General features: G+C 35.6%; 4 long non-coding RNA genes and 4 pseudogenes across 7 annotated transcripts, besides 22 other annotated features; 3 read left to right on the top strand and 5 right to left on the bottom strand.

The window, feature by feature from the left end:
- Positions 41,120-41,179: an enhancer, noted in NCBI's record as "active region_2270". NCBI's record gives its function as "activates an Ori minimal core promoter by ATAC-STARR-seq in GM12878 lymphoblastoid cells {active_cell/tissue: GM12878}" and the evidence as "EXISTENCE:reporter gene assay evidence [ECO:0000049][PMID:35858748]".
- Positions 57,534-822,796, top strand: LOC124904475 (uncharacterized). The gene is made up of 9 exons (XR_007066777.1): positions 57,534-57,651; positions 60,890-60,999; positions 71,620-76,625; positions 489,570-489,666; positions 502,536-502,616; positions 729,389-729,434; positions 752,952-753,105; positions 800,772-800,835; positions 822,154-822,796. It is a non-coding gene; the product is annotated as an uncharacterized LOC124904475 (long non-coding RNA).
- Positions 143,104-143,313: an enhancer, noted in NCBI's record as "active region_2271". NCBI's record gives its function as "activates an Ori minimal core promoter by ATAC-STARR-seq in GM12878 lymphoblastoid cells {active_cell/tissue: GM12878}" and the evidence as "EXISTENCE:reporter gene assay evidence [ECO:0000049][PMID:35858748]".
- Positions 143,564-143,633: an enhancer, noted in NCBI's record as "active region_2272". NCBI's record gives its function as "activates an Ori minimal core promoter by ATAC-STARR-seq in GM12878 lymphoblastoid cells {active_cell/tissue: GM12878}" and the evidence as "EXISTENCE:reporter gene assay evidence [ECO:0000049][PMID:35858748]".
- Positions 172,263-172,399: a silencer, noted in NCBI's record as "fragment chr1:193538144-193538280 (GRCh37/hg19 assembly coordinates)". NCBI's record gives its function as "represses an EF-1alpha promoter that drives an FKBP-Casp9 reporter gene in an ReSE screen in HepG2 liver carcinoma cells {active_cell/tissue: HepG2}" and the evidence as "EXISTENCE:reporter gene assay evidence [ECO:0000049][PMID:32094911]".
- Positions 217,574-218,773: an enhancer, noted in NCBI's record as "P300/CBP strongly-dependent group 1 enhancer chr1:193583455-193584654 (GRCh37/hg19 assembly coordinates)". NCBI's record gives its function as "activates an origin of replication core promoter dependent on BRD2, BRD4, P300/CBP, MED14 and CDK7 cofactors, with strong dependence on P300/CBP, by STARR-seq in HCT116 cells {active_cell/tissue: HCT116}" and the evidence as "EXISTENCE:reporter gene assay evidence [ECO:0000049][PMID:35650434]".
- Positions 326,187-326,795: an enhancer, noted in NCBI's record as "OCT4-NANOG-H3K27ac-H3K4me1 hESC enhancer chr1:193692068-193692676 (GRCh37/hg19 assembly coordinates)". NCBI's record gives its function as "activates a minimal SCP1, AML or CMV promoter by ChIP-STARR-seq in naive and primed H9 embryonic stem cells {active_cell/tissue: H9 hESC(naive and primed)}" and the evidence as "EXISTENCE:reporter gene assay evidence [ECO:0000049][PMID:30033119]".
- Positions 326,796-327,402: an enhancer, noted in NCBI's record as "OCT4-NANOG-H3K27ac-H3K4me1 hESC enhancer chr1:193692677-193693283 (GRCh37/hg19 assembly coordinates)". NCBI's record gives its function as "activates a minimal SCP1, AML or CMV promoter by ChIP-STARR-seq in naive H9 embryonic stem cells {active_cell/tissue: H9 hESC(naive)}" and the evidence as "EXISTENCE:reporter gene assay evidence [ECO:0000049][PMID:30033119]".
- On the bottom strand, positions 335,108-335,189 carry LOC124904676 (uncharacterized; annotated as a pseudogene).
- Positions 344,270-344,981: an enhancer, noted in NCBI's record as "OCT4-NANOG hESC enhancer chr1:193710151-193710862 (GRCh37/hg19 assembly coordinates)". NCBI's record gives its function as "activates a minimal SCP1, AML or CMV promoter by ChIP-STARR-seq in primed H9 embryonic stem cells {active_cell/tissue: H9 hESC(primed)}" and the evidence as "EXISTENCE:reporter gene assay evidence [ECO:0000049][PMID:30033119]".
- Positions 360,063-360,526, bottom strand: RPL23AP22 (ribosomal protein L23a pseudogene 22; annotated as a pseudogene).
- Positions 449,970-450,139: an enhancer, noted in NCBI's record as "experimental_1434 CRE fragment used in MPRA reporter constructs". NCBI's record gives its function as "activates a minimal promoter by MPRAs in K562 erythroleukemia cells, with activity observed for both the introgressed and non-introgressed 1:193815936 variant alleles {active_cell/tissue: K562}" and the evidence as "EXISTENCE:reporter gene assay evidence [ECO:0000049][PMID:34662402]".
- Positions 511,028-511,197: an enhancer, noted in NCBI's record as "experimental_1475 CRE fragment used in MPRA reporter constructs". NCBI's record gives its function as "activates a minimal promoter by MPRAs in K562 erythroleukemia cells, with activity observed for the introgressed 1:193876994 or rs12128445 variant allele {active_cell/tissue: K562}" and the evidence as "EXISTENCE:reporter gene assay evidence [ECO:0000049][PMID:34662402]".
- Position 511,113: a transcriptional cis regulatory region, noted in NCBI's record as "Neanderthal adaptively introgressed variant 1:193876994 (GRCh37/hg19 assembly coordinates) or rs12128445 in the experimental_1475 CRE". NCBI's record gives its function as "modulates activity of the experimental_1475 enhancer by MPRAs in K562 erythroleukemia cells {active_cell/tissue: K562}" and the evidence as "EXISTENCE:reporter gene assay evidence [ECO:0000049][PMID:34662402]".
- Positions 569,138-569,307: an enhancer, noted in NCBI's record as "experimental_1503 CRE fragment used in MPRA reporter constructs". NCBI's record gives its function as "activates a minimal promoter by MPRAs in K562 erythroleukemia cells, with activity observed for both the introgressed and non-introgressed 1:193935104 variant alleles {active_cell/tissue: K562}" and the evidence as "EXISTENCE:reporter gene assay evidence [ECO:0000049][PMID:34662402]".
- Positions 679,995-680,195: a silencer, noted in NCBI's record as "peak609 fragment used in MPRA reporter construct". NCBI's record gives its function as "represses an SCP1 promoter by STARR-seq MPRAs in K562 erythroleukemia cells {active_cell/tissue: K562}" and the evidence as "EXISTENCE:reporter gene assay evidence [ECO:0000049][PMID:32103011]".
- On the top strand, positions 736,030-747,572 carry LOC124904476 (uncharacterized). The gene is made up of 3 exons (XR_007066778.1): positions 736,030-736,601; positions 741,332-741,471; positions 747,232-747,572. It is a non-coding gene; the product is annotated as an uncharacterized LOC124904476 (long non-coding RNA).
- On the bottom strand, positions 761,103-961,089 carry LOC107985242 (uncharacterized). Of its 4 annotated transcripts, none has more exons than XR_001738356.2 (4): positions 960,892-961,089; positions 957,554-957,667; positions 770,744-770,964; positions 762,404-762,565 (listed from the first exon to the last, which is right to left on the bottom strand). It is a non-coding gene; the product is annotated as an uncharacterized LOC107985242 (long non-coding RNA). The 4 variants fall into 4 exon arrangements; XR_001738353.2 differs by lacking the exons at positions 957,554-957,667; positions 960,892-961,089 and adding exons at positions 835,385-835,476; positions 892,845-892,956; XR_001738351.2 differs by lacking the exons at positions 957,554-957,667; positions 960,892-961,089 and adding an exon at positions 892,845-892,956 and having other exon boundaries at positions 761,103-762,565.
- Positions 777,679-778,232: an enhancer, noted in NCBI's record as "OCT4-NANOG hESC enhancer chr1:194143560-194144113 (GRCh37/hg19 assembly coordinates)". NCBI's record gives its function as "activates a minimal SCP1, AML or CMV promoter by ChIP-STARR-seq in primed H9 embryonic stem cells {active_cell/tissue: H9 hESC(primed)}" and the evidence as "EXISTENCE:reporter gene assay evidence [ECO:0000049][PMID:30033119]".
- On the top strand, positions 792,153-793,818 carry EEF1A1P14 (eukaryotic translation elongation factor 1 alpha 1 pseudogene 14; annotated as a pseudogene).
- Positions 793,414-793,614: a silencer, noted in NCBI's record as "peak610 fragment used in MPRA reporter construct". NCBI's record gives its function as "represses an SCP1 promoter by STARR-seq MPRAs in K562 erythroleukemia cells {active_cell/tissue: K562}" and the evidence as "EXISTENCE:reporter gene assay evidence [ECO:0000049][PMID:32103011]".
- Positions 872,104-872,605: an enhancer, noted in NCBI's record as "NANOG hESC enhancer chr1:194237985-194238486 (GRCh37/hg19 assembly coordinates)". NCBI's record gives its function as "activates a minimal SCP1, AML or CMV promoter by ChIP-STARR-seq in naive H9 embryonic stem cells {active_cell/tissue: H9 hESC(naive)}" and the evidence as "EXISTENCE:reporter gene assay evidence [ECO:0000049][PMID:30033119]".
- Positions 883,296-883,565: an enhancer, noted in NCBI's record as "active region_2273". NCBI's record gives its function as "activates an Ori minimal core promoter by ATAC-STARR-seq in GM12878 lymphoblastoid cells {active_cell/tissue: GM12878}" and the evidence as "EXISTENCE:reporter gene assay evidence [ECO:0000049][PMID:35858748]".
- Positions 892,815-893,015: a silencer, noted in NCBI's record as "peak612 fragment used in MPRA reporter construct". NCBI's record gives its function as "represses an SCP1 promoter by STARR-seq MPRAs in K562 erythroleukemia cells {active_cell/tissue: K562}" and the evidence as "EXISTENCE:reporter gene assay evidence [ECO:0000049][PMID:32103011]".
- LOC105371670 (uncharacterized) lies at positions 894,488-903,195 on the bottom strand. Its single transcript, XR_922390.2, has 3 exons — positions 903,156-903,195; positions 895,602-895,677; positions 894,488-894,629 (listed from the first exon to the last, which is right to left on the bottom strand). It is a non-coding gene; the product is annotated as an uncharacterized LOC105371670 (long non-coding RNA).
- Positions 941,655-941,855: a silencer, noted in NCBI's record as "peak613 fragment used in MPRA reporter construct". NCBI's record gives its function as "represses an SCP1 promoter by STARR-seq MPRAs in K562 erythroleukemia cells {active_cell/tissue: K562}" and the evidence as "EXISTENCE:reporter gene assay evidence [ECO:0000049][PMID:32103011]".
- Positions 941,975-942,175: a silencer, noted in NCBI's record as "peak614 fragment used in MPRA reporter construct". NCBI's record gives its function as "represses an SCP1 promoter by STARR-seq MPRAs in K562 erythroleukemia cells {active_cell/tissue: K562}" and the evidence as "EXISTENCE:reporter gene assay evidence [ECO:0000049][PMID:32103011]".
- Positions 990,355-990,555: a silencer, noted in NCBI's record as "peak616 fragment used in MPRA reporter construct". NCBI's record gives its function as "represses an SCP1 promoter by STARR-seq MPRAs in K562 erythroleukemia cells {active_cell/tissue: K562}" and the evidence as "EXISTENCE:reporter gene assay evidence [ECO:0000049][PMID:32103011]".
- Positions 1,030,395-1,030,595: a silencer, noted in NCBI's record as "peak617 fragment used in MPRA reporter construct". NCBI's record gives its function as "represses an SCP1 promoter by STARR-seq MPRAs in K562 erythroleukemia cells {active_cell/tissue: K562}" and the evidence as "EXISTENCE:reporter gene assay evidence [ECO:0000049][PMID:32103011]".
- RNU6-983P (RNA, U6 small nuclear 983, pseudogene) lies at positions 1,091,352-1,091,454 on the bottom strand (annotated as a pseudogene).

A 1,153,433-nucleotide genomic window follows, 5' to 3' on the forward strand; every position in this document is an offset into this window, starting at 1 on the left:
GTACCCTTGGATGTTTGTAAGCCCTACTTTGAGAAGCCCTGACTTCAGGATCACAGGATCTTTTTTAAAACAATTTTAGTGAGGTATAATATATATACCACATAATTCCCCCACTGGAGGTGTATGGCTCAATTATTTGTAGCTAATTTATATGTTGTGCCACGATTATCATAATCCAGTTTTAGAAAATTTCTGTCACCCCAAAAAGTTCTTTCCCGACCATTTGTAGTTATCTCTACTCCCACAGTGAGTAAGCTACCTAGGACATTGCTTGTAAGTACTATGTTATACAGTGCTGCGTACCAACCTTTCTAGAAATACTGAAGGGAGGGGAATGCACTTAAGAGTTGAGATTAACAAACTAGTGTGCAGAAAAGAGTAAGCATAGCAGGCTTCAGACTATTAGCCTTAGAAAGGCCTGCTCACAAAGTTGGCTCTTGGTTGACATCTGGGGACTTGAATTTCAGGAGGATTCTGAACACTCTAACTGCTAAGAGGTACTCATTTTGCCCCTTCTGTTTATATAAAAAATGTGGCTTATGCAGAACACCTGTTTTCCTCCAGGGAATTTGGAAACTTGGTAGGAGCTAGGCAGAGGGTACCTGCATGATCATTCCTTGATAAAAACCTTGGGCAGTGAATATCTAATGAGCTTCCCTGGTAGGTGGCACTTCACAAATGTTGTCACAATTCAGCTTGAAGGAATTAAGTGTGTCCTGTGTGACTTCACTGGAGAAAGACTCTTGGGGGCTTGTACTTGCCTTCTTCGGGATCTTGGCCCAATGTACATTTTCTCTTTGTTGATTTTATTTTCTGTCCTTTTTGCTGCAATGAATCTTGGTTAGGAGTATGACTACATGCTGAGCCCTGTGATCCCATCTAGCAAATGGCTGAACTTCGGGGAGATGTTGAGGACCTCCAACACATTAATCACCTGGGGATTTTTATAAGAAATGGGACCTAATTTAAACCCACAGTCTGGTTGCAGGGACAAGGTTATAAAAGAGACAGGTTATGGTCAGTTTAGGGATTGTCACATCCATAAAAACTAAAGAATAGAGAATTTCTGCTTATCTCCCACAAAACTGTGAATTAACAATAAATAAAGCAGTACTGAATTTGAAGTATGAACTGATGAGGATTCTTAGTATATTATTTGAAGAGGAAATCAGATGGGAAATCAATTGGAAAGTGCAAGTGAGGAAAATAAAAAAGAAACTAAATGTGGAAATTTTTGGAATTGATCATTAAAAATAAGAGTGTTTTCTGGCACAAGTTCTGTACCTTCATTAGATGTATGGTTGTACAAATAGGAATATCTTTAAGATCCTCTAAGCAATTTATATCTTCAATTGGAACAAGGAAGACTTTTATATTAATGTTGAAAAATATGCTTTAGGTTTAAAATGATCATTTTCAAACTTTAACTGTCTGTAACAAAAGACTGCTAAGTAGGGAATACATACTCTACTAAAAAGAAAATGTATACACTTTATAATATATAGTGACATTTCTATTTTATAGGCTTTCATGGAGGGAGAGGAACTGTAAATATTCAGCTGCATGTAATTTTTTAACAAATTTGTAAGGATCAAAGGAGATATTTATATGAAACTACAAATTGTGAAACAAATATAAGGTATTGTTATTATTCTCCAATTATTGGCTATAGGTAGATAAAGGCAGAGATGTAATGTCCACTCCATAAAATAGAGGAATGTCTCATCTGGTTAATTTTGTGTGTTTGTTGCCTTTCAGAAAAGTGATAAAGTACTCTTAAGATAAAATCAACATTTGTTTGGTGCTTGTTTATAAGGACATCATTTCTGTTTACAGTTTTATGGTTGTCAATGTAAAAGTTTTCTTTCTCTATAAATCTTAATATTTGGGGAAGGGCTTTGGAACTGCTGAAGATTAGTTAAAGGAATTCAGTATTGGTCACATTTGGATTCAGGTATCTCAGAAAATTGAGGCTTAAGAGATAGGAATTTGGATCAACCCCAAGAGGATTTTGTCTATAACTGTAAAGAGTAGCGATGAAGAGTTCATCACCCTTCCCTAGTTATTGGAAACATAAATTCTACAGAGGGAACAGAAAAATATATTGAAAAAATATGAATGCATATTAGAAGAATAATTAATAACAGTAAAGATGGCATTTTAAATGACTATTGAGTTTTTCATTGAAGTTATGTTATTTTGAAATCACCTAGTTTGTAGATAATTGGTTTTGATTTCTGATGATGTTAGTTTGTGAATTAACTCAATAACTGGTTTATACTTTTTAAAAAATTGATGACATGTTTTCGTTGATACTAAATGGCAAATCAGAGCCCAGAGAGGCGAACTTCTTTCATCTCTAATTTGACTCATTCTCACAGATAGTCTAAGTAAAATATTTCTTCAATAAGATTTACCAGAAGATCTTGGAAAGCTATTTCTTTTATTTTCTTCTTTCTACATTCTTTATAACATCTTTGACATCTCTACATAATCGTTTCTCTTCATTCTCCAACATGTTCTTTTCTGCTTTTTCCCTTCAATGGAGAAGTGCTCCTTCAACATCATACAAACTGTCACATCTGTTAAAGTATATTCCCCAGTGTTCCATTGAGAGGAGCAGAAAAAAACTAGAATTATCTCCTTACTGAAAAATAATTTAATATTTCTGTAATCTGAAAATGACTGGAAATGTTTAAAATAGAAATATACATATATATGTTTCTGTTTTAAACATTTATATATACATATATACACATATATACATATATGCACATATACATACATATATACACACACACAAATATGTGTGTGTATATATATATATACATATATATTTACATATATATATATATATATATACATATGTATTTTGCCAAAGAGAGAGAGTAGTGGTAGCAGTTGTCTTTTGTATAAACATATATGGTGCTCAGAGTAATCTTTGTGTGTGTGTATGTATATTCACACACACACACAGGCACACACACAAACCCATATATATTTAGAATACAGCTGATGATGAATTGCGGGAGAGCGATGCCAATAATTGCCTAACAACTCACTAGCTGACCAACATTTAAGGGAAAAGGTAAGATGTGCCTTTTTGAGCCTGCCTATTAGAAGTTCCAGTAGTGTACAAGAAGCCAACTTTGTTTTTCTTATATCTCTGCTATTAAAAAAAAACTCAACACATGAATTTATTATCATTGAAGTTTTTACCAAAGTGCAAAACTTTAAGAAATGTAAGCACATTTTAGCATTAATAGAGTACTTTAAGTGTAGTGGGCATTCAGTCAACATTTAGAGCTGATGATATAGCATTTATTTTACTTTTTTTTAGTTTTGTAGAAAAAATACAATGTACTTAAGTGTATCTTTCAGATAATATCAATACAAATTTTGCCCTAGAAAAATCAAATGAAAAGCTTTCACTCATTCTATAAGAATGTGCTTTTGTATTGATAGGAAAACTAAAAACAAATAACCTCAGGGTTAAGAAAGCAATTTTGTGAATTTAAAAGTAATTTCTTTGAGCAGAAATAAAATAACCAACTCTCCAAGCATGCTATTTTATTCACTTCAAGTAAGCAAACTCAAAATGTGTGCAAACCAATCTAGTTGGGTAAAAAGTAGGCAAAGTCATTTATACTTTTTCTGTAATTTTCTTGACATCTTTTATTACTTTGTGGGCCTCTGTCAATCAAAGAGGAATGGCAGAAATTGTGAGCCTTGAAAAAGTTGTGTAGTTCTCATTTAATTGCAACTTGGAACTACAAATACATTAGTAATATTAATAGCCATCAATTAATAGTGGTTTCTGGAATTTACATATAGATGTCCACACAGTAAAAAGTTTGTATGTAAATACATATATTAAGTAGTTAACCGTTATAGAACACTGCTTGGCTCATAGTAAGGACTCAATATTAATTGTCTATTATTACATGAGTATATGTGTTATATCTATATATTATTTAATTTTATATTATATTAAATAAGTAGTGGTAAATCCTACTTTATTAGTTATAAATGGAGTTAGCTGCTTGTCAGTCTGAACTTTTGACTTTGGTACTGCCCATTTCAATATTCAGCATGTGACTGATAACCATTAAATTCTGAAAGGTCAACAATTCTCTCAGCCCTGAATGTTAATTTTGACATCATCTTGCCAAGGAAAGTGAGAAACGTGACATGAATTATTGAGGTAGAAGAGCAGAAAAGAATGCTCCTAGGAAAGTGATATCTATTATATATTACCAACTGCTAACTTTTTTTCTTCTTTAACATCAATTTAGACTCTTTGCCGATTATGTCAATTGGCTTTACTGTCAAATCATTTTCTTTCTTTTTTTTAGTGTGACTCTTTCTGGCAAGGGATCATGATTTAATACATATTAATTACAGGGATAAAAGTATTATTTGGCCAATTCATTTTTATAACAAAGGTGTGAGTGAACATGGTGGGCAGCTTCTGACATGGCTGTCAATGAACCCCACATCCTGATATGCTCTGGTGTAATCTCCTCCCCTTGAGTGTGGCTGGACCTAGTGAATTGCTTCTAATGAGTAGAAAACAGGAACAGTGATGGAGTGTCACTTCTGTGTTTGGGTTGCTGCCATTCCCTCTTGCTCTCCTGCTTGCTGCCATGTGGTGAGATGCCCTGTGGAGAGGTCCATGTGGCAAGGAACTGAGGAAGACCTCCAGCTAGCAACTCCTGAGAAACTGAGGCCTGAGTCCAACAACAGGATAGGATCGGAATCCTGCCAACAACTACATAAAAGAACTTAGAAGTAGATCCTGCCTAGCTGAACCTTGACATGTATGATTAAAGCCTTTTTGCTGCAATGAATCTTGGTTATGAGTATGACTACATGCTGAGCCCTTGATATGTATGATTAAAGCCTTGAGAGATGCACAGAGTTAGAGGACCCAGGTAGGCTGTGCCTAGAAACATGACCCAGAGAAACTGTGAGATAATAAATGTTTTAAGCCACTAACATTTTGGGGGTAATTTGTTACACAGAAATAGATAACTAACACAATTAATAAATAGCAGAGCTAAATAATTACTCGATGATTTTGGGTTGTAGAGACAATTTGTTTAATTTAATTCCAATCAACTGAGGTACTATATAAAATCTCTCTGAAGAGTTAAAAAGAATTATACAATATTTCAAACATGTACTATTTTTCTAATCATTGCCCCTCCACTCCACACTCCACACCTAGCCTGAACTTCACTTTATTTTACCTGTAGAGGTAGAACTAAGATATTAGAATATTTCTTTCGACCTAATTACTTGTTAGTCAAATAACAAAAATAAAATAATTTGACAAAAATGCTTTGCATCTCATAGCTCCTGGCTATGTCATGTCAAGGAAAATGAAATATAGCATACATTTGTAATACATTCATTACTCATGAAAAAAGTTACTTCCCATGGGGTGTTCTCGCCAGAGCGCTCCTTTGAGGTGATCTGCCTGGATTACACCAGTCATGATGCATTACATCATACAAGACAGTGGGGATTGGCCCTGTCAAATGCAATGTGCCAGATGGAAATTGTCAAAGAAAATTTTCCTTGAACTTAGACGATACAAAATTTTCACTGCTTCTTCTTACCCTAATTCAAAAAGCATATTGTGGGCAGGTAAAATCTAGAGAATGTGATTAAAGATACTGTGTCAATTACATGTGAACTATTATGAGTTTGCCTTATTTTGTTCTTACAACTTTAGGTTAATATATCCAAGTGAGCAAGGTATAAGGAAAGTAAAGCCAACGTTTATTGAATTAATTGATTTTTTTCAGAGAAATTAAATATAATTTAGAGTATTTCTGGTTTCATTTTATTTCAGGTCTAACAACAGTTTTGTGCAAGTTTGGTAACTCTGGCTTGAAGTTGTTCTGTTAAAGTGTTGTGGTTTTCATTTTTTGATGAATATAGCTGATTCTAAATAATTTAGCTGTTGGCTTAAGGGCAGTTTTAGGATGGTACAGATTTTTTTCTTCTGCTTCTGTATTTAGGACATTCTAATTAAGCATTTCAACCAGAAACAGGAGGTGAGCTCAGGTTATCTTGTGGTTTGATTTATTGGCTGTTCTGATGAAGAAGTTTAGTGGAGGAGGAAGTTGGATTTAATAGAAAACTGAAGCTATTTTCAATGATTCATATTAGTTTGGGTTCTTTTAACAAAAGTGCCAAGTATTGATTGGTTTTAAATATCAACTCCTGCTGGATCAATACAATACAATTCTGGTCAAGATACAACAGAAAAGAAAGTTTATTCATGAGGGTTGAAATTGACCCTAATGATAACCAGTATGTAGTTCTGTAGTTGAATGTTATAAATACTCTTAACATTATTGCTATGGGCGATTGGACAAACACAGCCTGTTAGACCATGAGTCAAATTTACTTACTTTCTGGGAGTTTGCAAGTCTGTTTAGAGCGAAATTGATTTTGATTATCTGTTATTTGCTCAGATTACTTGTAATCAGTCAGGTGTAGCAAGTTATTCAGTATCCAGACACATGTAATCCTGACAAAGTCTGCTTTTCTCACAAAGGCTTCAAATGGTAGTGCTTTCAGGCACCTTCAAGAAACTATTCTAACATTGCATGAAAGATGAAACACATTCTGTAAGTAATTTGGCAGTGGTGGAAGAGGAGAACGGATAATTAATCATCTACATATATTTAATTTTAAACTTATTTCCCTATTTTAAAATCACAAGTAGTTGTTGTAATATACTTTGCTATTTTACACCTCAATGCTTTTGTACTTGCTGTTACTTTTGCTTGAAATTTCCCAAGTTATGTTTATTTGTGATGGAAGACTCATCCCTGGTGTTATCCCTGGAAGATGATTTAAATGCTAGACCACTTCCAACCCCACTCAGATTAGCTGCTTCTTTTTTTGTGCTCATATACTGTAAGTTTACCTCCTTATCACAGACCTTTTTACATTGTATTATAAAATTGATTTACTTGTCTGACATCTCTTTTACCCCTCAAGACTGTAACACTTGAGGTCAGGAAGCACATTCTGTTTAACATTGTAGTCCAAATGACAAGGATAGTGCATGGCACGTAGTTGCTCAACAGTTCTTTATTTGGATAATGAATAAACTAATAAGATTAATTCAACTTAAAAAAATAACAATTAGCCTTTTGGTTGGCTGACAGAGGAATATAACTATTCTACAGTTTTCTCTTGGTATTGTTGGTAATGATATTTTACCAGAAATTTCCAGTAATAAAAAGTTATTGGAAAAGCAATAAAATTCTAACAATATAAAATTCCAATGATAAAATTCTAACAATTCAGAATTTTACAGGTCTTTGGGGTGGGGGATGTACAAACATTATTCTGAAATAAAAAAGCAAAGCTATAAATGCATCACATATTTGGGATTTTGAGAAAGCAATTGACTCTCTTGGGTTAGACCCCAGTTAGCTGAAATTTTGATTGCTTTTGAAAAATAAAGCCTTTCTGATAACAGATGTCTAATTGTGTCTGAAACCATTCATTTTGGTTGTCAATTACTGTTATGCAAAATACTATCCCCAATCTTAGTGATTCATTGTTCTGTGGGTTGGTTGGGCTCAGCTAGTCAGTTCTCACTTGGGGTCATTCATGCAGTTGTAATGAGATGATTGTTGTTGCTGGAATTATTTGAAGGCTTGATTGGGTTGGATGTCTAAGATGGCTTCTTCATTTACTTATCTGGCATCTCACCTGGGAGTGTTGGGATACTGTGGGCTGACTTCCAGGTTTTTCTGTCTCTAGTATGGCATTCTTAAGATAGTTGGGCCTGTTACACAGTAGCTGGCTTCCCTCAGCGTAAACATCCCGAGACTCAGGTGGAAGCTGATGGCTTCTTATGACCTAGCCTCAGCAGTCATGCAGAATCTTTCTGCTATATTCTATTGGTCAAATATGAGTCACAGGGCCAGCCTAGGTCCAAAATGAGGGAACATAAAGGCGTGACTATTTGGAAGCGTGGTTAATTAGAAAGCCACCTTTAGAGAATAACTACCATTTGACAAATTTTATATGGAATGTGATATTCTTCCATTGTGTAGAATACCATTCTACAAATTACGTATCTTTTCATAATTTCCTTTGGCATAATAAATGTTTTAACATTTTAAATGGTGTGGTAGGCAGAATAATGGCCCCAAAGATGTTCACGTCCTAATCTCTGGAACATATGAATATGTTGGGTTACATGGCAAAAGGGAATTAAGCTTGCAGGTGGCATTAAGATTGCTAGTCAATTAACCTTACGGTAGGGAGAACATCCTGGGTTATCTGCGCAGGCCCAGTGTAATCACAAGGGTCCTTAAAAGTAGAAGAGGGAGGCAGAAGAGGAGGCAGAGTTAGAAAAGGAGACGTAACCATGTAAGCAGTTAGAGCGATGAGATGTGAGAAGGTCTTGGCTTTCCTTTGCTAGTTTTGAAGGTGAAAAAAGGGGTCCATAAGCCAATGAATGTAGGAGGCATCTAGAAGGTGAATAAGTCACGGAAATAGATCCTATCAAAACCTACAGAAAGGAAAACAGCTTTGACTTTGGCCCTGTGAGACCTGTGTTAGACTTCCAACTTATAAAACTGTAGGATAATAAAATTCATTGTCTTAAGCCACTAAACTTGTGGTAATTTGATATGGGAACAATAGAAAATAATACAAAAGGCAATGGAAACTTGAGAACAAATAGAAGGTATATCAGGCCTATGTCCCATCCATGTCATGCATATGTTCACTCCCTGAACAGTGTAGAAAATGACTCTTTAGTCCATCAAGGACCTTTAGTTATGATGTAAATGAAGCAATTTCAGGATGCTGGACCATTTTTATAATGTGGACAATGCTTTCTAAAAGGACATTTGATAGTAAAAGTGATATAAGAAGCTAAGGTACAAAACTTATGATGACTTCAGACAGAGTTACCCCTAAAATTCTGTGTTTTATAGCCTTTTCTCTACCTCAATCATTTGGGGTTGGGAAAATTAAATATTTGGGTTAAATAATCAAAATTCCTGGATAAAAACCCTTTATTCTTTCAAGAATAAAAATAAATCTATGGTATGCTTTCTTGTTTTGGTCAATTAAGGTGCAATTAAAAAAATAAAGCTCCAGGAAGGAAGTGTGCATAGGATACTATGTTATCTTTCAACCTTTTAGAGGGAGGGAGAAAACATGTCAGCTAGTTGGATTGTACTGAGATATTTGCAAAGTCCATCAAAGGTGGTAGGGCTAGATGGATCAGGAAAAATTCCTTCTTGATAAATTTTGTGAGAAATAGTCTGTAATCTCATGGACCATTATCTCTTTATGTGTATTAATTTTTATAGAAATCATTATCACAAAATAATATGTTAATATACAACAAAGGAGAAAATCAATTTGTGAACAAATCCCATCTATAATTCTACTATTCAAAGATTTACCTCTAATCCTTTGGTTATATAGTTTATACCTTCCAGATAAAAACACTCATAATTTTTTAGCAAGGGTGGTATTATATATTATTTTATTGTAATTTTAACTTGATTTTAAATTCAACATTATTTTGCTAACTCATTTCATTTCAATAAATATGTCATCATTATTATTAATAAATTTTATTGAGGTAAGTACATGTATAGGATTTACCATCCTTACCATTTTTAAGTGTACAGTTAAGTGGTAATAACTACATTTACATATCTCTATATATAATTTTCCCTTCATCATCCCTCCTTCTTATCCTTCCTGGCCTTTGGTAGCCACCAATTTAATTTCTATCTTCATGAGATCCACATTTCTAGCTGCCACATATGAGTGACAACATGGGATATTTGTCTTTCTGTGCTTGGCTTATTTCACTTAACATAATGACATTATTATTATTCTTGATGGCTGCATTGGTATTTCACTATATGAATGTACCATAATTTATTTAATCAATTGACATTGTTTGCCACTACACACTGTTGCTCAGCAATGCTGGAATAAACTTTCTTGCTCATAACATTTTTGAGCCTTTGTCAAATTTTTTTTTTGGATACTTTTCTAAAAATAGACTTTTAGGATTAATGTGCATGCATTTTAAAGCATTTTGATATACTCTACAGTTATTTTATCAAGCGAAAATTTCTGTTACCGTAAAGGACATTTTCCTGATCCCTCCTAGTTATTTGATCATTTTGTTCTCGGTAACATAAACAACTCTTCTTTCACATGCCAACGTGTGTCTTGGATGACCACTAGAGGTCGTCTAACAAATTAAATATTTCACTTGTGGCTCACATTTTTCAGTCAGAGGTTGACCTTTGTGTAAATCAGAGAGAAAAATAGTCTAGAGTTAATGCTTGCTAACTCCAATAACATTTAACATTAAAGTCAAATCTCTTTCCTCCCTCCACACCATCACCCACTTTTTAAAAAATGCCTTTGTGTCTGTGGATAACTCAACAGCCTTTGACTGTATTTTCTCTGTAGTAGAGAGGTTGTTTATGGCTTATTTGGAATATGTTTCTTTTTCTTGCACTTACTTGTTACTTTCACATATTTGGTCTCTTATACTTACTTAGTTTATGCCAAACAGCAAATCTAAGAAATCTTGAAGTAAAAATGCCTGTAAATTATTTTGAGCTGTTTTATTAAGGTGGTAGTTTTGCTATTGCATTTCTCCTGCCCCTCTATAATGATGTAGACTATATATGGAGGTACCAGAATTTAAGCAATTGGCATTGCTTTGTTAATACATTTACATCTTGATGAATATGCCATCATCATCATCATTTTTGGAGGCTGCAGTAATTACATGTTATAACCATTTAACATTGGTTTAAATATGTGAGAATTATTTCTTTCTATGCGCTATCATTCTATACATACGGGAAATAAGACAGAAAAGATTACGCAGCAAATATAAACGATTAAAAAATTTAAAAAGTTATGTTCTAAAAATCATCTATGATTTGTTTGGAGATAGGTTAGAGGTGACAAACACCATCTGTGATGGTAAGTTTTATGTGTTAATATGACTAGGCCATGGGATGCCCTGATGTCTGTTTAGATGTTATTTCTAGGTATGTCTATGAGGATGTTTCTGGGAGAGATTGACATTTAAACTGGTAAATTAAGTAAAGCAGATGGCCCTCCCCAAAGAGCATCATTCAATTCTTTGAGCGCCTGAAAATAACTGGATGGGCATCATCCAATTTTTTTATGTTTTGACAATGTCTAGTTCTGTCACCCAGGCTGGAGTGCAGTGGGGTGATCTCTGCTCACTGTACAACCTCTGCTTCCCGTTCAAGCAATTCTCCTGCCTCAGCCTCCCGAGTAGCTGAGACTATAGGCGCACGCTGCCACGCCTGGCTAAGTTTTTGTATTTTAGTAGAGAAGGGGTTTCACCGTGTTGCCAGACTGGTCTCGAACTCTGAGCTCAGGCAATCCGCCTGCCTCGGCCTCCCAAAGTGCTAGGATTACAGGTGTGAGCCACCGCACCTGGTCGGGCATCATCCAATTCTTTGAACACCTGAAAAGAACAAAAAGGCAGAGGAAGATTGGATTTGTGCTCTCCTCTGCCTGTCTGCTTGAATTGGACGTCAGTCTTCTGTCCTCGGTGCTCCTTGTTCTTAAGCCTTCAGGCTGGGTCCGGAGTCTACATCATCGGTCCTCTGGCTCTCAGGCCTTTGAACTACACCACAGGCTTTTCTGGGTCTACGGCTTGCAGATGTCAGATCATAGGACTTCTCAGCCTCTGTAATCAGTGAGTCAATAACTTATTGATATAAGTTATCTCTATAACCGTCTGTCTATCTATCGATCTATCTATCTATCTATCTATCTATCTATCTATCTATCTATCTATCCATCCATCCATCCATCATCTGTCTATCTCTCTATCTACCTAATCTCTATAGGTTCTGTTTCTCTGGAGAATCCTAATTCACCATTTAAATATACACTTGCTAGATATAGGAACATTAGTTTGTATTTGGAACATTTAGATAGTTATCCATATATCAACAAAGTTGTTATAGTGATCAAGGCAGCAGTGAGCCTCCTATTTTCTTCTCTGTCAGACGTTTTGTCCTACCAAACCCATGGCTGGAATTGCTCCAAAAGTGGCGGCAGGGGAATTTCTGCAGGGAAGTTCCCCAAACCATCCAGAGATGGGGCTGGTTAAGATTCTAAAGAAAGAAGCACTAAACGCCAGGGTGATGAATCTAAGGAATTTATTAGGGGAACTTACAGAGCGCTGCTCCAGTCCTTGTGGCGGACAGTGAGAGAAAGGGGCTGTTCTACCTAGGTATGTCTGAAATGAGGGAGTCATGTAGGAAGTTTTTATCAAGGGTTGAGGAATTTGGCTCAGGGCCCGGGGCCAGTTTCTTTTAGTGTTTTGAGCAACAACCTAGATAACTTTTTCAGTGTCTGGAAATGTTCAAGGCCGTGGTTTCGGTTCAAGCCTGCTGGAAAAAACTGCAGCTGGCGAGGTCACAGAGCAGCCAAGGCACTTCATGATTTGGGGTCAGGACATAGAAAGAAAGGGTGAGGGTGAGTCTGGGGGAACCTGCACAGAAGTAACAGGTTTATCTAAATGGTATATGTAATATAATGTAAATTATATGTATTTTTTGTTATAGTTACATTTTTATAGCACACACATATATGTAGACTTCATGTTTTTTTTAAGGTTAAAGACTTATGATAGTTGGTAGTAAGCTAATTTTTTCATCTTCTTTCCCTGTATTATGTGGAAGAGATTCTTTAGCAATCAATCTTTTAAGATATGGACTCCTTTTTAAAAACACACAATAAAATATCATTTTCCTAGAATCATTCAACTTCTCACTTCTTAATTCATATCCCATTTTCCTCCCAAACAATAAAAAAATTCACATAATATCGTCTGGCAATAATTTCTTGGAAGGCCTTTCATCATGGAAAAATGCCTTCAGTTTGGGTAGGTGCAGTGGTACAAATAACATTTGATTTCAGGGTGACCAGAAAACTATCAAACTAAATTGGCTGCTTATTGAAAAACACTCCTTGTATAATCTTTTTTCCTTACCTATAATCTTGTATTGGCAATGGCATAAGTACTGTGAAAGTTCTTCACAGTTTTCAAGCCTTTTGTTCTTAGGACACCTTTAGACTCTTAAAAATTATTGAGGCCCCTGAAGAGCTTTTGTTTATGTGTGTTATACCTAAGTATGTTTAGTAGATTCAAACTAAAAACTGAGAATATCTAAAAATATGTATTGATAATTTATTTTAAAAAATCCCATTACATGTTAAAATAAATAACATTTTAATAAAAATCTTATTTTCCAAAACTAAAAAAAAAAAAAAAAAGAAAAAACACTTTAGTTAGACGAGTGGCATTGTTTCACATTTTTGCAAGTTCCTTTAATGTCCGGATTAACTGAAGACAGCTAGATTCTGATATCTGTTTCTGCGTTCAATTTCTTGCAATATCACTGATCATGGAGCCTCTGAAAAACTTCGCTATATGCTGATGAAAGAATGAAAATAGAACAGTCAAATAGTATCTTAGTATGATTATGAAAATAGTTTTCACCTCATGGACTCCCTGAAAAGGTCTTAAGGACCCACAGGGGTTCCAGGCCATACTTTGTGAACCACTGTGATAGATTATACAAATGTGGCTATCCTTATACATCTTTATTGTAGAATAAAAACATTCATGAGAACCATTATTGCAGAGTGGTATAGGAGTGTTACAGTCTAGGGTTTGAAGAGCAGCTCTGCTATTCAGTTGTTTTGATATATTGGGAGAGTTAAACTTTTAAACCTCAGTTTCCTCATCTGAAAAATGGGGATAATAATATGTACTTCATGGGTTGTTTTTAAGGATTGGTATTCTTAGATACCTTCAATCTTTTGTGGTTTTAGTTATTATAAAGTTATTACTGAGAAACTGATGGACTTTGGGTATATTGATAAAGGACCCTTTCTGGTCCTCCAAAGTGGAGAACCTGGCTCTGTATTGTAAATTCAGAAAACCAGTGGATGGCAAAAAGATATTGTGGCACCTCTATGTAAAATTACTGCCACCTACTACTACTAGTATTATTCTATGTTATAGTGAAGACACTGAGGCTCACAGCGGTCGAGTCACTTGGAAAAGACCAATGCCAGCAGGAGAGGTGGAATGGTAATCTGCATGGTCCACCTACAGAATCCACACCTTTAACTAGTACCCTATACAGATTAACTAGTACTCCTAACTAGTACCCTCTCTAGGTAGTATTTTAATTGTCATACTACAGATTTTGGAATTTAAATCTAGAGTTTAATTTTTGTCATTTTCTGAGTACATTCCATATTATAGAAAAATTATTAAAATTTACCCCCATTATTAGATTTACCATGGGGCCACTGTTAAAAATAAGGGGTATCTAATGTGAAATTTTTCAGTCATTCACTTGTAGTTAGTCACAACTTCAAGTATTCATGAATATTACCATATTAACTTTAGTTATAATTGCTTTGCTTTGCATCTGGTCTGACTTTGTCAGAATCTCATGTTACTAATTGTATGGATGTGTTCTATGACGTTCTTTCCATAGAGTTTCTCACCTCCAATTGTGTAAGAGGTCTACTTTGTTTTTTTCTAACTAATACCTAATACAAAAATTTTATGTTTATATTTATGTAGCAATTACATGGCTGATTCGTATCTCAGTGTAAGAGGACAAAATTAATCTTTTCTGATGAGTTTTCTTACTTTTATCAGAGAAGAAACATCTGTGTAAATCTGCTAATATTCATTGTTTTTCTTGGATAAAACTATGAGGCACAATTTAGGTGATATATGCAATTTAATTTGTGTTAATAAGGGTCAGCATTACCATCTGGACTATAAAATAAGATCACTTCTTGAGGAAAAGAAATTATGGAATTTCTAAACTTGTTATAAGAGTTTCCTTTTAACAACATTTATTTAATTATGATTTAAAAGAAAAGTTCCATTCTTTGAGAGACAGTTTTAAAAATATTTCACGATTGAAGTCAGCCCAAATGCTATGAAATAACATGGTTTCAGCAGTTTGAAGAAAGCTCTGAATGAAGTGTGAGACGTTAGAGATTGATCATAGTTCCTGTGTGTGCTGGCTCCCACTACTTTAAAAGTTTCTGGCCTTCTTTGCCATCTCATCTCCTCTAAGCATTTTGTTTTTAATCTCTATTTAACCCTGAACTGAGTAAGTCTTTCCTCTCCAGGGTTTTTCATTGATCAAAGGCGTCAACAGCCTTCTTCCTCTGCGACTAATTCTCTCTAAAACAGACAAACCCCTACCACGCTGAGTCTATAAGGTTTCTAAATTGTTTCTTATGTGTTTCCATTTCTCTCTTCTGCACCCATTTCAACCCTTACTTCCAGCCCATCTTCATCTATATTTGCTATAAGCAAGCAGACTTTTCCTGTGTTAGATTAAGTTAAAACCCCAAATATTTTGTAAGATAGTTTTAAAAAAATTGTAGTTTTGAGGTGTAATTTTTGTTGTTGTTGCTTTGAACTAATTTTTCTAATGGGTCCCAAATTAATTAGATGACATACAGTTTTATATATCAGCCTTTATAATGTGGTATAGAATGATTATATATCATTCTTATACTTCTGGGGATTGTTAAACTGAAAGTGTTTTTAAATGATTTCCATCATGTGATTTTAAGTAGAACAGATCTAAATATTCAGCTTAGAGAAGTATTTTAAAAACTTCCTCTGATGGTTTGGTTTACATGTAGGTGATTGGTTTTAATTTTAATGAGTTATTATCTTTTTGACTTCAGAGTACACAATAAGAAAGAGAACACTGGTTGCAGTAGACATGAGACTATGCAGATGAACAATATTTTTGATGTACTGAAAGAATTGCTCATTTTACACCTGGGAAAATGATTGAGGATTTTAAAGTTTTATTTTCCCAGAAATAGCAAGAAGAACTGCTTTTTAAAGAGCCACACTGAAGACATGGATTTTAGGATTTCTTCCTCAAAATCCCAGAGGGAAAAAGGACCCTAAGTACAGTTCTCTAAAAGACATAATGCAATTATAAAAATCATGTCTCAGATTAACACAGCCTATCATATATGGGAGCCAATGTCTTAGTAATGAACAATTTCAAACTGTTTATTCTGTCAAATGAATGCATTTTACCAGGGTGAGGCAGTACACTACATTTTTCTTTTGGGCAACTCCTGAACTTGACCTTATCCTTAAGATCTATAGTAGAAAAGAAACTAGAACTGTTACATAAAAACAATGATTTAAGGAGCAAATGTAGTCACTGTATTTCATCCTAAAATACTTACAAATTCATAAACGCTATGATGTATGAGGATAGTTGAAGGAGGAAACAATGACTCTGAAAAAAATTTATTGTTTATTGATTATTTTTTCAATCAACAACCATCTAGTGAGTATCTACTGTGTGCCAGGTATTCTTCTAGTGCTAGAAGATATAGTAGTGAGTATATCAGACACTATCCCTCCCGTATTTGGCTTACTCTGAGGTGTGTGGTTACAATGATGGAAGAAAGACAGTAAACTGAAGTAATTCCAGCTAGCAATAAATGCTGTATTGAAAATAAAACAGGGAAATGGGATAGAGAGTAACTGGGGAGACTACTTTTTATTGAAATGTCAGGGATGGCCTTTTTCTGAGAAGATGATTTTTGATATAAGACTTATCTGGAAATGGAACTGGCCTTGCATGGATGTGGGGCTTCAACATTCCAAACAGAGATAGTAGCAGAAGCAAAGGCCCTGTGGCAACCATCAGCTAGGTGAGTTCAAAGAACAGGGAGTGTGGCTGGAATGCAGGGAGTGAGAATGAGCATAGTAGGAGGTAAAGTCAGAGAGAGGGCAAGGGCCAGGCCACAGAGCGCCTTGTAGACCGCGGTAAGAATTTTATTTTATCTCTAGTAATTGGAGAGTTTTAAGCAAGAGACTAGTGTAATTGGATGTTTATTCTTTTTTTAAAAAAAGATTATCCTGGCTGTTCTAGGGATTATGGATTGTAGAAAAGACACCATATTGATATTTTACATATATTATTTTTAATCTGTATGATATACCAATGAAGTAAATATTTATGATTTCTGTATAAGAGATAACTGAAACTTAGAGAGGTTAAGTAATTTGTGCAGTCACACAGCATGCAAGCAACAGAACCAGTAGAATCTGTACTCTTTTTTACAGGTGATGAGAGTTAGGGTAACAGAGAAGAACCACAGAGGAAAGTGAATCCTCATAATTGTTATGTTGGAAAAGTTTTATTTTTCAGTAAACTTGTTTTATTGTTGTGTAACAGGCATGCAAAAAAGGTGCACAGTCGTAAGTTTATAGCTCAAGGAATTTTTACAAAATGAACACACCTGCATTGCTATCACCAGATTAAGAAGCCTTCCTGTGCCCCTTCATAGGTGCTTTCACTCAACAAAGGTTAACTATTATTTTGTTTTCTATCATCAGGGATTCATTTTGTCTGTTTTTAAACTTTATTTAAATGGAATCATTATTCTTTGATGTTTGGCTCTTTTTATCAATGTTAGATTTGAGATTCATCTGTATTTTTGGGTAAGTAGTAGTTTGTTAATTTTCATTGTTAAATATTGTCCCATTGTATGTATACACCACAATTAACTTTTTGGGTATGTGGGTTGTTGCCAGTTTTTGGCTTTTACAGTGTTGCTGTGAATATTCTTATATGTGGCTTTCCATGAACACGTGTATGCATTTTTATTGGGATTATAATTAGGAGAAAATTTGTAGGGTCTTGGGAAATATGAGTTTTCAACCTAGTCAGAGGTAAAATGGACTGGCTTGCACCAGCTCACAAGAGCTAATTTTGCACGTCTTCCAAAATTCACGTTCAGTGACATCACATTGGTAGCTTGAGATTGGCCATCAGAGGCATGTTTACACTATAGAAATTGGCAAATGATACAAATTACTCCCCCATCCCCCACCAGAGACTCAGCTGTTAAACATTTACTGTCACAGCACATCACTGGCTTTTGTAGTTTTCCTGTAGTTTTCCAAATGTACTGTACCAATTTTTATACTACCGTCAACAGTATGTGAGAGTTCATGTCACTCTACGTTCTCACCAACATTTGGTATCTTGGTTTTAACTTTGGCCATCCTGGTACATGCGTAATGGAATCTTATTATGAATTTAATTGGTATTTAGAAAAAGTTATGATTTATTTAAATTAGCCTGCTACCTGTGTTGTAAACCAGATTGTAACTTTTGAGGGCAGATATTTCTCAAAGAAGACAAGAGCAGTTGAATAAATACAATTTCTCAATTGAAACTCATGTTGTGGGGAAAATACTTGTATTCTATAGAAGGTTAGCAATGTTCTTAAAGCTTAGTGTTCTTTCATTTAGAGACATTTGAAACATTATTGAAAATTTCTTACTACTTTCTTCTCTTAGAAACTTCTGGATTAATTTTGATATCAAATGAAATTTAACGATGTCCATAAATAGAAAATGACATTGTGTGATGTCAACATAAAAGATGAACTTCCTGTTGACTTCTACTTATGTGGTCCAATGGGATGACAGATGGCAAGAGCAACGGCCAACTACTAGCTTTAACACCACATTAACTTCTTCATGGGTTATTATTTTTTTTGAGGGGAGGGGGACTTTTCAGCCTGTATTACTGCTGCAAGCAGCCTTATAACTGGTGATTTGTGGTGATTGCTCCAGCTGCTCTAGCTTTATCTAAGTTATACGTTCTTCCACACCAGGAAACTGACTGATGGCAGCAGAGCTTAAAATAACTCAGGGCATTTGGATTTGAAAAGTTAAAAGCTCTTTTATACTAATACAGCATTTGCTACTATATTTGAAAGTGATCTATCTACTCAGTTGGACAAGGCACAGTAATGTGCTTTATGTTATGTCTCCTATTATTTCTTTCTTAATTGAGTAGTGGAAAATAAATGAAGGGATATATGAATATAGAAACACATTTCTAGTGCAGAGACACATTCTGTGAAGCACTGGGGATATTATTCAAGAAATAATTTGAATGCCACACATAAAAAGTGGAAGTAGCATGGGTGAAAAAGCATATAATGAGACCCTAATAATATCATTAAATGATACTAGGAAGAATGTACAGAAAACTTATGCAATGATTTTGGATCTTGCCACTTTTTTGGCCACCTAAAGGTGGCCAAAACATTTATCTTTCATCTTAAAATATTTTGCTTGTCACATTATGTTCCATAAGTAAAATTATAGGACTATGCTGTTAAAAGGCCTCTGTATTGAATTGGCAGTACAATCTTTGTAAACACTTGTGGATTTAGGAAAATAACTTTTACGTGGAATTCACGGATATTTTCAAGCAGATAAGATGTGTTGATGATTTAAATCTAGAAAGAGTTTCAATAGGTAAAGATTAGATGAGTTAAAGGAGTGGCTCAGGGATTATGGGGTTAGGAGGAGATGAGGATGGTAGAGGACAGTGTTTCCAAACCTTCCACCGGTAAATCCACACCTTGACCTGTGTTCACGCAATCTCTTTTTCTATCTTGTGCTTTCCCTTATATCTAATCTTTCCCTTGTGCTCTGGACCCCATTCCTGCTTTCCATTATCCTTTGCCTCTCCCCTGGACCACTGCAATCCTATCAGAACAAACACACACATGCTGTGATCTTTGTCTTTGGCAAAAACAAAACCCAAACTTCCTGGGTCCCTATATTCCTATCAGCCATCTCTCCATCCTCAGCTCCCACTTCACAGCTTTAAGAGAGACAAAGATGTGAATCTCTCTTCCGTTACTGCCTTTCTCTCCTACTAACACCAGTGAGATTCCAGACATTATTATTTCACTGAATCTGCTGTAATTCACATTACCCATTACATCGAAGTTGCCAAGTCCACCGATTTCTGTCCTCATTTTTCTCCACTGTCTCTTAACAGCGCAGCTTAGAAGGCTCTCATGGCCTGAGCCCCACACTTTCTCTCATCCTTTGCCCCTCTCCTCTTTGCACACCATGTTTCAGTCACACTTGTCTTTTCTTAGGTCTTTGAAAACATCTCTACCAATCCCCTGCTGTTTTCTTGGCAGGAGAGAGCTTCTCTCTACTATTTGCATGGATAGTTTCTCATTGTTAGGTCGCAGATTTAATATCCTTTTAGAGATGTTTCCCCTAACTACTTTATTTAAACTCACCCCTCAGTTCTTCTGTATCTTAGCCCCCCCTTTTTTTTCTATTTGCCATTTACAATTTACTTCATATTGTTGTATATTTATGGTTATGTGTTTACATCTTTCCCCCATTTCCTTTACTAGAGTATAAACCCCATAAGCTATATTATGCCCTGTTCATTCTGGTAGCTTTGTTATCTAGAACTGTGCTAGATATTATCTATGAACGAATAAAAATAGGACCAAATTGATTATAGTCTATGTTAATATTACCATGGTTTCATTCCAATAAATAGGTCTTGTTTTGAATTCAAACAGTTAAATGAAAGATTCTCAAGCATTTTCTAAAGAGTTTCATTTTCCTTATATATGATACTGCTATAAATAAATTGCCTTTTCATTGAGTTTTTCATCCAAAAATTTTAGGTAGCATTTAAAAAGCTTTGGATCTCATAATAACACCTCACTTAACTGAATCTGCATGCTTGTATTCAGTCTAAATTAAGAAAAGGTATGAAGCCTGATGCACTGTGAAAGATGCTGAAATCCCCCACACTTTCAAGTTACTCCTCCCCTGTCTGTGATGCTGAAGTTCTGCCTTGCTCTAAATCTTCTTCTTCTTCCTCTTTCTTTCTTTCTTTTTTTTTTTTGAGACAAGTTCTTGCTCTGTTGCCAGTCTGGAGTGCAGTGGCATGATCATGACTCACTGCAGGCTCGACCTCCAGGGCTCAAGTGATTCTCTCACCTCAGCCTCTCAAGTAGCTGGGACTACAGGGATGCTCCACCATGCCTGGCTGATTTTTGTATTTTTTGTAAAGATGGGGTTTTGCCATGTTGCCCAGGCTGGTCTTGAACTCCTGAACTCAAGCAATCCACCCGCCCTGGCCTCCTAAAACGTTGGGATTATAGGCATGAGCCACGACACCTGGCCCTAAATCTTTTTAACGTCCACTTTCTGATGTAGTTGCAGCCAGAAATACACATTAATTGAATGCTTGTGACAGGGATCACTTCAGATAATATTTTGTTTATGTAATTAGCTTCCCTTAATTAAGGGTCAAACCTGAGGGACTTCTTCAACCATTGCTATCCAAACTTTGCATTAAATGCTTTTAGTTTTACTCACGGTAATTCTATTCCAGGACAGATAAATCCCACCAGGACATTCTGACCTGGTTCTGTCCCCTGTACACACAAACAGATAAACTCAACTTCAGCTCCAAGGTCCTCGTTTTTGACTTGTTCATCTTTTCCAAGGCTGAATTGCAGAGACATTGCTTCTATCTCGTTTTCATTTTATTTTCCCTTCTTAACTTCCAACTTTTTCTTTTTCTGATGCTGACATGGAAGCATTAGCTTGAAAAAGCTGTTGATAACTCCCTATATGTCTGGGAAGAGAAGCAGGATCTGACTGGGACATGTAGCTTTTACATTTCTCCTCTCCTTTAGCACAGAAATTCTTGCAAAACTTTCTTGTCATTTAGAAATTTTAGTAGGTATAGGGGCTTAAAGGAAAGGAAATAGAGAAAAGCTGTTCTTCATTAACAGGAGAAGACCTCGGGCTGCTGAATAAAGGAGAGCAGGTTGGGAGACAGGCAAGTGAGAGACAGGAGTTTGAGAGCAGTGAATTAGCAGAAGACTTGGAACTGAAAGAAAGGGAAAGTGAAAGTGCTGGAAATAAAGTTATGTGTGGGGTAAGTGATGAACACATCATATACTCATACTTTTCTTTACCTTGGTTTCACTCCTATCAGACAAATGCCTAGGACTGTGTGAATCTTGTCCAAATTCATCAGAGAATTTTTTTATTCTATGGGGAGGAAAAATGTATGGTTTCATGAAATACTTCTTGCCTTCCTGTCTTTTCCCCTTTCAATTCATTCTGCACCACGTATGGTTAGCGAACTGATTTCCTAAAACAGTCTTTCATTATGTCACTTTAAAATGGAAGAATCTGTAATGGTTCCTTATTGCCTATTGTATAAAGTATAAACATCTCATTTTATATTTTAACCACATTCAGCATTATTTCCTACTGTTTTTCCACGCATACCTTTTGCTATCTCCCCTAACTCTACACTTTTTCTTGGCTTTGCATTTTTAAATTCATTTCTATGAAACACATATATCTTTGATACCAACAGTTAGATTAGCGCTACCTGACTACAGATGATACAAACAAATACGACTAAAGTAGCAATCTTTATGTAGTTATTTTGCCTGGAAAGCCTTTTTTTCTTATTATCATAATAACATAAATTTGTGTAGTGTTCACATTTTCCAGTCCTTTATCGTGCATGGTCCATATCAGTACTTCTCAAAGTTGGATATGAGCAAGAATCATTAGTAAAGCCTGAGAGAGATTCCTGTGCCCCACTCCCAGAGATTCTGAGTCAACACATGTGGGTTGAGACCCTAGATTTTCCATTTCTAACAAATTCCCAGGTGCTTTCCCACACTTTCTATTTTCCTATGATGCTGATGGTTCAGGGACCATACTTTGAGTAGCTCTAGTCTATCCAATAACCCTAAGGAGTAGGCTGTATCATCTTCAAGATAGAAATGGGGAGAATGACACTCGGAGGAGCACAATTGACTAATCAATGGTCCTGTGACTTGTGAATTATAGCACTAGAACTCATGTTCTCTGAGCTGTGATCAAGTGTCATTAGTATCTCATCCTACTGCCTGTGTACAGTCTAAGGCATCATACATATTTATGACAGCTTTGAATGCTTAGCTCAATTCTTACTTCAGTCTGGCAAAAAAAAAGTGAGGATTTTTGCTTGTAATGATTTATGATACTTAGTATATACATTAGTAGTTCTCGAAGTTCAGTCCGTGTATTCTATGGGTCTCTTAGATCCTTTCTGAGTGTTTTAGAGTTTAAAGCTATTTTCATAATAATGCTAACAACATTGTTTACCTTTTTCACTGAGCTGACATTTGCAGTCAGGGTGAAAAAACAAGGGTGGGTAAAACTACTGGCACCTTAGCGTGAATCAAGGCAGTGGCACCAAACTAAACTAGAAGTCATTGTATTTCTTCACCATACATTTACAGTTAAAAAAAATGCCAGGGACGCTGAAAAGTATCTTTAGGAAGCAGTAAAGATTATTAGTTTTATTAGATCTCAACCTTTGTGTGTATGTCATTTTAACTTTCTGTATAACAAAATGGGAGGTAGGAAGAAAGTCCTTTGGTTTCATAGTGTGACGTGTGATGGCTGTTTTGAAGAAAAGCGCTTATGTATGTCTGAATTGCAAGCTAAACTAGCTGCTTTTTTCATGGCATGTCATTTTCACTTGAAGGGACAACTGACAGGTAAACTAGGGTTATCCTAATTTATTTGGCAGACATTTTCATAAAAATAAATGAAGCGAGCAGGTCATTTTAAAAAAGGAACTGATATTTTTTTGTTGTTGTCAATAAAAATATTTGAGCTTCCACACAAAAATTAGAAATTTGGAAAACTAGTATTTATCACCATAAGGTAGTCAGTTTCCCAGTACCTAAAGACTTTTCCAGTGAGACAGGTGGTGGTATTAACGAATGTGATTTTTTGACAATGTGATGAAATGGATCAACATTTGGAAGGCCTAAATAGTTCAGTGAACAGATACCTTTCATGTGATCAATGCATGGTTAACAAAAAGGTCTGTTTAAAGTGCCAAATGGACTAATGATTTTTAATGTAATAGAATACAAAAAGTTCATGGATGTGGTTTTCAATGTCACATTATGGTGTATTATCAAAGAAGAATAAACACAATTACCTGAAAAGGCTATTAAAATACCCTTTCCTTTTCTAACAACATATCTGTGTGAGGCCATGTTTCTTTTTTTCATAGATTTTAACCAATCAACATATTACAACAAACTGAATATAGAAGCAGATATAACGAATAAACTGTTTATGATTAAGCTGGAAGGTAAAGAGTATTGTAAAAGTGCTTGTCAATGCCGCTCTTCTCACTCAAGTATTTTGCTTTGGAAAATGTGGTTATTTTTTGAAAACAGATATTACTTATGACATCATACAATGGGTTTACATTGTTATTTTAAAGTGAATCAATAAACAAAATATTTTTAAAAGTCTCCATTTTATTTTCTAACATGGCAAATGCCAATAAATAAAACCTATAGAAATTTAGGGGTATAAAGGAACTCTTAGACTGAAAAATTTGAGAATTGTTGGCTGACTTTATGAATTTTGGTAATTGATTACATTCAGTATGTTAGTAGCATGGAAATAGAAATGGCCTAAAGTTAAAAATAACAACAACAACAACCACTTTGATTTTGGCTTTGTGAAAATTAAAAGCAATTCTCAGTTACAATGCTGTAACCAAGTGTCTGGAATAAAGAATCCTACTATGTAAGATACTTCTAAGCATTTTTAAGTTTGTGTTTTTAATATAATAATGCATATACATGAGTTTAAAAATAAAATTACATTTTAAGAGTCCTAGCCTAATCTTCACTACCTCTATTTTGTTTCTTCATGGGCAATTCTATTTAATTCTATTAGCTTTTTCTAATACTTACCCCCTTAATCTAGCACCCCTTCTGTGCTCTTCCAGAATCAGACAACCTCACTTGTCTCTAAAGAGTGTGGCTACTTGTTCTGTCACCTCCCCCGTGACCAGCCCTGCATAGGCTCTAACTAACCTCACTGAGCCATGACCGAACAACCTCTCACTTCCAGCCTGCCTCCTATGCCTCTTGCCTCATATCCAGGGCGTCCCTATTGACACTGAAGCAACACCTTGCTCACTTGATGACTGTGTTTGTTTATTTTTATTTTATTTTATTCATTTACTTTTTCAGATGGAATCTCACTCTGTCACACAGGCTGGAATGCTATAGCATGATCTGAGCTCACTGCAACCTCAGCCTCTCGGGTTCAAGTGATTCTCCTGCCTCAGCCTCCTGAGTAGCTGGGATTGCAGGCATGTGCCACCACGCCTGGCTAATTTTTGTATTTTTAGTAGAGACAGGGTTTCACCATGTTGGCCATGCTGGTCTTGAACTCCTGACCTTGTGATCCACCCACCTCGGCCTCCCAAAGTGCTGGATTACAGGCATGAACCACTGCACTCGGCCTGTGTTTGTTTAATTCACACATGTGAAGTGAACCTTTGACCAGTAATTTATAGAAGCTGATGGTTAAGTCTTCTGCCCTCATCCCTAGCACAGTGGACAGTCTCAAGTGATTTCATTTACAGAGACTCTCACAATTGTGACAATGAGCCATCAGTTGTGCTTGCTATCAAGAGTAGCCGAGTTATAATTTGGCAACCACCTTTGATTGGGACTCACCTTTTACTTGTCTCATTCCCCCTTTCCGTTATTTCTCCTAATAAATTAGCAGCTCATCAGCCTTTGCCACAGGCTCTGCTTTTTGGGGAACCCAGGTTAAGACTCTCCATATTTCTAAACAAATTAAAAATCGTATCTTTACATTTTTCAATTTAAGCATTATCAATTGACTTTTTTCATGAAAAATGAGGATTTAGTGTTCTTATATTTCCTTACCCCACTCCCAATACATTTGCCATTTGCTGTCCCCTCTATAAATTCTGTTATAATTTTTGGTTAAATGAATATTCAGTGTTTATGTCATTATAACTGCCTTAATATGGTTTGCAGATGAGTCACATAGTGTATTAGGATACATTTCTTTACCCTTTAATTACTTAATTTTTATGTACCAATCACTAATTAAACCCCATACTCACTGACAGAACATTAAAACATCTCTCAATGTAGTCATACATCCAAGAAATCTATGAGTTCAATGTGTGTGTGTGTGTGTGTGTGTGTGTGTGTGTGTATGTGTGCACATGCGTGCATGCAGGCTTATCCTTTCTGAAAACTTTCATCTTTTTTCCCCGGTCAGAACTTGCTTTCTAGGTTTGCTGCCCAGCTGTCATTCTGGAGTACGTCTTTATCATCATCAGTTCATTTTACTCTTGTTTTTGGATCCTCTGTTTTGGAGTTTTTTTCTTCCTTTTCTTGGATTTCTCTTTTGCTTTTGTAGAGCACATCTTCCAAGAACCTTCTGAGAAAGTATTTGGAAGGCAAATCTTTTGAGACTGCACAAGTCTGTAAAGTCCATGTATATGTATATGTTGATGCTTTGAGATATAAACTTCTATTGCGTTTGTGCCACGTTGTTGGGCTTTTTTTTTCTTCTTTGAACTATGGTGTAATTTACTTTGACACAGTATGGAGCTATTCATGTATTGTTTGGGCACTTTGTGGGCTCAATGTATCATTATGAAGACATGGTCTTTCTTTATGGGAAATTAAAAAATTGTTTCTTTGATAATGTATTCTACTTTACATTTTCATTCCTCCTCTCTAGAACAGCAGTTAGGCAGATGTGGATCTTTGAATTGATCCTCTAATTTTCTCATTTTTTCTTTCCTATCATCCACACTTCCTTGGGGAGGAGAGGGATGAAGATTAGGAATGTCCTCAAGTTTATTTTTAACAATTTGAATAAATAGGTATATCCAAATTTTACTTCTAAAAGTTATCTGAATATTCTTTTTCTAGCATGTGATTGTTTCATATTGGAATATCTTTACTTATCTTTCTGTAGGTGTTAATTATAATGCTCTGAAGTTTTCTTCTGCTTCCTGCATTTTCTTTATTTCTTCTAAATTTCTCTCAACTATCTGCTCGTTTGTTTAGGTTTCTATTTTAATATCAGAGGCTTCTACTTTGGGATTTTCACCATTTTTAATCAAGACTTTCACTTAATCTCCTGTTTGCATACAGTATCTCATTCTCATTCTCAGAGGCGCAGTTATCTTTATAAAGAAAAGCTTCTATTTTCTGTAGAGTTCCTGAAAGAGTAGTGGCTTGGCTTCTTAGCTTGTATAGGACTTTAAGTATCCTTATATAGACATTTAACCAGTCTTCCTGTTTTCAATGCCACTCTTCATCCCTACCTTCAAGGGTACCAGGTGAATCCAAATGCTTGAGTCTGAGGGGCTAGGGCAGAAATCACTGGTCTGTTGTTGGTGTCTCACCATAGAAGGTTCATATCTGAGCCTTCTCTGTTCTAAGTCTGTTAATAATTGCCCATAATTTTTTCACATTCTGAAATTTCATTGGGCCGGGTGCCGGTGGCTCACGCCTGTAATCCCAGCACTTTGGGAAGCTGAGGTGGGTGGATCACTGGAGGTCAGGAGTTTAAGACCAGCCTGGCCAACATGGAGAAACCCGTTCTCTACTAAAAATACAAAATTTAGTCAGGTGTGGTGGCACATGTCTGCAATCCCAGCAACTTGGGAGTTCTGAGGCGAGAGAATCACTTGAACCTGGGAGGCAGATGTTGCAGTGAGCAGAGATTACACCACTGCACTCCAGCCTAGGCTATAGAACGAGATTCTGTCTCAAAAAAAAAAAAAAAGAAGAAAAAAGAAAAAATTTTGCTGAAATCTTTTATTTAGTGTTGTCTCCTCTGTTCTCTTTGTCCCTGTGAGACTATATATATATATATATATTTTTTTTTTTTTTTTTTTGGTCATATTAATGGTATCCCTAAAGAGAGGGTGAGGACAGACATGGGTGTTCAATCTGCCATGTTTAACTTAAAATATATTTCTTTGAATTTTTAAAAGGAATTTGGAAAATATTTGTATTTTCATGATCCCAAGAACATAAGGAAATAAGAGACTGGACAGGTGGGGAAAAAGATATTATTAAAATTTCAACCCAGCCTTTATTTCCTATAATTTTACTGAAAAGCTTCCTGGGATATTTAGTCCAAATCTCTCCCTGGGCTAGTCATTCAATGAGAAACACAGGGCTTTCCTTTAATCTTCCTGGAAAGTAACATTCAACTTTGACATTAAATTTTTCACTTAATCTTAGAATATATTGCTCATATAAGTTGTAAAAGGACTGTGTTAATCAGATTGAGCACTAAGTAAATTGCTTAAGCTTCCCTGCCAGTTAGAAAAACCTCAGACTCTTGGGCCTAGTTTTTCTCCTAACTTACAATTCAAATTAAAGAAGAAAAATATTGACTCTAGTGGATTAAAACCCCAAACACAACTTGAAGCCTAAATGCTGTTTTATGTCGTTCACAGAAATGTCTTTTCTATTAATTCAAATTAAGTTGCTTGAGGTCAGAAGCTATGGTGCATACTTGTTTTTTGTACTCCATTCCCTCTTCAGGCGTATTTTCACTATAACACCAGTATCAGAATATTCTGAATTGCTTGAAAAAATCAGAAGCTTTTTTCCCTATACCACCAGTATCAGAATTTTCTGAATTGCTTGTCAAAAATGCACACCTACTGGCCAGGCATGGTGGCTCATGCCTGTAATCCCAGCACCTTGGGAGGCCAAGGCAGGCAGATCACTTGAACTCAGGAGTTTGAGACCAGCCTGGCCAACATGGTGAAACCCCATCTCTACTAAAAATACAAAAAATTAGCCAGGCATGGTGGTGTGTGTCTGTAGTCCCAGCTACTTGGGAGGCTGAGGTGGGAGGATGGCTTGAACTTGGGAGGCGGAGGTTGCAGTGAGCCAAGATTGTGCCACTGCACCGCAGCCTGGGCGACAGAGCAAGACTTTGTCTCAAACAAACAAACAAACAAACCAAACAAACAAACAAAAAAATGCACACCTACTAAATCAGAATCTCTTTGGATGGGCCTTGGAATCAGACTTTTAAAAGGCATCCAAGGTGATTTTAATTACTTTAAAATTACTTAAAAATTTACCTCACAGTATGCTAAGTAGTGTAGGTGCTTTTAAATCTTTGTTTAATTAAGTAAATGTTAATTCCATATGACATATCATTAGAATTTATTTACTTAAAAAGAGAATTACGACAATTAATAATGATTAGGCTTTGAAAGTAGAGTCTCCAATGAATCCTGTGTAAGGATTTATATAGCTTCAGAGAAAATCCTTCCAAAACTGGGGCAGGATCGTTTTTATAAGATGTCAACAACTGAATTGTTTTAATGTTATCTGTCCTTACGTTCAAGCTATTCAATATGCATGAGACAAATCTCCCATTTCCTTTGGACTATTTCTATTATTTTGCTGTGCTGTTGCTCTGGTTATGTATTGCTGTGTTACAAATCACGCCAAACACAGTAGTAAAGATAACAACCATCTTATTATGCTTATGGATTTTAAGAGCAAGAATTTGAATAAGGCACAGTGGGTGGCTTTTATCTGCTCCACAATATCTGGGGTCTCAGCTGGAAAATACCTAAAATGGCTGTGGCTGGAACCATGTGGGGACTCCTTCACTCACATGTGTGGGCTGGAAAGGCTTGAAGCCTGTGCTCAGCTGAGACTATTGAGCAGGACACCTGGTCACTCTCCATGTGGCTCTAGCTTCTGCAGCAGGGGCTTGGGTTCTGAGGAGTGTCTCTAAAGGGAGCCATCGAAGTGAGTGATTCAAGGGAACCACACAGAAGGAGCATGGCCTTTCATGACCCAGCCTCAGAAGTCACAAAAACATCATTTCTATCCGACTGTATAGTTTAGGCAGTTTCAAGTCTACCCATAATTAAGGGACAGGACATAGACCACCATTTCTTTGTATTTTTTTATTTTTTATTCTCCTGCCTCAGCCTCCCGAGTAGCTGGGATTACAGGCATGTACCACCACACCCAGCTGATTTTTGTATTTTCAGTAGAGACTGGGTTTCACCATGTTGGCCAGGAAGGTCTCGAACTCCTGACCTCGTGATCTGCCTGCCTTGATCCCAAAGTGCTGGGATTACAGGTGTGAGCCACCACGCCCAGCCTATTTTTTATTTTTTGAGATAGGGTGTCATCCTTTCACCCAGGCTGGAATGCAGTGGCATGATCAAGGTTCATTGCAGCTTTGATCTCCTAGGCTTAAGCTATCTCCCACCTCAGCCTCTTAAGTAGCTGGGGCTTCAAATGCATGCAACCATGCCTGCCTAATTTTTTTTTTTTTTTTTTTGTAGAGACAGGGTCTCCCTAATTTGCCTGGGCTGGTCTCAAACTCTTAGATTGCACAGAATTCTTAATGGGAGGATGTGTTAGTCTGTTTTCACACTGCTATAAAGAACTGCCTGAGACTGGGTAATTTATAAAGGAAGGAGGTTTAATAGAGTCACAGTTCCACATGGCTGGAGAGGCCTCAGGAAATTTACAAACATGGCGGAAGGGGAATCTTACATGGCTGCAGGCAAGAGAGAGTGTGTGAGAGCCCATGAAAAACTCTCACTTATAAAATTACCAGATCTCGTGAGAATTCACTCACTATGATGAGAACAGCATGGGGAAAATCATCCCCATAATCCAATCACTCCCCTCCCTCAACACGGAATTACAAGCATGGGGAAAATCATCCCCATAATCCAATCACTCCCCTCCCTCAACACGGAATTACAAGTCGAGATGAGATTTGGGTGGAGACACAGAGCCAAACCATATCAGAAGAATACCAGAGAATTTTGGGGCCATGTTTTAAAACTACCACAATGACTAAACTAAGAAGCACTTCTAATCATTTAATTTCTAAAATCCTTTCTTCGTTCTTTGTTTGATCATTATAAATATTTTTGTCTTTCCAGTGAAGGCAAATGTACCCAAACCATATCCCTGTAGGTTCTTATTTATATATATAATTTTCACAATCACTCTGAAGTTGATATTACTCTTTCCATTTATCAAATGAAGACACCGATGTGTTGAGAGGTAGAGTAGCTCGGTCAAAGTTACACAGTAGGGGAGCTCTGACTCCAGAGCACAGGCCTGTGGCTACTATCTAATCAGCAGCACTTTCATATTCATGTGAGATCCTCTTATAGAGAAGCAGGGAAGTTTACATATCTAAATGTCACTGACAAGAGCTGAAATACATTCCTAAGCTCACTCTATCAAATATCCTAAACCTTTTAAAAAGTTGCTTTTGGCTAAATGGTGGCTGGGTCATAAACCTTATCATCTATGAAAGCACTGAGGGGCTACAGATTTTTAAGGTTTTCATTTCCTGTGGAAAAAAAAGAAAATGTTCTTATTTGCACTCTGCTGCTGAATTTTGACCAGGGAGTAAAAGATGCCTTTCTCTCTGAAAGAGGGCAGGACACTTCCATTTGTTTTTCTCTGAGGGGTTGGCTATTTGATCTAATTGTTGTGATAAGCTGACTGAGGGTCAGGTGTGCACAAGGCAGCAACACCTTGGATGGAAGGAAAAAGGCTGGTAACAGGTGGAGGCCGTAAATAGAATGTGGCTTAGGAAGGGTCAGACCAGGGCACACGAACTTAACTATCTGAAATCAGTTAGAGCTGGACTCAGAATCTATACAACAGCTTGAGTCAAAATTCAGTTAATGAAGCTGAAGTCCAACCTGGAGATAAAAATATCTAAGCCTGGGAAGCTGCAAAAGTCACCTTTTATCAAATAAAAAGAGTGAGGCTATGCCAACGTGCACCTCTTCTTGTGAAGTTCACGGAAGAAGAGATGAGTGGGAGTCCACTCTTCTGCGATTCGCTTGCAGTTCATGAAAATAAGGAAAGCGGAGTCCCAATAAGGAGTTTTGGAGTGAGAAATAACAAGGCATAGCAGTGGTGAGAGAGGGCATCCCTGTCTTGTGCCAGTTTTCAAAGGGAATGCTTCCAGTTTTTGCCCATTCAGTATGATATTGGCTGTGGGTTTGTCATAAATATCTCTTATTATTTTGAGATACATTCCATCAATACCTAGTTTACTGAGAGTTTTTAGCATGAAGGGCTGTTGAATTTTGTTGAAGGCCTTTTCTGCATCTAATGAGATAATCATGTGGTTTTTGTCATTGGTTCTGTTTATATGATGGATTACATTTATTGATTTGCATATGTTGAACCAGCCTTGCATCCCAGGGATGAAGCCGACTTGATCATGGTGGATAAGCTTTTTGATGTGCTGTTGGATTCGGTTTGACAGTATTTTACTGAAGATTTTCGCATTGATGTTCATCAGGGATATTGGTCTAAAATTCTCTTTTTTGTTTGCTGTGTCTCTGCCAGGCTTTGGTATCAAGATGATGCTGGCCTCATAAAATGAGTTACGGAGGATTCCCCCTTTTTCTATTGATTGGAATAGTTTCAGAAGGAATGGTACCAGCTCCTCTTTGTGCCTCTGGTAGAATTCAGCTGTGAATCTGTCTGGTCCTGGACTTTCTTTGGTTGGTAGGCTATTAATTATTGCTTACATTTCAGAGCCTGTTATTGGTCTATTCAGAGATTCAACTTCTTCCTGGTTTAGTCTTGGGAGGGTGTATGTGTCCAGGAATTTATCCATTTCTTCTAGATTTTCTAGTTTATTTGCATAGGGGTGTTTATAGTATTCTCTGATGGTAGTTTGTATTTCTGTGGGGTCGGTGGTGATATCGCCTTCATCACTTTTTATTGCGTCTATTTTTAGATTCTTCTCTCTTTTCTTCTTTACTAGTCTTGCTAGTGGTCTATCAATTTTGTTGATCTGTTCAAAAAACCAGCTCCTGGATTCATTGATTTTTTTTGAAGGGTTTTTTTTGTGTCTCTATCTCCTTCATTTCTGCTCTGATGTTAGTTATTTCTTGTTTTCTGCTAGCTTTTGAATTTGTTTGCTCTTGCTTCTCTAGTTCTTTTAATTGTGACGTTAGGGTGTCAATTTTAGATCTTACCTGCTTTCTCTTGTGGGCATTTAGTGCTATAAATTTCCCTCTACACACTGTTTTAAATGTGTCCCAGAGATTCTGGTACGTTGTGTGTTTGTTCTCATTGGTTTCAAAGAACATCTTTATTTCTGCCTTCATTTTGTTATGTACCCAGTAGTCATTCAGGAGCAGGTTGTTCAGTTTCCATGTAGTTGTGCAGTTTTGAGTGAGTTTCTTAATCCTGAGTTCTAATTTGATTGCACTGTGGTCTGAGAGACACTTTGTTGTGATTTCTGTTCTTTTACATTTGCTGAGGAATGCTTTTCTTCCAACTATGTGGTCAATTTTGGAATAAGTGCGATGTGGTGCTGAGAAGAATGTTCATTGTGTTGATTTGGGGTGGAGAGTTCTGTAGATATCTATTAGGTCCACTTACTGCAGAGCTGAGTTCAAGTCCTGGATATCCTTGTTAACCTTCTGTCTCGTTGATCTGTCTAATATTGACAGTGGGGTATTAAAGTATCCCATTACTATTGTGTGGGAGATAGAACAAGGCAAAACTCAGTCGATTTTTTTTTTTTGGCATTTCTTCTTAGATTTCTATCTCCTAACATAGGATCACTTATTTGTGAAATTATTTGTATACCTTTTTTATGGAGTGATGATGTGATACAAATTCTATCCTTAAGGATATAAGAACATCTTTTCTTTATATTAGGATTTTTCTGGACCCATGAGTTACATGCTTACTTCCCACACCCTCATATCTTGTTTAAATTTGTAGAATTAAATTCATAGGTAATTATTTCTGAAACTTCTTCCCTGTGTGAGCAATCTAAATAATTATTACAATGCCTTAAGTTGCAATCAGGAATGTTTACTTAGCACAGACTTTTTTCCCCACTACTGCACTCAAAGGATAACAGATATATGGCAAATCTAACCATATTCTTTGTCCTTTGTCCATGAAAAACACTTAATTGGTCACTGTGCACCAAACTTGACCTCAGGTTTTTCTTGACACGTATCTCAGGTAGACACTCACATTTAATTTGAGTTGATGCTTGAGGTGAAACCAAAGGCATTATTAAGTACTAATAGTGAATAGAGAAAGAAAATGATTTGGACTAACTGTGGGACAGGTCAGATTGACCTTAAAAATGAAATGTGTGATAACAAAATATCCAATAGCAAATAAAGGTCAATTTGGAACTGGGTATAACAAATGCTGTTGATGCACCTCCCATATCCTGTGGGCTCCCTGATTTTTATTATACCCATGTACAGTCCCAACCCACTGACAGATTCCCACCTTAAGCAACTGCATATTTCCCTTTCCCTGAGGGCTTTCTCATTGTTACTAGAGCTTGCTCAGCTGTAAAAGATAAACCAGAAAGTTTGAGGGAGCTAATCCCTGGGAGGCAATCCTTAATCTATAGGGGTGGCAGTGGTGGACACATGCCGTAGCCTCCCTGTCTTGTAGTGATAGGGTCCTGGGGTCCTGAAGTTTGGCTCTGGGGTTTCTCAGAGGATCTCCAGCTAGACTGAGCTCCTCTTGCTTTTTATTCATTTTTCTACCTTCCCTGTCTCACTTTCCTAACTTTCTTACCTGTCTTTCTGAGTTTACCTTCCAAATTGTCTATCTGCCTCTGAGTCCTTGTCTAAGCATCTGCTTTTAGAAGAGCCCAACTTAAGAATCAAGGTTAACAAACTAGTATAGGAATCATTAAAATTTTGATTATGTAATATGAATAAGTTCCAGAGGTCTGTTCTGCAACGTAGTACTGTTGACCAAAATATAAAGGTTGTTAAAGCAGAAATAATTTGATAAAAGTTTATTGGAAGCCAAATGTGAGGATTGGCCTGGGAAGACACACCCACAAAGTTAGGTGTGTTTCAGTCTGTTACACATTGGAAGGCTTTTATAAGAAAGTTTAGGAGAAGTGAGGGGGGCTCCTCATATCAGAGTTGTCCTTTTTCTTTGGAGGGTAGAATACATATGCAACATATAGGCTAAAATGTGTACATGCAAGACAATCATTAAAACTTCGTGATTCAGAAACAAATCAACAAAACTTCATGGTTCAGACATAAATGACTGTCCTTTTCAGTGTCAGTAGGTTACATATTAATCAGTACATCAACAATTTGAGGGACTCACAATAAGATTATTTACTTAGTGACAGGATGTAAGCCATGAATCATAAGACCTCCCCCAGCTGGTTAATTTGGAAGCCTGTCAAATGTGACCTATAGGTTATCAGTGCCTATATTTAACAATACTGTATTGTACACTTGTATTAGTCTGTTCTCATGCTGTTATAAGGACATACTCAAGACAGGGTAATTTATGAAGAAAAGTGGTTTAATGGACTCACAGTTCCACAGGGCTAGGGAGGCCCCAGGAAACTTACAATAATGGTAGAAGGGAAGCAAACACGTCCTTCTTCATATGGCAGCAGCAAGCAGAAGTGCTGAGAAAAAGTGGGAAAAGCCCCTTATAAAAATATCAGATCTCATGAGAACTCACTCACTATCACAAGAACAGCAGGAGGGTAACCACCCCCATGATTCAATTACCTCCCACTGGGTCCCTTCCAGGACACGTAGGGATTATGGGAACTATAATTCAAGATGAGAATTGGGTGGCAACACAGCCAAACCATACCTTTCCACCCCTGGTCCCTCCCAAATCTCATGTCCTCAAATTTCAAAACCAATCATGCCTTCCCACCAGTCCCCGCAAATCTTATTTCAGCATTAAATCAGAAGTCCACAGTCCAAAGTCTCATCTGAGACAAGGCAAGTCCCTTCTGCCTATGAGCCTGTAAAATCAAAACGAGTTAGTTACTTCCTAGGTACGATGGGAGTATAGGCATTGAGTAAATACAGCCATTCCAAATGGGAGAAATTGGCCAAAAAAATTGGCCAAAAAAAAGAGATGGCAGGTCCCATGCAAGTCTGAAATCCAGTGGGGCACTCAAATCTTAAAGCTCCAAAATGATCTCTTTGACTCCATGTCTCGTCCAGGTTACACTGATGCAAGAAGTGGGTTCCCATAGTCTTGGGCTGCTCGACCCTGTGGCTTTGCAGGATACAGCCCCCTTGCCAGCTGCTTTTATGGGCTGGCATTGAGTGTCTGTGGCTTTTCCAGGTGCATGGTGCTAGCTGTGGGTTGATCTAACATTCTGGGGTCTAGAGGACCATGGCCCTCTTCTCATAGCTCCACTAGGCAGTGCCCCATGTGTGGGGGCTCCCACCCCACATTTTCCTTCTGCACTGCCCTAGAAGAGGTTCTCTGTGAGGGCTCTGCCCCTGCAGCACACCTTTGTCTGGACATCCAGGTGTTTCCATACATCCTCTGAAATCTAGGCAGAGGTTCCAAAACCTCAATTCTTGTTATGTCTGTGTACCTGCAGGCCCAACACCACATGTAAGCTGCCAAGGCTTGGGGCCTGCACTCTGAAGAAATGGCCTGAGCTGTATGTTGACTCCTTTTGGTCATAGCTGGAGCGTCTGGGATGCAGGGCACCAAGTCTAAGGCTGTACATAGCACAGGGGTCCTGGACCCAGCACAGGAAACCATTTTACCCTCCTAGGCCTCTGGGCCTGTGAAGGTCTCTGACATGCCCTGTTGTGAAGGTCTCTGACATGCCCTATTGTGAAGGTCTCTGACATGCCCTGGAGACATTTTCTCCATTGTCTTGGCAATTAGCATTTGGCTCCTTGTTACTTATGCAAATTTCTGCTGCTGGCTTGAATTTCTTCTCAGACAATGGGATTTTATTTTCTACCTCATCTTCAGGCTACAAATTTTTCAAACCTTTATGCTCTGTTTCCTCTTGAATGCTCTGCCACTTAGAAATTTCTTCTGCCAGATACCCTAAAACATCTCCCTCAAGTTCAAAGTTTCAGAGACCGCTAGGGCAGGGGCAAAATCCGCCAGTCTCTTTGCATAGCAAGAGTGACCTTAACTCTAGTTCCCAAGTTCCTCATTTCCATCTGAGAGCACCTTAGCCTGGGCTTTGTTGTCCATATCACTATCAGCATTTTTGTGAAAGCCATTCAACAAGTCTCTAGAAAGTTCCAAACATTCCCACATTTTCCTATTTTCTTCTGAGCTCTCCAAACTGTTCCAGTCTCTGCCTGTTACCCAGTTCCAAAGTCACTTTTACATTTTTGGTTAGCTTCTCAGCAGTACCCCACTTCTGGTACCAATTTACTGTATTAGTCTGTTCTCATGCTGCAAGGAAGGAAAGAGATTTAATTGAAACACAGTTCCATAGGACTGGGAAAGGCCCAGGAAACTTACAATTATGGTGGAGGAGGAAGCAAACACGTTCTTCTTTACATGGTGGCAGCAAGAAGAAGTGCTGAGCAAAAGAGGGAAAAGCCCCTTAGAAAACCATCAAATCTCATGAGAACTCACTCACTATCATAAGGGTAACCTCCCCAGTGATTAAATTACCTCCCATTGGGTCCCTCTCAGGACACCTGGGGATTATGGAAACTACAAGGTGAGATTTGGGTGGGGACACAGCCAAACCATATCAACAGTTAAACATTTTGTTAAGAGGGTAGATATCATGTTGTGTTTTTTACCATAAAATAAAACGTAACAAACAAACAAACACCTACAAGGTGGCATGAGGAAACTTTTGGGGGTGATGAACATGTTTATTACTTTGATTGTGGTGATGGTCTCACATACGTATGCATGTGTCCAAACCCATCAGATTGTATTCATTAAATATGTACAATTATTTGTATATCAATTATACCTCAATAAAGACGTTAAAAAGAAAACTCTTATCAATATCACTTTTAATATCTACATGGAAGCCATTAATGTTATTGTTCAGCTTTTAGAGTTGGAGGCCCCAGTGGTAGACAATTACTCATTTCCTCTCCCTGAAAGATTATACAGCCCTACTCTGTTGAGTTCAGGAGTGGCCATGTGACAACTCATGATTTTCTGTATTATTTTTTTCCTCTGGTTAAGGCAGGCAAAGTTCCAAGTAAAGCTACACTGTCAGCCTGAGCTCTGGAGTGAAGATGATAGACCTGGAGCAGAGTCTTAGTTGAACTATAATATACATGTATTAAGAATAAGAATATGTGTATTAAGTGAATAAGAAATAAACTTTTATTCCTTGTAAATTACTGAGACTTTGGAGTAATTTGTTGCCACAGCATAACTTAGGCTAAATTGACTAATATGGAATCTTTAAATATAATTTAGTACAGTGGTCTCATCTTGATTAATCATAAGATTAATTAGGGAGATTTACTAGGGAGATTTTTACATGTATAGATTTAAAATTCTGATACTAATTCAGTAGGTTTGGAGTGGAATGCAGGAATCTGCATTTTAACTGTTTGAAACCCAATCACTTTGCTTATTTTAAAGGTGAAAAGAGATTGACAATTTGAAAAGTTTTCCATTCTTTTAATTAATTTATTTAAAAAAAACACATTGTCATCTAGATGAGAGTTTGAATTAATTATAAAAATGTTTTCTCCTGAAGAACAGAAAGGTAAGCTCAATTGTACACCTGAATAGGGGAAGTTCTGAATTAGCATTATCAAAACTAATACAGTTTAATTGTATGTCATATATATAGGCCACCTGGGTTCAAATCTAATCAAAAATTATGAATGCATCATATTACTAAGGCCATTAGTAGGCCAGAAAGACAAAGAGTAGTAAGGCTTTAATAACAGAAGGTAAATTTGTTGCACACATGCACTCAGAAAAATAGTGCCCTTGCTATTAAGAGAGTATGTGTCTAGAAGGAGAACTCACTGTGGAGACCAGAGATCAAATTAAAGGTGGTTCAAGGTCAGCTGATGGAATTTTCTAGCATCACACTTGACAGCTCTATGCCATTCATTCGATTAGGTCACTGTATATGTTTACATTTTAGAAATTACTTATTCAATTTAATTTTGACTTTTTACTTTGTTGTCTCCAGCCTGAAGAAGACATTTTAATAGATGCAGCTGATGTCCTAAGTTCCCCCAAGGAGGAGAGAGTAGAGGCAAAAGATTGGCCCACATGTAAGTTAATATAAGGCAGAATTTGATAATTATAATAAGAAAGGAACTCCTCCTGATATGGATTGGATCTGTGTCCCCATCCAAATTTCATGTTGTATTATAATCCCCAATATTGGAGGTGGGGCCTGGTTGGAGGTGATTTGTTCATGGGGGTGAATTTCTCATGAATGGTTTAGTACCATCCCCTTGGTGCTGTCCTCATGATAGTGAGTGAGATCTGGTCATTTAAAAGTGTGTGTTACCTCTCCTCTCCCTCTCTTGCTTCTGCTCTGGCCATGTGATGTGTCTGCTCCCCATTTGTCTTTCACCATGATTGTAAATTTCCTGAGGTTTCCCCAGAAGCTGAACTGATGCCAGCGTCATGCTTCCTGTACAGCCTGCAGAACCACAAGCCAATTAAACCTCATTTCTTTATAAATTGCCCAGTCTCAGGTATTTCTGTTTAGCAATGCAAGAATGGCCTAACACCCCCCAAACTGACTTAGATTCTTTGCTGATCTATTTCTATAAGACAACTTCTGTTTGCAGGGGCATTTGCATATTGTTCAACTTAGGTTCCATAGTCAAGGATACTGCTACATATGTTCCACAAGAATCATAGCTGCATGAACTGCTGCAAAGGATGAGTTACATTTCCAGCTTTGGCTTCCTCACCACCATTTAACCCATTGCAATCTGGCAATTGATGGTGCTGTGTTTCTCAAACTGACTCCTCCAAAGATCACCAAGAACTTACCCCATTCATTATCTCTCTAGATTTTGATATTATTGATAAATCTTTTTTATTAAATACCCTGAGGCAGTCTTCTTTGGGTTAAATCCGGCCGGTGTTCTATAACCTTCTTGTGCTTGAATGTTGATGTGTTGCTCCAGGTTTGGGAAATTTTCTAATATTATCCCTTTGATTAAACTTTCTACGTCTTTCTCTCTACCTTCTCTTTAAGGCCAATAACTCTTAGATTTGTCCTTTTGGGGCTATCTTCTAGATCTTGTAGTTGTGCTTTGTTGTTTCTTATTCTTTTTTCTTTTGTTTCCTCTCACAGTGTATTTTCAAATAGCCTGTCTTCAAGCTCACTAATTTTCCTTTACCAAGTGAACTACTTGACTTGATCAATTCTGTTGTTAAGAGACTGATGCGTTCTTCAGCATGTAAACTACATTTTTCAGCTCTAGAATTTTTGTTTGATTCTTTTTAATTATTTAAATCTGTTAAATTTTTTTATTTTTTTTATTTTTATTTTTATTTTTTTTATTTTTTATTGATCATTCTTGGGTGTTTCTCGCAGAAGGGGATTTGGCAGGGTCATAGGACAATAGTGGAGGGAAGGTCAGCAGATAAACAAGTGAACAAAGGTCTCTGGTTTTCCTAGGCAGAGGACCCTGCGGCCTTCCGCAGTGTTTGTGTCTCTGGGTACTTGAGATTAGGGAGTGGTGATGACTCTTAATGAGCATGCTGCCTTCAAGCATCTGTTTAACAAAGCAGATCTTGCTCCGCCCTTAATCCATTTAACTCTGAGTGGACACAGCACATGTTTCACATGTGCTGAGCACAGGGTTGGGGGCAAGGTCATAGATCAACAGCATCCCAAGGCAGAAGAATCTTTCTTAGTACAGAACAAAAATGGAGTCTCCTATGTCTACTTCTTTCTACACAGACACAGCAACAATCTGATTTCTCTATCTTTTCCCCACATTTCCCCCTTTTCTATTCCACAAAACTGCCATCGTCATCATGGCCCGTTCTCAATGAGCTGTTGGGTACACCTCCCAGACGGGGTGGCGGCCGGGCAGAGGGGCTCCTCACTTCCCAGCAGGGGTGGCCGGGCAGAGGCACCCCCTACCTCCTGGACGGGGCAGTGGCCGGGCGGAGGCGTCCCTCTCCTCCCTCCCGGACGGGGTGGCTGGCTGGGTGGGGGCTGCCCCCCACCTCCCTCCCGGACGGGGCGGCTGGCCGGGCGGGGGGCTGCCCCCCACCTCCCTCCTGGATGGGGCAGCTGGTCGGGCGGGGGCTGCCCCCCACCTCCCTCCTGGATGGGGTGTTAAATTTATCTGATAGAATTCTTAATTACTTTTCTGTGTTATCTTGAATTTCTTTGAGTTCCCTCAACACAGCAATTTTGAATTCTGTGTCTGAAAGGTCATATATTTCTGTTTCTCCAGGATTGGTCCCTGGTGCCTTATTTAGTTCATCTGGTAAGGTCATGTTTTCCTGGATGATGTTGATACTTGTAGATGTTTGCATCTGGGCATTGAAGAATTAGCTATTTACTTTAGTATTCACAGTCTGGGCTTGTTTATGCCTGTCCTTCTTGGGAAGTCCCTCCAGGTATTTGAAAGAAACTTGGGCCCCAAGCCCAATAACACTGTGGTTTTTGCAAACTTGTAGAGGTACTACCTTGTGGTCTTGTATAACAGTCAGAAGAATTCTCTAGATTACCAGAGAGAGACTCTGGTTCTTTTCCCTTACTTTTTCTCAAACAAATGGGGTCTCTTTCTGTGTGCTGAGACACATGAATTGGGGGGTGTGGTGATGCAAACACCCTGTGGCGACCACCAGTGAACTATGCTGGGTCAGACCTGAAGCCAGCATGGCACTGGGTCTTGCCTAAGACCCTTCCTTTCAGGGCAGGGAGTTCCCCCAGGCCCCATGCATGTCCAGAGATGTTGTCTGGGAGCCTGGGATTGGAGTCAAAAACCTTAGCAATTTACCTGATGTTTTATTTTCCTGCAGCTAAATTGGCACTCAAACTGTGATACAAAGTCCTTCCTATTCTTTCCTCCCCTTTCCACAGGCAGAGGAGCCTCTCTTTGTGGCAATTAGCACTACTGGTTCACAAGGGTTCTACCAGGCCACCGTCTATGTTCACTTAAAGCCCAAGGGCTCTTCCATCAGCTTGTGGTGAATGCTGCCAGGCCTGGGACTTACCTTTCAGGACAGTGGGTTCCCCTCTGACCCACGGCAAGTGTAGAAATGCTGTCCAAGAGCCTAGGCCTGGATGCCAGGACCCCACAAATCTATTTTTTTCAAACATCTTTTTCTTGTAGATTTTAAAATACTACTGTATTCATTACATGTTTATTATATACTCATCCTGTGCTTTAGAGATGTAACAAGAGTTTTCATTTACTAAGCACTTGTTACATGCCAGGGGCTTTGTATATATTATTTTATTTAACACAACAATCTATTGAAGTAGCTAATATTATCTCCATTTCTCATATGAGGAAATTGAGGTTTAGAGAGTTTCAGTCCTTGTAAACTGTGGTCATACAATAACTATATATTAGAGGTGAGACTCAACCCAATGACCAACTGTAAACTTGTGTTCTTTGACGCTTTAGCAGGGTCTTAGAAAACCTTTGTGATAGTTAATTTTATGTGTCAACTTGACTTGGCAAAGGGGTGCCAAGACAGCTGGTTAGACATTATCTCTTGGAGTGTCTGTGAGGGGATTTCTGGAAGAGATTAGCATTTGAATTTGTAGATTGACTAATTTGTCTCATCTGTTAAAGGCCCAAACAGAAGAAAAAGGCAGAAAAGCACATTTACTTTCTCTTTTCTTGAGCTGGGACATCCATCTTCTCCTATCTTTGAAGTGCTCCTCGTTCTTAGGACTTCAGATTTGGACTGGGCTTTTGTGGTTCTCCAGCAAACAGACAGCAGGTAGTGTGAGCCAGTTCCAATAATAAGTTTCCTCTTATATGTCTATATATCCTATTGGATCTATTTCTCTGGAGAACCCTGTCTAATACAGGCTTTGGTACCATGAGTAGTTCTAGGAAAACAGAATTTTAAAGACAAGTTTTCTGAACTGGTCCTGAGGCTTCTGGAATTGTCTCTTTAATATGATTAGATGTCTCCAGTAGTAAAGAGAGCCCTGATAGTCCATGTCATGAACAACAGGCATTAAACATGCCTAACCAACCATTTAAGAGAAGCAAGATGCTAAGTGACTCTCCATATGATACTTTCAAAACATTTTTAGAAAATGAAGGAATAAAATAATATTGGTTGGTTGCTCCAATGTCACTGGACAAAGTGGTGAAAAAAAAAGATAAACTCAGGAATTCGAATTTCCAGCTCAAGTGCCACATAAATAACCTAAGAGCTTCTAAGTATGCCCTGAATGACAGCCTTGCCTCCTATAGCCACAGGCTTGAAATTGCTGAAAATTAAATGCAGAAAATCATCTGTAGTTTACTAAATTACAACATAGGTTGAACTCCCAGACTTACTGAGTGTCTGCTGTTAAAGTGAAGGCATTGATTGGGAAAGAATAGGATCCTGTAAATTGGGATGGTGATTTGTGGGAAGACCCTGATGAATCTGGGGACATTGAGCCTCTAGATTCTGTTGAATCCTGTTTGCCAGTGGAAGGGGTCTCCTCACCCCTAGTGGAAGAGACATTCTCACCCCAAGTGGTCTCTCCATCCCTAGTGGTAGTGGCCTCCCCACTCATAGCATTCTGGTCTTTCTACCTTAGTCTAATGGAATTAACCCTATGTTGCTGGAGGAAATGGTAATGGCCTTCCCTGAGGCAGTTGCCATGCAAGACAATGCTGATTCTCCTCAGGACCTGCTCCCATCACCCTTCTTTGTTTCTAAATTTACAACTAGACTTAAGGCCAAGCAAGTACCTAAAGGTGAGATCAAAGTGTCACCCGTGAGGAAGTGCACTATACTTTACAATAACTACTTGATTTTTCTATTTATGCAAGCAGAAATCTGGTGGATCACATGTGGGAATGGATAGTAAAGATGTGAGAGAATGATGGAAGGAACATTAAGTCGAATCGGGCCAAATTTATTTGTATGAGCTTGCTAAATAAAGATTTTGCATTTAATGTTGCAGCTTGGGAGTTAGAAAGGGCTCTAACAGTTTGGTTACTTGACTGAAACATGGATCTAAAGATAGCTCACTGCATGTGACTTGGAAATGCCTGAACTACCTTGGATTAACATAGAGGGAAGAATTCAAAGGCTTAGGAGAATTGGAATGGTAGAGTGGATTTTCCATTTAAGACCTACTCATCCACACTGGCTGGGTATTCTCAAAATACCTTTTATTTTGAGAAATAATTTGTGAGGTAAGGCCCAATATTTTTGAAGAGTTCCATGGCCTTTCTTCTATGTTGACCATAAATTACAGTGAGAATTGCAGACACTCAGTTGAACAACCTAAATACAGTAGGAGTAATTGGATCCTGGGATAGTTTGGATGTATCTCTCAAATTTCACATGTTGGAAACTTAATCCCCAAATTCATATGTTGATTGAAGGTAAGGCCTTTAGGAGGTAATTAGGATTGTATAATGTCACTGGGGAGGGGCCCCCATGATAGAACTGGTGGCTTTGTAGGAAGAGAAAGGGAACCTTGAGCTAACATGCATGCTCTTGCCCTCTAATTATGTAATGCCTTCTGCCATGTTATGATGCAGCAAGAAGGCCCTCACCAGATGCCAGCACTATGCTCTTGGACTTCCCAGCCTCAAGAACTGTAAACCAAATAAGTCTCTCTCTCTCTCTCTCTCTCTCTCTATATATATATATATATATATATATATAAATTATTCCATCTGTGATATTCTGTTATAGAACAGAAAATGGACTAGGACAGAAAACTGGTATTGGGAATGGGATTGTTGCTAATAACGGATACCTAAAAATGTGGAAGCGGCTTTTGAACTGGGTAATGGGCAGGGGCTAGAAGAATTTGGAGGATCAGGCTAGAAAAAGCCTGTATTGCTCTGAACAGAGCATTAAGGGTGATTTTTATGAGGGCTCAGGAGAAGACATGAAGACTAGGGAATATTTGTAACTTCTTATAGATTATTTTACTGGTCATGCTCAGAATGCTGATACAAATATGGATAGTAATGGCCATTCTGATGAAGTCTCAGATGGAACTGAGGAACAAGGTATTGGAAACTGGAGTAAAGGTCATTCTTGTTATAAACTGGCAATGGACATAGCTGGGTTGTGTTCATAATACAGAACTTAAGAGCAATGAATTAAGATATCTGGCAGAAGAAATGTCTAAGCAGCAAAGCATTCAGGTTTCTGCTTGGCTACTTTAAATTGCTTATATTAGGCTATGAAAATTAAAAAATGACTTAAATCTGGACTTTGTAATTAAGAGGGAAGCAAAGCAGAAAGACTTGGAAAACTCTCAGCCTGGTCATTTAAAGAGTAAAGTGTATTCAGAAAAGGAAACCAAGAGTGTAGCCCAGGGACTCTTTGCTAAAGAGATAGAAAGGATCATCCGGACAATGAGAGAAAGAGTCCAAAGGTATTTCAGAGATCTTTGAGGGTGCCCCTCCCATCACAGGCTCAGGGCTCTAGGAGGGCAGAATGGTTTTGGGAGACAGGTCTGAGAACCCTCTGTGGCCTCACTGCCCGTGGCTGCCTTGTGTCTCTGCTCTCTGCATCCCAGTGCAGCAATCCTTGGCCATTCCAGTTGTGGTTCAAGTGGTCCTGGATATAACTTGACCCCTCTGGGTGTGGCTTGACTTGCCACTCTGAAGGGTACAAGCCATATACTTTGGCTGTGTCTACATGGTATTAATTCTGTAGACCAACAAAATGTAAGAGCTGTGGGGGTATAATTGCATCCACCTAGATTTTAAAGAATGTTGCAGACTGCTTGGGAGTTCAGGAAGAGACTTGTCCCAGGGTTGGAGTAATCAGAGAGATCCCTCACTAAGGCAATGCCCAGCAGAACTTTGGGGTTGGAGCTGCCATAGAAAGTTCCCACTAAATCAATGCTTAGTGGAGCTCTGGGAGCAGGACTGCTGCAGGGATCCCAGAATGTACAGTCACTGGCAACATGCAATGCCAGCCTGTGAAAGCTGCAGGCACCACTGTGCAGCTACAACTTGAGAAAGCTGAAATGTGGCCTGAGTCCAACAAAGCCATAGTAAAGAGTGAGGCAGTTTTGGGGCCCAAAGCCTGCAGTGTGTCTAGGAAGCAGCACATACAGTGAAAGATTAACTTAATGTCTGCCCTATTGGGTTTTGGACTTGTTTGGGGCCTGTTACTTCTTTTTTTCTGGACTATTTCTCCCTTTTGGTAAGGGAATATGTATCTTATACTCTTCCACCGTTGTATCTTGGAAATGAGAAATTGTTTAATTTCACAGGCTTACAGCTGGAAGAAATTTGCCTCAAGTTGACTTGTGCCTTGAGTTTCACCCATATCTGATTCAGATAACTTTGGACTTTTTAAAGTTGGTGCTGGAACAAGAGTTTGGGGCAATTGGGATTGAATTATTGTGTTTTGCATGTGAGAAGAACATACATTTTGGAGGTGGAATGCTATGGTTTGAGTGTGTCGCCTAAATTTCATGTGTTGGAAACTTAATCCCCGAGTTCATATGTTGATTGGAAGTGATGCCTTTAGGAGGTAATTAAGATTAGATAAGATTATCAGATTGGGACCCCATGGCTTTATAAGAAGAGAAAGGGAAGCTTGAGCTGATAGGCACACTCTTGCCCTCTTGCCATATGAATGTCCTCTGCTATGTTATGGCAAGCAAGAATCTCCTCACCAGATGCCAGTGCCATGCTCTTGGATTTCCTAGTCTTCAGAATCATGAGCCAAATAAACATCTTTTCATTATAAGTTATCCAGTCTGTGGTATTCTGTTGCAACAGAAAACAGAGTAAGACAGGGAGTAAGAGCCAAGTGGCAACACTCAACTGCCAAAGGCATGGTGAAGATAGTTACTCTAAGGGACAGTAGGGTCAAAGCAGTAATCAGAATAGTCTGATTCTCGCAGACTGGTAAAGTTGGCCTGTTAATTATAGTGTTCCTAGAAGTGAAATAGATAGGAAGCTATTAAATTCTTACTCAATCTGTATAAGCAGACAAGTTCCAGGTAAAGTGAATCATAAAATTCTAATGAGAATCATAGAAACAGAATCATAGCCCCTCAATCAGTTCTCAGACTTGAGCCAGTTGACAGACCCAGAGCCCCTTGAATGAAGGGAAGACTGGGTCTCCTTGAGGAATGACCCTTGAACACAACTGAAAATGTGTACTGCTAATCTTTCTCTCAGCCTTCCTTCAAAGGACCTAAAGCTTATTACAATGATAATTGTGCATTGGAAAGAGGGCAATAATCAGGATTTGGGAGGAGGCTCTTGAACATTGACTCTGAACTAGCACTGATTCCATGAGGCCCAAAATGTCAAGGTGGCCCTCCAGTCAGAGTAGGGGCTTATGGAGGTCAGGTAATTGACAAAGTTTTAGCTCAAATTCATCTCGCTGTGAGTCAGGTGTATCCTCAAACCCATCCTGTGGTTGTATCCCCAGTTCCAAAATGCATAATTGGAATAGACATGCTGAACAGCTGAAAGAATCACCATACCTTTTCACACTTAACAATTATTAAGCCCATAATAAATAATAATAATATAATTAAATATTAAATAATATTAAAATAAATAATAAAAGCATTATACATTAACATAAATATTATTATATCATAGAAATAACGATTGCTAAATAAAAATTATAGTAATAAAAGTGGCACTCCTTTATTTTTTATAAGCCTTGTTAGTGTCTGTCTTGAAGATAGCTGAATTCTCATACCTGCTTCTGCATTCAATGTGTTGCTGTATGATATGTGGTTGATATGTCTGAAGAAAATCCAGCCTCATATAAATATGTGGTTGGACAAAGGAAGACTATTGTGATGGCATTTTCAAGTAATTGTGTATTTCTTTCTTTGATAGTACATAAACATTCAACAAGTGGAGGTTTTTTGAGGGTTAGTGATAATGTGGATCTGAAGCCATATCAGTGAACTTCTTGTGTTCTTTTATATCAGAATTCAGTGGCCTATTTTGTATAATACTTTGAATGAATATTTTACCTGGGCATGAAGCTAATCCAGAGCTCCACTTACAACACTGCCTTTTATAACATTCTGATGAGACTAAACATGAATTATAAAACATGAAACTCAGCATGAATTATAATACATGAAATGAAATAGGAATTTACTTGAAAAGAGCTAGAGGTTTCTAAAGCAAGTTGATGAGAACTGATAATAAAACTACAGACACTTTAGGGAAATTTCTGATTTTCATGCCTATTGAATCAGACTGTGGAATTGGAACTGTCTTGATAGTTCTATGAGGCTAATATATACTATTTCCTAGGTGCCAAGACATTCACTTTATTTGGCATTAAATATAAATAGCTATTCATCTATTGCCATTAACCAGCTAATTAACTTTATTACCATTGATAGTTTTTAAATTCTTCAGGTCAAGGCTATTGAGTTCTAATTTTTTTTTGGCAACATCTTTTTTTTTGATTATTATTATTTTTTATTATTATTACACTTTAAGTTTTAGGGTACATGTGCACAATGTGCAGGTTAGTTACATATGTATACATGTGCCAGCTCGTGTGCTGCACCCATTAACTCGTCATTTAGCATTAGGTATATCTCCTAATGCTATCCCTCCCCCCTCCCCCACCCCACAACAGTCCCCAGAGTGTGATGTTCCCCTTCCTGTGTCCATGCGTTCTCATTGTTCAATTCCCATCTATGAGTGAGAACATGTGGTGTTTGTTTTTTTGTCCTTGCAATAGTTTACTGAGAATGATGATTTCCAATTTCATCCATGTCCCTACAAAGGACATGAACTCATCATTTTTTATGGCTGCATAGTATTCCATGGTGTATATGTGCCACATTTTCTTAATCCAGTCTATCATTGTTGGACATTTGGGTTGGTTCCAAGTCTTTGCTATTGTGAATAGTGCCACAATAAACATACGTGTGCATGTGTCTTTATAGCAGCATGATTTATAGTCCTTTGGGTATATACCCAGTAATGGGATGGCTGGGTCAAATGGTATTTCTAGTTCTAGATCCCTGAGGAATCGCCACACTGACTTCCACAATGGTTGAACTAGTTTACAGTCCCACCAACAGTGTAAAAGTGTTCCTATTTCTCCACATCCTCTCCAGCACCTGTTGTTTCCCGACTTTTTAATGATCGCCATTCTAACTGGTGTGAGATGGTATCTCACTGTGGTTTTGATTTGCATTTCTCTGATGGCCAGTGATGATGAGCATTTTTTCATGTGTCTTTTGGCTGCATAAATGACTTCTTTTGAGAAGTGTCTGTTCATATCCTTTGCCTACTTTTTGATGGGGTTGTTTGCTTTTTTCTTGTAAATTTGTTTGAGTTCATTGTAGATTCTGGATATTAGCCCTTTGTCAGATGAGTAGGTTGCAAACATTTTCTCCCATTTTGTAGGTTGCCTGTTCACTCTGATGGTAGTTTCTTTTGCTGTGCAGAAGCTCTTTAGTTTAATTAGATCCCATTTGTCAATTTTGTCTTTTGTTGCCATTGCTTTTGGTGTTTTAGACATGAAGTCCTTGCCCATGCCTATGTCCTGAATGGTAATGCCTAGGTTTTCTTCTAGGGTTTTTATGGTTTTAGGTCTAACGTTTAAGTCTTTAATCCATCTTGAATTAATTTTTGTATAAGGTGTAAGGAAGGGATCCAGTTTCAGCTTTCTACATATGGCTAGCCAGTTTTCCCAGCACCATTTATTAAATAGGGAATCCTTTCCCCATTGCTTGTTTTTCTCAGGTTTGTCAAAGATCAGATAGTTGTAGATATGCGACGTTATTTCTGAGGGCTCTGTTCTGTTCCATTGATCTAATCTCTGTTTTGGTACCAGTACCATGCTGTTTTGGTTACTGTAGCCTTGTAGTATAGTTTGAAGTCAGGTAGCATGATGCCTCCAGCTTTGTTCTTTTGGCTTAGGATTTACTTGGCGATGCGGGCTCTTTTTTGGTTCCATATGAACTTTAAAGCAGCTTTTTCCAATTCTGTGAAGAAAGTCATTGGTAGCTTGATGGGGATGGCATTGAATCTATAAATTACCTTGGGCAGTATGGCCATTTTCATGATGTTGATTCTTCCTACCCATGAGCATGGAATGTTCTTCCATTTGTTTGTATCCTCTTTTATTTCATTGAGCAGTGGTTTGTAGTTCTCCTTGAAGAGGTCCTTCACGTCCCTTGTAAGTTGGATTCCTAGGTATTTTATTCTCTTTGAAGCAGTTGTGAATGGGAGTTCACTCATGATTTGGCTCTCTGTTTGTCTGTTATTGGTGTATAAGAATGCTTGTGATTTTTGTACATTGATTTTGTATCCTGAGACTTTGCTGACGTTGCTTATCAGCTTAAGGAGATTTTGGGCTGAGACAATGGAGTTTTCTAGATACACAATCATGTCGTCTGCAAACAGGGACAATTTGACTTCCTCTTTTCCTAATTGAATACCCTTTATTTCCTTCTCCTGCCTAATTGCCCTGGCCAGAACTTCCAACACTATGTTGAATAGGAGTGGTGAGAGAGCGCATCCCTGTCTTATGCCAGTTTTCAAAGGGAATGCTTCCAGTTTTTGCCCATTCAGTATGATATTGGCTGTGGGTTTGTCATAGATAGCTCTTATTATTTTGAGATACGTCCCATCAATACCTAATTTATTGAGAGTATTTTGGCAACATCTTAAAAATGTTACTTTGCCCATCTATGGCTGCTTTCCACCAACCCATTCAGCATAGGTGACATTTCCCTGCTATAGATTTTCTCTCCCTTTTACAGAATGGAGACTCATCTATACTCATTAACATTTCTAAAGGCTACTAAAGATGAATATTCTCATAAAAGCGCCAGGTCATTTTGATTTTGTTATTTTTCATTTAAATGATATGTATGCCGTGACTATGTGTAAAGTGGATCAGGGCTGAAGATACCACACATTAGTTGATTCCCATTGTGAGGAGAAGCATATGACAAGTTTTCATTCTAGAGTCCTTTTCAGTCTCCAGTTGCCAAGAAAGTTATGGATATACAGTTACGTGTCTCTTGATGATGGGGATGCATTCTGAGAAATGCATCGTTAGGCAATTTTGTCATTGTGCAAACATCATCATGTACCTACAGGAACCCAGATGGTATAGCCTGCTACACATCTAGAATATATAGTATAGCCTATTTCTCTTAGGCTAAAAAATTACACAGCACATTATTGCACTGAATACTGTAGGCAATTGTAACACAATAGTAGGTATTTGTATATCTCAACATATCTTTAGCTGTTTACATAGAAAAGGCAGTGCATTGTGGCTCTGACATTATGATGGCTATGCCACTAGGCGATAGGACTTTCTCAGCCTCATTATAATCTTGTGGAACCCTTGTCATATATGTGATCTATTGTTGGCTGAAATGTCACTCTGCAGCGTGTTACTGTCAATTGTTTTCAGTAAGAAAGTATGTTGATAAAAGTGCAATTTTTGTCCATGAAGAGGGGGAAGCATATTATCTTTTCTATAATTTTGTTTTTGTATTTCTTGTTTTCACTCAGAAGACAAGGCTGTCTGTCTTTATACAGAAGCTCCTTGACTTATTATGGGTTTAAGTCCCAATAAACCTATCACATGTTGAAAATATCATAAGTTGCAAATTCATTTAATACACTGAATCTACTGAATATCGTGGCTCACCCTAGAATTCTGTAAATGTGCTCAGAACCCTTATAGTACAGTATTTAATAAATTACATGAGATATTTAATACTTTATTATAAAATAGGCTTTGTGTTAGATGATTTGGCCCAGCATTGCCAGAGAATATTGCATCACATATTGCTAGCCCTGGAAAAGATCAAAATCCAAAATTGGAAGTACAGTTTCTATTGAATGTGAATCACTTTTGCACCATTGTAAAGTAAAAAAATCATAAGTCAAATTGTCAGAGGATCCAGGGGCCCTCTGTACTTTCTGTTGGCTTGACTATGACAAAGGGAGACTGATTTTGTTGCTAACTTGCACAAGTATATAAAACACAAGACGTTGGTATATAGTGTTACGTACATTTTAAAAATTACCAAGCACTTGAATGTCCTCTCAAACATGTGTACATATCTGTGGATCAAGTTCCTCCCTTAATTGTGGGTAAACTAAGCCTATTTATGCATAACCGGCTACCTTTCAGTTTTTAATAAGGTAAAATGCTGAATACTTATTTTTATAAAGTCTCTCTTGCTGACCTTTGTGGAATTAGTAAATTATGTTGATAGCTGGAACTTCATTTCTTAAGAGGTTTATAAACCTCTCAGGACCTTTGTTTTTTCTGCAAGTGGTAAAACCCAGGTAGAGCTGAGTAGAGAGATTTGTTTGAACTTTCAGTCCTAGCAGGTGTGGGGCTCACTTTCACCTCTGCTATTCACAATGTTCCTACGAACTCTTTGGTTCATGGGATTGCAGAGAGTCCTGACCTTCATTGCTTGAGCTGTGTTCCATTTCTGTGTCACCTTTCATCTTATGTTCTTGGGGAGCCTTTACAGAAAGAAAGGAACACAGCGCATCACTGATTCCCTCACCCCTTCTATGCACAGCTGACTTCAGTTCCTTTTTAAAGCCTCAGCTTGTGTCTCACCTCTGGCAGGAAACGTCCATCATCCTCTCTGCCCTCTGCTTCTGGGCCACATTCCTCTTATGGTATCTTTCACATGCCCCCATTATGACACAGTCCTCACACTGTGGAAAAAAACACACATCTTAAGTGTCTCTGTCTGTCTAGATCATGAGATAGAAGATTTCTTTCTCTCTGGTGCTTGGTACTGTGTCTGGTATAGTCAGTGAAGTGATCCAATGGTGCTAAATTGGCCCCACAGTAACCAGGCAGGGAGTCTGTGAAACGTCATGGCTTAGCCACCTGTGCCTTCAGAGTCTTGCGAATTAAAGGGAGAGGCTACACTTGAGCCAGTGGGGAGTGGGGGTGGAGAGAGGAAGTTAAACAGAATTTCAGTAAAATAGGGTCAAAGGAGTAGCAGAGCATAAAAGGACACTATTCTCACTAATATTTCTGAGATACTTGTGTAGCTAAGTCTGTACAAAAAAATAGTTGTTGCTAGGGTAGATGAGTCAAATTTCACATTTTAAGGTAAGAATATCCCAGTAAGGGCAATGGGGTTATATTATCTGATACTACTTTCTCTTGTTAAATGTTCTATTAATATTGCAAGCACATTGTATAAATTCCAGTTATCAACTATGTTGATAAAGAATGAAAAAAACCTCTCTTATGTTGCTATTTTTTTGAGGAATTGGCGGCAGGAGGGTGAATTTTTCCATAAAGGCAAGGTGGGGATACACTTGAATCCCCAAGCTCCTTGAGAGGACTCTTTGAGATCTTGTAGCACCAAAATGAAGCGCTCAGTGGCCACTTTTATAATACTCTAGTGAAATCTGGGATTTAGTTTTTCTGTAAATTATTAAATAATTTCTCAAATAAATATACATTATTTAATATTGATTTCTCAGGAGCTAGTACAATACTTAATATATAGAAAGAGGCCAGAAAATATTTGTAAATATCTCTCCTAGAGATTTACCCAGAGCAGCCATATGATAGTCCCATCTCTCCAATGAGTAATGGTAACTTTTTCTTCTTATTTTTCCATCCCATCTCAACGTCTAAGTTCATCTAAAATCATTGGAATTGGATAAGATCTTTTAGAAGACCTACACTTTTGGCATCTCTCCCTGTTCTTGCTGCCTCCTGTAGGCTCTTTATTCTTAGAATTGGAGGAAGTCTGTGGACATCAGATGAAGATGGAAAGACTTTCAAAGAATAATGCTGTCTATATACTGGAAATGAGAAGGAACTCATTAAAAGCAAATTTAACGTGACAATATCCAAGGAGGACACTATATATTTCTTTTCACTTTGGGCAGGCATAAACCTAGGTCAGCTATCTCCTCCATCTCCTTCCTTTGGGCAAATTTCTCGATTCAATTTTATCTTTTAGAAAAATGGCATGTCTGTGGAGGAGGCTGAGGGTTGAGATCTTAAGCAACACACTCTGATATTGGAATGTTAAAAATAAATGCCTCACACAGCAGTTTGCCATTTGAAGAGACTATCATGAAAAGATTGAGAAAGTGGTTGAAATCAATTTAGCTGTTCTTTATTCTACAATGAAGAAAACAGAGTTCACATTATTTTGGTAAAAAATATTTTTGAAACAATCAGTTTGTTAGGTGTGTGAATGAAATTTACCACTAAGTCATAAAAAACCAAAAAACCCAAACCAATGGAAAACCTTACCCCAACTTAACCCTAAGCCTCAAAGGCACTGAGGCACACATATTTTAAGAATAGATATGCACATTGAATTTCTTCTCACACATCCATTTGTGAATTAGGGTCTGATTTCTCATTTTTAGATCTCATGTAAACTTGTTGACACCAGTGGGTAAAAGTGCTGAGCGTGTTTTATAGAGAAGAGTATTCTCATTATGTATGACCTGGGGCAATGCTTTACAGATTTTGGTACCAACAAAATTGTTTCTGTTTGAGTGCCCACAGAAATGGACTTTCAGACAGGCTTTTAGTACAAAATAATTTATTTGAGAAATGTATGAAATGCCAGAAGGGAAATAAGGAAGTGAGATGGGAAACGGAAGGCAATCAATAGAAGGTACATCATCAAGCCAGTTACTACTAATTGCCATTATTACATAATACCAGGGGGAAATTGGGAAATGGTGTAGAATGTACACTTCACAGCTATCCCTCCTGGGGAATGTGAAATATGTACATCTATATACCTATGTCTCTATCTATCATTGATCTATCTCTATCTATCTATTATCTATCTATCTATCTTCCATCTATCTATCATCTATTATCTATTATCTGTCTTTAAAAAATCTATCATCTATCATCTGTCTATTTAATCTATTATCCATTTATCATCTATCTTTCAATCTGCTATGTATCATCTATTATCTGTCAATCTATTGTCTATCATCTATTATCTGTCAGTCTATATTATCTATCATCTATTTTTCAATCTATTTATTTATTATCTATCATCTATTATCTATCTATCTATCTATCTATCTATCTATCTATCTATCTATCTATCTATCTATCTACCTATTTCTCTATCTTATCGTCTATCTATTGAGCTAAGTATAAATTCCTCACTCCTATCAGTCATTGGTTGAAGGTTGCTCCAGAGGGGTTAATTCCAGAAACTTCTGGCCTACTATTTGCTGAGGTAGTCCAGGCTTTCAGAAGCTTCAGAGAAAAGCCCTCAGGCAACAAGATTTTGACAGGTGTGTACAAATTGGCCCCTAGACACTGAGGGCACCAGCATATGTTGGTGCATCTGAGGGGCCTACTCTGCATCTACTGTGGTAACCATTTGGTTTCTGAGAGGGCATTCCTGTGTTGACCACTGAAAGTGTGAAATTTCTTTAAAGTTTTGTGTTTTAAGATACCAATAAATGTAAAATGTGCATTTTGTTTCATAATATATTTGTTATTAATTATAAATATGAGATGTTTAAAATCACTTATCAGTAGAATAACATAATGTTTTGCCCAACCTAAAATTTTTTTACATGAAAGAAATGTCTTAGCCTGACTTCCTTTGAAAGCAGAGCTTAAGACAAGTCTTGCATGCAAGTTTATTTGGGGACTAATTGCAGGGGCCAGGGGTGAAGGGCTAGGGGCATAGCAAAGCTAGGAAAGCCAAAATAAGGATGAGCTATCAAGTTGGCTACTGCTGCGGGTTGAATGGTGCTGGATGTTGCTGGGATCATCTAAGAAGCCTATCAAAATTAAATATATTTCAGAACTGTCCAGCGTGGGGACCAAAGTGGAAGCACGTATCCACTATCGGTTCCCCAGTGGTCAATGGAAACCCCATAGGCATTAACTATGCTCCCTACAATGTGGTGCACACCTGAGTGATGATCAGATTCAGACAAGTCCTGGGATAAAAAGCATAGGCCAAGGTTCAGAGTTGTCAGATTACATTTTGGGAAGGTGGTAGGAGCCTGTGCAGAACTGATTGCTGTAGCAGGGGCTGAAGTGTGGGGTGGGCGGGCTAGGAAGACCTATAATGGTGCACGTGAAGTGCCAATACAGTGATGCTTCAGGAACATGTGAATAAGAGTTGAGGATGATAAGAGGCATACTCTAGGGGGAGGTGTGTGGTTATTGATATGCTACTCCTTTGCCAAGATCCAGCACTCTTTTGCAGAATCCAGATGCATTTTGACAGTCTCTTTCTGTTAAAAGAAATTCAAAATTCATTCTTCCTTTCCCCTCACAATCATTTCTTAATTTTATATTATGATACAGAGTTAATTTATTAGCCTTTCAAGGTTATTTGTTAGAATCATAAGTTTTAAGACCATTTGAGAAGATTCAACATATATAAATAATTTTTCTTTCAAAATGTAAAAACCCATTAATATGAAAACATATGGTATATGTTTCATAAAACAAAACAGAAAATGTAATTACTTATAAATAATCTTCAGTTTGACTCTATTCTCATCATAGCCCACATTCTCCATTGTTACTCTTGAAAATGGAACCCTGCTTTTCCAGTATCCATGTAAAGGAAAGGCAATGAAGAGGTGGTCTAATTCCAACTATGCTGGCAGCTACAGCTCTCTCGAGCTAGAGACTCAGAGGGAGTCAGGAGAATCATTTATTAGACTAAATATTCAATGTGTAGTGTCATAAAGTAATCAATACTACATCAGCTGCTGCTGGCCATCCCAGCTCTATTATCTGTGAAATGGGCTGGCATGACATTGGACCCAGGGGAAATGGGAGGAAAGCCTCTGGTCAAAGGATGCTTTATTTTACTCTACAGAGAGATGTAAAATGCATATAAATGAATGTTTAAATATTTGATTTAAGCATTTGGTTTTATTGGTTTGAATACACTATGAGTTTTATTACCTCAGTGAAGAAGTCTTTTCAAAGAAAGATTATGGAAAGCCTTTTCAGCATGTGTGATTCCCCCCAAAAAAGATGCTTGTACTGTTTTTTTTAGTCATTCCTAACAATTAATACTACTGAGTCCTAATGAAGAGGATTATAAAATGTTCCCTTACTTGTGACCACTTCAAATCAGAAGGTATATATGATTTCCTCACCCATTAAGCAGGCATAATAATCATGCTTTAGTTTAGTATACACGAGATTTAGAACAGTGCTTGGCATATAGTAAGCTCTCAGAAATGGTAGTTGTTAATATTATTATGTTTATATGTTGTAACCCGCTTTGGTTACCATATGCTTGTCTAAATCTAGGCAGTAAAAACATCCAAACATTCCAAGCAAATAACAGGCTAAATAAAGATGCTATTAACAGTACTACAACTATAGTTAATAACATACTGCATGCTTGAAAATCACTAAAAGAGTAGAATTGAAGTGTTCTCACCACAAAAAAATGATAAGTATATGAGCTAATGCATATGTTAATTAGCTAGATTTAGTCATTCCACATTGTATTCATATTTCAAAACATGTTGTACACCATAAATGTATATAATTTTTGTCTATTAAAGATAAATTTAAAAAAACAAATAATAATAAACAAGAACACAACTATTTTTAAACCTAAAACTTTAACACCAAAGGCAATGCATAATTTTGAAAATGAAGTATGTGGAAAATTTAAGCCATATCTTCAATTATTTCTCAAATATCCTCAATGTATATATTATAGGTAAAATGTACCAGAAACAAATTTCTTCATTTATTCAGCAGATCTTTAGTGAATTTCTACAATGTGCTAATGCATTAGGTGCAGAAGATTCATCAGTGATGAGGACAGTCAGAGTCCCTGTCATCAGTGGGCTTCAACTATAATGAGAAAGACAAGACAATGAAAAAGTAAGCAAATATATAAATAAGGTAACTATGGATTGTAATTAGAGTTTAGGAAAAATAAACATAATGAGATAGACAATATCTGTGGGAGGCTACTCTAGAGGAAGGCTAGTGAAGACTTCTCTGAGGAGGTGACATCTTTGCCAAATGTTGAGAATGAGAATGTCAGTCAAGTGAAATGGGGGTAAGAGGAGAGGAGGGAGAGGAAGCATTTCAGATAGAAAGATCAGCACATGCAAAGTCCTAGAGGAAGAAAAAGAGTTGGTGTGTTCAAACAATATACAGGAAGGAAGACGATGTTCTTGCACTATTGTGAATGAGGGGAGTGTTGTGCAGAGTGAGGTTGAATAGGGCACAAACCTATGGTTAGAAACTTGGTTTTATTCTGAGAGAAATAGGATAACATTGAAGGATTTTAAGCAAGGGATAATGCAATCTAACTTATCTTTTTAAATATCTTACTATTTTATGGGGAATGAGTAATTGGTGTTGTGGGAGTGATACGAAACAGAAAACCAATTCAGAGACTGTGGAAGGAGTCCTGGAAAGAAACAGTGCCTGGAATATGGTGGCTGTACAGATGGAGAGCAGTGAAGTGACTTGAGATGCGTTTTGGATCTGTAGGACTTGTTGATGGCTTGGAAAGAATGGGGAAAGAAAGAGTCATTGATTTTGGCTTGAATAATTCAGTGGACTGTGGTTCTGTTTCCTGAGTTGGGAAGGACTTTTTTGTCTTATGAGATGCCTATTACACATTCAAGAGGAGTTTGCAAGTAGGTGGTGGTGAAGTCTGGACTTTGATCTAGGTATAAATTTGAAATTTGTTATCATAGATGATATTTAAAAGTGCAGGAATGAATGTGACCACCGAAGGATGCTGCTGAAGAAATACGTGTAATAAGAACAAAAAAAAGTGATCATGGATTTGGCAACAAAAGGTTGTTGGCAACCTTAATAGATTGAAAAGTGACTTGAAAATAAGAAAGTAGAGCTAGCAGATGTAGACAATTCATTCAGGGAGTTTTGTTGAGGAAAGAAGGAGAAAGAGAACATGCTGGATTGGGGACTATGAGCTTAAGAGAGTTTTTGTTTTTTTTAAGATGGAAGATAGTGAAGGTATATGGGAGACAGTGAAAATATATGTAAAAATATATGGGAGATAGTGAAAATATGTGTGGAAATGATCTGACAGAGAGAATGGGTGGATGGTAGGGCATGGGGAGATGGCTGAAGCTGTGCACTTCTTGAGAAGGTGAGAGGGTTGGAGCAAAAGCGCCTGTGGAAACAATTTCTTTTGGTAGGTGTAAAGACACTTAAAATTGCAAAGAGGAAACATGTGCAGAATTGATTTGCACTATGAAGGAATTCTAATCTAGTAGTTTCTATTTTTTTAATGACTCTGTGGCAACATCCTCATCGGAAAGGATAGAGAGGAGGTTTAAAGAGAAAGGAAGGTCATCTTGGAAGGGGAAAAATGAACTTACTTGGGAAAAATTTTAACGTTGCTGGGGATTGGTATCTGATCATTTTAGGTCTGTTATCATGAAGTTACGGTGAAACCAAGAAGCCAATGTGTGATATTTTTTAGATTCAGCTGCTGAGTGGCAGGCAGGCAAGAGGAAGAGAACAAAAAAAGGTTCCCAGTTAATTACAATGGAATGAAATATGATGAGGAAGTTGAGGGTGTTTCCTAGAGAATGATTATAGTCATGGATCTTACATCTAGTTTGAATAAGAAGGAAAATGAACAGGATGGGAATGAAAAAGTAGTGAGGCCATGGATGAAGGTCAGAGTGAAGTAGAATGAATGAAGTGAACATTCTAGAATGAGCTAGAAGAAGAGAAGTATCAAAGTGGTAGATTTCAAATGGAAATTTTGGTGATGACTCATTTACTGATATTTACAAGGTGTCAGTTTTAACAACAGGAACGGTTGGCTAAAGTGGAAGAGAACTATATGGAGGTGAAATAGAAGAACTGGTAAACCAAGGTTTCTGATGAGACATCATGTGGTTGCTGAAGTCTGAAGGAATGTTAAATGCTGTAGGGGTAGAAGAAATGTAGGGAGTCAGCAATGTCTTCAATAAATGGGGGGCCATATGAATGAAGTCCATAGAGGAGAGCACAAGAAGGTGGGTGGCATAGCAAGATGGCGTAGCTTCAGAGAAGCTGTGGGTTTTGAAAGCTTTTGGAGAAATAAACTGTTTAGAAGCAGCTATGTGGGTCAAAAAGAACACCGGCTCCTTTTCTGTCCCTGAGACAGCTGCAGAGAAGAATTTTAGATAAGCACAGTGCAAAGGGTCATTTAAAGAAAAGGTGAAAATATGAGTAGGTTTGTTGGCCACAGATCTGAAGTTTCAGAAGGCACAGTGAATAGGTGAAGGAGGGGTAGGAAAGGGTTACTTGGGAAAGGTAACAAGATGTCACTCCTGTCCATACTGAATGTTTTGAAAAACTTGGATTTCAGAGAGTAATCGACTGTTCTCTTCTGAGTGCTGATGAGGTGATATAAAACACAAACCAGCCATACCCAGCTATTAGACACAGACATGCCCCGAGAAAATGTATGTAAAAACCACTCTGTGACACACAATTGCATAAATGTTTGAAATCTTTGAACTATCACTCATGTGTATTGTGGAATGTTTGCATGATTAAATGTTAGGTTGCAGCATTTACTTAAGGAGCCTCATTGGGTTCCCACTTCTGTTTTGTGGGTGATCAGTTTTTAGGCTGGGCTAGACTTGGAAATTTCTCTTGTCACTGAGAGTTGCTGGGTAGAAACTTACAGAATGAAACTTTCAGGTTAGAATAGAAAACACATGTTGAGTTGCTGGTTATAGGCATTGTTTTTTTCATATTGCAGTGTAGAGGGCAAAACATCTCCTTGAGAAACAGTGGACTAAGACTCTGTTATTTTGAATTTGAATTCTGAGTGACTGTAGACACAGAGCCTGGATTAGTGCTGTCATACAAAAAATCAGCCACAACAACACGCATATGGGAAAAGAACAGCATTGTCAGGAAAAAATGGACACTAAGAGAAAGAAGAAAGCAGAGGCAAGAGGCTCCAGGCTTCACTAATTCCTAGCGAGTAGATTTAATATAAGAACATCACTGTTCATTTATAGGTTTTTTTTGTGTGTAATTATGCTAATGCATGTACAGTAACCTTTTAAATTTCAGTTTCCTAATGTTGGTTGTTATGCTCAATCACTTTTGTTTTTTTTTCCTCCTAAAGTCCCAAGACAAAGAATATCTCTTGATACTATTAAATATAGATGTCTGGACTGAATTGAGCTTACACGACAATTGCAGTCAAGATTCTGCAACTCAGAACGGGCAAACCAGGTAAGCGGTGCCATTTTTAGAACGTTGTTTTAATAAGGTTTATTCCTGTCTTGGTCGGCTGCATTTTACATTTGTAATCGTCAGGCTGTGAGTGTGAAGAGTTATTGCCATGACGACCAGGACTGACTGACTTGCCTTTCAGAAATGGTAACGATTCAGCATGTTTGTAGATGATATCTGTGGTTCTCAATGACTTTCTAGAAGGTCATACGGTTTTGGCAGATGTTCCCAGTGGTGTGGAAAGACTACTGGATGAGAAAAAATGTGAACTGTGTTCTAGTCCTGCCTCTCCCTGAACCAGGTGTATAGCCTCAGGAAAATCTCCACCTATTGGGGGCCTCAGTTTCTTCATCCATTTAATAGGAAGCTATAGCTAGGTTATATAGTCTTTAAGGTTGTTTACAGTTCCAAATTTCTCTGATTTCTTACACTTATATATTTATGAGACTGTTGAGCAAGGTAGTCTATCTACTCACTTCATAATCCTGTCTTCACTTTTAAACGTTTTGTGAATTCTGTATTTTTAAATCTTACCTTCAGAACTGGTTTGAATCACAAAGAAAAACACTTCTTAATTTTATAATTTTTGATCCAGATTTTTATTTTTTAAAAAACCAAACAGCTCCAAACACTTGCAGGTTAAAAATTATCCGCGAAGAAAGAACAGGTCTAAAAATGTTTTGAGCAATTGTAGCTTGATTGGGATACAAGTGTAATTTTTCAAGGTAATAGATCTGAATGCCTCAACTCATTTGATACACATGTGTACACTGGATTTTTTAAAAAATATCAAAGCCTGCACTTCAACCAGCGGTTATTTTGATTATTGTTCGCAATAAAAACATGAACTAACTGCTTTGTGAATATGTTCTTTGTTCTTCTTGGCTGCGTATAGTGGCTGGCAATCCTTTTTAGCCATCATATATAATAGCTATCTAACTCTTGATTTTTGTGTAACATAAAGCGGTGTTTCATAATGAATCATTTTGTCTGTTCGTGTTCAAGTGCCCTATCTATTCTATCATTTGAAAAGCTAGTTATGATAGTATGGTTTCAATTGTCAGACATTCTCTTTATTCTAAAAAAATAGGTTGACCCACATTTAGATGTTTTCCTACTCAAAGGACTTTGAAAGAACTTTTTATGTAACACTTAGTCATTGCCCTTTTCACAGTCCCTCTTCCGCTGCTTCTAATTAGGCTCTTTGGTAGCTGGAATCGTCATTTCCCTGGCATGAAGGCACATGGTACCAACTTGTTGGTTGCTTGATTTGGAGGGTCAAATATGGACTTGCTTCTTTTGGTCTACCTTGCTATTGTGCTTTTTGCAGGTGGAGTTGACTTAGGTTTGTCTTTTCACTTTGGCCTTTCTTATCTGTTCACGTTTTCATCTTTATTTCCTAGTCTTCTCCCTCTATTCTCTGACATTCACTTAATCTAACCCCTTTTATCAGGTCTTCCAATATTTCCCTTTCTTGTGCCTTAAATGTTTCTAGACTTTCATCTGAATTTATGTGCTTACCTTGATCTTTTCTCATTTTCTAATACTTATAAGCTCATGTCTTCATATCAAGGCGGGCTTCATGGGCACATGACCTATGCAGGTACACGCTTAGAAGGACCCCACACTTGGTTTAGTGCTCTGCTCTTACCATCTTATTTTTTTTAATACGTTTTGAACAAGAACCTCTGCCTGTTCATTTTGTATTGGTCCCCACAAGTTAGGTAGATGTTCCTGGTTGTAGTTATTTTTTCCCCTTTCTAGTTGGGTAAGTGGTTTTTGTTTTAATCTTGAATTCTTTTTCATTCCTCATAATATTTTTAATTTATTCCCTTCCTGTGGTACACTATTCTGACTGCTATTTTAATGTAGTCATATTAGCTCCTTTTATTTCTCACATCCTTCAGGAACATTTAGCTTTATAGAAAAATTGTATATAGTCAACTTTTTATTAGCCACCCTGACTAAGAAAGAAGAGAATGAGAGAATCAATAAAGATTGCAGTTCGCAAAGGGAATAATTTTGGGAGAGCACTGTATGGTTTTTCCCCTTTGTGAGACTTATCTTTTTATTCTTGTTTGCTCAGGTTAATTGGTTTGCACTCCCTGAATACACAATAATTGGTGGTTGGGGGACCCTGCTGAGTGGCAGAGGTTAGCTAACCTGAAGTTAAATATCTCTACTAACAAAGGAGATTGATTGTCCCTATATTTTCTGTTTCTAGACATAAGAAATGAATCATTTTTTGGTTTTCAGTTTTACCTGAGGAGATTAGTAGGATGTAAAGACTTTTCTAATAATATTAAAACACCATTTTTGGATTTGACAAACCAAATTTCCCATCCTTATCTTTTTATCTGGTGGCAGTCTGAATCAATTTACCCTGTGATCCTGTCTGCTGGGAAGCATTGAAATAGTAAGGAAGTCTGATGTGCCTGCAGGTTAATCCAGCTGTCTGGGTGTAAGTTATTATTATTATTTTATTAAAAACAGTTTATGTCACTTATTAGGTGCCAGGCATTTTTCTACACACTTAAAAATACAATTTGATTTAATCCTATGAGGTAGGTATGATTAATTATCCCTATAATATAGTTTAAGAAACTGAGGGAAAAGTAAGTTATATGACTTTCCCAAAGATACTGCCATTTAATGTTAGAATGAGGATTTGCACCAGGACAGCCTAGTTCAAGTTCCTGTGCCTACACCCTATATCATGCTGCTGTTCTTTTATTATTATTATTATTTTTAATTTTATCTATTCAGCCCCTTATAGAGTTGGAAGTCTGGATGACTGACGGAATAAAGCCTTATGGTAAAGGACTTTCTAAAAGTCTCTATTTCTTTACTTTTCTTCAGTTGGCAATACATAATAACAATGTAAGTGATTCACAATATGTAAACATCTAAACAAACCTAGATACTAAAACTGCATGTGACTCTAAAGTGAAAATATCTGAGATGCCACATGGTTCTTACTGAGACAAATACTTGACAGTATATTCCTGGGGACTAACGTTAAAGAGATGCTTCACTAACTGTCACAATCCCTTTTGGAAACTTGTGATCACAGCTGGTGACATCCCTGACATCTTTTATCTGTTCCCATACTTTTTCTTTCGGCTAGACATTACAGACTGTGGAGTTAGATGGCCAATCAATGTGCTGCTTCAGAATCAATAGATCTCAGTAAGCATTCCATTAGGCCCAGGAGCCTTTCCATTTCTCAGTTCTGTCTGGGCTTTGCACATTCTTTCATGAAAAAAGAGAGTTTGGGGATTATTTTCTCTACCTGTAGCTTCTCATGGACAAATGAATCCCCTATCATTATAGAAATCTAGTCAATAAAGCTGTCAGAATTCTTAAAACATTGACAGTAAAGCCAAGTTCGTGTACCTAACCTCTGTAGTAAGTTCTGAGTGTGAAATATAAGAGGAGGAAATGATATTTATAAGAAAGTGCCTTGAAGTTAAAAAAAACACAAGGTAAAAATATTAGATGATAGAAAAGAATCATGAACTTGCAAGTTGGGAGAACTGAGTTCGTGGCTTGGTTTTGCTACTGAGAATTCTGGTTAGTTAAATCTCTGCAAAATGAGTGAATTTAACCTGATAATTGTTAGTGTTCAGAACAATTAACCTGATAATTATTAGTGTCCAAATGCCACATTTTTTAACTTTAAATAATTTTACTCCCACAAGCCCATTTCTATCCCAGGTTCCCAGACAGATAGACATCTGTGGAATTTGCATGTTCCAAAGTAGTACGAGAAATGGCACAGGACTGTTGTTAGTATGGCCTCTACTCCTTTCTCTTTCTAGCACCTAAGCATCAAGGGTGGAAAGGGAGACTGGAAGTGCAAGTCTGAAAGGAGAAAAAAGAAGGTGAAACCAGTCTGCAGGAGAAATGACTGGGAATTTAGAAGGAGTGGGCACCCACAAGAGAAGAGAAGACACGAAGTGAGAAAAGGCTGCTGCTTGCCAAGGCACTTTTAAGAACGGGACATCTTATCACTTTTCAGTTGTTTGAGCTTCTTGCTCCCCAGACTTTCAGCTAAAATTGTGGCTGTTTTGTTGGCGGAAATCAGTGAAAAGAAAATGAGTTCTGTGTCTAGTTCAGTTTACAGCAGAGGCAAGACGATGCCTGAAGCAGGTGGCAAGGAGTGAAAGGGGAGTGTGCATGGAAGCAGCAGGTCAGAGCCAGAGTTTATCATGAAAGTCTGAGCCCTCGCAAACATGGTTCATGCACAACCCATAAAATTTCATCAAACTCTCAGTCTCAAAAATTTGTGTAGGAAGAGCCTGACATGAATGCTGCAAATACATGATTATTATTCCTAGACATATCTAAGGGCATCTAAAATTATAAAATTTATAGTGATATTGCTTAAATTACATTTTTGAATATCTCACTCATACATGTATTACCTATATTATTATACTGTTAATTATACCTTCATTGATTTTTTTTAAATTTTATTCTTTTGTTTTAAGTTTAGATGTGGATGCATTTTCTAAAAACTACAAGATTACCCAAACAGAACCGATTGAATTTCAAGGTTAGGAAGTTTTTCTAATAATAATTTATGGTCCAAGTATAATGTGATGAAGTGTGCTTGTAGGTACCAACCTGAGACTATATTTGGCAAGAGTTGAATAAAATATGGGGGAAATGATTTCTAGCCTTGTTAGAAATGCCCTCAGAATGCATTGTTATTTCTAAAGAATGCTGCATTGTATATATGCAGATATTTTTCAGCCAAATCGCTGAATTTGTAGAGATTTCATATCACATAAGATTTGTTTCCAATGCATTTTCTTCTGAAACTATAAGAAGACTAGCTTCTCTCTTAATTTCTAAGAAAAATGTTATAAACCTTTATTATGATGGTACAATTTATGAAACAATGTAAATTTTACATTTTCACTTTTGAGAGTTATTTTTCCCCAAGCCTCTGCCTTTTTTGAGTATTTGCAAAGCTCTGCAAATGACAGGCGCATCCACAATGCAAAGAATAATCTTCCTTTGGGGCTGTTCCTGGGGTAGTGATTAGTAGCGTCTTCACTGAATATTTAACTTCCTCAAAACTGCTTATCTGTGCTGTGGATCAGTGCAAGATCTGGGTGAGCTGTTGCTACTTTACATAATTAAGTTTCTCTTGCCAAAAAAAGAGAAAGTAACAAAATATGAAGCAAAAGAAGCCGAAAGTTGGACTTTTAAAACATTCTCCCTTCATGTTATTTTCTCATTGAAAATAACCTGAAACAAAAGCAAAATATTTGAGATTTAGGAGGGAGTTTATGCAGATCAGTCAGGTTGACAGCTCACATTTTCTTGCAAAACTCTTAGGAATTTTCCTCCGCAAATCCCTCCGCAGTCAGTGATAAGTACTAAATGCCACAAAGAAAACAATTTCCCATTGTTCAAAAACTGACTGGTGAAGTATTGTGGGTGAGGCAAAAAAGAGGGTAGGGAGAGAAATTCTATTGTAGGGAAACTAATGCCAGACAGAGCTATTAACTCAAATGTACTGAAATGATAGATAATTCAAGCTTCTCATGTCACTTTAAATTAGTAAAAAATCACTGCACAGGATTTGTGCTTAATCCCATTTTTTATATGTAGAAAATAGGCCCCAGAATTAGGTTGACGTGTACTTTTAATGTGTAGATAGGACATCTACTCACTTTCTAGGCATGTGTGGATGAAAAAGACTTTGCTTGCTTAGTTGCACGTCATTCTTAGTTCCTTCTCTTTTGAGTGTGCTAGCGTACCCAATGGAATCCCCTCCCCTGTATTTATTGAACGCTATAATGTATGGGGGTGTCTTTTCCTGGTTAGTGTAATAGGAAAAATTGCATTTGCTTATCTATTGCAAATGAAAATCATCTGGGGAATATAAAAAGCATTTTCAATTCTGCTACCATTATTTCAGAAGCAATCAAATGCAGAGGAATGAAAGTCAAACACGGAGAAAAATGCTGATGGATTGGGCAATGTGCATGGCTCTCTGGGACCATCATTATTTCAGTATTCAAGAGGAAAATGCACATTTGAAAGATGGTAAATTCCATCACATACAATCAATCATTCATCTCCTCTAGCAACAATAATTGTGGAGGAGATAGTGTTCAGACATTAACTAGGTAGTCATCCCTGCTTGTTTGTTAGTTTGTTTCAAGGCATACTAAATCTTATGCAACGTTATGTGGACATCTCAGATGATTTTCAGATATTGGTACTTAGTACCAATCACCTGCAAATAATGAGGTCAAAGTAAACACTGCAACCTCAAAGGGCAAGATGCTTAGCATTGTCTTTCATCTAAAACATTTTGTCCTTTCATTCCAGATTTTAAAAATAGGTTATCTGCCTGCATTTTATGCATTTTTCTATCTTTATAATCTGAAGGTGATTTTATTAATACAGTAAATCTTGGTCAAGTGATACTTTAGGAAGATGCTTTTTCTGGGTAAACTAAAAGCCTGACGTGGCTCTTCCTGATGTTCTTAAATATTTTATTAGCAATGTCTCTCCTCACCCCTTGCCTATTCATAGTCTCTTTCAGTTTAATGATATAAAGCAGGTGGTAGGGTTGTCAAAACTGGGTTTCCATTAGAAACAATCTCTGGGAATGTGGTGTATTTTCTCCCTTATTTTTCTCATTATTAGATATCTCAGGCTCAAAGGCCCATATGGCAGTTTGGAGAAAGATATGTCCTGTTCAAAACCAATGTTCTGAGAGTTTGAGAGCCGTGAAATCAGATATCATAGTTTTTACACTTTTTCAAAGCTTTCAATTGTGAATTCTGGATTTCTCTTTTTCTTTCGAACTCTGAAAAAAGCCCAATCTCTAACAGCACCTCCCCTCCCACCCCCTTCTGGTACTGGCTGTAGCAGTACTTAGGAAGGGAAGAGTGTCTTACAGGAGGTGGAGACACATTTATACACCAGTCTTCATGCTTGGGAAAAAGCGATTTAGTCACTGTTAACTTCTTTAATTATTGATGGTTCAGAAAATGTTATCTTTCTTATCTTTTATTTGTAACACTTTTCCCTAAATAAAAGTGAGGCTGGATATTCAAATTATTATTTAGTGCAAGAAACTAAAAATAGCTTTCCCTCTTTTTAGATTTTTTTTGACAACAGAGATGATACATTATATGTGTATATTTTACCTTAATAAAAAGACTTAAAAAAAAAGAAAATTAAAGAGAAAAATAGAAAGAAAGGTAGGAAAGGCATAGAAGGGGATATGACACTTTAGAATCTCCTAGCTTAGAATGTGACAGAAGGAGAGTGTTAGTAAAACTGAGGAGGCTGGGTGCGGTAGCTCACGCCTGTAATCCTAGCAATTTGGGAGGACGAGGTGGGCTGATCACTTGAGGTGAGGAGTTTAAGACCAGCCTGGCTAACATGGTGAAACCCCATCTCTACTAAAAATACAAAAAATTAGCTGGGCATGGTGGCAGGCCCCTGTAATCCCAGCTACTCGGGAGGCTGAGACAAGAGAATCACTGGAATCCGGGAGGTGGAGGTTGCAGTGAGCTGAGATCGACCCATTGCATTCCAGCCTGGGCAACAAGAGTGAAACTCCATCTCAGAAAAAAAAAAAAAAAAAAAAAAAAAAAAGAGGGCCATTCCCTGCTTTATTTGACATAATCTAAAAGCTCCTATCATTTCCTCCTTTTAAAACCTTTTATTGAAATACAATATACACACAGAAATGGGCACATATCATAAGTACATAGCTGGATGCATTTTCACAAGCTCACACACCAGGTAATCAATACCCCAGACCAAAACAAACAAACAAACAAACAAACAAACAAGAAGCAGGCCTAACAGCATCCAGAAGCCCTCCTCGTGTTTCCTTCCAGTTACTACCCCTCTCTCCCAAGGGTGACTGCTATCCCAACTTCCAGCAGCATAGCCTGTTTTTTGTCATTTGGCATATATAAATGAAAAATATTATATATACTATATATATAGTATATATGTATAAATAAATAGTTTATATATGTCTAGATATCTCATAGTGTATATACTGTATATATTACATATTGTATACACTATATGACATGTACTATATATCTATAATAATGTAGATAGTATATATCTATATATACTAGTATACTATATACAATAAATGGAATAATGCAGAATACACTCTTTTGCCTGCCTTCTTTCACTCATATTGTGTCTGTGAGATTCCTCTATGTTGTTGCATGCTGTTTTAGATTGCTCATTGATCCACTACCTTCTAACTATTTTAATTTGATATTATACTTGTGAATAGCCATTATTTTTCCTTAGCGAGATGAGAGTGATTAAGAGCACAGAATTTGGAACCAGGATATCTGTGTTGAAAGCCCAATTCTTCTACTTATTAAGTATATCATTTTAGGTAAGTTATGCAAAGTCTGTTGCTTTAATATCTTTATCTGGGGGGCAGATAATATCTTCCTTGTGGGGTGGGCCCTTAATGAGGTATATATTAACTTTCACTAATATGTGTAAAGCATTTAGAGTGTCTGGCATATGTTTAGCACTATGTAAGTGTAAGGTATTATTGGTTCTAACTTGTACTTCATTTTTCTCCTTCTATATTGCTTCAGTCTCTGAGCACAGACTGGAGGAATAATGTATGCTAACTCATCAACATAGGGAAGAGGTGCTTTTGGCAGAAATAAAAGAGGTTCTTGACATCACTTGCCTTTTGCTCCTACTCTATTAATTTAATTTAATTTTTTTTTTATTATTTTGTTGTTGTTGTTGAGATGGAGTCTCGCTCTGTCGCCCAGGCTGGAGTGCAGTGGCGCAATCTCGGCTCACTGCAAGCTCCGCCTCCCGGGTTCATGCCATTCTCCTGCCTCAGCCTCCCAAATAGCTGGGACTACAGGCGCTCGCCGGCACGCCCGGCTAATTTTGTTTTGTATTTTTAGTAGAGACGGGGTTTCACCATGTTAGCCAGGATGGTCTCGATCTCCTGACCTCGTGATCCGCCCACCTCGGCCTCCCAAAGTGCTGGGATTACAGGTGTGAGCCACTGCGCCCGGCCACCTCTATTAATTTTAGACATAAGTATATACATTTAATTTTCATTGGTTTGTTGTTAATTAAAAACCGTAATTACTCACTGGAAAAATAATAAATAATAACATGTAGCATATGGTGATGAAAATGTAATTTACTCAACAACTATATTTCCTCACAAAATCATACAGAGAAGTATTAGCCGTAGAAACTTCATACTTTTGCTTTAATCCACTTTCTTGACCCATTATTTACTGTTAGTGTTGACAGCATGGAACTACCTTTGCAGCATTTATGATTTAAAGTATTTTATGGAAAAGGTGGTGAGGAAGAGTTGGTACCACAACCTGAAAAGTGACTAAAATATTTTCCACCTTCCCTTCATCTCTTCACCTCCACTCACCTTTTCTTCATCTACCACTCCCACCCCATCTCCCACTTCCTTACACCCTCCAGGGTGAGCTGGGAACAATAGTGTAATACCATTTAGCTACAAAAAATAATACACTATTAAATACAAAATAGTTTATTTTTTCCTATCTTTGGATATTGTCCCAACTAGTATCACACGTAGGAAAGAGTCTTACAGACTTGAAAAAGGTTTATAGAAAACAAAATTTTTAAAATAATAAAGGTATTAGAATGTGTATAGACATTATATTATTTAAATTGGACATTAAATTTTTCAGTATATAGCTTACATTTTGTTATTTCTGAAAACTTAGTTCTATGAAAAAGTTCTAAATGCCATTGGGCGCTATGATTTTTCTGAGAAAGTAGTTGAAGAAATTTCAACAAAAATTGCACTGCTATTGTCTTTTGCCTTAGCTTAAGAAATTTATTTCCCATTTTTATTGGTATAAAATGTGTGTAAACAGAATTTCTAGAAGACATAGGATGCAGATATTATAAAGCCTTAAGAGTAGCTTAGACTTCCCTATCTTATAGAGAATTGCTTAACCAGTTTCTCATATATAAAATTGTAAACAATACTTTAATTTTAGGGTTTATCTCAAAATACAAATCACTGAACATTTCTGTCAAAGTAAATAACTACTTTGGTCTTATTAGCTCCTCATGCTGCGAGGAAGCAAGTATGCATATAGACATGTGATACTAGTAAACTTAGTTTTGAGTAAATTTATCTATATAAAACAAATGTTAAATATTTGAGTAAGTCCAGTTCCATGGAAATCAACCCAAGCATGGAAAAACGTAATCTTACTACATAATGTAATTGTATAGAGGCCTCATGAGTATAGCCAGGGTTCTCTTGAGTATTTCAAGGTGAAATTAGATTAGTGATATTAAAAGCATGTTTGGGGGTTATATACTTTTCCTTTGCTTCACATTTTTATATTATCATCCATCTTTCTCAAAGTGTCTCCCCAACTAATGGTTATGTATGTGAGTTGGAGTGAATAAAACAATGTATGGCCTTTCTGTACTAGTAGACCAACCCTAAGGGAATATTACTGGAGTACTTTCAGAAGAGTTAGGATAGGGTTATTTTTCTAGTCCATTTTGTGCTACCATAACAGAATGCCTAAGACTGGGTAAAAAATAGAAATGTTTTTCTCACAGTTCTGGAAGCTGGGAAGCCTAAGATCAAGGAACTGAAAGAGTTGGAGTCTAGTGAGGACTGAGTCTCCACTTCCAAGATGGTGCCTTGAATGCTGCATCCTCCAGAGGCAGGGAACGCCATTCCTCACATGGCAGAAGAGTGGAAGAGCAAGAAAGAGAAACTCACTCCTGAAAGTCCTCTTTAAAAAAGCATTAAGCTTGCCCATGAAGGTAGCGCCCTCATGACCTAATCACCTCTTAAAGGTCCTACTTCCCAATACTATTACATTGGACATTAAATGTTAACATGAATTTTGGAAGGAACAAGCATTCAAACCATAGCAGTGGACCCCCTTTGCCTGGAACAGTCTGCTTTTAGCACTGAAAGTCTCGTGTTCTAGGAAATCTTTCAGTTGGGGGCAAACTGGAATGGTTGGTCACCCCAACTTCTTCCTACCCCTAGATATCTCTACCATTGGCCTGTCACAGAATCTGGAATGAATCCATAGGCTAGCACTATGTTTTCACGAATCATATGTTAAAATGCACCAAGACAGTACATTAATACGAGTTTTCATTATTCATTTTTTAGTGGGAATATGTTTTTAGCTATGTAGCTCCCACTTCAGACAACAGAGAGCTGAGCCACGACTGAAGAGTAATTATTGATAGTGGGGAGGAAAAGGAAAGAACAACCGTTTGTTAAGCACATGCTACGTTTAAGGAGTCCTGATGGGCTTTTAATATTAATAGAAACAGTTCAGAAATCAGGCACTGGGTACATGGAGAGGGTAGGAGATTGAGTTAGCGAGTGGGGAGATAAGAAGCAAATCCTCTAAAAGAAATTAAGTCATTACTTAGCTGAGTGGAGAAGATAGCTTTCAGGTCAAACCCCAGATTTGCATTTGTATTTTGACTCTGCGTCTTTCTAACAGTGGAATTGTGACCAAAAGTCTTAACCCCAACACTGAGTTTTCTCATCGCTAAAACTGGAATATAATACTTTCCCCAAGGGGTTCTATGTTTTGTGCAAATTAAATGAAGTAAAGTGGGTAGAATATTTAGTGCCTACTACCTAACAAGCACTATATACACGTTTGAAGCTGCCACTCCTACTGTTACTGTTGGTACATTTATTCAAGGACGCCTTGCTCAGAAAGCCCTGGCTTCTCATTTATCCCCACTTTTGAGGGCCTATCATTGCTTTGTCTCTTTGACATGTAAGCTATTTGATGTCTTTGCTGAAAATCACTGGGTTTCTTGTTGCATATATGCACATGGCCACACAATCAGAAGAAAAAAAAACAAAACAATGAAAAGCAATTGACTTTGCTTATAAAATCATTATCACAGCAGTATTGTTTTTCTTCTGTGCCTCATTCTGAGTTCCATTCTTTTGGGGTTTTCCCAGGCATCAATTCAATGCTTCCAATTTTTATGGGATTTAAGTTACATTTAAGGGGCTATATAAATGCAAAAAAGGGAACAAGTTTGGGACTTCCAAATCTGTGCTATCAAAAGGACTGCACGAAATTTTTCATTTTCTTCCACATAACTCTGCCTGAACGTTATTTATGGTTCGAGCAAAATAGTAGACATGGAATAAGAATTCATTCAGCTAAGGCATCTCGGTTATTCATAGGTGAACTGAAGCCCTAAACTATCATCAAATTTCACTAGCAACATTCCAATGATGCAGTCATATAAAATTGAAATTGTAATGAAATGTAACTTTACATGTATTCATGGATTTAAAAGGAAAAAAGAATACCATTTCCTCCTATTGGTGTCAATTTAAAGTCCCTATTTTTTTTAAATCGAGGTGCCTACTAAAGATAGGCCCAATATTTTTGGCAAGAGGAGAACTTTTTTCATTGGTGTTTATTCTCCAAATAAGAATTACATGTAAACACTTGTAATTGATCTTTAAAGCCTTTCTTGACATAAATATAAAAAGCAGACTATCACAGATTGCCAAATTTGTAAGATATGGCAAAAAGTATTTGGTATCATCTATTCATGTTACATGTAAAAATTTTGCTTTGAGATCGCATACACATATTAGGTGAGTCACATCTGTGTCTTTTAATTTCAATTCTCTTTCTGTTACATTACACTGCTTTTCTTAATGAAAAATTTTAGCAAATAGTATTGAAATAGGATTTTAAGGAAAGAGTGTGAAAATAGAGGAGTGCCTTCCAGAATGCCAAATAAAGTCCAGTAGTTTTAATAATTTTAAAATATTGATAAAATAAAGAGTTAATTCATATTGTCAGGAAGAGCATAAGGGAGATTAAGCAAAGTAACATTTTTTTTTTTTTTTGAGATGGAGTCTTGCTCTGTCACCCAGGCTGGAGTGCAGTGGTGCAACCTCAGCTCATCGCAACCTCTGCCTCCTGGGTTCAAGTGTTCTTCTGCCTCAGCCTCCCGAGTTGCTGGTATTACAGGCACCCACCACCATGCCTGGCTAATTTTTTTGTATTTTTAGTAGAGATCAGGTTTCACCATGTTGGCCAGGCTGGTTTTGAACTCCTGACCTGAAGTGATCCACCCGCCTCAGCCTCCCAAAGTGCTAGGATTACAGGCGTGAGCCACCGTGCCCGGCCACAAAGTAACCTTTTGAAATAGAATCTAAAGTGCCCCAAAATGGCTTTTTAATGAAATTCTAGTGAAAATCCTAAGGAAATGATGTATTACTATTTACTTATTAACCTATGAGAATACATACTATGCTTTTTATTTTTCTCTTGAAAGTAAAGAAATAAAAGTAATGGTTAACCAAGCCCCATTTATTTCTGGTTTCTAACGCCATTTAGTTCAGAGTTTCTTAAAGTGAAGTCTTTAAACCGTGAACATCAAAATTAATGTAATGCTTCTTAAAAATGCAGTTTCCAGGCCATCCTTCAAACTTACTGAATTACAATCTTTGAGGAATGGGGCCTACAAGTCAGTCCTTTAACAACCTCCCCAAATGACTCTGAAGTACAATAATGTTTAAGAACCATATTTAAATTTTACTCTTCCATGTTGATTAATGATTTGATATCACAGATTAAGTAAAAGATGGTTTCTTTTGCATTACTTAAGTTTTAGTGTCATTTGAAGAAGTGGCTGTACTGGTCCTTTGCAGTGATTTTTAATTTTATTGTTACGTGGAATAAATATTTCATTGTATGTGGTAGAATCTGACAGCCTATCGAAGAAATTTCTTAGAACATTAACAGGTGAGTCTGTAAGCTGTGCCTTTGTTGGGGCAGCTCTTTGGCATAAACCAATGGGATTTGAGTAATGGGCCATATGTCTGTTACAATTCTGTAAAAAAATTGGCTTACTTCAGAGATGGAAAAATGATGCCATCAAGCAGGAGTTGACAATGTTTTCTTTTCTGCAAAAGGCCAAAGAGTATTTTAGGCTTTGCAGGCCATACAATCTCTCTCGCGACTACTGAACTCCACTGTTGTAGTGTGAACACAGTCATAAACAATACATAAATAAAAGGAGCATGTCTGTATTGCAATAAAACTTCATTTACAAAAACTTTAATTACAGTCTGAATTAAGCCTGTGGACCAGTGTTTGTTGATCCCCTAACATAGACCATTTAATATGTGATTCAATCAATATTTAAGGTAAAAGCAATAGCACAAATATTGAATATTTACAACCTGAACGTATATGAGAACATTGATAAAATGGATTTAAAAATACAGTGTTTGCTTCCTGTTCTATTTTTCTTTATTTTCTTTCCTTATTGGTGATACAATGGCCCTACTGTGACTAATCATTGTGGTAGACTGTAAATGTAGCCACAGATTGGCCTCTCATCAAGAGCTTAAGTCTATTTCCACTGCCCTTTAAGCTGGCCCTGTGATGATCTCCGTACAACAGGATGCAGCAGAAGTGTTGTGTTAGTTCTAACTTTAGACTTAAGAAGCCTTTCAGCTTCCACTTTCATGCTGGGAATCCTGATGAAGAAAGAAAATTCATGTGGGGAGAGGTCTCAGCTGCCTTCATCATCTTAATTGTCTTTATTGAGGTCCACATGAGGCCCACACGTATAATTGGACCCACCTGAGGAAAGGTAAGCCCAGCCCAAATTATCAAGCCCCAAAGCGGTGATCTAAATAAGACAGTTTTTGTTTTTAAGCCACTATGTTTTAGTGTGATTTATTATGCAGCAACCTATAACTGATACAAACAGGTAGCAAGGTCATGAGCTGAGAATGAAAAGGGGGTGGATGTGTTTGAGGTTTGCATCAAAGGTATGGCATGGAGAAAGTGTGAGATGGTACATCTGTGAGTATCCTAGAACGGACAAGGGAAATACAGTAGGGTGCTGAAGAGTACTGAGTTCACTTGAGGTGAATAAACTTAACATACTTTATGAACTTAAAATAAGGCCAGTTAGAATGGTTGTGTGGTTTTTGCCCCAAAATGTTCCAGCTGTGCAGATACAGACAAAAAGTGGAGAGTTGAATTTAAATATGGGTGGCGAGGTTTTATCAGGTGAACATGATAAGGGTAGAGAGAGGAAATTGGACTAGGCATTTATTATAATCAATGAGAATGATTATAATAATAACCTGGGTACAGACGAAACTGAGGCTATGGCGACTCTGAGAGACTTTGTAAACATCAATGGATTGTTGGTTCCAGTGGGGTCAAAGAACTGTTGGGCCAAAGTTCTACAGGAAGTGAGCTGGTAAGATAGGAGCTGGGTTGCCAGAGAGTGCAATACTTGAAATTAAATCATGCAGAAGACAACAGTTTTGTGATGTGGCAATTTGGCCCAGCTGAACTTTTTTTTTTTTTTTTCCCCCAGAATTCCTTCCCTGCCTGTTTCTATTTAGGGAGGGTGGTTGTGAAGTAGCAGCCATTTTGTTTTTATGCTCAAAATGTTGGGCAGGATACTTTTGTAGCTCACATATGTTGTTGCTTCTCTGCTGGCTCATTTGATGGCTATGGGGCAGCAGCTCAGCCTGCCACCACCTCTAGATGTTTCTTCAGCTTCTCCAACTCCAAGGCTGGGTGAGTGTTTGCTCCCTAATGAGGTACACTAACTTTTTCTGCAGGATGCCCATGTTATCAAGGTTGGAGGCAGTGAGAGACTGGTTGGGTTCCAGTCTGTCCTCACAGGTTTCCAGTTGTCCTTACTTTTCTCTACTTTATTTCCAGCCTCCCTTTTTAACTATATGCTTTGTGGACTTCAGGCTGCAGCATCTGACTTGAAGACAAAAAAGCCTTACAGAGAATGAGTAGCCGGCTCTCTCAAGTCTGTATGGTTCAATCCCTGTTAATCTATCATCTAATCTGGCTAATCTTTAGTGCTTCTGTTTCTCTGAATCTTAACTGACATAGAGGGGATACTGTCTTAGTTATAGGTATTGATAACAAACTCCAGGATATAAAGATGTAAATGAGGGGATGGGGAAGAGTAAACAACAGGCTTATTGGAAGACAGGAGGTCAAGCAAGTGAAATGCAAACGTATTGCAAGGATTGTCTTTGTGGACATTGAACTCACCAAAAATTAGGACCAAAATAGTGTTGGAAAGAATAATACTGAACCCAGAAGCTAAAATCCTCAAAAACTTTGGAGTCCCCATTGAGAGGCTCTGGATATAACAGCTACAAGGAGGTGGAATCGGTGGTAGTGTCTGATGGCACAAGCTTTTAAGGGAGGGTTTACAGAGGAAGTTGTATGGGTGTGCAGTATGGCAATGGTGTAGACTAGACACAAATTAGTATTAAGGAGGAAAGTTACTAGGGCACGTGGTTCCAGGTGTGTGGAAGAGTAAACACGTTGCTAAGTCCTGCAGCTCCTTTTATGCAAAGTCACTTTCCTCTTTTAGCAGGCCCAGCGCTTTTCTGACCAGGTACTATTGTGACTTGACTTTAATTATTGGTCTGGTGGTCAGGAGAATAATTTTAGATCATCTCCAAGGGTGAAGTGAATCTAGTTAATGGAGAAAGGTATGTGGTGATGAATATCAGGTGCAGCCTCAAGACCAGCTGCATCTAATGACAGGTATGCAGGCCTCTTGCTTCAAGGTAGGGGGATCTCTACAGGCCTATTACAGCCTCTTGGGTCCCTATTGTGTTGGCTCCAGATCCTGTTGCCATTGTATCTCAGTTCTCCCGCTGCACTCCCCTGTGTTTCCCAGTTCCTTACTGGAGCTGATCCTGAGAGCACTCCCTAGTAAACCTTCTGCTCAGTCTTGAAGTCTATTTCCTAGGGAAACTGGCCAATTCTCTTCTTTTTGAAATATGCCCCTCTCTCTGCTTCTAGGACACCACATTCTCTTGGATCTTACCCTGACTCACTAGCACCTCTTTCTCATTTTTCTGGGTTTTTCTTATCTCCCAGGTATGTAAATATTGGCTTTTTTTTTCTTTATAGTCACTTTGAAGTGATATCATCCCGACTCATGGTTTTAAATACTATATATAAAAATGGACTGAATGAACCTGGGTCACTATATTAAGGAGGAGCCCACTTTTGAGGTTAATCATCATGAATTTGAAAGGAGACTAGTTGGCAAGATTGACATTTTTTTCCATGGTCATATTCAGCTGTCTCATCATAAATAGGCATTTATTCATTCAAAAAATGTTTGTTCAGTTTCTTCCTTGCATCAGGCATTTTTTTTTTCTTAGAGGAAACAGTAGAGAACAAAATAGACCAAAACCCTTGTCCTTGTGGGGTTTATATTCTGGTAGACATGATCCATTCAGTGGTCCATATTGGCCAGTGGGTAACCCACAAAAATTATTTGAGCTTTAATGTCCTAAACTGCTTATTGGAGAAAATAACATCCATCTTGCAGGTATGCTGTATGTTTAAATGAGAAAATATGTAAAATGCTTAGAATCTTATATGCAGTGGGAATTCAACAAATAGCAGTCTATTTTTAGATCTTAGTTCATATATACATTTTTTTGTTACAGCCTTAGACTTAGTTGTTTCTTAAGACTGACTGGGATTTCAAATGTACTTTAATCCAAGATATTTGTCTCACAACATTAAAAGAGTTCATTCTATTGATAAATATTTAATGAGTTTCTACTTTGTGTGGGGCACACAGTAACACAATGCAGCTTTTTATTCTCTTTCCCTTGCAGGTGAAATGATGAGTTAATATGCTTTGTACCCTAGAGCATGTTAAAAGAACACTATTCTCAACATTTGATGATCCTCTGCCCTGTCATTGGTCTTGAACAGCCAGTTATGTTGAAAGATGGCTTTCTCCATGAACTCCCCAAAGTTTTCACAATTTGTATCTCAGCTTTCAGCTGGCTACAATCCTCCCACCAGAATCTAGGTTCTTAAAATTTAGTTTATCCCTTTCCTCTTTAGAATTTTTAAAAACACACCCATAGACAATTTTACCATGGTTTCAAATTTCTAGTGGTATCTTAAACACTAACCAGTATTTTGTAGCTCTCTGCTTTTAGCCTAATCTTCTCTTCCATCTTTGCTTCTGCTTCCTCAACCTGGCTTCCTTCTGGTGAATAATTCTTCACAGGTTCTCAGTTCCTCAGTTATCTTTTATTCAGTAGGATCCCTCCATTTGTTCCTTGGTTCTTGTGCTTTTCCTTCCTGCCTCTTCTTCCATGCCTCACCAGTGTGGTGTCTCACCCACTGTCTACACTTCCATTCTTTTACCCTTTCTACTGGAGTTGTTTCCCAAGTCCGCTTTCCAGCCAGCTTCCCGTCTACTGCTCTTTCACTGTCTAGCTTATTCTTGCTCATATTTCACATTATATTCTCCCTGTCCTCCTCCCCATCTTTTCTCTTTCCTCCTTCCATCTTCCTGCCTTTCCTCTCTGATGCTCTTTTAACTACTGTTTTTAATCAGGGCTACTTTATTTCAGAGGGTTAGAGAAGTATAATGAGACATGGACAAGAAGGAGCCTCGGGTCTTTATGCTTCAAAGCTTTATTCATTTATTTGTCTTTTTCCTTTGGATGCAAAGATTGTTTCTACTGTTATTTCTCATGGGTGTCAGTATCCAACTTCTATTCCCTTTGCTGTGTGGAAAAAATTTTATCTAAGATTCAAAGACAGTCTTATTGCTAGAGAAAAATGTAATTTCTCCCGAAGATCTTGCTGCATTTTCAATGATTTTTCTGGAATATTCTTTATATACTATATCCCCTTTTACTTTTTTTTTCCTGTCCTGACCCAAACTATAATCTGAATACTGACAACATCCTTAAACTATAGTTCAGGATTTTTCCATATTTATTAACTTTCAAGTTTGAAAACAGTATGAACAGGTTTGGACCTAATTGCTTCTGTGTGTTAGTCTTTAGGCTTTGTATTAGACTACATAATCCATGAGGCTAATGTCTCAGACATTTTGCTTTTTGTGATGTTATTTCATGTTGAATTTATAATTTATAGATGGCAGTGTAAGCTTTTTACATAGAATATGGGGTTAAGGTGTGATAGGGTTTGGCTGTGTCCCCACTCAATTATCATCTTGAATTGTAGCTCCCATAATTCCCACGTGTTGTGGGAGGGACGTGGTGGGAGATAACTGAATCATGGGGGCGGTTTTCCCCATACTGTTCTCATGGTAGTGAATAAGTCTCACGAGACCTGATGGTTTTGTAGGGGGGAATCCCTTTCACTTGGTTCTCATTTCTCTTTTGTCTGCTGCCATGTAACACATGACTTTTGCCTTCCACCATGATTGTGAGGCCTCCCTAGCCACACTGAACTGTGAGTCTGTTGAACCACTTTTTCATTATAAATTACCCAGTCTCGGTATGTCTTTATCAGCAGCGTGAAAATAGACTAATACAGGGTGGAAGCCCAGAAGGAGCTAAACTAGTTATTTTTTCTCTTGCTTTCTGCTTCTTTACTGTCTGAGATCTGGTTCCACTTTTTTCTTCCAGGAGATAAAGAAAAAAAATAAAAAGAAAAGGAAGAAAGAGGGGAAGTAGAAAGATGATGGGCAGGCAGCTGTAGGAGTTTTTCAAGTGCTCAAATGAAGGGAATAAATGGAAAGATTATCAATAGCTATTCCAAATTTTTCTTTCCAATGGGCTACCTCAATCCCTTAGAGGTTTTAGTGCTGACCACTTGTCTTTTAAGGGTTTGTTGGCCCCCAGACCTGCTTCTTTCATGGGGCCAACATGAATTGGTTTCTATTCAACTGAGATTAGAGACTAAAATTTAGAGCTTTATTTACAAGCTACATAGATGAAAAATAGACTTTAAAATGTGTGGTTGTCTAATCATTTAGTCAGATAGCTAATTGGAAACAGCTGTGATAGCTCCAAGGCAGATGTATACCTTCCTTATAAAAGTCAGGTGAGACCTACATGATAGGGTACCTGAAAGGTAGGTTTACAATACAGAAGAGGGAAGGGCTGTGTGCAAACATATTTTTTGTAAGAATTGTATCAATTTATGAGAGATGACAGGAGATTGATTTTTTAAGAGGTAAATTTCAGCTGCAGAATTTAAATCTGAAACTTTGACTATCCAGTAACAGACTGAGCCAGCATTTAACAAAGCAATGAAGCAGGGAGGATCTTAAAGTCTTTAGCTTTAGTTTGGGATGGGGGTTGGTACACTTTTTCTGTAAATGGCCAGATAGTAAATATTTTAGGCTTTTCAGTACACATGGTCTATGTAGTAACTACTTGTGTAAAATGAATATTAGTACACATATGCCTTGGGATGCAGGAAATTTCAGATGATATCGTTAGCATTTTGGTGGGAGCAAATAAAGGTAAAGGCAAAGTGCTTGGTTTACAAACTTGAAAAGCTTCCTTAGGGTATTCCTTTATACAACTTAAATGTGTTGGAAACCATGTAAATGAACAGGATGCTCTCTTCAAATTTAGGACTTCCTTGGAAAAGCCATATGGAATAGTGTGTTTCAAAAAACTGACTTGTTTTTTTTCTCTTGCCCATTAGAATATCCCACTGTAATATGCTGCATTACTTTAATAAGGGTCAAATCAGAAGTCGATTGTATTCTTGTTTCATTTTTGCACAGAACAATTTTGGATAGTAGGATTAATTCTGGTTTTCTGTGGTGTTTGGCTGTTTACTGGGGGAATTTGTTGATAATGTTTTAAAAGTATACGTTAGTGTTTAACTCTCATTCATACCAGTGATGTGTTTGGAAATAATAATGTGATTCACTTACTGTTACCCTTAGAATTCTAATCAAACTTATTTTAATACCATATGGAGAGTCATGGGTTGCAGATTGTAATATAATCAAGGGAAAACAAGATTTTTAATAATCCAATTGCATTTGTCAACGGCTCAACTTATTGGTGCAGAACAGTGCACAGGACTGTAATAAGTGGTACTATTTGGTAAGGGGAAGAAGAAGCTAAAAGCAATGTTTCCTATGACATATCAAAAGGTATTTTTAAACATTATATCTATGACTACTTATCTATATAAATTCTTACTCTATGTAATATTTTACTGGAAAGAAAGTTAATGTGGTATAATAAAGTTTAGTATTTAATAAAGTAATGTAATTAAAGTAATATAATAAAATTTAGTATTTGTTAAAGTAGTTATCTTAATGGAAACCACTTATAGAAAATAACTATAGTAGGCATTTTGATCCCAATGTTATAAAGTGACTTATCCAAAATATGTAAGATTGCATTAAACTTTTGTAAGTGGTCCCCAAAATTTCAAGAAACAAATGTGTGAATTGAAGAGAAGTCACTGTATTTTTCTGGGGAAAACTTATATAATTCTTAGAAATGTCAATTTGACTGTATTGACAAAGCTTGCTTCTTTCCTCACATAGTTTATCTTATTGTGGAGCCTGTCAACTAGGAAGAGGTGAAGACTAGACTGCAATGCAGTAAGATAAGGCATTTCTTGGGGTCTTAGGAATTGCAATTTGAGGGACAGACTGAGCTAGAAACTAAACTGTGTTCTGAAGAGAGGTAGGATGGTACAGATTTGTAAAAGGATGCTGAAGGTAATCACAAGTTGTTTTGAAAGATATCACTGGTGACAGTGGTTGGTTTAGTACATGAGTCCACAGTTCATTGGTTGTCACTGTTTAGGAGTTGCAGCATTGGTGAAATTCGGCTGTTTTCCAGGATGTTGTGGTCATGGCGGTGTGACCCAGTTCAAATGTTAAAGACAAGTTCCTGTTTTGCAAGGTTTCAGGTCACGCAGGTAGTTCTTAGAATGGCTTCCTGACTGCATTTCAAGGCTCTAAACCACTTTGTATATCACATTTCACAAGCCTAATGATAACCTGAAAAAGAGAACCAGGTCTCTTTTTCTTAGCATAATAAAGACCAAGGGAGATCAATATTTATTAAATCATAAGCTCCAAGATATTATACTACACAGCACTACATAAGGGAAAAATGATGAATCAAGCATAATGGTTGTCGTAAAATAGGTACAAAAGGAAATAACAATATATGTTAAATAATGTAATTTACAGCTAAAGGCACAAGAGAAGAAATGTCTTTGGGCAATTGTAAATTATAATTAATAGTCAATTAAATTCTTCAGATAATTTCCTATTTAATTCTTGTGGATGGGCCACTCAGATTTGCAGCCCTAGTTGTGAGAACCTTCCTAAATCTTTGCCCCATTTGAGGTATGAGAAGGTAAGATTAGTATTTTCCCATTTATGGAGTTAACTAAATAATCACATAGAAACAGAATAGAATGGTGTTTAGCAATGGCTGGGGAAAGGAGGAAATCGGGAGTTGTTCAATAGATATAAATTTTTAGTTATACCAGATGAATAAGTTCTAGAGATGTGCTGTATATCACAGTGCCTATAGTTAACAATATTGTTCACTTAAAATTTTTAAGAGGGTTGATCTCATGTTATTTTTAGCACAAAAACCCTCCAAACAAAAACAACAAAAAACAAGGGCATTTAGAAATGTTTGGAAGTGATGAATGTTTATTATCTTGATTGTGGTGATGGTTTCATGGGTGGGTACATATGTGAAGTTGTATCAAGTTGTATACATTAAGCAGGTGCAATATTTTGTACATCAACGACAAAATATATTCATTCTTGCCATAGGCTGCAAGGAGTGGGGGAGATAGGAGATGGAAGAGATTGCTAATGGGTACAGGGTTTCTTTTTTGCATGATGAAAATGGTCTAAAATTGATTGTGGTGATGGTTGTCCAACTCTGTAAATATACTAAAAACCATTTAACTGTATACCTTAAATGAGTGAATTTTATGGGATGTAAATTGTTAATAAAGCCATTTAAAAAAGTAGATTTCTGTGTATTCTGCTGTGTGGCTGAATGAAGCTTCTGTTCTTTGTGATAGATGACAAAAGCCAGCCATAAAGACTGGTTTCAATCATTTAGAATTTTCATGTTATTGTTTTGATATCTAGGAATTGTGGGGGAAATCTGCTATCTTTGCCTGTTTGGTAGCAGGACCTGATTTCTCTCTGGAAGATTATAACCTTGCTGGGTCTTGGTCCATGTGGTTTGGATAGCACAGGGCCACCTCCAACTCCTGGCCTGGCTAAATCAGAGTCCTCCGTGGATATTTACTGAATGTGTCAGGAAAAGGTGTCCTCCCTCTACTGAGGCTGCTGAACTGGTAATCTGTGGAGCTTGAAGTTGTCATTAACATCTTTCTCACCTTGTTGGGAAAGCCCAGTTGAAGTATAATAAGCACATAGAAGAGGGGAGAGATAAGCTGTCTCTGTGGCATATGGAGCCCCTTGATCTACCACTCCTGGGCTTACTAAATACAGAAGTCATACATTATTTTTTAAAGAAATAATCTGGTCCTCAGGCAAAGGGTTTCCATCACTTGTAATTTATTTCCTCATCTTAGAGCTCTTTCTTTAAAAATTTAAGGTAGAAATTCTCGTAATCTGAGTTTTTATTTGATGCTCTATAGGAAATAGTAATGATCTTAAATGCTAGATCTCAAGTCTCAGTTCAATCTGAAACTTTAGTTAACATGTCTAGTATGTTCAACTTTTTAAAAGTTTATATATGGAGTAATTGTGAATCTGTGTCTCATACTTCCTACTCAGAAATGTCAGTTTTGTTCACAATACCACACATTATAATGCAATCCAAACTGTGTTATTCTGGTTGATTAAAAACAAACTTAAGCACATTAAAATTTTGAAGCACTTATTTGAGCATTCAGTGACTCCTGAATTGGGGTGGCATCAATCTGCAAGCAGCTCTGTTGGGAGGGGTAAAATGGGCAACTTTTATACAGTATTCTCCCTTTATTCACGGGGAATAAATTCCGAGACACCCAATGGATGTCTGAAACCAAGGGTAGTAACAAACCTTATGATATACACCATGTTTTTTAATGGATACATACTTATAATGTTTAATAAATTAGTCACAGTAAGAGATTAATAACTAAAATAGAACAATCATGACCATATACTATTAAACCAGTTTTATAAATATGGTCTCTCTCAAAATATTAATATTTTCAGACCACAGTTCACTGAAGGTAACAAACCACGAAAAGCAAAACTGGATAAGAGGGGGCTACTGTAAAGAGGTTGCAGAAGCAAGGCAAAGAACAGTGTTGATTGGTTAGAGTGGAAAGTTCCTGGTTAGAGGTTAGTTGATTTCTGACTCGTACAATTTCTTTAATTTGCTGTTTACCTTGGGCTTTGTTTTGTTCACATAGGAATTTAAAGTGCTAGAGCCACCCGGGTCTAATGGCTACCCAGTTAGAATTTTTTTAAACATGGTCAAAGGCATGTGAAGCTTATTCTGATAAGTTTATAATTCTAGTCATACATTTAAAATAACTTCTCTCTCACACCTCATTATATACAAAGTATTGGGAAAAATATATGTATTTTAAGCTCTTAGCCTATTCCTATATTGTCTTATACTGCTACTAACACAGGCATGCTGACCCTCTGAAGGGATGTTTAATCAATCTAATGAAATTTTGCTTGAAAGGGACAATTTTTTAAGAAAATGCTTTAATGTCAAACACAAGAGTCGGGTATCTTAATATGTATCAGCAATTGAACATTTTCTTTAGTAATACAAAGGAAAATAGAATGACTTTAAAATCTCTTTGTCCTTTGAACACTGAATTTAGGTTTGACCAAATGTTGTGTTTGTACCATTGATTTATCTTTGAATTTTCTCACTATGAATAAGAATTGTGACCTCGGAAATGCAAGTCTGCCATCCAGGCAGGTAGTAAGATAGAGCAGCAAGCCATCCTGGTAGAGGGAGAAGGGCAGAGGACTTGAGGGTCAGGCATTTGATTTATCTCTAAGTGTAATTACCTGACTCCAGTTTATGGTGAGGAGAGGAGGGGGTAAAAGGAAACAAAGGGTGAAGGAAACGATGGAAGTAGTAATGCTCAGCGAACAGTTGACTATGCCACCTGAAGTGCTTATGAACCCGTTTTGGCTTTGGAAACTTTCTTCAGACATGGATGCTCACCTGTAAGTCTCTCTGTGTGAAAGAGATGAAACATTGTGTGGTGGGGGTGGGGGTTCTAAATCCCTGTTCTAACAAGGTCACCTCTGAAAGCTCCTTGGAGTTGGAGCAGCTTTCCGTTTGTCTTCTGGTGGGAGGGAGGACTTGTAGGGAGAGACATGTACAAGCACTCACTCCTTTTGCCATGGAGGTGGGTACAATGTGTTTAATGTGTTCTAAGGGCTTCTTGCCTGTTTAGATCATGAACTACAAATTAGTTGAGAATGAACCGAGTACATTAAATATACATAATTATAACCTAGAATTATAAACTTATTAGAATAAGCTTCATATGCCTTGAGGAATGCGTTTAATAGGTAGTACTGTATTTAGGCATGGCTATATTCACTTTATCCAAACAGACAACTTCTCTTAAGTTATTTCATTGTTTGCCTGGTAAAGTTACTGGAACTGTAGTGACCTTCAAATAATAGAATAAGTTAATCTTAGATTTGTTGCTTATTTACCTGATAAGAGTAAAATAACTTTCTACATATTATACATATAAAATATTTTAGCTCCTACAATCAAATTAACATATTCACTTCAGTTACCTTTTTTTTGTGATGAGAACTGCTCTCATATCTCATCACATTTAAAGTATAGGTTAACTACAGTCACCATGCTATACATTAGGCCTCCAGAGCATATTAGTCTTTTTATATTAGTCAAATTTTGTTTTTAATTTTTTTTAACTTTTAAGTTCAGGGGTACAAGTGCAGGTTGTTACACAGATAAACTTGTGTCATGGGGGTTTATTGTACAGATTATTTCATCACCCAGATATTAAGCCCAGTACCCATTAATGATTTTTTCCTGATGCTCTCCCTCTGAAAGGCCCCAGTGTGTGATTCCCCTCTGTGCACGTGTGTTCTCGTCATTTAGCTCCCACTTAGGAGTGAGAACATGCGGTATTTTTTTTCCTGTATTAGTTTGCTAAGAATAGTGGCCTCCAGCTCCATCCGTATCCCTGTAAAGGACTTAATCTTTTCCTTTTTCATGGTTGCATGATATCCCCTGGTATATCTGTACCACATTTTCTTTAGCCCATCCAGAAATATTTGACCTAGCAATCGCATTACTGGGTAAGTACCCAAAGTAATATAAATCATTCTATTTTAAAGACACATGCACATGTATGTTCATCGCAGCAGTATTCACACTAGCATGGTCTTATAACTACAAGTTTGTATTCTTTGACCAACATCTCCCTCCCTGACCTTCTATGCTATATCTATGAGTTCAACTTTTTAAGAATTCACATATAAATGAATCATGCAATATGTCTTTCTGTGTTTGGCTTATGTCACTTTGCATAATATTCTTCAGGTTCATCCATGTTACAAATGAAAATTGTTTCTTCTTTTTTTTTTTTTTTTTTTTTTTGAGATGGAGTCTCACTCTGTCACCCAGGCTGGAGTACAGTGGCGTGATCTTGGCTCACTGCAAGGTCTGCCTCCCGGGTTCATGCCATTCTCCTGCCTCAGCCTCCCGAGTAGCTGGGACTACAGGCGCCCACCACCATGCCCGGCTAATTTTTTGTATTTTCAGTAGAGACGGGGTTTCATCGTGTTAGCCAGGATGGTCTCGATCTCCTGACCTCGTGATCTGCCCGCCTAGGCTTCCCAAAGTGCTGGAATTACAGGCATGAGCCACTGCACCTGGCCGAAAATTGTTTGCTTTTTAAAGGTTGAATAATTTGTGTATACACAAAATATACGTATCCTATTTTGTGTATGTATATATGAGAGACATATATCATAGACTTACATGTGGAAGATATGGAAACAACCCAAGTATCCATCAACGAATGCATAGGCAAATTGTGTATACACACCACAATTTATCCATGCATTCACTGATGGATACTTGGGTTGTTTCCATATCTTGGCTGTTGCAAATAGTGCTGTAATGAATGTGCTGTAATGAATGTGAATTATCTTTGAGATAGTGATTTTATTTCTTTTATGTATATGATGCACATATGATGATGGTCCCATAAAATCATACCACATGTTTATGGTACCTTCTCTATGTTTAAATATGTTTAGATACACAAACGCTTACCATTATGTTGTGATTGCCTACAGTATTTTTTACAGTAACATGCTATTCAGGTCTGCAGCCTAGGTGTGTAGTAGCCTATAGAATCTAGGTTTGTGTAAGCATACTCAATGACATTCATGTGACAAAATTGTCTAAGGAAGCACATCTCAATGTATTTCTGTTGTTAAGTCATGCGTGATTATATACCAAGAAGTGGGATTGCTGGATCATATGTTAGTTGCATTTTAATTTTTCAATGAATCTTCATACTGTTTTCCATAATGACTGAACCAATTTACATTTCCACCAACAATGTATAAGGGTTCCCTTTTCTTTACATCCTTAACACCTATCTTTTGACTTTGATAATAGCCATCATATGTGAGGTGGTATCTCATTGTGATTTTTCTCTGCTTATCCCTGATAATTAGTAATGTTGAGCAACTTTTCATTTACCTGTTGGTCATTTGTATGTGTCCGTGCTGCCCAAAGCAATCTACATATTCAGTGCAATCCCTGTCAGAATTCCAATGGAATTTTTTACAGAAATATAAAAAACAATTCTAAAATTCATATGGAACCACAAAAGACCTGGAATAGGTAACACAATCTTGAGCAAGAACAAAGCTATAGGCATCATACTTCCTGACTTCAAATTATATTACAAAACTGTAGTAATCAAAACAATATGGTACCAGAGTAAAAACAGACACATAGACCAATGGGACAGAATAGCGATCCCAGAAATAAACTCATGCATATATTGTCATCTAATCTCTGACAAAGCCGGCAAGAATATGCCACAGGGAAAAGATAGTCTCTTCAATAAATGGCATTGGTGAAACTGGATATCCACGTGCCAAAAAAAATCTGATTTCACCATACATACAAAGAAACTAACAATGGATTAAAGACTTAAAAACTGGAGCCATAAAACTTAGAAGAAGACATAGGGGAAAAACTCTATGACACTGATGTTGGCATTGATATTTTGATATGACACTAAAAGTACAGGCAACAAAGGCAAAAAAGAGTGGGACTAAATGCAACTAAAACATTGTGGCATAGCAAAGGAAACAACAATATGAGAAGGCAGCCTATAGATTAGAAGAGAATATCTGCAAACTGTATAGCCAATAAGGGGTTAATATCTAAAATACACATGGAACTTGTACAACTCAATAGCAAAATAACCAATTTAAAAAATGGGCAAAGAACATAGATATTTTTCCCAAGAAAATATTTCTTCCTCTTGATGCGCATATGTTTTCAGAAGAAGACAATTTTTTAAGGGATATTATAAAATATAAATGCATATTTGTGAAAATTATTTAAAATCTAGAGGAGCAACAGTTCCCTGTATACGAACATTTATTTATATGCCCTACATGTCATATGCCAAGTTATGTCATACTGGAAATAATCTTATAAAAGTTGTGTCTTTGATAGCTTATGATAGGGGAAACTATCCATTGCATGGCATAAAGATCACATGAGACAAGCAGTGCAAGAATTTTTCTTGATTTCAATAGATCAGAACCCGCTGTGAATATATAAAGGCAAATTATCTTCCTCACTGACTCAATTCTCATAGGCATAGCACGGTCTACTTCCCCCCCTCCCTCAGTTTGGAGCCTAAGAAATGGTAGTTACTTAGCAAAACTGCAAAGCTAAAATCTCTGCTAATTGGCAACACTAATTACTGTTAGCTGGGGATGTAGTGTTCAATATTTACTGTGTTACAATTAATGCGATATTACCAATTTGTTTATTTTAATGTCTGATTTATGATGAAACATCTAACTTAATATTTGGAAAGTGAAATACCACATACCTGATGCATAACACATTTTAAGTTACTTGGCTCTAGTTGGTAGCTCCAGAATGAATGTACTTATCTGTAGGTATTGTGTAAAGTCTAAGCATAGCTATCAGTGTACTGGCATTCATTTTGAAAAACAGATTTCTGGACCATTTTAGTCCATGTTAAATGCTGAGTCATTTCTACCTTCTTCCTGGTTGTGGGGCAGCTCAGTAGGGTGGCCAAATGACCTGTTTTCTAATGGACAGGGCTGTATCTGCACTGCAGGAAAACATTTTTAGTGTTGTATTTATGAAAGTATGACATGAGGCCAGTACGTGTCCTTACAGGAAAGACTTCCTGATGTGCTTATGCAAATTCAAACACTGCAAGCATGTCCTGAATTGGGAACCACATACTGACTTCAGGCTTCTAACAAAGGATATTGGAAGGAAGGGGTATGGGACTGAGCATCTCAGAAGAGTGTTTTGAAACAGAGAAGCCAATTTCAGTAGTATCTCAAGGGGTGCCTTTCTAAGAAGACATGACAAGGCTTTTCTCTGTTTCAAGCAGCAGTAAATAAGCTGTAATTCCTGTAAAGTTTTCCCAGCACATACTATTACTGAAAAAAGTAAACACTGTGTGCATGCATGCTTTGGTATGTTCATGTCAGCTGGGGGGATTCATTTTTAAAAATACTTTCTGTGTTAATACAACCTGAGAATTTTGAGGGACTGGGTGGTCTTATGTGTTAGAGGCTCGAAGGCACATCAAGTACTTAGGGGAAATTTGCTTCTGATATAACCATAAAAACTCAGGGAATTGTGGTGTCTGCCTAACATATCAAATCTTGAGGGTCTTTTGGGAGCCCTTATTTACTGCTCACAAATTCTGCATTCCAGAGCTGGGATTTAGACTGAGTCATCTCTTCTACCTCTAAATTTGTCTTAACTTCTAGCTCTCTGTTGCTTTTATAGCATAGACTGATAAGTAGTAGATCAAAAAATTTTCGGGTTGAAAAGAAAAAAATGGTGATACAAAAATGATAGGTATGAGAACTTTAGGATAGGATAGAACAGCTTTGGGGAAGGCAAGACCTTGAAATTAGACATAGCATGGAGGAAATTGGGCTCCAGAGAGAGATGAAAAGCAATCGGTTGGAGTCTAGGTGATCGGTTGCAGTCTAATTTTAGGAGATGTAGTTGGGATGGGAATAGCTGTCATCACAAGAAGGGGGCCCAAGAACAGGCTGCAGGTGGAGATTCAGGCCTGCATTTGGCACACAGAGGCTGGCTGTGGCCCAGTAAGTTCAGGACTGTGGTTGAGAGCTCCAAAACTGGACTGCAATTGTCGGGATGATGAGCAAAGTAGGTATACTCATTTTGCCCATTTGCTGTCTAGGCTGAGACATGACTTGATCTGAACAGTCTCTCCTCAGTATGAGATGATTCTTCGACATTCACAGCCCCTCATCAAATCTCCCCCACCAGCGCCCCATCTCTGAAGGATATCTTGGCAAGTTTCCTTGTCCCCACCCTCCACCCCACCTTTTTTAGTTAATAAATTCCTAGTCCTGCCTATTCAGAACTTAGACTTTTTAATTAGTAGAGGGTAGTTTTTAAGATCATGGACTCCTAAGCCAGAGCTAGAATGTTTTAACTGTGTGAACTTGGGTAAGGGCCCTAAAGTCTCTGTCCTCAGTTTCTTATTATGTAAAGACTATAGTATTTACTTCTTAAAGTTTTTGTGGGGATGAAATTAGTTAATCCACATAAGGCACTCAGAATAGTGCCTGGCATATAAGTGTTGTATGTGTTTATGACGGGTATTATTGTCTGATTGTCCCCATTGACTGGGGGACCTTGGCCACATGGGCTGTTTTGTTATTTCTCCTCCAACTTTAGCATGTGGGAACTGGGTGTTGCTTGGTTAGGAACATATTTTGCTTCCTGCTAATTTCTCATTTGTGTATACAATGTACATGGAGGGGGTAAATTGGGAGGCAGAGACCATCTTGTGTAACTGGTCCCTGGATAACTTGGTGTCCATTGAGAGCCTTTGTATGGCTAGTACCCAACTGTGGGTCACATGTATAAATTACTTTGAGGGTCCTGTAGGCTTCCCCACTGGATTACTTCTTTGACATGAGAGATGTCTTCCATCCTCCCAGCTTCTACCCCCAAAGGCCCTACAGCCTCCTGCTACTGATGACTGGTGGACATCCCCTTTAAGCAATCTTTCCTGCCTCATCTCCAGCAAACTAAAAGCTTTCAGGTGTTGGAATCTTAAAAGTAAAACCTTCAGAAAATCTCTCAACAGAGGTCTGAAATTTCAGTTTTTGAATATGAAGTCCACTTTAATAGGAAACATTCAGACCCACTGCTATACAGTGCCACTCTGGCATGGCAAAGATATTGGCCTAGGGCCATTTTTAAAGGAACATTGTCCAAAAGAAGGGACAAATGGTAGGGCAAGGTGACATCGTAAGCACCTGGCCAAAGGGGCATTACTTATATGAGTGGAAAATCAGGTGAGAGAATCCTAGTGATGAGAAAGTCTCCAAAAAACTCACAATGTGCACCATCAGAGAATGTCAGCTTTAAATACCATTTAAGCCCAGAGAGAGCTGTGCCACTGTGATATAAAAAGAAACATATATTTGGTCTCTGTCCTCCAGTTCCTGAAACAGCTGCTAAAACCCTGGTGTGATGGAATGATAGAAGCATCTTTTGTTTTAATAGTTGGTCTTAGTCCATGGTTCCTGACAGAAGAGATTCTAAGACCCTTGGAATCTCCAGAGTAATGTGTATCTTTTTGTGTGCTAATGAATGACTGGTGGCTGGGGTTCCTAGACAATTAGGATACAGCTTTTTGCCAGAAAGACCAAAGCATGATTAATGGGTTGAAACTTTCAACCCACCTCTCAACCTCTTGAACCTCCATATAAGCCCTAAATGAAGGGATTTGGACACCTTCCAGGTTGGTGAACACATCCACATGGCTGGAGGTTGGTACCCCCAAAACTCCATGAGGACAGAAGCTCCTGCGTTTGGGACCCTTCTTCAAGTTATGTTCCTTATCATTTGGCTCTTCGATTGGATCCTTTGTAATATTTTTTTTTTATGGTAAGCCATTAATAGTAAGGAAAATGTTCCCTTGAATTTTGTGAGCTGTCATAGCAAATTATCAAACTTGGGGGGGGGGGTTGTGGAGAACCCTGATTTGTAGCCATTCAGACAAAAGTGTGAGTAACCTGGGGACCCACTACTTGTGACTGGCATTTGAAGTGGTGAGATGGTCTTCTAGGACTGAACTCTTACTGTTGGACCCCCCAGTTGGTGTCTGAAGAGAACTGGAAAATTGCCCAGTGTGAGGAACAGGGTTCTCCTGTATCTCTATTCCTTACCCTTCATCTCCATCTCCAATGCTCATTCTAGAGGGGTCAGAAACCACAGTTGGTTCTAAAGTGTGAAGGAGAAGCCCAAGCCTTGGAAATAGAGGCACAACTTGCTGTTCCCTTTGCCATTGTTGGCCTCTGCCTCAAAGTAGACAGTAAAGCAGGTGGAAGAAGCTTACCTTTAAATGAAGTTTACAATTTTAACTATTACATGACACTTTTAAAATAATGCTGTACTGAGAATGTCCTTGAGACTAGGTGTAACTTTTTGTTATTCAATAGTAACCAGAATAACTTTAGGTTTTACTTGAGATTTTGTTCAGTATCAGGGAGAAAGGAGTGGCATGGTTGGTTTTCAGGAGGTAGTTGTGGGAAAGGATATGGCTGCTATAGGATTGCACTCTTCTGTATCGCACTAATTCACAATCATAGTTACATGCCCTTAGTTTTAAGAATGAGTTAGGTCTCATTAATATTTTTATTGTTATTGCTAATACTTGTAATGAGTCTTGTGTTTCATTCTGCATATGGCCAGCCAGCTATCTCAGCACCATCGATTGAATAGGGAGTCCCTTCCCTATTGCTTATTTTTGTTGACTTGTCAAAGATCAGATGGCTGGAAGTGTGCAGCTTAATTTCTGGGTTCTTGATTCTGTTTCATTGGTTTATTTGTTTTTGAACCAGTACCATGCTGTTTTGGTTACTGTAGCCTTATAGTATAGTTTGAAGTTGGGTTATACGATGCCACTGGCTTTGTTCTTTTTGATATTGGTAGTTTGATAGGAATGGTGTTGAATCCATAGATTGCTTTGGGCAGTATGGCCATTTTAACAATATTGGTTCTTGCTTCAGGAATTTGTGTGAATTGTCCCATTGTTTTCTAAAGTGGAATATATCTGGAAAAGACTGAGGCCTTGTCTGATTTTTATTATCCTCATAGATAACTTGATCATTTTTTTGCTTGGAAGCTCAAATGATTCTTCATTATCCTTGAACTACAGAAGTTTGCTAGATTATTCCTGGTATTTATGGTTCTGGTTAGTTTTCCTTGAGACCTGATGTCCCCTTTTAATGTTTTTCATTTCAGGATTTTTTTTAAAATTACGTTTCTAAATAAGTGTCGTGCTCTATCATTTCACTTTCCCCCTTTGGATAGCAAGTTATACATATGCCTTTTCTCTGCAACTGTCATTTTACTTATAATTCTTTTAAAAGATTTATTTCATTTTATTCACTTCATTTCTCTTTGTATTTCCTTCTGCATTTTCAGCTCTGTCCTTCTCCATATATAATCCTTATAATTTTGTGTTTACTTCTCTCATGGTTCCACTACAGTACTACCTTCCTTGTCACCCCCACCACCAAATTATCAAATTCTGCTAGTCATGTTTCATCTCATCCTAATTTTTCCTCTATCTCTACACTGAGCTTTTTCATCTCTGCATTGTGTTCTTGTTTTACAGAGCCATTTTTTTTAGGTTTTAAGTATTCATGGTAAAAAGTTTGACAATATTTATCTGCCTCAGGGCCAAAGGTTTCTGGTGAGGGTTATTTTTCTATATGCTTTTCTTGTTTCTTTTTTTTCTTGCAATCCTTTCTGTAGATCTTATTTTTCCTGTTTTGCTTTCTTTTTGATTACTCATCTTTGAAAGAGAGAAATTTTTCCCATACTGGTTGTTGCAGGATGATTAAGTTGGGGGGTGGGTGAGGGGCAAGACCATGTTACAGACTAGATGGAATTTTTATCATCCAGCATTTTTTTTTTCTGTGTGAGTTTGTTTAAACTTTATTTTTCCCAAGGCAAAGTAAACAGACAGTTGGTAAACTTTTTACTACTATTTTCTTTTCACGATGGCAGCCACTATTTACAAACAGCTCATCTAGGGAGCTTTATCACCTCTGCTTCTCAGAGCCATATCCAGTCCAGTGAAGCTTGTGGTACTTACTTGTGTACCCTGCTCTTCCTTTGTGAAAACGGACTGAAATTTTTGTACGTTGACATATGTCCTTTCAGGTTCAAGACATGGACGCTGGTGACTGCCTCTTGAATCTGAAAGGTTCAAGGAGAATTAAGATTTGCTACACATACTAAGTAAATCTTGGTTTGATTTACTAAGCTCTGTCTCTGCTCTCCATTTCACATCTTCAGACATATAAGTTCATCTCTACTGTTTTTGGCAGCCCTTTCGTGTATATTTGAGGTTTGGGGTTTTATCTATACTCTAGTTCCACTGAAAGTCAAGTTTGCATTTTTGTTTCCTTTTCTCCTTCATTGAAGTGTTTCTCAAAACACAGTTCTCAGATATATGCATTGTAATTACTTGGGGTATTTATTAAAAAATTCACATTCCCAAGTGTGATGGTTAATATTGATTGTCAACTTGATTGGATTGAAGGATGCAAAGTATTGTTCCTGGGTGTGTCTGTGAGGGGGCTGTCAAAGGAGATTAACATTTAAGTCAGTGAACTGGGAGACCCAGACCCACCCTTAGTCTGGGTGGGCACCATCTAAATACTGCCAGCGTGGCTAGGATAAAGCAGGCAGAAGAACATGGAAGAACTAGACTTGCTGAGTCTTCTGGCCTTCATCTTTCTCCTATGCTGGATGCTTTCTGCCCTCAAACATCAGACTCCAAATTCTTCAGCCTTTAGACTCTTGAATTTATACCAGTGGTTTTCCAGGGGCTCCTGGGCCTTTGGCCACAGACTGAAGGCTGGACTGTCAGCTTCCCTACTTTTGAGGTTTTGGGACTTTGATCCACTACTGGTTTCCTTGCTCCTCAACTTGCAAATGGCCTATCATGGTACTTTACCTTGTGATTGTGTGAGTCCATTCTCCTTAATAAACTCCCTCTCAAATATACATATATCCTATCAATTTCTGTCCCTCTAGAGAGCCATAATATTCCAAGGTTCTTTCCAAGGCTTGCTAATTCAAAGCCTCTTAAGCTGGCTTTCAAGATTCAAAATTTTTAGTAAGGTACCTATTATGATTTTTACATACATGGAAGTTGACAATCACTATTTTAGTGAATAAGTTTTAAAGAGGTAACTTTTTCCATCTAATGTGGTTTTCAAAAAATTTGCTACCTAACACATAATGTAATTTCTGCACCATTGTCTTGTCTTTGTATTGCTCGCTGCTGTATAGAACCAAGATTCTACATATGGTTACATTCTTATTTATTTTCCAAGTCTATAAAAATCTGCAGAGGCTTCAATTCACTTTGGGTATATCAGTCCATATACCATGCATATTTTAAAATCTTACCCATTGTCTAAAATTCAGAAAGTTTTCCCATCTTCTTGATTTGTCTCAATCCCCAGTGAGTGATGACTTCAAATATAAGTATTGGCAGCTGTGAGAGCTATATAACATATCCAAGTCTCTTGAGCACCCCTTAAAGAACTTGGAAGATTTACTTAGTATGTATAGCAGGTCTTAATTCTCCCAAGTTAAACCTCTTGTGGCCAGCTTACTGAAGCTGTGAAAATGGAGATGCTTTATTGAGAATGGAAAGGGAATTTGTAATTGTCTTTCATCTCCCCAGGCTACCATTCCAAATATGACAGCAAGGACTGGGAATTTCAAGAGTAAAGAAGGTGGCATTTTGTGTTTCAGATGCCTTGATTTTTGTCACACTCAGTTTCCTGTGAGCTGATCCCTTTCATGCTGTTTAGAGGTTGACTTCAAAATGACAACTAATTAAAAGTAGAAAATTTGGTATCTTTTGAACATGAGTACTTCTTTAGAGATGAGAGGGGTAGATGCCCTAGATTTAAAATGATTTAACTCTTTGGCCAAATTGAGCATCCTCATGGGTTACTAGTAAATACAGCTCACAGATAGTTTTCTATAAAGATATATCTTAATCTCCTTTCTGGATCTAACAAAGTGGTATATCTCTGTCCCCAGGGTGTTTTTCCCATGGACATTAATATGATCTGAATATTAAAAAGAAAACACTTTGGCGGTCTTTGGAAGGGTATGTGTAGGTTTAAATCTTAGATAACAGAGCTCAAGGCTACCAAGGCTGTAGCATATTGAAAAGCATTTAATTAAACTTTTTTCTCCAAATAGTTGTCAGGTTTTAATTTTTTAAGCCTTACGATTGTTGACTGTCAGTGAATACAGCCTATGTGCAGCAGAGTTTCCCTGACTTAGCCAAGGTGTTTGCTAGTGGGGAAGGGTACAAGGCAGGGTCAATGCCGCAGATGAAGCAATCTCCCCTAAAGCAGCTTTTGAAGTGACATTTGTGGAAGGTAAATGTTGCTGCCTATTGCCAGCAACTCTTGAGAACAGCAGTTCAACCTGACTTACATAAAATGTTTAGGTTAAAACACAGAATTTTATATAGAAACACTTAGGGCAACCATGCCTTGGGCCAAGAAAAGCAATATATTGTGCACTATATGGTTCCTTTTGCTAATGGCAGTGAGGGTTAGCATTCAAAGAATAGTTATGATTGAAATTGTTCTGTTATGCACACAAATCATAAAAGGTGGATAAGAGAAGGGTGTTAACATCTAGAATGCCAGCTATGTACCAGATATAAACAATTAGGGCCTCTTCATATTTCATTGTGTGACATCTTTACTTTTCCCAAGTCAAAGTAAACAACCATTTGTTAGGATTCACATTTAAGTGACGTAAAAACTGAGAAGAGTTAAGCGGCCAAAAGTCACTTAGGTTGTAAGTGGCAGAGTTGGGGTTTGAATCCAGGCAGGATTGGCTAGAAAGACACCTCACAAATCCTTCACTGTCCTTTTACCACCTTTCTGCTTCCTCACAGGGATATTTGGACCAAGTTTGAAAATGTATCAAAATGCATTGAACTTTCTGCAGTGGTCTGCATGTTGGTCATCTTTGTTTATTTCTTTGGCAAGAATCATAGTGTAATCTGCACAATCAGTACATGTATATTTGTAGAAATAAAGTTTGGCAGAATTCTTACCCTGAGTAGTGAAAAGATTCTGGTCTTTTGATTCAGAAAGAATCCGAAGGGAACTGTCCTTGAGCAAGTTACCTTGTAAACCTCAGTTTTCTCTGCTGTAAAATGGTAATGATTATCATACCACAATATCATACCATTACCATAATAGCAACCTTTAAGATTGTGGAATGAATTAGGAGTATGTAAAGGGTCTAGAACAGTGTCTAGCATACAACAGGAGCCTAAAAATTATTACTGTTACTATTGACGTGCATGAGAATTCGTTGAACACTATGCTGCTGCGCCCTTTGTAAACAATGATTACTGAGCCTCTAAATCTTATTGACACCTATTTTTACACTACAAATATTCTCAGATAATGTTACCAATTGGGTATGGTAATGACAATTCAAATATTCTTTACTTACCTATATAGTCAGTGAAAATTTCAAGACAAAAATTGGCTGTGTATATTTTCTGCAAGAATTCAGATACTTTTATAATGGTGAATTCCGCCTACTTTCATGAAGAGATTTTTATTTAAATTTGACTATTTCAAACATTTACAATAGAATATTAATATAAAGAACAATAGATACCTATCAGATTTATCAGATTGATGGAGATTATCAAGATTTTGTCACATTTATTTTTGTCCTTTTGTTTGTTTTTTTCCCCCCCATTTTTGCAGTATGTTAAGGAAAATCCCAGACACGTTATTCCTATGGCTTTCAAAATGCATCTACATAAGGGCAGTTTCTTCCGTATGACAATATTATAGCACATCCAACAATACTAGTAGTAATTTTTTGGTGTTATTCAATAGTCCACTATCAAATTATTCCAATTGTCCCAAAGACTAGGAAAATATTGCCTTAACATATTAACTAAATGCAACCTGTGGGACTTGTGTTAAGTTCCTTAAGCATTTTTGTTTTTGAATCTAGAGCAGCCTCTTTTCCCTTAAGGCCCCTTCTTTTCATGTCATTGATTTGTGCAGAAACTGGGTCACATTCTGGGGAATGTGCCACATTCTGGATCTGTGTCTTTACTTCCTTGTGACATTTAACTTGTTTTCTCTATTTTTCTATTTCTTACAAACGGAAGTTAGCTCTATACTAGAGGCTTGATTATATTTAGGTGCAACATTTTTGGCCAAAGATATTCAAAGATGATTCTAGGTGTTTCATAAAGAGGCCACAGTAGTTGGTTGTCCTAGTTTTCAGGATGCTAAAATTGAGTAGTTAAAGGTACTGACAGACTTCTGTTGATAGTCATCATTGGATATTATTTCATTAGGGGATACAAAGTGGTGCATTTCCAAATCTATTTCTTTTTTCAAAGCAAAGCTTTATTGAGCAGTAGTTGACATACAATAAACTACACAAATTTAAGATGCATAATTTGAAAAGTTGACATAGGTACACCTGTGAAACTATTATCACACACAAGAAAATGAGCCTATTCATCACCCTTAAACATTTCCTTATGCTTCTCCATAATCCTTCTCAATCCCCCTTTCTACCCCCATTCCCAGGCAACCTGATCTGCTTTCTGTCATTATCAGTTAATTTGTATATTTCTTATTTTTCTCTAATACTCATCTTAAGTGAAATAATTGTGGTTTATAAAATGATTTTAGAAAATTGAGGCTGGGTGCAGTAGCTCACGCCTGTAATCCCAGCACTTTGGGAGGCCAAGGTGGGCAGATCACTTGAGATCAGGAATTCAAGACTAGCCTGGCCAACATGGTGAAACCCTGTGTCTACTAAAAATACAAAAATTAGCTGGGCCTGGTGGTGAGTGCTGAGGCAGGAGAATCACTTGAACCCAGGAAACAGAGGTTGCAGTGAGCCCAGATTGGGCCACGGCACTCCAGCCTGGGCGACAGAGCGAGAATCTGTCTCAAACACACACACAACAAAGAAAATTGTTTGTCATTCAGCATGATCATTTTAGAAGTTGTTAACTGGGTAGTATGTGATTGATACAGCAAGCAACAGGGGAATGAACTGGCTCTAGCGCTTCCCAACACTACTTAGGATTTAGCTTTTCCCCATGAAAGTTATTTGATGAACATTTTTTTCCCCTACAACTTTTATAGATCTTTAGAATCCAAAAGGTAATATTAACTGGATTAATTTATTAATTTCCCTTTATTAACTTAACTATTCAGGTTTGGCCACTTGTATTACAATAAAATATATAATTGCTATCATCTACACAAAGTGTTTTTCCCCTTTATTGAAACTGTAAGAGAGTGGCTTATTTTTTCCCTCTAGTTCTCAGATTTTAATTTATCTTTAGCTAACTACCTTATGAAGAGCAGAGTACAATGTGTTATCTTTCTTCTTCATTTGCAAGGCATGTGAATTTTGGAGTAAAGATACCTGATTCAGTAGGACCAATGACTTTTAGGCAGTTCACCTCAATTCTTAGCACAAGGAATACACTATAATCAAATGTTGGCTCATATAGATTGTTGTGCTATCCTGGAAAGACAGAAACTTGGTAAGCCACAAATGAAACGCTGCAACTATTGAAAAAGGTGGGTCGGGTGCAGTGGCTCACGCCTGTAATCCCAGTACTTTGGGAGGCCAAGGTGGGTGGATACCTTGAAGTCAGGAGTTTGAGAGCAGCCTGGCCAACGTAGTGAAACCCTGTCTATATTGAAAATACAAAAATTAGCCAGTCGTGGTGGCATGTGCCTGTAATCCCAGCTACTCAGGAGACTGAGGCAGGAGAATCGCTGGAGCCCAGGAGGTGGAGGTTGCAGTGAGCCGAGATTGCACCACTGTGCTCCAGCCTGGGTGACAGCGTGAGATTCCATCTCAAAAAAACAAAAATCTCACAGTGAAATAGGAAACAAGTAATTTCAAAATCAGTGCAACATGAGTGGAATTCCACGAGAGAGATCTACCCTCTCGTGCTCTGTGCAGCTGCCAGTGGGGAGCTAGCAGGTCCAGAGCTTGGCAGAAGCCTTTGTGGTAGAAAGTGGCTTTGGTACCCCCAATTGCCCCACCACCCAGTCATGCTTTTTTTTTTTTTTTTGGTTCCTATAGATTTTCTCTTTTGGACAGCTCATCAGTGCCTTTTACAGATCATGTTTTAAATATTTTATCCAGCATTTTAGCTGTTTCAATCAGGTGGGGTTTTCAGAGTGTGAAGTCTGACATAATGCTGGAAATGGAAGTCTAGGGAGCCTTTCACGATTACCTTCCTAAGGTATTCCTCCACTGCACAGCAGGGTGCACAGATGTCATCAATTTCTATCTTTCTTATTGGCCCTCTGGAGCCTGGAAATTCCCTAAAGCCGGAATTTCTCAGTCAACTTATCTCGGGAGAGTGAGAACTTAAGTACTACTGACTTATATCGCGGGGTCCTTAGAGACTGTTTTTCTAAACAATTCATTATCTACTATTCATAAAGTATTTCCTTGGAGGGAAGAATTTGGCTGCCAAGTTGCACTTGAGGAAATGGCTATTGAAACTGACCGTGTTTATACTCTTGTATCATAATTATCTGGTGGATAGTTCTTAAAGCTTTTAGTAGTTTTCTTCTTTTTAATCTTCAAAATGCAAAGAAGTCTGGAATAAGGACATGAGTTGCATCTGCTGTTACTGTGCCTCTCCTGGAAGATTTTTATTTTCGAGTTGCATCTGCTGTTACTGTGCCTCTCCTGGAAGATTTTTATTTTCCTTTTTTCAGTGTATAGGTTCTCAGCTAATTTACTTAGGGCTTCTCCGTGTTTAACTCTGTCAAGAAAAATAACCCTGAAAATAGAAGGAAATGATGAGGCAAGAGATGGGGATGAGGGGCAGAAACTCAATCAGCTAGATGATTGTTTTTCTTATCCCACCTTGAATCATCTCTATTAACAAGGAGAGCTTAGTTTCTTTTTATATCCAGCATACCTGAGAGCCAAGCATATTACTGCTAAGAGCTACATTTCATGTTTTTCTTTTTGCCCATAACAGTATTTATTTTGTAATAGCTTTAATAAAGAAGTCATTGTGGTTGAGTCACAGATAATTTTTTTTAAAAAGTACATTTTCTATAAGGATGTCAAGACAAGCCACTAAGATGCTTGAGATATAGAGAATAAAACCTATTAATAGTTCAGTGGAGTCAGAATGTTCCCGTTTTAAATACAAGTGGCAAAGCCCAAATATTTGATGTTATTAGATTGTAGAGTTTAGCAATATAAATTGGAAACATGTAAACAATGTAAATGAATATACATTTTTGGTGAATTCTGAGGATTTTCTCTGGGGGAATCAAGGTTATTAGAATACATGCTACAGTTAGAACATATTTATGTCAATGAAATTTGGGGGAACCCAAATGTGGAGTTAGTTTTACCATAATCATCAGAAAAGTGACTACATTCTTAGTTTATTATATATTGATGAAGCATTTTGAAAAAGAATTGCTGCTGTATCAACTATGTATAGTTGTTCTGAGAAACTACACGATATAGTTATTGGCTTCTAATCTTCTATAGTGAATGAGATTTTATTTTAAAATTCTGATTTTTTTGAAGGCATTATTTTGCAATTTACTGTCACTGAAAGAGAACCATTTTTTTTTACTGGAGAAAATTAGTTTTCTGAATTGTTTCTTATACATTATTTTCTATGAATCTACCTTGCCTTTTAGATGGGTTTTTATTTCTCAACTAAGTGGCTCTATTATTTTTAATATTTTGTAATGCTGAACACTACAGTACTCAAACATATTTTACTGCTTGTTTGGGAAAATGTTTTGTTGTATCTATTTTGATTTGTGGTAATCAACACTGAAGGCAATAGTCAAGGCTTTAGATAATTTCAGTATAACGTTTTCACTACTTTTTATATTACATTCTCAGTACAGTTTAAATTTTATTTATCCTTGAACTACTTTTGCACACTGAGCACATGTCTTTGCCTGAAGCTGGTGTGGCCAGTCAAGAACTGTGAGTTAAACTATAAATTGTTCCTTCCAGTGTACATTACTATGTAGTTCTATTTGGTAAATTTCAGATAGTGGTATGAACTTTCCAAAGATATTTCTGACTCCTGCTCTCATCTCAATGATGAATAATTGTGTTACAGTGAGAGCACCTTCACCAAACTCTGCTCCTTCACCCAGCCCACTGGCTTACCCAGGCCCTCTGTTCTTCAGTAAGGCGTTGTCTGATGCTCCCTGGTGTTAACCCCGCGTAGCAGTGTATTGTATATCAGCACAGCCACTTATACTCTCATCCACTCTTTTATACCTACCAAGAATCATTTTGGCTGTCCTAGGGTACAGTCTTGATTTTCAAAGATAAAGAGAAAAGGGTGTATTCTTTATAAAGACATATTACTTGCAAAGGAAATATAATTATTCTAACATTGGGCTTTGCTTTCTCATCAACAATAGGGAAAGTTAGAAGACAGTTTAAAAAAAATCCATACACTGTTAAAATGGAAGGCCTTTAACCCAATAATCTTATGCAGTTAAGCTATCATTCATTTATGAGGGTAAAAAAGTAACATTTTTGGACATGGAAAGATTCAGCATGTACCATGAATTCTACCTAAATAAAATACTAAGGAATTTAATCAAATGACAATTAATTCAGAACAAATTTCAAGATAGGGGAAGCAAGGAAAAGAGGAAAGCATTGTGAGCAATGACTCTTGCTAAATATATGTGATTAGATCTTAAAATGGGCATTTGAAATAGAGGTAAGAATTCTTGACACATCAGATTATTCTCTGAGGGATATAAGCTATTATTCAACTGCGTTTCACTAATATTTAGGTTTTTAAGCCCAGGAGGTGGACAGCATGGGGAAATAAACACATTCTTTTTTTTCAGTAAATATTTTTAAAGCACATGCTATATGCTTTGCTTTAGGCACTGAGGTAGACAAGCTCACAATTTTATATATCCATTCTAGTAGAAAACAGATAACAGACAAATTCACAGGTAAACAAGATAATTTGAGTATTAAGTACTATGAAGGATTTAAAATAGGTTAATTGTGTAGCAGTGGTGGGGGGTGGGTAGTACCTTAGAATGGATGATTGGGGAGTATCTCTACAAATGCAGTGACTTTTGGTCTTAGACCTGAATGAGAAGGGGCAGCACAGTTGAGGACACTGGGAAATGAGATGATTTTATTATTTGGCTTAGAATGACTTCTTTTCCAATGACAAGGTTTGTACCTCTCTGGAGCGTGATGGCTGCAGAGAACCGTGGGCAGCTGGGTTCAATGTGCAGTGTTTTCTTTCTGGTGGACTGGCCATATCCCTGGAGTTATAGAGCCATTGGATATGGGGAACTCTGGCATCCCATAGATTCCCTGTTCTTAAGAGGCCAAGAAGAATTGTGCATGGGCCAAATCTTTCCTGCATCAGAGACTTAAGAGTATAGAGAGAACAGAGAGCATGAAGGATTCTTTCAGATTCTTCAGCAGAAGGTGGAGAGTTTGCCTGCTTCTGCACCATAAGCCCAAGGGACTATCCTTCACCTTCTTCTGCTTGTAGATTTCCTGCTTTTCAGGATAGTGTTAAAGCAGATCTAAGTCTTCAGTGAGCCATTGAAGAAACATAATAATGCAACTAAAGAAGGCTCAGAATCCAGAGAAATAAAGCAGAACAATCAGATTGTATGTGCTTCTGCTTTCAAATTATAAAAAAATAAAAATTATAAAAATTGTGCTAATACTACAGAAATTAGGGAGATACTGTAAGGAAATCTTAATCTCTGCAAAACGTAGTGTGTGGAAAGTAGGACAAGAAGCAAAATAATTTTAAAGTATTTAGGGGATGGGAAGAATGAGAGAGCAAGGCTTTATCTTATTAAAGCCAGGAAGGAATGAAGGAAAAATAGACACTTTGTATGACAGAGTAGGATACAATGCATCATCACAGTAATGCATCATGGGAAAAGATATGTTGTTTCAAATAACTGCAGAGTTACAGCTATTTCATTATCAGTGCCGGCAGTCAAAAATTAGTAAAGTTTATCAGAATTTTCAGAGACAGGAGGAAGAATGGCATAAGCAGCAGTTTGATCAACAAAAGAGAAGGAAAAAGAAAAAACTATATTAAAGATAAATGGAAAAATAGAAGGCTAAAATCAAGTATTTCACACACAATACCTATGAATGGATTAAACTTTTCCATGTGAAAATTTCAATATCAACTATAAGACATACCTCAAATCCGTGTTCTTTACCAAAAACACATATACAATCATGATCAAAGTTAAAGACATAGGCAAAGAATTGGCAAGCAGATACAAGGCAGAAGAAATCGGGACTGGTAATGCTAATAGTAGTAAAAGTGTAATGTAAAGAGAATGAAAGAATGACAATATATAATAACAGGCAAAATACACAAATAAGATACATATGTATATATATACATGCATGTGTGTATGAAAGCCCAGGCTATGCAGAAATGTAAGAATATTTATGGAAACTTATCTCACAACAGGCTGTGTATGATCCAGAATGCTGAGGGAAAGCTACAACAAAACATTTCTTGAGGAATGCACTTTAAACCTAGACTTCAAGAATATCAAAGATAACTTTTCAAATAAGATGAACCTGTAATCAATTACAAAATGAAGGCCAAATGAATTGCAAAACAAAGCCATCATGAATTACCTGAAATGGCATACTGTGAATGAGAATCACAAAGTCTGCAGATATTATAATTTATCTGTGCACAATATAAACAGAATGTTTACTATGTTTAAAGAAACAAAGTATATCTAAATCATGATCATAATACTATGAAAATGACCAATCATGTGGTAAAACATCTGTATGGAATTTATAAAGATAATTTTTTTCAAAATGAAAATTTTATTGGCTAGTTAAAGCTGAAGAGAGAATCATCCAAAAATAGATGCAAGACAAAGCCAACTGGCATGAGGAGAATAAGGGACATACATATTAGAACTAATGGCTAAGAATTTTCTAGAATTGCTGAAAGATTACATTTATCAGATTCAGAGTACCCAACATACTCCAAATCAATCAATACATAGACATATGAAACTAGACATTTGGTAGAAAAACTACAGAACAGCAAAAGGGAAGCAATAAGGAATGATAGACTCGCTGAGTCTAGTCAACAGCAATACAAATCAAAGTACAGTACAAAATCTTCAAAAGCTTAGAAAAATGAAATTATATACCCATTAAGTAAAACTACTTTTCAAGAACAAGGGCAAAATAGATATTCTTTAGACAAAATTAAAAATGTATACCAATTTTAGTGCATAAAAAACATGTACTTAAATATTCCAGAAGCAAGCATTAGAAATGCAAAAAAAGCTAGGAAAGAAATCTGTAAACAAATGCTAATTATATACAAGCACTACATGTTGTAATGTCTAATTTGTGAGTTTTAAAAATAAGTAAAAGATGGACAGAAGTAGCATATTGGGAAACAGGTAGTCAAGAGCTAGAGCACTTAGGTTTTCATACAAGTTAGGAGAAAAGATAAACATATGGGTTCTAAATTTTTAAAATATACGTGCTTATTGAATTAGGGTTGCTCTGAAAGAATAGAAATAGAATAAAATAAAGAAAATGGAAATTAACGTAAAACTCTAAGCAAAGATCACAAGAAATGAATAAAAGCAACTGATAATGGTTTGGCTGTGTCCCTATCCAAATCTCATCTTGAATTCTCATGTGTTATAGGAGGGAACTGGTGGGAGGTGATAGAATTGTGGGGGTAGGTCTTTCCCATGCTATTCTCGTGATAGTAAATAAGTCTCATGAGATCTGATGGTTTAAAAAGGAGGAATTTCCCTGCACAAGTTCTTTTTGCCTACTGCCCTCCATGTAAGATGTGATTTGCTCTTCCTTGCATTCCACCATGATTGTGAGGCCTCCCCAGCCACTTGGAACTGTTTAAGCCTCTTTCCTTTGTAAATTGCCCAGTCTTAGGTATGTCTTTATAAGCAGCATGAAAATGGACTAATACAGCAATACAGCAGAAGCAAATTGAAAGTACTACATAAGATATTAGAAATGATTCCATGTATTAGTAATAACTATAGAGAAACATATAATTGTCCATTTAAAAGATGTTTAACAGACTATGATGTTAACAGACTGTGTTAAAACAGTATTGCTCTTGTTTACAAAAGGCACAATTAAAACACCAGGGTACAGAAGCCTTTGAAATAGAGATGGAAAAAGACAATGGAAAGAAAGATGGTGTAGCTATTCAAATATCACAAAATACATTCTTTCTAACAAAAATTATTAGAGATAGTATCATACTCCATATTGATGAAGGAGTCTAATACCTAGGAAGATTTAACAACTTTTATTTATACACCCAACAATAGCTTCAAAATATGGGAAGCAAAAATTGACAGAGCCCAAGGAGACTAAAGACCTCCTCCATCATAGTGGGAGACTCTAATTAATACAAACTGTCTCTGTAATTGTTAAGCAGACAATATATCAGGATATAAAAGATTTGAACAACACAATTAGCAATATTGATCTGATAGTCGACATATATAGAACATTGCATAAAACAATTGAATACATACACTTCTGAAGCACACAGGAAACATCACATAAATTGACCATTTAAGAGGACATTTGCCATCCATATATTTCAAATGATTGAGACTTCATACCACACTTTTTTACCACAATATAATTAAGTTAAAATGGCTAACATAAAAATAACAAACTCCAATGGCAGAAAATGCTAATTATCCTCCAGTGTCCATTCTTTCTTTTAGAACTGGAATTTGCCAAGGTTTGGCTAGGCACCTGGTGCTTCTGCCTACCTTGTAACTAATTTCTGGGGATCAAGTTTTGGAGTGGTAAGTGCTTGATACAACTTCCTCGTGACAGGTTTAAAAAAGGAAATGGCTTTTAAGTCATGTTTCCTCTTTGTTCCTATCCACAGACTGGGATGCAGGTACAGTCTGGGTGAGGCAGCCTCTTCTTACAAAGGAGGGGCTCCACCCTAGGGGTTTGGGAGAATAATAAAATAGACTAGCTCTTGGGGCACAGCAGCCACCTCAATTGGGTCTGCCCACCTAACTGAGTGAGAAATAAACTTCATTATTTTTTGAGCCACTTTAGTTGTTATGTTATAGCACCTTAGCTTATGTCATAGCTAATTCAGGCTCTCACATATATGGAAATTAAAAAAAGAACTTCTAAGTAATTATGAGTCAAAGAAGAAATCAAAATGGAAACTAGACTATACATAAAACAAAGAGTAATAGAAATATATTTTTGCTTCCTTATTTATGCATATATCTGTATACATGTTTAGTAGGATGCCAGTAAAGCAGTGCTTAGAAATTGTAGTCTTAAGTGCTTGTTCAATGGGCAAGGAGAAAGGCTGAAATTTCATAAGCTAAGGATGCATTTGAGAAAGTTAGAGAAGGGAATAAACACAAGGAAAGTAGAAGTAAGGATATATTAAGTAGGCAGACAAAATACTAAAAGGATTAATAAGCAAAAAGTTTCTTCAAACACATTATTAATAAAAGTGACAAACCTCAGGCAAAACTGATCAAAGAGAGAAAACACATGGAAAATATATTAGAAAAGGAAAAGGGGACATGGAACTGATGTGGCAGAAATTAAAAGATAAAGTATTTTGAAAGATTTCATGTCAAAAATTTGAAAACTTAGCAAAAATGGACCAAAATTAGAGTTTAGTATCCACAAAGAACAAACAAGGAGAGGCCTAAGTAAAAAAAAAAACAAAACAAAACAAAAACAGGCTTTGTTTGGGAGCCAAAGGGCTGCACCCTAGAGCAGGGATCCCGTATCCCTGGGCCACGGACCGGCACCAGTCCCTGGCCTGTTGGAATGGGGTGGCACAGCGGGAGGTGAGCCTCAGGCAAGCGAGAATTACAGCCTGAGCTCTGCCTCCTGTGGGATCAGCCACCGCATTAGATTCTCACAGGAGCACAAACTTTACTGTGAACTGCGCATGCGAGGGATCTAGGTTGTGTGCTCTTTTTGAGAATCCAGCCCTGCCCCCGTCATTCATGGAAAAATGATCTTCCACAAAACCAGTCCTTGATGCTAAAAAAGTTGGGGACCGCTGCCCTAGAACAAGGAGAACCAGCAGAGATACAGCAACCCTCCAAAGGCTGTGTCCTCCCCATTGCATCCCCTTAGCATATGCACAATTTTGATTTATCCTATTACTGATGTTTATGCTGATCACTTGAATAAGGTGTTATACCTGCCAGGTTTCCCCACTGTGAAGCTATTCTTTTCCCTTTTGAAATTAATAAATGTTTGGTGGGGAGGTACTTTGAAACTATGTAAACATTCCATTCTTCACCAAACTTTCAATTAATATAGGCTTATAGATGGCTATTTTATTAAATGGGTTAATAATATGTTACTATCATTTATTTTGATGTTAACATTTTCCTGATTTAGCTAGTCAGCTGGGCCTGAATAAAGGTGGGGAATAAACACACACAGGGCATAACTTTAAGGAGGCACTCACTCTTAGGATTATGCAAGTAAAGAGTCGGTACTCATATGATCCTGTGAATGAGTGTTTTCTTAAATTTTGCATCCTGAGCATCTCTCTTCCCTGGTTCTGACCTTATTGTGAGGTTGGCTTTTTGTGTCGTTTTTGGCATGTCCCCCTCAATTATGTGAGCACAAGATGTTCTAGGCTCATCTTGTACTTGTTCTAACCTTAGGATCAGTTGCTTGTGGAAGAGTCCTGGTTTCTGTTAGCAGGGAATGGAACTGAGAAGTCAAAATCTAGGCACTTACTGTGTTCCTTGATTTGGGGGCATTGGTGATGATGTTCATAGGCCCTCTTAGTGAGCAGAGCGAAAGAATATGGGAGGGGGATGGTTACCCTCATGCTGTTCTTGTGATAGCGAGTTCTCATGACATCTGATGGTTTTATAAGGCTTTTTCTCCCTTTTGCTTGGTGCTTTTCTCCCCTGCCACCATGTGAAGGAAGGGTGTGTTTGCTTCCCCTTCTGCCATGATTGTAAATTTACTGAGGCCTCCCCAGCCATGCTGAACTGTGAGTCAATTCAACTTCTTTCCTTTATAAATTACCCAGTATCAGGTATGTCTTTATTAGCAATGTGAGAACAGGCTAATACAGTGAAACATCTGGAGTCTATTATCTTTAACATATTATTTGATCAAACTTCTGTCTATAGCCAGTCTCCCATTTCTGCCACCATGCCATCCTATACTGGCACATGCTCCACATTTCACTTGGATGTTGAGTGCCCTGTGCCGGGCTGCCCCCACATACATTTACCTTCCTTACCCTACTGGAGCTTCTGCTCCTCATGCCAGGCATCCCCTATGCATATGTGTTGTGCTGCTTGGTGTCAAAAGACAAAATTAAAACAAATTTAGTTTAAATATAGTAATTGCCTTTATTTGCCATTCTAGAATTGGCAACACTTCATTTTACAAGATAGAATGATTGCTTGAATGAGCTGACCAGAGGATTTTGGCTTTATAGACAGAAAAGGGCTGAAGAAAGTAGAAACAGAACAAAAAGTGGATTGATCATTGCAAAGTTACTTACAGGGTTAAAGCAGAGGAGAGACTTTCTTATTACTCTGACTAGGGTTGACTAGAATCTCCTGTGTTTCAGAAAACTGGCCCATTTTAAATTTCAGTTTGATTATGTGACACCTGTAGCATAAATGACTACCTTCTGACTTGCCCTGGTCTGCTGGGGCTGTGTAGGATGCTTGTCTAAAACAGTGGCCTCCCGTAAACATTAAGATTGGGCTCTCTCACCTGACATCAGGCCCCTTTTGTGTGAGCACCCTCTTGTCTCTGCTCAGGCTCTGGCTCCCTGCAATTGGGTTGTCTACATACTTCACTCTGTTGGGCCACTCTCACGCATGGGTTCTCATTCTGTCTCTTGTTCCTTACAGGCTGCATGGATGTCCTTCTCAGATTGGCTGGGCTCTCATATTGGGATGCCTCCCCACAGGGATTACTACCTAATCTGGGATTACTATCTGAGCTGGGATATTCATGCCGGGTGACCATCCTTCCCAGGTCACCTCCTCCTTTTACCTAAGGCCTGATACCTTGTGCTGTATATCTCTATTACGTGGATGACCTCCTCAACCTGCTTGGACTCTGATAGACTCCTTTCAGCTAATATGGATGTTTTCCTTGTTCTAGCCCATTTAATGACTTTAGCACTGATTTTTTTTTTCAGAATTTTTTTCAGGAAGGCAAGGAAAAGGAAGAAATGGAAAAAGAAGACAAGTAAACCCAACTCTTTTCCCCGCTGAGGCATGAATAAGCTCTTAGCAAATCTGACAAATATATTAGAAACAGGGAAACTACAGACAAATCCATCATAAAAAGAAATGCAGAAATTCTAAATGAAATATTAGCACTTGAATCAAAATGATATTAACAGAACATATAAATAGATCATGACCAAGTTGAATTTATTTCAGGAATTTAGTGTTAACTTGATGTTAGAAAAGAAATAAATGTAATGCATTGCATTCAAAGAACAAAAAACAAATCATGTAATCTTAATACAGTAATTTTACTTGTTATTTCAATATTTATAGTAGAAAGTTTAGCAAACTGAACTTAAAATCTGATAAGAGTACTGAAAAAATCCTACAGCAGGCACGATACTTAAAGTACAATGTCGAACACTTTCCTTCTGAAATAATGAGACCAGAATGCTTGCATTTCTGTTTTTAAGAAAAAATTTCTTTAAGTTCTGGGACACATGAGCAGAATGTACAGGTTTGTTACATAGGTTTACATGTGCCATGGTGTTTTGCTGCACCTATCAACCCATTGTCTAGGTTTTAAGCCCCACATCCATTAGGTATTTGTCCTAATTCTCTCCCTCCCTTTGCCCCACACCCCACGACAAGCCCTGGTGTGTGATGTTCCCCTCCCTCTGTGTACATGTGTCCTCATTGTTCAACTCTCACTTATGAATGAGAACATGCAGGGTTTGGTTTTCTGTTCCTGTGTTAGTTTGCTGAAGATGATGGCTTCCAGCTTCATCCATGTCCCTGCAAAGGACATGAACTCGTTTATAGCTACATCATATTCCATGGTGTACATATGCCACATTTTCTTTATCCGGTCTATCATTGATGGGCATTTTGGTTGGTTCCGAGTCTTTGCTATTGTAAATAGTGCTGCAGTAAACATACATGTGCATTTGTCTTTATAGTAGAATGATTTATAATCCTTTGGGTATATACTGAGTAATGGGATTGCAGGGTCAAATGGTATTTCTGGTTCTAGATCCTTGAGGAATGACCACACTGTCTTCCACAGTGGTTGAACTAATTTACAGTCCCACCAACCGTGTAAAAGTATTCCTATTTCTCCACAGCCTCGTCAGCATCTGTTGTTTCCTGACTTTTTAATGATTGCCATTCGAACTGGTGTGAGATGGTATCTCATTGGGGTTTTGATTTGCATTTCTCTAATGACCAGTGATGAGCTTTTTTCAGGTTTCTTGGCCACATAAATGTCTTCCTTGGTGAGATGTCTGTTCATATCCTTTGCCCACTTTTTAATGGTGTTGGTTTTTTTTTCTTGTAAATTTAAGATCCTTGTAGATTCTGGATATTATACCTTTGTCGGATGGGTAGCTTGGAAAAATTTTCTCCCATTCTGTAGGTTGCCTGTTCATTCTGATGGTAGTTTCTTTTGCTGTGCAGAAGCTCTTTAGTTTGATTAGATCACATTTGTCAATTTTGGCTTTTGTTGCAATAGCTTTTGGTGTTGTAGTTATGAAGTCTTTGCCCATGCCTATGTCCTGAATGGTATTGCCTAGGTTTTCTTCTAGGGTTTTTATGGTTTTGGGCTTTACATTTAAGGCTTTAATCCAGCTTGAGTTAATTTTTGTATAAGGTGTAAGAAAGGGTTCCAGTTTCTGTTTTCTGCATATGGCTAGCCAGTTTTCCCAGCACCATTTATTAAATAGGGAATCCTTTCCCCATTGCTTGTATTTGTCAGGTTTGTCAAAGATCAGATGGTTGTAGATGTGTGGTGTTATTTCTGAGGTCTCAGTTCTGTTCCATTGGTCTATATATCAGTTTTGGTACCAGTACCATGCTGTTTTGGTTACTGTAGCCTTGTAGTATACTTTGAAGTCAGGTAGCATGATGCCGCCAGGTTTGTTCTTTTGGCTTAGGATTGTCTTGGCTATACAGGCTGTTTTTTGGTTCCATATGAAATTTAAAGTAGTTTTTTATAATTTAGCAAAGAAAGTCACTGGTCACTTGGTGGGAATAACATTGAATCTATAGATTACTTTGGGGCAGTATGGCCATTTTAACGATATTGATTCTTCCTATCCATGAGGATGGAATGATTTTTCCATTTGTTTGTGTCCTGTTATTTCTTTTAGCAGTGATTTGCAGTTCTCCTTGAAGTCCTTCACGTCTCTTGTAAGTTGTATTCTTAGGTATTTTATTCTGTTTGTAGCAATTGTAAATGGGAGTTTACTCATGATTTGGCTCTCTGCTTGTCTATTGTTGCTGTATAGGAATGCTTGTGATTTTTGCACATTGATTTTGTTTCCTGAGACTTTGCTGAAGTTGCTCATCAGCTTAGAGTTTTTAGGCTGAGACAATGGGGTTTTCTAAATATACAATCTTGTCATCTGCAAACAGATAATTTGAGTTCCTCTCTTCCTATTTGAATACGATTTATTTCTTTCTCTTGCCTGATTGCCCTGGCCAGATCTTCCAACACTGTGTTGAATAGGAGTGGTGAGAAAGGGCATCCTTGTCTTGTGCTGGTTTTCAAAGGGAGTGCTTCCAGCTTTTGAACATTCAGTATGATATTGGCTATGGGTTTGTCATAAATAATCCTTATTATTTTGAGATATGTTCCATAAATACCGAATTTATTGAGAGTTTTTAGCATGAAGGGATGTTGAATTTGATCTAAGGCCTTTTCTCCATCTATTGAGATAATTATGTGGTTTTTGTTATTGGTTCAGTTTATGTGATAGATTACATTTATTTATTTTTGTGTGTTGAACCAATCTTACATCCCAGGGATAAAGCCTACTTGATCGTAATAGATAAGCTTTTTGATGTGCTGCTGGATTTTGTTTGCCAGTATTTTATTGAGGATTTTCATGTTGATGTTTATCAGGGATATTGGCCTGAAATTTTCTGTGTGTGTGTTTCTGCCAGGTTTTGATATCAGGATGATGCTGGCCTCATAAAATGAGTTAGGGAGGAGTCCCTATTTTTCTATTGTTTGGAATAGTTTCAGAAGGAATGGTACGAGCTCCTCTTTGTACCTCTGGTAGAATTCGGCTATAAATCTGTCTGGTCCTGGGCTTTATTTTGGCTGATAGGCTCTTAATTACTCCCTCAATATCAGAACTTGATATTGGTCTATTCAGGGATTTGACTTCTCCCTGGTTTAGTATGGGGAGGGTGTATGTGTTCTGGAATTTATCCATTTCTTCTAGATTTTCTAGTTTATTTGTGTAGAAGTGTATTTGGCATTCTCTGATGGTAGTTTGTTTTTCTGTGGGATCAGTGGTGATATCCCCTTTATCATTTTTTATTGTGTCTATTTGATTCTTCTCTCTTCTGTTCTTTATTCTAGCTACTGTTCCATCTATTTTGTTAATCTTTTCAAAAACCAGCTCCTGGATTCATTGATTTTTTTTGAAGGTTTTTCGTGTCTCTATCTCCTTCAGTTCTGCTCTGATACTAGTTATTTCTTATCTTCTTCTAGCTTTTGAATTTGTTTGCTCTTGCTTCTCTAGTTCTTTTAATTGTAATGTTAGAGTATCAATTTTAGATCTTTCCAGTTTTCTCTTGTGGGCATTTAGTGCTATAAATTTCCCTCTAAACACTGCTTTAGCTGTGTCCCAGAGAGTCTGGTATGTTGTCTCTTTGTTTTCATTGGCTTCAAATAACTTCTTGATTTCTGCCTTAATTTCATTATTTAACCAGGAGTCATTCAGGAACAGGTTGTTCAATTTCCATGTAGTTGTGCAGTTTTTGAGTGAGTTTCTTAATCCTGAGTTCTAATTTGATTGCACTGTGGTCTGAGAGATGTTATGATTTCCATTCTTTTGCATTTGCTGAGGAGTGTTTTACTTCCATTTATGTGGTCGACTATAGAATAAGTGCTATGTGGTGCTGAGAAGAAGGTATATTCTGTTGATTTTGGTGGAGAATTCTGTTAGATGTTTATTAGGTCCACTTGGTCCAGAGCTGAGTTCAAGTCCTGAATATCCTTGTTAATTTTCTGTCCCATTGATCTGCCTAGTATTGACAGTGGGGTGTTAAATTCTCCTACTACTATTGTGTGGGAGTCTAACTCTCTTTGTAGGTCTCTAAGGACTTGCTTTATGGATCTGGGTGCTCCTGTATTGGGTGCATATATATTTAGGTTAGTTCTTCTTGTTGCATTGATCCCTTTACCATTATACAATGCCCTTCTTTGTCTTTTTTGATATTTGTTGGTTTAAAGTCTGTTTTATCAGAGATTAGGGTTGCAACCCCTGGTTTTTTTTTTTTTTTTAATTTTCATTTGCTTGGTAAATATTCCTCCATCCCTTTATTTTGAGCCTATGTGTGTTTTTGCACATGAGATGGGTCTCCTGAATATAGCACACCAATGGGTCTTGACTCTTTATCCAATTTGCCAGTCTGTGTCTTTTAATTGGGGCATTTAGCCCGTTTGCATTTAAGGTTAATATTGTTGTGTGAATTTGATCCTGTCGTGATGCTGGCTGGTTATTTTGCAAATGTGTTGATGCAGTTTCTTCATGGTGTCATTGGTCTTCATATTTTGGTGTGTTTTTGCAGTGGCTGGTACTGGTTTTTCCTTTCCATATTTAGTGCTTACTTCTGGAGCTCTCATAAGGCAGGCCTGGTGGTGACAAAATCCCTCAGCATTTGCTTGTCTGGAACATTTCCATTTTATTCATGGTTGTACGGGAGGTCTTATCAGTAATATAAGGAAAGTCTAAATTATAGGCAGGAACCAGACCATATTTCTAAGTTTCCAACTTAAAAAATCTTTAAAAACTTTTACCATATTAAAAAACTATATAAGCTACCATCAATTCTTAGAAAAAGCAAGACAGGTGTGGGAAAGAAAAGATAGCCACAAATTCTTTCTACTACTTTAATTCCTTTCTCCTTGAGTCTAGGTTGGTCTTGATGACTTGCTTGACTAGAATGTGACAGATGTGATGGACTGGGACTGCCAATGCTAGGTCATGAGAAATTCTAAGAATTCTGCCTGGTCTCTTGGAACACTGATTCAGGGACCCCTGAACCACAGTAAAGAAGTTCAATACTGGAGAAGACACATGTAGATCTTCAAGCCAACAATCCAAATTGAGCCCCGTATTACAACTCTCCATGTTGATGTACCAAAAAGGTGTACGAAGCCATCTGAGGCCCTCCTGATCAGCCCATCAGTCAGCTGAATCCTGCCGAGAAACCTCTGTCAATTTCACATGGTACAGAGAATTGCTGATCTGAGCTCTGCCTGAACTCTTGACTCACAGAACAATGAGATATAATTAAAAGATTGCTGTCTTAAGCCACTAAGTTTTAAAATTTGTTTTACAATAAAAGATAACCAGAGCATAGATATAACAAAAAGTACAAAAACGATAGCTTCTAAATATATACATGGATATTTTCTTATTTAAATTTTACTGCCTTTTCTCTTATCACTTTGTGAATTCCTATATATATTTTCAAAACTTGTTGACTCAGCTGAACCAATTTCTTTTTTTCATATTAGAGTGGCAGACATAAAATAATTCTTCCAAAAACAAAGTGTGTATTTCTATTCAAATATTTTCCCTGAAAATCTTTCAACCAAGAGATTAATAATTGTTCCTTGATTAAATTCAGTGTTCACTTCCTGACATGTAAGGTTAGACTGAATGGAAAGACATAAGCCTGATTTCTTAAGTTAGAAATGATTTAAGTTAGTTCATCTGTAGGATTCACTAAGGCCAGCCTTGTTGAGATAAATGTATTTCTAATTATGTTTTTAGAATCCTAGGCAGGATGTGTTGACCTCTCTCAGATGATTTAGCTGAGCACATTACTCAAACATTTCTGTTAAAATATGGAGTGCTCAAGTCAGGAAGTAATGCATGATAGCTTTGAAGCTTGGAAAAATAACAATGTTTATTTTATTTAATTCTTTAAAATTTTGAGAATAGAATCACTGAAACATAAAGAATGAGTTCCTGTGACAATTCTGGACTTATAATGAGATGGAAAATATTCAGAAGTTGTTCCTGGAATCAAATTTGGTTTTGATTATTATAATTGTAGATGGCTTTGAATAGAAAGATCTTTAGAGGATATATATATATATACACACTGGCATAGAAGAGTCTGAGTCTGAAAGTCCAGGCACGGGCGCTCTGGTACTGTACCTTCCTCCATATAATTTGATCTTAGAAAAATTCTCTCTCCAGTCCTTAGTCTCTTCACTATTCAGTGAAGAGAGTGAGTTTGCTTTAATAAAATTTGAGACCCAGAAGAATGTTGAGAAGCCATCTAGTCGGACTTCCTCATTTTATAGATGGGATTACTGTATACTGGTATACACCCAGTATACGTAGGATGACTATGCAATTTGTTGATTGTGATGGTTATATGAATATAATAGCTGAGCAGAATAATTATTCTTGATATATGCTTACCTTAATCAGTTTCTTAACATGAACTCATCTGTCATACATCAATTGTATAATTTCTGAAAAACATTTTTTCCTCAAAATTGACTTATTTTTAGGTTTCTCATAAAATTGCTTATAATACTTTATAAAGTTGCACTTGGTTAATGAATTTTGCATGCTGACACTTTAATTGACCTTTCTCCGTAGATCTTATTCTGAATTGAGTAAATTCTCTCTCTACAGGTAATGGGTAACCTCAGAATAAATTCTGCTAAATGGGATTATATTTTTATATTAATACATACAATTATTTTAGTCAAAATATTTTCACTGGTAATGTCTTTTTGTCTCCAAAAATTATATTTCTTTGCAAATATTTTACAAGGCTAATCTCATTAAAAATTATCTCTGATCTTAAAGAAAAATTTTAAATCCAAATTTAGAAGGATGTTGCAAAATTTTAAGTCTAATTTTTTTTTCACAGGTTTGAGGAATAAAAAGTTTAGAAGTAGGAGGTCCATCAAAAGATTCCTCCCACAAAAGTGATAATCTTAAAGCACAATTTCTAAGTATCCTAAATTAAATATTGTACACTCTTGAGCTCTTATTTTTCAGTCCTTCATTGACTGCATAGGACTAATTTAAATTCTTACTGTGTATAAGATTTGTTTTCAATAATTGCAGTTAACTAAAAGTTACAAAAGGTGAAGCTTCTTGATGCTCCATTTATTGGATATGTTGATTAAAGATTTCCAACTGATTTTAAAGAAAATATATCCAAAACTTAGATTACTGATGTATAAAAATTTTTCAGTACTATTGTTGGGTACTTAGTTTGATACACAAATTAGTTTTTCAGTGGTACAATTAGTTGGGTTGATGATGATCAGCAAAAAGGAAAAAATATACTGCTCTGCTGAAGTATGTTTTTATATTTAATATCAGCTTTATTAAAAACATTTTATGATTCAGATAACCTACCTCAGGAGTCAGCAAACTTGTTCTATAAAGAACCAAATACTGAATATTTCAGACTTTGTGAGACATATGGTCTCTGTTGCAAGTACTCAGTTTTGCCATCATAGCATGAAAGCAGCCGTAGACAATAGTACTCAAACAGATGTGGTTGTGTTTCCAGGGCCATCGTAACAAAGTATCACAAACTAGTTGCTTCAACTACACACAGTTATTCTCATACACTTGTAAAGGCTGGAAGTCCTAAATCAAGGTGTTGACAAGATTGGTTGCTTCTAGTGGTTCTGAGGGAGAATCTGTTCCATGCCTCTCCTAGTTTCTGGTGGTTGCCAGCAATCTTTGGCATTCCTTGACTTGTGGCAGTATAACTCAAAAGTCTGCCTCTGAGGTCACATGGCATTCTTCCTTTGTTCCTGTCTCTGCATCTCTGGTTCAAATTTCCCTTTTCTTATAAAGATACCAGTGATTAGATTGAGGCCCATCTTAATCCAGTATGACCTCATCTTATCTTGATGGTATATGCGAAGACATGATTTCCAAATAAGGTCATATTTTCAGGTGCAAGGGGGTTAAGATTTGAACATATCTTTTAAAGAGACACAATTCTACCCACTGTACTATGTTCCAATGAAACATTATTTACAAAATCATGTTTTGTGGGCTGTTATTTGCTGACCTTCCTCTAACTGAACTTCAATTGTAGTAATGTTTGTAAGTTTTCACAGCTATAGATCTTATATTAATTGGTAGAATATTGCAGCTTATTTAAACACAGTTACAAATTATGTAGGCAGTGCAACCAATTCCAAGTACATTTCTGCTTATAAGTTAATTTAGTAAAGAACATTATTTTTTCATAGCACTATATCAACCTAAATTTATATTCACATACTTTTATATGTATGATTAACTTTTAACTGAATTTCTATAGCATTTGTAATAATTTCAAATGTTTGATCTTTTATAGAATGACTCTCTAAAAGTTTTACTTTGATTCCTTGAATTGAAAAAATTGAGTCATGATTAGAATCAACTGACTTTTAAAAAATTAATGATACTTATATAAAACTGGCATTGTGCTGTGTGCAAAGTTATTGTTCTACTAATAGAGCTAACACATTAAAAAGTACAGCTTCTTTTTTTAATCTTGCATATGAGAATTTAGAATTAAAAATAAGCAAAAATTAGATTGCATTTGATCTAAAGGCAAAGTCTTGCTTCATAGAGTGATATTTAAACTCATAGCTAAAGCTTTTATATCATCACCCCTGGTCACAGCCTTATTAAAATAGTTACTAACTTCTGAAACTGACATTCTGCAGATTTGTCTTCTGATTCTCTTGTGGTTGGTAATGTCACTTTTGCCCTCATGGTTGATGAGAAATGCTAATATTAAAGTTATACTTTATCATTAATCTTCTTCTGCAATGGAGAATACTGGATTTTTCTTAGTCATGTATTTAAGCGACTCATGCTGAAAAGTCTTACGAAAAGGAAAAAAGGTACCAAACAGCCATAGATTTACATCCCATAGTGTAAGTGATGAACTATCATAGCAAAAGTATTCAGACTACATTTTCTACACCCGTGGTAGGTCTGCTTCGCTTCTATTTCTCATTCATGTTAAATGCATTTCTGTCTTGTGATGTCTACTTTCTCACTGATCCCACCAACTGGAAGTCTGGTTTTCTACATCACACACTGACCGTGGCATGAACCATCTCACCTGGATGGTATACATGATGGCCAGGGGCAGCAGTGTCAAATGCTTTGCCCTCCTTCCATGATGGCCAGAGGAAGGTAACTCTTCCTACCTCTATTGTCTGATCATGTTTTGTTTTGTTAGCAAATGCCCTGACTCACAAACCTGGAAGAAGAAGATTTAGTTATAGTGCATCTGAAAAAGGGCAAGAAAAGAAAAAGCCTGTGTACCTTTCAGATTTTATGAAACTATATGTTGAAGTCAGAACACTGTTAATTACATGTGCATGTCACACAGACATGCCCATGGCAGAAGAGTCACATACCAGTGGAATTGTGCTTAACCAATTAGGCTCATTTTAATGTAACTATTAATATTTCACTTAAAATAAATCCTGAATAAATGCTGAACTTCCAGGATGTAGCATAATAGGCATACATTATAGCTGTCATAGGTAACTGCTACTTATGGTCATCCTTAGAATGTCATATAGTAAAGTAGACTTTCAGGCTCTTGAGCCTATCAGAGTTAATTTACTTTTATAAAAGTATGCTTTAGGCTTAACTTCTGCACATTATCTCCTGTGTGTTATTTTAATTTTCTTTAATTTACCTAAATAAATTTCCCTAAAGTAATTTGTCCTTCCCTCAGAATCTATTCAGCTTGAAGTGAGTTAAAGAAAACAGCTTTCTTCTGGAGAATACAGCATACTTAGTCTCTGGAGAAATGTAAAAAACCTTCTCCTGAACTGGTAGTTCTTAAGCCCTAGTGTGTGTAAGAATCACCTAGGGTGCTTATTAAAACTGTACATTTCTGCCCTTCACTGGTAGTAAAAATTAAAAATTCAATTACATTTTGGACATTTTTAAAGGCTATTGACTTATTATCCCTCCCTTTTTACTTTCAAAATGACTATTTTCTCTTCCCTTTCTTGCATGTAACAAATACTGAATTTCTAATAGTATCAAGCAAAATCTTGATAAATAGGTTAAGGTCATCTTGAGCAAAGAAGGCAGGGATCTCAGATTAAAATAAGTGTTGATGTGTTATTTAGAAAAAATCGAGATATTATAAGGGCACAGCTATAGGGAAACTTAACCTAACTTGAGTGGTATGGTAAACTGAAGAAGTGATATGTGTTCTGAATTTGTTTTTAAATCAAGTACTTGAATGTGACTAAGAGGAAGGTTTGTGGATACCATCCTGGAAATAGTAACAAGAAGAGAAAATATATACTAGATGTGTTAGGATATTTATAGTGCTAACCTTTCCTGTCTCTAATGGATATTTCAGAATATCAGACATTTTCTTTTTTATAATTTACTAAATTGTTTTTTTTGAATGTTGCAATATATTGATTTTCATAGTTTCTTAAAATGATTTAGAAAATATTTAATTATACCTTTTTAAAACAATTATATAATAGTAGCAATCCTAGTCAGTAATATATCGATTCAGTAAAATTTAAAAATAAACTTTTAAAGTAATTGAAGATACTATACTTCAATTACTTTAAAAACTATGAAAATGAAAAAGACCTATGAAAATATATGTTTTAATTCTAATGGGGGTTTGACTGAAGTGCATATCAATTTACATCTAGAAAAATGTAAATTAGAAATGCACTATGCCATTTAATATGCAATATAAGTCTTTATAAAATGGACCCACCTTAGACGACTTCTAGTTGCATTTTTCAAAAAATCAAATCCACTTTTTGTTGTAAGTCTCTTTCCCTAGAAATTACTCTGATGGCACAGCTCCAAATTAGTTAACTGTACAATGCTAATGACACAAAGACCAAGGCTATGTAATCTGTTTATGACTGCCCACCTGTGTGGGCATATGCCACTCATCACCAGAGTAACTTTCACAAGAGTTTGAAAGTGTGAATGGAGCAATTCAAATTTATGCTCACTCCTGAAAATAGCTTGCATTTTATGTCTTTCTGTTGAAAAATTAGCATCACTTTTGATAAGGTAGAATGATTATGCTAGGGATTTAACTTGTATATTTAGTCTCTTACAAATATTAGCAGGATTAGATGATTATTTAGATACCAGATTGAAATTTTCAAGCAGTGGGGATGAGAGGGAGAAATGTCGACAGTTAAGAGATCCTGGTTAAGGGATGGTCTACTGGATGCAGGAAGGATATATTGAATATTTGTATCTACCTATACTTAATGGCTCAAACTCAGTTTGAAGGTCAATTTTAGAAGAGTGATAAGGCCGCCTCTCTAAGTGAGACTTCCTATACTACTTGATGTAGTCAATAGAAGCAGAGGTTTATGGAAAGCAGGAAACTATTTCTAGATAGTGAAGGTCTAAGTTTGGACTGTTATAACAATACCATAAATGGGTGGCTTAAACAACAGGCTTTTATTTCTCATTTTTCTGGAGGCTAGGGAGTCTAAGATCAAGGCACTAATTGTGTCTGGTGAGGGCCTGGCCTGCTTCATAGATGGTTATCTTCGCCCTGTGTCCTCACATAGTAGAAAGAGTGCAAGAGGGCCTTCTGGGGTCCTGTTCATAAGGGCACTAATCTCATTCATGAGGGCTCCACTCCTTATGACCTAATTACCTTTCAAAGGCCCTACCTTCTAATACCATCACATTGGAGATTAGGATTTCAGCATATGAATTTTTTGGGGAAACTAACACTTAGTCCATTGCGAGGTGCTGAGTGAAGAGAACTGAACCGACAAGAAAATGGGAATTGTATTCTCCCGGTCTGATCATTGACTCAAGACCTTTAGGAGCCACCTGGCGGTGGCCTCACGTCAGCCAGTGTAGGCTGGTGTAGACTGCCACAAGGAAAGCACACCTACCTATGCAACTCTTTTCTTTTGTACTAGAAGTGTGGCAGGATACTATTTTCCCCTTGTTTACTTCTAGTTATCCATGACACTTTCTTCATTAGGACAATTTGACTACAAGCTCTTCATTGCCTCAGACAACTTCTACTCTGGAAAGTACAAAAAAGATCCACAGCCTCAAATTTAGACTCTCAGGGGATATAGGGAAAAATGATTTTCAGTTAAGGATTTATGCTTCTGAGACTAAATATTTTCCAGCTTGGGGCACAGAAAATAGGAGGTGAAGTGAGAACTTACGACACTGGTAGGTCTCCCTGCTTATGCTTTTTCAATCCCTTGGTAAGAGGATATGCTGAGAGAGGTGTCAGAGATCTCATAGCAATGGGAACTTGGGCTCCTATCCCCCAGGGAGAGCTCAAGGTATGAAATTTCACATTTCCTGGCCTGAGTTGGAGATAAAGATCATGCATGACTGACATGGCAGGGAAGGAGCAAGGCGAGTTGCCAGACCTGGAGGGGTGTTTTGGACAGAGACCAAAGAAAAGACCGGAACAAGAATGTCTCAGTGGATGCTAGCATGGACAGATGACTCCCAAGTACAAAAACTGCCATGTTTCTCACCAAGAGCTGGGAATTAGGTATAATAACTTTGAGGGAAAGTTTGTAGTTTTGGGAAAGTGATACATATTCTGAGATTGGATGGAAGGGGACAGTGTAGAAATGAAAGTGAGTCATTGGTCACCTATAATTGTGAACTGGGATTTGTTACAGCTTTTGAACTTCTTGATGGCAGAAATACTTTCCCGTCCTCTGTCTTCACTTATCTCCATCTATATAAATAGATTTTTTAATTAATGAAAATCTGTATTAATACATTTTTATTTAGTACCCGCTAAGTGCTGGGGAAATTAGAATAAGTTCTTGGCCTCAAGGAACTCCCAGTCACACTGCACATGGTATTTGCACACATGGATGGGCAAATAATTGCAATATAATATGGTAGGCACCATAATAGATATGTACTCAAGGAGTAGTGGTAGCACAAGGGAGGCAGTGATTTACTTTGTGGGTTGAAGAGAAGTCAGACTACTTCAGAGAAGATAGCCTTTGAGAACTCTTTAAGGATGAATAGGAATTTGCCAAATAATTTAGCAGAGAAAAGTTTTTCAGGAACAGGACATTGACAAAGGTGCAGAGTCACGAATGGTTTGTGTGTGTGTGTGTGTGTGTGTGTGTATCTATTTTGTAAAGAGAATGGTAGCAAAAATTACTGTTCTAAGCGTAAGATTGTTGCTTATTGACCTTAAATTGTGGGAAGATGGTGAGACGCCAAGACAGTAATGTTTGTAAAACACATCAAAAACTTCACAAATGTAAGGTTATGGTGTTATTATCTAATAAAATGCTTACTAAATGAAGATTATAAAGGCCTAACTTGTTTTTTAGATCTTTAGGTATTGTTACCTCTTTTTAAAAATATATATGAAAAAGCCTCCTTTAGAATCTTAACTTTTCCTTATTATTCTGACCCTGAAATGGAATTGTCTTGTCATTTACAAAACATTTAATAGTGCCCAACGTTGTCATAAAGAGAAAAATAATCTTTGATCTTTTCTAATAGCTGATATTCATAAACCCTTCTTCTTAGAGGTCTTAAAATGTTTCTGGAGAATTATCAATTGTGCATAATTATATTGTTTGCCTATTTTTTTTGAGATGAAGTCTTGCCCTGTTACCCAGGCTGGAGTGCAATGGCACAATCTCAGCTTACTGAAACCTTCGCCTCCCGGGTTCAAGCAATTCTCCTGCCTCAGCCTCCCAAGTAGCTGGGATTACAGGTGTGCACCACCACATCTGGCTAATTTTTTGTATCTTTAGTAGAGACGGGGTTTCAACATGTTGGCCAGGCTGGTCTCAAACTCCTGACCTCATGATTCACCCGCTCGCCTTGGCCTCCCAGAGTGCTGGGATTACAGGCATGAGCCACCGTGCTTGGCCTGTTTGCCTATTTTAACACTGGAAAACCAGAAGCAGTCGGAACATTAACTTTGAACACTGGAATAAATCTGTAATGGCAAAGTCAATAGCAGAACTTCACAAACCAGAGAACTTAAGGGGATTTCAGTTATTATCACTTATAGAAGAAATGTGTATTAATGCATTATCTTAAAAGAGGAGTTAAGTCTATGCTACAAAACTAATAGAAAACAATTAAAAGACTTACTACTTTATTTGGCATGTCATTTTCTTTGCGTTTCTAGAAGACTTAAAAATGATTGTCTACTTGCTATCATACCATATACATTTTTGACTCTTTGGTCAAATTTGTCTGAATTGATTAAACAAAAATAACATGGGAGACAGTAGGAAGATTAAAATTCACAGCAGGCAGAGGCAATAAACCAAATGACTGAATTTGAAGTTTGACTTCTTTCTGATATTTTTATTAGATTCTCACAAGTAGAGTTCAAGCTTAACACTTTAGAATGAGAGATTTCCAAAATCCTGGCTTTCAGTGAATAAGGATAAAAACAGAAAAAAACTGCCCATAAAAATTTAAGAAAATCTAGAATGACTTATACAATCTTAAGTTTGGCAGCCAATATATTTCTTTCTTACATAATCCCAAGAAAAAATGTCAAATATTTATAGATGTACTAGCAAATTATAAGAACAAGTTTTCTGATATAAGCTGTAACACTTAACATTTCTAATTTTATTAGAAACCTTTAAAATATACTGGATTCTTCTAACAAAGAAACTGGCAGATTTATAACTCTTCAGTTATATTTAGTATTCAGCTCTTTTAACTCTTATTTTGAAGATTTCCTTACCCATTGGGAGACATTAATTTATGTTTGCAGAATTCTTGGTTTATCTTTGAGAATTAAAGTATGTTTTTTATTTATTCACCCACTCGTTAGATTCTTTCAGTCTTGCAACATTCAATATTGAACAGACATGTTTCATGTAAGGATTTGTTCTAAGTCATTGCCAAGGGCAGCAATTACGTGTGTAGGTTTTGGGGCAGATGGGTAAATGTTGCTGTTCCAGCTTTATCAATTAACATCAGCATGCCATGCATATTATTTTATGTCTCTAAGTGTCTCTTCTGTAAAATGAAGAGAATAATAGAACTTATAATTTCATAAAAATAGAATGAGAACACTTAATTTGTAGTAAAAAAGCCAAATTTCAAATTTTAGAGAGATCACTCAATCTCTGTATGTATCAAGTTTTTTCAGTAGTAAAGCAGATTTATGTCATTTGCCTGATCTACCTCATTATTGTTATAAAGACAAAGGGCACAACATACATTGTACTTTGTAAACGCTACAATGCTAGAGTTAGAAGTCTTATTGAATTATATCTATGATCTATATAATCATATAATATATAATTATACCTATATAACTATAATCTATATAGTAATTATATAATATATATCTATATAACATATAATCTATATAATTTATAATATATAATATCAATATAATAATATAATTAGATCTATCTAGTTATATCTATATGATCTGATATGTAGACCTGGGATGGAGAAGGTGCTGAATAAGGATTTGTTGAATGAATAACATATTTATTCATTAATAAACATTTATTAGAAGCTTATTGCCAGGATTAAATAGAAATGCATTTAAAGAGCTAGCACCATGCTTAATACTTAGTAAAATTTTCAGTATGAGAGTTGTTGCTATATTATAGCTATCATGCTCTATAAGTCCAAAGTAAATGTAAGCAATAATTATTTTCATTTTAAAAAGCCCTAAATATGCAACAACATATGAAAACATTTTGTTTAGGATTGAAGAGCACATTGTACCCCTTTAACACTTGCCACATTTGTCTCATATTTTTTCATGTGTGCATGTGACATATCCTCTTTCCTCGCCTTCACTCCAGACTCATGTTTTAAGCTTCCTTAAGATTTGATGCATCTATTGAGTGCCCAGAGGGCTCACAGCCAGCGGCTGCAGCCTCTTAGTTCTTCCCTTGCAAGCTTGGTTAAAACTTAGTACTTCCCTCCAAATGAGACTTGATCCTTGATAAGAGCCAGAGACCCAAGTTTTCTCTAGAAGTTCATAGTCATCATTGCATGTACATAAATAGTTATACTCAGGCAGAAATTCTCCCTTAGTTTTGGATGTTTAGTGTAGCAAGTGTTTGTATGAGTAGCTCCTTCAGTATTTTAATGGAAAGGAGATGTAAGCTCTCCACTAGAATAGAAGCTCTACAAGGGCCTGAAATATTCGCTATTGTATGTGAGGGAGGGAGGAAGGTCAAGTATTATTGGCACGGTATCACGTAAAGTAAACCTAGAATTCTGAATATCTTTATGGCATCTATCACAGTTGTTGTTTAAAACCTTTTTCATTTCATATCCGTAAGTTTCCAAACCCATTCTTTTCACCGCTAAAAAAAAGTGGATTGAAAAACTAAATTCTAGTCTATGAGAGCTTTGTTCTCCGAATCAGAGTAGCATAAGATCCTTTTATTAATGCTGTCCAGGAATATTACTACTTATGTTATCAGCGTAATCCATTGACCTCACATTCCTTCATAGCTTAATTTAAGAACTAGTGGAGAAAAATTTTTAGGTATTTTTTGAAGGTATGTGTTCAGACTGGCTAATGAAGGAAATCCTTGCATTTAGAAAATGCCTTCAGGTTATCAGAGTTTATCTGATTCCAAGTCAGTGAGTAACCATTTATTAAGTTCCAATTTGCCAGGCTGAAAAATTCTATCCCTTCAGAGATGATTAATAATGTAAGGGCAAGATACTTAAGAGCAACACCTATTTTAAAGTCCAAAGAAGGAAGAAAATGAAGAGAATCATGTTCGCAGACTAGTTTAACCATGGTCCTCAACATAAACTAGATAAAGGAGTAGAAAGTATAGAGCCTAGAATTGGGTTTTAGGAGATTGCCTTAGTAAAGCTGTGGAATGAAGCAGAGTTATCAGCAAAGATTTAGAGAAACAATAGTGAGAGTGACTGGAAAAATACTGGTGTCCTATGAGCTAAAAGATAAGTGCTTGAACAAGGGAATGGCAAAAAGTTGTATATGAAACAAATGGCTGTTGTGTTTGGTTGAAAAGAATGATCTCACGTTAGAAAGCAACCTGGTGGAAGGTGACAAAGCTGTAGAGACAGGAGTTAAAGCAGTGAGGATGTGGAGACAGCAATGGTAGGTCTAATGTTGGAAAGAATTTAACCAAGAAAGAATGACATAGGCCAATAGCTGAGAGAGGTTAAAGGCTCAAATGAAGACTTTTTTGTTTTTTTCTAGTCTATTTGAACTTAATGATGTTTACTCTAAGTTTTAAAGAGCTAAACCAAGCATTTTACTGAACCATGTTAGCTGGCATTTTATTTGCCAACAGACTATTAATTATAGTTTTCATTGGCAAGAGGTAGTTGTTAATATAGTTAATGAGTATCCTGTTGTAGTATAAATGGAGCTCATTGGCCTTTGCCTTAGGATGCCAGCATCAAACAAGTCAGTAACTGTTGCTGATGGTTAATTTCTTAGAAATTGCTACTTCTCTTACAGCATCAGAGTGGTTACCCCCTTGATCTTCAGTAAGTAAACAGTAAATAGAATAAGTTACTAAATATACAAACTGGGATTACACATGTGAGTTCTTCTACAACAGGCAGTAAGATTTTGGCAGGAGCAATTAAACCCACTGAAAGGTTGATGTGAACTCCTCCTTAAGTCATTCCATTTCCAATGGCTAACATAGTCACAGAGGAAAGATGACCACAGAGCCAGTGTAGTCAGAAAGCAACTTTATACTGCTGAATAGTGGCTTTCTCTGCTATTTATTTAGTAAGAGGTGTTAAGCTAAATTTGGCCTGAGGATGCCTCCATACTTTGAGTCTGTTATAACAAACTGCAACCTTAGTATAGAAACTGAAAGCCTCATATCGGTGTATAATTTTGTAATAGGTAGCTAAGTCACAATCAATCACAACAGCCAAACTTGAGTCACAGGCTGCCAGCTGATCTGACCATATTTAAATAAGGTAAACAAAGAGCTGTGATGGATCAAGCTTCTCTTGTATGTCACTTTATTTTTTCTGTCTATAAATGCTGTCTGTTCACAATACAGAACGGAGCTCTCTGAATGTCTCCTCATTCAATGTCCCCAATTCCTGAATTTGGCTGCCCAATTTGTGAATCGTTCATTGTTCAAATAAACTGTTAAACTTAATTTATATAAAGTTTTAGCAGGTGAAAGACTTCTCTCAAGTAGAATTTCATGCTTGATATTTTACAACTCAGAAATATGCCTATTGCCATCTCAAGAGCACTTATTTTTGAGGCAATGTCAACAAAAGACAAGGACTGTGTGGTTGTTCAGGTTGAGGGTTGTTTTATTTCCATTTAGTTTCTGGGGATAATTTGAGTATTTCTTTAATTGTTGCTTCTTTTAAGAAAAAAACTCTAGTTGTTCCAACAATCTTGGATTTTTAGTATTTAGGCATACCAGGAGGTCCTCAAATTGTTTTCAGTACCCATAAGCCTAATGGAAATCAGGCATTTCCTGTCAATCATGCTGTATATCTCAGTAAAATAGCACATTGATTTTTTTTTAATTTTTGGCTAAAATTTTTTATCAATTTCTTGCTAATCAGGAGCTCTGGTGGTTAAACTTGCTGTTAATTTGTTAAGAATGTTAATTTAACAAACATAATTACAAAGAAATATTTAAAAAATGGGATTTATAAGGAAGTTGTCTTAGTCTATCTTGTGCTGCTGTAACAAATTACCACAGACTGTAATTTAAAAGAAACAAATTTAATTCTCATAGTTCAGGATTCTGGGAAGCCCAATATCAAGGTGCAGGCATCTGGTGAGGGCCTTCTTGCTGCATGATAACATGGCAGCAGGGCAAATAAAGGAAGAAAAGGGGGTAGGAATGGGAGAGGAAATTTGCCTTTCCACTTTTTGTTTTATCCAGATCTTTAGCCAATTGGCTGGCGCCTGCCCACATTGAGGGCAGATTTTTCCCACTCAGTCCACTGAATCACACACCAATCTCTCCTAGAAATACCCACAGAAACACACCCAGAATTACTATTTGACCAGTTCTGTAAGTATATTTTAATTCAGTCAAGTTGACCCTAAAATTAAGCATCATAAAAGTTAATACAAATATACTTAATAATGAAAAAGTTGAGAGCTATTGCCAGAAATTTTCCTGCCTGTACTGGAAATCTGTGATTTTCTTAACTCAAACACTTCTTTGAAAATCTAATGCCATTACTTAAAAATAGACTAATATGTAGAATTATCTAAATTGCCTGATTATCTGTATTTTGTAGACAGGTTGTGTGATTTGAGGAGCCAGTTTCTTCTGAGACATTTTGGGAAGCTGCCCCTCCCAGTTTTACCTGTAACCTTGCTATGTAAACTCATGCTGATGCTGCTAGGGGTGGATTGGTTTCCTTAGGGAAGCCTTAGACAGTGTGAATAATTGGGGTTTTATTTACTGCTGAGGAATAAACACATGCTGGCATTTTTATTACTATTCTGGGACTTGTATGCATCATTTTCCATGATTGCTGTTGCCCAGCCGAGTTGCTACTTGGGTAATCTGGCAGAAAGAGAAAATGTTATCTCATTGCAAATTCTCTTTTTAATTATCAGGGTTTTGGAATTCCAATCCAAGAGATTAAAGCTGTGTAAATAAAAAACACACACACACACACACACACACAAATAAAACCTCCAAAATTCAGTTTCTAATTTTTTGAGTCCTCAAAATCCATGTCAATTCAAGTTCCTTTTTTTATAGCATGGCAATGATAATCTTTTATAATATGAGAAAATCTATAGGCTTTAATTTTTTTGTTCTAAGATTAGGATAAAAAATGTTAATGTCTTTGCATTCTCGTTATTGAAATCAGAAATTTGGGGACATAAATGCTCAGTAGCACTTTTACCCATGGGTGTTCAAGTTTTTCATATCTTGCTAATTATTAGGTAAAATGCATACATTTGTTGAGAATACCATGTACTACATCTCCTTAAAAATATAACACTTCACTAACCCCTTTGAGTTTTCACACAGTTTTTGCCATATGGGGTAGAAGAAAATTGAAATGGAAATGATCTAATTATGAAAGCTAAATTTTTACTTATAATAGTTCTAAGTCTAAAGTCAGACATACTTTATACAATTGAAAATACAGAAGTATCACAAGTAAACAATAAGTTATTCAATAGTAATAATTTTCTCACTTTTGTTCTATAGACAGTTCTTCTTTCCCTTTATTAAAAGCTCCACAGAAACTTCCTAGGATCTTGCTGACTTCTAATGCTTACTTAAAAATTCCTCTGGTATGTATCAGAGGTAATCAAGTAACCAAGTATTTTTGGATAAATGGAAATATTAAAAATTAGAAAGAAAATCTATCATGCAGATATCACATTTAGAATTTAAAAAGTTGTATTCCATTCCTGGATTTTATGTATCAATTTTGTGAGCCTGGTCATTTCAAAATTTCTTAGCGCTTCAGCTTCCTCATATTCAAAGTGAACGGGTTGGACTAAATAGTACTTAGGCTTCTCTTCAGAGTTATCTCTGTTCGACTTGTTTTCTGCAGTGAATAGTTGTGAACTAGCAGAAGGTTAGGCTGTTTTAAGTTGGGTCATAATTTTCCTGTTTTATTTGAAAGAGATGGTTAAGAATATGCCACTCAGGCTAAGAATATGCCACTCAGACCAGACCATCTAGATTTGAATCCTGGCTCTGCTGCTTACTACCTATTTAATTTTGGGGCAAATTAACTTAATCTCACAATTCTTTTTCTTTATCTGCAAAACCATGATAATGTACCTACCTCATAGGATTGTTAGGATATTACATTAATCAATATATGCAAAAGCTTAGAACAGTGCCTGGTATATAGTTGTGTTCCTTAAGTATTATTTGTTATTAAATATATAAAAATAAGATTTCAATTCAGGACTCAGGAACCACACTGTGTGTTTCAGAGAGAAAGGGGTTTAATATAGATGATTTAGGTGCTCATGAAATGGGAAAGGGTCGGAGGAGTTAGGGTTGAGACTGGGACACTGGTTCAGGGTACACCGTCATAGCTGCAACCCAGCAACCAAATTTTATATCACATTGGTGGATTTAATTTCATCCAGAACTCTCACTACAGAAGTGTCTGGGGAATGTGGCATTTACTTTTCAGGAAGAAATGAATGCTGAGTGCCAATTACCTATATCTAGTTCTAGCTGCCTAACAACCTCAACTTCTTCCCAGAGGGCCCCAATTCAGTGTTTCTGAGAAGTCTCTCTGATATGTTATTTTTTTAATCCTGACAACAACCCTATGAGCTACATATCCGCAAATTAGAGAAGAAAACAGGCTTAGAGTGAGCAGTCAAGTGACTTGGCCAAGTTGAAATTGTTGAACCAATTCTGAGTGTAGGTGGTCTGATTCCCAGAGGCTTGTCTATGCTGTATGTTTCATGCTTCGGACTTGCGCCCTTTGTGCTCTCCAATGACTTAAAGGAATGTGCCCCTTTCAGTCCAGCTTTACTCATTGCAATAGATGAAATTAAAGCTAGAGATATTTTTAAGAAACATATTGATGAGGATTTAATCTGACAAATTGTCTACAAACCATATTGTTGAATAACAAGGTGGTCCTATGGGTGGGAGTAGAGGGGAGACAGCATGAAAGAATGACATCAGTAGGACTCATATCTAGTGCCAATGGTCAATTAAATTCTTGTGATCTTGTCCAAAATGGGCAGAGGCTGATTATTGAAGATACGGTGGCTAACAAACAGAAAAATTATCACTCAATATTAGGTATTAAAGTATTTTATAAAAAATATGCAACAGATGCTTCTTGAATTTTCCAATGTTTTAACTTTTCTGTTTTCTAGGATTCCAGAAAATGCTATAATTTGGTAATATTTGACTCATAAAATGAACATGAGCTCTTAGAAACATTTTCAGATGTTTATTACTTTGTTTATTTGTTGAGAACATACTATGTGGCGAGTACTGTTCTATGAGCTGCTAATAAAATGGTAAAAAATGCAAGGTCCTACTAATAATAGTTTCATGGGGAGAACAAGCAGTAAATAAAAAATAAAATGAACAAAAAGCATACTTTAAGGGTTTGAAAAATACCAAGAGGAAAATAAGATGGGTTAGAAAGTAAGGGTTTATTTATTTAGAGTCTTGCTGTATCACTCAGGCTGGAGTGCACTGGGCTCACTGCAGCCTCCTTTTCTTGGGTTTAAATGATCCTCATGCTTCAGCCACCCAAATATCTGTGATTACAGGCATGCACCACCATGTCTAGCTAATTTTTGTATTTTCAGTAGAGACAGGTCTTTGCCATATTGGCCAGGCTGGTCTTGAACTCTTGACCTCAAAGAGATCTGCCTGCCTTGGCCTCCCAAAGTGCTGGCATAATAGGTGTGAGCCACTGTGCTCAGCCAGTAAGGGGTTATTTTAGCTAGGCTGATAAAGGAGGCTTCTCCGGCAAGTGACATTTGAGCTGAGATCAGCATGAAAGAGAGTCAGTCAGTCAGTTATGTGGACACCTGGAAAGGAATGATACAATCAGAAGAAATGACAAATGCAGAGGCGAAAAGTGGGGATGACCTTTATGTGTTCGAAGGCAAAAAAGTCCACTGTGAACAGAGAGTAGTGGACAAAGTGAGAAGTGGTGGACGTTGATGTTAGTTAGATTCAGATCTAGTTTTGATTTTATTTTTTTGCATGGGAAGTGATTAGCTTGTTATTAGTAGAGGTATAACCCAATTTTTGTGTTATAAGGATCATTTGGCTACTGCATGGAGAATGAACCCTCAGAAGAGAGTGGAAACAGAAAACCCACCAGGATGCTGTTAGCTTGAATGAGAGTTGATGATGTCTTGAATTAAAATTATAGCAGTGAAAATGGTGAGAAGTGGTCAGATTCTAGGTGTATTTATTGGTGGAACTGACGCAATGTCCTGGTAGATGGATTTGGGCTGTGAGAAACATAGAAGAATCAAGGATGATACAAAGGTTTTAGTCTGATCAGCAGGGTGGATGATGATATCATTTCTGAGATTGAGAAGACCAGGGAAAAAGTGACTTTAGAAAGTCAAGAATTCTTTTTTTGATACATTAAATTTGAGGTAGATATTAGATTTTCAAACAGAGATGTAGAGTGGTTGGATATACAAGTCTAGGGTTTAGTGGGGAGATTGGGATTAAATATTTGAATCTGGGGATCATCAAAAATATGGATGCTATTGGAAGCTGTAAATGGGATGAGATTGTCTAGGGAGACTAGAAAGAGAAGAGGGCCAAAAAGAGAATCATGGATAATTGAATAAATCTGAGAGTGAGAGAGGTCAACAAAGTAGACTGAAAGATAGAAAGCAATGTGCTAGGGGAAAAATCTGGAAAATTAAAGTGACACAGATGGTTAGAGAATACAGAGATGACAGAATTAGCCAAATGTGTCAAATGCTGCAGGATATCTAATAGGAGGAAAGATAATTGACCATTGGGTTGGCAAAAGGAGGGCCATTAGTTAACTTAAAAAAAATGGTTTTCAAACAGTGGTGAGGGAGTTTTATTGAAAGTAGAAAATGATGACGAAGTTACCAAAAGCAATTGTATCAAAAACAAAAATTAGCAAATGGGACCTAATTAAAGGGCTCCTGCATAGCAAAAGAAACTATCAACACTGTGTGGTGGTCCACACCTGTAATCCCAGCACTTTGGGAGGTCGAGGTGGGTGGATCGCTTGAGGTCAGCAGTTCAAGAGCAGCCTGGCCAACATGGTGAAACTCCATCTCTACTAAAAAATACAAAAATTAGCCGGGCATGGTGCAGGTGTCTATAATCTCAGCTACTCAGGAGGCTGAGGCAGGAGAATTGCTTGAACCTGGGAGGTGGAGGTTGCAGAGAGCCGAGATTGTGCCACTGCACTCCACCCTGGGTGACAGAGCAAGACCCTATCTTAAAAAAAAAAAAAAAAAAAAAAAAAAAAGCAATAAACAGATTAAACAACCTACAGAATGGGAGAAAATACTTCCAAACTAAGCAGCTGAAAAAGGTCTAATATCCAGAATGTATAACAGACTTAAATTTACAAGGAAAAAACAACCCCCTTAAACAGTAAGCAAAGGACATAAACAGATACTTTTCAAAAGAAGACATACAGGTGGCCAAGAAGCATATGAAAAAATGTTCAACATCACTAATTATTAGAGAAATGTAAATTAAAACCACAATGAGATATCATCTCACACCAGTCAGAATGGCTATTTATACTAAAAAAGTCAAAAAATAACAGATGCTGGTGAGGTTCCAGAGAAAGGGGGATGCTTATATACTGCTGATGGGAATGTAAATTAGTTCAGCCATTGTGGAAAGCACTGTATCCAGTCCTCAAATAATTTAAAACATAATTACCATTTGACCCACCAATCCCATTACTCAGTATATACCCAAAGGAATATAAATCATTCTACCATAAAGATACATACACACATATACGTTCATTACAGCACTATTCACAATAGCAAAGGCATAGAATAAACCTAAATGCCTATGAATGATAGACTGGATAAAGAAAATGTGGTACATACACTCCATGGAACACTATGCAGCCATAAAAATAAATGAGATCATGTTCTTTGTAGCAACATGGGTGGAACTGGAGGCCATTATCCTAAGTAAACTCGGGAGCAGAAAACCAAATACCACATGTTCTCATAAGTGGAAGCTAAACAAAGGGAACACATGAACACAAAGAGGAGAACAAATGAGACCAGGGCCTACTATAGAGTGGAGGGTGAGAGAAGGGAGAGGATCAAAAAACTATCAGGTACTATGCTTACTACCTGGGCGATGAAATAATCTGTACACCAAAAGCCCAAGACATGTAGTTACCTATATAACCTGCATATGTCCCTCTGAACCTGAAATAAAAGTTAAGGAAAGTGAAAAATTGTTAGTTCCTTCTGTGACGTGCCCCCAACATGCCTAGAAAAATACAAGTAGGGGTTCCTTAATGGGGTTATACAATTGGTGCTTTTTTTTTTCCCCCTGTCTCCAAGGCTCTGTGGTATGCTTTGAAGCTAGTTTTAAGTAGCCTTCCCTCATATTAAATTGGAGGTTCAGGATTAGGATTTCTCCCACCAAATTGTATTCTTATTCAGAATAATAGTAAAATAGCCTCATACTACTACCTTATGGTATGTTTCAGCTGATTCAGTTGATAGAAAACCATGTAATTTTTCAGCTTAATTTAACATTGTATCTAGGGCAAGCTCCAGGAGAAATTAGGTAGTGAATGCCCTGTTTTGTAGCTGGTTTATGGAAAATTTGAATAATTTACAAAAACGTACTTTTCTGAGATATCAAGCAGTTCGTTGAATTATGTTGGCATTCCTAAGCACTAACGCACATAATGAGAGAATATACTCCATTATACATGACATCTGGACTGGGAACAAAAACAGAATGTCAGCAGATATAGTAAAGGTTATAATAATGGTTACAGCCAATCTGGCTGACAATACTGTGTGTTCTTTTGACTGCTCGTGGGTGAACAAGACAATCTTTTAAAAGCAAATAAACACATTAACACAAGATAGGCAATGTTTTGAGACAGTGCCAAGTTGCAAATATCGTGTATGGACTCCTCTCAGGGGTTTTGAATTTGGGGAAGTACGTTTTGGGACATGTCATTAAATTTGCTGAAATGTGGCGCTTTCTTTCCTCTTCCCTATAGAGAGAAGCTGGAAGTGTTTAAGGGTTAGTAGCTCATGCCAAGATGTGGATGTTGATGTCCTAGTTGTTTCCTGACTCCCCCTCTGCGAGCATATGTTCGGCTTGGCTCCTCCGCATTGTCTGGAGGAGGCTTTCAGAGTGGTTCTGGGCAGAGCTAGACACTTGCTGAAGAGCATCTGATCCCACTTCATTTCCCTATAGCCTGGCTTACTGTGCCAATCACCAGTGGGAAGTTGGCAACTTGAATTCTGGGCTTTCTCCATGAAGTGAGGCACCACAGCATTTGCATGTATGACATTGTGTTTGTGGGTTATTAAAGAAGACATTTTGACTTGTTTTTGCTAATATTTGGGCAATGGAAAGATGCTCTACATATTCCATAGTCAAAAGGATCATCAGGACGACTGTGACATAGAATACACATGAAAATACATGAAGTAAAGCCCATGAAAACAATCAACTCTAAGGTGCACTCTAAAGAACTAGTTGTTGTGATAAATATTAGTGTTTCTCAATGGGTAAAAGTATTTACTATAGAGCAGTGTTTGAAAACTCAAGTGTTTCAAGTCCAGGGAGGCAGCTTGAACATTTGGGTCAGGATGTAACTGTTAGGAGTGGCGGGTCTTAGAGAAAACTGGTGATTGCACACCCAGCCATATTCAATTAGAGAACAACACAATAAAAGCCATAAAAAAGACCTTTGCAGGATAAGAGCCTGCTAATTGCCAGCTAGTGACATAATAGCAGAGAGTAAATAGAATTTTCCAGATGAAACAAAGCTTTGAGATTATTAATCTTTCATTTCACCAATAAATGAGGTGACATCTCTCGATTAAAGTCCCATAGGTACTTAGGGATAGGACTAGAATACAAATGCCTGGTGTTTTCTGTGTCAAGCTGTGTAAGGCAAAGACTGAGACCTAAACAGTACAATTATTTAACTCTGATAAAATAGTATGGTGCTACTGTATATATTTTTCTTTTTCTCAGAGGATAATGATCAATCTTTGCAAAACCCACTTCTAAGCCCTGATCATAAAACTCTGTTTTTAAAGACAACATTGTCTTCCGATTCTTCTGTATCTTATTTTTTAATTTTAATTTTTTAAATGTTTGTGGGTACATAGTAGGTGTATATATTTGTGAGGTACATGAGATATTTTGATACAGGTATATACTGTATAATAGGGTAAATGGGACATCCATCACCCCAAGCATTTATCCTTTCTTTGTGTTACAAAGTATCCAATTATACTCTTTTAGTTATTTAAAAATGTAAGTTATTGTTGACTGTACTCACCCTGCTGTGCTATCAAATACCAAGTCTCACTCATTCTATCCATTAATAACTATATTTTTGTACCTATTAGCCATCCCCATTCTTCCTCTATCACTACTATCCTTCCTAGCCTCTAGTAACCATCATTCTATTCTCTATGTTCATGAGTTGAATTATTTCAATTTTTAGCTTCCACAGATGAGTGAGAACATGGGAAATTTGTCTTTCTGTTCCTGGCTTATTTAACTTAACATAATGTCCTCCAGTTCCATCCATGCAGTTGCAAATTATAGGATCTCATTCTTTTCTTATGGCTGAATAGTACTCTAATGTATATATGTACCACATTTTCTTTCTTTCTCTTTTTCTTTCTTTTTTCCAGATAGAGTCTCTCTCTATCACCCTGGCTAAAGTGCAATGGCAGCAATCACGGTGCACTGTAGCCTCGACCTCCCAGGCTCAAGCTATCCTCCCATCTCAGCCCCTTGAGTAGCTGGGATTACAGGCGTGCACCACCATGCCTAGCTATTTTTTTTTTACTTTGTAGAGATGAGGTCTCACTATGTTGCCAAGCTTCGTCTCCAACTTCTTGGCTCAAGCAATCCTCCCACCTTGACCCCCTTAAAGTGCTGGGATTACAGGTGTGAACCACCACACCCAGCCACATTTTCTTTATCCATTCATCTGTTGATGGACACTTAGCTTGCTTCTAAATCTTAGCTGTTGTGAATAGTTGAATAGTGCTGCAGTAAACATGGGAGTGGAGACACAAAACTGTTGGAACCAAATTCATGTTGTTTTTTTAGACAGGGTTTCACTCCTGTTGCCCAGTCTGGAGCGCAGTGGCGTGCTCTTGGCTCACTATAACCTCTACCTCAGCCTCCGAAGTAACTGGGACTACAGGCTTGTGCCACCATGCCTGGCTAATTTCTGTATTTTTAGTAGCGACAGGGTTCCACCATGTTGGCCAGGCTAGTCTGGAACTCCTGATCTCAAGTGAACCACCTGCCTCGGCCTCCCACAGTGCTGAGATTACAGGCATGAGCCACTGCATCCGGCCCAAATTCTTGTGTTAAATAATGTCACAGGAGAATATATTCCTGTTTCTTACATTATAAGTGGAATTTGCCTGGAATTGGAAAAATTTGAACATGTAGGAGAGACAGGGCTATTTATAAATGAAAATTCAATGACAAACAGTAAAGAAATACATCAAATGAATCATTTGTGGTTGTACAACATAGACCTTCCACATTGCAGGAAAAATGTGACCAATTTTTAGGTAATATAATTTAAACAGAAATGTTACTTTTAAAAAATGAGAACTTTTATACTTCGGCTTCAAGTGTCAATTGTAAAACCATTTTGGAAATAGTTTTGCGTTTTACTTAAAAAGTGAAATGAGTGAACACTCTAAGGCACAGCTCTATAGCTTGGTGAAACTCACATGTATGTCAGCAGACACATCAATGTTCAAAGCAACATCCTTAAAAGCAAAAAACAGGAACAAGCCAAATGCACATCTACATTTGCAGTGGATAAATTGTATTGCATGCATATAATGGAATAACATATAATGTGAAAATGGACTACAGCTACATATATTAGTAAGAAACAAAAGGTGCCTTAAAAATATATACACAGAATTTCCTTTAAAATTTAAAAAGCAGCTGAAACTGAGCAACATGTGGATAGGAAATTCATGTGAGTTTAAACCATAAAGAACAATAAGGGAATAATTAAGGTAAAAGTAAGGATAGTGGCTAACTCTGAAGAGAGGGACAAAGGAGGTATAAGCAATCAGGTAGGGAAACCGGGGGCCTTAGGGATATTGATAATATTCTGTTTCTTTAAATGGTGGCATTCACTGATCTTATTCTTAAAATATATATTCATCTTTTATATAAATTTTATGTCAAAAGTATAATAACTGAGCAGAATAATTGGTAAGAAGTATTGAGTAATTATTGTCTTGAGTTTTTTCCCTTCATTCTTGACTGATAGTTTGGCAATTGATTATAGATAATGAATTATACACAGTCATGCACCACATAATGTTTTGGACAACGACAGACTGCAGATACAACAGGGGGTAAGATTATAAGGGAGCTGAGAAACTCCTGTGGCATAGTGGCATGTGGCAGCTGTCTTAACATAGCACAGTGTGTTATCTTTTCTATCTTTAGATATATTTAGACACACAAATACTTATCGTGTTACAATTGCCTACAGTATTCAATACAGTAACGTGCTGTATATGTTTGTAGCCTAGGAGCAATAGGCTAAACCATATAGCCTAGGTGTGTAGTAGGCTATACCATCTAGGTTTGTGGAAGTACACTCTATGTTGTTTGCACAATGACAAAATCACCTCAGCAACACGTGATTGACTGTATTTAATTGTATTAAAAATGTTTGTTGTAGAAAAAAATGGAAAAAATGAAGTTTGTCGTCTTAACTTTTTCTAAGTTCAATTGTTATCATTTTTACCTCCCAGTCGTTTTTAGCAGTTTTAAGTATATTCAAATTGTTGTGTGACTGATCTCCAGAATGTTTTCATCTTGCAGAAGTGAAACTTTTGATTCATTAAACAACTCCCCCTTTCCCCCTCCCCCAAGGCTCTGACAACCACCGTTCTACTTTCTGTTTCTGTGAATAGGTTCCATGAATCTGACTACTCTAGATACCTCATGTAAGAGGAATAATACAGTACAGTAGACTCCCCTTACTTGTGGTTCCACTTTTTGCAGTTTGTTACCTGCTGTCAACTGTGGTTTGAAAATATTAAATAAAAATTTCCAGAAATAAACAATTTGTAAGTTTTAAATTGGGTGACATTCTTTGTAGTGTGATGAAATCTTGTCCCATTCAGCCCAGGATGTGAATCATTCCTTTGTCCAGCATAGCCCTTCCGCATATGCTACCTGACTGGTAGGCACCTAGTAGCCATCTCAGTGATCAGATCACCTGTCCAGGTATTGCAGCGTTTGTTTTCAAGTAACCCTTATTTTACTTAATAATGGCCCCAAAGTACAAGAGCAGTGATGCTGGCATATTGTTATAATTGTACTATTTTATTATTAGTTATTAATCTCTTACTGTGCCTAATTTATAAATTAAACTTTATTGTAGGTATGTATGTACAGGAAGAAACATCATATATATAGGCATCATTAATACCCTTGGTTTCAGGCATCCACAGGGATCTTGGAATGTATCCCCTGACGATAAGGGAAGACTCTTACACTTGTCTTTTGTGACTGGATTATTTCACTTAGCATAGTGTGTCCAAGATTTATCTGTATTGTAGGATGTGGTCAGAATTTCTTTCCTTCTTAAGTCTAAATAATATTCCATTGTATGTGTATTAGTCTGTTTTCACACTGCTGATAAGCACATACCTGAGATCGGCTAATTTACAAGAGAATGAGTTTTAATGGACTTACAGTTCCTCGTGGCTCGGGGGGCCTCACAATCATGGTGGAAGGCAAGGAGGAGCAAGTTACATTTTACGTGGATGGCAGCAGGCAGAGAGAGAGCGAGCTTGTGTGGGGAAACTCCCCCTTATAAAACCATCAGATCTCATAAGACTTATTCATTATCATGAGAACAGCATAGGAAAGATCTGTTCCCATGATTCAGTTACCTCCCACTGGGTCCCTCCCACAACACGTGGGGAATTCAAGAAGAGATTTCAGTGGGGACACAGTCAAACCATATCAGTATGTATATACCACATTATGTTTATCCATTATCTGCTGGTCAACACCTACGTTATTTCCACCACTTGGCTATTGTGAATAGTGCTGCTACAAACATAGGTGGGCAAGTAAGTCTTTGAGATCTTGCTTTCTTTTGAATAGAGACCCAGATGTAGAATTCCTGGATCATACGGCAATTCTATTTTATTTTATTTTTTTTGAGGGTTATCTTTTATAGTGGCGGTACAATTTTACATTCCCACCAACACTATTTTTCCCATCCTTGGTAATTTTTTCCTGTCCTTACCAACATTTAACTTCCATTTTTTTTTTTTTTTCTGATAGTAGAATTCCTAATGGGCGTGAGGTGATATCCATTGGGGTTTTGATTTGCGTTTTCCTAATGATTAGTAATGTTGGGTCCCTTTGCATATACGTGGTCATTTATATATCATCTTTGGAGAAATGTTTATTCAAAGGATTTGTCTGTTTTAAAAGCTTGGGCTGTTTTCTTGTTAAAGGCATTTTTTTTTATATTCTGGATATTAACCTCTTATCAGATACATGATTTGCAAATATTTTCTCCCATTCTGTAGGCTGCATTTTCACTCTGTGGATTGTGCCCTTTGCACAGAAGCTTTTACTTTTGTTGCCTATGCTTTTGTTGTTATATCCAAGAAATCCTTGCCAAATCCAATGTCATGAAGATTTTCCCCTATTTTTCCTTGTATGCTTTACAGTTCAGATCTTTTAGGTCTTTGATCTACTTTGAGTTAAATTTTGAATGTGATGTAAGGTAAGGGTCCAACTACATTCTTTTGCCTGTGGATATTCAGTTTTCTCAACACCATTTGTTGAAGAAACTGTCCTTTCTCCATTGAATGGTCCTGGCATCCTTGTTGAAAATCTTTCGGAGATTAAGAATTATGTATATATGTTTAGCACCTTGAAGACTTCGTTCAGCTGTTTCCAGCTTTCAGTTTTTGAAGAGTCAGCTTTCAGTTTCATTGTTCTACTTTTCTAGTTGCTTTAAAGATCTTTTAAAATTGTTTTTGGTTTACTATGAGTCTAGGTGTGGATTTCTTTCTATTAACCTGGCTTAAGATGTTCTGGGATACCTAAGTCTTTGGATGGGTGTCTTTTGTCAGCTCCCCATCAATATTTCGTCTGTTAGAGCTTCTGTTCCATTCTTTGTAGGATCTTTTGAAAATCTTAGTAGTTTTTTTGTTGTGCGTGAGACAGGGTTTCGCTCTGTCACCCAAGCTAGAGTGCAGTGGCATGGTCACAGCTCACTGCAGCCTTGACTTCCCAGGCTCAAGCAATTCTCCTGCCTCAGCTTCTCAAGTAGCTGGGACTACAGGAGGCACCACCACATCGTTAGTAGATCTTTATTATACCTTCTCACTCCGAACTTCATGTTTCACAACATCTCAGATGTCATATTTTCCATCTGTCTCTTTGTGTTTCATTCTGCATTCAATCTTTAGCTCTCTATCTTTGAACTTACTTTCTTTTCTGCCATATCAAATAACTTATTTAACTCTTCCTTTGAATTTCTCACTTTAATATTATACTCTTCCTTTCTACTTAACTGTTTTGCATATCTGCTGGTTCATAGTTTTGGTACTTGCTTATTCTGCCATTATATTCTTTTACTAACTGCTGTAGACTGAGTGTCTGTCCCCCCAAATTCATGTGTTGAAACCCTAATCAAGAATGTGATGGTATTTGAAGGTGGGGCCTGTGGGAGGTGATTAGGATTAGATGAGGTCATGAGGGTAGAGCTCTCACAGGGCTCTTAGGAAAAGAGGAGGAGACAGAAGATCTCTCTGCATGCATACACCAAGGAAGGCCATGAGATTTTGTAACCAGGAAGACAGCTTTCACCAAAACCTTGACCATGTTGGTACCCTATTCTTGAACTCTAGAACTGTGAAAAATATTTGTTTAAGCCTCTAAGTCTATGGTAATTTATTATAGTAGCCTGAAATAAGATATGATATCTGTTCTTTTTTAACATTAATTATTCATATTTTACATTGATAATTTAAACACCTGCAGTTTTTGTGGAACTGATTTGTTTAAGTCTCAGTCACACAGGCTTGTTTCCAGTTGTGATTTGTGTTTCAATTGTGAGCTTATGCTTGTTGAGACTTTTATCTGTGGGAATTCTTTGGGGTCTGAGGTTGAGGTCATTTCTACAGAGAGCATTTGTTTGCCTCTGTCTAGCATCTGAGAGCACTACAATTTGGACTACCTTAAATTATTTTCTACTCGAGGTTTTTCAGGCTGTAAAAATAATGTAAAGTCTGATCTCGCATCTGTTATGAAGTTTGCTTTATTGTTAGCAATTCTCAGGCAAGACATTTTTTTCTCTCCACCCATGGCCTAGGCCTAGTCAGGCAGTTTTCCTCACTGTCTTCCTTCATAGGTGCTTTTATTTATGTAGTTCACTCTTTGTCTGACTTGTCATCTCTTTTGAGTGCCAACTTTTTGGAGGATTGTAATTTGACATCTCATCTTCTGGGATCCTTAAGCTTTGTTTTCTCAATCTCATGTTTATCAGTAAAAACCAAGTGATCTGCAAATGCTTTTTGGAAATCCACTGGTGATTTCAATACTTGGTCTCTCTCTGGATTCGCTCTTTTCTTGTCACTTTTTGCCTTTCAGAGTTTCCCCACTTTCTTGCTAGGTTAGATGAATTTTAAAAGATATTTTTAAATCCTGCATCTTAAAAGATATGATTAGGTTAGAGAATATCTTGCTATAATGCTGGGCATAGAATTCCTATGTGACTTTTATATTCGATATTTCTGTGTATTAAAACTATAATCACTTATAATTTAATGTGCTATCGTATTTATTGAAATTGAATAAACTGTATCCTCTGTTCACTTTTTGGATTACTGGGTAATTCCAAAATTCAGTTTTATGAAATGTTTTTATGCTCATATTAGCTGCTTAATAGATGGATGAACTCTGAAATCTCAGTGTCTTAATGTAGGTGAAATTTATTTCTTACAAAAATTCTCTTGGTGGTGGTGGAGAGAGGGTGGCAATTTTCTTTCATGGAGTATTCACAGACATGGGCTGATAAAATCACTTCTTCCATACATGACTTCCAGATGGCAGATGGGGAAGAATTATACTAGAAGTTTTTTTGAACCAGGTGTAGAAGTGCTGTACCTAGCTCCTGCCTAGAACACATTGCCTCCTATTCACTTACAGGACCAATATTGGAGAGTTGGGAAATGTAGTCCTTGGTGTGGAAGTCACTTCACAGCGATGGCTCTGGACCTTGGAAGGGGAGCCTGAATCTTTGGTAGACAGCTAGTCTGTCCCTACTACAGTCCTATTCTTTGGCCACCAAGTATCTATCATGTGCCCTTCTTTGTATACACAGAACACATTTACCCCTTTCCCCAAAGAGAAAACCTGAAATCCATCCCAATTACACATCCAGTGTTAAGTTTAGAATCCCTCTGTGATGTGCAGTTTTTTCCTTCAGGTCCATATGTGGCTTCTTGTGGCCTGGCAACTCACGTAGTAAAAGATAAGTTAGGTGTCTCTAGGATGTTTCTTTAGATGTAAGAAGTCTTACATGAACCTCATGAATTAGTCTGCCAATTTTATCACGTATTATCTGGCCCCATCCATATCTAATATTTCTCTGTAACCTCTTCTTTCTTTACAAAACAACAACAAAAAACCAACAAAAACAAAAAAACCCTGTGTTTTACCCCAGTCACTTTTGCTCTCAACTGTTTTGGTGCCAGGAATACTCAGCAGTTTTTTTGAAGTGAGATAAACACTGATGTCTTCTGTGTCATGGGGTCCCTCCACAGGGTTGCTTGCATTCCTGAAGTGTTTGCACTTGGTAGGATAACTCTTCCTGTTTCAAATCTTTCTTATGTACCTGAGTGCACACCAGCTGTGAGTAGAGTTGGGTAAGGACAGGCTCCAGTTCCAGCTGCCACTGTGTGCCTCTGGCCACGTTGCTAACTCTGGTTTGTGATGTCAGAGTCATTCATTTCCCCAGATCCCTTCTCCTTTTTTGGCTCATCTCTTGCAGAACTCTCAATCTTGCTCCAACACATCTTGCCTTTTCATGGCACCTCACTTTCTACTCTATGTAAAGCAGCATATATAAAAACAGAACAAAACACTCAATTTCTTATGGGAAGAGATGTTACCTAGTTTTATGTGCTGATATCTGTGTCTCAGCTCTTACCCAGGCAGGAGAAACTAGAGCTTTTTTCAGTGCTTTACTATATTTTATGATAGTCATATAAAATATTTTTTCAGAATAATTTTCTTTAAACCAAAATGTCCCAAATGAATGTATAGCACTGAGAACAAAATAAATGAGGAGAATGGTATTAGAAAAAAATACCTTATATCAATTCATAGTTTTCCCTTTACGTAGGTGTATTGTCTTTCTATAATAAAACTAGCATGAGGCATACGGGCATGTGGAGCAGATGAATCAGCCCCTCTGTCCACTTGCCTGGAAGTGTGGCCTTGAAGAAACAGCAGAACTGCTTTGGATAAGATGAAAATTGGGCCCCACGTGGAACTCATTAACTTAGGAAAATAGAAACCAGATTATCTGGGGATTCAAAAACTGTATTGTGTTGCGTTCTTCACCTTGTGTTTAAGATTCTCTTGGATTGGTTTGTAAACTTTGGCTCCACTGGGCTTCTGTAAGGTCAGAGGCATGCTGAGAATTTTGATACCAGGAATGCCACCAGGAGCTTTTGTGTTCCAGGATGATATCTGAAGGAAAATAACTTGTCTCGGTGGTTAATTGCTTTTATTTTGGGATCCACCTTTCTCCTGCCATCTTTTTTCCTTTCTTCTACCCAGAATACTATAAAGACGGCAGATAGGCAAGATGCATAACTTTAAGTTTGCCGAAGGGGGAAAAAAAAAGGCTAATCTTTCCTCAGCCTAAGGGAATTGCTAAGCAATCAGAAGTTTGCTAATGAGCACAAATAGACCATCTATTCTTGAAGATGCAATGAAGAAAAACATCTAAAATAAACTCTGGAGGAGGAGGAGAGAAGAAATAAGAGATTCACACTTCCGCATTCTTTTCAGATCAAAAATGTTGAGAGAAAAGTGAGAGTACTTGAAAAGTTAAGAAGTTAAAGCATGAATGAATTAATTGTTTTAATGAAGGGTGGCTGTTTATTCAATAAAAATATGGCAAAATATAGAAGAGGTCCAAGAAGACAAGAAAGAAAGTATATAAACTTTCCAATAATTTGAAACTTGAAACTGTTTAAAGTGCCATTTTGAAAGTTTTAAAGGGAAAATCTCTTGTTACTATCGAAGAACTTCTAAAATATTATCAAGCCCCAAAAAGAAAAAAAAAGTATCTATTTGGTGATAATCAGTGTGAAACTTGATTTATACTCTTCCAAACTTATTTAACAATTCAATTGATACATTTAAAGTGAAATCTTAAAATGGACTATCAATATTTGGGTGGCAGATATAATATTGTACTGATGGCAGCCATTTATCTAAATCTTGTCTTAAAAATGATAGCTATTTCCCAGCTTTCCAAATCCACAGTTATTTAGGGCAAAGAATTCCTGCTGGCTGGCCAGTTGCCGGGTTGAAGAACTAGGATGATGCTATGTAAAATAAAGGGAAAACTGAAGGAAACAGGGAGGCTGGATCCATTTATATCAGTGATATGAGAAAGGGGCACCAGAATTCTGTAGGACCAGAGTAGGAGAAAGAGGTCTGAAGAAATGGAATAGTCTTAGAATAAGAGAAAAGCAGACAGGAAAGAATCTCAGAAGTGTTGCCATGAGTTTAAAATTAGGTCCTCTTTCAGGTACTTTGAGTTGTATAATAAATGTTGTCATATATTTTCTACATACTCTTGGTTATTCTTTAAATGCAGCAGAATAAACATGGCCATGTGGAAGCCTCTCCTATGTTTATGTATATTTATGTAACAGTTCCCATGATGGACACTAGTAATGAAGATCGTTGATAGCAGTATCATAAGTTTTGTAAAAATTTGTCATGAATTACTTAAATACTGAGTGTCCAGTAATAATTTGAAAATGATTGTTTTTTTCCTCACTGTCCTCCTGGCCATGAACATCGTTAAATGCAAATGCAGTGAAATGAATAGGCTTTTGTAATTGTATGTTGAACAATGAGTAAAGGGTAGGAAAGAATTGTGTTTGTATTTTTTTCTGTGTTTTATGTACATGTCTACAACAAATTATATAGCCCAATTTGGGTGTTTAAGAGGCGTGGAAGGAGTAAAAGTTGAGAACATGACTATTATTCTGTTAAGGTATTTTTCAGTTTTCTTAAGGCCTTTGGATTCTGTATTTCTTAGGCACTAAAAATTATGCTACTTGAGCAAGTCTTTGGGAAGGTCTGGGCTTCAGTCCAGGCACCTGCAGGGCTGGCTCATGCAAAACAGAGAAATACGGGCAATTTATCTCTGGCAGTTTCCTTTTCAGCATCCCTAGTTTCTTGCTGTGCCTCAACCATCAAGGATTATTCTGCCATTTGTAAGTTGTCCTTAGTTCCTATCAGGGGTAAGTGAATTTGTCTTTAGTTCCTATCAGGGGTAAGTGAATATGACCCTGTAGGAATAATTTTTTAAATAGGAGACCCTTAAAAGACTAAAAAGTTTTTACTAAGAAACTTCATTTACTCTTTCATTCATTCATCCATCCATCCATCCATCCATCAATCCATCCGTCCGTCCATCCAATACCTGTATAATGACCAAGTGGTAATGAGTTAATGCTTCTTGAACAGTTAGCACATCCCAGGAACTGTTGTAAGCATTGCATCTGTATTATAAACTAATTTTACTTTCACAACGACTGTATAAGGCAGGAGCTATTGTCATCATTTTCTAGGTGAATTAACAGGAATAAATGTTACATGACTTCCCCAAAGTTCTGCAGATAGTTAGTCAGGTGATCAACAATGAACCAGACAGGCTGAATGGGCCCAGGGAGCAGTATCATTTTTAATTCTTCAGGTGGACTAAATTATGTAGCCAGGACTGAGAAACGCTGCTATCAACTAATTGCATCCTACCAATTTCTTTCTTAGGAAGAATATGAAGTCAAGGAAGACCATCCACAGAAAAGATGCTTGCCAAACTCCCAGGTTCCTGGCAGAATGAATAATGTGAATAAAATGCATGTTTAGTCCAACAGTCCTTCTTAAGTGGTATATAAATAAATAGTATACAATAATAGATTTTGTATGGTGCAATTGTTTTTATTCAGAAATGTAGATACATAGAAATACAGTATCTTAAAAACATAGGAAGTTCCAGGGCTGCCCACTTACTGCTTCCTGTATCAGGCGGCATGAGAGTTACTGAGGATACAAAGATGAGTGAGACACTGCCCTGTAAAGCCATAATTGAGTTCACCTTTATGAATCTGTGTCTTAATTCTGACACATCATTTGAAAGTCATTTTTGGGGTAAAGGGGAAGGAATCAGGAGAAGATTAGAAAAATCTCCAATGACATCTTAATTATAAAGGTAGGGGAAGCTTTGTTTTGGAGGGCACTTTATGTAGAACTAAAGTATTTTACATAATCCTAGCTTTCCTATCTGCTTCTCCAGCTTTTCCAGAAATAATTATTGGTGACCCATGTGCCAGATGCAAAGTTCAGTTTTCAGTTATTTCATATAAATACTTAAAAATACTTAATTTTGAATTTGCAGTAAAACTTCTGCAATCAATATTTCTCAGATTTTCATGAAGCAAATAATTACTAAAATTGCTGCAAACAGATCAATATCCATGAGATCAAGGTTCAAATACACTCAAGTTTATTCCACTATTGAACCTTTCTTCTTCCAGCAAACATTTTTCAGAAACACATGTAGATGTGTTTGAAAGAGTTTCTGTGGATGGTCTTTGACTTCATATTCTTCCTAAGAAAGAAATTGGTAGGATGCACTTGGTTGATAGCAGTGTTTCTCAGTCCTTGCTACATAATTTAGTCACCTGAAGAATTAAAAATGATACTGTTCCCTGGGCCCATTCAGAGAGTTTCTGATTTAATTGACCTGGGTTAGAGCCCTCACATCAGACATTTCTACAAACACTGCAGGGAATATACATATGTTAACACTACTGGATTAGAGGGTAAAATGATTTTATTTTCCTCCCCCCATAGCTTTCTTTACTGCTCTTCCATTCTTAGAACTTGGTATTAATTAATCAAAACCTATTTTTAAAAATGAATCAAGAAACCCCAAATAAAAATGATTAAGTGATCAATAATTTTATACTTTGCTCATTTTTTAATATTCGAGGAATAGCTAAATGGCATCATTTAGAATAAAAATCAAATTATAGCACAGCTGTGTTAATTATGAAAACAGATTAAAGTTTCAGTCCTTCTCATTTGTGTTTCTTATTTGGAGTCAGGCTTTTATATTTCCTTTTCCTCACACCCCTAGTCGCCTTCCCTCTCTTTCCTTCACTTCCCTTCTCACTCCGTTTAACATTTTATTGGGATACAGAAGCTTGACATTACTGTGGTTTCCTCAAGGTCTTTCATAGGTGCCACAAGACACTCTTTGCATTCCTTATCTGCAATAAGGCAAAGCGTAAGGAGTAAGGAAGATTATAAACAAACTTGAATGATATATACCCCCCCTTTCATATTTAATCTGTGCCCGAAGATATTGTAAGCTAAATTACAAAATGTAGTATTGTTTCAGAAAAGGCAGCTGTTCAGGTTTACTCTTAGCAAGTTCAAATTGAACTCCATGGAATATGGAACAGGATAAATTATTTACAATCTATTCAATTGCCAACACTTCCTTTGGACTGCAAAGAATATACATTTGTATTCCTGTTATACTCTATTGTGCTCTTCTATCTTTCACCATCCCCTAGGACAAGGAGAGGGTTGGAAGAAAAAAAAGATGATTGCTAAAGTCCCAGGTTCCTGGCAGAATGAATAATGTGAATAAAATGCATGTTTAGTCCAACAGTCCTTCTTAAGTGGTATATAAATAAATAGTATACAATAATAGATTTTGTGTGGTGTAATTGTTTTTATTCAAAAGTATAGATACATAGAAATACAGTATTTTAAAATCATAGGAAGTTCTTTTATTTATCTCTAGAAACCATATTAGCGCTTACGGAAAAGCAACCAGACTCAGTATGACTATTATGTAGAGGCCAAGAATATGACTTATACCTGTAATAATTTTCTTCATTACTGCCATGAACTATTTTAAAAAAGCAATTTTAATGATTAAATAGTCTGATTATGAACTTTTCCATCTGAGTGACCATGTAGACCTGACTTTATAAAGAAAGTGAAAGTAGGAAACTAGTAAATTGCTCTGCAAAATACCAAGATCCTTGAAAAACTTTCAGCCTTGTTTCTAATGGGGGTCTTCAACTGTAAACTGATATGCGTGAAGGTATTAGTTTGACTTTTCATTTTAAATGTTTAATAATGAAAGTATTGATCTATTTTATAATATCATTTGCTCCTGATGCATTTCACAATCATCAAACTATAACACTGGAATAGCATGCTTTCCATAAGTGGTTATCACATGACATACCTAATATTTACTTTTAAAATAACAATCGGCAATTTCTATGATGATGATCCACTGCATTGGATAGCTAATTTTGAGTGGAATCAATAATACAGCAAACTGGTTACTATTTGGGTGGAAAAGTTTGCTTTTGTAAGTGATATTTTCAACCTGCCTTCAAAATTGCTGCCAAAGCCATTACTCTTCACCTAATGAGAGACTTTCCTGGACTCTTAATGAATACAGCCATTCTCCAGTGCAGTGTTCAATACTGACTGTGGACCGTGCTGTTTCAGACCTGAATTGAAATTCATCAATGCCTGTCTTGTTGGTGAAATCATTAGGAAGCAATGCATTATTAAAGAGTTTTTCAGACACAGAGGGTTTGGAATTGCTATTGATAACAAATGTTGCTAATGTTTTCCTGCAAAATTGCATGGTGAAAGGCCATGGATCTAAAGCTTCAAGCAGTTTTGAGAGCCTGGAGTGGAATATGTGACTACTTGTGGTAGGTATGAGCTTTGAGTGATAGCTGCTTTTTTTTTTGTCCATTAGCTAGAAACATATAGGAGTTCAACCAGCAATGACAGAATCCCCAGGAAAAAATATTGTAATGTTGAATTTCCTTCACACACACAAAAATTTGTAGTGTTAAAGCCTTTTCGCTTAGATGAGCTGTTCTCCAGTGTTTATTGAAGAGTAGTAGGTCCAAAGGTGAACAGATAAATAGAGCCCTTCACTTGCTGAGTTTGAAGTCTGTTGATTTTATGAGTACCAATAAGGAAAGGCAGCATAGCCATAAAAAAGCACAAAGAACTTCAAATGTTATGTTCTGTTGTCCAAGACCTGCAATTACTCTACTCCTTATATTGTCTCTGGATTTTGCACATTTGACCTGATCTTTTCAAAGATTCTGATTTGGCAATATAATCACCATTTTCATTATCATAGATTTTAGAAATTTATTTTTATATTGAATTTTACTGTGAGAGTGAAGGATTTTATTCAATTACTTAGCTACATTCTGCACTGATATTTATAGTTAAAATGGCTTTTACCATTCCTAACCACACCTAGCCTGAAAATGATTGTCAGTTAGCTGACTTGGGAGCAGTGAGCACAAACTAGATTTTTCTTTATTTATAAGTTGCTTTTTTTAATTTAAAAATTTTAGGTTCAGGGACACAAGTACTGTTTTGTTACATAGGTAAACTTGTGTCATAGGGGTTTGCTGTACGGATTATTTCATCACCCAGGTATTAAACCCAGTACCCATTAGTTATTTTTCATGATCCTCTCCCTCCTCCATCCTCCACCTTCCACCCTTTGAGAGGCCCCAGAGTGTGTTGTTCCCCTCTGTGTGTCCATATGTTCTCATCATTTAGCTCCCACTTATAAGTGAGAACAGGTAGCATTTGGTTTTCTGTTCCTGTGTTAGTTTGCTGAGGATAATGGTGTCCAGCTCCATCCATGTCCCTATAGAGGACATGATCTCTTTCTTTTTTATGGCTGCATAGTATTCCATGGTGTATATGTATCACATTTTCTTTATCCAGTCAATCACTGATGGACATTTAGGTTGTTTCATGTCTTTGCTATTGTGAATGCTTCAGTGAATATACATGTGCATGTGTCTTTTATAACAGAGTGATTTATATTCTTTTAGGTATATATTCAGAGAAAGGACCTTTCAACAAAAAAGTTTATTAATTACTAAAGTTCCTTTGAGTTAATTTGAAATTCATTTGTTGGAACTCATTAGGATTTTAGCAAGCTCAATGTTTGCTTGGAGGAATCTAATGGAAGGATATATTGAGATTCTGCATCATGTCTAGACATAAATTAGAAAGCTACAGGTATGGTAAAATGAGAAGTTGGTAGCATAGTGGCAATTTGTTGAATATATGAGCCTTTCTATGATTCAGATGATTTAGATGTTTTCGGTCTCATACTACTTTAAAAGTAGAATTAGAATAGAAACTGACATTGTTTTTAACATTCATACATGCCAGGTTCTTTTTAAATACTTTATATGTATTAACTAATTTAGTCCTTTGAAGAATCTTATGAGGTGGGTACAATTACTGCATTCTTTTAAAGAAGGGGATTGGGACATAATGAGAATAAGGAACTTGTCAGGACTTGAAGTCAAGCAATTGGGCTCCAGAGCCCTCACTCTTTTTTCTTTCTTTCTTTTTTTTTTTTTTAAGACATGGTCACACTCTGTCACCCAGGCTACAGTGCAGTGGTGCAGTCTCAGCTCACTGTAGCCTCTGCCTCCCAGGTTCACGTAATTCTTGTGCCTCAGCCTCTGGAGTATCTGGTATTACAGGCATGTGCCACCATGCCCAGCTAATTTTTATATTTTTAGTAAAGACGACTTTTCACCATGTTGGCCAGGCTGGTCTTGAACTCCTGACCTCAAGTGATTCACCTGCCTTGGCCTCCCAAAGTGCTGGACTTGTAGGTATGAGCCACCGTACCTGGCCCAGGGCCCTCACCCTTAAACCTATCCTCTACAGGGCTACCTAGGTTTGGGAGAGACATAAGAAATATAGTATGAATGAGAAAATGATATTTGAATATCTTATATGAATTAAAATGATATTTAGATAATTTGAAATAATTACAAGCTCACGTAACTAGTTTGTGGCAAAATAGAGACTAGAATTCAGGTCTCCTAACGTGTCAATGTGAGACTGGGGACAGAGGCTGGGAATGTGGCTCTAGTGTGTGGCTGTGTTGGTATGAAGCCTTGTTGAAGGTCTGAAAGACCTTAGAACCATTCCCTCCCTCTGCCACTTTCTAGCTTGGTGAACCAGGATAGCTTAGGCTCCCTGGGATTTGATGAACTTGTCCTAGAACAAAAAGGTCAAACAAAATGATCTCTAAGGCTTTTTCCTTCTAAAATTCAGTGATACAAATTTAGTCCCTGCCCTCCCCACCAACACACACACACAGGTTTAGTATCCCTAATCTGACGAACTGAAATCCTCCCAAATCCAAAACTTTTGGAGTACTGACATGACGCCACAAGTAGAAAATTTCGCAGCTGACCTCATGTGACGGGTTGCAGTCAAAATGCTGTAAAAACTTTGTTTCATGCACAAAATTATAAATATTCTATAAAATCACCTTCAGGCCATGTGTATGAGGTGTATATGAGTCAAATGAACTTTGTGTTTGGACTTGGGTCACATCCACAAGGTACCTAATTATGTATAGGCAAATATTCCCAAATCTGAAACACTTCTGGTCCCAAGCATTTTGAATAACGGATTCTCAATTTGTATATCTCTGTGTGTGTATATATGTGTGTGTGTGTGTGTGTGTGTGTGTGTGTGTGTGTGTGTGTGTTTATTTTGGAACTACCTCCCTTAAGGTTTTACCTGTCATGAGTCAGTCATTTATGTAAAAGAGAAACTTAACTTTTCTATTGGTGGGAAATTTTATCTAAGAAATAAAGAGTAGTTCAGTGGTAGGTAGAAATTTGGACCATCAAAGATTTTTTCTCAGTTAATATACTACATCAAAGTTTGATTTAACAAAGGCAAATTATAAATCCTCAATAGAACAAAATAGCATTAATTTATTTTTAAAACTTTAAAAGTGAGATTTTTGTATGTTACCTTAGTATTTGTATAATATAGCAAATACCCATAGGTTAATATAAAAACACTCTCTTTATTCTTCTTTCTTCAAAGCACCTCCCAGTACCTGAAAAAGTGTAGCATATTTAGGTATGTACTGTTTACCGTCTGCTCCCTACTAGTGTAAGTTCCCAGAAGGTGTGACTTGTTTTGATCCTACTGTATGTCTATCATCAAGAGCACAGGTCAGGAAACTTTTTGTGTAAAGGGCCAGATACTATTGTAGGCTTGGCAGGTCATACTGTCTTTGCTGCAGCGACTCAACTCTGTTGTAGCATGAGTGTAGACACAGAAAACCCAAGCACTTAGTTGTGGCTGTGTCCCCAGAAGGTTTTATTTACGAAGGCAGATGTTGGTCTGGATTTGGCCTGCAGGTCATAGTTTGCTAACCCCTGATCCTGGAGCAGGTCCTCTCCTATAGTAGAAACTCAATAGCTGTTTATTAAGTTAATGAGCGAAAACAGTAATTATTATTCATGTAAGAAATGTTTAAGACATTTTATTGCTTATCCGTGCATCGTTAGCCCACTCTGGACGAAAGTCCCTGCTTGGAAGACATATTACTCTCTGATCCATTCTTTTCTGTAAGATTTCATTTATCTAACATTTGGCCATGTGGCACCAGCTTCCTAAGTTTGGATCAACTTCCTATTTGCCTTCAACAAGTGTCCTTTCTCTTGTTTTTCTTTCTCTTGTTTCCTTGTCCTATCTTAAAACCTATCTTTTTATCAACAGTCTTTATTGATTTTTTTTCCTCTGACATTTCTACTTTCTAAGCTTGTACTGTCACCCCAAGAATCATGTTCTTGGCTTAAATGATTTCTTTAGCATAGAATTTTGAGCTTTGGAACTATCATATATAACCCTGTGATTAAAATAAATTCAGAGGAAGAAACCCTTCAAGATTTTGATTTAGGCTTTATTTTACTTTTAAAAGTCTTGTTAAAATTACGAATGTCTGTTTAGGAAGTAGGAAGAAAAAAGAAATTAAGGATATAGTTTAAAGTTGATAACTCCTTTAGGAACCTTTAGACTTTTTTTAAATTTAATAAATTGAGCAGAGAATAAGAGAATCTAGAAATCTGAGGATTTTCTATAATGCTTTTTAGTCCAGATTTTCAGTTTTTTTTAAAAGAGATTTTTATTTGGCCAGAGTAGAAAATAAAATTTAAATGCCATAGATGCCGTGTCTATGATTTGATTTTCTTCTGCTTACCAAGCTAATAAGTTCACCTGTTACTATTTCATGGATGCTGGCAGAAAATAGAATACTCCTAGATTAGAGACAAAGGACTTTATGGATTATGACATAACAAGCAGCAAGGGTATCAGCATATTCGTGTTGGCACCCCTTGCTCCCAATTCCTACAGAACTGACACAGTACAGCCCAAATATATGCTAAGCACACAGTGGGTTTGCGCTGTGGCTGAGGAGTACTGAGTTTGGAGAGTCTACTGCTTTTATGCATAGTAAATACAACTTGGTCTTTGTCTAGAGGCAGAGGCTAACTCCTCTGTCAGGGTTGCTCACTGCAAACACAGCCCTGAGAAATGGACTGAATAAAGAGTGGTCAAGGTCTTGCATTCTTGACACACCCAGTATGACATAAAAGAAAGCACTAGGCCTGAGGAGGACTGTCTCTCCTGCCAATAGGTAGAATGACTGGAAGCAAGAAGTTACATGAGACTAATTGGGAGTAGCACGGGTTGGCCCTAGTGATCTCCTAGAGAAGAAATCAATGTAAAGACAGGAGGTCTGTTAAGCTATGCAATATCTTATGGGGCTCCACTAAACCTCAAATGGTTATATCCTAGAGACTATTTCTGTCAGCCAATGAATATTTACTTATGTCATCTGAATATTTCTTGTCAGTTAGATACCAAGTTTAAAATACACATACCTAATTAAAGATAATTTTGATTAAATAAAATTTAACTAGAACTTAACTTGAACTTTCATAGTTCGGATGCTCTATAATTCTTAAGTCCACAGATATTTAATCTCTCCATGCTGAAACTTGTTTATAAAAGTTTCTGATTAAAAACACTTCTTTCTTTTTGTTGGATTCTTGTCAATATGAAATTCACATACAACTTTGGCACCAAATTAGAAGGAGGGGTCTGTGACATGCGTAAATTATTACAGAGCTAATATGTAATACATTTAAATCTAAGGAGTACAGACATTGGTGTGACACTAATAAACCGTGGATTTTCTTGGTATTACTAGTACTATCATAGATCCATTTCCATTGCCCAATCTGAAACTCAGCTTGAATTACTAGACTAAAAATGAGGGAAAGCTATTTGTGTTTTTGACTCTGCCTTAGGCGTTATAATGTGGGCATAAAATCATGAAAAAGGGCAAATCAAAACATTTTGTTCATACTCTTTTTATTTAAAAAAGGTAGTAAAACAACCCTGAGTATGAATTAAGATTTTTAAAAGATTTGGAAATTTTCATGTAAGAGTTATGATAGGACAAGAGTTCTTTTGGACAAAAGCACTTTTATGGGTTATAATTTTCCATGTTGTTGAACAGAAATGACAAAACTAATGAGGAAAACAAAGTATGTTTTAAATTTTGAAATGCTAATTATATATTACAAGAATAATTTCATTTTTGGCTATTTAGTTTTTAAATTTTGATGACTAACACAACTCCGTGTTTTCCAGCACTAGCAAGCAGCGTTTAGATATTCTTTACAATTCTGAGTTTGGCGTAAAGTTGATTCTCAGGATACTAATGAAAGATTTATAGAGTTGGTCTAATACAATAATTGGAAGCCATTTCATAGTGGCCATGACAATCTTTCTTCCAGTTTTATAATTTTAATAGGTGTTATTGGACTTCTACAATATGGAGTGTGTATTTTTCTCTGTTAGTAGTTTACAACCAAGTGTGAGAATATACATATACAATAAAGACTAATATAAACCATATTAATTAGTTCAGGTATCAAAGAACTACAGAAACTTAGAAATTCAGGAAATTTATTTACATGATTCATTGCATTAATAGAGCAAAGGAAATATTATTTTGATCAATGCAAAAAACCAAACAACAAAAAAAAATCCCTTCAGAAAAATCAGTAAGTACTCTGTGGTGAAGGGCTTTTTAACCTCAAAGTCATCAACCGTAAGTTCGCACTTTGATTAATTTGATACCAAAATTTAAGGTTTTCACTTTTATGAAGGTCACCACATATACAATTCATGGGCAGCCAACAGGATGAAGAAGATATTTGCAATTCTAATATTGATGAGCTACTTTCTGAGTATAACTTACTCCTGCATATCAACAAGAAAAATCCAAAACGGTGCAGATAGGTAAGTTACTAAAGAGGAAAATCGAAAGGCCAACAAGTATATAAAGGTGAGGTAGGAGGCAGAACTCTACTCTGGAGGTGGGGCTTGGTCATCGGACCAAATTGAGGATTCGCTAAAACAAGTCAGGGGCAGAAGCACCTCCCCATAACACAGGCCCACCAATGTGCTGTGGCAATACCCAGAAATTACCACTTCTTTCCACGGCAACAAGGAGATAGCCTGGAAGTTACCACTCTCATTCTAGAAATTTCTGCATAAACTGCCCCTTACTTTGCATATTATTAAAAGTGGGTATAAATATGAATGAGTGCTGGAATGCCTCTAGGCTGCTATTCTGGGCACACTGCCTATGGTTAGCCCTGTTCTGCAAGGAGCAGCACCACTGCTGCTGCTGTACACTGCTGATTCAATAAAAGTTGCTATTTAACACCACTGACCCACCATTGAATTCTTTCCTGGAGGAAGCCAAGAATCCTGCTGGGCTAAACCCCGATTTGGGGGCTTGCCTGTCCTGTATCAAAGGGATGTCCAATTCAAATAATCAGAGAAATGAATATGAAAACAATTAACACTTCTGAGAAGTCATCAAACTGTTTTTAAAGGGCCAGATAGTAAATACCTTAGGCTTGGCAGGCCCTATTGTCCCTTTGCAATTACTCAACCCTGTCACAGTAGCATGCAAGCAGCCTAGGCAATACATAAACAAATGGGCATGGCTGTGTTCCAATAAAACTTTATTTATATAAACATGCAGCTGACCAATAGGCCATGGTTTGCACATCCTTTTTGCTGCCAACAATTAGAAAGATGGACGATGGCAACTTTTTCAGGCATGTAAGAATATTGAAATTAACATGGCGCTGGTAGGAGTTGATTGTGGCAGCCACATACTACCTTGTTATATTTAGCATTATGTCATATTAAGTATCCTTCAACCCAAACTTCTACTTCTGAACATATGTCCCACAGACATTCTTTAACAGATTCATGGGACACATGTCTGAGGCTGTTCATTGCTGCATTGTTTGTGGTGGGGAGAACTGAAGGCAATCCGTTACCAGGGGAGTGGATGCTAAGATGTGGTGGATTTACTAAATGGAGAATCAAGCAGAACTTCTGTGCAACGGGCTAGATGAACAGACAGTTATATGGATGGAGCTTAACAACAGTTCTGATTAAATGGTGAAAAACAGAAGAAAATAGAAAATAAACACCCATTTATAAAAATGTATGTACACCGCGCAAAACTACAGTCTTTCAGGAACACATGCAAACAAACGTATACATGTAAACACATTAGAAGGTGTCCATGGAAGAAATCGGGAAATGGCGATTACAAGAAACAAAATGTGAAATAGGACTTTGGGAGACCCATGATGACAGGGTGTTAGGGACTCAGGAGAATGAAACACTCAACCCTGTAATGGAGAGAAAAGGAATAGGAAATGGAAGAAGAGGCAAATCTTCTAAGGAAGTGCCACCAAAAGAAGGCTACTTCAACCTTCCGTGAGCAGTGAGCAGCCAAGCTCCCCAGAAGCTCCTTCCCTGCTGAAGAGCTAGGCCCGCATTCCTTTTCCAGGATCTTTGCTGTATGAATTGATGCCATATGACATCCTCCCTGGCTCCACTCTGTCTGGTTCATGGGCCCAAACCCCACCCTTAACACCATCTCCATTTTGCTGACCTGGGTCTAAGACCCTTTGTTTCAGGACCTGTTTTTGTCTGTCTGCTCATGGCACCTTTAGATTTGACATTTCCGGCCGGGCGCGGTGGCTCATGCCTGTAATCTCAGCACTTTGGGAGGCTGAGGCAGGCAGATCAAGAGGTCAGGAGATCAAGACGATCCTGGCCAACATGGTGAAACCCCATCTCTACTAAAAATACAAAATCAGCTGGGTGTGGTGGCACACGCCTGTACTCCCAGCTACTTGGGAGGCTGAAGCAGGAGAATCGCTTGAACCTGGGAGGGGGAGGTTGCAGTGAGCCGAGATCGTGCCACTGCACTCCAGCCTAGTGACAGAGCAAGACTCTGTCTCAAAAAAAATTTTTTTTAAATATATTTGATATTTTCATTTTTTGCCTTCACTTGGAATTGTGTGTTTAGTCCTGACTTAATCTGTTCTATAGTGGTTGGTCACACTCAGTCCTACCTCAACCATAGTGCCTCAAACTAGACCCATGATAAGGTAGATGGGAAACTCAGAGTTCTAATGAAAAAGACAAAATTTCCTTGTATTAATGCAAGCTATAAAGAGCTGTCCTAGGCATCCTGTCTATGCCAATCTGTAAGAGAATCCACTTCTCTAAAATAAGCAAATGAATAAGTAAAGTACACAAGATTAGAAATCCTTAGAATTTTTACTTTAAAATTTAAACCCTTACCACAGATAAACTTCTCTAAGTGAATAGTTGAAATTTTTTGTGTAAAATTCAACATAGTTTTGGGGTATGAATAGCCTCATCTTTGCCAATCTATATACTTTCTATTCAAAGCCCTAATTTTTATAGGTAGATAGAGAACTGGGCAAAATAAATTTCCTAATCATTTTGCAGGCTATAGAATAGTACAGAGAGCGGTATCTCTGAAATGATTTGAGTATTACCCTGTTTCAAAGAAGATAAGATTTGGGGACTTCCTTCAAACACCTGCTTGGATACTTGTATACCCCACAACAAAACAGCCTAATATTTGGTGGTACAAATTTACAGAGAGAGAAGAATGCATGTTGCTTTCTTTAATGTAGGATCTTCATTTTGATAAAAGGACTTAGTGCAATATAGTTTTTAAATAATAATTTGTCTAATAATAATCTGATTTTGTTAAAAAATAGATCCATGTTGAATTTCCCACATATTAAAAAAGCAAGGTAGACATATTTCTCAAATGCATTCCACACATGATGCACTTTGTAGGTACTTATAAATCCTTTATCTTAGAGAGTATTTCTTCTCAAGTTTGCTCATTGTTGGAATGACTCCCTGTGTAATTTCCACTTACATTTAGATTTTGTTGTTTATAACAATGTGTTCCATTCAGTACAAAAGGGAAGACCATCTAGAGATGACTCATAATCTTATAGAGGTGGTTTAGTCATAGCTTTTCTAATTCTGTTCAACCACTGGAGCTATTAGCTGTATTTCCTTCTCCCAGATCCAAACCATAAACACCCGACTGCCTTAGCATCTGCCAGCATCACCAGGCATCTGGACCAGTGGTAACGGTGTAGCCAGAAGTCACACAGAGTTGTCCGGGTCACTTCCTTGGGCAATCTTATCCTGACCTTGGCACTAAGATCTGTTGGGTGTTGTCCAACAAAAGTTTCCTCTTGTAGTGAGAATTCACTAAGAGTGTCAAAACGTCTTTGCTTTTTGTGGGTATGCTTGGCAGGCAACCCTATTTCCTCATTTCTACTTGATTTTTCTCAACCTCCTGACTGTGTCAGCAATTGTTGACTTTTTGGTGAGTGTTAGTACCAATTTGACTTCTCTGGATGAAATAGCTGGATACTGATTTTTATTTTACTTTCTGTTACAAAGGTAACTATTTGTCTTCTTGGTGACATAAGTGATCTGGCTACCTGCAATGTCATTTTACTTAAGCTGTGCAGAGTGGATGAACATGATACAAAAGCATGGTTGTGTTAGGGGGACAGTTCTTGGTCTGCAAACAGTGTATTTTCAAAAGGTTTTTAAAAATTAATTTACAATTTGGGGAAGAAGAAAATGCACTTGACACCTAGGCCTCTAGGAGAATATATTTTATAAAAATAAGTAAATATATATCTTGAGTAATATAAATGCCTTGGCTCTAGTAAACCAGGTGAAAATACTGACTCTTGGATTTATGATGTCTTAGGAGGATTTTTTTTAAAAAGAGGATTTTCCTCATTCCAATCTTTCAAAAGCATAATCCTCTAGATTTAAAGAGATTCACTGCTGTTTGAAAGGGGTCTGAGCTGTTAAAGTTCTCTTGGGCAGCCAGCATGCTGAAGCCTCTGAGTAGGTATGTGAATCAGCAAGATATTTTTTTCCTTTTAGTTTCAGTGCAGTGGGTAAAGCCTGACAAATAAATCCAACGGGAGTAGGAGATTGGAGATGAACCGTATTTTAGTGAAAAAACTACGAACAAGAGCTGTTAGCTTATTTCTTTGCCACATAAAGCGCATAACCAAGTACAGTACTAAGTAAGTGTCCTTAAGGCACTTAAATTCTTGATGACTGACTTGCTAGAAAACCATATTCACTCACTTTGGGTGGCATCTTTTGACTGGGGATCCTTACAATGTTAGCTGTTTAGCCTTGTGCAGCTGTATACTTCTAGCAAGATCACACATGAAACTCATGCTGTAACTCAGATGAGCAGAAGAAATATGATGGGTTCTATCTATAAACCATCTGATTTTAAAGAAGAATTTCAGCGGTTGGTTTGGATAATGTCCAGTCTTTCTTAGAGAAGAATGCTCATTCTATTAGAGTTTCAATGAAGACCTAGGAAGGGAGGAATATGGCCTATGCAATCTCATGATGAGGCAGAAGAACTGAAGTCCATGGATAAAATGCCCTTAGAGTGTCCTGTGGTATTGAGGCAATACCTCTACCCACTTTTCCACCCGGGCATTTGTAGATGAGACCTGTGGCTGATGTAACCACTGATCTGGTCTCTTTCAAATTTGCTTCTGCTGACTGCAGGTCCTGAATGTCTGATGCATCCTGTAGCCCACTGGTCCTTCTTCCCTTATCCATCCCTCCTGCAGTGGGCCTTTTTGATGTGCTACTCTTCTTCAGCTCAGAATCCACAACATAAAGAAAGGACAGCTGAAGAAAGTGATTCTCAGTGTTTCCAGTTGTCTGACCCCATAGCCCTACCAGATTTACCATGACGTGTCTTGCTCGAGGAAGGAAAGGGAAGCCCTGCCCTGCATCGTACCCTCCTTTTGTTACTGAGAGCTGTGACCACTGACTTTACTTTCCTCCCTCCTCTTTCTCTCTTCTCCAACTCAAAATACCTAGGGTCTGGATTAGAATGACCAGCCATGCTGGTTTTCCCAGGACTAAGGTAGTTTTGCTGGATGTAGGACTTTGATTTTCAAAATCTAGAAAGTCTAGGCAAATTGAAAATAGTCGGTCACCTTTTTTCTCAATTCCAGCCTATTGAGTGATTCTCAGTAGTAAATTGGGATATTTTCTCTACACACAGAACTCTATGGTCTAAATTCTTTTGATCTCGTTAAAGATATTCTGATGAGGGAGCAAATCTTTTTGCAAGATTTGCTTCAAAATGCTATTTATAAACATAGAATCTCACTCTTCTAGAACTGTGTCCCCATACCAGAAAAAGAAAATCTTGAGCCAGCTCTAGAATATATTATACATTTAGGAAAAATAAAGAGAAAATGTGAAAACTATCATTATTATATAAAAAACTCTCCTTTTAAGAATAGAATAAGCTTATCCCATTTAACTGAAGCAGTGATTTTCACAGTGAATTTCTATGACAGCTAAATTTTAGTGAGCTGTTTCAGGGTTTTGATTCAGCTTTCACTAAGCAATATGTGCATATTTCTTATATATATTCATATAGATGTATAGATATCTACATGTATATGTGTATATGAATAAAAACCATTATTGAAAGTCAACACATGGCTGGGCATGATTGCTCATGCATGTAATCCTAGCACTTTGGGAGGCCGAGGAGGGTGGATTGCCTGAGCTCAGGAGTTCAAGACCAGCCTGGGCAACAGGGTGAAACCCTGTCTCTACTAAAATACAAAAATAAAAAAAAAAGCCGGGCATGGTGGCGGGCACCTGTAGTCCCAGCTACTCGGGAGACTGAGGCAGGAGAATCGCTTGAACCTGAGAGGCGGAGGTTGCTGTGAGCCAAGATCGCACCACTGCACTCTAGCCTGGGTGACAGAGTGAGACTCCAGCTCAAACAAAAAAAAAAAATGTCAACACACACTTTTAAAATAATATATTCCTTAAAATACTGCCAAATGAGACAAAGTATCCTTTCCAGAATAATACATTTTTTTGGATTAGTATTTTATGCATATTAATTTCTCTTGCCAGAACTTGCAACAAATTTCCTGTCATCTCACTCATAACTCTTCACATTTTAAATTACCACAAGTGAATAGAGACCATTTTTTTCTGTTTATTGTTTTATCTCTCACACCTAGCATGACTCCAGGTCCACGGGAATATTTAGTAAACACTTTCTGAATGAGTGACTAAGTTCTGAGGTTGCAATGTTTTGTCATTTGTAGCTATTTACCTGCAAAAATCAAAATTTTTCTATGTAGTACGCATGCAAAGCCAAAAACTGAAGCAAATGGAAAACAAGGATGATATTCATACTGTAATGTTTGTAATGGCTCTTTGAAGAATTATTTCTATTTTGTTAACTTTTGTTTTCTCAACACAGGAATAGTTTCCATCACTTAGCAAAGGTTCAATAAATATTTTTTGAACTAGTGAAACTGGTGTCCACTGATTGCAAATATTTGTAGTCATCTGTGATGAGTAACGGGACCCATAGATTTACATTTCCTAAGTCCTGGAAGCTGTGACAGTTGTCTTACATGGCAGGGGGAGTAAGATTGCAGATGGAAATAAGGTTGCTAATCAGATGACCTTAAGGAATTTTTTCTAGATTATCCAAGTGGCCCAATGTAATCAGAAATGTCCCTAAATGTGGAAAAGGAAGGCAGAAGAATCAGTGATAGAATGATAGGATGTGAGAAAGATTTGACTAGCATAGCTGGCTTTGAAAAGGGAGGGGCAGGGCACAACCCAAGGAATGCAGGTTGATGGAAAAGGCAAGAAAGGAATTCTTGCATAGAGTCTCCAGAAGGAAAGCAGCCCTGTGGCACTTTGATTTTAGCCGGGTAAGGCATGCTTTGGACTTAGGTCCTCCAGAACTGTAATATAATAAATCTGTGTTGTTTACAGACACGAAGTTTGCAGTAATTTGTTACAGCAGCAATGGCACAGGGATATATTATCAAAAGAGTAATATATCATTGTTCTCATTTTTTTAATAAGTAAATATTTTAAGTTAGAACTTATACACTACTTGCACAATACCACTCAGGTTTTATTTTGTGTCCCTCACTAGATTGTAATAAAAGGGTTCTACTTTTTGCGCTAAAAATGATAATTTTTATATAAAAAAGGCACAATAGAACTAGCTGTTAAAGTTTTAAAATACGTTTTCTCTTACTTAGGTTTACTAAACATCTTGAGTATCTTAAAAATAACTTTTATAATTTTTTTTTTTTTTTGTTAAAGACAGAGACTCTCTCTGATACCCAGGCTAGAGTGCAGTGGCGCAATCTCGGCTCGCTGAAACCTCTGCCTCCCAGGTTCACATGATTCTCCTGCCTCAGCCTCCCGAGCAGCAGGGACTACAGGCACGTGCCACAACACCCAGCAATATTTTTTTTTCTTTTTTCTTTTTTTAGTAGAGATGGGGTTTTGCCATGTTGCCCAGGTTGGTCGTAAACTCCTGAGCTCAGGCAATCCTCAGCCTCCTAGGACTACAGGCAGGAGCCACTGCGCCCAGCTTAATATATTTTTTTAATTACAAAAGTAATTACCAAAGTAATGTTCACTGTCGAATATTTGGTGAAGCAAAAAAAAGACCCTCTGTAACTCTAGTACCTCTCCCATCCAGATATAACCACTGTTAATATTTTTGTGCATATCCATCTAGCTGTTTTGAAATGTTTATATCTGTACATTTTTTTTGCAAAATTGCTATCTTACATATGACTTTAGTCAATTTTTCTTAACATTTCATACTTTTCTATATTACTAAATTTTTTTATGATACAGTTTTAACACTTGGATGGTATTTCATTACACAAAAGTTACATGATCTACATCTGTAATATTTAGGTGGTTTTGTGAAAATTTTTAGCTTCTATGTGCTTATTGTATAAGCATTCAGATAAATAAAAAGAAAATGAATTCTTATCTAACCAGAAATAACTACTGTTATCACTCCTTTTATATTCACAAAAATTAAGTGTGTGAATATCTACATATCTGTTGTCTCAGAATATATAGTTCCTGGCGGCCAGGCATGGTGGCTCATGCCTGTAATCCCAGCACTTTAGGAGGCTGAGGCAAGCGGATCACAAGGTCAGGAGTTTGAGACCAGCCTGGCCAATATAGTGCAACTCTGTCTCTACTAAAAATACAAAAATTAGCCGGGCATGGTGGTGCCCTCCTGTAATCCCAGCTATTCAGGAGGCTGAGGCAGGAGAATCGCTTGAACCCGGGAGGCGGAGGTTGCAGTGAGCAGAGATGGCAACTCTGCACTCCAGCCTGGGTGACAGAGCAAGACTGTCTCAAAAAAAAAAAAAAAAAACACACATATATATATATATATATATATTTGCGTATATATATACATATATATGCGTATATATGTCTATATACGCATAGATTTGCGTATATATGTCTATATACGCGTAGATTTGCGTATATATGTCTATATACGCGTAGATTTGCGTATATATATCTATATATATACGCGTAGATTTGCGTATATATATCTATATCTACACATATATTTGCGTATATATATCTATATCTACACATATATTTGCGTATATCTATATCTACACATATATTTGCGTATATATATCTATATCTACACATATTTGCGTATATATATCTATATATACACATATATATGTGTATATATCTTTATATACACATATATATGTGTATATGTATCTTTATATACACATATATATGTGTATATGTATCTTTATATACACATATATATGTGTATATGTATCTTTATATACACATATATGTGTATATGTATCTTTATATACACATATATGTGTATATGTATCTTTATATACACATATATGTGTATATGTATCTTTATATACACATTTATATACACATATATATGTATCTTTATATATATACATATATATTTATATTTCCTGGCACTTTTAATGACTTATATTTTGTCTTATTAATTTATTGTAACTTAATCCAAAATACTGTTAGCTGTTTAGTTTGTTGGCAGTTTTTTTCTTTTTAGAAACAATACTTATTTTACAAACAAATCTTATTCACATTTAAATTGCTGTCTTGTGATAACTTTAGAAAACTGATATTTACATGTAAAGAGGATATTTACATTTCAAGGCCTTGGATTTGTATTTAGGAAGTGATCCTCAGTAACCTGAATAGAATTGCGTTCTGATTAGGAATAAACATATAGATTAATTACCACCTGTAGAAGAAATTCAAATCTAATTGTTTTGATTTGCTTCTCCATAAATATATTATTAAGGTTTGGTTTTTCTTTCTTTCTTTTTTTTTTTTTTTAAACAAACTGACTTCCTATATGCTTTGTCCATTTTATGCTGGGATAGGCGGCAGTTTAGTAATTGATGGCAGCTGTTTACAGACTAGATTGATTTTTTTCATAAATTTTTACATTTCACCTCTCAATTTTATAATTTTTATTGGAAAGTGAACCTTTTAAATCTTACGTAGCCAAATCTATAAAACTCATTTTTAAAGATTCTTCCTTGATTAACTTATGCAGAACGAAAGTTTTTGTTCAATACAATGTAAATATTCACCAGTTTTTTTTTTTTTTTTTGAGATGGAGTCTGGCTGTGTCACCCAAGCTGGAGTGCAGTGGCACAATCTCGGCTCACTGCAAGCTCTGCCTCTCTGGTTCACGCCATTCTCCTGCCTCAGCCTCCCGAGTAGCTGGGACTACAGGTGCCTGCCACCACGCCTAGCTAATTTTTTTTGTATTTTTAGTAGAGACGGGGTTTCACTGTGTTAGCCAGGGTGGTCTCGATCTCCTGACCTCATGATCCGCCTGCCTTAGCCTCCCAAAGTGCTAGGATTATAGGTGTGAGCCACTGTGCCTGGCCTATTCACCAGTTTTTATTGCTAGTGTTTTTGTTTAATTCAACTCATTCACCCAATGTTTTTGTTGTATATAGACTTGTTGAAGATCTAGCTTATTTTCCCCACATGATTAACTAATTGCCCACTTATTAATTTATCTGCTCAGATTTGTAATGTCACTTTATACTATAGTGTCACATAATAATTTCTCATAAATACTAGGGTCTGAAGGGCTCTTTATTCTGTTTTGTTGGCTTAGCTCTTTCCTTGAGCTAGTATTTTATTTTACCCATAAATAATATTTTGAAAATGTTGATAGGTCCTTAAAAAGAACTATATTCAGTGCTTGTAGGACTTAAAATTAGAAATATTAAAGTTTAGTGTATATTAAATCATCCTTATTAGTTGTAGTTTTCTAATCCTCTTTGTCTTCTTTTTCGCCACTTGGTGTTTGCCTGAGGATGATGTGTCTCGTATTCCTGTGTTTCTATCAGCTTTTTAAATGCATTTGCTTTTTATACATTAATGCCATGTTATCTGATATATAGACATTCAGGACATATCATTTTTGTAGATTGTACTTTTGTTAATATAAAATAATCCTTTTTATGACATATAATATCTGTGCCTTTAATTCAACTTCTTCTGATATAGATATTGTCATACTCTTTATCATTCTGATATATCTTTGACTTTCCTCTCACTTTTCATCTTCTTTGTATTTTGTCTAAATTGTTTCTTGTAAGTGGTACAGTTTATTTTTTACCCAGTCATCAAATTTGTCTTCTAAAAAGAGAATCTAATTCTTGTGCATGTATAATTCAAAGTAATATATTTGTCTTTTCTACTTCACTTTATACTCTTAAAATAATTAGTAGCACTTTTTTTGGTCTTTTGTCAAATAGACTGCATTTTCTTATCAGTCAGAAAGATTACAAGAGAGCACAGTAGCATATTACAACACAAATAGCAAATAAACAGGAGCTCCCACGAGTTAGGTCATAATATGTTCTGGGCTGAAACCTCATTTATGAGCCTATTTGTTAAAAAGCTGGACCTTTGACAAACTGAACACCTAGGTGTTAATGTGAATTATTTTTCATATCTTTTATTCTATTCCAGTATCGTAGGTATCCATCTAGTGCATCTCTACTGGATTGAGGTGTAATCTTTCCTTGCCTCCCTGCTCTTTTTCTGGTATTTACCAATTCAGCACACATGAAACTGGAATTTACAAGGTGCGTTTTTGCCAGTGTTCTTCCTAGGTGGAGTCTTGCTACTTTAGAAACACTTTATCCCAGGGTGCATCAGACCACTGTTCATGCCTAATGTGTCCAGATACTTCCTAATACTTCGATTTCTCGAAGGTATACCTATGAATTTTAAGAAAAGTACTGGCTCCACCCTTTCTCTGGCTGACATATGTCTCGTGTCATATGAATATACCTCAGTATACAGACTCAGTGTTAAACTCAACTCTGAGGTTGGAAGGAGAGAGAGAGAGTGTATGTGTGTGTGTGTGTGTGTGTGTGTGTCTGTGTGTGTGTGTGTGTGTGTAGCTGCTAGCTGTGATTCTCATTACAGCTTCCAAAATCTCATAATTAGTAGACAATCTTAGAAGATTCCAGCAACGGGTGTGCTCTCATTCTATTCCCCCCTTGCCCCATTATTTAGTGCACTTAAGAAAATCTTTTTCTGAATCTTTAAAGGTATTTTACTGAATAATTCCTAACCAAGGTTCATTTTAGTCTGGGTCTTGGCTTTCTCACTTTGTCGTTATTTCTGGATGACTGGAAGAACTGTCTCTCCGTATTTTCTTCTCCTCCCAGCCCAGTCTGCCTTACACACAGCTGTCAAGATAATGTTCCTGAAATTTCTAATGGTTTTTATTCAGTGTATCCACTCCAGCTTAGCACAGAAGTCTGCCACCATTTGGTTTCAACCTTTTTACTTGATCCTTCTCTACTGTAACCAGACTGACCTTCTTGCTGTGTTCTAAATATTCCTGTTTTTCTACCTCTATGATTTCAGTTGTTGTCTTTTTTTTTTTTTTTTTTTGAGACAGAGTTTTGCTCTTGTTGCCCAGGCCGGAGTGTGATGGCATGATCTCCGCTCACTGCAACCTCTGCCTCCTGGGTGCAAGCGAGTCTCTTGCCTCAGCCTCCCGAGTAGCTGGGATTACAGACATGTGCCACCACGCCTGGCTAATTTTGTATTTTTAGTAGAGACGGGGTTTCTCCTTGTTGTCATTAGGCTGGTCTTGAACTCCTGACCTCCAGTGATCCACCCGCCTTGGCCTCCCAAAGTGCTGGGACTACAGGTGTGAGCCACCGCGACTGGCACAGTTATTGTCCTCTTTACCTCGAGTATAAGTTCCTTCTTTCTCCTTTGCCTTTGCCGACTATTAACAAGCCTTTCTAGACTTCGAGGCTGGTCTCTGCAGAGCCTACTACTTCAGGAAACGTTCCTGACTTTTCTGCACGTGACCCTGCTCTCCTTTGCTGTTCGGCAGCCCTCTGTTCTTGTGTGATTCCTGTCTTTCTCCACCTAACATTAGCATCACTTGGTTACTAATCTTTTCCCACCTAGGGTCTCTATTTTCTGCCCTAGCTCCTGGTACCATTTTACAAGTAAGTTACCGTTTAGTAGAAATTGGGACATTTGAAAAGTTTGCCCAACTATGAACATGGGTTGCTGTGTGATTTGGATAGTCATTTAGTAACTCTGTGCTTCTGCACAATGCCATGTAAAATGGAAACTGAGATGGAGCTCGTCAATCTACTTCCAAAGGGTGTGATTTTTGCTCTTTGACAGACTTTCATCAAAATGTCAAAATACATTTTCCCTCTTCTACTTTATTAGCTACTGTCTGGTAACGTTTCTGCTTCTTCCTAGAGTGGATTTTCCAGAATTTTTCCATTTTCCATCATTTCATTTTTCCTTTCTGTCCTCTTTAGAAATAGTAGCGTCACTGCAACATAAGAACGTTTGTAAACCTCTTTTTTAGGACTGTGATCCAGTAAAGCTCACAGGTTCTCAAAGATCTTATCATAAACATCGAAGAAATGAATAGTCTAGTCATTAAATTTGAAACTTGACTTTCATGTGAAAAGTCAAATAATTTGCATAAGTAATAGCATTAGAACTAATCTTTTCCTGACTTCATGTAAGTGGAAACACTGGAGTAGAGATGTTACAAAAGGTTATCTCCAGTTCCAGGAAGATGACCCCATACTCATGGGTCACCTACTTCCACTCCTGTAGCCCATGATAAAGGGCGTCTCCATGTTTGATAGTGTTTGAATGACTTGATACTTTCTCTTTTATACTTCCTCCACTCAGGCTCCAAGGAGACACATTTTTTCACAATTTTTTTTTTTCCTCTTTGGAAACTTCTGTATGCTTTTTACCTTCCCTTAGTGTGTAAGTTACTTCCCTTTTCCTCTCTAGGTGCAGCCAAAGACTCTTTACAGCATTTTTAGTTCTCAATCCTATTTTCCAATTAAAAAATGATGCAGCAAATGTTCTGACATATAAACCCTATTGTTTTTCCTTTGGTAACATTCCAACCTTCCTGCAGGTTTCAGCGCTTCCTGTCATCTTAAGGTTTGGGTGTTGGCTATGTGGGTATTTTATCAAAATTCAAACTGGTATCTGTTTAGCTTATAAATGGTGACTTGATAGTAACCACAAATGCTAATGTTAACAGTTATTTTCCTTGTATGGTTATTGATGAAGGAGGATTTGATTTCAATGTGTATTACTTTAGAAGACTTGATAAATTGTTTCTGATTAAATGTCCTCTCTTCAATGAATGTATTCCCTGTGAAGGGAAGTGAAAATTGAGAAAGGACAGCAATGTTTGTTGTGACAGGTAAGATTTGTTTTAAGTGCTTCCTATGTGTTATCTTAGTTGGTGCCATATGGCGTTTTTAAGATAAGAAGATGGAAAGAAAGGAGTTGGAAAATTCTTTTTATAACTACTTCTAGCTGAAGTGTACTTCTAGCTGAGTTTTATAAAAATATACTTCTAGCTGAGTTTTATACAAATATAAAAAGGTAAAACTATAGTGAGTCTGTAATTGCATCAAATAAAATTATTTTTCTTATTCTGGTTTCTATACTTATATAGAAAGACAAGACACATTTCTTTCAGAAACACTTTCAAAAATTTTTCCAAATTAGCTATTTCACTTTGTTCATCAATATTACATAATAATTTGAGATTAGGGAAGTGAACCTTCACTCACTTTATGTACAGAATAACTCTTCTTTGTTCTAATAGTTGTTTGCCCTTTCTGCTTATGTGAAGATGTGAGAATTGAGAAACTAAGACCAAAAACCTGTCTGCCTTGAGACTCAATCCTTTGTTTTAATGTTTCTCAGTGTATGGAGACAACTCACTTTAGAATCATCTGTGGCATTTGTTGTATTCTTGGGTGGTTGCTGAGATACACTAAACCACAGTCTCTTGGGGTAGTGATCAGGAATCTGACTTAAAATAAGTAAGCAGATTGTAAAACCAGAAACACCACAGGTTTAGTTTCATTTTAAAAAGGAAATTTCCATGTTCTATTTTCCCCTATGACTAAGGGCACAGGAGGAATTCAGTCTAGATGTGTCTGGAAATTGTGGTAGGACTACATATTCAAACAGTTTCTGTGGATGGAAAAATTAGTTTCTGTATGTCCTTGTTCACTTGAAAGGGAGGCAAGAACTATTAAGAGTATCAATTGAATGACTTATATATGCTAGATATTCTGTCAAAGGGAATGGCAAGCCCCAGGGTCATGGGCTGTGGGATGACAATCCTAAGAGCAAGGATATGTAGGTCTCTGGCTCTTTCCTTGTCTGCCATTGCTTTGGGACACTGCATAGAATAAAGAACTTGAAGTTAGAGTTAATTTTTAGACCCGGCTCCATCACTTATTTGGTCTAGTTGCTGAATCGTTTTGTTCATATCTGTATACATGTCTAAAATGGGGGTAACCACAGATTCTCTAAGAATTAAATGAGATGATACATGTTTGATGCTCAGCATCATTTTCGTCTCATTTTAAGCCCTCAATCTTAGAGAAGAACAGGAAAAAAAAAAAGGAGACTATTGATTACAGAAACCTAAGAATTCTGATGAACCAGATGATATCAACTAACATGATGAGAGTAGACAATCAGTTTATGCAACTCTCTTCATTGTAGCATCTTCAGCAAGTCATCTTTGTTTCATCATAACAATTTAAAGATTAGCAGTCTGAGATGGAAGAGAATCCCTAAGTTTTCACTCTGATCTCAATTCAGAAAGGTTCTTTCTAGGAGTTTTATTTTTTTAATTATTTTACTTTAAGTTCTGGGATACATGTGCTGAAGGTGCAGGTTTGTTACATAGGTATACATGTGCCATGGTGGTTTGCTGCACCTATCAGCCTGTCATCTAGGTTTTAAGCTCCTCGTGCATTAGGTATTTGTCCTAACGGTCTCCCTCTCTTTGCCCCCCACCCCCCGACAGGCCCTGGTGTATGATGTTCCCCTCCCTGTGTACATGTGTTCTCATTGTTCAACTCCCACTTATGAGTGAGAACATGCGGCATTTGGTTTTCTGTCCCAGTGTTAGTTTGCTGAGGATGATGGCTTCCAGGTTCATCCATGTCCCTGCAAAACAACATGAACTCATTCTGTTTTACGGCTGCGTTGTATTCCATGGTGTATATGTGCCACATTTTCTTTATCCAGTCTATCATTAATGGGCATTTGGTTTGGTTCCAAGTCTTTGCTATTGTAAGTAGTGCTGCAATAAACATACGTGTTCATGTGTCTTCATAGTAGAATGATTTATAATTCTTTGGGTGTATACCGAGTAATGGGATTGCTGGGTCAAATGATATTTCTGGTTCTAGATCCTTTAGGAATCACCACACTGTCTCCCACAATGGTTGAACTAATTTACATTCCCACCAATGTGTAAAAGCTTTCCTATTTCTCCACATCCTCACCAACATCTGTTGTTTCCAGACTTTTTAATGATCACCATTCTAACAGGTGTGAGAGGGTATCTCATTGTGGTTTTGATTTGCATTTCTCTGATGACCACTGATGATCTTTTTTTCATATGTTTTTAGGCCACATAAATGTCTTCTTTTGAGAGGTGTCTGTTCATATCTTTAGCCCATTTTTTGATGGGGTTGTTTTTTTTTTCTTGTAAATTTAACTTCCCTGTAGATTCTGGATATTAGTTAGCCCTTTGTCAGATGGATAAATTGAAAAACTTTTCTCCCATTCTGTAGGTCGCCTGTTGCCTCTGATGATATTTTCTTTTGCTGAGCAGAAGCTCTCTAGTTTAATTAGATCCCTTTTGTCAATTTCGGATTTTGTTGCAATTGCTTTTGGTGTTTTAGTCATGAAGTCTTTGCCCATGCCTGTGTCCTGAATAGCATTGCCTAGGTTTTCTTCCAGGGTTTTCATAGTTTTAGGTTTTACATTTAAGCCTTAATCCATCTTGGTTAATTTTTATATAAGGTGTAAGGAAGGGGGTCCAGTTTCAGTTTTCTGCATATGGCTAGCCAGTTTTCCCAACACCATTTATTAAATAGGAAATCCTTTCTTCATTGCTTGTTTTTGTCAGGTTCGTCAAAGATCAGATGGTTGTAGACGTGTGGTATTATTTCCAAGGCCTCTATTCTGTTCCACTGGTTTGTATACTTGTTTTTGTACCAGTACCATGCTGTTTTGATTACTGTAGCCTTGTATTATAGTTTGAAGTCAGGTAGCATGATGCCTCCAGCTTTGCTCTTTTTGCTTAGGATTGTCTTGGCTATATGGACTCTTTTTTAGTTTTAAGTGAAATTTAAGGTAGTTTTTTTTTTTCTAGTTCTGTGAAGAAAGTCAATGGTAGCTTGATGGGAATAGCATTGAATTTATAAATTACTCTGGACATTATGGCCATTTTCACAATATTGATTCCTCTTATCCCTGAGGATGGAATGCTTTTCATTTGTTTGTGTCCTCTTATTTCCTTGAGCAGTGGTTTGTAGTTCTCCTTGAAGAGGTCCTTCATGTCCCTTGCAAGTTTTATTACTAGGTATTTTTTTCTTTGTCGCAATTGTGAATGGGAGTTTACTCATGATTTTGTTCTCTGCTTGTCTATTATTGGTGTATAGAAACGCTTATGATTTTTGCAGATTGATTTTGTATCCTGATACTTTGTTGAAGTTGCTTATCAGCTCAAGGAGTTTTTGGGCTGAGAGAATGGGGTTTTCTAAATATACAATCATGTCATCTGCAAACAGAGACAATTTGACTTCCTCTCTTCCTAATTGAATACCCCTTATTTGTTTCTCTTGCCTGACACCTGATAGTAGGGTGTCAATTTTAGATCTTTGTCGCTTTCTGATGTGGGCATTTAGTGCTATAAATTTTTCTTTAAACACTGCTTTAGCTGTGTCTCATAAATTCGGGTACTTTGTCTCTTTGTTCTAACCATTACTATGTTGAATAGGAGTGGTAAGGGCATCCTTGTGTTGTGCCGGTTTTCAAAGGGAATACTTCCAGTTTTTGCCCATTCAGTATAATATTGGCTATGGGTTTGTCATAAATAGCTCTTATTATTTTGAGATATATTTCATCAATACTTAGTTTATTGAGAATTTTTAGCATGAAGGAGTGTTGAATTTTATCGAAGGCCTTTTCTACATCTATTGAGATAATCATGTGGTTTTTGTCACCGGTTCGGTTTATGTGATGGATTACGTTTATTGATTTACTTACGTTGAACCAGCCTTGCATCCCATGGATAAGGCCGTCTTGATCATGGTGGATGTGTTGCTGGATTTGGTTTGCCAGTATTTTATTGAGGATTTTTGCAACAATGTTCATCAGGGATACTGGCATGAAATTTTCTTCTTTTGTTGTGTCACTGCCAGGTTTCGGAATCAGGATGACGCTGGCCTCATAAAATGAGTTAGGGAGGAGTCCCTCTTTTTCTATTGATTGGAATAGTTTCAGAAGGAATGGCACCAGCTTCTCTTTCAACCTCTGGTAGAATTTGGCTATGAATGCATTTGGTCCTGGGCTTTTATTGGTTGGTAAACTATTAATTACTCCCTCAATTTCAGAACTTGTTATTGGTCTATTCACGGATTTGACTTCTTCCTGGTTTAGTATGTGTCCAGGAATTTATCCATTTCTTCTAGATTTTCTAGTTTATTTGCATAGAGGTGTTTATAGTATTCTTTGATGGTAGTTTGTATTTCTGTGGGATCGGTGGTGATATCCCCTTTATCATTTTTTATTGCGTGTATTTGATTCTTCTCTCTTTTCTTCTGTATTAGCCTTGCTAGTGATCTATTTTATTAATCTTTTCAAAAAACCAGCTCCTGCATTCATTGATTTTTTTGAAGATTTTTTTGTGTCTGTGTCTTTCAGTTCTGTTCTGATCTTAGTTATTTCTTGTTTTCTGCTAGCTTTTGAATTTGTTTGCTCTTGCTTTTCTAGTTCTTTTAACTGTGATAGTAGGGTGTCAATTTTAGATCTTTGTCACTTTCTGATGTGGGCATTTAGTGCTATAAATTTTTCTTTAAACACTGCTTTAGCTGTGTCTCATAAATTCGGGTACTTTGTCTCTTTGTTCTAACCGGTTTCAAAGAACTTCGTTATTTCTGCCTTAATTTCGTTATGTACCCAGTGGTTATTCAGGAACAAGCTGTTCAGTTTCCATGAAGTTGTGTGGTTCTGAGTGAGGCATGAAGACAATATTAGAGAAAAAATATTAGCCTCCAAGAAATATGGGACTATGGGAAATGACCAAACCTATGATTGATTGAGGTCCCTGAAAGTGACAGGTAGAATGGAACCAAGTTGGAAAACACACTTCAGGATATTATCCAGGAGAACTTCCCCAACCTAGTAAGACAGGCCAATATTCAAATTCAGGAAATACAGAGAACCTCACTAAGATACTCCTTGAGAAGAGCAACCTGAAGACACATAATCGTCAGATTCTCCAAGGTTGGACCGAAGAAAAAAATGTTAAGGGCAGCCAGAGAGAAAGGTCAGATTACCTACGAAGGGAAGCCCATCAGAGTAACAGTAGATCTCTCTGCAGAAACCCTACAAGCTAGAAGAGAGTGGGGGCCAATATTCAACATTCTTAAAGACAAGAATTTTCAACCCAGAATTTCATATCCAGCCAAACTAAGTTTCATAAGTGAAGGAGAGAGAAAATCCTTTACAGATAAGCAAATGCTGAGGCATTTTTTCACCACCAGGCCTGCCTTACAAGAGCTCCTGAAGGAAGCACTAAACATGGAAAGGAGAAACTGGTACCAGCCACTGCAAAAAACATGCCAAATTGTAAAGACCATTGACACCATGAAGAAACTGCATCAACTAATGTGCAAAATAACCAGCTAGCATCATGGTGACAGGATCAAATTCACATATAACAGTATTAACCTTAAATGTAAATATTCCTTGGATACTGCCTTAGTTACATCCCAAATGTTTTCATATATAGAGTTTTATTATTCTGTTCTAAATATTTTTTATCTTTCTTAGTTTGCTTGACTATCATAAGAAAATACCATAGCTGGGTGGATTAACCAAGTAGGGTGGCAGCAAAGTCACTATCTTGCTGCATTCTCACATGACAGACAGGAGGGATCAAGTGCTATGGAGTTTGTACTTTGAAGGGCAGTAATCCTACCATGAGAGTCCCTCCCTCATGACCCCCATCAAAACCTAATTACCCTCCAAAGGTCCCATCTCTGAATACTATCACATTGGGTGTTAGGGCTCCAACATAGGAATTTTATGAGGATACAATTCAGTCCACAGTACTATTCTTATAAATTTTTATTTGAGTCATGAACCATTAGAAGTTTCAAAACAATATGTAATCATTTGTTTTTGGTTATATTGATATATACATATATAGCTGTATATATGCATTTATAAATTTTATAAAGCATATGTTAAGCTGATTGTTTTATATCTTTTCTGCTTTTTTTGGGTTTGATTTGTCATTACTGAATGATATGTGTTTAGATTTCCCACTACAAAGGAAAACTTGTCTATGATTTTTGTTGTGGTTCTGTCAGTTTCCATTTTCTATATTTTATGTTAGTAGGTGTACATATGCTTAAAATTGTTATATTTCCCAGATTATTTGAACAATTATGCATCTTTGCATCTATTAATGGTTATTAATTTTAAGTATATTTTGTTAGCTATATACACAGGCAAACCAGCTTTTTGTTAATATTTATATTGTTAATATTTTTCCATTCTAACATTTTATTCTGTGTGTCCTTCATACTCTACAATTTTTTGGTCTTTTAAAACCATGTTTAGGTATACATTTTTTTCTCATTCTATTTCTCCCCCTTTAGTAACATGTAATTTATCTACTCTTTTCCCTTTCTTACAATATTTACTTGAGATACAAGTACAAGTACACTTAACTTATGGAAGCCAAACTTTAATCAATATGTTTAATCTTATCCATCCAGATAAAAGACTATGGCCCTGATTTATTTATGTATTTTTTTTACAGACAGGGTCTCACTATGTTGTCCAGGCTGGTCTTGAACTCCTGGGCTCAAGTTATCTTCCCATCTTGGCCTCCCGTAGTGTTGAGATTACAGACATGAGCCACCACACCTGGCCAAGACTATGTTTGGCACTTTAACTGAGATTTCCCTGATCGTGATATATGTCATATTTTGGTCTATATTTTATTTCTATTTTGTTTTTCTTTTAACCCTACTCACCAGAGATTGTTACTATTATTCAGACAATTTTGTTGTGTTGACTTATTCAATGTTTTTCAGTTTCTTATTACATCTCAGATCCTATGTATAAGGTTTATATTTTTCTTCTGCCTGTGAAACATCCTTTAGGAAGAACCTATTGGTATTAAACCATTTTAGGGCAGTGTGCTGAAACATGCTGGTTATACTTCTGTTCTTATATGGCCTCCTTGTTTCTGATAAGACTTTTTTCTTGGTTAGTTAAAATGTGAATTTGGTTCTAGACTGTGTGTGTGTGTGTGTGTGTGTGTGTGTGTGTGTGCGCGTGTGTGCATGCGTGCAGGTATTTTCTTCTTGCTGAGCAGTTAGCTTCCCAGATTTTTATAATGCAGCTTCCTTAAATGAGTAATAGAGATGAATTGACATAGATGTTTTGTGTTTTGAAAATCTTTTATGTTAAATATATCTCAATCCAAAGTGTGACATCACTGCACTTTTTATTCTTAATTTGATTTCCTAAAGACATTTTGCTCATGATATCATTATAAAATACACAACTAAGTAATATCTGAAGTGAACTGATATCCCGACTATGATAACATGTATGAAAATAATGATTAACTTCAAAACATAGATTTTTCTAATTTTATATGTATTAATAGATAGAAACTATTTGACTCCTTAATACCTACATGATATAAGCTTCTAAAATAAAGTTCTTTTGGTGTGTTTTTGTGCAAAAATACTGTTAAAAAAGTATTAATGGTTACACCAAAAGCAATCACTAAAATTTTACAACAAATAGGAAAACTGCTTATAATTGAGATATTTTGGCTGCGTCTTTATTTTTATACTCTGTTATCTGTTCTCCAGGCATTTGATAGAATGCTACCACAAACTGTAGGAGACAGAGGCAGATGGGATGCTAGTGCAGCCTGTGCTCTGTAGCGAGTTGCAACCTGGGCAGATATTCCGAGTGAGGGTACTTGCCTAGTATGCCTCTTTGGCCACCGGAATCTCACAATTTTGTTTGGAGTTCATTGTGTTGATACATCCAGGTACACTAGTATTAAAAGAAGTTACTTTGCAACTGTGTAAAAACTGATAGATAACAAAATATTACTTGAATTTTCAATCATACATTCTGTAGGTAACTAGAGCATGGATACACACGTGCATGCACAAATAGGAAATTCAGCAAACTTGAAATGATGTGCAAAATGTTACTAGTATTAGCATCTAATATTTCTTCACTACGGAGTTGTTGACACACTTTGGCAGATATATCTCAGAGAAATATCTTTTATTCTGGTGCAGTTCCTATTATTTTTTATTTCAACCTCATTTTATATTAGCCTCTGTTCCAATTTTGAGTGTGGATGATTAATATTATTAGCAGACATTTCTTAGTTCTCTGCCATGTTTGCTGAAACCAAATGATAGGCTGTAATTTACTTTATTTCTCTTTCTAAGCAGATACTCTGCAGAGTGACGGCTGTGTGTGTTTCCTGCATGGCTCACCTCTTTCTGGGTGGTGTTGGTTTCTTTTAGCTTTTAGCATTCAAATCTGCCTGATGGAACTCTTTTCCCAGTCTCTATCACTCTACCAAATGTTCTTCACTCCTAGTCCCTGTCTCAGTTCTTATGACATAGATCTGTAATTCTTCTCAAATAATATCAGTGATTATGTCCTGCTAATTTTATATTCTAAGTGCCTTTTAATTGATATCATGCTCTCATTATGTTTTTGGTGATAGTCTTCCTATAACCTAGATAAAGGGAAATGGTTATTTCAGAGTGAGCTATTCAAAATGCAATCCTGATCTTATTCCCTGGCTTACCCTTAGAACACCTGGTGAAGAGATATTAAAAAAAAAAAAAAAAAACCTAAACACCAGAAGTCAGCCCCCGCTTGCTTCTCTGGTGTATTCTACTCTTTCTATCCTCACCAACCTTTGCATTTTATGCTGTCATGCTTCTAAAATATTATTTTTTTAACCACCTATCAAACTGCCTTTAATTATATGATTTTTTTATGCTTAGAATGTTCTTTCTGCCCTTTTTCATCTGTCTACTTTCTATTCATCCCTTAAGTCTCAGTTTAAGTATCTTCACCCCTAGGAAACCTTCACATTGAACTAAGCAGCCCTCTGAGTTCCAGGAGTCCCAGCCCTGTATGCATAATGTGAAAATGATCTATTTGTAGTTCTTTCTCTTTCTCCAGACAATAAGCTCTTCTGGAACAAGGAATCTCTATTCATTTTTGTATCCAGGCTTTCACATAGTTTATGCTTCATAAAAGCTAAGTCTGTAATTTCTTACACAGATCTAAATTGAATATTTTAAAAGACTCCAAATATTACCATCCAACAGGATTTCCAAATTTATTCACAGGATAACTTCAAAAGATGAAAATATGCTCCCACTGAGAATATTAAATAGAATATGGTGCGTACCTCAAAGGCAATGCCAAAGGGCAATTTAAAAGAAGTTTTGAATATTGCTTGCATTGGTACAGTAAACAGAACATCTCCCTCAGATGAACAATTTGAAGAAGTAAACAACCATTTGGATATATGTTTGCTAAAAAACATAAAAATCTTATGTTTTAGTATTCGTCTTCCAAAAGTAATCGTACCGACTTTCAAGTCTAAAGAAGTGTGACTTGGAGTCTGTGACAAAGTAGGGCTCCAATAGAGCAAGACCAAATGGAGAAAAGGGCAAATTTAATTATTTAAGAATCCATGAATTATGATCATAATAAAAACCATGAGCGTCCCTGAGGTTGTAATCAGTCTAACATCTATTTTTGAAGGCTTTTCCTTTTCATCTGCCTTTTGTCTTTTGTTCTGTCTTTTGTCCTTTTATATCCCCTCCTGGATATCTATCTATCTACCTTAGCGGTACTATAACTCCTACTTGAGCAGGTGTGACATCCCCTACAGCATTTAGAAAAAGATTTGTTTAAGAGGACAGGTACACCTGCAGCATGTTATTAAATGAAGACTGAAAAACTAGTGAGAATGTAAATCATCCAACAAATTGTGCATCATTAATTCTCGATGCCAGCTCGATGTAGGAGAACGAAAATCTGTACCTCCTACCAAGTGTGCTGTAAAATTTTTCAAATTTATTTTGATAGATCTGTGTTGCTGTAAAACACACAGGACCCCAAACTCTTAAAAATTAAAAGCATTACAGAGGATGAACTTAATGACAGCAGGGGACATTCTTAGTTTTCTTTTACATTTTACCGGAGTACATACATTTGCTGGTAAGAGGCATGGTTCTCAATTATCTAAAAAATGAAAATAGGATAAAATATTTGACAAAACTAGAAAAGTTCATATGAACCTATTTTTGCTGACACCTAGAAATCCCTCACTGATGTGAAACAATTGTGCTCACTGCCACATCTGTAGATTTCTGGTGCTGTTTTGCAGCTGAGTGTTTAGTGGGAGATCTGCTGGATCAAAGCACAGCTCCCTTGAGATAGAATAACACACACATTCTGTGTTGCAAAGACACAGGAATTTTGGTGTGTGTGTGTGTAATTGTCCATCTTTAAAGGGACTGAGTTTTCTGAGGCTACTGCTATATGACCCTACATGATTGGTAGTTGGGAAAAATCAGCTAACTGGTTAATTTCTATAGATCAAGCAGTTGTGGTGGCTTTTCTGATCTTTAAATCTTTTATCTAGTTGTATTGATTGGGATTGATTACTGAAGTTCTCATATAAGACATCTATTGTATATTGTGGGATGTATAGAATCATAAGAGTGTGGTAAGTAGTAGGTTTTCTTGGTTTAATGTCTTTGTATAAAGAGAAAAGACTCTGGGTTTTAGTAAGAAATAACCTCTCATTGACTTTAAGCTGGTTTCCTTAAACTCAAACCTCATTGCTTAAATTTTCATAGGACTTACATTGTCTGCCGGGTTCAGTTCAGGGTCTTTAATAAGAACTCTTCTCACATGAGGAAACTAAAGTGAAAACAAGCTAATTAATCTCCAAATTATATCCTGAAATGAAAGCAGATGCACGTTACTGCAAAGCATATCTTTCCTTGGTCCTCACTGAAGTTGCCTTAAGGAGAGGCGTGGAAGAGGCCACTATGGCAATCAATGAACAAAATCATCTGTAATTTTAAATGGAAACAAATTGATATCCCACATGAATGGTTTTCTTTTTCCCTGCAATACAATCTTGACATATTACAGCAATATCTTGAGGAGTTTATTTTGGGGATTAAGTACAAATAGCAATGCAAACCTGTAACCATAGTCTAGTGCCCAAAGAGACCACATTTTGTGTTGAAATAATACACAATAGAGAAAGCTGAATGGGTAAAATAAAATCCTTCTTTAAGAAAAATAATCTCTTCTCTGAGTTATTAAAGTTTGCAGCCTCCTTGGTTTTCGATGAGCTTATTTAAAATCTACGGGGGGAAAATTAGCAGCTTAAAATGCTGACAGCATGAAAAAACAGTGAGAAATACTCGATTCTTCAAGGAGTCCTTCCTTCACCCCCCAAATAGTTTGATTTTTCCTATTTATCTCCTTTGTCTTTTGATAAAAAGAAAAGAACCCTTTGAGAGGACAATTTTGAGGTCTTAATCCATACTTCTTTCCAGTTTATCTTTTACATTCAAAACAAACACCTTTAAAAGAATCCTTTTTGGTCTGGTAGTGCTAAATGCTAAGCTTAGGTATCAGCAGCTAATTAGCTTCACATCTGGGGGGATTGTCAATGAACTCTATCTCCTGAATATTTATTTATGGATTTTTAAAGAAAAAGCTATTTTCTGAAAACTGGAGCCTATGGAATATTCTTGCATCACGTCAGTTCAATAGGAAGGGTGGTGTATGTTGGTTCATCTCAAACCTACCTTACTGTAGATTCAAATAATAAAACTCAGTGTCCGCATTGTAATGAAAGTGTGCCATATTGATCTCACGTTAAATGTTGCCTTTCATTTCAACATCTTAATTGGCTTCTACTTTTGAAGAAATTTCACTTTATGCTCTGCAAATCCTGTGCCAGCTCTAATGTTCTGAAAGCTCAGCATCCCTTTTGTTTGCTTGTTGGTGTCCCTGTGTGCTATCTGGGGCTAGGAAAGTGTGCTGCCTGTGTTTTAGAGAACACCCAGAAGTGGTGAATTGCTACACAAAAGAACCTGTATTTCTGTCATGGTGGGACTGCATGCCTTATTACAGACCTGATTATTGCATAGGGTATTACTGTACTGCTTTCTCTACCACCATCACTACCTTTGCCAAGGCCATTGTCAGTATCTTCATTGCCTCCTGCACATTTTACACTGCTGCTTTGCCAACACCACCACCACCTGTGCCAGTGCTGACTCTCCTACTAGGACCGTTGCTGCAGTTTCCAACGCTGTCACATTCCCTGCCACCCCAGCAGCTGCCTTCACTAGTGCTGTTGCCAACACTGTCATTAGTATCAACCCTGCTGCTGTTCTCTTCTCATACTGAGGGACCTCTCGTCTTTTTCTGACTTTGACAGAAAAGCAAAAATCAGCATCAAACTGAAAAACAAACTAGAACAAAATTGCTCCCTGGGGTTCACATAGCCTCATTACTATTGTTTCTACTATTTCTCTGAGCTAGAAACTGAGAATTCAGGGAATCTCAGGATTTTTTAGGTTTTTTTTCATTTGTTTTTGTTTGAGACAGCATCTCATTCTGTAACACAGGCTGGAGTGCAGTGGTATGATCTCGGCTTGCTGCATCCTCTGCCTCCCAGGTTCAAGTGATTCTCCTGCCTCAACCTCCCAAGTAGGTGGGACTACAGGCACACACCACCATGCCTGGCTAATTTTTGTATTTTTAGTAGAAACAGGGTTTCACCATGTTGGCCAGGCTGGTCTCGAAATTCTGATGTCAAGTGATCCACCCACCTCAGCTTCCCAAAGAGCTGGGAATTCAGGTGTGAACCACCTCACCTGGCCTAATCTCAGAATTTCTATAATCCTTTTACTAGACTTTGGCCATGCTTTCACACCAGCCTGTGGGAAATTGAGGAGGGTAAGTACAGAAGAGAGACTCAGAGGAATAACCTTACCATTGAATGAGTTCAATTAATCCCACATAAGCTTGAGATACATGTTTATCCAGGAAACAGGGCATTTGATATTCCCCCCACTGATAGAGGTGCAGGAAAAAAAGAACAGGAGGTGGTAGATAACACAACTATGACCAGGAGGGGTTCAGGGAAAATACTATGCTCAGGTAAAACCAATCATTATTGGGGATTGATTTTTGGGAGAAGACTGTGAAATTTAAACTCAAACTGAAATTTTCAAGTTGTAAAGTTGACAGAGATATTAACAGCAGTAGGAAATCCAGAAAGAGGAGCAAGTTAAGACATAAGTAGAGCCAGAGTTTAAACCTGTTAGTTTTTTGTTATCAGTGGAACTTAAGTGTAAATATATCTAAGAGGAAACAGGAAATGCATGGAGAGGCTAGGCTGAAGATACAAATTTGGGAAAAATTTAAACAGGTGATGGCTATAACTAAGAGTGGGCAAAACTAGGGAAGATAAAAAGGGAAAATCTGAGCAGACAAATGAGGACTTCTGTATTTATGTGGAAGAAGGAAGGACACAAGTGGGCAGAAGAGAAGAGTAAGAATAATAGAGGTAAAGTTGAGATTGTAACATCTTGGAAATTATTAGGGGAGGAGAGAGTTTCAAGAAGAATGGAATGGCCATTATCAAATCATGTGTAGGCATCGAGAGAGAGAACTGTATTTGATCATTAAAATGTCACAATTCATTCTGAGACTGCCGTTTTACTAAAGCAGTGTTGACCAAATTCCTGTTACAAATAGTTGAAGAGTTGAGTTGACAGATCTTATCCACTTGTATCATATATTACTCTTACAAAAGGTTTCTCAGGGTGCTTCTTCAAGGACATGCTGTAAGGTTATAATCATATGAATGTGCAAAGATGAGAGCCAGAAATTTTTATTGCAGCATTGTTTGTAATAGAGGAAAATCAAATACGTAATGGAAATAGCCAATACAGAGATTTGGTTAAATCCTCATCAGTCAAACAAAATGCAACCATTTTAATGAAAAAGATTTACTTCAGTTGATGTGGAAAGGCATTTGTGATCAATATTGGTAAATGAAACATACATTTATAGTATATGACTGTATTAGTCTGTTCTCATGCTGCTAATAAAGACAAACCTGAGACCGCATAATTTACTAAAAAAAGAGGTTTAATGGACTCACAGTTCCATGTGACTGGGGAGGCCTCACAATCATGGCAAAAGGCAAAGGAGGAGCAAAGTCACGTCTTACATGGTGGCAGGCAAGAGAGAGTTTGTGCAGGGGAACTCCCCTTTATAAAACCATCAGATCTCAGAGACTTTTTCACCATCAAGAGAACAGCACAGGAAAGACCCGTCCCCATGATTCAATTGCCTCCCATCAGGTCCCTCCCACGACACGGAATTGTGGGAGCTACAATTCAAGCTGAGATTTGGGTGGGGACACAGCCAAACCATATAAATGACCAATTTCATTAAATATATTTGCATATATATTTTTGGACACCATAAAATAATGACACTGTTTATTATTGGATGGGAGGATATCAATTGATCTGATTTTTTTTCTCTTTAAATTTTTGTATTTTTGAATCTAAGTGAAAAGTGGCTACCACTTTTGTAATTAAAATGGGAACAAATGCAAGAAAGGATAGAGAAAATGGTGACTTGACATGACTTCAAGGTCAAGGAAAGGATTTGAGGCTAAAGAATAGGGCGTGGGTCTAATAAAGAAGAAAAGGAAAGGAGAACAAGGGAAAAACTTAAAGATCCAATGAGAGGAATAAACTGAATGAGCAAGATTTCAGAAAATCTTGCAAAATGTTAAGATCATACTAGGCTTTATTCCATAGAAGGCAAATTCTGAAGTGGAAGGAGGAAGAAGATAGGATGGCTAAATGTATAGAAAAATGTGTACATATATAGATGAAAAATTCAGATAGCTCAGGTCAGATGGACTACTACACCTTTTAAAGAAAAGGTCAAGGTGAAGTCTGAACTAAAGGTAAGAGGATATGCATGGGGAGCTGAGAAAAATGGAGAAATTTTTGAACAATCACAAAAATGTAATAGTGACACAGGGAGGAAAACGATGAGTGAAGAGTGTCAGGAGTGCAGCGGCAATGGTTCAGCCTGAATTTGCAGTGTAAAATTTTGTTTTAATTCCTGTTACGTGTTAATAGGGTTAAAGCCAAGCTTCTAATCTATGTCAGTCTTAGAGTCCATGAAAGTGAAGGAACACTTCCACACTAATCATGAATGATATTGAGCTGCAATTGATCCAAGCAGTGTTTGGGAATTAAAAAAAAATGTCTTGACAAAGCTAGGTGGAAGCATAGATACAGTTACTCACGTACAGAAACTATCTGTGTCATCACAAAATGCATTTTCAAGGACATAAACACAGTCCTGATGGCAGGCATTTTATTAGGCCACTAAGTTCTTTAAATTTTCTATAGCTTTAAAAATCAAACTTGCCTGACCAAGTTTTCTAGCCTTCTAGCTTTTCACATGCTTGCAACACTTTTATTAGCTTGAATTAGGGCTGGCTTTGCCTTATGCATCCGGAAGAGCTGATAGAAAGATGTTTCTCCTGCTCTTCCTAAGGGATTCAGGTTAGAAGCTTCACACAAGGGCCTTTTCAATATTTCTGAATTATTTGAGAAAAATTAAGCTGATCTAAATATATTGATAGGCAGTTATTCAGCTGGTGGTGCACTTTTTCATTTCCTCTCAGTTTAAATGCACAGAATTGCCTTGGAAGAAGTACTGCATTATGGAAGAGCTAAGACTGATAGTCCAAAGTCCATTCTGTATTGTAAATGGAAAGGAGGTAGACAAGGAAACATAAAGATTAAAGAAAAGATGGAATGACTTTTTTTCATTCTGTCGAATGACTGTTTATATTGGGCAATACTTCAGGCTTGTAGGTTCAGCTTGAAAGTTCTTCAAATCAGAGGAGCCACTTAATATATAATAAAGAACAGTATAGGCAAGTCATTTATAAAAATGAAAACATTTTATATCTGCTTTTTTACAGAACAAGTTTCTCACTTCTGAGACATGGCTTTTTTTTTTTTTTCCTGAGATCAGGGAAATATGAACTAGGGGAGCTCCACATCTAACAAATGAAAGACAGCAGAAATACATCAGTTTAGTTTGTTGTGATATATATATATATAAAGCTATAAATAGGCAATTACAAAGATGTATTTATTTGTATCTATGGCAGTTATCGATCCCTGATTATAATATTCTGCCAATAAGATCATAGGCTAATTCAAAACTCTGACCACTTTAAATCAGAAGCACTTCCTAGCAGCAATTTTGGGCTGCAAATACAAAATACATTTTTTTTACACAGGGTGCTCATTTATTTTAATCAAACTCATTAACAAAGGTGTTACAGTAATAAGTCCTGTTTTAATTTTGGTTACTTGATGCCCAGAGTAAATTGACTTTCTCAAGTCACAAGTAAATTTGAGCAGCTAGAATAAGCAGTTCCTTTTGGGATGGCAGCATGTCCGTCATCACACCCTCTGGTGCTTCCTGCTAACTTTTGCATTTTTTCTAAGGATAGTAGTGAAAGAAAAAGGAATAGCAAGCAGTAAGGTGGACAACATGTAAAGATGTTAAAGGGCTCCAGAATTGTAAGAAGGCCCAGGCTCAAGGTCTCCTAGAGCAAGTTAGTTTCTCTGAGGCTCAGTTATTTTTTGTCTGTAATACAGGGTAGCAAGTAGTAACTGTGTTAAGATTTTTGTCATTTTTAACTATGTTGAGATTTTTGTTTACTCCCCTCCTGTATGAACACAAACCTTTATAGGATGTTATTAGGAAAACTAGTTTGTAAAATTGTAGAATAGTGGCTGTCACTATTACAAGGTGATGTCTTTATCGTTTTAAAGCTTTGAGTGAATTTAATTTTTCCTTAGCGTCAAGGCTACCAGATAACGTTTTTTTCCCCCATTAGAAAAGCCCCTTTCCCAGCACTTCGGGAGGCCAAGGCGGGCAGATCGCGAGGTCAGGAGATTGAGACCATCCTGGCTAACACGGTGAAACCCTGTCTCTACTAAAAATACAAAAAATTATCCGGGTGTGGTGGCACAGGCTTGTAGTCCCCGCTCCTTGGGAGTCTGAGGCAGGAGAATCGCTTGAACCTGGGAGGCGGAGGTTGCGGTGAGCTGACATCGCGCCACTGCACTCCAGCCTGGGTGACTGAGAGAGACTCTGTCTCAAAAAAAAAAAAAAAAAAAAAAAAAAAAAACCAAAAAACAAAAAAACAAAAACAAAACCTTTGGTGGTAACTGTGACTTATGCAGCAGCATTATAAATACAAACTCTGTGGTATACTGTCAGAGGGGTAGCTATCAGAGGCACTGATGATTCCGGGAATAAATATAGTACTTGTACTGAAGGTTCTTCCACCTTGTTTTCTAAGTTTACTTAATTGGAAAAAGAATCAGTCATTTTTGTTTTTGATTTACCATGATTTATCCCAATACTATTCATTTATGCTTGAAAAATATTTGCTTTTTTTCCTTATAGAACATCAGATATTTTTCAATCAATAGGTTCATTCTTTTATTCAATAAACATTTGTAGAACACCCATTCTCTCTCAGGTACTGTGTTAGACACTGAGATTTAAGGTTTAATTGTAAAGTCAGATGTGTAAACATAAAATGACCACAGCCTGTGGTAACAGCTGTAATATATCTGTAAAAAGGCTCTTTAAACCAGGAATATATAATAGACTTGGTCTGAGGAGTTTGAGCAAGATTCATGGATGCAGCGACATTTTTCTGGGATTTAAAGATTGAGTTTTTAAAAATTAGGAGAAATGTGAGAATAGTTTCTGAAAAAGTGGAGTATATAAAAAAAGCGTGATATGCATGTCTTGCAGGAACAGAGTTGAGCTGGAGGCCATTATCCTTAGCAAACTAATGCAGAAACAGAAAACCAAACACTGCATGTTCCCACTTAAGAGTGGGAGCTAAATGATGAGAACTTACGAACACAAAGAAGGAAACAACAGACGTGGGGGCCTACTTGAGGATGGAGGGTGAAAGGTGCGAGGAGGGAGAGAAGCAGAAAAAAATAAATTGAGTTCTAGGCTTAGAATTCTAATTTCTTCTCAGAGCATGTTCATGGGTTAATATGTTACACTTCTCTCTTCCTATGTTTAGCAACCTGTGCAACTATGAAAAATAACTGATGGTCACACTTTGTATTCTTTCCAACAAATCAAATTATTAAATGATTTACTCAATTGTCATTGTACTTAAGAAATGTTTTCATTTATTGTTTTGAAATGCCTTTTATAGTCTAGTATTACCAAGTGACCTAATTAACTGAAAAACTATATAATCAGCTCTTTAAAAATCCATAAGGCTAAAAAGTAATAAACATAGTAACCCAAGAAATAAAGTATAAATGAATAATATAGAGCAGTGGGAAACTATCTAATAAACATTATTAGTTCAGAAATAGACATTTCATGTTCCTAGTACTAACAAATACTTTGCCAAATAATACTTCTTTCTTGCTGATAGAGATCTATTTGGACTTATTTCTCTATTGAAGTAAATGTGAAAAACTTCCAAAATTTTCTAAGTTTTCTCACCTTGACTTTTATCATTGACATTGTGAAAATGTCATTTTCTTCTCCTAGTGGGGCAATTCAGGAAAAGGACCACAGCATGGACCCTTTCAGAAGAACGCATTTCCGAGGGTTGGCCAGAGGAGATGGGGATGGGAGGCAAAAATTCCAATAAGCGGGTTTCTTTCAAGTTATATTTATGCTAGTCTCATCAGTGCTTTACTGCAGACAAAAGGTCTTTTCAATCCTTTGGATTTTAAAATAAGGGGGGAAATTTATATATATATATGTGTGTATACACACACACACATATATGTGTGTATACACACACACACATATATATATGTGTGTATACACACACACACATATATATGTGTGTATACACACACACATATATATATATGTGTGTATACACACACACATATATATATATACACACACACATATATATATATACACATACACACACACACACACACACACACACACACACACACTGTTTGAAATAGTGCTGTTTCTGCATAAGGAAAGCTGTAGAGGCAGCCAAGCCATCTGCTGGTGCACCAGGGGCCAGGCTCAGCTGCAGAGTGTCAGTGTATCTCCTGGATGATGGCAGAAATAGGAAAGTGGACTTGAAGCAATGCAAGGGACTAGCCCAGGCTTATTCTCTTCCACAGTTTGTTAGGTGCGTATTATGGCCCCTAACTGCATGCTGCCTGTGACCTTTGAAAAGTCACTCCATTCCATTAGGAACTGATAAGTTTTTCACATGCAAGGAGCCCTCCTTTCCCTCTGCAGGGAAACACAAAGTGATTATGATGGCATTTGACTTGCATGCTTTCCTGCTGAGAGAAAGGGTTTGCGATCCTGGCACGTAGGGAGAGAGGACGACAAAGTGGGATAAAATATGCCAGAAAGAGCAGTGAAGCAGATCTAATATTTCTCTAAGGGGATGTTATTATGTATTTTCCAGAGGTGGATTTTAGCTTGGGTGACACAGACGGCTGCCTGGAGTCCTTGGCACTCTCCTCCTGCCACTGACTGGGGAATGCTGTGCTCCAGGTGCTGGTAGAAAGCCTTTTCATTTTGGCTCAGGGGACCATGGGGAGAGGGGTATGGAGTCTTTCATATCCAATAGCTGCTGATGCGAGCGGTAAGAGTTTGAGCCCAAGAGACATTTCTTTTCAAATTCGTTTCTCATTACTAACTTTGAAGAAGTCATAGATTCTATATCTAAAAATATTTGTTTAAAGCTCAGAGTTGCTGCTCTATGAGGAAACAATGGAAGCGGGATTTTGAATGTTAGTGGAGAGGAAAGAGGAAGAATCTTATAATTAAATTTGTTCTTTTCTTATGCTTTTTCAGAAAAGGGAACAAATTAGAAGCTGTTTGTTTTTTTCTACTCTCAGAAATAGAGAAAAAAATTAGAAATGTGTCAAAGACTAGGATGTAATTTTTTATTTCTCTTCATTTCAAGTTACATACATGATACACAGAACACAGAAATGAATTGTGCAGTTGCACTTGAATGGATTGATTTAACAAATGTTTCTGATCATCCACTAAGGGCCAGGCCCTAGGTGAGTGGTGAATACATAAGACACACATGGTCAAGGAACCTATCTATATTTTCTGTAGATACCTTTTCCATGTACAAAATTACCCAGGCAACATAAATAAAGGTTGTTGGAGGTTGTGTTGGGAGAGGTACGGGGTGCAACTGTGGCGTTTGGGATGGGGGTTGGGAGTTCTGAACCTCCAGTGGAGTCAGGAAAAGCCTCCTTGAGGAACTGGTGTTTCAGCTGAGAGCAGAGGGACACTGTTAGGGAGTTAAAGAGGAAGGAGGACAGTGTTCCTGTCAGAGGGAGCATGTATGAAATTTGTGAGCCAAGAGGATGATGCATTCAGAATCTCTGGCATTGAGCCTACTTCGGAAATCATGGGAGAGGCAATAGATGCTGGCTGAGGTCCCATATAAGAGATTTGGATTTTATCCCAAGGACAATGGGAAGTTGCTAAAGGGATTTAAAAGGGTGTGACATGGCTGGGTTTTTATTTAGAGTGTCATTCTAGCTACTGTATGGAGAACGGTCCAGACTGAGTCTGAGAGGCTGTTACAGTGGCCGAAAAACCAAATGACAGGGGTCTGTGCCAGGTGGCTGTGGTACAAACAAAGAGGCAGACAGATTAAGCAGATATTTATAGGTAGAATTGACAAGCATTGGTGCCGTAGGAGGTGGGAATGGAGATGACTTCCAAATTTTCTGGTTGACTCCAAACCCTGCAGACAGCAAATTAGATGGTTTACAGTCTTATTCATTGTTTTGCCTGTACTGGGATCATGTTCAGATCACTGTATCCATTTCCTCCTTTCTTTCTTGTGTTTTGTTTTGTTTTGTTTTGTTTTTTAAGAGATAAAGCCTTGCTCTGTTGCCCAGGTTGGAGTGCAGTGATGTGATCATAGCTCACTGCAGTGTCAAACTCCTGGGCTCAGGCAATTCTCCCACTACAGCCTCCAGAGTAGCTAGGACTGCAAGTGCCAGCCACTGTAGTCAGCTCATTTCTTTATTTTTTATTGTAGAATTATAATGAATATAATAATAATCTGATGCTATATGGTACTTTGCATATCTTCATATTTAATCTTTACAACATACTTGTTGGTAGCCATATTTTAGAGATAAGGAAGCAGGTTTAGAGAAGTCTTAAGTAACTTGCTCATTTAACTGGTCAGCTGGTACTGAAGGTCAGGTCTCCTTAATTGCAAAGATTTTGTTTTTTCCACCACAAGAAATATATTCACAGCCAGTTCATGTTTGGAAGGATGTATTAAATAACAGAGTCCACATAACCCATTTATATTCATCATCTCATTTATCCTTACAATCAACCTATGAGATAGATATTGCTGTGTTCCTCAATTTACAGATACGGGAAAATTGGCACAAAGAATATAAAAATCTTGCTCCAATTTCTGTAATGTGAGGAGACTCTGGAGTTGTGGTTCCCAGCCTCCAGAATTCAGTCTCTTAAAATTACCTAAACTGCCAACAGTAACATGTTGAATACAGTTGTCATGTTTTATAGACAGAGCTGTGATTCTCCACTGATCATTTCAATACCCATATGATCTAGTAGAGTGCACTGCAAAGAGTTTAGGTGAAAAATGCAGGTGTCGTTTTGTCCACAGGGTGATATAAAAGTTATATATGTGTGTGTGCGAGTGTGTAAGAGTGTTCATTTGAGAGACAGCTAAATATAATTTGAAAGTTTAACTTTTCGGAGGGAAGTCTTATTTGGCTTATTTTACATATGGTCAGCAGAATCTCTTGATAACCCTATATACTGATGACATTGGATGCCATGAGTGTTGAGAAGGAATATATGTACTGATAAGATCAAAACTGAGATAACTTGAGAAAAAGGAAACTTCAATATATTTATCTTAAAGAGAAAGCATTTCATAAAAATAAATTTGGAATTATACTATGAGTATGACTTGCATGAGTCCAGTAAGGTCATCATTGTTTGAGAATAAATTGCCAATTTAATAACTGGTAAGAGCCTTTATGTGCTTCCTCAAGCTTCATGCCTAGTGCATCTCCAGAACTGTGGTTAGACAGGAGAGCATGGGCTCCAACTCTGTTTATTATTCTCCTACTAGATCCTTTCTCAAAATCTGGCTCCCAGAATGGGAGAAAGTTTGGAAAGGAAATGAATTTATGTAGAATACAGTTTCTACCTGCAGTCTATTCCCTGTCTCTCGTTCACTTACCTACTCCCCCTTTACCTAGCTGCCCCCTCGTTGATTGTTATGGAATGGTTGCTTTAGCCTACGGTTCTGGCAAAGAGACATTCAATAATTCCCAAGGAATAACTTTGCAAGGTGCATTCGCCCGTTCTGATGAGCTGTAAGAGTAGTTTGCTAAATGGCACTTCAGTGTCTCACCTTCTAAAATACCTAGTTTATGGCAAGAGGGATCAGAAGCAGAGATTTTCAGCTGTTCCTCTTCTTTACCCTTTGTTTCAGCTTTATGGCTGGTGAATATAGTCGTATAATATTGTGGCTGCCAATTAAGTGGGATATTGATACAGATCACTGCAATCACAAAACAAATGGTACAGTAGAACTAGCTTATGGATGAACTTTCTTACAGCAGAGACCAATCTGAAAGGACTAAAAACTGTGCCCCTGACCCAACAGAATAAGAGAGTGTCTTGAAGGGGGTGGTTAGTTTTTTGGGAGTGATTTGGGAGGGTAAGGAGAATTTTTTTCTCTGCTGCCTGCATTTTGTTTCTAGCAACATTAGGGTATGATACATACCATCTTTATGTATTGTAGACATTAATGGGGAAATGACTTATTACTCTTTGACAAAATGTCCTTGCAATAATATAATCTGATGATTGTATCTTGTTAAAATTTTTTTGCTGTTTGCTTGATGTTTTGTTTTTGTTCTGGTTTTTTGTTTTGTATTTTTGAGCTCCTGGTATCCAAACTGCAGGATTTCTTACCTGCATATTCTAAAACAGTTTGCAAGAAAGACAATGGGTTGCAATTAGCTGAAAAGTAGGACACAGGAAGAAATGGAACAGGCGCGAAGTAGTCAATTCTTGCCTAACTTTCAGTTTGTTTCTAGAATTACAAAAAGCAATTTATGTAATAGACAAAACTGGCTAACAGGTTTTGACCACAACATGACTTGAAAGAACAGACTGTGACCTCAGCTTAAACTGCATATGAGCACATTCTGAAAACCAACATTCATACATTTCTGGCTTATAATACTCCCAATACATCTTTACACACTGTTCTTTCTTTAGTTACAAACTCTTTAAAAATATACTGAGGTATAAGATTAAAAATTTATCTTGCTATTACATTCAGATGTTAATCTTCATTTCCAAACCTTAACACAGGATCTGTCCTTTACAGATGTTTCTCTTAATTACTCAAATACTTAGATTCTCTTTCCTTAAGTCTCTCTCTCTCTCTCACCCTCTCACCTCTTTTTCTATTTTATCCATCAGTTTATATATCATCTTCCCTTATGTCTCTCTCTGTCCTGTCATATATTCATAAGGTGATATTTGTACACACACACACACACACACACACACGTACTTATAAACAGCAGCCTCACTGCTAATAGAGGCTCTGGTAACAGAATATGCAGTGTCCATCCACATAGGACAATAAATAGTTAAATTAGATTAGTACTCTTTGGCCCTTAACTTTGAAAGGAAAAGATCACCACGAACTTCTTTACCTTGTCTGGTTAGTTTTCACCCTTCCTTCCCTGGACATCATTTTTTTCTTACCCTGTGTTGGGGAAGCCAACTATCAACCCTTTAGTGAACCCATAGGAAATACTAGATATGAAATAGGAATGTCTCCACTGCTTCCTTCATCTCAGTACAAATGAAAGGAATGTAGGATGAACATTTGAAAGGAAAGCACATTTAAATGTCAATATATTTTCCATCTCCTTTTAATTATCCCTTTTCTTTCTCCTTCTCCATCTGTCTTTAACACATAAACAGGCATGCTCATTTAAAGTGTTATTTCACTCTAGGAGGTACTTTTTAGGAATATGGAAAATTGCTGAAGGAAGAGAAAAACATTAGTAAACCTATATTCCGATTAACGTTGTGAATTATATGAGTTGCTCTTATTTTGAAAGTGGAAGTGAGAATCTCAAGTGTGAAGTAGAGTTAGATGCTCATATGATTTCCTCATAATTCCTTCTCTTTTAGAGAGAGAATATCAGAGAAGAAAAAAAAAATATGTAAGTAAATATAGTAGCATGCAAAATCTACACCTGCCATATATTCAGATTTTACTGTACAACTTAACTTCTGAATCATAAAGGAAGCAGCAAAACTTAGTCTGAATATGTACAAATGGTGTTAACCCAACTTTGTAAGTATAAGAAAATATTTTTATGCATGCATACCTACACTAGGTTTTTCTTACTCTTTGACGTTATTAACTGATATTTTAAAAAATTAAAATGCTACAAAAGTAGGAACTTGTTTTATTATCATTAGCATTCACAGCTTCAAACAGTGTGTGTAAATTTGAAGAAAAATGAGAAGCATATTCTAATACAATGATAGGTACTGTTGCTTGCTATAAGAGGAATATATAATTGAATATTTTCAAGGCTGCTTTTAATTTATTCTCAGTGGAAACTTTTCTCCACTAATTTATCAACGCAGTTTGCCAATTTGAGTTTGGACTTTTTTAGACAAGAAATGCTGTGACCTTTCTAAAGTGTTGGAGGAATAATCTTCTGAGGCACATGATAATAATTATGATTTGTTACTCACTAATGCTACACAAGAGTTTACGTTGTTAACCAAATGATTTTAACCAAAATTTTGAGTACCGTTACTATCAGAGATGCGGCCCTCTTTTTTGGGGGGGTTATTTTTTAACCTTTTTAATTAAAAAAACAGTTTTAACTTTTAGATGCAGGGGATACATGTGCAGGTTTGTTACGTGACAGGCATAATTTTTACCTTTATATTGTTATTTTTCTGTGCTGAGTTTTCTGAATACAGAGATTATATGTATATACAAGAAAGAAAACCAAATTTTCTAATTGCCCTAAATGTGCAATAGAAATTACAGAGAGGAAAAAAAAAACATGAATCAAGCATTAAGCCATTAAACTGTACCTAATAGGCATTTATTCAATGGGCATTATGAATGTGAGTCGTGCCCCATTTAAAATCTAACTGAAATGATTGCACATTTCATTAGTGAAGATAATTACCAGTTTATTCTTTCCCCCCAAAATCATATATGTATGAAAAACACCATTAGAAGGTAAACAGTACTTTTAAGGAAGGAAGTAAACATGACCTATTTAAGTAGGGTCAGTAGAGGAACATCTGTTTCCCCTTTCTTTGTCTTTTTTTTTTTTTTTTTTTTTTTAACAATTGAGACTTCAAAAAATAATTCCCAATTTTATCCCACAAATTCAATGTGTGAAATAATTTATTTTTCCAATGCATTCAACATCAGTTTCTTAATGTTAAAAACAAACTCAAGAATACTCAAATGACTTACAAATGTGAACATTCAGTATCTCTATTTACACAGAAATGGGATGTCTTCAATCCCTAAATCTCTGATTGGGTAATGAGGAGGAGGATCAGTGTTCTTGCTCTAGTTTTATAACTAACCGGCTGTGCAACTTGGAGAAATAACTGAACCCCTCTGGGCTTCTATGGTTAATTAAGAGAACTCGAAGATTTACAGGCTCTTTTTCAGCTTAGAACAATTTTGTCATTCTGTTGTAAAAACACCAACATATACATACTCAAGCATATGTCAGTGTCCAGTAACTAATTGCCCAGTAATTTCTCGTATGAAGAGCTTTATATTAATTTCCAAAATAGATGGCATCTGCAAAACGTGTTTTGGTGGTAGGAGGGGTTTGGATTAATCTCAATCTAATTCTATTCGATTTTTTGAGAATTAAATGTGATTATCTCCTTGATCCAAAATGTAATAATACATGAATACTTACTGAGTGCCTATTATATGCCAAATATGGTGTTCTATATGAAGGCTACAATGCTGAGCAGTGCTGACTATGAACCTGCCTTCATGGCACTTATAGTCTAGCAAAGAGACAGGTATTAAAGTGTAATTCTATCATTAAACCATAAAGCTTAAGTCATAAATCTTCTCAATTTAGTCCATCACCAGCAACCACCAAACCAAACACATGCAACAAATAATTTTTTAAAACAAAACATACCTTCATGCTCATGAACCGAAATGTCCTCAGAGTCCAGAGAATGGTGAAAACATTTCCAGATTCTTGGCTTTGCCTGATGGTATTCTGTTTATATGGTAGCCTTCCTTAATCCTCTCTTCCTTTGTTCCTTAATTTCTAGGCTTCAACCTGTTTAAACAAAAAGTGTAGTTTTATTTCAACTAAGTCTGAAATCCTCTTTCCTGTCCTTGTTCCTCAAATTTGTAAGATAAAGCATCATTTTGTTTTGGGTTTTCTATTTTTTTCTGCATGCAAGATTTCTGTGAGACCATTCAACACTTTTCAATATGGATGATTTCTTACAACTTGTCTTCAATGCATTTTTATTCAAAAAGACAACCTTCCCTCTGGAGCTGGGAATGGGGGAAGACAGAGCTGTCTGGTGGGTGCCTTTAGGTCATCAGAAAAACCATAATAATGGATATGCAATTACAAACAAATTTTAAGTATTGTGAATTTGTTTTCAAAAACTTTTCAGGGAAGACTTACCTGAGAAGTGACGAAATCATGGGAAAATTGGAAACTGGTGTGACTGCAGCAGCATTTAAGAGAGGGAGGCCGGGCATGGTAGCTCATGCCTTTAATCCCAACACTTGGGGAGGCCAAAGAGGGCAGACCACCTGAGGTCAGGAGTTCGAGACTAGCCTGGATAACATGGTGAAACCCCATCTCTACTAAAAATACAAAAATTAGCTGGACATGGTGGCCTGTGCCTGTAATCCAAGCTACTCAGGAAGCTGAGGCAGGAGGATAGCTTGAACCTGGGAGGTGGAGATTGCAGTGAGTGGAGATAGCACCACTGCACTCCAGCCTGGGCAACAGAGTGAGACCAAAAAAAAAGAGGGAGGGAAAGAAACATGAGAACACTTTTCTTAGAAAACTACAAAGTAGTACACCAGGATAATATTTACTCCCACAAAAAAAAGATTTTGATAACAAAAACAACATACACTAGAGCAGACAAATTTGCTGTTCTAAAAAAAAATTACCTCTTTGTAAGTTTGGTATACATAGAATGGGTAGGAGAATGCACACAAAGGTAGATGTACATAAATTCATGACTGAATTGTTTGTAATAATCCTAAATCTGAAGCTATTACCAGAAAGTTAAAAACAATTAACAATAAAGAAAAAGGCCAATATCCCTTTTAGTTAGTTATTGGAGATTTAGTTTTAAATATGTGCTGACTTTTTAATATGTAAAGTATCCTTAAATTCGAATTGAGTATTTCATATTCACAAATATTGACAATACTTTAGTTACATCAGATAAAAACAAAACACGTAGGAAATTATGACTTCTAATAACAAGTTTCACTTCTCTTCCCCAGTCCTGTTATCTTTCTATCCCAAAATGCATGTGAAAGTTTCCCATGTTTAGGATTAGTGTTCTCCCCAATTAGTGAGGCATCCAGAATGGTATAGGGAAAGCACATGTAATTTGGTTTTGATATTCTGTTTTATTCAATTACATTTTTTATTGATAGGCTTCAAGGAGTCAAAATGCCTATTTTACAGTTGCTTATTTTGAGTTAAAAAAGTACCACATATGAGTTAAAAAAAACTTGGATTTTGGTCGTTTTACTATAATTGCCTTTGAGGTTTTTACATTGTTTTTCATTGTATTTTTCTCTTACATGTGTTTTGCATACATAATGAACAGCAGATGCAATCAAAATATTAGAATAAAATTATATAGCAAATGCTTGTGTAATCTGATGTTTTTCCAGTTGATTCAATTTTTGCAAAAAAGTACTCAAACTCCATTATAAATAAGGAGAGATGTGTACCATAGCTGCTAGCATCTGGTTCCTAGAATAATGTCTAGCACTTAGAAAGTATTCAATAAATATCTGTTGAGTAAATGAAAGTCACATCTAGGTTTTCTGTCTCATTCTCTCTCTTGCTTTCTTTTAAAATTGTGGATGTGCATGTGTTACGTGTGAGAATTCCAAAGTGATTTGGAATATTTGTCAAATTGCACGCTCTTAGATTGTCTATTTCAGAGCATTTTATGGCTTTTCCTAAGTGAAAATAACAAAGCAGAAAGTAGAACACTTACTATTTTATTTGCTGAAATACAATAGAAAATAAAAGCACTTCACAATTGAGTGCTTTTAATGGAGACACTGTGCTAAATACAGGGGCTCTTGAGTGGGGAACAGGTAACCCAGGGTTCCCAACTTCTTGGAGCCCTAGGTATATGAACAATGAATGAACAATTACAAGTAAAATAAATGTTATAAGAAAGTGGTTTGCCAGTCAATGATTGGGATACTTGAATGTGTTTCTCAGAAATCTATTGGTTGATTGGTCCTCCTTTAAATATTAATGTTACCTTTAAGGGAGTAGTTTTCCAACTTTTTTGAAACCACATGTTTCTTAAAAAGCATTTTGAAAAAATCTGTGCCCCTCATTCCAAGTTGACATTTCAACTTTCCTATTGTAAATTTAAATAGTTGTAAACATGTAATTTTCAATGTTCTGCTAACATTTGCATTTAAAAATAAATATGTTACATCACTTCTTTACATGTCTGGCATTACCTAAAAATACTCTGATTTTTTTTGTTCTTTTTTCTTTTATTTTTTCTAATCGACATACAATTGTACATATTTACGGGGTACACAGTGAAGTTTTGACACTTACGTAGTAATTAGGTCAAGCTAATTAGAATATTCATCATCTCAAACATTTATCATTTCTTTGTGTTGGGACATTCCATATCTTCCTTCTAGCTATTTGAAACTGTATCTAATGATTTGATTGCCACCCTTAGCCGTTAAAATAAAAGGGAACAAACTATTCTCTGAAATTAAGAAATCCTATACTTTTCATTTTCTCCTTTGAGCTCATAAACTTCCTTCATATTTATCCTAATGTTATGTATTATTAAGTCTTTTACTCATCATTCCAAATTTAATTAAAATGTTCCTTTGACTTAACTACTAAAAAATTAAAGTGTTTTAAGTTATGATTTCAATTGTCTTTAGTACACAATTGGTTAAAAGAACATAAATATAAGTGTGGATGGGCTATTAAATATTAAAATTAAAAATATTTAAATGCATATCTTGAATGGATATGATTTTTTCAATTAGTTTATAAATCTTTAGCAGAACATGACATATTGCTACATTGAAGGAGGGCTCATAATCAGCTATGGTCCTGTTTTTTATTTTTATGGATGTAAGTGCTAAGGAATGGTGGGAATAGAAGGAATTTTTAAACACGTCACTCACTGCTTTGAGTCTTTTCAGGTTATATGCCAAAAATCACATAGCTACTTCTCAGCAAAATGTGTACTTAATGATTTGTCACTGACAGTGCTGATTGGATCCTCCCTCAATTTTGTTAAAAGATTTGGACACCCCTGCCTTATAGGATATTACCTGTCATCGAAGCAACTCATTTTCTTAACATCCAACACCAAAATTCCAATATTTCCTCCTAAAGTTTGGTGTCTCCGTTTTCACACACCACGATGATCATATGTCTTTCTCTTATAAAATAGGAAAAGAATAATTATGAATGAGGAGGTAAGAAAGCTGATTCTGAATGAAGTTTTCACCTCAGGGAGTGTTCAGGCAAACCAATTTCTGGGAAGAGTACATATGGTTAGGCAGCTTTGAAACTGATTTCCCTTAACTGACCATTTCTACATACTATTTGGAAAGTGCTTATATGCCTCATGGGCATTTGTACCCCAGTTAAAGGCAGCTTCATTATGTTATCAAGAAAAAAGGACAACTGAATTCAACTATCGACACCTAGTAATAAAATACAGTTACTGGTTTGGTCTTTTATTGATATCACCAATCCATTATTTTTAATGTTAGAACTTGAAGTATAAGGTACATTTTACTTTCTTTATGAAGGTCCTCTTGTGCCTCTTACAAGAAGCAAAATATTTTCAATGGATCAATAGAATACACAGCAAATATAATACATATCCAAAGGCATTATAGTTATAAATTCACTAAATGTGCTATGAACACACTGGGATCATTCTGTGGCTCTAAATTAAACAGCTCCATTTATAAGATGAAGACTGCTATAAAAATGTATTTCCTATAGGAAAAGAATTATGAGATTCTATGAGTTCTGGTATAAAAGCCGGAGTAAAATGGAATATGCTTTTACCTCTAGAGAGTTCTCGCAGATATTGTAGCATCTTACAGAGAAAAGGAAACATCTTCACATGTCGAAATCATTTCATATTGAAGGGATAAAGAGTGATTAAATCTAATTAATCTATACCTGTATTTATATTAATGGTCTAGTGTTCTTTTATAAAGTAAAGAATTTCATCCCTAATAATTTATATTTGGTCCTGACACAATTTTTCTCCTCACTATTGAATATGCACGTATTCACTTTACCTCTTAGGAGCTCATTTGCTTTATCTGTCAAATGAGACAGATGGTTTTTAACTTCCCTTCTAGCTTGAATTGTCTTACTGGTGTATGATGTTATGGAAATTTATATTTCAAACAATAATTAAAGTAAGTTGTGGCTGATTTATCATATCCCTAGATTTTAATATCATTTGAAACTGAAACCCTTTACTCTAGGTCACTATAAAAAAAGTGAGACCAAATCTCTGTTTTCTTGGCTTTATTAAATATTTGATTATAGCTAGCTTCTCATCTGTTTACAGCTGCTTTAGTTTATAAATACAATCAAAGATTTTATAATTACTGTCTTCAATACAAAGAAAAAATATATAATGTCAGGATTTCATATGATGTAGGAGTAAATTGACTTAAATTTAGTTCAGATGCGGATAGGATGTGTGTGTTTATACCTCAGATGTAAGAATATTGCCTATGTGTCCAGACCCTCCCTTCCTCCTCAGTCTGGACATGTCTCCAAGACATGTTCCAAAGGGGGTCTCTCCTTAAGACTTTGAGTGGCTTTTTCATTCTAAGGGAATAGATTGACATATTATATGATCTCCAGATGACAAGGCCCTACTTTCAAGGGAAGGGGTGTTTTCAACACAAGAGGTATATTTTGAAGATGGTTTGCCAGCACGCTTCTATAGCACTCATGGCAGTCTACTGGAGAGGGCCTTGGAATAAAAGAGTGAGTAAAATCTAAATGGACTGCTTTGTTTGCACCTTCCTTCATTTGGGGAAAGCATTGATATTGGAAACTAGAGAAGTTATCTGTAGTTTTTGTTGCATGATGATCTTCTTGATGATCTGTCTGCATTATGGTGAAATCAGCACCTTCATGATTCATTATGGTGATGAGTGCTCTAATCAGCTCTTAGGGTGGGAATGATCATCAATCATCATTGACATAGCCTCAGCAACACAGAGAATAAGGAAAAAAAAAAAGACAGCTACCAGGGATTAGTCAAACTCAGACACACCTGAGATATATCTTGGACACTCCTAGAATTGTGTGTGGAGACAGTTGAAGGACTGCATCTTCCAAGACTGTCAAGCCAGAGTGGTACTTTTTTAATTGATGTTTTCCTAAATCAATGATTACCATCACCATGATATAGCTCAGACTGCTATAAAATTGTTGCCTAGAGTACAGTTGTGTGGCGATTGACAAAGAGCTATAAAGGCACAGACAAAGGTTAAAAGCTCTCTTAATGTAAGTAAAGGATACAACTTAATGCACAGTGTTAGTACCACTCACTCCCAGCTAATTGGCAAGTTGTCGCCTTCCAAGCCCAGATACTTCCTGTGTAGGGTGTAGTGCTGTCAGAGACTTTGAGAAGCTAACCTTGCCCTTTCATTAGGGATATGAAGTCCTCTTGGCCCCTCCGAATTATTTTTGGAGACTTTGGCTGTTTGCCTACAAGCTATAAGAAATTTGTGGGCCGGCTTGATGCGGTGGCTCACGCCTGTAATCCCAGCACTTTGGGAGGCCGAGGCAGGTGGATCACGAGGTCAGGAGTTCAAGACCAGCCTGGCCAACATGGTGAAACCCCATCTCTACTAAAAATACAAAGAATAAAAATAAAAAATAAAAAAATAAAAATAGCCAGGCATGGTGGTGGATGCCTGTAATCACAGCTACTCAGGAAGCTGAGGCAGAGAATTGCTTGAAAACAGGAGGTGGAGGTTGCAGTGAGCCAAGATCACGCCACTGCATTCCAGTCTGGGTGACAGAGCAAGACTCTATCTCAAAAAACAGCAACAACAAAAGATATTTGTAATAATCTGGGCTCTTTTCTCAGTGACTCCTGAGGGACTCTAATGTCAATTTCCTGGTGTGACATTCCTTAGCAGGTGGCAATGTCAAACCTACTTGAGATGTATTCTCACACAGTCTCATTAAGTTTCTCTTTTTCTTAATATTTAAAGGTAGAGTCTTCTGTTCCCAGCATCTGCTTTTCTGGGAGGTGTTAATGTACTTTATTTGAGCTCAAGATCCTAACTAAAGAAGTTTCATCAGTGAAAACAGACTAATCTCTGCTGTCCACTTACCTTTACCTTCATTGCAATAGGCCCTAATAATTCAGTCTTGGAGAAATTGTAAAATTAGTTTATCACGCCATTAATTAAGGCTGGAGTGCAATATGTTGGGGGAAAACATTCTATTCCCTCTTCCTCCATTTACTTTAAGTTTGCTTTGGGCCATAATTTAGATGTAGAATATAAATCCATGTACAACAAAGACTTATTTCTTACCTGTGTTAACACCTTTGCTTGCCCCTGTCTAGGATTATTCACTCTTAAACTAAATTGATGAGTTGAATTAGTAATTGAACAAATATATGGAACATTTTTAATACAATAACAAAATTTATCAAGCTATGTGCCAGGCACTGTGCTTCTTTATAGCTAGCTCATAAGTTAGGCACTTTATTATCCTTATTTTACAGATTCCCTAGACGCCTGAAGCTTGGAGCAGTGAAGTTTTGAAACTAGGCAATCTGTTTCTAAGGCTCATACTCTAGTTTGTAGTGTACTATACTGCTTGCTTTGCTTTCTAGCTAGAAAAAGGGAGCTAATTATATATTTTATTTTAGCTGTCCTATTTTGGAAGCTATACTGAGTGTAGGTAAAAACTGAAAACTTTGCTGGTTTCAGCTATGACATTTAAAGAGCTTGGAAGTCATCATTCCTGCCCTTGCAATAAAAACAAAAAAGCTGGACAAGTTGATAATTTAACAGGTTTTTGTAGACATTTCAGAGCAATCAGATTGTGAAGCAAAGCAAAGTACCACCATGAAATCTGGAGAGACAGGTGAAACTAGAGAGTCTCAGCTGAGGTCTGCTTATCTGGAGCAGAAGATGCTTGAGCAATAAACTGGCAGAAACTTTTAAATGGAAACTTTGGCAAACTGGTGGAGGCTGAGCATGGACTAACATGACAGTGATGAAATCCTGGGGGCCACTGTCTTAGAGGAGTCCCCCACAGCGTCAAGGGCTTTGCCTTCAGGAACCCCACCGGGTTCTCCCAGTGAAATATTCTCTCACAGGAGAAAAGAAAGAATAATCTTTGTAAAATACACAAAGAGGCTTCTCCATAACAAAGTCTAAATGAAATTTCACCACTGAAGTCTCTTTCAGCCTTTCAATTTCACTTAAAGTGCTGGTGATGTTGGCAGGGAAGATGGAGATGTGAGGTCAATAAAAGTCAGGCCTTGAAGGAAATAGATTGGAAGTAGTGTAGTTAGAAAAGGATATAGAGGTCTGCTGCACCACTTTGAACTGTGACATTCACAGCCGAGAATCACAGGCCCACTAAAAGAGTGACAGTCAGTTGATTGCAGAATGCTCCCTTTTCCCCACACCTTACCATCAGTGCTCTAGTGTGGTAAGAGTGAATCTTAGTGGAAAGAGCTGTGAGATAGACTCGCTCTAAGGAGGAATACTTAGGAAAGGCCAAAGTCAAGAGAAGACAAAAACTAAGATGCTCTGGCACCTACAGCTGCAGATAAAGATCTCACAGCCCAAATCTTAGCAGATTAACATAAATCCTTACATTCAAGGTGTGTTTATTTTAGTTTTTATTACCTGGTATGTGCTGGCTTTCAATGAAAAATTGCAATGCATGGCAGAAGGCAAGAGACAGCCTGAAGAGACAAAGCAAGCATCAGAACCAATGTCAGATATGACAGAGTTAGTGAAACTATAAAACAAGTAATTTAAAATAACTATAATATGTTAAGGATTCTAATGGTAAAAATAGTCATCACATAAGAAGAGATGAGTAATGTAAGCAGAGAAATTTAAAGTAAAAAAACCAGAAGGAAATGCTAGAAATAAAAGCAGTCATACAGGCAATTGTTTTGATGGGTTTACCAATAGACGTAACATGGCTGAAGGGAAAAAATCAGCTTGAAAGGTCAGTAGAACTTCAAAAACTGAAAAAATGAAAACAAAAACAAAAAATAGGCAAAACATCTAAGAACTGTGGGACTACCTCAAGAGGTGTAATAATATGTGCAATTAGGATACCAGAAATAAGTGAAAAAGAATGGAGCAAATGGACTATTTGAAGTATAATAGCTGAGAACTTTCCACAATTAATAACAGATACCAAAACATAGACCTAGGAAACTCAGTAACATTGAGCCAGAAAAATACCAAGAGTATACATATAGTAGGCATATCGTATTCAAATTGCAGAAAAGCAAAGGCAAAGAGAAAATCTTGAAAAAAGCCAGAGGAGGGTGGGGTAAATACTTTGTCTAAGAGGAACAAGAATGAGAATTACAAGGGACTGCTTATCAGAAACCATGCAAGCAAGAAGTGAGTTTGGTAAAATGTTTTAAGTGTTGAAAGAAAAAAGCCCACCAATCTAGGATTCTGTATTCAGCAAAATTATTCTTCAAAAGTTCAGGAGAAATACTTCTTCTGAGAAACAAAAGCTGAGGGAATTCTTTGCCAGCAAATCAGTCCTATAAGATGTGTTAAAAAGTTCTTCAGGCAGAAGCAAAATCTTACACGTCAGAAACTTGAATACACATAAAATAAGAGTATTGAAGGCCTAAGTAGTAAAGTTAAAATATTTTAATTACTGTATTTTTAATTGACCTAAAATTTATTTAAGGCAGGAGTCAATTCTCCAAGAGCACGTAATCTTAAATATACCAAAATATATGAGGCAAAAACTAATAGAATTGAAATAATAGACAAGTCTACTATTTTTATGGGAGACTACAATGCCCCTCTGTCAGTAATGGATAAGGAAACAGAAGATTAGTAAAGTTACACATGACCTGAACAGCACTATGAATGAAATTGATCCAATTGATATATATGGAAGACTCCAACCTACTACAGAATATACTCCTCGAGCTCATATGGAACTTCTGTTTTCACCAAAGAAGACCCTATTCTGGGCAATAAAACACACCTTCACACATTTAAAACAGTAAAAATTACTTGTATGTGTTCTCAGACTACAATGAAATTAAACTAGAAATCAATAATGAAAGATAGTTGAAAACCTCCAAATATTTGGAAATTAAAAAGTACACTTCTAAATAAACCATGAGTAAAGGAGAAGCTACAAGGAAGATTAAAAATATTTTGAACTAAATGAAAATGAAAATACAGCTTATCAAAAGTGTGTGGGAATTAGCAAAAACACTGCTTAGAGGAAAATATATAGCATTATATACATATATTAAAAAGGAAGATCTAAAAACATGAAATTAATCTCAGCACTCATATTAGGGAGCTAGAGAAAGGAGAGAAAATTGGGCGTATGGCAAGCAAAATAAGGATAATAATTACACCAGAAATCAATGAAATTGCAAAAGGAAAACAGAAAAAAAAAAAAGACCAAGAGCTAGTTCTGTGAAAAGTTCAATAAGATTTATAAGCCTCCAGCCAGGCTAACCAAATAAAAAATAGAGATAACACAAATGATCAATATCAGAAATAAGAGAGGAATCATCAATACTTATTCCATGGACGTTAAAAGAATAATAAAGGAACACTCAACTCTATACCCACAAATTCGATAACTTAGATTAAATGGACCACTTTCATAAAAGACATAATATGTCAAAGTTCAGACAAGAAGAAATAGTCAAACTGAATATGATTATATAGATTAAGGAAATTGAGTCAGTACTTAACCTTTCCCAAACAGGAAGCCCCAGAACCAGATAGGTACCGTGGTAAATTCTACCAAATATTTAAAAAGGAAAGAATACTAATTTTTCACAATCTTTTTTAGAAAGTAGAAGCAGAGGAATATTTTTTGACTCATTCCATAAGGCCAGCATTACCCTAGTATAAAAATCAGATAAAGATATTCCAAGAAAAGAAAACTGAAAGGACTACCAGCAGCAATTACCGGTGAAGATGTAGAGCAACAGGAACTGCCATTCATAGTAGGTGGGAATGCAAAATGGTATAGCCATTTTGGAAGACAGTTTTTGTAGTTTCTTTCAGAGCTAAACATAGTCTGCCCATATGATCAAGCAATTTTGCTCCTAAGTATTTATCCAACTGATATGAAAATTTATGTCCATACAAAAATCTGTATGCAAATGTTTATGCAGCTTTATTCTTAATCGCCAAAATGTGGAAGCAACCAATGTGTCTTTTCAATAGGTGAATGGACAAATACACTGTGGTACGTTCAAAGAACAGAATACAATTCAGCAATAAAGATAAATGAGCTATAAAGCCATGCAAAGACACGTATGAATCTTAACTGATAAGTGAAAGTAGCTGGTGTGAAAGGACTACAGGCTACCTTATTCCATTTATATGACATTCTGAAAACAAAAACTACAGAGATGAGAAACAGATCAGTGGTTTCCAGGCTGTGGAGGTGGGACAAGAGGGTCAAATAGGTAAATCGCAGTGAATTTTTTTAGGGCGATGGGGCAGTAAAATCGTTCTGTATGATACTGCAATGGTGAATACATGACATTATGCACTTGTCAAAACCTGTAGAATTTAATAGCATATAGAGTGAATCTTAATGTATACCCATTTAAAAAGTTATTTATAATGCTGAGGAATTCCTGTGTAGAATGCAGAATGTAGCAAAAACAATCTAACTGTATTACAAATGTGTTATATAAACCCATTTCACTGAAGGTAGCGGGTGGGGTGGGGGGGAGAAAGATGCTGACCTAAATAACCTTGGAAATGATCCAAGTAAGTTTAGTCTATAAAACACAGGCAAAAGAAACTGTACATAAGCACTCTAGCTGCTAAAGTTGTTTCCAATGGGTGTATGAATGAACTATTCTGATACTACACACACATACGTGTGTTGAATAACTAAGTATATGGCAGATGACAGAAGTTGCAGATAAGGGGAGGAGGACAGAATGAGTTATGTGGTAATGGATTAGATTTGAAGGCAGTATGCACCTGTGGTTAGCCTAACACACACACAGATGGTTACATTACAGATATATTTACAGATATCTGTACATACATGAGTTAGTAAATATATATTTCATTTTGCCAGCCAAACGGGCCTAGAAACAATGACATCCCAGTAGCAACCACCACACTAGTGTTTAGATCTTGGTTACTAATACCATTTTTCATTAAAAGAAACCAGGGATCCCTAGAAAAATGTCTAATTTTAACCCTGGGGCAAGAAATTTACAAGATGAACCTAGAGCCTCTTGTAGTGCCAGAAAGTAAGGAAGTTCTCAAAGAAAACCTACAATGATGGAGACATGTCAAAGGAACACAGGAGATAATGAAAGTGTTCCCAATTGCCAAAGATGGAACAATTTGACCTATAAAACAAATAAAATAGTATTGGAGTTACACCCAAAGTGAAATATCCATGAATCCATATAAAGGATTGCCCAAATAAATCTGGGAGAAAGGATAATGCAGAAGAATTTCAAATAATGTATGTAGCTATTTCATGCTGAAGGAGGTAGAACATAAACCCTTCTTAAATGTGGGCTGCACATACTAACTTCTAAATAATAAGCATGGAAGGTGAGGAAAAAAGTAATTTTACAGTGGAGAAACCTGACAAACATTGCCTCATGCAGATGATCAAATTAACATCAGTAATGGTAAGTCACCTTGATAGTATTTACCCTTGATAAGAGGTGATGAGAATGGCACTTTACCCGTGTTGATATTTCTCCCAAAAACCTATAACTTCAGTCTAATCCTGCAAAAAACTTGAGATAAGTCTCAGTAGCTGAACATTCTACAAAACACCTGACCACTAGTGCTCTGAACTTTCAAAGTTATCCAGAACAAGGAAGCTATGGAGATGTGACAGCTAAATGTAATTGTGATATCCTGGATGGGATATTGGAGCAGAAAAACGAAATTAGGATAAAACGAAGAAAATATGAAGGAAGTGTGGACTTTAGTTAATAATGTTGTGTCAGTATTGGCTCATTAATTTTGACAAATGTGCCCTAATGTAAGATGCTAATAACAGTAGAAATGCAGTAGGGGGTGGTATATGTAAGGTATGTATACTATCTGCACAGGTTTTTTGGAAATCTAAACTATTCTAGAATAAGAAGTGTATTCGAAAGTTAAAAAAAGACACCTGAAAATTTTTTTTAGGTTTGTGAAAATACAAGCTTTATTCATAAGTCATTTGCCATCCCAATCATCACAATTATGACATTAATCAAATATCTGAAGTCAGTTAAATAAAGGAAGGTTGCTACCTTAGCAAAACAATCTGTTTCTTTCCTAATCCATGTGGAGAGAGCATATAAATTTATTATGAACACATTGTATTACAATTAAGTGCTTTTGCAGTTGATCTTCTTTAAGGATAATAGAGAATATAGATGCATACAATAGAGTATATAAATGTCTATTGCCTAGTTGTCACCAGTTAATACTGCAGGAGCTCTAGTGTATGACAGGCACACGTGAAGCAAAGAAGATTCAGGTTTTCAGGGAATGACTCTTCTGAATGCCATTCTAACCAGATTCCCCCTATCAGTGGTTCTGATGGAGCTTCCTGGGCCTTCACCCAGAACAGATTTTCATTCATTTATTTGTTACTTCAAATATTTGTTCCTTTCTCTTTCTGATGTTCCCATTATAGTTATGTTACTCCTTTTGTAATTGTCCCAAAGTTTTGGGGTATTCTGTTTTTTTCAGTTTTTCTCTTTGCATTTCAATTTTGAAAGTTTCTGTTGACCTATCCTTAAGTTCACAGATTCTTTCCCCAGGCAGCATTCAGTCTGTTAAAGGCCCATTAAAAGCATTCTTCATCTCTGTTAGTGTTTTTGGGTTCTACCTTTTCCTTTTGATTCTTTCTTAGTTTCCACTTCTCTGCTTACATAACTCATCTGTTCTTACATGTCATTCACTTTTTCCTTTAGTGCCTTTAACATATTAATTGCAGTTATTTTAAGTTCCCAGTTTGCTAACTCCAAGATCTCTGTCGTATCTGAGTCTGGTTCTGATGCTTGTCTTTTCAGACCTTTTTTTTTTTCTTGTAATTTTCTGTTGAAAGGCAGACATAAAGTATCAGGTAAAAGCAACTCATTGTAGATAGGACTTTTGTGTGAGGTTTTATGTTTTCTTGCAAATAGTTAGGCTTTATTTACTGTTTGCTGCAGCTGTGGTGTCAGAGGCTAAAATTTCCTTCAGTATCCTTGTTTTTGTCTTTCCTGATGTCTTTGGGTTTTTCTAGAGATGCCATAAACAAGGTCTGTGGCTTGTTCTTCAAGCTGTGGTTCCATTATTATATAGGAACCCTACTGACGTGGTGGTAAGATGAGGGGATCGGAAAGTGTTTTATGTGATTTGTTCTCGGTATTTTAGTTGAGTTGGGTATTTCCCTTTTCCCACATTGAAGGCCATGGGGTGGGTGTGGAGGTGAGGGCTTGAGTTGAATACTTTCCTTTTCCAATTTGGAAAGTGAGAGGGATCTGGAATTGGTTTTCCCCCTTGCCCTGGTTGGTTAGGCTCTGGGAAAATAATTTTCTTTGAGGGTAGGCCTTGTGAAGAACAGAGAGTCTGGTTGTATTTCAGAATTGTTACCTTTCCCTTCTTCCTGCTGGAACCAGGAGGGGATTTTTCTATAATTTTCACAGTGTCACAGTGAGGACCTTAGGAAAGGGTGGGGAGCCTCCTAACTAGGCTTCCTCAGAATTTTTAACTCTCAAGCTAGTCTGCACAAAGCCTCTTGCAGTCTGTCAGTGATGGCTTATGGTGTTCCTATTGACTCCAGCTTGGGCTTCTGTTGCCAGTAAATTGTGATTCTCTCTATCTGCCTGTCTTTCCTGTTTTCAGAGCAACAGTTTGCCCTGTGACCTCGAATCTCTGACAAATCTAAGGAGAGCTGTTGATTATCAGTGTGTGGTTTGTTTTTTTTTTTCAGGGTTTTTTTGTTGTTGTTGTCATGAAAATATGAGCGATAACTTCCAAGCTATCTACATGTCAGACCAGAAACTGGAATTCTAATTTGTTTTATATATATATATGTTTAGAGGCTTTTTTGTTTTCGCTTTAAGTTTCGTTTAAGTTTTCGCTTCAGGCAAAACTAAAAGGTCTTAGTGCTAAAATTTAACATGTAAAAAAATCTTTGAACATTTAAATTTTGTTTCAGGTTCACTGAGTTTTTAAATCTAATGGATGCATCTGTTTTTATAACAGCAGTAGTAGCTTGTGGTCTTTGCCCAATTCGGTGTTCGGTGAAATAACCCCATGTAACAAAGGTCTTTCACGAGAGATATGTCTTTGGCTTTTAAGTCAGTTTTAATATTAAATGAATCCCTATATGTGTCTTGGCAATATCTGAACAACATCTAAAGTAACTATCATGTTATCAAGAAAATAAATTTACATTTGTTTAATATATTCAGCAACAAAATCAATGCAACAGCAATTGTCAGATAATTTGAGCAGTGAATTTATAGAGGTAATTTTAATTTACATCCAGGAATGCAGGCAATTTTTGTCCAGCTATTGACATTTGATTGACTAAGCTTAGGAAACAACAGGAACAACATCCTTTGGAATTTCTTTGTAGTAGACAAAAATGGACATTAATAAAATGAAAAGAAACTAGACAAAGGGCTAAGAGTTTTACTACAGTATATTTGCCATCTGAGAGTTCAACCAAGTGAGCACTTTGCTATAATTTAAAAATATAATGATAAAATTTTACTTGTCTATTATATAATTGTAGCAAATTATTTTGTCTCTAACAAGGAAATCGTAAGGTTTTGTACTTAGACTTCCTCACATCTCCCAGAGTCAGTGACGCAGATGCTGATGTGAGATGTCTCTTTTTCAGATGTTTTCCTATTCAGGGCACAATTATTCCTGTCTTGAAATAGAAATTATCTTTTAATGAACTCCATTTAAATTTCTTTTCCCTATTTTTATACTCATTTCATTGAATAACATAATCTCAGAAAAGATTAACTTGTATTATTTCACAGTTGCGTCTCCAACACTATCTTAATGTAATCTCTTCATATTTTTTTGGCTATTCATTGGTTTTTACACTATTCTTTTCAAGTTTTCACATGGAAATGTAATAAAAAGGCTCTGCTTACTCTCTTTTCGAGACCATTAAAAAACTTTAAAGACTGCCTGAACACCAATCCCTGGGCACTATGCTAGATTCCTTCCTCATGCGATGGACAGTTACTCATGTCTCATTCTTTGTGTTCCTCTTGAAAGTTTGCAGTCCTTCCAGGAGTCATCCAATCCAATCAAGGTCAGTGTGAAAATATATATATATACACACACACACACACACACACACACACAGTCTTTTTTTTTGAGATGTAGTCTCGTTCTGTCTCCCAGGCTGGAGTGCAGTGGTGCGGTCTCGGCTCACTGCAAGCTCTGCCTCCCAGGTTCATGCCATTCTCCTGCCTCAGCCTCCTGAGTAGCTGGGACTACAGGCACCCACCACCACAGCCAGTTAATGTTTTGTATTTTTAGTAGAGATTGGGTTTCACTGCGTAAGCCAGGATGGTCTTGATCTCCTGACCTCGTGGTTCACCTACCTCGGCCTCCCAAAGTTATGGGATTACAGACATGAGCCACTGCTCTGGGCCCAAATACATTTTTAAATTAAGTTTTTGTAAGGGGCTGTATCAAATGCTTTGCTGAAATCTAATGCCCGTGATATTGATTCTGTAAACCATATTCATAATTTAAAAAAAGGTTAACCAATCACATATGTCTAGAATGACTAACATTGATCCTGATTTTCTAACTATTCATAGGAAGCGATACTCAAGAATATTATTTTAGTGTCAGGTTTATTACAAATGACTCCATAGTGTAACAAAGATGGTTAATGTGGAAACTTCCAGGTAATTAGTTATAAGAAAAAAGTTATTATAAATGAATGAGAGTGTTTTTTAACTGCCAAGTGGGCTTTCAAGACCCTAGGTGTTTTATTCCTTTAGTTATATGTTTTTCTTAATTAGGCCTTTGTCTTCATTTTAAGTAGGTATTAAAATGAAATATAATTTTGGAAAATGATGAATTTTGAAACTGATGAATTTAAATATTCATTTAGAACTTTATGTGCCATAGCTATCGAGTTTGTAAATCTGTATATTTTAATTATTTGATTCCTAATTTCTACTATACAAATATCACTGCAATAATTGTATTTTTTTGTTTTTTTTTTTTTTTTGAGATGGAGTCTCACTCTGTTGCCCAGGCTGGAGTGCAGTGGTGCGATCTGGGCTCACTGCAACCTCCACCTCCCAGGTTCAAGCAATTCTCCTGTCTCAGCCTCCCAAGTAGCTGGGACTACAGGCACATGCCACCACGTCCAGCTAATTTTTGTATTTTTAGTAAAGACAGGGTTTCACCATATTGGTCAAGCTGGTCTCGAACTCCTGACCTCAGGTGATCCACCTGCCTTGGCCTTCCAAAGTGCTGGGATTACAGGCGTGAGCCAACGCGCCTGGCCAATAGTTGTATTTTTGTAACAACCACCCAGTGAACATGCTATTCTTAGATTGCTAAACCAAAGGATTTCTTTTGCCACAAATCAGATTGTATGTTTTACAAATTTACTGTCAAAGCTAATAAAATCTTAGACCATTCAGTTATCAACAATATAAGCCAACACTTTAACCAATTTTTAAAATAAACAATTTAGATCAGGGTTTAGCAAACTACAGCTCACAGACCAGATCTACTCATACTGATTCATGTTCATATTGTGTGTGGCAGCTTTCTTCCTATGACAGCCGAGTTGAGTAGTGCTACCAGATACCCTAGAGATCTCAAAGCCTAAAATATTACTATTTGGCTTCTTACAGAAAAAAATTTTAGATCTCTGGTTTAGATTAACATTGACTATTATTAATATTTATTATAAATTGATACAAATAAGAGACAACTGTGGACAACGGGATATCTGGGACACATGATTAGAGAAAACACTGCATTGACTGCTGTGGAATGCATTCTTTTGTAAAGTAATGTTCCCAAGGCCCTACAATTGTACTGAACTCGTGCATCTGTGATAGGAAATGGGCTGATATTTACTAGCATTGTCTAATTCTGGCATGCATATGAAAAGTCGAATTTGTATAAAACAGTATAAATACAATGTCATTACTATCAGATGAAGTGATACATGTTAGGATGTGTGTCATAAATATGCAAAAGAAGTATTAGATGTGCACTGACATCTAAGTAAATATGTAGGACAGATACAGAAACTCATATTCAGTCATTTGATGAATACTTATTGAGTGTCTATTAGGTGTGAGCCACTCTTTTTTCTGTCTGAAGATAAAGTTTCTGCTCTTATGGAGCATTTCTCTTATTGCGGGAGGGAGACAGACCCACAAAGTAAACATATAAATATGTAATATATTGGGATGTTATAAAGAAGTATGAATCATGATAGGCTGGTGGAGGAATGACAGTGGGCATGTAATATTTATGTAAATTGGTGAGAAAGGGCAGAGACATTGAGAGAAGGAGGGAGGAAGTCAAGCAGATATGCTTCAGAAAAACGTTTAAGCTTGAGAGAACAGCAATTGCACGTGTTCTGAAGCAGTAGTGGTTTAGCCACCTCTGAGGAACAGTAGGAAGCCAGTGGGTTTCAAGGGATGATTAAGGACACTGCCGGTCAGTGATGCCGTCCTTGTGGGCCTGTGTAAAGATTCTAGAATTGTCTGAGTGAGAAAGAAACCATGGGAGAGTTTGCAGTTGAGGGATGACCTGATATGATTTGAATTTTAACAAAGGACTCTGGATGCTGTGTGGAGAATGACCACAGGAGGCTTGTGGAAGTAGGGAAGCTGGTTAGGAGGTAATTACAGTTGTCCAATCCCCTCCCCTTTCCTACCACCAAATGGTGACTTGGTGGAAGGTGGCAGAGATAGTGGTGGGTCATGAGGATTCTGAATATTTTTTAATCTCAAGAAAAAATATCTAGAGTTTCTGATAGATTATATATGGGGCGTGTCAGAAAGAAGACTCAAGGATGTCTCCAAGACTTTTGGCCTGAGCACTGGGATGCAGGAGTTGCCATTTACTGAAGTGTAAAATACTATCAGAAGAACAGGCTTAGCAACAAAATCAAAAGTTTACTTTTTAAATTCTGGCATGTAATTGTAATAGAGATGAAATGCAAAGACGTTGTCTTGGTGAGTAGGACACTTCAGACATAGATTTTACCTGGGATTCAACATGTTGTCAATTAAATCATACAGTCAGGATATCATGACTCATGAGGATTATCAATTTTTTTTTCTAACATGCAAAGATCAGACTATATTTTTAACATGAAGATAAGCAAACATTTATAATCTGTCAAAATGGAGCTTTTTCGTAGGACTGCATTATTGAAATATTTGTCTTTATTCAAAATGGTTTATTTTTGTGTGTGAACATTTTATGTAGAACCTGTCACAATCGAGGGTAATAGATTCCGTTTCTGGTGAACTCATAAGCCCCTTTTGAACAGATAATTGGCATGTTGGCATATCTGATCCCAGGAGAAAAGAGATTTCAGTCTCATTCCTTCTGGAATCTGCAGTTGAGAAGGAAATAGTAATGGAGACATGGTGGTTTGACTTTTGGTGAGTTCCTCTTTCTTATCCCTTCAGTCAAACTAGGAATCATCTCTTCTAGGACACCTTACTTAAAAGAATCCAAATAAAGTACATACAAGTTGATGTTCTATGTCCCCATTACCAAATATTGTTTATAGATATAATCAAGACTGATGATATTTCATGATTAAAATTATTTGGCTTTGAAATCCCTGGACACAACTCAATATAAATAGACATAATAAGACTAAAGGCTTTGATATAAAAAGCCACCACTCAATGTGTTCTAGTGAAACAGTAGTATATGTTCAGTTCAGTTTGGAAAATAAAGAATTGTTGTTAGGAGAGACATGCCATGTTGTTGTACTTATTATCTTTGAATCAGTCAAGCATGACCTCAGTAGCTGCATGAGCAGCAGCAGAAGCGATGACTAAAAATCAAGCATCCAGGTTGATGTCACCTCTGCTGTAATCTTGCTGTGTCATGTTCGGTAAGTCACTTCCCCTCTTTGAATCTCAGTTTCCTCCTCATTAGCTCAGAGAATGATTGGGTTTTCATAAGAAGTCATATTTTTTGACTCTTAATATGGCCTTCATTTGTAACATGCTCTCTTTATTCTAGCTGCTATAAAAAATTACAAACTGAATGGCTTATAAACAATAGAAATTTATTTCTCAGTGTTTTCCCAGTTCCAAAGTTTAAGACCAAGATCAAGAACCTAGCAGATTTGGTGTCTGTGAAGGCTTGTTTCCTGGTTGGTGGATGGTGCTGTCTCCCTGTGTCTTTATATGATAGAAAAAGGGCAAGAGAGCTTCCTGGGGTCCTGATGATCGGGGCACAAATCCCTTTATGAAGGCGCTGCCTTTATGATCTAATCACCCTCCAAAGGCCCTTACCTTCTAATGCCAGCATCTTAAGGGTTAGGATTCCAACATATGAATTTTGGGAGACACAAATATTTAGACTACAGCACGTGTTATTATCTCACAATAAGGCTTTGGCATAAAAAAAAAAAACAAAACTGTTCTGATGAACAGCATGCATGCCTAAGTCCCAATGTAGATAGATAATGTTGAAGAGTTCCCCGTGAGAAATGGTTTTCAACAAGGACAAACCAAATTCAAAAATGAAATAGCCACCTTTCAGGGATGGTGGGTTAGAAATGCCACATACATATTCATCGGGTGAGATGTATGGGTAATGACTTTTTAGGAAGACTTCTTTTGTTTGTTTACTTTAAGTCATAGATCATTATAAATCCACTTTGTTTTATGACTCTCTTACTGGATATTTTACTCTGAAATTTGTAATGTTTTTGTATGGAAGAGATAGTAAATATTAGTTTGGAGGAATTTAATGATTGCTTTTTTAAAAAAACAGAATAAGGCCATGTTTCTTGCCTAAATTTAGAAATGAGAATACAGTCATGCCCCGAATAATGATGTTTCAGTTGAGGATAGATGGCATATTATGACAGTGGTTCCATAAGATTATGGAGCTGAGAAATTCATATTGCCTAATGGCGTAGTAGCTGTTGTATTTGCAGCAATGCCAGTGTAAACAATCCTACTTTGCTTTTTATTGTGAATATAGACTGTACTCCTTCTACATATAAAACAAAAGAGTTAACTGTAAAGAGCCTTAGGCAGCTCCTTCAGGAGGTAATCCAGAAGAAGGCATTGTTATCATACGAAATGACAGCTCCAAGAGTGTTATTGTCCCTGAAGACCTTCCAGTGGAACAAGATGTGGAGGTGGAAGACAGTGATATTAATTCTCATCCTTGCAGGCCTACACTATTGTGTGTGTGTCTTAGTTTTTAACAAAACAAAAATTAAAAATAGAGAAAAACTTAGAGAATAAGGATATAAAGAAAGAAATTTTTTTGTACAGTTATACAACCGTTTGTATTTTAAGCTAAGTGTTATAACAAAAAAGTCAAAATGTTAGAATTTTAAAGTTTATAATAGTTATAGTAAGATAAGGTTAATTTACTATTGAAGAAAGAAAAATGTTTTAAAAATAAATTTAGTGTAGCAAAAGTGTACAGTGTTTATAAAGTATACAGTGGTGCACAAGAATGTCCTAGGTCTTCACATTCACTCACCACTCACTCACTGACTCACCCAGACCAACTTCCATTCATGGTAAATGCCTTATACAGGTGTATGATTTTCTAAAATCTGTTATTACTGTATTTTTACTACTCAGTTTCTACATTTAGATACATAAATGCTTACCATGTTACAACTGCCTATGGTATTCAGTATAGTAACATGTTGTACAGGTTTGTAGTCTAGGAGTAACAGGCTATAGCATATATAGCTACTGACTATATACGGTGTGTAGTAGGCCATACCATCCAGGTCTGTGTAAATGCACTCTGATGTTTCTACAATGATGCCATCCTCTAATAACACAATTTTCAAAATGTGCCCACTTTTTAAGTAATTTATGACTGTAAAAAAGGTATAAAAGAAGTTTGGACTAAGCCTGTCTATAGATGCAGCCAGTGTGGATGAATATGAGGCATAGCATGGTTATGTCTGCCTACAAATACTTTCTCCCTGCCTCCCCACTTAGATGATTAGAAACTCTCTCATATATTCGAGTGAGATTATAAGAGGAGCAGCGTTGCTATGAGAAAGGTTCCATTCAAACATATTTGTGTTTACTGAGTTGAAGGGCTAGGTTATTTTGGAGGTTGGCTTCTGTTTTAGATTACTCCCACCTGCATATTAACATGGGTGTGGTTGAGAAATAAGCTAGCTCTCTTTGCATTCTTTGTAAAGGAAAAGGGATGAGATTTGGAGTATCAGTGGAATGGTCATAGCTTGGGATAGTATAAGAAGAATGTAATACTGCATTACAAGGTCAGGAACCAATGGTGGGATACTTAGATATGGTGTATTAAAAAATGGAGAAAGATTAAGAAAAATATGTAAGGCCGAGTGCGGTGGCTCACGCCTGTAATCCCAGCACTTTGGGAGGCCGAGGTGGGCGGATCACAAGGTCAGGAGATCGAGACCATCCTGGCTAACATGGTGTAAACCCCAGTCTCTACTAAAAATAAAAAATAAAAAAATTAGCCAGGCGTGGTGGCGGGCACCTGTAGTCCCAGCTACTTGGGAGGCTGAGGCAGGAGAATGGCATGAAGCCGGGAGGCAGAGCTTGCAGTGAGCTGAGATCACACCACTGCACTCCAGCCTGGGGGACAGAGTGAGACTGCATCTCAAAAAAAAAAAAAAAAAAATATATATATATATATATATATATATGTAAATGTGTGCATGTTGAGTACTTTGCCTACTTCACAGTTTCGTTTCCCATATTCCTGACAAAGGTCTTTGAGTTTGAATTACCCTAAGGCTATTATAAATTCATCCTCCTTGAGGAAAATGAAGGTAAACACTTTAAAAATTTTTGTACATGTTTAAGGGGTACAGTGTGATGTTTCAATGCATATATACATAGTATAATGATCAAATCAAAGTAGTTAGTATATCCGTTTCCTCAAAAAGGTTATCATTTGTGGTGATAACTTTCAAGGTTTTCTTTTCTAGCTATTTTGACATATACAATACATTGTTCTTGGCTATAGTCACTCTACTATGTAATAGAACATCAGAACTTACTCTTCTTATCTGACTATCTTTGTGCCCCTTGACCAACCTCTTTCCATTCTTCCCACCTTCATACCTTTCACAGCCTCTAGTAACCACTATTATACTGTCTACTTCTACGAGTTCAACTTTTTAGATTTCACATATAAGCGAGATCATGTGGTATTTGTCTTTTTGTGCCTGGCCTATTTCACTTAACGTTATGTCCTCCAGGTTCATCTATGTTGCCACAAATGACAGGACTTCATTCTTATTTATAATTGTATTCTATTGTGTGTATACCATGTTTTCTTTATGCATTCATCTGTCAATGGACATTTATGTTGATTTTGTCTCTTAGCTATTGAGAATAGTGCTGCAATAAACATACGCATAAGCATAGCTCTTTGACACAGTAATTTCAATTCCTTTTGCTGTATACCCAGTAGTAAATTTTGGGGGTCATAAGGTAGTTCTGTTTTTATTTTTTGCAGGAACTTTAATACTGTTTTCTCATGTGAATTTAGTAAAGTTGCAGGATACAAAATCAACATACAAAAATTGATAGCATTTCTATACACCAATAGTGAAATATCTGGAAGAGAAATCAGGAAGGCTATCCCATTTATAATAGCTACAAAATATTAGGAAGAAATTTAACCAAGGAGGTGAAAGATACCTACAATAAGAACTATAAAAAATTAATGAAATAAAGTGAAGAAGACATAAATGGAAATATATCTCATGGATTGGAAAAATTAATATTGCTAAAATATCTGTACAACCCAAGGCAATCTACAGATTCAATGCAATCCCTGTCAAAATATCAATGACATTCTTCACAAAAATAGAAAAAAAATCCTAAAACTTGTATGAAACCGCAAAGATCTTGAATAGCCAAAGCCATCCTGAGCAAAAAGAACAAAACTGGAAGCATCATACTATCTGACCTCAAAATATACTACAAAGCTACAGTAACCACCATAGCATGGCAATGGCATAAAAATAGACACATAGACCAATAGAACAGAATGAAGAGTCCAGAAGTAAATCTACACATTTAGAGTCCACTGATTTTCCATAAAGGTGCCAAGAATACACACTGGAGAAAGGACAGTCTCATCAATAAATTGTGCTGGGAAAGCTTGATATCCACATGCAGACAAACTAGACCTTGAACGTTCACCATATACAAAAATTAACTCAAAATGAATTAGAGACTTAAAGACCTGAAACTATAAAAACTACTAGAAGAAAACATAAGGGAAACACTTCATGACATTGGTCTAGGCAAAGATGTTCTGAATATGATCTCAAAAGCATGGGCAACAAAAGCCAAAATGAACAAGTGGAATTATACCAAACTAAAAAAGCTGCTCAGCAAAGGAAACAATACATAGAGTGAAGAGACAACTTACAGAATGCGAAAAATGTTTGTAAACTATGTACTTGACAAAGAGTTAATGTCTAGAATATATAAGGAACACAATAGCAAACCCAAATACTCTGATTAAAAAATGATCAAAAGACCTGAATAACCATATCTCAAAAGAAGACACACAAATGTCCAGCAGGTATATGACAAAGTGCTCAATATCACTAATCATCAGGGAAATGCAAGTCAAAACCACAGTGAGATATCGCTTCCCTTCAGTTAGAATGGCTATTATCAAAAAGGCAAAAATTTAAAAATGCTGGTGAGGATGAGGAGAAGAGGGAACTCATACACAGTTGCTGGGAATGTAAATTAGTAAACACTTTTTGGATCCAAATTTGTCTCACATAAAGAAAGTATATCAAATGAAACTTGACACTGAGGAAAAAAAATCCTGATTTTAAAATAAATTTAGAAATAGAAATATTAACATATTCAATACTATGAAGTAGTCCATTCTCCCTGAACAAATTTACATGTTTATGTAAATCAAAATACCAAAGGGATTTTTTGGGGTGGGAACTAGTTAAGCTAATTACATAGTTCATATTTAAAAAAAAAAAAGTAAGCGACAGGACAGTTCTTCACACAGGGTTTAATGCAACATTCATTAGGATGATGCAGAGTGAAATAGTCGTGCATGTGTTGAGGTGTAAAAGCAGCCCAGTGGTTGGACATGTGGGCTCTGGAGGTAGAGGGCCTAGATATACATCTTACCTTTGCTACTTACTGACTTTGGGATCATGGGAAAATTATGTAATATTTCTGGGTTTTGTCCTTGGGATCATGGGAAAATTATGTAATATTTCTGGGTTTTGTCCTAAATTTTAATCTGAATTTTAAAATAGTATTTATCTTATAGAATTGGCATGGAGATTCAGTGAATTAACACACACAGAGTGCTTAAAGCAGTGTGAATTAGCAACAGCATTACTACTTCCATCTCCATCAGCACCCCAACAATGAACAAAACGGAATGTCCAGAATTAGGCCCAAATGCATGTGGGAGTTTAGTATATAATCCAGGTGTATTGTAAAAAACTAAAGCAAGCATTACTCACCAAATGGGTGCTCAGAAACCTGACTAGCCGTCTGGAAAAACATGGTAGCTACTCCTTCCTTAAACTAAACAATTCCGGACGGACCCATTACTTAAAGGTCTAAAAACTTAAGATGTACATTTTCTTAAATTACACATGTACTTACCTATGACTAAGCAATCCAAATCCTAGGTAGTTACCAAAGATAGATAAAAGCACATGTCCTTACAAAGACTTGTACACAAATAGTCTCAGGAGCTTTATTCATGATAGCCCAAACAGGATACAACACAAGTGTCCATGAACAGGTGGCTGGATAAACTAGTCATGATATATTCATATAGTGAATGAAATACTACTCAACACTAACAGGAATGAACTACTGAACATACAACAACGTGGAGGAATCTCAAAAGTGCGATGCTCTGTGAAATAAGCCAGACATGAAGGACAACATACTGTACTATTATGTGAAAATCTAGAAAAAGCAAAGTACAGGGATTGAAAGCAGGTCAGTGGTGAGCCAGGGATGGGAGAAGGAAATTGAATGCAAAAGAGCATGTGGTTATTTAGGGAGTAATAGAAATGTTTTATATTTTGGTAGTGGTGATTATACAACTGTATGCCTTTGTCAAAACTCCAAACTGTACATCCAATTGTATACTTAAAATGGGTGAATTTTGGGCTGGGCATGGTGGCTCATGCCTGTAATCCCAGCACTTTGGGAGGCTGAGGTGGGTGAATCACAAGGTCAGGAGTTCAAGACCAGCCTGGCCAAGATGGTGAAACCCCGTCTCTACTAAAAATACAAAAAAATTAGCCAGGTGTGGTGGTGGGCACCTGTAATCCCAGCTACTTGGGAGACTGAGGCAGAGAATTGCTTGAACCCGGGAGGCAGAGGTTGCAGTGAGCTGAGATTGTGCCACGGTACTCCAGCCTGGGCGATGGAGCGAAACTCCATCTCAAAAAAAAAGTGGGAGTGAACTTTATTGTGTGCAAATTATATATTTATAAAGATGATTATATTTTTTAAAATTAAGGCATAAAAGCTATGGCACTTTTAAAGCATGTCTCTGATATTCTTCTATACTCCTCCCTTGAAATGATGGAGCTCTGTTCTTTTCCTTGAATCTGGTCTCTGGTTGCCTGGCCAAGATAATATGACCTTAAGAAACTGGCAGCTTCCACTTTCCCTCTTTTGAGACAGTTCCTTTTTGGAACCCAGACACTAAGCTGAGCCACATGGAAGGATCTCAGCCAACAGGTAGAATCAACTGTCAGATGCATGAGTGAAGAAGCTTTTGAGATGACTCCAGTTCCAGGCACTGTCTGATTGTAACCGTGTGAGAGACCCTAAGTGAGAACTACAGCTGAGGCCAGTCTGTTTCCAGAACCGTGAAAGACAGTAATAAATGATGGTTATTTTAAGCCACGTTTTGGAGTGATTTGTTATGCAGTGTCAGATAACTGGTACAAAAGATTTGGCAGAAAATGTGGGATATTTAAATAACTTCTGAATGGGAGAAGCTTTTCTGTCCGTGACATAAAATGTATAAGCCAGGGAAATAAATATTGATAAATATATTAATAAAAATTACAGGAGGAATAAACTTTAGTGACCTATTGCACAGAATGGTGACTATATGAAATAATCATGCATTGTATGTTTTCAAATTGCTAAAAGAGTAGATTTTAAATGTTTTTACCACAAAAAATATATGTGATGTGTGGATTTATTAATTAGCCTGATTTAATCATTCCATATTGAAAACATATATCAAAACTCTACATCGTACCCCATAATTACATATATAATCACTTATCAAGTTTTAAAAATTTAAAAATTATAAATTTTTCTGTTATAAAAAATATCAGGTCTTTTTTTGTTTCTCAATCTGGGAAAAATGTTTCTTCATATGCAACATGGAATTTAGTTGTTTTACTATATCATGAGCATTTAGAAATCAATGAGACAATCTAGCAAGTGTAGAAAATAGGCGTAGAACATAAGTGAAAAGATAAATCAATACGGCTTTTATACATATGCACAGATTGTTATACTTATTTGTAATGCAAACTAATGCTGCAATATTACACCATTTTACCCACGATATTGGTGAAGATAAAAAGATTATCCAAATTCTCAGTGTTGTCTAAAAAGTTTTTAAACGTATTTTCCAATATATTCCTGGTGAGTGTGTAAATTGGTTCAATCTTTTTGGAGGTCACTTTTTTTTTTTTTTTTTTTTTTGAGAGGGAGTCCCACTCTGTCACTCAGGCCGGAGTGCCGTGGTGCGATCTCTGCTCACTGCAACCTCCGCCTCCCAAGTTCAAGTGATTCTCCTACCTTAGCCTCCTAAATAGCTGGGATTACAGGCACCTGCCACCATGCCCAGCTAATTTTTTTGTATTTTTAGTAGAGAAGGGGTTTCACCATGTTGGCCAGGCCAGTTTCAAACTCCTGACCTCAAGTGATCCGCTGCCTTGGCCTGAAATGCAGAGATACCTTGTGTTAGATAAATAATAGTGGCTTCATGAAATAAAGGTTTTTTTTATGTAAGTTGTAACACTTTATGCATTAGGATTAGGTTAGAGAGTCTGTACCATTTAGTCATTCAAGGATCTAGGCTGCTTTTATGTAGATTCTTTGTAGTACTGTAAGATTTCAGAGTCCTACTGCATTGCCTGAATTTAGCTGCTAGATGAAGAGAGAGAATGTGTAAGACTGTCCACAGAGTTTATGGCCAGGCCTAGAAGTGACAAGTGTGTGTGTGTGTGTGTGTGTGTGTGTGTGAATGTGTGTGCCTGTGTGCTACATTGGTTAAATAGTGCTGGTGAGATGCTGGTGGTTATGTGGGGGTATAGAAAGATTCACTGAAAATGATCAATTAAAGCAAACTGGGGAACTTCATTTATTTTAGAGTTTCAATATTATTCAGAAAGCTTTTTTATTCCTTTCAAACCACCCTGTCATATCTTCTCTTTGGATTTATTTTGCATTATCTAGGCAACTTGTACATGGATGTCCTTAGTCTCAGAAGTCTTCTGCTTTAACTATTTCTGCAATTTGGAGGCTTTGCATTTTTAAATAAAAAAGCACAGTAAGATATGACTCTCATTTGTGTTAGAAGAAATAAATCACAAATAAGATATGTATTAATATTTCAGACCAAGATTTTTCATAGAATAAAAACTACTTGTGTTTTTCTTGCCCTTCATGTTTCTCAAGAAATAATACACTTGGAAAAGGTACATTGAGATTTCATTTATTTTCATAATTATATTTTTGACCATTATTAAAACACATTTTGACATCTGTCTCTTAAGAATTGTTTTAATAAGAAACACAATGGTATACATTGAGTATTTGTATTTATTTGAATAAAAAGTTGGTAACATTACAGGTTTTAAAAATTTAATCTTCCCAACTATATTAAAGAAAGCAAGCAGAAAAAGTAGATCTAAAGCATCCTTAATCAAACATAATTAGGTGAACCGGTGTAAAATATTTCTTGACACTCCCTTTAATAATACCTGTGTTCCAGTTAAACAGATTTTTTAAAACTTACTTCCATACTGCCACACACTCTCATTTGTGGCTCTAAATGTGAATATACCACCTCATATTTCGTACCAGAAAAACAGAACTCCTACTCATGAGTCAATGGCCAGATCAACTGTTTTTTCCTCTGTGGAATTATTACTGTTCCTTCATACAGATTATTTTTGACAATTAAAAAATACAAGTAGCTTTTAATAATGACAGCATCTTACAAAATTTCAAAATAAATAACATTTTTCTCCTGCTCAAATAAAATCTCCATTTGTCACCTTTCCTTGGATCTTTTGACTTGATGTTCATCAGCCCTCCTGGGATCAGCCTGACCCCACAGAGTTGGATTCTTCTCTTTTCCGTCCTGGTCTGCCACTGGCCTTCCAGGTTGCCTTAATGCCCAGATCACTTGGTTTATGCTAAAAGTATGCTACTTGATAAAAAGTTTTCTTTTATCTTGGAAATATTAATAAGCAAACCAACTCTATACATGTTACATAAAACCAGAAAACAGTGATTCTCAATTAAGGCAATGTTAGTAATTATATAGTCTGCTATACCAGGACATACATGGGTGTCCTAAATTCTCAGGTATAAGGAAGAGCCAGGATTGAGGAAACATAGAAACTTAGGTAAGAAATAATAAATAGAACAAACTATAATAATGAACAGAGCAAGGTGTAAGTTTTTATATGTATCCATAAGATTAGCAACTGAGAATCTTGGCAGAGTAATAGGACTATATATAGGGTGACTATATAATTTATTGCCAAAAGCAGGACTCTTTTGAGAGTGAAAGGTTGTGCTATTAACAGGTGCCCTGCAGGATTACAGGCATAAATCAGGACTTTCTGTGGCCAACTAGCCCCAGATGAACATATGGTCACCATAAATTAAGCAGATGATGAAAGAATTAGGTGACAGCAAGTAGATCTGAACAGGTAGATAGAATTTATTTAACCTAAAAGCAAAGGTCATGGGAAATTTTTCAGAGCAAAGTAGGGAAGAGAAACGGGAACAAGGGCAGCCAGTTCTAAGCAAGGTGCATTATTAAGCCCGCTCAGTAGGTGACGGAAGTTCAATCCCCTGGACAAACTGAAAAACGAGGGAGCCAAAACTTACGCTCTAGAATTACCCTACCAATGAAGTGAGGGAATTGTGGTATTAAGACTCCAACTCTTAAGAGTCATTGAGGGTTGCTCCTGAAGGAGAATTCATCTTTGTTTGTTGGAAGCTTTCTGAGGTTTTGAGAAAAAAGCCCTCAGGCCCAGAACTGCAGACGCTGGCAGCTGGAAGTCTGTGACAGAGGTATGAGTGTGTCCCCCAGAACACCAGCTATGTATTTCTATTTCTGTGGTCACAGCCCAAAACAAAGTGGCCATGAAGGCTAGTTGTAGCTTGAGAAAGATAAACTATCCTAGGTAAAATGATGTTTGCTAATCATTTTTGATTGATCAGTATTCCTGGGATGACACAATCTTTGCTTGTTACCTCGTCTTGTCCTAGAAATTGGTCCTCGTTTTAGGAGAGTTTAAAATAGACTGGTAAACATTTAAAAATATTTCAAAGAAGTTTTAAATTCAAATTTCATAATTATATAACTGAATATGAGGCAGTTTTCTTAGGTGATTCTTTAGAGTTTTAAAAGAGTTTTTTTAATGTAGAAGAAAAGCAGGGGATTGGACTAGAAGGAAATATGACAACTGTTTCAAAACACCCACATATTGAGGGGACTATGTGGGAGGCCTGTTGGGAGGCTTCTCTATTACATTTCTAAACTGATAATTTGCTTAATTCTGAGACTACTCTTAAACTCCAGTGAGAATTTGGACATTGTTTTTACTGTAGAAAAAGATTTCAAATGAAATATTTTTTATGGCCATCTCCAGTATGGTGTTATTTAATGTTACCACAGTATTTGAGACTGTTTTTTCCAGTGTAATTTTTAAAGGAAAATAGTTATATTGAGTGTAATAAGTGAATTTAGGAATTATATTCTTTTTTTTGTTTGTTTGCAGTTTTCCTTTTCAAACCAATTTCTTTAGTGCCAGACCAGTGGTGTGGGACTTAGAAGGGTATAGGACATATTTGATCAGGAAGAGCTGGGGACAAGGGACCTAGGGAAGCCCAATACAGTGAGAATATGAATTAGGTACAGATCTCATTGCTAAAACTGAGAATTCAGACATGCAAATAGAATCTAACATTTATTCAAAGGATATGTAGAAGCTAACAGGACTATGTAATTGTACAGATAAGTCAGCACCAGGTATATGCAGCCAAGGTAGAGAGAATATTTATTATATATGGAGATCCAGAATTACGGTGATTGGCAGGATGGACTCTAGCCTCAGAGCTAGAATACAGAGTTGGTCTCTTGGCCAAGGAAGAGAGTTTGGAAGAAATCATGAGTACAACTCACAGCTCCAGTTCTTTTCTTTCGACCTAGGTACAAGATAGCATGATTGGAAATCATTCCTGGAGCTGGATTTGAGCTCGGTAGTTTGGCAGAAGCCCAAGGACCAGGATTGGAGCACTGGGGGAATGTCAGGAAGAGCAAGACGAGTTGATGTTGAATCTTAACTCTGTCAGTATCTAGAGCTAAGTCTGGCTTTATGGATTAAATGTTCCAGCTGAGTGTAAAAGAGAATATAGCAGCAGGGAGGCACACATGCCGGTACATTTGGTTTTAGAATACTTGCCTCAAACAGCATTTCCCTAAGGATGTTTCATGGGTCACTGTTCTTGTGAGATGCTCTGTGAAAGAAGAGCTTTATTCCTACAATCAGACTGGGAAATGCTACTTATCTTATCCCCTTTTTGAAGAAGCACACTGCACATTTCCATGTTAAAAGTTCTGAGAATTCCTGCAGTAAAGAAAGATTTTTCCATCTGGTACCTGGGATATTGCCATCCTACGGAACCAGATTTCTGCGTAATACACATTGAGAGTGGCTGGATTACAGGACCCTTTTTGCAGTGGCAGTCTTTAGAGGCTGAAAGTAGCTTTGTAAAGCTTTGTAAAGACTTAAATGGGTAAAGGCTAGAAACACTCTATCAATTACATCTTGAAGAAATTGAGATTTGGTAAGTCTATTAAGAGAGGAAAACAGAGCCTGATTCAAAAACACTTTTGGGTTGTCATTAAGATAAAGGTCGTCAGAGGTAAAAGGAATGGGGCATCCTGGTTTTATTCTTTGCTAATAGAAATCAGGAAACAAAAGATACCAGCTAGATTGCATTGGTGTGGCTTTAACTAGGAGATGAACAGAAATGGAAAGAGGCGGATGTTTCAGGTGCTTCCTATTTCAGCATGTTATCTCTATTCTTTATAAGAACCAGTCTTAAGTCAACTGAGCTGAACACTGGAAGAAGACAATAACTAACGTTGAGCCTGTGTTGGGGGTGTGAATAGGGATATCTGGAGACCTTGATCAGAGAGCACTCTCTGTTAGTGGCATTTATAATACACAATTAAGCCATTAAAACGGGATAGCACATATTCAACTAATATTTCTCTAGCATTAACCTAATATTAAGTTTATAGGCTGTTCTTATTAAAATTTTTGAAAATCAATGTTTCCTAGAGACATACTAGAAGAATTGTTACTGACTTACGGGATCATTGGTGTACCACGTAAGATATAAGCTGTTTTTGTTTTGACTGAATTTTTCTTTTTTAAATATAATTTGCATTATTTTGAGGATTCATTATGCTTCGATTTATCTGACTTGCATCAAGAATTATGAAAATATCAATCTCTAAAATTTTATATTTAATCAAGCCACTGTAGGAGTGTAGGTATCATGAGTTTGTCCACATATCTATATATCAATTAGATATTTATATTTGCAACAGCATCTCTCTTTCTCTGTATTTACAAAATGTTATAATTTGACTGGGAAAAGCTCCCCACTTGTTTTGTATTCAACAAAAATGATTTTGTTCTATTAGAGATATTAATCTAAATAGTCATTAATATTACTATTATAAATTCTCTATTATTTATAATCTAGGCCCAATTTTAATAAAGGCATTTTAAGTATATATATGTGGGCCTTATATATCAGATATATAGGATATATATATTAAGATATATGTATATGCACTTAAACTTTATCAGGTAATTTACAGATTTTATAGTGTTAAATTAGAAAAGAACCATCTGATTCCCTCACTGAAGGTTATTATTTTTTAATAAAAGCACTGCACTGATGTGCATGTTTAGAATTAAATTAACTATTAAATGAGCCCAGGGAGAAGCAGCTTCTTTATTCAATATGGTTTCAAAAATCTTCATGTAAGAAAATAGGTAACTTTTGTGCTAGCATCTGAGGTGTAATTCGAGGAAATTGTTCCATAATTCAGAAATCATCCTTGCTTTAAACATGCTTCCAAAATTTGTGTTACAATGAATATCTCTAAAATCTGAACACTAAATGCTTCCAAAATTTGCAGCATTCATGATGTCTTTTATATGCTTCCATTCTTTATGTCCTTTCATTTCTCAGTGCAAACAGACAAACTAGATCAGTTTACTATCATAGAATAAAATAAAAGGGCTTTTGGAGCCATAAATTATCTTTAAGAATTTTTAAGCTTTTGGCAAATGTTCATTAACTGTACCTCCTACCAGCTCTGTGAGTAGTCACAGTAAGCATGTCATAACACCCATATTATGGAGAATAAAATTGAATAAACATTTGAAAGGAAAAAGATTGAGTACATAGCTTCTCTCCCTGTAAATATTTTCACATATACATAGAATAAAGTTGTATTTATTTAATACACTGAATTCCAAGCCTAACCTACTTTTTGCATAAAGCACTTTTATAATGTCTTGAGTTCAAAAATTTAAATTTTATTAAATTTTATGGAGCCCATCTTGTTGATAAAACTATAAACCTGTCAGTTAGTTTATGCTTACTAATATTTGACAGTGAGAAGGCAGAGGGCAGAGGTGGTTGACAGCAAGGTGGAAAAGATGGGACAAGTAAAACACAGGCAGAAGATGGTTTGCAGTGAGGTAGAAACATGTATTCAGCAGGGAATCAGAGTAAGAGATGAAACATATTTCTTGGAGTTTGGACAAGGTGGGAAAGGTCAGATGTTGGACGTGGTGATCTTTGCAGTTAGTTGAGTGTGAGCAGCCCAGTGTGAGAAAAGAGAAACAGGGAATATGGCAGAGGTGGTTCCAAAGAACAAGAGTTAAAAGGAGAGCAAAAGGGAGCCAGTAATGAGGGAGAGGGAGGAGAAGGGAAAGGAGAGATTAGTGCAACTGTTAGGATTTCAGAATTTTCTGATTTGTATTGTGTTATATAATTTTCTCATCACTCCCACTTCAAGAAAAGACAAAGAAAGATCCGTGCCCTCGCCTTTTGTTGTTGTTGGGTGGGAAGGGGTTTGATTTATGTTTTTTTCTTATGACACATCCATGCTGAGGCGAGCCTTGAATTAGTCCAGTCGTGAGCATTTTGAATTTGTAAGTTCAGAGAGCCAAAGAAACTCATGCATGAAATTTCAGCCTGGAGATTAGATTTTCCTCCAACCTCCAAAGCCTTCTTAAATTGTAAGAAATCGAATGACTTCTGAAATGGGAAGTAGAGAATGACACTTGAGGATTTTGGATTTTTTTTTTTTCTTTGCACGTTCCTCTGGGGAGAGAGCTGCAGTTGTGAGCATGCCAATTAAGTCAGTATCAGAACACCTAATGGAGGTCTCATTCTCAGGAAATGGGACAATCTTGTGGAGAGTATAATATCAGCAGAACAGGAGGAAAAAATGAATTTTAGTTAGAATACCCTCACTGGAATGTAATAGAGGAAGGAAGTCTGAGAGTTGAAAAAATGCCAGGAATTTAGTAAGAGTCTCCCGGTGTCCCTCACTGGGGATTTTTGTGACCTCAAAGACACAGAGAGCTTTCATTATGTGCCAGAATGCCTGATGGTCCAAGAATTCTTACAGAGCAACATAGAGAGTTATTGAGAATTTGGTGACGAATGAGGGTAGAATTAAGAATGCAAAAGTTTTATCAGTGGGACAGGCGCATTAATGGAGGACAGAGATAGGCAAATTTCTCCTCTCCTACTTCAGGACTTACAGGAGCCAGCTTTGGGTTTGGGTTGCAACAGTGGCTATTGATTAGGTATAGGAAATGAGAGACAGAGAGAAAGAGAGAACTCAAAGGTCACTCATAGTTTTGAGCATTGCAAATGAGGATAATAGTATCGCCAGTTATAACACACAGAAGACAAGAAAACACTTTGTTGAAGAAGGGTGATTTTGATGTTGGATAGATTGCTTTTGAAATTCTGGTTGGCCTTCAAGGGGGAGCTCTCAGGCAAGTCAAATTTGGAAATTGATGAAAAAAAATTAAAGCTAGAACTCTCATAAATGAGATTCTTGGAGCTAGGTATAAGATCACCAGAGAGGGACTGAGGGACAAAGGTGGAAGAGACTGAACATAAGAACTTTGGGAAGAGCTGCCTTCAGGATACCACTAAGGGAGTGAAAAGAAAAGCTACAGAGCAGGAGAAGATAATTATAACATGTGTAACTGACAACAGATTCTTATCCAAAATATATAAAATACTCCTAGGAATCAATAAGAAAACTACAGTAAACCCGATAGAAAAAGGGGCAAAAGTCTTCAGCACATTACAAATGGTATGTTTGTATAATGGATTTGTATCCATTAATTGGATCCACATGGCCAATTAATATATGAAAAGATATGTGACTTCATCAGCCATTAGGAAAATAAAGATTAAAACTGCAATGAGCTAAAACAGAATGGAAAAAAGAATATACCAAATGTTAGAAAAGATGTGAAAAAATAGAACTCTCATACAGTGTTGTAAATTGTCATAGTCATGTTGGAAAACTGTTTTGCTCCCTTTCCTACAGCTGAATATATGCACATCCTATGACCTGGCAGCTCCTTATTTGTATATATACAAGATAAATATGTTCATGTTCACCAAAAATCATGTTATGTTTTTAGTGGCACCATTCAAGTTGAAAATTATCCAACTTCCCATAAACAGTAAAATGGGCAAATAAGTTTTGATCTATTCATACAAAAAAATATTTTACAGCACTGATAATGAACAACTATTGCAATACCTTCTCCTACTAATGTGTCTCAGAAATGTAAGATCGAGGGAAAGAAGTAGGTAGAAAAAAGTATATCTTGTATATATTTTTAAAATTAAACACAAAAACAGGGAAAATAAATCTACGGTGACTGGTGGTGAAGCTAGTTGCCCTTGAGAGGAAGAGTGACTAAGAAGAAATATGGGAGCAGAAAGAGGCAGATGTTTGTGTTATGCTGCTCTTTTATTTTGTTGAGTGTGTTCTGGTTATTCAGGTGGGTTTGGTTTGGGAAAATCCATTGAGCTCTACTCTTATGATTTGTGTAATTTTCTGATGTATGTTTTACTTTAACAAAAAGTTATTGTGTGATTCCCAGCAACATAAACATAAGAATTAGGAAACAGCACGTAGAAAAAAAATCCTAGTTTCCTTTTAAAAACTGATAGTAGAAAACATTTCTTTTAAAAATGATAGTAGAAAACATGAATTCTCATTCACTCATTCGTTACATAATAAAAACAAATTGAATAAATGTGATATGATTTTCCCCTCCAAACTCTGGGAAAGTTTGGTGACATTATGTGAAAATAGAGTCAGCCTTCTCTATGTGTGAGTTCTGCGTTCACAGTTTCAACCAACCACAGATTGAAAATATTTGAAAAAAATATTGTGTATATACTGAACATGTGCAGACTTTTCTTATTATTTTCTAAATAATACAGTATAACTATATAGCATTTACATTGTATTAGGTATTATACATAATAGGCACATATTTAAAGAATATGAGAGGATATGCATAGGTTATATGCAAATACCATGCCATTTTATAACAGGGACTTAAACATCCACAGAGTCAGGTATCTGTGGGAGGTCCTGCAACCAATCCCACGTGGGTACCGAAGGACAACTATACCTGAATACAAAAGCAGGGTATTCCATAGTGTGACTCAAAATTCACTGTGTATATTTTTAGGCTATAGTTGACACATACATTTTATTAAGGAATTTAATGGAAACATTAGGTAATGAACTGGTTAGAGACAGAAGATTAAAATGTGAATTACAGTAATCCCTCCTTACCACAGGGAATAGATTCCAAGACTAGTGGCTATCTACAACAACGAATTGGTACCAAGCCCTATACATACTATGTCTTTTTCCTTACATACATACACACATGCCTATGATACAGTTTAATTTACAAATTAGGTACCGTAAGAAAGTAACAATAATAACTGATCCATTATAACACTATACTGTAATAAAGGTTGTGTGAATGTGGTCTTTCTCTCTCTCAAAATATCTTGTGCTGTACCATGGGTAACTGAAACCACAGAAAACAAAACTTCAGATAAAGGGGGGACTACTGTAGAATTTTCTGCGGGCAGTAAAATTTAATTGAAAATTGTTTCTGAATTTACTAGCCCTGTGTAGACATGGTCATGTCACTTGATGCTGCCAGGTTTCCACTACTAACATGCCTTAAAGTAATTCTTGGTTATTTTTGGTGTATAATTCACATATTCAACTTCAGAACCTATGAGATTCCCAGGTTTGTTCCTAAAAACTCTATATGCACAGATCATAATCCTGGGTTGTCCCTAGCTTGGCCAGGAAAATACTTACAGAAATCCATTTGGAGGATAGGTGCTCTAAGTACCTGAATTTACATCTCATGAGGAGAATTGCGGTGTACAATCATCTACATCATTGAGTCTCCTTAAGACAATCTGTGTTTCCAGAGCTAAAGGAAACTCACTGTACCAGGTTCCCTTCTCAGATCAGACAAAAGAAGGCTTGGCAAGTAATGAAAAGCATTGCACAGCTTACTTCTTTAATAAAACCCTGGAAGTGGTGAACAAGTTCTTAAAAGAACTATTCCTTGATAGATGCTGTTATGGTTTGAGTGTCCCTGCCAAAATTCATGTTGCAGTTTAATTGTCAATGTAATGAAGTTGGGATTGCCAATGCAAGAGGTGGTTGCGTCATGGGAGTTTGCCCTCATGAATGGATTAACGCAGTTCTCATGAGACTGGGCTAATTCTTCAGGGAATGGATTAGTTCCTACAAGAGCAGGGTGCTATAAAGCAAGGTTGCCTTTATGTTTTTCTGTTCCATTTTGCACACTCCTACGTCCCCTTCCACTCTCTGCCATGAGTTGAAGCAGCATGAGGCACTCACCAGATAGGCTGCCTGATCTTGGAATTCCCAGACTTCAGAACTGTGAGCCAAATAAACTTCTTTTTTTAAAAAATTACCCAGTCTCAAGTACTCTATTGTAGCAGCAGAAAATGGACTAGGACAGATTAATTAGTTACTATAGTTCTTTTATGATGTAAGTTCCCAGGTTATACATGTTTTAATAATCCAGAATCATATTTAGAAAGAAGAATATCCATTTCTTTCCATGAAAAAGAACCAGGTTGTTTACATACATACATACATACATACATACATACATATATATATGTGTGTGTGTATATATATATGTGTATATATGTATGTGTATATATATGTGATCATCTTTATATATTCTCTGATTCACAGGCTTGCACAAACCTGTAAGCTCAAAATTTTTAAGTTATTTCCCCTTCAGTGAGAATTACTATTTAACCTTTTTGCTTATGTTGTCTGTTGAATTTTAAAGACATGAGAAAAAATAGGCATTAATAAAATTTAAGTAATGCCCACTTCTTAGTTGCCATCCTTTTTAAAGGATGCAGTATTATTTTCTAGTTGAAAAAATAACATTTTAAGAAATAAAAGAGTTGAATTTTGTCCTCTTTTATAGCTTTGCTATTTAGAAATGATTGTTTTGTTAGTTATGCCTCCTGCTGAATCATTTCTGATGTGTCTGTTCCTTGGTTAGCTCACAGACCTGACAGCCTCATTAGTTCTTGATGGTCTGCTTTCTTGAACGTGGTTACCATCAGCTCCCTATTGGGATTAAAGTAATTTTTATCTCTGAAAATCTGTCTAGCATACACAGATCCTCCTGCAGACATCTATGATTTTCAGTAACTACTTTCATAGCCTGTAGGAGTGGCACGCACAATCATGAACATGACTTTCCTTCCCTCCCTTCCTTCTTCTCCTCTTCCCTGTTTATTTCTCTGTAATAACCATAGATCTTTATATGTTCAAATTAGTCAGTTAAGTTAACATTTGCTATTTTGAAGCAATAAAGCAACAGAAAGCCCTAATGATTTTTCTTCCCAATATTCATTTATACATCCCCTCTACCTCTTTCAAAACAGAGCCCAGATTTTTTTCATGTATTTTCTTCTCCACACAAGCTTCAGAGGAAGTTGCTTAATCTCCACCCACGGAGAGGTGGGTACGCTTGTGCTCAAACCAGTTGTTACTGGCCCCATTTCCCTTGCTGGTGATGATTTTAGACATTGACCAATGAAATCAGAGGTGAGGCCTGCTGGGAAGTTTCTGGGGTTGCTTTTTCATTGCTAAGAAGTGTCTTTTTCTTTTGCATGTTATTGTGTCTGAATGTTTGGGCAGGGATTGCTGTGGATGTACAGTATTTTCTTTGTGAGAGGAACCAGGCTGAGGATCAAGTTAACCAATTCAGAAGTCAGAGTGGCAAGTTGATGAGGATCTGGTCCTTGATAACATTATTGAGCCATTGAATTAACTGGTCCTATAGTCACCACACTTCTGGACTCTTTTTAATTTGATGTAACAAAACTTGTTTTTATTTAAACTACTTTTCACTGTGTTTCTGCCAATTGCTGGGAAAGCTTGGTTCCATCCCAGTGCTCCTTGCTAGTGTGTCAGCTTGGATGATCACATGCTCTTTCAGAGCTCCACTCCCCTCCTCTGTGTCTTCTGACAAGTTTGTTGAGAGGATTAAATAACATAATAATAAAAAGAAACATTTATTGGTCCTTACTATATTCAGCACTGTGCTAAATGCTTTGTATATTTCAACTAATTAATGAGCATGCAAAGGCTCAGAACTGTGCCCGTGCTTGTTGATGAGGGAAAGTAGTTTTTCCTCTTTCTTCCCCATTCATTAATGTATTTGGTTTCATGGAGAGAATAAATGTGGGACATGTTCTTTTTTTTAATAATTAATATTATAGGTAGAAAAGAGCTGTTTTAGTCTATTTATATTATATATCACAGTGAATAATATTAGAAAATATATAACTTCTAAATTGGGTAATAAACTAAACTATGACTTGAGAAAAAAATCAGAAAATAATGTTGGGAAGTAGGGGATCAATTTTGGAATATCTTGAAAACTAGGCAAAGTAGACAGGACCTGATACAATATAAACTAAGGGACCACTGGAGGTTTTCATTTCAGGAAATAACATGATAAAAGTGGTGCTTAACGTCAGAGGGTAGATAAAAACTTAAGTTGCATGAATTGATTAGGAAGCTGTATCAATATAATCTGGATAGAAGATGATAAAGTCTAGATTAAATTTCTAATCAACTCTCATTTGCTCAAAATTCAAAAAGCAGAAAGCCCCAGTAAAAAACACTTTGTACATTTTAGTGCAAGGACTATTGATGTTCCCAATAATTACTAAAAGAATTCAGGATGCTTAAGTGACTTCTATCATAGGGATAGAACAATTTATGTTCAGTCCTCTTTGAAGTCTTGTATATTTTAAGAAATAATCCTATATCATACAAATTTTAACCTACTTAGTATTTATAACAATTATCAGGTAGATTATTGAAATAGGAACACCCCATTTCCTTTCACTGGACAAATGGGGAGTAATTTCATTATATTTACAAATTAAACGGTCTCTGTATCTGCTGATTTAGAAAACTTACAGGTAATTTACAAAGCATTTTCATACTTTTTTAAGAAAAGATTTTTCTTCTGTGTCTATTTATTTGATCTAGTGGTAAATATTCCTTGCCATATCAGAGGAGAAAACAGGCCCACATATTTCAGGTGACATTTTCTCTGGTTAGTGGAAAGTAGAATTGTGGATAGAAAATACCTAGAAAAAAGCTATCTGTGTCAGATAACAACAGAGTGGTTTAAAAGAACAAGCCCCAGCAAATCATAGACTGAAAGAACAAAAAAAGAAACAAGAAAGAGATAATGACATGCCACAGAACAGAGGACACCAAGACCAAGGCTGGGCAACTCATTACAAGTACAGACATAAAACCTCCATTGGATACAAGGTCAAAAACAGAATTGTCACTTAGGACCTCAATTTCAGGAAACAAATCATATGTGGCCTAGACGTTGTCATGAAAGGTTATTTCTGGGCTTCTCATCAGATTTTTTATTGTATTTTTTGATTGATTGTCTTGGATGTATAAAACAACAATAGAAAACCAGGCAAAATTACTGGCTATGTATTTAAATATAATAGGATTTAGACTCCAGCATTTTGAATCCTATAGAGCTTTTTATACCCCAACACAGACCATTGTAACTGGAGTTTTAAAGGTTATGCAGAATTTAGAAAAAAACACACATTAATAGAAAAACGAACACATTCTCTCTTTATTCTATCTTCCTTTCTTATGTCTTTTATAAGCAAATGTTAAATGATATCCAGGCCTTTTTGATTCCCAGATTTTGGGAGTGAGATATTTAAATTGTCAAGATGCATGCTGAGGTCAATAAAAGACTGAAAGACTTTGTTATTTTGGAACACTGTTTTCTAATTCATTAACCCTAAGTTTAAATGGCATGGCATTCATATTTTTAGAAGTTTTTGAATAATATGCTATTGATCAACCAAATTTTAACCCATTATATCAATATTAAGATCCCCTTGCATGTGACAAGCAAGATAAATACTGCCCTATTCTTTTAGAATTTATAGCAAAGATAGTTTTCTTCTTTCATTTTTTTTTTCTGGTTCTAAAGCCCATATTCCTTTCTCTGATTTTGTTTTAAATCCCTCAGCTTTATTAAGGTATAATTAACAAATAATAATTGAATATATTTAAGGCACACAACATGACTTTATATACAAATATATTATATATTGATTAACACAATGAAATTAATACATCCTTCACCACACTAGTAAACATTGTGTGTGTGTGTGTGTGGAGAACACTTAAGATCTGCTCTGTAAGCAAATTTCAAGTAAATAATACAGTGTTATTAACTAGAGCTACTATGCTGTGCATTAGAACTTTCTCATCTTATAATTGAAAGTTTGTACTTTTGACCAACCCCAAACCATTCATCTTCTTCATTATTCAAGCCCCTGGCAACCACCATTCTACTCTTTGCTTCTGTGAGTTTGAGGTTTTTAGATTTCACTTGTAAGTGAGATCATAAGTATTTATTTTTCTGTGTCTGGCTTATTTCACTTAGCGTAATTTCCTCCAGGTTCATTCATGTTGAAAATGGCAGGATTTTCTTCTTTTGTAAGGCTAAATAATATTCTATTGTGTGTGTTTATATACACATTTGCTTATCCATTCTTCTGTCAACAGACACTTAGGTTGTTTCCATATCTTGACTATTATGATTAATGCTGCAATGGACATAGGGGTGCCGATACCTCCTCAAGATTCAGATTTTATTTTCTGTGGGGGATACATATACCCAGAAGTGAGATTATTGGATCATGTGGTCATTCTATTTTTACTTTATCGAGGAACCTCCATACTATTTTCCATGATGGCTGTAACAATTTACATTCCCACCAACAGTACACAGGGTTCCCTTTCTCCACATCCTTGCTAACACTTGTTATCTCCTGTCTTTTTGCTATTAGCCATCTTAATAAATGTGACAGAATATTTCATGGTGGTTTTGATGTGCATTCTCATGATGATTACTAATGTTGAGCACCTTTGCATGTATCTCTTGGCCAATTTTATGTCTGCTTTGGAAAAATGTCTGCTAAAGTCTTAGTCTTTCTGTGCTACAATGACAGAACTACAGACTGCCTAATTTAGAAAGAAAATAAATTGACTTTTTACAGTTCTGAAAATTGGGAAGTCCAAGTTAAAGGCACCAGCATTTGGTATCTGATGAGGGCTTTCTTGCTGTGTCCTCACATTGCAGAAGAATAGAAAAGCAAAAAACGCCAAATGCTGTGTGAAGTCCTTTTTAAAAAGCCTTACTCTCCTATTCATGAGAGCTCTACCTCCTAAAGGTCCAACCTGTTTATATTATTATATTTGTGATTAAATTTCAACACATGAATTTTGGACAACATTCAGAACAAAATTATGTTATTTTGTATATTTTTCTGTTGAGTTGTGTGAGCTCTTTCCTTGGTTCCTTCCAAGAATTTTGTGGTTTCAGGTCTTACATTTAAGGCTTTAATCCATTTCTGATTAATTTTTGTGTATGATATAAGAAAAGGGTCCAGTTTTATTCGTATGTGTGTGTATATCTAATCTTCCCACCACCATTTAATAAAAAGATTATCTTTCTCCATTGTGTATTCATGGTGCCCTTGTCAAAAATTAGTACACCTTATATGCCTGGGTATATTTTTGGGATCTCTACTCTGTTCTGTTAGTCTGTGTTTATTTTTATGCCATTACCATATTGTTTTGATACTATACCTTTGTAATGTAGTTTGAAATTAGGAAGTGTATTGCCTCTAGCTTTGTTCTTTCTCAAGATTATTTTGGTTATTTGAGGTCTTTTGTGATTCCATGCATATTTTAGAGTTATTTTCTTTTATTTCTGTGAAAAAATGCCACTAGAATTTTGATAGGAGTTATATCAAATCTGTAAATCGCTTTGGGTAGTATGGGTATTTTAACAATATTATTTTTTCCCATTTATGAACAGAGGATATCTTTCCATTTATTTGTGTCTTCCTCAATTTCTTTTTTTGTCTTTTAGTTTTCAGTGCACAGATTTTTTACCTCTTTGGTTAAATTTATTTCTAAGTATGCTGTTATTTTGGATACTGCTATAAATAGGATTGTTTTCTTAATTTTCAGAGTGTTTTTTGTTAATGTATAGAAACAATACTGGCTTTTGTATGTTGATTGATATTGTATCCTGTAACTTTACTGAAGTTATTTGTAAGTCCTGATGTTTTTATTGGTGGAGTCTTCAGAATTTTCTCTCTATAAAATCATGTTATCTGCAGAGACAACTTTACTTCTTCCTTTCTGATTTTGATGCCTTTCATTTATTTTTCATTTTTCATTTTTTTTATTATACTTGAAGTTCTGGGATATTTGTGCAGAACGTGCAGCTTTGTTACATAGGTATACATGTGTCATGGTGGTTTACTGCACCCACCAACCCATCATCTACATTAGGTATTTCTCCTAATGCTATCTCTCCCCTTGCTCCTCACCCCCCAGCAGGCCCTGGTGTGTGATGTTCCCCCTCCCTGTGTCCATATGTTCTCATTGTTCAACTCCCACTTACGAGTAAGAACATGCAGTGTTTGGTTTTCTGTTCCTGTGTCAGCTTGCTGAGAATGATGGTTTCCAGCTTCATCCATGTCCCTGCAAAGGACATGAGCTCATTCTTTTTTTTATGGCTGCATAGTATTCCATGGTGTATATGTGCCACATTTTCTTTATCCAGTCTATCATTGATTGGCATTTTGGCTGGATACAAGTTTTTGCTATTATGAATAGTGCTGCAATAAACGTGTGTTCATGTGTCTTTATAGTAGAATGATTTATAATCCTTTGGGTATATACCCAGTAATGGAATTGCAGGGTCAAATGGTATTTCTAGTTCTAGATCCTTGAGGAATCGCCACACTGTCTTCCACAATGGTTGAACTAACTTACACTCCCAGCAACACTGTAAAAGCATTCCTATTTCTTCACATCCTCTCCAGCATCTGTTGTTTCCTGACTTCCTAATGATTGCCATTCTAACTGGCATGAGACAAAATCTCATTGTGGTTTTGATGTGCATTTCTCTGATGACCAATGATGATGAGCTTTTTTTTTTCATGTTTGTTGGCCACATAAATGTCTTCTTTTGAAAAGTGTCTATTAATATTCCTCACCCACTTTTTAATGGGGTTGTTTGTTTTTTTCTTGTAAATTTGTTTAAGTTCCTTTTAGATTCTGGATAATAGACCTTTGTCAGATAGGTAGATTGCAAAATTTTTCTCCCACTCTGTAGGTTGCCTGTTCACTCTGATGATAGTTTCTTTGCTGTGCAGAAGCTCTTTAGTTTAATTAGATCCCATATGTCAATTCTGGCTTTCGTTGCAATTGCTTTTGGTGTTTTAGTCATGAAGTCTTCGCCCATGCCTATGTCCTGAATGGCATTGCCTAGGTTTTCTTCTAGGGTTTTTATGTTTTTTAGGTCTTACATTTAAATATCTAATCCATCTTGAGTTAATTTTTGTATGAAGTGTAAAGAAGGGGTCCAGTTTCAGTTTTCTGCGTATTGCTGGCACGTTTTCCTAACACCATTTATTAAATAGGGAATCCTTTCCCCATTGCTTGTTCTTGTCAGGTTTATCAAAGATCAGATGGTTGTAAATGGTTTTATTTCTGAGGCCTCTGTTCTGTTCCATTGGTCTATATATCTGTTTTGGTAACAGTGCATGCTGTTTTGATTACTGTAGCTTTGTAGTATAGTTTGATGTCAGGTAGCATGATGCCTCCAGCTTTGTTCTTTTTGCTTAGGATTGTCTTGGCTATATGGGCCTTTTTTGGTTCCTTTTAAACTTTAAAGTAGTTTTTTCTAATTCTGTGAAGAAAGTCAATGGTAGCTTGATGGGAATAGTATTGAATCTGTAAATTACTTTGGGCAGTATGATTATTTTCACGATATTGATTCTTTCTATCCATGAGCATGGAATGCTTTTCCATTTGTTTGCATCCTTTCTTATTTCCTTGAGCAGTTATTTGTACTTCTCCTTGAAGAAGTTCTTCACATCCTTTGTAACTTGTATTCCTAGGTATGTTATTCTTTTTGTAGCAATTGTGAATGGGACTTCACTCATGATTTGGGTCTCTGTTTGTCTACTATTAGTGTATAGAAATGCTTGTCATTTTTGCACACTGATTTGGTATCCTGAGACTTTGCTGAAGTTGCTTATCAGCTTAAGGAGATTTTGGGCTGAGAAGATGGGGTTTTCTAAATATACAATCATGTCGTCTGCAGAGAAAATTTGAGCTCCTCTCTTCCTTTTTGAATTCCCTTTATTTCTTTCTCTTGCCTGATTGCCCTGGCCAGAACTTCCAATGCTATGTTGAATAGGAGTGGTGAGAGAGGACATCCTTGTCTTGTGCCAGTTTTCATAGGGAAGGCTTTCAGCTTTTGCCTATTCAGTATGATATTGGCTCTTGGTTTGTCATAAATAGCTCTTATTATTTTGAGATATGTTCAATCAATACCTAGTTTTTTGAGTGTTCTTAGCATAAAGGGGTGTTGAATTTTATCAAGTCCTTTTTGCATCTATTGAGATAATCATGTGTTTTTTGTCATTGGTTCTGTTTATATAATGGATTACTTTTATTGATTTGTGTATGTTGAACCAGCCTTGCATCCCAGGGATGAAGCCAATTTTATCGTGGTGGATAAGCTTTTTAATGTGCTGCCGGATTCGGTTTGTCAGTATTTTATTGAGGATTTTTGCACGGATGTTCATGAGGGATATTGGCATGAAATGTTGTTGTTGTTGTTGTTGTTGTTGTGTTTCTGCCAGGTTTTGGTATCAGGGTGATGTTAGCCTCATAAAATGAGTTAGAGAGGAGTCCCTCTTTTTGGATTGTTGGAATAGTTTCAGAAAGAATGGTACCAGCTCCTCTTTGTACTTCTGGTAGAATTCGGCTGTGAATCCATCTGGTCCTGGGCTTTTTTTGGTTGGTAGGCTATTAATTACTGCCTCAATTTCAAAACTTGTTATTTGTCTATTCAGGGATCTGACTTCTTCCTGATTTAGTCTTAGGAGGGTGTATGTGTCCAGGAATTTATGCATTTCTGCTAGATTTTCTGGTTTATTTGCATAGAGGTGCTTATAGTATTCTCTGATGGTAGTTCATATTTCTGTGGGATCAGTGGTGATATATCTCCTTCATCATTTTTTATTGTGTCTATTTGATTCTTCTCTCTTTTCTTCTTTATTAGTTTTGCTAGCAATCTATTCTGTTAATTTTTTCAAAACACCAGCTCTTGGATTCATTGATTTTTTTTTTGAAGAGATTTTCATTTCTCTATATCCTTCATTTCTGCTCTGATCTTAGTTATCTCTTGTCTTCTACTAGCTTTTGAATTTGTTTGCTCTTGCTTCTCTAGTTCTTTGAATTGTGATGTTTAGATTTTTCCTGTTTTCTGATGTGAGCATTTGGTGCTATAAATTTCTCTCTAAACACTGCTTTAGCCTGGTACATTGTGTCTTTGTTCTCATTGGTTTCAAAGAACTTCTTAATTCATGCCTTAATTTTGCCATTTACCCAGTAGTCATTCAGGAGCAGGTTGTTCATTTTCCATGTAATTGTACAGTTTTGAGTGTTTCTTAATCCTGAGTTCTAACTTGATTGCACTGTCGTTTGAGAGACTGTTTGTTATGATTTCTGTACTTTTGCATTTGCTGCGGAGTGTTTTACTTCCAATTATGTGCTCAGTTTTAGAGTAAGTGCTGTGTGGTGCTGAGAAGAACGTATATTCTGTTGATTTGGAGTGGAGAGTTCTGTAGATGTCTATTAGGTCTGCTTGGTCCAGAGCTGAAATCAAGTCCTGAATATCCTTGTTAATTTTGTGCCTCATTGATCTGTCTAATATTGACAGTGGGGTGTTAACGTCTCCCACTATTATTGTGTGGGAGTCTAAGTCTCTTTTTAGGTCTCTAAGAACTTGCTTTATGTATCTGGGTGCTCCTGTATTCAGTGCATGTATATTTAGGATAGTTAGCTCTTCTTGTTGCATTGATCCCTTCACCATTATGTAATGCCCTTCTTTGTCTTTTTTGATCTTTGTTGGTTTAAAGTCCATTTTATCAGTGACTAGGATTGCAATCCCTGCTTTTATTTTGCTTTCCATTCGTTTGGTATATCTTCCTCCATGCCTTTATTTTGAGCCTGTGTGTATCTTTGCACATGACATGGGTCTCCTGAATACAACACACCAATGGGTCTTGACTCTTCATCCTGTTTGCCAGTCTGTGTCTTTTAATTGGGGCATTTAGCCCATTCACATTTAAGGTTAATATTGTTATGTGTGAATTTGTTACTGTCATTATGATGCTAACTGGTTATTTTGCCCATTAGTTGATGCAGTTTCTTCATAGTTTCGATGGTCTTTACAGTTTCGTATGTTTTTTGCAGTGGCTGGTACCAGTTTTTCCTTTCCATATTTAGTGCTTCCTTCAGGAGCTCTTGGAAGGCAGGCTGGTGGTGAAAAAAATCCCTCAGCATTTGCTTGTCTGTAAAGTATTTCTTTTCTCCTTCACTTATGAAGCTTAGATTGGCTGGATATGAAATTCTGGGTTGAAAATTCTTTAAGAATGTTGTATATTGGCCCCCACCCTCTTCTGGCTTGTAGGGTGTCTGCAGAGAGATCTGCGGTTAGTCTGATGGGCTTCCCTTTGTGGGTGACCCGTCCTTTCTCTCTGGCTGCCTTTAACATTTTTTCCTTTTTTTCAACCTTGGTGAATCTGATGATTATGTGTCTTTTGGGTTGCTCTTCTCAGGGAGTTTCTTAGTGGTGTTCTCTGTATTTCCTAAATTTGAATGTTGGCCTGCCTTGCTAGGTTGGGGAAGTTCTCCTGGATAATATCCTGAAGTGTGTTTTCCAACTTGGTTCTATTCTCACTGTCACTTTCATGTATACCAATCAAATGTAGGTTTGGTCTTTTTACATAGTCCCATATTTCTTCAAGGCTTTGTTTATTTCTTTTCATTCTTTTTTCTCTAATCTTGTCTTCATGCTTTGTTTCATTAAGTTGGTCTTCAATGTCTGATATCCTTTCTTCTGCTTGATCAATTGGCTATTGATAGTTTTGTATGCTTCACAAAGTTCTTGTGCTGTGTTTTTCAGCTCCATCAGGTCATTTATGTTCTTTTCTAAACTGGTTATTCTAGTTAGCAGTTCCTGTAACCTTTTATTGAGGTTCTTAGCTTGCTTGCATTGAGTTAGAGTATGCTCCTTTAGCTCGGAGTAGTTTGTTATTACCCACCTTCTGAAGCCTACTTCTGTCAATTCACCAAACTCGTTCTTTGTCCAGTTTTGTTGCTTTGCTGGTGAGGAGTTGTGATCCTTTGGAGGAGAAGAGGCATCCTGGTTTTTGGAATTTTCAGCCTTTTTGTGCTGGTTTTTCCTCATCTTCATGGATTTATCTACCTTTGATCTTTGATGTTGGTGTCCTTTGGATGGGGTTTTTGCATGGTCATCTTTTTTGTCGATGTTGATGCTATTGCTTTCTCTTTGTTAGTTTACCTTCTAACAATCAGGCCCCTCTTCTGAAGGTCTACTGGAGTTTGCTGGAGGTCCACTCCAGACCCTGTTTGCCTGGGTATCACCAGGGGAGGCTGCAGAATAGCAAAGATTGCTGCCTGCTCTTTCCTCTGGAAGCTTCGTCCCATAGGCACACCTGCCAGATGCCAACTGGGGCTCTCCTGGATGAGGTGTCTGTTGACCTCTGCTAGGAGGTGTCTCCTCATCAGGAGACACAGGGGTCAGGGACCCACTTGAGGAGGCAGTCTGTCCCTTAGCAGGGCTCAAACGCTGTGTTGTGAGATTCACTGCTCTCTTCAGAGCCAGCAGGCAGGAACGGTTAAGTCTGCTCAAGTTGCGCCTACAGCCACCCCTTCCCGCAGGTGCTCTGTCCCAGGGAGATGGGAGTTTTATCTGTAAGCCCCTGACTGGGGCTGCTGCCTTTCTTTCAGAGATGCCCTGCGCAGAGAGGAGGAATCTGGAGAGGCAGTCTGGCTACAGTGGCTTTGCAGCACTGTGGTGGGCTCCACCCAGTCCAAGCTTCCTGGAGGCTTTGTTTACACTGTGAGGGGAAAACCACCTACTCAAGTCTCAGTAATGGCAGACTCCCTCCCCCAGCCATGCTTGAGCATCCCAGGTCAACTTCAGACTGTTGTGCTGGCAGGGAGAATTTCAGAAAAGCCAGTGGATATTAGTTTGCTGGTCTCCATGGTGGTGGGATCCGCTGAGCAAGACCACTTGGCTCCCTGGCTTCAGCCCCTTTTCCAGGGGAGTGAACAGTTCTGTCTCTCTGGGATTCCAGGCACCCAGTATGATCCTTTTAATGTGCTGTTGGATTTGCTTTACTAGAATTTTGTTCATCTTTGCATCAATGTTCATAAGGAATATTGGCCTATAATTTCATTATTTTGTTCTTATCTGGCTTTGCTATGAGGGTAATGCTCGTGAGTTTGAAAGTACTCCTTCCTAGTCAATTTTTTGAAAGAGTTTGAGAAAAATTTATATTAGTGTTTCTTTAAATGCTTGGTAGAGTTTACTCAAGCCATCTGGTCTGAGCTTTTCTTTGTTGGGAGATTTTTAACTACTGATTTAATTGCCTTACTCATTAGTGGTCTGTTCAGAATTTTTACTTCTTTATGTTTTTGTCTTGGTGGATTGTATGTTTCTAAGATTTACTCTTCTTCTAGGTTATCCAATTTGTTGGTGTATAATTGTTCATAGCAGTTTCTTAGGATCCTTTGTAAATCTGTGGTACTGATGTAGAAACTCCTTTTTCATTTACGGTTTTATTTATTTGAATAATCTCTCTTGGTTTTTGGATAATCTAGGTAAAGCTTTGTTAATTGTGTTTATCTTTTCAAAAAACTAACTCTTAGTTCCATTGATCTTTTTGATCATTTTTCTAGTTTTTATGTCATTTATTTCTGCTCTGATATTTATTATTTCTTTTTGTCTGTTCACTTTGGGTTCAGTTTTTTTTCTCTAGCTCTCTCTTCAAGATAAAAAGAAAGGTTGTTTATTTCAGATTTTTCTTTTTTAATGTAGGCATTTATTACTCTAAGCTTCCATCTTAAAATTGATATTGTTGCATCCCATAAGTATTGTTATGTTGTGGTTCTCTTTTCATGTGTCTCAAGATAATTTTTGACTTCATTTAAATTTAAAAAAAAATTTTCTGGGTATACAGTAGGTATATATATTTACTGAGTACATGAGATATTTTGATACAGGTGTAGAATGCATAATAATCCCATCAGGGTAAATGGGGGATCCTCCACCTCAAGCAGTCATCATTTCTTTGTGTTACAAACAATTCAATAATACCCTTTTAGTTATTTTTAAATGTACACTAAATTATTGTTGACTGTAGTCACCCTGTTGTGCTATAAAATACTAGGTCTTATTTATTTTATTTAATTATATTTTTATACCCATTACCCATCACAACTCCACCCCCCAACTACCCATCCCACACTCTGGTAACTATCATTCTACTCTCTATCTCCAGGAGTTCAATTGTTTTAATTTTTATCTCCTATAAATAAGTGAAAACATAAATAAGTGAAAAATAAACATAAATAAGTGAAAACGTAAGTAAGTGAAAAATAAGTGATTTTTTTGTACCCTAGAACTTAAAGTATAATAAAAATAAATAAAGAAAACATATGATGTTTGCCTGCCTTATTTCACCTAAGAGAATGATCTCCAGTTCCATCCATGTTGTTGGTAATGACAGGATCTCAGTCTTTTTTTATGGCTGAATAGTACTCTATTGTGTGTATGTACCACATTTTCTTTATTCATTCATGAGTCAATGGACACTTAGGTTGCTTCCAAATCTTGACTATTGTGAATAGCATGGAAATAAACATGGGAGTCCAGTTATCTCTTCAATATACTGATTTTCGTTCTTTTGGGCTTATACTTAGTAGTGAGATTTCTGGAATATATGGAAGTTTTATTTGTAGTTTTTTGAGGAACCTCCAAACTCTTTTCTATAGCGGTTGTACTAATGTACATTCCCACCAACAGTGCCTGAGGGTTCCCTTTTCTCCACATCCTTGCTAGCGTTTGTTACTGCCTGTTTTTTAGGTACAAGCCATTTTAACTGGGATGAGATGAAATCTCATTACAGTTTTAGTTTGTATTTTTCTGATAATAAGTGATACTGAACATCTTTTTATATACCTGTTTGCCACGTGTATGCCTTCTTTTTAGAAATGTATATTCGGATTTTTACCCATCTTAAAATCATATTATTAGATTGTTTTCCCTATAGAGTTGTTTGAACTCTTTATTCTGGTTATTTATCTCTTGTCAGATGGATAATTTACAAATATTTTCTCATATTCTGTGGGTTATCTCTTCACTTTCATTGTTTCCTTTGCTGTGCAGAAGGTTCTTAACATAATATGATCCTATTTGTTCATTTTTGCTTTGATGTTTTAGGGTATCTACAAGCATCTGTGCTTGTAGGGTATTACTCAAGAGATCCTTGTCCAGTCCAGTGTTCTGGAGGGCTTACCCAGTGTTTTCTTTTAATAGTTTTATAGCTTGAGGTTTTAGATTTAAATATTTCATCCACTTGATTTAATTGTTGTGTATTGTGAGAGATAGGGGTCTAATATCATTCTTCTGCAAATGGATATCCAGTTTTCCCAGCACCATTTACTGAAGAAACTGTCCTTTCTTGAATGTATATTCTTGTCACCTTTGTCAAAATGAGTTCACTCTAGGCATGCGAATTTATTTCTGGGTTCTCTATTCTGTTACATTGATTGATGTATCTGTATTTATGACAGTGTCATGCTGTTTTGGTCCCTATAGCTTTGCAGAATAATTTGAAGTCAGATAATGTGATTCCTCTAATTTTGTTCTTTTTACTCAGGATAGTTTTGGCTATTCTTGGTCTTCGTGGTTCCATATAAATTTTAGGATTTTTTTTTTCTGTTTCTGTGAAGAATATCATTGGTATTTTATGGGGACTACATTGAATCTGTAGATTGCTTTGAGGGTAATATGAACATTTTAACAGTATTGATTCTTCCAATCCATGAACACGGAATATCTTTCCATTTTTATGCATCCTTTTCAATTTCCTTTATTAATGTTTTATAGTTTTTATTATAGAGATAATTCACTTCTTTAGTTAATTACTAGGTATTTTATGTGTAGATATTGTAAATGGGATTACTTTCTTGATTTCATTTTCATATTGTTTACTGTTGGTATATAGAGATGTTACTGGTTTTTTTGTGTTGATTTTGTATCCTGCAACTTTACTGAATCTTTAGGTTATTCTAAATACAAGATTATATCTTCTACAAACAAGGATAATATGACTTCTTCCTATCTAATTTGGATGCCTTTTATGTTTTTCTCTTGTCTTGTTACTCTTGCTAGACTTCCATTACTATATTGGATAACAGTGCTGACAGTGGGCATGCTTGCCATGTTCCAAATATTAGTGGAAAGGCTTTCAGTTCTTCCCCATTGAGTATGATATTAGCTGTGTGTCTCTCACATATGACTTTTATTGTGTGAGGTATATTTTTTCTACTCCCAGTTTTCTGAGGGTTTTTATTATGAAGGGATGTTTAATTTTATCAAATGTTCTTTCAGCATTAATTGAAATGATCACATGGCTTTTGTCCTTCATTCTGTTATGATGTATCACATTAATTAATTTGCATATGTTGAACCATCCTTGCATCCCTGGGATAAATCCCACTTGGTCATGATTAATAATCTTTTTAATGTGTTATTGAATTCAGTTTGGTAGTATTTTTGTTATGGATTTTACATCTATGTTCATCAGGGGTATCGGACTGTAGTTTTTTGTTTTTTTTTTTTTGATGTGTCTTCATCTGGTTTTGGTATTAGGGTAATACTGGCTTTTTAGAATGAGTTTGAAAGTATTACCTCTTCCTCTGTGTTTCAGAATAGTTTGAGTAGGGTTGGTATTAGTTCTTTAAATGTTTGATGAAATTCAGCAATGAGGCCATTAGGTCCTGGGCTTTACAGTGAGAATTTTTATTATGGCTTCCATCTCATTATTTGTTATTTGTCTGTTCAGGCTTTGGATTTCTTCATGGTTCAGTCTTGGTAGGTGATAAGTGTATAGACATTTATCCATTTCTTCTAGATTTTTCAGTTCATTAGCATATAGTCTCATAGTAGCCTCTAATGATCCTTTGAATTTTTGTAGTATCAGTGATATCTCCTTTTTTATCTCTGATTTTATTTATTTGGGTCTTTTCTCTTTTTTGAATTAGTCTGGTTAAAGGTTTGTCAATTTTGTTGATCTCTTTGAAAAACTAACTTTTCATTTTTTCGATCTTTTGTGTTTTCTTTGTTTAAATTTCATTTACGTTCTGAACTTTTTCGAAGTTCTTTTCTTCTACTAATTTTGGGTTTGGTTTTCTCTTGCCTTTATAGTTCTCTTATATGCATTGTTTGTTTATTCAAAGTTTTTTTTTTTCTTTTTCGATGTGGGCATTTATAGCTGTAGACTTTCCTGTTAGTACTGCTTTAGTTGTATCTCACAGGTTTTGGTATGTTGTGTTTTCATTATCATTTGTTTCAAGAAATTTCTTAATGTCCTTCTTAATTTTTTTAAAATTGATTTCTGGTTTTCAGTAGTATATTGCGTAATTTCCATGTCTTTGTATAGCTTCCAAAATTCTTATTACTGATTTCTAATTTTATTCCACTGTGGTCAGAGAATACAGTTGATATGCTTTCTATTTGAAAAACATTTTAAAGACTTGTTTTGTGGGCTAACATGGTCTTTCATTGAGAATAAATTATGCGATGAGGAGAAGTATGTATATTCTGCAGCCATTGGATGAAATGTTGTCTAAATATCCATCAGGTCCATTGGGGCTATAGAGCAGATTAAGTCTGACATTTATTTGATGATTTTCTATCTGGATGATCTGTCCAATGCTGAAAGTGGGGTATTGACCCTCCAACCATTATTGTATTGAGGTTTATCTCTCTCTTTTGCTTGAATAATACTTGTTTTATAGATATAAGCACTCCAGGGTTAGGTACATATATATTTACAAGTGTTATATACTCTTGCTAAATTGACCCCATTATCATTATATAATTACCTTCTTTGCCTCTTTTTTGTAGTTTTTATTTTGAAATCAATTTTTTCTAATTTAAGTATGGCAACTCATGCTGTTTCCTGGCTTCTATTTGCATGGAATATCTTCTTCCATTCCTTTTATTTTCAGTCTGTTAGTGTGTTTTTGGGAAAAAGGTGTTTCTTGTAGGCAACAGATTGTTAGGTCTTTTTTTTTTTAAATCTATTCAGCCATTCTGTGTCCCTTGATTGGATAATTTAGTCAATTTACTTTCAATTGGATAATTTAGTCCATTTACATTCAATGTAAATGCATTTATTGTAGGACAGGTCTGGTGTTGATAAAATCCCTCATCTTTCATCACTTGAAAGAAAAAAAGCTTTTATCCTAGAATAGTATATCTAGTGAAAAATGGAGAGAGTCACATGACATAATTAGCAGGTGGCAAAGCCATCCAGGCTTGTGTTCTTCTCTTCAAGATGACAAGTTCATCCCCGGCCCTCCCTGGTCCTAGGTGTGTCCAGAGTTGCTATCTGGGAGCCAGTGTCTAGAGTCAGAAAGCATAGTTTTCTACCTGGTACTCTATTTGGCTGCAGCTTAGCTGGCACCCCAGCCACAAGACAGAGTCCTTCCCACTCTTCCCTCCTGTTTTCTCCAGCAGAGGAGTCTCTCCCCATGGCCACCACTGCTCTAGGCCCATGGCAAGTACTTCATGGTTACTGCCAATGTTAATTCAAGGTCCTGCAGCTTTTCAGTCAACTTGTGGTGAACATTACCAGGCCTACGACTCTCCCTTCATGGCAGTGGGCTTCTCTTTGGCCCAGGGCAGTTTAAGAAACACCGTCCAAGAGCCAAGGCCTGGAATTAGGGACCTCAAAAGGCCAGTTGGTACTCTATCCCACTGTGGCCAAGCTGTACCTAAACTGCAAGACAAAGTCCTTTTTACTCTTCCATTTCCTTTTCTTAGGCAGAAGGAGTTCCTCACCATGGCCACCACAGCTGGGAATGTGCTGGGTCACTCTGAAGCCAGCACCTTTCTGAGTCTTACCAAATGCCCGTGGCTAGTACTGCAAGGTACCACTACTGATTATTATGGGCTCAAGGACTCTTTAGTCAGCAAGGGATGAATCCTTCCAGGACTGGGGCCTTCTTCTCAAGCAGCAGGTTCTTTTCTGGCCCAAAATGTGTCTAGAAATATCTGGAAACTAGCACCTGGAATAGGGACCTCAGGACCCTTTCTGGTGACCTTTCCTACTGTGGCTGAGCTGGTATCCAAATTGCAAGACAAAGTCCTCTTTACTCTTCCTTCTCTTCTCTTCTCAAGCAGAGGGAAGGAGTCTCTCTTTTAACTGTGAGCTGCCCTGCTTGGGTTGGTAAAGGGGTGGCACAAACAATCCTTTGGCTGCCCCAGCTGATGTCTAATTTGGTCATGTGCTCCCCAAGTCTACTGGGTCTGATTCCACCACAGCACTACCACTTGCCTAAGAATTGCAGTCCTTGTTGCCCAGACTACTTTTCAACTTTATTTAGGACCCCAGAACACTTCAGTCTGCAGTGGTGGGGCTTGTGAGAACTCAGGTTCCAACTGCTGGGATGCACGATTCCCCGCTGGGTAGGGCTGGTCCAAATGTTCCCTTGGTGGATGCCAGCTGAATTCTGCCTTATGTTGCTTTCTGCTGTAATGGGGAAACACTGAGTTCCAATGCAAAGTCCCACAGTTACTGTGCTCTCCCTTCTCCAAATGCACAGATTCTTTCTCTGCACCACATGGCTGCTGCTGAGTGATGGGGAAGGGGTGTCATTGATATTTCAAGACTGTCTTTCCTACTGTCTTCAATACCTCTTTCAGTGATACGAAGTTAAACCCAAGTAATGTGCTCATTCACCTGATTTTTGGTTCCTATGAGGGTGCTTTTTTGTGTGTGGATATTTGTTTAATTTGGTGTTCCTGTGGTGTTGTGGAGGCTTCTATTCAGTCATCTTGCTCTGCCTCTTTGACTTCTTGTTTGACTTCTTAGATTTGTTGTTCAGAGTCTGTTGTTTAATTTTCACATATTTGTGAATTTTCCAGAATATATCCTGTTACTAATTTCTAGTTTCATATCATTGTGGTTGGAAAAGATATTTGATATTATTTCAGTCTTATAAAAATTTTTAAGGCTTTTTTTGTATCCCAACGTATAATCTATCTTGGAGAATATTCTGTGTGCATTTGAGAAAAATGTACATTCTGCTGCTCTTGTGTGGAATATTCTGTATATATCCGTTAGGTTCATTTGGTCTATAGTGTTCAAGTTGTTCAAATCTATTTCCTTACTGATTTTATCTCTGGGTAATCTATCCATTGCTGAAAGTGCAATATTGAAATTTCCTACAATTACTGTATTGCTGTCTGTTTCTCCTTTTATTTCCATTAATATTTGCTTTATATATTTAGGTGCTTCCATGTTGGGTGCATATATATTTGTAATTATGATAGTCTCTGGATGAATTGACTTATCAAACAGTGACTTTCTTTGCCTCTTGTGACAGGTTTTGACTGAATGTCTATTTCTTTATAAGTATATCCTGCTCCCACTCTCCTTTGGTCATAATTTGAACAGAATTTTTTTTTCATCCCTTCACTGTCAATGATGTGTTCCCTTGAGGCTAAGCTGTGTCTCTTATAGGCAGCATATAATTAAAGCTTTATTTATTTATTTATTCAGCAACCCTGCCTTTTGATTGGACAATTTAACTCATTTACCTTCAAGGTAATTTTTGATAGGTAAAGACTACTGCTATGTTGTTAATTGTTTTCTGATCATTCTGTAAATCTTTTGTTCCTTTCTTCCTGTCTTTTTGTTTTTCTTTTGTGATTTGATGATTTTCTGTAGTGATATACTTTTTAAAAATACATTTAACATTTTTAAAAGTTAATTTTTTATAAAATAATAGATGGGGTTTCATCATGTTGCCCAGGATTGTCTTGAACTTCCGGACTCAAGCAATCCACTCACCTTGGCCATCCAAAGTGCTGGGCTTACAGGAATGAGCCACTGTGCCTGGCCTTGTAGTGACATATTTTCATTCCTTTCTCTTTCTCTTTTGTGAATATACTAAAAGTTATTTTCTTTCTGGTTACCATGGAGCTTTCATAAAACATCTTATAGTTATTCTATTTTAAGATGATAACTTAATTATAATTGCATATGAAAAGTCTACACTTTTACTTCTGAGGTATTTTTATGATACTGAGGTCTTTACATCTTTTTATATTGAGTATCCATTAACAAATTATTGTAGCTGTAGTTATTTTGAATACCTTTGTCTTTTTACTTTTATTGAAGGATTGAAGGTCATATATACAATACAACATAATTACAGTATTAGAGTATTCTGAATTTGGCTATATATTTACCTATACCATTGAGTTTTATACTTTTATATATTTCATATTGTTGCTTACCATTTTTTTGTTTCAACTTGAAGAACTGCCTTTAGTATTTCTTCTAAGGCAGATCTAGTGGTGATAATCTCCCTCAGCTTGTTTGTCTGGAAATGTCTTTATCTCTCCTTCATTTTTAAAGAATAATTTTGCTGGGTGTAGTATTCCTGGTGGACAGATTTTTTTTTTTCCTTTCAGCACTTCGACTATATACTACTTTTTATTATACTGTATGTTTACTGCTGAGAAGTTCAGTAGTAGCCTTATGGAGATTGCCTTTTATGTGATGAGTGTCTCTTTCTCCTGCTTCTTTCAAGATTCCCTGTTTGTCTTTGACTCTGGACAATTTGATTATAACATGCCTCAGGATATTCTTCAGTTTGAACATGCTTGGAGTTCTTTGAGCTTTATCAATATGGATGTGCATGTATCTCCTAAGATTTGGGAAGTTTTCAACCATTATTTCTTTAAATAAACGTTCCTCCTTTTTCTTTTCTCTTCTTCTAATTGTTCTAAAAATTGTGTATTTGTTCACTTGATGATGTCCCAGAGGTCATTTATGCTTGCTTTGCTCTTATTCATTTTTCTTTGTGTGTTCCTCTAATTGGCTAATTTTAAACCACCTTTCTCCAAGTTTACTGAGTCTTTCTTCTATATGTTCAATTCTGATTTTGAAGCTTTCTATTTTAACTTTTTAGTTCTGTCATTGTATTTTTCAGCCTTAAAATTCCTATTTGGTCATTTTTCATGGGTTTCCTTTCTTAAAGAAACTTCTAATTTTCTTCATGAGTGATTTTCCTTATTCTATTTAGTTGTCTATATGTGTTCTCTTGTGTAACACGGGAATTCTTTAAAATGATTATTTCAAATTCTTTGTCAGGCAATGCCTAGCTCTCAATTTCTTTGTGGTTACTAGAGTTTATTAGGTTTCATTTGGTGGTGTTATGTTTACCTGATTCATTGTTATCTGCGTAGTCTTGTGGTAGTGTCTGTGCATGTGAAAGAGAAAACACATTGTCCAGTATCTACAAGCTGTATTGCAGGTAAAGACCTCTTGCTGGGTCCTTGTGATGATGGGATTGTCTCTGGAATTATAGTCAAGTGCAGTTGGAACAAGGACATGTGGCTGCTACTGAGGCTGCAGTGTGGTCTGTGGTTGGTAGGACTGCTATGAGGTACATGGATAGATGTGATTCCTTCTGGGTCCTGAGGAGAGCTTCCACTGGGTTAGTGGATGGGTTCTTGGGCAGGCAAGACTGGATTGGGAGTGTACCTGAGAGGGCCTTGGACCATGTCACAGGGGTATTTCTAAGTCTACAGTGAAGATCTAGGTCTGCAGGCCTGCCTCTGGGTCATGGAGGAGCATGCCTCCTGTGACGTTCCTGGGCAGGCATTAATGTTCCAATCCTGGCTTAGCAGGGGTGGAGCCAGGACATAGGGCAGCTTCAAAATCTGCAGTTGGGCCAATGTTGGGCCAGCCTGACTCTGGGAGTGCAAATAAGTATCTCATCTGGTGGGTACATGGGCAGGCAGTACCATTTCCAAAACACAGCTAAGAAGGTGTGAAGCTAAGTTATAGGGTTATTTTAAGACCTGCTGTAAGACTGAAGTCTGTAGCCTTGCCTTTTGGGGGGCACAGAAGGGTGTGGGTCCTGTGGTGAAACCCTGGATTGTCAGGAATTCTCTCAGACCCCAGCTAAGAAGGGCTGGGGCCAAGTAATAGGGTTGTTTCAGGATCTACAGCTGGTACAGAATTTGGCTGGCTTGTCATCTGAGGCATGGGTGTGTGTGATTCATACCAGATATCTTGGCAGATGTTTCTAGTGACAAGACCAAAGGCAAGTGTGACTATAGCCAAGTACACAGGGGAGTGAGGTCAGTTCCTTGTCTGTGGCTGAGACTGCCGTTGGCAAGCCTGACACCTGGGTGTGGGCCTATCCTATCAAAACAGTCCTCTTCAGTATTGCATTCCACTAGGGATTTGCAACCTCCTGCCAGGCTCCCAAAGCTCTCACAAAGGCAATTTTGTCCATAGATGACTGCCAAGTTAACACTGCTATAGGGGGGTGGGGCATGAGTTGGGGACTGTCTATTCCAACATCACCTCCTTTTCTTTTTTTTTTTTTTTGAGACGGAGTCTTGCTCTGTGGCCCAGGCTAGAGTGCAGTGACATGATCTCGGCTCACTGCAAGCTCTGCCTCCTGGGTTCATGCCATTCTCCTGCCTCAGCCTCCCGAGTAGGTGGGACTACAGGCGCCCGCCACCACGCCCAGCTAATTTTTGTATTCTTAGTAGAGAGGGAGTTTCACCATGTTAGCCAGGATGGTCTCGATCTCGTGACCTAGTGATCCACCCACCTCAGCCTCCCAAAGTGCTGGGATTACAGGCGTGAGCCACTGCGCCCGGCCACCTCCCTCTCTTGAGAGACTTTTGACCAAGCTCCAAAGACATTGGTTGGGTGTTGCTGTTGTGGGTGGTGTGGGACACAATGTTTAAATGAAAACCCAAATGATGAGTAGAAATTGTCAGATGACAAGACAGGGAAAGAGAAACCTAATTTGGGAGGATGTCTGTGGGCAGAGATGAGGCTGGATAAGTAAGAACTGTTGTTTAATTTGATAGAAAATTAACTTCCTGAGATAGCTGGACAGTTTGTTCATGTGTGTCCTGGCATGCTGCTTCTTCCTTATGAGATGAGAAATAAATTTCTAGAATAGACCCTGGCCTGGAATCTAGCTTAGTTCTTTAATGAATAAGATTTGAAGGTAGGTAGGAATTGGTTTCTACACAGGGTCCTAGGAAAAGGAATTGGTATCGTTGTATCATTCTGGTAAACAAATCCTTCACCAACATAGGTCCTAAAGGATATTTAACAAGAGGGGCAAGAAAATAAGAGTCTGAGTAAATTTCTTTTTTGTTGTTGTTTCTTCATTAGACTAACTACCTGATTTTCTTTAGGAAAGTCTTGATTTCTGTTAATCCTTGGCTTATTAGATGGAGTGTTCACCTTGCTCTGCTACCTACTTTCATGGTGTATTTCCCTTCCTAGCAAATTGAGAAGGCTTATGCCAAGACTCAATTTCTAACAGGAAGTTTATTATTCTCAAGGGAACACACTTTGGGGAGAGAAGCATTATATTAAAAATAATGGATATACTTTCTCATCTTGAAACATACTTATGAGCCTCAAGGGCAAAGTAGAGGTTCCCTAGAAGAGAGCTACAGAAATGAAGAAGAATGAGGACTGAGCTCTTTCTGCGGGTAACCACCATTGATGTATTGGCTGTAATATGGAGCCAGGTTGACATTTTGTTTTAAATATTTTTCTTCTGATGGGTTTAATTTCATTACATTTCCTAGCTCCACCCATGGGCACTACGTTTTATGAAGTCAAAATGAGTCAGTAACCATCTCCCTATAAACATAGCAAAAACTGACAGACACTAGTGTTGGAAACATTTTCAGTCCTGTGATTGTGGTTTGAGTTTTGGATGTAGCTCACAGTAGATGGACCTTGGTAGCCAGGAAGATAATAGTATTTTTTATGAATCAATAATGCCTTAGTTTACAAGTCTAGTTTTAGGTCCTTATAAATGTGCTTAAAAAGACAAGATACAGACTGTAAAGTTGAAAAAGTTAATAACCCAATTTCAGTTCTACTTGTGTCAGTTATGAGCCACATGATCTTGGAAAAATAGTTTATCTGAGCTTTAGATTTCTTATCACTAAAGTAAAAATAATTTTAAAAAAGCAATTGCTGTTTATCTCGCATTCACCATGGGTCTGCTTGTATTCTAAGTGCTTTACAAATATCAACACATTTAATTATAAGAAAATTGTGAGATAATATTATTATTTTTATTTTATTGATGCAGAGACTGAGGTATCACAAGGTAAATCACTTCCTCAGTGTCACAAGAAGTAAGGGGTAAATGGGAGAGCAGGCAGTCTGGCTCACATCTATGTATGTTTTTAACTACTCTAATGTTAATTATGCCACCTTAGAGGGTTTTATGAGGATAGAGGAAGATAAAAATATTTGCACTCTTCATTTATTGCTTAACAAAAGTGCACATGGTTGATACGTGAGGTCTTATCAGGAGCGTGAGCCATTACTTCCTGAGATAGCCGAATAGTTTGTTCATGTGTGTCCTGGCCTATTGCTTCTTCCTTATGAGATGAGAAATAAATTTCTAGAATAGACCCTGGCCTGGGAATCCAGCATAGTTCTTTAATGAATGAGATTTTAAGGTAGGTAGGAATTGGTTTCTACATAGGGTCCTGGGAAGAGGAATTGATATCGTTCTGGGATGGTATCATGGTTGAACATGAATGTGTTATGTCTTAGGATTTGCCTGAATATATGGCCAACACTTTTTTTCTCAATCAGGTAATTATTTCCTTGGATGGTCTACTATTTTAAATAGAATGAAAAAGAAAAAAAGTTGTAATTTAGGATAGCTCATAGAAAGAAAAATGTCAATTCCTTAAAATGGATGTGAAAGAGAAAAAAAAAGTGAGGAATTTGATTTATGGACTGAATCTGATTTATGCACTGAATTATCCAGAACAGTCTAATCCCTGGAAAAAAAATAGAAACCTCGGTGACTCAACACAATAAAAGCTTATTTTGCACCATGGTCTGGTATGGGACCTTTGGGGGCATCTCTTCTCCAAGCAGTGACTTTGGAATTCTGGCTCCTTCTATCTGTGGCTCTGCACTCCCCTAGGTCCTTAGAAGAGAAAGAGAGTGGGAACATTTTATAAGCCAAACTTATCAGTGGCTTACACTGTTCTGCTCACATTTTGTTTATCAGATCTCAGACACATGCCTCAACCTAAGCATAAGGGAGACTGGGAAATGTAACCCACCTCTGCCAAGGAGAAAAAAAGATACAGTTCAGGGGACTACTTATTAGTCTGCCACAGGAAACTAAGCTCAATAATCAAAGAACAAAAGATAGCTTAGTTTCTCTGGTAGATCATATTTTTGGCCCTAATTATTTATTCTTTGATTCCCTCTGAGAGATTAGACATTCTCCCCAATTTCATGTAACTTGCAGAGTCCCCAACTGTGGAAGGAATATACTTGCTCTCTCCATTGAAATTAAACTTGCTATGCTACTTGCTTTAGCCAATAAGATGCAAATTATACCACTTTCTGGCAGAAACTTTAAGAGCCATTGAATTTTTGGCTACTGCTCCTTTTTCTGTGCCATAAGAACAGCATGTCCCCGAAAGAGCTGGTCCTTCAACCTGTACTCTGGAATGAGAAGACCTGTAGAGCAGAGCCAAATAGAGCTGAATAGAGTAGATTGGAGCTGCAGCAGCTGCAGCTAACCAACAGCTTCCAGTATAAAGCAGGAGTTAGGAAATCAATGCTTGCTCTGAAAAGCCACTGACAATTTAGAGTTATTTCTCATATCAACAAATTGAACTAAAAAGTCTTCATTTGGCATATGAGTAATTCCATTGCAGGTAAGAACATTAAAGTTGGAGCAGTGCTGATGAGTAAGAGATACAAACCAATCTTTATTTTTCAGAGCTGACTCTCACAATTGATGTTAGTTTATATTTGAGGTATGTAAAGGCCCTCTACTTATTCTGCAAATAGTCAATCAACTAGCCATGTCATTCTCCTCCAACTGCTTTATTTCTAACTGAAATGAAATTTCTAGCAATAAGGTCACTAAGTAGTCAGAAACTAAACATGTTGTTAATAATGATAATTATGTACAAATTATCATTCTAAGAATAGGTAAATATTATTAAGGGAGAGTGAGAAGGCCTGGGAGCAGGGATTAATTACAGACAGTCTTCCAGTAATTTAAGAACAAATATGGCCAGGTGCAGTGGCTCACACCTGTAAGCCCAGCACTTTGGGAGACTGAAGCACGTGGATCACTTGAGGTCAGGAGTTTAAGACCAGCATGCCCAACATGGAGAAACCTGGTCTCTACTAAAAATACGAAAATTAGCTAAACGTGGTGCATGCCTGTAGTCCCAGCTACTTGGGAGACTGAGACAGGAGAATCACTTGAATCCAGGAGGCAGAAGCTGCAGTGAGCCAAGACTGCACCATTGTACTCTAGCCTGGGCAACAGATCTATTTATGTCTCAAAAATAAACAAACCCCACACATAGTAAAAATTGCTGTAATATTTTTAATACCTTGGGATATTAAAAGCAAAGTTTTGAGCAAGTAGAACAAAAATAGTTATGTTTTAATAAAAGAAGGAGAATAGGACGTGTCAGGGGCATATTGAGGACTAGCAGGCCTGAGTAGAGCTCTGAGGACTGCTGGGGAGGAAATGGCACAAGGACTGGGGGGTCTCTGGATTGGGACGGTGGGTAATTAGGAAGCTATTGGGGTATAAGAGGAGTACTTTATCCATAGTTGGCCCTATTTACCATTGTTGACAGATTTTACAAATAGTTTGAACTATATAGTGATAAAACTTGGATGAAAATATCATAAATTCATTGGCTATTGGTTATATAAATGGAATCATTACAATGGTTATATAAGTAGATTTGAGATTTGCCATTAGTTTTTTTTTTCTTTAAAATATTAGGCTATACGCTATAATGTAAATTGATGTTTTTCTGGCATATTTGTTTATTAAAATTATGTTGTATAGTGTAGTTACATGTTTGGGCATAAGCTCGGATAGGGTATAAGGTTTAGATGAGCACTAGGTCATCTTAATGATATCACATTTGGTTTGAATTGAATGATATTCTGATGTTGGGCAAACTTTAGGTTTGACCCTGGGTGATGTTAGTGGTAGGTTTCTTTTACTGGTTGCAAATAACAGAAAATCCAACTTGAAGTAGCTTTCATGATAAAGAAAATTTGTTGTTCACATCACTGAAAACACTAGAGCCATGTCAGGTTTCAGGCTTGGTTTAATAATAAACTGGCTTTGACTCGGTTTCTTTGTGATATTGTCTCAGCTCTGCCTTGTGTCATGTGTCTGCTGTCATCTTAGGCTGGCATCCTAAGTATGACTGCCAGCAATAATCTGGGCTGCATGCTTCTTCCTTTGCATTCAGGAGTAGGAGAGTGATTGCTTTTCACACTAAACTAACAAAATTCTTCAACTTTACTCTGATTCTTCCAACCTGAACCTGTCATTGTGTCCAGGGTAAGCTCAGGTGCCAGTCAGGTTTTGCTCACTTCTGAAGCAACCACTGTGATAAAATGAAGGAAATTGGATTCCTTGACTTACGCTACTCAAACTACATGGCTGATACGCAATGGGGAAAGGGTAGTTCCTTAAAGAAAGATTCTTAGGTAGTAGGCAGAGTGGGGATAGTTCTTGGGTAAGCAACTGATGAATGTCCTGTGCAGATGACATGGATTCTGTTACCAACTCTTACTTCCAGGCTTGTTGAGGGAAGTGGAACAATTCAGGGCTTCAGAGACAAGCCCATCTGCATTCTGGCCTCATTTATGTCACATACTAGTGCATAACCTTTACAACTCTTATAAACATCAATGTTCTTATCTGTGAAAAAGAAATTATCAATATTTTCTTGACCTCTAGACATCAGTGCTTTCCAGATTTGCCATTAGCTAATGAATAGCAATAATGTAAAATGTAAGATGCATCTCAATTTCAGCAAATGTAAAATATTTTTAACAACAGTGAATCTTGGATCTGAAGATTTGGTAGTGGTATGGCTTGACATTGAGGTTTGTTTTAAAGATTTGCTAACATGGCATGTGGTAGGCAAGAAAATATTGCATTATTATCCATCTTACTTGGGCCTGGTTAGTTATTTTGATGGGGGTTTATCACCTTGGTTTCAGTATTAAATTTTTCTCAAACTGGACATGAGTATTTGGGCAAGCATTTCTGTGCTTTCACGTATGAAATGAGTGGTTTGGATTGGATGATCTCTAAGTTCTTCCAGTTTTGTAGCTGTGAATGCTGGCACTAATCCACATTCCTACAACTAACCTGAAATTTAAGCAGCCTCTGAGATTTAGAGGGCAAATGGCTGAATGGCCTTTTCCTTCTAAATTATGCTCAGTGTTGGCCCACAGACCCATGAAAGCCAAATCACCTCTGTCTGGTTTGCAATATTGCTGGCACCAAGCAACTCACCTTTTAACAAACCAATGTGGAAAACTTCCAGTGCATCTGCCACTCTAATTTATACTTTAGAGGATAAGGCTGTCTGGAAAGACCATGGAAATGACTAAATTTATTCCCATTTGTTCAATTACAGTGTCCCTTTTAGAAAAGTAGTTTTGTTGTTCAAGATTTGAGTATTCACCCTTGTTCCTGGAAGAGGCATATGCTGTCCATAAGACTAGCAACATGAAAGTAGTTAACACTTTGACAACATCTGCAAATTTTCCCCTAAACAATTTTTCTAAAGAAGTATAAGTCAAAAGTCTGCATGTCAAAGACCGCACTGCTCTAAAGATTCTGCTTTTCTATTTATGACCAAAAGTTCAATGGTAAGAGGGAAAACTGTCCATTTTTTTCTAATCCTTTCCTCATCCCATTCGTTTTAGATGTATGACCACCTTCCTGCTAAAAATGAGATGACTCATCTTATTTCTCCATCTCCTTGTTGATAATGAGCCCTGTTTTCTAGCCATGTAAGAGCCATGTAAGAGCAAGTTAGGCCCTTTGGGAAGTGGAATTAATACTTTTAGGCCAATAATCTCTCAGTAAGTGTAATCAAGCAGCTATTCACCAAGGATTGTACATAACACAACTTTGTAAGTGTACTGAATAGCTCCTGAAGAGTTAATTCTTCTGGAAAAGGAGAGGGGAAGAAAAATATTCACGATAACTATATCAAGTCTTTGCCAGGCATTTTCACATATATTAATGTATTTATTCCATAACAGTATTAGAAAATAAGCAGGATTATCTCTATTTCTGTCTGAGAAAGTGGAATTTCAGATGGAATATGAAACCCAGGGCCAATAAATAAAAAATCATAATCATAAGCATGCAAATTTGGCTACAAAGCTTTTTATGCTCTTCTTAATGCACTGTGATAATCTGAATTTTCATTTTACAAAATTGTGCATTGATCATTGTAATAACAACACATTGAATATTTACTCTGGGTCAGGCATTATGCCAAGTACTTTACATGCATTATTTCATTCAATTCTCATAACAAACCCTTCACTTTTTTTTTTTATTATACTTTAAGTTTTAGGGTTCATGTGCACAACATGCAGGTTTATTACATATATATACATGTGCCATGTTGGTGTGCTGCAACCATTAACTCGTCACTTAACGTTAGGTATATTTCCTAATGCTATCCCTCCCACCTCCCCCCACCCCACAACAGGCCCCGGTGTGTGATGTTCCCCTTCCTGTGTCCATGTGTTCTCATTGTTCAATTCCCACCTATGAGTGAGAACATGGGTGACAAACCCTTCGCATTATCTTTATTTTGGAGATGAAGAAATAGAGCTAGTAAGGAGCACAGTTTCTATTCTCTTCTCTACACTGTAGCCAGATATTTTTTAAAAGATGAAAATCTGATTATGTCATTCTCTTGGGTGAAATGTTTCAGGGGTTTTCCCTTCTCACAGGTATTGTGTTGTTCGACCCCAGCTGGCTCTCCAATCCCTTCTTGCTTCACTTCTCCCCACAGCTCTTTGCGCTGCAGCCTCCCTTGTCTTATAGTGGGGTTCCCTCTTGCAAGAACATTCTCCTCCCCACCACTCTGTCCACTGTATTCACTGGGCTAACTCATTCTTTAATTCTCATAACATTGTTACAGAAATTGTCCAGGCCAACACAGGACCAAGACCTTCTACTTTTATTTTATAGCATTACTCACAGTATAGAACTGTCATTATTTTTATTACTGTAAGATCCATGAAGACAGGGGCTATCTTTGTTTTTATCATTATTCCTAGTGCCAAGCACACTTCTTCACACTTAGAGGATACATAATGTTTGTTAAATAAATAAATGACTAGAACTGAAAGTAATTTTTATTTGACTACAAAGCTCTTATCAATAAGATAAATTGATAGAGAAAACATCTATGCACCAGGGTGGTATATGAAGCATTCAACATTTTATTTTCTTTTTCTTAAATCCAGTCATCCTACTCCATTTGAGCAATATGGAATTTAGGTCATCCATGTCCTAGTTAGGAAGAAAAAATGGTTCCTTGAAGAAACTATAGGACTTAATGTTACAACATTGGTTATTCAATTCTAAAAGCTACAACCAGGTGTAAGAAAGGAAAGACACAGAAAGAAGAATACCTTGGCTTAGTGAGATTAGAGAAGGGCCTCTAAGTTAATGGTAAAGTTGGGAGAGTTTGACCACTAAGAAAGTTAGATACCAGTATGGATTGCTCTGCATTCACCTCCAAACACTTGGGAGAAGATGATTAAACATTTTAGGTCATGAGGATTGAGAAAAGAGGAGAGGATTATTAGTTTACAGACTGTCACAGTTGCCTAGGAAACTGTAAGTATGGCACAAGAAGACTTGTGTCACTCCAGGCAGAGAGAGTAGAGATGACTGGATGGGTGTCTAGGCAGATGGGTCTGAATGCAGTCTTAGAGAGAGTGCCCCAGTGGGGGATGAACACTTAAATATGTTTCTATGGACCCCAGAAAAGCAGGGATGATACTGAGAATTGGTGGTCTGAAGAAGTCTCACAGACATGGCACAGGGATGCAGGCACAGATGGAAGCATGGGTTGTTTAAGCTGGAGGCCAGATGGGGGACATAACAGTCTCTGTGGATTCCAGCAGAGGAGAGTGCAAACAGATGAATGACAGTGGTGGAGATGAGTATAGCCATGATGGAATGATTGAACAGCCTGTGAAGGAATGATCGGGCCTCTCAGTGACAGCAGGCCAGGACAGATCAAAACTAAGAAATATACCCCATCTAACCCACCCTATTCCAGGAAAAGCAGGAGAAAGATTATCTGAAGCTTGGCTGAGTTTAATTCTAGATAATAAAATAGGTTTATCTGGAAGCGGCTAGAGAACGTTTCTTTCTCTCAGGGGAAATGAAGTATGGAGGTAGAAATTATGTTTAATTATAGGGAAAAATATGTATATATAATTTTACATACCTGAATTTGTGATTCTTGAGAAATGGTATCTCCTGCAACTCTATTATACTTTTCTTTTTCAAACATATTTTACAATAATTAAATGGCCATGGATTTTAGGTTGTATGAAATCAATGTGGCTAAAACATACACTGCCCTTCTCTAATTCCCAAAGGAAATACACTTTGCCTTCAGTTCCCAGAATCAGTAAATCCTGTGGTGGTGGTTGCCTTCTTCCATTATATCAATAAGACAATAGCCACTGCATAATTCATATGAAGCAAGTTATTCAGCCCTCAAATGTAAATTGCTCACAGAAAAGGAGAAATACCATTTTTTATTATTTTTCCATATAATCTGGTATTATTGCATTGAAGATAAACTGCCTCAAATTCCAATTTACCAAACCAGAATACTCTAATAAAAGCAAGATCTGTCAGGTGGCCAGATTTAGCCTTTTCATTACTTTGAATCACTGGCAAATACAAAAATTTTCTAATATATAATGTTTTCATTTCACATTCTGTTCTGAACTATAACTAGGGAAAAGTACAAGACTTCTAGATCCAGTTTTACCATTTGGGATGTTGTCCATTTTGTTGTTCACTTTTGTTTCCTCAAAACATAAATGACCTTTTGAGAGCAGAGTCTGGATTTCTGATATTTTGTTGAATGTTCCTTGAACATATCTCAGCTTCTTCAAGGAATAAGATGCTTGTTGAGGTTGTTTGGCAAAATAGGTACATTATTTTTATGTCAGACAATAATTCCTTGATTCTGTTTCATTTAATTACTTACGAACTTTGTATAAAGAGCACATAATATTAAAGGAAAATAATTTTTGCCTTTTTTCTTCCTTCCCCATTAAGAATCCATCTCATTTTTCATTTGAGAGTAACTTAGGACTCTCTCTTCTTCTGTTCTCCTTTTTAATAGGGGAAGGGAGTGGCATAAAGTAGTTTTATTAAACACTAGAGCATTTGTTCTATATTTCATTTTATTACAATTTCTTCCAACCAGCAATGAGGACAATACATTGTAATACACCATTAATAAACAATAAAGACACTTTAAGTTCAAAAGCTGATAAATATCCTTTAGATAATGCTACTTTTAAGCCTGGGTTATTTGCCGTGAGAGTCTCCATTGATCATGTTAACAGGATAATTTCCAAATAGTTGTTGTACAGATGCACTGCCAGATTGGGCATGTGGGCTCTTAAAGATTGAACCAGATTTTTATTTCATGTAAATGACTGAGAAGAACAATGGTAGTGAAATCAAAATTACTTACACTGTTAGATTTTACCCAATTTTGGCCCCTGATGAAAGAGATTCATCACTCAAATCAACTGAGACAAACTTAGAAATATATGTTTTTAATTTTTTTGTTACAGTTGGTAGAAAACTAGTTGATTTTCTATTTTAAAATGTTAAATGCTAATTCCAATATTTATATTTAATGATTGCATTGAGCAGGAAGTGTTTTACAAATTATACAAAGTGTAAGGGAGAAGCATCTTATGTGATCGTACACTGTCAGCTAAAAGTGAAAATTAGATAAACTCAAAATTATCCCTGAAAACCTTTTACATCTCAGATTTCTCAGTCCAGACATCTTTCCTATATTCCAGTCTCATATAGTCAACTGCCTGCATCTCCACTTACAAATCTAATAAACAACTGAATCTTACTATTTCCCAAATGAAATCCCTCAATCTACCTTCTCAAATCTGCTCTGCCTTTCCAAACTCATCATGGGAAATCCATTGTTTCCAGTTGTTCAGATCGAAAGCTTGAGTCTTCCTGAACTCTTATCTTTCTCTCAAACTTCATACACAATTAGTCAAAAAATTTCTGTGGCTTGACCTTCAAAATATATTTAGAATTTGACCTATTTTCACCAGCTACACTGGTTACCACTCTGCAGCAGCATCTTTCATTCGGGGTTATTGCAATAGTCTCCTCGTTGGCGTTTTGCTTCTGCTCCTTCAGTGTATTGTCAACATTGCAGTTGAAATGATCCTTTTAAAATATGAAAAGAGTAGTCATTCTTTTTTCCAAAAATCTGTGATGTCTCTCTGATTCACTCCTAGTAAAAACACCTTTACTCTGATCTTCAAGACTCTACGTGACTTGCCCCCTATACATTCCCATTAAATCTATTAACCCTCTGACTTCTCTCGCTCTCCCTCACTCATTCCCGTCTAACCACACAGGGTGTCAAGGTGTCCCTTAAGCAACCCAGGAGTCCTGTTTTCTTAGAACTTTTGCATTGAAAGTTTCCAGTATCTGCAAAGTTCTTCCTCTGTATAGGTGCATGGGTAACTTTTTTACCTCATTCAAATCTTTGCTCAAAAACCTTCCAATGAGTCTTACCTTACCCTATTTGAAATTGCAATCTACCCATTTGCCTGGCCCTCTGCCCTGGCTCAGTTGACTACCTTTACTCTGTTTTACTCTTTTTTTCTTAGCACCTAGAGCTTTTTAACCTACTATATAATTTACTTATTTATTATGTTGTCTGTCTTTCCATGTTAGAATATAAGCTCCATAAATGTGGGGATTTTTGCTTTGTTTACTTCCAAGCACATAATAAGGTCTTAAAAGCATGTATCCATAAATAATTAAGTAATTAAGATTAATCAGAATGGAATTATTGAAAAGTCAAGGGTCAAGATTAATTATTTTATCATATTCTTATATTTTAGCTTTGGTTTTGCTTTTCCTTGGATATTGGAGAATAAGGTTTAGTTAAAAGGGTTGCCCCAGCACGCCACCCCGTCATCTTAACCCAGCCAAGAAATGAATACCTGGATACTTTTCTGGTTGGTCTGTTAGACTGGTCCCTTGCATGGATATTGGCATCTTCAAGACAATAGTAGGATGGAAGACCATGACTAAGATGCCATTTTCCATAAGACAAAATACTTGATATTCTCATGATTAAATCAATGGGAAGAGGGATATTACATGTATGTTATAGCTGAATAAACTCAAAGAGAAGAGGTTTTTCAAAATTAGAAAGATGCCCAGAGGGAGCAAGAAGAACACCATCCTTAAGAGCAAGTCTTGAGAAACATGAGATATAATAAAGTTACCATTAGAGACATGCAAGTTAGAGCCAGGCTTTGGCTAGGACAAGATGTTTTTGAGATTGGACACACATCTCCTGCCATGGTATAGTGACTAATACCAAAGTGGGGGAGTTTGCGAAACAAGCGTAAATTGAAAGAAGATATTGTTTCTTCTATTCAAATGAGAAAGGCCAACTGAGTTTGAGATTCATCAGGGAAGAAGTCATGGTTTATGCCAGGATGTTGGGTGTAGATCATACTGTAAGGCAGAGAGATTACAATTCTTTAGAGGTGATCATTCTTTACACTTCGAGTCCAAACAGAATATGACATTTGACTGAATAACAGTCTTCAGGTCTCACAGGATATTTTTTGGAGCTTCATGAAGCCTATTTAATTTCTGTCCCTTTTATTATCTATATATTCAACTGGAACCTGGTAAAGGACACATGTCTGCATTGTACCAAATCGCTCTACCGCACTTTGGAAAATGCCACTTTATTTGTAGCTATAATTAAGTTCAAAGGGATATTTTTGTATGAAGACTTGAAGGAAAAGACATCCAAAACTTTTAAAAATAAAATCATACTCTCATTATAAGAAGTAGGCTAACTAGACTACATCAAACATTTATTAGCAGATCAGTACTTGGGAAAAATACTCTTTTTATTTCTTTCCATGCTCTGATGCTTTTGTACATTAAAGAAAAACTTCCTCATTTTCATTCTCTCATCAGAACATCTGTTTTGTATGGAAACTAATCAACCCATGAATATTCCATAAAATATGGAACCAGGTTATTTAAAATTTATTGCTTATGGTGTGTACTAATCATAGGTAATTTTACATTAAAATTAGTTTAATGTTTCAGTTAATAGTGATCTGTTCTACTTGACAAATTACTCATTGGGATTTCATGTATGCCAATATATTAAAAATGATTTGAGGAGCTTCCAGATTGGTGAATGAGATGCTGGGATGATGGTGCCCCCCTCAGAGAGCACAGAAGGTCAGTAATCCCCCTCCCTTGGCCTATACATCTCTTCCATTGAGCTGTTCCTGAATTGTCAACTTTCCACTCTGTGGAACATGACTATTTGGTTCATTAGGGAAAGAACCATAACAGAAAAAAATGCAAACACACGCCAGAACTTTTTACTTTAATTATTAAGATTATAGTGCAATCTTTGATACAATGTGTGTTTTATTTGAAAAGAAAATGCTCAATAAAATGAGAATGACACTTTACACCTAAAATAGTTAAGAAAAGAGATAAATGAAAAGTTCAGGAAAGCTGAGGTTTATTTTACTGTAATGTCAAATGTATTTTCTTTATTCTTCCCTTCATTTCATTGTATTTATACCAGCTTCCCCTTTTATAAGATGCAAGGTATATTTTTTCTATTAAGGTCCTATATACCCAATAGAGAGAAGTGCAATAAACTCCCCCAAAATACTTTGAAATTCTCCCATATGCATAAATTATTATTATTTTAAATTTCCATTTCTGTGGGTAAATAGTAGGTATATATATTTATGGGGTTCAGGAGATGTTTTGATACTGGCATGCAATATGTAATTCATAATGTAAAGTGGGGTATCTATCCCTTCAAGCATTTATCCTTTGTGTTACAATCCAATTGTATTATTTTAGTTATTTTAAACCAGGGGTCCCCAATCCCCCAGGCCACAGATGAGTACTGTCCATGGTCTGTTAGGAACCAGGTGGCACAGCAGGAGGTCAGTGGAGGGCCAGCTAGCATTACTGCCTGAGCTCCACCTCCTGTCAGATCAGCAGTGGCATTAGATTCTCATGGGAATGAAAATCCTCTTGAGAACTGTTCTTGCTAGGGATCTAGGTTGTTTGTTCCTTGTGATAATCTAACTAATGTCTGATGGTCTGAGGTAGAACAGTTTCATCCTAAAACCATCCCCCATGAAACTAGTCCTTGGTGCCAAAAAGGTTAGGGACTGCTGTTTTAAATTATACAAATAAATTATTATTGAATATATTTTATATGTTATTGAATATATTCACTCTTTTGTGTTGTCAAATACCAGGTCTTATTCATTCTTTATATTTTTTTGTACGCATTAACTATTCCCATCTCCCCATCCCACCTCCCCACTACCCTTCCCAGTCTCTTGTAACCATCCTTCTACTGTCTATCTCCACAAATTCAATTGTTTTGATTTTTAGATTCTACAAATAAGTGAGAATTAGAAATTATTTTTCTTATAAGTAGCATCCTTGATTATTTAAAAATACTTCTACATTGTGAAAACACAATGAAATTATCTAGATGTACATCAACTAAGTGATATCACAACAAAATATCTTTAAAAATATATATGTCAAAAAGAGAGAAAGATTTGCTATCACAGTAGTCTCAATGGCTAATCTAAATACCTACACAGGAAAACTTATGGTATCTTGTTTCATATAACTGTTTAATTCTGTTTGCAGTGAAGAACTGAGGTGGTTTTAAAATACTGAAATATGTTAATCTCAAAACTATTTACTTTGAAGAAATGTTTTATTGGATTTAATGATTTAGAAGCAAATTGTATACTGTAGGCATGCAATAAACATAGATTTTTCTATTTTATGGACATATTGCAGAAAGGGAAATACTATTTTTATTTTTGAAGTACTTTTTCTGCTGTCAAAAGTAGCCCCAAAAGGTAAGCAAAGTAATGAATGAATAATGAAAGCCTCTGGAATTAACTTTTTTCCATTTATTTATTTATTTATTTATTTTATTTATTTACAATATGCAGGTTTGTTACATAGGTATACATATGCCATGTTGGCTTACTGTACCCATTAACTGGTCATTTACATTAGGTATTTCTCCTAATGCTGTCCCTCCCCCAGCCCCTCACCCTACGACAGACCCTGGTGTGTGATGTTCCCTGCCCTGTGTCCTTGAGTTCTCATTGTGCAATTCCCACCTATGAGTGAGAACATGCAATGTTTTGTTTTCTGTCTTTGTGATAGTTTGCTGAGAATGATGGCTTCCAGCTTCATCCATGTCCCTGCAAAGGACATGACCTCATCCTTTTTTATGGCTGCATAGTGTTCCATGTGGAATGAACTTTTTTTGGTAATTTTTAAAATGAAGATTGACAATAAAGTAACTAGATCAGTGAGTGTGAGTGTCCTCGTAAGCAAAAATGACTTATAGTAGAGCATGTACTTTAAGTTGTCAGATAATGATACTGAGGGATTTATAATGGTACAGCCAAAGTCTGCTATTGTTATCAGATGCTAGGCATGAGCTAGATGAAATGGGTTTAGAGGTGCAGTATATGAAGCTACTGGCTAACTGAGCCCTCTTAACATAATATTGTAATGATAGATAATTTTGTAATCATCCAAATGTCTGTTAATTTTATTATATTGTTGCCTCAAACAATATCTCTTTCAGTGGTTGGAATTATGGCACATAGAGAGCTACAGATGAATTATAGTACTGGTTGATCTAATTAAAAAACAAATCTCTTCCAGCTTTTTCTTAATAATTATGAGCCATGTAACACATGCAGAATCCTTCCTTCTGGTCTTGTGAAGGCATCACAAACTAATCAATGTGCTGATGCTCAGTTGGTTAAAGTACCGAATCTACTTTCACATACTTCCAGCCCACTGCAGATAGTTTGGGCTATTTGGCTTGTTTTGGCCAATAAGCTGTGAAAAGAAGTGATATCTACTACCTAGACACTAAAGCAGAGAATAGTACCTGAATTGTCAGCTGTCTACCTCCTGGAAGGTCGGAGGAGGTTCCATCATCCAGGTGGTGCAGTTACAGTTTGCTGGAGTCTGTGTCAGCCTATGTTCTATCCCGTGCAACTCCTCCCACCCCTGCAATTGAATTTAAGGATGTATCCTGGCTAACGCAAGTACAATTTACAATAACAACAAAAACAAATGCTAGTAAATGTTAACTAGTAAGAAACACATACATTCACAATTACTTCAAAAACTTAGATTGCTAGTCTATAGAGAACAGTTTGTGTAAAGGCATGGAGTCATGAAGTGACTTGATTGCTAGGGGAACTGCTGCTGGACTGTACTGAGTAGAGCATGTAATTCTTGGGGAGTCATGGCAAGGTGTTAACTAACTCATAGGTTTGCCTGGCTATGCTGTATATGTTTACATTTGTAACAAAATTAAGAGAGCCCATATCATTCAAACTCTTAAAGAAAACCTGAATGAGAACTTCAAAATAGTAATCACTCATTGGTTGCGATGATTACTTATAAGAACTTATCAACCAGCTTTCCACATTACTTCTGACCTCCAAGTATAATAGTTAATGACCCTGTAGTGCATAAGGTCACAATGTCCACATAACTATTTCTTCTAGACCAATAATTGTCAATCTTTCCTAGACATAAGAAATCCCTGGGAGTCTATAAAAAATGCAGGATGCCAAAGCCACACTAAAGACTGATTAAATCAGAATATCTGGGAGAGGTCCTAGTCATCTGTATTTTGCAGAGATCCTGAGATACAAGATACAGCCAAAGTTGAGAACCACTGTTCTAGAAAGGAGAAATATGCTATTATATCATATATGCTTCTTCATCTTTGATATGTATAAAAAATTACAAAAGCCATTATTTCCACCTTAGTAATAACTTTCTACTGGTTTATGGGTATGTGGTATGTTGTCATTTCTAATGACCAAGTTTCCTTGAATGATTTAACTGCCTTTTCCTTAGGAGTGTTATTTGAAAAGAATAGTAATACCTCTGGGGAAATCTTAAAATTCCCGATTTCTATGTTTCAAGGGCTAGATTAGAGTTTTCCCAGGTTTTGATCCATTAATTTACTTCCTCAAGGCCTTAGCTAGACAAGGAAAGTGCCATGTGGGAGCTGACATTCAGATAAAATCACTACATGTGTTTGTTTGAAGGTAATTATTGAAGTAAACACATTTGACATTATTCCAGTGTGCCAGGTGCAGGATATGTGTATGTACAAATGTGTGTGTCTTGGGAACAACAATACATCCTTGGTGTATTAAAGAATTGGTAAAGAAAAATACTTGATATTTACACAGTGGGAAATTTTTTTTGAAGCTTTTGCATCTTTATGAAGTCTTTGCAAAGCCTGAATTTGTTGGCACAAGTAAATTCCATCTGTTGCTCTTAAAGAAATATTGACTTGCACTTTATTATTTGGAAAGACATGGGTGAAATAAGTTTACATATAGGTGTTTGATATGGTTTGGCTCTGTGTCCCTACCCAAATCTCATCTTGAATTGTAGTTCCCACAATCCCCACATGTTGTGGGAGGGAAGTGATTGGATCATGGGGGTGGGTTGCTCCATGCTGTCCTTGTGACTGTGAGTTCTCATGAGATCTGATGGTTTTATATGTGTTTGTCATTTCCCATGCTCCAGCATTCTCTCTCTTGCTGCCCTGTGAAGAGGTGCCTTCTGCCATAATTGTAAGTTTCATGAGGCTTCCCCAGCCGTGCAGAACTGTGAGTCAATTAAACCTCTTTTCTTTATAAATTACCCAGTCTTGAGTATTTCTAAATAGCAGCCTGAGAAAGGACTAATACAGTATTTATATAAATATGTATTTATATCTATGTAGATAGCATCTCAGACTGTGCACATGACAATACATGTTCTCAAGTAATCAGCTTCACGAACTACTGACATGCATTATGTTCTTATTCCTAACATTCCTTAAACACAGCATATTGTCAGTGAGTAAACCATGAACCTTGCAGCTAGACTAGTTGAATCTGAATCCCAGCTATACCACTTACTAGTTGTATGACTTTGTGAAATTTCCTCAACATCCCTGTGTCTCAATTTCTTTATCCTTAAAGTGGGGAATGATAGTCATAGTACTTACTTTCTTTTCCTTTTTCTTTTTCTTTCCTTTTTTTTTTTTCTTGAGACGGAGTCTTGCTCTATCACCAGGCTGGAGTGCAGTGGTGTGATCTCTGCTCACTTGCTCACTGCAACCTCTGCCTCCCAGGTTCAAGTGATTCTTCTGCCTCAGCCTCCTGAGTAGCTGGGACTACAGGCATGCACCACCACACCCAGCTAATTTTTGTATTTTTAGTAGAGGCGGGGTTTCACCATGTTGGCCAGGATGATCTCGATCTCTTGACCTCGTACTCTGCCTGCCTTGGCCTCCCAAAGTGCTGGGGTTACAGGCGTGAGCCACCATGCCTGGCCAGTACTTACTTTCATAGTATGGTGTGAGGCATAAATGAGGTAATACATTTAAAGTGCTTAGAACAGGGCCTGGCACATAGATGATGCTAAAAAATTTTTTTCTTTTATTCTGAAATAATCTAAAATATTGTGTAAGAAAAGTCCATAATGTATATAAATAACTTTATATTAAAAACTATTGTGTAGATTGTATTATTATAAAAACTATTATGTAGATTGTATTATTATAAAAACTATTGGGTACATCATATGTAGACAAGAATTCCTAGGTTACCTCTATCCTCTAAACGCATTTTGTTTATACACACATTGATCCTTAAGCTTCATGCAGTTTTATGATTTTTGCCTCATAGCTTTCACACTGTTGGAAACCCCACAGAGTATTTGTATCTGGTGTGTTCCACGAAATCTTCTCTCTGCCTGTTCAGTTTCCTGGTTGCTTCAATTGTGAAGCCTTGGCGGTTTCCAGTTGAGGATTTATGTTATGATTTGTTGACTCTGGTTATGTTATCTGGTTTTCCTTTACTGTGGTTATATGTCTATTAAGCCTTACTGATTCTGTGGGGAGAGGTGTAGGGATGTTCATTGCACTAGAGAAGCCTATTATGTGGTCTTCAATTACTGAAGTCTTGGTTGTGTGCTTCTGAAGATTTGTCTACATAGATGGTTGGTGGCTAAAAAAGAAAATGATATCTGCCACGTATTTGCTTTCTCGTGCTTTTCACTCAAAATTTATCACTTATCAAAATATACATGACTCATTCTTTTACAGACCAACTGGTGACTAACTATCCTGAGAGACGTTGCCTTTAAATGAGACCTTTAGATACCATATATCATAATTCAATGAAGCAAACATCTAATTAAATGCTGGACGTCCTGGCATAGGGATGAAGCCAAAAAATGCAAGGCATTGCTATCAAGCTTTCCTGGTTACCTCTACTAAAAATCCGCCAGTTTATGTGAGAAGACTATTTTGCTCTAAGGTTTTGTACACATTTTAGAACATTTAGGGTAATGAGCAGAACTTTATGTGTTTTCTGGAATTATTTCAAAAGTATACTTATAAGGGCTTGAACTAGCAATAGAAGAGCCACAGTGTGCCAGAGAGCACAGTTTCTGTAAAACAATTCAATTAAGAGACTTTTAAAAAAAAATCATAGCGATTTAATGTGCCATCAGCTGAAAGAAGTCACCCACTAATCTTGTCATTTAACACTGAGAATTAGGGTAACGCTGCCGGCTTTAATGGAATTATAAATAGGCCACCTTTCCACTAATGGATATTTTATATCAGCATCTCATTTAGAATTTTAGTCAATTAGAGTTTCTTTTGTTACTTGCTCATAGAAAGTAAAAGGAACATATCAAATATAGAAATTAACTATGGCTAACTCAAGGTTGTTTCATTTACTCTCAATGAGAATTTCCTCTGATAGGAAGGGATACAGCAAGTTAAGGCATTCTCTCTCTATGTGATGCTTTAAAAAAAGTCAACCTAGTAAGGAGAAATCACAGTTGTTTTTAGTTGGAAAATTCTATCATTTAATTATTTTTTGAGGTAACTGGCTTAAAAATGTATGAAATGGGGGCATGAGTAAAATGCTAATGTTATGGCATCTAAGAGCCTATATTTTAATTTAGCTTATATCATTTGTATCTTCTAATCAATTTCCATGAATTCTCACTAGTCTTCAGATTACTCATTTATCAGAAAATTATTAATCCCATGTTAAACACTTCCTAAATCTCAGTGTGGTAAACGGTTGCCTGTTTATCAGTTGCAGAATGGTTCAAGGTCCATGGCATTTTTGCCATTGTTTGCTTATAATTGCACCTAAATTACTGTCATCAAATAGGACGGGAGTATGAAACAGGTAGTATATCATTAGAAGACAGTTCTCCATAGGTCTCATGCATTTCTGCATGTCTTGAGAGTTAAGCACTGACCGCTTTTGTTCCCGGCTATTTCTTCAGTATTCCTATAGTAAACAGCCTTGAAAGATGGAGACAGTATCTCCCTCTGGAGCAAAGAATAGGCTCTATTAGTGTTCATTTTAAAAGGCTTGGTTTCACTAACTTCAGTTTTTTTTCTTCTGTAATACAGCCTACTCCATGTGCAGATGTCACCTGAGCCTCTTTATGTCACTTTGTGGGAATTGGAGCTTGGGGAACCAGTGCAAATGCTGACATTCTAGCTACTGCTATTGCTGTAATAAACTATCTTTTGTCTCTGACCCAAGAGACTCATATTCTACCAGCATTCATAGAACTGTAGCAGGCTAACTTGTTAGCTTGTAAGTAGGGTAAAATATCAGACCCTTCACAATTCTTGACCATTCAAAAACCATCTGCTTGGCTCTTCTCATAATATTCAATTAATATTATTATTTTAGTTTTCTCTTCCACATTCCTTAGTTTGAAATCCAGGATTAGCCAGTTATCCTCACTGAGCCTCAGTTTACTTATCTGCAAAATGAAGATAATTATCGCCTTATGGACTATTTGGAGAATTAAATGAAATAATACTTGTAAGAAAATTTTGTGTAAAGCATTGCACTACTTTTAGTAATTTTAATGATTCATTCTGTAGCTTACATTAAGTTTTCTGTTGTAATGTATTGCTCACTGACATGTTAAAAATAATTATAATAATCTGTCATCAGGACACTCTAAAACATCCTTGTGAAGTTAAAAAATAGGGGCAGAATTTTTTCTCTTCATGTTTCAATTGGAAAATGAAGACAAAGAAATATTAAAATGGTTTTCTATAGTTTCACAGGTTTTAGGACTCAGGTATATTAGGAAGCAGACAAAATCCATGCATGGAAATCTATAGATGTTTCTATCCATGAAACATTATTTTCAAAATTTCCTTAGCATAAATTAGAACATTGAATTGTAACCATGGGAAATTATCTTAAAAGTGAAAAGCTGATATTACTGGACACTTTCACATAGGAATATATTGTCTTTGATATCTTTATAAAATAGTTTAAAAACATCTGTAATTATTAAAAATAGCAAACTAGACTGGATGGACACATACTAAATAATATAGAGTCAGAAGCAGAATAAAACCCAGTTAACTAACATCCCTTATGGTTTTTATCTTACCTAACCATAGCTCTGCCATAAGGCATTGCATATTTCCAAAGGTTCAGGGATGAGTGGTGGAAGGTAGGACGGTGAGTCATGAGAGAAAGGAAAAATCCAGGACCTAGTATGTGTGACTTATCCCAGGGAGTCATTTCTCATGAATCCATTGATGCTGGGTTGATTTTCTATAAGTAATTCCTAATCATGGACATCTTGTTAATAACATTCAATAGATAAGATCTCCCATCATAGCAAATACCATTCCTGTATTTGCTCCAAGTTCCAGTTATCATCTTGGTAGGGAGATTAGATCAGTCATCTGTTTTCTTTTCTTTCCTCCAAGGACTTCCTATGGTATACACAGCAAATCTATCTCAAACCGGATATGTTAACTCTTTTCTCTCCAAGTATGTAGAACTAATCTGGATGTCTTTGTTAAGCCTTTACTGAACATTTTGTATGTATTATCTCGTTTCATCATAGAAATAACTCAGCAAGATTGGGGAATACTATTCAATGTTTGCAAAGAGAAAAATGAACTTCAGAGGACCAAATTTTCTCCAAGTTTACATAGATTTAAGCGCTATAATCAAGACGTGAATTCGGATCTCACTTAAGACGTAGTCCATGCATTTTATGTGTATCTTATGTATCTCAAACCTCAGATACTTACCCACAAATGTATTATCCATGTATTGGGAAGTTGGTCTTCTATAACCTGTGTCTGGAGGTGATTTAGTTTTCCAAAAGCAGTGACTGCTCTGGCAGAAACCATCCTCTGGTTTGAGAGAGCAGGTGCTCCAAAATTTTCCAGAGACCCTTCTTTAGTGGAACTGAAGTGTACAGAAAGTAAGTCTAGTGTTACAGAAATGCTAGATTCTGCCCACACACGTTAGTTCACATATCTTTGGACTCACTTGAACTAACTAAAATGACAGTTACAAAGATATGAAACTCTAAAGTCCTTGTGATCAAGGAAAGAATGACTCGTTAGTACGTAGAGACTAATAGAGCTCCACTCATGTATTCTGACCAAACTGTAAATTCTGATAGCAGACAGAGGTTGAAGGAGATTTTCTTAGGGCCCAAGTGTTTTTCTTGGGTGGTTGCTAAGGGCCTCTTCATCCACAAGAATGTCTTTGTGTTTCTTTTCCCTTTTCTCTTTTCCAAGCACAAAAAAACCCTCAAACTTTCATCACTTTCCTGTTATATGTTGAACATGCTAGCTATTATATTTTCTATAGCTCTCATCTTTTCAACAACAGAAAAGTTATAGGCCACCCTGTACTCTTTCCCCTACCTTTTCTGAGATGTAGCAACATAAACTGTAAGAAGTAAAGTACTCAGGGGACGTGTGTGTCTGTTCATATCTGTGTGTGAGGGAGTAGCAAGTAGAGGATAAATAGCAATTTACAAATTTTGAAAATATGTATTCTGATTATTAAAGTACTTAAAGATATAATCTGAGGGCACTCACAAATAAGTACTTATTTTACCAGTGGGTTGGAAGTGGTCCTACCTAGTATACTAGAAATTTATTATTTGTATTATTTTTTTTTTGTAAATCACATTGATTTGATTTGGTTTGAAAATATGTCCCTTCCAAATCTCATGTTGAATTGTAATCTCCATTGTTGGAGGTGGGGCCTGGTCGGAGGTGTTTGGTCATGAGGGTGGATCACTCATGGCTTGGTGCTATCCTCAGGATAGTGTGTCAGCACTTGTGATATGTTTAAAAGTGTGTGAAACCTCCCCCCCCCCGCCCACTCTCCCTCTCATTCTTGCTCTAGTCATGTGACATGCCTGCTTCCCCTTTGCCTTCCACCGCAATTGTAAGGTTCCCGAGGCCCTTGCCAGAAACCAAGCAGGTGTTGGCGCCATGCTTGTACAGCCTGCAGAACCGTGAGCCAATTAAACCTCTTTTCTTCATGAATTATTGAGTCTCAGGCATTTCTTTACAGCAATGCAAGACTAGCCTAACACACATAAACTAAACCATTTATGAAAGAGAAATAATATGTTTATAAACACAACATTTATACAGTTCAGTAGTTACTTCCTATTATCCACACGTTATATATAGTGGATAACAACAATTGTGTTAATTATTTCAAATGCATATTTCTTGCTATACTGTAGCTTATTTAATAGTAATTAATAAAAAGCAAATAGAGTTAATGATTGCATAAATATAACATGCCAAAACCAAGAATTGTAAGTTTCTCATACTACTTGTTTATATATTCTTGGTTATTTATAGTTAAGTCCCCATAATACATTCATAGGATGATTCAACTGACTCAAGGAATGAGATAAATAACTTTTGAATCATTTAACTGTTTTTCTTAATCTTTTGGAAAACCAGACAGAAAAGTAACATGAATTTCATGTTAGGTATATATGGTTATGATCGGGAATTGATAAGAGAAAGCACTGCATTGCCCTGAGTCATGGTTCCCGAGTCATCTTTGATAGTGATATTGGTGGGTGCCTATGGGTAAATATTGAACTTCTTGGAAGCTAATGACTTAACTTCCAAGTCAGTGCTCTTAACTGTGAACTGTGTTAATTTCTCTAAAATGTTCACTTCACTGGGTCACATAGGGGAATAAATGAAGTAATGCCTGGAGTACTGTTCCCTAACTCCTCCAGTGGCTGGTTCCTTTTCATCCTTCAGATCTCATCTCAAAGGCAATGCCTGGGTAAGACCTGCTTTTCTGTTCTCCACCACCCCACATGATGACGCACCCCCATCAATGACTTTCATTCTCTACCATATCACTGTTTATTTCCTTCATAGCACTTACAACTTTCTGAAATTTTCTTTCTTACATTTTTCTTGTTTATTGCCTGCTCCTACAGAATGTAAGTTTCATGGGGTAAATAAAATTTATCTTTCCTCCTGTATGTCCCAGGATGGTACTAAGACATGGTGTGATGTGTAGTAGACATTCAACAAAAATACAGAGGCAGAAAATGGGCGTGCAAAAAATATAAATTGCAAAGCAAAATGCAAGTTGGCAACCTTGATTTCATGCTCAAAACCATGTCTTCTGTTTTATCTAGATGCATGTATAGTTTTTCCTAGTAAGAAAAATTTTCCCCTGTAAGTTTTGGGGGTGTCAATTTTTTTGTCTTTTAAAAAAAGATCTTTGGAAATATTGGCTGGATGAGCAATGGTGAAGACACAATAAGCTTAGCTGTTAGAAGCTAAATCTGCACTTTGTGAAAGGAAATAACATAGGAATGCCCCTGTTGTGCCCAGCCCAGGCTCTGGAATTGATATGGAAATCTTCTAATTACTAATGTGATTGAACAAGAGCAGATGAAGAGATAAAGCTCTGGTCAAAGAGAAGACTTCATCTCCTAGGTTGTAATGAGACACTTTGAATATCCAAGTGTATCTGCTGTGACTTAAACCAGTTAAAGGTACTCTTTCATGGATACCAGCTATTTTTGTGAAAGCTCAAGTTTACCTGAGGAAAATTTACTGTTAATAAGTTTATTCAATACAAGCCACATGGGGAATATCATTTTGACGGGAGAGATAATCCTCAGCCACTTAGCTATCTAAAAATAGAAATACCTCAATTCCTAGATCTGAAAGTATGTACATTTAAAGAAGGCTGGAGGAAAATAATCTTTTTGCTTTGCCTTGAAAGACAGATTGGATGAATGCCTGCTCTGGGGAGGCAGTAGAGCCTGGTATAAATAACATTGGCTCTGGGATCACAGTAAACAGGTTTTGATCATGGCCAATTGTTAACTCTATGATTTTAACTCCATAAGCCTCAGCTCCCTCATCCATAAGATGGTGGTGATGACAACAGTCATATAGGGTTGTTGTGAAGATTAAGAGGGTATGCACTTGCACACACACACACACACAGACACATACATACGCAAAGAGTGATTTCTGACACATGCAAGCACTTTATAATGGTCACTATAAAACTGCTATCTAATCAGTCACTTAAGGAAATAAAGATCTAATTGTTTGCTTCTGTGATGGCCCTCTGCTTCTGCAACAGTGGCTCTTTGAAGTAAAATGTTCCTGCTGTTCTCTCAGAGCTCTGGAGGAGTAAGAATTACTATAGGAGTGTGATATGATAGTGAATAAATTGACAGGAGACAGTTCTGGAATCACAGAGAAAGGGATCGGGGCTGCTGAAGTTACACTGTGAGGCTATAGCTTTCAATGGCAATTATTAAATATTACTACCTTTCGGTGTTTCTTCAGAGGAAAACTAGTGCTTTTGAAATATATTATTTTCACTAAAAGTCTATGTTAAAAAATCTTATCTTTTGGGTACAATAATGTAAGCACACTATGAGAAAGCCAGTTTATATCTGTTGGTTCTTAAGTACTTCTTTTTTTATTGAGTCTTTAAAAATATTAGCAGTATCATTTTTATATGAATAATTTTAAATGGCTCAGGTTTGCTAACCATTGTAAAACCCAGGAAGTAAGGGGGTGTGTGTGTGTGTGTGTGTGTGTGTGTGTATGTGTGTGTATTCCCTATGGGTAAAGGGCAAGGGCAAGTCGTATTCTTCTTAAGTATTTGTTGACATAAAAGAAAATGAAGCTTGGTTTTAATATTTTCCTCATTGTTACAGTCTTATAGTATTTGCTTAGGTAACCCTGCTGCATGAAGATCCAGGTTTTTTTTTTTTTTTTTTCAGGGTATTACTTATTTACTGGCTTAAATCACAAAACATGGTGGTTTCTAAGAATTAATTTTGTGAGTCATTATCAATGTACTCTCTAGAAAGCATGAAGCCAAAAAAAAGTTTTTATATTTAAAAAGATGTCAAAATGATTAAGATTTGGAGGAAAATATAGAAAACCATAGTTAGGAGTCTCATAGAGCTGCTAGTTTAATTCAAATATTCATTAAATATTTATGTTCAACTATGCAGTGGGTTCTTTCCTAGAAAGTGGACATCTGGAGTTAAGTAAATTAGGTCCCTGTCCCGAAAGGAACTTGCAGAAGGAAAAACCTGGAACCATAGAAATACCATAAAATATTTTCAAGTAATTGCCATTATTATTATCCTGGTGAGTAGCCCAGGTTACCTGGGCAGTTAGGTTTATCTGAGGGCTGTCCACATGATCCCTAGACCAATAAATGTTTTGGGATTTTGTCTGCCAAAGCTATTTACAGCGATATATACAGCTCTAAATTGTGTTTTAAAGTTAAATATATAATTATATATGTATGTTTATCTATTTTTCTATTCATGTCTTTTTATTTGGGCCTTTGTTCTCCGGCATCTTGGGTTATTATTGGGTTTACGTTTGCAGGATACGTGCTTATATTCTCGTCCAAGGTGTTCCACACTGTTTGGCGGTGGTCTGTGCTCAGAAATCTGGTTAGTAACTTTTCTGGCTCTCCAGCCAGGGATCAGATGTTTCAGCTAAGCCTTTAATGGATTTTGCTTTAGATCAGCTGCAAACTACAAATGTTGTCTGTTCTGAAGTTGATATATCTTGTAGGAACTTTATTGATGTAACAAAATTTATTGATAAATACATCTTCCTTCCTAAATTATTTGAATTGTTAGATTTACCAAGTATGGATTGTTTAGCTCTATGCTTTTATATGTTTGTTCTTTCTGTTCTCTTCAGTAGAATTGCCTTTGCTATTCTTGACCAGCCTCACAAGTTTAATTATTGTGGACTTCTGACATGTTTTTAATATGTAAGGCAGCCATTCTTCTCTCTTATTGATATTCCCACCCCCCAAATTAAAAAAAAAATCCTGTCTTTTTATATTTTCATATTAATTTTAGAATAATTTGGTCAATTTCTAAAAATTACTTACGTCTGTTGGAATTTTATTAATATCTACATTAATTTGAAAAATACTACATCCTAGTGTTTTTCAAGCTCCTACAAGTCATTTACATCTTTTAATAAAGTTCCTTAGTCTTATTCAAATAGGTCTTCACCAAAACAGGGTTTTGAAGGGTAATTTTCTCTAATTGGTACTGGGAACAAACTGTAAAATTACTGGAATTGTTAAGTCTGTGAACTCAGAGCACCCACCCTGCCATTTCTGCTGAATACTAATCATCACATTAAAATTAGATTTTAGAGAGTACTTTCATATAAAGCATCCTACTTGATCCTCTCAATCATTGTGAAGTGGATGCTCTCATAATCCCCATTTTTACAGATTCCCTCTGCCCAGGATGCTCTTTTATCCCCACTGATGTATCTTTAAATCTTGTATATCGTTCAAAATCAGTTAAAATGTTCCCTCTTCCCCATAGTATTTCTTGATCTCGCCAGCTTACTCAAAGAAGTAATCTCTCTTAAATGCTTTTATCCATGTCTTTCTTAGGAATGTATAATTTCCATTTTATATGTCTTTCCAAGTCTCTAGATCACTATAGCACCCAGCACAGTGCCTGTCACACAGAGAGCACTCAAGTGGCCATATTGTTAATGGCTGCCTGGAAGTCCTGGGAGGCTGCAGAAGCAGAATTTTAACAATTCAGGTGCTTTTCGGCGTGGCTAACACTTCAAACACCCAGACCATCAAGCAGTAACATTCACCTAGTAATGAAACCCACATCTTAGGCTTAGGATACCTATCTCTATTACTGATTTTACTTCATATTTTGTATAATGACCTTGCCATGTAAAAAAAAAAAAAAAGATAGTAATAAGTCCTTCACTGAAAGAATATTAGAAATGTCATATATGCAAAATACTCACTTTAAATCTCCCTTCCTTATTTATTTTCTTTTTTCCTTTTTCCACGAAATTGCACACTGTGTGCATGCTACTGTGCTAGGTATTTTTTTTATAGGAGTGTTTTGTGAAATCCACATCTGTTTACATACATGGTTACCTTTTTTTTAAATCACCTTCAGAAGATTAAAAGACATCTGAGGCTTCAATTTGTTTCATTAGAAAGGCAGTAATATAATGTTTTGCATTGTTAAGTCCATGCAACATCTTAAACATACAACAGAGGACATATATACATCTGTTAGTGGACATATAATGCAAATTTATAAGGTATGCTTAGTTAGAAAATGTAATCTTTCAAATGAACCCTCAAAGACTTTGATGGAGTGAACAGATTGGCGCAATATAAGCCCATTTGTATGTAACAAAAAAGAAGCATGCATTCATTTTTTTAGAGTTTTTATTTGTCAGAATAAAACGTTTTGCATTTTGAAGACAGAACCATTATCAAGCATTAAAATGTTTATAGTATTAAGGTTCTTAGCTTCCATGGAACTTGCAAAGAAAGAAACATTCATCTTTTCATTCTTAAGGAAATACAAAGGGACATTCATTTGCTTTTGTAAGCATAATGAAATAAAAATATTGAACATAGAGTCCTGACTGGTGGGGGAAATACATGTCACAATTTCGTGTCCCAGTATATTTTTTATTCTGCTGTAACCTTTGATCAACACCAGTTTCTTTCCTCTCTCTTCAAACGGAAAGAGGTCAACATAAACATACCGGTCAAGGATCTGACAGAACAGATTTATTGTGCAAGTTAGATTTTGCTGGAGCATTCTCTCCTTACATTATGCCGTAGGTGCTGGATTTTTTCTTTCTTGAGATATATATATTTTTCTCTCCTGAAAGAATGCAAACATAAAACACATAGGTTATTCCAAGAACTTTGAGATATGGTATACTAGATAAAAAATTATGAGAATATTCTTCACTGCTAGGAGACCCTACAGTGATAATGAATAAAACTATGTGAAAAGTGAGACATCTGAGGGCTTAACGGATATATTCAAAAGAAAAATGGAACTCTTGCAAATGCATATTTTTTATAGAGACTTTTTATTTCTAGTTTTTAAAAATGGGGCTGTGTCCATGCATCAAAAGTCTTATGAAAATGGAAGCATTTTTATATACAGGTCAGGAGAAAATACTGCCCTCATGCCTGTTTCTTTTTTGTTTTTTTGTTTTTTAAATTCATCACCTAGATGATTCAGGTTAATTATTTCTATGACCTAAATCTTCTAGGAAATGACTTTAATTATCCAGTTAACCTTGTATGTGTAACAGAGTTTAAGAAAGGCACAAGACCAGAAGAACATATATTTTTTCAAGTGTAAATTAAGTTCGCCTGTTTATTGACATCATGTGGTTAAAAATAAAAGAAAAATGATTTCTCAATTTAACTTGAATTAATGGAGGTCCTTGGCTGAAATCAAGGGCTAACATCGTCCAATGACCAGGAGACTGTGGGAGAGCTGACCAAGTATATTCTGGTTCAGAACTGTCCCTTCTCCTCTGATTGAGCTTTGAGCCCAGCTGAGTGCTGGATCAGCTCCCTAGGACAGCTATAACAAAGTACCACAAACTGGGTGGCTTAAAACAACAACAGAAATTGATTGTTCTACTTCTGGAGGCTAGAAGTCTGGAATACAGGCATTAGCAGGGCCAGGTTTCCTCCAAGAATTTGAGTATTTGAGTAGAATCTTTCCTTGCCTCTTCCTAGCCTTGGTGGTGGCCGTCAATCATAGTTGCTTGTTGACTTGTAGTTGCATTACACCAATCTCTGCTTCAGTCACCACATGGTGTTTTTTCTGTGTGTCTGTGTCTTCACATGGTCATCCTCTTATAATGGCACCAATTGTTTTGAGTTAAGGGCTTACTCTAATTTATTATAACCTCATTTTAATTACATCTGCAACAATACTGTTTCAAAAAATGAGATACTGGAGTTAGAAAATCAACATTATCTTTTTGGGGACCCAATAAAACCCATAACAAGTACCCTTCTTTATTATCAGGATGCTGGTCTGCCCAGCACTGCTGAATTCAACAAAGACCTCTGCATTGACAAATGCAATGGCCATTTTTATTCTCCTTAATGCCCTACTTCTTGATGGCATTCATGGTGTACTGCTAAGTACACCTACCAACCTGAAATTCTCTCCTCCCTTTGCTGCTTGGCAATGTTCCTATGAAGTAGAACTGATAATTATCTAAATGATAAGGCATTTTTGGCTGTCAAATGACTACCTCCTATCCCTACGTTATGTCAAGGCATATCTGATGGGACAAACCCATGTTACTCTTTTACTTCCCCATTTTGGTATTTTGTGGTCTTATCTGTGTTTTGCAGGGTATTAATTTTTCATTTTTTGAGTAGACTTTCCTGAGGTGACATTATCCACTTCTATGCCTTGAATTATCACTTGTATGCTAATGATTGCCTCATTCATGTGTCTAAGATCTTACATCTCAGCTGCGTGCTTAAAGTTTCCATGTGGATGTACCCCAGGTACCTTACATTTTTCATGTCTGCCTCTGAGCATGTGTTTCCTTCACAGGCAGAATTTTAGGTATCACTTTAGAATTCTATTTATCTTGTCCATATTCACTTGATTATTAGTTTTCATCCATTCAATTTTTTTAAACAACTCTTGTCTAAACCCTGCTAAACATGTCCAATTACTGCCTCAGTTTAAAGCCTGCTTCTTTCCTGGACAGAGGTTCTTCTATTCACAGACATATCCCACTTGTAATCAATCTTCTGCACAATGTCTAGGGTGATATTTAAAAACTGCGTTTCTAAACACATCTCTTTCTTGCTTAAAATACATCATCAACATAGTTTATTGATGCATTTTTAACCTCATAGTTTGAAGCCTTTGCCTACTGCTCTGGCCAAGTCCCTTGCACTGCTCCAGCCATGATGACTGTGTGCTGTTCCCTGGATGCAGAATACTATTTTATGCTCTTATGCCTGTGCTTCTGAAATGTGCTCTGCTATGAAAAAACTTCCACTATATTTCATCCTGCTAATATATGAAACTTTAATTCTTTTTAAGTGGTGTTTTCTCAAGAAAATATTCATAACTGAAAGAGACCCTCTAGACTATATTCCAATGGAACACTTCTCTAAGAACCTGAATTATTCGAATTGAACTTAATTTTGGTTTTGTTAGTCAACATAAAGATAAACATTCTCTTTCTGACCATTGCACAATTGATTGGAAAACTCAGTTGCATTAATATAGTTCTTCAGTCCTATTATGATTACAAAATTACTGTGAAACAAATACACATGTGGAGGTGAATTAAAGCAGTCCTAGTATTAAGCTGGATTGATGACTGTTCAACCAGCCTTCCTATTGAGTAGCTATTAAAGCTATTTGGCCTCAAAAATTATTACTTACTCAGAGACAGTTTCATTTCAAATGGAAAAGTGATGTACTGAATTGTAAACAATGGAGTTGATGGAGGCTGTCTGTGAACTGAACTGAAAATCACCTAATCAATCACAAATTTTTGGCTGTCATTAATGACTGAATTACCTGGGTGAACAATACCGCGGTGAAAAAGAACTTGGTTAGGTGGACTGTCTGACCTCTATGCCATCAATTGTATAACCATCTGATTGATTACTCTGTGACTGGCCTAAACTATCTGGAAAACTATCAATTTTCTGTCATGTCTAATGCTGTCCATACTATAATGCAGGCTATTGCTAAGACTGCATTATATTTAATTCTCCATTACTGGTGAGGAAGGTCACTGTAACTGGTGATACATGAAGCCCTTTCTCATCATGTGAATAGGGGGATTCAGATTTAAACAGTGCCTTAAAAAAAAAGGACTCATTTAATTTAATCAGAGTATCTGCAGTTAAGTGGTAGTAGTTCTCTTAAGTAGTACTTGAAAAACTTGTTCTTATCATTTTAGTATATCCATTGCTTACTCTTTATCATGATTTTGAAAATATCAGATGTTTTGACACCTGCATAATTTGACTTTTAAAATTGTATTCTTCTGATACATTCTAGAAAATAAGTGTTAATTTAAAAATGAACAAAGTTGCTGTAACTACAGAGTGGGTCATACAGTAAGAATCATGGAGTGCATGGCATGTGCAAGCTACAGCATCTCTAAAAATAGTAACTGGTCCATTGATAATTAATAGAGTGACTATAAAATACTTACTAAAACAGCTTTAGCTATTTGACATCCTAAAGTATACATTTACACATTTGTTTTAACAGTGGGAACCCAAACATTGGACACAGGCTAAGAAAAAGGCTAATAATAGTCAAGTGCTTTGGTTGACAGATCACTAAAACTAATTTATTCTCACGGGTTGTAAATGAAATATTTAAGATTCACTGGAAATTAACTTACATAATCCTGAAGTCAGGATTTCTTGCAGAGTATGTTAGTAGTAGCAATTCCTTTCAGAAACTCTTTGTGGTTGGAATTTATAACACTTAAGGCGTATGGGTATTTCATCTGCCGTAATCTTCAATTTGTGATGCCAACCATCGATTGTACTAACAGTATATTTCAAAAGAGATCTTCGAGACATAGATTTAAAGAAGATCTGATTACTCTAGGTAAAGCAAACTTACAGGAAAAAGCAGATTTTTGTATTTAAAACTAAGCAGTTATAGAAACCAAAATTTCAAAAATTTTATAGCAAGTGATGGATGCAACCAAAATAAAGTTCACTTGAATTATAAGAATTAAAGGGGCAGTTCTGAAAAATTGTGAAACTATTTGAAATCATTGCTTTAGAATTCAGTAAACTTAGATTCATTTTTATTTTTTGACTCATGATGACTATATTTTAAAGTTATATCAGTAACACTTTAGAACCAGATTTTCATTCAGGCATGTTTTTGTATTTTTTCATCTCAGGTATTGCTTAAGAATTCTGTTTGCCTGGGTTAACTGTGTTGTTATTATTAGTTTTACATCTACTAGAAACACATGAATTCAGGAATCTATTTAGGATGTAAATTAACAAAAGGAACAGAAGCCCTTACATGTAGTAAACTTTCTTACTTTAAATTATTTTAACAAATCCAGCAGTTTTACACCTCTCTCTCTATGTATATTATATACCCCCCAAAAATGCATACATATGAATATCAGAAATTTGTGTAAGAATAAACATAATGTCATTATTAACTCTAAATTGAATATGACCCAAATGTCCCTCAAAAATTACATGGATCAATAAATTGTGGCATGTTCATATAAGAATGTGGAAGAATACTTCACACACACAATGAAAATAAACAAGCTAAAGTTACAAGCAACAACATGGAAGAATCTTACATGTACTTTTGGGCAAAAGAAGCCTAACAATGTAATACATGTTGTATACTTCCGTATGTATGAAGTTTCCGTTACGTTAAGCATCAGAAGTTACCATAGATTGCTTTAGGGAAGAAGAAAGGGGTATTGATCTGGAAGAGACACAGTGGAGGTTCCTGGGAGGCATTCTTTCTTCATCTGGGTTGTTGTTACATACACTTATTCACTTTGTGATAACTTCTGAATGATGTATATAGTTTTCTGTATGCACATTATGCTTTAATAATGTTTTTAAAATTAGGTTACCCCAGTTATAATGGCAGTTACTAAAAAGTCGCAAATAACAGATGTTGGCAAAGATGTGGAGAAAAAGGAATTCTTATATACTGCTGGTGGGAATGTAAATTAGCACAGCCTCTGTGGAACAGAGAGAACTTTTTTTAGTTCTCAAAGAACTAAAAATAGGATTACCATTTGATCCAGCAATCCCACTACTGGATATCTACCCAAATGAAAATAAAATGTTACGTCAAAAAGACGCCTGCACTCGTATGTTTATTACAACATTATTCACAATAACAAAGATATGGAATCAATCTAAGTGTCTATCAATGGATGATTAGATAAAGAAAATGTGGTATGCATACACAATGGAGTACTGTTAAGCTATAAAGAGGAATTAAATCATGTCTTTTGCAGTAGTAACAATGATGGAACGGGAGGCCATTCTCTTAAGTGAAACCGGTCAGACACAGAGAGACAAGCATTGCATGTTCTCACTCATTAGTGGGAGCTAAATACTGTGTACACATGGAAGTGTAGAGTATGGAATGATAGACAATGGAGACTTAGGTGACAGGGTGGGAAGGGGGTGGATGGTGAGAAATTACTTAATGGGTACAATGTACGTTATTTGGGTGATGGATACCCTAAAAGCCCTCACTTCACCACTGTGCAATCTATGCATGTGACATAATTGTGCCTGTACCTCATAAATTTATACTAGAAGTAAGTAAATAAATTTAATTGTTTTTGTTAAAAGAGATACTTGAAAACTATCACCTTAATCTGGAAGAAAAAGCAATTTTTTTTATTATACTTTAAGTTCTAGGGTACATGTGCACAACGTGCAGGTTTGTTACATATGTGTACATGTGCCATGTTGGTGTGCTGCACCCATTAACTCTTCATTTACATTAGGTATATCTCCTAATGCTATCCCTCCTCCCTACCCCCACCCCATGACAGGCCCTTGTGTGTGATGTTCCCCTTCCTGTGTCCAAGTGTTCTCTTGTTCAATTCCCACCTATGAGTGAGAACATGGGGTGTCTGTGTCCAAGTGTTCTCATTGTTCAATTCCCACCTATGAGTGAGAACATGCGGTGTTTGGTTTTCTGTCCTAGGGACAGTTTACTGAGAATGATGATTTCCAGCTTCATCCATGTTCCTACAAAGAACATGAACTGATCCTTTTTTATGGTTGCATAGTATTCCATGGTATATATGTGCCACATTTTCTTAATCCAGTCTATCATTGATGGACAGTTGGGTTGGTTCCAAGTCTTTGCTATTGTGAATAGTGCTGCAATAAATAACAGGCTAGCCATATGTAGAAAGCTGAAACTGGATCCCTTCCTTACACCTTATACAAAAATTAATTCAAGATGGATTAAAGACTTAAATGTTAGACCTAAAATCATAAAAACCCTAGAAGAAAACCTAGGCGATACCATTCAGGACATAGGCATGGGCAAGGACTTCATGTGTAAAACACTAAAAGCAATGGCAACAAAAGCCAAAATTGACAAATGGGATCTAATTAAAGTAAAGAGCTTCTGCACAGCAAAAGAAACTACCATCAGAGTGAACAGGCAACCTACAGAATGGGAGAAAATTGTTGCAATCTACTCATCTGACAAAGGGCTAATATCCAGAATCTACAATGAACTCAAACAAACTTACAAGAAAAAAACAACCCCATCAAAAAGTGGGCAAAGGATATGAACAGACACTTCTCAAAAGAAGACATTTATGCAGCCAAAAGATACATGAAGAAATGCTCATCATCACTCACTATCAGAGAAATGCAAATCAAAACCACAATGAGATACCATCTCACACCAGTTAGAATGGCAATCATTAAAAAGTCAGGAAACAACAGGTGCTGGAGAGGATGTGGAGAAATAGGAACACTTTTACACTGTTGGTGGGAATGTAGACTAGTTCAACCATTGTGGAAGATAGTGTGGCGATTCCTCAGGGATCTAGAACTAGAAATACCATTTGACCCAGCCATCCCATTACTGGGTATATACCCAAAGGATTATAAATCATGCTGCTATAAAGACAAAAAGCAATATTTTTAACAAGACAGGCAATGTGTCAGTTTTAAGTAGGTTCCTATCATTTATGATAATAATGCTTCTGAAAGAAGAACTATAAAAGATGATGAAACATGTAATTCAGTATGGTGTAGTGATAACAATTAGTGATTTTTAGTCAAATGATTGGAGTTCTAGCACTATGACTGTGATCCTTAATTTTCATGTGCATAAGTTGGTATATACCAATTTTATGTACTTAATTTTGTATACTTATACTTTTTTATTTATGTGTATAAAAGTAGTTTGAAGTACCAAATCAAAAATATCACCTTTTATCAATACTGTTGATATATATATTCAACATAGACATTTTCATTTGTGCCTACATAAGATTAGACAATTGACTGGAAAAAATAATTCAGCCATATCAAGGATATGAAGGATAACATATCAAGTGAATTATTAAAATCCAGATAATCAATGCTATTATCAATTTTTTAATGTGTCAGTTATGTGGTTTTTTAACAGAAGGAATGAGTATCTGATATGATCTTTCTAGTTCATAGACTATAATATTTTGGAAATGAAAACAATCTTAGATATTATCTCAAGCTCCGTATTTTACCATAAACTTGATACTCAATACTTGTTAGATGAATTACTGTAAGTAAACTGTTTATAGACAACAATAAGTAGTACAAAATATGATTCTATGTCTCAAGTTTCTCAAACACATGCAGTTCTTTGCTTAATTGCAAATCTTAAAAGTTTTTGTTTATAACTTTGTAAACTGAGTAATAAAAAATTTCACTTTATCAGAGAGGGAAAAAAGCAGCTTCTTAAATTACTGTACTTAAATTTTATTAATGAATAGACTCCAGATTTATGGAATTCTGTTTTTATTTTAAATTCTTCTGGAATATGATTGATTTCACTTATATTCTTTAGGAAATCTTAATGGAACAGCATTGTGAAATGCTTTCAACGGTCATAGATTTTGGTTGTAAAAAACTTCCTTTATTTCACTCTGAATTGCTGTTGTTTTGACAACAGATGGTTTTTCTCTTTAAATGTTGGAATGCTTTTTCATTCTACCAGTTCAATTAATTTTAATGGTACCTTTAAGGGCTTGTGGTACAGTATCCGTGCTAAGAAACTGTACAATTGTAAATAACGCAGACGCCTTTCCCTTAAGCATTTACAGCTTTCAGCAGTTAAACTTTTGAGAGTCTATTTGAGGAACTGGACTGAGTATATGGCAGGTCAGAGATGGAGGTGGATATTGGTAGGGAAAACAATTATTAGCTGCTGATATTGTGGGTAGCTGAAATCAAAGGCAAAGCTCAAGGCAGGCAGAGAGGTAAAAATCAGGAGAGGAAATCTGGTTTCTGAAAGAGGGAAATGGAGAAATCAAGTCCTCCCCAAACAAAAGTGAAAGAAACATTGCAGTGGTATTTGGAAGACCTACTATAGATTTGTGACCTCGGAATCCAAGGTTCAATTCGGCAATGACAGTGGGGATGAATGTCTTCAGTAAGTCCCGCTGACTGGTCAAAAAGACCAATATTGTTCTTGCTTTTCCTTTGAGAAACTGATCCTTGGGTGACAAGATTTCATGTTCAATATTTACTGAATAACAAAAAATTCATTCCTCTGACTCCCCATTTCTATCCTGCAGCCAGGGACTAATTTAAGTTGTGCTTTATAGAATTGAAAAATACTTGGAAAGGTACACTCCTTAAAAAGGAAAAAAAAAATTAGATCCTAAAGCTTTCCATTGTAGGCTGATCAAGTTCATGAGCATTATTTTTGGACAGAATAGAAGTTGGTTGGGTTACATCTTTTTCTTCTCTCCTAGGGAATATATTTTTAAGCTTTAGAGTTTCTATTTAGTAATGTGATGACCCAATGATAGTGGTTTGTTAACCAAATTAAGGGGTTTTCTTTCAATAAAATTTAGTGAAATTCTTTTATGCTAGGCACTTTTCTAGGTGCTACATGACTATAAAATCTTCAATATATTGACAATGATGGGTTTTGTTGATATGCCTAGGACATTTATTGTTTAAATTGAAGTATATAGAATTTTAAAAAATCCTTAAAATGCTATTTGTATCTGAAGGAGCAGGCTAAAATGTTTCCATTGACAATGTTCAAAAACCTAGCTATGTTCTGTTTTTTGTGTTTGTGCAAATTTGGGTGGGAAATATTTGGTAAGTTTTTTTTTAGAGCAACATTTATTCATTCACTCTTTCACTTAACTAGTATTTATTCATTTTGTGATGTCTGTTGCATTATGCATTGATTATGCAAATGTTAATAAGACATCCTTATCTTGACTCACAAGAAGTTTACATGCCAATCTGCATTTTGATATATAAGATTCCTCAACCAAAACTAGAAAGTAATGATGCCTTGTAGTCAGCTCATAAAAACATTGAAAATTGCCAATTGTCACTTCATGGTGACAGTCATCGGGTATATAGTTCTTGTTCCAGAGATGTTAAATTTAATAAGATCGTGTGTACCTGTGTGTCTGTGTGAGTGACAGGGAGTAAGAGGTGAAGGAGAAGTTTTAAACTTTATTAGTAATGAAAAAATTTACTTTTCATGAAAAATAAAAACAGCACAGTTATTTTCTTTTTTCAAAATGCGGACTTACAGCAATGATATGCTAGAGATGGCTTATACTAGGTCATGAAAGTTGGCTTGTGCCGCTGGCAGGAGATGATTATTGTTTTCAGGAATTTTATGATCTGGTTAAATATAGTCATTATTAAAAGTTAATAAACTTACAATTAAATAAATTTAAGAAAAGTAATAGATTCAAAATAGATCACCTCCTAATTATTTTACTATGGTTTGCTCTTCTCTATGCTCTTGAGTTTATTTACATGTATCTGTATAAAGGAGAAACTATATCATAGTGTTCTGCACATCTCTTTGCAACACTGCATTCAGTGACATCAGTTTGATAGCTTGAAATCCACCTTGGGAGTATTTACACTTCAAAAATAGACAAGCACTGCATTTATGTACCCACTTTGAAACTTCAAAAGGCAGTCATCAGAATGACTATTATTTATAAAAAAGATAAGTCTTGGAGAGGGGTTGGAGAAAAGGGAACCCTTGTACACAGTGGGTAGAAATGTAAATTGACATAGCCATTATGGAAAAAACTATGGAAGTTCCATAAAAAATTAAAAATAGAACTACCCTATGATCTAACAATCCCACTCTGTATACATAACTAAGGAAAATAAAATCAGTACCCCAAAGAGAGATCTGCACTCCCATGTTCATTGTAGCGTTATTCACAGTAGCCAAGATCTAGAAACAACCTAAGTGTTTGCCAGTGGATGAATACATAAAGAAAATGTGGTGTATATACACAATGGAGCATTAGCCTATAAAAAGAAGGAAATCCAGTCACTTAAAACAACATGAGTGGAGCCAAATGGCATTATGTTAAGTGAAATAAGCCAGTTACAGCAAGACAAATACTGCATGATCTCACTTATACATGTAATCTAAAAAAGTTGAACTCATGGAAGCAGAGAGTAGAATGGTGGTTGCCAGGGGCTGAGGTTTTTGGGAATGGGAGATGTTGGTCAAAGGATACAAAGTTTCAGCTATGCAGGATGAATAAGTTCTGAGACCTAATGTACAGCATGCTGACTGGAGTTATTACTGTATTGTGTAGTTAAAATTTGCTGAAAGTAAATCTTAAATGTTCTTGCTATACGTACATATATATACCCAAAATAGTATGTTTGTGAGGTGATAGATATGCTAATTAGCTTGATCCCAATGATTACTTTACACCTATGTATATATGTAAACATCAAGCCGTGTACCTTAAGTATGTAGAATTTTAAATTTTAAATTATACCTCAATAAACCTGGGGAAATAACGCAGTTATTAAATGTTTACCAGCACACCACTTACTCATATGGAAGGCTTACCCTCTGTTTTTGTTTCAAAGGGTAGAATCACAACCTCATTAACATTCATTTTCTTTAGTCCAAATTTGTCTCTTCTCACCTTGTTGGGCTTGAGTGAAGCAGATGGCAAATCTGTGAACTAATTAATCACTGCTCTTGAGGTTATATATTGTGTTTAAGAGAGCTAATGTAGGACACAGATTAGACTAACATTTCCCAGATTAAGCCACAAACATACAGAATTTACCTTGCTAAAGCCATAGCAATGGAGAGAGCAAGTGAACCCAGAATAAAACGGACATAAAAAAGCTTGTTTATTGCCTTGTCAGTGGTGAAACTCCTTGTAAAGACATGGATTAAATGAATATTCATCATAGATAAATATTCATTCAGTGATTGAGCTGGTGCTTTGTCATGATGAGAGCAAGTTAGGAGTCCATCAATAAATTAGCACTTGGGGGACAAATATTTATCTCTAACAATTATGTTATAATGGCTCCAAAGTACAGTACATGAGAGCAAACGTATGGTGATGTTAAGATGCTTTTAGATATATTACAGCTAAGTGTCATGTATTATTTTTATGTTACATATACTAAACTCTTTGTCATTGTTACTTCACATTTATTGGGCTGTAATGATTTTTTTTTTTTTTTCATTGAGGAAACCTAGAAGACTAAGTGAGCTTAGAATCTTGATGGAAAATTATATATAAAATAAACGTGAAAAAAGGATAAAATGATATTTAAGAAGAAAAAGCATTTTTGTAAAAGATTGTAAGTCGGTGAGAAATGTTTTTTATAGGATTAATATTTAGCTTGGTTCTGCGTAAAACTGTGTATAAATTTATCTAACTACATCAGAGACTGGCAGTATTTCTATTAAGGGCCAGATAGTAAATATTTTAGGCCTTCTAGGTCATAGAGTCTCTGTTGCAGTGTTTCAACTTTGGCACTGTTGTTGGGCAGAAGCAAGCAGAGACAATATATAAATGGAGTGGCTGTGTTCCCATGAACTACCAGGATTGTAGTGTGCCATGCTTGATCTGTAGCAATAGAGATTTGGTGATCACTCCAGTTACTTTTCTCAAAACAGAAGTTCTCCTTTAGCACCTGAATTGTTTTACCAGAAGTTTTATTTTGATCATATTATTTGGGAAATTCCCAAACTTTACTCTGTTTGCACTATGGAGATCAACTGTGGCAAAGAAATAAGGGTGCATCTTCACTATCAGATGGGGACTGAGATAACTATCTAGATATTTTAAACTCCAAAATATTTCCTCAACTCTCTGCATGTACTATGTGAAAATATTGTTTATCTGGATATGCTCAAGCTGTTCATGTAGTTTTCGTATTTAGCAGTGTAATGTCAAATTTGTTAGTTATAAGGTAACTATTAGATTTCTTGGTTAGGAAATTTGACTGCATTGGCTTAAGGACCTTTCTTTTTAAACATGAAATTCTAACAGAAAGTAAGATAAAAGTTTGGAAACCGAGGCCAAAATAATTAACCCATACCAGGACACATGGTTCCTATGTGAAACTGTACTGACAACAAGCAAACATAACTTAGCCACTAACTCCTGGACGATCACAACGTGAATCAACTAAAGTAGCTTACTTATCAAGAGTGATGGTTAATTTTATGGATGAACTTGACTGAACCACAGGGTTCCCAGGTATTTTTTCAAGCATTATTCTTGGTGTTTCTGAGACTTTTTTGATGAGATTAACATTTACAGACTGAGTAAAGTAGATTGCCCTGTCATATAGGTGGGCCTAATCCAGTCAGTTGAAGGCAGGAAGAGAACAAAAGGCTGTCCCGCCCAGGAGTAAGGGAGAACTTTTCCTGCCTGGAGGCTTTCAAATTAGGATATCTATTGTTTTGCCAGACTTCTGACTCAACAGAAATGCCAGCTCCTCCTGGGTCTCAAGGCTACTGGCCTTTGAACTGGAACTGTTCTGTACTCAGACTGGAACTAAACCATTAGCTCTTCTGGGTCTCCAGCTTGCTGACTCACCTTGTGGATCTCAGGACGTGCCAGCCTCCATAATTTAATCCTTATAATAAATTTATTTATTATATAATAACATTTATATATTTAGATACATTTATATATTAATCTAATAATATTTATTATATAATGAATTTATTATATAATGAATTTATTATAATATGCAATATATATATATTTATGTATTATACACACACACATCAAGACTTGTTTCAATACTTGCCACACTGCACTCACTACTTCAAAGATATTATGTCATAAACTGCCCAATTCTAACAGATTCCCTGCCTTGAAAGACTCACCTTAAAATCATTCAGGCGAGGCTATAAACTCTATAAATATATTCCTCTATAAAGTTCCTCCTCTGGACAACACATGAATCTATCAAGATAGTATTCTCCCTTAATGCAATAGGTCTACTAAACATAGCTTTGTTCAAAGCTGATTTTTCTGGTGGTTTTGAAGAGGTGATGGTTTCATTTACTGGAAGTTTATTTGTCTGAATTAGTTACACATTTATCATTATTCAACAAATATTTACCAGGCATTGTGCTTGGTGTCTCGGGCTGCATGCATTATTAACAAGAGAGACCTAGACTTAACGTTTGTGTCCTAACAGAACTTAGATCCTGTGAAATTCCTTATACTACAAGGACTCTAGGTAGAAAAAAAATGGTTTTCCAACTACTCCAAAGGTAGTTGACACAGGTGGTTGACAGTTGCTCTTGAACTTTTTTTTTCTATAGGAACTTGTAAGTAAGTAGTGATATACTGACGCATAATAGCACCTGCTTGCCATATGTTAAGAATGTACTAAAACCATTTCTGAGTTCAGTTCTCTTAGGCCATTTTTTTCTTATTCATTCTTGATCTTGAGCTTTTTTCACCACTCTCCTCTAAATACATAGGTGTACCTAAATTACATAGGTGTATTTTACCATACACTTATGAGAGGGAATCTAGGATTTGACTTTACTCATATACAGACCTGTTAACTGTGAGTCTGAAGAGAGCCAGTGGCCTTCACTTGACTCACAATTAAGATACAGACGACAGCCCTTAGATTTATCCGGATGAAATAAATTCTGCTTTGGCTCCAGTATATCATGGTTCATTGACACTTCATTCTTGTGAATGTAATAAAGATAAAACAAATCTCACATTAAATCAATGGCATGCTTTTGTTGTTGAGGTAATGCAAAAAGGATTCAATCCTTTACTTCACTAAAAATAAGAAACCAATTTCATAGTTACAGTTTGTGGAAAAGAAAGCTGACATTTATAATTATTAGAGTAACTGTTTCCACGCAAATGCCCTTTCCATATTTGTTCACAAAAAGATTCTCAGCAGAGTTGATCTCATCACTCATTCATAGAGAATGGTGACGATTATGAAAAGCAGCAGGTGCTAGGGAGGAGAAGGCAACTTACTGACACTCCCAATGTATTTATTAAAGAAAGGTAAATTAAAAAATATATATATAGCTGTGTTTGAAGTGAGAGGCAAACTACTGAGAGTAAATTTTTGAAAGCACCTACTGTTTTTACACACGTGAATACAAATCCATAGGTTCAGAACTGCTCAAGTGCAAATAAGTGTGCCTATATTTGATCCTACAGTAGGGCAAATAGCCAACTATATAGCTAATTAATTACGTTAAGGGACAATTAGTTCAATATACAATTTTTGTTGGGAGGCCTCGTTTTTTGCACATAGTTATTGAGAAACCTCTGGAGATGTGACCAGCTTTTTTCTGAAAATGTTTGGCCTTGCTTCTGAAACAGTCGTGCACAAGCAGCTTAGTGCACCTGTGCTAAAAACCAATGGAAGGCATTCCTTTTCGGAGACTCAAATATAACTAAACATCTAGCTTCATTCTCTCAAAATGAGTGTAACTAATTAGAATAGCAAAAACGTTACTTTTTATTACAAGACTGTGTTAACGCAGTTGCTTTAGTTTGCCATTATTCCTTAATAAGATACAATAAAATCACCATAATGCATGTAAACAACTATCCTCTCTGGGATAAAACTGGATTAATGACATATTTCGTGTTTATAGAAACAAACACCATTAAGCAGCCATTCCTCTCAAGAGATTTTTCTTAACCAGGAACCAGGTACTTATTTTAGACATGAAAGGAAAACATAGTTAATAATATTGAAATGTTATTAGTGCAATAGGATACTTATCATCCTTGCACAATGGAGAAAGCAGGTTCATTTAAAAGAGTCATAAAGAAAATTTGCGTATTTATATGAAACGTGGGACTGTTGGCTTTCTATCTTTCAAGGTTTAGAGGTATTTTTAATTATGAATTCCCTTGTGATTAGGATCTGACAAAGAAGAAAAGAAATCATTTCTAAATTGAATACCTGAAGTATCCTTTGTTAACAACTACATTTTTGAACAGCAAGATGGAAAACTCAGATGGTGAGAAGGCATTTCCAGCTTAATTAACTTTGGCTTAAAAGTCATAGATAAATAAATTCTCCCCTTAGCATCATCCAGATATACCACTTGCACCTCTCTCTGCATTATATACATGATTAGAATAAGCAGTATTCTTTAAAATGGACAGGCAGACGATTTCACATATTTCTTTGTGTTCTTTTGCTCACACTCTTCTTATTTTCAAATGAAAATGATTCCTCTTTATTAAAAGCAGATTTGGAAATCAAGAAGTAATAGCCCAGTATATTAGTTTCCTATTGCTGTTGTAACAAACTACCACAAATTTAGTAGCTTAAAACATTATCCTTAGCAAACTAATGCAGGAACAGAAAGCCAAATACCGCACGTTCTCACTTATAAGTGGGAGCTAAATGATGAGAACACACGGACACACAGAGGGGAACAACACACACTGTGGCCTATTGGAGGGTGGAGGGTGGGAGGAGGGAGAGGATGAGGAAGAATAACAAATGGGTACTATGCTTAATACCTGGGTGATGAAATAATCTGCACAACAGACCCCCATGATACACGTTTACTTTTGTAACAAACCTGCACATGTACCTTTGAACTTTAAAAAAAAAAAAAACAAAAAAAAAATCTTTCTAAATCTTCTGTTTTTGGAGGTCAGACATCTGAAATGGGTTTCACTGGGCCAAATCAAGGCATTGGCAGGATTGCATGTTTTTGGAGGCTCTAGGGGAGAGTCTTTTCCAGCTTCGTGAAGCTGCCTGCCTTCCTTGGCCGGTGGCCTTTTCCTTCATTTTCAAAGCCAGCAGTGGCATCACTCGGACCCCTGCTTTTGTCACTACATCATCTTCTCTGATTCTGTCATTCCTGCCTTGCTCTTACAGGGATCCTGGTAAACGCTGGGTCTACCTGTAAAGTCAGGATAATCTTCCCATCTCAAGAACCCTAACTCAGTAAGTTAGCCTATTAAGTCCTTTTTGCCACAGGTTTCAAGAATGAAGACCTTGGGCATCTTGGGGAAAGTAGTATTCTGGCCACCACACCCTAGACGATACTTATTTAGTTTCTGGTTGTTCACTTTATTCACATACATTGTTTTTCTTCTTCTATTTCTTGGTGCTTTTGTCAGAATGTGACATTTATCTTACGTGGGGTCTTAGTGGGTTTCTGGTGAATATAACTCTTCTAATGATGAGTAGTATGATTCATTCAGTTATCTCTCCATTTTCATTATTCATTCATGAAGCTGATATTTACTCTCTATTTGGTGCATCCTGCTGGGTAAAAAGAAATGAATCAGTGATGAGTCACATCAGGATTCTTTAGAGGTGGACTAGTCCTTCTTTTTAAATGACTGCAAATTAGTTCTAAGATACAACATAGGATAAAAAACCATTACTCCCTTCCAGTTCCTTTGATTTGTGAAGTTACCAAGGTTACAGTGATAAAGGGAAGACAGCCTAAGTAGATGTTAAAACGTTAGGTTAAGAAAATAAACTAACACTTTACCACGAACCTGAAAAAAAAATCCTTATTAAACATCTGCATGTTACCTTTTCAGAGCCATCATCGATTGAAAACTCATTTTTTTAAATTAAGTATTTCATGGGAAAATCAAACAAGATAATCCATTATGAGGTAGGCCTTCTGATATCAGTAATTTTCAAAAAAATAAAAAGCAATGCTACATGGAAAGAGGAAGGAGTGTATTTTGTGTGCAGCTCAATACAAGACAAACATTTATTTTAACATTTCATGAACTCTATCCATAAGTTTTATACAGACAGTTTTTTAAATGTGCTTTGATATGCTGTACAATGCAATAAGGTTTTCTAAAGGACCTAATGAATTTTGCAGTGTTCTATGTGTGTTGAATTTAATAAATAGAAATCTATGAGAAACTTTGAATCTTAAAGGTGACTGTTCAGTAGTTCTGCAGAAATTCTTTGAGTTTCAATCAAATGTCAACTGATTGAAGCACCTTCTGTGATAAAACTGTGAAGCTCTGCACTTTCTGTTCCTTTCAAGCATGTGGCTTTGTCTTCTAGTAACTCCACTAAAAGCTTCCAGTTCAATGGATGAACTTCTTCTTTTACTTCACCAAGAAAAGGTCAAATTCTATTTTCCCCTCCAATCACCTCTCACCACTTGCAAGCACTGTGATGCAGGGTGAGTTATTGAAAATTCTATTTTACCTTGAGATGCTGCAGTTAGTGCTTTCAAGGCTTCTAATCAGAGTTGGCACTTTTCTGTCCCTGCTGATTCTTTTACTGCTGAAATCATTTCTCCTTTATTCTAGGTGTTTAAAGCAGTCTCAGAAAGGTTTCCCTCTGGATCTTCATGCATATTTACATGTTACTGTCTGAGCATATCTTATAATGGGCTGATCTGAAGATTGTTTTTATTTGGCGAAATGGTAAAGATATGAAATAGCTTACTATAAAGTAATGTAAGAGGATATCATCAAAGATACATACTCAGCACCTACTTGGCTTACAGAAAAAAGTGCCACAAGTATGCAAAATTATTTTATTAGATAACATATACATAACATGTAAATGTATGTGTATATGTTTGCATGTGATATATATGTGTGTATATGTGTGTGTAAATGCAATGTTTGCAAATTGTTTGCATTTCAAAATAGCTTCATTTGGGAGATGGACAAAGAAGATTGAGATGGTGTTTATGACTCCACTATTTAAACATTTTGGTTAAACAAATTTCTCTTTTTTTGCAACATAGGTAATTATGACATCAATAATGTTAATTTAGGGGTTTGGTGAGTTTAGCTTAAGATACATATTTGTAAGGAATCCTTACTATTCAAACCAATTGACAACAATTAAGTCTATGGCAATCAATTGGTAGTAATGCTTTAGTTTTGGTCACAATCATTAAATAGCCTCATGTTTGCTATAAGAAGATGATCACTTGTTCCAGCATAAAAATATTTCAATTCTTTCTAAATCAGCTAAATGCTACATTAATTATTTAACAGATGACACATATGGAGCCAAATTTTAAGCAACATTTAGCTGCATTGAATTATAAAATTATGAGGTCATTCTTAATCTAAACCCATTCATTTATTCATTCTTTATTAGAGAACTCTTCCTATAATGCACTCCAAATGCTATCATGGAATTGCAACTATTCTAGGAGATAGGAATAATTTTATGGCTCTGCAGCATTAACTGGATAAAGTTTGCATAGTTTCAATTACAGTACAGGCTGAGCTTCCATTTCTGTTGTCATCTACTTTATATTGACTTCCAAATACATTGAAGAAACAAAGCAGAAATAAATACATGAAAGTAACTTAGACATAGAAAAAATGTTTATAAGCAGCCTTGTGTAGACATTCTTTGAATACCTGCCTGAGATATGTCCTTAAACTGTCAAGACTGGTAAGTAAACCAGTAATTTTACTCACAATCTCAATGCTGAGTTTATTCTGACAAAAGCTTCTAGTGATAATTTATATAAGCCTCACTGTGACAAGGTTCATATAAATGTATTACTGTGATTCTAATGTAATCTCATGACTGTGATGTTATTTTAAAGACAAATTCTGGAACATGTGAGTTCAAAGACATGCTGAAATCTATTCTCTCCTCTTGTGTCATGAGCTCTGGCTTCTAATGAGAGACAGTTATTTAGATGACACCTGGGGTTATGTGGTCAATTGTCAGGTTATTTAATAATATATATTTAGGAGGTATTTCATAGTATTAAAGGAAGAATAGAATTAAAATCTGAGGATTTTGTTTCTAATCTAGATCTGTCACTTATTGACTTATATAGTCATGGTATTTGTCTAAGGTTTCATCATTTCTAAATCAAGAGGCTGTACTCAGTGATATCAAAATATTCTTCCAGCCTTTTTAATGGTTTTTGAATAATTCAGGCCCCTATTATCACATACTTGGCAGTAGCTAATAACATGTTGCCCTGCTTCCAATTTTCTGTCCAATTCATCCTGCATGGCGCCTTCAGAATAAGCATTGCAAAATATTTTATCTTGCTCTTTCCTTCTGAAGTTGTTGAATCCTTGATGACTCTAGGAAAATGTTTAAACTCACCACATTCTCCTATCTGCCAACTTTACTTTTATTACTGAGTTACCTTATATACATCTTCTCTGCTACAGCCAGTTTACCAAAAGGAAAGCAAAGCAAACCAAAAACCAAATAACCAAACAACCAACACAAAAAATAGCTTTTCAGCTTTATACCTTGGATCAGTATAACTTTTCTCCTTCTTTCTGCATACTCAGTCTTATTTCTCCTTCACTTGTTTAGCACTTTGATATATAGAAAATGTTTCCGAATCTTCCCAGAATCTAGCCAGTAATTCTTTGAGTGCATAACACTTGGGATCTGTATTGTTCTCTTGACATGTCTTATGAAGATTCTTCTGTTCTTGGCTTAAATTGTAATCTGACCCTCATATACTTATGGTTTACAGTACTCCCTTCTTATCAGTGATTTCATTTTCTGTAATTTCAGTTACTTGCAGTATAGTACACTAAAATGTTTTATGAGACACAGAAAACATTCTCAAAATTTTATTATAGTATGTTGTTATAATTGTTCAATTTTATTATTGTTAATCTCTTACTATGTCTAATTTGTAACTTAAACTTTGTCATACATGGCTATGTATGTATAGGAAAAAATATCACATACATAGGTTTTGGTACTATTTGTGGTTTCTGGCATTCCCCGGAGGGTCTTGGAACATATCCCTCAGGTATAAAGGGGAGCTACTGTACTTGTTCATATGCTCATTCCTTTTCTTCCTAACTAGAATACAGGTGTTTCAAGGAAAGAAACAATATATGTACTTCTTTGTTTTATTCTTGGCTCATGCAGTGCTTTTATAAAAAAAAAAAATTCCATTCAGTAAATATTTGTTGAAGCGATCTACATCTTAGAACTGTTTTGTTTTCATAGAATTAACCTATTTTTGATGCAGAAAATAAAGTTGAATGAAATTCAAGCACACTTTTTTTTTTCTAGCAAGGTATTGTGAACTGTGAAGTAAAAAGATGTGGCTCAGAAAATGCTAATAAGGATTTACATGTGAGATCCATGATTAATAATCAAATACTATTCTATCATTGTGTTCTTATTATTTGAGATTCTATCCATTAGATTATTGTTAACAAGCACTCTGTTTAGTTTGGTGCAACCCAAGTAAAACTGGGTCATCTGGCTCTTTCTTTAAGGCCCATTTAGCACAGCATCATGTCTAAAATAAACACAAAATTTATACAAAACACTGAAAAATAATGTCTGAATTTCCAAAAGCTGTCTTGAAGATACCGAGAAATGTTTTCAAGATACATAGCAATAAGATACATAGCAAAATGTTCTAAATTTGTATCCTAAAATATGTTTCTTAGCAAACATTTCTAAAATTTCTTTGTAAATATCTGAATATTCTCATTCTCTAGGAGTCTTTGGTGATTTTATTCTCTTTGTTTCTTCTTTTTTCCTATACTGCATTTTTTACACATTACCTTGATCAACACCACAAAATCTCCAGAGCAAGTCAACACAAAGACTCCCAAGCAGCGTTGGGGAGGGAGAAGCTGTGAATACCTACACTTTAATATCACCATCTGTGTCATCTATTCTTCCTCATCTCTGTGTTATAGGTGCTAGTATCCCCAAGCTGAAGACAGAAGTGTGAAGGTTAGACTATATTACTCGCCCAGGGTTACTGTTCCAATTAATATCATTGCACAACCACTCTAGAGCTTAGTCATACACAACAACTACTTCATTAATCTTACAGATTCTATGAGCAGGACTTTGGATGGAATGAAGCAGGGATCTGATATTTGGGGCTAGGGTGACTGGATGTCTGGGCTATAATCTTTTGGAGACATCTTCACTCACGTGTCTGGCAGTCGATGTTGCTGTTGGTTGGACTCTCAGCTCATCTCTTGGCAGGAACACCTACCGGAGGCTTCTCCATGAGCTCCCTTTACGTGGAGTAGTTTGGGCTTCCTCACAGCATGGTGGCTGGGTTCCAAGGATAAGCACTAGAAGAAAGCAAAGCAGAAGAATGGGCCATTTTTATGATCAAGCCACAGAACTTATACGTGTTACTTTTGTCATAGTCGGTTGATTGAGCAATCATAAAGATCTGCCCAGTTTCAAGGGGAGGAAATATATACATCACCACTCTAATGGATGAAATTCAAGATGCATTATATGAAGATCATGAGGGATGGGAAATATTACTGCAGTCAGATCTTAGAAATACAATCTTCCATAATCATAGAGGATTGAACAGCAGAATAGGGCATTTTAAAAACCACTTTATTGAAATATGATTGGCATACAAAAAGCTGTACATATTCACTCTATATGACTTGATGAGTTTGGAGATAAGTATACACAAGTGAAACTGTCACCACAGTGTATGCCATAAACATATCCATCACCTCCAAAATGTTTCCTCCTACCTTATGAATAAACAATTTTTGGTATGATTAGTTAACACTTAATATACACTCTTAGCACATTTGTAAGCATATAACACAGTATTGTTATTATAGGCACTATGTTGTACAATAGATCTCTGGGAATTATTCATCTTATATTATTAAAACTTTGTACCCCATGACTGGTATCTCTCTTTCTCCCTTAGAGTAGGAATTTGAATCAAGTTTTTTCTGACTCCAATTCCTAGCACTTTTAATCAGTATTCTAAAATCCATTCTTGTAGTGCCAGTAAAAATTCTGTTATAATATAGAATTTTATTCATTACATTTCAGATATCAGTAAATAATTCAGAATGATATGTATTTGCAAAAATGTTGAGTTAAACTAGAAAAATTGGCCAAAAATTATTTTAAATCTAACATTTCTTAAATAATTATGGGTAAGACTTTATCTTCTTTACAAACCACATATTTCTAAAATGGTTGTGGAATTTTGGCTTACATTATGTTACTCTGATATTTTTAAATGCAATGTCAAATATACTTTAGTGCTTAAAACATGAAGCAAGCTTGAGTACATTCAGTTTGGCAGCTTTGCTGTGACTCCATTGTTATCTATTCACTGGGTCAAATACTGTGGTTAGTGGAGAAGCCTATTAGGAGATATCTTTGATGCATGTACACATAGGTTACTGATTAATAATAATAGTGTTTATTGGGTACTTACTGTGTGCCATGTTTTTCTAATGATTTATCATTTTGAATCCTGTTAATAACTGTATGAAAAAGGTACTTTTTTTTTTTTACTTTTTATAGATGCAAAAGCTAAGAAATATTTTGATAATTTATTCAAGATCCCACAGCTGGGCAGAGGTGGGATTTGAACCCAAGCAATTTGATTCAGATTGTGTTTGTAAACCGAGAGCAACACACACAAACACTATTTTATCTGCTTCTCAGTATGTCTGAAATATAAAGGAGTCCCATTTACCTTTTGATTATTTAAACCCCAAATATTTCCAAGATGACAATGATCACCCCTTGCCTATCTTGCCTTAAGGGGTGAGATTGTGCAATATTGTAATGATTCAATGCTCAAGAACATCTCTATGAAGTCACTGTAGTGCAGTAAATATTTGGAATATACAATTTCTTTTGTTACTCATTAAGCTCTATGGGTCATAGTTATCCACATTTTATAAATGAAGAGCAGCTTCAGGGCTACAATGGGACACAATTTATTACTTTCATTTCACAAAGTAAAGTTAATTGTGCCTTTTCACTTTTGTGCCTATTTCACTTTTTCTTGCCCCTCAGTGCCACTCCCTATAGTACACACACACAAACACGCACTAGCACTCAGAGTGAGGGTAAGAATGAGGACTGAGGAATGAGATCACAGAGTTGGACTGATTGTTTATTTTAGCTATGCTTTTCAGGCTTCTTAAATTTATACTAATGTCAAACAAACTGGTCATGGAAGATTAAAATACAAATAGCCTATGCTCAATTTCAGTTTAATCTGTCAGCTAACCTCTTACATATTATTGCAGCCTCTGGTGAGTAATGAGTGTTAACACCGGGGTGATTTGAAAACCACTGCTTCCTTGACTTAAACTTCCTGAGAATAAATACAGGATTAATTATAAGCAGTGTTATATGACAGTGTAAGGAAATGGCCTGTAGAATACCACCCCTGAAATGTCAAAAAGGTGGTAAATTTCCTTTTCTACATAGTCCAATAAAAAGCTCTCCCTACACCTCATTTTTAATCGACAAGAATCCCTTCTTCATCTACAAGCACTCTTCATTGATTCTAAAATCTGTTTCCAAGGATCTAACCATAGAAATTTTTACCTGAACCATGAATGATTAATTTATGTCAGGGTATTGTTTTCAGAACATTTTGATGAGCTATTAGCATTCAGGTTAACACAGGTTACCCTCGCAGCTCACCACTCACATGTTACTTGCAGACTATACTACTGTCATTTTGAGCTTTTAACTCTGGATATCGTCTTGTAGTGCTACCTAGAATGCTGCATACAGTTTTGGTTGCTGCACTGCAAGACAGACACCATAGCACTAAAGAAGGTCCAGGGTAAATAAATGAAAATGGAAAGAAAAAATCTTTCAAATATGTAGGTACTAAGAAGATCAGACAATGTTTAAAAATAAAAGTGTTAAAAGATATGGTGAATGGGGGAATGTGGTTGAAGTCCAGATGTAAACAGGTAAATCCATAATGAAAAAGGACATTCTATTTGTGGAGGTAACTTTAGGGATTTTTAAAAAATGGTAGTGAGGTTTGAGGGTCCTGCATCATGTAGTTAAACCTAGAACTGACTAAAAATATAAATTGATTAAATAATTTTAAGTAACATTAAGAATATTATATACATAAGTTGTTAAGAGGAAGCCAGTCGGATTCAGGGCACGTTTCTAATGTTTTGAGATCAACAGCGTGGTGGATGACCATCGTGTTCCATCACAAAACGTCTTCTGATGACACTGTCAGAAGAACATGTTTACCCCACATGATACTGCTTATGTCTTTAACTTCCTTGACTCCTCCTTTGTTGCTAGGTTTGAATGTTTTTGTATATTCTAAAACTCATGTTCAAATTTAATTGCCAAGGTAACAGTATTGAGTTGGGACCTTTAAAAGCGATTAAGCCATGAATTAATAAATGCTGTAATAAGAAAAGGCTTACGGGAGTGGGCACTCTTTCTTTGCCCTTTTGCCATGTAAACATGAAGCCTTTCTTCCCTCTAGAGAACATAGTATTCAAGGCACCATCTAGGATTGGAATTGGCAAACCTGCATTGATATTGCACTTCCCAGCTTCCGGAACTGTGAGCCAATAAATTTTTATTCTTTGTAAGTTACCCAGTCTATGGTGTTCTGTTATAGTAGCATAAAGGGGATATTACATTCACTCTTCTCTACATGGTAATATTTACAAATTACTTATAGCCTCATTTATTATCTGATTCCTTTCTCTTCATAGTCCTGACAAAAGAATGCATAAGATTTTGTAATTGATCCAAAGACCAGTATTATCAAGAAAAAGTTCATGGAAATGGTTATAGCCAAGCTCTATTGACAAATGTAATTCAACGTAGCGTATTTGATCTATATTTATGTCTGCATCTATATTGATATCTATACTTCTATGTCAATATCTATACTTCTAACCTCTTAACCATAGTGTCAGGAGATCTATTTCTTTGGCTTATGAAAATAAGTCTTGCTAAATTTATACTAAAGGCTTATATTTTTAATCTGACTCTTTTGCATTTCTTCCTTCTATTGACTCTAGCTCACTGAGTGCCTAGGGTGCATCAAAAGATCAGTGTACTGGGACACCTGACATAAGAATCTGCTGAATGTGCCAGCAAGGAGCTAATGATTCAGCAGAAATGCCATGAATGATGAAGCCAGGCTTGCCAGTTGCTGTGCTTTAGTTTTCCTGTTGACCTTGAGTAAGTTCAGAATCAGCATTAGGCAATTTAGCACTTACCTGCTGAGTTCCAAGTGCTCATCTTACCTCATGTGATACGGTAAATTTGGCAAGTGCTCTGTACTAGTAGTTTGGCATTTAAGGAAAATCAAGCTATAATCATGTTGAATAGCAAAGATATTAGGACTGAGAAGCAAATTTTAGACTTTAATACATAGAAAGAATGTTATGGTTTATCATTTTGAATCCAGTTAGTAACTGTATGAAAAAGACACTATTATTTTTTTAATTTTTACAGATGGAAAAACTAAGAAATATTTTGATAATTTATTCAAGATCACACAGCTGGGCAGAGGTGGGATTTGAACCCAAGCAATCATGATGAGACAGATGATGTTGATGGTTGGGTATCCTTGATAGTTGAAAGGGTTTTTGGCCAGAATCTTTTGGAAGAACATTATAATCAGAAGTTGTTGTCTCCTTTCAATTCATCAATGTATTGCTGCAGAGGTTGTGACTAATGCTGCATTCCATCGGAGGATCTTATTCCATAATTTTGTCCTTTAATGTCTGCACAATTTGAAGCACTTTGGCACATTTTCATAATATCCACATTGCTAGGTCTGCTTCAGTTTGTTTTTATCTTTATCTTCCTCTGTAGATGATTCAACAAGGTTTTCCAATTTCTTACATATTTTTAACACTTCTCAATGGCCTTCAGTGTGTTCTTCCATTTCTTCATGAAGCATGTTGGCAAATCTTTCTCCACCAACTTGTCTTGCTGCATGAATGATTTTACTAACTCTTCCACTGATCCCTGGGCAGCCTTTAAAATCATTCCTTACTTCACTCCACCATAAGTTCTTCCAGCAGGCACTTAACAGTTTCTGATTTTAATTCAAAGATTGCAGCTTTGATGAATGTTACTGCCTCAGCAATAGTGAATGATTTCCAGCACTACATTACTTCCAGATTAGGGTCTGTATCAGGTGCTGATCAAATGCAATCACATACTAGGTAGGTGCATATGACCCTGACAATCTTAAGGATGTCCTGATCAAGGGACTGAAGTGATGAAGTTATATTTGGAGGTAAAAACACAACTTTGAGTTTTTCATTTTCATAGCAAACATGTTAAGGATGACCAGGTGCATTGTCTAGTATTAATAAGACTTAAAATTCCAACCCTTCCTTGTCCAAGTATTTTTTTTACATCTGAGATGAAGCATTGGTCAAACTGTTTGATAAATGAGATGGCTGTCATCCAGGCTTTCTGATTATAATGCCAGAACATGGGCAGACAACTTTTGTTATTGTTTTCTAGAGTACATGAGTTCTTCACCCTGTACAATACATGTGGTTTTATCATATACCTTGCAGCGCTGCCTCAAAGTACCAGTGTTAATCTGTCCTTCCATGTCTGGTGCTCTGGTATTTCCTTTGCACTTTAATGAATGTAGGTTCCACTGGGCATCATCTTCTGGAAAAGCCCAGTTTCCTTGCAACTGAAGAATTGCTTTAGATGGTATTCTTTCTCCTTAGTCAACTGCTTCAACACTGCTGGAAATATGGCAGCAGCTTCTTGATTGGAAAATACAGGCTCTCCAGTAATTTTAATATTTTTCAGTCCAAACCTATTCCTGAGTCTACATAACTATCTCTAACTTGAGTAAATATCTTGGTGTCATTTGCTTTGGGAAATCCCTTGCTGAAGTCTTCTTATAGGCTGAATGCTTTCTGACACAATACGTTGCTGTCAATTAGAACACATTTTCTGTTCATGCCTTCCACTCACAAATTTAATGCCTTTTTTTTTTTTCTTTGAGATGAAATCTCTCTCTGTTGCCCAGGCTGGAGTGCAATGGCGCGGTCTGGGCTCACTGCAACCTCTGCCTCCAGGGTTCAAGCGATTCTCCTGCCTCAGCTTCCTGAGTAGCTTGGATTACAGGTGCACACCACCACGCCTGGCTAATTTTTGTATTTTTAGTAGAGACAGGGTTTCACCATGTTGGCTAGGCTGGTCTCAAATGCCTTTTTCCATCGTAACTAAGCACTTATCATGCACTGAGGCTGTAGCTGTAACTTTTGCAGTTTGAAGTGCAACAGCAAAACTAGCAGAAATTTCCTTTTCTCTCCTCAGTTTCACAGATAGAAGATTTGTTCTTACTGTAGATCTTAGCAACATTTAGCCTACAATTTTTTTTTCATTCCTTATTAAGTCAAGAACTTTTAGCCTTTTCACATAACAGAAGCAATTTACATATTTTCTTTGGCATATCTGAATTGCCAGCATCACTATTCTTGTGCTTTGGGGCCACAACTAAATGAAATAAGGATGACTTGAATACAAGCACTGCAATTCTAATACCAAGATAATTGATTTGATGATTGAGATGGCTACTAAATAACTAATGGGTGGGGAGCATATAGAGCATGGATATGGTGGACAAAGGGGAGAATTCGTGTCTGGGCAGGATGGAGAAGAATGATGTGAGATTTCATCATGCTACTCAGAACACTGTTCAATTTAAAATTTATAAATTGTTTATTTCTGGAACTTTCTACTTAATATTTTTGGACTGCAATTGATTGCAGGTAACTGAAACTGTGGAAAGCAAAGCTGTAGATAATGGGGGAACTACTGTAGATAGAAGCAAAACAAATACTGAATAAAAATAAGTTCCTGTGATTTAGTCAAAGCATTTCTGATGAGTGTCAGAGAAGACAGTCACATGTTGACAATTGAGGACAAAAGCTGGGCACAGCAGAAAATTATGCTTGCATCTTATGACAGGATATTACATTTGCTTCACTTGCTCCTTATGTCTGAGACATATTGAATGTTCCTTAATATGTCTTTGTTCCCCCAAGCAAGTGTGCCTTGACCCAGTTACAGAACATTTGTGGCAATTTTAGATGAAGGGTTGAGAGAGAGGGTCATGGGATGGAGATAGTAACAGAAAATTTAATTTACTTTGTAGATCTTCATGCTTGTTCCAAGACTTCTGGCATAGTGTTGATATAGTTTTGCTTAGCCTGAGTCTTTATTTTAGCTTGAGAAATAGCATTTATTAAAATATAACAGTTTCACTGGGCTATCTTTGGTGAAAGATTTTATTTGAAAATAGGGATTAATCTAGTCAAACTTAATTCATAAAGTGCTAAAAAATAAGCAATAGTTACGGATACTGTTCAATTTAATATAAGCAAAAGGATGTTATTGGGTTGTGACTTTACGGAAGACCCCTTGTGAGGTGCTTTGGGGAATAAAATACTTTTAATAAAAAAGCAAAAACAAAATCCCATAACTTACTGTTAAAACAATGATGTTGGCCAGGAGCGGTGGCTCACGCCTATAATCCCAGCACTTTGGGAGGCCGAGGCAGGTGGATCACAAGGTTAAGAGATCGAGACCATCCTGGCTAACACGGTGAAACCCCGTCTCTACTAAAAATACAAAAAAAAATTAGCTGGGTGTGGTGGTGGCCACCTGTAGTCCCAGCTACTTGAGAGGCTGAGGCAGGAGAATGGCATGAACCCGGGAGGCGGAGCTTGCAGTGAGCCGAGATGGCGCCACTGCACTCCAGCCTGGGCAACAGATTGAGACTCCGTCTCAAAAAAAAAAAAAAGATCTTGTCTCTCATTTTTTTTTTAATTAAAATGATCTTAAGTAATTCTCATTTATCTCCAGTCTCCAAATAACTACATGTACATAGAATCTTAACATGGCAGAGAAGATAGAGCCTGTCCATTTTGACTTGGAAGATATTACATAGGTACACTTACTAAAATTCATACCCGAGCTGAGTAAACTTCAGAATTGTGCTAAAAAGTGAAAACTGGCACTCAAATTGGTAGGCAAAAGAAGTTCACTGAAGTTATTTGTTTTAGGGAGGTAGAAAAGTATTTTTCAAATTTTGCTATGCCTAGAATCACCTAAGCTCTTGGTAAAAATGCAGATTCTGATTCAATAGGTCTGAGATGGCACCTGAGTCTGTGTGTCAGACTTCCAGTCAGGGGCAGTGCTGCTGGCCTGAGGATTATACTTTGCGTAGGAAGGGACTGTAGGAAAACTCATCTATGCATATCCTAGGATTAAGTCCTAGTTCCATTTATTAGCTGATTTGCCTTGGGCAACTCTCTGAATCTCTCTGATCTGTAGTTTATCAATAAAACAGAACACAAAACCTATTTAATAGGAAAAGTAGAAACATAACAAAATATAGGTAATTTTTTGCATTACCTCTATGAACCATGTCAATAACTATAAAAGTAAATGCTTTTTGAGATTAAATAAAATTATATAGAGCATTATCATTGTTTACTATTTTTGATGGGATGTGGCCATTTTTGGCAAGAATCTGTTGAATTCTTCCAGATATAGGAAAAAATAGAATTATATATTAAATTGGATGGAAATAACTGAGAGCCTCAATAATCACAGACCTTCATCTAGAGCTGTTGTAAAATGTGGACTTGACTAGCAACACAAGCTTCAACTGGGAACTTGTTAGAAATGCAGATAGTCAGGCCCTCCGCAGCCATGCTGAATCAGGTGCAGCCCAGCAGTCTGATTCAACAAGCCCTCCAAGTGATTCTGATACATACTAACATATGAGAACCCTGATGAAGGGAAAGAAATTGCAAACCTATGAGGGTTCTGTGGTTGTGGATTTAGGAAAACAGTTCTGGCTATGTGCCCCAAAGTGACCTGATTCCATTCTCTTGGGCCAGCTCTACATATCAATAAATGATTCGGCTCAGAAAGTATTAAATATGCATTACTAATGAAATAGCGAGACGTTAAATAATCAGGAGCCGAGGCGAAAGGTGTGACTGGGATGGATGCAGGGCAGAGTTTAATAGAAAAGAATAATAGGAAAATTTGGTAGAATCTACGGGGTCAAGGGAAGCTGATCTGAAGAGAATTAGATCAGTGGCAAGCATCTGAAATATTTAAACTAAAAATTAACAGGCACAATATATTTGTAGTTCTCTGCCATATACACAGTAATAAAGTATAAATCAATTATTGTTACTCTGGAAAAGGAAGCTTTAAAAAAATCACAATTTTCTAACAATATTAGAGTGTCAAGAATAATACATACTGAAATATCCATAAATGCAGGATCCTTCAGTGCACCAGGGGAAAAATAGTTCTTAAAAGATTGTAGATGAGTATAGTTACTAGAAGATTCAACTACTGATGCACCTGTAAATTTGAGTCTGTGATATCTGCGTTTTAAAATCTCTCTCAAGTTCTTGAAATCTGAGTTTGTCACACACTGCTTTCAATAAGGCATCTAGTTATATCTGTCTATCTCCACCCACAAGGCATGACATTTTAAAGAAACATTTCTTAAAATAGAAAAAAGAAAGCCAGTTTTATGAAAGATGATGTAACGTCTCTTGGTTTTCCTAACAGAATGTTTTGCATTTCAACAAGGTCTAAGAAATCAGTGACTATTATTGTGTACAAGCAATGATTTCAGATAAACTATGTAAACCAAATATTTTAAAGTTTTTATATTTGGTTTGAATCAGGTTAGTGGGGGAGAGAGCGAGGGGGAAGAAAATAAGGGCATATACACAGTGTTTTGAACATATTCACTGAGTTTTAGAAGGTGATACGCTGTCTATCTTAATTAAACAGGCATCATAACCATTTTTGCACGTGGCCCAGTGTGAACAACCTAGGAGAGCCATTTGTTCAATTAGTGGAGATACAGACTCGGGTCTGTTCTATGCAGGTTGAGGCATGGTCACTACTGTTTGCCTATTTCTAATCACTGAAAAGAACTTAAAGCACTGACTATGGCTGTGAGACTACAAAGAACGAAGTTAAAATTATGCCTTATATCTTGAGCACAATTTCCCCATTCTATAATTTTCCTTGGTGTTATATCTTGCATTTTTCTAAAAGGGGAAAAGAGAGTGAAAGAGCAAAAACCTAATTATTGAAACTCTGTCCTCAAACTCTTTTCTGAAACTTGCTCTAAGGATGAGGGGTATTTTTCTGGCCTCATGAAAGGATGCCCTTTCTTCCTTGGCCAACATGAATGAGAATTTTCCTCTTTCTTGTAAAGAAGAGAGACTTCTTATGAATGAGGCTTTTTAGGGAGGGGGAAGGGGGTTGTCTAAAATCTTGTGTTTATACATCAAAAAATCCAGTTTAACTTAAATAATTTATTACTTTGAGTTTCACTTCACTGCATTAATTGTATTAATTTTATACACGACTAGACAATAAGGCCAAAATTCAATGCCTTTATTCTTTAAATCTGTTTCTAGCATGTTGACTGGCACTAAGTGAATGAATAAACAGTTAAACAAATCAATGAATTCAATGATTCTTAAAATGACATTGTAGAGTTAGTGGGTGATGGAACTATTTTTTAATAACAATTGTGGCAGACTGGGAGAAATAGAAAATTACATTGTTTGGAGCTGGAATGAATATTGTAAATACTTGTTGAATGAATATGAATTGGATTCTATCCATTGTTTCACCAAAGAGGAAACAAAGCACAAAAGATATTGACTGATTTTTTTTTTTTTTGAAACGTAGTCTCGGGCTGTCACCCAGGCTGGAGTGCAGTGGTGCGATCTCTGCTCACTGCAAGCTCCGCCTCCTGGGTTCACGCCACTCTCCTGCCTCAGCCTCCCGAGCAGCTGGGACTACAGTTATCCGCCACCACGCCTGGCTAATTTTTTTGTATTTTTAGTAGAGACAGGGTTTCACCTTGTTAGCCAGGATGGTCTCGATTTCCTGACCTCGTGATCCGCCCGCCTCGGCCTCCCAAAGTGCTGGGATTACAGGCGTGAGCCACTGCACCCAGTCGACATTGACTGATTTTCTGATGGTTCTATGTCTAGTTAGTCAAAGAACTGGTACTAGAATACATTTTTGAAATACTCTTTTTATAGACAATTTCAAATATTTTTTAAAGTCCGGGAGATATTATAACAAACTCCATGTTTTCAGCAGCAGCATCAGACATTTTAAATTCATAGACAGTATTGTTTTATCAATATTCACCCATACACATTGCTGTCTCCAAATTATTTTTATGAAAATACCAATAAAGGTATAATTTTATTTGTAAGTATTTCAGTATGTATCTCTAAATGATAGAGGCAAAATATACATGGTACCATAAGGTATCACTATTACATTTTAATGTCACATCTTGATAATTTCTTAATGTCATTTAATATCCAGTCAATGTTCACATTTCCTTGGTTATCTTATACATTTTTTAACCGTTTAGTTGTTTGGACTGGGATTAAAATAAAGTCCATGCATTGTGATTGCTTATATCTCTTACCTATCTTTTAATCTATAAGTTCTGCCTTCTACACCCCTCTTTCTCTCTCTCTCTCTGTTTTTCAGTAGTTGTTGTTGTTCAGAAAACCAGGTGTATTAGTTAGAATTTTCCAGAGAAACTAAAACAATAGGAGATAGACAGATAGATAGATAGATATAAGAGGTGATTTATTATGGGAATTGGTCTGTGGAATTATGGAGGCCAAAAAGTCCCATGATATGCTGTCTGTGAGCTGCAGACCCAGAAAAGCATATGATACAATTGTTTAGTCTTGGTCTGAAGGTCTGAGGATGCTGAGAGGCATGGGGTTGCAGGTGGAGGGAAATGGTATAAATCCTGGAGTTAGAAGAAGGTCCGAGAACCAGGAGTTTCAATATCCCAGAGTAGGAGAAGATAGATGTCCCAGCTCATAGAGAGACAGAATTTGCCCTTTCTACCCAATTTTTCTTTAATTTGGGCCCTCAAGGGATTGGAGGATACTTGGCCACATGGGTGAGAGTAGATATTTTTAACTCAGATTACTGATTGAAATTCTAGTCTCTTCCAGAAACACCTACAGTGAAACAACCAGAAATAATGTTTTACCAACTGTCTTGACATCCCATAGCCCAGTTAAGATGACACATAAAGCTAACCATCACACCAGGTAGTTTGTTCTGTTTTCCCAAGTCTGGACTTTGCTTATTGTCTAGAATACAATTTTCTTTTTTTTTTTTTTTTTTTTTTAATTTTTTTTTTATTATACTCTAAGTTTTAGGGAACATGTGCACATTGTGCAGGTTAGTTACATATGTATACATGTGCCATGCTGGTGCGCTGCACCCACTAACGTGTCATCTAGCATTAGGTATATCTCCCAATGCTATCCCTCCCCCCTCCCCCGACCCCACCACAGTCCCCAGAGTGTGATATTCCCCTTCTTGTGTCCATGTGATCTCATTGTTCAATTCCCACCTATGAGTGAGAATATGCGGTGTTTGGTTTTTTGTTCTTGCGATAGTTTACTGAGAATGATGGTTTCCAATTTCATCCATGTCCCTACAAAGGACATGAACTCATCATTTTTTATGGCTGCATAGTATTCCATGGTGTATATGTGCCACATTTTCTTAATCCAGTCTATCATTGTTGGACATTTGGGTTGGTTCCAAGTCTTTGCTATTGTGAATAGTGCCGCAATAAACATACGTGTCCATGTGTCTTTATAGCAGCATGATTTATAGTCATTTGGGTATATACCCAGTAATGGGATGGCTGGGTCAAATGGTATTTCTAGTTCTAGATCTCTGAGGAATCGCCACACTGACTTCCACAATGGTTGAACTAGTTTACAGTCCCACCAACAGTGTAAAAGTGTTCCTATTTCTCCACATCCTCTCCAGCACCTGTTGTTTCCTGACTTTTTAATGATTGCCATTCTAACTGGTGTGAGATGATATCTCATAGTGGTTTTGATTTGCATTTCTCTGATGGCCAGTGATGATGAGCATTTCTTCATGTGTTTTTTGGCTGCATAAATGTCTTCTTTTGAGAAGTGTCTGTTCATGTCCTTCGCCCACTTTTTGATGGGGTTGTTTGTTTTTTTCTTGTAAATTTGTTTGAGTTCATTGTAGATTCTGGATATTAGCCCTTTGTCAGATGAGTAGGTTGCGAAAATTTTCTCCCATGTTGTAGGTTGCCTGTTCACTCTGATGGTAGTTTCTTTTGCTGGGCAGAAGCTCTTTAGTTTAATTAGATCCCATTTGTCAATTTTGGCTTTTGTTGCCATTGCTTTTGGTGTTTTGGACATGAAGTCCTTGCCCACGCCTATGTCCTGAATGGTATTGCCTAGGTTTTCTTCTAGGGTTTTTATGGTTTTAGGTCTAACGTTTAAATCTTTAATCCATCTTGAATTGATTTTTGTATAAGGTGTAAGGAAGGGATCCAGTTTCAGCTTTCTACATATGGCTAGCCAGTTTTCCCAGCACCATTTGTTAAATAGGGAATCCTTTCCCCATTGCTTGTTTTTCTCAGGTTTGTCAAAGATCAGATAGTTGTAGATATGCAGCATTATTTCTGAGGGCTCTGTTCTGTTCCATTGATCTAATCTCTGTTTTGGTACCAGTACCATGCTGTTTTGGTTACTGTAGCCTTGTAGTATAGTTTGAAGTCAGGTAGTGTGATGCCTCCAGCTTTGTTCTTTTGGCTTAGGATTGACTTGGTGATGCGGGCTCTTTTTTGGTTCCATATGAACTTTAAAGTAGTTTTTTCCAATTCTGTGAAGAAAGTCATTGGTAGCTTGATGGGGGTGGCATTGAATCTGTAAATTACCTTGGGCAGTATGGCCATTTTCACGATATTGATTCTTCCTACCCATGAGCATGGAATGTTCTTCCATTTGTTTGTGTCCTCTTTTATTTCCTTGAGCAGTGGTTTGTAGTTCTCCTTGAAGAGGTCCTTCACATCCCTTGTAAGTTGGATTCCTAGGTATTTTATTCTCTTTGAAGCAATTGTGAATGGGAGTTCACTCATGATTTGGCTCTCTGTTTGTCTGTTGTTGGTGTATAAGAATGCTTGTGATTTTTGTACATTGATTTTGTATCCTGAGACTTTGCTGAAGTTGCTTATCAGCTTAAGGAGATTTTGGGCTGAGACGATGGGGTTTTCTAGATAAACAATCATGTCGTCTGCAAACAGGGACAATTTGACTTCCTCTTTTCCTAATTGAATACCCTTTATTTCCTTCTCCTGCCTGATTGCCCTGGCCAGAACTTCCAACACTATGTTGAATAGGAGCGGTGAGAGAGGGCATCCCTGTCTTGTGCCAGTTTTCAAAGGGAATGCTTCCAGTTTTTGCCCATTCAGTATGATATTGGCTGTGGGTTTGTCATAGATAGCTCTTATTATTTTGAGATACGTCCCATCAATACCTAATTTATTGAGAGTTTTTAGCATGAAGGGTTGTTGAATTTTGTCAAAGGCTTTTTCTGCATCTATTGAGATAATCATGTGGTTTTTGTCTTTGGCTCTGTTTATATGCTGGATTACATTTATTGATTTGCGTATATTGAACCAGCCTTGCATCCCAGGGATGAAGCCCACTTGATCATGGTGGATAAGCTTTTTGATGTGCTGCTGGATTCGGTTTGCCAGTATTTTATTGAGGATTTTTGCATCAATGTTCATCAAGGATATTGGTCTAAAATTCTCTTTTTTGGTTGTGTCTCTGCCCGGCTTTGGTATCAGAATGATGCTGACCTCATAAAATGAGTTAGGGAGGATTCCCTCTTTTTCTATTGATTGGAATAGTTTCAGAAGGAATGGTACCAGTTCCTCCTTGTACCTCTGGTAGAATTCGGCTGTGAATCCATCTGGTCCTGGACTCTTTTTGGTTGGTAAACTATTGATTATTGCCACAATTTCAGAGCCTGTTATTGGTCTATTCAGAGATTCAACTTCTTCCTGGTTTAGTCTTGGGAGAGTGTATGTGTCGAGGAATGTATCCATTTCTTCTAGATTTTCTAGTTTATTTGCATAGAGGTGTTTGTAGTATTCTCTGATGGTAGTTTGTATTTCTGTGGGATCGGTGGTGATATCCCCTTTATCATTTTTTATTGTGTCTATTTGATTCTTCTCTCTTTTTTTCTTTATTAGTCTTGCTAGCGGTCTATCAATTTTGTTGATCCTTTCAAAAAACCAGCTCCTGGATTCATTGATTTTTTGAAGGGCTTTTTGTGTCTCTATTTCCTTCAGTTCTGCTCTGATTTTAGTTATTTCTTGCCTTCTGCTAGCTTTTGAATGTGTTTGCTCTTGCTTTTCTAGTTCTTTTAATTGTGATGTTAGGGTGACAATTTTGGATCTTTCCTGCTTTCTCTTGTAGGCATTTAGTGCTATAAATTTCCCTCTACACACTGCTTTGAATGCATCCCAGAGATTCTGGTATGTGGTGTCTTTGTTCTCGTTGGTTTCAAAGAACATCTTTATTTCTGCCTTCATTTCGTTATGTACCTAGTAGTCATTCAGGAGCAGGTTGTTCAGTTTCCATGTAGTTGAGCGGCTTTGAGTGAGATTCTTAATCCTGAGTTCTAGTTTGATTGCACTGTGGTCTGAGAGATAGTTTGTTATAATTTCTGTTCTTTTACATTTGCTGAGGAGAGCTTTACTTCCAACTATGTGGTCAATTTTGGAATAGGTGTGGTGTGGTGCTGAAAAAAATGTATATTCTGTTGATTTGGGGTGGAGAGTTCTGTAGATGTCTATTAGGTCTGCTTGGTGCAGAGCTGAGTTCAATTCCTGGGTATCCTTGTTGACTTTCTGTCTCGTTGATCTGTCTAATGTTGACAGTGGGGTGTTAAAGTCTCCCATTATTAATGTGTGGGAGTCTAAGTCTCTTTGTAGGTCACTCAGGACTTGCTTTATGAATCTGGGTGCTCCTGTATTGGGTGCATATATATTTAGGATAGTTAGCTCCTCTTGTTGAATTGATCCCTTTACCATTATGTAATGGCCTTCTTTGTCTCTTTTGATCTTTGTTGGTTTAAAGTCTGTTTTATCAGAGACTAGGATTTCAACCCCTGCCTTTTTTTGTTTTCCATTTGCTTGGTAGATCTTCCTCCATCCTTTTATTTTGAGCCTATGTGTGTCTCTGCACGTGAGATGGGTTTCCTGAATACAGCACACTGATGGGTCTTGACTCTTTATCCAACTTGCCAGTCTGTGTCTTTTAATTGCAGAATTTAGTCCATTTATATTTAAAGTTAATATTGTTATGTGTGAATTTGATCCTGTCATTATGATGTTAGCTGGTGATTTTGCTCATTAGTTGATGCAGTTTCTTCCTAGTCTCGATGGTCTTTACATTTTGGCATGATTTTGCAGCGGCTGGTACCGGTTGTTCCTTTCCATGTTTAGCGCTTCCTTCAGGAGCTCTTTTAGGGCAGGCCTGGTGGTGACAAAATCTCTCAGCATTTGCTTGTCTATAAAGTATTTTATTTCTCCTTCACTTATGAAGCTTAGTTTGGCTGGATATGAAATTCTGGGTTGAAAATTCTTTTCTTTAAGAATGTTGAATATTGGCCCCCACTCTCTTCTGGCTTGTAGGGTTTCTGCCGAGAGATCCGCTGTTAGTCTGATGGGCTTTCCTTTGAGGGTAACCCGACCTTTCTCTCTGGCTGCCCTTAACATTTTTTCCTTCATTTCAACTTTGGTGAATCTGACAATTATGTGTCTTGGAGTTGCTCTTCTCGAGGAGTATCTTTGTGGCGTTCTCTGTATTTCCTGAATCTGAACGTTGGCCTGCCTTGCTAGATTGGGGAAGTTCTCCTGGATAATATCCTGCAGAGTGTTTTCCAACTTGGTTCCATTCTCCCCATCACTTTCAGGTACACCAATCAGACGTAGATTTGGTCTTTTCACATAGTCCCGTATTTCTTGGAGGCTTTGCTCATTTCTTTTTATTCTTTTTTCTCTAAACTTCCCTTCTCGCTTCATTTCATTCATTTCATCTTCCATTGCTGATACCCTTTCTTCCAGTTGATCGCATCGGCTCCTGAGGCTTCTGCATTCTTCACGTAGTTCTCGAGCCTTGGTTTTGAGCTCCATCAGCTCCTTTAAGCACTTCTCTGTATTGGTTATTCTAGTTATACATTCTTCTAAATTTTTTTCAAAGTTTTCAACTTCTTTGCCTTTGGTTTGAATGTCCTCCCGTAGCTCAGAGTAATTTGATCGTCTGAAGCCTTCTTCTCTCAGCTCGTCAAAATCATTCTCCATCCAGCTTTGTTCTGTTGCTGGTGAGGAACTGCGTTCCTTTGGAGGAGGAGAGGTGCTCTGCGTTTTAGAGTTTCCAGTTTTTCTGTTCTGTTTTTTCCCCATCTTTGTGGTTTTATCTACTTTTGGTCTTTGATGATGGTGATGTACAGATGGGTTTTCGGTGTAGATGTCCTTTCTGGTTGTTAGTTTTCCTTCTAACAGACAGGACCCTCAGCTGCAGGTCTGTTGGAATACCCTGCCGTGTGAGGTGTCAGTGTGCCCCTGCTGGGGGGTGCCTCCCAGTTAGGCTGCTCGGGGGTCAGGGGTCAGGGACCCACTTGAGGAGGCAGTCTGCCCGTTCTCAGATCTCCAGCTGCGTGCTGGGAGAACCACTGCTCTCTTCAAAGCTGTCAGACAGGGACACTTAAGTCTGCAGAGGTTACTGCTGTCTTTTTGTTTGTCTGTGCCCTGCCCCCAGAGGTGGAGCCTACAGAGGCAGGCAGGCCTCCTTGAGCTGTGGTGGGCTCCACCCAGTTCGAGCTTCCCGGCTGCTTTGTTTACGTAAGCAAGCCTGGGCAATGGCGGGCGCCCCTCCCCCAGCCTCGTTGCCGCCTTGCAGTTTGATCTCAGACTGCTGTGCTAGCAATCAGCGAGATTCCGTGGGCGTAGGACCCTCTGAGCCAGGTGTGGGATATCGTCTCGTGGTGCGCCATTTCTTAAGCCGGTCTGAAAAGCGCAATATTCGGGTGGGAGTGACCCAATTTTCCAGGTGCTTCCGTCACCTCTTTCTTTGACTCGGAAAGGGAACTCCCTGACCCCTTGCGCTTCCCAGGTGAGGCAATGCCTCGCCCTGCTTCCGCTCGCGCACGGTGCGCACACACACTGGCCTGCGCCCACTGTCTGGCACTCCCTAGTGAGATGAACCCAGTACCTCAGATGGAAATGCAGAAATCACCCGTCTTCTGCGTCGCTCACGCTGGGAGCTGTAGACCGGAGCTGTTCCTATTCGGCCATCTTGGCTCCTCCCTAGAATACAATTTTCTAACATAAAAATTGTCATGTAGACCTATTTTGTTTTTTAAAAATTTGAATGAATGATACAGATATATTGAAAAATACTTCCATAATGTATGTATTTTAAATTTTGAAAACTTGTGCACATCATATTTACTTTTTATTGGAAAAAAATTAGAAAAACCTTCCAAAGTAACATCTCAAGAAAGTTTTCCACAGGATTCGTTAAATGACCTTATTAAATTTCTAAAGTGTTTGTTTTTCTTCATTATCTTTGATACTTGGATTAAAACCAATTTTTAATTAATGCAGAAAAATACAAATCAGAACTGTGACAGGAACTTTCATAATGCTTAAGTGTTTCTTTACTGATTAGAGCAAATCCAAAGCAGTTATATTAATTTTTATAATTGTTCAGTTTTTTAATTAACCATTTAGAATATAAACCAAATTGATATTTTTAAAAAACCCAGACACCTAAGATCTTATATAATCAAACTCTAACTACTACTTGCTGGTGACATTTCTGGATCCACAAGCATCATTATTTGACCGCTCTGATTTATGTAACTGGTCTAACTTCAGATTTTATCTCTGTAGGCCTCTGGGAATACTTTTAGAGATTCACAGTGAAAAATCAGAGTCAACTCATGAATTTCTACTTTATTGCATAAAAACAAGGGGACTATAAAATGTGTTCAAAGGGTATAGGATGGAAATATACAGAAATATAGATCACACATAACCTGAATCAGTTGATTCATCTAAATTATAGTAATATCTAAACAATTGATGTTACATTGACGATCCCTTTATTTTTATTTTTATTTTTTTGAGACAAAGTCTTGCTCTCATGCCCAGGCTGGAGTGCAGTGGCGCGATCTTGGCTCCCTGCAACCTCTGCCTCCCAGGTAGGAGTGAGTCTCCTGCCTCAGTTTCCCAAGTGGCTGCGATTACAGGCACCTGCCACCAAGCCCGGCTAATTTTTGTATTTTTTTTTTTTTTCAGTAGAGACAGGGGTTTTACCATGTTGGCCAGGCTGTACTCCGACTCCTGACCTCAAATGATCCACCTGCCTTGGCCTCCCAAAGTGCTGGGATTACAGGCATGAGCCACTGCACCCAACCTGAAGATCCATTTAAAAAGTTATCTCCTTCATTAGAGATTTCCATTCTCCTCTTGCTCTTTTGTTGACCTGAGTTTCCTCTGGGCACTTTAATTTCTGCAGTTGTGAAAACAGCTGCATCTTAAACAGAGCCACCAGAGAACTACAGAGGAAGCTACATTTGATTTCTTTTCATGAGACACTTAAGAGGGAAAGCTGGGTGAAGAGTATATGAGGACTCTGAACTATATTTGCAAATATTCTGTAAATCTAAAACTATTCAAAAAGAAAATTAGGAAACTTGGGTTTTATTACCTCTAAGTAGCCAAAGGCTCTAGGTGGCTGATTAAAGCATCGAAGCTTTAAAAATTACTATAGCAATTTTGAATTTGTTACGTTCCTTTCTGACAATAAATTATTACTTAATTCTTTTCTAGTGAGTCTGGATTCTTAGTCTTACCCTGTCTACAGTCTTAAACATATGGCAATTCCATTTTCCATAAGACATCCAGAGGCATCTTACTAAATAGCAAAACTTTTTGGACTTCCTTTCAAATATAAAAGATATAACAGACAAAGTTCTCTTCCTTCCTCCTTCTCTTCTCTCATCCTGCAGGCTCCCACAGAACATGGATGACTGCCATCACACTGTTTATGATGAGTATTGCACTTGACTGGTCATTTGTCATCCTTATAATGTGGTAAATGTTATGGACATAGGGGCCACTTGTCACTGTTTTCCCATCATCTACTATAGCATCCTACGTATAAGGAGAAAACAGTGAATGATGATGGTTGTTGAATGCAAAACTTATGATATCATAATTATTGGAATTTACTGAAGAATGTAGGGTTGTATTACACAAAATCCTGTGCTTTTTAAACCAGTGAGTTTTCATGTTTTAGTTCTGTACACTGTTCTGTTTGATTGCCATTTGTCCCTTCTTGATCTTCTGTACCTGACTGTGTATATGCCTGTTGTAGCTATATCTTCTTCTGATTTGATGATTTTCATATAATTTTTGCTTTCTTCTCAAAAGAATATGAGACTATTCTATTTGTGGCTAGAATTGTTTGATTCTAACTACATTAACTAATTCTATTAAAGAGCTGATTAATTAAATGCGGTTTAATTTTGTAATACTATTGGTTTGGTATATCTTCCTTGAATTCTTATTTTCAATCCAATCACCCATTGTTTTTATATTATTTAATAATAGCTTCATAATAAAGCAATAATTACTTTTCTAGAGCAAACTGCTATCATATACTATAAGCATGAACTTATTAAAATAAGCTTAACCATGTCTATTTTAATGTTAAAAGCAAAACAAAACCAACAAAAACTTTAATAAGTAACAAAGATAAGTAAAAAAGTTTCACCAGAAACCTCTAGTCTTGCTTATGGAAAGATTAATACATCGAATTATGTTCTATCAAATAATCAGAATATTTGTGTAATAAGAATTAGAATGATTTTTTTTCTAGAAATCATAATGGCCAATTTTTAAAAAGTGAAACCATGTGAGTGCTGAATATTTTTTTCCTAGCTTATAGATGAGGAAACTGTACATGAGAAACTAAATATTTGTATTCAACTCCCAATTTTGGTCATTTTTAGTTATAATACCACCCCTTTTTGTTAACTCTGTTTTTAAGGTAATAATTATTTAATTCTCCCCTCCTCATAGCTTGTTTTTTTTTTTTTTTTTAATGGAAGAATCTCACACTGATGTGCTTTATCACACAATAGATTTAGCTGTGGTTTTCTCGTGAGGGTGTTGTGTTCTTGATGGTGCTGTGAGACTGACATTTATCTCCTCAGTTTCCTTGTTAAACATTCTCAGCAGAGTGCCTTGGACTGACAAACTGAAATACATTTTGATTAGGCAACATGAGCAGAAGGAGTGTGGGGAGAGGACTGTATAAATCTGTTTTACTCAACCTTGAAGAAATGTTAAGTGTTAATTCCCTGCGTCAAATAAAGTACACCAAGTATATATGCAGCGTTCCTGAGAGCTTCCTAATGAACTGAAAAAACAAACAATCTGAGGTGGGAAGAAGTATATTTCATCAACCCCCTGAGCAGCAATGATTTGCCTCAGCTTGTCATACATACTTGATTCTGATTAAAATAAGGCAAATGAACTGGTTTAATCTTTCTTGATAAAGAAATTGCATTTGTCATTACTAGAATTTCAAATTTCACATAATATGGAATCTGTATGTTGATTGTTATTATGGAGACCAGCAAGGCACATGAAACTATTGAGCTGAGGAACATATTTTAGTGACTATAACTGGTTTGAGAACTGATTGTTTTTAAGTGACCCAAATGACCGTGGTGATGAGATTGGATATGAGAAGCCTGGATAAAGAGGCATTCAAACTTGTAATTAAAATAAAACCTTCCTCAAATTGCTCCACTCCATTTCAACATTTCTTGTAGTTTGATTAGTAAAACACTATGATGGTGTCTGATGTTTTAAGTAAGAAGTTTCTGCACTGTTGGGGAAAAACAAACAAAGGCAATGCAGTGATTTCTAGAGTAAAAGTCCTCTGCTACAAAAAAGAGATGAAGGGCAATAAGATAAAAAGTTAGGTGCAGGGATGAATAAGTAGAGCATAAAGGATTTTTAGGGCAATGCAACTATTCTTTGTGATACTTTAATGATGGCTACATGTCATTATACATTTCTCCAAACCTATGGAATGCAAAACACCAAGAGTGAACACTAAATGTAAACCATGGACTTTGAATGATGATGTTTCAGTGTAGACTCATCAACTGTATAAAACAAAACAAAACAAAAAACCAAAAAACCATGTACCACTCTGGGGGGGGATGTCAATAATAGGGGAGGCTGTGGGTGTGTGGGACAGATGCTACATGGAAACTCTCTGTACCTTCCTCTCAATTTTCTTCCTAAAATTGCTCTAAAAATTAAGCCTATTTAAGATGAACTTATCACTTTTCAGTAGAGCTTCTACAAACAAACAAAAAAGTTGGAGATAGTTCCCAGGCCCCCTTAGTTTTGCTATTCATGCTGTGAATCTGAGTAGAAGGCCATTTGGAGGCTTGTTTACATACTCTAGGGTGGCAATTAACAAAATAGCTTCCCAGGTTGTGAAGCTAGTTGGCATCTACTGGGTATAGAATAACTTTTGAGAAACGATCTATATATGATTTTGACCAAAACTCTATTTTGCCTACATGATAATAAATTGAGATGATTTTGTATTTAGTAAAATGCTTTATGTTTCAGAGAGCAAGTTCAACATATAATCTCATATGATCACAAGAACTAGTGTATGAGTATCCTCACTTTATTGATGAGGTTCACAAAGTTTGTCACTTGCTAAATAACTAGAACATAAAACCTGACTTTCTGATTTTAAATCCAGAGGTATTCTACCATTTTGCTGCTTGAATTTTTACCTGATGTCATAAATGGGAGTCACCCTGATGGAGAGCATCTTGTAGCAGTCAGACAAAATATCTACTCCTATATTCTGTTATTGACTCTTGCAACTTGCAAGCAAGTGGCTTTTCCTCTTTATGCTAATAGATGGACACATATCATGCATTTCAAACCCATGTCATACACTGTGATAAAAAACAAATTTTAGCCTGGTGCAGTAGGTCATGCCTGTAATCCCAGCACTTTGGGAGGCTGAAGCAGGTGGATTGCTTGAGTCCAGGAGTTCAAGACCAGCCTGGGCAACTTAGCAAAATCCAATCTCTTCTCTCTCTCTCTCTCTCTCTCTCTATATATATATATATACATATATATTTAGGTATTTATAACTTAAAAATTAGCTGAGTGTGGTAGCACATGCCTGTAGCCCCAAGTACTTGAGAGGCTGAGATAAGAGAATAGCTTAAGTCTGGGATATTGAGGCTGAAATGAGCTGAGATTTTGCCAGTGCACTCCAGTCTGGGCAACAGAATGAGACCCTGTCTCAAAATCAAAACAAAAAACCCAAATATATATTAATATATAGTGGGGCCTTCTATAATTCCATCCTCTAATTTCATGCTGGGATTGTTTTGTGTGTGAGATCAAGTAATTCCCTTCCCTTTGTGTGATTTGGTTATGAAATCATTGATTTCTGGTTATAGATTTTGGAATGTTGAGGATTGTGCTAAAGAAAGACATTTAATGGTTATATAATTTTTATCGGAAGAAGCCAACATGTTTTGTCAGTGGAATAATATTAACATTATCAATGATTATTTATTGAGCTATAAATAGCTCATCCTTTTCAGGAGAAATGTGACATTTTATTTTTATGATATATAATATATTATGGTCCATTTTAATTACCTGCTTGTCCCACTCTGCGCTACTCCCAAGGTTTAATTCAATTTAGTTAATACCTCTATCTTTAGGAGGGATATTTTATATTATGAAGATATGTATTCTCCCTAAGTTAATAAAGTCTATAGTGTCAAGGCAATGTCAATAGCATTTCCAAATAGAATTGTTAAGAATAAAAAAAGTTTAACTGAAATATATATACAAAAGTGGCTGGAAAAGAGGAGTAATACAGGCAGAGAATGGTCTTATCAAATGTTGAATTGTACTTTAAAGCTATAGGATCTTTGGCACTGGTGCAGATAGTGACTCAGCAGAGCAGAGTAGTCCAGGAACAGACCCATATGTCTATTTGTGTATGCGAGGTGACATTTCAATTCAATAGCTGAAGTTGGGATAACAATGGCTCATGTGGACAAATAAAGATGGATCACAGTTCTTACAAGTGAGACTTCTGCTTTTCACTTATATTATCTCGTCCTACTTCACATTTTTACTATGTTCATATTTTATTTTTATAGTAAAAGTTGTTTATTTTTTAAAAAGCTAATGACCTCATAATTTGTCTACCTTCTGTTGTGTTAATATCCACTAACTCTGTTGTTACATGAAAATGAGTAATTTGTCCTATGTATTTTTCTCTATGTAAACCTTGACTATTTATTTTTAAGCACGGACTCTTATGTTGATTACAACATATTTTGCTTAAAAAAATACAAGACAGTCAGGTGCTTTTGACAGGTAGTTTTAATCCCCTAATTTCCTTATCTTGCTTCTTGTTGACAGCTCTTGATTCCACTTTAAATCTCTGATTTTATAAAAGTAGTTCTGTCTTGTGATGCAATACCCGTGACCTTCATTACTGGCAAAGAAGATTCTGCTTACCATTTGATCTGCAGATTTGTAGGTTCCTTATCTGAGCTGAGCTTCTTACAGCTATGACTCAGTTGTCAACGTGGTACAACTTCCACTTCATTAAAATCTGGATGCCACTGGCAGCGCTTCAGAATCACTATGTCTTCATCAAATAATGATTTGAAATGAACTTGCATAACTGAGATTGTTCTAGGATATCAAGATACCTGAATCCCAATGGAGAAAAAATTTTCTAGAAATAAAGTGTTACCTGCCTGTCTCTTTTGGTGATATAAAGAGGTGCTTTACTTATCTTACATACCTCTAATTTATCCTATAATGGATTTTATATAAAATAGGATAATTTTCTTTAGGGAGGGATGTATGCACATACATATATGTGAATTTATGTGTATTTGTATACATATATATGTGTAGTTACACACAAAATATACACACGTCACCTAAAAAACAATTTTACATTATGTAAGATGCTTAATAATTTTTCTTTTCTTTTTTTTTTTTTTTTTGAGACAGAGTCTCACTCTGTCACCAGGCTGGGTTGCTGTGGCATGATCTTGACTCACTGCAACCTCCAACTCCTTGGCTCAAGTGATTCTCCTGCCTCAGCTTCCTGAGTAGCTGGGATTACAGGCACGTGCCACCATGCCCAGCTAATTTTTGTATTTTTAGTAGAGATGGAGTTTTACTGTGTTGGCCAGGAGGGTCTCGATCTCCTGAGCTCACAGTCCACCCGCCTCGGCCTCCCAAAGTCCTGGGATTACAGGCATGAGCCACTGTGCCCAGCCAATAGATATTTATTATAAAAATGGAATACAAAATAAACTACTAGCTTATAGTAGGATTCTGACCACAACTGAATTATTGTTATGCTGGGAATTTACATTGCTGTATTTAACTACTTAACTCTCACATTTACTATTTCCTCATCATTCTCTCTCGTTTCCTTCATCTAAGCTACCACCTCAGTGGGCTTTTTCAGTTGTAGGAAAGGAAACGGAATAAAAATGCCGCTGGGAAATTTTAACCTTTCTGTAAGACCTCTAGATGACATGAACCTCTAGTGGAGAAAGGCAAATAAATGTTTCGGACTGAATTGAGGATAAATGTCTGCTGCTTCTAGTAGATGTAAGCTTCATATGGATTTATCCACCATAGAAAAGCAAATCTACCTTCAAAATCCTTGATAAATATAGATGTATTTTTAAGCTAAAAGTTTTGTGTTCATTGCTGAATAGCAAAAGAAAAATTCACATCTAAAACTGAACATCTGGTAAAACAATCTATTTCAAAATATTTAGGAATTATGCAGTTACACGTAGTAATGGATATTTATTCTGTACTTTATGTAATAACAAACAGCACCTATGAAGTGAAATGTAAGATTGGACTTTCTAGCTTATTAGTTCTAAATATCAATGTGGCTTGCATTTCTATCCATAATTTTAACTGTATAAATGTTATTTTATAAGAATATACTAAATTTTGTACCTGATATTTCTTTACAATTTCCTAGTTGAAAAGATTATCTTCACAAGATTCAAGATTCTTTAAGTGGATAGTATTACAAAAAAGTGCAAATTGTGTAAGTATAATTTGTAACTTTGTCATCAGAACACTGTCTGACACAGATATGTGCTTCTTAATTTTGTTTTAACAAGAAAAAACACTCAGACTGCATCCTCCCAGAGGAAGGGAAGAGCGATCATCAATGGCAAATGGCATTTTCAGTGAAGGAGCACCAAGAGCCAGCTTCACGCTAGTGAGGGAACCCTGCACCTTCTTCTGGTTTCCAGTGCTCTACATTAGCAATCCCCAACCTTTTTGGCACCAGGGACCAGTTTTGTGGAAGACAACTTTTCCAAGGACCAGGGTGGGGGTATGGTTTTGAGAAGAAACTGTTTCACCTCAGATCATCAGGCATTAGATTCTCATAAGGATCACGTAACCTAGATCCTTTGCATGTGCAGTTCACAATAGGGTTTAAGCTTCAATGTGAATCTAATGCCACTGCTGATCGAACAGTAAGTGAAACTCAGGCCGTAATGCTCGCTTGCCTGCCATTCACCTCCTGGTTCCTAACAGGCTATGGACAGGTACTGATCTGCTGCCCTGGGGTTGGGGACCCCTGCTCTACACATTCAGAGAAACTTCTCTAGTAATGAACTGTGGAAATGATCCCTGAAAGTATTGTCTTATTAATTTTTGTTGAATAAATCAATATATCCTTATATCTGTGGTTGAACTGTCAGTGAATAATTAAGTACTTGGCATTTTCACTGCTAAGTATTATATGCTGTTAGGATACAAAAAAGAATAACGTGTGGCCCTTGTTTCCAGTTCAGAGCAAAACCATATAGATATGAAAAGATTTGACGAGAAATAGCTTTTTAAAAATATTAACCAGTATAAATAATAGATGAATTTTACATTTCTTCTATTTTCTTCACATTCATCATTACATTAGTAGTCATTATTATTTATGTTCATGTAAATGAATTAGTTCATGTATCAGATGTAGTCTGATTTTAAAAGATTCTCATTGGGCCCTACTAGTTGTAATTCTAGACTGTATGCACAAGTGAAAAATAGTATGTACTATATACAAATAAGTGAAAATAATACTTTCCTGGAAATTCTGAAGTTAGACTTCATAGCTGAAGATGCTTGGGGTAAGGCTTAGGCCAGCTCATTCTTAGATGAAGAATATTCAACTTGTAGGGCAAAGAGAAATATTTCAAACCTTGGTAGCCTAGAAGTAAAGCAGGCTTAAGAACTTGATTTTTCTATCTTTTTAACTTAAATTTCAAACCTGAATTTGATCACTTTGATGTGAGCAGAGATCAAGTATTTATATAGCAAGCAAAAGAAATCAAGAGTAATTTGCCCATGTGTTGAGGACCCCACCTGTGCCAAGTGTTCCTTGGATTAAGGATGGAGGGGAAGAGGTTGTTGTTCAGGCAGCTGCACCCACAATTCAGGACTAATGCACCTTGCTGGGTAAATATCTGAAGAGAGCCAATTATTAGAAATGAACTGTGACTATTAGTTACCCAGGGAGGTTAATTACTCATGGTGACCCATATAAAGTTTTAAAGCCTATTCAACTACAGCAGCACTTTTTCTCCTTAAAGACAGTGTTGCATGGTGGACAGGGTGGATGGAGAGGAGCCCCAAGTTTTCCTTTGAATTGCGCTCCTCAATCATTTTTTTCTAACCCAAAACTTGAGCATCTGACACATGGCCATCAGTGAAAATGAATCTCAGTGGCAGTAGTTTCTAGTAGGAAAGAAATTATACTCTCTCGGATAAGTGAATCAGATTCTGAGGGAGGTATATGTAGTTTGAAAAAGTTCCTTCCTGCCGGGGGGGATTCTGATGCACCATGCCTCCCTCTAATTTAGTAGGAATCCTGCCTTAATTTTGTCCACAGTAACAACAACAACAAAAAAAATTCGAACATAAGGAAGGTGGAGAACATAAATAAAATAAAATCCCTATTATCATATTCTGAGTTATCCTGGATACTAAAACTGAGATGAATGTACACATATAAAAAAATAACGGGATGGAAGAAAAACATAACTAAAATGGAAAAGGATATAATAGCCTGACCATATATGGTCTAACAAATACCAGACTGTGGGAGGTATGTTGACATTTGTCAGTAATCAGTGTATAGATTACTGCACGAGTCAGTGTGATTTCTGTCATGTGTGACAGGTTAATCAAGAAAACTCTGTGAGAAATTGGATGATTCTGTGAAGTATATATAAAGATTTTTTATTTATTCGGTGGCACCATTGATTTTTTTAAGATATTCTCAAAATTTTTTGGTTAAATCATATTTGTCTGTTTTGATCATTAAAATATTTTATAAGGATATTTTCCCCTTTTAAAGTTAGGAAAGTGACAGTAAAAATCATACAAGTATATTTGACAGTAATTCAATAGTTTGTATAACTTCTCATTCTGCAATAAAGTGGTAATATGCAGATCTTGTAGAACTGCCCCAGGGAAAAGTTTATAATACTAGGAGATTTCTGTGCTCATTTGGATTTATCCTGAGGAATAAAATTGAATCATTGTGAAATATCAGACAATTCACTGAATGATTTCATCTTACTATAAGATTCCTCACCAGAGCATTTCATCCAATTCTTGGCTGATGTTATTATTTGAGTGACATTGAGAAAGGAAATGAAACAAATTCCTTTTTGTATATTTATGGACTAGACAAGACAGGTCTCTGAGAAAAATAAGAAATTTTGAAAACTACAGCTATGTATACATTAAAATGCCAACATTCTGGAAATAACACACCTCACATTGGAGACTTTGTTAAAAGTCTACATCATTTAAATCTCTAAATATTTATGGTAACTTATTAGTAATTACCACATAGTAGGCTTTCATTTTTATAGTTTTTATTGTGCTTTTTAATCATTCAATTCCAAGCACATTCTGGTTATGGGCACTATTGGATTCTTACAGTACAAAGATGATTGATATTTATTAAATATCTCAGAGGTACCATAAAAAGTTCTCTGTGTCATCAAAGAAACATAAAACTGTGTTTAAAATAATTTTGTAAAATATGCTTTATTATTTCTATTTTGAAAATTACAATTTTTATAAGTTAACCGGAATTCTCTACTACTTGACTATATCATATAATGCAATATGCTATGCTGATTTGAATTACTGTATGTGTTCTTATTACTTTTTAGTCCAAAATGACTTTGATCTAGCAGATTGCTAACAGAACAAAATGTGAGGTATTCACTTTGAAATAAGAGAATGGAGGTTAGTAAGACTAGTGTAGATCTTATAATGAATTGAATAAATTTTCATAAAAACTCAATAAATGCTATAGTGCATGATTCTAGAAGAGTTTTATATATATAACTAAAAGGAATATGTTTATCATATTGTATGGTGATTTTTTTCCTTTTGAATATATAAAACGTCCTTTACTAATTTCAGAAACAAGGCATAAATGTAATCATATATTTGTGCCATTGAAGATTGGTAACATATCAAGGGGAAAAAAATATTGTTAAAACTTTTGGGTTTTTTTTTTTGAGATGGAGTCTTGCTCTGTCACCTATGCTGGAGTGCGGTGGCATGATCTTGGCTCACTGCAAGCTCCGCCTCCCGGGTTCACATCATTCTCCTGCCTCAGCCTCCCGAGTAGCTGGGACTACAGGTACCCGCCACCACTCCTGGCTAACTTTTTTTTTTTGTATTTTTAGTAGAGATGGGGTTTCCCCGTGTTAGCCAGGATGGTCTCGATCTCCTGACCTCGTGATCTGCCTGCCTGGCCTCCCAAAGTGCTGGGATTGCAGGCATGAGCCACCGCGCCTGGCCTTAAAACACATTCCTTAAGGGAACCGTTAATATATCCTTCACACCACATACTAAAATCTGGTTAGCAATAATTGGGTGTGGTTTGTTTGGCAATAACTGGAGGATTAAAAAAATGCTTCATGAAAGTATCTGAAGAACTAGCATTAAATGGATGACTTCACAATGTGGAATGAAAACTATCGACATTTTCTACAAAATTAAACCTAGTTATATACCAGTACATATAAATCACAGCTTTTCTCTCAATTTAGGCTAAACTATGCTTTGGAAACTGGCAACCCTGAAATCTTAGTCGATCAGCATACCAAACTTTATTTCTTGTCTTACTGTGTAACATGGGCTAGCTTTTCCTTTGCTCTATTTCATCTTCTCTCGAGCACCCAGCCTGGCTCAGTAGTTCTCTCTGGGATATTGCTGGTCTCAAGGCAGAGGAGAAAAAAATGGCAAACCATGACCTTTAAACTTTAAGGTTCAGCTCAGAAGAAACACACATCTTTTCTGTGTATTTCATATTTGTGTCTGAGTTAAATAGCTTGGGGATGAATAATCCTCCCACAGTTGAGAGTCATTGGTGGGGAAAAGCAACAAATATTTTAAACAATAATACAAGCTAATATATATATTTCTCATTAATCTTCATTAAGGAGTTGATAAGCAATTATTACTCCAGGTATGGTTAAATATGATTTAATTCATATTAATATGTAATTTCATTTTTTGAGTCTTATGCTTTTACTGCCTAACTGGTACACAGCTGATTAAACAATTTTTTTTCTTATTGCGGAAAACTCTAGAACCGTATATATACATAGCTACCCCAAGTGTATTTTGTTCAAGAAATGTTTAATATCACTCTTATATATTTATGAATATTACAGAATTCCTATCCCCCAGAAGCTCAGAGTTTAGTTGATGAAATAGATAATTATGCTGAATATTATGATCATAATAAAATGGAAACGTGATTTATTTATTGAATATTATTTTTAAAATATTATAAAATGTGCTTTATGTAGATTTTCTCATTTAATACAACAATACTACCTGATAGATATCAATATTTTTGTTCCTGTTTACAAATGAAGAAACAGTCTTAGGGTTATTAAGTAACATGCCCAAGTTCATGTAGCTATGTGCAACTCGAACTACGTTATCTGCTCTAAAGCCTAAACTCTCTTCAGAGACACTGTCAGCTCCTATTTTTAGTTCTCTAAAAATGTCCTATTTTCATTCTGTGTGATCCTGAAGTTATTGTCTACTCTGCATTCAGTGTCTGGGTTTTTGACAAGGTTGAGGGCTATTTTCTATTTTGATTTGATGAGAACCTTCTCTTTTAAGGTCAAAGCTGAAATGTACATTTCACTGGGCAAGACATGGGAGATATAATACCCCCTGTGTATCTTTACTCAAATTTTTCTGTGGTAGCAATTGAGAACTCTTTCGCCATTTATCCACTTCAAAGTGGTATTGGCTATTGTTGCATAGAGTGTAATCTACTTGTCTAATTAATAAAACAATTGTATACTTTTCTGTTGGTCTTTGTCAAGCGCTCATGCTGTGGATTACTGATCAAAACTGAAAAACTCAAAACTATTTTTATAAATTCTGATGACTTGAGGGCCATAATAGTTGCCTTTATATATTTTTTAAAAGTCGAAGTATATTTTTCTATCTAATTATAGAGAGTAAATTAGGAGGCAGCTACAACAAGCCAAATCTTAAATATATGAAAGTTTTTGTTTTAATATATAAGAGCTTTTTGCCAGAAAAAATGAACACCTTTGGAGGTGGAGAGTTTTTTTTTGTCTGTTTTGTCATTGTATATGTCAAGTAGCATCTAGATATCTACATTGTAGAGATATCATGGAGGTAATTCTAGCATTAGACAAAACTCAAAAGATATCAGCAGTCTTTGCTTGCAGACTCTGTTTTTCATTCCTGAAGCACAACTCAGATCCCATGCCCTTACTCTCCTAAGGCAAATTTACTTACCAAACACAAATGAATAATGGAGATTTTAATGAAGATTTCTTGGGATGAGAAAGGGGAAAATGTATGTTACCAGCCACATAGCAAGGAACTTTATGAAATTTTCATTACATACTTTGTTTTTCCAAATCCTTTCCTCAGCTTTCATCTGCCAGGGTGTTTTCAGCTCTCTGTGCCTACCATCCTTATTCATTCAGACTCCTTAATTTTTAACTGAATGTCAACAAATATTCTCTGCAAGACTCTATCCCCCTTTTGAAATCAGAGCAATATAGCTCTTTATTTCTCCAATCATGTATATTTCTAGTCTCTTCACCCTGCTGTACTAAGAAAGCACTCACTGGCTAACTATATCCACTCTTTCTTAAACTTGGGGAATTATTAAAAATAACTATAACTTTCTCCATGATATGAATACATATATGCATACTTACATGTATCTTGAGATTAGAATGTCTTAAACATTGATGAAGACACCATTTGGATTAAGAAGACTGCAAGTACAAAAAACATTATTTCTGCTGTCAATAAGCTTAAAATTTTGTATATATATGTTATTTTTTGTATTTGGACTGCACATGCATAGAGGGAAATCAGAGATTTGACACTAGCATCCATTATCATGTTGTCACAAATATAGCATATATTTTTTAAAGAAAATCAGTTAAGACGTACCTTGCTTTTTTTTTTTTTTTTTCCATGTGCAATATAACCAAAGTTCCTGGAAGTCACAAATAAAAATGCATGTGGAGAAAATTGGACTCCTTTTTCTCTTGTTTGTATTTAACACATGATAACATGGCTCTTACTACATCCTTTGTGGTAACAAGTTCTTGGTATTTTGGTAGCTGCTGAAGCTGCCTCACTTTTTCCTTCTCTTCTCCCTCTGTTCTTCCAAAGTTCTTAATTGAAGGACAACCTGCAAGGCCACAGAGAAATGGTTTCTGTAAGTAATTGATACTCCAAGAATTCTGAATTGCACAGATGAGTTAGACACCCCAAGGAATGAAAAAAACTTCACAGAAAGTAAGAGAAAATGAAATGTTTAGAGAGAAAGAGTATGTGAGTTGGATTTCAAGGGAAAAAGTGAAGATAGAAGCTTCTGCCTTCCCTCGTGCTCTTTCAAGCTCTTTTAAATATACATTAACAGTTCTTGGTTTTACCTTATAATATTGGGGCAAAGTCGTAGCCATTAAAAAAAAAATCCCACAATTTCCTTTGAAAAGCAGTGCCACTTTTAATTTTAAAACATCTCATGTTTGTGTTTATATGAAGTATTGAATGTATCCTACAGTTTCTTATGAATCTTGTAAATCTACCAGTCTGATGTTTTTCTACCTCAAGATTCACGAGGTAATGTACAAAAAAGCATAATGAAGTAGTTTTATTAAAACAGGAAAGTATTATGATATTTGCAAAGTGACAGAATTAAAAAATAATAATATGACTCCTAAAATTTAGATGTCTTCTCATTTGTTTCATATTTCATGAAATGAAAATATCCCAGAAATGCCATGGGATAATGTTCTATTCCCTGAAAACTATTATATACGACCTTCATACAATAGATGTATAATCTTCATTCTTTAATTTTTAGTATATCCACAGTTGTATTATTTTGCTCTCTTATATATAGATTTGTTTTATTTTCCATTGTAGAAACTTACCTTCTTAGCCTTTAGGCATTTTGGGAACATGTGGTGTCATTAAACTCTGTTTATTATAAATCTGTCCATGGTAGTCAATATTTTTGTTACCTTGTGACATTTTCATTTTCTTTTCTAATTAGATGGTAAACTATTCAAAATCAAAATAAAAACTCATAGAAAATACTAGCATTCTAGCTTATTTTTTTTAAACTGGGGTGAGGTGCTAAATAAATAATTTGTTTAGGACATACAAGTGAGTTCAATAAACTTAAAAATAAACTGGAAGGGTTGATGTTGATAGTAAATAATAGCACTAAGCAATCTTAATTTTATAAAACTTAAGGAAATAAAGTGCACCCTTTTAATTCTTTAGCAACTTACATTGCTACAAAATTGTCATGAGTTAGGGAATCCCAGTACAGATTCTTAGAACATTTTAGGATTAAAGAAGAAATTTTGTCTGCAGTGAGGAATGTCTCATGTTAGTGCTTTACGGTATTTTTATATTGTAAATTCACTGCTTTTAGTGTTCTATATATGCAATGCAAATATCAACAGTTAAATATAGATTTCATGGTTAATTTCTTCAGTAAAACATCAGTGTCCCAAACTCTGAGGGACTGAAATACTTTGGATAAATTTATTTACTATGTATTTGAGGCTTAGTAATTATGATGATATCTAAAACTGTTATATGCATTTAAATCTATTTGATACATGATTAAATTTTGAATTCTTTTTCATTTTGGAGTATATTGAACATAAATTGATATTTAATTTGACTCTTAACCACACTGCAAACATTCCACTTTATTTGATACTTTTGGAACTTTTAGATATAAATCTAGATTGGCTTAGGCCTGTGAACCCATTGGTGAGGGCTTGATACCGTCTCTGGCTTTAAATCTTTGTAAGTAATTGTTTAACATAAAAATTATTGAAACTTTTTTTAGTGATTGACTCGCTAGGTAGACTGAGCAGATATCATAAAAATGAATCTCTTTTAACTAAATTATAAGATATTAAGAAATTATGTATATTTGCATTCAGAGTGCCTGCCACATAATATGTGTTACAATAATTTGTTAACAAAATGAGCACATGAATGCATCAGTAAAACAAACCTATTCTGTAGAAATACTTTAACCATTTTTCTTCCTTGCAATTTTCAAGTCATTTATAGATATTTCTTTTTGGTAATTGCTGTAATTTTTTATACATACATTTTGCCTTTTATTAAAAGCATATTGCTTTGCTATGTTGCTTATTTTTAAACTATAATAGAGGGTATGTGATTACTATACAGTTTTATAGTTTATTTTGTTGTGCATTTATTCATTTAATCAGAATGCATTATTTTCTACATGCCTGACCCTTTGCTAGGAGGAAAAGATGCAAAGATAAATAAGACATACCCTCAATTAATGAGGGAAACAGAAAGCTACATATTTTAAAACAATCTGTAATATACGTGTTATGTAAAACCTAGAGTATGTTTTGGGGTATCAGAGGAAGAGTTTATGGAATAGGGAGTCTGAGGAAGATGAGTAGAAATTTCCTAGAAAAAATGGAAGACAAAGAATAAATCCCAGCTTCTGAGGACTGAGTAAGCACAAACATGGAGATAAGCAGAAAAGTAGACATGATGGACACTGTAAAGAATCAGGTCTAAGTTTGAAGGAGGAAGCATAAATATAAGAGGCTTGAAAGAGGTAAAGATACCCCGGAGTTCCAAGAGAATGTTGGAGAAGGGAGCCTGAGTGGAGACTTGTCTCTTTCTATAAACTATGGACCCAGGGTGTTCAGAGAGATTTGCCTCAGACATAGCCTAGGAGAATGACATGAAATGTTCTGTGGAATACTGGAGAGGTTCTGTTCTTCCAGCTTTATCATATTTCTATATCTTCTAATTACAAAATTTAATGAAATTTTAATCTTTTGATATAAATTCAAAAGGAGTTACATACATTGCAAAGGGAGCCCTCCCCAACCCGTCCCTCTTTCTTGTATAGTTTGACATTCCTCTCAGCCTTCACATGAATTCAAATTCTGGTGTTCATCTAAGTTGGCAGGAGTATGGGAAGCAAGGGAGTGTGCAGGTAGAGTGAAAGGTGGTGGGGGCACTGTTTTTCTTAATTACATGTTAATATGCTTTGTCTTGTTAGCTTTGGAGGATTTACATCACTGGAGCACTTAGGTTGGAGCATTTACATCTCATTGCAGCTTTACAACTACCTTTATCTCTTATTGTTTTTCTTGCTTCCTGCTGGGAACCTACTGTGAAGTACAGTTGACTCTAGCTGCATGAGTTTGAACTAGGCTGGTCCACTTTTAAGTAGATTTTATTCCACCTCTGCCATATCTCTGAGAGAGCAAGACCAATCCCTCTTCTTCCTTCTCATCCTCAGCCTACTCAACGCGAAGACAATGAGGATACTTTTATGATAATTCACTTCCACTTGATAAATAATAAATATGTTTTCTCTTCCTTACAATTTTCTTAACACTTTCTTTTCTCTAGCTTACTTTACTATAAGAATATATTATATACTACATACACAAAATGTGTGTTAATTGACTGTTTATGTTATTGGTAAGTCAACAGTAAGCTATCAGTAGTTAAGTTTTTGGGAAGTCAAAATTATACGCGAGTTTTTACTACACTGGGAGTGGTGGGGCTCGGTGCCCCCCGGCCCTTTCATTGTTCAAGGGCCAACTGTTAGTGTCTAATGAAATATTGAAAACTACTTGTTACAATAATGAATTCATACATAGATGAATACATGAAATAATACTGTTTATTTTCCAAGTCCTGGAAAATTTTAGACTAGAACATAAGCTTCTAATTCCCTGCACACTTTTAGTCTCACTCTAGTTATGAGTTTTTTTTTTCTTTTGCAATTGTGAACAGTTTATTATTTCCTATACTATGGAACCACTTGTAAATTATCCCAGTTCTTTTCCTTGAGTTCTCATATTCTCTCTCTCTCTCTCTTTTTAATTTATTTAAGCTCTGGGATACATGTGCAGAACGTGGAGGTTTGTTACACAGGTATACACATGTCATGGTGGTTTGCTGCACCCATCAACCCATCATCTACACTAGGTATTTCTCCTAATGCTATCCCTCCCCTAGCCCCCCACCTCCCGACAGGCCCTGGTGTGTGTTGTTCCCCTCTCTGTGTCCATGGGTTCTCATTCTTCAGCTCCCACTTATGAGTGAGAACATGCACTGTTTGGTTTTCTGTTCCTGTGTTAGTTTGCTGAGAATGCTGGTTTCCAGCTTCATCCATGTCCCTGCGAAGGACACGAACTCATCCTTCTTTATGGCTATATCATATTCCATGGTGTATATGTGGCACATTTTCTTTATCCAGTCTGTCATTGATGGGCATTTGGGTTGGTTCCAAGTGTTTGCTATTGTAAATAGTGCTGCAGTAAACATACGTGTGCATGGGTCTTTATAGTAGACTGATTTATAATCCTTTGGGTATATAACCAGTAATGGGATTGCTTGGTCAGATGGTATTTCTGGTTCTAGATCTTTGAGGAATCGCCACACTGTCTTCCACAATGGTTGAACTAATTTACACTCCCACCAACAGTGTAAAATCATTCCTATTTCTCCATATCCTCTCCAGCATCTGTTGTTTCCCGGCTTTTTAATGATCACCATTCTAATTGGCATGAGATGATATCTCATTGTGGTTTTGATTTGCAATTCTCTAATAACCAGCGATGGTGAGCTTGTTTTCATATGTTTGTTGGGTGCATAAATGTCTTCTTTTGAGAAGTTTTCATATTCTTCACTCACTTTTTGAGGGGGTTTTTTGTTTTTTTCTTGTAAATTTGTTTAAGTTCCTTTTAGATTCTGGATATTAGCCCTTTGTCAGATGGATAGATTGCAAAAATTTTCTCCCATTTTGTAGGTTGCCTGTTCACTCTGATGATAGTTTATTTTGCTGTGCAGAAGCTCTTTAGTTTAATTAGATCCCATTTGTCAATTTTGGCCATTGTTGCCATTGCTTTTGTTATTTTAGTCATGAAGTCTTTGTCCATGCCTATATATTCTTTGTGAAATTATCAGCTTGTTTACACATTTCTGATTATGAGTGAATCTAGGTATTCTTACATGCCTAGAAAACATTTAGTTTTCTTCTCTGTAAACTATTCATGTCCTTTATATATTCTTTAAATTCTTCTATTCTTACTCTCCCTCTTTTTTTCTTTTGCTTTTCTCACTTTGTGGACTTTAAAAGTTTATATGTTAAGGAACTTAATCTTTTGCCAAATATATTTTCCTAGTTCGTGTTTAGTATTTTGAATTTTCTTATGATATTTTTACTTTTGTGGAATGAAATTTGTCAGTCTTTTCTTTTGTAGCTTCTGATGGTAAAGCCTGACTATATTGAAGGTAGGCTCTTCAAAAGACAACTAGAAAAGATACATTAATCATGTGAAGTTAACCTAATTAGTTGAATTAATGCAGTAAGGCAGAATGCTAACTTGACAGAGTAAAGTAGTATCTCAAAATGTGGAAACTAGGGCAGAGTAATTTATAGGGAGTGCCAGAATGGGTGAATTAGGGTGGGTCATTCAGGAGGAGATTTGCCTGAGATTGGGCAAAGTATATGACCAAAAATTGCTTTGGATTGATGGGCATAGCAAAATGAGGATCTTAAAGTGAGCCTTGGGAAACAAGCTATCGGTCTTGATAAGTAAGTTCACAGTCTTATCTTTTAGGAGCTCTTATTTCCTGGAGAAAGAAGCTAAGATATTTTTGCCTGGTCTAAATATTGTTTAGTACAGAAACAGAACAGTAAATTATGTCTATCTATATTGTTTAATACAAGGATAGAGAATTATGTTAGGTTCACTTCTCAGTTACGAAGAAATTCTCCTGTAATATCTGTATTACTTTTATAATTATTTTTTATACCTGACTCTTTCTTGTTAATATTAATGTAGTTTATTTTCGTGAATTGTGTAAGATTTGTATATCTTTGTTTTTGCAAAACGGCTACCTGGTATCTTGGTACTATTTATTGAATAACAATAAATGTTTCTCCAATAATTTAAAATATCATCTTTATGAAATATGATTTTTTTCTACATATTTGGCTCTTTCTGTATTTTTACTTCTATTTCACTGATCAGCCTTTGCATGCATTACTATGCCACTGTTTAAATTATGAAAGCTTTGTATGTTTTGAAATTTGCAAGCAGTCATTCTGTCTCATTGCACTTCCTTTTCAGAGATTATTCTGGCTATTCCTAGCACTTTATTTTTCCACATGAACTTTGGGATCAGCTGTTATTTTAAATGAAATTTTAGAATAGAATTAAGATATTGTCTAATATTTTTTAAGAAAAATATTACTTGATATTTGTTGTGGAAATGGGTTCGTTTAGAAATCAGTTTAGAAGAAATTGTTTAATTTTTCACAAGAAAAGATAGCATCTAAGACCTTATGTACTCTTCAGAGTGCCTTGATATGTTCTTTATATAATACTGGCATAATTCCTTAAAACTTTAAATCTAGCTTTAATGGCTTTTAATTTTGGCATAAAAATGAGGGCTTCTCTATTGCTATAGCTATATATTCAAATTCATTATGATTTCACTAATCGAAACTATTAAATTTATGTCAATTTTTTATCCTACCGTGGTTAGTAATTCTCTCATTGCTCATGTAGTTTTTCACTTTACACTTTTGATTTTGAAGAAGTACCATTGTTTCTTCAGCAAATAGTGTTTTACATCTCTTCACTTCAGATACCTTTATTTTCTTGTCTAATTTAATTGGCTAGTACCTTAAATACAACACTAAATAGCAACAATGATAGTGGGCATTGACTTGTTCTCAACTTCTTTAGGAATGAGTCTAGATTTTTCTCATTAAGTGTAAAACTGACTTTTAGGCACCATATCAGTGTTTTATAAAGTTAAGAATTTTTGTATTCCTATTTCGATATCTTGTAACTTGACCAAGTAACGTCTTCAGCAGAAAGTTTCAGGTATATTTTCTCTCCTGTAAGTCTTTTATAATATTACTGGATTCGAATCTTCTTTTATTTCACAGTACTATTTTTGAAGTATAAGTTGTAATTTTTTTTATCTTCTGTGCATTTGGTTATATTTGAGAACTCCAAGAATATCTATGTTGAGTTGGTTTTACATATCTTTTACATAGCTTTTTTTCTATTTCTTTTAATTATTCTTTATTTGCTTAATTTTTTCAGTTGTGACCATTTTGTGCTTTCTTCAGCATTTATTCTTTATGCAAATTCCAGTTATTTATTACTGTGAATTTGTTTTCTTTGTTCAATGTCTTTCTGAAGTTTTCATTTCACATCTCTTCTCCTATTCATTATTTCCATACTGAGTTCCTGCATTCAAGTTGTGTCATCTCCATTTATTAATAATTGCTTATTTTTTAATGGAAGAATGTAGTCATAAATTTAATCTGCGTTGTAGTACATTTTTTCTCTTCCATGTTTCTCCATTGTAGATAATTTTGCTACTTTTAAAATAGTTTTCTTGTATAGTATCTTTGTACAAAATCTGTAACATGTTATGATTTCTATAGATTTCCCTTTCATAGCTTTTTGAAGGAGGTTCCTTTGGGGACAAGGGGGATAGATTTGTACTCTTTAAGCTTCCCTTCTCCCCTTACCCAGATGACACAGAGACAGACTTATTCCTGCATATATGGTTGTATTTTGTGTGTGTGTGTCTGTATGTGTGTGAAGCTCCATCTCTTGTTGTTCTCTCAGGCACACCAGGTATGGGAAAGCTCTTGTTGACATTCTTTTCTTCTTTCTACATTAGAGCTTACAAAACCCATTCTCTGAACTAAAAATAGATTAGAGCCAAAGTGATATGGGACTTCTGAACCTAAAGCTCAAAAAAGGTTGCAGCTTCTGCTCTTTCTGTGGAACTCCGCCACCACCATATGAAGATGCTGACTTAGCCTCCTTGAGGGTGAGAGACCGTGGGAGAGAGAGGTCCAGCTGAAAATCAGCACTAATTGCCAATCAAGTGCTTGAAGCTATTTTAGACCATTCAGTTGCAATTGAGCTGCCAAGGGATTGATATGAATGACTCCAGGTGAGACCAGTAGAGCATCTGCCCCTTTGAGTTCAGTCTAAATTGCTGATCCATAGAATTGTGAACAAATAAATGCTGGTTGCTTTTAGCCACTGTATTTTGGAGTTGTTGTTATAGAGCAATAGAAAGCTGATGCCGTAGTTTAGTATATTTAATAAATATTTCACTGCATCTATGCCGTACATTATCAAATATGATATGAGACTAGCTCATGCATTATTACAATTTTTAAATAATGGAGTATACTACATTTTAGAGTAAGGTTTTTATTGATGTGCCGAAAATTAGCCCTTTGATAGTGCATAAAATAAGACTTGTTACGGTATTCAGAATTGCTCTATCTTAAATCAGCATTTCAGCATTCTAAATTATTGCTCTCACTCCAGTCATTTGGTTGGAGCCCTGTGACAATATACATAAATGTGTCAAAAATTTAACAACTTATCCAATACATTTCATATTTGATTAAAAACCTATTCTAAGATTATAAAATAAATTTCATATTTATTAGTTGGTAAACATATCAGTGACATATATCAAGTTTTAACTTGTCTCTAGAAGGCTTTCAGTCATTTCAAACAGCAAGATCTTAAGTTGATTTCTAGATAGTATTTCTTTGAAGAGTGTAGGGTTTGTAGTGAGTAAATAAAAATTTGAGTTGTAGGGCTAAGATCAGGAAATTATGAAAATGAAAGCAAGCCTTGTCTCTAACATATCTCCTTCACATGTTAGATTTATTTTAAAATTGGTTGCTTTTTTGTTAAGAAAATTATTTTTAAAGATTATGGTTTTATGTGTAGTGTAGATAAATAAAAATAAAAATTGCATTCATTTTTAGTGTGAATTTGAAGAGTTTTAGCTAAGGTATATACCATGTAGCCATGACTGTAATGAAGATATAGAACGTTACAATCACTTTGGGGGTTAATCTCCACCACTAATCCTTGGCCTTACACAACCATTTATCTATACTCCATCACAATCTACTATAATATCTTTCTTAGAGTTCCATATAAATGGAATCGTATAGTCTTTACTCTTTGTTTTTGACTTCTTTGCACATAATGTTTTACAGAATCATTTGCGTTGTTGTGTGTATCTGTAGTTTGTTACTTTTTACTGTTAAGTAATATTCCATTGCATGAATATACACAGATTGTTTATCCATTCCCCTGTTGACGAGCATTTGAATTGCTTCCCACTTTTGGCTACAATGAATAAAGCTGCTATGAATATTTGTGTATGAGTGTTTGTATGTAGATAGGTTTTCATCTCTTTTGGGTAAATACCTAGGAATTGGAATGTGTAACATTATAAAATACTGCCAAGATGTCTTCCAAAGTGGTTTTACTGTTTTAAATTGCTGCAAGCAATGTATGAGAGTTCTAGTTGCTGTACACCCTTTCCAACAAATACCATTACACACTTGGCATTTGTCGGTCTTTTAAACTGTATTCTGTCTGGTGGATGTGCAGTGACATCACATTGTGGTTTAAATTTGCAATTCCCTGATGACTAATAGTGTTGAATATCTTATTTATGTTCTCTTGGACACTTTATCTTATGTTGCAAAGTGTCTATTGAACTGTTTTACTCTATTTACATGTCAATCTTATTATTATTGATTTGTAAGAGATTTTTCTATATTCTGGATAGATACCTGTAGAATATTTTACTGATACCTGTAGAATATAGTAATATTCTCCTCAGTAACTTATCTTTTTATAGTTACTTTATGTTTAAGGAAGAGCTGAAGTTCTACATTTTAAAAAGTCAATTTTATCAATGATTTTCATTTATGGTTTGTGCTTTCTGTGCCGTATTTAAAATATTTTTGGTTATCCCCAAGGTTGCAAAAATTTACTCTTATGTTTTCTTTTATATATTTTTAATAGTTTTAGCTTTAAGATCTAGATCTGTGATTTTGAGATAATTTTAGTGTATTGTGTGTGGTAAAAATTGAGATGTATTAATTTTTTATATGGTCATGTAGTTGTTGAAGACCATTTATCTGAAAATACTCCTGCATTGAATTCCCTTGTCCATTTGACAAGGGAATCAATTGAATGTACATCTGCAGATCTCTTTCCACATTCACTATTAGCGCAAGATTTTTAAAATGAGAGTAACACCTCTATTTTAGTTTTAATCCATAAAGCAACCTGGGTTAGCTCTTAACATTTTAGTCACATTGAGGGACTGATTAGCTAAGGGAATGAGAACGGAACAGGAGACATTGTAAAGATCTAAACATTGTGATGGGGCAGCCGCAGTAATCAACGAAGGTGTGGAACATGTATGCATTGAACATTGGCCAGCAGGAGAAGGGTATTCCATAAAAAAGGTTTGTCCATGTCCTTTGCCCACTTTTTAATGGGGTTGTTTTATTATTGTAAATTTGTTTAAGTTCCTTGTAGATTCTGGATATTAGACCTTTGTCAGATGGATAGATTGCAAAAATTTTCTCCCACTCTGTAGGTTGCCTGTTTGCTCTGATGATAGTTTCTTTTGCTGTGCAGAAGCTCTTTAGTTTAATTAGATCCCACTTGTCAATTTTTGCTTTTGTTGCAATTGCTTTTGGCAATTTCATCATGAAATCTTTGCCTTTGCCTATGCCCTGAATGGTATTGCCTAGATTTTCTTCTAGAGTTTTTATAGTTTTGGGTTTTACATTTAAGTCTTTAATCCATCTTGAGTTAATTTTTGCATAAGGTGTAAGGAAGGGGCCCAGTTTCAATTTTCTGCATATTGCTAGCTACTTCTCCCAGTACCATTTATTAAATAGGGAATCCTTTCCCCATTGTTGTTTTTGTCAGGTTTGTCAAAGATCAGATGGTTGTAGATGTGTGGTTTTATTTCTGAGTTCTCTATTCCATTCCGTTGGTATATATGCCTGTTTATTTACCAGTACCATGCTGTTTGGTAAACAAACTTCTCAAAAGAAGACATACATGTGCCCCAAAAAATATGAAAAAAAGTCCAACATCACTGATCATTAGAGAAATGCAAATCAAAACCACAATGAGATACCATCTCATGCCAGTTAGAATGGTGATTATTAAAAAGTCAAGAAACAACAGATGCTGGCAAGGTTGTGGAGAAATAGGAGCACTTTTACACTGTTGATGGGAATGTAAATTGGTTCAACCATTGTGGAAGACAGTGTGGCTATTCCTTAAAGACGTAGAGCCAGATATACCATCTGATCCAGCAGTCCCATTATTGAGTATATATCCAAAGGAATTCTATTATAAAGATACACATACACATATGTTCATTGCAGCACCATTCACAATAGCAAATATGTGGAATCAACCCAAATGCCCATCAATAATAGACTGGATAAAGAAAACATGGTACGTATACATCATGGAATGCTATGCAGCCATAAAACGGAATGAGAACATGTCGTTTGCAGGGACATGGACGAAGCTGGAAGCCCATTATCCTCAGCAAACTAACGCAGGAACAGAAAACCAAACACTACATGTTCTTACTTATAGGTGGGAGCTGAATAATGATAACACATGGACACAGAAAGGGGAACAACACACAATGGGGCCTGTTGGGGGAGGCTGGTGGGTGGGGAGCATCAGGAAAAATAGCTAATGTGTGCTGGGCTTAATATCTAGGCAATGGGTTGACAAATGCAGCAAACCACCACTGTACATGTGTACCTGTGTAACAAACCTGCACATCTTGCACCTGTACCCCGGAACTTAAAATCTTTTAGCAAAAATAAATAAATTAATTAATAAAAAATAAAAAATAAAAATAATTGTCTAAGATTAGATTCTTAATAAATATGTATTTTAAATAATGAATGGATTAATAGATGAATAAATGTGGGAAGGTGGAATGACAAATTTTGTCTTTATAGATTACCACTATTTATTTCTACTTACGTTTAGGTTTTCAACAGGTTTCATTCTAAGGAGCCATTTTGTGCAGTGTCAATAACTGCAAATTTAGATTTCATCTGGTGAAAGTTTCTCATTTTACATATTAAGCAGAAATTTCAGCCACTAGGGAGATAGATAATGTTTAAGGTACATAGCAAGTGACCAAAGGAAAAAATTGATTCAGATCTTTGAATTTTTTGTATATGGTTTGTGCTCTTTCCTTTACACTAACAGTTTTATTCCAAATACCAAAGAATATAATGCTTTTAAATAAATAATTGAATCCGTAGGCTAAGAAGGAGTTTAAAAATCTCTGAAGAAAATCTAAAAAAAAAAAAAAAATGTCCAGGGGAATTAATGCTTTACTGATTGTTAAGTCTACCTCTTTCTTCTATCAGTTTGGGTTTATATAATGCTTAGCAATGTTGTGGTAGTATTTCTGGGTATAATGCCTAATTGCCTAGTTCCCACATCAAGCAAGAGAGATACAGACACAATCCCAAGAAATTAGACACCTTCCCTATCTTTTAACAGGGCTATTCCTGTAGACATCACCTACTTGTTGTAGTGATAGGAAAGTAAGAAGTTGTAAATAGTTTGTTGTTTCTTTCTAACTTTTAACCGAATATAAACTGTTAAGTTGGTTGTTTCCTTCTATCTTTTGACTGAATATAAATTATCTTTACTGACATATTCCTCCCGTGGATATGGAGTGTTAAGGCTGCTTTTTGCAAGCTAAATTACATATTCAATGCATAATGGATCAGAACAGAGATATTAAAAAATCAGCTTTAGAAAACATAATGGCTTTAAGGCCAAAGCTAGACTTGAGACTAAACTAATTTGAAGGCAATAATCTATTTAAAGAATGAATGTGTTTGTCATTCAGGAGAAGCATTGGCTAGCAGTGGAAGAATAGGCAAAGAAAGTTAGGGATGTAGACACATGCAGAGCTCATCCCAGAGGTGCCTAAAAAGAGAATGTTGTCATTTGCAGGTGTGATGTGTCTTATTTGGGTGTCTGGTATAACCCTGTGTAGGGAAGGATACTTTAAGTTATCTGATGCCATTAAACATATGCTTTTTATGGTCCGCTTCTCTTGCTCTGATTCTGTGCTCATCAAGTAATCTTAAATTGATACTTTGGTTTTCTAGAAGCACACTGAGGTTGACAGTATACTGACCACAGGATATTAGTTTCTGGTTCTATTACTCATTAACATTCTGAAAGTAATTAAGTAAAATGTCACTTTAATTTTATAACTCAAACTCAAATTTATTTAGATTGAGTTTGCATCTATGAATCCAACAGCAGCTAGGGAGATGAATGTCTGTTAGTCTACAAGGGAGAAATAGGGACAGGGTAAAAAGAAACTCTACTTTGTGAAAGATAAATTATGACATCATGTCGTATGTTGTGTAGTCAGCCAAGAAGGATTCCATCTGTGAAGGGACATTGAGAGCTGTAATATTTGGAATCCAGATTTAAATTATTCTTATCTGTGTTATAATTCACTTACACAATCTTCTGATATTCAATATGGAGCTTTTCTGGATGTGCATTGGAAAGAAGGGAACATAATTTGTTCACCTTTGTAGCAAAATGGATTAAATTCAGCTGCAGAAGAGTAGTGGATTAGTTATAAGAAGGGCCAAGAGAGAAGACTGGAGCAGCTATCTGGAATACCTTACTATCATTAGGTATAGATTTTCCAGGTAACACAGCAAAAGGACTAGTGCCCTTTCATCTTCAATAAGATTGTCCAATAAAAAGAGGTATTGGATATATTGTTTCATTATTTCTATTTATGTATCAGTTGTCTTTTAGGAACTAGGTTGAATAGGTAGTCACATAGAGTTGCTTAAAATAATCTCAGGTAGCATTTATATCCTTCTGTAAAAATACAGTTACAAGTAAAAATGCTTATATGGTTAAAATAGAAGCACAGATGATTTTTTTTTCCTCAGGGGTGTCATTTGATGTGTGGAAAAAAAAATCAGAGTTGTCAACTGACATTGGTGATAGTCCTTTGTCACTACTCAGGTTCAAATAGATATATTTTAAACTTAGATTTTAAAACATACAGCTATGAAAAATGATATTTCAACAGGATAATCTTCAGTGATTTTTGATAACGATAAAGTCTGACAAAGTATTTCTATTTAAATACACTCTGTGAAGTAACATAGTATAGAGTCTCGCTAACATAGTATAGGGACCTATTATTCTCTCACTAAGTAGGATTTAAGCTTCTGGTGAGTGCTTCCTTTGGATAGAGTAAAAAGTTATATATCTGTAGACAAATGAAGTAATTCTCTCTACTCAGTTAAAAAAGAAGAAAGAATGTATATCTTATTCTATTTGCTCATTGCAGATGAAATCAGGCATTCTCCTATCTCTTTAATAATGTATAGACTGTACAATGTCATGGATTCTGAGGCAGTGTTTGGTAAATTAATGAAAGTGTAAGCTTTAGCTCTACTTCTGTAAAAATTAAATGTGGAATTCAATAGAGTGTGTCTAGACTGAACAGAGCATTAAATTAAATTTGTACTTCATTTTGGCTTGAGAAAATAAGGAAATTATTGGTGGAGCATAGAACGTGGACTATTCATAGAACTGGAGCAAATTATTAGTTTTCGATGGCAGGCTTATTCATATTTAAAAGAATGCTTGGATATTATGTAAGCCATAAGTTTTTAGCTTAAGCATATAGCAAGAGCAAAAATATATTAAGGCCAAAAGATTGACAATTGTATTTTGTATTTACTCTCTATTTGGATGGAGGAAATCTACACAAAAAAAGTAATTATAAGATAGATTCTCCATGGAAAACATAGATCAATGATTGTGGAAAGGATTTAAGGAGAAATGCTGTGCCCCATAGAAAACCTTCAAATACTAAGGCTTCTTCCACTGGAGGATTTGACTGTGTAAGTCAGGCCATCCTGGTATAAACATCTATAAAACTGGAGAAAACTTATGAAACATCTGTTTGAAGTGTAGAAACAACAGTTAGCACAGGACTGTGACCCTGAAAGGAAGCAAACATGGTGAACTCTACTAATGCCGTGGCTTTCTGACAAGACGAAACATCTAGGCTTCTGTGCAGGGGAGAAGTGGCCAAACAGATCAGGAGGTCTTGCTGAATTGAGGAGCTCAGGGAGGCCATGGCTCATGGTGTTTGTAGGGTGGAGTGTTAGAGAATTCAAATCTACATAGAGAAAGAGAGCTCCAAAAGTTAGCAAGTTGGACTGTCAAATCTTTGTGTAGAGGGAAATTAAACAAAGACAAGCAAATAATAATTGCTAGAAAGTCACAGCTTGCACGTGAGTGGGAGATATCTGCATTCCTATCAGCCAGAGTCAAGAGACATTTCTGAATATCCCAGGCATCTGGTGTAAAACCTGTAAAGGTCTCACATAGTAGTAGCAGGGCTAAATTTGCTACGAAGTAAAGGTTACAGTAGACCCCACTGAGAAAACTTAAATGACAAGCCTTGAAAAGATTAAGCTGATTTGCATGTAGCTGTAACGTAGTGTCAGGAGCTCTGAAGGGTCTGAGTAAAGTTTTACCCTACTTGGATGTTAACAAGTTAGCTTCATGGAAGCTGGCAGGAGACACAAGACTTTTGGAGATAAAGTATAATTTTTCACTTGCAGCAATAGTAGTACCCAGGGTATCGTTATATTTTTGTGTTCGTTCCCCGAGTCCCAATTCCCACCGGCAATGCAGAGAAGACTGGATGATACCTCGCCACGTAGTAGTTTCTTTACAGGAAAGACACCTAGACCTAAAGGAATTTAAATCTTTTATAATGAGAAATATTTCGGTTATTCCCTTTATTATACTGTGCAATGAAAATACCTTACCTTTGCTCCAGAGGGAGGCAGTACTTCTAGTTTTCCAAGGTAGGTTACTATTAAAACATCCTTATAGTACACAAACAGAGGAAATCAGTGACTTGCTCACAATATATGCAGGAATGTGAGAGACTCAGGGAGAATAGTCTTCCAGCAATATCTACCATTTTGTCTTCTGGTAAATTTTCCTATGAGTAAAACAATCTGTTGGCCACTCTGATTAATGTAGCTGATGCAGTCTAGGACCAAATACAGTCTATCTCATGGAGCATTTAATTAGGAACAAATAAATGGTACTTTCCACAGCAGGATGATGCTAACCTGCAATTTTGACCTCAATATTGCCCATAAACAGCTCAATAAATCACCGTAAACCATTAGAGTCTACATTAGAGAGCAAGATGACTTTCTTCTTAGGATCTGTATCAATCTTTCCTCTTTACCTGAGAAATTAATCCACATAGATTTATTGATGATTGCACGTCTACTCGCTGGCCTGCAAGGAGGAAGTCTAGGGCAATTCTATCCTCAACCTAACTTGTGTAAGTTGTTAGTAAATCAAGGCTAACATGAATCCCTCCCTAAGACCAAGGTAGTGTTATTGATCACTTACATCCAGACCTTGGAAGGATTTAACTGTGTAGGACTGGCTATCACGGTGTCAGAGGATCAGAGGGAAAAAGGTTTTTTTTGTTTTTTTTTTTTTAAACTGGGATTCATATGTCTTTCATACAGTGGGTCACCGCAGAGAAATTTGTAGCATATTGTACTCAGTCAAGTGGACATTATCCTTAGGTTCTAGTACCATCCAGCAAGAAAATCCAGGTGGCTGAACTAGAATTAAGTTTAAATCTTATAAGCTCCCTTTTGGCTGGGCTGCCACTAGGAGGATGTTCCAATGAGGTCAACTGGGGTAGCTGTTAGAAATAACAAAGATGCATTATGATTTTTGAATTGGGTCTATTTTATATTTAATTCTGATTATTAGCCAGAATATGACAAAAAATGTATGAAGGCTGATCTAAGGCCATCAAAATGAGGATAGGGAAAACATCTGGAGGTGTTAGCAGGTAATTTGTGTAGGAGATACAGGATGTTTGGCCATCCCTTGCTGTCTCCTGTAAATTTCTTGGTAAGGTTAGAGGGAATAGCATTAAATTTGGTAGAGCCATCTGGTGGGGGATAGCAGAACCAACAGTTAAATTTAATATGTTTGCAACCATTTGGGAATACTGTACCAGAACATTTTCCATGCAGAATTTTTTTTCTATCAACACTTAACTGCCTGAAAAAATGAACTTTAACACCTTCAAAAGAGACAAAAATATCCTGTCTTACTATTCATAATGTACAGCTTCCAATAAAAATTTACAGATATGAGTAATTGCTATAAAATGTGATTCATAATTAAGAAAAATCTATTACAGTAAACAGATCTAGTAATAACAGAGTTGATGGAATTATCAATCTGTAACTTTAAAACAAACTTAAATGCAATAGTTAAAAATTTTTAAAAAGGCAGTGTTTGAAAATAGCAGCTGATTAGAAACTGCAGAAGAAAGGATTGATGAACTTGAAAACACAGCAATAGGAACTATCTAAACTCAAGCACAGAGGGGGAAAAATTGAAAAAATAAACAGAAGCCGAGTAGTCTGTGTTACAATATCAAGCAGTCTTACATGTATGTGATTAGATTGCCCGAGAGAGGAGAGAGAAGAGACAGAAAAACATATTTAAAGAAATAGTGGCCAACATTTTCCTAAATTTGTGAGAATTATACGCCCCTAAATCTGAGCTTCCCAAAGAATCTCAAGCAGCACAAACACTAAGAAAATTATACTAAGGTTCATCCTACTCAAAGTGCTAGAAATCAGTAAGCAGAAGGAAAAATTTTTAAAGTAGTTAGAAGTAAAAAAAAAAAAATTACGGAACCAAGATTTTAAAAAAATGCAGACTGCACTTCAGAAAAACTGCAAGTTAAAAAACAATGTAATCATATCTTCATAGAAAGAAAAAATATATTATTCTAGAATTCTATATCTCATGGAAATACTATTCAATAAGAAGTCAAAAGCTTTTGTACACAAAATCTGAGAAAATTCATTTTTAGCAGAAGTATACTTGAAATAACATTAAAGGGACCTCAGGTTGAAGACAAATGATACCAGGTGGACACTTAGATTTACGCAAAAGAATAAAAAGCACTGGAAATATTCAATTAAAATCCTTTAAAAGATAATTGAATAGTTGAAGTAAAAACAACAGTGTAACATTTATAAAAGTAAAGACTGTGGTAACAGTATCACAAAGGATAAAAGAAGCAAAATTGAAGTATTCTGTCTTACAGTATATGAGAAGTGGTATATTCTTTCAAGGTAGAATGTGATCAGTTGCATACGGTGACTTTAGAACAACTGAAAATAATTAAAAGATGAATAAGCTTTTGGTGGAAGTAAAATTGAATGCTATAGGACAATTCAGAAGGTGGCAGGAAAATGGGAGAGGGAAGGAAAAAACCACATATGACAAATAGAAACAGAAGATGTAGATTTCAACTATTTAATAATTACATGAAATAAATTGCCTGTAAATATTACATATTATATATAAATTATTAATTTTCCCATGGTCTATACTATATATACTATATATAATATATATTTATATTAAATATAAATATATATTTAATATAAATATATATTAAAATTTATATAATATATTTATATAATATATATATTATATAAAATTCATGATCCCAATTTTGTTCACAACATTCAAAGCATTGTAAGGAACCAGTTGAACAGAAGCCTTCTCTCCCTCAGGCTGATTAGCATGTTGACCTTGGCTACATTAATGTCATAGAACTTCTTCACAGCTTGTTTGATCTGGTGCTTGTTGGCTTTATCATTCATAATGAACACAAGTGTGTTGTCTTCTTTCTTCTTCATAGCTAATTCAGTGGTCAGGGGGACTTGGTAATGGCATAGTGGTCAAGCTTGTTTCTCCTGGGGGCACTCTTCCAAGGATATTTAGGGTTCCTCCCAAGCCATAGTGTCTTGGGCCACTGGAAGGTAGGTGATGTGCATATCTTTTTCTGTGTGGCTGTGGATATCTTTGAGTACTGCCTTTTCGGCTTTCAAAGGCTTCGCTTCGGCCTGAGCTTTGGGAGGGGCAGGAGCTGCCTTCTTCAGCTTTGGCACCACCTTGTGAAAAACTGCCCTAGATATTTCAGTTCAAAGTCAGAGACTGTCAGAATAAAGACAAGCTCTAACTACTTACTACTGAAAAATATGCAATTTAAATATAAAAACAGATAAGTGGAAATTTTAAAAGATAGAAAAATATGTATCATGTTGATATTACAATGATCTCACCAGGAATAAAAAGAGGTTTCATAATGATGAAAGGGTCACTTTATCAAGAAGACATAAAGTCTTAAGTGAGTATTTACCTAATAACAGAGCTACAAAATGATATAGAAACAGTAGTAATTCTAAATAAAACCCAATAGAACTGAAAGAAGAAATAAGACAAATTTACAATGATAATTGAAAATTTCAGCACTCATCTTTTTCTGTTATTGATAGAGCTAGTATTGTAAAGTAAGAATATGGAAGATTTGAATAACACTATCCACCACCATGATTAAAGTCATATATCAATATAAAGATCAAATATATATATATTATATATATATATATGAAGAGAGAGCCCAATAAAACCAATAATAGCAGAGAAATAATTATTTTCAAATGCACATTAAATATGACAACTGATGACATATTGGGCTGTAAGACATGTATCAATTTATTTAGAATTACTGAGATCATACACGGAATGGTGTCTGCCCAAATGGAATTTATCAGAAGTAAATAACTGAAAGATATCTGGAAAATTACCAAAGACTTGAAAATTATGGAATACACTTTCAAGCAACCTAAAGCTCAAATAAGAAACCAAAAGGTATATTAGATAATAGAATTGAATGCTAATGAAAATACAACATATAGAAGGCCAAGAAAAAGTTAAAGTCATGCTTGAACACAAATTTATAGTTCTAAATACTTATGTTAAAAGATGAGTAAGGTCTAAAATTGTTGACTTAACCATCCAGCTTAAAAAGTTGAAAAAAGGACAAATTAAACCCCAAATATATAGAAAAACAAAAGAAATTAATGAAATAGAAAATAAAAGAGAAAAAGCAATAAAACTAAAATCTGGTTATTGGAAAGAAATTTAAAATAGATAAGAGTTAAACTGGTAAGGAAAACAGATGACACAAATTATTCATATCAGGAATAAAGGAATACTTAACCACAGATCATAGAAACATTAAATGGAAAATGAGACTAGCATGAGCAACTAACTGTATGCCAATAGACTACATAATTCAGACTCAATGGACAAACTCTTCAAAGGGACACATAATTGACCTGATGCGGGAAGAAATAGGATATTGGAAAAAGCCTATTATTAGTGTACCGGGGTGCCATAACAAAGTACCACAGACTGGGTGGCTTAAACAGAAATTTATTGTTTCACAAATCTGTAGGCTGGAAGTACGAGATGAAGATGTCAATAGAATTGGTTTCTTCTAAGGCCTTTCTTTTTGGCTTATAGATGGTGATCTTTTCCTTCTATCTTCACATGGTCTTTCCTCTGTGGGCATCTGTATCCTAAACTCTTTTTGTAAGGACACCAGTCATACTGAATTAAGGTCTACACATATGAGCTCATTTACATTAATTGCGTCTTTAAAGGCCCTGTTTCCAAGTACTTCACATTCTGAAGTACTAGGGGTTAGTGCTTCAATGTATGAATTTTGAGGAATACATTTCAGCCCACAACACTCTATATCTATTAAATAAATCAGGTTTGTGAACAAAAACTTTCCCACAAAAAAGTCCAGTCCAGATGACTTCATTCCTAAATTCTATTAAGAATTAAAGAAATAAATAATAACCACCCTATACAAACATTGGAAAAAAAATTGAAGAGAGATACATCCTATCTTGTTTCATGAGGCCACTATAACCCTGATGCAAAACTCAGAAAAAACCATTACAGAAAAAATAGATACAATATCCTTTTAACAACAGATAAATTGTACTCAGCAATATGTAAAGAAGGTGATACATTATGACCAAATAGGGTTTATCCTAGTAATGCAAGGTTGGTTGTATATTTGAAAATCAATATAATTTATCTTATGAAGAGAATAAAGAGAAAACCCACATAATCATCTCAATCTTTTCAGAAAACAAAGAAAAATTAGGAGCCATTGCCAGATTGTAAAAAGTCTCCACAAATTCAGAATACAAGTAATCTTCTTTATACTGATAATCTACAAGAGTCCTAAACTAACAGCATAATTCATGGGGAAAATTTGAACCCTTTTTCAAGATTAGAAACAAAGGAAGTAGGTTAGCAGTCACTACCTGTATCCTACATTACATAAGGTGTCCTGGCCAATTATAAGGCAATGAATAGATATTAAGGCACACAGATTTTAAATGAAAAGATAACTCTTTTACTTGCAGACATGACCATGTACATGGAAAACAACGAAAGGATCCATAAAATAGCTATTATAGCAAATAGGTGAATTTAACACAGTTGCAGAATATAAGACTAATATAAAAAATCAATTGTATTTCTATGTACCAACAACAAGTAACCCAAAATTGAAATTTAAAATACCATTTCTGAGAGGATAAAAACACATGAAAGAATACTACATTTTAATAAAATATATGCATGACATTTACACTGAAAACTGTAACATTGCTGGAAAAAATTAAATATCTAAATAACTGGAGAAACACGCAATACTTGTGGATCTTAAGACTCGATATTATTGAAATATAAATGTTACCAAAATTGACTTATTGAATCAATGCAATCTCTATAGGCTTTAATTTTGTTGGCATGTACAAGTGAATTCTAAAATTTATGTGAGAATTGAAAGGACCTTAAGTAGTTGCTAAAGTAATTTAGAAAAACATTAGATTTACACTACATAATTTTAAGACTTACTATAAAGCTACAGTAATAAAGACTTTTGCCACAAAGAGATATATATAAAATACACACACACACATACACACACACACACACACACATACACATATAAGATATAATGTATCTCAATAGAACTTATATATATGGATGTATATATATATATATATATATATATATATATATATATATAAGGTCAATTGAGATATTACAAATTTCTTAAGGTAATTTAATAAAGATGGGATTAGGCTGGGCATGGTAGCTCAGGCCTATAATCCTAGCACTTTGGGAAACCAAGGCAGGTGAATTGCTTGAGCTGAGGAGTTCATGACCAGCTTGGGCAACATGGTGAAACCCTGTATCTACAAAAAATATCAAAAAATTAGCCAGGTGTCTTGGCGTGTACCTGTGGTCCCAGCTACTTCAAGGGCTGAGGCAGAAGGATCGCTTGAATCCAGGAGGTCAAGGCTGGAGTGAGCTGACATTGCACCACTGAACTCCAGCCTGGGTGACAACGTGAGACTCCATCTCAAAAAAAAATTATATATATATATAAAATAAAGGTAGGATTGTCTTTACTACAAATGGTGCGTGAACATCTGGAAATCTTAAACCTCAAATACCACACATAATACACAAAATCGAACCATAGGCCTTAGTATAAAAGCTAAATATATAATTTTTGAAAACATAGGCATTTTCCACAACCTTGGGACAGGCAAACATTTTTTAGGCAAGACAGTAAAATCAAAACCAAAGAGGAAATAATGGACAAATTGAACTTTATGAAAGTAAACAAACTCTGCTCTTTGAAAAGCATCTTTAAGAAAGTGAAAAGGTGAGCCACAGGCTGGGAGAAGATAATTGTAAATGATTTATGTATGAATTAGGATTTTTATCTAAAATGTGTTAAGTACTTCTGAAACTCATTAATAAGACAAACAACTTAAAAACAAAGTAAGCAAAATATTTAAACAATTTCCCAAAGACAACATACAAATGGCAAACTGTATATGCAAAGCTTCCAAACATCACAATTTTCAGGAAGATGCAAATTAAAATTACAATGCAATGCTGCTACATAGTTACAAGAACATTGTAAGAATGGGAAGCAACTGCAACTCTCATCCATTGCAGATGGGAATGTATGATGGTACAATTGCTTTGAAATACATTATGGCAGTGTTTTATAAGATTATCTAAACACATGTTATAAGACTCAGCAATTTCTCATTCTCAAAAGGAATTGAGAAATGTCTATACAAATACATGTACATAAAAATTCATAGCAATTTTTTTCTTAATTTCAAAACCTGGACACAGCCCAAATATCTACCAACAAGTGAATGGCTTAACACATTTTGGTATATTCATATGATGGGATACTAAAAATAAAAACAAAAGGACCGCTGATACATGTAACAACATGGATGGGTCTCAAAACCATTATGCTCAGTAAAGGAAGCTAGACACAAAAGACTAAATTCTGTATGATTTTATTTATATAAAATTCTAAAACAGTAAAACTATGGTATCAGAATGCAGATCAGTGTTTCCTCGGAGCTGGAGATGGGATATGGGATTAATAGCAAAAGGGCCGTAGGTGACTTTCTGGGGTGACTGAAATGTTCTTATTGCTATTGCATTATAAAAATATAGCTATACTTTTAAAAACATTAAATTGTATACAAAATCAGTACAATCTAGTTGTATATAAATTACATCTTAATAAAGTTGATTTAAAATACAAAAAAATTTAAGATACTTGGGGTTAAGACAACAATTGCCTTGTCTGGATCTGTTCAAAGTTTTTATAGATAAGATTGCACTTTTTCACTTATTTGAATTTAGAGTTGGCCAAGATTATTGTTGGCTAAGGAAATGTGAGCATAGATCATGGTATTACTTCTGATTGGAAGATTTTAAACCCATTAAGGGAAGGTTTAAAGGGATACCAGGAAATTATGGGGGTAAAAATTAATCTATATCTTGATTGTGGTGGTGGCTATGGAACTGTTTCTTTTATCAGAACTATTAGTGGATTGTAGTGTATATAAATTATATTTCAAGAAACTTTTCAAAAACAATTACAACCCAGAAGTATTTCTAAGTGGCCAAAATATTGCTTAAACATATCCATTTGTAATGTTATGAAAGTTTTTTTATTGTGAAAACTCACGTACATTTAACACTAAAAATTTAGCTTATACAAATAAGATTTTACACACGCTGACCATCAGGATGTGCCTATAAAGATGCATTTGGTTGACTTGGCAGCTTTCTCTCATTACATCTCCTTGTCCACTGTAATGAATCTAAGAATTATGGGGAATAGTCAGGGAACAGAAAGAAGTCAACTGGCATATCTAAGAATAGAAGTCATGACGAAAACCGTATAAATAGATTGCACTCTCTAAAGGAAGTCATGTACTCATATATACAGTAATGCTATTATTAGGATAGTAGTGTTCTATTGTATGAATATACCACTGTTTAATGCATTCAGCAATTGATGGACAGAATATTTATAATTACATGTGTATGATTTTAAGGAACATTTGTTTTATAAAAAATAATTTATAAATTTGTTTTTTGGCATAATGTCAGATCCAGAGCAAGAAAAATACAGTGGATTTAAGATAGATAAGTACTTGATATAAGGAAATTTGTAGTATTTAGAACAGAAAAGTGTGTCAAGTTCTAGTCTGTTCTTCCACAGACCAAGAATCATTGACCTATTAGTTGTCAAATAGTGGTAAAGCACAGTGGTCAAAAGCATAGACCCCCAAGTCAGACCCCCTGAGTTCCAATCCATTTCTACTACTTATTTACTTATTATCACTTACTTATTTACATTAAGCAACCTCTCTTTCTCTCAGTTTTCTCATGCCTAAAATACACAAATGGTCCCTACATCATAGCAGTGTTATGAGGATTGAATTAACACTTGTGAAGAATTTAGAACAGTGTCTACTAGCCACCAGTTATCTTTTATTATTTCTTTTCTCACATTCCTGCAAATATACATTTCAAATCAGCACCACTTTTCTCAAGCCTGCCTCTTTGCACAGTTCGCCACTTTGCACAGTTGCCTGGGGTCATTCTAGCCAACTGGCCAAGGAATCAGTAAAGAATGGCCTTGCTCATTGCAAATTTCTTTATCTTTAGGACTCTGTTAATGAGGTTCTAGCTGGATGAACTTGGAGTCAGATTATACCCTGTCAAAGGCCATTTTTTTTGGCATATTCTAAATTAGCAACTGACTAATTTATCGGGTATTCCATATTCAAAAAATAGCAATTTCAAACCTGATGAAATGTAAATGTTTTATAGTCTACTTTATATTAAAAGTTGGCAAGTTTGGGATAAGATTGGGCCCTAGAAAACAATGATATTTTCTGTATGACTCATAGGGGCAAGCTGCCAGGAAAAATAGATTTTAACTTTTATTAACTTTTGCTCAGTCCTTGATTCTAGGGAGAGAAAGTGTTATGGGCTAAGTTTAATTGGCTCAACATAAACTTTTGACAATCGATGTTCATATGGAGCCTGAATTGTAACAGCTACCTGAGAGTCGTGCTGGCTGTGCCTGTGATATCTTCATCAGTTAGTGATTTTCAGTGACATAAAAGGGGGACATTTTCTGTTTCCCTTAAAATAGTTCCCTTAGTAAGTCAGTACTATCTTATAAATGAATTAAACAGTTATAGTGAATAGAAAGAGACAGGTTCTCTTATTTCTGACAACATTGAGGAAGAAACTTAGAATTATAACTGAGACTTGAAATAAGAAAGACAAAAATCAGGGAAAACATTAACCTTTATAAACTATGCTAGGTGTCTTCCTGAAGACTAGGGGAAAAGAATTCCTCATTCCTAGCTCAGAGGACCCCTAAAAGACAATTTAAGCACTCGTTAATGAACAAAGTTCTTGTGAAAGTTCATCTCCAGAACATCTGATGACTCTGACAAGATTTGATTTCTTTTTATAGTCAAAGACTATAATATGAGATAGAGATATGTGCATATCATTACAGGCATCCAGACCTTCTTTAAGATTACAGTGACATATAATGAAACTTATAATTACCTTTATAAAATTTTGTCTTGTTGGCTCAGTTCAGAGATTGCTCTGTCATTAGAAAAGGACACAGTTCTTTTTAGTGACACAGAAATAAAGCCTTTCTTTACCTCCTAATTCTCAGCATGAACTGGTCATTTCTTCTTTTAAAACCATCAACTGTATGGGAATTTTGGAGGTGAATGCCAGATCCAACTTCCTGTGTCTCCTAAGAGGAATAGAAAGCCTTTCTCAAAAATTCTCTGTTTCAGACCTGAGTGATAGGCCATCCTTCATTTGTGGATCAGCACATGACCCACTCCAAGGTGTAACTTGGGTGATCAGATTTTATTTGTCTGTCTTGTTGGAATAGAGTCAGGCAACTTGAACCCAGGAAAGGCCTCATGACTGATTTGGAATAACTTAATTAGTGGTGAGAAGTGAGACTTCTCTTAATCCTTTTGAAGTCAGAATAGACTTACATTAAGAAAAATAAACAATGTCAAGAAGCTCACAACCCTTAAAGTACAGCTATCAGGGCCAGTTGTGGTGGCTTACGCCTGTAACCCCAGCACTTTGGGAGGCCAAGGTGGGTGGATCATGAGGTCTAGAGATCGAGACCATCCTGGCCAACATGGTGAAACCCCGTCTCTACTAAAAATACAAAAATTAGCTGGGTGTGGTGGCATGTACCTGTAGTCCCGGCTACTCAGGAGGCTGAGGCAGGAGAACCGCTTGAACCCAGGAGGCGGAGGTTGCAGTGAGCCGAGATTGAGCCACTGCACTCCAACCTGGTGACAGAGTGAGACTCCACCTCGGGGGGGGGGTGGGGGGGGCGGTGGAGGGGGGAGGGGAGAAAGGCTATCAGGAATGTAAGTTGGTAAAGAAAGTTAAATAAGAATTCTCTACTTTCTACCCTTGGAATAATTGAGCATTCTTGCTCTCCCTGATTGTCTTGACATGTAACTGTTAATCTTGTGAGGCTTAATTACCCAGGTCCAACAAGTAATATATACTAAACCTTCTTAGATTGCAAACTTACAGCTAAATCCTTCTAGAACTGCTCTCATATTGCAACATTATTAATACTTCTCTTTTCTACCTTACTATTTTCATATATAAATCCCCTACAACTGTTTTTTGTTTTTTTTGTTTTTTAACTATTCCCACAGCTGAGTCTGTGGCATTTTTCTCTCTTTTGACTAATTTCTCTGTTTCTGGGCTGTTCTGAGGCTCCTGTGTCTTCTTTAAGGCTACTCCTTAGAGAAGGAACCTTCTAACTGGGTCAGGTCCTTGGAAATTAAAGCGGAACAAGGAGTGTACCCAGGTTCACAACACACTTAATTGTTTGTGGCCTTTCGGTCATAGCCACTTGATTACTCCACAAACTTTACTCTCCATGCTACTCACAAGTCAAAGAAGCAACATGAAACATGATCAATAAAACCTTTAAAATATTTATGAAAATATAAAAAAACCCATTAAACTATATTGGTTTGCTTCAAATTTAGTGTCATTAATCCATTTCAAATAATTTTACATTATTACATAGTTAACACCTAGTGTGTATGCCTACTTTCCTGATGTCAGCTTTGTAAAGAGCATTAGCGAGTTCTGGATCCCCATTGGTACCCTCCTCAAAGCCTTTTACTAAATTTAATTCAGTGTCCTAAGATTTCATTTAGAATACAGATACAGACTTACACCAGGCGCGGTGGCTCACGCCTGTAATCCCAGCACTTTGGGAGGCCGAGGTGGGTGGATCACAAGGTCAAGAGATCGAGACCATCCTGGCCAACATGGTGAAACCCCATCTTTCCTTAAAAAAAAAAAAAAAGTGCAGACTTTCTAGAGGCATGAAAGTCCTTCATTCAGAAGAGGCAAATTTTATTTTAATCACTATAAACATTCTCAGTAAGTGCTCCTGTCTTATAATATTGTAATAATAACAATAATGCTGCCAACTAATGAGTGTTTCCTCAGTACCTCTATCCAAAATCACTCACTATAAGCCAAGACTACCCAAGACCTGCACTGTATACGTGGAAACCCCTTTTCTTTATAAAAAAGCAGAGACTGAAGTTTTTTCATGAATATGAGCCACTTGTAAATGGTTATACACTAGTGTATAGAATAAATGTGTCTCCAATGACTGAGACTATGTGTAAAAATGAGAGTGTATTCGTTTCCTACAGCTGCCTTAAAAATTATTACCTTGCTAGCTTATTACTTTGTTGGCTTAATTGTTATCTTGTTGGCTTAAAACAACAGAAATTTATTCTCTCTCAGTTTAGGAAGCTAGAAGTCTGAAATCAAGGTATTGGCAGGATTGGCGCCTTCTGGAGGCTGCAAGGGAGAAGCTGCCTCTTACCTTTCTCCTACCTTCCGGCTATTCCTGGCAGTCTGTGACATTCCTTGGCCTGTAGCTGCACGACTCTAAACTCTGCCTCTGTTGTCACAGGGCCTGCTTCTCTGAGTGTCCTTTGTGTCTCTGTGTCCAAATCTCCGACTCCTTTCTCTTATAAAGATACTAGGCATTGGCTTTGAGCGTCACCTTAACCCAGTGTGACCTTAATTTAACTTGATTACATCTGCAAAGACCATGTTTTCAAATAAAGTTACGTTCACAGGGATGGGGGTAAGGGCTTATACATAATTTTGGGGGCATACAATTCAACCCACTACAGAGAAGATAGACAAAAAATATGTCAAATAATTCAATGGAGCTGCAAATCGAAGTAACTTCTTGTTATGAGATGGACTTGAACATTTTGGTTAATAACCTAATAAATTAAAAATCTAAACATCATTTCATAGATAATTTGTAATCATATTATCAGTAGTGTTTTTGTTGGTATCCATTCCTAGACACAGATGGCTCAATCTGGAAGAAATGATAATAAAAGCCAAATTATTATTTTTAATGAGACTCGAGCTTCAAATACAAAACATTTGGGCTCAAGGGATTATTATGTTTATAATTATAGTTAAAATCTTCTTGGCTTTTTTTTTTTTTTAACCAGTACAATAATTTTTTTCAAGGATGTCTTCAGAAAAATGATACTACTCTGAGGGTAAATAGCAAACATTTCCAATTTGCTCTAGAACATCAGTTCCAACAGAATAATTTTTGAGAATAGTTACTGCCAATCTGATCTAGATCAGATTGTTTAGGGCTGGCTTTTGTCCTAAAGGTTAGCAGATTATTAGAGAACTTACTTAACCACCTTTTCCTGTGCATGGGCTTTCTCAGTCTCCCTGTATATTTCCATAAAAAGGCATTCCATCCATTATGGGTTGAATTGTACGCCCCCAAAAGATGTTAGAGGTCACCGGTGACTGTAACCTTATTTAGAAATAGTCTTTGCAGATGGTTGGGTTTAGATGAGGTTATGTAGGTGAGGCCTAATCCAGTATGACTAGTGTCCTTACAGACAGGAGAAATTTGTGTGCAGAGACAGACAAATATAGAGGAAAAGATGACAAGACACAGGGAAAACGCCATTTAATTTACAAGCCAAGGAATGCCTGAGGTTACCAGAAGCTAGAAGAGGGGCATGGAGATTCTCCCTCACAGTCCTCAGAAGGAGCAGAAGGAACCAACCCTGCTGACACAATAATTTCAGACTTCTTGCCTCCAAAATGTGAGAGAGTAAATGTTTGTTGTTTCAGCTACCCAGTTTGTGGTACTTTGTTACCACAGCCCTAGGAAACTAATACACTACCTCTCTTATTATCACTTTTAGTTAGGTGAGTCTGACCAGGTCAAATATATATGTGTATATATTTCAGACATAGTCTCACTCTGTCACCCAGGCTGGAACGCAGTGGCAGGATCTTGGCTTACTGCAACCTCTGCCTCCCAGGTCAAGTGATTCTCGTGCCTCAGCCAGCAGAGTAGCTGGGATTACTGGCATGTGCCACCACGCATGGCTAATTTTTATAGTTTTAATAGAGACAGAGTTTCAGCATGTTGGCCAGGCTGGTTTTAAACTCCTGACCTCAAGTGATCCGCCCACTTCGGCCTACCAAAGTGCTGGAATTATAGGCATGAGACACCGCACCTGGCCAGGTCAAATATATTTATATGTGTATGTGTTTGCCTATATGCATATTTATATTTCAATTGTAACATTCAAATATCATTTATATGTTTCTTGCCTTGTTCTTATTTACCTAGGAACTCTTTTGATGCAATAGTAAACATAAAAAGACCATATTACTTAGAGGCCTAATTCTAGACAAAGTCTCACAAATGCTCTCAGTCACAGCTTCCTACTCCATGACTGTGCTGAAAAATTTTCTGAAACTTTTTGAGATATTGCATGCAAACCAATGAAAGTTAACTAAGCCAAGTATATTCAAGGGGAATTTAAATTAGTCACAATAAAGTAGATATGTTTTAAGAATATAAGAGTGAATTTGTTGAGGACAATATTTGATTCTATAATGACCCTCCTCCAGGGAATAATGGGTAGACTGCTTTACTGAAAAGATTTTTCTTGTTCATTTCTGCCAAAGATGATATTCCTAAAAATTCAGCTTACTGCTGTGTATATTTTATCTTCTTGCTCACAAAAAAAGCTACTGGTAAAATTTAGTCACTAATATAACATTATTTTCTTTTTTTTTTTTTTTGACAGAGACTATAGTATAAAATAGTCACATGTGTACTGTTTCTATAAATGTGTAATATATATATTATATATGATTCTAAAGAAAGACATGAATTGACTTGTATTGACTATAAAATATTGACCATATTCTATTTTAATAATGTAGTAAAGTCTCCTGTAGAACTACAGCTGCAAAGCTTTTGCTTATAAAACAATTCCTGATGTGTGGTTAGGTTATTTTCTGTTTCATGATAAAAATCTGGCTGTAGTATCACAGTCTAGGAATTGCTTTAACATGTAGCTGGACATAATATCTAATTATTACTTCTATAAGGGTTAAAAATAACTACAAGCAAAGATGGTCCAGTATCTTCTTGGGGAACATTACTACGTCTCAGCCTAATTTGTGGCAAATAATGACCATTATAGTAAGGTCACCTTACTAAGATTTTTTTTTTCCGAAATAAAGACTTTCTTGGAGAATTTAGTAGGAAGTGGTACTGTATAAAGCTAGGCATTCTATGAATGCTTTAAGAAAACTATTCTTATGGGTGAGTTAGTCATTTTTTTTTTGCCCCTTTCAAACTTTTGTTAAGCTAAAATTAATCTCTAAATAGTGACCTCTATATCATTTTAAATTTGTGCAAATAATGCTTTTTTTTTCCTTTTTTTCCTAGGAAGTTTCTTATTCTTTGCAGGTATTTCTTCAGTTTAACTTTGAGTGAAGTTATAATATTCTAACTTCAAGTACTTCTTTTTAGTTCTCTTGATTCTCACTAGCAACCGTATTCCTATCATTGAATTTAAATGGCTACCAAGAAGCAATTAAATAAATTCCCTTCATAACAAGATGTGTTAGGATTCTCATGTTCTGATCCTAGTTCACTTGGTCTACTTCATTTCTTATCTCTCCCCCATAGGTAATTGATGTCTAGGTATTCTGAAATACTTGCCTATGTTTGCAGGCCATTGGCTTTTAAGAATATTACTGTTTTTTTCTGAAACTTGCATCAGCTGCCCTCATCACTTGCTCCGTATTCCCACAATAATTTTTCTGGCTAGCTTTTGCATATCGTTTTATCTGAGTCAGCACTTCATCTAGAAAATTATAATTACTCCTTCCCCCTGGTCTGGATTAAGTGTGTGTGCTCCCATGATTATAGCAATCATATAAATTGTCATCCCATCTGGGACACTTTTGAGAGTCAAAGTGGGTACAGACCAGATGGGGCACTGGGAAACAGGCATAAACAGATTTCCTTAGGTAAACTGGGAGGGGTGATCACCCTACAGTGTATTTATTCTGGGGTAGGATTATAATTATTTTTATGTTTTTGTCTGTACTGCTAGCTTCCTATGGATAGTAATCATGTGTTTTAATTCTGGGTCCCCAATGTTTGGTCTTTCATAAGTGCTTGTTGAAATGACACAAGAGTAATATGAAATTAGTTAATAAGTAAATATAAGAAAAAGGGGCTGGAAGAGAAACAATTTAAAGTTCTTTTAAATGATAAAGAAACAAATCTTGCAGTGGCTATGAAAATGCATCATAGCCACTACAATGCAGGGAGCAAAATTTCCTGAGCTTCCTAGCTACTGCCCTTCTGGATTCACCCTGACCTGTGCACCTTGCTTCTCATGTTGCTCCTGGCCAGTGACAGCACAGCTGGGAGCTCATGCAGGCCTGCTGTAGCATGAACCCTGTTCATATTTATTCATTCACCCACTTAATAGGCAACTTTGGTTTGAGCACTCCCTGTAGATCTGGCCAAAATTTTCTTAGCACAGCATTAAACTCTGTGATTTTTTTCTATCCAGTTCTCCTTCCCTCCCTTTTTTCTTCACAGGGGTCAGACCTATGTCCTATGTGACAGTCTGATGGCCATCCCCACTGTTTTGTTGTGGTGGTGTTCTCCCTTTTCCTGCCATAGGCATTTCCTCCAGTAAAGCCTATGTAGATTGTGATAGGCTGAATAGTAGCTCTCCAAAGATGTCTATGTCCTAATTCTCAGAACTTGTGAGTAAGTTATCTTATGTGACAAAAGGGGCTTTACAGATGTGGTTAAATTAAGCATATGGGGAGAAAGAGATCATTGTAGATTATCTGGGAAGACTCAGTGTATTCAGATGGGTCCTTAGGGAGGCAGAAGGGTCAGAGAGAGAGAAATGGCATATGGACAAGCAGAGGAAGAGAAGGAGATGTGACAATGGAAGAAGAAGTTGGAGCAATGCAGCCAGGGAACAAGGAATTCGGGCAGCCTGTAGAAACTGGAAAAGGCAAGGAATGGATTCTTCCACAGAACCTCCCAAAGGAAGGCAGCCTTTTTAATTTTAGGGAGTAAGATCTGCTTCAGATTTCTGACCTCTGGAACTGTAAAATGAGAAGTCTGTGGTGTTTTAAGCCACTAAATTTGTGGTAATCTCTTCCAGCAGCAATAAAAAAGTGACATACATCCACACTAATTCTGTTTTGACATCTACTTCTCAGCAGACCCAAACTAACGCAACTGTAAGTGTTTAATCTTTGAGTTTCAGATGAAAAAATACAAGTATTGATTTAAGGGATATTCATAAAATTATTTCATTGGTTTGTCACTTTTGAAAGTCTTTTAATTTTTAAATAAATAAAAGTTCGTGAATGGAATAAAGTTCCAAAGAGAAGATAATCTGTAACTACAAATGACAGCCTGAATCATTTAGAAATATTACATATAATATCTGTTGTTGAGGAAAGATGTTTCAGACACATATACGTAGATAAAATATTAAGAAATCATCCTAAATAATGGATGATGCCAGTTACAGGGAGAAAACAATAATCTAAATCTTTGTCATGAAATATAGTGTAGAGTTTTATCTATGATTATTAGACTGAAAAGCATAAGTCCTAGGAAGGTTATATTTGTCCATAAATGTAGAGAGACAGAGAGAATAGGAGAGAGTGCCTGCTAACCGTTCAGCCTGTATGCCTGCAATGTGTACAGTACAGCATTGAGCCTATTCTACAATGCTATCATTGTTCAAATTCATGACTTTACTCCATTTGAGAATGTATGCAATATTGAAAATGTTATATTCTTCACAATACTCTTTGTCATTGTTAGCCAAATCCAAGATTAATTGGTCTGTTGGTTTTTCAGATTTCCTCAGAGGTTTAAGAATCAAACTTGCTGTTAATCCAAACAAAAGGCTATAAAATATGTTATCTTCATAGCTTTCGTCTCTTTGAACTTGGCATAGTTTACCCTGTTGTCTGCTCAGGTTAGAATGCTGGTATTCCATTGCATTCTGTGGAGTGTACCTGTTACTCTGGTAGTCTGAATTGAATTAACTAATCATTAATGGCTCATATTGTCTGAGAAATTACAATTTAAATTGATGGGGACTAATAAGATTAATCTTTTCTTTAAACGAAAGAAACAAACTCCAGGAAAACTAGAATTACAGTCAGAGCATTTGCAAAGCATTTTAGCTCAATTTCTCATAAAACATAATGCTAATGAAGTAAAGTTCACTTTTCCAAATAGCATTTTGATATCCCTGTACTTTTCTACTACCTGACTACAATTTAAATCTGATGTGGCACCTGCATATTCTATCTCACAAAGGGAATTAGGAGAAAGGAACAATGGACAGATTGATTCAGCTCCATCCCACTATTAATTAACTCATTAATTATTTATTTGGTGTTCCCATTTCTAAACACAACTTCTTTGAGCATTTATGTTTCAGAATATTTATGCTAGGCACAGACAAAGCTGTACTTCCTTCCCTCAGCTGCTTCACAACTGAATGAGGGGTGCAGAGTTAAGTCAATACATTATGATAAAAGTATGGGGAGGTAGAAGCCTAGAGAAGAGTGTTAAAATCTGACCATCCAGGTGGACTTGAAAAAGCTTCTTGAAGAAAGTTGTGCCTCGGCAGAGAGATGGATGAATAATGAGAAAGCCAAGTGAAGGAAGCAGGAAGAGAAGGGTTCATCTACACATAAGGAACAGAATATGCAAGATGAGAAAAATCATGCTGCATTTTAGAAAGTACTTTGACATTGCTGTTGCTATAAGTGATATAACAATGGCAAGAGGTGAAAACAAAGTGACACAGAAATTTAGTCTTCTCAGGACTGTTAGATGTTCCTTTTGTTCCCTTCTAGCACACACACAAAAAAATCCTTCATTATATATTATTTATTAACTCTAAATTTCTTGATAATCTTCCAATTTTACTTGCTATTTCCTACCCTATTATTTTGTTTTGGAAGACAATTTAGTTCATATTCATTTCCTTCTTTGTGGATTCTCTCTTGGTACAGCTCTTGAAACTATTTTTTTCTTTGCTTGAGTTTTCCATTGTGACTTTTGATTTGTCTCACTCTCCAGTGTGCAATACTGGCACTGCCCACTTCTCTGTTCTCCCAGGTCTGAGAACCCAGCCTGGATGCTTGTGGTAAAATGAGGCTAGAAAACAGAGGGGAGTCTGAGAGGCTGGTGAACCATGCTTAATTTACTCAAGACCATGATACGAGATTTTAATTTTAATATGATTACCTTGGTAATACTACCTGGCACAGTCAGGAATGGTGGAGCTGGAATGGAGGCAAGCAGAGCAATGAAGAAGCCAAAGCAGAAATTAAGTGAAGAAATAATCATGGTAAGAGTGAGGAAAGTGAAGAGAGGATGGATTTAATAGTGGAACTAATAAGATTTCTCACAAATTTAGTTTGTTTAATTTTCTAGCTTGGGAGTCTGAGTGGATACTGATAAGATTACCTAAGCTAGAAAACATAAATAGAAAAAAAGCAGATTTCAGAAGAAAGATGGTGCCTTCCTTTTGTCAGTAATTTGAATTTGAATTTCTGGGGATATCTAGAATGGAATTGAATATATGGCTCTGGAACTCATGAAATCAGACTTAAAATATGGATTTGGGTATGATCAGTGAGGAGGTGGTGGTGAAGATGTTGTCATAAACAATACTGATAGAGTTAATAACTAACATATAACAATTACTGTATGCCAGGCACTGTTCTGTTTTATACATGTTAACTAATGAAATTATCACAATTCAGTGAGGCAGGGTCTATTTTAACATCCTGATTTTATAGGTGGGGAAACTTAGACACAGAGATGTTAGTTAACTTGCTCAAATTGTATTTAGATGTGGAGGAGCTGGCATTCAAACTCAGCCTGTCTAGATGTAGGCTCTGCTCCCTTGACCATTACACTACACTGTCAGTAGAAACAGAATATAAGCTAAGTCCTTGGATATCAGATATATGAAGATCTGGAGAAACACCAATATTATGAGTTGATGAGGAAAGAAAAAACCATAAAGGAAACTGAGAACAAACAGGAAGTAAGCAGAGGTAACCAGCAGAATTTTTTTTATGGAAATGAATGGAAGAAAGTGCTGCAAGAAGGAAGTGATTAACAGTATGAAATATTGGAGGAAAACAAGTAAGTTGCAGCTGAAAAGCCTTGTCAAAGTTTGCATTTAATACTATGGTCTTTGCCTTGGGAAGTGCACAGTCTTTTTTTTTTTTTCTTCCGGTGATGAAAAAAAAGGTCATGTAAACAAATAGAAAACAGTGAATCTTAAAAAAAATTACTTTTATTATTGTAGATGAGATGTTCATTAGAGCTGTTCCCAAATGCTTTTTTTTCTCTTTCTGGACACTAGATAGAATTTCACTTCTCTGCTGTCTTTGAGGTAGATGGACCCATATGACTTTCTATGGACATTGAATACTAAGTAGGAATGATTTTGGTCAGTTCTACATTTAACTGCCTGTGCAAATTTCAGTGTTCCCTTTCTCTCTCTTGGCAAGCTTGGAACCAGGAAAGAGCTTCTGTTAGTCTGGGCATTAAGTTAGTGCCCCACCCCATTTCATCCTGTACTACACGTGTAAGGTGAGGTGTTGTATATCAGATCACTATAATCCAGATCATCATGCTCATCAGTGGATCGATGATGTCATCACTTCCATGGTTTTTTGTTTTATTTGTTTTAATTCTGATACTAATAATAAGCCTGTGTTGGAGAATACATTACATCAGAGAATGAGCATATATGATTCATATGGTCTTGGATATTAATGTTAACTATAGATATATTTGACTAATAAAAATATTCAAGAAATTAATTTAAAACAATAATAGACATATTTCTGAGTTAAGTTTTTTTTATTCTAAAGTTTATAAATTGAGATATATAGAATATCAGTGTATTAGTCTGTTTTCACAGTGCTGATAAAGACATACCCAAGACTGGGAAGAAAAATAGGTTTAATGGACTTATGGTTCCACATGGCTGTGGAGGCCTCACAGTCATGGTGGAAGGCAAGGAGGAGCAAGTCACATCTTACATGGATGGCAGCAGACAAAGAGAGAGCTTGTGCAGGGAAACTTTCATATTTCAAAACCATCAGATCTCATGAGACTCATTCCTGTCACAAAAACAGTGCAGGAAAGCCCCACCCTGGATAATTCAATCACCTCCCACTAGGTTCCTCCCATTATACATGGGAATTGTGGGAGTTACAATTTAAGATGAGATTTGGGTGGGGACACAGCCAAACCATATCATTCCACCCCTGGCCCCTCCCAAATATCATGTCCTCACATTGTAAAACCAGTCATGCATTTCCAACAGTTCCTCAAAGTCTTAACTCATTTTAGCATTAACTCAAAAGTCCACAGTCCAATGTGTCGAGACAAGGCAAGTCTCTTCTTCCTATAAGCCTGTAAAATCAAAAGCAAGTTAGTTACTTCCTAGATACAATGGGGGTACAGGCACTGGGTAAATACAGTCTTTCCAAATGGGAGAAATTGGCCAAAACAAAGGGATTACAGGCCCCATGCAAGTCTGAAACTCAGCAGGGCAGTCAAATCTTAAAGCTTCAAGATGATCTCCTTTGACTCTATGTCTCATATTTAGGTGACGCTGACGCAAGAGGTAGGTTCTCATGGTCTTGGGTAGCTCCACCCCTGTGGCTTTTCAGGGTACAGCCTCCCTCCTGGCTGCTTCATGGGCTGGCATTGAGTGTTTGCAGCTTTTCCAGGTGCACAGTGCAAGCTGTTGGTGGATCTACCCTTCTGGGGTCTGCAGGACAGTGACCCTCTTCTCACAGCTCCATTAAGTGGCTCCCAGTGACTCCACATTTCCCTTCTGCACTGTCCTAGCAGAGGTGCTTTATGAGAGCCCCACCCCTGCAGCAAACTTCTGCCTGGACATCCAGGCATTTCCATACATCCTCTGAAATGTAGGTGGAGGTTCCCAAACTTCAATTCTTGACTTCTGTGCACCTGCAGGCTCAATACCACGTGGAAGTTTCCAAGGTTTGGGGCTTGCACCCTCTGAAGCCACGGCCCAAGCTGTACCTTGGCCCCTTTTAGTCATGGCTGGAGTGGCTGGGACACAGGGCACCAAGTCCCCAGATTGCACACAGCAGAGGGACCCTAGGCCTGGCCCATGAAACAATTTTTTCCACTTAGGCCTCTGAGCCTCTGGAAGGGACTGCCATGAAGACCTCTGACATGCCCTGGAGACATTTTCCCCCTTGTCTTTGGGATTAACATTTGGCTCCTCATTACTTATGGAAATCTATGCAGCCAGTTTGAATTTCTCCTCAGAAAATGAGATTTTATTTTCTATCACATTGTCAAGCTGCAAATTTTCCAAACTTTTATGCTCTGTTTCCCTTTTAAAACTGAATGCCTTTAACAGCACCCAAGTTACCTTTTGATTGCTTTGCTGCTTAGAAATTTCTCCTGACAGAAACCCTAAATAATCTTTCTTAAGTTCAAAGATTCATAAATCTCTAGGGCAATTGCAAAATACTGTGATCTCTTTGTTAAAACATAACAAGAGTCACCTTTGATCCAGTTCCCAACAAGTTCCTCATCTTCATCTGAGACCACCTCAGCCTGGATTTCATTGTCCATAACATTATCAGGATTTTGGTCAAAGCCATTCTACAAGTCTCTAGGGAGTTCCAAATTTTCCCAAATTTTCCTGTCTTCTTCTGAGCCCTCCAAACTGTTCCAACCTCTGCCTGTTACCCAGTTCCAAAGTCGCTTCCACATTTTCAGGTATCTTTACATCAATGCCCCATTCTACTGGTACCAATTTATTGTATTAGTCCACTTTCACAGTGCTGATAAAGACATACCCAAGACCGGAAAGAAAAATAGGTTTAATGGACTTACAGTTCCACATGGCTGGGGAGGTCTCACAGTCATGGTGGAAGGCTAGGAGGAGCAAGTCATATCTTATCTGAATGGCAGTGCAAAGAGATCGCTTGTGCAGGCAAACTCCCATTTTTTAAAACCATCAGATCTTGTGAGTCTCATTCCTATCACAAGAACAGCACAGGAAAGACCCACCCACATAATTCAATCACCTCCCACTGGGTTCCTCCCATGACACATGGGAATTGTGGGAGTTACAATTCAAGATGAGATTTGGGAGGGGACACAGCCAAACCATATCAATCAGGTATATGGAATATGACATACAGTCATGTACTACATAATGATGTTTCAGTCTATGATGCACAACATATATGGTGGTGTTCCCATGAGAGTATAATGGGGAGCTGAAAAATTCTTATGTAATGACATTGTAACCATTGTAATGTTGTAGTGCAACATATAATTCATTTTTTATGGTGTTACTGGTGTAAACAAACCTGTGATGTGAGTTGTGTAAGAAGTAAAGAAAAATGTATAAAAAATCTTATAAGGATAGAAAGCATTTTTATACAACTATATAATGTGTTTGAATTTTAAGCTAGTGTTATTACAAAATAGTTGAAAAACTTTTAAAAAATTTAAAACTTTATGAAGTAAAAACATTACAGTAGCCTAAAGTTAATTTATTATTGAAGAAAAAATATTTTTTATAAATTTGGTGTATCCTAACTCTAAAGTGTTTATAAAGTCTACAGTGGTGCACAATAATGTCCTAGGCCCTCACAGTCACTCACCATTCACTCACTGACTCATCCTGGGCAACTTCTAGTCCTGGAAGCTCTGTTCGTGGTAAGTGTCCTATACAGGTGGACCTTTTTTTTTTTTTTTTTTTTTACCTTTAATACTATATGTTTACTGTAACTTTTCTATGTTTAAATGTGTTAGCTACACAAATACTTACCATTGTGTTACAATTGCCTTCAGTATTCAGCGTAGTAATACGCTGTACCGGTGTGTAGCCTAGAAGCAATAGGCTATTCTATATATCCTAGGTGTGTGTAGTAGAATATACTATCTTGGTTTGTGTAAGTATATTCTATGATGTTTGCACAATGAAATTTTCAAATAACACATTTCTCAGAATGTATCTCCATTGTTAATTGACACATGACTATATAAAATATAATAATGGTAGTCAAACTTTTTTATGAAGCTCAATTGACAACTTTAAAAATTCTATTGGGAACTTAAAATAAATGTGATAAAATAACCACTCTCTTGTGATGTGAATGTCTTGATTGATAAGTAAAAATGTTTCACTGTAATTCCTACAGTCATATAAAATTCTAAGTAATGTATAAAAATATCTTTGTTTTCTGCCTGAGACTTATATAGAGATTTTAATTTACAAAATACCATTGATATATTATTTTACTTAGCCAACCAACATATGTGGCATTTTATTAGTTATTTTAATGAGGAAACTGAGGATAGACATTTACGTGTTTCGTTTAGAGAGACAAAATAAATTGTGTCATTTAAATGAATACCATATAAAGTATTATTCTCTATAAAAATTATATGCTACTATGTGGATACATTAATCACTCTAGCATTACCATTCAGTGGATCTTGCCATCATGGGGAAAGGGCCACAAAATATCCTGTCATGTGTGTAATAAAATAGTTGGTATTTATAATTGATAAACCTAGGCAGATGGGGTTTTAAAATGTGTGTGTGTGTGTGTGTGTGTGATTACACAGGTAATAACATGAAGTTCAAAACCATTAAAATATGGAGTCGTGTTTTTAAAATAATTTTTTACTCTGTATCACTCTTCTCCCAACGTTGCTTCCAAGAGTTTACTTTTAAATGAGCATCCGATATGAAGTCCGAGGAGCATGAATGTTTAACTTTATCAATTCCTTTTTTGAGTCTTTTTTTTCCTGGGATCTTGATTTTTCTGGATTCACACTTCTTTGAGAAATCTATTGACGTTTTCCACCTGTGAAAGTGTGAAAAAGAGAGAGAGTTAGTTGGCAGTTGTGAATGTCTGGTGAGAGGAGTAGTCTAAGTGGTTGTTTGGCAGATCTTAAAAGGGAAATATGGAGAAAACATAACTGCAACAAATTAAATTTCTATAAATGGAACCTCTTTATTAACTAAAGGTAAAGTTAGAGTTAAAGTTTGAGCAATGTCAAGGACAGGAAGAAAACATCTTGTGTCTGTAAATAAATTCATGGGAAGACATGTGTCCACACAGGGCTCTCAGGTTTTCGGGGACCAGGTTGGTGGGGAGGAGTAACAACTGCAGAGTAATGGGAATAGAGGGTAACTGAAAATGAGAGTACACAGTGATTTATAATAAAGAATATTATGAGTCCTCCAGGTAGTGAGATTACTCTCACAAGTTTGTTCTTAGTGAGGCATACAGCAGGAAAGCAAATAGTCCAATGATTCCTACACCATTATAGGGAGGGAACACTTTAAGATTAGGAGCCATGTCTTATGTATCTACCTAATTCCATTCCTGATTCCTAAGTAAAGGGTGGAAGTACATGTTTGATTATTTGACTATTAGAACACATCAACTTTAATAAACTGGTAACTTAGTGGTACCAAAGAAATGGAGGAGGAATAAACATTTTACTCAAATGTATTGCTATTTAGAGTTGTCATATTTATAAAACAAAACAAAAATAACAGGATATGTAGGAAAATTGGAATTTTAGATAAACTTCAAATTTTTTTAGAATAAACATATCCCAAATATTGCCTCCTGTGTTTTATTTGGCAAACCAAATAGTATCAAATTTCTCAACACCACCTTGCCCCTTGTATATTTGGCTACATTTAATGTCTGGTTTGTTTCTTCTAAACATTCTTAATTAGAACTGGTTAATGGATTGAAGCTGTAACTTTAAGTTTGAATTTTGTCAACAAAAATTACATTTTATTTTATCTTTTCTCTCTATGATATAAAATGTAGTAATACTTTGAGGCCTGTACCATTAAAAAATGATAATGTCTACACTTTTGAGGACAACGTAAATTGACATCCTATTGCAGTTTTTATGGAATCAAACTGAGTTCACTGAATACAAATATCAAAATAACATGAATCATATCTTATATTATCCTGCTTAAGCTGACAAAGGGGATTCATAGACACAGCTGCCATTCCTTCAGGCATTTATTCAGCTCTCTTTTTACAAATATAAGTACCTACTCTCATCATTTTTATCATTTATCTCTGAAAGCTGAAACTGGTTGGACCGTATTTTCCTGCAACTAGAGTATAAACAGGATTTTCTAATAGAACTTGGAAATATGCACTCATTGTAAGTTTTATTATTTCTCCGGTTTCTTCCTGTAGAGTGAATTGGTTTAGGAACCTCTAGGTTACAAGAATCACGGCTTATACGTCTTTGTTTATATATTTAGAACTTTAGTTATAGAAGGCATTCTGAATGTATATTGTTGATAATGATGAATAAAACAACTGATTCCCTTAATAAATGACTAAGACCATTTCTTATTTTTTAGCCTTTTATGTTTTGACATATTCTAAAAGTAGTTATCTTCCTTACATGCACACACAGATACATGTAAGCAAAGTATATGTGTAGTGCAATTTTAAAGTTTAAACCCTTTACATGTAATGTCATGAAGGAGCTCAAGTGTGCTTATTTCTTATTAAACATTTACTTTTGAAGGTTTTACTTGTAAAACTCTGTTTTAACATCATTTTCATGATGGAGTAACAATTTATGGTTTTGACTAATAGCTAGGTAATATTCCCTATTTCTCATGAGTTAGGAAAATTGGGCTGCATATAATAGTAATATCAAAACAGTGTGTTAAATTATTTTTTAAAAAACATTGATTATTCCACATAACAGAAACAGTATCAGTGTTGGTTCAGTAGCTCCGTGACATCCTTCTGCACTGCCATCATCAAAGCATCGGGCTTTGCTTTCAGGTTTGTTGCTTCATGATTACAAGGTGACTGCTACAGAGCTAAACATCACATCCTCCCTTTACCAAGTCCAAGGCTTATGTAAGCCGTGGGGTTAGAATGGCTAAAGAGTTCTCTAAATGTTTCTGTTTTAATCAGAAAGCAAAACATTTCCCAAATGTTTTCCAGCAGATTTCCTTTCCCTGCAGAATAGATTCGGGGACCATGTTTTGCTTTCTGACCTTTGAGAAGCCCACCACCTCAGTTTCTTAGGCTCCATTCTAAGTCTCATTCTAAGTGTTAAAAGGAAGATAACTACTTTTAGAATATGTCAAAACACTGTTGGGAGGTCATTCATCCCAACAGTGAGGTTTAACTCTTGCCTTTGTGCTTGCAGACTTTAGAAAAATGAGACTGTGATGGAAAAGTCTCATTCTAAGTGTTAGTAGATATTTCTTTAGTTCTTGAATTTCTGTGTTTGTGTTGGTTTAATTTTGAATGAAGTGAAGTGTGAGAACATTGTTATGAGCTGAACTTCTATCATGCTAATGAACCAAACTGAATTATGCAATTTTATTTATGTGACATTTCATGCTTATGATGTAATGATATAAAATAGGCTAATAATTGAGACCAACATTAGGATTATAAAGAAAAGATCTTTACAATCTTAAATAAAAACTTTTTCTTAAAAAAAACACATTTAGCACTTAAAATGTAATACCTGAAATTATGAAACTACTAGAAGCAAACATTGGGGAAATGTTTCAGGACACCAGTCTGGGCAAATTTTTTTTTTGGGTAAGACCTCAAAAAGTACAGGCAACAAAAGCACAAATAGACAAATAAGATTATATCAAGCTAAAAACTTCTGTACAGAAAGGGAAAGAACCAACAGAGTGAAGCGACAACTTACAAAATAAGAAAACATATTTTCAAACTCTCCATTTGATAAAGGATTAAGAACCAGAATATATAAGGGACTCAACTCAATAGCAAAAAACAAATAATTCAATAGAAAAATGAGCCAATGATCTGAATAGACATTTATCAAAAGAAGACATACAAAGGGCCAACAGACAGGAAAAAGTGTTCAACATTACTAATCATCAGGAAATGCAAATCAAAACTACATGGAGATATCTTCTCACCCAAGTTAAAATGTTCATTATCAAAAAGGTAAAAAAAAAAAATACATAAACAGATGCTGAAGGGGATCTAGAGAATGGGGAATGCCAGTCCACTGGTAGTGGGACTGTAAATTAGTACGGCTACTATGGAAAACAGTATGGTGTTTCCCCACAAAAATTAAAAGTATAACTGCCACGTAATCTTAGCAATTTCACAGCTTGGTACATATCTTAAAAAAGGTAATATACCTAAGAGATATTTGCATACTCATGTTTATTGCAGCACTATTCATAACAGTGAAGATATGAAATCAACCTAAGTGTTTGTCAATAGATATGTGAATAAAGAAAATGTCTGTATACACAAGGCAATACTATCCAGCCATAGAAAGAAAATAAAATCTGTCATTTGCAGCAACATGGGTGGAACTGGAAGTCATGTTAAGTGAAATAAGCCAGACATAGACAAATATCCTATATTTTTACTCACATGTAGGAGCTATGAAAGCTGATCTCATAGAGGCAGAGAGTGGAATGCTGGTTACCAGAGGCTGGGGAGGGTAGAGGGCAGGGGATGAAGGGAGGTTGGTTAATGGGCACAAAAATACAATTAGAAGAAATAACTTCTAGTGTTTGATAGCACAGGATCGTGGCTATAGTTAATAATTTATCATATATTTCAAAATAGCTGGAAAAAAATGATTTGAAATGCTCCCAACACAAAGAAATGATAAATGCTTGAGGTGATGAATAGCTTAATTGCCCTGATTTGATCATTACACATTGTATACATGTATCAAATGATCACATGTACCCCATAATATGTATAATTATTATGTATCAGTAAAAAATGTGGCTTTATTTTTTGTGATTTTTTAAATGCAGATTTTTAAATTTGGTTTTATGTTCTTGTGTTGGGTGTTGACAAGAGTAGAAATGAGAAGGAGGTGGCTTAGTGAAGGTTAGTATAGAGGAAGAAATGGTTTCTAAAAAATTTCTAGCAAGAACTCTTTTTGCTGGGTTTGGAAAAAATAACAATGTTGCCATTATATTTACCTGAAGTTAGGTGATTGACCCTTCAACATTGTGTACCAGAGCCTTAAATTATTACCAGAGCCAAGGAAATCTGTATTTGGCAAGATGAGAGGTATTGTCTAGTGGGTGCCAGGATAAGAAAACTGAGTAATTATCTTCATAAGACACCATGGAAAACAAGTCAAAATTTAGACAGGCATGACAAAGTGAGAAAACTCATGTAAAATGAATTCTAGAAGTCATTTTAGGATGTAAGAGACAGTTATACAACAGAAGACAGATTAGCAGCCCAAACATATAGGTAGATAAGGAATTGAGTGATGTCACCAGTTTTCCGAATGTTAATGTAATTCTCATGCAAAAACTGTGGGTGTATGAGAAAATTGATAGCTATAACTCAGTTTTGAGTAGATATGCATATTCTGGAGGTTGTAAGGAATAGGTTTTGTTCTAAAAATATAAACTGAAGCAAAATAATTGTAATTATTTCCCAACATAAATGTACATCAAATCATATTGTACACTTTGAATATATATATAATTTTTGTCAATTTATATTATACCTCAATAATACTGGGGAAGAAGAAGGAACTTCAACAGGAAAAAATAGTATCATAAAAGAAAATATAGGATGAAGATTTCTCTCCTTCCCATCTCTTTATTTTCATATCCTAATTATTTTCTGGTATCAGAAACAGAAACAAAATGAAGAGGTGACTTAGATTCTGGAGTATGTCATATGGTATTGTTATAGAAGTAACTATAATCTTATCAAGTTGCTCAAGTTTACAAAATCAAGTAGCACTAATATTCTCTAACAAAATATAATAGAATTCAAAAGGAAGCATTTGAGTTAAATATATAGTAATATATAACATGGAAATATAAATCAGATTTTGCTTTTATGGAAATGTTATGTCAACATATTTATAAGAACTAGATGCCTATGTTTGGCCTGATAATTCATTATGGACTTGGTGAAATAAAAGAGCTGATGACTTCTGCTGTGAAGAAGCTTACAGCTGAGGAGGAGAGATGCAGTCAATTGACAACTCTGAAGTAACCTGTTAAGTTGTAAAGCACAAGTTCTGGCTTCTATAAACTCAGTTTCCTGTGTGTAGGCCTTGCTCTGAAAGGTTCCATTTAGACTGTAAATTACATTACTCTTGAAAGAAAGGCAGAGTATCAAGTATATTAATCTCCCAGAAAGCATCTTGGGCCTATGCATGATGAACAATAATGGAGTAAGTAGAAAGTCACAAGCGATATAGTATCTGAAAATTTCTAAAAGCCAGAGGGAGAAACAGGCTAGAGGTGTGGTTGTATATTTTAAGAGGGCAGATTTTGATGGTTTTAGAAAAACATTGGTAAAGACTCTAGATAAGCTCTTAAGACTAAAATTTTAATAAATATATTACAAATTAATTAGATGAGAGAAAGACATTTGGTGAAACTCATTTAACAGAGTAGATAATTTCTTTGCATAGCGATGTCATGCAATATTGAAGAGGTGGCATTTGGGTGGCTCTAATATATATTCTAAGAATGATATCATTAAGGTAAAGACTAAATTTTTAAGTGGAAAGAAGCTTATAAAAATGTTAAAAACAATAAAATAGATTAAAAAAATTTTTCACTATCAAAGAGAAAATAAGGACAAGCAAGACCATGGCTAGAAATAATAACAGCATATGAAGAGTTGATAGTGAGAAAGGATACCTACTAAACTCTTAGGTTGCTTCAGTTTGTTCTATTGTGGCAACTGATTGTCAAATTGTTAAGGCCAGGAGTATTACTGATAAGATGAAAATAAGGTCCAAAATAGTTGAGAAGAGTGGGAGGACTTACAGAACTTTATGTGGACTCATTTCTTCTAAAGGGAGTGGGTGCTATCACCAAGCACACAGAGAACCTGGAGATGAAATTGGTGAACTGCTATCAGTTATTTTGGTGGGATGGTGATAAATAAAAGGAGCTCCAGATTAGAGATGGATCACAATTTTACTGGCTTAAATATGTGTGTAAACTTTCCATAAAGACTGAGTGCAATATAGAGTTGTTAAAGATAATTTGTGAGTTTTCAAAAAAAGTATCGATTTCTTATTTAAAAATGGCAGTCTGAGTTCAAATAATACATTTCTTTGTTTTTGAAATCTTTAGTAAAATGACGAGAGGGATATATTAAAAGAGGAGACTCAATATTACTGCTAGACCATAATGTAGAGTGTCATCTACATGTAAGAAACTTTGAGGAATTCTTCAATATGCAGTGCAGGAAGGTTCACATTGAGGGAAAGATCAAACATGCATAATTGTTAACGTGTAAAAAGGAAAGTTATCCTAGAAGAACACCCCAGAATAAACCTAACAATTCTGCCTAGTAAGGGAGGCAGGAAAGAAAGTACATATAAGGGAAGGTCAGGACAAAAATAATTGAGCAATTATCCATCCTGCTATGATCTGTAGCATGTATCAACTGGTGGAGCCCACAGGTGAGAAACCGACATTACCTAAGTAAAGTGATGGCACTCTAAATTAGGTAAAAAAGGTAAAATTATGCATTATAGCTGCTTCCACTTTAGCTACTTCTCCAGAATGCTGCATCTTCATTAGTTAACTTTAAACTGCAGTAATCTGTATTTTTCCCTTATTCTTTCATCTGGACCTGAAATCTTTGATTAGAGACCACACATTGTCAAGTGTACACCCAGGAAAGTACACTGTTTTTTGATATACGACAAAAATTTTAAAAAAAACCCTTAGTCTGTAAGATAAGCAGTGAGAAAAAAATGTGGAATGTCTAAAAATATTGAACGCTTCACAATATTGGCAAGTTTTAAGAAATAAACTTGTTTCTCTTTTATAGAAGTGAAGACGATGAGGCAGTGACAACTTCAGCTATAGATGCTTTGGGATATTATTTCTTCTCTCAGCTAGGATAGTTCAATTTACATTCAGGATTATTAACATAAACAAACTGGAAAGCTGGAGAGGCCAGAATTAGAAATGATTTTCTTCTGTTGTTTGGTACCAGCAAGTCTCTGTTATGGTCTTTAGAGACATTTGTAAGTACTCATTCTGGGAACATAGCTTTCCAGAACTAATTGCTGTAGAACCAGAAATGGCATGTTTTCTAAGCTTTTGGCATGATGGGTCAGTGCTATGATCTTTATAGTGTAAGCATGGCATGGAACCAATTCAGTTACTGAGTTGCTAAAGAACTACGCCCATTCCAATGAGAGGCATCTCAGGATATAGCTACTAAAAACAATTAATTCTGCCTGGTATCAAGAGCTCCACCAAAAGTGGGCAGAAAGAAAATATTTGGGAGCAAAAATTGTGGCCTTTATTTAGACTTTATTTTGTTTATTCTATTCTTGTATCATTATTGTCTGTTAGGTATGTAGGCAGCACATAACTTGTCACTCAGTTCATATCAGTTTACGTGGTTTTTTGTTTGTTTTTTGTTTTTTATTGTAGAGACAAGGTCTTGCTCTGTCACCCAGGCTGGAATGCAGTGGCACAATCATGGCTCACTGAAGCCTTTTACAACTAGGCTCAAGTGACCCTGCCATCTCAGCCTCCTGAGTAGCTAGTAGCTAAGACTATAAGTGCGTGCCACCATACCCTGATAATTTTATTTTTGTAGAGACAGGATCTCACTATGTTGCCAAGGCTGGTCTCAAACACCTGGCTTTAATCTGCCTTGGCTTCCCAAAGTGGTGGGATTACAGGTGCAACCACCACATCCAGCCTACAGGTCTTTGATTTGGGAGGAAACAAACTCCAGGAGAAAATGCAGAAGTCTCATTTCTATACCTGGTCCTGAATTACACGATGAGATTGCAACCAAACCCAGGTTCAATTGCTCATGGCTCCAAAGCCAGACTAGAAAGACAAGAGGTGATGAGAGGAAAAGCAGGTTTATTCAGGAGCCAGCAAACTGAGGAGATGGCAAACTAGTGTCACAAAGACTATCTCAGGTTCTTCAGGCTGGCCAAAGGAGTTTTAAAGGAAAAGGGACTTGGGAAACTATGTGCAGGTCAGCATGTCTTGTTCCAATGATTATCTTAAGCAATAGGCCTCCTGGTGGTCTGACTGGCATCAGCTAAACTGCAGCCAGATTATAGATTAACTGATTACAGATTAACATTTACTTCCAGGGGTACGCTGGGGAATGTTTTACAACCTTGGTTTTATCTCAAGTTTCCTGAATATTTAAGCAAACACATGGGCGTTGTAAAAAAAAAACTACCATTTACTTATATAAGGGAGTGACTGCTTCAGTTGCAAGACTTTGGACCTTAAGCCTGAACCTGAGGTGGCAATGGGATGAGGCTTTGGGGATTTGGGGAGGGGATGACTATGTTTTGCAAGTGGAGAAAATGCAGATTGTGTCCAGAGGGTAGACTGTGGCAGATTAATGATGACATTCTTTGATATTCCTCTCATTAAAATATGGATCTTGTGTCTCCTCTCCTTCATTTGATCCAGGCTGGGCTAGGACTCTGTTACCAGTACTATATGGTGAACTGATACTAGGTCAGTTCCAGGTCTAGCTTTTAAGAGTTCTGGAAGTTTCTGTGTCTTTCCTCTTGGGACCCTGAGCTGTTATGTAACCAGTTCAACTATCTTGCTATAGAGACCATGCAGAGAAGACTTGAGACTACACAGACAGGGAGAAGAACCTGGCTGAGCCCTGCCTTCCGACTGTCTTTGCCCAGTCTAGAATGCAGTCCTGGGAAAATCTACATGCAGCTAGGGTAGAGTAATGACTGCTGTAGACAGAATGTTTGTGTCCCCCAAATTCAAATGTTGAAGCCCCAGTCCCTGATGTATTTGGAGGCAGAGCATTTGGGAGGTAATTAGGTCATGACAACATGATCCATATAAATGGGAATAATGCCTTTATAAGAAGAAACACAAGAAAATGATCACTCTCTCTCCCATGTGAGGATACAGAAAAAAAGGTGATCCTCTGAAAACCAGGAGTGGGGGGGCTTCACCAGATACCAAATCTCCTGGCACCTTAATCTTGGACTTCTCAGCCTTTGAGACTGTAAGAGGGAAATGTTTGTTGTGTAAGCCACCCAGGCTATGGTATTTTGTTGAATAAGACGATGACTCTACAAGATTCCTCACCTTCACCCTAACCTCACCATACCATCCCTGTTTGACTAAAGGCATAATAGTTAAGTCTAATGTGTTCAGAAAATAATTTGAGGGAATATTGATGGTACTCTCATTCTGATTTCTTTGGGGGCAATATCTTCCTTAACACTCCCTGGCTTTTCTTCACCTCACACTCTAATTGGAAATTTTGGTGAGACGAACTTTGTTTGTGTGGTTCACCCTTTTCTGCCTCTCATTATTTTGTATAACAGCTGCCTGTAGGGAGCACAAAATTGGTTGGTTCTCTATACCATGAGTGGGAGACCTCAGTTTGTTCTTCTAGTTGAGAATTCTAATCCTGGGATTCTGTGTTGAAACCCATTGCTGGTACATGAATAAGCCACATCCTCTTCTTTAGCTTTTATCAGTTATGAAGGTGATGTTTTGATCTCTAATTGCTTGATTTATTATGTGTTTCTCTCAATTGATCCTAAACTTTTGAGGAGAAAAGTGTGTTATTTATTGGTAGCTTCAAACTGAAATATCTACGTGCTTTTGTCAGGGCCCACCTGCTTAAATACTAAAGTCAAAATAAATAAAGGTACACGAGGAAGGTGGGGTTTAGAAACAGCATATGAGAAAAAGACATGGATCTTTCACTTATTTAAATTATGTGCTCTCAGTAATGCTGTTGCAATTTTAGCCTATTAGTAGAAGTAAATCATCTAGAAAATATTCTTTGTGCTAGTCAGTTCATAGTGGAACTATTTTTGCTAAACTCACAGGTGATATACTCTAAGGGGTGATTGGTTAAATGAATAGATTTAAAAGAAAGTGACTTGGATAATGCAAGATAAACATTTTGGCTATTGAAGAATGATTGAGAAAGTTTGAGATGCTTAGCTTTGAGAAGGGCAGACTCATGGGGATATGAAAATTTTCTTCTGATACTGCAGGTTTGTCATGTGAAAGAAGAATAGACCTTGTTCAAGCAGTCCCTGACTCTGTTTGCAAGTTTCAAGGAAGCAGATCTGGCTCAAATCTCTCATTTTTCATAAAATGAGAAGAGTATCCTTGGGAGATGGTGAAAAATCTCCAGAGGTTTTCAAGCATTGATTAAGCAACTGTTTGCAAGCAATATTTTAGAGGGCATTCAAGTACCAGATAGCCACTTGGAAATCTCTAAAATCTCTTCAAACCCTGAACTTTTTAATCTTTTAATTCTATGATTTAGACTATGTGATACAGTCTAGGGTGCTGTGGAAATGCAGGCATAGCACATATCAAGATAGTGAGTAATGCTAATGGAGGTTTCCTCAGCTATCCCAAGGAGAGGACTCACGATGGAACATTACCTTTGACATCCACCCTAGTCTAAGCCTCAGTTCTGCATAGCAGGAAACATGATTTTATCATTCTGTCAGGGTATATCAGACTCAAAAGAGCTTACGCACTCTAATGAAGTTGACATGAGACTGATATATGCAACCTGAATGCCAATTTATTCATTTATGAATAGAAATAAATCTGTTAATGGAATTTATATTCCATTCCTCTGGCCAAAATTTCTCCTTGTATACACAATACGATAGAAGCCAAATTAAAGTAAGACTACTGTTTGGTGAGCATGGGATAGAAGGAAATGAGATAACTCTAGGAAGTTAAGGTTTGATCATTCAAACCATCAGCTTGATTATCCTTCTGTATAATAGTGGTATAAACTGCCTCCTGGATATAGCAGGTCTTCTTGTATTATTGCAGCCTTTCCCTTAGTCTGCATTTACTGGAACTGCCCGTGCTTCTCATTCAGCTATTCTTTTTCCTAGGCTTCCTGGAATGAGCAGTTGCTTTTATCTTTCCTTAATGGTTAAGAATACAGGCTGTCTGTGTACTAACCCAGGCTCTAACACTTACTGCTGAGGTTTCTTTGGCAAGTTGCTTAACATTTTTATTGTTGTCACATCTATAAAGGCATAATAATAGGGTCCATCTCTCAGGATTGTTGTAATGATTAAATGAGAGAATATGTATAAAAGAGCTTCGAATAATTCCTGTCATACATTAAGCACTCAAATATTAGTGATCATTATTATTAACATTATTATTACTGAAATTTCAGCCAAGTTACAGTTAAGTGATTTTGTTCTGAGGGACATAGGGTTTATTTTGCAAAAATATTTTGTGTTTTTGTGGATATTTTGATTTAGTTTTGCATGATAAAGTTACTGGCTTTATTTCAGTATTCTTGAAGGGCATTTCACTATTTCTTACCCACCTACACATATACCAACATCAGGTGTACAGGTAGTCAGAGAAAGAGAAAATGTTACTGTAGGCTATAATTTGTCGAGGGAAATTGCAAGATTAAATAAATGTTAAATTTATGGCAGAATTGGAAAATATCAAACAAGTCATGTAAAGTGCATCAAACTTTCTTTTAAAAGCATTTTGAACAGAACAAAAGATAAAATTTTATGACATTGAATTTTTCTTTAAACAGTAATGCTATATCTGGAAATATTTTAGTTGGAAAGTGAGGTTCCTTTGGTGATCATTTCTCATTTAGCCCAACTGATTAAATAAATATCAAATTAAACAAAAATCCAATAAAGAGTTTCTATAACCAGATTATTTTATATTCTACCTGATAGGTGAGGCACTGGCCACTGACTTTGCCAACTTATTTGCCTATAGGTGTGATCCTCCCATCTAATGTGAATGGCATGACTACTTATTTACTATGCTGTATATATATAAATATATATATGAATATGTATAGGATATATATTCAATATATAAGTTAGTCCTGGCTTTTGACAAGAGAGAGAACCAAAAGAGATGCAAGAAATAAAAGAAATTCTATTTGGAGTGAAGTTGAATTCTGGTTTTTTTTTTTTTTTTTTTTTTTTAGAAGCAGGAATTTGGTTAATACAGAATAGTAGTCAGATTACAGAAGTCTTAGTCTTAGATATTTCTTAGGACTCATCTTCTGTATTCATTTCCTAGGGCTTCCACAACCAATTGCAAACTGGGTGGCTTAAAACACGAGAAACTTACTGTCTCAGAGTTCAGGAGGCCAGCGATCTGAAATCAAGGTTTTGGCAGGGTTGGTTTCTTTTGGAGGGCCAGAGGGAAAAACTATCCTATGCATCTTTACTATTTTCTGGTGGTTGCCCGAAATCACTGGTATTCCTTGACATTTCAATCTCTGCCTTCATCCTCACATCACCTTCTTCTCTTTGTCTCTCCTCTGTGTGTCACTGTGGCCTCTTTGTTTCTTGCAAGGACACCAGTCATTGGATTTAGGACCTCCTCTACATCCTGGATGAGTTCATCTCAAGATCCTTAACTAATTTTTTTTTTTTTTTTTGAGATGGAGTCTCACTCTGTCACTCAGGCTGGAGTGCAGTGGCACGATCTCGGCTCTCTGCAACCTCTGCCTTCTGGGTTAAAGTGGTTCTCCTGCCTTAGCCTCCCGAGTAGCAGGGATTACAGACATGAGCCACCATGCCCAACTAATTTTTGCATTTTTAGTAGAGATGGGGTTTTGTCATGTTGGCCACACTGGTCTCAAACCCCTGACCTCAGGTGATCCACCCACCTCAGCCTCCCAAAGTGCTAGGATTACAGGCGTGAGCCACCACGCCTGGCTGATCCTTAACTAATTTTATCTGCAGAACCCTATTTCCAAATAAGGAACATATTTATGTTTTGGCAGGAAAATAGAAGTCACACTCTATTAGGTGCCAAGACTTTCCAGTTGCACATGGATTTCCTGGCAGGGACTGGTGAGGGTGCTATACAACACACTGCATTGTTCACTGTACAGATGGGAGTAAGGAAAATTTGAGTGCAGACAGGAGTAGGTATTTCGGTAGAAAGTTTAATACTGATGATTTCTATATTTTTTGGGAAATAAGTTCATCAAAAAAGCCTACAAAGTATGTAGATTTCAGTCTAGTTGACAGAAGGCTGGAAATAGTTGATGTGAAGAATGGAAGAGATTTGACTGACAGGATATATTACAGTTGAGGTTTGTAATCATAAATTTAGAGTGACACTCATCTGTTACTCTAAACTTGAACATCAGATTACTGGTATGGCCTGCAGACCCCTCCATGATCCTAACACAAGTAACACCTTCAACTTTTTCTGTTTTATTTTCAGATACAGCTACACATAGTTATTGCTGTTCCATAATATTTCCTATCAGAATCATACGTGCATGCCCTTAGCCCCTTTTTTTTTTGTCAGTTTCTTTTCTTTCTATTGAGAATTTATCCCCGAAGATCTCTCATGTATAGTTATCTCAGACAAGCTATTTTTAAATTAGTTACTTCTTTTTCCATGTTTCCACAGAATGGCTTATTTATATTTAGTTTATTTCTTTCTTGCATCTCTTACACTTAGTAGTCTACATGTCTGTCACACCAGATAGACTGTAAGACCTAATAAGGGAAGGATTTGATCACGTTGACTTTTAGATATCTCTTGCATCTAGTCCATTGCATTGCACAAAATGGAAAGATGATAAATGTTTTTAAAATTGAGTTGGTGACAGCTTGCTGTTACATTTATGTTTTACAGTTCATAGAGGATGATAAATCTACTGACACAAAATTGTTACAGCTATTTGTTTTTCTAGTAAAAGAGATAGATTAATAACAAGCAATCTCTTCTATCTTGCCAACTATTCTTTGACCATATTTTGACAATGCAAACTAATAGTCTTGAAACACAACTGGCTTATATATGAATTTAATTTGTGCCTTATTACTGTAATAATATTTTCAAGACAGTTAACTTGTTGCTAGCAATATTGTCTCCAAAGATTGGCATTGCTTATTATTATGAATACATTGTTGCATTTTTTTCTAAATAATTGCTTAATGAAAGGCCATTTTTTTAACTTAAGCCTGTATCCATACACTTGAAATCACTTACTGAATGCTCTCTTTGTATAATACCTACCTCTGTGTTGTGGGGAGGAGTACAGCAGTGAGTGTAATACATGAATCCTGGCCTCTGGGGGTTTATGTTCTTAAACACATAGAACGACAAAGACTGATATCACAGGGATTATGTATGTGCCAAATGACATAAAGAGATTCTTTCATGATGACTCTAAAAATGTTGAACTTACAGGAGTAGAGAGTAGAATGGTGGTTACCAGAGGCTGAGGGTTGGGGTGGGGAATGGGGAGAAGGTGATGAAAGTATAAAAAGTTTCCGTTAGAAAAAAGAAATAAGCTTTCAAGATCTGTTGCACAGCCCGGTGAACAGAGTTAATCATAGTGTATTGCATATTTTAAAATATTAAAAGACCAGATTTTAAATGTTCTCACTACAAAAGAAAAGTATTTGGGGTGATAGATATGTTAATTAGCATGATTTAATCATCCTACAATGTGTACATATATTAAAACATCACATAGCATTCCATAAATATATAGAATTATTGTATGTTAATGAAAAATTTTACTTATCTTAATTTATCAAGATGTACCCTACATGTCATTATTCCTGGAAGGCAGATTCTGGTTTCTATTTGTATTGACCCAACCATCATATGCCATCTCCAGATTTTTTAGTTTCTAGCAAGCTAAATGTATTGATAAAGGCATTTGTAGCTACTTAAAAATGGAATACACACACACACACACACACACACACACACACACAAACACACATACTTTTCTTCATTCTTCATTTGGAATTCACTCATAAGGGAAAATGTTCAATTAAACAAAACTTGTAGAGAACTAAGAAAAATTCTAAGAAAAGCAACTGTTTTTCTTAGAGGACAATTAAAAACCTAAAAATTTATCTCATTAAATGAATGTGTTAAATTTAAAAATAGATTCCATTTGTTATTTGGGAAATAGTTGCTTCTGGATATTAATGTTTAATGGCTAATGAATAAGTACCTGAAACCTATTAAAAGCATTCTTTTGAGACCTGAATTATTATGTAAAACAAAAGTAAGCAGAAAGTTTGGGTAATATTTAGTGTGCTTGATAGTATTCTCTTGAAAATAGTAAAAGGCAATTTCTATCTCACAATGTGTTCATTCACAAATGTTTTCTCAGGGCCGAGCAAAGTCTTGGTCTCACAGAATTTAACTGTGAATAGCCTCAGAATTTTCCTACCTCCCGAGAGCCTGCATTCTAGTGGCAGAAGATGGTGTAATTACAGACTACATAAATGCTCTCAGTAAAATAAGTATGATTATGCAGTTGAATGTAATGAGGAGGCCTAATCTGATAGGATTGTCGTTTAGCCACAAGCCAAGACCTAAAGGTTGAGAAAGAGCCAGCCATGCAAACAATGAGGGAAAAACAATCCTGTCGTAAAGTAGCTTTCTCTGCTTCACAGTAGAGTTTATTCAGCTAGATCCAGAAATGTACATGCAAAAGGGTATTTATGTTCTTATTAGAAAGTAGAAATCACATTTCATTATATACCTATCTTTACTTGGTATGAACACGTTTTTTCAAATGATCATATGCTTAATAAGGTGAAAAATATGCATTTTTAAATGAAGAGTAATTTGCATTAAAATAAAATGGAGCTTGTAAAGTTCAATTGCCTATAATCTCACCAAGACATTCTAACATGTACTTTTATTGAGTCTCAATGTGTTACAGCATGACTGCATTAAGCAGCACACCCTCAATGAAGAAAAAAGGAAACCTTTGAAAAACACATCCAGAAAGATGCTTTATGTAAATGTAATGACAATACAAAGTAAGTTAATGATGGAATTTGGAAAAGAATATTCATTGAAAATAGTTTTTTCTTAATTATGCATTTTTCCATATTGTGTACTTCTGAATATTGTATTGGGCCAACATTGCACAATATGAGTTTTAGTTTCAACTATGTTCTTCAGTCTCTACACCACAATAGAATTATTTAGAAAAATGAGAAAAGAATTTTGCTAACTGTGATTAGGTTTCTGAGAAAGTGTCTGCCCAGTGTTTCTCATTGTGACATTTTGTGATATACTTCTGGACAAGATGGTGAAATACAGGCTGGTTAATGGTTAATACCGTTAGGCAGATATAACTGATGAAATCACCATACATCAGATTTATATTTATTACATTGTTGTCTCTTTTGAGAACTATTTAAAAATTGTTGCAAGTCTCAGAGAAATAGAGTTATCTAATTATTTTTGAACACGTAGATATTTGGTTCCTTTGATTTAAAGACACACACATATACATATAGAGTGTTTGCAATGATCAAGGCACCTTTGTACAATATTTCAAGTCAATATAATCTATTATATAATTTAATCTCCACAACAAATGGATGAGATAAACACATTTTATACTTATTTTGCTAAATCACTAGATTCGGGTAATCTTCCCACAGCTGTGTCTGTGGATTTTTTAAAAATAAATACAAAGGTTTAAGGAGGAACAGTCCACTTTGAATTAATTCCTTATATAGCTTCTGAAGACATGCCTCTGAATTCTTCCTTCTTGATGTGACTTAGATACATTTTCTAACCTCTTAAATAAATATTTTCTTTTTAAAAAATGTTTATTTTTTATTTTGCTTTAAGTTCCAGGATACATGTGCAGAATGTGCAGGTTTGTTACATAGGTATACATGTGCCATTGTGGTTTGCTGCACCTATCAACCGATCATCTAGGTTTTAAGCCCCGCATGCATTAGGTATTTGTCCTAATGCTCTCCCTCCCCTTGGGCCCCACCACCCGACAGGCCCTGTTGTGTGATGTTCCCCTCCTTGTGTCCATGTGTTCTCTTTGTTCAACTCCCACTTATGAATGAGAACACATGGTGTTTTGTTTTCTGTTCCTGTGTTAGTTTGCTGAGGATGATGGCTTCCATCTTCATCCATGTCCCTGCAAAGGACATGATCTCATTCTTTATTATGGCTGCATAGTATTCCATGGTGTATATGTGCCATATTTTCTTTATCCAGTCTATCATTGATGGGTATTTGGGTTGGTTCCAAGACTTTGCTATTGTAAATAGTGTTGTAATAAACATATGTGTGCATGTGTCTTTATAGTAGAATGATTTATAATCCTTTAGGTATATATGCAGTAATGGGATTGCTGGGTCAATGTAAATGGTATATGTACAATTGTATATGTATATATACAATGTATATGTATTGTATACAATTGTATATCTATATGTACAATGTAAAATGTAAATGTAAAACCCAAAACCATAAAAACCCTAGAAGAAAACCTAGGCAATACCATTCACAACATAGGTTTGGGTGAAGACTTCATGACTAAAACACCAAAAACAATTGCAACAAAAGCCAAAATTGACAAACGGGATCTAATTAAACTAAAGAGCTTCTGCACAGCAAAAGAAATTCTCATCAGAGTGAGCAGGCAACCTAGAGAATGGCAGAAAATTTTTGCAGTCTACCCATCTGACAAAGATCTAATATCCAGAATCTACAAGGAACTTAAATTTACAAGAAAAAAACAACCCCATCAAAAAGTGGGCAAAGGATATGAACAGACACTTCTCAAGAGAAGATATTTATAAGGCCAACAAACATAGGAAAAAAAAAGCTCATCATCATTTTTCATTAGAGAAATGCAAATCAAAACCAGAATGAAATACCATCTCATACCTGTTAAAATGGCAATTATTAAAAAGTCAGGAAACAATAGATGCTGGTTAGGCTGTGGAGAAACAGGAATACTTTTACACTGTTGGTGGGAGTGTAAATTAATTCTACCATTGTGGAAGACAATGTGGCAATTCCTCAAGAATATAGAACCAGAAATAACACTTAAGTAAATATTTTCACTTAAAAAATATGGATGTTAATCTCAATCATATAAGCTTTTAAAAAGTTTATGCTAAAATCTATGTAATATGTATAGAACAATTATTACAATGCTGATTATGACAAATAAAATATGTGAAACAACTATTGCAATGCCTAACTCATAACAGTTTGTAGTTTCCATTTTCTGATGATGACATTGATGATGATACTGAAGGGAGCAAAATGTGATGATATCATAAAGTCTTCCCACCTATACAATCTCTTAGTACAGCATCTGAAATAGCCTTTGGTTTTGTCTGCTCTTCTGTTATCATAGCCAAGTAAAAAGTGCTATGTAAAGTTTAGGAATGTTAATGATAACAAAGCATCCTTTTTACTTAGCTACCTATGTGCTTTTAACATATTAATCTGAACCACATCACCTTACTCATAGACCATGTTTTCTTTGAAAAACGATTCCAATCTCACTTCTTAGAGAAAAGATTACTTAAAATTGGTGTAAGCAATTCTGACTGCAATACTTTCTCTCTGACAGTGGTCTTTGGAAATTAAATGAATAATAATGTGAGTAGCTCATAAAATGAACCCAGCACCTCTTGCCTCATGGCGTGTCAGTAATTGAATGTCAAATGAAGACACTACAAAAATATGAGACTAACAGGCATCTTCAAAAGGTAAACAGTTAAGGCATATTTATAAGCAAGAACACTATCTAACCTAAATTTATAAACAGGTTTTTTAAATACACTTGAAATTGAACTTACAAGATAGATGCTTTTAAGTCTTTTATTGAGATAGACCAAAATATATCTGGCTGTTGACAGGTGAGAGAAAATTATTTACAAATAAAGCAAGCCTTCACAGTGAGTGGTGGGTATATGGTGATTTAAGAAATATGAAAGGGCTATCAAAAGATGCAGTACTACACTGTCTAATACACTGGCCATTAAGCACATGTGACTGTTAAGCATTTGGAATATGCTAGAACAAACTGAGATGTGCTATGCATGTGAAAAACATGCTGAATTTCAAAGAATAAGAATAGAAAATATCTAATTTATAGTACTTTATATTCATTTTGTGATAAAAATTTAATATATATTAAGTTAAAATATATCACTAAAATTCATATCACCTGTTTCTTTTTTATTTTTTCTTTGTGGATGTTAGAAAATTTAAAATACCACATGTAAATTAAAGTATAATTCTATTGAACAATGCTGGACCAGAATCTAGGAATTGTGCTTGCCACTAACAAGCTCCTTGTCCTGGCCTCCATGACTTAAGAGTACAGGTCTAGTTGACTTCTAATGCTCTTTCACTTCCCAAATGTTCCATGATTCAAATGTAAGTCTGGCTTCATGCCCTTATAGCTTAGAGAAGTACAGTCCTTAGCCAATATTTTATTCTACTTGCCTATTTGTTTTCTTGTCCTGGAATAGTTTGCCTACATGGAAAAGATTTTTGTAAAGATCTTTTCCAAACTTGTATATTTTAACAGAATTTGCCTTCTAAAAAACCAGTTGCATAGATTAATAAAAATGTATTCTTATTGTTTCTTCACTTTGAAATTGTTATACCCAGCCAAAGGTAAAATTTTTCACTTAAGTCTTGCTATTCATGCCACAGGATTAATGTCAGGTAGCACTAGTAATGACATTCAAATATTACAAAAACAATTCCATTGAAACTGTCTTTTGTATTTTATATTTAAGCCATTAATAAGAAAGATTACTTTCTTTGTAGGCCATGGTAAAAAATAAACTTGGAGTGTAATTGCTTTATGAGCCAAAGGCCTTCCTTTTTAATTCCTCATAGATTTTAGTTAATAAAAATCTGTGATTAAGGCATTCATTGAATGTGTATAGGCTTTGTGCAATGGGCAGAAAAAAAATCAACAGCTTATATTATCCTCTAGCAATGAAGTTCAAATATAGTTAACAGATTGCTTAAGTAGATAATAATAAAAGGAATATTACATGGACTAAGCCCATACCTGCATAATGTGATTTCCACTGCTTATTCAGTGTCATTATTTGAAAGAAAAAGTCAAGAAGATAAATGGAAACAATTAGATGAACTAAAGTATTTGGAAGAAAAATGTTTCTATTAAGTTCCCTTATAACCCTACTTCTTTGCCTATTTCTTATTTTTTTTTTTTTTTTTACTTTTTAGTAATAAATGAGTGAACGTGATCCCTGAAGCATCTATTGATCATTGAGGATGTCAGTACATGTATACTGAAATCATACTAATTAAACATGGTCTAATATGGTGTGTAAAAATACTATAGTGTATGCATGCTCTCATTTTAGGAAAATGCCCTTCTCAATGAAGTTGTAAGGGATTGGATTAAATTTACCAGGAGAAAGCAGATTCTGAGACAGAGTTCAGTGTGCAGGATATTTATTAGGGAGTGCCTTTGGGATAAATCCCTATGGTTAAAAGGGTAAGAGGACAGAATTTGACAGAGAGAGAAGCCAGCTAAAATGCAGTCCTGACAACATTCTCAGCTGGACCCATGGGAAGCTCTCATACTAAAATAGCCTTTTAGAGATACCTATGCTAGGCCGGAATGGCTGGGCCTTTCTATGCCTGTGTCAATATCCATTGGATATGGGCCACCCTGGAAGGGCGTAACTTTGGGTAAAGTGGCTCTCTGTTACTGAGGACATCCCTGAAGGTGCTGACAGCTGAAGGCTGTCTGCTGACAGTATTCTCAGTTATTGGGCCCACCAATTATTACATAATTTACAACAAAGCCTGTGACATCTAGTTCTTCATGACATTTATGTATTCACTTATATAATAAACTTATATTGAGTGCTCTGTATATGCCAAGAATCATGCTAATTTTTCGGGATACACAGAAAAAAAAGTGGAGTCTCTGAACCTCCAATCCTGGCAGTTCAGGTTGCTAATACTAGTTCTCCTATTTCAATAATTCTCGGATTCCACTAGAACTTCTGATCGATTGAGGCTACTATCACCTCATGATGCATCATACCTTTAGTGTCCTCTTTCCTTCCCAACCCAGCATATAGTCTATGATTCATTATAATCACTCCCTCAGTTCCCTTGTTCCTCCCTCCCTCTCTTGTACTCAGCTAACAAAACTGGAGATCTGGCTAAATTTATCATTGCAGAATCTCACCAAAGCAATTAGAAATGACTGGGGAAAAGATTAACACATGCGCACATGCACACACTTACGCTGACTCATCTCACTTTAAATCCACGACTGTGAACTTCAAATGAGCCCTCAGTGCTACCAGGCACTTCTTTCTATTTATTGTATACTATATTATTCATATGCTATACTATATTTCCTTAATAACTTTATTCCCTCACTGACCCAGATGAATAATTTCGATCATGTGCTGGTAAAAGTTTCAATACTGGCTCTTCAGGGGGAAAAAACTTTGATATGTAACACTTGCTGATTTCTGTATTGTAAATATTTCCACTAAGGTTGGTTTCAAGTTATCAGTGTGACATCACTGAAGGTGGAGTTGGGAAGAGATGAGCACTCTCAGCTCTCCTGAGCTCAACGGAGTCAGTTCCAGCATATACTGAGTGTAACTAACTTTTTTTTCTCCCTCTTCAAGCCTAAAATTTCCCCTCTTCCTCACTTTCAGAGGATGACCTGCCTTCTTTTCCACTGAGAATGTAGAAGCAACTTGAAGAAAACTTCTATATGCTTGCACTACCAAATCTACCAATTTAACTGTGACTGCCTTTTCCCCATACACCCAGCTTCCCTCCTACTGCCATGATGAAGAGATCTTTCCTCATGGTTAAAGCTAACCACACTTGTGCCTTGGATCCCACCCCCTCTCTCCTGTTTAATGGCTTTGCTCCTATGTGTTCCATCTCACCCTGCATCATTGTTGCTTTCCATTTTACTGTTTTATTGTCATCATTGTACACATATGCTGTTACCTCCTATTGAAAAGTAATACTGCTAACCCAACAGCCCTAGAGCTAACTAACACACCATATCTCTTTCCCTTGCAGAGCAAAACTTAAGAGCAGGTTTACCCATTTTTTCTAGTTTTTCTACTCCCAATTTTTAAAAAAGTTTTCAGTTCTGGGGTATATGTGTGGGATGTACAGGTTTGTTACATAGGTAAATGTGTGTCATGGTGGTTTGTTGCACCTATCAACCCATCCATCACCTAGGTATTAAGTACCATATGCATTAGCTATTTTTTCTGATGTTCTCCCTGCCCCCAACCTACCCCCCGACAGGCCCGAGTGTGTGTTGTTCCCCTCCCTGTGTCCATGTGTTCTCATTGGTCAGCTCCCACTTATAAGTGTACTATTCCCAATTTATTTTGAATCCTTTCCAGCCAATTTGAACCCTCAACGCCTTTTAATCCTTTGCCCATTACAATGAATGTATTAACTGTGTAACACACTGTCCCAAATAATTGAACCAGTCTTAACCTCTCAGTAGAGGTTGGAATATCCCAATAATATATGCAAAGATGATGAGTCAAGTTTGGCATCAGTTAAATCCAAAGTTACAATGAAATATCCAACTAGACATATTAAGTATGAAATTATATATGGCTCATTTAAGTCTCTCTGTAAACCATTTGGTGTATTACTTAGATATTTTATAGATGAGACTGATATATAGAAGGATCAAGTAATTTTTATTTATTTATTTATTTATTATTTATTATTATTTTTTGAGACGGAGTCTTGCTCTGTCGCCCAGGCTGGAGTGCAGTGGCGCAAGCTCAGCTCACTGCAAGCTCCATCTCCTGGGTTCACGCCATTCTCCTGCCTCAGCTTCCCGAGTAGCTGGGACTACAGGTGCCCACCACCACGCCTGGCTAATTTTTTTATATTTTTAGTAGAGACAGGGTTTCACCATGTTAGCCAGGATGGTCTCGATCTCCTGATCTCGTGGTCCACCCGCCTTGGCCTCCCAAAGTGCTAGGATTACAGGCGTGAGTCACTGCGCCCAGCCAGGATTAAGTAATTTTCTTAAGTTCATATGAATAGTAAGTGGTAGAGCAGGAATCTGAACCCAAGTAATCTCTCTAAAGTCAGGGGTTTTTCTTCACTTCTCCTTGAAATTACTTTCTTCACTTCTTGAAATTACTCTTTTCAAGTTCACCACTGGCTTTTATAGTGTCAATCTGGTGACTAAATTCTCAGTTCTCTCCTACCTTGATCTTTCAGCATTGACCTTTGAACAGCTGGTCACTTTTCCCTTCTTTACTACATCACTGCAAGAACCTTCAAACCTTTCTCTCCTGCCTCCTTCCATGACCTATTGCATTCTCCACTCCACAAGACAGCCAAAGTGTTATCTTTAAACATGTCAGGTAATGTTTTTTCTGTATTCTCTGGTTTCCCATTTTACTCAGACTAAAGTCCAAACTGCATAACAATGGATAACCAGGAACTTCATGGTTTGGCCTCATCTCATACCACTCTTCCTTGTACTTACTCAGCTCTAGCTGGGCAGGTATCCTTTCTGTCCTTTAAATATGTCAAGCACTCTCCTATCCCCAAGTTTTTCACTTGGCATTTTCCCCTTCACTTGTTAGACGCCTTCACTGGCTTCAGTATCCACACGACACACCCTCCCAGTTCATTTGAGGTGCTACTCATAAGACACCTTCTTTGTGAGGCCTTCCTGACCACCCTGGCTAAAATCACACTTCCTCCCCTGTCTTTTGTTGTCACATTACCATCTTTGTTTCTTGATGGTATTCATTTCTCCTGATTTTATATTATATAGATTTTGTTTATTGCCATATCCTTACTGACTTTTGATGGCAGAAAATCTGATTGGATTATTGCTCCATTCTCAGCATCTGTTTATTCCACACACTAAGTACTCAATAGATATTTGTTTAATGAATGAGAAATGAAGTACATAGCTCAGGAATGTGTTGGTCCCAATGTTTACAAACTTTTATATTAGGGCTTTTATTCCTCAAGAGATCTAGTTGTTAAACATGTAGCAGCACACTACTGATAACAAAATAAGTAGGAAAATATAAGCACGAGGTAGGGTATTGTAATATAAGGGAAGAACACCTAATATGGAATTGAGATGGAGAGGAGTTGGGATTTTCCTATGGGATATTTTTGGAGAGAATGTTAAAGGGTAAGCACAAGTTAGTAAGATGATAAGCAAAGGAAATAAAGGGCCTAACAGGCAAAAGAAATATCAAAGATTTTTTATGGTATAATACTCATTTATCATGGTTTCTGAATAAAACGGAATTAGAAGGAAGAGTTGATGGTTTAGAGGGATGATCGTAAAATCTTGAAGGACTGTGTGTGCTGAAAGTCATGAAGAGATGGAAATACACTTGGTTAGGACCTCAATTTTGTAATCTTCAAACAGTCACTTATTATGGTTGTGACTTCCCCTATGAAACCTTTCAGAAGGCTGTATTATAGAGGACAAGGCAGGATAAAAGGAACTGATGTTTTAATCCCAAATTCCAGCATGGTATCATGGTGAGCTACAGTGGACCAAATGAGAACAACTAAACATTCCTTAGAAATGGGGAAAGGATTCCCTATTTAATAAATGGTACTGGGAAAACTGGCTAGCTGTATGTAGAAAGCTGAAACTGGATCCCTTCCTTAAACCTTATACTAAAATTAATTCAAGATGGATTAAAGACTTAAATGTTAGAACTAAAACCATAAAAACTCTAGAAGAAAACCTAGGCAATACCATTCAGGACATAGGTATGGGCAAGGACTTCATGTCTAAAACACCAAAATCCATGGCAACAAAAGCCAAAATTGACAAATGGAATCTAATTAAACTAAAGAGCTTCTGCACAGCAAAAGAAACTACCATCATAGTGAACAGGCAACCTACAGAATGGGAGAAAATTTTTGCAATCTACTCATCTGACAAAGGGCTAATATCCAGAATTTACAAAGAACTTAAACAAATTTACAAGAAAAAAATCAAACATATCAAAAAGTGGGTGAAGGATATGAACAGATACTTCTCAAAAGAAGATATTGATGCAGCCAACAGACACATGAAAAAATGCTCATCATCACTGGCCATCAGAGAAATGCAAATTGAAACCACAATGAGATACCATCTCACACCAGTTAGAATGGCTATCATTAAAAAGTCAGGAAACAACAGGTGCTGGAGAGGATGTGGAGAAATAGGAACACTTTTACACTGTTGGTGGGACTGTAAACTACTTCAACCATTGTGGAAGACAGTGTGGTGGCGATTCCTCAAGGATCTAGAACTAGAAATACCATTTGACCCAGCCATCCCATTACTGGGTATATACCCAAATGATCATAAAACATGCTGCTATAAAGACACATGCACACATCTGTTTATTGTGGCACTATTCACAATAGCAAAGATTTGGAACTGACCCAAATGTCCATCAATGATAGACTGGATTAAGAAAATGTGGCACATATACACCATGGAATACTATGCAGCCATAAAAAATGATGAGTTCATGTCCTTTGTAGGGACATGGATGAAGCTGGAAACCACCATTCTCAGCAAACTATTGCAAGGACAGAAAACCAAATACCGCATGTTCTCACTCATAGGTGGGAACTGAACAATGAGAACACTCAGACACAGGATGGGGAACATCACACACTGGGGCCTGTTGTGGGGTCGGGGGAGGGGGGAGGGACAGCATTAGGAGATATAACTAATGTTAAATGACGAGTTAATGGGTGCAGCACACCAACATGGCACATGTATACATATGTAACAAACCTGCACATTGTGCACATGTACCCTAGAACTTAGAGTATTAAAAAAAAATTTCTTGGTACCTCTTTATATAAGCAAATTGAATAGTCATTTTGGTCTTCTACTTTAAGGCCCATTAGTAAGCACATTCTTTATATATTATCCTAGATGTCAAGAAGAATTTAGAAAAGATTAATTTAAAAAAATCTTTTCAATTAAAGAAAGATTATTTCTTCCTAAGGCTTAGCAAATCTTCCAAGTGGGTGAATGTCTTAGGATCAACTTTCCAAGTAAGTGGGAATAAAATCCCTTAAAGAGGGATGTAAAAGAAGACAAATCTTAAGAGAATTTGAGTTCAAAAGACAAAATAACATCAAGAGAGCTGAAGTCAAAGACAGAGAAATTATTCTGAGGTCTCAACACCTTTTAATCCTTTGCACATTACAATGAATGTATTAACTATGTAGCATACTGTCCCAAATAATTGAACCAGTCTTAACCTCTCAGTAGAGGTTGGAATATCCCAATAATATATGCAAAGATGATGAGTCAAGTTTGGCACCTGTTAAATCCACAGTTACAATGAAATATCCAACTAGAAATATTAAGTATGAAATTACATATGGCTCATTTAATTCTCTCTGTAAACCATTTGGTGTGTTACTTAGATAGTTTATAGATGAGACTGATACATAGAAGGATTAAGTAATTTTCTTAAGTTCATATGAATAGTAAGTGGTAGAGCAGGAATCTGAACCCAGGTAATCTCTCTAAACACACACACACACACACACACACACACACACCAACCACACACACACGTGAAACACAGTTGGGTTCAAGATTGGAATTTGGAGCTCATTCACATATAAAGGCTATCTTAGCCCAGTTGTGTTTCCATAACGAAATACCCGAGATTGGGTAAATTATAAATTATTTATCACAGTTCTGGAGGCTGTGAAGTCCAAGATCAAGATACCAGCAGGTTGCGTGTCTTGTGAGGGCCCAATCTCTGCTTCCAAGATGGGACCTTGTTGCTGTATCCTCTGGAGGGAATGAACACTGTGTCCTCACATGGTGAAAGGAAAAAGGGCAAAAACGGCTGAAAACTATGTGAAGCCTCCTTAATAAGACCTTAATCTCATCCATGAAGGAGAAGCCCTAATGACCTATTTACCTCCTAAAGGTCCCCATTTGTTAATTCAATTGCATTAGGGATTAAGTGTCAACATGTCTTTGCAGGGGGATACAAACATTAAGCATGGCACAGGATAAATGAAATTTAGGATGAGGAATGAATTACCCAGAAAAAGTGTAAAATAAGAAAATGAGGCATGAGAAAGTTCCGTGAGGAACACCAACATTTATGGAATAATTTGAGCAAGAGGAATACATAAAAGAGTCTTAGGAAAAGCTAGACAAGTAGAAAAATAAAAGAAAGAATCTGAATTTAGAGAAGCTAAGAAAAGGACAGATTTTTGGAAACAAAATGAATGGCCAACAGTATACAATATTACTGATGTCAATGAGATAAGGCCTGGAATAGATTTCTGTAGTCAGCAACGAGGCTGGGCTCTTTGTGTAAGCAAAGTCATCACAGTGGAGGGAAAAGAAACCACAGTTCAATGAATCAGATTTTAACAAATCGAAGGCATGAGGAAAGTAACTCTTTGGAGAAGTTTAGCCACAAAAGTTAAATAAAGATAGGTCAAATATTTGAAGGGAGATACAATTTCAAGGGATAGCTCATTTTATTTTTATGATCTAGAGATGAGCACATTTAAATATTGCTGGCATGTATATAGAGAGGGAGAGGTTGGAATATTAAAAACAAAACCAAATGATCAATGAATGAAACCTTGAAGAGTCAGAAACAAATGAGTCAGAGTGGAAGGGATAAACCTCGGTGTTTCTGATATTGAGGAGACAAGTCAGGTCATCTTACATTGCCCTGATTTCCTTACAGTGAGCTTAAAAACATAGTAATCAGTACTATTGGGAAGTTAATCTCAGCCATTTTGGAGTCCTCTTCTCTTGAGAAGGGAGGCATCTTTGTCCTTTAGTCCCTGTTTAGGTTAGCTTGTTTTTCACAGTTTTCCTAAATGATTAACCTGAACCAGAATTCTCACAGCCATTTCCTCTGACTACCTAAAAAGGCTCATATCTCAGTTCCCAAAATACATGTAACATTTGTGCTTATTCTCAGATCCCCCCAATCCACCCAGGGTTGGGCACATAAAATGATCTGGAAGCAGTGCATAAATACACAGGGGTTAGTAGAATCAGCAGCTTCTACTTGGGAGGGATGAAGAGAAATGTGTCCATAAGGAAAGCTCAGCTTTTTATTAGGTACTGAAGAGACAGAGGTGATACCAAGGTGGGGAGGAGAGGTTGGTTACTATACATTGAGGGATTCACAGGAAACTATATAAAATTTTGGGAAAGAAAGAAGCAATGAGAATTTGAGCCAGCTGTAAAAAAAATACAGAAGAATATGGAAGAAGTTAGATAACTTAGGGGTGACCAAGAATAACACTTGACATGAGAGGTCCCAAAGAATTTCAAACATTTATCCTGTCCTTCTTTTGGTATATAAAAGCTAATTGTCAAGACTTCTGAAATTCCAAAATGTCTTAAAGGTAGCTCCACTTACCTGGCAACCTTACTATTTATTTTATTTATTTATTTATTTATTTATTTATTTATTTATTTATTTATTTATGGTTTGTAAGTACTAAGGCAGATTATCTTTTTCAGTGGAAGGGTATGTCAAAAATACAGCTTAAAAAGTGAATCAAAGACCACTAAGGGACCGGGGTATGTCTCTTGTTGAAAGTAGCACAACACAAATACAAGTTAGGTCTTTGGGTACATATGTTTAGGAAAGAACGTTAAGAGATTTGTTATATTATATCCTGTTTCCTCTGTGACTAAAGATGCCAAGATTATCTGGTGAGAGTGAGGGGAAGTAGTAGGAAAGGAGTGTGAAGAAATTCTAAAATAATCCCTCTTACTGAAGAAAAATGTGATCAGGAGAGGGTGATTTTGGAAAAATATGGTCAGCATTTATGTCCTGGGGAAGTTTACAAATTTGTGGAGGCACTGAATTACCTGCTTTGTTATTTTCTCCAACATCACTCAGTAGTTTTTATTTAACAAACCACCCTGGTTGGGGTTTTGCCAGGAATATGTGGAGCAGAAGGAAGATGGAAATTGAAGATATTGGCATGGATAGGACTGATGTGACTGATTCTAAATAGGGAAAGAGAATGAAGATAGAAGGACACCTACATTTATGGAGAAAATGAAGGAATCCAGGACTCAAAGAGTTAGTGAGGGCTGGGGGATTGAGGGTCAGGAGATAACCTTGACCAAGCATTCTGGAAGTATGGCATGGGTCTGAAAGTAACAGGCATTTTAACCAAGAATAGAGATAAAATGATCTGGAAACAGTACCTAAATACACAGGGTTTAGTAGAATGAGCAGCTTCCACTTGGCAGGTATAAAGAGGAATATGTGTCCATAAGGGAAGTTCAGTTTTTAATTAGGTGCCAAAGAAACAGAAGTGATACCAAGGTGGAGACAAGAGGTTGGTTGTCATACACTGGGGGATTCACAGGACACTAGAGAAAGGTTTGGGAAAAGAAGCAGCAATGAGAATTTGAGCCAGGTGAAAAAAAAGTGCAGAAGAATATGGAAGAAGTTAGGTAACTTATGGATGACCAAGAATAATTTGACATGAGGGGTCCAAAAAGAATTAATCTTCACAATCTTCTGGTATTTGAGACAGTGCAGAAAATAGTTCGAGTTTGGAGAAAGGAGGGAAGACTTTTCTCTCTCATAGGACAGCTGCTTTCTGATGGGATTTAGTTTTTGAAGAATTCTAATTTATGTGAGCAGATAGGCCATGGAATTATCTGCTTTTCCATTTTCTTAAGCTATCTTGGGCATATCAGGAGTCTTCGGCAATATAGGTCTGTCTTTCTTGCTAGGTTATGCCTACTTCAGTTGGGTTCTTGCATTTTGCTGCATGCTGGAAATAGCATAGTTGCTTTTCAGAAAGTTTGTTCTGTTTATTTTGATCCCAGTAGAAATATCATTGAATTTGTAAGTGGTCAAAATTGATCTTCCTGCCTCTGACCTTTGTATCTATAATCACAGGGGCCTTGTAATTAGTAGCTGCTTTATAATACAGTTTTGAAAATGCTGAAGAGTTCCTTATGTGCACCTAGTTTCCCTGCTACCTAACTCCCTCTGTATTAGTCCGCTCTTACACTGCTATAAAGATACCACCTGAGACCAGGTAATTTATATATATAAAAAAAGTTTAATTGACTCAATTCTGTGTGGCTGGGGAGGCCTCAGGAAACTTACAATCATGGCTGAAGGCAAAGGGGAAGCAAGGCATGCCTTTTTTTTTTCTTTTTAGTATTATTATTATACTTTAAGTTTTAGGGTACATGTGCACAATGTGCAGGTTAGTTACATATGTAAGGCATGTCTTATGTGACAGCAGGAGAGAGGGCACACAGGGGAAACTGTCAGCCACTTATAAACAACTAGATCTCATGAGAACTCCCTTAGTATCATAAGAATAGCATGAGGGAAATTGCCCCCATGATCCAGTCACCTCCCACCAGGTCTCTCCCTTGACATGTGGGGATTGCAATTCAAGATGAGATTTGGGTGGGAACACAGAGCCAAACTGTATAATCCTCTAAACATTTCAATATACATTGGTGCTATGGTTTGAATGTGTCTCCCAAAGTTTATGTGTTGGAAACTTAATCCTCAATGTAGCAGTGTTGAGAAGTGAGACTTTAAGAGGTGGTGAGGTCCTGAGGATTCTGTTCTCATGAATGGATTAATACCATTATTGCAGGAGTGAGTTTGTTTTTGAGGGAATAGGGCCCTATGAAGAATGAGTTTGGCCCCTTCTCTCATTCTCTTTTACTCATGTGATATTTTCTGCAATGTTCTGAAGCAGCAAGAAGGCGCTCACCAGATGCATCCTCTTGATCTTGGACTTCCCAGCCTCCAGAACTGTGAGAAATAAATTTCTGTTACTTATAAATTACCCAATCACAGGTATTCTGTTATAGCAGCACAGAATAGACTAAGACCATTGGAGAGTACTTTTTAAATTCCTTTTAAATATCCAAATTTACCATGGGAAAAGAGCAATAAGTGTAGTCTTATTGGGCATTCACACTTTAATTGGTGACATCATTAAATCTTTTTCTGAGATAGAGTATGTCTTTTGGAAATGCTAAGGAACATGGGAATGAAGGAGGAATAACATGTGCAGAAATAGTATACACCGGATGTTAAAGATAAATTCAATTAGATAACAAAGAGTAGCATAGTTCTTTGTGTAAGGCTCTTTTTTAAATGTTCTGCAAATATTAACACATCCATTCCTCATAACAATCATATGAGGTAGATACTATTATTATCATTCCCATATTACAGATGAGGAAAATGAAGCGTAGAGCAATTAAGAAACTTATCCAAGACTGCACAGCTGACTAGGCTGGAGTCTATCTTAGGCTAATTGAGAAGCTGCTGAGCATAATGGTTAACTAATGCCATTCCCAGCATATTCACTCATTCTGATGGTTAATCAGTCTTGGGCTTCTAAGCAATGTATAAGGGATGATGCAGAGGACTATTTAAAAGAACCAATAGCATCTGCATAATTTAGAAGAGAATTGAGAGTGATAAAACTGTCAGTGCCCTCTCCTGTGGTGATTATGCAAGGCAGAGAAACTCAATTACATCCAATCAAATTTCCAACTCTAAATGTAGTACGGAGTTTTCATTAGTAGTAGTGAAGGCAGAAAAGTACACATTAGATTTCTGAATATGAAATTAATGAGACACATAAAAATAAAAACTTAAGCAGAAAATTTTCAAGCCTGTGTTCTAATTACTTTCCTCATTGTGTTTAACATTGTATATTTCCAAATCATGTAACAAGTGATGGAATCTGTAGCTTTGTAATATGCTGAATGGCTTGGGAAGATCCCACCTGGAATCAATAGCGTTCTCAGATCATTTATAAAGTAATTTAAACAGTGGTATTTAATCTAAACAGCCTATTACATTTAGTCTCATATATAAACACATTTAATTATTAAAGCATTGTAAAGTAACTTATTATATGATAAATATGCAATCTCACATCAATTGGGAAAGAAGAAATTAGCCAATAGATGATTCTCGGACAATTAGCCTAAAGTGATCCAAGTAGGATCTCTACCTAATTCTACACACCAAGATACAGCTTATATTTAACTACAGCTTTCCAAATGTCATCAAAGAACTTAGCATATGAAAACAATGGAGTTTGAACTGGTCCCCAGGACTCAACTCAGGGACATAGGTTATCCTATCACTTCTAATGTAGTGTCATAAAGCATCATTATGACCACTGGTCTTGAATGGTGGTAAATGACCACTGCTGTCATATTAGAGAGCAAACAATGACACCTGAAATAATGTCATAACACAGTTATTTGGGCCTGTATAAAGATTAATTGTTGAAGAGTCTATATTGGAAATTCTGGCAGTCAGCAGTCTACCCATATGAAGGATTAATTCATGAATTACTCTTTTATAGAATTCCAAATAAGTTCTGGACCCCTTACTAATTTGGTCGTTGCAATTGGTTTTGAAGGAAGTATGACTTCATTTTGACTTGAAGGCTTATATAATGATTTAGAGTGAACAGCTTAAAGATCAATTTGGAGTTAAATTCAAGCTCCATCACTTATTAGCTGTATGTCCCTAAGTTTCCAAACTTTTAAAAATGTTTAAAAATTTGGGTCTCTATTTAAATAGATGTTCAGTCATTCTCTTGATAAATCTAAGTATTATCTTTAAAAAAATCAGTCTCCTTTCCTTTTTTCTTCTGACATTCACTAGGGGCAATAGAATTTCAATGTGGTTTTAAAAATATTATTATGTTTGAGAATAGAGGACAACATAACCCTGTTGATGACTGCATGAGAAATAGGCTATCTCTGTACCACCTTCATGCCCCATACAGACTCTACCTTTCCTCCAATACTTGTCTTGTTGGGATGATATTGCTTTGTCCCAAGCAAGCATAAGCACTGCATCTTCCAACCATGCCTTTCGGTCTCTTAAGTCATATCCTTGCTTGTCAGCCAGTACTTAGATCCCTCCTTGTCCTTACCAGAAGCACTTCAGTTCTTCCCATAGTCTGACGTTTTGCTCCAGACCTTGATTTCTTTATCCCCTCAGTCCTCTTCCTTTCCTTGTACCATCAAGATTAATTATTTCACAGAATAATTAACAGTGGATTTATCAACTTCCCTTCAGGGCAAACATTTTCATCATTTAGCCTAATGGCTAAATCACAAAATTTAGACCAACTTTAATATATTTGGGTACAAAAACTTAGTGTGGGTTTTTCAGCCTTATCCATAGTTACCTTGTTATGCTCAAATAATAACTTTCATTTGTTAACTAAATGTCAGATATGATGTTATATGTTCACATACATGATGCCTATCCTAATGAACACCCTGTTTGTGACTACTGTCCTCATTTTAAAAGTGGTGGAACTAAGGCTAAGAGTTTCAATAATTTGCCTAAGATTATATTTTTATTAATGTCAGGGTGAGAATTCAAACAAAGGTAAATTTTACTTGAAAATCTGTTACTTCTCCACTTAGAAAAATGCATTCTTATTTTTTCCCTCACTTAACTATAATACATGTTGGAATTTTTTAAGTATCAAGCACTTTTACGAGCTTTACTTAGCTCTAAGTAGGAATCAATTATTAATATTCTGTTTTGCATAAAGAGAAAGTAAAATGAAATAGCTAGGTTTATTTGACCAAATTGTTTTGATTATTTCTCTGATTTTATTGATTGCATGAACAAGATAAATAATAATCAAGTCTAGTTATAAGAAAACATGAATTTTCTTTACATTGATTAGATTAATGAAACCAAAACTCAAAGAAATCCACTTATAAAAAGAGCTTTAATCATAGAGAATGTTGAAAACTTGATCATCATTGGATTAGAAAAAGTTTTCGAATACGACAATATCTAAATCATATTTGTCCCATGTATATTAAAGGGTCTTTCTTCTGCAATTATTAATGATAACTAACGTATTCTAAATATTGGTGTCAGTGATGTGTGCCTTTCTCTGAAATGTATAGAGAAAATGTTCTAACCATAGTGTATCCAGAATAAATTTGAAAATCTACAGTTTCAAATATATTTGATGTTTTATAGTATTTTTTTACATTTATTCTTACAATATATTCCTAATGAGAAATTTTAAAATCTTCTGACCTTTAAGACTGCTGAGTACAGCAATATGAATGCCATTATATTTTAAATAATGTTTAAAGGATGGAACAAAGTTATATTTGTCACAGTTGAAAATATTCCAATGTAATCTCTTTTGATTTATGAACCCAAAGTTCTCTGGAGAATTTTGTAAGTCAGAGTAATGCTATGAGTGTTCAAATTTGCTTTTAGATTTCTGATTCACATAAAGATTTGTAATGTCACAATTTGACAACATTTATTTTGACCTACCATCACAGAAGATATTCTGATTTGGTATGTGCTATTATAAATGTGAACACACTACTAAGTGGGCAATTTATGTGATCTGTAAAGCAAGGGCAAATTCCAGTGTGAAAAGAGGAAAAGAGGATGTTTACAAATTATACCTTCATACTCTAACAACAGGATTTTGATCATGAAATGACCATTTTTAAGTTATCTTCAGATGAGCCTGAAATTTCATAGTAAATCCTCAACGTACTTTTAAATAAATTTTTAGAAAAGGTAGTTGATGCTTTTTCCATTGAAGACCCTGATAGGAAGGGTGCTAATCCCCAAAATGTACCCCCATCCAATTACTGGAGCCCAGTTTCATTATTTTATAGTAGAGAATAGATGGATTTTTTAGATCTTCTCCTTTTTTTTTTGTTTTATATTCCAGCATGGTTAGAGCCCACAGACAACATTTATAAATATATTAATCTTTCTTGAGGTACCTGAGCATGATGAATGTGAAAGCATGTTCATAGCAAAGAAATATGTGCTGTACATGAGAAAATGTGAACAAACACCATCCAGATGTTCAGGAATAAGCTCTGACCAAACCAATAGTTACTTGGGTGACTTCCTTGAGACATATTATCTTCAAAGGCAAGTAAAACCCATCAGAGAATAGGATAATACGCAAATAACATGCATGGCACCTGGACACCAGATTGGGAATGAAATCACTCTGATGACAGTGAAAGAAGATTTAACTTCAGTATGACTTTCCCAAAACTATAGGTGGAATTTTCTATCCTACGTTCCACGTATAACTTTTGGTTATTTTAAAAAAATTTCCATAATGGTGTCAAAAGCCAAACCTTGATCTTATTTTTTCTCATATTTAGTACTGTTTTCTTCAATAAAGAGATTTGTTGAACATAAGACTGTCCAGTGTTCTCCTTCTCACCTCATGGAAGTATGGAAGTAGGAGACAAAAAAGAAGTGTTATATCTTAACAGATGAAAACCACTAGTGTTTTCCAGGGAGGGTTCGATCGATGGCCTCCTGCCCAGTACATCTCAGCTACAGAAGGTCTGAAACCTTCACACTGTTTCCTCCTTTAAATTAAAGCTTTGAAAGACCATGTTCAACTGTAAAGAATATTAATTCAGAAGTGACATTTAAAGCTACTGAAACATTAACACTTTTTATAAAATTTGTCAGATTACCCCCTTAAAGGCCTTAAGTAAATGAAATGAGGATCGGAAAGCTTGAATGAAAAAGGAGACAGTTTATACTCACAGTCTCTTATTATTTTAGATCTTTCACTTCCCTACTCTAAACTCATGGTTCAACAACTTCTGATTTTATCATTTTCTCAAACACACTCACCTTTTAAAAATGGGCCTCTAACTTCTTCTAGACCATCTGTCTTTTTATTCTGCTTGAATTTCTCCCAAAACACTCTCACAAACAGCCTCAACTCCTTTTGTCTCTAGCCCTTCCATACTAGCCAAATTAGACATTTTTAATTTATCCTCTGCACTCTCTGATACTTTATTTGGATGCCTCTAAATGTTTTGAGAACATCACCAAGACCTGTGGATGTAGTTATTTGTGGTTTCTAATATAAATTATAGTTAATTTGTGCTTTCTAATTTCACCTGGACACTCCAGCCCACTCTGCAATCCTCAATATTTATTTATTTATTTTTCTGAGACAAAGTCTCACTCTCTCGCCCAGGCTGGAGTGCAGTGATGCGATCTCGGCTCACTGCAAGCTCCGCCTCCTGGGTTCACGCCATTCTCCTGCCTTAGCCTCCCGAGTAGCTGGGACCACAGGCGCCTGCCACCATGCCCGGCTAATTTTGTTTTTTGTATTTTTAGTAGAGAGGGGGTTTCACTGTGTTAGCCAGGATGGTCTCCATCTCCTGACCTCGTGATCCTCTCACCTCAGCCTCCCAAAGTGCTGGGATTACAGGCGTGAGCCACTGCGACCGGCCAATCCTCATAACTTTTATGACTGGCTTCCTGTCCTAATGTTCACAGAGAATATTTCAACTTATAATCACTTTTCTCATCATCCTTACCTCAGTTGTTCTCACTTTCAGTGTATGTTCTTGTATTTCATAAAGGACCTCTTCAATCACCTTAATTTATTATACTTCACTTTAACCTTCAAACTTATCTACATCTGCTCCCGTCTTTACCTCCTTTCTTTCGTTTTCATGGAAAAGAGCCCTTCTTTTACTCCCTAAGAAAAATCTCTTTACTTACATTCTAGTTTATGTGCCTACCTGTATCCTCAGAGATTTTTACTCCATGATTCACCTTGTCCTTCCTACATTTTAGAACTTTTTTTTTTTTAACCTCTAGGCTTCTCCTTTTGAGTGACTGAGTAGCTACCATCCAAATACAGCCTGCCTAAAAGTCGATCAGCTCTAGTTATTAACAAATTCCTCTCTTTCACAATCAAGTACTTGTAAAGAGAGTCTATCTCACCATCTATATTTTTCAATGTCCATTTAAATGTATGGAAATTTGGCTTCTGCTCTTATTACTCCATTAAAATTGCTTTTTCAATCTCAGTAGTGACTTGCTCATGGATACTTCTTGGTTTTTATCTTACATGACCTCCTCAGGGCATTTGGCCTTATGATCATAATCTTCTCATTAAAGTAGATTTTGTTTTACTAGTTATTTGTGATTCCTCAGTTAATGCTCAACCATGCAACTAATAATGAGGAACTTGGTAGAAATGCTTGTCTTTTCTCTCCATTACACTGAAATCAGTGCACTGAACATTGCACTGAAATCAATGCAATCTCAAATATTGTTTGTTATACTCTGATCCTAAACCTTTCACATAAAGGCATACCTTGGAGATCTTGTGGGTTTAGTTCCAGACCACTGCAATAAAGCAAATATCACAATAAAGGAATCACTCAACTCTTTTTTTGTTTGTCAGTGCATATAAAGTTATGTTTACAATATACTGGAGTCTATTAAGTATGCAATAGAATTATGTCTAAAACACAAGTTACATGTCTTAATGTAAAAATGCTTCATTGCTTTAAAATGCAAATCATCTAGCCTTCAGTGAGTCATGATCTCCTTGCTGGTGGAGTATCTTGCCTCAATGTTGTTGGCTGCTGATTGATCAGGGTAGTGGTTGCTAAAGGTTGGAGTGGCTGTGGCAATTTCTTAGAATAAGGTAACAAGGAAGTGTGCCACATCAGTGGACTCTCCTTTCATAAAATATTTTTCTATAGAAAAGCTGTTTGATAGCACTTTATCCACAGTATAGCTTCTTTTAAGATTAGCCTCAGTTTCCTCAAATCCTGCTACTCTTTATCAGCTAGGTTTGTATAATATTCTAAATTATTTGCTGTTATTTCAACAATGTTCACAGCATTTTTACCAAGAGTAGGTTCCAACTCAAGAAACCACTTTTTCATCCATTAGAAACAAGTCCTTATCTGTTCAAATTTTATCATGAAGTTGCATCAATTCAGTCACATATTTAGACTCCACTTCTAATTCTAGTTTTCTTGCTATTTTCACCACATCTAAAGTTAATTCCTCCAGTCAAATCTTGAACCTCACAAAGTCATCTGTAAGAGTTAAAATCAGATTCTTAAAAACTGCTGTTGATGGCAATATTTTGACCTCCTTTGATGAATCATGAATGTTCTTAATGCCACCTAGAATGGTGAATCCTTTCCAGAAAGTTATCAATTTTCTTTGCCCAGATTCCGCAGAGGAATCACTATTGATAAAAGAAAAACTTCAGCTGAATTAAATTTAAAGGAGTTTAATTGAGCAATGAATGATTCCTGAATCTGGAAGCCCCCAGAATCACAGTAGATTCAGAGACTCCAGCGCAGCCATGTGGTGGAAGAAGATTTATAGACAACAACAACAACAACAACAACAACAAAGGGGTGGGGGCGGGAAATGACATACAGAAATTGGAAGTGAGGTACAGAATGGCTGGATTGGTTATAGCTCAACGTATGCCTTATTTGAACACAGTTGGAACACTCAGCAGTGTATGAGTGCTTGAAGTATAGCCGCTGGGATTGGCCAAGACTTAGATATTGTTACAGGTGCATACTAACTTAGGTTAGATTTTCAATTTTGTGTACTTATTAAGCTAGGTTATAGTTCATCCATAAAGACTCAAATATAGAAGTATAGAGTCCTCAGGCCATATTTAGTTTGCTTTAACACTATATATAGCAGTTATAGATTTGCAAAATATATTTCTTACATAATAAGACTTGAAATTAAAAATTACTTTTTGACTCATGAGCTGTAGAATAGATGTTGTGTTACCAGGCATTAAAACAACAATAATCTCTTTGTATATCTGCATCAGAGCTTTGGATGACCAGGTGCATTGTCAGTTAAGAGTGATATTATAAAAGGAATCTTTTTTTTTATTTTATTTTAAGCAGGAGGTCTCAACAGTGGACATAAAATATTCAGTAAACCATGATATAAATGGATGTGCCATCATTCAGGCTTTGTAGTTCCATCTATAGAGCACAGGCAGAGTGGATTTAACATAATTCTTAAGAGCCCTAGGATTTAAAGATGGTAAATGAGCATTAGCTTCAACCTAAAGTCACCAGCTACATTATCCCCTATCAAGAGTCAGGTTGTCCTTTGGAGCTTTGAATCCAGACATTGCCTTCTCCTCTCTAGCTATGAAAGTTTTAGATGGCATCTTTTTCCAGTGTAACGCTGTTTCATCTACACTGAAAATCTGTTGTTCAGTGTAGCCACATTCATCAACAACCTTAGCCAAATCTTCTGGATAACTTGCTATATCTCCTGCATCAGCGTTTGCAGCTTCACTTCGAATGTTTTTAAAGGAGATGACTTCTTAAACCTTATGAATTAACCTCTGCCAGCTTCTACTTTTTATTATATAGCTTCCTCACCTCTCCAGCATTCACAGAATTGAAGAGAGTTAGGGCCTTGCTCTGGATTGGGGATTACCTTAAGGGAATGTTGTGGCTGGTTTGATCTTCTTTCCAGACCATTAAACCTTTTTTCATGTCAGAAATAGGCTGTTTCGCTTTCTTATTATTTGTGCATTGACTGAAGTAGCACTTTCAATTTTCTCTAATAACTTTCCTTTCTATTCAAGACTTGGGTAACTGTTTGGCACAAGAAGCCTAGCATTCAGTCTAGTTTAGCTTTGGATGTGGCTTCGCACTAAGCTTAATCATTTCTAGCTTGTAATTCAATACGAGAGACACATAACTCTTCCTTTTACTTGAACTTTGGAGGCTACTGTAGAGCTATTAGCTTAAGTTCAATTTTGTGTTTCAGGGTCTAGGGAGGCTCAAGGAGAGGGAGAGAGACAGTGAAACTGGCAGTTGGTGAAGCAGTCAGAAGACACATACCATTTATGAATTAAGTTCACTCACTGTCTTATATGGGTGCAATTGTTGGCTCTCTAAAATAATTATAATAGTAACATCAAAGATCACTGATTATGAATTACTCTAAAAGATATAACAATAATGAAAAAGTTCAAATTATTTCAAGAGTTACCAAAATGTGACAGAGACACAAAGTGAGCACATGCTGTTAAAATACAGGCTCTGAAACCTTCAGTTAGTGAAAAAGTCCATATCTATGAAGTGCAATAAAGTGAAGTACAATAAAATGAGGTATGCCTGTACATCGCTGCCTGTTCATCACCAATATTACTTTCTTAGATAAAACTATCACTGTCGTTTTTGTTAGCTTACTCAAATAGTCTATTAACTGTTCTTCTACTTAAAAAATAGAATCTGACTTATATCATTCTATAAATGTGTGCTGATTTGTTTAAAAACACCAACCTAATCACGTTTATCTTTAATTTAAACCACTAATATTGTTTATGTAGTGGTTCCCAAATATTGGCCTGATGATCTTTTTGTAGTAGACACTGTTGATTTTCTGACCAACAGCAATATCTCATATCCTTATTTTAACAGAAATATGACTTTTTTTTTTTTTTTTTTTTAGATATTGGGTGTCCATCTATTTCACTGAAGCTCAGGCTTCTCCTTAGTATTAAAGGATGGATATTGATTAGCAGTCATAGTTAAGTCTATTGCCCACAACATGAATGTTTTAAGAGTGACTATCAAATGCAATTTTGAACAGTGAAACATAAGGAAGTATCTGTTTGTTGGCAGAGGCATCTCTGTGACAGTTTTCCTTTCCCATAATAAGAGAAATTCAGGGATGAAAAGAGAATTCTTTTTCTTTGGGCACTGTGGTATGAACATATAATGCCTAGGGCTATTGAACTCATTTCAGCAGTAGCTAACACATTGTAACATGCAAAGCATAAACCAAAAATAATCTGAATCCTTCTTGACAGCATTGAGTCCCTAAATTATTAAACAATGGAGCTATTCTATCTTGGAAATACTTAATATATGAGATAATACATTTCCCTTTAAAGCCACTTCTGTAAGTTTTTTGTTGCCTGTAGCCCAAAGCATCCTAACTGATAAAATTTGTATCAGAATTATCTGGAAGCTTATTAAAATTATGTACTCCAAGGTTATTCTGATTCAGTAAGTCTGGAGATTGGGCTCAGCAATTTACATATGAAAATTTGCCAGGAAATTTTTATGAGCAGGTATGGTTTGGGAACCATTATAGAAAAAAAATTTTAATAGCTTTTTATGTGGCTAATACTTTCTAAGATATGACCCTTTCAGATCTCCCAATCCTCTCTAACCTCATTTTTTGCTACTCTGTAAAATGCAAGTTAGGCTGAATTACTTGAAGTTCACATTTAGCCTTTCCTCATCCTCTGTTTTTTTTTCTGGAATTTTTTTTTCTCTTTTCTCATTGGTAAACTTCTACATTTTTAAAAACTCACCTTGGCCCTTTTCTTCTTTATGATTTCTACACATAAATGCAGTTTATAACTGTTTTTGTGTTACCATTTTATCCAGAAACAATCTTTTTATTATTGTATGTAGATACCCATAATCTAATTGTGTTTACTTACTGTATTTTCTATATTAGGTTCAGAGTTCCTTCAGAGACAAGGTGATGTTCTATTTTAATTTAACCTTATTTTAGTCCTAGTTAATTACATGGAGAAGTATTTGTTAAAAGTTTATGGGGTTGAATGAAAAAGAAAGAAACTGGAGCCCTTTCTACATGTGAAGGAATATGTCAGAAAATGGTGGTGAAATGACAGTATCTTAACAAATCCTTGGCAACCAGAAAATAGCTGGAACATACAGTTACCCTTTGATTAACTCGTCTTCATAAAAAGTTATTGATGGAAAATAATTTTTAGGTGAAACAAAATAAAGCGATACTATGATATATATCACATATATATCATATTTAAATTCACTCTAGTAAAAAGTTATTTGGCTATGAAGTTTTATAACTGAAATTAACAATGAGAATCTTTAAAAAATCATAGTTCTATGTCATCCATTTATGACCGTAGTATGCTGGACAAGTTATCCTGACCAACTTTTTCTGCAAGAGACCTAAATTTATAGAAAAACTATAAAAATTCATTGTTAAGTACATCAGTGGGCTGCCAAGACTGTAAGAAATATGAATCCAGATAAATATTAAGTCAATTGAGGAATGTAGAGTAGTAAACAGAGCACCAAAGCCAGTTTAGCCTTGAATGCAGTTAACACATCTGATGAAACTGAACATTGCTCTTCAAGATTCTCAGAGCTTACAGGAAAAGAAAGAAAGTAACATGCCCACTGAATGACAATACTCTAATAAGAGACCCTCGGTAATAAGCAGAATAATGGCCCCACGCAAAGATATCTAAGTCTTAACTTCTGGAGCCTTTGAGTAAGTTATATTACATGATGAAAGGGAATTAAGGTTGCCAATTAATTGATCTTAGAGAAACATTCCTGGATCATTCAGGTGAACCCAATGTAATCACAAGGGTGCATAAAAGTAGAAGAAGGAGGCAGAGGAGTCAAGGTTAGAGTGATGTGCTATAAGGAAGACTATACCAGCTATTTCTGGCTTTGAAGATGGAAGGGGCCACATGCCAAGGAATCTGGGCAGCTGAAAAGGACAAGGAAATGAATTCTCCCCTAGAATCTCTATAAAGAAATCCAGCTCTTTGGATACTTTGATTCTAGTTAGATCAGATCCATTTTAAACTCTGGAACCACAGATGTAAGATAATAAACATATATTGTCTTAAGTACAAAATTTGGAGAAATTTGTTACAGTAGTCATGGGAAACTAATATACTCACTTTGACCTCAATGACAATTATAACATGAATATAAAGGATCTTTTCAAAATAAGTGTCTCGGTCAGTTTGCAAGGCTGCTATAACAGAACACCACAGACGAGGTGGCTTAAACAACAAACATTTATTTCTCAAATTCTGGAGACCTGGTGGTCCAAAATCAAGGTGCCAGCAGATTCAGTATCTGCTGAGGGCACTCTTCCTGTTTGCAGACAACTGTCTTGTTTTATCTTGACATGGTAGAGAGCTGAGTGACAACAATTCTGTGTCTTTTTTCTTTTTTTTAAATAAGGGCTGTACTTCCATTCATAAGAGCTCTGCCCTTATGACTTAAATACCACCAAATGTCCCCACATCCAAATACCATCATATCGGGGGTTAAGATTTCAACACATGAATTTTAGGGGGACAGAAACATTCAGTTTGTGACAGTAAGCTCTTCCTTACCATCAGCTTACTGTCACCCTTAAGAACTAAGCGAGCCTACTTACTGGTGTGAATCAATGAATGAGAACAATAATTTCCCCATATATTTGGTACCAGCTCCACCACCCTCAATAAATAGATCATGCTACATGGGTAGCTGGTCCTAAAATCTTAAAACTAAAACGTTAATTTTAATTGGATGTGTTACTGTGTGACAAAAGCAAATACATATTTCCTCTGGAAGAAACCACCTTAACACTAAATCTCAAAGAATCTCAAAGATAGAGTTTCAAGAAATATGGGCTCACTGTCAAATATCACAAAAATAAACAGCAAAACAGATAGCCATGCAAAGAAGCAAGCAGGAAAGCAGGCAGAAGAATGAGGCCCATAAAGTAGCATGATACAGGAATTGTAAGACATAATAATGAGTAGGTTAGAATATTACAAGAAATAGGTGAAAGCATTGAATCCTGAGGAATGAACAAGATGATATAAAATTAGACAGATTTGAAGAAAAACCAGTTGTTATTGTAGATGAAAAAAAGTAATTGAAAACTCAATGAGTTTGGTTAAGAGTACTTATGATACAATTTACGAACTGAAAAAGAGATTTAAAGAATGTATCCATTATTCAGCACAGAGAGATCATAGAATGAAAATATTAAAGAAATATTAAGAGAAATGGTACTCTTTCAGACCACAGTGGAATAAAATTGGAAACTAACTCCAAAACAACCCTCAAAACCATGCAAATATGTGAAAATTAAATAACCTGCTCCTGAATGATCATTGGGTCAACAATGAAATCAAGATGGAAATTTAAAAAATTCTTTGAACTGAACAATAATAGTGACAAAAACTATCAAAATTTCTGGGATACTGCAAAAGCAGTGCTAAGAGGAAAGTTCATAGCATTAAATGCCTACATCAAAAAGTCTGAAAGAGCAAAAGTAGACAATCTAAGGTCACACCTCAAGGACCTAGAGATACAAGAACAAATCAAACTCAAAACCCAGCAGAAGAAAAGAAATAACAAAGATCAGAGCAGAACTAAATGAAATTGAAACAAAAAATAAAAAAGATAAATGAAACAAAAAACTGGTTCTTAGAAAAGATAAATAAAATTGATAGACTGTTAGTGAGATTAACCAAGAAAGGAAGAGAGAAGATCCAAATAAGTTCAATTAGAAATGAAACAGGAGATATTACAACTGATACCACAGAAATAACAAAAGGTCGTTCAATGTTACTATGAACACCTTTATGCACAAAAACCTAGAAAACATAGAGGAGATGGATAAATTTCTGGAAAGATACAACTCTCCTAAATTAAACCAGGAAGAAATAGCAACTCTGAACAGACGAGTAACAACAAAGAATTGTTACCAATCCTATTGACACTATTTCAAGAGAGAGAAATAGGGAATCCTCTGTAAATCATTCCATGAAGCTGGTATCACCCTAATACCAAAGCCAAGAAAGGACATAATATAAAAAGAAAACTACAGACCAATGTTCCTGATGAACATAGCTGCAAAAATTCTCAACAAAATACTAGCTAAGTGAATCCAACAGCATATAAAAAATGTAATCCACCATGGTCAAGTGGGTATCATATCAGGGGTGCAGGGATCATCTGCAAGAAAGCAAATGTGATACACCATATAAAGATAATTAAAAACAAAAATAACACGATCATCTCAATAGATGCAGAAAAAGCATTTGACAAAATCCAGTATCCCTTTATGATTAAAACCCTCAGCAGAATCCACATAGAAGGGACATACCTTAAGATAATAAAAGTCACCTATGACAAATTCACAGCCAACATTATACCAAATGGGGAAAAGTTGAAAGCATTCTCCCTGAGAATTGAAACAAAACAAGGATGTCCACTCTCACCAATTCTATTCAACATAGTATTGGAAGTCCTAGCCAGAGCAATCAGACAAGAGAAAGAAATAAAGGGCATCTACACTGGTAACAAGGAAATCAAACAGTTGTTTGCTGATGACATGATTGTTTACCTAGAAAACCCTGAAGACACATCCAAAAAGCTCCTCGAACTGGTAAATGAATTCAGCAAAGTTTCAGATTACAGAATTAATGTACACAAGTCAGTAGCTCTGCTATACATCAACAGCAACCAAGCTGAGAATCAAATCGAGAACTCAACCCTTTTTACAATAGCTGCAAAAAAAAAAAAAAAGATAGGAATATACTTAACTAAGAGGTGAAAGCCCTCTAAAAGGAAGACTACAAAACACTGCTGAAAGAAATCATAGATGACACCAACAAATGGAAACATCCCATACTCATTAATGGGTAGAATTAATATTGTGAAAATGAACGTACTGCCAAGAGCAATGTGCAAATTCAATGCAATTCCCATCAAAATACCACCATTATTATTCATGTAATAATGTAAAATGTAATATGTAAAAACATCCTAAAATTCATATGGAACCAAAAAAGAGTGCACATAGCCAAAGCAAGCTTCAGCGAAACAACTCTGGAGACATCGCATTACATGACTTCATACCGCAAGGCCATAGTCACTAAAACAGCACAGTACTGGTATAAAAATAGGCATATAGACCAAAGGAACAGAATATAGAACCCGGAAATAAAATCAAATACTTACAGTCAACTTGATCTTCAACAATGCAAAGAAAAACATAAAGTGGGGAAAGGACACTCTATTCAACAAATGGTGCTGGGATAATTGGCTAGCCACATGTAGAAGAATGAAACTGGATCCTCATCTCTCACCCTATATGAAAATCAACTCAGGATGGATCAAAGACTTAAATATAACACCTGAAACCATAAAAATTCTAGACCATAACATTGGAAAAACCCTTCTGGACACTGGCTTAGGCTAAGACTTCATGATAACCCAAAAACAAATACAACAAAAACAAAGATAAATAGATGGGACTTAATTAAACAAAAGCTTCTGCACAGCAAAAGAAACAATCAGCAGAGTAAGCAGACAACCCATAGAGTGGGAGACAATCTTTGCAATCTATTCATCTGACAAAGGACTAATATCCAGAATCTACAAGGAACTCAAGCAAATTAGCAAGGACAAAACAAAAAATCCCATCAAAAAGTGGGCTATGGACATGAATAGACAATTTGCAAAAGAAGATATACAAATGGCCAACAAACATGAAAAAATGCTCCACATTACTAATTATAAGGGAAATGCAAATCAAAACCCCAATGCAATACCACCTCACTCCTGCAAGAATGACCATAATCAAAAAATCAAAAAATAATAGATATTGGCATGGATGTGGTGACAAACTGTGGATGGGAATGTAAACTAGTATCACCACTATGGAAAACAATGTGGAGATGGCTTAAAGAAATAAAAGTAGATCTATCATCTGATCCAGCAATCCCACTCCTGGCTATCTACCCAGAGGAAAAGAAGTCATTATGTGGAAAAGATACTTGCACATACATGTTTATAGCAGCACATTTTGCAATTGCAAAAATATGAAACCAGCCCAAATACCCATCAATCAATAAGTAAAGAAAATGTGATATATACATTAATATATATACCATGTATATGGTTTGGCTGTATTCCCACCCAAATCTCATCTTGAATTGTATTAAAAATTCCCATAATACCCATGTGCCATGGGAGAGACCTGATGGGAGGTAATTTAATCATGGGGGAGGTTACCCTCATGGTGTTCTTGTGATAGTGAGTTCTCAAGAGATCTAATGATTTTATAAGGGACTTTTCCCACTTTTGCTAGGCACTTCTCCTTCCTGCCACCATGTGAAGAAGGACGTTTTCTTCCCCTTCCACAATGATTGTAGGTTTCCTGAGGCCTCTGCAGACATGCTGAACTGTGAGTCAAACCTCTTTCCTTTATAAATTACCCAACTTCACATATGTCTTTATTAGCATTGTGAGAATGGACTAATACACCATGGAATACTACTCAGCCATAAAAAGGTACAAAATAATGGCATTCACAGCAACCTGGATGGAATTGGAGACCATCGTTTTAACTGAAGTAACTCAGGAATGGAAAACCAAACATTGTACGTTCTCACTCATAAGTGGAAGCTAAGGTATGCTGACGCAAAAGCATAAGAATGATACAGTGAATTTTGAGGACTTAGGGGGAATGATAGGAGGGTGCTGAGGAATAGAAGACTACATATTGGGTACAACGTATACTGCTCAGGTGATGAGTGCACCAAAATCTCAGAAATCAACACTAAAGAACTTATTTCTGTAACCAAACACCACCTGTTCCCCAAAAATCTATTAAAATAATAATGAGATAAAATAGAATATCTCAAAAAAGAAGAAAAAAGAGAAATATTAAGAGAAACGAACAAGGTTTAATTATGTATGCAGCATACTATGTAGTACAAAAAAATTGTTGACAATTTACCATATTCAAAGTTTTTTGGTAGATTTTATGGTAGGTACAAAGACATACAAGTCTTGATCCCAGCTTTCAGAGAACTTTCATAAGGACTAGAGTACAAATTTATGTTACATCTAAGAGCAATATTACTTTTAAATAAAACTGGAAGTAAGATATTGATGCCATTAACCAATCCAATTTAAGGGATACATTGGATTTCGAATATCATTTATCACTGTGTAACTTGTATATATGCCAAATAATTTTCTCATCTATCATTTTTTGGTACATTTTTTGCAATTTTTGTGTTATTTCTATCCTCTCAAAAATGGTGAGAGAATTTATGAACTGAAAAAGAGATTTAAAGAATGTATCCATTATTCAGCACAGAGAGATTATAGAATGAAAATATTAAAGAAATATTAAGTGAAATGGTATTCTTTCAGACCACAGTGGAATAAAATTAGAAACAAACCTGAAAAAGAACCCTAAAATCATGCAAATACATGGAAATTAAATAACCTCCTCCTGAATGATCATTGGGTCAGCAATGAAATCAAGATGAAAATTAAAGGCTGGGCATGGTGGCTCATGCCTGTAATCCCAGCACTTTGGGAGGCTGAGGCGGGTGGATCACAAGTTCAGGAGATCAAGACCATCCTGGCTAACATGGTGAAACCTCATCTCTACTAAAAAAAAATACAAAAAAAAAAGAAAATTAAAAAATTTCCATATTGGAATTTGGAAAGCATATGCAGAAAATTGAAACTGGACCACCTCTTTACACTTTATACAAAAATTAACTCAAAATGGGTTAAAGACTTAAAGGTAAAACCCAAAACTATAAAAACCCTAGAAGAAAATCTACAGAATACCATTCAGGACACAGACATGGGCAAAGATTTCATGACAAAATGTCAAAAGCAATTGCAACAAAAACAAAAATTAACAAATGGTTTCTAATTAAAGTACATAGCTTGTGCACAGCAAAAGAAACTGTCATCAGAGTGAATACACAACTTAACTAAATAGCTTGTGTATAGCAAAAGAAACTATCATCAGAGAATAGACAATTTACAGGCTGGGAGAAAATTTTTGCAATCTATCCATCTGATTAAGGTCTAATATCCAGAGTCTACAAGGAACTTAAACAAATTGACAAGAAAAAACAAACCCATTAAAAAGTAGGCAAAATACATGAACAGACACTTCTCAAAAGAAGACATTTATGTGGCCAACAAATACATGGAAAAAAGCTTAACATCACTGATATTAGAGAAGTGCAAATCAAAACCACACTGAGATACCATCTCACACTAGTCAGAATGGCTATTTTTAAAAAGCCAAGCAACAACAGATGCTGGCAAGGCTATGGAAAAATTGGAATGCTTTGACACTGTTGGTGGGAATGTAAATTAGTTCAACCATTATGAAAGACAGTGTGGTGATTTCTCAAAGACCTAGAACCAAAAATACCATTACTGGGTACATACCCAGAGGAATATTAATCATTGTATCATAAAGATAAATGCATACGTATGTTAATTGCAGCACTATTCATAATAGCAAATACATAAAATCAACCCAAATGCTCATCAATGATAGACTGGATAAGGAAAATGTGGTACATATACACCATGAAATACTATGCAGCCATAAAAATGAGAAAAATCATGTCCTTTGCAGGGACATGGATGAAGCTGGAAGCCATTATCCTCAGCAAACTAGTGTAGGAACAGAAAACCAAACACTGCATGTTCTCACTTATAAATGAGAGTTGGACAATGAGAACACAGGGACACAGGGAGGGGAACAATGCACAACTAGGGTCTGTTGTGGGGGCTGGGGAGAGAGAACATCAGAAAAATAGCTAATGCATGTTGGGCTTACCACCTAGTTGATTGGTTGGGAGGTGTGGCAAACCACCATGGCACACGTTTACATATGTAACAAAGTTGAACATCCTGCACATGTATTCCAGAACTTAAAGTAAAATTAAAATGGTGTGCAAGGACAAAGGGAAGATGTAAACTCAAATAGCCATTATAATGCATAATTGCATTAACCACTGAATTTATTGACCAAATCAAATACTTTGAATTATACATATATCTGATATCCATGCTATTTTTTCCTATTTTCATGTGTAAAAAAGACCATTATTAAACCTTTTGTACTTCTTATCACTTTTGATATATTCTCAGGGCTATTGATATAGTTAAAAATAAAAATAAATATAGTACATTTAACTAGTTCAAGATTAATATGCTTTATACAATTTTCTTTTCACGGTAATTTGTCTGGCATGTGGATGGAATTGTCATAGAAGATGATAAAGTATACACTGAGTGTACATTCAGCAAGTTAAATAGAATTTTAGTTGATTATGTATTATATCATTCACAATCTCTCTGCATGATGTTTTTGCTGCATATTGCATTCATACCAGGTATCTAAATTTATCCTTCATTTAATTAAAAGTAATCATAACATACTTGCAGAATAACACAGAGCAGACTAGCTGTGCTTGATGCTGCTTTCCACCTTACAGTGTATCCCATAGGGCACTCTTGCACAACAATGCACATTCCCTGATCATTCTTCTTCTGAGAATCTAGAATGAATTAGTTTGCCTCCACTCTCATAGCTTCTTTTGAACAACACTTGCATACCTTTCAAAAAGAATTGCAATTTCTCTTATTTCTCTCTGCTACTAACTTGTGAGTTGTTCAATGACAGGAGTTATTTATCTTTGAACTCTTCATAGCTTAGTAAACTGGTAGATAGAACAACATATCCTAATATTTAAATCAGCTTTATTTACAAAACATTATCCTAAGAATTATAATTCAATAAAGCTTTAACTTGGGTAAAAGTATAAATACTAAATGTAAGCCATTTTCTTAGTAAAATAAGAGATAATTCAAAGTTACTTTTGAAGAGGGGTAAACATGTCTCAAATTTCTTGCTGTGATAGTGAATGTTTAATAGCAGATTTGTTTGAAGGTTGAAGCAATCTTGAAGCTCATATAATATTGTTTTCAGGATAAGGAAGTGATGGGGAACATTGTTCTTGTATTCTAACATGGTTGTATTACTATAAAGTATCCTTATTAATCTGTGGCAACTCTTCTTGTATGTAAGTTTAATTTACGCAGTATTGATATAACTGTACTTTGTTATGATTAGTTCTTGCATACTTTATCTTTTCCAGCCTTTTCATCTATATCCTTACATTTCTGTATGGCTCTTATAATCCCTACACTTTAATTGCAGTGTTTAGTCTGTTTACATTTAATATGATTAGTAGTATACTTAGATTTAAGTCTACCCTCTTTCAGTTTGTTCTCTACTTGGTTATTTATTTTCTTTGTGCCTCCTTTTCTCACTTCCTTTGAACTAATTGGATATGTTTGTATTCTACTTTATTCTTCCACTATCTCTTTTACTGTTTATCCTTGTATTACGTTCTTAGTAGTTATTAAAGAAATTAAAATTTATCATGGCCCACTTTGAATTAGTATTGAATTATTCTGCTTCACAACATAAAAACTGTGTAGCATCACTATTCTTGTTCTTTGTGCTATTGTTGGCATATAATTCAGTCCTACATTTGCTGTACATACCACATATAATATATGTTTAACAAGCCAATCTTGTTCTGAATTCAAATTTTAAATAATAATTTATATTGATCCATTTATTATCCATTTCTGGTTTATTTTATTCCTTTTTCCATCTGCGCTCTTTTCTCGGATTTTTTTATGACAGAAGAACGTTCTTTAGGAGCTCTAATAGTATAGCTATCTGGTGGCAAATTATTTCGGTTTTTATTTGTCTGAAAGTTTCTTGAATTGCTCTCATATTTGAAAGATATTTTCATTGAGTATGGAATTCAAGATGAACATTTTTTTTTTCACAGCATTTTAAAATTTTAATTCTCTTTTAGCTTTTATTCTTGCCATCTTGAACATGATATGCTTTCTTCCTGGCTACTCTTAAATTTCTTTATTTTTGTATTTCAGATGTAGTGTTTCCATGAGTCTATTTTTGTTGGTTGGTTGTTTTATCCTATGTGGGGGAAGGGGTCACTGAGCTTCTTGAATATATGGGTTGATTACTTTCTTTAATTTTGGAAAACTGGAAAAACCATAGCCATGATCTTAATATTTTTTTTCTTCCCTATGCTCTGTTTTTTCTCTGAATCTGGGGCTCCAATGTAAACATATGTTGAATACAGAAACACATACACAAACACAAATACTTGGCTCTTTTCTGGTTTTTATTCTGTACTTCCAGTTAAATAATTTCTCTTAGCTTCTCTTTGGGTGTATTCACCCTGCTAATTCCATTGTCTGGGTCTGGGTTGTTGTTGGATCTACTTCTGTTAACAGTTTTTGCTCTTGATTATGGGTAACGTTTTCCTGTCCTTTCATATGTCTCATAAATTTTTATTGTTTGCTATTGATTGTCCATGAAAGAACAATAGTGAATGAAGTAGATAATATTCAGAAATATCTTGTGCTTTTATCTGGTAGCTGGAGTGAAAACGTATCTTTCTGATCTAATGGTGAGTTGAGCTAAATCTGGTTTGAGTTAATGATTTTCAGTTCACCTTTGGTTTTAAACGTCTCAGAGGTAGCATTAGGCTGCCTCCACTTGCACCCTAAGACTATAAGATTTCCTTCTGTCCAATTCTTCTCTTGGTATCCTTCAATATCACTTATTCCATAAATGTCTTGTGGAGTAAAATTAGTGAAAATAGACGACAAACTCTGAAATTTCTTCAGATTGTTAGTCGTCATACCAGAAAATGTATAGCTATTAAAATTCTACTTCCTCCCTTTACAAGCAAAAGTTTTCTGTTTAAAGATGGCTAACTCCTTCTGGATGCACAGTCAGATTTAGCAATACCCCATGCTTAAAAGTAGCCTCCGTTGCTCTAAAAGATATCATCTCTTACTGTAGTTCTTTGCATCCACAGTTCTTCAGTGGCTTGATGCTGGCAAGGCACTGGAAAAAAGGGAATGCTTATACACCGATGGTAGGAATGTAAATTAGTTCAGCCCCTGTGAAAATGAGTTTGGAGATTTCTCAGAAAACTTAAAACTAAACTACCATTTAACCCAGCATTCTCATTACTGGGTATATATCCAAAAGACAATACATTATTTTACCAAAAAGACTCATGGGCTTATGTGTTCATCGTAGTACTATTCACAACAGCAAAGACATGGAATAGACCTAGATGCCCATCAATGATAAACTGGAAAAAGAAAATGTGGTATATGTATGCCATGGAATACTACACAGCCATGAAAAATAACTAAATCATATTCTTTGCAGCAACATGGATGCAGCTGAAGACCATAGTCCTAAGTGAATCAACACAGGAGCAGGAGACTAAATACTCTGTGTTCTCACTTATAAGCCAGAGCTGAACATTGAGCACACATGGGCATAAAGATGAGAATGATAGACACTGGGGACTACTAGATGGGGAAGGGAGGGAGGAGGAGGTAAGCTGAAAAACTTCCTATTTGGTACTATGCTCCCTGTCTGGGTGATGGGAGTGATCATACCCCAAACCTCAGTGTTACCCAATATGCCCATATAACAAACATGCACATATACCCCTGAATCTAAACTAAAAGTTGAATCTATGTTTATAAACTTAAAAAATAAAGCTTACAACTTAAAACATACGTAATTCTTTATCTAGCATTATTTCTGAATTTAATTCAGAAGTGATAATCTTTTGTTCACGTCTATATCCAAACTAAATGCTGAACTCTTAATGTCACACAGATGCTCCCTGACTTACAATGGGGCTACATTCTTGAACATTATGTATCCTTTTCTTAGCTACTTTTAAGTTTCTTTATTTTTGATTTTCAGACTGTGATATGCCAATAAGGTCTGTTGCTGTTGGTTGTTGAACCCATAGTAAGTTGAAAATGCATTTTATACAGTCCTACTGAACATCATAGCTTAGCCTAACTTACCTTAAATGTACTCAAAACATTTGCATTAACCAAAAATTGGGCAAGTTCATCCAACACAAAGCATATTTTATAGTAAAGTGTTGAAAATCTCATGCAATTTACTGAATACTATACTGAATGTGAAAAACACATTCAGTATGTGTGTATGGTTGTATGAGTACTCTTCTACTGAATGTGTATCACTTTCAACACCATTGTAAAGTTGAAAAATTTTAAGTTGAACTGTTGCAAGTAAGGGACCATCTGTGTTTTTAAAATGACCTAAGTTAGTAAAACTCTGACAATTAAATTAATTAATTTACTAAACTTCTACAAAACATTTTATGTACTTTTTCAACTTTATTTTAGGTTCAAGGAATACATGTGCAGGTTTGTTACGTGGGTAAATTGTATGTCGCTGAGGTTTTATGCATGATAATCTTGTCAACCAAGTAATGAGGATAGTATCCAGCAGGAGGTAGTCTTCCTTCCTTCCTTCCTTCCTTCTTTCCTTCCTTCCTTCCTTCCCTCCCTCCTTCCTTCCTTCCCTCCCTCCTTCCTTCCTTCCTTCCCTCCTTCCCTCCTTCCTTCCTTCCTTCCCTCCTTCCTTCCTTCCCTCCTTCCCTCCCTCCTTCCTTCCTTCCTTCCTTCCTTCCTTCCTTCCTTCCTTCCTTCCTTCCTTCCTTCCTTCCTTCCTTCTTTCTCTTTTTTTTTTTTTTTCGGAGTCTCGCTGTGTCCCCCAGGCTGGAGTGCAGTGGCTCCATCTCTGCTCACTGCAAGCTCCGCCTCCTGGGTTTACGCCATTCTCCTGCCTCAGCCTCCTGAGTAGCTGGGACTACAGGCACCTGCCACCACGCCCGGCTAATTGTATTTTTAGTAGAGATGGGATTTCACCGTGTTAGCCAGGATGGTCTCGATCTCCTGACCTCGTGATCCGCCTGCCTCGGCCTCCCAAAGTGCTGGGATTACAGGCGTGAGCCACTGTGCCCGGCCTCCAGCAGGTAGTTTTTCCACACTCCCCTCCCGTTTTCTCCAGTAGTCCCCTATGTTTATTGTTGCTATCTTTATGTCCATGTTTAACCAAATGTTTGGCTCCCCCTTATAAAAGAATATGCAGTATTTGGTTTTCTGTTCCTGCATTAATTTGCCTAGGATTATGCTCTCCAGCTGCATCTATGTTGCTGCAAAAAGCATGATTTCTTTCCTTTTTATAGCTGCATGGTATTCCGTGGCATGTATTTACCATAGTTGCTTTATCCAGTCCACTGGGCATCTAGGTTGATTCCATGTCTTTGCTATTGTGAAAAGTGCTGCAATGAACATACAAACATATGCATCTTTTTTCTAGAACAATTTATTTTGCTTTGAGTATACACTCAATAGTAGGGTTGCTGGATAGAATGGTTGTTCTGTTAATGATCACTGACTTTGTATCAGTCACTCTTCTAGGTTCAGGAAATATATAAATTAACAAAATACTCTTGTCAATACCCTCTAATACCTACAATCCATACATTCTAGTGGACCAAAATATTGATTTTTGAAATAGCCACTCAGATATAGCATGTTTAAAGTATTTGACCTGGAGACAGAAATACATTTCCATAAGTTTCACAATGGATCTGCCATATTCAGTTGTAATTATTTTAAAAATGTTGATCGAACCAGAAATTATATGATTCTTAAATGAACTATTTCAGTGATCAAAATTCCTAAGCCATACATTCTCTTATTTAAGTAATATTTGTTACCTAGAAATTCAATATATGAAGAGATAAAGGCTGAGATGCCCTGGTTATAGTAGATCTGGGGTATCTGAAACCTTACTTGCCTAGCTTCCCGTTTATGCTAATTCTTCCTTCTTGAAGGCCGCCTCTGAAGAAACTCCAAGGATGCCCTCTGCTCTCTAGAGATCTGAAAAGCACAAACTGAAAACCATTTAACTAGATCATGCAGGCAAAGGATTTTTCTGTTTCCTTTTTTTATTACCATTTTCTTCAAATTTCTGAGACAAATTAAATGCTTAGATGAAGTTAATGGTTCGTTTGAAATTAACTGCTGTTATATATATCGGGTATACAGAATTATTTAATAGTTCTTTGGGGTTTTCCTCAAGCTCCACTTCGTTGAATTATAGAATCTCAGGAGTTAGAAATAGCCTTAGAGATAATTTAGCATAACCTCCCACTCAATGAAAGGCGTCTTTCTACAACATCCCTGACAGATGGTCATTTAGCTTCTGCTTGAGCATTTCTACTCACTGGAGTTCATTACTTTCTGAAACTGTTTCCTGTTGAACAGCTTTAATGGTTAGAAATTTCTTTGTTATACTGATCCCAGGCATGCATCACGGTGATTTCTAATAATTGACAAAATTATTCCCCAGTTTTCTTAATCTCTTCTCTACCTGACCTGGTTCATAGTAATATATTTATATTCCTCAATATGCATTCTACTATAGCAATATTTATTTTTTCATTCTCATTGGAGAATTGTGGATAATGTATTGACTTCAGAAAATATACATGTGTAATCAGTATACAGGTAGACTACTGTGAGGGCCACCTTAGAGGGCTGTTTTTGGAAGCTCAGGATCCAATAAATCTAACACCCAAGACCCATGATTAGCTCTTCATGGGTAGTTGAGGTCTTTCAGGGGGGTTTATTTTTGGTTAGTTACCTATCTTAATCTTTTTGGTTCATATCTCTTATGGGGAGAGAGGTAGGGAGGGACATGGAAAATATCCTATCAAACCTCCATTTATAATTGTGCTCACTATCTTATAAATAAGACAAGTAAATTTTTCTAAAACTTCGGAAGTTTTCTTGATAATTATATAGTCATTTAAGGATTAATGAATTCTCTAAAGTTTAGCCAGTTATCCATATTAATGGTAGCTAAAAATTGAGAATGCCACAAAAATTTCAGACATCTGACTTTTTAAAAATTAGAATTTTTTGGCAGGGTGTGGTGGCCTGTAATCCCAGCACCTTGGGAGGCCGAGGCAGGCAGATCACTTGAAGTCAGGAGTTCCAGACCAGCCTGGCCAACATGGTGAAACTTTGCTCTACTAAAAAATACAAAAATTAGCTGGGCCTGATGGTGCACACTTATAATCCCAGCTACTTGGGAGGCTGAGGCAGGAGAATTGCTTCAATTTGGGAGGCAGAGGTTGCAGTGAGCCAAGATGGTGCTACTGCACTCCAGCCTGGGTGACTTGTGACTGGGCAACAGAGAGAGACTGTTAAAAAAATAAAAATAAATTTAAAAAAAAGCTGGTGCAGTGGCTCACACCTGTAATCTAAGCACTTTGGGAGGCCAAGGCGGGTGGATTATCTGAGGTCAGGAGTTCAAGACCAGCGTGGCTAACATGGTGAAACCCTGTCTCTAGTAAAAATACAAAATTAGCCAGGTATGATGGCGGGCACCTATAGTCTCAGCTCCTCAGGAGGCTGAGACAGGAGAAGCACTTGGATCCGGGAGGTAGAGGCAGTAGTGAGCTGAGATCATGCCACTGCACTCCATCCTGGGCAAGACAGAGTGAGACTCCATCTTTAAAAAAAAAAAAAAAAAAGAATTTCTTCATGTAAAATGTCCTCTTTCATTTCTAAAAATTCAAAGTGTAGTTATTGTCCATGAATTTGTATAAGTCCTAATATTTTCTTAAGACTTTTCCTAACTTGTAATTTCCAGGGACCTCAGCTTCTTCACATTCACATTCCCACCATATTTGTAGCCTAAGTGACCATTTATTGAGTACTTAATTGTTTACCAGGCTTTTAGTCAAGTACAATGAATAAAAAGATAAAAACACGGTCTTCAAACAACTTAAATTAAGGGGGGCACACCAATAAGACAATTAAAAATTATAACAGTACGGAAAATGCTATAATAGAAATAAGCACAAGGCTGTGAGGAAGAGACAAAGGACAGAACTTTTTTGTGTGCATTTTTGGCAGATGGGGAGTAATCTAGTGAAATGGTGCCAGAAAAAAAGTCTTTTGTGCCAAAGCCCAAGTAAAAAATTTCTCATTATATTATAACCATTATATTTACTTTAAAATATTATCTACTCATCTGACAAAGGGCTAATATCCAGAATCTACAAAGAACTCAAACAAATTTAAAAGAAGAAAACAACCCCATCAAAAAGTAGGGGAAGGATATGAACAGACACTTCTCAAAAGAAGACATTGATGCAGCCAACAGACACATGAAAAAATGCTCATCATCACGGCCATCAGAGAAATGCAAATCAAAACCACAATGAGATACCATCTCACACTAGTTAGAATGGCGATCATTAAAAAGTCAGGAAACAACAGGTGTTGGAGAGGATGTGGAGAAATAGGAACACTTTTACACTGTTGGTGGGACTGTAAACTAGTTCAACCATTGTGGAAGTCAGTGTGGTGATTCCTCAGGGATCTAGAACTAGAAATACCATTTGACCCAGCCATCCCATTATTGGGTATATACCCAAAGGATTATAAATCATGCTGCTATAAAGACACATTTACACATCTGTTTATTGCGGCACTATTCACAATAGCAAAGACTTGGAACCAACCCAAATGTCCATCAGTGATAGACTGGATTGAGAAAATGTGGCACATATACACCATGGAATACTATGCAGCCATAAAAAAGGATGAGTTCATGTGGTTTGCAGGGACATGGATGAAGCTGGAAACCATCATTCTCAGCAAACTATCGCAAGGACAAAAAACCAGACACTGCATGTTCTCACTCATAGATGGGAATTGTACAATGAGAACACTTGGACACAGGAATGGAAACACCACACACTGGGGCCTGTCGTGGGGTGGCGGGGAGTGGGGAGGGATAGCATTAGGAGATATACCTAATGCTAAATGATTAGTTAATGGGTGCAGCACATCAACACGGCGCATGTATACATATGTAACAAACCTGCACGTTGTGCACACGTACCCTAGAATTTAAAGTATAACTAAAAAAATATTATTGCTGGCAGTAGATTAATGGTAATAGTAATTAAAGATCTTCTGTCCCCAATATGAGTAAAATTTATAGATTATCTTATCTTTAGGTGTTTTCAAGCTATGTTTGCAAACATGTTAAGCATTGAGTATGACACTGAAAAGATAAACTTTTAAGTCCCTTCCAAATATAAGCAACTATAATTTTCCTATTCTCTATTAAGTTAGAATCTTATATTGATCTTTCTAGTGTTTGATTTACAGTATTATACCCTCCAGAGACTTTTTAAAGTTATACTGAAAGATTGTTATTTGGTCCAACTTTTTCTAGCTGTTGCTGAAGTTTGGTTGTTCTATCTTTAAATGTTTTATATTTTATTTTATGACCAAGGCAATTTTTATCTTTCTTGTTGATGTTTATACTTTTCCAGTATTTATAATGGGTTATCACAATTTTAGATGTCCTTTACCCAAGGTGTATATATTTAAGGATTTAATCTAATTCATAAATTATTTATTCTTCCCAAAGTCATTTTTGCTTTGCCTCTGAATTTCCTCTAGGTCTTTTCGAACATCCTGGTTTTGAGATACCCAGCTGAATGTATTTCAGCTCATTTACACACATGTGTATTTTATATATTGCTTCCTGCCCTGTAGCTCTTTGTTTTGGTTATGTTTATTCCTAAACTATGGGAAGGGTTATGTAGCTGCCCAGTAAACAACAAAAGGCAGGCATGCATTTTCTAAGACAGACAGTGACAAACAAACCCTTTGCTTACTCTGAATCCCAGGTTAATATTACAAACCAAGTAATATCCAATATAAGAAATTAAAAAATTAAATTATAGCCGCTAGCTAACTCAGGCATAATCAAATCATTATGTAGAAAGATTTCATATTATATTCACTGGAGCTCTCAAACAAGCTTTATTTGATATCAAACTATATTTTCACAAATATTTGTTGTTCTCATTTGACCAAATAAAATATGAAAGTTGAGCTCAAACGTTGTTTATAATAGAATGACCTCTACTTGGGAATGCCCCTTTAAACAACAGATTTAAAATTTAAAACATGTTTGCCAACATTTGAAATTCCCCAAAGCTCGGATTAATTACCAAATGTTCCTGCAAGCTCAGCAGCCATAGCACCCTGAGCTCCACAGACCTTATTTTGTACAGAATTGGCCTGTTTTGAACTTTATGAACTCTTTGTAGATTTCTTCTTCACAGCATTCTTGCTCCTTTATGAAAAGTTCATTTTGCAGTCAGTAAATGTTAGTTTAGGTCTATCATCCGCACACTGTAAGAAAATACTAGAAATTACCAAACAAATTTGGCCAACATAAATGAATTGCATAATTCATTTATACATGAATTTCTTTAAAAGGAATTATATTCATAATTAGGCTTGTTCATTCACCCAGTCTCACAATAATTAACATCGACTAATTTTTCATAATAAACATTTATGAATTCCTAAGAGTTTAGAAATGTACTCATCCTCAGTGATGGGTAAAATTCAGTCCTAATACTCATTATGAGTCACATATACTCATATATTATATACTTCAATATGAGTCCTAAGCTCAAATTTGTGTACATCGCAATGCAAGTGTTAGGTGCTGGAACAAAGGTTTGTACAAGTTGCCAAGTGAGCACTGAAGGGGAACCCCCAACAGTTCCTGAAAAGGAGGACAGATTAAGGAACACTTTACAAAGAAGTCAAGATTAGAGCTGATATTAAAGAATAAATGAAGGACTTAGAAGATTAAGGATGGACTATGGCAAATGAAGAGGTAGGGAGGGAGGAAAAGGGAAGACCACATGGAACGATCGGCATGTGCCCAGTGCTCTGAAAAAGGTTAGTACAGTAACCAATCGTAGGTAATTTGATATGGTTTGAACTGAGGGTTTATATTGAAGAGTGGCAAGAGTTGAAGCTAGTAAGTGGGCAGAAGTTAGGTAACGGAGGATTTTAAGTTTTATACTGAGAAGAGTAATTTTTATTTAATCCATGCCAGCGTCAATGACATGTTTTCAAAGCAGAAATATGTCTTTAGTAGATGGTGCTCAGTTTATCCTAGGGAGCTACCTACCTTCTCTACCTTCCTTTCTATCCTCTTTGCCTCCTCCCACTCTCTCTCTTTTCTCTCCTATCCCTTCTTCCTTATCTACTCCCCTTCTTTCTCCATACTCTCCATTCTCTCTTATTACCCTTCTCATACACCTCCTAATTTTCTCCTGCCTTCATGGGTTAATTTATAGTGCTTTGATTTTCTCTATCAAATCTGATATTTTAAACACTTCACATTATGCCAACATACCTTTTGAGTTTATCAGCTTCAACTATTTTTTTAACCCAGACAGTTTAAAATAAAAACCAGTTATTTAGCCATTCTAAGATAGAAGTTCTAATATGGAAGTTCCTCCATCTATAACCAAAACACAGTGGAAAACAGATTATTCATCCAGACTCACTATTTGAAAATATGGAAACAAGAAGAAAATGTTCTTTTAATAAAGTACATGTTATATTTTCTCTGACTTTAGGCAAATGACTTAAAACAACTTTCAATAGAATTAGAATATATAGCTCATATCTTCTAGCACACTTCCCTAATACATGGTGATTTTAGTGCTAAATCTTTTCATTTATGTGGTGTCTTAATCTGTTTTGTGTTGCTATGGAATACCATAGACTGGATGACTTATAAAGAAAAACAGTTATTTCTTATAGTTCTGGAGGCTGACAAGTCCAAGGTCAAGGGTCTACATCTTGTGAGGGCCTTCTTGCTGTGTCATTCTATAGTGGGAGGCAAAGGGGCAAGAGAATGAGAGAAGGTAAAAGAGATATGTATATAGAGAGAGGAGAGATGGGGAAGGGAGACAAACTCATTCTTTTATCATGAACCCACGCCTGCAATTACTAACCTCCCTCACAGGGATAATGGCATTAAATCCATTAATGAAGGCAAAGCCCTCATAACCTAGTCTTAAGGTTAGGTTAAGATCTCACTTCTCAACACTGTTGCATTAGGGATTAAGTTTCCAACACATGAACTTCAGGGGACATATTCCGATCATAGAATACCTCCACTGTAGCCCTCACATTCATATTCTTTTCACATGCAAAATATATTTATTTCATCCCAATAGCAACCCTACTCCCATGGCTCCAGTAGGCATTGCCCTAGTAGGGGTTCTTTGTGGTGGCTGTGTCCCTGTGACAAATCTTTGCCTGGGCTCCCAGGCTGTCTATGACATCTTTCAAAATCTGGGTGCAGGCTGACATAACCCCACAGCTTTGGCACTCTGTGCATCTGCAGAATTAGCACCATGTGAACACTGCCAAGGATTACTGCTTGCATGGCCACATCTGAGCCATCTTGAACCATGGCTGGGGCAGGTGAGCGGTGGCACTGTGCTGGAATGCAAGGAGTACAGTCCCAAGGCAACCCCAGGAAATGAATGCTGAGATTCCATGGTTGCCTTTCTGGAAATCTTGCCTCCAAGGTCCTGGCTTGTCTCAGATGTGTGAAATACCTTCAGAGCTATTCTCCCATCATCCTCATGAATAGAACCTGCCTTTTTTCTATCCATATTCATCTCTTTAGCAAATGGTCCCTTTGCCACATCCTTAGTATTCTCCCCCAAACACACTTAAAAATTTTTTTACTTGGCCAGGCTGAGAGTTTTCAAAATATTTCCACTCTGTTTCCTTTTAATAATCATGTCTCATTTTTCTGATTTTACTATAAGTGTCTAGAAGAAGCCATGCAGCACCTTGAATACTTTACTGTTTGTATATATCTTCTCTCAGATATCCTAGTACATCACTCTTAAGTTCTGCCTTCCATAAGTCCTAGGCCTTGGACACAATTCTGCCAAGTTCATTGCAACTCTATGTAAAGACATACTTTACTCCAGTTTCCAACACTTTGTTTCTCATTTCCATCTGAGACCTCATTAGAATGGCGTTTACTGTCTATTATTTCTGCCACCATTCTAATCACAATCATTAAGTAATATCTAAGTTCCAAAATTTTCCTACAGCTCTTCTTTACTTCTGAGCCCTCACTAGAATTGTCCTTAATGCTTCATTTATAGCAACCTAGGTTTTTTCCTAGCCCATTTCTCCAAATTCTTCCACCTTCTACCCATTACCCAGTTCCAAAGCTTTCACATTTTTAGGTCCTTCAGTTTAGATCCCCCACTTCTTGGGATCAATTTTCTGTCTTATCATGTTTTGTGTTGTTATGACAATACCACAGACTGGGTAATTTATAAAGAAATAAATTTGTTTTTAAACAGTTCTTATTTTTATAGAGACAGGGTCTTGCTCTGTTGCCCAGGCTGGAATGCAGTGTTATAATCATAGCTCACTGCAGTCTTAGTCTCTTGGGCTCAAGCAGTCCTTCTGCCTCAGCCTCCTGAGTATGCCTGGCTAAATTTTATTTTTTGTAGAGATAGGGTCTCACTATATTGAAGAAATGTATTTCTTACAGTTCGGAAGGATAGGAAATCCAAGGTCTTACATCTGGGACTTACATCTGGCAAGGGCTTTCTGGCTGTGTCATCCTATTGTGGAAGGCAGAAGGGCAAGAGAATGTGTGTGTGCACATGCATGGGGGAAGTCGGGGGGCGGGGGGAGAGAGAGAAACAGAGAGAGAGAGAGAAAGAGGGCTCAAACTAGAGCCCACATGACCTAATCATAACTTTTACAAGTCCCCCCTCTCAACACTGTTGCATTGAGGATTAAGTTTCCAACATGTGAACTTTGAGGGACACATTCAAACCATAGCATGGTAGTCTTTTGGAATGCAAACATTTAAATGTATCAGTGATTCACCAAATATTTTACATACTATCAACAAATGTGCTTGAAATTATATTTCTGTATTATACACAGTTTCCACAAGTATTTATATATTTTTGGATAGAAGGTTATTCAACTGAAGGGTTAAAGAGAAATGTTAGAGTTATTTCTGTTAGAATAAATCAATATGTGTTCAAAGACCATCTCAAGTACTCAGTGAAGATTTAATGGGGAATTTGGACAGGAAAATTTCAAGGTTGGAAAAGGTGAATATAATGGCAGGGAAACTAAGATGTTATTTTTTGAGAGATTGTGTGAATTTCAGTTATGTATTATGAACTCGGTTATTTAATTCTGCCCTCTTATTCAACCTGATGTCAGATTTTATACAGATAAATGCCATTATGCTTTTATTATTCAACAACCATATATTTTAAGATGGCTCCCCTCCAATTATTATTGCTGAGTCTTAAACTAGGTTCCTTGGCACGTTTGAACCCAGATATTTTATTTCTAAAGTCTTTAATGAAGTTGCCTGTTAGTGCGACAACAGTGCCTGATAGGAACAGGATAGTGTCTAAATATTGATTGTTGTGTCTTTCACAGCTTTTGATGTACTTCTATTTAATTCAGTTTAAAGAAATCAGGAGCTACAAACTGGCAGATGAAGAGAGCACATTTAACTTTTTAAACATAACTCAGCTTATTTATATATAATATTAAAAATGAGAACATATGCAAATACTATTTATGGTGTTGGCTTGTACAGCTGTTGGTATTATATGCATAATATAGGTACATTTGAGAATTCTATATTTTTTACAATAAAATTTTATTTTCAAGACTCAGTACTCAGTGAATAGAGAAACAAAGTGTATAATAAGCATAGTTGTCTTGAGGTCTGAATACATTCATTAGCCAATTTCTGTTAAGCAATTACTAGCTCTATCCTTGGTGTCTTAATCAGTTCAGATTGCTATAATAAAAATTCCATAGACTGGATGTCTTAAACAACAAACATTTCTTTCTCATGGTTCTGAAACATGGAAGTCTGAGATCAAAGCACCTACAGTTCCAGTGTCTGGTGAGGGCCCTCTTCCTGGTTTTCAGATGTCTGTGTTTTTATTATGTCTTCCCATGCCAGACAGAGAGATCATTTCTCTTGTGGCTCTTGTAAGTGTTCTAATCTCATGCATGAGGAGGGCTCTCCCCTCATGACCTAATTACCTCCCAAAGGCTCTACCTCCAAATATCACACTGGAAATGAGGGCTTCAACATAAATATTTTGGGGAAAACATTCAGTCAATAACCCTTAAATTCGTAGAATTATATAATCTAAAATGGTTTATTGGCTCAGATAAATGAAAAGCACATTAAACATTGCTGGTATATAAAAGCTTCCATATAGAATGATTTAGGCATTGCATAACAAAAAGAAAATCAACACAGAAGAACTGAAACATATATTCTAGAGTAGGTATAGAAGCCTCTGTTTCTTCATGTGTGAATTGTTATTTAGGAGATCAAACTTGAGTATTTGGGCATTCAATTTTTTGAATTACTTATTTTTAAAGTAATTCAAATACAATACAAAACTTAAATCAAATAGTACCCACAGATGTATGATGAAAGGTCAAGGTATTTCTAATGACTTCTGCCTTTGGCACTATGGTAGATTAACTAGCTGAAAAACCTTCTGTTTTTTATTTTTCTATTATTAAAAGCTAGATAATCTGGATTAAAAAAACACTTATAGTAGAATATTTAAGCTTATAGAAAAGTAGGGAAAATTCCCTGGAGAGAAAAAATAAAGTAAACATGAGAAGTTGACTCTGAATTTTAGGAGCATTAGATGAATTCAATAGAAGTTTAGATATTAATAGCTGTGCAGAGGACAGGAGAGACAAAGCTTTGGTCAAGTAGAAAGTAGGAAGTTGGAAGTAAAATATCTGCATGGGGCTGGTAATTTCCAAGCTCTTCATAACAAAAGAAATTAAGACCTCTACTCAGAGAAAAACAAACGTAGAAAGAAGAAAGTCTAAGTAAATGGGGGAACATATTAATATTATGTTTGTGGATTAGAACACCAAATAATTTCAATATGTTATTTCTTTACAGATTTTCTATAGTTTCATTTCAATCCTTAATTTGCGATGAGACTGTTCTTTTTTAATATTAACAAGTAGATTTTATAATTTATTATATGTGGAAATTTAATAGGCTATGCATAGCTGATAATCTTGAATACTGTGAATAAAGGAGACTTTAATATATTCTTGATATATTAAGAATTATTATAAATATATAGTATTATAATTAAGAAAGTGGAACTTTTAATAGGCCATACAGATAGAAAAACAGAAGAATGGAAGTCCAGAAATAAATGCATGCATATGTAGAAACTTAACTTAACCAGGACTTAATGACCAAAGTAGCCATATAGAAGAGTAGTGAAAAAGCGGTCTTTTAAAAAGTGATGATATATTAATTGGACATCCATATGCAAAAAAAAAGAATCTTCACTTCTACCCCACACCATATGTAAAATTATAAAATTAATAAACACACATACATATCCTGTTAGAGTGTATATCTCAAATTCAAATCTAAGTGTATGTCTTTTAGATGCAATAGAAAATGTTATAAATTTACAAGGCAAACATTTCTGAAATAGGACATCATTAGCACTGATTATGAAGGAAAAGATTGGTAAATTGGCCTACATTGACATTAACAGCTTGATATGGTTTGGCTGTGTCCCCACCCAAATCTCATCTTGAATTGTAGTTCCCATAACACTCACATGGGCAGGTAATTAAATCATGGGGGAAGTTACCCACATGCTGCTCTTCTCATGATACTGAGTTTTCATGAGATCTGATGGTTTTATTAGGGACTTTTCCTCCTTTGCTTGGCACTTCTCTCTCCTGCCGCCATTTGAAGAAGGACATGTTTGCTTCCCCTTCCACCATGATTGTAAGTTTCCCGAGGCTTCCCCAGCCATGCAAAACTGAGTCAATTAAACCTCTTTTCTTTATAAATTACCCAGTTTCAGGTATGTCTTTATTAGCAGCATGAGAATGGACTAATACATAGCTTCTCTTCATCTAATGGCACCATTAAAAAGTAAAAAGGGCAACAAATTTGGGTGTTGTTGCTACCAAAAAATAAATAAATATGGGTCATTAACTTAACCAGGAAGACAACATACATCAGAGACTTTATAGACATTGATTCATGTCACTGAGTGACAAATCTTATGTAAAATAATTACCTCTAGCAATATGGGAGGCAGCCTATGTATGTAATGAATTTTTGATTGTGAGGTAAAGTTAAAAGCAGAATATTGCTAGTTTCTCTTATTTGCTATTGGCTGTATTTAACATGGTATCATGAGAAAAATGAAATTTGAAGGAATTGGTTAATTTTCAAGCAGTAATGAAAAGGATACAAAATACTCAGAAAGCTGAGGATTTAAGAGGCTTAAAAAAAGCAACTGCTTCTTAAACCTAACCAGTAAGAGGGTATAAGAAAGACTTCAGAAAATTTTGAGTGACCTTGGCTCAGCATTGTGACAAAGACCAAATTAAGAGTACAGTTTTCACACTTACTGTTAATTACCCTCATTGAATTATTGTGCCTCAAGGAAAAGTTCAAGTTAAGAGAATGTGGTCAAGTAAAAGTTTTTAATTAGATAAAATGATTCAGGGGAAAAGCTCAAGGTTGTATTAGGTTGGTGCAAAAGTAATTGTGGCTTTTGCCATTAATTTCAATGGCAAAATTCAGTAATTTTTGCACCTACCTAATAGTTCTTCCACTGAAGCCCAAAATTTCAAAGTAATTTATCAGTAATTTGAGAGAGAGGCATGAGGGCAAGAGGGAAAAGAAATATAGCTATTTTGGTGCGTATGTCAAGAAACTGGAATTCTGAATGTGATTATTGGAAGTAGATTAGAATCAGGTAGCTATAAAGACAAATTTTTGGAAGGGTTGTATTTCCAAAATGGATTAGGAATTGGAAACTCATGTGTGTATCCCCAAGTATTTCCCACACGTTCATAACAAATTCCTATTTATTATTTAGGATCACCTATTTCACATACTTAGCTAAGGCATGTAAGAAAATGAAGTGCAAGTGGGGTTGTTAGCCAGAGAGTCTAAAAATTCCCAAACACAAATTAGATAAACAAGAAGAGATGTAAAATACTATGATGGTGCAAGGTATAAGAACTAGACTAAAATCCAGTGGCTATACAGTTTAGTCTTTATGCTCTAGTGTTAAATTTTATGCCTCTGTGTTCTTGGCTAAGAATCTTTCTATGCCACATTGCCCTTGCTGGCAATGATGTAATAAAGATATTTATGTTAACAATTTCAGAATTTTGTTTTGAGAATAAAATGGAAGGGAATATTTTTTGAAAATGTTATAGAGTGATATAAAAAATTGAGTCACACAGGATATCAGATGTCTGCGGTATCTATCAAGCTGACATGATGTGACTTGCTGGAATACTCACCTTATTTGGATTCTGTAAGATATGTGTACCTAATTATTTTACAATTTAGACACAAAGCATTTTAACAAAAAACATATTTTTTAAGAGTTTCTAGATGAAATTATTTTTAACACCTAAGCTAGATAAATTTATAATACAAAAAAGAGATGATCAGACCGTTCGTTGTCTTTCTAGATCATATTAAATTTTAATTGTGGCAGATCAAATAAGTAATTAAGGACAAAAGCAAAATAAATAAAATTGGAGTTCTTTTTAAAAGATAAACATCCAAGGAAAGCTCAATAGAAAAATGTTGTCATTTAAAGTGAATTTACATTCTGGGCACAGCAAATTCTAATTTTTTAAACCACAGACTAAGTGAAGCATAAGAAGTGAATGTGCATATTTTCCCTAATACTTCATCAATGTATTCTAGGGCTCCTTCTAAGGTCAAAACCACTATAAGCAATGCCATGTCAATTAAAACTGTCTACAAATTGAAGTGCACTTTGGCTTCCATTCAGTTAATTGAATAATAGGGAATGCCTGAAAGGGTCAGTCATCCGTAATAATCTGAACTGGGGGCCAATTTCCCAAATTTGGTTTCTGATTAAAAATAGAGGCGATGCTGTCTTGACACATTTAAAAAGACAACAAAAATTTATTTCTTGCCCATGCACTAAGCATATATGAGCTGGGTGGGGATTCTCTTGGGTTTCATCACAGCCCTCACTCTGGGATCCAGAATAAGGTGTCAGCTATTATCTGAATATTGGCAGAAACCATGGCTAAGGGAGAAAAGAAATGATCAAAGCATGAACTGGATATTATAGTGTCTGCCAGATGTGACACCTAATCATTTCTGCCCTCTTTTCACTGACCACAGCAACTTACATAACTATGTCTGAGAAATAAAGCCAAGATGGTTAAGCCTCCTGCAGAAAGGATAAACAATGAAATATATTATGTTCAACATATCTGGGTGTTTACAGGGGATATTAAGCACATACATTCCAAATGATTATTTCTGTGAATAGAATATATATATTTTACTAAAGCATAAGCACTTGATGTTGTTTCTCCACATCCCAAATTTTCTCAGTATCTTGCAAATGTTTGAGTTATTAAGTTAAAAATAAATCAACATTTCAACAATCTATGGACTAAAATACAATTTTGTTCATAGACAATTTTTGTGCTGCTGCTCCTTATTCTCATGAGACTCTGATTAAGTAATTAGAAAACATCACAAGTGCAAAGGGCTGGGTTGGGGGTGTCTCATTTTCACCAGAAACTGGTGCCTTTAAAAGTGCTCACCTCCTAACACCGATGCATTAGTGTTGGCACAGACTAGAATCCCTGCAGCATGGGCTGGCAGGCAATGCCAATTTGGGATAGCTTGAAAATATCATTAGAGAGCTACTGTATGAAAGCTGAAGGTAAGAAAGAGAATTCAGATGTCAGTGTGCAAAAATAAGTGTGGGTTTTATTAAAGTCGACATCTGAAAATTAAAGATAATTTGTGTGTGTGTGTGTGTGTGTGTGTGTGTGTATATGTGTCTGTTTATATATATATAGATGAAATCTCACTCTGTCACCAGGCTAGAGTGCAGTGCAGTGGCGTGATCTCAGCGCACTGCAACCTCCACCTCCCAGGTTCAAGTGATTCTCCTGCCTCAGCCTCCCGAGTAGCTGGGACTAGAGATGTGCACCATCACACCCAGCTAATTTTTGTATTTTAGTAGAGATGTGGTTTCACCGTGTTGGCCAGGATGGTCTCGATCTCTTGGCCTCATGATCCATCAGCCTTGGCCTCCCAAAGTGCTGGGATTACAGGCGTTTGCTACCACACCTGGCCAATTTGTATATATTTTCATGCTATGTTATTCACTGTATAAAATGTTCATTCATCATGTATAATCACTATAGATTAAACTTTGTATCAACAGAACCTGATTCATTCAAATCAGATATTTTAAAAATTTAATGACTTTAATCTGGATTCTCACTTTAATATTAATATTCTGCTTTTTGTTTACTTTATTTTGACATACTTTATGCATTTTCAGTCTCCCTGTGCATTTTTATCGTCAGTTTTTCTTGTACATAGTATATATTTTAAGCTTATTTGAGAAACTTCATCTTTTATAAAGGGAATTTAAGTAATTCATATTTATTTAAATAAATAACTTTTGGTATTGATTCTAATAGGTAATAATTGATATATTTCATGATTCCTTTCCTTTTTTCTATTATGCTTTATAAATTATGCTTACTTTTTGGCTCTGTAGTTATTTGCAAATTAGAATATTTAAAGATAATTTATATTAGATAACATTTTAAATATTCTAAAATTGTTTTTTCCTTCCTTAGCACTTCTAATCTTAGATTGGTTTTCCTTTATTGGCGATTTCATTTTTCTAATTGTTCTAGTCATAAATCTTTGAGTCATCTTTGGCTCATATCCTTCTTTCACACACAACATATAATCTGTAATGAGTTCCCATTGGCTCTAACTTTATATTTAGCACAAAATCCAACCACTTTTTGTCACCTCCTTTGTTAGGACCTTGGTCCAGGGATAGGAGAATAAACTGTTACCAATTGTGAAGAGTTATAAAGTATCATGGAGATATTTTCAATCTACCATAGTGTATAAGGTTTTTTTTGTTTCAAAATGTATTTAGTCTAATATTAACAAAGCACAATAGACTTTGAAAAAATGTTTCTTGTTAATACTTTCCTGGTCTTGTTTTGATCATTTTTCAATCTTTATTTGTCCTTTTTGTTTACATAGCATACATATCATTTAGGTTTGCTAAAATATGTATCCAAATTATACTTGTTAAAAATCTTTTATTTCTTACATTTTAAGTGTATTAATTTTTTGAACACTCTTTCTTATTTTTATCCTGTGAACTAGTTTGGATGTTGGGACATTATTCTCATTCTGCTGTTATAGTATATGCTATACCTCTGTTGCTTAGATTCACTGGTAATTCTAATCTGTGATTGGATTGGACAGAATTCCAGGATAAGTGTTCATTTTTTTTTCTTGGATTCAGCTGTCATGTTTTCTAGTAGAAAGTACAGGAAACTGTAGATAAGTGTGTTCTCAGGCAGTATTAAAGAATTTTTCTTTTATCTAGGAGAAAAATATAACCAAAAATTTCTGTTTTATATTTATTGGCTGTTATTCATTTCCAGTTATTTAAATCATACTATTGGTAATACTATTATCAATAAAAATATAATACTATCTCCAATAGACATTTTTGAACATTAATTGATTTAATTATATTTTATAACTATACATCACATTTTCTCATATTAAATGGAAGTTTTCAATAATACAAAATATCATTATGTAAAACATTTTCTCTTTGATTTTTTTTAAAAGTAATTTTATTAGAAATGTTTCTTCACTAGATTTGACTACTTAAAATAGTCTTACTTTTGAGGTTGAACACATTTTTGCCCTTGTTTCTGGCTACATTTTTAATGTTGCCAGAAATTTTAAGCAAAATATTTTCTTAAATTTTAAGACAGTGGGCAAGTGTTATTTTTACAGTCAGAACTATTTTTGAATTTTTGTTGTTTTAGTTTTCTTAAATTAAACTTATGTTTCTGGCTGGGCATGGTGGCTCACGCCTGTAAACCCAGCATTTTGAGGGGCCGAGGTGGGTGGGTCACCTGAGGTCAAGAGTTTGAGACCAGCCTGGCCAACATGGCAAAACCCTGTCTCTACTAAAAATACAAAAAGCAGCCAGGCGTGGTGGTGGGTGCTTGTAATCTCAGCTATTAGGGAGGCTGAGGCATGAGAATCACTTGAACCCAGGAGGCAGAGTTTACAGTGAGCCGAGATGGATTGCGTCACTGCACTCCAGCCTGGGGGACAGAGTGAGACTGTCTCAAATAAATAAATAAATAAAAATAAAAAAAACCTATGTTTCTTAATTTATAAGCAATGGCTACACTAAAGTAAACAACTGTGGTAGCAAAGCTAAATCTGAGAACATGAGCTATGACAAAATGGTCTCATTTAGCAGAGACATTAACTGTGTAACAACTATGCCATAGACACTAACAAAATACTAGGGTAAGAACAGCAAAATGGATATCATAATTTAATATTTTCTCTTGAATATTACTGAAATAAATCACATTACTTTTTTTCCCCAAAATACACTTGAATATATTCTTTGTTAGATATTAATCAATATTAATAACCACAAAGTCTTGTTCAATGAGTAGGCACGAGGAGATCACATGTCATGGAAAAGTGGTTAAAATGAGGCCAATGCTTTCTTTTCTGAGGACATGATTGGGGTGGATTAACAAACGTGTATATTTACTTTGGCTGGGGCACAGCAGGGTCTGGGAGTTTACCTCCTTTGGAGAGGCATAGAAGCAGTCAGTGGCTGACTGAAATTTAGATCAAGTAAGTAGCTTGCTTTCCTCTCCTCCTTGACACTTATGGGAGATATTAAAGCCTAGCCTCTGGCTTTGACCTTCTCAAGGACAGAGGAAACACATGCGATGTAAAGAAAGCTAGGCAACCCAGACCTTCCAGCATCAGCCACAGGGTCTCTATACATGGGTCGATGTCTTTTCTGCTTCCTGAGTTGGTTCTTTAAGGATCAGCCACTGCCTTAAGCCACTACACAGTGCAGGAAAGATAAAGGGGCTTCCACCCATTTTGACCACAGTTAATTCATAAATCAATTAATCTGCTCAAGTAGTTGAGAGTTGACCATATTTATGTATCTCTATTATACTGTTAGACTCCCAAATATTCTTATTAAAATGTTGGTCTAATAAACTCCACCCTGACTAACTTCAAAACACACACACACACACACACACAAGCGCTGACTTCATTATCAGCAAACTACAGGCTTTACTTTAGTCCCTGGAGCAGGTGACAATTTGATTTTTAAGTGTCTTACTGATACTTTGCATTGATGTAGCACCATTCAAACCAAATCTCAAAGTGCTCTACAAAACATTAATTAATGAGAGCTCATAATATCCCATAGAGGACCGGTACATTTTGCAAGCTACCCATTCAGAGATGAAATTTCCAGGGGTTAAGAGGCTTAATAAAAGTCACACTTCAAAAGCAATTGTACAGCTATGAAATGAGTTCAGAATTTGAAACTATCAATTTATATCACTATCAACCAGGACTCATTTCCTCTTACTGTGTGTCAATAACCAGTAATTGACTTTTTTTTTTTTTTTTGGTTTTTAAAGCTAAAGTAGCATAATTCAGAAAGCAAAAAGGCCAACGTTTCAGAAAGGCTTTCTAAATAGATGTGCTAGTGGCTATACGATTCTGTGCTAGTGTTGATACAGAAATAGTTGAACTTTAAAAGTGGGGGTGTTTACTATAAAAGACGCCAACTATTTGGGAAGATCATATTATTGGGAGATAAAAAGGTTGAATTTGGCAATTTGGCATTGAATAGCAATTTAAAAGTTCAAAACTAACATTTTGAGATATTAGTTGTGACGAATTTTTAAAGAGCACCTGCAATATGGTAGTTAGATCACAAGCTTTGATGTTAAATAAAATTGAATACAACTTTAGGCTCTGCTATTTAATTGCTGTGAGACTTTGAGAAAATTACTGAATCCTTCTGAGCTTCAATTTTCTCATTTGTAAAATGGAGACTCAGTTAATGCACCCACACACACACACACACACACACACACACACAAATGTATGAAGAGGAATGCCAAACTTTTTACTTATCACAAATATACTTCATTTCTCTGAGCAGTGAATCAGGAAAAAATTAACTGGAATTATTTTCCTCTCTAAATTTAATTTTCGGAATATATAATTCATGCAAATGGTATAAAATTTAAAATTTAAATACTTTTAAAAATGTACCTCCCTTCCTTACTTGTTTCCCAGCCATCTAGATACTCTCCAAGAGAAACCTCAAAATTACATTCAAAATGTATATTTCCAATGGTTGCTATGAATTTAGACATATTTTATTTACACATTTGTTCATGCCACAAAGATTATTATATCTAATACATGTTGTTAGGATACTTAAGATTGATTATCACTTATATCTTAGAAATCATTTTATGTATGTTTAGATACATTATTTTTAATAGCTGCATTTTTTAGTGAATGATTTATTAACCAGTATCATATTGCTCAGTAAATTTTTTCCCAGGTCTTTGCTATTATGACTGGTTTGGCATATACAGTAACTACTGTGCAACATAAAATATGTACAAAGATATATTTATGTACATTTGCTATAATTATTTATCTTACATGTAGGACAAATATAGCAAAATCTCTGTGTCAAAGTTGTATGTATACTTAATTTTGATAGATATTGCTAAATTGTGCTACATAGAAGTTGTCAAATTTGCCAGTCCCACCAGTTTCTCCTAATGATACAATGATAGAGGCAGGAGGAAGATTAATTCTAAGCACACAGGGGCGTGTCCCTGGCAAAACCCCACCTGCAAGCCTAAAAGCCTGAAACCTGCAGCCCAACATGAGAACTTTCATCCCTGTTTTCCTGCTTGAATGTTGCTTTTTCCTAAACTACCCATGGCACCTCTCCACGCCCCCATGCTGTGCCTCTAAAAACTCCAGACTCAGCTGGCAGAGAGGAGAAGCAGCTGGATGTCAGGAGGAAGTGGCTGGGCATCAGGGAGAGGCAACTTGACTTCCAAAGACAGAGGCAGAGAGGCAGTTTGACTTTACAGGAGAGTAACCTTCCCTTTCCATCCTCTTTCCTGCTCCCCTCCCTGCTGAGAGCCTCTTTCATCACTCAATAAAATTCTCCACATTCACCATCCTTCAATTAGTCCATGTGACCTCATTCCTTTTGGGCACCGGACAAGAATTCAGGATGCACTGGGTAGGGGTACCCAGGAAGGCTGTCACACTGGCCCTCTGCCCTCACTGGGCTGAGGGCAACTGCCCACGTGATGAGGCAAAAGCCCCACTGAGCTGATAACACTTACGCTGTCCGCAGATGGAAGAGCTGAAAGAGCATCATAACACACCCTCTGAGGCTTCCGAGATCACAGGCATCCCTACCTGGACACTGCTGCAGGCCCGCATGGAGTTTGCTCCCACCTGCGCCCAAAAGCGGTCAGTTGGATCCCATACCCATAGCCTATACGTCCCCTCCCACAAGGGGTTGAGAACAGTGAGCCAAGTAAATGGAGTTTTTTTCCTGCCAGTGCCCAAAAGCACTCGCTCCAGTTCCTGCACTTGTTGGCTCACATGCTCCCTCTCATGAGGGGTAGACAGGGGCAGGCTGAGTAAATGAGGCACCCCCCAACCAATCCCAAGTTCTGCAAAGGGGTCATGAAAATATCCTGTATCACTTACCCATGACAATACTGTATACTACTGAACTTCTAGACATTTGTCAATCTTATAAGCATAAATATGTTTTATTAATTTAAGAATACAAGTATTAAAATGAGGATACATTTAGATCAATAACAGCAACAAAAAGAATAACTTTCATGATGTCTAATTTTGACTAGATTTTTGTGTGTAATCATTAATACTTTAAGTATACCACCTAGCCAATATCATTTCGTGAATTTAGAGACATGCTGGTTTATTCTGTATAGGTAAATGTAATTCTCAAGTTTCATTCCAAAAAACATGATCAAACTTTAAATGATTTAGTACTTCTGAACTTTTGAGTGATGTCTATATAACATCAGACTGTTTAGTCATTGATATGGTTTGGTTCTGTGTCTCCACTCAAACCTCATGTTAAATTGTAATCCCCAATGTTTGGAGGAGGGAACTGGTGGGAGGTGATTGAATCATGGGGGTGGATTTCCTCCTTTCTGTTCTCACAATAGTGAGTGAGTTCTCACAAGATCTGGTTGTTTGAAAGTGTATGGCACTTCCGGTTTTACTCTCTCTGTCTCCTGCTGGCCATGTGAAGATATGTCAGCTTCCCCTTTACCCTTCTGCCATGATTGTAAGTTTCCTGAGGCCTCCTCAGAAGCAGAAGCCTGCACAGAGCCATGAGCCGATTAAACCTCTTTTCTTTATAAATTACCCAGTCTCATGTATGTCTTTATAGCAGTATGAGAAGGGACTAATACAGTCATCCTGCAGCTATTAAAATGTTCCTAATTTCATTTACAGATGATTAAACATTAGCCTAAATTATCAGGATTAATATTGAGATATTTGGTACAAATTTCTGAATATATGTTGAAGCTTTGTTAGAATGAAAGTTTGGTTCTCCTGGGTTGTGTGTTCATCTGCATTTGTCTGTTTGTTGAAAATCAAGTTATTTTTTACTTGGTCACAAATGCAATCTTGTGTGTGTGCATGCATGTGTGAGTGTGTGTGTTTGTGTGTGTGTTTATACAGTCATGCATCACTTAACAATGAAGATACGATCTGAGAAATGTGTCTTTAGGTGATTTCATTATCGTGAGCACCACTGAGTGTATTTATCCAAACCTATAAAGGATAACCTATTGCTCCTGGGCTATAAACCTGTACAGCATGTTATTGTACTAATACTGTAGGCAACTGTAATAAAATGGCAAATGTTTGTGTATGTAAGCATAGAAAAGGTAATGTCTTGTCCTATGATTTTATAAAAGCTACAATGTCACTAGATAATAGGAATTTTTCAGCTTCATTATAATCTTAAGGGACCACTATCACATATGTGGTTTGTGATTGACTGAAACATCTTTATGCAGTGCATGACTCTATATGTAGTGAGTAATGCTTACAGTATTATATTCTTGACTTCCTAATTGAGATAGTAGAAAATATGTTAATCAGTGTCACCTATGTTTTTATGAGACAGCATATTGATTTAACATTACTATTTTACTAACAGATTGGAGTTGACATTTATGAAATTGATGTTTATTTTACATGTATACAAGAGAAAAGTGTTTAAGAAATTATTACTATATTTCTTTGACCTCAATTATCCTGATAGTTCAAGCACAGTATTCTTTACAGACTTGAGAAGCTCTATGACTGAACCACTCCTTTACATCATTATTCTTTTTCATATTATTGTGAGCTCAAACTTTTCTGTGTTTCTACCTGCATTGATAAAGGAAACTTCATATGAACATACAGAAATAGGGGTGGGATATGTGAAAGGGATTAGTTATAAATCTCACACTGGGCAACACAAGCTTGAGGTTTTTCTAATTTATTTAAATCTCGTATTATGTTCCATTTACTCTCCTTGTTTTAAATGTATTCACACTCATTGCACACAATTGATGCTCTAGTATTATGTGCCATGTTTATTGGGTGACTTCTCATATCCTTACCACATATAAGCCGTTTACACAATTTGAGTAGGGCTAGAATATGTTAGGGAAGTTAAATGGTCAATTCACTGGACAATTTTACTGATTTAGCCAAGGCCTGTTTGGGTATAGAGCTGGCATGTTTTTCTACTAAATAATTAAATCAAACACAATTGATTTAAGTTAGAAATATATTTCTAGCCCAATATGGCATTCAGTCTGTTCAATTACACTTTGGCTCAGATTTTGCAAATTTAAATAGAGGACCAAAACAAAAACAATTTCCCTAGGTATTTGCCTTAAACTAGTGTGCTATACTAGGATTGTAAGATCATTTATTGTGATGATAATCAGTGTTTGTGATTAAGCTTTGTCCTTTTTTGTCTAAAGCGAGTTTTATTCCCTAATAAAAAGTAGACATTCTTTGAAGACAATAACTTGCTTGTCTAGGTTTTGAGTTTCTCAAGCTTGAGTTCTCAAAAACAAAAAGGGTAGGAGTGCTATGAGAGAAGAGAGAACAGCCCACGAGTTTCTTTCTATTGTTCCAGAGCAGTGGCTGAATCTGATGGGGATGAGGAGGAAAACGCTGTGCAACGCACCGCTATACTCTTGACTTCAAGATGCTCAGGCTTCATAGACATTTTTCTGGCCAGTTTGGCAGAGAAATATTGAAGACACAGAAATTCCAACGGACTCATGTTTGTGGTCAATGGACACAATTGCAGTAACCAGTTGACAATAACCGGAGGGAACTCCAAGTGTTTTGGTGTCACCTGTGTGTCTTGTATAAGTGCACACACACATATACACACACACACACATATATACACAAAGATGTATATACATATACATACATACATATACTACATATACCTCCCAGGTGATTCTAATGATGATCCTCATAACAGTTTTTGAGGCTGATGTTGTTTCCTTTGTTCAGCAGTAAAGTTTGTTGCCAAACTTTAGGATGCATTAAAATTACCTGGAGTGCTTGTAAAAACACAGAGTGATGGGCCCAACTTCACGGTGGATAATTCAAGGGATCTGGAGTAGTGCCTCAGAATTTGCATTTTTAAAAAGTTCCCAAGTGATGCTGATGTGTTAGGTTGGAGACCACACTTTGAGAACTACACGTATGAAGGATGAAAGAGGTTCAAGGATTTGAAGCAACATAATGACTTTTCCAAATTCACAAAGCTAAAAAAGACGAGACTTGAAACTGGTGTTCTGATTTTAAACACATTGATTTTAAAAGTATACTAGTGTGTTACAATTTACAAATTTAGTTTTGTATCTATTATCTCAAATGATGGTTGAAAGAACATGGTAGGCAGGGGACACTGCTGTATAAAGATAAAGAAATTTAAGCACAAATAACTGAAGTACTTCTACATGGCTATATAGCAAGTAAACAAAAGATAATAGAAATTAATCAAGATACCTACCTTTAAAATCCAAGTTTTTTCATTACTTTAAGTTGCTCTAATCAACCAAAGTGAAATGGTCTCATACTTCAGGTACCTTCTCTTTTTATAACACACCAAAATGTTGAATTAACTACATTCTCATTCCACATAGTGACATAATATTGAACTATCTATGTGACTGAAATTTGCAGCAACATTTAGTTATAATATTTTTGTCTTAACTTCAGATTCTGTGTTATTAAAATAAAGTGTGCAAAATTTTTCCATTTCTTGGAAATACATTTATTTGGTAGATTTCCAACTTCCAAAATGTCTCTTGTCTGTGATGAGTTGATTGGAGATAGAAAGATTGCCTAATTTATTTAAGGCATAGATTCTGTTTTTGAAACACCAATATGTAGGCACATACGGTTTTTTTCCAGGCTATTGTATATTTTCTAGACAGTGAAAATAGCATATCATATAGAAGAGTTGTTTAAAGACCATCAGTTCGGGTGCAAAAGTTTTATATACTGGGTCTTTTTCACTCTTTCTTTGTATTTGGCAGAAAAAGTAGAAGTGTTACTTCTTTAAAAACTGTTCAATTGCTGTGCCTGCCTGAGGCCACATCTTTCTACATATACTTTAGGCAGGCAGATCACCTGAAGTCAGGAGTTTGAGACCAGCCTGGCCAACATGTTGAAACCCCATCTCTACTAAAAATACAAAAAAATTAGCCAGGTTTGCTGGTGCGTGCCTGTAATCCCAGCTACTCCAGAGGCTGAAGCAGGAGAATCGCTGGAACCCGGGAGGCAGAGGCTGCAGTGAGCCGAGATCACGCCACTCAACTGCAGCCTGGGCGACAGAGTGAGACTCTGTCTCAAAAAATATAAAATAAAATGCACATTTGTTCTTTTCAAGGAACTATCTTTGTCAACATCTGCAGAAAACTTTAATGAAACGTATCCAGTGATTACGTGGACTTCATTTGTACAGAAACTGCCAGGAACCCAGAAACACAGCTGCTTTCTTAACCTTATCAAAAATAAGAGTCACAGTGTCAGCATTTACCCGCCCCCCCGACAAAAAACACACACTTCTATTGATCTAGAAAGGTATTTATATTTTGATGACCCACAAGAAATATTTTTGGAAATAAAGTTTGGACTAGCTACCTATATATTACAGATCTGTTTTAATATTTACAACATAAATAAATAGATATTACCCTGTCCAAAACAAAAATAGCACTGACAAAAGATCGACATACTCAACAAGACCACACCCCAACAAAGGCCTGCAAACGTTGTATGTACAGGCTTTTGAGGAAAATGCAGCAGAAAAAATTAGCTTTAACAAGATAGAAACACAAACATATTTAATTTTAACTAAATAGAAGTCATTTGAATGTATTGAATAGTTGTTAATATTATTTTTAACAGCAAAGAAATAGCTGAATTTTATTTAAGAGCTAACTATGCTGCCAAAATACATGCAATTCTACCTGGTGCTTAAATGGTTCTTTTTCACCATCAATAGCTTGTAACCTAAACAATACCATATTTAAAATCTACATATCTACCATTCCATATCTAGAATGAGGTGCCGGGGTGGGAAAAGCATAACCCTTATTGTTGTAATGGTAAGGCAGACTAGCTCCCCATGCTAGCCATCCTTGTACGCTGCTGAGCCTGTGAATTTACCAGGAGGTGTTCTGCAGAAGACACCCCTCACTCTCTGCTAGCTAAATTTATGAAGCTCGTTCTTCCAAATTAAGGCCAAGATTTTTCTTACTACCCCTAGAAATCTCTCTTGTATTTTCTACGGCATGAAGTCTCATTTATTCATTCTGACTTAATTTCAACACCTCATTGTCTTCCAGGTTAGAGTGTCAACTTCTTACGTGCCAGACTTCATCTTACATTGTTTGTACTATGTTGAATCTAGGAAATTCTGGGCACCTAAATAGCCAACAGGTGGATAAGACACCGGTTGTATGTAGATCTTTTGTCAGTGCTATTTTTGTTTTGGACAGGGTAATGTCTATTAATTTATGTTGTAAATATTAAAACAGATTTGTAATATATAGGTAGCTAGTTCAAACTTTATTTCCTTACTGTGTTCTGAAAAGTTATTCTGGTTTAGAAGAGTCACAAGTAGAAAGGGACTGGATTCTGTAAGAATCTTTTACATATTTGTAATAATGCCTGAAATAAAATTGTATTTTAAGATGAAATTACGAAATATTTACAAGTGACTATTATTTGCTGTAGATAGAGTACCTTTGTTTCAATTATTCTGCCATGAAAGAAACAAGATTAATAACTAGGTAAGTGTCCTGTGAAATGTTTTAAACTTACAAATATGTCCTATTTAAAATTGATTACTTTCATAATTGTTAATTGATCAAAGCATTCATATTAAATAAGGTCTATAGAAACTTTTTGTTGTAGTCAGAGTAAGGAACTCAATTAGAGGCCCCCAAATGAAATTACTAATAAGCCCATCAACAAATTATTGTAACTGAACCCTTATCTTGGCAGCTGAGAATTAAAAGAAAAGTTATTTGAGGACAAGAGATATAATTTTTAAAATTACCAGAATTGACAGGTTCTGAGGTCCTCTAAGTCCCCCTTTCAGACAAAGGGCATTTATTTTGTTATCATTATTATTTAAGACATCTTTCTCTTTGAAGCCCTTGAAACTAATTTATTTCTTTCTCCCTCCTTTCCCTCCCTCCCTCCATCCGTCTGTCCCTTCCTCCCTTCCTGCCTTCCTCCGTTCATATTATTCTGATCTTCTGACTAGGGGAAAAATAAATAGACTATGCATCCCCAGCTCTTACATTATTAGGACACAATTCGTATTTCTTCAGGGTTTTTTTTTGAAAAATTTTTAAAAGAAGGAGAGTATGAAGATTAATCAAAATTATTATCTATTGAGTAGGCTGCAATCAGGGAATTATCCAAGGTGTACTTAGGAAGAGTCCAAGCTTTCTCACATTCAGTGGTCTCAAATTAGCAGCAGCAGCAGCATCACCTGGAAACTTGTTAGAAACACAATTTCCTGGGTCTCACTCCAGAGCTCCTGATTTAAAAATTCTGCAGGTAGAGCTCAGGAATCTATGTTTTCACAAGTCCTCTAGGTAATACTAAATGTATTTTAGAATCCAGTAATTTATTTCTGGGCAGAATAAAGGACATGGAAAGCCTCATTCAAAACCATTTTTTCTCACAAAAGTATGTAAAAATATGTTGGAAATGCAAATAGTATGGCTGATTGTAGAGGGAAATTAATACAATTTTGCTAGTTCAGGTCTGATTCTTCTATTTTGTTCCACATGATCGAGGTGATTCTACTCATCTCTTAACAGGACTAAAGATAGTATGTTGCCATATTAATTAGAGTTTGACTGCAATCAACATTTATTAAAGAGCATAGAACAAAATTCAAATAATTTATGCTTCTATAAAGGTATCTTTAGAATCTCGGGTGGAAAAGTTTGAGAAGGGATGAGTTATGGCAGAATTTTTTTTTTAATCTTTAGGTAATTTAGAAGCGGAATCACATATAAACATTTCCAAATTGTATTGAAATATGAACACAATTCCACTATCTTTCTCCCAGTAAAATTTAATAGTCATTTCTCTAAATTCCTTTTCTGTTATGGAATGCTCTCTGATTTACAGACATGTATTATGTATAACTAAGAATAGAGGCTTTCAGAAATTGTTGACTCTAACAAACAAACTTAAAAGTTCTTAACATACGGTTGTTGTTGATTGGATTTATCTATCATAACAAGAAACTAAGATAAGGTTTCATTCGGCAAAAAACACCATGAAGTATCATTTCATGGAAAGTCATTAGCTAAGACTAAAGTATGAAGTAACATGAGAAATGCAAATAACAGCAATATAAATAAACTATCAAATGTGAAAGCAAAATTGATGTGAAAATGCATGTAGCCTCAGTGTTCTTTCCTCATCCCCTTCCCTCCCCCTGTTTTTAAGGCAACATCAAAACAGTTACTTCTGAGAATATTTATAACCTGTCAAGAGAAAAGAGTAGAGACTATGTGGCTGTGCATCCCTGAAGGAAAATGTTCATTTCAAAGCACCATTGATGCAAATATTGCCTCTTTTCTGTTTTGCTGAATGGGTTGTTACGCTGATAAATTTAATTGTGTTAGAAACATAATTATCTAAAAGCCACTGGCATTAAAAACACCAGTGTACTTCTGTAATAGAATTATAGATGTGGGATCATCTTTAATATAGGGGACATGAGTCTTAATATGACTTGCTTTATTTTATTTTATTTTTTTTTAGATGGAGTCTCATGCTGTCGCCCAGGCTGGAGTGCAGTGGCAGGATTTTGGCTCACTGCAAGCTTCGCCTCCTGGGTTCACGCCATTCTCCTGCCTCAGCCTCCCGAGTGGCTGGGACTACAGGTGCCTGCCACCAGGCCTGGCTAATCTTTTTTAGTTTTTAGTAGAGACGGGGTTTCACCGTATTAGCCAGGATGGTCTCAATCTCTTGACCTCGTAATCCGCCCGTCTCAGCCTCCTAAAGTGCTGGGATTACAGGCGTGAGCCACCGCGCCTGGCACGACTGTTGCTTTTCATGTGAGGAAATAATAGCACGATAACAACAACAATAAAAATGCTTCAGAAGAAGTTTGATATGGTTGATGGGAGATAGTGGTAAGAGATTCTTGCAGATGAATATTGCTATTTCTACTAAGCTGTTAAAAACTTGAGACATGGCCGGGCGCGGTGGCTCACGCCTGTAATCCCAGCACTTTGGGAGGCCGAGGCGGGCGGATCACGAGGTCAGGAGATCGAGACCATCCCGGCTAAAACGGTGAAACCCCGTCTCTACTAAAAATACAAAAAATTAGCCGGGCGTAGTGGCGGGCGCCTGTGGTCCCAGCTACTTGGGAAGCTGAGGCAGGAGAATGGCGTGAACCCGGGAGGCGGAGCTTGCAGTGAGCCGAGATCCCGCCACTGCACTCCAGCCTGGGCGACAGAGCGAGACTCCGTCTCAAAAAAAAAAAAAAAAAACAAAAAAAAAAAAAAAAAAAAAAAAAAACTTGAGACATGTCTAAATCTTCATTGTCACACACACACACACACACACACACACACAAACACACAATTTCCTCCCATTGGTTTTCATTTGGTTGTATTTACTGTACACTGAGATTTAAAAAAAATATATATGAAGTGGCAAAATACCTCTGCAAACAAACAAAACAAGTACAACAAAAAAATTACCAAATTACATTATGTGTAACTGAACTAATAGGAAATGTAAATATTCTGAAAAGAGGGAATTCTTAATTAATAGGAATTAAATATTGTTTGTCCAAGGAAAGAGATGTCAGAGATGAAATGGGTAGCTTGAATAATAATAGACGGAGGAGAGAGAAAATGAATGTGCATATCTGTGACGATGTTTTCTATTTAAAAATACAATTTTTAACGGACCCAATAGAAAATCTTATCTCAGTAAACTATCAACTGTTTTTATGAAATGAATACAAAAATCTATGCTTGAAGCTCAGTTTTGTAATGTGCTCTTATGACTTAGTTTCAATTGTTCAGTAATTAAAACCTCCAAATAATAGCAATTTTTACAAAGAATATTGTGAATATTTTACAAATAATTATTGTGAAGTATAAGACACTGTATATATCTCTTATATATGAAAGTGCACATATAAATTACTATTATCTCCAGGCTTTAGAAGAAAATATTTTTCAATATTTCTAGATATGAAAAATGCCTCTAATGCCACCATAGGATGAGAGTCTAGGAGATGGACTTTAAGTTGTGGCTGTTACACTGACCCAGATCACATATGTTTATTAATTCAATGAAGAAGATCAATTATACTGCAGTTTTCAGAAGTATTAATATATGTTTATCTTTCTTAACAAAAACTGATGACCTAAAAAAAGGGAGGGAAGGCAAAAGAGAGAGAGTGATATGGTTTTGCTGTGTCCCCACCCAAATCTCATTTTGAATTGTAACTCTCCCAATTCCCCTGTGTTGTGAGAGGAACATGGAGGCGAGTGATTGAATTATGGTGGCGGATCTTTCCTTCACTGTTCTCGTGATAGTGAATGAGTCTCATGAAATCTGATGGTTTTTAAAAGAGGAGTTCCCCTGCACAAACTCTTTTTGCCTGCTGCCATTCACATAAGATGGGACTTGCTCCTCCTTGCCTTCTGCCATGATTGTGATGTTTCCCCAGCCCTGTGGCACTGTAAGCCCAGTTAAACTTCTTTCTTTTGTAAATTTCCCAGTCTCGGATATGTCTTTATCAGCAGCATGAAAGCGGACTAATACAGAGAGAAAACGAGAAAGAGAGAAAAACAAACAGAAAAGAAAGGAAGAGAAAAGACTGATTTTTAATTTTCTATTATGATATAAAAACCTCAGCTTACTCAAACCTAGGAATCATCCTTGCTTCTTTTTTTCTCACCTCCATTTTATTTCCCTCACACCCCACTTCTATTTCATAATTATTCTGTCTAAGAAACCACCCCAAAAGACAGTGGCTTAGTACACACACACCTGTTCCCAGGTTATGCTGTGAAAGTAATTTCTGTAGTTCCAACTGGATGTCTTTAATTTTTCCCAGGAAATTTGTCACCAGTTGTCTTTTATTTCTCTCAGGAAAATTGTCACAGAACCTTTGTTTATTATAAAGCGAGGGGTGATAAGAATCCTTCTCGTGTGCTTTCGCATATTTTCCCCAAATTCATGTTGAGTTCATTCTGACCAACACATTGTTGCTTAATATGAGAGGACTGGGGATTGGAAAAAGGGTCCAGTATCTGAATCAGTACATTCAGCCCACTGAGGACATCTTCATCCTGCCACATCACTCCTGCAGCTTACAGATGTATAGCTTCCCTTCTCTATTAGGAATTAAAGGAGAAGTTTGTATCCTGTGAACAAAGTGTGCAGCTGCATGTGTGAACATACCTTGCCCCTCCCCACTGCACACAGATGTAATGAGAGGTTGTGTTAATTTACATATCCCAATAAGTCTTCATAATATTTACAGTGGTTCTGTGGCTCAGCATTTGGATTAATAACATAGTTAATTTTGGGGCTTTATAATATTTTAGATTCCGCCTTTGCTGCACACATATTTTCAATGTCAGTAGCACAGAGACATCCACATGCTAATTTGAAGAGGTTTGTTAATTTAGGTTTGTTTATTCTGAAAACTCTACTAAAAATGAAATTTTAATGTACTTATAAAACCTATTACTTTTCCCTTCAAAGTGATATAAGACCCAGTAAAACCTGGGTAATAAGCTTCAGCAACTAATGATATTTGTAGAGGCTTTTGAAATGCATATTAGGTGATAATATTCCATCTCTCACTGTTACAGTATTATTATGATCCCAAAACTAGTAACACTGTTGAAGTGAAATCCATATAAAATAACAAAATTCTTAGAACTTTCAGGCAGTGTGTTTGACATTTTCTTACAAAAAGTCAATCCAGTTTCTGTGCTCTTGGTTCATTTTGTTTGTCTTCTAAGTGAGTCAGGATCAATAGGATCACTATGTTTATCTATTCAAATCTGAGATATTGACTTGCAAATAGACAATTTCATTATCCTCATGGGCATGATTTTCCTATTGGTGTCATTGGTACTAACTGAGCCTTTTGGGATTTCTACTGAAAGGTATGATAGCTTGTGTTCAACTCAGTGAGAGTTTACTAAATTCCTCCAATCATGCCTAGAGGTACTACATACAAATATGTGGTAATAATATCAGTGTTAAAGAGTAATGTGAATGAAAGGGTTACAAAATGAACTCAAGGATTATACAGAGCTGTGCAGAACACTCACTATAGCAGACAAGATCAGATGGCACACTGTGCTTGGGGTTCATACACAATTTTCAAAACAGCAGGGCTTTGTTCTCAGCTCTTCAGTTCTTGCAGGCTTATGAGCTCTTCATCAAGATGGGAAATACAATCTTTTTGCTCCTTCTGAAAATGAGAAAATCTTTTGAAGTTGAATTTGCTTGTAGTCAGTGCAAATGGTAAAGAAAAGTGAAGGAATTTAGTCAAGCAGTTTGCAAAATATTACATGAAGGGTTATTTGGGAGATTGATTTATGAATTTATGGGACTACAGGAGAGTCATTAGAAGATTTTGTAAAAATTTTAATTAAGTTGCAGTAAGTTTAGCAGTAACCCATTAGATAAATCATATAATTCTTAAAAAACTTTTATGTAATGAGAAAATTTTTTTGTCACAATTATGTTTTTGTTATGTTAATTGTGGGTTTGGAAAAGCAAAAACAAAAAGCAAAAACAATTTATAGAAAAATCTATCTACGTCAAGATAATACCTATGGACAACAACAAAGTGTGTCTTGCTGGATTTGTCTTCAGTTCTTAATGTCACGTGGTTTCCTTTGGCAGCCTCCATGTCACAGTCTATACTCTCATTAAATTCAAAATTGTGAAAGTAGTGAATTTATCCCTTTTTCACATATTTCAACATCAAGTCTATTGTTTATTACTCGTTAATTCTCTTTGCAAATACAGTGAAATTTTATATTTTAGATTAGAGATTTGGAAGTAGTAAATTTAGTGGCTTGCCCACTTAATAATTCAAACAATTATTTTTATTTGTATTATTTGAGTGTCATTTTCAAGGCATTGGAGATCTCTGTATGAAGGGAACAAATCTAAACTTCAAAAATAATGCATTTTATATATTTTACTGTTCCAATTTCAAATTTTAAATATGCTACTTTTTCTATCAATATTCTTCTGGAACTATGTATGAACTTTCTGCTACTGATTACTTGGTAACTATTTACTTTTTATGTGGCCTTTGTATAGTTCTGTATACTTGCTTAAAGTTGGAATTGTAAAAGTACTTACTAGATTTGGGTTTGTGAGAACTACCAGAATAATTCATGTAAAGTGCATTTGCAAAATTTATTCAGTATGTTATCAAGAATTTAGGCTTTACTAGCATTTTTATTACACTTTATACTCTTATAAATTTGTTCATACATACTTTCTTGTTTGAGCTTCTTATGAGCTTATGAAGTAGACAAGAGTGAATATGACTATCCTAATTTGAGAGTGAAAGAACTGTTTAATTTCTTTATTTCTAGAGGATCTGAGTCCTCTTATAAAAAATAGGTTCAATAAAACAAAAGTTATAGCAACATTATCTGATTTTCAACATTGCAGAATTAATTTGTGACAATCCTAGGGCAAGGCCTCAGGTATCTGGAGTTCCAGACTAACTTTTTGCTCTATCACTGTCCCTTATAGACATGATTCTCAAATTATGTAATTGCATTCTCTCCTAAAATCATGAGAAAAGTTGTATAACTGTAAGTAAATTTTGATAAAAATGTCTTTAGAAAAATTTCCTCATTTTTACTTTAGTCCCAGTAAGTACTTGGAAAACATTTTTGGATCAAATTTCCTTAATTGAGCATTAATGATTGACTTTGAGGTGAAGAAAGGAAAAAAAATTAAAGCTTCTTGATTGACTATATGCTAGACAAAATTGTATTCCCAACTTGCCTACATTATTAGTTTTTCTTCAAAAATGCCGATAAACTGACTTAACTCAGTTAAATATTCTCAACATGGGCAATAATTTTTAAGGAAAACCCATATCTTAGTGTGGTTTCTGTATTCTTAGAAAGCATACAACTTTACAGAGCACAGGCAAGGATTTAGTGCTAACGTCATGTACGGTGACGAACCTGATACAAGACCCATAAAACACAGATTCTTTTAAAATCTATTTTTTCTTGGCAGGGGAGAGGTTTTCCTCCATCCTCTGGCAGTTCCCTCAATGTAACATAAGAAGCTCTGCAGACACATGCACACGTATGTTTATTGCGGCACTATTCACAATAGCAAAGACTTGGAACCAACCCAAATGTCCAACAATGATAGACTGGATTAAGAAAATGTGGCACATATACACCATGGAATACTATGCAGCCATAAAAAATGATGAGTTCATATCCTTTGTAGGGACATGGATGAAATTGGAAACCATCATTCTCAGTAAACTATCGCAAGAACAAAAAACCAAACACCGCATATTCTCACTCATAGGTGGGAATTGAACAATGAGATCACATGGACACAGGAAGGGGAATATCACACTCTGGGGACTGTGGTGGGGTCGGGGGAGGGGGGAGGGATAGCATTGGGAGATATACCTAATGCTAGATGACACATTAGTGGGTGCAGCGCACCAGCATGGCACATGTATACATATGTAACTAACCTGCACAATGTGCACATGTACCCTAAAACTTAGAGTATAATAAAAAAAAAATAGAAAAAAAAAAAAGCTCTGCAGATTGCTAATTAGGAGAACAGGATTAATAATATAGGTAGTCAATTTTCATTACCTGTTTTGCTAGCTACTCTTCTGTGTAGCAGCCTTAGCGCCTGGGAGATATAAAATAGTAAATGTCAAAGATACAGGGAAAACAGGGTGTAGTCCCAGTTTAAAATAAGCATCTCACTTTAGAAAGAAGTTTCCCTAAATAGTCCATGATAGCAGATTTACAAAAAAGTAGACTATAAACAATATGAGAGTGTTCTAAAAGGATTTCAAGAACTGAAAGTGTAAGTGAGCAGGACATGTGGTATATAAGATAGGAAATACTTTCATTCATTTTCTTTTGGATCATTTTACCCATTTGATGGCTATTTTTTTTTTTACTTGGGCAGACCAAATGGCGTTATGGGGTTTGGGATTTGAAGAGGGAAGATGATTTACAGATAACCAACAATTCTCTGATTACTTGTAGTTCTATTAAAAATTTCCAATATCCTATCATATAGTTCAGCATAAGAATAAAACCCTTCTTAGTTCACTTAAAGCTTTTTCCTCTCCCTATCTCAGGCCTGTTGCAGGCTATAAAGTTGTCATGAAAAAGGTAAGCATGGTAGATTCCTGTCCATCTTCCCATCTAACATTTCTACTGCTCTGTCTCTGTGCATTGGGCTAATTGAGGCTTCTCCAGGATTTCAAATAAGGGAAAGGAGGAGACACAGGAGGCAAGGAATGGTCTCCATTAACGCGAAACCATCTGTCATTGGTTAGTTTCCTCTGGCTATGGTATTGGTACTTTTTTGTTCTCTCTCTCTCTCTCTGTCTCTCCCTCCCCATCCTCTCCATAAAATTATCTTCACTGGAGATCTCACATCTGCGGTTCCTTTGGTACAGTTGCTTTGGACAAGTTCCTCTGACTGGTCACATAACACATGGCCCTTGGCACTGGGACACCTGATAGATATCTATCTGATTTCTTTTGGGATGTGTCTGTGTGTTTGTCCCTCAATCGAGCCCCCTGGAGAATGATGTAATATAGTGCTAAGCTAGCTTATTCTCTCTTTTCACGCCCCTCACTTTCTTACCACCCATATGAGAAATGTGCATTTTTTGCTCCTACAAATTCTGGGGCAGAAAGACTGCTTTTTATTACTTTACCATCAGAAAAAAAGACTTGTGGCCATCTATCATCTCTTTTACAAAGTCGCTGTTACAAGACTTTTCCTTTATTTGAACTTAGCCTACTAAATGAATAGGAGAAAAGTTCATTTGCCTTACATACATTTGGAGGGACTAATGTTTTGTATATGAGAAAAGAAAATATAAGTGCTTTCTAGTATGAAAGTTTTTATTATTAGGTTTATCTGAAAAACAAAATTCTCACTATAGAAAAGAGCCAGGAATTTTATGGTTCCCTTTACAATTATTCAATCCCTCATGTTACAGACCTTCAGTTCCAAAGAATGAAATGTGCCAAATGTCTTTCACTGAATGTTCCCAACAGTATTTTGTGTATCATTCATGTCACTGTTCATGGGAGGAAAAGGTTATGAGACTTGTTGCCTTGTGTGCTCCAAAGGTGAAGCATGAGATGCTGTAAGGCACATCCACCAAGGTTCCAATTAGACTGAATTTGGATAGATGAGATGGTATGCGGGGCAGGAAAAAAATGTTCAACAGATATCATTTAAGTAAACACTAGAAACTGGAGAGGATGACCCCTAAAAATTGCCATCCAAAAAATATTCTTTTAAATAAAAATACAAATTTTGAGAGTTTTGTGTTTTTTAGTTAAAAAACTAGTGTGTGTGTATATATATATAGTGTATCTATGTGTGTATATATGTATATATATGTACATGTGTATATATGTATATATATGTACATGTGTATATATGTATATATATATATGTATGTGTGTGTCTGTGTGTGTGTGTGTGTGTGTGTATATATAGTTTGTTTGTTTTGTTTTTTGAGAAGGATTCTTGCTCTGTCACCCAGGCTGGAGTGCAGTGGTGTGATCTTGGCTCATTGCAACTTCCGCCTCCCAGATTCAAGCAATTCTCCTGCCTCAGCCTTCTGAGTAGGTGGAATTACAGGTGCCCACCATCACACCTGGCTAATTTTTTTATTTTTAGTGGAGACAGGGTTTCACTATGTTGGTCAGCTGGTCTCAAACTCCTGACCTTGTGATCCGCCTGCCTTGGCCTCCCAAAGTGCTGGGATTACAGGCGTGAGACACCGCGCCTGGCCAGACTAATGATATATTAATGAATTTTAATATATCTCATATGTGAGATATATTAAACTTCTCAGTGAACACTAATGAAGTAGATAATAAGGAATACTAAGGTAGATGCCGAGCATGACCAACAATAGGACTATGAATATCTGGAATCTTGTAAGTCTGGATTTAAATTCTGGCTCAAGTACATACAGACCAAGCAAGCCACTTAAACTATAGGACTCTTATCTATCTTATTTATAAGACAGGTGGAATAAGATTAATTCATTAGGTTGTGGTAAAAATGAAATAAGAATAATGCAAAATGATTGGAATAGTGTAAGTGCTAAACAAATGATAGCTATCATCATTATCATCACTATTTTTTGTCATTTTCATTTTATTATTTATAAAACAGCTTTACTGAGGAACAATTGATATACAAAGAACTGCACATATTCAATGTGTACCATTGGATAAGTTTAGACGGTGCAAACCCTGTGCCTTTTGCCGTCATTTTCATCTTGAGCAAACTGCTTTCAAGAGCCTTTTGTTTACCATACAGTGGTTTCAAGACCTATATCTGCAGAAAAGATATTTTTCAAAGGTAATTAAATTCATATTTCAAGTGTTTTTTTTTTTTATTTTATTCTAAGTTCTGGAATACCTGTGGAGGATATGCAGATTTGTTACATAGGTAAAAATGTGCCATGGTAGTTTGCTGCACCTATCAGTCCATCATATAGGTATTAAGCCTAGCATGCATTAGCTATTTTTCCTGATGATCTCTCTGCCCCAGACCCCACCTGCTGACAGGACCCAGTGTGTGTTGTTCCCCTTCCTCTGTCCACATGTTCTCATTGTTGAGCTCCCACTTATAAGTGAGAAAATTTGGTGTTTGGTTTCCTGTTCCTGTGTTAGTTTGCTGAGGATAATGTCTTTCAGATGCATCCATGTCCTTGCAAAGGACATGATCTCATTCCTTTTTATGGCTACATAGTATTCCATGGTATGTATGTACCACATTTTCTTTATCCAGTCTATCACTGATGGGCAATTGGGTTGATTCCATGTTTTTGCTATTGTGCATAGTGCTGCAGTGAACATATGTGTGCATGTATCTTTATAATAGAATGATTTATATTCCTTTGAGTATATGCCCACTAATAGGATTGTAGGGCCAAATGATATTTCTGGTTCTAGGCCTTTGAGGAATCGTCACACTGTCTTCCACAATGGTTGACCTAATTTACATTTCCATGAACAGTGTGAAAGCGTTCCTATTTCTTTATAGCCTCACCAGCATCTGTTGTTTCTTGGCTTTTTTAATGATCGCCATTCTGACTGGTGTGAGATGGTATCTCATTGTGATTTTGATTTGCATTTCTCTAATAATCAGTGATGTGGAGCTTTTTTTCATATGTTCTGGGAAAGCTGGCTAGCCATATGCAGAAAATACACATAATGAAAACACATAATGTCTTCTTTTGAGAAGTGTCTGTTCATATACTTTGCCCACTTTTTAATGGGGTTGTTTTTTTCTTGTAAATTTGTTTAAGTTCCTTGTAGATTCTAGATATTAGAACTTTGTCAGATGGAGAGATTGCAAAAATTTTATCCCATTCTGTACGTTGTTCACTCTGATGATAATTTCTTTTGCTGTGCAGAAGCTCTTTAGTCAGATCCCATTTGTCAAGTTTTGCTTCTGTTGCAACTGCTTTTGACATTTTTGTTATGAAATATTTGCCTGTGCCTATGTCCTGAACGGTATTGCCTAGCTCTTCTTCTAGGGTTTTTATAGTTTTGGGTTTTAGATTTAACTCTTTATTCCATCTTGAGTTAATTTTTGTATAAGGTGTAAGGAAGGGGTCCAGTTTCAATTTTCTGCATATGGCTAGCCAGCTTTCCCAGAAACATTTATTAAAAAGGGAATCCTGATTTTTAGAATTTTCAGGTTTTCTGCTCTGTTTTTTCCCCATCTTTGTGGTTTTATCTACCTTTGGTCTTTGATGATGGTGACGTACAGATGGGGTTTTAGTGTGGAGCGCCTCTCTCCCTCCAAAGGAACACAGCTCCTCGCCAGCAACGGAACAAAGCTGGACAGAAAATGACTTTGACGAGTTGAGAGAAGAAAGCTTCAATGATCAAACTTCTCTGAGCTAAAGGAGGAAGTTCGAACCCATCATAAAGAAGCTAAAAACCTTGAAAAAATTTAGACGAATGGCTAACTAGAATAACTAATGTAGAGAAGTCCTTAAATGACCTGATGGAGCTGAAAACCATGACATGAGAACTACATGACGAACAAGCTTCAGTAGCCGATTCAATCAACTGGAAGAAAGGGTATCACTGATTGAAGATCAAATGAATGAAATGAAGCGAGAAGAGAAGTTCAGAGAAAAAAAAGTGAAAAGAAAAGAACAAAGCTTCCAAGAAATATGGGACTATATGAAAAGACCAAATCTACGTCTGATTGGTGTACCTGAAAGTGATGAGGAGAATGGAACCAAGTTGGAAAATACTCTGCAGGATATTATCCAGAACTTCCCCAACCTAGCAAGGCAGGCCAACATTCAAATTCAGGAAATACAGAGAACGCCACAAAGATACTCCTCGAGAAGAGCAACTCCAAGACACATAATTGTCAGATTCACCAATGTTGAAATGAAGGAAAAAATGTTAAGGGAAGCCAGAGAGAAAGGTCGGGTTACCCACAAAAGGAAGCCCATAAGACTAACAGCGGATCTCTCAGCAGAAACTCTACAAGCCAGAAGAGTGGGGGCCCATATTCAACATTCTTAAAGAAAAGAATTTTCAACCCAAAATTTCATATCCAGCCAAACTAAGCTTCATAAGTGAAGGAGAAATAAAATCCTTTACAGACAAAAAAATGCTGAGAGATTTTGTCACCCCCAGGCCTGTCCTACAAGAGCTGCTGAAGGAAGCACTAAACATGGAAAGGAACAACCAGTACCAGCCACTGCAAAAACATGCCAAGTTGTTAAGACCATCGATGCTAGGAAGAAACTGCATCAACTAACGAGCAAAATAACCAGCTAACATCATAGTGACAGGATGAAATTCACACATAACTATGTTAACCTTAAATGTAAATGGACTAAATGCTCCAATTAAAAGACACAGACTGGCAAATTGGATAAAGAGTCAAGACCCATCAGTGTCCTGTATTCAGGATACCCATCTCACATGCAGAGACACACATAGGCTCAAAATAAAGGGATGGAGGCAGATCTACCAAGCAAATGGAAAACAAAAAAGGCAGGGGTTGCAATCCTGGTCTCTGATAAAACAGACTTTAAACAAACAAAGATCCAAAGAGACAAAGAAGGCCATTACATAATGGTAAAGGGATCAATACAACAAGAAGAGCTAACTATCCTAAATATATATGCACCCAATACAGGAGCACCCAGATTCATAAAGCAAGTCCTTAGAGACCTACAAAGAGACTTAGACTCCCACACAATAATAATGGGAGACTTTAACACCCCACTGTCAACATTAGATCAACGAGACAGAAAGTTAACAAGGATATCCAGGAATCGAACTCAGCTCTGCACCAAGCAGACCTAATAGACATCTACAGAACTCTCCACCCCATATCAACAGAATATACATTATTCTCAGCACCACACCACACCTATTCCAAAATTGACCACGTAGTTGGAAGTAAAGCACTCCTGAGCAAATGTAACAGAACAGAAATTATAACAAACTGTCTCTCAGACCACAGTGCAATCAAACTAGAACTCAGTATTAAGGAACTCACTCAAAACTGCTCAACTACGTGGAAATTGAACAACCTGCTCCTGAATGACTACTGGGTACATAACGAAATGAAGGCAGAAATAAAGATGTTCTTTGAAACCAACGAGAACAAAGACACAACATACCAGAATCTCTGGGACACATTCAAAGCAGTGTGTAGAGGGAAATTTATGGCACTAAATGCCCACAAGAGAAAGCAGGAAAGATCTAAAATTGACACCCTAACATCACAATTAAAAGAACTAGAGAAGCAAGAGCAAACACATTCAAAAGCTAGCAGAAGGCAAGAAATAACTAAAATCAGAGCAGAACTGAAGGAGATAGAGACACAAAAAAACGCTTCAAAAAATCAATGAATCCAGGAGCTGGTTTTTTGAAAAGAACAACAAAATTGATAGACCGCTAGCAAGACTAATAAAGAAGAAAAGAGAGAATAATCAAATAGATTCAATAAAAAATGATAAAGGGGATATGACCACCGATCCCACAGAAATACAAACTACCATCAGAGAATACTATAAACATCTCTCTGCAAATAAACTAGAAAATCTAGAAGAAATGGATAAATTCCTCGACACATACACCCTCCCAAGACTAAACCAGGAAGAAGTTGAATCTCTGAATAGACCAATAACAGGCTCTGAAATTGAGGCAATAATTAATAGTTTACCAACCAAGAAAAGTCCAGGACCAGATGGATTCACAGCCAAATTCTACCAGAGGTACAAGGAGGAGCTGGTATCATTCCTTCTGAAACTATTCCAATCAATAGAAAAAGAGGAAATCCTCCCTAACTCATTTTATGAGGCCAGCATCATCCTGATACCAAAGGCTGGCAGAGACACAACAAAGAAAGAGAATTTTAGACCAATATCCCAGATGAACATCTACGCAAAAATCCTCAGTAAAATACTGGCAAACCAAATCCAGCAGCACATCAAAAAGTTTATCTGTCATGATCAAGTAGGCTTCATCCCTGGTATGCAAGGATGGCTCAACATATGCAAATCAATAAAAGTAATCCAGCATATAAACAGAACCAAAGACAAAAACCATATGATTATCTCAATAGATGCAGAAAAGGCCTTTGACAAAATTCAACAGCCCTTCATGCTAAAAACTCTCAATAAATTAGGTATTGATGGGACGTATCTCAAAATAATAAGAGCTATTTATGACAAACCCACAGCCAATATCATATTCAGGGCAAAAACTGGAAACATTCCCCTTGAAAACTGGCACAAGACAGGGATGTCTTCTCTCACCACTCCTATTCAACATAGTATTGGAAGTTCTGGCCAGAGCTATCAGGCAGGATAAAGTAATAAAGCGTATTCAATTAGGAAAAGAGGAAGTCAAATTGTCCCTGTTTTCAGATGGCATGATTGTATATCTAGAAAATCCCATTGTCTTAGCTCTAAATGTCCTTAAACTGATAAGCAACTTCAGCAAAGTTTCAGGATACAAAATCAATGTGCAAAAATCACTAGCATCCTTATACACCAATAACAGACAAACAGAGAGCCAAATCATGAGTGAACTCCCATTCACAATTGCTTCAAAGAGAATAAAATACCTAGGAATCCAACTTACAAGGGATGTGAAGGACCTCTTCAAGGAGAACTACAAACCACTGCTCAGTGAAATAAAAGAGGATGCAAACAAATAGAAGAACATTCCATGCTCATGGATAGGAAGAATCAATATTGTGAAAATGGCCATACTGCCCAAGGTAATTTGTAGATTCGGTGCTATCCCCATCAAGCTACCAATGACTTTCTTCACAGAATTGGAAAAAACTACTTTAAAGTTCATATGGAACCAAAAAAGAGCCTGCATCGCCAAGTCAATCCTAAGCCAAAAGAACAAAGCTGGAGGCATCACGCTACCTGACTTCAAGCTATACTACAAGGCTACAGTAACCAAAAAAGCATGGTACTGGTACCAAAACAGAGATATAGACCAACGGAACAGAACAGAGCCCTCAGAAATAATACCACACGTCTACAACCATCCGATCTTTGACAAACCTGACAAAAACAAGAAATGGGGAATAAATGGTGCTGGGAAAACAGGCTAGCCATATGTAGAAAGCTGAAACTGGATCTTTTCCTTACACCTTATACAAAAATTAATTCAAGATGGATTAAAGACTTACATGTTAGACCTAAAACCATAAAAACCCTAGAAGAAAACCTAGGCAATACCATTCAGGACACAGGCTTGGGCAAGGACTTCATGTCTAAAACACCAAAAGCAATGGCAACAAAAGCCAAAATTGACAAACGGGATCTAATTAAACTAAAGAGCTTCTGCACAGCAAAAGAAGCTGCCATCAGAGTGAACAGGCAACCTACAGAGCGGGAGAAAATTTTTGCAATCTCCTTATCTGACAAAGGGCTAATATCCAGAATCTACAAAGAACTCAAACAAATTTTAAAGAGAAAAACAACCCTATCAAAAAGTGGGTAAAGTATATGAACAGACACTTCTCAAAAGAAGACACTGATGCAGCCAACAGACACATGAAAAAATGCTCATCATCACCGGTCATCAGAGTAATGCAAATCAAAACCACAATGAGATACCATCTTACACCAGTTAGAATGGCAATCATTAAAAAGTCAGGAAACAACAGGTGCTAGAGAGGATGTGGAGAAACAGGAACACTTTTACACTGTTGGTGGGACTGTAAACTAGTTCAGCCATTGTGGAAGACAGTGTGGTGGCGATTCCTCAAGGATCTAGAACTAGAAATACCATTTGACCCAGCCATCCCATTACTGGGTATATACCCAAAGGATTATAAATCATGCTGCTATAAAGACACATGCACCCATATGTTTATAGCGGCACTATTCACAATAGCAAAGACTTGGAACCAACCTAAATGTCCATCAGTGATAGACTGGATTAAGAAAATGTGGCACATATACACCATGGAATACTACGCAGCCATAAAAAAGGAAGAGTTCATGTCCTTTGTAGGGACATGGATGAAGCTGGAAACCATCATTCTCAGCAAACTATCGCAAGGACGAAAAACCAAACACTGCATGTTCTCACTCTAGGTGGGAATTGCAGAATGAGAACACTTGGACACAGGATAGGGAACATCACACACCAGGGCCTGTTGTGGTGTGGGGGGAGGGGGGAGAGATAGCATTATGAGATATATCTAATGTAAATGATGAGTTAATGGGTGCGGCACACCAACATGGCACATGTATACATATGTAACAAACCTGCACATTGTGCACATGTACCCTGGAAATTAAAGTATAATAAAAATAAATAATAAATAATAAAAAGGGAATCCTTTCCCCATTGCTTGTTTGTGTCAGGTTTGTTAAAGATCAGATGGCTGTAGATGTGCGGTCTTATTTCTGAGATCTCTGTTCTGTTCCATTGGTCTATGTGTCTGTTTTTATACCAGTACCATGATGTTTTGGTTACTGAAGCCTTGTAGTATAGTTTGAAGGTGGATATCATGAGGCCTCCAGCTTTGTCCTTTGTGCTTAGGATTCTCTTGGCTATATGGGCTCTTTTGTGGTTCCGTATGAATTTGAAAGCAGTTTTTTCTAATTCTGTGAAGAATATCAATGGTAGTTTAATGGGAATAGCACTGAATCTTTAAATTGCTTTGGGCAATATGGCCATTTTCATATTGATTCTTCCTATCCATGAGCATGGAGTGTTTTTCTGGAAAATTTGTTTGGTGTCCTTTCTGAGTTCCTTGAGCAGTGATTTATTGTTCTCCATGAAGAGATTCTTCACTCCACTTGTTAGCTGTATTCCTCGGTATTTTATTCTCTGTATAGCAATTGTGAATGGGAGTTCATTCATGATTTGGCTCTCTGCTTGTCTGTTGTTGGTGTATAGGAATACTTGTGATTTTTGCACATTGATTTTGTATCCTGAAATTTGCTGAAGTTACTTATCTGCCTAAGAAGCTTTAGGGCTGAGACAGTGTGGTTTTCTAGACATAGAATTATGTCATCTGCAAACAGAGACAGTTTGACTTCCTCTCTTCATATTTGAATACTCTTTGTTTATTTCTCTTGCCTGATTGCCCTGGCCAGAACTTCCCATACTATGTTGAATAGGAGTCGTGAGAGAGGGCATCCTTGTCTTGTGCCAGTTTTCAAGGGGAATGCTTCCAGCTTTTGCCCATTCACTATGATATTGGTTGTGAGTTTATCATAAATGGCTCTTATTATTTTGAGGTAAGTTGCATCAATATCTAGTTTATTGAAAGTTTTTAACATGAAGGGCTGTTAAATTTTATCAAAGGCCTTTTCTGTGTCTATTGAAATAATCATTTGGCTTTTGTCTTTAGTTCTGTTTATGTAATGAATTACATTTATTGATTTGCATATGTTGAACCATCCTTGCATTCTGGTGATGAAGCTGACTTGATCATGGTGGATAAGCTTTTTGATGTGCTGCTGGATTCGGTTTGCTAGTATTTTATTGAGGATTTTTACATTGAGGTTCATCAGGGATATTGGCCTGAAGTTTCCATTTTTTGTTGTATTTCTGCCAGGTTTGGGTATCAGAATGATGCTGGCCTCATAAAATGAGTTACAGAAAAGTGTCTCCTTTTCAGTTGTTTGAAATAGTTTCAGAAGAAATGGTACCAGCTCCTCTTTGTACCTCTGGTAGAATTCAGCTGTAAATCCATCTGTTCCTGGGCTTTTTTTTGGTTAGTAGGCTATTTATTACCAGCTAAATTTCAGAATTTGTTATTGGTCTATTCAGGGATTCAACTTATTCCTGGTCTAGTTTTGGGAGGGGGTATGTATCCAGGAATTTATCCATTTCTTCTAGATTTTCTAGTTTATTTGCATAGAGGTGTTTATGGTATTCTCTGATGGCTGTTTTTATTTCTGTGGGGTCAAAGGACATCACCATTATTTTAAAAGTTCACTAAAAGTAACTTTCTGAGTTGCATCTGATCTATCTGTCTATCTATCTATCTATCTATCTATCTATCTAATCATCTTCAATATTGATAATAATATTTAGCATCAAAGTTGTACACATTTAAAAACTAGAAGCCAAGAAGTAGCTGTCTGGAGAATTAAATTGTCTAAGAAATTATTAAAGAATACTAAACAATAGTTTAAGTAATTATGATTTCTAAAAATAATAGCAGAAAGAACAATTTTATGAGAAAGTATAATGTGAAAACTGTTCATTTAGCAAAAAAACAGGCATTTCAGTTTTTTAAAATAAACTGCAAGAACTAGTGTCAATTTTTATGTAGAGACCAATCATCTTTTCCTGATACTTTAAAGGATTTAGTGACCAGAAATAACTGGTCATTAGTTACATTCAGCTCCAATGATTTACAATCTTCAAAGCAGCAGCTTCAGCAGAATGAAGATGAATTCAAGAATTAGACAATTAACATTACTCTTTGGCTAATTCTGATTAGACTTCACACACATTTTTTTCTATTGTACAAACGTTTTTGAGGTTGAATAATAAAATTTAAAAAAATTGTTAATATACTTAATAGCTGTAATATTAGACATTAAAATAAAAAATCATGATACATTTCTGAAGTGTCCTTTGCGGTCAACTAGTCTCTTCAACCAAATGTACTCATACTTTATAATTATAAGCAGTAGCCCTATTTTGGAAAAAAAGAATTCATTTTCTGAAAGCACATGATGAATTCAGGAGAACAAAAAAAGTAAAGATTCTAATGCTGAACATGAAGAACTTGTACTTAATCTTATTGGAATTAGTTGTGAAATAATTATGCACAGAAGAAACCTGTTGAACCATGTGTCTATAATTATCTTTTGACCATAAAATATTGGATAGTTTTGTTCCCTTAAACATACCCCTTGGATATGAAAATGAACAGACAAATGTGTGGTGGTTACACCAAGAGCATGTGAATTCAGTTGCCAAGTTTCCTTTAGATAATGTATTATTTGCCCAAATAATATTTTTAATTATTATTTGCCCAGAGGTTAAGACAAGAGTGATTTAAGAGTTTATTACTTGATTTTCTGAAAATTTTTTCACACAGTCTAGATAGAATGACTAATTGAAAGTTAATAGTTTGGGCCAGTTGTGGTGGCTCATGCCTGTAATCCCAGCACTTTGGGAGGCCGAGGTGGGTGGATCATCTGATGTCAGGTGTTCGAGACCAGCCTGGCCAACATACTGAAACCCCCATCCCTACTAAAAATACAAAAATACAAAAATTAGCCAGGCGTGCTGGTGCACACCTGTAATCCCAGCTACTGGGGAGGCTGAGGCATGAGAATCGCTTGAATCTGGGAGGCGGAGGTTGTAGTGAGCTGAGATTGTGCCACTGCACTCTAGTTTGGATGATGAGTGAGACTCCGTCTCCAAACCAAAACCAAAACCAAAATCAAAACAACAACAACAAAACAGCAAAACAAAGTTAATAGTTTGAAAGATGTGGGACATTTGGTGATGGATTCTATTTTCCTTCAATAAATGACTCCCACATTGACCAATGAAACAAAAAGACTAGACGATTATTGGATTATTTAGAAAGGCACCAGCACTTGGTTGTTTCATGCGTGCAAAGCTCTGTCAGAATTTGTCACATTGTCCACTTCAATTATAGTTCAATAAAGTTACGAAAAAAGTATGAAAAAAATCAAGTGTGAAATAAAAAAGATTGAGGACTATATGAAAGCTGTGCCTTCTCCCCCAACACAAGATAAGGTATAACTGAGTCAGGCTGAAAGAAGAGAAGTTTGGAAGAAGCCAAGTATGTAAGAGGTCTCTTAACTGCTTTCCTTGTCTCTGGTAATTGCTGGGAGTGGGCTGGCAAGAAAGTGAGGAAAAGGAAATGAAACTGACCTATTTGTCCCATAGAACTGATGTTATAGTTTTTTTTGAATAAGCATAGAAATTCATCCTCCCAGTCTTGAAACTTGAGAAAACTATACTGAGTTTCCTTCTCAAGAAACCAATAATCAGTCTTCCCACATAGTATCAAGTGAATGAAATTTACTAGATAACTGTATCTGGACAATTAGACATCAGACCTCTCATGGATCATGATTGCTTAACTAACCACTTGTTTTTCTGTTGAACCAACTTCTCTTCTTTACCCCTCCCTAATTCCTGTTTGCCTGTGTGTAGTTACATTTCTGCTACATAAGCTCCTAATTTTAGTCAGGTAGATGGATTTCAGACTGATCTCTCATCTTCTTGACTGCAACAACCTGGTTCAAGCCTTCTTCCCTGATGATAATCACTGTATCAGTGATTGACTTTCCATGTAGGGAGTAGCAGGACCTTTAACAAATCCCTGGTGCTTTGGTGAGCAGCAGGACCTATAACAAATCCCTGGTGTTTAGGTAACAGACTTTGGTCCCCTGACCAGGAATGCATTCGTTGTTGCTCCACTGTCATGTCAAGGAGAGTTTTAGAAGCCCCCCTAAGTAGCTGCCTGAACCTTTTTTGGTAGGAGGTGAGTTTCGGTCTCTCTCTGGTTTCACTGCTGTAGGCCTCAAACACGTTCCTAATTTCCTAGGAAGAATAGCCTTTGAAATTTGACATCTGCCTCCAGATAAGTGAGTGTCCTATGTGGGCCCAGACAGCAGGATCTGTTCCTCTCAATTTGGGAAGTTTTTGAAGAAGTTTCCATTTGTAGATTACACAAGCCCAACTGAGTGAGAGAGGGAAGCACCCTGACTGTTTCAGTTTGGACACTCTTGGGGGCTTGTTTGTAATTGTTGTGTGTATATCTGAGCAAGTGATTGTCTTTTGTGGGTGCCAGACAGAGGGATTGGTTCCTCTCAATTTGGGAAATTCCAAAGGAATTTTCAGGTTAATTGAGTACAACCGAAGAAGAGAGGAAGCACCCCAACTGTTCCAATTTGGACACTCTTGGTCTTGTTTGTTGCTGCAGCAGTTGGATTGTATTTTGGTGATTGTGTGTTTGTTGATAGAGTTATGAGAAATCAGGATTCAATATGCTGATATTCCTTTGTAGTATTGTTGACCACAATATTCTTTGGAATCTGGAGAGGTTTGGCCTCTTCATGGACCTCATTTTGCTGTTGAATGGGAAAGCAGGGTGGAGTTTTATGTATCCCAGCTTTTATGCTGCTGTTCTGAACAGGGTCAGGCCTGGTTACTACATGATGTGCTCCTGTGGTACTGTTTGGCTCCAGTGTTCATTGGAGCCTGGAGTGGTTTGGCCTTTAAAAATCAAAATGCCGTGGGAACTGCTTTACCCAAAATTTTGGTTCACAGCTTTCACTGGGTTACTTATTGGGGCAAAGTTTAGCCATGTGAATATGTTCACAGACTGGTGAGTTTGTATCAGTCTATGAACTGTAACTGTATCTCACAGCTAGAGTTCCAAAGAAAAAGCTATTGGATCTCGTGTGTGTGTGTGTGTGTGGGGGGGGGGGGGTGTGTGTGTGTGTGTGTGTCCATGCTTATATGTGTTTATGTGTGTGTACATTTATTATGTTATATATTATGTCTACCACATTGGCTTATGAATAAAAAAGCACTCATAAATTGAGTAAACAAGTATAAAATATTTTTCAAGTTCATGTGACTTAAGTCAATCTTTAATAACCAAGCTGTCTTTAAAATTGTTGGTAAGATAAAAATATGAACGTCTTCAGAAATGTTAGAATACATTTTTATTTGGGTTTTATATTTGTCTCTGCTAGATATTCGAGGTGTCAGGTTTTGGCATAGAAGGTAATAAAATTATAATCCCAGTCAAAAGAAAATGATCTTTGTAGTATTTTATTCTGATTAATGAGACTAATTTAATGTTGTTAGTTTAACAAAAACAGCTGACTCTTCTGAGTTATTAGCAAAAAAATACCTAGCATTTAACTTAAGGTTCTTACTTAGGTGAGTACCTCATACTCCTGGCTGTAAAAATAGTTAACAAGGAAATAACTTTACATAATGACTAGCTGTGTCTAATATCTCTATTTTCAGAAGTAATCTAGATAAACTAAAAAAATGAAAGAATTCATTTTTTAAAAGTACTTTTGAAATTCATTTTTCAAAAGTACTTTGAGTACTTTTGAAAAGTACTCAAAGAATTCCCATTGAGTACTTTCCAATGGGAATAGATGTTGTAGGTAAACTGTGTGTAACTTAAAATCTTAAAATTATTTTTGATGCTTCTTGGATGTCTGAGTCATTTCCAATTAAGATAGGGTTATGATATGGGGAAATATGTTTCTAAAAATTGTGGAAAGTTCTCATCTATCAAATGCTAATATCTGATTGTTAAGAATTTTTTGCTTCTTAGGTTTTCATTGAAATTTAAGATTATTAAAAATAAGAATTCTAGTTAATATATAATTCTGTATGTAAAGTGTGCCAAAGAAGATATGTTCTTATTGAGAAAAAAATAATTTTATCCAATTCAGAAGTTACCTAACAGTTGATCCAAATTATGGACTACGGTAACATTTTGTCCTAAGGTAAAATGACTGGCTATTTTTTTTAAAAAAAAGAAAATATAGGACAAAAGAGAAAGTGCAAGCATGTTATAGATATTTGTGTAAGTCATATGTAATATTTTTCCCCTTTTCTCTGTATGTCTGTCTTCATGCACACAGAGAGAAAATAGAAAGTTGAAAAGGCTTAGGTAGTAAAATGGTTTTTAAAACCTGATAGAAAATTAGAGAAATTTGCCTAATTAACATTGCTCATAGTTAAAGCCCTTAGTTTTCATGAGGGTAAAATAAGAAATATTGTAAAGAAATACATTGGCAGTTTTGCAATTCTATTTTAATACAGTTAAGCATGAGGCCAGATTTAACATGGAGCCAAATTTCACAGACATGCTTGCACTGCTTCACACTATATTTGCTATTCTGCATAGATTGTACTTGCACTAAAGTGCTTAGTGATCATGTGACTACGGTGAATTTCTTAATTCCCCAGAATGTATAGTGGTATTGGTGGACTTAAAGACATTAATTTGTATACTATGAATGAAATATCTATCATAAGCTTTTTAGGCTCTGAGTAACACTGTAGCCTCCAAGGTAAACTGAGTAGGAGAATATTTGAGGTTTTGTTTCTTGTTTGTTGTTTTTGCTTCTAATTTTCATTTATTTGCCATTTGTTCTCTCCTGAGTTTTACTTATATATACATATATAAAACCATTGATGTTTTTAAGTTTCTCGTGGAAGGCTTGTATTTAGTTCTATAAAGAGTCATTCTGTTTCATATGCATTTCCAAAATTTCATCATTTGCTCTATTTATCTAAAGTTCCTAAGATACCACTGTTAAGCCTGCAAAAACTTATAGAACACACCAGCCATTTAAAATTTGATGGGTTTTGCTTACCCCGGATGATCAACAGAGCTGCAAGAGCTTTAAGGTTCCTGGCAAAAAATAAATAAATAAATAAATAAAATACTTATTTTTATAAGCTCTGAGCAAAAATAGTACAGTATATATTTTCTCATTTGGAAAAGTAGGTGAGAATAAAAAATTTTTATATAGTGTTTATTTCCAAGGCAATTCAACTCAATTAATAATTTAAGTTGCTTTCAGACCTTTTCCTTTAGGTAATGAGGAACAACTGTGATATGGGTACAGTGTTTTAGTGTTCAGGAAAGATTAGCTTTGTCCTTAAGAAAATTATATTAATTGGAATTTCTTTCAAATAATTTAGTTGTGTTTGTTATTAAAATTAAGTTACATTCATTTGGATGAAGTCGTAATAAAAATTGTGAGACTTTCTAGTGATTTTGTTTCAAGATCTCTAGGGTGTCTATTTTTCTGGCCAGAAACCTCTGTGGCCATGGCACCGTTGCCCAAGTTCTTGTCCTGCATCCAGGAGGAATGAGGTATGCAGACAAGTGATGGGTGAAGAAGAAGAGTTTTATTTAGTGTTAGAACAGCTAAGAAGAGTGCGTAGCTCCTCTCTGTAGGCAAGCCATCCTGTGGAGTGTTCAGCTGTCAGCAGAGAGGAGGCCCTGTAGAGGGTGGCTCCTCTCTGCAGGCAAGTCATTCAGACGTTTCTGCAGGTCTCAAGCTTTCAGCCAAGAAGTTAGACCCTTTCTGCCAGCAGGTTGTCTCTGCAGCTCTCAATGGAGACAGTAAGCTGGTCGTCTCATCGTCTCCAGCTATCAGCAGGAGGGTACCCGTCTCTGCAGTTGGTCTTCTATCCCATTCTCTCTCTGCCTTCTTCATCCTCTGGCCATCCCCTGCCCTGCTTTGACTGAGCCCAGGGCTTTTATAGACCTCAGAGGGGAAGAAGTGCTTGTGATTGGTCCGTGGCCAGCCACGGATGGCCAGAAGAGGCACCATGGGCCCCCCTCCCATCTGTAGGACTGGCAGCCCAGCCCCCAGCCTTCAGGCCCTCTCTGACATGAAGGTGGGGACTTACTGGCCAGCTTCCGCCCAGAAATCCATCTGCCTCCAGAGCTGCCATTCATGGCCCCAGGGCTTGGCCCCAACTCCTGCTCAAGATCAGAGCAGGCACCAGGAGTGGAGAGAGGCCAGGCAGTGGGAGCAGACACCGCCAAACATGCAGGGACTGGGGGAGTCCTTCCTGAGGCCCCTGAGGGTGCAGGCTGCAGAGACGCTGCGGTTCTGTGCCTGGGAGGGTGGCCACAGCTGCATCTGGGAGCTCTTGCCCTGCCATCTCGGAAGGGGCTGGGCTCCCGCTTGTCCCAAGCTCTTGCCTGCTTCCTGGAGTGGGAGGCCCAGGTCTGCAGCCAGGGGGAGTAGGGCTGCAGCTGCACCCAGGAAGGTAGATCCTATCTGTTCCCAGCTCCTCCAAGAGCACAAGGAGGCAAGGATCCATAGCTGCAGTTTGGAAGGCCGTAGTCCTCCCGGGAAGGCAGGGCTCCTACTTGCTCTATAGAGCAGGAGGCCTGGGTCTGCTGTTGCATTTTGGGTGACTGTAGCGGCTCACAGAGCTCCTATCCCAACTCAGAAGGGGCAGGACTCCCACTGGCTCCATGGAGTGTGCGGTCCCAGATGCACTTCGCTGCTGCAGCCGGCAAGATGGTAGCAGCCGCTGCCATTAATTTTTCATCCTAAGCCATTTATTGCTCATGGGCCTTCATGTGTGTACTTGAAAACAAAATATGCACAAGTATTGCACTGGTTTGAAGATTCTAGTGGCAGAAGTTATCTAATCAGTTTTCAGTATTGTATCTAAGAACCAGTCTTAGAAATATGTGATGGTGCTCTTTTAAATAGCTTAAATTATTGTGTGCTTGTTTTACTTTGTCCTTGTTTTGTTGTATATAATTTAAGTAAGTGAAAGAAAATTGTTTATCTTCATACTGAGTTTCCAAAACTGATACTTGCATTTAACATTTTTTTTGTTGATGGAGAAAAAAGTTAGTTGTTTTTCTCTGAAAAGTTTGGCACAGGACCTATCACATTTTTGATGCTTTTGGTTGCAGTTCTGTCATTAGAATGCTAGCAATTAGACATATGCAGTGAGTAACTTTAATACAGTGGTTTGAATTGAAGTGCTGCAGGCAGTATCTACTAGACACCAAGTCAGCTTTTTCATTCGTGACATGTTAGAGAGAATGATAGGATTTTGCAGTCTAAATATCCTATTAACAAATCCTTTTGTTGTTTAGTTACAGAGCTTTCACTCTAGCATCTGAAAAAGGAACCAACTCCTGCTAAATCTTGAGAATTGACACATTGAAGCCTTATCTTCAGACTCTGAAAAAGGTGATGATTAAAATAAACTACTTTACTAAGACATAGTGCTAGAGAATAAAACTATTCAATCCCCCTAGGCCCAGAGACTATAGCAGAAGAGGTGGGTTCATGAAATTGTAAGGGCCGATTTTAAGGGATAAGATTAGTTGAGAGGTTTTTTTATAAATTAAAAGTTAATATCAAAAGCACACTGATGAAAGGCCAGCATCTAGGCTCGTGTGTTGAAATAACAGGGTTTTCTTAGAGCATTTATTTGTTCTTTAAAAGAAAATTGTAAAAGGTAATAAAGGTTTATGAAAATTGTACCTTATGGTCAAACTGATTAAAATTAGATAGATTTGTTTATAGGTTTTATTAAAATTAGCTTTCACATTAATAACATACATACAAAGGACAATTTTTTTTTGAACAAAATTTTAATGTAAGTGATAATAAAAGATTTTTCTTTATCTTATGAGTAAAAATACAGAAGAAAAAGAAGAGGGAGAGGGAGAGACAAATTCAATAGGCCTCATGCTGTCTTTATTAACGAAACTGAGTTTCCTCTCTATAAAAGTGTAAACGTTTCTGTTTTATCATTTTGGCTAAATGAATGACTTATAGTAACCTGTGATCCTATTTGGTGATATCAAATGCCTTAAACCCTTGATTTTTGCCAGAATTTTCAACAGCAAAATTTTGAGTTCTAAATTCAGTCTTTTTGACCTCAAACTAACTTTTATGGGTATTGCCATCCCCCAAAGTCCAAGAGAGATATATTATGCTTATCTGGTATGTTAGAACTCCAAAGAAAGCATTGTAAAATGTGAGGTGGTCTTTAACATTCTTTGGGTTATATTTCTGTATGTGTTCCAGGATTTTATGACATTTCTGAAATTCTGATATGTCTTAATGTATGTTGTCAGTAATGATTATGATTATTATGTTAAATTATTGTATGTCACAGAAACAACCAAATTTTCTTGTCAACTTGATATGCTTAGGCTTTGTGTCCCCACTCAAATCTCATCTTGAATTGTAATCCCAGGTGTTTAGGGAGAGACCTGGTGGGAATTGGTCGGATCGTGGAGGTGGTTTCCCTCATGCTGTTCTCGTGGTAGTAAGTGAATTCTCATGAGATCTGATGGTTTTTTTTTTTTTTTTTTTGAGACGGAGTCTCGCTCTGTCGCCCAGGCTTGAGTGCAGTGGCACAATCTCAGCTCACTGCAAGCTCTGCCTCCCAGGTTCACACCATTCTCCTGCCTCAGCCTCCCGAGTAGCTGGGACTACAGGTGCCCGCCACCACGCCCAGCTAATTTTTTGTATTTTTAGTAGAGACGGGATTTCACCGCGTTAGCCAGGATGGTCTTGATCTCCTGACCTTGTGATCCGCCCGCCTCGGCCTCCCAAAGTGCTGGGATTACAGGCTTGAGCTACCGCGCCCGGCGAGATCTGATGGTTTTATAAATGTTAGTTTTTCCTGTGGTGACACACACTTGCGCTCTCTCACCTGCTGCCATGTAAAATGTGCCTCTTCCCCTTCCGCCACGATTAAGTTTCCTGAGGCCTCCCCAGCCATGCAGAACTGTGAGTCAATTAAACCTCTTTCCTTTATAAATTACCCACTCTCTGGTTGTATCTTTATAGCATTGTGAGAATGAACTAATACACAACTGCATCTTTACTTATAACTGTCCTAGGACTTTTATCATCCACAATTATTCTTTTCTGTTGATTCTTCTCAAAAAGTGACTTATAATCATCTGCAGCCCAGGGCTTCCTTCTTCAGGGGAGTTCATGAAAAGGTCTCTAGAATGCAGGTTTCTGATAACCCTAAATGTTGTGCCATGAGATTAGAGGGAAAACTTTCAGGACTCTAATTGAACGGCTGATGTGTTTATAAAGATTCCTAATAAAATATGAAGCAGAGCAGAAGTTGATTGCATGGACTGAACTAATGAATAACTGAAATAATTTTTATGGCTTTTTTCTTGTTTGAAATGTTGCTGATTCTTTTTGCTTTGTTTCTCAGAGGCTGGATCATGTTTTTCTTTTGAGCTATTTATAGACTTTAATGATTGAGTAGAGTATACTCTTGTAAACAGAAGTTGAGGCCTATTTCTCTTTCCCTCTGCCTAATATCTAGAATTTGTAAACTATTTATGAATATTATTAATTCATGGCAATGTGCTTGTTCACATATGTTTAATAAGAACCTATGGGATGCAGTTGGGGAACTGGTTTTCTTCCTAAGGCTTTAACTGAAATGGCCTTGTGAGAGGTTCCAGCAAAGACAATTTAGGAGAACCTATATGGACAATGATTCTTGTTGCAGATTGTATAGGTAATCAGGCCAAGTATATGGGACTAAAGCTTATTTGGCAGGTGGGCTGGTCTTGTGATTTGTCTTTGGTGGCAGTAGGATACTGGAGAGAGAAAGATTGTGTTTCAAAAGGAAACTATAGTAGTAGATTAACCTTTGTTTCCTGGGTAGCCACGTGGACAGCCATGGCATGGAGCTGCCCACAACACCCCTCCTCAGCATGAAGCAGCTAAAAGATTGCCAGGTGGATTCCTCATGATTGAGGAGTTGAAAAATAGAAAGGTAGGGGTGAATTGAAACTGACCTAATTGTCCCACAGAACTTAGCTTTATAGCTTCTGTTGAATACACATAGAAATGGATTCTCCCAGTCTTGAAACTTGAGAAAGTTCCTTTGTTTTATTAAAGTTTCTTTCTCAGGAAACCAACCTTCAGGCCTTCTAGATAGTATCATGGAATTGAAGTTTACTAGGTCACTGCATCTGGACAATAAGATGCTAGACCCTTCACCCATCATGATTACCTATCTGACCACCTGCTTTGTGTTGACCAAATTATCTTTCTTACCCTTTCCTAATTCTTGTTTTTCTACATGTAGTTACATTTCTGTCATATAATGCCGTAATTTTAGTCAGTCAGGGAGATGAATTTGAGACTGAACTCCCATCTCCTGGGCTGCAGCACCTGAATAAAACCTTCCTCCCTGGCAGTACTTGTTTCAGTGATTGGCTTTCTGTGTAGCAAGCAGCAGGATCTAGACCAAATCTATGATGTTTCAGTAATAGAAAGAAAAAAAGAATTCATTTAAGTTGCAGGGACTGAAAGAGTACAATACCCTGGGATTTTGTTTTCTGGCTAGAGTTTGAAAACAGAAGCTTTATTATGTGTTCAGCAACCCTAATATAAGGGAAAGAACAAGTAGATTGGAAGCATAATTCTCCTAGAAGTTTCCTTGGACCCTGAGAAGGGCATAGATTAGACATAAACATTTCTGTGTGCCCAGTAATGAGGAAGAAGTAAGTTGGTAGAAGTAAAATGGTAGACAGATCAGATGTGAGCATGTATGCATGAGCACAGTTAGAACATCAGAGTGATGGCTCTTTTGAAGGTATCTATGAGAAGTCTAAAGGTGTGATTACACAAATGATTGCCATCTGTTAGTTCCAACACCGGATATCAAGAAAAGAGAGTATAAGTGTTATGATTGGCCACTTCGAAACAACTAAAAATGACATGAGCTCCATAGTCACTGCTACTTACCTGCATGAGTGATGGTCTGTAAACTTCACCTCTCTACTTGGAGACGAAGGAGAAAATCTTTAAATTGAGGAATGGGCTTCAAAATTAAAAAAAGTATATAATCCATTGAGACTTGGATTTTTCTTTTTAAATTCTAAATGGGCTTTTTACTTTTATATCTAAAAACACACGAATTTTTGCTGCTGAGGTGAATTTCACTTAGGAAAATAAAGACAGAATCATTCTTGAATTCTGTAAACAATCATAACTGAAAAAGGATGCCTACTACCAATATTTTTATCTTGGAAGAACTTATTGGAGTGAAGAGAAAGCAAAGAAATAAAGGAGAAAAGTGAAAGAAGCAAGCAAGCAAACAAAAGAATCCCTGCAGCTACAGATACCAAAAGAGTAATTTTTAAAAACTGCATCTGTATTAAGCTATATATCTTAACACTGTTATATTGTTATATTCTGTCTTTCCTTGCTATGTTTATAGTTTCAGTTATATGAAACTATATTTGAAACAAAATCATATACTATAATTTGTTTGTAATAAAGAGTGAAATGAGAGAATAATGTATATTTTCATTTTACATGCTCTATCAGTAATAAAACCAGGAAAGGAATGAACACATTATATGAAAGGATTTATGTGGGAAATATATTATTCTTATTTCAAAATTCTTTCAGAATTAAGCTAAATATTTTTATAGTAATAGTATTGATAATAAATCCTGTTTTTAACTTTTGTATTTATATGTATATGCTAAGTAAGCTACATGGGTTCATATATATTTTTCTCTCAGTATCTATAGACACACAAATAAGGATAATATATTTTTTAAAAGTTTATATTATAAAATATTGTATTTAAGTCTTTCCTTAATAGGCTTGGTCCAAAGTCTGCTAATATTCTCTTGAGGCTTTATTTTTTTATATCAGCTAAATAAAAATATAAAATTCATTAATACAAGGAATTAACATAATAGGCCTTTAATAAGTCTATACCAGAGTTTGAATTCGATGGTAATCATTTTTTTAATTGAAGATGAGAAATTAGCTCTTTATGTGTCCTATTATGCTGACATTTTCTTCACATGACCCTAGATTAGTTCCCTTGAAATTCCCAGCTCCTATGTTTTGCCATTATTCAGTATATGAAGCTTTAAAGCAGCTTAGTATTCTCTTAAATCATTCTGTCACTTGAGATCCACCCCTAATTCCTCACATTTTACTCATTAATGTGCAGCCTTTCTAGTGTAATAAGTCCTAGGGAAATTCACACTCAAATGTTCCCTTTTCTATGTTTCTCTCACTTATTGGAAAAGTTTTCTGAAATTTGCCATTTAAATAGGTAGCAAAATTTAAAACCAGAGCTATTGAAATGTTGACAATGACTAAAATTTGTTTAAAATACTTATATAAAAAATTCTTTTTACCTGTTTCCCAATTATAAAAAAGTGAAATGAGTATTTTTCTAACTTCAGTAAGTTCATCACACTATTACATAATTTAAATTATCAAAATCTGTCCCCACAGCACATTATCAATATTAGTATTTTTCCCTGCTAGACATTTCCCCTCTTTCTGATGACTAAGAAGAACTACATTGATTATCACAAACAAATATTTAAATATGATTTTTAATTTTTCTACCAGTACTTTTCACTTGCTTAGTGGGATCTGAACCGATTTTTTCTAACAGCAGGAATATATTTGGTCAAAATATGACCAAATACATACTTAAAACCTCAGAAGTGTAAAAAAAATAAGCTGGAGAGTTATTTGGTTGTTATGACTAGAGAAGTGGATTAGAAAAGGTTTGATTTTGTATGAGTGGTGCTATACTCTAATATCTTTCCCTAGAGATCTTCTAGCTTTGACTTGACTCTCCTCTTTACCTAGAACACTTAGGTATTTCTATGATTTTGTTGGGAGCACATCAAGGGCAAGAGATATTTTAAGCATTTCTGTGTTTGGCTCATAATGGGCGTTCCATAAATGTTGAGTGATGACTGAACAGACTCTTGAATGCAGAGAGGCTGAGTGATTACCAAAGGGTCAAGATCTAGAGGTCTCAGGATAGGTTGTTCATCTGGGATGGAGAAAGATTTGGGTCACTGAAGGCAAAGCACGTCATCATTTTGCTTGAGGTTGGTGCAGGTTTTAGAATTGAATAGTAAAAATGGGAGGATAGAAAGAGAATGTTATATATGCTTTTTACTCTGCTAGACCATTAATGAGTGGTATTTTAATTACAATTTACAACCTTATTGAATAATGATAATAATATCTAACTTACACAGGAGCAAATGAAATGACAAGACTTGACCAGAATAATATTAGTGAAAGGGTCTTTCAGACTGTGTTTATTCTTCTTTCATTAGATAGTGCTTCTGCTTGTCAGTCCACTAGCAAGTGACAAAAGACTTTACCTCGTGAAAAATTTTTAGCATCACTGCTACCAATATAATTAGTTATAGTTATATACTGCTTACTATTTGTAAACCATTTTTATAAAGCCCTAATATACATTATCTCAAATTTTGTTACAACTCTATGAGGCTCAAAGGACAATTATTTCCACTTTATATATGATACAAAATTAAGTTGTAAAATAATAAAATAATTGATAAGTTTACATGCTGATAGTAGAATGTATTGAACTCAAATTAATATTCTAGTTCTAAATCCATTGTTCCCTTAACATCATATGAAGATCCTTACAATAATTAAAGAGTACTATTAATTACATATTCTCTATTAAATATCTTCATCCTGGAAATGATCTCCTAGCATAATCTTATGCATAATTCCTGACTTTGTTTTATTCCCTCCTTATCTCCTCTTCTTCGTCCTCAGATATATTATCTATTATAGCTCAATATCTTGGCTAATATCCATTAATGGTGGCAGCTATTAGAATATTTATTAAGTTACTATTGTTTTGCTTAAATGAATATTTATGCCTTCCATTATGAAATGTCATTTTGTGAGTCTAAATAATTGCCAAAGTTTACAAAAGTGTGTACATAAATAATAAACATTATATGTTTAAGATCTAAGCTAATTGACAGAAATAAGTGACTATTTCACTAGAGACCTCTTAGGAAAAAATAATCAGAGATGACATGAACATAATTAGGGTCCAATTTGTTTCCAGTATTTATTAACCTTAAGTGCATAGGCAGTGAGGTGAGTTACTTAAATCAAAAGGAAGAAGTGAAATAAAATCATGAAAGGTTAAATGTGTAATATTCATATTTACATGTTTTATAGAGAGCCAATTATGTGTCAGGTTGTGGGGATAGGTAATCATTTAAGCTTTATAATATCTTCAAAACATAAAACAAATTTCTTTAAAATATAGATACTTTAATATTTTGCAAATAATGAAACTTAATCCCATTGAAGTGATATGACTTTCCCAAGGCCTTCTAAGTAGCAAATGGTAGAGCCACTCTCCAAACCTAGGCTTTCTGGTCAGCAAGATTATTTTCATTGTACTACATCATATTTTATCATATAATGGAAAGGCATAATAGGTGAGGTTTTTTCTTCTTAATCAACAGTTTGGTATAATTCATGAACCTGAATATTTCTCTCTTTCACTCTTTTCTTGATTATAAACTCTTGTCTGTTCTTTACTTTGTTGCATGAGAGTTAATACACCCAAATGAGGAAAAGTTTACTTTCCTTGTACCTTTAGCCATAAAGTATTCTTTGATATTTCATAAGACTACATTCTTATAAAACTAAATTATACCGAATGGAGAAAACAAATTTATTTTGTCTGTTGCAGAAGAATTTACAGTAAATAGTGATGAAATTACCACATCTGTCAACTGGCTGCTGAGTATATATGTGAGATATTGATGCCATTTTCCCTCCTAAAGTAGTATTTCCCATTGATTTATGGCTAAGTATATGACTAATAAGAAACTGCCAAATGAAAACACCTGAGCTGATAATTTAAGAAAATACTCAAAGTGAAAATAGAGTCACCAAAGCTTCACAATTAATGTAGTCATGGCTGGATAATTTTTAAGTAGCAAACACGCACACATTTTATTGTTTTACGTGAGGGGATGCAGGATATATAATACTGATTGAGCTCTGCACTAGTGAAATAGAGGCTTCTGGGAGAAAGACACATTTCACACCTCAGGGGCTTTTTGCAAACTGAAATTCATGCTTTTTTTTTTTTGTCAGAGAATTCTGGTCCTAAAGGTTTATCTTTGTCAGATATATCCCATAAATGATTTTATATCTTGATTTTTAGTTCAGCTTCCTACAGAAAAATTTAAGGAATATTTGCATCAAATTATTTATTTTCTTATTTTTATTCTTTTAACATTTAGAACAATTCTGAAGCTAATATCAAGAAACTTTTTTTTTTTTTATAAACTGAGATGAATATGCTTTTACCCACTGGTGATCAGCAAGAAAAGGCCCTCTCTTTGTAATTCTTGGCTTGAATAATTCATTTTAGTATTTCTGTTTCTATCCTTTAGGAAATATTTATAACAAGCTTGCTGCACTTAGTAGCACTTCACATAGCTAATTACTGATATTACCATAGAAGCTAAAATTAAATTTGAAGCAGTAAACAACTTCTTATACAAGTATTTTTCATATGTTAAAGAATTCTGCAAGTATTCTGAACTTGAAATCTAACCTAGGTCTTTGTAGGAGGAATGTTGGGAGAACAATACACATTTATAATTAAAGCTGGAAAAGTAGCTTAAATAAAAGGGAAAGCATTTTGAGCTCTGGTATTTATCTTGAAAATTATATTGGTTATTAGAAGTTTATTTCCTTTGAATACATTTCCATCAATGGAAAGGGCAAAGGAAGAAAAGAGCAGTGGAAAGAAGATATGTTAATGAATTAGACTTCTTAAAAAAGTGCTCACTATGTGCAAAATCATTCTGCTAATGCTTTATGAGCTGGCTCTTATCTGAACCTATTTATGAAATGATAGTAATGTGTTACATAGCAATTGAATCTCAAATTATTTTGTGGCTGAAAATATCCTTCTCCTCTCTGTTTTTGCATAGCTCCAGAGCTTTCAAACTTCAAGTGCTTAAGCTCCAACTCTTCCATTATGCATTTTGCTCCTCTCTCTCTCTCTCTCAAATCCCTGTTGAGGATCGTCTCCATGTACTGGCAGTTTCCTCCAGTCCCTGTGATCATTTCCCTGTGATCATTTGAGGTGATTTAATGACTGGACAAATAAAGATAATTATTTGATAATGTGTTATTTCTCAGATAACATTTCCAATTAAATAGTAATTTTAGTGGGAATTTTAGCAAGTGGAATTAGTGAGAAATGCTCTTGCCACTCAAAATATACTGCAGGAAGCTGACGATGTTGTATAAACAGTCTTGTAGTTTAAAAATATTAACATGTTAATCAACAATATAATAACACATAATTGGGGTAAATTTCAAAGTAAACAAGGTTCTATCATGACAAACTTTCCCCTCCTTCTAGATATCTGCTCCTGGCAATACTCTCCTTAGGCCATCTAGTCCCCTTCTGCACAGTTGATGTCCCCTGGTAATACCCACTTATTGTAGACTGCCCCATGTAGACCTTTTTTCCTCGGCTGCCTTCTTATCCTCAAGTTCACAGTCTGGTCGCTGCTGTATTCCAAGGCAGTGAAAAAAGACTTGTTGAACAGATGAAGGCTGTCATTGTTTTATACAATTGGATCAGTGTAGGTCAAAGCAAGAAAGCAAGGCTAGGTGAGATTTAGTGACTGGTAGGAAATGGTTATCATAGGAAATTATGCCTGTATGAGAGAAAGTCAAGTTCAGGTAATTCAGTATCAGTTGGATTGCTGAAAGGCAAGGAAAATATGTAAGCAAGGACATGCATAGTAATAAAGATGTCTTTTCTGTATCATTTTAATAACTTGTGATGGCATCTTTTATAGCATTTATTACACTTCAGTAGAATTACTGAATTTCTTATCTCTCTCCTTCAAGAGACACTGAATTCCTTGAGTTCATGGATTGTGCCTTTGGTCTTTGCATTCTCAGTGTTCACCATTTAATAATGTCAAGTAAATACATACATATTCAATAATTATAAGTGAATTATTGTTTTAGAAAGATTTCTCTGCCGGAGAGGTTCTTTTATTCTGTACTCTTTGAGACATTGCTTTGTCCTCTACTTGGAAACTTGACTTAGTAAGGCTTACATGTTCATAATTTATACAATCATCAATCATACTATATGTGTGTTGAGGGTGAGGGACCCTAGAGAAAAAAGTGACTCAATTCACATTTTGTAATAAGTTAAATCAGAAAAAGAAATTAGGGATTTGCCTTGAGCCTGGTTTTTCTGTTCCTCCAATAACTTTATAGTCAGGTAATATCCAGTGTTACATAACTTTCTGCTTAAAATAGTTAGAGTGAATAATTCAAAATGGAGAGTAATTATGATCTGCTGGGATTGGATTCAATAGTAAAAATTATAGTCTGCCAAAGTGACCCCTTGTATTTTCCTGCTTGTGTTCTCTACATCCTTACTCCCATTCACTTAGAATCAGATAACTCATGTCATATAAAGTACTAATTTTGTTAATTCAAATAAATCCTTTTACATTTGAGATTAGGATAATTTCTTTTATATATATATATATATATATATATTTTTTTTTTTTTTTTTTTTTTTTCTAGCAACAATGTACTGCCTGGAATATAGTGACCATAAGGGAATTGATAAGGCCTTTTAGATTATCGTCTTAACTAAAGTTAGTATTGGGTTTCAAGACATAAGAGCATAATATTTCTTATGCAATTTAAAAGTGTTACTCTAAAAGAGAGAATTTAGTCCTGGAGAAAGAAAAACTCTTCTGGAGTCAGTGCTTCTAATATTACACTATGTTGCTTAGTCACCATTCTACTTTTTTATCCTTGTGTAAGGAAAACCATACCATCACTGGCATTGTAGAGAAAAGAAACCAAAAAATAATGGCCAAGGCAGCTTTTTGAATATTTTAGAAATTAAATGATGAAGACAATAGGCAAACTATTAGTCTATTAAAATCCCTTTATAAAACTTGAACTCAGATTTTGAAAATTTTATAAAGTTGGATGTATTCGATCTACTTACCCAAAATTTAAAAACTTCACGTGAAGTTTATAACTAGAGTATGTAATTGAGTGTTTCCTGACATGTCTCCTTGAGATGCAATGTTGGATGAAGACATTTATACTGGAAATCCTACAAAGTATTTTTCTGTCCCCTAATAATACTATTGTGTTATTTACGTAAGAGCCATGATTGAGTAGGGACTAAATTTATAGTTAATATATTTGGATAGGGATACACTTTCCTAATCAATTTAAGATTCTCAGTTCCTGAAACATATAGATATGTTTTCTTATGTTTTTTGACCCATTAGGGATTTCAGCAGCAAAAAAAAAAAAATTCAGTCTCTGAAAAATATACTGTTCTTAGTTGGTGTGTAAAGTGCTACCTCTATACTCAACTCTACAAAGTGCAGGAGTAGTTTTGCCTAAAATGGAGTATAATGAAAGTTAAAGAAAATTTCAAATGAGTCTATAATTCTGCTTTTATCAGAAAAGACAAAAACTTCAGACTGTGTGTCAGGATAAAAGACAAGGGGAAACAATATGCTTTAAAAAAAGTTCAAGTCTCACTTTACAAATCACTGAATATCAGATTTTTTTCTGGGAGATGTAAAAGATATTTCATCTAAGTGCATTGCGTATTGGAGAAAGAATGAACTGAAAGAGTTTTATTCAACTTGTTACAACATATTCGTGCCCTGGGAGACTCTTCTATTTACATGAGAATGCATTAAAATATATCTGGATGGAGAGCAGAAAAATCAGAGGTAACTAAAAATCCATTTCTAGTGATTTTGGAATTCAGAAGGCTACTGTTTCTGCTTTCTCTCCCTTCTTTTCTTCCTTCACCTCCAAATCTCTTCAACATTTAATCAGGACATTCCATTTATTACAAATACTCTAGATTTGATAGTTTGTTAAAATTATATTGATTACCAAAGTATCTTTTTGTATCTTCATAAACTGGAGGTTCATTATGTCAGAAAATTGTGTCTCTCTATATAGCAATATATTATCACATGTGAAAACATGAGTTTGTAGCACAATTAATAGGTTATTTTCTTTGTTACTGCATTTTCTCATTGGTGATCTTGCTCTAAGTATTTCCCATTTAGTATTATAACTTTCCATCTTTAAAAAATAATTGTGTTGAAAGAATTCAGGTAATTTGTGCTTTAAAAAAGAATATCTTTTTAAAATGTCGTATAATAAAGCATGAAATATTAAATACCTTGTTTAATTACATTTCTAATTAAATTTCTTCAGATACTCTAAGTATCTACTATATGGCACACAATTATAAAATGTCTGTGATTAAAATAGGTTACTGTTAATGTTAAAAGGATGCCTGCCTGTTTTTTAAAAAATATATTCAATAATTTTAGCAAATGAGGTACTAAGTGGTCCAGATGTGTGTTTACATATTCCCCCACTCCCTGTCATCCCTCCATATCCATGGGCGATTGATTCCAGGACATTCCCTGTGAATACCAAAATCCATGGATGCTCAGGTCCTTTATATAAAATGACAGTATTTGCATAGGATAACATAAGCATATCCTCCATATCTTTTAAATCATTTCTAAATTACTTATAATACCTCATACAATTTAAATGCCATGTAAATATTTTATATACTGTATTATTTATTTGTATTATTTTTTATGGTTGTATTTTTAATTTTTTTCCAAATATTTTTTATGAGAAATAGATTGAATCTGCAAATGTGGAAGGTATTATTCCATTTTCATGCTGCTTATAAAGACATACCTGAGATTGGGCAATTTACAAAAGAAAGAACTTTAATGGACTTACAGTTCCATGTGACTGGGGAGGCCCCACAATCATGGTGGATGGCAAGGAGAAGCAAGTCACATCTTACATGGATGGCAGCAGGCAAAGAGAGAGAGCTAGTGCAGGGAAACTCACATTTTTAAAACCATCAGATCTAGTGAGACTTATTCACTATCATGAGAACAACATGGGGAAGACCTGCCCCCATGATTCAATTAGCTCCTACCTGCACTCTCCCACAACATGTGAAATTATGGGAGCTACAAGATGAGATTTGTGTGGGGACACAGAGCCAAACCATATCACCTAGCCTATGGATACTGAGCAGGAGGGCCAATAGGCATGTTTGTATTTTTCTGGTATTTTCTATCTTTTGTGTTTTACCCACATGTAAAGTTATTTTTTAGCCATTAATTGCCACATATTGTCTTTTTCAGGCTGGAAGCTTATCATGGGCCTGGATCTTGTGCTATTCAAATGTTTTCACCGATGCCTACAACTGTATTTGGCACATAGAAGTAAGTAAATGAATGCCAAAAGAAAGAATCAGTTTGTTCTCCTACATAGTGTAACAGATACTGGGAATTGACTTGCTTAGTGTGCATTGAGGAAAAGTAACATGACTGTGTCATATAAGTGGAAATGTGACCTTTTGGAAGCATGATGGCCATGACATTCTATTTTTGTGGGAAAGCTTTGGTAAATTTCTGTTACCCAGTCCCAAATGTTATATGTCCAGAGCAGCAGGGGTAGAACAGTGGTGTTCTGAATTGTGCTTGGACACAAGGCTAGTCAGTATTTATGGCTGTTAGTATCCAAGTTCAATTTTCTGGCCCTTTCAGAGATTCTGAAAGCTACTTGATATGTTTTCATAGACAGGTTTCTGCTTAATTAGCCCAGTTGGATTCTGTTGTTTGCAAATATGAACACTAATCAATAATCAGAAAGAGTGTAAAAATGTGATTACAGCAAATTCTCTTAATTGGAAGATGGGGAAGATGATAGAAATGTGGATGAATGAATGTGTTTTATTTTTGCATAAATTCTGACAAACAGGTTTCTGTTCTAAAGTGCAGAAATGCAGTTACTTTGTTCATTTGACATATTTTAATCACAGAATATAAATAGTAATGCCTCATATTGTCTGCATTTCTAACGTTTCTTTAGTGCTTTCACATTATTTCATTTTATAGTTATAATAGCCCTAAAAAGTAGGTATTGCCCATGACTTCCATGCTAATAAGAGGAAAATTCAGAAGTAGATGTGAATGTCTCATTTTTAATTCATGCTCTATCTGAAGGTTTTTCTCTGCATGCTTACTTAGGCTATGACTGCCATTAAATATGTGGATGGCCATATAGCGGTGATGTATACTTTTGTTTCTACATTTATTTAAGGGTCAAAAATAGTAACTGTCTGGATGTTTTCAGCTTGAATGACAGGTAGCCTCTATACATTGATTACATTATGAACTGGATATATGTCAAGTCATCTCTAAGATGTGGAAGGAGTGATAGCTTTGGACATTACTAAATCTATTTAGTTTTCAGTTTAGAAACATCTAGTAATAAAATTTTCAATTCTCAATATTATATTTCTTAAAAATTAAAAATATATTATCTAATTATTTTCATTTAGACCAATTTTATTTTAAAATGGTTAAGAGAAATGGTTTTTAAATCTTGTTGGTTCATATAGTCTCAGCAAAGGACTGAATTCATTTCCCACTAACAGTGTCCTTAAAAGAGATGATATGATGTGAAACCTCCATTAATAATATTTGCACTCATCATTGCTATGAAATCATAATAATAAAATAAATGTATGGTAATAGACTTCTGTGCTCACCAGTGCATTATGGTATTCCATGATAATTTGACAAGAGCTTTTCCTAAATTCTAAGATTTAACTTTGCAAAAATGTTTCTGTAACTTACGAATATGCTGTGTAATAAATTATAAAAAGTAGAAAATAGAATGTGAAAAGATTTTAGTTTCCAGTAATACTTAGAGGTCATATATTTTCAAAAATCACAGTGTATTTTATGCTAGTTGAGGTAATATTTGGAAAGCATGCTAGTGATTACTCTTTATTTCTCAAGATTTTACATTTAAAACCAGCTTTGATCTGAATGGCATGGATTTTTTTCCCAGAAAAAAACGCGTTTGATGGTACCGATGTCATGTGTTTAAGTTTGTAGCTTGTATTTCTGAATAATTGGTTTCTCAGGTAAGAGGCATTCAGAAACACATTAATATTCTCATGTTACTAAGATGTGAATGATGCATTGTGATGGTAATTTCACAAAAGATGTCCCAGAGTTTTCGAAGAGCTAATGCCATCCAGCTAGTAATTAATAACATCCGGAAAAATGCGTAATATTTCACTTGATTATAAAGTACTTAAAAATAAAATTACTTATGGGAAACAATATGGAAAAATGTACTGTTAATAAAAACATGCCTAAAGTTAGCAATGCTGAATTGGCATCATGTTAAAAATGTTTTTTTTTTAAATCTGTAGATATTGACACTGAGTTTTTCATTATTGATGGGAGTTTAATCTTTTTCCAGAGACTTGTTGAAACTTTTAATGGATAACAAAAGAATTATCTTTACACATGGTGGTATGTAACATAGGTGATAAAGGAGGCTTGGTGTGCTCATGGATATTGATTAGATTGGGCTATCAGTTGGGTATTTCAGAGCATTGAAAGTTGATGGTCCATTGCAAATTTTAATTTTTAAAATGTTTTGTTTTACACTGGTTGTAAATAACCGGATACAAATGTTTATATCATACCACATAAATTAAAACTTTATAGTGAGAGAAGCATTTTAAAGATGTGCAATTGTATTGGCCATTATATTGGGGATAAATCTTTATCGATCTGTGTTATTGAAATATATTAGTCCTGATGAGATTGATTTTGTTTTTTAAGGGAAGAACAACATTAAAACAAGGCAATGCTAACTGGCTCAGAGCTTGACTAGTATATAGAATACTCTGAAATGGGGATGATAATGTGAGTCATTGCTTACTCTGTTGGTTATACAGAAAAATCAAATAACAAACAAAATCAAAGAAGGCGTTTGTCCTGTAGGCATATTAATTAGGGACAGAATAGTATGAATATTTTGAGGACCATCATACATACTGGACTTACATGTTCACGTCTTCTCCCCTCATCCTATTGCATATCTAAAACACATCCATCTGCTACTTGGTTCACTGATTTCTAAAAATTAAATTTAAATGCGTATTTATTTTCTTGGTTAAAATCTTTCTTCTTCTTCCTGTGTGGATATCACTGGTGAAAACAAGCACATTTACTCTATTAGGCATTTTTACCTACACTTTCATGAATATATTAGACACCTAAGAGATGATGATGTGATGCAGGAGGCCACTGATTCTCCTGTGAAAATGGATGCTATTGGGGGAAACTATGTGAATGATTTGGGGGTTGAGGAAGAAAAACAATGAAGATGGAATATTGTGGGTGACAAGGAATTAATTCACATATCTGCCTAGGACTGAGTAGGATGGATGAATGTCTGGGTATTCATTGTAGGGTAAATGAGAAGGACATCCCACCTGATACCTCCATTAAAATGATATGTAGACTCAAAGTGCTTAATAAAACAAGACTGTAACTACAAGAAATAGTAAATGAATCAAAAGAAAAAAGTGTAAGAAAACATATTACCTTTTAAATATCTCATTAACTTATTTATTAGTTATTGGACAGTGGTAAAAGCATATAAATCAGAATTAAGATGGAAAATAAAATAGAGTAATAAGAAGTATTTCTGAATAAATAGTCAAGTATTTTATTTAATCCTTGGCTTCTCCTTTTTACTTTTATGTTCTTTTAAAATTTAAAGAGATAGTGAAAAATGAAATAATCAATATAGTTAAGATCTTTTGACTCTTTGAGGCATTTTTAAGAAAAACTTCTGATTCATCAAAACATTCTGAAAGAATGGGAGCGACAGCTCTGGTTTCTGCTTTTACACTAACTTTTAAGGAATTCATTGTAAATCTATAAGTTTGCTCAGACCCAGTTACATTTGTTGAAGGCAAATGATAATTATATTTGTTGAAGAGAAATGTTAGTTAAATATTCATTGTTGTTCACCTATTCTTTTCTTTCACAACTCCTAGATCCTTTCTAACCTTTCAACATATTCTTTCAAATTTTGTTAACTTTTAACTTTCCTTTTAATTTAAAGGTTCTGCAATAGCTTCTGCAAGATATTTCTTTGTGTGTAGGGAATGTAGGATTACAGGTTAATGTTCAGTATGGAACTTACAATTTATCATATATGATGAATTATATCAGAATTAAGATGATTGAAAATAGCATCTAAGTGGGGAGAAGCGTGACTAGATAAATAGAGAAAATTCAGTATCACTTGAGCATGTAAACTGATACTGATAGGCAGACAAACAAACTGTTGCTATGAACCTTCAGAGACACCAAGTATTCTTAAATGACAAAGACCTGTTGTTGTTTCAAATCTCTTAACCATTTTTTGAGCCATGAAAATCTAACATGATTTTGTTTTAGTGATTATTTATTTACATGTTCTTTCCTGTTAGGTTACGTGTTGAAAAATAAAAAAATATGAACATAGTAGAGTACAGTAATACGCTACATCTGGGTTTTTTGGCTGTTATGGAGATATTTCTCTTTAAGTTCTAACTCTAGATATAAAGGCATCTATTTAAAGAAGGTAACTTCTCTATATCTAACTTTAGATACAAAGGTATTCTATTTAAAGAAGAATACATGGAAGTGTGGTTACTGAGGACTAATTACCTTCAAGAATGTAGTAAGTAGTTCAAGCAAGTAATGATACCAAATAAGCAATTCTACAATTTTTGCAAGTATGATTAGCATGTGATAGGAATATACATATTTAAAGCTGACTATGTCATTCCTTTTCTCAAGCCTTTTGCTGTGATTATTTTTAATGTCACTTGAAATTCATTTGGCTTGCTCTTCTACTAGCTCAGGAAGAAGTTTGAAAATGTTTAATAAAGTTTCTTACTTTAGATGTCTCAAGAATATGTACTAATTAGATTTGTGTCATAAAAAAAGATAGCAGAAAATGTTATAACGCATCACAAAATAATTAATGCACTTTTATTATTTGAAAAACAGCATATGTCGAGATTTTAGACAATGATCTATTGGCATAAAGTAAAGGCACCCACAAAAAATGACCAGTTTATGGCCAAACTGATTGTTTTTAGGAAAGCAGATTTATCTTGTTGCTAGGTCAGAAGTGTGAATTATTCTTCCCAAGTCAGTTTTTGTCTCAGAATGTTGCAAGTGGCTGATTTTAAGAGGTTTATATATAGCTCTGGGCTGAGAGTTACATCCCAAGGATTTGGAGTTGAAATTTAAAGAGACTTGACACTGATTTCTTTAAGAGACACCATTCAATATTAGTGAGACCAGGAATCACCATTTATTAAAAGATAACCAAATTGTTGATTTTCTGTATATAACTGTGATATATAAACACTTTAGAATATCACAATGGGCCTATTTTAAAAAATAATCAGTTTTGTTTTTAAAATTTAAATTAGATTAAAGAAATATTTATTACATTCCTAGTATAGTGTAGGCACCGTGTCAAATCTTCTTTTTTATTTTTATTTAGTTTTTATTTTTATTTTTATTTTTTTTTGAGACTGAGTCTCGCTCTGTTGCCCAGGCTGCAGCGCAGTGGCGCAATCTCGGCTCACTGCAAGCTCCGCCTCCCGGGTTCACACCATTCTCCTGCCTCAGCCTCCCGAGTAGCTGGGACTACAGGCGCCCGCCACCACGCCTGGCTAGTTTTCTTGTATTTTTAGTAGAGACGGCATTTCACTGTGTTAGCCAGAATGGTTTTTCATCTCCTGACCTCGTGATCCACCCGCCTCGGCCTCCCAAAGTGCTGGGGTTACAGGCGTGAGCCACTGCGCCCGACTCCGTGTCACATCTTAAGTCAATCAAAATATTTATTAAAAGACTACGCCAGGCACGGTGGCTCATGCCTGTAAACCCAGCACTTTGGGAGGCCGAGGTGGGTGGATCACCTGAGATCAAGAGTTTGAGAGCAGTCTGGACAACATGGCGAAACCCCGGCTCTGCTAAAAATATAAAAATTAGCTGGGTGTGGTGGCACACGCCTGTAATCCTAGCTACTCGGGAGGCTGAAGCAGGAGAATCCCTTGAACCCAGGAGACAGAGGTTGCAGTGAGCCGAGATCGCACCACTGCACTCCATCCTGGGCGACAGAGGGAGACTCCATCTCAAAAAATAAACAACAGCAGCAACAACAACAGCAACAACAACAAAAACCTACTGGTTAACCGTAGGCATTGTATCCACACTGAGACTACAGCTACAACAGCAAAATTTGACAGTTTTTGAATTTATGAAGCTTAAATAAAATAAAGCAATTTGAAATTATGGTAAATAATTTAAAGCCAAACAAAAAAAATGATGAGAAAGAAAAACGAGTTTATAAGAGAAGGTTTCCTTGGGAGATGGTATTTAAACTGATATGAAATATGAGACATAGAGTCTTGAAGATGAACATTCCAGCGGGCATAGCATGCAAAACCACCTCGAGGAACTGAAACAAAGCCAGCATGGGGAGGAGATGACTGAGAAGCAGGATGGCCAGGATTGGATTTGAGAGGCAGGAAGGCAGGGAGCAGCTGCTGCAGGATTCAGACTTATTACAGGTTACAGACCTTTATATAAAATTGCCTTCTCTATATTTCCCCTTAGATATCCTCTAGGCTCCTTAAGCTCAAAATGCCTGACCCTATGCTTCTCCTTCTTTGTTCCTTATATCTGAAAATAAAATCTTGATCTACCCGGGGATGTCAGCCCAACACATTCTTGGAAGTTCTCTTTATTATATCCCCTGAGGGGATATGTTTTGTTCTTCTTTGCTAACAACTCTGGACTCTGTCCTCTACTCACCCTGCCCTCTTTCATCATATTCAGTCATGGACACCAGCAGTTGCTTAACTAGTTGTTGTGGTCACCTCACGGAGGGCAGCATCAAACACCCATTTAAAATTTGGTTTGAATGCAGACTAATGATACCATACATGCACCAAGAGGATATGAAAAGAGTTAAATAATGAGGCCTTCTAAGGAGGTCAGGGCAGCTTTCCAAGTGGGTATAAAAATGACTTGAGAAAACAGAGAAGGAAACTGTGTTATGTTGTCATGTACTTGCATGATTTGAGTTCCTTGCTGACACCAAGAGAATGAATGTGGGCCTTCTTTTCAGCTTGCCTGGATGTTAGGGAAAAGGAGATGATGGAAGGGTGGGACTTAAAAGTTGTGAGTGGCCAAACACAAAATATGGAATCAGATACTTTATTACACTAGTCTTTCTGACTCCAGTATTGATTCCCTAAATCTGTTCTCCATGCTTCAATCTGTGACTATTCTAAAATTTAGGTGATCTCATATCTTTTCTTCACTTAAAATTTCATTGTCATAAATACAAGTCCGAGTTCCTTAATGTGGCATCTGAGGTCCTTCGTTGCTTGTCTTCTCACATTTTCAAGTTTTTTCTTAATATTCCTACCTTCACATTCCATTTTCCAGCCACACTGGTTAGCTGGAGCACCATAACATGCCTTGCTCCCACACTTCTAGATTTTTGTTTGCTTTTTTCCCCAATGTCTGAAATACTGTTTTCTCCTCTACTCCCATATGTTTCTTTATTAATTTCAGTTTTATGAAGTATAATTTACATAAATAAAATTTTTACCCTTTAAAAATGTACAGTTCATTGAAGTCTGACAAATGCCTATAGTAATATAATTACTATCTCAAAGTAGAGAATGCCTCACCAACCCCAAAAAGTTCCTTTGTACCACTTTACAGTCACACTGTCCCTTTATACCCAGCCCCTACAGATCTGTTTCTTTAGTTTTGTCTTTTCATGATCTTATAAATGGAATTACAAGGTAGGTGGCACTTTGCTTCTGTTTTTTTCCACTAACATAAGACTTTGTGATATTCATCCGTATATTTGAATATATCGGTTGTTTATTTCCTTTTTATTGCTGAATTAGTATTTCATTGCATGGCCATAGCATAATTTATTTATCCATTTACCAGTTGACAGACCTATGGATTACTTCCAGTGTTGGGCAATTATAAATATATTTGCTATAAGCATTGCTATACAGGTCTTTGTGTGTGTACACAAGGGTTTATTTCTCTTAGAAAAATATGTAGGGATGAAATTTCATATTCTATGGAAACAATATGTTTAAATTTATAAGAAACTTGAAGACGGTTGTGCCATTTTGAATTCCTACCAGTAATCTATGAATCTCCACTCTCAAATACTCATCTTGGTATTTGTTAAGTTCTAAAAATTATCCATTCTAATAGGTGTACAGTTATCTCATTGCATATTTTTAAGTAATTAATGATGATGAACATCTCTTCACGTGTGTTTATTTGCCATTTATGTATCTCTGATGAAGAAACTTCCCAAATCTTTTTGACCATTTTTAAAATTGGGTTGATGGACTTTTAGTATTGAATTTAATGGTAAGAGTTCTTTATATGCTTGGAAAGGTCCTTTTGATCAGATATGTGATCAGATATGTGCTTTGCAAATATTTTCTCCCTGTCTGGGGCAGATAATAACTTTGTTTCTACCCTTCTCCCAGCAGCAGTGGTCTTTTGCCTGGATCCTCTGCCCCACCCAGCATCAGAAACCTATTGACTCTAGTCCTCTACAAAGGGCAGCAGATTATTCTCTGGGACCACAGTACATAGGTTTTCCTACCTTTCCACTAGTGGCTTATGGCTTTCGCTTATATTCAAGAAGGATCCATGAAATGTTGGGGATTATGTGGTTTTGTGCCATGGAGGTATGGGGGCATGCCAAAGTCCCCTGTCGTGCCTGATATCTTTCTCATGAGCACTAGTGAAGTGCTAAGGGGGGCTAGGGAATGAGCGCAGACAACTCATGTATCTGGGCTCCAAGAATCTAAACTCAATCTAGCCTATACTTGACATTTGTAAATTATTTAAAAATTAATATTTTTCTTCTTTCCTGTTTTCATGGAGGCTGCTTCTTCCTCTTTGACCATGCCAAAAGCAAAATAGTAAAAGAGTTCATATATCCTACCTCTGCTCAGAGCAAGATCTCATCTTAGTCCACAGTCCTACCTGCCATCTTTTGGGATTCAGTTGACAAGTTGCTTGGTGTTGCATTCTTGGTGTCATTGCCAGGTCTTTTGTTTTTGTTTTTGATGTGTTGTGACACAAGAGTCCTGTTGTTGGTAGAAGAGTGGTTAGCTGAACAGATTATGTTGCTCAGAAAATCCTATGGTTATAAGAGAGGGTAAGGATAGATCATAAAGGGAAACATGCATTGTCTTTGTCTGTATAGATATCTGTGGGTTGTTTTTTGTTTTTTTTTTTTGTTTGTTTGTTTGTCTTTTGAGACAGAGTCTCTCATTCTGTCACCTAGGCTTGAGTGCAATGGCGCGGTCTCGGCTCACTGCAACCTCTGCCTTCTGGGTTCAAGCGATTCTCCTGCCTCAGCCTCCCAAGTAGCTGGGATTACAGGTGCCCACCACCACACACAGCTAATTTTTGTATTTTCTGTAGAGATGGGGTTTCACCATGTTGGCCAGGCTGGTCTCGAACTTGTGATCTGCCCGCCTCGGCCTCCCAAAGTGCTGGGATTACAGACTTGAGCCACTGCACCTGACATCAAGATGTCTTGATGCACATTTTTATGTACTGCTAATAAAATAGTGGGATTATTTATAAGGGTCTTTGTTTAATGCCAAATCTTTATGTTAATCAGGTAAATTTAATGTTTTAAATGCTAAAAAATGTCAGACTTCAGCACTATATGATTCATTCACGTAACCAAAAACACTTGTACCCAAAAGCTATTGAAAAATAATTATTTGCAATTTACTTGCTACTCATTTAAACTCCAGTGACTGAAAGATAAGAAAAATAAAATGCCTAGTGGAACAGTTTATTCTGTGATATCTCTAGAATTTAGTAGTTATTGCACAAACCAAATAAACTTATACTGAAAATTGAATTTTCATATTACATTTATATTGCATTATATATATTGAATTTATAGTTCGTAAAGAGCATATATACGATTATAGTCATAAATTCATTAAAATGATATATTGGGTTAATTTCCCACTGAGGTCTGGTAGAAATAAATGTATTCTAAATAGTGAATCAAAAGTTTATTAAAAAATTCATCAACAATTTACTTGTTATTGTTTTCTTATGATGTGAATCTTGAATGTATCTCGAATCACTCTGCTTCTAAGAATTCAGCCAATTAGTAAAATGTCTGACAATATTGAATGGTTTTGAAGGATTTGTCTTATAAATTCTCAATCTTATACTGGAAGTTAGCCTCAAGTAAATGTAACTGTATTCACACAGATCTATTCCTTTGTTTACAAAGATATAATGACCAAATAGACTATATCAACTTAGACACAAGGAAGAAAGTCAAATTACACATAAAGAGCTACCACATTTGACTTAGAACATACATCATTAATTATTTCTGAAAATAAAAATAGCCAAAGAAGCTATATAGCACCCTAAACTGAAACGTCAGGTTGTCAGGACCCCTATGGAAACTCTCTTGTCATTCCAACAACTACCTTCTACTTATTCCAGGACCTGGTTCATCCTTTGTGGATGGGAAGTATGAGTCAGACTTGAGCAATCGACAGCTACACTTTGATGTCCCATGCCATTCTCCACCCATTCCAGCACTCCCTGACCAAAAGAACGTTCCAAAGTGGGCTTCGTTATGCCAACTCTGGTTCCCTTCAGCATCTATGATATTAAACTGTGACGTAGAGAGAAAACATTCTTTCTGAATTTAGGTGGAAACAATTTAGTTATACAAACACACAGGTCCACAAGCATGTCTGCCCCCGCTCTGCCATACAGATGCACATATCTCCAGAAGAAAAGCACTAATTGTGCATAAGCGCACAGCCTTAGTCAGAGAGCTTCAGCTGGGATATGCACAGAGCACTGCTAATAGACAAAATAATTTTGTGTGGTATGACAAACATTCTAATTTTAATAGTATATTTATTTTAGTTTGGAAATAATATAACAGGATATTTATGGTGAACATACAGAAGGATCATTGGTGGAGGGATCATTGGTGGGTGATTGAGAGAGAGCTCACAGAAAATCCACAGATACTGAGATCTTGGAGACTGAATTGGAGTGAAGGCTCTACCAGAGTGTGTAGAGGTAGCTACCATGTTATGCTAGGAGAAGACCACTATTTTAGTGGAGACAAGGATGTCTATGGACAGTAGAACTGAAGAGGCAACATCAAAGACTATGGCTATAGGTTTTAGATACATGTTAGGCAACATTTTTTCATTTGTCTGAGGGCTGAATTGAGGGACATACAATAGCTTACCACTTTTTTTTTTTTTTTTTTTGTAAAACAAGTGTTGAGATCAGATATATTCTTCTACCATTTTTGAACCCCCACCAACTCTGTTCCACAGGAAAAAGGTATTAAAGAGGTACACTGGAGCAATTCTCTATTCCAACACATTCCCTCTTTTCTGCTACAAAATAAGTGTAGGAAACAACTCATAGAAGAAGGGAAGTTCAGTGCCTCTGGGCTTTATCTTTGCACAGTGCGTTCCTATGGATCCAACCTTGTGATCTTGTCCTACTGCAGAGATCACAGGATTTGGTCTTATGAGGAGAGAGCCAGAGTGTTAGGTGTTGGAACCAATATATTTGGTTGTGCTGGAATTCCCAATGCTTACACAAAGTCTCCTTCTGGTTCCACACTCTGACAAGATGAGAGCAAAGTGCCCTGGGTGATCCCAAGACTCAGGCACTATGAATCTATACTTACATATACCATCCCCTAGTCTAAATCAGGGCTGTGTTTCTTGTCTAACCAAGAATCTCTTCTCCATACCTCACCTTGCTGCAGCATGTAGTAATGGAGTGGAGCGAGGCAGCCAAATAGAGGCCCTGCTCAGGTGGCATCTTGTAGTGTGTTTGTATGACCTGGCCAGTGAAAGGCATTCCCATTAGAAGAAGAGAGAGTCTCACTTGACCATGAACTCAGACACTCAAGAGGCTCTAGTACAGAGTTGGAAAGACTTTAGTGATTTGCTAAGTGGGGGCAATAGGAGTATGAGAAACAACTGTGGGAAGATCAGATTTGTGGCTCAAATCCAGTAATTCTTTAAGGTTAGACTGTTGGTTTAGATCAAAATTTAAAAATAAAATAATCTTAATAATATGGAACTAACTTCCATATGTTTAGTAAAAGTAAGAATATTCAAACAAATATAAATTCATTGCTGGTTATATCAGTTGCATTCTTCTTATTGGAAATCTTTTCTTTTAAGAAATTGCTTTATTACTTGGGTTTCATTTTTATTTTTTTGAAATGCAATAACATTACTTTCTTTTCAGTATATTTATATTAATGGCTATCTTCTATTTAAATGCTACCAGTTTTCCCTTTGTAATAGTAATATTTAGCTTGTCTTAAAAATAAATTTGTTCAAATATAAAATTTTAATTAAATACAAACATTAATTAAATACTAATAAAGTCAGACTAGGACATGGCAAAAATCATGAAGGTTGTTTGAGAATTATAGGCAATTTGAAAAACACTGGCTTTAGAGGGAAACAAGTTTAAATATGAGGTAGTGTGAGCAAAATTCTACACACAATTGGAAGAGCACATTACCTGGTGATGCAGGGTAGGTCATTATTAAGTGCCCATGTCTCTCTGAGTAAGACAAAGCGAGCATCCTCCCATTGAAATTTACTCAAGAAGGCAGATGTTACACACGACCACGTCTCTGTGCCTTGAGCGAAATCTCATTCTTAGTTAGGGCATCTTCAAACTATTCTTCCAAAAGGTGTTGGAGAAAGAGTCAGTCACTGGATAAATTGGGGAGTTTCTTTGAAGGAGTCTGCAATTTAAAGTGAGCAGAGTATCAACTTTGAAATTAATAGCTTTGGGCTGAATTTCAGAACTCCGGCTTTATGTCAACTGTGAGGGAACTTGGGAAAGATTAAACACTCTGCTTCATATGTATAAAATTAGAATAGTAATCCTAAAGGAAGTAAGGAATATTAAATGAGAATATGTATGTATATGCATGCGAGATATATATGTGTGTGTGTGTTTGTGTGTGTGTGTATGAAATATATTTCTTGGGGGAAAAAAAGAAAGGATTTCTTCCTCTTTTGATTAAAGGGAGCTAGATGGAGTGATCATAAGCTTTCTTTCAGTATGGAAAGTTTGACCCTACCACCCTTAAGTCTGAACATGACCTAAGAAAAAGGTGGATATGATATGATGGAAATCCTTGCTAGAGAGACACAATATGTTGAGAGCTTTTTTCGTTCCAGCCAGGTGGATTCAGGCAAGGGTAATGTAGCAATGTTGAAGGGAAGCAGGAGCCGATAAAGTGACCCACATGATATATCTTTAAGCCAAACCTCTTTGGATGAGGGATGGAAGGTGAAGATATTACATAGCTTGAGGGAAAATTGGAAAGAAAAGGATGATGACTGTACCCTATATAATACACTAGGACAAGTCCATAAACATGCCCGTTGTCATCTTGAGTTTGGTAATATAGCAGTGGTGTCTAGGTAGATGAAACTGATGAGACTGAGATGGTTTTCCTGTGACCTGCATATGTCAGACAGGAGGGGCAGAATTTCTCCATGCACCAGTGACCAGCTACTGCAGTGCTGGAGTCCGTATGAAGAGGCTGCCTTGCTTGACTTTGTGACTAAAGGCAAATGCCAGCCATTATGGGCTTGACTAGAGTGGTCTTCATTCTAGTGAATGACCTACTGTGTGACCACAGTACATTAACTGTCACCATTTCTGGAACTAGACAAGGGCAACCAATTTAACAACAGCCATTGGGATTCCAGAAGACACACAATAATTCAAAAATTCAAGACTCACTTTTTCCCATTACTCAAGGTCATGTAAGTGACCCTTCTGGCATACATTCAGATGCCATGTCTGAGAAGGTGAGGGAGAAGGAAAGCAAGTTGAAAAAAAAGTTATTTATGAAAAGAAGACTTTAAAAAAACAAGCCACTTAAAATAGCACTGAGAATTCGATGAACTTCGAGTAGACTGACTTAGAACATAGAATTTTTAAATGTGCAGATGCTGAGATACTAGTAATTGGCAAGTTTAAGTTTCTTCTCTTCCAAAGGGAAATAATTATGAGAAAAAGGATGATCAGATTATAACTGATCAGATCAGTTATGGAAAAATATAGCTGCTACATTTTCCTTGCTAATCTGAGTAATAGTTTGATTAAATTCTGTCTATGTCTCACATATATCACAATGCTAGACCTATAACAATAAGATATTAATTATTCTACTCTATACCATGCTAAAGGAATCAAATGAAGATATTCTAATAAGAAGCTAAACTACATCCACAACACAGGTCATAAAGTCATGCCATCTTATATATCTTACTTACAGCATTGGTAAGTGTGTAGGGATAAGATTGTATGAGGTGGAGAATAATAATAACATGGGTCTTAACAGTTTCTCTGTAAATTTCAGAATGCCAATGGACCTTCCATACTGACAAGCAATCCTACCATGTTTCTCTGGTTATTTCTTGGGAAAGACATAACTTCTTGTAGAAATAAAGCTGAAATGATATGAATTCTCTGCAACAATCTCTCACCCATTTGCAGAGAGCAGACCTAAAAATAGGGGTACTAGGAAAAGAATCCAAGAAAAATTGGATGCCCTGATGACAACTGTTGAGCTGCTAATAAAGCTTTGTGTAAAGCTAGCTCTGTAATGGGACTTTTCAATCATGTGAAATACTATATTTCATTTATTGATATGCTGGCTTACGTTAGGTATTCTGTCACTTTTCCTGAAGGACATCTGATAATAAAAAAAAAGATCCATGGCCAGAGCAAAGGGTACACAGTGTTGGTTAAGACACCAAAATTAAGTTTAGGTTAAATAGCATTGTCTAATATTCCCCCAAAGGATCCTATGAGGATGGAATCTTGAAGGTAGGGAAAGGAATCATAGGTGGTCTGGACATTAGTCCTGTCCTTTATCATCTCCTTCAGATTTCTGTAAGTTTTAGAGTATATTGAAATTCATAATTTTAAAAGAATAAATGAATCATATTTGAGGAAATTTATGAAAATTAAGCTGCCTGAGTTTCACTCACCTGTTGTACTTTGCCAAAAACATAAAAAACATAAACATCCCCCATTCACACTTAAATATTAATAATGTTTTAATTTACTGTTTACTTTTTATTAAAGTATGTTTTTCTTTCTTAATTCTATTATATTGAATCCTTTTATGTTTGCTTTTTTCCCTAACATGGCCTGCAAAAAGTGCTTGGCTATAAGATTTATTGTGTGTTTGTTTCAGAATCTTTTGTGACGATTTTCAAGCAATCACTCTTGAATGAAGCAGAGGATGCAGCCATATGCTGTACGTTCAGTATTTCCCCATTAAGTAAGGAAACAGAATGGCATTCTAGTGTCCTTCATTCTTTCCTCCATGTTGGCATTATGTGCTTCCATCCTAGGAGATTTAATGAGAATGCTAATTCAAGAGAATGCTTCCAATTAAGCATTTGAAAACTAAGAAAGCAATACAAGACACAAACTCTTTTGAAAGTCAACTTTTATTTCTTCACTTCTTATTTTATCCTTTTTACCATTGGCTACTTTATGAATGCCTATGGCTTTACCCATCATTGAGAAATGACATAAACTTACATCTCTACCCCAGTATTATCCTCTAAGTCTCAAATTGGTATAGTCAGCCATTAATTCTTCTCTCCTTCTAAGTGATTAAAAAGTAATCCAAACTCAGCTTGTCTCAAATTGAACATATTTTCATCCTCTTCTGTGATGGACAGGCTCCTAAGGTTTTTGTTAAATAGCTCAGGAAATTAAAAGGTATCTGTGCTGAATGCCCACCCCCCTCAATATTTAATCCATTAAAGCTCAATTTTACCACCCATGTATCTTTCAAATCTGTTTAGTTCTCTCTATTCCCATGGTAGCCACGGTTATGTTCGTAATACAAATCTAGTCATCTGACCACCATCCCCATTCCCCGCACAGCCCATGCTTAAAATATCAAATGTCATGTCACTGTTACTAGGACAAAGGTCACTAACCTTAAAATTGTCTAAAAGATAATTCATGTGTAGACCTGCCCTGTGTGATATGGTGGCTAGTAGGCATATGTGGTAATAGAATTGGGACTAGTCCAAATTGAGATTTGCTATGTGTGTATTTCAGAAACTCTGTATGAAAAAAGAAGCATATAAAATATCCTATTAATATTTTTATACTGACTATATGCCAAAATGGTAATATTGTACAAATATTGGGTTAAATAAAATAAATTCTTAAAATTAATTTAACCTGTTTCTTTTTACATTTTAATCTAGCTAATGGAAAATTTAAAATGATGTGAATTTCTGGCATGGTATTTTTATTAGACAGGGCTGGTCTAAAGTAGAATTATGCTCCCACATGCTTTCTGTTCTCCAATTTTACTGTACTTCTTTCATTGCCTATAAAGTGCTACACTTGGGCTTTTCATGTACTTTCTTTTGTCTGGAGCACTTCTTTTTCTTCAACTCTATGCAACGATCTTCCTATCACCCTGTGTACTACTTTTTCTTGAGATCTCAGTTAAGTCATCACAGACTCAGGAAAGATTCTCTTTATATCTCTGAGTAAGTTAAATTCCTGGATTATGGAACCAGGTGTTTCTCTGTCATATAGCTCACAGTAAAAATTTTATATATTTTTGCATAACTCTTTGTTAGTTTTTAGATTCTCTGTGATAGCATAGACCATCTCTGGTTTTGATCACCCTTATATGCTCAGCAACTAAAGCAGTATCTGCTATGTGCTAAGAGATTAATAAATATTTAGGAAATTTTTAAAAAATGAATGTCTGTTGACTTAAAAATATGGGAAACCATCATTATATATTCATAACCACCATTCAGTTACAGATTCTGAATGTCTCTGGCCAGACATATAATGTTGAAACTTAGAAAGAAACCTATTTGGATACTTTAGATTACTATCTAGAAAACACTCACTCCTACTTCCCTCCACACTCTCACCCTACTGTGGTCAGAACAGAGTATACTTCTGGTATCCTAGACTTGAACATCAGCACATGACTTGATTTCTTCAAAGGGAAATTAGGAGGCAAGAGAAGAAGAGACTTGAATTGTGTCTGCACAGGGGGCTCATCTTCACACCTCCACCAATACCATGTGGACGATCTTTGGAAGAAAGTTCCTGCCCCTTCAGCCTGGGCCTAATCCCCAGTGCAACTCATAGCTTCAGCCCAGTCTAGATCAGCTGAACTTGAGCAAGAATAAATTGTTGTTTTAAGGCACTGAGCTTGGAGGTGGTTGGTTACACAGCAATAGCCAATTATTACAGTTCCCATCTCAGGGCCCTAAATGTACTTTTAATAAGCAAAGATATAATATTTTGAATAGTGGAATTTTTGAAGTGGACCATTAGATTTTATACAGACCAAGACATTCTTAATGTTCCCTCAGACTGACTAAATTTTAGAATGTTTTCTTTCCAACTATAAGTCCCTGACCACTCTTTTCTTAGAGCATTTCATTCAGAAAGTTTTCTATTGTTAATACTTTCCCTACCCCTTTTACATGTAAATTTTCTCCAAATGTCTTCCCAATTTTACAACCTAGGAATGTCTTTCCCAAGGACCTTAGAACGATCCCTTTTAAATGTAATAATCAAGAAATGTAGGGCCCCTTTCTCCCAGTCTCTGTGGAAGGGCAGAATTCTGATTTTGGTAAGCATCAATTTAGCACATGTAGATAGCATCATCACTTTGACCAACTCCCCACTAATATCCTTCGGTGCTTTTCCAATAGTTCATCCCAGAAGTTAAAAACTTGCTTATCTTTTGTCTCAATAGAGTTGATAATCTCGCTCTCCTATTGCAGTAGTCTTGATCCCAACTGCAATAGTCTTGAATAAAGCCTTTCTTCCCTGTTTACATTTATCTGGTACAATTTTTCTTGAACAATGCACATAGAATTTCTTTCTAGGGAAGAAAATATAGAACAAGTAACAAGTATGTTTATGAACAATATAAACATAGGCTTCCCTGCTTTAAAGAGAATATTCATTTGTAATACATGTTATGTCCTTACTTTGATAAAGCCATATGTTTCATGAAATAATGAAAGTGGCTGATAATAACAGTAGCAGGTAAAATCTATTGCATATTTACATTAAGCACCATCTTAAGGGTTTAACAATGGGTGACTTTTAAAAACAATAAAAATATTTTGATATGGCTACTATTATGCCCATTTAATAAGTGAAGAAAATGAAGCTCTATGTGTTTAAATAGGTTCTCTTATGTCACAGTTTATACATAAGGAATTTCATATTCTGGTCCATTGCTTGTAGGGCCTACCTTGCTGACATCTCTTGCAAGCTGCATCTGTATACCTGGGTTAATCCTGTGCAATTTTGTGAACTGTTTATCACCTTCCCAAAGATACTCGAGAAGAGAATTGTGAGAAGTGCAAATGTGTTTCTTTTGACTTGTGTTAATGGAAGGCAGACTAAAAATATATTGAAACCTAATTGAAAATTTAAACTAAGTGAAAGGCAGAGAAAAGCATTTTCTCTTTACCTTGGAACAAATATCTTATTTGGCTCAAGGCCAAGCTAATAGTCCTAAGATTTATAAATGATTTTTAGATTTCAAGAGTTTCAAGAAATCTAAGAGATACATGACTCTGTCTATAGATGAGCATTTTATATATATATAGAAAGTATACAATATATTCAAAGGCTTTAAAATTCATCTAAGTGAAACCAGTTATTTAAATGTATTTTGTTCAAATAGGTGTTACACGTTACATATTGTCCATCATTTGGACACCTCTTATAAGAAGTTAAAGCCTGAAAGACACACTGAACATGGTCATTATCTCTGTGAATCACAGAATACTAGTACAATATATTCTAGGATATTAGCAATTTGGGTTTGAAATTCTTTTGGCTTAATCCTCGTGTGTCTGGAATTGGTGGGTTCTTGGTCTCACTGACTTCAAGAACGAAGCCGCGGACCCTCGCGGTGAGTGTTACAGCTCTTAAGGTGGCGCATCTGGAGTCTGTCCCTACTGATGTTCAGATGTGTTCGGAGTTTCTTCCTTCTGGTGGGTTAGTGGTCTTGCTGGGCTCAGGAGTGAAGCTGCAGATCTTTGCGGTGAGTGTTACAGCTCATAAAAGCAGCGTGGACCCAAAGAGTGAGCAGTAGCAAGATTTATTGCAAAGAGTGAAAGAACAAAGCTTCCACAGTGTGGAAGGGGACCCGAGCAGGTTGCCAATGCTGGCTCGGCAGCCTGCTTTTATTCTCTTATCTGGCCCCACCCACATCCTGCTGACTGGTAGAGCCGAGTGGCCTGTTTTGTCAGGGCACTGATTGGTGCGTTTACAATCCCTGAGCTAGATACAAAGGTTCTCCACGTCCCCATCAGATTAGTTAGATACAGAGTTTCCACACACAGGTTCTCCAAGGCCCCACCAGAGCAGCTAGATACAGAGTGTTGATTGGTGCATTCACAAACCTTGAGCTAAACACAGGGTGCTGATTGGTGTGTTTACAAACCTTGGGCTAGATACAGAGTGCCGATTGGTGTATTTACAATCCCTGAGCTAGACATAAAGGTTCTCCACGTCCCCACCAGAGCAGCTAGATACAGAGTGTCGATTGGTGCACTCACAAACCTTGAGCTAAACACAGGGTGCTGATTGGTGTATTTACAATCCCTGAGCTAGATATAAAGACTCTCCACGTCCCCACCAGACTCAGGAGCCCAGCTGGCTTCACCTAGTGGATCCCGCACCAGCGCTGCAGGTGGAACTGCCTGCCAGTCCTGCGCCGTACGCTCGCATTCCTCAGCCCTTGGGTGGTCGATGGGAGTGGACACCGCGGAGCAGGGGGTGGTGCTCATCGGGGAGGCTCGGTCCTCACAGGAGCCCATGGAGTGGGTGGGAGGCTCAGGCATAGCGGGCTGCAGGTCCTGAGCCCTGCCCCGCGGGAAGGCAGCTAAGGCCCGGAGAGAAATTGAGCGCAGCGCTGGTGGGCTGGCACTGCTGGGGGACCCAGTACACCCTCCGCAGCCACTGGCCTGGGTGCTAAGCCCCTCATTGCCCGGGGCCAGCAGGGCTGGCTGGCTGCTCCGAGTGCGGGGCCCACCAAGCCCACGGCCACCCGGAACTCCAGCTGGCCCGCAAGCGCCGCACGCAGCCCCGGTTCCCGCTCGCGCCTCTCCCTCCACACCTCCCTTCAAGCTGAGGGAGTGGGTTCCGGCCTTGGCCAGCCCAGAAAGGGGCTCCCACAGTGCAGTGGGGGGGGATGAAGGGCTCCTCAAATGCCACCAAAGTGGGAGCCCAGGCAGGGGAGGTGCCAAGAGCAAGCGAGGGCTCTGAGGACTGCCAGCACGCTGTCACCTCTCACTTGTGACATATATTTTAAGGCATTATCTCTAGTTTAATGTCATCTAAACTAAGGTTGTACATATATAGTAAATAGTGTATATTTATAGTTCCATAATATTATAATACTGAAGGATACTAAGTAACATAAATATATATGTATATATCAGTTATTTTATATATATATATATATCCTTGTTTATCTCTAAAATAAAATCCCACAGAAAGTCATCAACAAACATAGCATAAATTAAAAAGAAAATACTAAGCCCTCCACTAACTGAATGGACCCCCTCTTGACCCATGAGATCCCAGAGAAACCTTAAATGCTGAGTTCCTGGCTACGATGGGAAGGGAGGTCAGACACGTTTTGTTATACCATCTCTCTTTCGGAGTTTAGACACAACTGACCACAATTAAGGTTAAAATGTAGATAAAAGACTGACAAAACAGACTCTTTGTGGCAATAAGGTATCATATTATAAACAAAACTTAAGGCCATGCAAGGCAGGGGTAAGTCACACTTGTAGGACATCAGTCTTGCTAAATAGGTCATTTTGACCCAGTATATTGTGGCTGAATCTGACATAACATTCTTATCTCAACTTAAACATTCCTTTCTGCTGACTCCAAGTTTTAGACAGAGCCTTATTCCTTTAACCAATTACAAATGAAATAATCTCTGAATCCACCCAAAATCTGTAAGCCCTGGTTCAAGATATGTCACCTTTTCAAGCCAAACCAATGTCTAACCTCCATGTATTGATTTATGTCTTTACCTGTAACTTCTGCCTCCCTGAAATATATAAAAAACCAAACTGTAACCTGACCAACTTGGGACCACTTACACAGGCTTTTTGAGTTTGTCTTTTCTGCAGGCTGTGATCACTCAGATTGGCTCAGAATAAACCTCTTTAGAATATTTTACATAGTTTTTCCATGAACAATAAAAAGAAAAGAAGACATAATTTCTGGTGTATAAAATGAAGACAAATAGCCAAGCAAAGACTAATTTGAAACTTACAAGAGAAAAGTAGGGGGAAAAGAGAATAGCACAAACAGCATGAGCACAGTTAGGACATAACAGGTTGGGGTGGTGGGAGAAATTTTCCTGGAGTGATCTGAGTTTTAAGATTAAAGCAATGCATGTCATACTCCACACAAACATTGAAAACGTCCATTACCTGATAATTATCCAGAGAAGGGACTCTTGGTAACAGTAGGGCAGTTCTGAAGCAGATGGAACAATAAATGCAAAAGACCAGATATAGGAATGAATGGATAATTTGAGAGACAGAGAGAATAAATTAGTAAGTTAATAGGCTGGACCATAGTACACAAAAGGATAATTAGTAATAGATGAGGCTATGGAGTAATATGTGTCACATTAATAAGTGTCCTTCTAATCCTAAAGGCAATGAGAAATCTTAGGAGGGCTTTAATCAAGAAGAGAAATTAGACATATTTTAGAAAGTATATTATGGCTACAATGAACAAAAAATGTACTGGACTTCTGGCTTCCCTGTGGGATGCCGAAGGCTGAAACATATCACGATGTTAAAACAACAAGAAAAAATATCTGACGTTCTCAAGATTTATAATTTTTCTTGAGCCTATTAGAGAACTGAGATCATAGGACAACTAATTGATGTGGAATCTAAGAAAAGACAATCATTTCTAAGAAGAAAAGGGAAGCAACCACTTGTTTAACTGGGGAAGATGCTGTTGGACACTAGTAAGAAAAATTCAGCTAAACCTTTTAACAAATATTAAAAGCTGAATGGAGGCTAAGAAGAGAATATAAAAGCCCTGAGGTCAAGACACAAGGGGAATTTGCATGCAGTCAGAGGTTCTTTTTCTCAGGCCTTACAAAAAAGATTGGAAAAATTTCTGAAAAAGTTTCCTTCATGGTACAGACTAGGGGGTTGAAAAAACAGCCACTATAATAAAGGTAGGAAATCTCACCTAGATCCTTTCTACCTATCTCTCTGAAAGAAGAAAACACTGAAACTCCTGAGGGAAGGGTCAACATTATTGTCCTTAGGGCACCCCTGAAAACCATTTTCAGCTAGGTAAAGGGAAGGCTAAAAAAATCCTCTACTGCAAGAACAGTGGCAGGAAATTGTGCTGGATCTAAACCTACAGCTCTAGGTAAGGCAGGACCACTGAGCAGCCCCATTCCTAAGATCCGTGGACACAGTCCTGGGACTGAGGTTGAATTAGAAAAAGAGAGAACACTCACCTTTCTGCACCTCAGTAGGCTACAAGGTTTGTGTAACAGTTAACAGTAGTCTGCAGGACAAGTAGCAAGGAAAGAGGCAATAGTATGTGATATAGTTTGTATATTTGTCCTTGCCCAAGTCTCATGTTCAACTGTAATTCCCGCTGTTGGAGGTAAGACTGGTGGGAGGTGATTGGATCATGGGGGTGGATTTCTCATGAATGCTAAACCATTCATAGTACCATCGTTTTGGTGCTGTCCTCCCAATAGTGAGAGAATTCTCAGGAGACCTGGTCATTTAAAGATATGTGGAATCCCCCTTCCACTCTCTCTTCCTTTATCTTGCTTTTGCCATGTGACTTGCCTGCTCCCCCTTCACCTTCTACAATGATTGTAAGCTTCCTGAAGCCTCCCTAGAAGCTGAGCAGATGCCAGCATGGTGCTTCATATAAAACCTGAAGAACTGTGAGCAAATTAATCCTCTTTACTTTATAAATTACTCAGTCTCAGTTCTTTCTTTATTTCAATGCAAGAATGGCCTAATACAGTATGGAAAGTGATCCTTTCTTGGTTCATTTAGTATAAATCATAGAAATGAATCTGGAGTCTAGTTCAACTCCTACCCATTTGCAGAGTGTATATATACACACACACACACACACACACACACACACACATATAAAATGTGTGTGTGTATAAACAATTTTGTGTGTATACACAAAATGCGCATATAAAATGTGCGTGTGTGTGTGTGTGTATACACAATTTCCTCAGTTTTTCCATACCAATAGCAAACTTGCTTTCAACAACAACAAAAATAAGGCATACAGGAAATCAAGAAAAAAGACTTGTAAGAGACATGGCAAACTGAAGGAACTAGATCCAGATATAACATAGATGATGGAGTTTATCAGACAGAAAAGCTAAAATAAATATCATTAATGTGCTACATTGTCTACTGGAAAAGTGGACAATATACATGACCAGATAAGTAATTTCAGCAGACAGGTAAAAAGTATAAGGAAGGATCAAAGGAAATGCTAGAAAACCAAAAACAGATTAATAAAGCAGAACCGCTTGGAAAGGTTAATTTGTAAACTTGAAACAGTCAAGGAAGGAATCAGTGAAATTGAAGAATGATTAAAGAATTTATCCAAATTCAAATGCAAGGAGAAAATAAAAAGAGAGAAAATAGAGCATTCAAGAGGTACTGGACAATATCAAACAGTCTAACATAGGTATAAATAGAATTCCAGAAAGAAAACTGGCCAGGAAAAATATTTGAAATAATGGTTGACAAGTTTCCAGAATTGACAGCCATAAAACTATAATGGGCCAAGAAAACATAAAGCTGAATAAAAACCAAACCAAAACAGAATACAAACAAGCCCTAGATATATGATATTTAAACTTTTAAAAAATAAAGACAAAGACAAAAAATCTTAAAGCAGTCAGAAGAAAAGAACCACCATATAAACAAGGAAAAAAAGATACAAATCATAGTAGTTTTCAACAAAAACGCTTCAAGCCTGATGATAATACAGTGACATCTTTAATGTGCTGAAACAAAAAATAGTATCTGTCAACAAGAATTCCATACCAAGTGAAGATAATTTTTAATAACAAAAAAGAAATACAGATTTTTTTTAGAAAACAAAAACTGAGACAATGCATTATCAGAAGTTCTGCATTACAATAAATGTTAAAGAAAGTTCTCCAGGCAGAAAGAATACAACACCAGAGAGAAATGTGGGCCTACAAGAAGCAATGACAAGTACTGGAAATGTAATAAATAAAGATAAGTATGCATGCCTTTTCAAAGAAAATGTAACTGCTCTATAACATAACTGTGTAAACACACAGTGTCTTGTGTATTAAAAGCATATATGAAGGCAAAATGTGTTACAAAACAAGCATTAAGGATAGAAAGGAAGAATTATAAGTATAATCTTCTAAGATTATTATACTATAAGTGAAACAATATTATATTATTTGTGGTACACACTAATGAATTAAAGAAGTATATTACAAAATGTAGGGCAATCATTAAATTTTTTAAAAGCCATAAAAATTAAGCCAATACTGTAGGTAAAGCAGAATCATAAAATATATTTAATAGAAAGGAAGGAATAAAAGCATTTTTTAAAGAGAGTGAACAAACAGAAAATTAGAAAGTTTATTTAATCATTTGAAAATTACAACAAATTTATAAGGTTTAAACACATCAATTAAAGGAATTGTGAGATTGGCTAAAAAGTAAAAAAATAAAATAACCACTGTAAATATAAAGGCAGGGTTACACTAAAGATAAAAAGATGGAAAAAACATAATCAAAGCATATAGTATTCAAAAGGAAGTTGGAGAAGTTTCAATAAAATTTCACAAAGTAGATTTCAAATCAAGTAATATTGGCAAGAAAAATGAAGAATATTACATAATGACAAAAGAGTCAATTTATAAGAAGATATAAAGTCATAAATGTGTGTATACCTAACAAAAGTGCTCAAATACATTAATTGAAAACTGATAGGACTTAAAGTAGAAACAGACAAAACCAGGAGTATAGTATAGGGTTCAACATTCCTCTTTCAGTAACTGATAGAAGTAAACAAGAAATAATAATACTTGAGCACAATGAAAATTATGACTTCTGTAGGAATTTTGGTAGAAACATGCAAGTTGAATCTAGAATTTATATGGAAAGCCAAAGAAAATAAACCATCCAACACAATTTTGAAATAAAGGAATAAAGTTTGACACCTCATAGTATCTGATTTCTAACCTACTAAATCTAGAATAGTTAAGTGGTTCTGGAGACAGGGAAAATATATAGATTAATATAACAGAATTGAGTTCTGACATAGACCTACACATATGCAGTCAATTGATTTTCAATGAAGGTGCAATGACCACTCAAGGGAAAATAATTTTTTAATACATTATGCTAAAGAAATTGGGTATCCATTAAAAAACATTGTCGGCTGGGCGCGGTGGCTCATGCCTGTAATGCCAGCACTTTGGGAGGCTGAGGCGGGCAGATCACCTGAGGTTGGGAGTTTGAGACCAGCCTGACCAACATGGAGAAACCCCATCTCTACTAAAAATACAAATTAGCCAGGTGTGGTGGTGCATGCCTGTAATTCCAGCTACTTGGGAGGCTAAGGCAGGAGAATTGCTTGAACCCGGGAGGCGGAAGTTGCGGTGAGCTGAGATTGCGCCGTTGCACTCCAGCCTCGGCAACAAGAGTGAAACTCCATCTCAAACAAAAACAAAAACATTGTGACTGATATTTTGCAGCCTGATTAAGATCAATGCATCGTAGACCTAAATGTAAACCTAAAACTATAAAATTTCCAGAAAAAAACACTGGAGAAAATCTTCATGATCATGAGTTAGGAAAATATTTCTCAGACAAGGTACTAAAAGCATGATTTATAAAAGAAAAAAATGACAAATTGAACTTCATCAAATCTGAGAACTAGTTTTTGAGAGACACCATGAAGAGAATGAAAACTATGAGATAAAAATGAGAGAAAATATTTGAAAATCACATATCTGATAAAGGATTTGTGTCTAGAATATACTATTACCCAAAGTCAGTAGTTTAGGGTTCACTTTTGCTGTTGCACATTTTGTAGGTATAATAACATATATTCACCATTATAATATCATACAGAATATTTTTTTTCAGATACAGGGTCTTGCACTGTCACCCATGCTAAAGTACAGTGGCATGATCATGGCTCACTGCAGCCTCGAACTCCTGGGCTCAAGTACTTCTCTAACCTCAGCCTCCCTTCAGGCACATGCCATCATGCCTGGCTACATTTTTTTATTTATTATAAAGATGGAGTCTCACTATGTTGCCCAGACTGGTCTTGAACTCTCATACAGAGTGTTTGTTTGTTTGTTTGTTTTGAGATGGAGTCTCGCTCTGTGGCCCAGGCTGGAGTGCAGTAGTGTGATCTTGACTCACTGATATCTCTCCCTCCTGGGTCCAAGCGATTCTTGTGCCTCAGCCTCCCAAGTAGCTGGGACTACAGGCGCAGGCCACCACACCCAGCTATTTTCTTTTGTATTTTTAGTAGAGACAGGGTTTCACCATGTTGGCCAGACCGGTCTTGAACTCCTGACCTCAGGTGATCCGCCCACTGTGGCCTCCCAAAGTGCTGGGATTACACGCGTGAGTCACTGCACCCAGCACTCCATACAGAGTATTTGTAATGCCCTAAAAATCTACTATATTCTGCCTGTTCATCACTCCCTCTCCCCAATCCCTGCCAATTACTTATCTTTTTTACTTTTTCCTTTGTTTTGCCTTTTCCAAAATGTTATATATTTGAAAATGTACAGTACAATGCCTTTTCGAGTTGGCTTTTCTCACTAAGTGATATGCATTTAAGAATTCTCCATATTTTTTAATGGCTCATTTCTTTTTAGCACTGAATAATATTCCATTGTCTGGATGTACCACAGCTTACTTAACTACTTACCTGTGGAATGACATCTTGTTTGCTTCAAGGCTTTGACAATTATGAATAAAGCTGCTATAAACATCTTGTGCAAGATTTTGTGTGGACATAAATTTTCAACTCCTTTGTGTACATATCAAGGAATATAACTGCTAGATCATATGGTAATAGTAAGTTTAGTTTTGCAATAAACTGCCAAACTGCTTTCCAAAGTGGCTGTGCCTTTTGCATTCTCACCAGCAAGAAATGAGGGTCAGCATTGCTCCATGTCATTGCCAGAATTTGGTGTTTCCAGTATTCTGGATTTTGGCCATTCTAATGGATGTATGGTGGGATCCTCTATTTAATTTGCATTTCCCTTATAACATATGATTCGAGCATCTTTTTATGTGCTTACTTACCATCTGTATATCTTCTTTTGTGAGGTATCTGTTAAAGTCATTGACTCACTTTCTTAATTGGGTTGTTTGTTTTCTTATTGTTAAGCATTATATTTTCAATATGTTAAATTTTGCCTAAATGCTTCTTTCATAATATTTAAAGGTTTGTTCAGAAGGAGGTTCTGTGGAGAGAGAGAGAGAGAAAGAAAGAGAACACAAAAGAAAGATCAGTAGTATGCTTTAAAAAAATCTAATTTTTCCTAAAGCAGAGTCACAAAATAATGCTAAAAGGAAATGGGAATATGCAAAAAGTAAAAGAACTAAGAACAGCTGGTTTTTCTGTTGTTGAGACTACATGGTAAAGTTTTCCTTTTGTTTTTGGAGGGTAATATGATTAATAATATTTAAACATACTGTCACAGGATCCTTAGGGTATCACTTCCCCAGCCAGAAACCTCTGTGGCTGGCAGTTTCTGTGCTTAAGTTTTGCTTGTGCCCGCTGGGCTCATTCTACCCACTCGGCCCAACAGGCTGCACTTGGCTCATGCTACCGGCCTGGATCCCATGCCTACCAAGGGCAAGCCAGGCTTGGAGTGGCAAGGGGTGTGTGAGTGAATGAACACAAGATCTGGTCACTGGGCACAGCCAGGCACGCTGGCAGCCGTGGCAGGGCAGGCAGCTCCAGGTGCTGGCACAGATGTCGGCTCCCTCTGAGGCTATATCTGGACCAGACAAATCGCAAGTGGCTTCTGCATGTGATTGCTAAAAAGCAACTGGATGAGGGGAACATGGTGGTGCCCAAAATCTCAGAGACACCAGGAACTGCAGAGCCCCAAAAAGGGTGTTACAGCATGTCACACCCTGGCTCAGGGAGCCCTGAGTTCTGGGCTCCCAGAAGAGCCATAGCTTTTGTCTCCTTCTCATTGCCTGCAGCCAGTGACCTGGAGTTTCACGGCGCTGTGTTTCAGCCTGTTTTTGTTATAGCTCTTTCAGTCCCACCTCACCACTCTGGCCCATGGCTCCTGGGCTGGCCTGGCTCAACTACTGTTTCCCATCATGTCGGGTAGCTACCCAGCGCTGGCAGAGAACAGGAGGGATATAGTGTTATAGCCCCCTTAGCTCCCACCTGCAGCTAAGCAAGCCAGCCAGGAAAGTGTTACAACCCCTTTAGCTCCTGCCATTTGGCAGGTCCCCAGTTCTTGTCCCACGTCCAGGAAGAATGAGGCTATACAGACAACTGGTGGGTAAGCAAGTAGGAGAGGAGATTTATTTAGCTTCAGAACAGCTCTCAGTGGAGAGGAGACCCAAAGTGGATAGCTCCTATCTGTAGGCACATTGTCCTGAGGAGTGTCTGAGTCTGGCTGAATCCAGGGGTTTTTATGGACTTAGAATGGAGGAAGTGCATACTCATCGGGCAGTGGGCAGGAATGGAGAAAGCACCACTTGATTGGGCAAAAGGCAACAAGGAAGTTCTTGCTCCAGGTTGCGGACTTCACCCGGAACTGGTAGCCCGGCCCCCAGGCTTTAGGCTGTCCCTGGCTTGAAGGTGAGGTTCACAAGGGACCTGTCTCTTCCCACCTAGAAAATTGTCTGTGTCCCACTACCATCAATACCACATAAAATTTAATTGTTGAATATTCAAAACAACAATGTTGGGTTTTTGCTTAGAAGCCAATTTAAACCTAAAAAGCACAAATAGGTAGTAAAATATTGCATGCCATAACCTTAGGTGTCATATGCAAATAATCTTTTATAATTTTATTTTTTTCACCCTCCAGCAAGTAATTTTGTAATGATCTGAGGTCATTCATCCAGATACCAGGAATTGGCACTAATTTTCACATGCCTAAATATTGGAGTTAGCACAAGAATTTCTTTCTGACTTGCAATTTCACTTTTAAAATGAAACTTTTCTTCCTAAATATTTTCTTGTTTTCTTTAGGATGATTGCCATGAGGCATCATATAATTGCTTTCTTGACTCTTTAACCTTCTTTTAGAATCTAAAACCTAAAACCTGCAGAGTCCCCAGTGTACCTTTCTTACCGAAATGCTACTGCTTAGAGTGCTTTAGCAGCTGGACCTAAAACCTAATGATCAGACAAAATAAGATCACAGCCTACCTGAAGGGGCAAATAGTGAAAATTTACTAAAAAGTTTAGAGCAGAAATGAAAAGAAGTGGGGTCCACTTGGAAGAGGGCCAAGCAGGTGACTTGAGAGATTCAAGTGCATGGCATGGTTTGACCTCTGGCTTGGGGTCTTATACTTTGGCATGCTTCCTGGGTTGCGTCCCTTTTCCGCTTATTCTTCTCTTGCGGTGGGCTGTCCACATGTGGCCTGATAGCACTTGGGACGGGACACATGCACAATGTGTTTTCTGAAATTGTGCACATACTCACTTAAGGCATTTTCCCCTTAACCAGTCAAGTGTTCCCAGAGAAAGGTCATATACTATATGCCAGTTAAACTCTGCCATTTTGCCTCTTAGTGTGCATGCTTGAGACCACTTGCCCAACTCCTGAGATCTTATCAGGAAGCTACTTATCACCAGTGTCAAGTGTTTTCTATCTATTGGGAGACTGCCTTTCCCTGGCACTGGCTGTGACCAGTTTTTATTTTAGAGACTGTTCTAAATAAGCCACCTGACTATCACCTCATGGTCACCTGACATTCCTGGTGGTCATAGGGCCTTCTCCTGCCCTGCTTATGTCTGAGTAACTACCTACTGTAACACTTCAGGAAAACAGAAAGACAGTAACATGTATTGTACAAACAGCATTTATGCAAGTTAAATATACACAAAAACAATACATTTTATTCCTAGATAAGATAGCTGCAAAGATAAAAATGCTACATACCGCCCTCACAATTTTCTCACAAGGAGATTTCTTGTGGGCCTCAAGCTCTTTACTCTAAAACAATTCTGTTGAATTTTACCTTGGTAGTATAAACTGATAATTTATCTTCACAAGTAAAGCCAGACAAAGGATGAACAGAATTGAGTCATCCCCCTGCTCACTTGAGACAAATGCATATTGAAATGCTTCCTCTTTCTTATTGTTTATGTAAAAATGCAGATTCACTGAGCCAGACTAAGGCATTAGTGAGTATTCTTCTACCTCCCTCTCACATGTAAATTGTGTATCCAGTAAAAAGCTGATCAAAGATTCAAAAGAATGCAACAATTTGTCTCTCATCTATCTATTACCTGGAAGCTCCCCTTTGAGTTGTTCTGCGTTTCAGACAGAACTGAAGTACATCTTACACATATTGATTGATGTCTCATGTCTCCTTAAAATGCATAAAACCAGCTATCCCATGACCACTTTGGGCACATGTCATCAAGATCTCCTGAGGCTGTGTCATGGTTGCATCCTTAGCCTTAATAAAATAAACTTTCTAAATTGATCGAGACCTGTTTTAGATGCTTTTGGTTCACAACGGGCACAGAATTAGAGAAGAAAAAAAAAAACTTGCAATTTCAAAGATATACTCTTAAGAATACTTACTGTTTTTTAAAACCACTTTGTCTTACATTTCACTGATTTCATCAGATGACTTCCATCAGCATCCATAAACTAGTGTTGAGACCATTCCAGATTAATGTTGAAGAGAAGTAAAATATTTTACCCCAAAATATATTTCTTTGAAATATTTTGAAGTAGCTGCCACTTGGCCATCCTGACAGAAGTGGCCTTGCAAAGCTGTCTTAAGTGAGGGAAATTTGCATCTGTAGAGAATCTCCATTAATGCAGCCATACCCCCTACCTCCCTTTCTATGCCTTTCCGAGGATCCAGGAGACACTGACACCTTTTAAAGTTCAAAAAGAAATATTTACCCTATATGCTCTCTCAGGGAAGCTTCACCAACATCATAAGGCTACCTTTGCTAGCCAAGCTTCTTCCTTTCTCTCTCTCTTAACCTGTCTTGCCACTAAACCTGACTTACTTGTATCTGGCCATGCTCTTGAGTCTGCATTATTTACTGTGGCCTCAGGATAATATATAAGTTTCTGTATCTCATTGGGCACTTGGGTTTTTATTCTGAGGCACCCTTGTATACATGTGAAATAAATTTGTATGTTTTTTCTCCTATCAATCAACCTGCCTCATGTCAGTGATGGTTAGCAAATCTTTAGGGGGCCAAGAGCCTATGAACCTCACAGTATAGTGGAACAAGCCAGGCGATTATCAAAACTGCTCTTCCCTTCTGGAAGGTGCAGTGAAGAGAAACCAGGAAGCTGATCTGCTGGCAAAGGGGTAAAAATTTTTTTACCTGCCAGGCTCCTGGCCTCTCTTTCTCAGTGCACTCCAGCGGAGTGGATGGTAAAAATTACTGTCTCATCTGCAAGGTTTTGATTAATGTGACAAAAGGATTTGTATGACTAATCTTGTGTCGTAGTGGCTCTGGTGTACTTTTGGTACTTTGGAATATGAATATTCATATTGTTTGGCCCCTTTTTGTCTCAGAAAAGGCCTTTTGTTGTTGCCATTTTCCTTTGTCTTTTTGTGTAATTCTGTTGTAAAGAGGAGTACCATAGGGTAGAAGATGGACCTAGAATCCCTATATGCCACTGTTCTTCTAGCCAGCCTTGCAGACTGCTCAGTTTTGGTTTTTTGTTTGTTTGTTTGTTTTGAGACAGAGTCTCACTATGTCACCAGGCTGGAGTGCAGTGGCGCGATATTGGCTCAATGCAACCTCTGCCTCCCAGGTTCAAGTGATTCTCCCACCTCAGCCTCCTGAGTAGCTGGGATTATAGGCAAGCACCACCATGCCCAGCTAATTTTTGTATTTTTAGTAGAGACCGGGTTTCACCATGTTGGCCAGGATGGTCTCGATCTCCTGACCTCATGATCCGCCTGCCTCGGCCTCCCGAAGTCCTGGGATTACAGGCATGAGCCCACATGCCCGGCCGACTGCTCATTTTGCAGTTCTTACTAGACCAATGTCTATTAAGACAAATGCTGTGGGTCCCTGACATAAAAACTAGATGAGGTTTTCCTTTCATGTTGTTTTATGTCTTGGGAGCTTGACTTTCTGACTCTGTGGGTGTACTCTTTCTTAGTCTCCACTATCCAGAGGGTGTGAATTTTTCGGTTCATGTCTGAAAGAACTGGGAGTCTGAGACACATAATATTTTAAGGAGCACACTTTTCATACTGAACATGTCAAGCTATTAGAGGAGTTTTGTTTTAAAAGGCCCGACATCTGTGGGTCTTTTTTCATCTTTTATATCTTAGGTTTATTTCTGACAATAAATTTTTGGGCATCATGGGTATGTCTCCTGTATGCCCTCTCTAGTTATATGATAAAAGCATGGAAAATTACCACTGAGGCTTTAAAAAGACTTTTGGATTAAGTCACTATTGGAATAAATTATACCATTGAAAATTCTAATTGTCAGTGGCCAAAAGGTAGATAGAAAATATTTTAGAGATCTCTTATTCTAGACAATTGATGGGAAGGTTAAATTCTTAAAAAGACGTATAATAGTGCCATGACTAGCCTTCAGAATTCTCTTGAGAAAAAAAATGTCCATGGTTAAGTCAAACCTTAGTTAAGGCATATTGGCTTCATTTGGGAGGCTATGTTTGGTAAAGAAGTTCAAAAGGCAGAAAGATCATATGCTTGTCCTTGCTAAAATCTAGTAATAAGGGATTCAAAGAATTTTTAAAGAGCTCTATAGTCAAAATATGACTTAATTAAAATGGATATTTAGGACATACATACACACACACGTGTATACACCCACACCCACACACACACATATATATCATATAAAATTACATATGACATATATAATTTTAGGCCTCTGTTCTCACTCTGTAAAAACTTCTCAGTCAACTGAACTCTGTTTAACTGTCTACTTCTGCTTGTTTCTCTTTCTACTTGCCACACTCTATGCCATATGTGGGACCTAAAAAAAAAACAAAAACATAAAACAAAAAACGAAAGGAGTTTCTAACAGCCTGAGTGAGATTCCTTGGGAAAAACAGAAAAGGTGTCAGGCCCCTATGATTGAGAGGAGCCTCTATTTTTCCTCATGGAATCCCAAGATTTGTAAGCAGACAGGTTCCACTCAGGTCTAAAAACTCCTCTCCTTTTTATTGCATTATCTAATCTTTCTGGCTTTTGAGGATATCAGAAAGTACTTTACATTATGAGAAAATTTTAGACCTTGGTATATGTAATAGCTAGGTGATAGATATACTTTCAGAGATGGCTAGTGGTAGTTGCTTACAGTAAATAATTATTACTCTAAGGGCTACTCTTTGCATGTTTTAGTCAAGAAAGTATGCAGTTTAAATACTTAGAAAAACGTCTTTGTAACAAAGTGCACTGTAAAAGCATGATGTGGTCTGGTCCTGTGGCAGTTCTCTCTCTTTGGGGACTCAAGATTCAGTGTGGGTCTTCTCTGAGCTCAGTGGTCCAATTAAAAGATAGAGGCTAAATTAAATACCTATGTAAATAAAATTGCGTTTATAAAATTCTATGGTAGACTTCTATGATTTTGTGTTGCCTTGGTATCTATTTTTAATCTTCCTCTAACACACCCAAGCTTTTTCTCTCTCTCTCTGGTTTGAGGCATAAATTTGCAACCCTGTTTTCTCCAAACCTCAGTGAGGGCATTGACCATGGCCTTGTGAGGCACATGAACTTTAACCTTTTCACAATTTAATCCAACCGTCCTTTAAACTAGTGAGTTTATCTGTCTTGTGGCTAAAACTTAAAAATCAAAACCAGAAAAGCCTTATTTTGGTGTATGTCTTTATGTATACATGAGTATATGTCTATGTACTGTATACATGGATATCAAATTGACTTACTCATAAATTAAGTAAATAAGCCAAAATGCTTTTCAAGTTCACATTATTTTATTAATTTTTGGTAAATAAAGATGGTATTTAAATTATTGGTAAGATAAAGTAGAAACAACTTCAGAATTTAGACATTTGGTCTGAATTAGTCACTGTCTCTACTAGATGTTTTAAGATATAAAACTTTGCTTCTGACACTTGCTTAACTTATGTATAAACTTATGTCCTTAGATTTGAGCCTTTAGGATACCATGAAGATTAGCTCCAGGCATTGTCTTTTGCCCTTGGCTCTGCAGCTGGTACCTAATTAAAATTGCTTCCCTCCTAAGTTTCTCACTAGGAATAGGAGTTACTTACTAACTCTTAAGTTAATATTACAATTATGTATGTAATTAAAACTCCTAGACACATACAAAGTGTATTAAAGAGGTAGGATTTGTTTTTTGGTAAGAAAATGTTAAAAGAAGATGTGGGAGTGTGGTTCTTTTTAAGAGAAAGTAATTTTATCTAGAGGTGTTTATTGTTTTAAGATAAAGAATAATAGGACAAAACTAAAGTTTCAAGCAAGTTGTAGAAGCTTTGTGGAAGATTGACCTTGTCAAAGGAATTCTGTATGTGAGCAGGCTGGTTAAAATTTAAAGAGGATTATCTAGTTTTTCTATAAATTAAACATTAAAGTAAAAAGCACACTGATGCAGGGCCATAATCTAGGCCCCTGGATTGAAATAACTGGGTTTTCTTGGAGCATTGATCTGCTGTTTTATAGAAAACTGTGAAAAGGTATAAAAGGTTTGTAGAAATCTTACAAATCTTAGAAATCAGTTGAAATCTTATGATTCAACTGATTAAAATTGAATTTATAAGGATTTATGAAAATTAGCTTTAGCATTAATAATACCTATAAAAGGTAAAATTTGGTTTTCTCTTGAATAAGGTGTAATATTGAGAGACAGTGAAAGATTTTTGTTTACTTTTTCAGTTAGCTGCAAAAGAAAAAAAAAGAGAGAAAGGGAAATGGATTTAGTTGGCCTTGTGCTGCTTTTATTTGGTCTTATTGTTTTGGAAAGTGAATCTCCTCTATACAAAAAAGTAAGGTTTTTGCTTAATTGAAATTTTTGAGTTCTCATCTTGGTTAAATGAAAGACTTATTTTATATAACCTGTTATTCTATTTTGTGATATGAAGTGTTTAAAACCATTGATATTTGAGAAACTTTCCAAAATCAAATTCTAAATTCAGTCTCTTGGACCTCATTTTTTTTTTTTAGATATAAAGTCCCCTGAAGTCCAAGAGAGACATATTGGGCTTATTTGATATGTTAAAATTAGACAGAAAGCATTTTCAAATGGGAAATGTTTAACTTTCTGTGGGTTATATATATATATATATATATATTATTTTTTTCTTTTTTTATGGAACAGTGCAACCTGACCCATCAGAGACATAAATTCCCAAGTGTTTTTAATTTGTTTTCTCCATCAGAATGGTACATGGCAGATAGTAAAATTCAGCACCAGGTTGTGGCTTTTGATGTAGAGCCAGCCACAGGCTGCGCTCCTGCCACTCTGGGTGGGCCTGGCAGCCTAGGCAGCCTAGGCAGCCTGGGGTGCGCTAGAGGCAGGCTCCATATCCACGGACTACCCAGGACATGAGGCTCCCAAGCTCCAAAAGAGATCCTAAGCCAGGGCCGGATGGGGGTTCTGGGCCCTTGGTTTCTTAAGGGGTCTCAGGGCATCTAAATCTCCTACCTCTGAGTGTCTCATTCCCTGACTTCTGCACAGGGAAATCAATGGCCCCAAGCCCCCTAGGTTAATTGAGGTGTGAGTGCTGGTAACCACCCATAACAAGGTTTGTATATTACAAAATTGCATGTGATTCCTATGACTCTGATATGCCTTAGTATGCATTATCAGTAGTAATTATAATCACTGTGTTAAATTGTTATATGCTATATAAACAACCAAATTTTCTTATCAGTTGTGTCTTTGACCATGGCCGTTCTAAGACTTCTGTCATCTACTATTGTTGTTTTACTTTGATCCTCATCAAAAGGTGGTTTATAGTCAGCTATTGGAATCTGATGGGTATGCTTGAATGCAGGTTTCCAATAACTTTGGAGATTTTGCCATTGAAATAGAGAGAAAAACTTCCCAGACTCTAATGGAGAGCTAATGTATTCATGAGGAATGCTGGCCCAGTCATGAGCAGAGCAGGAGTTAATTGCATGGACTGAACTAATAGATGACTGAAATAATCTTTCCATGACCCTTTTATTTGAAACATCGATTTTTTTTAGCTTTGTTTTTACAAATCAAGAAAACTTTTTACTTTTAAGCTATTTACAGCTTTTAACATTTGGGTAAAGTATATTCTTATGAGTAAAATTTGAAGCATATTTCTTTCTTTCTACCTGATTTCTCCAAAACTTGGAAAAACTGTTTGGTATTCTTAATTTATGGCAATGTAGTTATTTGCATAAGTTCAGTAAGAATCTGTTTCCTACTGTAACAGGTCACAATTGATGGCGCTAGTTATGTTACCAAGGCTTTGACTAGAATGGCATGTTTTCAGTATGAGGAAGCTGCTTTGAGGAATTGAAATTGACTTTATAGAGCTGATAAAATCCCATTGTTAAAACTGGCCTCATACCTTATCCTTTACTTACTCATAGCAAGTAAAGAATCTTACTTTCTGACAGGCCCAGGAGCTTCAAGTTACCTTAGGTCCTCAAAAAGAGGAATTCTCCCAATTTATGCAGATATCTGCAAGGACAGATAAATCGTTGGCTGGGCTTGAGGCTTCTAAAAGATCTAATTTTGGATTCATTATGGGAAAAAAAATGTTCCAGCAAAAGCCAATTTAAAAAAGAGCCTAGATGGCAAATAATTATTCTCGTTGCACTTTGTGCAAATAATTAGGCCAGGTATAACAGAATTAAAACTTATTTTGCAAATTGGTCCTACTATGATTTTGTGTTTAGCAAAATTGGGGAATTAGAGAAAAATTATGTTTCAAAAGAAACTATGTACACTTGTTATTAGATTCTAGTCTTGCCCATTTGTATTCAGTTTTTATTATTTTCTACAATTTGGACTGAACCCTGAATTTTTTTCCTGGGTACAAGTCTCCAAACTAATGTTTTCGATTTCTTTTCTCTCCCATTTTTCTGACTTGAAAGACCTAGAAATTAAAACTGCTTCTCTTAAAGTTCTGCAAATGTAAGCTAGATAAACTTTGGGAGAAAATAACAGAACTTATATATAAACAACCTTTTTGCCTGTCTGCTGATGTATGGGCTTCTCAGAAAGTGCACTTGAAGGCCTGGTTTGAACTACAGTCCAGAAGAATCTGTCAGATTGCCGCTGCAATCTGAAGAAGCCTCAGAGACTCTAGAAAAACTAGTGTAGAGACTGCTCCAGACATTAACTTTTGTTTATACTTCTGTCTCTATAGAAATGTGTCTTATTAGAGATATGATTGTTTGCATCATATGCAGAGGCCTAGCCCATCTGCAATGTTACCTCCTGGAATGGGACACAGCTGTTTAACTTAACTGATCTATTGTCAGGACTAAGAGATTGAGTAAAGAAGATATGGGATGATATATTTAAATTGGGTCCTTTCTATTGATCCTAATTTGTCATTCTACTCCTTTGTCTAGCTCTATCTCACATCCTGTAACCCAAATCTCTCCAAAGCTATCACCTTGGCTTTTGATAGGTTAAACTTCTTTAAAGTGTCAAAGTGAGGACTGGAGGAAATTAAAATATTTTACCCCAAAATATATTTCTTTGACATATTTTGAAGTAGCTGCCACTTGGTCATCCTATATTTCTTTGACATATTTTGAAGTAGCTGCAGCTTGGTCATCCTGATAGAAGTATAATTGCAAAGTTGTGTTAAGTGGGGGAAATTTGCATCTGTACAGACTACTAATGTAGCCATCCCCACTTTCCCTTTCTATGTCTTTCCCAGGATCCAGGAGAGATTGAGAGTCTGAGACCTTTTAAAGTCCAGGGGGGAAAACACATTTACAATTTTTTTTTTTAATTTTTTTTTTGCTTTGTGGAAGTCTTCATCTATATAACAAGGCCAACTTTGCTAGCCAAGCTTCTTCTCTCTTTCAAGCCCTCTTAACCTGTCTTGCCACTAAACCTGTCTTACCTGTTTCTGGCAATGGTCTTGAGTCTGCATTATTTACTGGGGCCTTAGGATGGTATATATGTATCTGTAATTCATTGGGAAGTTGGGTCTTCATTCTGAAGGCTCCCAAGTATACAGATTAAATAAAGCCGTATTTAATTTAATTGTCTTTTCTTCTATTAATCTGCCTCATGTCAGTGATTTTTAATGAATCATTAGGGGGTCAAGAGCCTAAGAACCCCATAATGTGTCTCCACTAAACTATGTTAAACCATTCAAAATAAATAACTGAGTGAAAAAAAGATATACACAAAATATTTTAGACTAGTTGTATAAGGGGGCAAAGGAATAAAATTGGAAATTAAAACAAAAAAATAAATTCAATGAGGGAGAATCAGCACAGCCAGTGATATAATGTACCATAAATCAAAAGGAATAAGTAATTGGATCCGTAAATTTGGTATAAAATGGACAAAGACTAGGAATTCAGAAAATCAACTTCATGAGTTATCTCTTTTTCTTCACCCTGCCCCACCCTCCCACAGAATTTTTCATTATTAAGCAAAAAACTAATTTTTGGAAGATACACCCTAGAAAATTAGCCCAAATAATAGGGCAAGAAATAAAAGGCTGGAAAGAGTTCATTAATCAAAGAATTACAAGAGAAAATGTTTCTGAGAGAACCTGTCAGAATAAAAGTTTTTATTAGTTGATAAAAGAGATTAATTCAGAAATGAACACATAAATATTCTTGCAAATGTTATGACTTCTAACATCATTTTAAAAATAATAGGAGCAGGTAGAACATGATGGCCAAATAGAAGCCTCCAGTGATTATCCTCCCTGCAGGAAAACCAAATTTGACTACTGTCTACATGAAAAAGCACCTTCATAAGGACCAAAAATTAGGTATATGTTCATATTACCTGAATTGAACTTCATATTGCTAAAAGAAGCACTAAAGAGGGTAGGAAAGACAATCTTGAATTACCAACATTACTTCCCCGTCCCTTGGCAGCAGCAGTGTGGCAAGAAGAGAGAATCTGTGCACTTGGGGAGGGGGAGAGTGCAGCAATTGTGGGAATTTGTATTGAAACTTAATGCTGACAACACTGGGCAGAACTCAGTCAAGGCCCACAGGGGGACATTTTTACCTGCCGTAGCCAGAGGGGAATCACTCATCCCAGCAGTTGGAACTTGAGTTCTGGCAAGCATCAACACCGTGGGCTAAAGTGCTCTGGAATCCTAAATAAATATGAAAAGGCTATCTGGGCCTGGCAGGAACTGCAACTTCTAGGCATGTCCTAGTGCTGTGCTGAACTTGGAGCCAGTGGACTTGGGGGGCACCTGACCTAGTGAGAAGCCAGCTGGGGCAGCTAAAGGAGGGACAGTGTCATTCCTCTCCAAACCCCAGATCCAAAAGAGAATGCTTCCCTTTGCTTGAGGGAAGGAGAGGGATGAGTAAAGAGGACTTGTTTTGCAACTTGGATACAAGCTCAACCACATTAGTATAGGGCAACAGACAGAGTTTTGAGGCTTCCATTCTAGGCCCTAGTTCACAGATGACATTTCTAAATATACCCTGGGTCAGAAAGGAACCCAATGCCTTGAAGGGAACCACCTGCTCCTGGCAGAATTCATTACCTGCTAGCTAAAGAACTCTTGGACCCTGCATAATCAGCAGTGGCAACCAGGCAGCATATGCTATGATTTTTGAGTGGGACTCTGAGATGTGCTAGCTTGAGGTGTGACACAGCATCTTCACAGCTGTGATGGATATGATAAGAGACTCCTTCAGCTTGAGGAAAGAATAAAGGAGATTTTGTCTTGCAGCTTAGGTACCAGCTATTTTACAGTAGGGAAGAGCACCAAGTGGGTTCTTGGGATCTTAGATTCTAGGCGTCGGCTCTTGGATGGCACTTCTAGACCTACACTGGGCCAGAGAGCCCAGCCCTGGAGAGTGAGTCTCAGGCCTAGCAGCATTAAAAACAAGCCAACTAAAGAGCCCTTGGGCCTTAAGTGAATATTGGTGATACCTGGCAGCACTCCTGTTGGCCTATGGTAGTGGTGGACATGGTTAGAGACTCCTCTAGCTGGGGAAAGGGGAGCAAAGAGCAGAAAGGACTTTGTCTTGTGGTTTTAGTGCCAGCTTAGCTGCAATATAATAGAACATCTAGTAAATTTCTAAGTTTTCCAGCTTTAGGCCTTGCCAACTGGGCAGCATTTCTAGACTTTCCTCGGGCCCGGTGGAACTCACTGCCCTGAAAGAAAGAACACAGGACTGGCTAGTGTCACCACCTGCTGATTGTTGAGCCCTAGGACCTTGAGCAAACATAGATGGTAGCCAGGTACTGGTTACAGCTGGCCTTGGGCAAGACCTAGTGATGTGCTGATTTCCGGTCAGACCCTGTGCAGTTCCAGTGGTGGTGGCCATAGGGGTACTTATTTCATCCCTTTTCTGGCTCCAGGCAGCTCAGTACACACACACACACACACACACACACACACACACACACACACAGAGAGACAGAGAGACAGAGAGAGAGAGAGAGAAAGAGAGAGACACTCCATTTGTTTGGGAGATAGTAAGAGAAGAGAACAAGAGTCTCTGCCTGGCAATCCAGAGAATTCTTCCAGATCTTATTCAAGACTACCAAGGTATTACCTCTACAAGTCTGCGAGAAATATGGAGTTATTGGGCTTTAGGTGCTCCCTATACAGCTGCAGTGACCAAAAATTTAGATCACAACACCCAAGTCCCTTCAAATACCTGGAAAGCCTTCAAAGAAGGATAAGTACAAACAGCTCAGACTGCAAAGACTACAGTAAATGCCTAACTCTTTAACACCTAGACACTGAAACAAATATGCAAGCATCAAGACTATCCAGGAAAACATGACCTCACCAAATGACCTAAATGAGGTGCCAGAGGTCAATCGCAGAGAGATAGAGATATGTAAACTTTTAAACAGAGAAGTCAAAAATAACTGTTTGAGAAACAAAAAAAGAAATTCAAGGCAGCACAAAGAAGGAATTGAGACTCCTATCAGATAAATTTAGCAGACATTGAAATATTTAAAAAGAATCAAGCAGAAATTCCGGAGTTGAATAATGTAATTGACATACTGAAGAATGCTTCAGAGTGTCTTAATAGCAGAATTGATTAACAGAAGAAAGAACTAGTGAGCTTGAAGACTGCCTATTTAAAAATACATAGTAAGGGAGGAAAAGAAAGAAAGACAATGAATAAAGCATGCTTACAAGATCTAGAAAATAGCCTCAAAAGGACAAATCTAAGAGTTAATGTAAATCAAAAAAGAGCAGGAGTAGCTATACTTATATCAGACAAAATAAATGTGAGGACAACAACTATAAAAAGATAAAGAATGTCATTATATAATCATAACAGGGTCAATTCAGCTGGACAATATGACAATTGTAAATATATATGCACCCAACACTGGATCACCCACATATATATATATATATACACACACACATATATATACATACACACACACACACACACACACATATATATGCACACACATATACACACACATATGTATAGGTGATAAATGAAATATAATGAAATATATATGTGTATATATGTGAGTGTGTGTGTGTGTGTGTGTGTGTGTGTGTATATATATATATATATATATATATATATATATATGTAAGGCACATATGATTAGAGCTTAGACCCCAATACAATAATAGCTGGAGACTGCAACACCCCACTTTCAGCATTGGACAGATCTTCCAGAAAAAAAATCAACAACAAAAAAATTGGACTTATTCTATACTACAGATCAAATGGACCTATTAGATATTTACAGAACATATCATATGATAGCTTCATAGTACACATTCTTTTCCTTAGCACATGGATGATTCTCATGGATAGACCATATATTAGTCCACAAAACAAGTCTTAAAACAGTCAAATAAACTGAAATAATATCAAGTATCTTCTTTGACCACAATAAAATAAAACTAGAAATCAGTAAGAGAAATTTTGGAAATTATAAAAACATGGAAATTAAACAATGTGCTCCTTAATGACTAATGGGTCCATGAGAAGATTACGAAGGAAATTGAACAATTTCTTGAAACAAATGATAATGGAAATACGATATCTTAAAACATATGGGATATAGCAAAAACAATACTAAGAGGGAAGTTTATAGCTATGAGTACCTAAATCAGAAAAGAAGAAATTCTTCAAATAAACAGCCTAACAATGCATCTTGAAGAACTAGAAAAGCAAGAGCAAACCAAACCCAAAGGTAGAAAAAGAAAATAAATAATAAAGATTAGAGCAAAAATAAATGAAATTAAAATGAAGAAAACAGGCTGGCATGGTGGCTCCTGCCTGTAATTCCAGCACTTTGAGAGGCTGAAACAGGTGGATAGCTTGAGGCCAGGAGTTCCAGACCAGCCTGGCCAACATGGCAAAAACCTATCTCTACTAAAAATACAAACATTAGAGGGGCATGGTGTGCATGCCTGTAGTCCTAACTACATTGGAAGGCTGAGACACAAGAATCACTTGAACCCGGAAGGCAGAGGTTGCATTTAGCCGAGATTGTGCCACTGTACTCCAGCCTGGGGTGACACTGGGGTGACAGAGCAAGACTCTTGCCTAGAAAAGAAAAAAGAAGAAGAAAATACACGAGTCATGAAAACTTGGTTTTTTGAAAAGATGGCCAGACTAATGAAGAAAAAGTGAGAGAAGACACAAATAAAATCAGAGATGAAAAAAGGGACATTACAGTTGATACCAAAGAAATTCTAAGGATCATTGCAGACTACTATGAACAGCTATATGCCAATATACTGGGAAACCTAGAATAAACAGACCAATTCTTAGACACATACAACCTAGCAAGATTGAACCATAAATAAATCCAAAACCTGAGCAGAGCAATTTCAAGTAATGAGATAGAAAAACATAATAAATATTCTCCCAGCAAAGAAAAGCCTGGGACCTGTTAATTTCACTGAAGAATTATACCAAACATTTAATGAAGAACTAATATCAATCCTACTCAAATTATTTTGAAAAATAGAGGAGGAGGGGATACTTCCAAACTTATTCTATGAGGCCAGTATTACCTTGATACAAAAATCAGACAACGGCAAATCCAAAAAAGAAAACTACAGGTCAATATCTGTGATTAACACTGATGCAAAAATCCTCAACAAAATACTGGTAAACCAAATTCAACAATACATTAAAAAGATCATTCATCATGACCAAGTGAGATTTATCCCAGTGATGCAAGAATGCTTCAACATATGCAAATGAATCGATGTGATACATCAGATCGACATAATGCAGGACAAAAGCCATATGACCATTTCAAATGAGGCTGAAAAAGCATTTGATAAAATTTAATATCCTTTCATTTGAAAAACCTCCAAAACTGGGTATGGAAGGAACATACCTCAACATAGTAAAAGCTATGTAAAACAGACCCACACCTAGTATTGTACTGAATGGGGTAAACTGCAAGCCTTTCTTCTAAGATCTGGAATGTGACAAGGATGCCCACTTTAACCACTGTTATTCAACATAGGACTGGCAATTCCAGAGAAAGAAAGAAAAGGCATCCAAATTGGAAAGAAAGACATCAAATTGTCCATGTTTGCAGACAATATAATCTTATATTTGGAAAAACCTAAAGACTCCATTGAAAAACTACTAGAATTGATAAACAAATTCAGTAAAGCAGCAGGATACAAAGTCAACATACAAAAATCAGTAGCTTTTTTTTTTTTTTTTTTTTTTTTGAGACAGAGTTTCACTCTTGTTGCCCAGACTGTAGTGCAATGGCTCAATTTTGGCTCATTGCAACCTCTGCCTCCTAGGTTAAAGCAATTCTCCTGCCTCAGCCTCCTGAGTAGCTGAGATTACAGACATGCGCCACCATGGCCATCTAATTTTGTATTTTTAGTAGAGATGGGGTTTCACCACGTTGTCAGGCTGGTCTCAAACTGCTGACCTCAAATGATCCACCCACCTCAGCCTCCCAAAGTGCTGGGATTACAGGTGTGAGACACTGCACCCAGCCAAAAATCAGTAGCATTTCTACATGCCAAAAGAAAACGATCTAGAAACAAAAATAAAGAAAGTAATCTCACAGTAGCTACAAATAAAATGAAATAGCTGGAATTTACTTAACCAAACAAGTGAAAGATCTCTATAATATAAACTATAAAACATTGGTGAAAGAAATTGAAGAGAAAACAGAAAATAGAAATATATTCCATGTTCATGGATTGGAAGAATCGATATTGTTAAAATGTCCATACTACCCAAAGCAATCTATAGATTCAATGCAATATCTATCAAAATCCCAATGACTTTCTTCACAGAAATAGAAAAAATAATCCTAAAATGTATATGGAATCACAAGAGATTCAAAATATCCAAAGCTATCCTGAGAAAAAAGAACCAAAGTGGAAGAATTACATTACCTGTCTTCAAATTATACTACAGAGCCACAGTAACCAAAACAGCATGACACTGGCATAAAAACAGACACAAAGACCAATGAAACAGAAGAGAGAACCCAGAAACAAGTTCATACATCTACAGGAAACTCATTTTTAGCAAAGGGGCCATAACATACTGTGGGGTAAGGACAATATCTTAAATAAATGGTGCTGAGGAAACTGGATATCCATATGCAGAAGAATGAAACTAGACCTCTATTTCTCACCATATACAAAAATTAAATCAAAATGGATGAAAGACTTAAATCTAATACCTGAAACTATGAAACTACTAAAAGTAATCACTGGAGACACACTCCAGGACATCAGTCTGGACCAAGATTTTCTTGAGTACTATCCCACAAGCCAAGGCAGCCAAAGCAAAAATGGACAAATGGCATCACATCAAGTTAAAAAGCTTCTGCACAGCAAAGGAACAATCAAATAACGAGGAGATTGAATGGGAGATAATATTTGCAAACTATCTATCTGACAAGGGATTAATAACCAGAACATATAAGGAATCCAAACAATTCTATAGGAAAAACACTGATAACCCAATTAGGAAATGGGCATACTATCTGACTAGACATTTATCAGAAGGAGATATACAAATGGCAAACAGATATATGGAATGCTGCTCAGTGTCAGGGATCATCAGAGTAATGCAAATCAAACTACAGTAAGATATTATCTCAGCCCAGTTAAAATGGCTTTTATCCAAAAGACAGACAAAAAGAATTCTGTTGAGGATTTGGAGAAAATGGAAGCCTTGTATACTGAGGGTGGGAATGCAAATTAGTACAACCACTACAGATAATGGTTTGGAGGTTCCTGAAAAAACTAAAAATGGAACTATTAATATGAACCAGCAGTCCCACTGCTTGGCATATACTCAAAGAAATCAGTATATCAAAGAGATATTAGGACTCTCATATTTATTGCAGAACTATTCACAATAGCCAAGATTTGGCAGCAACTTAAGTGTCCATCAGCAGACAAATGGATAAAGAAAATGTGGTACCTATATATGATGGAGTTCTATTCAGCCATAAAAAATAATGGGATCCTGTCATTTGCAATGACGTGGATAAAACTGGAAATCATCATCTTAAGTGAAATAAGCCAGGCACAGAAAGACAAACATCACATGTTCTCACTTATTTGTGGGAGCTAAAAATTAAAATAATTGAACTTACGTAGATAGAGAGCAGAAGGGTGGTTATGAGAGACTTGGGAGGGTAGTGGAGGTAAGAGGGGATGTGGGGATGTTAATGGGTACAAAAAATAGAATGAATAAGATCTTATATTTGATAGTATAACTGGGTGACTATAGTCAGTAATAATTGTATATTTAAAAATAGCTAAAAATTATAATTGGATTATTTGTAACACAAAGGCTAAATGCTTCAGGTGATGGGTACCCTATTTATCCTGATGTGATTTTTTTACACATTATATGCCTTATCAAAATATCCCATATACCCCATAAATATAGACACCTATTATGCACCCACATAAATCAAAAGTAAAAAAATTTAAAAATGAAACATATTACAATAGAAAATAGAATTACATCAGCTATGGGCTTTTGCTCTGAAATGTTAGAAACCAGAAGATTTTTTTCAAATTTGACAGAATTACAAAAATAAGAGTTTATATTCTTGGAATCCTATTATGAGAGAAGCAATTGTAAGACAATTTGGAAATGTAACGATTGAGTATTTTTACCAAGTATTAATATATATTTGGGGAAAAATACTCAAGTTCTGCCAAATGAAAATTGAAAAAAAAAATAGCAAAACAAATTTACTAAATAAAACAAAGCACTGGTTATTTTAAAACAGACAAAATGAGAAAATCCTTGAAATCATGACCCAGAGAAAAAGAGCAAGAGAGGGCAAAAAGTACAAAATATTAGTTGTTATATAAAAATGTAATGGTCAATGGTATGAATAGGACAGTGCGTCTTGTTGTCCTTGCTTCTAGGGATATGAGGAGGTACTAAATAAGTGAGCTTAGTCTCTCTGCCACAGAATTTAAGAACGCTCAAAGAGACATGGAAGCAGAAATAGTTTCCTTTTGGTGCCTCATTTGGAGAGTAACTCTCGACCTGCTACTGTACCAACAGTCTTCAAGTGCAGACCCCAAAGTGTATGCTTCTCACCAGAATTCTACTGCTTAGATAGCTCTAGCAGCTAGACCTTAAACCTAATAGTCAGAGAACATAAAATCACAATACACGTGAAGGGATAGCTAGAGAAAGTCCTCCTTAGACAGAGAAAGTCACTAACACTTCCAGCAGTCTTACTGGAAGGGATACAGGAGAATCAAACCTAAAAATGAAAGACAAAACACAAAAAAGCTTCCTAGAAGTAGAAAACATAATTTTCAAACTAATAACAGTGAGAATAAAAGTCACTTTTGGAACCCAAATCAGTGGCCTGGAAAATCATGTGAAAGGAGTATTTGAAACTAAGCATTAAACCTTAAAATTATGGATATCAAAAGGGAGATGTAAAGATAGGAGGAGATACCTAGTATACCTATGATATAAAAGCTGGGAGTTTTAGTGGAAAAAAATGAAACTTATGGAAAAAAGCTGTAAGTAAATATGAGAAGAATATTTATTAACATAGAATGAGACTTAAGTCTGAATACTGAAAAAGTTTATCAAGTTCATAAAAGAATTAAAGAAAAAGGTATATTCTAAAAATTCTTAAAATTTTTTCTTAATTAAAACAAAATTACCTAAATAAGTAGAGAGATTACTGTGTTCATGGATCAGAAAATTCAACATTGTTAAGAGGTAAATTCTCTCCAATTTGATCCATATAATACATGGACTCTTAATCAAAATTGCATTAGGTTTTAAAAGAAATTGGTGAACTGATTCTAATATTTATATAGAAATGAAGAAAATAATTCACAATTGTCAAAACAACTTTGAAAAAGAACAAATCTGGAGGATTAACACTATCTGAAATCAAGAATTTCTGAATAGGTACAACAATTAAGGCATTGTGGTGGGACATTGACATATACAAATAGATCGGTGGAACAGAATAGACTATACAGTACTAGCCCCACACATACATGGATAACTGATTTTCCACAGAGGTACAGAAGCAACTCAGTAAAGAAAAGAAAGTCTTTTTGACCAATGGTGCTGGAACAATTAGAAATCAATATGTAAAAAGAAAAAATTGTGTTTCATACACTATGTACAAAAAATCAATGCAAAATGGATGACACATACAAATTTAAAACCGAAAATTATGAAAATTCTGGAAGAATAGATTGTAGAAAACCTTTGTGAACTTGAATTAGATGAAGATTTGTTAGCTATAACACCAAATGAATGATATATAAAATTATGAGTTGATAAGTTAGATTTCATTAAAATTAAAAACTTATCTGTAAAGACATTGTTAAGAGAATGAAAGAAAAAACAAAGGCTGTGAGAATATATTTTTAAATCACCTATCTGATAAGGTACTTGTATCCCAAATATTTAAAAACTCGCAAAGCTCAATTAAAATAGCAAAGACTTGGAACCAACCCAAATGTCCAACAATGATAGACTGGATTAAGAAAATGTGGCACATATACACCATGGAATACTATGCAGCCATAAAAAATGATGAGTTCATGTCCTTTGTAGGGACATGGATGAAACTGGAAACCATCATTCTGAGCAAACTATCGCAAGGACAAAAAACCAAACACCGCGTGTTCTCACTCATAGGTGGGAATTGAACAATGAGAACACATGGACACAGGAAGGGGAACATCACACACCGGAGCCTGTTGTGGGATGGGGGCGGGAGGGTTAGCATTAGGACATATACATAATGTAAATGACGAGTTAATGGGTGCAGCACACCAACATGGCACATGTATACATATGTAACTAACCTGCACATTGTGCACATGTACCCTAAAACTTAAAGTGTAATAATAAAAAAAAACCAAGCAGAATGAAAAAAGAATGGATGAAAGGTTTGAATAACACAGAAGATACAGAGAAGCCAAATAAGCATATGGAAAGTTGCTCAATATCATTAGTCATTAGGGAAATGCAAATTAAAACCACAATGAGATACCACTGCACACCTATTAGAATGGCTAAAATGAAAAAGATTTTGCCAAATGTTGACAGGACTTGGAGAAAGTAGAATTCTCTTACACTGCTGATGGGGATGTAAAAGGTACAACACAGTGGTAAATAGTGGAGCGACACACCCACTTTTTAAATACTCCATTTAGGAAGCAACTTGTGTTATTTCTGCTCACCCTCTATAGGTGAAGGGTTTGAGGCTGTGAGCCTAGGGCACATTTTTTTTTTTTCTTCAGATGGAGTCTCATTCTGACACCCAGGCTGGAGTGCAGTGGCGCGGTCTCGGCTCACTGCAAGCTCCGCCTCCCGGGTTCACGCCATTCTCCTGCCTCAGCCTCCCGAGTAGCTGGGACTACAGGCGCCCGCCACCATGCCAGGCTAATTTTTTTTTTTGTATTTTTAATAGAGTCGGGGTTTCACCGTGTTAGCCAGGATGGTCTCGATCTCCTGACCTCGTGATCTGCCCATCTCGGCCTCCCAAAGTGCTGGGATTACAAGCGTGAGCCACCGCGCCGGGCCGCCTAGGGCACAAAATTTAAGAGGCACTCACTCTCAGGGTTATTTAAGTGCAGGGTCAGCATTTAAAAGACCCAGAGAAGAAGTACATCCTTAAATTTTGCTTCCTAAACCTCACACTTACCTCACCCTGGTTTCCCTGAACAGGGACATACGAGGATGCAAGAGGGGCTGGGAAACATAACTCTCAAATAAGCAGCTTTCTCTCAGTGGCAGTGCCTCATAATGGATACAAGAGCATACATTTTGATGAATGGTTTGTTATTTTTCAATAGTTTGGAAAATAATATCCCTGTTTTTCCCAACAGTTTGAGAGGTCTTTGAAGAAAATTTTATTAGTTGGGATTCTCCAGAGAAACAGAAATAATGGCGGGGGGGGGGGGTGGAGAGAGAGAGAGAGATAAGAGGGCATTTATTATGGGAATTGGCTCGTGCAACAATGGAGGCCAAAAAGTCCCAGTATACTCTGTCTGCAAACAGAGAACCAGGAAAGCCAGTGGTCTAATTCAGTCTTGAGTCCAGAGGCTTGAGAATCAGGGGGCGCTGGTGGTGTAACTCTCCATTTGAGGCCAAAGTCCTGAAAACAAACTTCGCTGGTATAAGTCCTAGAGCCTAAACCCTGAGAACCAGGAGCTCCAATATCTCAAAAAGAAGGTGGATGTCCCAGCTTAAGAAGAGGGAATGATTTGCTCTTTCTCTGCTTTTATGTCCTATCTGGGCTCAGGTACAAATTGGTGAGAGTGGATATTTACTCAGTCTACTGATTCTAATGCTAATGTCTTCTATAAATACTCTCACAGACATTCCTGGAGTGTTCTATTAGCTATCTATCTGGGTATCCCTTAGCCTAGTCAAACTGACACATAAAATGAACCATCTCAAAACAGCTGTATAGCATCCATAATGTTATCCCCAGGGCCCAGGATAGTAATCATTGAAAGAAAAAAAAAATTCCTGGGGAAAAGAAAGCGATAGTAAGAGAGGACAGTGGGGAGGAGGCTTTCATACTATCATAATATTGACAAACTGAATTGCAATGTATAAAAATTATTAATGATAAAATTAATGCAATTACATGTATAAATATACTCTTAAAATCATTTGATTCTTACAAAAATCCTGACAGGAAGAAAGAGCAAATATTTTATCATAATTTTACAAATAGGAAAATTGAGATCTAGTGAAGAATAGTCCTTTTTCTGTCAGAATCTATGACTGTTAAACATTTCTTTGATTTAATGTCTCTATATAATTATGTATTTTAGAAATTACAGTAATTTATATCTTTTACATATGATCATAGTGAAAAGTAGCCCAACTTACCTTTATACCTGGAAATACTCCGAGTTATTAAATATTTTGAATATTATCCTTTAATCATCAAATAAGTTTCATTATCATACAATTTTGGTTTTTTTTTTTGAGACAGACTCTTGCTCTGTTGCCCAGGCTGGAGTGCAATAGTGCAACCTAGGCTCACCACAGCCTCTGCCTCCCCAGTTCAAGCATTCTCCTGCCTCAGCCTCCCAAGTAACTGGGACTACAGGCACATGTCACCATGCCCCCGCTAATTTTTGTATTTTTAGTAGAGACAGGGTTTCACTATGTTGGCCAGGCTGGTCTCAAACTCCTGACCTCGTGATCCACCCACCTCAGCCTCCCAAAATGCTGGGATTACAGACATGAGCCACTGCACCTGGCCCAATTTTTTTAATAACAGATATTTATTTGTATTATCATTACATCTAGGATTTCTCCTAGTACTATATTGCTTCGATTTTCTTCAAATATTAAAAACAAGTCTAATTTTACTTGTTTGGTTATGAAATAATTTAGATAGATATAACATTTGCATAAAATTAAATTAGTTCTATCATTTAAATAATCAGCTTCTTTTAGTGTCCTATATAATGCAGAAACATATTAATTTAAAAGACAAGTGGCAGGTTCCTTAGCATCCTGTTGAATGTACCTCATCTGTTCTACACCAAAGATGATTATGAACTTTCCAAGCCTGCTATATGTCAGGACATTCCTGTGTCTCTTTTAGTCATATCAATTTTAACATAAGGCTTTCATTTGTTTGAATTTTCATGCATGTTTCCTCATGATTTAGAATAATAGGCCTACTGGAAAATTAAGTATATGTGCATATGTTATGAAAAATACATAATATAGACTTCATTATTAGAAACACACAATTTATATAAACTATGCCATGGATTATGGAGCTATAATGTAATGAATATTTATTTCTCCCCAAAATTCATATGTTGAAATATTAACCCCCAGATGATGGTATTAGGAGGTGGGGCCTTTGAGAGGTGATTGAGTTATGAGGGTGGAGCCCTCATGAATGAGATTAGTGCCCTTATAAAAGGTTCTGGAGAGATTCCCTCACCGCTTTCACCATGTGAGGACAGAGAAAAAACCACACATGTGTGTGTGTGTGTATATATATATATACACACATATATATATATATATATAGACTTCATATATATATGTGTGTGTGTATATATATAAATATATGTATTTTCCTATATATATAAATATATATATTTTCCTATATATAAATATATATATTTTCCTATATATGGGCCGTTACTAGGCGCTGAAGCTGCCAGCACCTTGATCTTGGACTTCCCAGCTTCCAGAACTCTCAGAAATAAATTTCTATTGTTTATAAGCCAGCCAGTCTATGGCAGTTTGTTACAACAGTCCAAATGGACTAAGAAATGAGCTTTTCATACGAAATCTTTTAGCAGTAATTTGAAATCATTCTAGTAACTTTTGTACACTATGGTGAATTTAATTGTCATTGTCTTCTCCAGTAATTTAATCACCAGTAGGACACAATCTTCTAAGAATCTTGATTGAAAGCCTGCCTATTTTCTTAGCTAAAATCTATTAACCAAAAAGTATTTGCAGAGTATCTTAGGAAAAGACCAACAGGAGTGTCATTTTGGAAAACACTTGGTAAAAGAAGTGATTTCATGAACACTAAATTAAAGTCTATGTACTTCTCTATATAAATAATTATTTAGAATTGAACTGCTGAAGTGAAGGGAAGAAAAATCTTGAATACATACATAATCTCTAAAATATATTCCTCTATGCAGGACATTTTCATAGAGATATTTGCGGTGACTACACATTAAAAGTGATGTGTGTGTGTGCATGTGTGTGCATGCACACATAAGTATATAATGTATAATTACATATTGGACTGTTGTATATATATATACTTGTAAGAGAAAAGATGTTTTGTTAAGCACTACTATACAGATATGTAAATAAATAAAAATATAATACTGAAAAGAAGTTTAATTTTTAAATAACAGAATGTACATATGACAAAATGGGTAATAAGAATATGAGATGGCCTAGGATAAGTGCCAAATTTGTGGTGTGGAAACAAGTTGTGCAAGAAGGAGCTTTAAGAAGGAAGGCAGCATTCCCTACAGGGCAGAGCAGTTAGAAGGTAGGCTGGGTTAGGCCCCATACAGATTTCTGCACATGGGAAATCAGAGAAGGGAAGAAGCAACACAGGGGCCACAGAGTACGTAGTTGGTAAAGAATGCCAGAGGGACGACCTCTAGCAACATCAGCAAGGCTATGTGGTAAGCAAGAGGTTTGCACAGGTTGTAAAGTGAGCTGTGACACACTGTGGTCCAGTAGGATATCATCTGAATTCAAAGGTCAGAAGATTCAATCAGCACGCTGGCAATACTGTCCTCCCATTTAGAGCTCTTTAAACATACCACTGTGGCAACAAAAAAGCCAGCATGGATTACAGCACCAATGCCAGAGTTTTCTCTGAAACACCTATGTGCTTTGTTGGTGACTGGTCTTCCCAGCTCTTGCAGTCTCCTTAGCATTGCTCTGTGCTCTAGATTTGGCATGTTTTTATAGCTCTTGCCACTATTGATGACTGACTTTAACTCCTCTACTTATTTATGTCTCCTTGCTGCATGGTCTGAGAAAGAGGAATCCTTGCTGGTCCTGGGCTCATGGCACAGACTTCTCACTCTCAGGCCCCATAGGAGGGGAATCCATAATATCAGGCACACAATGATAGTCTATTCAACATTAGGTGTCTAAAACTATAAATAATCAGGAGTAAGGAAACTATGAAATCTCTCATCAACTTTATTTTTGCCTTTATTTTTAAAAGACAAACAATGAAACAGAGAATTGTTTGCCGTTTTTTAAAAAGCAACCCAGTGCCATCCTCTGCCTATATTTTATTTTTCATTCTCTCATCTTCTGCTACTCCAAACTATGCTGCTGACAAGACTACCTACTTACCACAGCTCATGTTCTCTGCTTGCTCCCATTCCAAGCCATTTCACAAATCCTCACCTCTCTCCAAATAGCTTTCTCAATCTTCTTTCCAAAAATATGTCACTAGCTTCTCCAAGAACTTACTGACTCCTCTCCTTTCCCTGACAGTTTCTGAAAACCCTTCCAAAAAAGTTTGCCTGGCACTCCAGTCATTCCAGCAAACACTTTTACTGACACTGTGCCAGATTTCCAAAGTGTCCTCTCCTCTGCCTTCTTCTTGTCTAAAGTGTATCCATTCATCCAATTGCAATACCAGCTCACATTTATCTTCATGGACCTGACCACCCCAGCCTGAAGTTAGCACTCCCTTTCCTGAACTTTTGTAAAATTTATTGTCTGAATAATTCATCTGGCAATGAATCATATTATGCCTTGTGACATCTCTTTTATAATTGTTTGTTGCTGTTATTTAAGCTCTTTTCCCCTTCTTCACATGATTATGTGTATTGTCTTTCCTCACAAAACAGCACCTACATGTTTTATATTCTCGACTGTTCCTAGCTCACAGCACTAAAATGTAGACATTTAGTAAATATCTATTGATCCGAGTTGATTTGTATTTTATTGAAACTTGTATGAAGTCTCTCTCATTATTCTGCATTTTTACTTTTTTTTTTTTTTTTTTCAGACAGGGCTCTTGTAGCCCGGGCTGGAGTGCAGTGGTGCAATTTTGCCTCAATGCAGCCTCAGCCTCCTGGGTTCAAGCAATCCTTCCACCTTAGCCTCCCAAATAGCTGGGACTACAGGCATGTGCCACAACACCTGGCTAAGTTTTGTATTTCTGGTAGAGATGAGGTTTTGCCATGTTACCCAGGCTGGTCTTGAACTCCTGAGCTAAAGCGATCCACCTGCCTTGGCCTGCTGAAGTGCTGGGATTACAGTTCATTTTTCCATTTTATCTTATTTAAGGGGTTATAGGTGATTAGTCCAGTCCCTCAAAGACCTATTTCTGCTTCAGCCTATTTTATCTATGAGTGGAAGGATTTTGAGCAGTTAGAAGGGAGGATCAGAATGAACAGAGTCAGAATATTAATGAGAACAACGTATCTTAGTGTAGTTGAATCATAGAACATGTAAAAGGAGGTAAGAAGATAGTGATGAGGTCATTTGATTAGTAATCTAATGAAAATCTACTTAAAATGCATATACCCAAAGGTTCCAACAAAAATTTAAAAGTATTAATAATTTTAAAAATAAAGATTCTAATATTCAAAGTTGCATAGTTTCTGTCACAGTTAATAGAGTTGCAGTTTGTATAGCATGAATGAAACAAAACCAAAACCTGTCATTCTAATGTTTTTTCATATTGGTCAAGGGATTGTCAGTCATAGAAGTGTTGTAGACATGGTGAATATCAAATCTAGCATAACATCCTTGAGAATGAGATTGAGATAAATGGGGAGAACGGCTGCACAGTTAGATTGTTTCATAGCAGGTGATAAAATGTACCCAAAGTGCTTACTGATGAATCAGTGCCAGGCTGGATGAAGGATTCTGGAGATTTTATGTAAGTGTCCTTCATAGTCTTTGCACTGGTCAACATTTATTCAAGGACTTTGGCATTGTGAAAGAAGGTTTATGATCATCCAGTAGCAAGAAGAGATTGGGTTAAACAGTTGGTACCTGGGGCATAATTTACAGGAGGAAATAAGAAGATAGATGATAGATAGATAGATAGATAGAGATATGAAACCTTGCACCTAGCTTCCATTATGAATTTCACAGATATAGGCTTATTAAGGGAGGGTGTGGTGAGGCTACATATAAACAAACATAGGATTTTAGTTGACTTAAGTTCTGTACAAACTGGAGTATTATCTTGAGTTATAGGTGCTACATTTAAAATTTTTGTTTGGCTTAATTTTGTTTTAATTAGATTTTATTTAGGAGAAATCCATTAAAATATTGAAGGTACTTAAAACTAGTTGGATGGGAGATAAGAAAGGAAGTGGGGTTGTGGGTTATTAATCTTTAAAAGGAGAATACTTTGTAGGATTGAACTGGCTGCCTTCAGATATTTGAAAAATTGCCACAGCAAAGAGCAATTACATTCATTGTGCTACAGCACTGGAAGGCAGAGCAAGAATCGATGAACAGAAGTTATGAGGAGATGGATTTTGGTTAAATGTAAGGAAGAACTAACATTTAGAGCCAAAATCAGGTAAGCTAGCCACTGTTAGCTTTTATGCGCCCTGAAAAATATCATCTGGGGAATCCATTTAACAGAAACCTATTAGATTAAATAGTCCTTCAGATCCCTTTCCCATCTGAGGCTAATTCTAAGACCATTTTCATTTTCAGATGCATGTTGGATGGTATCATCTTTCAATTACTAGTCTTACTGTATGAAAATACAGAAAACCCATCACACACATAGGAAGGGTGTCTTTCCTATGTATCATGGAAGCTTCTTACAGTTGATGTGAGAAATGTACCTAATTTGAGATTTTACTTTAAAATTGCTTCTATGTCTTTCCTTGCTAAAGTATCTATTTTTAGTATTTATAATTACCTATTAAAAATATAAGGAGACTAAAATAGGAAGACCACATATCTGAATTATGTCTTCAGAAAAATTTTCTGTTAGATTATAAGGCTCTGATTTCCCAGTATTTCATTGACATCTTAATTTCACGGAATATTACTATAACTTGGCTTCTTAAATGTTAGATGTCTTTCTAAGTGCTCCTACTGTGTCTCAGGGCCTCTTTACCTCACACTATTATTTTTCTAGTAATGGTTTTATTCAGTTCTTCCCTCAATAATTTACCTTCTATATAACTACCTTGCTGATTGCCATTTAAATATTACTTCATAATAAATCACCCCAAAACGAGTGGCTTAATATGACTACTTAGTATTTCTCATGAGTCTACCAGTTGGCCAGGCTGTTCTAGTGATCAAGGTTGGTCTGAGCGAGATTCATTTATGTGTCTTTGGTCAGTTAAGGACCAGCTAGTTGACTTTGTTGATCTTGGCTGGGCTAATCACATGTAAGGTGTTTCACCTCGGCAACTATGCTGACTTGGCTATGTTCCATGTGGTCTTCCATTCTTCAGCAGGCTAATTAGGGCTCATCCTCATGGAGGTATTAGAGTTCCAATAAAGACAGTGGAAGTGTGGAATTCTGCTGTGATTTAGCTCAGAACAAGTACACTGTCACTTCCTTCGCCTTTTATTGACTACAGCAAATCAAAAGGCTAGCCCATACTCAAGGTTCCACCTCTTGAAGAATGAAACAGCAATGTTGCATTGTGAAGAGTGTAGTTATGCAAGGAGTAGAAACTTTGAGCTATATTTGCAAGCAATCTACTGTAGAGATACCTTGAGAATATGCTAAGAACTAATAATTAATAATTTAACTCTTAAATTAAAGAGTCACAGAGACAGCCAAATGCCTATCTTGAATCAAATCTGAACTTTGCAACCTGAGTCCAAGGACTTCAGTATTTTTACTTAGCCTTTTTTAACAACTCACAGCAATGGGAACATTCTGACTCTAGAAAAGTGGCATGGTTTCCTAGGAAGAGTTGGGGCTGTGGCCTCAGAGAAAAACTGATTATAACTAACTAGACATTATAGCCTATAATCTATAATTTGCACCTTTGTCATTCTCCTTTCTTTTCTTATTTCTGCTGTATGTCTGGTTTACTGAATTGAATTGTGTGGCAGGAAAACTATGATGGCCCCCATGGTTTCTGCCCCTAGGTATTCATGGTTTGTATGATTGGCTCCTCTTTGATTAACTTGCTTTTAGCCAATAGAATAGAGCAACATTGATGAATATCACTTCCATAATTGGGTTACGAAAGAGTGTGACTTCGATATTGCCAGAAGACTCGCTGTACCTTCTCAGCTTGCACACTTTGATAAAGCAAACTGATGTCTTGGAGAATTTCAGGTATCAAAGACCTAAGGACAACTTCTGGCCAACAGTCAGTAAAGAACTGAGGTCCTGAACTCAACAGCCCATTAAGAACTGAATCCTGTCAACAATCAGTTGAACTTGGAGGCAGTTTCTTCTCCAATTGACCCTTAAGATGACTACAGCTCAGCTAATATCTTGGCTGAGTGACCCTGAAACAGAGGAGCCGGTTAACCTGTGCTGAGATTCCTGACCCATAAATGCTCTGAGATAATAAATGTGTGTTTTAATCTGCTAAATTTTGGAGTTGTTATGAAGCAAAGAAATTAATACAGATTGCAAGTATTTTGTGTAAGAAAACTTTTATTTTAATGAGGAGAAGCAAGTGAGTCTGTCACTCACTTAACTTTTAAATTTTCTAAGTCTGTGGCTAAAATTTGTATAAACATACCTATTTTCTAACATTGTTGGGAAAATTAAATGAGGTAACAAATGAACTGTACTGAGTATAAAGTAGTGCAATGAATTTCATCTCCCTTTCTCTTTTTTCTTTACAATGTCTGTTTTTGTCATTTTCTTTTAACATTTCTCTTTTACATTCCATATTTTCAATATATTTGAATGATGAAATTAACTAAAAAAATACTAAAAATGCAAGTAAAGGGTTATGAAGTAAATGACTTCTTTTTTGCCTGAGTAATTTTTTGAAGGATGGCAAATATTTGTCTTCCCTTAGCACACCCCATAGGAAAGTATCAGCATACATGCTTTTGCTTCAGGCTCGACTTTCTAGAGCTCACCGGAAAACCTGCTGTTCATTCCAAGGGATGAACATTGGTAGAGACAAGCAAGGACGAAGAATTGATTTGTTAGCTCCTGCTCCTACTGGTCTAGGTTTTGCCCTGTGGCGCATTAACTTATGCACCCCTTGGCTTGCAAGACATGTGTGGTACCATGGGAATTGTATTGCTTCTGAGGCTAGGAACCAACAGGGAAAACCTCAGGGCAGCAGGTGAAAGATGAGAGGCCTGGGCATGAGATCAGGCAGTCTTAGATTATATCTATATAAAGGAAGACTGAAGCAATGCCAGACGAGATTGCCTCATATGCACCTTGGATTCGAAACAGAGACAGGAGAGCTGAGAAGACCCAGAGTATCACAATGCACATTTAGGTAAAGAGGAGTGAACAGAGTTTAGGAGGAGAATTTCCCTGAAAAGGATATTCAGGCACTCCAGTCGCATATGAGAGGAGACAAGGTTGAATTGTGTAATAACTGTGAAGACAAAGATAGGATTCTGCTAGAGATTAGGTAAAAAGTGAACAATAAAATGCCATCCCCATCAAGCTACCAATGACTTTCTTCACAGAATTGGAAAGAAACTACTTTAAAGTTCATATGGAACCAAAAAAGAGCCCGCATTGCCAAGTCAATCCTAAGCCAAAAGAACAAAGCTGGAGGCATCACGCTACCTGACTTCAAACTCTACTACAAGGCTATAGTAACCAAAACAGCATGGTACTGGTACCAAAACAGAGATATAGACCAATGGAACAGAACAGAGCCCTCAGAAATAATGCTGCATATCTACAACCATCTGATATTTGACAAACCTGACAAAAACAAGCAATGGGGAAAGGATTCCCTCTTTAATACATGGTGCTGGGAAAACTGGCTACCCATATGTAGAAAGCTGAAACTGGATCCCTTCCTTACACCTTATACAAAAATTAATTCAAGATGGATTAAAGACTTAAATGTTAGACCTGAAACCATAAAAACCCTAGAAGAAAACCTAGGCATTACCATTCAGGACATAGGCATGGGCAAGGACTTCATGTCTAAAACACCAAAAGCAATGGCAACAAAAGCCAAAATTGACAAATGGGATCTAATAAAACTAAAGAGCTTCTGCACAACAAAAGAAACTACCATCAGAGTGAACAGGCAACCTACATAATCGGAGAAAATTGTTGCAATCTACTCATCTGACAAAGGGCTAATATCCAGAAGCTACAATGAACTCCAACAAATTTACAAGAAAAAAACAACCCCATCAAAAAGTGGGCGAAGGATATGAACAGACACTTCTCAAAAGAAGACATTTATGCAGCCAAAAGACGCATGAAAAAATGCTCATCATCACTGGCCATCAGAGAAATGCAAACCAAAACCACAATGAGATACCATCTCACATCAGTTAGAATGGCAATCATTAAAAAGTCTGGAAACAACAGGTGCTGGAGAGGATGTGGAGAAATAGGAACACTTTTACACTGTTGGTGGGACTGTAAACTAGTTCAACCATTGTGGAAGTCAGTGTGGCGATTCCTCAGGGATCTAGAACTAGAAATACCATTTGACCCAGCCATCCCATTACTGGGTATATACCCAAAGGACTATAAATCATGCTGCTATAAAGACACATGCACATGACTGTTTATTGTGGCACTATTCACATTAGCAAAGACTTGGAACCAAGCCAGATGTCCAACAATGATTGACTGGATTAAGAAAATGTGGCACATATACACCATGGAATACTATGCAGTCATAAAGAATGATGAGTTCATGTCCTTTGTAGGGACATGGATGAAGCTGGAAACCATCATTCTCAGCAAACTATCTCAAGGACAAAAAACCAATCACAGCATTTTCTCACTCATAGGTGGGAATTGAACAATGAGAACACAAGGACACAGGAAGGGGAACATCACACACCAGGGCCTGTTGTAGGGTGAGGGGGCGGGGGGAGGGATAGCATTAGGAGATATACCTAATGTTAAATGACGAGTTAATGGGTGCAGCACACCACCATGGCACATGTATACATATGTAACAGACCTGCACGTTGTGCACATGTACCCTAAATCTTAAAGTATAATAAAAAAAGATTAAGCATTATATAACTATGAATCCAATTATGAGATACCTGTGTAATGTGGAAATTAAAATTATAAAATATCCATCATTTATTAATTGCTAAAAAAAAGAAAAATAAGTTGATATCAATCATCACTAAGATTGGGGATAAAGCAATATAAGAGGTACAAACACATACCCTAAAAAGTGCAGAAACACTTTGCATGTGGGGGAGGAAAACATCTTGGAAGAGGAGGAAAATTTGACACAAATCTGGAAAATAATACAAAATTAAATATACATAGCCTTCTCAGTTAAAATTAATGAGGGGCATAACTGCTGCTAATATCTGAAGGGTGTTAACAGGAAGAAGAGAGCATAATTACTTAGCACCATACCAGTAAACATAATTAGGAATAATGGTATGCAATTAAGAAAAGAAAAATTTAGTCACTACATCATGAAAGTTCCTCTGTGCTGGCGACATCTATTAAACTATGGCATCGTTTTCCAAAGCAATAGGGAGGAGTGCTGTTCCCTGAAGCACACACTATAAATGACACTAGACTGCAAAAGGAACACCTCATAGTGTCAATAGAAAAAAGGGCTGTAGAAGTCTGAATAGATCTGTTTCACTGATTTTTTGTTTCTTTGAATTGGGGTCTTGGAGAAGAAAATAAAGTACTAGGATTTCTGCTCTTAACTGATGTTATTTGCTGTGTGTGACCTTACTGTTTTGTGTACATATGAAAACCAAGCATTGGTTGAACAGCTGATCACAATGCTGTATCCATCTCTGTTTAAGGCTTTAAGGTCTTTCCTGTACTTCTAAGGTGAAAACTGACAATGGAAGTGTACTTTTAGGGCAATTAGAATGTTTAGTATTCTTTTCTTCCATCTTAAATATCTTGGTGAACTCCTTTTAAAAATAGATGGGGATTAAGTAGCTATCTGTTGCTGGATAAGGGAAGGGCAAATGAGGGTGACTGCTCTCAGCTTTAAGATTCCAAAGTGGTTACTGCAAAAGTGGCAAAAGAACACAGGAATCAAAGGCCTATTAGAGAGACCTCGGGTTGTTAAATGGAGAACTAATGGTAGAGAGAAAAGGGTAAAGGGAATTAAATGGTAATTTTTTTTTTACTGTCTACTCTTTAAAATGCCAATGTTCCAATTCAGTCTTGATGCTTTAATAACTCATAAGACATTTAGGCTTTTGCAGCGAGTGTGCACATTTAAAAAACAGCAGTAGGCTGCAATGTAAATATTCTTTGACTGATTAGTATGAAAATGGTACTTCCTCCTCGCTTCCCTTTGTGATGCTGACAAGAAAGTGACCTGATAGATACATGAATTATGTATTTTCAGAAGACAGATCTGCTGAAAATTGAAGAAGGGAATGCTTATTTTGTATTGTTTTGTGCTTTCCCTACAGTGGATATCTGCTTAAATCGGCTGTGGTTAATTTACGAGAGCTGCCATCTCTCTGCTTAATCTTCAGAACACAGAAATTTGTTCTTCATACCTTTACCTACAGATATTTTAGCATATTTCTGGGAAGCTAGCTGATCTGTGTCTCTTCACAGTTGTAAAAAATAATCAGAGTTGGTATAATCTGGGTAAAATAAAAAAGGGGTATATCCTATGCAGATGTCTTTCCATTCTGGCATGCCAAAGTGTTTAAATTCCTTATCTTAAAATTCAATTTTAATTAACTAATATACCCTCTTAATATCCATATAGTTTGTAACTGATAATAGTATTCCTCTCAGGATTTTGTACAGATTAAGTTGGATAATTTGATCGTATAAAATGCTTATTAGCATAGTGTCTGGTAACATAGTAAAGATTCAGTTATTTTATTATTGTTATGAGGCTTATGATTATGATTATGACTACGATTAATACATTATTGGCACAAGGTGACAATCTCACAGGGATTTTTGTTGTTGTTGTTGTTGTTTTTCTGAGACAGAGTTTTGCGCTGTTGCCCAGGCTGGAGTGCAGTGGTGAAATCTCAGCTTACTGCAACCTCCACCTCCTGGGTTCAAACAATTCTTGTGCCTCAGCCTCCCTAGTAGTTGGGACTACAGGCATGTACTACCGTGCCCGGCTAATTTTTGTATTTTTAGTAGAGATAGGGTTTCACCATGTTGGCCAGGCTGGTCTCAAATTCCTGGCCTCAAGCTATCCACCCACCTCGGCCTCCCAACGTGCTGGGATTACAGGCATGAGCTACTGTGCCTGGCCAACTCACAGTGTTTTAATGCACAGCAATAATTGGCTTGGGACTTCTTTATCAGAGATTAGGACCCTGAGAAACAGGAGACAAGGTAGGAAAATTTTCATGAGGATTTGAAAAAGCAATCTAGATGGCTCTGAAGCTATATTCCTACCCATTTTGCTGAGTGAGCCAAGAATGGGTTCAACTTGACGAGGTAGCTCAACAAAACCTAGGCCAATTTCAGCTATTGGTTTCCCTGGCTGGCTCTACCTTGTGAACAATGCCATTTCTTATTGCTACTTTGTAGTATGAAAGTTCGACTACCTCTCTCCCTACCATGCACACCTGTTCCTCTAAATACATCGAGCATTACTGGTTTGGGATCTTTCTCTTTGGGATTGTTGGCCATGGTGTTTACAGACCATCTGTGCCCAGGCTTGCTGTAGAGTAATGAGAGTTTAGGGGATCACACATATTTCACTCTTTCTCTGCTTGTAAGCTTTGCTCTGGTAAGCCTTGTATCTGTACCACATGTAGTGTAGATCCATGAATGCTTTGCAGAACAGATTGGGGTGGGAATATATTTCCTTAAGCAAGGAGTATAAGCTCTTGGGCAACTCAAACGCCTTGTTCCCTGTAGAAAGAGTGGATGATTGAAAGAACTCAGAAATTGGAAGTTATTAATAGCATAAAATTCACCGTTTTACCTAGCTGTTGTTACAAGTAACATTAGTGTTGATATAATAGCAATTTCCAAGGAAAATTGATGTATGAAATGTCAACTCGACTTATTTCTGTTTTCTTCTGATCTCAGTGTCCTAATGTAGTCTGCTAATTTCCATCCTTTTTAGTTCAGTTGTCAGTCAAAGAGAACATTAAAAAGTTGGATTAATAATAGTTCTTCTCATCAAAACGTTATTATGGTCATTTAAAATATTACCCATGGAGGCATATATTACTGTTATCTATTTCTAATTAGAAATTAATTATCTACCACTAATTGGAAATGAAGCACACAGTATTAAATGAGAGTTTAAATAGAATGAAGTCATACTAAATGAGAAATCAGAAAATATCAAAAGAAATCCCCCTCAAAAAATTTTTAAATGGAAAATAAAAAGAATCAAGATGATCTAAAATGCATTAGAGAAAGCATGTTAGAGAGAGGGAAGAAATCTTTATTTCAAAAAATCACTAAAACAGAAAATATAGAGAGAAATAAAACCACTTCCATCTGACATCGAAGAATGCCCATCTCTTAACAGCAAGTATTAAAAATAAGTAGGTCATAAAGATAAGAATGTAAAATGCTATGATATTGGCTCCTTATCTTTAAATGAAATTCTAATTTGACTCTAGCACAAGGAAAGGGAACGGAATATGGTATGTTTTCCCATGCGAGCTGTCAAAATGATAAAACTGAATACTCTCTAAATCAGCTTTTCCATGGACAGCTGGTTCGTCATCATTAGTATGTATATCCTTATTAATATCTAGGCCACTCAACTCTGTAAGAACTAGATGGCTGCTCTTTGAAATTTAGTACTATTCCAATCAATTACAAAGGTCTGTACACAAATATTATGCTATAATGATCAAAGAAGTAGTATTGTTCTCATTGGCTCTTCTACAGAGGAAAAAATATTTTGCTACACCATTCTGCTTTAAAAACATTCTAAAGATTTTTTAATAGTAGAGTATATGCCTTTCAATTTAGATGCCTTCATGCTTGTGTATTTCTTATTTCCTTAGCTCCATGAAGAGCTCAACATACTGTGTGAGCTGGAATGCTTTCTCAACTGTCTGAAGTGGCCTGCCAGGGAGCAGAGGTTCTTTAATTTTAAAATGAACTGGATTAAAATAATTGGCCATAAGATTTGAGTCCTGTTCCTTAGTCATATTTCTTGTAGTCATTAGCAGCCTATATTTGGAAGCACAGAAATCACATAAAAGGAGATTAAGTGATCAATTTCAACATTCATTCTAAATGTAGAAATTGAGGCAAAGACAATTAAATGAATTACCAATGGAGACAATTACCAGAACTAGGCCAAGAATTTGGATCAAAAGCTCAGAACACTTCTCTAGTACCAACAGCATTTATGAACATAAAAATTTTTTCTGATGGCACTTATCAACATGCCCATATGATTTAACCAATGTTGGTATATAATATCTGCTAACTGGACTCCAATTATATTCTGTGGCTTAGAAACAATAAACTTGTTTATTTCTCTCTCCCCCTCTTTTCTTCCTTCTTTCTTTTCTTCTTTCTTTTTCTTTCTTTCCTTTATTTTTCATCTTTTTTTCCCTCACCTAAATGATCATTTAGGTTATTTGAATAATAGGCTGTGCCTCAGGGGTGCGTTCTTCTGATAAAATACAAAATCAGAGGGATTTTTCTCGTCTAAATGCTTTTTAAGTCTTATTTCCTATTCTTGGACTACAGAAACATTTAATTATTCACCTCCTAAATTTCCCCAATTTCTGGACTGTATTTACTTGCATCTCTCTTATCAAACCAGGAACTCTACCCTGAAAACATTTCTTTGTTGCAATACCTAGATACAAGAAGCAGGAAGTAAACAAAACAAGTAACACTCTTGATCTTTTTAATTACCTCCCAAAGTATGTAATTTTTCTGCATTCAGAGTTATCAGAGTTTTACCTAATGTTTTGACACAGTACATCAGTGCTCTCTAACTTTCCAACCTGCTGAATCTATTTTCTTGTAGATCGTGACTTGTCACTTCCCAACTCTGTCAACAGCTATGCTTATGCATTCAGGTTTTGGTTATTGCAGCATCCCAATTCAAGTTTCCAATATCTGTACAACATATTTGCTCCAAAAGTTTAGAATAACTCAAACATGATAGATATTGTATCTCATATAATAATCAAAACTAGTTGGTTGGAGGTGCCAAAGTAAAAATTGCATGAGACAAAGTTAAACACACAAGGAAGACTATTCAAAACTATTGCAATGGGTTAGAGAGAGACTGAACTTAACTCTTCTAGAACAAATGGCAGGAGGGGTTTTTAAATGCTAGGGTAAGCTACTGAAAAACTGCTGGAGATTGTTAGTAGGAAGGTTGGTTAATGGGATATGTTGAGCGTACTGAGTTATTCCTGAGTTTGAAAATGTTCTTCTCTGATTAGGCCATCTGTGTTTGCTAATTGGCTGCCCAGGAAGTTAGGATCCTACACTCCCACAGAGACTGGGAGATAGAAGTGCTGTCTCTTTCCGTCTTTATATTCAAGGAGATGATTCCCACATCCTTGGAAAAGACAATTTTTAGGTCATAAAACTGGCAGGAAGCTGGGAAGGTTTACATACATTTCAAAGGGATCGAGAAAATGTAGAATTGCAAGTTTTTCAAGGTAAATGTCCTAAATGGAAGAAAGTCAGGGACCTATAGTCAGGAAGAACACTTTCTAAAGTTTAGCATAGGCAAGGGAAACATTAAAAGTGTCTTGGACAGGGTAAGAAGAGGGATGTTTGCCACACATAGTTGTCCAGGAATCTAGGCTGATGGAATCTATGCCATACTTAACATAGGCTTGCAAAATCAAGCTTCATCACCAGCTGAAGGAGAAAGAGCAGAAATTATGATGCATATAAATATTTATTGGCCAGAACTAGCAATGGTGGACATCACTTCTGCTCACAATCTGTTCGCAAGAATTCCATTTCGTTGTTCTGTTTTCAAGGGCAGCTAGCAGTTGTGGTCTTGCTCTAATCTAAGGAAGGAGAGAACTGTATGTTGGTGAACAGCTAGCTGTTCTGCCGTGGCCAAGTGTTTACCAGGCTCAATGCCAAACTAACAACTAAATATATGATATTTTTAAAATACTGTGACAACAACCTGAACAGCAAGTATCAGTGTCTTCACTGAATGCAGTACTAAGATTTACAGTATTATTTCTCTAATCTCTCATAATAACTAATAAGTGCTCGAAATTCTTTTGTGTAAAAGCTTTATGACTAAATAGTTCATGATCGACACCTTTGTGCAACACACATACACACACACACAACTCTGAGGGGGAGAATGTATATATGTGTGATGGTGATGTTAGAAAAGTGAAAGAGCATGAGAGAGATGCGGTTTTCCACTTAATTATTTGTTCCTCGTAGTAGATGACTACATGGTACAATATAAGAAGCACTGGAATTAATCCCATATTCTGTTATATTTTTCCTCCATTCTTCCCCAACAGAATTCAACCTTTCTAAATGCTTCTGTCTCCTCTCCCCTTGATCTCTCTCTCCCCTGTTCTATCCTGATAGTTTCAAATTACTCCAACTTTATTCAAATGGTACTTTTAAAAAAACAGAGTAATAAACCTTCAGGAAAGTAAGCGTTATATACAAAAGCAGAAAGTAAGCGTTATATACAAAAGCATGAATATGTAATCAAGAAGACAGAATTAAGGATCAAAGAAAGAGAAAGCTATAAATTAGAGGAAAAGAATACTGAAAGAATACTGTATCTCCAGTAAGTTAAAAATTTGAAGATGTTAATAAATACAGTGTTTTCAGAATTTGGTAATCTCTTAAACAAAGATGGAAGATGTTAAGACACTTAAAGGAAGGAAAACGATGTTCTTTCCAGTTTTCCCTATTGAACTTCATGTTATGCTTGTTTTATGTAATAGACCGCGGTGCATGATATCAAAGAGTATGAAAGCCCTTTCTAAATGACATGGTGGTTTTCTGCTGCAGAGTGTGGATATACTATACAACACAAGATAATGTCTGCTTTTGATTCCAGGAGAGTGCAGATTTTCTGTCTCTAGGACTGATTTTATGTATCTGCAGAGAAATTGACCTAAACTGCTAAGAACAAACAAGGGGAAGCTTTTTTCCATTTAAATCAGAGGCTATATATACATACACGTACACTTTATCAGTTACTTATAAATCCTTCTATGGAATGCGGGTTTGCTTTTAGTGATAATATGGACTATATTCATAGAGTTCCCATTCAATAAAACATTATAAAGATATGTTTCAGTGGAAATTTAAGAAAAGATTAAATATCAATAAAATTTCAGCAATAATGGTCTAGAACTATAGTATAAAAATATTTTACATAGAAATTATGACTTTGATTTTGTAAATATTTGTGTGTGTATGTGTGTATTTTTTTGCCATAGTAATTATTGATCAAGCCCTGTTGTAAATAATAAAAAAGAGGCCAGAACATTGAAAATCTTCATGGAGCTTTTATTCTAGTCCACGTGTAATTATATATCTATAGTTTTAAAGATACACATCTATTTAAGAGACAGAGCATTAAACTTTGTAATTGATCATGTGTGTATTTTTTGTCTTATAAAAACCACACTAAAATGAAAATGATTTAAAAAAAATGACATTCACCAACAGGGATAAAAACTAACAGGGAGCATGGCAAAGGAGTTTAAAACAAATCAACAATATATTCCAAGAGAGTGGAGGAGTAGTATGTGAAGGAAGCAAAATCATACATGTTTTTATTGTCAGAGATCGGACATGAGGATCTAACAAGTGGGGAAGCTGTTCCTGCATAGTTCTCAAGGTACTCTGTGCTTAGAGATACCAGGCACTGCAGAAAGCACGAAGGAGGGGAGGCAGGTGACTGCTAGAGAGTCTGAAAAGGAAACCTTGAATCCCCAGCACCCTCCTTTCTTCATGCAGCCAAGTGACTACCTCACTTGGGACCTAATTAAATTAAACAGCTTCTACACATCAAGAGAAGCTATCAAGGAAGTAAACAGGCAGCTTACAGAGTGGGAGAAAATATTCACAAACTATGCATCTGACAAAGGTCTAATATCCAGAATCTATAAGGAACTTAATTCAATAAGCAAAACCAAATAGCCCCATTAAAAAGTGGACAGGCCATGCGTGGTGGCTCATGCCTGTAATCCCAACACTTGGGAAGCTGAGGAGGATAGATCACGAGGTCAGGAGTTCGAGACCACCCTGGCCAAGATGGTGAAACCCCGTCTCTACTAAAAATACAAAAATTAGCCAGGCATGGTGGCGGGCACCTGTAATTCCAGCTACTTGGGAGGCTGAGGCAAGAGAATTGCTTGAACCCAGGAGGCAGAGGTTGCAGTGAACTGAGATCACGCACTGCATTCTAGCCTGGGCAACAGAACAAGACTCCATCTCAAAAAAAAAAAAAAAGTGGATAAAGGACACAAGCAGACACTTCTTAAAAGAAGACATAAAAGCAGCTAAGAAACACGAGAAAAGATGCTCATCATCACAATTCATCAGTGAAATGCAAATTAAAACCACAATGAAATACCATCTCACACAAGTCAGTATATGGCTTTTGTTAAAAAGTCAAAAAATAACAATGTTGGTGAGGCTGCAGAGAAAAGGGGACACATGTGCACTATTGGTTTGAATGTAAATTAATCCAGCCAATGTGGAGAGCAGTTTGGAGATTTCTTAAAGACCCATGGGTTGAACTGCCATTCGACCCAGCAATCCCATTACTGGGTATATACCAAAGGGAGATAAATCATTCTACCAAAAGAACACATGTACCTGTATGTTCATTACAGCACTATTAGCACTATTCAAAACAATAGCAAAAACATGGAATCAACTCAAATGCTCATCGACAATGGATTGGATAAAGAAAATGTGGTATTTATACATAATAGGATACTACATAGCCATAAAAAAGAACAAAATCATGTCCTTTGCAGCAACATGGAAGCAGCTGGAGGCCATTAAGTGAATTAATGCAGTAACAGCAAACCAAATATGGCATGTTTTAACTCATGAGTGGGAGCTAAACATTGGGTACTCATGGATATGAAGATGGGAACAATAGACACTGAAGGACTACTTACTGGAGGAGGGGCACAGAGGGACAGGCACAGGAGCTGAAAACTACCTATTGGGTACATGCTCAATACCAGGGTGATGGATTCATGCATACACTTAACCTCAGCATCATGCAATACACCTTTTAACAATACTGAACGTGTACCCTCTGATTCTCAAATAAAAGTGGAACAAGAAAAAAAGTCACTTTTATATTCTTTCTCAACTGTCATTTACCAATTAAACTAGAAGTTAAGAATCAATTTTTATCCCAGGCATTTACCTTATTAATTAGAATAGAGAGATACCTGCAAAAAATTATTTTTTAAAGTTGAGGATGCTTCATCTCTTTAGACCTATTGTGAAGGTTTATGGAATACAGTAAAACTTCAAAAACAGCTCTCCCTGATTTTAAAGTGCAGAGGGCAAGATAATATCAGATTAACAATTACTTTGGGAACCAGCCTGGGCAATAAAGCAGGACCCCATCTCTACCAGAAAACAAAAATTAGCCAGGCATGGTGGTGAGCATCTGTAATCCTAGCTACTTGGGAGGCTCAGGGAGGATGGCTTGAGACCAGGAGTTTGAGGTTACAGTGAGCTATGATCACAGCATTGTACTCCCGCCTAGGTGACAGAGCAAGACCCTGTCTTAAAAACAAACAAACAAAAAAAAAACCCCATAAAACAAAACAAGAATAACAACAACAAAAACTGGTTATTTAAATAAATGTGGTTATATATTTTTGTTTAAAGGATTTTTCTATTGTATGTATTTAATTATTTCTCTGAACAGTCTATTAATAAAATGCACATGATGAATTTCTTCTTCTGTTAGTTTTTTCTTTCCCCTATCCCCTGAGGCAAGTAGTGCGTTATTAGTTAAAAATATTTTGATTAAAGAAGCAGTTTTCATGGAAAATTCCATAAAGGTTGTCACTGAAAAAAACAGCTGGCATTTCCAAAAAGTACAAATAATCTCCTGCTAAGTAGTTCATGTCCCAGTTATGACAGAATGGGCCTAGTTTTCAAAGTTTAAATGCTTAACCCTTAGTTTTTCCAATTTTGTTTTAAATTAGAAAACATTTTGTAACTTATTACTGTGAAAGAGAAGCTCTTAGTTTTAGCCTTTTGGACATTTTAATTGGCACTCATCTTATTCACAGCTATCATAACCTCACACTATCATAACCTTATCTAATGAGAGATTTTCTAGTTGAGTCATTACCTTGTCTGATCATATAACATAATTTAACAGCTTATTTGAGAGCCTCCTTCACTAAGACTCTATGACAAAAAGCTATCATGTCAATGAAAACAAACTCTTCTGCATATGATGGCTCAAAGACAGTCATGGGATGGTATGTCCTATTTGTTTTAGCTTCATTTAAAATAAAAGCCACAATCTAGCAGATGGTTAATAATAGGATCCTCAATTGTTCTGCAGAGATACATGAAATAGAAGATGCTGCTTTGATCTATCAAAACTTTTGTTTCTGATCACAGCTTCAAATATCACCTTAGGCTTTTTTCAAATTGTATAGAATTTCTGTTTGTAAAAGGCTTTCATTTAGTGCATTGCTACTATTTTATTAATTCCAAAGTTTCATTGGTAATATTGAATAAGGTAAGATGTGATTTTATTCTTTGACTTATTTTTCCCATATTTCTTTCTAGAACCTAATTTTATACATAATACATATTTTTCTTTTATAATGCATTTTAAAGAGTGATATTTTTGCATAGGTACCCATACATCATTCATCAAATTTTTTTTTCTTGTAATCCATTTCCCCCTTAGACTTTGTATACATGATTAAAATTGAAATACACTGACCCACTTTTAGAATTCTTCAAGAATGCTATAAAATAATTGACACCATCTGTCTTCCAACTAAATGTGCTTTTTCAGAAGTCTATATGTTTAGCTAAATTTAGGTGGAAGTATCTGAGGCAGATCTGAAACTCACCCTAGCTGAGGGCAGATCCGGGAAACTGACCTTTGGTTGTCATGTAGCATGAATATCCTGAAGCTATTATGGGTTTTTGGTGAGAAAGAGGAATAGGATGAGTTATGTAGCCAAAGCTCAGGGATATTCAGGAGAAAAGAGGGAATAAAACTCCGTGAGGCTGGTGGGGGTAGTATTTCCACAAACTTCAGAAACACCTGATTTTCACTCTGATCAGATGTATCACCACGGGACTTTGGCCCACTGATTTTAGATTCACGGCGATATTTAAACAACTAGAGTACTCCCCTAAATTGCATGAGTTTAATAAAACCTCTGGGAATAAATTGACATGAATTTGTAATGCAAGTGGAGGAGAAGAAGGAATGCATCTGTTTATCTATCTATCTATCTATCTATCTATCTATCTATCTATCTATCTATCTGGAGTATTTTTGTTACCTATGTTCGCTTTGCCTTCACTGTGATGTAAGAGGCACTCAGATGACCAACATTTACCCTTTCTGATGTTTTCCTTATGTGTTTCCTTGCATATTTCCTTTCCTGCTCCTTTTAGTTCTTTAGTATCAGATAAGTGGTATTTGTCTTAGTAAACTACTTTTGATTCATTTCTGGTGGTAAAAATAAGTAAAAGGTAAATAAATCTTACAGTTAATATAAGAGAGTAACAATAAACAAAACTCCTTTCATTTCATGGAATCACAATAAATTAACATATTTCTATTTTCCAAATGACCCAGAAATAGAGTTTTTTCATGTTCATCTATTTACTTATGGTTTTTGAAATAGAATACATTAGTGATTCAATGTATTTTAAGTATGAGCCACTCTTCTCTGCTTTCCCCTCCACTTTATTCATCCCCCCTCTTCTATAACCATATTTTGACCAATATTTCCTTAGTTGAGCCATAAAAAAAACTTATGGTTGTCAGAGGCTCCCATGATGTGTATTTACTTTTCCACAAAAAGAATGGGCAGGAATTATTGTCAGTATTTGGTTGCTAAGTGGATGCACAAAAAAATAACAGGAAGAATTGCCCTTTTGAATACTCCACAAGTGATTAATCACTTGTTGTGATGAATCAGGGGATAGCTGCGCAGTTAACTGAAGATCGGATAGTTACCTACGTTCAGGGAATTCAAGTCAGTGAATGACTCAATGTTTTAATTCCTTTTGTCAAGAGCATTTCTATTTTGAGATGGATGCCATGAGTTATCTAAAGTGCTGATAACTATTCATTTTATTAATACCAGTTTACACTTGCCCTAATTGTATAATTATAAAAGCCCTTAAAAATATACTAGCCAATGTCAATGTTCCTTTGAGGGAATGCTTTATTAGTATTCTAGTACTTTTGTAATAATTTTAATTTTTTATTTTTTACTGATTTCATATTTATGTTGTATGAATTTAGTTAATGGATCTTCTCTGGGTATGTTAACAAGTAAGGATATCTTATGTTAAAAGGTAAAGAACTGACATCATAATATGGTAAATTTATCAAGGTTATGAGTGCTAATATAAGAGGTCAGCTGACCACTTACTACATTTGTAATAATCTCAACATGACCATGAGGGCTCATGTATAAGTATTTATAATTTTAGATAAATTTAAAATGTAATCAAATTATAGTAATGCAGTTGACCCTTGAACGACACAATGCAGATCTACTAATATGTGGATTTTCTTCTACCTCTGCCACCCATGAGACAGGAAGATCAACTCCTCATCTCCCTCCTCCTTCTCAGCCTACTCAATATGAAGACCTTGCTGATGATTCACTTCCACTAAATAAATAGCAAATATATTTTCTCCTCCTTATGATTTTCTTTCTTTTTTCTTTTCTTCTTTTTTTTTTTTTTTTTTTTTGAGATGGAGTTTTGCTCTTTTGCCCAGGCTGGAGTGTAGTGGCGCGATCTCGGCTCACTGCAAGCTCCGCCTCCCAGGTTCATGCCATTCTCCTGCCTGAGCCTCCGGAGTAGCTGGGATTACAGGCATCTGACACCATGCCCGGCTAATTTTTGTATTTTTAGTAGAGACGGGTTTTCACCATGTAGGCTAGGTTGGTCTCGAACTCCTGACCTCACGATCCGCCCGCCTCGCCCTCCCAAAGTGCTGGGATTACAGGCGTGAGCCACCGTGCCCTGCCCCCTTATAATTTTCTTAATACCTTTTTTTTTTGTAGTTTATTGTGAGAATACAGTATATAATACATATAACATACAACATGTGTGTTAATAAAATGCTATGTTATCGGTAAGACATCTGGTCAAGAGTGACCTATTAGTAATTACTTTTTTTTTTGGGGGGGGGTCAAAATTTATACAAGGATTTTTTATTGTGCAGGGTATTAGCAGTCCATTCCCTGTGTTGTTCAAGAGTCAACTGTTACTGTATTTCTATGGCTCTTGTTCTTACTTGCTATCTGTAGGTTCTGAGAATGAAAGTGCAAAATTCTTCTATACAGTGCACCCCCTATTATTTAGGCATTTTCACTGGGTGTATGTAATGAGCTTCAAAACAAATTATAACAGCTACAATTTTGGTCCATTTGTTTTTCCTTTTGCATTCTTCAGTCCAACCTCAGGCCCTCTTTGGAGATATTGGACAATTAAAATCATTTGAGCACTCTTGTGGACATCTTGAATTTACTGATACTATCATTTTCACTCTACTACTCCTTTCTCTTTGCTCTTCTTTTCTTAGTTTCCATGATTTGTGATGGTTATTCCCTCTTATTACTACCAGTAATTATTCCTTTGCAAATATTCCCAAATGTTTTCCCATTCTCCTCTGCAATCAGCAGCCCTGCAGGAACCCAAACCTTCACCATCACTATGCTTGTGCTGTTGTTGCTGAATATTGTTGAAGAGAAACAAAACATCCACTCATGTTGACGTCATTATAAATGCAGAATCATCCGCTTTGAAACAGGACTAAATTTTTTAAATAAATTTACTTTCCTACCAAATCATGTTCTTTTATAACTCATCAAACTTTGTATTCTTTATGTTTCTGTGATTTCAGCTGATGAAATTTCCTTTATTTTATTGGTAAAATAGAACCTCTCATCTTTAAAAGCTTTTCCTTTGCGATCACTAAATCTGTATATCTGTAAGAACCTGAGTCCATCTTCTTCCATGGTCTTAAAGTGTCCCTATCTTATCAAAGGCCAAAATATCCTTATTTATTCTAACCAAATCTCCTTTTTTCCTTTCAAAGACCTCAATTATTGCAATTATTTCCACTTTCTCTTGAATCATCTTTTTCTCCTCTCAAATAAATTGTCCTCAGAGTCCATATATGCTCCAGTATCCATCAATTTAAAACTCATGTTCTTAACAATAGATCCTGACTTCATATATTAATCACCTTTTTTTGATACAGGCAGGGTCTTGCTCTATTGCCCAGGCTGGAGTTCAGTGACATGATCATAATTCACTACAGCCTCAAACTCATGGATTCAATCAATCCTGCTTCAGCCTCCGGAGTAGCTGGGACTACAGGCATGCATCAACATGGCTGGCTAATTTTTTGTTTTCTTTTTTTTTTTTTTTTTGGTTTTGTTTTCTGTAAAATAGGGTTGCCTGTTGCCTGTGCTGCTATTCCCCACATTTTGTGAAAAGAGTTGTTTGTTTTTGCCATCTCTGCTTCCTCACATTCCGTTACGATGTATCTCCATTCATCTCTAACTCCTTGTCCAATCTTGCACTGGTCCAGGTAACAAGGACCTCTTATTGCCAAAGCCAACAAGTTACAACAAATTTATTGGGTGAAATGACACAGAATTATGCTTTTACAGAGGTTCTAGAGGTCAGAAGTGCAAAATGAGTCTAACAGGAATTAAATCAAAGTGTCAGCCTTTTTTTTTTCTTCTGGAGGCTCTTACATATGACTGAGAACATGTGGTATGTTTCTTTCTACACCTGACTTATTTTACTTAACATAAGGCCCACCATGCTCATTCATGTGGCCACAAACAACCGGATTTTCTTCTTTTTATGGCTGAATAGTATTCCATTGTGCATATATACCACAATTTCTCCATGTATTCATCCATTAATGGACTTTTAGGTTGATTACCTATCTCAGCTATTGTGAATAGTGCCGAAGTAAATGTGGAGGAGCATATGTCTTTTTGACATACTGGTTTTATTTCCTTAGGATAAATACTCAACATTGAGATTACTGGATCATATAGTAGTTCTATTTTTAGTTTTTTTGTGGAACTTCCATATTGTTTTTCATAGTGGCTATGCTAATTTAAATTTCCATCACCAGCATATTGGAGTTCACTTTCCTTCCATCTTCACCAGCATTTGTTATTTCTTACTTTTCTATAGTATCCATTCTTACTGGGGTGAGATGATATTTCACTGTGGTTTTGACTTGTATTTCCCGATCATTAAGCATGTTGAGCATTTTTTTCAAATACTTCTTGTCCATTTGTATGTCTTCTTTTCAAAAATGTCTATTCAGATCACTTGTACAGTTTTAATCTTTTTTTTTTTTGCTATTGAATTGTTTATATATTCTGGATATTAATCCCTTGTTGAGTGAATATTTTAAATATTTTCTCCCTTTCTGTCTGCTGCCTCTACACTATATCGTTGTTTCTTTCCTTTGCTGTGCAGAAGCTTTTTACCTTCATGTAATCCCACTGGTCAATTTTCGCCTTTGTTGCCTGTGCTTTTGAGGTCTTATTCATAAAATCTTTTCCCAGACCAATGTGCTGAAGCATTTTTCCCAATGTTTTCTTCTCGTATTTTCAAAGTGTCAGTCTTACATTTAAATCTTTAATCTGTTTTGCGTTGATTTTGTATGTGGTGAAAGATAGGGGTCTACTTTCATTGTTTTGCACATGGAAATCCAGTTTTCCAACATTATTTATTGAAGATAATATTCTTTCCACAATGTTTGTTCTTGGTGTCTTTGTCAAAAATTAGTTGGATGTAAATATATGGATTTATTTTTTGTTTCTCTATTCTGTTTTATTGGTCCATGTGTCTATTTTTATACCACTATCATGCTGTCTTGGTTACTATAGGTTTCTAGTGTATTTTGAAGTCAGGTAGTGTGATGCCTCCAACTTTGTTCTTTTGCTAAAGACTGCTTTGGCTATTTGGAGTCTTTTGTTGTTCCATACAAATTTTATTTTATTTTTCTATTTTTCTTGAAGATTAACACTGATATTTTCAGAGACATTGCATTCAATCCATAGGTTGCTTTGCCTAGTATGGTCATTTTGGCTATATTAAATCTTGTAATCCATAAACACAGGATAACTTTCCATTTGTTTATGTTACAGTTTTTAGTACAAAGATCTTTCACCTTCTTGATTAAATTTACTCCCATGTATTTTATTATTTTTGACACTATTGTGAATGGGCTTGATGACTTACTTTCTTCTTTAATTTGTTGTTTGTATAAAGAAATTCTAGTAATTTTTTGTTGATTTTATACCTTGAAACTTTACTGAATATTTGTCAGTTATTTTTTTTTTTGAGACGGAGTCTCGCTTTCTCGCCCAGGGTGGAGTGCAGTGGCGCGATCTCGGCTCACTGCAAGCCCCGCCTCCCAGGTTCACGCCATTCTCCTGCCTCAGCCTCCCAAGTAGCTGGGACTACAGGCGCCTATTTATCAGTTTTAATAGTTTTTTTCATGGAGTTTTTCAGTTTTTCTATGTATAAGATCATGTCAAAGGCAAAAAGATACAATTCACCTTACTCTTTTCCAATTCGGAAGCCCTTTCTTTCTTTTGCCTAATTGCTCTGGCTAGGACTTCCAGTACTATGTTAGGTTAGATTGGCAAAGTGTGCATCTTTGTCTTATTCCACTTTATAGAGGAAAAGCTTTCTACTTTTCACTGTTGAGTATGATGTAAGCTGTGGGTTTGTCATATATGGCCTTTATTGTGTTGTGGCATGTTCCTTCTATAGCTAATTTGTTGAGAGTTTTTATCTCAACAAATGGATGAGTAGACGTTGAATTTTATGAATTGCTTTTCCTACATCTGTTGAGATGATCATTTCCTTAAAATCTTTCATTCTGTTGATGTAATACGTTATTTATGAAGATGGTCTAGATTTAGTCCCGGTCTGTGAATGGAAAAGTAGTGAAGCCAGTAATGAGAAATAAAAAAGGAAAGCCAAGAGGGTGTCATCTAACAGAAATCGGGGAAAGAAAGCATTTAAAGTGGGGAGTAGCTAATTTTAAATACAGTAAGAGAAGATGTTAAGACTTTCATATCAGTCTAACATTCTTTACCTAATACTAGACTTTAAACCAATTACATTACATTCAAGAATAAATCAATTATTTTGCCTACCCTGTATGCAGAATTGGAAACTTAATTATTCCTAAACTTCTGTTTTATAATCTTGTTACTTTCTCATTGATTTTTACATGCCATTTAAAAATCGTTTGCACTCTTTTTTAGTAATCTTTTTTTCTTGTAATTTTTCAAACACATTCCCAATATCTATTTAGAGAGAACTTGTATTTTAACTTAGAGTTAACAGAATGTCTTCTTTCGCCCATTGTCAGCTCCTGGCAAGTCCTGAAATAATGTAAAAAGCAAGGTATTTTGCAATATTTTAAGTTATTATTTATCATTTAGGTATGTAGAGCCTCCTGGGCTACCCAGCTCTTCAGAGTTGGCCTGGGGGACTCTATGCACAATGTCATTTGCCTAGGTCCAATTCAAGAACATGTAACATTCCCAGCATTACAAATATATATGGTTTCTTCTGTACACGTGCTTAATTATTATAGACTTCTTCTGTAAAGAAATGGCATGGACAGCAACATGTCTCTGGATGCTCCACATTAGTTTGAATGTTATTCCTTCTTTAGGACTTCAGGGTTTAGATATTTTGTAATTATCACTGGTTCCTCCTGTCTTCCAACTGTTATTAATGTTGTACTCCACAAGTATACATCTTCATCTCATTTTAAAACTTATTTCTCTTATTTTCCTAACTAAAAAATACTTAAATGATTATTCTGTCTTAATTCTTCTGTTTAAAAGGTCTGTTGTTTGATTCATTTCCAGACTGACAGCAGAAGGTCCATGCATAGCATATTTTCTGAGCCTTTGCTTATCAGTGAATGTAGTTCCAATGCTTTCACAGCAAATAATAGCTTTACTAAGTATACATATATTTTGCTATATTATTTTCTCTCTGTTAAGCATTATTCTTTTTTTTAAATGGAGATAGGGTTAGGTTCTAAAAGCCTGATATTCCTTCTTTTGTAAGTAACCCATTTTTCGCCTCTGCCTGGATGCCTGTAGAAATTTATTCTTTAAACATGTAACCTAAATTATTGTTTACATTAAGTTTTCTTTCAGCTCAATGATTTTTTTCTTTATATATTTGTGATTTTCTGGTTTTCACTTTTCTGCTTCTTATAAATTGCCTATTTTCTGACTCATTTTAATTTTATTGTCTATTTTACTCTATATAACTGACTCAATTTTCTATGGTGAGAGTTTAATTATTTAAAAATTCACAGAAGCAGATTAAGATCTATTTTAAGATTATTTTAAGATTTTAGGTTCTTTGCAATCTCTGCTTCTTTAAGTTAGCTTCCTTTTTATCTCAGTTGATATGCCAGTTTACTTTCCATTTAATATTTTATTTTCCCTCTTATAGTCCAGTCTTTTATTGTATATTCTCCTGATAACATATGCAAATGATCCAAAGTCCTTTCTTAATATTTAGTATTAAACATTTTAAAACATTATTACTTTTCTTTATATGTAGGATCACAGGAATTTTTTTATGCCCCCCACCACTTTGATTTCTTCTTCCAGTCTGAGAGAAGGGGAAAGAAAGGAAATGAAAGTTAGGTAATTTTCTTTTAAGATAGTTACTCAGAAGTTATAGGCATCATTTCCACTCATATATCATTGTTGAGAGCTTAATTACCATCTCTGCCATTAGCTGAAAGAGAGACTGTCCAATTCAGACAGGCAACTGTATGCTCCATTAACACTGTTAAACTGTGAAAGAAAGAGAAATGGACTTGGATGGCCCCAAACCCTAATGGTTCTGCTCACAATTCTTGCTTTTTTTTTTTCTAAGAAAGTCTTCCCAGATAATATATATCAGCAGTTATTCTCTTTTTCTTAGAAGCACTGCAGTAAATGTTTCCCTAAGCTCTACCTATCACTTTCTCAACTTATTGTTGACTTCACATTTCAGAATATGATGCCTTACTTTCTATCCCCTTACACCATGCCCCATCTCAATTGTAGTCCCTGAATGTGCATTAAAAGGAAAGGCTGCTAGAATGAAATTGCCTTGGGCCCATCAAAGAATAACTGAAAAATCTGCAGCGAGAACAATGAAAGGTGGGAAAAGGGAGAAAGGGGACATCTGCTTTTGTATGTTGAATGACAGCAAAATGACACTACACAATATGGCTAGAGATATTACAGATCAGAAGGAAGAAAAAAATAGCCTTTTTTTGTACTAGGGATAAAAACAAATTTTGCAATCACTGGGGAAAATAACCAGATTGAAACTTCATAACTTAATATCTTGAGGTTCTTTTTTCACACCATTTCTCCACGTAGGGAAATGTCACCTGATCAGTCACTCAGCAATTACTGTTCCCAGCCTTAGAAGGTATTTGCCACAATATTCTTTCAGAGTTACACATTTTGTTTATGCAACTGTTGTAGCTACGGTTAGTGTCTTTTCCCAGGAGGTGGTTTTCAGAGATGAGATTGTGCTTACTTTGTCAGTCTACATGGCAGAGAGCTACGTATTTTAGGGGAAGAAAAATCACAGAAATTTCTGTGTTTTCTGCTTAGAGAAATAGTCTGAGTTTTACAACGCTATTTATATTACTATGCTAGGTGGTGTGGGAGATAGATATAAAGTGCAATAATAACATAAGGGACTAATTTTGTTTTTCTCCACAAACATGTCAGTAAATATATGGTGACATTAAAGAGCTTCTGTCTACAAAGTAGTTGCCTATGGAGAATTTAGTACAGAAAATTACAATACAGTAATACTGTTATTTTAAAAATAACATTTAGAACTCCTCTTTGGGATTGTTTTTTGCATAAGAAGCATATAACTATTCTCTGATGGTAACTTATCTTTTGGGGGAAGTAGCAATGGATTTAATTTTGGAAAGTTGCCAAAAGCCATTCTTTCCACATTTATTAAATATGATATGCAAGCTAATATTAATAGTTACATGTGAGTTGACAACAATATGGAGGAAATTACTTAAGTAAATGCAGAAAGGAAAACCTCATTAATTGATGCTCCAGGCTAGGAAAACAAAACATGTTAAATATGTCAATTATTCCTAATACATTAATTAATGTAAAAATACATTCAAAGCAATGCTATTTTTTAAATTTGAAAATTATTTAACAAAATTTATCTGGTAAATAAACTGCCAAGGAATACTTTGAAAAAAAAGAACAATGATTAGAATCTAATTTTAATTAATAGAAAATTTTATATAAACATATTAATCAAAATATTTTGATAGAGTTGTAAGTATAAACAAATTTGATTAAACAGAATGAAGAGTTTGGAAATAGACTCAAGTATGTATGAAAAAATGTTATATGGTAATTAGAATTATAGAAAAAGATTTTAGATTTCTATTTCATACTACTTAAAAGTAAATCTCGAAGGGTTCCACTTTTAAGCTTTTAATTATTATCTAGTAAAATTTTTCTTTGAAAACCTTTGCATGTTTATGTAAGAATTAAAATGCTTTTATTATTCCAAGATTATATTCTTCCATATTTTTCTAGTACTTTTATAGTTTTCAAATTATTTCTCCTGTGTGAATACTGTAATACAATTAAAAATGAAATCATAGAATTGAAAGAAAACTGATAACATGTGCGAATAGAAGCAACATACATATTACAGAAAATTAATTTTCATGACACTAAGAGATATCCTATAAAAGGAAAAGAAAAATAAATTATAGAAAAAAATCAGTCTAGATTATATCTTTATTTTTTATTCAAGTTAAATATTTTCCTATTAACTGTATATTCAAGTTCTAGATTATACTTTTTAAAAATAAATAACTTAGAAAAAAACAGGATTAAGTTTCTATTGCCATAATAGAAAATTTCATCTCCATATTGAATCTACTCAAATATAAAACATAAACTGCACGTTTTTAAGTGTATAAATTTGTTGCGTTTTAATGTGCATACACTCATGGAATCATCACAGTCAAAATGCTGAACATATCACCCCAAAACATTTCATTAAACTATTTTGTAATTCCTCACCCTCATCCCACACTCTGACCTTCCTTTAAACAACCACAATCTGTTTTCTGTCAAAATAGATTAATTTAAATTTTCTAAACTTTTAAATAATTGGTGTTATACACTGACCTTTTTGGATTGTGCCTGGCTTCTTTCATTCAGCATATTTATTTTAAGATTCATCTATTTCATTTCATATGTAAACAAAAATGTCTTTCTATTGCTAAATAGTATCCCATTGTATAGATAAGCTGAAACTTGATTATTCGTATACTAGCTGGTGGACATTGAGTTGTTTGCAGTTATTAGATACTATAATTAAAACTGCTATGAACATTTGTGTCCAACAGTTGTTTGTATGAACATATGCTTTCCATTCTCTTGGGTAATTATCTAAGACTGAAATGGCCAGATCATATGGCAGGTATATGGCTTAACGTTAAAGAGACTACCGAACTGTTTTCCAAGGTGAAGTAATTATACCATTTTACAATGTTTCCAGCAGTCTATGAGAATATCAGTTCCTTCATTACCTCATCAGTGACTTGAATGGTAATGTTTTTAATTGACTACTGGATTGATTCTACTATGTATATCGTGGGAGCTCATTGTGGTTTGAATTTGCATTTCTCTAATGTCTAATGAGGATCTTTGTGTTTATTTGCCTCTTGTATATCTTCTGTGATGTGTCTGTTTAAATCTTTTGTCCGTTTTCCCCCACATTGGGTTTTTTTTTTTAATTGTTGAGTATTTAGAGTTCTCTTAACAAGCTTCTGCTTGTTTTTTTAATTTATTGTGTCTTTTGAAGAGCAGAATGTTTCCATTTTTATGAACTCTAATTTATAAATTTGTTCCTTTAAAGATTGTATTTTGATGTCATATCTAAGTAAACTTGCCTGTTCCAAAAATGAATATTTCCACTATATTATCTTCTAGAAATCTTAGAGTGTTTGTGTTATATTTAGACATAAAATTCATCTTCAACTAATTTTTGTATTTGGTGCAAAGTATGGATCAGAATTTCTATCTTTTTTTCTGTTGCATATTGATATCCAGTTGTTCTAGCACCAACCATCTGTTGAAAAATTGTACTTTATTTTATGAATTATCTTAGAAACTACATAAAATAATCAGTTCTCTGTTTGTGTCTCTTGATCAATTTGTCTATCAGAATGCAAACACTAAATATTGTTTTTGTTATTTTTCTTGAGTTGTTTTGTTTTTTCTTGGCTCTTTGTCTATTCTAGGTTCTTTGCAGTTCCTCATAAATTTTAGAATCAGTTTGTCAGTTTATTTCTTAAAATTTGCTGAGTTTTGGGTTGGTACTGCATTGAGTCAAAGACTAATAAAGGAAAATTTGACATTTTACTAATATTGAATTTTCCAACCCATGAATAAGGTATATCTCTCTTTTTAGTTAATACCTTTATACTTAATACTTTACTTAATACCTAAAGTTTAATATCTTTAGGTATTCTCAGCAATATTTTATAGTGGTCAATGTATTAATTTCACAAATTTTTTTATATTTTAATGAATCTTATTTTTTGATGCTATGTAATTGATACTTTATCAGTTTCAATAGTTAGTTGCTAGCATATAGAAATAAAATTAATTATTATGTGTTGGTCTTGTATCCTCAAGCCTTGCTAAACAAACACATTAATTTTATTAATATTTTAAATTTCATTTTACTTTGGTAGATACGATTATGTCATCTGCAAATAAAGAGTGTTTTACTGCTTTCCTATGCAGATATCTTTTATTTGTTTTATTTTTATTTTTATTTTTTGGCACTGGCCGTCACCTCCAGTATAGTGAAGAACAGAAATGGTAAGACCAGTCCTGATCTTAGTGGCGAAACATGCCGTCTTTTACCATTGTGTGTAGTATAAGCTGTTGGTTTGTTGCAAAAGTTCTTTATCTAAATTCAGGGCATTATGGTCTATTTCTGGTTTGCTGAGAGGTTTTATTAGGAATGGATGTTTGAACTGCATCAAAGGCTTTTTTTCTTAATATGATATATAATATCAATTGATCTTTTAATGTTAGACTAAACTTGCAGTCTTGAAATAAATATTACTTAGTAATTATATTATCCTTTTAATATATTTTGCATTATATGTGCTACATTCTATCAAGCATTAAAGCACAGTTCTGAACTCCAATTTTCTTTTCTTCTAATGCCTTTGTCTGTGTTTGTTATCAGGGTTATGATGTTCTCACAGAATAAATTGAAGATTATTTGCTCCTCTTTAATTTTCTGCAAGAATCTTTATAGAATTGCTATTATTCTTTAAAAGTTTGATTGAATTCACCAGTATATCCTATGGGTTTTAAGTTATATTTGTGGGAAGCTTTTAACTAGATTTAATTTCTATAGTATATATAGCAATACACATGTGATCTATTTCTTTTTGAATGATCTTTGGTACTTTGTGTTTTTTAGGGTATTTGTCTATTCCATCTAAGTTGAAGTTACTGACAAAACATTCATAATGTTTCCTTATATCCTTTATTATGTCTGTGGAATTTCAATCTGTATTGGTCTCAACTCTTATTCTTGATATTAATAGTTCATTTTTCCCTCTGATTAGTCTGACTAGATAATTATCAAGTATTCTGATTTTCTCAAAGAACCATATTTTTAAAATTTATTTTTCACTTTTTTTGTCTATGTCATTGATTTCTGCTTTAACATTATTATTATTTATTATTTACTTTGGGAATAAATTGCTTTTTTTCTAGTGTCTTAGGGTGAAAGCTACTATTTTTGATTTTGAGATGTGTGTTCTTTCCTAATATAGACATTTTATTCTGTAAAATTTTCTCTAAATACTACTTTGTAGGCAACTAACAAACGTACATATGCTATGTTTTTCATTGTTATTCAGCTTAAAATACTTCATAATTTCCTTTGTGTTTTTTTCTTTGCCATAAAAATTATTTAAAAGTATGGTATTTAGTTTCCAAATATCTAGATATCTTTCAGATAGCATTTTAATATTACTTCTAATTTAAATCCATTGTGGTGAGAGAGCATACTTTTCATGACTTTAATCTGTATAAATTTTTTGAGATTTATTTCAGTTCCCAAATGGAATACCTTGGCAAAAGTTCTCTGATACTTGAAAAGAATGAATATTCTGCTGTTGTTGGTGTGGCGTTCTATAAATGTCAGTTAGATTCAGTTGGTTGATAATGTGGTACAAATATTCCCCAATTTGAAAATATTGTGTCTGTTTGTTCTATTTAATATTGAACCTCTAACTCTAGTTATGGATTAGTCTATTTCTCCTTGCTGTTCTACAACTTTTTGCTTCATGTATTTTAAACTCTATTATTAGTGCAAAAAATATTTGAGATTTTATATCCTCTTGATGAGTTGACCTCTTTATAATTATAAAATGCCCTTTTCTAATTTCCATTAATTATCTTGGTTTTGCAATATACAATATCTGATATTAATATAGCAACTCCAGTTTTAGCATGGTATATCTTTTTCTGTCCTTTTACTTTTAACATCTTTATGTTTGCACATTTAATATGGGCTTCAATTAGACAGCATCATAGAGATGGCTGTTGAATTTTTATTCAGTCTGACAGTCTCCACCTTTTAATTGGGATGTTTAGACCATTTACATTTAATGTGATTATTGACACATCTAGGCACAGCTCCTCAGGGTCCTTTCTTTGTTGAACAGGATGTGCTTTATATTTGGATTATGAATAATTGACTGTGTGAGAGAAAGTTGGGTTTTAGAAAAAACCCAGGCAAAAACTTCCAGCAATTTCTTTAATAACCCTATACTCTTTAATTCTATCTAATAGTCAAGCCAGGCTACGTGATAAGATATACCAGGTAAAAGTCATCAGTTCATACATTTCTTCAAAAATGTAGCCAAATAGTCCTGAATGCCTCCAAGGAGTTTCAAACTTTAAACAGCATATTATAAGTCACCAACTAGTCAATATCAGACTTAAAAGTATCCCAACAGACAAACATAGAGCTCCCAGGTCTTTTCTATTTCAGACACTAGGAGCAAAACATATATGCTTTCAAAATAAAGTAATATGTTAGTTGCAGCTAATTTGTAGCTACCTTTTTTCATTCATAGGATTTTTATTTGAGACTTTATAGAAAGAATATATATATATATATATATATATATATATCTCATGAGAGCATATATCTATAGCTATCTACTATACATAGATTTTGCCAACTATGGTTGGTGAAAACAACAACTCTTCTGAGTGCTGAAAGACATATAGTGAATGTTTTGCTTCAGCAGTCTGGAAAACTTGAACTCTTTCTTCATAACCAGCGAACACTTCTGGGTTTCACCTGAGGTTCCTCTTTTTATGCTGTACCTGGAAACTCTCTTCAGGCATTAATTAGGGAAAATCATAGTCACTTCATTATTTAATTTATTCCATGAATCACTGTACTGTGCTCTCTGTTCAAAGTCTGAAGTCTGTTTTTTTTTTTTTTTAAATATTTGTTCTTTAGTTTTATTGTTGTGTATGGTGGGAAGGTAAAATATATGCCAATTGCTCCATCTTTGCCAGAGTGAAAATCCACATTCCAGTCTTCTTATGCTTACTGTTTACATGGTATATCTTTTTTACCTCATCATTCAATTGTATCCTGTTTGTTTTCTTATATTTAATAAGTATCTCTAGTAATCAGTATATAATTGTGTCTCATATATTTTGACAATCCTTGTCTTTCAATTAGGGTGTTTATATCATTAGTAATTTAATTACTGATAAGTTTGGATTGTCATCCATAATTTACTATTTTATCTATTTGTACCATTTTCCTGCATTTCTCTGTTTCTCCTTCCCTTTCTTATTTTAGTTGATGTAAATATTTTTAGAGTTCCAAGCAACTTAACATTTGGCCTTTAGCTATACCATTTTACCTTTTTATTTTATATTGATTGCTCTTTCATTCTTATTTTGTTCACCAATCTAGTAATTTGTATGCAAATTTTTACATTTTACCTTTTTATTTTATATTGATTGCTCTTTCATTCTTATTTTGTTCACCAATCTAGTAGTTTGTATGCAAATTTTTACAGCTTTCTTCTCAAATACACAAGCATTATTGTAAAGACGCAAGAATTGTAAAAACTCAGGGAAATACAACAACACCAAAAGACACCAACAAAGCTTCAGCAATGGACCAAGAAAGATTGAAGACCTATAAAATATCTGACAGATAATTATTTTAAAAAGTACAACAATTGTCTTTTTTTCCAACTTAACAGGTTTTTAAAAAATGTTTAAGTTCAGGGGTACAAATGTAGGTTTGTTACACAGGTAAACTTGCGCCATGGGGGTTTGTTGTAGAGATTATTTCATTGCCCCAGGTATTAAGCCTAGTACCCATTAGTTGTTTTTCCTGATTCTCTCCCTCCTCCACCCTCCAAAAGGCCCCAGTGTGTGCTGTTCCCCTCTATGTGTCTATGTCTTCTCATCATTTAGCTCCCACTTATAGGTCAGCACATGCAGAATTTGGTTGTATATTCCCATGTTAGTTTGCTAGGGATACTGGCCTCTAGCTGCACTCATGACCCTGCAAAGGACATGATCTTATTCTTTTTTATGGCTGCATGGTATCCCATAGTGTATATGTATCACATTTTCTTTATCCAGTCTATCACTAATGGGCATTTAGGATGATTCCATGTCTTTGCTATTGTATATAGTGCTGCAATGAACATATGCATGCATGTGTCTTTATAATACAATGATCTATATTCCTTTGGGCATATACCCAGTAATGGGATTGTTGGGTCAAATGGTATTTCTGTATTTAGGTCACTGAGGAATTACCACACTGTCTTCCACAATGGCTGATCATTAATTAATGTTTTATTAAAGTTGAAGAGATTTAATAAGTAGTATAATGTTTGGCCTTGAATAATTAAATTAGTAGATAGTATTTAACATTGCATTGACTAATTTAATGATTCAAATTTTCTTTTTAAATCCTTCAAGTACTAAACAGATCTAACATATGATCCTTACAAGAATATATTACCTAAACATTTATGCAAGCCTTTTAAATAAACTAAACAGCACACTAAAGTCTAAATATTCTAATATTATTTACAAAATTATTCACATTTTCTTACCTTCTTTAATATCAAATAAGAAAACCATTTTCCTATTTTACAGGAATTACAAGTCTAATATCTCAGTGGACTAATGTGCCAGATGTGTTTAATTTTGCCTCATTATGCACAAATACACACATACTATCCTGACTCTTACATGGAAATAATTATATTATAAATTTTATATACCTTTCTACAATTATATTTACATTTTTATCTTCCCAAGGTTGTAATGTTACTAACCCAACTATAAAGTTAGTTTTATCATTTAATTGGAAGGAAGATGGAGTTAAAGATCTGCACTGGTATATAAAAGTTTATGGGAACATATATGCCAGGACACAGAATGTGGAGGTCACATGTTTTCAAGATAACACATAATAAGAGATGGACATAGTAAGTCTTTTATTTTCTTTGATTTCATGTAAATGGGTAAACGCTAACTCATTTTTTATCAACTGGGGTAAGTTTTACAATGTTTCCTGATGGCCATTTAAAGTTGCAAAGTTTTATTGGATTCAACTGATTTCTTTATGTTTTATTGAAATTTAACAGCACCATATTTTATGTATTATTTTAAATAGCATTCCATTTTAATTTCAGTTTTATTCTATATTCTCATAGCTGCATGACTTGAGTAATTAATTACTGCCAATCTAATTTTCTTTATATGCAAAAGAAATATGGCCACATAGAAGTTCAGAAGACTGCTTTGAACGTTAAGTAATGTAGAACATGTAGACTGTTCAGTCCAGTGGCTGACAGTTATTAAAATTTTACTAGAGATGTTAGCAAGATGGTGGAATTGAAGATCCTCCAGCATCACTCCCTTTACAAGAATACAACTAGAAACAATTCAGAGACAAGAATACCAGTCTGAATATACCAGAATTCCAGGGGGCCCGTGGCCCACAGAATTAAAAGAAGCCATGGCCAGTAAGGGAAATGTTCATTTCAGACTGCGTGATCCCTTCCCCAAGGTGGCATTATACCACTTACAGAAAAGTTCCCAGGACCCACAGTTGCCAAAATGAGATGAGGGAAATAGTGGTTGACATTTGATTTCCGAAGTGGCTTGGGAATCTTCACTGGAAGCCCACTCTGGTTCTGTCCCATGGGAATCATTGGGAGTACCAGAAGAGCTGAAACATCTGGGATAAATTGAGAACAAAGAGAGGGGCACTGATCACAGCCAATGGTGTATGGATCTTGGTGGATACTCAGTGCTCTGAACCATGAGGACACCATGTTAAAGAGCCCTGCTGGTGCCACAGTGTCAGAGAGAGCACCATCTGTGAAAAGGCTTGAATTCCTAGTTGGATTTTCCACAAAATTCAGGTGCTTATGTAGAGTCTTCACCTGGCCTCAAAACAACGACAAGGTTGGGATTAAGTTCTGTGGCCTGCTTAGGTCTTTCTCATACTGGGAAACAATGACAGGGAAATGTGTTAGTTCTATTTCAGTGTTTTAGTTACTGTGCTCATTGTAAGTCCACCCAAAAATGAGAAGAAACAACTGGGTCAGTGTTTAAATTTCAATACTAAGAAGTAAATGCCTAGCACTATCAATGGACACCTGCAAAACCTGGAAGAGGTGGCTTTCTTCTCAAATATACAATCATCATTGTAAAGACACAAAGATTGTGAAAACTCAGGGAAGTAATGACACCACCAAAAGACATCAACAAAGCTTCAGCAATAGACCAGGAATAATTGAAGATCTATAAAATGGCTTACACATAATTCAAAATAATCCTCCAAACAAAGGGTAAGGAATCATAAAAAAATATGAATAGAAAACTAAATGAAAACAATCCAGGAAAAAAATAAGAAATTTTACAAAGAAATAAAAACAATTAAAAAAAAGAAATCCTAGAAATAAAGAATAAAATAATTGAACTTTAAAGTTCATTAGAAAGCTTTAACAACAGACTTGACAGAAGAATTTATGAACTTGATGGCAGAACACATGAAATTACCCAATCACAAGAGCAAAAAAGGAAAACAAAACAAGTGAAGAAGGCATATTAGACTTATGGCACACAATCATAAAAACTAGCCTCTGCGTAATTGAAATCCCCCCAGAAGATGAGAAAAAAAAGGTTTAGAGAGCATATGTAAAGGAATAATGGCCGAGAATTTTCCAAATATGGAGAAATATGACAATATCCAGTTACAGGAAGCAGAGAGATTATCCATTAAATTTAACCCCAAACAGAATTCCCTAAAGCATATTATAATAAACTGAGCAATAATCAAAGACGAATAATGCTCAAAGTAACAAGAGGAAAGGCACATATCACATTCAACACAGTCACAGTACAGCTTTCAGTGAATTTCTGAGTACAAACCATGCTGGCCGAGAGAGTGGCATGCTATATTCAAAGTGCTAAAGAAAAAAAGAGAAAACCTTCCATCTAAGAATATCGTACCCAGCATAGCAATCTTTCAGAAATGAAGGAGACATAAAGACTTTTCCACAACAAACAGAAGCTGAGAACATTCACCAATGCCAGACCAATCTTCAAAAATGTGTTAAAAGGAGTTATTTAATGTGAAATAAGGGACACTAATGTGTTACAGGAAAACATCTTAAGGTATGAAACTAACCGGTCAAATTTAGAAAAGAGAAAAATTCACAATAATCTAATACTATAATTGTGATAAGTAAACCATTTGCAACTTAAGTATGAAGAGTAAAAGCCAAAACTATAAAAATAATAACTACTACAATTGGTTAAGAGACAGGCAATATAGAAGATGTAAACTGGAATAGCAAAAAGCTGAAATATGGGGGGATGCTGTTGAAGTGTAGAATTTGTTTTTGATAGTTTTCTATCCTTTGTGATCAAAGTCAAGTCATTATTAGTTTAAAATAACATGTTATATCTATAAAATGTTTTTATAAGCCCCATGCTAAATCACAGCACAAAAACCTATAATAGAAACACTAAAACTAAACAGCATAGAATCAAAATACAATACTAGAGAAAATCACTTAATCACAAATGAAGGCTGTAAGAGAGAAAAAAGGGAAGAAAGGATGTACAAAACAATCCCTCAAAAGTAAAAAAAAAAAAAATGGCAGTAGTAAACCCTTCCCTTATAAAGTTTAATGTAACTGGATTTAATTTGCCCATTAAATGATATAATTAGCTAAATGAATTAAAAAAAAAAAAAGGCCAAACTATCATATATGTGGTCTACAAGGAACTCACTTCACCTATAAATTAACCCATAAACTAACAGTGAAGGGATGGTGATATGGTTTGTCTATGTCCCCACACAGATCTCATCTTAAATTCCCATGCGTTGTGGGAGGGACCCAGTGGGAGGTAATTAAATCATGGGGGCAGGTCTTTCCTATGCTGTTCTCATGATTGTGAATAAGTCTCATGGTTTTAAGTGGTTTTAAAAAGGGGAGTTTCCCTGAACAAGCTGATGTTTTTAAAAAGGGGAGTTTCCCTGAACAAGCTCTCTTCTCTTGTCTGCCACCATGTGAGATGTGCCTTTCACCCTCCGCCATGTTTGTGAGGCCTCCCTAGCCACAGGGAACTGTTAGTCCATTAAACCTCTTTCTTTTGTAAATTGCCTATCTTGGGTATGTCTTTATTAGCAGCATGAAAATGGGCTAATACAGATGGAAAAAAATATTGCATGCAAATGGTAATCGAAAAAGATAATTATACCAAATAGCATATGCTTTGAGTCAAGAATATTAAAAAAATGAAGGAGACCACTGCATAATGATAAAGGTGTCAAAACAACAAGATTTGTAATTGTAATTGTTGTAATCACAATTACAATTGTAATATATATGCACTGAATACCAGAGCATTAGGATATATAAAACAAATATTAATAGAGCTAAAGTGAGACATTGACTGAAGTTCATTAATAGAAGGGGACTTCAGCACCCTATTTTTTGCAGTGGACATACCATCCTGACAGAAAATTAACAAAGAAACATTAAACTGCATTCTTGGCTAAATGGACCTAACAGACATTTACAGAACATTTTATTCAACAGCTGCAGAATGCACATTTTTCTTAACAGCACATGAAACATTCTGTAGGATAGACCATATATTAGACCATAAACCAAGTCTTAACAAAGTTTAAAAATTTAAACTCATATCAAGCATGTTTTCTGAACACAAAAGAAAAAACTAGAAATCAGTAACAAAGGGAATGTTGCAAACTGTACAAATTTATAGAAATTAGTCAACATGCTCCTCAACAACAAATGCGTCAGTGAAGAAATTAAACCGAAAATTTTAAAATTTTATGAGACAAGTGAAAATAAAAACACCACATGTCAAAATCTATGAGATACGAGGAAAGCATTTCTAAGAGGAAAAATGTATAGCAATAAGCATTTGCATCCAGAAAGTAGAAAGAGCTGGGCATGGTGGCTCACACCTGTAATTCCAGCTGCTCAGCTGGTTGAGGTGGGAGGCCAGGCATTTGAGACAGCCTGAGCAATATAGTGAGACCTATCTCTCAAAAAACTTTTAAAATCCTTCAGGTGTGATGGCACAAGCCTATAGTCTCAACTACTTAGGAGGCTGAGATGGGTGAATCACTTAATCCCAGGAGTTCCAGGGTGGAATGAGCTATGATCATTCCACTGTAATCCAGCCTGAGTGAGAGAATGAGACTGTTTCTAATAAAAAAGTAGAAAGACATCAAATAAAGAATCTAATGATGCACCTCAAGGAACTAGATAAAAACAAAAACAAAATGCAAAATTAGTATTAAAAAAAGAAACAACAAAGGTCAGAGTAGAAACAAATAAAATTTACACCTTAAAAAACACAAATAAGATAGATCAATAAAATGAAAAGTTTGTTTTTCAATAAGATAAGCAAAATTGACAATCCTTTAACTAGACTAATAAAAAAAGAGAGAAGACCCAGTTAAATAAAATCAAAAATGAATGAGATACAATTTATATCACAGAATTATGAAACTTATTTAAGACTATTATAAGCAATTACATGCCAACAAATTGGAAAATCTCAAAGAAACGGATAAATTTCTGAACATGTACAACCTACCAAGACTAAACCATGAAGAAATAGAAAGCCTGAACACATCAATACAAGTAACAAGATTGAATCAGCAGTAAAAACTCTCCCATCAAAGAAAAGTCCAAGATCTGACAGCTTCACTGCTGACTTTTAGCAAACATGTAAAGAAGAAGTAATACCAATTTGACTCACACTATTCCAAAAAAATTGAGAAGGAGGGAATACTTCCAAAGTCACTTTGCAAGGCCAAAACTATTCTGATGCCAAAACTAGACAAGGACATAACAAAATAAAGAAAACTACCGACATTTATTTATTTATTTATTTATTTATTTATTTATTTATTTAGAGATAGATTTTCGCTCTGCCGCCCAGGCTGGAGTACAGTGGTGTGGCATGATCTTGGCTCACTACAACCTCCTCCTTCCAGGTTCACGTGATTCTCCTGCCTCAGCCTCCCGAGTAGCTGGGATTACAGGTGCATGCCACCACGCCCAGCTAATTTTTTAATTTTTAGTAGAGACAGGGTTTTGGCACGTTGGCCAGGCTGGTTTCGAACTCCTGATCTCAGGTGATCCACCCGGCTTGGCTTCCCAAAGTGCTGGGATTAAGGTGAGCCAATGCGGCTGGCCGACAGACCATCATTCCTGATGAACATAGATGCAATAATCATCAACAACATACTAACAAGCTGAATTTAACAACACTTTAAAATGATCCTTCACCATGATCAAGTGGGATTTATCTCAGGGATGAAAGTGTGGTTCAAAATATATATATCAATATACATAATATATCAAATAATTTGAATCAATAACAAAAATTATATGAAAATTTCAATAGATTCTGAAAGCAAGCATTTTGTAAAATTTAACATCCCTCTATAATAAAAGCTCTCAAAAAACCATGTATAGAAGAAACGTACCTCAAAACAGTAAAGGCCATATATAGCTTACCCACAGCTAATATACTGAATGGGAAGAAAATTGAAAGACTTTCATTTAAGTTTTGGAACAAAACAATAATGCCTACTACTGACACCACTTTATTCAACATAGTACTGGAATTTTTTATCAGACAATTTAGGTGAGAGAAATAAAGGGCATCCAAATAGGAATAAAAGAAATCATATTATCCTTGTTTGCAGATGATATACGCTTATATTTAAAAAATAACTAAAAACTCCATGAAAAAACTGTTAAAACTGATAAATGAATTTAGTAAAGTTGCAGGATACAAAATAAACATTAAAAATCAGTAAAGTTTCTATACTCCAACAGCAAAAATTCTGAAAAAAGAACAATACATTTACAATAGGTAAAAAAATACTCAGTAATAACCTTAAAGAAGTAAAAGATCTCTAGTGAAAACAATAAAAACACTGACAAAAATTGAAAAGGACACACACAAAAATGGAAAGAAATCCATGCTCATGGACTGGAATAATTGTTATTGTTAAAATGCCTGTACTACGCAAAGTGATCTACAGATTCAATGCACTCTCTATCTGAATGCCAATGACATTCTTCACAGAAATAGAAAAAAAAAATCTTAAAATTCATATAAAACCACAAAAGACCCTGAACAGCCTAAGCAATCCTGAGCAAAAAGAGCAAAGCGGGAATCATCACGCTACCTGACTTCAAAATCTACTATAAACTATAGTAGTCAGAACAGCATGATACTGGCATAAAAACAGACACATAGAACAATGGAATGAACAGAGAACAGAGAAATAAATCTGAACATACACAGCCAACCAGTTTTCAGCAAAGGCAACAAGAACATACCACAGGGAAAGGAGAGCATCTTCCGTAAATGATGAAAGGAGAGCATCTTCAATAAACGATGTCAGAAAACGAAATGTCCGTATGCAGAAGAATGAAACTACACCCCATCTCTTATCGCATACAAAGATCAACTCAAAATGGATTAAAGACGTAAATGCAACACCTGAAACTTTGAAAATCCTTCAACACATTGGTCTGGGTAAAGACTTCTTGGCTGAGACAACAAAACAAAAACAACAAAAACAAAAACAATGCAAAAAAGTAAAAGACAAGTGGAATTATGTCAAGCTAAAACCTTCTGCACAGCAAAGGAAATAATCAACAAAGTGAAGAGAGACAACATCTACAATGGGAGAAAATATCTGCAAACTATTCATCAGACAAAAGATTAATAACCAGAATATATAAGGCCCTCAATTCAATAGAAAAAATAATAATTTATCAGAAAAATGGATGAATGGTCTGAATATAATAGACATTTTTCAAAAGAAGACAATCACAGGGCTAATAAGAGGTATACAAAAATGCTCAATATCACTAATCATAAGATAAATTAAAATCAAAACTACAATGAAATATCATCTCAATCCAGTTAAAAATGGTTATTACCAAAAAGTCAAAAATTACAGATGCTAGTAAGGATGAGGAGAAAGGGCAATGCTGGTACACTGTTGGTGGGAATGTAAATTATTACAGCCACTATGGAAAATAGCATGAGATTCCTCAAAACACTAACAATAAATTTTCCATATTACCCAGCAGTCCCACCACTGAGTATATAGCCAAAAGAAAGAAAAAGCAATATATGCAAGACATATGAAGAGTCCTATGTTTATTGCAGCATTTTTCACAATACCCAAGAATTATAATCAACTTAAGTGTCCTTCAGTGGATAAATGGATAAAGAAAATGAGATATATATAATATATATGTACATAAAATGTACATAATTCAGCCACAAAAAGAATAAAATATGGTCATTTGAGGCAACATGAATGGAACTGGATGACATTATATTAAGAGAAATAAGCCAGGCACAAAAAGACAAATATTACATGTTCTCATTCATATAAAATCTAAAACAGTTGATCTCGTGGAGGTAAAGAGGTAGAGAGTAGAATGATAGCTACCAGAGGCTGGGAAGCATAGGGGCATGAAAATAGAACTGAGAGTTTTGTTTAAGCAGTTAGATTAAAAAGAACAAGTTCTAGTGTTCGATAGCACAATAGGGCAACTATAGTTAACAATAATTTATTGTATATTTCACAATAGTGAGAAAAGAAGATTTGGGATGCTCTCAACCCAAAGAAATGATGAATGTTTGAGATAATTGTTATAACAGTTACCCTAATTAGATTATTATGCATTGTATGTATGTTTTAAAATATCACAGTCACCCCATATATATGTGCAATTTTTACATGTCAATGAAAGTTTAGTGAAAATTGTTATTACAAAAATGCCACTACTTCATATTAAGTCATGGACCTTGAATTTTCTTTTCTAATGAAGGGACTAGATTTATGATGGTATGTTCACACATTTTCCTTCAAGTCTTACTGAGATCAAGGACATATTTTTCATGAATTTACTTGTTATATTGAACCATTTCTTGGATAGATTGTCCTGATATTATCTGGAAACACCCTGTTGCATATGTGTTTTGGTACATTTATTCACTGAATCTCTGTTATAGGTCTGCATTTGTCTTTTCTGTTTACCACTAGAAGTTGCTTTTTCACAGGTAAGGCTAAAATGACCATACGTGCTTCTTTGATTTCACCTTCTGAAATAATTTAACCATCACTAATATAGCATCATTAATTATAGCAGTAAAGGGGTGTAATGCGAAGTACAGTATTTATTCAGTAGAACTAAAAGAAAACTCAGACTGAATTAGTGAAATGACAGTGGCTATTTGTAGCATAAGTTACATTTATAGGATGCTCCGAATTACAAATAGTAGCTGTTTAAAATCATATTTATCTTTCAGTTTTTCTTATTCTGCTAACTTTAGGTAAATAAAATACTTGTTTAATTTTTGATTCAAAATAACAGTTGATTCCTCTTGTTAGAATTAGCTTCTCATTTATTAGAAACTTTGGCAATTTTCAACAGCATTACACAATCGGTCCGTAGATACATGTATGAGATGCCAAATATTTAATTTGTTAAAGCTCACAGAATCATGGAAGTTTTATAACTGGACAGGGCATTTGACACCAAAGCCAAACTCTTCATTTTTTATAAGGGCTAAAGGAGATAACCTGTCCAAACTAGCTAATAATGAAAATTCTACTACAGAGAAGTGTGCATTAATTTAAAAGCTTTTCCAGCATAGTCTGTTATTAATTCTGTAGAAAACAGCAGGGTAGAATACCTGTAAAAGTTTTAACAACTTTTTTTTTAATCGCCATACTTTCTTAAAATAAAATTAATATTTAATTAACAAACTTTAGCAGTTCAGAATATCAATGAAACTTTATATTTAAATAATTCAGTTTTCATTTCTTAGCATTTTAGGCTTCATTGAAGCATAGCAGTGAAAGGATTTTCTATATTTATGGTGTGTGCTTTTCTGTCTCCAGGTTGCATTTGCTTCTGCTCTGAATTTCCACATTTTTGTTTGTCTTAAAGCTATTCTTGTAATACTTATTTAACATATTGAACCTAATAATAGAGGCATGTGGATCTATACTTGAGTAAAGACAATGGAATGGAGCTCATAGCTGAAATTTTATTCCAATCATTTTACAAATAAAGTAGTAAAACTTCCAAGTAAATATAAAAGTTGGCAAACATACCTATATAAAACATGCACTTGTTATCTATCATGCCATGATATGCTTTCTTTTATAATTAAAATTTTAATTAACTATCATGTATTATAAAAATACAGATAAAAATAATGATATGGAAGCCCCTTTTCTAGTTATTTGACACTGTTATTTTGATATTCATGTACCCTTTATTATTAATTTTGAATACTTACCAATTTACAATGCTATCTGAACTTGGAGAGATATTTTTATAAGTCCAACTAATTTTGGCTAAGTGTATACTATATTTTTTCAAGGATTCCTAATCAATTTTTGTTTTAAAAAGGCATCAACTGATGATTTAGTCTCTAGGATGTATCATGCTGAGGTGGAGAATGTACTACTGGAGTAGTGTTTCTACTCAAACAGAATCATTTATTCACAAAGACTCATTATTACAAGTAATCGAAGGCAACAGTGCCTTAATTGTTTTGAAAATACAGTTTCTTTCTCCTAAAAATGTGATTTCCATAACTGTTTTAAGGAATATGTTTTCACAATCTCACAGACATTTTCAAGTCTGATCAAATAGACTACTAAATCTGTCCATTTCCAGTCATTGATGGATGGTGTGTGTGTGTGTGTGTGTGTGTGTGTGTGTTAGAGTAAAGGGTTGTACACAATGAGGAGAGAGAATTTTTTTTACAACTCTATTATTTTCCTAAATTTAGTTTTCTACACTTTTTACCTTTTAAGCTATTGTATTTGATTACTTTAAATTTAGATTCTTAAAATAAATTCAGGTTATCAATTTATAAATACAAGAATTATGCAGAATTGTCCTTAATTTTATATATTGCCTCTTTTCTACTTGTAATTTTACTTATTCCTAATTATACCTATTTGTATATTTTCTTGAATATATTTTTCAGAAGTTTATTTTGTCCTTAATCTTGAAAATATATGCCTTAGTTAAAAGAAGATACAGTGTGAATGGTGATAAAAAATATTGTTTCATATAATTTTGTGATTTGACATCTGAAACTATTAAATGTAAAATTTCCTTTGGGTTATAACTGTAACTATTTCAAATATTATTGTATGCTGAGTTCTTTCTTTTCTTTGAAGGAATTCCATAATATTTGATACACTTACATAGGTTGTTTACTGGGTTTTTTGTTTGTTTGTTTGTTTGTTTTGAGACGGAGTCTCACTCTGTCGCCCAGGCTGGAATGCAGTGGCGCAATCTCGGCTAACTGCAACCTCCGATTCCCAGGTTCATGCCATTCTCCTGCCTCAGCCTCCCAAGTAGCTGGGACTACAGGCACCCGCCACCATGCCCGGCTAATTTTTTGTATTTTTAGTAGAGATGGGATTTCACCGTGTTAGCCAGGATGATCTCGATCTCCTGACCTTTTGATCCACCTGCCCCGGCCTCCCAAAGTGGTGGGATTACAGGCATGAGCCACCACGCCCGGCCTGTTTACTGAGTTTTTTACTTTTCCCATCAGTGAACAAAGCAGCTGTTTCTGGTATATAAAATCACAACACAGCAGTTTGGGACAGCAAAGGAAATCTACTATAGTTAAACGAAACCACATAGGGGTTTAGGTAGACTGAATGTCATTACCCAAGGTGGAATATTCCCAGCCTGGCAACACTAATGTCTATAATCCTGAAAATTCTCTGTGATCTGGAATGGATTCAATTGGTTGTCTCTAGTTTGCCCTCTTTAAACTTGCTTATTCGGTTCTAAGGTGCGATATTATGATGTTAAAAATTATTCAGAATAAAAATACTTTTTGTTTTCACAAAGTATTTGCTACAAAAATCCAAAGCAAATAATGGAGGCATAAGATATCATTTTTCAATTTCTAAAGCAATTTTTCAGGAGAAAATATAACTTGGTGGTTTGAGTCATATTTACCATAAGCTAATAGGACTTTTAGAATACATAAATTAATTTTTAATTTTTTTTTGAGGCAGAGTCTTACTCTGTCACCCAGGCTGGGGTGCAGTGGCGTGATCTTGGCTCATTGCAACCTCCGCCTCCCGCTTTCAAGCAATTCTCCTGCCTCAGCCTCACGAGTAGCTAGGATTACAGGCACCTGCCACCAAAGTCGGCTAATTTTTGTATTTTTAGTAGAGACAGTATTTCACCATGTTGGCCAGGCCGGTCTGGAACTCCTAACCTCGTGATCCCTCCTCGGCCTCCCAAAGTACTGGAATTACAGGTGTGAGCCACTGCACCTGGCCTATATGAATTAATGTTTTTAAGTGTATGAATACTTTCAAATATTTTTCAGAGGGGTAATTAAAATGATATTGATGCTCTTAGAGTACAAACACTGTGATTCAGTAGAAGTTAGAGTGCCATGGCACTTTCTTCCTACACAGCTCATGATAGCAATTCGATATGCAGTTATTTTATTTTGGAATGGAAAAGGCTGCCAACTTAAAAGACAATCTCGTTTCAATGTTGGAGAATTAAGTATGCTGGGGGCTCTTATTACAGTGATAGCTAGAAAATATTAACGTTACAATTTTGATAAAATGTCATAAATAGGCTACTCTTGATCCAATTTTAACAGATACGTCTAAGATACAGAGTACCATTTTCCTCTTATTGACAAGGAGAACCGAGCAACCTCTCAATAGGCAAGCGTAGTCTTACATGTTTATAACTCATATTCTAATGAGAAAAGATGAATTATAGCAGAAGTAAGAGTGAGGTTACACAACAAGGACACTATGACTAAATTTCCCTTTTATTCAGGAAATTCTGAGTTGTTGTGTACCCTTGAAGTTTTTATTTGTCCCCTGTTCTTTCTAGGTTCAATTCTTGTTCTAGTTAGCTAGTCTGCTTTATTCTTTCTGCTCTCAAGTCTTTGCAAAGGGAATAATAGCAGTTGTGATATAATGCAGAGGATTTCAGACTCTCATTCAAGCAAGAGAAACGCTTTTTCTCCCCTAAACAAAGCTTATTTAAAATGCGATGTAAACCATAGTGAAATAAGAACCCAAGTCATCCTCTGCTTAGCCTTCCATTTCTCCTTTCCATAGCCTTTTATGAACCCTGAAAAGGGAATCAATTGTCCCTAGTAATCAAGAAAACACTGTATTTTGGTTTATTTTAAAGCAGAATCCTTTCCTGCAGCTAATTGCACTATTTAAATATACTTTTGAAAAAATTTATTCATCAACCTTTATCTATTCACATAGATGATGCGTTGGGTGAGGGTCATACATTTTGTGTTAAATAAAGTGTGGCACTATAGCTAAACAAGTATGACACATTTTATGGGGAATTTATTTATACCATACCAACTGGCTATTTGGAAATGTCTGCCTTTGAGTGACTATGAACAGAGAATTGAAATGCCATTTTAGTCTGCAGCTTCACCTTTACCATTAGGGATCTCTAGTTATGACAAATAGAAGGACCTTGCTAGGTCAGATTGATTGACAGTTGGAGACATCACTACTTAAAACCGTGTCATCCATATATTCCTCTCTAATGCATAGTACGATGATAACGCACTTAAAACCATCCTATTTCATGTAACTGCTGGAAGTGAGCTTCAATACGCATTTCTACTTTACATGATTTAAACGAATTGTATATACCATCAATAAAGAGCATATTTTAATTTTTAGACAGTGAAACATTGCTATGATAACATATTGTCGAAATAAATTTGCAGTAAAAAATCAAAATCAGAATTAATAATATTGTATCAAGGATTCAAACTCTAAAATGACATTTTCATTTAGAGTTGAGATGGAATCTTGGGGTTTGGTATTATCTCATGCATGTGTTCTATTCAGTAGTATGGAATAGGTAGACAAATTTAATAAAGCAATGACCCTAGAATCGAATCCTTTGATGAATGACATTTGAGATTTATTACCTATTCCCTCTTCTTTTTGATCCACATTCACTTCTGCCATTTTTAAAGTGATGTCCCCATTTATAGAGCAAATAGAACAGATTTGATTTGGCCTTTTTCTATGCTAAGTGATTTTATATCAACTGATGAAATGTCATTAATCATCAGAGAAATGCAAATCAAAACAACAATGAAGTACCATCTTACACCTGTCAGATGGCTATTATTAAAAAGTTTTTTAAAAAAACGATGCTGGGCCGTGTGCGGTGGCTCACGCTTGTAATCCCAGCACTTTGGGAGGCCGAGGCGGGCCGATCACGAGGTCAGGAGATCGAAACCATTTTAGCTAACACGGTGAAACCCCGTCTCTACTAAAAATACAAAACATTAGCCGAGCGTGGTGGCAGGCGCCTGTAGTCCCAGCTATTCGGGAGGCTGAGGCAGGAGAAGGGCGTGAACCCAGGAGGTGGAGGTTGCAGTGAGCCGAGATCACGCCACTGCACTCCAGCCTGGGCGACAGAGCAAGACTCCCTCTCAGAAAAAGAAAAAGAAAAAAAAAAATCAGATGCTGGTGAGGCTGTGGAGAAGAGAATGCCTATATACTCTTGATGGGAATGCAAATTAGTTAAGTCACTGTGGAAAGCAGTTTCAAGATTTCTCAAAGAACTAAGAGTTGAACTACCATTTGTCTCAGCAATTCCATGACTGGATATATACCCGAAAGAAAACAAATAATTCTACCTAAAAGACATATGCATTTGTGTGTTTCTTACAGCACTAGTCACAATAGCAAAGACATGAAATCAAGATACCTAGGTACCCAACAGCAGTGGACTGGATAAAGAAAATATGATACATATACACCATGGAATAGTATGCAGGCATAAAAAGGGACAAATCATGTCCTTTGCAGCAACATGGATGCAGCTGAAGGCCATTATCCTAACCAAATTAATGCAGAAACAGAAAACGAAATATCACATGTTTTAACTTATAAATGGGAGCTAAACATTGGACATGAAGGTGGCAACATTAGAAACTGGGGACTACTAGTGGTGGGATTGGGAGGTGACAGCGTGCCTGCAATCCTCACAGCCCTCACTCGCTCTGGGTGCCTCCTCTGCCTGGGCTCCCAATTTGGCGGCGCTTGAGGAGCCCTTCAGCCCACCGCTGCACTGTGGGAGCCCCTTTCTGGGCTGGCCAAGGCCAGAGCCGGCGCCCTCAGCTTGCAGGGAGGTGTGGAGGGAGAGGCACGAGCGGGAACCGGGGCTGAGCGCCGCGCTTGCAGGCCTGCTGGAGTTCCCGGTGGGCGTGGGCTTGGCGGGCCCTGCACTTGGAGCAGCCGGCCGGCCCTGCCGGCCCCGGGCAACGAGGGGCTTAGCACCCAGGCCAGCGGCTGTGGAGGGTGTACTGGGTCCCCCAGCAGTGCCAGCCCACCAGCGCTGCGCTCGATTTCTCACCGGGCCTTAGCTGCCTTCCAGCGGGGCAGGGCTCAGGACCTGCAGTCCGCCATGCCTGAGCCTCCCACCCCTTCTGTGGGCTCCTGTGTGGCTGAGCCTCGCCGATGAGCGCCACCCCCTGCTCCATGGCGCCCAGTCCCATTGACCACCCAAGGGCTGAAGAGTGCGGGTGCAGGGCGCAGGACCCAGGCAGCTCCACCTGCAGCCCTGGTGCGGGATCCACTAGGTGAAGCCAGCTGGGCTCCTGAGTCTGGTGGGGACCTGGAGAACCTTTATGTCTAGCTCAGGGATTGTAAATACGCCAATCAGCACCCTGTGTCTAGCTCAGGGTTTGTGAATGCACCAATGGACACTCTGTATCTAGCTACTCTGGTGGGGACTTGGAGAACCTTTGTGTCCACACTGTGTATCTAGCTAATCTGGTGGGGACGTGGAGAACCTTTGTGTCTAGCTCAGGGACTGTAAACGCACCAATCAGCGCCCTGTCAAAACAGACCATTAGGCTCTACCAATCAGCAGGATGTGGGTGGGGCCAGATAAGAGAATAAAAGCAGGCTGCCGGAGCTAGCAGTGGCAACCCACTCCGGTCCCCTTCCACACTGTGGAAGCTTTGTTCTTTTGCTCTTTGCAATAAATCTTGCTACTGCTCACTCTTTGGGTCCACACTGCCTTTATGAGCTGTAACACTCACTGTGAAGGTCTGCAGCTTCACTCCTGAAGCCAGCGAGACCATGAGCCCACCGGGAGGAAGGAACAACTCAAGACACGCCGCCTTAAGAGCTGTAACACTCACGGTGAAGGTCTGCAGCTTCACTCCTGAGCCAGCAAGACCACGAACCCACCAGAAGGAAGAAACTCCAAACACATCCGAACATCAGAAGGAACAAACTCCAGAAGCGCCAACTTAAGAGCTGTATCACTCACTGCAAGGGTCTGCGGCTTCATTCTTGAAGTCAGTGAGACAAAGAACCCACCAGTACCGGACACAGGATTAGAGGCAAGAACTGAAAAACCAATTACTGGGTCCTATACTCAGTACCAAGGTGACAGAATCATTGTTACCTCAAACCTCAGCATCGCACAATAGAGCCAGGTAATAAGCCTGTACATGTGCCCCCTGAATTTAAAATAAAAGTTAAAAAAAGAAAGGAAAAGAAAAATTGTCTTCTTCCCTTGCATGTAGAGAAAAAACTCATGTCTGCCTTACATTTACAGAAGATTGTAAACCCCTAGTGGAAATGAAACCTTCTGTGTATTAATCATCTCAAATATCTAATAAAATGACACATATATAAACAAAAAAGAGAGATGAGTTTCTGACAATTTATTCTTAGCTTGAGTGGTTTCATTAGTTACATATCCAACACTGGAAAGAGGATAAGATATCTGGGAGAACAACATGATAATTGTTTTAAAAACTCATCTCAATATTTGGACCAATGGAAAACATGTCATCAGCTTCATTGACACTAACCAGATTCTTATAATAATGATCTAAACTATAGTGTACTGCTTTCTCTAGTCTGCTAATTTTAATTGAAATGGAAATTCTGTGTTAGTATACTCATTTTTTTTACATTAGATTTTGATTTGTGTGTGTTCTAATTTTTTTTTTTTTACTCTATGAGGAGAAATGTGTGTGTATTTGGACATGCTATGGTTTACACACACTCCTTCAAATAAATAGTTGGAAGTTTGGAAAATTTCCATGCAACACTAAATCCATTATTGGTTGGTATTTGTAGTACTCATGTTTTATGAAAATAACTTTGACTTACATTAACATGTTTGATATGTACTTCGTGCAGAATATATTTATCTTTCTTAAATTTGAATTACATTTAGTTACACAATATCATCAGAAATTTAGGTAAGCTTATTATTTTAAACATTTTAATGCAGAATATTTGTTGTTTTCTTATAATTTAAGTTTCAAAAGAAAGGTATAAAGAATACAGAGACATTCTTATTTTTATTTATCTTTTACATGAAGGAGATTTCTTGGAGTTTTCTCTTTGTTTATGAAGTTGCAAAGTTTTGATTTTTAAAAAATTTATCAAGATCTATCTGATGGATGTTACATTTGGGAGATTGGAAATACAAGTGTCTGTTTAGTCTTTTTGATTGGTTTGTTTTTTGCTTTACCATTCAATAAATTGAGAACTCACCACGTTTCAAGGGACTAATTTTGTCCAAATAAATGTATTGAATCTGCTGCTAGAGAGACCAGCGGATGTGAACACTTCATTGAGCCTGTGGGGAACAGCTCCCTGCTGAGCCTTTATAGAAGAACAACTGTTTAAAGAAGAATGGAAAGTAGAACAGACACAAAGTTAAAAGACAAATGTGCAGACTCCTGCTTTTAATGGTATTCAAGGGTTTAGCAAGCCATTAACTTTAGTGCTGTGGAATTGCTGAAAGTAAGATTTAAAAATAAAAACTTGTGGTTATCTAGGGACTAAGTTACTGAGGGATCCAGAAAGACAGTTTGCTATTGGAGGGGACCTCCAAGCATGGAAGGTCAGAGTCAAGTGAAAAGAAATATGGAAATGGTAATTTATTCCCCTTCTAAAACTAGTGGCTATTGCCAACAGTGAGGATAAGTAGGTTGGTAAATCATTGGTGTTTAAATATTCAAGAAGACACATTGTCCATATTTATAGCCGTCTCAAATTTTCTTTTATTTAATAAAGAAGATTGTTTTCACAGAAATAAACTATCAGCAGTTATTAAGGATGAAAAGTTGTGAACATTATTGGAGATTTGATTATCAATCACTGGGGAAAATACCCCATGAAATACCATATATTATGCTGCAAAGTACCTATTTCTGGTACACTCCACATCCTGAAGAATGACTAAGCTTGGTATCTAATTCATCAGTACCTCCTATGGCTTATTTTATCTTTCATTCTCCATCTCTCCCTTGTAAATTTTCAAACAGCATACAGAGCCAGAAATCTTGTTCTTTTGAAGTTGAGACATCTAATTCTAATACTAGGGTTGCCATCAAATTTTCTACTTATCAGGTATGCCCTTAGTATTTTTAATTTCTAAAACATGGAAAGAGATCTGATTTTCCTTTAATAAAAATTAAATTTAAATCTGCTATTCATAAAGTACAGGAAGAAATTATATCTAGGTTTGATTAATTAGCGATGAAGATGATTTGTTATAAATCTTTGCCTGTAATTCTTCATGTAAAAAAATTGACCTGAAGCCAAGTTATCAGCAAGAATTCAATGCTCTTTACTGTTGTACTTATTTGAAGCTAAGTCTTGGATTGAAGCCACCGATGAAAAAGCTGTTGTACATGGCTCATGATGGAAGGGCGTACCGCAGACAATAGGGACACTTGGATCCTATCATGAAGGTGAATGTGAAGTCACGGGACAGAAATGAAGAAAATGGACTTAATGCCTGCTAGGTGTCTGATATTTTCATAAACACTAACCCTCTTAATCCAAATTAAATGCCTCTCAAATACTAAGAAAACAATATCACATGTGACTCATAATAGCCTAAAATATGTATTCTAGAGTCAGACTGACTACTTCAGTTTGGATCTATTCTATCCTAGTAGTTATGTGAGGTTGAGCAAAATACTTATTTTTATGTGCCTATTTCCTCCTTTGTGAAATAGTAACTATAAGGTTTATTTGTGTTAAAGTAGTTAATACTTGTAGGGCTTTTAGAAGAATGCCAAACTAATAAGCGATAAGCAAGTGTTTGCTACTATTATAAATAGAGAATACAGATGTAATATCACAAAGCACTGCCTCATATCTTATAACTTTAAAAAGATGCTATCCAGTCATATTTTGCAAGCAAATGTAGCTAATGTAAGATTAATGAGAATCAATAAAATATTTATTTTGAGTAAAATGATATTTGTAAAATTATTTTCAGCATTACAAAATAACGTATTTGTGATTAACCTAATTATCAGTTGCAGCAAGGCATGATATTGATGAAACACCTAAACAACTGACTTTTCAATTGCATTCTTACTTTTCAATTGCATTCTTACATGGCATTCAGGTTGCTGCATGGTACGCTGAGTTTCAGGTTATTCAGATCCCTAAAAGCGAGAGAGAAATGGACAGCTTTGCCATATCATTGTTTTCCAGGTATTCTGGCTTTGTACAGATAAAACCCAGGAACTCATATTATTAAACATTTCTAAAGATTGAACGAATATCAATGGGCTAGAACATGAAGTTAAAAAAAAAACCTATATGAGAAAAGATTGTAGATGAATATCAGCAAGTCTTAAGGCAATAATGCTGCTTCCTTTAGACATTAACATAGAACGAGGAGTTAACCATGGAATAGGTACAAATTATAAAGCCATATTTATATATCCTGTGGAAGAGTCACCATTTTATAAGTAGTTTCAGTTCTGTAAGACATTGTGATGTATTCTACAATTAAATGTCTTTGAATACTAGTGAATATTTCTGTTTTGTTAAGCTACTCTCTTATATCATTCAAACATTTATTTTCACATGTCAGGTTTATATGTTTTTATTTGAAGGCAATTCTTATGTTTTGAGGCCTATGCATTATTTCTAAAATGGGTCAAGAATGACAACAACTACAATTAACTTGAAATAGCTTCTACTTTTGATGTTGAATAGCTGCTGACATGTGATTTCATAGATAGGCTTTATTTTAAATATGGGAATGTATGGCTTTGTAGTAGATGATAATGGAATCTTACATTTTATAAGCAACTTCTTTTACCGTTTATAGTGGAATAGTAAGTAGGCAAAGACTTGTAATTACATTTCTTCAGCAGATCCGATATTTAGCACATTTGAACATTTATAACTTGCTCCTTTAATTATTCTGTAATATTTTACAGATATAACTTAAGTTTTTAACTACATAAAAACATAATTATTTTAATAACAATAATGTATGAATTGATATTTTTCTTAGCTGTATAGTAGAATAAAAAAGAGATGGTTTAAAACCTTTAAAGGAAACTTATAATTAGATTTAATATTCTTTTACTTGTGCACAAGTAATTACATTCATTAAAGTTTTAATTTCAAGCAGTATTGCCTAGATAAGATTAAGTAAACATCTTCTTTTAATATCTGTTTGTATACTAAACATTATTTGCCTTTTACCCTTCATGCAATCTGCATTCAATTATAATTACTTTTTTACATTTAATGCTCACCCATATTGTAATAATGCTGCATGTACTACAAAATCATACGTAGAGTTGCTAGAAGATGTAAAATTTTTGTTTACATATAAAATAGGCTATACATTCATTTAAATTAATGGACTTTCAATTCGACAAGGACTGTGTCTTTCATAAAACATTTCAATTAACGTCCCTTGTGATAAAAAAGCTTCAGCTACCTTGAGGTAGCTGAACTAGATAAAAGTTTACATATAATTCACCAAATTCAATCAACATTTTTTGCTAATAAAAGATAATTCTTGATGTATAATTCCTTATATTCTACTTTAAAATTCCTAAAGTGGTTTCTTGTCCATGGAGTTGAGGCTTAGTGAAGAGCCCAAGCAAACATGATTCATGTTTATAAATGACATTGGCTCAATTTTTTAACATTTTAAATGTTCAACATTTATAAAGAAAGGAATTACATATTTTAAATCTTCTTCTGGAATCTTTATGTTGTCTCTGACGCTGACATCATTATTATATAGTCAGGCAGTCTTCAATCTCACATATATGTGAAGACAGAAGAACAATAAAACGTGATAAAAAGATATGATAAAAAGAGATTCAGAGAGGGGAAGGACCTCCAATAATATTAATAATGAATATTGGGTATCTCATGTAGTGATAATATAGGGGAAACACAATTAGAAAAACTAAAAGAGGAGACTAGAGGTTAAGTTCCCTGAAGCTGCTCAAGCAAATCAGTTCATACTAATTGAATTTTTTCATCCAATACTGATTTTACTTCTATTATCAAGTTGTAACTTCAGATCATCTTTAAAGCAGATATCTTCATTTTGCTACTTTTTAAAATGTGATAATTACAGTAATCATTGCAACAGTCTTAATCATGTGGCAGTCTAAATAAAATGTTAGAGTAATTTATCATATTTACCACATTTCTCTAGTTATCATATTACCATTATTTTGCTTTTATACTGTTAAATCTACAGAGTATGAGTAGTTTAAGTCAACTGACCTAAGAATTTAATCTTCTCTAATACAAGCAATTGTAGCTTTCAGTTGAGTAGTGTGTTTTTGTTGTCACTTTCACAGGATTTTGAATACAAAAATGGAAAAAGCCATTTGTAATATATCTGTAGTTGGGCCATTTTTAAATGAAAAAGATAAATATATTAGTCACAGATAATGTGATTATAACCCAGAAATTAATATAAATTTTCTTCCAGGTAGGAGGCAGTGATTATTTGTAAATAAAAGAGATGAGGAAATATGGTTTATCTCTGTGTCCCCACTCAAATATCATGTTGAATTGTAACCCTCAGGTGTTGAGGGAGGAACTTGGTGGAAAGTGATTGGATCATGCGGATGGTTCCCCTCTGCTGTTCTTGTGATAGTGAGTAAGTTCTCACTAGAGCTTATCGATTTATAAGTGTTTGGCAGTTCCTGCTTCACTCTTTTTCTCTCTCCTGCCACCTTGCGAAGAAGGTGCTGACTTCCCCTTTACCTTCTGCCATTATTATAAGTTTCCTGAGGCCTCCTCAGCTATGCAGAACTGTGAGTCAGTGAAACCTCTCTTATTTATAAATTACCCAGTCTCAGGTAGAATCTTTATAGCAGTGTGAAAACGGACTAATACAGGCAGAAAAAAAAAATTAGTCAGAACCTTAGAGAAGAGTTTGCTACGCATATAAAATACTTTATTATTTCCCTTTTTTTCTATTTAGTCTATAATGTTTGAACAGATAAATTCAAAATATTCAATGACCCAAACTTATAGCCACATGTATATTTTAGATATTGCAGAAAATCTTATAGATTTTAAAGAGCTGGATCTGATGGCCACAATTTGGTAATGCAGAGGAAGTTACAGAATACTACTACTGCCTGAGACATCATGTGACAGAACCTAGTGGGGAAAAATAAGTAAACAAAAATTGTCTTGCTACTTAAGCTCTTATGAAGGAGGGGAAGAACTTACAGAAGCCTGGGGTTTGAGTAGCAAAGAAAACTGACACCATCAAAATTCATTTGGCTACTGATATGGTTTGGCTGTTTCCCCACTCAAATCTTATCTTGGATTGTACTCCCATAATTCCCACATGTTGTGGGAGGGACCTGGTGGGAGATAATTTGAATCATGGGAGTGGTTTCCCCCATACTGTTCTCATGGTAGTGAATAAGTCTCATGAGATCTGATGGTTTTATCAGGGGTTTCCATTTTGCATCTTCCTCATTTTCTCTTGCTGCTGCCATATAAGAAGTGCCTTTCACCTCCCAGCATAATTCTGAGTCCTTCCCAGCCATGTGGAACTGTAAGTCTAGTTAAACCTCTTTTTCTTCCCAGCCTTGGTTATATCTTTATCAGCAGTGTGAAAATGGACTAACACAGTAAATTGGTACCAGTAGAGTGGGGCATTGCTGAAAAGATACCCAAAAATGTGAAAGCAACTTTGGGTAACAGGCAGAGGTTGGAATAGTTTGGAGGGCTCAGAAGAAGGCAGGAAAATGGGGGAAAGTTTGGAACTTCCTAGAGACTTGTTGAATGGCTTTGACCATAAGCCTGATAGCAATATGGACAATAAAGTCCAGGCTGAGGTGGTCTCAGATGGAGATGAAAACTTGTTGGGAACTGGAACAAAGGCAACTCTTGTTATGTTTTAGCAAAGAGACTGGTAGCATTTTGCCCCAGCCTAGAGATTTGTGGAACTTTGAACTTGAGAGAGATGATTTAGAGTATCTAGTGGAAGAAATTTCTAGGCAGCAAAGCATTCAAGAGATGAGTTGGGTGCTTTTGAAGGCATTCAGTTTTATAGGTGAAGCAGAGCATAAAAGTTCAGAAAATTTGCAGCCAGACAATGTGATAGAAAAGAAAAACACATTTTCTGAGGAAAAATTCAAGCCAGCTGAAGAAATTTGCATAAGTAATGAGGAGCCAAATGTTAATTCCCAAGACAACGGGGAAAATGTTTCCAGGGCATGTCAGAGGTCTCCACAGCAGCCCCTCCCATCACAGGCCTGGAGGCCTAGGAGGAAATGGTTTCAGGGGCTAGATCCAGGGTCCCCGTGTTGTGTGCGGCCTAGGGACTTGGTCCCCTGTGTCCCACCTGCTCCAGCCATGGCTGAAAGTGGCCAATGTAGAGCTCGGGTCATGGCTTCAGAGGGTGCAAGCCTCAAGCCTTGGTGGCTTCCACATGATGTTGAGCCTGCCAGTGCACAGAAGTCAAGAGCTGGGATTTGGGAACCTCCACCTAGATTTCAGAAGATGTATGGAAATGCCTGGATGCCCAGGCAGAAATTTGCTGCAGGGGTGGGCTGCTCATGGAGAACTTCTGCTTAGGGCATTGTGGAAGGGAAGTGTGAGGTTGGAGGCCCCACACAGAGTCCCTACTGAGGCACTGCCTAGTGGAGCTGTGAGAAGAGGGCCACTGTCCTCCAGATCCCAGAATGTTAGATCCACTGACAGCTTGCACTGTTTCCCTGGAAAAGCCACAGACACTCAATGCCAGCCTGTGAAAGCAGCTGAGAGAAAGGCTGTGCCTTTCAAAGCCACAGGGGCAGAGCTGCCCAAGACCATGGGAAACAACCTCCTGCATCAGTGTGACCTGGATGTGAGACCTGGAGTCAAAGGAAATCATTTTGGAGCTTTAAAATTTGACTGCCCCACTGGAATTTGGACTTTCATGGGCCCCTTTAACCCCTTTGTTTTGGCCAATTTCTCCCATTTTGAATAGCTATATTTACCAAATACCCGTACCCCCATTTTACCTAGGAAGTAACTAGCTTGTGTTTGATTTTATAGGCTCATGGAGGGAAGGGACTTGAGACTTTGGACTGTGGACTTTTGGGTTAATGCTGAAATGTGTTAGACTTTGGGGGACTGTTGGGAAGGCATGATTGGTTTTGAAATGTGAGGACATGAAATGTGGAGTGGCCAGGGCAGGAGTGATATGGTTTTGCTGTGTCCCCACCCAAATCTCATCTTGACTTGTACTCCCATAATTCCCACGTGTTGTGGGAGGAACCCAGTGGGAGATAATTTGAATCATGGGGGCAGTTTCCTCCATATTGTTCTCATGGTAGTGAATAAGTCTCATGAGATCTGATGGTTTTATCAGGGGTTTCTGCCTTTGCATCTTCCTCATTTTCTCTTGCCACCCCCTTGTAAGAAGTGCCTTTTACCTCCCAGCATAATTCTGAGGCCTCCCCAGCCATGTGGAACTGTAAGTCCAATTATTTATTTATTTATTTATTTTGAGATAGAGTCTCACTGTGTCACCCAGGCTGGAATGCAGTCTGGGTTCAAGTGGGTTCAAGTAGCTGGGACTACAAGCATGTGCCACCATGCCTGGTTAAGTTTTGTACCTTTAGTAGAGACGGGGTTTCACCTCTTTGGCCAGGCTGGTCTTGAACTCCTGATCTCAAGTGATCCGCCTTCCTCAGCCTCCCAAAATGCTGGGATTACAGATGTGGGCTGCCATGCCTGGCCTGTAAATCCAGTTAAACCTCTTTTTCTCCCCAGTCTTGGGTATGTGTTTATCAGCAGCGTGAAAATGGACTAATACACCTACTTAATATTTATTTTATTCTTTTATAATTAAATTATTTCCAGGGTGCCCTAAATATCATATTTTAACTAGGCAAGGGAAGAAGTTAAAATGCTCACTAACACAATTCTAGATAGTCAGTGTTAGAAGATATAAATATAGCTGGCACAGGTTTAAAACTTTGATTAGAATGTGGTGAAGAAGAGAATACTGTTTTAAAATAATGGGCTCTATTATGAAAAAAAGGATGAGTTAAATGCAACTAAAAGATGGCAGAGATGAATTTCATATTAAATACATAGTGTTCAGAGTGATAGAGCTTCGAGGTAAGTATATGTAGTAGGTTGTTGGAAAATGGAGCTCAGAAGAGCCATCAGTGTTATATCTGCTCATTGATCTCTAATGATTCTCTTTATCTATATAAGCATATACACATCTTCACATACGCAACCAACATAAGTGGCATATCTACAGGAAAATGTGGGAATATATGTACATGCACGTATAAATGTGGATATGTGTATGTTTCTTTGCAGCAATATGTCATATGAACAAGATAAAGGTGAAGCTGAAAAATTTGTGGTGATCCCTGAAGAAGAGATGTAGACTAAGACATGAATAAAACAGACTTGTAGCACATTCATATTTAAGGAGGGTAAGGGACAAATGAAGTAAGAGTGGAGGTGACTGATGATATACGAGGAAAGGTAATATATTGTAGTGGCCTCGTCCCATGGAAACCCAACGAAGAGAAATTTTCAAAAAAGCTAAATGTGCCAAATGCTGCATAGAGGCCAGGATGAATGAGGGAAGAAAAGCTTTTAGTTTTAGTAAGTGGGAGATCAATGGAGCCTTCATAGCAGCTGTTAGAATAGATTATTGAGAGTTGAATTACAGAGCATTAAGAAACAGGGACTGTGAGAAATGTGGGTAGCTGGTATGAATTACTAAATGTAAAAGTTTGCCAGTGAATGAAGAGACTGAATCAAGATGTCTTTAATTTTTTTCTCAATTTCTTATACTTAAAATATTTTGAGATTTATGTTTCAGAGAAAATACAGACCTAGAGTAGCCACCAATCTGAGAACGTCAAATAAATTGTAGAAAGTCATACAGAGAATTCTGGAGCTATATTCTAGCTTGACCTTGTCATGTAGTTATTTGTTAATGTGGGTGTAGAAAGTTCACAACCATCTCAAGGCTTGGAGTTCTCAAGCGTTAAATACGTCCCATTTTTACTGCGGAATTTTTATAGAAATGAATTCCATACATAAAGTTGAGCTTTAACATGAACTTCATTGATAACAAAGAAATATATTCTTCAGGTAGATTCTACAATTTTAGGAATTTGTGGTGAAAATAAGGAAATGAGGATATGAATAAAGGGGATATTCTTAAATTAGGGAGGGCACGACTGCATTATAGGCAATAAGAAAGATCCCTCAATGTGGAAACGATTATAGCTTTAAGACCTAGATTGAATTTTGGTTGATTGGCTGGACGTGGTGGCTCACACCTCTAATCCCAGCACTTTGGGAGTCCAAGACGGTCAGATCACTTGAGGCCAGGAGCTCCAGACCAGCCTGGGCAACTTGACAAAACCCTGTCTCTACTGAAAATTAAAAAAAAAAAAAAAAAGCTGATCGTGGTGACGTGCTTCTGTAATCCCAGCTACTCTGGAGGCTGAGGCTCAAGAATTGCTTGAACTCGGGAGGTGGAGGTTGTAGTGAGCCAAGATCACGCCACTGCACTCCAGCCTGGGCGACAGAGCGAGACTGTCCCCCAAAACAAAACAAAAACAAAAAATAATTTTAGTTGATTAATGCCATTGAGAAAGCAAGAAGGATGGGATTTATAGTATATGTTAAGAATTAGGACAACTTTCATTATATTAATTTATGTTATTTGTTTTGGAAAAATTGTATCTGGAAAATATAGCTGGTGACTAGACAACATCAGTGACTCAGACGTGGGATTGAGACAGGCATTCAGGGTGCTTAATCTTGGATTTCCAGTGTTACATGAATACAACGTTAAACTGTTGATTCAAAATTTTATCCAGGTCATGGCAGCCCTTTTGTTTTAATTCAACCCTAATGATTTAAACTGGCTGATCTATACAGTGACTGTTGTATAGATAGTATAGTTAATACTCTACTGTTTAGATAGTATTAAGACATGGTTAGAGTTGGATGGAATTACTAAAGAGAAAAATGAAATCAGGGATAATCTTTCCTTAGAAACAAGGATAAACGTGAATTATCTATTTGTTAAAAATTTTCAAAAGTGTATTTACTGAAAAGATACACTTATCAAAAGCTTCTAATAATTACTCACTTTCATATTAACAAAAGAGAGGCATAACTGATAATGATTTAGAGTGCAGACAATGTAGAAACTCCCTTTAATCATAAGCTTATGAATCACCTCCTACTCATCCAGCACAAAAAGTGCTAATAAGCAATAACGTGGATAGACTTAAATTTCAGTTGTGTCTGCCTTTTGGAGATATGAATCATAAAAGAGAAAGAAAACACTGAGGAAAAATTAAAGAAGTAATGTGGTGGCCAGTTATGAGTGTTCTCTTGGCTAATTATGACTTCATTGCTTTTTTAAAAAGAAATTATTATTTAATCATTCATTCAAACTCAGTCAATATTTGTTGGTTAATCACATATCCATTTCTAAATCTCTATATATGCCAATATGTCTAATATTTACTAAACCTATATCCACTAATGTTTACTGTTTATTTTATAGCATGAGTTTCTTTTTTTTCTCAACTGATTCTATTTTTCCCCTTATAAAGTTTTCCTCAGCTAAGGTTAAGCAGAGGTATTGCAACTGAGAGAAATACTTGACTTTTATAGTTATAGCAAACTGGCAAAGACCAATCCAGAGCATTGACTTTTACTTGGATGGGACCTATTTTACACGACCATAAACTGAAAACCAATTTTGTTAAGGATTTACATTGGATTTTGTTATCTCTTCGTGTAGTTTCTAATAGAGGTACATACTAATAAATTTACCTTTTCTTTTTATTCTGCTTATAATGTAGTTGTTCAAAATTTGCAAAGCCTATTAGTACTCATTTTAAAATTACAAGTATTACTGGAACCAGAAGAATAATGGGTTTTATCTTGGTTATCATATTTTCAACTAGTCACAAAAAAATCAGTTTTATTGACAATTGTCTTAACCGCATTATGTATCATTCACTTTTACATGCTTAAAATTTTTTAAATGTTACTCCTGCATATTGAGTACGAATATTTGAAATGAAGTCCTACTGCTCTTAGTATTAAATTTTGATAAAGAATGTATCAGGTATAGAAATAGGTTTTATGACACATCAATTAAAAGGAAATCTATTTTGAACTATATCCCCTTATCTGCATTATTAACAAAATTATTTGCAAGAGAATTAATGAATTCCCTAGGGGCAAAACTATGAATCGTAAAATGAACCACACTTCTTAAAATTTCTCACACTTACAACGTTGCCAAAATCATGGGATAGGTAGCTATTCATTGTAGTTTGTTAAATTCTAACTAAATTTCATTAGTCTCCTTGATGTTTCCATTTTCTTTTTTTTTTTTAATTTTATTATTATTAAACTTTAAGTTTTAGGGTACATGTGCACAATGTGCAGGTTAGTTACATATGTATACATGTGACATGCTGGTGTGCTGCACCCATTAATTCGTCATTTAGCTTTAGGTATATCTCCTAGTGCTATCTCTCCCCCCTTCCCCCACCCCACAACAGTCCCCAGAGTGTGATGTTCCCCTTCCTGTGTCCATGTGTTCTCATTGTTCAATTCCCATCTATGAGTGAGAAAATGCAGTGTTTGTTTTTTTGTCCTTGCAACAGTTTTCTGAGAATGATGATTTCCAGTTTCATCCATGACCCTACAAAGGACATGAACTCTTCATTTTTTATGGCTGCATAGTATTCCATGGTGTATATGTGCCACATTTTCTTAATCCAGTCTATCGTTGTTGGACATTTGGGTTGGTTCCAAGTCTTTGCTATTGTGAATAGTGCCGCAATAAACATACGTGTGCATGTGTCTTTATAGCAGCATGATTTATAATCCTTTGGGTATATACCCAGTAATGGGATGACTGGGTCAAATGGTATTTCTAGTTCTAGATCCCTGAGGAATCACCACACTGACTTCCACAATGGTTGAACTAGTTTACAGTCCCACCAACAGTGTAAAAGTGTTCCTATTTCTCCACATCCTCTCCAGCACCTGTTGTTTCCTGACTTTTTAATGATTGCCATTCTAACTGGTGTGAGATGGTATCTCATTGTGGTTTTGGTTTGCATTTCTCTGTTGGCCAGTGATGATGAGCATTTTTTCATGCGTTTTTTGGCTGCATAAATGTCTTCTTTTGAGAAGTGTCTGTTCATATCCTTCGCCCACTTTTTGATGGGGTTGTTTGTTTTTTTCTTGTAAATTTGTTTGAGTTCATTGTAGATTCTGGATATTAGCCCTTTGTCAGACGAGTAGGTTGTGAAAATTTTCTCCCATTTTGTAGGTTGCCTGTTCACTCTGATGGTAGTTTCTTTTGCTGTGCAGAAGCTCTTTAGTTTAATTAGAACCCATTTGTCAATTTTGGCTTTTGTTGCCATTCTTTTGGTGTTTTAGACATGAAGTCCTTGCCCGTGCCTATGTCCTGAATGGTATTGCCTAGGTTTTCTTCTAGGGTTTTTATGGTTTTAGGTCTAACGTTTAAGTCTTTAATCCATCTTGAATTAATTTTTGTATAAGGTGTAAGGAAGGGATCCAGTTTCAGCTTTCTACATATGGCTAGCCAGTTTTCCCAGCACCATTTATTAAATAGGGAATCCTTTCCCCATTGCTTGTTTTTGTCAGGTTTGTCAAACATCAGATGGTTGTAGATATGCGGCATTATTTCTGAGGGCCCTGTTCTGTTCCATTGATCTGTATCTCTGTTTTGGTACCAGTACCATGCTGTTTTGGTTACTGTAGTCTTGTAGTAGAGTTTGAAGTCAGGTAGTGTGATGCCTCCAGCTTTGTTCTTTTGGCTTAGGATTGACTTGGCGATGCAGGCTCTTTTTTGGTTCCATATGAACTTTAAAGTAGTTTTTCCAATTCTGTGAAAAAGTCATTGGTAGCTTGATGGGGATGGCAATGAATCTATAAATTATCTTGGGCAGTATGGCCATTTTCACGATATTGATTCTTCCTACCCATGAGCATGGAATGTTCTTCCATTTGTTTGTATCCTCTTTTATTTCACTGAGCAGTGGTTTGTAGTTCTCCTTGAAGAGATCCTTCACATCCCTTGTAAGTTGGATTCCTAGGTATTTTATTCTCTTTGAAGCAATTGTGAATGGGAGTTCACTCATGATTTGGCTCTCTGTTTGTCTGTTATTGGAGTATAAGAATGCTTGTGATTTTTGTACATCGATTTTGTATCCTGAGACGTTGCTGAAGTTGCTTATCAGCTTAAGGAGATTTTGGGCTGAGACAGTGGGGTTTTCTAGATATACAATCATGTCATCTGCAAACAGGGACAATTTGACTTCCTCTTTTCCTAATTGAATACCCTTTATTTCCTTCTCCTGCCTAATTGCCCTGGCCAGAACTTCCAAGACTATGTTGAATAGGAGTGGTGAGAGAGGGCATCCCTGTCTTGTGCCACTTTTCAAAGGGAATGCTTCCAGTTTTTGCCCGTTCAGTATGATATTGGCTGTGGGTTTGTCATAGATAGCTCTTATTATTTTGAGATACGTCCCATCAATACCTAATTTATTGAGAGTTTTTAGCATGAAGGGTTGCTGAATTTTGTGAAAGGCCTTTTCTGCATCTATTGAGATAATCATGTGGTTTTTGTCTTTGGTTCTGTTTATATGCTGGATTACATTTATTGATTTGCGTATGTTGAACCAGCCTTGCATCCCAGGGATGAAGCCCACTTGATCATGGTGGATAAGCTTTTTGATGTGCTGCTGGATTTAGTTTGCCAGTATTTTATTGAGGATTTTTGCATCAATGTTCATCAAGGATATTGCTCTAAAATTCTCTTTTTTGATTGTGTCTCTGCCCGGCTTTGGTATCAGGATGATGCTGGCCTCATAAAAGGAGTTAGGGAGGATTCCCTCTTTTTCTATTGATTGGAATAGTTTCAGAAGGAATGGTACCAGTTCCTCCTTGTACCTCTGGTAGAATTCAGCTGTGAATCCATCTGGTCCTGGACATTTTTTGGTTGGTAAGCTATTGATTATTGCCACAATTTCAGCTCCTGTTATTGGTCTATTCAGAGATTCAACTTCTTCCTGGTTTAGTCTTGGGAGGGTGTATGTGTCGAGGAATTTATCCATTTCTTCTAGATTTTCTAGTTTATTTGCATAGAGGTGTTTATAGTATTCTCTGATGGTAGTTTGTATTTCTGTGGGATCGGTGGTGATATCCCCTTTATCATTTTTTATTGCGTCTATTTGATTATTCTCTCTTTTCTTCTTTATTAGTCTTGCTAGCGGTCTATCAATTTTGTTGATCTTTTCAAAAAAACAGCTTCTGGATTCATTAATTTTTGAAGGGTTTTTTGTGTCCCTATTTCCTTCAGTTCTGCTCTGATTTTAGTTATTTCTTGCCTTCTGCTAGCTTTTGAATGTGTTTGCTCTTGCTTTTCTAGTTCTTTTAATTGTGATGTTAGGGTGTCAGTTTTGGATCTTTCCTGCTTTCTCTTGTGGGCATTTAGTGCTATAAATTTCCCTCTACACACTGCTTTGAATGTGTCCCAGAGATTCTGGTGTGTTGTGTCTTTGTTCTCGTTGGTTTCAAAGAACATCTTTATTTCTGCCTTCATTTTGTTATGTACCCAGTAGTCATTCAGGAGCAGGTTGTTCAGTTTCCATGTAGTTGAGCGGTTTTGAGTGAGTTTCTTAATCCTGAGTTCTAGTTTGTTTGCACTGTGGTCTGAGAGACAGTTTGTTATAATTTCTGTTCTTTTACATTTGCTGAGGAGTGCTTTACTTCCAATTGTGTGGTCAATTTTGGAATCGGTGTGGTGTGGTACTGAAAAAAATGTATATTCTGTTGATTTGGGGTGGAGAGTTCTGTAGACGTCTGTTAGGTCCACTTGGTGCAGAGCTGAGTTCAATTCCTGGGTATCCTTTTTAACTTTCTGTCTTGTTGATCCATCTAATTTGACAGTGGGGTGTTAAAGTCTCCCATTATTATTGTGTGGGAGTCTAAGTCTCTTTGTAGGTCACTAAGGACTTGCTTTATGAATCTGGGTGCTCTTGTATTGGGTGCATATATATTTAGGATAGTTAGTTCTTCTTGTTGAATTGATCCCTTTACCATTATGTAATGGCATTCTTTGTCTCTTTTGATCTTTGTTGGCTTAAAGTCTGTTTTATCAGGGACTAGGATTGCAACCCCTGCCTTTTTTTGTTTTCCATTTGCTTGGTAGATCTTCCTCCATCCCTTTATTTTGAGCCTATGTGTGTCTCTGCATGTGAGATGGGTTTCCTGAATACAGCACACTGATGGGTCTTGACTCTTTATCCAATTTGCCAGTCTGTGTCTTTTAATTGGAGCATTTAGCCCATTTACATTTAAGGTTAGTATTGTTATGTGTGAATTTGGTCCTGTCATTATGATGTTAGCTGGTTATTTTGCTCATTAGTTGCAGTTTCTTCCTAGCCTTGGTGGTCTTTACAATTTGGCATGTTTTTGCAGTGGTTGGTACCGGTTGTTCCTTTCCATGCTTCCTTTTCATGCTTCCTTCATGAGCTCTTTTAGGGCAGGCCTGGTGGTGACAAAATCTCTCAGCATTTGCTTGTCTGTGAAGTATTTTATTTCTCCTTCACTTATGAAGTTTAGTTTGGCTGGATATGAAATTCTGGGTTGAAAAGTCTTTTCTTTAAGAATGTTGAATATTGGCCCCCACTCTCTTCCGGCTTGTAGAGTTTCTGCTGAGAGATCTGCTGTTAGTCTGATGGGCTTCCCTATGTGGGTAACCTGACCTTTCTCTCTGGCTGCCCTTAGATGTTTCCATTTTCTTACATCTCATTTAAATCTCTACCAACTGCATTCTGACTTCCAGCACAGTCATTCCCCTGAAATACCTCACTGAAGTTCCAATGGTTTCCTTATTGCTAAATCCAATAGAAAACGTTTCATTCCTCTATTTTTTGATGTTAATTTATATTTAACTTTTTTTCCATATGTCTTAAATTTTCTGCCCTTCTTTTAGCTGGCAGTGTCTCCTGAGCTAACACCCTCAGGGGAGAGTATGTGGCATGACTGAAAAGAGAAATATAGCCTTTACCTCCAAAATCTTGTCTTACACATATTTGAGAGACATAAGGAAATGGATCCATAGGAGAGACACTATTCTTTGGAGAGGTTGATGGGAAATATTTTGCTTCACCTTTGCAGGTGGAGAAGGAGAGATAGGTCTGTGTGTTCCAACAGCCCCCAGAAAAGAGGGAACCTGTATCCATGTTTTCAGCAACACCATGGGGGATCTGGTACACTTTGAATAGGAAAGATTGTTTGGCATGTCTTGCAGATTTATCCATTTGTGTTGTTGCAAAATAATCTTATTGCCCAAGTGTGGCCCCAAGGTAGCAAAAATCCACCATACCTGCATAGAATATGTGAAAAGGTAAGGCACTGTATGAACACAAGACTCATTAAAGGTGCCATGACCACTGCGCTTTACTATTAAATCTTGGAATTGGAGGATATTAAAACCCGAATTTTTTTTTTTTTTTTTGAGACAAAGTCTCACTCTGTCACCTAGACTGGAGTGCAATGGCACAATCTTGGCTCACTGCAATCTTTGCCTCCTGGACTCAAATGATCATCCTGCCTCAGCCTCCCAAGTAGCTGGGACTACAGGCACATGCCACCATGCCTTGCTAATTTTTTGTATTTTTGTACAGATGAGGTTTCACTATGTTACTCAGGCTGGTATGTAAGTCCTGGGCTCAAGCAGTCTTCCTGCCTTGGCTTCCCAAAATGCTGGGATTACAGGTGTGAGTCACCATGCCCAGCCAGAAGCCCTAATCTTTAATGTTATAATAATTGGAGATGGGGCCTTTAGGGTTAGATGCAATAATGAGAATGGATCCTCAAGAAGGGATTAGTGTCTTCATAATAAGAGACATCTGGGAGCCCTCTGCAATCTCTTCTCTACCACTGGACTTCATAAAGAAAAGGCCCCATGAGCACACAGCAAGATGGCAGCTGCCTACATCCTCAGAGAAGAATGAGACCTACGTTACCAATGCCTTGATCTTAGACTTCTTTTCCTTCAGAACAGTGAGAAATATATATTTGTAGTTTAAGCCACTCAGTCTGTGGTATTTTATTATGATAGCTGGGTAGACGAATGCATTAGGTGAATGGAGTACACTAATATTATGAACAAATTCTTCTGGGAAATGTAATTAAAATGGAGATACAATATTTCTGTGATTTGGAGGATACTATTTCCATGTTGTTTAACATTTTCTTGTGGTATATCATTACATCTCCGTATTCAACTGAGTCTTTGCATTAGGACCCATGCACTCAAGCTGAAGACTGAACATATTCTAACAGGTAATCTTAGTTTTCACTTGAATCTTTTTAAAAACATTGTTGATATTTAGGCTTAGGAAAATAACACAATCATGTACCACATAATGGTATTACAGCCAGTGATAGACCATAAGTACAATGGTGGACATCTAGTAAGCTAAGGTTAATTTATTATCGAAGAAAGAAAAATATTTTTACAAATTTAGTTTATCCTAAGTATAGAGTGTTCATAAAGTCTGCAGTAGTGTACAGCAATGTCCTAGGCCTTCACATTCACTCACCACACACTCCCTTACACAGAGCAACTTCGTGTCCTGCAAGCTCCATTTATGGTAATTACCCTATACAGGTGTAGCTTAAAATATTTTATACCATGTTTTTCCATAGCTCTTCTATGTTTAGATACGTTTATATATACAAATATATGAGTTACAATTGCTTATAATATTCAGTACAATGACATGCTGTACAGGTTTATAGCCTAGAAACAATAGGCTACACCATATAGCCTAGATGTAGTAGGCTAAATGATAAAGTTTGGTTGTTTGTCCCCTCCAAATCTCATGTTGAAATGTAATCGCTAATGTTCGAGGTGGGGCCTGGTGGGGGGTGTTTGGGACATGGGGGCAGATCCCTTATGAATGGCTTGGTGCTGTCTTCATGCTAGTGAGTGAGTTCTCATGAGATTGTGTTGTTTAAAAGTGTGTGGAATCTTCCACCTCCCTCTCTTGCTCCCACTCTTGCCTTGTGACATACCAGCTCTCTGTTGCTCGCCATCATGATTGTAAGCTCCTTGAGGCCTGCACGAGAAGTAGATGCTGAGACCACACTTCCTGTACAGTCTGCAGAAACGTGGGCCACTTAAACCTCTTTTCTTTGTAAATTACCCCGGCTCAGGTATTTCTTTATAGTGTTGCAAGAAGAGCCTAAGTCACTAAACCACCTAGGTTTGTGAAAGTACACTCTATGATGTTCACACAATGAACATTATAGAATTGCTTAATTACTCGTTTCTCAGAAAGTATTTCTGTTTTTAAGCAGAAATTACTTTTGCTCATTTAGGAAAATGTGGAAAATTAAAAAGAAATGAAAGTTTCCATAATTCCTCTACTAAAATGTGTGTATTTCAGTTGAGATTTTTAAAAATCACCCATTGTCATTAATATAAATATGACTAAAATAATAACAAACATTTGATAAACATTTACTATGTTGCACACTTTTCTATGTGATCTACTCGTATAAATTCAGTGGTTGCGCACAACAACCTATAGGGAGATTATATTACTATTCCTGATTTTACAAATGTATAATCTGAGACCCCTAAAGTTTAAATAACTTGCCCAAGATTATGCAGTATGGAATGGGAAAGTAATTGAATATAGGTAGCCTGGGTCTAGAACCTGCACTTTGATCTTCCCTATAGATGTGGCTTAGACATAGATATAGATGGAAAGTTTGTTGCAAAAGCTAATGTACAGTAGGTGCTTTTATTATATGTTTGTATTGTAAAGATCATACTTTAATAAACTTTCAGTTTATTCTACTAATTTGCATATGAATTTTTATTAAAAATAATTAATAGAGCTGAGACCATACTATTCATCAAATATATGAACAATAATTTTAAATTAACGTTATGTCAAAATATTTTTTCTTAATATTATAATAATCTGAAACAAGTCATTTTTACTCCTTTAAAACATCTCGTTCTCTTCTCCCAATAGCGCTCTTACCTCAGATTTGCAAATGGCAGCCCCCTTTCTACTCTTCTGGTCCCCAATCTATTGTCAGCTTCACTGAGAGGCCTCCCAGCTTCAAGACACTCTCATTTTGTTTACCTCATTTTGTTTTCCTCCTGGCATTTATCAGTGTTTGAATGTATTTGTCAAATTGATTAATGTATTTCTCCTTTCTCTAGAATCTAAGCTCTATGAGACCTGATTTTATTTTATTTTATTTCATTTTATTTCATTTTATTTTGTATCCCTAGTGCCTAGAGCAGGGCTCATTAACACAGAAGGTACCCGATAAATATATTTTAAATGACTAAGTGAATCTTGTGCTCTTTGTCAAGCCAATTTAATGCCAGTAAAAGTGCTATTTCCTATCTCTCAGCTTTTTTTCAATGCTATTTTATCTTCACCAAATGTGTTTTAGCATGTCTTAAATTGGAAACTCTTACCTCTTCTTTAAAAATCTTGAGTGTTTCTATAGCGTCATGGTCACAACTTTATTAGAAGACATTATGCTATATACTAAAATTGTGAGTTCTTGTAGTTCCCCTGCTGGCTTCTGTGTTCATATGGAGTGTGTGGTGAATGGAATAAAGGCCCAGCTTTTAGGTCTTTAGGAAGATGCTTTAATCCCTAGTGCCTAACACATTTATTATATTTGTATTTAAAGATCAATGAGCCACACTGGGCTAAAAGGAGGATTGGACTAGGAACAGATGGTGAGAATTTTAATTTTATACATAGTTTTTTGGAGATTCAGCTGATATGACATATTAATGAACAGGCTATAGGGTATAAGAAAAACGGAAGTATCTAGGGTGACTTCTAGCTTTCATTCTAGGTGTTCAATGACAGTGCCACTTGCTGAAAGGAGTAAATCTTGGGGGCTGGCAGGTTTGTGAATAGAAAAACATATAATTCTGTTTGGCGGGGTCAACTGTGAGACATCTATTTGACTTCTATGTGAAGACTTCGAGTAGTAAGCAGTTGTGTAGTATTGTATATGAGAGTTTTGCACTCAACAGAAAGGTTAAGGATAGAGATGTGAATTGAATGTCTTCAGATGACAAACATAGGGAACATTAAAATCCATGAGATAGCATGAGGTCATCTTGAGAGAGAAAAAATACAGAAAAGCTCTTTGGTGAGGTTCTAAGCTCTCAAGTATTTATGCATTTAAAGGTTAAGTGGAGAAGGTGGAAGAGTCATTACTTGAGACGAACATAATTGCCAGTGATGTTTGGGGAGAGGATGTGAAGAAATTAGGTAATATTTTCCTATTGGCTTCAAAAAGGTAACAGTCTCAAATGGAGCTCCCTTTCAAATCACAAATATTTTAGAAAATATAACATCAAACATTTGCAAATAGTGCTAACTTGTGGACTTGTGAACATAAATTATTTCATATGTTCTTCTCTCATTAGTATTCAACAATGTAGTTTTCCAAATAGAGAAGTTCCTCAATCTTATTCACCTGAATGTTAATTGGTAAAGCCATTTTCAGATATTTTTAAAATTCTGCATTTTGCAGTAGAATACAACATTGCTCTTCAGTGAGTAATTAAATTAGCACAATACTAATATATTTTTTCATACAATAAAAAAATCTGTCTTTCCACAGAAAAAGCCGTGGATGCTGCATGCTCCTCACTTGTTTTCCAGGCCATCACTTTTCCTTTTTATAGCTTTTAGTGCTCTCCTTATTCTTAGCTAAAATTGTGTCATGTCTATCCAGTGTAATTTCCATATCTTTAACTTCCCACTTCTGTAATCAGTCTCCTGTGAATTTTTCAATTTCAATTGAGGTCATTGTGGTCTGGATCACATCCAATTTCCTACAAATGTCTCCTGAATCATTTCCATGTACGTCTGACATGTTGAATACTCCAGTTCTTTCCTATCTAAGGGGGAAAAAAATCTTTAGTGATAAAACAGCTTTTTTTTGTTTACAAAAATTTTATGATGAATTCAAAATTATGAATGAATTAGCTTACTCTTGGGTTATTTTTTAATGTTTTACTTCTTAATAACAATGAAGTATTAGATGCACAGTAGAAAATGTTCAAGCTCTGTAGAGCAAAGTAACTTTTAATTATTTAGAAATATATCATTATAATCCTGTTTTGTGTATTGTTGTGGACCTAATTCCTATAATTAAAGTTTATAAATATCAGTCCTCATTCAACTCCAAATACCCTTGCAAGTCTGATGTAAAATCTCAAAATTAATAGTCAGAAGCATTTTGTTATTTTTCCGAAGAAACAAGGTATAATATTAATATTTTGGAATGCTTTTTGGAAATTGTAGTCATAAAGGCAATTAAATTAAGCAATCTTGTCTCAGGGTATTATGTCAAATAGCAAATCTCTTGAATCAATTTATTAAGGATTGTATACCTGGAGGGAATATTTAAACTGTTGAATTAGCTTTCTCAAAGGATCTATAGGAAAGTCAAATAAGTGTCTTTTTATTTATAAATCAAAAGCTTTAAACAGGATTTTATTCTTTTTTTATCCAACAGAATTTCTGATTTGCAGAGATTTTATAGCGGATTAAGAAACATAGTGTTAAGAGAAATCATAAGCATGAAACTTAATATCTCACAGACTTTAAAATTTTGGCTTTATGTTAAATATATACAATTTGGTGGGAAACTAAATGACTGCCAAATACTTTTTAAATCAAGATCTGATATACACAGATTGAAAATTGTCAGATGTTATTTTAGGATTGTATTTTCCAAGATTAATTTAAAGTGAGAATAAAGTTGATATTGTAGCATTTTTAAGAGACAATTATCATTGAGGGATTGTAACATATAACTAGATCTTGAAATCTATCTGGGCCATGTTGAATATAAATTAAGTAACTCTTAAATGAAAGGAAGTAATTGGTTTTTCTCATCATTGTATTGCCAGTACCCAACACAGAATCCAGCACATGGAAAATACACAAAATATGTACAAATTTGTTGAATAAAGATAAAAAGTCACACTATATTTATATTTGCTCTGAAAAGTCATCTCAAAGGCCTCCAGCAACTTCAACATTACCTTTTTTTTTTTTTTTTTTTTTTTTTTTTTTGAGACAAGAGTCTTGCTCCGTCTCCCAGGCTGTAGTGCAGTGGCGTGATCTCGGCTCACTGCAAACTCCGCCTCTCGGGTTCACACCATTCTCCTGCCTCAGCCTCCCGAGTAGCAGGGACTACAGGCGCCCACCACCACGCCCAGCTAATTTTTTGTAGTTTTGGTAGAGACGGGGTTTCACCGTGTTAGCCAGCATGGTCTCAATCTCCTGACATCGTGATCTGCCTGCCTTGGCCTCCTAACATTACTTTTAACATGACTCGTCATACTCTTTGAGAGGCCCTAATGCCCCATCCATCTTTACTTACTAGCAGTTCCAACCCAATCACTACAAACAGCCAGAGTCCAGTCCCAAGTAGGAATTGGAACTCATGATCCATTGAAACAACGATGAGTCTAGATTTATAATGCTGAATAATCAACCCTATTGACCTCAATCATTACGAAATGTCCATGTTTCCCAGGGCATGGTTCATCACTTGGACTTTTATCTCCCTATGGTTCTATTCATGCTGTAAACTGACCTGATTCTGCACCCTTGCCTAACCTCTCTAAACTACAAAAGTGCTTTCCAGAAACTAAAATTTTCTTATATCTTTCATTTATTCTTTGGACAATCCCTTGACTCTCCATGAGTTACTTAGCCTAAGGTTTGTAGAGACTCCCCTTGCTTGTAATTGCCCCCAGCCCCTTGCTACCACTTACTTCCCAGTAAGCTCCTGCTCCTTTGCTGCACATGCAACCATGATTTATCTTCATTGATCATTTTCTCTGAAGTTATCTTTAGTTCTTTTGCTCTATATCTGTATTCCCTTCTCCACTTCTTTTTTTTTTTTTGCATTCCTTTAAATCAGGGCTTCAGTCATAGCCACATCTGAAGTTCTATCCATGCTCTACAACTACCCTCAAAAATATCTGACTCAGTGGATCACTCTCTTTCCTGAAAAAGGAATGAAACAGTGCCTTGCTCATTTTTCCAGGCTGGAGTGCAGTAGCACAAACAGCCTCAACCTCCTGAGAGCAAGTGATCCTCCTCAGCCTCCCAATTGGCTGGGACTACAGGTGAATACTACCATGCCCAGGCAAGTTTTGAATTGTTTGTAGAGACAGGGGTTTCCCTATGTTGGCCAGACTGATCTGGAACTTCTGGGCTCAAGCAATCCACCTCCCTTGATCTCCCTATGTGCTGGTATTACAAGCATGAGCCACCGGCCTGGCCTCCTGAAGCTTTTCTTAATTTTACTCTGAGACTTCTGTTTTTCTCTTACTTTACTGATAGTGTATCTACTATTTGTTAATGGTGTTTTCATCTCTTCCTACATGTTTAGCATTATAATGTCTCATGACTGAGAACTTAGGCTTCATCTTGTTTCCATTTCAGTCTTTTCTCTAAGCCAAGTCATTTAGCCCCATAGTTTTAAATATCACTTAAAGGTTAATGATTCCTAAATTTATATCTCAGGTTAAAGCTGTTTTCCTGAACTCCAAATTCATATATTCAGTTGTGAAGTTGATATCTACATTTGGTTGTCTAATAAACAATTTGAATACAGCAGGCCCAATACTAGTTTGTAGATACACCGTTCCTCAACTCTTATTCCCATTTTAATAATGAATTACCATGCACCCTGTTGCTCAAGGAAAAAATCCTTAGAGAAAATCATGAGTCCCCTCTTTTTCTCAGTCCTTATATCTAATCCACAGCTACTTCTACCAATTATTTTTTCAAAATCTTTCCCAAATCTTTTTATTTTTTACCACTTCTGTAATTACCATACTTTTCAATGTTATCATCATGAATTGTTTGGAAAATTACAAAGGACAGTTTATTAAACTCACTGCTTACATTCTCACATCAATTTATTTAGCACTAGGCAGTCAGAATGATGCCTTTAAAGTGTAAGTGGTTTAACACTTGCCATGATTTTGTATCATATATATAATAGAGTTCTAAATCCTTGCAATGCTTAGAAGGTCTTGCACAAGTAACCTGGCTCAGGCTCTTTATTCTGTTGTAATCTTTAACTTCGTCCCTGGCTTATATCATTTCAGGCAGATGTCCTCCAGTCCTCTCTTGTATCTCCAACAAATCAATCACACTCCCATGGAAGGGGCTGTCATGGGAAAAAGTCTTATCCTTAATGTCTCCATGAATCATTCCCTCAGTTTATTCTGATGCATGGAAACCTCTTCCTGTTCCTTCTCTTCCTCCTCTTCTTCTTCTTTCTTCTCTTTCCTCCTTCCTCCTTCCTCCTCCTTCCTCCCCCTCCCCTCCCCTTCCCCTCTCCCCTCCTCCTCCTCCTCCTTTTTTTTCTTCTTCTTCTTCATCTTCTTCCTGTTCCTCTTCCTCTTCCTCCTCCTCCTTCTTCTTTTCTTCTTCTTCTTCCTCTTCTTCTTCCTGTTCCTCTTCCTCTTCCTCTTCTTCCTCCTCCTCCTCCTTCTTCTTCTCTTTTTTTTCTTCTTCTTCTCTTCTTCTTCTTCTCCTCCTCCTCTTCTTCTTCTTCCTCTTCTTCTTCTTCTTCCTCTTCTTTCTTCTTTCTTCTTTCTTCTTCTTCCGGTTGAGACAGAATTTCACTCTTGTCACCCAGGCTGGAGTACAATGGCACGATCTTGGCTCACTGCAACCTCTACCTCCCGGATTCAAGTGATTATCCTGCCTCAGCCTCCAGAGTAGCTAGGATTAGAGGTGCATGCCCCCATGCCTGGCTAATTTTCGTATTTTCAGTAGAGGCAGGGTTTCACCATGTTGGCCAGACTGGTTTCAAACTGCTGACATTATGATCCACCTTCCTCGGCCTCACAAAGTGTTGGGTTTACAGGTGTGAGCCACCGTTCCCAGCCTGGAACCTTCTTATCTGAACATTCTAACTAAAATTGTATCACCTATCGCTACATATTGTTCACTCACTTTCATTTTACTTTTTATTATCACCCTTCATGGATTTGATTTGTCCTTTGCTGTAACCCCTACGCCAAAAATAGTGCCTGCTATAAAGGAACTCAATATTTGGTAAAATAGTAAGTATTAGTAAATGAAAATAGTTTTCATGTGACACATAGAATATTCTGTTTATATGAATCACATGCTGAATTATTTTTAGCGTAAGTTTTTTTTTTTTTGAAATATAGTGTTTGGCTGGTGTTGTGGGGTGAGACACAAAATAATTCACACCATATGCAGTGTATCTCTTCAGTATCAATATCTACAAATCATTAGATTAATATTCATTTTAATTGTTAATTAAATAATCTTATTAGAAAATAAATCCCAAAATTTTTAAATAACTCCTTGTGACTATTGTACAATATACTATTGTTTTATCAAATTGCTTAATCAAATATATAGAAACAGTAGTCTCTTTGACCCTACTAAACCCTAAATGGGTACAATATTTTCTGGGCATACTTTTGTACTTAGAAAGGCTGGACCAAAGGCTATAGATATGAGACATTGCCTTATTTTTTTGTTTCATTTCCAAGGGTTCAAACTAACAAATAATTGTGTAAATAAAAATGTTTTACAGACTGGAAGAGAAATAGAACACTGAAAAATATTTTGGTCTTATGTAGATAACTAGGAAGAAGCAACCACAGTGTCACACACTATAAATTTTACAATTGGCTCATGAATCCAACAGCCACATGGCAAATTGCATGTTGCTCACATTGAAATAATTTATCTCCACCTGTATAATGTTTTTTTTCTTTGGTATGCAAAGATAGCCAATGCTTTTTTGACCCAGTTATTTTAAAGTGTCTGGTCTTCAGATCATCTTGCTATCTAAAATGCAAATGCAATGATCTTCCTTGCATTTTTGTTTACATTTTATAAAATATAATGATATCTTGTGAAATATTTATGTTTGATTCAGTGCAATTATTGCAATATTGGGCAATTATGTCTCCATCTAATGAGGAAAATGAAGTTTATACCCAAATAAATGAGAACAGAAATAATGTGGCCATTGTTTTGGATCAAAATCATTATCTCTTTTGAACCAATAGATAATTTAGGTGAAAATAATATAATTTGAACATTTATTTTGGAAATTTTAGAAAGTCAGGTTTTATGTCAGACATTATGATAAAACTGATTTTCTTTCATTTGAAGTCCAGAAATGTAATTTAATGGGTGCTTAGTTTTCTATAGCTGCCTTAACAAATTCTCACAAATGTAGCAGCCTAACACAGATTTATTAGCTCAGTTCTGAATACGAGAAGTTCTGATATGAGAAGTCCGACATTGGATTTCGCAGGGAGAAAATGAAGGTGTCCACGGGGCTGCTTTCCTTACAGGAGGCTCGGTGGAGAAATTTGCCTTCAGGCACATTCAGGTTATCTGTAGTTCAGTTCCTGCAGTTCTGAAACTGAGTTACCAGTTTGTTTGCTGGATGTTAAAAAGAGGATCCGACAGACTGCCCATATTCCTTCTCATGCTTTCTATGAGCTCCTAGAGGCCTCTTTCTGGGCTTTGCACAAGAGCCCTTAAAACTCAAAGCTAGTAACAGTGTATCTGGTTTCTCTCACACTTAGAATATTTCTGACTTCTCTTTCAGCTCCATTTCTCTGTTTTCTTCTATTGCATGGTTCTGACTCCAGCTAGAGAATGTCTTTAGCTTTAAAATTTTAGTATTTAGATTGGGTTTATCTGAATAATTGAAGATACTCCCCTTATTGTGAATTCCATTGATATTGTTTGGATATTTGTCCTCTCCAAATCTCATGTTGAAATGCAACCCCCAGTGGTGGGGATGGGGCCTAGTGGGAGGTATTTGGGTCATGGGGCTGGATCCTTCATGAAAGTCTTGGTGCCATCCTCACAATAATGAGTGAATTATCACTCTAGTTCACAGAACTGGTTATTAAACAGAGCCTAGCATCAACTCCTCTCTCTCTTGCTCCCTTTCCAGCCCTGTGACACAATGACTCCTCTTCCCCTCCTGCCAAGATTGAAAGCTTCCTGAGGTCCTCACCAGAAGCAGATGCTGGTGACATGCTTCTTGTAGAGCCTGCAGAACCATGAGACAAATAAACCACTTACTTAACAAATTACCCACTCTCAGATATTACTTTATAGCAATGCCAAACAGTATAATATATCCATAACCTTAATTTCATCTACAAAAGCCCTTTCACAAATTAGTGTTTAACTGAATAAAAAAAAGATGGGAATGTGGAGGAGACATCTTTAAAATTCTGCCTCCTACAATGAGTTTATATTTCAAACCTAAAGCTCAGGTTTCATAGTTTATTAAAGTAATACGGTGAGAAAATATATTACACAGCCTGCTAAATTTTAAAAAATAGAGGCAGACATATTTATCCCATGATTTTCTTTCCAATGATTTGGCAACTTGAATGACTTAGCAATATGAAGTCTGTTGAGTTACATTAAAACTACTATTTTTTTAATAATATGATGTAGTAACTTCATGAGAAATTAATTTCTCCTTTCCCTTGGCTTTCTTTTTTTTTCTGCATTCTTCTTCTGCCTTCTTTTTTTCCCCTCCTTTCCCCCCATCTCTTTCTTCTCCTCCTCCTCTACTTTATTTTTCTTCTCATCCTTCTTCCTTTGACTCTTCATCTTCTTCTCATTATTTTTCTCCCTTTCCAATGAATTGTTATTTAAAATATTTTTTTCTTGGCGAATTTTGAATGCCTTGCATGCACGTTTTATGTGATTTTCACAGTATTTATTGTGAGGTAGACATATTTGTTGCTATTGCTGCCACCTTAGTATAACAAAATGTGAATAATTTTAAATTATTTTACTAAGCCCACATGTATTGTAAGTAACTGAAAAGTCTATAAAAATGTGTGTTTCCTTGTTTTGCAGCATTCTATCCACTCTATCATTCTACTCCAATAAAACTTGGTCTTTGAAGGGTAAATATTAAAATATGTCAATTACTCATGTGATTAAATGCCTAGACACAAAAATTTTGCTGAATTATATAAATATATACAACAAAGCCTTGAAGAAGCTTAAAATTTAGAGAGATATGACTGGAGCATGAGACATAAAAAGTGAATATTATATAGTTAAAGCGTTAATGACATTGTATGAACTTTAAATTGCCATAGGAACTCCTACAACTAGTAGCAAAAAGCAAATATCATGATTTTAAAATGAGCAAAGGACTTCACAGACATTTCTCCAAAGAAGGCATACAAATGTCCAACAAGTATCTGAAAAAAATGCTTAATATCATTAATTAGCACAGAAATGAAAATTAAAGCTATAAAAAGAGATCACGTCTCATCTCTCAGAATGATTATTGTAAAAAATAACGAAAAGATAAGTATTGAAAAAGATGTGGAGAAATTGGAACTTATGTACATTGTTGGTGGGGATGTAAAATGATGTGACAGCTGTGGAAAACAAAATGGAGGTTCCTCAAAAAATTATAAAGGAATACCAAAGACTGGGTATTTTATAAGAAAAAGAGGTTGATTTGTCTCACAATTTTGCAGGCTGTAAAGGAAGCAAGGCACTGGCATGTGCTCAGCTTCTAGGGAGGCTCAGGAAGCTTTTACTCATGGTGGAAGGCAAAGTGGGAGCCTGCATGTCACATGACAAAAGCAGGAGCAAGAAGGAATGGAGGGGTGAGGTGTCACACACTTCACCAGATCTCGTGAGTTCTTACTATTGCAAGGACACCACCAAGTCATGAGGAATCCACGCACATGACCAAAATATCTCCCACCAGGTCCCATCTCCAACACTGAGGATTAAATTTCAACATGAGATTTGGGTAGGGACAATTACACAAACAATATCTTTATGCCCCTGGCCCTCCCAAGTCTCATGTTTTTCTTACATTGCAAAATACAATCATGCCTTCCTGATAGTTCTCCAAAGTCTTAACTCTTTCCAGTGTTAACTCAAAAATCCAAAGTCCAAAATCTCATCAGAGGCAAGGCAAGGCCCTTCCTCCTATGTGCCTGTAAAATAAAAAACAAGTTATTTACTTCCAAGATAAAATGGGGGTATTGACATTGGATAAACATTCCCATTCCCAAAGGGAGAAATTGGATGAAAGAAAGGGTTTATGGGCCCCATTCAAGTTTGAAACCCAGCAGGGCAGTCATTAAATCTCAAAGCTCCAAAATACTCTCCTTTGACTCCATGTCACACTTCCAGGTCACACTGATGTAGGGGTTGGGCTCCCATGGCCTTAGGCAGCTCTGCCTCTATGGCTTTACAGGTTCAAACCCCTTACTGCTATCTGAGTGACATTGGCTTTTTCAGATCCAGGGTGCAAACTGCTAGTGGATTTATCATTCTGGGGTTTGGAGGATAGTGGCCCCCTTTTCACAGCTCCATTAGGTGGTGCCCCAGTGGGGACCCTGTCTGGGGACTCCAACCCAACATTTTCCCTCCACACTGCTCTAATAGACATTCTCTGTGAGAATTCCACTCCTACAGCAGGCTTCTGCCTGGGTACACATATATACTTGTAAATCTACACAGAGGCTGCCAAGTCTCTACCACTCTTGTACTTTGGGTATCTTCAGGTCTAACACCATGTGGAAGCTGCCAAGGCTTATGGGTTGAACCCTAAAGAGCTGTGACCCAGGCTGCACCTGAGGTCCTCTGAACTGAGGCTAGATAGGGAGCAGCCTGGATGTGGGGAGCAGTGTCCTGAGGGTGTGAAGGGCAGTGAGGCCCTGGGCCTGGTCTCTGAAATAATTTAGTACTCCTGGGCCTCTGGCCCTGTGATTGGGAGGGACTGCCTAGAAGATCTCTGAAATGCTTTTGAGGCCTTTTTTTCATTGTCTTGGCTATTAACACTTTGCTCCTTTTTAGTTATGTACATTTCTCTAGCAAGTGGTTGATCCACAGCCTGCTTGGATTCTTCCCCTGAAATTAAGCTTTTCCTTTCTACTGCATGGCCAGGCTGCAAATTTTCCAAACTTTAATGCTCTGCTTCCTGTTTAAATATAAGTTTCAACTTTAAGTCATTTATTATTTGCTCCCACATCTGTGCATAGGTTGTTAGAAGAAGCCAGGTCACATCTTGAATACTTTGCTGTTTGTCTTCCACCAGATACCCTAAATCATCACTTTGAAGTCCAAACTTCCACAGATCCCCTGAGCATGAACAGAATGCATCCAAGCTTTTTGCTTAGGCATAACATGTATGATGTTTACTCCAGTTCCTATTTTCTCATTTTCATCTGAGAGCTTGTCAGCCTGGACTTTATTGTCCATATCACTGTCAACATTTTGGCCACAACCATCTAACCAGTTTCTAAGCAGTTTCAAACTATAAAAACTAAATTAGTTTGTAAAAATGAAAGTATTCTAAGATCTCATTTCCTTTTCATTAGAGATATTGTTGTAGAGACTGGTACTTGCCTACCCTATATAACTTATCTTTTTACTTAAATAAAATAGATTTCATTCTAAGTAGAGATGACCCCAATTAAGAGCCTAAATTTTGTAGACTTCTTTGCAAATAGGACTGACCAATGATAAATAAGGAGAAGTTGTGCCTTAGAGCATCGTAAACGAGACAGACTCAGTAGTATATATATATTTTTAATTTCCTTGTATTTTTGCCTGGAATATTGACATAATGCCTAGAGCTTCCATAACCATCTCTGATCATGAGGTAAATAGGGAATCTGACAATAAAGATGATGGATCCCTAAAGACCATGAAATTGATACAACAATTCTAAGTTGCTTATCCCAGGACTTTTTGGACATAAATAAGACAAAAACAAGATAATAAAATAAAATAAAGTAAATCTCTACTTTTCTTAAACCATTTACTTGGATTTTCAGTCACACACACCTAAACATCATCCTAACTGAAATATCTATTAACGGACAAACAAATAAATAGTGTTTGGTTCCTGCATACATCAAAAACAGCTAATTAGAATTAAACAAAACTTTAAGACAGTGATTAATGGTGTCTCTTATTATAAGATTTACCTGCTCTTCCCTAATCATCACACATGCAAAAACATTTCCTTTTTTTCTTTTTTTTACAGGAAGAGCTAGAAAAATGACGATGTGACACATATCTCTGCTCCAGTCTAACCTCTCTGCACATCTACCATCTTGGCAGCTATTAAATATTTGTTTGCAATGTTGTCAACCATTAGTCTAGCTGATGTTGAAGGCATACAACAATGGGATACGTAGGTGTCCATGATGTCTCCACCCCACTATTTCAGGCTTTATTTCCCTTCCCACCCAGAATTCTGGTTTCCTAGCTCCTTGTTTCAAAACTCCCTGGAAAGCCTCAGAGGCCCCAGTACTAGAATTGACAAAAGCAATCTGAACATCTAACTCTAGCCATGTAAAATTGTACCTTATTTTCAGTTCGGAGTTATAAACAGCTTGGAGTCAATGGAGAAGGGGATTTAAACCACTAACTTCTTCTTTATTTCTCAACATTTTGTGATCTTTTCACAAGGATGTCACGGCTTCTGATAACATCTGGTTTCCCTGTGATTCCCCGCCATCTCCCTAAAATCAACTTATCACTTTTGTCAATTGCATTTGGTTGGATTTCTTCAGCACAGTCACAAAACCAAAGTCAAGTGCTGTCTGCAGTACAATCAAGTGTAGTTGGTCAATAGAGTCAAGTAGTGTAGTAGGTTTGTGTGTGTGTATGTGTGCATGTTTCTTTTTTTTTTTTTTTTTTTTGAGACGGATTCTCGCTCTGTCACCCAGGCTGGAGTGCAGTAGCGCGATCTCGGCTCACTGCAAGCTCCGCCTCCCGGGTTCACGCCATTCTTCTGCCTCAGCCTCCCCAGTAGCTGGGACTACAGGCGCCCGCCACCACGCCCGGCTAATTTTGTTTTGTATTTTTTAGTAGAGACAGGGTTTCACCGTGTTAGCCAGATGCTCTCGATCTCCTGACCTCGTGATCCGCCCGCCTCAGCCTCCCAAAGTGCTTGGATTACAGGCATGAGCCACTGCGCCTGGCCGTGCATGTTTCTTTTTTTTTTTTTTTAAATCAAAATTATTATTTTTTTATTTTTTATTATTTTTTATTTTATTTTATTATTATTATACTTTAAGTTTTAGGGTACATGTGCACAAATGTGCAGGTTAGTTACATATGTATACATGTGCCATGCTGGTGTGCTGCACCCATTAACTCGTCATTTAGCATTAGGTATGTCTCCTATAGCTATCCCTCCCCCCTCCCCCACCCCACAACAGTCCCCAGAGTGTGATGTTCCCCTTCCTGTGTCCATATGTTCTTATTGTTCAATTCCCACCTATGAGTGAGAACATGCAGTGTTTGGTTTTTTTGTTCTTGTGATAGTTTACTGAGAATGATGATTTCCAATTTCATCCATGTCCCTACAAAGGACATGAACTCATCATTTTTTATGGCTGCATAGTATTCCATGGTGTATATGCGCCACATTTTCTTAATCCAGTCTATCATTATTGGACATTTGGGTTGGTTCCAAGTCTTTGCTATTGTGAATAGAGCCGCAATAAACATACGTGTGTATGTGTCTTTATAGCAGCATGATTTATAATCCTTTGGGTATATACCCACTAATGGGATGGCTGGGTCAAATGGTATTTCTAGTTCTAGATCCCTGAGGAATCGCCACACTGACTTCCACAATGGTTGAACTAGTTTACAGACCCACCAACAGTGTAAAAGTGTTCCTATTTCTCCACATCTTCTCCAGCATCTCTTGTTTCCTGACTTTTTAATGATTGCCATTCTAACTGGTGTGAGATGGTATCTCATTGTGGTTTTGATTTGCATTTCTCTGATGGCCAGTGATGATGAGCATTTTTTCATGTGTCTTTTGGCTGCATAAATGTCTTCTTTTGAGAAGTGTCTGTTCATATCCTTCGCCCACTTTTTGATGGGTTGTTTGTTTTTTTCTTGTAAATTTGTTTGAGTTCATTGTAGATTCTGGATATTAACCCTTTGTCAGACAAGTAGGTTGCGAAAATTTTCTCCCATTTTGTAGGTTGCCTGTTCACTCTGATGGTAGTTTCTTTTGCTGTGCAGAAGCTCTTTAGTTGAATTAGATCTCATTTGTCAATTTTGGCTTTTGTTGCCATTCTTTTGGTGTTTTAGACATGAAGTCCTTGCCCATGCTTATGTCCTGAATGGTAATGCCTAGGTTTTCTTCTAGGGTTTTTATGGTTTTAGGTCTAACGTTTAAGTCTGTAATCCATTTGAATTAATTTTTGTATAAGGTGTAAGGAAGGGATCCAGTTTCAGCTTTCTACATATGGCTAGCCAGTTTTCCCAGCACCATGTATTAAATAGGGAATCCTTTCCCCATTGCTTGTTTTTCTCAGGTTTGTCAAAGATCAGATAGTTGTAGATATGCGGCATTATTTCTGAGGGCTCTGTTCTGTTCCATTGATCTATATCTCTGTTTTGGTACCAGTACCATGCTGTTTTGGTTACTGTAGTCTTGTAGTAGAGTTTGAAGTCAGGTAGTGTGATGCCTCCAGCTTTGTTCTTTTGGCTTAGGATTGACTTGGCAATGCGGGCTCTTTTTTGGTTCCATATGAACTTTAAAGGAGTTTCTTTCCAATTCTGTGAAGAAAGTCATTGATAGCTTGATGGGGATGGCAATGAATCTATAAATTATCTTGGGCAGTATGGCCATTTTCACGATATTGATTCTTCCTACCCATGAGCATGGAATGTTCTTCCATTTGTTTGTATCCTCTTTTATTTCACTGAGCAGTGGTTTGTAGTTCTCCTTGAAGAGGTCCTTCACATCCCTTGTAAGTTGGATACTTAGGTATTGTATTCTCTTTGAAGCAATTGTAAATGGGAGTTCACTCATGATTTGGCTCTCTGTTTGTCTGTTATTGGAGTATAAGAATGCTTGTGATTTTTGTACATTGATTTTGTATCCTGAGACTTTGCTGCAGTTGCTTATCAGCTTAAGGAGATTTTGGGCTGAGACAGTGGGGTTTTCTAAATATACAATCATGTCATCTGCAAACAGGGACAATTTGACTTCCTCTTTTCCTAACTGAATACCCTTTATTTCCTTCTCCTGCCTAATTGCCCTGGCCAGAACTTCCAACACTATGTTGAATAGGAGTGGTGAGAGAGGGCATCCCCGTCTGGTGCCAGTTTTCAAAGGGAATGCTTCCAGTTTTTGCCCATTCAGTATGATATTGGCTGTGGGTTTGTCATAGATAGCTCTTATTATTTTGAGATACGTCCCATCAATACCTAATTTATTGAGAGTTTTTAGCATGATAGGTTGTTGAATCTTGTCAAAGGCCTTTTCTGCATCTATTGAGATAAATTACATGTTTCTTAACATGATATCTTTGTATTTTTAAGATTTTGGTTTTTGTATGAATGAAATTTTTAATCACATTTCATCAATTAATTATTGCTTTCATTCTCATAAAAATTCAGTATCCAATGAGCTTTATTCTATTGACTAACTGATTTATTGATCAATTTTTCTGTTTTTCCTGATTTTCTTGGGAGACAAGCCTACTAAATGCAAATAATTGGAATTTCTTTCTTGTATTTCTATCAATTCTGTTATTGTATTAGGAGAAATTCCAAAAGCAGATTACAGTTACAAACATGATTCTGCTGATGATTTTAATGGAAAAATTTTAAATAATACACAAAACCATTTATTAATACATTCATTGAAGTAGGTAGAATACAGAAAGTACAGGGAACACATAAAAATAGAACAACTAAAGTGAACAATGAAAGCTGAGAAAATGAAGTCATCACAGTTTTAAATGATTTAATGACATCTGTATTCTCTGTGCTTGAAAAAATTCCTATATATGCTGTCAGAAGGAGTTATTCCTTATTTTTTCCAAAAACACTTACCTGATAGTTACGAGGAAATTTGCTTCCCATATCTAATAATCCCTTTGATTCTGATTTTCATTTCTACATTAACAGTTGTCACATACTTTTGTTTTACATTTTTCTAAATACTTGTATGCTATGAATGGACTAGAAAGTACTCAGAATTAAAAACAATACCCTATGATTTAGTATTCATTACAGAATCTAGCTTAGTGCTCTGTATGTAGTATACTTCACACATATGTTTTTTTCCGAGACAGAACCCTGTGTTATGGTTTATTTTACAAAATTCAAACAAGTGGCACATTATCATAATCATGATTTTAGGAGCATCCTTTTGTCAAAATATGTTGGTAAGCTCATTTTTGTGACTCTGAGTGGTTCTTCAAAGTTCAGCAAAAACAGAGCCATGAAAAAAGTAGAAGTAGTACAAACTACTTTGAGGACTGTTTCCCTTTTATAAAAATATCTGTTTTAAAAACCTAATTTGCAAATGTGAGTAAATTATAGATTTTTGAATATTTCACAATATATTTAAAATAACATGCTCATATCTGGAATTTCTTCTACATTTATTAACTATCAGGGTAGGTTTTATGTAAAATTGTTCATTGTATCCAGTAATTTGACTCTGAGCAATACATACAGAAAAGTATCTTATAAGGAGAAGACACGTGTTTTTATCCAGAAGGCATTTACATTTATTGAAGTAGACTTCAGATTCCAGAAGAAATAGACTAAGAAAACAGGTCTTTCTTGTGCATGGGTGTGTTCTTCCTGTCTTTTGATCTAGGGATTGTAGTCTGTAGATCTAACCTTCTCATAATGCTTCTGAAAGTAAATGGATACTGGAAGTAGCAAGCCACTTAATGTTAAATAAATGAGACATGGAACATATTGCTCTCCCTTGCACAAAAGACTCAGGTAGAGAAGAGTGTAAAACCTGCATAAATTCTTGGGAGTTAGAAGAAATCTGTAAACTGCCTTTAATTGGCTTTATGACGTTAGACATCTTCTTGGCAAACTGAACTATTTTATGCATGAGGTATTCACGCTCCAATTAAAGTGGCTTATCCAAGTTAATATTGGTAAGGGGCAAGCAGAGCCATGATTGATGTAAACCTCAGTCCCCTGTTGTCAATTCAGAGCACTTTTGTTATAGGAAGACCACATGATACTATTACTACTGCTAATCATAATTACCACTTGCTGAAAAATTTCAGGAGTTAAGTAGCTTACATATATTATTCATTGAATTTTCAAAACAACCCTTGACTGGCATACTGATACGTCATATTATAAATGAAAAAAATTGATTCTAGGTAATTTTAGTTACCAATTTCAAAGGTCACATAGCTAAGTAAAAAAGTTAAATTATAGTCACAAGAAAACAAAGTAACTTATTTATTTATTTATCATCTAATGTTTAGAATTTAAATGTATCTGAATTTGGAAATTGAAATATTACTCATTTAATTTGCAAATTTCTCTTACCTGTATAAATAATAAAGTTTTAAAAATACATTTATTTTGTGACAAAATATTGCATTTTATGCATAACGTTATCAGTCACATGAGGTCAACAGGAACAGAATATCATTTGGAGTTAACTCTATGGGAATACCATTTCTGAATTTATACATGCTGTAGCTCAGTGATTATAAGCAGGCAAGCCACAGAAGGACATTCTGTCTCCCTCATCAAAAGCTCACAACAAACTTCCAGCATATGGAAGCATTTCTGCACTAAAAGTTATTCTGAGAGGGAAACACATGATTTATAAATACTGTCAAATAAAATATGCATTTCCAAATGCTAGTAATATAACAAAATATATCCTATGGTTTAGAAACAGTACCCTTCCACCACTTCTTACAATGATATTCTGAGGCAATGAATGTACTTTGCAATCAAACCAATTTAGGTACAAATCAGACTGCACTGTTTAAGATCTGTGTGATCTAAGGTGGGTTACTTGACCTCTCTCAATCCTTCTTTTACTTATCTGTAAAATGTAAATAACAGTAACTACTATATAGGTTTGTTGTAAGGACTAAATTAGATCATAACTGTAAAGCAATCAGCTCAATGCCTGGTGTTTTCTACTCAGAAAAGGTTCTCATCTTTCTTTTTCTCTCTCAAGCTATTAAAATATTTCTTATAAAAATATATGTGAAATCTGTAATGAAGAATGTACTGTACAAGTCCCTGTTTCCAGGTTCCTCAGTATGAAAATTGATATTCTGCTGTTTATTGTCAGCATTAACAACACAAAAGGCACTATAATGAACAATCATAGCTCACCTATCAGATTGGTGCAAACCCAAAAGGTATTTGACAACATCTCTGTTGGTGGATTGTCAGGAAAGAGGCACTTTCATAGGCTGTAAGTGGAATGTAAATTGCAAACCTCTGTGGGGGACAACTGGACACTTTCTGAAAATACTTAGAAGTTCATATATTATTGGACCTATTCTATTTTTGACCTCCCAATAATTTATATTAAAGCTATGTTTGCATGTGTATGAAGTGACATGTTCAAGTTTATTCATGCAGCAATGGTTGAATTACCAAACAATTGGAAAAGAGCACAATATTCATTAACAAGGATGCATATATATGTATGACATAAATATAAAATATAGCATATATTAATCTTTTATATATATATAAAATAGTAACAGCTTTGTGTACAGTAATAGTGTGTATGCATTGTTTAAATAAGATTAAAAATAACTTTTATTTGCATTTTCTTGATAATACATACAGGGACCCTGGAAGGATACCTAAGAAATAACAGTGGCAGATAAGTGTGGGAAAAACTTTTCACTTTTTGCCGTCATAATTTTTGATGAATTGATTATAAATATATACAACTTAAAGACTAACCAAATGTAGGGAATCAATAGAAGTCTTCTTAATCTTTATAGATATATAATTTACGAAATAAGTAATTTTAGAAACCCAAAAACAACACGTTCTCAACTGCTCAATATTATATTCCAAAAGTACTTTTGTAGGAGTTGTTAGAAACTTGGAAGAAATTTTCTCAGAAGAAAAATATCATATATCATAATTAAGATTTCTGGTCAGTTCATAAAAGCTGATAATCTATCTGTGCAAATCCACTCATAGAACCATAAACCTTAACAACTACTTATATGATTATTTAGGTGGAAGATATTTTTCAGATTCTAATTGCAATATCTGGGAACATGCCTTTTTACCTCAACCCTAAGTTAGGAAATCCATTTCTATTCCATTCCAATAATTTTGTGCAGGTAACAAACTTCCTTCCAGCAAAGGCACTAATGAGAGCAGAGATCAAGGATATATGTACCACAGGAGAGGAAACAGAGGATAAATTGTTTCCTACTGATACTCATATTTTTAGGCTTGATGGGTGTTTCCAGAATGTTCCTGTGGGTGGGAGACTTTCCATCAAAAACTATGATTATAAAAATGTTAGTATATCCCAGAGAGTAAGAGTTAAAGGTTTAAAATGCAAACACTGTTTTAGTAACAGTGGGCCCAGCTTTCCCTCAGAAAGGGGGCAGGATCACTTGCAGGTAAAGTGCTCCTAAGAAAGGGCTTGCCTGGGGTAATTGAATCTATTTTAGAAGTTTCCATCTATTTTATTATTACTCAGAGCTTGGGTCAAGTAAAACAATTTTATTATAGGTAACTGAAATCTGCTATTTTCCACTGAAGAAACATATTGAGACAATTAAATAGATGTATAAAATAGCCAAGAAACAATTGAAAATGAAAAAAAAAATACACCAAAGACTATGGAAAACAGCCTTCTTGGTTGCCAAATAGTTTTAAGTGTTATGGAATAAAGCACATCAGAAGCATTTCCTTTATAATGAACAGCTGCTAGCTGAAATCAAACCTTGTGTGTACACAGAAAGCATTTTCCGTAGTCCTTTTGGGTAGAATAATAGTCAAAATGTTTCTAATAATTGAAATGAAGTAGACTGTACAGTTCCCAACTGTGACAATAAAAACATTATGGAAAACTGGATCACTCACGCCAGCTGAAACATGTAGCAATTGTTTCTATGGAAATTACGCTTATAAGCATAATAAACTGAAAGCAGGGTCCTAACCTAGACCTCTCTTCAAGATTTAACATATACAAGTAAATTAACCTATTGAAAATTCCTCATTTGTTTAAACTGATTTGCTTAAGAAGTTACACAAGGCTTTATTAAAGAGCATTCTGTAAGGTATAAGTTATTACATAGATTATATAATTCATTACCCTGTGGCCACATTTCCAAAAATAGTCATGAAGGGGAAGAACCTACTGTCACAATTTAATATATTTAATATGTACAATTGGGGATAGAGATATATTTACACATATATGAAGGTGCTGTTGAAGTATTATTCAGAGGAACTAAGCTTGTGAGACTTATTCTACATGTAGAGTTTTTATATGACTTCTTATTCTGGATTTAGTTATGCAAAATATTTAAAAGATCTTGTTTCTTTTTTTCATTCTCACTGATTTTTTTTTTTTTGAAACTTCAACATTGGAGGTAACTCAGGTTTTTAGTACTACTGATACTGAAGAATTACCTGTTAAAGCCCTGTACTGTAATGAATAAGCAAGGCACGGTCCTCATCTAAGAGAGCCGGCAATATAGCTCTGAAAACAATGAAAACTCTATTGTATAACTGAAAGAAATGTATAGAATGCTCCATAGGACCAAAATCAGGAGGACCTTACTTATCAAGGCAATTTCTAGTGACATTGGTCTTTGAGTAGTAAAATTGGCAGTGAATAAAAAAGAAACAAATTTTTAAAAAAGCAAAACATAACTAATTAGTAACAAGAAGTCTTGAGTTCTCATCCTGTTCAACAATTAATATTTCTGCTGTTGAGATATTGCATGTAATCTAACTAAATTTCAGTAGCCCTTGTTAATGTAAAAAAGGAGAAGGCCATTAACCTGAGGCTGTTTCTGTACTTTGATTTCCTACATAACAAACAACAATGTGACTTGAGTGTAATTTTTGTAATATATAGCCAGATCTCAGATGATCACAAACAGCCGAGCTTCAGCCAATAACAGGCAGCCAACGGATAGACCATGCCCAAATAAGCAAATGACTGATTACATGGAGTCCAAATAAGGCACATGACTAGCTGTAGCCAATCTGGTGATTCCTCTACTTTGCTTCTGTCTTCAACCTATAAAGCCTCGCTGCTCCTGTTGCTGGGTGGAGCTCTCTGAACCTCTTCTGGTTCTGAATGTTGTCCAATTAATGACTCATTCTTTGCTTAAATAAACTCTGTTAAATGTAATTTGTCTAGTTTTTTAAAAAAATATAATGTAGTGATTACAATAGATATGTATAATCTTCTAATGTAACTTATAATTCTCCAATACTAGAATTTTAGGAAGTGAAATCTTTTGAAGGGGATTAGAAGACACCACAGATGTCTTCTTTGATCATGTCAAATGAATAGCAACTTTTTGTGCTTAAGGAAGACTTCATTCAGAACGAACTCTCCTCAGAATGGTGGAAAACAGCATTTTCTCCTAGCTCAACATTAACTCATGCTTTCATGAGTCATTGTGCTATTACTGTGATTTTCAGGCTATATTACTTTTATCTTTAGGTAGGCATTTCAGAATCTTGTTTTGAGAGGACATTTGTAAGTTGAAAACATATCCTATAAGTTTCACTTATAAAGCTCTTCTTCACTTCCCTTCACTCTGACCTGTGAGTTACTCTCTCGAGGTAGGGTGTGCTAGATATTCTACTTAGGCCACCCCAAATCTACCCTTGTCCTACTTGTTCTGTACTTTGGAAGGCCAACTTCTAAGGACAGAGTTAAACAGGCTCTCTATTCTGTGTTTATGGTTAGGCTTTGAGGACAGTGAGAGAACATCAGAGGACAGAACTCACCAAGAGGTAAGGTATCTATTTCCTTAGTCTTTCCTCAGTGAGGTGAAGTTTGACAGTGTCTGGCATTATTTCCATACTTGAGGGTCTCTTCTATATAGCTGTGGCTCTTTTTGGGTGTGGTACATGTACAAAGAAGAGACAGTGTGAAGACCAGGGTGAAGATAGCCATCTACAGGCCAAGGAGCAAAATCCAGAACGGAGCCTTCCTTCATGGCCCTCAAAGGAACCAACTTTGCCCACATTCTGACCTCAGATTTCTGGCCTCCAGACCCATGAGAAAATAAATGTATTTTGTTGAAGCCATGCAGCATGTGGTACTTTACACTGGAGTGCTAGCAAACCAATAGACAATCTCCTTCTCCTAGCCCCTTTAGACCTAAGGATGCTAACTGCTTTTTGTCTGTTTTTTTTTCTTTTTTTTTAATATTCACACAAATTTGTAAATATTCTCTTTCTTATGCTTTCTTCAATTACTCATGTTCAGTGTACCATTTCTTCCTGTAGGTATCTTGACTGAGATATAAAAATAATTCCAAAACAGAGTTGGTTTTACTCTTCTTTAGTACTTTTCTTTCTAGTTCCATTTTTTCGTATCTAGGCCCTTCACATTCTCTTTACCTCCCCCACCAAAAAGTAGCTTCTAGGAAAATATCTAAAGTGTATGACTCATAGTAGATACTACTTTCAGCATACCAATTATTAAACAATGGCATAAATAACAAATAGCAGTGTCATAGCATTCCAGTTAATCCGTGGTGGAAGATGAGTTGGAAAAAGGCTTCTTCCTAGAACCACTGATAATAAAACTCCAATTCTCTCAGCATTTCTCATTTCTCTTTCCTGAATCCTAAAGTACAATAAGTCAACTCAAAAGCAAGAAAGCAAACAAATAGATAATACAGGCACATAGAAAAGAGATCCAAGTAAATAGACTATAGTCAGGTATGAATGGCTATGAGCAGAGAGTTAAATAAAAAACACAAGAACAAAACATTTTATGATGCTCTAATATGTAAAAGGCACAACACTAGCTTTCCGAAGAGAAAAGACTTAAGCAGTAAATGAAAGAAAATCCCATTTTAAAATTCTTGACATGGATTGTCTGTGTTTTGAAGTTGAGGTATAAATTCTAAAGCTGGATTGTCAGGTTACTTGAAGAAGACAAAATAGACAAAAATTGGTTGAAATCCATTTAAGCAATATGAGCAATTGTGTTGGAAGAATACTTCCTATCTTTTGATCAAACAAAAATAGCCTTATTACTCTCAAAATAGTATGCTATGGAGTTCTCCAAGGTTTATTTTTGAAAAAGATTTATAAAGAATGAAAGAAGATAAAACTCCATTATGTCTAAGGTCTTTCAGCTCAAAAAATAAGGTGTCATTTTTTAAACTAATGTAGAAAGGTATTGTTGAAACTGAAGATGAGAGAGGCTAATTCTGTATATGGAAGAGTGTTGAACAACAACCATAACATACAGTCTGTGCATATTTGAATGTTCTGAGAGAATGTACTGTAACCTAAGCTTACTAAACAGATTTAGTAGAGGGCTCAAAATACCTGAGCATACATTTACAATAAGAAAGTCCAACTGTAAAATCTTTTTACTTAGAAAAGTTTTCGACATGAATTGGTTACAGTTTCTCCCTCTTTTTAAAAAAAAATTGTTTAAGAAATCAAGTATTATTCAAAACAAGAAGTCATAAATTTCTTATAATATTTCTTAAAATAATTTATCCATTTTATTCTTTTGCGGCTTATGGATAAACACTATGACCTATTAAATACTCAACTTGAGTGTCTTAGTTCTTTAGGGCTGTTATAACAAATTGCCATAGGCTGGGTGACTTATAAACAATAAAAATTTATTTCTCACAGTTCTGGAGGCTGGAAGTCTGAGATCAGGGTGCAAATACGACTGGGTGTTGTGAGGGCTCTGTTCTGGGTTGCAGACTGATAATTTCTCCCTGTGCCCTTACATAGAAGAAGGGTCAAGAGTTTTTCTGTCATACCTTTTATAAGGAAATTAATCCCATTAGTGAGCCTTCATGACCTAATGATTTCCCAAAGGCTGTATCTCCTAATACCATCACCTTGGAGGTTAAAATTTCAACATAGTATAAGATGACACAAATATTCAGACATAGCAGAGAGTAGATGATGTTATGTTACCCAAACACCAAAGGTTCAGTCTGGGTCCTGCTGCTCACCGCACAGAAAGCCAATGACTGAGATGAGTATTGCCAAGGAATAAGGCTTTAATCAGGTACTGCAGATGAGGAGATGGAAGATCAGTCTCAAATCCATCTCCCTGACCAACAAAGATGAAGGGTTTATATAGCATGGAAGAAATTAACTGTGTGTGGGAAAACAGAAACAGGAGGGGTAAGGAAGCAACCATGATAAATGAGTGGCCTGGCCACATATTGCCAGGATGTAATGATCTAGTGAGTTTTAGTTCTTTGATACTTGATACTCTTTTTGAGAGGCGTGGGAGTCCTTTCTTGAGGAAATAACTCAGGTGAAACAAATATAAACGTCAAGCTTTATGACCAGAAAGGTCAACTTCTATGTTTACAAAAATAAAAAATAAAAACAAAACAAAAACTGTGTGTGGGACTATTGGATCGATTTCAGTTTCACAAACACCAATTCCAACTTTTGAGTAAAAGTAAAAATAAACACATAGAAATTGCAATATCAAGCATTCTGCATTTTTTGTTTGTTTGTTTTTTTAGACAGAGTCTCACTTTGTCACCCAGGCTGGAGTGCAATGGCATGATTTTGACTCACTGCAGCCTCTGTCTCCCGGGTTCAAGCAATTCTCCTGCCTCAGCCTCCCAAGTAGCTGGGATTACAGGCATGCACCACCATGCCTGGCTAATTTTTGTATTTTTAGTAGAGACAGGGTCTCACCATGTTGGCCAGGCTGGTCTTGAACTCCTGATCTCAAATGATCTGCCTGCCTCGGCTTCCCAAATTGCTGGGATTACAGGCGTGAGCCACCGCTCCCGGCCCTGAATTTTCTTATAGGTAAAGTAAGTGCGTGAAATATGTATGTGAGTGTTATGGCTAATGAAGTAAGAAATAATGATGACAAGAGCAGAAAAAGAAATAAAATAGTGATAGAGAAAATCAACAGTTAAAAACAGAAGAAGGAAGAGAGATACTAGGAGACAAGAGGAGAAGGCAGCCTAGGAGAGTGGGGGAGAACCACAATAAGAGGTAGGAGGTAGAGGAGGAGGAGGTGAGAGAGTAAGTAGAGGAATGTGCTTTAGGAGATTATATGTGGGTTGTAGAACAGTCAGCGATGGAATATAAAAGTATTCCATAGGTAGTTTAAAGTATTAATTCTCCTTTATAAATGGGATAGTAGGTAAGCAAGTGTTCATTTTATTATTACAATTTATAACTCATTATTATAGTACATATAATCTTATTTGGCTCTTAAATTACATAATAAAAATCTAGTAAAAATCAGAGGGTTTCCAGTTCAGGCCATGACTGATCAATGAATATTGAAATTACTCTCCTGTAGTAAACAGGAAAAAATGAAACAAAATGTATGAAGTAATCGGCGCTAGGCACCAGGCAACACAGGCATGATCAATGGAAGAAGGAAACCTCTGTATTTTCCACTTGCTGCAAATTCACCCTGAATTTCTACTCAGAGCTACGGGGAGATGAAGCCCAGATATCAGTGATCTTACTGGGCAGAAAATAAAAGGAAACTGGACTTTCTAGGGTAGTAGGAGCAAGGGAAAAAAGAGTGCTAGAAATCTGCACAGGGATACCTTGAATGTTGGCCAAATATTCGGCTGTGCCTGTGCATAGAGGTTTTTATGCTTTTGTGTACAATTACATATTACATATGTGTGCATAAAATATAACTTTGAAAAAGAAATGTAAAAAATGTTTTTTTCAAAAAACTTTACATTTTACAAAGATATAGTAATAAAAATGAAATAAAATATTGATTTATTAGTGGGAAAAGCAATGTTTAGAAATAAAGTTCTCTCCACAGTAATCTGTAAATCCAATTAAGTCCTCATTAATATCTTAGAAAGTTTTTTTTTTAATTTGACAAACTAATTCTAAATTTTATTAGAAGGCTAAATACATCTAAAAATATAAGAACTTTTTTGGGTCAAAGTAATGTTGGAGTGGCTTGTACTACTAGAATATCAAAACATGCTACAATATTGTAACAATTAAAATATTAGCCAGGCACAGTGGTGTGCACCTGTAACCCAGTTAGTGGGGAGGCTGAGCAGGAAAGATCACTGGAGCCCAGGAGTTCAAGGCTATAGAGTCGTATGATCTTGTGATCATACATGTGAATAGCCACTGCACTTCACTCTGGGCAACATAGTGAGAAACCTATCTCTAAATAAATAAAATAAAATAAAAATAATACACAATGGAAATAAGTCACTGATTGTTGATAGTATGGGATTGAGAATCGAAAATGATTTTGAAACTTTAGTTGAATAATTAAGGTAACATTAATTGCAGTATACTAATATAGCAATACATCAATACATATTTATTACATCTTTACTATGTGATATACATTGAAATAGTGCTATTTCAGAAAAAAAGTTACTTTCCAAAGGAGCTCAAAGAGCATAGAGACACAGCTACACAATTTTCAAGACTATTTTCTGAATTCCAGGTAAACACATTTTCACTTTTAAAAATTAGATTATCCAACTCTCTGGGTAATCATTATCATTTAACAGTCATTGCTTACTGAATCCAGTATTTATTTCCTTAGGAACATGCTTTTTCTATGTGAAAACCCTGACTCCTTGGCCATTCTTGGCCTCAGGAATTCATATTCTATCTTCCTCCTTTCTGTTTTCTTCACCCTTCCTGGTTATTTCTACACATTCACTGAAAGTCTATCTTGTTTGCAGTTGGGGAAGTCGCCTAGAGATATTACTTGGAATGTAACATGAGGTTAAATCAAGTTCACCATAGGTGGTTTTGTAGTTTTATTCTGCACAAAATGCGAGAGCTACTGTAATAAATAGGGGCTGAAGTTCAGCCCAAGTCCCAGTCCAAGCCTTGCTACAGGACAGTGTGTGTGTCCAGAAGGGAGACACGTTCTCTTTACACAAATACCCAATCTAGCAAAATCACGTTCTTGAGTTCAAATACAGCCAGACTGGTGATTCCAGATCGTGGATCAAAGAAGAAATATAAATTGACAGTGCAGATTTTTTAGAGGTCAATTAAAAATATGAAAATCCATGATAATCAGCTATAGCAGTGATTAAAGAAAATGGCATAACCATAAAAACTTACGTATATAAAAACTTATTAAAGTTTAAAATTCAAAAATTAAGAAAAAGAAGAACAATGCTAGCCAAAGTAAATAAGAAGGAAGCAACTAATAACAATGAAAAACATTAATGAGAATGAAAACAGAGATACCTTAGCCTCCATCAAAAAAAAAAAAAAAGCTGATTTTTCAGAAGAAAAAAGAGAAGGGATAAAGTACTGCTTAGCCAAATTAGGAAGAAAGGAAGAATGTGAAGCTGTGCAAAATAAGAAATGGCAAAGGCCAAATATCATCAAAAGCGGGTTTCTTTTCAATCTTGTCATAAGGGAAATGTTTTTTCCCAACTTTTTATTTGAAAAATTTTAAAGCAACAGAAGAAAGAAGAGTACATTAAAAACTCACATACATTTCTCCTAAATTCACCAGTGGATTATAATATCACATATGTTGTTACTCTTTCATATGTTAACCTATACATATTTTTAATGTAATTAATACTTACCACAACTCTTCACTTTCTAAAAAGTTCAGCATATATTGCCTAAGAAAACAAATCTTACTGTATTAATATAATCATATACCAAAAATTTCACTTTGATTCAATATATTCAATTTACCTGATTGCATTTTAATTGTTCTTTACAGAATTTTGCTCTTATTGCTTTGTTTGTTTCTCGTTCTAGAACCAAATGAACATTCGTACATTGAATTTGGTGGTCAGTCATGTCCATTTCATTTCCTTTATTAAAGAACAGTGGTTCTTTCTATACATGTTTGATGTATAATTTTATGAGTGCCTTTCATTGATATTGGCATTTTTGAGGAACCCAGACAAGTTTTCTTGTGAAATGTCTTATTATTATTGCACACTGTTTTCTCATGGATAGCTTTGGTTAAATGCTTTTGGAAAGCATCAGAAGATACATATCATTTTATTTGTAGTAATTCTAAGTTTGGTCACTTATTTAATAAAGGTTAAGAGTCTATTTCGAACAACTCCATGAAAATATTAAAAAAAAACCCTAAATGAAATGCATATGTACTAGAAAAAAGCATATAGAAATAGAATTTAATCGATCGCATTGAAGATCACTAAGTCGACTGATTAGCATGGGATAAATATAGAAACTTTTCAAAGGGCTGCTCCTAAAACTACTAGTCAAGTTTCCTATGAAAATTTTGCTAAATCTTTAAAAAGCATAAAATGCTAGTGCTTTTCTATTGCTCTAGAATATAGAAAATAAAGGAAATCCTCTAAAGTTTTTAAAATTGATACACACATACACATGCAACTAGTGACCAATTTCAATCTATATTTTGCAGAAATGCTAAAACATTAACACATAACATTCAAAAATATTTTTTAAAATATGCTCAAGTGAGATTGATTCTAGGAACCTAAAAATATGTTAATAGTATAAAATGTATCGTTATATGATCCATCATTTAATAAATGCATTGGTATGAATTATATGGCTATTTTGTAGATGAGAATAGTACGTATAATTCCACACTTTTTTACCAAAGCCTGAATAAAACAGATTTTATATATTCTTCCCTAAAATAGAATATATCTTTCCTCTTGCTAACTATCTGCCCCAAACCCAGTATCCAACTTAATGTGATTATATTAGAGGCAGTTTTGTAATATCAGGATCAAAAATGATGCCCACTATTACTACAATTATTTAATATTTTACTGTCACATTTAGCCAGTGCAGTTGGACAAGACTAAGAAACTAGATGTGTGAATATAATTTAGAGGAAGAGGAAAAACTATTTCTACTTGCAAAGTAGAACATGTGATACCCAGGAGGTCACAGTGTGGTAGGCTAAATTATGACCCCCATATAGGTCCACAGCCTGATCATTGGAATGTCTGAATATGGGACCTTTGCCTGGCAAAAGAACTTTGCAGATGTAATTGAATTAAGGCTTTTGGGATGAGGAGATCATCTTAGATAATCTGGATGTGTTTCCTGTAATCACAAGGCTCCTTATCAGAGGGACGCAGGAAGAGTCCGTCAGATAGAAGGTGATATAACAAGGAAGCAGAAGGCTAGAGAGAAAGAAATTTGAAGATGCTTTACTGCTGGCTTGAAGATGGACAAAGGGAGCAATGAGCCAAAGGACAAGCAAGGCCTGTAGAAGCTAAAATAGGTAAGAAATCAGATTTTTCCCTAGAGCCTCCAGAAGGAGCCAGTCCTGTCAATACCTTGACTTTAATCCAATAAAATTGATTTCAAACTTCTTGCCACTAGAACTATAATAGCATACATTTGTGGTAGTTTAAGCCACTACTTTTATGGCAATTTGTTACAGTCTTAAGAGGAAACTAATATAGAAACAACCTACCAAGAAACTTCTATAACAATATACCATCCTTAAAAGTAACAGAATACAAAATTAACCTCAGAAATAGGTAGTTTTCATGCATGCAAACTATATCCAGACAGAAGGCATGTTAAAAATGAAAGCACTATTTCCTGTAACACCACAAAAGAGAAAATACATAGAAGTAGAAATTGTAAACACTGTGCAAAACCTCTATGAGGAAGTCTTTAAAACACTACTTGAGAGCTCCTAAGTAGACTTAAAACAAATAGAAGTTTGGGAAGGTGTTCCTTTAGGGAGCAGGGGTGCATGTGTGGGTTCTTTAGAGAATGCTCTGGCGATCCGATTAATTCTCAGGCACTTTCTGTGGTGTGCACTGGACTTGTATGGGAACATATTCTTACCATGTCCCTGGGGGGAATACACAATGCCCACCTGGCCTTCTCTCTCTTTCTGCTCCACCATAACTTTTTCTGATACATTTTTCATGTTTTGACAGTTCCAGGCACTTGAACAACCACATCCACTGACTCAGGAATTCTAATACTGGAAATTATCACAGCATGTGAATGTGTGGGGATATGTGTGTGTGTGTGTTGGGGGTGAGTGTTGTGTTGGTTCTGCCCAAATGATACATCTCAGTAAGTCCTGTGGGGTAGGAGCTGTGCCCAAGGCTAATAATTCACTAGACACAGAATGCATTACTTAATTCCTTTTGTTTTCAGCTGTGAATTCTAGTTGTAAATTTTGGGAACCAAAATGATATCACCATTGCCTTAAACCATTACCACACACATACACATACAAACATACACAAATACAACCCTAATAAACATTTATCAAAATTTTATATAAGGAAACAAGCTTGGAGACGTTATGTAAGTTTTTCAAGGTAAAATATTCAACACATGACAGGGTTAGAATTTAGCTCCAGTCTATCAGAAGCAAAAGCTCATGTTACACTCCTCAAACCATGATACCTCCACTTACTATGTCCTTCCCAAATGATATCAATATGAAATAATAGTTTTAATATTTTTAATACCATTCTATTTTTGCTATCATACCATGTTGAAAAATTCATATTTTTTCTTACTTTCATTGTGCTTTTGTTCTTTTTTCATCTATCATGTTCCTTTTTAGGCTCTTAGAACTTCATGCTTGAAGAGAGAGCTCAAGAGATCATATATAACAAAAAGGGGTGGAGGGAGTGAGAATGAGCTCTCTTAAATATTCCACTATTAGGAAGCTCTGATTTTCATGATTTTAGGAGAGATTTTAAAAATGGAAGGAAAAAGAATGAAAGAAAATTCAGAGAAAAATGTGGACTTAGATAAAAGGTAGAATAAGATTATAGAACCAAGAGAGGAAGAAAGAATTTCATGAAAGTAAAGATAATCAATGCTGCCTAAAGATACATTAAGGTCAAACAGATTGAAGGCACAAATATAGTTGTAATAACAATGTGAGGTATCTTGAGTCAATAATGTTATCTACATTTTCTCTATTGATTCTAGAATACCTTCCAAGTCCATTTTGCCAACTACCTTCTGTATATTTTGTGTACTTTGTTACTAAGATTTCCTGCAAAATCATTTAAAGTTTTCTCAAGGGCGACGTTATGCTTAATTGCGTTCGTAATAGAGACACTGAAAAATAAACAAGTTGAAGTTGTTAAGATCTCATTAAAAAGTTCATTTTTTTACCAGTTGTTGAATTTTGTGATACCAATTTTCTAAAACATTTATATTATGATTTATACTCATAAGATTTTGCTGTTAGAGATACACCAAATTATAAAGAGAAGAGTTAATCTTCATAACCTTGTGAATAAATGCATATGACAGTTTGAAAGTTAGATTTCTTAAGATTATATAGTATCCTCATTGATTGTTACAGTGTTTTGCAGAAGGAATAGAGAGAGTATTACCATTCCACATTCTCTGGAGTATCTAAGGGTCATTATCTTCCAATGTTAAAGTAGCTTATTTTAAGTCTTAATTCATGAATGTTGTCTGCTGAGAGTAAGGCTGTTCAGGACTAAGTTACAAGACATGAATATATGAGTTGCTGAGTGGGTAAAGAGGGCAAGATATAAATTCAGGTTCACTAAAATTTGTTTGAGCAGTGAAAATACTAGCTTTGCTGTAGAAAACTAAATGCATTTTTTTTCTACATAAACTGATAAGCTTCCTTTTTGGTGATATAACAACTCTTTGAACCAGATGGCACACTTTTTGCTGAGCATGTTCTAAGGTCTTGCCTAAGTTGCAGAACAAAAGAGAACAAATTGTGGGAAGATTTAAATAGTAAAAAATTCCAAAGTTTCTTTTGGTTTGATTAAAATAATATGTTAAAGCTGGGCATGGTAGCTTATGCCTGTAATCCCAACACTTAGGGAGGCTGAAGCAGGAGGATCTCTTAAGCCCGGGAGTTCAAGACCAGCCTGGGCAACATAACAAGACCTCATCTCTATTTAAAAAAATAAAAATAAAATATACAATGATTTTGCTTCAAGTAAAATGTATTCCTTTTGTTTTATATCTTTATTGAGGTATACTTCACACACTATAAAATTACCCATTTAAATCTGTAGAAGTCAGTGGTTGGGGATATATTCACAGGGTTGTGCAACCATCACAAGTAAGTTCAGAAGGTTTGAATTTCCCCACAAAGAAGCTCTATGCCTATTAGAAGTCACTCATTACCCACTTCCCACCATTATAGGCAATCTCTTATCTACTTTCTGTATCTATACATTTGTTTATTCTGGACATTCCATATAAATGGAATCAGATAATGTATGGTCTTCAGTGACCTGAGTTTTCACTCAGCATAATGTTTTCAAGGATCATGCTGTAGCTTGTATCGGCACTTTATTCCTTTTTAATGCCTAATAATATTCATCGTGTGGTATACTACATTTTGTTTATCTCTTCATGAGTTGATGGAGATTTGGATTGTTTCCATTCTTTTGGCTATGATGAATAATGCTGTTGTGAAGAGCTTCTGTACACATTTTTGTGTAAATATATGTTTTCATTTTTCTTGAATATAGACCAGAAAGTGGAATTGTTAGGTCATATGGTTATCCTATATTTAACATTTTGAGGAACTGCCCAACTGTGTTTCAATGTGACTGTGCTGGAAAACAAAACAAAAAAAAAGCCCGGCACTTCTGATAGTCTAAAAATAATTCTGCAGTCTACAAGATAAGTCAGCAGAGTTTACTGGAAATTAAATAGGGAAAGGGAAGAATCTGGATCTAGTCCCAGCTCTGCCACTAATTAGTTGTTTGACCTTAAGCAACTCATTTACATTCTCCAAGTCCAAGTTTCTTCATTTGTAAAATGAGTGTGTGTTTCTTCAAACAAGCACAACTCTTGAATACAATTATAGCTACTTTACTTGGGTTTTCCATTGTCTCTTTAAAACTGCTTTGAGACCTAATTTTTTCCTTGCTGAATGAAACACTTTAGCAAAGCCCATGACATTTCTGACTCCTATTAGGCATTATGAAGGCTTCTGGTTACTTGAAGTCACAAAACATAGTCTTAATTGAGTAACAAAATTGCCCATTGTCACATGTAATAAAAACTCTGAACCTAATGTTAATTAGAGGCTTCCTCAAGACCTGGCTTAAATCAGGAATGCTACTGTTAGTGACCCCTCAAGAGTTGGCGTGTCAAAGCCATAAGAGGAAGAGGAGCAGAAAGACTTTGTCATGGACAGTGTAGATGGTCTGGCTTGGACACACTCTGGACTTGGCAGAAGTTTTAGATGATTTTATTCCTGTACTAGCTTGCTAAGGCTGCTGCAATGAAATACCACAAACTGGTAGCTTAAACCACAGAAATTTGTTCTCTCACAATTCAAGAGGTTAGAAGTCAGAGATCAAAGTGCAGAACTGGTTTCTTCACAGGCACTGAGAGGGAGAATCTGTTGGCTTCTCTCCAAGGTTCTGTTGGGTTTTTTGGTGATCATTGGTGTTCCTTGGCGTATAGACATATCATTATAATCTCTGCCTGTGAAGACCTTCAACTTCACCTGGCATTCTAGCGTGTGAGTCTCTGTGTCTAAATTTCCTCTTTTTTGTAAGCACACCAGTCATACTGGATTGGAACACTCAGTGGCCTCATTTTAATTTGATCATGTCTGTAAAGACCCTATTTCCAAATGAGAACACATTCTGAGGTACTAGGAGTTAAAATTCCAGTAGATTTTTTTCTTGGAGGTGGGGGACACAATTCAACCCATAACAACTCCAAAATAATCTCTCTTCCTTGGGATCGTACTATTCATCTGTAACCATTGCCTGTGACTTCCTAGTGCCACCCAAGAGGCACCTCCACCCAATGGCTTTGGGCTTGGCCACACAGTTTACTTTGAACATTGGAAAGGGAAGATGTGGAAGTTCTCAGTGGATGCTTAACAGAGCATGTGTGCCACAGCTCACCCGCTCAAGGGTCTATTGTCTGCTATGAGGACAGCACACCCTCAAGATTTCTTCTCTTCCAATCTGGATTCTGGAATGAAAAGACACGTGGATAGTAGACCTTCTGAAATCTTAGAGCTGATCAAAGCTGAAGTTAAAGTACTGTATACCCATCATATAACAAGATCAAGACATACATTTTCTTATTATAAACCATTGAGATTTGGGAGCTGTTTGTTGCCATGGCAAAAGTGACATAGAGGGCTTTTATTTGTTTTTGGTGACACCTCATCCCTGAGACCTTTCACTTGTTTCACCTGATTCAAGTGATGCATCTCTAGCTTGTTGTTGACAATGAGTTCTTATTGATTTGGTTATATCACTAGTCTCCATTCCAGGTCTGATCACTGCATCAGGCAGTCATCTTTGATGGACAGTGTCAAAGATGACAGGAATATTCCCTGACACTGGCATCCTACTCTTTCTGGCCTACCCTTAGTCCAAGGAAAATGCCCACACATTCTTTGCTAGGACAGACTTTGGAAGTCTTCAAAGCAGCCAGTTCCTTCTTGACTCATCCATGAGCAGGGAGCCAGCCCCGTCCTTGCTCTCCAGGTGTTTTAGGTAAGAATCAGGCACTAGACTACTAGATGTCCCCAAACTTTGTGAAATACATGTTAAATGGGCCAGTGTTTTGCATGTTGTCCACAAGTCTGTGGCAGTCAGGTATGTTGCTCAAATCTTCAGGCTAACCTACTGTGAGGAGCATAGCTGACTGACAGTCCCTTCTGCTGCCTCTTCAATTACAATGTTTGCATCAAGGCTGCACTTACTCTGGTTGCTCTCACGTAATGACTAAGGTACTACTGCTAGTCCATTTCTACCTGATAGGGATTACCTGTAATTAGGGTAGCCAGATAAAATGCAGGATACCAATTAATTTTGACTATAGGTCAACAGTAAGTAATTTTTTTGTGTAAGTATACATACAATATTTGGGGAATCCTTCTACTAAAAATTATTTTTTGTTGATTTCAAAATCAAATTGAACTGGTTATCCTATATAATTATTTTCTAAAACTACCTATAATGACAATGGTTGCTTGAGTGCATCCCACCATCCTTGCTGAAAATTACTAGAAATGCACTAGTGTGAGGCTCTTCTGTCCAACCCTTCTTTACCTCCACTGTTTTACAAATGTCAGACCTGCACGATGGCTTGAATATTTGCTCTGCCAATTCCTGCTTGTTTTCCCTTATCCTTGGCTGGCATTTTCCCCAAAAAAACTCTTGTACCTCTAAGCCCATTGTATTGTTCATTCTCACACTGCCATGAAGACATACCTGAGACTGTGAACTTTATGAAGAAAGGATGAATTGACTTGCAGTTCTGCAGGCTGTAAAGGAAGCATGGCTAGGAGGCCTCAGGAAATGTACAATCATGGTGGAATGTGAAGGGGAAGTAAGCACGACTTACCTTGGTGAAGCAGGAGAGAGAGGGAGAAAAAGAGAAAACAGAAGTGCCACATACTTTTTTTTTTTTTTTTTGAGATGGAGTCTCACTCTGTCGCTCAGGCTGGAGTGCAGTGGCGCAATCTCTGCTCACTTCAAGCTCCTCCTCCCAGATTCACGCCATTCTCCTGCCTCAGCCTCATGAGTAGCTGGGACTACAGGTGCCCGCCACCACACCAGGCTAATTTTTTGTATTTTTTTTTTTTTTTTAGTAGAGATGGGGTTTCACTGTGTTAGCCAGGATGGTCTGAGGTACCACATACTTTTAAACAATCAGATCTCATGAAAGCTCACTCATTGTCACCATAACAGCAAAGAGGAAATCATCCCCATGATTCAGTCACCTCCCACCAGGTCCCTCTCCTGAGACATGGGGATTACAATTTGAGATGAGATTTGGGTGGGGACACAGAGCCAAACCATACCAGTGCACCCCTGGCTTCTTTGAAATCTCATGTCCTTCTCACATTTCAAAACCAACCACGCTTTCCCAACAGTCCCCCAAAGTCTTAACTCATTGCAGCATTAACTTAAAAGTCCAAGTCCAATGTCTCATCTGAGGCAAGGCAAGTCCCTTCTGCCTATGAGCCTGTAAAATCAAAAGCTAGTTAATGACTTCTAAGATACAATGTGGGTACCAGCATTGGGTAAATGCTCCTGTTACAAAAGGGAGAAATTGGTCAAAACCAAGAGGCTACCAGCCCCATGCAAGTCTGAAAATCAGCAGGACAGTCATTAAACCTTAAAGCTTCAAAATAATCTCCTGTGACTCCATGTTTCACATCCAAGTCATGCTGATGCAAGAGGTGGGCTCCCACAGCCTTGGGCAGCCCCACCCCTGTGGCTCTTCAAGGTACAGGTACAGCCCCTGCAGCTGCTTTCATGGGCTGGCATTGAGCATCCATGGCTTTTCCAGGCACGTGGTGCAAGCTGTCAGTGGATCTATAATTCTGAAATCTGGAGGACAGTGGCCTTCTTCTCATAGCTCCACTAGGCAGTGCCCCAGTGGGGACTCTATGTGGGGGCTCCAACCCCACATTTTCCCTTTGCACTGCTCTAGCAGAGGTTCTCCATGAGGGCTTTGCCCCTGCAATAGACATTTGCCTGGACATCCAGGTGTTTTCATACATCCTATGAAATCTCTTGAAGCTCCCAAGCTTCAACTCTTGCCTCCTGTGGAACTTCAGGCTCAATACCACATGGGAGCTGCCAAGGTTTGGGGCTTGGATCCTCTGAAGCCATTGCCTGATCTGTACCTTGGCCCCTGTTAACCACAGCATGAGTTGGAGAGGCTGGGACACAGGGCCTCATGTCCCAAGGCTGCACAAAGCAGCAGGGCCTTGGGCCTAGCACATGAAACCATTTTTCCCTCCTAGAGCTCCAGGCCTGTGATGGGAGGGGCTGCTGTGAAGGTCTCTGAAATGCTCTGGAGACATTTTCCCCATTGTCGTGGATTAACATTCAGCTCCTCTTCACTTATGCAAATTTCTGCAGCAGGCTTAATTTCTTCACCAAAAATGGGGTTTTCTTTTCTACCACATGGCCAGGCTGTAAATTTTCCAAACTTTTATTCTCTGCTTCCCTTTTAAATGTAAGTTCTAATTTCAGATAATCTCTTTGTGAGCATACACTTTTAGAAATAACCAGGTTATCTCTTGAACGCTTTACTGCTTAGAAATGTCTTCCACCAGACACCATAAATCATCTCTCTCAAGTTCAAAGTTCCATAGATCTCTAGGTCAAGGGCAAAAATGCCACCAGGCTCTTTGCTAAAGCATAGCAGTAGCAAACCTACTCCAGTAGCAAGTACTGGAGTAAACCTTTACTCCAGTTTCCAATAAGTTTTTCATCTTCAACTGAGACCACATCATCCTGGAATTCATCACCACTATTAACATTTCGGTCACAACAATTCAACAAGTCCATAGGAAGTTCCAAACTTTCCCACATCTTTCTGTCGTCTTCTGAGCCCTCTAAATTGTTCCAACTTCTGCCTGTTACCCAGTTCCAAACTCAATTACACATTTTCAGGTATCTTTATAACTGTGCCCCACTTTCATGGTACTAATTTTCTGTATTTGTTCACTCTCACACTGCTATAAAGACATACCTGAGACTGGGTAATTTATAAAGAAATGAGGTTTAATTTACTAACAGTTCTGTGGGCTTAACAGGAAGCATGATTCGGAGGCCTCAGGAAATGTACAATCATGGCGAAGGGGAAGAAGGCATATCTTACCATGAAGAAACAGGAGAGAGAAACAGAGAGAGAGAGAGAATGGAGAAATGATCAGAGCTCATTAGAACTCACTCACTATCATGAGAACAGCGAAAGGAAAATCTATCCCCATGATCCAATCACCTCCCACCAGGCCCCTCCCCTGATACGTGGGGTTACAATTTGAGATGAGATTTGGATAGAACACAGAGCCAAATCATATCACCCATCTTGACATCTGCTTCTCAGAGGACATGAACTGACACATAGTCCTTTAGAATCTGATAAAATCCATATCTTTATCACCACTGAAAATTCTATTTTAATTTTGCTATGTGGATATTGTACTAGGTGATTGCTAAAGTCCTTCCAGCTATATTTTATAATTCTAAGTTTCTTCTTAGGTAGAGAGAGATTACGTTTTTAAAAATAACTAAATTTTCCTGTATAAAAATGAAAGTAAGACTTAACTTGTTCAGGACTGATTTCCTGTTACTTTAGGCCTCCTCTAACATGCTATCAAAATTGGCTTTACCAAAATACTCTAAATGATAGTAAAATGAGGTAAGAAATCAGGTCACCTTTCCATTTATCACAAAAGCTGCAACCTACAGACTATACTCCAGCTAGTGCTCCGAACTTTGATTACTAAAATGGTAGAATTGGGTCAGATAACAAGTTTCTGTTTTGTTGGATAGCTGCAGTCTCCTGGCTTGAACCCCAGCCTACCAATAAAGATAGAAGAAGAAACAGGCTCTTCTCCAATCATATAACTAAAAAATCTCCACTACCAATGGCCAGGTTCCTTTCCTAGAATTTATGCCCAGTCCTACTAAATACTAGTTTACTGGGCCATATTGAGGTGGGTGATGGTGTGAAGACACACCTTTTACTTTTTCAGTTTCTGTTCATTTTTTCCAATAAATGCTGTTCAGCGAACAAAATGTGTTCTATATGGCCATTGTCTTTCTGTTATTGAAATAGCTACTATGGCCAAGGCTTTTTTTTTTTTTTTTTTTTTTTTTTTTGAGACTGAATCTCACACTGTCACCTGGCCTGGAGTGCAGTGGCGCAATCTTGGCTCACAGCAACCTCGGCCTCCTGGGTTCATGTGATTCTCCTGCCTCAGCCTCTCGAATAGTAGTGATTAGTGGCACACACCACCACACCCAGCTAATTTTTTGTATTTTTAGTAGAGACAAGGCTTCACTATGTTGGCCAGACTGGTCTCGAACTCCTGACCTCATGATCCGCCTGCCTCAGCCTCCCAAAGTGCTGGGATTACAGGTGTGAGCCACCGTGCCTGACTGGCCAAGCCATTTTTATTGGTGTCCAGCATGGAAGGCTGGTAACAAATCAAGGGACCAGAAATCAGTCTACAAGTGGGAAACGTTTACATGTGGTGGTGTGGTATGGCTGAGATGGCCTGATGCTTCTGTTGTGCTACACAGTTCAGTTAAATGGAAACCATGAAGAAGGGGCACTAAACCCCATAAACCATGTGAACTCCATCATCCCTGACTCTCTAATTAAGGAAATAACCTCAATAAAACCAAGTTAATCAGTGGATCTACCACCTAGGGTTTCCTTATAAAACTATTATTATAATTGTTATTATTTTAGGAAAGAAATGTGATGAAAAGGATATTGTACCCAATCCTACTTAAATCAACTAACCATTTAGTGCATAAGGTAGATAGAATGCTAGGAAAAATATGAGCCATCTGAAGGATGGAGATGAGGAAAGCCCAAAAGTGTGTACCATACATATCAGATTAGGATACCAACACACTTGGTGTGATGGGGTGGCCTATAAGGAGCTGTCTCCTGGGACCCTATTATTGGGCATTGGGAAAGTATAAAAGACACTATTGCTGCCTCACTCAAATCACTTTTACCAGATCAGTGCCTCCAGCCTTCCACTGCTTGGATGTTGGCTATTAACAGCTCATAGTTATATTCTGTTCCTGATAATTGTTCTTGACTAAAGGAAATTACTCACCCAGACATGTCAGAGGAGTAAAGCCTTTCCTCAGAGACAGCTGATAGCCAGTTTTTAATAGATACTGGGTACAAATAGTCACCCCTCTTTCATCAAGTTGAGACAGCTCTCTAGTGTCAGTTATACTCCAGAAAGCCCTGTTCGATCAGGCTAGACTTCAGCTGAGCCCATTTCTTTGCCTAGTTTCTTCCTCAGTTCAATCCTATTACCTGCTCCTGTACTGGATTCAGTTGAGAGCAATCACTCCATAAATCACTTGCTCAAGAATCCTTGTCTCAGGCTCTTCTTTTAGCGAAACTGACTTACGGAAGAAGGGCTTAATGCTCTCAAAGAAGATAAGTAATAATATAGTGAAACAAGGGAGAAGTTCAGTGACTTGCCAAGTCATGCTGTTGTTGGATCCAGCCCATGTTCTCACTAGGATTGAAGTTGCTATTTCCCCAGTCATAAAATGTAAACAAACATTTCCATGTTCAAGGGCCAGAGTTCCTCTCCATGAATGTGATATCTGACAGGCCCTACTAAATTCCTCTATGATCTTTCTGAACCTTGTTGCATAATGAGAAACCACACACCTTATCTTGTTCCTGGTTCTTGGATTTTCCTCTAATACATACTGACCCAGAAAATCTGATGAAAATCATATCTTGTGTTTCTTTGGGCAACAGAAAATAACCCCTATAGTTACTAAGGAAAGGATAAAAAATTGAAAGAAAGTAACTGTGTGACTTCTGTCTTTACATCCAAATTATTTGAGTGGATAGAAAGATTTTGTAGATTAAATTATTCATATTTCAGTCACTCTCAATAACTTGTTCATTTTAATGTAAAATATCTCTCTCTTTTCTTTTTTTTTTTGGCTCTGCACTCTTTTTATTTTTATTTTTTGGATCTGTCTTATCAGTTTTTCACACGTTGCTTGGGAAGTAATATTCAGGTGCTATTATTCTCAGTAAACAAGTGAGAAAATGGAAGTGGAATTTAAATCATGATTTCATGATTTCCCTGGAGTGGAAAGCATGGGTCTAGATATACAAGTATAACTTTAGTTAGAAAAATTGCAAATATAATTTTAGATTGAGCCTCACTAATTAGGATTCGTGGACTCGTGTGTGGTAGATATTTTAATATGCTTTGTCAAAATACTACTTCTCATATTTCTACCAAATAACCCCCAAAACCTCTTAGGATTTAATTAGCTACTGCAGTTTATCAATAAGAAATGAAAGAAGTCAAAGGTAAGTGGAAGACATTTTACAGACCCAGGATTAGAATGAGAGAAGATAGCACCTTGAGATGAGAAGGCGAGAAGCAGCTTGCAGTTTGAAAAAAAATCCAAAGGAAGCTTAACAATGCTTTCCAAGGTATATGTCAGTGTTATACAGGTGCATTAGTCCATTTTCATGCTGTAGATAAAGACATACCCGAGACTGGGCAATTTACAAAATAAAGAGGTTTATTGGACTTACAGTTCCACATGACTGGGGAGGCCTCACAATCATGGCAGAAGGAAAGGAGGAGCAAGTCACATCTTATGTGGATGGCAGCAGGCAAAGAGAGAGCTTGTGCATGGAGACTCTCCTTTTTAAAACCATCAGATCTCATGAGACTTATTCATTATCAGGAGAACAGCACAGGAAAGACCTGTTCCCATGATTCAATTACCTCCCACTGGATCCTTCCCACGACATGTGAGAATTCAAGATGAGATTTGGGTGGGGACACAGTGAAACCATATCAACAGTTTATGGTCATAATATGTTATATAAGTCACTGTCATAATAGTTTATTAAAAGAATCTATAATCCCTTATAGTCTAATAATATTATACTCATCACTGCAAAAGGAAGATGGTATCTTACAGTTATGATGGACCCCATGGCAGGTGGAGATTTTTTCCGCAGATTACACATCCTGGCTTAATCAACAACTAGATTACAGGAAACTGACTATATATCTTTGTGTCAGAAGTTTCCTCTTCTACAATATGGGAATAATGATGGTATAGACTTCAGAGTATTGTCAAATGGAACTAATATAACGAAACTTCAGGCACATAGTAATGGATCAATAAATTATACATGTTTTTATGTTTCTTTTTGCTTTTTATTCCTTTCACTTACTAGTCTTTTAGCTTTTATCAAAATGTTTACACCACACTTGGTTATTTTGAAATATTTTGCCAAAACAATGGTGAATGCTTAGTACTTAACACCATTTTACTTCTTTCCTATCATATTCTCTTCAAATATTAAAAAAAGTTATTCTGGACATCCAGAATACCATATCCTAATCAACAATTTAAACTCCTATAAGGAGGGGAAAGGAAACTAAGATTCTCTGAACAACTATTCTGAGTTATTTCCAAAGTGAAATGACTTTATTTTGTTGTTTTCTAATTATAAACATATCTATGAAAGAGTTTGGCAAATACAAACAAATTTGAAGAAAAAAAGTAAGTCCTCCATAGCCCCACTGATCTATATACCCATTATCAGAGTTTAAAGATTTACTTTAAATTTTTAAAATTAATATTGTCTTAATTATTAGAATAATCTGTTTCATTTTGTTTACTGAATGCATATGCTGTTAAAAATTACTATATAATTAGCAATTCTTTCTCAGCTTGATCTAGCAGTATAATTACCTTATATTTTAGATGTTGCTCCTGTTTTGCTACTCAATTTTTTAGTTAAAGAATTTCACCTATTTATTCTCTTTGTGATTACTGACATATTTAGGCCTATTTCTTTTAGGCTATTTGCTACTATCTATCTGACCTCTCTCTCCCAGCCTTCTCCTCCCCTCCCCTTTCCATCCTTTATTATTCTTTCCTTCTCATACTTTTTCCTCTCTCCTTCTTTTGGGTTAATTAGGTTTCTCTTTTATGTCTTTTTTTTTTTTTTTTACTACTATGACTAGTTGGTATACTTGGTTGGTATACTTGGTTTCTAGTATTTTAAATGTTACCTGAGTGATTTAAATGTGTCTATTTTACTTAACACTGTATAAATTTAATCAATATTTTATCCCCCTCATGAATAATTTTATTCACCAATTCCACTCATCATATAATATTTTGTAGTATTTCTCCTTTAACTTTCCTTTGTCCCCCAAATTAGACATTATTTTTACTGTTATTCATTCAATATTTTAAATATTCATATTTATCATTTACTTTCCTGATCATTTTTTCTTTTATTACAGACTTTGCTTCTGGGGTAATTTTCCTTCTTTACTAAATACATCCTTTATAAGGAGTTCCATTGGTGTGGATCTGTTGGCAGCAATTTCTTGAAGACTCTTCTAAAAATATGCTTATTTAGCTCTTATTTTTGAAAGACAACTTTTCTCAGTGTAGACTCCTAGGTTGATAGTATATTCTATTCTCTTAGTTCATTGAAGATAATATTTCATTATTTTTCAATTTCCAAAAGTTAGTTGTTTGTCTACTTGTTATTCTTTTTCTTAGGAGTAATCTTTTCTTTATGGCTGCATTTAAGTTCTTCCTTTGATTTTTGACCATTTCACTACTGTGTCTACAGGTGTGAAATTTTTAGAGCTTTCTGAATCTAGGAATGCATTTTAAATCATTTTTTGAAAATTTTCAGCCATTATGTATTTCATTTGGGCCTCTTCCCCATACTCTTCTGCTATTTACTCTGAAAATGTAATTAGCCTATATTAGGCCTTTCCAACCTACCCTTGAAGAGTCTTGTCTTTTCACATAGTCCCCTAAGTTTTTTTACTGCATCAGTCTTCCAGCTCACCAACTGTCTCCTAAGTTATGCCCTAACCTTAGGATTAAACAATTATTTTAATTTGTATTTTTAATTTTAATTTTTTCCTTATATAATTTTTGTATCAGTCTGATTAATTTACATAGAAGCTTTTACTTTGTAACACTTCAGCTTATTGTGTTATTTTAAAATCTAATAAGTGTATTATACTTATTTTCAAGCACATTTCTGGTAATTTCAATATCTTCGGTCTGTAGTTTTGTTTCCATAGACCACTTCTTGCTCTTGTCCATGTGAAAATCTTGCTCATGGCAGCCTCTTCTCTACTACTTTTGAAATTAATGTGAGATTGTGGATTCATGCTTCTTGGACCTTAGTTTTTGAGAGTATTTTGAGTCCTGAGTTTAAGGTGAATTTATCCAGGAAGGGTATGGATTTACTTCTGATAGGCTTCCAGAAGTCTTAATGTAAAGAATTAATGTAAAAATTGGTCTTAATATAAGACCAATTTACAAAATATTTGCCTCAAAATTTTACAGCTGATTCATTTTACAGTGAGTAAGATGAATTCTAGTCACAATCCCTGAAATATAAATTTCTTCTTAGGATTTCTCAGGGAGACTTTTATTTCTGATTTTTGCTCTTCAAGTCCAGGCTGAAAAAACAGAGGGTATTCCTGTGCTCTCCCTTCACAGAAGACATACAGAATTGTCTTATGGTTTTCAATCATTATCTGACAGAACCTTCAGATCATGTTGGTTTTATGCAGGTGTCTCTAATTAGACCTCCCAATACATTTGGTACTAAGGCTTTAACTCCTTCACCTCTAATTCCATATATGGTCCCATAAGACCAAGGTTCTAGGAATGCCACAGATCCACTGAATAGAGAAAATGGGGGACAGAAGATTGGATAGCAGGATTTTTTGTTTTTGCTTATTCTTTGCCTGGCTGCAGTTCTAGGAGACCTGCTGCATTCTATGTTAAAAACTCCTTCTGGGTGGCCCTTTTTTCATTATCTTAAGCTATCGTTAGTCTTCTCTAATACCATTACCTGTTTTTGCCCCTTTCGACCCAGAAGTGAAAACACCGTACCACTGTTGTTATTTTCTGGATTCTTCACAGCCCTTTCTGATTCCCCAAACCTGTCCAGGTTTGATAATTAGTACTTCTATTAAATCATCTACCTGTGAGTGTTTCATATATTTTCTGCTATGACCCTGATTATCACATTATTAATGTTCCAATTCTTTTAGTTGAAGGAAGTGAGACTCAGAAAATCTAAGTGTATTTGAAGGAGAGAAATGTGGTGGTTTGAATTGTTTTAATCTGGTTCAGCTGGGATCTATGTTTCCTAGAGTTCTCTTCCCAGAGTGGTTCCAGGTTTGAGTTGGCTGGATGAAAACATTCACGTCACTTGGAAAGCAAAAGTGGAGCAGAGCCTACTGTTCCCTGAAGTTTGTGGTCAGATGTAGTAAGGGACAAATGCAGAGGTACCTGCCCAGTCACGCTTGTCCTTGCTCTCTTCTGTGTCATGCTGCCCTTTTTTCTGACTAATGACTCCTTTGACAAATAGTGGTTACAGGCCTAACACAAGATGCTTTACTGAAAAGTCATAGTATTTGATGGAAAGAGGCAGAAGCTAGCATCTTTAGTGGATAATGCTTGTGATGAAAGTCCATGTGGAACATGAGGTCCAACTATCACAGTCATTCCAATTATTTTAGCTGAGGCCAGAGACCTGTCACCTCCAGTCCCAGTCAAGGCCTTCAAATGACTGCAGCCATATGAGTGTCTCCAGGCAAGAACAACAGAGGAAACACATTCTCAAATCTTGAGAAATAATGCATTATTGTTGTTTTAAGCCACTAAGTTTGGGGATTTTTTAAAATGCAGCACATAGAAATGAATACACATAAGTAGAGCATTGCAATAGTAATAATTTTGAAAAGCTTAAAATATATGACATTACCTTTGGAAAATGACGATAGGAAGAATCTACAAGGGAGTCAAAAAAGCTTCTACTGGAGACTAATAAAGCCCTGAGAAAAGCCATCAGAAGCTCGAGAAAAGGAAATCTTTTCTCCAGCAGAAAATTTGGCAAATGTTGGCAGAAAAATTGGCAAAATATTGCCTGTGGCAACTTGGAAGATAGAAGCTGGTAAGAACTGTTGGATCTGTCTAAGGAAGCTTTCGGGGAGAGCGTTGACAATGCCAATTGGCTTCTTTTAGTGTCATCTGGTCAGATATGGGAAGAAAGAGATAATCTAAAAATAGAATTGTACTGTTTTCAAACAGAGCTTTGAGGAAATAATGAGGACCAATTTTTTTTTGTTTGGAAAAATAAATCATCTCCTTAGTCTCCTCAGTCAGCATAACTTGATTAAAGTGAGACCTAGTGCTACAATTGAAATAAAGGTATATCTATAATACCTTTTGTTAAGACTTTGAAAAATGTGAAATGGTGTCAAGTAAACACTCTTATCTAGAGCAAAAGCATTCTAAAAATCACAGGAGTGTTTTCAAAATGCCCTCACATGCCCCGAAATAACATTGGATAGAACTCCAAGTAGGTAACAGGGCTAATCCCAAGTGGCACTAATATAAGAGCTACTAGATTTCCATCACGACTTTTAGTGTGGTTTGTTATGAAATACTAGGTAACTAATGCAAGCTACTCTTCATAATTATGTGTAACTGGAAGTGGGATTTAATCCTCATTCAATAGTCTTTTAGAATAATAAAATTAATGTGACCCCTAAACTCAATTTTAGAACTACAAACAGATATTTTTAGAGTAAGTCTTCTTGGGAAAATCCCACTCTCCAAAGGGCTTACAATGTCAGTGCTGGTCACTTTTCTTCAGTATTGTAACATGAATCACTTTTGAGAGAATGAGATTCACAGCCACTATCAGAAGCCAGGGACCTGGTATAAGTGAGTATGCTACCCATGCTACTTCCAAATCTGGAAGAGGCATTTTCTAATTCAAACAGTAAACTCAAATTTTCCACCTTTAGATAGCAGCATCATCTCCATCTAACACCAAGCCGCTGGCCCTGCCTGACTGCTGGGTGTTAGATTTAGGCAAGTCTCCTCTAACTCTGCCCGGAATCAAGGTCATCTTGCTCCCTGAGGGGCTACCGCATGGTGCAGGCTGCGTGTAGGCTTGGAGTCACACGTGACTGGCAGGCTGCCATCTTGGAAACCCTCCCCACTCAGTGCTGCCAATCTCCATGTTAGTGCTGCCAAGGTGCTGAAACTGATGGTTTCTGTTGAAGAAAGACAGTCACCCTGTTTTACGTCAACCCTGACCACAGCTGCAGTGATGACATTCCTGGTTTAATAGTGGTTCCTCATGGGGCGCAAGGGTAAAAAAAAAAAAAAGTGAAGAGAAAAACTTCCTTCTTAAACTTACTAATTGTTGCCTTCCACCAAGCCATGCTAATTAGAATGTACGTATAAAAATTGTTTGCCCTCACAAACACAACTGTTGTTTATGAAGCAGATCTGGAGTAACAAAGTAGCTTAAAGCAAGAGAGATGCCCAGCATCTGCAAGAGACTCTTTCCTGAACCAGCCCCACTCTAACTAGCACTGGCCATATCTAGGTTTCTCTTGCCATATGGTGAGTACCTGCCTAGGGGCCCTGAGTATCTAGTTCAACTGCTGAACATAGGTTGTGCCATTTCAACCTAACATATTATAATCTAATACTATTGAACCCTAAAAGGGGCAAAATTGGAGTTTCTTTTCTTTTTCTCAAATGACACATTGGTGTATGTGAAAATGTACTCTTCCCAAACAATGCTTGTGTTCCACATCTAAGGAGGGTAAAAATAATGTGGTCAGTGGAAAGGAAACAAAAAGTGGCAAAAAAATTATTTCTAGCAGATGAGCTATCAGTCTCAAAATTGATTCATTATTTCACAACACCTGGAGTGACTGTCAAGTCTCCCTTAAGTGTTTTATGCTCTTTATGGGCTTAAGATTTTCTTTCTATGTCTAAAGTATGAGAAAAAGAGATACTTAAAGGATATTTTAAAGGCGGAAAAGAAGCCGTAAGGATTTTCTTTCATAAAATCTGGAGAGGACTACTCTGTTTCTGAACTGTCAATCTAACATCTACTAAAACATTTTGGCATCCATTTCCCTCGGAGTTGTCAAATGTGTCATTGATGATAGTTTTGCATCATAGAAGGGAAAGGGGATATTAAGAGCTTAATTCTCAACATTTGTCAGTTAGTGGTGTCACCGATGGCTTAAGGAAGAGGAAGTCTAATTTCTGGGAACGTGTCACCTGAGGTCTTGCAGGGTGACGGAGTGTGTGAAGAGGGAAAGGGAATGGGTATTTATTGAAGGTTTATTATGCGTTTACTGCTTCCATATTTCAAATTCTCCCCAAGTCTATGATAACAAACTTGTCTTCCAGTTTCACAAGAGAGAACTGTCGCCCAAAACGGTCAAGTAAATTTCCAGAGGTCCCATACCCCTTAGAGTACCCTGGGATGGGGGTTCAGGATGAGCTAACTCTAGAGGCTATGCTCTCCTCACTGAATCATATTACTTAGTACATGTGTGGAGACATGTGTATAATGAGAGGACATGAATATGCTATTTCTCTTCATAAAGCCATAGGTAAATAACAAGCATGGTAATCAAGATTATAAGAAAATGAATAGGTGGCCCAAATCCCTAAATGAAGATATTATGTGTTATAAAATATTAAATATTATAATAGTTTAAGCTATTATGAGGAGTACTGCTGCTGCCAGCAAGACTATCATTTTATCCCCAACAGGAAATTATTTTTAAAAATGTGATGTGTTTATTTTAAAGCCCCTGGGCATATGTACAAGAACACAAACAACATTTACATATCTATTATCTATAAACTGACACTGCATTTGCCAGGCATTTGACACAATTAAGCAAATGCTTGACTGAACAGATGGGTCTTATAAGGATCCCTAAGGGCATGTCTACATTAACTATGCCAAGGGGGGCTAATGCACCCATTTGGCATCTGCATGCATTTTCCCATCAGCAAATACACTACTGCTTTGCATGGTTGCAAATGGGTCCATTTTTGTCCCAGAGGACAAAACATAAATGGATTGAGCTATTTCTGGTTTGTTCTACCTTTGTCTTTTTTTCTTTTGAAATGTATTCCTAACAATAGATTACATCCTGTAATTGTTTCTTGTTTTCATTTTCTTCAAAATGGCCCATGCCTTTATTTGTTTTACTAGTGGCATTAGGGAAATAGAACACTTTTCTTAGGCAAGACACACAGCGTTTGGATTTTATGTCTTAGTTTGTATAGCTTCTAATGGCAGGTTATAATAGCTAGAAGAGGGGAAAAGAAAACCAACTTATCTCTTAATAGTGTTAAAAAAGAATTTAACATTATAATACCTGACAAGAAAACTATGTGTCTTTCATCGACTATTTTATAGTGTCTGAAATGAAGAGACAGTTCCTTCATGTGACATCCTATATACTTGTCAGTATTATAGACTCTGTTTACTCTCTGTTGGCTATACATACAAGTCTCTTGGAAATGACCATTTAACATGTCAATTAAACTTTTCTTGCCTCGACCGAGTCTTCAGGACTTCCTTCAAAATTTCTCCTAAAAGGAGTATAGTTCAGGAATTGGTCTGGGGATAACCGATGCTTTAGCAGTCTGTCCATCACAGAGAAAGAGCTGCAATGGGAAACAAAATGTGGGTGGTGTTAAGTGTAAGAGTTAATAATATGCAACACAGCAATGACTGTATTCTTTGAATTTTGCATTGGTCTATAGCTATGTCAACAATGCTTGGCAAAATGGGTTCTGTGCCATCCTTTATAGCTAATGGAGATTAGCACTAAAAGGAAAGCAACCATGAAAGTACATTGCATGATGCAGGTCATTATGTAGGCGTATAAAATTTTAACAAAATGAATAGCTCAACATCATTTCAGCTTTGTAAGGCAGCAAATATATCCAATGAATGAAATTATTTAATAGTCTTGTTAAATCAGGCATTAGGAATGGAAATTAATTTACTTCTATTCTCTCTTCAAAAAAGACTCTTTTAGCAGTGTTTCGTCAAAATACATATTTGATTTGTTGAGTGGGAGATAATCATATACTAGGCAAATCCCCTCTTATAACTTTTCTTTCCAAAGCCCATGCTTTTGTTTCTTCTGGTTACTAGAAAGAAAAAAAGAAAGAAGAAAAAGAAAGATTAAATCCTTTGAGGGTACTAATGTGTAAATATGAACCTGAGGATTTTAGGTTGATATTTGACTTCACTGACTGCACTGCCTACATTCTTAGTTGTCAGTACAGTGAAAAAAATGTATTTCATGGGCACATTTTAAATTTTTGTTAGTGTGTTACCATGTGAAAGAGGGGCAAGATTAATCCAGAATTATTTCATTATTTCTACTTATTGTCCACATTATATTTCCTATTTTGTGAAGATTTTAGGTTAAGGACTTGGCATTGCTGATTCTAGAGTAAAAAGAGATCTTCAAGTTTTCCTACTACAGCACAACAGTTTGAGAAGTCAGAGGCTTCTACAGTTTGTAACTCAGTCAGTTAAATTGCTAGATATTTGTAGTCCTCAATTTAAAACTGACTGTATTAAAACATAGTATGTTTTTCTTTGCCTAGTATAATGCCACTCTGAGTCCCAGATGAACTTGGATTTTAAATATTTTTTAAATTAGTTAATACATAAAACATAATATATTTAATAAAATACGTATCATATACTCACATAAACATCCAATTTGACAACTAGAACTTGAGCAGTACAGTTAAATATTATACACCTCCCCATACATTAATTAAAATATTGTATGAATTAAAGCATGTATCATCTCTCTAGAAGTTGTTACCAATTTCATGTCTATTCTTCCAGGCTCCCCCCATCTGTGTGTGTGTGTGTGTGTGTGTCTGTGTGTCTGTGTGTATGTGTCCTTGATATTTCACATATAGTGTCATACAGTAAAGGGCATTTTGATTTTTTCTTAACCATATGTCACAGATATAATATCCTCTGTCTCTCTCTGTCTCTCTCTCTCTCACACACACACAGACACATATATGCACATACTTATATTTATTTATTTTGAAATAAATGTTGTACTGCTCATTCTTGTCTATATTTCTTTGTCCATGTGTGCCAACTATTTTTATAAGATATATTTGTAGAAAGGATGTAAGGCTGGCACTACATTAGGTTGCATCACTTTCAAGTTATTTGGCCTGGAGCAGGCCTATATGAACTATTCTTGAAGACTAAATGAAATTCATATTCTCTTGGTTTATCCTGACACAGGTAGTAAAAAATGATTATTGTTCTGCTAAGTTCAGTGTAGTTTATTAAAATTTGAAGTCTATTCACAAAATAATGAAAATCAAGCTAACATCTCTTTTTAAAAAATCTCACTTGATTGCTGTAGGCTGATTCTGGAACTCCATGAAAATTAATCCATGGAGTTTCAGTAGCTAGTCCAGGCAGAGCTGTCAATGCAAATGTCCAGAACAAGCCGGCAACCGTGGCCCTAAAGACTACCCAGAGACACAGCCTTTCTGTTATCTGACCTTCCTTCTGCCCTGAAAATACATCAGTGTCAGTCATGGCCCTGGAGGTAAAGACAGAGCATCCTTGAACTTAATCTAGCAAATCACATCCAACAGAATGTCGACTTGCCTTGCAGGGATCATATTGACTGAAAATTTGCATTTGCTGTCTTCTGATGTTTCTCCTTTTCCATGTCTTCTAATTTATACAATTCTGTATTTCATGTTTAATGAGCTCTTGGCAGAGATGCTATAATACGAAGTCACAAACATCAATTTCTCTCAGTGGTTATATTATTATAAATTAGTAATATGACACTGTACCTGAACTAGATTTATTTTTATTGACTTGTTTTCTTGTTCCGTGGGTAACATGGACAAATATATGATGCAAAGCACCAAATTGGCTGCAGCACATTCTCTCCTGTTATCTGTTTTACCAGACAGGCTCAACCACAGTTTATACCACCTATTGGAATTATCACAAAAAAAAACTAAGCAGTTTATTTTTCTTAAGGCAAAGTGTTGATTATGAGAATCATCAGCATATACAGCCTAGTAAGGAGTACCCATCATTGTTCGTCATGGATGGACAGACTGCGGTTGGTCATATATAAATCTTAGAAGTGGGTTTGGCAAGTTTAGATCAGTGTCTCAAAGAAATCCAGACCTGGCCCTGTAAAATTAAACTATGAGCAGAGTTTCTCTGGCAGTCAGCCACAGGACTGCTTTTTTAAAAATTTTTTATCTTCTACACACACATGCACACATGAGAGAGAAAGAGAGAGAGAGAGAGAGAGAGAGAGAGAGAAGAGTGCATTTTACTTAAGGATTCATGAAAATATTCTTGATTGATCTTTAGGATAGTTGTACTCTGAATCTGGCCTTAAAAATAGTTCCTACATCTACTTTAATTCTGATAAAACTTTTACTTTTCCCAAGGCTAGTTTTAGGGGAAAATCACTATGTTGTGGAAACTGCAAAAATTGCTTCTTTTAATGCCCAAGTTCGTGATAAAAATAAATGTCCTCTTGAATGGAGTCTGCAGCTTTATTTGCAGGTTATATTTTGGAGACATTTTATGCTTCTGTACTGGTTAAGTTCTATAGAACCAGAGGAGTTGTATAGAGTGAAGATGCTTAGATTTCTCTCTCTTAAGAATTTGGAAGCCGCTGACAGAAGGCAAGAATTTTGTCTTATGTAGCTGTCTGCATCTCGATGAAAGATACATCTTACCTTCTTTCACAAAGTGAGAAATTGTAGATTTTTCAAGAGAATGGCATAAAAACTACCATAGCTATCTAATTTTAAAATTGTCAATTTAGTCCTGTTTTCATAAATCACAATTTGACCTTTTTAGTTTATAAACACATAGCAAATTACATGAAATAAGAAAATAAAATTGTTTCATTTGTTATCTAACTTTTCTTAGATTAGGAGGAAGAAACAGGATTATGGAGACCTGAATAAAGTCTACTTATTCTTAGATTAAATCTTAATTTTCTGTGTGAATCTGGGCAGTCACAGATTCTCTCTATAGACATTCTTTCTCCCTCCTTGAAAGTTTAAGCCAAATACTCAGTAAGAAATTTCATTCAAATAAAGCAGCAGGTGGAAGATTTGGAGCATAGTTAAAAGTAGTATAAGGAGATATAATTTATTATATTTTCAAAATGATAGTTTCTAATCTGCAATTCATTTCTAGTCTTTTTTTTTTTTTTTTTTTTTTTTTTTTTTTTTTTACAATTGTCTATACTTGAGCCTTTTGGAAAACTGATCTATATCCTTTTAAAGGGTTGATGATTTCTACCTGAATGTGTGATATTTGAAAGACCACTAAATTTAATGTGTTTTAACATCACCTTCCAAAAACAGTTACGTTACTTTGTCCTGTTAAGTTTTTAATGTCTATATTTAATAATAATATCCCGAATGTCAACATGAGGTTTCTAGAGCAGAGCAAGTTACTATTTACTTAGAGCACATTATAACTGCACCAACTTACTCCCCTTTACCCAAATTCTTATTCTGGAGTGGTGATACTGACATAGGAGGAGGGACTCGACTCTGGAGGTGGGGCTCAGACACTGAAACAAATTGAGGACTAACTAAAACAGGGTGAGGGCAGAAGCAACTTTCTATAAGAAATACCCTCCAGTGTGCCACAACAGCTTACCATTGCCACGGCAACACCCAGGAGTTATGACCCCTTTTCATGACAATCACCTGACAACACAAAAGTTACTACCCCTTCCCTAGAAATTTCTGCATAAACCACCCATTAATCTGCATGTAATTAAAAGCAGGTATAAATATGACTGCAAAACTGCCCTGAGCTGAAACTCTCTGCCTATGGGGTAGCCCTGCTCTGCTGGAGCAGTCACAGAGCTGTAACCCTGCCAGAGCTGTAACACTGTCTCTTCAACAAAGCTGTTTTCTTCTACTTCCAGCTTGCCCTTGAATTCTTTCCTGGGTAAAGCCAGGAACCCTTATGGGCTAAGCCCCACTTTGGAGCTTGCCTGCCCTACATTAGTATGTTGAGAACCAGATGTGATCCCCGACACAGTGGGGTCTGTTCAAGGTGAGGAGCCAACAGAATAAAAGTGGGCAGAAATGAGAGGCAGCTGTGCCTCCTTCTCACCCATATTTTTTCTGAGAGAGAGATACATGGAGACATAATGAGAAGGATTTTGGTTCTTCACTCAGAAAAGTGAATAAACTTCTTCAGTAGGAGAAAATGACTAGTGTCTTTAGCTTTACAGTCCAACAATTGTCTTCACGGTCCCAGGACTTATCTTCCTTGAAATGTAAACATAGTCCCCCAGGGGGTAAATCTCTCTGTAGTGCTCACTATCCAGTCATAAGTTCCAGGCTTATGTTTTTTTTTTGTTTTTTTTTTTTTTTTTTTTGGCACAGGTCCCAAGTTTCAGTAAAACTTCCTTAGAAATCTCTAACAATTCAGAAACATAAAAAATAGTTTTCTCTACAGCATTGCATCTTCTAGGTGTTCATTTTTTGTATCTGTTTGTCTAGCATATTTTGGAAGAGTTTTTAAAGCTCTTTTCACTCATATAGCAGTATGACAGATCAGACATCATAGTGGACATGGCTATCAAATGTGTTGAATAATTGCATAATTAGCTAAAATCAAGGGGTTGAACAATAATGCTCATAGGGTATTGGTTGATGGCAAGAGACCATCAAGTGTCAGCACTTGGTCCTAGCTACTTCAGCATTTTCATCACTGAATTAAGCAAACGGTTTTTGTCTGCATAATCATCTTGAGAGTGACTGGTTTGAAAAGTGGCAGAAGAAGAACGGCCTGAGCTATCATTTCAGACCACAGTCCCAGCCTGAGAGATCATTTTGAATAATAGTGTGGACATTTACTTTTAAGAACTATCTACTATCATCACATATCATGGGTAAGAAAAGGAGACAAATTAAATGCTGTGAGAAATTAACATTTGTTCTATTGGCATGTTTTCCACAGTGAGGCCAATGACTGACCAGAATGTAAGTTCCGTAAGGATGGAACTATTCCCTTTTAAATGATTTATTCTCATTGCCCACCAAGAATACTTTGTGCGTAGTAGGCTACTAATAAATATATATTACATGAACGAGTAAATAAATAAACAGTAAAAGAAGAAACTCAGGCAAAGTGACAAAGACTCTAGTATTGTTTGAAGGATGCTGGTGCTTTGACATTACTATTTTTATTATTGTTTGTATTTAACAGTTTTGACTTTTCTTATTACAATTGTTTCCTTCTTTTTTTATATATATATATTCTCAATATCCTTTTAATCTCTATATTGCTCCTCCTCTTACTTTAATGAATTACAATTACTGAACTCAATTCTTAAAATATGATGTACCCAGTAATGAGATTGCTGGGTCAAATGGTATTTCTGGTTCTAGTTCCTTGAGGAATCACCATACTGTCTTCCACAATGGCTGAACTAATTTGCACTCCCACTAACAGTGTAAAAGTGTTCCTATTTCTCCACATCCCCTCTAGCTTACCCAAAAGAATATAAATCATTCTACTATAAAGACACATGGACACGTATGTTTATTGCAGCACTGTTCACAATAGCAAAGATTTTGGAGCCAACCCAAATGCCCATCAATGATAGACTGGATGAAGAAAATGTGGCACATATACACCATGCAATACTATGCAGTCTTAAAAAGGATGAGTTCATGTCCTTTGCAGGGGCATGGATGAAGCTGGAAACCATCATTCTCAGCAAACTAACACAGGAACAGAAAACCAAACATCACATGTTCTCAGTCATAAGTGGGAGTTGAAGAAGAAGAGCACACAGACACCGGGAGGGGAATATCACACACCAGGGCCTGTCGAGGGGTGGGGGGGCTAGGGGAGGGTTAGAATTAGGAGAAATACCTAATGTAGATGAAGGGTTGATGGGCGCAGCAAACCACCATGGCATGTGTATACCTATGTAACAAACCTGCATGTTCTGCACATGTATCCCAGAACTTAATGTATATATATCAGGCTAATTGTAACTACAAAAAAAAAAAAAAATGATGTAGTCAAAGGCTTGGTTTTTGGCACTCTTCTCTCTCTTTACCTTTTCCCTGTATTATGTCATCCTAATCCCTGGGTTTATTTGTTTATTTTTTTTGTAAAATATTTTATTTTATTATTTATATTCTAATATTTTTACTTATATACATTTATTGGGTACATGTGTCTTTTTGTTACATGCATAGAAGGCAGAATGGTGAAGTCTGGCTTTACCCACCCACATATTTTAAAAACTGTATCCACATACTTTAAAAACTCTAGCCTTAGCATTGACATTCTTGCAAGTTGGTCCTTAGTCCTTTGTACTCAGACTGTGAAATGCTGAATTTACCATCTTTCTTGCCCAGTATACTCCTTGTCTTATATTTCTTCTTTTGTGACTGTAACCAATCTCTACCTCACCGCACAGGCCCAAAACAATTTCACTTCCATATTCTTCTTTCTCTTAGAGTCTATTTTTCAAAATCACTCATCCCCTACTTTCCATTGCCCCAGCACTTTTTTATTTCAGATCCATATAATTGAACTATTTTGTCTAGTTTTTCCTACCTTTCTTCTCCACACTTCTGCTAAAGGGATCCTTCTAAAACCCAAGTATAATGACACATATCTAATTAAAGTTTGAATTATTAAATTTAATTAATAAACTTAGCTTTCAAGATATTACTCAGATCTTCATACTCTGAACTACATCTTCTTTGAAGTCCTCAGATGTTACTCTCCTTACACATTCTTTGTGTCTGTCAGTAATTCATGTATTCAATTATTAGGTAATCAAACATTCTTTTTTCTCATTAAGCAACATTTAAATGAGAACCTAGTATGATCCAGTGAATTTAGCCGGGAGATGGGGTTACAGCATGGAACAAAACAATCAGTCTGTTTCTTCAAGGAGTTTGCAATTTATTGAGGAAGATTATAGATAAATAAGACAAATAATTAGAAATGTAATAAGGGACATAAAGAAGAATTATAGAGTACCTATAATAGGAGTCCTTGATAAAGTCTATGAAGTAAGGCATACTTTCCCTGTAGAAATAAAGTGTATTCTAAGCCATTAGTAACTAGGAAAAGTGAACTAGGTATGGAGGGGAAACATCATTCTAAGATCTCTCTCACATCTAAGAGATGGTGAGAAGAGTGTGAGGCAGGAAGAAATTATGGTGCTTCCACAGAGGGGAGAAAAGGGAAAAGTGGCAACTGGCCATCCATGTCATACTCTACTGTATCTCCCTTTCCTCATTTTTTTGTGTGTACTTCATCTTTCGATACTTATTCAAAATGCCACCACCTCCTCTACAGCCACTGACTTTGATTTTTACCTCCTTCGTTTGTGCTCTTAAATCACCTGTTAAGACTTCTCATAAAATGTATCTTGCATTTGCTGGAATGAACTACCTGTGTTCTTGAGTTTCAGCACAGAGCTTGGCACATCACATAGTGGAAGTTAACAAATCTTTGTTGGGTGAAAGAATGAGTGAATGAAAACTGAGTAGAAGATTAAGATGTAGTAAATGTGGGCACTGTGGACAATTACATACAGTTCTGTGATTATAAAAATGTGTCTGTTTTTCATACATTTTGAAGTGAGTGACAAAATATGGTACAAAAATTAATTGATATTAGAATTGGACCTGCCTATATTTTAAACAGTGTATCTGTCTCTCAGTCTCCCTGTCAGGTTGATAAAGATTTAAGTTTCCTAAATGCGCAGAATCCCTCTGAGAATTGAATGGAACAGAAGCGTGATTATCATTCCTTCACAGAACTCTACAGAAACCAAAGAAAGTCTTATACAGATCTGTAGGGATTATATTATTTCAAATATAGTTTTGTTCAGCACCTTAGAGACCAACTGCTGAGAAAGAAAGTGCTCAGTAAGAAGAAATCTGTCTCCTAATCAAATTGCTCTAGCCACCATTGTCAACTTTAAAGGGTAGAGTACACACACACACATACACACACACACACGTTCTTTATCTCTCACTGACTTGCCCTACATTTTGAACTCTTTAACTTTGGAATTTCCTTAGTATCTATAGTGGCTTATTTCACATATATTAATAAATCCTATTGGTAGTCTGCATGCATCCTTTACATGAATTTCTTATGCATAAATGGTGCTTCGATTTATATTTAAGACTCACTGACCATGTGGTCTATTTAAGCAGGGTTACGTGTTGTAATCAGTCATGGACCACTCTAAAAACATTTTATAAAAGCACTGCAAGGTCCCAGCATAGCAGAAACCAAGGAAAAAATGCCATCTCACTGTACAGTTTCAATTTGTACTTTCTAGGCTTTACAAATGAAAGTTTAAAAGTGTTATTTAAAGATGTATATTTCAACTTGTAAGTGCATTTATCTCCTTTATGCTATGTATGTGGGGTTGCAGTGTAAACAATCACACATGACAGAATTCTTTTAGACTTTAGAGTTTTATTGAATAGTTTGCATCTCTAAAGGCAACACCAGCCATTGATGAGGTCTGCACAGCTGCAGCCTATTCATACTACAAATAAAAGTTTTATTGGTACAACTTTGGATTATCTATTTAAATACGATGCAGATGACTATTGGTATCGTAATACTGCTATTCTACTATATCACTATTTCCCTGTTCCACTATACCACTAATAGTGGTCTCAAACCACTCAACTGGGAAGAGGGGTATTAAAAACTCATTGTTGGGGCAGTGAATTGGCATCACATGTACTGGGTTCAATTCAGTTAAAGGTAATTTGATTTTTAAAAAACTTAAATTTCTTATTGTTCTGTATACATATATGTGTGCAATATGCACAGATATATAGAAATGTATCTTTCAAGATTAATTAAAATGAGTCATTCTACTAGACTAGAGGAATGCTCACAGATATATCTTTATAGAAGTCCTAATTTTACTTCTACTTTTCCTGTCATTAATGGTAGATAGCATTTATTGAGCACCTGCTCTGCTCAATTACACTTTATACTTATTATTAAAGTTAATTCTCACAATAATTCCACAAGATGGATCATTCTGTGCTCCTTTATAAATACATATTAGGATGTGGGAACATTTTGGCAAATTGCCAAGTTACATATTTATGCAGTAAAAGATGAGCCTAGGTTTTGAACTCAGTTTTTCACATATCACAAAACCAGAAATCTTGTTACTATGTACAATATGGTCTAATAGTACTTAAATGTTAGTATAAAAGTTATTTTCTTTCTGGCAGGCACCATTTTATATGCCATCTTATCATTATAATTACTACTTAGGATGAGTATTGATATTCCTTTTCTTTTTATAGATGAGAAAACTGAAGTTACATCAAGTCAAGTAAATTATTCACATAGATTGTTAAGTGGCATAGTTGGGATTCAAACCAGATCTATCCAATTCTAAACACTGGGCTCTTCCAGATACATTACACATTGGATGATTTTTTTAGTACTTCCTATATTTCCAGGAACTATGCTAGTCCTTTAAGGATAATGTGTTATATTCGCTATACACATTTCTGTTTTCTTGAAAATAATCTAGTAAAAATAACAATCTATTGATGACACTAGTACCAAATCTTATTTAATTTGAATCTCAGGATGCCATCAGAAAACAAAGGCAAGGGGATTTGATTTTGTCTAACAGGGTATGCAAGAGCTTCTTTGATGAAGCTGTAGTTAATATAGATTCTGAAATATGTGTTTAAACTAGCCTTGCATAAAGGAAGGAAGGAAATCTATTCACTGTATATAGAGAAAAAAATGTCCATTGTGGGGCTTTAAAAACATCTAGCTTAGCTAGCGTTTACGTAGCAAGGGAAAAGTGGTAAGAAGCAACCACAGAGAAGGAATTTGGGAACCAATTATTCAGGGTGTTTACAGGTCATGCTCACAATTTGAGCTTTATTTTAAGAGCAATAGAAATGGATAAACTTTTGTCTCTGCATTTTAAAAACACAGATATGCCTAAAACATAGAGAATGGATTGTGGAAAAACAAAGTTGATGACTGGAATTACAATGAGACTAACAATTATTCCAGAATTCCAGAAGAACATGAATGGTTTCTTGAACTGGTATGGTATGGTAGCAGTGGATATGCCTATAAATTGATAGATTAAATCTCTTTCTTCATTCAGTAATTATTTACAGAGAGTTAACTATGTACTAGGCATTATTCCAGATGCTTGGAATATAGAAGTACATAGACAAAATCTCATTTTTATGACTTTTATTCTAGGTAATGTAGGAAGCCATCATCATTTGTGCAGATTAGTGACATATTTTTACAGAATCATTCTGAGTGTTGTGTAGGGAATATGGAAGCAAGTATAGAAACAGGAAGAGAGTTAGGAGACTATTTCAATAACACAGGCAGAGACCTTGGTGGCAGTATGGTGAGAAGTTGGCATATTTTGGATTGGTGATTCATGGTACATTGAGGAGTAAGTGAGGCAAAGAGATGCCAAAGATGACTCCTAAGACTGCCATGGTCAGGTGGGTAGATATTGGTGTCATTTACCAAATAAAAAATTGAATCTACAAAAGACTAATTTCAGAGAGGGAAATAATGAACTTTCTTTAGCTTTGAAGTTCCAATATAATATTCAAAAATGGATTTTTAGGAAATATTTGGTTTTTATGATTTGGATTTCAGAAGAGTGCTTGGGACAAGCGATGAGATTTGTGTTAGGTCCCATGGCATTGGGACTTGCTATGGTCTGAGTGTCCCCTCCAAACTTCATGTTGAAATTTTATTACCAAATTTAATTGCCTCTTCAGTATGAAGAAGTGGGACCATAAAGAGATGATTAGACCCTGAAGGATCAGCTCTCATGAATGGATTAACGGCATTATCATGGGAGTGGCTTCATTGTAAAAGGGTGGGTTCAGCCCTTGCTCTCACTCTTGCCCTATCTTTGCCCTTCTGCCTCCCACCTTCTTTTATGGGGTGATGTAGAAAGAAGGCCCTTGCCAGATGCCAGACTCTGGATCTTGAACTTCCCATCCTCCATAACTGTGAGGAAATAACTTTCTGTTCTTTAAAAATTACCCAGTCTGTGTTATTCTGTTATAGCATCACAAAATGGACTAAAACAGGACTGTATTTGAAACCACCATATAATCCTTGGTGTGTTCATTACATAGTATGATGGGGACAAAGATTGATTTGTAAGAAATGCCTAAGCTTGAGGATCAGGTATAAAAGAGGACACATATTTTTAAAATTATTATTATTAAGTTATATGAGCTTTTTATATATTTATATATTCTAAATGCAAGCCCTTATCAGATACATGGCATGCCAAACTTGTCTCTCAGTTTCTGTATTTTCTTTTCACTTTCTTAATGGTATTTTTTCCTGTGATCATTTTTAAAAAGGATCTATGAGTGTACCAGGCAATTGAGAATTCATGGATTGCTCCTAAGCTAGTCCAGTGCAATCCACATTGTTAACTATTTATTCCTGATGTAGTAACAATCTGATGCTCATACAAATAAAGTTGCATTTACAAAATACACAAAGTAAACAGCACTGAAACTATTGCAGGGCCTTTGTATCTCCAAAATTTGATCACAGTAGCTCTGCGGTGTCACAAATGGGTACTTCACATGAACTCAGGAGTAGGCTACCTCATGTCCTTTATCCTTGGCCTTCTTATCATTATGTACTGTTCAGAATTCAATGGAGGGAGGATGGACTATATCACTGTCAATGCTGCTAGTGTCCTTTATGAAAAGTGAGTTCTCTACCTACAATGTTGTCTCTCAATTTTTCTTTACTATTTAATGGAGAAATGAGGCAAATGCCTTAATAGCTTGATTATGTCAAGCTCAGTCTCAGCTAGGTCTCAGGTAGGAGCACAACTGCTACACTAAGTACATTATTCAAGGTGATTTGAGAAAATAGTGAAGCATTATAAATAAGAATATCACAACAAATATTAATAGCATCCATGAGAAGAAAGTTTGAAGGCTCCACTTCTCACTCCATTGTTCAGAGTCTGAGAAAAAAGAACTTGAAAGTCAACATTTGAACATTCTTAGTAAAGTATCAACCCTGGACTCACTCAAGAGATAGCAATTTTGGTTCAGCTTGTCACAAAATTGTTTTAGGAATTTATGCAGGTGGCTTACATGTTTGTTTCGGTCTGCTCTTCTGTAAAGTAGCAGTAATGATTTTTCTAGTGAGAAGTGTTGGAACTTGGCACAACTACCTGGAATGCCAGAGATTTGGACAATGAAATGAGTTGTGCTTGAAAGCAGGAACAGCCTTCTCTATGTGCATTAATTTATTTCTATTTATCGGCTCACCGCCTAACAGGAAATATGTCCTTCATGCTTAACAGATGCTATTGATATTGCTCTTACTAAGGTCTTGGCTTAACAAGAAGGTGCTTCTGAAACCATCTTCGTTTGTTTGTTTTTAATCTGAAGTTTTGGTTTCAGTAAGCTTGTTTAGAATGCATTTCAAAATGAGTTAATATGATTCAGTTCTAAATTTATAAAGCACTATCCAAACACCAAGTTAGTGAACATATAAATATACTATAACCATCAAAACCCAAACATGTGTAATTTATTTTCCTACTTCCTTTCTTATCCCGCTCAAATTCATTTCCCACACTTTTTCCAGCACAATCTTTCTGAACTAGAAGTCTGGTCGCGTCAGATTTTAATATCACCCAAGAATTTCCCATTGGCTGCTTGATAAAGCCCTGGCTCCTCCATATGGCAGGCACAAGCCCCTGAAATCAGCCTCTCTCTCCAGGCCTCTCTCTCCAGGCCTTTTTCTGGCTACTCTGAGCCACACATCTAATACACCAGCATTGAGAAACTGTTATTTAGCCTTTCCCCGTCCCCCCCCGCAACTCTATTTCTTTCTCTGTGCTGGCTTTTCTCTGTGGAATGCCTTTTATTTTTGCTTCATTGATGACTTCTTATATTTTAAGACTTAACTCAAGGCTTATTTCCTCCTGGGCCTCTTTTCTAAGTAAAACATGCCGAGTTTGATGCCCTGCTTTTGTGTTCACGTGATGCCCTATATGTGTCTCTAACTTTGCACTTACTCTGTTGTATTTAACTTCTATTTCTCTGCACTGTGAGTTCTTTGAGGGCAGAGGCAGTCTTATTCCCCTTTGTTCCCTCAGCTCCAAACATTGTTCCCACAAACATACCTGGCGTTTTTTTTAAGCACTTTATCTACATTTTGCCGTCTAATTTTCACAGTATCACGATAAAGCTAGTATTGGCATTTCAACTTTATTAATGAAGAAACTGAGATTTAGAGAGAAAAAACAATTGCCCAGGCTCATAAAGCTATCGCATGGCAAAGCCTGCTCTCCTCTGTTCCTCTGTCTCATTTCTGAGCCAGAACACTTACCAGATCTTTGTTCTACTTCTTCTCAAATATCATTTCAAATTAATTGGTGAAGTACTTTCTCAGTGATTTCACTAGTTTTACCTATAGATATGCTCTTTTGTGATCTGAAACTAAGTCTTTGCTATTTTAACTTTAAATCACCTGGGCCTTCTCTTTTCTTCATTTCTTAATGGATATCAGTATGGAATCCCTACTTCCTCCAGCTATTGTCATTTACCTCTCCCTCTGATTAGTCTAATTTATCAATGATCAAAATTGTCAAATCTGATAGCTCTTTTCAAGACAGCTTTGAACATACATGTGACAGTTCCTTTGCCAGCAATACCCTTTTCTTTCCATTATTCTAGAAAAATCTTCACACAACTCAAATACCACCTTTTCCATCTTGTATATTGTTTCAGAAAATTAGTTTTGATATTACTGTTTTAGTTATAACTATAGGTTAATATTGCTTAGAAAGTGTAATTATATGAGAACTTAGAGGTAGCTATCAGTTACCTCTTATAGAAGAGACAGTAAAAAAAAATGCTCAAATTTGAAGTTTGTTTGTTACCACTAGTCAGGTTGTTCAAAGAAAAAACAGATGCCAAAGGGAACTGAATTCAAATGTTCAGTATTCTGGTAAATCAACTCTGAAGACCTACAGCTTTCTTATGGTTCCATCTTTGTGTTGATAACACTACTTGATAGGTGATACTTGTGTGTTGTTGACAGTATGTCAATATTATATTAATTCCCTGAAAAACAAGTTTCATTGAGTAATCGAGGGAAAGGTATACCCATATTTATGCCATAGGGCTATTGTTAGAATTAAATTAGATACAATACAGAAAACATCTAACACTATTCCTGCCTCATACAATGAGTATCCTCAGTGGAAGTCTATTCTCTAGTAAGAAAGTGCCCTTATCCAGAAATCTTTCTCTTTCATTTTCATTATGAGAGAAACTATATTTCTGGACCCAAATCACAATTTTCTTATTACCTATGTTATCTCTGGTAAATAATAACCTACAGAAAAAGTTGTTTTGAGAAGTTGAGAAGTTGCTTGGTAGTCAGAAGATTAAGTGATTCACACATTGTTCTGCCCAGGAAATGATGCATAACATTTATATTAATAATTTTGATGACTATTTATCTGTGTATTTAAATTTATTTCACCTAGCCAGCAGACTTATGAAAAAGTTGAAAATGCAATTGAAAATGCTCTAGTTCATCATTGATAATTGAGCATTGAATCGCACACCTTCTTTTTACCTCTGCCAAGTTCAAAGAGATTGTCCCCACCTTGTACCCTATTTCTGGTACTGTTTACTTGCTCTACATTCCTGTGTCTTTTTCTTGTCTTTGCAGTTTTCTTTCCTGGTTCCTTAGCAACAGCCATCTTGTGCTGAGTCCTGAATCCCATTTCAAGGGTCCTGTTTCTTGCCCAGCACCTTGAATCACTGCATAATTCTGGCTGTCAGATTCTCAGTTGCCTAGTTCAGACTGTTTGAACAAGCCTATTATTGTGAATTGATCTTTTTGATTGTGACTACTCTCTGCATCATTTTTACCTGACTGAGGTGACTTTTGCTTTTCATTTTCAGGGGCAAGCTTAATTCCACTCAGTCTATTATTGTGCACTGGCACATGGATGGATGTGTGTGGACACACACACACGAGTACGCAAATCTGCCTGCATTCCCACCAAGTCTGACCACACAAACTTGTCTTACTTTTTGCACAGTAGCAGATGTCAGTACTTAATATTACTAAATCTAGATCCTTGCAGTGCAATACAAGCTTTTAAAATGCAAGTATGTTTTTTACATAAAGACTCTTTTATATTTACTTATGGAAACTCTTAATTAGAGATAAATGTACATGGTACCTCAGAATCTGGATTCTGGGACAAGGCTTTTCACATTCACATCCCAGCTCTATTACTTACAAGTTGTGATCGCTTAGCTAAATTATATAATTTTTCTGCACCTTAGCTTCATCATCTCTAAAACGAGGATGCTATATCTCTGTCATCATTAAACGAGTTAATGAATGCAAAGTTTAGAATGCTGTCTGGTGCACAATACATTCAATAAGTATAGGGTATTTTATTATTATATATTTATGCAAATGATCTTGCTTAAAACAAATTTTAACCTTGAAAAGATAATTCAGATTGTTATAATTATAGCAATATTTAATCTTTAGTTTTGACATGATCAAACAGCAATAGAGACTTGGAAGTATTACCGCATGGTTCTTGGAATCCAATGGAATTAATAAATTGGCTTCAGGGAGTTTATAAACCAAATTGAGAAAAACAAAGATTATTACATTTATTTCTGCTACTTAGAAACCATCTTTAAAAAATATTTGCAAATATGTTATGAAGTCATTATTTCTTCATGGTGGTACAATATACTATATTAAATGGTTATATAAGTATCATTATAATACCTCTAGAAAATGTGCATTGATAGTTAAAATATGACTAATTTTTAATTTTTTATATTGCACCAATCCCAGTTTATAAAATGTCTAAGAAAGGAGAGAACAAAAAATTGTCTATATTATTTGATTTAACTTTCACCATAGAAGCCACCATTAATCTTGTACAGAAAGACACTAATGAACTCATACTGCAAAAATAATATAAAATGCTAAAATGGACAAATCAAACAAAACAGAGGTAATCGCATAGCAATTACGTTGTTTGCATTCAAAATCCAACTGGGTGGAAACAGTGACCTTCTAGTTTTTAACAATTAGGTGTATATTGATGATGTCAAAGAATTCGCTTTTTAAAAAAAATCTACTGTTGAAATATTAAAAGGCTGTTGACATTTTCAAAATAGTGTCAAGATTCTTTGCTAATCAAATAACAATGGGAAAAGTCATGTACTTTGTAGTGTGATAGACAATTTTTAGTGTCTGCACACATTGAAATTATCTATCTATCTATCTATCTATCTATCTATCTTTCTATCTATCCATCCATCTATCTATCTCTGTATCTATATCTCTGTCTCTCTCTCTATATATATTTTTTGGGGGGGATGTAGGAGGTGTCCCCAGCACTACCATTGCTGAGAAATTTCTGCTGCTATATCTTTACTGATAGTTGGTGTTATCTTTTATTTTTTTCCTGAAGTTGGAATAAAATATTTTAGTATTTTATTAATATATATTTTTCCTTATCAGTCAATTTGTTGTACATGTTATTTTCTACTAATATATTGGGCTGTTTGGCTTTTCCTTATGGATATGTAATTCTTTATATATTCAAGAGAGCAATTCAGTATTAATTATATGTTGCATATGTCTTATTTGAGTTTGTAGTTTCTGTTATTGTGTCTTTGGGGGATCATTTAATCAACATAAGTTCTTAATATAGTAAAATTTATTAATCTTTTTCTTCATTAATCTTTGTGCTTTGAGAAATTATTCTTTCTAAACAAATCTCTTTCTATCCCAGTTCCATAAATGTATTTTCTTTTATTAGGTTAGTGCAAAAGTTTTTGCCATTTGATTAAAAAAAGGCAAAAACCACAATTACTTTTGCACCAACCTAAATATCTTATTCTAAAAGTAGAGGTTTTTCTTTCACATTTAAAGATTTAATTTAGTTGAGATTGATTTCTACTGGACTGTAAGATCGGCGTCTAATTCTTTTATTTTTCCAATACGAATAACCAATAATTTCAGTACCATTTATTGAAAAATTCAAAAGTTCCCAAAGTACAATAATGCAAGCTGAGTCATGAATAAAATTTCCATCAATGTGTGGATTTCATTATGGTTTTTTTGTTCCCTTCCAGTAGTTTATGTTTTTATGTAGCTGTACCAACATTGCACTACCTTTATTCCTGCTTAATTATAAATTCTGATATTTGTAAAGCAAATTCTCCCACTCAGGTCATCTGTCTTGGATGTACTTGGTCCTTTGTTACTCCATGTCAATTTTAGATTTGTAATGATTGTCATGTTTTACCAAATAAACACACAGCTTTTATATATTAATTGCCATTGCACTATATCTAGTTGGGAAGAGTGGGTATGATTAAAATATTGGCTGGCATTATTTATGCAAATTTTTATATATCTATTGTCATAGCGTATGATGCTAGTGTACAGAAGTGTAATTGAAGCTGTATATGCTGATTATGTAACTCAGAAACAAAGTAAATTTATTCAGTAATTCTAATATTTATTTGTATGTTGCTTGTCATTATTTTTATGTAAACAATCATATTGTGTCATTCATTCCAGTCATTTTAGTTACTTCTTCTCTTATCCTTAACTAAAAATTTTTAGAACACACCTTAATAAAGTTTCTTATTTCAAAGGAATATCTTCAATGTTCACTATTAAATTCTGTTTGTGTGTGTGTGTTATGTATTTGTATATGTATATACATACATACATACATATGGTTACTAAAGTTATCCTTCATTTATTATTTTTCCTTTAGTTTATTTTAATTCTATTAGAATGTGAGATAGGCGTCTAATTCCATTTTATCCAGATTCTGTTTGATCAAATATTCGCTATTCTGTTTTTGTGTGTGTTTTAAATTTTTTTTTTATGTTTTGCTTTAACCTGTTAATCTGCTAATGTGTAGATTACACTAAGTGCTTGTTTTAACAAACAACGTGGATACATTCAAACTTGTCTTGAAATGACCTTTGTAAATTTTGATGAAGTCAGACTATTTATAACTTACTTTGCATTTTTTATCTACAGTGTGAATAAGACACTGATAGTTTTAATTCCTTAAATCTATGATTTAGTAGTTTTAGTTTCAAAGTTATACTGGCCCCACACAATGAAATGAGTTCTGGAGGCTGAGTGCGGTGGCTCATGCTTATAATCCCACCACTTTGGGAGGCTGAGGCAGGTGGATCACTTGAGGTCAAGAGTTCGAGACCAGCCTGGCCAACATGGTGAAACACCGTCTGTACCAAAAATACATAAATTAGCCGGGCATCGTGGTGGGCACCTGCAATTCCAGCTACTAGGGATGCTGAGGCAGGAGAATTGCTTGAACCTGAGAGGTGAAGGTTGCAGAGGGCCAAGATCGCACCACTGAACTCCAGCCTGAGCAACAGAACGAGAATCTGTCTCAAAAAAAAAAAAAAAAAAAAAAAAAAAAAAAAGAAAGAAAGAAAAAGTTATCTTTTCCTATTATCTGAAAGCGGTTTTGTAAAGTTGGAATTTTTTTTTTTCCCTTAATGTTTGGTAACTCACCAGAGAAAACATTTTGGCCTGAGATTTTAATTGTGAGATTTTTGACAATTCGATTTCTTTAAAAGTAATAGGAATATCCAGGCTTTCTCATTTTTCTGTGTCTCATTTATTTAATTATGTTGGGTAATTGTCTTCTGTGATCAAAGGAGTCAAATTTATCTTCAGTTCTACAATTTGTTTAGCCTGTGCAGTCATGACTCTTTTTCATTCTGAATATTATTTAATGTGACTTTTTTTTTAACAAATCTGTAACTATGTGGATGCCCTTCATTGTATGATTACTTTAATTTTCCTCTCCTTTATCCTTTCCTTCTTTTTTTTTTTTCTGGCCTGGCAGGGAGGTGTGGCTGATTATACAGGTGTTTTTGTTGTTGTTGTTGTTGTTGTTGTTTTGTTTTTCTTGTCAGATTCTCATTTTAGAGAATCATTGTTTTAGTTTATAATTTCCTCTTATATAACATACCTTCTATCTAAAGTCACATTTATTCTATCTGAAGTGGATCATCTAACATTACCTTTAATAAAATGTTTGTGGAAAACACTTGCTTCAATATATATTTGCTGGCTCTAAATGCCCACAGTATAAAAGTTATTACTTTACTATATTTAGCTTCCCTTTTCCCCAAGTGTCCAGCATCCAGTACCAAGTCATGTATTCAGCTAATTTTAATTTATCTGGCTGCTTTTATGTAGTTCCTTCAGAATCTTTGTAGAGTTTTTATTTTTATTTTCTAATTGCTAGAAGTTTTACTTAGTACTTTAAAAATCAGCTTGGTTATTTATGATAGTTTCTTGCCCCTAACTCATACTTTCAAGTTTTTATTTTAACTTATTTTAGCATATTGAACTAACTTTTAATTTTCTGTATCTGAAAATGTTATCTAAATTATTTTCAGAGGCTCTGCCTACTTTTTAAAATTTTATAAAATTTTAGAGTATCACATACATATAAAAGACACAAATATTTTAAGTATGCAGAAGGCTGAATTTTCACAAACTGAATTCATGCTTATAACCAGTGCCCTGATCAACAAATCAGGCATTACTAGCACCACAGAACCCTCTTGTACCCTCTTCTGGGCACTATCCAGTCTTTTATTAAGGAGATTATTTTCTTCAATGTTATACTGAAGGTCAATTTTGTCTATTTTTTATACAGTAAGAACTATTTTGTTTCTGATTGTTTTCACCCTTTTTATTTCACAAGATTATTTTGTTTGCTGCAGTTGTGGCCCATTCATTTCCTTGGCTGAAGAATCTTTTAAGTGTCTGTAGAACTCTATTCGCTGATAGGCATTTGCATAGTTTCTAGTTTGTGGCTATTCCAAATGCATTGCTATTTGTACAAGCATATCTTCATTTTTTATGGGTATGCCCTAGAAGAGGAATTACTGGGACATAGGACATATACATGCTGAGCTTTAATACACACTTCCAGTTTTCCAGGGCTTAAACCAATTCACACTTTCACCAGTGTCATAGGAAAGTTCCAGTTGCTGCACAACCTCACAAATATTTACTGTTTCCCATCATTTAATGTTATTATTTTTTAAATCAGCTTTTTAATTTTAGAATTTTTTGATTGTAGGTAATTAGGATTATAGTCATGATTTATACATACTTCTCTGTCAGATTTCTTAAAGTTGTTTTCAGCAAGAAGGCCAGCAGGGAATCTAGTTCTGGCTAGGCAGGGAATTCTAGCAGAATGCAGTTCTGCTAGAAATAGAAGTTTAAATTCATTCTTCAATTCACTTAAATACAGGCTCAAACCCACCACAGTCTTGTTGCCCAATCCAGTGAAATGCCTTTCGTCTCCTATCTTTGACTTTACCTAACAGCAGCTTTTGCCAAAGTCATTTACTCTTTCATTTTGAAATACATTTATCCCTTATCTTTCATCATTTTCTTTTTCCACTGGACACTCCTTGACAGACCCTTTTTACTTCTTCCATTTCCACAATCAGATCACTAAAATTTGGTTTGTATCATTTCTCACATGTTCAGTATTTCATCCTGCTCCACGGTTTTAAATAGCTTGTATGGTAACGACTCTCAAACATCTGTATCAAGCACAGGTCTCTTTGCTGAACTTCATATCTTTTACCCTAGTGCTTGCAACATTCTCACTTGAATATTTCCTAAACTTCTCAAAATTATTATATCCAAAAAGGGAACTCTTGATTTTTTCTGGTTTTCCAGGTTAGGACTTTACATGCACTTTCTCTCTTTTAGCAAAACTCTTGGTGCTTTTTTATCCTCATGTCTCATCTAAGACATTGCCTGCAAAGATTGGCTTTTCCCTACTTAAATAGCTTCCAAATCTGTAAACTCTATTTTATTATTATGCTTGTATTTTTTTTAGCTGTTTTCACAGCCTGCTTTATTTTCATTATATATTGTCTTGCATATTTCTAAGTAAGCTCTATGGAAACAAAATTCACATATATCTTCATCATTGCTGTATCCTTAGCAGTTGTCACAATCACAATGAATAGCACTTGTAAACACTTACAAAATGTTTGTTGGGTGAATGCTACTCCTGGAGGTTTTTAAGTCTTCTAGAGGATATAATAAAGTGTCAACGTCTTAATGACTTGGACAGCAGAATAAAAGAAAGAAAACTGCAGATTCTACTGAATATAATTTTATTAATGATCTCAATTCTTACAAATGCATTCCTTATCATGTCATGGCTATCTCAAAGACCTAGGTCTGGTCGATGATGACCTGTTATTTAAAATACATAAGAATTGGTGTGACTTGAATTCAACTCAAGGAATATTGAAAAAAATTTAATATTGCCTTGTAAAAGTCTATGCTGGAAAATAAGAGGTGTGATGAGGGCATGGATTCCACTTATTAATAAATACTCTTATGAGAAAACATTTTTTCTTATGTATTTCCATCAAAAATGATTTTAGAATGGACTGAATGTCAATGACAATATGTACATTGCCAGGTCAAAGACAAATTCAAAATATCCTTTTTGCATTCACAAGAAGTCTTTTATTGAAATTTAGTGTTTGAGCAGAATTGAATATTACTTATTAATTTACTAACATATTTGCAATTTACTTAATTTTTTACAAGGTGGTTGTTCTTTAACCTGTATAATAAACAGCGATAGCCAGTCATTGTAAAAATTGGTTTTAAATTTTAGTTTATGTAGAAAATATTCTTCCAATGAAATAAAATAATTTTATTTCAATTTGCATTTTTCTGAAAGAAGAAAGGATAAGTGGATTGAATATGAAGTGGATTTGCAATTTTTTAAAAAAATGTGACTATCAGAGATATCTGTCAATCAAAAAAAGAATGGATACCACTATTATTAAACCACCACAGTGTATTTAGTCTTGCTTTTTACTATTAGTTTTGCTATATATCAGCACATTTTTTGCAGTCAGAAAACTGCCTTCAACCATTAAACATATTTTTTTCCTCCATGCCTGGTTCTGTGGGGAAAAAAGACAACAACAGTTGTTCTTCCATCTACTTTTGGAGGTACTAATGTCAAAGTTAACTAAAGAATGGTGAAACACTAAGGCATCTTCAATAATCAATATTTGTATGTTAAATGCAAATTGAAATTATTTGTATTTGCTCTAAAACAATTATTTTAATCATAAACAAATCAGCTGGCAAATTCAACAATAATTTTAATCCCTTATTTACAAAGATTCTTTATTTTAATAAAATTTCATTGTTTATGAAAATTCTCAGACGAGTTCATGTAACCACATTTAATGCCTCATAATGCTTTGCTCAAATTGGCTACTTCTTTGTAAGATGTTGGCAAGCCACTATATAAACAACATGTCCATGCAGGCATTCAGAGGATGAAGATAATAAAATTCTGGTTTAACGTACTAATTAGAAATCTATTGGGGCTTTCCAATTCAATTGTAATAGTCTAGCTGATAGGTCATACAGACAGAGTGTGCATATTTACATTAAAATACTTTCTATTATTATATTTATATGCAATGATTTGACTGAGCCCACTGATTTCCAAGCTCAAATGAGAACCTAAAACAAGATTAAATGAAGAAAGTGTGGTGTTAATATAAAAAATTATAAGAATTTAAATAAAAATTAAATTATTGCTATATTATTGCCAGTTCCTTCTACATTATTGTGTTAATCATGAAGTAATTGGAAATAATTATCATTTTATTCCGTTTTAATATGACAACACCATGTGCAAAATTGTCTTTGTAATTCAACAGTGATTAAAAAGATTATTATTTTCAAAACTCCAAATTTTTCAAAGAAAATTATGGCAAAATTGTTGATGTTTTTTATTCTCACAAAAGGGTAATTCAGTCACTTACTAAAACAACAAAAACTCATCATTTATGCATCCCTGACTCATATGACCATCTTATTATCTATTTTCCTTTTTTTGTATAATGACATGAATTCTGAGAATTTGGTGCGTAAATGGACTCATCATGTCCATCAAATGGCAAAGGATGTGACTAGATCGTCTTAGAACTCTGCCTTCATTTCTGAGAGCTACTCCAAAATAATCCACTGAACCTTATGTTCAGTGCCCCAAACATAAGCATGCACTTGCACACATGTACACATATACATTGAAGTTTTTTCTTTGGCATGAAAAAATGTCTTATATAGTCTTATATATATGTCATAGTCTTTTAAAACAAATATGATGATTTAGAATTAGGTTTAATGATGTGTGATAATAACAGAAATCAGATTATTTTTAGCAACTTAAAATATCTTCTAGGATAAATAGAAAAGGACAAAAATATTTGTGGGAAAAGGTGTATAATGTCTCACAATGAAATGAAGTTCAGGATTTTAGAGTAGAAAGAGAATTTAGAGATATTCTAGACTTGTCTATTCATTTTGAAAATGAGGAAATGTGGTCTACAGAAGTCAACTGATTTACTGAAGAATAGATAGCTATCTAAACGACCACCTCTCTTTCAGTTTGATATTATTTTAAAAATTGTTTCTCTCCTATGATTTATACATTTTTTATAGCTTGTGATGGTTAATTTTATGTGTCAACATGATCATGCTGAGGGATTCCCACACAGCTTCCCACACAGCTGGTAAAACATTATTTCTGGCTGGGCACCGTGGCTCACGCCTGTAATCCCAGCATTTTGGAAGGCTGAGGCAGGAGGATCACTTGAGGTCAGGAGTTCGAGACCAGACTGGCTAATATGGTGAAACCCTGTCTCTACTAAAAATACAAAAAATACAAAAAGTGAGCCAGATACTCGGGAGGCTGAGGCAGGAGAATCTATTGAACCCAGGAGGCAGAGGTTGCAGTAAGCTGAGATCATGCCATTGCACTCCAGCCTGGGCAACAAGAGCAAAACTCGTCTCAAAAAACAAAACAAAACAAAATAAAACATTATTAGTAGGTATGTCTGTGAGGGTTTTTCCAGAAGAGATTAGCATTAGAATCAGTAGTCTGAGTAAACATCTGTCTTCACCAACCTGGGCATGAATTATTCAATTCAGTTAGGGCACAAATAGAACAAAAAGGTGGGGGATGAAAAAAATTATCTCTGTCTTCCTGAACTGGGACATCCATCTTCTGAACTACACCACTGGCTTTCCTGAGTCTCCAGCTTGCAGATGGCAGATGATAGGACTTTTCAACTTCCACAGTCATTTGAGTCCTTCCTTCTAATAAATTTTACACACACACACACACACACACACACACACACACACACACACACATGCTATTGGCTCTGCTTCTCTAGAGAACACTAATACTTAGCACTAACCCCAAATATTATGTCCACTCATTCATCCATCCATTCATTCATTGATTCTGTGCCTATTTCTATTAGAATATAAGCTCTGTGAGGGCAGAATCTTCATCACTGTATTCTCATGGCTTGAACAGTGTTCAGCAAAAATCTGTGTATCTGTGTTCAATAAATGAATGCTGAATGAATGAATTAATTCATGACCACAACTTGCCATTTATGCCTTAAATGATTGTATTCCAACTTCTGTCCAAACCACTCTAGAGATAGCACTCTGGCAAAGTTTACAGTTAAACTTTATTTCAAAATGTAAATATGTTTTCTTAGATCTTTTCCCTAATCTTTGCATTATGTATTTCTTTTGAACTACAATTTGCATACAGTAAAAATGCATGGGTTTTAACTATCTCTGAGTGACTTCTATAACCAACTCATTCAAAGTACAGAGCGCTTCCATTACTTTAGCAGTTTTCCTTTTGCTTATTTTCAGTCATTCTACCTGAAAAGTAACCACTGCTGTAATTTCTTTTATCATAAATTAGTTCCATTTGTTCTTGAACTTTATTTAAATTAAATCATAGAGTAGTATACTTTTTTATCTGAATTATTTTAATCACATCAATATTTTTTGAGCTATATCGATAGTGGGTTATGCTTCTGTCATTTTTCCCTTTTATTGCAATGTAATATATCATTGCGTGCATATACCAAAATTTGTTTATTCACTCTCCTGTTCATGGACACTTGGGGTCTTTTGAATCTTGTGCTATGCACATTCTAATACAAATCTTTTGTATATATTGTATATGTTTCTATTTGGTGTTGTGGGCAAATGTATAAACAAAGAGTTGCTGGAGTATAAACTAGTCTTATATTTATTTATTTGTTTGTTTTTATTTATTCTAATATTTGCCTTTCATTGCTGGAATTCTCAACTGATCTTCCTGGGATGCAATGGAGAAAGAAGCATGTTCTAATAACATATCTTCGAGGTTAGTTTACAAGGGTGTTTGCTTGTCAAAATCTTCCATTCACTAAAATAAAACAGTTTGTGATGCATCTGAAAAAAGGCATGCCTACATTTTCTCTAATTGCTGGGTATCTTAACTTGTCTTAAAATGGCCTGATAAAGAATCATGTTCCTGTAACATATTCTCAAGGTGAGCTTACAACAGTAATTTTTTTCAAACATTTTCATTCATTCAAACACAACAGGTTGTGATGAATCTTTAACATGGTATGCTTACATTTGCTTTTTTTTGCTTCATATGTAAATTCATGGCATATGAACCAATATAGAAAGGAACATGTTCTAACGACACATTATCAATGTTTGCTTACAAAGGTTTTTCTCTGCCAAACACTTCCATTCACTGAAAGATATGAGTTTATGATGCATCCTAAAGAAAGCCTGCTTACATTTGCCTTTTATAGCTTTAATATATAAACCTGTGTAATATGAACAAATGGAGGAAAAAAACATGTTCTAATAACATATTTATAATGTTTGCTTGCACATTTTTTCTCTGAAAAAGCTTTCCATTCACTATTAGAAAACAGTTTATTATGCTTTATTATGCACTTCAAAAATATATTTTATGATGGATTCAAGGGGTACACGTGCAGACTTTGTTACATGGATATATTGCTTAATGGTAAGGTTTGAGCTTCTAGTATACCCAACACCCAAAAAGTGAACATTGTACCTAATAGGTAATTTTTCAACCCTCAACCCCCTCCCAACTTCCCTTCTTTTGGTGTCCCCAGTGTCTGTTATCTCTTTATGTTTATGTGTACCCATTGTTTAGTTCCCACCTATAAGTGAGAACATGTGGTATGGTATTTGATTTTCTGTTTCTGAGTTATTTCACTTAGGATAATGGCCTTCAGCACCACTCATGTTGCAGCAAAGAACATGATTTCCTTCCTTTAATTACTGCATTGTATTCCATGAAAAATATATATATTTATACATATATTTATATTTATATAAATATATAAAAATATATATAAATATATAAAAATATATATAAAAATATAAAAATATTTATATAAATATATAAAAATATTTATATAAATATATAAATATATAAATATATATTTATATAAATATATAAATATATAAATATATAAATATATATTTATATAAATATATAAATATATATTTATATAAATATATAAATATATATAAAATATATAAATATATATTTATATAAATATATAAATATATATAAAATATATAAATATATATATTTTATATAAATATATAAATATATATAAAATATATAAATATATATATTTTATATAAATATATAAATATATATAAAATATATAAATATATATATTTTATATATTTATATATATAAATACATATATTTCATATATCACATATATGATACATATATGCAATACATCTATACATATAAATAATACATATATTTCATATAATGCATATTAATTATACATAGGTGTTATATATTTTATAATATATAATTTGCATTATATATAACACATGTATTATATATGTTTATATATGAAATATATGTATTATATATTTTATATGTATTTCATGGAATACTATAATACTATACCATACTATACTATGATACTACGCTATACTAAAATATATGTATAGGATACATATATTTCAAATATGTATTTCATATTTCATACATATATGAAATATATGTATCCTATATACCACATTTTAAAAACTCAATATTCTGTTGATGGAAATGTAGGTTGATTTTGTGACTTTGTTGTTAGGAACAGTGTTGCAATAAATATACAGGTGTAGATGTCTTTTTTAATGTAAAGATTTCTTTTGCTTTGGGTAGATACCCAGTAGTGGGATTGCTGCATCAAATGACAGTTCTATTTTTAGCTCTTTGAGGAATCTCCATGTTGGTTTTCGTAGGGATTGTATTGATTCGTATTCCCATCAACAGTGTATAAGGATGTACCTTTTCCTACATCCTCACCAACATCTCTCATTTTTTGTCTTTAATAATAGCAATTTGGACTGGTGAGAGATGGTATCTCGTTGTGGTTTTAATTTGCATTTCCCTTATGATTAGTGATGATGAGCATTTTTTCATATGTTTGTTGGCCACTTGTATGTCTTCTTTTGAGAAATGTCTGTTCATGTCCTTTGCCCACTTTTTAATACAGTTGTTTTTTTCTTGTTGAGTTGTTTAAGAAACAACTTTTCATTTTGTTGATCCTTTGTACCCTTTTTGTGCTCTCAATCTCATTTAATTCTGCTTTGCTCTAATCTTTGTTAATACTTTTTTTTGGGGGTGGGGCTGGTTTTGGGTTTGGTTTATTCTTTTTTTATTTTTTTTGAGACTGAGTCTCGCTCTTTTGCCCAGGCTGGAGGGTGCAGTGGCGCGATCTCGGCTCACTGCAAGCTCCACCTCCCGGGTTCACGCCATTCTCCTGCCTCAGCCTCCTGAGTAGCTGGGACTACAGGCGCCCGCCACCACGCCCGGCTAATTTTTTGTAGTTTTGGTAGAGACGGAGTTTCACTGTGTTAGCCAGGATGGTCTTGATCTCCTGACCCCGTGATCCAGCCGCCTCGGCCTCCCAAAGTGCTGGGATTACAGGCGTGAGCCACCGCGCCCAGCCTATTCTTGTTTTTCTAGTTCCTTGATGTGTGACATTAGGTTGTTAATTTGAGATCTTTCTATCTTGATGTAGGCATTTAACACTAACCATTTTTCTTTTACTACTGCTTTTGCTGTATCCCAGAGAGTTTGGTATGATGTATCTCTATTTTTATTCATTTGAAACAAATTTTTATTTCTTCCTTAATTTTCTTGTTTACCCAAAAATTATTCAGGAGCAGCTGTTTATTTTCCATGTATTTGTGTAGTTTTCAGATTTCCTTTTGGCTGTGATTTTTAATTTTATTCCACTGTGGTCTGAAAAGATACTTGATATGATTTTGATTTTTTTGAATTTATTGCTGCTTCCTTTATGGTAAAGTACATAGTCTCTTTTGGAGAATGGTTTATGTGCAGATTAGAAAAATCTATAATCCATGGTTGTTGGGTGGAATGTTCTGTAAGTGTTTATTCAGTCCATTCAGTTCAATCCAGTTTAAGTACAGTGTTTCTTTGTTGATTTTCTGCTTGGATGATCTGTCTAGCACTGTCATTGGGGTACTGAAGTTCGCTACTTCAATTATTATATTGCTCTCTATCTCTTCTTAGGTCTAGTAGTATTTGTTTAATGAATCTCAATGCGCTGGTGTTTGGTGCATGTATATTTAGGATAGTTATATCTTCTTGTTTAATTGAGCCCCTTGTAATTACATGATTTCCTTCTTTGTCTTTTTTTTCACTGTTGTTGATTTCAGGTCTTTTTTATCTGATATATGTATAGCTACTCATACTCATTTTTGTTTTCTGCTCTCAAGCTATATCTTTTACCACCTCTTTACTCTGAGCCTGGAGACCCATTAGGTATGTTTCTTGAAGACAGCAGATGACTACATCATGTCTTTTAATGTTGTTTGCCAGTCTATATGTATTAAATTCAACATTTAGGCCATTCACATTCAAGGTTAATATTAATATATGGACTGTTGTACCTGTCATAATATTGTTAGTTGAATTCTAGTCTCAACTATGTAATTACTTTGTGGAATTTCTGAGCTTTGTAGTTATGCGTACTTATGTGTGCTTTTTTAGGATGGTGAGTATTGTGTTTTCCCTTCCATCTTAGGAACTCATTTGAGCATTTCTCGTATAGTTCATTCTAATAGTGACAAATTCTCTTAGCATTTTTTTGGGAAATAATTTATTTTGCCTTCATTTATGAAGCTTAGTTTCACTGGATATCAAATTCTTGGCTGGAATTTTGTTTTAAGAAGGCTTTAAATTGATCCCCAATCTTTTCTAACTTATAAGGTTTCTGCTGATAAGTCCACTGTTTGTTTAATGGGATTTCCTTTATAGATAATTTGATGCTTCTCTCTAGCTGCTTTTAACATTTTTTTCTTTCACATTGACCTTGGAAAGTCTGATGACTATATGATTTGGTAATATTCTTCTTGTGAAGTATCTTCCAGGTGTTCTCTGAACTTTTTGCATCTGCATTTCTACATCTGCAGCAAGATTAGGTAAATTTTTCTGAATTATTCCTTCAAATATATTTCCCAAACTTTTTACTTTCTCTTCTTCTTACTCAGGAATACCTATAATCTGTAGGTTAAGTCACTTTACATAATTCCATATTTCTCAAAGCCTTTGTTCATTTTTAAATTTCATTTTTTTCTTTATTTTTGTCTGGGTTAATACCAAACACTGGTCTTCAAGTTCTGTAATTTTTTCTTCCATTTAGTCTGGAGTATTATTAAATCTTTCAGCTGTATTTCAAAAGTCCCTCAGTGAATTTTATTGTCAGAAGTTCTGTTTGTTATTGTCTTAATAACTATCTATTTTTTAATGTTTCAGGGTTTTTTTCTGATTTGTTTGTATTGGTTTGCAACCTTATTTCGGATCTCATTGAGCCTTCTTACAGTCTATATTTTGAATTCTTTATCTGTCATTTTAGAATTTTCATTGTGGTTAGAATCCATTGCCAGAGAGCTAGTCTGATCCTTTGGTGGGTGGTGTAACAAAACACTGTTTCTTCATGGTGCCAGAGTTCTTACACTTGTTCCTTCTCATCTAGAGAAATTGACACTTCTTATTTTTGAATTTATTTTCATTTCAGTGGTATTTTTTACCCTTTGAGGGTGTGACTGTAGTACATGTTGCTTAGGGTGTTTTGGCTTTGCTTTTATAGCCCGGTAATCTTCTGACAGCAGGTTTTATATTGGGTTGAGCTCTTCAAGCTCCAGGCCAGTAGGTGGCACTTACTGGTAACAGCTAGCTGTGGCAAAAGCAGATGAGTATGTACTTGATCCTTTTTTACTGGGATGTGCTCACTGTCATTTTGGGCGACAAACTGGTCTGTGGAATGCCCAGTTCCCTGAGTTCCCTGTTCAGCTATTTGGTGCAGGCACACAGAGTTGAGCACAGCTGGACAACTAAGCTCTCCCACAACTACCTCAATGACCAGCGCAGGCATCATCCCTAAGAGGGTGGCTGGGCGAGCGCCTAGTGAAATGCACCAAGCTCTCTACAGATGGGGAGGTGGCTGCACCAACCTATGTCCTAGAGAGGCAGGAATACAATCTGTTTCCCTATCACACCCTTGACCCAAGGTTCATGACTCCCAGTTCAGACACACACCATCATCCATCTCCAGTGTAGGTGACAGCCACAGAAAACACCTGCCTTCTGGCTCTCTGTGAGGTGTTTTTGGCATGGAGCCTCTTCACTCAGCCCAGTACAGACATCTTTGTGTCTCGCTTGTTCTCTGATGTGGGATCACTGCTGCTGCATGTAGAGATGAGGAGGAGCTCCACCTTTCAACACCTGCAGGTGGGTGTCAGCTGTGGTGGTGTTGGCTGGTTGGGTTGGCCTGATGGTGGACCCCTGAGAGAGTGCTCAGATGCTAGCAGTAGTGGACTGGGCCAGATAAACCCCCAATCCCCAGGTCCCTATATGGTCCCTTGGACAATGGTGTCCCAGTCTAGGAGGGAATGGACCAGTAACAGGCTGGTCCCAACTCCACTGGGAGTTGCCCTCAGGCCCCCAGGGTTCAGGTGCCGGTTGTGGTAGGGAGGGGTGTGCTGGTCCCAAGGTCACCAACCATGCTTTCAGGTAGGTATAATCAGAATGCTCAGGCAGCAGCAGAATGCTCAGGCAGTGGGGGCCCCAGGGCTGTTCATGGGCTCATGGGAGCTGGGCTTTCAGAAGGACTCCCAGCCTCAGTTTAAATGATCATGCAGGAGCAGAGCAACTGTACTGTGGGCCTGTCAGTGGGGAAGGCAGATCCCCTCAGTGGGAGCAGTGGAGACAAGCAGCTGATGGGTGCGTGTCTCACTTGCACCTCCATCCCACAGGAGCAGTGGGGATATCCTTCATGGAGGTGTGTGAAGGTGTCCTGTCTCCCACTACTCCCCTGGCCCAGCAGCCATAGTGATGGCAGCAGCAATGGCAGAGGTAGCCTCAGGAGAGAATACAGGCCTCTAGGGCTTGGGTTCTCAGAAGGGCACTGGGCTGTAGCCAAAATCCTCAGGTGTGGGCAAGGTGGCTATGCTCCAGGACTAATTCTGGGGAGGGCAGGCCCCCTCAGCAGGATCTGTGGAGGCTGGAGCTGTGAGTCCCTTGGCATACTTGTGCTTCCCTCCTGCAGAAGCAGTAGTGTATTCTGCTATTAGAGTACATGAAGGTGCTCAGTCTTTTTGGTTCCTCTGTGGCCCAGTGGTAGCAATGGCAGCAGGAGCACTGACGGCAGTGGGAGCCCCAGGATAGACTGTAGGCCCCTGGGGCCTGGACTCTCAGAAGAATGCTGAGCTACAGCCAAATGCTCAGATGGGGGCAGGGTGGGAGCCAGTTGTGCTGTGGACTTGAGGCCAGGGAAGGTGGACTCTGTCTAGTGGGAGGAGCAGAGGCAGCAGAACCATGGAAGTGCACTGTCTGCCTACTCCTCTTCTTGCAGCAGCAGCAGCAGCAGCAGCAGCAGCAGCATTATCCATCTTTGGAGTGTGTGAAAGTGCTTCCTCTCCCCATTCCTTCCTTGGCAGTGGCAGTGGTGGTGGCAGCTGGCTCTGGGCTGTAGCTGCTCAGGGATCAAAATCCTGTGGGAGTCCACATGCACTCAAGCAGTGCCTCTGCACAGTCTCCAGGCAGCTCCCTGTGTTAGCCTAGAGGTCCAGGGGCACTTAGGGAGGTCTCTCATGACTAGAATTGTAAAGGTCTTTGGCAGAAGTGTGAAACCCCAGGAGTCTCTCACCTACTCATCCCTTCCCCATGTGAGGGAGCATCTCTTGGATCCTCGCTGCTCCCAGCCCAGCAGGCTGCCCAGCTCTGCTCTCCTCTGCTTTCTGTGATTCCTGTCACTTCTCTGTTGAATTCCAATGTCCTCTCAGAGATGATCTACCTGAAGTCTTAATATTTACTCACTGTTTGGATTCCTCTCCGTGAGGGCAGTACCCACTAGCTGCTTCTAGTCAACTTGCACCAGAACTAGTTTTATATTTAAATTGAAAAGATATTACCACCGAGTTTTCCAGAAAGATTGTATCATTTTACTACCATATGAACAACATCATGGGAGTTATTCCATATTTTCTCCATTTCCTTTAAAAGCCTTTTCATTTTAGCCATTTGAGTTGGTGTATAGGGGCATCTGGTAGTTGTTTTAATTTGTATTACTTTAATGACAAATGCTGGAGAGCAACTTTTCTTTTGCTTATTGTTATTCCCCGGGCTTCCATATTTGGCCTGTACTCTGCATATTTTCCATGGCTTTAAAAACATCACAGCATAAGTATTCATTGCATCCAAATATCCTTCTTTTATCTCACTTCTTAACTTTCTATTAGTTATCACAATCATCTCTTGGATAACCTCTGTTGTATTTATGGTCCCTCAAATTTCTCGCTCTCTCTGGGACCAAACTCAGTGTCAAATAACCAGAAACTATTCTTGTGATTTCTGTTCTCTGGAACGGAACCTTTGATTATTAACCACTGCCAAGACACATTTCAAAATTTCTGTACTTTAAGGAGACAGGTGTGGGTTGGGAGGCATGTGTGGGATTTCTCTTTTGTCACAGAGGTATCTTAGTCTATGTCTTACTTCCTTGATTCCATTATAATTTTTTTCCAGGAGCATGAAATTCTAGACTCTTGAAGTCACAGAAGATTGCAAATTCTAGGAAAACAAGCTGTACTCAATTTGTTAACTGTGATTTCAACCAGCAGTGTATAATGACACCTTCTCCATATATTGCGGAATCCTATTTCTGTAATACTCCTAATTAGATACCTGTTGTGTTTCATTCACATCTGTAATCATTTCCTATAGTAGTTACTCAATAGGTATTTCTTAATGTATTAATTTGTTTAATTCATTTACTTCATTAATATTAAATATTTATTGAGTATATTGTATATATTGTATAGATACTTGTACTATAACAATGGGAAAAAAGACAAAAATCTCTAATGGAATATACATGATTTTATATATACCTGCATATATAACTGAACTTTAGCTTATTGGATTGCTTCTAATTTTTCAGTCATGCTGGCCTGAGTGTTTCTCTCTCTAATCACAACTTCCTCTGAATCTTGGATTTGTCCAACTGTCATGGCCATTATAAGCACGTTGTGCTTAAACATTTGCCTAAAGAGATACTTTTTACCCCCCCAAAATTCCATAATGATAATTTCTACCATATTAAGCCATATGCATGTGATATTGCTAAATCCTAGTGATAGAATAAACAGAAAAGAATTGCTTTTACAATTGGATTTCTCACAACTTGCATTTTGAATATTGTTTTCCAATTGTTTTGTGGTCTATACAATAATATTTGAAAAACAAAACAGCATAAAACATTTAGAAATATGTTAGGCCACTTTGAAAATGCATAATAGCCCTTGAAAATATATGTTTTGATATAGCATAATTTGTATGAGATTATATTTTGTAACAACACAGGTTAAAGAAACTATCTGAGTTTTTCTAATTTAAAAATAAGTTCTGTAAGGTTGATGACAGAAAATGGTAAGGCTAATTGGAAAGTCATATAATCAATAATCAAACATAGTCACTCCTTTAGAGTGAGGCAGCTTTAGACCTTTACAAGTTTAGCAGAATCATTCTTTTCCTACCACAAGATCCTTTGCTACAATGACTTGCCATTGCTTTTAAAAGAAGGAATAAGAGGCTGGGCGTGGTGTCTCACCTCTGTAATCCCAGCACTTTGGGAGGCCAAGGTGCGTGGATCACTTGAGGCGAGGAGTTGGAGACCAGCCTGGCCAACATGGTGAAACGCTGTCTCTACTAAAAATACAAAAATTAGCTGGGTGTGGGCAGCAAGTCCCAACAACTACTTGGGAGGCTGAGGCATGAGAATCGCTTGAACCCGGGAGGCGGAGGTTGCAGTGAGCTGAGATTGCACCACTGCACTCCAGCCTGGGCAACACAGCAAGGCTCTGTCTAAAGAAATAAAAAGGAGAAGGAACACCAGTACAATTTTTTAAGGTAAAAGAAAGAAGTATAATAATAACAACTAATATTAGTCAAACACTTCTAGCACATTAAGAAAATTTCATGCTTTTCTTACTTTGCTAGTGGTTTAGAGAATGGGATTTTCTTTACTCTGCTGTTTCTTAACTGTGTGACTTTGGGCAGGTTTCATTGTTAAAGTGGGGCTAATGATGCTTTTAAAGAAAAGTTTTGATGATTCTATTGAATGCCTGCAAGGCACAGTGCTATGCACATAGTTGGCACTCAATAATTGTTTAGTTTCTTTTATCATGAACTATAGTGAAGTAGGGTGTTATTTATCCTTATTGTGGATGAAAAGACTGAAGTTCCGGTACATTATGTAATGGAAGCAAGCATATACAACTGTTAGTTAATAGAGTTGAAATTTACTCTAAATATTTCCACTCCTCATAGTTGCCTTCAATTACTAAAATGAAATCATGTTTTTTTTTTTCCTACCTAATGTGAAAGGTGGAAATACTTATAGAGGAATGGGAAGACATTTAGATTTAACTAGTCTTATTTGATATGGTTAAGTTCTTTGTGACCAGGGAATTCAAACCTGGTCTAACATTAAAACACTCAGAGTCTGAAAATAAGCTTGCCACTGATAAATTTTGATATATGAATTATGCATATACCCAGACACACATACATATTTAATGTGGTCTCCATATGTGAGTAACAACTTAATTTCTTTCATTATATTTATAAAAAAAATTTCCACATCATCTTGAAGTTGGAATATAAAGTTCACTTAGTTACTCATATATTATTAATTGTATTGTAGACTGATAACGTCGGAAATTATGTTTTTATCCCTTAAATCTGTCAATTTCAGTTAAATTGATTAATTTTCAGAATGCATTGTGTGTCTTATTTATATCAAATAATAATAATTTTTCTCCACAGGTTATCACAAGCATTTTAGAGATCTCTTTTGGTTTTAACCCATATCAAGAAAAGGAGGTATATTATGCCACTATTTGCTACCAATTTTTAATAGAAAATACGAGTAAGAATCCTCATCAATCTTCCTGTCCGGACAGTTCATTGTAATACTTTTCTATTTGGTTCTGAGTGGCCCCATGTATTCATTTTTAAATTGCAATTTGGATGCTTCATACTAAATCATTTTGATAGCATATATTTTGTTCCCCTTTGGAGATAAAGAACACATGTCTTGACTCAGTTTGAAGCAAATAATCCTCTTAATAAGAAGATGATCTCAGCCACGTGTTTCTTTGATTCTTTTTGGTACAAGTGTGTTAATTAGAAATGAGTCAATGGTAGCAGGAAGAGTTGATACCCAATTTAATTACATTTCCTTGAAATAATACAAGTGGGTAACTGATACATTATATTTCTCAGATATACAGTAAGAACAGTTTGGTATTATTAGTAAGAATTTAAGATAGTGTAAGTAATAGTTTAATTTGCATTAGATGTATTTTTCTAGGTTTACTTTTAATTGAAGTATGATAAGAATAACATTCTTTCAGAATTTGTCTGATGTGTTTAAAACTTTTTCAGAAAATGAGAAATTTTTGGTTAAAACTATAAAGAATTTAATACAGAACAAATAGATTAGTAAATAGAGAGGCATCTTATTTTAACCCTAATTAGAAGAATAATCTTGAAACATTTTGAAAGTCTGAAGGTGACCTCTTCATGAGCTTTTTATACATGGCTTAAATAGGTGCTAAAATAATTATCCTTTCATATGTCCAAATATTATGTATACTCTGAATTACATTTAGGTTGCCTTAGAGGAAGTAATCTAAGGTTTATATCAGCTATGAGTTTTTTCATATTTAAAACCTGTTGGAATATATCTGACTCTCTATCCCTAATTAGACTTTGTCAACATTGATAGACCCTCTATACTATAGCCATGGAACCACAATTTTGGGCAGTTAGTACAAAGTCTATTTCTCTGTTATACCGCCACTCAAATTCTAAGGATATAATTCCGTGAAATGAGTTACTTCCCTTTCTGATTAAATGGTCTAGGATAGATTTTATAATCTCTAAATGATCCACACTTGATATAAATGTAAATAATCCCTGATACGGGAATATTAAAAAAAACTATGGTATAATTATTCTACGGCAAATGATGCAGTATTAACAATAATGTATTAAATTTATAAGTTTTAAGATGAATATAGAAAATATGTTAACAATTTGCAGAACAATAAAACATGATATTTTATTTAAAAAAGCAATATTCAACAAAAATACAAAGCTGTGTGTATACGTATAAATGTTTGAAAAAATTCTTTTTGGTTTTTTTTTTTCTTTTTTTTTTTTTTTTGAGGCAGGGTCTCACTGTTTCCCAGGATGGAGTGCAGCAGCACAATCACAGCTCACTGGAGCCTTGACCACCCAGGCTCAAGCAATCCTCCCACCTTAGCCTCCTGAGTAGCTGGGATTATACGCATGCCTCATTATGCCAAGCTCACTTTTTAAAATTTTTTGTTGAGACAGGGTTTCACTTTGTTGCCCATACTGGTCTCCAACTCCTGGGCTCAAGCGATCATCCTGCCTCTTAAAGTGCTGGGATCACAGGTGTAAGTCTTTTGTTTGTTCTTTTTTTTTTTTTTTTTTTTTTTTTTTGAGACAGAGTCTCACTCTGTCGCCCAGGTTGGAGTGCAGTGGCAGGATCTCAGCTCACTGCAAGATTTGCCTCCCAGGTTCACGCCATTCTCCTGCCTCAGCCTCCCGAGTAGCTGGGACTACAGGCGCCTGCCACCACGCCCGGCTAAGTTTTTTGTATTTTTAGTAGAGACGGAGTTTCACTGTGTTAGCCAGGATGGTCTCGATCTCCTGACCTCGTGATCCGGCCGCCTCAGCCCCCTAAAGTGCTGGGATTACAGGTCTGAGTCACCGCGCCCCGTCCTGTTTTACTTTTTTATTTTTGTTGTTGTTTGTTTGTTTTTGGATAATGAATACTTCTGATTAGAGAGGTGGATTTTGAGGATTTTGAGAAAAGAGCATGAGAAATTTTGTGTTTTTTTCCCTCTAAACTTTCGTGATAGTTTTCATAGTAAATTCACCCAAAAATACTATTTGTGTTTAGTAACTTACACATTTAATATGCCATGAGAGATACCATATTGTACACAACCCCTTGCCATCTTTCTAGTACTTCCTTAATATCCCTCTCTCAACAATTTCTTTCACATATTACACTGTTAAATAGTTTTACCTCCTTTTCGAAAACCTTGTATCCTGACAACCTCACCAATCCCATAAAGACTTAGCTAACAAACATAGGCAAGTCCTGTAACTTTTGAGACCACCCATGAAGAGACTAAACCTCCTCCAATGGATGAGGATGGAAGGGAATCCCACTTAAAAATTATATTACTCCAATATACGTAGAAGTTCGGTACATTTTCTAGATCAAGATGAAGTTATTTTAGTGTATTTTGATTATTGTCAGGGATTTCTTCAAGGCCCAAGTATTTATTCACAACTATATTGTAAGCATATTGAAGAATTCTTGGCACATGGTAGATTGCTAATAAATATCTCATAATAAATTTCTGAAGGACTTAAACTGCCCCTTCTTTTGTGTCAAGATATTTATTTTCAGATCAAACACTCTCTGTGAGATGCTTCACCTATTAACTAATTAGGCACCCAGAGCTTTCCACATAGTACAGTGCCTGAACCATGGTAGTGCCTTTAACTATATAGTATATGAATTAATGAATTGATGGACAAATAGATGGAGAATAGATTGATGAATGTTTCTTATAACCAAAGCATTATTTACTCCAATGTAAAACTATCAAAAAGAATGCTTCTGGTGACAAGTGACTAACCTCATGTGATATTTATTTCAACCTTCTCACTAATTGAAGCAAAATTATTTTGTTTTATTAGAACATATTTTTGGTAAAAAGTCTTACTTTCCTATAATATTGACAAAAATAGTATTTCTCTTGATCTATAATGATGATGGCAGCTATGGCTTATTTCACTGTTGAATAAGCTCACTAGAGAAATTATCATTGAAGTTGCTCATACATTTCTGTTACTTTTGAATCTTAGAAAATACTGGGACTACAATGTAGAAAAATTACTTTTTCAACAAAGATCTTGTACATTTTATAAAAGAGTGGAAGAAATAATATTTTAAAAATGTATTGAAGTTTTTAAAAATTATTGTTTTGCCTTTTATCATAGGGGACCCATAACTTCTTTACTTTCAAAGGCACACATGTGTCTCTAAGGAATTACTGGATGGTTATTGGATAGTTTGAAATTGCAAAATTTAGTGTTCAGGAACTTGGAATCTGCATAGACAAACTCTGGAAAGTTTGACTTTGGTAAAACTATTCACATTTTTTTTAACCCCTAAAAAATATAAAGCCATGACCTAAGGGACATCTAATTTCATTATAATCTCGAAAAAGGTTATGATTAGGAATCCAGATATAGTGGATGGAAAATCTCTTCCAGAAAAGGAGGAGGAATACCTGAATAACTCTTAGATACTGTAGACTATGAGAAGAAGAAAGGAATTGGAGATAGGATAAGCAGGAGGTAACACTTGTCAATAATTGCCTATCTTTCTGTAGTAGGATCCTCCATGGCTAGAACTGTTAGACACATTGAAGAGAAAACGAGATGCAGAAGTGTTTCATCACACTTGCTCTTTTTTTTTTGACAGAATCTCACTCTGTCGCCCAGCCTGAAGTGCAGTGGCAAGATCTTGGCTCACTGCAACCTCTGCCTCCTGGGTTCAAGCGATTCTCCTGCCTCAGCCTCCCGAGTAGCTGGGATTACCGGTGCCTGCCACCACACCCAGCTAATTTCTTTTGTATTTTAGTAGAGATGGGGTTTCACCATGTTGCCCAGCCTGGTTTCGAACTCCTTACCTCAAGCTATCCGCCCACCTTGGCCCCGCAAAGTGCTAGGATTACAGGCGTGAGCCACCACGCCCCGCCCGCTTGCTCCTTTGAACCCTGGGAGAAGATGATTGTACAAGGAGTAATTTAGTAAAACACAGTGTGTGGAGGTACTGAATGCATCTGCAGTGGTGGGAGATGATCATCCAGATGAAACTTAATCACTTCCACATGACATTGAAGGGACTAAAAAGTTTCTCTAATTTAATGTGAAGCTGCAAAGGAGAGATTATATTGAATGTTACTGAGAATCTGGCTAAAGAACTTTCACAATGTTGTCAAAGAGGGCACACAATGGCCTTGCAATCAAATTCCTCAAGGCAGATTGTCTAGCATAGAAAGTCACAATCAAACCTCAGAGCATCCTAGAAATGCTGAGACCAAAGCAGACTAACCAAAGCAGACCGAGTTTTTCAGCTACACACTTTAGGAGCAGAAACCTATACAATTCCCAGAGATAGAAGTATGCTAACCACACTTCAGGGAATACCAGCTGGCCCTCTCCTCGAAAACAGAACAGCCACAGCAGAGTCCAACAAATTGTCCCCAGGAGGCAGAAATTGTACGAAAGGGTAGAGGGAGAGCGGAATCTGATTCCGATCCTTTCATATTCTTTTTATATATCTTCAAATGAGAATATATGTTAAAGCTGGGAGAAGCTGAGATATGATTAAATAATAAATGTATATGCTGGGATAATTAGGTCACTTATAAAAATGAACTACTACTTCCTTACACATCTGAGTAGGACTATAAGAAAATTTCCAATTTTACTTCAAAAATGATAATAAAAATATGTTACTTTAAATACATATTTGGCTTTACATTCACAGTTTGTTGTCTGTTTATGTGTTTAAGTGGACCCTAAATAAAACCTTGTGGATAAGAAAATTAAAATTCTTTCAAGTAAATTTAGTAATTTTAAAACAGAACAAAAGAGATAGAAAAATCTTTTTATGATAGAAATTCTAGTGAATATTATATATATGATAAGTTTAAAGAAAATCAATAATTATGGTTTCATATATATTTAAATGTATAGCAGCAAAACTACAATTTTAAACATAATCAAAATCTTATAAAATTACATTGTTTTAATTCATAAGTTAAAGATTTAGTTTTGCTCTGTAATTTTGCTATCTATGCTTGAGACAATCAAGAACAATGGAAAACACAGACTGTGTAGCTAAAGCAAATGAGTCCATTTTTTACTAGTTATGTGAACTTGGCCATTGATTAAATTTTTGTTCTTCAATTTCCCCATATGTACAATGGTAACAGTACATACCTCACTGAATTATTTTGTGGACTAAAATTAGAAATTATTCTAAGCTTAGTAAAGTGATTCGAATCATGCCTGGCATATTGAATGTCCTGTCTGGGGCTTGACTTTATTATCTTCAACCAGTGGCCAGCAGAAAGAATCCTTAGAAAACATTAAATAATGCAAATTTCTGAAATATTAATGTCAAAATCAAATATATTTAAATATTATCTTTCTCATTTCTAACCTTAGAAATGTTTAAGATTACAATTTTATATGTATAATCACCAGGCCTATGCATCATTGTTCTAATTAAAATTCTCCTTCTGCGTGCTTTTAGCTGTGATTTTTGAAGCAGCTTATAAAAATAAAAATAAAAAGTCACAAATATTTTCGATAAGCTGTGATACATGTTTCCCAGAATTGTTGTTAAGCGTTTCTTGGAATTTCTCAGGAAGTTTGTGAAATATTTCCATGCATATAGTGTTAATTAAAAGGTAATATAAAAGTATCTTTAGCTCAGAGGCTTTACAAATATGGTTTCATGGTAATGGACAGACTCTGGAAACTGATAGCCATAAAGGCTTATTTCAGCATATGGAAGCTTAGATCTCTCTGATAATTAAAAGTCAACAAATTCACATTAAAAAAATTATGCAGCAGAGACTGCTTGATTTTGTTAGTAAAGAAATGCTTTCCTTCAACAGGCCTGCTGTGTTTGGTTAAAATATCTTAAACATTTTATGTATTGTTAATTTTTTTACACTTTGAAAGCTTCCACTTCTGCTAAGGAAGAAGACAATATAAGAGAACATCATTCTCGCTGTCAATCAGGGAAGTAAGATAACTTACAAAATTGTAGATTCTTAAAAATCCTCCAAGAGCTGAGGCCATGAAAAAGCATAAATAAGCAAAACCCAGTAAGTGAGAAGACTTTCTAGGAGTTAAGAGACCCAAAGCTGCTTTTAACAGTGGTAGAGCACAGGGAAAAGGAAAAAAAGCCTCCATTGATGAGGGTAAGTAAAAGACAATTTAGAATTTCTAGGGGGTACTAGCCATAGAGTCTGTACCCAACCACCAGCTCTTTCCCAGAGGCTATCAATGCCCAGGTGGAATTCTGGGGACAGGGCAAGAAGCTCTCCCTGCCTGGGTAATCCAGCCCTCATGGCAGCAGCTACCTAGACTGGCATAAGAGCAGGAGAACTCACAGTGACCTGCGTTGAGATGCAGCCATGCTTGGCGAGCTGAGGGCAGGGCTGTAAAACTTCTGAGGCACATTACACACCAAAAGGGTACATGGCAGAGGCTACTACAGCTGGGCTGGGGCAGGAGTGCTGAGAAAAATTCCTGAGTTAGAGGCACAAGGGTTTCTGCTGAATCCTGAGGGCAGACAGAGAAATGAAAAAAAATCCTTTAGGTAGTCTGAGATTCCATTGTGCGGTAAGAGCCACTGCTGGTGGCTGGGCAAGGAGCAGAGGAGCTGAGAGAGATATAACCTGAGGTGCAGGCATGCAGGAGTGCCCATGGCTGAAATGGGACTGGAGAATGGAGAAAGGTCCTTCAGGCTCTCTAGGTCTGAGTACAAGAATGTGGCCTTCTGTGGTGGGGGGGCGGAGGTCGGGGGCGGTAAGGAAGACAGATGGAGACTCCTGAATACACACTTGATGTGTAGGTTCTCTGGGCCTGCTGCAGTCTGAGGACACAGCAGGAAAGCTGAGAGCACCTCCTCAGACACTCAGTTATTGAACCTTGCTGAAGGCTCTAATGCATATCTCTGAATGCATTTGGAGCCAGTGATAAACTAAATCACCGTAAGCAAAAGGAAGTCCAGATTCAGCTCCTTTAACAGATTAGATTGACTCAGCCATATTCACTAGCAGCCTTAAAGGAGAGTTTTGTTTTGGGGGTGCAACTAAAATTTTCTTCAGTCTCTCTCTCATGATTGCCCATTAATCTATTAACTCATTAACCCCTTAATCTATGAATGGATTAGTCAATTCATGAGGGCAAATCCTTTCTGATCCTATCACTTCTTAAACATTTCACCTTTCAATATTGCATGGACCAATTCTGAGCCAAGAACTGTCATTAGTATTGGTGATAACACATTGAAGACAAAATTGTCTCCCTCAGTGGAATTGATGCCTAGGTTAATTGTATTTTGTGTGTTTTAAAATTATCATTCATTTTTTAAAAAATATATATTTTTAGGATTTTAAAATAAGTTATTCATTGACTATTTAAAATTTTGTAACTGTGCTACATAGATTATATTTTTTGAGGGTCGAAAGGTATTAATCACTTGGACATCTTCATATTCTCCCTATTTTTCTGGATATTTATCTATTCATATTTGAATGTTCTTACTGACATGTACCCAACATAACCACAAGGTTCATGTCAGGAGAAAAAGCATGCACACACACACACACACACACACACACACACACACACACATACACAATTTTATGGGTTTCTATACAGAAATGCTGGATTTATCTTTTAAGTCTCTCCCTCTGGTAGGATTTCTTTCACACACAGTGCTCTAGCTTATCCTGTCTTTTGAGAGTTGACCTATCTCATCTCTCAAAATTGTAACAAAAAAGTAAAGCAAAAAGTGAATTTAATGAACCTGTAGGTTACTGGAGCAATTTTGTTCCATATCGTGCATAAATGTACGCTATATGTAAAATGTGCAATTAAGAATTCTAAACATAATAAGTTTTGAGAAATAGAAAATAAACATAAAAATAAAATGAAATTTTACATACTGATAAATTCCCCTGTGAAATTCTGATTTCTTTGTTATTGATAATGAACTATTCTCTCATATAAATTGTATTTTTATTATGTTTTCAACTATACTTTTTTTCTCAAACAAGTACGAATTGAATAGAAACAGACAAATAGAAGTGGGTTATTATACTCTTGGAAATTAACTAAATATTCAAAAAAACAATTATTAATAAATGAGTCTTTAGCTCACATATTTCCCAATTTGTGAATAGATTAACCTCTGTGTGTTGGCTCAAATCTCAATTCAGTCCCCAAAGACTTGGCCATGTTGATTTGGGCCTGTCTCATGTGTGAGGTTCAGGGATTAGGATGAGATTTTGTAGCTTGCACAAATGTCAGTTCAGCTCTCAAAGCTTATGCTATATGGACTTGAGTTTGTGCAAAGAATTTGTGATTTACACACTAGGCTGGGAATTTTATGACATTCTACACAGAAATGCTGAATTTGTCTTTTCAGTGTCTCCCTACTGTAGGATTTCTTTCACACACAGTGCTCTGGCCTATCCTGTCTTTTTTCCATTTTTCTTTTTTTAAATTTTTTAATTATACTTTAAGTTTTAGGGTACACGTGCACAACATGCAGGTTAGTTACATATGTATACATGTGCCATGTTGGTGTGCTGCACCCAGTAACTCGTCATTTAATATTAGGTATATCTCCAAATGCTATCCCTCCCCCCTCCCCTCACCCCACAACAGGCCCCAGTTTGTGGTGTTCCCCTTCCTGTGTCCATGTGTTCTCATTGTTCAATTCCCACCTATGAGTGAGAAAATGCAGTGTTTGGTTTTTTGTCCTTGCGATAGTTTGCTGAGAATGATGGTTTCCAGCTTCATCCATGTCCCTACAAAGGACATGAACTCATCATTTTTTATGGCTGCATAGTATTCCATGGTGTATATGTGCCACATTTTCTTCATCCAGTCTATCATTGTTGGACATTTGGCTTGGTTCCAAGTCTTTGCTATTGTGAATAGTGCCACAATAAACATACGTGTGCATGTGTCTTTATAGCAGCATGATTTATAATCCTTTGGGTATATACCCAATAATGGGATGGCTGGGTCAAATGCTATTTCTAGTTCTAGATCCTTGAGGAATCGCCACACTGACTTCCACAATGGTTGAACTAGTTTACAGTCCCACCAACAGTGTAAAAGTGTTCCTATTTCTCCACATCCTCTCCAGCACCTGTTGTTTCCTGACTTTTTAATGATTGCTATTCTAACTGGTGTGAGATGGTATCTCATTGTGGTTTTGATTTGCATTTCTCTGATGGCCAGTGATGATGAGCATTTTTTCATGTGTCTTTTGGCTGTCCAAAAGCAATGGCAACAAAAGCCAAAATTGACAAATGGGATCTAATTAAACTAAAGAGCTTCTGCACAGCAAAAGAAACTACCATCAGAGTGAACAGGCATCCTACAGAATGGGAGAAAATTTTTGCAATCTACTCATCTGACAAAGGGCTAATATCCAGAATCTACAAGGAACTCAAACAAATTTACCAGAAAAAAACAAACAACCCCATCAAAAAGTGGGTGAAGGATATGAACAGACACTTCTCCATTTTTCTTTTGCACAGATTCAAACTATATGTCAAAGTTTTAGCTGCAAATATTGAGCCACTGTGTGCCTGGTATTCACCTGGAGTGCAAATGAAACAGGAAAAGTTCCCTTGTCCCCCTCGCAGGGCACGCGATGCGGGGGGGCGTGGCTGGCTTCTTAGGTGCCCTGCTGCTCAAAACCCCTAGAGGGAGCAGGCAGATGGGCAGGTCATGGGGAGGGTGGGCTCTGACCCCACGGCAGCCTCTAGGGGTGACTGTTTACAGCTCCTGAGGCCAGTGGGCGTGTGTTACATTGTGCTCTTTCAGTTTTGCCATCTGAAAGTCGGCTTGTGTTATCAGCTCAGTTACACCCTCTGCCTGATCACAAGGACAGAGGACTTTCTGTATCCTGGATCCTTGCCTTAGTGTACTGGAAAAATCGGATCATACATGGGCTTGGAGAATGTGTGCAAGGTATTTTATTGAGTGTTGGTAGCTCTCAGTGAGGTGGACGGGGAGGCAAGAAGAGGGATGGAGTGGGAAGGTAGTTTTCCCTTGGAGTGGGCTGCCCCGCGGCTAGGTTCTCCTCCGTCCGACCGGCCCCAGCTAAACTCCGCATCATTCAGCTGGTGGATGGCCTGCTGGCGTCTGCCGGTGCCGGTCGGTGTGCCCTTCCACCGGTATGTTCCTCTCGACGTCCAGCCGCTTGTGTGTTCCTCTGGTGTGTTTCACTCAATGTCCACCCACTCGTGTTTCTACCCACTAGGGCACCGGGGATTTATAGGCACAGGATGGGGGCGTGGAGGGCCAGAGTCGTCTTGGAAAATGGAAGATTTGGGCACGAGAACAGAAATGCCCGTCCTCACCTAGGTCCGAGGGCACAGGCCAAGGGGTGGACCCCTAACCAGGGACCCACTCTTCTCTACCCAGCACTTACCTGGCCCCCTCCCATGTGGCAAAGCTAAGAGAAAAGAAGAAACAAAAATAAAAACAGAAAATGCCCCTGTGACTGGATTGCTTCTCCAGGTTGTGAAGATGGCTATCTCCATGACCCATGAGCCTTTGTTTACTTTTCAGGGTTCTCAGGTGGTTTTTTGTTTTTTTTTTTTGTTTTCTTTGTAATTTATCCAAATTTTAGAATTATAATCAGTAAGTGGGGTGGATCTTAGAAGCTCACATCATCATAGGCAGAATCGGTATTCCCATATGGCATACATTTTTGAAAAGTACATATTTCCTTTCTATAGTGAGATATTGAAGCTATTATCACCTACATTTTGAAAGATAATATGTTTGTAGCAATCTTTAAGTTGCATGTGATCAGTCAGTGGATGGTATAAGCTTCTGAACCTGTACTGGGTTCAGTACTAACTTGAATACACATGGCTATTAATTGCCACCAGTTAGGCTGGTATGCCTTATGGCTGCCCAGCTGTTTGGCAGAAAGTAAGGTTGGGAAATCAACTTTCATGTTTGCTATTTAAAACTACCCATGTCTATTATTTTTGATTTTGAGCAGCTGCTATCCTCAAAATTGAAGAAACACATCTGTCTAAGTAAGCTGCTAGATTTAAACAATAAAAAAGGTTTCTGTTAAACATTTAAAAGATTAAATCTTGTTGCTACAGCTCTATCAGGCACTCTCATCCAACTTTCTTCTTTAACTAGAAAATAATTTTACCCAAATTACATGCACTCTTATGCTTAGTAATTTTTTACTAAGAGAATGCAAAGAACATACAATTATCTATTAATTTGCTAATTTTTAGGTGGTAACTGCCATAGCCACATACATATTAATGTTTAGATTTCATTAAAAAAATGGTTTTATCTTCTTGCTGATGGCAGTAGGTCTGGCATCCTGAACATGGAAGCTGTTGTTAAAACATTTTGAACCAGCAAAATATTTTAAAACACACAGCAGTGATACTTAGTGAATTATTCATGTTCATTCCCAGGATGAAGATGGGGAGAGAATCATGGCATCAATAAATACAGGATATGATTCTATTTTAGTAATCCTCTGAAGATCATCCTGTAAGTTTGCAGCAATTTTCTGATAAATCCTGCCTTTATTTATCTGTTATATCCCTTGTGTTAGGTAAATTGACAAGTAATTGACTTTAGTTTAATGCTATAACACCACACATTGACTTATCTTCTTTCCTTTTTCAGATAAATTCTATCTTCATTTATTTTATAGTTTATTGATGCTCATGCTCTTAAATTTAATATATTATGTATAAACATTTTATAATTTTTGGAATGAAAATGGCACTTGCCATTTTTGTTTCCCAGGATGAGATGATGAAATGGAGGAATTATCTTTTTTTTCTATGAAAGCAACACCATTTTCATTAAAAGAAACTTCTAAAATACAAATGGTTTAAACCTACAAATAAGCTTTAGAGTAAACTGCAAAAAGAGAGAAATGAAATGAAGATGGAATATATAACTAAAAAGGAAGCACAACTTAAAGAATTGGAAAATTCTCAGCTTAGTCATGTAAAGAATTAAGTCATATTTGGAAGAGAATACAAAAGGTGTGGACAAATAAAGTGTAATAAGGAGATTAGTATGGACAGAAGGAAGCCAGATGCTATCCATCAAGACAATGAAAGAATAACCTCAAGGACATTTTTTAAATCATTGAGGCTGCCACTTCCATCGGCTCAGAATGCCAAGGCTTTGAGGGCAAAACAGTTTCAAGGAAGGGGAATAAGGCACACCTGGAACTGCAGGGCTGATTTCTCAGGGCCACCTCAAGTCTCTGTTCCCTAAATTGTGTTGCAGCACTTGCCACCCCAGCTGTGGCTCAAGTTAGCCCAGGCATGGCTTAGGCTGCCCTTCTCAAAGGCAGTACAAGTAGTAAACCTTGGCAGTGTCCATGTGGTGATAACCTTGCATATTAGCAGAGTGCGAGAGCTGTGGAGGCACGACTACCTCCATTTAGATTTCAGATGATGTCTCAGAGAGTCTTGGGACCCAGGCACAGAACTGCCACAGGAACATGGCTGGTGCAGAGTCCCCACTAGGGCAATGCCTAGTGAAGCCATGAGGACAGCTTCACCACTAAGACCTCAGAACTGTACAACCACCAAAATGGAACTCCAGCCTGGGAGAGTGACAGACACTAGACTTCAACCCTGGAGAGCTCTGGTGTGGGCTTTGCCCCACAAAGCTATGAAGGCAGGATCCCCTGGAGCCCTGGAGATCTAACCACCATGCCAGTGTGTGAAAGCAGGACATGGAATCGAAGATTATTCTCAATAATTAAGAGTTAATGTTGTTTGCCATGTTTGGCTTTGGATTCATTTGGGACATGTTACCCCTGTCTTCTTGCCCATTTCTTCTTTTGGGAATAGGAATGTCTATTCTATGTCTGTCCCACTTTTGTATTTTGGTAGCACATAATTGTTTAATTTCAAATGCTCGCAGCTAAAGGGGAATTTGCTTCAGGATGAATCATACCTTCAGTCTCACCTGTATCTGGTGGAGATGGTATTTAGGTGAAACTCTGGACTTTAAACTTTGGAGTTGATACTGAAATAAATTAAGATTTTTGAGGCTATTTGGATGAAATGAATTTATATTGCATGTGAGAAGGACATATATTTTTGGGGCAGAATGTTGTGGTTTGAATATGCTCCCTCTCAAATTCATGTTATCGAGGCCTAATCCCCATTGTGGCAGTATGGGGAGATGGTGCCTTTTGGGAAGTGATTTATGTCATGAGGGCTCCAGTCTCATCAATAAATTAGTGTTTTGTAAAAGGGATACAGGGAATAACTCAGGCCCTTATTGCCCTTCTGTTTTTTTGTTCTACATGAGGGTACAACATTCTTCCTCTCCAAAGGATGCAGAAACAAGGCACCATCTTGGAAACAGATAAACGAGGCCCTCACAAGCCGGTGTTTTCATCTTAGCCTTCTCAGCCTCCAGAACCACGAGGAAATAAATTTTTACTGTTTCTAAGTTACCCAGGGTGATATTTTATTGTAGCAGTACAAAGAAACTAAGACAGCTCCTGTGCCCATTTTAAAATTTGGTTATGTGTGTGTTTCGCTACTGAATTGTATGAGTGCTTTCTAAGTCCATTTTCTGTTACTACAATAGAATATTACAGACTGTGTAATTTATAAAGAAAAGAAATGTATTTCTCATAGTTCTGGAAAATCCAAGAGCATGGTGTTGATGTCTGGTAAAGACCTTCTTGCTGAGTTAGTTAGCCCATGGAAAACAGGCAGAAGGACACACAGGCATACAAGGCACAGAGGTAAATGAGCTGAACTCCTCCTTTCTATTAGGAATCCATTCCTGGCATACCTAACCCACTCCTGAGATAATGGCATTAATCCCTTAATGAGGAAGGAAACCTCATGGCCTAATTACCTCTTAAGGCCCTGCCTCTTAACACTACCACAATGGCAACCAAGTTTCCACCAACTAAATTTTGGGGGAACACGTTCAAATCATAGCAAATTCCTTATGTATTTTGGATATTTTGTATATTAAATTCATATCAGATGTATAGTTTTCAAACAGTTTCTCTTCATTTATAGGTTGTCTTTTCTTTCTTTTCTATTTTTTATTTTATCTTTTTTGTTTGCTTTGCAGAAGCTTTTTAGTTTAATGCAATCCCACTTACACAGTTTTGCTTTTGTTTTCTATGCTTTTGGTGCCATACAAAAAAATTATTACCAGGACCAAGGGCAAGGAAATATTTCCTATGTTTTCTCCTAGGAGTTTAATGGTCTCAGGTCTTAAATTTAATTCTCTAAGTTGTTTTCTGTGTATGGTATAAGATAAAGATCCCACTTATTGTTTTTCATGTAAATATCTAGTTGTTCCAACACCATTTGTTATAGAGACTAATAACCACATTGTATATTCTTTGTGCCCCTCTCAAAAATTAGTGGACTTTTCATGTGTGAGTTTATTTCTTGGCTCTTCATTTTGTTCCATTGGTCTGTATGACTGTTTTTAAGCCAGCACCATAATATTTTGAATACAATAGCTTTGTAATATAATTTGAAATCAGGAAGTTAATTCCTTTAACTTTTTTCATTTTTCTTAAGATTGCTTTGGCTGTCTGCGTTTTTTGTGTGTGTGTGTGTGTCATTTCATACATATTTTAGAGGTTTTTTTCCCTAATTTGGTAAAAGATGACTGAAATTTTGATAGGGATTTTATTGAATGTATAATTTAATTTTGGTAGTATGGCCTTTTTTCAATATTAATTCTTCCAATTCATAAATATGGGATATAATTCTCTTCATTTGTATCTTTTCCAATTTCTTTCATCACTGTATTATATTACACAAATCTTTCACCTTCTTGGTTAGCTTTATTCCTAAATATTTTGTTGATTTTGGTGCTATTGTAAATAGGATTATTTTCTTCATTTTCTTTGGAAGTTTTGTTGATGTAAAAAAACACAAGTGATTTTTGAATATTAATTCTGTATCCTACAGCTTTACTAAATTTGCTTATTAGTTAACAGCTTTTAATGGGGTCTTATAGGTTTTCTACAAATAGAATCATATCATCTGCAAAAGTAATTTTACTTTTTCCTTTCTATTAATTTCTCATGTCTAATTTCTCTGGCTAGGAATTTCAGTACAGTGTTACACAAAAGTGGCAAGAGTAGGTACTTGCCTTGTATCAGAGTACAGAGGCAAAGTTTTCGGTTATTCCTAATGGATTATGATGTTAGCTATAAGCGTTTTATGAATGGTCTTTACTGTATTGAGGTAAGTTCCTTTGGTAACCAATTTTGTTTAGAATTTTTATCATGCATATATGTTGAACTTTGTCATTGTCAAATGTTTTGTCTACATTTATTTTACGATAGAAAAATGTAATCCATTTATGTTTAAAGTAATTATTAATAGGTAAGGACTTACTAGTGCCATTTTGTTGTATTCTGACTGTTTTGTAGTTTAATCTTTGTTTTATTCTTTCTCTCTTGTCTTCTTTTTAATGTGATTAATTTTTTGTAATGGTATGCTTTAATTCCTTTATCTTTTTTGTATGTGGTACAGGCTTTTGCCTTTGTATGTTGTGGCTACTATGAGGCTTACATAGAATATCTTTTAGTTACGATATTCTATTTTAAGTTGATAACAATCTAACTTTTACTGCATACAAAACCCTACATTTTAACTTCCCCTCCACCAACTTTTATGTTATTGATGGCACAATTTACCTTTTACATATTAAGTTTCCATTGCCAAATTATTATAGCTAGTTCTTTTGAATACATTTGCCTTTTTACTTTAATACTAGAATTAAAAGTTATTCATGCACCATCATTAGAGTATTAGAATATTCTGAATTTGAATATAGTTTTACCATTATAGTGAGTTTCATACTTTCATATGCATTGTTAGCATCCTTTTGTTTCAACTTGGAGAACTTCTTTATCATTGCTTGTAAGACAGATCTAATTGTGATGAACTATCACAGCTGATTTGTCTGAGAGAATAGAATTACATATTCACTAAGATAGACTGCACGTTTGGTCATAAAATAGATCTTCATAAATCTAAAAGGATTGAAAACCTGTGACTATGTTTTCTAACCAAAAACAAAATTCAGTTAGAAATCAGCAATAAAACATCTAGGAAAATCCAAATATTTAGAAACAAGATGATGCGTATTTAAACAATTCACAAGTCAAAGATGGAATAAAAGTGATATTGGCAATTTTTTAAGTGAATATCAAAAAAACTCGCACTTCAAAATTCATCAAATACAGCAAAGAAAGCAATTCATGAAGGGAAAGTTTAAATACCATCTTGAATACTTTTAAAGCCAGTGACTTAAGGATCTATATTAAGAAGCTAGTAAAAGAAAAGCAAAATGAGCTCAAATAAGTAAGAGGAAGGAAATAATAATGATAACAACAGAAATCAATTTTTTAAAAGCAGATGAACAATAGAGAAATTTAACAAACACAAAAATGTGTTCTTTAAAAAGATCAACAAAATTTACACATTCCTCTAAACACTGACCAGCAATAAAGGAAGAGAACACAAATCAATAATATTATAAATAAAAAACAAGGTCATCACAATAGAAAGAATACTTACAGTGTCATTATAAAAATAGTTTTGACCTCAAGGGCTGGGTATTTTTAGGTGTGATACACCCAGAGTGTTTTTAGTCTTTATTTTGTCACATTACTGGTTTTAAAATTACCTTTTTTATAGCTTCTTAAAAATATTATTTTCAGATCAAATGAATCAACATTTATCTTGATGTTTGGAATGTTTATGGCCATTTTTCTTTCTACAGGTTGATTCAATATGTTTTTTAATTTGCATGTTATTTTACGATTCCCAACTGTCCACTTTAAATAATTTTCTAGTTCATGAATAACGTACATTCAAATTATTTACTTTTGCCCTAAAAAATGAAAACAACTATTTAAGAATAGTATTAACATTAAAGTAGGATTAAGCTTTTGGAATGCCTCATCTCCTCTCTATTATATTCACTCATTTAATTACTTCTGAGACCTATCAACAACTAAGATGCTTCTAAAATCTTAATATTTTTCCTAGAAATAAAACTATTAATCTTTATCTCTTCTCCTTCTCTAGAAAACTTGAATAGTCTATACCCAGATGTAAATATCATGGATTTTTTTTACTCTCTTCTTCAAGCAAAAGACAAACCTCTTAAAAAAGATTAATATTGGCAAATTAAGGTATCACCAGTAGGACATAAATAGAATTATTTTTAGTTTATACATGTGTTTGCAGACCAGTGTTTAGAGACTGTTTGGTGAAGTCAAACCCTTTAATTTTAAAAGCAAACATTTGTTGAATCAGTCAATCTTTAAACATTGTACTATATTTATGATCTTTTCATCGTATAACAAATTATAGCTCCTTTTAGTCTGCTTATGGCTCCTCCAAGATACTGTGGAAACAACCCAAATTGCTTCTAACCCAAAAGATAAAAGTTCAGATTGTCCCCTCTTGTACTCTTTTAATGAAGATGAAACCAACCCTGTTACCCTATCTACAGATGACTGGGGCAATTATTTCTGAAGCTGTAAAGGTAATTACATATCAGCTAGCCAAAAGAAAGAGACCAACCAAGTCAAATCTGTGAAGCGCATACTTCCATATATGTTAGCCCACGGTGAGTAATGCAACTATAAATTGTAAGTGAAGAAGGAGAGTCTGCAATTAAAGAATACTCCTGGCTAGGTGCGGTGGCTCACTCCTGTAATCCCAACACTTTGGGAGGCCAAGGCGGTTGAATCACGAGGTCAGGAGTTCGAGACCAGCCTGACCAACATGGTGAAACCCCATCTCTACTAAAATACAAAAATTAGCCAGGCATGGTGGTGTGCACCTGCAATTCCAGCTACCCAGGAGCCTGAGGCAGGAGAATCATTTGAACCTGGGAGGCGGAGGTTGAAGTGAGCCAAGATCATGCCTTTGCACTCCATCCTGGACAATAGAGCAAGACTTTGTCTCAAAAAAAAAAAAAAAAAGAATACTCCTTTGCACATTAACTTTATATTTTTGCTCTCTAGGATGCAAACAATAAACCTCAGAACATCTCAAACCCAAGGAGTCTGGGTGAGTGAGAAAGTTACTTTCTATACTACCTTTGTGTTACTTTATTCTGTTAAGCCAGAATTCCTGGAGGTATTATTATTTTCTTATATTTGGTAAACTTTGGATTATCTATCCATCTCACAGTAGCTTTCTCACTTGCGTAGAACTGTTTCTCACCCACAACAATGTGTTTTACCTGAAGTCAAAATTTGACTTAATAATTATGAGTGTTTATATTAAAAATTATAAGTTTATCATTGTTATTAAAACTGAAGTCACAATCAGAAATCCTTGGAATAATTAAAAACATCTGAGGCTAAGAGGCCTTGTAAGAAACTCAGATTCTGATACCCTAACTGAATTGTGTGAAGAATCTAGGTAGATAGATAAGGGTAATTGAATAGGTGCCAACAAGTAAATAACGTTGCAAGAAAACATTGATAAAATACTTATATTATATATGGCAGTAACTGTGTTAAATGCTTTATATTCAATTAATGTAATCCCCACAATATAATCTGGAAGTGGTTCTATTTTTACTTGAAAGAGGCATATCAACTTTCCCATGGTTATAATTACAATAACATTGAAACAAGTGTGCTAATCGTCATGCGGACTGACTTCAAAGTTTATAATTCCAAAGCCTATTTTAATATGTCCATGCATTATTTTCATCAAAAGCAACTGAGGAGCTCATTAAACATACAGATTTCTAGGATCCACATCAGACATTAAGAATTTTAATCTCTGAGTTCCAGTTAGGAAGTATAAATACTTAATAGATAATGAGAATTCTGGGTGATTTTGTTACTGAGATTCATAGTAAGATACATAGGTTCTAGATAATGAGGCACCAAATCAAAGCCAAGGAGGGAAGCTTAAATGGAAACAGTTGGATAAGCCTGAGAAATAAAAACAAGTGACATTTTTGTTTGAGTGTGGCTCCACAAGGGAATCACTTGGAGAACTTTTAAAAACCTCCATGTGTTAACTCTACTCCAGACCCATGACATGTGGGTCCTTCACATCAGTACTTCAAAACTATTCCCAGATGATTTTTAATAAGAAACCAGGTTTTTCATTAACATACAACTAAAACTAATTTGGAAGGATTTCTCCTATTAAATGTGACAATTGAACAAATTAAAACAGCCTCTCTGATCTCTGTTATATGTAAGAGGAGATCATTGGAGGTCTTTAGAGAGTGCCATCTGACTATTCTTATTTATGGCAGTTTGCCAAGCATGTGTATTCTACACATATCTAATAATCTTATTGGTGTTCGGCAACATAATAGTTAATAATGACAAACTTTGTTTTCTATCTGAGTTTTGAGTTTATAAGAATAAATGATTTTAATTCATGTTACCTCACAAAGATTCCCATTGTAATTGCTTGTCATTGCTCAAATTCCTGATAAATAGTATATTTTACACCTGAAAATTTAAATTATAACCAAAAGTTGATATAAGAATTTTAAGAGGAGCTAAGCTGTGGTAACAGCAAAACCACTCCATGCTTTCAAATCAATTTATATGCCTAGATCTAGGAAATACACTAAAATGTTCCCTTTCCTTTCCCTAGAATTTATAAACAACATTTATAATTTAGTTAAAAAAATTCTGTATCTCTATTATGATGGAGGATAGTGGAAGTAGGAAAAAGTAAACTAAAGTAGCAAAATATACTTTAGAAATGAGTTTATTTAGAAACTCACTAGTACGGCATATGAAATAAGTAAACAGAATGTGTTACCAATGGTTCAAAATAATTTGGCTCTACCATACTTGAAATTCTGATGTATATTCAGTTTCATTGACTCCTTCTTAGAAAACAGAACTCTTAAGAAAATAAAAATGCTCTTTTAGATAAATATATCTTTACCTACCTAATGTGACATGATTATTACTGGAAGAATATAATACCCTTCCTTTTTACTCCAATAAGTTGGTATATTTTAACTTTATTTTTCTAAGTGTATTTTATTACCTGAAATTGGCTGCAATTACTATATTTAGAAAGTAGATAATAAAACAACGTAGCATCTTAAACTATTGATATTTTAAAATAAGCAGAATCTAGAAAACTCATACATTTTTATACTTTATTAACTATTGTAACATCATTGGACCTGTTTCATAGAATGGCTGTGTCTAGAGACTCCCTAGAGAAAAATTTTTATCTCTAGACAATCATTATCATCGCAGAGAGACTACTCATAACAAATGCTTTTCTAAATTTAATTGGTAACTTTGCTCTTGATATAGATCAAGGACCAACAATACCAAAGTTATATGCTGACTTGCATTTGTTTTTTCCGGAGAGATATGAAATTCTCTGTGATTAAACTGCAGCTGAAATTGCTTTCACATAAATACTTAGTAGTTTATTTTGCAATGGTAAAAGTAGTAACAAACCTCAAATTTTCAAAGTTGAAGATGATATCAAAAATAACTTTTAAAATCTGTAAACAGAAAAGTTTAAGGACAGCTTTTAAAAACTGGGTTTGAAAAAGCAAATAAAATGCTCTAGATAATTCTCACTAGGAAAATATTTATCAGTTAGGATACCCAAATATTTTTATCTATATTCCATAATGCTACTTTATAGTTTGGATTCCCTTGGCTAATTTTCAAAATAAATCAACCACTGCTTGGCTTCTTCAGTATATTGCACATTGCATATTTTCAACTGATATTAGTTCTTTGGATGAATTCCAAGAGAAATAAGGCATTATTAATTGATCTATTTATAACTGATTTAGCAGTGCGTTTTTAGTGTTCAATCTATCATTATTTAACATTGTATACTTTACTACAATACACAAATCTGTAACTGTTTCTTTTTAATAATCATTTGCAACCTGATGTTCAGGTGCCCTAGTTTTGTAGGGTCCTTAACTTTTAATAAGTGGGGACCTGGCTTTAGGAGACCATTGACTCTGACTCTGATTTGTGACTCAATGAGCTTAAACTGTCAAATTGAAATTAATGTATAATTGAAACTAGTTATATTGGTTGTTAAATGACCTGGGTGAGCCTACCCCAACAAAACCTTCTTTTAAATACATTCAAGCATACATAAAATGTAGTTCATATTTATTAACTTCTTATATGCCAGGAACAAATGTAAATGCATTGTTTACAGTAATCACACCATAACATAATGATTCAAGTAATTAACTTTGCCCTTAACTTATTTTCATTTTATTTTGGTCTCTATATATGGATATGTAATGGTTAATATATTGTAATAGTAGAAAATGTTAAAAGTATAAAAAGATATACAGAGAAAACAATCTCCCACCTTTGTCTCCCATTTATCCAGCTGCTATCTGCATCTACGCCTTGAGCCTAGTACTTTTTGAGGGAATGACTCCTTAAGAATAGTTTATGCTCCTTTGGAAATATGTCTGTTTAGATTTTTCTACCTCTGTATATGAGATTTATAAAATGTATCTTTTTATTTGTGGTGTTTTCATTTTTATTTCTTTATTTTAAAAATTATTCCAACAATGGAAATTCATTTTGGTTTCCAAATTTCCAAATGGAAGGAGGATTTTTCTTTCCAATATTGTCTTCAATTTCTCATGTCATTAAGTAGTGTTCAGAAAAGGTTTGTACTACTAATTTTTTGGAATTATTGTATATGCTTTATGCTGTAAAGTCAATTTTCATAACTATTGAATGAAAATCTAGAAAGATATACTCTTTTCAGGTTCTAAATTTTGATATTAATCAATCAGATATATCCAGTTAATTATATTTATTACCACTTCCACATCTTGTTTTTGTTGTATTCATTACTCATGAGCTAAAAGTCTTTAACTTTTACCAGTGAATTTTTTGTCTTTTTCTCCTTCATGAATGAGACAAAAAATTGCTTTTTAGTTATATTTTCTTTTTGAATACCAGTGAAATTGCATACTATCATATATGCTTACCAAGATTACACCTATTTTTGAGATGGAGTCCCACTCTCTCGCCCGGGCTGGAGTGCAGTGGCGCGATCTTGGCTCACTGCAACGTCTGCCTCCTGGGTTCAAGCCATTTTCCTGCCTCAGCCTTCCAAGTAGCTGGGACTACAGGCATGAGCCGCCATGCCCAGCTGATTTGTGTCTTTTTTTTTTTTTTTTTGAGACGGAGTTTCGCTCTTGTTGCCCAGGCTGGAGTGCAATGGCACGATCTCGGCTCACCACAACCTCTGCCTTCCGGGTTCAAGCGATTCTCCTGTCTCAGCCTCCCAAGTAGCTGGGATTACAGGCATGTGCCACCACACCCAGATTAATTTTGTATTTATAGTATAGACGGGGTTTCTCCATGTTAGTCAGGCTGGTCTCGAACTCCTGATCTCAAGTGATCTGCCTGCCCCGGCCTCCCAAAGTGCTGGGATTACAGGCGTAAGCCACCGCACCAGAAAATTACACCTATTCTATTATAAAGTAATTGCCCCTGCTTTATCAGTTTTCTATTCCACATAAGAAACCATATCAACCTTTATTTATTGTAAGATTCTGTGCATGGGCAGTTTTAGCTGGTTTCAACCAGGGAAGGGCTTTTGCTGGTCTCAGATGGTGTCACTCATGCTTCTGCCCTTAGGTGCCAGATTGCCTTGAGACTGGCTGCTGTAGGAGGGCCTCACGTGGAGTTCTGGTGTCTTGTGTCTGCTCTCTAGGACTGGGAGTTGTCCAGTAGGCCAGCTCACTTCTTCATCAGACAATGTGCAGAAGTGTTCAAAGACTCATACATCTTTATAATGAGTGTTCTAATAGATTGGAGCTAGCATTACATTACTTTTGCACATTGTCTTGTCCCAAACATGTCTGAAGACCATTTCAGAACGAAGGGAAAGGGATATAGACTCACTGTTTAATGGGAGTAACTTCAAAGTCACATTGCAAAATACATGTCCCTAGAAAAGGGTTACGACCAATTTTATATCAATCCACAACTATTTTCCTTGTGTTTACATTGGCCTACCACTACTTTGCTCATTTTGTTTTTTTAATTCAAACTTTCTTACTTCCAGTATTCTTCCTTAGGGGAGCACAGTAGTCCTTCCCTTACTGCAGGGGGATATGTTCCAAGATCCTTGGCCAAGGTCTAAAACCGTGGATAGTATCAAACCCTATATATACTATGTTTCTTTCCTATGTCTACATATTTGTGATTAAATTTAATTTATAAATTAGGCAAAGTAAGAGAATAACAAAAATGACTAATAATTAATTAGAACAATTAAGTAAAATAAGGGTTACTTGAACACAAGGCACTGCAATGCCACAACAGTCATTCTGTAAACTGAGACAGCTACTAAGTGACTAATGGGCAGGTAGACAGTGTGGATCTGCTGGACAACGGGTAAATTCATGTCCTGGGAGGAATGGAGAAGACAGCACAGAATTTTATCATCATATTCAGAACAGTGCTCAATTTAACAAAGGAATTGTTTATTTCTGGTATTTTCAATTTAATGTTTTTGGACTGCAGTTGACCATAGGTAACTGAAACTGGAACATGAAACTGTGATTAAGGAGGGACTACTTTCTTTTACATACGGAGCGGACTTAACTTTGTGACTCAAAGTAAATATTAATATTTCTCTCTTGTTTGTAAATACAAGAATAAAGCCCTTTACATTTGTCCATATGACAGATATTGATGGCTGTATTTGTCATCTTGTTTTGTCATCTTTTAAGGGTTTGTTAGGCATTGCAAAAAGTCTTTCCTAATAATTCATTTAGTCCACTACCTCTTAAGCTAGTTATCTATTTACTCTCTACAGGAGCAATTGTAAAATTAATGTTATGTTTTCAATAATATTTTATTTCTAGTTTTAAATTTACTTTCCAAAATTTTAATTTGTACTATGAATATTTTCATAATGCATTGAATGATTTCTTAGCTTTAAATAACATTTCTCTAGTCTAAATTGTTGCAGATAAAGAGTCATTATACTATCTTATGATCTTCCTCTCTCAAATTTTATTAGTTGTACTATTTCTGTAGGGTTAAAACATATACTGTTTATATTTTTTCTTGATAACCCTAACTTCCATGCTTGATTTAGTCTTGTTTCTAGAATTAAATATAGGTGTACCTCAGAGCTATTGTGGGTTTGGTTCTAGACCGCCAAATAAAGCAAATAATGTAATAAAGCCACTCAGATGATTTTTTGGCTTCCCAATGCATACAAAATTTATGTTTACACAATGCTGGAGTTTATTAAGTGTGCAATAGAATTACACCTAAAAATAGGCTGGGTGCGGGGGCTCACGCCTGTAATCCCAGCACTTTGGGAGGCTGAGGCAGGTGGATCATGAGGTCAGGAGATCGAGACCATCTTGGCTAACATGGTGAAACCCCGTCTCTACTAAAAATACAAAAAATTAGCCAGGCGTGGTGGCGGGTGCCTGTAGTCCCAGCTACTTGGGAGGCAGGAGAATGGCGTGAACCCGGGAGGCTGAGTTTGCAGTGAGCCAAGATCGGGCCACTGCACTCCAGCCTGGGGGACAGAGCGAGACTCCATCTCAAAAAAAAAAAAGAAAAAAAAAGAATTATGCCTAAAAATCAATATACATACCTTATTAAAAGTATTTTATTGCTAAAAAATGCTAATGATCATCTGAGCCTTCAGCAAGTCATAATCTTTTTGTAGGTGGAAGGCCCTGTCTCAATATTGATAGCTGCTGACTAGGGCAGTGATGGCTGAAAATTGAGAAGTCTGTGGGAATTTCTTAAAATAAGACAACAATGAATTTTGCTGCATCAGTTGACACTTCCTTTCATGAAAGATCTCCTTGTAGTATTTCATGCTGTTCGATAACATTGTCCCCACAGTAGAACTTTGAAAACTGGCCTAAATCCTCTCAAAACCTGCTGCTGCTTTATCAGCTAAGTTTATGTAATATTTCAAATCCTTTGTTGTCACTTCAACAATGTTCACAGCATCTTCACCAGAAGTATACTGCATGTCAACAAACTATTTTCTTTGCTTATTTATAGAAGCAACTCTTCATCTGTTCAAGTTTTATCATGAGATTGTGGCAATTCAGTCCCCTCTTCAGGCTTCACTTTTAATTCTCTTGCTGTTTTCAGCAAATCTGCAGTGACTTCCTCCACTGAAGTTCTGAACCCCTCAAATTCATCCATGAGGGTTTGAATCAACTTCTATCAAACTTCCATTAAGGTAGATATTTTGGCCACCTGCCAATGAATCACAAGTGTTCTTAATGGCATTTAGAATGGTGAATGCTTTCCAGAAGGTTATCCATTTGCTTTGCCTAGATCCGTTAGAAGAATCACTATCTATGGCAATTATAGTTTTATGAAATGTATTTTTTAACTAATAAGACTTGAAAGTCGATATGATCCATAGGTTCTTGATCCATGGGCTACAGAATGGATGTTGTGTTAGCAGGCATAAAAACACAATTCATCTCCAGGTACATCTCAGTTAGAGCTCTTGTGTAACCAGGTAAATTGTTTAAATTGTTAATGAGCAGTAATATTTTGAAAGGGTTTTTTTTTTTTTTTTCTGAGCCGTGGGCCCCAAGAGTGGGCTAACGATGTTCAGTCAACCATGCTCTAAACAGATGTGCTGTCATCCAGACTTTCTTGTTCTATGTATAGAGCACAGGCAGAATAGATTTAGCACAGCAGAATAGATTTAGCATTAATTCTTAAGGGTTCTAGGATTTTCAGAATAGTAAATAAGGATTGGCTTCAATTTATTATAAAATCGCCAGCTGCATTAACTCCTAATAAGAGAGTCACCCCGTCTTGGAAGCTTTGAAATCAGGCACTGACCTCTCCTGTCTAGCTATGAATATCCTAGATGACATCTCATTCCAAAACAAGGCTATACGTCTACGTTGAAAATCTGTTGTGTAGCATAACCACCTCTATCAATTATCCTAGCTAGAGCTTATGATTAATTTGTTGCAGCTTCTACATCAGCACTTGTAGCTTTACATTGCACTTTTATGTTATAAATACACCTTATTTTCTTAAACTTTATTAACCAACCTCTGTTAGCTTCAGGCTTTTCTTCTGCAGCTTCCTCACCTCTATCAGCCATCATTAATTAAAGATAGTTAGAGGCTTGCTCTGGATGTGGTTTTGGCTTACAGGAATGTTGTGGATTGTATGATCTTCTATACAGACCACTAAAACTTTCTCCATATCAGCAACAAGGCTGTTTCACTTTCTTATCATTCATTTCTTCAGTGAAATAGCACTTTCAATTTACTTCAAGAATTTTCCTTTTGCATTGACAACTTGAATAACTGGTGCACGAGGCCTACCTCTCAACCTGTTTTGGCTTTCAACTCGCCTTCCTCACTAAGCTTAATTATGAGTAGCTTTTAATTTGAACTGAGAGACTTGCCACTTTTCCTTTCACTTTAATGCATAGAGGGCTTAGAGGCCATTGTAGGATTATTAACTGGCCTAATTCCAATGTTGTTATGTCTTGGGGAATAGGGAGGTTGAAAGAGAGGGCAAGATATGGGGGTGCTGGCCTGTGAAGAAGTCAGAATGCACACATTTATTGATTGTTTGCTCTCTTATATGGATGCTGTTCGTAGCACTCCAAAACAATTACTGTAACATCAAAAATCACTGACCATAGATCACCATTACAGTTATAATAAAATTGAAGATCTTTGAAATATTTCAGGAATTTCCAAAATTGTGACCCAGAGACTAAGTGAACACATGCTGTTGGAAAATTGGTGCCAATAGACTCTCTGGTCTCAGGGTTGTCACAAACATTCGATATGTAAAAATCACAGTATCTGTGAAGTGCAATGAAGCAAAGCATAGTAAAAGGAAATATATATGTATATTTAATGCATATTATTAGCGCTTACCTAATATGTTTCTTCATTATCTTGTGTTGTCTAAAATTTCTACTCTTAATTTCCTGGTGAATTATGCAAATCTTTTTGCATTTGTGCATATTATGCTGTTTGGCTTTTGACTTTATTCCTAAAATATGTTTTCTTGGATTATAGTTTACTTTGCTTGTGGCTACACAAGTGTTTTTCACCTATGTTCTAGTGTTAAAGGGAGAAATATACGACTAGAGTGCTTTTTGTCTGTAGAATTGATTTTGTTTTACTGCTTGGATACTAAAAACTCTTAATTTATATTTAAAATACAAAACCTTTAATAGAGCATCTTCCTGTTAACTATTAAAGCTCAAAATTCCCTATTGTGTTCCCTTTCTGTATGTGGAGTTCAATTATCTTTTATTTTAGGGAAATGTATTGAATTATAGCTTTAGTTTTTTAATTTAGATCTCTGTTTTTTGCATATGGAGCTTTTCCTTTGTCTATTGTTTCCCTACTATATTTTTTAGCTCTTTATTTTAAATTTCTATTTGTTCTTTTTCTTTCTTTGATTCTATGATTCTCTTTGTTTCTATCTTCTTTCTTTGTTATTTCACTTCTTTTCTATTTATATTTTTATATCCTTTGCTCTGATTTCCACAATGGTAATTATTCTTTCCTTTTTTTTTTTCAATTTGATGTTTCTGTGACTATTTTAACTGTATTTATTACCTTAGTTCTCTCAGATTATATTTTATTGGCTTTTGTTTTCTTACCTTCTCTTGCCCAAGTTCCAATAGTTTTGTTTTGTTATGTTTAAGTACACAACTACTTTGTTAAATTATATTTGTTTATCATGCAATTCTTATTAAGCACTCTTCTTTTCTTTTTTTTGAGACGGAGTTTTGTTCTTGTTTCCCAGGCTGGAGTGCAATGGCGTGATCTTGGCTCATTGCAACCTCCCCTTCCCAGGTTGAAGTGATTCTCCTGCTTCAGCCTCCTGAGTAGCTGGGATTACAGGCACGCGCCACCATGCCCAGCTAATTTTGTATTTTTAGTAGAGACGGGGTTTCAACATGTTGGTCAGGCTGGTGGCAAACTCCTGACCTTGTGATCCGCCCGCTTCGTCCTCCGAAAGTACTGGGATTACAGGAGTGAGCCATTGCACCCAGCCAACCACACTTATTTTTTGGCTATGTTTTGGTGAGTGTTCTTTAAATAAGCATAATTTTCTGATTTTTCCTTCATTTTTCTTATACTACCCTTCTAACTATGCTGTGTCACTTCATTTTTTGTTACTCATATTTGACCGTGTACATTTTTCTGATTCAGCCATTTTTCCAAGTTTTCTTTAGAGAAAGAGTATTTTCTCCCAGGCTATCTGGTATGCACAATCCATAGTGTCTCTTCTCATTTGCTGCCTTAAATGCAGATGACATCAGTAAATATCCCTTATCCTATTTCCTTTTACAATTGACTGATTTCCAAGCTCCTCTCAAATTATAAAGATGACTCTATCTTCTCAGTTTCTATATCTTTTATTACAAAAAATAAATAAATATTTTTCACATGAGGGTCTTCCCTGTGCCTTTAGTATGTGTATTTTCATTGCATTTTTTTCTTATTGGATTCACTCTTAGCTCTCTTTTTTTTAAATCTCCTTTCGGATTGCTTTATTAACCTCACTTAACTGTGACACATTAAAATTGCAGAGTGTATAGGTTGACTATCACCTAGTTCCACAAAGTAACTAGAATAATGTACATATTCCCCAACATATACTTTTTTATATTTTTGACTTTTTGTTACATTTATTTGCATTATACAAGTATCAAAAAATTAAGTTTTGCATCAAGTTCCTATTGAAAATCAAGAAATGTACTATTCATAATCTTTGTTTTATAATGAGGAAATTCGAGCATATGGTATTTAAGCCATATGCAACCAATTAAGCAATCAGTAAGGAGTAGAGCTAGGTTTCCACTCAGAGAATCTGGCCCCAGAAACCATGCTCAGGAACGTATACAATATTTCTGAGAAATTTAAATATGATTCTAGTTCTAGGTTAACAACGAGTATACTAATTATAGCAAAATATTTTCCCCAGATGAAATGGAAGATTATGCACACAAAACCATAATTAATTTTCTTACTGCTCTTACCTGGAGGTTGAACTAATACTCAGTAGTTGAATGCTACACACACACACAGACAACACGTATATATACACATAAACACACATACACATAGTATAGCATTAAAAGGTATCTATGACTAGATGAATATAAATATTTTAATGTGTATTTTAAATAAATTTAAATAATTGTTGACGATCTTAAACTGAAACAGGTGTGTGTATCTTTTGGAAATGCAGGAACATTGTTTAAGTGTTTCCAAATGAAGTACTTTTTTTTTTTTTTGAGATGGAGTCTTGCTCTGTCGCCCAGGCTGGAGTGCAGTGGCGCGATCTCGGCTCACTGCAAGCTCCACCTCCCGGGTTCACGCCATTCTCCTGCCTCAGCCTCCTGAGTAGCTGGGACTACAGGTGCCCACCACCACGCCCGGCTAATGTTTTTGTATTTTTAGTAGACACAGGGTTTCACTGTGTTAGCCAGGATGGTCTCAATCTCCTGACCTCATGATCTGCCCCCCTTGGCCTCCCAAAGTGCTGGGATTATAGGTGTGGACCACTGTGCTGGGCACAAAGGAAGTATATATTTTTTTACTCAGGTATTATTTTTTACCCTTAATAATACCCTATTTTTAAAAATATTGCTCATATATTTATTAAACAAAAATTGTCACTAAAGTTTTTTTTATCTGTTTTGTATGTTCTATATGTTATATTCTCCCTCTGTTCTATTATGCAATTTATTTTTCAAATTCTCTCTTCCATGTGCTCTAAAAAGGTGGTTGAGATTTCTGTCACAAGTTTATGCTATTTTTTTTTAAATTCACTCTTTTTTTTTACTGTTTACATTTATAGCTACTAGGAGAATGTGTTTCCATTTATTGCCTCTGATATTCAAGAATACAACTTTTGTTTATTTCACTTTATTGTTACCTCTTTCTTCTTTCTATTTAGCTTTATTTCTTCTGAATGGATATCACCTGTGAGTTCTGTGACACAACTTTACATTTATTTGTGTCCTACATCTCACTCTGCTATGACATTTTATTCTCTTAGGCTTTGCAATAGAACTCATCCTCATCATCAAACACAGAGTAAGTAAGTTGAGAACACTATTTTATATTTTTAAGATAAAAAGGAATTTAGTATTTTGAAGTTTTTTAAACTTCTTACACTCATATTTCTTATTTTACTTACTATAGTGAAATATATAGTGGAGTAATGAAAAATTCGAAGGGATTCGTTTAACATAAGTTCCTTTTTCATATGTTAGATTGAATAATCTTCATACAACTTGAATAAATATTAAACAATTGACTGGCTTTTGTTAGTTCATTGTACATGCTAAACATTTTTTGAGAGGTTTTCATTGTTGCTTCATTACCTAAAAATGTAACCTCTACTAGCAACATTGGTTTATTTATTATTCTCTTTGCTTATATGGTCTCATACATAAATTGGAAAATATTTTTATTTTCAAAGTCAACAAAATTATAATTTATGACAATTTTAATACCTATGTTTGAGTCATTACAAAACTAATTTTTTATTGAAAATGTCACAAATGTCATTACTGAAACAATTATATATATATGTAATTCAATCTGTGTGTAGAATATATATATTCAATATATATTCAATCCGTGTGTAGAATATTGTTTGGAGATTGGGATCACCGAAGTGTTAGAAATTGCACTGAGCTAATTTATACATACTTAATGGTAAGTGATTTTTTTAATATGAGAAACTCCTAGATATTAGAGCTGAGAAAGAAAAGATAGACTCTTCACCAGAGACATATGATGCATCACAGATAGCCATTCATAAAAAGGGAGTTTTGAATTACATTTCTAAGTTAAAGAAAATACTCAAGATCATCTTAACTTAGTGGTGAGCAAACTTGTATTTTCTTTATAAGAGAGTAACTCCATTAAGAAGAATAATGATTATGGACCAAGTTTTGCTTTATATGTAAATATTTATTTATTTAAAAATTAGGCATCTAAAATTGATATATGCATTATTTTATTCCCAATTACTTAAGAATTTATGTTCTGTGGTAACTGTGGTCATGGTAAGTGAAGTTTTAGCTATTATTTCAGGAACCATATAATTATCATGCATTGCCATTCCTGGTTGTAACACCAGGCTTTGGTACACATTTTTTAAATGAAAAAATATGTTCTCAATCAGAATATGGCTTACCTTCCTTTGGCTATATTATTAATTGATCAGTTAAAATAACTTGTTCCTTAATATAATTTTAAAATAGATGTTTCTTTCACGATAAAAGGTGAAGTTGTAAATTTTAAACTTAATTTTGGGATTAAGAGGATTATTCACCTTGATTGAGATTTATCCCTGGGATACAAGGATGGATAAGCATATGCAAATTAATAAATGTGATTCATCATATTAACAGAATAAGGATAAAACCGTATGATCCCCTCAATAGATGGAATAAAAAGCATCCAACAAAATTCAATATCTTTCCATTATAAACACTCTCAGCAAATTAGGTACAGAAGGAATGTTTCTCAACACAATCAAGGCCAGATATTACAAGCCCATAGCTAACATGATACTCATCAGTGACAAAATGAAAGTCTTTTTTTATTTTTTCTAAAATCAGGAGCAAGACAAGGGTGCCCACTCTCACCACTTCTATTGACATAGTACTGGAATTCCTAGCAAGAGTAAATAGTCAAGCAAAAAAATAAATAAAAGCATCCAATAGTAAAGAAAAAATGAACCTGTCTCTGTTTGCTGATGACATATTGTATACAAAATCTTAAAAGATTCCACAAAAAACTGTTAAAATTGATAAAGAATTTCAGTAAAGTTTCAGGAGACAAAATAAGCTGACAAAAATTAGTAGTGTTTCTATACATTAACAGTGAACTATCTGAAAAAGAAATTAAGAAAATAATCCCATTTACGTTAGTATCAAAAAATTACTTAGGAATAAATTTAACCAAGGACGTGACAGATCTGTATACTTAAAACTACAAAATATTGAGAAGGAAATTGAAGAAGACAGAAATAAATGGAAAGACATCGTATAGTCATGGATTGAAAGAATTACTATTGTTAAAATTTCCATACTATACAAAGTGATTTGTAGATTCAATGTAGTCTTTATCAAAATTCCCAAGTCTTTGTTAACAGCAATAGAAAAAAAACCTCAAAATGTATATGGAACTATAAAATCCCAAGTAGCTAAAGTTACCTTAACCAAAAAGAACAAAGTTCTAGGCATTATACATTACACAGATTTTAAAATACATTACAAAGCTATAGTAACCCAAACAGTGTGGTACTGTCATTAAAAAAAAAGGCACATCAACCAATGGATTAGAATAGAGAGCTGCAAAATAAATCTGCACACCTACAGTCAACTGACGTCTGACAAAGGTGCCAAGAACACACAATGGGGAAAAGACATTTCTTTTCAGTAAATGGTGCTGAGAACCCCTTAAAATTCAAATCAAAATGGATTAAAAACTTAGATTTAAAACTTAATAATGTAAAACTACTAGAAGAAACATGAGAGAAAACTCCTGACACATGTCTGGGCAGTGATTTCTTGGGTATGACCCCAAAAGCACAGGCAACAAGAACAAAAATAGACAAATGGGATTGAATCAAACAAAACGGTTGCTCTACAGCAAAGGAAACAATTAACAAAGTAAAATATAACACACAGATTGGAAAAAAATTGCAAATCACAAATCAAATAAGAGGGTAACATTCAAAATACACTGGGAACTCAGTCTACTCAATAATAAGGAAACAACCCTCTTAAAAAATGGGCAAAGTCCCTGAGTGGACATTTCTTATAAGAAGACATACAAAGGCCAGCAGATATTAGGTTGGTGCAAAAGTAATTTTGGTATATATTATTTTTAACATCTCTAATCATAGAAATGCAGATTAAAATCACAATGAGGTGTCATCTCGTATGTGTTAGATTAGCTATTATCAAAAAAATTAAAGATAACACATATTAGGATATAGAGTAAAGGGAACACTTGTACACTATCAGGGAGATATTCTGTGACAATAATCAAACATTGATCAACATATAGCAAGAAGCAGAATGTGTGGATAAACCAATGGTTATAAACAATTCAAATTATATGATAAATATCCCCATATTTGTCCATTGACTCCTAGCAAAGGATTAGTCCAAAACTCTTCACAGGCCTAGTTAAAATAAAACATAAATTTTAAAACATAGTTTACTTCCAACTGTATTCAAAATGGGAACACTCTAATTTATTTTAAAAGATAAGATAATTTTGTTACGCACAAGTCATACTAGAAAAATGAGATAACTATAGGTCAATCTCATCTGTCAACAAACATGCAAAAACCTTAAAGGTATTACAGCAGAATAATAATTAAAAAAACAGTGTAGGAAAATCTCTTTAGGACTAAATAGATACCAGGATGGAATAAAACATTAGACTATATATGAATCCCCTAAATTAATGGATCAAATTCATAGAATTTATGCCACATAGGAAATATATACACATATTAATAGATCTGAAAAATTCATCAGTAAAATTCAACAACATTAATTTAAAATTAAAAAAAAGTCATTGAAAGGAATCCCCTAACCCTGAAAAAGTCTAGTATCCACCTCAATCAGGCACCATACTTGCTGGCGAATCTTTAGAATCATTCCCATTATATACTCACCATCAGTGAATGAATGTTCCCATTGTTCCAGAAATCGGATAAATATTTTTTAGCAGTAGTAGTGAACTTGCCTTTTTTTTCAATCTGATAAATGTAGAATTCTCTCTCTTAGAATTTTATTTTGCATTTTCTGTATGTACATTATATTAGGAATCTTTTCATAAGTTTATTTGCCATTTTGATTTATCTTTTGTGAAATACTGGTTCACAATTTTTGTCATTTTTCTGTTTTTTTCTTATGAGTTTATTATATACTTGTATGGTTATACATACATATATGTACATAAATATATTTTTATTTTCTCCCCACTTTCTCTCTCTCTCTGATCAATCCAATCTCTTTCCAATTTGTTGCAGATGTAATTTCCATATTGTAATTATACTTTTGACACTAATAAGTGTAATTATACTTTTGATACTAATACATCTTTTGAGAAACAGTCTTATAAAATTTTAAAATAGTGGAATTTATCACTATTTTCCATTTTAGTTTGCATGTTTTGTGTTTTACATAAATAATAATTCATTATGCACATAATGATGCAGTGACTGGGAATTCTAAGCCAGTCAAATTGGCTTAAGTCCTCACTCATCCTGTTCATCAAAAGAAAGATTACTTGAATAGGGCTGACCTAAACAGGTGAGTCCTTAAAATAGATTGAATCCTTCCTGAAATTATAGAGAATGGAAGTGTGGGGACGCTTAGGCCTATGGAGGGGGTCCTTAAGTTAGATGATTTAAAGTATGAGACGGCCTATGAAGGGGATCAGGGAGGTAACCCCTGAAAGCGGTTCAATTGCTAGCAACACAATGGGGATTTCAGTTCTACACACGTGAGGAAATTGATTCTTCCAACAACTTGAAGAGTCCTGGGGTAGTTCTTTCCTATTTGATATTCCAGATGAAGACACAGCCAGCCAACACATTGATTTCAGCCTTGTGAGTCCCTGCGCAGAAAACTCATCTAAAGTGTTCTGCCTTCCCGACCCACAGAAACAGATAATAAACTGGTGTTGTTTTAAGCTGATAAATTGGTGGTTATTCGGCAATGGAAAGTAAACACCTCCTCTGTGACTTACTTCTTCACTTGTAAAATGAGGATAATATTAGTATCTTCCTCATAAAGTAGATTATTGAGAAGATCGAATAAGTAAATCAATATAAACTTTGGAAGTGCCAAGTAGTGTACAATGCTTGATTGAGTAAACACTATATAAATAATATATTTTATTATGAAGAAGATAATCCTCCATGTTTTATTCTAAAGCTTTAAAGTTTTTTTACGTTAAGTTTATAATCCAATTGATAATAATTTCTGCATAGTATCTGAGGTGGAGACCTTCCTTCCTTCTTTCCTTCCTTCCTTCCTTCCTTCCTTCCTTCCTTCCATTCTTCTTTCCTTCCTTTCTGAAATGGAGAAGCTATAGTGCAGGTGCAGGTTCTATTGGATGTAAATTCCATTTTTTATTCATTGACCTAAAATACCATCTCTTTCACATGTAAAGTATTTATGTATGAGGGCTGTTTCTCTACTCTGTCTTGTGTTCCATTGATTTATTTCTTATTTCTTATAGCAATAACTCAGCTATTAACACAAGTTTTATTATCTGAAAGGAAAAATATTAACGTCTCATCCTTCATCAAATTTTCTCCCTTTTAATTTTTCTTTTGGAAGAACTAGATACATGTATTAACTTGTGTTAGTTAAGCTAATGTAACTGTATGAATAAAATATGTTTTACATGTATATACATCAGGGTAACCATCATCTAGACCAAGAGATAGAATAGTTTTGATACTTATGTTCCTTATGCACATTCCAAGTTAGTAAAACCCCTTCCCATCACAGAGGTAGCCATTATTTAAATTTCTAAAGCATGAATTTTTTTTGCTTGTTTCTAAACTTTGTATAAATAGGATTATATATATATATATATAGGTTTATTTGCATGTTTGTAGTATTTTACTTGATACAATATTTTTGAAATCTATTAATTTCTGCGTGTAGCAGGAATTATTTCAAGTTGTTATGTGATAGTTCATTGTGTGACTATACTACAGTTTGTTAATCAGTTTTCCTGGTAATAAGTATTTGGTTTCCAGTTTTTTACTATCTAAATAATGCCTCCGTGAACACTCTCTTACAGATATTTATATTGGTTTATGCACTCATTTACTTTGAATATATACAGAAAATGAGGAATCACTGGATCATAAAATAGGTATATGTTTAATTAGAAACTTCTAAACAGTTGTTCAAAATTGTAGCATAATTTTACGCTCGTAGTAGTAATGTATGAACATTCCAATTTCCTTACACTTACATAAATATTTAGTATAGGAAATAATTTTATCTTTAACAGTTCTATTTTGTTTTAGCCAGTTGTTCTCTCCTTACAGATGTTAGTTGACCTTTTCTTGAGAGCAAGTTTTTATATACTTATTGGCCACTTTTGAGTATCTTTCTGATGAAATGTCTCTTTAGATATTTTGCCCATTTTTAATTGGGTTCTTTGCCTTTTTCTTACTGACTTGTGATTTGTTGAATATATATATTTATATATATAATTTATGAATATATGAATTATACAGTTTATAAATTTATATTGCTTATAAATTATATATAAAACTATGTTATATATAATTTATAGTGCTACAAATGATGTTATTGCAATAAAGGCTTTCATGCAAAAAACTTTAGAAAGCCCTTGATACATTTACTAAGCATGTATTGAGTGTATAACGACTGATGACCTAAACATTTGTTGAGCACTGGCTGCCAGGCACTGGGCTAGATACTGAGAATACAGCAGTGAAGAACATAAGCCCTGTATAATCTTTGATCTCAGGGAACATGAGATAACAGACAGTAAAAAAACAAACAAAAAATTTAATACTTAATTGAAATTAGCATATGTGCTCAAACAAACAAAAACATATAGACTGTTCTTAGAGTGATTGTAACAGGTTAATGTATCCTAATTAAGGAGGTCAGGGCACGTGACCCTGAAGAAGGACAGTTTAAGTTGAGGTCTTAAGTGTGATCTCAACTTAAAAAAATATGGCACAGCATGCAAGATTTTTATAGTATAATGGAAAAGGCAAATACTAAACACATAGTTACAATACGGTATGATTAAATGTTAGGATAGTAGGAATCCATGTATTATGCAAACACATAGAAGGAGCACATAACTTAATTTGATAAGAAGTCTCATTGGGGAAATGATACCACAACTATTCTTAAAAGGATTTCAAACATTTTAAAGATAATTTCTGACGGTTGAAATTTTACTCTTCTCTTACATTTTTACTATGCTGATTTATTTCCTCTTTATTTAGGAAATCTCAAGGTCCTTAAACTTTAGGGGTCTAGTATTATCTTTATGGTATATTAATACCTAACAACAAAAAATATTAAGCCCTTGGCTCAAGCACCTGGACTGAATTTAATGGATTTTTCAACTCGATAGACCAGTGTACCTTTGTAACAGACCATGGTAAAGCAATATAAACTGATATAATATAAATTTTATGAAACAGATTTACTTACTTTACAGTTTTAACATAATTTATAGCATATTTGTGTCAGTCCTAACACTGATTTTTGAACAATTACAGCATTCTTATAAATAAGTGCCCCTATTTGAATGCCACCATCCCCCAAAGAAACTGTATACTCATATGACATGCAATCTAAATTAGTACCTCAATTAATCACTGGGGTAATGCAGAACTATTACCTTTTTTTCACACAAGGATGCATCATTAAAAACAGCCTCAATTTTCTTTTTTGATGTCTCACATGATTAATTGCAGTCTTGTGACTTGAAAAGGCAAATTATTTGCTGTTATGGAAATTGACATTTCTGGAGTTTTAAGGCTGTGCTCTTGCCCTTCATCTGGAAATTCTTCAGTTCAATAACATAAACTAAGAGTAGCTTTCAAAGAGGCCTTTCCTCCCTACTAAACATGTTTTACATCCAAACAGCGCTTGTTTCTGAAAGTAATATTTTCATTATGTGAGATTTCAAGTTATAAATGTATTTTTATCTTATCATGTACCAGAATGGAGTTAAAGTAAAGCTAATATTAAATGAAGAGAGTCTTCATGTTCAAAATGAATAATACTACCTCCTCAATTTAACAACACTTTGAAATTATCAAATACTATTCTAACTTATTGAATGGTAAGATATTTTGTTCCAGGCCTATGAAATAAGTTTAACTTTGGGGGAAATAAATAAAATACATTTTCTTAAATTTTAAATATCTGCTATTCAATTTAAACCAGTAAATTATAACAGGCTTGAAACACAATTATGATTCCTTTGGTTACTTCTATTTTCAGTATGCATTGCTTGAATTTGACAGCTGATGCTATTTTACCATTTAAAGAAAGGTTATGTATAAAGTCCTTCTGCTGTTTATAAACCATTTGTTTTTATTACTCAATGGCAAATAATTACTTATTATGCCAAAATCAGTGCCGATGTTTTATATTAGTTTTGTCTGAGTTAGCTACAAATCATGAGTAAATATATGGAAACATCATTCAAGAAAATTGATCAGAATGAAAGTATCATTCTGCTTACCATATTTAGACGTATGTGACCAACACATAAATAAAGATATCAGCTGCAGGAACCCACAAGAAAAATATTTTTAATTCTGACTTCAGCAAACAGAGGGGCACCTGAAAGTGTTAGACCAGAAGATACCACTGAGGAAGGAATGTTTAAAGTGGAATGATACATTTCCAACAGAACATAAACAACAAAATACTTAATATGCAGTCCAGACTGAAATGTGTAATGAAAATAGTTGGATATTAAAGAATTCAAGAGTGAGAGGCATCAGCAAGGAGGACCTCCTCCTTATTATTGAGGTAAGATAAATTTGTTTTTTATCAAAATAAATTATCACTAAGCAAAGCAGAGAAAACAATCTGTGATCCACTGCAGCCAGCAAAAGGCTTCCACAATTAGAAAAATATGAAAATGATGCATGCAAGTTAGATGGGTTCACTAAATGACAAAACATATCTCAGGGGAGAAAAATAAAGATGAGGAAATATTCATTTTTACACAGGGACGTTATCAATTTTTGATAAAGAGGCCACACTTGGAGACAATATGTAACAATTTTGGTTGCAGGTGGAGACTGGCATTCACCTGCCAACATCCAAATCCATGCTTATCCACTTACAGTCCTGAGATTTTTTTCTAGTAAGTCCAGTGTATATATAAGACACTTTTTCTTTGTAAAATAGGGTCACATATGTCTAAGTTATGTGTGTACCATGAATCTGAGAGGATATATACCTAGCCCATATTATATACCCAGATTCTGACATATGTTAGGCATTCAATGAATATTTGTTCAGTGAAAAATAAATGGGTTATATTTGTAAGTTTTCAGTAAATAATTTTATATTTATACCTATGAATTTTAGTTGTTCTACGTATTTGTCCTTTTGTTCCCAAATTCACTTAAGTAATCTATTAATCTATCATACCATTCCAGTCTTAGCTCCCATTTTGTATATATATAGAATGTCTACTCATAATTCCTTGAATATACTTTACACTGTTAGTTTTTGCTTTAGCTCAACAAAAATGTCCTCCTTTCTTCTCATTCTGCCTAAAAATTTCTATTTATCTTTCAAATAAAATCTCACATACTTTTCCAACTGTCACTGAACACTTACTTTTCAATAATGATAATCATAATACTAAGATTGGATATGAAAGCATTTTAACATACAGTACATTCCTCTTAGTTCACATTACTTCTAATCATCATCTTCTTTAAGAAAAATCAGTAATGTGAAGTATGTGCTGAAAACAGAATTTCCTGTTTGTTTGTATTTGTTCTTGGTATTTTCTTCCATAGCATTTACTGCCATATGATATTAGATACATATTTTTTTCTAGTATTTATTTTTGCCTCCCACCCTGTCCTGTAAGTTCCAACAGGATAGAAATCTTGTATTGTTTACTCCAAATGCTTAGAAAAAGTGCCTGACACATTCCCAACATACAGCAAATACTTAATAAAAAATGGTCTGAACATTCCTGCCTGAAGAGCCTGTGTTTCATGAATGAGATCCTTAAATGCAATTAGATGCTTAAATATTGCCACACTGTGTTTGCAATGGGGACCTAACTGTTATCATATCCACTGTTACTGCTGATGTAGGACATAATTCATTCTTTCAGTAACCACCCTTTTTAAAAAAAGAAAGTCTAGAGTGAAATATTATTACATTATAAAACCACTTGATTCTAGAGGTAAAATGGAATCTGGTTTTATGCCACAATGTTTGACTCTTTAAACCTGTAAAGTGAGAGTCATTCATATATTATTCATATTGCTGTTTTTTAAAGCGGACTTCTTTTTATGATTTTTTTGTCAATGATCATTTGGAGGTAGTCACTCTAAATTCTAATTTATCAAAATTTTACATAAACTATAATACAGGAATGATAGGTAATTCCATATTTCCATTGTAAGATAATTCAAGAAAATATGAGCAAATATTTCATTATAGGACCCTAATTTTGAAGAGTGGTTCAAAGATGTGAGTATGGTGATGTAATATTTGCCAGACCCTTTGAGACCTCATTACTGTAAGTGTAATTTTAAGATGATAATTTTTCTCTTCATCCAAATTGAGGTAGAAGTGCATTGTAAGTAAAATTTTTATTTTATGAAGAAAGATGAACGGCCAGGCATGGTGGCTTATGCCTGTAATCCCAGCACTTTGGGAGGCCGAGGCGTGCAGATCACCTGAGGTCAGGAGTTCAAGACCAGCCTGGCCAACATGGTGAAACCCTGTCTCTACTAAAAATACAAAAATTAGTTGGGCATGGTGGTGCACACCTGTAATCCCAGCTACTTGGGAGGTTGAGGCAGAAGAATGGCTTGAATCCAGGAGGCAGAGGTTGCAGTGGGCCAAGATAGCACCACTGCACTCCAGCCTGGGCCACCGAGCAAGACTGCATCTCAGAAAAAAAAAAAAAAAAAAAAAAAAAAAAGATGAACAAGAAAGTCAAGAAGTGTATAATCAAGGATACAATGTAGGTTGTTGACTTGATATTTCATACCGTTTTGTGAACAACTTTAAATCTTCGTACAGTCTAAATTAACCATGAATCATCAGTAGAGACATTTAAAAATCTATGGTCCTTTACCGAAGTGTATTTTTAGGCTGCTGTCATTTCAAATACACACTCAAAAATCAGGATGCTGTGGAGACTCTAAAAAATATTTATGTTCTTCTAGCTAGGACATTGTACATGCCAGAATGTTCTTTGAAACTTACCAAGAAAATTTCAACCTCTTTCATGTGTTTATAAATACCTTATTATTCTAAAACTTAGCATTCTGGCATTGGTTAGTCTCTCTTCCTCAGATAAATGAGGCAATTAATAAGTTAATATTATCCCTATGCTAATCTATGTATGAAGTAGAAAAGATTCTCTAACGTTAGACAATTTAAAACAATAATTTATATTGACTTTGATTAGATTACAGGACCATTTAGTAACTGCCATTTCAAAAGTACTGGCAATTTTTAAAGGCCTTAATGGAAATAGAGCTAAAAGAACAGTCTTTTTTTTGTAATTATGACTAATAAAATTTCTGTTTGTAATCAACCTAATATAAATTCAACACACAATTAAGATTTAGGAATGTGTAACACCCCAAGGCTCTTAATTTTCAAAAGTCACAAAACTATGTTTACTCAAATGGTTTGACATTATTTAAAAATTGGATTCTATCTTATTCTCTTGAGGAAATTTTTGGGTAGTTAGAAGTTTTGACATAATTAATTTCTGAATATTTCACATTTATCTTTCAGATTTTCCTGACATCAATGTATCCTTTTGAGTATATTATCGTATCTCTTAACATTTCTGTTTCATCCTTGACCTGAGACTTTTTTTTTTTTTTTTAATCTTGAGATAATTCTTGGCTTTGTCAAGGCTACTGGTGACAAAAGCATTAGCAAGCAGGTAAGTTCTGACCTTTTTTGTACCTTATTTTTTTTTCATTATTTTACTTCTTTTTTCTTTTTGGTGATTTGTTTTACAAAATTCAGATATTTCTACTTTCAGCAATAGACTCTGCAGGAGTCTTTCGGTTTCTCAAAATCTATTGTGATAATTTATGGAGGTGTTTTACAACACACATACATAAAATACTGTGTGGTTTTATTTGTCTTAATGTGCACTGACTTTGCTATAAAATATATTTAACTTTTATCATTAGCTACAGCAGTGTATCTCATAACATTCAATAGCCATGCATAAAACATCTGATGATTACGCTGTTTGAAATCTAGCTTCAAAGATTGCAATTTAAGTAATTAGAAAATTGGTGGAATATTTTTCTTGCATATCATTAAAATTTTTTTTCTGCAAACTACAAAAACACATTTCTGAAAAGTACTGTAATTGATTGCCACCAACACATACCAAGTGTCACTTCTGATTCTATTAAAACAGAGATTTCTGTTAGTCACTGTAATAAAATATTCTTATGTTCAGATTCTGTGCAAATGCAATGTTTACTTTGATAGAATAAGACAAATGATATCAGTATATTGTCTATTGGATCTGATGTGTAATAACTCAGATGAAAGCTTAGCTCACATACCATGCTGCAGAAAAATGACAACCAAATCTGGAGAGTCTTGGGTTTTATGAAAAATTCTATCAATAACATGAGTCAGCTTGGAAGTGGATTTTTCTCTAATCTCAGATGAGAATATAGCAGTTGATAGTTTGATTTAATTCTAATGAGACCATGAACAGAGGACCCAGTTAATCTGTGGCAGATTGGGGACCCAGAAACCTGAAATGATAAATTTGTATTGTTGTAAGCTGCTAAGTTTATTCTAGCAATTAAAAAAAAAACCTAATGAGGGAACCAACTATTTCCTCTATTCCTTATATTATGGATTTGATTAGACTTCTCACTATGCTTGACAGTTGTATAGCTGTAATCAGTTACTTAATTTATAAGACTGATTTTAATAATTTTGAAAGTCAAAATTAAGAGAAAGGACCACAAATTCTTTTGTCAAAGAAGAATATTGAACAAATTAATTCACATGTCAAACAGATATATACAGGAGGACTATGGCAAACATTGCCTGCTTTGTGGTCCAATTCCAAAGCTACACATATCACCTCGAAAACAATGGTTGGGTCTTCCCTTTATATTTGTATTATGAAAAGATCTAATTGAAGTATCTAGAAGGCAGATATTGATTGTAAATTTCAGGATAGTAGTTTTTAGCTTCAAAATAGTCATAAGATTTTATGTTGCTTGATTTCTTATATCAGTTTTGGAAAAGTGTAAGATATCTTTTCAAATAGTCTTTGTTTCACTTTCTTTCCTCTCCGTCTGGTACTACAATTGTTTCTGAGAAGATTGCAGTGCATCTCCTCAATGACTTTCTGTTGTTTTCATACTTTTTTTAACCACATTTTTGTTTGTCTCTTTGTATTTCATTCTCTTTATGTCCTTCCATTTATTTACCACCTAATACTTTTATTCAGCTGTAAATCCATACAGTAAGCCCTTAATTTCAGTTATTGTATTTTTTAGTTCCACTTTCCAATTGATTTAGTTTCCATTCTGTGGCCAATATTATAATTCTGTTTTTCATATTTCTGAATTGATTAAATGTAACCTTTTTTTTTTTTTTTTTTTTTTTTTTGAGACAGAGTCTCTCTCTGTCCCCCAGGCTGGAGGCAGTGGTACAATCTTGGCCCACTGCAACCTCCACTTCCTGGGTTCAAGCAATTTTGTGCCTCAGCCTCCCGAGTAGCTGGGACTACAGGTGTGCATCCACCATGACCAGCTAATTTTTGTATTTTTAGCAGAGACAGGGTTTCACCATGTTGGCCAGGCTGCTCTAGAACTCCTGGCCTCAAGTGATCTGCCCACCTGGGCCTCCCAATGTGCTGGGATTACAGGGGTGAGCCACTGCAGCAGACCTGATTAAACATAACATTTTAAAATTGATATTTAATGGCTTCATTATTTGGATTATCTATGGGTCTATTTCTATTCTCCATTATTTATCTTACGTTTGCATAATCTTATCTGGTTTTCATAGGTATGTGCCTTTTTTTTTAACTAATTGTCAACTTTTATGAATAAATAGAGGCATCAAATTGTGTTATCTCCATCAAGACATCAAGAGAAAATTTTCATTCTCATAAACTGGATCACCATAATCCAACTGTAGAGATTAAAATAAATCAAAGCTGGGTTTACTTTCTATATTGACATGTCTGATTTTGGTTAATCCTGAAGCTGTAGTATCCCCTGTAGCTATCCAAACTAAAAGCCTGCGTAGAAAGGTTACCAATCCATCAACATACATTTTGGCAGGCTATGAGCCCCAATTTGGATCTCCCTACTCAGACAAGGCTATTCATCTCTTGAAACTTTTCTCTGAGTCTTCCTCTTTCAGCTGTCTCTTTTTGAATTGACAGAGAACCCTATGAGAAATGCATTACAAATCTTATATAACATCACTGACATTCCTCATACTTCTATATTGGATCATAAGAGATATATTTTTGCAGATTTTTACAGATTTTCTGGTTATATAAAAGATTATGATTTTAATTGCTTAGTCTGTCATCAGAGCAAAACTGGTCTAGTTTACACATGCTGTCTCTCTCTCACTCTCATGTATACCTACATATGCACTTATTTTATGCTTTTATGCTTATGAGGTATCTTTAACCATGGGTTAAATGAAAGTCCATAAGGTTACTTTTTGATATTTACCTAAGTGGTAGGTTATGCCAAGCATTTGTGATAGAATGATAAAATATCGTAGTTGCTTATTTGAAATCTCTACTCTTTCTATACATTTCAGAGTCTTGAGATAGCTGGAATAAATTTAAAATGAATGGAAACCCACTGAATTAGAAATCCTGGAGTTAATAATGGTTGATTACTATTACCAAAGTTTATTTGCAGCTTAGAGTGCATCTTGATTTAGCATTTACTTACTTATTTTTCAGTATTTTCCCTTAGTTTATTTCCAGTTATAGACATTTTGCATTACTAATTAAATTTGGTGTACAATACATACTGGGAAGAAAGGCAAGAATTTCATTTTTTTAAATAATTTAGCAAAATACATAGAATGTTTTGAATATTTACATTATCCAATAGAAAATAATGTTTACTCAATTTTTGTAGACCCAAATATGTGATCGATAGCTCTCTATAACAGTGGTGTTTTCTCAAACAAGTTTTGAAAGTAAAAACAAAAATGTGCATTCTTACAACAAACCCTTAGTATTCTAAAATAAACTCTCAAAACTTTATTGACAATCAACAATTAAATCATATATCTAATAGGATCCTCTTATTTGAACAAGATTGTTTAGAAACATTTTTTAAAAGAGTTTGTTGACAACAACAATATTGAGGAGATGAAAGGGAAAATTCTGTATGATGTTATAATTTTATAACTATAGGCATTCGCAATATATTCTTTTTGCAGAAATTTGAGTTGATATACTTTGAGATTTCTGACAGACCAAACCATGCCAAGAATCATCTTTTGCTAATAAATCTAGCATGTAGAATTTATATGTTCATAAATATTCATATATCTAAAACACATTTTTTCCAGGAATTATTCAGTGAAATTTTATTTCCTAAAACATTAATACTAAAATTCTTTCTGAGATGCAGTAAAGAGCTACTTCTAATTTTATAGCAAATAATTCTCATTTAACATATAATTTTAAAAATACTTGTATTGTAGCTCAGAACACAATAATACATATATAGGGTATATTTTATTTAAAAATACAAAAGAAAAACCGTGGTATTTTAGCATTATTTTAAATGTAAATTGATGTGTTTTTGTTAAACACCTTAAATTGAGTAATAACATTGAAAGTGGTTTTCCTTTATTATTTTATTGTTGGTCTATGAGACCAGATGGGAGGGTTATTGTTTGTTGTGTTTTCAGCTTTTTGGCTATATGATGGAGATTTACATATATATATATAAACATTAATAAATCTTATTATTGTAAGTTTGCAGTGTAGACTCATTTGATAATATAGGGTATAAAAATGATTTTTGGCCAGGCGCAGTGGCTCACGCCTGTAATCCCAACACCTTGGGAGGCCGAGGCCGGCAGATCACCTGAGGTCAGGAGTTGGAAACCAGCCTGGCCAACATGGTGAAACCCTGTCTCTACTAAACATACAAAACTTAGCCAGGCATGGTGGCCCGCACCTATAATCCCCTACTTGGGAGGCTGAGACACAAGAATCGCTTGATCCCAGGAGGCGGAGGTTGCAGTGAACCGAGATCATGCCACTGCACTCCAGCCTGGGTGACACTGAGGCTCCATTTAAAAAAAAAGAAAAAGAAAAAGAAAAAGAATTCCCTAAAATGGACCCTCCTTTGTCACTCAAAAAAGTCATCATTTTACAACAGCAACATTTTGTTTCCAGAATATTATGTATATTCCAAAAAAACAAAACACTGACACAATAACTCTATCTTTATAAATGATAGGAGTGATGTCAGCATCAGAGTGAGCAAATTCTGTCTCAATATTCAAGGTCATTTTGGGCTGAGGGAATACGGGCATTAGACAGATTCATTCAGCAAAAATATTTTTGCTTCTCTGATTCAGGCAAAGATAAGAACTGAAACATGATTATAGTTCAGATCATTTGTATTTTATTCAAATAAACACACCTTTTTCTCCTGAAAATAGGCTAATTTCAAAAAACAATTTTAGTATAGTTATAGGTAATTTACTCAGTTACTATTGAGTTAATATACACAGGATAACATGTTGATCCTTAGGGATGAATTATATTTCTCTAGTATGTAGTCTAGACTTACAATGTCTCCCTTCAATTGTCTTCCAAACTAAGTGTTTTTAATCAGAAAATGAACTGTTGACAGTATGTATAGCAATGTATTGATGCAAATACATCACTCAAGGGAAAGCAAGTCATGGTAGTGCAAAGGTAGAACCTTGTGATGCTATATACTTAGAAAATAAAGCATATTCATTGTTACTGATGTTATCTATGACCTGAAATTTATAGTTTCTAGAACAATATTCCCTCTACTTCGCTCCTATTTTACTAAAGAATATTAATTAGGGACCAAAACATCTTCAAATTGTCTGGAAAAAAATTAAAGGTCACAGGTTGTAGATATATAATCTTATTTTCTAAGAATTCAAGGTTAGTTGTATTTGTTATTTGGAAACCCTTTCTAGGAATGTTTTAATGAAAATGATAGCTATGAAATAAATATTTATGTGAATTAAAAATGTTTAAATTTGACTATCAGTAACTTCCATTCAGTTCAGAAAACCTACTGTGAACCCACTTATCTTCCCTTTGAGAAGCTGTTTCTTAAATGGATTCATGTTATCCTGTGAACTTCGCTCAGCAGCGTTATAAACATTACCCTTAGTTTAAACAGAAAATGCCATTAGAAAAATACTAACAAAAGAGGATGACTCTGGTGGTATTATGTTACATATTTGTGTTAATGGAAAGAAAATTAAACTGGAAAACAAATACATATAGAAAAAAATCAGTTAAATCAACCATAAAAAGATAAATTTGAAATTTCCCAAATATTTTATGCCATTAGATTGCTTAGAAATCTTATTCATTAGAAAAGTAGGATTTTTGTTAAAAGAAGTGGGTATGTTCTGATTGACTTTATTTCAAAGTAGTATTATATTCTATGTACTTATATACTAAAACTAATATAAAATTTACACTTGTGTGAAATTAGATACATACAAAACTAGCTGCTTTTCCACTTAGAGTGACATTATTTTTTAACAATTTTATTTGGATATAACTGATATACAAAGAACAGCACACATTTAATATATACAATTGATGCATTTGGACATATGTAAACATCCATGATACCATCATCACAGTAAAGATAATAGACCTATCAACACCTCACAAAGTTTCTTTGTGTCCTCTGTTGTTGTTTTTTCTTTTGTAGTAAGAAAACTTACCATGAGATCTACTCTCTTGACAAATTTCAAAGTGCAAAACACCACATTTCTAACTATAGGCACTATGTTTAGAGTAGATCTCTAGAGCTTTTTCTTCACGTATAACTGTCAATGTATAATCATTGAACAACTTCCCACTTCCCCCACTGCACAGCACCTGTCAGCCACTATTGTATTCTCTGCTTCTGTATTCAAGCTTCTGTGAGTTTGACTATTATATAAGACTTACCTACCTGGATTGCAGTATTTGTCCTTCTGTGACTGGTGTATTTCACTTAGTATAATGTCCCTCAAGTCATTCACGTTGTCACATTTGGCAGGTTATCATTTTTAAGGCTGAAAAATAGTCCATTGTATATGTATACCATCGTTTCTTTATCCATTCATCTGTTGATGGGCATTTAGGTTGATTTCATATCTTGGCTATTGTGAATAATGCTTCAATAAACATGATAGTGTAAATATGGCTTCAAGATATTGATTCCAATTATTTTGGATATATACTTAAAAATGGGATTGCTGAATCATATAGAAGTTACGTTTTTAATTCTTTGAGGAGCCTTCACACTGTTTTCCATAGTTGCTGCACAATTTTACATTGTCACTAACAGTGTACAGGGTTCCAATTTCTCCACATTCTCACTAACATTTTTTAAAATAAATTAATGGCTCTCCTGACAGGTGTGAGGTGACTTATTTTGTAGTTTGATTTGCACTTCCTGAATCATTAGTGATGTTGAGTATCTTTTTATGTACCTGCTGGCCATTTATATGTCTTCTTTGCACTTTGCAGAAATATCTATTCAAGTTCCTTGTGTTATTTTCATTGCATTTGTTTGTTTGTTTGTTTGAGACAGTCTCCTTCTGTCACTCAGGCTGCACTCCAGTGGTGTGATCTCTGCTCACTGCAATCTCCACCTCCCAGGTTTAAGTGATTCTCCTACCTCAGCCTCCTGAGTAGCTGGTATTACAGGTGCCCACCACCATGCCTGGCTAATTTTTGTATTTTTAGTAGAAATGGGGTTTCACCATGTTGGCCAGGCTTTAATCTATTTTGAATTGGTTTTGTGTATGGTGTAAAATAAGGGTCCAATTTCATTTGTTTGCATGTAGATACCTCATTTTTTTATTATACTTTAAGTTCTGGGATACATGTGCAGAACCTGCAGGTTTGTTACATAGGTATACATGGGCCATGGTGGTTTGCTGCACATATCAACCCATCATGTACATTAGGTATTTCTACTAATGCTATCCCTTTTCAGCCCCCAACCTGCTGACAGGCCCCGGTGCATGATGTTCCCCTCCTTGTGTCCATGTGTTCTTATTGTTCAAATCCCACTTATGAGTGAGAACATGTGGTGTTTGATTTTCTGTTTCTGTGTTAGTTTGCTGAGAATGACGGTTTCCAACTTCATCCCAGTCCCTGCAAAGGACATGAACTCATCATTTTTATGGCTGCATAGTATTCCATGGTGTATATGTGCCACATTTTCTTTATCCAGTCTATCATTGATGGGCATTTGGGTTGTTTCCAAGTCTTTGCGATTGTGAATAGTGCTGCAATAAACATACTTGTCCATTTGTATTTATAGTAGGATGATTTATAATCCTTTGGGTATGTGCTCAGTAATGGGATTTTGCTGGGTCTAATGGTATTTCTGGTTCAAGATCCCTGAGGAATCGCCGCACTGTCTTCCACAATGGTTGAACTAATTTACACTCCCACCAACAGTGTAAAAGCGTTCCTATTTCTCCACAGCCTCTCCAGCATCTGTTGTTTCCTGACTTTTAATTATTGCCATTCGAACTGGCATGAGATGGTATCTCATTTTGGTTTTGATTTGCATTGCTCTAATAACCAGTGATGATGAGCTTTTTTTTTTTTCATGTTTTTTGGCTGCATAAATGTCTTCTTTTGAAAAGTGTCTTTCCATAGTCTTCACCCACTTTTTGATTTTTTTTTCCTTGTAAATTTGTTTAAGTTCCTTTTAGATTCTGGATATTAGCCCTTTGTCAGATGAATAGATTGCAAAAATTTTCTCCCATTCTGTAGGTTGCCTGTTCACTCTGATGATAATTTCTTTTGCTGTGCAGAAGCTCTTTAGTTTAATTAGATCCCATTTGTCAATTTTGGCTTTTGTTGCAATTGCTTTTGGTGTTTTAGTCATAAAGTCTTTGCCCGTGCCTATGTCCTGAATGGTATTGCCTAGGTTTTCTTCTAGGGCTTTTATGATTTTTAGGTCTTAGGTTTAAGTCTTTAACCTGAAAACCAACAAACAGAAAGGAATAACATCAACATCATCAAAAAGGACATTCACACAAAAACCCCACCTGAAGGTCACCAGCATCAAAGACCAAAGGTAGATAAATCCATGAACATGAGGGAAAACCCACGCAAAAAGGCTGAAAACTCCATGATACCTGATATTCTTCATGCCATTTGTTGAAGAGAGTATCCATTCCCTACTGTGTATTCTTGGCATCTGTGTCACAGGTCACTTGTCCATATATATGGGTTTATTTCTGGGCTCTCCATTCTGTTCTGTTTGTTTATATGTTTGTCTTTATGCTTGTACCATACTGTTTTATTACTGTAGCTCTATAATATATTTTGAAATCAGGAAGTGTGATACCTTCAGCTTTGTTCCTCTGTCTCAAGATTTCTGTGGGTGTTTTGGATCTTTTGTAGTTCCATATGAATTTCAAATTGCTTTTATATTTTAAAAAATGCCATTGGGAATTTGATGGCAATAAATTTAAATCTGTAGATTACTTTGTTTAGTGTGGATACCCGATCAATATTGTCATTCAATCCATGAACACAGAGGAAGTTTTTTATTTATTTGTGTCTTTAATTTTTTTCATCAATGTTTTATAGTTATCAAGAAGCAAGTATTTCACTTTCTTGGTCACGTTTATTACCAAGCATTTTATTCTTTCTGACGCCATTGTACATGGGATTGTTTTCTTAATTTCCTTTTCAGATGCTTTACTTTTAGTGAATAGAAATGCAGTGGATTTGTGTACATTGATTTGGTATCCTGAAACCTTACTGAATTTGTTTATTTGTTCTAAGTTTTTATTTGAGGAACCTTTAGGGTGGTTCAACGTCATATACAAATTAGCAAATGCAATATACCACATTAATAGAATGAAGGATAAAAATAACAAGATAATGTAAATAAATACAAAAAAAGTATTTGACAAAATTCAATACCTTTTCATGATAAAAACACACAACAGCTAGGTTTAGAAAGCAAGTACATCAACATAATAAAGTTCATGTATGACAAGCCCACAATAAACATCATCCTCAATGGAGAAAATGTGAAAGCTTTTCCTATAAGATGAGGAATAAGATGAGGATGCTTACCTTCACCTCTTCTGTTCAGCATAGTACTGCAGAAGCCCTAGGAAGAGCAATTAGGCAAGAAAAATAAATGAAAGGCATAAAAACCAGAAAGGATGAGATAACATTTTCTCTGTTTATAGAATACATGAGGCTATATGTAAAAAAGATTGTGATTTGGCCTGGCAAGGTGGCTCACGCCTCTAATCCCAGCATTTTGGGAGGCCAAGGCGGGGGGATCACAAGGTCAGGAGATCGAGACCATCATGGCTAACATGGTGAAACCCCGTCTCTACTAAAAATACAAAAAAAAAAAAAAATTAGCCAGGCATGGGTGGCGGGCACCTGTAGTCCCAGCTACCCGGGAGGCTGAGGCAGGAGAATGGCATGAACCCGGGAGGCAGAGCTTGCAGTGAGCTGAGACCATGCCACTGCACTCCAGCCTGGGTGACAGAGCAAGACTCTGTCTTAATAATAATAATAATAATAATAGGATTGCCATTTAAGCAAAAGATGATATTCTGAAACTTCTACTCATTATACCAGAAAGCACTGAATTTTGATTTATTCATTAAATCTTTCTTTTATTTGTATAGGAGGTATTTATCTCCAACTATCTGTGCTGGACTCTGTGGCAGGCAAGGAAGATGCAGAGGCTCATGGATGAATATAAGAAATATGTAACCTCAAGGGTCTTCCATCTTTTTCAAAGAATTGGACATATAGATAAATAAAAACATAATACACATTACTAAATACAACCCTGGAAATGTTATTCATATGGTTTAATCTGAGAGGAGGGTCATTTAATTGATCTGTGACCACCAAGAAAAGCTTACTAATAGAGGTATGGCTTGAGAGGACTAGTAGAACTTATTCCACAAGAGGGCACACCTTGTGAAAGTTATGGAGTGTGGAAAAACATGTAGTGAGAACAGCAGCCAATATGAGGTTGCTCAAGTGGGATCTGGGAATGGTGGGAAGTGAGAACAGGCTGAAATGTGGTCAGGGAGAGGTGTCTTTTATGACACACTAAGGATCAGGAACTGTAGACTATAAACTGATAGAGCCTGTTTTTTTATGCCTCAAGCAAAATGTCAGGTAAAATTCAAAACTTCTGACACAATTTCATGCAACATAGAGACTATGAAAATTGCTGAAGGATTTTAAAACGAGTGACATGGGTCAATCAGCTATTCAGAAAGATCACTCTGGAAGTTATCATGAAGGATAGCTTGAGGAAAGTAAGACAAAAGGCAGAAGGACTAGAGTCTGTTGGCATTCCCTAGAAATATAGATCTTAGCCATGAAAGTGTTACAGACTCTTCATATTACTGCAATTATTATTAATAGCTACATTTATGTATGTTCAGTATGTTAGGCACTGTGTTAATAGGTTAATATATTATCTCATAATAATGCCAAGAGCAAACCTATGAAGATTATATTAATATTCACCGTGTTAGTCCAGACTCTTAGCAAAGCAGACACCAAGAAAGGGCCATATCTGCAAAGATTTTTCACTCCTACCACAAGCAAAATGCTTGTGTAAGAGAAAATAGGGAGGGCTCCAGAGGAGGATGAGAAAGACCATGATGTAAGATTAATCCAGAGGGAAGTAAAGGGGAGGGAAGGATGGGTGGCAGTGACTTAGATGGCAGTGGAGTCTAATGAAGCTTTGTCAAGGACAGCAGGGAGTTTGGCCCAAAGTCAGCAGTTGTAAGTGTCCCTTCTATCCCAAGAACAAGACTCACTCAATATTTCTGCCCTGCTTTGATACCTGCTGGGAGCAGCCCCCAGGAAGCATGGCCTCAGAGATAATGTGGCAATGGGTTTTAGAGCATGGTGTCTAGAGCCCTTCTTCAGCTATACATTCCCTACTTGGAGGCCTGTGAGAATCATTCTCTTAGCAAGAACCAGCTATATAATATGTGGAGCCTAGTGCAGAATGACAATGTGAAACCCTTTGTTAAAAATTTTTAAATATTTCAATATGACAACGACAGAGCATTAAACTGAGTGTGGGCCCTCCTAAGCACATGGCTGTGTGTGGCTGCACAGGGTGGCATACCCATGAAGTCAGCACTGCTCATAGCTACCACAGCCTAAATGAGAAACAAATGTTAAACTCTCAACATTGAAAAGCTAAGAAACTGTTGTCATTTTACAAATGCAAGTATTTGCACATTGAAATACCATTTTCCTGCACTTATTTTAAGAATAGTTTTTAAAAGGTGGGCTAAGTTGAAAAGACTTGAACAGTTGAAATTGATTGAACTTGGTGTATTATTTTTGTACAGGTTGAGGGATTTTTTTATGTGTGCATGAAGGATGTGAGAGGAGATTCTTGCTGAACATAAATTGGTACCTACAGCAGAGATAGATAATTCAGGAAAAGAAACAGGTTGGAGGCATGGATCCTGAGAATACTTTTGGACATGCTGATTTTGAAGTGCATTGGGACGTCTAACTCAAGATCTGAAGGACACAGCTGGGTGCATGAGTCAGAAGTTTGGGTGAGAGGCCTGGGCAGAAATGAAAAATGTGTACAATCAGCACATTACCAGTTTATTGACCCATCTGAAATAAGTGATGTACAAATCCAAAATGGTTTTATTTTTATCCAATTATTTCCTTTGAGAAAGAAAAGCAGCCCCTCAGCTGTCAGCTGAGAGCTGACCTTGCACTAACAGCTAGGCCATGGTATTCTCCTGACAAACTAAACCATTTCACAGAACACCAATATCAGACAAGGTCATTCTGTGACAATGATGGAGTGAGCTAAAAACAAGCCCCCTCCATAATCGTGACTGAGCACAGACAGATAAAACACCGTCCATACTACAAAAATGGCCAAACATCCCCATCTCCAGACTAGCATGAGTTCCTGCTTCTCTGTTATTGATTACAACTTTTGCCCTGCTTTGTGTTCTCTGCCTCCTTTTTGTTTTCTTTTCTTCTTCTCTTTTTTTTTAAAAGAGACACAGACTTGCTCTGTCATCCAGGATGGAGTGCACAATAGTGGCATGATCATAGTTCACTACAGCCTGCAGCCTAAGCAATCTTCCTGCCTCAGCCTCCCAAGTAGCTAGGACTGTAGCTCTCTGCTACATGTCTCTGACTTCTCCTCTGCCTGTCTCTGACTTCTCCTGTAGCAGCTAGAGAAAAAATTCTGCTTACAAGGAGTTCATTTGACTAGATCAGGTCCACTCAGGTTAATCTTCATTTTGCCATATATTTAACCACGGACATGATGTCTTATGTCTACAGGTTCCATCCAAACCCAATGGGATTACACAGATTATTTATATCAAGAGAAAATAATCTTAAGGCCAGTTCAGAATCCATAATGAGCTTTTTCATTCTTAAAGGAGTACCTTGGCCCTAAAGCATTGATGCTTTCTTTATGATATGAAATAGTTGAATCTAGATTCATATCTTACTTAGCAGATTCATAACGGGAAATGTCCCTTCACGGTTTTTTAAAGGCACTAAAGTGCTTAAAAATCAGTAAGAGAGATTACCTCACATTTGAAGAGTAAAGAGAAAGAAACATTAATCCACAACATCAGCAGATATTTAAGGGATGGTGAAGGTAGTGAAGTAAATAGAGGATAGTCAGAGAATTTGAAGACGGGTAGAGGATGGTTCTCTGTCATGTTCAAGGAAATCAAAGGAACAAAAGGTTTTAAGGTAGAAAATCTTTACAACACAGTCAAATGAAGGAAAAAGTTTGGATTTTTAGAAGAACCATTATCTTTGTCCGTGAGTTAACAGAGTGATAAGTACGATCGTGTGATGGAGGCAAGATATATTTTAAAAAGAGGAAGCAGGGACAAATCTGTACATTGACTATTTGAATGAGGATGTGGTAGGAGATAATGGAAAACAAGATCAAAATATTTTGTATGGTTTTGTATTAAACTTTGCTGCTTATTCCTTTTTAGTATGAGAAAGACTTGAGATTATAGCCATTGGGAAAGGAGCCAGTAAATAATTAATAGGTTTGAAAATCCACAAGAGGAAGGGTATAATTAATACAGTAGGAATCTACAAGAAAAAAGGAAAGATAGAATGAAGGATGACAGTGTAAATAAAACTCATCCTGGGATTCTTGCAGAAAGGGCAAAAGGATGGCTGGAAAAATACAAAGAAATACATCTTTAAAGTGAGTGGACAGGATATTGAAGGAGAAAGTACTCTAGTACTTTTAGTTTGCTAAATGAAACAAATTCAAAGATGCAACACCATTAATTGGGAGCAAGAGTTCCAGGCAATGAGTAAGAAACCTTATTAACCTAATCAGGGGGTTAATAAAATGCATTGAAATCATGAGATGATAAAAGCTAAATTAAAGAAGTGGTAGATGGGACCAACATACAGCTGGGATTAGGGATCAAAGATTTTATTGGCATCAGTTTACACACTTATGTAATGTTCCAAAGGAACAGTTGATCAAATTATATATATTAAAGAATGCAGTCTAACTGTAGTTTTGAGAAAGTGTTTATGCTTTGCTAGCACGTGTAGGATTTTAGAGAGTAGGGTTACAGAGAACAGAAATCCCTATCTGTTTACTCTTTATTGTGTGAACAATGTAAAGCAAGGAAAGAAAAAGAGTCAAGGCTAGGACTGCTCACGGATAGAAGATACAAAGTTAGAAAAATTGGGCAAAAGTCAGGTGTGAAGAGACAACCTTGAATTTATCAAAGATGAGAACATTATTTACTTTTGTAGTAGTTTTTGTTAAGAAATTTTATGTAGAGTTTTGTTTATGTTATATTTGATCCATACCATGTTTTTATTTTTAACTAAATAGCAATCTAGTTTCTTTCCTAATATGACTATAAAATCTGAAGAATTACTAAATAGTCATTAAAATGTTCCCAAGGAACTGAGATAATGTGTAATTATCTATGCTTATGTGACCTTGAATATGAAGAAGCAGTTTTAAAAAATGCAAGGATAATAGTGTTTCTTTGCCAAATGAATAATTAAGAATTTTTAAAAATGCCATTTTGTAGAAATGAAGTGCTGGTTCATAATATCAGTTTCTTCTTTGAATGGTCAATCTGGGGGGGGCTTTGAGAAAGGGAGGAGCCAGAGAGTGTGAATAAATTAGCAAGCTTCCAAAATCATTAAATGCTGCCTTTTCTTTATACAATGGCTTTCATACATTCTAAACCTGTATTTTAGGTAGGGTCATCCTTACAATTTTAGTGGAAACTCATAAAAATAGTGTATTTAGAAAATAGACACTGCAGTTAAAAAAAGAATATTAAAATATATTACAAATAACAAATTCTGATCCCAATTGGATAGTAGCACATTGAGAAAGCACGTTAACTCGTGGTATTGAAGAACAGTTTCATGGAAATTCCTAATGAAAAGCAAAATGGCTACATTTTATCTGGACTGTGGGGGCTTCATAAATGATAGTTATTTTGTAGTTCAGTGAACTGATGTCAAAGGACAACAGCAAATAAATTAAATGAAACAAAATCAAAATAAGATAATCTGGTTTCCAGAATATAAGCATCTATTGCTAATATGAAAGGAAGCATCTCTTATTCAAAAGCACATCAGTTTAATTTCACATGCTTGTTTTCTTTTCTAAACCAAGATGCACTTAACTTACTCTTCCACAATGAAAGCATATTTTGTTTGCAGTTATAGCAACCTCTATATTTTTATGCTGATATCACAAATTTTCAAATAAAATATGATTTTTTCCAGCATCCTACATTTTATGGATGCATAATCTTTGTTCGAAGTTAAATCCAACTGACAGATTTACATTATATTTAATGGAATGTACAATGTTGACTTTTGAATTCAAAAATAAATGTACATAAATATTCCCTTCTTTCCTAAATATGTTTATTTAGTGATAACAGAAACTTTCTCAAGAATGGAATCAACACAGCAAACAACTGAAACAAATCTGTTACAAGATTCTGTTTTCTAGCACAATTATTACAGGGGCTTTTACTAAAAAAAGTGCATATTAATTTATTTTCTTGGCACAACATTATATTATAAAATGACTAGATTTTTAACATGCATGTTAAAGAACCAAACTGTATAAAAGGTTTACAACATTATAATTAAGTGAAAAACTCTAGTGCCTCATCCCGTCTGTAATTCAACTCGAGTTAATTTTTTTACCCATTTTTGATTTTGGTACTCCTGATAACACCATGATAAGAAATTTGAAGCTTATCCCTCTTTTTTATTTGTAGTTTTTAGAGTCTCCTAATCTCCTTATGAAAGATAACATTTTTCTCACTCACAACATCTCAACTTCTACCCATTACCAAACAACTCATACAAATCCTTTAACTGGTTGCCATCAACCAGTTGCCATTGTGATATTAGTAGTCCTTCAATAACAATAATGTTTTTTAAATTATGACTTAATGTTATTAAATATAAAATATTTCATATAATGAACAAAGAAATCGGAATAATAGAAAAAACATCCATTGATTTACAATTCACCTTTGAAAAATAATGCATAATAATATTCCTCCTCCCTCTAGAGAATAACACAATTAAGATATTTTGGAATTTACAATTATTATAGACCTCTATGTACATTTACTATATAAATTTAGTGAATATTAATACCTTTAATGTCTACAGTAGTTATCAAACTTTTCTTTATTTATTGGCATTTTTTAGACCTTGCTGAAGTTTGAGGAAAACATATGAAACATGCTATTTCAATTTTTCCTCAAGCTTTATTTCTATTTACTTTATTTCTACACTTGTATTTCGTGAATATGTTTACAGAGCATCCATGACATTTTCCCATTTGTGGCATGTTATATTAATAGCCAAAATTATGAAAAATGGGACATTTCTTATTTATTTTCATATATTAGAAAAGTCAGAATTTCAGAAGTTATAGAACTTCCACAAGTCTCATAATTAATAAATTGTACAATTGGGACTTGTGCTTAGATTTTTCTGCTTGAAATCTCTTGCACTTAACCAACGTACTGCTGTTTCTTATTAGATTATAGTTATTTATGTATTAGTCTATAGCTTACTGTGTCTTTTAAGGAAGACTGATATTTCATACAATCTTATATTCCTGTGCTGAATATTGCCTGGTTTGAATAGGTATTTCATAAATGTTACTTCCTTCCATCTGCTATTCACATAAATGAATGACCTTCTCATGCTTTATGTTCAAAGGCTGAAGAAACGAATAATGCTATTAATCAGAATAGGACAGTCAGGTCACTCAAGAGTCCAACATCACTTGATAATAGATGTAGAATGTGTTGTCTGATTTGAGTTGGCAGACACTATACATCTTAACAGAGTCTAACTCTTTGGAATGGGAGGAAAAACTGTACAGCCATTTTTAAGACATATTTTACAAATTTCAGGTATGAAACATAAGAATTAGTCTTTAAAAATTATTTTATCAAAAAGAAAATAAACAAACATTTACTATATAGAACCAAACCATAAGCTATTTCTATATGATAAAAACATCAGTCAGAATATGAAACACTGCATTTATAATAAGAGTCGAATTATTCGACCAAAAGCCAGACAGGGAAAGACTTGGAACTATATCTTTTAGAATAGAGACTAATCAAGAGTGAGAGACTGCTTAAAAACATTTAGAGTCTTCACCCAGAAAAGTAACTGAGAAACTTAACTGTGTGAGATGAAAAGAAGGATGAAAAGAATTATGTAAAAATAGATGGATACCGAATGGATATTATCTAAGTACTTTTAACTAATACATAATGTTAAAAATATTTATTTTATGTAAATATAGAGTTTAATTTTATTTATACAATTTTACTGAAAATGTGGAAGGCCATTATGAAATAATAATGACTATAAAATATTATTTAAATTAATTGTACTTTAATAATGTAGATGTTAGAAAGGTTATATAACTTTCCCAATTTGCCCAAATGTTAAATGGTGGATCAAGGATTTAAACACTGAAATTTGACCCTAAAACCTGGGCTCATAATTACCAGATTAATTACTACAAGTCTTTCTCTGTATAGCCATTTTTAAAAAAATTTGGTCAAACATCTAATTATGTACACAGTGCATGATACGGATTGGCTGTGTCCCCACCCAAATCTCAACTTGTATTGTATCTCCCAGAATTCCCACTTGTTGTGGGATGGACCCAGCGGGAGGAAATTGAATCATGTGGTCACTTCTTTCCTGTGCCATTATGATAGTGAATAAGTCTCACCTGATCTGATGGGTTTATCAGCGTTTCCGCTTTTGCTTCTTCCTCATTTTCTCCTGTTGCCGCTATGTAAGAAGTGCTTTTTGCCTCCCACCATGTCTCTGAGGCCTCTCCAGCCATGTGGAACTGTAAGTCCAATTAAACCTCTTTTTCTTCTCAGTCTGGGGTATGTCTTTATCAGGAGCATGAAAACGGACTCATACAGTGCACAAGTGTCTACCAAGCTGTAGAAGATTTACAAGAGAGTAATTAATTCACCTTATTTGGACCACTTCATATCCTCAATCTTAATCCAGAAACCATCACATGTATGTCTTTTGCCAAGTCAATTTTCTATTATACAGTTATGGGACATGGTAAGCCTGCAGCATATATAAGAAAGTAATTATATAACATTTTATGTACCTTATCTAGAAAGCAACTTTGCTTTTGTTCTGAGAGAAGAAAACTATAGCTTTTTCTTTTTTTATATGGCAAATAGCGAATCAGCAAATGCCATACTTGTTAGTTGAAGAAACTTAAATATCTAAATCTCTTCTATGACATACTTTGGATATTTCTCATGTTAAACAATGCATATTTCTATTGAGTGACAGGAAAAAAAATGACACAGAGCCTGGGAACAAAGTAATATTATTTAAAAAATCAAGTTCTGTGGTTTCTTAATGATCATCTAGTTTATTTTAAGTTACTACACTGGACCTAAACTAAACTAATTAATGAGCACAAACGTTAGGATTGCTGTTACTTGAAGCTGTGTATGGAAGAATCTATAAATCCCTTTTCCTAATGTCTGGTTTGTTAGCAGCCACTGTCATATCAGTAAAAAGCACCAAGAAGTATTTAATTACGTGGCTACTTCTGGACATTGGAAATGATACAAAGTTTGACTGTGGCTAGTACTCTATAATGAAAGTATTAGCATCTTTCCGCAGTGACATAAAAGCAGCCATGGTTTTAGCAACCCTTAGATCTCTACTTAGGCATTGCCTATTCCTGCAATTAGGGAACAAGTTATTCTGCCTGTGCTGATAGATTCCTCATGCTAAATGAATGTCTGGTACTTTAGGGAAGGGAAATCAGGAAAAATATTAATCTAAAAGCACACACTCTCACTTTCACATGTAATTCTGATACTGACCATGCCATTAACCTTTATATGGTCTGGGTGTTTAGGTGCTTCATATATTAAGCCCCAGGGTGAGAATATTAGGAGGTGGGACCTTTGGGAGGTGATTAGGTTATCAGGGCAGAGCCTTCATGAATGGGGTTAGTACCCTTATAAAAGTGGCCCGAGAGACCTCTCTCATCCCTTTGGTCATGTGAGGCTAGAGTAAGAAGATGACTGTCTAAGAGGAAGTTTAGCCTCATCAGACACTGAGTCTGATAGCACCTTAATCTTGGACTTCCCAGCCTGCTTCCAGAACTGTAAGAAATAAAGTTTTGTTGTTTATAAGCTTTATAAAGCTGCCAACATTATGGTATTTTGTTATATCAGACCAAATGGACAAAATAAATCCCACCAGAGAACTTTAAACCATATCTTAAACAAAGCCCTAGTATAACTCTCCCTAAATGTAAAGATAAAAGATAAAATGTTAAAACATATGAGATCCTATTTGTCATATAACCCTAATGTGAGTTACAGAATATGCAGTCAAAATATGTTAGAGACATTGAAAGACCATTGTTTAACCACTATGAATATATACAAAATCTTCATTATAAAAAATATTAACAATTTAATGGCTTTGTTGAAACCTAAAAAGACTTATGTGTACACACACACACACAGTTTCACTAAATTAATTTAAAACTAGTGCTAATTACTGAAAATATCAAAACCATAAATGAATGAATGCATGTTGAAAGCATTTTCATAAGTAATTATAACAATATTATTTAATCTTCTAGGATATTGGAAATATCCTAGATATTTCCTATGGATCTATGATATCATAGATCCTTGAGCTTAATTCATTTTGTGAAATATCTTGACTCCATAAAGTGAAGAGTATCATTATCTCTATTAAGAGAAGAATAAAATAAAACAAAAATCAATTTAGTTGCATGAGGTTGACTATGTAATGTGAATCACAGAACCTTATGCAATTTAAGAACTAGAAAACCACTTGGAGAGCAATGAATGCCTATCAACTAATTCGAGGTGAATTCCTAGAGAAATAGCTGATGCCATTACCTAAAAGCCAATGAGTACATCACTGTGGTTCATACTTGTTTAGCCGGTCATATCAGTGGTTTTCAAATGTAGGTGTCCATCAGAATCACTTGGAGGGCTAATTAACACTGGACCCTACCCCAAAGTGTCTGATGGAGTAGATTCAGGACATCACCCGAGAATCTGGCGGTATTAAGTGTTTTCCTGGTGATAGTAATACTGCTGGCCAGAGGACAGCACTTTTATTTTTTCATTTTTTTCTTATTTTTTATTTTTATAGATACAGGAGATACATGTGCAGGTTTGTTATACGGATATATTGCCTAGTGGCGGGGTTTGGGTTTCTAGTGTATCTATCACTCAAATAGAAAATATTCTACCCAATAGGTAATTTTTTTAACCCTGACCCTCCTACCACCTTCCCCCCTTTTGGCAGCCCCAGTGTCTATTATTTCCTTCTGTATGTCCATATATACTCATTGTTTAGCTTTCACTTATAAGTGAGAACATTAAGTTTTTTATTTTCTGTTTCTGAGTTATTTCACTTAGGATAATAACCTGCAACTCCACCAATTTTGCTGCAAAAGACATTATTTTTATATAACTGTGTAGTATTCCAGGGTGTATATATACCACATTTTTAATCTAATCATTCACTTCTAGACACATAGGTTGACTTTACTGCTGTGAATCGTGCTGCAACAAATATGCAAGTGCAGATGTCTTTTTGGTATAACAATTTCTTTTCCTTTGAGTAGACGCCCAGAAGTGGGATTCCTGGGTCAAATAATAGTTCTATTTCTAGTTCTTTGTGAAATCTCCATACTGTTTTCCATAGATGTTGTACTAATTTATGATCTCAAAAAGAGTATATGAACATTACCTTTTCTTCACATCTGTTGTTTTTGACTTTTTAATAATAGCCATTCTGACTAGAGTGAGATTGTATCTCACTGTGTTTTTAATTTGCATTGCATTTCTCTGGTAATTAGTAGTGTTGATTTTTTTCATATGTTCGTGGGCCACTTGCATGTCTTTTTTAGAGAACTGTCTGTTCATGTTCTTTGCCCAGTTTTGAATGTAGTAATTTTCTTGTGTGTGTGTTGTTGTTGTTAAGTTCCTGTAGATTCTGATATTGGTCCTTTGTCATATGCATAGTTTGCAAATATCTTCTCCCATTCTGTAGGTTGTCGTTTACTCTGTTGGTTATTTCTTTTGCTGTGCAGAAGTTTTTAGTTAAAGTAAGTCTCATTTGTTTATTTTTTTTGTTTCAGTTGCATTTGCTTTTGAAGCCTTAGTCACAAGTTACTTGCCTAGGCCAATGTCCGGAAGAGTTTGTACTAGGTTCTCTTCTAGAATGTTTATAGTTTTGGGGCTTACATTTAAGTCTTTAATCAATTTTGAGTTAATTTTTGTATATGCTGATTTATAGGGATCCAGTTTCTTTCTTCGACATATCATTAGCCAGTTTGTCCAGCACCATTTATTGAAGGGGGAGTCCTTTTCCCATTGTGCATTTTTGTCAACTTTATCAAAGATCTGTTGGTTGTAGGCATGTGGCTTCATTTCTGATCAGTGCATCTATTTTTGTACAAGTCCCATGTTATTTTGATTACCATAGCCTTGTGGTATAATTTGAAGTTAGGTAATATGAGACCTCTAGCTTTGCTCTCTCTTTGCTTAGGTTTGCTTTGTCTATTCCGGCTCATTTTTGGTTCCATATTAATTTTAGAATTATTTTTCTAATTCTGTGGAAAACGACATTGGTAATTTGATAGGAGTTGCATTGGATCTCTGCATATTGCTTTTGGCAGTGTGGTCACTTTAATGATGTTTATACTTCCAATCCATTAACATGGGATGTTTTTCTGTTTTCTTTCCTTTCCTTTTCTTTTCTTTCTTTCTTTTTTTTTTTTTTTTAACAAGGTCATACACTGTTGCCCAGGCTGGAGTGCAGTGGCATGATCATGTCTCACTGCAGCCTCAACCTCTCAGGCTCAAATGCTCCAATCACCTCAGCATCCTGAGTAGCTAGAATCACAGGTATGTATCACCACACCTGGATAATTTTTAAAATTTTTAATAGAGATATCTCACTATGTAGAGGATGTCAGTACGTTGCTCAGGCTTGTCTCAGACTCTTGGGATCAAGCGATCCTCCTGCCTCAACCTTCCAACGTGTTGGGATTGCAGGCGTGAGCCTCATGCCTGGCATTTTTCCATTTGTTTGTGTCATCTATGATTTATTGTAGTGATTTGTAGTTCTTGTCCTAGGGATCTTTTGCCTCCTTGGTTAACTGTTTTCCTGGGTATTTTATTTTCGTGTGTGTCTATTGTAAATGTGATTATTGATTTAGTTTTCAGTCTGAACTTTATTGGCATATAGTAATGCTACTGTTATTTTGTTGTGTCTATTGTAAATGTGATTGGGTTATTGATTTAGTTTTCAGCTTGAACATTATTGGTATATAGAAATGCTACTGATTTTTGTACATTGTTTTCGTATCCTGAAACTTTACTGAAGTCATTTATAAAGTCTAAGAGTCTTTTGGAGAAGTCTTTGGGGTTTTCTAGATATAAGATTATGTCATCAGGGAAGAAAGATAATTTGACTTTCTCTTTCATAATGTGGTAGCTTTTATTTATTTGTCTTCCTTTATTCCTCTGGCTAGGCCTAAGGACTGCATTTTTAGGACCACTAGTCAAAATTATTCTCTTCAAATTTACAGGAGAGCAAAAAACACACAGAATTTGTTTAATATGCTAATCCCATAGCTTTTCCCCTGTACAGTCTCTTTTATTAAGTGTGGGTTATCCTACCAATTTATATATTTTTTCCAAACGCTCCTAGTGATTCTTATGATGAAATAAGATTTTAGAAACAAATCTAAATACCTGGATGGAGAAAAGGAGAATAATGAAATGATTCACCCTATTTATTACAACTCCATATACCTGAAGCCACTGAAGCACAGATGGTAACACTTTTACTGTGCTGACACCTTTACAAATTGGACCATCCTCATTTATCTCATAGGCTTGCATTTCTGTCATAGTAGGGCTGTGGATTATTATTTGAAATGCATGGATAAAAATTACTTAGGAATTCAGTCCTTGAACACTGAGCAATCAAAGCAACGGCTGTAACTATTACTCATCTTTGAAGACAGAAGGTTTATGTTTTGGAAAAGGATGATTAACTTTGATGTTTTTAATTAGAACTGTCTTTAGTCAATAAATTGGGATTTTTATCAAGAGAACACATATATTTCTTAGTGCAATTTTATTATAAGATACTCTTTAAATAAGCATTACCTACAATTGTTTAAATTATTTTCAGATTTCACACATCTTTCTCTATCAACAGAAAACCTTTAAAAATATTCTAATGCCATGCACCTGCATAGTCTCATTCATAAATATCAAGATTCTTATGTATTATTTTGCTTCCGATATGGATCGACATAAGTGTATGATGAACAATGTTCATTTTGAAAATAACTCAAAGTTCAAAAGTAAAACTCTACCTACATATTATGTAACATGAAAGCATATTTTATTTCTTCTTGATATGTGAGAACTGAATGCCAATTGAGGAAGAAATTACTGCCCCAAAACTCTCACAAAAATACAATAAGGTAGACGATTTAAAATTGATTTTAGAAGACTTATGGATCACAAACTAAAAGGAATAATGTACAGTGTCACTAAATATTTCCTCTATCAAAAAGCTTAAAATATATATTATTTATATTTCCTCTTAGAGAAACTGCTGAACTTCATGATTCTAACAGCTGCTGTGTAATTCTTGTATTTTTGTCATTCCTAAACTTCATAATCTGCAGTGCCTAAGGCAATATCAACGTGGACAAATGGCAAATCTAATTAGATATGACTCTAATACAATGTTGCACAAGGTAAACTGAGTGTATTTTCTGTGTAAATGTAATATTTCCACAGCTCCTACAAGAATAAGTAGGCCCCAATATAATATAATACAATTTTTCTATGAAACAAGTGTGAGTTTCTGAAGGAATTTTTCATAATTCTCAGGAATGTCATTAGAGTCAGCAAACAGTTTCAAATAAGGGTGAATATCCATTTCAAGTAAAATAGCAGAATTGCAAAACTAGAGAAAAAACTCCGAAAAGCCCATAAATTTAACAATATAACCTAGAGCAGTTTAAATACAAGATATTTTATCTACATGTGAATGTTTCAGACATAGCAGAGGTTTATTTATTGATATTTTAAAACCAATAGAAACATGGCAAAAATGCTTACATGTAAAATTAATGCATCTGAGAATGTGACCTCTAATAAATTAGAACAAAACTATGAATAAAAATAAAAAGTTAAATATTTGGATGAATAATATTACTAAGCACCTAAAACATAACCCTTGATATACTAAATCTTATTTGTTATTTTGATAGATTTTCACTAAAACACAAGAGTTTTGTTGCCTACATAAACAGTATATAATGAACGCCATTCATATCTTTAAGAATGTTTCATTATGACCATTTTGTAGACATGTTAAGAATGTTTCTCTGGACAGAGTATACAAGACTAGTATAGTCTAGGATTAAGTGAGAAAATAACTTAGAGTAATTGAATTAAAATTTATCTTCAGCCATAATGGAGTTTTTGGCACTGAAAACTGGACAAAATATATTAAAATATATTAAATTTTTACTCAAACAGAATAGAACTGCAATGCCTCAGAATAGAGAAACTCACAAAGTGATGGCCATGATTAGTCTGTTTTCTGCCTAGGGACAAACTGCAACACAGAGAGGTGGAACCTGAGCACAGAATGGTGGTTAGACTAAGCTCGGGAGGCAAAAATCAAAATTACAGGATAGCTGTAGATTTGGGGTATTTTTCCTTCACATAAGGAATAATTAGGACATTTTATACATCATCTGCTGATATCCTACACAACTAATATTTTTGGAAATTTACAGTGGAAAATGCTGGTATGTGATCATCTTTCTGGTTGGATTGTAATTTCACAGGATGCCCCATTGTTAAGCAGAGGGGCTTCTCTATTGTCCTCTAAGGAGCAATTTCCTCCTCTGTGTATGGAAGTCTGTGTCTGCTTTGAATGCCACTGCATCTTCTGTTATCATAATTAGTAGTCCTCTCCCAAACTCAGATTAATCAAGTTCAAATTATCTCTATTTTTGGATCTCTAAGAATGGGCTACTTGTATTATTACCAATTTTCTCCTATTTATTGATAATTCTTATTATTTTTGAACTGATCTGAGACTGGAAATTTGTGAACTTCTGAACATTTTTAATTGCACAATCAGCCACTGTTTACCATGGCTATCCTCCTAAACCTGCCTTAATTCCAGGGTATATGTCTAATGGCACACCCTTTTATTTGTGTAACTTGACAAAAATAGCATATCTGAGTCAAGAATCCCAAGATTTTACAACTCTTTCTCTTAGCTACTTTATTTATTTATTTTTACTAATACTGTATGCTTCATGAATATTTTCCATATAAATTAATCATGGACACCAGATTTAACACAGGCCCTTCTGTTTTCATTTTCTATTACTTCCCTATTTTACTTTTATTCCTCTCATTATTCATTCCTTCTGTTTAAGTTTGAGATGGTCATTTTTGAAATAGATTTTACTTATGTGTAATAGATAAAGATTAGTTCTTTGCTAAGTGATTGATAGAGAGAATGGCAATGATTAACCTTGGAAACCACTCAGTCTAGGAAGGAGATATTCCTGATTGTGGCCATGAGGTATGAATGGAATCCAGAAGTGTCTGTTGTCATTACAGAGCTTGTGAGAGGTATAAACATGCTACACATCCACAACTCTTCCTCTTACTTCCCCTCTTACAACTGCTTCCTTCCATCTACTGTCATAGGTCCTCATCGCCCCATTGGAAATCTCCTTTAGCCCTTGAATCTTAAGTATGGCAGTGTTAAAAGTGAAAAACTACTCATTCAGATAGTTTTACAAGATAACTCAGAAGAAGGTGGATACATTCCAGAATGTCTTATAATAATGTAGTTATTAAGTCTAGTTATGAAACAGAGATATGAAAAATCAGTACAGCAACTAATAGCAACTGCTATTCAGTCAGAACCTCCTTCATACTAAAGTGCAAGATAGCTTCTACTCAAGGAAACTAGTTCTAAATAGTCTGGCACAAAATTGGATCAATTTTGTACGAAAGCTTTTTCATATTTTCTCTGTTTTGCATCAGCACTCTGACCATTAAAGTTCATGATATAATATTCTATAAAGCAAATTTCTATTTTGGAGTTTGCCTCAAAATTTCTAATTTTATTTTTAAGTCTATACTTATTCTGCTCCTGTTTTCCTTACTAAAACACACAGAACTGTACAAAGAGTTAGGGGCAAGAGTAAAATTATTTGGATCATCTCTGTCTTTCAGCCAATATTATTGTCCGTTGTTGGTAAAAGATGTAGGATATGGGTTGACATATGTTGGGATAGACCACAGGACTAATACATACCATTAAATAGAATAGGCTTAGCCAGAAACAGCCCTCAGAATTTGTTGGTCAGGGCACAATCAGTGATCCATAGTTTGGACACTGAAGGATTACAGAATATGACCAAAACATTAAAATAGGCCATCCATGAAGGGGAAATACAGAGAGAAGTGCTAACAAACGTGGATCAGAAACCTGAGCACCACCATGAAGCTCTTCTAATGGAGTAGCCTCGGAATGCAGAAACAAAAGGGAACTTAAAAAGAAAGAAAATGAAAAGGATGCAATTCCTCCCACATTCTTTGGCTCATGTGGTCTCTTTTCAGTCCTCTAGCTAGAAAGAGGAGACTTTCTTTTAGAGTTTTTGCTGAGTTCACCCCTGATGCAGTTCTGAGAATTGGCACCCCCTTTATGTCAAAATAGTAAGATAAAAGTGAGAAAAAGAGTTGTGATGCTCAAAACTTTATGGTTCATTATTTTATATTTCACTTTCTTCCATGATCTGCCTGTTGTCGGCTTTTCATAGTCCTCTGGTAGATGCTCTTCATGTTATGTTCTGATATTTTAGTTGTAATAACTGTGAGAAACAGGCTCTAGGGATCTTTCTCCTGGCAAGGCTGCCAATCCCAAGATGAATGTATCAAATATAATAGCATTTGCATAGACCAGCAACACAAATAATAATATAAACTCATTTTGGTTTAATGACTTAGGAAAAACTAAATGGAGAAAAATAAAACTAAATTTGGAAAGCATGCCTTATATAAATATGAACTCCAGATGAAATAAGACCTAATTGTGATTTACAAATCTGAAAATAGAATGAATAATAAGGGTGATATCATTGTGTCATAGGGTAGGAAAGTATTTCTATATACTCTGAAACTACAATCCCTAAACTAGCAACCAAAAAAAAAAAAAAGAATATATCAAAACTAAGAATTTTTTAAAAATAAAACAAAGCACATTATGGACAGAAATATCAGAAAGTAACACTTTGATAAAATACTCTTATTGTGTAAAACTGAGAATGAATGAGAATATACAAGGGACTCCTGAAAAGTAACTAGAAAAATACTGGAACCACAATAGACAGGCAAAGAATATAATAGACAAGTTTTAGAAGAGAAACCCCAGAATGCTAAAAATCATATCAAGAGATGGTGAAATCCTTTTATAATCAGAGCAAAGCAGAGTAAAATAATAATAGATTTTACTTACGCTTATTAGACTAGTAAAGATTAAAAATGTGATGAATTAAATAGTACGAATCTCCATGCACTGATGGAGCAGCTCTCCTGGAAAGTAACCTGGCAGTATTTATTTAAATTAAGAATATGCATGATTTATTTCGTTACTCAGTATGTATTTCAAAGTAATTCTAACACTGGTCCACAAAAGGACTCAGTATTCTATATGGCATTCTTTGTGACATTGGAAGTTGCAGTTAATCAGTCCACTTTCAGAAGAGTATATGAGGTATACATAGAATATATGAAAAATGACTTATGAGGTGATTGAAAGAAATGTATTCAATGTACTTCAATCATATGATATGATTGAAGCGTAGAAATATATTTGAGAAAAAATAAGGTATATGTTTTACACATACATCTAAATATATATATAATATATATAAAAAACCATATACACAAATTTGAAATTTAACACATTTCAAAATAACACACATAAAGTAAAATATTCAACATATTAGAACTATTGCCATTGGGCTCATGAGGAGCATGGGAAAGGAAGTGACACAGAATAAATAAATACATCCAGAAATATCTTAATAACAAAAGCTACACATCATTTTATGGTTTCTCTTGCATTCTGAAACATAATTAGCTCAACCTTCAATACTGAAGATTTATAAATGCACAACAACAAACACACTTGTCATATGAATGTATAGTATTTTGGAGGAGAGAGGGTAATAATAGATGTTTACTTGACTTAGGGAACTCCTGTTAATCTTTCCTAGAGCATCTTTGATCTGTGTTTTGGATAAAAGAAAAAAATATCATTGATGTGAGAAAATTTTCCAAAAAGAAATGTCTGAATGAATGATATAGTAGTTTTATTTCTTTTTTTGTAGCCTCTCCATATTATAGCATAAATTGATGCTGGTGTAATGCTGGTTGGACCAGGTGAATAAGAAATAGCAACAATTCTAGATGTATTGGTAAGTCATTTGTTTGAAGGAAGGTGGGAAATAAATCCAACAAGGGTTCAGAGACTTGCCACCATAGAAGCTTTCTGTAGATCCAGTGGTGAGGGGCTTGTGGAGATACCTTTCCTATGTGAGGAAGGAATTATTTTTCTCTTTTTTCTTGCCTTTCTGTGGGCTAGTGAACATTTGCTGGGGGTCAGTCTTGGTTTATTAGCAGTATTTTTGACTGTATCTCTTTGTATACTTCCCATCACAGTTGCTTTGTATATCATTCACAGGTGACTTATAACATTCTATCAGTAACATTTACCATGTCAAGTGGAATGTGGAGACTTAATTTCTATTTAGGTACCTTTATTTTTCCTGAGACACTACTACTATCTCAGATAGTGTTAAAAATCTTTGTTTCAATCATCAAATACAATTATAAAACTAAAGAGGAAAATATAGTGTGTTATATGTATTCATATTTCCAAACTTTCTATCATCTTTTTTCCTTCCTTGATGTTCTAAGTTAACTTTTGTATCATATCATTCCTGAATGAAGAGCATTCTTTAGCCAATCATTAAAATCGGACTCCCAGGGACAAATTATTTTAGCTTTCCTTAACCATAGAATGTAATTGCCACCTATGATAAGCCCATGGCCAATATGAGACTCAACAGTGAAAAACGAAAAGCTTCTTCTAACATCGAAAACAAAACCAGAATGCCCACTTTCTCTACTTCTATTCACTCAGGTACTGGAAGTCATAGTGAGAGCAATTTGGCAAGAAAAATAAAAGGCATCCAAAGTGGAAAGAAAGCAACAAAATTATCTGTTTGCAGATGACATAAACATATAGTAAAAATCCTTAAAACTCCACAAAAAACTTAGAATAAACAAATTTAGTAAATTTTCAGGATGCAAAATAAACATACAAAGTCAGTTGTATTTTTATATGCTAACAATGAAGTACCAGAAAATGAGATATTAAAAATTCCATTTACAATAGCATCAAAAAGAACAATATACTTAGGAATAAACTTAACCAAGGAGAAGAAAGACTTGTTCATTAGTTTATTTTTTATCACTTCTATTTTTCTGTTAAGGTTTTCTAATTTTTTCATTTATTTCAAGAAAACATGCAATTGAATTTTGAAGCATTTTTATGATGACTGCTTTAAAGTTGTGGTCAGATAATTCCAATATCTGATTTGTCTTCTTGTGTTAGTTGATTTCCTTTTCTCATTTAAACTGTAATGTTTTTGATTACTAGATATCATAAGTGATTGCTTATTGTGTCCTAGACATGTTTTTGATTATGTTTAGAGACTCTGGATCCTATTTAAACATTTTATTTTGGGGAGAAGTCACACCTTTTAGGTTAGTATGTAGGTATTGGCCTGCTTTGCTCTGATGTATTTCCAATGGCAGGTTTATTTTTACTATTTGCAATGTTACTTTGGTCTGCTTGGTTTATCTGGTGCTGCCGATGCTCTTGCTGGTACTGCTGATACTGCCTGGGAAGGTAGAATGCATTTCCCCTGATCAGGCTGCTTGGTGACTCTAGGTAGGAAGGGGTGTGGAGAGGTCCCATTATCAGTGCCCTCTGACTTCACCATGTCCCTGGGCATGTGAAGAGGCTCTCGTGCCCTTGGGGAAAAAAAAAAAAAAAAAAACAGGTTGTCTGGGTCGTGCTGTTATTTACTGTTGAGTCTCATTTATCTTTTGCCTATTCCACTAACTTGTTAGGTATTTCTAGGAGGGTGAGGAGTTTCTCGAGCACACAGGGTGAAGAGGCTTCCTGGACTGGGCCATTTGTTGTAACTGGATCCCTTTTTCTAGTTCCAAAAGACTTCTCAGTATTTTTGGATGAGGGAGGAGAGTCTTGGAACATAAGGGTGAATAAACCCACACCCACAGTTATAGGAAATCCAATGAAGGCTAAGTAAAAAACATGAAGAAAACTATACCTAGTCTCATAAAAATAACTCCCTCAAAATCAAGGAGAAAATTTTAAAATGTGAAAAACTGGCTCTATTAGTTTTCCAGGGTTGCATTAATGAAGTACCACAGTCTGGGTGACTTAAACAATAGAAACTAATTTTTTCATAGTTCTGAAAAATAAAAGTCTGAGTTCAAGGTGTCAGCAGAAGTGATTTCATTCTGAGGCCCTTTTCCTTGGCCTATAGATGGCTGTCTTCTCTCTGTCTTCACATGGCCCTGTCTGTGTATTTCTGCTCCCAAATTTCTTCTTATAAGGATATCAGTCATACTGGATTAGAACCCATCGTGATGACCTCATTTAACCTTAATTAGTTCTTTAAAGATACTCCCTCCAAATACAGTCATCTTTTTAGGTACTGGGACCTAAAATATCAACATATGAATTTTTAAGACGCAATTCAACACATACACAAGGAGAACACAATCCAAAGGCAAAGGACATGTTATACAGAAAGGGAAAAAAGGCAGAGGGAGATATCACTTGTCAGAAACAAGGTAAGCAAGGATGTAGAGGAGAAGCACTGGAGAAGCACCCTTAAAAAACTGAAAGCACAAAGACAAAACAAAAACCATCACCACAAAATTCTATGCCTACCACAAGTATCATTTACAATTGAAACAACAGAAATTTTTTTTTTCAGAAATAAAAGAACTGAAATAATTTATCACCAGGAGATCCACATTAAGAAATGCTAACATCTTTCAGGCTGAAGAAAAATAATGAAAGATGGAAGTTTTGATATATATATAATGAAGTAGAGTGAACCAGAATGACATAATAAGATATATATATATATACACACAAACACACATATGCATATGAGTTTATCATATAATTTAAATCTTTTTAAAAATTAACTGCAGGCTGAAGAAAATATATTCTGGGATTTATAACAAATTAAAAAGTAAAGGTATTGCAGTAATAGCAATAGTGACAGGAGACAGACAAATTCCTAGGCAGACAGGGACAGGTCCCTGGTGAAACCTGACCTTCGAGCCAAAGACAGCCTGAAGCCTAAAATCCTAACTGCCAGTTCTGGATAGAGTCCATGACTGGAGTGAGAACTTCCATTCCTGCCTTACCCTCTCTTTCTCGATTTGTTTCTTCTGGATGATGCCTTTTATCCAAATGAATGGTGCTTTTTCCAAAGACTGCCCATGGACCAATCAGCATTCATTTCCCCATTGTAAGCTCATAAAAACCCTGGACTCAACCACACAGACTGCTACCCACTTTTGTGTCCCCTCTCACCACTGAGAGTGTTCCTTCTGTTGCTCAATAAAATTCTTCTCTGCCTTACTCACTCTCTGGTGTCCACACACCTTATTCCTCTTGGTTGTAGGACACAAACCTGAAACCTGCCGAGCTATGGGCAGTGGGAATGAAAGAGAGCTGTTAACATGCTCCTGTCCACCAGCCTATGGGAGATAGAGAGCTGTAACATGCTATCATTCACTGAAATACAGGAGAAAGATTGCTGTAGCATGTTCCTGCTCACTGAGCTATAGAAGTGAGGAACGGTGACATCTCTTGGGGGCTCAGACCTCAGGACTCCCCAAGCAGAAGCTGCAACATTCCTCGGGGCTTTGCAATTGCTGGCATCTCCAAGTTTTTAGGCACCACCAGGCTCCTCTTGTCTAGACACCAGTGCCCAATGCAGAAGCTGCTTGTAGCATGCCCGGTCCAGCTGTGGGCTGAGTACCAAGCCACTGAAGGTGCAAGATCTGAGCAAGTGCAAGCTCAGTTCAGCCTGCTGGGCTGAGCAGGCAGAGCGAACCCAGCCACAGAGATTTCCGGCTGGTGAAGCAGCACCAAAGGAATCCTGTAACAATAACATAAAGGTGGACAGGAGGAGAAATGGAAATATGAGTTTGTTTACTATAGGTAAATATAGACTTACCATATGATCCAGATATTTCACCTCTAGGTATTTATCCAAGATAAACAAAAACATATGTTATAAAAAGATCTGTACATGAACATGTATGTTCATATCATCTTTATTTGTAGTAGGATAAAACAATACCTAGAAACAACCCAAATGTCCAACAAAATATGAATGAATATAGCAATACAATGGAATACTACTCAACAATAAAAAATAATTAACTATGGATTTATAAGATGCCACAGACGAATCTCAATGTTTCAAAATAATTAAGGGGAGTAAAATAATTGAGCTACAATCATAATCTCTAATTGCATTCATATAAAAGTCTGGAAAATCCAAACCAATATATAGTGAAGAAAAGCTGACAGTGGTTGGAAAAAGGGATGGGTAAAGGCTGAAAGGAGGAATTAAATAGGCAAGATAAAACTTCCATGGGCAATGGATATATTTGGCAATGGATAATAGTTTCATGGACATATGCCAAAAGGCATAAATCCAGCACTTTAAATAAGTAGAGCTCATAAAACCATAGTAATTTGCTTTCAAAAAAAAATGGAGCCTTATTTACCCACAATTGTCACTTGTACCAAATCAGCATATTTAAATATTATTTTTAAAATAATCTCAGCCTCTGATAAGTTTACAAATTCTTAATCACAAGCATCTGTGTACAGGTATTTAGGTGGATAATGCAGCTGATATGATATATTTATTAAGCCCAGTGAGCAATGTTAACAACAATTATACTCTTCATTTTAATAGAATGTTTATGTTTGATGTTTAAATAATTTCATTATCAAGATGAATAATAGGATTGACTTTGACAACTTTCTTAATTACTGATTTTGACAGGAAGCCAACGCTAATTAGAATTTCATTTTTTAAAAATGAATACATTGTTTGTAATGAGCCAAACATCTCTCAATTAAATCAGAGTTCTAATATTGCCCAAGTTGTCATTTTAATTACAGCATAATATATGTAGAGAATAAGTATGTATTTTAATTTTAAAATGTGACTTTTAAATGAACTAATTTATAGATGAATTTTTGGTAGTCTACTGCAATTTCTGCTATATGTGATAGAGATATAAAAATCATTTTAGCATTTAAATTTCTAAAAATTAAACTTTTCTAATTGTATTTGAAATAAAAAAGTTTTTCTTCCTATGGGAATAGGACATTACAATATGCACTACAAAAACCAAAAGCTTTTGTTGTGATCCTCTACGTCTGACCCGTGGGTCACAAGTTGACAATGTTTCCAATTTTCACCCCTCCTCCTGCCAACCTGTAGACCCTAGGGTTCCTAGTTCATTTCAAATGGTTGAGTCTGGGCTTCATTTTTGAAGGAACTACTCATTTCAATCTGTTCTCTTCATCCATGCCAACAGTTAGTTGACATTTCCTCATGATGAAACTGAGAATCAGAGTAGCTCTTCTTGGGGGCCTCCAACAATTGTAAATAACCCTTTCTTTCCAGGAGTCCCTTTGTGTGCCATTGGGATTATATTTCTTATATTCGAAGCTGGGTATTAAGTTGCCTCCCCACCAAAAAACAGTGACTTTCACCTTAGGGTTGGTTGTAAGACTCCTTCTAGTGTTTAAGGAAATACTGTGTTAGTTCTGGAAGCTATCCGGATTAGGCAGTGTTGGAATTGTCCTTGTTGTTGCCCATGGTGGTATCTAGGCGATCTTTAATGTAACCCGCTGTACCTGTATTAATGCTTTGGACTTGGTAGAAAAGTTAATACAAAAACTACAGTAGAATGCCACCTGACTTTCTAAGGTAGACACTGTTAGCTTTATGGGGTTTATTCAACTGGGAATATGGAGGACAGTGCTGAAGTCAATAATTAATTTGGCTGTTAGGGGGTTCTGTTAATAGTAGCTTTAGTTAAATGCTGCATAACACAAATTAAACTGATTTAGCCCTAGCCCCTGGCAGTCATATTAATCAGAGTCAAAGAGGCAGGCAGATGGCACACTTGTGAGAAAATTCATCAGTAGTTAAATGGTATAGAAATGAGTGTCGGGTATTAATGGGAGACAATTTTCTATGAGTCTTTTTCATTTGTGCATGACTTTATCATACTGTGTTTTTGGACCGTCTTTTCAGTTATATTTGTATGGTAAACAGCACTGGAAGATACAGTGGCTCATTCCAGGATGGAGGATGCATGGATTTCCTGAGAAGTTTAATAAAGATATGTCATTCCAAGGCAAAGATTAGGTGGTTTGCAAGCACCCTGATTTGAAAGATTGGTGGTTTTTCATACTGTGCCCTGAGTAATAAAGTTCCTTATAAGTGACCTAGGAGTCTCATGTTCTTTGCCAGAATTATGAAACTTTGTCAGGGTAACTATTTATTTTGCAAGCAGGGTAAAAATTTCAGACATTTTACATTTCTTAGCAACCTTCCCACAGTGTGTAATCAAAGCATTAATTCCTGAGGCCAGATTGGTGATTCTTTACACAAGGAAACAAAAGTGACTGGAAAGCAGTCATAGCTACTTATGTTTAATTGTACATTTGTTGTGTCAGGCCATGGAAACACTAACCCCTGTGGATCCAGAGTGTTTTTCACAAATCCATAGTTCTTGATATGTTTGACGTTTTCATTTCCTGTGTATACAGTCACTCTAACAAATAGCCATAATTCCCTGGGGGAAGGATGCAGGGAATCATCACAGTGTTTGTTTACCATGACTTTGTAGGTCCTTTTCTCTGGGGACCTGGTCATCTTTTGAGTCAATCAATTTAAGGTATGAAAACTCAGATCTGAATTGGCACAAAGCTTCTGATTTAAATTGAGGTGTCTATCAATTGTACAGTCTCTTCCTTTATATAGATTAAGCAAACCCTTTGCCAATTTCTTCTCTATCTTGTCTCTATGGAAACCATATTACACTTACCATCCCTGGATATCTCTAAAGGTTAGTCACCTGCCTGTGACTAAGATCTTGCTATTCCTTGCAACAGTTGCAGACAGCTTGCTTCTGATGGTTAAGCACTATCATTATCACCTCCTTTATGTCATGCCCTTTGCTATCTGGATGGTCACTTCTGTATTACTATCTCCTTCCAAGTTGCCTGCAGACAACATCCTCCACTTCTCAATTAATTCCAGTACCTTTCTCACCCAGGTATCTCCTACCAACTATGATTTGTCTTCAGTAAACCATAGTCAGTTGGTAGGCTCTTGATATTACATGGTATCCACTAAAACATGTTCAGTTTTGTATGGCTTTTTTTGAATATTTCTTCAACTTGCCACAATAGTTCTATTATTTCTGTTTGCTTAGGGTGGATCATTACTTTCTCTAAGCTTCACAGGGATTTGCTAGCAGCATAATGATGCTATCTTCTGGCATCCTTATCAGGATGTTTATTTTCTTATCACAGGAGATTTCTTCCATGTTTATAAAATTCACCAAATTTTATGTTCTGCCCTTCTTGTTCTAGCTCTTACCAGATCCATTCTCTCCCAGCTCATACAAGTGCATGTGGACTTACTCCTACAGATCTTTAACGATATAGTATCATTCCTCCTTCAGGTAACACAGCAATTTATTTATCAAGTTACGTTGTGAACAATCCTATTTTGTTGATCTTCTGGCCATGAGGGGGAGCAGAGACTTATGCTGTGGGAGGCATGCTGTCTTGAGAGACAGAGGAGTGGGCTGCTTCTGAAGATCCTATGAGGGAAACAAGTCTAGGTTTTCAAAATTTTCTAGTGCATCTACCCAAGTTTCTCAAGTTCATGTCTCAGGATCCCAGTCCTTCCAAATCAAAACCCTTACAATGGGATAAGCAGACTTGCTGTGTTTGAAAGTTTAATCTTATCTTTCTCTCCATTGCTCTGAAGGTAGATTGTGATAGAATGTGCAGGTCTTATGTTAACCTGGAATTAAAGAGATACAATTTAAAATAGGGGCAGGAGATACAAGTCAGTGTCTCTCCACACACTAATAGGAACTGTGGGAGATGGAGTTTGAGCATAGGCTTCTGAGGGAGGTGTCGGGTAATTAGATTCCAAGATGAATAGGGTTATAGCAAATAAATTTGGCTCATCTCCAGATATTGTAGATGTAAAATTTAAGCAGGTGGGAGCAGAGCTTATTTAGATTTTATTAGTAATTTGAGGAAGAGGGAAATACTTCAGTGTCACTGATGGAGGCCAAATTGTCAGAGACTGGGCTAGTCATTCTAGCAATTTGTTCCAAAATAAAGAGAAACAGTGAGATACAATTAGAGCACCAGCCAGTTTCCAAACATTGGACCAGCAGGAACAAAGCAGGAGCTCTTCTATTTCTTTGTGGCTCCATTCTTCTTTTCTTCCCTTACTGCCTGCAGATCTTTTTTTTTCTTTCTTTCTCTTTTTTCTCTTTTAGCTTCTTTGTTTCTGCAGTATGCTTTGATGGATAAAACATTTAGTTCACAAGATATATAGAATAAAAAAAGGATAGCTACATTACATAGAAATTAGGAGTGATTAATATTGGTCGGGTGAGGAATTAAAAACCATTATCGCTAATTCCTACAGAGCTTCAATTTAGAAAACTGAATTTTTGTTGTTGTTGTTGTATCCAGATGGTATCGCATTGGTATGGGGAGAAGAATAGATTAGGCTGCAAGTGCCTAGCTGAACACCTATGAAAAACTGATGTCGGGCAAAAGTAGAACCGAGGTTAATAATCATTCACTTACTAACATGGAAAAATCTGCTCCACATCAAGGAGAATGATGGCTATGAATATTTTTACTGAAATATATTATCAGTAGAAGAAAGTGGATATGGACAATAGAAGAAGATATATGTGAGAGAATGCCAGAGACTCTAAAGGAACAATAATTTAATTTATTGTTTACTTATTAACATATTTAAGATAATTCAATGGAATTAATTCCTTATTTGATCAAGAGGAGGATGTGAATAACAATGCTTTAAGATGAAAGAGATGTATGTTTAAACAATATTAGCAATTAAACAAAATGTTCATATTAAAACCAATAGAGTTAGAAGTATATTTCCTTTATTCTTTTATTGACTTTCCCTCAGGAATAAAGTAAGAACCATAAAGTCAGTAATTGCATGAACATTTCCATTTAATATCATAGGGGCTGTTGAATTCTCAGCAACTGGATTACCTTTCTGAAACTTGGAGAATAATATGGATATAAAGATGACTGTTTTCTCCTTATTGAGTATACACAAACTAACAATGTATTACTAATTTAGATGACTAGTCTCATAAAACAATTTCCTTTAAACTTTTTTTGTAGTCAAAGCATTTCCAAATAATAGGATCTTAGAATCTGATACAAATTTAGAAAAAGACTGTATGACATTTTAGAAAAATTATAAACTTTCAGAAATAAGTCAGAGTCAATTATTTTATTTGGGAAGATAGCATCTTATTACAGAAGGAAATGAAAATTTCACATTATGGAAACAAAGAAACTAACTCAAAAAGGATGCATGTCATGCACTATTATCAATAATAAGTCTCTGGCAAATGCCTATATATAGAACCTAGTCTTGATGATGGAATTACAAATATACGAACCTCTCTCTAGAGGGAATTAATGTAGACTTCTATAAAAGCAACATCTGCTCAGTTTCAAGAGCAGGGTGCCAGTGTGGCTGGATCACAGCCATCCAGAAGGACCGCAGATTATGAGGCCTGAGAAGAATCCTATGGCCAGAACATGTATGGCATTTTGGAACACAGTAAAGATTTCTGATTTTACCTGAACTGTAAAGATTGATTGTAGACATTGAAGAGTCACCACCAATCTGCATTTTGAAATGATTACTTAGACTGTTGTACTGATAATAGATTGTAGGGGAAATACACTGTAAAATGTAAAAAGGGAGACCAATATGGTAGCTACTACATAGTCAGAAAAGCGACAATGGTGGCTTGGATTAAGATAGGAACAGTGGAATTGTTGACAAGTGATCAGACCTGGCCTATATTCTAAAGGCAGATGACCAGATATTCTGTTGCATTATAAAAAAGAGCAGTTAGGATGCTTCCAAGATCTTTGTCCTGAGCAACTGTGTGATTGAGATTAACAAATAATGAAATAAAGAATTTGGGGATGGGGTAGGATGGGGTTGAGATATCAAGATTTCTGTTTTGGATGTGAATGCTTAGTGTAAAGATATATGAGCCTACAGCTTGGGGAAATATTAGAATGAGATAAAAATTTGGATTCAGCAAGATATATGTGATATTATAAGTAATAGGATTATGCCAATGATGGAAGCATTATTGATTCCAGGCAAATCACAGTATTTGAATGTAGTAGTGATGAGAATAATTTGTAAGACTAAGCTTTAGAGTGCTCTACCTTGAAAGGCTGGTCTGGAAGAGAGGATCCAGCAGAAATCACAGGAGGAAGCCACAGGAAGCCAACGCAAACCCCACAACTCTCTATTATATAGTATAGAAACTATTTTTGAGTGTCATTGAATAGACACTATTGAATAGTGTCTTTACCTTCACGTTTATTATAATGTTCATTATATATTCAACTGTTCACATTCTTAATATGTACATTAAAATATAAATTCTTTGATGGTATGGAGCATGTCTCTTTAGCTCACCACTTTATAGGGTCTCATTCCTACTCTAGTGTCCAGTATACCTAGGTACTAAAAAATAATTGTCCCCCTTTTTCACAACGGGTTTGCCGCCAGAACAGAGGTGTCATGAAAACTACCCCTAAAAGCCAAAATGGGAAAGGAAAAGACTCACATCAACATTGTCATCATCGGACACGTAGATTTGGGCAAGTTTACCACTACTGGCCATCTGATCTAAAAATGCAGTGGCATCGACAAAAGAATCATGGAGAAATTTGAGAAGGAGGCTGCTGAGATGGGAAAGGGCTCCTTCAAGTATGCCTGGGTCTTGGATAAACTGAATGCTGAGCATGAAGGTGGCATCACCATTGATATCTCCTTGTGGAAATTTGAGACAAGTAAGTACTATGTGACTATTATTGATGCCCCAGGACACAGAGTCTTCATCAAAAACATGATTACAGGGACATCTCAGGCTGACTCTGCTGTCCTGATTGTTGCTGCTGGTGTTGGTGAATTTGAAGGTAGCATCCCCAGGAATGGGCAGACACGAGAGCATGCCCTCTGGCTTACACACTGGGGGTGAAACAACTAATTGTTGGTGTTAACAAAATTGATTCCACTGAGCCACCCTACAGCTAGAAGAGATATGAGGCAATCAATTCAGCACCTTCATTAAGAAAATTGGCTACAACCCCAACACAATAGCATTTGTGCCAATTTCTGGTTGGAATGGTGACAACATGTTGGAGCCAACTGCTAACATACCTTGGTTCAAGGGATGGAAAGTCACCCGTAAGGATAGCAATGTCAGTGGAACCATGCTGCTTGAGGCTCTGGACTGCATCCTACCACCAAATCGTCCAACTAACAAGCTCTTGTGCCTGCCTCCCCAGGATGTCTACAAAATTGGTGGTATTGGTACTGTTCCTGTTGGCCGAGTGGAGACTGGTGTTCTCAAACCTGGTATAGTGGTCACCTTTGCTCCAGTCAATATTACAACTGAAGTAAAATCTGTCAAAATGCACCATGAAGCTTTGAGTGAAGCTTTTCCTGGGGACAGTGTGGGCTTCAGTGTCAACAATGTGTCTGTCAAGGACGTTTGTTGTGGCAATGTTGCTAGTGATAGCAAAAACGACCCACCAGTGGAAGCAGCTGGCTTCACTGCTCCGGTGATTATCCTGAACCATCCAGGCCAAATCAGCGCTGGCTGTGCCCCTGCACTGGATAGCCACATGGTTCACGTTGCATGCAAGTTTGCTGAGCTGAAGGAAAAGATTGATCGCCGTTCTGGTAAAAAGCTGGAAGATGGCCCTAAATTCTTGAAGTCTGGTGATGCTGCCATCATTGATGTGGTTCCTGGCAAGCACATTTGTGTTGAGAGTTTATCAGACTATCCACCTCTGGGTGGCTTTGCTGTTCATGATATGAGACAGGCAATTGCTGTGGGTGTGTGTCATCAAAGGAGTGGACAAGAAGGCTGCTGGAGATGGCAAAGTCACCTAGTCTGCCCAGAAGGCTAAATGAATATTATCCCTAATACCAGCCACCCCGGGTTTAATCAGTGGTGGAGGAATGGTATCAGGGCTGTTTGTTTAAACTGGCCATTTAAGTTTAATAGTAGAAGACTGGTTAATGATAACAATGCATCGTAAAATCTTCAGAAGGAAAGGAAAATGTTTTGAGTACCACTTTGATTCTCTTTTTTGCGTGTGGCAGTTTTAAGTTATTCGTTTTTAAAATCAGTATTTTTTTCTTTTTTTTAAATTATACTTTAAGTTCTGGGATACATGTGCAGAAAAGTGCAGGTTTTTTCCATAGGTATACACATATTTATTTATTTATTTATTTATTTTGAGATGGAGTCTCCCTCTGTCACCCAGGCTGGAGTGCAGTGACGCCATCTCGGCTCACCGCAAGCTCCGCCCCCTGGTTTCACGCCATTCTCCTGCCTCAGCCTCCCGAGTGGCTGGGACTACAGGTGCCCGCCACCACGCCTGGCTCATTTTTTGTATTTTTAAGTAGAGAGGGGGCTTCACTGTGTTAGCCAGGCTGGTCTCCATCTCCCGACCTTGTGATCTGCCTGCCTCAGCCTCCCACAGTGCTGGGATTACATGTGTGAGCCACCGCGCCCGGCCAGGTATGCACGTACTTTTAATGGAAACAGCTTGACCAAAAATCTGTCACAGAATTTTGAGACCCACTAAGAATGTTTAATGAGAAAAAAAATTATCCAATGATTAAATAAAATAAATAGTTAGTAGGGTTTTTCATAAACATATTTTTAAGTTTGTAATTTGAATGCTTTTAACATTTAACTTTTTTTTACAATGAATGTGAATATTTTTTGTTAAAATATTTGTTCACACCTCCATTGGTTTCTTCAGTTCCATGTATTTTTTGATATTTAAAATTTTATGTACATTTATTATTTTCCATATATTTTTATTTTGTCTTGCTGAATTGTGTTTATTTTAAAAATTTACACAAATAGCTGTTATATTGGGACTTTATAAGTATTCTCTTTTTCATAGAGTTTTAATTATTTTACATTTATATAATTAATGTTTCTGGAGTACATCCTGAAGATAAATGTGTTATGAGAAGAAAAATGTATTTTCTTTTTTCCTGTCAAAAAAAAAACCCCTATCACCTTTGATACTTCTTTCTTCCAAGGTATGTATGAGTTTGAGACCTCTGATAACATTTTCAGAGGAAAATTATTTCATAAAGGAATAGATTTGAAAGCATGTAACAATGTTATGAATCTTTGTGTTAGTGCCTAGGCTAAAAAGCTTCCAAAATAAAGATGCTTTTGTTGGTTGATGTTCATTGGTTTGTGGTTGTTTCAACTTAGATTGACAGTTGTATACTGTGTGTGTGTGTGTGTGTGTGTGTGTGTGTGTGTGTGTGTGTGTATACTATATATATATAATATGTATATAAATATACATTGTCATTATCCATTTTTGTTATTTTAATTTCAAGGATGCACATATCAAAATTAAGCAATATATTTTCAGAATATTTGGTATATGTAAAAGATAGTGGCAGAAAAATTATATTGATAATTTTAAAGCCATCTTTGTTCATTTTAGAGAAAATTAAACTGTATTCTGCTTTAAAATATATCCAGAAGTTTTCAACATTCAATGGAAGAACATATAATTAAATATGATTTAGACTGTTTTAAACAGTTAGTTTACAAGTATTGTTTATAAATTAATGATTCAATTTAATGTGAACATCCTTTGTGTCAGAGTTGGGACACTACAAAATTCAGTTTATAATAATTTATGCAGTGTACAAAAAACACAAGTCACCTTTGCTTATTAGTAGGTCATTTTTCACTTTTTTAGATGAGCAAGAATAGCTTTAATGGATTTCCAAAATGCATAGTAGTTAGAGAAGCAAATTAGGTCATAATAATAAATAAATGAAGATTCTGATACTCTTATGTTTTCAAAGGTACAGGTAACTCCTTATCCAGGGTTTTTAGGGGAAATGCAGCTGTTGATGAGCATTTTTTGGAAGATGTTATTACATAATTACCGCAATTATTAAAAGCCAAACAACCTAATAGTTAAGAGCCTAAAATCAACGATGAGATAGCCTTCATTCCGTTCCCAGTTCTGTCATTAGCTAGCCGCATAATTTGCAAAAATTACTGTGTCTCAGTTTCCTCAGCTTTACAGATAAGGAAATAATAGTATCAGTTGATAGTGTTGATGTTGGGATTTAATTATTTTGTATGAGGGCGTTTAAATAGAACTATATGAGATTTTGCTACTATTAAAATTGAAATCAAATATTGAAATAATTTATGAAGAAGAAAAAAGATGTATTCACATTTAGATTCCATTTGGAAGAAATAACAAATTTCCTTTAATTAATTGTTAGTATGACTAAAAATTTATTTCACAAAGTTGCTGAAAACAAACATTTGTTAGAGTCTACAGTGTCATAGTGTTTGCTTTTTAAAATGTTAAGATTAAATCATATTGTTACTTTATTTTTTTCTAATTAATATTTTATATGAAGTGTTCTTCTATTAAATGGGTTGATGTCACCATAAAATATGAATAGAATAGCTATCTTGTCATTTCTTTTTTTCCTTCCTTTTAGTTTTTAATGTTTATGGGTATATAGTAGATACATATATTTATGGGAAACATGGGGTATTTTGATAGCTATATACTGTGCAATAATCACATCATGATAAATGGGATATTCATCAACTCAAGCATTCATAATTTCTTAGTGTTACAAACATTCCCATGGTAGCCTCTCTGTTATTTTAAAGTGTACAACAAATTTAGCCACTGCTTTACTATCACTATAGCCACGCTGTTTTCGTATCAAACACTAGGTCTTATTCATTGTATCTAACTATATTTTTGTACCTATTAACCAAAACTCAAGCAGAGTCCTATAAATTTTTGTCCTATCCCAATCGATTTTTGAGTACTTTCTCATTTTTGCCATAGCAAGGTATTTCATGCTAATCTTTTATCATCCATGCTCTACCCCCTTGGAAGAGCAATTTCTTCAAGAAGCTTTATTTCCTTTAAGAAGAGAATAATATTTAGAAATCTAGATCTGCTATTTGTATTTTCTTTGCTACTGGGATGTCAATTTCTCTAGACCATCTCAGCAGACATGTAATTACATGTTTTTAAATGTTTTATTGACACATACTCTTTGTTCATATTTATGGGGCACGGGTGATATTTTGATACATGTAGAGAATGTGTAATCATCAAGTCAGGGTATTTAGGCTATTCATCACCTCCAGCATTTATCATAGTTTTGTGTTGTGAATATTTCAAATCCTCTCTTCTAGATTATTTTGAAATGTACAATATATTGTTGTTAACTTCAGTCACCCTACTGTGCTATTGAACATTAGAACTTATTCCTCCTATCTAATTATATATTTGTGCTCATTAGCCTGCCTCACTTCATCCCCCAAGCTTCCCCCCAACACACCCTTCCCAGATTCTGGTATCTATTGTTCTACTATCTACCTCTAAGAGATCAAATTGTTTAGCTCCCACACGTTAGAACATGTGATATTTGTCTTTCTGTGTCCTGTTTATTTCACTTAATACTATTTAAATATATGTATTAAACACCATAGATTACATATTAAAATTATCCAATAGTATGAAGATTCATTCCAGAAGTTTACTTTTTCCATATTTTTAATTTCTTTGTCCAACAATGAGAAACGTATCCCCCATTAGCTATAATATTTTTATTTAATATTATAATACAAATGAAATACATGATTCAGATTCTCTAACCCATACTACTATGAGAAATTAATCTGCTATCTAGACTTAAACGTAAGTTTACAGTTCTTTGATCGTTAACCTAAAGCACGAGTAATTTTCAAGCTACTGTATTACATTTGCTGATTTCTGTTGGTTAAGGCAAGGCAAATCCAATGTAAACGGGAAGGAAATTTCACAAGTGCATGGATACAGAGAAGTGTGATGCATTGAGTGGAGGTATTGCTGCAACAATCTAGCACAATGTGTTGCTGTACCCAGTGATTAACAACTCCTCATGGGGAATATATAGTCACCCCTTCCTAAGATACCTAAAGTTTTACTTAATCATGGCATCAGTCTCACCATACGTGATTTTGTGAGTACGTCAAGTCTGGATGTAGGTGAGGCACTTCTGAGGTAGCTACTTGATATGGTTTGGCTCTGTGTCCCTGCCCAAATCTCACATTGAATTGTAATCCCCACCTGTCAGGGCAGGGACCTGTGGGAGGTGACAGGATCATGGGGGTGGTTTCCCCTATGCTGTTCTCGTGATAGTGAGTGAATTCTCATGAAGTGTGTGGCAGTTTTTCCCCTCTCATTCTCTCTCTCTCCTGCTCCTTCTCGGTAAGACATGCCTTGTTTCCCTTTTGCCTTCTGCCATGGTTGTAAGTAAGTTTCCTGAGGCCTCTTCAGCCATGCGGAACTGTGAGTCAATTAAACCTCTTTTCTTTATAAATTATCCAGTCTCAGGTGGTTCTTTATAGCAGTATGAAAATGAACTAATACACTATTTATTCAATGACCCATGAAGTAAAAAGTCAAGTTATCCAGCCCACATATGCCCAAACAATGATCTCACTCTGTGGTAAGAAGGATTTTAAGATGGCCCGTAAGATTCCCACATCCTGGTATACATGCCCTAAATAATCCCCTCTCATTTCATGTAAATTGGACCTATGACTATGATGAACTATATCTCTTATGAATAAGTTATTCATCAATTAACTTTTAGTTAACTGAAAGGAATGTTACCCTGAGTGGATCTGGTCTAAACAGGTGAGACATTTAAATGACAGGGATGCATTGAAGAGACGCACTCCTGCTGGCATAGAAGGAAGCAAACTATATTTGTAAAGAAGACTATGTGGCAGGAAATTATAACTCACCTCTTGGAGTGAGGCCTTTCATTTTATGATATGAGAAACTGAATTCTGCCAACAAACAGTGATTGTGGAAGGGACAGCTGAGCCTCAGAAGAAACCCAAGCCCCAGCCAACACTTGAGTTTAGCCTGGTGAGACTGAGCAGAGGCCTCAGCTAGGTGGACACCCAGACTCCTAACCCATGGACAGTGTGAGAAAATAAATTGTTTTGTGTTAGGGCGATGGGTCTGTGGTAATTAGCCCAGCTTTCTCTGTCATTTTTTATTCTACCTTTGGGCCTTCCTTCATTTTTTATGACGCGGTTCATATTTTCAGGAAAGCAACCCTCTGAGTCTACAGTATGCATTTCAAAAGTGGGGCCAGAGGCCTCATTTAATTTGAATTTCCTCCGTCCCTTAGAGTCCAAGCTGGAAGGAGTTTTAGTATGACATTTATTTAAATAACTTTGTTTTTTCAGTGAATTTGGGGAGGATTCATTCTATGCTCCAAAAGTCACATCCATAATTCATTTTATGACAAACTTCTCTCCTTTAAGAGTGTCAGTTTAATGTGTGACAATATTCATATGATTTTTTAGGAGCCAGTTTGTTAAGCTGGGAAGATCTATCAGGCATAGCCTTAAATGGTTTTGAGGTTTGAAGAAAAGGCCTTACTCTGACATCCTTGCTTTAACCTTTAGCTTGAGACTACTTATAAGTTCCAGAGATATGCTGTAAAACATATTGCCTATAGTTAATATATGGTATTGTGCACTTAATTTGTTAAGAGGGTATGCATATCTCATGCTAAATGTTCTGACCACAAAACATACACAAAGAACATTTCGAGGTGATAGTGGTATTTTTTTTTTTACCTTGGTTACGGTGATGGCATGAGTGAGTTTATGCATATGTCCAAACTCATCAATTTCTATACATTAAATATATGCAGATATTTGTGTATCAGTCATACTCAAATAAAGACGTTTTGAAAATCATTGCCAGGTTGAGAGACTGAGGATGAAAAGCTTTATTTTCCAAACCAACAAGTCATTGCATAGCTAAAAGAAGCCACATGTTACTTTGCATTTCTGCCAGAACATGTCTTTAGTCAGATACACCAGTCATTAGGTACAGTTAATGTCATCCAAGGTCCTACTGCAGGAATTATGTTGGCCAATTGTTCTGCCTTTACACACATGGGTTCTCACCATCCCAGCCTCCAACAGTGGTTTCCCCACAGCTCTGACAGACACAGTAACAGTTTGTTGCAATTCCACAGCCTCAGACTTTGGGTCTCCTCCCTGCTTTTCTTCGCTAATATCAGTCTCCTAGCTTTTCTTCCAGCCTCCATCTGCCAGCTGACCTCAAAGCAAAGTTGCATGTTCTAACTTTTTGTTATGACAGACAGCACACCAAGGTACTATTTCTATTTCAGATGTGCATTTGTAATTACACACATACACATAACATACACATACCAAAATTTAGTAGCGGAAAACAAGGACAACATTATTGTCTCGTGATTCTATGAGTCAGCAATTTGAGCTGGACTCAATTGGATGTTTCTACTGTTGCGCTCTACAAGAGGCTCTCACATAGCTGCAGTCATGTGGTGGCTTATTTGAAGCTCGATGGCCTGAGGTGGCCACACTTCCATAGTAGGTGGTTAATGTTAGATGTTATCTGAGTAAAATGTCTACAGCTTATTAGCCTGGACTTCTTCACCTGTTGGAAATGTTTTTAGGGCATAAGTAAGTCCCAATGCAAAAAGAGTTTTTTAATATCTATTTTTGTATTACATTTGATTTTGTTCTATTGGACAAAGCTAGTCACATGGTCAAACTCAGGTTCAATGGGGAGGTGACTAGGCAGGACATACATCGATAGATACAGAAAGGGTCATTGGGGCCACTACTCTGACAGCTTTCAGAGTCTGGGAATAAATAGGAATACCCTTTAATGGTAAGATGATGAGTTGAAAATGCTATGGCTCCTAGTGACACCATATAAAATTTCTGGTACCATGCCTGGATTTGTTATTTGTGTCTTTCAATGCAAACTGGACCATCTGATTACCCTCAAGGAGGTCACCTTTGTTACAAATTATTTTTTTCTAGACCACCACCAAATCTGATCTAATTTTTATCCTGATTTCCTATGGGTTTGCATTACTGAGGTCCAGCAATTATATCATTTGATTCCGTGTGAATTTCTAGAGGTACTCTCATTCTTTTGTAGAACACTTTATTCCAAGGATGTCCTGATGTAACTTTCTTCTGTTCCCTCAGGTGCAGAGTGCTTTTTCCACCAAAGAAGAGACATTGTACTCTTTTTGGGGTTATATTAATGACTGTGAGTATCTTCCCCAAAATAATTTATATTCTCTTTAGAAAGAAAGATTTCTGAGCAACTTCATATGATAATAAACCTAATTTAACTTTAAGAATCATATTTTCGAATAAGTAGGCTTGAAAGTATCCTTTCCTATTTCTGCCATGATTTCCTAATAAAAATTCTGAGCTACTGACCTACTTATAAGAATTAACTTGTAACATAAATCAGTCCAATCAATTCATGTCCTCAGTGTATCTCAAACTAAGTCAGAATAAAGGAGCCACTTTTGTCTTTAGTAATGTAGATATTAGAAAATAATCCTTGAAATTCCACTAGTCATATCATCTTCTCCACACTGAGTGATGATGAGAGTTTGAGCACACAGAAAAATAATGAAGATAATATAGAGGAAAGAAAATTCTAATGACTTTGGAGTCATTTGTTCTGTTCAATTCCAGGGGTTACTATTTATTTTTTTCTAGATACATTTTCTAATAATTACACTTTTATATATTTGGAAATGTATTTTTCTCTGTTACTTGCAAAGAACATTGTTCTTGATTAATATAAAAGCCCAATAAAATCATTAATTCCAGGGATAAAGAACTCCACTAGAGAGATTATAGCAAGAAAAGTTTAATTATAATTATATATTACCTAAAACTAATGACATTTTTATGGTATATAAAAGGTTTATGTTTTCACATTGTATGTTCATTCTCATTTCATACCCTTTTTGCAGAATTCACCTCTCTGTCCTCCTCAATGCCATCTGTCTTTTGTTTGGTCTCCCTGATGTTAGTCACGAAGTCTGCTTAGAAGGATTTATGTCTTACTTTGATATAGGTTCTATACTCAATGCTAGGGAACAATCATTGGCAAGATGTGTCTCCTTTACTCAAAGAGGTTTTAATGGTCTATGTTTGGAAAAGAGACATACAGTCATTAGAATGCAATATTGTGAAAGTTGACAAGGGAAATTCTTGGGGTTATGGGAATCTTCAATATCTTTATTGAGAAATACAGATATACACATTTATCAAAACTCATAAAATGATGAATTTGTAGTATTTTATTGTGTATAAATTATGCCTCAATAAAAGTTCATTGTAATGTGCTGAAAGAATAAATGATAAAGAAGCATATGTTTGCTGATGACAGTTTTGCACCAATTCCTTTTTATTTTTACTTTTCCTCCCTTTAGGTTTCTTACTATGGCCTTCAATAAATTGTAACTCCAGGCTTAAATTTGATCAAATATTCTTCTAGTGGGTCATGAGGCTATTGAGTGTCACAACAAAAGATTTCCATTTAATTTTGTAATATGCCTGATAATAAGGAAAAAATATATTAAAAATGAAAACTAGGAAAAGATGTAAAGTCAGTGAGTAATTTTGGGAGATAATACAGGAAATAATTGATAAATAGTAAATTGAGACTGAGGAAATAAGAGTCAGAAAAACTATACAGGTTAAACTTCATTCTATAAGTGTTTAAACTTTAGCTTAGGCAGTCTGCATTTTTGTTTTTCATCTATTTTACAGATAATCCTTTGAAAATTTATCATGATCTTTCCTTTAATAAAATAAGTAGAACTCAGAATAAAATAAAGTAACCCCAAGTTAAAACTACAGCAATTTAACCACCATCTGGAAAAGTGACCCTGTCTATGACCTCCACAGTTACACTTTACTATGCTCCATGCTCTTTGATGTGGAGCTAGAACCTCACACCAAGAAGTGATTTATATGCAGAAAAAATGATATCCACACATCTCTAGGGAACCATATTCATTTATTAATTCACTGTGCATGTTTCTTTAATAAGAAGTTCAATAAAATAAGTGTACAATACTTACATATTTATTTTCCAAATAATTTTTAGATGCAGATTTCAACTTTCCAATTTGTAGCAAGATTTAAGTGCCAGAGCTTAGATTTTTAGTTATTAAAGTATTGTTGACATCTTCAACACTATCTTTTAAAAGTACCTTATATTTTATTATAATATTTCTCTAGCATGGTTTTTGAACTTATATTCATTTACATATTATTATTACCTCAAAAAAGCCATATGCAGGGCTTGCTGCAACTTTAAAAATGTTATATATGTGGAAATATATATTTTTTAAATGGCTGCATTGAATTGGCAAACCCAAGCTTTCCTGTTCTCATTTGCCAATGCCAGCCTTTGCTTTAAGCAACCAAATGTCTAAGGCTGTCAAAATTAGAACAATGACAAGGCAAATGAATCTGGATTTTCAGTTCACCCTAGACAGCAACAGCAACTGCTTTTGGAAACATTTTATAGATTTAGGTGTGTAAGAATAGATCTTGAAAGATGCTTTTCTTCTTCATAAGAAATAATCCTGAAGTTGAAACTTGTCCCCAAAGACCTGATGCTTTCAATATTTCCTCTTCTATATACTTAAAATAAATTTGAATAAAACAATATTATTTGTAAATTATTATGAAATAATCACCATACAGCTTCCATTTCCTTGTTTCTAATTTCTACTTGGAAAATTTTTGAACTTATTTGAGAAGCGTCTCATATTTTAATTGAACTCACAAAATGCAGATATTAAGTGATTTATCAAATCAGATTTGCTTATGCAATTACTGTTAGAATTTTTCAAAGTAATTTACTTAAAATATCTTAAGAAAAATGCAAAGTAATATAATATAATAAAAACAGACCAGAATTCCTCTCTCAAATTATTATTATATGGGAAAAAATAGATTTTATTTTTTTTTAATTACACTTTAAGTAAGTTTTAGGGTACATGGGCACAACGTGCAGGTCTGTTACATATGTATACATGTGCCATGTTGGTGTGCTGCAACCATTAACTCGTCATTTAACATTAGGTATACCTACTAATGCTATCCCTCTCCTAGCCCCCTACCCCACAATAGGCCCCAGTGTGTGATGTTCCCCTTCCTGTGGCCATGTGTTCTCATTGTTCAATTCCCACCTATGAGTGAGAACATGTGGTGTTTGGTTTTTTTGTCCTTGTGATAGTTTGCTGAGAATGATGGTTTCCAGCTTCATCCATGTCCCTACAAAGGACATGAACTCATCATTTTCTATGGCTGAGTAGTATTCCATGGTGTATATGTGCCACATTTTCTTAATCCAGTCTATCATTGTTGGACATTTGGGTTGGTTCCAAGTCTTTGCTATTGTGAATAGTGCCGCAATAAACAGACGTGTGCATGTGTCTTTATAGCAGCATGATTTATAATTCTTTGGGTATATACCCAGTAATGGGATGGCTGGGTCAAATGGTATTTCTAGTTCTAGGTCCCTGAGGAATCGCCACACTGACTTCCACAATGGTTGAACTAATTTACATTCCCACCAACAGTGTAAAAGTGTTCCTATTTCTCCACATCCTCTCCAGCACCTGTTGTTGTTTCCTGACTTTGTAATGATTGCCATTCTAACTGGTGTGAGATGGTATCTCACTGTGGTTTTGATTTGCATTTCTCTGATGGCCAGTGATGATGAGCATTTTTTCATATGTCTTTTGGCTGCATAAATGTCTTATTTTGGGAAGTGTCTGTTCATATCCTTCACCTACTTTTTGATGGAGTTGTTTGTTTTTTTCTTGTAAATTTGTTTGAGTTCATTGTAGATTCTGGATATTAGTCCTTTGTCAGATGAGTAGGTTGCAAAAATTTTCTCCCATTCTGTAGGTTGCCTGTTCACTCTGATGGTAGTTTCTTTTGCAGTGCAGAAACTCTTTAGTTTAATTAGATCCCATTTGTCAATTTTGGCTTTTGTTGCCATTGCTTTTGGTGTTTCAGACATGAAGTCCTTGTCCATGCCTATGTCCTGAATGGTATTGCCTAGGTTTTCTTCTAGGGTTTTTATGGTTTTAGGTCTAACATTTAAGTCTTTAATCTGTCTTGAATTAATTTTTGTATAAGATGTAAGGAAGGGATCCAGTTTCAGCTTTCTACATATGGCTAGCCAGTTTTCCCAGCACCATTTATTAAATAGGGAATCCTTTCCCCATTGCTTGCTTTTCTCAGGTTTGTCAAAGATCAGATAGTTGTAGATATGTGGCATTATTTCTGAGGGCTCTGTTCTGTTCCATTGGTCTATATCTCTGTTTTGGTACCAGTACCATACTCTTTTGGTTACTGTAGCCTTGTAGTAGAGTTTGAAGTCAGGTAGCATGATGCCTCCAGCTTTGTTCTTTTGGCTTAGGATTGACTTGGCAATGCGGGCTCTTTTTTGGTTCCATATGAACTTCAAGGTAGTTTTTTCCAATTCTGTGAAGAAAGTCACTGGTAGCTTGATGGGAATGGCATTGAATCTATAAATTACCTTGGGCAGTATGGCCATTTTCATGATATTGATTCTTCCTACCCATGAGCATGGAATATTCTTCCATTTGTTTGTATCCTCTTTTATTTCATTGAGCAGTGGTCTGTAGTTCTCCTTGAAGAGGTCCTTCGCATCACTTGTAAGTTGGATTCTTAGGTATTTTATTCTCTTTGAAGCAATTGTAAATGGGAGTTGACTCATGATTTGGCTCTCTGTTTGTCTGTTATTGGTGTATAAGAATGCTTGTGATTTTTGCATGTTGATTTTGTATCCTGAGACTTTGCTGAAGTTGCTTATCAGCTTAAGGAGATTTGGGGCTGAAACGATGGGGTTTTCTAGATATACAATCATGTCATCTGCAAACAGGGACAAATTGACTTCCTCTTTTCCCAGTTGAATAACCTTTATGTCTTTCTCCTGCCTGATTGCCCTGGCCAGAACTTCCAACACTATGTTGAATAGGAAAGAGTAAATGCTTCAGTTTACTTTATATCTAAAGTCTGTCCTCTGCAAGATTTTCAAAATCATTGCAACGGGGAGAATCAAAAGCAAATTGTGAAACAAAATAATTTCATGTGACTTTATAGACCAACCATTTTTCAAGTGATTGGCTGAAATTTTTTGTAATATGTTTAAATCAACACTATTACAGAGTTAAGGGAAGGCTTATGGTGTTTTTATTTTACTTTAAAAGGGCAAATAATGTTTTTGGAATACTCTTTCATAATTTTTTACAAGTATTTATTTGCAAATGTATTGATTGCATACAATTCTAAGTTGTATATATATTCTTCTATGATAGATAGTGCTATATTATTTTGAAATAATATAACCAACAAATTTTGGTTGCTATCACTCAATTTGCTATTTTCTGGTGTTTGCAGTACCTGTCACTGTGTAACAAGCCACTCTAAAATTGAATGGTCTAAACCATTTTATTATTCTTATGGTATCTCTGAGTTACAGATTCAGAAATGGGACAGTGAAGACAGATCTTGTCACCTTCATAATATTTGGGGCCTCAGCTGTAATCGCTGGTTAAAATACTTGCAGCTGGGCAATTCCATTCCATGTGGCTTGTTTTACTTACTTACATGTTTGGCTCCTACTGGGATGGCTGAGGACAGGCGGTGTTGACTGGGGTATTCCAGCAAATAATGTGGATGCTGAAGAGTGTATATGACAAAGTTTCATTATTCAGCTTCTACAGTTTTGCTGGAATACTTTCTCTGGGAATACTTCCTGTTAGAGCCCTGAGACTGCCATACTGGGAGGCCACATACACTCCAGTCAATAGTCCCTGCTGTACCCATTCTACAACCATCCCAGCTGATGATCCAAAGCACCATAGTGGATGCATCTTCAAAATAAAATGAAATCATCTATAACTGATAATGATATCTGAACAATTTGTAATGTGTATAATTATTGAAAAGATACTTCAAAAACTCAAGTCCTATTTGCTGTTAATTATTGTCAACTATGTTAAAGCCATTAAAACACTGCCTATAATTCAATAATTGTGATTGTTATTCCTTCTGATAAAGCAGATTATTACTAAAATTGTGAAACTATCGGGGGAAATTCAGCCAGATATCGGGCGAAATTCACCCCTGATATTTCATGTAGGTTCTTTTCTATATTCTCTAAGTGTCAGCCAGTCTGAGAAATAAAGGGACAGAGTACAAAAGAGAGAAATTTTAAAGCTGGGCGTCCAGGGGAGACATCACCTGTCGGCAGGTTCCGTGATGCCCCCTGAGTGGTAAAACCGCAAGTTTTTATTAGTGATTTTCAAAAGGGGAGGCAGTGTATGCATAGGGTGTGGGTCACAGAGATCACATGCTTCACAAGGTAATAAGATATCACAAGGCAAATGGAGGCAGGGCGAGATCACGGGACCACAGGACAGGGGTGAAATTAAAATTGCTAATGGAGTTTCGGGCCTGCATTGTCATTGATAACAACTTGTCAGGAGACAGACAGGGTTTGAGAGCAGACAAGTGGTCTGACCAAAATTTATTAGGTGGGAATTTCCTCATCCTAATAAGCCTGGGAGCGCTATGGGAAACTGGGGCTTATTTCATCCCTATAGCTCGACCATAAAAGATGGCCGCCCACCGAAGCAGCCATTTCAGAGGCCTACCCTCAGGGATGCATTCTCTTTCTCAGGGATGTTCCTTGCTGAGAAAAATAATTCAGAGATATTTCTCCCATTTGCTTTTGAAAGAAGAGAAATATGGCTCTGTTCCGCCCAGCTCACCAGCGGTCAGAGTTTAAGGTTATCTCTCTCGTTCCCTGAACATTGCTGTTATCCTGTTCTTTTTTCAAGGTGCCCAGATTTCATACTGTTCAAACACACATGCTCTATAATTTGTGCAGTTAATCATCACAGGGTCCTGAGGCGACATACATCCTCCTCAGTTTACAAGATGACAGGATTAAGAGATTAAAGTAAAGATAGGCATAGGAAATCACAAGGGTATTGATTGGGGAAGTGATAAGTGTCCATAAAATCTTCACAATTTATGTTCAGAGATTGCAGTAAAGACAGGCATAAGAAATTATAAAAGTATTAATTTGGGGAACTAATAAATGTCCATGAAATCGTCACAATTTATGTTCTTCTGCCACAGCTTCAGCCGGTCCCTCCATTCGGGGTCCCTGACTTCCCACAACAGAAACTACTAATTTTTTAAATTTTATATTTTGTCCAAAAAATAACAATCTCTTCGTATTTTATGCTGTCTACCTTAATTATTTGTGTGGCTTAGACATTGCACTATTTTAGTATTGTTATTCTTTCTTCTTTCCAAATAGATACTATTCTGTTTCCTCTTTATCTTTCTTTTTAATTGTTGCCAGACAAAAAAGTTTTCTGTGGAATTTCCTTTTGAAGAAAATATCTGTTCTCTCATCTTCTCTTAAAAGGTATTTTTTTTTAGTTTATTTCATTCTACAAATAAATATCATTTTCATTTAAATACAAAATTTCCTTTTTGACAGGTAACAGTTGAATATTTTAAATAAGAAAGATATATGTATGGTATGGCTTGTCTGATGCTAAACTCAGGGATGAGGAGGTGCAACACATGTCACATTTCTGCAAAACCTGATGATGGCAAACAGAAGAAAGGTAGATGGTGTCCAAGATTCTCTTTTAGGAAGTGTTCAGATATGGCATCTCGTAAGTGTAGACAGGTTTTATTTGATATGTTAATTGATAATTTATAGAAATAATGCTTATAAGCTCATTCTAAAAGTGAAAATCACATGAAATAGTCCCCAAAAAGCCACAAAATGAAATGACCCCATTAGTTAGAAGATAAACAAAGGATTCTTCAGAAAATGAGTGATTTTAATAAATTCCTAGAAAAAAGAGATTGAGAGGACAATAATGAATGAAACAAAGCCATTCATAGCCTGAAATATGCTAATGAGAGGGCAGCAATGAGGGAAAAAACAAAAACAGAAACAAAAATTAATCTACACAATAAATCTTGAGTCTTCCTTTTTGAAATTTGGAGGTAAAATAAGAGTCAGTAGAGGGAAGTGGGCCTTAAAATAGGTCAGTTGACTAAAGATATGTACATGGAAAGCTAAGTCAGTATGATCCTTTTTCTCATTAAACTTTAATATCTGTCTTTAGCAGTTCTCGCATATTTTTGACATTTTCCCTATTAAAGTAAAAATCTCTTATTTCTTAACTTTCTGGTATGGAACTGTGCTATATCTTCTTGGCATATAATCATTCTTCTCTGTGTGTGTGTTTGTTTGTGTGCATATGTGTGTGTGTCTCTCACACACACACATGCACACAAACACATACAGTCCCCATTATTCCCAATTATAGGAATACTGACTGTTCATGGCTCATAAGCCTCAGAGGCAGGGAACTGCCTCAACCAAGTTTATGTCCTTTGGATTGGGCAGTGCATAGCTCATAATTAGCTGATATGGAGGTACAAAGGCATGACCTCCTTCTTTCAATTCAGGACAACTCTGCCCACCCTGAATGTTCCCCAGGTTTGGATGTGCTTCATTGGAATCCTTAGTACTTTTCATTCCCTCTTTGTTCAGTCCTCATCTCCTGGAAAACATATCATCACTCAAGAGCACTTCACAATAGTCCCTTTAAAAACAGGATATTCTTATTCTTTTTTATTTTTTTTCACCTAAGGTGATTCTTGGAATGTTGCCTCAGAGCCAGTGGGGTCTCCAAAGATCCTTTCAGAGGATTTGCAAGGTCAAAATATTTTCACAGCAATAGTAATCTCTTATATGCTCCTTTCACTCTTAACTTTCCAATTTATACTCCCATGTGGAGTTTTACAGAAGATACCTGAATTTATGCTTGTATGCACTTGTGTTTTCTGAAACGTTTAAGTTAGTAGATTTGTGATTTTTCAAAGATTAAACTCAGTTATCAGTATTTCAACTATGATCTATCTATCATCTATCTATGTAATCAGTTATCTATCCAATTATACCTGTTGCAATCCCTGTAAAATCATTATTATCCAATAAATTATTATTTTGTAATTCTAAAAATTTTCTTATTGTCTTGTTTCATCATAGTATTTTTTATACTTTTTTAAAAATGTCAAAAATCTTGTCTAAAATTTATCACTTTAGTAATGATTTATTCAACAATAAAATTCATTTTATTTTGGATGAATTAGGATGAATTATTAGCTTAATAAAATATTAGAAAAAGTACTTTCTCAACATATAGCTGTATCACTTACATCTAAAAATGCTAGAAAAAAGATGAACTGATATAACACAGAATTCTCTGATGTATGGAAGGGAAATGCTGAAAAACTTCTAATAAATAGAAACAAAATTATTAACAAGATGGCTTTTCTTGTCATTGTAAATATTAATAATCTCCATGATTGTTTCTTATACAGCAGAATGCATTCAAATAATATATGGTGCTAAGTTTCAATGTCACATCAAATCCAATCATTTCAGTACTTAAAAATTTAAAAAAGAAAAATGATAAATGTAGATGTGATACGCTCTTAAATAACCAACAATTTTGATGGGAATTGCATTAAATTTGTAGATTGCTTTTGGCAATATGGTCATTTTCACAATATTGATGCTACCCATCTATGAGCATGGAATGTTTATCCATTTGTTTGTGTCATCTATGATTTCCTTCAGCAATGTTTTGTAGTTTTCCTTGTAGAGGTCTTTCACCTCCTTGGTTAGGTATATTCCTAAGTAGTTTCTTCTTCTTATATATATATTTCGCAGCTATTGTAAAGGGGTTGAGTTCTTGATTTGATTATCAGCTTGGTCACTATTTGTGTATAGAAGAGCTACTGATTGGTGTACATTAATTTTGTATCCAGAAACTTTGCTGAATTCCTTTATCAGTTCTAGGAGCTTTCTGGAGGAGTCTTTAGTGTTTTCTAGGTAAACGATCATATCATCAGCAAACAGTGACAGTTTGACTTCCTCTTTACCTACTTGGATGTCCTCTCTTTCTTTTGTCTGATTGCTCTGGCTAGGACTTCCAGTACTATGTTGAAGAGGAGTGGTGAGAGTGGGCATCCTTGTCTTGTTCCAGTTCTCAGAGGGAATGCTTTCAACTCTTCCCCATTCACTATTATATTGGCTGTGGGTTTGTCATAGGTGGCTTTTATTAAATTGAAGTATGTCTCTTGTATGCCTATTTTGCTGAGAGTTTTAATCATAAAGGGATGTTAGATTTTGTCAAATGCTTTTTCTTTCCCATCAGCATACCACCATCATTCTTCACAGAATTAGAAAAAAACACTTCTAAAATTCATACGGAATCAACCCTCATAGTCAAAGCAAGACTAAGCCAAAAGAACAAATCTGAAAGCATCACATTACCTGATTTCAAACTATACTATAAGGCCACAGCAACCCAAACAGCATGGTAGTAGCATAAAAATAGTCACAAAGACCAATGGAACAGAATAGATAACCCAGAAATAAACCCAAATACTTACAGCTGACTGATCTTTGACAACGTAAACAAAAATATAAAGTGGGTAAATGAAACCCATTTCAACATATGATGCTGGGATAATTGGCTAGCCACATGTAGGAGAATGAAACTCAATCCTTATCTCTCTCACCTTATAAAAATATCAACTCAAGATGGATTAAAGACTTAAACCTAAGACCTGAAGCTATAAATATTCTAAAGGTAATATTGGAAAAAACCCTTCTAGACATTGGCTTAGGTAAGGATTTCATGACAAAAACCCAAAAGCAAATGTAATAAAAACAAAGATAAATTGCTGGGACTTAAATACACGTAAGAGCTTTTGCACAGCAAAAGGAACAGTAAGTGGAGTAAACAGACAACCCAAAGAGTGGGAAAAATCTTTACAATCTATACACCTGATAAAGGACTAATATCCAGAATCTACAATGAACTCAAACATATCAACAAGAAAAAAACAAACAATCCCATCAAAGAGTAAGCTAAGGACATCAATGGACAATTCTCAAAAGAAGATATGAGGCTGGGCGCAGTGGCTCACGCCTGTAATCCCAGCACTTTGGGAGGCCAAGGCAGGCAGATCATGAGGTCAAGAGATCAAGACCAGTCTGGCCACCATGGTAAAACCCTGTCTCTACTAAAAATGAAAAAATATTAGCTGGGCATGGTGGCACACATCTGTAGTCCCAGCTACTCAGGAGGCTAAGGCAGAAGAATCGCTTGAACCAGAAGGTGGAGGTTGCAGTGAACCGAGATCACACCACTGCACTCCAGCCTGGCGACAGAGCAGGACTCCATCTCAGAACAACAACAACAATAGCAACAACAACAACAAAAAAGATATGCAAATGGCCAACAAACATAGGAAAAAATGCTCAACATCACTAATGATGAGGGAAATGCAAATCAAAACCACAGTGAGATACGACCTTACTCCTGCAAGAATTAAATAATAATTAAATTTTTTATTAAATAATAATTATTTAATAATTAAATAAAATAAATAATTACTAAATTAAATAATAAAAATATTAGATGTTGGCATGGAACAGGGAACACTTCTACACTGCTGGTGGGAATGCAAACTCATACAAACACTATGGAAAACAGTGTGGAGATTTCTTAAACAACTAAAAGTAGAACTACTATTTGATCCAGCAATCCCACTACTGGGTGTCTACTCAGAGGAAAAAAAAGTTGTTGTTATACAAAAAAGATACTTGCACACGCATGTTTATAGCAGCACAATTCACAATTGCAAAAATGTGGAACCAACCCTAATGCCCATCAATCAATGAGTAGATGAAGACACTGTGAGATATATATATATAGTGTATATGTATACACTATATATGTATATATACACATATACATATACATAGTGTATATGTGTGTGTGTATACACAGACACACACACACACACACACACACACAATGGAATACTACTCAGCCATAAAAATAAATGAATTAATGGCATTCATAGCCACCTGGATGAGATTGGAGAATATTATCCTAAGTGAAGTAACTCAGGAATGGAAAACCAAACATCATATGTTTTCAGTCATAAGTGGGAGCTAATCTGTGAGGATGCAAAGGCATAAGAATGACACAATGGACTTTGGGAACTTGAGGGAAAAGAGTGGGAAGGGAGTGAGCGATAAAAGACTACAAATAGGGATCAGTGTATACTACTCAGGGGATGGGTGCACCACGCTCTCACAAATCACCACTAAAGGACTTACTCATTTAACCAAACACCACCTGCTCCCCAATAACTTATGGAAATAAAAAATTAAAATACATTTAAAAACCCCAACAATTGTTTGTTACATATTTTCAACTACAAATTAAGGAGCCAGAAAAGCAGCTCAGAGAGTAAGTTGTCATTGGCTAGAGAAGCAACAAAATAGTTGAGAAACTATAATTTATTCCTTAGTTGACACAACTGAAACGTTGCTGAATGAAAGAATCAGTAAAGCAAATCATAGCACTGCCACCACTTTTCAGTATTACAGTAGCTTGTCAATTTAAAGATTTAGCTGCAAACAGCAAGTTAATATTTGATCTATGGATAGATTTACAAATATGGCTGGACTTGCTGTTTTGCTTGCTTCTTTCCATTCAGTGTTGGTCCCAAATTATCACTGAAGAAAATATATATGTGTATTGATGTGTGTGGGGTGTGGGATGCTGAGCAACAAGAACTAAAGACTGCTGACATAATCAAATGTTAAGTAGTTTTTTAATCTCCTGATTTATCCTAGCACCACTCTGTTAACATTTGCTCTGATGGTGATAAAGCAATAGTGGTTAAACTGTAGATTCCTTTACACAAAACAAGACAGTGACACTGAACTGTATTAGGAGTCATTGTATTCCTTACTGCCACACATTGGCTGATTAAAAAGAAAAAAAAATCTAGTTTCACTTACAAATGTCCCAAAAGAAAGTGAACATTACTACATTTTATTAAATTTAGACACTTGTTAGCATATGCCTATTTTTAATATGCCTACTGAGATTTAATTGCCATAGCGTAAACTGCACATATTTAGAGCAGGCAGTTTAATAATTTTTGACATATATAAACCATCATAAAACCATTACTACAATAAAGACAGTGAGCAAATCTATCAGCCCCAAAACTGTCCCCATGCTCTTGAGTAATCACTCTCACCTTTCCAAGCCACCTGTCCCTTTCCCAGTCCCCTGGCAACCAATGTTTTCTTCATTATAGTTTGCATTTTCTACAATTTCATGTAAATGTAATTTTATAGTATATGCTTTTAGCTTTTCTTACATGCAGAGTTATTTTTATATTCATGTTGTTGTGTGTGTCAACATTTCATTCAATTTTATTGCTGAGTATTCTGCTGTTGTATAATTATTTTACATTTTGTATATCCAGACACCTGTAATGGGGCATTTGATCATTTAATTTTTTTCTTTTACAAATAAAGCTGTTATGAAAGTTTATAACACAATTTGATCGGCTATGTGCTTTTAATTTTTCCTGGGTAATACCTAGGAGTAGAATGGCTGGATCACATAGAAGGTGTATGGTTAACACTTTAGGAAACTGCCAAACTGTTTTTCCAGGGAATTGTATAGTTTTACATTCCCATTAACAATGTATAAGAGTTCCAATGCCTCTGCATCTTCACCAACACTTGAAAGTTCTTTAAAAATTAGACATTCAAGTAGGTGTTTAGGGGTTTCTCATATTGTACTTTTAATCTGCACATTGCTAATGAAGAATGTTGATGTTGAGTATCTTTCCATGTGCTCATTTGCCATCTGTATATCTTCACCAGTGAAGTAAATGCCCAAATCACTGACTATTTTTTATACGGTGATTTTGTTTCTTATTGAAGTTTGAGAGCTCTTAATATATTTTATATATAAATCTTTCATCAGATGGGTGACTTGAAATCATTTTCTATCAGTGTCTGGACTTTTTATCTTATTTATGATGTATTTTGAAAAACAGAATTTTTAAAATTTTGATGAAGACAAGTTTATCATTTCTTTAAGAAACTGCCACTTGATGGCAAAGAACATGAACAGACACTTTTCAAAAGAAGAGATACGCACAGCCAACAAGCATATAAGAAGTGCTCAACGGCACTAATCATTAGAGAAATGCAAATCCAAACCACAATGAGATACCATCTTGTATCAGTCAGGGTGGATATTATTAAAAAGTTAAAAAGTGACAGATGCTGATGAGGCTGTGGAGAAAAGGGAATGCTTATACACTGCTGGTGGGAATGTAAATCGTTTCAGCCATTGTGAAAAGCTGTGTGATGATTTCTCTAAGAACCTAAAACACAAGTATCACCTAAGTCAGCAATCCCATTATTGGGTATATACTTTAAGGAATATAAATTGTTCTTCCATAAAGACACATAAACATGCATGTTTACTGCACCACTATTCACAATAGCAAAGACATGGAATCAACCTTAATGCCCATCAACAGTAGACTAGACTACAAAAAAAAAATGTGGTGCATATACACTATAGAATACTACATAGCCATAAAAAAGAACAACATCATGTCCTTTGCAGCAACATGGATGGGGCTGAGGGCCACAATCCTATGCGAATTAACGGAGAAACAGAAAACCAAATACCACTTATAGAGGAGGCCATTATCCTGGGCAAACTAACAAAGGAACCAAAAATCAAATATCACACATTCTCACTTATAAGTCCGAGCTAAACATTAAATACAAACATGGATGCAAAACGGAACGGAATGACTGACAGATGTTGAGGCCTAACTGAGGGTGGAAGGTGGGAGAGGGGAGAGGATTGAAAAACTACCTGTTGGGTACTATACTTATTATCTGGGTGACAAAATAATCTGTACACCAAACCCTCATGACATGTAATCTACCTATATAAAAAACCTGCACATGTACCCCTGAACTTAAAATAAAAGAAGTTAAAAAAAAAAAACCTGCCACTTGATATACTTTGGTATATCGCATCAAAAAACAATATCTAAAATTATATAAAAAGACTATTAAAATACTATGAGTTTCTTTATATACTTCAAACACAGCAAAATGATAAATGTGGAAGCAGATACAAAAAGTCAGCTGTCTTCTATTAAGCTGGATGTTAAAGATACTTCCAAAAATGTAACTTAATGCCAATCTTCTCACTATTTCTTTGGAAAATACAGTTTTTTAAATGAAATATATCTTATATTAATACATAGCAGGCTTATTATTGTTTTAGATAAATTAAGACATACATATTTTTTAAATTTTCTCAGTTCAAATTACCAATGTGGTAAATATATATATATATATATATATATATATATATTTCATATAAACAATATTTCTTAGTCTCAATAATTTTCAAATGTGTAAAGGATATTAAAATCAATAAGTTCAAGAAACACTAACTTAAGACAAAAACAACATGGGATAGAGTTATCATTGTTTCCCTTCTACTCATAAGGAAATTATCAGATAAGTGAAGGAATTTGTCTAGTGTCTTTCATCTAGAATGAGCTAGAGCTTGGATTTTAACCAAGACTTTGATTTAGAAAATAGTTTTAGCATGTACTAAAAAATTAAATATATAAAGAGAAAGAAAAATAGATTTAAAAAGTAATGGTATATTAAAATCTGATAGGGAGAAGGGGAATAATAATATCAAATTATTAGACTATTTTTTGAGTGAAAGGCGCTTTCAGCAAAGATCTATACTTTTTCATCCCAGCCTATTCTTCAGTAATTTCTGGAAGATTTTATTTTTATTGTTTTGGTTCTAATATTGATTTTGGAATTATTTTTCACTTTATTATATGTTATTTCTAGGTTTCTCTGTCAAAGTTTCATTGAGAGAAGTTAACACAGGATAATTTGCTTGAAGCTACTGATGGCTTCAGGAAATTTAAAGGGCCTTTTTCTTTACTGATGTTCTGTTATTTATTTTCTTCCATCAATTTCTCTTTCCTTTAAGCATTATTCTTTCATCTGGCACATTAAGTGCTCTTAGTTTTCTGAGGGCTTGCTATAGCAATTATCTGGAAAACTTCAAATTCCTTCTCTAAGCTTCACTTTTCAACGTTATTTCTTTTCCTGATGACTTTAAATCTTGTTCTATTGTCTCAATATCCTTTCTTAGCTTGGGTATTAATAACTTGTCATTAATAATTTGTTACGGAAAACTGATAAAATGATTTCTGCCTCCTTCTAATACATGTATTTTGATACAAATTTTAGGTAATTTACATTTCTGAAATGAATGTGATTTTTGGATATCATTATAATTACCATAAATCTTGCCATTTACTAGTAGATTCTAGCATTCATTATGCTTATTTTTTGGTAAAATTTTTATTAAATTTAAAATCTATCTTTTTAAAAATGTGTGATGAATTCTTAATGAATGCCAGACAGTGATCAAACATTGAAGAGACAATAGTAAAAGCAGCAGACTTTGATAGAGCTTACATTCAAATAATCATAGACAAAAACAATTAAATTAATTTAAAAAATTAAATAAATACTATTATTGTAGCTAGTCATAATTATAATATCATCAGAAAAGTAAAACAGAAAAAGTCATGTGGCTAAATGACAGTAAGCTATTCTTTTGTAGACAGGGCAAAAAAGGTCTTTCTGGGAAATTTTAAGTGAAAAGTAAACAGGGTGAAGGAGCCAGTTGAAGGGGAGAAAATCATCCTAATCAGAGATCACAGTGCACAGGTCTATTTGCAAAACTAACTTGGATGCTCAAAGGCAAAAGGAAACTAATCTTGCCAGATTACAATTGCTAGAGTCAGGGGATAAATTCAATAGACATATAACAGCTAGATCATATAGAGGCTGACCAAAATAAGAAATGTGGACTGTACTCTAAGTGCAACAGGAAGCCATGAGAGAGTTTAGAGAAAAAGTGACATGATTTAATTTGAAGCTATAAGGATTGCTCAAGCTTCTTTGTGGATAATAGACTGTAAAAAGGGAAGGGGAAAATCAGGAAGATCATTTAGGAGTGTAAACCAAAAGTATCTGAGATAGGTCTTGATCAATTTAGAAAGTTTATTTTGCCATGGTTGAGGACATGCCCATGACACAGCCTCAGGAGGTCCTAATGACACGTGCCCAAGTTTGATGGGGCACAGCTTGGTATTATACAGTTTAAGGAGACTTGAGACATCAATCAATACATGTAAAATGTACATTGATTCGGTCTGGAAAGGTGGCACAACTCAAAGAAGGGGCTTCCAGGCCATAGGTAGATTCGAAGATTTTCTGATTGGCAATTGATTGAGTTATTATGAATAAAAAGGAATGTCTGGATTATGATAAGGGATTGTGCAGACCAAGTTTTTATCACGCAGATGAAACCTCCAGGTAGCAGGCTCCAGAGAAAATCGATTACATTTACAATTGTAAATGTTTCTTATCAGATTTAAAGAGTCTGTTGTAATTCCAAAAGTGAGGAGGGTATAATGACGCATGTCTGGCTCCCCCTTCCCATCATGGCCTGAACCAGTTTTTCAGGTTAACTTTGGAATGCCCTTGTTGAGAGGAGTCTTCAGATGGTGAGAGGGCCTAGGATTTTATTTTTGGTTTGCAGAGGGATAAGTTCACTCCAGAGAAGATCTGCTGTTAGCTTGAATTAGGTTAGAAATAAAGAGAGCATAGTAGTGGAAATCAGGATATATTTTGCTCAAAGAAGCTTGTTGAGAATTGATTCAGACTGACAACATAGGGTTTTGGCCCTATGTATCTAGAGGAATGGTAATGCCATTAAATGGGATGGGAGAACTGGAGTTGCAGGCATTGAAAGCAGTGTTTGTTGTTTAATCTAATCTATTAAGGCAGATATGACTATAGCAAGTACATTCAGAATTTACCCATATAATCAATTTAAAATGAAGAAAAAGCAGTACAGTTCCAAGTATGCTCATGTGAGCCTCTGCTAATTTTTATGGTATGTTGACATAACTTGCAATTTATGATAAATTATTTCACTTCTTTAAGATTTTGTTTTTGGTTAATTTTCAGTTAAATACTCAACTATCAGAATATGTTTTTTTATGATGATTACATTTCAATTCTCACCCTCTAATGAAATTAACTTATTTCCCTTAAGAAAGATTAGACCATTTAGAATTTACAATTCATTCAATGACACATTTCTTGCAATATTAAGCTTAAGCTTCAAGATATATTTGATTCCTCAGTGAGCGGGTGTGACCATTTTAAATGTACTTATCACTTGAAAACATTCCACATTTTCTTTTTATTTTTAATATAGTTACCATGGTAACCATAGCTGTTTCTTGATATTTTGCCTCAAAAAAACAGCCATGTCATTTTAGACAGACATGGTGGGGAACAGCATTTCTAAATCTCTCTACATCTTTTTCTCTTTATTATGATGATGATATAATGTAATGATAATTTTAAAATTCTGACTATATAATGTCAACTTTTCTTGCTCCTGGGTTTGTGGTATGTCTTTGTTCTATTTGCTTCATGTTGCTATAATGTAAATATTAAATAACTACCTGATTTTATCACTTAAGCAATAGTCATTCTATTAGAGTTGCGTGGTGTGAAAATTGACTACCAGTGTGAGCTAGAACCTTGGATCAAACTACATAATGAGTAGTTATATAAATTATTTGCAAAGCCTGTAACAATGGTGACAATTGTTGCTAAAATGCTCTGAATATTTAAGAGTTGAACTGTGTAATGTGCTGTATATACAAGTCTAAACTTTTAAACTTTAAAATTTGTGTCCTGTTGCAAGATTTCCATTTTATCTGAATAATTTTCTATTTAAGCTAATTTTAGCTAAGTTTTAAATCCTTTTTTAACAGAAAACCTGTTACAGAAGACACCTGCTATTTGATTATTCAATATGTCTCTTACCTTTTAAGACTGAAACTTGATTTTCTTTAGAGTGGCATTATCCCAGCTTCTTTAGGACAGAAAGATTGCTAAGCTATAAGAGGCTGAGTTGTCAGTACTTCTAGGAAATATTCATAAAAGATCTTAACCCAACTCTGAGGTACACCTTTCTGCTATTTTCCTCTTCATCTTACATATGTTCTATGTCAATGGCCTCATGCCTCAGCAGGAACATTGGGCCATGTGGTCCTTTGAGCATAGAAACCTTGGGCTAAAGATGGCCAGAAATAAAGAAAACAGACTGAGCTCCTTATGTAACTCTGGAGCCCACATGGCAGCTCTGTACTATCTACCTCTGGATTTGATGGGATATATATATTATATGTATAATATAAGCCTTTGTGGATTAAGTCATAAAGATTTCTTTTATTAGGTTGACACAAAAGTAATTGCGATTTTTGTCATTACTTGTAACATATGTTGGCAAATATAAATTGTGTACCTTGTATAATAAATCCAGTTGTTTAGTGTATATGATTTTTTATATTCAGCATCTGGTGTTAATGTTAATAATTCTCTGTGAGGCTAGCTTTATTTTTGTTCTATATGAGCTACCTTGAATATTTTCATTAAACCCTAACAGCTCTATGAAGCATATTATTATCTCAATTGTGGAGATGAAAAGAACAAAGCAATAGAGTGGTTAAGGATTTTTTTCCAGGTCATACGTCTTCTGGAATACTGAGTTGTCATTTGAATCCACCTAGCTTGACTAGCGGCCACATTCTCAGCAAATGGTTTTACCTAATGCTGTTATGGATTAAATGTGTTCCCTAAATTGTATGTGTTGGAAATGTAATCCCCAAATTTACATGTTGATTGGAAACGAGGCCTTTGGGAGGTAATTATTATTAGATAAGGACATCAGGGTGAGGTGCCCATGGTAGGACTGATGGCTTTATAAGAAAAGAAAGAGAGACATTGGATGACATACATGTTCTTGCTCTCTTGCCATCTGATATCTTCTGCCGTTTAGTGATACACCAAATAATAGCCTCTTGATCTTGAACTTCTCAGCCTCCCAAACTATAAGAAAAGAAATTATTTTCCTTATAAATTATCCAGTCTGTGGTATTCTGCTGTGGCAAAGAAAATGGACTAAGATGTATGCCTTCTAGACAGTTTTAGATTTGATTGAAATTCAGCCCCAAAATGAAGTTTTTAAAAGAGTATTTTCTTGCTAAAGAGAACTAGCTAAAAATTAAATTAATAAGATCACAATGATATGTAATGTTACTTAACAGCCTATTATTTTATTAACTAGTTCCACAAACATTTTTTTATTGTTTAAAGTATAGTGATTCAAGAAAAGAAGCTGGTGAAAGAAAAATAAAAGAAAGTTTCTTCTCTTAATAGACTTACCATTAATTGTCTACAGATCAAAATAGCAAAGCAAAATTCGGTCACAAGAAGATTAAAACTAAAGAAAAATAATCATAACATTTTAAATCAAGAAATAAAATTTTAGAAACTCCTCTGACCATCTATGAGATTTAGCAAAATGGGTCCTATGGTGTCAGAAATATTAACATTTCTTGAGTGAACACAGTCTACTGGAAGATAGGCTAAGTTCAGTATAGAAGTTATTAATTCAAACAACATTACGCCTAGGTGCAATGCTGTCTTCATTTATAGATGGAGACATTGAGAACTAACGGGATACTTCTTGTATTCAAATGCAGATTCCATAAGACTAGAAATACTCTCTTGTTTCATGCTATATTGCTTATCCTAAAATAGTATTTGTCACATAGTAAATATTCAATATCATCAGCTGTAAATAAAATCACATACCTGCGAAGAGATGGAGTTGCCTGAATAACTCTGGCTTGTCTAACTCTAAATGCAAGGTTTTTTTTTTGTTGTTTTTTTTTTTTTTAATGGAGACGGAGTCTAGCACTGTCGCCCAGGCTGGAGTGCAGTGACGCGATCTCAGCTCACTGCAAGCTCCGCCCCCCGGGTTCACGCCATTCTCCTGCCTCAGCCTCTCAAGCAGTTGGGATTACAGGTGCCCACCACCATGCCCGGCTAATTTATTGTATTTTTAGTAGAGACAGGGTTTCACCGTGTTAGCCAGGATGGTCTCGATCTCCTGACCTCGTGATCCGCCCATCTCGGCCTCCCAAAGTGCTGGGATTACAGGCGTGAGCCACCGCGCCTGGCCTGTACAATGCAACTTCTAAATCACTATTCAGTAGTTAAATTTGAGAGAAGTTAAAAATAGGACTCGGGAGAGACAGTTTAAAAATAGATACTAACATAATAGATAATTATCATGCCTAGATATTTCTTCTTGAGTAGGAGCCCTTGACAATTAAAAGAAAGCCAGGAATTTTAATGCCAAGTTAATGTTGAACAAATTAGGCACACACATACATAACTTAGTCCACAGGTATAGACAGTGATGCACACACACACACACACACACACACATGCTCATACATATCTGCAGAGTTTTTGTGTTATTGTTTTAAAAAAATTGAAAGAGGATAATTATGAAGATTACCTTTTAAACTTGTGTTTCGCCTGTGACTCTGCCTTTTTTGCCTCTGTTAACAGAAATCTGAGAAATTAGAAATGCATTTGCTGAATTGAAGAACCCATTAGAGACTCTCAACAGGAGAATGGGTCTTGCTGAGGAGTCAGTGACCTCTCAGGCCAGCTATTTGAAAATACAAAGTCAGAGGAAAAAAACGAAAAAAAGAATGAAAATGAATTAAGACTGCCTACGAGATACAGAAAATTACCTCAAAAGACTAAATCTGAGTTATCAGTGCTCAAAAGGGAATCAAACAAGAGCAAGTGGTAGAAAGTTTTTTCAAGGAAAGAATAACAGAAAACTTACCAACTCTTGAGATAGATATACATATCTAGGTACAGGAAGATCTGAGAGCACCAAGCAGATTCAACTCAAATAAGAATACCATAAGACACTGAATAATCAGACTGTCAAAGGTCAAGGACAAAGAGAGAATACTAAAGGCAGCAAGAGAAGAAAAGCAAATAACATATAAAGGAATTCCAATCCATCTGGCAGCAGATTTCACAATGGAAATCTTATAGGCCAGCGGGGAGTGGAACATGTTCAAAAGCTCAAAGAAGAAAACTGATATGAAAGAATATTGCATTCAGCAAAATTATCCTTCAGATATGAAGGAGAAATAAAGTTTTTCCAAGACAATCAAAAACTGAGAAAATTTACCATCGCCAGACCCATTGCAAGAAATACTAAAGGGAGTTCTTCAATCTGAAAGAACTGAAAAAAAAAAAAAAACTAATATGCAAAAAGAAAATTTTGCAATGTATAAAACACAATGGTAAGTTTAAGTATAGAGACAAACCCGGAATACTCTATTGCTGTAATTGTGGTGTGCATTCCACTCCTAACTCTAGTATGAAGTTTAGAAGACAAATATATCAAAAACCATAGTAGGTTACAGCAACCTGTTAAGAGATAGATAACAAATAAATATGTAAATAGAGACAAGTAACCCAAAATATGAGTCACATAAAGTGTGTATATATATAATATATATATATACACACTTTATATATAAGTATATATATATACACACTTTATATATAAGTAAATATATACACACTTTATATATAAGTATATATATATATATTTGTATTTTTACCTTTATATCTATTCTTAATTGTGATCTAAGACAAATTTTCATCTAATTGAAAAACATATCTATGAGATGTTTTTGTAAGCCTCATGGCAACAACAATGCAAAAACCTATAATAGATTAAAAAAAGCAATAAATGAAAACATGTAACCAGAGAAAATCACTTAACCACAAAGAAATACAGGAAGAAAGGGGCCGGGCGCCGTGGCTCACACCTGTAATCCCAGTACTTTGGGAGGCAGAGGCAGGCAGATCACGAGGTCAGGAGATCGAGACCACCCTGGCTAACACGGTGAAACCCCATCTCTACTAAAAATACAAAAAATTAGCAGGCGTGGTGGCGGGAGCCTGTAGTCCCAGCTACTCGGGAGGCTGAGGCAGGAGAATGGCGTGAACACGGGGGGCAGAGCTTGCAGTGAGCTGAGATCCTGCCACTGCACTCCAGCCTGGGCGACAGAGAGAGACTCCGTCTCAAAAAAAAAAAAAAAAAAAAAGAAGAAGAAATACAGGATGAAAGGAAGACAGGAAAAAAGAAAGAGAGGAGTAGAAATCGCAAATAAACCAGAATGCAAGCAACAAAATGGCAGTGGTGAGATCTTACTTATCAATAAGAATGCTGAATGTAAATGATCTGAATACCCTAAGTCAAAGGCGTGAAGTAGCTAAACAGATAAAGAAACATGACCCAACCATATTCTGGCTTCAAGAAAACCAATTCACCCTTAAAAACACACATAGTCTGAAAATGAAGGGATGAAAAAAATAGTCCATGCTACTGGAAACCAAAAAAGAGCAGGAGCAGCTATACATTTATTGAATAAAATAGACTACAAAACTAATATTCCAGAAAGAGACAAATAAGGTTAGAAAATGGTGATAAAGGAGTCAATTCATTAGGAGGTTATATTACAAATATTTATGCACCCAACATCAGAGCTTCCAAGTACATAAAGCAAAGAATAATAGATCTAAAGGGAGAGATAGAGTGTAATGCAATAATATTGGGGGATTTTAATACCTCACTCTCAATAATGGACAGATCATTCAGACAGAAAATGAACAAGGAAACAGTGCATTTAAACTACACAATATATCTAATAGGCTTAACTGACATTTACAGAACATTTCACCCAATTGCTGCAGAATACACATTCTTTTCATCACCACATGGAACATTTTCTAGAATAGACCATATATCAGGCCATAAAACAAGACTAAGCAAATTCAAAAAATAGAAATTATATCTAGTGCCTTTTCTCACCAAAATGGAATAAAACTAGAAATCAGTTACAAGAAGAACCTTGATAAATAAGCTAATATATGGAAATTAAACAACATGCTCCTGAATGACTAAAGGGTGAATAAAAAAATTAAGAAGACAACTTCTTAAAATAGATTAGATTGAAAAAAGAAATGCAACATACCAAAACCATGTGTTACAGCAAAAGCAGTGCAGTAAGAAGTTTATAGCAATAAACAACTATATCAAATAAGTAGAAAGACTTCAAATAAAAAACTTAATAATGTACCTCAACCATTAGAAATACAAAAACAAAAAAAATCCAAAATTAGCAGAAGGAAAGATAATAAATATCTGAGCAGAAATAAGTGAAATTGCGACTGAAATCAATACAGAAGCTTAATGAAACAAAAAGTTGGTTTTTTGAAAAGGTAAACAAAATTGACAAAACTTTGAACAAAGAGAAAAGAACCAAATAAATAAAATTAGAAATGAAAAAGGATGCATACCTGAGACCTCAAAAATATGAAGAGTTTTCAGAGACTGTTCTGAATAACTATATACCAACAAATTGGATAACCTAGAAGAAATAAGTTCCTGGAAACATACAACCTACATAGATTGAACCCTGAAGAAACTGAAAACCTCAACAAATTAATAACGAGTAACAAGATCTAAACTGTAGTAAAAAAAAAAAAAAAAAAAAAAAAAAGCTTCCCATAAAAGTAAATCTCAGGACCTGATGGCTTCACTGCTGAATTTAACCCATCATTTAAAGAACTAATACCAATCCTACTCAACTCAACAATAAATTAAAGAGAAGAGAATATTTCCAAACTCATTCTATGAGGCCATTACCACGATACCAAAACCAGACAAGAATACAACAAAAAAGAAAACTACAGGCCAATAACATTGATGAACACAGATGCAAATTCCTCAACAAAATACTAGCAAACCAAATTCAACAACACATTAAAAAGACAATTCACCATGGTCAAGTGAGATTTAGTCCAGGAATACAAGAATAGTTAAACATACACCAATCTGTAAATGTGACATTCCACATTAAGAGAATTAAGAACAAAAATCATATTATTATTTCAATAGGTAGACAAAACCCAGTTGATATAACATTGCTTTATTAAAAACCCTAATCAAAACGGTTATAGAAGAAACATATCTCAAAATAATAAAGGCCATACATGACAAACCCAGAGTTAGTATTCTGAGCAGGGAAAAATTAAAGTCCCTTCTTCTAAGGACTGGAACAAGACAGGATGCCCACTTTCCCCATTTTTATTTCATGTAACACAGAAAGTCCTGGTTAGAATGATTAGGCAAGAGAAAGAAATAACAGTCATCTAAATTGGAAAAGAAGAAACCAAATTAGTCTTGTTTGCAGATGACATAGTCTTAAACCTAGAAAAACATGAAGACTATCACACATTTTCTAGAATTGAGAAATGAGTTTACTAACGTTGCAGGATACAAAATCAACATACAAAAATCAGTAACATTTATATACATCAACAATAAATAATCTGAAAAGGAAACCAGTAAATCAATCCCTTTAGCAACAAAAATATAAAGTATCTAGGAATCCTTCTAATTAAAGGAGTGAAACATCTCTACAAGAAAAACTATAAAATTCTAATGAAAGAAATAGAAGGGAACACAAAAAAGTTGGAAAGATAGTCCATGCTCAAGGGTTAGAAAAATTAATGTTCAAATGACAATATCAACAAAAGCAATTTACAGATTTCATGCAACCCCAATCAAAATTTACTACCAAGCCATCATAACCAAAAAGAGACATATAGACCAATGGAACAGAAAATAAAACCCAGATATAAATTCACACATCTACAGGTAACTCATTTTCAACGAAGATACCAAGAGCACACGATGGAGAAAGGATAGTCTTCTTAATAAATGGTAGCAGGAAAACTGGATAACTGTCTACTGAAAAATAAAACTAAATCCTTATCTCTCACCATACACGAAAATCAAATAAAAATGGATTAAGGATTTAAATCTAAGACCTGAAACTATGAAACTGCTAGAGAAAAAAAAAACACCTGGGAAACATTCCAGGACACTGGTCTTGGCAAAGACTTTTTGAGTAAGACCTCAAAAGCACAGGCAACCAAAGCAAAAATAGGCAAATCCGACTAAATCAAGCTAAAAATGCTTCTGTACAGCAAAGGAAACAACCGATAAAATAAAGAGACAATTCCCAGAAAGGGAGAAAATATTTGAAATCTATCCATCTGACAAGATTAATAACCATAATATATAATAAGCTCAAACAATTCAATAGCAAAATAAGAAGAAGAATCCAAAATGGGCAAAATAATTGAACAGACATTTCTCAAAAAAGACATAAAAATGGCCAACAGGTATATTACGAATTGCTCAACATCACTAATCATCAAATAAATGCAAATCAAACCACAATGAGATATTATCTTATACAAGTTAAAATGGCTTGTCTAAAAATTACAGACAGTAACAGATGCTGGCAAAGATGTGGAGAATGAGGAACCCTTGTACACTGTTGGTGGGGATGTAAATTATATATTTAAAATACAGTCACTGTGGGGAACAGTATGGAGGTTCCTCAAAAACTAAAAATAGAACTATCATATGATCCAGCCATTCTACTACTGGGTATATATATCCAAAAGAAAGGAAATCAGTATATGAAAGAGATATATGCACTGCATAGTAGCAAAAATATGGTATCAAAGTAAGTGTGCATCAATGAATGAATGGATAAAGAAAATATGACATACATACACACAATGGAATATTATTCAACCATAAAAAAGCATGAAATCCTGTCTGCCACAACTTGGATGGAACTGAAGTCCATTATAGTAAATGAAATAAACCAAGCACAGACAGGTAAGTATTGCATGTTCTCACTCACATCTGGCAGCTAAAAATGTGGATGTCATGAAGATAGAGAGTAGAATGGTGATTACCGCAGGCTGGGAATGGTAGGGGGAAGGGATATCGAAGGGAGGAAAAAGACACAAAATAAATCACAATGTGAGGACAGCCTCTCTTTATTGAATTAGAAATAAATATTAATTTGAATATAATAGTTTAAGATGAACACACTACACACATTTCCTCTTTTGGTTTTTAGATGTTTTTCCCTCTGATCCATTATTCTTGTACTTTAGTGGAGTGTTTAGGACAAGATTCTTATTGGGGTTATTGGGATAATTTTGATGGTACTTGTTATTTGATTCTTAAATAGGTGATTACATAGCTTATCTAAAATTTAGAGATTTTTGAGTAATGCTATTTCTTTGAAAGCACAATTACTTAATTTTGGATTGCTCATTATAATGAATTAATTGTAATCACATTAAAAAGTACTGCTATGATAGACTCCTTAGGAAACATGGAAGCATCATATTATCAACTTCAAAAACAACTGAATCTAGATTTTGTAAAATCATCTTGCATGTATTAAGTTTGCCTTCTGCATATTTTAAGGAGGGCTCTGAGTCTAACAAATAGCGTAAATGTTTATTGGTTACTGTTTGAAAATTTTTCAAGAGACTCTAGAATGATACAACATACGAATATAGTCTATTTCACTAAGGATATTAAGATCAAACAGAAAATTCAATATGACAGTGAAGCATATGAGTTTAGTGTATAGACTTAGTGGGTCTGAAACTTAACAGTGCCACGTACTTTATTTGAGACCCTGAACAAGTTACTTAAATTTACTGTGCCTCAATTTCTACAGATATATATATATATTATACTATATAATATATATTAGGATTACATATATCCTACAGTCAGACATCTTTTCTATGCTCTTATAGTATCTTGCAATTTATTATAATAACAAGAAAAAATATTTTTGTTCATTATATATATTTACCTATACTTTATTGCTCTATGATTGCAGCAGTCATCCTTTTATGTTCATAGCTGTACTTCTTTGCCAAATACATGGCTATTACTTAGTGAGTATTAAGTAGTATCTTCCCATAATTAAAATTATGTATAAATGTATATTTGAATGCAAATTAAACTCTTTTATTAAACTAAATCCTTCCTAGACTGGTGGTCTCTAACACCACAAAAATGTAGTTCCCAGATAAATAACCTAGGCAACTGCCGAGTCAACTGGGCTAGTCAACTAAATACCTAGACCACCTAAACACCCTGGTCAACTGGAAATGCATATATTTCCAAAAGTAGATTAGAAAAAAATGAGAATAATTAATAATGAACTGAACAATACTAGAGTTTGATTTAGAGACAACAATGTGGAGAAGGAAAAGATTTTCACTACCTTGTTCTTGCTAAATATCTCTCACTTTGGAACTGTGATAACTTGGACAATCTCTCTGATTTGTAGTCCCAATCACAGTCTTAGGCTAGCTTTATTGCTACAATTAAGATAATATGCATAAATATGATACATGAGCTATAAAATGCATCTCATTGCCAACATTCTCATCTCAGTTTTAAGCACAGGGCACAGAAACCTAAAGTGAAAACTCCACACTATATATCATATCAAAACATAACAGAGGCAAGTATTACAAAATTAAATTAATATTTTATACTATTGTATAATATAGAAATAGCTACATATGTATTATATACTACCAGGATTTTCACTTGTGAATGATATATTTACCTCATCATTATAATAATGCTTAACCAAGCAACAGATGTTCATTTTGAGGAAGCTATTATTGTAACATAGATTGTTAAGGTTAGCATAGTGACAAAACCACAAACCGCTTACAGCCACGAGTCCTTCTTCTCCCAGTAGCACTATAGTTTAACTTTATCTTTCTTTGACCTAAATTCAATAAAAGGGGGAAAAAGAATCCCTGTGTCTTTAAAATACTGTTAAACCACCACAGTTCAGTAATTTATTTGGCTTTAGCCTTTGCAAGCTAACTGTCTGTAGTTGCAACTTTACAGATTTTATGTATTCAGTTTGAAAAAAAAAAAAAGGCTTTTTTTTCCCCCAAAAGAAGCTAGCTGTTAACAGAAAGAAGAGAAAAACAAGATTTATCTTATCCAGCTCCATCCAAAACAAGGTGCTATGCTTTCTGTGACTTCAATTTGACAAGTAAAGCCCTGGGCAGGCATGTAGTATCACTGCTTGTCACTATAAGGCAACAGACTGGAAAAGACATGAGATAGTGTAGAAATAAGCAAGTGTAGCAGGTAACTAATTAAGATTAGGAGTGCACGCTGGAAGATTTTCTAAATCCAAGACACCCAATCCTTCCATATCTACTGTAATACAAAACATATACAGCTGGCATGCAACAAGCTCATCTTGGAAAATGTATGCTTTTTGCTTTGTAAAATTTAAAGTAAAAATGGTAGATGAAATGAAAATCTGCAAGTGAGGCAAAATCTGTGTTGACTGCCTTTGTTGTAGAAGTTTGTCTCATTCTGAAATAAATCTTGATTTATTCCAAATTAGGAGATTTAAGTATTTCAATTTCCAATTTAAAAATAATTCCTTCTCTTTGTCTCTGGCAGTATATAATATGTATGTGTATAAACATATATTCACCTTAAAATTTAATATGTGAATACCAAAATATTACATAGAATTATGTGTAGTCTTGTTTCGCCACTGTTCATTTTTTCTCATATTTAACTCTCATGAAAATTTCCCTCATTTTTTTGAGTGTTGTTTCTATCATTTTATTTCAGTCATTTCATTCTTTATTTTCTTCTATTTTTCCTTTGCTCTACAGTCATTTGGGGCATTGTTTTCTGTATCAAGATCTTTTTACACAGACTATATTGCATGGGAAGGCGGCATGCAAGAGTAATGATATGCAAGGTGATTTTTAAAATAAAATATGACAACTGTTGAAAAAGCATGTTTTATCTATTTCTCATTGTATTTTCTCTTTTTTGATACTGTATAGAATCATTAGGATAAACCAGTTGGCAATATACTCAGAATGAAGAAAACAGTGCAATCCCTGTCTTCCAGGAAATTATAACAGGTTAGGAAAAAGTCACAAAGTGCTTCACCGCATTTTTTTTTCCTCATGTGTTATTCATCAGTATTTCCATGAACTTCCTCAGGTTACTCAGGATCCAAGATAGCATTATACTTACATCATTTATAACAATTGAAGCTCAGAACAAACAGATGTGAGGTTGAAAATGAATCACCTGAATAGCAGCAGTTAAGAATTCTTCACACTTAGCATACACAGTGACCTCCTGATGGAAAAGAGCAATTTTCAGCTGATTGATCACACTCATTTTCCTTTTTCTGAAATTATTATTCTAAAGAAATAATACTGACTGAGTTATTCTGGCCCTGTTTTTCATAATGTCTCCATTGTATTTCCATGTAGTTACCTTGAGTTTATGGAATTGTCTCTGTTGCAACTCAGAAGTCATGGTTCAGCTATTGAATCAGGAAGTTCTGGATATTTTAGAGTTACTTGAAACTTTTTAGGTCTTATAGTTCATTTGGATGGAGCTGGAGGCTATTATCCTTAGCAAACTAATGCAAGAACAAAACCCCTCACTTATAAGTGGGAGATAAATGATGAGAACACCTGGACACAAAGAGAAGAACAACAGACACAGGGGCCTACCTTAGGGTGGAGGGTGGGAGGAAGACAAAGAGCAAATAAAATTAACTAATGGGTACTAGGTTTAGTAGCTGGGTGACAAAGTAATCTGTACAAGAACCCCCAGTGACATGAGTTTACCTATATAACAAACCTGCACATGTGCCCCTGAACCTAAAACGAAATTTTAAAAACAAACAAAAATCATAACAATGTCAACGTGTCCATTTTTAATGGGATTCCATTAAGCTGTGTATATCTTGCCAATTGGCAACCTCTGAACTAGCTGGTGAGCATTTGTCAAAGTATTTTCTTAATTTCAGTTCCATTATTTTGCCAACTCAGTTTTGTAAACCAACTGGATCACAATGAAAACTGCTTAGGAAAGGTAAAAGCTGCCAGCAGATATTTCTTGTAATTTCCAAATATTACACTTAGTAAAAGAAATAAAACTAGTAGAAAATGTAAGCTAACAATTTAATGTTTTACAGTGCTTATAATCTTGTTACTTTCCTCCTTCATTACTATTTCTTGGTTTATCTAGACTTTTTTCAGGATTGTATATATTTTAACTCCCCTTGTCTGGTTGAAAAAAAAAAAACTTAGCCTCCATCTTCATAGTTTCTGAGTAGTGCATTTTGTATATAATTGAAATACTTTTCCTCTAACTTTCATATATAAAAAACTACAGCACAATGAGGAAACAGCCTGCTGGTCTCTGCACATAAATCCTATGACCCCAAGGAGGTTATAGCTCTCTTTTGTTACTATTCCTCTAATGACATAAGCCTGAAATATCCACCTGATCGCATTCCTACTAACACACATAAAACCTCCAGGTCATCAAAGTTCATGATGCTGGATATAAAGTTACCCATTTATTTTATTTTATTTTTAGCTGACATATTAATTATACACATTTATGATGTACATAGTGGTGTCTTGATATGTATAATGTATAGTGATCCAACCAGCATAATTAGCATCTCCATTATCTCAAACATTTATGATTTCTTTGTGTTGGGAACATTCAATATCTTCCTTCTAGCTATCTGAAACTATACAATATATTATTGTTTACTATAATCACATAAAAAACCCATTTTAAAAATGAGTCATTGTATGTGATTGACTGCTACTCATTTCAACAATTCATACCCAGATGTATATTTGGATTACAACATAGTAAATATGAGAGTGTGATTGTTCAGAGATTTTGCTCTCCTTCAAGAGAATGCTTGTGATGCAAAAACAAATAATTGAAAAGAAACTGAATTTTTCATCACATCAGCAAGCTCTGAATAAGTATAGTAGATGACAGTATACACCACTTCAATATGTAATGTTTACACTAACATGACTTTTCTCCTCATGGAAGAATGTGCCTCTTCCAGCTCGTTCATAAAATTTAATTCCAACATGTGCCACCATATCATGTAAAACCACACATAAAGCAAGATCATGTATTTTTATCCATTGTAATTTGTTAAGAAAATAAAAGATACAGTCAAATAAATGTCATTGTATGAAAAACTTGAGAAATCTGAACATCGACCTTACCTGTGATCTCAGATTTCTACAGTGATTTGCTTACCTATCATTTGTGTTTAATGATGCTGAATTTCTCCTACTACTTCAGGAAATCACAGAAATACATTTCCACTTCTAGGAGCATACTCTTCCACCAAAATTAACAAACAAATGAACTGGACTATTCACTCTAATCTTCTGTTAATATCTGCAGTAATTTCATGCTGCTTTAAACTAGTCTATTATACACATTTTAATAACAATCATTTCTGAAGTAAGAGAGATTGAGTCATTGGGAAAATTGGATTTGCTAAAAAGATGTCAACGACTTGGATTTCTTTAAAAGGGAGCAATTTTTCTAGGAACACAGGAAATGGGTCAAATAAATACAATGCCTCCAGAATTTAAAAGAGTACCACAACACACTATATTTCTTTCTTAGTGATGTATAGTATCATAACTTACTCCCAGTCAGTGGACACCCAAAATGTCAGGCCTTTCCGTCTGCAGTAATTACTTCCCAGTCCCCTGCCAAACATGTGTTCTTTCAGTGGGTCTAAAGGAGTGCCTACAAACTATTGATGGTAAAGGATTGTTACGGAAGCTTTGGGGTGTCAATTTTCTTTCTGGAAACCTCGGTGGCCAGTGGCGCCTTTCTCGGGTTCTTGTCCTGCATCCAGAAGAATGAGGTACGCAGACATGTGAAGGGTGAACAGGATGAAGATGAGCTTTATACAATGTTACAACAGCTCAGAGGAGACCTGCAGTGTGTACCTACTCTCTGCAGCAGGCCATCCATGGGCTTTTCAATTCTCACCAGAGGAGGGTCTGGAGAGGGTGGCACCTGTCTGCTGGCATGTTGTTTCTGCAGCTCTCAGCAGAGAAGGTAGCTAGCTCCTCTCTGCTGAGAGCTGGTCATCCCAACATCTCCAGCTCTCAGCAGAGTGAGTATTCCTCTCTGCAGCTGGTGTCCAATTGTTTCTCTGCCATCTTCATCCTCTGGCCATTATCTGCCCTACTCTGGCTGAGTCCAGGGCTTTTATGGACCTCAGAGGGGAGGAAGTGCCAATTGGTCCATGGGCGGCCATGGGCAGGTGGAAGAGGCACCAGGAGTCCCCACTCTGGTCCCCTGCCTGATAGTGTGGCCCCCAGCCTTCAGGCCCTCCCTGGCTTGAGGTGGGGCCTTACTGGAGACCCAACCCCTTCTGCCCAGGAATCAATTTAACTCCCACTGCCATTCATGGTTCCCGGGGCTCAGCCCCAACCCCCAATCTGAGATTGGGGCAGGCTAGGAGGGAAGAGAGGCCAGGCAGCAGGAGGAGACACCCCCAAGCCTGCAAGGTAGGGGAGGAGGGCTTCCCAGGCCCCAAGGGTGCAGGCTACAAAGACACCGTGTCCTGTACCTGGGAGGGCAGCAGCAGCTGTACCTGGGAGGGTAGATCCTGCCTGTTCCCAGTCACCTGCCAAGAGCATAGGCAGGCTCAGATCCACAAACTGTGGGCCAGCCCAGGAGGGTGGGACTCCTGCCTGCTCCCTAGAGCAAAGGGTTTGGGTCTGCAGCCACAGATTGGGCAACTGGGTGGCTGCATCAGCACCCAGGGAGCTCCCACCCCAACTCAGAAGGGGCGGGGTTCCCACCTGCTCCATGGAGTGGCAATCCCCAGCCATGACTACCTGCTGCAGCTGGCATGATGGCAACAGCCACTGCCATCATTATCAGCTGATTATTGTTAATATTTTTTCTAACATGTTGTGGAATAATATTTTACACACAATAAATATGAAAAAGGAGAGTAGCAAAGAATGCCAAACACATACGAAATATGGACACTGAGTTCTATCTGCATATTCAGGAACTGTGGTAATTCTACAGTTGTAACTAGAGTTTATCAGTAAAACAATTCTTCATGTTAGATGCTTATAGGCACACTCTGAACAGAATCATCATAACACTTGGTATCATCAGTCATTTTCATTTTATCCATTCTAGTGGGTGGGTGTGTAATGGTCTCTCATAGTGATTTGAATTTTTCATTTATATCTTGCCGTCTTTTAGGCATAGCATATGCTGTGGCAAAATAGTAGATATACAAAAATATATTAATAAAATGAGAAAGATTTTCTAATATTAAAATTAATTACTTTTCTCTTTCATAGTGCTCTAATATAACTTGTTTTCAAAATCAGCATTATCTGTTTCATTTCCATAAATGAGGGTTATTAAAATGAATCAATGCATTTGTACCATGCATAATTCATGAATGAAATCTATAAATTACAAAATATAGATTATAGGCCCAACTGTCATAATTTTCATAATTGCTGTATTTTAACTTCTACAAATAATCTGATAAATATATTATCTCAAATTTTATGACATTACTGCTTATCTCCACTGTGTTCTAGGAATTCTGAAAAATAGAATATACAATTGGCCCCTGAACAACATGGATGTTAGGGGCACTGAACCTCATGTGAAGCTGAAAATCATATATATTAATAACATTTGACTCTCCAGAAACATAACTACTAATAGCCTTATTTATGTTATAACTTAATAACTTACTTATGTTATCCTACTGATAAGATAAACAATATTAACACAATACTGATAACATAAACCGTATTGATTCATGTCAGCCTTACTGATAACACGAACAATATTAACATGTATTTTGTATGCTATATGGACTATATACTGTATTCATATGATAAAGTGATCTACAGAAAAGAAAATGTCATTAAGAAAATCATAAGGAAGGGGAAATATATTTACTCTTCATTAAGTGGAGATGGATCATCATCAAGGTGCTCATCCTTGTCTTCATGTTGAGAAGGAGGAGAATGAGGAAGGGTTGGTCTTGTTGCCTCAGGGGTGGCAGAAGTGAAGAAAATTCATGTATAAGTGGACCCATACAATTCAAACCCATGTTGTTCAACAGTCAACTGTAATTAAGATATTTCTTGCTGTTTTCTATGAGCCACATATCAATAGAGAAACTAAAAACATTTTAATTACTGAAATGTAAGACACACTGTGATAATGCTATAATGCAGGAATCAAATTTTGTAGGAGATTATGGAACAATCCCGTGCTATCTGATTAAATAATCTTTCTATAGTTTAGTGCCAATAGACAGGTTACTTACACTTAAATATAGTTGGAGGGAGGAAATTGAGAAAAATCAAAGTTCTACAATCTTATTCTCATACATTTTTGGCTAGAATTTCCTGTTTATGGAATGGAGAATAGAACTGTTTGGAGAGAACACAGAATAGGCAGACAAGAGTTTGGGAATAGGATTTTGATATTGAGAAAGATTTTAAGAGGTATTATATACTAGGTACTCTGTGTGTGTGTGTGTATGTACCTGTGTGTATACATGTATACATATATAAATACATACATATATACATATACATACATACACACATACACAGAAAGAGAGAGCGATACAGAGACAGAAAGAGAGAGAGAGATAAAGAGAGAGACAGCTTGGACCAATGTAGTGAATATAGAGAGAAATAAGAAAATGATTATAAAATAGCAGCAATATAATTTAATAATTTATAACCTGTTGCTTGAAGATAATATTTTAAATAATTAAACTGAGAAGAGGTATGCTGACAAGGACCATGAAGGAACACATGGCCTACGGAGACAGAGTGGAGTATAGATGTTTGGATATGCTCAGCTTGTGAAAGACATGAGATGTCCAGTGGGAAGTTATACAAGGATATATGGAATTCAGACGGGAGGTGGATAAATGTGAGATTAGATGATAAAATATTAGTTGATGTTCTGAAAAAAAGATCATTTAGGAAAAAATACATGTAATAAGCAAACAGATTTCGAGTGGAGTGCTTTGGTGCTGTTTATTTTAAGTGGCTGAGTAGGGACATGTGAGTCACTCAAGGAAACAGAACAAATATAAAGGTTAGGTCAACTAAATGATTTAAACAGTATAGAAGCCAAGTTATTCAAGGGAATAAAAATTTTAAAAATAACATTTATTTCAGTTTTCTCTTTTTTACAGTAAGTTATGATTCAGTGATTAATATTACCAGTTTATAGAGGAGGCTAAGAAACAGAGATATTAAGTATCTTTCCTAGGCTAAATGAGTAACAAAACTGGGATTTTACTAAAATCAGAAAATTAAAAAGAAAGAAGAGCTCTGGATAAAGCAAAAAAAAAATGTGTCATTGGTTTATTAGTCAGGATGAATCAAATTATGCTGAATTAAAAAATTAGCCACGCTATCTCAACAGCTTAATACAACAAAGATTTGTTTGGGTCTGTATATGTTTAGCACGTGTTAGGGTTGCAACTTGGAATGGTGGGCTCTGATCCACCTAGTCATTTTCATGTCTGATATAGCCTGTATCTCATGAAGTGGTAACATTGTTGGCAGAGAGAAAGATCAGTTGCAGATTTCTTTGCTGCTTTTTCTATGCATTGGTCCAGAAATGACACATGTCACTTTTGTACACAGCCTATTGTGTAGAACCCACTTGCAAGCTCTGATTAACTGAAAAGGAGCTGGAAAATATGGGACAGCAAATGTTTGTTATATAGGAGGAGTTTCACTGCTTAACTAGATTGCAAAGTACCAATGAGGGAGTCAGGGAGCAATCAAGATGAGATGATAAGGGAGATTTACTATGTAAAGAGGAATCAAAGGAGGAAAGATTCTGAAGACACAAAAGAGGCAAGAATATATTGATGAAATTAGGATCCAAATAAGACTTAAAAACAAAAGAAATAATTAATGTTTTAAATGATAATATTCAGTCTCAATAAAGTATCGAGTCTAAAATTTCAGATAATAAAAACTTCCCTAGCTCATATTAGATACTCAATAGTTACTTTTCAAACAAGTTAGTGAATCATCTAATTAAAGTAAAAAGGGACTTAAAAACATATTTCCTACGTAGCACTGTATACAAAAAAAAAAAAATCAGAACTTCAGGTATTTTAAAGCTTTACCAAGAAAAAAATAAGTCGTAAGGGAATTGTTATTTATTCTAATGTGTGTTAATCATAATTTTTAGAAATGAGTTAAAATAGCTAATGAAATAGGGATCTCTAAGACTACATGTACAATAGCATACGTACTAAAGTTTAATGCTGTCTGGAGGACAAGGAATAGTTGTAATTCCTTAAAGCATTAATCAACCTTATCAGGCTTCCAGTAAAAATATGTTTTCATACCTTAATAACTTAAAAATTATTTTTAAAAAATAACAACATCCTACCTTATCCCAGTTTTTCTCCCTAGAGGGAATTATTGCTAATAATTTTGTGTATCATTTTCTAAAAATGTATAAAATATAGCAAGATACATAGATCATACATACTTAACCAGATAATGTTATTTTTACTTAAGAAAGTAATATATACTCTTTCTTGAACCTTCTATTTGAATGTTATTTCATTTACAAAAGAAGTAAAATTATAAGCTAAAAATGATAAATAAAATATATGCTTTTCAAATATAAGTGTACTATAATAAGTCCAATTAATGTTGATTATCAAGAAGCAATCTCATTTTTCAACTGTTTTAAGTTTATCATTTAAATAACGAATGGCTCTGGTCAGTTTTTATATGACACACTATTTTTCATTAGGCATTTATTACCAAATTATTATGTGCTCTACTAATTTATCTCACTATTTCATTGTGTAATAATGTTTGAAATATTACATCACAGAAATGAATCTAAGTATGTTTCTTTATTTAAATTGTAAAACTAATTTAGGTAGTAAATGATAAAATTCTTTTTTGAGGGATTTATATAATTATTAAAATATCTGTTGTTTTTATATAGGAAAAATATGTATTCATCAGTTTAAATTGTTTGTGAACCTGGATTGTCCTTCACATCTCTTGGCTAAAAGTCAATATCCAATGTATTCTTTATATATTACTCTATGATATATATCCAGTAAAATGCTATGTGGATACAAAAAGCAAAATTAGGGGATGTATGGTATATGAGTCAGTGTATCAGTGGAGAATACCAGTGACTGACTAATAATTCACGTTAAATCTACTATGTGAAGACTGTTTGCTAGACAGTAAGCATCATGATAAACTATGCTTTATTCATGTTTGTAGTCACAGTGTCTAGAATATTGTCTAATATCTATTTGGCTTTTGAGAGTTCAATGAAAAATTGATGAAGGAATTTATAAATTAATGAGTAAATAGTGATCAAATAGTCATATAAAGTAATACTTCATGAAGAAACAGCATTGAGTTGGCATTTGGGAATTCCTATGATTTGGCACCCTAGGACTATAAATGATTTTATTTTTCATATCTGCATATATTTTTATACTTAATTATTTGTTCTAATATATTTATTTAAAAATATCAGCAGTATAAAAACATGTATTAAATTTGATTTGAAACTATTGTTATAAGGAAAGGAAAAAATCCTCATATTGAAGTGAATTTTATCTTTATTTAATGCTTAATATTTTCCACATGATATTTCAAAGGTTTATGTTATTATTTCTATTATTAAAATTTCAAATATACACAGAAAGCTTACTGAAAACACATTCTAAGTTTTTAATCATAAGTATATTTTTATAGAAGGCAATAAGGTACTAAAATACACTGTTCTAGTGCTGGAACTGAAAGCTGTTAAAACACAGACCTGTTTGCCGTAAATATCCTCATCAATTGATATAAAGCAACAGCCTACATACTTCAGAAAAAATGCCCAAGAATACAGACAAATGAACAAAACTTATAATTATGTATAATTTATAGTTCGCGGTTTTAAAAATAAATGTATTAAAACATCTGTACAAATATTTATTAACAACTTACTATTTATATTCAAAGTTTCCTTATCTTGAACATTTTTAAAGAAAAACAAAACTATAATGCTTACCCTGCTCAATTTAGAGAAATAAACTTATTAGCCACAATTCAACAAAAGGAAGTCTATTCCATCATTTTTAGTTCTGGGAATATCTTTTGGGGAAGATTCTAAAATAGTCTTCAGAGAATTATCTTCAAACGTACCAAAAAACTTCTCAGTAACATTTCCTTTTAATTCTGTAAGAAGCCTTAAAATCTAGGCACTAATTTTCAGAGGAGTCCTTCTGTGACACTCTTGCTTACAGCCATTGGCCAATACCTTATATGTAAGCATTCTATAACTCTAGTTATATAGTTTCCTTTCTATATTTCAAATGGTCACTAGACCCTGATTTTTTATATCTATATTCATCCCAATTCTTTTGTGATCATATGTTTTCTTAAATATTCAACCACTTCATAAAATGCTCTTTCTACTTCTAAGTCGTAAAATGAGGATCATCACCTTTACTCCAAGAGACCTCTTCCCTCAAAGAGACTACCCATTCACAATCTTAGCTCATAGATCCTAATGAAAGTGGGTTGAATTGTATCTCCATAAAACATATGTCCAATTGGAATCACATAATGTGACCTTTATGAAGTTAAGGTATTTGCAGTTGTAATCAAGACTGGGATCATTAAATTGAATGACTCCTGATTAGAATGAGTCCTAAATCCACTAGGAGGTATCCTCACAAGAGACAGAAAAGAACATCACATTACCTGACTTCAAAGTAGCTGCAGTAATCAAAACAGCAAGGTATTGGCAATAGAAACAGACACATAGACTAATGGAAAAGTATAGATAGCCCAGAAATAAATTATGTTATATATGGTGAGCTGATTTTTGACACAATGGGGAAAGGACAGTTTCTTCAATAGATGATGGTGGGACAACTGGATAGCCACCTACAGAAGAATGAAATAATTAGATCCTCATCTCATACCATATACAAAAATTAACAGAAAATCAATTAGAGACTTAAATGTAAGACCTAAAATTAAAACTCCTCAAACAGAAAGTAGAAGAAAAGCTCTATGACATTGGTCTGGGCAATTATTTTTTAGATATGAACCGAAAAGCACAGGTAACAAAGCCAAAAATAGACAAATGGATTACATTAAACTAAAAAGCTCTGAACAAAAAAGAAACCATAAACACAATGAAGAGACAAACTATGGAATGGAAGGAAATCTATTTGCAAACCCTACAACTAATAAAGTATTCATATCCAAAATATATAAGAAATTCAAACAATTCAATAGTAAGAAAACAAATAACCCAATTGAAAAATGGGCAAAGGATCTGAACAGCAATTTCTCAAAAGAAAACATGCCAAATGGCCAAAAGGTATAAGAAATAATGCTAAATATTATTAATCATTAGGTAAATGCAAAAGAAAACTACAGTGAGATATCACCTCACACTGGTTAGAATGGCTATTACTAAAAAGGACAAAAGATAACAAATGTTGGAAAGAATATGGAGAAGAGGGAACTATTGCACACTGTCAATGGCAATGTAAATTAAAACACTCATTATGGAAAACAGTGTGGAAATTCCTCAAAAGATTAAAAATGGTATTACCATATGATCCAGCAACCCCACTACGGGGTACAGATCAAAAGGAACTGAAATCAGTATATTGAAGAGATATCTGGTCCCCTATGTTCACTGTAGTATTATTTATAAAATGCAGCATATATACACAAGGAAATACAACTATTTCTACCTTATAAAATGAAATTCTGTCATTTGTGACAAAATAAGTGAACCTGAAGGACATTATGTTAAATTAAGCCAGGCACAGAAGACAAATACTGCATGATGTCACTTACATGTGGATTTTAAGAAGTTGATCTCCTAGAAGTACAGTGTGGAATGGTAGTTACTAGAGGATGGGTGGGGGATTGAGGCAGTGAAGAGATATTGGTCAAGGGATTTACAATTTCAGTTAAGTAGGAGGAATAAGTACAAATGATCTATTGTACACATGGTGATTATAGTTAATAGCAATATACTGTATTCTTGAAAATTGCTGAAAGTAGATATAAAGTTTTCTCACTACAAAAAAATATATAAGTATGTCAGATAATGCGTATGATAATTAGGTCAGTTTAGCCATTCCACAGTGTATACATATTTCAAAGCCACATGTTGTACATTTTATTTATATATATATATATATATATACACACACACACACACACATCATATAATTTTATGTTTTAATCTAATAAATAAATACATAAATTTTTAAGGGTGCAGAAAAAGAGGAGCCAGAGATACAGGAAAGAAGGCCAGAGATACAGGAATGAAGACGGAACCAAAATTGGAGTTTTGCTGCCACAAACAAAGGAATACCAGGAGGCACTAGATGCTGGAAGAGAAAAGAAACCATTGTCACCCTGGAGTGTGAGCCTGCTCATACCTTAATTTTAGACATCTGGTATCTAGAGCTATGAGAAGGAATTTCTGTTATTTTAAGCCATTGACTTTGAGGCCATTTCTTGTGGCAGCTATAGGAAACTAACACACCAGGTTAGAATCAACGTGGTAGTTTCTCAGTATCCACAGGTGGTTGGTTCTAGGACCCCCGCCAATACCAAAATCTGAGGATGCTCAAAACTCTATTTATATAATATGGCATAGTATTTGCATATAACCTACACACATCTTCTCATATGCTTTAAATCACCTCTAGATTATCTACAATATGTAATACTATCTAAATTGTTGTTATACCATATTGTTTTTATTCATATTATTTTTTATAGTTGTACTGTTATTTCTTTTGTTTTGGAATATTTTTATACACGGTTGAATGTGCAGATACAAAGGGTCATCTGTATTATTCTAAAATTAAATAAAACTATATATTATTTGCCTTTTTGAATAAAGAAATTTTTGATCAGTTACTACATATGATAACTTGTATAATTGCAACTTTATCTTCAGTTACTGGATATAGAAATGTTAATTTATTATAGTATTTCTCAACCTTATTTTTACTACTGCCCCTCATTCCCCCATAGCCATTTCATACTTTTTAAATCACTTTTCCCAAAATATTTTAATATCACAGACATGCTGCATAGTTGTCTGTGTATGAGATGCATGCCATTTGAGTGAGACTCAATGACATGTGTGAGATTTTTTCACCAACACCTAAGAACTTGTTGAGAATGTGAGATTTATGAGGTACTCCATACTCAGAGACGTTAAGTAACTTGCTTCAAGTCAAACAAAATGAGCAGAGAAACAGATGAATTTATTCTAGCTAACTTCAAAAGCTAAGTGTTTAACTATTATAATATACCATTGCTGCTTTTTATACATGTAACAAAATGGAAACAGATTTAGTTTTTAGGTTTTAAGTTAATAATTATAAAATTATGGCAAAATAAAAAATATGTAAATAAATAAGTATACAAATATGTAAGTAATTGAGCCACTTATTATTTTAGTTCCCCAGGAACACCATTCACATAGAACTTCTTCCTAAACATTTACACATGTACTTGCAATGAATAATTTAGGATTTTTTGGACCACTTACTTGAAAAAAACTGCTTCAGAAACAGACAGTCATTGAGTACAAATGATATATGTATACCAGAAATGTATTGAAATGCTATATTTTCCTTATTGATCCAATCCCAGAGGGCATTATAATTACAAAAGTGTTTGGGGTTCATCATTGTTCACACTTCCTAAATCTGTCATTATCTCCAAATCTATCTCTTACCTGGATATTTTAGTAAAAGATAAGGGAAGTGGACCAAGAAAAGAGTAATTGAATTCAAATACCCATCGAGAGTTTTTCCCTTCAAAAAATTATGGATGATTTTTCTTTATAAACTTTTTTAAGTTTCAGGCTTAGGTATTTATATATGTATATTTTATATATAATATGTATATATTATATATACATATATGTAACATATATACACACATAAAATGATATATTTAAATATATACATATATGTATATATACATATATAACTAAATTATATATTTAAACATATATATGATAATTGAGAATTTCAATATTATAAACTATATTTAAATTTATTTTATATACATACATAAATATAAATGTGTATATATATACACATTGTATATATATATATTTTTTTTCCCAATAATAAACTGGGAAAGGTATAAGGAACTGTTCCTCTCTCACAGAAAAACCTTCTTTTACTCCACTCTTTAATCACAGGTGAATCACCTGATCCCCTTTAACATTTTCCCCAATACACCATTTCATTGTTCTTTGTTCTAAGACACATTCTGATGGCCAGGATCAAATATCCACAGTATCTGCTCTTATGCAAGCTCTATGAAGCAGTTCATATAGTGGTGCAAAAGAAAATCCAAACAAGTTCATTTTCCTTAACTTCAGTGGGTTGTTTAATACTTCCTAGCAACGGTGCCACAGATTAGATACTTATATCTATCCCTTGCTATACTTTTTTTAGTTGTAACCTTGCTTTCTACTTCATAAAGAAATCTATGAACATCCCCAAGCTTGCTCATATCAATAAATAAACCTCTGCATTTTCTCTTTACTCATTTTTTCTTCTGCAGTCTCCAAGGATGAGATGGACTATTACAGTTCAAGATTAATTTTCTCACCTAAACTTTTGATCTGATCTCCTGTCATCTTTAACCAGAAATTACACATTCAATTATTTGCTTCCACCTCTTTCCTGAGTTTTCAACATCTACTGTTTCCTTTTTCAAAAGTTATATCTATGCTCTTGTTTGAATTTGTTTTATTTAGGCTTTCAGAAGAATGCAAATACAGAGCAAAACAAAAAACTCTTCACTTTGTATTCTCTTTTAGTTATCACTCTTCTTAAAACTAATGTGTGTTGAATTTCTCCATAGTTGCCCTTTAGTGCTTCAATTTTACTTGTTCTTTTTATTATGTTAGAATTATTCTGAAAAAAGGTTTTAATGATGTCTTATTTGAGTAATTCAGAAAACCTTTAAATTTAAAAGTATATATTTTATTAATCAAATCTATAACTAATACTGACTCTCCCTCCTTGCATTTATTTTACAATGCCTTTGCATATGATATACCTTTATACCATGTTCAAATTTGAATGATCTGTAAATGACTAGAGAATCGTAGATTGACAGCTATTTTCCATCAGCACTTTGAAGATATAACAGTAGTCCATTATCTCTGGCCATTATTAGTGCAGCCACAAAATCTACTGTCAGTCAAATGATTGCTTCTCTATGTAGTAATATGACATTTCTCAGTTCTTTTTTATAATGAAAGTTTCTACTTTACATAAGAGTAGTAAAAATTTTATAATGAACACATACACCCATAACCCAGTTTTGAGAATTACAAACATTTTTCCAATATTATAAAATCTAAAATATTAATTTATATTCTTTTGTTTAGTTAGAGCCAACATATTCCAGATGTTTCTTTTACAAGTAAGCAGTTCAATGCGTATTACAAATGCATGCATTTTTTGTTTCGTGTTATAATCTCAATGTCACTATCAAGCTTACCACAATAAAAAAATAATATTAGGTTAACATATTTTAAGGCCTAGTTCATATTCAAATTTTTCAATTGACTAAAATGTCTGTTCAGAATTGATGCATTCAAATAGAAACAAAAACAAGGCCCATGATATGCATTTATGTGTTGTGTTTCTCAAAAGGTGTTATTCTGAACCAATCACCTTATTCTTTCCTCTTTCCTTTTCCATTCCATGTACTTTTGGAGAATTTGAATCCCTAGTATAGGCAGTTTCTGGATATATTTGATTTCTTCCTTAGAGAGTTCTTTATCTTGTAACTTTTCTTACTTGAAAAAATAAATTTGTAGTTAGATCTAGAGATAAGGCCATATTTTTGTGAGAATAATTCATAGGTGGTGCTCTGTACTCCCACTGCATCACATTAATATCCACAAATATATGTGATACATTTAAGCCATGCTAAGATTGATCAGCACATTCAGGTGTTATCAGCATGACTCAATGACTACAAAATTTCTGATCAAATTTTACCCAATTCTTGTATCATCCACTTACAACAATTGACTAGATGTATTATTTCTTTAGATGATTAATTTTCTCTGTGTTTCTTATGCAGAAAAATATTTACAAGAGAAAGGGAGACTATAGGCTTAATTTTCCCCTTATTTATTAATTTTGAGAGGAAGAAGTTCATTCCTTAGAAACCAAAATAGATTTTAGATACTTGATATCTTTCAATAAATGTCAGTCTTTATACATTGTAATACTCAAATTGTTCCATTCTCGGTGAGCGTCCCTTCAAGTTTGCTCCTCTGTCCTTTTTGGCATGATCCCAGTGGCTTTCTATTTTCTTATATCACAAGATTCCTTAGCTGAGTGTTAACTTTTCAGCCTGATATTAGAAATGTTCCATTTCCCCCCACCAACCTTAATAGTTTTAGGGAAAAATGGTAGTTAGAGACGACAGTCTGGATTCTTGGCATGCAAATTAGTTTTACATCAGTTTCCAGCCCTTTTCAGTAGAGATCCAAAAAAGTGTACATTTTTCTTAAAGAACTAGTAATTCAATATTTAATATTATAATGATTTACTTAGACTTTAAATAATGTTCTGTTTTTTTGTTTTTATTTTTGAGACGGAGTCTCTCTCTGTCGCCCAGGCTGGAGTGCAGTGGTGCGATCTCGGCTCACTGCAAGCTCCACCTTCCGGGAGCTTCTCCTGCCTCAGCCTCCTGAGTAGCTGGGACTACAGGCGCCCGCCACCACACCCGGCTAATTTTTTGTATTTTCAGTAGAGACGGGGTTTCACCATGTTAGCCAGGATGGTCTCGATCTGCTGACCTCATGATCCGCCCACCTCGGCCTCCCAAAGTGCTGGGATTACAGGTGTGAGCCACCGTGCCCAGCCTCGTTTCATTTCTTATACTGAAAATCTTAGTTCTTAAAAACAGCCTATTGCCTTTTTGATTTATGCTACAATAGTATGTGTGTGAAACACAACGGTTTCAAATGGCAATACTAATGATAATATCAATGTTAAAATAAATGTCTTCAACGAAGTTTAACTTTTTTTCATGCTTATTTGTACTCTGTGCTAACGTTTACATTCAATATGCATGTCTTTTAAGATCACTTGTTATAATTAGCTTTGTTGCCAATTTGATATAGAACTAATTTGCTTTAGTTTTTATTCAAGTTTTAGATTTTTTTTTCCCAATGTCTTTATGAAATATGTAAAATAGTTACATTGTTTCAAAGTAAAAACTGTAAGTCAAGTTACACACGGAGAATTCTTCTTTTCTTTTTCATCTCTTTAATCCTAGCCTATTTACTTTCTACCCAGTAATAACCATTTCATTATATTTTGTTTTTCTTCTCATTGTTGCTTTCTGAAATTGAATTTTTATAAATATATGAGATATAAATATATGTTTTCCCAAGCTCACCTTGATATAGTACTAAAAATACTAGAAATGCTGGAGAAACTAATTTCCATGTCAAATAACTGTGTGATTTTGTCTTTTGAGATCTTCAGTTTCACTCCAATCTTAAGTTTTAGATTATTTGTATAAATAGCCCTTGTTGGAACAGGTTTTATCCATTTCAACTCAAAGATTTTATTATTTAAATACTACTAAGCAATTTGCATTTGTCTTTTGCATTTTCTATTGAGATTTTAGTTTAATTACCACATTTTTATTTCTAGAATTTTTATGATACTGCTTTCAAATGTGCTTTTTTTCTTTTTTAAACAATTTGTTCATTTTATCTGATTAAGTCTAATACTTCACTTATCTCTTAACATTTTGGCATATATTTCGATGACTCACTGCATTTGGGAATGAAAGCAATGCTCCTTAGATAGTGGAAGCAATGGTTCCCACACAGGGATTGGGGTGGGCATATCCAGAACCAGTGTGGCAGGCCATGCACAAAATTAGGGGGATCTTAAATAAGAAAATACGTATTTGACCAAGTGCACAGATAGCTAGGAGCACTCTAAGTCCCTGGCAAATGAGGTGTCCTGAAGTTTAAGCTTTCTAGTAGTTCTGCCTCTGGTCACACTCCAATTCTTGTTTCAAGAAGACATTTCATAAAGTTCTTTAAATGCAAAGAAGTTCAGGTACCTTCTTCAAATCCATTTCTCCATCTTAATCCTGGCCTTGAGTGTAAGAAAATATTTTTTCTCACTGGGCCATGTTTTATGACCCCATGAAGTGGGTAAAAGAATGGCCTCTCAAAAGATATCCATGTGCTAATTCCTGAATTTTTTATTGTTATTATCTACGGCAGAAAAAAAAAAGATTTTTTCAGATGAGATTTAGTTAAGTATTTTGAAATGGGGAGATTATTCCACATAATACAGGTAGGCTCTAAGTAAGATCACATCTATCTTTATAAGAAGGAGACAGAAGATTTTAGATACACAGAGATTATGGTGATGTGAAGACAGAGCAGAGAAGGATTTACAGATGTTGGCCTTGAAGACGAGTCATGCAGTAACAAACCAAAGGAGGCTGGTGGCCACCAGAAGCTGGAGGAGGCAAGGAACATAATTTCTCTAGAGCCTCTGGAAGGAACAAGGGGCTACTGACTCCTTGATTTTGGCCCAGTGATACTGAAGTCAGACTTCCGGCTTCCAGAACTATCAAAGAACAATATCTGTTTTAAGCCACAAAGTTCATGTTAATTTATTATAGCACAGGAAACATACACTTCATGTAACAGGAATTGTATTCAGCCTCAGGATTCATCAAATGAGAATCAAATACCAAGAGATTTCTCTATCCAGAGCCGATGACCCACATGATAATATCTCCATGCTATGATTAAAAATTTTCTACCTTCATATTATGCACAGATATACCACAGACTTCTCCTTTGAGATTAGCTGGGATTATAGGCATGTGCCACCACACCCAGCTAATTTTTGTATTAGTGGAGATGGGGTTTTACCATGTTGACCAGGCTGGTCTTGAATTGCTGACCGCAGGTGATCCACCCGCCATGGCCTCCCAAAGTGCTAAGATTATAGGCGTGAGCCGTAGCGCCTGGCCATTTTTGTATTTTTAGTAGAGATGGGATTTCATCATGTTGGCCAGACTGGTCTTGAGCTCCTGACCTCAGGTGATCCACGCACTTCGGCCTCCCAAAGTGCTGGGATTACAGGCTGAGACACCGCGCCCAGCCTATATATTTTTAAAGTATCCATTGTCCGAAGGACATTTGCATAGAAATGCAATTTTTTATGTTATGGATTTATCAGGCTCCGATTAAAAGGTTGACTTGTCAAGTACAGTGATTAAGAAGTAATACTAAGCTTCAAGAAAAGCTTAGGAAAAATATCCTTTTAAGCATTCAATTAAGTGCCCATCTCCTCAACAGGAGATATTTCACTTTCTGAAAAGCAATAATAAAATACTTATAATATAATGCAATAGCCATAATATTTAAAGATCTCTTCTAATTACTGATATCTGAAAGTGGTATAAGGTAAGATTAATTCTAGTCCTTTGACACAGAAGAACAGTCTGAGGAAAGGCTTTAAAATATAATAACTGATGAGTCCTTGACTAGAAAACAATTACCTTTCATTACAGATGCCATAATTTATTGTCCCTGCAGTTTGAAGGGAACTCTATGTAATCATTATTATGTTTAATTTTTCTCCTGGATATAAGTTTAGTATTGAACATAAGTATATAATTAGGAACTTATAATTTAGAAACACGATGAGAGCTTCTAAAATGCAAGTTTAATAGAATCTTTTGAATATGCTGCCAAAAAGAAGCTGATAATTCAAAAACATAAATATTATATGAGTAACAATAACTACAACAACAGCCTCCAAAACATGTTGCACATATACTTTCTATTTATCAGATCCTGGGGAAATATGACAGCATAGTTAATCCAAAGTAAATAAGCAAATACCTTCCTGCACCTTTCTTCTCTTCTAAATTCCACTGGAAATAAATAACATAAAATAGGATGTCAGCAACATGGTGCACTAGGAAGTCCTAGGTGACATCCATCCACAAAATCAATGATTTAACACCTATCTACTAAGGAAAATAGCTTTGGGAAAACCCTGAAGTACATCTCAGAAGCTGTAGCAACCCAAGGCAACACAAAAACTGAGGAGAAATGCACAGACAAGGGTAGGAAATATTTTTACCGGTATTATGCTATCTTCTGGGCCAGCACAGCTCCACACCAAAAGAAATCTCTTTGGCCACAAGTGTAAATCAATTTCACTGTACACTGGTTACCAGCTTGTCTAAGTCCGGTAAGACAGAACACCCACACATACACCAAGTTACATGAAGTGGTTTGACTAATCACAGATAGGCAGCAAGGTATAGCAGAACCTTGGGACTCATTCCTCAAGGCTCAGGAAATTTGCCCAGAGTAGATGGAGTCTCATCTTCCCAGGTCCCACTTGCTCCACAGCTGAGCGACCCCAGAAGGTAGCCACATTGAATTTTGTATCCAAGGGGAACCTAACACCCTGGGCAACATGACACCATGGGCTAATGTGTTAAAGGACATCTTATTTCTAGGGAAACAAGGGACAGAAAGTGAACCAGAACTATTCCAGCCAGATTATCTCTCTCTCAGGTTGTTACATACCCAGCACATTCTACAGTCATTCTTGAGAACTAAAACTGTAGAGGAGGATGAGAGGGGAGAATTGCAGTTCTCCTGATAACCAGACCCAGATAGCTCCCTTAGCAAAGGTAGTACATTTTATATTCCCACCAGCCTCCTCATACTTGAAGGAGGAGATTTGTTTCATTGGATCTACGTAACACCTTGACTGACACAATCTCAGGGCAACATCATTGAACGATAGCCAAAATATACTTCATTAGGCCCAGGAGGCTACCACCAGGATGATCAGGCCTGCCTGTAGCTGCAATCTAGCCCAAGGTCCTAGTGATATAAGTAAGATTTCTAAGGAGGTCAAAGAAGGATCCTTCAGCTAGCCCCACTGTCTGCAACTCGTGGACATACTTCCAGATCTCCTTTGTTTGTATTTCTATAATCACTGAGGTGTTTATCCAGATACAGCAGGAGGTGTTGGCAATTGCACACACTACCCCAAATTAGGCAAAAAGAAAACCTAGAGCAATTATGTTGTCTAAAACAACTTTCCCAAGGGAGTTAGGTAATGTCTACCAGCTACCACAGCAGTGGCTGTTGAGGAAACAATATCTGTGTTGGTCAGGAAGAGGTTTCTTATTAATTTTTTATGAGCACTGACTCCCATATACGGTACCAAAGATTACATAAGGAACATAAATTCAGACTCAGTTATACCTCCTGGCAGGTCCCTAGTAAGACTAGTGCATAACTTTAGGTTTCTGGTCCATTGGTGCCTCTACTGCCATGTTTTCATGAAAAAAGCAGGACAGGTTATTGTCCCACCTTCAACCCCTCCATGGGTCTTAGATGTCCCCTATCTGTGTAAAAGTATCAAGATCATATCAAGTATCTTTTCTGAGCAAAATAGAATGAAACTAGAAACCAACAGCAGTAATTAACTAGAAAATTCGACAACTAACAAACACTCTTGAACAACCATTGTGTTAAAGAGGAAACGGAAAGGAATTATTTTTCAATCTTAAAATAAATAAAAACAAAAACATAACATACCAAAACATATGGGACACTGCAAAAGCAGAACTTCAAGAAAATTATATAGTGAAAAATACATATTAAAAAAGAAGAAAGAGTTCAAATAAACAAACTGACATTACAAGTTAAGGAAATATAGAGAAGAACAAACTTACTCCAAAGTTAGCATAAGAAAGAAAATTGAAAATATTAGAGCAAAAAATCATTAAAACAGAGAATAGAAAAACAATACAAAAAAACCCAACAAAATTAAAAGTTGGTGTTTTGAAAGGTTAATTGGCAAACTCTTTGTTAGACTACCTACAAAAAAAAAAAAATGTAAAGTGACGGAAAAGGAGAAATAGAAGACTCAAAATCAGAAATGGAAGAGGAGATATTTCAATGCATTCCTCAAAAATAAAAGGATTATAAGGAATTATTATGAATAACTATATGTCAACAAATAGGATAACCTAGAATAAATTGATAAATTCCTAGAAACATACACTCTAGCAAGGCTGAATCAAGAAGAAATAGAGGCCAGGCATGGTGGCTCATGCCTGTAATCCCAGCACTTTGGGAGGCCGACGCAGGTGGATCACCAGATCAGGAGATTGAGACCATCCTGGCTAACATGGTGAAACCCCGTCTCTACTAAAAATACAAAACATTAGCCAGGCGTGGTGGTGGGTGCCTGTAGTCCCAGCTACTCGGGAGGCTGAGGCAGGAGAATGGCATGAACCTGGGAGGCGGAGCTTGCAGTGAGCCGAGAACTCGCCACTGCACTCCAGCCTGGGTGACAGATCAAGACTCCATCTCAAATAAACAAACAAACAAACAAATAAATAAATAAATAAATAAATAAATAAATAAGAAATAGAGATCCTGAACAGACCAATAAGAAATAAGCCATTTGGATCAGTAATCCAAAACCTCTCAACAAAGAAAGGCCCAGGACCAGATAGCTTCACTGCTAAATTCTATCAAACATTCAAGAATACCAATACTGTGATGGCTGATACTGTCAACTTGATTGGATTGAAGGATGCAAATTATTGATCCTGGGTATGTCTGTGAGGATGTTGCCAAAGGAGATTAACATTTGAGTCAGTGGGCTGGGAAAGGCAGACCCACCCTTAATCTGGGTGGGCACCATCTGATCAGCTGCCCGTGCAGCCAGGACATAAAGCAAGCGGAAAAACGTGAAAAGGCTAGACTGGCTTAGCTTCTCAGCCTACATCTTTATCCTGTGCTGAATGCTTCCTGCTCTTGAATATCAGACTACAGGTCTTCAGCTTTGGGATTCAGACTGGCTTTCTTTCTCCTTAGCTTGCAAATGGTCTATTGTGGGACCTTGTGATTGTGTGAGTTACTACTACTTAATAAGCTCCCCTTAATAAGTTCCCGTATATATATATCATTAGTTCTGTCACTCTAGATACCACAGATTAAATACTTTTTAAACTCTCCCCAAAAAACAGAACAAAAGGAATACATCCAAACTCTATGAGTCTAGCATCACCCCAATACCAAGGCCAAAGATACCACAAGAATGTAAAATGACAGGTCAATATCCCTGATGAACATACATGCATAAATACATAATAAAATACTTGCAAGTCAAATTCAATAGCATACTAAAAGGCTTATATACCATGACCAACTGGAATTTATCACTGCAATGCAACGGTGGCTCGGTATATACATATCAATCAATGTGATATACTACATTAGCAGAACGAAAGACAAAAGCTATGTGATCATCTCAAAAGATGGAGAAAAGCCATTTGACAACATTCAACACTGAGTCACAATAAAAATTCTCAAAAACAGATACACAAATAACTTACTTCAACACAATAAATGCCATATATGAGAAGCCCACAACCAACATTATAATCCATGAGGAAAATAAAGCCTTTTTTTTTAAGATTCGATAAAAGCTGAAGATGCACACTCTCACTTTTATTTAATTTGAAGGCCTACCCAAAGCAATTAGCAAAATAAAATAAAATAAAATAAACTGAAAAACATCCAGCAGATCAGAAAGGAAAAAGTAAAATCATTTTTGTCTGCAGATGATATAATCTTATATGTAATAATTCTAAAATCTCATCAACAACAACAAACTATTAGAACTAATACATTTTAAATTCAGTAAATTCAGTAAAGTTGCAGGATATAAAATCAACATATAAAAGTTGCTGGCATTCCTATACAATAAAAATGAACTTTATGAAAAGCAAATTACGTAAGCACTCCTATTTGCAATAGCAATTACAATAATAAAATACTTAGGGACAAATTTAACCAAAGTGGTGAAAGGCTTGTACAATGAAAATTAAAAAATATTAATGAAGGAAATTAAAGATGACACAGATAAATGGAAAGACATCCACTATTCATGGACAGGAAGAACAAATATATTTAAATGTTCACACTATCTATATTAGTCTGTTCTCACACTGTTAATAAAGACATACTAGAGACTAAGTAATTCATAAAGGAAAGAGTTTTAATTGACTTCCAGTTCCACATTGGCTGGGGAGGCCTCAGGAAACTTACAATCACAACAAAAGGGAAAGCAACGCATTCTTCTTTACATGGTGGTGGGAGAGAGAAATGCCAAGCAAAAAGGGGGAAGCCCCTTATAAAACCATCAGATCTCGTGAGAGCTCACTCACTATCAGGAGAACAACATGAGAGTAAACACCCCCATGATTAAGTTACCTCCCAAGGGGTGCCTCTCACATCACGTGGGGAGTATGGAAATCACAATTCAATATGACATTTAGGTCAGGAAACAGCCAAATCATATTACCACCCAATTCAGTTTATAGATTCAATGCAATTCCTATGAACATCTGATTGCATTATTTACAAAAATAGAAAAGAAAATTCTAAAATTCATATGGATCACAATGATTCCGAATAGTTTAAGACATCTTGAGCAGGAAGAACAAAGCTGGAGGCATAACACCTCTGATTTCAAAATATGTTTCACAGGACAGTAATCAAAACGTATGGTACTGGCATATAAACAGACATTTAATACTAATGGATGAGAAAAGATAGAGCAGAAATAAATCCACACATTTTTAGTCAACTGATCTTTGACAACATTGTCAAGCACACAAAATGGGAAAAGGGAGTCTCATCAATAAACAATGTTGTGAAAACTGGATATGCATATGCAGAAGAAGAAAATTGTATCTTTAATTTATAACATATACAAAAATAAACTAAACTGACTACAGACTTAAATTTAAGACCTGCAACTATAAAACTATTAGGAGAAATCCTAAGGAATAAGCTTCTTGATATTCATCTTGGAATTAATTTTTGGATATAATACCAAAAGCACAGATAATGAAAGAAAAAATAAGTGGGTTCGCATCAAACTAAATAGCTTCTGCGCAACAGGGTAGGCAATCAACAGAGTGTAAAGACAACTCACAGAATGGAAGAAGGTATTTTTAATCCATCTATTTGATGAGAAGTTAATATCTAAATTATATAGGGAACTCATAAAAGTCAATAGAATAAAAGCAAATGACCCCAGTAGAAAATGGTTAAAAGACATACATAGACATTTCTCAAAAGAAGATATACAAGTGGCACAGCTATGTGTAAAGATGCTCAACATCACTAATTATCAGGGAACTGCAAATTGAAACCACAATTAGATATCACCTAACACCTATTAGAATGGCTTTTATCCAAAAGGCAAAAGAAAACAAATGTTGGTGAGGCTGTGGAGATAAGAGCACCCTTATGCACCAGTTTTTGGAATGTAAGTTATCACAGCCATTATAGAAAATGGTATGGAAGTTCTTCAGACAATTAAAAACAGAACTATCATATTATTCTGCATGGTGAAAATAAAGAGATGATCAAAGAATGATTTCAGGGAACACACGGTTTATTGCCAAACAGAAAGAATTTGTTTTCTTTTGTTCACAAGACTTAAAGAGGGGGAGAATAAAGAAAATAAGACCTCTCAGGAATACAGTTTATAGATGAGGTATATTAGCTGCATAGTCAATGAGTTCCAAAATTATTAAACTTTACTTGCTCAGTTAGGATGGAAGCAGTCCTTTACTGGAAGTAAAATCTGATTCAAGATTCAAATGTTTCTTTTTATGAGCAGTTTCTCAGGAGATACTGGCTTGACCAATAGAGCAGAGATCCATGAAGACACATTCCCTTGATACTAGGGGGTAGTTCCGATGTTGGTGGGTAAGGCTTCAAAGCCCCAAGACCTATCACAGCCTGAGCTCTAGCTATTCGGAGAAGCATCCAGCCAAGTGTAAGCCTGTCAAGGCCTAAGCTCTCAAAGTGTCAATCAAACTCTTGAGTTTATATATATTTTGAAATACAGTAGTTGAGGTCAGTTACTAACATACAGGGGCTGATGAAGTGTGGGGTAACATTCCTGAGAAGAGGTGGAGTTTCTGAGAGGTGGGGGAGTAGCTTCAAGTTCTTACACATGGAGTCTGAAAAGTCTTTACATTCCAGAAGGGAGGGAAGAAAACACTGCTCATTCTCATTACAGAAAAACGTATCACTGATGCAGCAAACTATGTAAATGTTTGGAATATTTCAAGGCTACATAACACATATGATCTGGCAATTCCACTTTGGTACAGATCCAAAGGAAATGAAATCAGTATGTTGAGAAAATATCTGCACTCCCATGTTTATTGCAGCACTATTCACCATAGTTAAGATATGGAACAATTTTAACGTCCATCAATAGATGCATGGAAAAAGAAAATGTTATATATATTATATATGTATTATATATTTTTACACACACACACACACACACACACACACAATGGGATACTATTCAGCCATAAAAAAGAATGAAATCCTGTCATTTGCAACAACATGGATGGAAATGTAGGTCATTATACTTAATATATAAGCCAAGCACAGAAAGACAAATACCACATAACCTCACTTACATGTGGAATCTAAAATAGTCAAACTCAGAAGCACAGAGTAGAACGGTGGTGGGCAGAGACTCAGAGGAGGGAGCAAGGAAAATACATTGGTCAAGAGGTGCTAATATTTAGTTATTCAGGTTGTAAAATAATAAGAAATACATTCATTTTTGTCCAGTTTCCTGGCACAATTTCTAGAACCCTTGGAATTTTTTTAATGATGTGTCTTCATGTATGCTAATGAGATGATGGAAGGTTAGGGGGCTCACTGGGGCTGGCAGGCCAGAACTGACCATGTGATTAGAGGACTGGAACTTTCAGCCCCACCCCTGAGCCTCAGAGGAAGAGGAGTTAAAAGTTGAGCTGATTGCTAATGACCGGTAATTTAGGCATCATGCCTATGTAATGAATCCTACATTAATACCCACAAAAGAGGATTTAGAGAGCTTCTGGGTTGCTTAACATTTAGAGGTCCTGGGAAGGTGGTGGTGGATACGTGCCCAGAGAGGATATGGAAGCTCTGTGCCTGTTCCCCTATACTTGTCCTGTGTACCTCTTTATCAGGCTGTTCATTTGTATCCATTGTAATACCCTTTATAAAAATCAGTAAATATAATTGTTTCCCTGAGTTCTGTGAGTTGCTCTAGCAATAACAGCACCCAAAGAGAGGGTCATGGGAACCTTCAATTTATAGCTGGTTGGTCTCAAGCATAGGTGATAACCTGGGGTTCGCAATTGGCATCACACATGGGGGCAGTCTTGTGGGACTAATCTCTTAAACTGTGGTGTTTGTGCTAACTCTGATTAGATTCGGAAATGAATTGAATTGAACTGAATTATAGGACACCCTATAATTCTGGAACTGAATTATAAGACAGGTGGTTTGTACTGTAGAATTGCTCGGTGGGGGAAAAAGCTCCCATGCATCTGGTCACAAAAGTTTTTTAAGTGTAGAGCATGATAAAAACAATTTGCCTTTTCCAATTTTATATGAAGATGTGTAAGTTCTCAAAATCTAATGTACAGCCTGTTAACTATAGTTAACAATACTGTATTGCATATTTGAAATTAGCTAAGAGAGTAGATCTTAAATGTTCTCACCTCACCACACACATACACACACACACATGCACACACACATAAATATTAACAATATGAGGAGACTGATATTTTAATTAGCTTGATTGTGGTGATCATTTCACCATCTATCTCTATATAATAAAACATCAAGTTGCATACCTTAAAAATATATAATTTTATTCCTCAATTATATGTTAGTAAAGCTGAATTAAAGGATATTAAAAAATATAAATTTCCAGCAATACTGCAAAGAAGAAAGGGTGCTTTCAGAAGTGACTGCTAAAATATCTCCGCAAAACAACCTGATATTGTGCGCAGATGTGTGACTAGAAGTAGTCACTAGATCTGGGTGGCAGAACAGGGAAGTATTAAAATGTTGCTGAAAAGCAGTGTTTCAATTCTGAGCACTGAGTAAGGATGCCAATGTTTTCCTCAAGGCTGGGGACAAAAATAGCAGCTCTTTGAGGTGGGACACTTCTGAAGCAGGTGATGAGGCTTGAAAAAGCAAACAGAAACAGGTTGATTGTTTTGCCATCAGGAAAGCAAGGAGGCCCTTGATCAAATCAAGAAGCACTCCCTGTTGCTTCATCCACCATCTCCATACAACTACTGTGGCCAAGGTTTTAACAATTTTGTATAAATCAGTACTTTCTTTGGTTATATGCATCTAGCCACCAATATGTTCGAGTCCAGATGATTTAATATTCCCAGAGTACTAGAAATCATCCTTTAATTATGCCTTTAGCTTAAAAGTGAAAAGTTTTTTGCAACAACAAAAAGTTGAAGAACAACAAAAGTTTAAAATAATAAAAACTACGTATATACAAAAATATTGTGTTGATTTAGAATATATTATCCATAATAAAAGTAGAGGCTTTGATACCTTTTTAAATTTAAAGAGGTTTTTGAAATGTAAACGGACACAGTTTTAAAACTCAGTATTTGAACCTAATTGCAGAGAAACCACAGCTACAGTTTGGACCACTGGAGATCAAATTTGAAGCAAACACATTTCAAAGGTAAAATGTCATAGGTATAGAATCAGAAGTCTCAAAACTTGGCTTACAGTAGTTTAGGAATACAAGTACAAAGAAAAGAGAGGTATACATTATCAAAGCACAGCATTTTAAAAAATGGGATTTTGGTTTACACACAGTGAAAATAATGAAATATGCCATATGCTTAAACACAAAATAATAAAGTAGAAGGATTCCAGTAATAAAATAATTAATTTTTTTGAGAGAACAAAACAATTAAAACACCAAATAGGTAAATTCTTATATGAACATCTTTTATATTGGCCTCCAGTCTGTGCAAAATTGAGATAATAGTGCAAAATCTTAATAGCTCTGCAGAAAGAAAAAAATGATCTTGAACATAGAACTATGTCAACAGTAAAGAAATAAAACTACTCAAGTTTAAAGACAAAATAAATAGGTTTTCATAAATGCAAGAAGTATTGATAGGATATAGTATATTAATATGAGAGAGCATTGGCTCTCTCATAATAAAATGTATAAAATAATAAAATGTAGTAATAATACAAATACATTTAATAATAAAACTGTAAAGGTTATTGTTTTTGCAACTTTGAGATATAATGTTTAAAAAGGTTTTAAATGATCTCACAACATATGGAAGATTACAGGGGAGAATGGATGCAGTGAATGCTTCCTATGACTGGGAAGAAATTATAAGAATTTTGTTCTCATCATTGGTAGAGAAAATAGCACTTAAATATTTGTCTTAAAGCATATGACTTTAGCTTTATTTCCTATTTATCCTCCCAGAATTTCAATGAAAATGAAAAAGAGCTTAAATCAACAAAATTATTAAGTCTATTCCAAGCCTAAGCACGAGGAATGAGAAACATCAGCAATCATTTTAGACACATTTGGAATGTGGAAAGAGTTATGTTGAAAAACAAAGAAGCAAATCTTCACACCAAAACTTTAACAATAAAAGACTAGAGCAAAGATGCAAGTGGTTCTTGTCACCACGACTCTGATTAATTTCTAAGATCATTGCAAGTGCAGAGAGCAAACATGAGCCTAGGCACAGGGATCAGGTAATTGGAGGATGTACAGGGAGTTACTTCCAATTTTAGCAGCATCTGCACAAAAGACAAGAATAAGAATATTGGACACCAAGATGAAACCTGTAATGTGTTTTCTAAAGAAATTAAATAGCATGATTGAGGATGCTAGGGATTTTCGTGAAGATTGGTACCTCTGGGCTGATTGGGTTAAGGGCACTCTCATGGCCTGCTTACCACCTAAACCCTCTAAAATGAGACTTGCAAGTAGATACATTCCTCCCACACATAATTAACCTACCAGTTCTGGGTGTGGATTATGTAAATATACCAGTACTATAGCAAAAGAGACCTGTATTAATTACAAACATAAATGGACAGCCAAGAACAAAATGAAAACGTTAGATGAATAAATTAATCCCATATGTTTCAAAAATACTATAGGGATTGTAAAATGATAGAGGAATATTTACTTAGTGGATGTGATGATTAATTTTATGTGTCAACTTGACTAGGCCACTGGATGCCCAGGTATCTGGTTAAACATTATTATTTCTGGGTGTATCTGTGAGCTGAGGGTGTTTCCAGAAGAGATTAGCATTTGAACTGGTAGGCTGAGTAATGCAAGTGGCCCTCTCCAGTTCAGGTGGGCATCACCAAATCAATGAGGGCCTGAAGAGAACAAAAAGGTAGAGGAAGGTTGGATTCACCCTCCCTCTATTGTGACTGTTTGTTTGAGCTTGAACATTGGTCTTCTCCAGCCCTTTGACTAAGATTTAAATTATTAATATCAGCCCTCTGCCTTTGGACCGGAACAGGGACTTAAACCATTGGTTCTCCTGGTTCTCAGACTTGGACTAAAAGTATACCACAGGCTCTCCTGTATCTCCAGCTTGAAGACAGCAGATCTTGGGACTTCTCATCCCTCATAATTGCCTGAGTGGATTCTTCATAATACATCCCTTGATACATCTCCCATGGTTTCTGCTTCTCTGCAGAAACCTGACTAATACAGGGTTACCATGAATACTTTCTTTTTTTTTTTTTTTTTATTATACTTTAAGTTTTAGGGTACATGTGCACATTGTGCAGGTTAGTTACATATGTATACATGTGCCATGCTGGTGCACTGCACCCACTAACTCATCATCTAGCATTAGGTATATCTCCCAATGCTACCCCTCCCCCCTCCCCCTACCCCACCACAGTCCCCAGAGTGTCATATTCCCCTTCCTGTGACCATGTGATCTCATTGTTCAATTCCCACCTATGAGTGAGAATATGCGGTGTTTGGTTTTTTGTTCTTGCAATAGTTTACTGAGAATGATGGTTTCCAATTTCATCCATGTCCTGAATACTTTCAAGACAATAGTGTACTTTTAAGAAAATAAGGGTACGTTAGCAAAAAAATGAGTTCTCAAAAATAATACAAAGACTGAAAAATACAATTAATTAAAATTATCTTAGAACACAGATATAAAAGCTAAACATAACAAAATAAGAGAGAAAAGTCATAATAGTACAGAGGAGGAATCCAGGAAATCCAAGTTATGGATTCAAAGAAGAAATTAGTGCATGGGGAGGGGCAAATATTCAGCAATGTAATAAAGAAAAATGTTTCAGAGCAGAAGAAAGAATGATTTGAAGTTAGAGAGATTTGATAAAATGTCTTGAACTATAAAATCTGTAAGAAAAATAATTTGAATTATCTCTGTGACAAAGTGTAAATATTTGCTTATTCATTTAAGAAAAGATATACACTGAAGGCAATTATAATCCCTAGGAGAAAAATAAATAGCTGTAGAAAGAATCCTTAGAAGAAATAGGAGGCAAACTAAAATATGCTGTAATTTTGAACAAAGGATGAAATTTTAAAAAGGAAAGCAATTTGAACTTGAATTTTATAACATTTTCTGTTGAGTAGTGATATCTAGCGAAATAGAATCACATTTTTATTTCTATGGGTAGACGTTAGTTACTACTGTCTTATAATAAATACTTTTTTATTTGTAGACCAACTTATAAACAAATCATAAGATATTTAATTATAATTGAAAAGAGTTTGAAATATAACAAACATAAATAAAAATCATATTCAATCAGTAGAAGCATGTAGATTAAAGACAAAATTCAGTGAGGAAAGTTTAGTTTGTACACTTATTTTTTCTCATTTTACTGGAAATCAAATGAAACATTATTTATAGCAAGAATTATAGTTACCAGTTAAACTTTGGAAACATTTTTATTTCAATCAGAATTTTAAAATGATGCCACTGTGACTACTACATTGAACATGGTTCTGAAGGGCCTAGCTATTATTTAAAAAAAAGTCAATAGGACATATATTAAGTAAAAGGAAAAATAAGTAAAAATTATTTGAAAATGATAAATTTCTATGTAGTAAATATAAACAAGTCACACAACAAAATACCTGTTAGAATGAATAATATTTAATTACTGGGTATGTTGCATTTTTATTTGAAAATGATGTAATCCAGCATATAAACAGAACCAAAGACAAAAACCACATGATTATCTCAATAGATGCAGAAAAGGCCTTTCACAAAATTCAACAACACTTCATGCTAAAAACTCTCAATAAATTAGGTATTGATGGGATGTATTTCAAAATAATAAGAGCTATCTATGACAAACCCACAGCCAATATCATACTGAACGGGCAAAAACTGGAAGCATTCCCTTTGAAAACTGGCACAAGACAGGGATGCCCTCTCTCACCACTCCTATTCAACATAGTGTTGGAAGTTCTGGCCAGGGCAATTAGGCAGGAGAAGGAAATAAAGGGTATTCAATTAGGAAAAGAGGAAGTCAAATTGTCCCTGTTTGCAGATGACATGATTGTATAGCTAGAAAACTCCACTGTCTCAGCCCAAAATCTCCTTAAGCTGATAAGCAACTTCAGCAAAGTCTCAGGATACAAAATCAATGTACGAAAATCACAAGCATTCTTATACACCAACAACAGACAAACAGAGAGCCAAATCATGAGTGAACTCCCATTCACAATTGCTTCAAAGAGAATAAAATACCTAGGAATCCAACTTACAAGGGATGTGAAGGAACTCTTCAAGGAGAACTACAAACTACTGCTCAAGGAAATAAAAGAGGATACAAACAAATGGAAGAACATTCCATGCTCATGAGTAGGAAGAATCAATATCGTGAAAATGGCCATACTGCCCAAGGTAATTTACAGATTCAATGCCATCCCCATCAAGCTACCAATGACTTTCTTCACAGAATTGGAAAAAACTACTTTAAAGTTCATATGGAACCAAAAAAGAGCCCTCATCGCCAAGTCAATCCTAAGCCAAAACAACAAAGCTGGAGGCATCACACTACCTGACTTCAAACTATACTACAAGGCTACAGTAACCAAAACAGCATGGTACTGGTACCAAAACAGAGATATAGATCAATGGAACAGAACAGAGCCCTCAGGAATAACGCCGCATATCTACAACTATCTGATCTTTGACAAACCTGAGAAAAACAAGCAATGGGGAAAGGATTCCCTATTTAATAAATGGTGCTGGGAAAACTGCCTAGCCATATGTAGAAAGCTGAAACTGGATCCCTTCCTTACACCTTATACAAAAATCAACTCAAGATGGATTAAAGACTTAAACTTAGACCTAAAACCATAAAAACCCTAGAAGAAAACCTAGGCTTTACCATTCAGGACATAGGCATGGGCAAGGACTTCATGTCTAAAACACCAAAAGCAATGGCAACAAAAGCCAAAATTGACAAATGGGTTCTAATTAAACTAAAGAGCTTCTGCACAGCAAAAGAAACTACCATCAGAGTGAACAGGCAACCCACAAAATGGGAGAAAATTTTCGCAACCTACTCATCTGACAAAGGGCTAATATCCAGAATCTACAATGAACTCAAACAAATTTACAAGAAAAAAACAAACAACCCCATCAAAAAGTGGGCGAAGGACATGAACAGACACTTCTCAAAAGAAGACATTTATGCAGCCAAAAAACACATGAAAAAATGCTCACCATCACTGGCCATCAGAGAAATGCAAATCAAAACCACAATGAGATACCATCTCACACCAGTTAGAATGGCAATCATTAAAAAGTCAGGAAACGACAGGTGCTGGAGAGGATGTGGAGAAATAGCAACACTTTTACACTGTTGGTGGGACTGTAAACTAGTTCAACCATTGTGGAAGTCGATGTGGCAATTCCTCAGGGATCTAGAACTAGAAATACCATTTGACCCAGCCATCCCATTACTGGGTATATACCCAAAGGACTATAAATCATGCTGCTATAAAGACACATGCACACATATGTTTATTGCGGCATTATTCACAATAGCAAAGACTTGGAACCAACCCAAATGTCCAACAATGATAGACTGGATTAAGAAAATGTGGCACATATACACCATGGAATACTATGCAGCCATAAAAAATGATGAGTTAATGTCCTTTGTAGGGACATGGATGAAACTGGAAATCATCATTCTCAGTAAACTATCGCAAGAACAAAAAACAAAACACCGCATATTCTCACTCATATGTGGGAATTGAACAATGAGAACACATGGACACAGGAAGGGGAACATCACACTCTGGGGCCTGTTGTGGGGGGGGCGGGAGGGGGGAGGGATAGCATTGGGAGATATACTTAATGCTAGATGATGAGTTAGTGGGTACAGCACACCAGCATGGCACATGTATACATATGTAACTAACCTGCACATTGTGCACATGTACCCTAAAACTTAAAGTATAATAATAATTAAAAAAATAATTAAAAAAAAAAGAAAATGAGCAACAACTGTCATTTCTACAGATACCACTCCTATATTGTCTATCAAAATACTCATGAGGGTAAATTGTAGTTTTTCATACTGCATATATTTTTCTCTTTATGTGAGCTCATCAAAAGGTAATTTTTAAAAAATTTTGTTTCCCTTGTTAAGATTCACAGATCAATGAAATTCTGTGCTGTGACAGGAACAGTCTACTTATAGACTACCCAATAGAATACCTGCTATCTATAGGTGGCTATTAAATACTTGAAATATGACTACTTCAACTGAGAAGGCAGAATATTAATTTTATTTGATTAATTTAAATTTAAATTCAAATAATTATATGTGTCTGCATATTGAATTGGACATAGGGATCTAGAATATTTTTGGCATATATATGTAAATATTTACTTAGTAAGCTGTGAAAAAAATATATTTTGTCCAATATATTGACTAACTACTCATTTTTTTTTTCTGTAAGTATAAGAATTTATATCCTAATTGGGAAAAGAGTAAACCCTTTTTCCGATTAATCTTCTTGACTAGAAAAGCAAGTCACGGTATTTGAGATTTTTGACATAGTTTTTTAGTCTTGATTATTTAAGAAAAAAAAAATCAACAACCCAAGCAAGTCAAGTTACTTTGAATAATCGATGGAGAAAATGTGGCAAATGGTATCAAGGAAGTTAAAGGAAGCAAAATGTATTTTAATGACAGAAGCATAAAATAAGAAACTCTAATAGCCTTTAATATTCACTTTGAAAGGTGGTTTTCTGCCTTTAGACCTATTATTCCACACATATTCTCTTTAATCATAAGATTAAGAGAGAGAATCAGTCCTTGCTTTGGCTAAAATAATAGAATGATGCTTGAGTGATAAAATAAAATTATAGTTATGAGAATATTTTTTTCCCACAAATGAAAGTCCACAGGGGCCTAACTTATTGAGGGCGAATTTCTCTGTCTTTGGAAGACAAAATTCACTGTGATCAGGAAGAACAATATCTGAATAAAGAATATAGAACTGGAATATGAGTAAAGATTACTCCATTTAGACATAGAAAGTTTGAAATCAGAAGCAGGTCACAGTTTTCAATTAATTTCTCATGTTTTCTTTTATATGTCTTTCTCATCTGTAAGAACAATAATATTGTGGTTACACCATGGAAGTAAGAGACATATAAAACCTTTACAATGGAAATCTATATATATCTTGAGGGCATAAGATAAACAGATGATTATTAAATATTCAATGTTTCAAGAATTATTACATTCTAACATGTGCGCTTTAAGAATCAATAAGGGTTTACAGAAAATGATATCATCAACCACACATATATTAAAAAAAAACTTGTAAAGCATGTCAATGCCCCTGCTATTGTGACCACGACTTAAACTTAATGATTAAGCCACTATCTATTTTGACAAATAAATAACAGTTGTTCAGACTTAGCTTATCTACAAGATAAACACAACCTTGCTACTATTAGATGAATGAATTTTCAAATGAAGTGTTGCACATATATGTCTAGATAAAGGTAACAGATTTACATAGTTCCATTCTAAATCTTCAGACCATTACCATTACCTGTTTGAGACCATAAAATTACATTGATTACATTGACAACACTTGTAATATTTTTCATAATCTTAAAGAATACAAACATTCAGGAATATATATATATATATGTAAAATCTATCTATATATAAAATCTTTATAACCTGTGAAGAGAGATAGCATCACAAAAGAGAGTGAAGAGAAAAAGCAAATGTTATGAAAAATGACTATTAAATGTTATTAATTCTATCATTTAACCCACCAATCCTATTACTGGGTATATACCCAAAGGAAATTTCTAGTTCTACCATAAAAAGACGTGCACACATATGTTCATCACACCACTCTTCACAATTGCAAAGACATGGAAGTAACCTAGATGCCCATGAACAGTGGGCTGGAAAGAAAATGTACATATACAACATGGAGTACTATGCAGCCACAAAAAGAACAAAATCATGTCTTTTACAACAACATGGATGGAGATGGAGGCCAGTATCCTAAGTGAATTAATACAGGAACAGAAAATCAAATACCATATGTTCAAATTGATAAGTGGGAGCTAATCATTGAGTATACCTGGACGTAAAAAAAGAGAACAATAGACGCCGAAGACTACTTGAGGATAGAGGGCAGGATGAGGTTTAGGCTTATAAAATTACCCATCAAGTGCTATGCTTATTACCTGGGTGACAAAATAATCTGTGCACCACACCTGATATAGTTTGTCTGTGTCCCCAACCCAAAACTCAACTTAAATTCTATCTCCAAGAAATTGACATCTTGTGGGAGGGACCAAGGAGGAGGTAATTGAATTATGGGGTCGGCCTTTCTTGTGCTATTCTTGTGATAGTAAGTAAGTCTCAGGAGATCTGATGGATTTATCAGGGGTTTCTGCTTTTGCTTCTTCCTCATTTTCTGTTGCCACCACCATGTAAGAAGTGCCTTTCACCTCCCACTGTGATTCTGAGGCTTCCTCAGCCATGTGGAACTGTAAGTACAATTAAACCTCTTCCCCGCCCCCCCCCCCCCCCCAGTAGCGGGTATGTCTTTATCAGCAGTGTGAAAATGGACTAATACAGTAAATTGCTACCAGTAGAGTGGAGTGTTGCTGAAAAGATAGCCGAAAATGTGGAAGTAACTTTGGAACTGGGTAACAGGCAAAAATACCGAACACTTTGGAGGGCTCAGAAGAAGACAGGAATATGTGGGAAAGCTCGGCACTTCCTAGAGACTTGTTGAATGGCTTTGCCCAAAATGCTGATAGTGATATGGACAATAAGGTCTAGGCTGAGGTGGTCTCAGTTGGAGAGGAGGAGCTTGTTGGGAACTGGATTAAAGGCAACTCTTGTTATGTTTTAGTAAAGAGACTGGTTGGGATTTTGCCACTGCCATAGAGATCTGTGGAACTTTGAACTTGAGAAAGATGATTTAGGGTATCTGGCAGAAGAAATTTCTAAGCAGCAAAGCATTCAAGAATTGACTTGGGTACTGTTAAAGGCATTCAGTTTTATAAGGGAAGCAGAGCATAAAGTTTGGAAAATTTGCAGTCTGACTGTACGATAGAAAAGCAAAACCCATTTTCTTGGGAGAAATTCAATCCAGCTGCAGAAATTTGCATAAGCAGCAAGGAGCCTAATGTTAATCCTCAAGACCATGGGGAAAATGCCTCCAGGCCATGTCAGAGATCTTCACAGCAGCCCCTCCTATCACAGGCCCAGAGGCCCAGAAGGAAAAAGTGGTTTTGTGGGCTGAGACCATGGATCTTGTGCTGTGTGCAGCCTAGGGACTTGGTGCCCTGGGTCACAGCCACTCCAGCCATGGCTGAAAGGGGCCAATGTACAGCTTGGGATGCAGCTTCAGAGGGTGGAAGCCCTAAGCCTTGGCAGCTTCCCTGTTGTGTTGAGTCTGTGGGTGCACAGAAGTCAAAAATCGAGGTTTAGGAACCTCTGCCTAGATTCCAGAAGATGTATGGAAATGCCTGGATGCCTAGGTAAAAGTTTGCTGTGAGGGCAAGGCCCTCATGGAGACCCTCTGCTAAGGCAGTGTGGAAGGGAAATGTGGGGTTGGAGACCCCATATAGAGTTGCTACTGGGCCACTGTCTAGTGGAGCTGTGAGAAGAGGGCCACCATCCTCCTGAACCCAGAATGGTGGATCCACCGATAGCTTGCACCCTGCGCCTGGAAAAGCCACAGATGTTCAATGCCTGCCTGTGAATGCAGCCAGTAGGGAGGCTGTACCCTGCAAAGGCACAGGGGTGGAGCTGCCCAAGAACACGGGAACCTACCTTTTGCATCAGTGTCATCTGGATGTGAGAGAAGTGAAAGGAGATCATTTTGGAGTTTTAAAATTTGACTGTCCTACTGGATTTTGGACTTGCATGGGCCTTGTAATCCCTTTGTTTTGACCAGTTTCTCCCAATTGGAAAGGCTTTATTTACCCAATACCTGTACCCTATTGTATCTAGGAAGTAACTTGCTTGCTTTTGATTTTACAGGCTCATAGGCATAAGGAACTTGCCTTGTCTCAGATAAGACTTTGGACTGTGGACTTTTAGGTTAATGTTGAAATGAGTAAAGACTTTGGTGGACTGTTGGCAAGGCATGATTGGTTTTGAAATGTGAGGACATGAGATTTGGTGGGGCCAGGGGCACAATAATATGGTTTGGCTGTGTCCCCATCCAAATCTCAACTTGAATTGTATCACCCAGAATTCCCATGTGTTGTAGGAGGGACCTGGGGCAGGTAATTGAATCATGGGGACTGTCTTTCCCATGCTATTCTCGTGATAGTGAATAAGTTTCATGAGATCTAGTGGGTTTTTCAGGTGTTTCTGCTTTTGCTTCTTTCTCATTTTTCTCTTGCTGTTGCCATGTAGGAAGTGCCTTTCACCTCCCGCCATGATTCTGAGGCCTTCCCAGCCATGTGAAACTGTAAGTCCAATTAAATTGCTTTTGGTTCCCATGTTTCAGGTATGTCTTTATCAGCAGTGTGAAAATGAACTAATACAAAACCCCTATTACATTCAATTTACCCATGTGACAAACCTGCACTTGTGCCCTCTGAACCTAAAATAAAAGTTGGAAAGAAAAACATGTATTGGATTTGAAAGGCAAAAAATAGGTAATAAGAGAGACCTCAATCAGCATGGTGATGACCTATGGTTCTGAATAGAACACCATTTTGATAGGCAGTATTATTATTCTTCTATTTTATTAACTCCATTATTATTCATATAGCTGATGAATACCAAAATGATAATATAAAAACATTTTCAATGTTAATAAACATGACATTAAAATAAAATTATTATTAAAGCTAGTTGGTACTTCTGAATTATTATCTTCCAAAGGAGGTCTAGGGGTCTGGGTCACATTTGATTACAAACTTTTTTTTCAGATATGGCAACCTGTGCCTTTTTAAATGTTTTTATCTTTCATACCCCCTTTCTATCTGAATCCTACCAAATGTTGGGGTCCAATCTTGATCCTACTACACACATCATCTTTCATAGTTATTTTACTAACATTTATTGCACTTACTTGCACTTTACATTTACCATTTCTGTAATAATTTAATATTTTCTTATCTCCTTAATCATACCATATGTCACTGAATAAAAATGTCATATTTTTTAGAATAATCAGTTGTAGTTCTGCAATTAGTAAATACTGTATTTTCCAGCAAGTGAAAATCCTCAAATTTCTCATTTATAAGATGAAGATTAGTTCCTAGATGTTTTACTCAATCAATGGTTTCCCCAGTATTTATTCTAAAATACTGGATATCATATTCCTTTTGTATATCTCAACTTCTGCAAATTGAGAAAACTGAATTTCAGATGTGGAAAGGACTTAACTATTAATCTAATTCAATCTAATTAATCTAATCTCTTTTTATTACTGATTTATTTATTTGTTCATCAAATATTTTTGAACACGTTTTATACCAGAAATTTTGCTAAATGTCAGGAAAATCAAGATGAATGATCAATCTTTTAGGTATGAATAATAAAGAGGAGGAAATTGAAAAATATGTACAAAATTACTATATTATGCAACATAGACACTGATAGAGCTATGAACAGAGAATTGTTGAAAGACAAAAAGTAGCTAAGGATGTCAGGAAAATCATTTCAGAAATAGTGGTGCCTGAATTGAATCATAAGGAATGTGGAAAAGGAATATTAAAAGTGAAGGAAACTTGGAGAAACAAAGAAATACATGGAAGCAAGATACAACATAATATGTGTGGGTAACTACAAACGGGTTTTGCTAGTGTGTAAAACTATGATGCAGGAATGATGATGAGCGGGTGGTTAGGAACAGTTTATGTGTATTCTGCAAAAATGTTATAATACTGGAGCATGATATTTCTCAATGTATACTCTTTTGAGCTCCTATGTTAGAATTATATGGGTTGCTGGCTAACCATGCAATTTTTGAATCCCATATTGGAGACAATAAATGAGAATTTCAGAGGGTTTGAGTCTGTGGGTATACATAGGTAACAACATGGTTATGCAATTTTTATGTATGCTTGAGTGTGTATACTCAAGATAAGGCTAAAAGATAGCAAAGAAGAGGCAAAGACTGGAATCATGGAACTTTATCAATGGCCCAACTATGAAATGTTGATACTAAGGAACTAAAGCAGTGGCAATTGAAATGGAGACTTAATGACAGAGGGAATAATATGGAGTGTACATGAGAAAAGTCAAGGAAACTCTAGTTTTAGAACAAAATTTCAGAGAATCCGATTCTACTATGCTTGTAGAATTATGTGAGGGAAAGGGCTCTTAACAACTATTAATTCAATTTCAATTAAGATCCTCAAAAGATTAAGTAGTTATATTCATAGACAACATGTTTAGATAGAACCATGAAAAGATAAGCATCAAGGAAAATCTCTAAAGAGATTGTAAAATTCTAAAAATGGTCCGTGTAAATTCTTTTCAAACATGTCATGCTTTTCTTTGAGCTGAAACAGATTTAAAGAAACCAGGAGAGTAATGCATCTTGTACAGAAGGACTTTGAAATAGTAGCATTTTAAGCAGTCAGTAAATCAAAAGCTGGGCAAATGTCATTCAGGGAGAATGCCAGAACTTTAGACCCAGGTAGGCAAGCAAATGGGTCTTGATCTGAGCAAGGTCAATAAGGTCATGTAAAGATTAAGAAGAGCAAGTAGTTACATCTACTAAGTTAAGCTTGAAGAACTCAATGTTGAAAAATACCCAGAGGGAAAGAAATCATTATATCAAAAAGATGCCCGAAGCAGTATATTTATAGCAGCAATATTCACAATACCAAAAATATGGAATCCACTTAAGTGTCCATCAGTGAATGATTGGATAAAGAAAATGTGATGTGTACACACACACACACACACACACCATGAAATACTACTCAGCCATAAAAAATAATGAAATAATACATTTTGCAGTGACATGTATGGAACTGGAGGCAATTGTCCTAAGTGAAATAACTCAGAAATTCTAATACTGGATGTTCTCACTTATAAGTGGGAGCTAAATAGTATGTACACATGAACAGAGAGTGTGGAATAATAGATAATGGAGACTGAGGACGGTGGGAAGGTGGGGCTGGGTAAGGGATGAGAAATTACTTAATGGGCACAATGTACACTATTTGGGTGATGTTACACTAAAAGCTCAGATTATGCCACTACACAATATATTCCTATAAGAAAACTGTATTGTACCCCCTACATTTACACAAGTAAAAATCATAAAAGTAAAAGAGATCCTCATACAACAGGACAGAAATGCTGGTTTTAAAATAAAATTAACCTTGATCCTCACTGTAACTCAATAAATAAATAAATAAACAGGCCAAAGGCAGAGAGGAGAAATGATAACAGCAAAGCTTTAACTTCTGATCATAAAGCAGAGTCTACTGTCTCTTAGATTTGACTCTGTACTTTGATGGATGTAAGTATTTAAAAATCATACATGTTTGCATCTATGAAGGGCAGAGTCCTAGGGTGTTAATGGAAACACTGGATACTGGGTCTGGTGCATCAGTTCAGATAGGAATCATACAAAAAATAGCAGAATTTTATACTAACGAACTTATGGATTCAAGAACTATCACTGACCTACCTTCAAAAACAAAGTTTATACTGCTATTTCATCTTCTTCCTACACTGAAAAAACAAGATTAGTGAAAAATAAAGCCTAAGAGCACTTTTCCAGCCAAGAAAAAAATACACCAACATGTAGCTTATAATTCAATTTGCACATCTTACTTTCTATTCAAAACGATCTAATTTACCCAATAAAACCAAAGAAAGGAAGGAAGTTCAATAGCAACTGATAGTCTGATGAGGGGTGAGGAGCCATAGTAATGGTGCTGAGATGATTGTGAAACAAGAATTATTTTTACTATGGATACAACAGAAATGTCCTCTGTGGAACACATATGTTTCTTCTACACATAAGTAGTTTCCAAAAGTAAGAAACACTAGATTTAAACTTAGGAGGTTTTCTTTCTAGTTCCAACTCTGCCAATAAGTCTAATTTTTTTATTTGTAAAATAGAGCAGTTCAACTAAATGGCTTATAATGCTTCATTCAGTTCTAGTATTCTATGGAACATAATTTTTATTTAAAGATAGTGGAATAAAGTCTTATGAGTTCTCTCTTTTGTACCCCATGAAACACACACACACAAAGAAAACTAAAGAAAGACTGGGAATTGCCCAATCTCAAAGGATGACTGGTATGCACATTTGCTAATGCTCCACTGCTGTGAACTCACAGCACTCTCTCTGACTGTTGGTTTAACCAGTTATAGATTATCCAGTAGTGAGTGTCATCCATATCAAATAATTTTGATTAAATGACAGTGTTTTGAACAAAAGTCAGTCTACTTTTTTTCAGTTAAGAAATAATCACACATAAACCAACAGCAGGAATATGTATTAACAGTCACTTTAAAAAAAGATAAACTGTACAAAGGATGAAATTAAAAGGCAGAAGATAGAAACCTCTCAAAAGACCTCGTTGAAACAAAGAAAGAGTTCATCAAAACCTGAGAGAGATTGTAACATAAGCTCTACTCTAAAAGCCGTATTAGAATTAGAACAGTTTAAAGAAGAATATAAAGCATCAGTTATCCTAGGAAAGAAATGTAAGAGAAATTAATGTTAAACAACATTGAAAGTCCAATGATAAGTATCAAAACAAGAATAAAAATAACTGAGACAGTAACACAATCATTAGGTTGGAGGAAGTTACACAGGATAAAATGGAGAATATAATTATATAAGAATAGTTATCTTTTAGTTAATTATATAAATCACACAAATGAGATTTAAAATAGTATTTCTATAAAATTAAAAAATAAATGAGATTAAAGTTTTAACTTTCTAGGGGAAGAAAGGTTTACTTACATAAACAAAGATTTTGTTATAGTGGATGTCTCATTGGGTATCAGAGAGAAAATAAGAATGATTCAAGTGAAGGCAATGAACTCAATCAGAAAGATGAAATTAGATGTGGGTCTAGGCAAAAATAAATAATAATAAATCAACTATACATGAAAAATCTATTAGGCCTCAGAATCTCTGTGGCAACATTCACTTCAGATATATGGAGCAATTTCAACAAAAATCACAGAAAAAGAATGGACCAAGAATATTGTAAATATGTAAATGATCTTTTAGAGCTGATGGTAATAGACATTCATATCATAACAGAATTCAAGAAATGGAGTACATTTAAACATTTGCGAAAAATTTTATTTGCCAATCAATTAATGGGACAGGATATGTTTCAAAATAAAACAAAATGGAGAATGTGTTGTAAAAAGATTTAATATAGGCATTAGATATATTTAATGTGGTAAAAAGACTAAAATTCTCAGAGAAAATAGAAGTTAAATGCTACAAATTTTATATTTTAAAATTAACACTAAGACTAACAAATAAGAAGACTGAAGTATGGAAGTTGGCATTATAATATATATTAATGTCCTCATTTTTTATAACAATAACTTAATAGAGTCTAAAGTACAAAATTTAAATACAACACCATTCTCTTAATGTTTAAACTTTTATTTCTCAATTGTAAAGAATATTTGTCAATATGATATAAACATTTACAATAAATCCTCTAAGATTCACTTTAGTTTTTTCTCTTTGATCAAGTCAACAGATATAATCATTTCAATATTGCAAAAGATATATCCATTTCTTTTCTTCTTATTTTCTCTTTATAACTGACCATCTTCCTAAATAAATATCTAAAATTATATTCAGAAGATGTTCCTGGTGTTTTTTCATGTGTTGGGTTTGTTCGTAATTACTCATTTAAAAAAATTTGTCTTAAAATAAAATCTTCTATTATAAATACTAACTGTAGATAGTTAACCATGTTATTGTATTTTTCACTTCAAATTTAGTCATAGAAGATACTCAATAACTATTAACCCTTCCTCTCAGTCGTTTCTGGATGTCAATATGCTTTAAAACTAATTTTTATTTTTTAAAAAGATTTTTACTGTGATCCATTACAATTCACATACACACGCAATTCTTTTCCTTAGAAACACATGGACTAGTATAACATAAGTGGGGGGAAAAAGAGCTATGTTATATGAAAGATAGTTGTACAGATAAATTATTATGGTCAATCACTGTTAAAAGAGATATCTAATTTAGTTGCTTTGGAACAGAGGGGAAGGTTTAAAAAATTCTTGAAATGCTTTTTAAATTCACATTAGCTGTGTATTTTAAGCCATTTTCTAAGAAGTTAATGTGACTGTGGAGCTGGAGTGCATAGACTAGACTGATCTCATCATAGTCCACCTTGGCATAAGTTGATCCAATCACATGGCTGGGAATGGGAGGTTTGTTCTTCCAGTGACTGTTGGGGAACTGTATCCCCACAAAGAGGATAACTGAGGCTGGGCAGCAAGCAACCCTAAGGCTTCCAACCTCACCTAATGGGATAATTTCCCTGTACAAACGACTGGAAATGAAATAAAATACAAAGTCAGACCTTTCAGCAGGTATGGTCCTCAATGAATCAAAATGAAAAATTGTTAGTTCTTTCTTTCTTAGTTTTAATTCCCCTGGTACCTGGGGAAGGGTTAGCTAGAGTGACATCCTAATGATGAAGCAATGGAGAAGCCACTAATCATTTAATCTCTGCTCCTAGGACAAAAAAAAGTGTTAACTAAGAAGTTTTAAACTAGCTAATATAAAAATCCTAACACGTTAATTATAGCCCCATAATTTATCTTAAGTCTATGAGACTTGCCTCTCAACATTCCCTCCCCAACTCACTGTCTGAGTAACTTTTCAAATAAGCATATCTTTTTATATTTGTGCTTTACCTAAATCCCTTCAGTGTTTTTCAAACCCACTAGTTTCAGACAAGCCAAATCTTTTTAGCAAGGTGTTTTGTCATTTTGACAGATAATCAATTAACACCCGAAGCATCGTATTTTCAAGCACTCGCCTATTGCCAATTTAGATTTACAAATAGATATTCAGTGGGTGTTTCCTATAAAAATAACTGTCTAAACTTTTCAGTTTTTTTTAAGATTTTTGCTAAAACTTTTGCCTATCACACTAATTTCTAGGCCTGCTGACTTAAAACACTTGAGTTGACAAAGACTCACATTACTTAAGCAACGGGAAGTTCTTTTTATTTATTTATGTATTTATTTATTTATTTATTATTTTTTTTAATTATACTTTAAGTTTTAGGGTACATGTGCACATTGTGCAGGTTACTTACATATGTATAAATGTGCCATGCTGGTGCGCTGCACCCACTAACTCGTCATCTAGCATTAGGTATATCTCCCAATGCTATCCCTCCCCGCCCCCCCCACCTCCCCACCACAGTCCCCAGAGTGTGATATTCCCCTTCCTGTGTCCATGTGATCTCATTGTTCAATTCCCACCTATGAGTGAGAATATGCGGTGTTTGGTTTTTTGTTCTTGTGATAGTTTACTGAGAATGATGGTTTCCAATTTCATCCATGTCCCTATAAAGGACATGAACTCATCATTTTTTATGGCTGCATAGTATTCCATGGTGTATATGTGCCACATTTTCTTAATCCAGTCTATCATTGTTGGACATTTGGGTTGGTTCCAAGTCTTTGCTATTGTGAATAATGCCGCAATAAACATATGTGTGCATGTGTCTTTATAGCAGCATGATTTATAGTCCTTTGGGTATATACCCAGTAATGGGATGGCTGGGTCAAATGGTATTTCTAGTTCTAGATCCCTGAGGAATTGCCACACTGACTTCCACAATGGTTGAACTAGTTTACAGTCCCACCAACAGTGTAAAAGTGTTGCTATTTCTCCACATCCTCTCCAGCACCTGTTGTTTCCTGACTTTTTAATGATTGCCATTCTAACTGGTGTGAGATGATATCTCATAGTGGTTTTGATTTGCATTTCTCTGATGGCCAGTGAAGATGAGCATTTTTTCATGTGTTTTTTGGCTGCATAAATGTCTTCTTTTGAGAAGTGTCTGTTCATGTCCTTCGCCCACTTTTTGATGGGGTTGTTTGTTTTTTTCTTGTAAATTTGTTTGAGTTCATTGTAGATTCTGGATATTAGCCCTTTGTCAGATGAGTAGGTTGCGAAAATTTTCTCCCATGTTGTAGGTTGCCTGTTCACTCTGATGGTGGTTTCTTTTGCTGTGCAGAAGCTCTTTAGTTTAATTAGATCCCATTTGTCAATTTTGGCTTTTGTTGCCATTGCTTTTGGTGTTTTGGACATGAAGTCCTTGCCCACGCCTATGTCCTGAATGGTAATGCCTAGGTTTTCTTCTAGGGTTTTTATGGTTTTAGGTCTAACGTTTAAATCTTTAATCCATGGTGCTGGGAAAACTGGCTAGCCATATGTAGAAAGCTGAAACTGGATCCCTTCCTTACACCTTAAACAGGAAGTTCTAAAGACAATAGCAATTAATGCAGCAAAAGTCTGATATGACACCTTTGTCAGGCTAAAAGCTAAATCTCACCATTGCAAGCTAGTAATTCTCCCCTTTTAACGAATGGCAAATGTAAAAAGAGTTTGCCAAGTTAATGAAAGAGTGCATTGCTGCAATGTTTAGTATAGATCTAATTCTAAGTTACTATTTCAATTATTACCAGAAAGACTAGTAAAGTCATGCAAAGCTGGAGACACCTGGCCCCGTTTATTTTATTGACCACTTGCCATATCAAGATCCCTAATTCCTGTAAGTTGGCCCTCAATTCAGACCTATTTTTGAGACAAGATTTATGCTAAACTGGGGGGAGTCACTTGCTCACATTTCATGTCCCACAGGTAGGATATTTGTTCTACATTATCTGGCTTCCTAAAATGTCATTACTTCCTCTAGCTCTCTGTTCTCTACATTTAGTCAACATGAATTATTTGTAGTTATTCAGACTTTCTCTTGTGTTTCTGTTCTTCCTCTGCTTTTATTTTTAATGTCTCTTGCAATCCCTCTATTTTCACTTGGTCTGAATTAAGTAACCCAGTTCTAAATTCCTAGAACACTCGGGGATTATCTGCATCATACTTCAGTGTATCTGTTTCATTAGACTGTGTGGCCACTGGGGCCAAACATAGTGACTAAGGCAGTGTCCATAACTTGGTGAGTACATAATAAAATGTTGGCATTTTAGCATATTTCAGAAGATAATTAATTACAATCTCTGACTACAAAATATTTTTAAGGTATTTAACACAGATATATTTATTCAATGCAATAGCATATAGAAAGTTCTGCATTCACACATAGTAGCTAATCAGAGCCAGTACTGAATGGAGCATGACAGTTTAACATATTCAAACAAGCACCAAGTAAGAAAAGATAAAGGATAACTATAACCATGATATTGAGGTATATTGTCTAAGGAGTTATCCATATCTAGTATAATTTAATGTCTGGTGCTTATAGATTAAATATCTATTTAATACAAACAAACAAAAAGCTAATTTTAGGTGTTCCACGAATAAAATATAATGAATCCATCTCCCACTATTGGGACTAATGTGGAAAACTGAGTAATGGACCAAAACAACTAAATTCTTTAAACAAATTTTTCTTGGTTTAGTATTTATAAACATTTAAGTAAATTATTGGAAAAGATGAAAATATGAAGATTTTAGAGTTAAAAGAAAAGGCATGTAAAGGCATTTAAAAATAAACACATTTCTTGATTTCTTACATTGATCCATATTATTGTATTTCAGCTCATTCAATATTAGTAATAAACAGGCAACAAGCTGCTGTATCTCTTTGAGAATGAATTGTAAACTTATGAAGTAACAAGACGAATCAGGAAGAAAAATTCTATTCAGAGAACAATCATTGAAATCAGAAAGAGATATATTTAAGTTATATCTGTATCACTTACTACCTCTGTAATTTTGGGTGAGTTATTTAGGTTATAAAAGCCTGATATCTACCTCAAAGTGTTGTAAGAATAAATAGTAATTACGCATGCAAAGGGGAAGCAAGGAGATTAACAAATAGTTAATGTTTCATTCATTTGCTGTCATTTACTATGACTTTTGTTAAGGAATTGTTTTTCATAAAACAAATTGTATTAAATAATCATATTACCCATTAGCTTTCATATATAATTCGGAAATGTATTCTCAAGAATAACCAATGACATTATAACAAATAAGTTGCTTGCTTCTCAATGTTTACCAAGCACGGAGTGAGTTACTGGATATCCACTATTCTCTAGATAATTAATTGATAGCATTAAATATGCCCAACTCTGGCCTTGTAACTTTAGAAAGTCCCATGAGTTAATTATGCTGTGTAGGTTTTGCTTCTTAAGAAAACTGAACGTATTTTTAATACTATGGTGTTTGTTAGGTTAAAAGTTAATTGGAAAAATAAAATATTTCCACTCCAAGCAGAATTTGTTTTTCACCTGTGGCTAACATATGAAAATTATACACTTTCTTGGTGCTACATAGTACAATACAAAAATTGTGCTGCAAAACAAAAATTAAAAGATGTAAAGAATTTTGGTGTGACTTTCAGTGATCATGATATGCTTAAAATAATATGCATAATTGAAACAAAAGAATGAATCTTTGAATATAAACCACAGAATATTTCCAGGAAAAGCATATTAGCTTGTCTCAGTTAAATCTTCCAACCAAAGGCTAGAAAATTTGAGTAACTTCTTTTTATTAGTCACTTTAAAGCTTTCAAGTCCTGTAGGAACAAGATCCTGGACAGAGGAGAAGCAAAGAGGTGAATGTGGATTTCCTATGTGTGATTCTTCCATCTGGGGATACGACAATCCACATACGGTGGTATGGAATTCAAGAAGTTGAACAAATATATTTTTTTAATCTCCCAGAGGTGGGATAAAATAAATTGAATGTAAGCCTGACGGGGAGGAGCACACAAATACTTTAGCCTTTTATTTGTGAGGCCTGAAGGAATATACTCTTAAAAAAACAGTAACTTAGGAACTGACTAGCTGTCACAAACATTGAAATCCCACCAAGTATTAGCTCAATCACTAACTGAATTATGGTAATTTCCAATAACCTATACTGAATTCTAGAGTCTGGAAACTGAAGATAGCTATGAGCAATTTACCAAGACTATGGAAGTATGGATTACAGTTCAGGGCTTGCAGAGGTGGAACAATTTTTATGAATACACTAGTCTTCCAGTTGCATGAAGACAAAATCAAGTAAGATGTAGACCAGATCTCATAATGATTTGTAATCAGTTTCAAATAAGCTTAATTTCATATTGGATTAAGGTGGTATGGCCCAAATTTAACTACCTGTGAAAAACGAAAGAAAAACTCTATAAAGACAAGCCAATGTGTTAAAATATTTCTAATTTTTTTTCTGCACAATTCCATTTAAAAAATTACATGTCATAGGCCACGCGCGGTGGCTCACCCCTGTAATCCCAGCACTTTGGGAGGCCGAGGCGGGCAGATCACAAGGTCAGGAGATCTAGACCATCCTGGCTAACACGGTGAAACCCCGTCTCTACTAAAAATACAAAAAATTAGCCAGGCGCCTATAGTCCCAGCTACTTGGGAGGCTGAGGCAGGAGAATGGTGTGAACCCAGGAGGCGGAGCTTGCAGTGAGCCGAGATAGCGCCACTGCACTCGGGCCTGGGCAAAAGGGCGAGACTCCGTCTCAAAAAAAAAAAAAAAAAAAAAAAAAAATTACATGTCATAGCAATGGGCAAAAATAAATGGTGGTGCTAATTATGGTGATCATGATGATAATAACAAAGATTAGAAAAGAAACAAAGAAATAGTTTCAGAGGAGTAATAGGTTATGAGGATTTGAGACCTAAATTATAATATGAGATTAATTAATATTTTCAACCAAATAAAGATGAATTGGAATTTTTCGTCAGAGAACTGAACTTTATAAAATGAGTTATGAGAAAATTAAAAGAATAGAAAATATGCTATATGTAAAATTAAGAATTAAAGGGCTGTACTGAAAAACACATGAGAAACAGCAAAAGACAAGATTGGAGATCTGAACAGTAAAACAAATGAAAATATTTAGAGAGAATACAGAAAGAACAGAGATACCATGAATAGGTCTAATATATGTGCAAATGCAGTCCCATTAGAAATGAAAAAAAATTAGACAGGATAATTATTTGAATAAGTAATAGCTAACGATTTCCAAAAACTGATTACTGATATGAAGTCACAGATTTATGGAGATATATATAGATATATATATATAAAGTCAGGCCTTCCATAAATATATATACACGCAAAAACTATATATGATATATATATCAATATCATATAGATATTATATATCTATATATAATATAAACATATAATCTATAGTATATAATAACACATAACACATTATAGTAAAGTATCTAAAATGTTGAATAGAAAGAGAAAATTTATAACCACCATCTGATTCAATGCTATTCCTATCAAACTACCAATGATGTTTTCATAGAATTAGAAGAAACTATTCTAAAATTCGTATGGAACCAAAAAAAAAAAAAAAAGCCTGAATAGCCAAAGCAATCGTATGCAAACAGTACAAAGCCAGAGGCATCACACTACCCAACTTCAAGCTATACAACAAGGCTACAGTAATCAAAACAGCATAGTACTGGTACAAAAATAGACACATAGACAAATGGATCATGGTGGAGAGCCTAGAAATAAAGCCACACACCTACAACCATCTGATATTTGACAGAAACAAGCAACAGGGAAAGGAATCGCTAGTCAATAAATAGTGCTTGCATAACTTTCTAGCCATAAGCAAAAGATTGAAACTGGACCTTTTCCTTTTATCATAAACTAAAATCAATTCGAAATGGATTAGAGATTTAAATGTAAAAGCCAGAACTATAAAAACCTGGAAATAACTAGGAAATACCATTCTGGAAATAGGCACTGGGAAATATTTTGTTATAAAGACTCCAAAAGCAATTGCAACAAAAACAAAAATTAACAAGTGGGACTTAATTAAACTGAAGAGCTTCTGCACAGCAAAGGAAACTTTTAACAGAGTAAAGAGATGACCTATGAAATGGAAGAAAATATTTGCAAACTATGCATCTGACAAGGGCCTACTATCCAGAATCCATAAAGAACTTAAACAATTTAACAATAAAAAAAAACCATTAAAAAATGGGCAAAAAATGTGAATGGACACTTCTCAAGAGAAGACATACACGTAGCCAGCACGCATGTAAAAAAAAAAAAATGTTCAATATCACTAATCACTAGAGAAATGCAAATCAAAACCACAATGAGATACCATCTCACACCAGTCAGAATGGCTATTATTAAAAAGTCAAAAATTAACAGATGTTGGCAAGGTTTTGGAGAAAAGGTAATGCTTATACAGCGCTGGTGAGAATGTAAATTAGTTCAGTCACCGTGGAAAGCATTTTCGAGGTTTCTCAAAGAACTTAAAACAGAACTACCATCCAACCGAGCAATCCCATTTCTGGGTATATACCCAGAGGAATAGAAATCATTCTACCATAAAGACATATGAATGTGTGTATTCATCATGGCACTATTCGCAATAACAAAGACATGGAATCAACCTAGATGCCCATCAACAGTGGACTGGATGAAGAAAATATGAAACACAGGAATAGAAAACCAAATGTCACATGTTCTTACTTATAATTGGAGGTAAACATTGAACACATTTGAACACAAAGAAGGGAACAATAGACACCAGGCCCTTCTTGAAGGTGGAGGGTGGGAGAAGGGAGACATCAAAAAACTACCTACAGGGTACTATGCTCATTAACTGGGTGACCAAATAATCTGTACACCAAACCCCCACAACACACAATTTATCTATGTGACAAACCTGCCCATGTACCCTCTGCACCTACAATAAAGGTTGGAAAGAAAAATTTTTTAAATAAAAATAAAACCACTGTAGTAATTCGTTGTGACTGCCATAACAAAACACATAGACTGGGTAGCTCAACAACAGAAATTTATGTTCTCAGTTCTTGTGGGTAAGGAAATCCGAGACAAAGGTGCTGGACAATTTGGGTCCTGGTAAGAACTCTTTTCCTGGCTTCCAGGTGGCTGCCTTTTTGCCTTATATGACAGAGACAGAGAGTGAGAGAAAGAGAGAACAAGAAAGAGAAAGGAGAGAGTGAGAAAGAAGGGGAGAAACAGCTCTTCGTTTTTCTTCTTATGAGGCCACAGTCCTACGGAATTAGGGCCTCACCCATCTAACCCTATTTAGCCTAATTACCTTCTAAAGACCTATCTCTAAGTATAATAACATAGAAGCTTAAGGCATCAACATATGAATTTTAGAAAGACAAAATGCAGTCTCTTGCAAACAGTTAAATTTCTTCAAAAAACAATAATGAGATTAATAACTGGCCTGTTAACATAAATGATAAAAAAAACACGGTTTGATTTTTTTTCAAGGGCTGAAAAACTAAATAACACTTACCAATAAAGAATTCTATAGAGGCCAGGCGCGGTGGCTCATGCCTGTAATCTCAGCACTTTGGGAGGCTGAGGCGGGTGGATCATGAGGTCAGGAGTTTGAGACAAGCCTGGTCTATACGGTGAAACGCTGTCTCTACTGAAAACACAAAACTTAGCTGGGTGTGGTGGCAGGTGCCTGTAGTCCCAGCTACTCGGGAGGCTGAGGCAGGATAATTGCTTGAAGCCAAGAGGCGGAGGCTGCAGTGAGCCAAGATCGCGCCACTGCACTCCAGCCTGGGTGACAAAGTGAAACTCCCATCTCAAAAAAAAAAAAAAAAAAAGACATTCTATCATAGTAAAAAATGTCCTTCAAAAATTAAAGCAAAATAAACACAATTTTTAGACAAAAAAAATTGAGAGGTTTCATCAGCAGCAGATTTTCAGTAAAGGGAATATAAAAGGACATTTCCAAAGTATAATGACTCAATATGAACACAGGAAGGCAGAGGAAGGCATAATGAACAAGGGAAAAGAATACTATGTAGATAAATAAATTAATTTTTACTGCTTCAAAATCAAGGATGACTTCTGGGTTTAAAATATACACATGCACTACCTGACGACAATACCATGAAAGGCTGGGAGGGACATAATGGAGTTAAAGTGTTCTAAAGCCCCTGCATTGTTTAGAAAATTGTAAAACAAGTAATTTATCTTAGACTATAATAAGTGTAAAATGTACATGAGTAGTGTGATAAATAATATGGTAAACACTGAAATAATAATAAAACAACGAATACTTGAAAGCTATAAAAAGGGAAACAAGAAAGACTAACGAAATTATACTAAAAAAGAAACCAAGTAACCAAGTAAGGAATGCAAGAGGAACAGAGAATAACCGTGACAAGTAGAAAACAAATACTAAACATCTTTACTTCAGTTGTGCCTGAAGTACAAATTCATCATATGCATCACTGGATATAATGGTAACAATGGGTAATTTTCTTCTCACTTCTTGGTTCTTGGTTCTATGAAACCTTCCTCTTAGAGGTACAGAAATACCATATACTAGACATTGGCAAATATATATATATACACACACATATATATGTATATATACACACACATATATATGTATATATACACACACATATATGTATATATACACACACATATATTTACAGTGTGCATATATTTAAATATGTGTATATACCAATGAGGTGATATTTCCATACACACACACACACACACACACACACACACACACCTGCTCTTGTTTTCTTGATGGTGTTTTCTTTTGTAAGTCAAACAGTACTTTCTTTGGCTTTTCATTTATTTCAGCCTCAGGAATATAATAGTCAACTCCCTACCACCAGAGACCTCTATAGATCAAGGCCCCATGGATGCTACTTCAGCCTTGTGGCCCATTAGGATAACTGCACTCGGATAATTGCATCCACATGACCTCCCATGTTTAAGAGATGCTTCCTGACCTCCGCTATGTTAGAATCCTATCATCTCCATTGACCTAGGACAGAGCTGAACAAACTTCATCTATTTGTTCTCACTTAAGAACTGGTTGCGCTGAAGGTCAGCTGAAGTGGAAAGAGAAGAGATACGATAAAGTGTTTTATAGAACGGGGTCAACATTTTCCAATGTCTGAATTATTGGCCTTCACTGACAATTGACTGACCATAAAATATAAAACATGAAATGCCTCAAGGGGCCTGAAACCATAGTAGGTAACAGAGAACTATGAATATACTAAATTAAATATAAGATCTAAAGATCTTTCCTATTGTGCAAATTAACTCTCATAGAAAACAGGAAATCTTATAAAATAGTCAAATTGAAATCAGTTTATATTTTCAGAGTATCTTTCTTATGCTACTGTTTACATTTATACCTGAGCACCTGAAGTCTGTCATCCAACCCGAGTTATCAAGATGGTATTTTCTCAAAGTTCACTGATGTCCACCTTTATTGTTAATCTCCATAGCCCATTCTCAGTCCTCATTCTCTTCAACTTTTTCTGAAGCATTTAATTCTTTTGACAGCATCCTGCATATTTATTTTGTTTTCTTTCATGTCATTATTTTGTAAATCCTTTTTAGGTTTATCTTTCATAATAATCCCTTTCTAAATCTGCGATTATTTTTTCTAAGCACACGTTAGCAGCTCTTCTTTCTCCTCAGGTTAAAAATAAATAAATAAAAGAAGAGAAAGGAAAAACCATCTCCCAGGGATTATTTTTAGCCCTCTTTTCTTCTTACTTTACACAGTCACTTTGGACTATCTAAATCACACGACAGCTTCAAAGACCAACTCCCTAACATGACTCTTAAATCTTCAACCCTCAACACATAAACCACTCACACTAAATCTTTCTCTGCTACTCCTTTTAAGAGGAACTTATGGTTCTTTCTAGATTTCTCACTCTTAATTGCTGCTCTATTTTCCACATTGAATTCCTACTCATTCTTTATTAAGAATAAAATACAACACAAAATTTACCTACTCTATCAAGGCCTCTGTTACTTCCAGAGGAAGAAAAAGTATTTTCAATTTTCTATTTATACAGTGTATTACTGTATCTAGCACCCACTACCCTCTATTGTAATTTAAAAAATTATCTACCACATTACATTGTGAATTCTGTGAATAAAGGTCTTAATCTCATTCATTTTTATCTTTTCCATAGGATTTACCACTGTGCTTTTTGAACATAGAGAGCCCTTAACAAATGCTACCTGTTTTTCTTTGACAATAAAATCTTGAGTCTTCCTAAAACTTTATGGCCAACTATAAATAAACTGCTATGGTGTGATGTCTGTAAACACGGAAGAACAAGAATAAATTAGCTTTATTCTCCTTTTTTTGTGAAGTATGTCATATCTAATTTTATGCTTTTCTTGGGAGATCTATAATCAGTGTTTTCTCTGGGACTATTTTATTGCAGATGCTCTTCCTGTTGCATAAGAGATTTACTCCTAATGGTGTAAGTGAAAATTGATTTTTGTTGCAAATTAAATATACATTTAAATACACTAGAATAATTTCTTATTTAGGCCTAAACTGAAGATGCAGCATTAATTTTAATATTCCCAAATATACACTTAACACATTGGATCTTTTGTTTTGTTTGCTATCTTTAATTAGGTAAAACACAAACTTCTTTTCTTAATACAGATATTATGTACGTCTTTGTTCAGTACTGCTCCAAAAGCTCTATTATCACTTCTTTTAGAAATGATGAAATTCTTCCTATTTTTATTTACTTGCTTTTCTCTTAACTCTTAACTCTTTGTCCAACTTTAGAAGTATAAGGCTGTGAAGATAATTAAATGGAAAGCTGCTTATAAAATATTTTACATCACTAAATGAAATTCCATTAATCTGGTTCACTTTTACATAACATGTTAATTTAAACGTAAGCATGCTTTCTCAGTAGTATCATTTACCAACATTTAAAATCATTTAATTCAGTAAATTGATTTAAAATGATTACCATTACATATCTGGAAAGTTTACTCCATGGACATTTTTTTTTATAGAATAAGAAAGACAAAAAACAGTTTAATATTTCATAGACAATTTTATTTCATTTAAAGGATTGGTCTACGTTGGCACATATCCCAAAGACCTAAAAGTGTCTCTGGCATTTAATAAGTCTTTAGTAAACATTTATGGAATGAATTAAAAAGTTATGACTTTTTTTCTTTTGTAGGTTAAATTTTATATTTAAAATAAAATTATATTAGATAATAACTCTTATTTTAATAGTCTTACTTGGTAAATGTTGTTAAATTTGTATCAATCCACAAAAGGATGCTTTGTTAGTCTATCAAATCCAAACGTCTAGAAACTATCAACTTAGAGAATAATTTTCTGCATGTAGTCACATTAATGTCTAAAATTTTTTAGTTCCAACCCCCACCTTGTGCAACTTTTACTCCTCCACTATCTTGAAAGAAATATCGAAGTGGCTCAATATTCATTTCCGTTGGTGGTAAGGGTGGTGTGAAAACAGGAAAACAAAATGGATCAGCCAAGTAAAAGTCGTTTTGTAAAGTAAGACCAAAAAGAAAAACAAATAATACATGAATCCAGAAGCTCACATATTGTACTGTAGTTATAGATTCAAGTCAAGGTCAGACAGTCAGATGGAGTCAGTACTAAAGAAATGGCGGGGCCGTGTGCGGTGGCTCATGCCTGTAATCTTGGCACTTTGGAAGGCTGAGGCAGGCAGATCAGGTGGTCAGGAGATCGAGACCATCCTGGCTAACACGGAGAAACCCCGCCTCTACTAAAAATACAAAAAATTAGCCGGGCATGGTGGCTGTCGCCTGTAGTCCCACCTACTCGGGAGGCTGAGGCAGGAGAATGGCATGAACCCGGGAGGCAGAGCTTGCAGTGAGCCGAGATCGCGCCACTGCACTCCAGCCTGGGCGACAGAGCGAGACTCTGTCACAGAAAAAAAAAAAAGAAAAGAAACGGGGACACAAGATAAGCAAGACGATCAGCTGGAATCTGAGGAAGGAGTCTTATAGCAATCTTCTTGAACATTACAAAGCATCTATGATTTATATTTATGAACAATCCGGGTAAATGGTTTAAAAGGTTTAAAGGATCTCAGGGCAGGAGAAAATATTCCCCCAAAAGCTATTTTTGGATTTGCTGTGACTGTGGCAATATTAACAGTTCTCCTAAATCAGTAGTTCTGAAACTTTGGTATAAACTGAGGAAGTTGTTGATGTTTTTATCCCTTAACGGTGTGATGGAAGAGGCCTAGGATTGTGACTGGTATAGGGAAAACCTGCATATCTGCAATTTAGCATGCAAGAGAGGGTAGCATTTCTTTGGCTATATTTTGAGAAGTACATTCCGTGTGAAACATTTTCTCTTCTTGTGAAATACAACAAGTTGTTCTGCCCATTCATACTAATTTATCCTCTAATATTTTAGACTAACAGGTACATGGCTATTTGTGCTGATTGGGACACCATTAAAACAGAGATATACATTTAAGACTTAAGAAAGATGCATTTCCTCAGTATTTAGAAACTAAATCTAGGAACAATAAAATTAAGAAACAATAAAATTAAGAATATATATAGCTCAGAAAAGGTGAACGTAAGCAAAGCAATGACATGGGAAATAATGCCTAGTTTATTTTTTACGGCATTTAGAAAGACTGTTTTTTGATAGTCGTGTTTGAAATACATACTGAGTATTATCAGTTCTTTAGATGCAGTCGAGAAACTCAGAGGTTCTTAAACATTTTGTAAGGAAATCCTCAACCTTCGTAAGTATATTTCTGAAACTTTCTGATGTGTAATATTCTTATATGATAATTTTATTAAGGCCTATAATGGAAGTATCCGTTGATACTGTTAAGCCAAAATTTTATCTAGAATTCGGATTTTGTTACTATCAGCTGATAAAAACGTGGACAATCTTTGGTGAGCAAACTTTCAGTTTTGGCAGTTTCACTGTTGTGTTTGTGTGTGTGCATTTATTTCAGCAAGTAACTTCTACTATTACATTTTAGAAAAATAAAGAAAACATGGAAAAACCCATTGTAACTAATAATAGGTGTCCTTCTTATAAAATTATGGCAAAATTGCATTTTCTTCCATGCTTAATATGGCATAATTTGAACCTTAATAGGACATCACTACATTTCAACATGTAGGCTACAATTCAATTTAAAAAAATGATATAATTGAAAAGCATATAGACTTACAGGCATAAAATAATGCTTAAAATTATGAATAATTAGTTTTTTTGATTTGATTTTTAGTTGTTCTTTACAACAGTGCCATGACCATGACCAACATCTACACATAACCACAACTTTAAATCTGTTGAAATTTAACAGTTGGTTTTTTTCAGTCGCTTTCAGGAATAAATTATATGTAAAAGCAGTGGGCTGCTCAGCAAACATGAATACATAATCATAAATGTAATTATGCATGTCCACATATATGCATGTGTACATAGTCTTAATAATGTAGGAAAAATTCAAATTTGAACTTAATTGTATCTTGTTTGAAATAACTCATGATATTTTATGATGTGTTTAATAGTGGTACAAAATGCGTATGTTTCTTTGTATGAATTCTTTGTTTTTCCAAAACCTATTCTTTATTCTTATCTTTGGCACAGAATTGATTGTCAGTAAACATGTATTTGAAAAAAAAAAAAAAAGACATTTATTGGATAAGTTCCTGTTGTTTCCCTTTGCTTCCCTGATAGTATAAGAATTTCAGCTTTATAAACCCTGCTTTTATTTTAAGAAGAAAACAAATTTGACATTCTCTCCATGAAGCATGTGTAGTCTCTAACCTTCTGTTCTGAAAAGTTTAGTTAATAGAGTACATTGTATGTTCCAAGCACTACGTGTTTGATAACTTAATAAGTTCTGGTACTGACATTTGAAGGCCTTGCAGTTTAGTGTAAATTTTATTGTATTCACAGTCAAAATCACAACATCAATTTGATGTTCAAATGTTTTATTACTTCCTAAATGATTATTTTTGTACAATTAGATTTGAAGCTTCGTGAGAAAAATAAAATTATCTTTTGCTACTTCACAGATCAGTAATAATTTTTGATTCATCTCTTAAATTTCTAGTGAAATCCAGATAATAGGTCAAAACTCCAGATGAATCATCCTTGGTCTTCTGATTTCTTTCTCATCACACATTCTGTCTATTACAAAATTATTTTGGCTTTGCCTTCAAAATATGTCTAGAATCTGACCAGTTTTCTTTACTTCCACTGCTACAGTAGTTTAAACCACCAACATCTCGCACCTAAAATACTAGAGGAACCTTCAAAAAGGTCTCCTTTATTCTGCATTTTCACCTCACAAACCATTCCCAATATCACATCCAGAGTAATCTTGTTAAAATGTAAAGGAGGGAGGTCAAACCTCTGCTTAGAGCATTACAATGGTTCCTAATTTCACTTATAGCCTAAAATCTTCATAGTCACTTTCAACACTCTTTATTACCTAAAATACCCCTCCTTCTTTCCCCTCTTCTTAACTTTAATTCTAACTATTTTTTCCCTCATCCACTCCATCCACATTGACCCCTTGCTAATGTAAAACATATGAAGACAATAGGTATTTGCTTTACCTGCTATCTCCACTACACAATGCAAATGCCCGCCCCACCCCACCCCACACTCTCAATTTCCCTTATTTTGTACTAGTTTTTCTTTTCATGGGCCTTATAAGCTTCTTACTGGTATCTTATTGGTACTTATCTTGGTTCATTGGTATTTCTCATTAAAATGTAAGCTCTACAAAGCAGAAGTCTTTATACATTTATATTGTATATTTTTACAGAGATTTCTGCAGATAGATCTGTGATTAGAATAGAGCTTGGCAAATATTAGGTTATCATTAAGTTATTTTAATATGAATAATTAATAAATGAATGAAAAAGTGAGTGATTCTGAAAAGCAAAGTCCCAGAGTTATATATATTTAAACAATGTAGATATTTGAATTTTCAATCAGAAATCACAATAATCCTTACAATTTATTTTATTTTATTTTATTTTATTTTCGAGACAGAGTTTCGTTCTTGTTGCCTAGGCTGGAGCGCAATGGCGCCATCTTGGCTCACTGCAACTTCTGCCTTCTGGGTTCAAATGATTCTCCTGCCTCAGCCTCCTGAAAAGCTGGGATTACAGGCATGCACCACCACACCCAGCTAATTTTTTTGTATTTTTCGTAGGGACGGCATTTCTCCATGTTGGTCAGGCTAGTCTCGAACTCCCAACCTCAGGTGATTCACCCGCCTTGGCCTCCCAAAATGCTGGGATTACAAGCATGAGCCACCGTGCCGGACCAATCCTTACAACTTTAAGGATGTTTTTCATTCCTACATATTATTGAATTTATGTACCAGTTTAATGACAGAAGTAATTTTTTTTTTTTTTTTTTGAGATACAGTCTTGCTTTATTTCCCAGTCTGAAGTGCAGTGGCATGATCGTAGCTCACTGCAACTTCTGACTCCTGGGTTCAATTAACTCTCCTGGCCTCAGCCTCTGGAGTAGCTGGTACTACAGGTGTGCACCACTGCATCTGGCTGAGTTTTTGGTTTTTTGAAATTTTTGTGGAGACAGGGTCTTGCCATGTTGCCCAGGCTAGTCTCAAACTCCTGGCCTCAAGTGATACTCCCACCTCAGCCTCCCAAACTGCTGGGATTACAGATGGGAGCCACTGTGCTCATCCAGAAGTAATTTTTGAACTAAAACATGGCAGATCATTCCTGATTTGCCTTGAGAATTGCAAGACCTCTCCTCATAAAATATATGAGAATGGGAAAATAGCCACAATATGCCATTATGTACAGACAAATCCAAGAAGGAATTTATTCAGAGACCCAGAAACATGGAAAGTAGGTTGATTATACGGGGATAGATTTCAATACAGAACATGAAAAAAGACTTGAGAAAAACACAAGAATCTATGTGGGAAGTCGAATATCATTCCTAATAATGCAATTTTTTAATTATTAAGTATCCAGAGTTGCAGTTACCCAATCCCAGTGTACTAGATAAATGGGAACTCAGAAATAGTGACAAAAGCAGGAAGAAAATCATAGTAATTGGGAAGAATAGGCTAGGAGTTGGATGTGTAAATCGCATTTCCTGACTGAGCACTGTGCAACGTGGCCATGCCACAGTAGAGGTGCAAAATGGTGGCTGCTCATTTGGCCTCTTCCCACTCCAACAGCATTCTTTTTTTATAGTGTCTATTTTGAATCATGTAGTTTTCATAACCTATACCCTGATATTAATTTAATGATATAAAATAATGCAAATTATTTTATAATTGCTCTATGATGCATTTCTTTACAAAAGACAGTGGATTTGTAAAGACATCCATTTTTATATCCTGTTGTCTTCACAAACCCACTCATGGCTACTGGTCAACATATCAATTAAAACCCTATAGGAAGAGCCAATAATTATGTTTACTTATATTCAGGGCAATGAAAATGTCAGCACATTCAGCATCCTTATACGATTACAACCTTCTGTATACTTCAGAACACATATGACAGGTAATTTAATATCTGGCATAGTGGAAAATTCCAGCAAATCTAACAACTCCCTAATGGCATCTTGCCACAGATGTTTAATAGGGGAAGAGAATGTATCAAATCTGTATTCCTATTTAAGTCCTAGAGAAATGAGCTTGTTTATTTATAGCAAAACAATGCTTTTACAGTAGCACTTAAAATATATTGCCTGTCAGTTTTAATATTTATTATGACATAAGTGACTGATAGAAACAGGAAGAAATAATATTTTAAAGACAGAAAGATACAGCTTTGTTGAATTCTTTCTGAGACTCAGGTTAAGAAAGCTGTAAGTGACAGCTACTTTGAAGGAAGAATATTACTTACTAGAATTTCAAATAATGAAAATAATAAAACAGATAAAAGAAAAGAAAACTATTATTTTCTTTCAGACTATAAATTTCCACTTCTATGTAGACGACAAATCACTCATCGCTCTCTAGCATGTATGCAAACAGATAGATTAAAAGCTAAGTAACCAAAGAAATGGAAAGATCAACTTTCTTGTGACAGAACATCCAAAAATGTCAAGAGGTAACTTTGGGAAAAGAGATTACAAGAGAAGACTGAGCACATTTCATTTCCTCCCTCCTTTCTTGAAGGAGATAATCAGTCATGAATATCATCGCTTTTTTTTTTCCATTTTCTCCTTTTACAATTTTGAGTTGATTTTGCCCTTTGAAATCACTTTCTCTAACCTCTCCAGTAAAAACCAATACCTGAACTAAAATAAAATAAAAAACTTAAAACAAACATTTATATTTAAATCCTTTTTAGTCCAAATTTGGGAAGAAGAGAAATAGCATAAAATAATGGCTTGTTACAGATGTATTTTTCTATTATTATTATTTTTTAAATTTATAACTTTTATTAACAAAACAAACTGAGGAGAAGGGCCAAAGAACACTGGTTTTGGAAGTTGGATGAATAAGTAAGTGATAGAAACAGGGTTAAAATATCAGTAAACATAATTTTCCCATGGGTAACTTCATAAATGACTAAGTAAGAACTGATTAAGTATTTTGGTTTGCATTGTTAAAGATTATGAAACTCAAAAAATTTACAAGCCTCTTGAAAATCTTAAACATACAATATTTAAAAATATGCAGCTGGTTCTTGGGGAAATATAGAAGTGTCATATAAATGCTCATTACAACATATTTCAAATTATAATAATGCTGATATTTCTAACAAAACACAAGAGCCCTTGTGACCTGCTTCTATCCAAGTGTATCTTTAATCTCACTTACCTTTTTTATGTATGCAAGTGGTACGATGGAGATGTAGGGCTTCATGAGAGAGACAATGCATGCAGGAATGCACCTGCATTGCCCCTGTTATGCAGCTAGCAGATGGAAATGTGGTTAAGAACTTCCTCTTATACCAGAATGTTTGCTCAGAAGGGACTGTCCCAACTTAGGCGCAGGTGTAATAAATCAACTAAATGTCCTTAACTTGACTCAAGCTCATTATAATATCATTAGCATGACATCTGCATTGTGGTTTCACCACCACCACCCCTACTACCCACTGGGCCTTTCTGTGGTGCTTATGCATAATAATTAAGATGGAATAACTATGGACAAGAACGCACCTGGGCAGTAAGAACTGGGACCAGGAAGCAACTAGGAAGTAAAAGGTTGTGCAAGATGCAAATGAGAAACACACCCCTAGAAATGAGGTTTTTAATCCCCTAGGGCAACCCACTTTTGAGTCCCCTCTCCTTACTGAGCGCTTTCTGTCACTTAATAAAGTCTATTCTGCCATACTCACCCTCCTATGTCCATGTACCTCATTCATCGTGGTGGTGAGACAAGAACTCAGACCTCGCTAAGCTAAGGAGTAAGGCTTCTGCAACAGAACAAGCCAGAATTTCCTACATGAAATATTTATTTTCACATCTTTGTGATGTTCTGACAGTGTGCTGAAGGAAAATGACTTTTTTCCATTCTTTATTTTAAAATTTTGTATTTATTATTAAAGACTCATATTAAGTATTTCCTTTAAACTCCTTTCCTGGATCTCTGATATGAGTTGAATTTACCTCATTTACGATGGCAACCTAAACATACCATTATATCATCACTTAGTGTACTGTATAAAAATCTGTTTTCTATGGGTTACCTCTTCTACTAGGCTATAAGATCCCTATTTTGATTAACCTGGCTTTACTTACCTCTGTCTTTCAGTGTCTAGAATGTGCTAAAAATTTTTATCATAACATAATGAGGTCATTCTTAGTACTAGACAATTGGTAATAGGGTCCAGCCCCCTTGGTACCCATGGAATTAGCAGTTAACTTTTTGGCTCCCACAAGTAATGAGATTTATTGTACACCATCATCAAAATAATAAGTCTTAAAAAGGAGTATATCCTGCAGATGTAGAAACTTTACTACACATTATAACTACATCTTTTTGCCTCTGTTTATTCTGAAAGAAAAGCAATTTAACCTGATGTTTTAACGTCATGTGGTGCATACTATATAATATTAAAGCATGTAAATGGGGTGGTGGTGATCAATGCCTTGATAAACTTAGTTAGTGGTTTTCTTTCAACAGGCAAACCTCTAGGCTTAGTGTAAAGACGTTCTATGATATTTGTTCTAACCAGGACTAAGTCACTCCTTGTATTAGTAAGAAAATACTGTGGAAGACTAGAAACAAGGTGGTGGGGGTAGGGGTAAAAAGAAGAAGAGAAGGGGCGAGGATGAGAGGGAAGGAAGGGGAGAGGAAGAGAGGAGTAAGTGGAAGAGAGAGAGAGGAGAAATAAAGACACAGAAATAAAAAGAAAGGGAAATAGAAAAGATGCTTTCTTCTTCCTTCCTTGCTTGCTTGATTGCTATCTTGCTTGCTTTCTTTCTTTCTCTCTTTCTTTCTTTTTCTTTCTTCTTTTTCTTTTTTCTTTCAATGAAAATGTGTCATAGGAACAAATGTGGTGTTCCCTCTGAGACAACTACACTCCCAGGTGCCTCTTCCAACACATTTTCGTTCTCTTTTTATCATGGCATAGACAATTGTCAGCACTGCTGAAAACTAAATACAGAAAAAGTTGGTTGAGGTTATACTATTCCTTTCATGCTACAATGATGTAACATCATTAAGATCAAAGGGAATTGTTAACTTTCCTCTAATAATAAAAAACACACAAAAATACTGAAACCTTGGATAGGCTTACGAACATTTTAAAAGGCAGAATAACTTTCCCTTACTCAGGATAAATTTTGCCTCTTATCTCTAAATATTATCCTACTGTTTGACAAGAAATAAAAAAATTACTAAATCTTTCACATCCCATATTTTACTGCTGTCTATATTTTACATTTGATATAAACATTTTACAGCAGGTATTGTACACTGAAATTTGGATTCATTTATCTCATAAAAAGGAATACAAATGATGGATTGAAACACCCTGGTATCTAAAATTCTAAAAACATTAATATTTTTACTGAAAGTTATAGATTATATTAACACCAGGGTATAGTCAGTGAAAATACTCCCTACAGTTTAGTGTCAATAGTCTGAACAGCAGTCAGTTTTCCATAAAACATGAAAGCCAACAAATTCTGTTATTGGGTAACAAGCTGATCTAAGCCTAATCTATAGTTATTTACTTGAATGGTACAAGTGGATAAAAACATGTAACATCTTTTAAATGCTTATAAAAAATTTAAAGATAAATGCTAGTTTAATTATAGTCATATGCAAATAGGTTTTATTGTTAATACTGAATATAAAGTATAAAAACATAAATTATAGTCTTATGATAGAGACAAATGTCAGCCTTAATTGATGACACTCTATAAGCAATTTTCTGCTTGTAACATTTGTTTTAATTTTCTCACACAAATAACAGAACTTGCATTCATATAATTAAACATACATGGACTATTAATATTTTTGACATCATCTAGGGAATTTACTTAATTACGCTTCACTCTCTAAAACGTGTATTTACTGTTAAATTCTGAAGTAAATAATAACATTCAACAATATTTTCTATACCTCTGGAATTATAAATCCAGGACTGAAAACAACCCATGGAAGCTTGATCATCTCTCAGGAAAAATGTTCTGTAAGTCTGGAATATATACAAGTAATATTATCAATCACTAACTGTAAGTAAATAATTAATATTATTGTAAGGGCTATTATTTAATCTTTTAATCTACATATAGGATAGGTGTTTCATTTAACTTATAAAAATAATTATATAAAAATAAGAATTATTACTGCTTATACAAATTTTGAGGCTTTGCAATTCTGCTGCAGTAATATGGCTAAAAATAAATTGTACAAAGAAACACTTAAGGACATATAATGTGAAAGTATATGTGAATACAGTCAGAAATATTCTGGTAATGACTAGATATACGAATTTAGAGGATTGTTTTCCTCATCTTGTTAAGGTTTATTTGTTTATTTATCTTTATTTGTATTCAATAATCTTTAGTCCTAGAAAATTTTAGGGGAGAGTAAAAGAGAGTAAAGACATCCGTAAATTGTATGATTCATACTATGACCCAAAGACTGAGATCATCAGATATTGCAGAGAAAAAAAATCTTTTATTGAAACCCTCAAATAGTTTAGCCACAGTATAAACTGTAGAAGATGAAATGATGAACAAATATTCAATGCTCATACCCAAAAACAGGGGTTTTCAAGATTATTATGCTTCAGGATCACCCTGAGGGTGTGTTAACACACAGATCACTGGCCTTCACTCCATGCTCCCTCCTCCTGAGTGTCTGATTCAGTAGGTCTGTGATAGGGCCCAGGAATTTGCATTTCTAGTGAGTTACCAGTTGCTGCTAGGATAGAGACCACATGAGGGTCCTCCACCCAGGCTGTACAGTAACTCATCTCCGGAATATTTATCCCCTAAGTTCCTCGCATAATTTATTGTTGGGGAAAGCACTGTTGTTTTCTGAAGCTCTCCATATGAAAGGGCAGTCTCCAGGAATTATGTAAAACTTGAGTTGGGCATTGATATACGGATTGGGTCCACAAAGTTTTAAAAAAACACAAGAGGATATTTACTGATAACAATTACAGTTACATAGCATTTTCAACTTATAATGTATTTGCTTATGCTTTTTCTTGTTTAACTTTGGTCTTTACAACAACTCAATAAAGGAGGCAAGTATTATAATTTCTTTTCTTTAGAAAAGTGATCTGAAGCTCAGTAACATCCTTAGTTCATAACTTTTGTATGCATGTTTGCATAATTGAAATGAAAACATTCTGGCTGCAAGTTAAGTGATTATGGCTGTATACCCTATGCACCATATGCTTATTATGTCTATGAAACAGTAATGAGGCCAACATGGCCAGAAAGACTCCATTAGGCAGTAGTGAAAAAAATATGTAGGATATTTGGATAAAAGTAGATATGCGTAGGGTAGGACAAGACTATGGAATGTCTTGAAATCAAGTTAAGGAATTTGAAAGTTGTAGCAATCAATAAAATCAGTGTAAAATACTATCCTGCAACAGAAAGACGTGCAAATCATACACATATATAATATCTTACTATTTGGAATCTATTTTCTACTAACTTCAGGAATTGACTCACTCCAAAGCTGTAAAAAGAAAACAGAACATGTGTTTCTTCTAATTGGTACAGTCAGTCTCATTACAAATCCTGATCCCCAAAGTAGGAGGCTGGCGGGGGTAGAAAAGGAAAAGATACACAACTAAATTCCATGCAAGTTTTCATTCCAAGACTATTTTCTCCTGCTCTTCATTTTCTCATTAGGCATTGAGAAAAAAGTGTGGTCTTCTTGGCTGTGGGAGGCAGCATGGCTGGATCTCATGCTGGTTGCTGTGCTTTCTCTGCTGTGCTCTGTCTGGCCCAGCCCATCTGAGACACTGAGAGCTGTTGCTGAGGGCCACTGGCCTAACCACCACCTCTTCCCAGGCAAATGCACATTTGGACTGGTGTAACTTGTGGCCTGTTCTCTTTACATGAATAGTGCTGACCAACCCCTTCACTCATTCCTCATAGGTACTGTGGGCCCTACTAATGACTCTCTCACTTGGCTTACATAAGCTGCTCTCTAGCTTTTAGTAAAACATTACTATTCTTCATGGTAAAGACATCTGATAATCGTCTCCATCAGAGAAGATGACATCTTCCTCTTTGTCTTTCAGGAGATGTGCTAGGTTATGTCCACTTAGGAAGCAGGACCCAACATAGCACTAGACATACAAAAGACTTATTGGGGGAAACAACTGGTTGATGATAGAGGAGAGAGGCAGAGAAAGGAGGGTGAGCTTGCAGATCATGATGTGTAGGTTTGACCCCTGTGAAGGAGAAGGGAAGGAAGAGTTGGTGTGGAGAGTCTCAGACTGTAATGCGGTTCTAAGAAAATTTCTGCCAGTCATATAAAGAGTCATTGAGCTAAAGTCTTCCATTGGCAGAGTTGTGTGTCTCTCAGAAATTAGTCTGCATTATTACTACCAGCATGCCCAGTTGTTGGCTAGAAGGAGCCCAGGAAGGGTGGTCTCTATTTGAAAATGATGGATCCGAGGAAGGCAGCAGCAGTGACTATCGATTTTACCCCAATAATAGAGAACTGTGTGGTCTATTTTCTCGGCCACTGTAGGCGATGCTTCATACAACACAAATCTACTTCTATATGCAGGTTTTGGAAGCAGTTACTTATTGGGAGAGGCAGTTCACCATATCCCCCGAGCATTCCTGTATGTCCTTGTCAAGTGTGCCAAATTGCAAATGGCTAACCACTGTCTGACTGTGAGCAGTTTCTGTATCTAATTATGTGGCAACCAAATAGGTGAAGACCAGCACAGCATGGCTACTGTATAACTGTCCACTCACTAGAAAGGAAACTGTCATTTTTGCTGCCTGCCACAAAAGATGCTAGGTCTTCGGCCCTCAGTTCTTTAGCTGCATCACAATGCACTCTTTTAGTCTCATCTGGGATACTGAGATACCTTATGAGACTTGGAGAAGGGGAGAACTGATATAACCATGTTTATGTTTCTGCTGTGAGTATTAATATGCAGACTTCCTATTATTCGCCAAGTCTCACTGATGCCTTTGGAGTTGTGGCAAGCTTAGTCCTGCCTTTGTCTTTGAGGTTGGAGCACTTTCCTGACAGACACAAGGGGAGGGTTGTTGAGATATACAAACTTTTTTTTATTTTTCCCAGAGGAGAAAAGACAAGGGCCTTATGTGCCAGTTTCAGTGATATGAATTGCTCTTGCTCAAGTGTTGGAAGACAGTGGATGGGGCAGAATAAGTGGATCTTGAGTGCTGCACTAGTTAATAAATAGGAGTAAGTAAATAAATAGACTGAAAGGTAAGAGGTAGGATTGAAATAAGCAGCCCAAATGGTACCATGATTTTTGCTTGTTCTCCTATAAAAATGGAGACCGGGAAGTACTCTGGTCCAACATCAGGAAGGGAAATATAAACTACCTATGTCAAAAGGCAGGTGCATTTGCTTGATGTGTCTGGGGATTTACATAGGCTATGTCATAACAGAGGTTCCTCCATGGAGATTGGTCTCCTCCTACTGGAGGAACTGAGAAGTTAACTGGTTGCCCTAGGATAAATTAGCCTTTCAGCACCTCTCCTACCTGGCCCTGAACCACCACATCCTGATTTACTATCCTTTAGGGAGATTGTATAATAAAGGTAGATCCAAAGTCCCTCCAATTCCAGAGACCAAAAGCTTTAGTCATGGTAGGGACACAGTGGGGCAGGAGGGAAAGTGGAGTATACAAACATTTAAGGCTTTGTTTGGATAACAATGCTCAAGTGGCTGTATAATCCGGTTCTCTTGAGAGGACTGGACCACACATTCGATTTGCTATATTTGGAAAAAGAGGTATATGAGAGAATGGAAGTATCTGTATCTATATCCATCACATTTACTGTGCTGCTACAGGGAACTTGAAATGTCTTGTTATTGTGCCATTAATGAGTGGGTTAAGATGTGCAAGTGAGACTTCTTTCAGGGATGATTTGATGATATTATGATGATTGGCTCCACTAAAACCCAATAGTTCAGGGGTGACTCATTCATTCTGAGCCCTTGGAAATCACGTCTTTCTCAGGCTAGAGTTGTTATACATACTCATTCACAGTTATAAAGGAGCAAGGGACTACTAGGAGGCAGCCAAGTCAATCAACTGAAGTGCCTACACTTTCTTTCCCGAGTCATCTTTAAAAACAGTCCTACCTTATTGTGGTGATCAAGGTTAATTACCTTGACAAGATACTGACTCTTCTTTTTGAGTGCTGGTCCCAGAACCCAGGCAGTCAAAATTTCTCTGATTTGTCAAGACCTCAATGGCTTGTCCTTAATGAAACCTTTGCTGTGGTCCCTGGCAAGAATATGATCCAAGACCTTCAACCTTGCAGAATCAAGAAATATGAGGATAAAATCATGCAGTGAGTCATTGGGACTTAACGGAAGTGGGGCTACTTCTATTCCTACTCCTTGCTTTCTGCAGTGATCTGTTCTTCCCATTGAGGACAGAACACTATATGGGCGGGTGGTGGGTGGAGTGTTCTTTGACTTAATGGATATGCACAAAGGATAAAAATCCATCCTTGGAGAGTGTTGCCTCTGAGTTGGTGCTCCAATTCTGCCTCTAGAAGAATACTTCAATGTTCTTGGAGGATAACTAGTGGAGTGTGTGGTATATGATATAACCAGTGGATCTCACAGTCATGGGCCAACTCACACACCTCTGCACCATGAAGTGGGTTGCCTGTTCAGATGCTATTTTGTGTAGGATTCTGTGACTGTGCATGAGGCATTCCATAAGCCACTGAATAGTGTGCTGACTGGGGTTCTTCAAGAAGGAATGTCAAATCCCCACACAAACTGCTGGCACATCAAAGACAGAAAGGTCCCAATGTAGCTGACTTGCTGCCAAGTGTCATTTTAGTTTCCTTGAAATATAATGTCATGTTGACATAGCTACATTGGTCTCTGTTGCTGACAGGTTGAATCTTTAGGAGCGGCAGAAGCTACTCAACCTTTATAAATGGGAATTAATGCTGATGGGCCTATCACTGCAACCAGGGCCATTTTATTGATGTGCCATTTCACCAGTTCCAGCGCAGCCAATGATGAAAGCTGACTAATGTCAAGTAGTCAACACATTTGAATATTTCATCGTTGAGTGTCTCTTACGTAGTGAATGTTTTCTCATGGGTGTTAAAATGTGATACAAAAATCTTCACACTTTGTATACATTTCCATATGTCTGTTCATATGCTGCTACTCCAGACCTCCTTCATGTCTGGTCTCTCGATTGACATTACCATTGGGTATCTAGTAATCAATATAAATTCTCACCTTGGGCTACATATTTTTCTGAAAAAAAGTGAATGACCATTTGCCCTGGTTATCACTCTGTCTACAAGGAGGATTTTTCCTCACTGTTGTCTTTCAAGGCAATTTTTGGAAAAATGACATAACGAAGCAACAGTCCATTTTCAACTGATACCCACACATAGAGTCAATTAATGATAATACAAACGCAGGCCTTTTTTTTTTTTTTTTTTTTTTTTTTTACCTAATCCACCTGATAACAAGATTTCTCTCTGCTCATAGGATAAGCCAGGGGAAAGGAACTGGGGCAATTGTGGTGGGTGGCATGGAGGTCTGGGCTACCTGTGATGTAGCCTATGAAGGAGAAGAAGAGGGAAGAAGGATTGGATGGAAGAGTCTTACATCAAAACGCAGTTCTAGGAATGGTTCAGCCATCCCCATGGGGAGTCCTTGAGTCAAAATTGCCTGTTAAAGAGTAACATTTCACAGAAATGGGCCTGTATTCATAGCCTCCATAGACATAGTCAGACTTTCAATTCTGCTGATTTGATTGCATCAATTCCCTGATGCAATGTACAGGGAGCATTGCATCAGAATTGTGTATCTATATGTCACACTCTGGATGCTAGACTTGACTTGCTAGTGGTCTATCAGCCTCCATGATGGAATAAAGTCACCCTGCATAGCAGGCTCTTCCCAAGTTTACATACAGAAAGCAGGCTAACATCCATCCCTGTGCTCTCAGTTTTCCTTTCAGCCTTTGAACCCACTTCAGACTCTCAGTCCTCCAGGGATCAGCACACATATATCTCATGAGCTTGACCCTTTCTCCCTTCACAGTATCCTCTGGGACTATAAATTATTGGCTTTTTTATTTCTTTCTCTTATGATTGGGGCTTTTAATATTTCATATTAAATTGAATTCTTACTCAGCTTAACATCCTGGATTTATTAAATTTATATGACCTAATCAACAAAAAGTTTCTTTATATGTCAATGGAAAGTGAAAGTTTTAAAATCTTCTGAATATGCTTGGTTTTCAAAACAATTGTCATGAGATGATACTCTAGCAATCCAAAGGTGAACCTATTTTTTTTTTACTTCTTTCTTTTTGTAGTCCTCCTGTAAATCCTATTTATCCCTGAAGCAAATAGTTGCCTCTGGCCGACTAAAGAATAATCCCAAACAAAGGGAACCTAAAATATAAAAGTAAATATTTTTCAAAAAATATGATCTTCATTATGTAGTCCTGACAAATAAATGACAAAACAAAGCAAAGGATTATAAGTGTCAAAAGAGAAAGCAATCTAACTGGGGAAAGCAGTCAGAGAAAGATTAACAGCCCTACGAGTTTATGGTTTAAGTGATTGAAGACTGAAAATTTTAGCCTTCCTGTTGTTATTGTTGAAGGGGTCCCATTAGCCTGCTGAAGATAAAGTGTGTGTAAAGACAGTTGGTGAGCAATAGGAAAATCATATTTCAACCATATGTCCATGATGCACACAGCCTGGCTTGTACATCCCTGAGCCTGAATCTTGAGCATGGGTCTTCTTTGCTCAGGCGTTGTCACATGGAAGTATTTAACCTGTGGAATGAGCCCTTTTCAGGCTCCCTTTATTTTCCTGCATATACTTATCATTCTGGTTGTTCATATTCCTTTAACTTCTCCATTCCTTTAGTAGTTCCTCTTTCCTTCTTCTGTTTCTAGTCTAGGAACCTTTCTCTAACCCACTCTTTAGGCTTGTAAATATTCCAAAATCCATGGTTGGGATATTTTTTACCTGATTCCACTGCTGGATAAAGGGTGAAGTAAGCTTCAGTTTCTAAGCACAGAGAAACATAGAAAAGCGCCCATCTTGTCGTATTTCTGAGTGTAAAATGAACTCATTTCTGTATTTAAAAATAAAATCTGTATCTCTAAAGCTGCAAGAATAATTTTCTGCTGATTCTCAATTTTTTGGTAGAGGGTTGTAAATCTGGGCCAGGGGCATCATTTTGTTAAAATTTAATTTTATTGAACTTTGACAAATTATACTTGTAGATATTTATGAGATACAAAGTGATCCAATAATACGTATAAGTGTGGAATGTTGAGTCTAAGTAACATATCCACCATCTCAAATACTTATCATTTATTCCTCCAAGTATACACACACATACACACACACAAACACACACACACACAATGGTGAAACCCCGTCTCTACTAAAAATACAAAAATTAGCCGAGTGTAGTGGTGCACACCTGTAATCCCAGCTAGTCAGGAGGCTGAGGCAGGAGAATCTCTTGAACCCAGGAGATGAAGGTCGCAGTGAGCCGAGATCACACCACTGCACTCCGGCCTGGACTACAGAGCGAGATTCCGGAAAAAAAAAAAAAAAAAAAAAAAGACAGATATTCTGTCATTTGCAGAAGCATGGATGAATCTAGAGGACATTATGCTAAGTAAAATAAGCCAGGCACAGAAAGAAAAATACATATTCTTTCTTAAATGTGGAATCTAAAATAATTGAATTCATAGAGGTAGAGAGCACAATGACGGTTATGAGAAGATGAGAGGTGGGGGAAATGGGAAGATGGTCAATGGGAGTAACTTATCCTGAAATACAAATCAACCATTCCATCTGTGATTAGAAAGATTATCCCAATACAAAAGAAATGAGTGTCAGTTCCAATGCAATTTACTTTGCTCTCCATGAGATCTGGTCATCAGGATGCTTAAAACTATCTCCAGCCCAGTGGTAAACCCTGACCATATTCAGGGTATACGTATACCCTGCCAACCATGAGGAGTAACATGAGAAGAAATCAATCTCTCTTGCTTTCTCATTTCATTACCAACTGCCAAGCTCTCCTCTGTGCCATATTTCCCTTAGACTTTGTCCTTCATTGTCATGTCCCTATGACTAAGTTTCCTTCTAGGATTGAGCTCCTGCCAACTTTTATTAGTTTCCCTCCAAGTTACCAGAATGCATACCTTCTGCCTAAGTATAGAACATTTTCAACAAATATGCCTGATAGCCATTGCTTCCCAGGTTTGTTTTATCATCTACCCAATAATGTTTGTTTGTTTCTGTTGTTGTTGTTTTCTGATTTGAACAAACTATTGCTGTTTATTTGGAATGAGGACCTAGGTTGCTGACTCATTCGCTATGGTATCTATACTTCATTCTGAATATATAACATTCGTACTTGTAAATAGATCTCTACTCCAAATGGCAGTTCAATCTTAGGGACTGGATCCAGAACAGCACCTAGACCTAAGCTTATTTATTTGAACATTTCCTATCATGAGCCATATGTCAGAAATTTTAGTTTAGGAAGCTGTGGTAGCTGAATGCTTTCCTGTAGCCCAGGACTATTATTCTCTAGAACTTGGCTGAGCATGAGAAGAAAAATAGAACAAGCAGATGGGCTTTGCCTTCGGGTATGGCAGCACACTTCATTCTTTAGAGTATAAGCTTGCTGCTCATGACACTACGGCAGAGCAGAGCCTAAGAGGCCACATAGAGATGAAAATTGCTGCCTTGGCCTCATTATTCAAAGTCTCACTACCCAGAATACAAGCTTAGAAAGGATTCTTCACTATTTTATTCCTATTCTTGCCTGTCAGGAGATATTGTTGAGCCTGTACACCATGTGAAACATCATTTAAAGTTCTATGGAGGATATATGAAAATATTTGGAAAACAGAACCACTCTCAACCCCCACAAAAAAAAACTGAAAAAAGAAATAAAATGTTTATTTTTTCTATGCAAAGCAAATATGAAGTCTCCCCTCTCATTCAACAGTATTTCTGCCTCAAAAAATAAATAAAACATAATCAAAACACTTTAAATTCACTCTAACATGTAACAAAACTGTCACTGGAGATCTCCTGATTTGAGAAATCATAGGGTCTGCAAAACCACAGACTAAATATAATGCTAGACATTTATGTAAAATATTTCAGCAACAATATGAGTTGTATTATTAGGATGAACAATGATGGCCTTATGGTTAAATAAGCATATCTGAATACCTTATTTCTCAAACACACTGAAAATATGGGTTCTGCAAATGGTATCCCTCTTTCTCCCTAAACCTAGAGCAGTGCCCAAGAGAACAGAATACAGGGCCAAGTTTTATGTATTTAAATTCTGTTCTCCCACTTAAAGGTTCTGTTACTATAAAAAAAAAAAACGCAGTACTTGTTCTATGCTTCAGTTACCTTCTATATCATAACAAGATAATGATTGCATCTATTCAAGGAGTTACCAAGAAAATAAAACAAATTTATATAAGAAAACATGAAGGCTAGTGTCTGCCAAATATTAAGTACTTAATGAGTTATTATTATCATAACTCTCTCTATATTAATCAATAAATATTCATTTAAACATGAAGCCATACCAGAGGTTATGTAGTGGGTTAATAACTGTATCGCTTTCCTATCCATAAGGGAGTCCTTGAGAAACAGCAGTTTGAGGGAGTGAAGAGTAGAAGAAGATACTAAAATTAGAGAGAAAGGCTAATATTTAATTAACACTTAAAATGTGTCAGAACTTCTGCATGCATTATCTGATTTTGCCCTCAAACCAACTCTTGTAACTAGCCCAGGTCTGCACAACCAGGAATGGCAGAACAGAAATTAGAACAAGTTCTTCTCTTATCAATGAATATGATGCTCTTGAGGAAAAGCAAGAGGAGACAGAAAGAAATCCGGTATTTTAAACATAGGATTATATAGCCAAAACTAATTTACCAAGTTTATTATACAATTGCTCAAAGTTTCGCTTTGCCCATATAGGCATTATCTACCCTTTTAATTCTCCCCATTGTTGATAAAACCATAAGTTGAATCAAAAAGAACCTCACTGTTTGAATATTATTTAGTACGTCAATGTTTTATTTTGTATATTGGTAAATTATTTGGTTATTTTCTGTTTCTAATAGTTTTTAAATAATTTTGAATTATAGAATGTGGTCTATTAATATAGAATTTTTAAAATACATTTTGTGTATTGACCTTTTAAAACAAGAGGAGGCTTCCTTAAAGTGTCTTTTCACTGTTGTTAAATATACCAGCACATAAAATGTTAATGGAAATACTGCCTTTTAATGTTAGGTAGTGACCTTTATTATAAATGAATTTATCTCTAGAGTATATTTTTCAAAGTTAAAAGAAACCAATTAAAATGTTCTAACACTGAAGAAGCAATAAACCTCAAAAAATATCTGAATATGGAATATAGTTCTTAATTTACTGTCTCTTCACATGCAACATACCCAGAAGGTGTGCTATTGACTTACTATTGTGTTTCTTGATAAGAAGCTTATAAAGTGTCTGCTTAACTTTTCCTTTTCAAATTAACAAGATAATACGAGCATGTAGGTAAGCCATTGGCAAGGGCTAGAGGATAGCCATTTAAAAACAGAAAATATATATTATTGTGTTTTTATCACAATTTTCCTGGCTCAGAAATGAAAAAAAAAAAAAAAACCTTAGACTTGGCCCAGTATGTAAATGATGCAGGAAGCCATGTCCCCTGTCTATCTCTCCAACCACATCTGCTTCTGTTCTCTAATATGCATATATTCTTACAGTACCATCTTCAGGGATTTCTTTGACTTTTATATGCCAGCTTCTTGCTTAGGATGTTTTTTCTTTCTCTCTTACACAATTGATAAATGCCTATTCATTCTTTAATATCATTTATTCATTCAAAAATTTATTGAGCACTATGTGATAGGAACTATTTTTAAGTTCTGGTAACACAGCAGCAAACAATATAGACAAAAGTCCTTTCTTTCATGGAGTTTATATTTCAGTATGAGAAAACAATATACAAGTAAATGTATATATATTTATACATATATAAACATATTCTTATATATTATATATTTGTACATATATAAACATATTCTTATATATTATATATTTGTACATATATAAATATATTCTTATGTATTATATATTTGTACATATATAAATATATTCTTATGTATTATACATTTGTACATATATAAATATATTCTTATGTATTATACATTTGTACATATATAAATATATTCTTATGTATTATACATTTGTACATATATAAATATATTCTTATGTATTATACATTTGTACATATATAAATATATTCTTATGTATTATACATTTGTACATATATAAATATAATATATTTTTATGTATTATATATTTGTACATATATGAATATATTTTTATGTATTATATATTTGTACATATATGAATATATTTTTATGTATTATATATTTATACATATATAAATATATATTATATATTATATATACATGTATAAATTTTATATTTTTTATATATATATATATATATAAAGGAAAAAGATGCAAATCACATATATCACATATAGCCTGGTCGTTTATTGTAGGGACTTTTCCATTTGCTCTGGAAAAGCAGTGAACCAATGTGACGGTTTGGTAAAGAGAGGTTTCATGAACTTATTTATGTTTTAATTGTATTTTTCTGGCTGCTGAATGGAAAACAGACATTACGGGGACAAGTGCAGGTGTATCAATAATCCAGGTGAAAGATGATGTTGGCTCAGTGTAGAAAAAGTGGGTAGTAGGAAAATGGTAAGACATGGTCAGAAATTGAAGGTAGAAGCAAGAAAATGTACTAGCTGATTGGAAATAAAGTATGAGAGCAAGAGATAAATGAAAGACGACTGGAAAGATTTGGAAGAGACTCATCATATGGCATTCAGTTTTATCTTACTGTGCTCCCATGCCAAGTCACCCTCCTCTATACAAGCTAGAGTCTTGTACTCATCTCTAATACCAACCATAAGTATCTTCTTTTAACACGGACTGTACAAAGTTTTATTTACACTATCTCATTTATTATTATACTGATACTGAAGGGAATACAATATTTTTACAATACAATATAGATATAATATGACATTTTATACATGAGCTCATACTCATCAAATCAAAATGCCATAAATTGCTTATGCATTTGTCATTCCCAAAGTGATGTAACACATTTGAGGACAAGGACAATGATGTACTAATTTCTGTATGCCTAGCACCTGGAGAAATCTTTACTCAAAATTGCTGCCCATTACTGTGCTTTGAATGAAGGGAAGAAATGAATCATTGTTAAAGTTTTCTATAACAGTACAATTGGAAGGAGGGCAAAATTCCTTACTGCATCATCAAGTATTTGTCCTTATGTGATCTACGAATCTGCTTAAATTTCTTTCCATCAGCATTTTATGTTTATAATGCAATATAAAATGTAAATATAAACTCCAGATTATCAAACTATAGAATTCTTGGTCCTGTATCTTTTTGCCATTTTTTAATCAACTTATAGATACCAAGGATTTCCAATGTTTTATTTACCCATCTTCCCTCATCAATTGAATTGCTCTTTCAGCAGCTATGCAAGATTCATATACTAAAGATGACTGATGTAATATTTACAAAGGTCTTTAGAATTATCGAGTTCCTCAGAAGAATTTATGTATGGCAAAGAGTTTAAAATGTCAGGAGTTCATACATGAAGCCATTGTGAGCTCCCTTGAGCTCTCCATAACGCTAACAAAGATAGGAACTCTGTCCTCTATGCTACCAGATGATCTCCTGCCTAGTGGTATTATTGAATTTATAATACTGCATTGTAAATGATTGCTTGCATGCTATATTTCCCCACTTCTGGAAGAGATTTTAACTCTTTGTCATTGTATCTCAATACTAACATCATTCTTAGTATAACATACGTACTTAGACAATGTTGAATACGTGCAAAAGATTGCTATGCAAATCATTTAAGCACTCAACTTCATTTTTGATGGTGCTAAATGATGCTATTCTAGCACAGTTGCTAAAGGTCTGCTTTGTTCAATTGTCTCTTGCGCTGCAAATTCCTAGTCTTAAACCATAACTTTTGATCTTGCCAATTCAAATCAATTCAGCAAACATACTAACCATCACTTATTTCAGAAAATGCAATGATGAAAAAGATGACCTTAAATAGCTTGCAATCTAAGAGCAGAAATAAACACAAATAGTATTGTAATGCATTCAGAATGTGAGAAGTGTTATACGATGTTTATTGCAAAATATCATATCAACGTAAAAGATAAAAATTATTTCTTCTCAAAAGCTAGTTGACGGAATTATGTAAGAGAAGAGAAAAGGAAATATTTCAAATATATAAACAGTATTTGATCAAAAAATTATCATAGAGGTCTAGTTCAGATGAAGTACAGAAATATAAGTGGCTTCAAGAAAAAATGTGTGTGCATGAGTGCGTGTGTGTGTGTGAATGTTAAAATCAGTAAAACAGGCCATGGGCAACCTTGTGTATATTACAGACATTGACAATCAAAGTGACAATAGTGGTAGTAGTAGTAGTGAGGACATAAGGTAGCATAAACAAGTTTGAAATATCATGGAAATTAAACACAAAGACATAATGTCAGCACATAGCCTGTTGCTTTGCAAGTAAATGTAGTAATCATGGAAGAATAGAGAGAAAAGATAAGAAGTCTTAGGATAGAACTTTGTATAAGATACATTTAGGGGACAAAATACTATTTATATTTTGGAAATTTATGTTTATAACTATTGGTACATTTTACACTTTAAAATTTAATGTTTAATAAATAACACTATGGTTCAAAATAGTTAATTTGTATTTGTTAGGCTCTTTTAGGCTTTTTCCAATTTCTTCTCTACTCTATTTCTCTTTTCCAAGTGGAATTGTGAGTACTGAGCTTTTTAGAAGCCTATAGTTGTTAATTACTATACTAGCTTCTTTTGCAGTTTATAATTATCTTGCACCTGTCAATGAACTAAGTATAATTGACTCATCCCACACTTATTTATTTCATAGTATATGTACATATCTCCAGGTATTAATAAACTTTTAAAGTGATAGAATCAATGACTCTCATGAAAGCCATGGGAAATATATTACCCATAGTAACTCCATACTTTGTGAGCCTCCTGCACCTTATATCAAAACACTCATAAAACTGTGTCATCTTCTTCTTTCACTTTATTGCCACTTTGTGCTCAAGCCATTTAAAAGGGAACTTAAGATATTTCCTGAAAGTAAAGATATGATATTATTACTTATTTTTTAATATAACTTTTTGGTAATGTGTCCTGTAAGTTCCACTGCAATCGCTTCATAATAGCATTTATCTTTATGTACAGATCAATCATCAAGCTAAAAGAAACTTGGCAAATAATATAGTTTATTTCTCTGCCTATAAGCAAATTTTTACTTAAACCATTTATGTAGTAAAGTGTTAAGAACCTAAGGGTTATTTACTTCTCTAGTAACATATTTTTATGTCTACTATGTGTTCTTACCCAAAGTCCTTCATTGGATTTAACTTTCCACAAATTTCAATGACTTTCATAGTTACTAGTAAAAGAAAAAAAGGAATCATCATCCTCATCCTCTACAATAAAACCCCCATATCTCTGAGCAGCAGCAGTAAGAATTCATCGAGCATTTCTTTTCCTACTTAAGTATCTATTTATTTTTTCTTTTATTATATACTTTTAAATTATAGTTTTCTAAAGTATAATCCAAAGAAAAATGGTTTTATGAGTAATGTGCCTAATTAAACAGACTGTAACTAATGACTTACCTGGAAGATTTCTCAAGATATTTGATTTGAACAAGTGGACAGTAGGATAGTTTGTCAGTTAAAAACCAGACATTCTTTATTTTACTACATAATTGCAAATATTTACATATGATTTTTTTGCTTTTTCTTTAAAACACCAATTCTCTCTATAGCTTGTGTCTGTCACCTCCCCACCCTAAGGGCAGTTTTTATATATTTTTTAGATATAAAAAGACTTTTTATTCAATAATAGACCACTATTGGACATGTTGTGTTGCAACCTTAACTGTTAATTTATATTTTTAATAATTATTACTAAGCTCCATCTCTGATACTGTCATCATTATTTCCTTAAAATTCTATTTCCTTCAAGCATTTTTCGAAAGCTTGTAGAGTCAAAGCTACTAGAAGTTGGTTCACTAAGCTGGTTTGAGCTGTGGACTTATAATTCCAAATGAAAATCGGAAGTGAAACTGTACATATTTTTATATATTACTTTGGATAGAAAAACCACAGTTACTTTTGCACCAACCTAATATGTTATAATTACAATAATTAAATTATACATGATATACTATCATCTGAAAATACGCAACTTTTTAGTTTGTTAGGTAAGAAATTATCTATACTGATTAAATTTTAATGGTGCATATAATTAAAATTAAACTCATTAGATTCTGTCTTTATTCTAATGTAAAATATAATTTTAAAAACTTCTAGAGAAAATAAAAATGAAATAATTACTTCTAAATTCAGTCCTTTGATGGTTCATTTTATTTTCTGACCATCTCAACTCCTCCCTTTTCTGACATCCTCTAAGAAAAAAGCACGATGTGAAACTTGTCATTTTCCCATCACCCACTGTGATAAACACGTTTTATTCATTTGCACCTCAATTCTTCTGTGAAGCTGCTTAGGAAGATACGATGAGAAAAACAAGATATAATGTACTGTTGAAAATAACATTTTATTTGCTCTTGCAAAAATAGAATGTCATTTTCAAAAAAAACAATTCAATTGATTAACTTTAATTAAAAATAGTATGTTCTTTTGTGATAGTTATAAGATTATCTTATTTGAACATTGGGGGCATGAAGCTACAAAAATAACATTATTAAGAACTACCAAAAGATGGTTTTTATTTCACTTAGTTTTCATAAAATCATTAGATCAAAAGCGGACAAAATATTAGAAGGTCCATATTTGATATTTTTAAGCAAAAATCTTAAAAGTCAAAGTGAATATTATGCAATTTTTTTTGAAAAAAAAGATATACTTTTCTAACCAGATCTTAAATAATGACAAAACTGATATAAAAAATAGGCTCTTAGATTTATTGATTATTGCCATTGCAAAGCAATGAAAATATTGTTAAATCTAATGGGACAGCCAGGCGCAGTGGCTCATGCCTACAACCCTAGCACTTTCAGAGGTTGAGGCAGGTTGATCACTTGAGCCCAGTTGTTGGAGAGCAGCCTGGGCAACATGACAAAACTCTGTCTCTACAAAAAATACAAAACATTAGACGGGCGTGGTGGCTTGTGCCTATATTCCCAGTTACTTGGGAGGATGAGGTGAGAGGATCACCTGAACCTAGGAAGGTTGAGGTTGCAGTGAGCAATGATTGCACCAGTCCACTCCAGCAAGGGTGACAGAGAGATACTCTCACTCAAAAAAAGAAAAAAAATCTATTGGGGAATGGGTGAAAAATGTTTAGTAATTAAATGTACTGAACACTGGACCACATGATTTATGTAACTTAGTTTTCATAAAGAATATATAATAGATATTATAACCCATTTTATGCATACAGAAAAAGAGAGGTTTAAAATATTTCCCCAGGGCACACATCTAATAAGCAGAGACCCTGATATTTGAAACTGTGTATATTTTACTATGGAACCATCTAATTTCCACCACAGAGCAAATCTTAAATTAAGAGACACCCCAATATCAATTACTTACATTATATCAAACATGTAAGTACTTGGTATATTTTTGATTATTCAGTTAATTCATTTATAGTTTAAATTAACACTAATTCACTGAACACACATGACAGAATCAATTTTAGATGCAGAGGACATATTCAGTGACAATATCTTAACGCTGGAGATGTAAGACACGACAAAGTTTATAGCAAGTCCGTGCTGGAGATATTGGCTATTAGAAAGTACAGGATCTCACTGATTAAAACATGCCTATTTGCTGACTCACTGGCACAAACTAAACAAATAAAAACATAAGAGAAAAAGCCTTTTATTTGTGCCAGTTTGATATTTAACAAGTATTCTCAGATATTTGCTATTGTTTGTTACAGAAAGAAGAGTCTGATCCATTTTTGTAATCATAATCCAAGGGAATATTGATAAAGTGCAGATTCACACAAGCAAAGTGCCTGAGGAAAGAGCCAAGGAGCTAGCTGGAGGTAAGAGATCCTATGTTGTGGTCAAATAAATTATTGGTTCTAATTCCTCTCTTTTCAGGATAGTATACATTTCTGGTCTTGCTCTGTCTGCTTATTGGTCAGAGTCTCCACTGCTGTCATTAGATTTTGGGCTTGGCCGTGTGAATTTCACTGGCCAGTGAACTGCATGGTAAAGGATGTGATCTCAGTGGAAACCGAAAATGGTGAGCTTGGGGTTTACCTCCTGTGTTCTGCCATAAGAAGATCACTTCCCAGGTAGACAATGCATCAGTATGGGTTACATAGAGCATACCATATGTTCTAGGAAACTCTGTTCCAAAGAGAAAAGGAAACAGAAAGAGCAGACTCCAACCCAACCTGAAGCTTGAAGGTTGGAATCCAGCCTACTCCAGCCAAGTTGCAACTGTCACACAGAACACTAGACATGAAATTACTATTGTTTGAAATCATTACGTTTTGGTATTACTGTGGCAGCAGCTAACTAACACAATTGTTAATGATGCTTGGGATGGCTATGCTTGAGCATATTTTTAGAAACCCACACAATTGAGGTACAGGAAAACAGGGCTTCAAAGTGGCCATTTACTTTTTGGTACACAAAATAGTAAGACATTAAAAATATCCCAAAAGGAAGAATACTAAAAGAATTAAATTCTGTGAGGTTTTACACGTGAAGATCAATAGATTTTCATTACATATTAGATGAATGTTGCCATATGCTAGAAATTATGCTAGTGCAAGTAAAGAGGACTTAGACCCAGTCCTCACAGGACTTATAATTTAAATTCAATTATTTCTAAGATTTCAAGGACTCCTGGTCATAGATCTTTCTGAAATCACTTTTCAGAGTTTTTCAATACTCCCACATAACTTATAAATATCTATAACTTTGCTATTGTGGATGAAGCTGGAAACCATAATTCTCAGCAAACTATCGCAAAGACAAAAGACCAAACACCGCATGTTCTCACTCATAGGTGGGAACTGAACAATGAGAACACTTGGACACAGGAAGGGGAACATCACACACCGGGGCCTGTTGTGGGGTGGGGGGATGGGGGAGGGATAGTATTAGGAGATATACCTAATGTAAATGACGAGTTAATGGGTGCGGCATACCAACATGGCACATGTATACATATGTAACAAACCTGCACGTTGTGCAGATGTACCCTAGAACTTAAAGTATAATAAAAAAAAATAAAAAAAAATCTTTGACTGTTCTACTCATAAAATAAATAAATAAATATGTATAACTTCAGATAGTTTATAGTTAAAATCAGCAGAAAATCTAAAATTTTGAATTCACGGATAGGAAATATAGGGAAGGCAGATAATTTTTTCCACATATTGCCTCATTCTTCTCCTTCTTTATATTTTTTGGATTGGAAACTGGCAGTTCTCAAGCTAATTTTTAAATGTTTTCATTTCCTAGAAAACAACTTCCTGGAAAAGTACTGGGAATTATTGCTGTTTCTTTTCCTACCTGCCTCAAAGTTTTCACCTAGTTCCCTAGATTCACTATCAAATTAATCCTCATTTATCTAATTTCTTCTTTGTCCAGAGATCATTTATTCTGTCTGCTCTCCATTAGTTCTTCCATTCCTAAGATTTTTCTCTCAAGTTGCCACCTCTTCTAATGGTGCAGGATTTTCCCTACCGTAAGACGATTTAGGCCAAGTATTAATCTTTAATTACATTTGGTAGTGGCAAAAAAAAATGCATAGTCCTGTAGAATCTATCAGTTGAAATTTTATTTCTAGTCAACTTTATCCATTTTGTTGCAATTATGCTCCCTTAAACCTGGATTACCTCCCACTTAAACTATTGCTTTAGCTTTCTAACATGCATGCTCCTGTGGCTTTGAACCATCCTTTCTTTCCCTGCCGGATGAATCATCCTAAAATTGTGTAACTCTTTAAAAAGAGACATATTTTCAATGGCTCTCGATAGTCTATTGAGGCAAGTATATAGACCATGCTTTGGCATTCAGGACCATTCATAATGTTGGTGAACCTGAGTATGAATTATCTCAGTTTAATTTGTATTTATCTTCATGACTGCAATACACTTTGTGATACTTGGTTTTGGAAGCCTACTATTACACTAGTCGCCCAGTCTTTCCATATCTTACATTCTTCCCAATTTTGCAACGTATTTTAAACATTATGAATTTTCTACACAGCCTCTGCTATTTGCTCTAATAGTGCAGAGTGTTAATCCAGCAGAGTATGGTATATGGCGCCTTGTGACTGAACCACAATACCATTCATGGTATACAGGCAGATATTTCTCAGGTAATTAACATATGTCTTTAAAGGGCAAAGATGTTGCCTTATTAATTTAAAAAATATACTGAGCCCTCTATATTTGTTACAATTGTGTCTTATATTGTTATAGTTCATTGACTTGTTATTTAATTGAAATAAATTTAAAATATCACAGTAATTGTAACTCTAGGTAGAAGACTCTAGCTAGAATTAAAAAATAATGATAAAATAACTAATATTTGAGGGCTTACTGAGTGCCTGGCACTGTTCTAAATTGTAACAACCCTAACAGTTTGTTAATATCATTTAATCACTTTTGACAGATGAGGATTCTGAGGCCCAGCAAGGTACATCTACCGGCCCAGGACTATGGTAAAGTGGTGATAGAAATGGAAGCTATCAGCCGGGCGCGGAAGCTCCCAACACTTTGCGAGGCTGAGGCGCGGAGCACGAGGTCAGGAGATCCAGACCATCCCGGCTAACACGGTGAAACCCCGTCTCTACTAAAAATACAAAAAATTAGCCAGGCGTGGTGGTGTGCGCCTGTAGTCCCAGCTACTCAGGAGGCTGAGGCAGGAGAATGGCGTGAACCCCGGAGGCGGAGTTTGCAGTGAGCCGAGATCGCGCCACTGCACTCCAGTCTGGGCGACAGAGCGAGACTCCGTCTCAAAAACAAAACAAAACAAAAGAAATGGAAGCTATCTGGACCTACAGCCCATGATCTTCCTATTTCTCAGAACATATGCCATGTTGAGTGACCCAAAGGAATTCATAAACTGATAAGGAAAGGTGTCTGGTTGCCTAGTTGTTGTCTATCAATTTAAAGTGACTAGGCATTGTGAATCAATGTAATGAGGCTAAGAAAATATGTATAGATTTGCAATTATGTGAAGAAAGTCATTGGTAGCTTGATGGGGATGGCATTGAATCTATAAATTACCTTGGGCAGTATGGCCATTTTCACGATATTGATTCTTCCTACCCATGAGCATGAAATGTTCTTCCATTTGTTTGTATCCTCTTTAATTTCATTGAGCAGTGGTTTGTAGTTCTCCTTGAGGAGGTCCTTCACGTCCCTTGTAAGGTGGATTCCTAAGTATTTTGTTCTCTTTGAAGCAATTGTGAATGGGAGTTCACTCATGATTTGACTCTCTGTTTGTGTTATTGGTGTATAGGAATGCTTGTGATTTTTGCACATTGATTTTGTATCCTGAGACTTTGCTGAAGTTGCTTATCAGCTTAAGGAGATTTTGGGCTGAGACAATGGGGTTTTCTAGATATACAATCATATCATCTGCAAACAGGGACAATTTGACTTCCTCTTTTCCTAATTGAATACCCTTTATTTCCTTCTCCTGCCTAATTGCCCTGGCCAGAACTTCCAACACCATGTTGAATAGGAGTGGTGAGAGAGGGCATCCCTGTCTTGTGCCAGTTTTCAAAGGGAATGCTTCCAGTTTTTGCCCATTCAGTATGATATTGGCTGTGGGTTTGTCATAGATAGCTCTTATTGAGATACATCCCATCAATACCTAATTTATTGAGAGTTTTTAGCATGAAGGGTTGTTGAATTTTGTCAAAGGCCTTTTCTGCATCTATTGAGATAATCATGTGGTTTTTGTCTTTGGTTCTGTTTATATGCTGGATTACATTGATTGATTTGGGTATGTTGAACCAGCCTTGCATCCCAGGGATGAAGCCCACTTGATCATGGTGGATAAGCTTTTTGATGTGCTGCTGGATTCGGTTTGCCAGTATTTTATTGATTATTTTTGCATCAATGTTCTTCAAGGATATTGTTCTGAAATTCTCTTTTTTGGTTGTGTCTCTGCCTGGTTTTGGTATCAGGATGATGCTGGCCTCATAAAATGAGTTAGGGAGGATTCCCTCTTTTTCTATTGATTGGAATAGTTTCAGAAGGAATGGTATCAGTTCCTCCTTGTACCTCTGGTAGAATTCAGCTGTGAATCCATCTGGTCCTGGACTCTTTTTGGTGGGTAAGCTACTGATTATTGCCACAATTTCAGCTCCTGTTATTGGTCTATTCAGAGATTCAACTTCTTCCTGGTTTAGTCTTGGAAGAGTGTATGTGTCGAGGAATTTATCAATTTCTTCTAGATTTTCTAGTTTATTTGCGTAGAGGTGTTTGTAGTATTCTCTGATGGTAGTTTGTATTTCTGTGGGATCGGTGGTGATATCCCCTTTATCATTTTTTATTGTGTCTATTTGATTCTTCTCTCTTTTTTTCTTTATTAGTCTTGCTGGCGGTCTATCAATTTTGTTGATCCTTTCAAAAAACCAGCTCCTGGATTCATTAATTTTTTGAAGGGTTTTTTGTGCCTCTCTTTCCTTCAGTTCTGCTCTGATTTTAGTTATTTCTTGCCTTCTGCTAGCTTTTGAATGTGTTTCCTCTTGCTTTTCTAGTTCTTTTAATTGTGATGTTAGGGTGTCAATTTTGGATCTTTCCTGCTTTCTCTTGTGGGCATTCAGTGCTGTAAATTTCCCTCTACACACTGCTTTGAATGTGTCCCAGAGATTCTGGTATGTTGTGTCTTTGTTCTCGTTGGTTTCAAAGAACATCTTTATTCCTGCCTTCATTTCGTTATGTACCCAGTAGTCATTCAGGAGCAGGTTGTTCAGTTTCCATGTAGTTGAACGGTTTTGAGTGAGTTTCTTAATCCTGAGTTCTAGTTTGATTGCACTGTGGTCTGAGAGATAGTTTGTTATAATTTCTGTTCCTTTACATTTGCTGAGGAGAGCTTTACTTCCAACTATGTGGTCAATTTTGGAATAGGTGTGGTATGGTGCTGAAAAAAATGTATATTCTGTTGATTTGGGGTGGAGAGTTCTGTAGATGACTATTAGGTCCGCTTGGTGCAGAGCTGAGTTCAATTCCTGCGTATCCTTGTTGACTTTCTGTCTCGTTGATCTGTCTAATGTTGACAGTGGGGTGTTAAAGTCTCCCACCAATGACTTTCTTCACAGAATTGGAAAAAAACTACCTTGAAGTTCATATGGAACCAAAAAAGAGCCCGCATCGCCAAGTCAATCCTAAGCCAAAAGAACAAAGCCGGAGGCATCACACTACCTGACTTCAAACTATACTACAAGGCTACAGTAACCAAAACAGCATGGTACTGGTACCAAAACAGATATAGATCAATGGAACAGAACAGAGCCCTCAGAAATAACGCCGCATATCTACTAACTATCTGATCTTTGACAAACCTGAGAAAAACAAGCAATGGGGAAAGGATTCCCTATTTAATAAATGGTGCTGGGAAAACTGCCTAGCCATATGTAGAAAGCTGAAACTGGATCCCTTCCTTACATCTTATATAAAAATCAATTCAAGATGGATTAAAGACTTAAACGTTAGACCTAAAACCATAAAAACCCTAGAAGAAAACCTAGGCATTACCATTCAGGACATAGGCACGGGCAAGGACTTCATGTCTAAAACACCAAAAGCAATGGCAACAAAAGACAAAATTGACAAATGGGATCTAATTAAACTAAAGAGCTTCTGCCCAGCAAAAGAAACTACCATCAGAGTGAACAGGCAACCCACAAAATGGGAGAAAATTTTCGCAACCTACTCATCTGACAAGGGGCTAATATCCAGAATCTATAATGAACTCAAACAAATTTACAAGAAAAAAACAAACAACCCCATCAAAAAGCGGGCAAAGGACATGAACAGACACTTCTCAAAAGAAGACATTTATGCAGCCAAAAAACACATGAAAAAATGCTCATCATCACTGGCCATCAGAGAAATGCAAATCAAAACCACAATGAGATATCTTCTCACATCAGTTAGAATGGCAATCATTAAAAAGTCAGGAAACAACAGGTGCTGGAGAGGATGTGGAGAAATAGGAATACTTTTACACTGTTGGTGGGACTGTAAACTATTTCAGCCATTGTGGAAATCAGTGTGGCGATTCCTCAGGGATCTAGAACTAGAAATACCATTTGACCCAGACATCCCATTACTGGGTATATACCCAAAGGACTATAAATCATACTGCTATAAAGACACATGCACATGTATGTTTATTGCAGCACTATTCACAATAGCAAAGACTTGGAACCAACCCAAATGTCCAACAGTGATAGACTGGAATAAGAAAATGTGGCACATATACACCATGGAATACTATGCAGCCATAAAAAATGATGAGTTAATGTCCTTTGTAGGGACATGGATGAAATTGGAAATCATCATTCTCAGTAAACTATCGCAAGAACAAAAAACCAAACACTGCATATTCTCACTCATAGGTGGGAATTGAACAATGGGAACACATGGACACAGGAGGGGGAACATCACACTCTGGGGACTGTTGTGGGGTGGGGGGAGGGGGGAGGGATAGCATTGGGAGATATACCTAATGCTAGATGATGAGTTAGTGGATGCAGCGCACCAGCATGTCACATGTATACATATGTAACTAACCTGCACATTGTGCACATGTACCCTAAAACTTAAAGTATAATAATAAAAAAAAAGAAAGAAAATATGTATAGATTTGGAAAAATTCTTCAGTTATTTTACCTGGCATAAAGATTTTGCAAAAGTCACAAAGTAAACATATATTTATTTGCATCTCATACAACTAATAAGAATTTATTTTATTATATATAGCATAGTGAAATTATCCTATTTTAGAGCATAGGTCAGCAAACTACAGTCCATGGACTTAAGTTCCTTTTCAATAAGTTGCAAAATATTAATAAAGAAGAATATGTAATACAGATTATATGTGATGTAAAAAAAACCTAAAAATAGTATTCGGCCTTCTAGAAAAAAAATGTTTGTTAATTCCTGCTTTAGATTTAGTTCTAGGTAAAAAATGCTGTCACATATGTTAACTGCAATTTGATGAGCTTTGGTTTCCTAATCTTTGATATAACAATAACAATATCATAGTTAACTCACTGTGAAAATTTAAAATGTATGTGAAGTACAGGAAAATATAATGAGCTATCAGTAGAATGAGAGACAGTATAAAGAAGTGATTAACAGTCTATTCTAGGAATATTCTAATCAAGCCATGCCACTTGTTAGCTAAAACTCAGTGGAGAAGAGTAATATGAAACACTCTCATGGTTGTTGGAGGATTAAAGCAACAACCTACTATATACACAAAATGTCAGCTTTCAAAAATTACCATTCTTGCTATTCTCATCATCACTCTAAATTTAAGACACTTAGGTCATGATGAGAATAATTATGAAACAGTTTGTATAGTAGGTACTCCATTTATATACATTTATTTACAAAAAAAGCTTGCACTTTGGAGACAATTAAAATAATTACAAAAGACAGCCCCAGGCTTCAAAGAATTGACATTCTAAGTTGTGAGAATATATATATGATCATATATATATATGAACAAGTTATCAATATAAAATATCTCATCCTTTCATGTAATATTTATTACTTTTTAAAAATACTTCCTAAAGTATTATAATTCGGATAATTCTGCAAATGAGTTTTCCTGGGACAGTACTGCTTTATATACCCATTCCCATGAATAGTGTTCTGTTCATTTTCAGCCTTGTCATCCCAATTTGGATAATAATCTATGTGGTCCCCAAGTTATAATGCAGAGTAGAGATGTGCCAAGTCAAGTAGAAAAAAAACAAGTTAACTATGACCAATGGTCACCAAAAACTATTAATTTTATATATTTTATAGTTTGGGTTACTTATAATTCATTGAAAGGAACAGTCGTGGGATATAATGATAAGCTAATATGTGAAGCTCATTGAAGGAAAAAGCAGTTGCCCAGAGGAACTAGATAAAGCACAGTACTTTTGACACATATGAGATCAGACTCAAAAATGTCTTACCAACATATCCTTGCGGTGACTGATGCTACCATATTAGCAACTGGGCAAGGATTCTTCAAACTGAGAGAAGGAAATGCCAACTAGGATTATTTCATCTTTCTCCCATTAGTGTTTAAACTTAGAACCCTACTTTCATCCAGAAGTTGGTCTACCCTGTCTTACTCTGGTTCTTTACTGTCAGCAATGACAGAATGCAGGCAGTTCCAAATGCAACATGGTAAAACATATCAGATATTATGCACCAGAAATGTATAGAAATCATCATCAGCAAATGCCTCAAGGATCACAGTTCAATTAGAAACTAAAGGAGTGTGACTATCAAAAGAAGTGTTCCCATAGAAAGAATGGCTCTCTGAATTGTACACATGTGTATATATTTTGCACTAGCAACATAAATTTGCCTTTTACATCTCAATTGACTTTTTAAAAATAAATGGATAAATATATTTTCTGTATTTGTACACACCCATTTTAAAACCAATTTACATAAGATATTATGTTCAATGATTCATAAAATGCTGATACATACCATTTGTTTATGCATTTATAGTGATATTGATTGTATTGCTTTGCATTTATCAATTATTGATAATTCATTCTTATATTTATGAAAATTTTATATTCAATTGTAAAGTCAACTATTAAAACAGCTTCATTCAAAATATTGTTTTGTTAGTGAGTATTTAGGAAGAAATATATTGCATGGCCTTTATTTCCTAGTACCTTAATTAAATAGATACGTTTCAATTAAGGTAATGCGACACTTAATTACTGCACGTGTCATAAAAGCTATGTAGAAAATAACAAGTAGATTTCTTAGTTTAAATGCCATTCCTTATTTTATAAACCATATATGACCTTTTATGTTTTCTCCTTTCTGATAACCATGGAAATATGTTAAAACAAAACAGAAATAGAATCCTGACAAGAAAAAAACAATTATCCAATGGAAGAATATGCCAATTGCTCACCTTCTGAATTTAATTTTGTGAACACTCGGTATTATACTGCTCTCAGTGTGACTTTAGGTGCTTGTGAAGAGCCAATAAAAATGTTATATTGTAAGCCATTGAGACTGAAACTCTAATCTGATTATACTGTCTACAGATCTTTAAAAGTTAGTATGAAAGACATCCAAATCTAATAAAATGTAATCTAAGCAGGAATTATTGAGTTTCCCAAATCCATTAAGAAACTAATGGTCATGGATTGTGAACTAAGGCAAATTTAGTAATCTAATGTTGCTTTTAAAATGAGCTAGTTTAGTGCTATCTTCAAAGATATCTCTTTAGATGTTAACTAAAAAAGCTACAATAGTAAGCATCATTACATTGAAAGAGTACTACAAGATTACTAAATCTTGGATCTTTGATTTAAAAAGAGACAATTGTAAACATACAGAGGCTGTCCTCAATGACACACACAAGACTAACTACAGTGGAACAGACTGCGTATTTGGTGTGAACCCACAAAGGAGGGTAAGACAAAAACAAAGAATGTCAAATTTCCATAAATACCCATAAAGTATATTATTAAATTGAACACTATTGGGCAGCATCTTAAATCGTGACAATGCTGAAGTCTCATTTTTGCATCTTTGTCATGAGGAAGTGGTAGTGAAGATGAAAGTTTTTTTGTGGATATCTAACCAACAACATGTATTGATTACAGTTGTAGGCTGAAAAGCAAGAAGTTAAGCCTAATTATTCAAATTACTGTAAGAGGATGGCAGTATAACTCAATAGGGAGAAGAAAAGTCGCAGTATGAAGCAGCTGGTGCTCATTTTTTTTAACTAATGGTATGATTGTCAGAGTGTGAAATAACTGAAAACAATGAAAACAGCTTGAAAAGTGTGCATGTTTGTATGTTCAAGTGTAACATATGGAAACAGCAAAAAGTAATTATAAGAGATTCTGGTATTAGTGGGAATTGTTGTTGTAAGGTTTGCTTTCATAGCAAGTTAACTATGTAGTGTTTTAAAAACTGATGAAAGCATGTTATTTTCCTTCAACTACACATCAAATTTGATGCTAGGTAGAACACAGTTGTCTGACATAAAAATCAGTCATATAGATCATGGGTACATAGTTATGTCTATTATGCATATGTTACATAGGAGCAGGATTGCTCCCTGCCCCCAACTCCTCCCTGACTTTACAGTGTGAAATATACACATCAGAATTTGCTTATTGGTTTCCCATGGGATATATTAGGTTAACAAGAGTTGGGTTAGGCAGGGATATATGGAAATGTAAGAATAAGCTTTGAGATTGTTAAATAATAATGTCTTGTAATCCTAAATGTCTCCAAATGGAGTCACTTATGACAAGTGACTCAGCCTAGAGTGAAACTGATGACCCCTCAAAGTGATAACCATATGCATGGTGGACTGAGGTAATAATACCTGCAATGGTCAGGCATCCCCAAGACCTGATAAAAAGTGAAGTCAAAAGGGCAGCTGAGATAATGACCATGGACACTTGTGCAGGCCATGAAAACAGCAAAGAAACTGACCATGGCCAAGACGTCTGCAGAAGCTCTGCCTGTGAGAATTCTGTGGCCTTTTCTTGATCAAGAAATTCGGACCTTCCCCATCTGTCAGCACGCTGGTCTCCCGAGCTACTCGCCATGGTTTGTTTCCCCTCTTTGTTATTACTGCTTGTGTGTATGTTGAATATATTTGCATGATTGATGGTTTAGGAAAGTCTCATAGTGAACAGTGAATTTGAAAGCATTTAATTGGCCACTGATTCCTTTTGAAACCTCCTGACCACCTTGTCAGAGTTAGCACAACTAGGCTGATTCGAACCTCACATATTAGAAGTTCCCCTGCCTTCTTCTCTGTCTTACTCCATTTGTGTTGCTATAAAGGAATAGCAGAAGTAGGTAATTTGTAAAGAAAAGAGGCTTATTTGGCTCATAGTTCTGTAGGCTGTATAAGAAGCATGGCACCAACATCTGCATCTGGTGAGAACCTCAAGTATCTGCTTCTATTCATGGCAAAACGTCAAGGGAAGCTACTGTAGGCAGCTCACATGGTGAGAAAGAGAATAGAGGAGGTGCCAAAGTCTTTTAAACAACCAGCTCGAGGTAACTAGAAGTGAGAACTCACTCACTCGAGAATAGTATTGAGACATTCATGAGATCTGTTCCCACCTCTTACCAGGTTCCATCTCCAACAATGGGGATCAAATTTTAACATGAGACTTGGTGACTTGGCAGGGCCAAACAAACCATACCCAAATCATACCATTCTCAATACTCAACTATATAACATTATACTTAAATAATATCTCAATCTGGCCAAGCACAGTGGCTCATGCCTGTAATTCCAGCACTTTGGGAGGCTGAGGTGGGCAGATCACGAGGTCTGGAGATTGAGACCACCCTGGCTAATACGGTGAAACCCCATCTCTACTAAAAATACAAAAATATTAGCCGGGCGTGGTGGCGGGTGCCCGTAGTCCCAGCTACTTGGGAGGTTGAGGCAGGAGAATCTCTGGAACCCAGGAGGCGGGAGGTTGCAGTGAACCGAGATTGCGCCAATGCATTCAAGCCTGGTGACAGAGTGAGACCCCATCTCAAAAAAAAAAAAAAAAGAAAAAGAAAGAAAGAAAAAAAAAAAAAAGAAAATCCCAATCCCTGGACCCCCCAAAAAGGCAGTACCTAGCATCTTCTTTTTCCAGGTATAAGTGAAAAATATTTTCAAATACAGAGAAATGAATTTTAAAACACTATCTCTGAATTACATAAGCATTTGAATTTATTTTAATGTATTTATTTATTTTTATTTTTCTTATAGTAAACAAAGATAATAGCTTAACACAAAAACAACAGTTTTTAACTTATAAAATGGGAATCCTTTGAATCTGAAAATATTGCCTTAGTTATCATATGATAATATAGAATGTGAAAGAGGTAACTGTTTTAGTAAAAGGCAAAAGATTTATACAATCTGAAAAGAAACAAAGAAACAAGAGCATACAACTATATTTTAGAACACTAAAAAGTGCTATATTAAAAAAAATAACTTCGCTTTAAATACTGCTATTTCTTTTTATAATATGATTTCTTAAAAATTTAGCCCACAAAGAAGCAAATTCAAAGTCCAAAAGGAGTCCTAAGTTTCCTCAAAGATAATATGGTAATTAAATAATGTAAAACAATACTCTGTGTAAAATCATTTTGTTGGAACTGTACATTTCAGAAATGATTTTGGAGGAGTAATTGAAATTGAGTTAGTTGCTTGCTGTTTTCCCATGGAAGATATCAGGTTAATAAGAGTTGTGTTAGGCAGGAATATACAGAAACTAAGGATAAGTTTTGAAGTTTACTCTTTCTTTCTCTGCTACCCACACTGATGAAAAATTCACTGTGTCTAAGAATTTATATAGATTAAAGGAAGTGATTGTATTTTACCAAACATACAACTTAATCTAAGCATATTAAATATTTTAGAATATGATATTAAATGGTATATTTAATATTAGGCACATATGTAATCCATATGTTTATGTTTATTTCTTTTTTTGTTATACACACATCTTTCAAAAATGAGTATAATCCATATTTACTTTTAAAACCAGTTATCCTTCTTTTATCATTAAAGAGCCTTATAAAATTATGATTAGCTACACGGCATTTCATGTTACATATATTCCATACTGTTCTTAGTAATCCCTTTATTATGGATTATAATTTTTCAATTTTCTCCAATAAAAGAAACTTTTTAATGAATTATCCTAAATATGCCTTAAATATGAGTCTTTGTGCTTAGCTATAATCTTTTTACAGGGAAAATTCCTAAAAATATAAAAACAAGGTTCTTAAGATGCTCTGAATTCTGCTCACCAGAAATACATATTAATTTATACATACAACCACAGGTGAATGAAGATACCCTTTTCAAAATGTGCTTACAAAAACTAAAATATTTTCTTTCTTTCCCCTTTTACGTTTATGATTGTCAGTTTTATAGTGGTAGAACTAGTTACTTTTAAAGAAATAAAAAACAAAACCTGCAATGGCTGCAGGTTCTGGAAATCCGCAAAGAAGGCATGGAAAAGGATCTGCAGGTAGGTCAATTAGGGCTAGCACCGGGCACTTACTGTTGGCAGCAGCAGAAAGTCAGGTAATAACTTTAATGGAAATGGAAGAGTCTGGGTACTGTCATCAGACTCAGAGATTGACCCAAGGCATCACAATCTAAGGAAATGCCTGCAGTGAGTTCAAAGATTCACTTTTTCCTTAGTTCTACTAGAGAACATATTTTAAGTAATGGTTGATAATAGCGTACATTTAATAAGTAAGTTTATGGAGGCATTTTTCTTTCCTTAAATGTTGAAAGTGTATACATTATCCACAAATACAAGCTGAAACAGTGTTTCTTCAATTTTGTGTCTGAAAATCATTCATAAATAATATCAAAACTTTATATTCTTGGTACATGTCAGTTGGAGATCCTACATGAATTATTTGGGGGAAGGTCAGGATAATGAACTACACAAAAAATGGTCAACAACTTTCCAAGATTAATAACACACAAACCCAGATACATATAAAGCAAAATAGACTAAAAATTATTGAACAATTAATTAATTAAATTACACTTTGGCATATCCTTTTGAACCGCAGAAAACAAAAAGACAAAGAAAATATTGAACAAAGTGAGACCAAAAAATTAAACAACCAAATAAATAAAAACTTTACCTACAGAGGAACAAGAATAATAATTATAGTAGACTTCTCATCAGAAACCTTGCAAGGAATGGCAGTACAATATTTAAAATGTTGAAAGAAGATAAACATCCTTTCACCTGAATTCTACACCCAGTGAAATTATCTTTTAAATGTAAAGGAAAAATGAAGACTCTTAGTTAAAAAATTCTGGGAATTCAGTGCCATCAGACAAGCTCCGCAAGAAATATTAAAATTAGTTTTTTAGGAAAAAAGAAAGAAAAATGATGTAGGTCGACACTTCAGTCTGCAAAAAATGGTTACAGCATTGAGTAAGAAATTGAAAGTAAACAAAAAAACCAACAACAAAAATGCTCCTTTTTACTTATTAATTGACCTAAGAAATAACTATGAAAGTAATAATAATAAAATATATTAATTAATTTATCCATATTTCATTTATGTAGATAAACGAAATAAACAACAATATCACAAGGGGCAGGAGGGAGGATTTGTTAAAGGGTGCCTGCGCTGCATGGGAATGTACATAGTGTTACTTGCAAACGGACTTACATTAATTAAAAATGTATACTGAAATCTCTAGGGCAACAACTAACAAATTTTTAAAATGTAGTTGATAGAATAATAAAACATACTCAGTTAAAACCAGAGAAGGCAAAAAAGAGAGGGATATAGAAACAAGGCACAAATATAGCAAATATAAACCAGTTACAGAAATGGTAATTATTGACCTATAGATATTTATGGTCACTTTAAATGTGAGTGGTATAAATGCTTCAATTGAATACAGATATCCTCAAAATGAATTTTTAAAAATATCTAATTACATGTTGTCTAAAAGAAACCTTCATTAAATATAAATGTTTGGATACATTAAAACTAAAGGGATGGAAAAATAGACACCATGCTATTATGGAATGAATATTCTTGCAAAATTCATACTCTGAAGTTTTTACCCCATGTGTGACTATGTTGGGAGATAGGGTTTCTAAGGAAGTAATTAAGGTCAAGTGACATCAAAAAGCTGGGGCCCAGATTTGATAGGAGTAGTGCTGTTTTAAGAGACATGGTCTATTCCCATGCACCAAGGAAAGGCAATGTGAAGACATAGTGAGAAAGTGACCATCTAAACCCAGGAATTTGTCAGCATCTTGACCATGGACTTGCAGCCTCCAAAACTGTGAAAAATTAAATGTATTTGCTTAAGCCATCAGTTTGTTTTATTTTGTTATAACAGCCTAAGCAGACTAAAACATACAGAAAAAACAGATTTCAGAACATGGAAACGTATCAAGGATCAAGGAGGGCACTGCATGATGATAAACGGATGATTTCTGTAAGAAGACATAACAATCTTTAGCATGTATGCATCTAATAATAACACATTAAAATATATGAGGCTAAAACTGATAGAACTGTAAGGAAAAATAGCTAATGTCTGGGTAGTGGTGTTTTCTTACTATAATTTTTAAATCACCCAGGAATCCTTCGTAATAAATGGTGAACAATATGAACTATAAAGTTAGAAATTTTTTGGAAATAGCAACTTTATTCTCAAATACAACATTTTTAAATCTTAAAATCTGCCAAATAACACAAAGATGCTAGAAGCAATAAAAGTCATAATACATAAAGTCCCTCACTGAAAATGCATAAGAACATTTCACTGATGAAAGGGTATCCTGAAATTCGTTCATGACTTTGCTAAAAAAGAATTCCTTGCTAGTGTCGAAACGGAATTTCAAAACTCATTTATATACAAAAATTATTCAGACAAGTAACAGTAATTAGCTACTATTTTTAAAAATCTCCAACATTACATCAGAATCCAAATCTGGAAAACATTAATTATAAGACATACAGAAAATTTTAAGGATCAACTTTCATGCTTTCTATATCTTTTTACTTACAACATTAAACAGGCGCGCGCGCGCGCGCACACACACACACACACACTTGCCTTTCAGGGTCTGCTTTTTGTTCTTACACAAATAGATTTCAATCCTTTTTAGTATAGTAAATGCAGTTAGCCTCCTTGTCCTATTTTTTGTGCCTTTGTTCATTATTTTTATTATTAAAATAAAAGAACTTGACCTCCCAGCAGTTTCTGAGCAGACAAAATGTCTTCCTAGAAGGTGAGGAGACTTGTACTGATGATACCAGAGCTGGGAGGGAGGAAGTTGACCACAATGACAATAGCAAGCAACATGCAGCTTTTTATTATTTAAAATTGAAAGCAAGTTCAGTTGTCATTTTACAGAAAAATAAAGCATATTTTGTTCTTTAGTCTGAATGATGAATGCCTCCTAACTTTTCATACTAGAAAGAAAATACATTGTTTTTCTTTTTTCTTCTTTTCCTTTTGGCAAAAAAAAAAAATCATTCCAAAAAAGATATTGCTGGTCTTTCATACCCACATTTTCTCTTAACAATGGTAAATTATTGTAAACATTTTTTGTGTGAACATGTGAGGGCAAGAAATAATGTCAAATGGCATATTTTTAAGCATTTTATTTTATACTATGTTAATCAAATAATTTAACCCTTTCCTTCTCATCTCTGACTGTATTAAATCTCCATCTGCTCTTGTTCTCACCTTGAATTACATTCAATATACATGCATGCTTGTCCAACTCGAATACTTGGAGCTATTGTTTAGATGTGTATTCTTACAAACAGTTCTGAAATCAAGTCCTATTTGTAGAATTCTATCATTTATTAAGTTCCCAATGTTCTGAGGTGGGTTATGTCCTTAATATTAGTTTCTAATTCTCTAATTCTTTAAATTTGTAAAGTAGGTAAGGAAATATTGACCTCAGAATATACATCAACCCCCTACAGAATTATAACCTATTATAATTTGGTAATATGAGGAATAACATTCCTCAAGGTGGGTGGTGCTGCTCACTGGTTTTCTGGTGGTGATTGGTATTCTTTTTTTTTTTTTTTTTTGAGACAGAGTCTCACTCTGTCACCCAGGCTGGAGTGCAGTGGCGCAATCTTGGCTCACTGCAAGCTTCGCCTCCCGGGTTCACGCCATTCTCCTGCCTCAGCCTCCTGAGTAGCTGGGAATACAGGCTTCCGCCACCATGCCCGGCTAATTTTTTTTAACTTTTCAGTAGAGACGGGGTTTCACCATGTTAGCCAGGTTGGTCTCGATCTCCTGACCTCGTGATCCGCCCGCCTCGGCCTCCCAAAGTGCTGGGATTACAAGCATGAGCCACCACACCCAGCCAGTGATTGGTATTCTAACAGAATATGGGGACCACTTTCCTTCACTGCCACTCTCAATTAGACATTCCTTCCTAGTTTAACAACCCCAGGGGTTAAAAAATTATCTTTATTCTTCACATCAGGAGAAACTTTATAAGTCTTTCTTATATCACACGCCTAACCCTGAATCAAATCCAATTTAATACTAGAAGACTTAGCACTGATCTGGGAAAAAAAAATTAAGATAATTTGAAAGTATAATTTTACTAACTGTGTTCATCAGAATATAATGTTATGTGTCTAGTTTATTTATATCATGACTCAAATGCCATATGTTCTAATATAGATGAACAAAAGAACATACAAATTATTGCATCTTTGCATTGTCCAGTTAGGCCTCTGTTAATTATACCTTATGTCCTTTGATTCTAAAGAAACTGCATTTCAGTCATGACCCACTTTTTCCTCTGTTTTTAATTGGAACAGTGTTATTTTCTTTTAATTAAATTGCAGTCACAAAGTACCTGAGGTAGAAGCCTAAATAATTTGTGTTAACCTGATTATAGATGGTTATAATATTTTGATGGTGATTTTTATTATTTTATAATTTTGAATCATTAAAAAATGAGCAGAGCAACTTGATTATATACTGGAAAGATAGAAATATGTTCTCCTTATCACCTATCTCCATTAATTATCTTTCTCCATGCCTTCTCTCATGGGATGAAACACTACTAATACTGCAAGTATATACATCAAGTCAATGGAAGTAAAAGCATATTTACTCAGAAGACAAATATATCACAAAATGAACTAAATGTATTGAAAAGCAATTATAAAATACTGATATCTAGTAAACATGACAAAATATTTTCAAACACACTATAATTAAAAGTATGTCTACATAACCAGTGAGCAGGTTTTTTAATAAAATAAGTGGAGTGAATAAATACAAAATTAACACCCTCATTCATGGCTTAAGAAATGGTATATAGATACAAATTTTTCTGATAAAAAATTTAAAATATATATCAAAATGTTTCAAAGTAATAAATTATTTTGCTCAATAGTTTATGTTTATCATGAAAAATTAATTGACGTATAATTAAATATACTTGAATAATACTTTTTTCCATGCCGTATATACATACAAAACACTCATACAACATGTATATACATATACATGTAAAGGGAAATAGATGAAAAACTAGAGAAAAGGTTGAATCAATCAGAATACACCTACAGATAGGACACTATATGGCTACTTACAATAGAATTTTCTGACAAGAGTCACAGGAAAACTTTCTTGGTTAAATTTAATTACCACTTTCAAGCTGCAAATCATTCCAACATACGATCTCAGTTAAAAGATATTTGTATTCACATATTTTGATGGAGGAAAATGGTAGGAAATACATATGCATTGTATCAGTGTCTATCCCTAAATGAACAGCTTTTTTTTGGATGCTTTAAAAAATTGTTCTTATAAACTCATAGATTATGAAGTACTTTAAGAAGCCGACATTAAAATTGTTAAAGAAAGTTAATAAAATATCGATAGGCTAGTAACATAGTCAGGGCCTTGCTTTCTGAACATCTTGAACTTTTGCTTCAATTAATGACAACCCTATCAAATGTATGCTTTGTTAACTTTTTTAGTTTTTATTTAGAACTTATAAGGTCTTTCAGGATATGTATATAACAATAGCATTACATACCTTTAGAAGAATAACAGCATTATATAGTACAGTAATTAAAGAGTTGGCGTTGATTATTTAAAAGAGAATTAAAATCCTTTCTATGACCTCCAGTATCTTGTTGAAACTTTCCAAGTCAGGTTAAAGTTAAACAACAGCACAGATCTCATCTCTTATGTTATTTATAAGATACACCAAAGCATTGGGTAAAAAAATTAAAAAAAGACATCCTATATAGCCTAAGTAGTATTTAATTTCTGTTACAACAGCCTATGTTTGTTTTTCAAACCATGGTTCTCTGGTTCCATATATATGCTATTCAACTAACAAATTAACTTAAGGATGAATACATATGTATGAATAAATATATGTAGTAATCACTTTGGCATTCTCAATACAGCTTTAATATATTAAAACAGGTACAGGGCTATTTGAAACTATCTACTAAATGATAGTCCAAGTTTTCAGACATAAAGACCTATTTAAGTTACAAATAAAGTGGGATGTTTTATAACTACATTTCTAGGCCTCACAAAATGATTACTAATTGAATTTTATAACTCCAGGGATTTTATATGCTTTGTTTTATAATGAACATGTGGTACATATTATTTATATTTCATTCATGTCAGTGGCTCATTTCAAGTTACAAGAATCTCCTAAAACTATTGCTATTCTTACAAAATGATGTTTAAGCATAGTAAATAATTAATTTTAAAGCTATCTTTAAAATACATAGCTACAACTTAATAACAGTTTAGCAAGACATATTTTTTCTCTCCTTGATCTGTATGGACAAATTTTATTTATTATTAAAATTTTGTGTTTTAGAGTGTGATTCTTAAAAATAACCCACATAACATCTAATTCATGAAAACCATTATTGTTAGAAAGAGAGTATTTCTGATGCAAGTTTGACAATTAATAATATATCTTAGATAAGGGTTTTAAAGGAACAATTAAAAAGATACAACATAATTTTCTTTAACAATTTTCATCTTTAAAATATGCACCAGAAGAAAAGAAAACAGAGTGAGAAGTAAACCTTCATATTTACTGATGCTTGTGAGTAGTGTAAGTGATAAGCTGACTGAACCAAGGCTGGAGGACAGCAAAAGAGGGTCCTGCCTCAATAGATCCTGGGGCAAAGTCAGCAGAAATGAGAACTCTGTCGCCAACACTAATTAAGCAGTTCTTCATATGAAAAAGAAAATACATATAGTCTTTCTGGTATGATGGAAAAACAGAGACTCAAGAGCTGAAGAGAAATAAAAGTGAGGACCCTTTAGATTAAAGGAATTGCTAATGCTGATAATCATTGTTGAAAATGTAGTCTAAGACTTAAAAGACAAGCTTAAGAATATGAAGCAAAATAAAATGTAAGAAGGAATCAAATTGAAAATAGTATACATGGAAACAAGACAGATAGAAAAGATACAAAAATAATGTTCCAGAAAATGTTAAGAGCAAACATTTTTAAACTATAAAATCAAATACAAAATTCAAGAAAAAATTATAGTAAAATACTAAAACCTAGTCACATGTAAAGGAAAATATTGCTGCGGATTGAGTTACACTCTAGAGTCACAAAGGACTGCAAAAATAAAGACATCTACTGGTATCTAGACAGAAAGTCACCTCTAAGAGGAAAAATTAGCCTCATATCTTATGTTTTCTCAAAACAAACTATGGAAATAATGTCTTCAAATTCCTCAAGGCAAGTTAAGTGTGACCTAAGAAACTGTTGTCCAAGAATAGGCAAAATTAAATATTTTTTGTTATTCTAAAACATAGAAGGTACTATATGTGTGTAGATTTCCTCTTTTTGCATAATAGAAGATAAATAGCTATTTTTAAAAGTTGATAAACCCAGTAACAGAATTATATAATTTAAAGATACAAAGTTGGGCTGGGCGCAGTGGCTCACGCCTGTAATCTCAGCACTTTGGGAGGCCAAGGTGGGTGGATCACGAGGTCAGGAGATCGAGACCATCCTGGCTAACACGGTGAAACCCCATCTCTACTAAAAATACAAAAAATTAGCCGGGCGTGGTGGCAGGCGCCTGTATTCCCAGCTACTCAGGAGGCTGAGGCAGGAGAATGGCGTGAATCCAGGGGGTGGAGCTTGCAGTGAACCGAGATCACGCCACTGCACTCCAGCCTGGAAGACAGGGCGAGACTCTGTCTCAAAAAAAAAAAAAAGATATAAACTTGCCTACCATTTTAGAATCATAATAATATTACTCAAGTTAGAACTATAAATGGAGGAGTGAGGAGTGGAGGAAATAAGAAATAGAAGTGCTCTATTTTCTCTTCTTTTATCACAGCAATTTAGCAATTAAAATCCTATAAGGTTATAACATTTCTAAATATTCCAAATAACTACAGGAACATTGATAAATTTATATTGCATAAATTTACAAAGGTAAACAGTATAAGAACTAAGCGGTTTATAATTATTCCAAATTACTACATGGAGAACTTCTACTAGCACATACGAAAATAAACCATATGGCTAAATATATAATAACAATGGTTTCAAAATATAAATCATTACATAAAATAGGATTCAGAATTAAGAACATATATTTTATATCAATAAATAAATGTAGATCTCCACAATCAAAAGTCATGTCATAATGATTCAATGAACAGAATCCAAGCACAGGTGCTATTCAAGAATTAGGTAAACCAAAGTCATTTAGCAACAATGAAACTCAACCGTGAGATGAAACATGTCAGGTACACATTGAAGGAAAGGAAAGGAAAAGAGAGGAGAGGAGGAGAGGAGAGGGGAGAAGAGAAGAGAGGAGAGAGGAGGGGAGATAGGAGGGGAGGGGCAAGAGGAAGGGAGAGAGGAGGGAAGGAAGCCAGGAAGAGAAAGAAAAAAGAAATCTTTTTTTTTTTTTTTTTTTTTAAGCAGAACAAGAAATTTATTAGCTCATCTAGCTGGGAAAAATGTTATGTTATGTTATGTTATGTTATGTTATGTTATGTTATGTTATGTTATGTTATGTTATGTTATATTATGTTCTGTTATGTTATGTTATGTTATGTCATGTTACGTTATTTTGAGACGGAGTCTTGTTCTGTCGCCCAGGCAGAAGTGCAGTGGTGCGATCTCGGCTCACTGCAACCTCTGCCGAAAAAAGAAATCTTTAAAACAATAACAGCCAAAAGTGATTTTAGGGTCAACATTTTTGTGACCAAATAAATGCAATTTTCATTTTATATACTATATACTCCTCATGAAGTTCTTTCAAGAATATGTATGAAAGAACAGCAGAACATTGCTTTTAAGAAACAAAATCTATGAGGAAATATACATTCTTCTCATTGAAGAGGCAATATTTTTTCATACTTTTTTTAGTTCTACTTCTATGTATGTGGGACTCAGTATGTTAAAGTTTTATTTAAAATTCAGGAAAACATTTTTTCTCTCTTGACAATCTGTAGAATAATTGTTTTTTCTTGCCAGGGTTAATGAGTCAACTTTAAGAATCAAATGAGTCATAAATTTGTTGCTCTAGTTTGGACTTAGCTGGTTCATTTTGAAAGCAATAAGCAAGGATACTTGAACATACATTTCTTTAATATATCCAAAGTACTCTCTTGGTTCCAATTAAGAACCTTACAACTTGAGAACAGTTGAATAATAACTCCTTACGAATTGAAAGATATATATCATTTAGTAATGTACGTGAAAATATGAAATGACTTTCAGTCAAATGAAAAGTTGATTAAAAACTTTCATAATGGTCAATATTAGAAAGAGTTAGAAACAAAGAGAAATTCACATATTGTAAGTGCAATAGGAAATCAGTATGAAATTTGATCACTGAATCATAATTTGCTGATATTATTTTGCATTTATTTGACTCTGAAATCCACTTCAAGTATTTTCTCACAAACATATATGCACAAAGATGGATGATGTGTATGTTTTTGCAATATGGACCCTGAAGCAACTTAGTGTCCATCACTAACACTAAATAATGGTCTAACAATGAAGTACACTATTATGTGGCTAACAAAAAGAATAAAATAGATCTAAATATGCAGAAATGAAAGAATCTTCAAGATATAAGTGAAAGAATGGTTCAAAAGAATGTTATTTTTCTCTTATTTCTATGTAAACATTGCATGTTTCTGGAAGGATGCATACAAAACAAGGATAAGTAGTTGTCTCTCATAGGAGAAACTGCAGATCTTGGGTGGGAAGGAGACTTACTTTCCTCATTTTAACTATGAATACTATTTGTGTGATTGTATGTGTATATACACACATACACATACATACATCGGGGAAAATGAATATATATTTCAATTAATTTAACAAGGTAAAAAGTAAGTGCTTGACAAGAAACTATGAAGAATATTAAGTTACTTTATGATGTTTGAATATGAGTTTATATTCTTATAATCAACTATTAGCATATCACCATGGTCTTGAGGATAGTTGTATTTATTTTAAACATTACATGAGACTCAGCCTTAGAATCATAAAATACCCCTTATATTATAAAATAATTTTAAGTAGATTGATTTGACAAGCTCTGATTATATTCTTTGTGCTAAAGCTGATCATAATCAGCTTTCTGAGACATTTCATACTAATTTGAAATGTAAAAAAGACACTCACATTTTTTCCTAATTTTTACATGTTTCCAAATTGAATGGAGTTGTATAATGTAATATTTATTATTCTACATTTTGAAAAACAGAAAACTCTATTTAATTTGTAATTTATTTTTTATTTCCCATTGTAGCAATGTGCTAGCTAATTAAAAATAATAAAGAGTAACATTTTTTCACTCAACAATCAGCTTTCCGGCTATCTAATTGTCTCTCCACAATTTCACCCTTTTATAAGAAGTAGTTTTTAAAAATTTACCACTCAGAATAATTCCCAGTTGACAATAGCTTTTACTGCGTAAGAGACAGAAAATACTGGGTATACAGTGTTAACTCTTAAAAGCAGGAATGGTGATGGCTGGAGACATGAGGATGACAATTTGACAAACAGATCAGAGATGAAAAATGTTGAAAGTAGTTACACAGTCAGTTCACTGAAAACTACAGTGACGAATGTTCCTAAGGAAGGCTAAAATATTGAATATGCCATTAAATCAGTCTTGATGGCTGTATTTAGAAAGAACACTACCTATAAAATTTGTGATGTATGTATAGCATAATAATTATTTTTAAAAGGGCTTAGTGTTTGTAGAGATAAATGGTAGTTATCTGTGGTATTATATGGAATTTTTCCTAATATTAAAAGGATACTATTGTAAATAGAGACATTCAACCCCCAAAATGTAGCTTAAGTCACAATAGTAAAATAGAAATGTGCTTTAGAAGACTCAAAATTTAAATACTTGAAATAAACTGAAATACTAAAATGATTAAAGAAAAAAAACTTCTCAAAGAGCAATACTAGAGATGAATATAATCAGAATGTGCGTATATCCAAAGACTTTTATTATGAATTATGTGATATGACAACTAAAATCACACGATTTCTCTCTTATCTGCCCACACGTAGCAATATCACTTTATGTTGTTCTGTCTATGTATAGAGTTTTTACCTTTCTCTTCACTTCTTTTGTGGGTGAATTTCTGTATGTATCAGCTTTTGGAATTACCTCTTTATCTTTTTTCCTCTTGCTAACAGAGAAGGGATCTGTGGACTTTCCCTTTAAAACAAGAAATAACTCCTTTTCATAGCTATGCCCAAGTTTATATCTTTTACTAATATTTTCCCTCCTTGAATCATGAGTGACAGCAGTAAAGGGTCTTAGCCTTTCTGTTACCTCTGCAATGTCCGCTTACAATTTGAAGGCTGTGTGAAGAATAGCAATTATGACCTTCTTGATCTTGGCCATATATCCTCCCCTTGGTTTGCTAGATATTACCTAAGTGTGCTGAAGTTATATTTTTCTAAAGAAAAGTATTTCTTTGTTATCAAGTCAAAAAAAGATCTTTAAAAAATATGAGATGATAACCACACAAAACTGGGTAAGAATGTGGATATCTTAGATTACAAAATATTTTTTAAAACTCAAACCATAACATAAGTATATATACCATTAAATTGTACAAGGTTGGTGGGAAAGACTTATTTAGAATTTTGAAAATACTCATATTAAATAACATTAATGTAATTATATGTAATCATAATATAAAATATAACAATATACAATGTATATAATATATACTTATCTATATTATATATACTTGTTTAATATTACTTATAATTATAATTATTTAATATTATTTATATATAATATCTATCACATATATATTACTTATATATTATTATATATAATATAACATATTAAATATTTTGGCTTATCTAGCAAGAAAATAAATTGGTTTTTAACTGTAAACTTATGAGGGGGTGTGTATGTGTTATAACTAGGATTATCCACAAACTTGAATGGGTATCCTAATGAGGTAGATAATTCCATCACATAAAGCTTTTTGTAATCATATATATGGGATATTGTAAAACGCACTTCCATTTAGGGTTGAAAGTTTGGTAAGGACCTAATATCTTGCTCTGTTTCTGAAATTATATTTTCTTGTGAAATATTTGGAAAGATGTCATAAGTAAGCGAGTGTAAATCTGAATGAGGCTGAGACTCAAGTAATAACTTACTAGAAATGAAGCACAACTTTCTGGGACTCAATAAGCATGTGTCAAAGAAAGGGAGTTAGACTACTCAATAATTATTAAATTAATACAATACTAAAAACTAACACAAATTACATTCAAATAGCTATATTTTATATAGCACCTTGTATGTACCAGTCATTGTTCTAAACATGTAAGTTATATGTTGCGTATAACCTAAACCTCCCAACATCCACAAAATAAGTATTCCTGATATTATAATAATTTTAAAATGAGGGGAATTAATTGCAGAGAGGCTAATATGCAGAAAAGCTTGGATTCAAACCCCTGCTGTTGGGCTCCTTATTCCCCAGTTTTAACCACTACAACCACTACTAACTCACTCCTTTGCTTTCTTCTCCTCTACTTCCTGGAGTGAAATCCCTTTGTACCAGTTGAAGCCTTTCGTAAAAAATGAATACACTTATTACTGCTACGCATGCTCCACTTCCAAACTTTTCATTTTAGACTTTAAAACTTCCATATTTTATGTTCCATCTGGACATTTCCAATGTTAGTGCATATAGACATTTATTTCTATATATAAAATACTTTAAATGTGTTATTCTACCATCAAATTAAAAAAGTTAATATTTTGTAATCAAAATTGCTTTAATAAATTAAAAAAATTCTAAAATTACATATTTAAAATCATCTAAAGAAAAGTTTTAAAAGACTTTCAATAATCACCAGTCTTAGAAATACATTAGTAAGTTTTTCAACATACTTGTGTCTTTGAGAAAGTGGGTTGTTATAGAAATTTCAATAGTATTATATACTTTAAAATTATTATAGGAAAATGTAAAGTCCTTGCAATGCACTAATATATTAAAGACTATTATTAAGTAAATCTGCACACAGTATTTATTATAACTCTCGCTAGCAAACATAGTTTAAAAATGAGTTGTTCTTTGGAAATAAATACTCTGAAATACATCCACCAGGACACCAATATTGCCTACTTTATTTTAATCATGAATATCACATAAAAATGTCTACAAAGTATTTAAAATAATGTATTGGATCAAAATATATATGCATACCAATTACTAGCAATAAGATTGTCACCTCTGTGAATGGTCTGCATTAAACAGTCATTTGTATATTCTGTTTGTTTTTTTCTTTGATTTTCACTTCATTGATGACTGGTGTGTTAATAAATTTTGCATTGCTGTAAAGGAATACTGAGGCTGGCTAATTTATAAAGAAAACAGGTTTATTTGGCTCACAGTTCTGCAGACTGTACAACAAGCATAGTGCCAGCATCTGCTTCTGGTGAGGCCTCAAAAAGCTTTTACTGATGGTGCAAGGTGAAGGGGTGACAGGTGTGTCACATGGCAAGAGAAGGAGCAAGAGAGAAGAGGGGGTGTACAGCTCCTTTAAACTATCATCTCTCTCACCATCTAACACAGTGAAAACTTGCTTATTACCAAGGGGATGGCCCCAAGCCATTTAGGGGAAATCTGTTCCCATGACCCAAACACCTCCCACTAGGCCCCACCTTCGATATTGGGGATCAAATCTCCACACCCATGAGATATGGAGGGGACAAATATCCAAACCATATCACTTGGTAAAATTAAAAACATTTTTATATGTTTTTTGACAATATATGTTCCCTTTCTTTCAAATTCCTATTTATGTGTTTTGCTTCCGTATCTCTTGTGAATTTTTGTCTATTTCCAAATTGTAATTTATCATCTTATTTTTTCCACTGGATTATAATTTTGTAATACACCTTTGATAAACAAAAGGTTTTACTCTTAATGTGGCAAACATATAAATAACGTGTCCACTGTTTCGTAAAGAGAAAGAGAAGATTGCCATTATCAAGTCTTGGAAAATGTTGTAAATTGATATTTGATATAGCCATTTGGGAAATCCTTTTGAGAAAATATTTAAAAATTTGATCTTCTAATACCCTAAAGCCCTTAACATCCAAGATGATGTTCAAAATCAACTCTTACACATTTATACTGGGAAACATCTACAAGAATGTGTACAAAAATCCTGTTCAAAATCACAATGTTGTATATCCCCTCAAAAAATATATTACAGCTCTAAAAATTAATTAGCTGGAGCTACACACAAAACATGGATGAATCTTAGCAACATATTATTGAGCGAAAATCATTAGCACAATACGATTTTTAAAGGTTTTAAAGTAAAGATGACCAAGGACAGTCCCTAACTGATGATGCTGAATTTAGGATTTTTTTTACTTTATAATGTTTCAAACCCATCACAATTTCAACATAATGTATGGTATTCAAATAATTACAAAAGATATTCAACACCTTATTTTAAAATAATCTTGGTGTTAGATGATAGGCTAATGTAAATGTTCTGAGAACATATAAGGTAAAATGGGAAAGAGCAAGAATTTACAATTGCAAGTTTTCTAAAGCAAATGCTCTGAGGAAGGAATGTCAGTGGCCTATAGTCAAGATCAAACTTATCTGAAGCTTTCTAAAGCTAAAGCAATATGATATAACTATTATATTAAGATATACATAAGTGCAATAAAAGATGAGAGTTCCATGAACTAATGACAACAATGAATCATAAACCATGGATTATAATTATTATGTAATATATTATATATTACTATTTTATGCACTTGAGATGCACAAAAATACATACAAGAGGATTTTAATATATTTATATAAGTCACTTTACTTATCTATTCAAATTAGATAAAAAAATTGCATTTGTCAAATAACTTATGGGCATTTTTTAAAGTAAAGGAAAAGTTGTGTATAATTGCTAGACTATTAAAAATTTTGAAGGAAATCTGTTATACACCCAACAATGATAGAGGAAAATGCCACTTTATATGTAATTTCATTATAGTTGAAAGAAACCTTTATACATAGACATTGTAGAAACAAATTTGTCGTAAGGATCTGAGTAAGTCACAATTTATAAAATATAACTCCTCATTGATTTTAGCAATATTTATCTCCCCGAGAGTGTTCTTAAATACAGCTATATATATTGTTTTCCTAATAGTCTTTACTTGTGATATCCCTCTTATACACAAATACTCGGCTACCTCCTGAATCTAGGAATGTGCATTTTGTTTAGCACTGATATTTCATCTTTTAATCAGAGACCTACTTGCTCTTCTTTCTGCCCTAATTGCCATCCATTTAGAGGCTAAATATTGTTTGGGTGGAGTGGAGCTGGAGCCCTCCAACAGACATGACAAAGTAGCTTGCAATTTGCTCCAATTTTCAGTCCTTATCAAAATAATCTCCTATAGTAAGGGTAAATGTAAATCACTTTTTGTAAGTTCAGACAAACATGGAATGTCAATCAAGAAAAATTTAGCCCTGCCATTGTTTGTTGAAAGATAATAAACTACATTGAGACAAATCAGACCTTATTAAACAGACCATATGATTTAAGCAGTTGCAAGTCTGTGGTTTTTCAAATAGATCATTTTCTTTCTGCCTTTTCTGGGCTGTCATCCACTTCATTTATATAAATTCTTGTGGGAGGATGGGTATCACAACAAAATTGATCATCAAGTTTCAATGAAAATAGTCTGTGGCTATAACCTTTTTCAACAATGCTTGAGAAACATGTCTAATAAAAGATCATTGAAACACTGCTTTTCATGCTGAGGCAGTGTTTCCAAAAAGGGAGAAATTACTCATCACTGCCAGTGTCAACTCATTATGAGTTTTCTTGTCCAATATGACCTAAGAACTTCTATAAACACATAGAAGAGCGTTGCATGCAGACTACCTTTTCTTAAAGGAAAATAAACACTCTCTTCATAGGTATTTAGCACTCAATGTATTTAATAATCCTATATTGTTGGAAAAGTAGTTTATGTTTCACACTATTACGTTATACCAATCACTATGTCTTTATAATACTACAAAGTTTGAAAGTTGAGAAAAAATCCAAAGAGAAAAACATCCAAGATTGAAAATTTGTCCGTAAAAGTACCAGAGAAGTATATGTATTATGTGAAAAGTAATTATAAAATTTCTTTTTACTGATAGGCAAGTAAGACTTAAGTAAAACAGTTTCCTCTTATCATACAATATTGCCTTAAGTCTACTTCAATCAAATTATTTCCTTGAAATTAATATTTAAGCAAAATCATTTCAGATTTTAAAATGTTCTTTAAATTCTTTAATTTTTCTAAAGTAATCAAAAAAGGAGAAGAAAGCTTGTTTTGGCTTATGGGCTCTCAATACCTTTTAATCACAAAGCAGCTCTGTAGAAATACCGCAATCCATTATTCAGAGAAGAGAGGAAGGCATGTTACATTTTTAAAGGTTGAATCTAATCTAAATATTTGTTGAGAATACAGAGGAAGCAGAAGGATAAATCTTTGTCATCAATTTTCATGTATCTTGGAAAGATATACACCTGGCAGATTTTTTTCTTAGATAAAAGTATTTAGTTTGCAAAGTAAACTCCAGAGGAAAGCAGACACATTTAGAAGGGGGAATGTGATAAGCATCCAATTGGACCTAACAGAGACAGAAGGAGAAATCAACACAGGGAAGGACAAAATGCATCTTAAAGCAATTATCCGCAAAATGGCAGCAGATGTTCAAGCTTTTGGATGATTGGGATTCTGAGAAGTCCAGATAGAAACATATGGTGTAGTTCATCACAAAACGATTTAAAGCTATTATTGTTCATGTTATATCTTTATGTTATTCTCAATGACAGTTAATAGGTACATAGATTTTTCTCTGGTATATCATGAATGTGTGATGTGTCTGAGGTCCACATTCATTTAACTGTGTCAGAGATAGGTTGTTCCTTAATAGTTCTATGCAAAAAATAAATTTAATCGACATGCACATAAAATAAGCCTATAATTTATATTAATATTTCATATGTATATACTACATATATCTATATGGCAGAGCATAAAGATTTATGCCATTACTTGTGGTCGTTCATGTAAAATTCAGTTAGTAAGAAGAGAAACCACTAAGTTTTAAAAAGCCATGTGGCATTTTTTTCTAAAAAAATATACATGCACTGCATTCAGGAAAAAATAAGAAGTGTCCATTAGCACCTCCCACTTATTTGTGTGGGCCCAACAAAATTTTAACACTTACAAAAGGAAGTGTTAATGGTGACATTTAAAAACACTGCTTTCAAGAGGTGGGGAGACTTTATTTTAAAAAAAATTAGAACAAATACCTTTTTCTAGTTTGTGGAAAAGAAAAAATATATGTATAAGACAACATTATCATTTATTAGAATAAAGAAATTATTGAAGTTATACTGAAAATTTACAAGGTGAATTTAAGTTAACTTGATATATATAATACAATCTGTTATGAATAAAGATTTCTACATAGTTTTTAATACTTAAGGCCCCACTAACTTTCTAATCAATTAGAAGTGTTTAAGGCAACATTGTGCAATTTAGATAAAGGTTATTAAAACCATTTTTTTACACCTACAGTATAAGTCATTTTTGTTCGTTTTGCTACTTGGGCTTCAGTTAAAAAATTAGGGTAAATTTTCGGAGTGAAGTTAAAAAGTAGAGAGAAGCATTTTGAATAGAAAAATGGGATGACCCACTGTGTGTGGAGATTTTCTTTATGGTCCCAGTTTTCCAGTGAGGAAATTCAACTTTAAATCATTTACATACTTAAAAGGAAATAATAAATAATGACTTTGTTGCTAATATTTTATGAAAATGAATAATATGTAAAATGGCAATCATTTGTAGGTTTGAAAGATTTGTAATGAATTCACTCTTAAACTGGAGTGGGGGCTATATAGGTTATATAACAATAATTTATTAAAAATCCTAATGATTCACTCCTCATTCAAAAGTCTCACAGGATCTAATACTTCAAAACTAATTTCTAAACGTGTCAAAGCTGTTAAATTTCAAAACAATGCGGAAAATGAGGTATGCTAACATGAGCACAGATTTTGAGGAACAAGACCCTGCATAGTTTAAGTCAGAGTTCAATATTTTACAGGCTCAGTGACTTCATTGACTTTATTAATCAATTTCTGTGTTTCAGATTTTGGGGATATAAAATTAAGAAAGTAATAATGTCCACCCCATTAATTCGTAATAGGAAAAAAGAAAATAATTTATTCTAAATTATTTTTTAAACTGTAAATCCCCTTTATTATTGTTTTTCTGCATAGTTTCTAATACTTAAGGTCCCACTAACTTTCTACATCAGTTGTAAGTATTTAAGGCAACACTGTACAATTTAAAGATTGTTAAAACCATTTTTACACCTACAGTATAAGTCATTATACAGTACACATTTGAAATCCAGAACCACATAAGTAATTAAACTTCAATAAACTGAGTAACAGATGTTCAGCTAATGGGCAATTAAATCTATAGCCATTTTACCTAAAGTGAAGGAAGTTGATACAACGTGAAGTTTTACAAAGCCATACAAGCCTCTTACAACACTTATATTCAGCATTTATTGAATAGACAAGATCTACAGATTTAGAATACAAATTGTAGAAATTAATGTATAAATATGGAATATATGTGTATATATATATTTTTTCTATCTCTTTCTCTACTTTAATTCTACTAGAAGCCTAAAAACACCCATACAATTGGCTGGGTCACATTTGTAAGAGGGCTGAAACCTGAGGGCCATCTGACTGTACTTCCTGCCAAGATACTAGGCTGCTTGTAAGAGGTGGTGGCTGGGATAAACATCACAGCTATGGCTTCTAGGTTTGACTCTTGAGTCCTTTCATTCTATATTTTGATGTCTCACAGAAATGGTTCTAGTGATTTGTATGCGCAAGAAATTATTATAGAAAAGACATTTGTTTCCTTTGTGAAATTTCAGAAATTCAGTTAGCTAGAAACAAAATTAATGAGTCACAATATGATAAATAATGTTTAAACATCTTACTTGACATAGTCAAACAAAATACAAAATTAATCAAACTTATTTTAAAAATATTACATTTTCTAAATCTAAATCTGGCCGATGAAAAATCTAATTTGTATTTATAATCCATTGTCTGTTACTATATAACTAATGTATCTATTCAAGCATTTACTCAACATAGAATTTCACTAAATATATATAATTATATATATTTAAATAAAATGCCTTTTATATATGTAATGTATATTATACAATAACTATATTATATATGTATTATATAATATATATTTAAAATATATGTAAAATATATTTATATAAAACAATGTATTATATATTTATGTATTATTATATAAAATAAGATTTATATACAATTATATATTATTGATACAGGAGGGTGGCAGGGAAGTGCTGTGTAGAGAAGGGCATGGTCCCTGGCTAGGGCTCCATCCCCAGGCCTGTGCCCATGAACCTAGGTGAGGACAGGCATTTCTGTTTTTGTGCCAAATGTTGCATTTATCAAGACCACCCTAGCCTGCCATGAACCAATCCTGTGCCTATAAAAGCCCCGAGACCCTAGCGGGCAGAGACACAGTTGGCTGAACGTTGACAGGAACACACCGATGGAAGAAGACAGCAGCAGACCCCAGCAGATGCTGGCAGGCCATCTACGGCAAGGCGACACAGATGTCAGTCAGAGCTGGTCGGAGGAATGCCCAGCCGCTGAGCAGCCTGACTCCAGGGGAAAACCACCTTATCACTCCATCCCCCTTCTGTCTCCCGATCCATCTACTAAGAGCTACTTCCACCATTCTATAAAAACTTGCACTCATTCTTCAAGCTCAGGTGTGATCCGACTTTTCTGGTACACCAATGCAAGTACCGGGGGTACAGAAAGCCCTCTGTCCTTGTAATAAGGCAGAGGGTCTAATTGAGCTTATTAACACAAGCCGCCTATATACGGCTAAACTAAAAGAGCACACTGCAACATGCCCACTGGGGCTTCAGGAAGCATTCACCCCTAGAGGCTGCTGTGGGGTCGGAGCCACACAGCCTGCCCGTCTGCATGCTCCCCCTAGAGGTTTGAGCAGTGGGACCTCAAAAGAGTAAGTAGCATCCCCATCACATGACCTACCGGGGGATAAAGGAAGTTTTCCCATTTCATTATTATACAGAAATATTACTTGAATTACGTAATATATTATATTACAAATATATATAAAAGGCATTTCATTTAAATATTTTTAAGAGCCCATATAACATATACGATCTTCCAAAATTTTTATGAAAATAAAATGTCCTGTTTATACAAAATCTTCATAATTTGTAAAATGTAATTACTTAGTTTCTCAATCCTAAGAACTCTAATAAATTCTCCTTGTTTTTGGCTGTTGACTGGTCAGGATTGACTGATTGGTTGCTGAAGGGTGGTGTGGCTGTGGCAATTTCTTAAAATAAGACAACAATGAAATTGGCCGCATTGATAGACTTTTCCTTTCATGAACAATTTTATTCATAATAGAACTTCTTTCAAAATTGGAGTCTATCTTTTCAAACTACTGGAGCTTTATTAATTAACTTGATATACTATTCTAAATTTATTTGTTCTCATTTCAACAATGTTAATGGCAACTTCAGCTGAAGTAGGTTCCATTTCAAGAAACCACTTTATTTTTTTCATCCACAAGAAGCCTTTTCTCATCTGATGTGGTTTTATCATGAGATTGCCACAATCCAGTCCCTTATTCAGGCTGCACTTCTCTTTCTATTTCTCTTGCCATTTCCATCACATCGTCAGTTACTGTCTTCACTGAAGTCTTAAACCCCTCAAAGCGATCCATGAGGGCTGGAATCAACTTGTTCCAAACTCTTTTTAATATTGATATTTTCACCTTATCTAATGAATCATAAATGTTCTTAATGAGATGTAGAATGGTGTATCTTTTCAAGATTTTCAATTTACTTAACACAAATCTGTGGTAAGACTCTAAATAAGACAAACAAGACTCGAAAGTCAAAATTACTCCTTGATCTGTGGGCTACATAGAGGATCTTCTGTTAGCAGGCATGAAAATAGCATTAGTCTCCGTGTTCATCAGAGCTCTTGGCTGACTGGGTGTACAGATTATTGTTAAAGAACAATAATCTTTTCAAGGGAATATTCTTTTCTAAGCAATAGGTCTCAAAAGTGGGTTTAAAATGTTCAGTAAACAGTACTGTAAATAGATATACTGTTATCCAGTCTTTGTTTTTCCATTTTTAGAGCACAGGCAGAATAGATTCAGCATAACTATTTAGGGCCCTAGGCTTCTTGCCATGGTAAATGAACATTGGCTTCAACTTAGTGATCAGCTACATTAGCCCCTACCAATAAAGTCCACCTGTCCTTTGAATGTTTGAAGCCAATAATTCACTTCTTTCAAGCTATGAAAGTCATATTCTTCCAATAGAAGATGTCATATTCTTCCAATAGAAGGCTGTTTTGTCTACATTGAAAATCTATTGTTTTATTGTAGCCCTCTTCATCAGTGATCTAAGCTAGATCGTCTGGCTAACGTGCTGCAGCTTCTCCATCAGCACTTACTGCTTCACCTTGCATGTTTATGTTATGGATCTGGCTCCTTTTCCTAAACCTCATGAACCAGCCTCTGCTAGTTTTCAACTTTTCTTCTATAGCTTCCTTACCACTCTCAGCTCTCAGCTGTCATAAAATTAAAGAGAGTTAGGGCCTTGAGCTGGGTTAGGCTTTGGCTTAAGGGAATGTGAGGGCTGGTTCTTCTATCCAGACAACTCAAAAGTTTTCCATATTACAATTAGGCTGTGTCCCTTTCTTATTATTTGCTTGTTCATTAGACTAGCACTTTTAATTCCCTTCAAGAACTTTCCCTTTGCATTCACAATGCAGCTAACTGTTTAGCAGAAGATGCTTAACTTTTGGCCTACCTTGCTTTTTGACATGCCTTCCTCAGTAAACTGAATAATTTCTAGATTTAATTCGAGAGACAGGAGGATCTTCTCTTCACTTGAACACTTAGAGGTCCTTGTAGGGTTATTAATTTGCCTAATTTTAATAATGTTGTGTCTCAGAGAATAGGAAGGCCCAAAGAGAAGGAATATAAGATGTGGAAATGATTGGTGAGTGGAGCACTGAGAACATACAAAACATTTGTTGATTAAGTTTGTCATCTAATGTGGGCATGATTTGTAGCATCTCAAAACATTTACAATAGTAACATCAAAGATCACTGATCAACGATCACCAAAACAGAGTAATAATGACAGTTTGAAATATTGCGAGAATTACAAAAATGAGGCAAAAAGACACAAAATGAGCTTGTGCTATTGAAAAATAAAATGTTACCAGTAGACTTTCCCCCAACCTTCAATTTGTAAAATGGCAGTATCGGTGAAGTACAATAAAATGATATATGCCTATACATTGGAAAAATTCACTTGTCCTAATTCCATTCTTGATTTTTTCCTATCCTATGTTACTCAACTTAGATTCCCAGACATGATAATGTAATGTAATGAGCAAATGTAATGACACAATTACATAATGAGTAATCCATCGTCTACTTCTATTAGCCGAGCTAGTATTTGATTGAGCACTTAATGTACATTAAGTACCTGATCTTATTTAATCTCCCCTGTAAAAGAAGCAATTTTAGAATAACCATTGTTGTAAACTGAATTAAGACAGTGAGATAAACACAACCTTGAAGCTACTTTTGGTTTAAAGTATAGTCATCAAAACTTTTGGTCCCATTAACATGTTACATATATCCAGCCATTTATTAAATGTGCATTCCTTAGTAAGGACACACATTACAGTTCATTCAGCTTCTCTTGGCTCTTTGTCTTGCTAGGTAGTCCAATCAAATTTTGACCAAAATGTTTGCTCAAAGAGGATGCAATCATACTCTAGGAGCAGGGTTTTAGAATCTTATTTTTAGACAAATAACCCACTCCAACTTTCTCTCTCCCCATAATGGAACACAAGACCATTTAAAGATTAAACTTGGATTTCCTTGCTAAAGAGTACAAACTACAGGGCTTACCTTGTATAACAAAGTGTAAGGAATAATGTTAAAATATTCCAGTCAATCAATTTTCTTAAATACTGCTTATTTTACCCATAAAGTATCATTTTAAATCTTTCAATATGCAAATCAACAAGTTACTAAATTTACCAGTGAAAATCTAAATTTTAATATTTATATTTCTTATGTTAAATAGAATGTCCTCAAATGTTGATTGCTAATAAAGATAGCTGAGCTGTTTCAATAACTGCCTTTGGAGAGGCCCTATAATGAAAGACTATCTGAATATATCTGAGGAATGAACTTCTAACCAGAACAAATAATGTTCCTTAGAATAAGGGCTTAAGACAATTAAAATACACATTGGTATCACGTTATAATACCCATCATAGCACCTATCTTAGAGATGAGAAGAGAGATATAGAGAAGTTTAGTAACTAGCTTGCTGTCACAAGTCTAATAAATACCAGAACCGTGAATTAGACCTAGAGCTCCTCGACTCAAGCTTGTACCAATTCCATTCAATCAGAGCGCCTTGTAGCAGCATAATCCAACTAATTTAAAAGTATGAAATTGTAAAAATACGAACTTCTTTTATTGGCAGGCTTCTGTAGAAATATATTTCTTCTCTTTAATAACAAACTTAAAACTGGACCACTAAACAAATTTTTAGTAAACTTAGAAACTGTAGGCCATATATCTGCCTTCTGCAATTTTCCTTTCATACTCAGCTAAGTGTCAGTTATGGTTAAATTCCATCTTTAGAACCTGATAAAATTATATTTAATACCTTGACAGCCAGAAAAAAAAAAGAAAGAATTGAATTTCAAACCTTTCATGCAAAAGAAACTGGAAACATTTTCTAAGTTCCAGGACACTAAACAGATTTACAGGATTGTTATATTTATAGTTTAAATTCCAAAAAGTTCTGGGGACAAAGTGATCTATAACAGTATCTTCTCCCATGAAAGAGATAATACCTACATTTATAATGCAGATAAGTTAACTAGGGAGGGGGTGTATAGGCATATTCTAGGGGAAGTAAAAGAAAAAACAATTTTTGTTTTAATGTTAGAAGATAATATTAAATCTAGGTCATGTAGCTATAGTCAATTGCCTGTAACATAAACACAAATTTGTGATATCTCTCTCTCTCAGCAATAAAATGGGACATTATGTTCCCCATGGCCTTGTCAAAAATATCGGCTTTTTCTTAGATTGACACCTATCTTAGGGAAAAGCTCTTGTAATACTAGTGTTTTAGAGCAAAATTTACAAGTTGTATCTCGTAGATGGAAAAGGCATTCTTCTGCTCTGACATCAGGTCTGTATTCACAGATCTATATATAGATCATTGATATATGAATTAGAGCCCATTGTGTGACTCACACTCCAGGGAATCCTTTTGTATTATTGTGCTCCTTGCATGATTTTCTTAAAACCTGAGGTGAGAAAGTAACATATTTTGTCCTGACCCTACTTCTCCATATTCAGGGATAGAAAATGCCACAGAATTCTAGCAATATTCACTAAAGTAACTTGGATATTCCTACTCACTTTATCTTCAACATCTGTTTATCCTTAATACACATTTGTTAGTTATAGATGTCAGAACATAACAATCCAAATGCATTTATATATAGTAAATATAAGGTTAATATTTTTGCTCACGTAAGTAAAAAGACCAGTGAGATGGTTTGGCTGTGTCCCCACCGAAATCTCAACTTGAATTGTATCTCCCAGAATTCCCACGTGTTGTGGCAGGGACCCAGTAGGAGGTAACTGAATCATGAAGGCCGGTCTTTCCCATGCTATTCTCGTGCTAGTGAGTAAGTCTCATGAGAGCTAATGGGTTTATCACGGGTTTCTGCCTTTGCTTCTTCCTCATTTTCTCGTTTCTGCCATGTAAGAAGTGTCTTTCACCTCTCGCCATGATTCTGAGGCCTCCTCATCCATGTGGATCTGTAAGTCCAATTAAACTTCTTTTTCTTTCCAATCTCAGGTATGTCTTTATCAGCAGCATGACAACAGACTAATACAGTAAATTGGTACCAGTAAGGTGGGGCATTGCTGAAAAGATACCCAAAAATGTGGAAGCAACTTTGCAACTGAGTAACAGGCAGAGACTGGAACAGTTTTGAGGACTCAGAAGAAGACAGGAAAATGTGGGAAAGTTTGGAACTTCCTAGAGACTTGTTGAATGGCTTTGCCCAAAATGCTGATAGCGATATGGAAAATAAGATCCAGGCTGAGGTGGTCTCAGGTGAATATGAGGAATTGTTGGGAACTGGAACAAAGGTGACTCTGGTTATGTTTTAGCAAAGAGAATTGTGGCATTTTTCCCCTGCCCTGGAGATTTGTGGAAATTTGAACTTGAGAAAGATGATTTAGGGTATCTGGGGGAAGAAATTTCTAAGCAGCAAAGCATTCAAGAGGTGACTTGGGTGTTGTTAGAGGCATTCAGTTTTAAAAGGGAAACAGAGCATAAACTTTCAGATAATTTGCAGCCTGACTATGCTATAGAAAAGAAAAACCCATTTTCTCGGGAGAAATTCAAGCTGGCTGCAGAAATATGTATAAGTAGCAAGGAACCTAATGTTAATCCCTAAGACCAAGGGGAAAATGTCTCCAGAGCATGTCAGAGATTCTCACAGCAGCCCCTCCCATCACAGGCCCAGAGGCCCAGGAGGAAGAAGCAGTTTCACGGGCTGGGCCCAGGGTCCCTGAGCTGTGTGCAGCCTAGGGACTTGGTGCCCTGTGTCCCAGCTGCTCCAGCCATGGCTGAAAGGGGCCAACAGGGAGCCCGGGCTATGGCTTCAGAGGGTGGAAGCCCCAAGTCTTGGCAGCTTCCATTTGTTGCTGAGCCTGCGGGTGCAGAGAAGTCAAGAATTGAGGTTTGGGAACCTCTGCCTATATTTCAGAAGATTTATGGAAATGCCTGGATGCTCAGGCAAAAGTTTGATGCAGGGGCGGGGCCCTCATACAGAACCTCTACTAGGGCAACGTGGAAGGGAGATGTAGGGTTGGAGCCCCTACAAAGAGTTCCTACTGGGGCACCACCTAGTAGAGCTGTGAGAAGAGGGCCACCATTCTCCTGACCCCAGAATGGTAGATCCACCAACACCATGTGCCTGGAAAAGCCACAGACACTCAAGGCCAGCTGGTAAAAGCAGCTGGGTGGGAGGCTGTACAAAGCCACAGGGGTGGAGCTGCCCAAGACCATGGGAACCCACCGCTTACATCAGCGTGACCTGGATGTGAGATCTGGAGTCAAAGGAGATCATTTTGGAGCTTTAAGACTTGACTGCCCTGCCAGATTTCAGACTTGCATGGGCCCTGCAACCCCTTTGTTTTGGCCAATTTCTCCCATTTGAAATGGCTGTATTTACCCAATACCTGTACCGCCATTGTATTTAGGAAATAACTAACTTGCTTTTGATTTTACAGGCTCGTAGGCTAAAGGAACTTGGCTTGTCTCAGATGAGACTTTGGGCTGTGGACTTTTAGGTTAATGCTGAAATGAGTTAAGACTTTGGCGGACTGTTGAGAAGACATGATTGGTTTTGAAATGTGAGGCCATGAAATATGGAGGAGCCAGGTTGAAATGATATGGATTGGCTGAGTCCCCACCCAAATTTCAACTTGAATTTTATCTCCCAGAATTCCCATGTGTTGTGGGAGGGACACAGGAGGAGGTAATTGAATCATGGGGGCTGGTCTTTCCTGTGCTATTCTCATGATAGTAAATAAGTCTTATGAGATCTGATGGGTTTATCAGGGGTTTCCACTTTTCCTTTTTCCCCATTTTCTCTTGCTGCAATCATGTAAGAAGTGCCTTTCACCTCCCACTGTGATTCTGAGGCCTTCCCAGCCATGTGGAACTGAAAGTCCAATTAAACCTCTTTTTCTTCCCAGTCTCAGATATGTCTTTATCAGCAGGGTGAAAAAGGACTCATACAATCAGGAATAATAATGTTTCAGGCATCCCAAAATTTTATCACCAGGAATAGGTTTCTCTATTATAATCCCATAATTCTTTATTCTCCCTTTCAGGCCATATAGCCAAAAACCAAGGTAAAAAAATAAAAATGTAAATTATGACCAAACTTCAAAATAGCTGTGGTTAATATGTTCAAGAAAATAGAAGAATTACAGAAATAAAGGTATATAAATTTTTAATAAATGTTAGAATCTAGAAAACAGGATAAAATTGGTATTCTAGGATTGACAAATAAAATACCTGCTATTAATACCTCAGTAGATGGTTTCAAAAGTGTATTAGATACAACAGAAAAGATTACTGAGCTTGAAGATAGTCAATATCCAATATCAAAATAAAGCAGAGAGAATTAAGAGAAAGACAATACAGAAAGAAGTGTCTGAGTCATGTGAACACAAAGGATTATTTATCGTATGTTCAACCAGAATTCCAGAATTAGAGAAGACAAACAATGGGACATATATGATAGCTAAACAGTTAACCAGCAAAAAAATGAGAAATCCTTAAAAGACATCAAATTTTCAATAAGCTGAGAGAATCACATGCAGTAGAAATACAATAACGAGGCAAAAAATACCAATTTAAAAATTCCACCATGACCCATTTTAATCAAATTATAATGGCAATAATAATAATAATCCCAAAAGTAGCAAGAGAAAAGAAGCATAGTACCTTCAAAGCAGCAAAAGAAGACAGCTGACTTTTCAACAAAATTGACAATGGTCTAAAAACAACTGAAAAACATTTAAAAGATGCTGAAATGTAAAAATAGAAATAAAAAGTCTTTTCTAGAATTCTAAATCAAGCAAAAATGTCATTGAGTACTCAGACTGAATAGGCATTTTCAGAAAAAAACGACAACTTATTTTATTTTGTTTTAACCCACAGAACCTGCACTGGAAAGATACTAAAGCAAGCTCTTCAAGGAAAGTAAAAATAGTCAACGGGAGTACAAGAGAAATACAGGAATAAACCTTGGCGTATTTTCCCGAGCATTAATGGGTTGACAGTGAAGATGAATCACCTGTCTCTAACATTCTACTATCAAAACCTGAGATCAGAAGTTCCATGTAAAAATATATCAGCTGGCCGCGGTGGCTCACGCCTATAATCCCAGCACTTTGGGAAGCTGAGGCAGGCAGATCACTTGAGGTCAGGAGTTCAAGACCAGCCAGACATTATCCTTACACATAGGTGAAAAAGTAAGGTAAAAAATTAGTAAGAAAATTGTCACTGGTTTATACAAAGTTAGTATTGGTGAGATAAGACTTAAGACCTCCCTATTTTCCCTTATTTCACTGATAATGGAATAGCTGATTGCTACCTATAACCAAATTGTGTCCTTGTTATATCAGTAAGTGTAATATTTTGTGTGTATTTTTCATATAAATATGTTCATCTTCTTAATTCATTTCACACAGGTATTACACTAGACTATAAACACAATATTAGAGAGTCATTTGAAAGTTTGCATAGAAGAATCAAGATCAAAATGCAGAAGTACTGATTCCTTGCAAAGAAATCATTTTGTCCTCTCCCAAAATAGGAGAATGTAAAGTAAAATAGAAATAAGCTGAAAGAGTTAATTATTACTTGGATTAAGTGCCTGAGATACTCCAAATTATCTCATATGTTGTGATAATATATCTCTACACCTATAACTTATCTCCACCCTCTGATTCCATAGTTATGCCTGAATTGCTCCAAAGAACATTACAGTTTATGTCAGTACCAGAAGACTTCCAAATGTAATTTGGCAAAAGAAGATAGAACATTTTCATTCAGGAAATTGTTCTTCTTAATTGCTGTCTCATTTTATGTGTAATATCTTCTTCTGAAGAAATAATAGGCATTCCTTTATAGGAACATGCAAACCATCAAGGCTTATGAAGTCCCAAGTTTTTGAATTTCCTGAAGATGATAAAGTAAAAGTTATTTCTTGTTACATGTAGTTTTGAATATATTTATATTACAAATCTGTTTCAAGGCTTTAAAAAAATATTTTAGCACTAAATTAAAATGTGTTAAGTAGAGAATGGATTTTATCCTTATTAAATGGGGACTGTACCATTTCGAGATAAGAGACCAGAGATGTTGATATTTTAACTACTGGGAACTTATTACAGTAACTAGTAGCATGGAAGGTAAGTATCTAACTAATAAAACAGAGCGTAGTGGAAACATATGAACTCTGAGTTTGACTGGTTTTTGTTTGTTTGTTTGTTTTGTTTTGTTTCGTTTTTGAGACCGAGTTCAGTGGCGCGATCTTGGCTTACTGTAACCTCTGCCTCCCAGGTTCAAGCGATTCTCCTGCCTCAGCCTCCAGAGTAGCTGGGATTAACCTGCCTCAGCCTCCCAAAGTGCTGAAATTACAGGCATGAGCCACCACGCCTGGCTGAGTTTTGACACTTCAGCACTAAAACAGAAGTTGTACAAATATAAATGAATCTTGCCAAGGATGGAGAGAATTGCAACAAGCAAACATACAGAAAACTAAGTTATTTTTCTGTTGGGAGCAAGCCCCCCAAAATCCGGCCATAAACTGGCCCCAAGACTGGCCATAAACAAAATCTCTGCAGCACTGTAACATGTTCATAATGGCCCTAACGCCCAAGCTGGTAAGTTGTGGGTTTACGGGAATGAGGGCAAGGAACACCTGGCCCGTCCATGGCGGAAAACCACTTAAACGCATTCTTAAGCCATAAACAATGGCATGAATGATCTGTGTCTTAAGTGCATGTTCCTGCTGCAGTTAACCAGCCTAACCTATTCCTTTAATTCAGCCCATCCCTTCATTTCCCTTAAGGGATACTTTTAGTTAATTTAATATCTATAGACACAATTATAACGACTGGTTTGCTGTTAACAAACATGTGGGTAAATCTCTGTTTGTGGCTCTCAGCTCTGAAGGCTGTGAGACCCCTGATTTCCCACTTCACACCTCTATATTTCTGTGTGTGTCTTTAATTCCTCTAGCGCTGCTGGATTAGGGTCTCCCCAACCAAGCTGGTCTGAGCATTTTTCACCCGACCGAGCTGGTCTCAGCATTTTTCACATTTATTTGGTATGTCGCTTTATTTTCTTTCATTTCCTTGCCAGTCACTGCTAACTTTGATCTCAACGTACTTGATTCAGATTTTACACTTTCATATTGCTCAAATTTGGTGACTCTATTATTCCTCTAGCAGTTTCCCCAGATCAGCACATAGACACAACCCTTACCATTCACCATCACCACATACATCACACATGTTATCAGGCTGGAGTATTATCTTCCATTTTGCTATTTGCATATTATGACACAAACCAGACACTACCTCAATTATTGGGTCATGAATTTTTTTCCAATATAAGAAGCACATTAAAAGAAAACATAAAAACTCCTTCAAATGAATAATTGACAAAACTCTACACTCTTAACCTGTCAGGAGATAAAAAGCCGAGATATCGCTTTGAAAGGCACTCTGGAAGTTCTATCCCTAAGGTGACTGAGATTTTTATCACAAGTAAAAAAATATGAACTCATATACGCCAGAATTTTTCAGATGAAATATAAATATTTCAAGAATTAACTTATATCGGTTAACTAGAGTTAACAAAGTTTATAAGGCAAAGATGAAAATCATTACTTTTAATCTGAGCGTGGCCCCATAGCAAGCAGAATCAAAGTTGTAATGGTAAGGAATAAGGAATAAGGAATTTTTAATAGTTTTGTCTATTCTGAAAGTATAGGTAGTCTATGGAATCAATAGCTTGGAGGCTGACACCATTGAGCAATTATGAACATCACGACTCTCTACTCTTCATCCTCTGACACACACCACTCCATGGGAAATTAGAGTGGCACTTCATTACTGCCAGGTTGGTGAGGTAACCTAAGTTTTCCCTCTTGTTTCCACTGGCATTGCAACGGGGAAATGCTTGTAAGCAACCAGTGAAGATGAAAACTCTGGATCTCTTTTTGGCCTCCTCTGACATCAGAGTTGGGTGCCTTGGTATAGCCTGGTAAGGGCGGAAGTCCAGGCTCACCACCTGGCTTTTGCCAGCACGAATGGAGGTAGTCTCACAGTTTCTGCTGTGGAGTTTTGCTAGAGTAGACCTGTTATTGTCCAGAAGATTTTCTGTCTTGCTAGACTGCTCCTTCTCTAGATAGAGTGGATTTTGTTGAGACTTTATTTTGCCTGTGCCTATTGGTATTTTTATGTTGCTGACTTCTTCTGTTCCAAGACTGGGTTATATGAGAACAAAAGGAAACCCAGGGATCTTACCTTCCTGTCCTTCTTCAGGCTGCAAGGTCCCTGGCTGGTCTGCCTGCTTTTCTTCATCTCTCAAAGTCCTCTTAAACTTGTTTCATATGTAATTTGCAGGGGTTTTAATTGTTCCTAGTGGGAAGAATAGTGAAAAGTACATACTTCAACTTCTCAGAAGTTGAAATTCCCTGCAGTCGTTTTAACTTTCTTAGAACTAAAAAGTGCTTATTTGTGTATCAGCCAAATGGAAAATATATTATTTCCTCCCTGAAGTTATTATTTCTACTATCCTTGTTCTACTAGCACAGAAAAAATTTATATTAAAAAATAAAAACTCTATGTTATATTGACATAATTTCTCTATGTATCTACTTGGATTAATTAGTATTATAGAAACATATGTGGTAACAAAAGTCTAGCTTTTTTTTTTTTTTCCATTCACTGGCTTAATACTTACTTACTTTAAGTTTTCACTACTTATTCCCAGGGATATTCAAAGGGGAAGTTTTATAAATGTTAATAGGATTAAGACCTTCTGATGCATTGCTCTTATAATACATTTTAAAACAGAAGAAACTGCATCATTTTTCTCCTACATAGATCAACAACTATATTCTTGGTGTTGGATTAGTTAATTACTATCAAAGTAATTACTTTCAATGGCAAAAACATCAATTACGTTTGCACCAACCTATAGTTACACTGCGAAAAGTGACTATGGTATATCATGATGGGGTATTCTAGAGTTCAGGAAATCTGTTTCCTCATCTGGAGTCTCATTGCATATGGTTGTTTAATATTATATGTAAATATTCATAAAAATGTGCATTTATGTTTTTGCACCACTTTTTTGTAAAGGTTAGACTTCATTAAAGGAATTACCAGATTATAATGAAGGTGTATCCCTGGGGAGCAGATGTGTGATGGGCTTAAATGACAACCAGCTAAAAGAGAATGAGATAAAAAAATGTGAATTGTTTTCAAGTGAAAAAAGCTAAGAAATGGTTAACTAAAGTTTATAAAACCTAATGTCATGTAAGAAATGCACTGTAGTCTTATGTTTCTGTACAGCTCAGCTTTGCTATTTATATAACCATCATAATATAAATGCAGAACATTGCTTGAATAAAATGATAACACTAAAATGGGAATATTAGAAGAGAAGTTCAGTGTGAACGTAGTTACAAAAGGCAAGAAATTCCCATTTTTTAAAATAAGAATGTAATACATAATTTCTAAAACTGAAAAATAAAAAAATAGGTATATGCTGTGGAGGAAAGTTCTCAAAAAGAATTAAGTGTATTAAAAATGAACTGAGAGAGACTATAATACCACGAAAGTGCATAATAGTGAAGAAAAAAATAAAGTTTCCTCAGCTGTCAGGTGTACGCAAATCTTTTGATCTGAATGTAGAAATACTCACAAAAACTACCAGGAGACCATTTCTGAAAGTAGTCAATTATGTTTAAACATTTATCTCCTTAAAATATGCAAACCACCAAACTGGAGTTATGTTTTTAGTTGGTAATTGATTTTTTTTTTTTTTTGAGATGTCGCTTCACTCTTGTCCAGGCTGGAGTGCAGTGGCGCGATCCCGGCCCACCGCAACCTCTGCCTCCCAGGTTCAAGGGATTTACCTGCCCCCGCCTCCAGAGCAGCTGGGACCACAGGCGTGTACCACCATGCCTGGACAGTTTGTTTGTTTGTTTGTTTGTTTTTGTATTTTTAGTAGAGACTGGGCTTTGCCACCTTGTCCAGGCTAGTCTCGAATCCCCGACTTCAGGCTATCCGCCAGCCTTGGCCTCCCAAAGTTCTGGGACCACAGGCATGACCCACCATGCCTGGCAATAATTGGTATCTCTTAACTCTCATTCTAGTTTTCTAGAATCAAAATTGTTAAGAATAAGGAGTTGAGACAAAGGTAGAAGAATCCACACTATAGTGTTCCAAACTGTTTTCAAAACTAACTCATTCCTTTGGTTCAAAGAGAAAAAAGGTTACCTCCTTTTAAAATCTAATATGAGTATGGCTGATGGAAATTAGACCAGTCTTACAAATTATAAACCTACAGTAGCAACCATAAAATTTATGCTGTGCTAGGAAATGATAGAGCTATCCCTAGTGTGCTGTTTAGCATACAGAAAGTACTCCAAAATAATGACTGGGGCTGGGCGTGGTGGATCACACCTGCAATCCCAGCACCTCGGGAGGCCGAGGCAGGTGGATTATTTGAGTCAGGAGTTCGAGACCAGCCTGGCCAATACAGCAAAACCTCGTCTCTACTAAAAATGTAAAAATTAGCCAGGTGTGGTGGCGTGAGCCTGCAATCCCAGCCACTTGGGAGGCTGAGACAAGAGAATTGTCCAAACCCGGGAGGCAGAGGCTGCAGCAAGCCAAGACCACGCCACTGCACTCCCGCCTGTCGGACAGAGCGAGACTGTGTCTCAATAAATAAATAAATAAAAATTAGTGGGTGAATGAAAAGGGATTTTGCAAAATTAGGCCTTGCAGAATGTTAGAAGTCATCCAGTCCAACTCATTCACAGCACTCCCTCCCCTGCAGTCCCATTTTAAAGACAGGAAACCCCAACCTGTAGTACTCACAGATTCTGCTGAGATCCATCTCCACCCACTAACTGGAAGCAATCACTTATTTTGGAGTGTATGTGTGTGAATGTGTGTGTGTGTCTGACCAAAAGGTATAAATGAGTAACATTTCTACACTGTTTATTCTGTACTTTTCTTTGGAGTTAATGCAACAACTCCTGTCACTTCGATTAGATTTAAAAGGAAACAGGAGAAATATGTCTAGTCACAATGGGGTTGCTGTTAGGAAGTCAGACTTAAGATTGTGGATCTAAGAGTAGAATCCACTTCTCAGAGACTGGGAGTGTAAAATGACCACTCAGGTTAGAGTTTCTAACTGACAGCCAGGAGGAAAACTTATTCTAAAATTTTGTTTTGCCTAGTTTAAGTTACATTTTAAGTCACTGTTTAAGCTGTTACAGGATTACTGTAAAAAGTTTCAAAGTAATTTTTAGTCATTACCTACCCTAAAATTTGAAAGTCAAGTCAATAGCATGCTTTATTCTAACTACCGTTAAAGCTCAAACTATTTTTTAACAGATTATAATATTCCTCTTAGCTTTTCTTCTGGGCACTTACACCTCTTCCTACTTTGTCTAGTATTTCTCCAGCACATGTACCTTTGTGTTTCTCTGCCCATGTACATACCTCTGAAAGTTCAACAAAAAAAGTTATGAAAAAGCAGAGAGAACCCAAAATATTTCTTATACTGCCAAGTTCCCTTTAAGCCTTGAGTACTTGTTACACTACATGGTTGTATTAATGCTTACTGTGTCCGGAATTGGTGGGTTCTTGGTCTCACTGACTTCAAGAATGAAGCCGCAGACCCTCGCGGTGAGTGTTACAGCTCTTAAGGTGGCGCGTCTGGAGTTTCTTCCTTCTGGTGTTCCCGCCCAGTTCGTGGTCTCCCTGGCTCAAGAGTGAAACTGCAGACCTTCGCCATATTACAGCACTTAAGGCAGCGCGTCTGGAGTTGTTCGTTCCTCCCGGTAGGCTCGTGGTCTCGATGGCTTCAGGAGTGAAGCTGCAGACCTTCGCGGTGAGTGTTACAGCTCATAAAAGCAGCGTGGACCCAAAGAGTGAGCAGTAGCAAGATTTATTGCAAAGAGCGAAAGAACAAACCTTACACACCAGAGAAAGGGAACGGAGCGGGCTGACGCTGCTGGCTCGGGCAGCCTGCATTTATTCACTTATCTGGCCCCACCCACATCCTGCTGATTGGTAGAGCCGAGTAGTCTGTTTTGACAGGGAGCTGATTGGTGCGTTTACAATCCCTGAGCTAGACACAAAGGTTCTCCACTTCCCCACCAGACTCAGGAGTCCAGTTGGCTTCACCCAGTGGATGCCACACCAGGGCTGCAGGTGGACCTGCCTGCCAGTCCCGGTGCCGTGCGCACGCACTCCTCAGCCCGTGGGTGGTCGATGGGACTGGGCGCCGTGGAGCAGGTGGCGGCGCTCATCCGGGAGGCTCGGGCGGCAAAGGAGCCCACGGACGGGGTGGGAGGCTCAGGCATGGTGGCCTGCAGGTCCCAAGCCCTGCCCAGCGGGAAGGCAGCTAAGGCCCAGTGAGAAATCGAGCGCAGCGCCGTGGGCTGGCACTGTTGGGGGACCCAGTACACCCTCTGCAGCCGCTGGCCCGGGTGCTAAGCCCCTCATTGCCCGGGGCCGGCATGGCAGGCAGGCAGCTCCGAGTGTGGGGCCCGCCAAGTCCACGCCCACCCGGAACTCCAGCTGGCCCGCAAGCGCAGCGCGCAGCCCTGGTTCCCGCTCGCGCCTCTCCCTCCACACCTCCCTGCAAGCTGAGGGAGCCGGCTCCGGCCTTGGCCAGCCCAGAAAGGGGTTCCCACAGTGCAGCGGTGGGCTGAAGGGCTCCTCAAGTGCCACCAAAGTGGGAGCCCAGGCAGAGGAGGCACCGAGAGCGAGCGAGGGCTGTGAGGACTGCTAGCACTCTGTCACCTCTCATTACAACTAAGCTTTTGATGAATTAGACCAATGTGTTCCATATTTTAAATGAAATTTAGGTATCTGAATCCTTCTGTTACAGGCAACAATAAAAACAGTTATTGAAAATGTTGAAAAGTATAAAATAGTAATTATAAAGTAGCAAATACCCAATTTAAAAAGGCAGTTTTCCTTATACAGTACAAGCAACGGTAATTTGAATATTATTCACTTTCAGCCACCATTTGCCCTAGATGTACTTTACTTATGACAAGTTTTTAAGCTTGTGTTTTTGGAGTGAAAATTTATATGGATACTAACAATTCTAATTTTTGTTATTTAACAGCATCTTTAATATAATAGCACAGAAAACATATTTTCTGAAATTTTCAGTTAAAGCCTTTGAATTATTTATCTTTGATTTAATATACAGCCAGCATTTTGCCCCATTCTAAATAATATTTAGCTGAACTGATTCATACGTATTTTAATGACCATTATAGCAAGGGCCTACAAATGGTGTGGGAATCAGGGAAAAGCTGCCTCTTTGGTATCTCAACTGGTGTTGATTATTGCTATCAACTATTCGGTGAAAAAAATCAAAATTAAGCCCCGTCAAATCTTATAAGTACTAGCTTTGGTCCTTCAAACACTTGAACATTTGTGAAAATGATGAGTTCATATCCTTTGTAGGGACATGGATGAAGCTGGAAACCATCATTCTCAGCAAACTATCACAGGGACAAAAAACCAAACACCGCATGTTCTCACTCACAGGTGGGAATTGAACAATGAGAACACATGAACACAGGAAGGGGAACATCACGCACCAGGGACTGTTGTGTAGTGGGCGGGGGGGGGGTGGGATAGCATTAGGAGATATACCTAATGCTAAATGACGAGTTAATGGGTGCAGCACACAAATATAGCACATGTATACATATGTAACAAACCTGCATGTTGTGCACATGTACCCTAAAACTTAAAGTATAATAATAATAATTTAAAAAAAGAAAAATAAAGTTGAAGTTCAGGTCTTGCCATTGCCATTAAAAACAAATCAGACTGGAGACTTAGTTTACCTGGGAACAAATTTACTTGAATATTCAGTACCTGAAACTATGCCAAACCAAAGAGCAGCTGCAGTACATTAGTTATTTTAAATGTACAAGTTTACAAAGTTTATTTTCATCTTTACATAAGGATGATTTTTTTAAAAACCGTTTTTACATATTAGTGGTTATGATCCAATATGTCATGAGTGAATTTAGCTGTAAGGTGGCTTAAATCAAATATGCACTGTTTACTTGAATTGTATTTCTACTAGAAAGCAGATTTTGACTATGTTTACTGGACTGTTTAAATTAAGGATTATCAGGCATGTAAGATCTCCTTTCGGTTATCTTTAAAGCAGTTGTATATTAAGGGCTTAGATTTAGGGTCTACATATTCTGGGCATTGAATAGGCAGTATCTTACAAATAAGTTTTGCTTACCTTTTGTTCCAGGGGCTAGCACTGCTATCAGTGGAAAGTAATTTTAACTAATCTGTTATTAAGAAATTCATATTTTTGCATTTCAGCCAAAATAAAGACCGTATCTAATAATCTGTTAGAAACAGATAATATATGTCTGAAGTCCATATGTTTCATATGATCTAAACTGTATTTTCTGATTTAAATTAAAAATGTAATATAGATTCAGAAAGTTTCATATTTTTATAATGACTTCATTTTATATTATTTTGTTGGGTTGCATAAAGAAACAAGGAATTGTATTAAAAGATGAAGAAAGTTATTAGGTATATCTGTGCATGAGTGCAAATGAGTTTATGCCTGTTTAAAAGAAAAGATGAACACTATTTTAAAGTGAGCTTTAATATGCTTTTATATAAAAATATTTGAAGTGCAATTTAGTTTGGTTGTGTTTATCTAACAAGTACCATACCCTTGTATTTATTCTCATTTGTATAATCCTAGCCCATGACTTAATGTTGACGCTTTGCTTTGTCTTTTGGATGGCCTAACCTACATTAACATGTATGCAGAACATTTTGAAACTTATTTTTTCAAAAATCATTATGAACTACTTTATTAATAAACAAAGATAAAAATGTATTAAAAATGATATTATGTAAAGAGCAGGAATTTATATTCAAGAACGATTAGACAGTGAACTGCTATTTTTCAGCCTAGCAGTAGTTATTAATCTCTAAATGATCTGTATGTATTACCTTTTTAAATAAATAGGAATGTATAAGACATATATCTACAGAGAAGTCTAGTTGAATTATAAATTTAAAGTAACTCTTTAATCTATAATTTATTATGATTTTCAAAAATACTCTTCATGTTAAAATATTGTCATATTTGTTCTATCACAGCAATTAGCCCGAGTATGAGCTTTTTAAGAGGCTAGGGCAAAGATGTGCATGTACTGTAAAAGTCAGTGAATGTAGATGTTTATTTCACTGGATTTGAGCTTTTTGAGAAAACAAAACTTACATAATGCTTGTTTTAAAAAGATAAGTAACATTTTAAATTGTGACCATAATTTTGCTGTCCCCAAGTAGTGTTAGAAGGGTGGCTAAAATCTGTATGGATTTTTAAGACATGTTTTCATGTAGAAACATATAAATTGTATATTGTGTGTATTTATTTATAGATATCTGATAACGTGAGTTTTTTGGCATGCCAGAAGTTATGATGAAATAGTTATTTATGGAAGGTAGATTCTTTTGTTTTGATGAATTGATAAATATCTGTTACATATTGGAAATAGTACATATGTTGCAATAATGTCTGAAAGGTACAAGATATTTTTATTACCAATATGCATACCATATTTAATGTACACATTCTATACTATATGTGTTTCGAATTATTATAGTAATATTCAGTCAAAAAGTAAAAATGAATACATAAATCCTTTGTTAAATAACTCATGCCTCGAGATAAAAGTTACATTATATTATTCTTAATTCAAAGCCTACATTTGGTTAGAAGGAAAGCAGTAAGGCAGGATTGGCTTTAAGAAATACTGTGGTTGTTAAAATAAATGACTTGGAATCGAGTTTCCAGTAGCTTCATACAGGCTCTTGAGCCAGTTTGCTAAATATAGACACTTAATTCTGTTGCCTCTGCTAAAGGGCAATCTAGAGATAGCTAGGGGATTGTTTAAAAAATACTGCTTCTGTGCAGCCAAAATGGTCTAGTTAATTTTCACATACAGAGGAGCAGATTTTATACGTATATATGTGTGTACCCATAGGTAGATATGGATATGGATATAGATATGGTATCACTGGTATTTGTTCATTCTATTTACTGTTTCTCAAATTGCTGAAATTGGACCAGTCATTGTATGAGACAAAAACAAAAACGAAACACAACACAACAGAAAAGATGAATAAGGCATGACTTCACCTGACCTCAAGGAATTCACAAATTTAGGAGGGCAGAAAGAAATATAGATGCCCCAAATCACTGTATAGTTTTAATAAGATGAATTAAAAACATCCTATGAATGTACCAAAAAGAAGTGATTTAATACTAAATAATAGACCTGGTGAATTATTGAAACCGAAAAAAGTTTTCTGAAAAAGTAAAGGTAGCCCTGATTTTTAAAGGAAGAACTTTTTTTTTTTTTTCTGGAAACTTTGAAAGAACAGAAACACATCAGGCACATGAGCACTCCAGGGGAACGCATGAGCATAGTCCTGTGGTAGAGGGTTTTGTCTGTGTGTGTTTGTAGGAGCAGAAGTAGAAAGTCGTAGTTTACTATTAATATTTCTTGTCCATAGAGCTCAGTAATTAGGAAGTGGCAGAAAACAAAGCTGAAAACGAGATAGGGGACAGTTCACAGATGTTCTTGAATTCATGGCTATTTTTTATTTTATCCTATGGGCACCTGCAAAGAGGACAATTCTGGCAGCAATAGAGAAGCTAATTTTGAGCACCACAAAACAAGCACAGAGAGCAATAGATGAGAGCTGTATCAAGAGCAATAGCAATAAGAATGGAGAGGATGGGGCAATTTGAGAAAGCTCTGAAGGACTATAGTTGATAAGATATGGGAACTAAAAAAGAATAAGAGAATACAAGATAACTTTCAGGTGACTGGATCAGGCTGCTAACTGATGAAACAGACAAAAATAATAATAATGAAAAAAAGATGTTTAAAATATGGAAATTGCAAGTTCAATTTTGAACATATGAAGTTTTCTGGAAGAGGTTTTCAGCAGTCAACTCAGAAAAATGGTATAAGCTACAGGCATATCTATGTAGATCAGTTTATGAGTAAAATCGTATGCTAGATATGTTAAATCTATAAAAAGTGGATAAACTTTCATGTTGGGCAGATCCTAGAGAAATAAGCACTTTTTGGAAGATAAGACATACCCTTTTAATAAGGGATGAATAATCAGAAAAAAATATGAGTAGAATTAGAGGATGAAAGGTTGCAGAGAGCAAGGGAAATTTTTAAATAGAATGGCATGATCAAAATATCTCATGAAACAGAAAGGTACAGTAATGCAGGAATGGAAAATTGTTTAACAATCAGAAGCTCAATATTAGTGTAAGTGAGAGCTGTTTAAATAAAGGTGTGAGAGGAGAAGGCAGGTTACATGTTATCCCTAGAAAACTGTAAATGCCTCCTACTGAAATTTAGTGTCTGCTTTATATTTGCCTTATTTATAACATTTAGAGCCCTCAATTTGCTCTTGACTATTGACATATTCTATCTATTACAGCAAATATGGCCTCCTCTTTTTCTCTGTAGGAAATAATAGGTTATATTGGGTGTCAACAACTGTGAGAGCTCTGAGTTTTTACCACACTGTAAGCTAGCAAGTTAGTCTGCCTCAATTATTTGGAAAATTGAAGAATATATATCACTCTCCATGGTCAGAGAAAAAGGACTGCATTATTCTCACAGCAAGAGAAGTGGTCAGAGTATCAGCACTTTTAGAGAGTTTCCCCAAGCCTCAGTAAGATGCATGATAGGAAAAGACACACAAGCTTAGGGGCCCACATATTTTATAATGGGTAGTAAGCCTGCCTGACCCTAGCTCTAGGGGAGATATTATATTTATTACATTGGATAGTAAGTAAACTCGTCCTTTGTTTTGAAGAGAGACACTATCTCTGTATGTCAAGGCTGCTTGTTATAAAATCATCCTTAGAAAGATAGTCTGGAACAAAGGCAACAAGTGTCTCTGCTCACAAGTTTGGAGATGTAACCGACAATGAAGAATTTTTGTTCAACAATATCTACTTCTTGTATCTACACTGTCTTGTTTTATGGTGAATATTTCCATAAATATGCCACTTCATTGGCCACTCAATCTGACCAACGAAATCTGAAACAAATCCACTTATGTTTCCTTATACAGTAGATAATTAAGGCTACTATCAACAGAATTTCAAGGAGCAACAGAAAGTCATTCTGAAGTATTGACCTCACCATGCCTCCAGGTTCCTGAATACAAATGTCAACTTTTGAACAAATGATTTAAACTTTTAAAATCTACCTTAGAAAGCCAGGCGGATTTCTCCAAAAGGTCTAGTATTAACCTTTATCTTCGCCTGAGGCTTTTGTTTAGGTACTGCATGATGTATCATGATGTATTATAGACTTACACATTGCACATTGTCCCACAAGGAGAAAGCCTAAGGTGATTCTATTATCCAGAACTAACTTATCCAATGAGTTGAGAATGATCTGAATGCCTCTCATGGCTGAAATGATTAGCTGATTATTTCAGCTAAAGTCAGAAACAATTCAAGATTTCACAAAGCATTTGGTTGTCATGTCTTCTTAGACTCCCTGAATAAGTAACCATTCCTCAGTCTTTCCTTGCTTATTACAGACTTGAAACTTTTTAAAGAGTACTATCCAGTTATTTTAGAGTTTCTGTCAATTTTTAGTTTGACAATATTTTCATAACTATATGGAAGTCATGCATTATTGGGTAGAATACCACAAAAGTAATGAGTCTTTCTCAGTGCATGAGGCCAAAGGGAAATGATGCTAAGTCATTTTCTGGATAATGCAAACTTTGATCACTCAGTTGAGATGTTGAGTGTCAGCTTTCTCCATCATATTGTAACTACTATTCTCTTGGTAATTGTATTAGTCCATTTTCATGCTGCTGATAAAGACATACCCAAGACTGGGCTTCTTACAAAAGAAAAAGGTTTAATGGACTCACAGTTCCACAGGGCTGGGGAGGCATCACTATTATGGTGGAAGGTGAAAATACATCTCACATGGTGGCAGACAAGAGGAGAGAGCTTGTGTAGGGAAATGCCCCTTTATAAAACCATTGGATCTTGTGAGACCAATTCACTATCATGAGAACAGCATGGGAAAGACCCACCCCCATGATCAATTAACTTCCACCAGGTTCCTCCCACAGCATATGGGAATTGTGGGACCTACAGTTCAAGATGAGATTTGGGTGGGAACACAGCCAAACCATATCAGTAATTTAAAAATATCTATTTGGGTGGAGATGTTTTGAGAAGATGCACATATTCCCTTTTTTCTCTAACTTATGCTCACTGTTTTATTGCACAATGTTGATTCTTGCCTGCAGGAAATATTGCTATAGAGTTCTAATGGTGATTTTATATTCCCTTTATTCTTTATATATTTATTAATTGGAATTATTTTCTAAAAATTGTGCCTTCTCTTCATTTATATTATTCATTTATTATTTCTACCAGTATGGAGTCATGGAAATTTATTTTATTATCTGGGTAATAATCTAACACTATCTATTATTAATTCTAAGGTTGGTAAAATTGTTTCAGATATGGGGAGTACTTTAGATTAGCTCTTGTGCTCTTTTAAGAGGCACCAATACATTTTCCTTTCCTTCTACCCTTTGTTTCCCCATTGGTACCCTCCTATCCTCAGCCATAAAATTTGATAGCACCAAACTTGCCCCCATCCGCTACGTGAATTAAGCTAATCAAATAATGTAACTCCTTGGTAGTAGTTTTTGGTTGAGGGATGAGAACTTAACCCAACTTTTTCCAATTCAAAGGAATGAAATGCAGAACTTCTACTTTATCTCTCAAAAGATACCCTCTATCTTCCCTTAGAAGATATAATGTTAATATATGATGTGTCAGAACAGTAAATATACTTATCTAATCACAAAGGAACATTTTAGCCACACTAAGTGGGGAAACAGTCACTCTGTTAAGCCTGATGATTTAATTGAAATATCAAAATGCAAAATATTTATGTGTGGGACTGAGGGAGCCCATGATGAGATCTATGTCTTCTCCAAAGTCAATGAATGTATTTTATAGTTGGGCCACATTGGAATTAATGCTTCTGTGTCCCTTTTAACTAAATCATTATTTCCTTAAATCAAGCAATATATCGATCCACCTGTTGAGTTACCATTCAGATGACTAGTGACTAGAAAGAATGCACTGACACTAGGACATGTTTTCATACTACATATCTTGCAGGCAATTTTTCAGCTCTTAATATCTTCCAGTTTTAATCATCATTATATCATTTCATTACATTTCTCCCCTAGCCATACAATTAAATAGCAGAAATGTTTTCTGTTGTTGTTATTTCCCTACCCCATGATCCATTCTCATGCTATGGCTGATCAATAGATGATCTTTAGAGTAAACTCCAATAGCGATGTGTTATATGTTCCTTTTATCAAGGAGCAAAATTATATATATATATACACATACATACACAAGAATAGACAATGGGTAACAAGAGATAAGTCTGAATTGAATCTGTCTTCTGGTTTATCTTTGAGCATGTTCCGATCGCAGTCCTCAATTCTACCCATTGCCAGGCCTTCAGTTAATCAAATGAGGCAGTAAGAAATAGGTGACATAAAGCATTACTCCTCCATCTGTTTAGTCATATGGATGGCAAAAAGCTTATTACTCTGAGGACTTAAATGATTCCTCATTCTTTGAAAGCTGATTGACCATCATATATTGACTCATCTCCATAAAAAACTATGTTCATTCCAGAGGCTGCACCCACTCACTCATCTCTACCCTTTCCCATTTTATAACTTTGCATTGCTTATTTGCATTGAAAGGGACTGAAAAATCCCAAGTCATCATTCTTGCTAACCTCTAGATTCCTATTAGGCATAATCATCTTGCCTTTCAGGGCTTTAATAAATAAGAAGGTAACCAAATGTACAACATTATGACTCCTATTACTGCTGTCTACGCAGGTTTGCCCTGTCTTCCTCAAGCTTTCCTGTCATTGTGATATGGAGGATATAGTGGCAAAGAACTGAAAATATATAAAAGCAAGACTAACATTGTCATAAAGAGAATGAGAACAGCAGATAAACATCTGTGAACCAAAACCCAACCCCTAAAAAATAATCCACAGTATGCCAGGACTTTCTACTAGGAGAACCTGGGAAATTCTAGGCACCTAAAGGGTAGCCTAAGAGAAGACCGTGGTCCTTCATACCTTTTACCAGCAGCATTCCCCAAATACTTTACTGCCTATTCACCTCATAAAAGAAACTACAGCAAATATCATTTTCAGTTTAATTCCTCTAGACAACATTCACCACGCTTCTTGCAAAGTGTTTAGCTTTGATTCAATTTTCAGCTGCTCTGGATTCTTGACTCTGTGATGACCTTGAACTCAGAGGTTTTTAGGTCCTCTATCCAAGTTAAGTGTTTGAAATAATGGTTCGATAACATCAAGATACATTTTTAAGTTGATCTATCTGTTTTATCTTATAACAAAGCAAAATTTTTGACAACTTAGAGTATGAGAAACATCATAATGGCAATGATAACATTTTATGTGCCTGCAAATTGAGAATAATACTAAATTTCACAGAACATTTTGGCATAGATTTTCATCAAATGACATAACTTCATTTTTTCCTACAACTAATTAGGATGACAAATGAGATCTTTGTTTTGTAATGTAATTATCATAATCAGGAGGTGACAGAGTGGTAGTTTTTTGTTTGTTCTAGTCTCAAAACATTTCAAACTAATGTAAGTATAGCAGCACATGTGTCCAGAATGATTTGACATGCTCCCTAGCTTTAATGGGTGTGAAATCTATTTCAGTAAAATTTCATTTAGCATAGGTTCTGACAAACCATGATCTTTTTTCCCATGTGCATATGAAAAGTATGACTCCATTTTCTCTATTATGATTTATAAGAAGTAGAAATAGCACTTCAATTATTACTGCAACACTGATTCAGCATATCATTCCCATCAATGATGATTTGATTACAGCAGATACCTTGTAGTCACACACATAGGAAACTACATAAATATCTTCATCAGAAGAGAATGATATTCTGGTTAGGTCATTTCAGCTTTTTAAAATTCAAATAATGTTCCCCGAAAACATTATATAATAAGAACCTGAGTTAAAGACATTTTAAAATTAATTTTATTACTTCTGTGTTTTACTTTATTTTATTTTATTTTTTGAGACGGAGTCTCGCTCTGTCGCCCAGGCTGGAGTGTAGTGGCGCGATCTCAGCTCACCGCAACCTCCACCTCCCAGGTTCAAGCAATTCTCCTGCCTCAGCCTCCCAAATAGCTGGGACTACAGGCACGCGCCACCACACCCAGCTAATTTTTGTATTTTCAGTAGAGACGGGGTTTCACCATGTTGGCCAGGATGGTCTGGATCTCTTGACCTCGTGATCCACCCACCTCAGCCTCCCAAAGTCCTGGGATTACAGGCGTGAGCCACCACGCCCGGCCTAGGACAGGATACAATTTTACCAAGGTCTGTAAGTTAAAACTTAATGTAAAAATCAGTAATGTAAATTTAACCTTTTAAACTGAACAAGTAAGTGGCATTTCGTACAATAATAATATCGTACTGTTGTAGAACCACCTCTATCTAGTTCCAAAATGTGTTCATCACTCCAAAATAAAACCCTGTATTTATTATAAAGTCACTCCCTGTTTTCCCTTCCTCTATTACCTGGCAACTCCCAATCTGTGTTTTGTCTTTATGGATGTATCTATTCTGGATATTTTATGTAAACAGAATCATAGAAAATGTCATCTCTAATGTCTGGTTTGTTTCATTTAGCATAGTAATTTTAAGGGATATCCACATTTTAGTATGTATCACTGTCATTCCTTTTTATGGGTAAATAATGTTCTGTTGTGTGTATGTACCACAATTTGTTTATCCTTTCATCCATTCATGGACGTTTGTGTTGTTTCCACTTTTGTCAGTTTTCAATAGTGCTGCTATGAACATTCATATTCAAGATTCTGTTTGAATATCTGTTTTCAATTATTTTGTGTGTGTACCTAGTCATGGAATTGCTGGGAACATGGTAGTTTTTTGAGGAATCACCAAATTATTTTCCACAGAGGCTGACCTATTTTACATTCCCACTAACAATGATCAGCATTCCAATTTCTTCTCCACATTCCTGCCTAGACTTGTTAGTTTCCAGTGGGTGGGAAATGGTATTTCACTGTACTTTTGGTTTGCAGTTGCCTAATGACTAATGATGCAGAGCATCTTTTCATGAGTTCATTGAACATTTGCATATCTTTAAAGATGTGTCTGTCTAAGTCCTTACCTATTTTAAAATTGGCTTGTCATTTTGTTGTTGATAAGTGTCCTTTTTAGATTCTGAATACTAGACCACTCTCAGGTATATAATTTCCAATATTTTCTCACATTCGGTAGGTTGTCTTTTCATTTTGTTAATAATGTCCATTGATGCACTTTTTTATTTTGATGAATTCTAATCTATCGTTTTCCTTTGTTATTCATGCTTTTGATGCCCTTTGTAAGAATCCATTGTCAAAGCAAGATCACAAGGATTTTCTGTTTTCTTCTGAGAATTTTATCGTTTACACTTATATTTAGGTTGTTGATTAAATTTTAGTTGACTTTTTATATGTTGTGCAAGATAAGTGTCTTCTTCCAGTCTTTGCAGATTGGCCTTGTGCCAAGACACATCTCCAACACCTAACAGTGGTTACACTGAAACTAGAGGTCAGTCAGTAGTGAAAACTCAAGTCTTCTCAAGTCTTATCTGTGCATGTGACTTGTCCTAGGTATATGTGCTGTCTTTCTAAATTTCCCTATACACATAGCTGTATTTGATGGTCCAAATTCCTGGAAGGTATTTTATGCAGCTTTTGCTCCCAGAATTTAGGCAGTCTATCATACACTTTGACTGTATGTTTTGAAAACTTGAATAACAAAAAAGACTTTCTAGAAAAATATCAATTACTTTTAAAAATGACACTAAAAGAGATAGAAAATGTAGGCAAATAATTCTCATGCAAAATGTTGATTATTAATTCACCCAATTTAGCTATCTGAAGAATTATTTGCGGAAGGAATCACAGAAGAATATTATAAGTTAATTTAAACACAGATTGCATCAATTCTAAATTCCTAATTGCAGAATTTAATGGAAATAAGAAAGCCACGCCGGGCGCGGTAACTCATGTCTGTAATCCCAGCACTTTGGGAGGCTGAGGCCGGTGGATCACCTGAGGTCAGGAATTTGAGATCAGTCAGACCAACATGGTGAAACCTGGTGTCTACTAAAAATACAAAATTAGCTGGGGGTGGTGGCGCATGCCTATAATCCCAGCTGCTTGGGAAGCTGAGACTGGAGAATTGCTTAAACCCGGGAGGCAGAGGTTGCAGTGAACTGAGATTGTGCCATCGCACTGCAGCCTGGACTACAAGAGCAAAACTCAATCTCAAACAAAGAAAAGAAAAGAGAGGAGAGGGGAGGGGAGGGGAGGAGAGGGGAGGGGAGGGGAGGGGAGGAGAGGAGAGGGGAGGGAAGGGGAGGGGAGGGGAGGGGGAGAGGAAAGAGCCATAATAGATATGAAACCAACGCCACAATATTGATTCCCTAATTCAAGTAAGGAGTACAAAATAAGGGCAGCTGCATACCAACTCACTTTAGCTATCAATACAAAAATATAAGTTACATCACAGAAAATAGATTCATTCCGGTTATACTAAGCAAGGTTAATATAACAATAAGTAGCATTCAAACATATTTTATACTCATGTACATGACTGAATATATTAATAGGTCAAAAAAAAGGCTCTTTAACAAATACCAGAGAAACAGAAATAGCCTTTAATAAAGTTCAGCATCGACTACTTGCAAATACTTTTACAAAGAATACTAGATTTATATATGCATGTGTACTTATATATATACACAAACACAAACATACATATGTAAAAATTTATATATGTGTGAGTGCTTTTATATATCTATAATCAAATTATGTATATTATATATAATCAAACTAAAGGTTTTATTCAAATAATAAGCAATAAAATTCAACACAAATTACTTCCAAAACTTTAACTACAATAGTGTGACATGCACATATGTATGTACATAAAGTATATTTATATAAGATGCATATGTTATTATATAATCCTATCTATCCTCATGAAAAGTTATAACAAAATGGTAATAAATTTATTCCTTCTTGTTAAATTCATGCAATAGTAGAAACAGCTAAAATTTATGTCAGTTGGTTAAAAATTAATATGCAAAACTCAATAGGTTACTTATATACAATGATTAAAAAAGCTTAGAAATGTACTTAACAATAAATATGTAGATAGCCCCTTTATGAGAAAATTATTTAAATTTTACATCAATCATGTACATATGCAGACTCATACTGTCTTAAAATGGTTCAACATTGTGAAGATGCAAATTTGACACAAATTCACATATAGATTTAATACAATTGCAATAAAAATATGCACAAGTTTTTATCTGTTTTGTTTTGGTATCCCATAAGTTGTTTTTTAATTTCTAAGTAAACAACAATAAACAAGCAAAAATACTAGGAAAAAACCTTTAAAGAGAATAATTATAGAAAGAAGTAGCCTTGCCTTTATGAAAATATACTGTTAGACTACAGTAAAATAAAGTGATTAGTACTGGAATATAAAGACATTAACGAAGCAGGTTAGATAGCCTAAATATAGATAGAGATACATACAACAATTTATGGCATATGAATATGGCATATCTTTTCAGAGACAAATAATGTTTTGACAGATTAACATAATCTTGGAAAGAAGGGAAGGAAGGAAAAATAAAGAGAAAGAAAGAAAGAAAGAAAGAAAAAGAAAGAAAGAAAGAAAGAAAGAAAGAAAGAAAGAAAGAAAGAAAGAAAGCAAGGAAGGAAGGAAGGAAGGAAGAAAGAAAGAAAGAACCAGACCTAACAACGAAATAAATTCCAAATATACCAACATTTTAGTATATGCACAGAAAAATTGTGTGGGTCCTAGAAAATAGGTCCAACCTTAATTGTTATGCTTTTCTTTCTAAAATGTCATAATTACAATATATGTTAGGCAATATTTTGCAGAAAACTACAAAATTATTAGAGAAAATTTGATAACTAGAGTAAGTTTAACATGTCCACATAACAAGAGTTAAACAGAAAAAAGTCGAAGCCATAAAATAAATCAAAACATCATAATTCATGAGACAAACAATAACAGAAACATGAAACAAACAATGGGCATAATAAACACAAGGAAAAATATAAATGGGCTGTATATGTATAGAAGAAGCTTTAGCCTGGTTCATAATGAAAGAGATGCAGACCCAAATAACAATGGCAAATCATTGTTCAGCTATTACAGATGTTTTTGGTGTCCACAATAGAGTCCCTGTTCATAAAATCTTGGTGTGCATTTAAAAATTAGTGCAAATTATTTTTAATTTTTTTAACTTTTATATTAAGTTCATGGGCACATGTGTAGGTTTGTTACATAGGTAAACTTGTGTTATAGAGATTATTTTATTACGCAGGTATTAAGCCTAGTACCCATGATTTATTTTTGTTGCTTTTTCCTGATCCTCTTCCTCCTGCCACCCTCCACTCTCCCATAGGCCCCAGTGTGTGTTGTTTCCTTCTATGTTATCAAGTCAATTTAACGTCACTCAGCATTTAAAATTTCTTCCTATGTTATCAAGTCAATTTATTAACATCACTCAGCATTTAAAATACATGTATGCGTTTAACCAATTCCACTGCCACAGCCATGGGATATACTAGCAAAAGCATTGAAGACATGATGTTAATAGTTGCAAAATCCCTGAAATTATAGCCACTTACGTAGTAGAGAGAATAACTCAAATAAACAACTACATAGTTGTTAATAAGAATGAGATCTGTGGAAGATACTCAAGTGAGTTCCATATTACTAACAATATGAAACTTGGCTCATCTTCCAAAATAGTAAATGCTGTTGACTGTCTCACCTCACTTTCCCTTAAATTCCTTTTTAAAATTCAGGGAGAGAAAGACCGAGTGTGATTTTCTTGGACCACTCTTTAATTCACCAAAATAAGGAGGGAAAAGAAAGAAATTCACAGCAAATTAAAGTATTTCCTGCTGCTTCCCCAATGACAGTCTTAATTTTCTCATTCTCTTGAGAAAGAAAAACTCTAGTTTTATCACTGCCAGGTGTTTGGATTTTATTGGAAGTATCATTTGAACTAATTGTTTTCTCTCATTGAAATTTCTAGATGTGCCAGATTCAAACTTATCCAGACCCACAAAACAGGTGTTGAGATTTTGGAGTAACAGCAGGAACTTTCTTGGGCTCGTTAAAAGAGGGCCTTAATTACAATAGCTATTTACACTTATGGTCCCTCAAGAGTAGAACCTGTTCTCCCTTTTTTGGGAACTGATTGGTGTATTCCAGCATACTGCTTAGGAGACCAGGGCACAGTGAAATCTTCATTCAGATGAGTGCAAGTAAGGCTTATTTAAGTTGCCTATTGCCTTTAGTCATTCCATTAATAAATACAGAGGTAAAAAGTCTTCAAAACATGGAAGAAAACATACATCAGAGTAAGCCATCTTCTGGAAAAACATTCTTAAACTCATTTGTTTACAAGAAAAAAAGCAAAACTAGACAAGTAGGAGTTAATGATATCAATAGTAAAGGGCACATTGATGTTTTTTTCTAGCAAGTTGACAGTCAAAATATGGTGCCTGGAACAGGAACATTAAGATCACCTGGGAGCATTAAGAAACATAGAATCTCAGGCCCAAATCTGAATTATCTAAACCAGAATCTACATTTTATGAAGACCACCAGGTTATTCTATGCATCTTAAGGGCCAAGAAGGATATAGCGTTCATTCAGCTTTCATTATTACTTTACTTAAGACAAGTGAGGAAAGGATTTCTATATTAAAAAAAAAGCATGTTAGGACATTTGGTAGGATAAGAAAAAGTGACTGGGATGGGACAAAAACAGGGCTTGGAGATGTTTCCAATATTCAATTGATTGACTTGGGTGGTTCACACAGATGTTTTATTTGTGATAATCCACTAAAATATACATGTATGCCCAGTTAAAGTATTATTGTGTAGTTTGTACTAATTTAAAATGGTGGCATTGGAAGTTAAATAATAAATTTTAAAAGAAACAAAAAATTGTATGTTATACTATCAGAACCATAACAACTTTTATTGCTATGTTTTGATACCAGGTTGATAGGTGCAGCCAACACCATGGCACAAGTGTGCCTTTGTAACAAACCTGCATATTCAGCACATATATCACAGAACTTAAACTAAAATTTTTAAAAAATAGTTGGAAATTTAAAGTACAGTCTTGCATCACATAATGTTTTGGTCAATGACAGATCACATACAGACAATGGTCCCATGAGATTATGATGAAGCTAAAAAGTTTCTATCATCTAGTGATATTTTAACCAAGGCAACGTCCTAGTGCTAGGCATTACCTTTTCTGTATTTAGATACACAGATATCATTTTGTTACAGTTGCCTACGGTATTCAGTTACAGTAAAATGCTTTAACCACTTGAAGCCAAGAAGCAATAGGATATACCATATAGCCTATGTGTGTACTAGGCCACACCATTTAGGTTTGTGGAAAGAAACTCTATGATGTTTGCTGAGTGACAAAATCACCTAAAGACATATTTCTCCGAATGTGTCTTCGTTGTTAAGCAACGCATGACTGTATATGACGTGACATGTCACAATATCAGAAGGTAAGAAACACTATAGAACAGTAAGAATAGTAGAAAGAAGTGGTAGATGCTAGAAGTATTTTTCACGCCCTAGCAGAGCACCCAGAGAAAAACTTTCTAATCTCAGGACTATAGTATTTGTATTAAAAATATAGAGTTTTAAAATTTTAGAAAAAACACTTATTTTCCAAAGACATGTATTTTTCTCTTACGAAGAAAGGTCCTCCAAGACAATTAGCAAATCAGAATTTGGACCTCAGTCACAACAAATTACAACATTTATAAATGAAATGAATTAATATTTATGCCATATGGTAGTGCTTACATAAAAACCTAAAATGTCAGCGATATAGTATACAAAAATATTTTAAAATGTAGAAATATGTGCCAGCCTTATTAGGTATTAAGAAAAAAGAGAGCTGTTTTGAATCTTTTTCTTAGTAATAAAGTCATTTTGATTAAATAAAATATTGTTTGCTCCTCTGGTTAAGCATTTAGTAAGATCATAATATCCTAAAATTAATTTCTGCAGATTTTGAATGTTTTGTGTGCATAATGAACTCAGACAATTTTTTTCTTTTTTAGAAGAAACGTATAAATAAGTCAAGAGTATCAGCATTAAATACACTGTGAGGATAGCATTACTACCTGTGAGACAAAGGATGGTTTCTGAAATATCAATGTAACATTTAGGTTTTGAAAGAGGCAATGTTTCAAATGTTGATATGCTACCCATAAAGACAAGAGATATTCTATCCCAAGATTAATTTATACAGAACAGTTATGGGTTTGTGTCATCTGAGCTCAAAAATCTTAAAAAGGAATAAAAATCAAATAATTAAAATAGATTGTCTTACACTGTGTCTCAATTTTTTTAGGGAGGAATGTGTCATTATTCTGACACAAATAAAATTTATTTCCATTGCCTTCTTGACAAACATATATTTGCTCTGCCAAAGCCTTTTTTGTCTACAAAACTATTTTCATTACTAGTTTAAGTCATCAGCCTTAATAAATTTCAATTTTAGATATCTGTTTCATGTTAATCTTCTATATCTTAACTTTGAGAACTTCTATCAACAAGTTTTCCTGTAATTCTTTTAAATGATTAGTTTCACCATTATTTATTGCCATAAAAAATTAAATGGAAGGAGAATTAAATATATTAAATGAACTCTAGTATTTTTATGTGATTCTGAACTTAAAGTGAAATATTTGTCTTTAGTCATACAGCTAAGTAGCAAGGTTTGAATCAGAAAAATTATATGTCGATAACTTATTCACCCATTGGTTAAGTTGAGCCAAGTAAGGTATTACAATTTACTTAAGTCTCACTCTTTTTCAAACTGTCTGAGTAACTATAATTCTGGTGTTACGATGACAGTTGAATGTCATCAGACAATATGAATTTTTGACAAATCCAGAAGACAGCAAATAATCCATTATTTACAAATCATCTTCTCATTGTTGATCAGAAAGACATTGTTTCTTTAAATCAAATCTATCCAAAAACTCAATTCACATAAGCCCTCTGCATTTTACACAAAAATATACACCAAAAATAAAATAGTTAAGAGTAGATCTTAAGTGCTAATTCAATTAGGGAAACAACATCTACAGCTACTTTTATGACAGAAATTATTCCATGTACTAAAATGCTGAGAAAGGTAGGAAAATGCCCCTGACTTCAGGAGCTTACATTTTAATCAATGAATCAGCTATTTTTGCAGAAGAAAAAAAAAACAAAGTCAATGATATGAATGAACCTCACTAAAATAAAGTAAATGAATGTTCAGGCACCACATTCAGAATACACCGAATCCTAAGGGTAGGAGGGAACCCTGCATTAAGCAATGCCTTTTATTTATTATTGTTCTGGTTTAAGAGCCTATTACCAAGATAATCAAGTTAGGCTTAAAATGGGAGATTATTTTTGTTTAATTTTTTCTCTCTCTTTAAAAAAATAAATTTTATATTAAGCACCTCTACTGCTATCTTCTTAAAGGCTCTGTCAACTCCAAATATCCTGATTATGTATGTCTTATTAAATAGGGTCCTATTAATCAGAGAAGATAAAAAGATTTTACTGAAAGGGGAAGTACTACATTATTGATTAGTGTAAAAATCCTTCATTCTTAACAGAAAGTCGTCAACATAATTTAGAGACTATTTGGTGGAATATTCAGAGTTTGTCACATCACAAATTCAATTAAGTAGTGAAAGTTAATTTCTTAGAATGAGATTTTGAAAAGAACTGCCTCTTTATATTATGGAACACAATAAAAGAGTAACTCGGCTTTATCACCACAAAAATATTAAGATGTTTATGCCAATATCCATTTTGTTTGAGCATATTCATTTTGGAAGAAATAATGTATTCACTGGCCTGAACAGTATTTTTTTGTTCTAAATGAATTTTGTAAAAGGAACATGTCTAAGGGTATTGGGGAATATGAATTTCTTCTTGTAAAAATTTAAATACAATTAAACTACTAATAAATGATTTGAGCTATGATTTTAAACTTTTGTAAACATTTAATTATTAACTACAATATATTAGTGAAGAATTAATGACTGCAGCTCTGTCAGTCCTAATGTATAGAATACTAATATAGAGGGCTGAATATTTTATATGACTATGAACACTACTGTGTAATGAATACAGAACACAGAGACACACATATGCACACTAGAACCACACACATATATATACACATACACTGCACACATTTTCCAATCTTCAAATACCAAATGTCACTGAACCAACACAAATCCCAGGGGAACATGAAATAAGATGAACAGCTTAGGTAACAGGTGTTTCCTTGAAATATCCTATTTAAATTTCTGAACCTGGTAATTCCTTTACAATCATTCATTTGGTCTCCTGGAATTATAATTTCCAAATGTTTTAGAGCTTTGCATAAATCTCATACTTCACAGCGCTTTTTTTTTTTTTTTTTTTAAGGACCCAGCTGGTTGGTTACATACAGGGACTCTTTTTTCCCAACTACTTGCTGTGGAACTCTTTATATTGGCTACTGCTTGTAATTGTCCTGTAGGATTCCAGATCATACAGCTTATTTAATTAAAAAAAAAGATTTAAAGTGGTTAAGATGTGTGTTTGTGTTTTATAAAAGGGAAATAGCACAAACATTGTACAAAAAAATCCCTGTATAATTCTGCACCAAGGCTTAAAAGCAACTCAATTCTACCTCAGTTTTCTTCCTCCTTCTTTTTCCTTTTTCTTACTCTCTTCCTGTTCTTCTTCATCTTCTTCATCCTCTTCATCTTGGTTTTCTTATTCTTTTTCTGACTGTAGTAAAATAATCCAATAAAATGCTTCAAAATAAAAGGAAATTGTGTAGACTGGCTCACTAGAACGATCTTTCAGTTCTGCTGGGGCTAGAAAAACATGGTATTTCTAAAGCCAGTAAGTGTAAAATCATAACATTTGAACAATGAAAATAAGCAAAAAAAAAAAAAAAAATCAGTCTGCTGTACGGATTTACTTTCCCATTTTCCAAACATGTATTTGTTTTGTATAGATATATCTCTTACCAGAGTGAATATAGACAAGAATATAGACAAGAATATCAATATTCAGCATAAGAGAGAACATAATAATATATCCATAACCAGGAAAATGTGGTAATTATCTATTGCTTATAAAAAAAATCTCAAAACTTAGTGACTAACAACAGTTATTTTTCCACATATTTTGGGTCAGGAATTCTGGAGTAGCTTTAGTTGGTGGTTCTAGCTAAGAGTCTCACTGTAACTCTAATCAAGGTGTCAGCCAGGGTTGCAGTCAGTTCATGAGTCAACTGAGAGAGAATCCACTATGAAGCTTGTTTACATTCAGATCTCAAGCTCTTTCTGGTTGCTGATTGGAAACACTAGTTCCTGTTCACACTGACCTCTCCACTAGGCTGCTTGCAAGATAGTAGCTTGCTTGTCCCAGAACTATTGATCCAAGATGGAAACACACAGCCTCCCCAAGTTGAATAACCTTGCTGTTTTTGCCACCTAATTTATAAACAATTGTGCTATCTCTTCTATAATACTCTATTCATTATGAGCCAGTACGTCCAACTGGAATACCAGAAGGCTGGGGTAATTACAAGAACGACTTAAGAGGAGCATAATACAAAACAAAAAGAAAGATAGCAGTCGTTATAACGTATTGGGGTTTTTCAATTGTATTATTCAGAGTTTTTCCAGAAACAGCACCAATAAGATAGATAGATGATGATAGATAGATAGATAGACAGATAAATAGATGATAGATCAATAAATGGATGGATAGACAGATAAATGAATGGATAGATTGATGATAGATAATAGAGACATAAATATAGGGATATCTAAATAAGAAGTTTTATTATGAGGGATTGGCTCATGCAATTATAGAGGATGAGAAGTCTTATGATCTACCATCTGCAAGCTGGGGTCCCAGGAGAGTCAGTGGTGTATTGCCAATCTAAGTCCAATATCGTGAGAACCAAGGTACCCAGTAAGTCACGGTTCAATTTGAAGCCTGAAGGCCTGAGGAACAAGAGCACTGATGAACAAAAGTAGAAGAGAATAAATGTTCCATCTCAAGAAAAGAGAGCTTCTTCCTCTAACTTTTGGTTCTGTTCTGACCCTCAATACATTGGGTGGTGCCTATCCACAAGGAGAGGGTGCTCTTCTTTACTCAGTCTACTGATTAAAATGCTAATTTCTTCTGGAGATATCCTCATGGACACATAAAAATAATGTTGTACCACATATTATCCCAGTCAAGTGGCACCTAAAATTAACCATTCCAACCATGCTCTATAAATTTTTCAGGTGCTTTATGTGTATTAATCCATTTAATTCTCCCAATAAACTTTGTATCTGTGATTATGTAGCCTCTTTTTACAATGAGAAAAGTTAAAACGACTATAAAACCAAATAAATTATATAAAACAGCAATAAAAAAATAAGCAATACAGGGAAACTTTCGGGGAACAGGAAGTTAGTTACACATTGACTTTGGACTTTTCAAAAGAATATAATCCAAATCCTTTCACAAGAAAATAGAACAAAAGAAGTGGAGAAAGTATATTGCTTTGCCAAGGAGAAAATTGTCAGGTTTAAGGCTGGTTGTGAGAGGCAAAACCAAAAAGGAAGACACTGCAGAGAAGGAGCCCCAAAATCTAAGTAAACATTTCTATAAGTTATTGGCTAATTTCTTAACTATGCAACCCTGAAGGGTGAGACTACAAGAAACTCAAGAAGAAAAACGAGAGCTATTATCCTTCATATAAAAAGAGAATTTCTATTATAAGAAAATATCATCTTCTACAGCAACTGCAATTTTTCATGTTCAGAAAAAAAACCAAATGACTTAAGACCAATAGAAAAAGGAGGCATTAGAAACAAATTCACAGATAGTTCATATTTTAAATCTATAGATAGTTCATATTTTAAATCTATTTGGCAGGGACATTAAAATATTGTTATTTATATACATAAACATAAATTGTATATAAATTAATAAAGTATATACAATGTAATGTACTTAAAATATTAAGATTATTATTTTAATATAAACATGATTATTCAAATAATGGCAAGATGGAAAATCAAAAAAACAAAGAACAGAAGAAACATAGAAATCAAATAACAAAATTAAATTTAATAAGTCTATATTTATAATCATTTTAAATGAAAATAGCGTAACACAGAAATTAAAAGCAAATGAGCAAAAAATATATAAAATGTGATTGTATACTAAAAAGACACCTTTGACTATTTGAAGGTAAGAATTATTAGAATCAAAAAGTAATAATTATAAATTAATGTGAGGAATAATAAAATAAATATATTTCATATATTAAGAGGACCAATAAAATAAAATAATACAATAAAAGAAATAATAAAGTAATTGAATAATCAATTCAAGAGGAACAAATGTATAATCTCAAGCATGTATGCAACTAGTAACATAGCTGCAATATAAGTTAAGAAAATCCCACACAATGAAAGGGAGAAATACACCCACTGTCAATAATCTAGAAGGTTTTTAACACCTTTATCCTGCCTTACAGAACAAACAAACAACCAAAACAAAATCAGTAAGATACTACAATAATTAACCATATTTGGATACTGAGTTAAATTGTGTATATAAAATACTACACCAAAAGACCACAGAGTGCATATTTACTAAAGGAATTTCAAAATACAGATAGAAGTCTTAACAACAGACTAGATCAAGAAGAGGGAAAAATTTTCAGAGCTCAAAGACTTTGAACCAACCCAGTCAGAAAAAAAGAAAAAAAGAATTTAAAACAATAAACAAACACTCTAAGAAATATGGTTATGTATGGTGACCAAACCTATGATTCATTGACATTCCTGAGAGACAAGAAGAGAGAATAAGTAACTTGGAAAACATGTTTGAGGAGATATCCATGAGAATTTCCCCTATGACACTAGAGAGGTCAACATACAAACACGAATGCGTTCTTCAGAAGCCCCATCTTACATTTAATGGCACCAGTAGGCTCAATGTAAAGTGATGGAGAAAAATCTATCAAGCGAACAGAAAACAAAAAAGAGTGGAGGTCATTATTCTTACATTAGATGAAGCAGACTTTAAGCCAACAGTAGTTTAAAAATGACAAAGAATGTCATTACATAATGATAAAGGGTTCAATTCAATGAGAAGACTCAACTATCCCAGATATATATTCACCCAACATTGCAATACCCACTTTCATGCAACGAGAATTTCTAGATCTACAAAAAGACTGACACACCCACATAATAAGAATGGAGGACTTCAACACCTCACTGATAGCCTTAGATAGATTATTGAGGCAGAAAACTAACAAAAAAATATTGGATTTAAATTCAGACTTGACCTATGGGACCTAAATTCTTTCTGCACTGCTTTGCTTCAGACACATATATTTTCTACATTTTTTATACTTAAAATATATCTGGGAAACCACTGCCTCTCAGTATACAGAATATAGAAATCTTCCTTATTTCTCATTCAGCTGCTTGGAGCTCTACTAATTGTATGTGCCACAGTATATTTATCGTTAGTTTTTAAAAACCACAATACTAAATACCTTGTTAAGTCCTGATCAATTTGGTCTGGACATCCTAACTTTTCCATTTTACACCGCACAACAAATTCATACTTGTATAACACATTTGGCTAAATTGAAGCGAGTTTTGAAGTGTATTTATGGGCTTATTTTTATTTTTTATTTTTATTTTTTATTTATTTATTTATTTATTTTGAGACGGAGTCTCGCTGTCGCCCAGGTTGGAGTGCAGTGGCGCGATCTCGGCTCACTACAGGCTCCGCCCCCCGGGGTTCACGCCATTCTCCTGCCTCAGCCTCCCGAGTAGCTGGGACTACAGGTGCCCGCCACCTCGCCCGGCTAATTTTTTGTATTTTTAGTAGAGACGGGGTTTCACCGTGTTAGCCAGGATGGTCTCGATCTCCTGACCTCGTGATCCGCCCGCCTCGGCCTTCCAAAGTGCTGGGATTACAGACGTGAGCCACCGCGCCCAGCCTTATGGGCTTATTTTTAAAACTTGAATTCACCTTACACAAAGTAATTACATAGAATAAAAACAAATTAATGACAATGTATTACATGTTAAATGTGTTGAAAATAGTTTATACAAAATTTTAATAAAATACTTAACAATAATTTATATAGACTTTTGTAGTTAAAATGGCCACCTAAAATTCTTGATCAAAATATTAAATAGTGCTCTCTAAAATTCTTGATGTTCAGTTATCAATAAGAAATTTTATTTATGCAGATGTGTAAGAGCAAATTCCAAAGGAGATTTTACTGATTTTTCTCCTTTCTCACCATTTAACAAAATAGTTTCTCACAATTTAACAAAATTTGAAGTTTTTAATTTTTATTATATTTTATGTATGATTATTATTTTATCAACTCTTTTGTTTCTTCAGTAAATATTGAAAATACATATAATAATGTCAGTGATTTTTAAATCATACAGAACCTTTTCACACCAGGCATTTTGGAAAAATAATCGACATTTTTTTAAGCATACACAGATGCAGTTTTCCCAGTCATAAAAAAATTAATCTTTGGAATTCAGATTATACAAGAAAAAATATCACTAGAAATCTCTTTAAACATAATGCTTCCAAAATTGTTATTTTGTGTTTGAATCAGGGCTTAGAAAACTTTGTCACTAAAAATCTAGATAGGAAATACTTTAGGCCTTTTGGGCCAAGAGACAAAATTTAGGATATTATATAGCTACTTATAGAAAAAGAAAAAATCCACAACTTTCATTTTTAAAATTCAAGATATATTGATAATAATTGAGTACTTTTTTACTCAATGCGGATCTACCAATGAGGATAAAATTGTTTTTGAAGGAAAGAAAGCATTTTGCTTAATTGTGTTCAAAGTTAGCACATACTCTTACCAAAATTAATTGCAAATGATTATTTGCTAATGCTGTTTTATAAAAAAACTTCCCATATTTCACATTTTTAAAGGTTTTCTATGAAATAACTGCTGCCAAATGTCAATATGAGTCCTTAAGCATATAATTTGTGTTGAGTATATTAATCATTTAAAAGGCATTTGTAGAGCTCATATTATTCAATTGATATTAGCCTTTAGCATGTCAGTTTATTGCATATTTCTTACTTTCAACTGACGTTTATCTGGAAGTCCCTTAAATGCACAGTTCATTTCATTTTGAAATATGGCACTTTCATTTGTGTTTGCATTGTGTTACACAAAATAATGCTGGAATTGTAATTCAAGTTCACAAAATATAACTGCTGCTAATTTGTATGGGAAGAGAGATCTTGCTTCTACTTTTAACTTCTGATGTATCTGAAGTCTATAAATTAGCTTGATATAGTTTGTGATTCAAACTACACAAAATGACTTTGTCAGAGACTATGTTACTAATAGAAGTATTATTGTAGTTTTAGGTTGAATTCATTAAAAATAAGATGAAGTCTGTAGCAAAAACATTTCCAGAGACATTCAGTGATATATAATAGTAATTGAAGGTGATATTCTCATTCAGAAAATTTTAATATTGGCTCTTAATTTTAAAAATTACAATAAAATTTGATACTGCTAAGTATGACTATCTTTTATTATTACTATATATTACTTATGTATTATACTGCTAAGTATTACTAAATATTACTACTACCACATTGAATTATTATGTAGTAGAGAAACATCAAGATTTTCAGCTTTGATTTCTGATATAAATACATGAAACAGAAGATCATTAAGTCTACAATAGGGAAAGAAGTTCACTGTTGACACGGTTTGATAATATATGATACATTCAAATATTCTATAAAGTATCTCCTGATAAATAATATAACGAAAACCTATAACTGTAAAATTTATAATTTTATTAGAGTTGTAAACATTTTCAACTAAGCCATTTTCCATTCTACACATATGTTTACCATCAACAATTCTAACACATTTTTGCAAATTCCCCTTCAGGTTGTCCTGAATTTGTATTTTTTTCAGCTTTTCTTGTAGGGTTGATACTCTGAGCCGTGGAACCTGAGAGTGGAAAAGAAGCTTTTCTGTAATAAAAGTTAGGAATATAGTAGAAGCATGAAAAGAACCAGAGAAAAGAGGGAATAGTGCCCTGTTTGCATATGATTCCCTATATCTAACTGGGTTCTGCCCCTGCGTCTGTGAATTCATTCTCTGCTTTCTCAATATATTACAGCTTTATTCGTCTCTGTGGTTTGTAAATAGAGTCTTAGCTAACCTTACTTAAGACCGTAATACCACTCAATATCTTACTTTAGAAAAAATCTAAACTACATCTTAAAATTTAAAAGGACAAAGGACATGCCCTGACAGAAAAGTGAGAAGAAGATGTTAGACACAAGAAGACAAATACCAAAAAGGAGAAAGAAAAAATCATAAAATGGAAACCAATAGAATATATCCATGGAAAAGTAACTTTTCCGGAGGGGGAGAGAAATTTGAGTAAAATTATAGGGTAAATAGTCAAGTCTCCCAATAAATAATGAAAATTTCAAGTATTGGCAAAAGAGCCCATCTCCACATGTATAATTGAATTTGGAATATGGGTAGTTTTGGGGACTTTTTCTTTTAACATTTTTCCTGCACAGATGAATTCTTATGTGAATGATTGTGAGTAGTAAAATAGTATTAATTTAGACACACTGAAAAAACTCATTAAAATTAAAAATTAATTAGTAATTAAAGTTTAATTTAAATAATGAAGGTGAAGAAAACAGTAGATACATAGGTAGGTGAGCCCCAAAGTCTGTTCATCCAGAGTCTGCAATCCACAATGTTGGTTTTATTGCCATGAGATAATAAGACAAGTGCTGGAAATCACATGCAATGCATCTACAGGTCTCCCTTGGGAGTGAGGGAAACATTTACCAAAGCTCCACAGAAGATTCTCCTTCAAGTATCCTCACTCAGATTTGAGTGACATCACAGTTCCTAAGTAAGTCAGTAGCAAGGGTGATAGAATTATTATGCTTGGTCTAGACTAATGATCTAAAATATAGTAGATGCAGGTGTGGTTTTGTAACGGCACACACACACACAATGAACATTAAGAAACCTTTCAATATTGCCTTTTTATTAATTATTATACCGGCTTTGTTTTCCTTCTAAATACTATGTTTCAAAATGTTGTAAATGGCTAACATTCTGTCAGGTGTGTATAACATAATTCAGTTAATCATTTTATATAAAACACTTTTATGGTTTTAATATTTTGTAATTATAAATAATAAAGTAAGAAATAAACATATATACTTTTCCTCCTCCTTTAAATATTTCATCATGGTCTTATAAGTGAAAATATGAATTATTTAAAATCTACCAGATTTTGCTCAAGAGACACCCTTCTACTTAAATGCCCAGAAATAAATAAGAAATAATTAATCTCTCCAGAGCTGAGGAAAATACAGTCTTTTAATGCTTCTAACAATTTTATATGCAAAAAAAAATTAGAGTGTATTGCTAACATTGCACTTTTTGTTTTTGTTTAGTTCTATACATTTCTTTCATAAGCCAACTGTTTATTTCCATTGCCAATTTTTATAATCTATTCGTAATAAAGCTTGTATTATATATTTCTGGGTTTTCTTTATATTTTAATTATGTTTACTTTGATGTCACAATTGGTAAAATATTTTATATTTATTTAGTTTCTTCAAATACTGCTGTATTTGAATACAGGTGTATTTCCAACACCATTTTTTAAATTTTAGAAACATATTGTTAGGAACACATTCTTCGTTTTATCTATATACTTAGGAATTATAGAGTCTTTTAGATATTGTAGAGTGTATCGCAAAGCAAATTATCCTGATTCATTTCTCTGACAGTTCAGTGTTAATATCATCATTTTACCTGGTGAAAATCCATCATACATTGTGAAATATTTTCTGGCAAATACCTCTGTCAACTAAGCAGTAATAAAATAATAAAACCACTGGGTATGATTTTCATTAGATTTCTCTTGCCAATGAGCATGAAAGTATGAAGTGGTTTGTGAAACTATACTCACTGATCTTGGGGAATAATTACTAAGTAGAGAAAAGAATTAGTAACTATCTTTCATTGAAATTCTCTTCTCTTTCTGGCCCTTTACTGGGCTTTCTATATGCATTAACTAATTCTCAAAACAATCTGACATTATTGTTTTTATTATTCTCATTTCAAAAGATAAAATTGGTTCTGTGTTTAAGAGACTTACATAATCACAAAAGCTAATTGCGAAGATGAAACCAAAATCCACACCATTAAACCTTTGAACATATGCTTGTTCACGGTAAGCCAGTTATGCTGCATAGCAGTCCTCCAATGTCATAGGCATATTTGGGAGAGAGTGAGGGTGCCACAGGGACCACAGCTGGCTTAGACCTCTGGATCTCAGTAGAATTTGGGGTCAGTGGGACCATCTCTCCTCAGGTCTTTGTTCTCATTCAAAAGTGGGAGTTAGCTGGTTATCTAACCCTTGGCTAACTACACTTTCTAATCTGGCTTATGGGGCATAGTGTGAAATTTAAAAAGTATACAAGAGGGAAGTTGTACTGTGATACACTCTTTAAGTAGATTATTGCAACTTCTTTCATTTGCTAACCAGCTAACTTAGAGAGATGTTTGTTATTCAGCAGTAAACCAAGACTTGATAAAAACCAGCAAGAAAACCTCAAACCTTTACCTGTCCCATCCATACCAATGTCAGATATTACTGTCTTCGATCATATTTTGTTATCAAATGGTAGTAGAAATACAAAGCTATGCCCGATCACCTGGCTTGGATCTACTTACTATATGGCCTAGACTGTGTCAGATAAATCTGTTATATGCTTGTTTCTTGTGTAAAACAATGGATAGCAAGTTCTAACCCACAAACATAATAATCAGGTAAATGTTCTTTTTGTTCCAAATTATCCATAACCCCTCTTCCTTCTCTGTCAGTGAAGTTTGCATTACCTTTCAGGCTGGCATCTTCCTCTTGCTGTAATGCTCAATGGTTTTATTCTCCCACAGACTATCTGGTGTTTCATTCTAACTGCCTAGATCTGCCTATTAGCTCTACCAAGGAAATGAGGCTGAGGTCTTTGATCCTTTAATAAACTATGTCTTGTCACTTTATACACTTAGGTCTGTGTATTATTTTCCAAGTGTTCAAGTTCAATTAAATTTTTTCAGTTGCAGGTTACAAAAAAACCTAAATCAAGTATCCTTCAACCACAGATATGATTGGTAGAAGTTAAATAATGCTGAAAAACTAGTACTGGTGTTATTTATGCACACAGTTTGAAAAGATAGGCATGACATCATCTGATCTCAGGCTTTATTCCTGGTTTTCTGGTTTTCTTGGGTTTCTCCTCCTTCCTCCTCCAGCTAGTTCCCTTTATATCCAAGTTAGAGAAAGGATCTTGGTGAAGTAAACTTTTGAGATTCAATCTGATTGGATCAATTTAGGTCACTCTTGAAGCACTGTGGCCAAGAAGAAGGAATATGCAAGGTCACTAGTTTCACTTGGTAAGCCCAGGCTTTGTGTCAGATTTTCAATAGCACATGGATTCTCCACATAATTTCTGCATAATTTTCATTATATTTCTTTCAATGTATTTTAAGAATTACGTTACTTTTCTGAATGGGCCATTTTTTCATTGCCTATTATAACTGGTATTGCTGACACAAAAAAATCTACTAAACTTTATGTATTTTTGCCTAGTTATTTCATTGATATTTTTATAATATACTGTTTTCTTTAGGAATTATAATCAGCTGCTATTAAGAGGACTGAGAAACAACGGTGAATTAAAGGAGATAAAAGTTGCTTTCGTTTTCATGCCAACAAGTCTGTAATTTGAAGTTCAGGATTTATATCAATAATTAAGCTTCTATTTTTTTCCTCCACAATACTTATCATGTGGCTTCCAGACTCATGTTTCTGTCTGCATGGCCCAAATTGAGTTGCTGAATATCCATTTATCATACCTTTATTCCAGGGATTCAGTATGACAGTAAATGTAAGCACCCCGGCTACCTAGAACACTCTTCCCCTCTCTTTTATGGAGTCATCCACAAAGTATTCAAAGGTTCAACTTGTACCTTATGTGTGAAATAATAGTTACATAACCAAACTTACCTGCAATGATTACTGGGAAATATCCTCCAAAGGGGATAACATGAGTAAGAAAAAAGTAAAGGGTAGTAGGGTAGAAAACAAACTGTCTCTTCCACAAATTCAGATATTCAGATATTTTGTCAAATTATTATTTAATCTTAATACATTGACTTTTTTGCTATTTTTAATGTTCTTAACTGATATTTTTAATACTTAAAGGTTATAAAATGGTAATAATAGCAATGATAAAAGTAATGATAATAATTTAGTGATTTTTTTAGTATATACATTTTGCTAGGCCTATGATAAGCAATATTAAAATGTTTTAAATTGACAGAGAGTTCTAAGGAACCAACTAGAGAACAACAGCTTTCCCTTTATATTTGACGTCATGTAATTTGAAGCCTAAATATTTCCAACTGTATATTTTTTTAATTTTAATGTCCATTTTACAATTTTTAAAAGTTTCAATTTTACCTTGCTTTCTAGTTTGTCTGAAATTAACATTGTTATGCCAGTTTTCATTACTAATTTCCATCATAATTTTGTTTGAACTTTTCTAATCAGTATTATATAGTCTTTTTATTTGGGAGTTATTGTCTCCTATTACCTAAATTTTAAATGGAAACAGTTTGTCCATTCAGCAAATATTTAATGAAGGCTTAATATATTAGCCCGGGTACTATTCTTGATATTTCCCATGAAAAATAACTTTGTATTCAATCTGACATTACTTCTATTCGAAGTGATGAGTTTAAAATATGTATATATATATATATATATATATATATGTATATGTATATATATATATGTATATGTGTATATATGTGTATATATATAACTGATTGATTTTTTTTCTATTATCTTGCTTTATGACTTTAGTTTTATCTCAATTCCTCATCTTATGGAGGTGCATTTTTTATTTTTTACTTATTTAAAAGTAATGCTTCCTATTTGTATTGTATTAGCAAGTATTATTACATACATAAAAACATTAAAACTGCATTTCCTAGCTAAGTCAAGAATAAAAGCATATGATTTTTCTCACCCAGTAACATCATTCCTTCTTTTTTTTTTTAATGTGAAAAACAAGGGGCCAGGTAATTATAAAGGAGATTATAGTGCTATTTAAGTTGTGGGCACACGCATTACATTTATAAAGGGAGCTTCTCTCATCTAGAGAATGCTCTTCCCAGAGTGAAATATGAGGCACACAGGATAACTGAATAAACATTAAATAATGAAAGTGGGTGCCTATAGAGGCAGGAGACACATATTTAACTAACTACTGAGAGACACAAGAACTCCTCCAGATGCCATCTCCCAATATTTCAAACTGGGTAATGCATATTTTTTATTTAGCTGACCATTATCCAAATTCCCAACTTGAGAGACTCCAAAGATACATGGGAAGCAGGATGCCATCTCGCACTAAAAATAAGTAAAGTAGCCAGAAATTCCTGCTCCTTGAACTTATCTACCAGATGACAAATGTCTGTCTAGTAGGGTAACAGCATACCGAGAGGCTTTACCACTTTCTGGATGTGTGATCTTGGCATAGTTACTTTTATCTTCCGCCTCATCTTCCTCAAATATACAGTGGGGATAAAATGGACATAATAACACTCTCTAGCTTCTTGGGTTATTATGAGTTTTAATTAAAATATGTAAAGAACTTAGAACAGCCAGTAGCACATGGTGAGCAGTGTATTTGGTAAATAGATAAAAATATACCTGCTACAGGACTTTGAATTTTAATGTAGTGATTCAATGTTACAGAACCCTTTAGATAGCTTTAATTGGCACCTTCAGAGTCAAGACAATGTAAGCATCCTTAGAAACCAGTCCTAGTGGCTGAATGTTGGCTATGCCTTCCCTTCTTGGTTCCTATTTGAGCCTGGTGCTGCAGGTTTCCCTTAGATTCTCTGAGCTACTCAATACCTTCCAAAAGAATTTCCCTCAGACTACCGCACACTTAAAATGGAATTGAAGACTAAGAGAGTAGCTCAAAACCGTATAATTCCATGCAAATTGAGTAACCTGCTACTGAATGACTTTTAGGTAAATAATGCAATTCAGGCAGAAATCAAGAAGTTCTTGGAAACTAATGAGAGCAAAGATACAACATCCCAGAATCTCTGGGACATAGCTAAGGCAGTATTAAGAGGGAAACATATAGCACTAAACACCCACATAAAAAAAGTTTTAAAAAGCTCAATTTAACAACCTAGCATCACAACTAAAAGAACTAGAGAACCAAGAGCAAACCAACACCAATGGTAGTAGAAGACAAGATATAACAAAAAATCGAAGTTCAACTAAAAGGAGATTAAGACACAAGAAAATACCTTCTTAGTGATGAGTTAAACTAACTTATTTATAACTGATATAATTTTATATCAAAGCACTATTTTGATCTTATTTGATCAAAAGACCAAAGAACACAGAAGTTTGTTTTTTAAAAAATATTAGTGAAATAGACTGCTCACTAGACAAATAGAGAGAAGATCCAAATAAACACAATTAGAAACAACAAAGGAGATGTTACCCCTGACCCCACAGAAATACAAATAATCATCAGAGAATGTTATGAACACCTATATGCATACAAACTAGAAAATCTAGAGGAAATGGAAAAATTCTGGACAAATACACCATCCCAAAATGGAACAAAGAAGAAATTGACCAGCCAGGTGTGGTGGCTCATGCCTGTAATCCCAGCACTTTGGGAGGCAGAGGTGAGTGGACCACTTGAGGTCAGAAGTTCAAAAACAGCCTGGCCCACATGGTGAAATCCCATCTCTACTAAAAATACACAAATTAGCCAGGTGTGGTGGCACACACTTGTAATCCCAGCTACTCGGGAGGCTGAGGCGGGAGGATCGCTTGAACCCAGGTGGCAGAGGTTGCAGTGAACCTGAGATCATGCCACTGCACTACAGCCTGGGAAACAGAGCAAGATTCCATCTGAAAAAAAAAAAAAAGAAGAAGAAGAAGAAGAAAAGAAAGAAAAAGAAAGAAGATTGAATCCCTGAACAAACCAATAATGAGCTCTGAAATTAAATCAGTAATAAATGGCCTACCACCCAAGAAAAGCCCAGGACCAGATGAATTCACAGAAAAAAATGATACCAGATGTACAAAGAAGAGTTGATATTATTCTTGCTGAAACTATTAAAAAAAATTGAGGAGGGAAAACTCTTCCATAACTCATTCTATGAGGCCAGCATCACCCAGATACCAAAACCTGGCAAAGACACAACAAAAAAAAAGAAAACTTCAGGCCAATATCCTTGATAAACATAGATGCAAAAATCTTCAACAAAACATTGGCAGACCAAATTCAGCAGCATATCAAAAAGTTTATCTACCATGATCAAGTAGGCTTTATCCTTGTGATGCAAGGTTGATTAAACATGCAAATCAATTATTGTGATTCATCACATAAACAGAACTAAAGACAAAACCCAGGTAATTATCTCAATAGATGCAGAAATGGCTTTTGATAAAATTCAACAGCCCTTCATGTTAAAAACTCTCAATAAACTATGTATTGAAGGAACATATCCCAAAACAATGAGAGCCCTCTATGACAAACCCACAGCCAACATCACACGGAATGGGCAAAAGCTTGAAAGATTCCCCTTGAAAACCTATCCAACACAAGACAAGGATGCCCTCTCTCACCACTCCCATTCAACATAGTATGGGAAGTCCTGGCCAGAGCAATCAGGCAATAGGAATAAATAAAAAACATTCAAAGAGGAAGAGAGGAAGTCAAATTATCCCTGTTTGCAGATGACATGATTCTATACCTAGAAAACCCCATAGTCTCTGCCCAAAATCTCCTTGATCTGATAAACAACTTAGTGAAGTCAAGACACAAAATGAATGTGCAAAAATCACTAGTATTCCTGTACACTACCAAGAATCAAGCCAAGAGCCAAGTCAGGAATGCAATCCCATTCACTATTGCCACAAAAAGAGTAAAATACCTAGAAGTACAGCTAACCAGGTAGGTGAGCAATCTCTACAGGAAGAACTACAAAATAGGGTCAAATAAATCAGAGAAGAACAAACAAATGGAAATAATATCCATGCTCATGGATAGGAAGATTCTGCATCATTAAAGTGGCCATACTACCCAAAGCAATTTATAGATTCAACATTATTCTTATCAAACTACCAATGCTATTCTTCACAGACCTAGAAAAAATATTTTTAAAATTCACATGGAACCAAAAAAGAGGCTGAATAACCAAGGCAATTCTAAGCAAAAACAAAAACAAGAAAAATAGAAAAAAACAGACAAACAAAAAACAAAACTGGAGGCATCACATTACCCAACTTCAAACTATACTATAGGGCTATTGTAACAAAAACAGCATGGTACTGGCATAAAAGCTGACACATTGGCCAATGGAACAAAACGGAGAGCCCAGAAGTAAGGTTGCACACCTACAACCATCTGATCTTTGACAAAGCTGACAAAAAGAGAAAATGTGGAAAGAAATCCCTATTCAATAAATGGTGCCAAAATAACTGGACAGCCATATGCAGAAGATTGAAACTGGACTTCTTCCATATACCATATACAAAAATCAACTGAAAATGGATTAAAGACTTAAAAATAAAACCCCAAACTATAAAAACCCTGGAAGACAGCCTGGAAGGCAATACCATTCTGGACATAAGAATGGACAAAGATTTCATGTTGAAGATGCCAAAAGCATTTGCAACAAAAGCAAAAATAAACAAATGGGATCTAATTAAACTAAAGAGCTTCTGCACCAGAAAAGAAACTATTAAGAAACAGACAACCTACAGAATGGGAATAAATATTTGCAAACTATGCATCTGACAAAGGTTTAATATACAGTGTCTATAAGAAACTGTAACAAATTTACAAGCAAAAAAAAATCCCATTAAATATGGGCAAAGGACATGAACAGAGAGTTTTCCAAAGAAGACATACCTACAGTGAAGAAACATATGAAAAAAAAAAAAAACTCAACATCACTGATTGTTGGAAAAATGCAAATCAAATCCACAATGAGTTACCATCTTATACCAGACAGAATGGCTACTATTAAAAAGTCAGAAAATAACAGGTGCTAGTGAAGTTGCAAAGAAAAAGGAATACTTATATACTGTTGTTAGGAGTGTAAATTAGGTCAACCATTGTGGAAAGCAGTGTGGTGATTCCTCAAAGAGCTAAAAACAGAACTACCACTGGGCCCAGCAATCCCATTACTGGATACATACCCAAAAGGATGTAAATGGTTGTAGAGTTATATAATAAAGACACATGAGCACGTATATTCATTGAAGCCATATTCACAATAGCAACCATATGGAATCAACCTAAATGTCCATCAGTGGTGGACTGAATATAGAAAATGTGGTACATATACACCATGGAACACTATGCAGCCATTAACAAAAAGAATGTGATCATGTCTTTTGCAAGAACATGGATGAAGCAGGAAGCCATTACCCTAAGAGAACTAACGCAGGAACAGGAAAACAAATATAGCATGTTCTCACTTATAAGTGGGAGCTAAATGATGAGAACACATAGACACAAAGAGGGGAACAACAGGTAATGGTGCCTACTGGATGGTGGAGTCTGGGAGAAGGGAGAGGATCCAGAAAAATAACTGATGGGTACTAGGCTTAATACCTGGGTGACAAAATAATCTGTACAACAAACCTGCATGAAATGAGTTTACCTATATAACAAACCTATGTATGTACCCCTGAACTAAAAATTTTTTAAAAAAGAAAGAAATTTCTTTTCTACTTAAGTAAAAACGTTTCTGTTTTGCAAACAAGTACCCTGACTTACACTAGGCACCCTGTTATATGCTTCATAATACATTCTGTACACAATCTCAATTAAAATCTCATGGTTTAAATTTATCATCCAGCTTGTCAACTTAATGAAAAGAGGAGCTATTGTCAGTTCTATTTCCTGTAATGTTACTAATACTTAACACAGCTATTGAGACAAACTCTTAATAATTTAATACAGAAAGAGGTGGGACAAAGGAGTAGGAGAATGAACAAATATAGCTTTTGATAGGTAAAATGAAGAAAAAACAATCTAATGCCGTTACGCCAAATAGAAAATGCTGAGCTAAAGTGTATATTTTACTCCCTACTATAATGATAATGGAGAGGTTGATGAAAGGCTTGAACAAGAATTTCTCTTTTTAAAAGATTCTGGAAGTTTCAGAATGCTCACCAGCATACAAAAAAGCCTTGGAGTGCAAATGCAAATTAAGTGTCACTTAACCTTGCAAAAGGAATCTGAAAGTCCTTTGTGAATTGTGATAGCTTCTCAAAAATCTGCTATTCTAAGAGGACAAATTGTACCCAGTAGCAGATATCACAAGGGAATACTTAGTACAGCATGAACACACAGTGGTTTGTGGTGCCTTGGAGATAAGTTATTGTCACAAACATAAAAAGTAAACATAGCAATACATGGCCCACGGGATTTTTATTGATTTCAATTTAATTTTTCAAAATTTATAAAACCAATCTGAATATAATACTAGAAAGAGAAACTTGGCTGATGAGCTTGTTCCCTGTGCTTTTCAGAAGTTTAGCAATTCTTAAACTGCTTTGAATAGGCCGACGCAATTGAACTATTTGCATTTATTGTGGGGTAAAGGGGAATGACTTTCAATTTCTTCCAAATAATTTAACCTTCAAAAGAACAAGAAAAAAAAGGTATAAAATAAGAAAATTACCGGGCTTTTATCAAAAGGCAAGGGACTTGCTACATCTCTAAAATAATTTATTCATTATGACTTCATATATAATCCATGGATAAAGTTGAATTCCACACTCCCACACTCAGCTATGAAGGGACACCCTGCTTTTATAATGAGCCTAGTCTTTCATGTATTTTTACCACAACATGCTCAGATCTCTTTACTTATTCTTTTTTCTTCCCCTTGTTTCTGAAGTAAGGGTCAAGGAATGCAGGGAAGGGGGGCGTATTTAGGAACTAATTACAAATTCCCCATCTTTTCCCACTTCCCCACCACTGTTTTATCAAAGAATCTCTTTTATTGCTGCATCTTTAGTCATTATCCTCTCCTTCTTTACCTTTTTATTTTTACAGGTCTTCTCTGATATACTTAACCCTATTGTCATTTTTACCATTATTTATCAGACACTTCCTTTATATTACCAGCACAAATTTCTTGAGTAAATTGTCTTAGTCAAATACATTTCTACAATATTTAAGTTCCATAAATGTATGTTACTATGAAAAGCATGCCTCTGAAGTCATTACCTCTGGCTGTCTTTAATGGCTTGCTACATGCTTAATCCAAAGATCCTCTTTCATGATTTCTCTGTAGTATTTTTACATTTTTATCAGGTCCTTTTAAAATTTTCCCTCCTAGAATAGCAAGATTGTGTATTTTTCTAAATCCTCTAGTATTGACTATTTTCTCTCTCTGTCTCCTTATTGTATTCCTCCTTCTGCATCATAAAACGTGATTCTCAGTAAGAGTCGACCTTGTCAGAATCACACAGGAAACTTTTCCAGATTATACATATTCTTAGATGTTCTGAGATAACTGGCTTACCCTTCAGGTATCCAGCATAAACAGGTTTAAAAAAAATCATTGCTAACATCAATCAGTATTGCTGTTGGAAGTATGATGTTTTCATTAGGTGATGTACGCCATTTATTAAAAAGATTGAGAATTACTGTCAAGTTAAGGAAACATAAGACAAGCATATTGAAAATCTCAATGTTATGGACATATGAACACAAAGCACTTTCACTTTTCTCCAGTTATTCCCTTTAATTGTACTAAGTAACATTTTATTTCTACCCCTACATGCAGATATTTTCTATCTTGGGAAGATTCCATCATTCCCTAGTACTTTTTGGTTATTAAAAGTTCATCTAGGCTGGTGTGATGGCTCATGCCTGTTAATTCCAGCACTTTGGGAGGGCAAAGCGGGCAGATTACTTGAACTCAGGAGTTTGAGACCAGCCTGGGGAACATGGTGAAACCCTGTCTCTACAAAAAATAAATTTAAAAAAATTGTCTGGTGTGGTGGTGCACACAAGTAGCCCCAGCTACATTGGAGGCTGAGGTGGGAGAATCAACTGAGCCCTGAAGTCAGTGAGCTGTGATGACACTGTTGCACTCCAGCCTGGGTGACACAGTTAATACCATAATAAAGTGAGTCCACAAATTTTTTGGTTTCCCAGTGAATTCCAAAGTTATGTTTATACCATAGCATAGTCTATTAAGTGCATAATAGCATTGTGTCTAAAAATCAATGTGTAGACCCTTTATTTAAATTTTTTTATTGTTCTAAAATGCTAAAAATCATCTTTTCCTTCAGTGAGTCATAATCCTTTCGCTGGTGGAGGATCATGCTTAAAACTTAATGGCTGTAGACTGATTGGGACGGTGGTTGCTGAAGGTTGAAGTGGCTGCAGCAATTAGTTCAAGACAACAATAAAGTTTGTCACATTGATTGACTCTTCCATTCACATACAATTTCTCTGTAGCATTCAATGCTTTTTCTTAGCATTTACCCACAGTAGAACTTCTTTCAAATAGGAATAATCTTCTCAAATCCTTTAGGTACTTATCAAGTAAGTTTATGTAATATTCTGAATCATATGTTGTCCTTTCAACGACGTTCACAGCATCCTCATCAGGGTTGGATTCCATTTTAAGAAACCACATTTCTTGTTGATCCATAAAAGCAACACTTCATCTGGTCAAGTTTTATTATGAGATTGCAGGAATTCAGTCACACCTAACTGGCACAAGAGGTCAAGTTTTTAGCCTGTCATGACCTTTGACATGTCATCCACACTAGGCATAATCATTTCAAGCTTTTGATTTAAAATGAAAGGTATAAAACTTTTCCTTACCCTTGAATACTTAGCATCTAGAATGGTGAATACTTAATAGCATCTATAATGGGTTATTAATTGGCCTAATTTCAATATCTTTATATCTCAGGAAATAGGGAGACCCCGGACAAGGGAAAGAGATTGGGAATAACTGGTTGTTGAGCAGTCAGAACACACAAAACATTTATCAGTTCAGTTCACTGTGTTATCTGGACATGGTTTGTGGTATCCCCAAACAATTATAATAGTAACATCAAAGATCACTGACCACAAATCATCATTAGTGATATTATAATAATGAAAGAGTTTGGAATATTATGGGGATTACCAAAATGAAATACAAAGACATGAAGTGAGCATATGTTGTTGGAAAAATGAGGCTAATTAACTTCCTTGCTGGTTGCAGAGTTACCACAAACAATTTGTAAAAAATGCAATATTCAGCCGTGCACGGTGGCTTAGGCCTGTAATCCTAGCACTTTGGGAGGCCAAGGCGGGCAGATCACGAGGTCAGGAGATTGAAACCATCCTGGCTAACACGGTGAAACCCCGTCTCTACTAAAAATACAAAAAATTAGCCAGGCGTGGTGGCGGGCGCCTGTGGTCCCAGCTACTGGGGAGGCTGAGGCAGGAGAATGGCGTGAACATGGGAGGTGGAGCTGACAGTGAGCCGAGATCGCGCCACTGCACTCCAGCCTGGTTGAAAGAGCAAGACTCCGTCTCAAAACAAAAAAAAAAAAAAAAGAAAGAAAAGAAAAAAAAGCAATATTCAATTAGGAAAAAGTGTATATATGCAAAGCACAATAAAGCACAGTGCAATAAAATATGCCATGCTTCTATTTTGAAACAGGAATGGTGGTGATGCTTCCAACTTTTTTTTTCTTTTTCTTTTTCCTCTGTATTGCTTTGACTACTTGGGGTTTCTTTTTTGGTTCCATAAGAATTTTAGCATTTTTTTTCTATTTCTGTGAAGAATACCATTGGAATTTTCATAGGGATTGTGTTAAATTTGTATATTGTTTTAAGTATTATTAACATTTTAGCAATTTGAGTTCTCAGCCATAAACCCAGTATATATTTACATTTTTTGTGTCTTTTTCAATGTTTTTCATCAATGCTTTATAGCTTTCTGTGTACAAATCTCTCATTTCCTAGATTAAATTTATTCCTAGGTATTTGTTTTGATGCTACCATAAATGGGATTATTTTCCTTATTTTCTTCAGGTAGGCTGTTATTTGTATATAAAAATGCTATTAATTTTTGTATGTTGATTTTTTGTTCCTGCAACTTTACTGAATTTTTTAGTTCTAACAGTTTCTCTCTCTTTCTCTCTCTCTGTGTGTGTGTGTGTGTGTCTGTGTGTGTGTGTGTGTGTGTGTGTGTGTGCATGTGAAATCTTTGGGGTTTTCTATATATAGGATCATGTCATCTACAAATAAACTATTTTATTTATTCCTTTCCAATTTGAATGCTTTTTTTTCTGGCCTGATTGCTATTGTTAGCACTGCTAGTTCTTTGTTGACTAGAAGTGGTGATAGTGGACATACTTCTTTTTATATAAAATTTTAAAATTTTCTTCTTAATTTCTTCCTTGACTCATTGGTCATGTTGTTTCATTTCCACATGTTTGCATATTTTCTAAGGTTCCTCTTGTTATTCATTTGTAGTTTTATTCAACTGTGGTCAGAAAAGTCATTTGATATGATTTCTATTGTTTTAAAAATTTGTTGAGTCTTGTTTTGCAGCCAATATGTGGTCTATTCTAGAAGATGTTCCGTATGCCCATGAAAATAATGTGTGCATGTGTATATATATAAAAAATATAATATATAATATATATTAATATGTAATAAATAATTATATATATAATATAATATATATTATATTATATATATAGTATCTACATATATATATACACACACACACACATACATAGGATACAGTGAGAGACATAACATGGCTAAAAGATTAATGATGACTAAAAGGCCCATGCAAACATCTTGCAGCATGGACATATTGTGTCACTTAGTCTTGATCACAACACTGAGCTAATCTTAAAAGGAAAAAAGAAGCCTTCAGGAAAATACATTTTGATTTCTGAGCTGAAATTACTAGACATTTCTAGAATTGTAAATGGAAGAATTTTTTATTCTAGTAGAAGAGACATTGACAAAGCCAAGGAAATTCTTTAAGTCAGTATCTGAATTAATCTGAATTAGACTATCTGTGGTGGGTTGTACTGGCTTGGTCTAGAACTGGCTTATAGGTGGTCCACGTATTTTCCCAAGTCCACTGTCACATTGCTAGCTTGAGACCAGCCATGGTAGGGATATGTAGACCAAGAAATCAGTGCAAGGTCACTTTTAGAACATTCTGTAAGGAGAAGGATTATGCAATATGTGATGAGAAAGGATGTGAGAAGGTCTATGAGGTCATAATTCAAATAAGGTATGATTTAAATTTAGATTAAAAATTGATGGGGGAAATTAGGTTAATTAGACAGTTGTGAGAAGTATTTAGGAAGTTGATATAGTAATTGTTGATTGGAGTTGAGAATTGAAGGGGAGAAAATGGCAAAAGATACCTACATTTCTGGCTTCAGCAATTGAGAGAGTAGTTCCATTTTTGAAAGACATAAAAATATTTTACCAAGAAAAGGCAATGGATCTCCACCATGTAACTCTAATAAACTAAAAAAAAAACCTGATAGATATTATTTCCACTTTGTCTAAGATATGTAATTCTAACAAACAATTATTCCTTTCACCTTCAATTTGTAGAGTGGGTAAAAACAATCTGAAGTAGCTGTGCAAGGGAGCTCTATTTTATGTGCAAAGAGAAATGCTCTTTGTCCAGGTTAGTTAGTGACTATGAAAAGAGTAAAGTTAGTAATAGGCTTAAGCAAACAAACAGAAAGATTGGTGTGGCTTTATGGAGAGACAGCTCAAACAAGGGGACAATGTTGAACTAAATGTGGGCTGCTCAAGTTCTTTTGACCACCAGGGATAGGAGACAAGTATACAGCTGGGGTTTGACCAAAAAGAGAAACTGAGCATGTTCCAGTGTGGATTCCCTAGCATGAAGCCATCAGGCTTAAAGTAGTAATTTCATGCTAAAGAAGACACATTGCAGATGAAATACCTTGTATTTCTGGACATGACACTTCATGACAATATTTAAAGAAGAGTTTGGGAATAATTTATACCAAAAGGATAAAGACACAAAAGGAAAAAGCAAAGCATTTTTTTGACTGATTTAGTCACAGTCCGTGCCAGTAAGTGAAATAGTGAATGGATGTCATGTCTTCTCACAAGTTATAAACATTGACATTTCTGCCTACAAAACAATGTTATTATTCTCCTAGTGACTTATTTAAAGTCGTTAGACATTTTCACATTAAAGTCATTCAAATTTATTTTTTAAAATATATTTTAAAGATAATGAAATCATAGGTAATAATGATCTTAAAACCATCTTGCTACCAAATTAAATCATTTTTACAAACAAAAATTACAACAAAATACATTTCCGCATACATTTTGGCTTGATGAGCTGAAAATGTGTGTGTGTGTGTGTGTGTGTGTGTGTGTGTATAAGCCAGTCTGCTATGGTTTAGAGTCAACTTAAGAAATATATTTTTGAGATTTCTCCATATTCCTTATAGGTTTCTAATTCATAAACTCTATTAGTGAAAAGAAACCGTAAACTATTAGATAATATCCCAACCCACGAACGAGGTATGTAAAGGAGTATCTGTGGCTCTGAATTCAATTTAACTACTTGCTGGGCTCTTTAACGTAGAAAAATTGTGTGAATCATTTTGATTTGAAAGTGGATTTTGTTTTGTTTTGTCTTTTTAGACTGCTTTTCAAAACTTACCAGAACAATTCTGGTACTTTGTACACATAGGCACTCTCGATTTTAAATCAAAGGACTGCTGCTTTGGAGAATTAAATGAAGGGAAGTATTGGTTGTGTTCCTGTTTTGCTTTCACAAGAATGAAATGAAGGAAACAACAGCAAAGAACATTTGTTCATTAAAACTGCCTAAAACTTAAGTGAAAAAAAAAGGAATTACTTCCATTCTTCTGGTCAGACTCCAAATTGATTAATTGCATTGTTGTCTTCTTACAGTTTCTTTCTAGCTTCAGCTATAGCTGTTATTTTTCTCTATCCCTCTGCTGAACTACAGTGCAGTTTCTGTATGCATAATGTGAGATGGTGAATTGTTTTACACTCCAGAGTGAGGAGAGGAAAGGAGGAGGGAAAGGAGATGGGCTCTACTCTTTTCTCTAATTCTAAGAATACTATATAATTTAATCTTTGCCTAGTTTATAACAAAACAAAAGTGCTATTGTTTATGTGATATCATTTTCTCTATGATAAAATTATTTGCCTCCAGACACTCCCTATGATAAAAAGATATGATATAATACTAAACTTATGATCGAATACATCTTCAACAAAATGATCGAGTACATATTTAGTTAATCCATAGAAGGCCAGGAAGGCAAATAATTAAATATGTTATAAAGTGTTTACATAAGTGCTTCTTATGCAAGGTTTTAAGTCATTTTCTTTAGCCTGTAGGGGCTCCTTAACTATGAGAATTGGAAGACCCTGCAGTGTATGGACATAATTTTTTTTCTTCACATAGAGAATAGTGTTATAGAAAACCTTAGTCAACTTCAGTCTACCAAATGATTTGCAATGTTGTAACATCATTCTATAAATATACTAAAGATAAAAATATATATACCAATGCCTCAACAGAAATATATACATAAGTGCACCAAAAAGGTATATGGATGTTCATAGCAATAGAAAACACTATAATTACATGTAACAAAAGTAAAACAAACAATTCCAGTTTTATAATTCCAATTAATAAATAGTTCAAAAGAGATAATACTAATTTAAGGTGTTGTAAGGATGAGATGGTGATTGAAAGCAGGCTTGAGAGGGGCTTCTGAAGCTCCTATTAATATAATATAATGTAATATAATATAATATAATATAATATAATATAATATAATGTGTGTATGTATGCATCTGGCTTTTGGTTACTTGGCTATATTCACTGTGTGAAAATGCATTCATCTATATAAATATGATTTGTGGCACTTTCTGTACATATATTATTAACAACAACATATTGATTAAAATCATTAATATATTCACTAATGCCAGCCGATCAGTTAAAATGGCTTTTATCCAAAAGTCAGGCAATAACTAATGCTGGTGAGGATGTGGAAAAGAGGGAATCATTGTACACTGTTGGTAGAAATAGAAATTAGTACAGCCACTATGGAGAACAGTGTGGAGGTTTTTCTAAAAACTAAAAATAGAACCATCATATGATCTAGTAACGTCCCTGTTAGGTGTATACCCAAAAGAAAGGAAATCAGTATATCAAAGATACATCTGCACTTCCATGTTTATTACAGTCCTATTAACAATAGTCAAGATTTCAAAGCAACCTAAGTGTCATCAACAGAAGAATTGATTAAGAAAATGTGGTGCATATTCAAAATAGAGCACTATCCAGCCATGATGAGATCCTGTCATTTGCAACAATATGGAGGGAACTGAAGGACATTATGTAAGTGAAATAAGCCAAGTACAGAAAGACAAACTTTGAGTGTTCTCATTCATTTGCAGGAGCTAAAAATTAAAACAATTGAATTCTTGGAGACAGAGAGCAGAAGGATGTTTACTAGAGGCTGGGAAAGTTAGCGAGGAGGGGGTGGAAGACGGTATGGTTAAGGGGAACAAAAATGTAGTTAGATAGAATGAATAAGATCTGGTATTTGATAGTACCACAAAGTGACTACAGTCTATGATAATTCATTTAAAAATAAATGCAAAGGTATAATTGGAATGTTTATAATATTATAATATTGCAAAACATGTAATATCTGCAAAGCAAAAGAAAGCAAAGTGAAATAAAATGATGTATACTTGTATATTACTGTGGATATTACTAAATTTATTAGCTGATAAAACTGGATGTCTATTTGAAGCTAGAATGTATAGAAAGAAAAGTGGTAAAACATGTGTTTCATGTATGGAAGAGCTTCAGATTTGAGTTCCTACTATGACTCCAGAGTGTGCAATGTCACTAAAGTTAACAAATCACTCCCACCCTCAATATTCCCATGTTTTAATAGAACTGATTATTCAAGTCACATACGGTTAATTTGAGGAATGGTTCACATAAAAAATTGATAATTGAACAATCTCTTCTGTTATAGTTAAAAACACAATAAAGCAATATTGGAGCTTAATAAATGTAATTAGATGCTAAATATTTATCTCCCTTTGATATTCCCCTTTATGGGCATTAGGTTTTTCTGAACACATACATTCTATTTTGCTATAAATGTTTATGACATAGATTCATATACTCCAGGAGATAGTAAGTAGAATGAATACACTCACACAGTAGATCAAGTTTGTTTATCCCCTATATTTAAAGATATTTTCAGGATCTTGAGGCAAGAGACCCAGAAAAATAACAGGATCACATTTCTCAAGGAAGAATTGTGAATATAACATTGCTGAATGGGTCAGTAACATATTGGCCACATTTGATAGAATGAGCAGAACTAGAAATTACTTTATAAATGCAGAAGTAAAATGTCAATTTATTAAGAAAACTGGAGCTACAAAAGCAAGGAAACATGAAAACATATGGTAGGCATAAGAATTATAAAATATGAATATGGATAAGCTTCTTGTCACCACTGTACATTTTTAGCTTAATTCAGTTTTATAATAACAGCAAAGAATATCTGGGTAAAATTATTTAATAATCTTCTTCGAGAAACAGGTATAAATAGATCCTATGTAGATGGATATTATACAGCATAATTATTTGACTATATAATAAAAATATATATGTCTTTTAAAAAATATATGTACAAATCTGTCCTTCTATATTACTTTCTTTTTACTCCTTTAAATTAGAGATACACATTATTTTCAGGTTGTGTAATGTTGGGGGTTTTTTTGTAATTATTTTTAATACAAATATTTTAGTCAACATAAACAAAATATTGGATTCTAATTGTATTTAATTTTCTTCTGAATATAGAGTTCATTTTATACTGAAGATACTTGTACCTATATACCAGCTTCTACTTGGAGGCACTAAGGCATTTCACATCACTGTCATTGTTATATTTAAAAAAAAAAAAACTGCTGAATCTGAGTTTCCTATTCAGAGTCAGTACGACATAAGAATTAAATAATAAAATATATTTTTAGAGTTTCCCTATATATTGTGATTATATTCTTTCAATGAAACTTTTAAAATGTGTACTAAGTATAGCATAGCTCTGAAAATTTTGAATTCAGCAAAGATTAAGAAATCTCCCAACCCTTAAATGCTGGAAAATAGCTTATTTCTAACGAGCACTTTTTCCTATAGGATTTATTAAAATGGATGTATGTGCCTTTTGTTTACCTATGGCAGGTTCAGACAAAGACCCTCTACAATCCCACTCTTTGTTTCATAAATGATACACTGAACTGCTTGTTCCCATTGATCGGTTGGCACACATGCTTACTAACTAAACTTTGATTAAGATACACTCTGTCTTCGAAATTCCTGAACTTCTGGCCCACCCTCATCCTGAGCCATCATACAACCCCTCCTCAACAGACCCTTCTTGAAAATAGGCTAGCTTTAGGGTAAAACATTCTCTGACCCACCATCTCTTCACATTGCCCTTTCTTTCCACTTCCGCAGACAGATTTTTAGTCTTATTTACCTGGCTCTGTAAAATAAAACCCCCCTTTTTTTTGCCTAACACTTGAGACTCTAGATCTCTTGATGTTTTTATAGTCAGAAAACACTCTCACTGAAATAAGTCTCCTTCCCCTATTACAAAAGTCAGTTTTGTCACACTGCAAAAAAATCCTTTGAAATAGTCTCTCTCCTTATTAGCTTTGGATTTTTTTTAATCTGAAAGTACTATCATTGACTCAGTTTAACTTAAATGAATAGATTATATCTCGACTGAAGTTTCTCTTAAAATGTACATTTTATTTTTGAAAGTTTGGGTGACTATTTTTTAATATACGAGATAGAATGTACATTCCCAGAACTAATACACATAATAAAACTATCCTTGAACGTTTCATAGCGCTCAAGTATTCTCTTATCCAACCATTACAAACCCCAAATCAAAATTGAGGGAAATAAACAAAAGAACTTAAATAGATGGATTAGAACTATAGAACTATGCTACTCAAATTGGTACATATACACCATAGAATACTATGCAGCCATAAAAAAGAATGAGGTCATGTTCTTTGCAGGACATGGATGGAGTTAGAGGCCATTATTCTTAGTAAACTAACACAGGAACAGAAAATCAAATACTGCAACTTCTCACAATAGGGAGCTAAATGATGAGAACACATGGACACATAGAGGGGAACAACACACACTGAGGCTTTTCAGGGAGTGGAGGGTGGGAGGAGGGAGAGGATTAGAAAAAAATTACTAATGAGCACATGCACATGTATGTTTATTGCAACACTGTTCACAATAGCAAAGATTTGGAACCAACCCAAATGCCCATCAATGATAGACTGGATAAAGAAAATATGGCACATATACACCATGGAATACTATGCAGCCATAAAAAAGGACGAGTTCATGTCCTTTGCTGGGACACAGTTGAAGCTGGAAACCATCATTCTCAGAAAACTAACACAGAAACAGAAAACCAAACACTGCATGTTCTCACTCATAAGTGGGAGTTGAACAATGAGAACACATGGACACAGGGAGGGGAATATCACACACCAGAGACTGTTGGGGGGTGGGGGGGCTGGGGGAGGGATAGCATTAGGTGAAATACCTAATGTAGATGATGGGCTGATGGGTTCAGCAAACCACCATGGCACATGTATACCTATGTAACAAACCTGCACGTTCTGCACATGTATCCCAGAACTTAAAGTATAATAATAAAAAAATGAAAAAAATTACTAATGGGCACTGGGCTTAATACCTGGGTGATGAAATAATCTGTACAACACACCCCCATGACACAAGTTTACCTAGGTAACTAGCCTACACATGTACACCTGAAATTAAAATGAAAGTAAAAAAGAAAAAAAAGACTCCTTAGAACTCAATTCTAAATATATATTACAGATAGGTAGTCTGAGAGTATAGAGATGCTATGGTTTCAATGTGGCCCCCAAAGTTTACAAGTTGGAATATTAATCTCCAGTGCCACAGTGTTGAAGTAGAACCTTTAAAAGGTGACTAGTTCCTGAAGACTTTACTCCCATTAATGGATTATCATGAGAGTGGGTTAGTTCTTGATAAAAGGATGAGTTTGGCCCCCTTTCTCTCTCTCACTCTCTCTCCTTCCACTATGGAATGTTGCAGCAAGAAGGCCTTCACTAGATGCCGGACAGATCCCTTCCCAGCCTCCAGAACTGTGAGCCAAATACATTTATTATCCTTATAAATGTATAAATTGCTCAGTCCTTGGTACTCTGTTATAGCAGCACAAAACAAATATATTAAAGATGAAGTAATTTGAGACCCTAGAGATGAACTATTTCACCCACAATAATGTATTTAGTATGAAGTGAAACCTTGGAGAAGACTTTGGTAAACAGGCAAAAGATTGTTATGTATCATATCTGACAATAAAAATGACCTGACTTGTTTCAGAATCTGTTAGGCAGATTTACTCAACCTCAAAGTTCTCATTCAGTTTTTAAAGCTTCATACTAAAGTATAAAATACATTCAGTATAAAATACATTCAGGCAAGTGTACATATCAGAATTGTATAGCTAGTTGAATTTGCACAAACTGAGTACACTTGTGTATAAAAGCATCCTCTAATTTCATTGTATGCCATGAATGTTAAAGTCACATCTTGAGATTGTCAACTTATAAAGCCTACAGAAGAGCAAAAGAACATAAACTAAGCAAACTTGCAGTTGAATCAGGACATAATACTTGTGACTCTACCACATTGGAATGTTGATTAATCTTTCCAAGCTCGGAGTAGCCACTTTTAAAAGAGGGCTGTTGGCCAGGCACAGTGGCTCACACCTGTAATCCCAGCACTTTGGGAGACCAAGGCAGGCAGATCATGAGGTCAAGAGTTCAAGACCAGCCTGGCCAATATGGTGAAACACCGTCTCTACTAAAAATACAAAAATTAGCTGTGCGTGGTGGCATGTACAGGTGGGACCTGTAGTCCCAGCTACTCAGGAGACTGAGGCAGGAGGATTGCTTGAACCCAGGAGGTGGAGGTTGCAGTGAGCCAAGATCACATCACTGCACTCCAGCCTGGGCAACAAAGCAAGACTCCGTTTCAAGAGACTCCATTTCAAAAAAAAAAAAAAAAAAGAAAAGAAAAGATGGGAGTTAACCCTTTACAGATTTCTTAACAGATAAAAGAGATCACATGAAATGTGAAACATAAGCATAACATATAGTGGATACTTCTTAAAAACTCATAGTTTTTAATATTAATCTAAAGACCCTCTAAAATGCTTGAAGAACAATTTAAGGCACTAATAGTGTAACTTAAAACAGCCTCTCATACTTTCCCTTTTTGTATTCTTTCATTATCACTGAATGCCCCTTCATCAGGTTAATGTCCCCGCCCCTGGGCAGTCAAGGCTTAATAGAGAGAAATCACATAACACTGTTAATTGCCTCATCAAAATTTATGATTGCTAACCTTGGCTGGATATTCAGCTCTACTCAGCAATCTTTTTATTTACGTTTAATTGGCTTCTTTTCACGTTTTCTGGAGTGCCAATTACTTTTTTTTTCTTAAATTCCCCTCAAACCTTTCATCTTCTTTCAGCCACCTTCACACAGAGGATGTTCTTGCCTCACAGGTTACTTAGAAGTTCAATACCAGCAGCTCTTCGAATTCCTTTAACTCCTTTTGGTCCCACCTATTTGAGGACCTAGACCCTTCCTAATGGTTTCCCAACCTCACTGCCTGATCTTCTGTTTCGAATTGCCTTTAAATTCATATTATTGTGCATTTCTCAACTCTTCCTTTAATCAACCCTGCAAGTTTCCAAAGACTCATATATTCTTATATTCGATGTGTCAAACTTTTCCAATTTGGCTTGACTCACAAATGCCTGCCTCTGATTTTGACTTTCTTTTTCTTTTCTTGTTGTTTTTGTTTGTTTGTTTTTGTTTTGTTGTGTTTATTTTTGTTTTTGTAGGATGGATTTAAACCTATGGAATTATATCCACAACACTTGGAACAGAGGCAGGACACTAAAAAAAGAAAAAATTGAGCAGGTCGCAGTGGCTCACACCTGTAATCCCAGCACTTTGGGAGGCCAAGGCGGGCGGATCACAAGGTCAGGAGATCAAGACCAGCCTGGCCAATATGCTGAAACCACGTCTGTAGTTAAAATACAAAAATTAGCCGGTCGTGGTGGCAGACGCCTGTGGTCCCAGTTACTGGGGAGGCTGAGGCAGGAGAATCACTTGAACCTAGGAGGTGGAGGTTGCAGTGAGCCAAGATTGCACCACTGCACTCCAGCCCATGCAACAGAGCGAGGGTCTATCTGGAAAGAAAGAGAGAGAGAGAGAAAGAGAGAAAGAGAAGAAAAAAAATGTAAAGGCCCCTTAGGACTTTCAGTAGCTACTCTTTAACAGATAATAATATAGCTGTTTGTTTCACTTGTCTATATAAATATTATGTGTAAGGAACAGTTTGGAGTTTTATGTTTGCTTGAATAAAAATATACAGTTCTGAAGCAAATACTATGATGGTTCTTTGGAATTTTGAAGTTGCTGCTGAGTGATCTGAGACTAGAAAGTAATTTGCTATTTCAATTTCTCAGACGTTGCAAGAGCAGAATATTTTGCTGGTGTCATACAACTTCAGAGTGAAAACTGATAAAAGTGCCAGTGGTCTCTGTGGCTCTCCTTATTATTATTATACTCTAAAGATATTATTAGAACATTCTCGTACTACGTGTGAAGTATATTTTTCTAACAAGGAAAGAAAAAAATTAAAAGTGAGTTGTTGAAGAGGTTAAAGCTTCATGAAATCATGATTGAGAATTTAATTTTCTAAATGTGTACAGAAACTAAGCATGCTTCAATAATATAGAAAAGAATTTTCAGTCATCTATCTGTGACTGCCAAAGTGAGCAGATAAGGATAATAAGAAAGTTTCAGGAAAAACTGAGGGTGTGTGAGAGAGATGAACAGAACTGAAAATGATAAGGAGATCTCTGACAATCATAGGTAATATCTGTAGTGCCTTTCAGAAAGGAGTGAGACAGGGAACTTAGAGATTCATATGCAGGCTATGCACAAAGCAAATTGAAAACCACATTTGGACATATTATTTAAGGTAGGAGAAATAGTTGGTTTAATCACGTGGATTTTTTTTTTTTTTTTTTTTTTTTTGAGACAGAGTCTTGCTCTGTGACCCAGGCTGTAGTGCAATGGCGCCATCTCGGCTCACTGCAACCTCTGCCTCCCAGGTTCTGGCAATTCTCCTGCCTCAGCCTCCCACATAGCTGAGATTACAGGCACACACCACCATGCCCAGCTAATTTTGGGTATTTTTAGTAGAGATGGGGTTTTGCCCTGTTGGCCAGGCTGGTCTCGAACTCATGACCTCAAATGATCTTCCTGCCTCAGCCTCCCAAAGTGCTGGGATTACAGGTGTGAACCACCAAGCCCAACCATCCTTTTTGGATAAATACATGTGTTACAAATCCCACCTGGGTTTGAACACCATATCTAATAAATTATTTGCAATTGGAAGATGTAGAATTTATTTTGTTATACATAATAACACACTTTTGAAAATGGTGCAACATATGTAGTTTAAAACAAATCATTCTTACATAGATTTAATATAAATTGTTTTTAAAATTGATATGCAAAACCTGTGTATATTTTGCTATAATTAATGTGTTTTCCTCAATATGTTGAAGGGGAGCTTGGCTTACTCTGTCTTACCCTGAAGGCCTGTACTTGAATCAATGAGAACAAATTTTTCTGGAGTTAGAGATAAGATTTGGTGAAATATTTTATTTTCTTCTCTTAGGACACTACAGAAAAAAAATTCATGTTTGGCATAAAGTTGAATCAGATTTTCTCCATATTCTTCTCAAAGATAGAGATGTTATAAAAAATTAACAGTAAAAATATTTCAAAACTTCTATTTAATGTATGGATGGACTAGCTAAATTTTAATCATCAAATTGCCCTGTTTTATTTTAAATAACATGATTAAATGAGGTCATTCTCTTTAACAAAATGCTTTAGAGTATTGTTTATTCCTGATAAGTAAGTTCTTACATATAACTAAAACATAAAAATTTTAAACTATTTTTGATTTAAAAAATTTAGTTGCACTTCATAATCCTCCATCATTTGGAATGGGTGAGAAAAAAGTTTAAAGTTATTCCTGTTGATTTACTGCTAACAATATCACAGTAAATAATTTTAATTCTCAGTGCCAAGCCTGTCTTTCTTTATGTCTACAACTTCCAAAATGTAAGCTTTTTTTCTTTTTTATGTGCCGACTACCAAAAGCAATCAATTCAGTTAAAATGCAGATGGCCTTGAGAGAACTGAAATAAGCATTCTGGGAATTACTAACTCTAATTGAGAAGGTACCTTTGAAAATATATACATGGACAAGACCTGTCTACCAATTTAAAATTTATCAAATAACAGCAGCATTCTCGTTGGGTAGATTGGAGTTTGAAGGTTATATAAGCTAAGTAGGACTTTCATTGTTAGAATAATTTTTCCCCTGGAAGAATTTTCCTGGCCTGTCATATTTCCTGTGCCTGGCTGGATCAAAGGGGCTTGGTTTACAGTTTATTTAATGGTCCAAGTCACTTTTATTCATATCCTGAAATGAAGGTCAGACTCTTGTTGCACAACACCATGATATATTCTGTGTAAGCACATACAACAACTCTGACAGCATTAGTTCGCGAATGCTGCTAATTGCCCATCAAAACATATCATGCTAAAGCCTTCTCTATGTAGCATGAAGCACCAAAAGGGTATTAAAATAAAAAAAAATGTTGATTGACCTATGTGCAATATCTAATCCATTATACTTAGGGAGTTATTTTTTCATATTTTATAATTTTCCATTTTCTGTATTTTTTCTCTGATATTTTATAGTAATTTTGCAGTTATAACAATTGCCAGTTCTTATGGATATAGCAGCACTTTGATTTGAATGTGACATGAAATTGGTAAAGAGTAACATTTGTTAGCTAGTGTCATGTGGAAATGATGCTGTTTTATGGAATGATTAATCATAAGTACAATGGAAAATTAATTTTCAGTATAAATATTAACTAGTAAGTTTTCCTTTTCTGCAAAAGGAACCACATGCAAAATCCTCTTCACCCTAGTAGAACATAGAATTGAATAGGTGAAAATATTACTTTTTCTCAGATAAAAATTTGGTACAAACAAAACCTTTGAAAATAGATAAAGAAAAAAGGCTTTTATGGGTTAACCATTCATGTGTATTATCAGTTTTGGGCCGATCATGTTTGAGTTTAACAAAATATTTATAGAAGTTATAATTTTATATAAATTATAAAGTGTTTAGTTTACAGTGAATCTTCAAATTTGTTGATGAAAATATAGTGTAGCAATCTGTTCTTATGATGCTATGAAGAAATACCCCAAGACTGGGTAATTTATAAAGGAAAGAGGTTTAATTGGCTCACAGTTCTGCATTGCGTGGGAGACCTCAGGAAACTTACAATCCTGGTGGAAGGCAAAGGAGAAGAAAGCACCTTCTTCACAGAAAAGCAGGACAGAGTGAGTGCAAGCAGGGGAAATGCCAAATGCTTATATAACCATCAGATCTCATGAGACTCACTCATCACGAGAACAGCATGGGAGAAACGGCCCCCATGATCTGATTAACCTCACCTGTTCCTGCCGTTGGTATGTGGGGATTATGGGGATTACAATTCAAGATGATTTTTGGATGGGGACACAGCCAAATCACATCACATAGTAATAATAGCTCTCAAGACCTTCCAACAAAAATGGCAATAACAGCATCAAATGGTATGAGTATATTCACACACATGTGAATTTGCATAACTGAGACATCACAAGAATGAAGAGAGCTAAAAATTGGGACAAAACTTGGAGTATCCTCTTGTTTAAAATTTTTATTTCATCATTGCTTATCAGCAGATTTTTCCTGCATAAAATTGAGATGCTACATAAGAAACTAAAAGTAATACTTTAGAGTTGCTTTGTATTGTACTTAATATAAAGTATGCATAAATGTAGATAGCTAGAGAAAGTGGGTTAAGTAAATAAATCAATTTAACTCCCCATATTTATATAAACATTATTAAAGTGGTTTATGTATACAATTTAATGAGTTTTGTCAAATGCATATGACTGTGAATCAACTCCTACAAAAGTTGTACTTGAAAATTTCTTTCATAAAAGGGTCGAATGTAATATTTATATTTGAGAAGTAGAAAGTAATTATTAATGGAAAATTTGCAAGAATCAGATGTAGACCTTGGCATGTATATGTATGTTTGAAGCTTCCACATGGAGGTTTTTAACGATTGTGAATATTTAAATCATATATCTTATACGAGACTCATTTCCAGAAAAATGGTAGGAAGAGCTCTACTGACCCGCTCTCTAGTGAAACAAATATTGCTGGTACAAATTATTAAATAAATATATCTCACACACACACACACACACACACACAAACACAGGCACATATAGGTAGAGAGAAATTAGAAATTGTCCTCAGGGCAGCAAATGAAGGAACATTTATTCGTTTAATCTACTGCATATCAGAAAATGAAAGAGCTAGAATGTGGGCAATTGAGCCATAATTTACTCTCTTATTCCCTTCTAGGTCAACACAATGGAAGCTTCACTCCAGGCAATTACAGCCAAGAAAATAGATCTCCCTTATCTTGCTCTTGGTCAAGGGATGCAACATTTCTCATTCTGCACAGCTGTTTGTTGAAGACCAATATATCCAGGTGAATGAGGCTGAGAAGTCTGGGAGCTCCTGTTCTCCACCCAGCATTTAAAATAAAAATCTACTTCAGGCATGGCAGACTGAGAATACTGATACCTGATCACCTTTACCCAAACTTGCCAGAAGGTTGAAGTTTCCATGTTAGGAGAGGTAAGCTAAGAACAGACTACCATTTTCATCCAACTCCCATCTCATAAGGAAGGAATATTACTCCAAGAGAGATTGATTACTTCTGAGTTCTAGAGAAGTAGCTCAGATACTATGACCTTAAAAGGAGGCAGGCCATATAGCGGAGAGATCCAAAGTTCCCCTCAAAGGAATTGACTTTCTTTATAACAGTATGTGAAGTGGTTTAAGTCAAAGGACACTCTTAAAAACAATGGAGATATGGTGGTACCTTATTTAGAGAAGAATGATACTGTCCTCAGAACAATAAGCTAATCCATATACCAGGAAGTTTACGAAGAAAACCCAAGATAAGTGAGAGCTAAAAGGAGATCTCTTGGAGTCAGACAACCTTCAAAATATAACCTCAAAACTACCCAGGCAAAGAGACCCAGATTTAGTTGTATCAGACTGTGAAGCAAATTATGCTTCAGATTGTACAGTTAAGGCAACTGTCTGAAGATAAGTGAAATCTAAGAAATTGGTATGATAGCAAGAGAGATGAGGGAAAGCTACGGTGAGAGAGAGTCTTGCTAAAACCACTGTCATCCCATGGTCACTGTGGATATGCCTAGGGCTGTGTGACCTCTAAGCAGCAACATCAGAACCTTCACACTGTAGGGGAAATCCATTACTAAAACAGTCCAGCTGAGTCATCAAACAAGTAAACAAGCAACAAACAATAGCAGCAACAATATAAGCTCCATAAATAAAGGGTGGAAAATATTCAGAGTTACTAAAATATTTCCTCTAAAATGTCCAATTTCAACAAAAATTTATGGATCTGAATTTTTTTTAATGTGACAAATCACATGGGAAAAGAATCAGACAACAGAAATTGCCTGCAAGAATACCAAGATACCAGAATTATGAGACAAATGGTTCAATGCAGCCATTATAAATATCTTCAAAGAAACTATGAAACCCTGCTCAGAAAAGTAAAGAAGATATTATGGCAATTCATCAATAGAGAATATTACTAAAAAATAGAAATTATAAATAAATAATCAAATGGAAATTCTGGAATTGAAATATTCAATAACTGAAATGAAAAATTCACTAAAGGGACACAACAAATTTGAACTGGCAGAAGAAAGAATCAATTAACTTACAAATAGATGTAGCCAGATTATGCAATCTCAACGACCAATAAAAAAAAGAATGAATAAAAATAAGAAGAGCTTCAGAAGAATGCAGGACAACACAGCAACTAACATATAATGAAAGTACAAGAGGGGAGGAATGAAAGAAAAAAATCTATTGAAAGAAAAACTGTCAGAAAACTTTTCAACATTTCTGAAAGACATTAACATACACATCCAAGAAGCTAAATGAAGCCCAAATGGGATAAATATAAAGAGATCCACAAATCATGTCAAAAATGTTGAAAAAAATCGAAAAAACAACTATGGAAAAGGCCAAGAAAAAGTAACTTGTCATGTACTAGAAAATTCCAGGAAGAAGGAACAGTTAGTTTAACATCAAAAACAAATGTAATATATCATATCAATTGAATCTAGGGGAAAAAACACAAGATTTTTTAAATACATGCAGAAAAAGCATTTGCAAAAATCCAGTACCCTGCATGATAAAAATTTTTAAAAAACTAGGAATAAAAGGGAAATTCTTCAATGTGATGAAGGGAATCTATGAAAAACTCACACTTAATATCATACTTATTAGAAAGAATCAATGCTTTTTCCTTAAGACATGACAAGAATGTCTGTTCTTGCTGCTTCTATTCAATGTTATACTGGTTGAATACTCAAGGTTCTAGCCAAGACTGTTAGGAAAGAAAATGAAATAGAAGGCATTCCAATTAGAAAGGAAGAAGTTAAATTATCTCAATTTGCATATCACATGCTCTTATATAAATTCTTAAGGATTCCACTGAAACCTATTGAACTAATAAAGAAGTTCAACATGGCTGAAATGTACAAAATTATTATAGGAAATAATTATTTTTCTATAGGAAAGCAATGAACAATTCAAAACTGAAACTAAGATGACTTCATTTACAATTGCATCTAGAAGAATACAATAATTCGCAATTTCAAAATTTAGTTTGAAGCTATAGAATTAAGACATTATGGTACTAATATCACAAGTAAACCCTTACATTCATGCTCAATTGATTTTTAACAAGTGTGACAAGACAATTCAATGGAGAAAAACAGTATTTTCCACACCTAGAGCTGGAACAACTAGATATCCAGAGACAAAGGTGTAGGGAGACCCCCTGAAACTATTGCTACAGAATAAAAGATGAAATGCTCCTGATTATTGTAAATACAAAATTGCATGCAGGATTGTGTAAAGACAATGCCAGGTTGGACTGCCAGACGAGCCAACAGTGTGTGATGTGCTTCCCCCTGCAGAGAGCCTATGAATGAACATGCAGTCAGGGAGGTTTCCCATCACCAAGATTCCTATCACAGAAAAGCAGATGTTCATAGCTCTGGGAATGGAATGCGACCCTTGTGGAGAGCCTATAAACGGATGTATGGGGGGAGCCTGTCCTTACAGATAAGATAGGGCTATAAATGCCCTCGTCTTGCCACGGCTCTTCTAGGCCACTTTAGGGTTAAGGCATACTCCCTTCTGAGAATTTCTGGTCTAAACGGTTGTCTAGCTTCATGTCCTGTTTCTGTGGATTGTTCGTAACCAGCTTTTGCTGCAACTGTTACTGCTGATTAATATCTTGCTAATCATAGGTTATGGAAAGACTGTGTTTCTGTTTTAAGGCTCTGTTAGAAATTACTAATGCACACACTATATTGTAAATTCTTATCTCTGTATACTGTACGTCTGCATACAAATGTTATGTTAAAGAATTACTTCATCCCCATGTGACTGTCTCACCTCATAATCAAATGACCCTAAATCCCTCACTAACCTACCCCTGCCCTCACTAAACTTGATAATAAATGCTGATATATCCAGTGCATTGTTAGCACCGCAGGACCAGAAGGCGGTGACCCCCGCTGCACCCAGCTTTCACTATCTTGTGTGTGTCTATTATTTATTGACAAGCTGATCCACCTAGGAACAAAGAGAGAACCCCATTGCATTGCGGGCTGCTAGCCAGATCCCGCAATACAGAGGAATGAAGTTGGACCCTTTCTTTACATCATACACAAATCTTAATTGAAAAGGAATCATAGACCTAAATACATAAGCTAAAGTCTAAGCTCTTTTAGGAAAATATAAGATTAAGTCATTGTGACTTTGATTTAGGCAAATCCTTCTTACATATAACAGCAAAAAAAAAAAAAAAAAAAAAAAACGGAAGCAAAAAATAAAGGCTGGGCATGGTGGCTCATGACTGTAATCCCAGCACTTTAGGAGGCCAAGGTGGGCAGATCACCTGAGGTCAGGAGTTCGAGACCAGCCTGGCCAACATGGCAAAACCTCATCTCTACTAAAAATACAAAAATTAGCTGGGCATGGTGGCACATGCCTATAGTCCCAGCTACTCAAGAGGCTAAGGCAGGAGAATAGCTTGAACTCAGGAGGCGGAGGTTGCAGTGAGCCAAGATTGCGCCACTGCACTCAACCCTGGGCAACAGAGAGAGACTCCCTCTCAAAAATTAATTAATTAGTTAATTAAAATATAGGTAAAGTGGCCTTCATTAGAATTAAATATGTTTGCAAGTCTATGGATGCCATGAAGAAAGTGGAGGGACAACCCACAGAATAGAAGAAAACATTTGAAAATTATGTACCTGATAAAAAACTTATATCTAACATATAAAGAACTGATACTGCTGAATAAAAAATACTAAAAATGGGCAAAAATCTAGACATTTTTTCCAAAGAAGGCATACAATTGGCCAATAAGTACATGAAAACATGTTCACCATCATTAGCCATCACAGAATTGCAAATAAAAGCTACTTGGATGTCTATAAATTAAAAAAAAAAGTAGTGACAAGAGTTAGCAAAGATTTGGATACACTGGAACACACATACACTGTTAGTGGTAATGCAAAATGCTGTAGCTTCTTCAGAAAAAGAGTCAGGCAGCAAAAAAGATAGGTGCAGTAAATCACAATGGCACAGTTTACCTGTGTAACAAAACTGCACACCCTACACATGTATCCTGGGACTTAAAATAAAAGAAAATAAGCTTAAAAAATGAGATAGCCATGCTTTCTGTAACAGCTAAAATTAAAATATATTTTAAAGTATATTGAGAAGATTTGAAAGAACTGCAACTCTGAAACACTGCTAGTGGGCAGAAATTTTAATTCATGCAATGAGTTTGGAAAAGTGTTGGGAGATTCCCAATTAAGCTGAATTTATCAAATGTAAATGCAGAAATACCATTATTAATAATATATCTAATAAAAATATATAAATCATCACCAAAATGTATATGTAAATTTAAATTGCAAAATTTCTCGATTCCCCAAACTGCAATGTTCATTAATTGCAGAATGGATAAATACATATTTGCTTATTCATACAATATAGCATTACAGAACAATGAAAATGAACAGGCAATTGCTGTAAGTAGTGATATGAAGGAATCTCACAGAAATAATGCTTAGGGAAAGAAAGCCAGATATAAAAGAGCTATTATTGCATTAATCTATTCATATGAGACTAAAACATAGATAAAATTAGTCTAGAGGTCAAATAGTGTTTACCTTTGTAGATAATGACTGAGAAGAGACTGGAGGGAGATTTCTGACATACTTAAATTTATTGTATTGTTCTGGATGGTGATAGTATAAGGTGTGTGCATTTCTTAAAATTTCATTTGGCCAGGTGCGGTGGCTAACGCTTGTAATCCCAACACTTTGGGAGGCCAAGGCACCTCTATCACCTGAGGTCAGGAGTTTGAGACCAGCCTGGTCAACATGGTGAAACATCATCTATAATAAATATTCAAAAATTAGCCAGGCATGGTGGTGGGCACCTGTAATCCCAGCTACTCAGGAGACTGAGGCAGGAGAATGGCTTGAACTTGGGAGCCAGAGGCTGCAGTGAGCTGAGATGGCACCACCACACTCCAGCCTAGGTGACACTGTGAGACTCCATCTCAGAAAAAATAATAATAATAATTTGACTGCTTATTTAAGATTCGTGTATTCAGATTTAATATTTCCAGAAGACTCTATGCTTTCCATTTATTCCAAATTTGAAGTAAAACTTTATGACTATAAAACATCAAGTTATATATTATGAACATTTTTAAGGTAGAAAGTGATTTGCTGGATATAAACTCTCAAATATATGAAAGAGACTTTCTTTACATGGCAAAGAGGCAAAAACAGTTATCCAATACTGAAAATTAAAGCCATAACTTAAGAAGTCCTCTCTTCTCATTACACCTCCTTCTCTGCTACATTTTTTTGGTTAAAAATATCAGGTAGAATTTTTCTTTTTATTTGAGACCTTAAAACATTATTTTAAGTTTAACTAAATTAAGAAGTCCTAAACTAACAATAAAATTTAGAAAGTCAGTGTTTTACTATAAACATTTCTTTAATGAGAGTAGCTCCCATTTAAAAGTGTAAACCATTTTTGCACATTTTTATATTAACACTATTTTATTAAATAATACTAGTTCATATATTTATAACACAATAATAACCAATATTAATATGATTATTATAAAATGTTCTTATTAAAGATACATTTTGTGAGCTTCAATCTATTAAAGAAAATTTTCAATTCTTTTTTAATTGTAAAATTATGGAGTTCAATATTAAGGCTTTAGATTAAAAATGTATATATGCAATTGAAAATATAGATTTTTCAATAAAACCTTACTTGATCATAATTTATTAATTTCTGTCATAGATATGTGGAAATAAAACAGCTCTGCAGCTTTGGCAGTGTTGCTTTTAAATCTTTATAATAGTGCTGGGAGGTAAGTAAAAGTTATATGAATATAGAAGCTTCTTGTGTGCTCTGACCAAATGTAATTTTTGTCTACACTTTATTTCAGTTGAACTTCTCTCATTTCTATGGTATTCTTAGCCCTGTTTTTTAAAGATAACCTAATTGTCACAGGAACATTAGGGTGTCACTTTCCCACATGGAAATCTCTGTGTTCAGTGGTGACTTGCCCAAGTTTTACTCAGCCTGCTGGGCTTGTTCTGCCCACTCAGCCTGGCAGGCTCCTGGCCTGCAATATGGCAACCAGGGGTCATGTTTCAGCCCTGTTCATGTTACCACTTTTTCAGTCCTGCCATTCAGCAAGTCCCAAGTGGGTTCTTGTCCCACGTCCAGGAAGAATGAGGTATACAGACAACTGTGTGTGTCAGCAAGGCAAAAAGGGTCAGCAAGGCAAAGAGGAGCTTCATTGAGCAACAGAACAGTTCTCAGGAAATCTGAAGTGGGTAGCTCCTTTCTGCAGACAGGTCATCCCAATGAGTATTCACTTCTCAATGGAGAGGATGCCAGTTTGGGTAGCTCCTTTCTGCAGACAGGTAGTCCTGACAAGTGCAGCCCTCAATGGAGAAAAGATCTGGAGGTGAGTTGCTCTTATCTGCAGGGAGGTCATCCTGATGAGTGGAGGAGACCCAAAGTGGATAGCTCCTTCCCACAGCTGGTAGTTCTGACATCTCTGTGAGTCTGGCTGAGTCCTGGGGATTTTATGGGCTTCAGAAGGAAGGAAGTGTGTGCTGATTGGTCCATGGGCAGCCATGGGCAGGTCCAGAAAAAGCACCATAAGTTGTCACACCCAGCTGTGGACTCCACCCAGAACTGACAGCCCGGCCACCATGCTTCAGGCTTCCCAGGTTTGAAGGTGGGGCTTCACAAGGGACCCACCCCTTTTTGCCCAGGTGCTTGTTTGCCTCCTGACACCATCAATTATGTCATCCACTGCACCCAGGCTGTTCCTGAGAAAGAGCACCTGCAGGCCTGCAAGGAGATATCCTCAGCAACCCCTCTGCCTCCCTCCCATGCTTGTTGGCACCCAAAGTTCAGAGGAGGCCAAAGTTGCAAGGGGCTGATGTGTCAGTGCTGACCCAAGGGTGCACACACCTACCCAGGTCACAACAGCACCTGGGCTTAGCCTCAACTTTGCTCTGAAGTCAGAGCAAGCACTGGGATTAGGAGGAGGCCAAGCAGTGGGGGCAGGCGCTTCCGAGCCTACAGAGGCAGAGGAGATTTCTGCCCTTGAGAAGGCAGGGATGCCAGGTCTGCAGATGCAGCTGGGTGGCTGCAGCTGCATCCAGGAGGGCTGGGCTCCTGCCTTGCCAACTTGGAAGTGAGCAGGGCTCCTGCCGGTTTCCAGCTTCCATCAGCACATTCGAGTGCACAGTCCCAGCCTCCCCTTCCCCACTGCAGCTTGCATCTTTGCAGCAACCTCTCCAGACAGGCTGCCACTGCCATATGGGAATTTTTCCTCAAGTTCTTACCTTGCTTATGATACATGTATATGCACTCTCACTCATATACACCCACAGATCTACTAAGCAATTTTTAAAAATACACCATTTCCATCACCTACCTCTCATTTCTTGCTGTCACCAGTGACAGTATAATCATTCCCTGTCACTAATAATTTTTCCTGAATAAGAGATAGTACTAGCTTCTTTGTTTCTAAAATGCCAAAGTCCACTTACCAAGCTCTTCGTGTAGTTCTACTTAGATAAAGTTTAGGATCTGTTTTTCTTGTTGATCCAGTTGACCAGGCTGAGAAGTCAAACCTTTTGAAAATCTCTTAAGTACTGATATCTTCAATTGCTAATCACTTCCTTCTGTAACAGTGAAAATAAATAAATAATTGAACAGTTCAATAGCAATTAAGCAAAGAATATTATGGTTAACTCATCCAGGAATAAATTTAATTGTCTAAAAGCTGTGTTTTATAAATGAAATATAATCAGCCTCATAAAATAACAAAACTATTTTCAGCCTGGTGTGGTGCAGGTTACATGGAAATTGGTACAAACACTATTGGCAGGAGACAATTTGATATTACCTTAATATAGGTGACTTTTTCAAAAATTTTCAAGTTTGAAAATGAGTACATTGAATAGTCTAACTATTAGTTTCAGAAGTATACAGTTAAAGATAATTGTTCAGGTTTGGAAAAAAAAAATATATATATATATATGTGCATGAAATTTTTCTCAACTATGTTTTTGTTATAAAACAAAAAGAAAGCTGATTGTTTATCACCATAAAAGTAAGATACATTGGTTGGGCTCAGTGGTTCATGCCTGTAATCCCAGCAATTTGGGAGGTTGAGGTGGGTGGATCACTTGAGGTCAGGAGTTCGAGACCAGGCTGGCCAACATGGTGAAACTCTGTCTCTACTAAAAATACAAAAATTAGCTAGGCATGGTGGCACATGCCTGTAATCTCGGCTACACAGGAGGCTGAGGCAGGAGAATCACTTGGACCCAGGAGGCAGAGGTTGCAGTGAGCTGAGATCGCGCCACTGCATTCCAGTCTGGGTGATAGAGTGAGACTCCATCCCCCTCCCCACAAAAAGTAAGATATATCCATATAACAGACTAGTAAATGAGAGGTGAAGCCAGCTGGACTTCCTGGGTCGAGTGGGGACTTGGAGAACTTTTCTGTCTTACATGAGGATTGTAAAATGTACAAATCAGTGCTCTGTAAAAATGCACCAATCAGTGCTCTGTAGCTAGCTAGAGGTTTGTAAAATGGACTAATCAGCACTCTGTAAAATGGACCAATCAGCAGGACAAGGGTGGAGACAAATAAGGGAATAAAAGCTGGCCACCCCAGCCAGCAGTGGCAACCCACTTGGGTCCCCTTCCATGCTGGGGAAGCTTTGTTATTTTGCTCTTCACAATAAATCTTGCTGCTGCTAACTCTTTGGGTGTATGCCACCTTTAAGACCTGTAACATTCACTAGGAAGGTCTGTGACTTCATTCTTGAAGTCAGCAAGACCAAGATCCCACATGAAGGAAGGAACTCCAGACACATCTTGGTGACCACAAAGGGACTATTGCCAAGTGGTGAGTACCATTGGACCTCTTTTGCTTGGTATTCTGTCCCATTTTTTCTTAGAATTTGGGGACTAAACACTGGGCATCTCTTGGCCAGTTAAAAGTGACTAGTGCAGCCACCAGACTAAGGACATGGGTGTCAGGCTTTCTGGGAAAGTGTTCGCTAATTCTTCCCCAACTGTTCGGAACAGGGAGCATTGGTTTACCTAGAACCAGCTTCCACATTTCCTGTACTTCTGGGCTGAGCCAAGGGTTGACAGAGAGGAAAGCCATTCAGCTCCAGGGTCCCAGTAAAAAGTTGGTTGACTCTGTAGCCATGATCAGAACTCTCAAAGTCATGTCACCTATGTGAGACTTGCCCATCTGTCCTATCTATCCTGACGCTTGCCTCCTGGGTCCTAACACCTGTCAGACAAACTTCCTCCTGCCTCTCTTCTCTGAGGCTAGTCCCACTTCTAAAAACCACTCCCTGTTTCTGGTGCTTTTCTAGTTTCTCCTATAAGAATGATTACTAGTATAAATTTCGGGACTCTGTTCCCTTGTTTAGGCACCCAGGCTCACCAATTAGACATAATTTTTGCCCAAAGCCCCATCATTTTAGGATACCTCTTCAGACTAGCAGGCCTAACAAAGGCTATTCCTGAAGCTAGGATTTGGGGAGCTTCAGAAATGATATCCTTCCTATCCATATGACGAGAAGTGAGGACAAAAGGCTTCATTTTTCCAACCCTGGAGATCTCTTCCCTCCCTCATTGTATAGCCCTCCACTCCATTGTTGGGACATATCATGCTTACAGGACAGGGATAAGGTCCCAACACTAATAGGAGAAAATGCTTAGGACCCTAACAGGTATTCGAGAATGCATTGGTAATGACCACTAAATCTGATTTGTCTTGGTCCTGTTTGTGGTCTAAGAGAGCCAAGGGAGCAGGTTTTCAAGAATGCGTTGGTAAGGGCCATTAAATCCAACCTTCCTCAGTCCTCATTGTGGTCTAGGATGAAAACTAGTGTTTCTGCTGCTGCGTTGGTGAGTGCAACTATTCTGATCAGTAGGCTCCAGGGACCGTTGTGGCTTCTTGGGTAGGGTGGGGGGGGGGGGTAAACGAAAAGACCAGAACCGTGGGTGGTTTTTTCTTTCAGATGGGAAACACTCAGACATCAACAGGCTCACCCTTGAAATGCATCCTAAGCCATTAGGACCAATTTGACCCACAAATCCTGAAAAAGAGGCAGCTCATTTTTTTCTGCATTACAGCCTGGCCCCAATATTCTCTCTCTGATGGGGAAAAATGGCCACCTGAGGGAAGTATAAATTACAATACTATCCTGCAGCTTGACCTTTTCTGTAAGAAGGAAGGCAAATGGAGTGAAATACCTTATGTCCAAGCTTTCTTTTCATTGAAGGAGAATCCACAACTATGCAAAGCCTGTAATTTACATCCCACAAGAGGACCTCTCAGCATACCTCCATATCCTAGCCTCCCTATGGTTCCCCTTCCTATTGATGATAAGCCTCCTTTAATCTCCCTCACCCAGAAGGAAACAAGCAAAGAAATCTCCAAAGGACCACAAAACCACCCTGGCTATCGGTTATGTCCCCTTCAAGCTGTAGAGGGAGGGGAATTTGCCCCAACCTAGGTACATGTCCTCTTCTCCCTCTCTGATTTAAAGCAGATCAAGGTAGACCTGGGGAAGTTTTCAGATGATCCTGATAAGTACATAGATGTTCTACAGGGCCTAGGGCAAACCTTCGACCTCACTTGGAGAGATGTCATGCTATTGTTAGATGAAACCCTGGCCTTTAATGAAAAAAATGCGGCTTTAGCTGCAGCCCGAGAGTTTGGAGATACCCAGTATCTTAGTCAAGTAAATGATAGAATGACAGCTGAAGAAAGGGACAAATTCCCTACCGATCAGCAAGCCATTCCATTTGGATCCCCACTGGGACCTCGACTCATATCATGAGGACTGGAGTCGTAAACATCTGTTGACTTATGTTCTAGAAGGACTAAGGAGAATTAGGAAAAAGCCCGTGATTATTCAATGATGTCTGCCATAACTCAGGGGAAGGAAGAAAATCCTTCTGCCTTTCTTGAGCAGCTACAGGAGGCTTCAAGAAAATAAATTTCCATGTCACCCGACTCCCTTGAGGGTGAATTGATCCTAAAAGATAAGTTTATTACCCAGTCAGCCACAGATATGAGGAGAAAGCTCCGAAAGCAAGCCCTGGACCTTGAAGAAAATCTGGAGGCATTATTAAACCTGGCAACCTCAGTGTTCTATAATAGGGACCAAGAGGAACAGGCCAAAAAGGAAAAGTGAGATCAGAGAAAGGCTGCAGCCTTAGTCATGGCCCTCATACAAAGAAACCCTGGTGGTTCAGAGAGGACAGAAAATGGAGCAGGCCAATCACCCGGTAGGGCTTGTTATCAATGTGGTTTGCAATGACACTTTAAAAAAGATTGTCCAACGAGAAACAAGCCACCCCTTTGTCCATGTCCGCTATGCCAAGGCAATCACTGGAAGGTGCACTGCCCCAGAGTGCAATGGTTCTCTGGGCCAGAAGCCCCTAACTAGATGATCCAACAACAGGACTGAGGGTGCCTGGGGCAAGCACCAGCTCATGTCATCACCCTCCCTGTGCCCGGGGTATGTTTAACCATTGAGGGCCAGGAAATTGACTTCCTCTTGAACACTGGTGCGGCTTTCTCAGTTTTAATCTCCTGTTGTGGATGACTGTCCTCAAGGTCCGTTACAATCCGAGGAATCCTGGGACAGCCTGTAACCAGGTATTTCTCCCACCTCCTCAGTTGTAATTGGGAGACTTTGCTCTTTTCACATGCCTTTCTTGTTTTGCCTGAAAGTCCCACACCCTTATTAGGCAGGGACATATTAGACAAAGCTGGAGCTATTGTCTACATGAATATGGGGAACAAGTTACCCATTTGTTGTCCCCTGCTTAACGAGGGAATCAACCCTGAATTCTGGGCATTGGAACGACAATCTGGAACAGCAAAAATGCCTGCCCAGTCCAAATCAGGCTAAAAGACCCCACCGCTTTTCCTTTTCAAAGGCAATATCCCTTAAGGCCTGAAGCTCATAAAGGATTACAGGATATTGTTAGACATTTAAAAGCTCAAGGCTTAGTAAGAAAATGCAGCAGTCCCTGCAACACCCCAATTCTAGGAGTAAAAATACTGAACACTCAGTGGAGACTAGTGTAAGATCTTAGACTCATCAATGAGGCAGTGATTCCTCTATATCTAGTTGTACCCAACCCCTATACCCTTCTCTCTCAACTACTAGAGGAAGCAGAATGGTTCATGGTTCTGGACCTGAAGGATGCCTTCTTCTGTATTCCCCTGTACTCTGACTCCCAGTTTCTCTTTGCCTTGGAGGATCCCACAGACCGCACATCCCAACTTACGTGGATGGTCTTGCCCCAAGGGTTTAGGGATAGCCCTCATCTGTTTGGTCAGGCACTGGCCCAAGATCTAGGCCACTGCTCAAGTCCAGGCACTCTGGTCCTTCCACATGTGGATGATTTACTGTTGGCTACCAGTTCGGAAGCCTCATACCAGCAGGCTACTCTAGATCTCTTGAACTTTCTAGCTAATCAATGGTACAAGGCATCTAAATTGAAGGCCCAGCTCTGCCTACCACAAGTCAAATATCTAGGCCTAATCTTAGCCAGAGGAACCAGGGCCCTCAGCAAGGAACGAATACAGACTATACTGGCTTACCGTCTCCCAAAGACATTAAAACAGTTGTGGAGGTTCCTTGGAATCACCGGCTTTTGCCGACTATGGATCCCCAGATACAGTGACATAGCCAAGCCCCTCGCTACTCTAATCAAGGAGACCCAGAGGGCAAATACTCATCTAGTAGAATGGGAACCAGAGGCAGAAACAGCCTTCAAAACCTTGAAGCAGGCCCTAGTACAAGCTCCAGCCTTAAGCCTTCCTACAGGACAAAACTTCTCTATACGCATCACAGAGAGAGCAGGAATAGCTCTTGGAGTCCTTACTCAGACTTGTGGGACAACCCCACAACCAGTGGCATACCCAAGTAAGGAAATTGATATATTAGCAAAAGGCTGGCCTCACTGTTTACTGCTAGTTGCAGCGGTGGCCATCTTAGTATCAGAGGCTATCAAAATAATACAAGGAAAGGATCTCACTGTCTGGACTACTAATGATGTAAATGGCATACTAGGTGCCAAAGGAAGTTTATGGCTATCAGACAACTGCCTGCTCAGATACCAAGCACTACTCCTTGAGGGACCAGTGCTTCAAATACGTATGTGTGTGGCTCTCAATCCTGCCACTTTTCTCCCAGAGGATGGGGAACCAATCAAGCATGACTGCCAACAAATTATAGTCCAGACTTATGCCACCTGAGAGAATCTCTTAGAAGTCCCCTTAGCTAATCCTGACCTTAACCTATATACCAATGAAAGTTCATTTGTGGAGAATGGGATATGAAGGACAGGTTATGCCACAGTTAGTGATATAACAGTACTTGAAAGTAAGCCTCTTCCCCCAGGGACCAGCACCCAGTTAGCAGAACTCGTGGCACTTACCCAAGCCTCGGAACTGAGAAAGGGAAAAAGAACAAACGTGTATATAGATAGCAAGTATGCTTATCTAATCCTACATGCCCATGCTGCAATATGGAAAGATAGGAAGTTCCGAACCTCTGGCAGAATCCGCATTAAATTCCACAAGGAAATCATGGAGTTATTGCACATAGTGCAAAAACCCAAGGAGGTGGCAGTCTTACACAGCCGAAGCCATCAAAAAGGGGAAGGAGAGGGGAGAACAGCAGCATAAGTGGCTGGCAGAGGCAGGGAAAGACCAGCAGAGAAAGACAGAAAGAGAGAGAGAGAGAGAGAGGGGTAAGACAAAGTCAAAGAGAAAAGGAAAGAGAGACAGAGAGAGGAAGAGACAGAGTGACAAAGAGGGAGTCAGAGAGAGAGAGGAAGAGACAGAGACAAAGAAGGAGTCAAAGAGAAAGAGACAGAAAGCCAAAGAGAAAGAAAGAGAGAAATAGTAAAGAAAAAACACTGGACCCTATTCCTTTAAAAGCCAGGGTAAATTTAAAACCTATAATTGATAATTGAAGGTCTTCTCTGTAACTCTATAACACTCCAGTATCACCTTGTTGTCAGTGTAAATAAGGGCGTAGCCCGAAAGCACTGAGGCCACTGACAACCCATAACGGTGTTTAAAGCTGATTGTTTCTCACCATAAAAGTAAGGTATATTGGCTTGGCTCAGTGGCTCATGCTTGTAAGCCCAGCATTTTGGGAGATTGAGGCAGGTGGATCACTGGAGGTCAGGAGTTCTAGACCAGGCTGGCCAAAATGGTGAAACTCTGTCTCTACTAAAAATACAAAAATTAGCTGGGCGTGGTGGTGCATGCCTGTAATCCCAGCTACACGGGAGTCTGAGGCAGGAGAATTACTTGAACCTCGGGGGGCGGAGGTTGCAGTGAGCAGAGATCGCGCCACTGCATTCCAGTCGGGGCAATAGAATGAGACTCCATCTCAGAAAAAAAAAAAGGAAGATATAACCATATAACAGACTAGTAAACATCATGAATATTACGATAGCTAAATGAGTTTAATTAACAAGTTTTTCATATGCTGCTGAAAATATTAACTTGATTACTAAATCACAAACATTTTCTAATGTATTAATTGTGAAGTAAGTTTTCCTCAATTTGTGTGTGTATGAATTTCGCAAAAAAGATGGTCTGTTTCTCTCTTTCTCTTGTCTTTCAACAGTTATGAAATCTCTGTGTACAGAGCCTCTCCAACACTATATAGATGCTCATTTCTGTAAGTCATTGTAAATCTGGTAGGCTATTCATCTCTGTTATTTCTGTGCTTCTTCAGGAAGTGTTGTCTGTTCTTTGATATATTAAGCCATTGCTTATTGCATGTGTTACACATATTATTTCCCAATATGCAACATTCTTTCTAACTGAAATATTGATATTTACTACATATATCTCTATATTTACTGCATAATAAATAAAAATACTTCTCTCAGGAAAAAAATCAATCAGGCTTATCCCCTGGGGGTACTATTACACATTTTTTCCAGGAAAATACATAATAATGGTGAAATAAACATGCTATATTTTCTTTGATTGTTTTATAGCTTTTAAGTCTTTGTTTCTGTAAGCTGTTAAGTAAAATCTCAATAAAATTATACAAATGAAAACAAAATATATGGATTTGTAGGTTCACAAATTACTGAGATTATCTTGAGAAAAATGTACAAAAGACTAACATAAAGACTACTGAAAAGACCACTATATTCAGTATAAATCAACTCTCTGTGTGTCACCTTTTCTAACCAGAAAAGTGCAATATTGGAATAGATGAGCTCTGAGGTCCTTTGTGGTTCAAAGTGTTTCATGTACTACATTTTTTATAGTATCAGCCTATTAATAGATTCTAAAGATCATGAGCTCTTCAAATACAGGTACAACATCTAATTTGTATCCCCCAACATCTAGTACAGTGCCTGACATATTTAATTATTAAAAGTCCTGTTAATTTTTTTCTTTTAATAAGTGTAAGCTGAAAAGTTGCTAAATGTATTAGAAACTGAATCTCATGCAACAAGAAATAAATGTTAGGAAATCTCAACCTGTACCATTTGGTTCTTTTTATCATATTGGTTAGAAGGTAAGGAAAAACAATCACATGAACTTTCCCAGAACAATTAACAGCAGAGGGTCTGAAGGATAAAGGAACAGAAACAGTTACTGAAATCAGGAGAGATTATTTTGGCCAGTAATTTAACAGAGGAATGCAGTTAAACATGGTGACTATGCAGGGAATGACAAAATGTAGCAAGTACTCCTAATTTCCCAGCCTCATATCCTCCAGTTTCCTGGAGGATGTTTCCATTGCTGAAATCTAACCAGAGAACAGAGACTTTGGAGTACATGAATACAATTCAAATGAAATAGGCTTGCTGGAAATAAAACAGGGTAAAGAACAATGGTGTGTCTGTGTGTGTTGGGAGGAATCAGAAGATACCTACAACACCACTTCAAAATATTTTATTAATAAAGCTGTAACATTTCATTTTCCAAAGTTTTAATTTCAGAACAGTATTTTGAAGTCACCTTAATGTGTGAGATATTTGAATAGATTATTTGCTGTTTTCAAAATTTAATTTTTCGAAGTATAGTGTAATAAACATATTTTCAAATTTGTACATACCCTGCCTAAATATCGTTTTTGCTTTTGTAGGCAACTTCTTAATTACCTTAGGAAATTGACACATAATGACAGATGGGTATGACAGAGGGAATAGCAAGTGTAGACCCCACTAAGGAAAGGCTCATTAAAATAAACTATTTGATTATGATTAAGCTAAAAGAGATGATCTCTTAAAATTGTGTGTAATTGTGCAGAAATGACTCTTTTTTTTCACATTTTTGCAAGATTGGTAATTTTCAAAACTCTGGCTCTCTTCTAAATCTCACATGCTATGAATAATAACTTCTGATTTTCATATTTAAAATATTACTACAAATATAAATTAAAAGATAATGTAGTTGGTTTTACTGCTGAAAAGCATGCTGTAATTTCCTTACCATACTGAAAAAAAAAAAGAAATAACAGTAGGAAAAACAATTCAGTGTATATATATATATATACACACACACACACAGATATATATATATTCAAATATATATATATTTGAATGTGTTTATTTGTGTACAGACACATAGTAGTTTAAAACTCAAAACAATTCTATGAGTACTATTGTGTCTGGAATTGGTGGGTTCTTGGTGTCGCTGACTTCAAGAATGAAGCCGCAGACCCTCGCAGTGAGTGTTACAGTTCTTAAGGATGGTGTGTCCGGAGTTTGTCCCCTCAGATGTTCAGATGTGTCTGGAGTTTCTTCCTTCTGGTAGGTTCATGGTATTACTGACTTCAGGAGTGAAGCTGCAGACCTTTGCAGTGAGTGTTACAGTTCTTAAAGGTGGTCTGCAGTTTTTCATTCCTCCCGGTGGGTTCGTGGTCTCCCTGACTTCAGGAGTGAAGCTGCACACCTTCGTGGTGAGTGTTACAGCTCATAAAGGTGGCGGGCACTCAAAGTGTGAGCAGCAGCAAGATTTATTGCAAAGAGTGAAACAACAAATCTTCCTCACTGCAAGAGGCCCAAGCCAGTTGCTGCTGTTGGCACAGGTGGCCTGCTTGTATTCCCTTATCTGGCCCCACCCACATCCTGCTGATTGGTCCATTTTAAAGAGAGCTGATTGGTCCATTTTACAGAGAGCTGATTAGTCCGTTTTACAGAGAACTGATTGGTCCATTTGGACAGAGTGCTGATTGGTGCATTTACAAACCTTTAGCTAGACACAGAGTGCTGACTGGTGCATTTACAATCCTTGAGCTAGACAGAAAAGTTCTCCAAGTCCCCACCCATCCCAGAAGCCCCACAGGCTTCACTTCTCAATGGTACTCACCGGGCAGGACTTTGCGGCACCTAGCCCGGGCACTCCTCCCGGACAACCAAGAGGAAAAGAGGGGAAGCTAGAAAGAGAAGGAGACTTGCCATCATCACCAACGACCCCGCAAAGAGGGAACAGCAGTCCACGTGCGGGACCCAGCCTCCGATCAAACCCAGCAGGCGTTGGCCTGCCATGCGGAGGCACTGGGCCCACCTGGAACCCGAGCCGCCAGCCTGCCAGCAGTGTGCACAGCCCTGGCTGCCGCCAGCATCTCTCCCTCCACACCTCCCTGCAAGCAGAGGGAACAGGCTCCGGCCTTGGCCAGCCCCAGAGAGGGGGCCCCCACAGCGCAGCGGCGAGCTGAAGGGCTCCTGGAGCACGGCCAGAGCAGACAACAAGGCCGAGGAGGCACCTAGAGCGAGCGAGGGCTGCTAGCACGTTGTCACGTCACACTATTATTATTTCTCTTATAAAGAAGAACAATTTAAGGCACGAATAGCTAAGGAAACCTGCCCTACAGCTGGTTAACATTTGAACATGGGGCCAGGCATGGTAGCTTACGCCTGTAATCCCAGCACTTTGGGAGACTGAGGCAGGTGGATCACCTGAGGTTGGGAGTTCGAGACAAGCCTGACCAACATGGAGAAACGCTGTCTCTACTAAAAATACAAAATTAGAGGTGCGTGGAGGCTCATGCCTGTAATCCCAACTACTCGGAAGGCTGAGGCTGGAGAATCACTTCGACCCCGGAGGCAGAGGTTGCAGTGATCCGAGATTGTGCCATTCCACTCCAGCCTGGGCAACAAGAGCAAAACTCTGTCTCAAAACAAAACAAAACAAAACAAAAAACAGTTGAGCAAGGATGGAATGAAATGGAACCTTGGAATCTACAAAAACTTGGTACTGAGGCCGGGAACAGTGGCTCACGTCTGTCATCCCAGCACTTTGGGAGGCCGAGGTGGGTGGATCACAAGGTCAGGAGTTCAAGAACAGCCTGGCTAAGATGGTGAAACCCCTTCTGTACTAAAAATACAAAAATTAGCCAGGCGTGGTGGCAGGTGCCTGTAATCCTAGCTACTCGGGAGCTTGAGGCAGAGAATTGCTTGAACCCTGGAGGTGGAGGTTGCAGTGGGCTGAGATCATGCCACTGCACTCCAGCCTGGGTAACAGAGTGAGACTCTTCCTCAAAAAAAAGAAAAAAAAAATTGGTACTGAAGCAGTGTAGTATACTGCTTCACGTTCGAATATAAATGAAATATAATCTACAATGTAGAAAAGGCATAAATTATAAGGAAGTAAAAAAGATTAAACATTTGTTCTATGACATCGCATGAAATGCATGCATTAAGGTTTTTAACAACTCAAAAGTACCAAGCTGTAGAGGGTCTTAACTAGAAACTTCAAGTAGCAGATCCCAAGTATAATTTGAAGACCACTAGTGGTGCCAAAAATATTTCAGGGAATATGCATGGGTCCCCCTTTTCCTGTTGCATTTTTGTGTAAAACTGATTTTCCTCATATACTCAACCAAAACAGCAGATTGTAACAGAACAAATGTAGAAGTAAAAGTAAATAGGTTATTCTATTTGTCTGCTGTAAAGCCAGAAATTAAGGTTTGCAAATATAAAACACTGACACTCCTTCCACTATTTTAAAAATATATGCTTGTTTTTACAGCATTATTTTATTTGTTAAACATATAGTAGGTTAATATTGTTTTGTGTAATTTCATTAATAAATATTTTTTATCTTTAACTTCAAAAATTATATATATATCATTACATAAAATCTCTATAAACAAAAGGTTTTAGGAGTCGTGAAACAAAAAAGGTTGAGGATGTAAGGATTTAAATAACCAGATAATAGGCAGTGGTTACACAAGACTAAAGCAAGAAAAAATAGTAAAGACAGGAGTGAACATGACAAATGGTGATCCCATTGAGGATGCTGAACTGAGAAAATTACTAGAATGGATGGCTTATGTTTGACAAAAAGGGGAAATAAAATTCAAAGAAATTTCTGAAGTATCTAAGCAGGATTAGCAGTTTAAATATAACTTATTATATTTTAGGCTGGAAAATGCCATGATTTAAATTTATTGAAAAACTGACTTTACTGTGCTTAAAGGGGAGCTTATAAAAACTACCATCAAGAAAGCCTGTTACATGGATTGTGCTATGGAAATCAAGATACATACTGACTTCAAATAGGATTAGGGTGATGGTGATGGGATTATAGAAATCAGGCATAGTTTCAGACATATGAAAAGGCAAAATTTGCTGAAATTCGCTTGAACATAGAAGATGCAAGCGACGAAAGATCAAAAGTGAATACAGGATTCTGAATATTGACGATTGGAATAGACATAAGTTAATTTTTCTTACTCTGGGTGTAACTTCTAACATACCTCACAGATTTTACATTTATTAATTCCAGAGCTACCATTGAACATTTCCTTTGATCTTTTATTACACATTTTAGAATTCTTCTTGCCTAAGGATATAAAAGTTCAAGCAAATTGTTGATTAAAATATTCTTGTCAAAGAGCAACACATTTACATTTTATACAGCTAGTATATGATATTTTGGTATATGAAAATTCAGCATGTAACAGTAATGTAAAATTTCTGGATTATTGGTGTTAAGCCTAGGATTGCATTAAAAAATGTTTACTAATGTGTAGAGCAGAGATACTGAACAAAGAGCACAGAATTGCCTTAAGAAACCTGCACATCCATGCCAGAGTCAGTGGTTGCAATTTAAACCGTGGTCTCCAGATGGTTCTCTGTATCATCAACTTGAGGTTACACATATTTCTAAAGGCTACAAACAGGTTTTTAATGACCCTGTCATTGAGCTTATAGCCATTAATTGCCTTTCACTCCATTGGAGTAAGAACAGAATGATGCTCTGTGTTCAAATGTATGTATAGAAGTTAACTTAGTTTTGGTGATGTAAAAAAAATGAAAACTCTTACTAAAACAATAACAAGAATGTTTTTGCTTATGTTAATGTATAAAAGGAGATCAAGTTGAAAAATATTTAACTTCATTTTTCAGCCTTTATCTAAGAAATAATGTTGTATGTTGCTAAAATTCAAACTGCTGTTCATCTCTGTCCAATGGAGAAAAATTCTGGTACTAATTTCATTTTCTGCCACTAACTCTTTGAGATCAGAACTACTTATTAATTTTATAGCAGACAGCTATAATAATTGGTTACATAATTTCAGAGTCTACTGGAATTAAGTACACATGGTTAATCTGGTTTAGTATTTTTAGTTAAGATGGTTTAATATTGAGAGACAATAATAGCATAGATTTTAAAGATAGAGATGCTTTACCAATATAGCCTGAGGTTAAAGTCCAGCAATACTGTAAGTAAGTCCTTGAGGACATCACCTAAACTCTCTGAACCCCACTACCTTCATCTATAAAATAAAAATGACAGTAGCACCTACCTCTTAAGATTATATCTAACAGTATCTACATTTATACTGTAAGTAAATTTGTTCCTCATTATGCTCTCATGTATGCATATAGAAAAATAATTAAAAATATGCATTACTTGATAGTATTATTTAATTATCTTTTAATGTTTTCTTTATGAAAACCTGATAGTATAATAATCATTTTCATCAAAGTTTTTTTTAAATTATACTTTAAGTTTTAGGGTACATTTGCACAACGTGCAGTTTTGTTACATATGTATACATGTGCCATGTTGGTATATTAACTCGTCATTTAGCATTAGGTATATCTCCTAATGCTATCCCTTCCCCCTCCCCCCACCCCACAACAGGCCCTGGTGTGTGATGTTCCCCTTCCTGTGTCCATGTGTTCTCATTGTTCATTTCCCACCTATGAGCGAGAACATGCGGTGTTTAGTTTTTTGTCCTTGTGATAGTTTGCTGAGAATGATGGTTTCCAGCTTCATCCATGTCCCTACGAAGGACATGAACTCATCATTTTTTTTTTTTTTTGAGACAGAGTCTCACTCTGTTCTGTCACCCAGGCTGGAGTGCAGTGGCGCGATTTCGGCTCACCGCAAGCTCCGCCTCCCGGGTTCAGGCCATTCTCCTGCCTCAGCCTTCCGAGTAGCTGGGACTACAGGCACCCGCCACCACACCTGGCTAATTTTTTGTATTTTTAGTAGAGACGGGGTTTCACCATGTTAGCCAGGATGGTCTCGATCTCCTGACCTTGTGATCTGCCGGCCTCGGCCTCCCAAAGTGCTGGGATTACAGACATGAGCCACTGCGCGTGGCCAAACTCATCATTTTTTATGGCTGCATAGTATTCCATGGTGTATATGTGCCATATTTTCTTAATCCAGTCTATCATTGTTGGACATTTCTGTTGGTTCCAAGTCTTTGCTATTGTGAATAGTGCCTCAATAAACACACGTGTGCATGTGTCTTTATAGCAGCATGATTTATAATCCTTTGGGTATATACCCAGTAATGGGATGGCTGGGTCAAATGGTATTTCTAGTTCTAGATCCCTGAGGAATCGCTACACTGACTTCCACAATGGTTGAACTAATTTACTGTCCCACCAACAGTGTAAAAGTGTTCCTATTTCTCCACATCCTCTCCAGCACCTGTTGTTTCCTGACTTTTTAATGATCACCATTCTAACTGGTGTGAGATGATATCTCATTGTGGTTTTGATTTGCATTTCTCTGATGGCCAGTGATGATGAGCATTTTTTCATGTGTCTTTTGGCTGCATAAATGTCTTCTTTTGAGAAGTGTTTGTTCATATCCTTTGCCCGCTTTTTGATGGGGTTGTTTTTTTCTTGTAAATTTGTTTGAGTTCATTGTAGATTCTGGATATTAGCCCTTTTTCAGATGAGTAGATTGCAAAAATTTTCTCCCATTCTGTAGGTTGCCTGTTCACTCTGATGGTAGTTTCTTTTGCTGTGCAGAAGCTGTTTAGTTTAATTAGATCCCATTTGTCAATTTTGGCTTTTGTTGCCATTGCTTTTGGTGTTTTAGACATGAAGTCCTTGCCCATGCCTATGTCCTGACTGGTATTGCCTAGGTTTTCTTCTTGATATTCAGACTTGCAGTCATTTTGATACTTTAGAGATGCACCTCTTTCTCCCTCTTGTTCTCTCCCTGTCTTCATCCCACATAACTTAAAATTGCTGCACCTTATGTAGTAAGTATATAAATACAATTTTCAAAAATGGGGTCTTGAAATTAACTACTACTGGTGGCATTGTAAGCTATGTTCACTATTATTGATTCTTGACAAAGTAAATAAATTCATGGTGAAACAACTTGCCCTCATGTGTACTTATGTTTAACGAATCTAAAGATAGTACTAGAGCAAAATAACATTAAAACGATCTGACTAGCACTTTTTTTTTTTTGCCACCTGCATAGACAGGCATCCGGGAAACTGTAATTACTTTGCAGTCACTTTGTTACATATATACATTTAAACAAAAATTCAATAATATTTTTAGCAATCCTGTAGACTAAACCTATGTCCCGTGACTCAACATATTTTGTGTAACAGGACCTTTAGGTATCTGATGAAATTTATAGAACCTCAGTGAGAAAAGGATGTGCATATGTACATACAAAGAATGATTGGTATATTATGCTAAAGTCTTTAATGTCTTCTTTGAAGGACATCTGTGAAAAATGCGTGTTCTGTATATTTATAGATGAAACAAAATGGGAAGAGAGGGCAAGATGGCCAAGACCCAGCCAGGTGGAACAGCTCCCACAAAGGGACTGAGAGGACTGGCGTGCGTTTAAGCGATCTTTAGTGGGAAGGCCGAAAGTGGATGGAGGGAACACACAAAAGCTGAGCTGAAGTGTGAGAAAGCTGGGAACCCTCCATGGAGCTACTGCACACCGGGACTCAGTTTTGGACCACAGCAATTCCAGGGAAATGGGTGAGTTAAACTGGCAAAGAGCAACCCACTCTCACCACAGACCTCTGGAACCCCAGGAGAAGGGGAACCCTCGACAACCACGGACACTTGAATTGTCAGGGATAGCTGCTTAGAGAAGTGGTAGGGGCAGCAAGACAGCTGATGTGGAGCCCAGAGGGTTTGATGTAGGAGTGTTTGTAGCTGAGCATGGTCAGGGAGGGCCATCCCCCTATGCTTGACTTGCTCCCACAAGAGAGTTTAGCCCTAGGGGAACTGTGGGAACTGATCTCTGCAGGGCGTTCTTGCACATCAGACAGGGCTGGTCTGACCCTAGGACCCCTCTGTCTGCTGGCCTCTCTTGGGGCCCCAGTCTAGCCATGCCTGCTTGCAGGGCAGTCTCAAGTACCCTGGGGGCTCTCACTGTAGCTAGGTTGCCCATTCCATCCCCATACTGCAGCCTCCCAACGTCTCATGGCAACTCAACACAACTCCCCACATCACTTTGCTGTATGTCTGCATGGGCAGGTTTTGCTTTCCTTGCTCCACCAGCATGCAAGAGTGCAGTCTGCCTTCATCCCTCCTCCAACAACTATTGCAGATGGAGCCTTGGTGGGAATAGAGCCAGCAAGCCTGGCCCCACCAGCACACTGCCCTTGTGCTAACACTGGGCAAGGAAGAGTGGATCCTCTTCCAACCTAGGCAATTACTCTGGCTTCGAGGGCACAAAGAAGACACCTAACCTGAGCCCTCCAGCACACTGCCGTGGAGCCAACCCCACCTCCAGTGCAACCACTCACACAGTCTCCAGCAGTGGGCCCCCTTCCCCCCACCTCCACCCCAGTTATGCTGCCTCTGCCACTGTGGTGAGAGCCCACAGGGAAGCAGGCACCCCAGCATCTGCTAGTTCTTTGCCACAGCTGCTACACCTTGGCTGAACCAGCACAGTGGATTCCAAACCTCAAGAAGCAGAAGCCAGAGAACAGTTGGGTCTCAATACAAGTCCCCCAGAGTTAGAGCATGCAGTCTGACAGGATCAAATTCACACATAGCAATACTAACCTTAAATGTCAATGGGCTAAATACCGCAATTAAAAGACTCAGAGTGGCAAGCTGGAGAAAGAATGATCAACTGGCATGCTGTATGCAAGAGACACATCTCCTGTGCAATGACATATATAGGCTCAAAATAAAGGGCTGGAGAAAAATATACCAAGCAAATGTAAAATAGAAAAAAGCAGGGGTTACAACCCTAGTTTCTGACAAAGCAGACTTTAAAGCAACAAAGATAAAAAAAAAAAGACCAAGAAGAGCATTACATAATGGTGAAAAGTTCAATTCAACAAGGAGATATAACTCTCCTAAATATATATGCACCCAATACAGAAGCACTCAGGTTCATAAAGCAAGTTCTTAGGGACCTTCAAAGAGACTTAGACTCCCACACAATAAGAGTGGGAGACTTTAACACCACACTGATATTGTTAGGCAGATCATCATAACATGACAGAAAATTAACAAAGATATTCAAGACTTGAAGTCAGCACTGGATCAAATGGACCTGATTTATATCTACAGAACCCTCCACCCAAAAGCAACATAATATACTTTCTTCTCATCACCACATGGCACATACTCTAAAACTGATCACGTAATTGGAAGTAAAACACTCCTCAGTAAATTTAAAATAATTGAAATCATAACAAATAAGACCACAGCACAATCAAATTAGAAATTAAGACTAAGAAATTTACTCAAAACCATACAATTATGTGAAAATTGAATAACCTGCTCCTGAATGACTTTGGGGTAAATAATGAAATAAGGCAGAGATTAAGACTTTCTTTGAAACAAATGAGAACAAAGATACAACATAAATAACAGAATGTCTGGGACACAGCAAAGGCAGTGTTAAGAGGAACATTTATGGCATTAAATGCCCACATCAGAAAGTTAAAAATATCTGAAGTTAACAACCTAACATCACAACTAAAAGAACTAGAGAACCAAGAACAAACAAATTCAAAAGCTAGCACAGGAAATAACCAAAATCAGAGCTGAACTGAAGGAGATAGAGACATGAAAAGCCATTCAAAAGATTAATGAATTCAGAAGCTGTTTTTTTTAAATTAATAAAATAGACTGCTAGCTTGACAAATAAAGAAGAAAAGAGAGAAAATTCAAATAAACACAATCAGAAATGACAAGTAGGGGTATTACCACTGATCCCACAGAAATACAAATGACCATCAGAGAATATTATAAGAACCTCTATGCACATGAACTAGAAAATGTAGAAGAAATGGATAATTTTATGAACACGTACACTCTACAAAGACTGAACTAGGAAGAAATTGAATTCCTGAACAGACCAATAACAAGTCCTGAAATTGAATCAGTAAATCAATTTAAAAAAGCCCAGAACCGGACAGACTTGTAGCTGAATTCTACCAGATGTACAAAGAAGAGCTGGTACCATTCTTGCTGAAACTATTCCAAAAAATTGAGGAGGAGGGAGTCCTTCATAATTAATTCTACAAGGACAGCATCATCCTGATACCAAAACTTGGCAGAGATACCACAAAAAGGAAGACTTCTGGCCAATATCCTTGATGAACATTGATGCAAAACCTTCCAAAAACGTTGGCAAACCAAATCCAGAAGTACATAAAAAACTTATCCACTATGGTCAAGTAGGCTTTATCTCTGGGATGCAAGGTTGGTTCAACATACACAAATCAATAAATATGATTCATCACATAAACAGAACTAAGATAAAAATCAGCTCAATAGATGCAGAAATGGCTTTTGATAAAATTCAACAGCCCTTCATGTTAAGAACACTCAATAAGCTAGGTGTTGAAGGAACATATTTGAAAATAATAAGAGCCATCTATGAGAAACTTGCAGCCAGCATCCTACTGAATGGGCAAAAGCTGGCAACATTCTCTTTGAAAATTGGCACATAACAAGGAAGGCCTCTCTTACCACTCCTACTCAACATATTATTGGAAGCCTGGGCCAGGGAAATCAGGAAAGAGAATGAAATAAAGAGATCCAAATAGGAAGAGAGAAAGTCAAACTATCCTTGTTTGTAGATGACATGATTCTATATCTAGAAAGCCCCATCTTTACAGCCCAAAAGTTTCTTAAGCTGAAAAACAACTTCAGCAAAGTCTCAGGATACAAAATTGATGTTCCAAAATCACTAACATTCCTATACACAAACAGCAATCAAGCCGAGAGCCAAATCTGGAACACAATCCCATTCACAATTGCCACAGTAAAAATAAAAAATAAAATATCTAGGACTAGAGCTAACTAGGGAAATGAAGGATTTCTAAAGAAGAACTACAAAATACTGCTTAAGAAAATCACAGATTACACAAACAAATGGAAAAACATTCCATGCTTATGGATAGGAAGAATCAATATTGCAAAAATGACCACACTGCCCAAAGCAATGCATAGATTCAATGCTATTTCTATAAGACTACCATGGACATTCTTCACAGAACTAGATAATACTATTTTAAAATTCATATAAAACCAAACAAGAGCCCGAATATCCAAGGCAATGCTAAGCAAACAGAACAAAGCTGGAGGCATCATGCTTCTTGACTTCAAACTCTACTATATGGCTGCGGTAACCACAACAGCATGGTACTGGGACAGGAGCAGACACATTGACCAATGGAACAGAACAGGGATCCCAGAAATAAGGCTGCACACCTACAAGTATTTAGTCTTTGACAAATCTGACAAACACAAGCAATGGGGAAAGGATCCCCTATTCAACAAAGAGTGCTTGGATAACTGGCTAGTTATATGCAGAAGATTGAAATTAGAGCCCTTTCTTACACCATATACAAAAATTAACTCGAGATGGATTAAAGACTTAAATGTAAAACCCAAAACTATAAAAACCCAGGAACACAACCTAGGCAATATGACTCAGGACATAAGAATGGGCAAAGATTTCATGACAAAGATGCAAAAGCAATTGCAACAAAACAAAAGTTGACAAATTGGATCTAATTAAAGAGCTTCCACCCAGCAAAAGAAACTATCAACAGACTGACTGAAAACCTACAAAATGGGGAAAATTTTTGCAAACTATGCATTTGACAAAGTCTAATATCCAACATCTATAAGGAGCATACACAAATTTACAAAAAAGCCAACAATCCCATTCGAAAGTGGACAAAGTACATGAACAGACACTTCTCAAAAAAAGATATACATGTGACCAACAATCATGAAAAAAAAACTCAACATCACTGATCATTAGAGAAATGCAAATGGAAACCACAATGAGATCCCATCTCACACCAGTCAGAATGACCATTATTAAAATGTCAAAAAATGACAGATTCTGGTGAAGTTATAGAGAAAAGGGAACATTTAAATAATGTTGGTGGGAGTGCAAATTAGTTCAGCTATTGTGGAAGACAGTGTGGCAATTCCTCAAAGACCTAAAGACAGAAATACCATTTGACCTGGCAATCCCATTGCTGGGTATGTACCCACAGGAATACAAGTCATTCTTTTATGAAGACACTTGCTCATGTATGTTCATTGCAGCACTATTTACAATAGTAAAGACATGGAATCAACCTAAATGCCCGTCAATCATTGACTAAATAAAGAAAATGTGGTACATATACACCATAGAATACTATGCAGCCATAAAAAAGAACAAGATCATGTCCTTTGCAGACATATAGATGAAGTTGGAGACCATTATCCTTAGCAATGTAATGCAGAAACAGAACACCAAATACCACATGTTCTCACTTATAAGTGGGAGTTAAATGATGAGAACACATGGACACATAGAGGGGAACAACACACACTGGGGCCTATCAGAGGGTGGGTTGGGAGAAGGAAGAGGATAGGAAAAATAACTAAGAGGTATTATGCTTAATACCTGGGTGATGAAATAATCTGTACAGCAATCCCCCAAGTCATAATTTTACCTATATAACAAACCTCCATATGTATGCCTGAACTTAAAAGTTAAAAATAAACTTGAAAATAAAAATGAAGAAGAAATACTCCAGTAACTGTAATACGTATTTATAAAGTAAATTATTTAGTAAAATAAATTAATTCTTTTCATAGTATATTTCATATAATTTATATTATGTTAAATATTGTACACATATTGCAAATGCAATAGTTATACATAAATATTTGTAGATTTATATACACATAAATATAAATTATATGATATATATGGAGATACTGAGAGAAAAAGAATTTGAGTATTGCAGACAATTTTTTTCTATTTTTATGTGGCTTATCACTTGGATAACTGTATTACACATGTATTTCATTTTATGCAGAGATATATGGTTTTAAATAACATAATTTACCTTATTTTCCTTTAAGAAAAATAGGTGTCAATAATAACATATTTAGCAAGAACATGTTGCCAAATTAAATCTATTCAGTTTATTATAGATGCAGAGTGGTAGTTTTAACATCTGCATTCACTTTTTGCCCTTAAGCACTTCTAATTGGCAAGTGTATATGTATTCACTGAGAAGAGCTTCACTAGTTTGGTAATTTCATTCAGTTACGAGACATTAATTGATTCTCAAGTCTGTATGTTAAACTGTTAACTCATATAGAAAATGTAATGATATTTAAAAGGGAAAGTAGCACTTCTATTTGCTAAGATTCCTAAAGTGGTTAAGGGCAGAAAATAAAACATTAAAATGCAATTTATATTAATACCCTAGTTCCATTGGCCTTTGAGACAGGTATAATTACCTCTCTATCACTGAAACAGAATTGGATAGTCCTTAATGCTTCCAAAGATGGTTTTGTCCAGAAATATATTATATTTTATCTATATTTACCAATAGCTTATCATTTTTCCTTTTTATTGTAGTAGTTTCATGCTACTGCTATTTAAGAGCAAAATGTGGTACTTTAGAAATTGGAAGCCGGCGCTGTCATTGGAAATGTGCAAAAGGCTGTGGCGGGTGCTCTCTTTTGAGAAACTTATCCTTTCAATGTAAAAAGCCTTAAGCAAATCTACAAAAGCCAAGGCAGCCTGTATAAAAGAGAATTGTGATGCTAGAATTGGCACAATCGTACTTAGGACTATTCATGTGGGAAGAGCATATGTGACCCGAATGATAAAAGTGAGAATCATGCCAATGATGCATTCTGAAAGTTAAATACGAGAGTAACTACTTCATCAGTCAGTATTTTTTTCTGCAAAAATTTGCATTTTGTTATATAATGCACTTTGGGGTGTTTATGCATTAAGTAATGAGTAAGAAAATATTTGCTCTTCTAAACAAAGCAAGAGAAAACACATGTACTTTCCTATCCGAATATATTAGTGGCACTTCATACAAATCAATAGCTGAAAGGTTAAAGTAGAGCATAGTCACTCATGTGGTGCCCAGCGGGATGCCTTAGCTCAATCTCCTTTCTACTAAGTCCAAGTCTAGTGGAATATTCATTTTCGCATAAGAAAGAAGAAGATTTGTTTTTCATTACACAGTCAAGCCAATGAATGGAAAAACAATTTTACCTTTAGCTTCTCTTCTTTCTCTGAGGCTGTACTAGATACTGATATACATTTGGTAATTTTATATATCTGACCTTTCTATTTTCCAACAAAAATTACACACTTTCACAACAGTTTTGGGTTTCTTATGTAAGCATAAATAAGCTTTTGAAGATTATGGGTTGTACACAAAAATCCATCTATATAATGTCGGTTTTGTAACGGGATTTATGTATTACACCCAAACCCTTGAAGTACAGTAGTCTAAAACATGGCAGAAAAAAATATGTTGGTATATATTTTAATATATTTGATTATAATATGACAATGAAATGAAATATATTTTTCTATGACATTTCTCTTCAGTGATAATTTGTCTGATTTTTACAAACAAATTTGATATTCTAATTATTTTAACAGCTTTATTAGATGTATATTTCATACCATTCAATTGAAGTGTACAATAGGATACTTTTTAGTATAGTCACAGAGTTGTTCAACCACCAACTGCAAAAGAAATCTAATAGATATTACAGACACTCCCCATTGCTCCTCAGCCTCCTAATTCCTTGCTTTAGTCTACTAATAGACTTTTTGTCTTTAAAATTTGCCTTATCTAGACTGTTCATATACATGCAAAACTACAACTTGGGGACCTTTGTGGTTCTCTTTTGACTTAACATAATTGCAAGTTTCACACATGTCTCAGTACTTCATTCATGTTTATTGTTCAATATTATTCTATTGTACTACTTTTTATTTCTCTATTTGTCTGTTGAAAGATAGTTGGATTGTTCCCACATTTAGGCTATTACAAATAATACTGGTATGAACATTTGTGTACAAGTTTTTTTGGTATATGTTGGTTTTCTTTTATCTTGTATTATATGTGTGTGTGTGTGTGTGTGTGTGTGTGTGTGTGTATAGCAGTGGAATTGCTTGATCCTATGGTAACTTTATGTTTGATTTTTTTTTGAGCAACTAATGAAATATTTTCCAAAGTGGCTGCGCTGTTTTACATTTTTACCAGCAGTGTAAGAGACTTTAAATTTATCTGCATCCTCACAAATGCTTGTTACATATTATTTATTATGACCTTTCTAGTGGAGGTGGAATATTATTTTGTCATGGGTTTGATTTGCATTTTGATGTTGGCTGATGTTGTCAAGCATATTATCATCTGCTCATTGCTCATTTGTATATGTTCCTTGCAGAAATGTTTATTCAAATCCTTTGGCTATTTTTCAGTTGGGTTCTTTGTCTTTTTGACTGAATTGTAAGAGTTCTTTGTTTATTCTGGAGATAATTCCTGCATCAGATATATGATTTTCAAATATACTCTCCCATTTTATTCATGATTTCTTTTGTACTTGAGACATTCTTTAAAGCTCAAGGGTTTTTTGTTGTTGTTGTTGTTTGTTTCTTTGTTTGCTTGTTTTTGAGATGGAGTTTTGCTCTTGTCTCCCAGGCTGGAGTGCAGTGGCATGATCTCAGCTCACTGCAACCTCCACCTCCTGGGTTCAAGCAATTCTCCTGCCTCAGCCTCCTGAGTAGCTGGGATTACAAATGCCTGCCACCACTCCTGGCTTTTTTTTTTTTTTTTTTTTTGGATTTTTAGTAGAGACGGGGTTTTTCCATGTTGACCAGGCTGTGCTCAAACTCCTGACCTCAAGTGATCCACCCACCTCCGCCTCCCAAACTGCTGGGATTACAGGCATGAACCATCGTGCCCAGCCTAAAGTTCAAGTTTTTAAATTTAATGGAGTCCAATTTATTTATTTTCTTTGGTAAATTGAGCTTTTGATATCTAAGATTTTGCCAAAATGAAGATTTCACTGATTTAATCTTACATTTTCTTCTAAGATTTTTACAATTATGTCTTTTACATGTAGGTCTATGATTCCTTTTGAGTTAATGTCTGTTAATTGTGTTAGGAAGGGGTCTGACGTCATTCTTTTGCCTGTGGATATCCAATTATATCAACATCAATAGTTGAAAATACTATTCTTTCCCCCTTTGAATTGTCCAGGAAGTCTTATCAAAAACGAATTGATCACAAATATAAGGGCATATTTATGGAATTTTAATTTTATTCCATTGACCAATTTTTCTATTATCTTACAAGTGTTACACTGTATTGATTGGTACTATCTTACAGTGTTTTCAAATTAGTAAATGATGGAATCCTCCACTCTTGTTCTTCTTTGTCAAGTCTGTTTAGGCTATTCTGTGTCTTTTTTCATTGCGTATGAACATTAGGATCAATTTATCAATTTCGGGGAAAAAAGCACATGGAATTTGACAGATTAACATAGAATCTCTAATTAAATTTCAAATGTGGTAACATATAAATATCAAATATTATGAACCTAGGATTGTTTTTCCCACTTACTAATGTTGTCTTTAATTACTTTCAACAGTGTTTTGTAGTTTTCAGAGTACAGGTCTTGCACTTCTTTTCTTAAATATATTCTTAGGTGTTTTATTATTTCTTATGTTATTAAAATTATTTCCTTAATTATTTTTGTTTGTTCGCTGCTAGTTTATAGAAGTGCAATTGAATTTTGTATATTGATGACAGTGTTTTTAGCAGTGTTTTGTCTCTTTCTCTGATCTCTCTATTAAACCTCCTGCCTCTGTTGATTTCATGCCCAGCTATTAGGCTCCACTAGTTTTTAGTGGATTACTATTGAGCTACAGATAATTCTGCTTTTATGAACTGCCTCTACCCTGCAAGAACCTCAGTGCTACTGCTTGCGAAATGGATGTGAGGATAGCAACCTGCTTCTCTTGGTGTGACACTCCTCCTTTAAAAGCAGAGATCTGGGCTGTTTGATGGTTCTTGGTTTTGTTTGTTTGTTTGTATGTTTTCTTTTCTGGTTGTGGAAATTCTGACGTATAAGTGAGCTGGGTGTGAGTGATTAGGTGATTGGGACCCAGTATTTTCAGCTTGCAATGCCTCAGAGCTTCCACCCTATAAGTGGATGCTGATTGAGAAAAGAGCACCTTAGAACACTTGACTGCTCTTGCCTGAAATAGCTTTCATAAAAAGTGGGGATCGATTAGAAATGCTAGGGGTCTGCCACTCTGGAAGTAGCCTTAGACCGGAAGGTTGAGTGATAAGGATCCCCTTTCTCTTGGTTGGACCTGCCTGGAATATAGCTTCTGACACACAGCGCTTGTTTGGGGGTGAGGAAGAAGAAGATAGTTTGGTTCCAATGCCACCGATTTTCATTGTTCTTACAGAGATTTAGTAGATTTTCCTGGGTAAATGTTTCTACATTTGCTATATGTTCTAAGGGCAATTTCCAAAATGTTAAATGGTCACTTAAAAATAGTTTTCACATTATGTTTGTCTTCCTGAGAGTGTCCACAGAGCTCCTCATATCTCCATTTGGAAGTACTCTCTTCACTAATTTGTTTTTGAAGAATTTCCCACATGTAAAATCCTAGCTCTCAGCTTTCAACTGCCACAACCTCATGCTTAGCCTTCATTTGAAGAGGAATGAACATTAAATAAGTAAGAATATGTTTATATTTAAGGTAAATGCAGATTGGAAGTTGTTGCTAAAAATATTTTCCTTCCATCAGCCTTTTTCTAGTCCTTTTTTAAAGAGCAACTAGTATTCTAACAGCCTTCTCCCCAGTTTTCAGCCATCCCTCATGTTGTCTTGGTTGGAACTGTGAATTTTCTTCTTATCCCAAACAGAGCTTTTAATCATAGATGATTTTAAATTATAGTTGTAAATGAGAAAAATGGGCTCATTGAGTTGATGTCACAACATAATTCTATGTCTTAGATTTATTTTTATTGATCACTTAGTATGTTAGTTTTTTCTATATACTCACATTTATTCTTAGCCTGAGAGAGATTAGTCTCACATGAATAGAAATGATAATTCTCTGTTTAACTCATATGAATATATATCCTAGTAAATTAAATGCTAATATATCATTTATGAAAATTCAACTTTTTGTAATTCATATCCTCAATTATGAATTCTTTACTAAAGAAATTTTCCAAGAAGTAATAATTTTTAAAATTCACTACAAGTTTACTGGATCAAAAATTCAGTTTCTAATTGTTTGATGGGATATAGTGGCTATTTCTGTGAACGGAAAATCAGTATTTGATAGACCTACTGCTATTTTAATAACTTAGAGGGCAAACGACTACTAGATCAAACCAAAAGTGTCTTAATTCTCCATGTTATGCTTAAACTATTAAGAATGGCTTTAAAGTTCAATTCCCTCATTTAAAAATCTGGAGCATCCTTAATGATCCAGATGCTCTTAAAACCACAAGCCAGAACTGAAATTCTGACTCATGTGTGATACACCCAGAGGTGTCACTTGATGAAGTCATTTATCTACTTAATTGGTTGGTCAAAAAATATGCATGTTTTCATTCTAATGTAAGGAATTTCCGTTTAAACCAAGACTTCCCTTCTCTTACCCTATTTTAGCAGAAAAAAAGAAATGTACTTTGTGGTAGTATTGGATTCTTATTTGTAGTTTAAATCATCTGTTTCTCTGACAATATTAATGGAGGCATGTTATTAATTTCACCTTCATTTTTCAGGTAATCAGTCATCTCTCTGTTGTTTCTTATCCACAGACGGCAAGATAACCCTGGACAGCAATAATGCAAACTAATAAGGATTAATAAGGACCTAATTAGAGCAAAGTTAGTCCTACTTCTCTCAAGGCTTCCCCTACACTTCTCTAAGCAGTGTCCTCTAAGCAGTCTTCCTTTCACTCAGATTCTTGAAGCTAGTTGCTGTAAAATTAATAATATTTTAATCTGCTCCCTAGCATTATTTCTTCATATTTTAATTATTTTCTTCTACTTCTCTCCTGAGTCAAAAGGAAAACAAGTTGTTGTGTCAGCTTCTATTTTGTTATTAATGTACTTCTACGACTTAATACATGTCTAATGTGTGATTAGAATTATAAATGTTTTGTATATGTCTCCTTCTCTCCAGCCTTTAGAAGTAAGTATATTTTGCAAGATTAATCTTTGTTAAAATTTCTTTTTATCTCATAATCTTCAGTCTCAGCTAGATTCTTGGTTCATCTTGGTTCATTACCATAATTTTTTTTGAGAAACAACAAGGAATAGTGGCTAAAGCTATTGCTACAAGCTACTTGTATTCAATTTCTAACTCTGTCTCTTACTAGCTTTGTGACCATGGCCACAGATTATTAGTCAATCTGTACTCCTGTTTTTCTGTTTAGAATTGGGTATTATGATACCACCTATCTTACAGAGTTATTAGAATAAATAAGTAGGCCACATGTGTGATACGTATAAAACATTTATATGCCTTACATATTGCAAACACTCAATAATATGTGTATGGTTATTCTTCAGTTTTAGCCATTTCATTTCCATAGTTCATTCTCTTGGCTTATTACCTTGCTTGGGAGTTTTCTTTACTACAAAACAAAATCTTCATACAAACCTGATTTTCCTTTAATTTTCGTATATTTATGCTTTCTTTATTGCCAAAATTTGAGAAAAATGTTCTGTTTCCATTACTTGAAAACTCTTAATTTCTTGTTTCTACTGCTTGTTCCTCAATGAACAAATGACTTTTTATGTTCTTTCCTACTTAAATTCTCCAACAGTTGACATAATTGATCACTTTTTTTCTTAAAATAGCCACATTCTTTAAATTACGTGCTAGAGCACACATCTTCTTCATTTTCTTTACTACAGCCATTAAAAATTCTTTAAATAATTGATATTATTATTAATATTTTATATACTAAGAACTTTCCTATTTAATAGGGTAAGATGGTCCCAAACAAATATCTTATTTCCTTATAAAGTTTATGGAATATCATGAAAAAACAGAATGAGGAACTATGATGGAGAAGGCAGGCTACTTTATGGCAGATAGTAGGAAATGGGTTTTCTGAGACATAGCTGATATCTGAAGTTCTAGGAGAAGCAAGTAATGTGTTGGGAGAAAATAACTTCTAGTAGATAAAATATCATAACCAAAGCACTGATCAAGAGATAACCTGTTGGAGGGTGTTGTGATGTATTTCTTTTAAAGGAAAATAGTGTAAGTTTAGTTAAGTAGGTAGAAAGAAGATTTTTTTGAAGGCAGTTTGAAATTGGTGAAATGTCAGTAATTGTGATAGGGCTTATACACACGATATTTGTATTTCTTACAATATTAAATTACATGGAGTTTTTACACCCATTTTAAAATAAAAAGATGAGAAACTATACACTAAAATAGAATATGAATTACCTGTCATCTTTTGGTCAGTAACTTCTAATAACATCCATTTATTTACTTAATATCTATTACATGGCAAGATAATAACATCCATTTATTTTTTTAATATCTATTACATGGCAAGAGTTATGCTGGGAGCCAACTTGTGCTATTTGATTCAGTCTTCATAAAACACCTTGAATGTAATAATTGGGTGAGTTTGTATATACATATGCTGTGAGTGTAAACATTTTGTTTCAAAGTCAAGCAACATGTAAGAAAGTTTAAGATTGATTTTAATCTCTCCAACTCAACATGTTAAAGAAGTTTGAACCAACTTCAGGAGAGCAATAGGTGCTAGAGTATAAACAAGAGCCATACTTTGAGTCTAAAAGGAATGGCTTGCTCAGGATATTTTAGAAAATAACAGTCCTCCAAGAGGGAGGCTTTCCAGGAGAAAAGTGGAAGGTAGTGAGATAATACCATAAGAGATTTTCAAAACAGGGGATTGTTCTAGCAATGTGAGAAGTAAACCTTCATTGTCCAGGACTAATTCCCTCCATGGTGAACTTAGGCAAGGGAGTTAGCTTCCTCAGTGTTTCATGAACGTGAGCTACAGCTTAAGGAAACTAAACCTGGCAAACTCCTAGGCAGAATATCAGGGCTGGGAGACATTATGCTACTGTACATCTGCAACCTCAAGACTTAGATCTCAGAGTTTGCTCATGCCAGGAGAAGAATTAATGTTGTATCAAGAGAAAAATATAGATGTGGCCAAATGTGAATGAAGAATAAGCATCACCTGTTTTATGTTTTTTAATCATAAAGCTTGGACTCCAAGAGGAGCAGCTGATTACTTCTCAAACATGTATGTCTTTTTAAAAAATTTATTTCAAGTTCAGGGGTACAAGTGCAGGTTTGTTACATAGGTAATCTTGTGTTATGGAGGATTGTTGTACAGACTATTTCATCACACAGGTATTAAGCCTAATACTCAGTAGTAAGTTTTCCTGATCCTTTCCTTCCTCCCATCTTCCACACTCTGAAAGGCCCCAGTGTGTGTTGTTACCCTCTATGTGTCCATGTGTCATCATTTGGCTCCCACTTATAAAGTGAGAACATGTGGTATTTGATTTTCTGCTTCTGTGTTAGTTTGCTAAGGATAATGGCCCCTCGTTCCTTTCATGTCTTAACACTCCACCACCAAATTATGGCTCTCTGAGTTCAATATCCGACCTGCATTGCCACAGAATATGTTGAGAATTTGGAAAACCTAGATACCTTCAACTGCATATGTCTCAATGGGTTTTCCCTAAGGTCTTTTTCCAGAAGACTTATTTTAGACTACCTGGTCACTGTTCCTCATTTCACAGTAATTGTTGCATCAAGCAGGAATGGTGTGATAACTGCTGTGGTATAAAGCAAACCAAAAAGTCACTATGGGAAATTAAAAATGTCCTCCTAGGTCTACCTGTCCATCTAGTCTTCAAAGACTTAAATGCTGTACAACAAAAGTCTATAGAAACTAGATCCTTGAAGCCCCAAGGAACTCAAGTGGTGGATACTCTGAAAAGGATGTCATCAGTGATTAGATTGCAAACATAGACATCATGTTGTTGTTAGTGGCTGTAGAAAGTTATAGCCAAACATAAGTAGATATCACTAAAGACAAAACCAAACCCATACTCCTGATGAGATTATGATGGGAAAAACCTGATTGGTGGAATATATCCTTGAATGATACATTGGTTTGAAAAGAATGTTGGATGACTTATCCTATCAGGTCCAGATAAGCAGGTTTTTCTCTGATACTCATCTTCCAACAAGGACAGCCGGTCTGAGACAGCATAGGTTATTCCGAAGCAGCCCCTTTAAAATCACAGCAAAGAGCAGGGAGGCATAACCGTATGAACCCCACAATAACTTACATTGTGTAGAAGGTCCATCCAGAAAGATAAAGGGAGTCAAGAGAACGGCTGAGAAATCGTCTCTAAATAGGCTACCTTTTGTAAAGACATGTTGTTATTATGCTTTTTAATTTAGGGGACAAATGTGATAAAGTTGATAGTGTTGAAACAGTAGGATATGAGTAGTTCTCACAATAGGTTGAAAGGATGGGTACACTGAAAAAATGATATAGCAAAAAAGATACTATAACATTAATGAATGGCATCAATCTTCCACAAAATGAGAATGAAGATTACCCCAACATTTCACCGTATGGTTTATTAATGTAATCAGTGTGATGGGCTGATCCATAAGTTGTCTTTAGTTTACAGTCCCTGGATGATGAGATGGATGCATTAGCTATCCATCTACCTGAACACTCCCTTCATCTCCACTTCCACCCTGATAAATAATTCAAATATTAGAGGGACAACCCTGAATACTATTGGGATACACAAGCACCATCATTGGACAACAGAATTTTGTTTGTGGTGCAGGCCAAACAACATAGCATTGTACCCAGTGGATATTCAACATTCCTTATTTTACATAGAGTGTGGAGAAAATAAAATTCTGAAATGCATGACTCAAAAACAAATTGTGGCAGTCTATCACTCACTCACTTCCTATTAGCATCTGGTTAGATCAGTTGCATAATGCTAAACATATCCCAAAGACAACTACCTCACAAGTGTTCATCTCTTCTTTGCTTTCTCTTGACTTAGAATTCAGGTGACAGTGTGGTGTCCAGAGTGGTACAGTTAAAGTATTTGGGACCAAACTTATACTTTTATATATCTTTTCATGCACTTTATTTTTATTCCTCCAGCAAGACCTAAACATGATCAGGAAGCCTGGTTTGTAGCCTGAACCAAGGAAGAGTGCTTACCCAGCTGGAAAAATGCTGCTGTTTTGTTGGTGTTTAGTTTTGAATTATGTTGGAAGGTGTACATTATCATTATCCTGCCCTATGTGACCTTTTGCTTTGGGATCAAAAACCTAGGTATATGGCCACTCTGCTGGCATGTGCATTCTTATATATGTGCAGATGAATACAAATCACCTGGCATAAGACTTTACTGAATACAAGATGCTGTTGGCCATTAGGCAAAAACCTAGGTCTTTCCCAAGATGATTAACCAGGGTATAAGGTGCCTCTCACCTGCCAGAAAATAAAAAGAGAAAAGGGACAAAAAATACCAGAAAGTACCAAAGGTGGGATAAAGGTTGTATACTAAAGGTCATACACCTGCATCTCTTCAAGAATCTTGTAATGTAGATTACCCTTAATTTGATACAATTCTTAAGGCAGTGACTGCATCTGCTAGCCTGTTGAGATGCTGGGTGTCCCAGTATGTAGCAAAAATAGAGCTTTCAGCCATGCCAGTTTCTGCCAATGACAAAACTCTTTCTACCAACCAGTACCTGCCAATAAAATAGACTGCTAACAGTGGATTGGGTTCCAGGATCCAAGTTTGAGAAAAATATTCGGACTGACTTTTTTCCCCCTCTGACATGACAGAGTCCCCAGACATTGGAAGATGCTTGAGAAGACTGAATTTGGTCCTAATCAGCCTTTTCTCGATCCTCGTCATAATCCATTTTGTGCTGTTATAACAATAACAACAACAAAAGAGACAAACTTGGTAATTTATGAAGAATGGAAATTTATTTTCTCACAATTCTGGGGGCTGGGAAGTTCAAAGTCAAGGTGCTGGTAGGTTTATTGTCAGGTGAGTTCCAGTCTCTGTTTCAAAGTTGGGACTTTGAATGTGGCATTATTGAAAGGGGAGAAATACTATGTCCTCACGTGGCAGAAAATGGAAGAGCCAAAAAGGGTGAATTCACTCCATTAAACCTTTTCATAAGAGCATCTATTCCCATTCATGAGGGAGGACATCTTATAACCTAAGCACCTCTTAAAGGCCCTACTCTTTAATAATATTACATTGGCAACACTTGGATTTTGAAGGAGACACATTCAAACCATAGTACTTATGCTGCAACAATAGATTGTTAAGTTCCATACAGCACTTAGGTCTGTCATGATGATATATGAAACTTTCTGAACTGAACTGCCTGCTCTCCTGGACTCTTCTGTCTATGAAGACAAAGAGACTTTATTTGTTTGTATTGACTAAATATGGCCTGCACCCCAATTTGGGCACCTGGGTATTTCAAGATTTTAAAGACTTCCTTCCAGGACGTCATATTTATCTGCTGGCCAAGACTAAAGAGTGATTTTCCTGGGACAGGAAAAGGCGTATGTATTTTATAACTACGGACATGAACCTATTCCTGGGTGGGTGTAATTGACCTGATGACCATAATGTTTGTCAGCTACAAAAAGCTAAATAGCCATTATTTTCAAGCAAAACTTTATGACCTAGCATATTAATTTACTTTCCTTGGCAACAATATGAGACAATAAAACCACCCTTAGCTATTTGTTAGCCCCAAAGCAGGAATTTGCATTGAGCAACTCATCATGTCATGCACAGGTTAAAACAGAGTGGCCAAATAGAAAAGTCTATCTCCTGTACATGCAAATAGGCAGAAAATTCTCTTAAGCACGTCGATCAGTACCTTAACATCTCATTGCTGGGTTAATCAGGGCTCCTTTAAAGAAGAACTTCAGGCATTACCCACAGGCTTCTTTTGTGTGTTAATTATTCTTATTATCCTCTACTGTCTCATTCAGCAATATCAGCAACTATCCTCACAACCCCTTAGGATTTAGATGATATGATTGCCCATTAAGAAGCTACATTTTATTAAGGATGACGAACTAAAAGATAATGGTTAACTTATTCAAGATTGACTTCCACAGGTTAGCCACCCAGCCATAGAGATGGCCAGGGCTCCCTACAGGTGCTTATATAATCATCCTATCACCAAAATCTTAAAGTAACTCAGCTGGGAAGACAGAGTATAGTTGGAAGTTACTAGACCTCTATGGCATGGTACTACCATGACCCAGTTTCATATCCACAAAACCAATCATAGTAAGAGATGATCTAGTGTACTCCTAACATATGAACTCAGAAGTTCAGAGATGTGCATCATCTTTCTACCACATCATATTTCTATAACCATAGATGAGATCTCTAGCCCATTGCACACTTTTGAGAGAGTGAGTTGCAATTCTTCTCCAATTGTGAAGTTTATAAACATGCAGCCTAAAGACCATGTTTTATTTCCATAAGTCTAGCTCTATTGGTGTATTAGTCCATTTTCATGCTGCTGATAAAGACATACCTGAGACTCAAAAGAGCCTCCACATGGCTGAGGAGGCCTCAGAATCATAGTGGGAGGTACAAGACACTTCTTAGAAACCTCTGATAAATCCATCAGATCTTGTGAGACGTATTCACTATCACAAGAATAGCTCAGGAAAGACCAGCCCCTGTGATTCAATTACCTCCCCCTAGGTCCCTCCCACAACACGCGAGAATTCTGGGACATACAATTCAAGTTGAGATTTGGGTGGGACACAGCCAAACCATATCATTCCACCCATGGCCCCTCCAAATCTCATCTTCTCATATTTCAAAACCTATCATGCTTTCCCAACTGTCCCCCAAAGACTTAACTCATTTCAGCATTAACCCAAAAGTCCACAGTCCAAAGTTGCATCTGAGACAAGCCAAGTCCATCCTGCCTATGAGCCTGTAAAAAGTAACAAGCTAGTTACTTCCTAGATACTATGGGGGTACGGGTATTGCGCGGGTATTGCGTAAATACAGCCATTCCAAATGGGAGAAATTGGCCAAAACAAAGGGTCTAAAGAGCCCACGCAAGTCCAAACTCCAGTGGGTCAGTCAAATTTTAAAGCTCCAAAATGATCTCCTTTGACACCAGGTCTCACATACAGATCATGCTTATGCAAAAGATGGGTTTCCATGGTCTTAGGCAGCTCTGCCTTTGTGGCTTTGCAGGGTACAGCCTCCTTTCTGCTTGCTTTCATGGGCTGGCATTGAGTGTCAGTGGCTTTTCCAGGAGCATGGTGCAAGCTGTCAGTGGATCTATCATTCTGGGGTCTGAAGGACGATGGCCCTCTTCTCACACCTCCACTAGGCAGTGCCCCAATAGGGACTCTGGGAGGTCCGACTCCACGTTTCCCTTCTGCACGTCCCTAACAGAGGTTCTCCATGAGGACCCTACCCCTGCAGTAAACTTTTGCCCGGGCATCCACGCATTTCCATACATCTTCTGAAATCTAGGCAGAGGTTCCCAAACCTCAATTTTGACTTCTGTGCACTTGCAAGCTCAACACCACGTGGAAGCTGCCAAGGCTTGGGGCTTTCACCCTCTGCCATAGCCCAAGCTGTATGTTGGCCCATTTCATCCACGGTTAGAGCAGCTGGGATACAAGGCACCATGTCCCTAGGCTGCACACAGAATGGGGATCCTGGGCCCAGTCCACAAAACTACTTTTTCCTCCTAGGCCTCTGGGCTGTGATGGGAGGTGCTGCCGTGAGGGTCTCTGACATGGCCTGGTGACATTTTCACCAAGGTCATGGGGATTAACATTAGGCTCCTTGCTACTTATGCAAATTTTTGCATCCAGCTTGAATTTCTTTCCAGAAAATTAGTTTTTCTTTTATGTCATATAGTAAGGCTGCAGATTTTCCAAACTCTTATGCTCTACTCTTCTTATAAGACTGAATGTCTTTAATAGCACCCAGGCCACATATTGAATGCTTTGCTGCTTAGAAATTTCTTCTGCCAGATACCATAAATTACCTCTCTCAAGTTCAAAGTTCCACATATCTCTAGGTCAGGGGCAAAATGCTTCCAGCCTCTTTGCTAACACATAACAAAAGTCACCTTTGCTCCAGTTCCTGTCAAGTTCCTCATCTCCATTTGAGACCCCCTCCCCGCCAGCCTGGACCTTATGTTTCATATTGTTGTCATCATTTTGGGCAAAGCCATTCAACAAGTCTCTAGGAAGTTCCAAACTTTTCCATATTTTCCTGGCTTCTTCTGAGCCCTCCAAACCGTTCCAGCCTCTGTCTGTTACCCAGTTCCAAAGTTGCTTCCACATTTTCAGGTATCTTTTCAGCAGTGCTCCACTCTACTGGTACCAATTTACTGTATTAGTCCATTTTTATGCTGCTGATTAAGACATACCCAAGACTCGTAAGAAAAAGAGATTTAATTGGACTTGCAATTCCACATGGCTGGGGAGGCCTCGGAATCATTGCACTTCTTACATGGTGGCGGCAAAAGAAAACAAGGAAGAAGTAAAAGTGGAAACCCCTGATGAACCCATTAGATCTTGTGAGACTTATTCACTATCACAAGAACAACACGGAAAAGACTGGCCTCCATGATTCAATTATCTCCCTCCGGGTCCCTCCCACAATATGTGGGAATTCTGGGAGATACAATTCAAGTTGGGATTTGGGTGGGGACACAGCCAAACCATATCAATTAGGTTTTTAAACGCTTCAGAATATAATGGGGAATGGAGAGCTGAGGCACTTGCAATGACTAAGGCCTCTGTGATTTCCCATCAGAAAATGATTCTTTGGAAAAATGGCTGGATCCTTGATCTTAGTTGTTCAACAGAAAGACACACCAAGAAGAAACAAAGACAGCAAGACCAAGAGGATAGTGGGGAGGAATGGAGATATCTAAAGGAGAATATAACTGTAATTCAGTACTTGACTTTGATTCAAATAATAATATTATCAAAATAATATTAAAACTATTTCTTAATATTATTAGATTAGTGTTAAGGGAGCAAAAAGTATGATAAAGTGATTTATAGACAGAAATATAAATAGTTGCTGCATATATAAAATATTTATTAGTTTTATTACTTGTGATGATTGAGTGTCAACTTGATTCGATTGAAGGATGTAAAATATTGTTCCTGGGTGTGTCTGTGACAGTATTGCCAAAGGAGATTAACATTTGGGTCAGTGGACTGGGAGAAGCAGACCCACCTTCGGTCTGGGTGGGCGCCATCTAATCAGTTGCCAGCACGGCTAGAATAAAACAGGCAGAGGAAGTTGGAAAGAGCATTCTTGCTGAGTCTTCTGGCTTTCATCTTTCTCCCCTACTGGATGTTCCCTGCCCTTGAACATCAGACTCCAAGTGTTTCAGGTTTTGGACTCTTGGACTTACACCAGCAGTTGCCAGGGTCTCTTGAGTCTTTGGCCACAAACTGAAGGCTGTGCTGTCAACTGCCCTACTCTTGAGGTTTTGCAACTCAGACTGGCTTCTTTGCTCCTCAGCTTGCAGACGGCCTATTGTGGGGCTTCACCTTGTGTTCCTGTGAGTCAGTACTCCTTAATAAACTCCCCTCATATATACATCTATCCTATTTTGTCACTCCAGAGAATCCTGACTAATACATTACTAATCAGAGAAACATAGATTAAAATGCAATAAGATGGCACTTTTAACCTTGGTACTGGGAATCATTTTTAAAAAGCTGTAATTTGGATCTCTGCAAAAGTGTGAGGAAACTAACACTCCCATAAACTGCTTGTGGAAGTGTTGAGGCAGCCATTTTGGGAAAAAATTACAAAATATATTAAAATTTTAAAAGAGAGTATTCCAATTTCTCTTTTCATGTAAATATAGTATATACATATATATATGCACATATATATGTGTGTGTGTGTCTGACTATATATAATGTATGTGTACACATATATAATTATGTGTCTAATTATATACATAATCTGAAAGAATAATGCTATTGTCTCTTACTATTATTGTGGACTTGTACCTATCTTATTTAAACTTTATCAGTTTGTGCTGTTTCAGTTTTATTCTTACTCCATTTTCCAATGTGTCATTCACTTATTCTTCCTCCTTAATTTCTTCTGCCCTTAATTGTGTATGACCTTTTTTTCCTGGTCTATCTCTAATTTATTTTTTTAAATTTTCTCTGATATTATGTCATTTATTTTAAATTGATATCTGTTCCATCCAACTTAAGAATCTCTTATTTTATTAGGTGTATAAGCTGTCTCAAAGTTATTGCATTCACCAATTCATTTTTGACACATTTCTATTTTTTTAACTTTTTTCTCTATAATGATTTACTGATATTTATTTTCCCTTTCTTGTCATTTGCGGGATTAGTCATGTTTTCTTTGACCTATTTTTCTTCTTCTATTATTTTAGAAGATATGCATATGATTTCTATCATTTTAGTAACAATCATAAAACTTTTAGGTTTTTAATAAGTTATTAAAGCTAGCCAGTATATGAATATTTTAAAACTAAATGGCATAAAATCCTTAGATGGCTTAAAGCCCTTCTTCTTGGCTTCCAACATTCAGCTCCCATGTTTGTATCATCATCATCATTTAAGAAATATTTTTCTTCTTATATGTTTAGCAAAACATAAATTTAAACACAGCATTATAGTGTTTCTAAGTTTAGATATATTTTTGCTGCCGCATTATTCCTTTCACTTTGAAGTTTCTTTTTACTTGCTGGAATACATTATGTTAGCAAGTGCATAGAAATCATGAACTTGATGAGTCTGAATATGTCATTTTTACCTTCATACTTGAATGTTACTGTAGTAGTAAAAAGTATAAGTTTAATAATTTTATTTACATTTTAGACAAGGTTTTGAATTTATTGAATATGTAGATCTGTTTTGCATCACATTTTCAAGTGAGGCCTTTGATATTTTATGATTTCTATTTCTATTTCTATTTCTTTATTTCTGTTCTCTGTTTGGAGTTTGGGATTTGTTTTATTCCTGGTGTTAGGATTTTAAAATTTAACAATTTAATTCTAACTCAGTTTTGAAAAGATTCTTATTCTTCTACTTCTATTATTTTTTTAAAGAAATTTGCTTAGCTTACTTTGTATTCATTTGATCTCTATTTTCAATTCAAGAAATGATGCATCAATTTATTCAATTTTATTAATTCCTTTAAAATATTATCTCCATGGATGCTTTCCATCGTCTTCTTTGGTATGTTTGTGGTATAGATCTTGCAATTTGTACTTTTAATCTCTGATAGTGTAAATTTTATTATGATCTTTTCATCTCATTATCTTTTTATGACACATTTTGGGAAAACTGTTGGCATTATATTTGAAGCTTGATCATAGCTTAGTAATTTGCTTTGCATCTTTGTCAATTCTAATCATTAACAAACATGTACATATTTATGTTCAGTAAAGATACAGTCATTAATTTTTATATTTAATGAGTATTCCATCATAGTCTATTTGTGTTTATTTATGTGATAAGGTTTCACTATTCTTAGAAAATAATACTTCTTTATCTCAATGCTTATTTATCTAAAGTTGCTTCAAACTGTATAATACTTTTTACTCATATGCATATTTTTATAATTTTTGTTTATTATAAAGATATTATGTCAAATTGTTTTTTTAGTTCAGTGCATCTGTGAAACTTCTTCCATATGTATTTAAAATCCTACTTAGAAGAATAAAAGCCAGTACTTCTACCATTTGCAATTTAGCCTGTTTTTCGAAAGAATGGAGGAGGGATGGTATGTGTCATGAAAGAGCTTTTGGTAGACAGTTTATGAGTTAGTACTTTCCATTCATCTTAGATGTCACCAGTAGTCTGAAGTTTTGCTTCTCTATACCATAACTGTAGGCTATATCAGTCCTCTCTGGAGACAGATGTTACTGCTGTCACAGAGCCCCTCTGCATCTCTGTATCTGGAAGTGAGGTGTTTTTGTGGTCACATTCAACGTCTACAGAAGGCTATCCTGAATCAGATTTGAGGGTAATATTCTTCAACAGGATTATCTCTGGTTCTTATCTTCCTAAAATGTTTCATACTTTCTAGTTTCATTCTGGTGTTGCTCATATATTCCCACATTTTTAATCTTACTGGTCAATTTTGAGAATCTAGTACGTAAAGGGCAGCGTGTAATGAATGGACAAATTTCTGGTATATTATAGTTGCCGAAGCAAATGTCATGCAGGTGCATATAAAAAATGCAATTACAATTGAAATGAGAACCCATTTAATAGTATATTCAGATAACTAGGTGAATAAGATAGATGAAGAATCATTTCCTGATTTTAATTATGGTATATCTTCAAAAATATATTTACCAGCAATTCTCAGGACATTCAAATTCTCATGACTTAAACATTGTGTTTTATTTTAGCCCAGTTAATATGTCTGGTAGTAATATTGATTAGTTTTGTCATTATTATGTGATCAAAAGGAGCATTTTATTTAACAATGACTCTGAAATTGTTTTATGTCATTACAAATAAATGGTAAATGTATGATATTAGTGGAAGCTGAATTCAACAATTATTTATTATCAATAAATATAATTGTAGAGGTAAAATACAGAGGTATTATGTGATTTATTTAGGATGTATGACAGATAACATTAGTACAAACGGTGGCTTAATCTTTAATTTCTACATTGAAACATAATTTCACTATATAATGCACATTTTAATTTATAACATAGCGCCATTTCAGCATAAATACTGAGTATAGATAGATAATTTTAAAAGAAGTGCAGTTTCTTGAAATATGGATTGTTTTATTCCAGTGTTTAGCACCCTTTTTATTGATGATAAAGTAAAAAAAAATCAAAAAAGGAATTCTGTCAGCAGACAAGTTTGACTAGTTCACTGATGTCAAATGCATAGCAAAGTATACATGATGCTTACAGTCTTAAGTTTCAGGATTTCAAGTGCCTGACCTCCTACAAGATAATGTGAAAATTGCAGCCCCAGTGTTAGACAGACTTTCTACAGGTTTGTATTCTTCACAGTTACCACATGAGCCCTCCACGACTGGAAAGCAGGGAAGAACTAAGTAAACCTCTATTTTGTGGATGCAAGAGGGTAGCATAAATTTCTAAACATAAGAGTACAAGTTCTACTTTCTCTAATGGGAGGAGGAGGAGATTGAGGCGGGAGAAACAGACAAATTCTTAAGATCTTTCATATTTTCTAGTTTCAGGTCTCAGCATGCAAAATTTACAACATTAAAAATTAATCTTCATCAATTGGGCTTCTTAAATGTGGTGTTCTGGTAATTTCCTAGCCTCCACTTATAATAATAAAAGAATTAGAGGAAGAAATTTAGAAAATACTCAAGTTTTAAATGCCCAATGGCAACATTTGTGTTGAAGAGAGAACACACAATGAACTACACAATTAAATAAATAATGACAACAAACAAAGATAATGACAAACAACTATTTTATATTCTGGAAACATACATGCACAAACATTTCCTAATTTATACAATTGTGGATGTTAATGAATCTGATTTTTCCCCCATTAGCTGTTTTGATTGCCTTATATTAGGCAGTATAGTGATTCACTTCACAATACTGGGTTTTTCAATGGTTTGTTTTTGTGTTGCTCTTCATGGTCACTGTCAGAGTAAAATATTTTGATCTTAAGTAGTAGCTTTCAGAAAGATACATATAGATCACATTTGTCTCCTGGGAAAGAAGCCTGTGAAATTAAAAGTAGGCTTGCCATAAAAGATCCAAATTTAAAAGCCGCTCTGCAGAATCATCTTCCTACTTCTACAAATGTATGCTCTAATATTATATATATTTTTTAAAATAAAATAATTACATTACCTTTTTATTTATATGTGGCCTGATCCCATGACTGGTCCTGTGTTTGGCAGTTGTCTCACCGCCATTATCTGTGGGTATAATCTCTCCAAAAATGGTTTCTCTGGAGTCCTAAATTAATCACTATTGGAATAATCCATTTGTATACTTTAAAGTACATATGAAACAGATACACAGTATGCAAAGGGATTCTCTTAACTAAAATGTAATGTACTGATGGTTTGTTCTTTTTTAATTCTCTTGCAAAAACCATTACATTTGAGATGTACTAAGTTATTGTAATTTTCTTTTGATATATGTAAATCAGATATTATGATCACTTAATTTATAAGAAACTGATTCTTAAGAGATTAGGTGAATCCCAAGGTTCAGAAGGATTCAGGGAGAGGCAGGACACACGTCATGTTCTTCTGACAGATAGACCAGTAATTCTTCCTTGTGGTACCTGGCCTCTCCTTTTGAATTGCAAGAGTTGACTTGCAAATTTTTCTTTCTCATGAGCATATATTCATTTATCACATCAACCAGCTGCAATCTCTTAAAGACTGGTGTCATGAGAAAATGAAACACTAAGCAGATATAGCTTTCAATATAGCTTTGGGAGAGAAAGGCTTGGAAGTTTAAGACTGTAGTGTTGTTATTATTATTTGCTTGAGAATTTCAGGGGCACATAAGGCATTTGGAAGCAAAAAGTGGGTAGTGTTAAAAAACAAAATGAAAATAAACTACCAAACATTTTAAGAATAATACATAATCTATAATATCCTTTTTAAAACAATCAAACTAATGAAGGATTAAAAAGTGACTACAAAATTGTCAAAGTGTAATGAGTTAGACACCCTCATCTTGTATGAGGTTATGAATTGGTCTAATCTTTGGAAAATGTACGTATAGATAGGTAATAAAAATGTCAAAAATATCCATATTCTTTGGTTTTGAATTGATAACTTTATTTGCTTGTTTTTTCCAAAGGAAAGAATACAACTATGCCTTTTATAGAGCTGCCATTTTATTAAGTGAATTATATTTACAAAATATAAATTTTTATTATTTGTATTAAAATTAGCAAATTGGGAATAGCCTAATTTTTCCAAAATAGAATAATGCATAATCATTGAATACGTATTATGTAACTATAAAAACTCTTTGTGGAAAAAAATAATGACAGAGAAATATTCTTATAATATTAAGTGAAGAGAAATTATACAAAAAATTACGTGGTACATATGTATCATATATAGAAAGGAATAAAAAGAAACAGCTAATCACATTAATTTTAAATTTACCAAGAAAATAAATGAAAGAAAATACAATGAACTATAAATAATGACATTATCTTGGGAATGAGGATAAAAAATGCTCATTTGATTTTTATTCTGAATGCTATTATTTTACAAATTTCTAAAATGACTCTTTAACTTTTATGGGAGATAGGAGGAAGATAAGCTTTTCCTACATAAATTTCCACTTTCGCTTTTCAGATTTTAGCTTCAGAGATCAATGTTCAGATATTTCATTTCTTCTTCAGTCTTCCTCCCCTACACAGAATAAATACAAACTTGAAACCATGAATTCTATACTGAAGCAAAAGTTGTAAGTGTCACTGGGGATGTTGATTTCCTAGGACAGTTTTTTATTATTATTATTATTTTAAACATTGGCAGTTGTATTTTTAAGGGAATTTGCCTGTCATCAGTTGTTGGAGCATGGAGTGAAGAGTCCTGTGATGTATGTTGGGGGTGCACAGCAATTCTATCTAAGCAGTTTTATTTTACTCAAATGACATGGTGATGTGAGACAAGAGTAGATTCATGCCCATGATATACTCCCCACTTCAATTACAAAACTAGTTTAAAATCACTTTAAAGTGTCTACTGACACTTTGATGGAAACTAACTGATTCTGTATATGAATAGACAAAATATTCTGGGGAATACTGAAGTCAATTGGTGAAATTTAAGCTTCGTTTAAATTAGTCTCTAAGGTGAGGGTCTTCTCTTTATGTCTATTCTGGAGAGTGATAATGTCGATTACTATATATTTTATAAACCTAAGGCTGACATTCCATGGAAATCTTAAAAGGATGCTGTTAGATGCTATTGGACCCTAAGGACTTAAGGTCATTATCAGCGTTTCCTTTAAATTATAATGTATGCTGCAATTTATACAAATAAGTGTTGGCAAAAGATAAAACTGTAGATATGATTCTTAGCACATAAATTAATACAAATAAAATTATATTTTAATTTTAATTTTAGAAAGGTGTGTACTTATTCCAAAATAGAAAACTGATTATTTAGATCTGAAGACTTTAGTAGTCTTCACTTTAAATATTAAATTTATGATGAAATCATTATTGGCATGGTGATAGTTTTTGAATTCAGTCTTCTAGTGTAAATAACATTTTCTCTAACCATGCCTAGATAATAGTGTCATATATTTCACTAAGTAAGACAATGTAATAGCCATTTTTAAATGGATTATGAAGAGAAAGGTGAAAATGCAAGTTCACTTTTGTAGCTTATACATAAATGGGTAAGAATATTAAAATCTAAAAACTGATGTGGTTTAGCTATGCTTACAAAATTAAAAATTTTTATTCTTATGGCCCATTTAGTTAACTTCATATCTTCTGATTACTTAATTAAGCAAAATTCCTCTTGGGATCTTTTTAAAAAAATAGTTGTGGGTATAGTAGGTGTATATATATATGGGGTATATGAGATATTTTGATACATGCATGCAATGTGAAATAAACATATCACGGAGAATGGGGTATCTATCCCCTCAAACATTTGGGGTTATTTTCTTAAGTACATTGAAGATGTACAAGCAGATTACAAAATCACAGTATTTTGAAACTATCAGAGTGCTAAGGATACTAAGATCTCATTACAATCCCTTCCTATGAAGAAAGAAACCATGGCTGCTTTCATCCCTGGTAGAATGAAGAAAAAAACAATCATAAAGAGAAATAAGAAAACATAAGTTGATTTTAATGAACTTTTAATGGTAACATGCATACACAATGTTAAATAAGCCCCTCAGTACTTCCCCACATTTACTGCAGTGACCTTTCTATGCCTGTGGCATGGCCAACTTGTTCAGAGAAATATATCCTTGCAAGGTCCATACTCTGGACCTTTACTTAGGCACTTGCAGTAGCTCCCCAAAGGTTGGAGTCAGAGCACCCAGGTGAGGGGGTGATCTCCTGAAGTGTAGAATGGCAGGGGCAGGACTGTAGAAAAAAAGAACACACAGAGGAACCAAAATATGAAAATCAAACTGCAAAATAGAAATAATCACCCAAAGGGTTAAAAAGCTGGTGGTTGGGTTGTAAATCATAAAGAGATCTCTCAGAGGTTCACCGGTGCTCAGATTAGAAGCCTTGCTGAAGGAAAAGTTATCTCACCCTTTGAAAGGATGAAGCAGATGATGAATTGAATCTGATACTGCAAAAAAGCCTAGAGACTTCTCAGCTACAGACTAGATTCACCAGCTATAGTGACTCAATGTGCAACATTCTGGGCAAAAATGTCGTTTACTTCTATTTCTATGGTTTTTTCACACACAATGTGTGATATGCAATAAAAATAATGTATGAGAAATGCAAAGAAGCAAGGATACCCATGGACAAGAGTGGAAACCATTAATAGAAACATATACAGAGACAACTGAGAATTTGGAAGTATTCTAAAGGACTTTAAAGTAACAATTAAAATTGTTCAGGAGGCAATGGAAAATGTAGAGAGCATACATGCATAAATAGATCACTTTAGAACTTGATATTGTTTGAAAAAACAAATAGAAATGCTAGAAATACATGGTAATGGAAATAAAGTGTTTAGTGTGCAATCAGAAAACTGGGCACAGAAGAGGAAAGAATCAGTAAGCTAGAAGACAAGTTAATAAAAGTTATTCAAAGTGGAACACAGAAAAAAAGATACAAAAACACCCAGAGCAGAGCATCTGAGATTTGCATATCAAATAGTTTAACATTGAAGAGTCTCCAATGAAGTAGGGTCTCATAATTTATTAAAGAATTGATCATTTCATCTATTTTTATCATTTTTTATATAATACTGTCAGATCATCAGATTGATGATTTGGAACTGTAGTTATAATGTAATAGGCATTTAAAATCTACTAACAATTTGCAATGTCCTTTAAGTTTGAGGTTGAGTGCCACAAAATTATCAGACCAAGAATAAAAGGGCAGAGATAGAAATATATCAAACCATAATTTTTTCTGATACCTTGAATATGGATTTAAAGAAACATAATCAGATCTATTTCATTTAACAAGGATTTATTGAATATTTTCTCTCATGCATATTTTTATGTGTATTTGAACAAGATTTGCTTTGTGGTTGGTCATATTCAATATATAGAATTGCATTCTCTTATTTCTTTTAAGTTGGGAGAACATCAACTTGACCCTGAAATTTTCTATTTGCTATATTCTTCATGTACCTATATTTTGTTTACATTAATCTTATTTCAGTGCTCTTAAAATATACTTGTGGCAGCAACTAGATAATTCATCAAGCCTGTTAACTTCGTTATTCTGGTTAAGACGTGCACCGTTTCCAGGCTTGACCCCAAAACGCTTCCTACTGCATCTTCCAATTGCTCTCATCTCCCATCTAGTGGCTGCATAATATCAGAGCATCCCCTTCTCTGGATACAGTGTGTATCAATTTCCTGACCCTATTCTCACTCCAGCACTCACAATCACTACCAAGTAGAATTTATGTGAATGAGAAATAGCAATCTCCCAGACAAAATCATTGAACCTCCATGTACATCTGTACAGCTTGTGCTACTCTAACTGGTATAATGCTTCATACTTTTTGTTGAGTTTTATAATAAAAAACATGGTAATAGATAAGTCAAGAAGAAAAGGTTAAACATGGTGTTCCTCCTCATTGCTAAGCTTTTTGTGAAATTGTGTGATATTTTTATTATTATTCTGAGATCACTCTACTTTATGTTTAAAGTTGTGTCTCTACTCAACCCACAAAAATACTCTCCCATTACAGTAGATATTTTCTTTGTACCTTCTGCGATACTTAATACTTTCATGTGTTTAGCTCTTGGCAAATAAATGTTATTCTTAATGAACAAATGAAATGAGTAAATATTTGAATATACTATTTAGTCAACTGAGTTAATATATTTTATTTTTATAGCAAACTATGAGAACATATTTATACATATACATTGTTTTACTTTACAGAAAATCTCCAAAAGAGACATGTAGGTTTAAAGCAAAAAAAAAAAAAAAAAAATAAGAAGAAAGGCAGTAGTATTGTTCATTACTTTTTGACTGAGTAGTCAAAACCAAACATTTATAAAACACCTTCCTTATTTAAGGTGTTTGGTTAAGTGGTGATTATATAGTCATGTCTTTGCTAATTACACAATCTAGTTAGAAAATCAGACAAGTAAAAATTACACACAGAAAAAGTGACATTAATAGAAAAGCACTATTACAAAGAAAATTACATATTAATAATGGAGTACTAGGCTCAGAAATTAAATTTTTCATAGTATGAAGACAGTTTTAGAGGAATTCTCATAGGAAATGAATTTTAGCTGAATCTGAGAGATGACGATCAAGAAAAGAGAAAACAGGGTTTTCCCAAGCTAAAAACCCAGTGGCATGTGAACAGACAGGAAGCTTTAAGAGAAAGCAGTATCTCTTTCAGTAAGGACAATATTTCCGAAGAGTAAGTGGAGAATTGTGGTCGGCATAGTCCAAACTCTGAAGTTCTAAGGATGTCGTTCCAAGGATTTGGGGGCGTTAGTGGGAAAACCACTGGATGCTAACAACATACCTTAGTCCAGAAGGGGACATGATCACTTTTACCAACTTCTCACTGTGTTCTATAACACTGGTGCCAACCATGACAACTCATCAGAAAAATCAAAAGCTTCCTAGCAGTTGTCTCATTTTTACTTTCATTCTGCAGTCTAATTTTTATATTGTAGCCAGAGTATTTCACTCTAATCTAAGTCTGATAATATTTCTTCCATGCTTAAAAAACTCCAGTAGATCACACTGAAATTAGAATGAAAAAATAAAATTCACTTTTTTACCATAACCCACATAAACGGAACACTGTCTATCTCTCTGAAGTCATATCCTACTTCCTTCCCTCGTATTTACTGTTTCATTGCTGAACTGGCACTTTTTCTTTATTAAAACAAATTGTATCTTATTGATTTTTTTTTCCTTAGGCATCAGACACACAAATTGAGACGATTTGTTCATAGCACCTTTTAATCACCAGAGTCTATGCAAGGTCTGTGTTTGATTTTTAATATTTAGTTGATTCATTCATTCATTGATTCCACTCAATTTTGTAGCCATCTCCCACTATCCTCTCCCCATATGAAAGTAACAAATTTTATGTATTTAATATGTATTTTTATAAGACTATACTCTTACAAAAGGAGGATATTTATTATTGTGCATATTTTTGTTGCTGTTCCAGTAAAATTTGTTTTGTTATATATCTCATATTTCTTGCAGTAAGAATTTTCTTAAGATCTATCCATGTTGCTAATTCTACATCTAATCTATTATTTCAAAGCAAGCAATGTTTTCTTTATTTGTTTAAGGTAGGTATTATTTTTAGTTGCTGTCATAAAATATTGGCTACTCATTAGTGGTAGTGGATAGATCAACATCAGTGAGGGAAAATTCACCGTTAAGCAAGGACACCTGTTACATGGTACTTGTTGAAAGGATGTAACTTTGCATTAAAACTGTAGTGGTTTCCTCTATGCCTTTTTTTCAGACATGACTGAAGCTCAGTAGAAAACATGACCTCCCATAGAGAGTGAACACCATTGGATATACTGAATCACAAAACAAGAAAAAAAATGGTGATATTGCATGTTAAACCATCAAAGTGAACACACACCCTTCCAAGAGACCATATCTGTGGGTTGAGGAAAGGATAGCAGTCTGACATTATTAAGCATTTTGGAAGTGTGAACAAACTGTTCATGTAACTTTCTTGGATTTTGCACATTCTTACCCTAGGTGTATATAGACCAGAACTACTTGATGAGGAAATAATGCCAGGAATATCTTACTTTATAGCTTTGTGGATTAGATTATTCCCAATTCCTAATGAGCAGTTGGGGTTTATTGTCACATGTCACCTCATGATAGACATATAGTCTCCATCAGTGTCTGGCAGCAAGCCAAGAGTAATTTTCGATCCTAGAAATGCATCTTACTAAGATAGTTAACAAATATTTGTCATTCTCTTCTCTGAGAGTTCCATAAGGATAATTCCATTAAGGTAGTGAACCATTGTGATGTCCTGTGGGATGCTGGTGAGATATCAGTTTTCCAGCAGACTAAGTTGTAGCCAGAATTGAAGAACTGATATAAATCTCAAGCAATACAGTTACGCTATATTGCAGTCCCTACTATTTTCCCTGCTCACTAGGCCTGATTTCTAATGCAATGCACATATCAGAAGTTGCATATGGGCTGCCAGCGACTCTATGATACACTCAAGTAAGAACAGCACATCTAAAAAAACAATTTTGTTGTCATAGTTGACATCTGATTACAATAATAATTTATCATTACCCAATCTCTTTGATAGTGCCTAAAATGGAGACATTATTCATTCAGTTAATAAATATTTACTGAGACTCTACAGACTCAGGACTGGGAATGGAGGAGTAACCTCCCAAAACTGGGAAACTGTGAATAAACAAAGGACATAAATAAGCTTCATATTCAAGCTTGAACTTCCTGGGCTACCCGTTTCATCTATGACTCTCCACAAACACAGCAAGGTTTTCTGATGGAACTAAATATGAACTAGGCTCTTCCCGTTAGGACTCAACTTTGGGATGTGAAACACAGAGTTTTTTGTCTTAGATACTTCAGCATGTCAACTGTGCTTACACACTCCTTAGCACTCAACTTCCCCCTCCCACTGCCGCCAACCCCAACTAAAATACAGAGGAAAGGAAAATAAATGTGGTTATGATTACATACAATTGTATTACATTCTAAAAAATACATAGAACACAGAAAACAGTAAAAAAATACAACTTTCTTTATCCTCATGTCCATTTTAGACTTATTTGGTGTCTGCTCAATTTACTTATGAGTTATCCTCACGTCAAACTATTTGATCGAGGCCTGTGTCCCAGTCCTATGCCCAAACTTTTACTACTTTCTAAAGTTTGAAGGTGTACATAAGAAAACAAGTGTGATAATTACATAAGTATTAAATTACTTGACTTTAATATACTGAAGATTTTTGGATAATGACAAAATATGAATTCTGGAGAGGAAGACACATGAAGTGACTTGTAGTTTTATGAAATCAGTTTCCAAATAGACATAATTTGAAAAAGAAAATTAATAGATGCATAGTTCATGTAAAATGTCGTTTATAGACTATTATTTGATAATAAAATTTTAATAAAAGACTTTTATTGCAATTTTAAATAAAAAATAATGTTTGAGAACATCAGAAGATAAGCTATAAAATTAAGCTGAATAAATGTTTCATAATATTTGAATGGCATAAAGTCAACGATATTTTAGGATGCCCTTTAGAAATGCAAACTGGATAAAACAGCAATTTCTGTTGGAAGGAAAATCAAATTCTCCCATTCTAATATAAATGAGCAGAGGATTTCTCTGAAAGCTTTTAATCCACTCCAGGCAGTCAATCTTCTTACGGAGGGAGCTGTCCTATTATTTAGACCTTCTAAGAAAATTTCTACCTGGATTAATAGTGATTGCATTGCAATAAAAAAAATAAGAGCTGGCTTATATGTATAAGTTCTGGTCTTTTAATTGTGGAAGGATTACATGGTAAAGTCTATGACACAACTAAAAAAGTTCATACAGTTGGCAGGTTACTTCTGATCAGAGTATATAAATAGTTGTTTCTGGTTTAAATTTTCTAGTCCAACCTATTTAGGGTCAATGGGTGAGAATTTGAGAGTGATTTCTCTCTTCTCTTCAACTCATGTTAAACAATTCATTGGTGAAATACACTTTAATGTAGACTATGGGTCCTACATGCCCTTCTACATACATGTCCTCACTAAACTTTATTTCTAGAGTGTGCAACAGCCTCTGCCTTCTTGAATTTTTTTCCTTTTCCTCATTATCTTATAGTCCCAATCAAATCACTCCATTTCCCGCACCCCAACTCAGTGCCTGGCCTCAGGCAAAATAGTCATTTACTTTCCTGTAATTATGTTGCTTGAAGTACTGGGAGTGGTCCCATATTTTACGGATGAGGGATAGGAGGGGGAAAAATAGGGCTCTACTCTGGTTCAATTACAGGTGATTTATCTACACCACAAAAATATGTATTAAATTACTAAGTTTAACTTCCTGATATAAACATTCAGTTGTATGGCTTTATTCTAAACATATCCCTGTTGGGTTTGCCTCCAGCCCCAAGTGCATTACCAAAAGTCTTTTATTTTTATCCAGTTTTTCAAGGGAGAGAAGTTTGTAAACAGCTGTGTTGCCATATGTTTTACATAAACTACATTAAAACAAAACAATGCTATGTTTCCAAGTTAGGCTGAATTTCTAATACATCAGAAAATATATTTTCCTCAAAGTTCTTATTTTTATTATGGCTTAAGAATTCGTTATGGCAGCAATAGGAATCTAATATACATATTAACTTTTAAGAAGCTAAGTGATCCGCTTAAGTAAGGTTGTTTAAAAAAATTGTTTTTTTTTTTTTAACAGTCAATTGAAAGGTAGAAACATCATAAAGGATTATAACTAAAAGCTAAAAACTGTTAAAAAATTATTTTTTCCTGATCATTGCCTAGGGTTACAAAATGTATTCTGTTGTTGAGTATTATCTAAAATTGTGTGTAAACACTTCTTTAAATTTCTGATAGAGTAACAGATGAAAATTCCATAATATTAATCAGGAATACAAAGCATTTGAAAGTCACCTACGGGGTGACTATTAAAGTTCTCATCCTGAGAAGTTCCTGTCATTGAACGCTTCACCATTAGCACTTATAGGGATTCTTTGAACCCAGGAGATCTGCATGTAACATATCTGACAGTGAAAGTAAAATATATGAGATTATAGGAAGATGGTAAGTGCACAGAGAATTGAGGTAGAAAGTTGATGGTACTAGAATTGAACATCAATATATCTAATAAAATACGTTCCCAAAGTTAAATCTGTAGGTGTTTATATTGATTAGCATCTAGATAAGCCTATTTGCTTATTGATGCCTCAGCCCAGAAGAGCCATAACACTTCCCACCACACTCAGTTCTCCCAACTCTGACCTTGTCTCCATTTTCACATTTAGTCTTCTTTACAAAAAAACGGCCTAAGCAGGAAGATGTTGCTGAAGCATTTGGATGAGGCAGCTTGCCTAGCTGTGTGTGGCCATCTTTAAAATGTTGGGTACAATTTTAGACCCTACTGGCCACAGAAAGAGTTCCACTCAACATTGTAATATAAAAAGTAGTTTAGAAGTCTAGAAGATTGAATAGATTTGAGATTAAAATGTTTTTCTTTGTAGAATTAGAATGGTAAAAAAGAATACTTTTTACCATTAATTAAATAACTGTTAAAACTTTTGTGACTATGACGTTTCAAAATTCAGTAATAATTGATGCAATATGTTTATTTCTAACTTTTTAGAAAGATAAATTAAAATTTTGATTTTCTTCTCTATCATAGTCTCTTCACTTTATATCTATGTATATATGTATGTATGTATGTATCATCTCTCTTTTATTTAGAGATCTCTGGGTAATATCTCAAATTCTGGACAAAAATCACAATGAAATTAAATGTGGATATATATTCACAAGTTCCAATGAAATAGGAGAATTTACCCATATTAAATGAGAAGAGAGAAGTGAACATATAAAGGTGAGGAACAAAGTTAAAATTGTAATATCTTGGGAAGAGCTGGATCCAGATATAAACCTCAGTATTTAGGGATGTAAGTTTTAATTAGCACAGAGGGAATAGAGAGAAGAAAAGGAGGAGGAAAACAAGTATAGAAAAGAGAAAAAAATAATAAGTTACAGAAAAAAAGATGATATGTTAACACATATTCAAACATAGCAACTCTTTTAGTAAAAATAAAATGAGTTGATTTACTGGTCTAAAGACAATAAAACCAAAAGTTAGACAATAAAAAAATAGAAAAAGCATACTGGTGTATGTATGAGTAGCCATCTAAGATAAAATAGATTTAACCAAAAGAGCATTAATGGTTTAATGGAAGTATAACTTAACAATTTGGCATATAGATAACAATTCTAATTAATTTTAATTCATCAAAAAAGAGAGTCATGAATCTCTATGTATCTAATAATGTAGCCTCAAAATATATATACAAAGAATTTGAAAAATGAAAACATAAACCTACAATCACAGTCAAAGATTTAGCACATAATTCTCAGGATAAAGAGATTAAGCCAACAATTTTAACTAGGGACTTCCAATGATAACGTAACTATAAAAATCATCACTTTCCCTTTTTCCTCCGGAAAGCCACCCTAAAGCAAAAAGGAAAATGAAACATTAAACATAGAATCTAATTTGAGTAAGACTAAGAAAAATATATAACCCACCAACTATGAAATAAATCTAAGGGTTGACAATAGCAGCTGAGAAAGGGGTAGAGCAGATGGGAGAGAAAGAGTTGTTTTTGGAAAGTACAGCAGCACATTTTGGCAAGTGTTCACATAATGTATATTTCCCAACAGTGATGGACACATTTTCAGATCAAAAATGGTATATTTTGTTTACAGTAGGCATAGAGCCTGGGGTGACTATAAAGGGGACAAAAGTTCTTTTGTGCAGTTTGCTTGTTCAGGATGCATGAGGGCAGGCTGTAAGAAGACTCTCACAAATAGCCGTATTCTAGGGCAGCCAGAAGAGAACATTGGAGTGTGAAAGTCATCTATCCTGGACCTCTCCCTTACCCTTCTAGTCTCGCACACACCTTGTGAAAACTGCTGTTCGTTGAAAATCTTTCTCCATGGTGAAGAATAAATAAGGGCCTGTTAAAGCATCAATGCAGAAGTGCTAAAACTGAAAGGAACAAGAGTAGGGGGGGAAAAGCAGCAAAACTTAAAATTGTTGCCACGGAAGAGATAACAATTGTGATCATTATTTTTAAATGAATTAAAATTTAACTTAATGAGATTATTTTCTTTATGAAAGAAGACTATAAAAGAGAAATGAAAAAAAAATCTTTAAAAAGCCAGAGTAAAATTAGAAGAATCCCAAGACAGACTAGACAATATGATAAACATAGTAAGCTGAAAAGGGACAGATGGAGTATGCAAAGCTGGAGAATCAGGGCTGTTCCTAAAGTTGTACTTTCCAAAGCCTCTACCCCTTCCCCTTCCTTCTCAAACCCTCACTGAATATTACATGGCCATTACACAGTGTTCCTTTGACACTTAAAACACAAATGCCCCTGGTAGCAACCACGGTCCATGTCCATGATGGCTGGAGGATTACTCTGAAGCTTTCCGCCACTCCTTAACCTTGCTCTATACTTGTTGTCTCAGAAAAGTGAATTACTCATGCTCATTGCACTCAATGTCTGTGCTAACTCAAGCAAGTTGCCATTAGACCGGATTGCAAACCATCCTCCCATCAGGGAGCTCTAGATGAAAATGCAGAAGGTGACTGGTATAGGGCTTTTGGCAAATGTTCCAGGGCTAAGTAATTGAAGATGTCAGCCCTTTGTAATCTGTCACCAAACTATCATTTGAGTTTCCTTCTCAGATACTGCAGCCTTAGAATAACACACTTGCCTTACAATCCTGACAGTTGGTGTTTCTGGAAAGCATTTTTCTGACCTCTCTTTGTTTATGCTGGAGCCTCTGCCTGAGAAATAAGTTTATCACCTAGTTCAATTAGAAAAAGGAGAGTCCTCTTTGAAGGCCTAACTTTAATATTTTTTTTTCCCTTTCAGTGACCTGCTCAAAACCTTTAAGTTGAATACCTTTCTTATGTGTTCTCTTATCCCTTTATACTAACTAGAGAGATAAAACTTACAAATTGTTTGATAATGCCACAAAGTAATACATTATCTTGAGTAGGATGAGGGTAGTACATTCAGTGCCACAAACAGAGTTTCCTTAGATTAAGCAAAAACCGAAGCATCTGGAAGAACATTTAAAAAACTTAGTTAGTTGGGTTTGAGATGTGCATTACACATCTTTAAAGAGACAATGAGAACACTTAAATAATCAATATTGATTTGTCTGCCCTTTTCTATCAGTGTCACTTCCACTAGATTCTCTCTCTGGTCAAGACTCAAGATAATCAGATTTTTAACAAACAATCTACCCTGTTTAGTAATCCTTTGAGCATCTTTAGTATGATTTTTATGCTAAAAGTGTCTATAGCTCACCTTAATTTGATTTATGCTTGACTCTAGAGAAGGAGTGTAGTGAATTTTTATAATTTTATGTTGCCTTGGAATCTATTTGAAATATAAGTTTAATTTTCTCATACAAGAAACGGGCTTAGTCACCCTTAAAACAGTTTCCAGGCTTGCAGCACACCTTCATGGCTCAAGTCAGTGGCCACAGATAAGAATTTAGAAGCACCTTTCCCATGAGCAGACTTGATTCCCTGCTTTCCTAACCCTTCCTTTAAATGGACATTTTAAGTGTTTGCTCCTGCCGTTTAAACTGTCCCACACCCTACTCTTATATATAGAGAGAGAGAGTAAATATGTGTATACACACGTATATTGCTAGTGGCTACATGCTTCTCTCTCCCTCTGCTCACTCTTCATTCTTGCCTCTCATGACCCAAGATGGAGACTGCCCTCATGACTATGTCCTACTTGCCCAGGGTTTGAAAGTAAAAATCTTTTAACTTGCTTCCTACTGTGGTGTTGTGTTGAATTTGTACCCTTTATTTAAAGAACAAGGGACTACCCTAGGCTGCTGTTTTCCAGAATGCTGGAGATGGGTACCACAGAGTCAGGCTCCCAGCACCAGAGAAGTAATCAAGCATGTGTAAACTGTCATGGGAAAGACAAGAGCCATGAGGGCATTTACCAGTATCAAGTTTCCCTAATGAAAGATGCCATGGTCATAGGTCAGACAAAGAGACATGAATCCGTCTGTCAGGTAAAAGAAGTATTCCATGAAAGTCATACCAGAAAACACCATGTCCAGTTCCCCTTCAGTTCTTGTTAGGACAGGGTTGCTAGCCACTCTTGTACTTCTGCACTGGAACCTCAATTTAGCTGGGGACCCCCAAAACAAGGAGGAAGTGGGAAGCAGAAAAGTCTCATTTAATCTCAGTATACTAATTAGGGGAATTTCCCCTACTGAATTGAGATTCTGAAAGACAAGTAGTACGTTCTATTCATCTTTATTCCCCATGCCTAGTAAGATGTGAAAAACATTAAGGACTTCCATATGTTTTCCAGAATTCAAGTACACATTTAATACTTACACGTAAAATATATTTAATCAGTTCATAAAAGGGTTTGGTTTACATTAACAAATAATAATATCTGTAGCACTCATAGTATAGAAATTGGAATTATCTACTCAGGTGCAGCCCTAAATATTCATTAGAATACTCTGGTGTTTGTCAAAGACTTTGTGTTTTACTTTGTAAATTCTTTTCATAACTGGAATGAAGAGCTTCTTTTCAAAATAATAAAAACGTGACACCACTTTAATGATTCAGCCAAATAGTATTTTGAGTGCTCAGTGAAAAGTTACAATAATAAAGTTGCTAAAATAAAATTTGCCTTTTTCTCTGAAGCATGCTTGTGTGTCACTATGCCATTGTTCAAGTGCTTTTTAAAAGGAACTATCTGATTGTGATGACATGTGCTAAAAAAAATCTATGCTTTCAAGCTATAAGAAAATTAATCAAAACATTACGGTCTCCTATTTTATGGCAGTAGCTTCAGTGCTCTTCAGGAAGAAATATACATCACTAATTTATACAATATTGCCTAACAATCTTGTGTCTTAAAGTGTTTAGCTGATTATTTAAATGTGTATCTAACATGCAAAAAATTATAAGACAGAAACCAGGCACTAGTGTGTTTATTCTTAGGCACACAGTTAGAACTCTTAATTGGTCATTTGTAGATAGTCACTGAGAACTTATTATGTAGTGTGATAATTACTAGTCTACACTACAAGTTTTGGTCTCTTGGTTTGATTTCCCTGGGAACTCTGAGATGGAATTCTCAGTTAAAGCCTCCGCCAACCCTACAAGAAACTCTGAAGCAGGAATGATTCTTCGAAGTTTTCCCAAACAGGGAAAAAATCAAGACATTTTTACCTCAAATAGATCAGCTACTGGATAAAGGCCAACCTGAGAAAGGAACATGCCCTTTAATGAGGATGTTCTTTCCAACGAGGCAATTCCCAAAGGATTTTAAGAAGTAAGGGCTATCTGCCATAAGCTGGGAAAATGGAATAGATGATAGATAAGTCGATAAATCAATCGATAGCTACTAGCTAGATAGTTAGCAAATTATTATTGCATGTAGCTATCTATTTTAAGAATAAAATTACATTACAAAAATTAATTCTTATTAGTAAAACAGAAAGATCTGGTTTATCCCTCAGTGGGCTATACTATTCATGTTTTAATTAAATTTTTTAAAGGTATAGACAAATTCTGCATTGGTATTTTTTATGGGAATGGTTCTATGAGAGTTGGTCAAATTAATATATTTGACCATTCTTGCTAAAGGTAATGGACTTATATCAAACCTTAAGTAGAAATGAAAATGTAAATGTATATGTGAAGTACAGATTTGAGTATCCAGTTGGTGATAATATCACTCTAAGTTAAAATTAGTTTCAGTTCCTCAAAATGTATGATTTTGACCTTCCTCAGAGTTCTCTTATGCAATTCATTTTATCTTTAATGAAAGAAGAATGTTAGACAGTTTTTAAGCCTCAGGAATCATAGATTTTGTCTTCTACATATTTTATTTTGTGGCTTGCCCCAACTAGGGAAAATTACCAAGTGATTAATTATTTCTATAATTCTACACTGTATAATTATTGTCTATGACTTTTTAATCAAGTATTTTTTGTGAATAATTTTATTTAACCTAGTTGTTTATTAGTAATCATTTGAAATTTTAAAATGTATTCAGAATCAGTGGAGCATATTGGACATAATAAGCCAATATTATTATTAATTGTTACAATAATTTATATTTTATTCATTAGTAATTTCAGCATGAGAGCTGCTTTACATGCCATTTCACCATACAACCTGCTTTTAAAATGTACAATATTTTAAACAAAGGGATTCATTGAGTATATGACTTGAAAAAATTATAATATTAATAAATAATATTAACTTTCAAGTAAGTTTTCAGAAAGAGAACAACTTTGAAAATGATACTGACATTCAAATAAATATAACATTTTTTACTTAACCCAAGGTTAAGTTTTCTTGAAGTTGTTATTGCTAAAACCTAAAGTTAAGTTTTTGCTTGAAATTGTTATTGCTGAAATTGTTATTACTGAATTTAAATGTATAGCAGTAGATCAAATTTCATTCTTTAAAACTTTCTTCATGCCCATGACAAGAATACAGAACATGGCAGATTTCCTTTCCAAATTCCTGCAAACATGTCTTGCAGGCCTGGCAGCTCAGACAAATTTTGGAAAGCACACAAACTCTGTTACACACAATGGTAGTCAAAAAATGATTGCATTCTGCAGCTCTTTTTTGTCGCTCTTTGCCAATTTTCAAAGGGCCCCTTTTTATAGATGTTTGAAATTATTTTTTCACAAACAATTTAAACATTTTTAGAGAATGCATAGCTTTTAATGATATTTCTGTGAAATATTATAATTAGGGCCTTAATTAAATGGTGAAAAGTATAGGTAAATAACTCATATCATCAGTTATTGAAAAAATATACCTACAGCCATATAACTAACATTACTTAAAGGATCAATCTAGGATATTTTAGATAGCTTGTTTTGAAGTAGCACATTTATGGCAATACACTGAAACTATTTTATGAAATAAGAGATATGCAGAATTATTGGGACTTTGCATTTTTTACTATTATGCCATTCATAAGAATAACTGAAAGTTCTGTAAGACAGTTGTTATTGTTTTACTTATTTAGATAATATTACTGAATTTACAAGTATACAAATTTTAGCTAATGTTCTAATATATTCACAGAAGCCAAGTACATATCATTTTTAAACCAAAGGGTAGTATATTAAATTTTAAAGAAGGACCTATTTATCATTGTAAAAATTTAGAAAATGCTACATGCTATTGGTTTTAAACACTGATCTTTATGTTACATACACTTTTATGTGTATTTTTAAGGATTAAAAAATGAAAAACTTTCTGCATACATATAACTATTGTTTGACATTTTGCATTTAATTCACAAGTTATTTTCCAAGAATTTTTTCTTTACAATCAATTGATGTTTACCCCAATACTACAAATTAAAATATTATCCATCACTGACTTTTTTTTTTTTTTTTACAGAGTTTTCAATTAACTTTCAGGGATGATAAAGCAAAATAAATTGCTGCTACTGAAATTCAATTTAATAGGTGTGTTTTTTCATTTTCCAGTAAACAATAAACCAGGTATTTGAAATACAGATCAAAGTGAACGTAAGATTGTCAAAAATACACAGTAGCGCCCCCTCCCCCCTTATTTCCTCCTTCACTTTCTGTGGTGTTAGTTACCTGTAGTAAACCATGGTCTAAAACTTTTAAATGGAAACTTCCAGAAATAATTCATAAGTTTCAAATTGTGCGTTTTTGAGTAGTATGATAGAATCCCACACCATCCCACTCAGTTCTGCCCACTAGTCAATTATCCCTTTGTTTAGTGTCCATGCTGTATGCTACCTGACATTTTAGTACACAGTTATCTTTTAGCAGTTGTCTGGGTTATCAGATCGACCCATCACAACAAGGGTGAGTAAAATACGATAAAACATTTTGTAGAGGTAGAGACCACACTCACAAAGTTATTATAAATGTTCCATTGGTAATTATTATCTTAGTTAATCTCTTACTGTGCATAATTTATAAAGTAAACTATCTGTAGAAATATATGTACATGTAGGAGAAAATATAGTTTATATAGGATTCAGCTGTATCCATGGTTTCAGGCATCCACTGAAGGCCTTGGACCGTATTCCCTGTAGGTAAGAAGGGACTAGTGTATAACTCAGAGAACAAATGTTCACAGTCTTAACAATTTTAAACCTCTGAAAGAGTAGCATTTCAATTCTAAATTAATTATTTTGAACAGTTATTACTGTAACATTTGATTTACATTCTAAAATGTAAAGTAGTAGCCAAATAATAGAAAAGTCCATATTTTTCACGGGAAATTGTTTTGAAAAAAATTGGAGTCACATATATTTAAATGCCACAAAAAAGGAAATGTTAAAGCTTTTGTTTTCTTAATAAAGTAGCCATGTTTTCTTAGTTTAAATATTTGATTTCAGAAATTTTACAAATAGGTTCTAAAAGTGTGATTTTGTGTTTAAATTTTCTTCTGTTTTGACTTCATAGGATTTCTTGAGTCTATGATTTGTTGTTTTATGAAATCTTTGAAAATTTCTCAGATGTTCTCTCTTTGAACATTGTTATCTACAGCATTCTTTTTCTCCTACTGTGAGACAATATACACTTATATGAAAAGCTTATGCTGTTTGCTTGATAAATCTTTGGCTCTTTTAATCAAACATTTTTATAATTTTTGCTCTCTATGTCTTAGGATTGTTATTTTTTATTTATCTGCTTTGTAGTTGGCCTATTATCTTTTCTTCCATGAAAAACCTTCTGTTATATCCCTCTATTGAATTCTTAATTTCAAATATTGCACTTGCCAGTTCTAGAATTATATGTGTGTGTGTATATATATATACACACACATATATATTTTTAAAATATATATATTTAATATATATATAATTTAAATATATATATTTAATATATATATTTAAATTTAAATATATATATTAAATATATATTTAATATATAAATATATATTTTAAATATATATTTAATATATAAAATATATTTAAATTTATATACATTTTTAAATATATATTTTATACAAAATATTTTATATAAAAATTTATATATTTTTAAAAGATATATATTTAAATATTTTTAAAATATATATATTTTATAATATATAATTTATATTATAATGTGTACATAATATATATTATAATATAATATATATAATACTGTATATTATATTATATATATTATAATATATATTATTATATATTATATTATATATAATATAATATATATTATAATATATTATATTATACATATTATAATGTATTATAATATATATTATATTATATATTATAATATATATTATATTATATATTATAATATATATTATATTATATATTATAATATATATTATATTATATTATATATATTATAATACATATTATAATACATATTATATAATATATTATAATATGTATTATAATACATATTATATAATATATTATAATATATTATATATAATAATATATTATAATACATATTATATATAATATATATTATGTATATTATATATAATATATATTACAATGTATATTATGTATATTATATATATTATATATCATATAATATATATTATATATAATATGATATATAATATATATTATATAATATATTATATGATATATATAATATGTATTACATGTAATATATATCATAATATATATTATATAATATATATTATATATTATATATATTTAAAGTCTAGTTATCACCTAAATATCTGCATGCTTCTTTTTATTTCCTTAAATAGATTAATCACACAGTCTCCATCTTTTGTAACATAAATAATGGATAATCTGTCTGTTCCTATTGTCTGTTTTTACTCCTGATCCTGTTTCTTGGTAACTTGCAATTTATCACTTGAAATCAGATATTATCAATGATAAACTGTTAAGTTTATCTATGACATTATTTTCCTCAACAGAAATGTTGCTATTTTAGAAATATAAAGTGTGAAATATAAAGTGTTATTATATCACTTCCATTCAATCAGAAAACTGATTTGAGGCTTGGTAGCATGTTTTAAATATGTATCTGGCTGTCTCCATTTCTCCTAAGTAACCCTCCTGAATTTACAGCTGATATGGCATTTGGTAAGGTTTATATCCTTGTGGAGTCTGAACTGAAATGTAACTCCTCAGTATCATTAAGATTGCAGAGAACTTGTTTTTTTCTTTCAGTGTCTTACAGTTTTTATTCTTATCCTTAGTAATTACACTGTGTAAGAATTAACCAAATGTCTAATGGAGAAAACTCATAGAGTATTTGACTTACTTTCCTACACTTCTGTTATCCCTAAGATCGTGTGCTTCTCTCCCACCCCAAATGCTGACTGCCTTGTCATTTCTTAACTAAAAATTGTATTTCTCCAGGACATGGAAGAGACAAATCTTCTGCTGATTCATTTGTTGCTTATAATAACCTGCCTAGGACTTCTGCATAGATTCTCAGAATCTTCCTATACTATAATCAACAAACACACTTAAGGAAAAATCACCTTCAGAATGTTAGCACCTCATTATATGGATTTCTTCACTACAGTGTGTTTTCTTGCTCAGGCCTTATTTGCCACTGCATTTCTCTGAAAGATATACATCTATTATTTCATTTAGCTTTTCTACATATGTTCACCAAGATCATTGCTCTGATTAAAGTTGTTCTATCATTGCTAAAAAGAAAATGTTCTTCATAGTGTTTACTGGAGAACAGAAGGAAGAAAGAAACAAAGAGAAAGAATGTGTTGCACCTATGTAATGACTCCTTTTTGACTACAAAATTGGACTTAGTTTTATTTTAGACGATTTCATTGTCTTTCTATTTTTACAATATCTAACCTGAAATTTTGTGTGTGTGTGTGTGTGTGTGTGTGTGTGTGAGAGAGAGAGAGAGAGAGAGAGAGAGAGAGACAGAGAGAGAGACAGACAGAGAGAGAGAATCAGGAATTAGCTTTTGAAATCTGTATAGCACAAAATTTTAAGTCGTAATTAGGGTGCCCAAGACATTCTAATTTTTCTATCTCTGGGCACATAATATGCCCTAACTTAACCACTTTCTAGGCAAGGTAATATGTTTTAGTTAATAAAATATCTGCAGAAATATATTTGTAATTTCCAGGAAGAATTTTTAAGAGCCAGTATGTAATTTGTCAGAATGTTTTTCTTGGAGCCATATCAATCAACAAGATTCTAAATGGTAGTTTATTGGCTAGTCTGCATCTAGGAATGAAAATAAAAAAAGATTAGAATCCCATTTATCTGGTAATATGAATGCAGCATGAGCGAAAAATAACTGTTGCTCTTTTTGGTGATTTATACCTTACAGTGCAACCTAGTTTATCCTGAGTGAAATAGAAGTTGACCTCAGTGGTGAAGAGCTGTGATTGCTAATAACAGATCACATATGGTATTGGAGTGTGATCAAAGTGGACTGTGGTCAGAAAACTGTTTCTGTAGTTTACTAAAATGAACTTCCAGGTTAGGCAGTGGCAAAAAGCTGATCAAATTTTGCCAGCAACAAATTGGGAATTTACTGTGGCATATTATGTAAATGTAGCATTCACATAAATAGTAAATGTGTAACTTTAGGGGAAAATATTGAAAACACAATTACAGAAGCAATATTTTTAAATAACTGCACTAAATACATCAAAAAAATAAGTGACACTTTTGAAAATTCTCAGGCATAGCTGAAATCTCACTAAAGAAATAATCAAGTCTATCATTGTTGGACATTTTGCTTGGTTGCAAGTCTTTGCTATTGTGAATAGTGCTGCAATAAACATACATGTGCATGTGTCTTTATAGCAGCATGATTTAGAATCCTTTGGGTATATACCCAGTAATGGGATGGCTGGGTCAAATGGTATTTTTAGTTCTAGATCCCTGAGGAATCGCCACACTGACTTCCACAATGGTTGAACTAGTTCACAGTCCCACCAACAGTGTAAAAGTGTTCCTATTTCTCCACATCCTCTCCAGCACCTGTTGTTTCCTGACTTTTTAATGATCACCATTCTAACTGGTGTGAGATGGTATCTCATTGTGGTTTTGATTTGCATTTCTCTAATGGCCAGTGATGATGAGCATTTTTTAATGTGTCTTTTGGCTGCATAAATGTCTTCTTTTGAGAAGTGTCTGTTCATATCCTTTGCCCACTTTTTGATGGGGTTGTTTTTTTCTTGTAAATTTGTTTGAGTTCATTGTAGATTCTGGATATTAGCCCTTTGTCAGATGAGTAGATTGCAAAAATTTTCTCCCATTCTGTAGGTTGCCTGTTCACTCCAATGGTAGTTTAAGTGTGGCACATATGCACCATGGAATACTATGGAGCCATAAAAAATGATGAGTTCATGTCCTTTGTAGGGACAAGGATGAAGCTGGAAACCATCATTCTCAGCAAACTATCACAAGGACAAAAAACCAAACACCGCGTTTTCTCACTCATAGGTGGGAATTGAACAATGAGAACACATGGACACAGGAAGGGGAACATCACACACTGGGGCCTGTTGTGGGGTAGGGGGAGGGGGGAGGGATAGCATTAGGAGATATACCTAATGTTAAATAACGAGTTAATGGGTGCAGCACACCAACATGGCACATGTATACATATGTAACTAACCTGCATGTCATGCACATGTACCCTAGAACTTAAAGTATAATAAAAAAATAAAAATAAATAAAAATAAAAAGCATTACAAAAAAAGAAATAAACAAACATTTTGGAACCAAAAAATATTAGTTCCATAAGAATTTTAAAAATTTGAGTTGGTATCAAATTATACACAGCTAAAAATCCTATCTAGTATACCAGAAAAGAGATACTAAAGAAATATTCCAGTTAAAGCACAAAAAGACAAAAAGTTGGAAAATGTGAACAGTTATATGAGAGACATACGGGAGAAACCGAAAAGATTACTTATGCAATTAGAATCCTAGAAGAATAATTCCAGTTGATGCAGAAGCATTATATTAAATGATATTAATAAATACACATAGTGTATATTTAAGGTGTATAAAGTGATGTTTTGATATACATATACATTGCAATCAAGCTAATTAATCTATACATCATTTCACATATTAACCATTTTTCCTTTTCATTGAGAACTCTTACAATCTAATCTTAGAAAATTTCAAGTATGAAATACATTATTGTCAACTATAGTCAATCTGCTATACATTAGATTGCCAGAACTTAGTCATTTTATAACTGAAAGTTTGCACTTTATGACCCAAATCCTCATATTTCTCTCATACACCTAACCCCTGACAACCACTGTGCAAACATTCAATTTGACTGTTTTAGATTCTGCATATCAGTAAGACCATGCAGGACTGTCTTTCTGTGTCCAGGTTATTTCACTTAGCATAATGTCTTCCAGGTTCATCCATGTTGTCACAATTGACAGGATTTTTTAAGGGCTAAATAATATTTCTGTATAATAATTTCAAAATAATATTCCTGTTTCCATATCTTGACTATTATGAATAATACAACAATGAAAATGTGACCCAAGATGTCTTCAACATGCTACTTTCATTTTCATTGTATACACATCCAAAAGTGGGATTGCTGGAAAATATGGTGGTTTTTTTTTTTACTTTTTAAGGAACCTTCATACTATTTTTCATAATGGCTATACCAATTTACATTTACACTAACAGCATATAAAAGTTCCTTTTTCTCCACATCCTCAACAACACTTGTTACCTTTTTTCTTTTTTATAAAAGCCATCTTAATGTTGTGAGTTCTTATTTCTTTGTGATTTTGATTTGCATTTTTTTGATGATCTCTGATGTTGAGTACCATTTTATATGCCTGTCAGACTTTTGTATGTCTTCTTTGGGAAAATGTCTCTTCAGATCTTTTCCTCATTTTTAAATCAGGTCATTATTATTATATTTTGCTATTGAGTTTTGTGTGTGTATATAAATACACATACAACTTTCTTATATATTTTAGATATTAGGCTTTTATTGGATATATAATTTGCAAATATTTTCTCCCATTCCATAGGTTTCCTTTACTGATTGTTGTCTCCATTACTGTGTGGAAACTTTTTGGTTTGATGTAATCACAGATATTTTTGCTTTAGTTGCCTGTGCTTTTGGTGTTATACCCCCCCAAAAAATTCAAAGAACTTTTTACGTATGTTTTCTTTGGATTTTTACAGTTTCAGGTTTTACATTGAAGTCTATGCATTGATTTTTGTGTATGATATAATATAAGGGCCCAATTTTGTTACTTGGCATCTGAACATCCAGTTATCCCAATGGCGTTTAACAAAGACACTGTTCTTTCACCATTGTGTATTCTTGGCACTTTTGTTGAATATTAGTTGAATGGATATATATATATATGGGTTTGTTTCTGTGATCTTTATTGTGTTCTGTTGCTCCATGTGTCTTTTTTTATGCCAGTACCACACTGTTTTGATTACTATAGCTTTGTGACATTATTTGAAATCAGGTAATGTATGCCTTCAGCTTTGTTCTTGTTCTTAAGTTTCTTTGACTATTTGTGATCTTTTCTGGTTGCATATAAGTTTTAGGATTGTTTTCTGTTTCTGTGAAAAATGCTATTAGAATTTTGATAGGAATTGCATTGAATCTGTAAAATCTGTAGTACAGACATTTTAATAACATTAATTCTTTCAATCCAGAAGTATGTGATATCTTTACATTTGTTTGTGTCTCCTTTAATTTTTTTAATCAATGTTTTATAGTGTTCAGTATACACATCATTCACCTCCTTTGTTAAGTTTATTCCTAAATACTGACAATCCTGACTTAGAAGGGCTCAACTTACAATGTTCTCGACTTATACGATGGGTTTATCAAGATATAACCTTTTGTAGGTCTAGAGGAATCTGTATACATTCTTTTGTTTTTCATTATAGTAAATGGGATTATTTTCTTAATTTCTTTTTTAGGTATTTTGATGTCTCTTCCTCTGACATGTAAATGGCAGTTTCTGTGGTTGTTATTGTGTTTCTGTTCCTCTCATGGGTGTGCACTGTGGGTGTGTGTGTGTGTGTGTGTACAATATAACTTGTCATTTTAACTCACAGAAATCTGTGTCAAAACAAGCCACATCTGAGCTTAATGCAGAGATTTTCTTAAATCAAAACGGCCACATATTATACAAAAGTCCACGATATTGAGCTGAATGTTCTCACTATAAGAAACTTTTTCTTTTTGTTTTTCTTTTTCTTCTTTGGAGATGAGTGTATTTTGAATGGGGAAAAGAGAATGAACCAAGTGGTGTTTGATGAGTTGAAGGGTGGATGACAGTAAGAATTATTATGTGCAAAAATTGTATTTTTCTTTATTTCTAGGCATGAGGTAAAATTGTACCTCCTAACTACTCCCCAGTTGTAAGGTTTGGCTAAGTTGTTTATTTTGTCTAGTAAAATGCAATTGGAAGCTCCATCAGTTACTTCCAGTAGGACCTTCAAGTGTCAGTGCATTGGTGGCCATGGTCTTCCTTCCCTCCCTCTATGATTATTGACCATCTTTCTAGAAGGAGTTCTTTCAAGAGTCTGATTATCCAAAAGAGGACATCGTAAAAACATATAATTAGTTGAACTGTGCAGCAGTGAGATCCAGAAAACTTAAAAATAAATATTTTTTGTAAATGATGAAAATTCATATTTTTCTTTTTGCTTTTATTATTTTTTTAATTGACACATAATAATTGTACCTACTTTGTGGTACAGTGTGATATTTCAAAAATACATGGAACATTTCACAAATCTGTGTCATCCTTCTTCAAGGGCCCTGCTAATATTTTCTATATCATTCACATTTTTGTATATACCATCAAAGTAAGCACTCTTTACTGTTTTAAAGCCCTAAGATTTGGAGTTAATAATTAACACAGAAAAATATAACCCATCTTTACTGATATGTGAGCATACATTGTTTTATTGTGCTTTGCTTTATAGTACTTTGAAATCACTGCATTTTTTAAAAAAAGAAATTAAAATTTTGTGGCAACCCTGCCTGGAGGAAGACCATATGATCTATTTATTTTTCAATAGCATGTGCTCACTTTGTGTCTCTCTGTCACATTTTGGCAATTCTGACAATATTTCAAATATTTTCATTAGTTTTATATTTGTTATGGTGATCTGTGACTGATCATAGATGTTGCTGTCATTTGTAATTGTGTTGGGGCAGTATGAACCATGCCCATATAAGATGGTGAACTTAATTAATAATGTTGTATGCATACTAAATGCTCCGCCAATCAACCAGTTTCACATCACTCTCCCTCTTTGTGGGCTGCCATACTCCCTAAGACATGACAATATTTCAATCAGGCCAATTAGTCCTACAATGGCCTCAATGTTTTCCAATAAGTCTCTCAATGTAAATAAAAAGCTAGAAGTGATGATTAACCATTGTGAGGAAGGTATGTTGAAAGCCAAGGTACGCTGAAAATGAGGCCTCGTCTCCAAAAATGTTAACCAAGCTGTGAATGCAAAGGAAAATTTCTTGAAGGAAACTAAAGTTGCTATTTCAATGAACAAAGGAATAGTAAAAGAATGAAATAGTCTTATTGATGATATGCAGAAAGTTTGAGTGGTCTAGGTAAAAGATCAAACAAGCCACAACATTCTCTTAAGCCAAAGCCTAATCCAGAGCAAAGCCCTAATGCTCTTCAATTCCATGAAGGTTGAGAGAGGTGACTAAGCTATAAAAGGAACACTGGAAGCTAGCAAAGTTGTTTCATGAGGTTTAAGGGGAGAAGCTGTATCCATATCATAAAAGTGCAAGGTGAAGCAGCAAGTCTTAATGCAGAAGCTTCAGCAAGTTATGCAGAAGATCTGGCTGCGATAATTTATGATGGTGGCTACAATAAACAACAGATTTGCAATGTAGAAAAAACAGCTTTATACTGGAAAAACCTACCTTCCATAATTTTTGTAACTGGAAAGGAGAAGTCAATGCCTGGTTTCAAAGCTCCAGAAAACAGGCTGACTCTCTTGTTAGGAGCTAATGTACTTGGTGACTTTAAGTGGAAGCCAATTCTCATTTATCATTATGAAAATCCTAGAGCCCTTAGGAATCTACTCTGCCTGTGCTCTAGAAATGAGGCACAACAAAGCCTTGATGACAGTATATCTGTTTACAGCATGGTTTACTGAATATTTTAAACCCACTGTTGAGAGCTACTGCTCAGAAGAAAAGATACCTTTCAAAACATTACTGCTCATTGCCAAAGCACCGGGTCACCCAAGAATTCTTATGAAACAGTGTAAGCTGATTAATATGTTTATACCCATTAACAAAGCATCCATTCTTCAGCCCATGGATGAAGGAGTAATTTTACTTTCAACTCTTATTATTTAAGAAATACACTTCATAAGGCTATAGCTGTCACAGGCAATGATTCCTCTGATGGACTTGTGCAAAGTAAACTGAAACCTTCTCAAAAAGATTCACCATTCTAGATGTCACTAGGAACATTTGTGATTCATGGAAGGACGTCAAAATATCAATATTAACTGAAGTTTGAAAGAAGTTAATGCCAATTGTCATGGATTATTTTGAGAGCATTCAAGATATCATTGGAGGGAGTAACTGCAGACCAAGAGAGACAGAATTAGAAGTGGAGCCTAAATAAGAAACTGGAGTGCTGCAAACTAATGATAAATCTTGAACAAATGAAGAGTTGCTTCCTATAAATGAGCAAAACGGTGGTTTCTTGTGATGGAATCTACCCCTAGTGAGGATTTTGTGAACATTGTTGAAATGACAACAAAGTATTTGTATTATTAATACATAAAGGTAGTTGATAAAGGAGTGGCAGAATTTGAAAAAATAGACTGCATTAGTGAAAGAAGTTCTACTGTAGGTAAAATGCTATCAAACAGCATTGCGTGCTACAGAGAAATCTTTAATGAAAAGAAGAGTCAATTGATGCAGCATACTTTGTTGTTGTCTTATTCTGAGAAATTGTCACAGCAAACCCTACCTTCAGAAACCCCCACACTTATCAGGAGGCAACCATCAATTTTGAGGCACTGCTCTCTACAAGCAAACAGTATAGGATTTGGCTGAAGACTCAGATAACCATTAGCATTTTTTAGCAATACCATATATTTTATTTTATTTTATTATTATTACACTTTAAGTTTTAGGGTACATGTGCACAATGTGCAGGTTAGTTACACATATATACATGTGCCATGTTGGTGTGCTGCACCCATTAACTCGTCATTTAACATTAGGTATATCTCCTAATGCTATCCCTCCCCCCTCCCCCCACCCCACAACAGTCCCCAGAGTGTGATATTCCCCTTCCTGTGTCCATGTGTTCTCATTGTTCAATTCCCACCTATGAGTGAGAACATGCAGTGTTTGGTTTTTTGTCCCTGCGATAGTTTACTGAGAATGATGATTTCCAATTGCATCCACGTCCCTACAAAGGAGATGAACTCATCATTTTTTATGGCTGCATAGTATTCCATGGTGTATATGTGCCACATTTTCTTAATCCAGTCTATCATTGTTGGACATTTGGGTTGGTTCCAAGTCTTTGCTATTGTGAATAGCGCCGCAATAAACATACGTGTGCATGTGTCTTTATAGCAGCATGATTTATAGTCCTTTGGGTATATACCCAGTAATGGGATGGCTGGGGCAAATGGTAGCAATACCATATTTTTAAATTAAGGTATTTTCACTGTTGATTTGTAGTTGTGTTGGGAAACTATGAACCATGCCCATATAAGATGGTGAACTTAACTCATAATGTTGTATGCATACTGAATGCTGTTAAACACTTAGCAGACTGTGTAGCATAAACATAACTTTGATATGAACGTGGAAACAAAAAAAAAAGAAATTAGATGAACGTCTTTATTGAATATTTGAATATTTACTTTATTTGAATATTTGCTTTATTGTGCTGGTCTGGAACCATGTGGAACAATGTGTCTGAGGTATGCCTATAACTATCTTTTTTGGTTGATACTCAATTTTTCCTAAAATTAAAAATTTCTGAAGTATTGGAATATATTGCGATGCTATTCCTTTAAGGTGGAGATTTTTTTAATAAACACATTAGTTATATGAATGCAAACAAACACACAATTGCATGTGTGTGCACACACACACACAACACACCCCATAATGTTGAAATACACACCCAAATGGGTAAAAAACTGCATCTGTATATTTTTAAAATGTATATTTTTAAAATAAGCATTTCTATTATTAGATATCTTAGAATATGTTTATATTTAAACTTAAGTTTGATATTTTTAACAAGTTTTCTCCAAAAGTATTAATTTCTGGCTTGTGTTTTCTATAAATACAATGAGTCTGTTTTCTCCTTTGTTTTACTTTGTGTTTAAATTTTTAAAAAGATAAAGTCAATAAGGGTATTTGGGGAATATATTGGACTAAGACTGGGTTCATCATTCTGTGTTTCTTTCAATTGCCCACTCTGTCACCTCCACAAATGAAATAAGTGTATCCTAACATTAGAACCAATTTCTCAGAAGCATAAGAAATGTTTGTCCCAGAGAGAGCCTAGAGAAATGACCATCATTTTCTCTTTTTTTTCCTTTTTTTTCTTTTTTTTTTTTTTGGAGGCGGAGTCTCACTCTGCCACCTAGTTTGGAATGCAGTGGTGTGATCTCAGTTCACTGCAACCTCCACCTCCCAGGGTCAAGTGATTTTTGTGCCTCAGCCTCCCAAGTAGCTGAGATTACAAGCATGCACCACGATGCTGGGCTAATTTTTTTGTATTTTTAGAAGAGACGGGGTTTCACCATGTTGGCCAGGCTGGTCTTGAACTCCTGACATCAGGCGATTGGACTGCCTTGGCCTCCCAGAATGTGGGTATTACAGGTGAAGATAGGCTTTTAAATCCTGGGATCAGCAGTCTTGGAAGAAGCCAAGTTTGGAGAGAAGCTATGGGGTACTACAAAGAAGTTATTCATGTACAAAGTTAGGAAAAGCAAGAGTTAACATTTATTAAAGCGCAGGTTAAAAGGATAGTGTTTTAGTTCATTTTCTGGAGCTTATAATAGAATAGCTGAAACTGGGCAATTTATAAAGAAAAAGAATTTATTTCTTACAGTTACAGAGGCTGAGAAGTCCAAGGTTGAGGGACACCAACTGGTGAGGGCCTTCTTGCTGGTGAGGACTCTTTGCAGAGTCCCCCATTGGCAAAGGGCATTACATCATGAGGGGGCTGAGTGTGCTAGCTCAGGTCTCTCTTCCTCTTCTTTTTTTTATTTTTATTTTTTATTATACTTTAAGTTTTAGGGTACATGTGCACAACGTGCAGTTTTGTTACATATGCATACATGTGCCATGTTGGTGTGCCACACCCGTTAACTCCTCATTTATATTAGGTATATCCCCTAATGTTATCCCTCCCCCCTCCCCCCACCAGACAGCATGCCCCAGGGTGTGATGTCCCCCCTCCTGTGTCCATGTGCTCTCATTGTTCAATTCCCACCTATGAGTGAGAACACGCAGTGTTTGGTTTTTTGTCTTTGTGATAGTTTGCTGAGAATGATGGTTTCCAGCTTCATCTATGTCCCTACAAAGGACATGAACTCATCATTTTTTATGGCTGCATAGTATTCCATGGTGTATGTGTGCCACATTTTCTTAATCCAGTCTATCATTGTTGCACATTTGGGTTGGTCCCAATGACCATCATTTTGTGTACAACTTAAGAAGTGTTACTAGCTGACATGAGAGCATCTTAGCACTATACAGAAGTGGCTGTCCTTAGCAGAACCCTGGAAGTCATCTTTGTACTGGCTATCTAATACTGATTTGACAGGAAAACATGATGGGTGACTATTCCCATGGCTGAGAGGATGATTGACTTACCCAGGTTTCATGTGTACACTCCTGACAAGAAGTAACCTCTCTACCTGGACTGATAAACATCTCAGTTGACTTTTCAGGAAATCCCCACTTCCCATCACTTGAACAGAAATGACTTCCTTAGATATACTAAAGCCTAACAAATATATGAAAATAGTATTCAACATCATTAATTATCAAGGAAATGCAAATTAAAACCACAGTAAAATACCACCTTACTGCTGCAAGAATGGCCATTACTAAAAAGTCAAAAAACAATAGATGTTACTGTGGATGTGGTGAAAAGGGAAATGCTTATCCACTACTGGTGGGAATATAAATTAGTACAGCCTCTGTGGAAAACAGGATGAAGATTCCTTAAAGAACTAAAAGTAAATTCTTCCATTTGATCCAGCAATCCCATTATTAAATATCTACCCAAAGGGAAATAAGTCATTATATGCAAAAGACACGTGCACTGCACACATATGTTTTTTGCAGTCCAACTCACAGTTGCAAAGATATGGAACCAACATGAGTGCCCATCAGCCAATGAATGGATAAAGAATATGATATATATATATATATAAAACATATATATGATATATATAAATAGCATTCCAAGATATACATATACATATATACACACACGTATATATACACATATATACACACACATATATATATATATACATATGCATATATATACACGTATGCATATATATACACACATATATATGTGTGTATATCATGGAATACTATTCAGCCATAAAAAGAAATAATGTACTTTGCAGAGACTTGGATAGAGCTGGAGGCTATTATTCTAAATGAAGTAATTCAGCAATGGAAAACCAAAAAGACTGTATGTTCTCACTTATAAGTGGAAACTAAGCTATGGGTATGCAAAGGCATACAGAGTGGTATAATGGACTTTGGAGACTCAGAAGGGGGAGGGTAGTAGGGGACTTTGGGATAAAATGCTACACATTTGACACAACATTCAACTACTCAAGCAACAGGTGCACTAAAATCTCATATTTCACCACTATGTAATTCACCTGTGTATCCAAAACCCACTTGTACCAGAAAAGTTATTGAAATTTGGAAAAATTCAAAAAGAAATAACTTGTATCATCTATTATATTCTAATTTACTAGCACCTGAAGCCAATGGAATTATTTACTACTAAGACAAATAAAGGAGGACCACCATAATTATAAAGCTTTGTTTAAAATATCCTAGTCAATTTTTTAAGGAACACAAATTAATGTATAAATATTCAGAATGGACAAAATTAATTTGTTAGAAAATAATAAAGGCCAAATAAAATATTTTATAAAATATTAAGATCATTTGGTATTGATTTTGATGAAGCTTTTATTTCTTATAGTTGGGCTTAATAGTTACAAAAGGAAATGAAAATATATCATTAAAATTCAAGCTACATATATACATATATATATATATATATATATATATATATATATATATATATATATAAACTCTATAAGTAAAATTTAAAAAGTATGATTCTGAATGAAATCCAAAATTTAAAGAAGGAAATAAATAAGGCCTAAAATATCAGACATATATTACTGGTTGGGAAAAATATTATAAAAATGTCATTTCTCATAAAATTAGTATGTACCTGTTGCAATTTAAGACGGAGATATCAACAGAGAGTTTTCTTAAATACAGAAGTGCATGAAAACCTGACTCAAAAAAATCTAATGCATTTTGAAAACTGTGTGCAAAATGGATCAGGAGAGAGAGAGAGACAGCGAAAAGGAAAATGCACTATACTGGTAAGCCATCAGATCTCATGAGAACTCACTCACTATCATGAGAAAAGCAAGAGAAATCCACCCTCATGATTCAATCACCTCCCACCAGGTTCCTCACCTGACATTAGGAATTACAATTCAACATATTTGGGTGGGGACACAGAGCCAAGCCATATTATTTCACTCCTGGCCCTTCCCATATCTCAAGTCCTTCTCCCATTTTAAAATACAATCATGCCTTCTCAACAGTCCCTTAATATCTTAACTCATTCTAACATTAACTGAAAAGTATAGCTTCAAAGTCTCGTTGGAGACAAGGCAAGTCCCTTTCCCCTATGAGCCTGTAAAATAAAAAACAAGATAGTTACTTTCAATATATTAATAAAATGGGGGTACAGGAATTGGGTAAATGCTCCCATTTGAAACGTGAGAAATTGGCAAAAACAAGGGGGGTTACAGGCCCCATGCATGTCAGAAACCTGGCAGGGCAGTCATTAAATCTTAAAGCTCCAAAATAATCTCCTTTGACTCCATGTCTGACACATAGGATATGCTGATGCAAGGGATGGCACCCACAGCCTTGGGCAGTTCTGTCTCTGTGTCTCTGAAAGGTAAAGCACCTGCAGCTTCTTTCACGGGCTCACACTGAGTGACTGAGGCTTTTACAGGTGCAAAGTGCATGCTGTAATTGGATCTACCTTTTTGAGGTCTGAAGGAGAGTGGCCCTCTTCTCACAGCTCCACTAAGCAATGACCCAGTGGGGACTCTGTGTGAGGGCTCCAACCCCACATTTTCCCCACACACTGCCCTAGTAGATGTTCTCCATGAGGTTTCTGCCCCTGCAGCAGACTTCTGCCTGGACATACAGATGTTTATTTCACAGAGCAGCAGGAAACCATTATTTCCTCCTAGGTCTCCAGGCCTGTGATAGGAGGGGCTACCTAAAAAATCTCTGAAACAACTTGGAGGCATTTTCCTCATGGTCTTGACTATTAACATTCAGCTCCTCTTTACATATGCAAATTTCTGCAGCTGGCTTGAATTTTCCAGAAAATGGAATTTCTTTTCTATCACAGGATCAGGCTGCAAAATTTTCAAATTTTTTACTCTGCTTCCCTTTTAAATATAAGTTTCAGTTTCAGATAATCTCTTTGCTCATGCATATGAGCATATGCTGTCTTGAATGCTTTGCTACTTGGAAATTTCTCTGTCAGATACTCTAAATCACTTCTCTCAAGTTCAAAGTTGCACAGATCTCTAGAGCAGGGGCACAACACTGCTAGACTTTTCGCTAAAGCATAGAAAGAGTGACTTTTACTCCAGTTCCCAAGAAGTTCTTCATTTCCATCTGAGACCACCTCAGCCTGGACTTCATTGACCATGTCTCTCTCAGCATTTTGGTCAAAATCATTCAAGAAGTCTCTAGCAAGTTTCACATCTTTCCCTCATATTCCTGTCTTCTGAGCCCTCCAAACTGTTTCAACCTCTGCCCAGTACCTGTTTCCAAAGCTGCTTCCATATTTTCAGGTATCTTTATAGCAATGTTCCACTTCTCTGGTACCATTTTTCTGTATTAGTTCATTCTCACACTGCTACAAAGAACTACCTCAGAGTGAGTAATTTATGAAGAAAAGGGTTCAATTGACTCACAATTCCATAGACAGTACAGAAAGCATGGTTGGGAGGCCTCAGAAAACTTATAATTATGGTAGAAGTTGAAGTGGAAGCAAGCACCTTCTTCACATGGTGGGGCGGGAGAGAGAGAGAGCAAAGGGGGAAGTGCCATACACTTTTAAACAACCAGATAACATGAGAACTCACTGACTATCACGAGAAGAGCAAGGGGGAAATCCACCACCATGATCCAATCATCTACCACCAGGTTTCTCCCCCAACATTGAGAATTATAATTCAACATGAGATCTGGGTGGGGACACAGAGCCAAACCATATCAATGTAGAATTGTGAAATCATTACTGCTACCAAGGTGTTAACCATATCCATCTGTCCTTCATTCTGCCCCTTCTGACATATACCTACTCATGTTCAGGCATCCACTGATCTGCATTTTATCACCATAGATCAATTTGCAGTTTCTAGAATTTTTGATACATTGAATCGTATGGTATTATTTTTTCTGACTTCTTTTACTTAGTTTTAAAGAATTTACTTATTTTTAAAGAATAAGTTCCACTTTTTAAATTGTTTTATGAAGCAAACGTTCTGTTTATATTTCAAATAATGCACATAACATATATTGATAGTATAAGGGTAAAAACAGAGTGTTGTTTTGTGGCTGTGATTTCAAGTTGGTAAAAATGTAGTTCTAATACAATGAAATTATAGAGTCAATTTCCTATGCATTTTTTTTCATGTGAATGTAGCAATAGGTTCACATGAGATGTATACAACAAATTCTCATGTCTTATCTCAAAAATGCATGGCTTTTATTTTAAAGCAAAATAGAAAAGGATATTGTAAGTAAAAGTCAAAAAAATACTGCTGCCAGTAAGATAAATTAGAATATGTACTCTCTTAATTTAACTTAGTAGTAAAGTCATCTTTCCCAATTATTTGAATAATAATAAAAAAAAGGAAATAAGAATAGCAAGGACGATTACGGATTGTAGTTTTGGAACATGGAATGAGTATTATGTACCAGATATGATTCTAAATGACAAACTTGTAATTTATTGTTCCCTCTTATAATTATGTGACATTTATTATGAATACAATTATTTAACATGTGAAGACACTGAGACAGAGAGAGGGTAACTATTTTTCCTAGGCCCATACTGGTAGTCACTGAATTGGTTTTGGCTCTTGGTAGTCTGGCTGCTGGGTTCAGGCTCCCAACCAGTATGTAATAATGTTGGTTAGCATGTTAATAAATATTTCTGGACTAACAATTAAAAAACGATTTTTGCCAAATGAAATTTGGTCTTAAGTCTTCATCTTCACTGACATCAGTTTTTACACACCAAATATCCTCATGTCACTACATGTATAATAGATTATAAAGAAAAATATATTTTTCCCATGCCCTTAGTTTTTCATTACTCTGAGGAAACAATCATGAGGATCATGGTGGTGGATTTCCCCCTTGCTCTTCTCGTGATAGTGAGTGAGTTCTCATGCTCCCTCTGGCTGCCTTGACAGAAGTTTCCAACTCCTAATTCAAGTCTTTACTCGGCTCTTCCCTGCATACACCTGTCCAGCTAGATACTACATGCTCAGCCTCTATTCCACTCAGCCATGGCTGGGTCAGTGTTTGCTTACCATGTAGACATGGGCAGAAGTTCAGCAACTTCTAGCTTATGTTTAAAAATAATATTTGCATGTGTCATTCCCTTCTCTGTTTCCCCACCTGCATGAATCAGGGCTTGATTGGAGCCATCTTACTTTTAGGTGTGTAAGGCAGAGCTGCTCTGCTGGCCCAGATCCCTGGGTCTTTGTGTAACAGAGACTGGCTATCCATATTGATTGGCCACAGTAGAGAGAAATAAATTATGTCCTGTCTGAGGCACTGTGCTTAGGTGTAGTTTGTGACTATGCAAAAAGAAGCAAATTTACCAATTATCCTGACTAATGTGCAGGAAATCATGAATCTCCTCAGAGATTTCTGCACATTTGAATACTTCCTCTTGCCCTTGAAATCAAAAAGAAATGGCAGCTCTAGAACACCAATAAATCACAGCTTCTCAAGAAGTAGAAATATGTAAATTTTCAAGGGGCCTTCTAAGAGGAGTTCATTTATTGCTTCACTATTTTGAGGCTTGATTTCTATTATTCAATGTAACATCTGTAATTTTCTTAATTTATATTAATATTGTGTAAAGATTTAAGACAAGTTTTCAAAGTTTACCTTTTGTGAGGATATTTATATTCATAATTTAAAAACAAACAAACAAAAAAAAACGGAGTCTTGCTCTGTTGCCCAGGGTGGAGTGTAATGGCATGATCTCGGCTCACTGCAATTCCACCTTCCAGGTTCAAGCGATTCTCCTGCCTCAGCCTCCCGAGGAGTTGGAATTATAGGCATGCACCACCATGCCTAGCTAATTTTTGTAATTTTTAGTAGAGACGGGGCTTCACCATGTTGGTCAGCCTGGTCTCAAACCCCTGACCTCAGGTCATCCACCCGCCTCGGCCTCCCAAAGTGCTGGGATTACAGGAGTCAGCCACTGTGCCTGGCCACATTCATAAATTTAAACTTAGCATTTCTTTTTTGTTTATTTCTTGCTACTTAGTATTGAATTTTTTAAATAAAGAATAGGTTTTATTTAAGCAAATCATGTCTGTCTTGAATAAGGCAAGTTATGTTGATCAAATCAAAATATATTCTATACACTTTTTTATTGAAACCAAGTGTATTTCCTGTACTCAGAATTTTATATAATAATGTTTCATAATATATGAGTTACATTCCTAAACTGTAATGTGTTTCTTCTAGGACTATAATTTTTATATTTATACAGCTGTGCAGAAAGCTACAGAATGTTTTTAGGTTTTACAAATCAGTATTAAAATATATACTCATTGAAATATAAAACAAGGTACAGAATAGAATAATTTTATTTTCATTACATTCACAAATTATTTAATATAGCATTTATCTGTTGAATAGTAGGGTCATAGAATATTTGCTATAGTTTTACTACCAAATAAGGCTTATGGTGAGGAATTGTTGTCTAGGTTTACACTTATTAGAATTTTGCTACATCCATTACTGCTATTAAAATTGAATAAGTCAAAGTTGCTGAAAGTAAATTAGAATCATTTTATACTTGTTATTAAAGTACGTACTAAGCATGAGTAACAATAAGCTAAGAGGTTCATATTTTTAGACTACACAAAAATATTTCATGTAATTTTAGAAATTATTTTAGTTGCCTTTGATTTTCCACCCTTACGATCTACATCAGGATCAGCAAGCCTTTAATTAAGATAATTCATGCAATACCATACTTATGATATAGGCATGGAGTATCTATTTTTATTTTTATTTATTTATTTATTTATTGAGATGGAGTTTGCTCTGTTGCTCTAGCTGGAGTGCAGTGGCAAGATCTCGGCTCACTGCAACGTCCGGCTCCCAGGTTCAAGCAATTCTTCTACCTCAGCCTCCTGATTAACTGGGATTACAGGCACGTGCCACCACGCCAAGCTAAATTTTTTTTTATTTTTAGTAGATACAGGGTTTCACCATGTTGGCCAGGCTGGTCTCAAACTCCTGACCTCAGGTGATCCATCCGCCTCAGCCTCCCAGTGCTGGGATTACAGGCGTGACCACTGTGCCAGGTCAGCATGGTGTATTTAAACAACAAGGTTCTGAGCTCTTCTTTAGATACTGCTTCTGAGATACATGTAATGGCATGGAACAGGCAGTCCTTGGCATGGCAAAATCAGTTTTATGTTCATTCTCCATTTTTGAAAGATTTTAAACTTTGTACCCACAATCTGTCATAAAGAGGAAAGTGATACCACAGAGCAAATATGTAGCTGCCTCAGCAAAGGACCAAAGAGAATACAGATTTGAAGGATTCAATTTAGTTAAACTGAGAATAGTGGCAATACATTATAGCCATAGAGAATATGTGGCATTACATATTGAAAGCATGGGCTTCTGAATAAATCAACTAATAATCAGTTAGTATTTTTGTAGAAATTAAAAGGCAATGGTATAAAGCATATAACTAAGGGTTTCAGAACTGGCAAATACTATGGAACCAAATCAATGAAGGGAAGAAAAAGTTAATTCACTCAAGAACACAAATATTTTCATAGCTGTGCTGATTAAACATCTTGGACATTCTCTTACTGAGGAACGACAGCCCAACATCACACCCATTGCAGATTTTTTACACTGTCATGCATAAACATATTTTATAAGTTGTATATAATTCTTTTGACAAATAGAGGTTCAATCATTTTAATAAATTCTTGTGTGTTTGTGACGATGTATGTTTATACTTTGTCTTCCTTAAGACTCAAGTTAAAAAAAATCCCTCTAAGAGCAATTAAACATAGAAATGGCTAGGCTGTGCAGATTTCTTGATTTTTAAAATAAGACCTATTATGTCAAAGCAATACAACTTAAATACATTCCTTTTTTATCTTTTTTAATGGAACACTTTATGCATTGTACCGTAGGGATATTTAAAAGTGATAAACAATTCTTATCTTTAAGGTGCTTTCAATTTAATTAAGAATATGGGGTAATGTGTAGTATATATTTGAACATTTTTTTAAATGCTACCAGTATTCAGAAAAAAATACAGAAATTGGACATTTTCCATGGAGAAAAATAAGATAACAGATTAAGTAACAACTGATTAAAACCAGAAAGAAATTTTGAGAATTAAATAATAAATAAGAAGAAAATTGTGAGAGTTAGAGAATGTGGTTTATCTCACCTTTTACAAAGTTTATTCTCTATTTTAGTTGTGCTAGGACCTAAATTACTGCATTTTTATCATGCTGTAAATCTAAACAATTCTATTAATTACTAATAAGAAGAAGGTCTAAGAATCATGCCATTACAAGTATATAAATTATGGAATGTATTCACTTACAGGTACAGATATTTAACCATAGTGTCTTAAACCTGAAAGGGTTTATTCTCTTGCGAATGAAAATACTAGTCCATGCCTGGCATAGGGCTCTGTGAAATTATCAGAACCCAGGCTCCTTTTATCTATTACTTGTGATTTCCTTAAGCGTGGTTACCACAGGTCCTGCTATTATGTATACTCCAGAGAGCAGGAAGAAAGAAGAAAAGAAAGAAAACTCAGTTCTATCTCCTTAAAGATGCATTCCTGAGATTCCCACATGAATCTTTTACTTAGAGTGTATTGGCTAGGACTTAACTTTATGTCTATTTTCATCACACAGGAGTTTTAATTGTGGGCAGCAAGGCATATTTTCCTTTTAAGTATCAATGTGTTCAGTGAGATATTTGGGTTCTTCTACAAATAAAGATGAGGGGAATGAGCATTGGAAAGCTACTTACCATTTCTGTCTGCAATAAGCCAATATCAAAGAAAAGAGTTGTGTCCATTTCAAGCCTATTAGCAAGAACCAAAGCCTCAAAGCCTTCAGATGGTTGAAGATCAACTTGCAAGTATCACTCATGTACAAAACTGAGGTTTGAGTGGATCTAAAAGAAAATCCTGATAACCCAAGTCCAGAAACAACGTAAATTTAGAGAAAGAAGCTAAATATATGGAATTCAAAAATGAACTTCAATACGGTTGAAAATTATGTTGGAGAAAGACATGAGTGTAAAATTGAATGCCTTCTACTTCTCCTGCAACTTGAGACCTTGATACTGTATTTTTTTTTTTTTTTTTTTTTTTTTTGGAGCCAGTGGTTTGTTTCACAGGGCAAATACACTTTCCCTTAATGGTCACCTATTACTGGATAGGTTGGAGTTAAAAAAAAAACTCCAATTTTTACAGATCTAAGATAAATGAGAGCTATATAAATGAAGAATGTGGACAAATTACTGCAATGTGTCTATTGGTAAAACTTTTAGTATAACATTCATACAGAAAACTGCATGTATATGATTCAAATAATTATCACGAAGTGGGCAGATCCAGATCTACAAATAGAAGATGGAAAACACTTTGTAAGTTTTCTACCTGTCTCTTCCTCCTCACTACCCACTCCCTCCCCAATCCTACTTATGTTCCTATTGATTTTCGCCTCTTTTGAACTTTATAAGAATGAAATCATTCAGCATGTGTTATTTTCTGTTTTGCTATTTTCACACAATATTTTCTTTGTATGATTCATATATGTTGCTTACATCAGTAGTTTATTTGCATTGTAGTGTGCTGTTATGATGTGTAACTATACCACAATATTTTAAAAATCAATTTTATGGTTGTTTTCAAATTTTGCTTTTGAAAATTACAGTTTTGCAATTCTTATACATTTTTGTACACACATATATACACATTTATTTGTCTTCATGACTAGTTTTGGAATTAATGAATCATTGAGTACATGTATATTCAGGTTTGAACCTGGCACACAATTTTCTAAAGCATCATATCAATTTATACTCCCAATACACACTTGTGTATGTATACACCCCACAGATGCTGTCAGTATTTTACTGACATTTTCAATGTGCTGTTGAAAATTTCAGATTGCTTGTATCTGCATTTTTATGCCTGAAGGTTTTTTAAAATGTGGAGATGGGGATGGTTAGTTGAGGGTTAGGTGGGTATTATTACCCCCTACAGCCACCTTTCACCTAATAGTTCAGAGGAGTTGGTCTCTAACTCCAGTTCACTGGTCCCTTAGAGGAGTTAAAAATTTTTGAGATATGTGTTGTGCCATTTCTCAGAGTTTCTTCACTAAATCAAAAGAGGAAGTAAAACATATCTGAGACTAAAAAAATTACCTTTTAGTGACTACTTGTTTCCTACTTATGACAAGCCAGCACCCAATTTACTCTCATCTATAGTCACTACTTAATCCCTGCTTTTTCTAATCCTGCTTTGAAAATGGCAACCAATTCAGAGCTGGTTGATCTCTGCTTCTTTTAGATGTTACTCAGAATCCTTCAGTAGAACCCGAGATCTTACGTAAGATGCTTCACTGCCCCTCTTCTTTAAAAGTTCTTCTTGTTTCCCCCCAAGTTACTTCTTTTACTGCATAGACTCAATAATGTCATTTTGTCACATTACCAATTGTCCCTGGGGTCTTTGACTGATTAAATTTTATCAGGATTGAACTTCAGTTGCCTATAATGGTGGCTGTCTAAGTTTAAGTGCCGTCTATCAGATGTTTCCCTTCTCTAAATCACTTTCACATTCTCCTACTGGCAATTCTTACCTAAAAACACAAACATCTTTTGCTAGAATCTTTTTTTCTCAGGATATGCATCTGGAGAACCCAAATGAAGAAACCATGTGTCTGTATACCTGTCCCAATGACCTATTGAGAAGTGTCCTCTTAAAACAGTAGACAGGGAGTGGATAATAAAAATGACTATGTATCTGTGCCCATGGGGCTAAGATAAAAATGAATAATAGCTACTTCCATTTTGGATAGATAGTAATAGAATACTGGAATATGCATAGCATGGAATAAACAATGTATGATTAAGTGAGGTAGAATTTACATGGTTCGGTTTGGGTAAGTGAGGATGTACGTATTGCCTGTCATTTGAGGGATTCTTAGGGAAGCTCCAGAGAAAACAAAACATTTAGAGGAAAGTCGGACAGAGCTTTAAAGCCAAAATTAACAGCATGTAATCATAATATAATTTATCTATTTTTATGATATTATAAAATCAAAATATAAGCCTATACCATTTTGTCTTCAGTTATAATAATGCAATGTAATATGTAGATAGAATTGCAGTTGTTTAATCAAGCAAAGTGCATAAGGCATGGATTTCCTTTAGTAAATATGTATGTATTCATTAACAGCTATGTTTTTACAGCTTTGGGGAATAATCAGTATCATATTACAGTATCTCATATTCAATATTTCACATATTTTACTGAAGTTAAATACATAATGCTAATCACTAATCTTTCCTGTAGCTACCACATAATTATATTGTTTGTTAATAGTAAGTAAAAATTATTAAACAACTTAAAGATAAAATTTAAAAATGTGGTAAGTGTAGTATTCTTCCAAGTTATTTACTGCTGTCCCCATAAAGGTTATCTATTTCTGCCTGCTGATTTGTGGCTTTCTGTGCTTTCCTATGCTGTTAGTATTGAACTTGGCGGTGAATTTTGCTTGGACTGATAAAAGTCAGCAGCACAAGGTAAGCCATGGCAAAATAGAAGCTTTAAAGGTCATTGAAAAGTTTCATACACTCTTGATTTTTCCCCCCTCTGACATAGTAATGACATATATAAATTATGAGAATTTCTTCAGTCTGGATATGGACTAAAGAAGGGATGTACTGTGTAGCTGTACCTGCAGCAAGTCAATCAACAGGCCAAGAAAGAGAGAGAGTAAAAGAGAGACAGACACACATGGTATTGAAGCCAACCGAGACTTGGTGTTTGCTTGATCCAACAGCATAACCTGGGGTAAACTCAATAAGTAAATGATGTATTGGGATGAATATTTAATGATGCTAATGCACACAGATATGAAAGATATCAAGTAAAATTTGTATCTGCACATTTCATCTAGTCAATCTTGAAGCATTTGATTTTCTTCGATATATGTAACACATAAAACACAAACAAAATATAGATTTACTAACCATTATTAGTTTAGCTTCATTTTATTTTCAAAAGGAAAGATGTATTAGGTTGGTGCAAAAGTAATTGGCAAAAACCACAATTACTTTTGCACCAACTTAATACATAAGAAAAGTTTTGGGTTTCCTGAGTTAACATTAAAGGAAACTTCTCTGAAAACCATCTTTCCATTGTCACTTTGGTGCTTGGCAACCACCATGGTAAGATGGCAGGTGGATAAGGAATATGTCTTTCTTTTCTAAAGGGAAAGCTGTCTAGTGTCAAAGGGCAAAGTGTAAATATAAAAGGGAAGAGAAAATGTAAAACAAGTGTCACGGAGAAAATAATCTTGACTCTTTCTCAGGCTGATAGATTTTTGAACTGAGTATGCAGGGAGGTTGAATATCTGGCAATATGTATCAATGTGTATGTGTATGTATATGTATGTATTTCAGCCTGGCTACATTTTGGAGTGTCTTCTCACAATCCCAGGGGCATGAACACCAATTTAAGACTCCTTATCTAGCTTATATATGCTTAAAAATGGAGTCTCTGGGTCAAAGAAAGTACAGATCAAATAATATACACCTACTAGTTATGTCAAACTATTTTCCACAATGATAGTCATCAGAACAGCAATTCATGAACATACCTTTTTCTCCTAGAATAAATTGGTTTTCTCAGTCTCCTAAGAATTCCAAAGCTCTTGTTTTTAAATCAATATTGTGGTTATAATGCAGTTTTATTTTCTCCAGTACTCAAATAATGAATCTTCTTAGGAATATGGCTTATATTGAGGATCTCCTGCTAATTGTTTGTCCTGGTCTAATTGGTATGTTTTCTCAATTAACGTTATTTTTAAGATACAAGTTCTCAAGTTCTTTTCTGTATAGTCTGGATTTGGGGGGATTCATTTATACAATTCAGAGATACAGAACTAAAATATTTATAACACTTCAATTTTCACACCATAATTTGTTGAAGCGTGGTCATCTTTAATGATATGTCATAATAATATAAGTAGCCATTAACCAATCCATGATACAACTTGAAACATAGAACAATGAGAATGACTTTAAACTGTCTATGTGTTTGTAGCCCATCTTATCATCCTGCTTTCCTTCACTGAAAAAATAATTATTACTTAATTATCCTGAATATTTTTTATCATGCCCTTGCTTTAGAAATGTGTTTTTCTCATTAACACATATGCACACATTTTCATAAATATATATACATTATGAATATATATTATTTATTACTAGTTATTTTAAACTCAAATAAAATCATACTTATAAAACTTTTTTTTCCCATTCAATATTATAAAGATTCATGCAATAGCATGTTGTTACATTTTACTCATTTTCAATGCAGTATTACATCCCAATATATTCATATATATCTCTGTTTCGGGATGATATTATTGTTTCCAGATTTGGGCTATTACAGGAAACAGACAACAGCAATGTGCTCCTAAAAACGTATTTAAATAAACACAAACCAAAAGAGGTTACCATTAACACTAAGATATCTTCTTGAAGCAAAATTTCAAATGTATAACATATTTTTGCATCTAAACATTGGCATAAAATAATAATATATTTTGTGAGTATAAAAATTCAATAGAAATCACAACTCTGGAAAAATAGTATATCAATTACAAAATCGGATGTCAAATTTCAAGCATATTCTGATTAAGTAATAATGGTGATTAAAATTAGGCTTAATGAAAAATTTTATAATTTCTAGCATAATAATGAAATAAATTATAGTATAACCAGATTTCCAAATATTTGTTTTATATTACATCTTTACAATTTGTTAAATTCAGTATACTGTCAAATTTGCTCAGAATATGGATACATACTTTGAGCTATCGGTAATATCCACATCTCAATATAGCAGGTTTGGTTCAGGTAAGCACCTAATAGGGGGTAATATAATACACATTGACTTGTAATCATAATCTGTGTTATGATTTACAAAGATAAACGCATTTTATTGGACAGCATGATTTCTCCAAAGTTTTGATCTATACTGTTTTTATTGATAAAATGCATGCATATTCATCATATTCTAAACAGTGCAAACATAGCACCTTCTATGCAAGTAACACAAGTATTGATCATATCCACACTGAATAAAAGGGTCATATGACCATAAATGTCTTGAATTATTTTAAAAAGCAGGCTTTAAATTCATTCAAGCTTAATAGCAACTTGTTGATTTTTTCCTTCAGAATCACTGAAGGAAATGTGAAAATAGTAAATTTAAAATGAAAGATTGGGTGCTTGGCTTACATTTACACAATTTCAGACACATGAATTAAGCCATAAAACTCTTCATCTAGAAACAAAGATGAATACTTTTTACACATTTTCAAAGGCAATATAATCACATTTTGATGTATTTGAATGATTCTTGGATGTCTATTAGCCACAGTGGAACTCTATATATTTGTATATAGCTCTTTTGACTTGATTATTTATGATTCTGCTAGAAAATTTGTAACAAGGTTATAGAACTTTCCTCTTTCAAACTTTATTGAATTATCTGAGTTCTCACATACTGTTTTTTCCTCAAAATGAGAATGTCAGCAATTTGTTTCATTTTCATAATGAACTGCAATTATCCTACATTAGAAAAAGAAGATTTTTACTTTGAGATGTCAGATTATTTTTTTAAAAATGGTTTCCAACAGAACACAAAGCTATAATTTAATTTTTGCTGACATCATAAACTATATAAGTTGAGCATAAGTAGTTTATGAATAACAGAACAATTTAAATTATATCCTAATGATTTATTTCAATAGAATAAAAGGTTTTTACAAAAGTGTCTTCCATTGAAATTCAAATAATTCATTTTCTCCATAACGGCAGTAAAGCAGATTATCTTCCCTATTCAGTCATTTTTTAAGTAAGAATTAGATAGTGTTAAATATATTTATGGCTGTGCATGGTGGCTCAGGCCTGTAATCCCAGCATTTTGGGAGGCCGAGGCGGGCGGATTACTTGAGGTCAGGAGTTTGAGACCAGCTCAGCCAATGTGGAGAAATCCTGCCTCTACTAAAAATTCCAAAATTTGGGCGGGCGTGGTGGTGCATGCCTGTAATCCCAGCTTCTCAGGAGGCTGAGGCAGGAGAATTGCTTGAACCCGGGAGGTGGAGGTTGCAGTGAGCCGAGATCATGCCACTACACTCCCACCTGAGCAACAGAGCAAGTCTCAGTCCCCTCCCCACCCCAAAAAATATATTTATGGCATAATGTGAAGAACTAATTTTCACATAATTATTATGTGGTTGCAATTTCTATTTTAAATATGTATTGCCCTTTTGTTAATTTTTACTATTCAAAAGTCTTCCTAGAATCACAAAATATATTATATAGTGTTCTTTTTCATGGTGTTAATTACAAACTAAAAACACCATAACACTCATACTGTTTAACCCTGACATGGTAGATGGTAAGTAGACTACATAAGATCAAGGAAAAATTAAATCAAATGATCATGTTCTAAATAAGTAAGGTACCTTGACTTCTTTAGAGATTATGGTAAATCTATTTGTTCTCAACTAGCAATGAACACTTTTCCATATGGATTGCATTAATTTCTGAATGTACTTACAACAATATTTTCTTTTAATGTAACAATTTAGCTATTGCATCAAACTAGAAATCTCCCTGTGCCAAGGCCTTCTTATAAAAATCTTTCAATTTTACACCCTCCTCTTGATTTCCATTTCTACTACTTTAGTTTGATCCATGATACACCTTTGCTAGGCAAATCATATGTACTTTGTCCTTGGTTGTTGTCATTTATCTTCCTAATGTACATTATCAGGTTTGCTTAAAATTCATCAGTGTGCCCTTTTTCCCATGTATAAATCTAACACCTGTTAGTGGGACATACAATATTATTGAAAATATGTTTCTAATACTTATTACAAGTCTAGTCTTCAGTAGCTCCATGGAAGGGGGAAAATGCAGGCTAACTAAAAGATTGCCAATATTATGAGTCCTGATAACCTGTAATCAATCAACTAGTGGGTGCTGAATACCTTCTCTCTTCTTCTCAGGTCTGAATTAATCATGGGCATTGAAGAATGAATGGAGTGGCCAGATAAAAGCAGGATGCATTATACCCCCGATTCTTTCATTAGACCCTGATATGGTTTGGCTCTGTGTCCCCACCCAAATCTCACCTTGAGTTATAATCCCCATGTTTCAAGGGAGGGACCTGGTGGGAGGTGATTGGATCCCATGCCATCCTCATGATAGTGAGGGTGTTCTCACAAGATCTGATAGTTTGAAAGTGACAGTTTCTGCCCCCCCGCCAAAAAAGTGAGTTTCCCTGTGATCCATCTCTCACCTGCTGGCTTGCTTCCCCTTCAACTTCTGCCATGATTGTAAGTTTCCTGAGGTTACCCCAGCCATTTGGAACTGTGAGTCAATTAAACCTCTTTCCTCATAAATTACCCAGTCTCAGGTAGTATATAGCAGTGTGAAAATTGACTAAGGCAGAGAATTGGTACCAGGACAGTGGGGTAGTGCTGTAAAGATAACCTGAAAAATGTGAAAGCAACTTTGGAACTGAGTAACAGACAGAGGTTGGAACAGTTTGGAGGGCTCAGAAGTAGACAGGAAGATATGGGAAAGTTTAGAACTTCCTAGAGACTTATTAAATGGTTTTGACCAAAATGCTGATAGTGATAAGAACACTGAAGTCCAGGTTGAGGTGTTCTCAGATGGAGATAAGGAACTTACTGGGAACAGGAGTAATGGTCACTCATGCTATGCTTTAACAAAGAGACTGGTGGTATTTTGCTTCTGCCCTGGAGATCTGTGGGACTTTGAACTTGAGAGAAATGATTTAGGGTATCTGGTGGAAGAAATTATTAAGCATTAAAGTGTTCAAGATGTGACCTGGCTTCTTCTGAAAGCATAGAGTTATAAGCATTCACAACGAGATAGTTTAAATTTGGAACTTATGTTTAAAGGGGAAGCAGAGTGTAAACATTTGGAAAACTTGAAGCTGATCATGTAATAGAAAAGAAAAAAACAGTTTTCAGGGGAGGAATTCAAGCCAGCTGCAGAAATTTGCACAAGTAATGAGGAGCCAAATGTTAGTCATCAAAACAATGGGGAAAATGTCTCCAGTGAATTTTAGAGATCTTCAAGGCAGCCCCTCAAATAACAGGCCTAAGGGCCTAGGAGCAAAAAATCGTTTAGTGGGCCAGAGCCAGGGCCCAGCTACTCTGTGCAGCCTTGAGACTTGGTGCCCTGTGTCCCAGCCATTCCAGCTCCAGCCATGAATAAAGCAGCCAAAGTACAGCTCAGGCCACTGCTTCAAAGGGTGCAAGCCCCAAGCTTGGTGGCTTCCATGAGGTGTTGGGCTTGTGGGTTCTCAGACAAGATTGAGCTTTGGGAATCTCTGCCTAGATTTCAGTGGGTCTATGGAAATAAATGGATGTTCAGGCAGAAGTCTGCTACATGGGTGGAGCCCTCATGGAGGACCTCTGCTAGGGCAATGCAGAGGGGAAATGCAGGTTGGGGCACTGCCTAGGGGAGCTGTGAGAAGAGGACCACTGTTCTTCAGACCCCAGAATGGTAGATCCACTGACAGCTTGCACATGTGCTTGGAAATGTTGCAGGAACTCAACACCAGCCTGTGAAAGCAGCTGTAGGGGCTGTACACTGCAGACCCACAGTGGTAGAGCTACCCAAGGCCATGGGAGCCCACTACTTCCATCAGTGTGCCCTGAATGTGAGAGATGAGTAAAAGGGGATTATTTTGGAGCTTTGAGAGATAATGAGTGCCCTGCCTGGTTTCAAACTTGCATGGGGCCTGCAGCACCTTTGCTTTTGGCTACATCTCCCATTTGGAATTGGAGTATTTACCCAATCCTTATACCCACATTGTTTCTTGGAAGTAGCGAACTTGTTTTTTTATTTTACAGGTTCATATGCAGAAGAGACAAGTCTTGTCTCCGATGAGACTTTGGACATTGACTTTTAAATTAATGCTGGAGTGAGTTAAGACTGAGGGAGGAACCATTGGGAAGGCATGATTTGCTTTTAAATGTAAAAATGACATGAGATTTGGGAGGGGTCAGGGACAGAATGATATGATTGGGCTCTGTATCCCCACTCAAATTTCATCTCAACTTGTACTCCTCATGTATAGAGAAAAGACCCTGGTCGCAGGTGATTGAATCAGGGGGTTGAAGGTATTGCTGTTCTTGTAGTAGTGAGGGAGTTCTCATGAGATATGATGGTTTAAATGTGGCAGCTTCCCCTGGTGCTCTCTCTCTCTCCTGCCGCCATACGATGTGCTTTACTTCCCCTTTGCCTTCTGCCATGATTGTAAGTTTCCTGAGGCTTCCCCAGGCATTCAGAACTATGAGTCAATTAAACCTCTTTTTTTCATAAATTACCCAGGCTCAAGTATTAGTAGTATCTTTATAGCAGCATGAAAACATACTAATACAGGTTCTAAGGGTAAAATTATTAGATTTGATAAATACTTTCACATTATATCATTAATCCTGCCTCATATTCTGCATGATTAATGCAGAAGGTGTTGTAATAATGTAATAAAATAAGCAGCTTTGTTTCTAATCTACGTATTTGCTGTCCGAAATACTTCAGATTTAGCTTCTAACCCATGCTATCCTCTCTGACGTGCACATCTGGAGCAATCTCTGCTACTCTTGTCACAACTCTCATTATTCCTTGTGCCCACTTCTTATTTATTTGTTTATCTCTCTTGCTAGTGCATAAGCTTCCTGAGGCCTAAAACCTTTCATGTTTTGTTCATTGTTTTATCTCTAGCACTGGACAGTTTCTGGTCTATGATAAACATCTAATAAATATTGGTTGAATGAATAAAGAATTTGAGTACTAATCATACACTGCCAAACACACTGAGCATTTTAAATCCTGAACAAAAGATCACAAGGTCATGGTTCTGCATTCTACAAATCATATTGTATATCAAGTGTCTAAAATTTTGTATGTTTTTCCTATGTTGCAGTTTATCATTTAAGTGGTGGCTGGTAATTTGAGGTGCCAAACTGAGTGATGTACTCCTACCACTTGTCTAGGTATCAACTCTACAATCTCAGCTGTGCTTTAGCTTACAGAATTAGCAGAAAAACATCTTGCTTAAAAATCTAAAATACAATGACACTCCATCATATGATTTTATAAGTAGGTGATCATGTGTGTTACAAATACTCTCTTTATAAAAGCTGCAGTCTATTACAATGGTTAAATATACTCATAATTATAGCTGTTCTAAATTTGAAAAAATCATTTAAACATTTAGCTGACGTCAGCCACACTGTGAGCAGAGTTATCAGTCATCCTGATGTTAAAGAAGAGAGCAGAAAGAAAAAGTAATTTATAAATGTGCTTCAGCCACGGAGAGAAAAGTAATGCCTGAGAAATCAAAGGGATGATTTTGAAAAGTTGGAGTGAAGATCTATTGCTTCATTCTTTCTGATTTATGTATACATCTTATTTATCAATTATTCCTAATATTTCCCTAATCGTATCCCAAAATTCATGTAAGGTATAAGAACTTAAACAATACATCAGATTATCTTTTTTTCCAGGGACAATACAAAATCAACTGGAAGAAGTAGACATATATAATAGTGATTAAAATAAAGTAATAAACAGAATAATAAAATGTACATTATATGATATTAAAGAATGGAAAAAAGCATGAAAACTCCTATGGGTATGTGGGCAAAGTTAGAGAGGGCTTTCTGAAAGAACTGGCATTGTAGAATAACCTAAATGACACTTGACTAAGAGAAGGCAAGGCATGAAACACTTGTGGCAGAGTGGAGAGGTGCATTGAGCATTCCCAGCTGCTTTACTCATCTCGTCTCTCTTATTTCCAGGATGTGACAGAAGCCAGGGAAGAGTCCCTGGGTTATGTCTAAACTTAGTGCCTGCAATTGCTGGGATGTGGATGAGTGTGTGCATATGAATCTGTATGTGTGTGCGTGCACATTTGCTAAGGAGTTGTGGTTGTTCCATGTTCTGACTTATGGCAATTTGATTGCACTTGGGGCGTGTCTGTAAGTTACTTATGTCATTGTAGTGATTTCATTCTTAACTGTGACATTTTAAACAAATGTGTGAATAAATACATAAAGATTGGTTTTTAAAAAAAAGAAAGGCTGTTCCTTTCTTTGACAAATTCTCCGATGTATAAATTGACTTTAATTTTCTGAAGTATGTCTCTGATCCATCCAATGACTGCTCAAAATGTTCTGTGTTCTTGTCTTCACCTTGCCTATATGTCACAGTTTTTGGTTGACTTCCTCGGCAGTCTTTTCACCATGAGTTCATATACCCCATCACTCACCTTTATAAAACGTATACTGACTGCAAAATGAAATACTCACTATTTCTCAAATATTCTATGCTTTCCTTTCCTTACTGTGTTCATGCTTTTAATTTTCTCCTCAAAATTATCTTTAAATTTTTTTTTTACATGAAGAATCTTGATCATTCGCGATGGTTCATCACAAAAGACATTTTGTATATAATTTAATCTGATCCAATCCATTTAAAGCACTACTCCTGAATTATTAAATGACAGCATTTGTAAATTCATACTTTTGTAGTGTTCTGTAGTATATATTTAGATCCATTCCCTCAGCTAATAGCTATTTAATTCTTTGAGGAAAGTCATAAATTTATTTTTTGATTTGCTGTAAGAAAATTACCAGTGAGTCTCAAGCCAAGAGATATTTATTGTGTATCTCATCCTCTTACTTCTACTTGTATGGGTTTTTAAAAGAACTTTGTAAGGGAATATGTACTGTTTTATGCTTCAATCATCATTATTGCAGATTCCTCATGATTATTGTCTTCATACATAACATGTTTTTATGAGTGTACAATGTATTTTACTAAGTGCTTTACCTGTAGCGTAACTTACAACTGCTGATTTGGTTTCATGTGTTCTTTCTTTCTTCTCTTAATGAACTCTTATTTAAGCCAATAATGCTTCCTCCAGGTTTTAGTAGGGTCTTGTTTGACTTTTAAGGGTAGTTTGGGGTTTAGTCAAGAGGTATTTCTAGACATCATGTGTTAATACTATGTTTTGATTGTTGATCTTAACTTTAAAAATGAAAAGCACACCATGAATTTTTATAAATATTTATTTTACCTGTATGTTCTCTGGATTTGCCTGTCAACTATATATTAGACTTTATCTCTCTTGACAGACAATGACATATATAGATATGTATGATAGAGATAGACTCATTATCTATCTATATTTGTATCTATATGAAATCCTCTCTCTCGACTGAAAGAAATAGAAATAGATGTTCAGATTTTCTTCTCTTTCACATCCACTAGACTGCATTTGCAACACTGTGCTTTGCAGACCATTGGGTAAATATGGCCATTTAATTGATATGGATATCTTAGGCTTCATTTTTATACATAATCCAAAGAAGATTCAAGAGAATTAAAAAAAGAGGAGAAACAAAGTGAAATTTTAAGTAAATTACTTAAGGCTAAGAATGTGCGGTTCCAAGCCCCTATTATCTTTTTCTAGCTCTTATTCAGAGTTCACTTGACCCAGAGGCCCAGGCAAGAGCTGTGTCTACATTGGAGCCTAACGACATTCTTCATATGGCATAAAAGGGAGTATAATGTAAACCTCAAGAAATAAGGAGAACTTTGTTTTAATTAGCATTCAACAATACACTTTAAGCTCAAATGAATTGGTGAGGTGAATGGATATGTTACTGAGCTTCATTGAATCTTTCTATATTACATACATAGATCAAAACATCACATTGTGCCTCATAAATATATACAACTATTATTTATCAATTAAAAATAAATTTTAGGCCGGCATAGTGACTCATACCTGTACTCCCAGTAATTTGGGAGGCCAAGGTGGGAGGATTGCTTGAGCCCAGAAGTGCAAGACCAGCCTGGGCAACATAGTGAGACACTGTCTCTACAAAACATTCAAACAAATGTTTAAAAATTAGCCAGGTATGATGGTGTGTGCCTATGTTCTCAGCTACTCAGGAGGCTGAGTTGAGCAGATCACTTGAGCCTGGGAGTTCCAGGCTGCAGTGAGTCATGATGGCGCCACTGCACTTCAGCCTAGGAAACAGAGAGAGACCCTGTCTCAAAAATAAAAATAAATAAATAAATATTTTTAAAAGTCAGAATTCATCTGAGTAGTCTTTTTTGTCTACAGTATTTTTTGTGAACTAGTTGAGTTCTAACTTTTTTATGTTTGTTAATTATGTTGAAGACATGTCTAATTAATCACATCCAAATAATTATAAATTGCCAGTTTCAATAGGAATTTGGGGACACCTATCACTTATATAGTACATTTGTACAGACGAGTTGCTCAAAAATATAAAGTTTAAAAATTGTGGACTGCTTATGCTGAAGTATGAACAGTAAATGTGAGTATGGTTCCCTAACAAAAAATGTATATTAAACAGGAAGAGGTTTGAAAATTTGTTCTGACTTTTGTGTTTAAGCAAATAGAAAAAGTCTATTTCATGGGAAACAAAAACATGAATTTAAAATACAACAAATAAACTTATATTTATGAAATAAGAAGGATAAAATCACAGGTTACTACATAAATGATGTGTACTTTGTAAATTTGCTAACCAGACTAACATTTCTTGGTCTTGACCCAGTTTGTTGTGGCAAGACAGATCTGTTGCAGGTTAAATATTTATTGTTATTTTTAAAATATTTTCTCGTATTATTCATCTTTAGAATGCAGAATTCACTTGCTGTGATCACAGAAACTCTTTTTCTTAAACTCCTAAACTCTATCACAGATATGCAAACACCACGAATTCCAATGTCGTATTGTCGTAGAAAAGGAGTGATACAGCTTTTCAAAAACTGGAAATTCTTGTGTGAACAGAATCCTTTATCTCTGCTTAGTCTACAGGGAAGTGTTACAGTGATGAATGACTTTCAATTCTCCTACTTTTTTATCCTTAGCATTACAAATTTTCATTCAGTACCCAACTTTCCTGTCTGACATATTGTACCTCTCAGATTGAAAAGTCCCATTATGGGAATATTTGAAACTTCCTGTCAGTAGTAAATCAGAGTAAGTTTAGTCTGTTTATAACTTCTGTCATTTTTTGACTTGTACATCACATTAATATAACTAATGCTCTGACTTAAATAATGTTCATATTTTCACTGTTGAAAAGTTGTCCCACATTAAATGACTAATATCTCATTACGAATATAGAAAATTGCCTTTTGTGAAGTTATGAGCCCTCAAGGACTAGGAACTAAGAATCTAGAATCCTGAATTTCGCTACCTGAGCTTTAATTTAAATTCAGAGTGGCTATTCTTTAGCCAATAGCATAAGAATCCCAGACAAGGCAGACTTATTTTGTCAAGTTAAAACATAGATATCACAAATTTTGTCCCTTCTCTCATTTTCCAAGAAATTCAACAAGTGAGGGAGAAGAGTTTTTTTTTCTTTCACTTAAAACAAGAGAAAACTGAATATAATGATTTTTAAGACATAAATAAAAAGGCATGCTGATAATTTTAAACTATATTTTAAATTACATATTGATTTATTCGATCTCCAGCCTCTTCCTCTAAAATTAATGAAGTATATTTGTTGAGTCAATTGGGATCCTGAAACCCAAAGTGCTTCTTGATGTACCAGAAATAGAAGTTTAGGAAGTAGCCTAGTATATTTCCCTTTTGGAAAATGACTTGCATAGAAATGAAGAAACTGGTAACTCTTAAGTGCACAGTTTCTCGCATCCTGAGAAACAAAACGAGATTTAAAATCTTACTTGCTACTTAGGAAAGGAAAGGAACTGTAAATAGCTCAACTGATCCATTTAAGGGTAATGGTAGCACATCTCCAGCAAGACTATCACAGTGAAATTTCCTGCAATGCTGGGCTTAGCTCACAGAAACCAGAAAAAGCTCAGAAAACATACATGCACATGTAGAGAATAAATTATGTCATGAACCAACAAAAGAGTAAAGAAAACTCATTCCTTTGATAAAGATTGTGTTATCTTCTCTGACCATGTCTAGTTTGAGCAGAATTTTCTCAATCCCATAACTTTTTTCTCCACCTACTTGCTTCTGAAATAAATTGGAAACTACAACATGCAAAATATTCAGGAAGAAAGCAGATTATTTTGGGGCAGAAAGTCATGAAGTCAGTTAGAGGTACATCAAAACTAGCAGAAAAGATGGTAATTATGATATAAACGTTTCTTTATGTGTCAACCAGAGAGATAAAATTGTAGTGACAAGACATATAATAACTGTGGGGCTTATAAAATGCATGGCTGGGTGTGGTGGCTCATATCTGTAATCCCAGCCGTTTAAGAGGCCAAGGAGAGAGAATTGTTTATGACCAGGAATTTGAGGCCAGCCTGGGCAATATTGTAAGACCCTGTGTCTACAAAAAAAAAATATTTAAAATTTACTGGGCATGGTGTCATGCACATGTAGTCTCAGTTCCTCAGGAAGCTGAGGTGGGAGGATCTCTTGAACCCAGGAGGCTAGGGATGCAGTGAGCCATGACTGTGCCACTGCACTCCAGCCTAGGCAACAGAGGAAGACCCTGTCTCAAAAAATAAAAAAATAAATGCATGGATGCCCTAGTGAAATATGCCTACACCGTAGATATCACGGTTTGAGAACAGGACAAGAGGAGCCTCTACAACACTGCCAACAAAGCTTAACAGTGTCGTATCATGCAACTTGATCCCTTGTCTTGATCACTGTGACAACGAAAGGTAAGGGAGAATGTTAGCCTTCTTTTGCTGGTGGTAAGTGCTTCTGGAAAAGGATTTATCAGACCAAAAGTTAGATGTACTTTTGTGCAGTCGATTAATGTAGTTACAACTACAACCTGCCCTGAGGAGTTAGACCTGTGACCATTGTTCTACTTACAGCACAAGAAAAGAAATTTGTAAAGAAATAACTCCCTTTAATAGCTCAGAGATGACCATTTATGTATAAGACAGTTTCAGTTTGTATGAGAAAGGCTTGCAATGGGTGATAGTTTCAGGGACATTTGTAACTAACCAATTGATGGTAATAAAAACATTCTTTAAAAGTGAATAATAAAAATATTTACATAATAACCTAATATAATATTTTCTCTTTTCCCTAAAAAGTGTTTATTTATTACACACACAAAAATTGAACAACTACTACAGCTCAGGCTGTGGAGAAGGTTCAAACCCTGGCTTGGCCATTAATCTGGGGAAATTACTTACTGTGTCTATCCTCCTTGCTTTTGTCATCTGTAAGTACAATTCATAATAGTTCCTCACTCATGAGTTTGTTGAGGGGATTAATTTGTTTGTTAATGCATGTAGGCCATTCAATAAACGTTAGCAATTAACATTGCTATTATGAACAACGTTTTGTAAAAATTATAATGTCCTCAAAATGCTCAACACAGAATCCTACATAAAAAAATAAAATAAATGACCAATAGCCTATCATATCCATAGCATAATTTAATTATTTTAAATATGCAAAAGCATAGACTATCATGATGTTAGCAGTAATCCTGTCAATAATATGGGGTTAAATTAAATTAAAAGTTTTTATATGTACATAGTGTACATGTTCCTTGTTATTCTTATAATTATGTAACAATAAAAATTAATTAAATACCATTAAAATCAAAGAAATATACTTCAGTATATACATGTTTAGAGGTGCAAAAATACAAGAAAATCCTAGAAACTACTCAAATCTGCTATTATCATAAAAGCAGTCATAGAAAAAACCTACAGGCATGTCTTTTGGAAAAAAAGGAAAAAACTCATTTACAAAACCAAATGTCACACTGGTGTGGCCTGTGGGCCAGAGTTTGCTGACTTCTAGGATATAGCATGTAATGGGAATGCAGTAATAAGAGAAACATATGGAGAGGAAATTACTGAACTAGCCACTAGCATAGAAAGCCAGGGAGAACTATTCTCTCCAAGAGGTATTGAGATCCTAAGAATTAGGAGTTAGAAATGTGTTGAGCACAGAGGGGCATTTCAGGCAGAGGGAGTAGAAAATGCAATGTGCTGCAGTTGGCCATTTTGACTTGAAAAATGGAAAGAGCACTAATGAGACTAGAGTTTAAGGCAAGAGATATAAAAAAGGGAAAATTCATGTCATGAAGAGCACTGTAAACCATATTGATGGATTCTGTTTCTGTTTTTAGTTAAAACAATAGACAAATTTGATGGTTTTCAATATTGTAAAATCAGGGTGTATTATAATGGCTTTCTGGGAATGCACACATAGATGGAGGCTAAAAGAAGAAAGTTTTTTTTTGTGGCGTACTCTAAGGAAAGAAAAAGGCAGGATTAGGCACAGAGAGAAGTTGAATTACCATGCAATTCCAACTGAGTCTCAGCACATTTTATAAGAAACTTTCAGTCTAGCATGGCCCTTCAGAGTTGTACTATATTCTGGCAAGAGAAAAGAGTCTTTAAGGATTATATCAACCGGTCATAGTCAGGGCTTTCTTTCTGGTAGAGGGCTTGTTTTTTTGGGAGGTGCTCCCAAGGTTAGGGAGGCACTTCACTTAGACCAAGAGTAATTTCCTATGTGGGACCCAGCACTGTGCTGAAAGCAGAGGCTATTCCGTGACTGGGAATATCTCCTAGCTGTTTCATCTAACTAGAAGGTATTTGGGAAGATTATCACGAAATAGATTGATTAGTATTTTGATGAAATTATTTTGATTGTGTTGTAGAAGATGGATTCATAGTAATCAAAGATGGAAAAACAAACAAACAACAACAACAACAACAACAAAACAGAGGAGGAAATACAATGGTTCAGATCAAAGCTAATTGAAGTTTGAATTAGGATAATGTTAGTAATGGGAATGGCTAATAACGTCTCCTTGAGAGATTAATTTGAAGGTTCAATTGTTGGGTTTGGGAATATATTAGGTATACAGAATGAAAGAGAAAGGAAGATCAAATAAAATCTTCGTTTCTGGCCTGCAGAATGCTGGAGTGACTGGGCCATTCCTTGAGATTTTGAATACTGGAAGATAGACAAGTTTGGTGGAAAAATCATGAGAATATTTGGGCGTGCTGAGATTGGAGTAACTTTTGCACATCAGGACAGTTATTATAAGTAGTATGTAAGATTTAATGAGCTCGAGTTCAGGGCTTAGGATAAAACTTAGAAGTCATTGGTTTAGTCGGCCGGGCACGGTGGCTCACACCTGTAATCCCAGCACTTTGGGAGGCTGAGGCAGGCGGATCACGAGATCAGGAGATCGAGATCGAGACCATACTGGCTAACATGGTGAAACCCCGTCTCTACTAAAAATACGAAAAATTAGCCGGGCATGGTGGTGGGCCCCTGTAGACCCAGCTACTCGGGAGGCTGAGGCAGGAGAATGGTGTGAACCCGGGAGGCAGAGCTTGCAGTGAGCCGAGATCATGCCACTGCACTCCAGCCTGGGCAACAGAGCGAGACTCCATCACAAAAAAAAAAAAAAAAAAAAAAAAAAAAGTCATTTTAGAAATGAGCTTTTAAGCATAGCTAATTCTGCCTCTTCTTTCATTCTCACACACAAATTCTGTAAAACTGTATTCAACAACTTTTAAATTCTAGGTGCTCTGATGGGCACTAGGGTAAATATATAAAAAATATATTAAATCTCTCTCCTTAACCAAGTATTGGTCAGGAGGAAAAATTCAGGTTTTTCACAGAGACTCTAATTCAAAGCTGAACCAAATATAGAGAGCCCATTAAAGTAAGAGATTGAAAGAGCCAAAAAGATAAACAAGAAAACACATTTCTTTTTATGACTGGTTGCATTTTAAAGTTTCTTTTTTTTTTTTTTTTTTTTTTTTTTTTACATTTGGTGTCTTTATGAACTTTTCCATCACTCAAAGAACCTCAAGTTTCAGGGCAATTCTTATGGCTACTTTGTAATTCCTCCCATGTACTCTACTTTTATTGCTATTGTCTGCCACTAAGTGATTAATGATTGTTCATTAAGTATAGTTACTGTGGGTAGACTTTTCATGCATAATCAGCAAAGGGGAAAACACATATTATTGTTTAAAAATTTAATTGGTTTTTCTTTTTACTATATATATGTTTTATATGTTACACAAGTTACTTAGTTTCAGTTTCTATATAGACTATGTAAATGTATGTTATACACGTTAAAAAGTAGCAAACAATTCTCAGATCAAATTGTGTACCTTGCCACTAATTTATACTGGGATCAATTGCTTCTCTATACACTTAAATTTATCTTTCTTTAATCTCCATGCTTCCCCACAACATGTGTTGGGTTTGTTTCTGTTTTTCTCTATTATTTTTCTGGTTAGTTCATAATTCACCATTTAGTCATTCAAAATTAAAAACTAATCTGCAATGTATGACATTGTTCTTTCTCTTTGAATCTCTGAATATTATTAGTCTTTATTATTTCCTATTTATATTCATCCAGAAAATTTTATCTTGGTATAAGGAAAATTGTTAAACTCTTCTACTGTGAAAGATTAAAAATTTATACCAGGCCTTAATTTTTAAAAGTGTCAGATTGTAAGATCTAACAAAAATAAGGAATCTCAACAATTTTAAGCATTCTAATAATTTCATGTAAACAAGAGATTGCAAGATGCAGGAAAAGCAGAGACCAGTATATTAATTTCTTCCCTCAGATCCTTTCTTGCAATGTTTTAATTGTTTCTGGCCCAGATTTAACATATGGAGTTCCTGAGTGAGACATGCAGCCCTCACTTACACAAAAGGGAGCTATCTCACTTATAAAACACCTCCTATTTTCACTCCAATAACTGCATTGCTTACATGAAAATTTCAGGGAGCTATGTTCCATAAATCCACAGACTCTGAGCTGGTTTACTGTAATCTTAACTAGATAGACCAGATAAGGAAACTCTATGGTAAATAACATTACATGTTTCCCAGGAGATGTATCATTAGCATCTAATAAAAGGTTGTGACTAGATCAACTTTCTTACTTTCCCTGGTTGTCCCTGATAAAGAGAGAGAATGGATGGCAGAGCCGCCCTTAATCCTTTTGCTCCCAAGTGTAAGGTAAGATGAAAGAATACTAACTGATCTTTAAAAACAGGTAATTACTATTTGATTAAACTAGTCAAGATTAGAGGTATTGAAGGAAAGCTCACTAACTGACTTTATGAGGTGGTCTTTTATGTGATACTAACCTTTGACAAAAATATTACACAGATGAGAATACTAAATATATACATATGTGTTTATGTGTACACGTTTTATGTATTACATGTGTTTATACAACATTCTAGTTGGCATAAATATTGATTAAATCATTTTATGATTAGTTTTCTTTGAGAGATAAAGAGATACAGAGAAAATTATCAATCTGTGTTCAGAGCTTTTCCTATAGAAGATATATCTAAGTATATATAGCTTAAAAAAGACAGGATTCTGAATAATGCTAATTACAGTCTGGTTTAGGTATAAATTGTTTTGTTTTAAATGCATTTATTATTAAGCATATGGTTTTATTCCTGGTATTCATTTTTTTAGCCAAAATAATTTACAGGACTTAAGAAAATTGAAGCTTCTACATTCTTAGTAGATCATGACATAAAATAAGTTAATGAGAAATGAATCTGCTCTTAAAATTGTAAATGGAGTCTTTCAAGAAGTTGATCACTCTGTCAAACGCTGTATTAAGATAAGTTAAGATGAGGACTAAGAAGTAATTATTGAATTCAGCAACTTATTGCTGACTGAGAAAAAGCAGTTTCAGTAGAACTGGGAGTCAGGGGGAAATACATGTATCCGTAAACCCAAAGCGTTCAGAGGAAGTCGTGACCCTTAGTTTAGTAAAGACTTCCCAAGAGTTTTGCTTTAAAGAGAATTGGGGCAGTAAATGGAAGAACATGCAAATTTACAGAATTTTATTTGAAAGCAGGAGATGTAGGCCACATGTGGTGGCTCAAACCTGTAATCCCAGCACTTTGGAAGGCTGAGGCAGGAGGATCCCTTGAAGCCAAGTTTAAGATCATCCTGTTCGACAGAGTGAGAACCCCATATCTATTTTGTTTCTTTGTTTGTTTGTTTTTGAGGAGATGTAGGACATTTATTTCTATTCTGAGAGAAAATATCCTGTAGAAAAAAATCATAATCTAGGAAAGAGTACAATTAATTTGAGGAGCATAATCTTGGAATTGGTGCAAAGGATGGGATCCACAACAGAATTAAAGGAGAAAATAGTAGTAGAAAGAATTAATCCATTTAGTGAAGGAAAGACAGAATATAAGGGTAGAGCTTGTATGAATGGATAAATTATGTGATAAAATGATACTGCATTTGCCTTCTCGTAGCTTTTATTTAATTCAGTGTAAAAGGAAGCAAGATTGTCAGCTTAATGTTGGGCCTGCAAATTTAGAGGTTTGAGGGAAAAGAAGAAGGTGCAAATAGATTGAGTCTGAAAGAAAATTGCTCAGTAAAACGGGATAATCTGGCAGTGTTTATTTGTGGAAGGGGGAGAAATCTATTTATCATATCAATAGATACTGATAGAAATTTTAAAAATTTATTCTAATTAAAGGAAATAAAAATATTGAGATATCTGGCCACCAGTTATTTGAACAACCACCCTTCCCATGAATGAGAATGAACTTTTTCTTGGTCAGCAAATACAGTACTTTGAAAGTGATATGATCTGGCTTTTGTGGGTAGGTAATGAAAGGTAATAAAAGTTTCCACTTGCTGTCTGTGATATTTGCCCTTGAAGCTTTCGGGTGACAAATAAGCAATCTAAATGTTCTAAGGATGCTCTTTCTCTAGGAAAACAAACTTGTTCATGTAGACACACCACATGGACAGGGTATAAGAAGACAGAGAAGTCTGGCCAGCCTCCAGTTAAATGCTCTTCACCGCCACCACCACTCCTGCTCTTATGAGCCAACATTGACTGCAATTAGTGCTCTAATGCACTGAGCACTAATGCATTAGAGCTCACAAGCCAGAGACATCTACACAAAGCTTTCTTAGATTTCTGACCCATACAGACTGGGAAAAATAATAAAATAATTTTTATAATTTTAAACCACTAGGTTTTGGGCAATTTTTTTTATGGAACAATGAATAACAAGAACAACATCATAAAGTCAGAAATAAGACAGCATTTATTAATCTTATTGTTCTCTCATTTAAACATAAGAAAAAGCAACAAATATATGTATATTTATTGTCTATATATACATATCTGAATATAGATATATTTACTCTTATTTATAAATATATATTTATATATAATAAATATTTTATGTATAAATCCCTCTTCTCTCTTGCTCTCACTATATACACACATATATATACACATGTATATATGTGTATATATATGTGTGTATATATATGTCATTGTGTGTGTATATATATGTGTGTGTGTATATACACCTATATATCTTTACACACACACATACACATATCTATAAATATCTGCTTCTATGAATTTGGCCATTTTAGATACCATAGATGAGTGTGCGTATATATATATATACACATATAAATAACTATGTACATATATATGTACTATATATATGTATATACACACACTCACATAGATACCATATGTGTATATATTTAGTTATATATATATACACACACTCACACACTCACACACACATACATATACACATATATAAGTGTGTATATACATATGTGTGTCTGTAGAGGGAGCGAGAGAGGAGAGAGAGAGAGAGAGATTAGACATAAACATTTTACCGCTTTCAGAATTTCTAATATTTTTACCTGGAAAATCCAGAAAAATGAACCAGAAAGAAAACTATTAAAATAAAAAAGAAGTTAGTAAGATTGCCAGATATAAGAAATTAAATAAATGTATATTAATCAGTGTCAATTTTCGTAATTAAAAACCTTATCACAGGATACAATGAGAAAATTGCCTTTCAATATAACAATACAATTGACAGAATATTTCAAAATAAATTAACGACAAATAAATAAGAATTGTAGTAAGATAACATATCACTGAAGACATAAAATAAGACCTAAATCAATGGAAAAATAAACATCTTTCTAAAAGTTAAGCTCCAATAATTTGATGATGTTCTTCCTTAACAAATTAATGTAATTCTTCAATGTCAACTGATAATGAGATCATTTCATTCATTTGGGTTAATGAAGGCATGAACAGAGATAGAAATATTTATAAGTAGAATAATGTGGATAGGCTTTCCCTAATAAAATTCAAATCATCCTCCTATATTTTAAAGTAAGAACTCATTTTCAAAAGACTTTATCTTTTTAATAAGTTATTTTTTATTGTGATAAAAACACTTAGCATCATATATATGCTCTTAACCACCCTTTTAGTGTACAATACAATATTGTTGACTATAGGCATAATGTCGTACAGCAGGATCTAGAACTTATTCATCTTGCATAACAGAACTTTATACTCATTTATTAGCAACTCTCTATTTTCCCCTTTCCAATTCCCCTGGAAACCATCTTCCTGCTGTCTGCGTCTATGAGTTTGACTGTTTCAGATACCTTAAAAAAGTGAAATCATCTAACCTTTAGCCACTGACTTATTTTACTTATCATATTGTCCTCAAGGTTCATCCATGTTGCATATTATAAGATTTCCTTTTTTATAGCTAAATAATATTCTGCAGTATGTATATACCATATTTTCTTTAGTAATCTGTCAATTGATATTTATGTTGTTCCCACACCTTAATCATTTTAAATAGTGCTACAATAAACATGGGAGTAATATTATCTTTTCAAGGTCCTGATTTTAATTTTTTTGTGTAAGTGACCAAAAGTTGGGTTGCTAGATTATATGGTAGTCCTATTTTTAGGAATTTTTGAGAAACTTCCATAGTGGTTTTCATGGCAGCTACACCATTTGCTTTCCCACTGACAGTATACAATTTATTTATTCACATCCTCACAACACTTGTTGTCTTTTGTCTCTTTGATAAAAGCCATTCAAGCAGACATGAGGTGATATCTCATTGTGGTTTTGAGTTGCATTTCCTTGATGATTAGTGACATTGAGGCTTGTCTCATATTAACAGTTGGCCATTTGTATGTCTCCTTCAGAGGTGGAAAAACTGGATATACACATGCAAAAGAATGAAGTTGGACTCTTATCGTTTACCATGCACAAAATATTGAAGCAAACTAGATTTAAGGCTTAAGTGCTTAACCTAAAACTGTACAACTCTTAGCAAACATCATGGAGAAAAGAACTGTAGAGTATTGTTATTGGCAATGATTTAATGGATGTGACACTAAAAACACAGACAACAAAAGCAAAAATAGACAAGTGAGACTACATCAAACTAAAATGCACAGGAAAGGAAACAATCAACATAGTGAAAAAGCGACCAACAGAATGAGAAAAAATATTTGCAAGTCATATATCAACTAAGAGGTTAATTTCTAAAATATGTAAGGACCTCTTACAATTCAATAATAATAATAATAATAATAATAATGAAACTAACATCTTAAAATAAAAATGGACTAACGACTTGAATAGATATTTCGCCAAAGAAAATTTTATCTTCCTTAGGTCTTAACTCTAAAAGTTATAGGCCAAAAAAACTTGGTATTCGTCATATATAGGTTTTCTTTTTTTATTTTTTATTTTTATTTTTTTGAGATGGAGTCTTGCTCTGTCACCCAGGCTGGAGTGCAGTGGTGCGATCTCGGCTCACTGCACGCTCCGCCTCCCGGGTTCCACCGATTCTCCTGCCTCAGCCTTTCGAGTAGCTGGGACTACAGGCTCCCACAACCACGCCCAGCTAATTTTTTGTATTTTTAGTAGAGACGGGGTTTCACCGTGTTAGCCAGGATGGTCTCGATCTCCTGACCTCGTGATCTGCCCGTCTCGGCCTCCCAAAGTGCTGGGATTACAGGCGTGAGCCACCATGCCCGGTCTAGGTTTTCAATATACAACAAATGAGATTAAATGTCAATTTGTTGAGAACCACAAAAACACATTATGGTTTACTGTAAAGTCTTATAAATAATGATCAAATACATAAACAAGACTTTAAACATTCAAGAATGACCTTTCACAGGACTCCTAAGACTGATGTTAGGTACTGTTTTAAATATTCATTAATCTCTACTGGTCATTGTTAGGAAATGCTGAATTAGAAGAACATCTAGTAGTTAGACATAGGCACTAAGCTATATTAATGACTGGAGTAAACAAATCACTATATTTAATGTTAAGAAAGTTCCATACCCTTCATATTGTAGAGTATGTTTAGTTAAATTATGTGAATGAAGCATCATAAATATATTTTCATATTGATAGAAACTTTGTTTCCATTTGAGGTGAGAATTGACCAATGGGCTTCTTATTTCATTTTTAATATAATTTATTAGATACTAATGAAAAATCAAACATTCTTATTACACAACAACTTTCAGCCTTCTGAAATCCTGGCTTCTATTTATTTCGTTTCATAAATATTAGAAAAATAATTAATAGCTTTAACTCCTGTGAGGTTACATTTATGATAATGCTCCTGAGATTATTTTATTTCATGCTTCATAAATGACAGTGGAACGTTTACTTTCAAAATATGTTTTAAAGCTAACATTGCATTTTTATTTGATTTAATCTCTTATTCTACAATGAAGAATTTGCAATGCCCAGGAATTTGCATCATGTGTATTATGCGAATCATGAAAAGAAATGACATAGACTTTTCAGAAATTATGTCAGTTGAGTTATATTTTGATCCAGATGTATTCACATGTGAAGTGTTCATAGGATCAATAGCCTATTATTCTGTGGTTCATAAAAGCAGATAAATCATTATATGTGCATACTGAAGTAAAAAATTCACTTTTCCATGCAGATGCAGAGATTTTTATGTCAAAATTTGGATCATTTTAAAATGGGAATAGTATGAATAATTGCATTTGAAGCTGGTGTTGTTGGTACAATATTATATTGGTATAAAACTCTACTGGTAAGTTAATTGCATACCCTAGTATACTAAAGATAATACTTACTTAGCACTTCTTTTATGCTTGGCACTGGTCAATTGGAAGGAAAAAGTGGCAATAACACAACCCCTAATCTCTGCCTTCACGGTTATTTACTAGTTTATAAAAGAGACTTATATATATTATGTGCAATAAACAGCATTCTCAACAATCTGTTTTCTTCTAAATATTGATAGATATGTATGTAAACATGCATATGTATTTATACCTTTCTAAAGGAATATATGCAAATTATATATATATTATATACTTTACACATATAATGTTTTCAAGAATTATAGATGTCTCTGATACATATATATAATCATATATATACACACAATAAAAAGATAAAATATATTCATTCTTTGATGATCACAAATTTGTGATTATTACTTAATGGACTTGGTATGATTTTCACTTGATCTAATATTAACTTATTTATTCATTTAATCAAATAATTGAGGAACTTGTGAATAAAACAGAGTTAAATACTTTAACTCCATTGGCAAGACACACTATTGTATCTAGAGCATAAAAAGTATTAGATTCATTTCATTATATGTAGAAACTATTTTTTAACTATGATTGGTAGCAAACGCTATGGTCTTCCTTATTATAAAATACCTGACACAGGTCAGTCTAAGCACAATTAGGTATTCCTCAAAATAATACCTTATATAAAACTCAATTATAAAAACAATCATTTATTTATGAATTTATTAATAACAATATAGACAGGATAAGGCCTAAGAAACATTATTTAATAATATAAATATTAATGTAAAGGAGCAAAATAAAAATAAGACTTCAGAGTTAAAAGAGAAAATATTAATGCCAGAAAATAAAGCCATCTCTTTGGTCAGGTAGATGCTTATACAAAATGTTTCATGGTATTCAACATTAACAATGGAGGAAGATATTTGTAAAATTAACACAGAAATCTGTTATGGACATAAAATGAACACATTAATTAAAATTTCAGGTTAAAATTTATTGTTCCTTATTTTTAAAAAAGCTTTCATTAAAATAATTCTCTCATGCTTATCTTTTTTCATATTTTAATATTTTAATAGTGTTGTTTGCAGATTTTAATACATAAGGAATATGCATGAAAGTTTCCATTCATGCAACATGTAATTATCTACATTTGGGTGTTTTTAGGCAGTAATTCTCAAAATAACCTGTGGGCTTTTAAAAATTATTGCCACCTGTGATCTGTTAAAGAAAAAAATTAAATTGGAAATTTTAGAGGTGTTTTTGAAAAGCATCCCATGTGATGATTTTGTTTGCCAGGTCCGGGAGACAGGTCTGATAGACCCTCATCAGATTCAGTCTACCAGCCGAACTTGTGTCCTCATGAAACATTCTTTTCTCAATAGCCTCTTCAACAAACAGGGAACTATATCTTCCATCTTAGTGTGCAAATCAGCCAGGGAAGTAGTCATCATGCTTGCCTCTTCTTTCACCTCCTATAACTGAGACAACACTGAATTCACTTTACCTTCTTAATATTTTGCACATCTTGCATTTGTTATTTGTTGTGCATCTCTACCATTAATTAATCCAACCTCTCATGACTAACTACTAGAAGAGTTTCCTTCCTCTTCTCATTGTTTTACTTGTGACCTAACAAACAATTATGCAGACTGTAGTCAGGGTTTTCCTTTTAAGAAAAATTAAAACCTCCGATCATGTAACTTTCCTTGATAAAAGTGTATTTCAAGCATAAATTTCAAATAAATAATTCCAATTTCATTGGTATTACAATTAAGTCATAATTTTCATTTCATGAAACAATATATTGATTCCTTTTCTAGAAAAAAAGGGCTGTCTTAAATTTGTATGAGCAATTGTATGCATCAAAACATTATCTTTAATAGAGAGCTGTGGTAGGCTACTACATTATTGCCTATTGACCCAGAATTATATCAAAATGACCTATTGCATATAAATACATATATACACTGGGTTTCTATGTTTTTAAGTGGCTGGGGTCTTAAACAATTTTGATGATTATACAGTATCATGAATAATCATCATTTAATGAAAGATAACATTAATAAGTTTTACCATTTTGCATAAAATCAAATATTTATGCTGAATATACTCAGAGTTCCTGATGAGTTTACAGGACATAATAATTTAAGGTATATGTGAACTAGCTGTTTTCTCTCTAGAATTTTTTTGTAAGAAAGATAACCAATGCTAAATGTGATCTGTTGATTTGGCTACTTGTTTTTTTGGTAAGAAAGATAACCAATGCTAAACATGATCTGTTGATTTGGCTGCTTTTCTTTTTCTTTTTAATAATTAAGATAATAATGCCTTAATGAAATATATGCATTTGCTCTATGTCAAATATATGCTTTCCACTCCACAGATAGCAATTTGTCTTTATTATCTTATAAGTCTTGTGCCTTTGGAATTTGGAAAGATAATTAAATATACAGCAGAGGTATTTTATCTGGAGAAAGCACCTAATAATATAGGTTAATTAGCTTCTTGAATAGCAATACAACTATAATGAAAAGCCACAAAGGAATACAAGAGCAATTAAAAACAGGATTTAGGTGCCCTTTATTTTTTTCTCTTGACTGATTGCTCTGGCTAGAACTTCCAGTACTATGTTGAATAGAAATGGTGAAAGTGAGCATCCTTGTCTTGTTCCAGTTCTCAGGAATGCTTTCAACTTTCCCCATTCAATATAATGTTGGCTGTGGGTTTGTCATATATTGTTTTTAGTATTTTGACGTATGTCCTTTCTATTCTGATATTGCTGAGGGTTTTAATCATAAAGGGATGCTGGGTTTGGTCAACTGCTTTTTCTGAATCTGTTGAAATGATCATAATTTTTGTTTTTAATTCCATTTATGTGGTGTATCACATTTATTGATTTATGCATGTTAAACTATCCCTGCATCACTAGTATAAAACCAACTTATTCATAGTGGATTATCTTTTTGATGTGCTGTTGGATTTGATTAACTAGTACTTTGTTGAGGATTTTTGCATCTATGTTCATTAGGGATATTGGTCTGTAGTTTTCTTTTTTATGTCCTTTCCTGGTTTTGATATTAGGGTGATACTGGCTTCATAGAATGACTTAGGGAGGATTCCATCTTTCTCTTTCTTCTGGAATAGTATCAATAGGATTAGTACCAATTCTTTGAAAGTCTGTTATGATAGAATTCAGCTGTGAATCTGTCTGGTCCTGGACTTTTTTTATTGGCAATTTTTTAATTCCTATTACAATCTTGTTCCTTGTTACTGGTCTGTTCAGAGATTCTATTTCTTCCTGGTTTAATATAGGAGGGTTGTATATTTCCAGGAATGTATCCATCTTCTCTAGGTTTTCTAGTTTGTTCACATAAAGGTGTTCATAGTAGCCTTGAATGATCTTTTGTATTGCTGTGTATCAGTTGTAATACCTCCCATTTCATTTCTAATTGATGTTATTTGAATTTTCTCTCTTCTTTTCTTGGTTAATATTACTAATGGTCTATCAGCTTTATTTATCTCTTCAAAGAAAAAGCTTTTGTTTTATCTATCTTTTTTATTTTTTTGTTTCAATTTCATTTAGTTCTGCTCTGATCTTGGTCTTTTCTTCTGCTGGGTTTGGGCTTGGTTTGTTCTTGTTTCTCTAGTACCTTGAGCCATGACCTTAGATTGCCTATTTGTGCTCTTTCAGACATTTTGATGTAGGCATTTAATGCTATGAACTTTCCTCTCAGCATTGCTTTTGCTGTATCTCAGAGGTTTTGATAGGTTGTGTCACTATTATTGTTCAGTTCAAATAATTTTTTAATTTCCATTTTTTATTTCATTATTGACCAATATTGATCATTCTGCAGTAGGTTATTTAATTTCCATGTATTTGCATGGATTTGAGAGTTCCTTTTGGAGTTGATTTCCAATTTTGTTCCACAGTGGTCTGAGAGAGTACTTAATATAATTTTGATTTTCTTAAATTTATTGAGACTTGTTTTGTGGCCTATGATATGCTCTATTTTGGAGAATGCTCCATGTGCTGATGAATAGAATGTATGCTCTGCCATTGTTGGTTGGAATGTTCTGTAAATATCGTTAAGTTCATTTGTTCTAGGGTGTAGCTTAAGTCCATTGTTTCCTTGCAGTGGAGTATTAAAGTCTCTCACTATTATTGTGTTTCTGTCTAACTCATTTCTTAGGTCTAGTAGTAATTGTTTTATAAATTTGGGAGTGCCAGTGTTAGGTGCATATATATTTAGGATTGTGATACTTTCCTGTTGGACTAGTCTTTTTATCATTTTGTAATGTCCCTCTTCGTCTTTTTTAAACTGTTGTTGCTTTTAAATTTATTTTGTTTGAAATAAGAATAGCTATTCCTGCTCACTTTTGGTGTGCATTTGCATGGAATCTTTTCTCCACCCCTTTACCTTAAGTTTATGTGAGTCCTTATTCATTAGGTGAGTCTTTGAAGACAGCAGATACTTGGTTGGTGGATATTTATCTATTCTGCTATTCTGTATCTTTTAAGTGGAGCATTTAGGCCATAACATTATTATTGAGATGTGAGGTACTATTCTATTCATTGTGCTATTTGTTGCCTGATACCCTTTTTTTTTCATCGTCTTATTGTATTATAGGTCCTGTGACATTTATACTTTAAGGAGCTGCTATTTTGATGTATTTTGGGGATTTGTTTCAAGATTTGAAGCTCATTTTAGCAATTCTTCAGTGCTGACTTTGTAGTGATGAATTATCTCAGCATTTGGTTGTCTGAAAAAGACTATGTCTTTTTTTACAAAGCTTAGTTTTGCTGGATAGAAAATTATAGGCTGATAATTGTCTTTTTAAGGAGGCTAAAGATAGGACCCCAATCCCTTCTAACTTGGAGAGTTTATGCTAATACATCAGCTGTTAATCTAGTAGGTTTTCTTTTATAGGTTACCTGATGCTTTTGCCTCACAGCTCTTAAGATTCTTTCCTTTGCCTTGACTTTAGATAACCTAATGACTATGTGCCTAGGCAATGATCTTTTTGTGAAGCATTTCTCAGGTGTTCTTTGAACTTCTTGTATTTAAATGTCTAGGTCTCTAGCAAGCCAGGGAAAGTTTTCCTTGATTATTTCCTCAAATATGTTTTCCAGACTGTCATATTTCTCTTCTTTCTCAGGAACGCCAATTATTCTTAGGTTTGGTCTTTTAACATAATCCCAAACTTCCTGGAGGTTTTGTTCATTTTTCTAAATTATTTTGTCTTTGTCTTTGTTGGATTAGGTTAATTCAAAAGCCATGTCTTCAAGATCTGAAGCTCTTTCTTCTACTTGTTCTATTGCTGAGATTTTCCAATGTATTTTGCATATCTCAGAGTTTGTCCTTCATTTCCAGAAGATGTGATTGTTTTTCATTTATGTTATTTATTTCTCTGGAGATTTTTTCATGCATATCTTGTAACATTTTTAAAATTTATTTAAGTTGGTATTCGCCTTTCTCTGATGCCTCCTTAAGTAGCTTAATAATTCACCTTCTAAATTCTTTTCTGGTGACTCAGTGATTCCTGTTTGCTTTGGATCCATTGCTGGTGAACTAGTATGATCTTTTGGGGGTGTTAAATAACCTTATTTTGTCATATTGCTAGAATTGTTATTCTGGTTCCTTCTCATTTGGGTAGACTATGTCAGAGGGAAGATCTATGGCCCTAGGTTGCTATGCAGATTCTTTTGTCCCACGATGTGCCTCCTTGATGTGGTGCTCTCCCTCTTCCCCTAGGAATAAGACTTCCTAAGAGCCAAAGTGCAGTGATTGTTATTTCTCTTCTGGATCTATCCATTCAGCAAAGGCAACCACCTCTGGGTTGATACTAGGGAGTGTCTGCAAAGGGTACTGTGATGTGAACTATCTTCAGGTCTCTCAGCTGTGGATACCCGCACCTGCGTCAGTGCAGGTAACAAGGGAGAGAAGTGGACTCTGTGAGGGTCCTTGGTTGTCATTGTGTTTAGTTTGCTGGCTTTGTGTTTGTTAGCCTCCAGCCAGAAGGTGACGCTTTCAAGAGAGCATCGGATGTGGTCATATAGAAAGGGTACAGTCTTGCCCTAGGGTCACCTGAATAAGTTTCTCAGGCAGTGGGCAGGACCATAGAATTACCAAGAGATTATGTCCTTTGTCTTTGGCTACCAGGGCAAATCGAGAAAGACCATCAGGTAGGGACAGGGTTAGATATGTCTGAGCTCACACTCTCCTTGAGTGGAGCTTGCTGAAGCTGCTGTGGGGGATTGGGGTGTGGTTTGCATGCCAATGGAGTTATGTTCCCAAGAGAATTATGGCTGCCTCTGCTGTGTCATAGAGGTAGCCAGGAAAGTGGGGTAAAGCCAGCAGTGACAGTCCTCACCTAGCTCCCACGCACCCCAAAACGACAGTCTCACTCCCACTGTCCTCCCCCAAAAGCACCAAGTTGATTTCTAGGCAGCCAGTGAGCACAGCTTAGAGCTTGCCGCAGGCTACCAGCTTCTGTGCTGAGACAGCAAGCAGGGCTTTCAAGTTTTGTGCCTTCCCGCCTGCCATGGCTTCTATGCTGTATCTGCACTCCCAGTTCGCCCTTTCCCCCAGATTCTGTCCAGGAAACTTCACATTTGACCAAAATTGTTACAAAGTTCAGCTGGAAGTTTCCTTCTTTCTTTGTTCTTTCCTCAATTCCACTCGCAGCCCTCCCCAAGGACCCTGCGAGACAAAGTTCAAAATGGCTTCCCTGTGGACTGAGAGCACTCACAGGGCTTTTCCTCCTGCTTCCTCTACCCCTATATTTTGCTCGCATCTCTAAATTCATTTGCGCTTCAGGTAAGGTAAAATCCTTCTCCCATGATCTGGACCTTCAGGTTCCCAAGTAAGAATGTTTGCTTGGGGGTCAATGTTCCTTCTTTCACCCTTTGGGCATGCAGTTCTCGACTGTCACGGTATAAAGTTTTAAACTACATTTTTTCTTTTCTTATTGATGCAGGAGATTTTCCTCCTTAGTTCAGCTAAATCGGGTTCTTGTAGCACAACCAGGAAATAATTAGGCACGCAGACCCATTAAGGGTGAGGAGGACGGAATTTATTAAGTGAAAGGAAAGCTCTCAGCCTGCACACAGGCTTCCAACTCACAAATTGAATACCACGGCCCCAGCAAATGAGTTGAAGAGAGCAGGATCCTCTCCTGCATAAGATGCAGATTTCTGGTGGCTCCACCGCATTCCCCCAGTGCATGTGGGCCTCCAGCCTGCTGAGAGCATGCCCAGGCAATCTCCCCGTGCAGGTTCTCTTATCTGCACAAAACATCTGGTGTTAAACACTTGTGGAGCTGGTCAGAGATTCTCCGGAAACGCTTCCCTATCTGCCTAGGCATTTGGTTGTCTCCTGCCTCTATCATTCTTATTGTATCGATTCATTATGTCTTTCTGCCTCAAAGTCAACCACCAGACTTCTATAATGACATCACAATTGTTTAAATTACTGCTAGTACTCTTTAATTGACTAATACGTGTATAATTCTTAAATATCAATAGCTCTTTTGTTACTTATTAGGTGAAATAGAATCCTTAGATTGTTTCTCTTAAATTTATCAAAGTGAAACTTTGTACTGACAGTTTAATAACTAAAAACAAAAGGACATCTTATTCTAACTAAAGGTGTAATTTAACAGAAAACCAAACTTACAAGAATATCTTGAAAGCAAATGTAAAAGAAAAATAAGCATAAGAAAATTGTTTTCAAGAAGTTCAGAAATAGAATAAAAAGAAATGTAATCTTATTTTTAAGTTAATTTATTTCCATTTTTAAAGAAATTTAAAAATTTTAAGGAACTTGTAGATTTTCAGAAAAATTGTGAAAATAGTGGGGAGGCCCTAACCTATATACGCAACATCTAGTTTCATGTACTATGACTATCTTATGATAGTATGGTATGTTTCATACAATTAAAGAACCTATATTGACATAATACTATTAACTAAAACCTATAGCTTTTTCAGATTTATTTTTCTTTTTTTTTTTACTTTTACTGTTCCAAGCTTCAATCCAGGTTACTGTATTACATTTAGTAATTATATCTCCTTAGGCACCTCTTGGCTATGACAGTTTTTTAGACTTTCCTTGTTTTTCATGACCTTGAAAGTTTTAAGAAGTACTTTTCAGGCATTTTGTAGAATGTGCCTCAATTGGGAATTTTTCTGATATTTTTCTCAGAAAAACTATGGGTTTTGAAGAGAACTACCACAGAGGTCAAGTGCTATTTTCATCAAGTCTTATCAAAGGTACAAACTATCAACAGTATTTATGTTGATGTGTTGGTGTTGACATTGATCATGTGGCTAAGATAGTGTTTGCAGGTTTTTTTTGCTGCAACATTATTCTTTTCTTCCTTCTTTCCACACTGTACTCCTTGAAAAGAAATCACTATGCCTACAATTAAGGATAGAGGGGCTCCCTCGCCTTAAGAGAAGAGCACCCACAAATTTTGTTTTTATCTTCCGAAGGAGATTTGTCTTTTATTCTTCATTTATTTATTAAACAATTTATGTTTGTATTAACTAACATATTTATTTTATACTTTGGGTCATAATCGAATACCACTTTACTTTGTGAAATTGTTTCAGTTTTGTGCATTGGGAATTCTTTCACTTTGCTCCTGTGTTGCTTTGACATACGTTACTCAATCTGTGTGTGTGTGTGTGTGTGTGTGTGTGTGTGTGTGTGTATCTGGTTTATGAATACTGCCTTACTTTCTGATACTATAAGATACTCTAGGCTGGGTGTGGTGGCTCACGCCTCTAATCCCAGCACTTCGGAAGGCCAAGGCGGGTGGATTGCCTGAGGTCAGGAGTTTGAGACCAGCCAGCCCAACATGGTGAAACCCCTTCTCTACTAAAAATACAAAAATTAGCCAGGTGTGGTGACAGGTGCCTGTAATCCCAGCTACTCTGGAGGCTGAGATAGGAGAATCGCTTGAACCTGGGAGGCGGAGGTTGCAGTGAGCCAAGATCACGCCATTGCACTCCAGCCTCAGTGACGAGAAACTTGTCTCAAAAAAAAAAAAAAAAGAAAGATACTCTAGGCTCATGTTGTATCTTTCCTGCCTGAGTCCTGAGATCAGCCTTTTTCCAACCCCTGGCTGTTTTTTATAAAGAATGGTATTGGAAGCCAAAGTCTTGGTGCTAGATGTGTTAGTTTTACTGGATTATCATTGATTCTCATTGCTCTTAGTTGACAGAACAAGGAAATATATGTGTATACTGGCCTGTGTATATACACATAATTATAAACATTTCTATATGTTACTCTTTGTAACTGTATGAATCTAAAAATGACTTTATAATGAGGTCTTCAAATCTACTAAATCACCACATAGATCACTCTACATTCTTACCCTTGCTTATTTGTAAACTCCCATTCCAATAGCAGGAAACCTGGCTTCCACCACCTGCTGTTTATTTAAGTGTTCAACTGCAGAATATGTATAGCAGTATCAGGATTGTTAAGCTGTACCTAGGTGAAATAAAACTTCATTAACTAGAATACAATGCTATGGAGACCTCTCCATTCATTTTTAATGTTACTTAGGTAAGCAAATCTTCTTCCTACTCTCATGAATGAGGTTGTTTTATACATTTTGCCACATTTTCATCACATCCTGATACTCTCCAGACCTCCTAATTTTTCTTTAATTTGCACATGTGTGGTTTCTATCTTCATAATGTAAAGTTGTATGGGTTTTGAAAAATGCATAGTGTCGTGTATCCACAATTACAATCTCGTACAGACTATATTAACCCCTCTTAAAAATCCTCTCTGCTACAACTTTTCAATCCTCTCTCTCCTCTCTGTGCACTCCTGGAAACTGTTGATCTCTTTACCATTGCTATAGTTTTGCCTTTTCGAGAATGTCATAAATTGAAATCACACAGTATGTAGACCTTTCTGACTGACTTCTTTCGCTTAGTAATATGCATGTAATGTTCTTCTCTATGTATGTATGTACCATAGTTTGTTTATTCATTCACCTATTGATGGGCATCTTAGTTGCTTTCAGTTTTTAGCAATTATGAATAAAAATTCTATAAACATTCACATGCAGGTTTTTTGTGAAGATAAATTTTCCAATAGTTTAGGTAAATTTCTAAAAGAGTGATTACTGAACTATATGGGAAGACTATGCTTATCTTTGTAAGAAACTGCCAAAGTGCCTTTCAAAGTGGCTATGTCATTTTGCATTTATATTAGTCCCTTCTCACACTACTATAAAGATACTACCTGAGACTGCATAACTGATAAAGAAAAGAGGTTTCATTGACTCACAGTTTCACATGGCTGGGGATGTCTCAGAAAGCTTACGATTTTGGCAGAAGATGAGGGGGAAGCAGACACTTTCATCACAAGGTGGCAGGAGAGAGAGAGTGAAGGGGATCACACTAAACGGATCAACAGAATTCTATCAAAAGAACAGCAAATGGGAAGTCCACTCCCATGATTCAATCACCTCCCACCAGGCCACTTTCTCAACATGTGGGGATTACAATTTGGGATGAGATCTGGGTGGGCACACAGAGCTAAGCCATATTATTCTGCCCCTGTGCCCTCCCAAATCTCATGTCTTTTTCACATTTCAAAACTATCATGCCTTACTTGCTTTTCGTTCGTTTATTTGCTTCTATTAATGGTAATTCCTTGTATGATATCATTTCTTGCCTTGATAGGATATTTATTAACTTAGCTATTTATGTATATATAAATATAGAGTTATGTAGCTACATACATACATAGGTATGCAAATCTATCTACAGTCTCAGTCCTGCAATGTCTACATTCATATTTACATTTTCTGCAATTAATAAGGTCCAATTTTCTGCTAAATGAATGAATCAGTGACTGATAATAATCATGACTTAGAGATAAAAAAATCACATCAAATCAAAGCTTTTATTTGTTATTTAATATGTTATTAACTCCTCTTCTAAGATTTTGACGTCCTGTAGAATAACAGGAACTGCAAGAGTAATAATACTGGTCTATGAGTCTTTTATGTATTTTGTGAAGTAAATCATTTAAAAAAACCCTGGCAAATAGCAAACAACTATTTTTCAACAGTGGAAAGTTAATGTTTTATGTTTATTCACCTATTTTCTTTTATGCATGGTGTGAAAGTATTATTCATTTGTATAAAATAGCTTTAGCTCCATTGTCAGTTAAAGTTTTAAATAATGCAGTTATTATAAACTACTTCATTATCTTCTTAAATTATTTTCTTTTCTCATATGAAGTCCTGATTAAATCACAAACAGTACAATTGCTTTCTCTAGTCATAGACTTGCAAACATTCATATCTCACAAAAGTATTCTATTTGTTACCAAAGGGTACGGATATATGGATTAAGATTGCTCAAGGAAAAATGTTAACTTTTACTGACAAAACAACTAAATGTGCTTGCCCAGTTGATGGCTGATAAATAAAGTCATCTTGATATACAAAGGCCAATCTTTAATATATAGATAGAATTGATATACCACAAATAAAAATGATTATTGTCTTAAAGAGTAGAACTAGCATAGACGTTATATATATATATATATATATATATATATATATATATATACACATATACATGGTGTTTGCAGAGAACTTCATTAAAATGGAAATTGGATTTTCATTGAGAGTAGAAAAAATAATAATTTCGGGCAAATTCTTTGTTGCATATATCTATGATGTGTGTTTGCAACATTATTTTAGCTACGTAATTGGTTTTCTTCCAAAGTCAAAGGCCCCAATTTTCCTTCAGTACAAAGCAAATAAAAATATACTTATATTATTGAGAGTTGTGAAAAACAAACGCATGTAGCATACATGTTGTATGCATGTTACATGTATGTACTATGCACGTGACATTCATGCTCTATACATGTTGCATATATGTAGAATGAATGAAATGTTCATATAGTATGCATGTAGTGTGCATGTAGTAAACATGTAGTATGCATGTAGTATGCATGTAGGATACATTTCAAATATACTATGCATGTAGTGTACATGTAGTATACATGTCCTTTGTGTGTAGAAACAAGCGTGCATATAGTAAACATATAGTATATACATAGTGTACATGTAGTATGTGCACAGTATGCATGTAATATGCTTGCTACATACATGTTACTTTTGTGGCATGTATGTGGCTTATATGTAGCATGCATATTTCTGTAAATAAAATATCTTATATTTGTTAATTTTTCTACCATTATTTAAATAATCATATTAAGTCTCCTTTCACCTATTTTAAGGAATAATAATTATATATTCCAAATTACACGTTTTTAATGCAACTCACCTGGTCATGGCCATTAGATTATTAATGGGTAATTAGACATTATACATTAACTATTCCCTAATAGTTTGTTAGAGATTTGTGCAGCTGGAGATGGTCAAGTTCAATAGTGGCTCATAAAAAGCAGGTGGAAAAATTATTCATTCAGGGTCATCTCTGTAAAAAGGGACCAGTAATATTATCAGTTCAGGGACTGTGAAAAGACCTTCTGTCTTCAGTATTAACAGAGTGAACAGAATAGACAGGTTCCCAATAAATATTTCTTGAATAAATGAATAAAATGAGATGTATACACTGATGCATACAATTTGAGGTTCTGGAACAACGACCATGCCTTACTTCATTTATAAAAGCAGAAATACTCTAGGCCGAAGGTCAGAAAAAAGATTGCACACTAATAATTATCTGGCATTATTAGACCCAAAGTCTTTTTCTTTTTTTTTTTCTTTTAAATTCTGGGATACATGTTCTGAATGTGAAGGTTTGTTACATAGGTATACATGCGCGATGGTGGTTTGCTGCACCTATCAACCTGTCATCTAGGTTTTAAGCTCCACATGCATTAGGTATTTGTCCTAATGCTCTCCCTCCCCTTGCCCCCCACTCCCCAAGAGGCCTTGGTGTGTGATGTTCCCTCCCTATGTCCATGTGTTCTCACTGTTAAACTCCCACTTATGAGTAAGAACTTGCAGTGTTTGGTTTTTTTCCTGTGTTAGTTTGCTGAGGATGATCGTTTCCAGCTTTATCCATGTCCCTGCAAAGAACATGAAACCATTATTTTTTATGGCTGCATAGTATTCCATGGTGTATACATGCCACATTTTCTTTATCCAGCCTATCATTGATAGGCACTTGGGTTTGTTCCAAGTCTTTGTTATTGTAAATAGTGCTGCAATAAACATACGTGTGCATGTGTTTTTAGAGTAGAATGATTTACAATCCTTTGGGTATATACCCAGTAATGGGATTGCTGAGTCAAATGGTATTTCTGGTTCTAGATCCTTGAGGAATCACCATACTGTCTTCCACAATGGTTGAACTAATTTACACTCCCACCATCAGTGCAAAAGCATTCTTATTTCTCTGCATCCTTGCCAGCATCTGTTGTTTCCAGACTTTTTAATGATCACCATTCTAACTGGCATGAGATGGTATCTCATCGTGGTTTTGATTTCCATTTCTCTAATGACCAGTGATGATGAGCTTTTTTTCATATGTTTGTTGGCAACATAAAATGTCCTCTTTTGAGAAGTGTCTCTTCATCCACTTTTTGATGTGGTTGTTTGTTTTTTTCTTTTACATTAGTTTAAGTTCTTTGTATACTTGGCATATCAGACTTTTGTCAGATGGATAGATTGCAAAAATTTTCTTCCATTCTGTAAGTTGCCTGTTCACTCTGATGATAGTTTCTTTTGCTGAGCAGAAGCTCTTTAGTTTAACTAGATCCCATTTGTCAATTTTGGCTTTTGTTGCCATTGCTTTTGGTGTTTTAGTTATGAAGTGTTTGCCCATGCCTATGTCCTAAATGGTATTGCCTATGTTTTCTTCTAGGGTTTTTATGGTTTTAGGTTTTATGTTCAAGTATTTAATCCACCTTGAGTTAATTTTTGTGTAAGGTGTAAGGAAGGGGTCTAGTTTCTGTTTTCTGCATATGGCTAGCCAGTTTTCCTAGCTTCACTTATTAAATAGATAATCCTTTCCGCATTGCTTGTTTTTGTCAGGCTTGTCAAATATCATATAATTATAGATGTGTGGTGTTATTTCTGAGGCCTCTGTTCTGTTCCATTGGTCTGTATATCTGTTTTGATACCAGTACCATGCTGTTTTGGTTACTATAGCCTTGTAGTATAGTTTGAAGTCAGGTAATGTGATGCCTCCGCTTTGTTGTTTTTGGTTTGGATTGTCTTGGCTATACAGGCTCATTTTTGGTTCCATATGAAATTTAAAGTAGTTTTTTCTAGTTCTGTGAAGAAAGTCAATGGTAGCTGGATGGGAATAGCATTGAATCTATAAATTACTTTGGCAGTATGGCTATTTTCACCAAGTTGACTCTTCCTATCCATGAGCATAGGTTTTTTTTTCCATTTGTTTGTGTCCTCTCTTATTTCGTTGAGCAGTGGTTTGTAGTTCTCCTTGAAGAGGTCCTTCACATCCCTTGTAAGTTGTATTCCTAGGTATTTTTCTTTTCTTTGTAGCAATTGTGAATGGGAGTTCACTCATGATTTGGCTCTCTGTCTATTATTGGTGTACAGTAATGCCTGTGATTTTTGCACATTGATTCTGTATCCTGTGACTTTGCTGAAATTTTTTATCAGCTTAAGGAGTTTTGGGGCTGAGACGATGGGGTTTTCCAAATATACAATCATGTCATCTGCAGAGACAATTTGACTTCCTCTCTTCCTATTTGAATACACTTTATTTCTTTCTCTTGCCTGATTACTCTGGCCAGAACTTCCAATATTATGTTGAATAGGAGTGATGAAAGAGGGCATCCTTGCCTCATGCCAGTTTTCAAAAGAAATGCTTGCAGCTTTTGTCCATTCAGTATGATATTAGCTGTGTGTTTGTCATAAATAGCTCTTAATATTTTGAGATATGTTCCATCAATACCTAGTTTACTGAGAGTTTTTATCATGAAGGGGTGTTGACTTTTATCGAGGGCCTTTTCTGCATCTATTGAGAAAAGTATGTGGTTTTTCTCATTGGTTCTGTTTATGTGATGGATTACATTCATTGATTTGCATATGTTGAACCAGCTTTGCATCCCAGGGATAAAGCCGACTTGATTGTGATGGATAAGTTTTTGATGTGCTGCTGGCTTCGGTTTGCCAGTATTTTATTGAGGATTTTTGCATTGATGTTCATCAGAGATATTGGCCTGAAACTTTGTTGTTGTTGTTGTGTCTCTGCCAGGTTTTGGAATCAGGATGATGCTGGCCTCATAAATGAGTTAGGGAGGAGTCCCTCTTTTTCTATTGTTTAGAATAGTTTCAGAAGGAATGGTACCAGCTCTTCTTTGTAACTCTGGTATAATTCCGCTGTGAATCCGCTTGGTTCTGGGCTTTTTTTGATTGGTAGGCTATTAATTACTGCCTCAATTTAAAGAAAAAAAGAGAGAAGAATCAAATAGACACAATAAAAAATGATAAAGGGGATATCACCACTGATCCCACAGAAATACAAACTGCCATCAGAGAATAATATAAACACCTCTATGCAAATAAACTAGAAAATCTAGTAGAAATGGATAAAATCCTGGACACATACACCCTCTCAAGACTAAACCAGGAAGACGTTGAATCCCTGAATATATCTCAAGTCTTCAAATAAAATTTTGAGAATGGTTTGAAAACGTGGGAGAATTTTTCTTTCAAATAAAAATAAATATTAAAAATATATACATCAATTTGTTTCTTTTTGACCTGTACCATTAAAAAATTGTCATTTAACTAGTCAATTGTAACCCAGAAGAAGAAAAAAAAATCTATAACATATTTGGGATTATTTCAATATTGGCTGTTAACTAAACTTATTCCTGTGGCTGTCGAAGGCAATCAGGGGCTGAGAAACCTGTGGCAGCAAGTCATTTCCTGAGTGAGACCTCAAAATTACTTTGCAGCTATTTCTCCAATTTCAAGTGTGCACACTATATGTCTGGTCTAAACAAACAACTAATATATTTTTTTGTTCTTGTTTTTTATTAAAAATGAATTAGGGGAATGATCAACAGTGTCAAATACTGTTGAAAGGGAAAGCATCCAATCACCAAAATGCGTCCATTTCATTTACTTACGTGGAATTAATGAGTAAGCTTCTTGCAGCAGTTAGGGATGAAAATAAAACAAATTTGTAAAGACAGAATATAGAAAATAGAAACATTGAGTTTAGCCAATTCTCCCAAGGATGACTGTGAAACTTAGGAAAGGGATAGGATTCCAGTTACAGGATGTTTTGTTTGTGTGTTTCTTTTATTTGTTGTTTATATGTTCTATTTATTTATTTGTTTTTTAACTTTTTAGGTTTTGTCAGTACCTAGTAGGTGTATGTAATCATGGGGTAGATGAGATACTCTGATACAGGTGTACAATGCATGATAAGCCCATCAGGGTAAATGGCTATCTATCACCTCAAGCATTTTTCCTTTCTTTGTGTTAAAAACAATTCATTTACACTCTTTTAGATATTTTGAAATGTACATTAAATAATTGTTGACTGTAGTCACCCTGTTGTGCTATCAAATACTAGATCTTATTCAGTTTAACCGGCTATATTTTTGTACACAGTAACTTATTCATACTCCCCTGCCCCACCCCTGACAGCCTTTCCTATTCTCTGGTAACCGTCGTTCTATTCTCTATCTCCATGAGTTCAATTGTTTTAATTTTTAGCTGCCACAAGTATCTGAGAATTTTTGAAGTTTTTCTTTCTGCGCCTGGCTTATTTTATTTAACATAATTTCCTCCAGGTCCATCCATGCTGTTGCAAATAACAGGATCTCATTCTTTTAATGGCTGACTAGTACTCTGTTGTGTGTCTGTACCACAGTTTTTTTAATCCATTCATCTGTTGATGGACATTTACGTTGCTGCCAAATCTTGGCTGTTGTGAGTGGTGTTGCAATAAGTATGAGAATGTAGATGTCTCTTCCATTCAAAATTTTCTTTCTTCTCAGTACATACCTAGTAGTGGAATTTCTGGATCATATGGTAGATCTAATTTTAGTTTTTGTCGAATCTCTAAACTGTTTTTCACAGTGCTTGTATTAATTTACATTCTCACCAAAACTGTTCAAGATTTCCCTTTTCTCAAATTCCTCATTTGTTATTGCCTGTCTTCTATATAAAAGTCATTTTAACTGGGGTGAGATATTTCACTGTAGGACTGATTTGCATTTCTCTGATGATCAATATTTTTTATGTTTTTACATACCTGTTTTCCATCTGTAGGTCTTCTTTTGAGAAATGTCCATTCAGATCTTTTGCCTATTTTTAATTGAATTATTATATTTTTCCTATTGAGTTGTTTGAGCTCCTTTTATATTCTGGCTATTAATCCCTTTCCAGGGGGAGAGTTTGCACATATTTTCTCCCATTCTGAGATTGTCTCTTCACTTTGTTGATTGCTTCCTTTGCTATGCAGAAGCTTTAACTTGATGCAATGCCATTTATCCACTTTTGCTTTTGTTACCTGTACTTGTTGGGTGTTACTAAAAGAATTTTCACTCAGACCAATGTTCTGGAGAGTTTCCCAGTGTTTTCTTTCACTAGTTTCATAGTTTGAGGAACTTGAGTTAAGATTCAATTCATTTCGATATGATTATTGCATATGATGAGAGATAGGGATCTAGTTTCATTCTTCTGAATATGCATATCCAGTTTTCCCAGCACCATTTATAGAAGAGACTGAACTGTCCCTAATGTGTGTTCTTGATACTTTTGTCAAAAATGATTCACTGTGAATGTGTGAATTGATTACTGGGTTATCTCTTCTGTTCCATTGGTCTATGTGTGAATTTTTATGCCAGTACTATACTTTTTGGCTATTATAGCTCTACGGTATAATTTGAAGTCAAATAATGGGAATTCCCCCAGTTTTGTCCATTTTGCTCGGGACAGCTTTGGCTATTCTGGGTCTTTTGTGGCTCCATATAAATTTTAGGAATGTTTTTTCTATTTCTGTGGTATTTCTTATTTCACTGGTATTTTGATAGGGATTGCATTGAATCTGTAGATTGCTTTGAAGAGCATGGATGTTTTAACAATATCGATTCTTCCAATTTGTGAACATGAAGCAGCTTTCAATTTACCTGTGTTCTTTTCAATTTTTTGCATCAATGTTTTAGAGTTTTTAATTGTAGAAAACTTTCGCGTATTTGGTTAAGTTACCTGCTAAGTATTCTATTTTATTTTTAGCTGCGTAAATTCTACTACTTTCTTGATTTCTTTTTCAGATTGTTCCCTGCTGTCATATAGAAGTGCTACTAATTTTTGTATGTTGATTTTGTATCCTGAAACTTTACTGGATGTGGTTATCAGTTCTAATAGTTTTTTAGTGGTGTCTTTAGGTTTTTCCAAATATAAGATCATATCATCTGCAAACAGGGGTAATTTGATTGTCTCCTTTCCAATTTGAAAGCTCTTTGTATCTTTCCCTTGTCCTATTGCTCCAGCTAGGACTTCCAGGGCTATGTTGAATAACAGTGGTGAAAGTGGACATCCTTGTCTTTTGTCAGATCTTAGAGGAAAGGTTTATAGTTTTTCCTATTCTGTATGATATTAACTGTGGTTCTGTTCTATATGGCTTTTATTGGGTTGAGGTATGTTCCTTCTATACCCAATTTTTTATTTTGAGGAGGCGTTTTGCTCTTGCTGCCCAGGCTGAAGTGCAATGGAGCAATCTCGGCTCACCACAACCTCCACCTCCTGGACTCAAGTGATTCTCCTGCTCCAGCCTCCCAAGTAGTTGGGATTACAGGCATGCGCCACCACCATGCCAGGCTAACTTTTTTTTTTTTTTTTTTGTAGAGATGGTATTTCTTCCATGTTGGTCAGGCTGGTCTCGAACTCCCAACCTCAGGTGATTCCCCTGCCTTGGCCTCCCAAAGTGCTGGGATTACAGGCATGAGCCACATGCCCAGCCTATACCCAGATTTTTAGGGCTATCTTTTATTATGAAAGGATGTTGAATTTTATCAAATGCTTTTTTCAGCATCAGTTAAAATGATCATATGGTTTTTGTCCTTCATTCAGTTGATATGATGTATTACACTGATTGATTTGAGTGTGTTGAACCATCCTTGTAGTCCTGGGAAACAACCCCACTTAGTCACAATGAATGATCTTTGTAATGTGCTGGAGAATTTGGTTTGATAGTATTATGTTGAGGATTTTTGTATAGATGTTCAACAGGAATATTGTCATGTGTTTTATTTATTTATTTTTTGGTGTGTCTTTTCTAGTTTTTGGTTTCAAGGTAATAGCAGCCTCATAGAATGAGTTTGGAAGTACTCTGTCCTCCTCTACTTTTTAGAACCGTTTGAGAAGGATGGGTAATTATTTTTCTTTAAATGTTTGGTAGAATTCAGCAGTGAAGCCATCAGGTCCTGGGCTTTTCTTTGCTAGGAGAGTTTTTATTATAGCTTTGATCTTATTACTGGTTATTGGTCTGTTCAAGTTTTTGATTTCTTTCTGGTTCAATCTTGGTAAATTGTATGTGTCTACAAATTTATCCATTTCTTCTAGGTTTTCCAATTATTGGTATATAGTTGCTTATGGTGGCCTCTATTGATCCTTTGGATTTCTGTGTTATTGGTTGTAATGTCTCCTTTTTCATTTTTGCTTTATTTCTCTGGGTCTTCTCTCATTTAAATGAGAAATATCTGAGACTTTTAAAACCCTACTGTGAAGTGAAGCATGGAGATATAGTAAAAATAAAGTCTCATTGTGGGGCTCTGAGGAGGGCAGGCTGGGAAGCATTGCAGATGTTGAATTTATGGGGCAGAGACATTTCTTTCATTTTAATGGGACTAGTTTTAGATGATGGTGTTTAACAAAGATTTATTTATTATTTATCAGATGCCACAGTCATGTGAATGTGAGAATACCTTTGAACAGACAAACTTAATCCCACTCATCTGGAATCTATCACATGGTGAAGTGATGACAAATTTGCTTAGTGTTACAATGAAATACAGTGTTCCACACAGCATGTGATAGAGGAATTCAGCCAGTCTCAGTGTTCATGAATGTCTTCTCTTACACAATGTGTAGCATGATAACTATAGTTAATAATATTATATTATATACTACAAATTTCCAAGAGGGTATTTTTCAAGTGCTTTTACCACACACACACACACACACACACACACACAGAGACACACACATAGAAACTATGCGAAAAGGTGAATATGTTAATTTGCTTGACCCTAATAATCATTTCACAGTATATATAGATATCACAACATCATTTTTTACATAGTAACTATATACAATAAAAAAAAGAAATAGTTACATTAAGTTGAGGTTAACCAGGCAAAAAATTGAGAGTGGGGCTAACATTTCAGGCATCTTGTAAACCTCTATAGGTAGAAAATGTGTTCTTCAGAGACCTCAGAGAAAATCAATATAGATAAAGAGAACATGTTGGATGGTGAGGTGTTGAAAAAATGGAATGAAGGAGTACTTAAAAGTGATAAGATAGAAAAGTTATTTAGCTTATTTAGATAATTTAAGAATTCCTGAGCCAGGTAAGCTATTAAGTAAGCATTTTAAATGTCGTAGAAAAGAAAAACAAAACAAAACAAATGTTTTGTTTTGTTTTGTTTTGTTTAGACAGAGTCTTACTCTGTCGCCCAGGCTGGAGTGCAGTGGCACGATCTCGGCTTACTGCAGCCTCCACCTGTCAGCAATTCTCCTGCCTCAGCCTCCTGAGTAGCTCGGATTACAGGCACCAGCCACCACGCCTGGCTAATTTTTTTAATTTAGTAGAGATGGGTTTCATCATGTTGGCCAGGCTGATCTCAAACTCCTGACCTCGTGATCCGCCCGCTTCGGCCTCCCAAAGTGCTGGGATTACAAGCACGAGCCACTGCCCCTGGCCAAAAAATAAGATTTTAAAGCAAGTGGTGTGATATGCTTTGATGCGTGTATGCAAAAGATCACAATAGTAAATTAATGGTAGTGGGGAAAGTGAGAGAAGCAAGACTGAAAATCGAAAGCCAAACAGCAAGATGATACTACAGAAAGTTAGGCATAAAATGTGAGCCTTTATAAGAGTTTTAGCATTTAGCATGGAAAGTTGTAGAAGTTTTCAGAGAAGATAGGAAATTAAAACTGATAGCAATTGTGGTAATTTGAAAGAATAATCGAGAGTTCTATGAAAATGGCTTATGTTTTTTAAGTGACAGACTTCCAAATACTGTTCTGGGAAGAGGGCAGACCCCTGTAGTTCATTCCATAATAAAATGCAGAAGAGTTCATCTTGGTGAACTAATATGCATGCGATTTACTTTGACCCAGTTCATTCCGTTTGTTTTTAGAAAACATATATCTAAATTTCTTGCTTGGAGATAAATATCTTTTTTTTGTTTTTTTAATTGAGATGGAGTCTCGCTCTGTCACCCAGGCTGTTTACATCCTAGGTCTCATTCCTACAACCTGTTGTATTACATATTTCTTTTTTTTTTTTTTTTTGAGATGAAGTCTTGCTCTGTCGCCCAGGCTGGAGTGCAGTGGCGCCATCTCGGCTCACTGCAAGCTCCGCCTCCCGGGTTCACGCTATTCTCCTGCCTCAGCCTCCCGAGTAGCTGGGACTACAGGCACCGCCACCACGCCCAGCTAATTTTGTATTTTTAGTAGAGACGGGGTTTCACCTTGTTAGCCAGGATGGTCTCGATGTCCTGACCTCGTGATCCGCCCGCCTTGGCCTCCCAAAGTGCTGGGATTACAGGCATGAGCCACGGCGCCCGGCCCAATTACATATTTCTAAGACATAAGCCTCTCCTCCATTATGCAAGTGAATTAAGTTCTTCCATTGCTACCCAGGCTCTAGAAACTGTCTTAGCTGTATT

The sequence above is a fragment of the Homo sapiens genome, chromosome 1 (assembly GCF_000001405.40).
Source record: "Homo sapiens chromosome 1, GRCh38.p14 Primary Assembly".
NCBI lineage: Eukaryota > Metazoa > Chordata > Mammalia > Primates > Hominidae > Homo > Homo sapiens.